General features: G+C 33.4%; 1 protein-coding gene across 8 annotated transcripts; it reads left to right on the top strand.

Moving 5' to 3' along the window:
- Positions 1-185,697: 185,697 nt before the first annotated feature.
- Positions 185,698-1,080,750, top strand: MAGI2 (membrane associated guanylate kinase, WW and PDZ domain containing 2). 8 transcript variants are annotated; one of them, XM_052000679.1, is made up of 22 exons: positions 185,698-186,005; positions 350,531-350,650; positions 450,115-450,330; positions 497,148-497,358; positions 526,180-526,259; positions 675,424-675,481; positions 697,421-697,542; positions 697,930-698,058; positions 699,724-699,906; positions 789,738-790,373; positions 838,595-838,626; positions 843,729-843,918; positions 871,412-871,503; positions 881,255-881,447; positions 893,663-893,911; positions 928,314-928,499; positions 930,478-930,652; positions 937,984-938,224; positions 939,852-939,995; positions 1,001,233-1,001,371; positions 1,019,573-1,019,683; positions 1,077,368-1,077,466. In XM_052000679.1, the coding sequence occupies exons 2-21, from the start codon at positions 350,602-350,604 to the stop codon at positions 1,019,632-1,019,634; spliced, it is 3,387 nt and encodes a 1,128-aa protein (XP_051856639.1). In that variant the 5' UTR covers positions 185,698-186,005; positions 350,531-350,601; the 3' UTR covers positions 1,019,635-1,019,683; positions 1,077,368-1,077,466. The 8 variants fall into 8 exon arrangements, with proteins under 8 accessions (XP_051856639.1, XP_051856638.1, XP_051856634.1 ...); XM_052000678.1 differs by having other exon boundaries at positions 185,700-186,005; positions 1,019,595-1,019,683; positions 1,077,368-1,077,509; XM_052000674.1 differs by lacking the exon at positions 1,019,573-1,019,683 and having other exon boundaries at positions 185,700-185,953; positions 1,077,368-1,080,750.
- The last annotated feature ends 72,683 nt before the right edge of the window (positions 1,080,751-1,153,433 follow it).

The raw sequence follows: 1,153,433 nt of genomic DNA, 5'->3' as shown, positions 1-1,153,433 counted from the left end.
TTTATGCAAGCATTGGGACATAAATTTTACATTCTTTTTTTTTTGACCTTTTTACCCCTTTTTGAGGCAGTGAAGGTCCTGAGCTCAGATTCTGTCTCAGATTCTTAATGACTTTGTGACCCTAAGCAATTCACATAACCTGGCTGCCACAGTTATACAAATTGTAAAATGGGGCTTATAATAATAGTACCTACCATCCAGGATTATTGTGAGGATCAAATGAGAAGATATTTGAAAAGAGCTTGGCAAAGTGCCAGCACACAGTATCTAATAAATGCTTTCTTTTTCTTTCTTCCCCCCTCTTTTCTCTTTCATTTTCCCCTCCCTTCATTTGGTAATAGTAAAATTTATCAGGACAAATTAATTAATTCTTTATGTAATAGGCAAATATTAATATTTAAAGCATGAGAACAGCTTTGTAATATAAATTATTATTCCCTGTCCCATTTTAGCTCCTTTCTAGGTCTAGAGCCATAATTAATATATCATGGCATTACCTCCCTAATGTCAAGGTTATTTGAGAATGAGGGACAAACAACAACCTCTGTGAATAGGAGCTACTTACTGAGGACCAAGAAATATAGCTAACTAAAGCTATTTCGCCTCTTACTTTCCCTACTTCCCTCTGTCCCTCTCTCCTTCCCTCCTTTTTTCTCTCCTTCATTCCATCCTTCCTTGCTTGCTTGCTTGCTTCCTTCCTTCCTTCCTACTTTTCTTTCTTACTCTCTCTCTCTCTCTCTTTCCATCCCTAGATGACTCTTATTGATTGAGGAACAAAATATCCCAGTCATTGTTTAGGCCCTGTTTGTCTCAGACTGAAAGTAAATAGTAATTGGTTTAGCCAGAAACCCTGAGGGTTTTCCCCTCCACATTAGATTCCATTTACATCTATCTATCTATCTTTATTTTATATTGAACTTCTATCTATCTATCTATACTAGGTAAAAAAAAAATCTTTCTTTTTCTCAGTTCTTTCCTTCCTAGGCTTTATCACTGAATGTATAGTTTCCTCAAACTGAGACCTGCTAAAGCTCTTAGTTTAAAAAGGCTGAAGTCTCCCAGTGTATCCAGGGCCATCTCCAGTTGTCCTGACCTATATCTGGCCTTTGGATCCAGAGGTTCCAGAGGAGAAAGGGATGTTGGTGAGTTTGCATAGCCCTCCCTCATTCAAATCCAATTCTTTTGCATGTCATATCATCACTGTCTTGATGTTATGATCATCTTCAGGAAAGGACAATGATAACAGAGCCATAATCAAATCACATGACAATTTACTCAGCTATGGCTTTATTTACTATTCTATTTCCTATCCAGATTATTACTCCTGACCTGTGCTGTTTTCCCTTATTAGATTCTAAGTTTCTTGAAGACAGGGACTGTATTTTTTTTTTTTTTTGTATTTGTTTCTCTACTGTTAGTAAAATCTTTTTTTCTTTCATTTCATTCATTATTAATGTTATTTTTTTAAACCAGTCAACATTACTGTTTCAAAAGAGGCACTTTTGAATACTACAAGTCTTACCCAGAAAACTACCCTTCTAAAACCACAAAAAAGCCAATATTATCTTATTTCCAGTGAAGTCTTTTTTCCTTTTTTTTTCATGTATATATTCAACCCTTTTAATGAAAAATGAAGAAAAGGGAAGAAAAATTTCAACAAAAATAACATATCATGTGACTCTATATAATATTTCATATGAACAGCTTCTCACCTCTGTATGAAAAGTAGAGAGGGAGGATCTTTTTCTCTGTCCAGGCCAAGCTTATGATTACAAAACGTTCAGTTTCAGGTTATTTTTTTTTCTTTCGTTCTTTCTATTTACTTTGGTTTAGTCATTTCAATGCTGCTACTCTTGCTGAACATATTTTTGCTGCTGCTATTTTAGAATTGTCTTCACAATCACTTTGAGTGACACAAGAAAATCTGTCTCATTACTTTGCAGTATGTCTTAAATTGTTGGGTGATGGTGTGTGTGTGTTTTTTTTTTACCCAAAAAGGACACTATCCATGTTATTTACCCATCTTATTCATGAAACTGCACTTTCAGCTATTTCTGAAAATTATGTATACTCTCATAGGACAATGCTATCACCATGAATATTCAAACAAATTTACTGAAGTCTTTAAAGGCACTTTGTGGACTAGCAAGGTGACATGTTTGAAGGGGACAACACTCATTGCGTATAGTATAAATTCTGGTGATGATGTTGAGAAATCACTTTTATTACTTATAAAAATAGGATCATGGATATGTAAACATATATATGTGTATATATGTGTATGTATATATATATATATATATATATAGAAAGAGAGAGAGAGAGAGAGAGAGAGTTTAGTTAGCATAACTCTTTCTTCACAACAACTTCATGAAGATAAATATTATCACTTCTATTTTACTGATGGTGGGCATCTAGGAGGTATAGTGGATAGAACACTGGGTTTGGAATAAAAGTATTTTTCTTCTTGAGTTCAAATCTAGCCTCAGACACAAGCTTTCTGACGTGAGCAAGTCACTCAATCCAATTTGTTACTCATCTGTAAAATGAATTTGAAAATAAAATGGCAAAAGCACTCCAATGGCTTTGCCAAGACAACCCCAAATGGGGTCACAAAGAGTCAGATGTGACTGAAATGACTGAGTAACAATTTTACTGATGGAAAACTGAGATTAAGAGATTAAATTATTTACTTAAGGCTACAAAACTATTCCGTGTTGTCTCTGTCTCTGTTTATTGGTGAGGACCATACTAGAGGGTAATATTAATTAAAGGGTAAATGTAGACAGGAGTAGCTTAACATGAGGCATCAAGGTATCTATTCATCAGCTATAGTATAGAATTGTAAAGTAGATCAATAAAAAAGTTCAAAATCAATCTGTTCTAATCCTCTTGTTTTAAAAATGAGGAAAGATATTTCCATGGAAATTAAGTGATTTTTTTAAAACAATTCTCTGTGTGGGGAAAGAGAGAATGCCTGCTAAATAAAATATTTTAAGTGAGAAAAGAAGGAAACACTATTTCTTCAAATTGTTTTGAAATTATTTTTTATTGTTATTAAAATGATGGCTAGAGATATGGCCTAAAAACCTGAGTTCAAGATCTGCATCTGACACATTCTGGCTATGTCATCTTGGACATGGTACTTAATCTCTCAAAATTCTGGCCATCTTGCAAAGGTTCTCCATCACTAAGAAGGTGCCAATGTGCATTGGTTGCATTGGTTGATGGAACTTTTCCTTGAAAATTACTTTAAGAGGCATTTGATATTTTTAGGCTTAGATCACTTTGTTTTTTCAGTTTTTCCCCTTTGACTGCAGTAAGCATCTGAGTACTAAGGAGTTCCTTGTGATACATAGATGTTAAATTATTCACCTATGTTTTCACAGCTAATAAGTTTTAGAAGTAAAAATTACAGTCCAGCCTTTTCTGATTCCATCCCTATCTTTTGGGCTTTTGCAAATTATAATCCTTACACATTAATGGCCTCTAAAGGCTTTGAGTAGCTTTTGTAATATTTAGGAGGCTTTTCATAAACCATATATCAATATATCATATAAATTGCAATTTTGGTGCTGTATAATGTGCAGTATATTTATGAAAAGTAGTATTGAATTGCCCCATGTAGTATTCCAGGTGGCTGTCTTCCTTGTGTAATCTTGGCTCTGCCTTGAGGGATCTGTTTCAATAATATGATAAACTCAAGTATCTATTAATAAGTGGAATACTGTTAAAGATGTTTCCAGGTTCAAAGGACAAAACAGCCAATAACTTTAATAATATAGTGTTTGACAAACCCAAAGACCCCAGTTTTGGGGATAAAAACACATTGTTTGACAAAAATTGCTGGGAAAATTGGAAACTAGGCATCGACCCACACTTAACACCGTACACCAAGATAAGGTCAAAATGGGTTCATGACCTAGGCATAAAGAATGAGATTATAAATAAATTAGAAGAGCATAGGATAGTTTACCTCTCAATCCTGTGGAAGAGGGAGAATTTATGACCAAAGAAGAACTAGAGATCACTATTGACCACAACATAGAAAAATTTGATTATATCAAATTGAAAAGTTTTTGTACAAACAAAACAAATACAGACAAGATTAGAAGGGAAACAATAAAGTAAGAAAACATTTTTACAATCAAAGGTTCTGATAAAGACCTCATTTCCAAAATATATAGAGAATTGATTCTAATTTATAAGAAATCAAACCATTCTCCAACTGATAAATAGTCAAAGGATATGAAACAGACAATTCTCAGATGAAGAAATTGAAACTAAATATAGACATATGAAAATATGCTCCAAATCATTATTAATCAGAGAAATGCAAATTAAGACAACTCTGAGATACTACTACACACCTGTCAGATTGGCTAGAGTGACAGGGAAAGATAATGTGGAATGTTGGAGAGGATGTGGGAAAACAGGGACACTGATACATTGTTGGTGGAATTGTAAACACATCCAGCCATTCTGGAGAGCAATTTGGAACTATGCTCAAAAAGTTATCAAACTGTGCATACCCTTTGATCCAGCAGTGTCTCTACTGGGTTTATACCCCAAAGAGATACTAAAGAAGGGAAAGGGACCTGTATGTGCCAACATATTTGTGGCAGCCCTGTTTGTAGTGGCTAAAAGCTGAAAAATGAATGGATGCCCATCAATTGGAGAATGGTTGAGTAAATTGTGGTATATGAACATTATGGAATATTATTGTTCTGTAAGAAATGACCAGCAGGATGAATACAGAGAGGCTTGGAGAGACTTACATGAACTGATGCTAAGTGAAATGAGCAGAACCAGGAGATCAGTATATATCTCAACAACGATACTGTATGAGGATGTATTCTGATGGAAGTGGATCTCTTTGTTAAAGAAAGCTAATTCAGTTTCAATTGATCAAGGATGGATAGAAGTAGCTACACCAAAAGAAAGAACACTGGGAAATTAATATAAACTGCTTGCATTTTTGTTTTTCTTCCCGGGTTATTTATACCTCCTGAATCCATTTCTCCCTGTGCAACAAGAAAACTGTTCAGTTCTACACACATATATTGTATCTAGCATATACTGTACCCTATTCAACATGTAAAGGACTGCTTGCCATCTGGGGGAGGGGGTGGAAGGAGGGAGGGGAAAAATCGGAACAGAAGTGAGTGCAAGGAATAATGCTGTAAAGAATTACCCTGGCATGGGTTCTATCAATAAAAAGTTATTTAAATAAATAAATAAATAAAGTGATGCGGAACACCAAAAAATAAATAAATATATAAATAAAATAAAGATGTTTCCAAAAGTTGCTACAGAGTTGTCCTATAACTTCTTTGCTTTTCTTTTAGTAAGTCTAAATCATAGTTCACTAAAACTTCCTTCAAATTCCAAGCTTTCCTCACCTCACCTTGCTTACTAGAATTTCTTTTCTCTTGGGATAGAAAACCACAAGATATGTGTGTGTGTGTGTGTTTTTTTCTCCAGTCCCCTTGCCTCCACGCATTAATAACACAGTAAAATCTGAGGTTCCTTAGATCACAGATTTGAGGTAAAAAGCCACTTAAAAACCAGAGAGTTCAAATCCTTCATTTAACATCAGAGGAAAGGTTGAGGCTCAAAGGACTTGTCCAAGTCACATATAGAGAGTGATAGACATACAGCATGAACCAAGGTTCTTTGACTCCATTAGCAGTGTCCCTTTACACAGTACTATGGTTATTTAAAGATGTTTACAATGAAATATTATAAGGGGATACAAATAAAAACAGATAATTCCTGATTTCAAGGATCTTACACTCTATTAGGGAGAAAAGATTGAATTAAAGGGAAGCTGGAAATAGCAGAGGGAGAAGAAAAGAGTGAGATGAGAGGAACAACGGAAAGTGGAACAATCATAGCCCAAATATCTGATGAAATTGCTGGAAACTGAAGCCAGAAATTAAGTTAAAAATCTAGTTCTGGGCACATTAAAATGAAAACTCATTTACATGAGACCACAATGGTTCCAGGGGCAGAGTGCAAGATTGAAGTGAGGTGAAGATGAGGATGTTGGCCGGAAGGGAGGTGGTACAGTTTGGAAATTTTGGTCAAGTTGATCATGCTTCTCTACTAGATACGAAATATCTGTTAGCTACCCATGGGTTATTATAATCTTCTAAGTTTGGGACTTGATATTCAGCTTTTTCAGGGCCCTGCAATTAGTTGGTCAGAACTGTTCTTTGCTTGAAGAATTTACTACGGTATTCCAGAGTCTTGCCCTAAGCAGGCCTTCCTTTCTTTCCTCCTTCAGCTTGATTATCTTGGATCACTTTAGATTAAATCTACTGATTAAGGTCAGAATCCATTCTACTTTTGTATACTAAACTATACCCCCAGACACTGGACTTTTTGTACCTTTCAAAATGCCTCCAAAGTCAATGTGCTCTGTTCCAATGGTAAATAAGTCACTTCTGCCTCTGCTTTTATTCTAATCTGTGATGTGAATCAAAAACAGATTCTACCCATTTTTTACATATTTTGTCTTTGATAAAAATGTTCCCTTCACTCCAGGCAGACCTAGAGTCTTATTGTTTAGGTCATCAGGTCTATCCTTGGTATTTCTCTTCTCTATCTTTTTTCTACAACTATTCCCATCATGCTGTTGTCTTTGCCTATTCTGAACCTGCAATCTCAAATTAACTTCTCCCATACTCCCTACAATTTCTTCACTATAATTCAGCTAAACAGAAACACATACTTGTGGGCAGATGAAAATTGAACTCCTTTCCTCAGAGCTTACATAGTAAACCAAGACTTTCCAAACTTCAGGATCTAGAGTTTATTGTATCCGGTTGAGCTCTTCCCCTGGGGGAATAGTTTTCTTCTAGTCCTCTTATTTTGCAGATGAGGAAATTGAAAGAAGCCTCAGCAAAAATAACTTGCCCAAAGTAACAAAGATGGTTTCAAACTCATATCCACTAAATTCAAATGCAAGATTCTAATGTGCCACATTATGAACCTTAGAGGTCAGGGAACTTATGTACGCTAGGGGTAGATAAATATATTACATCAGTAAGAATAATGTGTACAACTTGATATAAATATTAAAATAATAAAAATGGCATGTGCATATTTTCACTGCCTTTCTTACCTGAGGAGGGAATTCCAAACAGTGGTTTGAGAATGGCTTACCTAATGGCTGTCTCTCTACCCCCACCCCTTTCCCCCAATGTTTCAGATGCTATTAGAATTAATTTTCACTTCCTGAATACACACTAATGGATCATTGGAGGTGGCCCAAGATAATGTTGTGTGGCTTAGAGATGCCCTCCTGTAGCTAACAATTTGTCAAAGATCGTCCACAGATGGAACAGGGAGGAATTGATTGTAGCTTGATAGTGCTATTTTGGTTGAGAACTTAAATTTAGCAAAATTACCTACACATTTGTGAACATCTAAGAGTTAGATGAGTTTCAACTTTTCTTTTCATCTCTGATATCCTCTCAGAGAATATATATTGTTCAGTATACCTATTCCCTTCATTATTTTTTAAAACTAAATTCTTGCCCAAAACTTATTTTAATTTCATATTTATAACATAACACAATATATTGAGATGTGGTCATCTAACAGCACTTTAAAGTATCTCAAGTTATATGGGCAAAGTTGTAGAGAAAAACAATCACAATTCAGAAAAGACTAATTTAGTCAACAGAAAATCCAGGGTACCAATCCATAAATTTATCTGACCTTTTGCACTTCAGTTTATTTAAAAAATAATTATTTCAATTGACAAATATGGACTTGACTTTTGGATAGTTTAATTTTATAGTCAGTAAAGTAGAATTAATAATATTTTGCAGAGAAGGCACTCAAGTGTATAAGATGCTCTTGAAAGTTATCTTGAGCATGAATGGTAACACACAGATGTTTAAATAAATGGTTCCTATGATATTTCATTGCAACTGATATTTCATTTTCTTTTCCCTGCTGGAGCAGGGAGCAGCTGTATTTCACTTGAGAAATGTAAGTGAAATCAATTTCCTAGTTAGCTTTCCCCCTTAGTAAATTTTGCATCTAAAGTATTTTTTGAGAATGGAAGAGGAGATTGAAATGAGGAGCAGACAAGAAAGGAAGGAAAAGAGGAAGGAAGAAAAATAGGGAGGAAGGAAGGCAGGAAGGAAGAAAGAAAAGGAAACAAGGAGGAACATATTAAGTCTTTACTGTCTGCCAAAATACTATACTTAGCATTATACAAATATTATTTTATTTGAAACTACCCTGGGAAGTAAGTGGTATTATTATCCTCATTTTACATTTGAGGAAACTGAGATAGACAGTATAAATTATTTACCAAGGTCATACAACTAGTAAGTGTATGAGGTTAGTTTAAATGCAAGCAAGTCCAGTTCTCTATTCATTGTGTCACCCAGCTTCCTCATCTAAACCCAGAAATTATTTACACAAAGATGTTTTGCTTAAAGTGATTAGTTTCTTTTCAGATAAAATGAAATGATATTTTCTCTTATTCAAAAAGTTCATTTATTTTATCTTCAGGGACTGATTTGTGATAAAGTACAAAGTAGTACAAATTTAAATTATTTGGTTCCCTATTATAGTTAGAAATTCAAATTTACTTTTTTTTCCTGTTATCCATTTTCCAGGTTATCTTGTCATGTTAACATAAGTTTTGTTCATTTAATGAATTCACAGACAGATATTTATTAAGCACCTATTGTGTATAAGGTATTACATATCTTTTGTGCTAAGTGCGGGAGAAATATTGCTTTATAAATTATATATGCATGATGAGAACTCATAGATCATTTAATTCAATCCCTGATTGTACAGATTAGGAAACTGAAGCTTGAAAAAATTGAGATGTGGTCAATTTTGCATGACTAAAAAGTAGCATAGGGAGGATTCAACTGAGATTTACAAATCCAAATTCAGACCCTTTCCCCAGTTTCATTCCTGTTTTCATAGAGTTTATCTTTCACTGTGGAAATGATAAAATAGCACACAAGTAAATACAATAAAAGCTAGAGTGTGATGCAGAGTGGCAGGACAAGGGCAAGATCCAGGTAAAATGAATACAGGAAAATCTGCAGAGGTTAAATGCCTTGAAATCTGGAAATAACTGCATTGGCTAGGAATCAACCCAGAACTCTATTTAAGGGCTTTTTTTTTTTTTTCTTTTTAGTTGAGCATAAATCTGTCTCTCTGCCAATCTCAACCAATTCAGGATAATTCTGCTTTCAATAGCCAAGAAAAATACATTTAATTCCTCTTCCAAATAATAGCCTCTCAAATATTTGTATACAACTTTTATTGCCCCTCTCTATGCCTTACCCTTCCATCTTCTCTCCACTCCTAATACTTTAGCCAATCCTTTTATCCTATAATCCTGAAAACCTTTACCATCTCACTGATCAATAGACTTCCTTAAAAAAAAAAAAGTCCTGAACTGAATTTAATATATTTGGCACAATTATGCTAGATTAGAGTACACTGGTCCTTTCCTTCCTTATGCTAGTATGATCTTAGTGTAATCTAACACTGTATCTGTGAGTTTTGATTGTCAGATTATATATTGACTCAAGTCCATTGACAAGTAGTCCATTAGATAGCTAGATGGCACAGTGAACAGAGGTTGTGGATCCAAAATCAGAAAACATGTTCAAACCTGACTTCAAACACATATTAAGGATGTGACCCTGGGTAAGTCACTTAACTATATCTCAGTTTTCTCATCTATAAAATGGAGATAATAGCAATTACTGTCTCACTCTATTGAAAATGAAATGAGATAATATTTTAGAACATTATGCAAAACTTACAAATTCTAGCTATAGTAATAGTAATAATAATAGGTATTATTATTATTTTTCCATTAAAACATTTAGTCTTTTTTCAGATTAATTTTACCCATCCACACATCTCCATCTTCTTTTGATTTGAAGGAAGAAGAAAACTCAATGGTAGTTGTTTTAATTTTCTCTATTTAACTTCATATATAATTCCATCCAATATTAAGTCTATTGATCATTTTTGATCCAAACTTTGTCATCTTCTATGTCAACTCTTCCTTAATTCTTTGTGTCAAATAGGGGAATCACGATATTTATAACTTCATCCTAAGATGTAAAGAAATGTGAAAGACAATATAGCCAAATAGATTTAGAGCTCTTAGATTGGCTGGCTTGAAGAGTAGTTAGTTATGAATTATTTAATTGCAGATTGAACATAGCTCTCCATGGAACTGTCTAAGAGATTGACTATTAGTTCTGTGCTGTTTGATATATTTTTTCATTCACTTAGTTAACAAGCATTTATTAAATGACTATTTGTACCAACCAAGAATGACACAAAGAGAGAGAAGTGATAATGCTTGTTCTCAAGGACTTGCAGTCTCATGGAGGGGTGTAGGGGGAGGGGTGGGGAGGGAGGAAATCATGAAAACAACTGTGTACAGACAAGACCTATGCAGTATTAACTGGAGATAATCAATGGGGGAAGAATATAAAAGAATCTCTATAATGATTTGCCTTAAAATTTTCATATTCTTCTCCATCACTTTCTGTTCATTTCTAGTGCAATGCTTTTCATGATCTCTTTTTACTATTAAGAATAACAAAATGTTTGGCAGTAGCTTTTTTTTTTTTTTGAACAGTCATTAAATTCTTTAAAAAAAAATAAAGTCTGAAAAATAACTTCTCTTTCTTATTTTTACATTCTATTTTTATGTATTGTCAAAATTACCCAGCATGGGTTTCCTATGAAAAGCTGATGTGAAATAATTATATTTACATAAATTTTGATATATTATAAAGTTGTGATATTAATAGCTGTCATTCAGATACTTCTTGAAAATGTCTGGTGTATTTCATTTCACCATCATAACTATTCCATCAGGGAGGTGCCATAATTTTTTTTCTTAAAACTGTGAGCAGACCATAACTTGTTTTTATTCAAAAAAATTAAATTATAGGAAAAAAGTCAGTTTCATAAATAATCAGGTTCCAAGTACTCTAATATTATTGAATCAGGGAAAAAGTAGAAAAGAACATACTATACATAAGTGATGCAGTGGATAAAGTACTTAAATTGGAATCAAAAAGACTTTTCTTTTTTGAGTTCAAATCTGTCATCAGACATTTACTAGCTCTGGGATCCTGGGCAAGATAATTAATCTTGTTTGCCTCAGTTTCTTCATATATACCATGATCTGAAGAAGCAAATGGCAGATCAGCACAGTATCTTTATGAAGAAAGCCCCAAATGTGATCAGGAAGAATTGAACATGAGTGAAAATGACACAAAAAATGTTATAAATTCACTAAGAATGGGAATGTCATTCATTGCATGTGTGTATTTTTACCTGTATAATTTAATACTTATAATAAGCACTCAGATATGGTAAACTGCATTAAATTGCTAATATTATTTCCCATACTTCAGAATACTAGTATTCTACTAGTAATATTCTACTAGTAGTAATATTCTAGTAGTAGTAGTAGTAGTATTCTAGTAGTAGTAGAAAATAGTATTTCAGCTATTTTCTCACCCTGGAACTGCCCTTCACCATTTTGGCTTATCCTTCTTAAATTGGTGAGTTCATTGAAGAGTCTCCAGTTTAGGGAGCCATCTTTCATCTTCCTGACTTTTCTGACTTTGCTTTCGTTCCCAAAGCAGGTATCTCCTTTCCATCTCAAGCCTTTTTTACAATTTCCTTTCATAGACTATCTTCTCCCTTTAGAACATAACACTATTCTATTTTTTTTTCCTTTTCAATATCCCTAACATTTAGTACAATGCTTGACATGTAATAAGAACTCAATAAATATTTGTTCTTTTTATTTTTAAGGAATAACTGAAAACAAGATGTAAAATGACTCATCCATGCTAATTAAGCATGGGAAAATTCCATGTGTATTTGACTGGATGATGAAAATCACATGAACCAACTGTGAGAATTAGTTTTCTTCACCTCTGAGACAAGAGAATACTTTAGAGCATCTCAATGACATTATTTAGACAAATATTATATAGATATTGGACTGATGGAAAGCAGAAAGATTTCATTAGATATACTTGGCAAAGTTGATGTATGAATCACATCATTCGTTTTTTGAAAGCCCAGAGATATTAATTTGAATCTGTGATTTTCCTTTGATTTTCTTCTCTAATGGCCTAAATCTGCTTTTAAAAATTATTATTACTTCCCTGATATAATTTTTATTAAGCTTGCTAACTGTAAGATTTTTAGAAATTAGATTTTCCACCCATGCTTTCTTCATTGCTAAGAAAAAAGAATTTCTTTTAACTTGCCAGCTTAGATTAGGGAAAACATAAATGCCCTTACACTTTGAAGAAAGAGCTCAAGAAACATTAACTTGATTATTAAACTGCATCTTTCTGAATGTTGAAGTAAAATAAACCATGAAGTATTATGGTCTTTGTCATTTTAATAGTCACTTTGTAGATATAAGATATCCCCAGTCAAGATAAATAATTTGAAGAATCTAGTTCCCAGAACTGGTATCTTCTGGCTATGCATCAACATTTTAACGTTTAAAATCTTCAGCTTGTTTTGTTTTGTTTTTACTAGTCTTGTGATTTCCTTAGTAGAGGGAGTTCCTAGTGAAGAACTGTTTCTGCCAATGCAGATTGTCTTCTCCTCTGCAAGTTTCTAGAGAAACTGGGAGGCTGACTTAGCTATTATTATGCAGCCATTGAATGTCATAAGCAGAACAGAAATCCAGATTTTCTGGACTCTGAAGTCAAACCTCTATACATTATAACTACCTTTATGGATATAGATATATGATCTAAACCACTATAAATAACTGCAAAGAGGAAAACTTTCCAGTTAGATATGTATTTTGGTTTGAGACACAAGTTTCTAGGGGGATGAATGTCATTATACCTTTATAAAATCTCTAAACTCTGAATACCCTTTTTCTCAGCAATAACACTATTTGGCACTTACCCTAAAGAGAGAAAAAGATGGAGAAAAATGATACATATTCATATACAACATGTTGTATGTGTACATATAAAATAGTGAAAATAATATCTATCTATATTTAAATGCATAAGTATATGTATATATGCACACTCACAAATATTTATGGAGAGAGGATTTTTAAAGATGGAAGTCCTTTCCTGACTTGGTGCTCTATAAAAGGTATCTTAATAGTTTCTGTGTAATTTTTCCCTCTTATGAGAGATTGAAATGTATGAACTCTGTGCCTCATTTCTCATAAGTAGCAAAGAATGACTGACTCTTTTATGAAGAATGCAATAAAATGAATGCTCACCATTGGGATCACTAAATCTGATCATCTTGGTATGAGCCATGCTGAGACAAATACTCAACAATTTATATTAACTTATTGATCTAAATGATCTGATATGGTATTTTTTTCACTCTGTCAAACTGATCTAGTACCAAATCTTGGACTGCTGTTGAGACTTGTTTTTACTTATCTTTACAATCAAAATTTATGGAGCCCTTGAAGGCTTACACTTTTCATATATGTGTTCTCATTTGATCTTCACAACAAGCTTGAATGCAATGGTAGGTATCATTATGATTCCTATTTTACAGATAAGAAAAGTGAGCCTAAGAGTCCCTTACATAGGGTCAAATAGCTAGTAACTTCTTAGGTGGAAGTCAAATTCCAGTCTGCTTAGTTCTGACCATCTTCTTTATTTACTAAACCATTCACTTTTAATCTAGATTTTGTTATCATGGGTTAACATGGAAAAATAATTATCATCTAGTGTCTAACCTCCTAGTTATGAAAATTTATCTTTTTCAAGGCTAAACTTTAGAGAGAAGGAAATCTCTTGCCAACACAATTCTAAGACTTTCCGACTTAGTAAAAACACTAAGATCTTGTATTTGACTGTTGTAGCTTTGGACAATCCAAGGTCTCTTCCATGCTCCCATGAGGCACCAGAATTTCACTGCCAATACATCACACATCTGTGTTGGCATCTTTTATATTCAGGTGAACAATACTTTGGGAAAAAAAGCCTCACCAGTTGGCAGGCTAATAACCCAGGAATGCTTAAGTGCTTTGAAACACAACAATCCTCTTCCTTCTTAATGGCAGGATTAAATTCTACCCAAGATATTTGATTATAAACACTGGATGGAAAACTTTTTTGTTTTGTAAAGCATGAAATTTTGTTTTTGGGCAGAGTATTGCCCATACCATTCATTTTTAGAGGGAAAAAGAGGGGTTAGGAAAGAATACAAACAGCCCTAATAAAGGTGTCTGAAAGAAAATGAAAAAGTAAATATTATTTTAATATCACCACTGACTTCTCTTTGATTTTACATTTCCTATAAAGTTTCTAAAACCCATATAAACATACGATATGTTAGAGCAGGATGTGCTATTTAAATGTACTTTTTTATTGCTGTTATATAGAAGAAATTGTTTCATTGACTTTGTTTTATTCTTCCCTTTTCCTTATGTTTGGAGAAAATGGAAAATTAGTAACATTTTAAAGTCTTTTTGAAATATATATCTTCTGATACAGCACCCTTTTCTTTCAAATATTTTTATGTGTATGCTCCTCAAAAATAACATTTGACTAAATGTGGTTTCCATAGTATATTTTATTATTTTGCTAAGATTAGATCATTTAATTGCTCATATTATGAAAGCTAGACTTTTAAAAATGGATTTTTGTTACTTTTTTCAAAGGCTAATAGATTTTTTATTAGAAGGATCCTTACAGGTCAACACCCTTACTTTACAGATGGAGAAACTGAGAGCTCACAATAAGTGAATTGCCCGTGATCATATAGACAGGTAGTAGCAAAACAGATATTTGACCCCAGGTTATATGGCTCCCATACTGGCTCTATCTATTTATCTATACATATACATACACATATGTATATGTATGTATGTATACTTGCATACATGCAGGTATATTGTGTATTTATATCTACATGTATGGCCAACCCTAATAAAATATTTCACTTTTTCAGATTTTTTGGCTTGATTATTTCCTCTATACCTCTTGGATAAACAAATTATCATAATTTTATATTAACAATGATGTGATAATGATAACAGATGACATCTGAACATAAGACATCATTATCTTTGAATATCTTAGCTTCTACTTGCAATGCTGTCATAAAGGTAAACAGAAGTGTACATTTTCTTTTGAAAGTCTTCTATCACATTCTTGTACTCACTGTGTTTAACACATCAAGCAACCTATAATAATGTTTGATTTATAAAACAGTAAGCTTATTAAATACAAGCCTTCCAAATTATAGTGTGGAATGTACTATTCTACATTTTTTCAAACCACATTTAACAGACTGGAAGAATCTTTCAGAATTCTATATAATCATCATTACCACTAGCATTTATAAAATGTTTTATGATTGACAAAGTGCTTTCTACTTGTTAATATCTTTGATCCTCACAACTACCCTGTGAGGTAGTAGTAGCTGTTATCCCCATTTTACAGAAAAGGAAACTGAGACACAGATGCCCAAGGTCACACAGCTTCATAGGTATATCTTTAATAGATGACAACATGACAGATCTGCAACATTAGAGAAAGTACACATTATGTTAATATTTGCAGAATCTTTAACTAGAGTTGTTTGTAATGCCTCGCTAGAACCTAACCAAGCATCAGACTTTGGACTTATGATTATTATCAAAACATCACAGTTATTATTATTATTATTATATTATATATAATTAATTATAATATGCAATAATAATATTATTAATAATAATAAAGGAAGGCTTACAGAAGTATACATAACTGACCAGATATTTTCTTACTGAACCTAAAATGAATCCTTAATTCTCAATAAATCTGTTGGTTCTATCCTATTAGGAAAAATGTAGGCAAGAACAAACAAGTTTTATTTCAATGTGTGATATCGATTTAGTCAGCAATATCAATTAAAAGCTTAGTTTTGGGGGAGCCAAACTAAAAATAACGAATAAGAAACCATCTATTAGATATTTAAAATGTGCAAAGCATTCTGAGGACACAAATACAAAAGTGAACCAATCTCTGTATTCAAGGGGCTTACCTTGGAATGGGGGAATGCAGCAAAATTTGGGAGAGGTAACTAAAAAGAAAGGATTTTTCTGATTTAGAAAGTCAAAGAGGATAACTGAAAAACAAGAGCAATTTGTTGGGATACTCTTTCTTCAGAAACTGGTATAGTTGTTTGATTACAATTTTCTAAACAAGAGGTAGAAAATTGGGAGTGGAGTATTGAATATATTAGCCCCAGAGAAAATGTCCAGGATGAAAATAAAGATGCATGTTCTCGGGGAGTTTAGAGCTAAGTGATTTAGCTCCTCTAAGATATAGTCTTAAAAGGTTTTGGTTTCAGGCTAGAGAAGCAGAGTGGAAAGCAAAAAAGCCCCAGAGCTTTACTTTTAAGATCATTTCATTCATTAGAATAAAGTAATATTTCCTTAGAGATCATGATGAGGTTAAGGGGATGGTTAAGGAAATGGTTTATAGTCACCTAAATTATTCGTTTACTGTCTTCTGGAGGATGGGGCAGTAACCTGTATGGTTTCTTTAAAAGTTCATGGAAATTAAAGGGCACCTGTCAATTCACATTTATAATCCTTAGTACAGAGAATCCCTTTTCAAGGAGGACCTGAGTACATTTGGATGGATTATCGTACTTCTCTTGTGTCTTCTATGCCTACCCAGGCAACCAGGGAAAACCTCCTGACAGTACCCAATATTTTTAACTGAATCTCCACTCACAAATATGCCATTCACAATATGGCAGAAGGAAGTTTTATTGGAAAAAAAAAACCAACAACAACAGAAATAAAACAAAAACAGCTGGAGTTTTGTCTTCATCTACTGCCTGCTGCTTTCAGCAGGTAGCATGTGGCCGAGAGTGGTGACTTTCACTGCAGTTTCTTGCTTTTAGCAGGTGGTTCCTGGCATTACTCTCTCTTTTCCCCAGCTGGAAAGCCTTACAGCAGCACAACTGGATTTCAGTAAGGGGAAGAAAATCTGAAGAGCTCTACTGTTCAGTGTTGTGTTGGCTAACAAGACCAGGGACAAAAAATCACCTGAAGGGCTTTGTGGTAATCACAATTGTTCCTGGAAAGTGTCAGAACTTGAATACCAATAATCCCAATTTACATGACACTTTAAACTCTGTAACGTTCTCAGATCACAAAAACCTTGAATTAGGTAGTGCCATTTTAGAGTTGAGAAAACTGAGACTTTGAGTTTGTGATTTATCCATGATCACATCACTAAGGCAGTGCCTGAGTCAAGATTTCAGCTGAGATATCTTAGTTTTCAAAGTCTGTAATAAGTCTTCTGCATTGTATTGCATTCACTCTTGTCTGTCACATAATGTTGAATCAGATCAGCAATATGGTATTATGGAAACCCTTTCCTTTACCACTGCTCAGGTCAGCCTCTGTTCCCCTACAAGCAGAGTCTGTCTCAGTATTTCTAGGCTATATTTTTATGAAACTCTCTGTCATGGAGTATTTTAATTTTACTACTATAAATCCATTAGTAGTGGTAGTAGTGGTGGTAATAGTAGTAATAGTAGTAGTAATAGAATTGCAAGTTTAATCTATTTCAGATTACTAGGGAGAGAGAAGGAGAAACAATTGGAACACAAGATTTTGCAAAGCTAAATGTTGAAAGCTATCTTTTCATGTATTTGGAAAAATAAAATACTATTTTTTTAAAAAAAGTATTCTTCTTCCAGTGGATAGTTCATTACCCCTCTTAGACATCCCTGAATGCCTTTGCTGAATTCCTTTTCCTGCTCCATGCACCACAAGTATGCTGACATGTACTACAGAAAATGGTACAAGATTTCTATGGTGATAGTTCCAGGAGCTCCTGATAAGCAAAAGAAATCAGCCAATTGGTTTAACAATCTAAGAACATGGCTCCCTAATTTTTTTTTTTTATTATCACTTATAAGGTTTTCTCTGCTTCTTATTTTTTAAAGCATTATAAATGACTGATACAATTCTTTTCATATATAATATTTTATTTTTTTCTCAATTACAAATAACAGTTTTAGCATTTTTTCTTTTTCAAATTTTGAGTTCAAATTTCTCTCCTGCCTCTCCCCTCCCTCCCCCACTAAGAAGACATTTTGACATAGTATATGCATCTGTAGTCACGCAAAACACATTTCGATATGAGTCATTCTGTGAAAGAGAAATTATTTTTTGTTCTGCATTCAGATTTTACCAGTTCTTTCTCTGAAGATGATTAGCACCTTTCATCATAAGTCCTATTAATTGTCTTAGGTGATTGTATAGCTGAGAATAGCTAAGTTTTTCATAATAGATCATCATACAATATTGCTGTTTCTATGTATGATATTTTCTTAGTTTTGTTCCTTTCACTGTGCCTTTGCTCATATAATTCTTTCCATGTTTTTTTTTTCCTGAGAGCATACTGCTCATCATTTCTCAAAGCACAATAATATTCCATCCCAATCATACACTACTTGTTCAACCATTCCTCAATGGAATAGATATCCTCACAATTGCCAGTTCTTTGCCATTACTAAAAAAGACTGCTATAAATATTTTTGTATACATAGGTCTTTTATTTTTTTGCTTTTTTCTTTAATCTTTTTGAGATATAGGTATAATTGTGGTATTGCTTGGTCAGAGTATGTACTTGATTTTATAGCCCTTTAGGAATAGCTCCAAATTGCTCTCCACAATGTTTGGATCAGTATGCAATTTTACCAATAGTACATTACTGTTTTAATTTTCTAATATTTCCTTCAAGAAGTTATATTTCCTTTTCTATCATATTAGACAATCTAATGGGCATGAGGTAATAGCTTAGAATTATTTTAATTTGCATTTTCTCTCATCAGTAATGACTTGGAGCATTTTTTCATGATCATTAGTAGGTTGGATTACTTTGAAAAAAGTCTGTCCACATCCTTTGATCATTCATCAGATGAGGGATGACATTTCTATAAATTTGATTCCATTTTCTATATGTTTGAAAAATGAAGTTTTTATCAGCGAAACTCACTATATTTTTTCACAATAATGATTATCACATATATAATTCATATTTTTCTCCATCCTACTCTACCTCCTTAAACTATCTTTCTCTCCTTTTACCCTGTCCATTCTCAAAAGTGTTTTGCTTCTTTATCTTCCTCAAATGTCTGTCAGATTCAATGCCCCACTTTTCTTATCTTCTCCACTTACTTCTTTCCTGTATGATAAGATAAATTTCTATATCCAGTTGAGTGTGTATATTATTCCCTCTTAGAGCCAATTACAATGAGAGTAAGATTCATGTGTTTCTCTTCACACTTCTCCCAGTTTCTTTCCACTATAAAATCATTCAGGCATTTATGTCAGACAATTTATCCCTTTCTACCTCTCCCTTTCCCACTCTCCCAAAGTATTCTTCCTTCTCATCCCTTAATTTTATTATTTTGACTATCCATACCATCACATTAAAATTTGATGCATGTTCCTTCTAACTTCCAAAAAAATGAGAAAGGTTTTATAAGCTATAAATGTCATATTCACATGTGAAATATACACTTTAACCTTATCAAGTCCCTTATGATTATTCTGTCCTGTTTATCTTTTTATGCTTCTTTTGCCTCTTGTATTTTATAATCCAATTTTCTATTCATACTTGATCTTCTCATTAAGAAAGCTTGAAAGTACTATATTTCATTGAATGTGTGATTTTTTTCCCCTGAAGAATTATACTCAGTTTTTCTGAGGAGGTAATTCTTGATTATAATCTTAACTATTTTGCCCTCTGGAATATTGTATTCCAAGATCTCTGATTCTTTAATGTAAAAACTGCTAAATTTTATATTATACTGACTGGGACTCTATGATTTTTGAATTGATTCTTTTTGACTGCTTGCAATATTTTCTCCTTGACCAGGGAATTCTTGAATTTGACTATAATATTTCTGGGAGTTTTCATTTTGAGATCTTTCAGGAAGTAATCAGCAGATTCTTTCATTTTCTGTTACATCATCTGATTCTAGACTATCAGGGTAGTTTTCCTTAGTAACTTTTTTGAAAGATGATATCTAGGCTATTTACTCAATTCTGCTTTCAGGTAGTTCAATAATTCTTAAATTATCTCCCCTAGATCTATTCCCAAAGAGTTATTTATACAATTAGATATTTTTAAATAAATCTTTTTTTATTTGCAAAACACATGTATAGTTTTCAACATTCATCCTTGCAAAATCATGTGTTATTTTTTTCTCCCTCTCATCCCTCTAACCCTTCCCTAGACAGCAAGTCATCTAATATACATTAAATATATGTAATTCTTCTATACATAGTTCCTTTTTGTTTTTAATTTTTTATTGACTTTTTAAATTTTAAAACATATACAAGGATAATTTTTCAACATTGATCCTTGAAAAACCTTGTATTCCAATTTTCCCCCTTTGCTTCCACTTATTCCCCTAGAGGGCATATAATCCAATATGTTAAACATAGTAAAATATTCTATACATATTTCCACAGCTATCATGCTGCACACAAAAAAAAAAAATCACATCAAAAAAAGGAAAAAATGAGAAAGAAAACAAAATACAAGCAAACAACCAAAAAAGTGAAAAAAATCTATTTTGTGATCCACACTTAATTCCCACAGTCCTCTGGGTGCAGATGATTCTCTCTATCAAAGACCTTTGAAACTGCCCTGAATCATCTTCCTGTTGAAAAGAACCACATCTTTCAGAATTGATTATTGCTGTATACAATGTTCTTTTGGTTCTACTCACATAACTTAGTATCAGTTCTTATGAGTCTTTCCAGGCCTCTCTGAAATTATCTTGTTGAACATTTCTTGTAGAACAATAATAGTCTATAACATTCATATACCATAACTTTTCCAGCTATTCCCCAACTGATAGGCATCCACTCGGTTTCCAGTACTTGCCACTACAAAAAGGTCTGCCACAAACATTTTTACACATGTGGTCCCTTTTCTCTTTTTTATGATCTCTTTGGGAAACAAGCCCAGTAGAGATACTACTGAATAAAAAGGATGTGCACAGTTTGATTGCTCTTTGGGCATAGTTCTTTTTTTGCTCTCCAAAATAGTTGGATCAGTGTATAACTACACCAATAATGTATTAGTGTCCCAGTTTTCCCACATCCCCTCCAGCATTCATCATTATCTTTTCCTTTCATCTTAGCCAAGTTAAGAGGTGTGCCAGGGTACCTCAATTATCTTAATTTGCATTTCTCTGATCAATAATGATTTAGACAATTTTTTTTATTTGATTAGAAATGATCTTAATTTCTTCCAATGAAAATTGTCCATATAATTTGACTATTTATCAATTGGAAGAATGTCTTGTATTCTTATAAATTTGAGTTAATTCTTTATGTCTTTTAGAATTGAGGCCTTTATCAGAACCGTTGCATGTAATTTTTTTTTCCTTGTTTACTCCTTCCATTCCAATCTTGTCTGCATTGGTTTTGTTTGTTTATTTATTTATGCAAAAGCTTTTAAACTTAAAAATAATCAAAATCCACTTCATAATCTATAATGCACTCTAGTTCTTCTTTGGCCACAAATTATTATTTCCTTCTCCACAGATCTAAGAAGACTATCTTTTGTTGTTTTAATTTGCTTATAGTATCACTCGTTATGTCTAAATCATGAAACCATTTTGACCTTATTTTGGTCTAAGGTTTTAAGTGTGGGTCAATGCCTAGTTTCATATGGGCCATACTTCATATTCTGCCATACTATTTTTCAATTTTCCTAGCAAATTTTCTCAAATAGTGAGGTCTTATCCCAGAAGCTGGGGTCTTTATCAAGTTTATCAAATACTAGATTACTATAGTCATTGACTATTGTGTCCTCTGAACCTAACATTATCCACTGATCCAATTCTAGTTTTTTAAGATATTTTTTTCTTCTCACTTGCTTTTGGTGCCTATTTTTACTATTTGTCTTAGTCTATTTTTAAGGTGCTGGTTTTTTCAGTATATTTTTTATCTCCTTGACCAAGTGTTGGCTCTTTTTTCATGATTTTCTTGTGTCACTCTTATTTCTCTTTCCTATTTTGCTCTACTTTTCTTATTTGATTTTAAAATCCTTTCCAATTTCTTCCACAGCTTCAGACCAATTAATATTTTCCTTTTTTTTTTTTTTTGTTTTGCATTATAATTAGGTTACTTTATTTTGAGTTCTCTAGGAAGAATTTTTCTTTTTTAAAATTCTAATTTTACTTATTCAATATTGTCCCTAGTTACATTCAAAATATTTTTCCTTTGTATTTGTATTTAAATAATTAAGACAATTTAAACAATTAAGAAACCACATGTAAAGTTATGTAAAATATTTCCATAAAAGTCTATCTGTGAAAGGAAACATAAGTCTTCCATCCTAATGAAAATAAAAACTCTCAAGAAAAATTAAGTTAAAAATAAAGAGAGAGAGAGATGGAGAGAGAAATAGAGAATGCTTTAATCTGTATTCTGTCTCGTTCAGTTCCTTCTCTGGGTATGGACAGGATTTTTCATCATAAGTCCTTTAGAGCAACTGTGGATAATTGTACTGCTGAGAATAACAAAGTAATTTACAGCTGATCATCCCATAACAATGTTATTTCTTTGTACACAGTATATTTCACTTTGTGCATGGAGGATGTTCCAAGTTAATTTTTTTTTTCCTGAAAGTCTCTTGCTCATCCTTTCCCAGAGAAAAATAATATTCCATCAGAGAAATTTGCTTTGAAATTTTTTTTACAGTTGCTATTGCTAATTGTATTCCCCCCCCCCATTTATTCTCTCTCTCTTTTCATACTGTCCCATCTCAAAAGTGTTTTGCTACTGACCACTTTCTCTCCCAATATGCCCTCTCTTTTATTGCCCTCCCCTATTCTCATATTCTATTCTGGTCCTATTTTCTTGCAGGGTAAGATAGATTTATATGTTCCTATTGGGTATGTATGTTATTTCCTATTTGAGCCATTTCTGATAAGAATTGTTTCACTTACTACCCCTTTCTTCCCCCTCCCCTGTAAAATTTTTTTCTTGCCTCTTTTTTTATGGCAGATATTATGCCATTCCACTCTTCCCTTTCCCTTTTTTCTAGTACATTCCTCTCTCACCCCTTAATTTCATTATTAAAAAAGATATTATCCCTTCATAATCAACTCATACCCATGCTCTGGCTATATATACTCCTTATAACTGCTATAATATTGAGAATGTTCTGAGTTGCAAATATCATACTCAATCATACCAAAGGATGATGAGAGCAAGACACCAAATATGTAGGAATATAAACAGATAAACCTTATTAAGTGTCTTATGATATAAATCTTCTGATTACCTCCTTATGATTGTCCACAGTACTGTATTTAAAAATCAAGTTTTCCATTTAGTTCTGGTTTTTTCATCATGAATACTTGAAAATCCCATTTCACTGAAAGTTTTCCTCTGAAGGATTATACTCAGTTTTGCTGAGTAGGCGATTTTTGATTGCAATCCTTGCTCCTTTACTCTCAAGAATATCATATTCCAAACACCCCACTCCTTTAAGGTAGAAGTTTATAGATCTTATTTTATTCTGATTGTGGTTTCACTGTACTTGAACTGTTTCTTTCTGAATGCTTGCTATATTTTCTCTTTGGCCTGGGAGTTCTGGAATTGCGTTAAAATTTTTTCTGGGAGTTTTTATTTTGGTATCTCTTTCAGGATTCTTTCAATTTCTAGTTTACCCTCTGATTCTAGAATATCAGGACAGTTTTCCTTAATAATTTTTTAAAAGATAATGTCCAGGCTCTTTTTTTAAAATCATGACTTTCAGGTAGACCATTAGTTTTAAAATTACCTCTCCTAGATCTATTTTCTAGGTCAGTTATTTTTTCCAGTGATTTATTTCACATCTTTTTCTATTTTCTACTCACATCACTTAGTATCAGTTCTTATGAGTCTTTCCAGGCCTCTCTGAAATTATCTTGTTGAACATTTCTTGTAGAACAATAATAGTCTATAACATTCATATACCATAACTTTTCCAGCTATTCCCCAACTGATAGACATCCACTCGGTTTCCAGTACTTGCCACTACAAAAAGGTCTGCCACAAACATTTTTACACATGTGGTCCCTTTTCTCTTTTTTATGATCTCTTTGGGAAACAAGCCCAGTAGAGATACTACTGAATAAAAAGGATGTGCACAGTTTGATTGCTGTTTGGGCATAGTTCTTTTTTGCTCTCCAAAATAGTTGGATCAGTGTATAACTACACCAATAATGTATTAGTGTCCCAGTTTTCCCACATCCCCTCCAGTATTCATTATTATCTTTTCCTTTCATCTTAGCCAAGTTGAGAGGTATGCCAGGGTACCTCAATTATCTTAATTTGCATTTCTCTGATCAATAATGATTTAGACCATTTTTTTTATTTGACTAGAAATGATCTTAATTTCTTCCAATGAAAATTGTCCATATAATTTGACTATATATCAATTGGAAGAATGTCTTGTATTCTTATAAATTTGAGTTAATTCTTTATGTCTTTTAGAATTGAGGCCTTTATCAGAACCGTTGCATGTAATTTTTTTTTTCCTTGTTTACTCCTTCCATTCCAATCTTGTCTGCATTGGTTTTGTTTGTTTATTTATTTATTCAAAAGCTTTTAAACTTAAAAATAATCAAAATCCACTTCATAATCTATAATGCACTCTAGTTCTTCTTTGGCCACAAATTATTATTTCCTTCTCCACAGATCTAAGAAGACTATCTTTTGTTGTTTTTTTTTTTAATTTTTATTTAATAATTACTTTATATTGACACTCGTTTCTGTTCTGATTTTTTTTCCCTCCCTCCCTCCACCCCCTCCCTTAGATGGCAAGCAGTCCTTTATATGTTGGATATGTTGCAGTATATCCTAGATACAATATATGTTTGCAGAACCGAACAGTTCTCTTGTTGCATAGGGAGAATTGGATTCAGAAGGTATAAATAACCTGGGAAGAAAAACAAAAATGCAGATAGTTCACATTCGTTTCCCAGTGTTCTTTCTTTGGGTGTAGCTGCTTTTGTCCGTCATTTATCAATTGAAACTCAGGTCTCTTTGTCAAAGAAATCCACTTCCATCAAAATATGTCCTCATACAATATCGTTGTCGAAGTGTATAATGATCTCCTGGTTCTGCTCATTTCACTTAGCATGAGTTCATGTAAGTCTCGCCAGTCCTCTCTGTATTCATCCTGCTGGTCATTTCTTACAGAACAATAATATTCCATAACATTCATATACCACAATTTACCCAGCCATTCTCCAATTGATGGGCATCCATTCATTTTCCAGTTTCTAGCCACTACAAATAGGGCTGCTACAAACATTTTGGCACATACAGGTCCCTTTCCCTTCTTTAGTATTTCTTTGGGATATAAGCCCAATAGAAACACTGCTGGATCAAAGGGTATGCACAATTTGATAATTTTTTGGGCATAATTCCAGATTGCTCTCCAGAATGGTTGGATTTGTTCACAACTCCACCAACAATGCATTAGTGTCCCAGTTTTCCCGCATCTCCTCCAACATTCATCATTATTTTTTCCTGTCATCTTAGCCAATCTGACAGGTGTGTAGTGGTATCTCAGAGTTGTCTTAATTTGCATTTCTCTGATCAATAGTGATTTGGAACACTCTTTCATCTGAGTAGTAATAGTTTCAATTTCATCCTCTGAAAATTGTCTGTTCATATCCTTTGACCATTTATCAATTGGAGAATGGCTTGATTTCTTATAAATTTGAGTCAGTTCTCTATATATTTTGGAAATGAGGCCTTTATCAGAACCTTTAACTGTGAAAATGGTTTCCCAGTTTGTTGCTTCCCTTCTAATCTTGTTTGCATTAGTTTTATTTGTACAAAGGCTTTTTAATTTGATGTAATCAAAATTTTCTATTTTGGGATCAGTAATGGTCTCTATTTCATCTTTGGTCACAAATTTCTTTCTCCTCCACAAGTCTGAGAGATAAACTATTCTATGTTCCTCTAATTTATTTATAATCTCGTTCTTTATGCCTAGGTCATAGACCCATTTTGATCTTATCTTGGTATATGGTGTTAAGTGTGGGTCCATGCCTAATTTCTGCCATACTAATTTCCAATTATCCCAGCAGTTTTTATCAAATAATGAATTCTTTTCCCAGAAGTTAGGGGCTTTGGGTTTGTCAAACACTAGATTGCTATAGTTGACTATTCTGTCTTGTGAACCTAGCCTTTTCCACTGATCCACTAATCTATTTCTTAGCCAATACCAAATGGTTTTGGTGACTGCTGCTTTATAATATAATTTTAGATCAGGTACAGCTAGGCCACCTTCATTTGATTTTTTTTTTTCATTAATTCCCTTGAGATTCTCGACTTTTTATTGTTCCATATGAATTTTGTTGTTATTTTTTCTAGATCAATAAAATATTTTCTTGGAAGTCTGATTGGTATAGCACTAAATAAATAGATTAGTTTAGGGAGTATTGTCATCTTTATTATGTTCGCTCGGCCGATCCAAGAGCACTTAATATTTTTCCAATTATTTAAGTCTGACTTTATTTGTATGGAGACTTTTTTATAATTTTGCTCATATAATTCCTGACTTTCCTTTGGTAGATAGATTCCCAAATATTTTATGCTATCAACAGTTATTCTGAATGGAATTTCTCTTTGTATCTCTTGCTGTTGGGTTTTGTTGGTGATGTATAAAAATGCTGAGGATTTATGGGGATTTATTTTGTAGCCAGCTACTTTGCTAAAATTATGAATTATTTCCAATAGCTTTTTAGTAGAATCTCTGTGGTTCTCTAGGTATACCATCATATCATCTGCAAAGAGTGATAGTTTGGTTTCCTCATTGCCTACTCTAATTCCTTTAATATCTTTCTCGACTCTTATTGCCGAGGCTAGTGTTTCTAATACGATATTAAATAATAATGGTGATAGTGGGCAACCTTGCTTCACTCCAGATCTTACTGGGAAAGGTTCCAGTTTTTCCCCATTGCATATGATGCTTACTGATGGTTTTAAATATATGCTCCTGACTATTTTAAGGAAAAGTCCATTTATTCCTATGCTCTCAAGTGTTTTTATTAGGAATGGATGTTGGATTTTATCAAATGCTTTTTCTGCATCTATTGAGATGATCATATGGTTTTTGTTTGTTTGGTTATTGATATAGTCAATTATGCTAATAGTTTTCCTAATATTGAACCAGCCCTGCATTCCTGGTATAAATCCTACTTGGTCATAGTGTATTATCCTGGGGATGATTTTCTGTAATCTTTTTGCTAATATTTTATTTAAGATTTTAGCATCAATATTCATTAGGGAGATTGGTCTATAATTTTCTTTCTCTGTTTTCAGCCTACCTGGTTTAGGTATCAGTACCATGTCTGTGTCATAAAAGGAGTTTGGCAGGACTCCTTCAATCCCTATTTTTTCAAATAGTTTATATAACATTGGAGTTAATTGTTCTTTAAATGTTTGGTAGAATTCACATGTAAATCCATCTGGTCCTGGGGATTTTTTCTTAGGGAGTTGATTGATAGTTTGTTCTATTTCTTTTTCTGAGATGGGACTGTTTAGGATATTTACTTCTTCCTCTGTTAGTTTGGGCAAGCTATATTTTTGGAGGTATTTTTCTATTTCATTTAAGTTGTCGAATTTATTGGCATAAAGTTGGGCAAAGTAACTCCTAATTATTGCTCTAAGTTCCTCTTTGTTAGTGGTGAGTTCTCCCTTTTCATTTTTAAGACTAACAATTTGATTTTCCTCTTTCCTTTTTTTAATCAGATTTACTAAGGGTTTGTCTATTTTGTTGGTTTTTTCATAGAACCAACTCTTAGTTTTATTAATCAATTCAATAGTTTTTTTACTTTCAATTTTATTGATCTCACCTTTTATTTTTAGAATTTCAAGTTTAGTGTTTGACTGGGGGTTTTTAATTTGTTCCTTTTCTAGCATTTTTAGTTGCAAACCCAATTCATTGACCTTCTCTTTCTCTATTTTATACAAATAGGCCTCTAGAGATATGAAATTTCCCCTTATTACCGCTTTGGCTGCATCCCATACATTTTGGTATGATGTCTCATTATTATCGTTTTCTTGGGTGAAGTTATTAATTATGTCTATGATTTGCTGTTTCACCCAATCATTCTTTAGTATGAGATTATTTAGTTTCCAATTATTTTTTGGTCTACTTCCCCCTGGTTTTTTGTTGAATGTAATTTTCATTGCATCGTGGTCTGAAAAGGATGCATTTACTATTTCTGCCTTACTACATTTGAGTTTGAGGTTTTTATGTCCTAATATATGGTCAATTTTTGTATAGGTTCCATGAACTGCTGAAAAGAAAGTGTATTCCTTTCTGTCTCCATTACATTTTCTCCAGAGATCTATCATATCTAACTTTTCTAGTATTCTATTTACCTCTTTGACTTCTTTCTTATTTATTTTGTGGTTTGATTTATCTAATTCTGAGAGTGCAAGGTTAAGATCTCCCACTATTATAGTTTTACTGTCTATTTCTTCTTGCAGCTCTCTTAGTTTCTCTTTTAAGAATTTAGATGCTACCCCACTTGGTGCATATATGTTTAATATAGATAGTGCTTCATTATCCATGCTACCCTTTAGCAAGATATAGTGCCCTTCCTTATCTCTTTTAATTAGATCAATTTTTGCTTTAGCTTGATCTGAGATCAGGATGGCTACCCCTGCTTTTTTGACTTCACCTGAAGCATAGTAGATTTTGCTCCAACCTTTTACCTTTAACCTGCATGTATCTCCCCGCTTCAGGTGTGTTTCCTGTAAACAACATATTGTAGGATTCTGGCTTTTAATCCATTCTGCTAACCGCTTCCTCTTTCTGGGGGAGTTTACCCCGTTCACTTTTATGGTTAGAATGACCAATTCTGTATTACTTGCCATCTTGTTAACCCCAGTTTATGCTTTTCTCCTTTCTTTCCCCTTTCCCCCCCTTCCCAGTATTAAGCTTGTGAGCACCCCTTGCTTCTCACAGCCCTCCCTTTTTAGTATCCCTCCCCTCGCCTTAGAGTTCCTCCCCCTATCTTACCCTTTCCCTCCCAGTTCCCGTATTCCCTTCCACTTAGCTTATTCCTTCCCTTTTCACTTTTCCCTTCTCACTTTTCAATGAGGTGGGAGAAGTTTCACCATAGATTGAATATGTCTTAAGATTTTTCACTTAAAGCCAATTCTGAAGGCAGTAAGATACCCACTATATTCATCCCCCTCCATTCTTTCTCTCAGATATAATAGGTTTCCTATGCCTCTTCATGAGATGTAGTACCCCCCCTTTACCCTTTTTCTGGTACAATGTCCTTTCCACATCAATTTCTAGAACAAGGTATACATGTATTCTTTATACATCTATATAGTCAAAATATAGTTCCCAAGATTAATCTTTACCTTTTTAGATTTCTCTTGAGTTCTATATTTGTAGATCCAACTTTTTGTTAAGTTCTGGTTTTTTCATCAGAAATAGATGAAATTCGCTTACTTCGTTGAATGTCCATCTTCTTCCCTGGAAAAAGATGCTCATTCTCGCTGGGTAAGTTATTTTTGGTTGCATACCAAGTTCCTTAGCCTTTCGGAATATCATATTCCAGGCCCTTCGATCTTTTAATGTGGATGCTGCCAGATCCTGGGTGATCCTTATTGTGGCTCCTTGATACTTGAATTGGGTTTTTCTAGCCGCTTGCAATATTTTTTCCTTCATCTGAGGGTTCTGGCATTTGGCCACTATATTCCTTGGTGTTTTGATTTTAGGATCCCTTTCAGTGGGTGATCGATGAATCCTTTCAATGTTTATTTTTTCCTCTGTTCCTATGACTTCTGGGCAGTTCTCTTTGATAATTTCCTGGAAAATAGTGTCCAGGCTCTTTTTTTCATCATGTTTTTCTGGAAGTCCAATGATTCTCAGATTGTCTCTCCTGGATCTGTTTTCCAGGTCTGTTGTCTTCCCCAAAAGGTATTTCACATTTTTCTCCATTGTTTGATTTTTTTGGATTTGCTTGACTGATTCTTCTTGTCTCCTCGAGTCATTCAATTCCACTTGTTCAATTCTGATTTTCAGTGAAGTATTTTCTTCACTCACTTTTTTAAGATCTTTTTCTAATTGTCCAACTGAGTTCTTTTGTTCTGTGGAATTTTTTTCCATTTCACCAATTTTGTTTTTTAGAGAGCTGTTTTCTGTTTCCAGTTCACTAATCCTATTTTTCAAGGATTTTACTTCTTTATCCACTCTCTCTTTAACTGACTTCTCCAGGCTCTTTTGCCAAGCCTCCCTCTCCTTTTCCCAAGCTTCCCTCTCCTTTTGCCAAGTCTCCCTCTCCTTTTCCCAAGCTTCCCTCTCCTTTTGCCAAGCCTCACTATGCTTTCCCCATTTTTCTTCTAGCTCCCTTGTGAGAGCCTTTTTAATCACTTCTATGAGGTTCATCTGTGCTGAGGAACAGATGATCTCCTCCTTTGGGGATTCACCTGGGGACTGCCTGTTTTTTAGTCTCCTCAGGATTTAGAGTCTGCTCTCTATCTGTATAGAAGCTGTCAAGGGTTAAAGTCCTCTTCAGCTTCTTGCTCCTTCTGTCTAATAATCAGAGACAAACTACCAAAGAAAAACAGAAAAAATTGGAGTCTTTCTTTGGGGGAGGGGCTGGGTATGTTACCGAGCTTCCTCTACAGACTGCAGGGGGCAGCAGTGAGGCACTAGCAGGACTGTGTTGCGCGTGCGCTCTGAGATCCCAGAGCGTGCTGAGTCACTGTGGGGGGGAAAGGGGGGGGCGGCCAGGTCCCGAGAGACTCCAGCTGTTTGGGGTTGTGTTCTTCATCCCCGGTGTTTTTAGCTTCTCTGCTGGGCTGCTGACTTGCTGCCGGAGCAAAGTATCCAAACCTGTAGCGAAGCTCTCCCCGCAGAGATGGCTGCGATCACTCCCCTCCAGTCTGCTCCTGTGCCCTCACTGCCGCTGCCCGCCGCCTGCGCCCGATCTAAAACCATCCCAGCCCTCCAGGAAAGACAGACCTTTCTTGGCGAATCTCAAGGATGGCTTCTCTTGGTAACTATTTGTGGGTTTTTTTTCAGTCAAGCATTAATTCAGAGGCTTGTAATGAAATGGATAGTGAGAGAAAGCGTGGAGCTTATGCAGCTGTGTGCCTACTCTCCGCCATCTTAACCGGAAGTGTATATACTGGGATTATGCACTACATTCCCACTCTGATCCCACAAACCTTTTCTGCTGACCGTCCAGCTCCTGTGTGTTGTTTCTGAGCTGAGTACTGGAAGCCATCAGTACTGTTGCTGATTCAGAGATTGGGCCTGGGCCAGGGCTGAGCTGGGGCTGGGGCTGGGACTGGCTCCAGGATTGCATGCTAGATTCCCACTTTTTCTGCTGTGTTTTAATAAAACAAGACAACAAGAAGCTGTCTTCGAGTGAAAATGCTTTATTTCATCTTTTTGGGGTATTCTGATGCTCTAAAATTTGTTTAGAATTATTTAGGAATTTGGAGCAGTTCCTGCCTTTAGTCTACCATCTTGACTCTGCTTCCCCCAATTCATAATTTTCTTGAAAACTTTGGGTGTAGAAGTATTGAGTTGGTTGCTTTCTTCTATGTTTGTATTTTGGTCTTCTTTGTAACTTCCTATGATCAGAATTTTGTTATTGTTTATTTTCCAGTCTATTTCTTGACTTTAACTTTGCTAAAATGGGACTCTGATTCCCAAGTGGAAGGTCACATTCTTAAAAAAACAAAACAAACAAGCAAAATACCTATCCATTGTATTTGGATAGTAATTTAAATTTTAAATTTCAAATTAAAGAAATTGGGCTCGTTTAAATCTTCCATTTTGTTTTTGACAATGCTTGCTTCTTTCTCCTAAATTATTGAAAACATAAGAATAATTTTATTTTTTTTTAATTATAGCTTTTTATTGACAGAACATATGTCTGGGTAATTTTTACAACATTGTCTCTTGCACTCACTTCTGTTCCAACTTTTCCCTTCCCTTCCTCCACCCTCTCCCCTAGATAGCAGGCAGTCTTATATATGTTAAGCATATTAAAGTATATCCTAGATACAATATATGTGTGCAGATCTGTACAGTTCTCTTGTTGCACAAGAAAAATTGGATTCAGAAGGTAAAAATAACCTGGGAAGGAAAACAAAAATGCAAGTAATACACATTCATTTCCTAGTGTTCCTTCTCTGGGTGTAGCTGATTCTGTCCATCAATGATCAACTGAAACTGAATTAGATCTTCTTTTTGTCAATGATATCCACTTCCATCAGAATACATCTCACACAATATTGTTGTTCAAGTGTATAATGATCTCCTGGTTCTGCTCATTTCGCCCAGCATCAGTTCATGTAAGTCTCTCCAAGCGTCTCTGTATTCATCCTGCTGGTCATAAGAATAATTTTTCTTAATGCTGTTATACAATCTTAATCAAATTTTATATGTTGATCTATACATTTTATGTGTAAAAAAGTCATTTAATAGTTTGTAAATCAATAAGGTTAAATAAGTCATTTGATTATTAGAAAATAACTTTTTTCCTATGAAGTTATTTAGTTTTTGGATTCATCAACCTCATTAATTGGCCTTCTATGGCCTACTGCTTAAAAATATATATATATATAACAAACAACAACGACAACAACAAACCTAGACATAGTTTTGGAAGAGGTTGATTGAGAACTCTTAACCTTTGGAACAAGAAGACCTAAAGCTCCTAAAGTATTTTGAATTGAACAACAGACCTTTGGAGTGAAGGGCTTCTTCTTTCATCCAAATTGCTTGCATTTATTTTCTAAAAGATAAAAATGGTCAAGTGGTTTATACAATGTGAACTTGGTGGTTAATTTATATAATTGCTGCCTTCCACGCTGCAAAAAAATTCTACTTATTGGCATGAGCTTTTTTGGGAAAGCATGTAGTTGTATGAATAAATGGTTCATACTCCGTCTGTGCCTTTCTTGAAGAAAATTTGGATAAAAATGCTTATGGAAAGCCAGATCAAATTTAGCATATCCTATTCCCCCCAAAAAAAAATCATGTTGGAAAGCTTTAATTCTACAACTATTTTAATTAAAGGATTTAGAAAATAATGGTAAGTATATGTTTAAAATATTTAAGAGGAAAAACATTATTTCTTGAGACACTAGTATTTGTTTTATCCACTATATTTTTTTCCTTTTGTCTTTGATTTACAAACTTTGTGTTCCTTTCCCAACTTGTGATTCAGCAAAGAAAACCAATACTGTGCAAGATACCAATAACCCTATATTTTTATTAAGACATAGATTTTTTTCCTTGAAGTACACAAGTTAAGAGATTATATTTAATATCTTAAAATTGAACTTATTTCATAGGAACAATCTTGTCTTTGTATGACCCATTAAAGAAATGAGGTATATGGAGTGAATTGTGTTATTATAGATTATACTTATATTAGACACATGAATCTTTCAAATGAATAAAGTTGTTCCAAAGTCCTTTGTTTTTTATAAGGCACCACTGATTTTTATTATAGGATTGTGCATACATGCCTTTTTATTGAAATTCTAAATCATAGGGGCAACTATCTGTTATAAAGGAAGAAAGCCAAAGAATCATAGAATATAGTTTGGATGTACTGGCCCATGCAGTACACACATAGTTTGACCTTATGGAATCTAAGGCTCCTTTCATCTTTAACATTATGTGATATTCTTGTATATCCCAGAATTAATGTGAATGCAGTAAGAGAGGGCAAACAAGAGGACACAGTGAATGTTATTTCTCTGGAAATTTTTTGATTAATCCAGTTTCTTACAAATCAAAGGGAATTTTTTTAATTGAATAAATGAATAAATCACTAGTCTTTTACTCACTTGCAGTTGATAGGGGAGAATAGTGATAATTGTTTTGAACTTTATTACAATCTACCTTTAACAAATAGGGACACTGAAATTTAGAGTTCATGGTTTGCTACTAATTGATTGAATGAACTCAGGTAGTTTCTTACTTTTGCTGCTCTTAAATTTCCTTACTGTAAAATGGGAGTTGGAACTAAACTAGCTATTGTCTCTTGAAACTCAAATAGGCTAAGATTTTATGAATCATCTGTATCTAAAAATCCTTGCTTTACCTGAAAGAATAATATGTAAGGAAATGATCTGTCCTAGCTCTTTGTACATACATATTTCTCTATTCAGCCGGAAGACAGAAGGATCTATTTAGCACTTACTCTGCTAATAACTTTGAATACAAATTAAAATTCACAACCTCCCTACTGTCAAAGAACTCACTAATTGGGAAAGCTAATGCATATAAAGTTTTTCTGGGAAATGGAAAGGCTTGATAGTTTATACGGTGCACTGTTAGGAAACAGGAAAGACAAGAGTGGGCTGGGCAGGTCACATTCTTAATGGGGCAGTCCAGGACATTAATGGGTCCTACAGTGTTACAATGGGGTCCAAAGGCTTTCTTCTGACTCCTTAATTTACTACATTATTTGAACTTAGGTATTCTTTAGCATCCAATTGCCCCCCTTTCTGTTCACTCTTATTTGTTTAATTGTACCATTCCATTAAATATTTTGAAAGTTTTATGAAATCATTTAATCAGACAAGGCTAGAAGAGACTTTAAATGTCATCTGGCATAACAATTTCTTTTTACAGATAAGGAAATATGACGTTTAGATGTGAAGTGACTAGAAAATGGCAAAGCATATATGGAACTAAAGTCTGGAATCAACATAGGATGTTCTTTCCACTGTGCACACTACCTCAAGTATTAGTATTTTCTTTTGGCAATTTGTTCCTCTACGCCACAATATAGATTGTGATTCCACACACAGTTCTCTTTATCACTAATGTACTCACCATTGAAATACTCACGATTTCCTTTTAAAACTATTAACCAAAACAGCATTACAGAGTGATTATATGTAGTAGTAGAAGTTTTAGAATTTTATACTATGGTATTTCAATATACCACTTCACAGAAAATTGTGTTTTTTTTTTTTAATCTTCATACTTGTTACAACACAGAGCTATTCTACAGTGATCATATAGCACATTGTATATAATCAGAATACTGTTTATTTCTGGCCTTCCACAGATGTCTTCTATTTCTAGGAGTTCAGGTCACACTGAATTTGGAGTTAGGACTAGTAATGACTTGGGAATCATTTACACTTTTCTATAAAAGAGTGGAATTGGTATGGCATCAGGAGTCAGGAAATCTGGGTTCAAAAAAGTCTTTTGACTTAAAATGACTTTAAAATACCATGCTTTATTTGGCATGCCAAGCCTTTTACAATGTAGGCCCATCCTTTTCTAGTCTTCTGCCTTATTCCCCAATGTATCTTTTTCTACCTAGTCTCATTGGCCTCCTGATTGTTTTGTGAACAGAACATTCCATCCCTGATCTCTAGGCTGTGCCCTATTCCTGCTACACTCAACCTGCTCCACAGTTATTATTCATCTATCTGTCTTTAAGTCTTGATTATGACCCCACTTCCTATAGGAAGTTTTCTCCACTTTTAAATCAATTGCTTTTCCTCTGTTATTTCCTTTATATCCTGTATATAACTATCTTTCTACATATTTGTATTCTCATATTGTCTTTTCTGGCAGATTGTAAACTCCTAGAGGACCAGGACTATCGTTTGCCTCTTTTTGTATCATGACTTCTTAGTATAGTGCCTGGCACATAGTAGACACTTAATCAATAATACTTACTTGATTTGTTTTAATTTTGGACATGTCACTGTAATGCCAAAGAAACTAAGGCAGGAGAGAGATTAGAGAGTTTTTAATATTTTATTAATTGGAGAGCATAATTGACTGGACAGTCTCAAAGTATCCATTGATGAATGGGAGGATCCCAAATCCTTATATACCCTTTACAGAAAAAGAAGGGGACAGAAGTGGAAAACTTCTTCACAGACCCATTTGGTTCTGTCAGGATGGGAGAGGAGGCTATAAATTCTTACTAAAAGCCAGAGTCAGGATGTCTGAATAAAAAGAAGTAAAGATGTCAATGAGGTATCCAGGATAGTCTTATCTTTTGGAATATTTTAGAGGAATGGTGTTATAAATTCTTGAGGACAGAAAGAGCTAGGAGTCAGGAAATAAGGAAACTGAGATACAATAAGGGAAACTAGTGCAGGGAAACTGAGGTAGAACAGTTCAAAGAGAGTGTGGCATAACATCACCAATGTCAGTTTCCTCATTTATAAAAATGAATGTATTGGACTCCTAATTTTTCACAGAATATAAATTAGATATGCTGGGCTACTTTGTATTTATGTCTAGAGTTAGATTCCAATGATCATCCAGTTTCCATCCATCTTTGACATCTTATGATGTAACCTTATCCATTCTCATACTCATTAAAATGGAAGTAACTGAGGGCAAACATTGAGACACGATGTTATTTCTCTGGAAATGTGCTCAACTAACTGTCAGAGTGTCACAAAAATTAAATCAGTTAGTCAATCAATCAAACACATCTGATTGAAGAAATTAGAGTCCTTAATACTTTCATAGATTTTTCTTTTCAATTACAGAGTTAATAAAGATCCATTAAAGTTGACTAGAATCAATTAATTTCTAATTAATGTAGTCCAGGTTGAGGAGAAAATGAAGACAAATCTACCCAGCTTTAGATTGTTCTGCTTTTTTTCAGGTAACAGGCATTTCAAATCTTTTTTTTCCCAAACATGGAGACTGATTTCTTAATTGCTTGCTTTCTCAAGTTTCTCATTAATATGTAAATATCTTGTTTCCTTAGCTTATTGGAGTAAAATACACCTGCCTGGAATGAGGAAGGGCATGGTGGAGAATTGCTTTGGGCAGTCTGTGGATAGAAATGTATCTTCTGCCGTTCCTTTATATTCAGATCCCAGGGGAAATAGAGTGTATGAGATTTCAGTCAGTCATATTTTTTTTCTATCCTACAGTGGTATATTGGTTTGTTACACTTAAATAGAATCAATCAACTGAACTCAAATCATCTGGATCAGAATTAACATGCATGGCCTTCCCTAAACCATGATTCCAAAGAGCTATGTGGGAAGCCATCCTATATGGAATCCCTATAATTAGCCACTCACTGGTGGCAAATTCTGATTTATATTTTATCATACATTAAAAAATGCTGATTTTATATAATGTATTTCCTACTCGGGAAGAGAAGAAGTGTATTGAAAATTTAAAAAAAATTATGGGGAGATGAGTAAATCCTTGAAAAAGAAATGTTTTATCCTTTATGAATAAAAGCAATACTATTTGTGTGCTAAGCATACATTTGAATTATTTTGTCTAGATTTTCCTTTGATGACCTCAGGATCCAAGAGAATACATATTTGAAATTAAGAGCTTTTGGCAAAGAGTATGATAAATGTCCATTGTATTAGATAGAGGAGGCTTATAAAGAAGATACAAATAATGTATTGTTGAAGCTATTATCTAACTGATTGAGCTACCTAGGCATGGACAGTAATCCTTTCAAATCCAGTGAAAAAAAATTTGCTAAGTACTAATTAATTACAAGGTGCTTTTGTCAGGTTATATGATATTTAAACCTTAGCAACTGCCTGGATATTAGTGACTAGATGCTGCGAGAAAGGAATCAGCAATGATTCCAAAGTCTGGAATAGAATGTGTCTGAAGTAATTGTTCATTTTTTCCTCTTATATTTATTAGACTTATTGGATAACTTTAAAGTTTAAAGTAACTTAGGGTCATTTACTAAGTATCTATTGTGATCATCATCACCACATCAGAGCAGTATAAAATGGAGAGAGATCTGGGCCTGGAGTCAGGAAAGCTCATCTGAGTTCAAATTTGACTTCAAACATTCATTAGCTGTGTGACCCTGAGCAAGTTAATTAACCCTTAATTCCTCATCTGTAAAATGAACTGGACAAGAAAATGGCAAACCATTCAAGGATCTTTGCCAAGAAAATCCTAAAGTGGGTTATGAAGAGTCAGACATGACTGAGAACAGCAATAATAGCAACAACAATTATGATTGAGGCACTATTTTATATACTAAAGATTAGGAGACTAGGAAAGCCTTTGGAATCATGTTAAAGATGTTTTTGTTCTCCAATTGATAAATGGCCAAAGGATATGAACAGATGATTCTCAAAGAATTGAAACTATTTCTAGCATTATGAAAAGATGACCCAAGTCATTAGTAATCAGAGAAATGCAAATTAAGACAACTCTGAGATACCACTACACACCTGTCAGACTGGCTAGAATGACAGGGAAAGATAATGCGGAATGTTGGAGGGGATTTGGGAAAACAAGGACACTGATACATTGCTGGTGGAATTGTGAACACATCCAGCCATTCTGGAGAGCAATTTGGAACTATGCTCAAAAAGTTATCAAACTGTGCATACCCTTTGATCCAGCAGCATTACTACTGGGCTGAGATCCCAAAGAGATCTTAAAGAAGACAAAAGGACCTGTATGTGCAAGAATGTTTGTGGCAGCCCTCTTTGTAGTGGCCAGAAACTGGAAACTGAGTAGATGCCCATCAATTGGAGAATGGCTGAATAAATTGTGGTATATGAATATTATGGAATATTATTGTTTGGTAAAAATGACCAACAGGATGATTTCAGAAAGGCCTGGAAAGACTTATACCAACTGATGCTGAGCGAAACGAGCAGGGCCAGGAGCTCATTATATACTTCAACAACGATACTATATGATGATCAATTCTGATGGACCTGGCCATCTTCAGCAATGAGATGAACCAAATCAGTTCCAATGGAGCAATAATGAACAGCTACACCCAGCAAAAGAACTCTGGGAGATGAGTAAAAACCATTACATTGAATTCCCAATCCCTATATTTTTGCCTGCCCACATTTTGGATTTCCTTCACAGGCTAATTGTACAATATTTCAGAGGCTGATTCTTATTGTGCAACAAAATAATGGTTTAATCATGTATACTTATTTTGTATTTAATTTATACTTTAATATTTTTAACATCTACTGGTTATCATGCCATCTAGGGTAAGGAGTGGGGGGAAGGAGGGGAAAAATTGGAACAACAGGTTTGGCAATTGTCAATGCTATAAAATTACCCATGGATATAACTTGTAAATAAAAAGCTATTTAAAAAAAAACAATAAAACCTGTGAATAGCAATAAAAAAAAGATGTTTTTGAGTGATATGAATCATTCATACACTTTGATTTTTAACTGATCACTGCAAGAATGAGTGATCAGACAAATTGAGGATAACCAGAAGATAACAAAAGCTAGAGGGAGATGATAAAGGAGGGAACAAATATGTCAAATGTTACAGAAAAGTCAAGAAAAATTAAGATTGAGAATTGAAGATGTAACTAGGGATTTTTTCATCAGTGAAGTGATACCAGTAATTGCATAAAGGATAGAGGGATAAAGGAGGGAAATAATGATGCAGAAGAAAGCCCTTTCTAATTGAAAGGGAACAGTATGTCTTCACAGGAAAAAGGGGTAACCTGATCCTTACAAGGACTCATCATTCCAAATCAGTGATTGAGGGATGGGGAACTGTGGTGACTAAATGGGGTTTGGTCATGTGGTATAGACTCTGAGAGTACTGGAATGACAGACTCTAAACTACAATAGGTAGGCTCAATATTGGTGTATTGTGGCAAAGTTTTTGTAGCCTTGCCCTAGGTAATGGATTTATTGAAAGGAACATTTGATAATTAAAAAGTTATAGGTGACCTTTTGGAAAGCATTTTCACAAGAGACAAACTAGAGGCAAGTAAGTACAAATAATTCTTTCTAGGAATGAAAGATATAGAATAATAACTTGAATAGATACAAGATCAAAGGAAATGTTTATAACAGGGAAAACTTGCACTTATTTTTAAGCAGAAGAAAGGAGACAAAATGATCAAGAGAGAATATTTGATGGAGAAAGTTGTGAGAAACTAAAAGAGATGAGATGACATGCACAAATGGAGAAGATTAGGTTCTGATAAATTCAGTTAATGAAAAGTTACTTCATAATGTGAAAATGTAACTGATGCTGTGCAGGCGTTGAACCCCCAAAATATTTTCAGATTTTGAGCTGATGCTACAAGTTATCTCAGAAGAATTTGTCGACTTAGACCATCTCCAAATCAAGAGGCAAGCTCCTAAATGGAGTTAGCAAAAAAATTGGAATTCCAATGGGTTCTTTTCCAATAGGAAAAAAAAAAAAAAAACCTGGAGTAGGGGGAAGTGATTGACATCTATAGTTTGGCCTTCTGATTGGATATAGTGACTATGAAGGCAGGACAATTTTATCACTGCAAGGAATTTGACAAAATATTCAACAAGATCCCATTGCAACAAAGCCCACTTAAATTCAACAAAAGATTGCTCTGGTCAATTACCCTCTCCATTGCCCACCTAGCTACTAAGGACCGTAGGGTCTTTTTTGCTGGGATTTTGTTCACCCCATCAAAACAAACAAGGAAAGTTTTTGAAACATGAAATGTAAGAAATAACTGAACTGATGGCAAATCACAAGATGTTATATTAGCATAATAGAGATAGCCAACCAGAGAGTCAGAAAGTTATATTCAAACCTGACCTTGTTCTATGGAAGTCATTTAAACCCTCATTACTTCCCAACCTAATGTATAAGACTCTGAGTTCAAAATGCTAATCTGCATGAAAGTAAGAGGAGAAAAGGAAGGAAGAAGCATTTATTAGGCAACTACTATGTGCTAGACACTATATTAAACACTTTAATCCTCATAACTATCCAGGGAGTAAATGATATTATTATTCCCATTTTGTAGTTAAGGAAACTTGAGGCTGACCAGTTAAGTAATATGCTCATATATACACAGTTTGGAAGTGTCTAAAGACAGATTTGACTTCAGATCTTTCTTGTTTGAGTCCCATTGCTCTATTTACTGTGCCAACTAATTTCTTTGAATAAAAGAATATCCTACACCTGTGAAATAACAGTTCTGGGCCATAAAAATGATAATGAATAATAAATAACCATTCTCACCACCAGAACCACAAACATTTTTACAGTATTCTATAGTTTACTGATATTTTACTCAATTTACCCTGTAAGATTACTCAAGAAGTTCATTTCTTTGTTTTATTGTTGTTGTTTTTAAATCTCCATTTTTATAGATGAGGAAATTGAAATCCACAAAGGTTAAGTTACATTCTTTCATTTATTTTTATGTAGTTTTCTGCCTTTAAATCCATTGGTCCCTTCCCATATCATAACTGGGCAACTCCACTTCTATAATTACATGGGGATGAAAAATGATGACATATTTTATTTAGTATCAAGTTGCTTCTTATTACCCAAATTGACATCCCCTTCAGCTCTTGTGTACATTTCTGATTAACTTAAATCTTACTTTATAAAGAGAAATATTCCTAACTACAGTATTTATCCATTGCTCCTCAGCAACTACCTTATTTCTTGTTAAGTCCTTCCTTTTTCCATAACTTTGACACTGTCTTTCAGGTTGTGAGGGAACAGTCAATCAGTAAGCATTTATTTAGTGTTTACTGTGTACTAGACTCTCTATTAAATGCTGGAGATGCAAAGAAAGGTTAAAAAAATGCATTTCTTGCCTTCAGGGAGGTTACATTTTGATGATGATGATGATGATAATATTTGCCTAGCACTGAAAAGTTTGCAAGGTACTTCATATATATATATATGAACTGGTGGTGACACATAACAAGTATGTGTATGAGACAGAATTGAACTTATTGGTGTACTTGTACCAGCTCATAGTTTAGAACCAATTATCACATTTTTGATCACAGCATTTTATTCTTCAGAAATAGATAAGCATTACAAATCAAAATTTGATTTAATCTTGATATAGAAAGTAATAATGGAAAGTGTTAATATGTTATAGATTAAATTTAAGTCTAATATGCATACATTTCCTTTGTGTTTGGGAGAGCTGATTGTTAAACATTTACCAATGTGCCCCTGAACTGAGATCTTCCTGACTTTATGTCCACAGTCTATCACCTGTGTTCCTGTGTTGCCTCGCTGCCTGATACTAGATGTATCACAGAGGGTAATAAGGGAGATGTGTTAAAATAGTATAAATGAGATACATAGAGTATATATAGAAGGCAACATGCTTTGTATCATAAATTCATATCCCTGGGATAAGAATCCATGTCAGTAGACTCCCATGCAAACTCTGCTTTTGCAGATCTGCTTTGTTTGCACCATGTAACTCTTATATGCAAAACAACAAAACAGATCCTTTACAGTTTGCTTAGCATTTTCTCACCTGTTGACTATAGATATCTTCTTAGTAAGAATTCCAGTACCTTGTCTTTCATATGTTTCAGCATTTGATTAAAATACCTAAGCTCAACTCAAGTAAGAGCATTTTATTTCAGTACAACAGCTACTCAGCCTTTAACAACCATGAAACTATTTCATTATTGCACTGGGTTTAGAAAGCCATAAAATAAATCCAACAGTGCGTGAAAAGTGTGGAATCTAAGGTAGCGGTTAAATTCATGGCAGAGTAAAATGTTTCATGAAGTGCAGTTGTATTATAGGGGCTCTCCCAATGGAATGGCAAAGCCAATTTATTCGTAGCTGGGTCATATGTGTGTGGGTATAGGTATGTCTACTACTGTGGTTGTGGAGAAAATGTTACCTTAAAACATAAAAGTAGGATATTAACTTGGTTATAGTCATTGTGCTAATAGTGTAGCAACAGGAAAAACTAAATAGAATTTGCTAAATTTTCTATGTGCAGGTCAGATGGCAATTGTTAGGTGGCATTGAATAGAAATAATAAATATCTTTCAACCTTGATAAAATTGGATGTTACAATAAAAATGCAGTTAGCCATAGGTTTTTTTCTAAATCTCAGGTAGATTATAAAAAGGCTGGTTTTAAACACATTTTTCCAATGGGAGCTTTAGAAACTTCTATTCAAGGACTATAAAAATTTGAAAATGATTATTGAGAGTGGGACATTTAAAATGACAAAAAAAATTTGGGAGTATGATCTAGAGATAAATAGCCAAAGCAAAGCACACTTGATTTATTTGTGGGACTAATTTCTTATTTGGTTATAGATAATATTAAAGATCATTATGAAAAATCATTTAATTATAACAATTAAAATTTACTTGGTGACTTTTTACATTTAAATATATTAATTTTAATGCATAAAATGTAAACTTAGGCAATTCTGTGCCTGTAAAGTTACAGAGCATTTCTGTTTTGCATTAGTAAAGGAAGTTCCTGACCATTAATAGCTTGTACCAATATCACAAATTCAGATCATCACAACTTTTCAGTTACTTACTATATTTCTCATATAATATTTTGTTTCTTTCCATTCTTCAACAAAACAAAAAAATGTGATTAGAATGTTCTCTGCTCCTCAAGCTCTTCTTTTTTTCAATGTACATTGTTTCATAAAGCCCCTTCCATAAATATATTCTTCATATTTGTCCATGTAAATTACATTATAATTTTATATAAGGCAACTAAAATAAACTTGAAATCAAGAAGAACTGAGTTCAAATTTGTCCTAGACATTTACTACCTATATGGCTCTGGACAAGTCAATCAAACTTTCTGCCTTAGTTTTCTCATTTGTTTTGTTTTCTTTTACAAAAATAAATTATGCTATATAAAAAAATCTTTGATTAAAGAGAGCTCTTCTTTTTATTGTGGCTGATTTTGATGAAATGTCCAAAATATGTTCCCAGTAATAAAATTGTAAGGTTAAAGGACATGGTAATGTTATAACTTTATAACTTTTACTGTATAGTGACCGATGAGTCTCTAGTAAAATTTTAATTATGTTGTTTCACTATTCATGAAGGAATGTACCTATTTCTTCACAAACCTAACAATACTGATTTGTGTTTTAATTTTATTTTATTTTAACATCACATTCAAAGCTAAATATACCAGACCTATGAAGAAAATTTTCCTTGCAAAAGAAATTAAAAAAAAAAAAACAATCTTATGTAAAACCACCATTTTTGATAGTATGGTTACTTCCCATGTCTAAAGTATTCACTGTTGTTATCCCTTTTTGTTTGTTTTCTTGTTCATGTTTACTTTACATCAATTCTTAAGCCTTCCCATGCTTCCTTGAATTTTTTTATATTTATAGTTTCACATGATGACATTTCATGACATTCATGTACTACTATTTCTTTAGTTCTTTCTTAGTAAAGGGTTATCTACTTTTTTCTCAGTTACTATCTACTACAGAAAATCCTGCTATTAATATATTGGTATAGAGGATGCTTTTATCTTTGATTTGTTGGAATTTATATCTAGCAATGGGATCTCTGCATCAAAGAATATGTTTCATTGCTTTTATGTGGAAATTTATTTTTCCATAAATATGACATATATGTATATTTATTATATATGTATATATACACACATATATATCATACATACACATACACACATTAATGTATATGTTAAATATGTGTGTATAGATTGTAATGTTTTCTCTAAAATGCAATGTTCTCTGTTGAGGTTTTCTTGGGATCTCTGGAGGCAGCCTTAGTTTTAGTTCAGTTATCACCACAAGTGCAGCCAAGTGTTAAAGTCCAAATTATTTTTGGTCTCTTTCAAAGTCTTATCTCCTTTTCCAGGCCCGGTTAGCTTTCTTAAAGGCCTGTCTCTCTCTCCTTGGTTCCGTGGGCTTGAATTCCTGCCTCCTTCTTTGTCCTCTGAATTTCTCTGAATGCAAAAGTTTGTGCTTCAGCCTGTAGCCACCACAAAGGTGGATGATGGAATGAATCTGTCTCAGCCTCTGAGAGCTTCTAGCGCACTTGTCTTTTTTTGGCCCTGAGAGCTTCTAGCTTATATCCTCCACACTGAATACAAACCAATCATTATATCACTAGGAAACCATTATTTGTTGTAGGATTAAATCAATGCTAAACTAGATTTAACCATTGTCTCCTCAATTCCACTTAGCACCTTGTTTCAAGTTTTGGCACATAACATCTCCTTGTAGGATTAAATCAATCATACTGAACCATGCTAAATTAGATAATTATTGCCTCTAAGAATCCTTTGTTTCAAGTTCAAAGTTCTGGCCCATAATAATAGATGTTCCTATGTCTTTAGATCTCCCTCTACTTTTCTCTAACTGGTACAAAGTTTAAATAGGAACACTTTATCATCATGTACAGATTTAGTTTTGTTCTTGTTCCAGCTCATCACACCCCATCCTGCTCTTCCCTACTTATTTGCATGGAGACTAAAATTATTTCAGGGTTGGGAAAAATAAGGGGAGAGGGTCTTAATTCAAATAGTTTGCTGTCAAGGTAATGTCTAAACATTTCTGCCTGAGTGGAATTTAGTAAACATAAACTATAGAGAAAGTTGCAAGGAATTTTAATCAAAAATGAGATTAACCTTCAACTGGACTATTGCAATTATTGCCTGGGAAATTAAAGTAAAACAAATATCATTTATCAAGCCTGGAGGTCATAGTGGAGGCTCCAAGTTCCAAGGATTTTGGCACCTTAAGCAGCTGACTTCCTTCCAGTAAGAAATATGTTTTCCTTTTGTTTTTCCTATTCTACTTACTAAGTTTCTTGTTTACTAAAAAGCTAAAACTAAAACAAAACAAAACAAAAATATATATATATATAATAAAGATTTTGGATAGACAGCAAAAGAGTTCCTTATAGGGAAGAGATAGCATACCAGAAAATGACTCAGAAAGACTCTGGAAGTAGAAAAACTCCAGTTTTATATTCAGTAATGCCACACTTGGGGGAAACTACACAAGGACCATACATTGGGAAGAGCTCACATATCATTGAACAGCACTTGAGAACAAACACAGTCTATGACACTATGAAATCTGCATGAGACAAGAGGTTTATAATATTCTGAAGAGCTAAATAACTTCAGATTTAAGAATAGGGCAAAACACAACGGATTTGGGAGCTACCACAAATACTACAATTTTAATTATTTCTTTTTTTTTTTTACAATTTTGAGAGTATATGATGAATATTTTTCATCACTGCATAAATGGCATTAAAAGAAAAAAAAATTAAAGCTGATACAAAATTAGAAAGATAGAGTTAGAATTCAAAAAATTTCTTGACAGGATTATAGAATTTCTTAATGGAATCTGTGGACTTCTTAAAATATTTCCATAATTAGATTTGGATATAATTGGTCTCTTTGATAATCCTGCATATAATATTCTGAGAATTCCACTCCCAAAGGTATCCATGATGCACAATAAAAATGTTAAGAACCCCTAGGAAAGAATAATATATTGAATCTTTAAAAAAAGAAAGGAAGAAACTCAGTAGGGACAGATGTAAACTTAAAATGGATATGAAAAATGGCCTTCACAAGTGCAAGATGGGGAAATCTGTTTAGAGAGTGAGAAATACCAGGGGACTTTAGGGGATTGCAAACTGTATGTGAATCAGTAATATGATAACACAGTCAAAAAAGGTAATAAGATTTGGGAGTCACTGAGAGATGGAAAGCTTCCAGAACAGGGAGGGAATAGTGCCATTATCCTTGTCATACCTCAGTTAGAGTTCTCTATTCAATTCTGAGTCTAAACATTCAACTTTGATATCTTACAGAGTGTCCAGAGAAAGACAATCAAGATGGTAACGGGACCTTGAGACCATGACATATTAGGAATGGTTGAAGGAATTAGAGATGCTTAGACTAGAAAAGAGAAGACTCAAAGTCACGTGGTAACTGGCTTCAGGTATCTGAAGGACTTTAACTTAAATGAGGAATTTCAAGCTTATTTTATTCAGTCCTAGACAATAGAACACAGAGTGATGAGTAAGCATTGCAAAAATGGAATATTTAGACTTGATGTGAAGAAAAAGCTTTCATTAATTAGTGCTATCTAAAAATGGAATGAGCTTGGGAAGCTATGAATTCACCTTCTTTAGAATATGCAAGCAGAAACTAGATGATCATTTGTCAAGTACTTAAATTGAGGAATAAATGGTTCAATTCTACCTCAGATACTTAGTTTAACTATTATTATTATTTAACAATGAGTCTTCCTTTTCTGTATGAGTTAGACTTTTTGATTTGTTTATTTTAGTGAGGCAGTTTGAGGTGATTTGCCTAGGGTCACATAACTAGTATGTGTTAAATGTCACTTATTCTTTTAAAACGATTGAAACTGAATATAGTTTGGAAAGTAAGTTATCATAAAATAGGCACAAAGTCACTGGGAAAAATACTCATTTCTCAGAAAGATTAAGAGAAGAAATCACAGAACAGGCAATTATACAATTTTATACAAAATTACTCATCTTTTGTATTGTTGTTGTTGTGTCATTTCAAGTATGTCTGACTATTTGTTATCCCATTTGGGGTTTTATTGGCAAAGATACTGGAGTGCTTTGCTATTTCCTTCTATAGCTCAATTTGCAGATGAAGAAAGTGAGGCAAACAGTTCAGATGATTTGCCCAGAGTCACACAGCATGTAAGTGTCTGAGGCCTGATTTGAACTCAGGAAGATGAGACTTCTTGACTATGGGCCAACAGTCTATCCACTGCCCTAGGTGACCTGTATACTTTTAGAACATTTTAAATATTGACATTCCTGTTGCCCACCCCACCCCACCCCACCCCCACCCCTGCAGGGTGAGAAAGAAGAATTTTTAAATGTTAAAGTTCTTTAAACTAGTCAAAATTATATTGATCATTTTTCCCCAAATATGCTAGTTACTATATTAAGTAATCTTGCCTTTATCATACCTAGCCTAGAAAAGATATTGTGTCTTTTTTTTTTATTTACTTATTTCATCTATCTAATGTAGAAAGCAATGTGTAATCCCATTTTTGGTGATTGCCTCTGTAGTTAAACACAACTCTTATCAGAATATGAGTTTTGTTATTTTTTCTAAAGTTGATCTTTACTGTCTTCTAATCTATACTTGATCATCATATGTCATATAGTTAACTGTGTTCTCTCCTTACTTTATCATATCTTGTTAAAAAAAAAAAGTTTGTGCATTCTTCTACCAAGTTATTCAACATGACAGGTGAGCCTATATTGCCTCCAATCAATACACAAGTAACAAGAGCCCCAAATTTATACTGAGAATTTTTTTTTAATTGAGGATGCCTATAGCCATTGAAGAGATTATAGTCTCTTCATTATATGAATGGAAAATTCTGTGTTTGGAAAAGTACAAGAGAAGAGATTGCAATAGCTTTTCCTTCTATTCATTAAATCACTGAGGTCTCAGGTGCATGGTACAAATTGGGCTGCAGATCTGTTATTTCACATAAATACTAGATCAGAGCACATCTACTAAGTTTCAACCCCAAAAGATAATTCTCAGTTGGACTGCACTATTTAGAACTATGATGGTACTTGCAATTATCAGGGAGAAATAATATAAAAATAAAATTATTCTCTAAAATTTTGTTTTTAATGGTGTTTGTTTTTAAGTTCCTTAAATTAGTCTTAACATACTTTGAGCAGTGTATGTTAAAGATCATGGATTTAGGTTTGAAGAAACCTTTGGGACCAACAGTATCCCCAGTTTACAGATGAGAAAATTAAGACTTTAAAATTTATGTGACTTATTCAGGATCATCCAGGTCATTTGTGGCAGAGCCAAGAATCAAGCCGTGGTTATTTATCTCTAACTCTGATGTTTTTCTTCAATAACATTATGCTATGTAAAGGACTGCTTGCCATCTGGGGGAGGGGGTGGAGGGAGGGAGGGGAAAAATTGGAACAGAAGTGAGTGCAAGGGATAATGTTGTAAAAAATCACCCTGGCATGGGTTCTGTCAATAAAAAGTTATTTAAAAAAAAAAAGAAAATAAAAATCTTTAATAAAAAAATAAAAATAACATTATGCTATTTTGTGATTGGGTTAGAAATTACCTGGTAGTGAAACAAGATTTTTTTTAAAATTAATACAAATATATGGCAGGCATCTCACTCTCTGTATACCTAAAACATATATCACTGTAATATAAACAAACCTTTCTACTTTTATATATAGCTGCTAATATGTTTTGCAATTTTCACATGTGCATAAGCTGTCCTGTCAGAGCCACATTTTTTCCCAAAGTCTGTGTGACAATAATGATGATGATGATGATGATAGCAAACATTTGTATCATCCTTTAAGGTTTATAAAACATATTACTATTATCTCCTTTCATCCTCACAATGGTCCTATAAGGTTGGTACTATTATTATCTCTTTTTAAGATGAGGAAATGGAGAGAGACAGATTAATAAAGAAGGAAAGAAATGAGCATTTATTGTGTCATTTATTTACCAGGCACTGTTCTAAGCTCTTCACAAATATTTTTATATCTTCTTAATAGTCCTGTAAGGTAGGTGCTTTTATTATCTCCAATTTATAGATGAGGAAACTGAGGCAAAGTCTGGGTAAGTGATTTGCCCAGGATCATACAACTAGAAAATATCTGAGGTAGAATTTGGATTCAAAGTCACCACTCTAGCCAATATGCTGCTTAGTAGTAACTTAGAGCCCCCAAATTGGGGTCCTAAATTGTACTATCCTTTCTAGAGCCCCTATGCTGGGGTACCAAAATATACCTTCTGGAGTAGCTCTCTGGAGGATCTCAGGACCAGCCCTCCTGCTTAGTTTTGGTGGAGGAGTGATGAGGCTGGAGAGCCAAGAGGATGGTCAAAGATGGAATCCATTTATTTCAAGTCCTATCAGCTTTAGTACAATTACATCACCACAGCACACTGCACAAGTGCTAACTATAAGCACCCTGCTATTGATATATAAATGCCTCTTTACTGTAAGTATCCCTTGCTTCCAGTAGAACTCGGAGTAGTCACACCTTCACCCTTGACTTCTCAGGGAGAGTGAGACGCCCCAAGGGGAGATAGGGAGCCTAGCCAGACATTGTCAACAGATTCCCTCTGGGCAGAAGGGTTTTATGTCTCATTCAGAGGGCCCAATTATACAAATTTATACAAAATTACTTATCGGAGAGCCACTATCTGTGGCTTTCTGTAGTTACAAGTATGATCTTCCCTTCAAAAGTGAAATACAGTGGAACTGAAAAGTTGATTTGTGATCTGATTGTCAAGGTCCTCTAACACCTCTTTTGAAACACCTCTTACCTGCCCATAATTTCCTATATACCTCCTATCTCTCAGACCTATCTTTAGATGTCAACGTCACCTTAAAATGGGAGCCACTAGCCAGTATTTAAGTATCCCTGATGGCCATGTCTTGATTCAGAAAACCACTATTGCTAGACAGGCCATCTAGGTAGTGTTAGAATGCTGAGCCTGGAATCAGGTAGAATTACCTGAATTCAAATCCAGTCTCAGACACATATTAATGCAGAGCAAATGCCTTATCCCTGTTTTCCTTAGTTTCCCCATCTGTAAAATGAGCTGGAGAACTAACTAAATGGCAAACCACTTGTGGTTAAGAAAACTCTACATGGGGTCAAAAAGGGTCAAATATGGCAAAAAACAATTCAACAACAATAACAACACTGCTAGCTAGACTGTGTGGACCATTCACTTCAAAAAAAAAATTACTTGTACTTTTTGTTTTTACATCCATCATTTCTAAAAAGAATCCTCCTTCTCTTCCTCCTCCCCCACAACACCAAGCCTTTCATTACAGCAAAAAGCATATGGCTAAACAAAGCCAATTAGCACATTCAACAAAACTAGAAATGTCAGAACATTGCAAAACTATAGATTGCTTATTTTTTTCATGCTTTGTGCATCCTTACCTCCATGGATAGACACATTCTGTTCCTTTACATAGAGGGCTCTGCCACTGCTACCTATAAAAAGTCTACTTTCTTCCATTATTTAATAAACATTGATCTATTAACATGATTTGGATATGATATTTGACTAGCTATAAATAGGCTTCTCCTAGTGATTATTGTATCTTACTTCAATCAAGATTTTTTAAGAGCCTGTGAAGTACTAGCATAATACTAGAGACTGTGATTACTCATGCAAAAAATAAAACAATCTCTACTCATAAATACCTAAAGTTCTGATGAAAGAAAGTAAATATACATATAAGTATATATATATATATACATACGAATCTCTACCTTTCTATCCATTTATATATATATGTATATATATGACTTTGTATCTACACATAAAAAATAAAGTGAATAACAACAAATGAATGAAAAGCAATTATGTGCACAGCAATTTGCAAGGAATAAGGAAAAACTTTATGCAGAAGATGCTGCTTTATGTGTGTATGAAAGGTGGAGAAGGACTCACTGAGGAAGGGATAAAGAAAGAGAGTATTCCAGGATGTAGGACAGTTAGTGCAAATACGTAGAGGTAAAAGATGAACTATGAAGATCTATGAAGAATGGAGAGAACATGTGGTTAGTTCTCTGTGTATGTATGTGTGTATGTGAAAGAGAAAGAGACAGAAACACAGAGACACAGAGAGAGAAATAGTGGGGAGGGAGGAAAACAGAAAGGGGGAAGCTAAAGAGGAAGGGAGAAAGAGAAGAGAGGAAAGAAAAATAGGGAGAAGGAGAAGGATAGATAGAAGTAGAAGGAAAGGGAGAGGCAGAGGGAGAGAGGGAGACAGAGAGGAAAGGAGAAGAGAGAGAGAGAGAGAGGAGAGAGGGAGAGAGAAGGAAGGAGAAAAGGAAAGAAGGAGGAGAGAAAGAGAGAGGGAAGGAGAAAGCAAATAGGATTAATTGACTTGCCTAGGAGTATCTGAGGCCTGATTGAAGCTTCAACATCTAGTCTGCCTCAGTCTGTTAGCTGCCTTGCTGAAAGTAAGGTATTTTTGATCTCCCTTCTTTAGCAACTGTTCTCCAGAATTTGGCAGGAGTCTATCATCTTTTATCATAATATGGTTACAGAAAATCAGATTATGTTCTTTAATTTCGTCTACCTAGGTGGTTACTCACAAACCATGTCTTCCTTTCTCTTCCAATGTTATCATTTTCTTTTTAAAAAAGAGATGAAGGATGTGAATTCAGAATGTGAATTAAGCTCAAAAGAGCTTAATTTGATTTCTAATTCTGTGTCTTATCCCCTATATGAACATGGAGAAGTCATTCACCTTCTCTAGGTTACTGTCTCTCATTATGAGGAGCAAGTTGCACTGGAGAATCTCTAAAATTCATTTCACATTTAAATCACGTGATTCTATCTATTATTATACTTCTTGTTCCTCCAACTTTTCATTAGTACTATATTTCAGTCAATAGAGATATATTTCTGGTCTACGTGCCAGTAGTTCATATATAAAAAGTATCTAACTCATTTTGTTAAGGCCCAAAATGGAAATCTGTAAATTGGTTCAATTCACTCCATGAAGAACAATTTTCTAAGTCTTCTGTCTAAATGACTGATCCTTACAAGTCAAAGATCAATAAATTTCCTCAGATTAATGAACTTCACTATATGATGGAGTTATAACTTACTTTGGACCTCTTCAACTCTACATACCTTACTACTTTTTCTGCCTTTTGTCATTTTCAAAGAAATTTAAACTTACATTTAAAAATTTGAAAGGTACTAAAGAAAAAATGAACCTTAAGTGTCTGTCTGCGGGGAACAAAAGCCAGAAAAGGAAAGTTAAGGAAATAAGAAGTGTTTAGTATGTTACTTTATGACAACCAAAAATTATATGAGAACAGAATGAAAATTGAAATATAAGGGTTTTTATGAAAATTGGTTAAAATTTTACATGTGAATTCCAACCTGTTATTAAAATTTTCTGAGCCAGACAGAAAATTGAATGCAGACAAGGAATAGCACTCAGTGACAGTGACATTCTTTGACAAAGCCATTCTTTGCATATCAGCAGTGCTAATTATATTCAATCTGACAGCACTGGTTTAACCAGTTCACCAGAGAAAGCTACTTCCTACAGGACCAGTGATCCAAGTTCTCATTTGGATGTCAATCTAACCCAAGAATGTGCATTTTAAGTGTACATTTAGTTGTGAATCACTAACGTAAAAATAGTGAACATCTTTTCCCCTCTGCTTGAAGTTCCCTCCACTTGGGGGTCATGTTTCAAACCATACTAAAAAGAAGGGGAGATTGATTTTCCCCTCAGGCACATTTTAATTTTGTTATAAAAATAAGACAAGTTTGATCATCAGAATGGCAATGTTTTGTTAACCAGTTTGGATCGTATGCATTGAAGCAGTGAAGGATTTGGATTAACTGGTGGCAACATCTGTAGGATGTGGTATGAAATGGAGATTTAGGAATTCTAATTTTTTTTGAAACCAAAGTTATCATGCCAATAAACATCTATTCTTATTAAATCATAGTTTTAAAGATAGAAGGCAGTCATAATGGTTAGTCTCACTTGCTCATTTTCTGGATTAAGAAGCTGATGTCCAATAAAAGTAGATTATTTGATCAGTGTCACCAAGATCGCAAGTTAAAGAGTTGATAACCACATTCAGTTTTCTTTCTATACGTCTAATCTTTTTGTGGTTAAATTTATCCTGATCCATTATCTATTTCAATTGTTTGTTCTCATTTAACTTTCAATAGGTTTTTTTTTTTTTCCCAGTTAGGTGGCAGAGTGGAGAGAGTGCCATGACTCAAGTCAGGAAAATCTGAGTTCAAATTCATTCAAGGACTGTTAACTATCTCTGTGACTCAGTACTGTTCATTTAACCTCTCCCTACCTTAATTTCCTCAATTGTAAAATGGGGGTTATAATATCATGTACTTCATACATTTGTTCTGGGGTTTAAACAAATTATTTGTAAAGCAGTTAACATTCATAATCTGTAAAATTAACATTTGTAAAAATACTTGTAAATGTAAATTTACATTTGTAAAAAACTGGTGGGGGTTAGTAAATGTTTGTTTCTTCTCCCACTTTCCCTAAGAATCATGTCTTAAAATTCTTCTACCAAATATATATTTAGCCTACCATTGACTAAGGCTCTCAGAGATCACTCTGGCAAGGACAATAGTATTATATAAATTTATCTAGAATATCCCCAACTTTGCTCCCAAAGAGGCTGACTTTCAGGCTTATTTTTCCATAGGAAGTTACAAAAATAGAAATATTGAATTTGAGAGTGATTATCAGGAGTTATTTAGGGATAATTATTGTGATTAGTGCAAAAAAAGAGAGAATAAGAAAAAATAAGGGTATGATCATTTGTTGTTATTATGACTTTAGATTCTAGGTCTCTAAACTAAATTTGGGACCTTTTACAAATTGTAATTTTTTAAAAAGAATTTGCAGAAAGCACCCATTCTTGCCAAATATCAATTTTGATGAAATCAGAGTAGTGGCATAGAGATCCTTTCTCTGGTTGACAAGTCATTGCCCCAGATTTATAGATTACATATTGCTTCATATTATAAAATCTTAAGCAGGTTGGAACCTATTCCAAAACAAGATCTGTCAAACAAACCAATCTAATTGGGACACAGTTTAATTTAAGCTGTTCAAAATGGCTCTAGGACCATGGATGACATTATTTCACATAGGAAATGGAGGAAAGAACCATTTCATATTAGAGCATTTGGTTATCAAGATCTTTCCCGACTTCCAGACTTTCCTGAGTATCAAAACTGAAATATTGTTGTCAAAGTATGGGGGAAAGAGCAGGCAGTTGTAAGGAAAGTTATATTAAGATCACCTTAAGATCATGAGCTTATATAGTTAAGTGTAGCTTTACTTTATAAGTTGATAATACTTTTCTGATCACACAAATCTCAGAACAACCATTTATGAATACATAATGGAAATAGTTTTCAAGATGGAGGAGGGCTAAAACAGCACTTACCTTCACTATCTAAATGTCCTTCAATAAAATGCAGGAAAGAGGCCAGTTAAATACTTAAGTCATTATATTAGAATTCACATCCTTCTCACAAGGAGTAAAATGCTGATAATGCATTCATGATAAAATTTTTCTCTTTTATTTTTCTAATACCTTTAATTCATTACAAATAATTCAGTTCTTCTATGCATCTCAGTCAAGGATTTAGAAATATTTTGGTGTGCTTACAGAACACAAAATAGAATGATCCATATTACTGTTGTGGAGTGGTCTTATTAGAAAAAATGAATAACCACGTCAAGATTAATCTTTTTTTTTCTTTTCTAAATGAAGCAGTCATGTATGTGTTGAGCATTATTTGTGTTTATCACTGCTATTACATAAAGGTCCATATTGATCATCAAATTAAAGCAGTAACAGAGATAGCAAGGTGTGTGACAGTTAAGAATTATAAACTCATCAATGAAATGAGGAAAGCAAGGGATTTGGGCTGGTAGCCATGGAGATGGTGCAGCTGTATATTGCTAATAGTAAGTGAAGGCCATCCAACACAAAAAGGAAGCCAATTTTTTTTTTCTCTTTTCCTGGACAGATTTAACAATAGCTTCCAATAAAATATTAAATCACAGCAAACTCTTGCTAAAGCTTTTTAAAAACTAAAAATAATCTAACACTCTACAATACGTATCCCCATAATGCAATGGTAATTGTTTTGATGGGTGATGTTTTTGGATGGAATGCCAGGAAATTATATGAACAGTTCTGAGAGCAAGTTCATAAAGCATATGGAACAATTAGGTATTAAGATAGAATTCTATATATTGCCAGATTGAAGTGGAAGGAAATCGGTAGATGGTGGTAGCTACAAGTAGAACAATTGCAATACAGGTTAGTAAAGGATATGTCTCACTGTTCCCATCATTACAGATCCTAAATTTTAATTCTTGAACTGCTATAGAAAGTTGCTTCTAGGGCAGGATATATACAGTTCTATTCCAACGCAATGACATTGGGAGCACTTCTTTTTTCTATAGGTCTTCAGATTTAATCCACATCTACATAAATGTGTCCAAAAAATCTGACTTTATCCCATTGGAATATTGCTTCAAGAACTTGGAAGATAATGGTCGAAGGAAAAGGGATTAGGAAAGTGAGAGAACTAAGAAACAGAAGTGACCAAACAGAAAAATTATTGCTTAATAAAACTAAGTAAAATGGACATGTAACTTGAAGTTGAAAGAGAATATAATGTAACTTTTTTTTTCTTTCTTTCTTTTCTTTTTTTTTTTTTTTTTTGCTGAGGCTACTGGGGTTAAGTGACTTGCTTAAGGTCACACAGTTAGAAAGAGTTAAGTGTCTTCGGTCAGATATGAAATTAGATCTTTCTGAATTTAGGGTTGATACTCTATACACTGCACCATCTAACTGCCCCTAATATATATATATTTTTTTAATTGGGAATTGGGAGACCTATCTGCTAATCCTGAAATTTCTTTTAACTCTGTGTATGACCTTGGACAACTATCTTTTATGAGCTTCTTTTTCCTTTATCAATAAGATAAGAAGACTAAAATAAGTATAAAAGCTATAACATATTCTGCTTTCACATTCTGTTTCTTTGATAGTTTTTCATATCCTGTATATCATCATTGCTAGCTCACTTTATATTATAAAGGAATATTTTATGTGCTTTGGGGGAGATGTTAAGATAATATCTGTTCTACCTCCTTGCACTGCTATGAGTATCAGATGAGATATATAAATGAAAGCACTTTAGAAAAACATGTCAATATAAGTTATGAAATCCCACACAATGATAACTTTCTTAAAGGCTTACAATTTTATTTAGAATGACAATGCCAACTTTTAAAAACAAAGCAATAATATAAATACAAATTAATTTATATGTGTTAGTGAGGTCTGGTGACAGTAGTCACAATTTTACTCTAAATCTAGGGGAAAAATCCTTTTCTTGTTCTGTATAAAATGTGTATTTTTGGTCTCCATGACATGCTGAGTTTAAATCCCATATTCCTGCTGAAAGTATATTATTTTTTTATCACTTCTATTGCTTATATGAATGATCATGTAGAGACAGTGTTTTCTTTAACTGTGACACCACCATTAACAATAGTTATACAATGACTACATGCCTACAAGTACACATTATCTGTCTTCACAATAAAAATGACTTTAGCCTACCTAGGTGATTGAAAAAGAAGTAAAATAGATGATTTAAGATCATGTGGTACTATCTAATCGTTGGTTGTTTTCGTTGTAGCAGAATTTTACATCTGTGGAGTCCTTGAAAATTGTCAAATAATTTCACAAGGATTCTCACAACAGCCTTTTGAAAAAGACAAAATATATCATTATTATTCCCATTTTATAGATTAGGAAACTGAGGCCTTAAGTGATGTCTAAAGCCACACATCTGTTAAATGGTTCTATTAGGATAAGATCCTAGATTTTTTTTTTAATAATCCTAGTCTGTATTTTCTGACTACATGACAAAATTTTGACAACAGATTCTGTCATGGTTTTTATTGTTTATTTATAGGATTTCTTGCATGATATTTGTCACTTATTTTGAACAATTACGGTAATAATGAGATTAACCTTCCTTGACCTCTCTGCCTTGAACAAATTATAGTGGGATTAAGTAGGGCATGACTGGAATTATATAGTTTTTGTTCCCTAGTTCTATTATCTAATTCCTGTTAAAAAAAAAAAAAAAAGTAATGCATTTTCATTTTTTATAAATGTAGAGAACTGGGACATTTGTGATTATAGATGACAGAATTTTAGTCTTAATATTCATATAATTTTGGATGTGAAGAATTTTTATGAGGTAATTGAAGTAATTTCATTGACACACAATCCAATGCAATTTACAGTCCAAGAAAGTTGCCTAGATTTTAAATTATAGAGAGTTTGACTTGTCTAGGCTCACACAGCAAGTATGTGTTGGAAGTATTCTTGAAGTGTATCTTCAAGGACATTTCTTTAGTAATTATGCATTGAGATATCAACTTTTTATGGACTAAATTCAAACTTCTTTTCAGTGAGAATGTCTTTTCAGTGTTGATGGGAAAAGTGAAACTAGAACACAGACCCAGTATGTGTTGTCTACTTCCCCATGATGCTTTGAATTAAATATTTATTTGATTACAGTGTTTGCCTTATGAGATTATAAATAAAGCTTCCTTGGCCCAGTTTATGCTTACAGTTCCTACCAACTGAATTTTACCAACATACTTTTCCAACATACTTTTTTACACAGAACAAATGATCATTTTTCCTTTTATTTGTTATTTCTTTAAGCCTATGAAAAGAATTCCAATATTTCTAGAACCTGCATTTCTGATTAATTACACATGCATGTTCTATGATTAATATGGCTGCCTTTTAAGATTTTATCCTAAGCTCTGGTCTCGCTTTCCTCTACATTCTTTTCTTTTTCAACCTCATTCATTCATACAGAATAGCTACCAGCTCTGTGAAGATTACTGGCAAGTTTGTATACTTAGTTTTCCCCTCACATCTAAATTCCTTATTTTTATGTCCAGAATATTCCTACTTGGAAATCCAAGCATCATTTTAAACTCAATATGTTTCAAACAAGTTATTATCTTTCTACCTTTCTGTCTTCCTCCTACTTTTGACTTTATGATTTCCATTTATAGTATATATATATAAACTCAAGTTATAGCTTTGGATTTATCCTTATTGCTTCCTTCTCCTTCTTATTAGATAAGATAAAAGTTATTCTTTTGTTTACCAATTACTTATATGACAACAGACTTAAAACATCAACAGCTAGGTAATGTAAAAAATAATGTTGGCCTTGGAATTAGGAAAACCTGAATTCAAATCCTATCTCAGACATTTACTCTGTCGGCCTCAGTTTTCTTATCTGCAATGTGGAGATAATTACAGCATTTACCTCACAGGGTTTTTTTATGAGAATTAACTGAGATAACATATAGAGAGCACTTTGCAAGTTTTAAAATGTTATATAAATGCTAGATATCACACAATAATATTTCAGATTCTATCTTTTCTCTCTAAAACATGCTTTTGATCAGTCATTCCTTTGCTACCAATGCTGTCACCCTACTTCAGATCCTCCTACCTAGACTTTTGCAAAAAAAAAAAAAATAATAATAAGATTTATTCCTCTTTCCTCTACAACCCTTCCATGATTCAATGATGAAAATGCATTAGCACAGATTTCATTAAGTGATTCCTCCAAAAACTTTCAGTGATTCTATGTTACCACCCAAGTGGTAAGACAATATCAAGATCCTACCTCTTTAGCTTTAAGTCACATTGTTCCCCTTCATAGCCCATACATTCTCTATTGATCAAATGCTGCCTCTTTCTTCATGATTTCACTGATAGCACAATTAACAGCCTTTCAAGTTTACATAACATTTTGTTTAGCTTTGTAATGTCTTTAATTTTGTAGTTATAATTATTTGCATCCTTATAATATACTTCCTGTAGAATGAAAGTTTTTTTTGTTTTGTTTTGTTTTTTAATTATTTCTTCACAGTGGATTTTTTTTTTTTTTTAGAATGCAACATAGAAATGAACTTCCCATTTAATAAAGAAATGAACTTTTTGCCATTCTTACTAGAGGTAATAATCCCATTGCTTTTCTTCTTCTTTTTTTAATAATAATTATAATTTTTTATTGACAGAACCCATGCCAGGGTAATTTTTTACAACATTATCCCTTGCACTCACTTCTATTCCGATTTTTTCTCTCCCTCCCTCCACTCCCTCCCTGAGATGGCAAACAGTCCTATACATGTTAAATATGTCACAGTATATCCTAGATACAATATATGTGTGCAGAACCAAACAGTTCTCTTGTTGCACAGGAAGAATTGGATTCAGAAGGTAAAAATAACCCGGGAAGAAAAACAAAAATGCAAACAGTTTACATTCATTTCTCAATGTTCTTTCTTTGAGTGTAGCTGCTTCTGTCCATCATTGATTAATTGAAACTGAGTTAGATCTTCTTTGTCAAAGAAAGCCACTTCCATCAGAATATATCCTCATACAATCTCGTTGTTGAAGTGTATAATGATCTCCTGGTTCTGCTCATTTCACTTAGCATCAGTTCATGTATGTCTCTCCAAGTCTCTCTGTATTCATCTTTATGGTCATTTCTTACAGAACAATAATATTCCATACCATTCATATACCACAATTTACCCAACTATTTTCCAATTGATGGGCATCCATTCATTTTCCATTTTCTAGCCACTACAAACAGAGCTGTCACAAACATTTTGGCACATACAGTTCCCTTTCCTTTCTTTAGTATCTCTTTGGGGTATAAGCCCAGTAGTAGCACTGCTGGAACAAAGGATATGCACAGTTTGATAACTTTTGGGGCATAATTCCAGATTGCTCTCCAGAATGGTTGGATTCGTTCACAACTCCACCAACAATGCATCAGTGTCCCAGTTTTCCCGCATCCCCTCCAACATAGAATAAAAGTTCTATAAGAACAGAATCTATGTCTAACCCTAAACTTAGTATTCCCTTCAGTGTCTAAAATAGTTGCCTGTGTTCAGTGGGCAGTTAACATATTGAATGAGTTGATAATCATATTAATTAGTTGAATAGTTTTATTCTGATCTAAAAAATGGAAGTGGTTTTAAAGATTTCAAGAACTGTGGACATAAGGTCAGGAGAATTTTAGAAAAAAGGAAAATGTGATAACAAGGGGAAATGATTAGAAAGTAGAACATCTAATCTAGAGAATCCTAGAAACTTAGAGTTTGAAGAAATTTCAGAGTGAAGTTCAAGTTGCACCTGTGTGTATTCCTCTTGAAATTATCATTCAACTTTTCCTTGAACATCTCCAACAATCTCTAACAATTCACTAGTTTTAGACAATAGTGATGATTCAGAGAATATATTTTCCTCTAGCATTCAGATGAATTTCACTCCATCTTTCATATGACTATTTCTATTATTTTAGATATAATTACAAATTTAATGAAAATAAAGATCATTTTTACTTTTCTGCCTATTTGATCATACTTTTGAATTCTATTAAACATACAAATATCTAAATGTCCTTGGACTTTTCCATATACTGTCTAGTAATTTCTTCTCCAACTAGTACTTAGAAAGTTGATTGTGTTTACCCAAGTGAAGAATTTTCTATTAAACTCCCTCTTATTGGTTTGAAAGGTTGGATCAAAGCAAGTCTTCTTACTTTCTTCTAATTCTGTCTTCTAATATAATAGCTAAACCTCCCTATCATATTGTTCATTATTTCTAAATATTATTAAGGCTTATAAAGTTAGGTTTGACATGTAGAATCTTCCAGCTAACAGTGTTTGAGTGAGTGAGACTATGGCATCATAGACTAGTGAAGACATAAAAAACTCCATGGTTTTTGAGCACTTAAGTGAGTTGGGAAAGTGGAGTTGTCTGATATTTGATCAGATTTAAAAATCTCATGCATTTCAGCTGTCACTGATGTTACTTTTATTTGTCTCTTGTCCCTTGACTCTCTCACCCTAAAAACAAAATCTTGCCTCATATCAGTCATCTTTTTAGATCTTAGTATGAGTCTTGGATTTTGATCCTAATCCTAAATCTAACTAATCCTAACTCTGATGTTATCTTTTGCCTCTGGACCTTACTAGGTAGTCTGCCTATTTATCAAGCCCTTGTTATCAAACTGTCTTCTAAACCTTGAATTTCAACTCTACTATTACTTTTTCCACATCATTTCCCAAAGAAAAAAGGAGTCATTCCATATCACAGATGTTGTATACGTGGACTTTGCTCATGGATCATATTGGTTATATGGAGAAATACAATCCATACATTCTTTGAAAAATTCAGCTGTTCCCCAGAAGTATAATGATCAAACTCTTACTATATCAGACAAGGGGGAGAATTCCAAAATGCAGAAATAATTGCTGACTCACACCAATCCAGGATCCAATCTCTCCAATCTAAGCCTGGAGGCATCATTTTTTAAAAGGATAGAGACCAAGCAAAACAACCCAAAAGCAGGATTTAGAAAAGTTACAACAATATTATTATATTTTATGTACTTATGTATTATACTCAATACATAATAGACAAATTTCCCATTTCCCACCTGAAGTATGAATTTCATTTAAATATCCAGTTGTTATCTAGGCTCCACCTAAACACACCTAGTATTAGTGAGCCTTTTAACCTCTCAAGAAAGTCATTTCTATTTTTGGACAGCTCTAATTATTGGGAGGGCTTTTTCCTCCCTTATTTAATCTTCTAACTACCATAATAGGGATTATCTCTTTAACTCATTTACTTTTCTTTTTCCTTGAATACATGAACCTTTTATTTAATCTAGCATGGCTATAAAGAATAAACTGGCAGTTTTAAGAAGAGATTGGCATTTTATATAGCTAAAAGATGCAGTTTGGGGGCGATGGTACAAAATGATTTTTTGTTTCTATTTAAATAACCTGAAAATTTCAGATTTTAAAAAGACACTGTCAGTGACAATATAATTATTAACAGAAATTCAACCATCTTCAGTCAAAGACTAACATAATCATTTAAACTAAAACTATAGTTATGTAAGCTGTCTTAGGGTACTTTTTCCAACTTTGACAATAAACTCTAATTAAATTTTAGCTATGGTTTAGGATGATATTTTTCCTTTGGGATTTGATTTTGAACATTTTTTGCATTTGTATGATGGCATTTTTTGGCATGAATGTGCAGACAGAATCATAAAATTTATTGAGCCTTAGAAATTATTTTAGTTAGGTTGTAGACCCAATCTTCAAAGGCCAGTTTATTGTTTTGCACCCTGTTAAATTTCAGTGACCAATATGCATTTAGTTGGAATTTCAGGTTCAGTTAGCAATTTGGTTTTTAATTCTATAGTCCAAATGACCTTCCAGTTCGGGCAAGACTTTTCACAGATACAGATTTAAAAAAAAAAATCATTATTTATTACAGCTTTTTATTTTTAAAACATATGCATAGATAGTTTATCTCTCAGACTTGTGGAGGAGAAAGAAATTTGTGAGCAAAGATGAACTAGAGACCATTACCAATCACAAAATAGAAAGTTTTGATTATATCAAATTAAAAAGCCTTTGTACAAACAGAACGAATGCAAACAAGATTAGTAGGGAAGCAACAAACTGGGAAAACATCTTTACAATTAAAGGTTCTGATAAAGGCCTCATTTCCAAAATATATAGAGAACTGACCCAAATTTATAAAAAATCAAGCCATTCTCCAATTGATAAATGGTCAAAGGATATGAACAGACAATTTTCAGATGAAGAAATTGAAACTATTACCACTCACATGAAAGAGTGTTCCAAATCACTGTTGATCAGAGAAATGCAAATTAAGACAACTCTGAGATATCACTACACACCTGTCAGATTGGCTAAGATGACAGGAAAAAATAATGATGAATGTTGGAGGGGATGCGGGAAAACGGGGACACTGATGCATTGTTGGTGGAGTTGTGAACGAATCCAGCCATTCTGGAGAGCAATCTGGAATTATGCCCAAAAAGTTATCAAACTGTGCATACCCTTTGATCCAGCAGTGTTTCTATTGGGCTTATACCCCAAAGAGATACTAAAAAAGGGAAAGGGACCTGTATGTGCCAAAATGTTTGTAGCAACCCTGTTTGTAGTGGCTAGAAACTGGAAAATGAATGGATGCCCATCAATTGGAGAATGGCTGAGTAAATTGTGGTATGTGAATGTTATGGAATATTATTGCTCTGTAAGGAATGACCAGCAGGATGAATACAGAGAGGCTTGGAGAGACCTACATGGACTGATGCTAAGTGAGATGAGCAGAACCAGGAGATCATTATACACTTCGACAACAATGTTGTATGAGGATGTATTCTGATGGAAGTGGATTTCTATGACAAAGAGACTTAACTGAGTTTCAATGGATAAATGATGGACAGAAACAGCTACACCCAAAGAAGGAACACTGGGAAATGAATGTGAACTATTTGCATTTTTGATTTTCTTCCCGAATTATTTTTACCTTCTGAATCCAATTCTCCCTGTGCAGTGGGAGAACTGTTCGGTTCTGCAAATATGTATTGTATCTAGGATATACTGCAACATATTGAACATATATAGGACTGCTTGCCATCTTGGGGGGGTGGAGGGAGGGAGGGGAAAAAACGAAACATAAGCAAGTGCAAGGGATAATGTTGTAAAAAAATTATCTTGGCATGGATTCTGTCAATACAAAGTTATTATTAAATAAAATAAAATTAAATAAATAAATAAATAAATAAATAAAACATATGCATAAATATTTTTTCAACATTGATCCTTGCAAAACTTTGTGTTCCAAATTTTTCCCTCTCTTCCCCCCACCCCTCCTCTAGATGGCAAGTAATCTAATATATGTTAAATGTATTAAAATATATTAAATCATATATACATACATATTTATACAATATCATGCTACCCAAGAAAAATCAGATCAGAAAGGTAAAAAAATGAGAAAGAAAACAAAATGTAAGCAAACAATAAAAAGAGTGGAAATGCTATGTTGTGATCCACACTCAGTTCCCATAGTCCTCTCCGGGTATAGATGTCTCTCTTCATCACAAGGTCATTGGAACTGTTCTCAATCATCTCATTGTTAAAAAGAGCCTTGTCCATCAAAACTGATCTTGTTATGGCCATGTACAATGATCTCCTGGTTCTGTTCATTTCACACCAGTTCATGTAAGTCTCTCCAGGCCTCTCTGAAATCATCCTGTTGGTCATTTCTTACAGAACAATAATATTCCATTACATTCATATTCCATAACTTATTCAACCATTCTCCAACTTAATGGGCATCCACTCAGTTTTCAATTTCTTGCCACTACAAAAGGGCTGCCACAAACATTTTTGCACATGTGGGTCCCTTTCTCTCCTTTATGAACAGAGATAGACTTGTAAGTAAACTTTGTACTACCCTTTTTCTCATTTAATATCCAGTGGAATTTGAAGATTATGTAATTCTGAAACTTTTTTGAAGGATGAACAAGTTTTCTGTTTTAATGCTATCTCAAGTAGAATGATCAACAGATGAGTATATGGGCCAAGTTTCCTGAAGTGTTATGGTTATTGATTGTTGGCAAAAAATAAATTAATAAATAAAGTTAAAATAAATGGATATGCATCTACTAAATATTCAGAGTAAATTGTTTTTTAGTAAGAAATGAAATTCCTTTTGATAGTTTGGGAAAGGGCTGACAAAGGAGGACTTACCATTGCATTTGTTTGTAAAGGGCTGAAACTCTGAATAGGTGCACTTGAATCAGATAACCCAGCCCTTAAGACTAATTACCTATTGGATAATAACTCTATTAGCATGTTTGGAATTTCTCTTCTCACAATTAATGCTAGCTCAATACTTGGGGTTAAGAGAATTGTAGGGAAGGATTAGGGGGTGAAGTGAGAGAGGTGAGAGAACTTCACTTGGCCTCAGGAGGAGGAGGAGAAAAGCATGGAAATCCATGGAGATTCTGAACTCTAGAATCAGGGAAGGATCCTTGGCAAAATTCCTGGCAGTTTTGTCCATCTCCTTCACTTCTCCCCCTAAAGACCAAGGACTTTCGCTTTTCCTGACTCTGGCTGATTCTGAGGCCTTCCAGGGAGCTAGCCCGGACTTCACATTTGTTAAACATTTATAAATTATTAAAAAAAAAAAAAAAAGGTCTAGTTCCAAAAGCAGTACAAAATGGGACAGTTATGATTCATTTCAGATGAAGTGAATGTTGTAATTTTTTGTATTATATACAACCTAATCACTTCTTACTTTAAAAAGAAAGTATTTTGAAAATTTCTTACCTCGAAGCCATTAATATCTAAGCAAAGTGCTTAAGAAAATTTCATTTTCTTCTCATGAAAAACTAGTAATCTGTTTATATCTATTTTGTTCAATAATAAAATAGCCTGTCTCTCCATCTTTAATCCAAATAACAATTTTTGTTATATCAATTGGCCTGCAATGTCATTGATATGGATACTTTCTAATAGTACATGTTAAACTCCATCTATGGCTTGTTATACTATGTGATTTATTTATTTATTTGTTTGTTTGTTTTTGGCCATGGCCTTCCATGAGTCTTCCATCAAGGAACCTATGCAACACATGGACTTTGTCCAGGTCTTTTAGAATTGTTTAAACACCCACAGAATACTCATGCTGCCCACACTTATTATTAGTCTATAGCTGACATCCTTTCTTTCCTGATTATATTTTTCCATAATTTTATTTATTAAGAAAATGTTTTAAATAAACAATGAGACATGTCATTGTTGTGAGCCTCTTAAGTTAAGGATATATTACTTTGAATGGATAGAGTAAATCCATAGATTTATCTATATTCAATCTATCAGTGATGTTAAACAATGTCTCCATCAAACCTTTTACCCAAAGGTAACAGATTTCTGTCAATCCTTTACCATTCTATTCCCTTGTTCTGGTGGTGGTATAATTAGCAGTTAATGGCAAGAAACAAGACAGAGAAAGCAAAACAAAGGGATTAGTTACTTAAGGATTTGGACAGATTCCTGGGAAAATTGAATTAACTTACAGTCAGATGTTTAACTAGTTTAGGTCATGAGCCTTAGCCTGGAGTGTATTTATCTAGGTTAGCATTAATGCCTCAGCCTATTGGGCCTAAATTGATTGGTGTATATACAAATCTTTTGTTATATAATTTAGCCCTGAATAGGAAACAGACATTTTTTTCACATTTGTAAAAGAATGTCTAAATAAGTTTCAACCTGGGCAAACTGAATTGTTAAGAGCAAAAAGTATGACCAATAAACAGAAATGTTGACCAGAAACAGTAATATTACTACTCCATACACAAATATATAGTCATCTCTTTTTTTAATCAGTCTTAATCTAAAATGAATTTTCAAGTAGCATATTTGTTTTTACATTGATATGATTAGTCCTATTGTAATAGTCTTAAAAATTAAAAAAATGTAGTCTTCTACAATTTAATTCATTAACTCAGAGCTACCCAAATATTAATTCTGATATTAATATTGTTATTGGTAATAAGAAATATTAATATCGATAGTTTCTACATCAGTATCTCAGTGCCCTTGGCAGATCTAAAAGTAAAAACTACCAAGAGAGCTGCAAATTTGCACCACCCACTATGTATATTAAATCACAAATCTGTCCAAAGGGGAGAGGATGGGGAAGAAGATCTCCAAAATCTTGTGCTAACTTCCTGTATTCTAATATATATAAGATCCCAATCTTTTCAATAAAGGAAAAAATTATAGTCTTCCTCACTCATACATTTCCAGATGGAATCAATACATAGGCTGATAGAAATTAGATTTGGAATGGCTTTAGGGGTCGTCCATACAAAAATAAAACCTAGATTTGGCCCTTGGGTTCTAATTTGTAGACTCCTAATAGTTCAAGTAAAAAAGAAATATCCTCCTTCTTAATAATACTTTTCATCCCATTTTTCCCATACATTTCATCAGATTGAGATAAAAATAAGTAATTCAGTTGAATATATTCATAATTCTCAAGTAATAAAAAAGAATTATAAAATTTGTATACATTTTAAAAGTGACGTTATTTGTGCAATGGGAGACCTATGGATATAAACTATTAGTTCAAAACTAAAAGGAGATTGGAAAGTTCTCTGTTCCTTTTCATATATTTATAGCATTTCTTTTAAATTAAATAAATATAATGGGAAAACAAAGTTAATGACCTTTTCTTTCAATCTACTTCTATACTCACTATATAAGCCAGCAAAAATGACCCCCCTCCAAATGAAAACAAAACAATTAATGCTGAGGAGACTGGAACATTAAATACACATTTATACCATTGATTGGCTAGGAAACAGTCCAATGAGTCTAGATATTCATTTCCAATTATGAAGTAAGAGTACCCAAAATATCTATAACCTTTGGCCTAGTTATTTTAATACTTGGCCTGAGCCCTAATAAAGTCACACATAAAAATAAAGATCCAATATAAATATAAAAAATATGAATAATGGAACTCTGTGGTAGCGAAGAAATGAAAACAAAAAGACTATCCACAAATTGAGGAATGCCTGGGAAAACAACAACTATTCTATGAATATGAAGATTTAATGTGATGTGAGAAGTAATGACGAATATGAGGGATTCAGAGAAACCTGGATAAATTTGTATAAATTGATGCTGATTTAAATAAAATTATGCAAGATGACAATATTCACAGTGACTAGAACAATGTACATGAAAATAAAATCACTAAAAAATAAGACTCAGATTAACTAAAAACTAATGAAAGGCCCAGATTCAAGAAAGTGATTAATACTTTGTCTTATGTCTAAGAGACAGAATAGTGAGTATATTTTCAGATATGGTCACTGTTATTTGATGTTTTAGTTTTCTTTATTTTTTCACCTTTGATACAATAGAGAATTCTATCTGAAGAGGATAGTGTTGGGATGACAATAATATAAAAACAAAAATCATTAATAACATTCAAAATAAAATTTAAAAGAAATCTACTATAATTTCTTTTTGAGTCATAATATTAGATCAACTAATTATTTTCAAGCTTGCCTCAGACTCTAACTTCAAACCTGTTTGGGCCAGTCTTGTTTCAGTAAATTAGACTTGAGCAACAATAGTTCACATTTAAACAGCCAGAAATAAAGAGAAAAATTGCACTCATTGGTATATGGAACAATTATTAGTGTCTATTTGATATTTGCCATCAAATTATCCTTCTAGAATTTTAAAACAAAACAAAAATAAGTTATTTAATTTTGCCAAAAATTCAAGCTTATTAGCAATACTTTTTAAAATAGTATTAGTAGTAATGATAATCATAATAATAGCTTTAAGATTTGCAAACTGTTCTACAAACATCTCATTTTATCCTCATATCAATCCTACTAGGTAGGTGTTATTATCTCAGAACAGAAGTTAAGTGATTTGCTCAGGCAGTCACTGTTATTAAGTATCTGAGATGACATTTGATCTCAGGTCTTTTTGATTGAGTCAGATGCTCTATCCACTGCTCTTTCTAGTTGCCTCTGAAAGCAGCCTTTCCTCAATTATTTATTAATATACCTTGTGATTTATCCAAAGTGTTTTTAAGCTTTCTCTAAGGAAAGCAGAATATGTACTCTTTGTGTGGTGTCACATAGTAGGTAAAGAGTTGAACTTGGAGCCAGAAAAAGCTAAATAAATCCCTCCAGTGACAATCTGTGTGACATTGTCTCTCTTTTTTGTAATTTTTTTTATATGAGGATACTTTCTTTATGCTAAACATGTGCATTTCTTCTATACAAAGAAATATATATATATTTCTTTTGTGCATATCTCCACATTTATCATGCTGCACAAGAAAAATCAGATGAAAAAGGAAAAAAATGAGAAAAAAATAAAATATGAGCAAACAACAAAAAAGTGAAAATACTATGTTGTAATCTACACTCAGTCCCCACAGTCCTCTCTCTGAGTGTAGATGTTCTCTCCATCACAAGATCATTGGAACTGGCCTGAATCAACTCACTACTGAAAAGAGCCACATCCATAAGAATTGATCATTGTATAATTTTTGTTGTTTCTATGTACAATGTTCTCCTGATTCTATTCATTTCACTTAGAATTAGTTTATGTAAGTCTGTCCAGACCTCTCTGAAATCAACCTGCTGATCATTTCTTATAGTACATTAATATTCTGTAACATTCATATACCATAATTTATCCAACCATTCTTCAACTGATGGGCATCCACTCAGTTTCCAATTCCTTGTCTCTACAAAAGGGGCTGCTACAAACATTTTTGCACATGTGAATCCTTTTCCCTTTTTATGATCTCCTTGGGATATAAGCCCAGTAGAGATACTGCTGGATCAAAGGGTATGCAAGTCTGATAGTGCTTTGAACATAGTTCCAAATTGTGATGACCAAGTTAGCACCCTGGATACCTTAGAATCAGCCGGAGTCAGAATAAGTAAAAGTCCTTAGTCTTTATTCTTGATCTTTAAAGGTAGAATTGAATTGGATGGAAGCAGAATCTCTGCGACCTTCCTTCTTCATCTCCCATCCAGAGTGACCCTAGCTAGTCTTACTCCATCCCCTAGTCCCTCCTACAATTCTCTATATACACCAATTATTGAGCCAGCACAGGATGGTGGGAAGGGCCATTTTCCAAGTATATGCTTAAAGAATATTTTCCAATTGGTAATTAGCCTTAAGTGCTTGGTTGTCCGGACCTCAGTGCATGAACTCAGGAGTTTCAGATCCCTACACCAAATTGCTTTCCAGAATAATTGAATCATTTTGCAACTCTACCAGCAATGTAATAGTTTACCAGTTTTTCCACATTCCCACCAACATTTATTATTATCTTTTCCTGTCATCTCGGCCAATCTGAGAGGTATGTAGTAGTACCTTGGACTTGTGTGACATTGTCTCTTGACTCACAAAGACTCAATTTTCTCATCTATAAAATGTAAGTAATAATTGCACCTGTCTCCTCGACCAATTATTATAAATAACAAAGAGCAACCTATATAATTTCACTAATTTTAAAGTTCCATTATTTTTATTAATAGTATTTATTGACAGGATGTTCATGTTATATTAACTGCAGATTTCATCTAAATTCCAATAAGGTATGAGTGTTGGGATTCTGTAATTATAATCAGATTCATTTATTCAGAAAGACCTCAATTATTTTAACTCTCTTGTTTACTTCTTTCTCTACCTAGGATATGTATGGGTTTGCAAGGGTGTAATGGACAGTGAGGGACAGAAGAGACAGAGAAGACATTTTGCATCAGTTTTAAAGGTTATTGTCCATCCTTTCACAGAACAGAGACATAAATAATTCACTGGAGATTGATTGGGTGGAGGATGGGACTCAAAGAGGAAAGGAGACATTGTAGCAAGATTGATTAAAAATAGGACTTCCAAGATTCTCCTGATATTCACAATCTACCTTTATAACTGCCCAAATTTTGTGATTTCTCAGAATATTAGACATATATTCCAATATAATTACTAGGTAGAATTTTCTCTAAGAGTCTTTTTACTGTTAGATTTTTGTTTTGCATGTAAAATATGATTTAATTTGCAAAAATTATATCTACATACAGCTATTCAATTCAAATAAATAACAATTGTATGAAGTAAAATATAAATTGTATAAAATTTCAAATCCTCTGCAGTTGGAGATTACTGATTTCTACAACGTTTTGCTAATAGCAAAGAAACCCAAAGGTTGACTCAAGGTTTTAATCAAAGGTATATCAAATCCCTTTTTCTTTCTTCTTTTTTTTGTTTTCAACTCCAATTTTATTTTATTTGAATAGCTTTTTATTTTTCCCATATACATGCAAAGGTTGTTTTCAACACTCACCTCAAGTCCCTTTTTCTCAACTATGGAATTACATTATTTTGATACAGTAGAAAAGCAATACCTTGCTCTTGAGTTTGTAGAGGCTACTTCCAAACTATAAAGTATAATACTTTCTCTGAAAATCAGTGCTCTGAATAATCAAGAGAACTGTAATTAATGCTACACAAATAGTTCAAAAGGTATAATTTTTTTTAATGGTTTGGAGTTTTAGTCCACTAAGGGGGAGGAATAGCTTTTGCTGAAATATTTAAAAATATCTTTCATCAAAGCATATCCTGGTTTAAAAAAAATATCCAAATATCACTGTTTAATTGCATGAAAAGAAATGCCATTCATTGCCAGGAAGAATCTGAAGATGGCCTAAGCACAGATTGTCAGTTCAGTTTAGCTTGCTGTGAATCCGTGACTGGCTTGATCAAAAAAAAAAAAAACTTGTCATCAAATGCCTAAAAAGGTCCTCAGCAGATTCTGCTGAGAAAAAAATGAAAGAACATTCTGCTAAAAATTTGAAAACAGCCATTCTTAATTGATATCCCTAGGAATAGAATCCAGCAATAAAGTGAAAAGAAATTCTCTGATGGAAAAGGCAATCCATATATGCCATAAAGATTTAAATTATATGAAAGATCTTGCTGTGGTTTGTGTGTATGGGGGGGGAGGAGATTTTTTTATTGTTTTATTTGTGTTTGTGTTTTACAAATACATGAGATATTTATGGTCTAGAAAAGCTGAATGGGAGGAATATTGGTTAATTCAAATGAGAACAAAAAATCCTCCAATTTCTTTTTCCTTGAGTGATCAAAGGTCATGCTTTATACAATAATGTATCCCTCACAGTGTTCTATAAATGCTGCATGATTGATTGAGTGTATACATAGTAATGGAATTTAAGCTCCCAGAGACAAGTGATTCTAGAATCACAAATTTATTCTGGAAAATCTTTACATCCCCAAAACCACTACACCCATTTTACTGGTTTGCCACATTTAATGATTTTTTAAAATCTAATTTTTTAATGAATGGTAGAGATAGATATAATTTAGATCCTCTAAAGTGCAGTGGAGAGAGTTCCAAACTTAGACACAGAAAGACACATCTTAAATTGAATTCAAATCTAACCTCAGACACTTATTATCTGTGTAAGCCTGGGAAAGTCACTTAACCCTCTTTGCCTCTGTTTCCTCATGAAAAGTGACTTGGAAAAAGAAATAGCAAACCAGTCCTAGAATAGAGTTTCTGTATCAAGAGAACCCTAAATGGGATCAATGAAAAGCTGGACATGATTGAAATGACTGAATTACAAATTCTATCTCCACACCCCATGAAATTTCACCAACACCTAATTCAAAACCCAGCTCTGCTCTTTTCTACTGTTAGATTTTGTTCAAATCACTTAAGCTCCATAAGCTTTAATTTCTTAATTTGTAAAGTGATAGTTATAACTAGTTGGTGTCTGAGACCCTTTCCATATCTAAATCTGTGATTTCATAGTTTTCAACTATAGCACATGAGCAAAAAAATCATCTTCATGTTATTTTTAAAAACTCATATTTACATCTTTGATAAATGTGTCTTTTAATAAAGGACATTGATTTTGTTCCCTGAACAATGAAGCTCTGTGTCTGTTGACTGCCTACTTATGCTAAATCTTCATTTCTAATCTATGTGCTTCTACTGTGAGCACAAACTACAAATGACCTAAATTTCTTAAAATTCATGATCTCTTTAACTGAGGTCCATCACTGAAAGCATCGATCTTTCCAAGCATAAAATTGGTACTAAATTTACTATTAAAATTTACTAACTGAATTGAAAGTTGACAAGAAATTTAATTTATCATTATTGTTGTTAATTAATTAGGCTCCATATGAGAGCCCCAGTTGTTTTTAATATGGAAATATAATAGAAAAGAATGGCTGGTTTCCATTCTCTTTAAATTGTCCATTAAGTTATTCTGAATTTTGAATGAGGATAATTTTAATAATTATAAAAGTGATATTTCTATAGCAGAAAAAAATCATTTTCAAAATCAGGCTCTCAGGGATTCTAGGAAACCACACTATGTCATGGTGCTTGGGTCTGACTCCTCAAAAACCATCCAACCAAGAGAATAAATTTGGTTTTCCCTACCAGACTCACACTTTAGTGTCTGTTAGAACCTGGATGTGCATTTAGTCTTTTTTTTTTTTTTTTTTTTTTTTTTTTTTTGCTGTAAAGATTAACATTCTCCTTCAACTATCATGAATTTCATGCTGTTTTTTTTTTTTATTGTCCCAATCAAACCCAATTGAAAAGATTAAATATTTCCAATTTGCTAATTCTAAATTAGCAAAGGATCTTGAAACGTTTTCCAATCTGAGGCAATAAAATAAAACCAAACAAAATCAGTCTGGGTTTAAGTTTGGCCACTTAAGGATAAAAGAAAATAAAAAAAAAAGCCTAAAATAAAACTTATGGAGAAAATTGGCAATATGGTAAGAAAAATGAGAAATTCAGAAATTGGTTATGTATGTGCCCATATTCACACATGCATTTAGCATCAGCATTTCCACTATAGTGTATAATGTAAAGAACACTAGTTTTAATGTCATTGAACACTAGGTCCAAATTTAGGCTATATTGCTCACTAGATCTATGTTGATTGTAAACCACCTCTCCTTCTATGTCTCACCTGTAAAATGGAGGCACTGATTTAGTTTAATTTCACACTTTAAAACTCTTTGAGAGACTAAAACAAGATTACATAAATTTTTGGCAAAATATAAAATGCTAGAGCATTTTGTGAAAATATTTTTGAAAGTTATAAAGTGCCATAAAGGGATTTAGTGTCATCATTACTATATATTTTTTTAAAACATAAAACATATATTGAGCTTTGCAGAAATCCATAAAGATGTGGTTGATTCTGATACCACAAATTCAGATTTTGAGTAGGAAATGAAACAAGAAATTTAAGTCCTAATTCCTAGTACTTAGGTTGGCAGTAAATTGTAATTGACCTTGACAATTATTTGTCATACCTAAAAGAAAAATCCCTTTTTGCTATAGCTATTAAAATTAAAATTTGTGAACCTAATATTGCATTAGGTTGTGATGAATTTTAAAAAGGTGAAAATAATGGTGTAAGTGTATGCTATGTATGTGTGTGTGTGTGTGTGTGTATATATATATGTGTGTGTGTGTGTGTGTGTGTGTATGCATGCATATATATATATATCATATATATATATATATGTAGACTGACAGTATTTGAAAGCAACTGAGTAATATATGTGTGTTATAATAACCTCTCTCTTGTGACCATGGGGGAAATATCCAGTGTGAACCAAAATAATATTTATGGATTATCTTTGCCCCCAAAGAAAATAGTCATTTTAATATGCTTTCCAATCAACTTTTCAGGGCATAAAATTTTGAAAATATTAAAATTATATTGAATTTCATTAATTTCTCTCAACTTTTGGAAAAAAATGTTATTGAAACAGTCAAGTTGCCAAAAGGGAAGATTATTTTATAGAATTGAAAGACGGAAAGAACATTAGCTACCATCTCAACTAACTCATAATTATACAGAAAAGATAACTGAAGCTCCTAAAAATTATAACTAACCTAAGTTCATTCAGGTTAGTGGTGCAACTGAATTCAAATCTTATAACTCCAAACAGACTGCTTGACAGGACACCCTATTTCATCACAGTAAAAAAAAAAAAAAAAAAAAAAAAAAAGGAACAGAATCATATTGGATAGTCATTCCTAAGGAATTGAAATTGGTTCTCTAGCCTTCTATTAGCCAAAAAGACATAACAAGATTATTTCAGTGAAATATTGAACTGTAATTTTAAAAGGATTTTGAAGAAAATACTCATTAACTTAAACTGTAGATTTCTTCAATAAATTGAGTTCATTATTGTTTCTCTAAATTTCTTCTACCAATGAGGCAGACAAATTTAAAACTTCACCCACCCTCAAATAGTTTACATTGTATTTGGGAAGATAACATTTACACATGTAAGTTTGTACTAATGCATATAGAAATTAAATTCATAAATACAAGATAAATCTATGAGCCTATTTATGAGAATTTAATACTATTCCGATCTCATACCTTCAAATCACAAATCATATGAGTCTGACATCATATTTGATCAAGTCTTTACTGCATAATAGCAAATCATTGCAAACTAGACAGCATTCCCATGTTTTACTTAAATAAGCATTAGAGCCTGATTTATTATAATAAAAATTCTATCAGTGTGAAATCTTCTTATTATGAAGAGGAAGATAAGGTTGTCTATTATAAATGATTACATTTTTAAAAATACTTCCAGACTGTTGGAGACGAAATGAGAGAGCATTTGGTCAAGATTGAGATATTTTGCAGTCAATGATTTTAACCATTGAAAGCACAGGAAATAATTTATTGCCTATTAGTACAGTCCCATGTAAACATCTAGATTTAAGAAGAACACTCTAGTAAACATAAGTCTACTTTTCAATTATATTCTTCCTCTGTCTTTTTTAAACATCAGAAGGATTTACATTTTAAAAAGAACTCAGAGATCCTCTAGTTCAGGACTTCTTAAAATGTTTCCAGTCACAACTCCTTTTGGTATGTGGAATTTTTACATGACCCCAGGTATCTAGTTATATAAAATATGTATACACATCAAACATTTACTGATAATAAATGATAATTTTGTGATTTTTTATGTGTGATTATGGATCCCATATGGAGTTGTGAACCAACAGTTTAAGAAGCTAGGTTCATTCACATCATTTTATTAAGTGGAAGATAGAAAATGTGAAAACATGTTTTTTGATTAGAAATTCATTTTGCATATTTGTTTGACACTATGCCGGTAGTAAAATGAAATTTATATTACCATAAGTTAGGAGTATTTTATTATTGTCATGAAAAAAAGCCTACCTAATTATTTTATATACTTTAGATAATGTTGCACTGATATAAGATATGTCAACAAATCAATAAGTTACTAAAAGTTTATTAAGCAACTAATATATGCCAGGCACTGTGCAAAGTACTGGAGATACAAAGAAAGGAGGGACAGTTTCTGCTCTCAAAGAGCTCACAATCGAAAAGTAGACACAATAAGCAGAAATGCAAATTAAGACAACTCTGAGATACCACTACACACCTGTCAGATTGGCTAAGATGACAGGAAAAAATAATGATGAATGTTGGAGGGGATGCGGGAAAACTGGGACACTAATGCATTGTTGGTGGAGTTGTGAACGAATCCAACCATTCTGGAGAGCAATCTGGAATTATGCCCAAAAAATTATCAAACTGTGCATACCCTTTGATCCAGCAGTGTTTCTATTGGGCTTATATCCCAAAGAAATACTAAAGAAGGGAAAGGGACCTGTATGTGCCAAAATGTTTGTAGCAGCCCTATTTGTAGTGACTAGAAACTGGAAAATGAATGGATGCCCATCAATTGGAGAATGGCTCGGTAAATTGTGGTATATGAATGTTATGGAATATTATTGTTCTGTAAGAAATGACCAGCAGGATGAATACAGAGAGGACTGGAGAGACTTACATGAACTGATGCTAAGTGAAATGAGCAGAACCAGGAGATCACTATACACTTCGACAATGACATTGTATGAGGACATATTTTGATGGAAGTGGATTTCTTTGACAAAGAGACCTGAGTTTCAATTGATAAATGACGGACAAAAGCAGCTACACCCAAAGAAAGAACACTGGGAAACGAATGTGAACTATCTGCATTTTTGTTTTTCTTCCCGGGTTATTTTTACCTTCTGAATCCAATTCTCCCTGTGCAACAAGAGAACTGTTCGGTTCTGCAAACATATATTGTATCTAGGATATACTGCAACATATCCAACATATAAAGGACTGCTTGCCATCTGGGAGAGGGGGTGGAGGGAGGGAGGGGAAAAAATTGGAACAGAAACGAGTGCAAGGGATAATGTTGTAAAAAAAATTACCCTGGCATGGATTCTGTCAATATAAAGTAATTATTAAATAAAAATTTAAAATAATAAAAAAAAGTAGACACAATAAGCAACAACAGTCTAGGAACAAGCCATTCAGAATAAATGTATTCTGGAAATAATCAACAGAAGGAAGACCCTAGAATAAAAAGGGGTGGGAAAAACTTCCTATATATTAATTTCAGTAACTATTTTATGTAAAAGTGTCAACTTTAGGCAAACAATTTAATTGTATTTCTTTCAAATTTTGCTAAATTAATATTACTATTGTTTTTTCCCCCTTAACTTTTAAAAATCTCTTAAAAGATTATTTGAGCTCAGGGGTTCTGCTACACTGGACTGACATTTAAGTGTCTACAGTAAATTCTTTACCAATAAAATGAGTTTATTTTATTGAGAGCATTAGAGATGAGGAAGTAGAGAGGGGAGAATTCTTACACCTATCTATATATAAACAGGTCAATACTCCTATGTAGGGTCTGATCCCTAAGAGGCCCCAGCATTTCCAGGATGGGAAAGATAGGGGGAAGGAAAGATGGATTATTGGTGGAAGGAAAAAAGAAAAGAAATAAGAAAGGAAGGGATGTAAGAAGAAAGAGAGAGGTGGAAGGAAAAAAGAGTTCCAAATGGTCAATCAATTCAATTAGGAAAAACAGAAATGTGTTTATATTCCAGAAAAAGAAGTATTAACACTAATGCAGGGATTCTGAACTTTGTGTATGTGTGATAAACCTCTCCCACAATGATTGTGAAACAACATGAATTCCTCAAAATAATAAAATAAAATACATAGGATTACAAAAGAAACCAATTATATTAAAAATTATCACATATTTTGTTTTGTCAGGTTAAGAATTGCCTACATTAGGGTGAACCTATCTTATTCCATTTTAGTTTCTATTATTTGGTTACTCCAAAGCCATCAATGTTCAAATACATTCCTAAAAAGCTAGCAGCATCTGGAGTTCAGCAGTTGTTTATTTCACACCTGTTTAAATAAACTGTCTTTTCACAGCTTAGCATGAATTCATTACTGCTTATGAACTTCTGAACAAGGGCTAAGAAAACCAAGTTGAAACAATTTGAGGAATCAGACATGATTTCATAAATACCATGCAAATAATTCTTTGACTGTTTTATTAAGTTTTTGAGTCATGAGAAGGCCTTTAATGAGCTAGTATTATTCTGATTTATTTCATGTTGAAGTGATAAGAGTCAAATGATTGTTAGGACTTTGTAAATGTGAAAGTACTTTTTTCCTTCAAAATGATTGTCCACATATAGTAATGTTCACAGATTATGATTCAAGACAACAAATTGCATCTATAAGGATTGGGGTTTTGTTTGCATGGTTATAATATTATCATTAGTTCCAGTTGACATTTTAATAAATATTGGTGTTGTAATGAGGAAGGTGATTGAATATTTTGAAAATTAGCACCGCCTTATGAGGATATCAGGAAATCTGATAATTGGTCAAGTGCTTTGGCTGTGTGCCCCTCTGCAACATTAATATTATCTGCAAAAGGCTATTTCTTCAACATTAAACATTATCTCAGTAAAAATTAGTAGCTGATAAATTCACTGCTTATGGGGAGCCAACAGAGTGCAGTCAACTGTGAGAATGAAGATAGGACTATTTGCATTCTATATTATTCATAAAGAATTCTTGAACGCCCACACATCTGACATGATTAGAACGCATGAAGAGTAGATTAAAAGTCTCACTGTATTAAGCCCAAGAAATGAAATGGAAATAGAAATAAATTTTGGTCACTTTAAGAAAGTAATATTTGCTCAAAACTTTACAATTTTCCTCCTAATTATTTTTTCAGATTGTCTAGTTAAAGAAGCACCTGTTCCATCTTTAAGCATCTATTTCATGGTTGTGATTGAAATTGCTTTCCCAGTGTTTGTTGGTGCATTGATTTGTAAATAGGAAATTGTACTCAAACAGTGATACATTGTCAAGGTGGGCTCAGTGTACTGAAAATGATAGCTCCTATGGTTGTAGAAAACTCTGAAAGCTTCTGAATGGTAAATGAGGTATTGAATCTTGAATATTTGTGACTATTTTTGATATCAATTTATTTAGTTTAGGTATTTTTAAAATTTTGAATTTTATTTTAGATTTTTTTATGACTTTGCTTAGGTCACTTGAATTTTATATTTAAAAGTGTGTCTTATTTAAATTGCATCGCTCTCATGAGTGTTTCCCCCCCTCCCCATACTCCCTCCAGGTAATTACACCATTGTAAAAAACAAATAAATGTGAAGGACCTTTAATATTGGCTTCCCTGGAAATGAGTCTTGTATTAAACCTATATTTGTCTTGATATTTTCTTAAATGAAAGTGAAAGGATTTTAGGCACAAGACTATTTGTTTTTTATGATGTCTTTTAAGGAATTTTATGTAGAATTCTTTTACATTTTTTATATTAGTTGAATAATAGCATGTAGGAGATGGACATGTTATTTGAAATTAGCTCGTTTCACTCTTCATATATTCCTTCTGGGAAACCACATTATTACTGATGATGACAATAGCTAATATTTCCATAGTGTTTTAAGATTTGCAAAATGCTTTGCAAATATTGTCATTTTTGTCCTACCAACAACCCAGGGAAATATGGCCTATTATTTACATTTTACAGAAGAAACTGAATCTGGGAAGTTAAATGACTTATTTGTGGTCACACAGCTTTAAATGTTTCAGATCAGTTTGGTACTCAGATCTTCTGAGATCCATGTCAAACAATTTCTTCATTATGTCACTTAGCCAGGACCTTCAAAATTGAAGCAATATTCTCAAGTGTGTAAGTAACACAATCCACATTTAAACCCCAATTCTTTGATTTCTAATTTCATGTTGCTTCAATTGTGCCATGATGAAATGATCTGAATTTTGTCCAAAGACCTTCCACATGCTGAATCTCTCCAGTGCATCACATATTCCCAATTTTTTCATGGGCACTCAATAGAATAATACATTTTAATTAGTATTTTTTTTTACTTGCTAAAGTTGAAAAAACAATCATTACCAGAAGGCTAACTTTTAATTTGGATGATAATTTCCCCCCTTTGATATTTCCCATTTTATATTTTGGTAATATAGATTGACTAGGCTTTTTACTAAAATGACTAATTTTGACAGTAACAACAATATTTTTTCATCCTATAGAAATGGCTTAAATATAAATTTTGGAATTCATATTTACTAAGGTCCCATTAGAGCTATTTACTTTCTAATCCCCTATTTCTTTCCTTAAAAGAAGCATATTTTCAGAATTCCTTTTTCTATACACTTGTTTTTTATTATTATTAATCTTTTTTTCCTCAAAATTAGCTATAAATGTTCTAAAAAGAAAAAGAAACTAAGACAACAACAAAACCAAACAAAAATTTACCCAATGCAGATATGAAAATAATAATATTGAATGCAAATATGTTGGTTAAACATTAATGTTTAGTTATTATCTTCCTGGACTAAATAGCCAGAAATTAAACTAAATTACTTTTCTTTCATTTTATTCCTACACAGTCCCTAGGGTATAAAGTCATTATATATCCAATGGCATGAGGTGTTACTTATGTTGATATAACAATGATGAAAAAGTTGAAATAGAATTGAAATATTTATTAACTTGTGAGTACACAAAATGACTCCTTTAGAATGAGTCTGAGATAAGTTGATAGCGATAGTGTTAAAATATATATATACTCATTATAAGAAACATCAATTCCATCAGTACAGAAAGGGAAGCTCCCCTTCCTCTTGCTTTGGTTGTTAAACAATAACCTCAACTCCAAGTTCATAAATCAGCATTAAGCCTGCCTTGAGGGAAGAGAAAGGAGAACAACTAATCTTCTGGCTGTAGAAAATCTCAACAGCAAAGGGAAACCTTCTTCTAAAGTCTGATAGAGACCTAAAGTAGGGATTACACTTTCCCTTTTCCTGATGATGATTTCTATTAACCTTCCTCTCTTGGGAAATCAGGTGACTATTGTCCATTAGACTTAATATGAAAACAATCATTTTTCGGGTTTTTTTTTTTCCTTTGAATGTTAGCAACTCTAATTGCTAGATCACCAACAGTGAGCTGGTTAGAAGTTATGGCTGCTTCGAGGCTAAATATTAACCTCTTGATGGACTTTTATACCCACTTACAAGTTAAACTAAAGGAAGCAGCTTCTGTCTATATGAGACAGAAGAGCAATTGACTGTAATAACGTCATGTTTAACATATATTAGAATGAAATAGACACTATGTAAACTAATATTTTGGTAGAAGATAAAATGACAAGATACAGTAGAAAATAACACTGAACTTTCCTGATGAAAACTAATCACAGGAACTTAGTTTGCACCTCAGGTTTATTAGTCAAACTCAATGATCTTGGACAGGTCACAACTTCCTTTTTTTATTAATCTTTAAAATATCAGGTTTCTATCATATGACTGCTCATATTCCCTTCAGCCCTAGATCAATGACTCTCTGATTTTGTAACAAGAATTACTCTCCATTACTCAGAAATATGTCATTAAACCAGTAATACAAACTCGATGCCATGTTCATTATTTGCATGAAAGCTGCCATTTTGAAAAGGTGTTCTGAGAATGAGTTGAAGATTTAAATTTAGAACTTAATTCTTGCAATTGGCATCTAAGTAAAGTTAGTAAAAAACAAAAACAAAAACAAAAAAATCAACAATAAAACTGGCACTGTACTGTTTTCAATTTAAAAAAAAATGATTTGGGTTTGAGAGCTGCAAGCCCTGGGTTCTTCCTTAATTGATAGTAATCTTTATATAGCTCACTTTTATAACAAACATATACAGCTTCTGATACTTTCTTCATCACTTTTAAATTAATAGCTTGGATGCAATTCACTCTACCAGAACATCAGATAAGACTTATGGAGTCTTCAAGCTTATTGCTAATGTTAAAAAAAAATCAGAAAGTATAACATCAGTATATGAATGCAAATATTCTGTAGGCACTTGTATGTAGATACAAAGGTATTCTGCATTTTCTTGAGCAAAAGATACAGAGTTTAAAACATTACTGCTAATCACTGATTCCTATGTGTGTTTAAGATGAGCAGAGGAAGAAAACATAAGAAAGATAGAATGAAATTTTACTATATACTTTTTGAAGAGAGAAATAATTAAGCATCCCCGGGCTGCAAGAAAAGTTTTAAAACTGCTTTAAAATGTAGTTGTTTTTGTTTGTTTGTTTTTTTACCATATATATATATATATATATATATATATATATCAATCTAGATTGTATGTCCTAGATTGTACAATGAAGACATTTCATAATAATCATAAGGGGAAAAAAGAAGCAAAAGCCTATAGTCAAATACTGAAAACTTGTATCTCTCAAGACAGATCTTCCCACCATTTGCTCTTAAACTTCCAAATCAGTTAATATTTCAGGATCTATTACAATCCTTAAAATAGTTTGAATCATGATCTGAGGGCATTCTTTCACTTAAACAGTAAGCATTTATTAAACTCTTACAATCTACCAAATACTATGCTAATCTCTGGGTTAAGTTTTAAGTCAAATTAACAGATGAGAAATAAAAATTTTAAGATAATATTAACACATCAGGTGTTCTCAAAATGATTTGAAAATTATTTTTAAAGGATATTGGGACTTTTCAAGTAAGATAACATTTTTTTAACTATTTCCTCATGGAATTGACTTTCTTTCTCCTGTTTTTCTCCTTTATTCATACTTTTGTAACTCACTATTACCTTTAAGTATTAGTTCTTGGAATTAGCTAGGTAATGTGCAACAGGAGAACTGTTCGGTTCTGCAAATATGTATTGTATCTAGGATATACTGCAACATATTGAACATATATAGGACTGCTTGCCATCTGGGGGGGGGGTGGAGGGAGGGAGGGGAAAAATCAAAACATAAGCGAGTGCAAGGGATAATGTAAAAATAATTACCCTGGCATGGATTCTGTCAATACAAAGTTATTATTAAATAAAATTAAATTTAAAAAAAAAGAAATTAGCTAGGTAAGATATTTAAACTAATACTTTAAAAAAAAATTTGGAATACCCTTTATTAAGATTAAGCTTCAGAGAGGATTCTAATCTCATTTTGATCTTTTGATAGTTTTATGACCTTTTGAAAGCCAGTTAATTTTTCTAGGCTTGAACTGATATGTAAAATGAGGCAATTAGATTAGATAATTGTGTTCATGGCTTATAATGATAATATTTAATAATATTTTAGTAATAGATGCTCAAAAGATCCTAGATTTAGAGTTTGGAGTGATCTCGTTCAAGTTCATTCAATTGGCATTGAAGAAACTTCTGCCAAAGAAGAGATTCAGTGATATATCATTTTATAATGAATAGAATCAATTCTTTGAAAACTTTCTGTCATATTTTTCAATGATGTGCATACATACATGTGCTGTGAGTGGAACTCACAGTTGATTTATGTAGAAAATCTCTAATCAATTAATCCATAAGAATTCCTTTATAGTATATGTTAAATGCCATTTTTGTTCCTTACTAGAGATACAAATTAAAAAGAAAATAAAAGCAATTGACCTTGCCTTCAAAGTACTTATTTTTAAGAGGTTACTGTATGTATATAGATAAGTACATAGAAAATATACAAAAGTAAATGTAAAGTAATAAGGAAGGAGAGATACTAGCAACTAGGCTAAAGGATAGATATTGAAAGGCCTTATAAGATGACATTTAATGCTAAAAACAAAGAATAATAATAGACAGAGGTCAAAAGAAGATATATTCTAGACATAGGAGAGAACTTGAACAAAGGCACATAAATTGGAGATGACATATTGCATTTGAGGAATAGCAAGAAAGTCAGTTTAGCTGGACTCTAGCGGGCATGAACAGGAACAGACACAGGCAAGAACAGAAAGGTAGTTCAGGAAGAGATATGAAGGGTTTTTACAAATGCCACATAGAAGAATAAAGCTTTGATCCTAGAGGAGATTGACAGAAATTAGAATATAGTGATGTTTTCAGAATTCTTCTTCAAGAAAATCATTTTGGCAACTGTGTGAAATGTGAAATGGGGAGAAATTTTATGGCAGGAAGCTAGTTAGACTATTTTAATAATTCAAGCAATGAACAAGCCACATAAGGAAAGCGAAAGAAAGGAAAATGACATGTAGTGTGGACATAAAATTCAACAAATTTGTTAGCTGATTAGACTTATTGATTTATGGAGAGTAAAATATCAAGGATCACTAGGCTGTAGTAACCCTGAATGAGAAGGATGGTGGTACCAGTCAGTAAACATTTGTTAAACATCCACTATATGTCAGAAACTATATTAACCATTGGGGATAGAAAGAAAGGCAAAAGATACCTCATGCTCTAAAGGAGCTCACACTGTAAGGTATACATCTATATATATATATATATATATATTATATATATATATATATATATATATATATATATATATATATATACATACCTATGTGTCCATACTTATCTGCACATATGTCTATACATATATATCTGTATTGCATGTACATGTTTGCCTATGTATACACATTTATAATAAATGGAAATATTCAGTAGAGGGAAGACAATAGAATCAAGAGTGTTTTGGATTAACTTTTTTTATTGAAAGTGGGATTTTAATTGGGGATTGAAAAAACATTGAGAGTGCTCACAAGAGAAAGAGGGAAACTTGGAAGAAGAGCGAGTTTATAAAGAAAAAAATTTATTGACATTTTGAATGTACAATGCCCACAGGAGACTTTTATTACTGACTTTTGGGTGACCAGCTGGAAGTTAGAGATGGCAGGACTGGCGTGTGAGAGAAAGACTAATAACTGACCTTCAGATATGGGTGTGGGATGGAAGTTAATATAGTCTCCAAAAGAGAGTATTCAGAGAGAAAAAAAATTAGCATCAGACATGAGCCTAAAAGTAAATACTACATTAAGGGGAATGATTGATAACAATACAATAAAAGAGAGTAAAAAGAAGTCGAGCAAGAAAAGAACAAGGGGGCAACCATTTCATAAAAAACCAAGAGAGGAAAGAGTATACAGGATAAGATGATGATCAATTGTGTCAATTTCTGGAAAGAGTTCAAGAAAATTGAGGATTAAGAAAAAGGCATCAAATTCAGTATCTAAATGAATTATCATTATTGGAGATAGTTTCAGTACAGTAAAAAGTTAAGAAGCCAGAAGAAGTAGGTGTAATGTGTAGTCTTTTCCGGGAGTTTGTTGTGAAATAATAATTATAATGATAATGATGATAATGCTAAATGTTTTAAATTAATGAGAAGTGATATATAACAGATAACATGAAGGTTGTGTCAAGTAAGATTTATTTTTTCTTTTCTTTTTGGACAGGGGGCACAATCAGGAAGTAAGCAGTAGTTACAATGTCAATATATGGGGATATATTATAGAGAATTAGGATGATTATTAAACAACCTATAGGAAAAGCTGAGAAGAGCTAGTAGTCCCCATATTCTAAGGGGTAAAACTTAGATAGACTATAAAATAAAAAACCTGATTTTTTAATAAGCATACCATATTTTTACTAATCTAAGAGTATTTATAACCTCAATGACAAACCAGATATCCATAAAATAGGAGAACTTTTGATAATATTTCCAATTACTTCCTTAGCCTTAATACTAGGCAGCCTTGCACTAATCAGTACCCCATTCCTAGAAGGCTTCTATTCAAAAGATTTGATCATGGAAGCCTTACACACATTCTATGCACATACCTGAGTTCTATGCTTTACCCTTCAAGATAGCTACCATATGACAAGAGAATCATTCTAAGGGCCCCCAGACCATTTTAGAATTTCTTTCAGAATTTCCTTTGGAATCTAAAAGCATTCTTCTGGATTTGGCATAGCTTTGTTTTTGAAGGTTAGATTCAGAAATACGTAAAAGAAATCATTCATAGCCAAATGCATGGTCAAACTGAGTCACCTTTGACTCAAAATGAAGAAATGCTGCCAAAAAAGTAGCAGAGCGCATTTCTATGGGTGACTTATGAGCTGATCCAGAAAATCATTCTAAATGAAGAATTCCTAAAAAGTCTTTAACAGTAGTAACAATGTTTGAATAAGTTTATAGATCCCCATTGTGACTCTTCTGAAGGCAATAATATTTAAAATTCTAAGTTACTCTTTAAGTAATAAATATATGATTATTAGTGTCTTCTTGTTTTATAGCCTCCCCTATGTAGTTATGGAGCATCATCATAGAGTTGTTGTCTCTGTGTATTTCCAACATAATTATATAATTGCACTGGTTCCCCATTATAGCATCCTTAGAGTCTAAATTATTGAGGCCCTCTTTTTTTTTTTTTTTTAACATATCACTGCTAATTACATTTTCCTCTTTCTCTCCCTAGAATGATAAAAATGATAGTCCTATCAAATGCTCAATTCAACTCTAGATTAAGAGAATCATATGGAATTTTCAGTTGAAGCCCATTATGGATTTAACACTCACCTGCATATAAATTAACTTTGGAAATGTGTATGTGATTGTTGTATGTGCATGCATGTGAATGCATATAGCTGAAAAATAAAATAATTGAAGTCCCCTAAAGAATCACAACATTAATCCTCATCCAAAAATTTAAATACACAGCAGTTTATCCTGCAAATGAAAGTCAGTGGTTGGCAAATAAAATTATAGCAGCAATAAAAGAAAAGTGTCCCTGTGTACAAAGATAATGATATCCCTGGTAATTAAGACACCAACAAGTTAAAACACTGTGGAGTGTCTAATGGCATAGTAGGGTTGCTGGAGTGCTTTTGTCTATTCCATTTTCTTTGTGAGTGAACAGATAATAGGTGCATGGGTTTAAGTTGAAAATAAACTGTATTTTAGCACCAAGTCTTTAATTATTTGACCATTTGGAGAACAATTAAATAAATCTAAGAAGTGGTTGTTAGTTTTAGAATTCCCAGGATTGTAAATGAAACATAAAAGGATGGTTTTAATCTAATTTATGAAAAAACAAGCGAAAATAAGCCTTGCTTTTAAAGTCTAACCAGCTTTTTTCAAAAACTGCTTTTTTTTCAAACTACTTGTTCCAGTTGCTATCCTGGCTTTTAACCTCTTTCCTAAAACAGGTTCCTAAATGATGCCTTCTAATATAGAGCTTTTGACCAATAAGGTTGAAAGGATCATTAAAAATTTCAAAGTTCTATAGGCCATTCCTACTGAATAGTAAAATGCATAACCTGAAGCACTTCTTTTATAGAAACAGGATATGAATTACAAGTTCTTATTAATAATTTTTGATTTGTTCAACAGTTGGTGGTTATTTCTTAACTTTATATTTTTTTCTAAATTTATGAACTGGATAATTGAGTTTCATTTGTCTTCTTCTAGACTAATATATTGGAATATTTGAGTTTAGTCATCATAATACATGTATACACACATACTTATACTTACATACATGTTTATGTAATATATTTAAACACTCTGAGTAGTTATCATTGATAGAAAGCAGACTTCAGTGTCAGGAATATGAGGATTAAGGTATTATCTCTCAAAATATACAAAATGTATGATCATAGGCAGGTCACTAGCCCACTTGCAGTGTCCTGGACTACTTTCTAAGTCTATAATTTGTTCAGAAGGAGCCAACCTACACTGATCAAGAGAACACTCATATATAGAAGTTCTCTATATATCCTATATCTGTTACCTATCTCTGTCTCTATGTGTGCATACATGCATGTGTGTGTATTTGTAATATAGATAGGTTTTCATTTCAAAATGATAAAACTCATGCTTTTGGGATTTCTAAAATCAAGAATTATGTACAATTCACACTGGTTTTCTAAATGGTCACCATCAGCAAAATCTAATGCTATGAAAGTGATTAGGAAGCCCATGAGCAGATTTTTCAAAAAATACTAATATAAAAATCGAGATATGGTATAAAAACAATAGCCATGACCACAGAACTATGAAATGGGTTCTTCATGTTTGAGGAGCTGCTGTGTCCTAAACTATTGGGTGTTTCCAATAGTCATTTCAATTACAAAAAGTTCCAAAGCTCAGTAGTTGTAGAGGCCAAAGGATATGGAAGTAATACATTTAAATTGCAGAAGAAAAACAATGAAAGTAACTTATCCCTGCCTTAAGCATTTTTAATTTCATAAAAATAAATTTTATGTTACACATGAAAGTTTGTGATTAGATTTCACTTCTTGACTTGAGAGAACACATAATATATAAGTAAAAAAACAGGTTGCTTAAAAAAAAAAACAGTGGTTTAGCCTACATTCTATAGCAACCTATAGTTTTTTTTTTTTTTTAGAAGTCATTTTCCTATCATTTCCCATAAAACAATTTAGTAAAGAATCAGCACACAGAGATATAACTGTTAATTTATATCTACATGTATCTATATTTTTATGACATTTAATTTCTTGAATATGAATAAGATACCAATACATTCTTTTTCTGGGAGAAATTAATTTGAAGTCAATGACAAATATCTTTGTACTTATACTTTTATATACAAACATATAAATTATGCATATATATTATTTCATATATTATCATGTAGCTCTTTGTGAATAAATATATATTCATTCTTTGTCCTAGTAGTTCCAGTTTTGGAATCTATCATAGAGTATCATATGGACACTTTAACAAATCCACATTTATTGACTAATTCATAATAAGCAATTATATGTGTAATAGTGAAAGATAACTTTTTTTGCCCTGAGGCAATTGGGGATAAGTGGCTTGACCAAGGCCACACAGCTAGGAAATATTAAGTGTTTGAGACCAAATTTGAACTCAAGTCTTCCTGACTTTAGGGCTGGTGCTCTATCCATTGCACCACCTAAGTACCCCTGAAGATAACTTTTAAACACCTTTCTAAAATTTTATTAATATTACTGAAGGGACAAAGAAAATGACAAATGGCTTAAATGTAGTTATTGATCTGTCATGAACCACAAATGATTCATAGAGTTCATGGAGTGAGGAATGGGCAGCTAAAAAATATAATGTGGTCTGAAATGATGTATTATTGAAACTATAGGTACTAGTTTTGACCTACAGAAATATAGACATGATATTATATGTATTTAGATAATCACAATAGCTACAGAAGCCAAAAATCAAAACATATGCATCTGAGAAAGCAGAGGTAGGGCTTGGTCATGGATGGCCATCTGGAGATAGGTACAACTAGAATGGTAACAAGGAGAGAGAGAAAAGTAAACCAGTCACAGGATTTGAAAGATGCTCTTTCCATTTAGAATGCTGAAGAAATTGTCTGTTTGGTAAATGTGAATTACTTTCATTACAAATTAAATCCCATAAAAATAATGCTATAATGCTATATCTCTCAGAGATCTAGTCATCTAGAATGAACCTTCTAGTTATTCCAGAGAAAACTGATTTGTAACACATTAGCAAATACATTAGGCATAGACATTGTTTAGTTTCTTTAACTCTGGCTACCTCCTTCCCTCATGGCCTTCCCCACCCCATCATGTTTGTTTGTTTGTTTATTTTTTTTGCAAGGTATGAAATTCATTCCTAATTTCAAAATGCATTTAAAAATTTTTAAATTGGTAAGACAATATTTTTTTCTTTCTAAAAACTTTTTATTTTTCAAGCCATCTGCATGGACAATTCTTCAACATTAGGCCTTCCAAACCTTGAAACCAATTTCACCTCTTCTTTCCCCATGCCCTCCTCTGTATGTCAAATAGTTCAATATGTGTTAAATATGGTAGAAATATATGTTAAATCCAATTTATTTATACATATTTATACAATTATCATGCTGCACAAGAAAAATCAAATGCTATGTTGTGAACTACACTCAGTTCCCATGATCCTCTCTGTGGGTATAGATGACTCTCTTCATCACTAAACAACTGGAACTGGTTTGAATCATCTCATTTTTGAAGAAAGCCACATACATCAGAATTGATGATCACATAATCTCTTTGTTGCTAAGTGTAATGCTCTTCTGGTTCTGTTCATTTCACTTAGCATCAGTTCATGTAAGTCTTTCCAGGCCTCTCTGAAATCATGCTGCTGGCCATTTTCTACAGAACAATAATATTCCATAGCATTCATATAACATAATTTATTCAGTCATTCTCCAATTAATGGGCATACACTCAGTTTCCAGTTTCTTGCGACTACAAAGAGGACTGCCACAAACATTTTTGCATATGTGGGTCCCTTTAATTCCTTTAAGATCTCTTTGGGATATAAGCTCAGTAGAAACACTGCTGGTTCAAAGGGTATGCAAATTTTGATAATTTTTTGAGCATAGTTCCAAACAGCTCTCCAGAATGGTAGGATCCATTTACAACTCCATCAACAATGCATTAATGTTCCAGTTTTCCCGCATCCACTCCAACATTTATCCTTATTGTTTCCTGCCATCTTAGCCAATCTGAGAAGTGTGTAGTAGTATCTCAGAGTTGTCTTAATTTGCATTTCTCTGATCAATAGTGATTTAAAACACTTTTTCATATGACTAGAAAATTTCAATTTCTTCATCTGAAAATTGTTCATATGCTTTGATTATTTATCAATTGGAGAATGGTTTGAATTATCATAAATTTGAGTCAATTCTCTATATATTTTAGAAATGAGGACTTTATCAGAACTTTGAATGTAAAAATGTTTTCCAGTTTATTGCTTTCCCTTTTAATTTTCTGTGCATTAGTTTTGTTTGTACAAAAACATTTTAATTTAATATATTATTAACCTATTCCACTGATCAACTATTCTATTTCTTAGCCAGTACCAAATGGTTTTGATGAATGCTGCTTTATAATAGTTTTAGATCTAGTATAATTAGGAAACTTTCATTTGCATTTTTCCATTAATTCCCTAAAATTCTTGACTTTTCATTCTTCTAGGTGAACTTTATGATTATTTTTTGTAGATCTCTAAAATAATTTCTTGGGAGTTTGATTGGTATAGAACTGAATGAGTAGATTAATTTAGATAATATTGTAATTTGTATTGTATTTGCTCAGCTTATACAGGAGCACTTGAAATTTTCATTGATTAGATCTTACTTTATTTGTGAGGAAAGTGTTTTATAGTTGTGTTCATATGTTCATATAATTCCTGACTTTGCCTTGGCAGATAAACTCCCAAATATTTTATACTATCGACAGTTTTTTTAAATGGAATTTCTCTTTGTATCTCTTACTCTTAGACTTTATTGATGATGTATAAAAATGCTGATCATTTATGTAGATGATAATTTTAAATAGATTCTATTGATTATTTTAAGGAAAAGTCAATATATATTTGTTTGAATCCTTACTAACTGCTAACTAATTAGAGTTGATCTAATCTTACAAGAAGATGTTTTGGGCAGAACCTGAAACAAGGTACTAAGTAGAACTAATTAATACAAGGCTTGTGTTCACACCTTTACTCATTGGAGTTCAATGAGTTCACATCTCCCATAGTGCTCTCTGGCCCAACAAGCTTCAAGGGAGGTGCTGGATGCTGGGGAGGTGCTGGATGCTGTGGGGGAGGTGCTGGATGCTGGGGGGGAGGTGCTGGTGCTGTCACTGCCCCCCCCCACTACCCTTCCTCCCTCCATCCCGGAGGGTGGAGTTGATGAAGGAGAGTCAATTACCTGCTCCTCAGGTGGGGCTGAGGCTGCCTCAGATTCACCCCACCCTTGAGCCTCACTTAAGTCTCTCTGCCCTGTGGGGATATGGCCATTAATCTGTTCTTTGTCTTCCTCCTTTATCTCAGGCTTCCCCCTTTGGCTATTCCTAGAGTTTTTTCCTTTTCTCCTAGAACAAGTACGGTATTTTAAGGCCATCTGTATCGTATTGTATAAAAAGAATACTTCAATGGAAACTGAACGAGGACCGTTTTCATTGTAATATGCGGAGAGCTGTTGACCAACCAATGCCCAGTTTTTTAGAGAGATTTGCTCTTCCTCTAAGAACCAAGGGGAGGTGCATTTTAATGTAGCCAGAAGTCTAGCTGCCTGTCCCCAAGTTACAAGTAGCCCTTGATCTTCTATCAGCTTAAGCAGGCTTTCTATAGCACCACTCCTGGGTGGGGCTGGGGTTTGTGGGGTTGGGGTGGGGGATGGAGAATCTTTACCTAAGATCTGTCCCATTTTCGCCAAAAAAGGTTGTACTCACTCAGTTCCTGGTCACTGGAGACTTCTTCAGTGAAAGTAGGGTCCTTGGTTCCCACGCTTGTATCCCCTCAGAAACCCCCTATGTTTTAAAACAAAAGAAAGGGGGAGATGTTGGAATCCTTACTAACTGCTAACTAATTAGAGTTGATCAAATCTTACAAGAAGATGTTTTGGGCAGAACCTGAAACAAGGTACTAAGTAGAACTAATTAATGCAAGGCTTGTGTTCACACCTTTACTCATTGGAGTTCAATGAGTTCACATATATCTATACTCTCTAATGTTTTTAATAGGAATTGATGTTGGATTTTATCAAATGATTTTTCTGCATCTATTGAGATAATTACTTTTTTTCTTATTTTGGTTATTGAAATAGTCAATTATACTAATAGTTTTCCTGATATTGAACCAGCCCTGCATATATCCTGGTATAAATCCTACTTGTTTTATACTAGGGATGACTTTCTGTAATCTCTTTGCTGATATTTTATTTAAAATTTTTGCATCAATATTATTATATTCATTAGGGAAATTGTTTTATAATTTGATTTCTATAGTTTCACCTTACCTGGTTTAGATATCATTACCATATCTGTGTCATAAAAAGAATTTGGTAGGACTCCTTCTTTTCCTGTTTTTTTTCAAATAGTTTGCATAGTCATTATATCACTTTTATGAAAATGTTTTGGACAACTTCAAATGTGCATTCTGAGTAGGGGCTGGGAATGTGGATAAGGGAGAGAATCTGAAACTCAAAAGTTTTAAAAAACAAATATAAAAAATGTTTTAAATGTAACTGGCAAAATATTATGTAAATAAAAAAGAAAAATATCAGGACTAAATACTCAATTAAGATAGCCTTTTTTTTTTCAGTTGGTATAGGAAAAAATCTATTACATGTTTACAAAAATAAGTTTTGATTTTCAGATTAGTATACCTTGATTGATTGTTGAGTTTGGAAAACATGAATTTATGTTAATTTATTCTCTTATCTTGAAGTTTATGTTTTAACGTTCACTATTATTAGCTAAGACTAAAATAGTAGTATTTCTTGATGCAGATATACATGATGTGAATTATTTTCTAATGGTCTATTATTTCCAAGGCCTGAAACAAGTTTTTCAATATTATTAAGCTAAACACAATATTAACTGTCTTAACAAAATCATCAAAAACCTAATATGAAAGGGTATTTTTTTAAAGAAAACATGATAATATCATTTGAGTAGGTAATCAATATTCAATCACTATGTAGGTAACCACTGATGTGAACATATTAGGCATTGTCTATTTAACTTAGTTTATGTGAGCATTTGCCAGTTAAAATTAAATTGTATTGTATTATGGTAATATTTAGGAGGGGCTCTTATTCATATTATTAATCTTAACTGAAATAATATGATTGCCAAAGACTTGCCACCATTATCAAATTTCCAGTGGGGGAGAAGAATTATGCTTTAGAAATGGAGTTCTGCAGATGCTATTGTTCAAATGATAATTTGCTAATGCGATCAAGCCAAGAAACATTGCAGTTTCCTAAATGAGTTCTATGGTCACTTAAGAATTAAGCCAAATTGTCGATATTGAGGCAAGGAGGAGATTATGGAAAATTGTCTATTGACTCAGCTAATATGCATTGTTTGGACAATTTATAAATGTTGTCTATCAGTGTACATTTTTCAGGAAACAGTGCAAATGTACAAGATGAACCTCAAATTGAACAAGAGGGAAATGGATTGGACTGTCTTTTGGGAATTAAACAGTGCTTTTAATATTGTCAACTTTCTGCATGAGACAAAGGTTCATTTTTTTTTCCCCACTGAAATCCTTCTGGTGTTCTTCTTTATTTCTCTATATAAGTCAAGGCCATATTTTCTGATTAATTAAAATTGAAAGAGTGATGTTGGATACCAGCAATCTGCAAATGATTACAACTAAAAAATCATACTGGAAAAGTGGTGTAAAAATGTCCAAAGGGAAATGTATTACTATAAAAAAGAAAATTAAGTAACAACATAGGAAGGATCTCTTCAATTTGAGTATACGCCCTATGTAGGATTTATGAGAGGACATGGAACAGTTATTAATAGTACCAGTGCTTAAATTGAAACCTACATCATTAGAAGGAATAGCCAAATCATTAGTTCACAGATTTATCATACTACACTAATATTAGTCATGCTTTAATTTTTCTTCCACTGAAGTTTCAAATTTCAGAAAAATGTATTTCGTTAATTTGGGGGCAATGTTCAAAGTGGTAGTAGTAATAGGAAGGGACATGTTATGACTATATTGTCAGTGTAGTTGGAAATATTAAAAAGTGGATTGATTAATTGATAAAAAAAAGTATAGTCCTCTAAAGCTAGCCAGTTAAATACCATGGGCACTATAAAAATTATATGCACAGAAGGGCTTTTATATTTATATATGATAAATATATACATTTATATATACACATACACATACATAAATACTGCATATACACATATATTTATCATAATATACCTCAAAACATATGTGTGTGCATAGATGTTCATATAGACATATATATGTTTATATATGTTCCATAACATTATAATTATTTTTACTGAAGGAACACTAAATACTTTCCCAATAAATACAAGAATAAAACAAGAATTCTCCTTTTTCCTATGTTATCTGACATAATTTAAGAAACTGAATCAACTAGGTCAGGGAATCTTAATTTTTTTTTAATATATATTTTACTCTTCACTTAAACTCCCTAAATGAGCATTTGCTTGCAACATTGAATTGAAAAAGATGACTACTTAAGGCATTTCCATGAATTTTACTTTTTTAAAAAAGCATTTAATAAATTCAACCTATAACTTTCAATGATGATAATTCTTCCTAATAAGGGTAATCTTCTTTGCCCAAGCTAGTCTACTATATTTTATTAAATCAAATAATAAAACATTAATAAAGTATATGCTATGTGACAGGCACTATTTTCTAATCTGTTGTAACTTTTCTGGGTTTTGACCCCAAAACATCAAAACTAAACTCTTCTGATAAATAGTTAATGAATTATAATATCCTAGGTTCATACTAGATATAGTCAAGAAAGTTAGCATTAAATTAAACTAACGTGTTTTTTTTTTTTTTAGAAAGCAAGAATATGATAAAAACTAGGACAGAAAAAATATGGCATCATTAGATTTCAAATTATATTATAATAAAATAATTATTGGAATTATTTATCATTGTGCAAGAAATTCCAAAGAAGATTAGTTGAACCTTGAAAAACCTTTTGACAGGCAATGAGAGAATGGAATAGAAATATATCAGAAAACAATTTAGAGTAGCATTCTATACCATATAATCCATAACCGGGAGTATAAATAATCTACATATGAAACTAAATATGAAGTATAAAAATTAAAGAAAATTATAGTTTGGGAAACAATATAGGAGCTAATTTCATGATCCCTAACCATAGAGCCTTATATCATGGACTGGTGATAGAATTTTCTTTACTGGTTCTAAGCATCACTCAAATATAACTGTTAACTTTGATGGGTTGTCTGCGGTTCAGAAAGGATATATTCATGGTCACAAGGTCTTCAAAAGTATAACAAAAAAAGAATTTAAATTAATATTTGCCTTAATGCAAGTCCAAGTATCCATCTATCCTAATGCTTACAGAGAGTATGTTATAAAAGACAAAAAATGACAGTTTTGATTAGGTATAATTGCCACCAGCAGTGTTTTCCTTACAGAAATCACATATTCTATAGACTTTATTCTGAGTAATAAAACTTTACACTATTTAAATGACCTTATTTCTGTCTCTTTAACTTCTTCTAAAAGTCAACCTTTACTTAATAGACACTTAATAAATGTCAATTAGTTGGTATGAAGGAATTTTTTCCACAGAAACCATCTCATCTCAATTGGTGTGTTGACTATTGCCAGTTAGCATTTCTTCTAGAATTTTAAACTTATTTTTTTCATTTATTCAGGAAATAAATGCATGTATGTGTGTATATATATATATATATATATATATATGTATATGTGTACATGTATGGGTAAATATTAATATGTGTGTGTGTGCATGTCACTTTGCTGAATATTTTGAGATCCAGAGATGAATTGCTATAGTTTTCCCCTGTAAAGGTAATATGTTTTAATACAAAATGTTTCTTGTGTTTTAATAGTTATATTTGAGGTCTGTATAATCATTGTAATTCTTTTTTCCAATACTCCTATACTCACACATCTGCAGAGTATAAACTTTTGTTGATACAGTTTAGCGATTTTTTTTTTCCTTAGATAGACTAAGTACTATTCCTACCATGTACTGACCTAAAAAATGCTAATTCACTTAAATTGGTGAAGAGTCTTTGACTTTGAGTCCTGGCCTTCTCATTCACTATGTCTTTAGGGACCTTTGACAAGTCACTTATTTAATAGTAACATCTCAATGTTACAAAATGGTAAACATAAACAGTATCCTTATTTTTGAAGTCAGTAGAAGGAAGCTAAGGTTAAAAAAAAATTTTTTTTATACTTATGTAACTTGTGTCAACCCCATCCCTGATCTCTGCGCTTAAAACTAATTTTCTTTCCATTGTGTTGTGATGCTTCCCTGAATTCAATTTTCTTCTTTAAAAATGGTGGATATACAGACTATCTAAATAGTATGGTGGATAGTTCTAGTCCTCAAGTTCATAAAATCTAAGTTCAAATCAGTCCTCACATATTTACTAGCTATGTTGATAAGATCAAGACACTTAACCTTTTTGTCTCAATTTCCCAAATTGTAAAATAGGAATAATTATATCTAATTCCCAGTTTAATTGTGAGGAATAAATTAGATAATAGTTATAAAGCACTAAGCACAGTCCCTGGCAAATTATATGTAAATTATCAGTATTATTTTTGTTATTTTTAAAATCTAATTCACAAGTTGTTGTGGAAATAAAATATGTTTATATTTATTATTATTACTATTAATTTTAGGTTTTCCATTTTAATATATTATATAAGTATAAAATTATCTATGAAATGAGATTGAGATTACCCAGTTTTGTCATGACTGTTTATATAATTGTGCCTATGCACCTGTGTGCTTATGTGCTTGCCTAGATGTGTGTGGGGGTGTGCACTTATCCTATTTGAGCTTTACTGAACTTCGACCAATATATATGTATGTATATGAAAATATCTAGGATGTAGATTACTTTTAAAATGCTAATTAATTCCTTCACTAATTGATTCTCTTTGGGGACACAAAACATCCACATAAAAAAGTAAATATCAGAAAGTTCTGAAGAGACCTACACGAACAGATGCCGAGTGAAATGAGCAGGGCCAGGAGATCATTATATACTTCAACAACAATACTATATGATGATCAATTCTGATGGACCTGGTCATCCTCAGCAATGAAATGAACCAAATCAGTTCCAATGGAACAGTAATGAACTGAACCAGGTATACTCAGTGAAAGAACTCTGGGAAATGACTAAGAACCATTACATTGAATTCCCAATCCCTATATTTTTACCTGCCTGAATTTTTGATTTCCTTCACAGGCTAATTGTACTATATTTCAGAGTCTGATTCTTTTTGTACAAAATAAAGGTTTAGTCATGTATACTTATTGTGTATTTAATTTATCCTTTAATATATTTAACATCTACTGATCATCCTGCCATCTGGGGGAGGGGGTGGGGACAAGGAGGGAAAAAATTGGACCAAGAGATTTGGCAATTGTCAATGCTGTAAAGTTACCCATACACACACACATACACACACACACACACACACACACACACACACACACACATATATGATAGAGACAGGACTGAACCTATTTATTCATAACTTCAAGACCAACTTTATATCCACTAAACAATACTGACTCTTAAGAGATAAACTATAAAGTGAGTGAATTAGCATATCTAATGAGCTTTGTTTCATAAATAAAGCTTTGAAAACATTGAGATGAAACCATTTCCCAGTAAATGGAAGATATAATGTGTGAACTTTCAACTTTTCCATCAGTACAGTTCATATCTTTATTCTTGTTCTTTCTTTTAGTAGTTCAATAATCACAACAATTTAAATATTAGCTACATATAAATGATTAATTTAAATAATTAATTTCCTTACAAAGCTATGTGAAAGAAAAGGCTGTCTGGCAATTTCCCAATTCTTCTGATGATACTTTGAACAGCTCAGGAATAGGCTTTATCATTTTCCTAATCTAGCCTTATATTTTTTTCTTTAAAAATGGTAGTAAGGGTTTTCTCTGGAAAATATTTTAAAGGCCACTCACCATTCACATGTTTGTTCTTTTTGTAGGTAATGACAGCCTAAAAATGTCACCCATTCATTGGTAATGCGATGAGTCCTTCCTTTAATGTTCACTAGTAAAAATAATTTTTAAAATAGTCTTGTGGGTGAGGTTAAAGCATAGTTTTAATTCCTAATAGTTCAAAAACATAGATTTTTTTAATTGTATTGAGTTTATTTATTTTTAATACACATTGCTTTTATAAATCATTTTGGGAGGGAAAAATCAGAGCAAAAGGGGAAAAATCAAGAGATATATAAAGAAAAAAAAAAAAACAGAAAAAAGAAGTGAACATAATAAGTGCTGATTTACATTCAGACTCCTAAGTTCTTTCTCTGGATGTAGATGGCATTTTCTGTCCCAAGTCTATTGAGATTTCTTCGGATCACTGAACCAATGAAAAGAACCAAGCCTTTCCTAGTTGATCATCACACATTCTTGCTACTATTGTGTACAATGTATTCCTGATTCTTCTAGTTTTGCTCAGCATCAGTTCATATAAATCTTTCCAGGCCTTTCTATAATTAGTATATTCATCATTTTTTTTTAAAAATAGAACAATAATATTCCATTACCTTCATATACCACAACTTGTTCAGCCATTCCCCAATTGATTCCCCAATCCACTCAATTTCCAATTCTTTGCTGCAAAAAATACAGAGCTTACTTCCTTTGTTTCATTTCAATAAATTAACATGTATTTATTAAGTACCTAGTGGTATAGTAGATGAAGAAGTTAACCTCTGAGTCAGAAAAATAAAGATCCAAACCCTACCTCTGCCATATAATTATCTTTGTGATCCTTGTCAAATTGCTTACCCTCTCATTACCCCAGGAAAAATATAGTCTTTTGTGACTAAAAATTTCAAAAAAGTTACATTAATAACCTAATTTCACCACCAGTAGAAAATTACTAATAAAATTCAAGTTATAGATCAAAAGGAGAAAAAATCTACATTCTGTTCTAAAAAGCACCCATATGTTATAAATAATTCCATACAATTTTTTAAAAAGACAAGAAATCAAAAGCTAAAGAGTCTTTTGTTATACACATTATAATTATTAATATAATAATGGGATCCAAGAAGTTATTTAGAGAAATCAGTCAATGAATTGCAATATTTCATACCACTAAATCTGTGTTCAAAGCCAATCCCTGAAAATAACTTCAAGATCTAGTTAAACAAAACTAATGCAGATAAGATTAGAAGGAAAGCAATAAACTGGGAAAATATTTTTACAGTCAAAGATTCTGATAAAGGCCTCATTTCCAAAATATATAGAGAATTGACTCTAATTTATAATAAATCAAGCCATTCTCCAATTGATAAAAGGGCAAAGGATATGAACAGACAATTCTCAGATGAAGAAATTGAAACTATTTCTAGCCATATAAAAAGATGCTCCAAGTCATTATTAATCAGAGAAATGCAAATTAAGACAACTCTGAGATACCACTACATACCTGTCAGACTGGTTAGAATGACAGGGAAAAATAATGCAGAATGTTGGAGCGGATGTGGGAAAACAGGGACACTAATACATTGTTGGTGGAATTGTGAATACATCCAACCATTCTGTAGAGCAATTTGGAACTATGCTCAAAAAGTTATCATACTGTGCATACCCTTTGATCCAGCAGTGTTACTACTGAGCTTATATCCCAAAGAGAAGAGAAAGGGACCTGTATGTGCAAGAATGTTTGTGGCAATTCTCTTTGTAGTGGCCAGAAACTGGAAACTGAGTAGATGCCCATCAATTGAAGAATGGCTGAATAAATTGTGCTATATGAATATTATGGAATATTATTGTTCAGTTAAAAAATAACCAACAGGATGATTTCAGAAAGACCTGGAGAGACTTACATGAACTGATGCTGAGTGAAATGAGCAGGGCCAGGAGATCATTATCTACTTCAACAACAATACTATATGATGATCAATTCTGATGGACCTGGCCATCTTCAGCAATGAGATGAACCAAATCAGTTCCAATGGGGCAGTAATGAACAGCTACACCCAGTGAAAGAACTCTGGGAGATGAGTAAGAACCATTACATTGAATTCCCAATCCCTATATTTTTGCCTGCCTGCATTTTGGATTTCCTTCACAGGCTAATTGTACAATATTTCAGAGTCTGATTCTTATTGTACAACAAAATAATGGTTTGATCATGTATACTTATTTTGTATCTAATTTATACTTTAATATATTTAACATCTACTGGTCATCCTGCCATCTAGGGGAGGGAGTGAGGGAAAGGAAGGGAAAAATTGGAAGAAAAGGTTTGGCAATTGTCAATGCTGTAAAATTACCCATGCATATAACTTGAAAATAAAAAGCTATTAAAAAAAAGATCTAGTTAAAAAGTGTAGTGTCCAGAGATTTTTTAAAAATTAATTAAAAGAGATAAGGAAGGGCACTATATCTTGCTAAAGGGTAACATGGATAATGAAGCACTATCTATATTAAACATATATGCACCAAGTGGTGTAGCATCTAAATTCTTAAAAGAGAAATTAAGAGAGCTGCAAGAAGAAATAGACAGCAAAACTATAATAGTGGGAGATCTCAACCTTGCACTCTCAGAATTAGATAAATCAAACCACAAAATAAATAAGAAAGAAGTCAAAGAGGTAAATAGAATACTAGAAAAGTTAGATATGATAGATCTCTGAAGAAAATGTAATGGAGACAGAAAGGAGTACACTTTCTTTTCAGCAGTTCATGGAACCTATACAAAAATTGACCATATATTAGGACATAAAAACCTCAAACTCAAATGCAGTAAGGCAGAAATATGTAAATGCATCCTTTTCAGACCACGATGCAATGAAAATTACATTCAACAAAAAGCCAGGGGAAAGTAGACCAAAAAATAATTGGAAACTAAATAATCTCATACTAAAGAATGATTGGGTGAAACAGCAAATCATAGACATAATTAATAACTTCACCCAAGAAAATGATAATAATGAGACATCATACCAAAATGTATGGGATACAGCCAAAGCGGTAATAAGGGGAAATTTCATATTTCTAGAGGCCTATTTGTATAAAATAGAGAAAGAGAAGGTCAATGAATTGGGCTTGCAACTAAAAATGCTAGAAAAGGAACAAATTAAAAACTCCCAGTCAAACACTAAACTTGAAATTTTAAAAATAAAAGGAGAGATCAATAAAATTGAAAGTAAAAAAAAAAAAACTATTGAATTAATTAATAAAACTAAGAGTTGGTTCTATGAAAAAACCAACAAAATAGACAGACCCTTAGTAAATCTGATTTAAAAAAGGAAAGAGGAAAATCAAATTGTTAGTCTTAAAAATGAAAAGGGAGAACTCGCCACTAACGAAGAGGAAATTAGAGCAATAATTAGGAGTTACTTTGCCCAACTTTATGCCAATAAATTCGACAACTTAAATGAAATAGAAGAATACCTCCAAAAATATAGCTTGCCCAAACTAACAGTGGAAGAAGTAAATATCCTAAACAGTCCCATCTCAGAAAAAGAAATAGAACAAAGTATCAATCAACTCCCTAAGAAAAAATCCCCAGGACCAAATGGATTTACATGTGAATTCTATCAAACATTTAAAGAACAATGAACTCCAATGCTAAATAAACTATTTGAAAAAAATAGGGATTGAAGGAGTCCTACCAAACTCCTTTTATGACACAGACATGGTACTGATACCTAAACCAGGTGGGCTGAAAACAGAAAAAGAAAATTACAGACCAATCTCCGTAATGAATATTGATGCTAAAATCTTAAATAAAATATTAGCAAAAAGATTACAGAAAATCATCCCCAGGATAATACACTATGACCAAGTAGGATTTATACCAGGAACGCAGGGCTGGTTCAATATTAGGAAAACTATTAGCATAATTGACTATATCAATAACCAACCAAACAAAAACCATATGATCATCTCAATAGATGCAGAAAAAGCATTTGATAAAATCCAGCATCCATTCCTAATAAAAAACACTTGAGAGCAAAGGAATAAATGGACTTTTCCTTAAAATAGTCAGGAGCATATATTTAAAACCATCAGTAAGCATCATATGCAATGGGGAAAAACTGGAACCTTTCCCAGTAAGATCTGGAGTGAAGCAAGGTTGCCCACTATCACCATTATTATTCAATATCGTTTTAGAAACACTAGCCTCGACAATAAGAGTCAAGAAAGATATTAAAGGAATTAGAGTAGGCAATGAGGAAACCAAACTATCACTCTTTACAGATGATATGATGGTGTACCTAGAGAACCCCAGCGATTCTACTAAAAAGCTATTAGAAATAATTCATAATTTTAGCAAAGTAGCTGGCTACAAAATAAATCCCCATAAATCCTCAGCATTTTTATACATCACCAACAAAACCCAACAGCAAGAGATACAAAGAGAAATTCCATTCAGAATAACTGTTGATAGCATAAAATATTTGGGAATCTATCTACCAAAGGAAAGTCAGGAATTATATGAGCAAAATTACAAAAAAGTCTCCACACAAATAAAGTCAGACTTAAATAATTGGAAAAATATTAAGTGTTCTTGGATAGGCCGAGCGAATATAATAAAGATGACAATACTCCCTAAACTAATCTATTTATTTAGTGCTATACCAATCAGACTTCCAAGAAAATATTTTAATGATCTAGAAAAAATAACAACAAAATTCATATGGAACAATAAAAAGTCGAGAATCTCAAGGGAATTAATGAAAAAAAATCAAATGAAGGTGGCCTAGCTGTACCTGATCTAAAATTATATTATAAAGCAGCAGTCACCAAAACCATTTGGTATTGGCTAAGAAATAGACTAGTTGATCAGTGGAAAAGGTTAGGTTCACAAGACAGAATAGTCAACTATAGCAATCTAGTGTTTGAGAAACCCAAAGATCCTAACTTTTGGGATAAGAATTCATTATTTGATAAAAACTTCTGGGATAACTGGAAATTAGTATGGCAGAAATTAGGCATGGACCCACACTTAATCCCATATACCAAAATAAGATCAAAATGGGTCCATGACCTAGGCATAAAGAACGAGATTATAAATAAATTAGAGGAACATAGGATAGTTTATCTCTCAGACTTGTGGAGGAGAAAGAAATTTATGACCAAAGATGAACTAGAGACACAAAAATAGAAAATTTTGATTACATCAAATTAAAAAGCCTTTATACAAACAAAACTAATGCAAACAAGATTAGAAGGGAAGCAACAAACTGGGAAAACATCTTCACAGTTAAAGGTTCTGATAAAGGCTTCATTTCCAAAATATATAGAGAACTGACTCAAATTTATAAGAAATCAAGCCATTCTCCAATTGATAAATGGGCAAAGGATATGAACAGACAATTTTCAGATGATGAAATTGAAACTATTATCACTCATATGAAAGAGTGTTCCAAATCATTATTGATCAGAGAAATGCAAATTAAGACAACTCTGAGATACCACTACACACCTGTCAGATTGGCTAAGATGACAGGAAAAAACAATGATGAATGTTGGAGAGGATGCGGGAAAACTGGGACACTGATGCACTGTTGGTGGAGTTGTGAACGAATCCAACCATTCTGGAGAGCAATCTGGAATTATGCCCAAAAAGTTATCAAATTATGCATACCCTTTGATCCAGCAGTGTTTCTATTGGGCTTATGTCCCAAAGAAATACTAAAGAAGGGAAAGGGACCTGTATGTGCCAAAATGTTTGTGACAGCCCTGTTTGTAGTGGCTAGAAACTGGAAATTGAATGGATGCCCATCAATTGGAGAATGGCTGGGTAAATTGTGGTATGTGAATGTTATGGAATATTATTGCTCTGTAAGGAATGACCAGCAGGATGAATACAGAGAGGCTTGGAGAGACCTACATGGACTGATGCTAAGTGAGATGAGCAGAACCAGGAGATCATTATAACTTCGACAACAATATTGTATGAGGATGTATTCTGATGGAAGTGGATTTCGTTGACAAAGAGACCTAACTGAGTTTCAATTGATAAATGATGGACAGAAGCAGCTACACCCAAAGAAAGAACACTGGGAAACGAATGTGAACTATCTGCATTTTTGTTTTTCTTCCTGGGTTATTTTTACCTTCTGAATCCAATTCTCCCTGTGCAACAAGAGAACAGTTCAGTTCTGCAAACATATATTGTATCTAGGATATACTGCAACATATCTAACATATATAGGACTGCTTGCCATCTAGGGGAGGGGGTGGAGGGAGGGAGGGGAAAAATCGGAACAGAAACGAGTGCAAGGGATAATGTTGTAAAAAAAAAAAAAATTACCCTGGCATGGATTCTGTCAATATAAAGTTATTATTAAATAAAATAAAATAAAATATTAAAAAAAGATTCAACAAAATCAACAAAATCAACAAAATAAAAAAAGCATATATTTTTAACACATATTTTTAACATATATTTTTAATGTGTAGAGAATTTTGCCACTTTAACATCTAATTCATTCTCATTTCTATACTTGCTTCAAATTCTATCCTAACCATATCCTTTATAAGTTTTCACTTTTTAACACTTCCCTCTTACCACTTTTTTATATAAAGAATCTTGATGAATCATTGGAAAAGAGGCATAGAATTCTTCGAAGTCCAAAGTTAGTGGACTGAAGACATAGAATAAGACATTTATGGTCAAATATGACCAGTTTTTTTTTTTTTGGAGGGCTTTGTACCTTTTTTCTGTTTTTCACAGCGACAATAATATAGGGAAAAGCAGATTATGTTGTTTTGCAGTTTATTTTTTGATGATCAGAGTTTTTCTCTGCCCAACTAACATAAATGAATAAGAACTAACCTAGCAAGAGTCAATAAAGATTTCAAGTATTTCACTGAAAAGAAAGATGGGCAAGAATAGAGGGAGGGAGAAAGTGAGGATCTTCCTGTTACTAATATCTTGAGCCAGAAAAGGAAACACTCCAGAAATGGGAATTTTATGGAACACCCAACATGATAAACACTGCATATTTCTTTACCAAAAAGTCGGGTAGATGAAAATGGACACCATTGAGGAAAGGAAAAAAAAACTACATGGACAGGAAACTAGATTTGGTATCAGCAGGATCTGGCTATAAATCCTATGTCAGATACTTACTAATTATGTCTGTAATTTCTGTCCTCATATACAGTATTAGGAGCTAGGGTGAAGAGGTTTGAATTACTATTACTAAATCCAGATTGAATCCCTAAAACCTTGCCAGGATTTTTATTAGAGGCTCTTTTAGCGGCCTTTGATTGTGTAGAAGTAGTATATACTCTTTTCTCCATAACAGGGTTCTGGCTCCCATCTATTGCTTTGCCACTGTCATCACGTGACTTTTGGAGTGATGGCGGCTCCCGATCAGAAGAAAGGAATAAAGTTATCTTAGCCTTACTCAGTATTGTTGGATTCTAATACATCTCTCTTTCACCTTGTCTAGATAGATCCTTGTTGCAATAGTCTAACAAAATCTAGATTAATTTCATTATTTTCTCAAAGAGTTCAATAATCATTACAGAATTCACTTTGCCATTGCAACCCCTCCTTTATCCTTGAGGAGAAGTAAAGCCTGGCATCCTGAGCCATAGAATTTGTACTCTAGATGAATCACCTATATGAATGCCCAAACTTTATACTTTCTTCATTTTATTCAAATTATCTTCAGTTATGTTCAATTCTTCCTAACCATATGTGGAATATTCTTGGCAAAGATCTTGGTTTGACATTTTCTTCACCAGTTTATTTTATAGATGAGGAAAGTGAGGTAAACAGGATTGAGTGCCTTGCTCAAAGTCACATAGTATGGAGTTTCTAAACTTAGATATAAACTCAGGAAGATGAGTCTTCTCACTTCAGACACAATATTTTATCCACTGTGCCACATAGCCAAATCCTTTTATATGTTACCATTACCTAATCCAAACCTGTTCTTCCTCCATGTTCTTGAGCTATGGAAAAATCCTTTCTTTTTGTGACTTCTTGGCTTTTCTTCTGATTCACTTGTGAATATATTTTTTATCCTCAGATCAACTTTTAGACCCAGCCAGTGACTCATTTTCTGGCCTTACTTTACTTCATTGTCAATATTTACTCTAATGTCAACTAGTTCAAGAAAGCTGTCTACAATCTTTAAATTTCTTCCTCTTTTTTTTAATCATCCATGACATGCTGATCCTCAGCCATGGATCCTACCTGTCATCTACCACTTTTACCAAGCAGCTAGTATAAGCTGCCACTACAAATAAACTGACAGGGCCTATTATAAATTCCTTTAATGTAATTTCAACTTGGCTTTTCCTGACACATAGCAATTCTTTTCTTCTTCCCTGACCAATCCTCCCTGCAGGAACTGTTCAAATTTTCTCTTCCTTCCTCAAACCCACAAATCTTTGTCCTTTATTCTCTAATTAGAAGATCTTGCCTCCTACTTTACTGAGAGCCATCTGTCTTTTACCCTAGACCATACTTCAAAACCTTTATTTGTTTTTACTCTTCCTTACTTCTTTGATTCCAAATTTGGAAAGAGAGGTAGCAACTCTCCTTATCTAAGATTAACCTTCTTAATTGTATGTTTCAGTATATCTCTTCCTGCATTTTCCTCCTTTTTGATCCTGCTCTATCAATCATTTTATCCATCACATTTAATTTTACTTATCTGTTAATTCTTTCTTTATTATCATTAAAAAGAATCTTCCACTAAAAAAAAAAAAAAAAAAGAAATCCTTCTCTTTTGGGCCCTGCCATTTCCTCAAGCAATGCATTTCTTCATCTTGTATTTTTAAAAATTGTTTGTTGACTCCACATCCTCACCACCTACTCACTCCTCTGTTCTTTGCTGTCGACTTCCAAACCTAATATTCTATTGAAATAGTTATTTCAAGGTACCTGATGAAACTGTTATTTAAAGGTATTTGATGATCTCTTACCAGCTGATTTGATGGTATTTCCTAAGCATTAACTCTCAATAAATAAGCTGCATTTTTTCTTTTAAATACAGTTGACCATCTTCTCTTTTTCAAAGGATGAATACTTATATACTTTGAACTATGGGGGACTTTGGAGGCCAGTGAGTTCAGTCTCATCTTTTTATAAGTAAGAGAACATAAAATGAATGTTCTTTCCCCAACACCACACAGCTTAATAAAAAAAAAAAAAAAATAATAAACTCAGATCTTCATGACTTAAGCTTTGTCACCTAACTTCTTTCATTGGCTTCTAGGAAAATACTCTCTTTTTGTTTTTCTCCAGCCTAGATGTTTACCTCTTTTTAGAACCTTGCAATCGCATCCTCAAATCACACTTACACTGGCATTTTGTGTCTCAAAGGCAGACTAAGAAATGACTATGAATGTTCCCTGAGGATTTTGGCAATAAATGATGAGTAGTTAAGTTTCTAGTAGCTTACAACCAATTACAGTGAGTTTTCCATTAACAATCTATTTGATTTAGCAAGGTTTTTCAAATTAAAGTTTTTTTTATATTCAAAACATATGCATGAATAATTTTCAACAATCACCCTTTCAAAATCTTGTGTTCCAAGTTTTCTCTCCCTTCCTCCACTTCTCCTAGATGCAAAGTAATCCAATATACATACAATTAAACACATACAATTGTATATACATATTTCTACAATTATCATGCTGCACAAGAAAAATCAAATCAAAAGGGGGAAAAATAAGAAAGAAAACAAAAAGCAAGCAATCAACAACAAAAAAGTGAAAATACTATGTTGTGATCCACACTCAGAACCCACAGTTGTCTCTGGATGCAGATGGCTCTCTTTATCACAAGACCATTGGAATTGATTAGAATCACTATCAGAATTGATCATCTTATAATTTTGCTGTTGTTTTGTACAATGTTCTCCTGGTTCTATTTAGTGAGGTTTTTAGAAAAGGTATTTGCTAAGATGGTACAAAAAGAACAGTATTTACAACTTAATCCTTTTCTCCGAAAGATAAGTCTGGATTTCATTTTATGTATACAAAGATCTATGGTGAAAGTAGATATAAGCTTAGAGCACAAAAGCAATGAGTAATACAGGTAAAACACACCTTGGACAAAGAGGTAATTCACAACTTTGCATTTTCTTTGTAGAGTCTTCATAAACCTTCTTTAAGGTGTAGAATATTGCTAGAATTCTAGAATTAGTACCTTATTAGTGGCATTTCTATCTGTCATGAGACACTTCTTGACTATTACTCCAGACTATAGTTTCCTGCCAGACTAGTCTCTGATCCCAGTTTAATTCATTGCCTGCTACTTGTCTAGTGTTTTTAATAGCATGGTCAGTGATGAGAACAAATTATTCTCATCTGCTCATTGCTGTGGGAGAAGTGTTTACATGATTGGGATTGACAACTTTCTAACTAACTGACCAGGAGAAACTCTATCAGTTGCTCTTAACTTACTTTAATTGCTCTGCTGAGAAGGTTTATCAGGATGTGGTTGGTGCACATGCGTCAATTTTTGTAGCACAAGTAAAAACTGAGTGTCAGGTAGTCACCAAAGTTGGATGTGTTGCCTGACTAGAACTCATAAAAGCCATTAAATCAGGGTAAATAGTCCTTCTTGAACCCCACCCATATCCTCTAGGAGGATATATTTATTCTAATTGCCATGAAGGCAACTAAAGCAGGCTCTATATGAAATATTTAGAACTTGGTCAAACATAAAAGACACTAAGGTCATAATAAGGTCATCTATTACATCCTGACCCATTTCTAGTCATCTTGACACTGGACTTTGATGACTTTGGAAAAGAGAATGAAGCTGATGACTTTGTGCAAGTCTGCTTCATTTAAATCCAGTACACTCAGTAGGCAAGGCATTATCTCATGATATCACTGGTCCACAAAAATAGTTATAGGGTTCAGTATGAAAGAAACTCCACTCTCCATCCACCCTTTCCCCCTAAGGTATTTTCTAGGTAATCCTCTTAATTGAAACTCTCTTGCTACTAGACTAATCCATTATTTCACTCAATTTTTAAAATTTGTAGACCCAATGAATATGAGTGACCACAGTCAATCATATTGTTTTCTCTGGCACAATGAAACATTGTGGCCCTCTTAAAAAGACTACAGAACTTAAATTACTATATTTATATAATTAAAATACTATGTCAATTGTTTCAGTATACTTCTGCGGCTTTTATGCCTCTATCAGTTAGAATGGTATGGAACCCTGTCTTTTGTCTCCATTGTTGGATTATCATTTATATATCTCATCCCCAAATCTAGATATTTCCCAAATTTCTGTCCTGGAACTTCTCCCTTTTTCTATAGTCTTTTCTTTTGAGATTTGATCACAGATTCAGTTTTCTTCTTCAAGTAGATGACTCCCAAATCTATAGGACCAAGCCATATACTCTTTCTTGAATACCCAATGTCCAAATGTCATCTGTACTTCAGCTTCAACATGGCACAAATTGAATTTAACTTCCAACAATCTCATCTCTCCTCTAAACTTTCCTATTTGTAGGCAATATTATCCTGCAGATCACCCAAATCTCAGGAAAATATTTGATTCTTCTTCAGCTTCCATGTCATATCACTGGCCAAGTCCATCACTTACCACTTTACTTTCTGTCTCCTTCACTTTCCAATCCCACAGCAAACATCCTATACTTTTTTTTTTCCTGGACACTAACCTACTTATTGTGTTTTCTGGATCCTATTCTGTTTTTCACAAAAAAATGAGAAAAATAGTCTTTTTAAAGGCCTGAGCTTGTGACTTTCATGTTAAATATCTTAAGTGGTGGCCTATTGCTGTTTTGGATCTGGGATATACATCTTAGTCTTTCGTTTAAGAAGCTCTGAAATCTCATACTTTAATCAGATAACTTCCCTTTAGTGCCTTCTTAAGATTATTGATTATTTCTTTTCTGCATTTTTATCTTCAGTACCTATGATAATGCCTAGTATCTAGTAGGTATGTAATAAATGCTTGATTAATTCATTGATTCTAGAGTGCAATTGAATTGAACAACTTTTCCTTGAATTTGCTATTTTGTCTACTGCCTCTGAACATTCACTGTGATATAAACTTGGTTTCCAAGAATGTTCCCTTTTTATCCTTGACTTTCAAAATCCTTTTCTTCCTACAAAGCTCATTTTATATTCCACACTTTGAGTAAAATCTTTCCTGACTTCCATCTCATCTTTCCTTAAATTGAAAAGTTACTATTCTCTAGTCCTTTTAATTTCACAAAGAATTTTACATAAATTTACCTTTCGTTCTCTTTTTGTTGTTGTTTAGCCATTTAACTTTTATATAACTCTTCATGACCCCATTTGGGGTTTTCTAGACCAAAAGATTGCAGTGGTTTGTCTTTTTTTCCTCCAGCTCATTTTTACAGATAAGAAAACTGAACAAATAAGGTTTAGGGACTTGCCCAGAGTCACATAGCTAGTAAGAGTCTGAGCCTTCATTTGAACTTAGATTTTCCTGATTCCAAGTCCTGTACTCTATCCATTGTCCTATCAAGCATCTATTCCTCCTCATCTTACAGTAAATTTGTTGTTTAGTCCTCTCCAATAATCTGTAAACTCCTCTAGGACTGAATTAATTTTTATTACATGTATCTATAACTATAATAACTAAGGCCTGATTAATATGAATAAAGAATTCTCTACAGTGATGACATTGTTTGAGATTTCATTATATATTTTATATGAATGGAACCAATTACCAAATTTTGCATGATTATAACTTTGAATTCTATGAATTCAAATATATGTATATATTTGATATATATATATTATTCACACTATTCTGTGCCTATCTCTAATATATTTATTTGAATGGAATTGATGTGAAAAGGAGTCCAGTCTCCTAGGAATGTTTATTGAGGTTAGCTATGGTGTATCCAAACCCAATGTCTATCAGGTCTTCTGGGGAACTGAAAGCTGAACTTCACAAAACAGGGAAATTAGCATTAACAACAGCTAAATTTGCATCATGGTAGCCCTCCAGCAAAGAGAGTGTTTGGTCAAAGTCAAGTTAGAATTTTAAGTTATGGAAATTTCTTAGAGGTGAGATAAGATTACTCTCTTCTTCAGACATACATAAAACATCAGATATTTTCTATAGAAAACAGAAATCAAAGAATAAGCAGTAATTTCCAGTGACCCACAGAGATCTCCAAGCAGGTTGAATGTGATGTATCACATTTCAATACTGAAGAATTTGGGGAGAACTAGATAAGAAATGGTTGGACAGCCCCAACCCTTAGCTAATGAGGAGAACCAAAATCTCAGCCCTTGCAGAAAAGCATAAAAGTATGACACTATTGGTAGTTCCAGTTTGTCTTTGCTTCAAGATTTCATGTCTGACATAGAATCTAGATTAAGATAAGAATGGTGGCAGCTAGATGGCATAGTAGATAAAGCACTGGCCCTAAAGTCATAAGAATGTACATTTAAATCAAGTCTCAAACACTTCCTAGTACATGTCCCTGGGCAAGTCACTTAACTCTAGTTACCTTGCCCAAAAAAAAAAAAAAGCTTCTTCTTTTATTATTGTTTTTTATTTTAGTTTTGTTGTTGTTGTTGTTGTTGTTGTTGTTTGTTTGTTTGTTTGTTATTGTTTTATAAGAAATGATCATTATGATGATTTCAGAGAGACCAGGAGAGCTTTATATGAACTGATGCTAAGTGAAATGAGTAGAACCAGGAGATCATCATACACAGCAGCAGCAGCAAGATGATCAATTCTGATGGATGTGTCTCTCATCAAAAATGAGGTGATTCAGACCAGTCCAAATGGTCTTGTAGTGAAGAAAGCAATCTGCACTCAGAGAGAGGACTGTGGGAATTAAATGTGAACCACAACATAGTATTTTCACTCTTTTTGTTGTTGTTTGCTTGTATTTTGTTTTCTTTCTCATTTCTTTTCCCTTTTTGATCTGATTTTTCTTGTGCAGCATGGTATTTGTGGAAATATATAAACATATTGCACATGTTTAACATATATTGGATCACTTGCTGACTGAGGGAGGAAATAGGGGGAAGGGAGGAAAAAATTAGAACACAGTGTTTTGTATGAGTGAATGTTGAAAATTATCCATGTATATAGTTTGAAAAAAAAACTATAATTAAAAATGCAAAAAAACAAATTATATCAGTAATGGAGAGAAGAGAAATTCAAAAAAGAATTCAACTGGGGCATAAAGAAATATACCTACTTATAAAGAAAAAAATAATTTTAAAGATCTCTTCAATTTTGTAACTCTTTTCTTTGTTATTTTAAACTTAAAAAGTATCATAGTTCCAAGATAGGAAGAGATGGGAAACATCTAAAATTAAAATGATGACTAGTGTCTCACTTAAAGCTTTATTTAAATAAAGCATTAATTATGATTTCAACTCCAAATTTCAGTGATATCTGAGTAAACTTAATTCTAAATATAATGTTATTATTAATTTATTTCAATTGTGAAGAAAAAATTTAAAAACAGGTATGTTTAAGTGAATTTAGAATATAAAACTAAGCAACAGTAATTGTCAGGGACAAGATGGTAATAATACTATCTAGTTTGATGAGACAGTTATAAGAAAGTACCAATCAGTACAACCATTTCACACACACACACACACACACACACAAAACACTGTGACCTGAAAGTCACATTGAATATTTTTGATTGATTATTTTAATATCACACAAATTCCCAAATATAGCCTATGATTTGAGACATGCTGAATAACTTGTATTTATTTTGGGGAAATAATACTTCTTTTTACCTATTTTTCTTCTTAAACTTTCAAAAGATTTCTTTACACTTAACTCTGTATCTTCCAACAACCCCTATCTAACTACATGCCCTTTCCATCCAATTCATACACATTCCTCATTGCATAATGAGTCCTCTGACTATACTGTGATATATTTCAAGCTGATTCTTCAAACTTAGGTAGTCACCACATTTTGGTCCCAATTAAATCATCATTCTCAAGGAGTACCAATTCCATTCTGCTATTACAAGACAATAATCTAAGTGCTGTGAGCTTGTCTATTCAAAATGAGGTCACCAGAGCTGACAGATAACCTTTTAAAAATTGCCTTACAATTTAAGTGCTAAAATCAACTAAAAATTCTAACTGATTAATGATTCATATTTTGTAAGATCATCTTGAAAAGAAAAGAATCACCAGGATACTATTTCATTTTAATGGATCTAAAGAAAAATAATGTCTGGCTTCAATAATATTTTTATTGATGTCTGAAAAATGCCTATATTTGATTATATCTCTGGTTGGAAATTATATCTGGAAAGTAGCTGAGATATTGTCAGACTAAAGTGATTAATTATGCTCCAAAGCACTTAAAGCATTGGGGCCAGGATACTTACAATTCCTTTCATTCACAAAGAAAGACTTTGTAGAAAAGAAAACTTTCAGGTTATGTTAGATATTATCTGTTTTTGCTCAGATTAGTTTCTAGCTCTAATTCAAATCTCTTTTATCCTTGTTCATTGAATATATTAGGCATATTTGCTTGTTAAAGTTTATTCCAGTGAAAGAGACAAAAGATATTTTTTCACATATATAAATCTATCCTTATGTTGTTATTGTATTTTGCCAATGTAAAGAAGCTTATTATCTATAGCAAGTGCATTGATGACTGAATCTTTGAAAAAATACATTTTTAATTCAAAGAACAAAACTCTTTTTTTTAATTTAAATTTTATTTTATTTAATAATAACTTTGTATTGACAGAATCCATGCCAGGATAATTTTTTTTACAACATTATCCCTTGCACTCGCTTATGTTTCGTTTTTTCCCCTCCCTCCCTCCACCACCCCTTCCCCCCCCCCCCCCGCCAAGATGGCAAGCAGTCCTATATATGTTAAATTTGTTGCAGTATATCCTAGATACAATATATATTTGCAGAACCGAACAGTTCTCCTGTTGCACAGGGAGAATTGGATTCAGAAGGTAAAAATAACTCGGAAAGAAAATCAAAAATGCAAATAGTTCACATTCATTTCCCAGTGTTCCTTCTTTGGGTGTAGCTGTTTCTGTCCATCATTTATCCATTGAAACTCAGTTAGGTCTCTTTGTCATAGAAATCCACTTCCATCAGAATACATCCTCATACAATATCGTTATCGAAGTGCATAATGATCTCCTGGTTTTGCTCATCTCACTTAGCATCAGTCCATGTAGGTCTCTCCAAGCCTCTCTGTATTCCTCCTGCTGGTCATTCCTTACAGAGCAATAATATTCCATAACATTCATATACCACAATTTACCCAGCCATTCTCCAATTGATGGGCATCCATTCATTTTCCAGTTTCTAGCCACTACAAACAGGGCTGCTACAAACATTTTGGCACAAACAGTTCCCTTTCCCTTTTTTAGTATCTCTTTGGGGTATAAGCCCAATAGAAACACTGCTGGATCAAAGGGTATGCACAGTTTGATAACTTTTTGGGCATAATTCCAGATTGCTCTCCAGAATGGCTGGATTCGTTCACAACTCCACCAACAATGCATCAGTGTCCCCGTTTTCCCGCATCCCCTCCAACATTCATCATTATTTTTTCCTGTCATCTTAGCCAATCTGACAGGTGTGTAGTGATATCTCAGAGTTGTCTTAATTTGCATTTCTCTGATCAATAGTGATTTGGAACACTTTCATATGAGTGGTAATAGTTTCAATTTCATCCTCTGAAAATTGTCTGTTCATATCCTTTGACCATTTATCAATTGGAGAATGGCTTGATTTTTTATAAATTTGAGTCAAGAACAAAACTCTTGAAGAGTGAGAAAAGATGATTAACAAAAAAAGAAAGAAAAGAATGAAAAGAAAGGAAAACATGTCCCATACAAGTAGACTTTGATTTAGGAACTACAAAACAGAAAAAATGCAATAAAATGAAATTTTATAATGATTAATTAATTCATTCAAAAAGCATTGATAAAATACTTACAAATGCTGTTACTGATATGTAGACTCCCCCCCAAAAAAATGAAATAATCCCTGCTATCAAATCCCTGCCTATGTTCTTTTGGGAAATGATATGTATAGAAAAAAATCTGAAAAAAGTAAATACAAGGTTATATATTTGGAGGTGTGCCTATAAACTATGTGTCTGTGAAATAGCTACAGTATAAACTACTCCATGATGCCTCTTTTTTTTTCTTTTTTTTTTTTTTTTTTTTGCATTTTTAAAGTGTTTTATTTTTTCCTAGCTATATAGCAAAACTATTTTAGCATTCATTTTTACAAGATTTTGATTTGCTAATTTTTCTCTTCATTTTTATATTCCCTCTTCCTAAATGGTAGGCAATTTATATAGGTTATGTATGTGTTATCATATAGCATATATTTCTATATTAGTCATAGTTATGAAACATATATTTCCATATTAGTCATAGTTATGAAACAAGAAACAGATCAAAGGAAAAATCACACCAGGAAAAGGAATAAAATAACTGAAAAAAATATGTTTCAATCTCCATTCAAAGTTGAAGATTTCTTCATCTGAATGGGGATAGCATTTCCTTTACATTTCTCTTTGGACTATTGTGTCACTGAGAAGAGCTGAGTCATTCATAATTGATCATTACACAATGTTGCTGTTACTGTAAAAAATTGTTTCCTAGTTTTGCTCATTTTACTTTCTGTCAGTTTGTAAAATCCTTTCCAGATTTTTTCTGAAATCTGTCTGTTCATCATTTCTTATTGTCCAATAATGTTCCATTATATTTCTATACCACACCTTGTTCTTCCATTCCCCAATTGATGGACAACCCGTCAATTTCCAATGTTTTGCCATCAAGTAAAAGGCTGCTATAAATATTTTTACAGATGTAGGCCCTTTTCCCTTTATTAAGCATCTCTTTGGAATGCAGGGCTTATAGTGGTATGACGGAATCAAAATATCTTTACCTTCTATTTATTTCTATGCTTTGAGTTTCTTTTCTTTTCTTTTTCCTGAGGCAATTGGGGTTAAGTGACTTTGCCCACCGTCACATAGCTAGGAATCATTAAGTATCTCAGTCTGGGTTTGAACTCAGAGCCAGTGCTCAATTCACTGAGCCATTTAGCTGCCCCAAGTGAGTTTCTTGTAAGTAGATTGTAGGATTTTGGTTTTTGATCCATTATGCTATTCATTTCTTTTTTTTTATGGGAGATTTCATATGATTCACATTAACAGTTGTAATTAATAACTGTATGTTTCCCTCCATGTTATTTTTCCTTATTTCTTCTCTCTCCTTTTATTCTTTCCCTCTTCCACTTTATTTTTTTTTTGCTTCTGTTTCCCACCTCCCTCAATCTGCCTTCCCTTCTGTCAGTCCCCTTCCCTTTACTTGATCTTCTCCCCTCCTATTTCCCTCTCCAGTAAGAGAGATTTCTATGTTCATCCTATTGTCTATACTTATTCTCTCTTTCAGTCAATACTGATGAAAGTAAAATTCAAGCAATATCTATGGTCCATCTTCTGAACTTCCCTTAATTGTTATAGATCTTTTATATCTCTTCATGTGAAATAATTTACCCCTTTCTACCTCTCCCTTCTTGCTATACCCAGAATATTCCTCTTTTTTATCCCTTAATTTTTTGTGCCACACCTCAAATTCACCTTATACTCATACCCTCTGTTTATGAATATTTTTCCTAGCTGTGCCATTAGTGGTACAATTTTTAAGAATTACAAGTATCAACTTGTAGGGATGCAAACAGTTGATATCCATTGGATCCTTTATGTTTTCTTTTCCCTTTTTATATTTCTCTTGGATCTTGATATTGGAGATCATTTGTGTGTGTGTGTGTGTGTGTGTGTGTGTGTGTGTGTGTATGTACCTTGTGTTCAATTCTAGTCTTTCTCTTATGAAAGCTTGAAATCCTTTTACTTTATTGAATGACCATTTTTCCCCTTGGAATATTATGCTTAATTTCACCAACTAGGTTATTCTTGGTTGTATATAGTTCCTTTGCTTTCCAGACTATTATGCTACCTGGCCTCCAGTCATTAAATGTTGCAGCTGCTAAATCCTGTGCAATCCTGATTGTGGCTCCCTGATATTTGGTTTCTTTCTAGTTACTTGTGGCATTTTTACCTTGGCCTGATACTTCTGAAATTTGGCTGTGATGTTCCTTGAATTTTTATTTTGGATCTCTTTCCTGAGATGATTAGATGATTGTTTCAATCCCTATTTTCCCCTCTAGTTCCAGGATATCAGGGTGATTTTGCTTGATAATTTCTTGAAGGATGCTGTTCAGGTCTTCTTTCAGATAATCCAGTGATTTTGACAGTCTTCTGAATTTATTTTTTAGTCAGTTGTTTTTGTTTTTTTTTTCAATAAGATATTTTACATTTTCTTCTATTTTTTTCATTCTTTTGAATTTGTTTGATTTTTGATATCTCAGAAAGTCATTAGCTTTCATTTATTCAATTCTAATTTTTAAGGAGTTGTTTTTCCCAATTAAATTATTTTTTGCATTTTCTTTTCCATTTAGCCATTTGTACTTTTTAGAGAATTCTTTTTATGTCTCCTTTTCCATTTGACCAATTCTAATTTCAGGCATTTGTTTTCTTTTTCCCAGCTACTGACTCTTTTTTTTTTTCATAATTTTTTATATCATTCTCATTTTCCTCCAGTTTTTCTTCTATCACTATTAAATTATTTTTATGCTCTTTTTTTAGCTTCTCCATGAGATCTTTCTGGACTCAAGATCCTTTCCAAATTTCTTTGTGATTTTGCCTGTAAGTGTTTTGACGTTTCTACCCTCTTCTAATTTTCTGTCTTGGTTTTCATTGTTACCATTTATTTTATTATTGTTATTATTGTTGTTGTTTGCTCATCTTTTGGGAGGCAAGTAGCTTTTATTTTCTTTTAAATTTGAGTTCTGCTCTTGTGGTGGAAGGGGCACTTGTGCTAGTGATTGCAGGCCCTGTGCTGAACTAATGTTGCCCTGAGACTCACAGGTACCATTGTGTTTGGTGCTGTACTGAAGGGATCATTGACACTGCTGGAGGCCTTGGGGATCTAGCAGCTTACCTGGTACTACTGACCTGGGATCCTAATAGTGTTTTCTATCTGGTGGAATATTTTTTTTTCATTTCCCTGGGCTGACACTGAAGTAAGGCGAGGGCCTCATGTTGCCTATTTCCTTATTCATCCATAGAATTGGAATCTACCTGTTTGCCCTTATCTGTGCTGAAGCATATGGAAATCTGACTGCTGTAGGATGTTAGAAGATAGTCTGTGAGACTTCATGTCCCACATCAGTCAAATCTTCTGAGTGTGCTGTGTAGCAAAATTAGTTGTGACTCCTCTTCCTAGGAGTAAAGTCACATAAAAAAGATACTTCACACAATTGTGGGTTAGACTTCTATCTCAAAACTTTTATATATATATATATATATATATATATATATATATATATATATATATATATATATAGTGTGTGTGTGTGTATGTATATATGTATATTTACTGCTATCATTCTGACACAGATAGGGACTAGATGAATGATAAAGGTAGGAGATTAAGAATAATGAGCTTATATAATAATAATAACAATTATTATTATTATTATTATTTTTGCTAAGTCAATTGGGGTTAAATGACTTGCCTAGGGTCACACAGCTAGAAAATGTTAAGTCCTAGGCCAGATTTGAACTCAGGTCCTCCTGACTTTAGGGCTGGTGGTCTATCCACTGCACCAACTAGCTTCCCATATATATGTGCATATATATATATATATATATATATATATATATATAGTTTATATAGCTTTTTTTAAAAATCTACTGAATTCTAGAATCTGAATAGTTATCCCTAATTCTAGTAAGTTTATTCTTTGTCTTCCCAAATAAACAAGGCATTTCTATTGAATGCTGGCCCCAGATGCTTGCTGCTTATTCTGTTGCTACTGATATTAGAAGTAATATAGTACTTTAAGTTGTGTAAACTATTTTATAATTGTTATTTGATCTGTGCTTGATCTTCACAGCAGTCTTGTGAGGAAATGTTATTGTTATTGATGTGAAATTTAAGGAATGAAGAAATTAAGTAACTTGCCTAGAATTGCACCTTTGAAGTAGATTTGAACTTAGACCTTCCTGTCTACATTTAGCATTCTATCATATCATTTAGCCACTTAGCTAAAGCAGATTTCTTTTTATTTTCTAATTGTGTCTAAAGAATTCTATTATTTCTTTTCCCAGCTGATATCAGTTTAATGACACTTTTTTTTCTGCAGTGTTGTTCCAAATAGCTATCAAATGAAAATGACTTTTTAAATTTTAATAAAAATTGAATAAATAACTTATTATGAACTCTGTGGCATTTTACCCTTCATATCACAATTTTTATACAGTCAAACACTGACAGAAGAGTATTAAAATCTTTCAATTATGAAAGAGCAAATAATCCTTTTTTATGTGATACATAGGTGATTTCAATTAAGAGAACACCTTTACTAATCTATCCTTTGCTCCAAAAGTAAAAAAATAAATAAATAAATCAAGAAATATCCTAATGGGTTAATATAAAAAACTTATTTCCACAGTCTTGTCATATGAAATAAGTTTAGAAACTGACTCTTTCAAGATAAATTAAGTTTCCATGATGTTTAGAGATAGATTAATGCATTTTATATAAACTCAAATATAATTGAGTTGGAAGTATCATCCTTGAGAAAAGGAAGAAATACTTAAACTCTACTAAATTCATTTTGGATCAAGTTATAATATGGAACATCTATACCTAATAGATGATTTGACAAAATTACACAAAATCTTTCTTTTGTTTTTTTAATATGTCTTGAGAAAATAAGGCTATATCAGTCATTCATTAGCATTTCCCAAAAGATAACCAAAAATTTGTCAAGTAATTCTGCTGAAAATTTAAATAAATAAAAACTAGAAAAATAATTGCAAGATAAGTATTTTATTGAATTTCAAAATCTTCTTCTTGAAATGAGTATATGAGTTCTTTACTTAAAAAAAAAAAATCATTCTCTAACATCCTCTTTTTCTTAACCTTTTATTATGAGTGGCCCTAATCTTCATTCATTCTTTCACCTTCTCTACTTTCTTAAACCTTTACACTTAATCATTTGAGAAAACCTATTCACATAACTTTGATCATTTATTTTATTGGAAACTGTATCACTTAGAGTGAAAGTTACAGTGAAAATAACTCTTGGAAATTAACATCAGAGATTTGAAGAATCCCTATCTTGCCACTTCTGATAACTCATGTTATCACATAATTTAACACATTAGGCTAGATTGTCTCTAATGTACTTTGTAATTTTAAATCTGTAATCCAAGGAGTCACATAATCTCAAATTAGCATTCTTGACCTTGATCTCTCACCTATCTTCTCATATATGTCCCCACATATATGGCGCGGGGGGAGTGCTTTTTAAAAGCACCTCTACTTTTATACTCTATAATTATATAAAGCAACATTTGAAATTCAATTTCTCACAATCCTGTTTAAAACTTCCCTCAACCATCTAAATAGAATGTCTCCTCTTTCCAAGTCTTCTCTTATTCTCTTATTCTGTTCTCCTAATAATGTAATTCTATACCTTTTGAATCTATTGGTATTTGAAAGTTCTTCATCTTCTAACTTTCAAATCTAGTCAGAAAGTTTTTCCCATTTTTTCTGCAAAAGATCACTTTGATTCATTTCCACCTATTTCCATAGTTCTTTCTAAAATCAGTTTTACCATTACTGAATCCTACATGAACATTCTAATTAATTTCTCTTCCTCTTCATATTTAGTTTAATGAAAGCCAGTTGTAATAACTTGTTCTCAAATATTATTTTTCATCACGAAACTCCTCTATTCAATAATTTGCAATGGTTTCTAATTTTAATTATATTCAATTTAAACTTCTCAGCCAAGTATTCAAGATGCTTTACCAACTAACATGTTTTACCTTTCCAAACTCTTTTTTCATTTCACTTCAACATGGACTTTGTTTTATTCAATTCAATTAAACCAAGAATTTAGTACATACTATATGCCAGTTCAGTATCTTTGTGGGTCATCCACTTTTTCAAATTTCTCTATCTCTGTGCCTTTTTATTTGCTATTTTCCAACTTGGAGTGCCTTCTTTACCTATTCAACTCAATAATAATTATGTCTTTTGAAGAGGTAGTGAAAAAGCTAGGATCATTTAATCTGGACTGGAGAAGAATATGATTACATAAGAAAGAACTATGATCAATGTGTAAAGGCAAAAAGTATTGGCTCAATAAAGGAAGATCAATTAAAGATGTTTAAAAATTAAATAAAGTACTTTAATAATGAATTCCTTATCCTTAGAGGTATTCAAAAAGAGTTTAGTGGCCCCTTGATAAAAGTTAATTAATAGTGAATTTATTCTCTGGCTAAATTTTAACCTGAGGAGCCTCTTAACATCCACCCTAACTCTGCTCCTTGTCACTGACTATCCCCATGCATAGAATGCTCATTCTCCTCATTTATATCTTATAAATTCCCTTTCTTCCTTAAAATCCCATCTAAAATTGCAGTTTTTCCAGGAAGCCTTTTTTAGTCTCATACACACACACACACACACACACACACACACACACACACACACACACTACCATCCTTGCCTACAGTACTTTCACTCTGAGATTACCACCAGTTAATCCTGCATGCAGTCATTTTGTCTGTTGTATTCCCAATAATAGTGTGAGATGCTTGAGAGTGGGGATTGTTTTTTTTTTTTTTCTCTTTCTTTGTATCTCCAGCATTTTGCAGAGTTCTCAGCTCCAATTAGATTCTTGATCAATGTTCATTAACTGACTGATTCTATGGCTATGTGTATTTTGGTGAAAACATGAAGAGCATCTATAAATAGACATTAAATGGAATATTATAATTATTGACATCCTCCAAGTCTTTGTCTTATGTCCTGTCCTCTTTCTCTAGCCTATCTCTTGACATGCTCATAGTTTAAATTATTTTATTCAGAAGGTATCACCACTCTTGAAGTCTCCAGATTTTCTAGCTTCCTTACTTTCCTTCATTTTACATATATTGGGTTGGAAATTTTTGCTATCTCATGCATGAAACCCTTTATAACTCCCACATAGTTATCATTTAATGATTGAGATAATTCTCACATTATTAGGAGAACAGAATAAGATAGTTCCAACAGCTTCTTGATTCATCTTCTTGTTTCAAGTCTCTATGAACTTCAATTATTCCTCCAGAAAACTATTTTTTCTTAAGTGTACCTCCAATCCATGTCACTCCCTGATTAACTAAATTCTAGCCATTCTTTGTTGCCTTCAGGATAAAATAAATGCTCGCTTCTTTCATTTTGAAAATTCCTCACAAACTGATCCAAACCTATCATTTCTGTTTCTTTATAGTAAATCCATTTCTGCATTTTGTGATGAAGATTTTCTTTTCTTCATTTTTTCTTCTTTTCTCCTACTTTTCTTCCTTCATAGAATTACAGCTTCTTCCTCATATCTTTGCCCTGGCCCACCATCATGCTTGGAATATGTTTCTTGGACACTTTTCTATCATGAAATAGCCCTCTTCCTTAAAGTCACAGTCCAATCAACACATAATTTTTTTTGAGATAAAAAATATTTATTAAAATTTTTATATGCTTTTTTGAGGGGGTCTCATGTTTTCTTTTGCAAAATGACACATGTTTTGTATCACTGTACATCAATAATCCATGTCAAATTTTTTGCCTTCCTGAGTAGGGATGGGAAGAAGGTAAGAAGAGAATTTCAACCCCAAATTAAAAAAAAAAAAACGTAAAATTGTTTTCACTTGTAAGTGAAAAAAAAATCAAATCAAAAATACCATCACCTTAATTTTAAGATTAGACATTACTTTATGGAGAGAAATCCAGTGAATTTGTTCATCAGTTCATTTATCTGGGACCAGCATTGAAGATAGACAGTGAGTTAAATTCACAGTTGAACAGAAGGGATTGGGCTGAATTGCATTTGAGAATTTGAATATACTTTTAACCACCCCAAACTTTTCAAGATTTTTTTTTCCAACCTGTTCCTTTGGTGATACTATGTGACTGTGAATTTTTGAAAATCATAATTTCAAGGAATCCAATTTGTGAGTGACACAAAGGGCTATGGAGAGACACACAATGGTTGCATTTACATTATAGTGTATTTTCAATGAAGACTAATGTTGAAGAAGTGCTTTTACTGTATGTCAATGAGAAAATGTTTAACTGGAAAAGGTGATGGCTGAAGTCTAAGTGAAAGTGATACATAACAGATACAATATTCAATAAAATGTAACAAGATTTCAAGACTTCTAGCTTATTGAACTGATCTGTGAAAGACAAATGATAACAATCATTGAGGCTAACAAAGTATGAATAGGATGTAATTTGAACAAATGTTGAAAATGTCTTTATTAATAAAATTAAAGGTGCTGTGGAGAATTGAAATATTCAAGACATTTAGCAAAGATCAGAAATGCATACGAGTTGGTCCAAAGGCAAATTTTATCACAGAAATATCTGTGGGAAGTCAGGGACATATCTTCTTGTATTGTTTGAAAATTTAAGGATCAGATTTTAGATTCTAATAAGTTAATTATTTTCTTAAATAATTTACCAAGATATCTCCAAACATGATTTTCGTTTCTGTAGGAGTACGTTGATTAAAAGGGGCTTATTTTTTTTTAATTGTTATGGACATTCAATGGCAGCCTCACATTTCCTCCATCATCTTTCTTAATGTACTTAATTTCATAATAAGAAATTGAATTTAATAATGTGACCTTTTTGCCCAGATTAAACAGGTGAAATAATTGTGTTTTGTATTTTATAGTAGGAAAGAACCCAGAAATCTTACTTTTGCAAAAGCTGAATTTATCAGAGATATTACTGAATCTGTGCTAGAAATGATTTCCCATTACAACAATTAATCTCAGTGATGATTAATATTCTTTATGTTCTATCATTATTTAAAGAAAAGACTTGGGTTTTTTTTTTGGTTTGCTTTCATTTTTATTAAAGCTTTTTTATTTTCAAAACGTATAGTTAGATAATTTTTCAACACAACCTTGCAAAACCCCTCCTTCCCCCAACTGCTCCCCCAATTGGGAAGTCATCCAATACATGTTATGCATATTAAAATATATGTTAAATCCAATATATATATAAACATATTTATAAAATTATCTTGCTGCACAAGAAAAATTCCCAATCAAAAAGGGGAAAATGAATAAAAAAACAAAATGCAAGCAAACAACAAAAAGAATGAAAATACTATGTTGTGATCCACACTCAGTTTCACAGTCCTCTTTCTGGATATAGATGGCTCTCTTCATCATAAAATCATTGAAACTGGCCTCAATCATCTCATTCTTGGAAAGAGCCACATCCATCAGAATTGGTCATTGTATAATATTGCTATAACTGTGCATACTGATTTTCTGGTTCTGCTCATTTCACTTAGCATCAATTCATGTAAGTCTTTCCAAGATTCTCTAAAATCATCCTACTGATCATTTGTTATAGAACAATATTATTCCATAATATTCATATAATATAACTTATTCAGCCATTCTCCAACTGATGGGCATCCTTTCAGTTTTCAGTTTCTTGCCACTATGAAAAGGCTTGCTACAAACATTTTTGCACATGTAGATCCCCTTCCCTCCTTTAAGATCTCTTTGGATATAGGCCCAGTAGAAACATTGATAGATCAAAGGATATGCACAGTTTGATAAATTTTTTGAACATAGTTCCAAATTGCTCTCCAGAGTAGCTGGATCTGTTCACAACTAAACCCTGTTAATTCAATTTTCCCTGTTAACGTCATATTTTGTTTTGTCATTATTCATATATATGTAAACATATTTCCTAATATAATTTCCTAATATATTTAAATTTTCCTAATATAATTAAAATTTTTTGAAGTAGGAAGTAAATTATTTTTTTGTCTTTTTGTCTCAATACTCGTTATGGTCTCTGGTACATAGTAGATACTTTAATGAATAATTATTGCTTGTTATATTAAAGGCCAATGAGATTAAATGATGTGATCTCATGATTAAAGTACTGATAGCAACAACTAAGTTTATTAAATCCATCCCAACTCTTAAGTTATAGATTAATAAATTGAGATGTCAGATGGTAACATTTGTTTATCACAAAGGATGGATTCCAGATTTGGAACTCAAACATTTTGACTCTACATTTATTGTTTTCTCAAGCACACTAACTTCAATGTTGAATTTTTTAACACTATATGATTTTTTTCACTCACAAAAAAAGTACAAAGAAAGATGTATAGGCAGTTTGGATAAATGATCTTTTCAATTATTTAAATTCAGAGGCTAAAATGTTTTTAGTCAGCAAAATTTCCTGAACTATTGAATGAAAAATCAAAAGCAAAGGGACAGGAAAGAAGGGTTGTCTTCATGGTTAATTTAATGCAGGAATTTCCTTCTACAGATAACAATTAAGAGAATATTATCCTGTAAGAAGAAAATTAAAATTCACATATATACTACAAAGGCATATCACTTTCATTTATCTCAAACAAAATTTAAAAATCAGAATTGAATTTATTGGAATTGAAATTTTAAAATCAAGGCTGCAGAGGAAGTAGGCATCTACTGGAGTTATCTTTAGTGTGTGTATATATATATTTTTTTTTATAGAATAAGAAAATCATAGATCTAGAGCTGGGAAGATTCTAAAAAGTCATCTAATTCAAACACCAAATTTTATAGGGGAATAAACTGAGTCCCAAGGAAGTTAAATATTGAAAGGAAGGAAGGTCACACAGGCAATAAATGGTAGATAAGAAATTCGTAACTGGTGCCTAGATTGCAGCAACACTGGTTTCTAAGGCTCTGTTTAACTTTTTTTTTAAATTTTTTTGTCATTGTCTTAGATAAAGGGCTAGTTGCAGGCATATACTAAAATCAACTATTAAGTGCTGGTTGCTAATAGTTTTTGAGAAATTCTGATACAAATCAGGGCTTGATTTATTGTTTTCGCTTATTGTATAGACTTAAGAAAGTAAAAGAAAAGAAAATATTATTAATGTGGATTAAATTTAAAACAATATCACATTGGGAGGGATAGTGTTAAACATTTAGATGACATGTTATCAAAATTTCAGATAACACAACCCTTGAAGAAATAAAAGGAGATATAATATGATACAAAAAGTTTTTAATAGCTAAGAATACTGAGCCAGATATAATAAAATAAAATTTAATTGTGGAGGTTATACTTAAGGTTTCTATTTACATGAAAAAAATACTTCATAAGTATAAAATGAGGGAAGTATAGCTAGATTGCAGGTCACCTAAGAGTGAAAAAATCTGGGGAATATGTAGATCTAGTGTGTTTTGTTAGTCAAAAGATCAAGTATAACTTAGCCTGTGTTGAAAGTCATAAAGAAATGATGGTCTCCTGCACTCTGACCTTGTCAGAGTATATTTTGAATATGTCTTTCAATTCTGGACCTCTATATTTAGGAACATTTGGATAGGCAGGCAGAATAGTAAAGGACCTTCTGAGGTCTTGCTCACGAAAACTAGCTGAATGCTTAGCCAGGATGAAAAAAATGGATACGTGGATGTTTGGGGTAAGAGGGAAATGATGACAGTTGTTTTCAGGTGTTAGGAAGGCTGTCATTTGGAAGAAAGATTAGAATTATTTGACTCATTTACCTCAGAGGAAAGAATTAGAAATAACCAAAACACACACACACACACACACATACACACACAAGCAAAAACCATCAATTGATAAAAAATTAATGGGTTCACTTGAAGGAGATTCTGTGTTATATATCAGGGTAAGTCTAAGTGTCAGTTTTGATTGTCTCTCCTAACACTAAGGTTTCATGATTCTTTATATGCTAATAATTTTCCAAAAATGAAAACAACAAGTATTTCTGTAAATATGAAAACATATCACTGTCATTGGAGAGTTTGCTTCAATATCTCACAATGCAAAGGAAAATCACTTGAAAATATAGTCTCACTACTAATAATCTCCAATTTTCTAATTTCTTGTTCAATAAAGTTATTATATAGAGTATAGATCTTTATAGAATTGCTTTATAGAAGAAGGATAAATATATCTTGTGTATTTGTCTTGGTTTTGTAGTATCAGATTCACTTTCTTTAAGGAATAAGAGTCTGCAGTCATCTTACAAATCAATCATCTTTCCTCTTTTCCCTTAAAAATGAACCTTTTTTGGTTTGTTGGGTTTTTTAAATTATTTTTTATTTATTCCATTAAATATTTCCTAGTTTTGAATGTGGGGAAACTATTATTTGATGGTCCTTTATAATTTCTCCCTGAAAAAGTAAGTAATTAAATAAAGGTTAAACATGTGCAATTAATGTAAAGCATTTCCCTATTAGTCATTTTGCACAAGAAGACTAAAATTTTAAAAAAGAAAGTGAAAAATAGCATGCTTCAGTCTGTATTCAAACCATTCAAATAATATAAGTTTTATTTTATTTTGCTTTGTTTTCTGCAGGTAGATAATATGTTTCATTATAACTTCTTTGGAATTGTCTTGGATTATTATTGCTGAACTCTCCTGGCTAGCATTAATTTTTTGCATTTATACTCATTAAGGGAATTATTTCTTTCTCTTTTTTGCTTTCCCTGACTTAGGTATCATTGCCATATTATGTTAAGCTAAAAAGATTTTGTATAAACAAAAATAATGCAGATAAGATCAGAAGGGAAGCAATAAACTCGAAAATCATTTGTACATTAAGGATTCTGATAAAGGCCTCATTTCTAAAATATATAGAGAATTGACTCAAATTTATAAGAATTCAAGTCATTCACCAATTGATAAATGATCAAAGGATATGAACAGACAATTTTCAGATAAAGAAATTAAAACCATTTCCAATCATATGAGAAGATGCTCTAAATCACTATTGATCAGAGAAATGCAAATTAAGACAACTCTGAGATGCTACTACATACCTCTCAGATTGACTAAGATCAAAGGAAAAGATAATGATGAATGTTGAAGGGGATGTGGGAAAAATGAAACAGTAATACATTGTTGGTAGAACTTTGAATGGATCCAGACATTCTGGAGAGCAGTTTGGAACTATGCTCAAAAAATTATCAAACTCTGCATATTTTTTGATGCAGGAGTGTTTCTATTGGGCCTATGTCCCAAAGAGATCTTAAAGGAAGGAAAGGAACCCACATGAGCAAAAATGTTTGTGGCAGCCCTTTTTGTAGTGACAAGAAACTGGAAACTGAGTGGATGCCTATCAGCTGGAGATTGTCTGAATAAGTTATGGTATTTAAATGTTATGGAATATTATTGTTCTATAAGTAATGATCAGGAGAATAATTTTAGAGGCCTGTAGAGACTTACATGAACTGATGCTAAGTGAAATAAACAGAACCAGGAGATCATTGTATATGACAACAACAACATGAATATTATATGACAATCAGTTCTGATGAACATAACTCTTTCCAACAATGAGATGACTGATGTCAGTTCTGATGATTTTGTGATGAAGAGAGTCATCTACACCCAGAGAGAGGACTATGGGAATTCAATGTGGATCACAACATAACATTCTCACTTTTTTGTTGTTTCCTTGCATTTTATTTTCTTACTCATTTATTTTCTTTTTTTTTTGATCCGATTTTTCTTGTGCAGCAATAGAATTATATAAATGTGTATACATATTGGATTGAACATATATTTTAACATGTTTAACATATAGTGGGTTGCTTGCCATCTAGGGGAGGGGATGGAGAGAAGGAGGAGAAAATCAGAAACAAAAGGCTATGAAAGGGTCAGTATTGTCAAATTATCTGTGCATATGTTTTGAAAATAAAAAGCTTTAAAAATTTTTCTATTCATCTTCTTAATCTACTTGTAAATATTTTGTTCTTACAAAAATTTTTCAATTTTATGTTTCTTAAATTCTTTATTTTATTGATTCTGATCTCCTCACTCCTTGCTTGGTTAAAAATCCTCTTTTTGGCCACAGATATGAAAATTACTTGATTTGGTTCTTGTTATGATATGAACTTTAACATTTAAGTCATGTGTCTATTTTGAACTGTCGTATTTGCTATGTCATCTTGACTTAATTTATATTTCTTCTAAATGGTTTTGCAGTTTTCCCAGAAGTGCTTATCAAATAAAAAAATCTTTCCTAAGTAAAAAAAAAAAATCTATTTGATCCTGAAGAGTTTTAATTTGGCATATAATTGATAGCCAGATCAATTTATTTTTCTAATATATGGTTATTAAAGTATTCTATTTCTTCTTCTGTTAGTCTCATTTAACTCTTGCTTTATGTCTTTTTACTTGTTCAAGAAATTAAATGATGAAGAACAACTTTTGACATGCTCAAAAACTGATCATTCAAATCACTATTAGCCAACATGACTCACTTGCATGAATAAGTTTTTGTTGTAAGTGGAAATGCAAAAGAAATGAGTAGGTTTTTTAAAATTCTATTATTTTGTGACTCTTTTAAAAAATCATTCATTGGAGTTTTACCCCAGTGTCTTAGGATAGCATAAAAGAAAACCCTATTTCTATACGGGTCTTAGTAAAGAGGCAACTTATTTTTGACCAGAAAGACTAGTAATTAACCCAGCACCACAGTGTTCAAAAACAAGATTAGCAAAAATTACAGAATAAATAAACTTCTGGTTATTAGGAGTTAATTGTTCTTTTCTTGTGATATAGAGAGTAGTAATGATGAAATTAGTAGAAAGACTAAAGAATCTCAAAGGGATTCTTAACCATTATTGTTCTTGTATTTGCTGTTTTTGTTATATCTTGGAATTTCTCTGGTGAAACCTACAGGTCCCTTTTCAGAAAAAAATATTTAAAAGGTATGAAGGGAAATACATAGTATTATAGAGGAAACCAATTGTATTGAAATAAAGCAATCAACATATTTTTTTCCAATTAAAAGCTCCTTGTCTATAAGCTAGGTAGTACAGCAGATAAAAGTGTTGAACTTGAAGTCAGAAAGATCCAAGTTTAGATATGGCTTCAGATACTTATTAGTTGTGTAGCCATAGTCATTTAACCTGCATTTGCTTCAGTTTTCTTATTTGAAAAACCAGAATAATAATATGATCTCTCTTACTAGCTTATTGTAAGAATGAGATAATAATTTAAAAATACTTGCCACAGTACTGGACATATAGTAAACATATAAAATTAAATATTTGTTATTACTATATTATGGCATTATATTATATTAATAATTGCACTATTAGAAAAATAATAACAAATAGATTATGCTATATTTTATCATGAAGGAATGATTTCTAAGATGTCAGAAGGCATTGTGGGGTAGTAAATAAAAATATGGCTTCAGAGAAGCCTTTCTGTGATACATACTAACTCTTTCACCTTAGTGAGTCACTAATTCTCTCAATGTCTCATGCAACTATCTAAGTTGAAAAGCCTATCTTTCTGTCTTTATTGACAAAATGGGTATTGCATTGGGAGTAGTAAGAGTCTTACCTTCAGCAAGCATCTTTGCTTCTAAAGCTATTCCCTAGAAGGATTGAAATTGTTCTATTGGTCCATAGAAGAAAGAATTAGAAAAAGAAGTAGATGCTGCAAAAAGAGCTCTTTATCCTCAATGATAGTAACACACACATACACACACAAATCCCAAATGGAACTATAAAAAGAGGGGAATTAGTTGCTTCAGGAAATGGAAAATTTCTCCCTCTCTAGAAGCCTTCAGGCTGATTTAAATACAAATTATGAAATTAATAAATTTACTGCAATATATATTTCAACCTAAAACCAAAACAATTTGGAATCATAAATACAAGACTACCAAGCAACCCAACTCACTTCAGAAGAAGTAGTGTATCAGGAAACCACAATTTGTACATGGCACCACTATCCTTCCAAAGCTTGTTCCAAAAGACATTTATTAGTATTTAATGTAAAGTCATCTTAGAACTCTTATGCCTAGAATTTTTTGCATGACTATTACAGAAATATTTATATGGAAATATGTTGAAAATGTCTAAACCAAAAATGGGAAGAATAATTTGCTTTTAGATTGATAATCTATGAAATGAACAAATGTAAACATGAATGTCAATCTCAGAATTATTAAAAATGTATTCAGCAATTCAATAAAAATTGAATCTCCTAACAGGAAGAATTAAGAATTATTTTAATAAACTATATCTGAAAAAGTGAAGCATAGGATATAGACAATGTCTACAGGTTCCTAATTCAAACTCTAGTTCAGTCATTTACTAATCATTTGCTTAACTATGATCAAGACATTTAGCTTCACTAAGTTTCAGTTTTTTGATACTTAAAAATAATCAAATTGGATAACATAATGTAAATGGTCCCTTCTTGTTCTAGAATTTTGACTCTATAATCCTATGAAATCATGTATTTCAAACACTTAGATGCCATCTATTTTAGTATATTTTAATATAGTGAGCCTATAATCCTATTAAATCATACATTTCATACACTTAAATGCCATCTATTTTAATATATTATAAAATAATATTTTAATATGTAATGATATATTTTAATAATTTTAATATATAATAATTTGTGGCTTTAATAGCATCCTTCCTTTTTCATTTCTTCAAACAACCATAGTATCATTGTTGTAAAAATACCCCGACCCCCCTCAGGCAAGTTTAAAATTCTTTAAGATCCAGTTTTTTTTTTCAATTAATAATATTTTTTCCAAAGATAGTTTTCAACATTCATTTTTGTAAGATTGAGTTCCATTTTTTTTCTCTCCCTTCCCCAAGTTAGCAAGAAATTTGATATATATTGTATATGTACAATTATTTTAAACATATTTCCATGTTAATCATGTTGTGAAAGAAAAATCAGAATAAGAGAGAAAAATCATAAGAAAGAAAAAACAAAAATATTTAAAAGGGTATGCTTTGAACTACATTCAGATTCAATAGTTTTTCCTTTGGATGGCAAAGGAATTTTCAATCCCAAGTCTTTTGAAATTATATGACCTAGTCTTTATGAACTGCTAGAACTACAAAAGAAATAAACATTAATACCAGATGACCAGTCCTCAGTGATAAACTTTTAAAAAAATTATCACATCACATAGGCATTCAATTCTTAGGCCTATTCTTAAAAATATTTTAACTTAATTTCTTACACTCTGCTATCAGAATATCTGACATATTTGTATTATCTTGATTGTAATGAAGCATCATGGAATAGGATTTTAGTAGATAAGGAGATAGTCTTAGTCTTGGAACTAGAAAACCTCATTTTGAGTTTTGCCTATGCAACTCTATAACTATGAGGTTGTGAGTAATTCTCTTCCACTATTTGGAACTCAGCCTTCCCATCTGTCAAATTAAAGTCTTGGCTTCCATCTCTAATAAGGTCCTTGAATATTAAAAACACTGTGATTCTGTGAACTTTTTACATATTATACAATTACATGATGCCTACAAAACCTCCTTCTTCTGCCAAATACAAAATGTTAGATGGCTTACTATGGGCTTTCTTTCTTTCTTTCTTTTTTTTTTTTTTTTTGTTTTTGAAACAGAATACAATACCATACTTGTAAATCTCCAATAGCAAATTTGTGCGATCATTAAACATGGAAAAGGAATATTGTATTTCCAAATAAACTTACCAAATTGTATATTTTTTTCTGAGCACCAAATTATAACGGTTATTGCCAAATGAGATTTTCAAATACTATCACATTCTTGGAGTCCTAAACCAATTAAGTTATATTACAATACAATTATTATTGTCTTCTTTAAAACACTAGTGTAGATTAAAATTTTAGTTTTTTTTCAACAAAAAGTCAAAATAGAAAAAAATTCCAAAAAATCACCCATTCCTTAAAACTTTTTAAACATAATTTTTATATTACGCATTTAAGAAATGAAGAGATTTACCTTCTATAAGAATATGCTAACTTCTATATAGGAAAGTATAACCCTAAAACGTATCGATTATTAAGTAGAGTTCCATCAACCCTCAATCAATCAACCAGCATTTATACAAAAAGAAAACAATTATCTTGACATCCAAGAAATCTATGTTTTTAATCCCTCCAAAACATCTTCCATTTGTTGTTATTTTTCTCCAAAATAATAATTATAGAAGATCAAGGATTTGAAATCCAGGTGTTCTAATGTCAGAATTAGAAATCTTTTTATTATACCAAAGATCACAAAGATTCCTTTGTGTATATGTGTGTGTTTATGGGGGGAAGGCTGGTATGATGAGGATATTATGATCATCAAAGTAAGAATAATTGGGTGAACAAAAATTTTAATTCAACTTAAGAATCCATCACAATGATCATTTTTATTTTCCAGTTTCCCCATAATTTTTTTTCCAAATAGTGAGTTCTTATTGCAGAAGCTAAAATTTGAGAGTTTATCAAATATTAGATTGCTTAAGTCTTGATTATTATGTTGTGTGTATCTAATCTATTCCACTGATCCATCACTATTTTTTAGCGAGTACCAAATGGTTTTGATTACTTCTGCTTTATAATATAGTTTTAGGCTTAGTATTGCTAAGCCAACAACCTCTGTAATTTTTTTTTCATTAATTCCCTTGATATTCTTAATCTTTTGTTTTTCCAGATGGATTTTGTCAGTTTGATTAGCATGGCACTGAATAAGTAGATCCATTTAGGCAGAATTGTCATTTTTATTATATTAGCTTGGCCTAGCCATAAATATTTGATATTTTTCCAGTTGTTTAGATTTGACTTTATTTGTGTGAGAAGTGTTTTGTAATTGTAGTCATATAGTTCTTGGGTTTGTCTTGGCAGGTAGACTCCCAAGTATTTTATTTTGTCTACAATAATTTTAAATTGAATTTTTCTTTCTATACTTATTTTTCCAAATAGTTTACATGGTATTGGAATTAATTGCTCTTTAAATATTTGGTAGAATTCACTTGTGAATCCATCTGGCCCTGGAGATTTTTTTCTTAGAGAGTTAGAATTCATTAATGACTTGTTCAATTTATTTTTCTAAAATAGAACTATTTAAGTATTTTAATACCTCTTCTGTTAACCTGGGCAATTTATATTTTTATAAATATTCATCCATTTTGACTAGATTGTTGCACTACAGTTGTGCAACGCACCTCCTAATTAGTGCTTTAATTTCTTTTTCATTGATACTGAGTTCACCCCTTTCATTTTTAATGTTGGTGATTTTTTTTTACTTTCCTTTTTCTGATCAAATTAACCAAAGGTTTGTCTATTTTGTTAGTTTTTTTCATAAAACCAATGCTTAGTTTTGTTTATTAGTTCAATAATTTTCTTAGCCTCTGTTTTATTAATCTCTCCTTTGAGATTCAAAATGTTTAATTTGGTATTATTTGAGAGTTTTTAATTTATTCTTTTTCTAGCTTTTTTTAGTTGTGTGCCTAATTCATTGATCCTCTTTTTCTCTATGTTATGTATGTAGCTATTTGCAGATATAAAATTTCCCCTCGGAAATGTTTTGGCTGCATCCTGTAGGTTTTGATATGTTGTCTTATTATTGTCATTTTCTTGAATGAAATTATGGATAGTTTCTGTGATTTATTGTTTGACTTACCCATTTTTTTAGAATTAGATTATTTAATTTCTAATTGATTTTTCATCTACCTTTTCTTCTCCTATTTCTGCATAGGGTTAGGTAAATTTCTATACCCACCTGAATGATTAAATTGTTCCCTCTTAAAGCCAAAACTGATGAGATCAAACTTTAGACAATGATCACGCCCTCCCTTTTTTTCCTGGATTGTAATAGATCTTTTACATCTATTTATGTGAACCAATTATCCCATTATACCTCTCCTTTTCTCTTTTGTTCAGTACAGACATTTTCCCATCCTTTTTCTTTGATGTTATCACATTAGGGACCATTCACAACCACACTCAGAGTCCATGTAATGCCCCTTTCTGTCTGTCCCAGTGACAGATACAGTTCTCAAGAGTTACAGATATTGTTTCCCACCTAGGAATGTGAGCATTTTACTCTTTTAATAATATATATTTTTCCCTGTTTACCTTTCTATTCTTCTTTTGAGTCTTGGGTTTGTAGATTAAATTATCTGTTTACTTCTGTTTTTTTCGATAGAAATGATTAAAAGTCTCTTACTTAATTGAAGCTCCATATTTTCATCTGAAAGATGATCCTGAGTATTGCTGGGTAGTTAATTCTTGTTTTTAACACCAGGTTCTTTACCTTCCAGAATGTGGTATTTCAGGCCCTCATATCCTTTACTATAGAAGCTGCCAGATCCTGGGTAATCCTGACTGTTGATCCTTGATATTTGAATTGTTTTTGTCTGACAGCTTGCAGTACAGTATTTTTATCTTGAAATTATAGTTTTGGTGTTTCCCAACAATGTTAATTGGGCTTCAGGTAGGTCACATAATTTAAAAATTGTCTCTTCTGGATCTATTTTTTCTAGGTCAGCTATTTTACCAGTGAAATATTTCACATGTTCTTCAGTGTTTTAATTCTTTTAATTTGTTTGACTAATTCTTGCTGTCTCAAAATGTCATTAGTTTCCATTTGCCCTGTTCTAGTTATTAATGTGTGATTTTTTTTAGTTAGCTTTTGTATCTCTTTGTTCTTTTGGTTTATTCTACTATTTAAGGAGTTGTTTTCTCCAGACAATTTTTTTGCTTCCTTTTCCAAGCTTTTGATTCTCTGATACATATCTCTGATTTCTTTTCTCATATTTTTCTTCTACCTCCCTTTCTTTTACCTTTCTTCTATCTTTTGAAGTCTTATAGAAACATTTCCAAGAAGCCACTTTGGGCTTGAGACTAATTTATACCATTCTTTGGGATTTCTTCTCAGTACATACTTACTTTCTTCCTCTGAGTTTATGTTTTGGTCTGCCCCTTAACCACAATAGATTTCTCTGGTCAAAGTTCTTTTCTGTGTGTTGCTAATTTTTTCTTTTCTTTTGATATTTCTTCTTCTTTTACTTTTAAGATAATACTGTCCCAAGCTTACTATGCAGCTCTGGGCCTTGGCTTTGAGCACATGGCTCCTTTTGTGTTTGTAGGTGATAGCTTTGCCTTCTCTTTTTAGGAAACAGCTTAATTTTTCAGAGTTTCCTTCTGAGCTGGGACTGAAAGCTGCCCCACTGATTTGCTATTCTACTGATCCAGAACTGAGGATCTCATTTGCAGATTTGCTGTGATTAAGACCCTGTCACTGACTTTCCCAGAATCTATCTGAACTGTGCTGAATACCCTTTTCATGCCAGCATGACTGACCTTTCTTGAAAATTTTCCAATATATCTTGAGTTTAATAGTGGTTTAATTCCATCAGACTGTGTCCAGAGGTTTGGTTTCATGTGATTTTCAAAGGAAACTAGGAGAACTCAAGCTGCTTCCTGGCTTTACTCTGACATCTTGGCTCCAACCTCCCCATGATATTTCATTTTTTCTTGTATTTTGATGACACCAGGGAATCATATGCTTTATTTATTGTTTATTATTCCTACAATATAACATATTAATGTTCTGCTTTAATAGTCATCATAATATAGATATAAATCTTGGTTGTCAAAAGCAGTGCCAGACAAATACAATTTCTGAAAAACTAGAAAGATATTTAGAATGGGCATGACAGAGGAAATTTTGTTCACTAGAATACATATTTTAAAGTGATTAATGCAAAATTGTGTTTCATGTAATTAGGCATATTTTTATAAGAATATTCTTTTTCTTTTTTCAATGAGAGATGGAAAATATAGAAAATAGATTTTTTTATCAATGAAAATAATTTGACTTGTTTCCTTTATTTTTAAATTAAATTTTCTTATAAGCATATATAATCACATAGAACAAATTCCCTCATGAGCCATATGTTAAAAATACCAACAATATGTATTTCAATCTGTGTTCTGAGCCTATCCCCTCTTTGTCAGAAGGTGGATAGCATGTTTCACTCTGAAATTGTGGTTGGTCATTTGATTTATTAGATAGAATTTCTAAGTCTGAAACTTACTTTTTTAACTTTATAATATTTTTGTTATTATATAAATTGTTCTCCTAGATCAGCTCACATCACTCTTTTTCAGTTTTTCCAAGTACTCCCAGGTTTCTCTGAAACCATATACTTCATCATTTTTATAGAACAATGACATCACATCATATTCAAATGTTATATGGCCACCCTTTATGAATTTTTTTCTTTGCCACTACAAAAAGAATTGCTATAAGTACATTTGTGCTTAATGGTTCTTTTTTGTCTTTCTTTTGTCACTTTATGTATAAACCTAATAATGATATCATTAAGCCATAAGTTATTTAGTTTGGTAAAATTTGAAGAACAGTTTAAAATTTATTTCTAGAATAGCTGGGCCACATTTCACTTTTATTAACAGTGTGTTAACACACTTGTTTTCCAACTCTGAGTTATCAAATCAAACACAGTAGATTGATTCATATAACATAAAAGGAAAAGAACAAGAACTGCAGGTGCTATAGAAAAAAATAAATACACTAATGCAATGTTGGATGAATTGCAAACTGCTCTCACATCCTAGAAAACAATTAGGAACTGTGTCCTAAAGGCTCTAAAATAGGATATCTTTTGACCCACCAATATCACTACTAGGTCTTTATCCCAAAGAGATAAAAAAAAATGAAAATTTAAAAAAAAGAAATATGTATAACAGCTCTTTTGGTAATGACAAAAATATTAGAAATGGAGGTATTGCCATTAATTGGCAAATTATTAGACATGTTGTAGTATATGATCTTGATATCAAATTATTATTTCATAAAAAATGAAAGGAATAGTTTCAGAAAAACATGGAAATTTTTATGTGAACTGATACACAGCAAACTGAGCAGAATCAGCACATTGTACATAGTAATAGCAATAATGATGATAAATCCTGAAAGACTTAACTACTATAATCAATGCAATTATCCAAGACAATTTCAAAGTAGCCATGATGAAAAATGTTAGACACTTCCAGAAAACTGATTAACTCTGAGTGCATGGTGAAGCAAACTTTTTTCACTTTATATTTATTTTTTGCTTTCTTTTTTTTTTTTTTTTGATAACATGGCTAAAGTGAAAATAAATTTTGCATGACTTCACTTGCATAATTGATATTACATTGCTTGACTTCTCAATGGGAGTGATAGAGGCTAGAGAGAGTAAGAGAATTTAGAGCTTAAAATGTAAAAAAAAAAGTTAAAATAAATATTTTGAAATATGTTTTCTTACATCCCCTCTAACTTTTGTCATTTTCATTTTTTTTTTGTCATTTTTCTTAATGGCTGTCAAGCTAAAATTTCTTCCTCTAACTACTATTGATTCCTATACTTTGACCATTTATAAATTTGAATCAGTTCTCTGACTACTGGAAAAATATGTTTAAACATAGATAGTAATGAAACAAAATTTAAAACACAATACAGATTATTTTTAACATAGACATTGAAAGAAAGCAATTAAGATATTCATTTATCAAAAAAATTATTCCATTACATTAGATGGCATCCTAGTGACATGAGAAGACATAATTTATCACTATCACTTATCTTATTCATCTGGTAAGATCTGGCTCATTTGCTTAATTTCTTCCTTTTATCTTAAAGTCTTTTCATCTTTTCTTTTTTAAGTGGCTATGTAGAGATTCTTGATAAATTGGTCTATCAAATTTGAAGTATTCCTCCTGAAGGTAGGACATGGACTTTATTTAATAGAGAAATCTTGTTGGGTCATTTGTTAACAGTGAATTTTCTCAGATATACTGACAAATCCTTTTTTAAAAATGAATTTGTGGCCTCTAGTCATCTAATAACGTTAAAAACTTTGAATAATTGTTGTCAAATGTTCTTAGTCTTCACAAGAAAACAATATTCTGAAATGGTAAAAAAAAAAATTCATTACATAAAGTGGTTACTAATGAGGTTGGATATGTTTCCTCTTAAAGTTTTAGTACATTTTTAATAGTTCTGACTTCCCTATTGGACTCTAAAGGCAAGTCTGTGCCATTCACTTATGAGAAAATTTAATGGAACTAAAATTTTTCAGGTGGTGGAAGTAATTAATTTGGAAAAAGTTCTGGACAATTCTTCAGACAATTAATAACTCACTTTTCCTACTGTTTCTTTATCTGACATCTTAGGCAATGAATTCTAAAAACTGAAAAATTCATTGCTCATAGTGTGCCAGGAAACTTATTGACTCTATCAAATGTTTTCAAGCCAACTGTCCATGATCTCTTTGGAGAATGTTATTATTTAATTCATATAGATAGATAGATAGATAGATAGATAGACAGATAGATAGATTTTTTTTTTTAAATCATAGTGCAGCAGAAGACTGAATTAACTTGTCTATTTCAGTCACAGTTAACAAAGCACTATTGTGCCTATCTTAACTTCCCTTTACTCCTACAGAATGTATTTTGCCTTTAACAGTGTTTCTTAATCTAGGGTCCAAAAATTGTTTTTCTTTTTTAAATATGTATTTTGATAGCTATATTGTGATATAATTGGTTATCACTCTAAGCTTATGCATTTCATACCTTTAAAATATTCCAAGAAGGGTCCCTATGTGTCAGATTGCCAAAGGAATTTGTAACATATCTAGAAAAATGTTACAAACTCTGCTAGACTTGTATGTTTCCTTCTTTACCTTCCTTCCTTTCTCTTTTTTCTTTCACTCTCCTTTTTCCACCCTCTTTCTTTCTCAGCTTCTTTCTATCTTTGTCTGTCTCTCTGTGTCTGTGTCTGTGTCTGTCACACACTTTCTGTGTGTGTGTGTCAGTTCAGTTTTCCTATACATTTAACCTGTGAATTAGCATGATTTTTTTCCATGTGTGAATTGTTTCTTTTGATTATAAGTGATTTGTATTCTCACTGATGTGCACACTTTTACTAATGGCATGATTTGCAAGTCCCCAAGCCTTATAATCTTTTGCAATTTATGTCTAATTCATTTTCCTAGAGCTCTCAGAGAGGATTTTCAAAGTTGTTACAGGTTTCCCTATGACTTTCTTAATATCTATATTCCATCTGCTATTTTTCACTTCTGCTATATGACTAGCTCACCTTTTAAACTCACATATGCCCTTGATGTTTTTTGTATTTCTCTTCTTATGCACATGTCATCACTTGTAACATTTTGCAGCCTGCTTACACCCACCATACATCTTTTTGTACTGATGCTATTATGCTTCAGGCTATTTATGTACCCAAAATAATTCTATTAGCTGATGTGAATATTTAGGCTGAGTCTTAGAGGAATGGAGCTAGCAAATGTGCCTTAATGATCACAAAATAAATAAGCTATACTTGTTGAAGATTTTGCTTAGTTTAAGGATTATTTATATTTTAGAGGCTACTTTCAGTAGGAATTTAGCTTTGGGAACCAAGAACCAAATTCAGGAATCATTTAAAAATTTTTATAAATCCTTATAAGAACAATAAGCTTTAGTTAAAATAAAACAATCTCTTAATTTTATGATCAAAGCAATAATATATCAATTTAACATATCTCTCATGACAAATGTATGTATATGGAAATACATATATACATATATGTTTTATATGTATATATTGGGTATAGAATCTTTCAGAATATTTATCTCCATTGTCATCAATATAACCCTAATTTCCAATAAAGTTTAGCATTTTAATCAGTGACATATTCAAACTTTATGAGTAACAAATTTATTTGGTTGAACAGTTTACATTCTAATGACTTTTTTACCTTATCAATTGTATCTACTCAATGTCACATATTATTTAAAAAGAGGGAAATGGGAGAAGCTAATTGGTGTAGTGCATAGAGTATTTGTCTTCAATCATTGTGTTGCGAAGATCTGAGTCAATAATAGTTGCTCATTGTAGTGTTCTCTGCTTTGATTTTCTTGGGGTTTCTGGGGCAGCCTTCATTTCAGTTCAGTAATCACACAAAAGTAGCCAGGTGTTAAAGTCCAAATCCTTTATTATCTCTTTCAAAGTCTTGTCTCCTTTCCTGGGGCCAGTTAGCTTTCTTAAAAGCCCTCCAGAGTCTTAGTTTCAGTGAAGAAGCTAAGGAGGAAAGCCTGCCACAAGGTGGTGTGAGATGGGATGAATGAATCTTGAGTCCAAGGGCTTGTGCTTCAGTCTCTAGTCTGCTTGTCTTCTCTAGCTCTGAATCTGAATCTCTGAATCCCCCAGGATCCTGCCTGAAGGTTGAATGACTCTCTCCTTGGTTCTGAGAGCTTAAGCTTCTGCCTCTAGTTTTCTTGTCTTCTCTGCCTCTCTCTGAATCTGAATGAACCTGGTTGAGGCTCCTCGCTTATGTGCTCTACACTGAGTATAAATCAATCATTATGTCACAAGGAAACCATTATTTGTCATAAGATTAAATCAATCATACTGAACTTAGAGAAATATTAAGCACCATGATAAAACTAGATGACCATTATCTCATCAATCCCACTTAGTTAGTACCTTGTAAGAATCCTTTGTTTCTGGCCCATAACAGATCATCATACAATGCAGCTGGTATTATGTACAATTTTTTCCTGGTTCTTTTCGTTTCACTTTTCATCAGATTGTACAAATCTTTCCGCATTTTTTCTGAAATCTGTTCATTATCTTTTTTGCACAATAGGATTCCATTACATCCATATATCACAGCTTATCCCTCCATTCCCCAATTGATGGATATACCATTAATTTCCAATACTTTGCCACTATTAAAAGAGCTTTTCTAAATATTTTTGTACATGTGGATCCTTTTCCCTTTTTTATGAACTCTTTGGGATAAAAGCCTAGTCATGGTATCGCTGGCTCAAAAGGTATACGTAATTCCTTTGAGCATAGTTCCAAATCGCTCGTCAGAATGGTTGGATCAATTAATAACTCTAACAATTGTGTGTTAGTCCTAATTTTCTTACATTCTTTCTAACGTTTATTTTTTTTATCTTAGTTTGATATGGGTGAGATAGTACCTTAGCATTATTTTAATATGTTTTTCTAATAAAAATGATTTAGAATCCTTCTTTATATGTCTATAGTTAGTTTTGATTTCTTCATCTGAAAACAGCTTGTTCATATTCTTTGCCCATTTATCAATTGAAGAATGGTTTATATTCTTATAAATTTGATTCATTTCTCTGTATATATTTGAGAAATGAGCACTTTCTTAGAGACACTTGTAAAGATTATTTCCCAGTTTTGTGCTTTCTCTTTAATTTTGATTTCATTGGTTTTGATTATGCTAAAAGTTTTTAATTTACTATAATGAAAATAATCTTATTTTATATTTTATATTCTTGTTTGTTCATGAACCTATAACTTAACTTCTCCTTTAAAAATTTTGATGTTTATCTAGCATTGTTAGTACTTCATGGTCCTTTTAAGCACTCTGTAGTTTCCTTCTTTATTTCTTCTAATTAGGTATATATTTTTTTGTTTTTTGCTTTATTTGAGGTCAGTATTTTTGCAGTGTTTCACTTCAGCTGAAGTATAACATATTCTATTCCAGACCCTTACCTTTACTTTGTGTATATGTGTCTCTGTTTCAAATGTGTTATCTTGTAAATAACATATTGTAGGAATCTCAATTTTGATTCACGCTGATATTTACTTCCATTTTATGGGAGAGTTCATCCCAATCACATTTATGATTACAACCTGTGTATTTTCCTCCATTTTATTCTTCCTTCTTCTTGTCCTCACTATTCTATTACCCTTTCCTTCCTCGACAGTATTTTTTCTTCTATCCCTGCATCTCCTGCATGCCCTCACATCTGTCAGTACCTTCTCTTTAGTTAATTTTCTCCTCTCCTACCTTCCTTTTGGGTGAAATAGATTTCTATATTCAAATGACTGGATTTATTATTCCTTCTATGAGCCAACATTGATTAGAGTAAGGTTTAAGTAATGCCCATTGCTCATTCTCCTATTTTTCTCTCCTCTATAACAATTTTTTCACATCTCTTCATGTGAAATAATTTAACTCTTTCTACCCCTCCCTTCCTTCTATACCCAGTGTATTCTTCTTTCTTATCCCTTAATTATTTTTTATCATTTCATCAGACTCACCTTATATGCCTGAACCCTTTGTGTATATATATATATATGTGTGTGTGTGTATGTATATATATATATATATATATACATATATATATATATATATATATATATTCCTTCTAGCTCTATGATTAATGATACAATTTTAAAGAATTACAAGTACCTTTTTCCAATGTAGGGATATAAACAGTTCAACTCCACTGTGTCTCTCATATTTTCCCCCTTATTGCTTGTTTATGCTTTTCTTGGGCCTCAATATTGGAAATCAAAATTTGGGTTTAATTATGATCATCTTATGAAAGCATTTTTTGCCTTGAATTATTATGCTTAACTTCATAAGACAGGTGATTCTTGATTCTAGTCCTAGTTCTTTTGTTTCTGAAATATGTTCTATGACCTCTAAATCTTTAATGTTGCAGCTACTAAATCCTACGTAATACTAATTGTGGCTCCCAATATTTGAATTGTTTCTTTCTAACCATTAGTAGTGTTTTTGTTTGCCCAGGGTTATTTTAAGTACTTGCAATGTCAAGAAATTGGAGTCTTCCTATTCCCTTGGCTATAATGAGGCACATGGGGATCCTGGGGTTGGCTTTTGCCTGCTCTATTACACTGGGACTCCAATTCTGATGATGGTTTGCTGAGGTGGGACTTCTGCCAGCTTGTTGGGAAACTTCCTTTCCTGGGCTACATTCTCTTTATACAAGTGAGACAAACTGTTCTTGCTAATCATATTTCTTGGGCTAAAATATTGTTTTATCCCATAATTTTGCTGGTTTTGTTATTTTAGGATTTATTTTTGGAGTGTTATTTTGTAGTTTGAAGATGAAAGTGAAAGAGTTATGGGGTTTTATTGTTTGCTACACCATCTTGGCTCCCCAGAAAAAAAATTAGGAAAATTAGTTGAGTTGCCTAGAACCATCAACAAATATCCAAATCAAGACTTGAAATCTCGTGTTCTTTTCATTTTATAGTGCTGTTTTGTCTACAACATTTTAGTGTTATTTTTAAATGGTTGGTCAATTGAAGAGCATCAACAGACTGTTCAGCTTTTAGTTTGGGGATCCTATGGTTTTGTTTTGTTTATTTGGGATTTTGTTTTAAAAAAACTGTTCAGTTACCAGATAAATTTGTTTTTAAAATTGATGTTAAGGGTAATTTATTTAAAGCTGGAAATTAATCTGGAGATCTTCTAGTTCAATTCTCTCAGTTAAACTTTTTTAAAAGTTTTACTCTCACTTTTCTTCTCTACTTTTTATGTCTTTTTGCTATTTTTTATTCTCTTTCATACATCTACTACTCCTCTTGCTGAAGAATATGTGACTTTCCCTTATGGTTAAAAACATTTGAGTAGCTGGGTTATTTGAAAAACCTTTTTTCTTGAATTTATTTGGAGAAAGGGACTATTTGAATCCAATTCATACCAGGGGAACAGAGTGTGGGTAGGGGGGTGGATAGGAGAGAATGGGTAAAAAAAAGAGGTGAAAAGGAGGAGGGAGCTTCATCAATCTGGTAGGGCTTGGTTGGCTTAGATGATCTTTAAAAGACCTCTGAGATTTTGTTGTTCTAAATAAAATGATTTTGAAATAATCCATTCCTTTCTGCATTATATATAGATTCCTCCTTTGTTATTCATTGTTATAGCAAGTGGGGGTATTGATAGGTTGTTATATTATATTAATTTTGGTGAGAATCTCTAGTTTGGGACTGTCTTATTATTCCAATGTTTTCAGGAATATTGCATGCATTTTGTAGGTTGGTGCTACTATGGTTTATACGGAAAGAAGATATCATTATTTTCCTTAACTAACAAAACTTTAGCTGTTTTGTTGCTATTCTAATACTTCTATTTTAACTTCATTTATATCAAAGTAATAGACTGCTATTTTATTTTTTCCTTCAAATATCATCTCTGGGTTAAATGTGACTTAAGCTATAAAATATAGTAATACTTTTAGAAAAAAACACTTACCTCGCACATCTTTTCAACTGCATAATAGGTACAACATTTTAAAGAGTTATTTCAAAGATTAATTAGTTCATGATGGTAATGGGTTTAAGTAAAGATGTCATATGAATGTTAAATAACAATGCTATGATTTCAGCACTTAGAAGAAGGTAATTTATAGAAATACAGTTTGGTCTGTAATGTAAAACTGGCCACAGTTCATGCCACTGAAGTTCTTTTTGAGCAAATCTTTCTTATGCTAAGCCATCATCTTCACCCACATGCCATATTTTTTAACGCTAAATGCTTGTGGTTTTTCTATTAAGCAGAACTTTCTCAAAGCTGCACTTTTCAGGTATATCTGAAAAATTGTGCATATTTTAATAATTTTATATAAATTTTTGATAACACAGTCATTTTTTTTCAGTTTTAAATTTATGTGTAACCATATGCATTTTTCCCCTAAATACAAGTGAAAAATATGACATTAGCTTCAATTCAACATTACCCTTTCCCATTTTCTTGGTGATTTGTTGCATTACTGATATTCCTCCATTTAAATTTACCTAATTCATTGTTGAGTATACAAATAGGAAATTGGTTTAGTGAGCAGGACCTGGTTTTACAAAAGAGCTGTTTATTTAGAGTATGCTGTTAATCCTATGTTCATTGATAATAAAAATAAGAAATCTCTAGATTTTTCTGACACATATTTTGGTATTTTTATTTGAATTTGACTATGAAAGAAAAACCTTGAATAGCTATATAATTCATTGATTCATATCTATGGGAACTTCAGTCCATCAAAATGGTCTTTATTTTTGGAGTCTTTGATTCCTCCCCTATTATTATTATTATTATTATTCCAGTGCTAGGTATGTTGCATTAAATACAGTTTTTCTAGTCTTTTCTTAACTAATGATTTAACTATGAAGATAAAACAGAGGCCAAGTTCCTAAAATTTCAAGAAAATATGTTCTATTTATAAAATAAACTGCAGTTGGAATGTAGAGACCTGAATTCAATTCCTTTATCCATCACTTATTAGCTGACAAATCTGTAAGTAAATAACTTAATTTCATTGATCCTCAGTCTCCTCATCCCTAAATCAGGAATAATAATGTTTGCCCTATGTCACCATTGTGTCAAGGGGAAAGCACTTTGTAAACTTCAAAGTCTTAATGAAATGTGAGTTATCATTATGCTTATTGATGGATCTGTATGGCTGAATAATAGTTGTTGAAATGGCTTATATGATTGAAAGGTTTTTTCCCCCACATCAACATATCTAGTTGAATTCCTATAAGAAATCTGATGAAATTTTGTAAATTTTAAAGTGCTTTATTTAAATGTTAGGTATTATTAATACTATTAGAAAAAATACCTGGTCTAGAGTACCCTTCAGTAACATTGTCCAAGTCGGTAGGTATTAACATCTTTTTACTGCTTTATCATACTAATTGACAGAATACTTGTTTTAAAAAGTGTTATTAATGATCTTTTAAAATTTTTACTATTACTTCTCAAGAACCCCTTTTGTATCATCCCAAACAAATGTAGCCCTTCCTTGTAACAAAGAAGTAGCTGAGGTCTTTCTAATAAGACATGTTTTCTTTGAGTGACCTCAAATGACCATTGGTTAATGGATTTATCAGAGTCCCTACATTGTTTCACTATTGTTTTCATTATTGAGATCATTGTGCTAATTATTTTTTGGTTCTGCTTAACTTTGTCCACCTCAGTTCTTATACTGACCTACAATTTCTCAGAATTCTTTGTGTTATTTCTCATCTATTAGCCATTTAGTTGCATGGTAGATGCACTAGAAATTAAATTATTCCTCTTTTTTTTGTAAAAGTCTGAACTTGTTAATATTTTATTCATTTAAAAATCATAAATTTTTATAAATTAAAGAATATACTTAGAACATATTATACGGTACATGTATGAACATTAAAGCAGTGTAATATATTTTGTACTTTCAAACAGGAATACAAGTAGTAAAATAAATCCATCTTCTCTTAAATACTTAAATCTAAAAGTTGTGCTTTTTTGCTTTTTTTTTCTTTTTTTTGGTTAATTTAAGTAAATATCAACTGGAAGGATAGGAAACACTGAAATGTATCCTTAAGTGATGCTGGGATTATCTTTCTTGGGTTATTTTTGCTTCTTATATTGATATTAATTAATATTGTAATTATAGGGGTAAGTGATTTCAACTAACAAGTAACAGGAAATAAAATTATTTGGAGGATGTGAATTTAATGTAAATTTATTGGGATCTTCCTTTCACTTATGTGATTCTGAACAGTAAATGAAATGGCAGGAAAGTTTCTTCTTTTTTAAAAAGTACATTGTTACTTTCTTGTGAGTTCAAAAAGCCAATAACTATATTTAAGCAGCCCTGGGGCTATGGAGGAGTAGAGCAATATGGAGCTGCCTCACTAAAATTATTTTACTATTCTTTTATTTTAACAAGGAATTAGTAGGTAAATATTTATTAATCATCTTCTGTGTGCCAGCCACTTTCCTAAGTGTTTGGGAATACAAATACAAAAGAGAAAAGAAAAGAAAAACAATCTTTAACCTCTTAAGTAGAGATTTGGGAATTTTTAAATTCATCTTCTAAGAAGATGGTCAAAGTTGATGGGATTTTGCAAAATGAAGACATTTCCCAACAATGAGAGTTGTGATTTTGATGAGGTTCAGTGCAGGGCAGGGAATTGTGGGAATCCCATTCTAGTTGGAGCAGGTCCTTCATAAATGAATTCTGAACCCGATAAGTTAAACTGGCAAAAGAAGTTTATTATCAGAATTGAGAAGACAGCTTTTGCAGGCTGACTTCCTTAGTGGTAGGTCCCAACAGAGAAGTAAAGATCTAGCAGAGAAAGTTTCTAGCAAAGAAATCATGACAAAGAGGTGAATAAGATCCTGTGGGAAAATAGGTGAGAGAGATAAAGAGGGAGTAACACTGAAAGAAAATGTCTTTTCAGCAGGCAAAGCTATGCAAAGGGGAGAGAGAGGTTCTTTGGCATAATTAGGTCTTCTGCAAGGAGTTGGGCTAAAAGAAGCTTGTTATATGGGCAGCTCTTGGTGGGGGCTGGGAGCAGTTTGAGTTGGAATCAGACTAGAGAATCTTGGAATTGAATGAGTGTCCCTGGACTAATCTACAAATCAATAGAGATAGATAGAAATCTTGATCTCCAATTTGGGCTAAATAGGAATGGTCCTGAACTCAACTAGTCTCACCCAGATAACAGATTGAAACCACTTTATCTTGATTCCCTGAGGCAGGCCTCTTAGGAGAGAGCTTCTCTGAAGGAGTTTCCCAAGCTTTCCCCCTAAAGTCTAAGAGAGGGAGAGAGGGAGAGTGAGTTTCAGGGCTCTCATTGCCAATTTTTTCTATAGGGAAAATGCTGAGGAGTTGAAATCCCTGTACCAATGCAGGTCAGCACCTGTTCTTTAGCTTATAATTTTAAAGTTATCTCAAGGCACTGAGAGGTTAAGTGATTTGCCTAGAATTTATAGCTAATATGTATCTAAGGACTTGAATCCATGTCTTTTTTTTTTTAATCTAACTTTTTTTCCTATTATTATATTATAGTTTGTATATAATATATTATCTATTTATTGCTTTTATTCTTGAATATAAAAAACAAATGTTTTCAGATTTCTAAACTACAATAAACATTGGTTACAATGTGTTTTCTTTCATCAAAATATTAGCTCCTATTTTCACAATGAATAAATCACTCACTTTTTGAAAGAGGATTAATTCTCTGTGGAAATCTAAGAATAGCACTATAGAATAGAAATCTGAACTCTTGTAGTTCACCATTAGTTCAATATTCCTTTCATCTGATCAACCAACTCCCACATGAGTTTTCTTCAAAGGTTTACCACAAAAGAAGGAAAAAACAGTACATAATAGGTATAAAGGAGGATACATTGATGATTAACAGACAAAACACATTAAATCTACTAAATACATCATTGAAAAATGGCTTCACTATTCATTCTGAGTATACTTGATTGATAATTAGATACTTGGAATTGCTCAGATACATTTTGGGAGGTCCTGAAAGGTTCTGGTTCGTATGGGATAAATGAGGAAATTTGGTTTTCATATCATCAAACATAATTTTATTTCCCTTTATTTTTACCTTGTTTGGTGTTTCTCTCAATTACTATATTATTTGATAGTGGACATTATGGATTGAAGTTTATATCTTCCTGTGAAGTTTTATACACACAACACACACACACACACACACACACACACACCAAATACCAGAAGGTAGACATTTATGAACCAATTTATATCTTAAAGGAAAAAAGAATTGAGATGAAAAGGCCTGTATTGAATTCAATTTAGTTTAATTCAATGAACATATACAGTTAAGAATTTTCATCCTTGCAAAATTGAGTACAACAACTGTTCTGTTATCTTGGCAGAACATTATACACTGACATAAAGAAATATTGGGAACATTAAGTCAAATAACCAGTTCTTTGACAGTTTGATATCAACTTTTGGGGAAAGTGACAGCAATTAAGATGAGACCTGTGATTTCACTGTTTTAAAAAAATTCCCTGGTGAGGAAATTCCTTCAACCAGTGCAGGTTGACACTTATTTCTACAACATTTAGACTTAAAGAATTTTGTAGCTCTAGGATGGGTAAACAATGTCCTGGTTCACACATATTCTATGTATCAGACGGAGGAAGTCTTTGACTCATGTCTTAGATTAACTTTCTATGTCTACAATGCAAGGGTCACTTTTCATGGCAATCTTCAGGTCAACCTAAAAGTCTACTGGTTCAAATATGTGGATGCTTGGAATCTAGAAAGAAGAAAAGGGAAAAAGAATTGAATGAAAAACAATCTACTAAGTGCTAGCTTTGTGCAAAACACCATGATAAGCATTTGAAATTCAAATCAACATATTGAAATAGAACATTAAAGGCTCACTTTTTAGCTTTATTCAACATATATCACTCATAATGGAAATAGGTAAGTCACCTAGTTATTTTATCCTAGACTTTTTTTGCTTATATCTGTTTCCTACTTAGTTAAAAATTCTACCAAATTTAATGAAATTACCAGTTGTTTTGTTTATAATTCATTTCCCCCCATAGAATTTAGATTTAATAATGACTTTTAATTGCTTGATCATTTCAGGCATGTCCAGCTCTTTGTGTTTTCTTGGTAAAGCTACAGGAATTGTTTGCCATTTCCTTTTCCCATTCATTTTACAGATGAGGAAACTGAGGCAACAGGGTTAAATACCTGCCCAAATCATTCTTGCCAATGATTGTAGGAGGCCAAATTTGAACTCATGAAATGATGATTTCCTGACTTCAGGCCCAGCACTCTATCTAATTTACCACCCAAATGTCCAGAACTGACTTAAATAATATTTAGTCCTCATGTTGGGAAGGGAAAAAGAGGAAGTAATGGGGAAAAACAAACATTTACTAAGCAACTATTATATGTCAGACACTATACTGTTTACAAATAGTGTCATTTTTGATACTCTTTAGCAACTTTGAGAGGTTGAACCATTGTTAGCCCCATTTTACAGATGAAGAAATTAAAGTAAACAGAGGTTAAATGACTTACCCAGCCTTACACTGTGTTTGATCCTAAATTTGAACTCAAATCTTCCTGTCTCCTTTTGAATTTTATATCTGTCATAGTATTGATTCTTGTGCTCCTTTCTAAATAAAATGTGCTTCTTTCCACTGAGCAAGAACAAAAATGAATCTATACAAGACTTTGAGAATGAAGAAACAAAAATATCAGTATGATCTAATTTTCAAAAGTAATCTTTTTTTTTTTTTTGGTCTAGTCTTAGAGAGAGGCAAAAAGCCCTAGAGAATATAGAATAGTTTTGAAATCAACAAAACTTGAGTCCAAATGTGGCCTCAGACACATAGTAGGTTACTATCTCCTAGTTTCCCAATGGCCAAAAAAACTCTGTAAAAATTATTTGCTCATCTGTATGAGTGGAGGAAGTTACCTTATCAGGGAGCACCTTACATCAATAAAATCATAGGTCTGGACTTTTGTCAATGGCTTAAAGGTCAAAGAACCTTTTATTCAAACTGAACTATTGGTAAATATCTAGAGAAGTTTTTTTTTTTTCTTCATTTTCTTGTAGTAAACATTTTAAAAACTACTTTTCATTATTATTCTTCAATCTACACCCTTGGTATTCATGAAAATAATTTAGTTGCTTATATGCAAATGTGTATAGTCTTTAATCAGGAATACTACTTAATAACTCCTGACCTAGATTTTCAATTTACCCCAAAATTTTAAATAATGAGTTTGATTAGACAGTGACTTGTTACTATCACTTATTACACTATTAATCAAGCTTTATATATTTGCTATAGTTGAATCATAAATGCATTGTGAGGGCAACCTTAGTTTAAGAGTATTTACTATGATGGTCCACTGGATGGTGATCAAGATCTCTTTAGAGGACAAAATGATAATTTTTGAGTACAGTACTTTTGTAGGCAATGGGACAGCTAGACCCCTTTTAATTCATTGATTCAATTGTCATACTAATGACTTATAGAAAATACATTATTATAATTTGCAAAGCATTTTCCCCATTCCTGGACTATTGTAAGAGTCTGCAGGTTGATCTCCCAAATTCAAATGATCTTCCCATGCCAATCTATCCTTCACTTAGCAATGAAATTTAGATCTAACCATGTAAAAGCCCTCTCCTTGCTTCATTCAATAAATTGCAATGACTCCATCTTACCTCCAAGATTAATTATTCTAATTAAAATATAATAAAGGTAAAATATTTTTTAATTAAATCTTGTCTTTGGCTTTCAAATCTCTTCATAAGTTGAATAGCCTCTTCCACCTTTCCAGTCTTCTTTCATCTGATTTTTTTTTTTCATTTACTCTGTGATCAAATGACACTAACCTCCTTCCTATTCCTCTGCCATTACACTCAATCTCTTCAAGCATCTAGATCCCTCTTCATCTCTGTTTCCTAGTTCTCCTGGCTAAGGCCAAGTCTCAGCTAAAGTTCTAACTTTTAAGATGGGCCTTTTCCAGTCTTTCTTAGTATTAATGCCTTTATTCTGACATTATCCCCAATTTATTCTATATGTAGCTCAGTTGTACATTGTATATATATATATATATATATATATATATATATATATATATATATATATATATATGTAATGACTAATGTAATGTGAAAGGAAGATTAAAGAACTTGGAGGCAGCCAGTGATTTTAGTGAATATAGCACTGGACCAGGAAACCTGAATTCACATTCAGCTTCAAGCACTCCTTTGTGGTGTGATACTGGCCAAATTACTTAATCTCGATAGCCTGGCAAAAGAATACATAGGAATCACTGAAGATGAAAATAGCAAACTACTTCAGAATCTTTGCTCAGAAAACCTTATGGTGCATGGGGTCACAAAGAGCTGGATATGATTGAACAATTAACAGCAAAATGAAAAGAATTCATGCATATACTATTTAGCCAAGTAAGTTCCTTATCATTAACATAACATTTTGTAAGAAATACATTTCCATAAGTATTTATTGATTTTGCTCATACTGTCAGATTTATTGGCATATAATTAGTAACATCTATCTAGTTTTATTTTCCCATAAAATTAGCTCCTGGATTTATTTATCAGCTCAGTTGTTTTAGTTTGTTTTACTTTCATTCTTATTAATCTCATCTTTGGTTTCAATATTTCCAAAAAGGTGCTCAATTGGGGACATTTAGTTGTTCTTTTTCTAATTATGCTTGCTTCATTGATCTGCTCTTTTTCTATTTTGTTGATGTAACAATCTCAAGAAATAAACTTTCACTAGGCCACTAATACATTGTTGGTAGAACTGTAAATGGATCCAGCCATTCTGGAGAGCAATTTGGAACTATATTCAAAAAGTTATCAAACTGTGCATCCCCTTTGATTCAGCAGTGTTTATATTGGGCCTATATCCCAAAGAGATCTTAAAGGAAGGAAAGGGACCCACATGTGCAAAAATGTTTGTTGCAGCCTTTTCATAATGGCAAGAAACTAGAAAATGAGTGGATGTTCATCAGTTAGAGAATGGCTGAATAAGTTATGGTATATATGGATGTTATTGGAATATTATTGTTCTATAAGAAATGACCAGCAGGATGATTTCAGAGAGACCTGGAGAGACTTACATAAATTGATGCTAAGTGAAACGAGCAGAACCAGGAGATCATTGTACATGGCAACATCAATATTATACGATGATCAATTCTGATGAACGTGACTCTTTCCAACAATGATATGATTGATTCTAGTTCCAATGATCTTGTGATGAAGAGAGCCATTTACACCCAGGAAGATGGTAGGAACTGAATGTGGATCACAGCATAACATTCTCACTCTTGTTGTTGTTCATTTGCATTTTGTTTTCTTACTAATTTTCTTTCCTTTTTGATCTGATTCTTCTTGGGTAACAAGAGAACTGTATAAATATGTTTACACTTAAAAAAAGAAATAAAAGTTTCCATAAATACTGCTTCACAGTCACAATTACTACTATGACCTACATATTTCCCTCCATCCTATTCTTCCTCCTGTTTGCCCTCTCTCCTTTTACCCTTTCACTTCTCCACTGTTCTTCTTCTGTCTACTGCCTCCCCAGATCTGCTCTCCCTTCAGTCAGTCTCCTCCCTTTTATGTGATCTTCTCCTTTCCCAATTATCTAGTAACATAGATTTCTATATTCAACTAATTGTGTATATTTATTCTCTTTTTGAGCCAATACTGATGGTAATAAAGATTAAGGGATACCTATTATCCGTTCTCCCATCTTCCCCTCCACTGTAATAGATCTTTCATGCCTCTTCATGTAAAACAATTTACCCTATTCTACCTTTCTTTTTCCTTCTACATCTTTCTCATTCTTTGATTCATATTCCTTTCTTATCCTTTAGTTTTTTATGTTACCTCAAATTTACTTTATATCTGTACCCTCTGTTTATATCTAGCTATGCAATTAATGATACAGTTTTAAGAATTACAAGTATCACTTTTCCATGTAGGGATGTAAATAGTTGACCTCTTTTGATTTGTGAATAAATTAGAATTAAGTGAAGCAGAGTTGCACAAAGTCATCAACTTCAGTCTCTCTTCTAAAATCAGCACTGTCCAGAAATAGGACAGAGTCAAGATAACTGGTGATGACTCAAGATTCAGTGGATGACCTTGGTGTGCTACTGTGCATTCTATAGCTTCTTGGAGCTACAGGTGAGAATTAGGTGGATCAGGTGGATAGGTGGAAAGCAACCCTGTCAAAGGCTTGACAGCCTTCATAACAGAGGTACTAGTCTTCCCTGAATACACCCTATACACCTTTGCACTTATATTTTCTTTTCCTATTTTACCTATTTATTACTTCTCTTCAGTCTTGATATTGGTTATCAAAGTTTTGGATTAATTCTATTCTTCCAAAATCCTTCTATGTCATTGAATGACCATTATCCCTTAAAGTATAAAGTATTATACTTAAGTTCATAAGGTAGGTGATTCTTAGTTACAGCTCTAGCTCTTTTGACTTCTGGAATACCATGTTCCATTACCTCTAAACCTTTGCATCTACTACATCCTATGTAATGCTGATTATGGTTCATTGATATTTAGATTGTTTGTCACTGGTCATTTGTAATATTTTTATCTTGATTGTTCTGAGAGTTGGCTATGGTGTTACTTGGAGTTTTTATTTTGGGATCTCTTTCCTAAGATGATCAGGAGATTCTTTCAATACCTATTGGCCTTCTGATTTTAGGATTTTAGAGCAGTTGTCCTTGATAATTTCTTGAAAGATGCCATGCAGGTCTTCCTTTTGATTATGGCTTTCAGGTAGTTCAGTGATTCTGACATTATCTCTCCTGGATCTATTTTCCAAGTCAGTTGTTTTTCCCATATGATATTTTAGACTTTCTTCTATTTTTTTTCATTCTTTTGAAGTTGTTTAATTGAATTTTGATTATGATCTCATAGAGTCATTAGCTTTAACTTATACAATTCTAATTTTAATGTTATTTTTAAATTTACTTTTGCAGTTTCTTTTCCATTCAACCAATTGGAGTCTTTTAAGGAGATCTTTTTCCAGTGCATATTTATATCTCCTTTTCTATTTGATCAATTCTTCTTTTTAAGTAGTTGTTTTCTTTTTTCCAAACTGTTGGTTTTTTCATAATTCTCTTTTATTTCACACCCATTTCTTTTTCCATTTTTTTTATTTTACCTATCTTACATGATTTTTAAGCTTCTCTATGAGCTCTTTCATGAGTTCTTTTTGGGTTTGAGACCACTTTCCATTTATCTTTGGGATTATAAATATAGGTGTTTTGACACTATTGTTCTCTTTTGAGTTGGTGTCACCCTATGATTTTCTTTGGTTAGATTCTTTCTTGTGTTGATTTTTGTCTTACTTTTTTTACCTATTTTCTTTAAATTTGAGCTCTGCTCCCAAGGGGAGAGAGGAACTGCTTCAGGCTAGTGGCAGGAGTTATAGGCACTGGCTATTTACCTGGTATTATACTAATGTTGCCCTGAGGCCCACTCCTGACCCTCTTGTCTAGTGTTGTTCTGGGAGAATAGGGAGGGAATGTGGGATGACACTGCTGGAGGCTGTGGAAGTTTGTCACCTTACCTGGTCCTAGTTGTAGTTTCTGGTATATGCTGAAGCAACTGGGGAGTTTCTGTATTTTTCTCAGGTTATACTGAAGCTCCTGGTGATCTGGTTGCTGACTGCTGCATGTTTGCCCATAACTATGCTGAAGCACACAGCAAGGCCCCAGGGCAGGTGGCTGCCTGTTTGCTTAAGCACCTGTAAAGGTGGTGTTTCCCTGTTTTCCTGAGGCTACATTGAAGCATGTAGAGGTCTGGCCACTGGAGAATGCCTGTTTGCCTAGGGCTACACTGAAGCGTGTGATGGTAATCTGAGAGTTTGCCCATTCTCTAGCTACACTGAGACACATGGTGATGGGACATGTGGCTATCCTGGTATTAGTGTTTTCCTGTTCCATTGAACTGGGAACGCTGAAGTAGGACTTGATGATGATTTGCTCAAATGCTCCCTGTCCTGACTTTAGCTCCCTTTTTAAAGTAAACCTTTCCTGAATTCTTCCAAATCTCTTGGGCTCAAATATTGTTTTTTTTAAAAAACTGGTTCTACTGTTCCAGGATTTGCTTTTAGGCTACTTGTGAGAAACAAAATCAGTTAGATTTTTTTTAAATGGTAAGACCATTTAGAACAATATTCAAAGAATCAAAACTCCAAACACTCTAAGTTGTTCTTAATCTAGTTCAGTATGTCTTGAGTCTGTAATATTTTTCAGTCTTCCATTTATAAAAATGAAACTTTATCCAATTTTTAATCTGGTCCTTAGTCCTAGTCTTCTGCCTGCCACACAGTTCCTTCCTAATTTTACTTTGTAATGATATAGGTTTAAAAGCACACTAGTTCAAACTACCCACTATCTAAGGCTACCTCGCAGATTAGATGCTCCATACATGATTTGGTCATGTGCTAAAGATCAGTTCTTCAGAGTCTCTCTGATATGCCATCCAATTAAAATTAATGAACTGAAGAAAATAAAAGCTGATTTGATTTTTCTGTTTGGTGCAATGGCTAGAGGTTTTGGCTGGGACTCAAAAAGACCCCTGTTCAAATCATACATCAGAAATGTATTGGCTGTGTAATCCTGGGCAAGTCACTCAATTATTATCTGCCTCAGTTTCCTTGGCTATAAAAATGGGAATTATAACACCTATCTCCTTTTGAAGTATCAAATGTGATATCTGTAAAGCGCATAGCACAATGCCTGCCACATCTCTCTGTGCTTAAAAAAAAAAATGTTTTTTTCCTTTCTTTTCCTTCTTACTTTCCATCCCCTGTGCTAATTAACTCAGCTATATATTTGCCCCAACTTTTCTTATGCTAGTCTCTGCTAGTTCCATACTATGGTTACTTATAGTATTCTTCCTCATTCTAGGAACACACATACATAATACCTTGACTGGCGGTTCTGTCCTCTCAGGATGATAGGAAATCTAGTGAGCTGGAAACACCTTATAAACTACACAGATCTTAGCACATTTTCAATAGTCTGAAAACTATTTTCCCTCTGTATTATCACTAAATTTGGTGAAAATGTATTCATAGGAAAATCATTCATACAGCAATATTTTTCATATGTGAGAAAAATTCTTTTAGACATGTGTTTAATCACATTTTTGTCTGAGGAGAATGCTAGTATCATAATCTGTAAATCACCATGGATTACTAAAACTAAAGGAAACAACCTCAAATTTTGTAGTTGATAGAATAATATTGTAACACCTTAGTTATATGCCAATCAATCAATTAGGATATTAAGTATTCATTTTGTCTGAGGTACTGGGAAAGGCACTGAACATATCAATGCAAAAATATGAAAGTGGTTTATTAAACTAGGGCAAATACTGAATGAATCCCTTTTTTGAAACTAAAGTCTTGTGTCTCCTATAAGTCAATTGAAAATGAAACATCAAATTGATTTTTATTTCAGATGGTATGCTTTTAGGGGAGGCAGTTATATGTGATTTTTTAAATATAAAATTTCCAAATTATTACCCTCTGTTTAATAATCACAACTAAACATCTTTAGCATTAACAGCGAGCTTTCTGGCCTATAGGTTCCATAGTGGATAAAGTGCCAAACTTGAAATCGGGAAGACCTGAGTTCAAATGTGGTCTTAGACGTTTACAAGTTGTATGATACAGGGCAATTCACTCTGTCTGCCTCAGTTTCCTATAAAACAATTAAAATAATGATACCTGCCCTCACAGGGTTGTTGTGAGGATCAAGTGGGATATTACTTGCAAAGTGCTTTGCAAATTTCAAAAAAGCCCATATAAATGCTAATGATTGTTATTACGGTTTCCATGATATGAATTTTTCCATTTTTTGAAAACTTTGAAAGCAGCTGTTTATCATCAGTCTTCTGGTACCCCTCTCATTCTTCATGAGTCAAAAGTTAATGGCAGTCTCAGATAACAACTACAGTTTTCTTCAGCTCTCTGAGAAGTAATGGAGTGGTACAGTCCTGGGTTTCATGGTTTTCCTGGCCCAAAGCTGCTCATTCCTAAAGCAATTTTCATGCTGCAGTACTCCAAAAAGAAGCACCACTAATCATTTTTGGCAGTGGGTAGAGGTAAAAGCATGTTCTAGGGGAAGAACTAAACATTTTCTTTAGACATGCCCTGAAACCTCAAACTATGTTGGAAATGTCATGGGAAGTTCTGACATGGTCAGGGGACAGAAAATGAGGATAACAAGGTGAAAAATTATTGTTCAGAAGGCAGAAATCTATATTTTGGACAATAGAAAGGCAAATAGAAATATAGCTATAGGAGGAAGTTATGTGACTGGGATAACATGTTCAATATGAAAGTGATTCAGATCTACTTAATGAATTTTATATTATTTCTTTGTCTTTCTGGCTCGAGACTACATGATTTTTCAGGAATAAATAACAAAATTTGAATGTTGACATTAATAACTATCTAAAACATAGAGTGAACTTAATGAAGTTGACTGTTTATGTTCCAGGGAAATACCCCCAAATGATAGTTCTAGTTGTAGAGCATTTTCTGATTTCCTATGCTAGATGTCTTCCTTTGACACTGCTATTTCCCTTCTTTCCTTAATTTCTTCTTCTTTTTCCTACCATCTCAAGTATCATTATTTGTATGACAGGATTGTTTTTAGAAAGGCATTTTGTAAACTTTAAAGTATGATGAGAGATACATCACAAAGGATAGACACCTGACCCAAAAAAGACTTAGTGTTAAATATAACCTCTAATATCTACTATCTGCATGATGCTAGGTAAGTCATAACCTTGTAGGTTACTCTTTAAATAAGCTATAGAGTATATGTCAACATACATTAGTAGAAGGATTTTCTTATTTCAGGATTTTCCCCTTGTCAGTGAAATCATTAATCTAGTCTCAATCTCATCATCATCATCATCATCATCATCATCATCATCATCTTCTTCTTCTCTTCTTCTTCTTCTTCATCATTCTTTGCACTTTATTCATTATTTTCTTTCCAGTAAACATGAGTTTTGAAATAACTAATACTATTTCAATGCTGATTCCAGAGGAAAATTAGAGCATAAACACTTAAACAAATTATCAATCATACAACAGGAGGAACTACATGGGGCAATAGTTAGATTACAGAGTCTGGAGATAGAAGACTCATTTTAGAGAGTTCAATTCCTGTTTCATTCATTTACTAGCTATTTTAACTTTGGGCAAGTCAGTTAACCCCAATTGCCCTGGTTGCTTATTTTTAAAATAACCTGGAGAAGGGAATAATAAAACATTCTATTATCTTTCAGAAACCTCAAATGGGGTTACAAAAAGTGAAACACTACTGAAAAATGACTGAATAACAAATCTTACAATAAACATTTCCTTTAGAATCACCTATGTAACACAATTCCTTCACAAAAAATATGTACATATGTTTTAGAATCTGTTTCGAAGTGTAAAATCTAAGTCTGTTTTGCCTTCACAGCAATAGAGCATAAATAACATGCCATTTTTAACACTCTTTTTAAGTCCATTTCGCCTTTAATTCCTACAAACCTACAGGCAAACTGACTTTATTGAATTGATGTCTTTTTTATTTGTCACTTAAAAAAAATCTATTTTTCCATTATCAAATATTTGTTCCTATTTTATTACATTTGTTTTCTTTACTATGATACCCTGATTTAAAATCATGTTTCATAGTTTTTTAACCAAGAAAAAATTTTCTTAGTAATTTTAAAAATTGAACAAAATAACTTCAAATGAAAATTTAAAGCTCTTTCCATTGTATTAACTCCCACTTAACTTAAAACATCATTCTAGACATTAAAGCTTACTTCACAGTTTCCCAAAAGTCCCTTCCCACAGTGGGATGGGTTCTGAAGCTAATTTTCTTTTTCCTTTTCAATTAGTGCTTTTGATAAGAGGGTGAGCATGGCCTAGTCTGTGTATATTTTATTGACTATCAAATAGTACTAAAACAAGTCACTCAATTAGTTCATGAGATTAATTATAGGGTTATTATCAGATATTAATAATATATTACTTAGCAGTATAATAATTATCTGTAGACCTTGTGGTTTCTTCTTGATTTTTATCTTTAATAAATTGGAGTTAGAATCTTTTAAAGTCTCATAGATAAATGGATTTTTCCAATGAAGAGAATAATGTATGGTACAAAACTTTCCAAGTAGACCTACATTTCATACCTCATACCAAAGTAATGTCAAAATGGATACATGATTTGTGCATAAAGGATGATACCATAAACAAATTAGGAGAACAAGGTGTAGCATGCTTTCTAAAGCCCCCAAATTGGGGTGCCAAAATGTACTGTCTGGACTAGCTCTCTGGAGGATCTCTTGGGACCAGCCAGAGTCCTTGGTCTTGGTAGAGAAATGATGAAGGTAGGAAATCCACAAGGATGGTCAAAAATGGAGTCTTTTTATTTCAAGTCCTCTCAACCACTAAATACCTTAGTATGATTACATCATTACAGCACACTGAGCATGTGCCAACTATAGAACCATTTCATCACCACAGCACACTTCACAAGTGCTAAGGATAGTAGCACTACATCACCACAACAGACTGAGCAAGTGTGAACTATAAGCACCCTGCTATTGATATGTAAATGACTCCTTACTGTATTACTTGCTTCAAGTAGAATACAGGTGGTCAGGCCCTCCTTGACTTCTCAGGAAAGGTGAGAAGCATCAAAGGGAGATGGGGAGATATTATCAGCAGGTTCCCTCTGGGTTGAAAGGTCTTATATGTTATCCAGAGTTCCCCCATTATCTTCAGCCCTCTATAACAAAGGAAATTTTACCTATCAGATCTTTGGAGAAGAGAGAAATTTATAACCAAAAGAGAACTAGAGAACATTTATGAAAGGCAAAATGGACAACTTTGATTACATGAAATTACATGAAAGGTTTTGCACAAACAAAATCAACAAAAACAAGAATAAAAGAAAACTACAAAACTGGGGGAAAATCTTTATGGCCAGTACTTCTGATAAAGGTATCATTTCTAAAATATATAAAGAATTCTGTCAAATTTATAGGAATACAACTCATTCCCCAATTGATAAATGGTCAGATGATATGAACAGACAATTTTCAGATGATGAAATTAAAGTCATTTATGGTTATATGGAAAATGTTCTAAATCACTATTGATTAAAGAAATGCAAGTTAAGACAATTCTGAGGTACCTCTACATACCCCTCAGATTGTTTAAGATGACAGGAAAAGATAATGATAAATGTAGGTGATGTGGGAAAACTGGGACACTAATGCATTGTTGGTGGAGTTGTGAAATGTTCCAACTAGAATTATGTCCAACGGGCTATAAAACTGTGCATATCATCTGACCCAGCAGTGCCATTATTTGTATCTGTATCACAAGAAAATCATAAAGGAGGGAAAATGACCCACATGTGCAAACATATTTGTATCAGCTCTTTCTGTGGTAACAAAGAATTGGAAAAGAATTAGATGCCCATCAATTAGGGGAATGGTTAAACAAGTTGTATCATGAAGATAATGGAATATTATTTTTCTATCAAAAATGATGAACAAGCTGATTATAAAGATTTAGATGAACTGATGCTAAGTGAAACAAGCAGAACCGTGAATGCATTGTACACAAAAACAGCAAGAATGTATGATGCTCAACTATGAAAGCCTTGGTTCTTCTTGGTAGTTTAGTGATCCAAAGCAATCCTAATAGACAGTGGATAGAAAATGCCATCTGCATCCAGAAAAAGAACTAAAGAGTCTGCATGTAAATCAATACATGCTATATTCATTTCTTTTTTTCTATTTTTTTAAAATCTCTCCTATGGTTTTTCTCTGTTGCTCTGATTTTTCTGTCCCACCATGATTCATTGTTGGAATCCTTACTAACTGCTAACTAATTAGAGTTGATCTAATCTTACAAGAAGATGTTTTGGGCAGAACCTGAAACAAGGTACTAAGTAGAACTAAGTTCAATGAGTTCACACCTCCCTTGAAGCTCGTTGGGCCAGAGAGCACTATGGGAGAAAACCCATAATCCCTCTCTCTCGTATCCCACAATTCCTCCCTCTTGGATAAAAGAAACAGACAGAAGCTCTCGGTCAGATTTCAGTAGAGTTACGCCAGAAGCCCTCTCTCCGAGGCAAGGCAGAATATTTTCCACTTGGCTGGCTGGTGGCAGAAGAAGGAGCTCTAGAGAGGAAGACGCTACAAGTCGAGATTTCACCGGAATGACATGAAGACTGGAGCTGGCTGGAGGCCGAAGACAGCAGAGGCAGAGGCTGAAGGACCAGACCTTTGGATTTAAAGACATTTGGAGAGAGCTCTTGGAACCAAGCAGAGAGATAGGCCTCTAAGCTAACCGGGCTATATTGGAAATAATAAAAGATCTGAACTTTTATCACCTGGCTGCGTTTTGAGAAGAAAAAGCTCACAACATTTTGGCGCCCGAACAGGGACAAACAGACCCCTCAGTGGATTTCAGTGGAAAAGCTACGATCCTGATTCAAGTGGAAAAGCCTCTGATCCTGATCCAGTGGAAAAGACTCTTCAACCAGAAATTAGAGTGAGTACAACAAAGAAATTTTGTTAAAAGAGTTAAAGTAGAATTTCAGCTAAGATGGGACAGATATTTAGAAAAGAGCCTGTTTCTGTTCAAGGAAAATGTTTAGAGAGCATTGTCAAAATTATGAAAAGCCAAGGTTTAATTATAAGTTTACAGCAAATCACTGAATTTTTACAAACTGTAAAGGACATATGTCCTTGTTTCTCTCTTGATAAGGAATTAGATCTAGATGAATGGAAATTGGTTGGAGAGGATCTTTGTCAATTCTATGATAAAAATGGGCCTAACTCAATAATTAATACATATAATGTAATACAATTGGCTATAAGAAGTTATTTAAGTGATAGAATGATGAAAAGGAAAGTACAGGAGGAAGAATTGCCAACTTTACTAGGTGAAAAGGAGGACGAATCAGATGAGAATGGAGTTAATTACAATTCTGAGTATGATACTTCACAGCAGGAGGAATTAAGTGATTCCACATCTCATGACCCTCCCCCCGCAATTAACCGTTCATGGGTGGAACAAGGGGGAGGGAGGGAGACAGAAACACAGTCAACTTCTCCTGTAAAGCAGAATTTGACAAGATTAGAAAAAGCATTAATTAAAGCAAAAAATGAAGGAGAAGATATATCTGATTTTATAAATGCATATCCTGTGATTGAAGAGCTCAACTCCTCAGGTCAAAAAGAGAGAAAATACACTCCTTTTAATTTGGGACGCAATAGGCAAACAGGAGCTGTTGTACAAATCACTTTTGACCAACTAGCTGGTGAAGGTCAGTATGCAGAGAGTTCAGAACAGATTTATTATCCCATAACAATGTATGAGCAAATTTCTAAGGCTGCAATAAAAGCCTGGAATTCTCTCCCTGGACAGAAAGATGGAAATAATGCTTTCACAAAAATAGAGCAAGGTCCCAACGAACCTTTTGCAGATTTTGTGGGACGTTTACAAACAGCTGTAATAAGAACCATTGGAGACAATGCAGCAACAGAAATAATGACTAGACATTTGGCTAAGGAAAATGCCAATGAGATTTGCAAGAGAATTATATGGGGGCTAGACAAAAATGCTTCTTTAGAGGAAATCATAAGACGCTGTACCACAGTGGGCACAAATGCTTATTATGCCCAGACTATGGTGAACTTGGAAAGACAAGGTCCTTCTTGGCAGAGGAATTCTAGAGAAACTCGTCGATGTTTTCAGTGCGGAAAAATTGGACATTTGAGAGCTCATTGTAGATATGGAGATAGAGTGAGAAGACAGGGTGAGAGAAAACCCAAAACCCCATGTCCAAAATGTAACAGAGGCTTTCACTGGGCCTCTAAATGTATATTGACCCAGAGGAATGAGAGGCAGGGCCCAGCTCTAAAGTATCAATCAAAGGATAGGTGGGGCATGATAGCAGCTGAGGTTACACCCAGAGAGACTTTAGAAATTCAGAACTCTGATGTCATCAACCAACAGAAAAGCAATCAGGATTACAGTTGGGAAGAATACAGGCCTTTTAAGACAACAAGACAATATCCAATGCAAACAGCTCCAATGTAATTACCAGATGATGAGGAGAAATCCCAAAAGTGGTAAACAGAAGAGAATTAGATAGGTTAAATGCTTGGGGAAGAGGATCTGCTTATATTTCCACAGGTGGAAAAGGAATCAGATGGCTAACAATGAGACTGTCAAAAGAACTTTAAAATCTTCAGCTTTCAGTTCCTGAAAAACCAGCAAGAATCACTGGATTCCCTGAGATGAAAAATTGTTGATGAGACTTTTTGCAGTACTTCAGAGCTTACAGGAATTATTAGATTCCTGGCGCATGAACTAATGAACAATGGATTCCTTATGGACTATTTCTAGGACTTATGGACATTTGTAAATTTTCAGGTCGATTTATGTTGTTACATTACTACTAGCCTGTGTTATATTACTATGTGCTTATGTATTTTAAGCAATTGCAAGAATCATTGGATTTCTTGAGATGAAAGATTGTTGATGAGACTTTTTGCAGTAGTTAAATTTTCATGTTGATTCATGTTATTTGTTACATTACCACTAGCCTGTGTTATATTGCTGTGTGCTTTTGTAAATTATGTATAATGCCTCCCATATTGATGGATTTATGTGTACCATGTATATCTGTTACAAAGTTCTGGCCCATATTGATGGATTTATGTGTACCCCTTCAGAAACCCCCTATGTTTTAAAACAAAAGAAAGGGGGAGATGTTGGAATCCTTACTAACTGCTAACTAATTAGAGTTGATCTAATCTTACAAGAAGATGTTTTGGGCAGAACCTGAAACAAGGTACTAAGTAGAACTAAGTTCAATGAGTTCACACCTCCCTTGAAGCTCGTTGGGCCAGAGAGCACTATGGGAGAAAACCCATAATCCCTCTCTCTCGTATCCCACAATTCCTCCCTCTTGGATAAAAGAAACAGACAGAAGCTCTCGGTCAGATTTCAGTAGAGTTACGCCAGAAGCCCTCTCTCCGAGGCAAGGCAGAATATTTTCCACTTGGCTGGCTGGTGGCAGAAGAAGGAGCTCTAGAGAGGAAGACGCTACAAGTCGAGATTTCACCGGAATGACATGAAGACTGGAGCTGGCTGGAGGCCGAAGACAGCAGAGGCAGAGGCTGAAGGACCAGACCTTTGGATTTAAAGACATTTGGAGAGAGCTCTTGGAACCAAGCAGAGAGATAGGCCTCTAAGCTAACCGGGTTATATTGGAAATAATAAAAGATCTGAACTTTTATCACCTGGCTGCGTTTTGAGAAGAAAAAGCTCACAACAATTCATAAAATAATGTGTATTAAAATACACTTACTACAATAAAAAAAAAACCTTCAAAGTATCTTAATCTTACTTTCTTTAAATCAGACTTTCTAAGTTGGAGCAGAAATTGGAAAGAATCTTTTGGTCAGTTAGACCCTAATAGTTTTGGGAATAATTTGATTTGAATGTATAAAATCTTGTTTCTCCATAGATAGACTTGTAAATACTTGTTTTAAGAAAGATTCCCTGCCAAGAGGCTAGTAATGAAATGAGAACTTGAAATATATCCCACACTCTGAAAGCTTTTCTCTGCATCATTAAATAGTGTGCCAAATGGTCTATTCTTCTGTTATTTCAAATTCCCTTTAAAAACTTGTCCACTTATTTACTCATGATACATATGATATATATGTATGTCTATACACCTATACATAATATGTGTTATAATATGGTACCATGATTCACAACTGTGTGGTGTCCCTAATAGATTACTGAAGCTTGAAAAATAGTATTTTTGTGGCAGTTCTTGGGACTCAGTAAAAGTACTTTGCTCATTTTTTTTCCATTGAAGAAAGCTCCCCTATATTATTATAGCTTAATATCTGTCTTACATTCAGTGAGTTTTTTTATTCCTTCTGATTTCAGCACCTCCCTAGCCAACAATTTCCATGAATATTCATGAAATATTTCATAGGTTTTCTCCACAACTACATATAATTTTTGGAATATGTTCAATTTAATATACCTGTTTCTAGGGTTAGATAATGTTCTCACTCTTTGTGATAAATATTATCAGGGAGACTTGGTCATGTTCACTTATAGACAGAATGGCATCATGGGTGACAAATTGAAAGTCAAACATCTTATTACTAAATTTTATAACACTTTTTTTTCTCTTTGAAGCATATACTCTAGTCAATTTTGCATGATAATAGTCTGTGTACAAGCTTACTTCCATTTATTAGTAAATAAATTTTAGAGACAGTAAAATGGTGAGGCAGATAGATAACCAGGCTGAAGTCTATGAGACCTTGGTTTAAATTTGGCCTCAGACACATTGAACTTCTGTCTGCCTCAGGTTCTGCAACTAAAAATGAGGATAATAATAACAACACCTTCCCTACAAGTTGGTTGTGAGGATCAAAAGAGATATTTATAAAATGTGTAGCATAGTGCCTTGGATATAGTGGCCCTTAAGAAATGCTATTTTCCTTCTTTTCTTTTTCCCCCTCCTTTTCTCCTTTCCTTTCTTCCTTTTCTTCCTTCTTTCCTTCCTTCCTTCCTTTTCTTCCTTCCTTTCATCCTTTTTTTTACTTTTCTTCCTTACTTCCTTTCATTCTTCCTTCCTTTCCATTCTTTCCTTCCTTCCTTTTCATCCTTTCCTTCCTTCCTTCCTTCCTTCCTTCCTTCCCTCTTTTCTTGCTGGTAGAAGTAGTGAATTTTAAGTAATATTAGGTTTACTGAACAATGAATAGTTAATATAAAGGCAGCATCATTGGGGACTTGTAGTTTAATAGATTGTCTGCTGCAGAAAATATATAGTTGGTGTGACTGTTTTCCCCTCCATATCACCCTATAACAAGCCTTTCCCCAAAGTTTGTTAGCAATTAAAGTCATGTACTAACACTTTTTATACTGTTTCCCAGTAACAACCTAGAAAAATTATCTCAAAAATAAAATTATTCACTTTCCATTTCTAGTTGCAAATTTAGCATCCTCAAAACAAATTCATTTTTAAACAAGCCACCCTGAAACAGAACGAAATTAAAATGTTCCATTTAGATAGATGTTTTTCTCCTTTCAGGGTATTTTACTTAATATTATTTTGTCATTATTTAAGAAAATTAAATAAATACTATCCTAGAAAATTATGCTAAAAAGACCTAGTGTGGATTAATAGTTTTATTTACATTATTTTTATGATGGCCTACTTTTGGTTGCTTTATGTATATATAGATAGACTTCTCAACTTTTAAAAAATTGTGTTTTATTCTGTAGAGAGGATTCTTGTTTATCTTAACTCTCCAAGCCTAAATGGCTAAAGTCTAGTAGCATAATTTATAAATAGTTATTCAATGTTTTTGAATCTTTTGAACAAGAAAGGATGTGAAATGATGCATATTAAAAGTATTATGCTTTTTTTCCTCCTATAATTCATGAAACATAGCCCCTTGTAACTATCTAGTACTCCTAGGTTTGTAAAGCACTTTACAAATATTATCTCATCTGGTCCTCATGATAACCCTGGTATATAGAAGCTATTATTATCCCCATTTTATAAATGAAGAAATTGAAATAAACAGACTTTTTAAGGATCTTACAACTTGATCAAATCTGAAGCCTGGAATCTTCCTGACCTTCTATCCAGCCTTTTTCATTAAGTTACCTATCTCTGCAATGTGTACATGTGCGTGTGTGTGTGTATGTGTGTGTGTGTGTTGTGTTTGTGTTCTAGTCTAAAGAAAAGTTGTATGATAAAGTAGATTGTTGAATATAGGTATTGGTGTTCCTATGCTCACTTTAAGGAAAGTCTTAACATCTATATTGGCCATTTTTTAGAAGTATGCTATATCCTCTGCATGAGAATATGGAAGTTTCTTTTTACCACTCCACTTCCTTAAATTATGTAGGATTTCAACAGAGTAATTATTCTGCTATTTAATAATAAGCACAGGTGCCCTCTTGGTATAGGGTTGTTCACTAGAAGTGGGAGAAAATAAAGCACTGTAATGAGAGACCTTTTTGCCTCAGACATACACCCAATGTTGTGAGAGGGGAGTTCCACAGTATGAATGCCAGCAATTGGCACCTTGTGGATTCACCCATTGTAATTCAATTAAACTTTATTGAATTTCAGTGGAGAAAATCCATAGGGTGCAAAGCTCAGTCTTCTGATATTGTAGAACTTCCCTCCAAAAACACTGGAAACCAATTATAAAACTTACTGTTTCCAAAATAGCATTGTAAATGAATAGACCATCTAGGGATCACTATAATTATGTTCTTTCACATAACATTTAGACACATACACACAGAATGACAGATTTCAGCCATCTCCAAGACAAATTATCACCCTCCAAAAACATCAGTCATCATTTTAAGTTCTTTGAATTTTCCTAAGAAATATTTCCTTTTGCTGCTACCAGCTATTTTAGAGTAGCTTTCAAAGAGTTGTTTTCTCACAGTACATAAAAATGTGAAAAGATAAATAAGTCAAGACATCAGTTTTATAAATTTAAAAAAGGACAGGATAATATCTATTTTTTTTTGAAAAAGGGCAGTGTTTTAGAATGGGGAGAAAACTGCTGGATTTGGGGTGCAGTATACTTAAGGCCTTGAACAAGAGTTTTTGATTAGCACAATAGACAATTAAGGAATTGGTGAAACAAAAGATGTTAGGGTCATGTTAAAGCAATGTACCACATAATTTATGCTAGGTGGGAAATAAAAGGAAATTGTATTTTGATTAGGGGACTAAAAATCAAGAATCTTAATTCAAAATTATTTTAGGGATGACATAGTTAACTCCTTTATGAAAAATAATTAAGACATCAAGAAAATTGAGATTTTTTTAGAACTAAATGACTGCTTAGAGAAGGATAGGGAAGAGAGAAGGTAAAAAGGCTGTGTAAATTCTCAACATTCATGTAAACTAACTCTCTTATTTTGTATGTAAAGAAATTAAGGTCTAGTGAATTTAAGTGAATTTTGTGGCATGACACTGGTAGTAAATAATAAATTCAAGTTTTAAATATATTTACCTTTACATCAAATCAAATTTTAGTAGCCTTTTGTACCTGGTTTCTAATAGATATTTGTCATCATTGTTGACTTTTGTATCAAAATAACTTTACAAAGAGAAAAATAATATTCCTACCCCAGCTTTAAATGTCCATTTCATATTTACAGAGATAATTACTTATAGAATCTTGTTTCCTTAATCCACAAGGATTACTATCAAATATTCCAAATAATATTTTAGGATATAAAATTATGATTTGCTTGAAAGTATTCACCTATGAGAAAAAAAAAACATCTTTTAAGGTTAATTAATTTTTGCCTAAGTTGGTTTAACATTTTTCATTTGGATTCATTGCAGTGACAAACAAGTAGCTTGGTGGAATGCAACAAATAATAAGCAATTTTGTGTGTTGGGTTGTTTTTAGTTGTTTTCAATCCTTTGTGATTATATTTAGAATTTTCTTGGCAAAGATACTGGAGTGGTTTGCCGTTTCCTTCAGGTCATCTTACAGATGTAGAAACTGAAGCAAGCAAGTTAAGTGACTGAGAGTCATATAACTACTAAGTGTCTAAGGTCAAATTTAAACTCAGAGAGTTGAGTCTTCTTGACCTCAGGCCCAATACTCTGTCCACTATGCCAGTTAATTTCTCATAATAAAGAATAGAAGTAACTAAACATACAATAGATGTAGGTTTATTTACACACAAACATATTGAAATAAAACATGGAAGTGTGCTTATAGACAGCTTGGGAGAGTTCTGAAAAATAAAAAAACAATGAATAAATAAGTTGGGTAAGCTCACATGCAGAGAAATCCAATTTGATATATTTATCAAATTAAATTATATCTTGAAATATGGTAACCTATTAGCTGAAATTGTTCTCTTATAAGAAAGAAACTAGCTTCCAACAAATGATTTTTAATGACATGAATGTTTACAAAGGAAAAAGGAAATATATTTTGCTGTAACCAGAGAAAGAGCAATGATTATAAGTAGACAGACATTTTTGATTAATGTCTGGAAAATTCCATATTTATTTTACTCAAATATTTTGATAAAAGAAATGGCTTGTTTGAATAGAGATATCTAAGTAGACATAAATTTTAAGTGTAAGTAAATAAACAAAATTTTATAGAATAGAAAAAAATTTTAAATGGAAATTAGTTGGGGAAAAAATCCTTGTAGCATGCTGCTCTCAGAAATATCTTATTTCTGAGTTATATAAGGAACTGATTCAAATCAATAAAAATAAGAGCTATTCTCCAAGTGAAAAATTGTCATAGGGTATCAATAGATATTATTCAGAAGAAAAAAATCTAAGTTCTCTCTAGTTATTTGAAAACAATGTCCAAAACCACTGCTAATAAAAATTGGAAGCAGAGCAGTTGTACGATTCTACCTCAAATGCATCAAATTTGATCAAAACAAGTGACAAATCTTAGGTAGACTATTTTTTTTAATCACATTGGTATATTGTGTTTGGAGACATGAGTTAGTTTGTCCATTTGGGAAAGTAATTTGGAAGAGTTTTTCTCAAATTACTAAACTCCCCTTATCTTTAAATAATCATTGTCTTTAAAGAAAAAGCTAACCCAACCTGCATGAGGGAAGATATTAGGCTACTGCTCTCACCACAATACCATTTGTTTCTGAGACATTATACTAGGTGTTCAGTTGCAAGTATCATACATCTGCCAGGTCTTGTCATTTTTTTTTTTCTTTGTTCAAGTCTTCAGTGGTTCCCAAAGGCTACAGAGATAAGTTTATACACATTTTGCCTTTTTGCCTTTCTCTCATTTTCTGCCATTAATCAACTTCAAGCTGTTATTTTATTTGTGTGACTTTGCTCATAGTTTTTTTTTAATTCATAGACCTACTAATCTTCTTTGTAGATTTCTAAATGACCATTTAAAGACCAGGTCATCTGCTAGCTTCTGGGACTGGATCTTGTCTAAATTTTGTGTCTTGTCCAACCAGATGGCTTATAGAGTGTAAGCACTTAATCAAATCTTGTTGAATGAATATGCCAAATGAAATGAATTAGACCTTTTAAAATTCAAATTAACAATTCAACTATTTAAACTCATGACAGGTTGTATGAATATCATATTTGCTTTTATATTTATTCACTTTCTTCTGCATCCTAGCCAATAACTAGTGACTACTGTGATTGTCAAAGGACCCTAATTATATCCATGTCAAATTCTCTCTGTTCTAGACTCTTTCCTTTTAACATTGCCAGACTCTGCCCTCAGCTGTTCCACATGACTATTATCCCTACTGCAATTCTGCACTGCCTGCTTCGTGAAATACTTATGTTCAGACGTAAGTTATCCTAGGTATTTCATGCCCCAAAGTAGTTTCCATTGCTTGGTCGCTTCTCCTCTGTTGGAACCGTGAGCTAAGTGAAAATGTCATGGAAATCATTTATTAAGGGAACCTACTATTACACAAAGAATAGTAGAAGGAGAAGCAGCAATTCACAAGAGATAATATCCAAGAAAAGAGGAAAAAATAAAGCCAATTATTTTAGCTGCTTATATCCAAATACAGAATGAAATAGGGCTAACCAGAAGTGTTAATGCAAGTAGGTAAATTTAACCCTTAGGGATCACTCAGAGTTGAAATAAGTATCATGATTAGAATATGTCTGCAGAAGGATATAACAAACTCCAAAGGATAAATCTAATTTTTTAAATAGTAATAGAATAGCACTGTGAACAAAACATATAATTAGGTAACAAAATTGGTTAACCAGAAAAGGGAGAAGTAGTATAAAATCTGAGTAAGACTTGGTGAAAGAAGAAATAGAAGTTGCATAGTAATAAGAAACTACACAGTCAAAGATGCAGAGTTGACATGACACAAGGGGCTTATACACTCCAGACATTTTGTGTGTTCATATTCTTTCATTATTAAATTTTTATCTTACCTTCATGGATAAGTAGTAAGGGGAGGAGTTACTATTCTTTGCATGTTACTGATTGACTAAGATTTTAGGAGTTAGAATTCTGATTATATCATTAAAATATACATTATAGGAACAGTAATAAGAAGTGATATAGGTTTCATGTTAAAAGAGAGTAATTAAATAAGGCTAGATCATGATTTGGCAAGTAACTTAGATATTGGCAAGCAGATTTTAAAATGTTGAGAGAAGTAATAGTTAGGAATTTGTGTCTTAAAATTCTGTACATGAAAGTGAGCAAAAAGATGTTTGGATGCTCTTAAAAGTGAAAATCAGAAAATAAAAATAATGATCCAAATGCAGAAAAACATGATGTGAATGCATGGAGAATTCATTAACCAATTCAGATTTTTAAATGACATGTAGAAGATGGATGCAAATATTGCCATCGTCCGGTTAAAAAAGTGTGCTATTGTAAAAACTCAAAATGAGCTGATGCTATTGATGACTCCTGTTTAAGATCAGCAAAAATGGATGTTTTATAAAACTATGTATGAGCACTAAAGGAAGATAAAAAACAATTACTTAAATTTGTCCTTAAGGAATGATACCAATGATAGCAAGAGAAAGAATTCTTCAACTCAGAATATGTTTCTGTTTTCCCTACCAAGATTCATACTTTTTGGACAATGTGTATGTAGCTCAGATATGTAGTTAGTATTTTATAGAAATAATTTAAATATACTAATGAATGATGAGAGAGAGAGAGAGCGTTCAAACACGAGAGTGCAAATAAACAAACAATTCAGGGCAAAGCACAAATCATTGTGCTTTGATTAAAATTTAAAATTTCTTGGAAAATTCCAAAGTATATAATTAAATGTATGCTTTGGCGAGATTTAGAAACTTAAATCTTTGTGTTAATTTAAGCTATCCACAATGGAGAAGATTGCCTTGAGAAATAGTAGATTCCCTATCACTAATGATTTTCAAGCAGAGACTACATAACTAGTTGTCAAGAAATTCTCCAATGAGGTTTCTTAGCCAAGATTCCTAATCTCTAAGGATATTGGAGGAGATTAAGTTCATGTGAAAGGAGAACAGTTGAAATAACTTGGGGAAATAAGAATGGGAAGATTTAGTATGAAAAAGAGAAGATAGATGGGAAGGAGAAGATACATGATAATTGTCAAATAGTTGAAGATTTGTCACCTTTAAGATATGTAAACCTTTCTTTGCTTGACTTTGAGGAGCAAATAATCAGTCATACAGGCAAATATTTGACAATTATCATGTGTCTTCTCCTCCTCACCTATCTTCTCTTTTTCATACTAAATTTTGAGATTTTAAGGCAAATGCTATAGGGCTACTTATGACCTATATGGTATTCAATAATCCTTTCTGTGTGTAGTGTATATGTGTGTATTTTAGAAATACTTTGAGCTAGATTGTCCCTGAAGCCTTTTTCCCCTCAGAATGTCTAAGTGAGTTGTTTCTCATACATGTATGTATATCTGTGTGTATATGTATGTATAGATTATATATGTATATAAACATATATATTCTTATTTATATTTATATACATATAAATATATTAGCTATTATATAGCTATACTATGTACATAGTATAGCTATATAATAGTGCACTATTATGTCTTAGGTTCTATGCCATTTTCAGGCTATAGTAAATTTAGAAATTTACAACATTTCCCTAAAATATAACATTCACTGGGTCTTCTAAAGGAATAAATTCGGCTTCACAGTGGGTTCAATTATTTTCATAATTAGCAATATTGCTTAACCCCTTATATAATATATATATATATTATATATAATATAATAATAATATTAATAACCCTTAATATTGCTTAAACCCTTCAAGTTTGGCATGAACTTGAAATAATATATATGTTCAAACAACTATATGTGAAGTACTCTCAAGAGCTTATTCTAGCACATCTCCCTAGTAGAACTCTGTTAAGATTACTTGACTCTTTCTTAATGTTTTCAAAAAAATTAATCCCCCTTGGCCCTAGGCAGTTAAGTGATGCAGTAAATAGAACACTAGACTCAGGAAAAAAATGTGTTCAAATCTAGCATCAGATACTAATTATGAGTTTGGATAAATAATTTCATTCTTGCTTTCAAACTTGCCTCAAGATACCTCTCAAATGTATTGTAAAGATAAAATGAAATAATGTTGGTAAAGGACTTTTCTAAGCTTAAAGCATCATATAAATGCTATTATTGTTGTTATTCTTCTTCCCCTTTCCCTGCCTCCTCCTCCTACCTTCTCTTCCTTTTTTTCTCCTCCTTCTCATTTTCCACCTCTTTTTTCTGCTTTTTTCTTCTTCTTCTATCATTTTAAGTCATGTCTGCCTCTTCATGATACCATTTAGGATTTTCTTGAAAAAGATACTAGAGTGGTTTTGCCATTTCCTTTTCTAGCTCTTTTAATAGATGAAGAAACTGAGGCAAACAGTATTAAGCAATGTGCCCTGAATCATAGAATCAGTAACTATCTGAGATCAGGTTTGAACTCAGGAAGATGTTTCCCTATCTCCACATCATGCATTCTATCTAAGACATCTCTTATCTGCCTGTTGTTATTATTAGTATCTAACAAATAACTGGCTAATTCTTCAAAACAAGACTCTTCCCATGCTTCAAGTTAATAGAAATGTTTATTTTCTGTAACGAGAATCATTTAAAAAACATTTCCTTATCATTTTACTATATGGTAAAATGAAGGATGTGTTATACATATTTACATATATAACCATATGTATACATGCACACATTTAATATGTACATTATGTATTCATGATGTATTTGTATTTATATGATGTCCTTTTCAAGATGTAAGTAATCTTATTGTTTTATAAACAAATTTATAGTTTTTTTTTATTATTATTTTACAAAAGCCTATTCTAGTGCCTGATCATGGCATAGAGATAACCCTGAATTGTTGTAGAGTAAGCATTAGCTTGAGCAGATTCTAGCAAAGCAAAAAGGCTATAGATTCATTATGATTGTGTTGCTATCATTTGTGGAAGCACCTACTGGAGTGCAGCATAACAATGTCAGTCAAAGAGGTAATGAAATTTTAGAATAAGGCAACTGTCAAATACCTTACTCTAAGACAGAGTTATGTGGACTAGATTGGTAGAGAGATGCTCAAACTGACAAAAAACTATAACCTTTACAGTATTTAAGTATTCTTTATCATTATTTAAAAAGGAGTAAGTACTTAGTTCCTGTTCCTTTTGTCCCCTATGACAGGAAGAATGTTATTAAGCATGCTTCTCATTTCTCTCCTTTCTTGAGAATGTGAGAAGAAATCCTTAAACATCTATATGGTCAGTAATTAAAGCATCTGGAGGAAATTTAATCCATGTGTCCAACTCTTCATAATTAATCCTCTGCTGCATTTTATTTGTATATTTTCACAATTCAAAAGAAATAAAAAAATGCAAGGTAAAATGTCTCTGCAATCAGAAGTCATTCTTAAAACAATCTCTTTGAATATCATTTGTGAGACTGTCTATACAAATGAAAACCCAGCTTCTTGTTCAAACTGCCATGCAAATTATGCATGCAATTACCCAGACTGCTTGTCAATCACCCTGCTTTTATTTCAAAGGAGTCACAATAGTTATGGGACTTAAAGAAGGTGAGATATGAGAGACAGAGTACTTCAGGTCTTTGTCTTTCTTTCTGCTCAGTTTTCTACAGAGGTACTTCATTATGACAAATACTAGTGATGTTACTAACTGGCTTGCTGAATACAGCAGGAAGATGGAAGAATATTCACTTGATGCAAATTCTACCTAAATCACAGGAGAACTTACAGAATTGAAACCAAAAGGACCACCCTGTGTGTAGAAGAAAATAAAGAGTCAAGAGCTAGAAGCTATTTTGGAAAAACCTTATTGAAAATTGGTATAGTCTAACACAGTTGTGTTTGGAGACTAAAAAAGCCTCCAAATTAACAATCTGAATGACTGACAGAAAAGTCAATAGAGGCTTGTTTAGAATATGATTACGAGGCACAGTATTCATAGTTTTTCAATTGACTTTAGAAAAAGTCTCTTTCTTCTTCATCTCATTCTTCTCTTTTTCTCATTATCATCCTTGTCATTGTTGATGTTCATCCTCTTCTGTTCTTTTTCTTCTTCCTCTTTCTCTTCCTCCTTCTCCTCCTTTTTCCCCTTCTTCTCCTTCTTCTTTTTCTTCTTCCTCCTCTTGTTCCTCTTCCTCTGCTTTCTCCACTTCTTCCACTTCTCCACTCCCTCTGCTTCTACTTCTACTTCTTCTGTTGCTTCTGCTGCTGTTGCTGCTTCTGCTTCTGCTTCTTTTTCTTCTCAATTCTTTCCTTCTATAATGGAATAAAGGAACCTATGGCTATAGGTATTCATCTGTACAATCGTTCATTAAAAATAAATATGGGGTTACTTGATGGAATTTGACTGTAGCATTCTATACCTCTTTTTCCAATTTTATCTTAGGGAAGTATCACAACCTTAGAATCATTTTCAAGTTTGAAAGGTTCTCAAAGACTTTTAAATTTATCTTCTAATCTTCTAGAAAAAGAGATTGTGGACTGAGAGGTTTGGTATTTGGACAAGTTCATATAGATAATAGTTATCAGGGGAACAATTTGAATCCCGAATTTTTGACTTCAGAGTCAATGTATTTTCAATTCTACCATGTTAAAACAAAACAAAACAAACAAACAAAAACATGGTTAGATAATCTAATATTTTCTTTTATTATAGATTAGAATGGGATTGATTTCCAAAAGGTCACATAGCTAGTGGTAGAACTAGGAATAGAATCTATATTCTTTTATTTTTTCCATAACAATTTATAACCCTTTTCTTTTATTCAGGTACATGACTTTATATATATGATTCTGGCTGGATATTTTATTGCCATCTGTTAGTTATTAATTTAATTTTCTTCGCAATTTTGGATCAGCTTGGTACTTTAGAGGGATGGTCTTGGAGTGAAAAGACCAAAGCTGAACACTCTGTGTTCTTAGGCATGATTCCTTGGCTTCTTTGAAACACAGGTTTGTTATCAGGATCAAATGAGTTAAGAGATGGAAAAGCCTTTATAAACTATACCATATAAATATGAGTTATTACAATGGAATATTATTGGGAGGTAAGAAATAACAAATGTGATAAATATAGAGCTGTATAGAACATTCTAATAAAGAGGAAAGTAAAAAAGCCAAGCAAACAATTTACATAATAACTAAATCATCAATGGAAAGAGTAATCACAAAATAATCAAAAGCAAATGTTGCAATATTACCTAGAAAAAGCATGGCCACAGAAAAGAGATATTAGAAGGTACTCGATGAGATTGCCTTGAATTTTTCGGAGACATCTTTTCCAATTTCTTTAACTTCTTCTTCCCATGTCACCTGACTGGCACCAGGTTCCCTGACATAGACTTGGTGTCTCTCACCATTGATTTTTTTTAATTGATGCTTGAGATTATGGCACCTTTTCCTGATGTATTGACCATTTGCCTTTTCAGTTTAGTGACAAAGGGGTCTTTACAGAGAAGCTGAATCCCCTTGTCTTCTTGCTATTTCCTATCACTATATTTGGACAAAATAAACATTGTCTATTCAGTGACTCTATGAGTTCCTTATTTTGCCCCAACATTAAACCTAAACTAAAAGGGCACAGGGATTAGAGGCTTACTCTCCCATCCCAATTTCTTTGCAGTGGTGGGAGATGCCCAGATAATATACATTGCATGAATATTCTGAACTTTTTTTGATGTATTGAATGGTTTGCAGATTTATTTATCTTTTTTGTCCTTTAAATTATTATTCATTATTTGAAATAGATCTCTGGAAAGAACAGAGAAATATTCCAGGTTAAATTTTGTTAATTTAAAAAGAAACATTATCAATAACATTACATTACTTTTTTTTGATCTGTAATCATTATGTTCTTTATTTTTCTCTTTTAACATTATTTTTTAAAAAGAAAATAAATATGTTATTGAGGTATTGATTAATTTGTCAGAAATTTTTACGAACAGAGATTATACCATATAAATTTAGGAAATACAATTAAACAATAAGGTGTCACATGTGCACTATACTATAGACTGATAAACCTGAAGACCAAAGCAATATGCTGGAATTTCTCAGAGAAAATGAGATACAATCTAGTATTAAAATTAGCAGTTGTGAATCCAAAGTCAGAATTCCAAAATTGAGAAGCTAAAGGTAGCATATACTTTCAAGATATAGCAATAGAAATCAGAAGTTGATTGAGAACAAAGAATTGAAAAATGGTAGTGAGAAAACATAATATCCAATTCCTAATCCAGGAAAAACCTGGGAGTAAATTAGTAGAAGTATCCATTTTCCACCAATATTGACATGTATGTGGTATAATTTCAAGTGCATAGTTACCACTGTTATACTTCAGAGGTATTTAATAAATGTTTTTGAATGAATTAACAAATAGCAACAGAGAACAAGCATTTATTTGTTCATGCAAAAATGAGAAAGATGGCTTATTTTCATAAAAGAAGGCGGGAAGGGAAAGTTGGGAATAAGCATTTACATAATACCAACATGTGCCAGGCACTATGCTAAGTATTTTTCACATCTCATAGAGTCCCCACAAAAATCCTGAAAAGTAGATACTATCATTTTTACTATTGTACATTTAAGGAAAATGGATAAAAAGAAGTTTGGTGATATTTCCACAGTCATATTTAGTAACTTTCTGAGGTCAAATTTGAACTCAGTTCTTTGAGATTCCAGGTACCATATTCTACCACTCTATCACCTAACTATCTTTAAAGTTACTTTGTTTTCCATAAAATATTTACAAACAATGACCAAGTTCAACAAATATTGTCAACATTTTCCAAAACCTTTGCCCTCAAAAATTCCTTCTTTTGAACTCTAAATTCTGTGCCTGTCATGCACTTTTACATTCTGTTTTGTATCATGGGTTTATTCATGTTATATTTACTTTTTTAAAAAATGAAAGCTTCATAGGGACAAGGACTTTAACTTACTCATATTTAGATACACTTTCCCCACCCCTTATATACACACTTAGTGAATTTGGAATTGCAAGGGTGAATGTTGAAAATTATCTATGCATATGTTTTTAAATAAAAAGCTTTATAAAATACGATGTGGTTTTTAGGTTAAGGGTTGAGAAAAGGATTTAGTCTTTTCATTTCATCAATGTAAAGGCTTGTCAGTGTGGAAATTCCCTGTGGCAATGCAGTTTAGCAACTGTTCTTCAATGCCTATTCTTAACCATTTTCCCAGGACACTACATAATTAAGTAATTTACACAGGCCTAGGTCATAAACCACTCACTATATGTCAGAAACAGAATTCAAACTCAGGTCTTTCTGACATTTGCTATAACATGTTGTCTTCTAGGTCCATACATACACACACACACACACACACACACACACACACACACACACATATATATATATATATATATATATAATATATATGAATATAAATTATATATAATATATTATATATATATATTAAATTTAAAAGATTAGTACAGAATTTTCTTAAAAATCTACTCACGTCCTCAAAATCTGGTATCCACGATTTTGATTTTTTTTTACTCTCAAGTAATATTATCTTTGGTTTTGTTGCATGATGATTTCATTCAGAATATTATTTATGTGATACAGATATCATATCATAATATTGTTTCTTTTAAACATGCATTTATTTATTTAGAAAAAATATACTTAATTCCCTGCAAAATTTTTATTCCTCTGAAAACACAATAAATGTATGTAAGGCATTTTTTTAAAAAGAGGCAGGAAATGCAGCCCTCTGTGTGTAGAGCAGGCTGCATTTTACTTTTTAGAATATTTTTCATACTTATTGCTAAAATCAAAGTGTTAGCTTTTCAGAAATTGTTTACTTTAGACTTGCTCCCTCTGCCAGGAAGCCATCATGTTCATCTCTGGAGGTCGCACTCCACATATTTAATAATAATGTAATATATGTAATTCATGATTAGCTAAATACTAGTTGGACAGTTTCTTAATTTGATTAATTTTACAGTGGTTTCGTAAACTAGAATCTTCAAAATCTACAAAAATATATTTAATTCAAACAAACTACCTTGAAAAAGTTGGTGAATTTCTCCCTCTCTACAAGGACAATAAATGAGAAAGAAGTATCTATTTTTTTATGGATAAAAATTGTATTTTTGGTCAAAATCTAAGCTGAGATGCATGATCTCAATTCTTTCTCATCTAATGTTTCTTCTCTGTTTTTGTTTTTTTAAGCTATGGTTTCATTGGTTTAACAATTTCTTCTACTAATGCAGACCAATACGTATTCTATAATTTAAGGCAGCTAGGTGGCATAGTGGATAGAGTGTTTGAATTGAAATTAAGAAGACTTGACTTCAAATTCCAGCCTGTGCATGCTTACTAATTGTGGGAAAATCATTTAATCTGTCTGATGCAATTTTCCCATTATATATATGTGTATATATATATACACATATATATAATATTATATATAATAACCCATATGGGGTTAAAAATAGCAGTTACCTTCTAGAATTGTTGAAAAGATCAAATGAGATATTATTTATAAAGTGTTTTACAAATCTTAAATCTATATAAATGCTACTATTATTACTATCCTATTAATAATAAAGTTTTCTCTGAAGGCACTGAAGAGTCAAATAACCAGGGTTTATGTCAGAACTTGAATCCAGGCTTTGCTAGTTCCAAAATCAGTTCACAATTCAGTGCATCATATTGCTTCCTCTCTTCTCCATAGTGTTCTTTCAATAATTCATAGAAGAGCCACCAAATATGTTCCATGCTTCATCTCATCCTCAACTTTAAAATGAGGATAATTACAGGACCTGTCTTCCAGGATTTTTGGGAAGAACTTGGAAAAAGTACATAGTAGGTGTTTAGTAAATATTTGCTCTTTTCTCCTCCACAAACTCTTCCTCTCTTCCTTGGTTCTCTTAAAATTTTGTGAATGTCAGTGTATGAGCACTCACACTCTCCAACTATAATCCCTCATTCTCACAGCATGACAACAAAAGTCATTTTTTTTAAAACCTAATATTTTGTTGGTGATGCTATATTGCTACAAGTTACCAAACACCATATTTTTCAGTGACCCAAATAGTAATGGAAATATGAATGACCAGAATAAACAGACTGTACTAGGTTGTAAAGCGTGACTAGTCCTTGAGAAGTGACCATGGGACACCATCAAGGACAAGGAAAAGCTGGTTAGAACACTTCGTAATAGGATCCAGTTATTATGTGTTCTTCTATATGTATCTTAATATTGTGTGTGCTATTGGGTGGGATGAGAGCATAACTTTGTCAGTACTTTGGTGCTAATACATATTTAACTTCTTTATTTTTCTATGATATCTAACTCTTTTTTCAAGTATATTTCTGGTCAGTTATACCCATTTTTCATTTCTGTAAGATGTTTTTTCTTTGTTAGTGTGACCCATTAGTATTGGAGGTAGGCCACTCTGAATTAAGAGCTTTCATCTCTGTAACACAGAGAGGATCTTAAGATATTGGCATTGGAAGGGAGATTTTACAAAGGAAAGAAATGAGGCTCAGAAAAACAATTTGCCCAAGATCAACACATCTAGTACCATCAGCAGAATGCTGAACTGAAGGAAGGAAGGGAGGAAGAATATTGAAGGAAGAAGGAAAAATATGGAAGAAAGGAAGGAAGGAAGAGTATAGAAGGTAGAAAGGAAGGAGGGAGGGAAGGAAAAAGAAGAGAAGGAATGAAAAAATGATTTGACATTCTATTGGGGGATTCAAAATATCCACATATAATTTTTTCAGTAGTTAGACATCTAATTTCTGTTCTATGGCTCTTTCTACAAATGTAAAAACCCAGAAATACTCTCTTTAATCAAGCAGCCTTTGTAGACTTGGCTGACTCTTGGTTACACATACAGGTTTATATTGCTTCAGTGCTGTGGCTATTCTGGTCCATTGAGATACCATCCAAGATTTGTTAGAAGGGACTATATTCTAATGTTGCCCCCAAAATACAATAATCAGTGAGCATTTTTAAGCACCTCATATAGTCCCAGTACTATGCTAGGATCTGCAAGTTTAAAGATAGATAGGAAGGAAGGAGGGAAGGAAGGAAGAAGGACATTATACTTTTTTTCAGTAAGTTAGAATTTTATTTTTTCTAATTATATGTAAAGACAATTTTTAATATTAATTTTTGTATAAAATATTGATCTCCAAAATTTCTTCCTCCCTCCCTTTTCTCCCCACCTCTCCAAGACAGTAAACAATTTGATATGTTATATACCACATTTAATTTAAAAGTAAAACATAAATAAGGCAATTTGGGAACTAGTAGCTGGAGATCAGGGATTTAAGAAGGTTTCAGATAGCAGAGAGAACTGTGATGAAGGTAGGTAGGGATGCTTAAATAAATAATTTTATTTATAATATTATAATTGTAATAAATAAATAAATTTAAAAGAGAGTGTTATCGGCATGGGAACATTATACAAAGGCACCAAGAGGGCAATGGAAGTTCTTGTATAAGAAACAGCAAGCAGACCAATTTGTTTGGAACAGTGAGTGTTTAGGGGGGAGTAATGTGCAATAAGTCTGTAAAGGTAATTTGGAGCCAAATTGTAAAATGCTTTAAATGCCAAATATAGAAGTTTTCATTTTATCCCATAGAATGTGAAGGAAAATAAATATGAGAAATAAAAAGAGTAGCACAGAGAAGATTAGGGAGAAAACAATGGGCTAATGGAAAACTTCGATAACTAAAAGGTATAAGAAGTCTGATTTTGATGAGGAAAATATAAAATAAAAACACTGCAATTGCCACCACTCCAAAATTACTCACCCTCATTATTCTTCTTAAAACCACCTACTCTGCATTATTATTCTCTGGTGGGAAGAATTTAGTAGCTTTTAAAAAATATAGTTTTATCTCTTTATACCTATATTTGGCAGCATTGACAAAAAAACAAAGTTGCAACCAGTTTGTCTATGAATATGTTATTTTTAAAAAGCTCAAAGGAAACAATCTATCCATGCACGGCCATGCTTCAAATATCCAAAGCAAGTAACAGCTGTCAGGCCATGATGACTGAATGTTTTTTGAGAAAGGAGATGGGAACAAATTAGAATTTAATCAAATGATAAATTCTAGCTATAAAGTGAAGTTTTCTATAGACAGTCTCCTGGTGAAGGTAAGAGGATATTTGTATAATGTCTGTGCAATTCTTAGACAATCCTTTTTTCTCCCTTCTTCCCCATTTTCTTCCTTTTTCTGAGGGACTAGTAACAGAAGAATGTCATGGTGAAAATGTCCTGATAAAATTCTAAAATATCTTTAAATGATAATTTGCAAATGCCTGTTAAGATTTATACTATTTAGTTAGTGATGTAAGTTATCATTACATGAAGGTATGGCACAATGGAAAGAGGACTGGCTTTAACTCTTGAGAGATGAGAGAGGATTCAAGTACAGTCTCTGGCATATATTTACTATAAGACTGGGCAAGTCACTTAACTTATTATTTCTCCAGACATTTTTAGGTTGCAGAGAAGATGCTAATCAATCCATGTGGGAAAAGAATTTCCTCTCTATCTGCTTTGAGGAATTCTCAATAACACTGAAATCACAGGTCCAAACTAGATCTTTCTCAATTTATGGAACTACTTTTTCTCCCCTTAAGCCCAGTATCCCTGTGAAGTAGTCTAAGGGTAATAAGAATGACTTCTATTCACAAACTTAGATAATTAAGTTTAATCCCCATAAAAATCTTCAAATGAGAGTAGTGAACGAAATCAAGTCTAATATATTTTTCATCTCTAAATTCTCTGATCAGATAACATTAAAGTTACTGCAGTGGCACAGGTGAGCTGACAGATTTACTCTTTTTGAGTTTGAGGGGGCTAGTAGGAGAGGAATTCCACAAGTAATTTCATAGTATATGAGTGGCTTGGAAAGTCTACTTCTGACCACCTCAGCCACTGAACCCCCTTACCTCTTCTGACTCTGCTGGTTTATTGAAGGGGGAGCTATTTTACCTGAACAGATAGAGAAAAAATTATTTGGAGGAAATTTTTGAAAGTTGGTAAGTAGGATACAAATACAAGATTGATGTTCTGCGTGTTACTTTTCTGTCTCCTATTTTTGATTTTATGTTAGTCCAAAATATACAGAGGAACACTAGGCATCAAAGAAAATAGAGAAACAGCATAAATGTTAGGATACTGACACTCTGATTTTTTTAAAATCATTTTGTCTATAGGTTTAAAAACAGTTTTACTTTCATGATTGGGAAATGAGGTAGCATTGTTATTATCATGGAAAAGTTTATTTACATTTCAGGACATCACACAGGTTCCTCTTAATTGCTAAGAGCAGAAATATGAAAGCCAGAAAAAGATACCTAAATTTCCATTGAGATGGATTTTTTTTTTCCCCTCTCTGCTTTGAAACGTAAATGTGTCTCTGTGTATGTGTATTTAAATTCACTCACTCCATCCATCTCCCTGGCTTTGAAAAGAAGGATCACCTGACTGCCACCTAGACCTGTTCCCTCCCCATCCCCCTCAACCCCACCTAATGGAGAAAATTCCCAAAGTAAGAGATCAGAATGAATATAGCATAGATGCTCGTGCTGAGAAATGTAAATGACCCTGACTGAACAGGAACTGAGTTAGGTTGCTCGTGGGGGTGGGGAAAGAGAAACGGAGAGAAAGAGAGAGACAGGGGGAGTGCTGCTTGCTTCATCTTTGAGAGGAGGGAAAACAAAAGACCTCAGCTGCAGTTTTGTGTTGCTGTGTCTGGCTTAAACAGAAAATTCTAGACATCCGTGCTGAAAAATCAAAGCCCAGCTGAGAATACTTCTATCGGGAAATTGATTATTGCAATTATTTTTGATCTGAGAATGGGTTGGATCAGTACAGGTGGTTTGAGAAGACATACTGGCTGAGGACCATGGAAAGGTGGGATAAGACTCTGAGCTTTTCTTCTTCTTTCTTTGAACGGAACCTTAGGGTAAGAACCTTGCAACCTGATGGGTGGTCAGTTTCAGCATGTGTGTGTATGCCTGCCTATTTTCAATTGCTATCCTCAGACCCCTTCCTTCTACCCAACCCCAGAGTAAGGCAGTGCCATATTCCACCAGATGTGAACCCAAACTTGATGCAAGAGTCTCACTTCATTTGTCAAATGCCTCTGTTTTGCTTGCAGTGCTTTTGTTTAATACAGTCAGTGAAGAACCATCCTGCTATCTCCTTCTGAGGCAGAATGGGTATTTTAGTCAGCAATTGTCAGGTGGCGGTTACAAGAGAGTTAACATTTTGCTCAGGGAGGCTGCTAATGGATGGTTAGGTTATTGTATTGTGGTTGTAAACAGCAAATAGATGCTGAGTTGGCATTTTTTGCAATGCTAGTTGGATTCAGTGAGAAGTTCATAGGCATTTTGCATTATCTTAGATTTTAGCATCATTCAACTCAAATAAAACAAGTTTGAAATAGCACTCGTTCAGCAAAGCCAAATGTCAGGTATTATTCTAAGTGTAAGCTTCTACCTCCCACTGGATATAAAGCCTGACAATTACTCTTATTGACACATGGGTGTAAGAGAAAGAATCTCATGTGCATGTTGAAATTAAAATAAGCTGAAAGCCTTTTTCTTCTAATGACTAGGTACAGATGCCTATAAAATGAAGCCAGATAATTCTTCTTTCTTCTGGCTATGCAGACACACTGTCTTTTGTTCCTGGATGTGTATTTTCCTATGTTTTTACACAAAAGGCATTGCCTGAGTCTTCAACGGTAGTAGGAGCCTGATGTACCAATTTCCCATTGTGTGCTGGTCAGGGTCCTGCGCTGTTCTCAAGTAAACTGCCTTGAGATATTAGTAAAGACGCCTGAAGAAGGAGGTGGCGAGTGGTGAGGGGTGCATTTTTTTTTTTTTTTGACTCATAGCTCGGAAATGTTGAATTCACATGATGTTAAAGAGGAAATGGGAGAAGGCATTTAGTTTTGAATGGGATGTGAATTCATGCCTCACAAACCCCAGGGTACTTGGCTGGGAGATTCTCCCAGATGAACAGATCCAATTTGTAAAGAGCTCTTTAAGAACATTTTCCTGGGAGGGGTGACTGCCAGGGTCCTTTTTTGGCCAAATTAAGATGTTATCTGACAGTGCACTAGCATCTGTGTGCTGACATTTCTTGTGAACCCAGTGAAAAATGGCTCCATATCTCTCCTCCCGTCCTGAGAAGATGGTCTCTGAGTAGCCATGCCTTTCTCCAGTATTGTTGTTTGTTCTAATCACTGTGCTTCCTGACAGTGACTGACTGACTCATAGTTCATTTCAGTTCGCCTGCTTTTTAAATCTCTGCCTCAATGGGTAGTGGGTGGTGACAATTTTTTTTCCTCAAGTCCGAACTAACCAACAAATTACCAGCGGAAAATACTTCTCTTGCAATCTCAGACATGAAATATTTCAGAGGGTAAATGCTTTTTATTCTGTCACAATGGAAGTGATTTTTTTGAGGATGATTTGTTAGCTGATTTCTTCAAGCGAGGAATAATGGTTGTATAACATTTGGCACTTATACTCAAAGAAAGTAAAAACTGACAGCTAAAGGCATACACACTCTTATCATAGAATTCATTTCTTAAAGGACAAAGCATCTCTTAATGTTATTGTTTCTGTTTGAACTGTGTCCTATGGCCAAAAAGGAGATGATGGGATCTCCTGTTGGACTACTGTAAAAAAAAATTGTCCTCCTGCCCTTGCACTATCCATGTGCTTATTAAGGAGATTCCTGTACTAAACAGGGATGGAAAGTGCTACGGAAGCTACGGCAGCAGCCTCGCCATGCTTCCTTATTTAAGCTCTGGTTTGTGGAGCTTCTGGCCAGCAGAGGCAGGATGTGCTTGGCAAAACACCGTGTATGTTTGGGGGACTGGGAAGAGCATGTGTCATTTGGGGGGATTGTGTGTGTGTGTGCGTAAAATTGACTGTGCTGCTCTGTCAACCACCCTTCTGACTTGGCTGGATGACATGCTTCAAGAGGAAGGGGTGCCTTTGTATTTCCAGCAGAGGTAAGGGGCCACAGCACTGTCCAGTGAGGTGGGAAAGCACTGGTAGAAAGGATTGATAGCTGATAAATAATGTGTACATTGTACAGGGACAAAAATAAGGGAGCTACATAGTTCTATACTCAAAGGAAATAAAATAAAAAACCCTGATGCTTCCTGCAAAACTGCATGCTGTCATACCTACCATATAACAGCAACTAAGCTTGCTTAGGCAATAATTCCAAAAGCTTTCATCATGTAAAGTCACATAAATGTTTTAGAAATAGTATGCGCTTTTCTAAAGGCTTGTGTCTTTAAGGGTCATATCTTAAAACAGTTCTGTGTAGGATGGTTGTAAAACTATACATATTACTTGAAATCTATTCAGAATAATTCTGTTATAGCTAAAAGCTTACAGATGCAATAACAATCCCACTTCTTTGGGAGAACAACGGAAATGGAACTTTAACACTGCATGTAGATCTGATTACTGCTTTTATAAATGTAGGCAGTTTGACTGTGGTAAATGGTGTGCTTTGTGGAAATTGACGCAATTATGGTGGAGCAAGGAAAAATGAACAGACAATACAACTGAAAAGTCATCTCAGAATTCACCAGAGGGCCAGTGGTGTCAATCTAAAATGTTAAGTATAATTGTAGGTGAAGTTGAGTTAGCTAAAGAAGTCTCAGGAGTCTAGAATGGGTTGACTATGTTTGTAAACCAAGGGAAAACTAGCTGTTGTTTTAGAACATGTATAAAAGGTGATTTTTTTCCATTCATCCAGAGTTTTTATATATATATATATATATATATATATATATATATATATATGTATCTATATATATATATATATATATATACACACACATAGATATGTATATCTGTACATAGATACATATATGTATACATGTCTAGGTGTATGTGTGTGTGTGTGTGTGTGTGTGTGTGTATACAAGGCATCTCAAAAATGTTAATGCTGTTTTAAGCTGTAGTAGTTAAAAGGCTTTAAGTAAGCTTTAATAGCATTAAAATAGACTGAGACTTTTGGGATATCTTGTTTGTATCTATCTATAATTAAACCAGGTAGGCTAAAGGGAAAGGCTTGAATCTTAGGAACTACCCACTTACAAAAATTTTGTTTTAAAAGGCAATAAAGAAAATATGGTATACTAAAGTTTCCCAGAGCAGAAAGTACCGAGAGAACTGAGCCAACTCAGGCAGAATAAGTAGGTGAAAATGTTTTAAAGTAGCATATGTTCTGTCTCAATAGCCCCTAGTGTTCCTGAAGATTTATTTATTAACAGCAAAATAAGGGGGAGGGGAGAGAATCTTGTGCTAAAAATATTTTCAACATTTTTCTGGGTTTTAAAAAAAAATTAATCAAATATAAATAAGATTAAATGAGGGATAAAAGGTAGGATAAAAGAAGTAATTGGGATAGAGTGATGAACATTTTCTTTAGATCACAGATTTAAAACTGTATAAACCCTTCATTTTACAGATAAAGTAACTGAGCCTCAAAGAAATTAAGATATAAGGTAGTAACATTTTGATTTCTGTCTTTGAGGTTCAATATATATAGATAGCTGGTTTCCATTTTCCTTTTCACCTTTAGTGTTCAACAGCAAAGTATTTTTTTTAATTTTGAAAAAATTTCTTTACCTACAACATATATAAAAAATAACTAATTTGACTCTGAGTATAAAGTTCTTTAAACATATGAACAATTTGATGTGTGTTTTGAGGAAAATCTCATCCCCATTCCTTGATCTTTTTTCTGATAAGACAGAAGACCACAGCTACAACTTCTCACTGTGCTCACACTGAAAACATTATATGATGTGGATAGAGATTGGAAAAAAGAAATAACTTACAATAGAATGCATTTAAAGAATGATATCATATGATTTTACTCATGTTACAAGTTCCAAGCTTCTAAATTTATGTCCAGGATTTAAAAAATATACATACTAGACCTGTTATTTCATAAAATAGTTTCAGTGCATAGAGCTCAGACAATGCAGATCAGTACTTTTACAATTTAGAAAGGTTTCTTGAAGAATTATTTGTGGCAGTGAGAGTTTAAGTGAATTACTAATCCAAGATCACACAACCAGTGTTTATCAGAAGTAGTGATTAAACTCAGGTATACTTGCCTTTGAGAACTGTTCTCTGGCCACTTTGCTGTATAGCCTTTTACCCTTTGACTACCAGCTTATCACTGATTATCATTGATTCGGATATATACAAGTTAAAATATATCTATAACTAACTTGTGGCAAACTATATATATAAAAAGATGTATGTAATTCAGATATATGAAAGTCCCTTGAATTTCCTGATCTCAGATTCTTTCTATATAAAAGAAGGTAGCTCTAATCAATGTCCTCTGAGTTGCTTTCAGCTCTAAATCTAGGATTTTGTGTTCTTACCACATAGCTGCTTACTTGTCATATACCTGTATTTAAACATCATAAAGAGAATATCCTTTCACATAAATATTGCTTAAAAGATAGACTAGTATTATTTTCACAAGAAAAGTGCATTTTACTATCAAGTGACAGAAACATTTTTAAATATGAAAAAACCAACATTAAATTGAAAATTCCCAAACAGAACATATGAACACACACATGCACACATGTGTGTGCATGCACATGTGTGCATTGTACATACAAGTCTGGGGAGAGAAAAACACTGAATTAGAAAAGGAAGTCAAATCCAAAAGTATGTTATAGTAAAAAGCTAAAGATAATCCATCTGTCATGACATACTAATTTCTCTCTACCCTACAATGTTTTAAATTCCCAACATTTTATTTGGTCAGATTATTTCACATTGATTTTAATAAGTACCTTTGTATACTGGGAAATTTTCTATGACAGCTGGGATACTAGACTCAGATTCTAGAAGTAACAGGCTTCCTTCCTTGTTCCTCCTCCTTAAGCAAATAAGTATAGGTTTGTTCTAGTAAACATGAACAACTTTGGGCTTTGAGGTGAACCAATCCCTAGGGAAGTACAGATGTCCAGGAATTCTACAATTCAGCTTTGGAGGTCATTGAAAATGACATTGAAGTCAGACATTGAAAAAAAAAAGATTCTCTCCTTCCATTAAAAATACAACTCACAGAAAAAGTACAAAAGAGGGTAATATCCCCTTTCCCAAATGGGAGAATAGTATGCAAACGGAGATAATAATCAGATCCCTCCTACTCTATAAATCATTTCCTTCCAATTTCCTTTTCTTAGCTCCAGATTATCTTGGAAAAAATCATTTTGACCTCCAATAGATAGAAAAGACACATGGAAATGATAGGATTTAAATTGATCTTTGAAATATGGGTAGAATTTGAAATATATAAAAGAAGACAGGACATTTAAGTTAATAAGAAAAGAACATATGTATATGTAATATATATATATATGTATATATATATACATATATATATATATATATATACACACATGTATATCTGTGTATTCAAATTCTACTATCATTTTTTCTAAAGAGAATACCTTTTAGTAAGTGTACATGAGACTCTCATTTAACCTTGAAATACAGGAAGTTAGGAAATTCAGCAGGTATATTCCCACACACTTGGAATTTACTTCCTTTTAATACTTAAAGTATCTTGTCTGTCTCAGTAGGTAAAACTGATATCAGAGATGCTAGATTCTTGTGTGTGTGTGTGTGTGTGACAGAGAGAGAAAGAGAGACAGACAGAGACAAAGAACGAAGAGCCTTTTAGGATTCTTTAAAAAAAACACTTAATAGTATATTCTCCCAATTAACATGTAAAGATAGGTTTCAACATTCATCTTTTTAAGATTCTGAACTCCAAATTTTTCTCCCTTTCTCCCTTCCTTATTCCCTTACCAAGATAGTGAGCAATGTGATATAGGTTATAGATGTACAAACACATTAAACATATTTCCACATTAGTCATGTTGTGGGAACAGAAAAAAACCCAGGAAATTTATGAATAAAAAAAGAAACAAAAAAAATAGCATGAATAATGTTTTTAAATCTGCATTTAGACTCCATAGTTTTTTTTCTCTGGATTTAGGATTTTTTTTTAATATTGATCATTTTAATTGAGATTTATTGAACATGCTCAATATAGTTCTTTTGTGGTTAATGTTCTATGAATACATCATTATTTTAGTGAAAAACAGAAAGTTTCCTTTTCATTATAGGCAGCCTAATACCTTACATAAACCTTAAATGCATATGACAACATGGGGAGGAAACAAGTGTTTTCTTAATTCCTAAAGAAATTTAGTTATCTCTAGGTTTGTTATCTGAATATTTATTTCCCAGGATTGTGAAAGTGTAACTCTAAGGCATATAATTGATATTTTTGTCTTCTATTATAACATTGTATGGGGTTTCTAACCTCAGATTGCAAACCTGTAGAATGCACAAAAATAGTATCTCATTGAGGTGGTAGAGGAGATGAATTATCAGTGTAAAAATGCTTTCCACTAATGCATCTTATAGTTTTCTCCTTGGTACACCAGAAGACTCCAAAAATGATATACCTATGGTCGTAGCCAGTATGTCTTATACCTGAATTTTTGTCTTCCTAATCTCAAAGTTTTTTCTCCCTAATCCTAGTTGCTTTTCAGTATTTAAATATATGGAAATATCTCATAATAAGAAAAGTAAATTCCAGAGTTTTTTGTGGTTATGATATGTTTATATTCAGAGACAGCTGAGTGGAAAAGTGGATAAACTTCTGGGCTAAGAGTCAGGAATACATGAATTCAACTCCTACCTCAGACAAAGTATTTGATAAACTCTTTACAAATCTTAAAGAACTAAATAAATGCTTACTAACTCATTATTATTGCTAAATAATAGAATAATATTTATTCTATTAATATAACCCTTTATTTTCAAAATTCATGCAAAGATAGTTTTCAATATTTACCCCTGCAAAACCCCATGTTCCAAGTTTTTCTTCTACCTTTCCTGCCACCCTGCCTCTCCTAGACAGCAAACAATCCAATATATGTTAAACATGTGCAATTCCTCTATACATATTTCCACAATTATCATGCTGTACAAAAACAATCATATCAAAAGGAAAAAAAGTGAGAGAAAAATAAGCAAGCAAACAAAAAAAAAAGTGAAAATACTATGTTATGTTCTACATTCAGTAGATATAGTCCTGTCTCTGTATACGAATAGATCTCTCCATCACATGTCCATTGCAATTTCATTGAATCACCTCCTTGATGAAAAAAGCCAAGTCTTTCAGAGTTGATCTTTACATAATCTTGTTGCTATGTTCTCTTGGTTCCACTCACTTTCCTTAGCACCCCTTCAGGTAAGTGTCTTCAGGACTTTCTGAAATCATCCTCCTGATTGTTTCTTATAAAACAATAATATTCCATAACATTCATACACCATAACTTATTCAGCCATTCCCCAAATGATGGGCATCCACTCAATTTTCAGTTCCTTGCCACTACAAAAAAGGGCTGCTACAAACATTTTTTACATATGTGGATCCTTTTCCCTTTTTTTTTTTTTTGTGATCTCTTTGGAATATCTCAATCTCAATAGGTTCAATCGAGTCACTGTTGGATCAAAGTGTATGCACAGTTTGATAGCCCTGTGGGCAAGAATAATAATATTTAGATAGGTTCATCCATCTCAAGAGAAAGAAGCCATGGAACCTTTTTTGGTCCAATTCTTTTCTTTTATACACAGTGGGGAAACTGAAGCTCAGAGAATTTAAAAGACTCCCTTAATGTAACAGAATGATGGTAAGGTGTTTTTCAGAAACCATCAAAATGGACCAAGGCAAAAAAAAATAAATAAATAAAAGCAAAACCCAACAAAAAACACACTTAAATTGCAACAAGAGAGTTTTAGGTTACCTGTCTCATTTGTTGAATGGTTAAACCACTTATCATGTCTTTTTCTTCCTTTGTGGAGTCTCCTTGTCTATAGACAGATATTGATCTTTTTAGGAGAAGATGGGATGCATTTCTATTTGGAGACTAGAATAGATGCTCTCTGATAACAGCTTACAGACCTGTTATTTTGTACCATTGTTTCGGGAGTAGGATTGACCATAGACTCTGCCATTAGTGCACTCATTTCAACCAAGTCAAGTCAGAGGTTTTAATCATCTGCTTTTAACTCTTGTGAACAATGCCTCCCTTATATTTATACCTTAATTTTTGAATCTATGCCACATTAAGAGCATATCTCATTAAAGTGAATATGACTACAATAAATTGAATTTCAAATAAGATTAAGGTAGAAATGAGAATCGAGTTGATTACCTGAACAGGAAATCCTGCTCTGGTTAAGTCATAGGCTTTTGATCACTCCTCCCCATTCTACATACATGTCAATATGTACTGTTTCCTACAGTAACTTTAAATCCTAATATGTGACTGCTGTAGTAGGGAGCATGCATATTGTTTTATTATTATATCATTGTTTAGTATTTTTATTTAAGAGAACCAATTAAAGCTTCTGTTTTTTTCTCAACCAAGAACAGAATAATCAGAATGGATTATTGAATCTTAAGATTCAGAAATCATCTAAGATCATAGGATCATAAATTTAGAACTGGAAGGACATTGCAAGTTCCTAGACCTTTCCTTTAGAGATGAAGAAACTGAAGTCCACAGAATCGATGTAACTTACCTAAGTTCAAAGAGGGTAAGTTGCAAAGCATGGATTTGCACCCAGAATATCTGACTCCAAATTCAATGCTCTTTTCCTTCAATCTCATCAATGATGAAATAGGCTTAGAAGGCATAAATGCCCTAGGCAATGTCACCTACTCTAGTAAAGTAGGATTTTCTGGGCTTTGGTGTCTACTACCTCAGTGCCTTTAGATCATCATTTTATCATCTTCAGTTTCTTCACTTAAATGAAGGGTTTGTGTTAGTTGTACTTTAAGTTTCTTCCTATTTTGAATCTACTTTCCTCCAAATCTAGTATTCTTTCCTTTACCCCTTTGCATTTAATAAAGGAAAACCTATTAACTTAAAGTAAAAACACAAACCAAAAGAAACCAGTCAAAACCCCACTTCTTTGAGGATATCTGGCCCTCTGTCTGATCTGAAGAATATTTGAAGGCATCATCAATTGCTATTTCACTTTCCTCCTGAGTACTGGGTTTTATCTTGTATCTCATCCTAGCTGCCAAACTGCTATGCCTAAAATAGAGATTTTACTGGGTAACTGCACTATGTAAGTACTTTCAGCACCTCCACCTCCCCTTTGCCTGTAGTTTAAAACATAAAGTCCTTTATTTGGTTTTAACATGATTATGTATTACTCACTTTCATACACTATATATTTGATTTCAATTGGCTTGTCTCCTGTCCCAATATATGACATTTCATCTCTCACATCTATGGCATTATATAAACTTTCCTACATGTCTGGAAAGTATCTTCCACCTTTATGTCTTTGAATCTCTAGCTTTTTTTAAAGCCTTTGCTTTAAAGATTTGCAAGGTGCTTTATATATAATTATTTTCAGCCACCCATACCATTCAGTATTGACATTCCTAATCCCATTCCCAGTTGCTAGTAATTCCAAATAGAAATTACCTTATATTTACATCACATATGTTTTATGTTTTCTTGTACACATTTTGCATTGCCCTTAAAAATTTCATCTAACAAAATATTATTGAGTAATCAGGGACAGTCTTTATTTTGACTTCTCTGTCCATAACGTGTAGCCTATTTACTAAGTATAACATTAATGAGGCTGCAAACCAAATTCTGCTGCATACCATTGCTATGGATATCTACAGGAGCAGTGAGCAGTTTAACAGGTTTATATAGTATATTCCCAGAAGATGACTTCTGTCTAGACAGCTATTATTTGTCCTTCATTTTCTTATTTGTATGTCTTTTAAAATTTTTTTTATTTGAAAAAAAAAGAGAAGAAAAACAGAAAAGGAATACAAACAAAAGAGAACATAGTCATGTGCCTAGCACATATAACAAAAAATTACCAGTTCAAGAAAGTGTGTGTGTGTGTGTGTGTGTGTGTGTGTGTGTGTGTGTGGTGTTGTTGTAGTAGTAGTAGTAGTAGTAGTAATAGTAGTAGTAATAGAAGAAGAATTTATATTCATGGATATCCATTTTTTCTTTACTTCCTTATAAATTGTTTTTTGTTTCTCTGATCTGCACCTTATTTATTTTATTCTTTTTTCCTGCTGTCATCCCCACCACTACCACCCCCAAGCAAGCTACAGTTAAGAAAAGATATATTTATGTATAAATATGCAAACATGCATAAATACACACATATACACACACACACCACGGAAACACACATCTTTCCTATCCCTGTTCACTCTTTGCTGAAATGTCACTCCATAACTTGTCTTGCAATTACTTAACCTTTCCCTACTGATGGATCCCCATCTTGTCTTCTTCCCTAACCCTTTGCTTCCCTGCCTGCCCATCCCTACCCCCTTATTTCTTTATATATTTTGCAGGGTACTCTTAATGGTATATAGGTAGTGTTTTCTATTGAATCCATTCCTGAGGTGATTATGTTTTCAGAAATATGACTTCTCCTCCCCAATCCAATGCCTCTATGTTTATTCTTCCTCTATAATATAACATGATTATTATTTTTGCTTAAACTCTGTCAATCTTTAATTTGAGCTACCCTACTGCCGATGTGAATCTTAAACATATTGTATACATTTCCATGTAAAAGAAACATAAACAATTTATCCATGTTGAGTTCCTAGAAATTATCTTTGATATTCACTGTTATATGTTAAATTTTCTACTAAATGTGGGTTTGGTTGATAGAAAGTCCTGAAAATCTGCAAATTCATTGAATGTCCATTTATTCTCATTCAAAATTACAGATAATTTTATTGGTTATGACATTTTTGACTGCAGGCCTAGTTCTCTTGATTATCAATAGATATGATTCCAGGACCTACAGTCTTTTATTCTAGCTTCTGAAAAGTCTTGAAAAATTCTAATTGTAGCCCCAGCATATTAAATTGGTTTTTTCTTGTTTCTTGAAAAAATTTTTCTTTGATCTGGGGGTTTTAAAATTTATCAATAATATATCTTTGAAGTGGTGCAATGGATTTTTTAAAAATTTCTGCTTTCCCCTCATGTTCTATCACTCCAGGACAATTTTCTTGGATTATTTCCTGCATTATTGTGTTAAGGTTCTATTTTTGATCACAATTTTCTGCCAGTACAATTATTCCTATATTTTCTCTTTTTGACCTGTTCTCCAAATTTATTGTTTTTCTTATGATTCACATTCTGTTCCTATTTTCTCATTTTTTATAATATGTTTTGTTATTTTTTTGGTCTCATTAGAGATTTCACTGGCTTCCCCTTGACCAAATCTAATTTTCAAAAAATTATTTTTATCTTTGAGATTCGGTACCTTCTTTTTTAATTAACATTTTTTTCATAATCTTGTTTTTCTTGGATATTTTTTGTTTTTGTTTTTTTCTCAATGTCTCTCATTAAACTTTTAAATTCTTTTTTGAGTTCCATAAATTCTCTCTGGGCAGGGTGCGATTTTACATTACTCTTTGGTGTAGAAGATTTATTTTTATTTATTTATTTATTTTTTACTGAAGTGTCCTCCTCTGAAGATGAACCTGGGTCTACCCTGTTCTCATAGTGTGTTTCTATGGTGGGATTCTTTCTTCTTTGCCATTTAATTTTTTAAAAATAAGAAATATTAGTGTAAGCACTTCTAATCATGGGGTAAAAGTTATGATGCCTCAAGCTTCCCTTCAGCTCTCCCCTGTTACCAGGAACCCCAAACTAAGAGCTCTACCCTCCTGCAAGTGTCCATAGCTAAGGATGTCCTTGCCCCTCTGCTTCTGTACTCATCATGTTCTGGTTCCTTCCCACCCATGGCCCGGTCTCAGCGGCACAGCTGAGCCTGGCATTCTGAATCAGTCAAGGCTCACTCAGTCTTCCTATACTCAAACCCCCAACTCCACAAGCAATTTAGGAGGTGAAAGTCACTTTGGTTCCTGTTAAGACTTCAACCACACTTAACTAACCAGAAAAGTCTGCACTTGCCATTTCTGGGAAGCTAGGCTGAAGGTGTTTATTGCACTTCACATAGGTTAATTCTGGCCTGGGGTCTTAGGAGGTGTTCTACCTCAAGTCGTCTTGATTTTTTTATCAGTCTATATTTACTCTGAAGGGCAAATTTGTTCTATTTTTTTTTTGGGGGGGGGATCTGGAAAGCTTGAAATTTGCCAATCTACTCCTCCATCTTCCTGGAGTACTCCTCTGTCCTTCATTTTCAAAGAGGACCAATGACATCATGGAGTGACATATTGACTCCTGTGTGAATTGGATTTAAGTGAAGCAAAGTCACACAAAGTTGTCAGCCTCCCTTTCTCTACTAGAGTCATTAAAGTCCAGTAGCAAAATAAAAATCAAGATGATGACTGACAATGACACAGAGACATTCTATTTATGACTAAACTCAAAGCACTCCACAATGCCTGTTTCAACTGCTTTCATGACTGTTGGAACACATTGTTTACATCTACCCAGTCAGCCAGGGAACATCTTTACATGCTTGGTATGGAAACCCCAACTAAACTCTAGGATTTGCTGAGACCTTTTCTGGCTATCCATTCAACTTTGGTGGCTACCTGGCACTCTTACCTGTGGCTACAAGAAACTGTAGCTTACTCAGTGGCCACAAACCCACTAAACTATCTTAAAAGATGTGCTAAACCTGGTTGAAGGTCCAAAAGATTTGGACAATTTAGAACTTGTTTCTGACACAGAATGAAACCAAAAGGAGAAAGAGATTATAGAGCCTAAGATGGCTAGATAGTGTAATAGAAAAAAAAAAAAAAAAAAACATGAGGTTGGACAGAAATAGGGAGATAGTGAAGTATAGAGGGGTTATGCACTGATTCATGAGGTTACAAGGAGATATGATTGAATGACTAACCAATAGCTACACAAATAGTTTTTGAAATTATGCTTCCTAGGAAATTTCTCTTATTGAAGAATGGCACATATACGGGACCATGGAAACACTAATCACACCGACTGCTTCTATTTCTTGACTGGTATTGTGTCCAGGAATGCTCCACTGAAGACCATATACCAACTTCTCCCAGGTTGTCTTACAAAAAGTCATCATTGTTAGGCAACATCATCTGTAAATGGTAGAAGAGGCAAGTTAAGAGAATTAAGAAATTCTTTCCCTTTAGTAACTTCCATTGAAGAAGGGGGAAAAAGTGAAAAGGCAAAATAGCATGTTGCCTACCGCATACTCTTCTGGCACAACAAAGTCATTCTTGACCAGATTCTGTTCTTCTTACACCCACCCAAGCAGTTAACATGTAAAAAAACTGCATGAGTTCACACACATATGTGTACATGTATGCATTTATGTATTATATTTGATTTTGTATTCATCTCAGCAATAAGCTTTTTTTGTGAGTATGGATTCTTTCATTCTTTGTATTTATACCTCTAGCTCCCAGCATACTACCAGAAAATATGGTAAATCATTCATAAATAATCATTGATTAATTGAGTTGATCATGCCCTATAATCTCATTGAATTGATCAGAAGTGACCATATCCAATTATCCAACTATCCACATACATGCTTACTTGAGTGATCCAATACACTTTTTTATACCATAAGTGAAACAGGGAATTCCAAACCTTCATTGTTCATAACTAGTTCTACTCTTGCTTTCTTTTGCTTATTAATCTTACTAAAGTCAATTGAAGTAATGATAAGCATCATTTCTTTAAAACTTGATTTAATTGAAGTAATATATGAGAGTCAAATGATGGCTAATTGAAAGAAGAGAAAGCATTCAGTGTGTTTCATATGCTACTTGGAAAACCAGCCTCTGGATTAAAGACAAGCATAATCCTTTGTTCAATACTCTCTTCATTTTTCCAGGCTTTAGAGAAAACTTACGGTGAAGATGTTCGTTATTTAAGTGCTATAGTGATACAACAAAATACTAACAAGTAATGCTTCTATCATGTCAGTTAAATCTCAGGATTTATTTTATAAAAGGGCAAGAATTACAAATGAAGGGAAAGTTGTAAGAGTTAGTCCTATGGTCAGGTGACAGGAATACTAACTCTGTGAAATGTTCTCTTTATTCTTCTATATCTATCTTTCTTATTATGCTGAATTCCTTACTTTTTATATCACTAATACCTTGTGAGGAAGAAAAGGTTATTTGAGGTTATTTAAGGAATTCTTGCCATAGAGTTTTAGATACTGGTAAAATTCTTACATTATTGGAAAATTCTTATGCCTAATAGACTCAGACTATCTTCACATTCAAATACCTTCTAGGCTAAACCATATTTCTCTGCAACAAACTGGGCAAGTAAATGGTCATGGAGATTCTGTTTTAAAACTTCCAGCAACTACTCATTCTCATACACTTGAGAACTTATGTTTTCCTTAGGAAGTTTATGTGTGTGTGCTTACATAAAACCTCAATATGTTTTTTTGCAACATTTACCTAATTCTTCTAAAATAGCTTTTTAAGACAGTGGAACATATATTCTACCCCTTCCACAAAACAGATCCCTGTCTTAATGTAGCATAAGATTGTGTTAGTTTATTTTTTTTAGGTTGTCGTGCTACTGGCTTATCATGAATTTACTGTTCACAAAAACTCAAGATTTTTCTTTAAATTATTTTTTTCAAATTTGGCCAAATATTCTAGATTAAATGTCAAACATGTGACATGAATGGCTAATGTAGCATGTAGGACATGATCAAATTAAGCTGCAATTGAAAAATATTTAATTTAATAAATAAAATACAATAGAACAATGATAATTTTAATGCATTTTTATGAGCCACATGACTCCACATGGATTCTTAGATATGGTTTTGTGACCCCCCCCATTTCTTTTTGAGTTTGACACCACTATTATAGATTGTCAGTATATTTTGGACCTAATTGAGACAATGTATTGACATTGTAAAGACCGTTTTAAGATCTTGGAAAATTGTATTTTATGTATAACAAAGATTTAGTGTGTTTCCAGGTCACCTAAAATAGAGCTTAAGCACCCATGTGGGAGATGCCAGGAACCTGCTTCTGAGTGACAGAGGGTTAGTATAAGCATGAATAGTAAGCATTTGCCTACTACATGATTAGGGATGCTCTATGCTAGGTTATTTTAAAGAAAAAGGCAAGTTCCAAATATGTAGCCAGTCATGTGATAAGCTAACAGCAAAATGGCCACAGCTATACTTGTCTTCCTGTCTTAAAGATCAATAGTATAGGTACATGCATTTTAAGTAATCTGGATATGTGTCAAATTCCAAATGCATAAATAATAGAAGCAATTCTGCTTTCAAGTTCTTTATTTTGTTTACCATTAGGATAAAAGAAAAATGGCTCTGGGTACCAAGAGCTAGTATCATTCATGAACAGAGGTTCATTTGTTTTCCCTTTTTCCCCTTGCATTTTTTTTTTGCTTCTTTTCTTCTTTATTCTACTCATTTGTTGAACTTCTTAGAACAAATAATCCTGGTGAAATTTTTTTCACTTTTTTTTTAATAAAAATACTTTTTTCTATCTCTGAAAGCAGAGAATGAGTCTCTATTTTCACACATTATTTGTGAACTATTTATTTCATTTTTCATTTTGAAAGTAAATTCCAATATGGCTGACTTTTAATTGTCTGAAATGGAGAATGAAGTTAACGAATTTTGTGTATTCCACTCCCAACAAAGTTCAATTATTTTTTTAAAATCATTAAAGACTTAAGGCAATAGATGATTTTTTTGAGAAAATACAAGCTGCTTTATTTTCTAATCTAAAACACATTTTAGAATCAAATTATTGAAATGATCTAATAAAAAGGGAAATTTGTCTTTGAAATGCTAAGATATTGAGGGAAATGACTTGTGGGAAAAGTCTGATAAGAAATCCATCCTTTTTGTGCAACTGGTGAATGATAATGAATTTCCCGCAATGCAACATCAAAATTCTCCTTTTGAAAATGTGCATTGACATGAGTATTTTATTGTTTACAATTCCCAAGCAAAATAAAAGACCTTGATTTACATTTACATTTTCTGATTTTGGTACCATAATTGTAATGTATCTCTAAAAAATGGAGAACAATATAGCTTCTGTGTAGCAATAATCATTTTCATTCACTTATGACTTAGCTATTCTTCAATCTATCATCCTCAGTATTATATCAACTCCTAAAATAGACAAGTGTTCAATTTTTTCAGTTGTGTCCAATTCTTCATGACCCCATTTGAGGTTTTCTTGAAAAGATACGGGAGTGGTTTGCCTTTTCTTTCCTCAACTCACTTTATAGATGATAAAACTGAGACAAACTGGGTTAAGAGATTCCAATTAGTAAACCACTGAAGCTGGATTTTATCTCAGGTTTTCCTGATTCCAGACTCAGTGCTAGTTCTATCCATTGTGCCATATAACTGCCCTTCAAAAAACAGTACCACCTGCCTTATACTTTAAGTAGGTATCTAGAGAATAGAACTGTTTACAATTTTCCCACTATCTAGGATTGACCACTACCTAAACTGACCTTGATGGAACTCCTTAACCTCTGACATCTTTGTATCACTTTCCTTACCTTTTAAAAGAGTTTTACATGTTATTATTATTGTCAGACACATAGTCAGTGACTCCCTAAAAATGTTTCAAAAACATCAAAATGTTTATAGAAATATTTTTTGTTCTAAGAGAGAACTAGAAGCAAAGTAGATGCTCATCAATCAAGGAATGACTAAACAAATTGTAGTGCATCACTGCAATATGAGTAAGTTACTTAATTTCTCCCAGCCTCAATTTCTTAATTGGTGAAATGAGGGGAATATCATCTATCTAAAAGGATTGTTGTAAGGAGCAAATGAGATATTGTATGTAAAGAGTCCTGGAAGTCTTAAGGTACTTTTATAAGTGCTAGCAAAATGAATGAAAATGAAATAATACATATAATGATATTTTTTTCTATGTACTCTTTTCTCTTTTTTGTTTATTTAGAAGAGTATTATTTATTTTACATGATCAAACCGTTATTTTGCTGTACAAAAAGAATCGGACTCTGAAATATTGTACAATTAGCCTGTGAAGGAAATCCAAAATGCGGGCAGGCAAAAATATAGGGATTGGGAATTCAATGTAATGGTTCTTAGTCATCTCCCAGAGTTCTTTCGCTGGGCGTAGCTGGTTCAGTTCATTATTGCTCCATTGGAACTGGTTTGGTTCATCTCATTGCTGAGGATGGCCAGGTCCATCAGAATTGGTCATCATATAGTATTGTTGTTGAAGTATATAATAATCTCCTGGCCCTACTCATTTCACTCAGCATCAGTTCGTGCAGGTTTCTCCAGACCTTTCTGAAATCATGCTGTTGGTCATTTCTTACCGAACAATAATATTCCATAATATTCATATACCACAATTTATTCAGCCATTCTCCAATTGATGGGCATCTAGTCAGTTTCCAGTTTCTGGCCACTACAAAGAGACCTGCCGCAAACATTCGTGCACATACATATTCCTTTCCCTTCTTTGTGATCTCTTTGGGATATAAGCCCAGTAGAAACACTGCTGGATCAAAGGGTATGCACAGTTTGATAACTTTTTGAGCATAGTTCCAAATTGCTATCCAAAATGGTTGGATGTATTCACAATTCCACCAACAATGTATCAGTGTCCCTGTTTTCCCACATTCCTTCCAGCATTCCGCTTTATCTTTCCCTGTCATTCTAGCCAGTCTGACAGATGTGTAGTGGTATCTCAGAGTTGTCTTAATTTGCATTTCTCTGATTGATAATGACTTGGAGCATCTTTTCATATTGATTGAAATAGTTTCAATTTCTTCATCTGAGAACTGTCTGTTCATATCCTTTGACTATTTATCAATTAGAGAATGGCTTGATTTATTATAAATTAGAGTTAATTCTCTCTATATATTTTGGAAATGAGGCCTTTATCAGAACCTTTGACTGTAAAAATATTTTCCCAGTTTATTGCTTCCCTTCTAATCTTGTCTGCATTAGTTTTGTTTGTACAAAAACTTTTCAGTTTGATATAATCAAAATTTTCCATTTTGTGATCAGTAATGATCTCTAGTTCTTCTCTGGTCATAAATTTCTTCCTCTTCCACATGTCTGAGAGGTAAACTATCCTGTGTTCCTCTAATTTATTTATAATCTCATTCTTTATGTTTAGGTCATGAACCCATTTTGACCTTATCTTGGTGTACGGTGTTAAGTGTGGGTCGATGCCTAGTTTCTGCCATACTAGAGAAGAGTATTATTTTAAAAGATTATCTCTGATAAAAGAGGATAGAGTCAAAAATCTAAGTGACATAGAAAATAGAATTTGTCAATGCACACACACACACACACACACACACACGTATATATATATATATACCTGAATAAATTTTGAACCTGAATAAATTAATTTTATTCATTTAGAGATTTATCTTGTTTTTAATTCTAAAAGTGCTTCTGCCCATCACCATTTACCAGCAGCTATGAAACTGAATAAGGAAACCTGAGTTTAGAACTTAAATCTACTCTTAAATATTTTCTTTTTAGGGATTTCCCATGAGCCTACATTATACAGAGGATGCAACACCTGAGCCCTATGTGAGGGAGTGCCTTGGAAAGTAGAATTTTTTGCTTCTTTTCACATCAACTTGCATTATTGATGTTTGCATCCAATCTTCTGTGCTCAATGTGGCAAAATGTAATTATACATCAGCATTTTCAACACCTAAGGAATATATGTAATTTTAAAAGCATAGAAGAAATAAAACTTGCATCATGTCCTTACAATCATAAAATATGAACTTTAGGCTGGTGATTTTGCATGTATCCATGACTTTCAAAGGGGTGACTAAAATTTGACCTAAAATGCATTTATAATAATATATCTATACACATCTCTATGATATCTGCAGTCCTTTATGTCTGTGTTGAACATCACCTACTGGGTTTACCAAAAGGAAACCACTTATTAATCTCTGAGAGAATAGAGTTCATTATGAATTTAATCATTGTACTTGCAACATTTTTAAATGCGCCTATGAACAAAAGTTAAGATTAATTAAGATTACAATCCTTAGAATACTCTAAAAATATTGCAAGTAAAGATTACTTTTATTTCTGTAAATGATAGATATCATAATTTACTTTCACAATGTTAATATTATTAATTTTGCCAGTTTAGTCATATACTTAGATCACAAGATTGTAGATCTAGAAGAACTTTAAAAGTCATACAGTTGAACACTCATATTTTGAATATTAGGTAAATAAAGTCAGATGAGGTTAAATGATTTGTCCATGGCCACAGCTTGTGATAGCTATTCTAAACTCAAAATATCCTTCTTCTGACACTCTGCTTTTTGCTGTTCTAGAATGCTATTTTTTTTTCAGCCAGTGTTATTCTAGAGATCCATTGGGTAGTGTTTGCCCTTCAACTATAATTTTTGTGACTATGTACATTATTAAATGGTATATCTTCAAATGCAGTTACTTAAGGAATAGAACTATGAATAAATTTAAAGTCTCATTGCCTTGCTCTACAAAGATGAATTTCATGTTAAATTAAAGACATATCTGTCAAGCTTTCCTAGCTATTGTTTTTTTTTTTTTTTTTTTTTTTTTACTATTGTGCTGATAACTTGAAGGAAAACCATTGAAAAGGTTGGATATGCTTAACTGTTGCCTTTTTAAATTTTTATTTTTTATTGAGATATTTGATTTTCATAGCATCTTAACTTTAGAATATAAATCTTCTTTTCTCTCCAGTTATAAAACAGAATAACAAGAAGGGGAAGGGAATGCAGTTGCATAAAAATAGCCAATATATCAACTGATTCTGATAATATATGCAAAGTTCCACACCCATAGAGCTCACTTTTGAAAAAAAGGGGGAATACACCCTTATATCAATTGAAGTCTAAGATTGCCTATTAAAATTTCAGGGCATTCAGAGTTTTTGTTGTTATTGTTGTTGCTGTTGTTCTTTCCTTTACATTGTTGCAGTCATTGTGCATATTAATTTTCTATTTCTGCTTAATTTATATAAATTTCCCTCAGTCTTCAAATACTTTTCAAAGAAATTCTAAGTTTATCATAATGATTGTATAAGAAAGACATGTAGTTAAGTATTAATTGTATAGAATTTTACTCTATATAAAATTTTGATTTGAGAAAAATATTATCCAAATACATGAGCATACCATTTAAGAACATTGGAAGAATCAAAATGGAATAAATTCCTAACTGCCCAGTGTTATAGAAAGTCAAATTAGAATATCTCAAAAATAGAAATCAGAACAGATGAACAGAGTTTTATATATATAGACTGGTATGGGAAGTAAAACACATTTTTAAACTATAGACACATATTTGTTGCCAACTTGCCCAAATTGTTAATAGAAAAATCTTTAGGACATACCTACTCCAAAAAAAAAAAAAAAAGATAAGAGAAAATGTCACTAATTAAAAAGACATACACTCATTGATACATAGATAGCTAGATAGTTATATAGATGTATACATAGATAAAGGTGTGTGTGTGTGTGTGTGTGTGTGTGTGTAGTGTGTGTGTGTGTGCACGCCTAAATAAATTGGGATAGAGTATAATAATAGATACCACTAAAGAGGATTTTGGTGATTTTGCCTGGAAAGACTTATTTTATATTTTTAAAATCTGTTTGAAGAACAATACATTGCTTTTAATTTGCTAGTATGATATGCATTTAGTTGATGTAGCCCTTTCTTTATTTTATGTAATTCTAATTAACCTGTGAAATATAATGTAACCCATGATTCAGGGTTGTCCAGGGATACTAAGCTCATGAAACTGAGTCTAGTCTGGACCTAAATTTTTCCTTATTTTGTCTCATTATGCCCATCTGGATTAATCTAGAAAGATTTTCTTCCCCACTCATCTTTTGTCTCTCACAAAAAAAAAAAAAAAAAAAAAAAAAAAAGTCTACATCTCCCCAAAAGAATAGAACAGATTCACCAGATCCATTATGTGCACTTAAATGTGTAATAGTAATATCCAATATGGAAAAACCTTTTTTCATCTGTCAAAGTAAATTCAAAAGGTGTCATTAATAAATATAGAAACACCCAAATAGTCCAAAAACTCCCCTCAAAGCTGATTGAATTGCTGTCAGAGCCTCTTTGTCATTTTCCTATCTTATATACATTGTCCCTAAGACTTCATATTAAGATATGTTTAGACTCCCTGAGAAGTAAAGATGCTTTGGAGCTATCTGAATGAGTACATATGCTGTGTCCCAATAACTTTCTATATTTACTCTCCATCTGCCCTGGAAATGCTAGCCTTCTCTTCTTTCTTCAAGGAGCATGCTACATACGTTAGGAAACCTCTCCAGAAAGTCTGAGGACTAAACTCTCAATCCAAGGAACTGTCAAATTTGACTTTATCTATCAGGCAACTCTCAAAGCCAGTGCTATCCAGGAAATATGTTCCCTGCTAGAAATCTAGATGCCAGGATCATGCTGCCTAAAGAATTAAAAACACAGAAAGCTGTAATTCAGAAACACAATTCTTGAACTCCCTTCTAAGACCACTACATTCTGCTTCAGGTGTAAGTTATCATTGCTTCTCTGGTTAAACAGAGAAAGGGAAAGGAAAAAAAAATCCTTCCTTTTCACTATCTCCTCTAGTCCTTGGAAGAAAGCACTGAGGCAGAGACAAAGAGGGAGTCTTTTAAGAAACACAGAGAGAGTGATCAGCTTGCTTTTATTATTAGAAAAGAGAAGTGTCTGTTCCTTAGGAAACCAATCATTAGGAAGGAGTTTCCTGTGTTCTATCAGTTCTGTATAAACACTGGCCCTGCCTCATAATCTCATCTGGAAGATTAATTCCTCAATTTGATTAGGGACTGACTGGATCCTTGCTATACCTCCCACTCTCCAGTAAGTCTTTTAATGATCAAACTTTGCATATTTTAGTTTGAAAATGTAGTTTTCTGATAATATGCTATCTTTCCTCAGAGAAGTCATCCTTGGTTATATTTATCCTCATAATTTCTTTATAAGTGATTTATGACAAAGGGCCATATCCTACCAATTACTTTAATAAACCTTTATGTTATATGAAACTGCTCTTTTGAAAGATAGACATAAAAGCAGAGGTAGGAGAAATATATATGTAGGTTTGTACTTAGAAAGGCCTCATTGGTAATAAACAATCTTGTGGTTCTCTACTGAAAAACTATGGGATTTTAATTGACTCTGGAACTTGTAATACAGTTTTTCATTAGTTTTCATTAGCAGAGACAATTAATCAAGATACTAAGAAGTACATGTTAGACACATCATAGCATCCAGAGCACAATTAGGCAGGCCCTTGGATAACTCATATTTTAGTGGGTTTTTTTGCCTGAATTATCAAACTAATTGCTTTCAATCCTTTTTTCTTTTCTTTCTTTTTTCTTCCTTCCTTTCTATTTTTTTTTTGGCTGTACTTGTAGAGATTTGATATGATTTTAATGAGGGTATAATGATTTTGAAATTTATTTCAGATCCAATTTTGCTAGTAACTTTGATGTTAGTGGGATCATTTAGGATTTTATAATACTAAATAATATGTGGCACTTACACAAAGGGAACCTTTTTTGTTGCTTGCCCAAGTGTGTCAAGAAAATATAACATCCTTGACATTAATATCTAGTGCTAAATGATGGACATAGGATTTTATAGCATATAAGAACTTCAAAATGAAGGAGCTGTCTGTATAATGACACTCCTTCAGATCAGTTTTTGTTATAAATGAACTGGAAATCCCATTTACCTCATAAAATAGGTAGCAAGTAAAACTGTAATTTGTTTATATTGAGTTGATTATCAACACCTAATTTATTGCATGTAAAATAAGCCAGTAACATTTTCCTTAAGCCTTGAAGTTAGTTTTACATAGATGAATATATATATATATATATATATATATTAAAGAGAGAGACACACACAGAGAATGTAATATACTATATATAAATATATATATATAAATTTTAAAGATTGAGAAATATTTTCTTTCATATCACAAAATTTATTTATATATTGTGTTTCATGTTATTTGTATGTGTGTGTGATTTTTATAAATTAGAACAAAATATAAATAGAAAACTTTGGCATTGTGAAAATACTGAGTATAAAACTTGCTAGCCTTGGCACTAAATGGAGCACAACTACCAACAAAGTCTTTTCATTGTCAGTCAGGCTAGATCATAGTTTTTATTATAAGCCAACTAATTTTTAGATATGTGGAAAATAAGGCCCAGGAAGGATAAGTGATTTGTCACTTAATAAGAACTAATGTGAGGAGAAGGGTATAATTTCATTTGATAGTATGCTTATAATACTAGGCATTTTGATTCAGTCAACAGATCAAGGGTGAATATTGTGCTGAAATACGAATTTGAAAAGATTGGTCATGAGTGAGATTTCAGAAATAATTCTTCAGTGACACACCAACAATAGTACATTGACATTAAAGTTGATATAACCATTAGATTTCTCATATTGTTCACAAAGCATCCTATACAAGTATTATATGAATGTACCAGTCATTGCATTTCTTATGAGACCCGATTTTCATTCTTGTCTGTCACTGCATATCTCTCAATCCCAATCATCTTTACTATTTGAAATTCTGGGAATCCTCCTTACAGAATAATATATCAAAACATAGCAAGAATAAGATGACTCAGAAACATTATTAACATTTAGGGTCTCTTCAGGTGTAACCTATGGGTACCATGCATCATTGATCGCAAATATGAGGCATGAATGTTGGAGAAATGTTTTGCATTTCTCTAACCTTTGGATTATAATCATCTATCTTGAGGCTTTTCTAGATTCAGAAGCTATCCTTTGTTAGCATATAGTTAAAACCTGTATCAGTTTCTTTAAAGATGTTTATACTGCCTTTGCAAAAAAGGTCCACATTTTTGGTTGAAGAATGGATAAAGGCCTGAGCTTAGAGTCAGGAAGACTTGAGATCAATCCATCCTCAGCTTCTTACTTACTGTGTGACCCTAGGCAAGTCGTTTAATCCTACTTTTCTCAGTTTCTTCTCCTGTAAAATGAACTAGAGTAGGAAATGGCAACTCAGTCCAGGATCTTTGCCAAGACTATCACCAATGGGTTCACAAAAAGTTGAATATGGCTTAAATAACTGAACAACAGCATTTCCTTATTAAAGATAGTGAGATTAAGTAACTTGTTTTTAAAATAAAATGCAAAAGCAAGATTTTTAAAAGTTACGTAAGCATTTATAAGATACATGTAAGAAAAACATTGCTTTAATTTCAAGCCTTTGGAGTTGGCTACAACTAAAATGACTGCACAACAGCAGAATGACTTTTTGTTTAAAAAGATGTTTAAACCTAAGTCTTCTCGACTGCCTTTCCTCTGTTGAGGTGTGAGAAATGAGGGGTGAGAAATCCCCAGGCCAGTGTCACAAGTTCTTGCAAAAGAATCCACAGTCCCAAATGCAGGCTAGGTTTTTGGCAAAAAATGGGTTTATTACACTAAGAAACAACTTCCCAGGGGGCTAGCTCCAAAGGAATTTAGCAAAGGTAGGTTTTTAGCAAAGATAAGTTTGCTCTGAGAAATAACTTCTCAGTGGGCCAAATCCTGTTAGGATTTTTAGGTTTGGGGTTAAGCTTTTGATTATATTGGATTTTTATGGCCCGAGGCTAGGGGGTGATCTCCAGATGAATTTGAGGGACTAATTTTCAATTCAATAAAGGGCGGTGTTTGTTTCCCAGACCAAAGTAATTATCAGATCAATTGGGAGTGGGAGATTCCTGTGGAAACCCCATAGCTTTGCCAAGGGAGATTCAGGAGGGTAGAGATCATTTTCAGGAATTTCCCCGGGCCAGGTGGCCCACTCTCCACAAAGATCTAGGAGACACAGAGTCCTTATTATATCACTCTACTCCACATTTCTTTATATATTGTGGCAATAGACTGATCTTGCACTTCAGGGTGATTGATGATAAATGGTTACAACCAACTTGAATGATATGAGTAGTCATTTGGTCATGATAATCAAGCATAGTCATCATAGGCACTTGATTATCAGATCTACATAATTTCATTATCTACATACTTAGGATCTTGGAGTGTGCAAGCTATTACAAATGCAGAATGGAGTCGTTCATGTTAATTAATTACATAGTGTTAATCACAAAAAAAGTTAAGGGCACTAATCCACAGTAGTGAAGTATGCATATTAGTAAGCAACCATTTGCCAAATACTTCCTCTGTCCCAGGGACTGTACTAGATATTGGGGACAGAGACAAAATTAAACAGTCCTTGTCCTCAAGGAGCTTATGCTGCAAACAATACATATCTAGTTGAAAATGTATAAAAACCAAAATATTTGTTGAAGGAGAAGTGTTGACAGGAAGCAACTACTGGGACCCAGTACATTCTAAGGTTGGAGTTGGTTCTTGAGCTGAGTTTTGAAGGTACAGATTATCAGACAGAAAAGTAAGAAGAAAATTAGTTCCAGATCCATACATGGGATATGTAGATACCAAAGGGAAGAGGACATATGTATATAGATAGATAGATACATATATATATATATAAAATACACACACATATATATATATCTGTAGGTATGTATAGGTATATATGTAGATATGAGCATGTATGTATAAATATGCATATGTATATATATTGTACATATTGGCAAAAACATATATTACACCCTTGTCAAAGACTTTAAATTACAAAGCAACAAATTTATATTTCATTCCAGGGGACATAATGGAACATTTTGAGCTTCTTCAGCATATTGGTATCTGTGTCGAATAAGGAAGGAGAGTGTTTAAGACTTGAGATATACAGATTTCTTAGAAGGCTTTTGCAATTTATCGCAAGTTATTGCAAGAATTAGTGGGAATCTAAAATAGAAAGATGGCATGTAAGTGAAGAGAAGAGATGAGTATATGGTGGATTTGAAGAGAGAAATGAGTAAGACAGAATAGAATTGAATTGCTTGAGTAGCACCCAAAATGCATTCTATTCTGCAGCAAAATATGCCTTCCCAGGATTTCAATTGTGCAGTTTACTAACTTACAATCCTGGCTCATTTCAAGACTCTACTTCATTCACACCTGCTCCATTTCTGTTGAGAGACTTTGCCATGCCAGTATCCATGCAAGCAGAAATGTATGCCTGCTTCTTTCTACTTTGCATACATCCTAGAAACCAAAGGCTTAGTCCTAATTGCTGCTGACCAAGCAAGTATTGCAGAGATCTCTGGGTTGTCACTTAAGTTTAAATCAGGCTGGGACAGTTTTGGAAGTTTTGGGTTGTCTAAATTTATACCCTCGTACATGGCTATCTTTAACAACTTTAGAAACACCAAAAAGTCACTGGAAAATATCTTTTCACTGTTTTTCTTCTCATACTTACTGACTATATCCACATTCCAATTCTTTACCCTAAGCCTTCTTTTTAGCGAAATTACTTATAGCTTGAGCAATTTCTATGGTTTGGTAGGACATATAGAAAGAAGCCCTAAATTCTGTCATTTCAACTCTATATTATTTACTTGTCAAAGGATACTTTTATTACCAGTTCACAGACTATAGGGCTGCTCTACACATGTTCTTCTGTACACATTTCTTAAAGGCTTTTTATTTTCAAAATATATGCATAGATAACTTTCAACATTTATTTTTGTAAAACTTTGTGTACCAAATATTTTCCCCTCTCTTCCTCTCATCACCTCTCTTAGACAGCAAGTAACCAATATATGCTAAACATGTGCAATTCTTCTGTATGTATTTCTGCAATTATGCTGCACACAAAAAAATCAGATGAAAAAGAGAAAAAAATGAGAAAGAATACAAAAGGCAAGCAAACAACAACAACAAAAATTAAAATACTATCCTGTGATCTACCCTCAGTCTTTCTTTGGATGTAGTTGGCTCTCTCTGCCACAAATCCATTGGAATTGGCCTGAATCCCCTAACTGTTGAAAAGAACCACATTTATCAGAATTGATTATCATGTAATTTTGTTGCTACTATATACAATATTCTCTTGATTCTACTCATTTTACTTAGCATCAGTTCATGTATATCTCTCCAGGCCTCTCTGAACATCCTGCTTAATGTTTCTTGTAGAGCAATAATATTCTATAACATTTATATACTATAACTTATTCAGCCATTCTCCAACTATCCACTCGGTTTCTAGTTCCTTACCACTTCTGTATGCATTTTTATCCCAAAAGAACAAAAAATATCTTCCACCACTGTATTTGACCTTGATATAGAAATTAATAACATCAAACTACAATTGGAACACATAGCCCAAGCACATTGCTTCCCTAATACTAAATAGAATGAAAATAGCAATGTGGGGTCTTTCATTCTCTAAACCCTGAGAGTTATTTTAGAAACTGGGAAAATGATGACCCCAAAACTTCTAAAAACATTAAGTTGCTGTACTTGTGTTAATGATCATCCAGTGATCTTGATATAGTACCTCTAACCTATCTCTTCTAATTCTCTCTTTGTGAATTAGAGGGGCTTAAAAACTGGTGTTAGGTTCTTAAAGCACAAGGATCACCAGTGGAATATTAAAACACAATAATATTGCCCATATTGAATGTTTTAGTGTAATCATAATCTAATTGGATGGTTAGATTATAGATAATAAAGCTTTTCAAATTGTATTTTCTCTTTAATTCCACATAGAAAATGGAAGCAATGCAAAAACATTCATCAAGGGCAAATGTATTACTATACAAAAAAATCTTAATACCAAATATTAAAAAAGAAACCTTTGTGGTAAACATGTTTTAAAAGCACTTTAAAAAATGAACTTTAAAACTAATTTCAATGATACTAGCAAAGAAGAAGATACAAATGCAAAGGATTAAGAGACAGCTATAAAATTCTGGTTGGTTGGCTGCAGTTCTGCTCATGAAGCACTAGCTGGCATTAGCGTGAAATTTAAATTCACTTCTGTGCTGGTGATTGCCTCTTTGGAGCTCATTATCCATTCTCTGGCATAGAACTCGAGAGTAAGTAAAGCCATTTAGCTTGATTCAGGCAAAAAATAACCTCTGGGTCTGTAGTTTTCTTGCAGCTCAACAAACAGGTAGCCAATGTCCTACTCTAAGAGGAGAAATTCCTCTGGTACATTAGGGCTAAGAAATAGATACCATAACTACTCTTGTTAAATATGAAGCTTATGATCCAGGATTGCCTAAACTTTGTGAATTGCCTTTGTAAATTATAAGAAATGTGACATCTTTCAGTTAAAATCTAAATTTTGGAGTTTAATCATTCAAGAGACATTTTCAGATTTGGCTTCTGAAAATCTCTAAGTTACTATTTTAGTCTTCTGAATTGCTCTTTTGGGAGGAAAAAAAAGAAACGAGTCAGGAGATATGTATTTTTAGTAACAGGTTAAATATTAATAAACTGACAGGTTAAATTTAATAGGCCTAAGAACCATTACGTCAAACTGTATTATTATGTGATAAAACCTTAAGGGAATGATGAGCCTTCCCAAGCTAACCATATCAGTCAGCCTCAAAGGATGTTTAAAGACAATCTGGCTCATGTTCTTGCCTGTGTTGAAATCACCTTTGGAAGCAAAGGGACCAGAAAGATTTTTTTCTTGTTAAACTACTGCACAGATCTAGTGAAAATCTGGAAAAGGTAAATGAAGTGATTGTATTATCATGAAATAGTAAAATGATAATATAATTATATTCAACTTGAACTAGAAATGTGAATTTCTCAGCAGGTCAACTTACTCGTCTTTTTGTATGATTTTGAGAGTAAGGGAGTCAAGAACTATTTACATAGTAATGGATTTGAGAATATTTTTATTCATGCAGTTAAAATGAATTTGTAAAATTATGACTTTTTCTAAGTGCTCTTTTTAAGGAAACATTTAAATACTGATTCTAAATATTGATAGATGAACAAAATTCATTAGTCAAATCAATAATTTTTCTACAGATTGATTTGTTTGGTAATATAGTCTGTCATGTTAAATAGATTACAGCAGTATCTTTTGTTCCTAATTTCTCCATCTTTGCCTTCATTGATCTTGTTTGTTTCCCTTCTTAATATCTTAGTGTGGTTAAACAAGGCAAAGCCACTTTTCTGGTAAAAAGGAAAATCAGCCATATTGATATTTCTTTGCTCCTTCTCTATTGAGTCAGATTTCATTTGCAGTTGCAAAGACTCAGATACTGGAAATGTAAAATCTAAAGTTTTTGTTTGTCTTTTTGCAATTGGATAGAGATGTGATGTTATAAGCTAGCAGTTTTGTTTATTTGCTAAAGGATTAGATTATCTCACTATTTAGGGCCTTAAATTAGTCATATCTGTGTTATAGTTAATATCTATAGTATCCACTTGCAAATGAAACATGGAGTATCCTAACAATAACCTTCATGAAGATTTGCAATCAATGGGAAACTATGGATAAAAATGAAAATCTCTACTTCTCTAGCAACATCCTTTTCCTCCAGTGGCATTCTCTCCTAATAGTCTGTTCCAAGTTCTAGTTTTATCATTTAGTTTCATAATCTAATAACTTGTTCTATGTTAGTTAAAGTCCAACCATCAGTGAAAGGATTTTGCATGGTAAGACTGGCAGTGGGCTGCAAGGTGGTGTGAACAGATAGATGGTACAATAAATAAAGTTACAGGCTTCAAGTCAGGATGAACTAAATTCACATCTAGTCTCAGACACTAGCTTTGTAGCACTGGGCAATTAACTTAACCCTGCCCCAGCTTCCTCACTTGTAAAATCTGGGAAAGAAAATGGCAAACTACTGAGTATCTTTGCCAAGAAAATGCCAAGTGTGGTCACAGAGTTGGGCGTGAGTGAAATGACTGAACAACAAAGTCTGACAAAGAGAAATGCCAAAAAACCATTAGCAGGATCCTTAAATGTCTAAGGAGGAAAGGATAGTGATATGAGAAGACAAGTTTTCCAGTGAGATTTAGTTCATGGTAGATATCCTAGACATTTCTTTTTAGGCCTCATAGAATAATGTTCTAAATCTTGATATTTGAGGTTCTCTCCATTCATCCAGATAATAATTAAGGATATAGAGATAGATACTGATAAAGATATTTCCAGGTTTCTCTTCCACTGCTCCCCCATACAAATCCTCCAATCAAACTGGCTTGCTTCCCTTGAATATCCCTCATTGCCTTTTTTCATCCTATTTCTCATCTGCACTATAAGCACTAATCAGTATCTCATTCATGTTTCAAAGTCTATTCTTTGTTTACTAACACAAAAGAGACTTTCTCTGAATCAGTAAGTTTGGTGCATTCTTTCAATAAGTACACTATTTACATCAAATATATCACTTTATGGCTCATTTTGAAATTACTTATACAGCTATATAAACTCTTATGTTTTACAAAGCTTTTTCCTCCAAACAACTCTAAGAAGACAGTGGTATGTTATTCCTTCTTAAAGTGACCTCAGTCACACTAACCACAAGGCTTCTGTTGTTAGTGTTGGCATACCTCAGTTTCCCATTTTAAATTATCTTCCTTTTCCTACTGTTAATGCTTAAGGTAAGCATTAAATTCAATGGAATATGCCTTCCTGAATCATAAGTAGATTTTGTGTCACTTTTGCTTAGTTAATGGAGAGGAGTGATCATTTTGGAAGCAGGAGGTAGGTTTTCCAGAAGTCAGTTGAGTTTGTTCTGTTATTGGGCCACAGGGTATACCTTTTGCCCTTTCTAGCTATGTAATAAATGTGTTCCTGGTCACAATAATTAGCCAAAAGAGTGAGGAAGAATAAATAAAGCTATTGTTACTAGTTGTTTCCTCTTTGTATATGAAAGATGAAAAAGTATTCAAACAGTATTCAAAATGTGCAAGGATAAAGATTTGGGTCAAAGAATAAGACATTGAGAGTTGGAAGGGAACTTAGAGGTTAATTCTACATTCTTATTTAAGGCTGAAGAAAAATAAGACCCAGTAAATAAATGACTTGCTCAGAATCACATAGCTGCAAAATTCAAACTCACCTCTCTGTGACTCTAAGTATAGTGTTTTATCCATTCAGTTAATGGATAGCTAATTTTGGCCCCACATTTATTTTTACTCTTCTATCATTTAAAACTCTAATAAGTATCCCTCAAGTCATAATTGTAAACTGAGACAGACTACTTAAAATAAGTAACCTTTAATGAATACAAGTAACACTGTCTATTATGACACTTTAAGGTAACTTTGTTTTGTTTTGATTTTTGCTGAGGCAATTGGGGTTACACAACCTGGAAGTAGTAAGTGTCTGAGGTCACATTTGAACTCAGGTCCTCCTGACTTTAGGGCTGATTATTTTGTTGTTGTTGTTGTCTTTGTTTTTATATTTGATTGAAATCTGCTATTTTTTTTTATAATTCTGAGCACCCTCTTTGATTCTAAAAATAAAAGTAAACACCAATTTTAAAATCAAAATAAGATTCTGTTTTACCTCTTAGTTCTTAATCTCAGGAAGCTCTGAAGCAGTTCTGATTTATTCATTATTTTCTAAAAATGATGGGGAAATATCAAGATATAATCAAATGTAATTTGATTAGATAATCTTTTCAGTTACATCTACTATATGTATTGTGTAAGCAGAGGTATTTTATTTTTGTTTTTGTTTTTGTTTTCATTTTCTGTTTTCTATCATGGGATTTAATGTTCATATCAACCCTTTTGTTAAGCTACCTCTTTGTGACCCCATGAATCATAGCATACCAACATTGTTCGTGATGTTTTCTTGGCAAAAATACTGAAATAGTTTGCCATTTCCTTCTCCAGTGATTCAAAAGATTAAGTGACTTGCCCAAAATCACACAGCTAGTAAAAGTCTGAGTTTGGATTTGAACTCATGTCATCCTGTTTCCAGAGCCAGAGCTTTATACACTGAGCTACATAGCTGACTCACATTTATCTTACCCATCATGGTTTTCTACTTTATTTTTTTTTATGTTGAACTCCATCAGCAGATTTATAATTGATCCTGAAAGTGATAGAGTCTATGGAGTTTACTGAATGGGGGAATAATATTGCTGGATCTTTGCTTTATGAAAATCACTTTGTAGTTGAATAGAGGATATATGGGAGTGGAGAGGTACTTGAGACAGGCACACTCATCATCAGCAGATTATTGTTAGAATCCATGTGTGAGCTGATGACTCTATCACTGTCATGGCAATGTCACAGGAGAGAAAAGGCGTATATACTAGAATCAGGAAGACATTTCATGCTATAGCATAAATATTATATAGTAAAATAACTTTAAAAGCTGTAAGAACTGATGTCAATCAATGTTTGCTGTCATATAGAGAGCCAAGGGTGAACCATACCTTCTACCTCCTGACAAAGATGTTTCAGGACAGAAGATTTAGGGTGAGAATATGTAAGTGTGTGGGCACATTTTCACACATCTCTTTTCATGCATCTGTGTATACACTCATGTCTATATATACAATCATGTGTATACACATATGTGTATATACATATATAAATATATTAAACAGTAAATGATTCTTTTGAGTTGGATCTGTTTATTCTTTTTTCAGAACATTAGAAACATGATTCATAATAGGAGAGTAGACATGTGACATAACACAAGATATATTTTATTAAGTTTAACTTTCTGAAAAAAGCATACTTCACATAAATAGCATTACTAAAGAGATGATGTATATTTGTAGAAGTGAAACGTGTTGCATATGTTTTAACAGAAGCAAATTCTTCAGATAAAAAAATAAAAAACACAAAAAGTAGGTCTTAGGTATTTGACAGCTAATAATTTATTACTGAATTAATCACTCTTCAAATATCTCATGCTGTTTTCTCATCCTTTCTTCTGTTTTAGAGGAATTAATTTTTTGTTGTTGAAAAAAAGATAAATAAAGCCAGGAATTCATTTTTTTGTCATCATTAACACTGTGCCTTATTCATAGTAGAGTTTGTGATGTATTTATTGCATAGGATTTTAGACCACTATAATTAAATGATGGGGAAATGCTTAAAGGTCTTATAGTTAGAATTAAAATCATAAATGTCCCAACCTTATTTAATATGTCACTTACATTAGGAAAGTATCTTCCCAAATCTGTACTTTAAAATACCATCTGAAAAGCACAAAATATAATTATTTTAAGGTTTCAGAAAATATTTTTTAATTATCTATTTTCAACCTTCCTTCTATTGGCATCAAGTATGCATTTTGGCATTGCTGCTGATAGGCCAGAAGGAGATTCCTAAGTTTTTACACTGGCATGGATAATTTGATAGAAGACAATCAGTGTCCTCTAGGTCAATGTAAGAACTTCCCTTGTGGGGAAAAATAATAAGCAACTGTGAAGAAGATTTGAAATTGTGTGAAAACTGTTAGATGACTTCAATTAGTATTTTATGCAAACATTGAAGCCTCACTATGCCTTTAGGTTAACTATGCCTGGTCAGTTGTAGTGTCCTTTCTCAGCTAAGAGAATGAAGCCATAAGGTAATATGATTGTTTACTTTTAAGGAGCTTTTATTGGCATTTCAACATCCCTCAATGTGTATTCATATTGCTAAGAAGTTAAAAAAAGGAAAAAAATTCTATTTGATTTTTCCTTACACATGTAGTAAATTGAAAGGAAAAAAGAAGCCTTCTTAACTTTCCTTCTTATATTTTTGTTTGAAGTATAACATTATTTACATCTAGCTAGCAAATTGATTTAATATATCTATATTTATAAGGCTCTTTAAAGTTTGTGAAAGGTAAATAATTGGAGTAATATTTATTTTTCATGGGTAGGTAAAGTCAATATAATTTTTAAAATGAGAATTTTACATAATTAATCCATGTATTCAATATCATGCCAACTAAATAACTAAAAATTTTTTTTGAGTTAAAAAAATAATACTAAAGTTCATTTGGAATAGCAAAATGTCAGGAATTTCAAAGATGTCAGAGAAAAATATAAAGGAATTAGATTAAGTAGCATATTGTAAATTGAGAGCATCATTAAAGTTTTAAAAGAATAATTTTATTTTTAATTAAAATTTCTTGTATATATAAAACGTAGGTAGCCAAGTGTAGAGGAATGCAGAAAATTGGGGAAGAGAGACTTACATAGATAATCTCTTGATAGGATATAAATGGGTTGAAATAAAGTTGAGGTGTACGAAATGATAAGCTGATGGATTTAGAAAGACATGTAAAGACTTTATGAAGGAAAATGCTCTCCACTTTCAGAGAAATAGATGACAAGATAAGCATAATACATGAGTATAGAATATATCTATCCATATATGTGCATATTTATAGATATTTATGTGTGTATATATTTACATATGTATATACATATATAAAAATAAGGGTGTGTGTATATGTGTGTGTGTAAATAACATCTCTGCACTTAAATATAGCCTTCTTTAGGGTTGTGGAAGGAAGAGGGGACAATAAAAAGTTCTCAGCAGAAAACAAAATAAAACTAAGAAGTAAGCAAAGAAAAGTTCAACAGCTTTGAAAACAATGTGCATTATTTATTATATAGGTTTTCTTGAAATGGAAATCTATTATTTTATACTCTATCCTCTCTTATCTGCTATGTATGTGGCAGTTTCTTTTTTTTTCCTCATTTGTATTTGTTTAAATTTTTAAAATACCTTAGAACCTTAATAAAAAATTAATAAAAATCAAAAAAAGTTTGCAAAATGCTTTATAAAAAACATCTCACTTTATCATTACAATAACTATATAAAGTAGGGAAGGAAAAGGAATAAGCATTTATATAATGCCTACTATGCACCAAACATTCTATTTAAATGCTTTTTTATAAATATATCATATGTAAATAATTGCAATAGCAATAATAATAGCACATACCTCCCATAGTGGTGGCACATAGTAAATCCTGAATAAAAGTAGACTATTATTATTGTATTCTCACAAAAACATTATGAGGGAGGGGCTATTATCCCTATTTTACAGTTGAGGAAACCATGGCAAGCAGAAGTTAGAACCCTAACTAGACAACTAGTAAGTATCTGAGGCAGGATCTGAACTCAGGTTTTCTGTACTCCAATCCCACTGCTCTATCAATTGTGACACCCAGATGTGTCAAATGCAGAACTATGACTAAAACTGATAGTGTCTTCTGACTGTATTTTAAGTCATTCATTAAACTGTAATATAAACAGAATTTGAGTTGTGAAAAACATAGGAACATATCTGCACATGTGGTATTCCAAAAGTCTTGATAAAATTTTAAGCTAGAAAAGCTTGAACCAAGTATTTTCAAACTTTTAGTACTTGAAACTACACTAAGACCTTTGGGACACTCTTTGTTCTAAAACTCTATAAGCCAAATTTTTCAAAGAATATACATTACACAGGGGGAACAAAACATCTGTGAATGATTAGAGTGTTAAGAGTACATAGGATCATAGATTTAGACCTAGAAGAGACCTTAAGGGTCACTGAGTCCAACTCTCTCATTTTACATGCAAGGAAGGAAGTAATTTTCCAAATTAAACCTGATAGTAGGCAGAATTTGAATCTAGTTCCTGATTTCAAATCCAGAACTTTATCCATTCATCAAATTGGACAAGATCGGTTACATTTTATTTATTGAGTAAGAACAACGTACTTAAATAGAACAACAGTCTAGGTTTGAACTCTGTGGGAAATCTAAGGGGTATTGGTTTAGTTTGGTTTGGTGTGATAGTATCTTCATTCTTAAGTGTTTTCTTTTATGGAGAAATTATTTTAAACCAAAGCTCTAAAAAAATAATTTTTCCATGTGCAATTTTGATGAAACAATTAGAAGTCAATTTGAATATTAATTATTACATTTTTCTCACCAAGTAGAGCTTTACAAGTGATACATTGAGATATAGAAAGGAAAAGAAAATTAATTATACTATTAGCCTAAGAAAAATAAGATTAGATAAAGGAATTTATCTATCATACAAGTACTTCTATATATATGGATATGGATGTCATTTTCTCTCTATGCCAATGTTTTGTCATATATAATTAATATTTTAATAGTATTTATTTTTCAAATTACATATACATCTAATTTTTAATATTCATTTAATAAAATTTGAATTCCAAATGTTTCTCCCTCCTTTTCTCTCCTCTCCCTCCCTAAAAGAGTAAGCAATTTGGTATAGGTTAAAACATATAATTAAATATTGTCTGCATTTTAAAATGGGTTCAGGAATAGCATTTTGAAATATGCACAGCATGTGAAGGCAGTCTTCAACATCCATTTTGATAGTGATTTAATAATCTTTGAGAGTGAGTTATCAGTAAATAGAATATTCTCTGTTGGGTTAGTCAGAATACTATTTTTTTTAAGTAATGAGTGAAAGTTCATTCTACTAAGATATTTGCTTAGTGACTAGGACTGGTTGCTAAAAGGCACATCAGTAAAAAGTTATTGGATAGAATATTTGAAAATCACACTTATTGGCAACCACATGCTAAGGCAGTCCCCAAATGTTAAATAATTGATTTTAAACTTGCTAAACTTGCTAAATATTTTACTTGGAAGAATTTTTAAATTTTAAATTTGCAGTGCTTTTTTAAGCACCACCATCACTACCTTTAGGAGAGGTTGGAAATTTGGGCCATCTGGGCATTGGTTTTTATGAAATCTCTCTATCTGAAGTTCACACATATGATTTCTTCAATTAAAATGATGGAAAATAAATACCTTTCTGCAAATGAAAGGGAACAAAGGAGTGGCAGGATTATTTTGATATCATGTACAGAGATAGAATAGTCCAGTTTTCTTGTTCATATTTATAAAGCCTGTAATGAAGAAACTGTGACTCCAAATAAATTACACAAACTTCTTGGCCACATGTTTCCTCAAAGGCTAAGAACCTTCATAAATGTGTCACTACCAGAAATAGATTTGACTTTTTTCTAACTTCCTTAAGCTAAGTTTGTTCTTGGAGAAGGCTTAAATTTCTGCCTTTACTTTGTGATTATCAATTAATGACAAGAAAAGGTAAACAGTTGGAGATTGTGGCACTCTTGCTTGTGGCCAAGAGGACATAACTCCAGTGGCCATGTCCTGCTGTATTTTTGCTGCTGTGTTCATGACTATTGAGAGAACATTTGAGGGAAATCAAACAGCTCTTCATGCCTATTTTGCCATCTATACCTTGTGTTTGAATGTACTCAACTTGATCTGCATTAATGTAATAAATAACAAATCAATGAGAAATATCATTTTGTTAATATAGAATAAAACTAGCTAATATGTTATTGCAATACTTTCTTTAAAATGACTACATCTCAAAATATACTACATGTTCTAACATAAGCTCTTTCTCTTGATTTTTTGGTGATTTTTTCCAAATATATAAATCTAGTTACTTAAGAAAAACATTTCCCCTCTCCCTTTCTGTGTTTTTTCCCTTATATTGGATTTTAAGTGAAGACAATGTTAATTTTTTCAGGTTTACTTGAAGAAATGAACTCATTATTTTAAAGAGCTAAACATTTATCTCATTTGTATACTTGGTACTAAAAGCATTGCAACCAGTTATTTTCATGATTATTATACATTATTATTGGCTGCTTATATCACATATTTGTATGGTTTCACAGATAAAAAGAGTAGAAAACATGAGACCATCCTGTTTCTGTTGCTAAAATTTTAAAAACATTGAACTTGGCAGGGCAAATGTAGCCTTGAAGCCTTTCCTCAAACAAGGTACCTCCTAGGAATAATTATAAATCTGGAAGACATTGAAAATGTGGAGATAATTTTTTGAATGATTCACTAAATATTCATGTGAGTGAGATTTAAGCAGTAAACCATAATATCACCTAAGGTGTTATTCAGTGTCATTGAAGATGTCTTACAAAATCTAGATAAAAGGAAGATTTCCTTTTAATGCTGAGGCCTTCAAAATCATCTATTTGGAGATGCCATTATACTAATTACATTGAGCTCCAAATCCCACTGAGCAGTTAAGTGGCACAATAGATAGAATATCAGGAAGTCAGGAAGATCTGAGTTCAAATGTGACCCAAAATACTAGCTTTGTAATGCTGGCAAGTCACTTACCCCTGTTTGCTTTAGTTCCTACATCTGTAAAATAAGCTGGAGAAGAAAATGGTCTATTCTCCAATGTCTTTGTTAAAAAACCCCAAATGGACTCACAAAACACTGGACATGAATGAAAAAACAACAAAGCCATACTACAATTTCTCCTTTGTTAAATGTATAGCAGTGAAAAATAGATTGCTGAAAACATCTATATTGGGGAAATAAAATGAATGAAAACTGCATGTAACATGTGAAGCACCCAAAACATCATCTTCCAGATAAAGTATTATGCCAGTTTGGATTTACTCACTAATATTGTTTTTGGTTGTTGTTTTTTTCTTATCTATCATAGAATATTACTTCAAATCAATTATCTTCAGATAAGTGCCATAGTAAGAAAAGACTCAAGAGAATACTCTCTGCTTATGCTTAGACTCTATATATTATTAGTTGGGGAAATGGGTGCCCCATAGGGTCAAAGAAAAGGGATAGTCTTGTAGGGGATATAATGCAGCCAAGGTACCTGTACAGAGAGACAATTCTTGTCTTTTATGTAAGACCCCAGATATATTCTGTCACTGTCATTGTGCTGATTCCACTGAATATGGTATCTCATCTGGAAACATTGTTCAATGTGTCTTGTGATTACCAATAGCTATTAGTTGGCACATAATTTAATAGATATCATGAAAATTGCTGGATTTGATTGTGTCTGCTAGTCTTAGATGATTTCATGATGGCTGCTATGTACTAACTAGAACCTTTCATTAAAGTTCTATATGAATACTAAGCAAACAAAATCAAGAAAAGGTGCCCTTTCCAATCAAGTCTTTTCCTTTTGATCCTAATTTCTTACTTAGTATTACTTATTCTCAAACTCTTCTCTGCCTCATGAAAATTAATTTGAGAAAGAGCAATGTAAAACTAAAGTGGAAGAGATATTTGTCTTCATTAGCTAGCCCTCTTTCTTGCCTTTTTTCTGTGTATCAACAGCAACAAAACTCCTTTGTTCCTTTAGTATTATGTTTTGACCAATTAAAACCCTTATTCTCTCATTATAAATATTTGTACTATTATATGTAGCTGAATGAAAAGTCAGTTTAGTTACATCTTGAATGACTGCTAATGATGGACAGAGAGTTGATTTAAACATTGAATAAAGTGTGAATTAAATTGGACAAATTATGGAATGTTTTCACTGATTCCAAACTGTTCATTCATATCATTCAAGCATCTTTCACCCTAATATTCTTCCAGTGATTTTATATAACTGCCCTTACAGAATCCCTAAATTTTTGAAGAATCAAAATTCCAAATTATACACAGGGTTTTGATATTACTAGATTCATGGTTTTGTATAAAACAAATGAAATGCTAAGATTCAATTTCCTTCTATGTAAAATAAAGACAATAATATATGTGTTCCTCATTCCAGAAGGTTATTTTGACTCAAATCCTCAATTAATCTTAAAGTATTACATAAATGGCAAAGGGATTGTTGGCTTAACCTCTAAGATATGGTGAATATAGTCCATCTGAATCCCTATGCAGAACTCTTTCCCAAAGCATATCTCAAACTGTGAAATAGAAATAATTCATGATATTATTCCAAATAGGGACAAAATGAAGGATTAAATACATCTTCATAGGCACTTCCAGATATAAAGGAGTGACAAATAAAACTTAAAAGATAGATTGTATCATGAAAGATTCTATACACATTTTCTGTAACTATTTCAAAGACTTAATACTCAAATAAATCATTTGAGCTATAACTGTGTGACCTTAGGCATCAAGACAGGGTCAGAACTATGCCAGCCTCCTCTTGATTATTCAAGAAAGAATTGTCTGAACAAGCAAGGATAGAAGCTTTTGAAATGATATAATCCTGGGAATTCTATCTTGACAGGAAACTTTGGAGTAGATTTGCCCAAATCAGATGAGGGAGGTTGAGAGAATCAGTAGAAAGGGAGAGAGTTAGTAAAAGGGACCAGTAAAGCAACCCAGCCATAGGGAAGGCATTTGCTTTGGGTCCCAAAATACTATCTGGACCTTTCTAGGGAGTAGGGAGCCAGGACCTGAGCTAAGAAGTGAAATTCAATAGAGTCACTCAGACTGGGATTTACAACATAGCTTCCTATTTATTTCCATAGTTAATTATTTTCTGGGCTCTCATTAAAAGGAAGCATTACTCCATCAGTAAATATTAGGCATGCTACTTGAGCACGTTCTCAATTTCCCCATTTATAAAATCATGATAATAATATTTTCATGAATGTTAAAATTAGATGAAATGGTGTATGTTAAAAATGCAATGGGACCACGAAATACTATACAAATATGAGTTTGGGGCAATATTTCAGTAGTAGTAGAATATTCATGCTAGGAATTTTGAGTATTCACATTCAACATTTTATACAGATTATGTATATATATGTATATTATATACATATATAATATATACACACATTTGTTTAAACCATATTGAATCTATTTACATAGATTGAATCTATATTTACATATAGAAATATATAGGTGTATGTGGATATAGATGTATATAGAAGTTCTATTGAGGAAAGTCAAAAGTACAACTTGAGGGCTGTAACGCCTAAGAAAAAGTCTTCAAGCCATGTCTTTGGTGAGGTGCTCAGATGCTTGAGAAGTCAAGATTAGATATCAGGTGATCCATGAAATTGAATGAAAAATAAATCATTTTAATTGTCACTATCTCTGAATTTACCATTTCTTCATTGAAAGAAAAGTTATATTAAGAAGGGGTCCATATACTTTAGCAAGCTACTAAGGATATATCATATAACACAGAGAAACATAAACACACATACCATTAACCCTTTCTTTAGATAGTGCCACTAGTCTTAAGATTCTGGCATTTTTCCACTGGTGACCTTAATAACATTGTCCATCATTGGCGAGACTTACATGAACTGATGCTAAGTGAAACGAGCAGAACCAGGAGATCATTATATACCTCAACAATGATACTGTTGGAGGATGTATTCTGATGGAAGTGGATCTCTTCGATAAAGAGAGCTTTAATTGATCAAAGATGGACAGAAGCAGCTACACCCAAAGAAAGAACACTGGGAAATGAATATAAACTGCTTGCATTTTTGATTTTCTTCCCAGGTTATTTATACCTTCTGAATTCAATTCTCCCTGTGCAACAAGAAAACTGTTCGGTTCTGCACACATATATTGTATCTAGGATATACTGTAAACTATTCAACATGTAAAGAACTGCTTGCCATCTGGGGGAGGGGGTGGAGGGAGGAAAGGGAAAAATAGGAACAGAAGTGAATGCAAGGGATAATGCTGTAAAAAATTACCCTGGAATGGGTTCTATCAATAAAAAGTTATTAAAAAAAAAAAAAATAAATAATAAAATAAAACAGAAAAAAAAAAGACATTGTCCATCTTTCCCCCCAAATTCACCTTCCAAAGCTATTAAGTTACTTTTTTCTCATGTGTGTAGAGGTGTTTGGAATTGTATCTTATCCTTTCAAAAGAATACAGAGAAACAATGAGTGATTTGTAATTATTTATTCTTGGAAAAATGTTATTCCTAGGATGAATTGTAATTAACTGTTTCAACTACAAATAAGGTTAATTTAATGGTAAAAGCAGGATGTTCTAGAACTCTTTTAAGTTCAGATTCTTAAGGAGCACTTTCACTCTCAGTTGAATTACCTAGGAGCATTATTTTTAATTTAACTTTTGCAATTAACATGTTTTTACTTTCTCTTTCTTCATCTCCTTCTTGGAAGAAAAAAAAACATACATTAAATATGCATAATCTAGCAAAATAAATTCTTACATTATGTCTCAGAATACACCCTGAGTCTATCAACTCCCAAATAGAAGGCTGGTACTATGCTTCATTATCAGCCCTCTGGAATGGTAGTCACTGTGCTCATCAAATTCTCAAGTTTTTCAAAGTTTACAGATCTGCTGCTATGCCTAAATTGTTTTCCCAGTATAGAAAAGTTTCCAGGCACCTTATACTTTGTGTATGCATTTTGAGAGTTGTTTGGCTATTTTTTTCTTTGCAGTAATAAAATGTAGAGGACTAAGAAATAATAAACTAGTTCTCCTTAGACTATAAAATATTTACTCCCATAATATAACTATGGAATTTTCATAACAAATTTTTTAAAAGGAGAAATACTCCTTTGGAGCCCAAATTAAAATAACATAAGAATCTAGAATAAATTAGGAGCTTGTGAGCTGTCTAAACATTTAATCAGAATAACTCCCTGCTCCTCTCTTACCATTATGAAACCATTTATGGAGCAATCTAAACTAATCAGAAAACTTTCCAGGATAGCTTTTTGGGGCATCTACTTCTATTGAACTACATGACACTCAAGCATACTGAGAGTGGTATCTCTTCTTTCAATTAGCCACTTGGGTTCTTATTTCCAAAAGTAGCAGTTACCTGGACCAATAAGGGCAGGCATGCAACATGGAGAACCAAAATCTTTTTATATTCTTTGCATATTACCCTCATTCTCGCTAAGTCAGTGATGATTGTTATTTATAATTATGACCATGAGGCATTTCAGAATTCTAAAATGCCTTCTGAATCATGAGAGTAAAATAAAACTGTGCTCAATATTGCTTCACTGATGAATTGTAAAGAGAATTGACTTTGGAACCTGTCATGCCTTACTTCTGACACATACTAGCTTTGTGACACTAAGCAATACACTTATTCATTGAGGTTTTATTAATTCATTTCATATTAAAATTATTTTGAATTGCCTAAATTTTTTCTACAAAATAAATTGTCAATACACTTTGATGAAAAGGTGTCACCAATAGTTATTCCAATGCAATAAAAATATGAAAAAATCACATGTGCATCAAAATATTTATATTAATAATTTCTATGATTTCAAAAAACTGGAAAAAATGAGCCTATTGATTTGGAAAATGGTTATCTAAGCTGTAATATGTGAATGTGGTAGAATCGTATTGAATCAAGAAAAAATATAAAGAATGTAGAGAAAAAGAAAAGACAGAAATTTATTCCAGCTGATGAAAGAACAACCAGAACAATCTGAAAACAATTACAATGTAAATGGAATGAAAAACAAGATAAAATGCAACATAAGATGCAGAATACTTTATAATTGTGGTGACCAGGAGATGACCTTAAACAAAATATAAAAATGCAGCACCCTCTCTTATTTGCAGAGGTTGAGAACTAAAGAATAAAAAGATGTATATTCACTCAGTTCATATTTTGATTAGTTTTGCTGAACTGTTTTTTAAATATACTTTATTGTAAATAATTATTTTCTGGAAGCAGAAAAGAGTAAATTTTGTTGGCAAAGTAAAATTATTAAAAAAAATTAAAATAACATTTTAGAATAAGACCTATCTCTTTACCTCTCAAAATACTGAACCAGTGTACTTCCTTCCTCATATTCATAACATTGCTAAATGTTACCCTCCATACTATACAAAATTTGACCCATTTTCTGAGAAATATTAGTTGGAGGGCTTAGGGAGAGAAACCATATTTTGCTTAAAACAGGAAATACTTATCATTCATATTCAATATTTCATACTCATGAAAAAATGATATTGGATGATTTTTGAAATTTTCACACTGCTTATAGCAATGTCCTCAGGCTTATCCTCTTTCCCCAAGCAAGTTAGGTTTAATTTCCTGAAAATATATTGAGAGTGTCCTCACAATTTAATTGGCAAATTTTTAGTTATCTGGATAGAAAACAGAGGGCAAGAGAGGCTTCTTATTTTTGTTAATAAGCACAGACCAGCAACATGGACCACAATGAGATGCTATGATCAACTGAAATGGGACTTTCTCCTAGAAGAATATCCCTTCCCTATTCTTAAGCATACTGCTGCTATGAAATTAAATCTCCTTTTGTTAATTGTTAGATGCATTACACTATTTTATTTAATTCCAAGTAAAGTACCAAGTAAAGTAGACTGGCCTGAGTCAAGCCTAGTCCATTACATATTATTTCATAAAAATCAAGGAGGAAAAAATACATATGTGTACATATATAGAGACACATATGGATATATAGATATGTGCATGACATACACTATATACATGCTTCTATATGAACATGCTACATGTGTTTACCTACATGTATACATATATGTTCGTGTGTGTATGGTAAATTCAACTGACAGGAAGTGACTTTACTTGAAAATCATATGAATGAGGGCCTCCTCTTGCTTTGATTAACTAATCTATATTACAGATTTGGAATCATGATATTGTTTAGTCAAAATTCAATTTTATATCAGCATTTGACTTTCTTTCAAGATGTTATAGAAATACATGTGACTTTTTATTTGTTTTCCTATTTCAAAATATTCTTAGGCTGGATTCCAGAGTAGAGAAACTAAAACAGAGATAAAGTCTTTGGTGATCAATAAAATAGACACAGATGGCATCTAGTATAGCAATAATTTTCACAAGCAATTAAGACCATTATAATTCTTTAACTGTTTCTAATGTCATGTTTACCTGGATTAATTCTTCATGCAACATTCATCCTATATGAATTTACTATTATTTTATAGCCTGTAAGTGCTCAAAAGGGGTAGCATCAAATAAAGAGATTGCACTAGCATCTCTAAGTCACTAACAAGGAAATCATTTTGTTGTAAATCAAAAAAAAATTGCTACAAGAGAAAGCTGAATATAGTATCTTGGTAAGAGTTTAAGGAGGAATAGTTCCATGTGTATGGAAATGCAGTTCCATATGTAGAAAGATAAACTGAAAAGTTAATATTATTGATGAATGTAAGAAGATATGGCTAAAAAGAAGGTAGTTGTTAATGTTAGGGAAGGTATCAAAGTCCTACAATTTGAACAGATAGACATTTTGGTAGAACATATTGGTAGACAGACATATTGATAGAGATTTCTAAGGATCAAAACATATTTCAACTCCTCAGCAATAGAATTAGCCAAAGAAGGGGGAAAAGACACAGTACACAGCCTCATCATGATAATTTTATAATACAGAATGGCTTACAATATTGATAATAGCAAAGTCACAATTTCATAAAGGATTCTAAAGATAGTAATCCAAGTATAAGTGTGGCAGATTCAAAAGAATATTGTATCTGGCGCCAGAAGTCTTAAATTCAGATCTGAGCTTTGCCAGTCATTAGCTATATGACCTTGAAGCAAAGATTTTCATTTCTCAGAGCTTCACTTACATTTTTTTTTTTTTGGTAAAACAAGAGGGTATTATAGGACTCTAAAGATCCTTTCTAGATCTATGTCTATGATTCTTTAATTTTATACTTTGAGTATTGTATTACCTGTTAGTTGAGTGTTTCCTTCCTTTAATTTTGAAACCATAAAAAAAATAGAAGTAGCCATACACTTATGTCATTAGTCATAAATCAATACATATGTACTGCCATAAAGCTCCCTGATTGATCGTGATTAAAATTATTCTAGTTTCTCTCTTTTTATGTTAGTTGGATTAGCATTAGCATTAGTGCCTCAAAAAAGCAGCACTTTGGGTCCATTCAACTATTTAGCTTTATGGAATTAATTTCTGATGAGCACTCATAATTTAGAAAAGTATCATTAATTTTGCTTGAATGGCTGGGAGGGAAAATGTGTTAGGAAAGAGACAGGATTGTAAGAAATCTATTTATCATGGTTCATCCATAATGAAGTATTCCTATTATACCACATAATACCTATGGAAAGTACAATAGATGATTATAGAGCAAAGACTATACTTATGTGTACAAAGCAGAATATCTTTCAAAGAGGTCAGAAAAAATACATAATATTAATGTGATTTCCTTTTTAAAATGTCCTGAACAATAGTATATAGTTTTACCTTTAACATGCCTTGTTTATAATTATATAGTTCTCAACTATGCAACATTTGCTTTCCTTTATGTTACTGAATATACAACTTAAGTTGTATTCTGATTACAGTCACCTCATTTTGCTTTACTGTCTACTTAATATATCATAATAAATGGTGAAATTATTTCCCATCGAATAAGAGAAAATAAAATATTTTTAAAATATCATGTTGCCCAAAAAGGGATAATTTCAATACTCCATTCCTTTTTTATAATCTAATATTTTCCCTTTTTGTGGAAACAAAAGCAAACTTTCCTAAGAAGAAATTATATTCTGAGGGCATTAGGAACTGTGTTCCAGAGGTAGGAAGTGTTAGGGTAAAATGGTTCTTTGAAGAATTATTGAAGGTCAGAGGAGTATGAATGTGAAGAAATATCAAAAAAGAATATTCTTAGCCCCTAAAAGCTTTGTTTTCTTTAATTTTTAATTAGGCTTCTTATTTGCTGAATAAAAAGTTGTAACTTTTGAATGAAGGTCATTTTATCAACTTCTGGAGCTCGCTTTTGTTTTTACTCTACATACATGGAATAAAGGATAGAGTTCTATTTGAAATCAGGAAAAGTAGATAATTATGATTATGTGATATGGGACAGATCCTTTGGATGCTCAATATTTTAAAATGACCTTCCAAAGGTTTTTGAAAGAAATACTTTGCATAACTTAAAGTCCTGAAATGGTTGTATTTGTTGAAATGGTTTCATTAATTCATCAGTGCCACTGGCTCCTTGAAAACTTAGGAAAAACTACATACTATTATTATATTGTTACATTATATTACTCCATATTACCCATATATCATATTAACTTAATCTTTTAAAGCAAGAAGGAACCTAGGAGATCATCACTCATTTTAAAGATGAGGCATCTACAACTCAGAGAGGTTAAATGATTTTCCCAAATTAGTGGCAGATTAGAAATGCTATATATAGATAATTCTTATAACACTGTGAAGTTTACAAAGTACTTTCTTCACAGCTCTTAACACAATTAAATTACTCCCATTTTACAAATGAGGAAGCTAAGGCTTAGAGAAGTCATGATTTGCTGAAGCTTAGGTGGCTAATTAAAGTTAGATGAGAGGTTTGAATTCATATTTCCCAATTCTGTCCCATGTACTTTTCCAAAATAGCATATTCCTTTCGGGGAAGAACTGACAAAATTATGTATTGATTATTATATTCATAAACACAATAAATAGATAGGGTTTTAAACAGAAAAATCAAGTACAGCAAAAGAGATAGGAACAATTTATAGGGATTTTTGTGCTTTGCAAGTACCTTAGGAAAATACAAACTTGTTCTTAATTATTTTTATTAATGATAAAAACAAACAAAAAAAACCCATTTTCACATCTTTTGAAAGCAACATTTATATTTTCCTAAGGTATTTGCATAACCCTTTATTACAAGGAAGATGGCCCCTGGGGTACATAGAGTTCCCTCCTCTGGTCATTGACAGTGGGGAGCAGCTTTTGCCTTTCTTTGTATCCACAAATCTTAGTACGGTGCCTAGCACATAAAAGGCATTTAATAAAGGCTTATTGATTCTAGAACTTGGATCCACACAAAGGATGTGACCAGATTTCCTCAGCAATTCTGAATACTCTTCCTGTAAACATTATCCTCCAAATTCCTCCAAGGATTTTTCTCCATTTAATCTAAAGTCTATGATCGAGATTTGTTCTCCTATATTTAAGGTGACAGAGCATAACATTTTATCAATTACTTTAGATAGAGTGCAGTAATTTATTCAATAAATTTCCCCACTCCCTAACCCAACCAACATATTTATATTAGGATCTTAAAGCTGAAGTTCTAATATTTTGTTTAGGGACCGTTTTTGTCAAAATCACATCCTGTAGAAGGCTATGGTTCAATGCTTTGCCTACTTATGTAATGACTTCTACTGTGAATGATTAAAAGAGGGGGAGATTTTAAGTTCTTGCTGTCATTGAATTTATGGTCTAGTAGAGGAGATAGTCTCTTCCTAGATTAAAATGAATGTGTAAAAAAATACAGAATTCAGTGGATGGCAATGTGACTTCCTGGTATTGTAGTGTGCTAAATATACCTGATTTTTATTGTTTTGAAATGAAGTTAATTTTTCTCTAGAATGATTAGTTATATACCAACAAAGAGTTTTCATATTCTATAAATATATAAAAAATAAAAGATGGGGAGAATTGGAAACTTTCAGATGGATGATTTGGAAACCTTGCTTATCACCAGTTATGTGTACTGCATACTAATATTCAAGGTGATCATTTATTGCAACAGTTTGTAACTATAATCCTATTGAAATACCCATTTAAGCTGAACTGACAAATTATCCTGCATCAATTTTGATAGATGCTAACTAATGGGTTTCATTACTTGGGAGAAATAATTCTTTTTTATATTTCATGTATAAAACATTTTACACTCATGTGTTACTACTTTGATATTTCCAAAGCTGTCAGTTGTTTTTTTTTTTTTTTTTTCCCCTCTCTTCTGGCCTTTTCCCTTTCACCTACTATAATTTTGAGTGGGGGAAAATGTATTGAGCTGCTTACTAATGTGTTGTACAGTTTTATTCTACTTCTCATTTTCATTTGATTTACTGTTCAGTCTAATCGGAACAATAATGAAAAGATTTATGAATCTAACTATTCCCAATTTATTTTCAAAACAGATGGGGACAAAGATACATTTCAATTTACTATTTATACTAACAATAACTAGGTGATATTCTGAGGTCTTAAAATAAACCTATTCTAAAAATTCACTTTTACAGTTATTGAAATAATTTAAATGATAATAGATATTGTGAAGATGTATAATAAATAATCCTTATTGCTTTTCTTTGAGTCCAAAGATTTTGTAAGGTTCAAGAAATATCATCAAACTCTAATCCCACTCAGTGTATAAATTATATACAGATAGCAAGAGAGTTTAGGAAACTGCATTAAATATTTCAGACAGACAATCAAGCCTCTTTTTCACTTTGTTTTTTAGTTGCTAATAATAATGACTATTAATAGACCCAGTATCTCAGTAATACCTTTTCACATAAAAGCCAGTCTAAGTCAGGAACTAGTTTTCATTAACAATGAACTGCTCTTTTTTTTTTTTTTGGACTAGTTCAGACTACCTCCTTCCTATTTCCCATGAATCAATGCTGGGGGATCCCTGTTATCTAACACAGAGAGACAGTGCAATTGCTTTTACCCAAACGAAAATGCAAATTCTAAGGGAAATTTACTGTCCAATATTGCAACAAATAATTGGCAATAGCAAGAAAAATGCTATTGAAGAGAAAGGTCTCAAGTATCATGAATTATTGTACACATATTACTGATGCAGAAAATGAAGAGTCTCAGAAGTTTATGGGCTTGGTGAAGACATCACATTGCTTGCATTGTTGGGTACTATATAGTATGGATTAGGTGTTACATTGCTAAAGTACTTATGTACATAAAAAACAAAGGTATCTAGTAAACATATATATATATATATATACATATATATAATTAGAACAGATTAGTATTCAAGGAATTTGGGGTCTACTCAGAAAATGTGCTATAAGCCAGTATTTGTTCAATTAATTAAAAAAAAAAAAAAGAAAGTCTGGAAATGCTTGACAGTCCCTTAAACTTAATCAACATTATGAGCCTTTACTCTATCACTCTTGAAAAGATATATAGTCAAAAACAATCAATCAAACTCTGATATGTAGCATTTGCCAACTTCTAAGAAATAAATTCTCACACTGAAAATTAAACAATTGGGAGCGAGCATGATCTTCTTTGGAACATCCCTGCTACTAACTCATTGTGTGGCCTTAGGAAGTTATTAAATCAATATGATCACGAGTTCTAAATATTATTGGATTTTCTGTTTAAAATGTATCTCTAGACTTTCTAAGTTATCCCTACAATAGCAGTTATCATTATCTTTTGGTTTTTCTCAAGGGACTCATACAAAATATCCAACGATTATTTGATTTAATGTCTTACTGATTAACTATAAGATGGAAGATAGAAAATTTATGTCTATGTTAAAATGATATCCTTAGAAAAGTCCTTAATACATCAAGAGTTTAAATGACTTGATCAAAATCTCTCTGTAAGTATGTGCTGAAGTCAATTTTGAATCCAGATCTGAATTTCAAGGCTGATTTTCTTTCTCCATGTGATGCTGCATCTTTCAAAGAAATAATTTTGCAAGGGTGACAATAAACTAAAGAAGGTTTGGTAAAAAAAAAAAAAAAAGAAGGAACTAAGCATTAATTAAGTGATTACTATATTTCAGTCAGTGGGCTTAGCATGTTATAAGTATCACCTTTTAAATTTGATATTACATTAATTTTAAATTGAATATAAGGTGGTTTACATAACTCATACAAACTGATTAAAATTTACTTTCCAACGAGAAGCAAATCATTTCCAATTTTGAAAAGATAGTTTTATTTTTATAATTTTATTTGGTAAATTACATAACTACTATCTTTTAGTTTTTAAAGAAAGTATTTCCGGAACAGCCAGGTGGTACAATGGATAGAACACCAGCCCTGAAATCAGGAAGACCTGAATTCAAATGTGGTCTCAGACACTTAATACGTCCTAGCTCTGTGACTCTGGGCAAGTAACTTAACCCCAATTGCCTCAGCAAAAGAAAAAAAAAGAAACTATTCTTGATATAAAGACATAAGAATAATCTACAAACCTTTATCCTCTTTTATTTCTTCATCCTGATGTATATTTCTATAAATTTCCTATGAATTTCCTTTTGTCTACCTTAGCATTAAGTTTACAAAGCATCAGTAGATATGTTTGATTTGATTTGCTGGATCTTGTCCACTTTTTTAAGGAATTTCTCTTACTCTCCCAGAGGCATTGGCAGGTCAGCAACAGTTGTCTTCATAGCATCTATTTCTTTCTCATCATGTTAAGTACTATATAGCCCCATGCCCAAGTGTTTCATAAAGAGTTTCCTACTGTCTTAGAAAGTATAATGAAACCTGCAATTATTTGTGTGTGTGTGTGTGTGTGTGTGTGTGTGCGCGCGCGCGCGCGTGCACAGGAGCACGTACATCCCCTCGCCCCCCATGGTAGAAGGCCTAATAAATCCTGTTTCCATTTAGCTGCAGATTCATTCTATCTCCTGATTTAATTTATAGTGAGAATTTCATTTCTAATATCATTCAGGACTATATTAGTTTACTACTCATCACACATAGAATATGAACACTTTGTTCATTGTTAGAAACATTATTAAAAACTGATTCTTAACACCTTTTCCTCTTGTGTGCAATTTTGTAATGGTCACTGCAGAACAGGAAAGGGACCATAGAAACTTGAGGGCTATTTATTTTAAATGGTGTCTTTATTTCATGGTTTGCCAAAGGATTTAGCCCTTGGGGCTAATTTATCGATGATAAGTCTCTTTCCTCTAAATTGATTAGCTCCTCAGATTCCACACTGTGTTTGATGTCTTTCCAACTTCATTGAACTCACCAGAGCTCATGTTCCTCTGACAAAAATTCCTAAAATTTAGCTTTCAATTTTAAATATGATTGAAGTAGGCAATAAAAGGTATATAAATAATTTTGATATAAAATCATGCAATAAGATAAAAGGAGAAATTGATAGAGAGGGTTCTATGAAATCAGAAAACTGAAATTTCACTTTTATCAGGGAAATTCAGAGGAAGTGTCATCTAAGTTTGGTCTTAAAAGGAAATATTCCACTTTGAGAATTAGCAAGTGCATCAGAGGCCATCTAGCCAAACTCAAATTATGAACCCCTTATTCAGCTTTAATTTAAAATCCTCCTGTAAGGGAGGATCCCCTACTTTTATGGCAGCCCATCCCACCATAGACCAGTTTTTTAAACTATGGTTTGCAACCCATATGGAGTCTCATAACTGAATGTCGGGGTTATGAAGTTATGATTTTTATCAGTAAATATTTTATGTATGTACCTATTTTACATATATGTATATCCGAGTTCAGATAAAAATTGGTCAGAGGAAAAGGGATCATAAGTGAAAAAAGTTTAAGAATCCCTACTCTATAAAATATATCATTAGAAATTTAAAAGTTTTCCTTTGTACCCAAACTACATTTTCCTCTTTGGCTGGCCTAAATTCCACTATCCCCTGGTTCTTCCTTCCATGGCTAAGCCAATTGTCTAATTCTTTTCCCTCCACATATTTAACAACCAATGACATACATACATACATACATATATATATATATATATATATATATATATATATATATATATATATATACACACGCCCCCAATAGTGAAATTGTAAGTCATTCATATCTTTCCACTTCCAATGATGTAAATCTTCTCCATGCCCTTCCCTAAATTTTCCACAAGTCTACCAAGAAGCCCAGGGGTCTTCCACTAGAATTATATTTCTGGAAAATTTATAAAGCATACAAGATATCCATCAGCTATCTTAAAATTCTCGCTACATGACTATCCAACTTCTCTAGAACATCCTTTTTTGTTGTTTTTTTAGTATCATTCTCAGTAGTATTTCATTAGCACCATTAGCAATATTTTGTAATCTACTTACACCCACTGTGTGCCTGTTCCTTGCTCTTTGAGTAATATTCAACTTTAATTTTTTAATAACTATGACATAATATGATTAACAGCCTCAAGAATATTAATGAACTCTATTTCAGGGAGAAATGTAAAAGCCATATAAAGCATTTTAAAAAGTAGAGATAGGGAAAGTATATTTCAACAAAGCCAGAATATTTAAGATTTTTTTTTCCCATAGCTAAAAAATTTTCCACCATAGAACTGCCCTCTACACACACACAAACATGCACCTCACCCCTCAAATACAAAAAAAAAATAGCTTTCTCTGTTCTCTATAAGTGATTTCCCTTGGCTTCAGTAGAAACTACACATTGTCATCTGTGGATATGGTTTAACCACAGAGTTCTATTTTACTTTTTTCAATCAGTAAAACAGTTTTTTTATTTGCATATTGTCTGACATAAAATCACAGAGTTTTCTCCAAAGAGGCAATTTAATAATCTAATCATCAGAATTGTGGTTTCCCTAGACTCTGTGGAGCCATAGGTCAAATACAAAAGATGGTTGTTCAATCCTGCCTACCTATAAGAAATAGGAGTTGATTACTTGGATTTCTGATGAGGGGAAAGACATATCTTTCTACTGAGCTCTTAGTAATTAAGGTTCTGCCTCCTTTGACATTGGATAAAATGGCAAGTGATTTCCCTGGAGTAATTGATTTATATTCCCTCTCTGTTTCCTACCTCTGAATGCATTGTACTCTGTTGGTAAGATGCTAGCATGGTCTTGAGTCTTCATACAATGACTTGTGAGAAGAATGGGGATCTTACAACATGAACTGAACTAAATAAATGTAAAACCCTGAAATATGCATGAATAATATTGTTCAAATAAAAACCTCAGGGAGGGAAATCTTGCATGTTTTTCTGAGAGGAAAAAAAAATCTTACATTTTTTCCCTGAGATCAATATAATTCTTCACTAAATATTGCTTATGCGTTTATTCCAACAGACTATGATTTATTTATGATTACCCATAAGAGCTTATTATATTTATGGTGATATATTGTCAAACCCATGGGAAAGAAAACACTTTTCAGTGATGGGCAATATCACCACAGTATGATGATGATAAATGTTTCCAGAAGACTTAGAGGTGAAACCACATTCAGTGGTTTGTTAGTATTAAGAGTTCTGTTGGCTAAAATAAAAATAAAAATCAAGCAGTTTCAACTAAACATGAGAGTTAAATGGGATAAAATAAGCATTTATTAAGAAACTACCACTTGTCAGGTACTATAATAAGCACATTACAAATGTTATCTCATTTTATAACATAAAACCTAGCTATTTTGTATAGACTATATAAAAGAAAGCAATAGCATGTACATTAAATTTGAATTGCTTTATCACTTTTATATTCCATTTTATTCATTTTGAGATAGTTTAGATTTCATGGAAACCACACTGAATTTATAATCCAAATGTCTAGGTTCATGTTAGCCCTTGTTAATTGAGTGATTATGGGCAAATCATTACACTTTTGGGCCATGATTTTCCTATATCTGTGCATCCTCTGTTATTTGGCTGGTATATAAAATCAAATTAGATAATGAATGCAAAGTGATTTAAGTGTCATAAATATTGGCTCTTTTTATTATTATTTTCAGAAACATCTAGTGCTTGGAACAGATCATTCAAATTAAGACGTCTTTATGATATATATCTTTGGTGAATAAGTTTCCTAAAAATAGAGCCATTGATGGGACTGCGATGAGGTCCCTCATATGTCAAACACCTGCTTCTATGAGACAAGTTTAATGCATAGAATGAGCCTTTATTAGGAAGCACAGGATTTTAAGCCCTTGGGACAACCTTTGCCATTGGTTTTAAAATGTTTGCTGTAACCCTATCAAATTCTAAATTTAGGATTTTATCTGAGACAGGCTATAAAGTGACGATAATATTTGTGTTGTTATTACTTTCTTGCTTACTATTATCTTTTACTATCTCACAATAGAAATAAGATAAGGGGCTTACATTTAGAGAATGAGGATTGACTCTAAAACTTAAGTTAATTGAAAATCATTCTTTTTCCTGATTTGATCAAATTAATCTATGCAACTTGAAATTATTTTAAATATAGAAAGATTTCAGGAAATTTTTGTTCTTTTTATATTAGCTATCATAAAAAAGGCATGAAAGCTTCCCAGATCTAGCATTCTTTAATCTTTGGATTAAAGATTCTTCATTCTTCTTAAAATTTGATTATTTAAGTACTTGCTAATTGTTTTTCATATACAATGTAAATACTTTATTTTAGTCATGTCTAGGTCTTAATAAAAAGTGATATAGCAAAATGATATAGGATGTTTTTGTTACAAAGAACGAGAGGATTTGGTTTTTATTGACCACACATATTTGTTACAAATGTTTTGTTTTTCATCTAAAAATAATTCATTTGTGTAAGAATTGAGAGGAAGAAAAAAAAGTTTTTGTTAAATGAAAAAATTTTAAAATTTCAAAAGTGATGTGATCCCAGTAGTTCTAATATCAAGCAATTAGTCAATGGTCATTGACTAAATGTATAATTCTACTAGTCGGCAAATATGAAGAAAAGTAATTAGCAGAATTCTTTTTTTTTTCTTCCTTATTGTAGAATTGTTTATTTATTTAAGATTTTTCCAAGTTACATTCAAAACAATTTTTATTTGTTTTTAAGATTTTGAAGTTCTAGGTTCTCTCCCATACCCCACACATAGTTAAGAAATGTAAAGTTATGCAAAACAGTGGAATTAAAAAAAATTCCTGAAAAGAATGTTAAAGGAACAAATACACAGAAGCCACATTCCATTATGATGTAGTTATGTTTCTCTTGAGTCCTATTCAAGTCCAGCTTCTCAGTTTCCCCTTGCAAAGTTTTCTTAGCAATAGCAATAATGAGTGAAATAACTTGAATTCACCAGTGGGGAAAACTCAACTACTTCCACTTTTATCTGTTGGCTGCAAATGACAGTGATGATAAAGAAATTTCTCAAAGCCATTGATAGCAGAGATGTATTTCCCTTCTGCCACTATAGGCTAAGTCTCTTGTCTTCCTTAATGTGAGAATGGAATATTTGTCCGAGCTCTTGAGTAGCAAAAACGATATTTTCCAGTTACATATAGTGGCTATACAATAGAGACTGGGTGTTTTGTGATGTTTTATTAATTTTTTTCTTAGTCATAATAATACTTTACAAAGTTTTAGGGAGTTGTTATTATCTTCATTTTAAGTCATTGTAAGTATCATATAGATGAGGAAATGGACACTGAGTCAAATGATTTATCTACATTACACTGTTGGAGAAGGGATTGTGACACTGCTGTTTCTTACTTTCTCACTATTTTTATGTTTAAATCTGGTAGAAATTTAAAGACAGTGTAATATATTTTCCAAGAATCTTAATGGATTTATGTCTTTCTATTTTCTTTGAACTCACATAAACACTGAGCACACTACACAAAACACTTGGAAAATAATGTTCATATTTAATTTTCTTTCTTCAAAGCCTCTAGCAGATTTGCTTCATGAACATGTGTCCTTCATTTGTCACTGTTTTAAAGGCTGAGTATGCTTTATTGTCTACTGTAAAGAGGAACCATGTGAATTATACTAAAGAGCTATAGTAGCAAAGGCTTCTATGTATTTTCTCCTTGCTAACAAGAAACCTTGCTTTATGTTAAATCGTTTATTTTTGCATGACTGTCTTTCTGGAGATTGCATGAAAAGGAAATAAGCATGAAAAAATGAAGGCTAGCTATATTTTTACTGTTTTAACCATTTGGCAAGTACACTGAATAGATAAAAAACTGAAATCAGAATAAGTCACACCTGAATTTGTCTTTCCTCAGAAATTTAACATCTCTGGAACTCTCATAAAGTCACAACCAGTCCCAGTCTCAGTTTCTTTAGAATATAGCTCAAAGAGTTGTTTTTAGGATCAAATAAGACAATATATGTAAAATGTTATGCAAACCTTAAAGCTCTATATAAATGCTGTCTATTAATATTTTAGTTAACTTGCCAGGCTTGATCCTGAATCCTGTGTATTCTGATTGTTAACCAAAATGAAGTGCTTGTCTCGAGCACGTTATAGATATAGCAATAGAGAACATTTCTATACAAGGCGTGCACTTGGGTAATGTATAAACAAAGAAACAACCAAAACTAAGAAAAAATGATAAATGTTTTCAAGTTAATCCTTATGAAGGAGTTCAATTATCCTTGCTATTGAAATAAAATGAATAAGCCTCTACTTGGTTAGTGTTATGTTTTTGCTGCTATAAATTTATTTTTTTTATTTCCTGTGGCCAATGCTTTCTTTAATATCTTTAGCGAATTAAGACTTTATCATTGCCGGAGTTGCTAGCTTTTTTGGCCTTGGATTTAGGAAACCATGCATGATCTACAACAGATACCATCATTGGATCTTCTTCTAAGATCAAGGAAATAAAACAGTCATTATAAAAATGCTACAGGATAAAAATACTTTTTAATTGCAATTACACATGGTAGTGATGATTTTTTTTTCATGAAAATAGACGTTTCAATTTTTAAAATGGCTCTTTTCAGCTTTCTCTTCCCAAATCATTCTTCCAAAATCAGTTCTTTACTTTTATCAAAAGATTATCAAATCTTATCAAAAGATAAGAAAAAGAAAACATCTCCTCTGTTTCTGACAATTCTGATTTTCCTTTTGTATACAACATTATGCTTCACCCCACCACCACCAACAAAGCAAGATTAATGTACTATATGCCTCACAGTACGTTTGCCAATAGTTATCATAGATTAGAAGTAAGCATTGAATTTATAGTACTGCATTTGTTTTAGTTTATAGTTACACTGTCAGGAGAGATAAAAAAGAAGTAATGATGGCATGTCAGCCCAAGACCACAGAAACATAATAACTCCAGGACATCAGCAACAGAAAAATAATGCTTCCTTGATTAGAGAGGTTACATGAAATGGCCTGTTATCTCTATAAAGCTACTGCTTCCCCTTCATTGAGTATTCTCTGTAAGGTACTTTATTTTGACTTCTTAGCTTTGGAACTACTAAAATAATTGTATTTCCTATTCCTTGCTTTGCCTTTAATATTGGGTATGTCAGTACATTCTAGGTTGATCCAAGACATGTTAGCATACACTGTGATCTGGACCATATTCTTCTGCCATTCCTCACTAATGCTAGTGATTGTACTTAATCACCAACACACATCTTCTAGATGGAGATCCTATGAACCTTGTTTCAGCAATGAGTTAGATTATATCTTTGCAGGTTAGATTCTTATTTTCATAGTATAGCATTATCAGATATTCTGCCCAGTGTATAGACTGACCTCTGTCACATATATTTCTAATGCTTTTCCTTTTAGTTGTCCTATTGCCAAACATAAAATTTTTGGATATGTTATACAATTTTATTTTATTTTCAGTTCCAGATCCTCTCCCTTGTTACCCTACCAGTTGAGAAGACAGGAACAATAAAATCCATTATGTATATAGTTATAGTTGCAAAACAAATTTTTGTGTTAATTATTCTCCTTGCTGGCCTCTGGAGGGGTAGAAATAATTTAGAAAAAGAAAAAGAATAGAATATGTTTCATTCTGGACTCTAGGTTCATCTGTCCTGTGTTTATAAATGGGTCACATGATTAATCTTGAGTCCTTTAGAATTGTTTCTGGTCATTATATTGATTAGACTTAGAAACATTTCAAAATTTATTCTCTTTACAGTATTGCTTTTATTACACGAAATGTTCTCTTGGTTCTACTCAGTTCACTCTGCCTCAAATCAAATATAAGTCTTTCCAGGTTTTTCTGAAACTAGTCCTTTCACATTTCCTGACAATATAGTAACATTCTATAAAGTTCATTCACCATATTTTGTTCAGTCATTCTCCAAATAATGAGCATTTTACTCAGTTTCCAATCTTTCCACCACAAAAGAGTCTCTTTTTCTCTCTCTCTTTCTCCATACATATATATATATATATGTATATGTATGTGTGTATATATATGTGTATATGTATATGTGTGTGTGTGTGTGTGTGTGTATGGAGAGAGCTACATGCACATACATATATATGCATATTATGTAAGCATACACACACACACATATATATATATACATATGTATATATAATATAGATCATTTTTCTCTCTCTTTGACTTCTTTTAGATACAAGCCCACTATTAGTATCACTAGGTCAATATACACAGTTTAATACACAGCTTTTTAGGCTGAGTTCCAAATTGGTCTCCAGAATAATTGAACAAATTTACATTTCTACCAATTGTGCATTATTATGCTTATTTTTCCTCGTATCTTCCAGTTTTTATAATTTTTCTTTTGTGTCATGTTAGCTCAGCTGATGGTTGTAGCTCAAAAATATTTTAATTTGTTTTTTTTTAGTTATTAGTAATTTGGAGCATTTTAATGTAATTAAAATTATTTCTTCTTTTTGATTCTTTTATAACTATATGGCTCACTCAAATATTCCAAACATTCCCTCCTCTATGAACTATGGTTTCTACCTAAATTTTCCCTGCATTTAATATATGTGCCACAGTCTCTTTGGTTAATGATTATATGAATAAATTAGGGACTGCTTGGACTGCACCATAATCATGAGTATGAGGTACAAGTGTTTGCCTGCTTCTTCTTCCCTCTATTGTAAAAATGTTCCTTTTCAAAGGACTTGGTATATTTTTTTAATTGACTGATATAATTAGAGAGGTAAAGAATTGAAAGGAATGGGAGAAAATGAGGAATATATAGGATGCTGCAATTTATATTTTCTCTTTTTCTGGGATATTAATTAGATGATTACTAATAGCCCATGTTTCTAACATTTCATATTCACAAAATATGATATGTCTTCAGAATTTCACAAATAACTCTGTGGAGTAAGTTTACAAGAATAATTTTTCCTTTTTCAAAGAAGGAAACTGAGGCTTGTCTTATGTCACATGTAGTAAATATCTGAGTTAGATGTTGAATTCAGATCCTCTTATTTTAGTACTCTTTCTAGTATGGTACCCTTTATCTAATTTTAAGAATACAACATTTATGAAAATTCCCTGAATGACATTCCAAAACTGATCATCATTAATGTTTATAATTAACAGAAAGGCATTATTTTAAATATATATGTATATCATTTATTTCATAAGAGATTTGCCAATTCCATATAAAAACATTAACATTCATCTTTAAAATTTTGAATTCAAAAGTTTCTCCCTTCCTCTCCTCCCCATAAAATTGAGAAGGCAAACAATATAATATTGATTTTATATGTGAAGTCATGAAAAATATTTCCCTATTATCCTTCTTGTAAAAGAAAACACATTTTATTTTAAAAAGAAAAGAAAAAGAAAGCTAAAAAAACTATGTTTCATTCTGTTCATCAGCTCTTTCTGTGGAGATGAATAGCATTTAAACATGTGAAATTTTCAAAGGAGTTTTGAAAGCTTTTACATTTTCTCTGAAAATTTCAGAGTATTGTTTGGTCATTAGTAGAGGGCAAAGGCTTTTCTTTTCCCAGATTTGGTTCTATCTACCTGTGACTTTTACCCTCAAAAATATGGTAGCAGTTTGAAAGTTTCATTTACTTGAATGCTTTGAAAGGAAAAATTTGTCATAATAATAGTGTTTTGATTCTTGGAGAGATATGTGGTTTCTTTGATGTGTGAAATGAATGCAGGTTTTATTTGAGTTAAATTTCTTATTTGAAGAATATCAGCATGAGTTAGTTTTTGTTTGTGCCTTTACTTTCCGACTCTTCTGACCAGACAAGGTACATCTGTGTTTCCTATCTGCTAACCATTTCTGAAGTTTCACATGTCCTCAGTTTCCTTATCTGTAAAATGGAATTAATAATGGCACCCAGCTCACAGGGTTATAAAGAAGATCTGTTGAGAAAAGATATAGGAAGTGTAATGGAAACCATAAAGCACTATGTAAATGCTAGCTATTATTTTTAGTTATAGAGCTTTATGATACTATTGTTTTGCAGAATACTTAAATGGCTAGCTAAGATAGTAATACATTCATATAACATATAATTATCACTGTCATGATAATTTTATCATATATTTTCTATATGTAATTACCAAATTATTACATTAATAACTGATATATTAATGCTATATTGCCTAGGCTAGAGTTGAAAAAAAAAGTAAAAACAAACAAAATGAATTATTCATCTGCAATTTCTTTGGAGCCAGAAAGTACACTTACAATTCTAAAAGATAAAAAATGCATTTTTATTGTTTCCCCATTTTGAAATAGACTATAGCTGGGCAAAAGGGTATCAGATTCTACTTTTATTGACTGTACTCTTTTGGATGTAATTTGTTTCACTAATCTACTTCCTTCTTTTATATTTCGCATTTAATTGTAAAACTATGAAGTATTTTAGACTTTGAAAAACATGTATGGTTTACTCATTTCAATATATGTGCTAGGTACCAAATACCAAATGCCAAAAAGATGAAATGGCTTATGTAATGTATCATAACTAGTGATCAGCTGAGCCATTGAGTTAAAAGAGGGTTTCTTATTTCAGGGAACAAATTCACAACTTGTAAAAGTCATTGATACTTACAATATATGAAAATTTTTCCTTTGATCCAAGTCTAAATCAAGTGTTTCCCTTTTAATTCTTCTTGTTTTGACTTTTTTTATTGTTCAATCATTTTAGTCACATCTTGTTATTTTTCAATCATTTCATTATGTCCAGTTGTTTGTGTCCCCGTCCAAATGGTTATTGAAAGATTTTCCTATCTTTTCTCATGCTCTAAGAAAACAACATAAATGAAAGAAAGGAAAAAGATACATATTGCTCACATACAGTCTTTTTGTGTAAAAGAAGTAATAAAAGACAAGCTATCAAACTGAAGGTTGGATCTACACACACATATACACTGATAGTTATAGATAATGGTACATCTAGGGAATTTTCTTCTCCAGCTCATTTTACAAATGAGGAAACTAAGGCAAACAAGGCTAATAAGCGACTGAAGCAAGATTTAAACTCATGAAGATGAGTCTACTGTCTCCAAACCTAGAACTCTATTCACTGCTTCAGTTAGATACCCTTATTTTGACTTTAGCAGAGACTATTGATTATTCACAGTGTCCTTCAGAAGAAAAGAGACAGTGTGACACAACAGGTAGAAATACCAGAGTTTAAATCTCCTGATATACCCTTTAAAGTTGTGATTTGAAAAGATATTGCTAACTTGGGCTGGTAGTGGAACTTTCACCAGCTTGTAATACCAATAAAATTATAGGTCCTGTTCCTATCCCTGTTGCTATCACTGTTCCAATCCCTGTGTACTTTACTTTTATTTTTTTTCCAGTGAGGCATTTTTAGTACCTTAAATAGAGGGTTTCTTTGTTTCAAATAAACTTTATTATATATAATTTTAAGTTTAAAGAATTGCTAAAATAAGAAACTATGAAGAGTTGTGTTTAGGTAACATAATTTGATTGGTATTCAGTACAATAAATGTAATAATGAACTATTATTATGGGATTCTACGAACACTCAGACTCAAAACTTGGAGTCAATCTGCAAAGACTTAATCAGGCAGAAGTCTCAACAAATAAAAATACCAACATCAAAAGCCATCCAAGCCAAGTTGTGCTGATCTAAGCTTGGGTCTCAAACAAAATGTTAGGCTGTTTGAAGTCATTTTGAATTTCATGCCTCTTCATCTTTAGGAAATTCAAAGCTGAAGATTTGGTCTCTGAAAACCTTTGTATTTCTCTCTTAAAATGATGGAAATAAATAACATATATGCTTCATATTTTAAATGTTTGTTATATTTTGTCCTCTTTGTGTTCTCATTCTAGGCACTTTTAAAATAACACAGATAACAAATGTCCCATGCTCTTTGGCTCACAGGAAATGAGGATGCTTAACGTGTACTCCCTCTGTGAATTAGCTCAATAAATTTGAATTGCTCGTTAGAGGTCCAATGCCTCATTGTTGCCTATATGTGAACGGATTGAATGAATAGAAATCTGATGGAGGGGGAAAGAAGACAGTGAGAGATTTCACATAATTCTCGTTACCAGAGAAACCATTTCCTTGCTGTCTGGGCATGTTCAGAGCAGCTTAGATGAACTAGAATTTCAGTTCAGCTCTTGCTGTGGCTTTCAATAAAGAAAACAAACAGTAGGAGGGAAAAGCTTACAGAAAGAAACTGAGTAGATCTTTAAAATATTCTTTTAATTCTATGTAAGGCCAGCTTTGGATTACTACACCCCAGAGATTCCATTACCCTTAACTCTTGGTGTATATGTGAGTGTAGATCCGATCTTCAGTTCCATCTTACCTTTTCCTACTTTTTTTGTACAATAAGACTGCATGTTTCTGCAGTATGCATCTTTCTTGCTTCTATTTATATTGTTTTCTTGGAGCATGAGAAAGGATAGGGCAATCATATTTCAATGACCAATAAATTCATAGGATTGGATGTAGAGCAGCATGTGGCCCTTTTTCATCTCTCTCCTCTTCTCAATTCCTTTTCTTGCTAGTTTTGACCAGATGGAGAACTCTTGTTATCTAAAAAACATAAAATTTGAATTTAAGACTACCTTATTTAATCACTCAGTCAACAAACACCAAGTTCTTATGCATATTTGTGACATACTGTGTTGTTTTACTGAAACAAACAAAAAAAAGCAATGCTTATCCTTAAGAAACTTATATCTTAACAGGAAAGACAACATGTATGTTAAAATATAAAGAAAATAAATATAAATTTAAAATTTAGCAATTTGAGAGCAAAAACTTGAGCAGCTATAGGTGCAGTGGAAAAGCAGAAAAGGACTTCCTATAGAATTTAGTATTTAAGTTGAGCCTTGAAGAAAAACAGATTCTTAAAGACAGAGATGACAAGGAAGAACTTTTCAGGCATGAGAGAGAGCCCCTGCCATTCATTCAGCTGGGAGATGCAATGTTATGTGTGACAAGCAATAGAAAATTGGTCAGTATTTCTGGGACAATGAGTGTGTGAAGATGAGTAATGTATAAAAATACTAAGGAAGTGGGAAGTGATAAAGGTGTGGAATTTTCTTTGTCAAGAGAGGTTTTTGAATTTGATCCTAGAGACAATGGGGCCCATTATTTAGCAAAAAGCAGGAAGTGATGTGAAAATACCTGTATTAAAAAAAAAATTGCTTTGACAATTAAGTGGAGAATGGATTAGGAGAAAGATTTGAGATAAGGAGACACAGGAGATTATTGCTACGATCCAGGAAAAAGGTGGGAATGGCTGACCTAGGGTGTAGTTTAACTGAATGGAAAATTATATATGTGAGAAATACAGAATTGAAAATAACACAGATTGAGATATAATGAACAGAGTGCTATCCTTTTAAGAGCTAGAAGGACTAGCTAGATTTGAATCTAGGTTTGATATATACTGGCTATGTGATCGTGGATTATAGCACTGAAGATTTCATTGGCTAACTCTCTATCACTTAAGTATAGTTGTTAGTTTCTGTTGATAGAAAGAGTTGTTCCCCTATTGGGGAGAATTCCCTACTACTTTGAAATCATGTATGGGCTCAAAAAAGGTTGGTGTAAGGGTGTTATAATGAATTACATGCCTTCATGTCACAACTTCCAGCTTCTTTAAGTGTAAGCTGGAAGTCTAGCAATAATATAAACCATTGGTTGTTTTCATTTCTGAATTATGTGTAATAGAGCTCTGTAAAAAAGTTGACATATTTTTGATGTGTTTCTTTTATTTGTTTTATCAACTGCTTTTGAAGTTTTCATTAATGCTTTTCTACTTCAAAATGTATTATCTATTTAAAAAGCATGATACCATCCTTACTTGGGACTGTAAATGACAATGAATATTGAAGAAATAAGGAAGAGAAGTTAAATTGAATGCCTTATGATGTTAGGCTCAAGATATACTTTCCAGTCTCAGAACATTCCATTCTCAGAACAATTCTGCCTCTTCAGAATTCAACATTTTTTAGGCCTTTCACATTGGATATTTCATATTGGACAAATTAAACATGTATTTGATGTAGTAGAATATAATTGTATTCAGAAAATTCCATGTATGATGTAGAGAAAAAAGAACTTATGTCTATAAACTCTACCACCAAAATGGGAAAAATAAATTAAGTCATTGTATGATCGTAGGAAAAAAAATGACCTTTAAAAATTTGTTTTCCCTATTTATTTGGTTCTTTCCTCATACTTATTTAATTGATCTAAATGATGCTTTCATAAATTCATAGATACAACATAGTTGTGAATATGGCATTTTATCTCAATGAATCTTAACTGGCCCATTAAGTAGGCTGCTGTGGATCAGTTCAAGAGGCAATTTATTTGTTATGACTAGTTAAGTGTCTAAGTATAATTGGTTAGTTTTGTGCTTTGCAAATCTTTCCTTTGTAGACCCCAACCTTATAATGTTGCAGTGCTAAAATATACCTCTGCTTGCAGAATTTCTACATGCTAATTTCACTTGCCCAAAGGATGTGCTCTGATTTGCATTTCTTTTTGATGACCTGTCTTCTTTAGGCCAAAAATTGTAGAGAGCTGAGATTAGTAGCAGCCAAGTTGTAAAAGAGTTATACTATTTTCTCTCTCCTCCTCTAGTCCTGCCCCCTTTTCCCCTCACCCAGCCTTTTCTCCTTTACAAGCTTTCTGTACATTTAAAAAAAATATTCACATATTCTTCCCTAGGTTTTTAATCCTCTCTCTTTACTTTGGTTTTCCCCATATAACTGTTACTAGAGCAAAGCATACTTTTCTCATCACCAACCATTTCCATTTCTCACCCACTATTTGATTTTACTCTTCTGATCTATTGCTAGTGGTCTGACAACACCATCCCAAGTAAATCTATATGCCTTCAGAGCCACTATTTCCAACCTCTTGTTGAAGACCTTAGATGATAAGAAGTTTGATTGCAATTGAAAAAAGGAATTTTTAGTCTGCTCTTCTGCAGATGCCAGCTCAAAATGGAAAAATTGTACTTGCTTGGACTATAAATCTCAACACCTTCAAGCGTTGGGAGTTCTCATTGTAAATGAGATAGTAAGACATGTCTATTAGAAATGATTTGTTATAGAAACTGCATAAATAGTTCTCATAATTTATGAAACAAGTCTAAGTTTGTTGGAAAGTAACTTCACAAAGCACCCTGCAGAAGCTTCTTCTGAGAAACATGAGGGTATTCAGTGGTATTCAGATTGTATAAACTTCATTGAGACATCTTTCCAGTTTGATAGACTATCTATCAACCTAATTACAATAATAGCTCTCTATGGTACTTTGCAACTTAGTCAATTTGGGTCATTGAAATCCATGTATAATCAAATGTAATGTTTCTACAATGTAACTATTTGAGGTATCATCTATTTTGCTTTTATTGCTGATATAATCATCACTACTATTCATTGTGAGCTAACTTTCCTCAAAGTAGCTCAATGGTATCTGAGAATAAAGAACTTTATTATTGACCACTTTTCCCTGTAATCTAGTATAATTTTAAAAACATTCTCTCTTCTTCTGTATATCTCTCTGTCTCTGTCTCTTTGTCCCTCTCTCTCTGTCTCTGTCTGTCTGTCTCTCTCTGTCTCTCTGTCCCTCTCTCTCTGTTTCTGTCTGTCTCTGTCTCTTTCTGTCCCTCTGTTTTTCTCTCTTTCTCTCTCTTCTTCCTCTATAGATTTGCACATACATATTATTTGTGTACATGTATATTTATTTATGTGTGTGTCATACAGAATATATCTTCTATGTACAAATATTAGTACAACTTGGATGATTTAGAGGAAATTTAATAAAATATTTCTGGAATGTCAACTATTGAACTAAATATATCCTCAGAGGTTACCTGCCAAATGTTCATTGATTCAATTCTAACTTTCTTTGTAATAACAGCTCTGCCTATTGATTTAAGTTCCATTCTTAGCCCCAGATCCCCTGGTAATTGTCATATGTTTTGCATAGAATTGATAAAACCATTGGCACCACAGGCACAGATAATTTGATCTAGCAGTGTACTACATGAATAGTTCTCTTAGAATTTTTTGAAAATGTTCTCTTCTGCTTTTGCACTCTTTTTGAATGTTTTATTAACTTTCCAACTACTCTGGCAACATTCAATTGAAGGAAGGTAGTCATTAACTTCATTGTGCAGGGAGGTTAAATTTGATATCTTCTAAAAGTTTATTAAATAAAGATTAAAACTAAGATGTTGTTATTTTTGGCTCTTCCTCCAGCAACCCTAATGCCATTGTTTACTTGTGCTTCACAAATGGTAACCAGAGCCAGATTTTCATATAATATTGGTAATATCACTCCTTTTAGTCAGTATTCAACTTCTATTTAGTCCTAGGGACTGTATACCACCTGGAGATCTTCCACTCAGTGATTCTTTAAAAAAAAATAAACACAATTTAATTTAGGACATCCTTTACGTCATATTTGGGGAAAATTCCCATGACTATTCTTTATTTTTAGTCTTTATTTAGTCTCATCAACCTGTAATAAATTAAGGAGGGTTACCTGAAAGCATGATAATTTCTGGGGTTCCTATTTAAAGTATTCTACTAGATAAAATAATCATTATAAAAATTACAACTCTAAACAAAATTGTGTTTTTGTAATGTGGTAGGATCTGAAGAATAATTTTTTGTTCATTATAAAAATAAATGGTAATTGTATCCAACAAGAACTCATAAACCTTGTATTAAAACCTTGCTCCTCTTATACAGGAATCAGGAACATGGAAGAAGTCATTTTGTATTAGCTCATTCCCTTTATCTAGTGTACCAGTTCTCCTTAAAAGCTCAAATTTTAAAATATATACTTACAAGACATAGAAAGGATTCTCATATCAAACCATAAAAATCAAGATAATCTCAGAAAGCTACCTTCCTTGAAAATCCATATAGTTTCTGTAACTTAAAACCCTACTCTATATATGAGAGCCCAGCAATTACAGTTTACTCCTCTATATTAGTAATACTCTTTAAAGATTTATCTGTGTCCAATTGGTTTTTGTTTCTTTTTTGCTCAAAGTTCTACTCTAGATATTTTCCACTAGTTTTTTCCACTCATTGCTGTTGGTTTTCTTTTTTAGCAGTGTTATCTCTCTTTCACTATTCTCATGATTCAGGTGTCCTTCAGTGCTTATCACCTCTTCTCCAGGAGACAAGTGCTAGCTCACCCAGCCTGAAGAGCTTCCCTGGGGACCTCATCTCACATTGTTATAAATTTTTTGTTCCTTCAAATCATAATGTTCTTTATACTTTTAAAGTTTTGTTTTGTTTTGTTTTTCCTTCTTTGTTTTTATAATTGGGTTACACAGTTTCTTCCCCACAAAAATCTCTACAAATGGATCTTTCTGAGAATGCTTTCCAGTTGCTGTTTTCCTTCTTGGATTGCCTCATAATGATTCAGTCCTGTATGTAAGTTGCCCAATGACTGAGCAGCTTACCTTACTCTTACTTATCTCTTTTCCAGTGAACCTTCACTTTTCATTGTTCCCTCTTTATATCTTCAACTCTTAGCACATTATCCAGCATGCAATAAACACATAATAAATGACTAAGGTTGAAAGGAATATTCTTCTCTTTTCCATGTTTTCTTTGTTTCATATCTTCCTCCAGGATTGCTGGTATTCAGGCATTTCAATTGTGTCTGATTCTTTGTGACCCATTTGAGTTTTTCATGGCAAAGATAATGAAGTGATTGAGGATTTCTTTCTCAAACTCATTTTACAGATCAGAAATCTGAGGCAAACAAGGTTAGGTCATTTGCCCAGGGACACACAGCTAATAATCATCAGATGCCAGATTTGAACCAGGTCCAATTTTCAACCCACTGAGTTACCTTGATGCCTTCTTCAGGGTAACTAGATCAGATACTTCCCAAAAGATATTTGAAAAAGAAGAAAAAATTGCACAATTTAGGAAATCAACAATACTCAATGGGAAGAGAAATACTGGGAAACACAATTTAAATGTTTCAATCTCCAATAAATAGATATTAATCACATTTATACAATAAATGGCGCTGTGTGCTGCATTGGAAAACAAAAATGATTTGAGATTTCCACATCTGGTGGAAAGTAACAATCTCTACAAGTTACCATGAAAGACAGAACTTTGTGAGTGAAAAAATATATATCTTATAACAAAGTTATAAGAAATTTGAATGAGTCCTTGCTTTTAATTGACTTAAGACTGAATGAAAATTTGTATTCCCTAGTTTATAGATTAAGAAAATATTAATCACAGAATCTAAGAATTTGAAAGCACTTCAGGCAGTCTAGGCCAATCCATGTCTGGCCAAGAATCCTTTCTGCAATATTTTTTATAAGATGGTCACTTAGTTTTTGCTTAAAATTCTAACTCAGGGATTCCTAATTTTTTGAGTGGAATAGAATAACAGGCCTCATTAGCTATGTAGTGAATCCTATGGAATCTTTCTCAGAAGAATAAGATTAATAAGTTTGCACAAAAAAACCCAGTTATATTGAAAAGTAGTTTGCCCATAGGAAGTCTATTATCATAAGTATCTAACAGGAAGATTAATAACTATGAGTTTAAAGTAATGATGAGAATAATGATATTTCAAGATATCTGCAATGACTTTCATGTGATAAAACTATCTTTTATTTCTTTTGGTGACAGTAACAGGTTCTGACCATACTACTTTGGTTTATCATCTGCATTCAAAAATTAAGCAAATTCTAAATTTCAGTTAGGCTTAACCTACCTTACCTTAACCGTAAATAAAGCTGTACAATCTTTCCCTATTTCCTACATGCCATCAAAGTGAAAGGGAAGGGATTTGTACATAAAAACAATCAAATAGACAAATAAACATATCTTGTCATCCCTTTTCCTATTAGCCCCAAATTAGAAACTTTTTTTTCTATAACTTAACTTAGGAGTCCAAAAGAATAAAGAAAAATACTTTTCACCAACTGGCAGAAAAAGAATGAATTTAAACAACACATTTTGGGATATGATTAAAGTGGGAATTGTCTCATTTTTTAGCTATGTATTGAATTTTTTTTCTTTCAATGTACTAGGGGAGTGAGTAGCATTGGGAAGGATATATAAATTCAAAAAGCAAATAAATTGTTTGGAAAAAAATTTAAAAGCTATCTAAGTTCATATATGCTCTGAAACTTGTTTATAGAACCCAGGTTTAGAGCCTTTAGTGCATGTATAGAATCCAATGAAATAATATGGCTATTATTTGAACAGGACAGAGAAAAATAGAACTTCATGTTTTGTATGCTAGGGCTTTCTCAATATGGAAGATTTCATTGGGACAGCTAGCATGTACAGTGAATAGAGCAGCAGGCCTGGGGTCAAGAAGACATTTTCCTCTGAATCCATAAACTTAGTTGTGTGACCCTAAAAAGTCATTCAAGCCTATTTGCCCCAGTTTTCTCATCTGTAAAATGAGTTGGAGAAGAAAATGGCAAACCACTATAGTGTTTTTTTCGAGAAAATCTTAAAAGAGGTCATGAAGAGTTGGACATAACTGAAAAATTACTTAATAAGATTATTTGACCACTCAATTGAAACATTAACTGATACTGCATTTGTAGGTCAAATACACACACACACACACACACACACACACACACACACACACCACAAATCCTTTTCTTCTGGATTCTTGCCTAGAGACAACTCCTTTATCATGTACTTAGGATCTTATTTTGATGAAACCGTGGTTCTCCTAAAGTTGTTGTTCCCAGCTGACTCCTTGTGTCACGTATACATTTATGGTGTCCAAGTATTTCTCAGGGAAAAAAAGTAGCTTCTACGATCTACTGCTTTTCTATGAGTTTTTGTTTTGTTCCTCTCCCTCTCTGTCCTTTTCTCTCCCCCCTCCCTCTCTCTCATCTCTTTTTTCTCTTCCCCCCTCTCTTTTTCTCTACTTTTAAAAAAAGTTTTTCTAACTTTTTTTTTTTTTTGCTTTTTGAATTTGTGTCCTCAATACTCAATACTCACTCCCTTAGTACAGTGAAAGAAAAAAAAAAAAACAAACCTCAGTACATATCTAAAGAATATAATGAAACAAATTTCTACTTTAGCCATATCCAAAAATGTGTTGCTTTCCATAGTCATCCTCTTTCTGTCAAGAGGTAACTGTTTTGCTTGAAACTTTTGAACTCCTAATTTATCTTCTTAAAAATAGTTTCTGTTCTGGTGCTACCAGGAAAAGAGATGACAAAATATATTTATGTTTTGTTTATTTGATTGTTTTATGTACAAATCCTTTCCTCTCACTTTGATGGAATATAGACCTAGTAGTGATATAGCTAAGTCAAAGGGTATGCACAGTTTAGTAACTTCCTGGACATAGTACTAAATTGTTTTCCAGAATGGCTCTAGAAATTCACTGATCCATCATCAACACACTACTGTATGTGTTTTTCCATAGTCCCTACAACTTTTTTTTATTTTCTTCATTTGTCAGTTTTGCCAACCTTATAAGTATGAAGTAGAACCTCTCAGGCATTATAATTTACAAATTATCTAATTAATAATGATTTTGAGACTTTTTTATTGTTGGTAGCTTGGATTTAATGCTTCAAAAATTAAGTATTCAGGTCCTTTGATCATCTAATAGGAAAAGGCTTCTGTTTTTAGAAATTTGAATCATGTCCTTATATTGGAAATTTCCTTATATATATTGGAAATGACATTTTTATTGGGGAAACTTCTTATGAAGACATTATCTCAATTATGCTTTTCCACTTTAATTTTTATTGTATATATTCTATGCATATATATATGTATATAATGTAACCACAATCGTCTTTTTTATGCTATGTAATCACTTGTTTAGTCATAGATTCTTCTCACCATAGATCTGAAAGGTAATTTCTTCCTTCCTCTTTTATTTGGTTTAGTATGTGACCTTACATCTTTGTCATGTATTTATTTAAAGCTTAGCTTGGTGTCTGGTTTGAGATATTTGTCTAAATTTCTACCAGACTGCTATCCACTTTTTCTAGCAGGTTTTGTCAAATAGTAAGTTTTTCCATAGTAAATTGGGTCTTTAGAGTTGTCAAATACTATGTTTCTGTTTTTGTTCCTGTATGCTGTGTACTCTAGATTTCTATAATCGCTTTGAGCCACTGCAATCCCATGGGCTCTTGTATCATCTGATAAAAAAATAAACTTTTAAAGGAAAAGTAATATGATATATTAAATACCATTTTAATGGTTTGATAGAAATTTCTATATTTTAGTAGTAGTTAAAATTTTTAAACATGCACAAAAAGATAGAGTGCAAGTATTTGGAGATAGCTTTATAAATGACCAGTCTAAATTATTTGTCATGTGGTTAATTTCACTTAAAATTTAAAGTAGACTAGATAATATCTTATTATTTATTGAGCTCTGTCAGTGATCTTAATAGCTTTGAGTGCTCAAAGCTCAGAAAAAAATAATTTGTATTTTCTTGAGGGATCTTACCATTCAGAAATAGAGTCAGTCTGATTCATATATGAAATATAATAGAGAGTTAAGACTGTTTAATCACTGAATAAACATTGAAACAAATCATAGAATTTTTTTCTTTTCATTACTAGCTTTTGGTAGTTCACTATTAGGGAATGATTTCAGTAGATGGGTTCCCCTTCTCTTCAGAGAAAGAACTTGTAATTAACATGAATGTTTTTGGGTTTTTAAGCGATAGCACAGATTGAAAATAACATTTGTGACTGTTAAATTAAAAAAAAATTTTTTATTTTGAACACCATCATTCATCAGTGAAAAAATATATGTTAATTTCCTCTAAATGATGGCTTTTGAATTCATAAATTCAATGTTTTTCAATGTGGTATTCTATATTAATAAATCTTAATCAAGCCATTAAATAGGTTGGCATAAATCAGTTTTACCAACTTGTAATTGCTGTGGCCAATTAAAAATATAGAAGAAAAAACTAGAAAGATGATAATTTTTAAGACTAAATTAGACATATGATATCCAGAAGCAAACAACACCATAGTTCTTGACAAACCCAAGACTCAAGTTCTTGTCACAATATGACAAAAAATATTGTGAAAACTAGATAGGTGTCTGGAAGAAATTAAGTTTAGACTAACACCTCATACAATATACCAATCTAAGGTCAAAATGAATACATGACCTAGATGTCTTATGTTTTGGAATTTTTGTTTAGGAAGGCAATCAGGGTTAAGTGACTTGCCCAGGTGACATAGCCAGAAGTATGAAGTGTCTGAAGATAGATGGAGTACTCAAATTCTCCTGATTCCAGGTGCTTTATCCACTTGGCCACCTAGCTGACCTTATTCTATTTGAAAAGAAATTTTCATATCAGAGGTTGCCTGTACAAATGCAATCACAAATGCAGAATAAGTGGGAAGAAACTTCCTTACCTCCAAACACCAGTGTGCCAGGGATATACCAGAGATATTTTAGACTCTATTTTTTCCTAATTTGTCACTTTCCATTTTTAAAAGTAACGTTTACCCAGCCTGCATTAATTAAACAGCAAGGTTAAGTGTGTGGTGTTTATGACACTGAAAGGGGAGTAAGGTGCTGCTATTGCCAAAAAGTAATGAAATTCTAGGTATGTAAGAACAAGAGTAGCTCATTAAAGCAATAATAAACACAAAAAAGATATTAGAGACCAGATGGAAATTCAAATAAGAGAATCTATAATGGCATATAAGAATGCAAATTGCACAGAGTAAAAAGTTGTTTTTCACATTTCAATGTACTTGCTTGTGTCATAAAAAGACACACATAAAAAACAATCTGTTAAAGTATTTATATTTGTATCATAATAATTTTGAAATGAAAGAATAGGAGGAATTGTCTGAAAAATCAGTGAATATAGATATTGTTTCTTTCTATGTTAATATTAAATAGAAGTTATTATAAACCTATCTGCTATAATAAATAGCATGTTTAGAAGTTAAAGACTTTGCTGCATTATGAAAAAAAATAAATTAAGACCCAAGTAATATTTATGCTGCTCCAGGGAATCTTTGAAAGCCATTCTTTCACCCCAGTGGCTGGCACATAGTAAGTGCTTAATAAATACCTTAACGTGGCTTGAAATAAAATGGCTAATATTTTCAACAGCTGTACCCTTAAAACTTTGTACTTTTTACCTAACTCAGAAGGGTAGCATGTGATTTTAAAATTTCTTCCATAACAATTCTTTTCAACAATGAGGTAATTCAAGGCAATCTCAATAGACTTGGAATGGAAAGTGTCATGAAAATTATAGAGACTGAATATGGATCAAAGCGTAGTATTTTTGCCATTTTTTGTTGTTTGCTTGTTTTTTTCTTTTTCTTTCTCATGTTTTTTCCCTTTTAATCTGGTTTTCTTGCATAGCATAATGAATAAGAAAATATATTTATAAGAATTGTATGTTTAACCTGTATTTGATTGTTTCCTGTTTGGGGGAGGATAGAGGGAAGGAGAAAGGGAGAAAAAATTTGGAAAACAAAGTTTTGCAAAGGTGAATATTGAAAATGATCTTTGCATGTATTTGGAAAAATAAAATACTATTAAAAATTTCTTCCATAGTCTCCTCTCCTTTAATCTTAACTTTCTTCTGTCTTAAACTTGGATCATTTTTTTCTACTCTGGTCCTTTATTCCTGGTTACTAACCTTCTGAATCTATTTATTACTATCTTTTGCTTGAATTTCTTAAAAACCCTCTTTGAAGAAACTGTGATTTGCTCTAAGGTCATAGATATAGATGGAGAATATAGCACAACACAAAGATTCTTTTACCATTACAAAAGAGAAGGTAGTTATTGTATTTGGAGTGATTTCTTGCTCTGTTAGTGTTTGTATGATGCTGGTCAAGTAACTTAATCTCCTCAGTTTTGGCACCCTCCTCTATCAAATGCATGGGGAGAATAGGGCAGTGGCACAATAGACAGAACACAGAACTTGGAGTCAGAAACACCTGGGCTTCAAACCTATGCTAAAACGCTTCTTATTTGTAAGATCTTAGGATAACTTCTATTTGCTCACTTTCTTTATCTGTAAAATGGAGATAATTTTAGCATCTACCTCCCAAGGTTTTTCTAAGAATCTTAAAGTATTACATCAAAGATAATAATTACTATTATAACTCTAACATCTTTGATTCTATGTCTGTCAGAGCTAAAAGGGTAAGATTCATACCAAGACATATACCAAGATTATACTAGTTTAGCAGTGTATTAAAGCAAATAAATCTGAAGTAACATATCCCTGTTATGAAGGGCAGGCTATTTAAAAATGGAGAAATGTTGAGATTCTGGATATAAAAGCAGTTTGAGATTTAGGAGTAATAACTACAGACCAACCACTATATTCTTTTTTAAGATCATTAACTTATTCTGTATATGAAAAGCACAAATAGATATCATCCTCAAAAATTTTCTTGTCAATAACATTTGATAGAAAACCTTCAGTATTTCAAAAGTTCCTTAATTATTTCTATTAATTTAATTCTATTCAATTTCATCAACTAAAATATTTCATCAACAAAAGTTGTTGATTGAACTAACACTTTATACTGTATATAATATATTTAATAAAAAATTATATAGTGCCCTTCAGTAACTTACATCACATGGGAAAAAAATCGTATGCATTCCAATATAATATACTGTAGAAAATAAAGGGAACAAAAGAGAGTACTATAAGAAATATTAATAGAAAAAGCCTCTCCCCATTATGTTGAAATCATATACCTATACAATAATTTGTCAAATTTAATTAACAAGCAGAAATCTTATACTATTTCTTCATTCTTGGTAACTATATTTTTTTCACTTCTTTAATTGCCTTTTTCTCTGTTCCAATCTTAACTTTTTTTTGTATCTCTTCAAAATAATTATCTCTTGTAATACATGTATAGAATCCCATTCCAGACCTTCTTCTCAAACCTCATTCTCAATTCCTTTTGGGGGATAGGTCATTCACTGTCTGACTTCTTTCTCCCTACGACTTCTCAGAATGACCATCATGGATTGGAATGTTTCTCTTTGACTTTCATTCCCAAGCCCCTATTCCATGTATTTCTCATTGATTACCAGTTAGCCAGCCAGAATGAATTAGCTTTTAGTAAAGTAAAGTAAAGAATGTTTACTTAACTCTAATAAGAATAGTTAAAACAAAAGCAACCTTCCAGAAGCCTGGGACACATGCTTACCCAGATAAAGAGTCCAATAGAAAATTTTCCCAGACTTAGAAAGTGCAAATAGCAAAGGATTAATTCACAGCTCCTGATAATTACAAGTCCTTTTCTCCCTTTGTGGAGTTCTCATGAAGAGTCTCTTTGATGTAGATAGCTTACCACTGGACTCGAAGATTTATTACCAATATAGAGTTCTGAAGCTGTTTTTCTTTGCTGTGTCTGGTTTGTTGCAGACATTGCAATCAGCCACTGCTTTTCAAGACATTGATGGGAAGTTCAGATCTTCAAGTTTTTGAAATTTGTAAAGATAATCTCTGGTTAAGGAGTCTTTCTTGTCTACCAAGTCTCTAAGGAATATCTTTTCAGGAATTTGATAGGAACTGTTCTACCACTAGATTGTCTAGTTCAGCTTACTGTTTTATCCAAGGTCCACTGTGCATAAATGATATTCATTAGCCAATAACAAATATTTACTAGTAGTTTCATCTACTTTTACTCAATGACCAAAGAACTTATATTCCTTTTAATTAATAATTCCTCTTAATCATTCATACCTAGTGTATGCTTGTAATTGATAACTTCAATAGTATATATATATTTTCACACCTAATTTATACCATTAAATCTGTAATTCAAAGAAATGTTTTTTTAGGTATCTGGGTATAGATTATCTTGTAGGATACGTCTTCTATGTGTCTTCTGACCACCTCTACATGCCCCCCATAAATTTGGGATATTTTATTTAGGCAATTTATCTGGATGTAACAACAATACCATTAAAAACAACAACAAAATAATAATAACACATTTTAAAATAAAGCATTATAGATGTGTAAAATATTGGAATATAAGTGTGTATACATATATACACATATGTGTATGTGTGTGTATTTGTAGTATATATATATATGTATATAGTAGATAGTGTGTATATATGCATATTATATATATTAATAAAGCAAGATTGAAGGCTTTCTTTTGAAGCCAAATAACTGGAGAACTCTGGTACAGATAAAACAACTCTATTACAAAACCAAAATAACACCAAAGACAATATTGAACTAAATAGAAATTACCAAAGGAGAGAACTAGATGACATAAAACATGCCTAAATTGGGATAGCTAGATTTAGAGATAGTGTGGCATATTAGCAAAATCTATTGACTTAAAGAGTCTTTAGAGCTGAATTCAAGCCTTGCTAATATTGTTTTCTCTGGATGTTGCAATAAGTGAAAAAAGTACTCTATAAAAATGTAGTTATTATTTAGTTCTCTTTCACAAAAATTCTTCTCCATTTGTTGTGGCAGTAATCCTCGGGTTTCTATGAATGTATGCATGGGACACAAGAACAAGCATGATCTCTTGAACCAATAATACTCTGAATAAAATTGCAGTGACTACCCAAAGTTTATTTAAGTAAGGAGAGACTAATCACCATTAGATTAATCACTGACCATGGTGATCTCTAAAACAAATCAAATGATGCAAACCAGTTAAACTCAATCCCTTTTGCCTAAAGGTAAAAAATATACTGGTTTTAAAAGTATCATTAATGAATATCCAGGGGTATAGATCCCATTTCCAAAAGAATTAAGTAGCAGTTTATCCTCTTTTGCAAATTATTTATTTATTTTTGCTGAGGCAATTGAGGTAAGTGACTTGCCCAGAGTCACCCAGACAGGAAGTGTTAAATGTCTGAGACTGGATTTGAAATTGGGTCCTCCTGACTTCAGGGTTGATGCTCTCTCCACTAGACCAACTAACTGTTCACCAAGAGCTGCCCTCTTTTGAAATAACCAAATCCCTTTGTTTTAGTCAATATAGAAGCATACCTCCTCCATGCAACCACAGCTTGAGGACGTTATTTTTCAGTTTGGGTGTATGGCAGCAATAATGATGAAGATGATGGCACTGATGATGGTGGTGTTATTTTTATTTAACAGATGAGGAAACAAATTGTAGGGGTGTTAAGTGACTTAGTGTACACAGGAGTATTTGAGACAGAATAGGCACATAAATATTTCTAATTTCCAAGTGTAGCATTCTGTCCAATGGGCTATTAACTTTCTGGGCATAGTTACATGTTTAGTTTTATTTTGCTGGACATGAATAGTAAATTAAATGTGCATGTCTTTTCATATCCTTCTTAAAAGGATATGAATATCCTTTTATGCTCATTTGCATATGCTCATTTGGTTTGCAAGTTATTTAATGAATTGTGTTACTTAAGGTAGATATAGATATGTTTTTGTTTGCCACTGTGACGTCCTACCTCTTTCAACAGTCACAACGTTAAATTAGATTAAAAAGGGCCAGAGAGTTTTAAGAATCACAACTTTCAGACAATCCACAAATATTAATTTAACTATTGGCATTCTAAATATGATATCTTTGTCCAATGACCCAAGCTAATAGGTTGAACTATATCTATATTGAATTTTTTGCTATAAAAGAAACTAGAAGATATAAGGAAGTTTTAGTTGAATAGAAAATTGATTCACAAGTTCTCCTCAGAGAATTAAGTAAAAGGAATTTGCAAGGCTGATTTCATTTTGCACCCAAAGGTAACAAGATCTATTTCATGCACGAAATACTTGGTTATTTTTGCCTTATAATTCTGAAAGTATTCTGAGCCTATCCTTAGTGCTTCCTATAGTGCTTGAGGTATAATATGTGCTTTAAAAAGTTGTGGTTTTTTTTTCCCATTCAATATTCCTTTTAGTTATTTGATAGGAAGTTCCCACATTGATGAGATTTTGGAGCTATTAAAATGCTATTTTTTGCTAGATTCATTGATGATTGCTTCCATAATTAAGTTCATTTTTGGATATCAAAAAGACTGATTCATTTAAGCAATCAAGTCAGGAACTAACCTGATGTTTAAAAAATACTATGAGTTAGATTTCCCAGTTAGATGTTCAGCCAAGCACGGTTCAAATTAAAAGTTATAAAAATAGTGGTGGTGGGCTGTAATGACACAATTGGTGATGGAGGAGGTGGTCGTAATAGTAGTTGTAATAGTAGTAGTAGTAGTAGTAGTAGTAGTAGTAGTTGTAGCAGTAGTAGTAATAGTAATTAGCTAACCTTTTTATAGCTATATATATTATAGTTATTTTATTTATAGTTATATATAACTATATGCCATGAACTGTGAGACATGCTTTAGAATTATCTTATTGGAAGGGCAATAATAGTATGTTATTATTCCCATTTTAAAGATGTGGAAATCAAGGGAAACAAGAAATTATGCTATTTGTCCAGGATCACATAGCTAGTAAGTATCTGAGGCTGGATTTGAATTTGAATTTGTCTGACTTTAGACCCAGACCTCTAACTACCATATTATCTAACTGCCAGGAATATTCTTATTCATATAGTACTTTAGAATTTCACAAGCTGTATTCTTACATAGACCTTACAAGACCAACAGTATAGATACTGTAAATAACATTTGCCATTTATGATACGTTAAAGGTTAAATGTCTTGTCCACAACTATATAAACAATATTGGAGACAGGATTAAAACATAGGTATATTGTTTATATCCACTATGTTACTCTGCTTCAATTATTGTTTTTATTGTTATTATTTTAAATTTGGAAAGACACAGTACTGTACTGGAATTATTAAGGCACCATTTTTGCCTCCTAAAGTAAAAGATTTCAGAGGTAATTTCACATATAGGTTAATAGGTTAATAAATAGTCATGTTTAGTTAGAGTCCCTAGCCTAATATCCTATTCAGCCTTCTCATTGTGATATAGCTGTGATCCTATTTTTCCACAGATTTGGTTTCTTGGTGTAATTTTGGCCATAGGACTCTCTAGGAGCATCTATCAAGTTATGTTTTGCCTTGAATTTTGTGTTATTGGAGAAACTACTCCCACAAATGAAGTTACAGGTCTGAAGCTATTAAAATAAAAAGTCCCTTAATTTTCCTTTATCCAAAACCAGTTTTCTTTTATAGTATTCTCTGATGTCAGTGCCATAAGAATGCCTTCAGTGTATATGCCCAGTTTTGTTACCTCAGAAATGTGATGAAAGGCCTATAATAGAGATAATTTAATGCTCAAATAATAGGTTTTCAGAAAAACACACATCAATTGATTATTAAAAATAAGAGCACAAATGCAAAGTTTTGGCATTTATTCTAACATTTCTCAACTATTTAGGATAGTTTTAAGTGAATACAGGGAGAGCTCTGAGGTCTGCTTCTAGGAACATCCATGCTGTCCTCGCAGCTGCAGTGATGGAGGGAAGAAAATGACATGTTGCCTTCATTTAGCAGGAAAAAAAAAGATTTAAGCACTTAGGCAGCCAGAGAAAGCATTGAGCAGTCAATACATGCAATTCCTACATGTAAGCAGAAAAGCTGACACTATTTTCTCCTTCTTAACTGTCTGACCAGCGTCCACTTTCTATTTCTATGACTAAAAATAAGATAAAATTGCAGTACAGCTAGAGGCCAACATATTCTCAACAATAATGTATTCAAAATTGGCATGGTGTCTTCAGTACAGAGATGTAGGGAATGCAAACTTTTGAAGGAATGAATTGAGCAGTATCTTTGTTGAATGTATCTTTCTTGAATATTTTTTATTATAATCCCTGCGCATTCTCTAGGACCTGTATTATGAGATTCCCAGTATCATTGCTTATTTTCTCTTCTCTTCTCTCACAGAAGAGATTCCTATTCCTTAGGAATGTTAATCCTTGATTGTTTTCCTCATAAAGCCTACAGAATCTTGTAATAGCCATCTTTCTCTTCATTGGCTCTGTGTCCATCTCTTAATATCTGTTTTTGCCCCTCTCTAGTTGTCATTTATTCTCTTGTCTTATTTCACTCTGTTCCACTATTTTGTCTTCTCTCTCAATCAACTCTTTCTTCAATCCCATATGTTTCACTTACCGTTTCTTCTCTCTGAAGTTCTATTCTTTCTCTTGTTCCTCTTAGCTTTAATCTATTTCTTTCTTTTTTCTCTATTACTTGTTGTATCTCACATTTCTCCTCTCTCTAACTCTCAAAATACTTGCATATTTTTGGTAGTTAAAAGTCTTCTCCACCATTCTAAAATCATACTAACTACCATCCCATCTCATTCTTCTCTAATACTGTCAATTTTCTTTAGATAAATAGTGTATACTAAATAACTTAAAAGTTATTTCTCACTTTCTTCAACTTCTTGGAAAAGTCTTCTACTCAAATCACCCAACTGTTTTCTTAAAACTCAACAATGATCACTTGTTACCAAATCCTATCTTCTTTCTTACTTTCTTAGGCCTAATAGATTTTTCTGAATTATTTGGTACTGCTAATCAACTCATTTTCATAACTATCATAATAAATTTTCTCTTTGTTCAAGACCACTTTCTCTAAAATCTAAATTTACTCCTCTTCATTGTTTTGGTTCGTTAAGGTTAGTAGTCCCCAAAGTTCCCAGCCTTCTCTCCTCTAACATCCCCCTCTCTATTGACAATCCTATTCCTTTGTGAGCTTTAGCTAATCATTCAAAGCAGTTGACAGTTGAAATTGTATTTTCAACTTTGACAACTTTAACTCTGAGCTTAAGTCTGAAATCTCTAAATACCCATAGAGAATCTCCATATGAATATCCCACTGGCCCCATTAGCACTTAAAACATAATCTCTCCAAAACCAAAATTATGATCTTTCTCTCTATATAGACCTTCCCTCTGACTTTAAGATTTTTGTCACTAGCACTTCTATTGCAATCAGTCTCCCTCAGCAAAATTACTGTATTTTTTATTCTTCCCTCTTCCTGACCTATCTTTGAAGTATCTAGTAACAGTGGATAGAATGCTGAGTTTAATCTCAGGAAAACTGGAGTTCACATCTGGATTCCAATGCTGGGCAAATAGTTTATCTTCTTTTTGCTTCAGTTTCCATATCTCTAAAATGGGCAATTTTCACAGGATTATCGTGAGGATTAAATGAGTTAATATTGTAAAGGATTTAGCTCAATGCCTGGCATACAATAGGCCCTTTCTAAATAATTATTCTTTTCCCTTTCCTCTCATATTCAAGAAATTGCCAAATACTTTTGACTTCATTACTGGAACATATTTTCTGTCTATGTCTTTTTCTCTATCCCCATTGCTACTAAGCTAATACAAGCATCCTTTGCTACCTACTTATTACAATAGTCTCATCTCAGGTCTTTTCACCTGTTCATAGTCTTCCAATTTGTTCTTTATACTACTGCCAGGAATGCATTCTTATTTGTAAATCTGATTTTTTTGTCTTCTTTGCTTAAAAATCTTCAGTTTCTACCTATCACCAAACATATAAAGATCAAATTCCTTTTGCTAGCATACAGTATATTCTATGATCTTGTTTTAAAGCATTTACAACCCTTTATTTTTATTTGTATTTCTGTATCCAAATGTGATATTCTGAGTTTCTGAAAAAAAATCTCATATATATGTCAGTCAACAAGCACTTATTAATCCCTTAGTATGTTCCAAGGACTGTGATAGACATTGAGAAAGCAAAGAAATAGAAACCAGGATTTCTGTTCTAAAATAGTTCACATGGTCCTCAAGTCTTTTAATTTGCTTCTTCTCCTTTAGTTACTTTCCATTCTTCAATTGCAACTTCTATGACTTTCCCTCCTAGATCTCAATTCTTTTTTTTTAATTTGTACTAATGAATTTATTTATTGCTGTGTATTATTACCTTCCTAATCCTCTTAAGTTCTATATAGAGACCTCATCAAAGGATATAATTCTTGGATAGTTCTTGAAAACTTTTCCAGTAGAGAAAAAGCTAGAAAGGATTCAAATGCAAACTTGCTTCTGAGTTCTGTACTTGCCATCAAAGGACTAGTCTAAATAATCCTAGAGAATGGATAGATTATTGTTAAGATAATGTTATTGAACAATTAGAGATACTTGAAGCATGAGAAGAAATTTGGTGGTATTCATTTTTCATTGTGTCTGGCTCCCCTTAGCCTCATTTGGAAATTTTTTTTTTGGCAAAAATACTGGAGAGGTTTGCCATTTCCTTCTCCTTTTATTCTATAGATGAGGACACTGAGGCAAAGAGGGTTAAGTGGCTTGCCCAGGCACAGCTAGTAAATATCTAAAGCCAAATTTCAACTCAGGAGGATGTCTTTCCGACCGTTTTTTTTTTTTTTTTTTGTTTTTTTTTTTTGGCTTGCTTCTGCTTCCAGTACATATAGATGATTCTTAAAGTTTAATTTAAATAGTCATCAAACCTTATATGTGCACAAATTCTCTCAACTAAAAACAATCATGGCAATTTTAGTATTTTTATATTTTTAAATGACAGTACTATGAGTTTAATTTGACTAAAAAACTATAGTGCTGATTGTTCAAATAATTATTGTCTTCTCAATAGGAAATACAAACCTTGATTGGAGGGATGTATATTCATCAACAAAAGAATACTTGGAAATTTAAAATAAAAAAAAGGCATGGTAACTTTCTGATGACATTTGTGGTTCATGTTTAACTCAGATTATAAGAGCAAAAACCCTGAGTAGCCCCAGGGACCATATGCCTTTATTTTTAGTTCCCATCTTGAGAAAATAAGTTAAACTAATCAACAGTAGCCTTTTCCTTGTCCTCTGTGAGAGCACAGAGAGGAAGAAGCTCCAGGATATTACTTAACAAAAAAAGTTTATTAGAGGGGAGAACATTCCTTCACCATGACTGACATCAGCCAATCCATCTTATTTACCTAGTTATTGAAGAAGTTCCAGGAACAAGCATCATTTCCTCTTACCATAGATTTTGTGATATGTTCTGAGTCTCTATTATTGATGAAGTCTCAGAAAAATGGACTAGTGACCCTTTACTGATGAGGAGAATAATAATATTAATAATAATAATGGATGTTTATATATTATTTTAAAGTTTGACACTTGTGTTGCCTATTCAAGCATCACAATACTTTGATGTATGTATTTTAAGTATTTTATTATCCAATTTACAGCTGGGAAAGAGGTTTTGAGAAGTTAAGGAACTTAGCCATAATCCCACAAATAGTTTATGAGATAAGATTTGAACTCAATTCTTTCAAATTCTATACCCAGAACTTTAGCCACATTACCTCTGGAAAACAAACAAGCATGGGAAAAGTTCACAGACTGCTACCTGATGAATCTCAAAACCTATTATTATGATATATTAAAATGCCACAATAATACTATTCATGGAATAGAAGAAAGGCAGAACGAATCTATGTTGTAGAATACTGTGCAACAGAACATTTAAAAATCCTTATATGCATAGTTTATATTGAGCCTTCAATGTGATAGCTCTTTTCAGGTTCCTATGTGTGTAAAATGTTTGCAAAGTAAATTATCAGCCAATTCATTTAATTGTTTTGATATCAAATAGGCACAGACTTACTTCAGAAAAAAGGTATTACAGAACTTTCCATTTTGTTCTGCTCTTAAAACTGAATTACTCACCATGGGTCAATATCATTTCATCAGAAACTTCTTTATGCAGGAAAACCAAAAGTAAATTAAACATCTGAGCTTTACTTCCTAATATTCAGTGCTGTGGGGATAAAATTAATTGATTCTTAAAATAAGATGTTGATTAGTATAATTTGATCTAAAACAATCACAATTAAAAATGATTTTAACTATGTAGAGGTCAAAAGAAATCTCCCAAAAGTTTTTTTAAAATCTATTGTTTATACAAAAAATATATATTTTAAGAACCAAAGTTAAAGCCAAATTTTTCAAAAATAATGTTTAACAATGATATATACTTAGACAATATAAGATATTAGAGCTAGAAGATATCTTAGAGATAATTCAATACAAACCTTCCATTTCACAAGTAAGACCAAGACAGGTAAAGGGAATTGCTTAAATATCACATAGGTAATTAATAGGAAAACTAGGATTAGAATCCAGGTCTTCTAATTCCAAATCTCGTGGTCTCTCACCAAACAGAAGAAATTGGCTTTATCATCCACCTTCTTTTTTGGTACATTCCATTAATAGATATGACTTCAATCAATTATTCAAACAGTTACTTGTCAGGATGACTAAAATGAAGTCTTCATTTCTCATATCACAAATTTTCATCTTATATAATCCATTGTTACTAAAAATCTCAATTACTTAAAGAATTTCATTGGTTTTAAATTATAAACTATTTAAAATTTAAATAGAAAGGCATTTAATGGAATTATGACTTCTATTTATCAAGTAATGTGATAAAAAGATCTTCATTTTTTAAATATAGGCAATAAGATAAATTAGCTATCTTAACAAATTTGTTCTTAACATATAGTCAGTCTTCAACATTCTCACATTTAACTCTCATGACTTCAAGAATTCAGGTGATTTTTAAGAGTAGTCTCATTTTCACATTTGCATCAACTTTGCACATTCATGACTATGCAAATTACAGAAAAAAAACAAAAAACAAAAGCTGTGATGTTGTACAAGTTTGTGGAACAGCCGGTATCTTACTAGGCACTTCCCTGCTCTTGTTCATCCTACCATTGTTGGATAAGAGCTCCCCATGCATTCAAAGTTAGAGGTGACATGAAGATCTCTGCCAGACCTCCACCAATCTCAGGGTCTTTTTATAACTGCATCTAAAGAAAGCCTTAGTAACCTCTCCCTTGTTTTTCAGAGGAGCTAAAGTAGAGAAGTTTATACTAGAGATATAGTATTGTCTGAAATTATATGTTTTTTTGCTTTGGTTTTTGATTCAGATGTTAGCACAAAAGGTCACAGAATCCTAAGAAATTAATAATGGGAAAATGTTTTGCATATTACTGATTATATTTTCATACTCTATTTTATGAGTTAATTCCATGGTTACTGTTTTAGGGAAACTCATGTTACAGAATTAATGTTTTGTTATAAAGAATTGTATGAAGAAAGGTGAATTTTTAGTAATGTCTTGTGTAAAATCATGGTTTTTGGTAGTAACGAACCTAACCTCCCCTCCACCATTTTCACTGGGTTAATCTATTGACATTGAGTTTTTTACTTTCACACCAATCTACATATGTTACCTTTGTAAAAGTTGAGGATTTGTTGTGCATCATTTAAATTCGGAGTCATACAACTCTGACTTTTACTGTTCTTGCATAAGAAAGCTTGTAAGGTAGTATGGTACAATGGAAAGAATGCTGGGTTTGGAGTTTGAAGATACTGTTTAAAATCCTGATTTCACTGTTTTATGAATGGATAAGCTGAAGGAAGTCTCACTTTATGAGAGATAGAGAAAAAGACAGAAACAGACAGATACAGAAAAAGAAAGAGAGACACACATAGAGAGAAAGACAGAAAGACAGAAACAGAGACAGAGACAGAAAAAGAGAGATAGAGAGATAGAGAGAGAGGACACAGAGACATAAACAAAAAGAGAGAGAGAGACAGAGAGGAAGAGGAAGAGAGAGACAGAGACAAAGTCTCATACACACACACACACACACACACACACACACAGATCAGAGAGAGGGAGATAGAAAAAGGGGGGAGGGAGAAGAAACAATTAGCTTTTACTTTAGATAGAACTTTCAGCCTGGAGTGAAAAAAGATCTGTATTTAAACATACTATCTAAGGATAATAGTTATGTGATTCTGCTCAAATAACTTAACTTCATTATGACTCCATTTCTTCAAAAATATTAAAAAAGCTTACAATAGGACCTACTCTCCCAAGGGAGTTCTGAAGATTGTAAAGTGCTTAATAAGTGCCTACAATTTAATAGATGCTGAACAAATACTTATTCTACTTCCTCAAACCAACCCCTTCATAATGGACCTGGTGCAAATTCAAAAAGTATGCTGGACTTCTGAAGATAATTTTCCTTGTCTGGCTGTGTAGTAAATAGTATGTTCCTGGATGTCCGGTTAAAAAATATAAAGGTCCCTTGAAGGGGAACTTCAAGGTTTCAATTATAGAAGTTTGTAATTAAAGCTATAAATAGTACAATATAATATAGTCCTCCTGTTTGAAAAAATAATGAAAACATTGACCAGAAAAGAAAACAAAGCAAATGGAACATTGTACAGAGTGCCAAGGAAGGCCGTCATCTTGAGCAGTCTTGTGGGTGCAGGACTTGCTTGTCTTCTCCCAAGAGATTTGTATCCATAAGCCTTCACGTACCCACTTTATTCAGCACATAACGATATACTACTGTCAGCCTAAGGGATCTAGTTATATGAGGTATCAATATACTTCCCACTCTTTGGCCAGAAAATTACACAAAATTGTCTTTATGATTTAAATGTGATCAATCCCTTTGAAGATTGATATTTTTAAAGTGTTGAAAGTTATCTTTGTCCTTTTTTATACTTATACCTTTTATAAAACAAGGCTTGTGTTACTAAACCTGGGCAACCTGACATTGCTGTTATTTGATTTTTAGTATTTGAGAGCAAATTAAACAACTTTGACACTTGTTACCTGAGTAACCTACATGCTATCAACAAGAAGAGTAATTTTGTTGTGGCTACAGGGTATGGAAAGAAAAAAAGAATAATGAACACTTTATTTATAGCCTACCCCAAAATATTAAACGTTGCCATAGTACGTGACTAAGGAACATTTAGACATCTTTTGAATAGAAATGATGAGCAACATTAATTCAGATGTACTTAAATTTGTCTATTAGAAGCCAGTTTGCCCTGAGAATTAACCACTGAAAATGTAAACAAATATAAAAAATATCCAAAGAGGAATGAATGATCTTACAGTGCACACACTGAGAGAAAACTAAAGAATGATTTAAAAACTGAGATAGTAGGGAGCTTAAAACTTGCTTTTGGCTATGTCCCTGATGAGGCAGCAAAAAAGTATCACAGACACAAACTGTCAATGTTTTCTAAATGACTTGATTTTATGCTGTTTCCTACAGGAAGTTACTTCCTAAAATCCTTCTCATTCTGAAACATTACGATAAATTTGATTCTTTAATTTTCTAAACTACTTCTCCTGGCAGGAATGACTGGATTTGATTTTTGCCCCAAGCTAAGTTTCAGTCAACAGATAATAAGAGAAAAAAGTGAAATGAAAGAAAAGAGGGAGAACAGAAGAAAGAGAATTAGTTCTGGAGCCTCCATGTCAATTGAATTTTTTTTTCGCCATATAAATAAAGTCTTTGTGAATTAAAAAATATGTTGTGTCAATTGACACAACTTGTTCCTTTGTAGCAAACTTAAGAATACCATTTCTATTCTTGATAATAATAATGACAATAGGAATAGTAATCTCATAGTTTTATCTAGTTAATGCATTGAATAGAACGTGATCATTTTAACCAATTGTCTCTTACATATAGGAGTTTATATATATATACACACATACATATATATGTTTATATGTATTTATATCTTGTTTTTCATTATTTGGTATTTATTAATTTACATGAATTTGCACTGTTGTAGTTATAAAAGACATGATGAGATAACATGATTTTTTTCAAGTAAAATGTTCTTAAAGATATACATAGGGGAGAAAATAGGAAAAGGGCTATTATATCTAAATATCTAAAACAAAGAATCTACTTATTATATGATCTAAACTCAAAGTTCTTCTTGAGTAACTCTTAATTGATTAAAAGGCTTATAAGAATTAGGTGACATCAAGTTTACTGAATTATTAAAATATTTCTTTTCAGATGATTGGCTTATCATATGATTACATCAATTATATTTGTTGTATTGCTTTAAGAAACATCAAGGTGCACATTGCTAATGTTTTAAAAGATATGATAAAAAGAAGACTAATGAAAGTAAGTTTTGCATTTTAATAGGTATTAAATTTAATTCATTGTGGTCTCTGGATCCTACTACAAGTCCAAATTCACAGTAAGACAAATAAATCAATTAATCAATCAACGAGCATTTATTAAGCATCCATTATATATGTGCCAAATGCTATTCAAGGGATAGAAATTAAAGGAATGAAATAATCCCTATTGAAAAATAGATTATGTTCTAAGAAGGAAGACATATATATATATATGTGTGTGTGTGTGTGTGTGTGTGTGTGTATAGCAATTATAAAGTAAATGAATATAAATATTACAAAGTGGTTAAATATTAAGTTAGTTTGGGAGGAAAGATACCTGTATATGAGAATCAGGAAAGGTTTCATGCAAAATGGAAAGGAGGCGGGGTAGAACAGAAAGACAGACAGAGATGAGAAGCCAGAGACAAAGAGAGGAGAGAGGGAGGGAATGAGAGACAGAGATGGGAAGAGAAGAAGGGAGGGAAGAGAAAAGGGAGAAGAGACTTAATCTGTATGGTGAAGTGTATTCCAGGCATGGAAGATGATCATCAGTGCAAGGGCAGAGAGATGAGATTTATTGATAAACAGAATAAATATAAGTGAATCACACAGTAGGGAGAAATAATAACCACAGAAGATAGAAGATGTATTGAATAAAGCTTTAAAGGCTAAATTAGAATTTATATTTTTTTTCCTAGCAGCCTTACGCATTGAATGAAGGGTAGAATCCCATAGTCAGAGATCTTTCCCTAAGGAAAATCATTTTGACAAGACTCCAATCTACCCTACATACCAAGAGAACAACAAAGAGATTATGGCAATGATCTAGGATAATGGTATCAAACTAAAGTTAAAATCAGGGGCATTAAACCAACAGTACATAGACTGAATATTGATATAAAAGTCACACATAAAAAGTCACTCTCTTTTCTTCTGTGCTTTTATTTATTTTGTTAACTATCTCCCAATGGGATTTTAATTTTATTTGGCCTTACTCGGGAGTGTTATAGGTCATATGGGCTTGTGGTTTTGACCCTTCTGATCGAGAGGAGATGGAATGAGTGGTGGCTGTGTGAGTAGAGAAAAAATTAGATGTGAGAGACATTGTGAAATTGATAATAGCTTGGATGAGTGAGTGAGACTTGTCATGCTAGGATTAGAATCCTGAGAAACTGGGAAGATCATTGCTCTTTTGACAGAAACAGAACTTGGGAAAGAAAGAGCTAAGTGTGAGGTTAAAAAAAAGGGAAGGGGATGATAAAAAAAATAAAAAAACAAAGAAGAGATGTCTTAGACATATTAAATTTGAGATTTTTCAGAACATTCAGTTTGAAATATTTGTTGTGAATTGAAGTCAAGAGGAGGGAAAAGGTAGGGTAGAGGTATTAGAAAATATGGAATAGCTTCTAACAACTAGTTATCCAAATGCAGAATGGGTTGCCTTAAAAGGTCATGGGTTCTCCCATCATATGGGTTGTCAAATATTCAGGCAATACATTAGAAACACTATAGAGTAGATTCTTGCTCTGGTAAAGCTTGTACTCATTTCTGATTCTCTCTCAATTTTGAGATTCTGTGATTCTGTTGTTTCTTGAGACATCAAAAAGAAAAATTAAAGAGGGGGAAGATTTTGAATACCTGAAAGTCAACTCTATATTTGGATGTTATTATACCCATGTACCTCAAGGTTATATACAAGTTTTGTTCCATGGTACTACTGAAGATTCATTGTTTTTCCTGGTATGAAAAATCCTAGCAATATGAAAAACCTAATATTCTTTATATACTACCCCACAATTTATGAAACTTATGTCATGCTTCAAGCCCAGTGAAGAATAAACAGCATAGTGGCAAATGGTGGATTTCTACATGAGATACAAAATGTTTCTTGTGTTTTAATATGGATGAAAACAATGAAATAAACTAAAAAATGAAAAGGAAAGGAAAAAAACAGAATCACATTACAAGCTGTATATTTACTTTGAAGATTTAATGAATAAATTTATGTTTTTAAGAGAAAGATTTTAATGCAAAACTCAGTTGTGGAAAAAATAAGGAAAAATAGCATATTTAAAAGTCACTGAAATTTACATAAATAAATCTTGACTATTCCATGGACTCTATCATAGTCTTTAGTTTCCTCATTTGTAAAAAGAGATGGAAAAATATCTAGCAAAGCTCTTCCACAGAACTCTGATGTTTTATGATTTCTTCCTATATGCTGGTTAACAATTTTTTAAAAGGTAAATTTAATTCATTTAACATTCAGTAAAGTATTTCCCTGAAAAGGTAAGCATATGATGTTGGTAATAAGTAGTAATGATATCAATGCTTTCAAAGTAATTTGGTATTTGCTCAACAAAAGTAAAATATCTAATTCTAATACCATTAGATATTATATTATGTCTAAGGCTTCTTAGCTTATACTTAACCATGAACTGTTAACATTGTTTGATGGGCATCACTAAGAAGTGCATTTATATTAGAGTTAATAAGAAAATATATCTAGGTTTGAGATAGTCTGCATTCGTAGCTAAATCCAATATAGTTATGCAAATCTCTTCATAATTTCCTATAATTCTAAGATGCATTTCAAATCTAGGTATTACATTTAAGGAGAATTGTTGTTTTAAAAGAACAAAATCCTTGAATACTAAAATTGTGATGTTATGAGTCAGAAAGGAACCAAACATTTTTCTAACTCAGTCATAACTTACATGTAAGGGAAACTGAGGCTTAAAAACTTTTCAGTGACTTCTCAAAGTTATCTATATCAACAGGTGGTTTGTTTTGTTCAAATGGTGGTTTTATTAGTGTTGTGTGGTCTGTGGAAATAAGCTTTTACAAAATTAACTATTAGACATGCTTAGTAAATTTAGAAAGGAAAAGAAGTTCATTACATTGCTTAACTTTTTCCTTCTGAAGACTTGTGATGATAATCACTAATTATTAATAGGAAAATTTCACAAAGTACTCTTAATTGCTTCTGTCATTCTTTCCTCAATATCATTTATCTTTAGGAAAGGATTGTTATTACATCTTAAAGTATCAAATAATACAAATCTACATATTGCAGAGAGCAATACATAGCAAAGATTCTTCTATTAGAATCCTATTTAACCCTGAGGTTTTTTTTTTTTTTTTGTCCTCCTGAACTAGTCATACATCTCTTCTTTTATAGAAAGCTGAATACTCAAATCTCATTAATTCAGTATTTTCTTCCAATGATCCAGATAGTAATTCATCCATGGCTGTCCATCTTATGGGACACTTATCCATGTTTCATGAAAATTTTGTAAAATTACACAAACATCTGATATTCAACACACTAAAATTCAACAACTAGAGATAAAAAAAAAAAAAACAACTTTCTTTGCATTCTCCAGGCATTGAGAGAATACCAGTGAAACCCTTTGACTATCTAGTTTTCATTCCTTTGCGTTGCTACATGGCCATCCATCTTCTCTTCTGGTAATAAAATTTCCTTTATGCCTCATTCTTCAGAGTTTCTCATTAGGGAACCAGTTCAATGCAAGTACAGGCATTATTTGGACAATAGACAAGTAATAGACATTCTTTTTCATTTGGGATAGCCTTGTGGATGGACAGGCCAAACTATGAGCCTTTAAATCATTTCTAATTGTTCTGGCAATAAGTTTTGTAATATGGAATATACATACATATTCTGTACATATGTGAATCTCAAATATTAAACACTTTGTTCTTTTAACAGAAGTTTAAAAACTAAGAACAAAATAGATGCTGAATATCAATTAATATGGAACAGCCTTGTTATTGCCTTGCCAAGTTTTTCATCATCAATTATCATCTGACCTCTTTGACAGAAATAGTGCTAATCAGAGAATTTATTTTTTCTAGAACTGAATTTTTAAAATATTCTTATGTTGAGATAAGAGTATTATTATCATTAAGAAAATTAGGCTATCAACAAATAATACCCCAAGTAAAGTTGGTAATATGGTTTTAAATGAGATTTTGACTTCATAGGTAAACAGTATATAGTTATATCTTTTTTTATTTTAATTGGTGTTAGTGTTTTCTTCTTTTGTGGAGACTGGGTTTTTAATTTTTATTTTTATTCCCAGCTACATATTTTAATGAAAGATAAATGATATTCAAATTGTTTTTATCAGGATATATCTTGCCCTAAATTTTTTGGTAAATAGCTTCATTTTTGCCTCTCATCTTCATCTGGTGTACAAGATACTTCCAATAAATTTGATCCAGAGGACCCTTTCAAATTAGTTCTAATATGGAAGTATTATAATCTGAAATTCAAGCATTATCCTTACCATGTTTATATAAACTGGTAAAAAAAAAAAAAGCATTTGAGGAAAATGAAACAATTTCATGATGTCATTGAACATTTATGCATATTAATAATTGCAAACCTCAGTAGAGCAGATTGTATGTGCACATTACAAAATGCTGACTAAAACCTTCTAAATCTTCATGACTTGGCTTCATATGCCTTTGAGGTCAAAAACATTCTTTTAAGCCATCTTTTGGCAATGAGTTTCTCCACACTAGCTAAGAATGGTCCTCTTTCAAAGACACACAGTCAATTCTGCTCCCATTTTTCTAGCCTGGTAAAAGTGAGAAGAGCATTTCCTCACATAGGGTGTCCTGAGAAAACCAGTTATGATTGGTACATTGCAAGGAGGAATAGAAACATAACTTTTTCAGAGAATATATATTTGGGATAGTCGCATACCTTAACTGCCATATATGGATTACATATAGATGAAGCACATGCTCACACACATGCACACATGCACACACATACACACACATTTGATCATCAGAAAAACCCAATGAATAAAGTGATAGACTTGAGGTCAGAAAGATCTCAGTGCTGATGTGACTTCTGATACTTACTAGCTGAAGAGTTCTGAGCAAGTCAATTATCCCTTTCTATATCAGTGTAAAATATCTCCTATCTCCAAGGATTATTAAAAAGATAAAGTATGATAATATTTAAGTCTCCATAAATGCTAGATATTATAATTTTGTTGTTCTACTAATAATATCTAGAGTGCATTTCATCCTCATATCGACCTCATAGAATTTCTCTCCCTTTAAAATGTAACTCTAATAGCACCTTCGACATTGTCTTTCCTGATCAACTTGATTGCTAATGCTCTCTCTTCAAAACTACCTTGTATTTAATTACCTTGTTTTTATTGGTAGAAAGGAATGTAATGCAGTAGACAGAGATTATCTTGGACACAGAGGGGAAACAACAACTATAACAAATTATTGGGTTCAAATAATTCCTTCTTGTGTCATATATCTTGTAGCAAATCACTTACCCTCTGCATTCCAGTTAAGTATCTAGGACTTTGTGTAGTAGAGAAGGTGAAGATTTTTATTAGTAAAAGAAGTTGATTCATGTGAGAATTCTATATATCATTTATTTTTTTTATTTTTTTATTTTTTTTTAATTTTTATTTAATAATTACTTTATATTGACAGAATCCATGCCAGGGTAATTTTTTTACAACATTATCCCTTCCACTCGTTTCTGTTCCGATTTTCCCCTCCCTCCCTCTACTCCCTCCCTTAGATGGCAAGCAGTTTTATATATGTTAGATATGTTGCAGTATATCCTAGATACAATATATGTTTGCAGAACCGAACAGTTCTCTTGTTGCACAGGGAGAATTGGATTCAGAAGATAAAAATAACCTGGGAAGAAAAACAAAAATGCAGATAGTTCACATTCATTTCCTAGTGTTCTTATTTTGGGTGTAGCTGCTTCTGTCCGTCATTTATCAATTGAAACTCAGTTAGATCTCTTTGTCAAAGAAATCCACTTCCATCAAAATATGTCCTCATACAATATCGTTGTCGAAGTGTATAATGATCTCCTAGTTCTGCTCATTTCACTTAGCATCAGTTCATGTAAGTCTCGCCAATCCTCTCTGTATTCATCCTGCTGCTCATTTCTTACAGAACAATAATATTCCATAACATTCATATACCACAATTTACCCAGCCATTCTCCAATTGATGGGCATCCATTCATTTTCCAGTTTCTAGCTACTACAAACAGGGCTGCTACAAACATTTTGGCACATACAGGTCCTTTTCCCTTCTTTAGTATTTCTTTGGGATATAAGCCCAATATAAACACTGCTGGATCAAAGAGTATGCACAATTTGATAACTTTTTGGGCATAATTCCAGATTGCTCTCCAGAATGGTTGGATTCGTTCACAACTCCACCAACAATGCATTAGTGTCCCAGTTTTCCCGCATCCCCTCCAACATTCATCATTATTTTTTCCTGTCATCTTAGCCAATCTGACAGGTGTGTAGTGGTATCTCAGAGTTGTCTTAATTTGCATTTCTCTGATCAATAATGATTTGGAACACTCTTTCGCTATATATCATTTAAATTATCTGATTTGTTTTTATCCACTTATATATTCTATACACTTATATTTATCATTTCTTGTTTCCATGTTAGAATATAAGATCCTTGATAGTAGAGGTAGCTTTAATCTTTGTACCTTCATATAATATTATATGAAGATAAAATATTTATTTACTAAAAACCTACAAGTACTGGACAGGTAGGTAGCACAATGGATGAAATACTGAAGCTTGGAATCAAGTTCTCAGTGCAAATTTGCTACCAGATACTTTCTAGTTATGTGACCCTGAACAAGTCATTAAATGCTATTTGCCTCAGTTTCTTCATCTATCAAATGAACTGAAGAAGGAAATAGCAAACCACTTCATTATCTTTGCCAAGAAAATCCCAAAAGGGATCATGAAGAGTAGAACTCAACCGAAAACTAACTGAACAATAACAATGTACCAAGCATTGTGTTAAATGCTGAGAATACAAATACAAGGGGGGAAAAGGGAAGAGAGTTCCTACTCTCACAAATGTATATTCTTACCTAAAAGGAAAGGGAAAAGAAGAAGATAATAAATACTGAGAATCAGGAGCTGAGGTTAGATGTTACTAAGGCTGATTTGAGTTCTTCTTCAAATAGACATTTCTGGAAGGGATTCACGTACTAGAGAAGAATGCTAAAGCTAAGAAGCATGTAATTAGCAATAAGAACATAGATGTCCAGTGTAAGGAACAGAGCTGGATTAAGTGTAAGCAGAGTTAGCCTCCCTTCCTCTTCCATAATTATCACAGTTTCTAGTATATTATGGGGCTTAATAAATGCTTGTTGATTGATTATATTTCTGTGTTCCTTCCATGTTTTGTGTTAGTATGCATAGGGCATATATGTGTATATAAATATATAGATATAGATATATATGTACGTATAATATTAATTACACAAATATATATTTTTATATGTTTTATGTGTGTGTGTGTACATACTCATATACATCTATATGTTGAGTAAATGTTCAATAACTAACTAGGAAAAAATTATACCTGCAATACACTCAAATTTAATATAAATCATTTAATTTTTTTCCATCACTTCCTTAAGTCCAAACAAGTAACAAAACAATAAATCATGTTCTGACTTGTAGCAGTTGCTAATTTCCTAGATTTAAATGCTCATGCTAGAAATTTGATAGTTGGCTCTTGGGAGCCATCTAACATACCTCCTATGTTACTTATGTATGTTGAGGTGGGGAATGTTGAATGATTATATAAATACATGCACACATACATGTATATCTTTATACACACATATGCATGAATGGTGGATGATTATACATGTACATAAACACAATGTATTATACTTCTATACATATGTGTGCGCATACCCATATGCATGAAAGTAAGATATTACTATACATGCATGCACATGCATATGGCTCTATTTATCTATATGTATATGTGTACTTATGCATGAAGGATAGATTGTTATATATGCACATATACATATATTATGAGCTTTACACACACATGTATGCTTATACATATGCATGTGTATACGAGCACATTCCAGTAAAGTAACATTGTATATGAATGTGGTTTCAACAAAAGATATAAGCAAATTATTTTCCTAATGTAATGTTCTCCCATTCTTGGGGCTGTACTTTCTCCTCCTACCTACCCATGTGTTGAGCCCTCACTATTCATAGATGAAATTTTGTTCCATTTCTTACTTCCAAAGAGCCAGTGCACAGTAAGAAGATTTGTGGGTGTGTAGTGAACAGATTTCAATCCACCACCACAGAGCAAAGAATGAGCTTCAAAAAATATGTTATTGATTCTTGAGAAGAATGCTTAAGAAGGAAACAAGGGGAGATAAAAGGGAGAAAGCAAAATAGTCTCTCTTTTGGTTTTCATTTTATTTGTAAAAATATATAGTGCTCTCTGAATGTGGCATTTTGTAAGAAATTAAATTAAAGAAAGGAACTAAGATCAGATTTCCACAAGAGTGGTAACTGAGTTTTGCATAATGAAAGGGGTAACTAAATCATGAGGAAAGTTAGGTGGCACAGTGAATAGAGCACTGGGACTGCAGTCAGCAAAACTCTTTCTGAATTCAAATCTGATCTCAGAAGCTTACTAGCTATGTGACTCTAGGCAAGTCACTTAACTCAGTTTGCCTCTGTTTCCTCATCTGTAAAATGAATTGGAGAAGAAAATGTGAAATCATAAATATCTTTGTCAAGAAAACCCTAAATGAAGCCATAGCATTTGGGGCAGCAAGTGGATGCCATATATAGAGCACTGGACTTAGAATCAGGAAGACTCCTGTTCCTGTTCTCGCATGGCCTCAGGTACTTATTAGCTGTGTGATCCTGGACAAGTCATTTAATTCTGTTTCCCTCAGTGTCCTTATTTGTAAAATGAGCTGGAGAAGGAAACCACAAATCACTTGTGTTTCTTTACCAAGAAAATCCCAAATGAGTTTCAGAAAAGTTGTAAATAATTGAAATGACTGAACACTACAAAAATTTAAATCTTAACATGGTCATCCTGATGATTTTCTTTAAAGATATAAATCTTCATCATCTTTTTCTTGGGGAAAAATGGGAAAACCGACTATGTTGGAACTTGATTTTTCTTCTAGCTTAAATGTAATCTAGGGAATCAGTCAATCAGATATCTAGTATTTTTACTGTGACTGCTATGTGCCAAGAACAGTGCTAAGGATATAAGGAAAGGGAAAAAGAACAACCCTTGCTTTCAAGGAGCTCACAATCTAAGAGGAGAAAACATGAGATCAACTACATAGAAAGATTCTGCTTCCAAATAAATTCAGAGTTTTTTAGAAGAGAAGCACTAAGATTAAAGAGGGACTAAGAATTTCTTCAAAAAAAAGCTAGAGCTTTAGATGAGACTTGAAAAAAATGGCTCAGTCCCAGAAGTGGAGATGAGAATTGAGTGCTTTCCAGGCTTGAGGAACAACAAATAACAGCTAGCTAGGAGAGCCAAGAGATGGCGAGAGAAACTACAAGAACACCAGTGTCCCTGGAATGCAGAGTCTGTGAAGAGGACTATAGGATAAGAGGACTAAAGTCCTGGACCGAGCAGGAAGATCTTTAAAAGCCAAACAGAAGATTTTATGTTTGAGCCAGCAGGCATTAGGGAACCACTGTAGACATGATCACTGACATGTTTTCTTAGAGAACCTCTTTTGTTTCTCCTTTATAACCCTTGCATTACCTAATTCTATGGGGACATAATGTGTGTTCAATAAATACCAGATGATAATTATCCTCAACAGGAAGACTAACATGTAGAAATATCTAGTTAATATTTGTACCTTTCTCTATTGTTTTAAGAAGAATATGGTTTCTCTAATATGGTTTCTCTTCTTTGCTTTGCTTTAGTGTTGTATTTAGAATAGCTTCTGTAGGTGAAAGGAAGGAATGAAAGAAGGAAGGGAGGGAAGAAGGGAAGAAGGGAGGAAGGGAAAAAGGAAAGGAGGAAGGAAGGGAGGGAAGGAGAGAAGGAGGAGGAGAGAGAGAGAGAGAGACAGAGAGAGAGAGACAGAGAAACAGAGAAAGGAGAGAAGAGAGGAAAGGAGAAAAAAGAGGAGAGAGGAGAGGAAAGGAAAGAAGAAAAGAGAAGAGAGGAGAGGAGAGGAGAGGGAAGGAAGGAAGAAAAAGAAAGAAAGGGAAAAAAGAAAGGAAGGAATAGAAAGATAGATGAAAGGAGGGAGGTAGAGAAAAGGAAAAAAGAAAACTAAAGAGGACAGTCCTTAACTTTAAATAGCATACATTTCAATGAGGGATATAATAGAGAAGAGGAAGAGAAAGGGAAACAAACATTTATTAAATACTTAATATATACCTGTGTGTTAATTACTTTACAAAATTTTAAGGAATGGAGAGAGGAAGGGAAAGAGGCAATTACAGAGGTGGAGGAAAGAAAAGAAAGGACAACACTCCTTAACTTTAAGGAGCATATATTTTAATGAGGGAAATAATACAGAGGGGGGAAAGAAAGAAAAACAAACATTTATTAAATATCTAGTGTGTTCCTGTGTGCTAATTACTTTACAAATATTTACTTTGAGAGAGTATTGGACTTGGTATCAGGAATATTTGAAATCATAAATGAAACAATGAAGCTCTCTGGGACTTAGATTCCTCATTTGTAAAACTGGGATGATAATACCTCTATTGCTTATTATGTAAGATTGATAGGAGGTTCTAAAGTGATAATATATGTAAATATATCATATAAATATTATAATATATGTAAAGTACTAAGAGGGAAATGGTGGACAGAGAGGATGCTTATCATAGGACTAGTGAGTGATACCATAGGGAAAAGATTGAGGCACTCCAATGACAGAGTCAGTTTAGTTAAGGTAGTAGGAGAGTTGGAGGTAGGATGAGATTTTTTTCAGAGTAGAAGAGATTTGGGAGGAGGGGATGTGGTGCTGAAAGGATAGGAAGCAGCAGCAAGACACTTGAAGATGAAAATATGGAAGAGGTGGCCAGAGAGGAGAGAGTGAACTTAAGTATGTCTAAGGCTTTTCTGAAATAGTGTTCCATTCAAGATAGCAAGATCCTAGGACTGAAGTTCCTGTAGCACATAATCTTTAGTGTCAATGTCAATGTATTTTTAGTTTCAATGTCAGTGTCGATGAGAAAATATTATAGGTTGAGATTTTAAAAGGTCTACCCATGATCCCAATTGGTGGTCATGAATGAGAAATAGTGAAGATGGACCAAGAAAATTACCTGACCATTCATGTGTTTATATTGCTTAAGTTATCATTGCTGCTCTGAATTAATTCTAGGGCTTTTTGTTTTGTTTTTGTTTTTTATTTTTATTTTTAGAAGATTGAAGAATTGAAGAATACAGAGTAACAAAAATGATAAAATGTTTAGAAAATAAATCATGTCAAACAAGGTGAATGTATTGAGTTGTATTCAATCTGTAATGAGAACAAAGATGCTAGAAAGAAATTAATTGTAGAGAGATTCATAAAGGGGCCTACACTAGGAACAAGGATCAATTATCCTCATTAGCTAAGTGGGTGAGCTTGAAGTGATGGCCTTTAACTGTAACAGGGAAAGAAGTATTGGGTTAAACACCAGAAAAAGCTTTTTGTAAACTCTTTTTATAAGAATGGCAGGCAGATACTGTAACTAACTGCCTAAGGAGTTTGTTTCAGAAACAATTACAATAGAAATATTTAGCACAAAGATTTGACATTTATCAGAGATAATGATATACAGATGAGATAAATTCTTCCACAGTCCGTTACCTAATACTCCATTGGATCTTTGAAGTCATTGTTTCAATGTTGCCTCCAATGCTGTAGACTATATCTATTTGTCGTACATTAGCTTTATACATATTCTTTTTTATGTTCACTACATTTGGCCTACCAATGTGCTAACAACCTTCTCTCTATGCTTTTTATGGCAACTTATCAATTGGTTTTTCATCACTTTGCTTAGTGTCTCGCAATCCTGTTTTTGTTTCCACTCAAATATTTCTTTGATGATTTGTTATACTGTTTCTATTATATTATAATTTGCTATAATGTGTTATAGACTGCTCTTATCTAACATGTAATAATAATAATAATAATAATATAACTAATTCATATGGTCCTTTGAGGTATACAAAGCACCTTTGATATAGTTTCTCATTTGATCATGACAATAATCTTGTGAGATGGGTATTATTATTGTCCGTATTTCATAGAAGAAAAGAGGAAGGAAGGAAGGGTTTAAATGATTTGTTCAGGATCACATAGCTACTAAGAGTCCAAATAAGGATTTATAGCTAATATATTCTATCTGAGAAATTGTCAAGGAGATAAAGTATTCATTCCACAGAACTGAAAAATCGCTGTGTGCCTCTTAATTTTTTTCTTAATTCCATGTAAAAAAATGTTGCTTTTTTATTTTGAGTGACACATATCTTCCTCCCTTCTATTTCATTCTGTCTCCTTGAGAATACAAGCAATTTGATCTTAATTATATCTGTGAAGTACTACAAAACATATTTCCATATTACACATGTTGCAAAAGAAAACAACCCCCCAAAAAAGTAAAGAAAAAACAAAACTTTATAATTTCAATTTCAATCTGCAATATGGCTTTATCATCTCTTTCTCTAGAGATGATTTTTCATCAAAAGTCCTTCATAATTCTCGCAGATCATTGTATTGCTGAGTCCTCTACAACTGAATATCATGAAGTATTGCTATTACTGTACACAATATTCTTCTGACTCTGCTCAGTCCACTTTGCCTTAGTCTTTTCAGGTTTTTCTGAAAGCATCCTGATTTTCATTTCTTACAGAATAAAAATATTTCATTATATTCACATACAACAACTTATTCAACCATTCCACAATTGATGGGCATTCCCTCAATTTCTAATTTTTGCCATCACAAAATGAGCCACTATAAATATTTTTGACATATAGATCCCTTTTTTTTCATTTTCTTTGATCTCTTTGGAATAGAGACGTAAGAATGGTACTGCTGAGTCAAAAGTCATGTACAGTTTTATAGCTCTTTGGATTAGTTTCCAACTGCTCTCCAGAATGGTTAGCTCAGTTCATAATTGTGCTACCAGTGGATTACAGGTCCATTTTTTTCCATATTCCCTTCAGGTTTTCTCACTTTTATTTTCTGTCATTTTAGCCAATCTGGTAGGAATGAAGTAATACCTCAGAATTGTTTTAAATCACTTTTTTTTCTCTTCAAAAGTTATTTGAGAGTACTTTTCCATATGAGTATAAATGGCTTTGAGTTCTTCATCTAAAAATGCTCATTCATAATCTTTGACTATTTGTCATTTGGAGAAATGCATATTCTTATAAAATGATGGAATATTTAAGATTATTCCACAGGCAAACTCAAGTCATGGTGATCCTGGGATTTGGGGAGGTAAAAGAGATATAACAGCTGGGTGGCACACTGGAATAGAAGCCAGTCTGAGACATTTACTTGTTAAGTGGTCCTGGACAAGTCAATTAACTTCTCTTAACCTCAGCTTCTTCATCTGCCAAATAGGAATATTAATAGCATCTGCTCTCAATGTTGTGATGAGGATTAGGTAAAATAATAATTACAAAGCTTTTGGCACATGACAAGTAATATGTAAATGTTAATTGTTATACACTCAAGTGTTTATCAATCAAACTAGTTAATTAAGGCATATTAGGAATTAAAAATATAATTGTTCACATCTATATGTGATTTCTTCTTGACACTTAACCTATAATTTCCATCTATAATAAACTGAAAATGTGAAATCTGTCCAACTCTTTTTAGAGAATAACATTTAGTGTGAACATGAATACAAGTGGTAAGATAAATTTAAACCTTTCCCCCTTTCTCAAATAAATTATCTTCATTTAATCATGTTGTCTTGGAAATTGTTTACAGAAAAATTACTTATTTTTCCATCAATATTTTCCCATGAGAACCCTGGATTGCTTATTGATTGTTGAAAGGGAATATAGGGTATTGGACAAAGTACTGAACCTAGCATCAGAAATATCTAAGTTCAAATCCAATTTCTGACACAACTTTTGTGATGATTGTCCAATCATTTAAACACTCCAGGGGGTCCTCAAACTACGGCCCGTGGGCCAGATGCGGCAGCTTCTTTATTTAAAGGCCCACAAAACAAAGTTTTTGTTTTTACTATAGTCCCTCCAATAGTCTGAGGGACATTTAAAAAGTTTGAGGACCCCTGCAGGCCTTAGTTTCTTCACTTGTAAAATCAGTATAATAGTAACTCTTTGCCTACCCTAAAGAGCTAATGTGAGGCTCAGAAGAAATAGTGTATGTAAAAAATTCTAAAGGGAGAAAGGAAAGGGATAAGTATTTATGTAATGCCTACTAAGTATAAGTGTCAGGCCCTTTATTAAATATTTCTTACAAATATCATCAAATTTGATCATTACAACAACCCTCTAAAATAGCTACTAAAACTAAAAGAAAGAGAGAGAGAAAGGAGAGGAGAGGAGAGAAGAGAGGAGAGGACAGGACAGGACAGGACAGGACAGGAAAGGAGAAGAGAGGAGAGGAAAAGAGAAGAGAGGAGAGGAAAAGAGAGGAGAGGAGAGGAGAGAAAGGAGAGGAGAGGAGAGGAAAAGAGAGGAGAGGAAAAGAGAGAAAGGAGAGGAGAGGAGAGGAAAAGAGAGGAGTGGACAGGGGAGAAGAGGAGAGAAGAGGAAAGGAGAGGAGAGGAGAGAGAGAGGAGAGGAGAGGAGAGGAGAGGAGAGGAGAGGAGAGGAGAGGAGAGGAGAGGAGAGAGAGAGACAGAGACAGAGACAGAGACAGAGACAGAGACAGACAGAAACAGAGAAAGACAGAGTCATGCCACTAGTTCCTATGTGAATCATAAATATCAGGAATTGACTTTATGCCCATTTCCAGTTATTAATCAGATTTATTCATACCAAGTGCATCTTTAGATGAAAACTTAATAGCTTTTATTAGCAAGTCAATGAATTGGTCTTCACTCTCTTGACTGAATGGAATTAGATAAATTTCTTTTTTCTGTTTTTAAAGGTCCCCTTCCAGGAAGAAAATATGACAAAGTACATTTTGCAAAGCAACACCTGTTCAAAATGAATGATGCCCAAGTGCATGTTTTTGCTTTCTATATCTGTATTTATTATCTCAGGATGGTGTGATGAATTTTTATTATGTCTGACCTGTGTAGGGCATAACCAATAGAGACAGCATATGTAACTATGAACAAGAAGCAATTACATAATTGGGGAATTTGTAACTTTTGAACTCTACTTCTTCTGCAATACCTAAAAGTGAAGTGCCTTATTATTCTCTTTAAGAATGTAAAAGTGTCAATAAAATGAACTCTTTGAAAAGGATCTTAAATATATTACAAAAGAAACATCTAAGTAAGTACTAGTGTTTTGTTTACTGTTATATTAGTTTTAGAATTCAAACATAAATGTTACCTCTAAAAAAAAAATGGGAAGATTAGTATTCAAAAATCACCATAGCCAGATTCATGTTTACAAAGCAGTAGATTCCCATTAAAATATGTGATCTCTTCTCTAAAGGAGAGGATATAGATTTGATTTAAAATTCCCAAAGAAAGGAGAATAATTCTGAGACCAAAATGTAGGATAAGGCTGACTTGTGAAGAGATGAGGATGTTCTTTATATAATAATAATAATAATAATTATTATTATTATTATATGTATGTAATTACACATTTTAAAAAGGAACCTGCATGCCATTTGAAATGAAATGTATGTTTTCAGAGTATCTTTAAGATCAGTGTTAAGTTAAATAGCTCAGCTAATAAGATGACAATCTAACCTTCAATGAAATCTTTAAAGAGCCAGTAAAAGCATCAAAACTATTCTGATGCCTAAAGGATGTATCAAGTTCCTATATGCCCATGTAAATATTTTATACTTTAGTAAAACATGTCTGGGAACACATTACAAAATATGTTTGATTCACACAACTGTTAAACAATATCTAAATTAGAGATAGAATTCTCTCAAGACCAGGGCGATTTTGTCTGGGATGCAATGTGGGGGCCATTTATTTTCTCTCTTTCCCTACCTGCTAGTAGAGTAAAATTATGCAAATCACTAGAATGGTTTCTCTGAAAAGATCTATACTCCAGAGTTAGATAAAACACAAAGAGTATGTGATATTTTTAATTTTGATGAACCTTATTTCTATGATATGGAAATGCAGATTTGCAGCTATTACACTGAAGCTACAAATCTGTACAAACAATTCAGTTGATAAGAGGGAGATCAGCCAGACTTTACTGATATGAAATATCAAGACAGAAAAATGATTTAGCTGGCAGCTCTATATAAACATAAATTTATTCTGTCTCTGTTTAACATAATTTTCCCTGATCCTAAAAATATGCCTTTGCTGAACCCCATTAAGCCCTCTACCTACCATTTCATTTCTCTCCTTGTTGCTGCCAAAGTTTTAAATAAGTTATGTGCAAGTAGTGATTATGATGCCTTTTACTGTATTCTGGGTTTTATCCCACAGTTCCACAGAAATTACAATTCTCAAAATCACCATTTAGCCTCTAATCAAATATCTAATAACTCTTCTTTCTTAGAATTCATTTTCTTAATCTTGCTATAACATTTCATTCTGCTAATGAAATAATTCTAATAATTCTCCATTATTGAAATTGCTTCTACTTTGGTTTCTGTGACATTGCACCATCCTATAGAAGCTATAATCTTCCTCTTTTTCAAACAATGTATACTAAATCTCTTTCACAAGCTCTATTTTGCCATACCTTTGTCATTTAAATCTTCCTTTTAGTTTTTGCTGCTACTAGCTTGGTTCAAATCCCAGGCATATCAATATATGTATGACCTATTATGTATTCTTCTAAACTGATTCTGCTAGCTCTAGTTTCCCTCACTTATTAATCATTTTTGGTAAAGCATTGATTAAATCATGTCCCTCATCTTCAGAAATGTTGATTGAGAAATAAGATGCTGCACAGATAGTAAATAAAAAACTAATTTTAGAGTCACAAAATCCTGTGCTCACATCCTTTGCCACAAACTTTCTGGGTGACCATGGATGGAGTCACTTAAGCTCTTGGTCTGTCCTAAGAAATTCAGACTATACCAGAGATCAGTTTGGATGGCTTACATGCCAGTTTTCTATTACATGCCAGTTTCCTATTCTAACTCATCCCCACCATCTGAACTTTAGATTGATATTTGTATCTTTCTAAAATTAATTTTAATTAATTAAATGTGATTTTAAGCAATTGTTAAAAAAAAAAAAAAAAAAAAAAAAAAACTTCCTCCCCTCAGAGTCATAAAGAATGGCAAATGTTGGGAGAATATCAGTTTACATTTTAAAGAAGACCTAATATTGCCATAGTATTTCATTCTTTCTTGTCTGCTGAGCCACTGTAATTAGAGGCAACAGGTGGCATATCAGTAGAATTTAATATGCATATTGTGTGTGGCACCTTCATGAAACACATTTTCCATGATATAGAAATTTAAGATTCCTAACTGAGCTCAGCCCCAATCTATTAGCACCTAAAATAAATGGCCTTCAAATACATACAGTGAAGATTGAATCCAAGTGCCTTCTTAATGAGATAGGAAGAGTACTAATCATGTCACAATATAAAATTCATCTCCTTATTTTATAATTACATAGAAAGACAGGGGGAAAATTTCAAAGGCAATGTACTTGAATCATTAATATATTGGTATCAATCTTGATTAAGGAATAATAAATTTGGAGAAAAGATAGATTAATTTCCATAAAATTATAGTGTAGATAGACCCTGAAGCAGTAGTTAAGAGTTTCTGATGGTACTTACTTCAGTCCTTCAAGAATTCATTATTTGATAAGTATGAATAGATATTCATTCCACCTATGTTGATAACAACTATTCTTGGCTTTGAAAACAATTTAATGAATTTCTGGATGATCATTAATTGTTATAATGAGATTGTGGATTTAATCTGCAACTCAGATAACATACATGCATACAGGTTTGAGCTTGCATGATGAAGTAGAATGAATAAAGTGCTCGAATCAGAAAGATCTTGATTCAGTTTCTGCTTCTGCTATTATTATTTGATCAACCATTGGCAAAATATGTTCCCCATTTGAATATGATTCCTAATAAGTAAAATAGAAATGATGATATTAGTAATATCTCTCCAAGAGAGTCATTGTGAGCAAATGAGATCCAATAGTTTGAATGCGTTGACTTTAATATGCTATAAAAATATCAACTTTCATTATTATTATCTTATATATTCCTTTGACAAAGCTTTGAAGAAATGAAAGGCATCATGCAACCATTAGGATGTATCAGGTTAAAAGAAATACTAAAGAAGGGAAAAGGACCTGTATGTGCCAAAATGTTTGTGGCAGCCCTGTTTGTAGTGGCTAGAAACTGGAAATTGAATGGATGCCCATCAATTGGAGAATGGTTGGGTAAACTGTGGTATATGAATGTTATGTAATATTATTGTTTTGTAAGATATGACCAGCAGGATGAATACAGAGAGGCTTGGAGAGATTTACATGTACTGATGCTAAGTGTAATGAGCAGAACCAGGAGATCATTATATACTTCAACAATGATACTGTATGAGAATGTATTCTGATGGAAGTGGATTTCTTTGACAAAGAGATCTAACTCAGTTTCAATTGATTAATGATGGACAGAAGCAGCTACACCAAAAGAAAGAACACTGGAAAATGAATGTAAACTATTTGCATTTTTGTTTTTCTTCCCAGGTTATTTTTACCTTTTGAATTCAATTCTCCCTGTGCAACAAGAAAACTGTTCGGTTCTGCACACATATATTGTGTCTAGGATAAACTGTAACCTATTTAATATGTATAGGACTGCTTGCCATCTGGGGGAGGGGGTGGTAGGAGGGAGGGAAAAATCGGAACAGAAGTGAGTGCAAGGGATAATGTTATAAAAAATTACCCCGGCATAGAGTCTGTCAATAAAAAGTTATTATAAAATAAATAAATAAAAGGGGGAAAAAAAGGATGTATCAGGTTAGAACTTTGGAGGATATTCTTTGAAAGCTTAATGTTTTCACATTTTTGGTCAATTTATTCAAGTCATATTTGGTGTAGGGAAAGGGGAATCACATGAATTAAGTGACATAGAATAAACTAAAATAAGAGTTAATTGATTTTTTTGAAAAGTTATTTGAAGAAGAGATATTGGTCAGAACATGTGCAATTGGCATCTAAGGGAGGGAATTATCAGGCTTAGGTATATAAATAATAAGAAGATTATTTATTTGTTTGAGTAAATCAAAAGATTTCTAAAAACTCTTTGTCCCTCTATTGCATCTTATCCATGGGAACCAACAAGGGTCCTGGTATTTGTTTTCTTCTGGGGAGATTATGCCCATATTATTCCTAAAATATGAGCAATAAGCCCTCCCCCCTTTCTCTATCTGTGTATGTATGTATATATAAAAATATGTGTGTATGTGTGTGTACTCACACTTCAATACTCTACATATATATGTATTATATTTATATATACATATATACACATATATATACATATACATATACATATGTACATATATATATTCATACACACACCTCACTACTATCAGAGTAACAGTGATGGTCAAATAATTCTTTTTTTTTCTTCCTTACTTCAAGTTAAGCTTATGTTCTGGTTTTGAGAGTCTTAGACATAATGCCTATCATCAGCATACTTTTATACATTTACTTATTTACCAAATCATTCTTGCTTCTCTATTCTAGAGCCAAAATAGGGATAATCTAAATTGGTTCTTGTTTTCTAGTTCTAAGAGCAGACATGTGCTCAAGATAGAGACCAGAAACTAATTCCAACTTGTCTCCATCTCGTACATTTACAATAATGCAAAACCCAGAACAGGTCCCACTATTGTCAAGACAGACTAAAAAATAATTCTATTCCTTTTTAAAAATTAATTTTTAATTTATGGAATAAAACAAGAATTTCCATAATTTAGTATGATGAAAAATATAATTTAACGTTAAACTGAACATCTGTTATGTACAGTTTGTTATTCCTTTTAATACACAGCAAAGGTAACATGTATATTATTATCTTTTTCCTTTTTTGTTCCTCCCTCCCCCATCCCACCCTATCGATAGTCACCATTAGACAAAAACATGTGTATGTATGTAAAGTTAATCTGTATACATTTCTATTTATCAGTTCTTTGAATGAATATGGTGTTTTTATACACCTTTTATAGTTCTTTTAGATATTTATAATGTCCAAATAAATTAGTCATTCAAAGTTATTCTTAAATATATCACTATTACTATATACAATGTTCTTTTGGTTTTGCTCATTTCAGTCTTCGTTATTTTGTGTAAATCTTTCCACTTAATATTCTTGTTCAGTCATTTCTCAGTTGATGGGCATCCCTGCAATTTTCTAGTTCTTTGCCACCATAAAGAGAGCTAGTATAAACATTTGAGAACAAACAGGTTCTTTTTCCTTTTTTCCTAATTATTTCTGGAAATAAACCTACTAATGATATTCTAACATTTTCAGTGGTAGAACAGAATCAAAATGATTTCTGTGATTGGGTTGAGAAAAGTGTTGAGGCCTTCATATTTTCTTATATCTTCTTTGAATTTCTATTATTCTTCTATCCAAAAAAGGATAAATACAGTTTACATTTAGTGCCTATAGATATTTATATGTATACATTCCAATTTATATATAGTATGATATATTTATATGTGTGTATACTATTATATTGGTGTTTCTATATATTTATGTATGTATGAAGATATGTATATATAATTTGATGTATATGCATATAGATATATATGTAAATGTTCCAAACTCATTTTATTAGAATAGAATTCAGTAGACTAAAATCCAAATAGTTTTTTAAAATTATATGGTTTCTTAAGGTTTGTTTCAATGGGATTTATTGAGTAATTCTAAATTAACTTATATATTCAAGTATTGATATACCTAGTGAGAAAAAAATCAAGGTCTCAAATTTCATAGTAAAACCTAATCATCTGCAGTCTATTTCAGTAGGTGAGGAGTTTAAATGGAAAGCTTGTAGGTCAAGGTTTCTATGTATGAATGTACAGGTAAGATAAACAAAAGAAAAATAGTCCAGTAATTTTAACAAATACTTTTTCATTGGTTTAAAAGAGGAAATTTTACTTTGAATGCATACCTTAATTCTATCTTATTAGAATTCTACCATGTTAATTTTAAAATATATTAGGCAGGATCTGTATGCATTCCAGTGAACTAAAATATGCATAGTGTATTCATTTTGCATTAGTCTCCACTTTCGCTCTCATGAAAGAAATATTCCATTGCAAAGATTCAAAGCTTTCTTATCTAGACTCAGAAGTCAGGACATTGCTATTCAGCTAAGGTAATGATACATAAAATCGCAGTGTTATTAGATCTGGGAACATGAAATGTTTTCTGTTTCCCTTTAGTGTATTGTCTTTGTATTCATTACCAAATAAACTAGGATTACACTCAACATAGAAGGTAATTCTTAAGAGTCCTCAATATAGGGATATTAATGGAATTTTTTGAAGGGGATAAAGAATATATTTATTTCAAGTCCTGTTACATTATGTACTATCTCAAGATTGGGAGATGCCTAAAATATGTTTAATCAAACAAATATCTTAATAGGAATCACCATTCTTCACTTAAAGAACTTGCTGATTGTAAGTTCCCTACCTATGAATGTTGTTGACAATTCTAATAACTAATAGCTTTCTTCTATCTATAGATTTAGTACCAGTTTATTGCCTTATAGTAAGAGGAAGCATAGAACTATTTTTTGAAAAACAATACTAAACCTGATTCAATTTGATATTTCAAAGTACATATATTTCACTTGCATTTTTCTTAGGTAAATTAGATCATGAAAAGGTTTTCTTTATTAAAACTAATAAAATAATACAAGCTATTGTAGAACTGAAATACATTTGACCATAGTATTTCAGCAGGAAATAACATAGTAATAAACTTCATTTCATAGCAAGATGAATAATAACAAATTTTATTGACTCAAGATAAAATAATATTTTTCATGTTGAGACAAATATTATCTTATAAATGACTAGCCTTAAATAAAGGATAATTTTCTACTAAAGTTTTTAAAAAGTGAAATCACTGAATAAAACCATGAAAAAATCTAAAATTAGGAAATAAATGAGAACATTTGCTATATTAGTGGACAGCTCTAATAAAATTAGTTTTTTTTCCTCTTATATTGTTTTCCCTTTATAATAATGTGAGGAAGAAGATAACTGTTTACACTCTCAATAAAAAGATGTCATAAACTTTTTTCAACTGAACCAAATTGTTCATATAAACATATCTATGTAGTCAGGGAACAATGGATAGACATCTGAATTCAGAGTCAAACTTAATTTTAAATCCCTGCTGTATGACTTTTTACTTCTATGACGTTGGTGAAATTTGAGCTCCTTTAGTCTCATTTTCCTTGTAAAATGACTGTAAAGTTGAATCTCTAGTAATAGTTTTTTTTTTCCTGTTCTAAATTCTAAAAGTCAATGATTCTAGAAAGGGAAGCTCTCAAGTCTTCCCTTTTCCTGTGTAAATTTCTCCAGTAATTTAAATCAACGTTTGTAAACTATTATTCCTCATAATTTTAGCCTCTCTCCTCTATATAATCTTTATTCTGTCAATTACCTCCCTAAAATGAGGCACTATACTCTTAAACACAATGGTCTATAATTGATGGGGCAGTATCCAAGAGGATTATCATATCCTCGTACACACTATAATTCAACCAATTTAACTAAATTCACATTAATTATTTTTTTAGTTTCTGTGTCTTAATTTTGATGAATTGTCAACTCACTAAAACACCAAACTATATTCATATGAAATGCCATTTATCCATACTTCCACCATTTTAAATTTGTGTTGATTTTTTGAGTCTTTGTGCAGGATTAAACATTTATCCCTTTTATATTAATCTTATTAGATCAAATTGTTTTGTACCCTGATTCAGTTATCCATTGTGTTAACCCAGGTTTTTCCTTCTGCAAATTTAATAGGTATCCCAAATGTTATACCTTTACACAAGTCTCCTAAAATGCTGGCCAAGAAAAGATTAGTGACATATTCCTATAATGATTCTCCATTCATTGGCCAATTAATCATTACCTTTTTGGATCTAGTCATTCAGCCAATTCCAAATATAGATTCAGTTTAGTGCATTATCAAAAAGTACAGTATGCAAAGCCAAAAGAATTGAAGGATTGTATGGAAGTCACCAGAATTTAATATTGGCCATAATACAAGGAAAATGAAGACTAAGAAATATGTGAACGTGAAAAGTGATCAGACTGAAAATGATAGTTTCATTATTGTTAAAGAAGTCAGTGTGAAAATGAAGTAACAGAAGGAATTGATTCCATTAATATCCCTATATTGAGGACTCTTAAGAAGGAAGTGTGGTTTGTTGTTGTTGTTGTTGTTGTTTTTCCCCTCATCCTATTCCTATTTCTCTTGGTTTCAAAATGATGGTAAAGGAAGAGAGTAGGAAAACCAAAGAATAATAGAGGTTAGAGGAGTTGTCTCATAAGAAAGGGGTTGGGAAAGAGAAAAAATATTTTGTTTTCATAATAAATAGCTGTTTTGGTGCACTTAGGAGGAAGAGAGCTAGTAACTACATATTCATTACTTAGATTTTCATTTTTTTTTCCTTAGGAAAATTGATATAGAATTCATTTAATTCCAAATATTAGTAGACTATCTACTATTGTTTATCACAGACCTGAAACACAGTAAGATGTGATTATTCATTTATATAAAAACATGTTTACCCTATGGAAGATTGATTTGTTTTAATTTATTATATCAAATCAGGCATTCATTAAGTATCACTATTGACCAGATAGTGGACCAAGTTCTAAGGTATTGCTAGTGTAATATCAATTACTGATTTTTAATGGAATTATTTCATTGGAGTCAGAAATAAGATCTGATGGGTTTTGTTTGAGACCTCCATCCTTTAATGACTTTGTTACACAAATCCTTGAAGGAAACAAAAATAAATAGTTAAGGATCCTTTCATTTATAAGCTGGCTTGTCCAATAAAGTTGTTCTTTAGTATGAAAAAAAATAAAAATTCTGAAGGATATAACATAACCTGAGTTTTAAAAGGCTGAAGAATTTCTTTAATTTCAAAAAAGCTCAAATCATTGAGAGTTCAGAGTGAAAATCCAAATGCTCATTTTTTTTTTCAATTTTTGACTGTTAGATTTTTTTCTCTTCCTTTTATACCCTGCTAGACTTAGCTGAAGCAGCATATTATGAGTTCATTTAGCTTTATGTTTGTTTAAATGTGTTTCTATAATAGCATTATATCTTTAGGGACCATAGAATCATTTGGAGAAGAAATTACCTCATTCTTTATAATGGAATTTTGTGAGAATATTACTTTTCTTTTCTAATTTTTGATTCAATTGCATACACTTCTTCAGACTGAATATATGACATTGACCCAGCTTTTGCCTATAGTTACTACAGGCCATTGCAGCTAAGGAATCAGTGAGAACCATTGACTATTAATATTTTTCTGGCTTTTTAATTAACATCTTCAAGATCCTATCATTTGCTTGGTTCAAAAAGGTGATAGGAAAGAGAACATTTCATTGCTTGGGATTAATTTGTAATATGATAACTGCAAATAGTGCTTCTTATCTGTTGGATAAGATTTGGGGTTTACCATTGATGTGCCTCTGATTTTTAACTAAACCACTTAATTTCTCATTCCTCTTCTTTCCATCTGGTAGATAGGAGTAAATAAAACTAAAAAGACCAACAAAACTATTGAGAAGATAATGAGATAATTATTTATGACTATCTTATCATTAATGATATCCTTACATACCAAATAAAGTGGAAAATGAAAGTAATTATCGGGATAGTTTATGACCAAATTTTAGGAGGGGGTTATATAAATTATCTCCATGTTTCAGGTAAAATGTTTCTTGGGCCTGAATTGTTGAATAATTATGAATTTACAAGTGTAGATCCAGTCTTTATGCCTTTTGTGACTTCATGTAAAATTAGTTTTTAAGAATCTTGTAAATTTCTCATTCTGTTTCTCATCCTGTACCTAAATTCACAGCACTCCAAAGACTGAGTCTTTTCCCACATCTATGCATAATGCTTTCTGCAGAGAAATAAGCTCATTATTGCTCATTATCTGATCAAATATCCATGATTTTTTTCTGCAAAAAATTATGCAAATTGTTGGCTTATCAATGTCAACTTTTTATTTATATCTTTGAATCTATACTCTTCTATTTCCACTACTAGCTGGCTTCTTGTTACTCATAGCATTATTAGATTTGATTTTACTTTTTCCCTTTTGTTAAAATGACCATCCTTCCCCTCTTTCTCACTAATCTTCTCACATTCCATCTCTCAATTTCTGTAGTTTCCTATATATATCTGTTTAGTGTGTGTGTGTGTGTGTGTGTGTGTGTGTATAGTTTCCATTTTTACTAGCTTTTAAAAAGAAAAACAAGAAAAAAAATCTAAACATTTTCATTTGCTCCTTTCATCTCCTCCAATTATAAATCTGTATATCTTCTCTGAATCCTAGATTAAATGCTGGTATGGTATTTTTAACACTGTCTATACTCACTGTTTCCTCCTTTTCATACCTCATTCTTTAGTCCCATTCAATATGGCTTCTGGTCCTATTATTAGAATGAAAGTACTTTCTTCATAGTCACTAGTGGTTTATTAATTCATCAATTCAATGACTTTTTCTTGGTCCTCATTCTTGAATCATCTTTATAGCAACTTATATGGTTGATTCTCCTTCTAAATATTCTTGTCTCCCTTGACATTCATGAAATAATTCTCTGCTTGTTCTCATATAGATCTGACTATTCTTTCTCAGTCTCTTTTAGAGGGTCATCATTGCCTACCTCTTATGCTACCATTGATCCTTTTATTTTAATATCTTTCCCCATATAATCACCTCTTTACTTCCCATGGGCTTAAGTATTATTTCATTTAAGACAGTTCTTCGGTTCATATTTGTGAACCTTACGTCTCTCCTGAGTTCCTCTTCTGCTTCCTGGACAAATCCACCTGATCATTCTAACTCATGTCTAAAACACTTCATTATCTTCCATCATCTTCATAAGATGCAGACTTGACCATGTCATCCCTACTCGATAAATTTCAGTGATTCCTAATTCTACTACAAATATAAAATTCTCTAATTAGCTTTTAAAACTTTTGACAAGCTAACCTTATCTTTTCTAGTTGTTTTTTTTTTTTAATTTAATCACTATTATGTACTGTGTAGCACTGGTCTTCTTGCTTTTCCTTGAATAAAGTGCTTCTCTCAACTCTGTCTCTCTGGCCATCACCTAAAGCTGGAATTCTCTCCTCACCCCTTTTTCCTTTCTCCTGGCTCCCTTTAAGACAGATCAAATTCCACTTCCTTCAAGAGACATTTTCAGGTCTTTTAGTCCTCAAACAATTTTCCCTTCTTGTAGTTATTGTCTTCCTTTGAGCATATTTCCTATTTATGTTGTATAGATCATATATGTTTATTGTTGTTTGTATGTTTTCTCCTAAATGCACATGTAATATCCTTTATATTTATTTATGTATGTATATGTCATATATAAATATATATTTATATTCTATATATATATATATTATATATTGCTAAGAGGTGGTACAGTGCACAAAGTGCCAGGCTTAGAATCAAGATGACCTGAGAAATTAACAGCTTATTAACTACCTGAAAAACCCTGGGTAAAGCATTTAATGTGTTTGCCTCAGTTTCCTCATTTATAAAATGAGAATAAGGAAATATTACATAGCTCAACACAATGCCTAGCAGAGTAACTTCTATATAAACTTTGGCTATTGTCACCATTGTCATCATTATTAAATGCTTACCTCCTGAGTGACTTATTTATCCTTCTAGCATCCACTCTTTCTCTTGAAGGCACTTCCATTCTTCAGTCACTCAGATTTATAATTGCAGAAATTTACTCTTGTGCTCCTCTACATATGGAGTCATTTGCTAAGTTATATGTATTCTAATTCCTTAACTAAGACATGCATCTACTTCCCTCCACTTACACTGTTGTCATATGAGTCTGATCTTCATCATGTTTCTTGAACTTTTATATTCTTCTAACTGGTTTCTTTGTTTTCAGTCTCTCATTTCCTCGATCCATCTTATAGAGTGATTTCAATGTATCCTAAAGTATGCATCTTATCCATCATTTCCTTACTCAAAAATTTCAGTTGGTGCCTGTTGCCTCCAATATAAATATTTCTCTGTTTAAGCATTTCAATTCCATCACAAACTGGGTCCATTTATCTTTACAGATTTAGTTTCATGTTGCTTCTTTTTACTAGAAGATAGTAAAATCATAGATTTGGAACTAAAATTGACCTTAAAGGGCATATGGCCCAACTGCTTCATTTTTTTTTCTATCTGTTACCCTTTTAAGTAGAGTGTTTATTCTTGTTATTGTTGTTGCTTGTCTTTTTTGAGGTGGAAAGAGTTTGTGTTTGGGAGCTCTAGGACCTTTCATGTTGTTATCATAGTCAGCACTTGGCCACCTCTGTTTTGACAATTATACACTTGGTGTATTACTTGTTTGGGGAAAAAAAAAATGAGAATGGGAATGCAGCTGATCTGAATGAATCATTTGTAAATTTTTTTTAATGAACTTGTCTTTAAATATTCTGCTAGTGTTGATTTAAAAAAATACATCTCAAGTTTGAATTGGTTGGAAATTATGTATTCCTCAACTACTATGGGACATATGAAGAATTACATGTTCCGTTAATGAACTGATTAACTGCTTCACTTTATAGATAAGGTATCCAGGGTTCAGAACACTTTCCACAAGTTTCTCTCCCTTTTACCTCCACTACCCCACTGTAAATGAAAAAGCAAATTCCTGGCAACAAATAAACATATTCAAATAAAACAAATACTTAAGCTGGCAAAGAAATGATAATCCACATTTATAGTCATGTTAGAAATATTTGCCAGTTTATGATTTCAGAACTGATTAAAAGTGATGAAATGTCTATTCCTTCAATGTCTTATTTGATAGCTTTGCAGACTTTTATCTCTGATCTTTTATCTTCTGAAAACAGAATTCAATACTAAAGCTGGAAGCAGAAGACATTGGTTCAAAAACCTTCTCTACCACAAATCCCTGAGACCTTGGAGAAGTCAATCTAATCTCTTTCAATCTCATTTTTCTCTTCTATAAAATAAGTTGTCCTTCCTGCCCTGTTAATTCTCTTCTAGTTTTTTTTTTTTAATAGATAATTAACTGCATGGGAAGTACTTTATAGATGCATTTTCATTTATCTTATGGTTAATATAGCCATTTTTTCAGATTCGTGATTTCATTAATTTAGGGATCTCTTAATTAGCAAAATCCTTTTACAAATACATGTTTGAAAATTATAATCTTAGAGAGATACTTTGGATTCTGAGAAATTGAATAACTTGCCCAATTTTATATCCATTTATGTCAGAAAAGAGGCAAACCCAGGTCTTTGTGACTGAGAAATTAGTTCTCACAATCCATGCAAATAATGATGACTTCATAATGTTTGTGTGGAAGAAAATGTTTCCAAATACCAATAGATATGGCATATTTCACATAATTAATTTTAGAGCTAAAACTTTTATTTTAAAAATTCAAGTTCATTGTGATTTGTTTTTGCCTGCCATTTTTTTCTTTTTCCTTATATATGGTCTTGAAAATGTGTGTATATTAGTAATAAAAGCTATGAATATATAAGGTGCATATAAGCATGTAACTGAACTTTTTTAGAAGTGTCACTGGTATGTTCAATAAATATGTGATATCTTCTAAGAAAATTAAGATCAGGTTTTCACCCAAAGAATACAATTTTGTCATTGTATCATTTTATATTAGTATCATTATAAAGCTAATCAACTATTAAGAGTTCCATATGACCTTTTTTCTATCAAACCTTTCATCAATTCTGTCTTACTGGTAGGACAAACATTGTTTAATTTCCATTTTTTTCATGTGTGAAAACTCAAAGGTTGTGATCACCAAAATGCTATATAAGTTGTAGTGGGCACAACATTCAAGACTTCTAATTCCAACTTCAATTCTTTGTCTTTATAAGATAGTAAAATTACTTTTTTCTAAATTATTTGTTTGAAAACATTTCTGCTATTACATAGTTTGTGTTAAATCTAAGATAGCATGGCTTTCAAAAATCATCACATCCGAATACCAAATTAATATTTAAGCATCTATTTCTTCATGATGTTTTTAATAATAAAACTGAAATAAGAATTAGAAAATCAAATTCAGTGATGATAATACACAATTCAAAAACAAAATTTAAAAAGGACTTTGTGTATGTTTTGCAGCCCATAGTAGATACCTTTCAAAGAGAGCACTGACCTGACATTTTTTAAAGGTGTTTTTACTTCAGACTAATAGATAGGTGCAACTTTGCTACATTCTTTAATGGAGTGATGAAAAAATGAGTAAAGAATTTTAATCATTCCTGAAATTAGTTTAAATGAGTTAATCCCAATAGCTTACATTTACTTTTGCATTTACATTTGACCTTCATAACCTATGAAACTGACAGGGCAAATAATGTTATTCCCACTTTACAGATAGAAACCTGAGGTATAACAAGGTTAACTGATTTGGCCTGAAGTTCTCTAGTTAATCAGTGACATCTCCCAGTTCTAGTGCTCTTTCTAATATATTATACAGTATTATAATGATCAGAAAATGAATTTGAGATTAATGGGGAAGGTCAAAATCCTCAATATGAAGACCATTTGAAAAATCTTATTTCAAGTAGGAAATCCATTTCTTTCTGTAAGGAAATTCCAAAATATTAGAAGAATCATTTATTTACCTCTTCTTGGAGCCAGTTTAGACTTTTACTTTTCCCTTCATTTTTAATTGTCATTTAAGATTTTATTTTTTTTTTAAGTTTTAGAAATGGCCTTCCACAAGTAGATCTTATTGAAGATGGCATCTGGAGGCTGAATAAAGTAAAGATTTTGCCCTTGTTCATATCCCCTGTATGATCGTACCCATTTTTTATTTATGTTAAAGCTAATGAAAAAAGGCAACCTTTATTTCTTCAGGGTCCAATTATCTGGAATATAGATATTTATATGCAATTTTTTCTTCCTATTCATTTTGGCCACTTCCACTAAGGAAGGTAAAGCTCAAATCATCCAATTTTGTTGCTTATAAAAGGCTTAGTGAAATGGTAATTTGAAATTGCTCTTTGAAATTAGGTTTGGGGTTATCTTTAGATTTAAGCTATCCATAACTTTGATTTCTCTTAACCATGGATAATTAAGAGTTGCCTGTAATCACTGTGTATAATGTATCTACTGGAATGGTTTCTTGCTGTTCTAAACTGTTTTCATTTAGGAAATTTAAAAAAAAAAACAGTGGATTTATTGTCCAAAAAAAAAAAAAAAAAAAAGATCTATAGGAAGAAGTCAAATTTATGAAGATGGAAATTAGAGGGTTCAAATAACAAGGAAATTTGGAATTAAATGCATTAAGGACTAGGAATTACTACTGAATGAAAGCATTAAGATGATATTAATAATTAAGTCTGATCATTTTAACATTGTGTGCTTCCTTTCACTGATTCACTGGAACTGTCTTCTGAATGAAACTGGGAATCAATTTATCAAAATTAAAATTAAACAGGAAATGGTGAAATCATACTATTTGGATTTGGTATTTATTTATCTATTTAGAATTATCTATTTGGAAAGAAAGCACTCCAACTTTGAGCTTTATATTTTCTGAGCCATTAAAATAGATAAATATTTGTTAGCTAGTTGTTTAACATAAGATTTTAGTAATGATATAGCTCAGTGGCAATTCTTAGATTGTTAAACTCAAGTCCAGTAAGACTAGAATACAAGTCTAGTTTAAACATTTATTAGCTGTGTGACTTTGTTTAAGTCATATACCTGCTATTTGGCTCAGTTTTCTTATCTGTAAAATGTATCTCTTCTTGTGGGATTACACTTACATATTTTCAAATTTTAAAGTTCTCTAAAATGTTAGTCTTTTGTTTTTATTCTTATTATTAATAAAGTTTTTAAGGAAAGAGTAAATGAATTCATCTCTTAATGACTCTTTGAAATACTTTTACTAAAAGATTATATAATAAACTAAATGCATCTTTCAAATGTGTGATTTTTAAATTGTTGTCTTTGTAAATTTTCTTGCAATGCCTAACTCTCTAACTCTTATAGCCACTAAGTGGCATAACACTAGCTATGGAGGCTGAAGACCTTATGTCACATCCTAGCTGGACAGTATTTGAAGTTGTTTAACTTCTCAGAGTAATTTCTTTCATCAATCAAATATTAATAGAATTGCACTTGTACATGTTTAATCTATATTGGATTACTTCCTTTCTAGTGAAGGGAAAGGGGGGAAGAGTGGGAGAAAAACTTGGAACACAAAGTTGTGCAAGGTTGAATGTTAAAAATCATCTTTGTGTGTATTTTTGAAAAATAAAAAGCCATAATTATTTTTTAAAATAGAATTACACTGTCTATATCATAAGGTTATTGTGAAGAAACATGCTTATTTTTCTTTTGTCTGGTAGAAATGTGAGCTGTTCTTGTTTCTACCTCTTGTTATCACCTATAAAATAATAAAATCATAATATGTTATAGGTCGAAGTAATCATCTAGCCTAACCCCCTTATTTTCACATGAGAAAATTGAGACCCACAGCTAAGTGCCTTAGATACAGGATTGGACCTGGCGTCAGGAAGATTTCAGTTTGGATCGTACCTCAGATGTTTATTAGCTGGGTTATCCTGGGCAAATCACTTAACTTCTAATTACCAGGTTCCTCAAACTGAAAAACGTGGATAGCAATAGCACATATCTCTTAGGGTTTTTGTTAGTGTCAAATGCACTTAGCACAGTGCCCATGGTATAGTAAATGTTTATTGTTTTAATGAAGCACTGAAAATGGAATCATCTAGCTGGTAATTGGCATAACCTTGCTTATACAATAAAGTAGTTGTGATGGACAAATGAAAAAAATATAGGCAAAAATTATACAATGCCTTGTAGTTGAATCATTTTTATGTGTATCCAATCCTTTGTGATCATATTTGGGTTTTTTCCTTGACAAGGATGTTGGAATGGTTTACCATTTCCTTCTCCAGCTCATTTTACAGATTAGGAAACTGAGGCAAACAGGGTTAAGTGGTTTGCATAGGGTCACATAACTGGATGGATTTGACCTCAAGAAGATGAAACTTCTTGACTATAGGGCTCACATTCTCCCCACCTCATCTACTTGGCCATACTTAGACAATCCCATATAAAAAGGATAAAAGGATAGGCTTTTGATTTTACTGATTCAGGGATCTTCCCAGAGAGTGAGCTCTCCATATTAATGCTGGTTGCCTCCTTTGCCCATTGAATCTGAGATTTTTCAGAGCTCTGCAAGGCTGTGAGTTGCTAAGGGTAACAAACACAGCCAATCTTTGTTAGAGGTAACATTTGAACCCTGAATTATCTATCTCTAAGACTTGTTCTCTATCTAGTAAACCATATTACCTCATATAATTATAAAGAACCATCATGATTTTTCTCTCTGTATACTTGTATACAATTACTTGTTTACTTTCATTCACCTAGTCACATCCTGATCCACAAAGCATCACAGTTTTCTTCAGAAAACAATGTCTGAAAATAATTTTATTCTTCCCACCTGTTGACCACTCTGGTAGATTGGTTACAAAGTCTTTCCCAGATATTTTTGCCACCTGGAAATTCACTCTTTTTTGACTGATTTCATTTTTAATGTATTGTCAAACTTTCTGAGACTGAGAGTTCACTGGCATTCACAAAGTCAACATTGACATGTAGTAGTGGCCAGGTTCCCCATAAGAAGGCAAAACTACATTTTCTAACTATCTTTCCCCTCAAGTCCATTCATATTTCAATCTTAGAAGCCTTAAAGCATTCAGTTTATGTGTGGCTTGTCTCAGAGTGATTGTGCTGCCAGGGAAAGAGGAATGTGAATGAAGTGAAATCACTCTTCTTAATACTTCACTGTTCCTGTTTTAGGATCACTTCTTTTTAAATCGAAACTTCTGTCACATTCCAGTATTTCACTGACTATTCTTGACTTGCTTCTCACTCACTTAGGTTTGTTTGCAAAAATAGTTAGCCATAGAAGACCAATTTATGGTCAGAATAACCCATTACAAATATTATCAGAACTTCTTTTCATACTTATGAAAAATAAATTCTGGTTTGGAGTTGGGAGTCACTTTAGAGGTCCCTCTTCCAAACATCTCATGCAGATGTGATAACTGTGAACATTAATTACCAGTGTCCTAGAAACTGAGAGTCAAAGAATTGTACCTGGTATCCCTCAATAGAATTTGAGATCCATGAACTTGATTGGGAAAAAATCCATTTTATTTTCATTAATCTCCAACTGATATTTAACATTTTCTTCTATTATTTAAAAGCATTATTCAGAGAAGGGGTCCATAACTTCCAACATGTGGGTTTTGGGGGACAAAGATGAGGAGTGATATCATCATAATATATGAATTAAGAATACCTGCTAATGGCAGAGGCCATAGGTAATAACAGAAAAACAATCCAGGTCCACTGATTTAAACTCAGTGTATTTCCAAACATACCATACAGTCTTTCATACTTATAAAGGGAGCCTTCAGTCTTCAGATTACCCAAGATTTTTTTTTCTTTTTCTCATTGATATCTCCATAATGCAATAACAGAAGCAGAGAAAGGATAACAAACATAAGTATTTTAAGATATTTTCTTGGAATGGGAGACAAATTAAAAGCATGAATATCATGACTAGTAGAATTTCAGAGTTGGATCTAACTGACCATCTAAGCCAAGCTATCAACTATCATTTCCATCCCACTCCCTTGAATTGGCAAGAATTCTCATTATGGCATAACTCATAAATACTTATTCAACCTTTTCTTGAAGGCTTCTAATGAAGGAAGAATTTATAGACAGCCTATTACACTTTTGATCAGTTCTAATTGTTAAGATGGGCTATTGGAGAATGCAGTGGATGGAGTCCCAGTCTTGGAGTTTATAAAACTCAATTGGCTGAGTTCAAATCTGTCCTCAGATATTTGCCAGCTATGTGATCCTTGGCAATCACTCAACTATTATGCCTCAGTTTCCTCATCTGTAAAATAAGCTGGAGAAGAAAATGACAAATTACTCAAGTACCTTTGCCAAGAAACCCCCAAATTTTGCAAGAATGATTAGACATGAATGAAAATGAACATGAAAAATTAAGATATTTTTTCCAATACCAGCTAAAATTTGCCTTTTGAGAATTTCTACCCTTTGCATCCACTTCTGTCTTTTGGCATCAGATAGAACATATTGAATCCTTCTTCCACTTGACAGTCTTTTAAGTCAACAAAGGGCACAGAAGGCTTAGGTTCCCTAAGCGTTTACTTTTTTCTAGGAAATTTATTTATTTTTTTTTAATACACATTGCTTTATGAATCATGTTGGGAGAGAAGAATCAGAGCAAAAGGGAAAAACCATGGGACAGAAAAAAACAGAAAAAAAGAAGTAAACATAGAATGTATTGATTTACATTCAGTCTCCTTGGATTTTTTTTTTTTTTTTTTTTTTTTTTTTTGCTGAGGCAATTGGGATTAAGTGTGCCCAGGGTCACACAACTAAGAAGTGTTAAGGATCTGGGGCCAGATTTGAATTCATGTCCTCCTGACTTCAGGGCTGGTGCTCTCTCCACGGCACCACCTATCTGCCCCTCCTTGGTTCTTTTTCTGAATGAAGATGGCATTTTCTGTCCAAAGTTTGGACTTTGGGATTGCTTTGGATCACTAAACCACTGAAAAGAACCAAGCCTTTTGTAGTTGATCATCACACATTCTTGCTGTTATTATGTACAATATATCCTGGTTCTACTTGATTCCCTCAGCATCGGTTCATGTAAATCTTTCCAGGTCTTTCTAAAATCATCTTGTTCATTATTGTTTAAAAAACAATAATATTCCATTATTTTCATGTACCCCAACTTGTATAACCATTCCCCAATTGATGTACAGCCATTTTTCAGTTCTTTGCTGCCACAAAGAGTTGCTACATTTGTTTACATATGGGAGTCCTTACCTTCCTTTAAGATTTCCTTGGGATACAGACCTAGCAATGGCACTGTCAAAATAAAGTGTATGCACAGTTATATAGCCCTTTCAGCATAGATGTAGATTGCTCTCTAGAATGGTTGGATCATTTCACAATTCCACTAACAATGCATTAGTGTCCCAGTTTTCCCACATCCCACTCATTCCCACATCAACTGATTCTTAGACAGCAAAGGCTTAGGATTCCTCCACATTCTGGTTGTTCTCTTCTGGACAGTCTTCATTTCATCAACCATCTATATAATATGTGTAGTCTAGAATAGAATAATTGTATTACTGTGAAAATAACATCTTCTTAGTCCTAGAAGGTCACCCTAAACAGCCTGAAATGGCATTAACTTTTTTGGCTTCAATAATCACACTATTGACTCATGTTGAATCTTGAACTTACTAAATCTTATCCCCTTAGTATTTTGGAAATAACTTCTTGAACCCATATAGGGTTTAATATTTATCTCTGAGACATTTCATCGTGAGATTAAATATGATTTTCTTGCCTTTTGAGATCTTTTTAAGATTCAGTTAAATTCCTTGAAGCTGAAGAACTGGGTTTTTAAACTTAACTCATAACAAGCCAGTTGAACACTTGACTAAATTCAGAGACAAAGAACCATTATTTAATTAGTTACAGGACAAAAATCAATTAATTATATTAGGATGAATAAGAAAATGACACAGAATCAATCTTAATCTTCTCAAAAGTACTGTTCTAGATAATCAGAGGATTTTAAATGCATCTGCTATTAATAATGGCAACAGACAAATTCAATTTTTATTCAATTCAATAAATATTCATGGGTGAATTCACTTTTTTGTTTCACATGATAGCTAAAAATAAATTGTTATTTGATTGATAAAGTGGTCTTTCTTTGTTTTTCTTTTTGAATCTTAAAGTTAGCCATTTAAATGAATGCTACTATATAAGCATTTTTTAGTATTTTACCTAGCTGAGCTGTCAGCTCTGTATGTTATGTTAGTGTTTCTTTTTTATTTCCTTGTTTTGTTCTGCAAATTAGTTATTTTCTATGAGAGTATTATAAATAATAAGTTTAAATGAGGTCATGCTTAATTCTAACTTTCTTCAAAAAATATTGTTTTAGGTTACATTCATGTTAGCATGTTGAGAAAGGAATTGTACATTCTACTAAAATAGTAGAATAGAGAGTGGGTCAAAGAAAATACTATTAAGATAATTGTGAATTTTCATTTTTAATTATGTCATTCCAGTCAACTCATCTAAAATGCTCCATTTAAGAGCATCATTTTGCTAACCTTAGGAATGGCCATTTGCTTCACTCCCGAATACAAAGCTACTTTAACTCTTAGCATTCAGAATTATCTTTTCTAAATAACATTGGCACCCAAATGTGGTTATGAACTTATTAAACACTATATGTGAACTGATGAATTAGGTATTGAAACAATAAGAGGATAAATATATATAAGCACTTATATGACATCATCATTATATCATCATCACCACAAGAACTACATTGAGATAGTACCTACCATGTGCCAGGCACTGCTAATCGTGTTTTTTTTTAAATATTATCTGATTTGATTTTTGCAGCAATACTGGGAGATAGGTGCTATTATCATTCCCATTTTACACTTAAGGAAACTGGAACAAAGATTAAATGACTTATCCATGGTCACACAACTGGTATATTCTGAGGTCTTATTTGAATATTCTAACTCAAGGCTTAGTGTTTTATCCATTATGCCATCTCTAGCTCCATAGTCAATAAAATTATTGAACATGGAGGCAAAAAGACCTTCTCAGACATGCATTTGTTATGTAATCTTGAGTAAATCACTTAATCTCTTTTCTCCTCAGCTTTCTCATCAGTAAATGAAGGATGATAATAAAAACTGCATTACACTGTTATTTTGAGGATCAAATTATGTAACACTGGTAAAGCACTTTGTAAATGTTAAGCTACTCTATATTTGAGGTATCATCATTAAAAGTTGGGGAACTCTCTTAAGAAGCTTACAAGGTAATTGGGAATGCAAAAGATCACTTTTGCACTATCATATCAGCAACTGTAAAATGACTAAAATCTATCTTGACAGAAATGAATAATAATGAGATTTTTTGCTGAGATTTCTGCTTAAGTGAGATATTATCAGTAAACTCATTTTGACTTTTTAGTTTAAATGACTTTAAAAGTTATTAATCTATATTCAAAATATTTCTAGTGGTAATGATTTCATCTTTTTGTTTTTGTTTTGATGATGATTAGAATTATAAAACCATTAGATAGAACAATCACTTAGCATAAGCCTGAGCAGGTTATTTAATTCCTTAAAACTCCAGGCTGTTATCTAAAACAATGAGATTCAAAGAAGGTACTGACTTATATTGGCAAAAGGAGTTTAAGCACTTAGGGAGTTTTCTATTGTCAGTGAAGTCACAGATTCAGTCTCTGTCTTAATTCCTTTGACAGTATGATATAGTAAATATAAATGAATGTAAATTAAGCTCAGTTTGCATTGATCACAAAACATGCCTGGTTTTGGTTTTGCCTCTTAGATTCCTAATATTAACTTGTGTTGTCGTGCTTTATTTCTCATAAAAGTCAAGCCCTATCTAATATTAACTTGTGTTGTTGTGCTTTATTTCTCATAAAAGTCAAGCCTTATATATATCAAAAATTAAAGGTTTCAGCTAATCACATTTTCATTTGATACAATAAAATTTAACACACAAGAAATGAAATTGGGAAGGAAGTAGTAAGGCAAACTTAATATGTTAAATCTTTTTAGAAAAAGGAATTTTTATTGGACATTGAAGAAACTGATTACTGGGGATTCAGTCAGGAAAGGGATGAGGCTCTCAGGGTAAGAATTGAGTTGACATGCCTCATAACAAGAATTTGGGAATTTTCAGATCATATGAGAGAGAAAAAATACATTGGATACTGTGAAACAGAAGAGAGCAAATGTAATGAAAGAATTAAAAGGAAAATGGGTTATGGAGGATAATCAGATGAATAATCTTGATATAATGAATAATCAGATGCAAGTTACTATTTGTTATGCTAATTAATGTAGTCACTTCAGTTTTTTTGAGCCAAAATGTCTTGAAAATAACTGTGATATAAACATATTTTTTGGAGCTATGTGTAAATAGATTGTAAATAGGAGGTGTATTAGTAGTAAGTCCATTTAGCAATAGGGCTAATAATGACCTTGACAAAGACAATGGAAATAGAAATAGAAAGGATGCAGCAAATATAAAAGATCTTAGGGAAGAAGACTTTTTCAGTTTTAAAATAGGTTTTAATGTAGACAAATCTACTGAACATCACAGGAATCAAATACAATTAAAATCTTTTGAAAGCATATAATATCTGATGTTCATAGGAAATTGGGGAAGTAAAGGAAGATGATAAATTACATTATAATTTTTTTTTGCTTTTTAAAATTTCCATTATCATTTAACAGGGGGGAAGAGATTTTTTCTTCCTCCTTAAATACTCAGTTATGGAAAAAAGCAAAATTTAATTATACAAAGTCAAAATAATGAATTGGCCTTGTCTGACTAAACCAATCTCTTTCTGTTATTTTAGTCTAACTTCCCTGAAGATTCTTTTCATTCCACTGATCCTCTGTAAAGAATTATGTCACATGAAATTCTACTCTCTATACTCTCATTTCTGTACTTAAATAAAAAGTAACAGATTTGTTAACATTGTACCCAAAATGTGAAAGTTGAGATTCTCCTTATTACTATCCTTAGTGAACTGAACACCATTTGACTTCCATTGCTTTTCTTGTCCCTTATTTCTGCATAATCTTGGTCAAATCTTTTCTTAACTGCTTATTCCCTAGCTTTGTCTAAAAAACAAAAGTGCTTATTTCATCCTATTTTAAAATAAAAAATAAAATGAATTAGTTGTTCCTATATAAATGATAAATAGAAATAATAAACAACAAAATACATTAAAAACAAATAACATTTTATTAGAACAGGAGAAATATATATTGCATTTAACAAGAAATAAAAATATAATAAAACATAGATAAGCTTTATATGATGTTTTTCCAAATCAATATGAGGCCCCTAAGGACCTTTTTATATGTGTTAGTGACACCTGTTTTTATTTTATCTTGTTCTGGAATCTACTGGCCAATTCAATAAATATTTATTAAGTACTTTTATGTTGGATATTATGCTAAGTGCTGAGGGTACAAAGGAAAAATAAAACATATTATTCTTATCAAGAACCATGTCTATGTGAAAAGGCAGGTCAATTCTCTGAGAGACTCCACAGCTGTCAATCATAACACTTGAAGGAGTTGCAAAGCAGCTTTTATTAATGCTGATATTCCTTCTGGACTGGGAATGAAATAAATTGGAGGCAAAAGGGAAGAGGAGGGAGGTCAGACAACACAACTGCCTCTCAGTCTCCTTGTATCATCATCATCCTCTCACATAAAGAGATCCATTCTCCAGGTTTGAGTTAGACCTCCAGCAGCCACTGGCAGGTGGCTACTGTATCACAACATATTTTGAAGGAATTTATATTTAGTTAATGGAAATCACTATATGAAGATAAATACAGAATGTATATAAGCCAGATACAAAGTAATTTTGAGAGGAAGAACATTAGCAACTAGGAGTAATTATCAAAGGTTTCTTGTAATTAGTGGTATGAATTGAATATTAATGATATTCAAGGGTCTATAAAATGAAGATGAAGAGAAACTTTCCTAAGCTTGGGAGTAACTTATGCAAAGGCATGAAGAGAGGAGAAGGGACACTATATCTGGGTACATTAAGCAGGCCAATATAGCCATAATGAGTGAAGGAATGAAATAAGAAATAAAACTGGAAAAAGAAGTCACAACCAAGTTTATAATTCTTTCTTATTTTCAATCAAGAAGTTTAAAGTTACCTAAAGTAAAAAATATTAAATTACATTTCTTTCTCATTTAAGAAAGTAGAATTTGAATCAAATTATTTTTAAAAGATGAAAAAGTCAAATGCATACATTTATTAATTAGTCTTTAGACTTTATGTTTTTGATTATAAGGAAATAAGTATCTATTATGTTCTGGTTCAAGAGAATTAAGATAAACATTTAAGTAAGAACTGGAAACTTGGTAAAAATTCAAAGTAAATTCATTTTCTTTATTAGAGGATCTGTTTCATAATTTCTGGATAGGAAAGAGAATTTGGGGGAAATTAAAGTCAATAAAAAGAAACCCAAGAAATATCCTAGTAAAATAATTTCATTCTTATTACAGATGAAGCATGTAAAGCCCAAAAGTAATAAATCATTTGTCTCAGAATTTTGTTACAAAAGTTGTGATTTTGCCTTAGAAATTCCAAGTATCAAAAGTAATAATTTAAATCCAATATATCTGATACTGTGCTATGTTATAAATAGATACTTAAAAGATAGAGACTGGATTGTCTTTTATTGTTATATCCCTAGCAACTAGCACAATTGCGTGAGATAGATATTTTTAAAATATTTAACAAATATTGAAGTGATATGTTGAATGACTGTACCTTAGGGGTTAAATCCATCACATCATTGGCGTCTCTAGATAACCAGTGATCAGATCTCCTAAAAATTACTTGGCACTATAGAAAGAATGATGGATTTCAAATCCACACCTGGATTTAAATCCCATATCTACTATTTTTTTCTGTGTTTAATTGTTAATTGTCTTTTTTGATTAATTTATTTTTTTAATAAACATTACTTTATGGATCATGTTAGGAGAGAAAAGTCATAACAAAATAGAAAAACCATGGGAGAGAAAAGCAAACAGGAAAAAAAAAGAAGTGAACATAGTGCGTTGATTTACATTCAATCTCCATAGTTCTTTTTCAGAATGCAGATGGCATTTTATGTCCAAAGTCTATTGGGATTGCTTTGGATCACAGAACAACTGAGACCTAAGTGTCTCATAGTTGATAATTACACATTCTTGCTATTATCGTATACAATGTATTTCTGACTCTACTTGTTTTGCTCAGCATCAGTTCATGTAAAATTTTCCAGGTCTATCAGCATGTTCATAATTTTAATAGAACAATAATATTCCATTATCTTCATATACCACAAATTATACAACCATTCCTTAATTGATGGGCATCTGCTCCTTTTTTACCACAAAAAAAGCTGCTACAAACATTTTTGCACATGTGAATCTTTTCCCTTTTTTATGATTCCTTTAGTATACAGACCCAGCAATGGCACAGTTGAGTCAAAGGGTAGGCACAGTTTTATAGCTCTTTGGGCAGAGTTCCAAAATGGTTGAATCATCTTGCAATTCAACCAACAATGTATTTGTATCCCAGTTTTCCCACATCCTCTCCAACATTTATCATTATCTTTTCTTGTCATTTTAGCCAATCTGAGAGGTATGATGTGATACCTCAGTATTGTTTTAATTTTCATTTCTCTAATCAATCATGATTTAGAACATTTTTTCATATAGTTAGAAATGGCTTTAATTTCATCATCTGAAAATTGTTCATATCCTTTGACCATTTATCAATTGGGGAATGGCTTGTTTTCTTATGAATTTGACAGCATTCTTTATATATTTTAGTAATGAGACCTTTATCAGAAACATTAGCTGTAAGGATTCCCAGCTTTATACTTCTTTTTTAATTTTCTTTTTGTTGGTTTTGTTTGTGCAAAAACTTTTTTAAATTTAATGTAATCAAAGTTGTCCATTTTGCCTTTCATAGTGTTCTCTAGTTCTTCTTTGGTCCTAAATTCCTCCCTTCTCCAAAGATCTAATAGATAAATAATCCCTTGCTCTCTTAATTTATTTATGATATCATCCTTTATGCCCAAATCATGTAACCATTTTGACCTTATTTTGATATGGGGAGTGAGATGTAGATCTATGCCCAATTTCTGACATATTATTTTCCAGTTTTCCCAGCAATATTTTATCAAATAATGAGTTCTTATTCCTGAAGTTGGAGTTTGGGAGTTTATCAAATACTAGATTACTGAAGGTCTTGATTATTGTATCATGTGTATCTAATCTGTTCCTCTGATCTACCACTCTATTTCTTATCTAGTACCCAACGGTTTTGATGAATGCTGTGTAAGATAGTTTTAAGTTTGGTACTGCTAAATAACCACCCTTTGTATTTTTTTTTTCATTAATTCCCTTGACATTCTTGACATTTTGTTCTTCCAGATGGATTTTGTTACTATTTTTTCTAGTTCTAGAAGATAAGTTTTTGGCAATTTGATTGGTATGGCACTAAACAAGCAGGCCAATTTAGGCAGAATTGTCATTTTTATTATATTATCTCAGCCTAACAATGAGCAATTGATATTTTTCAAATTGTTTAGATCTGGCTTTTATTTGTATGAGAAGTGTTTTGTAATTATGTTGATATAGTTCTGGGGTTTGTCTTGGCAAGTAGATTTGCATACATTTTATATTATCTCTGGATATTTTAAGTGGAATCTCTCTTTCTATCTCTTGCTGGTGGGCTTTGTCAGTAAAATCTAGAAATGCTGATGATTTGTGTGGATTTATTTCATTTTCTACAACTTTGCTAACTGCAAATTGTTTTGAATGAGATTTTGGATGACTTTCTAGGATTCTCTAAGTGTATCATCATATCATCTGCAAAGAGTGATAGTTTTATTTCCTTTGCTATTCTACTTCCTTTAATTTCTTTTCTTATTATTAAATCCAACATTTCTAGTACAATGGTGAATAATAGTGGTGATAATGGGCAACCTTGTTTCACCCCTGATTTTATTGTGAATGCCTCCAGCTTTTCTCCATTACAAATAATGCTTGCTGTTGGTTTTAAATAAATACTGTTTATTATTTTAAGGAAAGTTCCCTTTATCCCAATGTTCTCTATTTTTTAATGGGTATGTTTGCTGCATTTTCTGAATCTATTGAAGTTATCATATGATTTTTTTTGGTTTTGTTATTGACATGGTTGATTATGGTAATAGTTTTCCTGATATTGAACCAGCCCTGCATTTCTGGTATAAATCCCATTAATCATAGTGTATAATCCTGCTGATAAATTTCTGTAATCTTTTTGTTACTATTTTATTTAAATTTTTTGCATCAATATTCCTTAGGAAGATTGGTCTGTAATTTTTTTTTCTCTGTCTTGGCTGTTCCTGGTGTAGGTATCAGTACAATATTTGTTGTTCTGATCTAGTTCAGATGGATCTGAATCGGTCCCTGTTCGGGCACCAAAATGTGGTGAGCTTTTTCTTCTCAAAACGCAGCCAGGTGATAAAAGTTCAAATCTTTTATTATCTCCAATATAGCCCGGTTAGCTTAGAGGCCTATCTCTCTGCTTGGTTCCAAGAGCTCCCTCCAAATGTCGCCAAATCCAAAGGTCTGGTCCTTCAGCCTCTGCCTCTGCTTTCTTCTGCCTCCAACCAGCTCCATTCTTCATATCATTCCGGTGAAATCTCGACTTGTAGCTTCTTCCTCTGAAGAACTTCCTCGACTGGCCCATTGAAGCTCTATTTATGCTCCCAAAGAGCTTCAAGGGAGGTGTGAACTCATTGAACTCCAATGAGTAAAGGTGTGAACACAAGCCTTGTATTAATTAGTTCTACTTAGTACCTTGTTTCAGGTTCTGCCCAAAACATCTTCTTGTAAGATTAGATCAACTCTAATTAGTTAGCAGTTAGTAAGGATTCCAACAATTTGTGTCACAAAATGAATTGGGCAGGACTACTTCTTTACCTATTTTTCCAAATAGTTTACATAATATTGGAATTAATTATTCTTTAAATGTTTAGTACAGTTCATTTATTAATCCATCTGACCTGGAAATTTTTTTTTTCAGGGAATTCATTAATGGCTTGTTCAATTTCTTTTTCTTAAACAGGACTATTTAAATAATTTATTTCCTCTCATCTCCTCAATTTAAGCCCCTTGTGACCTTGGACATTTTTTTTTTTACTTTTCTGTTCCTCATTTTCCTCATCTATTAAATAAGAGAATTGCATTTAAAGACCTCCAAGGTCTATGATACATCTATATGATTCTGTAACATACAAGCCTAGCTTCTACACAGAAATTATGAGAAATACTGTCAAACTTGTATTTGTCCTTTCATTAACTCTGTACAAATAATTTGCATTTTATATATAATCATATCTGTTTCTAAATGTGACTGCAGTTTTGACAACTTGATTTGACATATTAGATGGAAATGTATCTATTATTAGCTTTATTGTATGAATCTTGCTGAAAAAAATCAAAAATGATACTATTCAAAAACATAATTTTTAAAAAAGATGCTTCATTTTCTCTGAAGCTGGGCTGATTTTGAGGTCTTCTATGAGATTGGCTTCATGCTGGGACAAGTTCAGCTTAAAGAACAGATGCACTGTAAGCCAAATGGGAGTTCATTAATATTAGAAATGCTGACACATTTAATACTTTAAGTAGTTACTGCTAGGCAGAAGAAATTTTTTTTTAATTTACCCAGGCTAAGCTTGTCATAAGATAGTATGATAAAAATATAAAAGACTTTTAGTTAATCATGAAATCAAAATATAGGACTTCTTAGATATCTTACATTTCAGTTTTATCCTCTTTGGACAGCATGCCCTTAAAAATGCCCCTCATTTATATTTTTTATCCCTACATAATATCCTCTCTCTTTTCCCCTCTCATTTCATTCAATTTTTATATCTTTCAGTACAACCATATTCCCTTTTTCATTATAAGTTTGAGGCGGATTATTCTACCCAATTATCTTTATTACTACAATCATGTCTGCTTTCACTCCTATTTACTCCAATGATTACTTGCCTATCATTAATATAGTGAAAAAAAGGTGATAGATTTTGTAAGGTGTAAGATTTTGTAAGGTACTTTGGGTTCAAATTATGTCTCTTTGTGTAACTTTGGGAAAGGGAGGAAAGGCATAAGCATAGTACTATGTATTATGTGCTGTGTTAAGTGCTTTACAAACATTATATCATTCGGTGATTTTTGCAAATAAGTCTATCACTGAATCTTCTGTGTAATCATTTTACTCTCTTGAAACTGTTCTATTATGTATTATCAAAATCTAAATCATTAATTTTCTTTAAGACTTTAAATTTCTTTTAGTATATAATTCTAAGCTGCTAGATTCTGCCTCTCCTTTCTCTGAACCTTGAAAATCTACTTTTCCCAAATGCATTAGGATGTAATGGAATTTGCTCTCTCTTTCCATAAATTCTCTCGAGTAGTCATTTTACCACAAGGATTCTATCATTCTACTTTTGTAATCATTTCCTTCTTATTGGTCAGAATCAGGTCCATAAACCAGTTTCTCTCATCTATTGGTCCATAGATTACTAAATACTACAAAACACAGAGAATGAAAATATACAATAAAGGTAATTAAATCTTTGATTCCATAGGTATATTATTATCTCACAACTCTGGAAGCCACATCAATTTTTATGTGACTTTATGCATTTACAATCTACAAAAAAGTCATTTTTTTATTTGTTGTGATACAGAAGCCACCTGCCAGTGGCTGCTGGAGATCTAACTCAGTCCTGTAGAATGGATCTTTTCATATGAGAGGATAATGATGATACAAGGAGACTGGGAGGCAGTTTCATTGTCTAACCTATCCACTGAGAGGCAGTTGCATGTCTGACTTCTCTCCTCTTCCCCCTTGGCTCCAATTTATTTCATTCCCAATCCACAAGGAACATCCGCATAAATAAAGGCTGCTTTGAAACTCCTTCAAGTGTTATGATTCACAGCTGTAGAGACTCTTGGAGAATTGACCTGCCCCTTCACTTAGGCATGGTTCTTAACATTTATTATTCAATTATTTGGGGAAAGGAGGTGTTGGGAATTCAATAATCCAAATTTGGTAATATAGTATTTGAGTACTTCTTAAAGATAAATTATTCCTAATATTGTCATATGTTTGTGACTTCTTTCTCACAAATAATATAGTATAAAAAATACTCAATTGAGCTTACATGGTATATAAGTTTTAAGTTAATCATTTTACATATTCTCATAAATTACTGGATTAAAAAATTACTTGGATATGCCAAAAAGTGTATGGCTATTGGTTTGGTTTTTTTTTTTTTTTTTTTTTTTTGTGGTGGTTAAAAACTAGAAACTGAAGGTGTACCCACTTACTGGGGAATGGCTGATCCAACTGTAGTATACAAATGTAATAGAATATTGTTATATCCTAAGAAATTATGGCATGATTGCAGAAGAATCTGGGAAAATCTTTTTGATCTGATCTAAATCGAGGAGGCTAAAATAATAGAACAAATTACACAATGACAATAATGTTTGAAATACTTTAAAACCCATTAATGCAATGATGAATTTCAAGTCCAGAGCACTAATGGTAAATCATGCCATCCATCTCTTACCAAGCGAGAATAGTCTTCAAATACAGAAAAAGTCATTTGTATGTGGATTAGATAAAAAACAAAAGTGTTGTTTTGCTGAGTTATCCATGTATATTGGGAAACTTATTTTAATTGTTAAATTAGGGGCATGAGAGAGAATGATAATTTTTAATAGGAAAAGTAGCTAATATCTGAAATAAAATAAGGGAAATTTCACCCATCCATATTGCTTGCAAAGCAATTTTCCATCTCCCATAGGTATTTTGGAATCTGTAGCTCTGGGGTCCTTCAAGTATAAGATTCTGTGACTTACTTCTTGGCATCACACAGTTTTGAATGATTAATTTCCCATCAAATAAGATATGTCAAAAGATTGGAAGTTAGGATGCAAGCTGTATGAAGTGAGGAAAAAAAGGAATTCCAATTATTCCAGAAATTAAATCAATTAAATGTAGAAGATCCAGCTAATTCAGTTGAAAAAAAATTGTCTGTTATACAAGAAAAAGAAGAGAGTTTGGGGAGCTGAATTGAATTAATATAAATCATATTCATTGTTTTATGATCCTAAGCTTCACTTTATTAAGTATAATAATAACAGTGAATTCAAATTATTTCATGTTCTAGCATTCCCCAGAGCTGTTTTTAGACTGTGTGGAGATACCCTGGAATGGATGAATTGTGTCTTGAAAAAATGAAAAAGACTTTTTTATATAGAAATATAATAAGGATCCCCTGTCAAGAATATTTAGAAAGTCTAGTGAAATTTCTTTGAATCACCATTGTAATATATCTTTTTTTTTCCACTTTAGTTTAGGAACCCCTTGACAGCGGGAGATGACATTACCTATTAATGTAGTAGAAAGCAAAGTGATTATTGAATTTTCTGTTGTTGTTTTGACACTATCATGTCACCTCCACCTAAGTATATTTGATACTGGCAAAAAATTTCATTTCATTTTTATATACAGGGATAGGTAATGTCTTTTCATTGAGTTTGAAATGATTAATACCCAACAGCAATGCATACTAAGAAAAGGGAAAAGATTAGAACATATCCAATTCATTTAGAAAGGTAAAGGAATATTTTCATCCTCACTACTCCATAGGAAAGATAATTATACCATTTTCCATTATGGTTTTAGGACATAAAATGTGTGAATGAATGAATGGATATTAATTAAGTGTATATGGGTGTAAAGCGCTTTAAAAAGCACTGAAAATAAAACTACAAAAGCAAAATAGTTCAGTTTTCAAAGAGCTCACATTGTAACTAAAGAAGACAGATAATCATTCATAAACTTTAAGGACATTGTATAGGACAATGCAGTATAGGGAAGAGAGCTTTAGCTTTGGAATCAGGAATAGATTGATTCAAATTCTGTTTCTTTCACATACTCACTACATGACCTTTGTTTACCACTTAATTCTTCAGTGCCCCCAGAACCTTTCTAATAATATTTCTGATGGAAGAATAGGTTTATCTTGATGGGAGGTGGGGAAAGATGGCAGAGATTTACACATCATGAATATCCCTTAAACCAATGAAATCAGAAACCCAGAGCTCTTAAACCTTCCCCAAAAGGTATTTAGTTATTTTTAAACTGTGTGACTATTCACCAAGATGACATAAGCAATTGTGGGCCTTAAGAAAGGGACTATGAATCTCATTTTCTTTGTCTTGAAAATGAAAAGTCAGGGCTTGATGACAAGGAGATTTCTTTTCAGCTGTGAAACTGAAGCTATGAGGAGAGATATGTCCTTTTTATAGAAAAGTAGCATAGATTGACATTAATGAACTAACTAAAATACATCAGAAAGATGTGTTTCCTGAAACTGAAATGAATACCATCAAATGAATTCAGAATAACAAGGAATCAACAGAAAAGTAGAGGAAGAAGTCTAAATGATTTTCCCATAATGAACCAGAACACAGAAGTCTCTGAATGATGAAGGAAAAATAAACAAAAGTAGGATCTGATGTAGCAGTGGATGAAATTATTAGAATCATTGATGATTTCTAAATTACCTATATAGTATATTAATGTGTTTTAGCCATAAAATTTTAATTCCTCAAATTCTTTGGGGGGAAAAAGAACCTGTGTGTGTGTGTGTGTGTGTGTGTGTGTGTGTGTGTGTGTGTATTATTCTTGTATCCCCACTATCTACTAAAATTCATAGTCAAGTGGCTAAGTGGATAGAACACCAGACCTGGAATCAGGAAGACCTATCTCTGTGAGTTAAACCATAGCCTCAGACGTTTACTAGCTATGTAATCCTGGGCCAGTCACTTAACCCTATTTGACTTACTTTTATCATCTATAAAATGAGCTAGAGAAAGAAATGACAAACTATCCCACTAATTTTGCCAAGGAAACCCTAAATGGAGTCACAAAGGGTCAGAAACTATAGAAATGACTAATCAATAAAAACCTAGTAGAATATTTCATTTATGTAGAAAGTTCTTCAACAGATGCTTATTTCCTTGTATTAAATGTATTTTATAGAATAATTAGATTGCTTTTTTAGTATTTGTAGTACTTAGTATAGTATTATTTAGTATTTTAATACCTATTATTATTTAGTATTTTAGTATTATATAGTATTTAGGATTTTAAAAAAATATTTAATATTTTATATTATAATACAATATTTATATTATAATTTAATATTTAATATTTTAAATATTGACAAAATATTGCAAATACATATCCATCATATAAGCAAGTTAAAATTTTGTCTAAATATCCCTCTCTGGTCCTGCTCTATACAACATATACTCAAACCAGTTAGTTAATGTTAAAGAGGAAACCAAAACCAAAACCAAATTATCTCTGCTGTTATAGAAGTATATGGTGAAATATGAAGGAAAAATAAATTTTGCATTCCAGCCATAAAATTTAAAGTTACAAATAGATTCAGTCTATATTTAACAGATAATCTTTGACCAACATTCTTACCATTCTATTTAGCAAATTTAATAGAACAATAAAAGTTATTGGTATTATTCTTTGAATAAAACATCACAAAGAATATTCTCAGAGATGAAATAATTGTTAAATGTGTGTCTGTGTGTATACAGATAGATATATGTGTATTTATATATGTGCATATATATATGCCTCTATATACTGACACTGTTATTATATTGATGTGTTACACTCATAAATGCCCTATTTTAAAAACTGAGCAATTTGTCAGTGAAACACTCTGGAACCCAGGATTCCTGTTGTTATTCTTTCATTCCCAAAAGTGCTACTTTTATACATATATGACATTAATTTTAATAATTAATATTATGTTTTTTGCTAATGTATGATGCCATATGTCTAATAGCTTAGAACTACTGCTGAGCCTGAGTCTGAGATACTGTATGCTAAGGTACTGTATGCTTGTCCTTTTTACTGAAGGGCTTCATCTAAAGCCCTTTGTATGTACCCATACAATTTAGTTCTGAGGGAATCTGATCTTTAATGAAAAGTGGTAGGCTCCTTTTTTATATTTTGACTACATCCCTTATCCCAGAGCACTGGGAGAAATTAAATTTTTGCTCATATCCATGCTTTCCTCAAAATATGTTTATGTCAGAGAGAATAAAAATTATGCAATATGCAATGTTTATTTCTTACTCCCAAAAGAAAAATTTAATGTAAAATGCTTACAACTCTACATTATTGATAGAAGACTTAAAAAAGGATTCAGTAGCTTAACTCATAACTACATTATATTCTCCTTGAGACACAATTAAAGCACAAAGTGACCTATTAGAATCCTGACTAGGTATTGTCATATTTTACTTCTATTCTGCCTTGTCCCTTCAAAATCTATGTCTATCATCCATTCAGTCCCAAGATTTGAACTCTTCTTCTTATCTGATCATTTTACCCAATGTGAACATTTCCTTTCCTATTAATCATCCCCTTTTTAATGAACCCAAGACCTCCAGAGTTCTCAAATTCACAAACCATCTTGAATTCTGAAATATACAAGTCCAATGTTTATTTGAGAATGAAAATAAAATGGAAGAGGCAGCTCATGTTCTGAGATTCTCCTTTCCTCTCCTAGGTATGTGCATCTGCCATGTGTTCATAGCTGAATGGTGGCCAAAACAGGGAAGAGGCTAAATTACCATCTCTTATTAGTCCCAATAAGAAGTCTTAAAGTTATATAATGCCATCTCTGGATAGTGAAAGGAGGATAGTCAATAGCAATGACTATTTTTTTAAAAAAAGATATAATGAATCATTGCCTCTTTCCACTCAATGGTTAACTAAGATATTGCTTCATCCTCCTCAAAATGCCAAAATGATGGTGCAAATAAATATGGTCACCAAAAAGCAGACAGTACAGTACTGTATATGTCTTGTGCAACTCTTGAAAACGTAAATATGGCCAATCTGGAAGAAAGGAAGAACATGGAAGGATAGTGACAATAATTTGAAAAAGGTACAAAATTATTAGTTGAATTACATAAGAATGAACTACACATATTCAGTCATTTATCAACTCCTTTTGTTTTGTCAATCAACATCTTTCACTACTCACAGCCACTAATATTAAGACCTCTCACCTGAACTATTGAAATAGATGGTTTCCTTGTCTCAAGTTTCTACCTGCTCCAATCAATCTACCATACAACTGCCAAAGTGATTTTCCCCAAAATATAGGACTGACCATGTTACCCTGCTATTCAGTAAACTTAAAATACTTCCTTTTTCTTTTATAATTATATATATATAAACATCATCTATCATAATCCATAATATCTATAATAAACACATATCTATAATATAATAATATCTATAATATAAAATTCTTTACAACCTAACCTGATAGCACTCTTCTGTATCACTCACTCACTCTTTAATCTAGCTTAAATGTTTTTAACTTTTTGTATGTCAAGGATGCCTATGGATCTCTCATTAAAAATAATGGTTTTAAATGTATAAAATTAAATAACAGGACAAAGAAGAGCCTTGCTTATGCTGAAAATAAATTATAAGAATTTTAGGGGAGGAAACATGGGTAAGGGACCCTTGGTATAGCCAAATTGACCAATTTGATATTCTTGATATGTATGCTATCTCATCTCCTGTGATTAAAAGGGACTTGCTCCTCATCTCTACATCTTGTAGCCTAGTTTCTTTCAATAATCAGCCCGAGTTACCTTATACATAAGTCCTTTTCTGATCAGATAAATATGACACAGATAAATATATGCTTTGTATGTGTTTTGTATATATTTATTTATATGTATGCTCTTTCATACATTAAAAATGTAAACTACTTGAGGGCAAGAAGCAGTTCATTTCTTCCTTTCTATTCCCATCCAGGTCCTGGCACATTATAAGGACTTAATGTATGTTGATTAATTGTTTATATTGATCATTCAGAGAAAAAATTAATTCTTAGGAATGGCTAATAATGACAGTAATATCATGTTGCTTATGGTTATAGAGAATTAAATGTCATGCTCTTCCATGTTAAGACTCACTTTGGAAGACTGACAAAGCTAAGTGGCTTGGGGTATAGACGGCTGTGCCTGGAGTCAAGGAAATGAGTTCAAATCCACCCTTAGATCCTAGATATGTGATCCTGGGCAAGTCACTTAATTTCTAATTATCTCAGTTCCAACTCTAAAATGGGAATCATAAAAGCCCCTACCTGTTAGAATTGTTGTAAGGATGAAAGGAGAAAACATTTGTAAAGCACATAGCAAAATACCTGGCACGTAATAGGCACACTGTGATTGCTTATTCCCTGCCTCTCTCCTTCCTTCTTACTGACACCTAAGTCCGCAAAGTCTCATTTAAGAAGTTAAGACCAAATATCTGGGAGCTCTTTCCTTAATTGAGGGAATTCCTTAGCCAGCAGGGTTTCTTGGAGCCCCTTTACAGGTTTCATTTATTAAATTCATCTTTCTACCACAGCATGAGATTCTCCAGGGATGAATACAACTTATTTATTTCTAAAGAGAAACTACCATTCTGAAATTCAGGATGATTTAGACAATCCATTCAAACCACATGCCAACTTCTACTGGCTAATCCTTATCAGAAATTGACATGGGCTTGTTCTTCAACATGTGGAATCTTCCTTATTTATTGAGAACCAGAAAAGAGGTAATAAACTAAGGAACTTTAGATCTGAGAAGGTGGTAATTTTATCTTATAAGGAAGGTCAAAGTGTGTAAGTTAATAGAGCGTTTTATCTCAAAGTCAAAAGATACCTGGATGCAAATCTTGGCTCTGATATATGTTAGCTGTATGACATAATCTATCCAAACTCCCATTTCCTCCTCTGTAGAATGACTAAAATGATATGTGTAAAATGATATGTGACATGAACATTAAGGTATCATGTAAATGTCATCTATTATTGTTAAAGTCTATGAGCAACGAAGAGGATAGTATGTAACTGTATTGTCTTATAATACCCAAATGTCTGCATTCTGATAACTCTAGGTCTTTTGCAGTGGGGTGATTGACAGTGTTCATATAACATAGCACTAGAATCCATTGGAGCAGAAAATAAAAGAATTCTGAACATTGTGAAAATAAGAACATTCTGAGGTGAAAGAGTTCACAGGAAAAAGGGACATTAATTCTGTAACAAAATAGGGTCCTTCATTGGAATAGAATGGAATACTGGATGCTGGCATTTTGTGATTCCTTCTTAACAGAGTGATTTGATATTATTTTAGTCACTAGAAAAGAAAAATCCCTCCCCCTCAACACTCTTTGAATATCATTTTAATAGATGTAAGACAGTTGTATCATACATCCCTCACTTCTATTACCTATCCATGGTGGAGATTTCTTTAGATCCTAGTAAACTCCTACCTTTTGAATGCACTAGAGTTGGATTTATTTTTGTTTGTTTTGTTTTATTATTTTATTTGACTAACGAAGCCAGGTTTTTCATTCATTGCTCAAGAAATCACAATGGCCAATAGTTTCAATTTCATTTAGTTAAAGGGGTCTTCTGGTAGGAACATGCCTATACATGTTTCTGTACCTTCTTCAAGTATACACATTTACTTTAGATCCAAGGTAGGAGTCACATTTTAATTGAGTAAGACAGTCTCTGATGGACTGATCATTAATAGCCTCCTGTATTTTATAACAGCAAGTGAAAGTGTTTCATTTCAGTTTTGTTCACATTCCAAAGTAAATCAATCAATTGACAAGCATTTATTAATTGCCTAAGACTATAAATATATATAAATACAAAATATATAAAATCATGTACATGTAAACACAAAAAATATAACATTCCTTGCCATGAAAGAAAGAATGATTGTATTTATTAAGTACTTATTTTTATTTTTGCCACTCTTCTAAGGCTATTAAGTAATATGCATTATAACAAAAATCCAGTATATTCATAAAATTAAAAAGTTATTTGGGAAGAAGGGTGGAGTTCTCTGGGGAAAAAACTATTGAGGGAAAATCACAATTGACCTTAGCCTTAAAGGATGTGAGAGGTTCTGTGAGATAAATGTGAGAATAAAGAGCAGTCTGAATATGGGGACAGCTTAGATCAAAGTACAGAAGCAAGTAAGGCATAATGATGTATGGAGATCAGCAAGTAGGTTAATTTGAGGTGAGTTTAGAGTAATGTGTGATTAGTTTTAAAAGAAAGAAAATAGGTCAGGTTTGAAAGATTTAAAATTCCATTTAGAATTTGTATTTTTTTCCTAAAGAAGATAGAAATGTTCCTAAATGGAACATCTCTAGTAGGGCATTGACATCACTAGGACAGTGCTTTAAAGATGTCAGTTTGACAGCTATATAAATATAAAGGATAGGGTGAGAGGGTAAAGACTTGATGCATGAATACCAATTAGGAAGCTGCTACAAAAGTAAAGCCAAGAGCTAATAAAGCTATGAACTAGCATGTTTGTTAAATATTTTGTACAAATCTTTGATATTTGGGAGAGAGATATAATTTATGAAATTTTGCCACTCCAGCTTCAATTTTTTGCATGCAAGAAAAGGAAAGTGGTACTTATTATTTTAAATTATTTTATTAAAAATTTAGAAATCAGTTAGTGCATTGAGAAACTGCTTGCAACTGAAGCAAAAACTTCATTTTGTAGCCTGGCATATCCAGGTAATCTGCAACCTATATAACATGTTTGATAATTTGCAAGTGAATAATGCTAAGAGGAAGACATTTCAAAAATACAAGAAGCAACTCAATTAGTCTGTTCATAAAACAATTCCATCTGGTCAAGTAAGGACAGTCCAGTCAATAATTGGATATGCATACTATTTTTCAACAATGCCTAAACATTGGTGGCAAAAATACTGAGTCTTTCAATTTCCACAGTCACAATTACTTTAGAAAGGATATTACCAATTGGGTGGAAATGGAATAAATCTGACTTATTGTGCATGGTTTATATATACAAGACAGGAAAAGCAGGAAAAGGAAAATTTTGTATATTCTCCATTTGTTCAGTTATTTTGTGTTAGCAACAGTATGATGCATTGGGGTGGGGGGGGATGTTGATTTTGAGTCAAAGAACTTGGTTTAAATCCAAACTCTCCATTGTTGTTTTTTGTTGGTGCTGCTTCTACTTCTGTTGTAGTTGTTAGGTTGTTGAATTCATGTCCAACTCCTTGTGACCCCTTTTGAGGATTTGACAACGACAAAGAGACTGAACTGGTTTACCATTTCCTTCTCTGGCTCATTTTACAGATGAGGAAACAAATGAGGCAAAAAGGGTTAAGTGACTTGCCCAGGATCATGCAGCTAATCAGGAAAATAAGTCTTTGTCACTCCAGTCCTGGCTCTCTATGCATTGTACCACTTAGTGGCCCCTACCCTTCTACTCATTGATTTTTATTTGTATAATCTTGGTCTTCAACTTCTTCATTGGTCCTCAACTTCATTAGTTCATTGGAACTAGATGACTTCCAAGTTTCCTTTCAGTTTAAACTTATGATACTATGATTGCTAAAAAATAGGAAATGACTAAAGCCAAATCACAAATCATGCAATAGAAGAGGCCTCAAAGCAAAGAGGATTTCTGTTTAGCCAATCCCTACTTTAAAATATCTTCTGCAGCAATGGTTCTCAAACTTTTCCACAGTCACAAAATTCTTCATTTTAAGCAAAACTTTGATACACAGAATAAAATTCTCTAAAATCATTGTTTTATGTCTATTAACAAAATTTACATAAATAATCATTTATTGTGTGCAAGATACTATGCTAAGTGCAAATAGAAATTCAAAAGGAGATGACAATCCCTGACCTCAGAGTTTACTTTTATTGTAATAAAGGATGATACATATAGAAAAGCTTAAAAGTCACAAGGATGCTGAGTTATTAAAAAAAATACTCTTTCTAGGAGAAATCCTAATTTTGCTTGATTTTTAAACATAATTTTCTGGACCAAGAGATAGGAAGGGGAGAAATATTAGCTATGGCAGAACAGAAAAGTAGTTGTTGGGTGACTACAGTTATGAAATGTAAAGAGATTTCATCAATGATCAGAGCCCTAGTATGGGAGCTAGAGATTAGATTTAGAGGGCATAGGGGCAAGAGTGGCAACCCTGGTCACATGGTAGGAAGAAGACATAATCAAGTAGTTCGAATCATCTAGATTAAAATAGTGAGCTCTCACTAACTTGCATAGTCTCTGGTTGGAATGAGGAGGTCAACTCTGAGGACACTGAAAGGCTGTCTTAAGCATATATAATTATACTCATAATTTTCATTAATTTTTGTTCAAAGTGAATGTGCCAAATTCCTTCCTGGGGACCTCATAAATAAGTTATGATCTAAGTGAAAGAGGCGAGTTATATCACAGCTTACATATCATCAGTAAAGTGTATTCCAAAGAACTTTTCCATAACGAAATAAATAGTTTGCATTTACTTCTTAAAGATTAAATAACTTGTCCAAGGTCACACAGATAGCCTGACTTTTACCTCAGGTCCTTTTCTATCTATTGTCTCATATTTTCTAAAGTTGATCATCATAAAGTGATCTAAAGATCACATAAGATTAGATTGGGGACTATTTTATCATAAAGGGTTCCTCTGGTTCTCTCTTTTTCAAAGTTGAGCTGGCATGCAATATAAAATCAGATTTTCAAATGTATAACTGTCTAACCAAAGGGTGACATTTATTTTGATGCTTATTTGTTTGAAAACATATTACTGATTTATGCAAACATCCCATTTTCACATATACATTTATATATTTGTGTAGACTTCTTTTATGTAGCATTTTATTATGTAAACATTATTGACAATCACTAAGTCAGATAATAACAAGAAATCTTATCTGAAAAAAATTAAAATGACAATAATATCAGTTTAACCCATAAATTGAATTAATCCTTATTGAGTCTCCATATAAGACTTTGAAGATGTAATATGAGATTATAACTTCACTTTAGTTCCATTCAATAAATATTTGAATATAAAATTTGAAAGCTTTCAAATCAGAAGCATGCCATGTATAAAAGTTTGAGTGTCTAGTGCATAGTGACAAAAAATAAGAAAGTCACTGCCCTCAGAGAACTTAGATTCTTAGGAATTTCATAGATATCATGTGCACAAAAAATAAATAAAAATAATTTGAGGTGGAAAATTTGGAAATACATCCTCTTGTACTTGTTAAATGAGGAGTCTATCATCTTTTCTAATCATACTTGACTGAGGCAATATCTTTTTTATTCAATTATTTATTTATTTTAATACACATTACTTTATGAATCATATTGGGAGAGAAAAATCAGAACAAAAGGCAAAAAATCATGAGAGAGGAAAAACAGGAAAAAAGTAAGCTTAGCATGTGTTGATTTACATTCAATATCCATAGTTCTTTTTCTGGATGCAGATGGGCATTTTTTGCTCAAAGTCTATTGGGATTGTTTTGGTTCACTGAACCACTGAGAAGAACCAAGTCTTTCATAGTTGATCCTCACATAGTCTTGCTGTTATTATATATGATGTATTCCTGGTTCTGCATGTTTCACTCAACATCAGTTCATATCAGATCTTTCTATAATTAACTTGTTCATCATTTTTATACTTTTATATTCCATTACCTTCATATAGCACAGCTTATTCAGCCATTCCCCAGTTGGTAGATATCCACTCATTTTCCAATTCTTTCTTGCCACACTCATTTTTGCACATGTGGGTTCTTTTCCCATCAGGCAGTATCTTTTTACATCACTTCTTGTACTTGTGTCCTATTTCATAAAGTTGAATAATCTACTAACATCTATCATTCAAATGTCTATTGCTTTTCAGTATTTCTTTATAGCTTGTAATCCATGCCAGACATTGTAGGACCATTAAATTCAGTGTGCCATTATTTTTATAGCCTTTACCTTTCTTGCTCTATTTATTGCCTAGAGCTGCTTCATAATCTTTCCTTAATCAAGTGCCCTTGTAAACTTCAAACAATATGCCTGCTACATAGGTCTTATTTGGCATTGTAATGACACAGTCATGTTAATCCGTTTATTCAGGAAGGGCTCTAATTGTCTCTCTTGTTTATATGAATTTTTACATTTCCAGATTGAGCTAGAGACGGTTGGAATCCTTACAAACTGCTAACTAATTAGAGTTGATCTAATCTTACAAGAAGATGTTTTGGGCAGAACCTGAAATGAGGTATTAAGTAGAACTAATTAATACAAGGCTTGTGTTCACACCTTTACTCATTGGAGTTCACAAATATGCCAGCTTCACAAAGTAAACTTTGTACCTTTATGAGTTCACACCTCCCTTGAAGCTCTTTGGGCCAGAGAGCACTATGGGAGAAAACCCATAATCCCTCTCTCTCGTATCCCACAATTCCTCCCTCTTGGATAAAAGAAACAGACAGAGGCTCTCAGTCAGATTTCACCAGAATGACATGAAGAGTGGAGCTGGCTGGAGGCTGAAGAGTTCCCATAGTTTCAAATCTTTTGGTTGTCTGTCTTTTATCCACGTTGTGGTAGACACCTTTTCAGGATTCACTTTTGCCATACCAGCAGCAAAAGAGACAGCCCGAGTGGTCACTGAATTCCTCATTTAAGCATTTGCAATTATGGGTGTGCCACAAGAAATAAAAACAGATAATGGACCGGCATATACCTCCAAACATTTTGAACACTTTTGTGCACAGTATAAGATTTTACACACTACTGGCATACCCTTTAACCCTCAAGGTCAAGCAATAGTAGAAAGAAGAAACAGGGACATTAAGACACTCCTCCAAAAACAAAAGAAAGGGGGAGCCATGGGTAACCCTAGAGAACTTCTAAATTTAGTTCTCTATACCATTAATTTTTTAATCTTTGATAAAGATGCACTGGCTCCAGCAGACAGGTTTTATAACCCACCAGAAGAGCAGTGTCCAGTGCGAGCAGCTCCACTATCTTTAGATAATCTCCAGGTGATGTGGAGAGATCCAGAAAGTGATGAATGGAAGGGACCAGATAGACTAACTGCTTGGGGGAGAGGATTTGCTTGCATCTCTACATGTGGAGAAGGAATCAGATGGGTGCCGATGAGCCGCATTCGCCTTGTCCATCGCAGAGAGATGGAGCAGACCCTTGAAACAAAGGAAAAGACCCAAGAAATATCGGGTGGTTCTGTTGCTGATTGTGCTCACCATTGAAAGAGCATAACTGACAATGAGACTGTTAAAAGAACTTTTAAAAATCTTCAGGAATCATTGGATTAAGACAAGATGAAACTGTTTTAGTTCTTGAAAAAACCAGCAAGAATCATTGGATTCCCTGAGATGAAAAATTGTTGATGAGACTTTTGCAGTACTTCAGAGCTTACAGGAATTATTGGATTTCTGGCACATGAACTAATGGACAACGGAATCCTTTTTGGACTATTTCTAGGACTTATGGACATGTGTAAATTTTCAGGTTGTTACATTACTACTAGCCTGTGTTATATTGCTATGTGTTTTTGTAAATTGTGTATAATGCTTTCCATATTAATGGATTTATGTATACCATGTATATCTGTTACAAAGTTCTGGCTCATATTGATGGATTTATGTGTACCCCTTCAGAAGTCCACTAATCTGATTTGATTTCCTATTTCCTTTGGTGTTTTCATCTCCCTTCCTGAGATGTCAGGGAAGGCGTGATCACCTTTTAGGTGGAGTTCTCACCACCTTGAGAAATCAGGGAGGTCATGACCATCCTATGTTCCAAAACAAAAGAAAGGGGGAGATGTTGGAATCCTTACTAACTGCTAACTAATTAGCGTTGATCTAATCTTACAAGAAGATGTTTTGGGCAGAATCTGAAACAAGGTACTAAGTAGAACTAATTAATACAAGGCTTGTGTTCACACCTTTACTCATTGGAGTTCACAAATATGCCAGCTTCACAAAGTAAACTTTGTACCTTTATGAGTTCACACCTCCCTTGAAGCTCTTTGGGCCAGAGAACACTATGGGAGAAAACCCATAAGAGACTATATATATTCATTCAGATTTCATTTACATTGAGCCATTCTAATCTAGAGAAAATGTTTCTTTGCCCCTCTCATGTACTCTTTGACTCAAGGACATCCACTCACTTAATGTTCTACAAATAAGGCTCTTTCTCTCAGCTGCAGGCATTTTCTCTGTCTATTGTCCATGACTAGAACACTTTCTCTTCTCATCTATAACACTTTACTTTTCTGGGTGCTTTCAAGTTGCAACTAAGATGCTCTTCCATAAGAAGCCTTTTCCTTTCCCCTCATAATTTTAATGTGAATGTAATAACTGTTACAGTAGGAGGCAAGATAAGGTGCAGGTCTGGTACTGCTAGAACCTTATTCTTATCAGAACTGGGAAGAAGGAAATTAGAAAGGTTTGCTTCTTAACAGAGAAAAGGGCAAGGAGAGAGATTAAAGGAGAGAATCTTAGAAGAAAGCAGTGATCAGAAGTAAATTCGATGTCTGAAGAAGCATAAGGTAAAATGAGAGGGAGAAAAAAATAAACAGCAAAATAGGGTGGAGTAAAGAAAAGAATGTCATTATAATTTTGAACATGAATGAAATTAATTCACCCATGAAACAAAAATGGATAGTATAATGAATTAAAAACCAGAATCCGGCAATAAGTAATTTAGAAGAAATATATTTAAAAATGAGACATGCACATAGAGTAAAATTAAAGGGCATGATTAGAATTTATTACATTTCAGTTGATACCAAAAAATTGAATAATAAAAAAGCAGTAGCAGTAGTCATGATCCCAGACAAAATTAAAACTAAAATATATTTAATTAAGAGAGATAAACAGGAAAACTATGTAATGATATAAATGTACCATGTGAAGTAATTTCAATTTTAATCTATATTCACTAATGACAGTAGCATCCAAATTTTTGTAAGAAAAGCTAACTGAATTACAGAGTGAAATTGAGAGCTATCTAGAGTTGATTGAATGGAAATAGAAAGGAATATATGTTTACCTTTTTTGGTTCATGGTATTTTTATAAAAGTTGACCATTAAATAAAAAAAAAAATTCTAGATAAGCACAGAAAAGAAGAAATATTAAATGGATAGTTTTTTCCAAATTATAATAAAATGAAAATAGCATTTGATAAGGGATCATAGAAATAGATTAGAAATTAATTCAATACTAAATAATAAAAATTTAAAGAATTTGTGGATTAAAGAAAAAAATTTTAAATGATAATAAATGAGACAAAGATATCAAAACCTAGGCAATGCTAAAAAAAAAGTAATGAGAAAAAATTATATCTCTAAGTGCTTATATCAATAAAATTAAAAACAGAATTAATTGAGCTTGAAATTAAAACTAAAAGGAATATATTAAACATACACAAACAAAATTAGAAATACTAAAAATTAAAGACAGGATTAGTAAAATTGAATTTAAAAGAATGATTTAATTAATAAAACTTGGAGTTGGTAATAATAATGGATGATAAACACCTATATAAAAATAATAAAATGGGACAAAGCCATAACTTAGATAACCATGCTTTATATGATCTTTAAAAGACAGAAGAAAACCAAATCATTAGTATCAAAAATGAAAAGCATGAATATTTTATCAATAAAGTTGAAATCAAAGCAAAAATTAGGAGTTACTTTATCCAATTATATGTAAATAAATTGAGCAATTTAAGTAAATCGGAAGAATACTTATAAAAATATAAACTGCTTTAGATTTACAGAAGAAATAGAATAAATAAGTCTATTTTAGAAAAAGAAATTGAACAGGACATAAATGAGCTTCCTAAAAAAAAAGACTGGATGGATTTATAAGTGAGTTCTAGTAAACACTTAAATATCAATTAATTCCAATATTAAATAAATTATTTGGAATAATAGGCAAAAGAAGAAGTCCTCCCAAATTCCTTTTATGAAATAAATGTGGTGCTAATGCTTAATCCAGGAAAAGCAAAAGCACAGAAAGAAAATTATGGACCAACTTCACTAGGGAACATAGATTTAAAAAAAAATCCTGCATATAATGATAGCTAAAGGGCTAAAACAATACTTCACAAAAATAATATAAATTGTGAATAAGTGAAATTTATACAAGAAATGCAAGGAACGTTAAAAAGGAGGAAAACTATTAACATATTTGATTATATCAATAATAACAAAAATCATGTGGTTATATCAGTAGAGGTGGAAAAAAAGCTTTTAAAAAAATCAAACACTCTTTCCTTTTAAAAATCATTTGAAAACATAGGTATAAATAGATTTTTTTTTAATTATAAGAAGCATCTATCTAAAATCATCAGTAAATGTTATTTATAATAGGAATATGCTAGAAGTCTTCCAAGTAAGATCTAGAGTGAAACAAGGATGCACATCACCACCAGTATTATTAAATATTGTATTAGAAATGCTAGCAGTACCAATAAGAGAAAGAAGAAGAGAAGAAAAATAAATTGAAGAATTTCGATTGGACAGTGTAGTAATAAAACTATCTTTTTGCTGATAATATGATGATATACTCAAAAAGTCCTAGGTAATCAAGTAAAAAGCTAGTTGAAACAATAATTTTAGTAAAGTAGCAGGTTATTTTAAAAAGCAATATATTTCTATATCTCATCAACAAAATTCTTCAATAAGAAATATTAAGAGATATCCTCACTTAAAATAATCATATACAGTATAAAACACGTAGAAGTATACATGCCAGGAGCTATATAAATTTAATTATAAAACACTTTCTATACAAATAAAATCGTATTTAAATAATTAGAAAAATAGTCATTGCTCATGGGGGGAAAGACTCAGTGAAATAAAAATGACAATTATATCTAAAGTATTCTACTTAATCTACCATTCTATTTTATTATATTAAATTTTAAATGGTCTTGACAAATAAAATCTATATAACTAAGAATAGAAGGAAAACAGAAAAGTAGTGGAAAATGTTCTCTAAAGTCTCATATCTTTAATATATAAAGAACTTTGTCAAATGCATATGAATGAGTAATTTCCCCAGTTGATAAATGGTCAAGGAATATGTACAGGCAAGTTTATATATATAAAGTCATATGAAAACTGCTCTAAATTGTTATTGATTGGAGAAAGGCAAATTAAAACAACACTGTGTACTACATCATGTCTATAAGAATGGCTAATATGACACAAAGGAAATGATAAATGTTGGAGAAAGTGTGGGAAATTGGGATTGTGGTAGAATTGTGGCCTGATTCAATCATTTTGGAGACCAGTTTAGGACCAATCTTTTGATAGTGCTCAAACAATTATAAAACTATGTATATCTTTTGATCTATCAATACCACTGTTAGTTCTGTTTCCCATACACATCATAAAAAAAGAAAAAAGAATCTGTACGTTCTAAAATATTTATAGCAGCTCGCTTTGTGTTTTCAAAGAACTGGAATTTGAGGGGATGTTCATCAGTTGGTAATGATTAAACAACTTGTGGTATATAATTGTAATGAAGTATAATTATAATGTATGAAATGATGGACCAGCTGATATTACACACACACACACATAAACACACACAAATGGAAATACTTGCATGGAAGAATGAAGAATGAAATAAGCAGAACCAAGAAAACATTGTATACAGAAGTAGCAATATTATTCAGACAATAACCGTGAATGACTAAGCTATTCCGAATATTATAAATGCTTGAATCAACTATAAAGGACCCACAAAGAAAGTACTATCATCTATCTACCTCCAGAGATCTGATAAATAGAATGGTCAATAGTACCTGCCCCAGTGCAGAGTGAGAAATTAGGGAAGGAGACAATTTAGAACTTAAAATGTAATCAAAAATATTTTTTAAGAATATGTTCCAATAATCTTATTGCTGTGATGATCACCAATTGCTAATTTTCCATTGGTGGAAGACTAATATAATAAACTATTGAAAATCAGGCTGTTATCAGGTCCATCTATCCTAAAATACATGTCAATAACAGAGTTAAGAAAGATAAGTGCTCAAAAGACAGTTTTCCAAAAAAGAAACTTAAATTATCGATAACTACCTGAAAGAATCCAAAATCACTAATAATTAAGGAAATGAAATTAAGAAAATCTTAAATTATCAGTTCATACCTATTAAAATGGTAAAAATGAAGAATTTCATAATTGAATGGACTGCAAAAAATCCATACTACTTAATGTAAATTACTTCAGCTCTTCTCAAAAAGGATTTAGAATTAGGGAAGAAAAGCTATTAAATTTTTCAAACCCTTTGACTCAGTCATTGCATTATAGATGGCATATGCCAACAACATCTATTGATGACAAGAAAAGATCATATGCAAAAATGTTCATAGTAGCATTATGTGTGTGCTATTAAAAAGCTAGAAGCAAATTATCCAATTGGGGATGGTTTTAGAATGTGACGGAATGTTCAGTATAATTATGATATATTGTCCTTTAAGGAATAACAAATTTGAATAATCAAGAGAATCACCCAAATATTCTCATTTGAACTGATACAGAGTGAAGAAAATTCAGCCAAAATTCAACAAAATGCTTATTAAATATAATGATCAATCTACTACAATAGGATCATTTTTTCTATGAAGAATTAGCTAACTTTTAGGAGAAGGCATTTTGTAGCAGGGAAAAACAGAAGGGTGATGTGATGTTTAAATGTGGGAGAATTTGGAGAAAACAGCTGTTGTATCTCTCTCTTTTTTTCTTTTTTTAAATAGGATAAGTAATATCATTCAAACTATCCACCAGTATGCTTAAGTCTGACAAAATATTTAGTTTACCATTTTATATTTTGGCAAGCAATTGAATATTTGAAAATATATTTAAGTGATTAAAAGAATGTTTCACTTTAATCTTGATGTTTTGGTATTATGTATACTCAGCTATACTCAAAGAAATACCTTGAACTATTCGGAGGATAAATACAAAAGAAACATATGGACATATTAAAATTTAATATAATTTCATGATCCTAATGTAATAAAATGGCAAAATCATGGTCCATTAAAATTTTGCTGTACAACACTAAGGTCAAGGCATAGAATGTCATTGTGTTGCTTAGTGCCCTAGGCACTTATCTGTGCAGTTGGCCTATTCCACATTAATTTTGCAAAAGAAAACACATTAAAAACTTCAAAGTAAAAAATGTATTTTTTATAAAAAGTAACTATTTTTCCTTGCTTCATCCTCGATATGTAATCTTGAAACACCACAAATTGAGTCAAAAGGTAGGTATTGCTAAACTATTTTCTTCAGCAATAGATAATATGGGAAAGAAGGAAAATCAGAAATAAAACAATGAAGTATTTTAAATTAACTCTATAGATAAATTAATTGGCACTTTGCTGTCACATATTTTTAATTTTCTTCAAAATATATGGAAGAATTTTAAGACTGGTATTTAATGAAATATTTCTTGTGAAACAAAGCCAGTTAACTATCTATTCTATTTGTAGCCAGTATTCACTCATTTTCTCGTTGTATCAGTTATATCTGTGTATTATATAGAATATCTGAAAGTCAATAATATTTAGTTTAGTATTCCATTGTGCAAATATAATTGTTCTCATGACTTAAAGGATGAGGTGAGGTAAGAAACCAGAAGAATCAGCTCTTTATTTTTAATGTTTTCTATCTGTAAGACCTACATCTCTGTCCTTTCTCCTTCTCCACCTTCATTCTAATAATCATGCCAAGGGCATCATTACTTTATTTGTATGTATATCTGTGTGGGTGTAGGTATGTGAGGGGAGGTGAGTGGGTGTGTGCAAATTGGTAGAAAAAGATATTGAATTTGAACTGTTTTATGACTACAATAGTATTTAATGACACATCATTTCTATCTTCTTATTTTTTTATGGTTACTATAGATGTAGACAAGCTATAATTTTATATTTAAGTGGTTGAACCAGGTAATTACATTCATGCTGATGGGCTATGCTAGCTATAGCATTTCCTGATACATTAGAGAGCTTTTGATTTTCTTTTTCAAAATCCAGGTATTTTGCTTCTAACCTTCTTTACTATTATACAATGAGAGCGTGATAAAGTGAACTTTCAGTTTTCATAGTTATTGTTTATGTTGACATTATATAAAACTACATTTCGTCATTTCTATGCCTGAATGCACATTACTTATAGCTTCTGTTATAAAAAGTTGGCAACCAACTTATTTAGCTTTCTGAAATTAAATATTTTGAAAATTATGCTTAATTTTGTTTGTTTAAAGGTAGATGTGGTTTTTGGACTCTTTTAGTCTATTTATATTGATGACTTCTAAGTATCAATCAGATTCCTCTAATAAATAATGGTCTTTAAAACCAATGTCATTACTTTTGCCTATTTCCCATGTTTCAGAACAAACAGCTCATTTAAACATGTTAGACTGAAGTTGTGATAATTGCATGGAACATCTTTTCATCTTTCTCCTTTATTCTTACATGTTATCACTTTTTACTTCTTTTCTATCTAGTTTGAGGATTCTTAACCTGGGTTCACAAACACTAAAATTATCTGTGGAGAGATTTTGGTGGAAGTATCCATGAATTTTAAAAATATATTTTCATAATTGTATTTCCTTTGTAATCATATGTATTTTACTTTATGTCTCTAAAAATGTTATGTGGTACCAGGTCCATAAGCTTTGCTGGACTGCCAAAGGTATCTATGACCAAAAATAGGTGAAGTGATGCTTTGGTGTCTTTATTTTATGCTTCACAATAGTTTGTGCTTAAATAAACACTGTCCAAAAAAAAAAAAAAAAGCAATATCTTCTCGTTTAAGGTTTAGTCCATTGTATATATGTGGGGGTGGGGGGTGGGGAGGAGATGTCGTGTGTGTGTGTGTGTGTGTGTGTGTGTGTGTGTGTGTGTGTGTGTGTGTGTAAAATATTTGGTACTTGTATCCAGTATCTTTCACCTTTCTTCTTGAAGAGTGTATTTCTGATATAAAAGGTGTGAGGCTTCTGAATAGTTCATAAGCTTCCAGTCTCTTTTCAATTTTTTGATTTATACCAATTTTTTTATTTGTAATCTTTGCCTTTGCCAGCTTTTGTGTTGAAGCCACCAAATATGAAAATCAATTCAGTTTGAAAGGTATCATTCAGCTTTTTCATTTAATTCTTCTTTTTTGCCTTTTATCACATGGATTGTCTAATGACCTAAATTATTGATATCTTATTTATGAATTCTTGTGTGGCTTATCATACCCATTTTAATGTAGAGATTTTTAAACTTTTTATTTCCAAAATATATGCATAGTTTTTAACATTCACTTTTCTAAAAACCTTTTGTTCCAAATTTTTTTCTCCTTCCCTTCCCCTCACTTCCTCCCTTAGATGGTAAACAATCTAATATATGTTAAACACATGTAATTCTTCTATACTTATTTCCACAATTATTATGATGCACAAGAAAAACATCAAAAAAGAAAAAATGAGAAAGAAAACCAAAAGCAAGCAAACAACAACAAAAAAAGGTGAAAATGCTTTGTTGTGATCCAGATTCAGTCCCTGCAGTCCTCTCTCTGGGTGCAGATTAGGCTATTGGCTTAAATCATCTCATTGTTGAAAGTCACACGTATCAGAATTAATCATAATTGTGTACATAATTATGTACAATGTTGTTTCTATTCACTTCACTCAGCATCAGTTCATTTAATTCTCTCCAGGCCTTTCTGAAATCATCCTGCTGATCATTTCTTGCAGAATAATAATATTCTGTAACTTATTCAGCCATTCTCCAGTTGATGGGCACCCACTCAGTTTCCAGTTCCTTGTCACAAATGTTGAGATTTAAAATGTAAACTTTTTGAACTTGGGAACTTTTGTCATTAACAAAAAATTTAAGATATATACCACGAAGGGTATAGCACTCTTCAAAATCTATAAAGAAATATGGGAGGAGGAAATAGAATAAGTTGGGAAATACAAGGGTTTGTAGATTAGTGGAAAAGAGATAAAGAGAGAGAATGTGGTATAGGATAAGGTGGAATATAGAAGATATTTAGATTCATGGGAGTATGATAAGATCTTTGAATTAATGGGAATGTGATAAAGAAGGAAGGAAAGAATGGGGGAAAGGTAAAGGAGGGATCCACGGATGGAAGTTATTTAAGTAATAGTAAGGCAAGTTTAGGAACAGAATTAAAGTAGAAGAGTGAGCAGGGATATGAAATAAGAGATATGAAAATGTTACAAGGATAAGAAATAGAATTTATTAGGAAAAAATAGGGCTAGTAATCATTGATCTTAGACAAAGTCAAACTTAAAAATTCAATCAAGAGAGAAATCAACATTATATGTCAGTCATATTAATATTATTTTAAATGTATGTTTACATATGGGCAAATGAAGATGTATATGTGTGTATGTGTGAACATCTGTGGGCATGTATATATATGTATGTGGGTGCATGTATATTATGTGTATATATGTGTGTGTGAATGTAAGATAAAATGATAAAGAATCCACCCAAATTCTTCCTAGAATTATAGCATTCCTCTAAGTAGTTAATAGGTCAGTCAAAAAGCATTAAGTTCCTATGTGTTAAATCTTGCTACATAGTACTAAATACTAGAAATTCAAAGAAAGGCAAATAATAATCCTTTCCCTCAAGTAGTTTACAATCTAATGGGAAAGGGAAAGCAAATACATATCAAACTATATGCAAAATAAATAGGAAATAAATAAGTAAATGGAAAAATGATGTGCTTAAAAACTTAGAGTTTGAGATCGATTTATGTATCATACTTTTTGTGATAAGTAATTGGTCTGCAAAAGACTGTAAAAAAATTAGGGATATGCAATTTTTGTAGATTTTTCCAGAAGACTGTAATAATTAATGAGCCTAATAATATCCAATTGCTGAACTATTGTCCAAATGAATATGTCAACATAACTTTTATCTTCCATGAAAGAATAAATGAATGAAAATACATTTATTAAGCCTTTACTATATGCTAATTGAAATGCAAAGCAGAAGTGATACAAAAAAGAATGACAACATAGTCCTTACCTTTAAGGAGCTTATGTTTTAATGAGGGAATTAATACATATAAGTGGTCTTATCTGTAAATTAGATGGAACAATCCAGTGTCCTGAGATTACATTAGCAAAAAGAAGTGGTAAATCATTCTTTTTAATGTGATAGACATCAATAGATAATTATTTCTAATGTGAAACTATTAAATACAGCCAAGAACTTGAACTTTCTTTTCAATAGCTATCGTAATTGAAGAGGTAGAAGCTATGTCCTCTAAGGAGACAGACAATAAATCATATTTTTCCAAGGGTTGCTCCTCCAAAAGATGGCCACAGTCATGAGCTAGTAGCAGGATTGTGGGTATAGAGGACTTTGCTATTCCTAGGGCTGTTGGGCTAGCCTGCCTAATGGTAGCAATTGGTCAGGGTTCATATAGTTGTTGGTAGGGATGGTGAACATATTCTTTTTTAGATTGCTTTCCCTAAAAATGATTGTAAAAAATTAAGTTAGAAGTTGAAGAATGATCTGAGGTTAGTACTGGAACTAATATATATTTGCTATATGACTAAGGTAACAGAAACCTTTACTATCAAAGCCATATTTATCATAGTACTACTTTTGTACGAGAGATGTAATGTTGGAGTTTTAATTAAATGTAAAAGGTAATTTTGTTTTGTTTGTCTATCACATGGAGAGTTAAACTAAGTGAATTATTAAACTAATAATTACAGCAGAAAAAAGCTACTCTATTTCTTGCTTTATTCCTCTTATATTTGTAATTTGGGAGATTGCATAAAATATGCATGTTAGGTGATTAGATGGTTTTCTTTTTGTAACAAATGTATTCATGATATAAGTCAGGAGAAAAAAAAACTATTATTATATCAGTATAAAAATAAGGAAATTTTCTGCTTTAAGTCTAATCTATCTTACCTGCATGAAATATCTCTTGATTTTTTTTTAATTAAAACATCTCTCCAAAGTTCTGTTTATGTCTTACTAGACTGAATCTTATCCCAAATCTTAATCTACTACTTTACAAATTGACTTTGTTCAAGGCTGATTTTTTTTTGAATCTATTTTTATGTAGAACCAAAAGCATATTCTCCAATTCTCTCATGAACCATGGAATTGGGCTTGTCACTAAAATGAAATTATCCACTAATCAAGCTTTATGAGCAATTTCATATTTTTAAAATGCTTCAGCAAAGTCCCCAAACCTTAATGCACTGAGGAACATAGGTTCTATCTATGCTATACACCATCTAACAGAAGATGAAAAAACTTGCTATAATTCCGAATCATCCAAGACTCATATTTTGTCTCATTCAAAGTATGGAAATTGATTTTTATTACTGCTTGCCTATCTTTATCCTCTCTTCATCCCTTAACCAAACCCTCATTCCCAAAGTAATATAGATCTTTATGTTTAAAAACTAATTAAAAGAAATGTTAAATTGCTATAATTCCGAGGATTGTTTGTCTTATTTTATTTTGGTTTGGGTGTGGCGGTTGTTTTCTTGGTCCTTACATTCAATTTAATTCAACTATCTATATGTACATTTTGTACAATGTAATGAAGCAATTCCAAAATTGTGAAGGTTCTGAAATTAAGACTATATTAAAAAAAACTTCTTGGGATTTCTTGGTGATAATAGTATATTTTTGATGAATAAAAATAGCCATGAACAGAACTGTTTTGTGTTTGCCATTCAATGTTCTGATATCTACATCATTTTACATTTTTATAGTATGTTTAACTTTCAAATCCCTTTCCATTTTCTAATCCCATTTTATCCTTATATGTGGTAGAGGGAAAGGATAAAGATTTCATTGACTCCTTCTGAGAAATGAAAACCCCAACATTGAGTAAAATAGGGGCATAATATAAAACATCCTGGAGGAGCCCAGATTTCCCCAACAATGATCTAAAAAGACACCACTTGGAACAATGACCAATAAAAAAAGATAAAGAGAAATATCAATAAGGATTTTCACTGAGTCTATGACTATCAGAAGCTGGGAAGAATTATATATGCAAGATCAGAGAAGAGTCTCCCTAGGAGAGGCAGAAGTCAGCATGATATCTCCATTCATAGGGCTTGAAGTTCAAAGAATTTCCAGAGCCAGCCATTGCTAACAGAAACAAAACTATCACTGTAAGCTAGACTGGCCATTACTACCCATGCTGGAACCACAGCAGGACATGAGGAATAGATTACAAGGGAGTCCACGTGTCAGAGGATCTTCCAGGAAGTCTGAAACTACCAGAATCTCCCACATCTGTCCCAGCACAAAATGGCACAAATGCTCATTTAGAAATTGGGCAAGAAGAAAGAATCAGAGATGATGTCATGGTTGGCACCAATGTTGAGCCATCCGAATCCAGGATTTGTAGCAGAGGGTAAGAGACACTTAATTAAGCCACCCAAGTCAGAGCTTCAAAGACATCCAAGTACAGTTAGTTCAGGACCAAGTAGGGACTTACCCATCCCTTCCAAAACTCTGAGGGGCAGTAAAATCTGGCCCTGGACTAAAGTCCCAATCGAGGGACTGGGGCTGTAAACAGGATTAAATAGAAGAAATCTCCTAATAATTGAAAAAAAAAATTATGAGTTAAGAGAAGTTTAAGATATACAAAAAAAAAAAAAAAAGGAAGAAGAGGGTAATTCTATCTCAACCCCAAGTTCAAGCAGAGTATTAGGAAAAAAAAATAATTGCTTGGTCATAAGAATTCCAATAGTTGATGGAATAAATAATGCAAGAAATTTTAAAAAGCTAAATTTAATTTTTTTTTAAATCGAAGTCTAAAAGGAAAAATTTGAAAGGAAAACAAATAACAAAACTGATAGTAAAAAAATCATTGCCTAATGTTTATGTAATGCCAGAGAAACTGAGGCAAGATAGCAATTATAGAGTTTTTAATAATTTATTTGGATTTCTGAGAGGGAGAGATTGTGCTGGAAGCATGTTGCCCCACGGCTGATGTCCAAAGCATCCAGCAGCTAATGTGTGCTTTCCATGAAGTATATATGCCTTTGGCTCCAAGCTACCAGGGTGTAAACTGAGGCAGGGGTGGAGTCAGAGCACTGAGAGAGGGAATGGATTATCGATCCAATTCTGATAGGGTAGGGGGAGGTCCTAGACATTCTGATAAATTGGGATCAAGAAGAACAGTGACAGGATGGGGGGAGGCACTAGACATTCTGATAAGTAGGGAAGGTCTGGGGTCATGATGTTTAAGATAGTAGGTCTTTCTCCTTATCTGGATCATAATGATTAGGAGGGGGATGTTGCAACCAGGCAGAACAATTCAGGGAAATTGAGGTAGAACAATTAGGGAAATCGAGATAGACTAATTAAAGAAAATTGTGGCACAACAGTTAGAAATAAAAGAGAATTCAAGGATTCTATGAGATAAAACGTGGCAGGACAAAGTCAAAAGACTGAAAAATGAGAAGAATATCTAAGACATCTGATATGCCCCCTCCCCATATCTCTCCCAAAAAAATTATTATGGAAAACAGATTGAAGAGAAATAATTTAAGAATCTTTGGACTTCCTGTATTAATTAAAATTTATACTTCAGAAAATCAACTTCAAAGAACATGAAGGGTAAGATCACCATTTGTTTAAAAGAGACCTTCAGGTTTAGTGTGTTCAAAAGCCAAAAACATCATTGCAGTCTGCTTAACTTCCTAGTAAAGAAATAGATAATGATGCCATACTTTGCCCTGCTCATTAGAGTATTGCCTTTAGTTTGGGGTGACATTTTTGTGATGTAGAAGATTAGATCACTAATCACAAAAGATTGCATTGAAAGAATTGGCATTGTTTAGGAAGGAAGAAGGAAGGAAAGAAGGGAAAAGAGGAAGAAAGAAGAAAGAAAGAAGGAGATGAGACAAGATGAAACAAAAAGGAAAGGAGAGGACAGGACAGGACAGGTCAGGAGATGAGATGAGAAGGAGAGGAGAGCAGAGGAAAGGAAAAGAGAAGAGAGGAAAAAGGAGAAAGGAGAGGCAAGGCAAAGAAAAGCTAGGTTCCCAAAATAGCTGATTTATATGATTGTCAATATTCTAGCATCAATAGCCAATTTTTATTTGTTTCAAAAATCTTGATTGCACCAGTTGAAAGCAATCATTCCAGAAGGCAGAGGAGGATATTCCAATATTTGAACATTTCTGGGACAAATAAAACATCAGCAGTAGTTTACCTATACATGCACTGCTTAGAGGCTTGGCATGTGGGACATTTTCCTAATTTTTTTGGTAATGTTAATGCTGCAGTCTAAGTCCATAATTTAGGGGCTTTTTCACCTTACTTCCAAGATGTAGTACAATGGAAACTAAATCCAGGGCTTTTTCTTTGGAAGCAAAAGCCACGTCAGGATTATTCTCTTTACTTCCCCAGATTTCTTTAAGTCCCAACTAAAATCAAATCTTCTTACTGAAAGCCTGCTTCAACCCTTTTTAATTCTAGTACCTGCCTTCTGGTAATTATTTTCTATTTATCCTGTATATAATGTACTTTGTATATATTTGCTGACATGTACCCCCATTAGATTGTAAGCTTTTTGAGGACAGAGACTACCTTTTGTCCCTTTTTTCTACTCAGCATATAGTACAGTTCCTTACATATCATAAAAATTTAATAAATATTGATTGACTGATGGCAAAAAGCTCTGAACTTGGCATCATATAAATTGCTTCCAGTGAGATTGAGGGGAGGGTATCTTTATCTGTAAAATAATAGCAGGATTTGCATCTATAGGGACTTCAATTGTCACCTCTGGCACTCCATGTGTGATCTAATGTTTTGGGTTTATCATCAGTTGGTAAATTACAGTAGAGACAACAGGGACCCAGCACAACTTTTGAGAATAAAAGCATAGACACAATCAATTGACTCTAAGAACTGACAAAAGGAGAAAGCATACTTCACACACCCCTCAAAAAAAATTAAATGTAGTCCCCAAAAAAGAGAAAGTACCTACAGATAGTGACTCAGAATGTGGTTCTGTATACATATTGTGTTGTTATAAATTCATTGCCACAGTGAAAATGGTTAATTAATCAAAGTCTGAAGCTTCTGAAATATGCAGATAAATCAGTAAGGAAAATTGAATCTTCAGGAGATAATTTTTCTTAATGATTTGAGTGTGTTCCCTCCCATAAAAATAAAACAAAACAGAAAAACAAATTGCTAAAAAAAAAAAAAAAAAAAAACCCAATATATTAATAATGTACTGTTCATCCACAAGGGTTAATCACAGGAAATTGGAAATGTCTGTGGTAACAACATTAATTAAAGGATATTATTCATGCTAGTAGCAGGAACTGTAGGTTTTCTACCATAAGTACAAAGATAAAACATTACACAATATGTCACAGTTTAAACATAAATGATAAGAAGTCAATGAATACCATTAAATGCTATTAAGAACAAATTTGTTTTATAATCAAAGAAGGATTGGGGGGGGTGGACAATGTTTTCAAAACAGCTTTAATGAAATTTAGGTTTTTTTTTTAAAACCAAGAATAATCTCTTCGCATACTGTGAATTCTGACAGTAATATATGCCTCTCATTTGCAGGTTGCATTTTCTTCTGAGAGATTTAAAGGAATAGTCTTAGTCATTTTGACTGTAAGACTATAATGCAAAGAATGAAAGTAAAAATTAAGGCCAACTTTTTTTTATTTTTAGAGGAAAAGTTTAAATTAACTTTCTGCTTTTTTGTCCTCCAAATTACTGATTGCATATGTGATTTATGCAGGTTGCTACATAATATTTGCCCCTTTTTTATTTACATTTATTTCTGACTATATATGATGCTTTATGTAAGTGACATAGACAGGGGAGAAGATTGAAGCAATATTCTGTGAAAAATCTAGCTGTGAAATTTTCAGGTTTCCCTCCTCTCACCCCATAGTCATTTTATCTTACCTATCATTTTATCAATGTGAAGAAAATCCTTTTATGAACACAGATTTACAACTTGTTTGAATCTTCAAGTATTAAAGAATGCCCTGTGTCACTAAATAGTTAGGTAACTTCTGCAGAATCACGCAGGCAGTATTTCAGAAATAGAATTTAAACCCAGATCTTCCTCTATCCACTATGCTATCCTAGCTTTCCTTCATTCCCCCCCCCCACAAAAAAAATATGTAAAATCCAAATGTTATTATTGTTTGTGATTTTTTCATGTCCAATTCCTCATTTGTTCCATATTGGGATTTTTTTCTGCAAAGATATTGGAATGGTTTGCCATTTTCTTCTCCAGCTCATTTTACATAAGAGGAAAATGGAGGTAAACAGATTTAAGTGGCTCAGCCAGGATCACACATCTAGTTAACTGTTTAAAGTCACATTTGAACTCAGGTCTTCCTGCCACCAGCCAGGTACTCTAAACACTGTCCCACCTTGCTTCCCTGTAAAATTAAAATAATTAACTCAAATATACTATTGACCCTGTAAATTCAAGATTACTTGATATATTTTAATGTATTTTGATATCATTTATGTAACAACACAGCAATCTGGACAGAATAATAGAAGCCTATTCATAGGAGAGAAATATGTAAATTCCTAAGCTAGCCAACTCCTGGCTCAGTATTCAAAACACCTCTTCACAAAGTACATAATGATTTCTGTTTTTTAAAAAAAAGCAGACAGACATATTCCATGACAATGTACTCTTTATGTGCTTGATGGAAAAAGATGTTTTGTATATTTACTTGAATGTTTACCACTCCAGTATTTTTTGTTGCCAAACAGAAAGATAAATATAGAATCCAACCACAAATGATACACAGAGTAAGTGCTATTCATCATTCAGAAGTGGAACCTTTTTTAAGTTTAGCTACAAACATTTTTTTTTTAATTCAGGTACCACAAGACCACATAAGGAGGGTGAGGTTCCCGGTGTGGATTATATTTTCATTACTGTTGAAGACTTTATGGAACTAGAGAAAAGTGGCGCTCTCCTAGAAAGTGGAACATATGAAGGTAAGCACATTTTTACTGCCAAATCTGTTTTGTAGTATCATTACATTTTTTCTCATTTAATTGAATTGCATTAGGACATCGTGTCACAAATGTGCTAGATTTCTTGGTTTCAGAAATTGATGAGGAGGCAGATGGCAATTGTAAAGCACATTTCCTAAAGAAAATATAAAATGAAGCTGGATTAATTTGGTTCATGAAATTAGTTGAGAAAGTCACTGAAAGAAACCTATTAATATACACACTGAAATAAATGTGTCACTAGTTTTCATAATTCATGCTGTATCTTTAGGGACAAAATGGGCTTATTAACACAAGGTACAGTGAAACATAGTACTGATTCCTCAAATCAAGAGGGCTGGGGGCTTTTTTTGAGGCCCCATCTTCCTAGATGTATAACCTTAAAAAAGGTTTTTCATCTATCTGGAACAAATAGTAAAAATTCTAGGACTTTTCTTTGTAATTAGCTTTCAAAACTTAAATAAAGCAAAATAATACCTTTTGCATGAAAAATTGAGTTAGTTTCTAAAAACCCCACCTTTATTTTTATACTGAGGTTCATATGATTATAATCTTAATATATATCCCAATAATTCATATTCATATAGCACTTTATTCTGTTAACATGCTAGCTCAATGGACATACTGAGAAGTTGTGTAAAGACTGTTGTGTACACTTTCCAGTAAGTAAATAGGGATTGGAGAGGCTGAGTGAGATATTCAATTTTGCAGTTAATTTGTCACATACATACTTTAGGATTCATAGCTTCTGTTGCTAAGCTTTATGTTCTTTTCATTTTAGCTATTTGTATATATCATCTATTTTCTTGTGTGTCTTTTTTAAGTAGAGGCCATAAATAACAGCAAATTAGTGACGTTTGTTGGTGCTGATACTTCTGTTGTCAATAATTGAGTATATTATAATAGTGTTAGAAAAAATACTATTTATGTATACTATTAATATATATAAATTTTACATGCCTAGTTCAAACACTAACTTGTTAATTATCACATTCATGAGAAATTGTGTGTATATGTGTGTACACATACATTCATATAGATAGATAGATAGCTTACTTTCTGTGAATGTGAAGCTTATTAAATACATATATGTGCTTTATATATGTATTGCTTCATCAAACTAGTGAAACATGGCTGGATTTACATAAGTTTAGCAATTTTTACATATATATGCATGTGTTTAGAGAGAACAAAAAGGTTATTTTTAAATAATGTGCTTTTACAAAAGGGATAGTTATTTGGTGATATTTAGTGGAGATTGATTTATAAAAATAAAAACAGCACAGTAAATATTCAGTACCTTGGCAGAATATTGTCTCGGTTTGATTTGATACACTTTTAATAAGTCTTTATTTGTATTTTTTGTTAGTGAGATTGTCCATAATTGTTTTAATATAAGCACTTTATTCAACTAGGTAAAGGGTAATAGCTAATGTATAGTAGTATTCCCAAAGAAACATAGGTAATAATCTGATATTTCATTCAATGTCTTAAAGACTTATTATAAATTGAATACATATAAACTCATAAAATCTGAGGACAACCTTTCCTGTCAGATAAATATATCTCAAACTAGTAATATAACTAATATGTTAGACATGATGATTATTCAGTATTTTCTTTAAAAAAAAAATAGGTGTCAAGTCTTACAATGCCAGTGTTTCTAGGTATAGTTTCAAATTTGAGTTCCAAAAAACTTTAAGTTTAGAGAGCAAATTACTCAGATTTTTGACACTCAGCTAGATTTCATAAGTCCAGTGAAACTGCCTGAATCTTCCTTTAACAACCTTTTAGACAAAAGCTCTTAATTTACTATTTTACTTAATTTATTGTGGATAGATAACCACCCAGGCGTATAGTATTGTAACTAGCAACTTTAGCACCTGGGGCAAATTCATTTGACTGAGGAGAGAGATTATTGGTGGAATACTATAATTACTTAAAAGAAAAAAAAATTATTTATACAAAATAAGATAGTAGAGGTATGATTAATATATAATTTCTATGAAAAAATATGAAAAGGTTTTAGAAAAATAAATGATCAATATGAATTAAGTCTTGTAGCGTTTCCAAAAAACCTAATGTTTCATTAGGTTATATAAAAACAGACAGTGTCTAGGACAAGGAAAGTGAAAGCCCTGTCCCAGTAGGACCATATCAAGCTTATTGTGTTCAGTTCCAGGTGCTCCATTTTAAAAGAGGGCATAAGCTAAAGACTTTTCAGAGAATGATGGCCAGGATAATGAAGGGCCTATACATATGAGGATGGTTTGTATGAACTAGGTAAGGGTATCCTAGACAAAGAAGGACCTAGATTAGCAGTAGCACTCTCTATTTGTCTTCCAGTATTTGAAGGACCTCCATATGAAAGATAAATTAAATTGATTTGACTTGGCCCCAAAAGGTCTAACTAAGAATGAATACTAGAAATGGAAGAGAGGCAATTTTCAGCTCCAAGCAAGGAGAAATTTTCCAACAATTGGTGGTCTCCAAATACGGAGAGACTTGGCTAAGGAAGTAGTGAGATCATTTTCACAAGGCTTCTTTAAGCAGAAGATGGATGACAATTTATAAGGATTATCACAGATGGAATAGCTGGTTATATATGGATTATACTATGTAGTCTCTGAGGTGCTATCTAAGTTTGGGATTCTTTGATCTGATCTTGAATATTTTGTGGAATCCATTTCATGACTTCATAAACCTGTGTTTAGAGAACTCAGACAAGAAATCCTCAATTTCCCAGAGAAATTCACACATGTAAGATTTCTTTAGAGTCTTGGCATATTGAGTCTTTGGGGAACTTACAAAATTCAAGTTTTACTATAAATTCATTGATGTTCCTATAGGTCTGGCCCTAAGTGTGAGATTGTAAAATACCTTGTCATATGCAGGATTGCAAGGGAAGTATTCCCATGAGTTTTCTTTTCACAGAATACAAAGGAAGTGGAAATCATTTGTTCATCAAAAAGACAGAAAGGAACAAAAGGGCTTTTGGATTTGTCAAATTTCTTTAATCAGTGTCCCAGAGGAGATTGTGACTTTCTTAACAAAATACTTTTATTATCGTATTTTTTCCTCCCTCCATTATTTTTATTCCTGGTCTCAGATTTATTCTCTTTTTAATGCTAGCACATTGCACTATTGCTCTCCCATTCCTCAATAACTATATTGAATAGAGCAGGAGGTATTAATCTGTTTTCTATCATGGATCCCTTTGGTCCTCTGGAAAAGTCTGCCAACTGATCACTTTTCAGAATGACATTTTTAAATACATGAAGGAAATTTTAAAAGTAACTTAGAAGTTAGAGAAAGTTGTATTTTTTTTCTAATCCAAATTCATGGGCCCACTGAAATCTAGACATAGACTTCTGTTTATGAATTCTTGGACCAGACCCTCCAAACTGAATACTCCTTGAAGAAAATAAATTTACTTTTAACTCTAGAGTACAGACCCTCTTCCTAATTCTTTTGACCAGTTGCCACATATTGAATATTGGAATTGGTGCCTAAGCCTGAATAAGGGCCATAAGTCCTTTAGCAAGGTAGGATAGCCCTTGCCATTTGCTTCTTCCCAAGTAATGTCCAATCAAGAAGTATAGAGGTTGATTTATTTTATAATTTGTGGTGATTAAATAGACATATGAAAATATTTCATTCTGGCCTTCTCTCCTTCATCCTTCTTCCACCCTTCTACACATGTTTTTTTCCTCTCAACTCCTCTTTGTATGCTATCTTTTTGCATAGAAACTAAGAGTAAGTTCTTTGGGAGCAGAGACTGTCTTGCCTCTTTTCATCATTCATTTATTCAAGCTTTTTACCCTTACTGTGCTTCATGTATTTCTACTTTTGAATGAAGGAGTATTATGATATACCCTAAATAAAAGAAGTTCCAGAATCAGGTCATGGAGTACTGAGATGTGATTTTTAATAAATCACTAAATTTCTCTGAGCTTCAGTTTTTGTTAAATAATGGAATTCAACCAGCTGATCTCCATAGTTCCTTCCAGCTCTCAAATTCTATGGCTAGAATCCTAGAAATCCAGTACTTCAAGAAAACACTCCTTCTGAAGAAGTAGCACATATATTAGCAGTCCTTCACAATGTCGCTAGTGATGGTGATTAGAATCTAGTCATACAGACGCAGCTGGAATGACTGGTGTGGGATAAACGGCCCTTCCCACACTAAGCACACATGGAATGTTCCATTGGATTAGTAACTGCAGCTCCTCTGTGAAAGGCCTGCTCTGTTGGGAACTCGGCCTTGAGACTGCAGTCTTCCCTAAAAGGAGCCATTCCATTCTCCATAGTGGGACACCTGGCAAGTTAGCTGCTTCACGTTCCCCATCGCTGTCATATGTTTAATATCTTAAGTTTTGTATTTTCCTAATAAGAGATTGCTGAAGCAGATAGGACAGACCTTTTTATACTCATTTTACAAATGAATGGCTTAAAGGGTTCAAATGACTCGCACAATGTCATGCAGTTAATACATAGCTTGGGTGAGATTCAAAGCTACTTTCGCGTGGCTAAAGTGCAGGGATATTTCCAGCCCAATCCAATAAACATTTATTAAGTGCTTTCAACCTGTCAGGCCCTGTGCCATGGGGATTGGGGATACAATTAGGAAAAAGAAAGGCAGTCCTTGCCCTCATAGAGCTAACAATCTGCAGGGGTCCTCAAACTTTTTAAATAAGGGGCCAGTTCACTGTTCCTCAGACTGTTGGAGGGCCAGACTATAGTAAAAACAAAAACTTTGTTTTGTGGGCCTTTAAATAAAGAAACTTCATAGCCCTGGGTGAGGGGGATAAACATCCTCAGCTGCTGCATCTGGCCTGTGGGCCGTAGTTTGAGGACCTCTGAAAAGGGAGAGACAACACACAAAAGAAAGGAGGCAGAGAGAAACAGGGCACCACAGCGGACCTAGCATAGAATCAACTGTTTTGGGGTGGAAACAAGGCTGGGCAGCAGAGGCAAAGTGGAGGGAACTTAAAGTTCAGTTTCTGCCCTCTCCTAGAGAAGGTAAGGAGAGTTCTTTGGAAATCTATCCTCCAGCCCTTCAGTCAGAGATTGAAGAACGTGTTATCATCAAGGCTTGGGAGAGCAGCACAGTGGAGAGTTTAACAGTGACAAAGGGGCATCTTTCTGCCATAACAGTGAACTTGAATTCTGCCATTTAGTGTTTCAGCCAATTTGCACAGCATTTCTTATGACTTCCTAGCTTGATTTTCTCGTTTTAGTTATAGTACTGCAGCAGCTGTTAATATTTCTTTCTCTATTTTCTGTACATGGTCAGGCAACAGGACTTAGATTGCAGCCCCTGTGCTACTAGTGAAAGCCTTAAGGTTCTTTAATCTAATATATAGATTATACATTATAATAATATAATATAATAATATAAGGCTCTGTAATCTAATATATTACTTCTTACTCCTTCAGAATAAGAATTATCATTTGTTCATAGCTCTGCATTAACTCTTCTAAATAGTCAATCATTCCAGAAAAATTATATTAAGTATCAATTGTGCAAAGGCATAGGCATACAACATGGCTGTGCCTCTTTTTGTGGGTTATTCATAGATAATTCCTGTGCCTTTTGATGAGGGGACTGTTTTTTTTTTTCTTTCAGTTTAGAATATTTCTCTGTTTTAAAGCACTCTGTATCATTTTATGTAATAAACACCCTTGATCTGTTACTCTTTTCTATACTGATAGAATGGGAAGAGATTTTAGAGATTTTCTATTCAAGCACCATATTTTTTCAGAGGTTCTTAACCTGGGTTTTGTGAATTTATTTAAAAATAGATTTTGATAATTGCATTTCAGTAAAATTGGTTGCCTTTTGGTACTATGTACATTTTATGCATTTGAAAATAATATCCTGAGAAGAGGGCCATAAACTTCACCAGACTGCCCAAAGGGGTCCATGATACTAAAATAGGTTAAGAGATGAGATTAAAATCTAGCAAGGTGGGTAATTCACTAAAGATCACAATTAACTACTGCAGAAAGGCTTTAGAATATTTGAGCCTAGTTCTACCTTCATTTTATATCTATCTATCAGTCAATCAACAATCATTTATTAAGTTGAGCTAGCTATGGTGCTGTGTGTCAAGGGGAATACAGAAGCAGGATATGCAATTATCCCTTCCATCAAGATTATGAGCTAATTTGGGAAAAACACTAATATATGCACATGACTAAATTAATTGATGGAACATCAATACATTTAGTCATGGAACTTGGCTATTCAATGTAGAGTAGAAAGTATTTTATGATATATCCTTACCCTTTACAAATTTTTACGTAACTTTGAAGAGGTCATAGAGATCTTGACTTCCTTTACTGCTTAACTCAGGAGGTTTCTAGTTACCCCAGCTGTTATGATTCCCACCTTTCCAGAATTATTTTGTATTTGCTCTGCAAAAGTTGCTTATTTAACTATGTATGTGTTGTAGAATGCTTCTTGAGACCAGAGATGACATTAATTTTTGCTTTTTATCATTATCTCCTAGTATTTTCTTTTGTCAATATCATGTATAATCATTGTTGAGTTAAAGTGAATTGGTAGAAGGAAGATTAGGGCATAATCACGTTGTCCTATTGTCCTATCTTGTCACCCATTCTGTCAGATCTCAGCCCAAAGTTAAGCATCTTCCTTTGGTCCAGTAACTCATAAAGGACAGGTCTTCTGGGAGGGGGTGGGGGGAAGGAAACACTTCCTAGTTTCCTCTTTTATTCACATTCTAGATCCTCTAGTATTACAGACACTCCTACCTAGAGACTGAATTAGGCTAGAATTATTCTCTGCTTCCATATAATCTGGAAATTAAAAGTTTTTATGGGACACAGGGAGACAATGACAATGATCGCCTGATCTTTGAAAATTAATCTTGAGGGGAGGGTGAGATATAGTGAAGGACCTTTAAAAATCATAAAATTCCATCTTTTAAAAAATTCAATATGGCAGTCAGGCAGTAGTCAATACATATTTGTTAAGAGCCTACTATGTGCCAAGCAATGTGTTAAGCTCTGGGGACACAAAGAAAGATCAGAGACAGTCCCTTCTCTCAATGAGGGAATGAGGGAAACAATATGTAAACAACTACATGGAAACAAGTTTTATCTAGGATAATGAGCTCAGAGAATTAAAGATTTTATTAGGACTTTTATCAGGATCAGTAGGTTTTATCAAAGAAGCTTCCTTTATTTAATGGGAGTTACTAAGGCTATTGGATGGTCCGAGAATGAAGTAAAAGAATAAAGCCTTCTATCATATCTTACTGAACTATTGATGAAGGCCTATTCCTGATATTTAATATCCTATCTATCTATATTGTGTCTGGTTATAACTAGTCAGTGTTACAATTTATTCTAATTTGCCCAAGATCGGGACCTCTGTATGCTGCTTGCCACGCTCCCAGAACATTCTGAATCTGACCTCAGCTTTGTTTCTGGAACCTTGCCTCAGTCTTGTATTAGAGAAAATAATGTAAATTGGAATGGGGCTTTGTCTTATCAAAGTCAAGTGCCTTCTTCAGGGACTGGCATGCAGTTGGTGTTTAATTCATGTTTGTTGAATTAAAGCCCATATCCTGAAAATAGCAATAGCATTTGGGTAAATATGAAACAGTACACAAGCCTCTGAAAAAACAGACTTCTATAAAACACAGAAGATCTCTTATCAGTTGAAAAGGCAATATACTTCCTAGAAGAACAAAGGAATTTCTCCCTTTGGTTTCATCATAAGTAAATTTTGAATGATACACTGATCAAAAAAAGAGAAGAAAATCATATCAAGAAAGTCAGCCAGTCCTTTGGGATTTTTGGGTATCTGAGAGAAAGAATGTAGCCCACACATTATAGCACATTCAAAATTAAATTAAAACTTTGTGAAGTGGTACTCACCAATTTTTAGCAGTCTGTAATCTCCTACTGTGCTTTGAGACTGTATATATTGCAGAAAATATGTTGAACTTCTTAACTTATTTCATAAGAACTGATGTAGAATCTTATCTCATCTGTACCAAAAAGTACACTGGGAAGCCAAGTGCAAGGGAAAGCCTTGGCTTCATTAAGTCCATGGAAAAAATCCCAACTAAAATTACATTAAATTTTTGAGGAAAGTAAGTTTTTGCAATTTAATAATGAAAGCTAGAATTATGATTTTTTAATAACCTTGTAAGGGTTTTCTTACATAAAATTTCAATCCCTTTACTCCCAAATGGGATAGCATGGGGAGATAAATAGCACTCAAACCAAATAAAATCATCATTGGCATTAAAACGATATTGATAGGAGGTGTATTTTTTCCCATCAGCCCAAGCTACTGCCAATTTAAATGCAAATAACATCTCATAAATGACACAAGCACTTGTTAAATAAACAATTCTTCCCCTCAAGGTACTTCTGTTCTATTGAAGAAATAAAGATTTGATCAATACTTAAACTGATAATGAGATCGTTTTCTTTAAAGGAGGTGAAAGTAAGATAAAAATTTCACCCTACTCTTCATTTTCTTTGCCCCACTATTCTTGAAAAGAAAATAAATTCAATATCAAGTTCTAAGTATGCATTTGCAGTTAGCATTTAAATTGTCCAATCAGCTCTACTGCTTCTTGAATAGAACTTCTACTTTCTTTTCTTTTACCTGATTATGGAAAATTTCTCAAATCTATCTCTATCTCTAATCTGTGTGTATATTTGTATCTACATATAAGTTCTAGGTACAGTGATTGAATAGATTTCAAGCATTTTTAAAAAGTTAAAGAAAACAAAAAATTTTAGTGATGTTTTACACGCCTTTCAAATCTTAACATGACAGTCATCTTGTGATAGATTCAGTCTATTTTCAGAGCTGCTGAAAGACAACATATGATTTTTACTTAACTGCCTTGCTCCTGACTAACGCTCTAGTAATTGCAAGTGTTAACTAGAATTAAAATGGGACAAAACTCTCTGCTTTTATTTTAAACATAGTCTTTTTCCCAAAACAAAAATGGAAATGGTCACACATTGTTAACACTCATTTCCTTTCAAAATAGAGCTAGGATAAAAGATCTTTAAAATCTATTCTCTCACAAATCCAACCCTATGAGACAGCATTGAAAAATTTTCTCCCTAGCCATTCTTACTATTGCATTGACAAAAATCTGTTAGTAATAATTCCCTGTTTCCCATTGAGGAGTAGCCAAAGTTCTTCTATAGCAATAATATTTGAGGATAAATTTAGAATAAATAAGTAAGGTTGCCACATCCTACAATCCTCAGACAAAAAATAATTTCCCAAGAAATTAAGAACCAATAAAATGTGAGAAAAAATACAATTAGGATATTGTAAAGGAAAGTAATATGGTATAGTAAATAAAGAAGTGACTTTGAAGCCAGATCTGAGTTCAAATCTCATCTCAAAACACATCCTGGGCATTTGACTCTGGGCAGGTAATTTTATAATCTCTTAGGACTCTAGGCAACTTTTTAAGACTAAATTACAAAGAAGGTATGAACCTGCATTTCTCATTCAGTGCTCCCTATAGGAATAGAATGGAAATTCAGTCCCTATCCTATACTACTCCTTCATACCTATAGTTCTCCAGTTTTTCTAGTCAAGTCATAGAATGCTTGAACTGAAAGGAATCATTGAAATGATCTAGTTCAATCTTTTCATTTTACAGATTAGGAAACTGAGGGCTAGTAAGAAAGAATTATTTACTTGAAGTTAGGCAACTAGTAAAAAAGCAGAGATAAGACTCTACTGCATACTTTCCGATGCCAAATTCCATTATTTGTTCATGATATATAACTGGTTGATTTTTGTTATGATGAATTGTACTTCAACTCTGAAAAATACTATTGTCTTTCAGTAGACTAGATGGATATATAATTTGATACTCCTTCAAGTTTTACATGTCAAAGTCCATTTATTTGGGCCTAACTTACACCATTGCTATTCAGTCTTTGCCCTAAATCTACAATAGGATGTCTGCTTAAATGTTGGGGACTTGCTTTTAGATTTCTTGACATTGCAAATTTATCAATGGAGCAATCAAACTATCCATCAATTATCTACCACTTTTGCTGTGAGACTCAATCCATTTTAGTTCTTTTTGTATTCTTCTTTGAATATATTTATTCAATAACATCTCTTGCAATGCTCCTCTTGTGGCATTCCTCATTTATAATGTGTGGCACACTATTAATTCCCATCACGTGCTTGTCCATTTTCTTTTAAGTGATCTCCAACTTCAGTCTCTTAGACACTAATATTTAACTTGCAGGAACATTATCACTACAAGAAATTGGTGGTAAAAAAGATCGACCTTTATTTAGGAAGAAGATTGGAGTCATTAACAGAACTATATAATTTCCCAAAGGCAGTCCAGATTGCCATTTTTTTGGTTCAGAGTCACTGACAGAGTCTGTCCAAAATCAATGCATAATAGAATTCCTCACCTCTCCCACCCCACTGAGATTCATTGGTTATTCTCTTATGGAGTTTGCTTTTTTTTTTTTTTTCTATTTTAACAATCTTCACGTGTGTAAACAGTACATTTTTCTCTGCTGCTGCCAAAAGCACACATCAAATTTGGTGTAAAAATATTCATATACTCCTAGGTCTATACCTTTAACTAACATGAAAAGGCCAAATATTAAATAAGTGAAATGATATAAAATGAACAACAACAAAAACTTTTATTTTTTTTTAAAATTTTTTATTTAATAATTACATTATATTGACACTCGTTTCTGTTCCAATTTTTTCCCCCTCCCTCCCTCCACCCCCTCCCCTAGATGGCAAGCAGTCCTTTATATGTTGGATATGTTGCAGTATATCCTAGATACAATATATGTTTGCAGAACCGAACAGTTCTCTTGTTGCGTAGGGAGAATTGGATTCAGAAGGTATAAATAATCCGGGAAGAAAAACAAAAATGCAGATAGTTTACATTCGTTTCCCAGTGTTCTTTCTTTGGGTGTAGCTGCTTTTGTCCGTCATTTATCAATTGAAACTCAGGTCTCTTTGTCAAAGAAATCCACTTCCATCAAAATATGTCCTCATACAATATCGTTGTCGAAGTGTATAATGATCTCCTGGTTCTGCTCATTTCACTTAGCATCAGTTCATGTAAGTCTCGCCAGTCCTCTCTGTATTCATCCTGCTGGTCATTTCTTACAGAACAATAATATTCCATAACATTCATATACCACAATTTACCCAGCCATTCTCCAATTGATGGGCATCCATTCATTTTCCAGTTTCTAGCCACTACAAACAGGGCTGCTACAAACATTTTGGCACATACAGGTCCCTTTCCCTTCTTTAGTATTTCTTTGGGATATAAGCCCAATAGAAACACTGCTGGATCAAAGGGTATGCACAATTTGATGATTTTTTGGGCATAATTCCAGATTGCTCTCCAGAATGGCTGGATTCGTTCACAACTCCACCAACAATGCATTAGTGTCCCAGTTTTCCCGCATCCCCTCCAACATTCATCATTATTTTTTCCTGTCATCTTAACCAATCTGACAGGTGTGTAGTGGTATCTCAGAGTTGTCTTAATTTGCATTTCTCTGATCAATAATGATTTGGAACACTCTTTCATATGAGTGGTAATAGTTTCAATCTCATCCTCTGAAAATTGTCTGTTCATATCCTTTGACCATTTATCAATTGGAGAATGGCTTGATTTCTTATAAATTTGAGTCAGTTCTCTATATATTTTGGAAATGAGGCCTTTATCAGAACCTTTAACTGTGAAAATGTTTTCCCAGTTGGTTGCTTCCCTTCTAATCTTGTTTGCATTAGTTTTATTTGTACAAAGGCTTTTTAATTTGATGTAATGGAAATTTTCTATTCTGTGATCAGTAATGGTCTCTAGTTCATCTTTGGTCACAAATTTCTTTCTCCTCCACAAGTCTGAGAGATAAACTATTCTATGTTCCTCTAATTTATTTATAATCTCGTTCTTTATGCCTAGGTCATAGACCCATTTTGATCTTATCTTGGTATATGGTGTTAAACAAAAACTTTTACTAAATTCTTACTTTGTGCCAAACACAATATTAAGCTCTCTGATACAAATAGAAAAAGCAGAATAGCCTCTGCCTTTAAGTAGAACAAAACTTAATTGATATCATTTTAATTAATAATAACATTGGTATTAGTGGGATTTTTTTTTTAACTGTAATATGCCAGTAGTGCTGACACCTGGGCTATCAAGGAATTTGGGCCGCCTGTGCCTTTGGTTATCAATCCAGCACCTTAACTCTTTTGGAAAGAAAAAAAGAATGTTGTTGGAATTGATTATAGACCCTTTAATGCATGGATACATAAAAGCATTCCTCTGGAATAATATCTGTGATGGCACTTTCTTTGTGTTGCCCTTTGTGTCAGAAATCTCCCATGTTGCATACTCAGAAGCAAGAGTTTTATTCAGACTAAGGACTCAATTGCTTCTATGTCTTCTTGATGACAAAGGCTTTTCAAGTGCTCCGCATATTGGTAATTTGATAGATTTAGTCTTAAATCATCTTCTCTGATTTTGACTTCCTGGGTCTTCAAATCTCTGGGTCTTTCTGTTTTTAAACACCTATCAAAGATCATGCCTTTTCTACTCTTCGTTAAATCTCTGATCAGCTGGAAACCAGACAACTGAGAAAAACCAAAAATAGTCTAGATTTTTTTCTGAGAAGTAACTCATTCAAAACCTGTTTAATTCATTGTTATATTCCTCATGATACTGGTTCAGCAATTGTTATATTTCTCATGATACAGGTTTAGCAAACATCAAATAGGACTAGGTCATACCTCTATATTTGTGTGGTTCCAAAGATCACTACAATATAACTTTTGGTCAGACCATACAGACAACATTAAAAATCCCAATAACTGATGATTCAAGGTCTTTGAAGGATTACACTACACTGTAGACTGCAGAGTAGTTTGCCTGAAAATAATGCTTGGAAATGGCCAGCCTTCACTTCAGAGCATCAGTGATACTATTCATCTCACTACAGAAGAGTGACAGATTCAAAGTTCAGAAAGAGACACACAAGGAATTTTTGGTTTTATTTTGCTCCCTGGTCTTCTCCAACATCTCAGTCACTTTGTGCACATTCCAGATACTCAACTATAATTAACTATTCCTGTTTCTCACATATAGGAAAGAAAACAGAGGTTGTTACACAAGACCTTTATTGACATTGGAACAAAATATCAAAAGAGAAGATTATTGGTCTTAGAAAATTACTCTGTTAGAATCTGCTTAATGTAACACAATTTAAGAAAAAAACAAAACAAAACAACTGATATTAATGAGAAGACTAGATCAATTCTTGAGTAGCTTTGGATTTTAGGGTTTTTAAATTATTTACATGGGTTTGATAATGATAACACTTCAAAAAATCAATTGGGCTGTTATTTATGGAAAGTTAAAACCTATATTTTTTCTTTCTTAGTTATGAAAGGAAATAATCTAATTTTTATGTATTGTTAAATGACTAGACAACTCAGTATAAATTAGAGAGCTCCTGTATTCAGTGATTTTGTTGAGTTACTCATAATCTATTAATATCCATGTCACTTAATCTAGCAACCTCAACTATATAGATATAGTTGAGACTGAAAGGAAGTCCCCCAAAAAGTCTTTGAACAGCCCAAATAAATGTCAGAAAATCTGTATTAAAAAATCCATGTACTATACTCATTGGAAAGTTCTTGTTGATAGACCTTGATAGATGCTGGGACATCTTGGAATTAGACAAATAGTATTTGAAGCTGGATTTTAGCTTGTGTGTCTGATTGAAAATTGGAAGTTATATCAGAGGTCACATAATCTCAATCTTTTTTATTGTACAAATGAGAAAAGTGAAGTACAGAGAAATTAAGTTATTTGCTCCATTGCATAGACAGTAAAAAGAAAAATGTGAAATCTGAACCCAGTTCCTCCAATTCCAAATTCATGATCTTTTCTCTGCTTCCCAAGCATAAACCAGTGATCATATGTTCATTAAAACAGATATAATAGTTGCACTGCTGTTCCCATGGCTTTGCAGTGGAGAATGTTTCATAAGCCCTAAAAAGCTTTGTGAACAAGAATTATTAGTTAACTCTTTAAGATATTTTAGACATAATTCTAACAAACGTGACCATCTTGTTTCCTAGGCCAGTGTAGACTAGAAGGAAAACAGAAACTCAGAGGTAAAAGGAATTCTAAAGGAGAGCACATTGATAGCAACCAGAAGTGACAGTTAAATTGACTAAGCAAAGAGAGAACAAAATCACGCCAAATCAAAAATAGTGAATATATAAACTAAAAAATGACAGAAGAAACAGTTCTTTATTATGAGGGGAAATAGCTTTGCTACATTCCTCAGCAATCTCTTAAGATAAATTTTTGTTACATTAAAATACAATAATTAACATTCTTAATGATTACTGTCATTAAGAAAATTAAATGTTAAAAATGAAGTGTATATCAATAGAAAAAAGAATTCCATTAATTTAATTCATTAAAGTTTTTCTTTTTTTTAAGTTTTCTCTGTACAACAGGTACATTTCTTATTATTTGGAAAATTCTCTTATGTGGAACCTTTAAGAAGGCAGAATGATACTGTATTTTAATGTAATTCTCTATTTTAATCTATAGAAACACTGCTCAGTACGAATGTTTATAAATGATCTTGTGTCTAGAAGCAAAAGTGTGTATAATCTAGAGAACATAGATTTAAAATATAAATTTCCAACCTATCTCCAGTATAAAACTCCAACTTAAAAATTAGATTTATACAGATATGTAGAATATATAAAAGTTACATAAATTGTAGTAATATTGAGAACTTTTTTAATGCCTCCACCTTTCCGAGCACAATGTGAAGGACATTTAACAAAATGTCTAAACATTTGGAAATTATAAAACAAATTTATAAGCTTCTTTCTTTTCTTTTCTATTAAGTTAATTTGTTGTTGATTGTTATTTTGATCCAAGATGTATTATATGATGTTTTATTAATGATGCTTAGGTACTCCAGATTTTTAAAATATTTGCATATAATTTCATGTGTTATCTAGTTATGAAAATAGTTTCATAAATGCAGGTTTTTCTTTCAGATTAACATTTTTGTTTGCTTCCCAAAATAGATAGTTGTAGGGGGTAGGGGGGAGGTTGCCTATTTTTTTCTGACTGAGAAACTCCTTTCTCCTTCATAATCTTCAAAAATGAGAGCTCATGACTCTGATCAAGTAATTTACGAAATCCCTTGGGATGTGTGTCTTTATAGTATTTGCTCAAAATCTTATTTTTAAACAATGCTCTTATTATAGAAAATGAGACAATCAAACTTTTTTCTTGATGCAGTGACTAGTTTGTCCAAATAGAATGTGATTTTTCTTTCTTAGCATTTGTGTTCTTAGCTTTGTGCTCCTTCTCAATCCACTGAATTCCCTGTTCTTTGTCTTTCTGAAAATATTTGCTAAGAAATTGCCTACCTCCTCGTTGTATTTGAATTCTTTTACTGCTTGGAAGATTTTCCTTTCACTGACCTTTTTAAAAGCACCTTGCTTTTAACAGAATCTATGTAGTAATATTTGCTTTTTTATCTTTTTCTTATTTGTCCTCTCTTTCCCACAAACCTACTATCTTACTATGGATTTCCTATTGCAGTATTGCTTGAGATCGAACAGTTTAAGGCGAGCCAATTATTCTGATCCAATTCCTAGACTTCTGTATTGTTTCTGAAAAGTTCCAACACAGCCATAATCCAAATGGGAATAGGGATTGAATTTATGGTTTCATTGGTTTGGAGGAACCTCCCAAAATGGAGGAACTTCCAACCTGTAACTCAGTAATGTCTGCAACTGATAGATTTAGACAATGGTGTCAAACTCTACTAATCCATATATAAGAATCCCTATAGGCTGCATGTAGACTTAATTTTAAAATATGATATTATATATTTTTATTGTACTTATATTTGTATTTTTAAGTATAACCTAATAAATTTCAATAAGGTTGAAATGCACTTGGTAGTGGTCCAGGTGGCAGATTATGTGTCTGTTACTTCTAGTTTTTGCTTTGCTACCTCTGGAATCAGAATAATGGGACTAATACTCATTTAATTGGTTATTTGGTTATGGAACTATAAAGAGCATTTACTTAATTTAATTAGAATAATGTCATTCCTGTCAGTAAAAGCAGACAACAATAATACAAGGAAATATCCATGAGGATATTGCATGTCTACAGACATAAACATTATCTCAAGACTCACATGTTCTGTATACTACTTGCTATTTTCAGGGATAATAGGGCTATGGATCTGTATAAATATGGGAGTAAGATGACAAAGAAATAGAAAAGGAAAGACCAGCCTACTATGTGCCAAGCATTTTAGAAAGATTCTCATTAGAAACTCATATTAACCCTGGGTTATTGTTAACCTAAATGTATAATTGAGAAAACTGAGGCAAATAGAGATTTAGTATTTACCTAGAGTCACATAACTACTAAATGTCTGAGTCTAGATTTGAATTCAGTTCTTGTGACTCTAGACCCAGCACTCTATCCACTATATCACTTAACTCTGTTGAACCTATATCCTCATGCTTTTTTTTCCTCCTATATCATGATGTTTCCCAGTGATCTATGTAGAATATAAATTGGGATTGCTAAAAACACAAAAGAATGAAATTTACTAAGTTTCATTATGTAAAAATATCAAATTTTCAGAAAGTTGTTCAACAAATATTTATTAAATGCTTACTCTGTGTCAGGCATTGTGCTAAGCCTTAGAGATAAAAATAAAAGTGAAAACATTCCCTCTTCACAAGGATTTTATATTCTAATGGGAGAGGCAGAATGCAAATAATTGGGTAAGTATAAGATGTATATGAAGGTTATCTCATAGGAAAGGCACAAGTCACTAGGGGAACTGTGAAAAGGCTCCTGCAGAAGGTGAGATTTGAGTAGTCTTAAAAGAAGACAGGAGAATAAATAGGAGAAGGTGAGAAAGCAAAACATTTCAGATGAGGGCACATTCCATTTCTTCTCTTCATTAATTTTAATTTTCACTTCTTTCAAGGATCAGACTTAGTTCTAACCTTTTCCCATAACCTCTAGTCCTATCAGTGGTCCATCTCATTTATTTTTCTTTGAGTTAGTTATTCTACACATAAGATTTTCTTCTGTGTGTTCTTTATATGATGTTACTAGTTTTTCTATGACTCTTACCATATATTAAATGGTCAGTGAATATTCCTTGAAATATCCTTTATCATGGTATTCCCCCAAAAAAATCTGTTTATATTTTTGTTGATGTCCCATACATTAAAGATTAATGTGCTTGCTAATATAGAGCAAAAATACCAGTGAAATTACTTAATAATCAGAAATAAAGGCATATAAGAGACTTAGAAATATGATTTTCTTGAAGGCAGAGACTGGGTCATTGTGTGCCTTTGCACATAATAGATATTTAATAACTATTTGTTGAACCTGATTAGTATTAGAAATGAGGTTGATGAAGGAGTGATAATCAATAAATACTAAATAAAATAATGTTGAGTATGTCAAAAAACACAAAATGTTTAATATGGTATTGAGAGGGGCAAAAAAAATGGAGGATAATGCTTATGTCAAGGTTAGGGAAAATAGAGCTGAGGGTTGGCTTTTTCTTGGGCAGAAAAATCTGAAGGAAGGAAATATGTTGATAAGCCCCTGAGGTAAAGAATAAGTTTCAGTTCCTGGTGGAGCATAGTAAATGATTAAAACAACAATTGGCACATTGTGATTGGGGTTCAATCCAAGATACCAACAATCCAAAGATACAAAATTCCAATCCAATCCACCCCTTCAACTGCAGAACTGTCACTGGACTTCCCCCTGCTGTTCCTTTGTCCTGCCCAGGATATAACCTGCTCCTTCATCTGCCATAAACCCATTTGTAATCAAGTCACTACTCAAGGTTTTCTCCAAGGTTGAGCAAGGAACATTTCTAATCCCTTCTCCATCTTCTTGACTTAGTGATTTGTTCCTTGATGTTCCAATTGCCAATTGGAGTTACCCCTTTTCTCTCTACCACCACCTTTATAGTACCTAACAGCAGAATTTTTAAAAACTGTTATTGCTGTTCAATTGTTTAATCATGTTAGACTCTGTGACCCCATTGACCATTGGCTCATGTGGTTTATACTATTTCCATACTCAAAGTTCATGTTCATTTTTTCCACAACACTATTTGTTCATCTCATCCTCTACCATTCCCTTTTCTTCAATATCCTACTATCAGAGTTTTTCTAATGACTTTCATCTTCTCATTCTATGATCAAAATATTATCATTCCAAAATTCTAAATAAAAACTTTAAAAGGAAAAGGACAGTTTGAAATAACAATTTTGCATCATATTACTCTATAGTTAGTTAGATGGTACCTCAAAAGTCATCTACTACAATTACCATCTAAAGCATGGGTCCTCAAATTATAGCCTGCAGGCCAGATGCAGCAGCTGAGGACATTTATCCCCCCCACCCAGGGCTATGAAGTTTCTTTATTTAAAGACCCACAAAACAAAGTTTTTGTTTTTATTATAGTCTTACCATCCAACAGTCTGAGGGACAGTGAATTGGCCCCCTATTTAAAAAGTTTGAGGACCCCTGAAAGTATCAGTCCCATTCAAAATGCCTCCAGCAAGTGACTAACTTACATTAGATCTTTAGACAGAGAAATCACTTAGTAGGGTACAATGGAAAAGCATACAGCCTTGTGTAAGAAGTCAATTTGTTAGCAAGCATTTATTAAGCTCCTGCTGTGTGCCAGATACTGACTTAATAACTGGAAATGCAAAGATTTTTCTATCCTCACAGACTTCACAGTCTGAGGGAGAGAAACAACATGCAAACAATGAATAAATAAAATACATACATTAAAAAGTAGAGAAAACTTTAAGGAAAAGCATTAACATTAAAAAGTTGAGGGAGTCCTCTTGCAGAAGGTGAGGTTTTAGTTCTAAAGGGAAGCCAGGGGATTCAGGATGTGGAGATGAAGAGGGAAAAAAACTATCTCTGATATTTATGATTGGTTTGAAAATGGATAATTCCCTTAACTTCTTACACCTTACTTTCCTCAACTGTATTAAATTGTCTTTGAAGTGTCTTCTAAATCTAAAACAATCATCTAAATGTTCAAATCAGTCTATTCTTCTTTAGGATGGCTCCAGTTGTTAGGAAAAATGTCTTTATAGTAACCCAATCATTGTATACCTTCATTTTACAGATGAGGAAATTAAAATTCAGTGAGATTAAATTAAACCAAAGAGGTTAAGTGGCTTGCTTAAGATAGAGAGGAGAAAGAAAAATAAAAATAGCCTAGCTACAATGAGAACCTATGTAATTGGATGTAAATTTCAGGGTTGTTTCTATTAAAACATTCTGCTGAACATAAAATTTAAACTGAAGCCAATGTCATCTTAGAAAGACTGAGAAAATCTCTCCAAAAAAGTTTCGAACTTCTTACAGTTCATCAGTATAAAATGAATTCTGTTACTTTTATTAGTATAGTCTTATAAAACTTCATTAATCCAGACCAGTTTCATGAAAAATCTTGTTTCAATTAGGGGGAAAAAAAACCTAAATCACAGAAATTGGGGATTGGTAGTTTTATTTCTTATAGCCATAAATACACTCCTATAGATTTTTCAGGGAATTGCTTTAACAGACACATATCAATTGTGTACAGATAAATAAATCTTTCTAACACAAGGATGTTTGAAAACAGTATATTCCTTTCTAGAATTATCAGAGAACAAAGTGTTACTCAAGTGAATTTTTCAGACCATCAACTCTTGTCTTTTTAAGCATTGAATTTTGTTTTAATCTAAGCATTTCTGAGAGAAAGTAATTCAGTTATCAGTCATTTATTGAGCATTTACTTTGCCCAAACTCCTGATCAGTAGAGGAGGTTTTGTGAAAACAAGATCCCTGCCCTCATTTTTGTAGAATATATGGTATATTTTCCTCTTCTATGCTACCTACCTTGGACATAATATAATCTATTCTGATGCCCAATTGAGGTATATAATCACTATCTGACACGAAGCTTCAGAAATACTAAGATTATATTGTTTTTCTTTTCTACCCTGTCTCCTCTCTTCTTGTCACCTGTTCCTTTTTTGATGCTGTCAGCTTATAGACTGCCATCAATATCATCCTAGTTTGCTGATTCTACTATCCTGTCAGTTGAAGCTTAGAACAAGTGTTTTTTGCTATGGGAAACCGAATAACTGGGCTTGTTCAAGTGGATTCGGTGCAAGTCAGTCAATATTTATTAATTAGCTAGTCATTGTTTTTAATGTGAGAGAACTGAGGATAAAAAAATGATATTCTTCCTGGCCTCTCTCTGTTCCCTACAAATATGACCATATTTTACATATTCCTTAAAAAAAAAACAAAATAAAAATTTTCTCAATCCTCAAATTATCCTGGAACTTTCCCCATTTTTTGTTCCCATTTATTATCTTTTTTGCCCCATTTTCTCACTAGTGATTAACTTTTTAGATCATTATTCCTGAAGTCATAGGTACTAATTTTCAGTCTCCTATAAGTATGTTTAGAGAATTTAATTATATATAAATGTTTGATATGTTTCTTATAACAAGACTCTCTAATATACTGTTCAACAATATATATACATGTATATATTTATATATTCACATATTTGTGTATTTGTATATGTTAGGGCATTAATATTCATATTTTATGAAATAATTTATCAATGTTTAATATTAATATTTTACAATAAAATTCTTTTAACTACATTATAAAATTGCAAAGCAAAAAGAATTTGCATTTCATTAATTCCTGTCATTCATTACTTTTGTTGAGGTGAGCCTGTCAACAAAATTGATCTGAATTAGTGAGACCTTATTATGCTAATAAGGCATAATTGATCTTTTAAAGCTGTTCTGAGTGGTTGAATCCAATGACCTTTTCTTAATCCTTAAACTCTGTGACTTTTTGCAGAATTCAAGACGGTTGAATTTAAATTAATTTCCAAGTCTATGATAGGCAGAAGGACATATTCATCAGAAGTCTGGATTTAGTCTCAAGAGAAATCTAGTTTCAAATTTTACCCCATCGGGATTATAGAAGTTATGAAGATTAAAAAAGATAATGTCTATGAAGTGCATAAGAAAACTTAAAGCATTAAGTTATCTATTCAGTATTTAGTCAAAAAGCACTAACAACTGATATCAGATCCTGTTCTGTCTTGATTAGAGGTAATGAAAAGAACAAGAAAGCATGGTATGACAGAAGTTGGGGGAAAGTATGTGGGCCTGGTCAAGTGAATAGAAAGTATAGAAAGATATGAGATCAGGGACAAAATAAAAGTAGTTCACATTTATAAAACTCTTGGAACATTAAAAAAAATTCTTCTCTGACTTTCAGCACCAAGATGACAGAGTAAGGAAGAAACTCTCTGAAGTCCTCCCAAATTTCCCACCAAACAACTAGCAAACCCCCTCCAGAATTGATCTAGGAGGAAAGCAGTAGCTTACTAATTTGGCAGGAAAGGTCTGTCTCACTGGGATGGAATGGGAGTGAGGTCCAAGGGCAGGGGCAGTAGCCACCCACACAGCAGGGGGCCTGCAGCAAGGCTCCAACCCTGGGAAAATCCATCGTAGATAAGTGAGCAGTTGGGGCACCATGGCAAGGTCACCCCCAACCTCAGCACACCCCCAGTGAAGCTATGAGCCCATTGCAGCCCAATAGAAAAGCCCTTCCCTGGACTGGTCAATAACAGGACCCTGATCCTGAGGACTACCAGGAGAGAGATCTTGTTTTCATGGCAACCCAGCAGCAGGACTTCTGGGGCAGCCCAGCACCTGCCATTCCCAAGGGATGCCAATGGGGAAACCCAACGCTTGATACCCTCCAGAGAAAGCAAGCAGGTAAGCCCTGAAACCCAGTGAAATCCACAGCAATCTTGCAACAACCTAGGATTAGAGCCCGTCACATGAAAACATCAAATTGCGCGCTGGCGCTCTCTCTCTCTCTCTCTCTCTCTCTCTCTCTCTCTTTCTCTCTCTCTCTGTCTCTGTCTCTGTCTCTGTCTCTGTCTCTTTCTCTGTCTCTGTCTCTGTCCCTGTCCCTGTCCCTCTCCCTGTCTCTGCGTCTCTCTCTTGTTTGCTTTCCCTCCTCCCCCCTTTCACACACACACAGCAGGGAAAAAAAAAAAACAATAAAAGAGCTTGACTATAGAAAGTTAATAGTAATAGTGATAAGGAAGATCAGGGCTTTAACTTAGAAAAAGATAATAGTGTCAAAATGGCTGCATGTGAAGCTTCAAAAAAAAATACAATTTGATCTCAGGCTGAAAAAGAATGCTAGAAGAACTGTAAAAGGGTTTTAAAAAGTAAATTAAAGATGTAGAATAAAAATTGGAAAAAGAAATGAACATAATTCAAAAGAATCATGAAAAGGGTCAATAGCATGGAAAAAAAAGGTATATAAAAATTTAGTAAGATAAATAACTTCTTTAAAAATAGAATTGGCCAGATGGAGAAAGAAGTACAAAAAGTTACTGGGGAAAAAATTCCTTAAGAATTAGAATTGAACAAGAGGTAAATATTGACTCTGTGAGACATCAAGATATGATAAAATCAAAAGTTTTTTTTTTTTTTTTTTTTTTTTTTTAAAGAAGGAAACTTAAAACTTCTCATTGAAAAATCAATTCACCCAGAAAAACAGATCCAGGAGAGATAATATTAGGATTATTGGATTCTTCCAGGAAGCAAGATGTCAGAGGAAGCAATAAATCATCATATGTGTTGATACTACCCTCCCAAAAAACCCACATACAATAGCACCCTAAAACAAATTCTGGAGTGGCAGAACTAATTTAAAAAATTGGGGAGAAGGAGGATAAGACAATCTTTGAGCCTAAGCAACTTGGAAGATCAGCAAGAAAAGTTTGTGTCAGGACAGGACCTGGTCCAGCAAGCCAGCAGTAAATCCCACTTCAGCTAAGCAGATTCGGAGCCGTGGTGCAGTGACATAAGCAACTACCACCACCAGTCCACCACCTCCACACCAAGGGTCTTAGCCAGGTTTGAGAACCTCCACATGCTTCAACACAGTCCCAAAAAATAGGAAATATCCAGTGAGCCAGACTCCATGTGCTTCAGCACAGTTCCAAAAAAGAAGGCAGTCTCTAGTGGCCAGACAACACATGCTTCAATGTAGCCTGGAGAAATAGATAAAAGCCAATTCTGCATGAAGATTAGGCAGATCAGGATTAATAGGCCCCACTATTAATTCTGTCTTTGACCCCTAAAACTTACAATATTAGGAAGAAGTGGGGGGAAGGGAAGAATTATGAATAAATACCTTCATCCTTGTGGCTCCCAGCTGTTATTTCTCTTTATGAGTTCCTCCTGAAATCCAGGATCTTTTTTTAAAATTGCGAAAAATTCAAGGGTCAGGGTTGAAATTGGAAAAGGATAGACTTGATTTTTAAAAGGGATAGAGAATTGAAGGAAAGAAATATGAGGAATATATGGATACAAAAAGAGAAGAAAAAGTATATACAAAGTGAAACAGCAAAATTAAATGACATGCTGCAACCTGAGGACAAGGGGGAATTATATCTAGAAGATACTTTAAACAGATCCTAAATAACATCTACATTTCAGCACTTCAAAAACTTAATTTTGTGGAAGATATTTTAAACATTTCTTAAGTAACAACTACTTTTCAACACTTCAAGAATATGGTTTTGTCAGTATGGGAATTCTTCTACCAAAAATCTCTTGTGGCCCTAGTACATTCTCTTAATGTTCTGTCACTAAAAACATTCATCACTGCTGTCCAATCTTTTAATAATAATCTCAGAACTTAACTAAATTAGGCATTGCATAAATGGTTTATTTCATTTTTGTTTTCCTTTCTGTGATAGTCTTTTCAGTTTCAATCAGATCTGCCAAAGTTTGCATATTATTGTCCATGTAAAACAGCCTGATTTCCAGCAACTTAAGGACCACTTAAGATTTTATTGAGGCAGGAAAGAAAAGTGTGACCTTCGAAGGATAATATGAGACTTGACAAATATCAAAACTAATGTTTGCAATAAATACCTAAAACAAAAAGAACAATATGAGTTTTTTCAATATTGTTTGAGACAAGGGCATAATTACAACATATATAAGAACTGATCACAAATGTTAGATAAAGGGCAAATTCCTTACCATTGAATGGAGATTTCATATTTGAAATAGTTTTTTAAATGCATTCTTATATTGAAGAAACTATTGAGATTCTTGATTTTTTTTAATTGTATAACAACAACTTTCATTCTTATAGGGAAAATTTTATTTTTCTTCCATTTTCTACCAAGAAGATTGGGAAAAATAGAACACCAAAATGGTTAACAGAACTTGGAATCTAAGATAGGTGACAAAGCAAAAAGAAAAGAAATATGTGTTTGTTTCAGATGTTCTTTTGCCAGGCTCAGAAAGTAATAATGATAACTTACTCTTGTATACTCCTTTAAAACTTACAAAGTGCTTTGTCTATAACTGCCTGGTGAAGTTGCTTATGTAAGTATTATTGTCCCCATCTTATAGATAAAGAAAGGGTCTCATTTAAGTAGCTCACTTGCCAGTGATCATAAAGTTATCAAAAGTTAGAATTTGAAACCTGGTGTGTTGCCTTCAAGCCCACTATTATTTCTACTATAATATATATTTTTAGAAAGAAAAGAAAAACATCAATAGAACTCTCAATGTTCTCAATGATCTTAAGCTGAAATGCAAGAAACAAATAAATAATTATACCAGGGGGAATAGTTAGGGAATATAATTCTTTAAAGTTCAAATAATTGTATGGGTCATGTTTATGTTTTTACATTGAAGAAACTAACAAAATTCTTTATGGTGATGGTGCAAAAATAATTGCCATTTATCTAGAGACTGTATGACTTATAAAGTGATTTGTGTGTGTATGTGTATATGAGGTCACTCTTTTGATGGTCATTATGACCCTGTGAGGTAGATATTTTTATCATCTTCATTCATTTCAATATTTTATCATCATCATCATTACTATGAAGAAAAGTTGGGCCTACAGAGATTAATTTCACCACAGTCACACAGCTAGTTAATGTATAAAATAGGATTTAAAACCAGGAATTCTAGTCTAGAATTCTATCCACTATGCTGACTAGCTACATACATATTGATGTATTGAATTATTATACACCTTTTAAGTATAGAATTTAATTTATTATGTTTAAGTTACTCCAAGAAATAAGTGCTTGGTTAAATGTAAAGGAACCTATGTGTTTATTCATTATATGGATATCCTATAAGTCCAAAGGCTATGACTCACCAAAATCCTTCCACAAGCTTGTAAGGGGGAGTCTTAACAATAAGTTCAGTTTTTACTCTGGGCAAAATTAGATATTTCTAAGTCATTGAATAGTTAAGTAATAGAGGTTTACTTTGCCTTAATACAGTTGGCACATTCAATAAAAATGCAGTGATACAGGTCTTAAAGGCTTCTAAAGATTTCTTTGAGAGCTAGATGACATAGTGGACATCATGCTGGGCTTGGAAGTCAGTAAAATCTAATTTTGAGTCCAGCTTCAGATACTTATTAGCTGTGTGACCCTGGGCAAGTAACTTAACCCCTTTGCCTCAGTTTCCTCCTTTGTAAAATGAGCTGGAAAAAAATATGGCAAACCATTTTAGGATCTCAGAAGGGCACAGTTTGGTGACTTGAATGGTTGTTAAGTTAAAGGAGCCCTCATATGACATGAGCAGAACTTTTTCTACCCTTAGGTGACAAGGAAGCCACCAATGAGGTCCAATCACATCCTGGGAATCATTTTGTTGTCATTTAGAAAAATTCAATTCTTTTTTTTTTTCCTTTTTTGATAGAGAGGGAAGGGAGTTTGTGATATTTTATTTTCCAGAAATCTCTCTAACCTTCTAAAACATTCAAAATCACCTTTTAAAATTTCAAAATTTCCATTAAAAATTCAGCATATATTCCTCCTTTAGAGCTATGAAATCAAAGCTACTTACCAACATGCTAGAAGCCTGGTCCTAAATAAATGCAGGAGAGCATTTACTGAATATCCTTTTTAATATTTGGGAGAATACAAGAGTAATCTTTGATTTCTTCACTACAGCACAATCTTAGAATGGAAGACACTGTGTCCACTGACCTATCTCACTATTTGACACTGACTTTAATCAGTAAGTCTTAGGAACTCTACCAAGTCAAACAGAGATATAGTGACTTACCAAGGCTCACAAATGTCAGATGCTGAATTTGAATCAAGGCCTTCTTGACTCCACATCCCATTATATCTACTATGCCAAGATCCCTCTGTTTGCTGTCTATCTTCATATCAAATGTGTTCTTTCAAACTGAGCCCAGGGCTCACCCTATTAGTGCTACAAGATCAAAATCACCCCCTTAGACAAAGGCACTCAGGGATTCTTCTTTAAATTGCTATGATATCCTAAATAAATGGATATCAAACACAATGAAACTCCTGCCAGGGCATGTAGCCAAACATTTAAACTTATCAATAAAATCATTTTTCCCCCTTTATTTAAACCAAGTCTTGCTTTGTTCTCATTCTCATGAACTTCTGCAAAAGTTTTATTGTATTTTTTATTATCAGATTTTCTTGACACTGCTCAATGTTTCTGTCATTTTAATTGGGAAAAATACAGGGGAGCCTTTCATGGCCAAAAGAATGCCTCCCTATGCCTAGCAACTAGTACCTGTGACAGCCTATTGTATAAAAAGACGAATGTTTCAAAGGTAGTGAACTCCTCTTGATCAAATTATTTTTGAAACTGGCATTGTGGTTATTTTCATTTAAAATATAGTAGTATCATTGAAAATATTATTAGAAACTAAATTAAAGATAAATAATCCATATGTTAATACCTAAGAATTTTAAGGTTTTCATTGGGATGCATAAAAATGTTATTTTTCAAATAGAAGAAGAAGGGAAAATATTTAGTTAAATGCAACCTGGACATCCCACTGACACTGATATATTAGTAGGTGAATTTATTATCTTCCCCTAGTATAAATACCTTTCCTACTTCCTAAGGTCTATTCTATTGATTATAATGTCATCCTCTCAGATCTCCAAATTCCTTAGCTTAAAATTATCTTTGATCCCATGTTTTTAAGCTTCTCTTTTCTCCTTTGCCTTTGTCAAATTCTACTTTTTATCTTATTTAAATGTGAACATTTCTCATTCCCCAGCCATTAAAATTTAAGTTCTTTAAAGGCAGAGACAACACTGTTTTGTTTTTGTTTTTGTTTTTTTGCTTTTGTTTATTCTGATATCTCCACTGTGGCACAGTGTCTTGTATATGATAGACAATGTTTACTGAATTGATATTAAATGAAATTGAACAAGGAAGAAAGGATTATTTCCTTCAAAAGTCCAATGGTAAATACAGGATGCTGAATTTATTCCTTTATTTTATATAACCATTTACATGGTCTTCTTCACTATGGTCATCTCATAAATGTTGCTTTTGTATCTGTATTTTTTAGTCATTTTGTTTTCTTCTTGTGAACTCACTTTGGATCTCCAATAAGAAGTTTACAAAAGCTTTTCTTCAAAGTGTAAAGAATAAGGAATTTTTAAGAAGTTATTTTTTAAGTTATTTAATTTTCTAGGGATTTTCTTCAGGGAAGAAAGTAGAGAAAGTAGAAATTAATATTATTCTAGAGCTTTAGTTAGTAAAGTCAAAGTGATAGTGGTAATTTGAAAACTTTAAAAAAGAGTTCAACAGTAAATAGTTTATAGGACAATAATTTATTTTTCTTCTTCTAAATTCCAATGACTAGAGCTTAATTTTTACCTTTGAAAAATCAGAAATTCAATTATATTTTCACTTACCCTAAAAAACTTTAATAAATTTATTGTCTAATAGCCATGTACAGATGGGTAGGAATGCAAATAAAAATATTCTGAGCTTCATAATATCCCAGGGAATTCAATGCTTGATGGTTTCCTAATATCTATTATTAATAATTATTGCTAGTATTGATAGCATTAACAAATTATTCCCATTTCTTTAGTACTCTAGTAAACCACTTTATAATCTGTATTTATATAAGTAGAAAGAATTGGAGTTATTTGGCAAGAAAAGAAATGGATTATTGGGAATAACCCCTACATTTCTTAGTCACTGAAACTTTAAGAAACTTAAAAGTTCCTATAGTCTCTATAAAAATTAAGAATTTTTGGCAAATTACTAGGGGTGGGAGTTGAGAAATGTGATAACCTATCAATGAACAAGAATTTACTCCTATTTTTAAAATTGTTCTTAAGTAGTTAAAAAATATTTTATTCCCACTGAGAAATTATCTGAAATAAATGTCATTACTGTGAAACAATATTAATTTATTTGAACTTTGTCTAATTTCTATGAATTTTATATATATATATATATATATATGTTTAATCCATGTTCCAGTAATTTTACTACTACACAAGATAATCATAATGTTGACTTAATTAGATAATTGTATCTTATGGGGTTTTTTATTGCTTCACAAATAGAATTTTTATAAATGTATATGTGTGTAAATCAAAACTTCTCCACATACAATTTGGGAGTATTGTTGAGTGATTCAAAGTGAAATGATCTTTTAAATATAATTAACATAGGTGACATGATTTTCAGGTTCAAATTAAACTTCCTATCATGTCTTCTTAATAAATTATGGAGGGGTCCAAGATTTATAGCCAATAAATACTACTAGTTTTATGATAAGCATACAGACTGCAAGTATCAAAGAAACTTCTTTATCCAAAATCCATTGCAAAAAAGAAATAAGAAAGGATATACATACAGCAGACAGTACAGAGTAAAGATGCTCTCCAACTGGGAGTGAAATAATTCAGCTCAAACAATAGCAATAAAATCTCAGATCTCTTCCTAAAGGTAAATTCCCCAAAGTATGTAGTATGTATGTAACAATTTGGGAACTGAAATATAATAGAGATGTTAATTCATCACAAATTGATTTCTTCCCAGTGTTTTCTCCTTCAGCATTCACCTCTAAAATACTCAAAGTGATTATGGAAAATAATGAGCCCAAAGGGAGGAAAATGCATAAAGAAACTGAAGAGACTAGATCTCTCTTCTCACTCTCATCAACTCTCCCTCACCCACCCCCACAGATGGAGGACATTACCTTTAGCAATGGATAGAAAGACCCATACTCATGGACTTTTGAGGTTCAGGATGCATATAGAATGGACTGACAAAATCAGTATACAAAAATATCTTGCCACTGGAACATTGAACATGACCTTAAAATACATGATGATAAAATTTAGTGTGGATACATTTTTAAAAATACTTTAGGGTTCAAAAAAATAAATCACCTTCAGGAGCTTAACATAGATTACATTTAGAAAGAAATAGCTTCTAAGGATAAGGACGTGACAATCCAACTGTATTCTATCCTGTTCATACCAGATCTGTAACGTTGATTTTTTATTACTAAATTTTAGGAAACTATAAGTAGCTGTTAAGAGGCAAGTAGTTACTCTAGTAGATAAAGCCTGGACTTGGACTCAGGTAGAACTTTGCTTAGATATAAGTTCATACATTTAATAACTATATCACCATGAGCAAGTCACAATTTTGCTTGATTTCCTCATCTGTAAAATGAAAATAATAAAAGCTTCTAACCTCCCAGGTTTGTTCTGAGGATAGAATGAGATAATACTTATAAAGCACTTTAGCATACTGCCTGGAACACTATAGACAGTTAATAAATCCTTGTTAAATTTAAATCTCAATGTGTTGAAAGAAAGGGCTTGAACCCATATGAGGACTTAATGAAACTTCAAAGGCTTAGTCAGAAGAACAGTATAATCTGGAAGTGCAAGAAATTTATCTTCAAGTACTTGAAGAACTGTCATATAGAAAAGGGATAGTATGTAGTGTATTGGTTGCAGAGAACAAAACCAGGATTAAAAAAAAAATGGAAAAAGTATAATTTAGGTGTGTTGTAAGAATATCCAGAAGAATTTTTAGTCTGAAGAAGATCTAGACACATCAAGAGAATGATCTTTAAATATGGATGTCATGTGAAAGAGGGATTAGACAGCTTTTACTTGACCCAGAGGACAGAATAAGAAATAGTAGATGGAAATCACAAAGAAACAAATGAAAAAATTCTTAATACTTTGAATTATTCAAAGATTCTTTGGGCTTTCTTGGGAAATAAAGAATTCCCTTCCCTCAAAATTTAAAAAAAAAAAAAATCCCTTCAAACAGAGTTGTGAGATTACCATAGTTGCGCAGTTGCCAGATATGTTGTAGAGGACACTCTCCTTCAGGAGCATAATGGGCTAGATAGCTTCTGAAGCCCCCTATTAGCTTTAAAATTCTTTGATTTCAAAAAGTTTCACCAATTATGTTTAAAAAGGCACATACAGGAAAAAAAATAGAGGAAGAAAAAAAAAGAGTTGGAAAATCCTATATCTTTTTGTATTTTATTAACTACAATCAAGAAAAAACGATCATAGGTAAAAATAGCATTAATAAAATCCAATAATAATAACAAAATTATCTAAGATTATCTTTGGAATTTGGCTGTTAAGATGGGATGTGGTACTTGTAAACATTCTGTTTAATTGAAATTCTGACTCAGTGTTCAGCTACTGTGACTTTTATGTGACTCTACAGCAAAGAACGCATTTTCTATTCCATTTAAAGGGACAGCCTTGAGAAATGTGGATCTCGAGTTGTCAGGCAAAAGGGACAGGAGAACTACTTCTATTCTTAACAGTGGAAAGATTTGTTTTATCCACATATCTCACCTGCTCAGGAAGTAAAGAGGAGACCAGCAAGAGAACAAATTAAAGAAGGAACTGAGACCTGAATACCGAACAAAACCTAAAGGTAGATGGGGGGAAATTGAATTGTCCACCCACAAAGGCCGGTACTTGTTCTTTATACATAACCGTTACTGTTGATTAGAGATATAAAACTGAGTAAAAGAATGTTCCATAACCACTTCATTGTTTTTCAAATGCCATGAAATCACTGACTAAATTGGCCTCACAGACAAGCCTTTGTTAGTTTAGACTTTACTGCTTTACTGTTGCTGGCTAATAGAAACAAAATTTAAAATATCCCTTTCAAGGGGAGGGTTATGAGTGGGTAAGGAACCATATCTACAGATGAATTTAAATATCTGCTTAAGAGTACCACATTTAAAAGTATTACTTCCCGGTAATGGTCTTCTACTATTTTATTCCTTTGGCTCATAATACCCACAGAATTATGTCTCTCATTCTCCCCCTCAACAGCTGTCTGATTTATAAACTTCCTTTTCCATCCTAAGCCCCTCCAACAATCAATTGCCCAAGGTGATTGTGTCCATTAGGAACAGACTACCCTTTGCTGTTGTACATCTACCACCCCAAAAGATTTTATACTAGGCATATTCTATTGGATTTGATCATAATAAACTAACACTTATAAACTATTTTTTAAAGTTTAAATCAATAGTTTATTCTGTAAAACATGGAACAAAGTGACTCCATAAGCAAAACTGTCAACAGTTAGATGAATTTGTCTACAAGAAATTTGTTGACAAAAGGGAGAAAGCATAATTTCTATAAACAAACAAACATCCAACTATACTAAGGCCATATATCCTCTTTTGGCTTCCCCAAATGGCTCTTGCTTTTATAGATTCCAGTGCTATTAGACTAGCACTTTAAGAGTATATATAATAGTTATTCCAGTGTTATATTTTTTAGCACCAGAGTAGCAGAATGCTGTCGCTAGCTACAGATAAACAGTTTGTGATGTTGAATTATGTGAGAATTATGTTGATTTATGTGATCACTGAAAAGATACTCCTAGGATGATAAATATAACAGGTCTAAGACAACTCAGAATATCTAATAGATATTCCCAGATGTCAGTGCTCAGGAGATGTTGATCATTTTTTACCCATTCATGTGTCATGTAATGCAGCAGTCCAATGTTGTTTCTTTTTTTCTTTGTTTTAAAGTGACACAAAATTTACAGGAGAACTTATTTTGGTCTTTTACAAGAGTAATCTAAGGTCTTGGAATTGCATAGAGATTCTAGAAATGTAGGGCTAAGGATACCAGAAATAGATCATTACCCTACAATAACATGTGAAGGATTGCTAATGTTCAAACATAGAAGAGATAACCTGACCTTTTGGTAGTCTCATCTCTAAATCCCTGCTGTAATAAATGTTAATTACCCACTATTCAATTTATCTACTTCACAGACCAAGCTAATCATGCAGTGCTTGAATGTATGTATGGCTTTGGATGAAGATGAAAAGAGAAGGGGAAGGGGACTATTTTCAGATTTTATGTCTCTACAAATGGAAATTATCACCAATTATTTCACTGATTATGTCATATAATTATCACAGACTGTAGCATATGAAAGTGAAATTATCAATCATATGTTTTGGTTCTTTGTTTAGAATGACATGTGCAAATGAGAATACAGCAGACTTTGAACCAATATATGTAATATTTTAGTTTATTAGAAAAAAATGAAGTATTTTGGGGTCTGTCATCATATCTAGAGTTATCTGGCACTAGATGGCATTGTTTCCTTTTCAAATAATTAAGACACTATCAGCCTTTTAAAAATATGTTGTTAAAGCTATTTCAACAACTATAATGCTACGTTTATATATTGTTTTAGACATAAAATTTTATTTTTACTAGCATCACTATAGACTAACTGATGAAATATCTATGAAACATAAATCAAAATGACTGAAAGAAAAAAAATTCAACAATAACCTATGCACTTTTGACAGGCTTTTGATCTTCTAAATATATTATTTTTCTAATTTATTTAGCGCATCTAAAATCTATATGAATTTGAAACATAGGATTTTCCCTTAGTCTCTAGAACTCTAAAATTGTTGCTAATGTCAGTGTTGTTTCTTCCTAAAGTTAAATATTCTGACTAGCTGACTGTATCAACCTCTATGACAAATCAGGTTTGAATCCCATCAATTGCTTAGTTATTTTACTTGCTTCAATATTTCAAAGATCAATATTTATATAAATGTTCCTTGAAGTACTATGTATCTTGGCCCATTCAAGTTATAGTTGATGTTTTCATGAGTTACCAAGGCCTAGAAAAAGCCTATTATTTGGTGATCAACCTCTGGTATGAGCCTGTCCAAATTTATCTAAGGTAGCTTCAACCAGATAATTTTCCAATGCTGCCATTTACAAAGAACTTGTCTTTGGTTCAAATAGTTTTCAAGAAGCTAAGTTTTCTACACCAGAGAAAGCAAGGAAGTGTGGATTTAAATTTTTAAGTCCTAGGTTCAAATTCTGATTTTGCTACTTACAATTCATATGAACAACATTTTAACATTTCAGAAACTCAATTTTAGCTCTGCAAAATGAAAATGTTGGACCAAGATGATCTATAAGTTGCCTTCTATTTTTAGAGTCTGTAGGGCATTCCAATTAAGACATTAGTGGAGGATTTAACTATTAAGCTTAAGACAATTTGTTCTAAATGTGTTGTTTTTTTTTTTTTTTTTTACTATAGAATTTGATAAAACAAAACCATTATTCATCACATCCATCAATCACTTGTTGATGCTTAAGTATAGTCAATGAGAAGGATATCATCTACATTCTCTTCTCTCCCTTCTACTAACCCTCAATCTTATCCTTATCACTGTATTGTGGTAGATCATAAGGAAATTAAGCAAGAAAGGAAATCTGTGCTCATCAATTCTGTGCCCATTATCTCCAATATGCTCTTTTGTGTGATATGCTATTTTAGTTTGTGATAAGAAAAAACCTAGTCTTCCCTGCTTTTAGTGGATAATTTAGCACACAAAACAAGCTATTTATTTCCTTTTACTTCTACTAGAAAATCCTGTCAGTTAATCTGTTAATGGCAAGTATTCCTCTTTAAAGAAACTAGAGAATGTTGTATTATTTTGAACAAAAATGATGTAATTCTTTTTTATTTTTATGAGCGGTGATTGCTTCCTAGAATGAAATAATTCACATATACCCAAAGAATTGAACAAGTACAAAAGGTCTGAATATTAAAAACAAAAGAGTTCATGAATAGCTCAGAAAGAGAAAAGAAAGTGGGAAAATGGAATAAGGGAGAAAGAAATTAGGAAATGAATGATCTCCCTCTAACTGGAACACAGTTCCTCACTTATAAGGCACAAGCTTCTGGAAAATTTTCAGCCACCATCTGAGATTTATTTTTCTTTTCTCCTATCACCCGACCCTTACCCATTTTGATAAGACATGTGACCTCTGAGTCATGGCTCTGAGAGATAAATGTATACTTCATGAACTTTTAGGATAGTCACAATTCTTATGTCAATATTTTCTGCCCATTTTAAGCAATATAGGACAGACCTTCTTATGCCAGTTTTTCAAACTCAACATGTTCTAAACCAAAATTATCTTAACCCAAAATAGTTGTTACTTCATCTGACTTCACTGCTTTTATCTCTTGGCACCATGCTCTACCTGATTTCCCTAGTCTATCAACTTGAGTTTATCTATAATTTTCTTTATTCTTCACTTAAAAAGCTACTAAGCCATGATGAATATGCCTTTATCTCTTATATTCAACCCATTCTTAGCCTATTCAACTACTTTCACCATAGTATAAATTATTATTGCCATCCCCATGAATGACTACAATAGCATTCTAAAAGAGTTGCCCTTTTCCCCCCAGTTTTCCAGCACTTTCCCCTATATAACTTTCATAACTCTTCTAGAACAGTCTTTAGATATTGTCATTTATGGATCGGACAGCATTCTCCAGCATTGTAGAAACCTGTATTGACTAATACAAAAAGCAAATGCACAAGACTATGGTTCTAGTTGAAGAAGTTCCTTTTTTCTAAACACAAGGGTGATGACTGCAAAATGAGACTGTTTGGAAATATCCAGTGCACAAATGTACTCTGCTTGACTCTGCATTTTTGCTATGAGAGTTTTATTTCTGAATGAGATAAAATGAGATCTTTCAAGACAGTTGTGAAAATCGAGTAAGGCTTCATCTCTTTCGAAGTTTGAGTAGGCCTGAAGGACTTTAAGCATTAAGTCAAGGGCATACTTAAAGTGTCTCCTCCCAGTTATCTTAAGGACATACTTAAAGTCTCTTCCTGCTATCCCCTCCCTGTTAGCCCCCTAAGGGCATACTTAAGTCTCTTTGTTATCCTCCCTATTTCAGCCAAATATGGGCAACTATGTACTTATTGGTCAAGTTCAATTTCTTAGATAGTTCCCGCGTTTAGAATGTAAGATCCTCAGCCAATAAGGATGAGGGTCAGTGGTGGGAGGGGGAATTTGCGTTAGGGATAAAAGCGCCAGACCCTATCCCCTAAGGTGCCTCCTCCCTCCGATTGTCTGCTCAATGGGTGGGATACCCGTTCTCGAGAATGTAAATAAACTTTGCTTTGCTTCTAGAGATCTATCCAGTTGTTTTATTAATGGTTTCTGACCCACACATTTCCTTTGTTATTGTTATTCAATTTGGTAGGGAGAAGGAAAGGGAGAGAGAAGAGAAAAAAAAAAAACACTTTCTAATATAAAAATAAAATATGAATAAAATAGAAAAAATTATAAATGAAATTGTCATTTCACTTCCCTGCTTAAACCCTTCTATGATTCCCCTTACCTTACCCCTTGAGGGAAATACATATTATTTATTCTCTCCTAAATAATTTGACTTTAACTACCTTATCTCATATAACTCCCCTCCATGCATTTTAATTTTAAGCCAAATGATTATCTTACTTTTAACTTAGGGTATGTATGCTTTTCTGCCACTTCCTTGCTCTTACCCATTTTCTTCATTTTTAATTATTGTTCTTTCCCCTTTTTTGAATTACTACCTTTCAAAGTCGGAATCAAATATTGCTTTCTTGAATCTTTTCACAATTCCTTTTCTTTCCCCGTCCTCTGGTTAATGAGTTTACCCCTTGAACTTCGGATAGTATTTTGTTTTGTAACTTTCTACTATATTTATGATTTAACATTTGTCATTCTTCTATTTAACTTCTCTCCTAAACTATAGGATCCTTGACAATAGAGACCATGTTGTGTTTTCCAGTTCCTAGCACAATTCTGTGTATATGATATTTCCTTAGTAAATCTGTTTAAAATGAGTGTGTCATATCTTACTTAAGATGGACAGGTCATAGTGGAGAGTTCTGACGAGAAGAAATCCACTAGAAAAGGAAATGACAAACCATTCCAGTATCACCGCCAAGAAAATTCCATCAGTGATATTAAAATGTTAAAAGAGATGACATCAGAAGATGAGCGCCTCAGGTCAAAAGAATGCCTTAAGTGCTACTGTAGTCCATAGAGTCATCAAGAGTTGGATATAAGTGAATGACTGAACAACAAAAAGTAAGCATGTTGAAACAGTTCCTTAATACCATCTGCCAGTGCTGGTTCAGTTTGAAATCAGCCTGAATCATTCAACTTATTTTTTTTTTCCCAAGAGAAATATAAAAATCAAGACCAATACCCAAGCATAGATTTGTCCTATCTTAAACATTTTTAGTAATGTTGAAGATAATCTCCACACTTATCCCAGAAAGCTGGCAGTTATTTTTTTTTTCTGGACATAACCTAAAGGATTTGTTTGATTTTATTCTGGGGATCCTTACTATGGTTCTAGACCATCACCAGGATCTAAATCTCTTCTTGGAGTGTTCCCAAAATAAGATAATCTGAGCTTATCATGAATAGCAACAGCAGACTTGAGTTCATACACTAATTGTCTTACTTCCAGGGGTATGGAAGAAAGTATCATTGATTCTATGCCATTTAGAACCAAACCAACTCACTGTTTAAAGGGTAAAGATTCAAGTTAATGTACTGGTTGATAAATTAAAGAAACACCAGTCTTCCTGCAAACTGCTTCTGTCCCCAGACTCTCCCTATGAAAGGGAAATCCAATTCCAACTTTGCCTCCTTTCTAAATTGTTCATTATTGCTTTAGGGCACACAAGTGAATGAGTTTGTTTTATTACTAATCTCAATTTGCACTATTTCCTGAATTGCAATTTAGTAGCAGTTTGTCAATATTATCTTTCCAAAAAAGACCAAGCAAACTGCCAAGATGCATTTTTTAATGGCCTCCTGGTGGTAATTAAAATGTCATTTATGAAATAATGGTTTGTTCTTTTTTTTTCACCTGATTTGAAATGAGTGCTTGCCTTTATGCCATCCTGTTCTTTCTACACTAAAAGACTATGCCCAAAGTAATGTAGGAACCCTCTATTGTTGGAGATAGAAAAGACCAAGGGCATTAGAATCCATATAAATGTCTCACAGTTTCTGTTTGTAAAATTCATCATGAGCAGTTTACAATACATGGATTCTCTTGGAAAGATTATTCTTCTTTCCCAAATTATGTATTCAACCATTCAGGTATAGATATTAAGAAGGATGCATTCATTTCACTAAATCATTTCTATGCAATCATCAAAAATAATGTTAACTGTATCAGATTAGGGGAAAGAGCCCCACAAGTTAAGATTCAGAGATTATATATCAGTGACAATCTAGCTAAAAATGATTTCTTCTGACTTTAATTGTTGTAATGAATGGAAGGCTAACCTCAAAGCTAGAAAAACCTAGGTTCATTGTCACCTTTGAAACACACCTTGTATGACCCTGAACAGAGTGATTTGAATCATTTTGTTGAATGACTTCTTCCTCTTTTCCAGAGCTTCAATAGGCTATCTTAGTAAGGATATATAATATGTAAGCTATAAATGAAAGTCTAAGACTTTAAGTTATACTATGGAGACTGAATGTGGATCAAAGCATAGTATTTTTACCTTTTTTTTTTAAATTTATTTGTTTCATTTTTCTTTGTCATTTTTCCCCCCTTTTGGTCTGATTTTTCTTACATGACAAATGTGGAAATATGTTTAAAAGAAGTGAATATGCTTAACATATCAGATTGCTTGTGTCTTGGGGAGGAAAGAGGGAGACAGAAAAAATTGGAATACCAAGTCTTACAAAAATAAAATTCGAAACTATTTTTACATGTCTTTGGAAAAATAAGATACTATTGAGGAAAAAAAAAATGCTTTCAAAAAAAGACTATAAGTTATAGAGGCCTAGAGATAATTTCCTCACCAAAATTGTTCATAAGCCAGTGATGCTATATGTCTAGTCCTGATCCCTTTCCCTACTTGAAAGAATGTACAAGTGTCATATGTTACCTAGTTACATATTTATTTGATTAAATACTGTATATTTGTTATTAGATTGTGAACTCTGGAGTGATGATTACTGATCTTCTCCATCTATGACCAGTATTTTTTTTTTAAACTAGAAGGGCAACCTGGAATAATGGGTGGAGTAACTGTCCTTAAACCCAAAAGATGGGCTTAAATGCCTTCTGTGACCCATGCAAGTTACTTAACCTTTCTTTTTTCCCCAAGAGGCAAAAATTTTATTAGGCTGCTAATAATGGGCTAAATCCATAAGGGTTTTTAGCAATTAACTAGGGCAAATTCGCTAGCAGAGACACTATTAAAAGCATGGCAAGTGGGGGATTACAGGGCTTACTCTAAAAGGAATTTAGGGTCCTAATAGATGTTAGTTATCCTAATGCTTAGCAAGTGGACTAACAACAAAAAGGAGTTAGCATGGTAGGCGTGCCAAAGAGTGCTGGACTAACACTCAAAAGAATTTAGCAAGCTAAAAAGAGTTGGAAGGGCTTTACAATACACATAGGACTTTTATAAGGAAATATAACCCTTAGGGTTTATCATCATAATTTGGCTTTCTGATTGGATACAGTTGTAATGGTCTACAGGAGACTTCTTCCTGGAGTGGGGTCATAATAAAAGTCCACTTGAACAAAAGGCCTAATTAAAATCAAAAAGTCAATTTAATAATCCTTTCAAGTACTTCTCCCTGTTTGCCTCAGGAAGTAGCTAGTAGACTTCATTGTTTACAGTAATTCTGGATCTCTCTAGTTACCTAGAATCTTATCATCCTCCATCCCCTCCCCATCCCAACAATGATACTAAAAATCTTTTGGGGTCAGAGATACTTAAGCTTTAAATACATTAGGTAAGAATATTAAAAGTGTCAGAGAATGTACTGATCAGTCACAGATACAGTGCTTAAACCATTCTCTGGTGAAAATGACAAGAACTATCATTTATAAAATCCTTTAAGGTTTAAAATGAGTTTTAAATATTTAATATTGCACCATACCCTATGAGGTGGTATTTTATTAGTAGGTACTTTGTAATTTCAAAAATTGAACTGAAATGGTAAACAACCAAATATTTGTACAATAGGAAATTTAATTTTAAACACTTGAATCATTCTCCTAAGAAAAAGACTACTCATATGTAAGTCACAAACTTTTGGAAGACAATTTGGATTCTTTCAGGCTACTAGAATTAAGATATGTCTAATCCTAAGCAATAAACTTCTTCTGCAAAATGAAAAATTATTTTATAAAAGAAGGCAACGCAGAATCTCTGACTTAGAAGGCATTTAAGAGGACATCAAAGTCATACCTCACTAAAAGTGCTTGCAACACCATTACTGCATATACAGGGCACTTAAAAAAATATTAATTGACTGATTGATTAGGATCCAAATTCTGATTAAAGACAGTCAGTAAAAAGATACTCAACTGTCTGCTGAAAAAGCTATGTCTTTGATTTTTTAATTATAAAGTGTTCTTACACCTTAAAAAAATAATATTTCCTGACATCATTAGACTTTCTTTTGGTTTCTTTCCTCTTGTCTTCCAGGCAACTGTCCAATATAACAAATAATATTTTATAAAGAAAACAAAGAAACAAAGATTTTTTTAAATCATCAAAAGCAATCAATACATTTTTTAAAAATCTGAAAATATGTTCCATGTTCCACAACTGTACAACATCGACCTCTATAAAGGCATAGTGGGAGGTGAGAGTGGGTGTAAGAAGGGGTGGGGAGGAGGCAGATGTCTTTTTACATTTCTTCCATACTTATTCTCTGTAATTTTGCAAGTTTAATTTTAAAAAATTTTTGGTTTTTTTTTTTCATTTTCATTGCAATCATTTTGCATATTTTATTTATTTTGGTTTATATCAGATCATATTCTTATCATGCTTCTATAGTATTTATCATAGTCTTAATTTATTACAACACAATGATATTCTATTATATTCGTGTTCTATAATTTTCTTAGGCTCTACCCACTGATAGTGCTTTCCTTCTTTCTGATATAGTCTCCACCCCAGTGCAGCCCTCATCATCTCATCTCTGGACTATTGCAATAGCCTCCTAGTTGACCTTCTGCATCAAGTTTCTCTCTTCTCCCTATCAGAGTAAGGATTAACTGCCAAACTGATTTTCCTAAAGTACAAGTCTGACTATGCCATTCCCACATTCAACAAACTTCAATGACTTCTTATTATCCCCACAATCAAATAGAAAATCCTCTGTTTGGTATTTAAATCACTAAATAACATTTCTCTTTCCTATGGTTAATATTTTCTATTTTACTATTCCCCAGGCAGCATATGATTCACTTGCTTGCTTTTTCTTTGACATAACACTTCATTTAATTGAGTGCCCTTATTCCTGGAAAGAACCCCCTCTTCATCTTCAACTCCAATTTCCCTAACTTCCTTTAAGAATCAGACAAATTCTACCTTTCCATATTCTCTGAAACCCCCTTCTCCCTACTTTTTTCAGCTAGTACCTGCCTCCTGAGATTATCTTCTACTTACATCATATATATTTTAAATGCACAGAGTAATTTCTACATTCTCTCTCCCCCCCTCCATTAGAATAGGGACAGTATTGTTTGCCTTTCATTATTTCTCCAGCACTTTGCATATAGGTATTAATAAATGTTTATTAATAATTCACAATTGGTACCTAGACATAACATTCAAATTTTTGAAAAGATTATAATATTTTAAATTTGTATATCGTGCCAAATATTTATCTCTGAATTTCATGAAATAAAAAAGCAGGCAAAATATAAAGACCAGGTGGAAGACATGTATAGAACAAAACCCATGTCCATCTGGTGAAAGGATGACATGTATATTGGTATCTAGATGGATATGGATGTATATCATTTATGATATATATTAGTTGAGATATTGGTTTTGATATACATGATACATGTTAGTTGTGATATATATCAGTTATGGTGTGTGTGTGTGTGCATATAGCATAACTGTTATTCTTTAACTAGAGTTTTCCCAAAACTTTCAGGGATCCTGTAGGAGATGACCTTACATCCCAATACATTTTACCAAATTCCCCAATAAAAATTATTTTATCTATCTTTTTAATAATAGTTCACTGAACATTGAACATAAAGGGTTATTAGCAAGATATTTTATCCTAGAACTTTTTCTATCTAAATTCCACTTACAAAGATGAGGATGATTGTAATGATACACTGGCAATTGGAATTAGATGCTTCAAACATTCTGTTGTTATAATCATGATGCACTGTTCATATACCACATTGGTCTGCATAAAAAAAAACAAAAAACCTTTTAGTTTTATATAGAAAGAGCACTAGAATTGGAATCAGGAGAAACTTGGTAGGAAGTGCCTGGAGATGGGCTAGCATATAGTAAGAGCAAAAGATGGAAAAGCCTCCATTTTCTTTAGTATCCATGTAGTGCAGAGAAAGACCCCCCAAAAAACACTAAGCAGACATCCTTCTATGGAAGGTTTATTTGTAAGTAGATTTGGATAATTTGCACAGGATAACAAGGTATGAATGGGTTCCAATCTTCATGTCCCACTGGTAGAAGAAAAATTTATATTTGTTTGGTCATTTTTCTATCATGTCCTACTTTTTAATGATCCCTTTTAGAGGTTTTTGGCAATGAAACTAGAGTGGTTTTTCATTTCCTTCTCCATCTCATTTTACAGATGAGGAAACAAAGGCAAACAGGATCATTTGACTCGCCCTATGTTAGACAACTACTGTCTGAGGCCAGATTTGAAGTCAGATTTTTCCAACTCCAAGCCCTGGAGCTCAATCCATTGCAGTACTTAGGAGCCCTAGTATTCACACAGACCAGATAATTGATCCATTGAAATGTCCAATTTGAAATAAGGATCTGTCAAAAGCCTATTATCTATTGGCATAAATTCAAGAACCCAGAACTGTTTTAATGCCATGGTAAATTATCAAAGGATGACTATAATAGAATCCTGTCTGCAATCATTGGAAGTTCTGACAAACTGTGAAGAGGTTAGAGAAAGGTATTCTAGCAACTGATAATTTGGTGACTTTTCAGTAGATTTCAGATAAAGTCAAGTACTTATTATTTCAGGATAATTCAAAGGAGATGTGTAAACTTCTCATCTCCAGCAAATTCCTTACCTTGCAAACCAAGAATAGAGTATGTAATATAAGAGCTTCTGTTTTCATCAGAAAAAATATTAAACAATCTCTGTTAAGGTTTTCATTATATTTTATATCATATTTTACTTTAAGAAAGGGAAGTCATCATAGACAACAGAAAAGATGATAGCCTATTAGATTAATCCTAACCCTCCCCTGTCCTCTGATATTATATTGTTCTCCTCTACATTTTCTATATTACATTTCTGTTAAATTTTAATCATTTCAAGAGCTGGAATTTCCAATCAATTCACATCCCTTAGGGCATTATTTCCAAGTGGTGGAGCTTTCTTGACTTGTTTGGGTATTTTCTTGAAAATATTTCCTTTTTTCCAATGAAAATGCAATTCAGCATCAACTAGCATAGAAAATTTATTCCAACTGATAGCAAATATGCAATGTAGAAATTATTTAAAATGAAATGCTTGATGTTTAGGTGGGCTAGGCTAGACTGAGACATAAAGAGAAGAGGATTGGGATCTTGAGCCATATGAGTGAATGGCTTCATCCTTCTGGCTAGGGACTAGTATGACATCTGTGACTTCAGTTGGACAAGAATGGCTAGTGAAAGAAATCTTCAGTGGGAAGATATGCTCCTATTAGGAGCATATTGTGAGTAAGTAGCTATCACAATTGATTGGAGCCCATTATCTTAAACAGGTGAGAACAGCTTCTCTACATGCCTCCCCTCCCCATAAAGAGCTTTATTAATCATCAACTGTTAGATAAATTCTATTATTATGATTATGATTATTATGTCCCTTTACTGATTACAGGGCTCTTTTTCCCCCTCCTTCAAATAAAACACAATGTTTTCAAGATAACATAGAACTGGATCAGAGACTGATTTCTGAAGTTTCCTAACTCCAGATGTGAATAGCCTAGGAAGAAGTTTGGGTATATCCTCATGAACTGTTGTGCTCATTTGTATTTCACAGTAGAATATGCTCTTTGAGAGAAAAGAATGTCCTCCTTGTATCTGTATCCTAAGTGCCATCATAGTACTTGAAACAAGGTAGGAGCTTAATAAAGATTTACTGAATGACCGCTTGGTTTTGAAGATTCATCCCAACTCCAAGTTTATATTGATTATTTTCACTGAGGTATTGTATTAATGCTGTATTAATGTAATAATTACTTATATAACTTGAGGGAAAGCATTTCAATTGTTACTATTTTAACAAAGCTACATTACTGCTTTTGGAAGAATGAGTGAATGAACCAAATATTTATTAAGCATATATTATGTAAAAAGCACTTTGATACTCAGGGGCAGTAGAGAGGAAGGGAGAGAAATTTGAGAAAATAATATTAAATTTGTTTTTAATATATGATTAAGAAAAGTAAAACATTATATAAGATTTTAAAGAAAAGAAAAGAAAAGCACTGTGATAAGTACTAGGGATACAGTTAGAATAGCAAAACAGCCCCTGTTCTTAGGAAACTTATTTTATAAAGGAGTAAACAGTCTATATGGAAGACTTTAGCTACAAATCAATGAAAAAGTCAAAATCCCATTTCCTTAGGGATGAAGCAGCAAAGAAAATGGCAATACTTCTTATTTAAAATAATTTCTCTCTGATAAAATTGTCATTTTCTTATCTTGATCCAACAGAGACAAGGGCTTTATAAAGGAACCAAGTTATATTTATATTTGCAGAATCAATATGTCTTTCCCTCTAGCAACAGTTATGTGTATAATGATGTATATACACTGTATACACATTGTATATAGCACAATGTATAGAGCCCTGTATAGATCCAAAAGATCTGATTTCAAATTCAGTCTCAAATACTTACTATGTGTCTCTAGGCAAGTCATTTAAACTCTGCCTCAGTTTCTTCAACTGTAAAATGAAAATAATAATAGCATTTATTCCCCATGATTGTTTTGAGAATTAAATGAGATAATATTAGTATCACATCTAGCACAGTCCCAAACACATAGTAGATGCTTCATAAATGCATATTTATTTCTTTCCTCCCTCCATAGAGTCCTGAATGAAGTAAATAAATAATCCTTCTTGTTTATGGGGCCCTATACATCTCAATTATGTGGCCTGCTTTATCTGTGACTTTAATGTAGTCCCTGTGGTTTGAATAATAGAATCAGATCATTTCAGAGTTGTAAGGGACCTTAGAGAACATCTTAGCCAATCCTTTTATCTCACATATGAGGAAACTGAAGAGCAGAGAAGTTAAGTAACTTGTTTAAGGTCACAATATTAATTAATGACAAAAGCAAGAGGATAACCCACATATCATTTGAAAAGACTATTACCCAATCTAATTTTCAGCTCATCTGTTCAAAACAAACTATATTTCTCATTTCACTTTTTTGTTCTCTCTTTTTTTGAAGAGTTTTTTAATATATGCCCAGAATTCACTCTTCTCATATTTATGACTTTCTTGCATAGTCACACTTTTCCACTGCTAATGATTCTTCATCATCTTATCTTTAGGCTCAATATTAAAGCTCAGTATTATGTTTCTAATCCCTGAATTTACAGCTTTGCTCATTTAAGAGCTGGTTTCTTTTATTCCTAATGCTATAGTGTATCTGCCTGGCACTATAAAGGGACTCATGGTAGACATTCCTGGAATCATCAATATGTCTTCCTAGACATCTTTTTTTTTTTTTGGTCTTTTTTCTCCTTCTTCCTCCTCCCTCCAAAGAAGGCTACAGTCAAGCATGGATTTGTGTGTACATGTATATGTGTGATGTTTTGATTTGCATTTCTCTAATCAATAATGATTTAGAGCATTTTTTCTTATGACTGAATTGTTTTGATTTCTTCATCAGAAATCTGTGTTCATATTTTTTGATCATTTATCAGTTGGAAGATGATTCACATTCTTTTAGATTTAACAAAGTTCTTTTTATATTTGATATATAAGATCGTTATCTGAGGAACTGCCTACAATTTATTTCCCCTAAATATCTTTACATTTGTTTTCAGCAGCACTAGTTATCTCACTATACACAAGCAAACATACATCATTATCATGATCTTTGCTATATTCATTCCTTTCTTTTTTCATTAAATATTTGTAGGATATAGAATATTAGAATCTGAATGAACCTTAAATATTATTTATTCCAATACTGTCTTTTTTTTTGTCCTTTTTTTTTTTTAACTAAGAAGAATATTGAAATCCAAAGATGTTAAATCTCTAAGGCTGTAAATTATTGGTTACATACAAGATAAAAACCAGGTATTACAGTGACAGAATGCTGGGCCTGGATTCAGGATGACCAGAATTCAGATTCACTTCAGACACTTATTAGTTGTGTGGTCTGGACAAGTCATTTAGCCTTTGTTCATATCAGTTTCCTCAACTGTAAAATGAGGAATCCAATGTTTGGGGGAGGATCTGATAAGATAATATTTGTATAATGCCTTGCATAATTCCCCATACATATTTGGTACTTAATATTTGTTTCATTCCCTTCCCTTCCCATGGCTTTTTCAGAAGAAACTGAAATAATCTTCTGAAACTACTCTTAATCTTTATTTTTTTTAGTTTCTGCATATTAAAGAAAAAACAAAAGTGTAGTAGGATTTTTCATGAATTAAGTCTAATAAACCTTTATTACGAACCTCCAAGACATTGTGCTAGGTGTTAAAGACACAAAGATAGGTATGACATAGAATAGCTGCCAAGGATCTAACAATCTAATTAAAGGAAGGACAAGTACATAAATAACTATGGTATAAAGTAGAATGAGATAAGTGCAAAGAACAGTTTTGACAGAAGGGCTATGATAAATTTGAAGGGGAGAAATTCAAGAAGCTTCATGAAAGAGATGACATTTAAGTCAAGTCTTGAAGGATGGGAGAAATTGAAATAAATGGTAGAGATGGGAAAGAGCATCATTTCCAAGTGAAAGTGGTAAGATGGAATAGCATTTGATTAGGTGCAAAAATGCCTGGATATTGGTTGTAATAAAAGGTATTGCCATAAAGTAGTGAAGATCTGGGGCAGCTAGATGGTACAGTATATAGATCACTGGGACTGAATTCATATCTGACCTCAGACACATACTAGCTATGTGACCTTGGGCAAATCACTCAATCCCTTCTTGCCTCAGTTCTTCACCTATAAAAAGTGAACAAACTGGAGAAACACATGACATACCCCTCTAGAATCTTTGCCAAAAACAAACAAACAAACAAACAAAAACCATTAACAAGTCTATGGGGTCACAGAATGTTGGACAGGATTAAACAATTGAACAAGTGAAGAGCCTGCTGATTTTAACACTAATTGATGCTGAATCCAATTAACAAGATTGAGAAGTTACAGAGTATAGTGCATTTTGAAATGATAGGCGTAACCTAAGTTATGAATATTTTAGAAGGATAGGAATTAATAAAGTTTCAGGGAGGCAAGTAATTCAATCACTATGGATTGGGCATTATAGAAATAGTTTGTAAGGGAGCAAAAGGGAGATAGAAAAGTAAGGTCATGATAGTATGATTAAACTGGATGAATAAAGAGAAAACAAAACATTTTAGGTCAAGAAGAGTGTTAAGAACTGGAATGGAGAAAGTAGTAAGATAGAAGATGGCCTTTAGAAAGAGGAATTTCAAAATTCAACACCTTATTGGAGGAACATTTTTGATAAGAGAGATCTATGGTATACTATAGTATAGTGTAGTATCGCATAGTATAATATGTGTTCCAGTAGTTGTCTGAAATAGAGGTAATAGGAATTTGATGGGATTTTGAAAGAGCCAGAAATATAGATATTGTCATTTTAAATGAAAATACCAAGGGAAGGAGCACTGAAGAACATTGATCCAAGTCTCAAAACCATCAGTAAGCCATAGGATGTAAAAATGATGAATATGATGAATTCAGAGAAGATATGAAAAGATATATATGAGCTCATACAAAGTATTACCCTTTTTATTATTGAGCATTAGAGGATGTAGTTATATAGACAAAGAGATGACATGAAAAGGGATAGCTAAAGGGAGAACAGACAGTGCACATTAGTTGTCAATGAAACAGCCAAACTCCATTATCCTACCTGGGAATATCCAGAGCAAGATGTGTATGTTCTCAATGAATGGGATTTAAAAAGGTTAGGAGTACTATAGAGAGAAAGAGAAAGATGTAAAACTATTTCAAATATATAACTTCAGAGATGCTTTGACCACATCCATCCATCATTTCAAACAACTTGAGACCTGCTGAGATCCATCCTGTGATGAAACACAGTTAACACGAGTAGCTAATAAAAGCCAACCCAGTAGAACTCATGAGTTGGTAGCAGAGATAGAATTCCCTCACAACTATAAGATAAATTAGGGACTTATGTGGGAGTTGAGATCTGGAGAACTTTGATGTTTCCAACATTGATTTTAGGGGGGAAATTTATATTGATGTCTCAGTCTTCCCCCACCACTTCTCCTTCCCTACTATTCTGACTTTTGGGGTCAACATCCATGGGAGAAAATGAGCTGTTCTTTCTGACCAAGAAGCAAATGATAGTAGAGTTCTCCTTTAGGAGAAAGGTTAGAGATGGTTGGAATGGCTGATGGTAGGGTTTTTCAGATAATAAGTTTTTTATTAATTAGGGATTTGGAGGGGGAGAAAGAGGCGTGATACTAATAAAAATAATATCTAGCATTTATATACCATCCATTTTGTGCTAAGTATTGTGCTAAATGTTTTACAAATATTACCATATTTTTATCCTCATGATAATCTTGAGAGATGGGTGCTGTTATTATCCTCATTTAACAGACAAGGAAACTGAGGCAGGAATTTAGTGATATGCCCAGGGCCATACAGCTAGCAAATGGCTGAGACTGGATTTGAACTTGTGTCTTTCAGTCTCCTGGTCAACTATATATATATATATATGTTTTATAGGTAAATAGAGATATAGATATAAAATCCCTATAGACATATAAAACAACACTGTCCATTTAAACACTTGGAAACTATCATGATGTTACAGTCAGGGATAAAGCACCTGTCATGCTTTATTTTTGTGTAATTGCCAGATATTCTCAACCACTATACAGTCATCTTTGAATACAAAACATCATAAATCTGAACCTACATGACTTTTTAATGATTTATATCATGAGAAAAGTTTATATTTTCTCTTTATCTGGAGGTAAGGAAATAAAGAAGGGAATAAAACTGATATTTTTCCAAACTGATTAAGCAACTATGTAATAATTTCATTCAGCCCATAGGACCACCTATAATGGATCAAGTTTGAATAAATTCCCATATATCCATATAACAAAGTTATTGTCCTAAATTTGGTATCAATATAGAGGCAATTATTCCATTGACCAACTATTGAATGATCCTTTCTAACACTGGGACTTTGTCATCCCTGTTGGGTATCTTGGGATTAGGGGCCATACTTATGATCTCTCAACATCCTGTTCTCATAATCCTTGGCCCTCAGATTGACCTCCCAAGAGTCAACTGAGGAAAATGCAAAGCTATTATCAAAAACCCCAAAGGTAAATTAGTTATAACCTTGTGGCAAGAGGCATAATAAACATTGATCCATGTTCTAAAACAATTGTCTTCTTTGATCCTTGGGAGCTATAGACTCTACAGGAATCACCTTAAACTGATTCTCTAGCAGTGATTATTATATTTCCAGAGTGAGAATTTATACCTCAAAAATTGACAAATGCTACAAACAAGAGCTTGATTTATTATTTTATTGATTTTCTATACTTAAAGTGATAATGAAATTTTTTTTTAATGTCCATCAAATTTAAAAGTATCTTGGACATACTCCCCTCCATTTACCTCCAACTTCAGAGAGATTGTTAAATATTTACTAGCACAATCAGGCTTGTGAGTTAGGACAAATTGGAACTATTTTCAGTGTTTCTGGCCTTTTCGAATCCAACAGAATGAGGCAAGGGAAAATTCATTTGAATGTCAACAGCATCCCTAATCCTTCTCCTTCATCTTCTCTTCTTCTCTATCCTCCCAACTCTTCTCTATATTCTCTACTAAGTCCACCATGCCACAGAAAATTCTTTGTCATGACATCAGTCATGGCTGGGGCTTTTCTCATAGTCTCTTGATATTGTATGGATATTTCTGTAACAGACAAGCCATCATTTGGTTATTACTTCTTACTAAGTGACTCTCTAATCTAATTTTCTGGCATTATTTCTCTGATGTTATCCTTTTCCTATTTTGTTTTGTTTTTTCCTGTTCACATTTACTGTGTACCACTTAAATGCCTTTTGCGTGATCCTCAAACTTATTTCTTTGGAAATGTATTAATCTTTGTCTCACACCCATATAGTGTCACCAAAAGAACATTTATGAAAAATTGGAGACTTGTTTTAGAGAGTAGCAGGAATCAAAAAAAAAGAGGAATACATTTATCTTCCTTTCTTTTCCAACTAAGTCCTAATGGGCCAGTTCCCTATCCCTATGTTTATCCCTATGTAATAGAGTCTAAATAATAAGAGCTAGACCTAGGAACATCAAATATGACTCTAAAAATGAGAATGTTTTAATAGACAGGAAATAATTCATTAGTGATAGGAGAGTCATTCCTGAATTAGCTGTCTGAGTGTAGATGGAACACCAATTTGTTACAGCAAAGATCAAAATTAATATGAAACTAGAACTCACAAAAATGAGAACAAAGATATAGCATGAAATGAAAATAGCTCTGACTGGAACTATTTAAAATTAGACATTAAATTGAAATGTGTGTGTAATTTTATGAGTTAATATGTTTGAATTTAATTTAAATTTAGTTCAATTTAAACTTTTATGTCTCTCACATACATAACCAGAACAATGCAGAAATATTAAATTGTGTTTCCTTTAAGGTTTTTTGTTTGTTTGGTGGCATTTTGTGGACTGAACCTAACTCTTTTTTTGAAAGATTAATGATCTTTTACATCAAGGAGATTTCTTGTTCTAGTCTAAACCTTTTAAAGAAAATTGGGAATATTTCTGAACATATCCAGGGATAGAGAATTTACAACCTTTTACAATAGATCATTATAATATTTGATCACTATCATAGTCAAGAAGTTCCTCTTAGGGATACGTAGGATCCTGAAAGCAGGAAGACTCAGTCACTTATACCTCAGTGAACCTAGATAAGTCACTTAACCCTGTTTGTGTCAGTTTTTTTTTTTTCATCTGTATAATGGGCTAGAGAAAGAAATGGAAAACCTCTCCTGTATCCTTGCCAAGAAAACACCAAATGGGGTCATAAAAGAATCACAAAGTATTAAACAAATTTTAATCACTTTCATTGTCAAAAAGTGTCTCCTCATTTATTCTGCTGTAATTTAAATTCCCCGTAAACTTAACTATTTATTTTAATGAAATGCACTTCCATTTGTTTAACTTTTTATTGTGTGTGTGTGTGTGTGTGTGTGTGTGTGTGTGTGTGTATAGACCAAAAATGGTTAGCATCTTCCTTGTGAAGCTTTATAATTTTCATACATTTTTCCTATTCTAAGCAACAATCTTATCTCTCTCACATTTCCTTATGAGTTTCCAATCATGTGATTCCTTTATTCACTGGTTTTTCAAATTGGATCAATACTCTTCTTCTCGATGGTCATCATAAAAAAGGGCTTCCAAAATACCCATATTTTCAACATTGTGTTAAACATGAGTGTAGGAATTTTGTGAAGAAATAGATTAAAAGAACAGAGTTTTCTAAATGGAAGGAACATGGGGGTCAGATAGTCCAGCTACTCTGTTTTATAGATGAGGAAACTGGCATGTAAAGAGCTGAAGTGACTTGTCCAAGGCGTCCTAGCTTTTCTACAGACTAGTTTAAAAGACAACATTTGAACCTAAATCCACTGACTCCAAATCAAGTGTTCTTTCTACTGTACCAGAGTCTTTTCTATCTCCTATTATATGATGTTGACTTTTAAATTTCACAATGTATGACATAGATAGAAAGAAAGAAAAACACACACACATATATGCATGTGGGTGTGTTAACATGCACATACACATATATGTGTATTAAACATATGTATGTGTGTATGCACATTTGTATTTATATATGTTTTGGTGAACCATGATCTTTACCTATTTTTTCAAGGATCCTGTTTTATATTTGTGCTATTGGAAGCTTATACCTATATTGAATATTTTCCCAATATTTTTATTTAATGTAACTACTTCTCAGTTAATGAAATAATTTTAATTTTGTGTCTTCTAATATATTGTCAATTATTCCTTATTTGCTATGTTATTGGCAAAATTGGCGAGTCGATTTTGTCTTTTATTTTCCAAATCATCAATGAATATTATGGTGTGGATTAAGTGGGCACTGAGATTCCTTCCAACTCTCAAATTCAGTTATTTTATACTAACTAGAACAGAACAAAATATGGTGTTCTCTTCTTGACCTCGATAATATTTTCAAATAGGATCAATACTCCTTTTCATGACAGTTATGATTATTTTTTTTTAAAAGGCTTCCAACATATCTGTACTTTTGACATTATGATAAACATAAATGTAGGAATTTTGGGAAGGGAGACAAAGGAAATATGTACATTGAAAGATAATGGAAAATAAAAAACAATACAAGTGTCCAAAGAATGAATACTACAAAAATGAGGAGATCCCTTCTAGACAGAGCAAATAGGGAAGATATGATTTGGTCCATATCTTAAAGAATCCCTACGCCATAGGGTTCTTAACTTTCTATATATGAGCTCCATGTAGAAGAGAAACTTCTCCATGCAAAAGAAGCTTTCATGTAGAAGGGAAAAACAAACTATATTTTTATTTCAATATATTTGGATTATTTTGTAATCTTAAGCATTTTATTTTTATATATTTAAAAACACTATTCTATGAATATAAACTGCTTGCATTTATGTTTTTCCTCCCGGGTTATTTATACCTTCTGAATTCAATTTTCCCTGTGCAACAAGAAAACTGTTTGGTTCTGCACACATATATTGTATCTAGGATATACTGCAATCCATTCAACATGTAAAGGACTCTTGCCATTTGGGGGAAGGGGTGGAGGGAGGGAGGGGAAAAATCGGAACAGAAATGAATGCAAGGGATAATGCTGTAAAAAATTACCCTGACATGCGTTCTATCAATAAAAAATTATTAAAAAAAAAAAAACAACACTATTCTAAAAAGGAGCCTATATGCATTACCAAGTTGGTAAAAGCAGTCCATACAAAAACATTTAAGAATTGTTGCCCCAGAATACTGATAAAAATCTTTCATTATAAATAGCTAGCACATAACTCTTTTAGAAACATTTAAAAACTTTTAGAAACACTTCTGTTAGAGTATTATGCATAAGACTATATCTTTTGGCTTTGTTGCTAAAGATGTTCCTTGATATGAATCAGAAATCTTCTCAAAATCAACATTTTTCTTATTTAAGTACTATAGATTACATGTATCATTTTTATTTTGCTCACTAATTTGTCAATGTATCATAGAAAGAAATGAAATTGTTGTGAAATTAATTTTGTTTCAGAAAACATATTATTTCCTAATGTCTTAGGTATTTCTAAGTATCTAATTGATAGATGATTTTTTTTTCTAGTTATCTTCCTGGTTATCAAGATTTGGCTATAAATGAATCATTAAATCAATTAATAGTTCATAGTCCAATAAAGCTCCCATTTACTTCAAAAAAGACTTTTGCCAATACAAAGCACATAGGGAGAGATTTATTCATATATACATATATAAAACAAAGCTGTTAGTGCCACTCATTTTGCGGAAATATGCCTATAGATGATTTTTGCAATTAAAATATATTTTAAGAATTAAAAGTAGTTAAATTAAATGTCACTTGGAAAGTTTGCTCTGTTTTCATTTTTGTGCCATATTTTGATTGAAGAAATATTGACTATATCACATACCCTGCCTCCATCCCTAATTTGAGGAAGATCAATAAATAGGCAGACTAGAATGTCTAATGACCTTCGTAATGGAAATAATCAAAATATTTCAGCACTTGTCATACGACTAGTTTCTCAGTGAGAAGGGGTAAAGTCTCTAACTGTGAATATGCACAAAGACAAAGGACAGTTACAATCATTCTTCTCCATTTCTTATGCCCTGTTGTGTAACATTGGGAATGATGCTTTAATCTTCCTTTGATCTCTTCTGGATATCTCTATGTGTCCAAACACTATTTGCTTTTAATTTGCAGTCCCTAGTCTAGCTTTCAAAACTTTTGGAAAAAGAAGCTGTCTCCCTAAAAAGTTCACACAAGCAATAACCTTGCTCAACATTGGAAAATAGTTGAAGACAAAAAAAATCAGTGTTTCCTTGAAACAACACAGTTCTGCAACAGGTATTTGTGATAGGTAGAGATTCTGTTGTTTCAAATGATTCCTAGACTTGTTTTTACGACTAGCTGTACCACTGAAGGAAGCAATTTGGTTCAGTGGGTGAAACTAAGGCCTGGGAATCAGATACTGAGAGATAGAGTACCTGATTTCTTGTGGTAACAACAAAAATTTTTAAAGTCATCAGGAAGTCACTCTAGAAATGTTCAGTTTGCTGACATTTGCAAAATATGAATAATCATAATAAACCATCTTAATCATTTTGAATAATAAACTTTAAAAAACAAGGCTATTAAAATTATGGGAAGTACTTTACAAATAAAAACTGCTCTATAAATACCATTTCCCAGTTGTCTATAACCCGTTTGTATATTATTTGATATGTCATAATTTGTTATTTCAGATATCTTTGAGTCATCATAAATTTAGATATCATCCTTACTTGCTGGGTTTTAAATTTCACAAATCTTCTTTATTCAAATCCAACATAAATTCCAAAGGGCACTGAACTAAAGTTAATTGTGATACTAGGCAGGAAGTTTCATTGTAACAGTAATTTCTGTCTTATTGTTATTAGAGTCAGGAAATCTCATGTAATTAAATTTCATTCTAGAGGAATTCTGTTGTTTCCCTACACAAGAATTAATGTATTAATGCATCTCTCCTCAAACATATCTGATTAGCTAATACTCCCCCCTAGCACCCTACTCTTCTGTATTTATTTTAAAATGTGTCTTTCTTATTAACTACAAAGTAAAGGGGTAGTGTATTAACATTTCAAATACCTAACAAGTGGACAAGTTGAGCTTAATCTATATGGATCATTATGATAGAGAAGATTTTGCTCCAAAATCAGCAGCAATGAAGAGGAATATGACATTTGATTATGGATACATGTGACAAGAATATATATGACCTCAATTGTCTGTCCACAAAGCCAAACAATTCATGTTTCCTATTTTACCTTGATAGTAATAAAAATGTTTAAAAAGCCATTATAACTAAATGAAAGGGGAAACACATAATGATTGAAAGAGTTCTAGAAGAGTTGTTAAGTCTATTTAACACATTGATGATTGGATCACAGGATCATAGATCTTTAAATGAAAGGGGTCTTCTGTGTTGTACAAATTCAGGCATGGTATGATTTATCTTTTAGAATATCCTTCCTGTGATGAAGGAGCATTTTAATCATTTGCTTTGGCCTTTGTAATAGAATAGGTTTGTTTATGTTTTCCTTGAATAGGAATATATAGGTCCTTAAGAGACTTTTTTGCATCAGTAAGCATTTTAGAATCATTTAAAAGGCAATGGAAAGATAAATTACGGGCATGATAAGTAGCATGCTTCATATTATGATAATTTATATGTGAAAAGTGGTGCAAAGATACTTAAAAAGGTATAACATGAAAAGGAATTAGAACAGTTATACATCCAAAATGAGGAACAATGAATGGGAAGGAGTGTCACATTCATTTCCCCACACACAAATTTCATGTGCACATGTACATGTATAGTTATACATATACATACATTCACATAGATATCTGTATGTTTATATACATCTATGTGGTACATGTGTAATATATATACACATTAAGATTTAAGAGCCTTAAAATTATTTTAATACTTGGAAAACATTTTATTTTAAATTCTAGGCCTCCAATATTTGGATTGTATCTTTTTTTTCCCTTTTTAATTTTTTATCATAGCTTTTTATTTTACAAAACATATGCATTGGATCATTTTTCAACATTGACCTTTGCAAAACCTTCTGTCCCAATTTTTCTCCTCCTTCTCCCCATCCCCTCCTCTAGGTGGCAGATAGTCCAATATATGTTAAATATGTTAAAGTAGATATTAAATCCAATATATGTATACATATTTATATTGTTATCCTACTACACAAGAAAAATCTGATCTAGAAAGAAAGAAAAAAAGCCTGAGAAGGGAAACAAAAAGGCAAGCAAACAATAACAGAAAAAGTGGAAATGCTATGTTGTGGTATACATTCATTTCCCATAGTTCTCTCTATAGGTGTAGCTGACACTCTTTATTACTGAACAATTAGAACTCGTCTGAATCATCTCATTGTTGAAGAGAGCCACATCTTGGATTATATCTTCTAAGGAATAATTTAGGAAAAGACGTAGATATAAATTGTAAAGAAGAATTAAAAATGGAGGGGCTGTGATTTTAATTGATAGAGGGAAATAACCACACTGAAGAAATTGCAGATTCATCAAAATTTCAGTGTCAAGATACTTAATAAAATTTGTAGAATATCTGCCATAACTTATTAAGGGCAGATATAAACATATGTATAGTAGAATATCTTGTTAATTTAGAAATATATTTCTTCCAACTGTTTTTCTTTATCAAATCATCTTGGATCAAAAGGAAAAAGCAACTCAAATATCTGTATTTTCAAGTAAGCTTTGTAATATTTCACCTGGGAGCCATAAAATAAAACTGTTTTGCTATGTACAGCATACAAAAAAGATTTTTCCCCCTTTGTCCTGCAAAGAATCTCTTGTTGCCAATGATATGATAACAATCAGGAAATTAACTCTCTCTCTTAGTTATGATTTACTCCACATTTAGGCACATTACAACAGTGCTTTGTCTCAGAATAATGATGATATTTAGTGTAGAAGTAATGCTTAACAAAAACTTGATAACACTGCACTTCTGTGAGTCTCTTTGGTGTTAAATAAGGTATAACTTCAAGCAGAATAAGTGCGTGGGATAAGCTTTCAAGCATTTCAGAGGAAAGAACTATACAAATCTATTAAATACAAAGAGTGGCTTGGGATAACATTTCTGCAGGTGTCAGAAATACCTAAAATGGTCAATTGGTTGTACATTTAGACAGACTGAGTCAGAGATTTTTTTCTTTACCAGTCATCGCATATACCACTATTTGCATGATGTTTTTTAGCCTGTCTTTACGATGTACAAATTATTAATTAACTCTAATTTTGAGGAATTCAAAGGATGGAGAAGAAAAGGTGAGATGAGGAAGTAGAAATAATCAAGCCACATTTGTGGCATTGTGTAGAACAAATTTGGTAGTTTGATTACACTTTCCATTGTATTGAGTAACCATTTTGTTGTTGTGAAGATATAGTTTAATTTTAGTATATTTTAGAAGACCAATTAAACATAGCAATTATATAGCTTTCATATTTTGTACCACTTAGAGATTATAACAATTCTGCTCAGTTCTAGATTTTTCTAAGTCAAAATTCAAAGTATATTCTTTAGTCAGAGCAAAAAGGAATAATTGTTGAAAAGAAGGCTCATCTGACTACAAATTAACCTTTTGAAAGAGACTAGTCATGTAAATAATAATAAAATATTATATAATATATGATAGTAATTACATTACATTACATTAAATATTACATAACACCTTTATATTTTCTTTTACTATTTATAAAATTCTTTTTTTCATAATTACCCTTGGAAGTAGGGAATATTATTATTGCCATTTTGCAGATAAGAGAAATTTGCCCAGGGAAGTTTTGACTATTATCCATAGTCCTAGTCCACTTCATAGGATGACTAGGATGAGGCAAGATGACTGTTTAGTTCTCCTTTGTCTAAGACCTTGTTTCTTTCCAAGAGACCGCTTACCTTCATTCTTCCCATCAATCTGGATAAAGTGGTGAATGAAGTTTTCATTGTGACATGGGGAAAAAGTTAATGAGTAAGGGAGAAAGACTTTCATGCTAAGATTTTCATAATAATTATATCTTCTAAGTTCTGTGAAAAATATATAGAGAGATATAGATATAATGGGTAGTAATAAGAATGGTCAGGAGTCATAACTTAATATTGTAAATGAAGAATTATAGGCACAAAACAAACAAATGATTTGCATACATCTTTGGCAGACTTAGGATAAGATTCTCAGATTTATGACTTGAGTATGAATCTGACTTTCACAAATTCTGGAGTATGATAACATGAATCTGTGCTATAATTTTACAAATAATCACCACTCTTTCACCCTAAGAGTTAAGTAGTACTTAGAATCATCTCTATCATAACAACTAAACAAAAATAAAGATTTTTAATAGTGTACCACTAATAAAATTTACTGATTAAGTCTACACAAATTATTGGGGATATACTTTTTAAAAATTATGGCATGATTACAATTTTAAAATTGCTAATTCAAAATTCTTTGCTTTCTGCCAAGTAATTGTTCTTTGAATTCTATTTGACAAAAATTTATTAATCCTTTACACTGTATAAGACATTGTATTAATCCCCAAGGATATAAAAATGAAAAAAAAAAAGCCACTTCCTTCACACAACTTACATTCTACTGAAAGATTTTTGAAAGTGAGCATGCAGGTAAATACAAGACAACTTGATAAGAATGAGAGCACTAGCCATTCTGAAGATCACAAAAGTTATTATCATTGTAGCTTATACTGTGAAGAAAATTAGGAATTCTAGTATATCAACATAAGGAGAGAATACATTCTAGAAATAGGATAGGGCCTCAGTGCAAAAGAGGCAAAAAATTGAATACCATTTTTAGAGAAGTGAGTAGAACAATTTAACTGGAACATAGAGTTCTTGATGATGAGTGATTTAAAATAAATCTAGGAATCTTGGCTAGAGCAAAAATTGGGAAAGACTCTAAATAAGGATTGTGAAGAGTTTGTATTTTAATTTGGAAACTAGTAGACATTGTTGGTCAAAGAAGTAACAAAGTCAACACTATGCTTTAGAAAATTAATTCCAATAGATATGGGAAGGGTAGATTAAAGAAATGAAATCCTGGAAGCAAAAAAGAAATTGTATATAATCTTGATGAAAGGATGAAGACCTACACTGAGGTGATATCTGTATGAATAGAGAGGATAAAAAGGACATAAGATTGTAGACTTTTCATTTGGTTGGATATTACTTGGTAGAAGGCAGGAAGAGGGAAATTAGAAACTTAGAAAATTACTCTGAAGTTGTCAATCTAAGAAAATAGAAGGATGGTAGATGTCATCTTCAACAACAACAATAAAAAAGATAATTATTGAGAAGGGATGAGTTCATCTGGAAACAGTGAATTCTATTATGGACTTATTGTATTTGAGATGTCTGCAGAGCATTCTAATGAAGATGACTACAATCAGCTAGCACTCTAAGACTGGAGCTCAATAGAGACATTAAAACTAGATAAATATAGATTTAATAGTAAAATGCATAGAGATGATAAATGAGACTATGTGAGCTGATAAGATCACTAAGAGAAAAAAAGAGTATGGAAACATGAGGAAAGGACAAAAATCGATAGTGACATACATGGGGGAGAGATGACAGAGACAGAGAGAGAGAAAGGGACAAAGAGATAGAGTCAGACAGAGACAGAAATAGGTACAGAAACGCAGAAACCCCCACAAGACAAGACAAGAGAGAGAGAAAGAGACAAAGAGATAGAGGTAGACAAGAGACAGAGACAGAAATAGATACAGAGACACAGAGAGACAGAGAGACAGACAAGATAGAAAGAAAGAAAAAGAGAGAAGGGGTGTGAGTTAAGAGCTTCAGCAAAGAAATCTGGAAAGGAATGAAAAGAATCCAAAAAGATTATTGTCAGGAAATGTGAGAAAGGAAGGTAGAGAGAAGGTATTTCTGAAAATAGCATCATTAATAAGGCTGTACTTTCAGCACAATACTAAAATTGTATGAAAAAGAAACATATCTATACACATTGAAAGTCTCAATATCAATAAAACAAAATCTCAGTGACTTTTTTAATCAAGATGTTTGCAGCAACATAAGATAAAATAAATAAAATGGACTCAAAGTCCATGTAACAATTATCCCACTTAAAATGTATTCAGTCTATTATAATTCTCAGATAATGTGGTGAATTATGTATGCCTGCTAGCTCTGTTTTCAGTTTTATGATCAATTTGTTGGTTTGACCATATTATTTGTAGTGTCTTCAATGCTGCCAAAACTTTTTACAAGGGAATCTCTAGTGATCTGTTAGCAGAATCAACTTACTAACTGTCTAGATCTGACAATCCCCCCCCCCAAAAAAAGTTATATTTCTTTAAACAAGTGCATAGTGATTGAAAAAAAAATCTTAAACTGACACAGGGAAGGAATGAGATATGATGGTATTAAACCCTCCTCCTTCTTTCTCCGTTCCTACCTCCTCTCTCCCTCCTTCCCTCCTTCCCTTTCTTTTTTATCTGTCTCTCTCTGTTTCTCTCATTCATCTCTCTCTCTCTCACTCTCTCTCTCTCTCTCTCTCTCTCTCTCTCTCTCTCTCTCTCTCTCTCTCCCCCCTACCCTCTTGGCCTCTGTATGTCTCTCTCTCTCTTCTCTCTCTCTTTTCTCCTTTTTTATTACTTTTTTTCCCTTTCCTAACTTCCTTTCTCCTTCTCTGCCTCTATTCTTTCTGCTTTTCTTCCCTTCCTCCACCTATTATCTTTTTATTTCCTTTTTTTTTTTTTTTTGCCTCAACACCTCCACTTCTCCCTCTCCCTTCAACTCTGTGTTCAGTGGTTCCCTTCAATTCTTGTTTGATACCCCTGGTTTCCTAAACTCATAATCATATAATTATTGATGTTTTGCTTCATAAACCTAATGGTCACATGCTTGAGAAGGTTTAACTAATTATCACAATGGCCTGCCTTACTGAAGGTGCAAACTACATATTGCTACCATTGAGCTTTGAACCAAGTCTTTTATGGTCTTTGGGCAATAGTTCTCCCTAAATGAATTTTCTCCTCAGCTGGTAATTGTTTTGCAATCATCTCTGGGCCTTATTTCCATCACATTAGGAAAAATAGTTCACTGCAGTCTCTATCATCTTGCCAGGGTGTCTCACCAGGATGCTAAGGTTTTAATAGAGACCTTGATAACATTCTTGCAGAATTATATAATTGTATATACTTGCCAATATTCTTTGTTGTTTCCCCACCCAGCCCTAATAATTATATTTTATATGAAAGTGAATTGAATAAAATGGTCCCTACTCTTCCCACAAAAACAAGAGAGGAGAGTAAAAGAAAGGTATGATTTGATAGAAATATGAGCAAACTAGCCAATACTCAAGTCCCTAAGAAGGAGAAAATTAAAGCTGCAAAGTATGAGCAATTAACAGAAGAAAGGCAAATATGGAAATTTTGAGAATTATGTTTGGGGGCAGGGCAGGATCAGGAAAAACAGATGCCTGCACTACCACATTAGCCCAATAAAGCTCTTTCTAAATGCTCCCTCTATCTAACTTGGGTGCCATTACTCTTTTAAGGCATTATCTCATGGTGATTTGAACACCTATTTGTTTATGATTATCAGATCCAACTGACAATGAAAGTATTCTAGACATCTATATTTTACTGAACCAAATGACATATTGGACAATTTTGCCCATTTCATTGAGAAACTGTGAAATACGATTTCAAAGTCTGAGAGCACTTAGAATGAGCCTAACCACCAGTTTATAAATAACACTGACACTTTTTAATAATTTATTTTTCATTGCCGTATATTCTGATGAAATGCTTGTGATTCTTTTCTACAGTTTGGATTAGCCAAACTGCTTAAAAAAAAAAAGTCACATGAGAAGCAAAGAAAATTCTGAGAGCTTTTGTGTGGTTATTGTTGCCAAGGCAACCACTTCCTTTTCATTTCAGTGTATGGGACATCTGTGTCACTTTGAGTCTGGCTTTCAGAAAGACAACTTCACAGCAGGCTGTGGAGGGTGATGAGTGAGAGAGGAAGAAGTATTAAAGAAATAAGAGGAATTAGTGCAAATCTTACTTGATTTATATAAGGTTCTTTTTAAAGATATTTACAAGTAATTTAACAGGCTTTTTTGAGACAAAATTATGCAGTGCTTAAGTATGTATGTGTGTAAACGAAATTCTTAAGAACTTAGAAGTTTCATTATCTTGCCTTAAAATTTTTGCTTCAATTTCTAGTTCATTCATTCAACAAATACTTATTTACTATCCTACCGAGCATTCCTTTGGGGAAAAAAGAGAGGGAGTAAAGATCCCAGTTCTGATTACACCAATGAAGCCATTTATAGTATTTGCAATCATCTAAAAAGAGTATAATTTAACCAGTACTCAGATTACCTCCAAAGTTCACACATGAATACTTTTCCAATGATCTCATTCATGCCCATGGTCTACCTTTAACTATTTTAAGTATGTCAAGTGAAGAAGCATTTTGTAAGCATCTACTATGTACTAGGCACTGTGCTAAGGTGTGAGGTTACAGAGAAAGGCACAAATAGTCCTTGTTCTCAAGTACTGATAGTTTTAATGAAGGAATGTCAAAACTTCAAGACTCAACTGAGGCCTTCTCGGTGATCAAGTTTCCCCTTCTCTTCACCAATGTATTCACATTATTCTAATTTGTTTTACTGAGGCAGCAAGGTAGTGTAGTAGAGAGTTCTGCATCTGGCAACAAGAATAATCTTTATAAATTTAAATCTGGCCTCATACATTTAGTAACTATAATCCTGAGCAAGTCACTTATCCCTGTTTGCCTTAGTTCCTCATTTGTTAAAATAAATAAAGATGAGTTTGAAAGGAAAATGGGAAACTACAAGAAAACACCAATTGAGGTCAAAGAGTTGAATAAAACTGAAACAATTGAATAAAAAAATTTGTTTTATAATGATTTTCATATTTGTCATCTTCTATTCTCTGTCATAAATACTTAAAAAGCAGAGATGTTATCTTATGCATATTTTCATTCTTATCTAGTTGATTTTAATATATATGTATATAGATCTTTATATATATGTACACATATACATATATATATACACACATATTTTTTTTCCTCATTAATTGAGTTTAGTGACATCATCTATCACCTTTACATTTTAATACTGACCTTGAGCCTACATGTTGATCCTGAAGTACTACCTTGCTAATGGGTGTCTCCCTCTAGGATTCTGCCTTTATCTGAAATTCCAATATTCAAAAAAAAAAAAAATTCTTTTTTTAAGAGGCATCCCAGTATAATGTAAAAAGGTCAGATTGCTGAGTTGGCTCTGCCACTAACTGTGTGACCTTGGACAAGTCACATATCCTTGAATCATATTGATCAACCAGTTTGGGTTGAAACATGATCATCCAAGGTTCCTTTGAGATCTAAATTTTATAAATGTGTTATATTTGCTAATTGAATGATACAGACAACAATTTCTGTAGCAAAAGAATGTTGAATTTGTAGTTAAAGACATCCAAGACTCCTTAGAGATCTGTTTTTATAAATTTTCTATAATTGCTAATTGAGTGATCCAGACAACAAATTCTATAGCAAAGGAATGTTGAATTTGTGGTTAAATGTACTGATTTCAAAACTATAAGAACTTTTTCAAATTAGTTTTTGTTTCCTATCAAGTATAGTTTTCTCATCTGAAAATGAAGTGTTTGAACTAGATAATCTTAAAAATAATTTCCAGTTCTCAATTTTATGATCTTATTAATTCAGGAGCTGGAGAGAGACCTGTAAGCTATGACATTCATGCAAATACATTTCATAAAGAAGGTTTGCTCTGTCTTGAAGAATGGTTAGGTTTTAGACTGGGATTAGAAGAATGGTAATGAGGATGTAGGTTGGTCATTGTAGACAGTAAATAAGGCATAATGGTCAAGCAATACACAAGCACTTGCCAGAGAGAGTATATAGACCAAATGTGCTGGAATCTTCTATTCTTCTGCTCCTTTCTCTGTGCTTTTACTCTCTTAGTAAGGGAGTGTTGTAATCTTTTTCTTCTCAAAAACGCAGCCAGGTGATAAAAGTTCAGATCTTTTATTATCCCAATATAGCCCGGTTAGCTTAGAGGCCTATCTCTCTGCTTGGTTCCAAGAGCTCTCTCCGAATGTCACCAAATCCAAAGGTCTGGTCCTTCAGCCTCCAGCCAGCTCCAACTCTTCATGTCATTCCGCTGAAATCTCGACTTGTAGCTTCTTCACTCTCTAGAGAACTCTCCGACTGGCCCATTGGCCTATTTATGCTCCTTCCAGAGAGAGGGATTATGGGTAGTTCTACTTAGTACCTTGTTTTAGGTTCTGCCCAAAACATCTTCTTGTAAGATTAGATCAACTCTAATTAGTTAGCAGTTAGTAAGGATTCCAACATCTCCCCCTTTCTTTTGTTTTAAAACATAGGGGGTTTCTGAGGGGGTACACATAAATCCATCAATATGGGCCAGAACTTTGTAACAGATATACATGGTATACATAAATCCATCAATATGGGAGGCATTATACATAATTTACATAAGTACATAGCAATATAACACAGGCTAATAGTAATGTAACAACATGAATCAACCTAAAAATTTACACATGTCCATAAGTCCTAGAAACAGTCCAATAGGATTCCATTGTCCATTAGTTCATGTGCCAGGAATCCAATAGTTCCTGTAAGCCCTGAAGTACTGCAAAAGTCTCATCAACAATTTTTCATCTCAGGGAACCCAATGATTCTTGCTGGTTTTTCAAGAAGTAAAACAGTTTCATCTTGTGTTAGGAAATCCAATGATTCCTGAAGCTTTTAAAAGTCTTTTTAACAGTTTCATAGTCAGCCATCTGATTCTTTCTCCATCTGTGGAAATATAAGCAGATCCTCTTCCCCAAGCAGTTAATCTAATTCCCTTCTATTTACCAAATTTGGGATTTCTCCTCATCATCTGGTAATTACATTGGAGTCGTTCTGGGTGTAACCTCAGCTGCTATCATGCCCCACCTGTCCTTTGATTGATACTTTAGAGCTGGGCCCTGCCTCTCATTCCTCTGGGTCAATATACATTTAGAGGCCCAGTGAAAGCCTCGGTTACATTTTGGACATGGGGTTTTGGGTTTTCTCTCACCCTGTCTTCTCACTCTATCTCCATATCTACAATGAGCTCTCAAATGTCCAACTTTTCTGCACTGAAAACATCGACGAGTTTCTCTAGAATTCCTCTGCCAAGAAGGAACTTGTCTTTCCATGTTCATCATAGTCTGGGCATAATAAGCATTTGTGCCCACTGTGGCACAGCGTCTTATGATTTCTTCTAAAGGAGCATCTTTGTCTAGCCCCCATATAATTCTTTTGCAAATCTCATTGGCATTTTCCTTAGCCAAATGTCTAGTCATTATTTCTGTGGCAGCATTATCTCCATTGGTTCTTATTACAGCTGTTTGCAGACGTCCCACAAAATCTGCAAAAGGTTCATTGGGACCTTGCTCTATTTTTGTGAAAGCATTATTTCCATCTTTCTGTCCAGGGAGAGAATTCCAAGCTTTTATTGCAGCCTTAGAAATTTGCTCATACACTGTTATGGGATAATAAATCTGTTCTGAACTCTCTGCATACTGACCTTCTCCAGTTAGTTGGTCAAAAGCAACTTGTACAATAGCTCCTGTTTGCCTATTGCGTTGGGCTTGAATCCTACATAATTCATGAAACTCCGAAAGCCACAATAAATTTTGTCCCGGTTCTAGACAAGTTTTTGTTATGGATTTCCAGTCATTCGGGGTTAGGATTTCATAAGACAAATTATCTAGTAACATCTTCACATAAGATGATGTAGCCCCATAAAGAGTGCAACCCTTTTTCAAATCTTTAATTTTTTCCAAATTAAAAGGAGTGTATCTTCTCCTTTTTTGACCTGAGGAGTTGAGCTCTTCAATCACAGGATATGCATTTATAAAATCAGATAGATCTTCTCCTTCATTTTTTGCTTTAATTAATGCTTTTTCTAATCTTGTTAAATTCTGCTTTACAGGAGAAGCTGACTGTGTTTCTGTCTCTCTCCCTCCCCCTTGTTCCACCCATGAAGGGTTAATTGCGGAGGGAGGGTCATGAGATGTGGAATCACTTAATTCCTCCTGCTGTGAAGTATCATACTCAGAATTGTAATTAACTCCATTCTCATCTGATTCGTCCTCCTTTTCACCTAGTAAAGTTGGCATTTCTTCCTCCTGTACTTTCCTTTTCATCATTCTATCACTTAAATAACTTCTTATAGCCAATTGTATTACATTATATGTATTAATTATTGAGTTAGGCCCATTTTTGTCATAGAATTGACAAAGATCCTCTCCAACCAATTTCCATTCATTTAGATCTAATTCCTTATCAAGAGAGAAACAAGGACATATGTCCTTTACAGTTTGTAAAAGTTCAGTGATTTGCTGTAAACTTATAATTAAACCTTGGCTTTCCATAATTTTGACAATGCTCTCTAAACATTTTCCTTGAACAGAAACAGACTGTTTTCTAAATATCTGTCCCATCTTAGCTGAAATTCTACTTTAACTCTTCTAACAAAATTTCTTTGTTGCACTCACCCTAATTTCTGGGTTGAAGTTTTTTCCACTGGATCAGGATCAGAGGCTTTTCCACTTGAATCAGGATCGGAGCTTTTCCACTTGAATCAGGATCGGAGCTTTTCCACTGAAATCCACTGAGGGGTCTGTTTGTCCCACGTTCAGGGCGCCAAAATGTTGTAATCTTTTTCTTCTCAAAAATGCAGCCAGGTGATAAAAGTTCAGATCTTTTATTATCCCAATATAGCCCGGTTAGCTTAGAGGCCTATCTCTCTGCTTGGTTCCAAGAGCTCTCTCCGAATGTCACCAAATCCAAAGGTCTGGTCCTTCAGCCTCCAGCCAGCTCCAACTCTTCATGTCATTCCGCTGAAATCTCGACTTGTAGCTTCTTCACTCTCTAGAGAACTCTCCGACTGGCCCATTGGCCTATTTATGCTCCTTCCAGAGAGAGGGATTATGGGTAGTTCTACTTAGTACCTTGTTTTAGGTTCTGCCCAAAACATCTTCTTGTAAGATTAGATCAACTCTAATTAGTTAGCAGTTAGTAAGGATTCCAACAAGGGAGCTTAATTCTCCTCATCACAACTGCCCTTCCAGAGTCATGTGGGGAGAGATCTGATCTTCTCTGTCCATGTCTACTTGCTTGACAGCCTCAAATATTACTCCTTCCATCTTTTTATGTAAGAGATTCAGTCTTCTTCAACCTAGCTACTGACAAAGCCACTATTTCTACAATTCCAGTAAAATAATATAGATAGAAAGGAGAAGCTTTTTTGTCAATTTTACCCTTAGAATGCTTTAGGATCATGAACCTAAACTTGATGTCTTCAATATTTGCTTTCATCTTTGTCCAGTATTGCTGTTAGAAAAGTAGGAGATATGATATTAAAAAAACACTGGATTAGTAGGCAGAAAATGTGTATTTTTATCTTGGTTTTACCTTTAAATAATTGTGTAACCTTGTAAAAATCACTTCAATTTTTGAACTTGGTTTCTTCATCTGGATTATTTTTATGACTATGAATATTTTTAGGGATTCCTATGAAGGAATTTATAATACAGTGGATAATGTTGTGGCCCTGGAGTCAAAAACTGAGTTCAAATTCACCGTCAGGAGCTGTGAGTCTTGATCTAGATGTCAAGTGCCTCAATTTCCTTAACTTTAAAATGAGGAGGAGGTAGCTAGATGACATAATTAAGAGACACCGGGCTTAGAATCAGGACAATTCATCTTTGTGACTTCAGAATCTAGCTGCAGACATTTAACTAGCTGTTTGACTCTGGGCGTCACTTAAGCCTGTTTGCCTCAGTTCCTTATCTGAAAAATGAGCTGGAGAAGAAAATATCTACACATTCTAGTATTTCTGCCCAAAAAACTCCACAGACATTATGATCAAGAATCAGACATGACTGAATGACTGAAAAATAAAAATTTTGAAGACTACAGATCACTCTACATAGGAGATTTTATTTTTGAATATACAGGAAACCTTTTGGCATAAAAGGTTGTAATGGATGTTGTAGTGAAGAATAAAAGGCATCCAGTGGATGTTACTAAGCTTCCTTGAAAAATTTTTTTCAATAACATTACTGATATTTTAATATTAATTAATATTTCCCAAAAATGTGTTATCTCTATTAAATACACTGAGATACCTACTCATTGGTAATAGTAAGTATATCAAGGAAAGTTATATATTAGAAACATAGATGATGGTGATTTATGCATGCACACTAACAGGTAAAGCTCAAAGTGCTTTCTGGCTGAATATTACAAAAGGTTAAGTCTAGAATTGGTTGCCCTCAAAATTCATTGGCAGATATTTTATTGACTTTTTCTATCATATGTGTAAAGAATAGCATGTATTTTGTTTCTATGATCAAACATCAGCACAAATAATGATGCATATTTGAACTATTTCAAAAAAAAAAAAGCTAAAAGCCCTACTTTTAGTTATAGGAACATAAGGTATTTCACTACATTTTAATTGCATTTATGTACTTCGTAATTTACTGGCACCTTCAGAGCCCTTGTATGGCATCATAATTCTTACACCAGTTTCTTCTTTTTATGGTATTTTGTAGTGAAATCAGTTCATTAGCTTCTAAATACTGAGATTTTTTTTTTATTTTAGCTCAAGAAAATGTAAATTGATGATTAGAATCATCTTATAGTGATATTGTTAATAACTATAGTAAAAAGTATAGATTCTGGCTCTGACATGTTTGAATATATGCTAAATGTTAACAGTTAATTAATTTTCTAATACCTAGATAATTTTGACAGTGGTGGGAGCTTGATAAAATCTTGGAAACAATACTTTTTTTAATGAATCTGTGAGAATAACATTATAGATATATCAAAAATGATGAGTTAATTATGAAACTCTTTGGTGTTGGCTATTATTGTCATTCTAATTTTGAAGTATTTTGTAGTTCATGAGAGAGGGGCAGCAAATCTCAAAAAATATGAGAATTTCACCCCTTGCTTTTGTTACATGTTGTGCCTACTTTTTTATCTGATTATGTGTCTCTAAGATGATGATATGTATTTCTTGGGTACAAATCATTAGTAACTTGTTGCAATCTATTATATTCAATTCCCTTTTTCATCCACAAGTCAGATTTTTCAGATACTGTGCTATATAGTCCATGACTAGGGACTATATTACATCAGGGAAGAAGCATTTGTATTAAAAAAAAAAAAATGAGGTGGTTTTTTTTTATTGTTGTTGTAGGGAGAAGTTTGTTAATAAGACTTTAAAAGTGCTTGTCAATTTCCCAAAAGCAATCTGTCCTGTGAATTATTTTGTTCAATATTGTAGCTATTGTCTAACAGCATTGTTACTTTCACATATCTTTAAGATCAATTGCTCAGTACCCTTAAACATTTGTCATATTTATATAGACCTACTTATATATAGACAGCTCAATCAAATGATTTTTCAAGTATTGTAAAGCTCCATTTCTACTTCTTCATAAAACACATCAAATACTGAGATGTAAGAGAAAATATTACTTTTTCTATGTAATTAATGAAGAAAAATGTTAATTATAGAAATGTTGATCTCTTTCACATTTTTTGTTTTCTGCTGGTTCCATTTTTAAAGTCTCTTTGATATTATTTGGCTTAATTGATATTATTACTAAGATTTCCCAAAACTTCCTTTCTTATCATATTTTACTGTTTGATTCAAAAGCATTGCTAATAATCCTCTACCATTTTCCTTCTTTAGGAAATGTTTATAATCTAAACCAATATTACAAACTAAACCAATATCTATATCAATATTGCCTTTCACTTACAAGTCTCTCTAATTATCAAGGAGATTAAGTTTTGCTGATTGAATTTGTTATCTAATGTCTTTTACTCTCATTATTTCTGATATCTGCATCACATCAGTTAAACTTCCAAAGGAAATATTGACAGTCCATGCTGATATCTCTTTATATATCTATTTTCAATCAGTAGAATGGTTGAATTCAAGTAGAGCTGTTTTAATCACATGTTGTGTCTTCTCTTTTTTTTATTACTCTGATGGTACAGATATCTGATTCATAAATGATTCTCATATATGTGACTAGTCACTTCCATTACAGAATCAATTTCAGTTTGGTTATGTTGTTCAAAGGTAACTATATCAACCACTTTCTATCTTTCTTTTTCTGAAGTTTTATTAATGCTTGCAATTTTCTATTCCATTTTTAATGGAATACATCCTTCCTTATCTTCTATACATGGTCAGTTTTTGATATAAAAATATTTTTTAAAAAAATTAAATTCACTTCTTAAAGTATTCATGAAATATGATTGAAAGGCCTCTTTGTATCATACAAGTTTTTGGTCTCTTTTGTTTCTTGATTCTGAATAATATTCCTAATATACATCAATTCTTCTGTAATACTTGTTTTGAAAATGTGAATTTTCTTCCACTCAATATTAATATTTTAGGGGATGGTTTGATCATGGCTCAAATTTTATGTTTGCTTATGTGTGGTTTTATCTGTGAGAAACAGTAAGAGAACATAAAAAGCTGTATCACTTTACAATCATTCACAAGCTGCAGTCCTTCTGAAGTCATTTCCACAAGAAAAAGTGAGGTATTTTTCAAAGCATATTCCCATATATAGTGTAAATCTTTTTCTCCTAGTAGGAATTATGGGGTGAGGAAGACTGGTTAACCTCAACCCTTTCCCCCACGTTACAATGTGCAAGGGAACCCCAGCCTTAGATTTTGGTGCCTATGGAAACTACCTTCCCCCACAGAAATAACTTTGCTAACTCAAGATCTGTAAGAATTGGGATATAGTCCAAACAGCAGTCCAAGGCTTCAGACCCCATCATGATTCATTGTAATATATATGCATGTTTTGATTATTTAACACGTATAAAATTCTGCTTCTATTAGGCCCCCTTATTTTTTCATATATTCCTGATGACATTTTTGAGTATTGTATCCCAAGTGTATTTTTCCCATAAAAGCTCTGTGTTTTATGGACAAATTTTAATTTAGGAATGGAATGTGCATTATAGCATTACTGATTTTTTTTGGCCATTATTCTCTTTAGAATAAAGTCAGTTAACATCAAAGTGCATGTTGATTCTGTGGGAAAGGATCTTTTCAAATTTTTCATGTAATTTCTCTAATTTTTCATCACCTGCCGCAGATATGAGCATATAAAGTATTTTCAAAAGACCATCACCTTTTGTCTTATGATCACTATGGGAACTACAGGGGGAAAAGAAAATATGTTTCTCTTTGCCTTTGACCACATAATGAAATCAACTGTGTTTCTTTTATCTTTTTCTCCAAGGAGAACCTGTGAAATATTCTTCCACTTAACAGCACTTTCTGTATCTCTTTTATAAATGAGACTGTCAGTGCTGATAAGATTCAGTTCCTCTAGTAGTATATATACTCACTCATTTTCACATTTAGAATACTAGTGTTTAAATTAATGTTTTTAGATATTTTAAAAACTAAAATTCTCAGCACATTCCACCTCCTTTTTGCTTCTTTCCCACTATAAAAATAGAAAGAGGCTTCAGGATGCTGAGGTCCCTTTTGAATTTTTCTCAAGTTCATAAGTTGTTAAAATAGTCAAATAATTCTAGAAGTTCATCAGATCAGACTAGCCCTTCATAACACATCCATGTCTACCCAGCTGATATTAACCGTCTTCCATGTCTTCCCAAAACTTTACCTTAAAGAATCCACTCCATATATTCATGAGTTGACATGATCCAATGGTCAATAATAGTTAATATCTAAGGCTATTAGCTTTGTAATGAGGCTTTCCAGTGCTTAGCTAGCTCCTTTTCAGATAGATTAATTCTTTCACCTTTCAAAAATCATCAGAACTTGTGTCTCATGGCAAAATATTTCATAGCCCCATTATCACTTCTGTGCCAAAATGAGCCATTAGAGTAGTACTTTTGTGTCAAAAAAGATGTTCATATTTTATATTTCATTGGTTTGATATATTACCAGTGGTACTTTATGCCAGCTTCATACTTGCATAATGCATTCTTGATTGGTTAATGTGGGAGATTCTTCAAACAACATTTAGGTTAAACGAAGTCAACTCAGTTTTATTTCACTGTGATCAAAAGACCTTTCAGTAGATCTCTTTGAATGATGAAATCAAATTAGTTTGATGTGAATACTAGGCTAAGAATTCTTTTATACATGTACACATACATACATATATATATATATATATATATATATATATATATATATATATATATATATAAATAAAATTTTCTGGGCTATCATATGATAGCTATGAAGCTCTTTATATATTTGCTATATATTATAACTTGAAAGTTCTTTATAACCACATGGCTGTGCACAATATTTTTGGGGGGAGAAAATCACCATATGCATAAAGAAGGCAAACCTGATTTTTTTTTTAATGTGTAGCACCTATAATGGATGTTGGATACTGGAATAGAGTTACGATATTATAATGACAAACAGTTCTTAAGTCAGAGAAATGCAAAGGTTCATAAATTGTCTCTCTCTAAGGAAGCTCAACAAGCTCTTCAATCAACAGGATTCTGTTTCATCCAATACGATTTCAGACTACCTTTATAGCAAAACAGCTACAATATATATTTTGCTCCTGTGCTTTTTTTTTCTTTTCAAACTAGAAGGAAGCAGTTAAAAGCAACCAAATAATTATCTCATAGACTTTATCTCTCTCAAACTGAAGATGGATCAGAAGGTCCATAAGCTGAAACTACAACAACATGTAGCTCTTCCCCAAAGATCAGACTCCCACTGTTTTCTTCAACCTATCTTCATAATGATGCTTCTTCAGTCATCAACTTTCCATATACAAGCTAAAGCTTTTCTATCAGCTGGCTGATCTAGCTGTTATGTTCTTCACTCCTCTCTTTCTGTGCTCTCAAGTCTTCTTCTGTTCCTTCTGACTTATGTACTACCTCTATTGAGACAAATTATAGCCCTATAACAACCTTTTTCTTATAAGGTAAAAATCATAATCCTCTTATGTGAAACCAACAGTTTATTTAGTCTTCCCTTAGTCAGAATTATTTGGTTTAATACTGTTATTTTTTTTCCAACTTCAAAAATAGTTACATGTAAGAGAGCTGAGGAACTAAAAGGCTCTTACCCGCAATTATTTCTCTGCCTTCAAACAGGTCCATTCATTTAATTTAGCTTGAGGACAGTTTGCTTTTTAGTCCTTTTATGAGTCTCCACACATTTTAATGAAAAAACTGTTTCTTCATATGGGGATTTCATCATCTTTGTATATCAAAATGTTTTTCTTTACTTCTAAATAACCAAACTGCTCACAAATAAAGTAGATAGTAGTTTATAGATATATTTAGACATTTCTAAAAGTTTTAGTCAAAATTAAAATCAGTACTCTAAATAATCTGAATCTGATTCATTATACTAGTATTCGAACCTGTGTTTGCAGTTATTATAGTAATGACCTTATACCTGACAAAAGTACCACTATAGATTTAGGAATCTTTATGTAGTCTTTTTGGACTTTACTTCATTTTCTTTTTTTTTAATATAGTTTTGTAGGTCTATGTGTTTCAAATACATAAATGTTTGAGTTAATAGGGAAGAAAAGAGCTATCTAAAATCATTAGTCATATTTCTTTGTGTCCAATTCAATATTCATTTAATCATTTTTTGAAGTCATTCAACTCAAATACAATTTTTAAAAATCTCAGGAAAAGAAGATACTTATCAGAATGAGAAGGTAGAATAGTACATCTACCTTTCTATTGGAGTCATAGTCAGAGACAAAAATCATTTATGCCTGGCTTTGGAATGTATTTTGAGGATTTTTGTATAATGAGGCTATCTGATATCAAAAAAGTAGTTATCAAAAATAAAAAAGACAGAGCTGAGAAGTCACTAATCAACTTTTTATGAACCATATTCAACTCCTCTTTGTATACCTCAGTAGGCTGAGAATTTGTAGCCCTTAACTTGAAACCTCTTTATTCTCATCTAAGCAGAGCTGACATATTAAACCATATCTATGATAGAAAAGATGGGCTATATATTTTAGTTTCTAAAACCTTCATTTATATTATCCAAGATATATTAAAATCATGTATAAATAAGTCTATCCAAAAATGTTTGTTTGTTTAAATAAGTGTTTAAAAAATTATATTTTGAGACATAATGAAATTGTTCTAGCTCTGAGGTCTTGTAACACAAAATCTTTTTTTAAAGAGAAGTGCCAAAATCATGTCTTGGTGATGATTGTTAGTCAATCATTTTATGTAAATTGATCAATAAGCATTTACCTACTTGGTAGGAGGGAAAATTGAAATAACTTAGAAATTGGCTTCCAGGAAAATCATTGATTGGAATAGCATAATCGCAGGAGTATATTCATAATTGATTTTGGACAATATAGTCACACATTTTCTTTTCTTATTCTCTTCCATATATGTTCTCCCCTTAAGAATCTTCCCCTTCCTTTTCTCACTGATACAAGGGAGAGGAAAAACAAAGTTAGAAGATAAATCAAAACTTTTCACCTGAAAATTGGTAAGCAAACAATTCCTTCTAGGAAACTGAAGGCTAATAGGCAATAGACCAGGGTTTTCAACACCTTCTTTCCCATGAGATTTAATTTTTATTCTAAAAGTAACAAACAAGAAATAAAAAGTTCATTTCCACATATACTGTAGAACATAATGAGAGGATTATATATGAAACTGACTGTTATGAGTTCAAATGTTGGAGTTCTTGTTCTTCTCAAGGCAAAGCCAGTTTAGATGCTTGGAGCCCTTCGGATGTCTCCAAATCCAAAGGTTCTGTCCTTCAGCCTCTGCCTCTGCTTTCTTCTGCCTCCAACCAAGACAGAGATGGAAGGTCTCTCTTATCTCCTTCTGGGGAGCCCAGCCACCAACTTGCCGCGGAGAGAGGGCTTCTGGCGTAGCTCCACTGAAATCCGTCAAAGTGTTCTCTGCACCAGAGTCGCTCCTCTCGAGTCCAGCGCGATCAGCCAGCCAAGAGGAAAAAATGTATTCTGCCATAGAGCCCTCATCACTGGCCTTTTATCTGCCTCTTCTGAGAGAATGGGATTATGGGTTTTCTCCCATAGTGCTCTCTGGCCCAATGAGCTTTAAGGGAGGTGTGGACTCCCTTGAAGTTAAAAAGTGTACTTTGTGAAGCTGGCATACTTGTGGACTCCAATGAGTAAAGGTGTGAACACAAGCCTTGTCTTAATTAGTTCTACTTAGTACCTTGTTTCAGGTTCTGGCCAAAACATATTCTTGTAAGATTAGATCAACTCTAATTAGTTAGCAGTTAGTAAGGATTCCAACAACTGACAATTTTCATTATGTAGAGTTTGCTTTTCTTTTTTAGAATAAATTTATTAAATACTCTGAAAGCTGTCCTGCCCATTATTTCCTTTTGTCTTTCTTCCATTCCCTTCTCTTTTGGGTATAGAGACCCAATCCTTAGTCCCTTTCTCCTCCTCCTTTTCCTTCCTACCTCCCACTTTCATTAAGAAGAAACAAGGAAAAGGAAAGAAGCAAAGAAAGAAAATCCAAACCCTTATAACAAATATAACCAATATACATGTTTTAAAAAAGCACTAAAGATGCAAATAAAGGCATGGATGTGTCCTGACAAGACCTTGATCAAAGGGCATACACAATTCCATCTTCAAAGAGTTGAAGAATTAATTGAAAGTTCATTTGAAAAGAAAGAAAAGAAATTGTCATTGATCATAAATGAAATAATCACATCTGAAGTGATTTGATTATACTGGGAATTATTTACACATACACAAGCACATACATATTCATAAGTATGCATGTGCATATACCAGAGAGAAACACAAGCCTAATAAAAAGGTGAAAAACAAAAAGTGACATTATTCTGTAAGGATAGATTCATCCCCTGAATAAGCTAAGGAGTACATAAAAATTAAATGAGAGTAAAGAGGAAGCTTTTTTTTTTTTGTATGTATCTTTTATAGAAAAAAATCCATTGCTTAGGAATATATCGCATGTTAACAGATGACAGAACACAAAGGAGAACTGCTTTTTTCCCCTTTTTAGTTAGAATAATTTTTAAATTATATATATATATATATATACTATATATATCATATAGTTAACAGGAAAGTGAAGCACAAGATTTGTGAAGATAGACAAGAAGAGAATACTTAGGAATACTTAGATGTGTTAAATTAATTCATGCCTTTAATCCAGAAGGAATTACATTACATTCCAAGAACCTAAAGGAATGTGAAGTGATTAATGAACTACCATTAGAAGATCATCTCTTCTAGGCTTCTCCTGCTCTGTATCCATTATCTCATGATCATAATTTTATCAGATAATAAAGAAAAAGAGATGTTTCTGGAAACTAAATGGGCAAACAATACCATTTTCCAAAAGAATGAATTTTAGAAAATACAAGCCAGTGAATTTGATATTGATGTCTAGAAAGAGTATCAAACAAGTTGTCAGGGAAATGGTTTAGCTTCATAAGATTTAAGGATGGATAGGACTTCAGAGATAATAAATTTTAATCTAATTTTGAAGCTAAGAAAATTGAAGTCCCAAAAAGATGTTATTTAGCCAATGTATAATCCTAGTGATTAGCAGACCTACATTCAATATCTGTTACTCTAGTTGAAAACTTGAAACATCTGGGGAAGCAGAATCCCTTCAAATACCTTTATATAATGACTCTACACAAATATCTAGAATGGCAAAACTGACAAAAAAAAAAAAAAAGATGAAGTAAAACAAGTTTTCCGCCCAAGATAACTTAGAAGGGCAGCATTAAAGATCTTTTGCACCAGAGCGAGAGAGGAGTGCAGTCTGGAGCAGGCTGTTCCAGCTCAGACCCAGGGTAATTACATTAGTGACAGGAATAGTGGTTTCCAAGTCTCTCAATCTCAAACAATAAGGTGATTTGACAACAGGTCAGAAGGAAACTTATAGGGATCTCTATTTGGATACAAAGGATAGGATTCTACTGAAGTGGATCACAGTCCTGGGTTTTAGTCCCAGTATAAGGAGGAACAAGAGAGTAGGGACCCTGATCACAGTCCCAGAGTTAAAAAGAATGCTTGTGGTCACTCACAAATTAATACACAATACAAGATAATAGTAAACATAATTCTCACTAGATCATATCATGATGAAAGAGCCAAAGAGACGTCAAAATTACCTCTGAAAACAGTTGCATAAAAACCCTGAAGTTTGGGATAATGCCTCTCCATTGGGCTGTAGTACTCCAATATAAGTCAGAATTAAAAGTCAAGAAATAGGCTGGAAAATGAGCACAAAACAGGAAAAAAAAATGCCAATGATAGAAAAATTGCATAGTGACACTCAGAAGAAGACAGCACCATCAAAATTCCTGCATGCAAAGTCTTCAAGAAAAATGTGAATTAGTCTCAGGCTGTGGAATAGCTCAAAAATGATTCAAGTAAGAGAAGTAGAAAAAAAAGTGGAAAGAGAAATGAGAGTATTACCAAAAAAATTTTGAAAAAAGAGTCATAGCTTGGTAAAGAAGGTAAAAAATATTGAAGAAAATGACACCTTAAAAATAGAATAGACAAAACTGTAAAAACAAAGGCACAAACATTCACTGAGAGAGGAATGACTTGAAAAGGTAATGGGCCAAATGGAAAAGGATGTATAAGGAGAACTCCTTAAAAACACTTTTTCTTAAAATTAAAGCTTTTTATTTTCAAAACATATATGGATAATATTTCAACATTGACCCGAAAAACCTTGTGTCCCAAATTCCCCCCCTTCTCCCCTCCCTCTCCTCCTGTACTTCTATATATATTTCCATAATTATCTTGCTACACGAGAAAAATCAGATCAAAAAGGAAAAAAAATGAGTAAGAAAACAAAATGCAAGCAAACAACAAAAAGAGTGAAAATGCAATGTTGTGATCCACACTCAGTCCCCACAGTCCTCTCTCTGGGTGCAGATGGCTCTTTTCATCACAAGATCGTGAAACTGACCTCAATCATGTCATTATTGAGTAGAGCCATGTCCATCAGAATTGATTTTCATATAATTTTGTCTCTGTGTACAAAGATCTCCTGGTTCTGCTGATTTCACTTAGCATCAGTTCATGTAAGTCTCTCCAGGCCTCTCTGAAATCATCCTGCTGGTCGTTTCTTATAGAACAATAATATTCCATAACATTCATATACCACAATTTATTCAGCCTTTCTCTAATTGATGGGCATCCACTCAGTTTCCAGTTTTTTTGCCACTACAAAAAGGGCTGCCACAAACATTTTTGCACATGTGGGTCCCTTTCCCTCCCTTATGATCTCTTTGGGAAACATGCTAAGTAGAAACTCTTCTGGAACAAAGAGTATATACAGTTTGATAGTCCTTTGGGCATAATTTGAAATTGCTCTACAATCCAGATTACTATTGCTGAGAGAAATGACAGAAAAAGAAAATGACAGTTGTTAGAGTGGTTGTGGAAAAATTAAAACATTAATGTATTATTAGTGAAGTTGTATACTGATTCATTCTGGAGAACAATTTGCAACACCCAAAGGGCTATAAAACCATGCATAATTTTTAAACAAGCAATAATACCAACATGAGGTCTGTACCCCAAAGAGATTTTTTTAAAAAGGAAAAGGACCTATGGGTACAAAAATATTTATAGCAACAAATTTAATGGTGGCAAAAAAATGGAGCTAGAGCGGAGGTCTATCATTTGGGGAATGGCTGAACAAGTTGTATTATATGATTGTGATAGAATTCTTTTATAGTTCAAGAAATGATGATTGGGATGCTCTCAGGAAAAAAAAAAAACATGAAAAGACTTACATGAACTGATGCTAAGTGAAATGAGCAGATCCAAGCTAACATTGTACACAGTAACAGCAATATTATATGATATTCTTCTTAGAGTCCAATAGCTTTCCTTCCTGAACTTTTTCTTTAACCAGATGTAACAAGTTGTATTATTGCATTGCATGTTATTTATCTCCACGTATTTATCTTCTTTGTGGGGGTAGAGAGGAGGGAGAGAGAGTTTTGATATTCAAAATTTAAAGAAAAAGAATGTTCAAATTATTTTTATATATCACATGTAAAAAATTAAATGAGATTTTTTAAAAATAAAAAGTTCAAGAATTATTTTATACTTTACTATAATCTCTTAAAAAGTAAAAAAAAAAAAATAGATAACTAGGTACAAGTAGACACTTGCTACCCCACTTCCAGGAATTTTTTTTAGAGGAGATATTTTATATGATCTACAAAACCTCTAAGGTATTAGTTAGAAATTCTTGATTTTGTTTCCATAAACCTTCCTGAATCCACAGATAGGTTTCAAAGGATCTTTGGTATTACATGGGAAAAAAATCACCTCTTTATTTTAACTAATCTCTAACTAAAATGCAACACTTCCTAGAATTATTTGAAAACATCGTTCTGAACAGGAGGCTGCAAACTTCACTAGACTTCTAGTGTTCATGACACAACAAGGTTAAGACCTCTTGTTCTAAGATTACTGCTATCATTCTATTCTATGACAATCAGGGATTGCAAAAATGTTAGAGGCTTAGTAGTCAATAGAATACTATAATCCAGAATATGCCAGAGATCTAGAAATCTGAAAGTTAGAAAAGAACAAAAAATTAGGATTTCTTTAAGAAGAAAGTTTCTTATAGCGAAAATTTAATGCAAGTCTATCATTTTTCAAATGAAAAAACAAAAAAAAGAGGAGGCTGAGTAAGGCTAAGTGACTTGTCCATATAGAAAATTATGGATCTGGGATTTGAACATTGATCTCATAGACGGAAATCCAGAATTCTATCCACTATAACACATAGTCTTTCAGTGAATTTTAGAAGAAGTGTAATCCAAGGTCTGAGATTGTCCAAAAATATAGTTCAAATGAGAACACAAATAAGCCCATGAGTTCTTGGTACTCTGCAGTATTTATACTCTGTGCATAAGTAAAAATAAGTCTCAGCATCTGTACCCACAGAGGTGGTGTAAATATTTACATCTGGTTAAAGAAAAAGTTCAGGAAGGAAAGCTATTGGACTCTAAGAAGAAATTCACAATAGATAAGAAGGTTTGGGGTTTTTTTGGACCAAAGGGAAAGACAAAGAGATTAACCATTGATTTAAGAACTACTAAAACTAATGAAAAAAAACACTTGATTGTACCTATAGGTTTATATTTCTTACAATTATCTTCTGAGTATCATATTTTGAATAATTAAATAAAGCATTTGTTAAGCATTTACTATGTACCAGACATTGAGTTAGTTGTGTTATAATATTGCTAGTTAACAACAGTGATTATTTACAAATGAATATTTGATGGATTTAAATTTTGGATTCTTATGTCATAATTAAATACAAAAGCATATATAATTCCCCTTTTTCTATAATTTACAGGTGTTGTATGTCTAGTATTTAGATCATGAGGCCATAATCTAGGTATTATCATATTTTTGGTAGCATCTTACTTGATTGTAAGTGTAATCTCTAAACACAAAATAACAAAACAAAAAAATGTTACTTATTTTGAGAAAACCCAACATAGTAAAAATAGCAATAAAGATTATAAGTATGTGTGAAAAAAAGCATCATAAGTTCATTCTCCTCAAGTTTATGTGGTAGATATGTGCACATAAATGTGTGATCCTATATGCCACAACATTAATTTAAACAAAATAAAATAAAAGAGTAGCTCTAATGATCTTTAAGACGGATTAGATTATTAAACTCCATGAGATACCACCTACCTGGTGCCTAGGCCTAGATAGATTGTCAGGCCTGAAGCTAGGAAGAAAGACTCAACTCTTTGAGTTCAGATTTGGCTTTAGACATAGACTTATTGTGTGACCCTGAACAAGTCACTTAACCTTGTTTGCCTCAGTTTCCTCATCTGTAGAATAAGCTAAAGAAAGAAATGGCAAACCACTGCAGTATCTTTGCCAAGAAATCCCCAAATGGAGTCATGAGTTAGACACAACTGAAAAATGACCAAACAGCAACAATAACAAGGCTCCGTAAGAGTAAGGAGCATGTCTTATCTTGAATTTTGAAACTTTCCCAGTTTCTGATCTAGTATCTTGTATGTATAGATTCAAAGTATTTGTTGGATGAATTAGTGAATCTTTTGTGTGTGTACTTTTTCTATCTCCATGAAACTCTGTGGATCCCAAACCAAACATTATATTGTCAGGAAAATGTATAACCTTTGGCTAACTGTGACTATACATATCTCTTCTGGGGATTATTGCATAGAAGTAATAAGATTTACCCTATGTAGAATGTTTAATCATTGAACCTTTTCTACTTTAAAACAAAAGTCTCAATTCTCAAGGGCCATCATTGCTGAATTTCAGACTAAATAACTTGTTAGTGTTCAAAAATGAATATATTTTAGATTTCCTTTGGGATATGATGAGTATAAACATTAAAACCAACACAGTAATAATAAAACTTTTCTAACAGATTCCACTTAATCTCTTATCAGCTAAAGGTAATTTAAAGTATTACATTATCAATAAGCCTTCCACATGGTTTGAAAATCAGTCCGAATACTTACATTTGAAACTATTTCGTGTTTAGAGAAACACATGTACTATGATGTTTGCTTTCAACATCATTAAATCTGGTTTTAATAATTTGCTAATGGCTAATGATACAGGTTATTCATAATAGCTACGGTTTTTCAGGCAAATACCACTTATATGAAGTTTTACCTGCAAGGGTATAACTATTTTACCATTTCCTGCTTCTTACACATGCATGGGTCTCCTAGTAAAGTCTATTTATCCCTTAATATTTATTGTGAACACCCACTATGAGAATGCCATTGTTCTAAGCACTGGAGGAATATGAGTAATGCAAGGTGGTTCCTAGTCTCTGAAGGTTTTCAATATTACTGGGGAGAGAAAACATGCCATGTCCACAAACTGATTAATACTTTACTTCTAGATGATCTTTGAAATATCACTTGTTTTTTTTTTTTTTTTTGTGTGTGTGTGTAGAGAAATGAGCTATTAATCTGTTATTATATGCATTGCTATACAAGATAGTGAAGTGCCAGAAAATATTCTGTTGTCTTTGGGTACGTAATAAAACAAACAACCCAAATACCTTTTGTTTATTTCTCTAATGGGAACTTCTGCATCTTCATTGAATTTTTGCCTTCTTGGTTTCATTTAAAGAAAGAAGCTTAAATTCATATATTGAGTTGCTCTTGTATTTTGCCCACTCTTTTGACACTGTACAATACTCATATTTATTAAAGTATTGTATATAATCAAAAGCTTTGATTTTTGGTGCCTCATACTAATATTATTACCAAAGCAAAAAGGAGCACAAGAGTGCAAGCATAAATGCACATATATGTATATATGATAATATATAAACATGTACGTGCGTGTATATTATACACATATGATAATGCAGCAACATGTACATGTGTGTGTACGCATAGATACAAGCAGAGGGGAGAAAAGTGAAGACACACACACACACACACACACACAGAAACAAAAGTAATCACAGGAGTGAAGGCCATTTTACATGAATATATGAACACGAATATGTACATATACCTATATACACATATACTTCTGTATATGCACATATCTTTATATAGAGAGAAATATGTAAATCAAACACATAGTAGGTAACTTAGCAATCTCTACATTTTCATCTCCTATCTAAAATAGGAATAATAACATTTTGTTATATATATCACAGGATTAGGGAAATGTTTTGTAAAGTGATACCCATACATGAGCCTATAGACAGACACTTAGCTTAACATGAGCATGGCAGGACTACAAATCAAGCTGTTAACAGTAATCCAAAGTGCATCTAGTCTTATTCAATATGTCTGGTTGGCAATCTGCCTCATGCCAGTAATTATACATGTAAGGAGAGCTCCTAAAAGTCCTGATGATATACACGTTCGGTTTATCTGGATAGTCTTGAATTTAAGAACCAATTTTCTGGATAAGAATCAGATTAGTCAAATAAATGTACTAGCCCTCCAAGCATTCCCCAGCTCCCAGAATGATGGTATCTCTATGTAGATGCTCATTCAAGCAGCTATGCTGCCAATTCAATCACACAACTTTTGCCAGCTCTAATCTGAGGTGACCGTTTATAAAGGGAAGAGGGGAATGAAATGTTTCTCTTCACCTTATGGCTTAACCTCTGTCCAAGCCTATTCACCCTGATACCTAGAGTAATTGTGGGTGCTGCATCATTGCTGCCCATCTATTAGGAATGATGCTGAAACCCTCAGTTGATTTTGGAGCAGCTGTACAGCTGTCTATAGGTAATAACTTTTAGTCACTACCAATCTAGGTCCGATTTGAATCAATGACACATAGGTGAAAAGCTCCATATTGCATTATCAGTCCCTTGAGGTACCAAATGCCCTGGACAGAATTATTTGTAATTCATGAATCTGAGCCCCTTGCCTCTAGCCCTGTTTTCAGATTTTCCTTGTAACTTTTGCCACTCAAAGCACTGCAGAGACCACTGGTTACTCATGTTATGAATGCAGTAAGTAAGGAGTCTCTGTTTTTTTTTCCTCCTAAATAATATTTCCTATGGCTGATCGGAAGCTTATTTAGAAAAGTATCCACTAAACTGAATATAAATCAATCACTTATATTTTAACTATGATGATATTATTTAAAAGGGACATTACTTAGCTTATACTGGATATCTATATTATCCACACATATAAATGATACACATATAACAACTTATTTGTACACAAGTGTACATTGTGAATATACTTATTCAGAATTTGGTCCATATCTGTAGTAACATGATTTCATTGGTGTAATTAACTCTTAGTAAAGAAATGCCTTCCACTAATGCAGATGAAATCAAAGGCTTAGAGGATTTGATTAGAGCCAGGGCCATCCAAGATGGAACTTGAATTCAAGTCTTCCTGACTTTGAAATGAGCAATTTGTCCATCATACCTCTAATTTTTACAATTGTTTGTTTTTATGCAAAAGTAAGGCAATGTGTCCCAGTAGATGAAAGACTTTTTGGAGTCAAGATCTACTTATCTTCTCCCTGACTCTGCCAGTGTTATTATTAACAAACACAACCTATCAAACTATAAAATATAGAGGAATTGCTGATCTATATTACTAGTGGGAGTTTCCATACGGGATGTGCTCCAGACTGACAGAATAGCTCCAGATAATATCAAAGTCATATGATATCTACAGATTAGATGAGTGCCTATGTAATTGAATTTGAGATAGCTATCTTACTAAATGAACAGAAACTGAAAATGTTTCCATCTTTTCACTACTAAGATGATAGCATGGGTAGCAAAGAAGGAAACAGATAGGTTACACCTATAATGTTCTCTTCACTTATAATTTTGGTCCTGTATGGTAACTGTCTTAATTAACAAGAATTTGCCCTTTCAAAGAAAGGAGAAAGTGCCTGATCCAAATGGCCTCATAAAAAGGAAATTGCTGAATGAAGTCATTACTCTAATTAACATTTATGCCTCCAAAGTTAACAGTATACCTTTTTAAAAAATTATGTCTGATACATTCCTACTTAAATCATTCAGGAATAGTTTGTAGCCTGAGTGCTGTTTTTAATTGTCCTTTCAATATCAATTTAGACAGATCTACTAATAGGGTCATATTATTAGTCAGATGCCACCAGTAATCAAAAGAAAGTCATTACAGAGGTAGGTCGAATAGATGTTAGAAATTGTGAACAGCAAACTATCAAAGTCTATTCATTTCGGTAGTGTATTCATCTATTCATGGTTTCTGCTGCTGTCTAAATCCATAAGAGGAATTGCCCACACATTAGATGTTATGTAATGCTGGATTAGGCTTTACCTTCTCAAGGAGACTTCATTAAACATGGATATAGAGTGTAGGGATCACATCTCATTACAACCAACTCCAAAGGACTGTCCATTCTCCTTACTTATAAGAGAATGTCACTGAATCAAACAATGTCAGAGGAAGGACATCTGTTTAACTTTGAGGATTTTTTTAATAGAGTAAATATTGTACAGGGCAGCTAGGTAGAATAATGGATATACTGTTGGGCCTGAAATCAGAAAGACTCATCTCTCTGAGTTTAAATATGACTTCAGACCTTACTAGCTGTGTGACCTTGGGCAAGTCCTATTTGCCTCAGTTTCCCCATCTGTAAAATAAACTGGAGAAGGAAATGGCAAACCACTCCAGTATCTTTGCCAAGAAAATTCCTCCTGAGGTCTCAGAGACATGACTGAAATGATTAAACAATAACATATTATTTTAGAAAGAAGAAGAAAATGTAGTAGAAAGGTATCACTCCAATTCAGACCATTTTCAGTGGTCTTGTGATGAAGAGAGCCATCTATACCCAGAGAGAGGACTGTGGGAACTGAGGGCAGATCACAATATAGTATTTTCACCTTTTTGTTGTTGTTTTCTTGCATTTTGTTTTCTTTCTCATTTTTTTTTCATTTTTAACTGATTTTTCTTATGCAGCACAATAATTGTACAAATATGTTTAGAAAAACTGCACATGTTTAACATATGTTGGGATTTTTTTGCCATCTAAGGGAAAAGGTGGAGGAAAGGGGGAGGGAAATTTGGGACCCAAGATTTTGTCAATGATGAAAAATTATCTATGCATATGTTTTGAAAATAAAAAACTTTAATTTAAAAAAAGAAAGATTATCACTCTTATATTCCATTCAGGAGACCTGACTTCCTTTAAGTCCCAAATAAATCAGTTTTTTTAGAAGAAGTCTTTCTCAATCTCTCTTTATTCCAGGTTTTTCTTTCTATTTATTGTTTCCTCTTCATTATGCCTAGTCTCCTTTATCAGATTGAAAGTTCCTCAAAGGCAAGGACTGACTTGTTCCTTTTTTGTACTCCCATTACTTAGCATAGTGCTTGAAACTTAATAAATATTTAGTGAATGATTGATTGATTACATTGACTTTGCTAATAATAACCTTAGACTAGTCACTATTTGTATCTCTCAATCTCAATTAACCTTGTTGGTAAAATGAAGAAACTGAACTCAATGATCTATAAGATCATTTACCAGTTCTTTGCATTTTGTGAACATGAGATACAATGTGTTTCAAAAGGAAAAATATAAGGATTGAGAGTATCTGGTTCACATTTAAGTAGAAACCATTGTAGTTTTGAGACACAAGGTCTAAAGTTATGAGATTCTTCCTTTTTGCTATAGTTAAAACCATGTTAATATTGTTGGAGGCAGGAATTTGTGCTGGTAAATAATCAGTTCTCCAGGGGGAGAGGAAGAATGTATAATGGCATACTTTTAAGTTGAATCTGCATTATTAACACCTTCTTATATCTAGACAGTCAACAAAATATCAATTCAAGCTATTTAATTTAATTTGTGAACGCTCACATTAAACAACTATTGGCCCTTGTCAACTGGTACAAGTTGGCTCCAACATATCCTTGGTTGATATGGCTATCCTGCTTCAATTATTTTTATTCAGTCATCTAAATCCTAAACTAAATTAATTGGAACAAGTAAATTAAAAGTTTTGTTTGAATCAACCTTTCTACTAGATGAATCTATCACTCCACATTTCAGGCACATGTCATTATTTAATCTCAAGTGAGAGCAATTATAATAAGTTTTATTATACATACACACAAATACATATAAATATATATACATATGTAATAATAAACATATATATATATATATACATCTATCTATCTATCTATCTATCTCAGTATTTCATTAGTCATTTTCAATCATATCCCAACTCATCATGATCACATTTGGAGTTTTCTTGACAAAGATACTGGAGTAATTTGCAATTTTTTTCTCCAGTTTATTTCATAGGAGAGGAAATTGTGGCAAATAAGATTAAGTGACTTGGGCAGATAATAAATATATGAGACCAAATTTGAACTCAGGAAGATGAATCTTCTTGACTTCAGGCAGATACTCTTATCTATTGGGCTACCTAGCTGTTCTCCAAACAATTCAAATTCTTCTTACCAAAGAATGAATGAATTGAATGAAAGTTTCTTTATTAAATATTTGCTATGTGCAAAGCCCTATTCTGAGAACTGGAGATACAAAGTAAAACAAGACAGTCCCATGCTGTTAATAATCTAATATCTTAAAAAGAGGAAACTATATATGTAAAAGGATTTAGCTTCAAGTGAGATGTCAAAATCCTCTATTCTTTTAGATAGAATAGCAATGGAGTTGCTAAGGTCTTTTCCTTTAATTAATCATCATTTTTTAAATGAATTAAGTGTGAAAAATTATTTTAGGTTGTATAAAAGAAGAATTTTGAAATTCATCATTTTATGCTTGAGTTTTAAAGGATAATTATGCATATATTTTAAATATTGGCATTAAAACTAGAATTTGGAACTAGAAATGAAAACAGAGAGATTCAGTTTCTATACATAGTGCCTGAAAACTTTTTGGAGTTAAATCACTTTCATAAGCTATATTCACTAAACAGTAAATAAATATTTTAGAAAGAAATTAACAAGCACTGTCTTATTTTAGGACCTGTTTCTACAAAAATAATTTTTTAAACAAACTAATTCTATAGACCTCTGAGTTTTGTCTTATTGAGATATTTTATCACAAAATTCTACAGAATTAGCAACACTCAGGTAGATGCCCAACTTCTTGGGCTATATAATCTTGAGAAAATCATCTGAATTCTCTTAGATGGTGTCTCCTCTAGCTTTGGAGAATAGCTAAAGTCCATAAAACAACAAAATATAATAATGACCCATATACATAATATTCCAAAAGTCTCAGTGCCTTTTTAAAGCATGTTTTATCCTTTTTTATTATCTTTTTTTCTTCTTCTGATTGTCTAAGTTTGCCATTGATAGGAACAAATTTTACTTAATCTCAGGGTTTCTCACAGAACATAACTGAGCACAACTAAAGATAGAATTTGGTCAAATGGAGCATTAAAATATAAAAATTTTTATTTTTTTTTTAATATTTTAGAGAAATTTTTATTTATTTTTATATTTTTGTTTTTATTTTATATTTTTAGGAGACAGACAGACAGAAACAGAGAGAGACAGAGTCAGAGAAAGATGAGAGACAGAGATAGACAAATACTTTTGGGGAATAGCTAGAAGTTACATTGGATATTGTGCTGGACCTGAGTTCAAGAAGACTCATTTTCGTGAGTTGAAATCAAGTCTCAGACACTAGCAATGTAATGCTGCACAAGTCACTTAACCCTTTTGCTTCAATTCCATCATCTATAAATAATCTGGAGAAGAAAATGGCAAGCTACTCTAATATCTTTAACAAGAAAAGCTCAAATAATGTCACAAAGAGTCAGACATGACATAAAATTATCAAATAACAGCAGTATATATGTTTTTCTAAGGTAGCAAGATAAAAATAGCATATGGTAATCATCACTTGTGAATTTGACCCCAACTCTCCAGTTATACATGAAGAAAATGAAACCCAGAAATATGAATGTGCTACATATCATACAAATATTACTATTGATGACAATACCATCCTTCTAGTTATCCAGGTTTATAAGCTTAGTGTTCTCCTCAGCTCCTCACTTTCACTCAGCTCATATATCTAATGAGTTGTTAAATCAGTATTTCTATCTTATAATATCTCTTGTATATAACCCCTTATCTCCATTCACCAACCACCATTTTAGTTTGGGCTTTCATCAATTCTCTCTTGAACTATTTCAGTAATATCCTCATTGATCTTTCCTTTCTCTAATGTATTTCTATTCCAAATCTTTCCATGACATAGCAGACAAATTATAGATAGATTAGATAGATAGATAGATAGATAGATAGATAGATAGATAGATAGATAGATAGATGGATAGATGGATGGATGAATCTAGATATAACTATTTTTTCCCAACAACTCAAATCCCACCTTCTACAAGGGGAATTTTTACATTCTCCTCAGTGGTTTTTCCTTTTTGGTGTTTTTTCCCCTATGATTGTCTTCCACAGACTGTGTTTATATCTCATACATACCTCATTATTTACGTGTCATCTTGTCCATTATTATGTAAGGTCTTTGACAGCAAGAACTGTTTTTCCTTTTTCATTGTCTCTTTAATGATAGCATAGTGCCTGCTGCATAATAAACACTTAATAAATTCTTATTGATTGATCAATAGTGGCAAAGTTAAGATTGAAAGCAAAGTTTCTTGATTTCCCTTCAGCATTCTATCCAATCACTATTTAGAAAAACTGATAAGAAGTCTATCATGCATATTTAGCATCACTTTTGTTTAATATCCTAACTCTTTTATCTAGTATCTGAAAATTGGAGACTAAAGTTTTGTTTTGTTTTTTTGGCAGACTTTTCTAATCATAAACTAAAAATCAAATTAGGATTAATCAAGTATTTCCCTGGGTGCCATGCTTGCAAATGAGGGACAAAAGAAAATCTGCTCAGTCTCCTAATTTCTTAGTAATTTTACTGTCTCAGTTAATAATACCTTAGGGAGAAAGAAGTTATATGGCAAACCATAAATGTTAGCCTAGAAAAATAATATTGTCCTTGAAAGGTTTAGTTTCTCTTATCAATTATTGAATAAGTAAATTTAATCAGAGTGGCTATATATGAATAATCTGTGGGGCATTACACAGATGCTCAATTTTAAATTGCCCACAATTTCACTTCCACTTTTGTCAACTTTAAACATAAAAGGTCTTTCTGATTAATGCTAAACACATTGGGTACTTAATATCTTTTAAACAATGGTAATTTAAAAAGAGTATTTTATGAACTAGTGAAATTCAATGAAGCCTAAGTCCTGATTGATTAGTAATTAGTATTTTTGTTGTTACTTTTTTCCCTGGAAAAGTATTTTTACACACTTTTAGTTCAAATTTTATTTGAATATTAATAGAAGCATTCTTTCCCTTCTATTTAAACTAAACTCTCCTCAGAATGATCACTCATAATCTACATGATTATCAACTATTTGTAATGTCTTCTCAGACAGTTATTTTGCTTTTTTACTCTCCTTTTTCTTTGGAATACTTTTTGTTGCTGTTGTGAACCTCTATAATAGTTCTTCAGATACTCTTTCTACCAGATCTAATCCCTTAAATCAATCCATAACTTCTACTTCATATTCATAAGGGGTGTTATTTAGGTCATGCATATATGGTCTTATGTTTTTCTCTATCTTCTTGAAACTCATGATCTGAGACACAGATTCTAGTCTTGTTTTAACTTATTACATACAGCTTCTCCACCCTTGTCTACAAAGTAAACAATCTTATTTCAATATTGACCATCAGGTGATGTTCATTTGAATGTATATTACAGTAAAGCTGAATGGTTTGCCTTAGATTCAAACCAATATTATTTGTTATTTTTAAGATTAAACCCTACTACTGATTTTCTCATTCTGTTAATAATAATAAGGGCTATTCCATTCCTTCTAAAGAATTCTTGCCCATAGTAATAAATAAATAAATAAATATGCATATATGTAAAATTATCACCTGAATTAAATTCATTCATTCCAATCCATTTGGGTTCACTGACGTCCAAGATGTTAATGTTTAATCTTTACATCTTCTGCCTGACCCCATTCTATTTGCCTTGATTCATAGATCTTACATTTCACATTCCCATGCAATATTTATCTTTATAACATAAAACATACAATTACCAGACACATCAAAAGACCAAATAGTAAAGATTTAATAGAAGAAAGAGAAATGAAAAGAAGGTAGCAAGAATATGTAGAAAACTTGGTTCCATCACTTCCTGGCATATAGAGGGAGAAGAAATGGAAGCTGTGTCAGATTTTATATGCTTGGACTCAAAGATCACTGAAGATGGTGGCTATAGCCATGAAATTAAAAGATACTTGCTCTTTGGAAGGAAAGATAGGGCAAATCTAGACAGAATACTAAAAAGCACATATTCTCTCACTAGCAAAGATCCATATCATCAAAGTTATGTTTTTTCAATACCTATGTATGGCTGGGAATATTGGCATATGAGTAAAACTAACCCTGCAGAATTGGTGTTTTTGAATTTAGGGGCTAGCAAAGACTTTTGAGAGTCCCCTAGACAGTAAGGAAATCAAATCTATCAGTATTTAAAGAAATTATCTCACACTGTTTACTGGTGAATACTGAAGCTCAAGGTCAAATATTTTGGCCACCTAATGAGAGGATAGGACTCACTGGAAAAGACACTGGTATTAGAAAAAATTGAAGGCAATAAGAAAAGAGGATAAGATAGTGTCATAAAAGCAGTGAACATGATTGGGGACAGATTTTGGGACACAGCAGAGTAGAGAAAGTCCTAGCATAAGATGGTCCATGGGACCCAAAAAAGTCAGCCATGATTAAACAACTGAACAACCACATGATCAGTAATACCTATCTCATAGGGTAGTAGTAAGAATCAAATGTTTTCATATATGTAAAGAACTTTATAAACTTTACTGAAATATGTACAAATATATATACACAAACATACATGTGTTGCCTATTATCATTATTTCTTTTTTTAATTTCCCATTTTTTTATTATAGCTTTTTATTGATAGAACATATGCATGGGTAATTTTTCAACATTGATCCTTGCAAACACTTCAGATCCAACTTTTTCCTTCCTTCTCTCCACTCCCTCCCCTAGATGGCAGGCAGTCTCATACATGTTAAACATGTTAAAGTACATCTTAAATACAATATAAGCAAATTTATTTTTATACATATTACATATGTATATATTAATACAGTTCTCTTGTTGCACAAAAAAATCGAATTTAGAAAGAAGAAGAAAACAAATTGCAAGTAAACAACAACAGAAAAAGTGTAAATGCTATGTTCTGGTCCACACTCATTTCCCAGTCTCCTTTTGCTGGGTGTAGCGTGTTCTGTTTATCACTGATCAATTGGAATTGAATTGGATCCTCTCAATGCTGAAGATAGCCACTTCCATCAGATTTGATCCTCATATAGTATTGTTGTTGAAGTATATAATGATCTCCTGTTCCTGCTCATTTCACTCAGCATCAGTTCATGTAAGTCTCTCCAGGCCTTTCTGAAATCATCCTGCTGGTCATTTCTTACAGAACAGTAATATTCCATAACATTCATATACCACAATTTATTTAGCCATTCTCCAATTGATGGGCATCCATTCAATTTCCAATTTCTAGCCACTACAAAAAAGGCTGCTAAAAACATTGCACATACAGGTCCCTTTCCCTTCCTTAATATTTCTTTGGGATATAAGCCCAGTAGTAACACTTCTGGATCAAAGGGTATGCACAGTTTGATAACTTTTTGAGCATAGTTCCAAATAGCTCTCCAGAATGGTTGGATCCATTCACGCCTCCACCAACAATGCACCAGTGTCCCAGTTTTCCCACATCCCCTCCAACATTCATCATTATTTTTTCCTGTCATTTTAGCCAATCTGAGAGGTGTATAATGCTATTTCAGAGTTGTCTTAATTTGCATTTCTCTAATCAATAATGATTTGGAGCACCTTTTCATATGACTAGAAATACTTTCAATTTCTTCATCTGAAAATTGTCTGTTCATATCCTTTGACCATTTATCAATTAGAGAATGGCTTGATTTCTTATAGAGTCAATTTTCTATATATTTTGGAGATGAGGCCTTTATCAGAACCTTTAACTGTCATCATCATTATTTCTTTGTAAATAACTTCTTCACTGAATTGTTAAGGCACCTTGTAATATTCTTCTCTAAAGCGTAATCTTCTCTGGGAGCAGGTTTCTTGAGGGGCTTCTGGAGGCAGCCTTAGTTTCAGTTCAATGTAATCATCCCAAATGCGCCAGGTGTTAAAGTTCAAATCCTTTATCGTCTTCTTCAAAATCTCCTTCACTTGGGCTTGGCTAGTTTTTCTTAGAGGCCTTCTGTAGTCTTGGTTCTGAGAGCTTAAGCTGCCTTCTCTGGCTTGTGAATATCCCAGACTGAATCTTGGGTGAGGCTCCGAATGAGCGTCTAGTGGGCTTCTATTTCTGACTTTCTCCAAATGTCTCCAAATCCAAAGGTTTGTACTTCAGTCTCCAGCCAACACAAAGGTGGAAGATGGAATGTATCTGTCTCCTCCTCCGAGACCTTCTAGTGGGCTTGTTTTGTTTGGCCCTGAGAGCTCCTCCATATATATGCTCTCTTAAAGGTGTGAATCTTATGGAATTATAGTAAATACTAAGTACATGTAAATTAGAGAATCATTATCTCATCAATTCCACTGACTTGGCACATTTTAAGAATCCTAAGAGTTCCTGAAATTTCACATCCTATCTCCTTAACCTAATATGTTGATAATGCCTACTGGGATATATCTTTTTTATTAACCATTATCATTACTTAAACTCTTAACTCATTAATTTATTCTGATTGACACATAAATTGTAATGGTGGGAAAAGGAGTATGGAAAGTTTCAAAGTATGAGATTTTGTCTGAGAGGGCAGTTCTGGATAAGGTACCATAGAATGTTCTGGGCAGCCAGAGGCTATATGGGATCTGTATAACAGGAGTCCATGAACTGCAAAAGGAAAAATGAACCACAGACAGGGGAATGACAATATCATAAAAATCTTGCTATTTTCCCATCTTACAAATGCTGAACTATATTTAAGTGCTTCTACTGGTTGGGAGAACACTCTAGTAGACTTACTGAAATACATACAGAATCCAGAAGGCCTGAAGACTAGACTCATCAGATCTTGGAACATGTTGATATTCACATTTATTTTTGTTTTAGAATAGTTTGGACTTTACTTTTCTTTCTTACCTTACAAACCAAGAGGTTAAAAGTTAATTTTGAAAAGGCATAGATTCCATTTATCATTAAGATATGGTCATATGTATGATTAATGGTTTTTTAAACTATAAATATGAACATTGGACATTCCACATTAGACTCATTATCAAAATTACAGTATTTGTAGCAATACTAATGATGTTGATACTGCTACAAAGAATAGCTGAAATTTAACCTGAAAAAAAAAACTCATTTTATATTATATATTATGTATGGATAGCTTCATTAATCTGAATTTTGGGGTTCTTTGGAAAATGACTCAACTAATTGTACTTTACCCTAAAATCTTCACTATAAAAGGGGGTTCGCTAATGTTTCCAGCATCATTAAATGGGGAAATATATAAAGTGACATTCAAAAAATTAGTTAATTAAAAATTAAATTATCAAATGCTTCATTTAAAAATCATTGCCTATTGGCATCAAACACAATCTCTGTGGCTCTTCTCCAGTTACTTTAGGCTTTCTTTGCATAACTTCTTCATGCACTTTATTTGGAGCATGTGAGAAGTGTTATGATCTATTCTGACAATGCCTAAAGGGAAGAGGCAACTACAGGAAAATTATCTGACTCCCTCTAAGTGAACATACCAACTACTCAGGCCAGTCTTTAGACACCATTTTATTTAGCACACAAAGATTGCTGGCATGCCTGTCCAAGTTGGCTAGCTTCAAATAGTACTTGAATAAATGAATACTAAATTTGATTGACTACAGGGAACTCAGTGAATACTTGCAAACACATCTAAGAAAATGTCAGCCAAATTAAACTATCTTGATGGTTTCCTTGAGGGTATTGAAGAATATTGAGGGACAGTTGGATATGGTAGAATTCAAAAATGTACTCTATTGTGTAAACTACTGTAGAAACTCACCAAAATGACCTGTTTAATTTAAAATAACATGGCTGGAGGATAAGGGAGTTGTGGGAAGGGTAGCTATTGAACTTGTTGAAAAATAGGACTTGTGACAGAAAAATACAAGTTTTTTTTTTGTATCTAGGATAAATGAAAGATTGTAAAACATTCTCATACATTTGCACTTAATGAAGTGAAATAAGAATGAGATATTTTAGAATGATGGCTCTTACCTATCGGGAATAGGTACCAATCATCAATCAATCAATCAATATTTATTAAATGCCTACCATGTGTCTTTATTAGCAATTACTCTAACAATGATTGTTCTCTTGTATCTCAGAAATAAAAGTGGATTTTTGTTTTCAGGAAAATAAATAACATAAAGACATTAACTTTGAAGGTGAGATTGTGAACATTTTGTCTTAAGGACTCTTATTGCATAGTACATGTTTAAGAAAGGGGAGCAGTCTGGATATTCTTAAATATTATTCAAGAAAATTTTATCAGAAAGTTTATTTTTATTAATTGGATGACACAATTGTTCTTAAGTCAAACTTTTTGTGGTTTATTTTAGGGTAGGATGCAGATTTCTATTAGTTTGTTTGGGACATATTATAAGTACTTAATAAAACTTGACTTGATTTTTGATTGATATCATAAAATAGAGTTATATATGCCATATTTTATTGTTACCATATTATAAATATAGTTACACTATTTTTTTTACATTATACATATATTTGTGTACACACTCACAGAGACATAATACTCTGACCCAAGTGGCTGTTCTTTCTCTTTCCTGTCCTGCCATAGTTTAAAAAATTTAAACAAGGGAGGGTTTTTTAATCTCAATTATAATTCATCACTTTCTCTTCTATGTTATTTTTAATATACATATGCCTCTAAGAAGATCTTCCTTCAAGATTAAATTTCAAATCTTTCCATGATATATATTCTTTGTATCCATAAACGAAACCTCTGACTTGGGGGAAATGACTGTTTACTTATGATCTGGCAGGTTTTCTAACATAATTAATTATGATTGGGTCTGGAGCTCTGAATCTCTTCTCTCTGTTTAATGTCACAGTCTAACTCGGCAGGTGCCTTTGTGAATGCCAAGTATCTAACTAAGCATTTGTTCCATTTATAAAACTGTAAAAACAAATTATAAAATTCTCAGCAACCTTGATTTCTCCATATACTGTTTCTAACACAAGGGCATATTTTCAGGTTATTTTGGGATCCCAGTGATAGGCTTTGCTATATGTACCTCTCCAGAGTACCTGATAGGCAATCATATCTGTTCTACCAAGCCATTATCCAAAATTGATTTCTTCTGCTTACCAAAATGGAAATAAAAGCACTGAGAATATTGGGGAGGAATAGGGGTCAAGACCTTAATCTGTGAGGAATCTGGAGGATAAGTATGTTACCTCTCTAAATCCATCTCCACTTGAAGTCAACATGAAATGATCTGCAGTTAATTTATATAAAGCTTACACAAGTTATTGTGCACCCTTAGAATTACAACTGTTGTCCAAGCTACATCTAAATATAATAACTCAATAACACTGCATACCTTTCTAGAGTAAAAGCTTGTTGTTGTTTAGCAAAGAAATGCTATTTGAAATAATTCAAAGCATATAGAAGTTTGGTTTATCTGAAGGCAGAAACTCTTAAATGTTTGGGGTTTTTTTGTTCTTTACTTACTGAAGATAACATTATGCTTAATATGGTCAATGCTTTTCTGACATATCACATCATAAGGACCTAGAGTCATCAAACAGACAGTAAACTTTCAGAACAGACCTTTTCTTTTTTTCTTTTTTTTCTGGATTTTTAAAATAACTTTTTATTGATAGAATGCATGCCAGGGTAATTTTTTACAGCATTATCCCTTGCATTCACTTCTGTTCCTATTTTTCCCCTCCCTCCCTCTACCCCTTCCCCAAGATGGCAAGCAGTCCTTTACATGTTGAATGGGTTACAGTATATCCTAGATACAATATATGTGTGCAGAACCGAACAGTTTTCTTGTTACACAGGGAGAATTGAATTCAGAAGGTATAAATAACTGGGGAAGAAAAACAAAAATGCAAGCAGTTTATATTCATTTCCCATTGTTCTTTCTCTGGGTGTAGCTGCTTCTGTCCATCTTTGACCAATTAAAGCTCTCTTTATTGAAGAGATCCACTTCCATCAGAATACATCGTCAAACAGTATCGTTGTTGAGGTATATAATGATCTCCTGGTTCTGCTCATTTCACTTAGCATCAGTTCATGTAAGTCTCGCCAGTCCTCTCTGTATTCATCCTGCTGGTCATTCCTTACAGAACAATAATATTCCATAACATTCATATACCACAATTTACTCAACCATTCTCTAATTGATGGACATCCTTTCATTTTCCAGCTTCTAGCCACTACAAACAAGGCTGCCACAAACATTTTGGCACATACAGGTCCCTTTCCTTTCTTTAGTAGCTCTTTGGGGTATAAGCCCAGTAGAAACACTGCTGGATCAAAGGGTATGCACAGTTTGATAACTTTTTGAGCATAGTTCCAAATTGCTCTCCAGAATGGCTGGATGTATTCACACCTGCAACAACAATATATCAGTGTCCCTAGAACAGACCTTTTCTATCACTATCAACTTAAATGAAGTTCTAGGGAATTTGGGGGAAAATGCATAAACTAAAATAATGAAATATTTTGTTTCTGTTGCCTTTATAAAAAAAAAGGATGATAATAAAAAAATTACAGGTATATGAGAAAAGTCTTCCAAATTAATAAAAGTATATAAAAGTTTTAAAAAGTGATGGATTTGTTTATTCCAAGGAAAAGAAGTCAGGGATAATTTTATAATAATTTTCAATTAAATAAAAATGTATTAATAGTATTGAAACTCAGGACTGAGAAAGATAAGCAATCATTTAGCTACTTTTATATGAATTCAAGAAGCTAGCACAATGTATGTCATAGTCAGGATCCAAAAAGATTTCAACAGAATAACTCATTCAACTAAATCTGATCAAATTAAATTCAGTGGGAATAAATATGAAGTTCTAAACTTAAGTACAATAAAATCAATTGTACAAGTATATGATGGGGAGGGTTGCATAGATTGATAGCAATTAGGAATAATGAACAAAGTAATTAAACTGTGCATATTTTTGGTCCCAGACATAACATTATTAAACCTGTATCCCTTAAGAGAGAAAAAAGACAGTAAAATGATTCATATATGCAAAAATATGTGTAGTAGGTCTTCATGTAATGACAAAAACTGAAAATTAATGGCATGCCATAAATTAGAAAATGACTTAATAAATATATTGTCAATGTGTGAATGTAACATGATATGCTATGCTATAAGAAATATTGAAAGAAGGTGATAGTTTCAGTGAAACCAAGGGAGATTTTTGTGAACTGATATAGACTAGCATGATCAGAACTAGAAGTACAATTGATAAAACCAATTTTGAAAGACTCAAGAATTCCATAAATTCAGTGATTGATCATGATTCCTTAGGACTAATGATGAAGGATTCTACCCATATTTAGTCACAGAGGTGACAGATTCTAGCTGGAGAGTGAGACATTACTTTTGTTTTGGACATGGGTAATGTAGGAATTGATTTTGCATGCATACTATAAAAATTTTCTTTTTCTTTTTTTTTCCCATTGGGGGACATGGCCTAAACAAAGCCAGAGGGAGGAGAAAAAGAAGAGAGAAAATAAGTCTTTGTTAATTGAAAAAAATAATTTGAAAGATGACATAAACTGGAGAGTACCCAAACGATTTCTACCCTCATCCACTTTTCTAGGTTTCTTCACATTATCTCTTACTTTGCAATGTTTCTCTACTACCTGTTTTGTTTATTCTCTTCCTTCTGAATAAGATATATCTGTTCAATGCTAGATCTTAATTGACTTGTATTCCAGTGATACTTATATATTTTCCTTGAAATTAATCCTAACTTTCATGTTGTATTTTTTCTAGAAATGTCTTATTTTCCCTCTTAAAGCTTATTACTTAAGAGCAGCAACTTGCCTTGTTGACCTTTGTATTCCAAGCAGAGCCAAGTACATTGCTTTGGCCTTGTTGGATATACAATAAAGATTTTGTCCAAGGCAAATGAAAGCTTTGAGTCAGCTTTGTAATTTTCAACTTGCTTCATATAAAGCCCAGTAGATATTTCTGGCCTAGTTTGCATGGCAAATTTTTTATGTGTATGAACATTACTAGCTGAATAACTCTGTAAATGGCCTGTGACCATTGATGGTATGGTTAGCATATATAGCTTTCAGTCACTTCCTGGTGACTGAAATTATTGAGTGAACTATATTATTTCTAGCCTAATAAAAACTTTGATTTGAAGATTGGCTTAAAATGCAAGAAAAGAAAAGGATACTTCCCACATTTTTAAAAAATCATCAGAACAGGTGTGTGTTTTCTCTTGTCTTGTGTTGTTTGTTGAAAATGTAAAGTTGTGTTCACATACTGCCAAATGCTAAGTAGGAATATATAGAAAGCTAGTGATTATTTAGAGGAAATATAAAAGAGGAAAAACACTTTGCAATATCCCCAAATGTTTAATTTTTACAAGAACATGATCCAGAACTAAATGCTAGGCAAATGAAATTAAGTAGCCTTTGAACGTTTTGAAAAATGTACATGGCTTGTTGTTCCAGAAAGGTATAATATTATTTGTTGTAGAAAAAATCCATAACTAGATTCCAAAAGGATCCCCCTTCTAAACGCTTCCATTTCTCAATGATCTATTATTCCTTAAATAGTAAAAATTATTAGGAATGGCAAACTATCCCAGATTTGATGCTATACATCATATTTGAAGAAAACACAGGGGAGACTGAGAGATAAGTTTTTGCCTACCACAGGAAGGGAGTGAAAAAGAGAAAGTGAAGCAATGAACATTGTCCTAAATCATATCACTGTTATCTTTAGTGCATATTACAATTTCCCATCACTTGGCAAAGTAGGAAATAACTAAATAATACTGTTTCCCAACTGGTAATGATGTTATAATATCAAGATAAGAGAGATATTTCTAATATGCTTAATTCTGAACTTTTGGTGTTATTTACAGATAATTACTACGGTACCCCAAAGCCTCCTGCAGAACCAGCTCCCTTATTGTTAAATGTAACAGACCAGATACTTCCAGGAGCCACACCAAGTGCTGAAGGAAAACGTAAGAGGAATAAGTCAGTGAGCAACATGGAGAAAGGAGGAATTGAGCCTCCTGAGGAGGAGGAGGAAGAACAACCTGTGGTCAATGGAAATGGGGTAGTAGTAACTCCAGGTGAGTATTCATTTTAAAATAACTCATTCATTTTACAATATTAGAATACCTCTGTGGCTGTGTGTGTGTGTGTGTGTGTGTGTGTGTGTGTGTGTTTATTTATATAATGGACAGAGACAGAAACCAAGTAGTAAATAGTTAAAATAATTATCTTGGGAAAAAAGAGCTATTCAAGTAGAAAGGATATGGATCCAAATGAATAAGAATATGGATAGGTATCCTTATTTCAAAATTGTGATCTCCAATCTTTGGATTTGTTCAGGGTCTAATTTGGAAATTTTTATTAGTGAAGCCCAAAGGATAATTATGATCTGTTGATTTTGTAGGTAAGAGCACTCTAATAGTGATTGCAGTCTATCAACATTTCATGAGAGATCATGGCTGAATGATTAATGAAAAAAATTCTTTTTCTAGGACTGTATTTAAGGTTTTTCCAATTTGATAAGACCTACTAGAGTTTTTATTTTTCTGACACAGACTCCAGGAATCTAGGCTCACCTTTGTGCCAACATTAGTAAGAATTGAATGGAAAAAACAGTTGAAGGACATATTAAATAGATGTTTCCTCATAAATAACTGTATATGGATGGGAATGAAGATTCACGTTAATGTCTGTTGTTCAGTTGTTTTAAGTTGTGTCTAACTCTTTAGACGTCATTTGGACTTTTCTTGGCAAAAATATTGGAATGGTTTGCCATTTTCTTCTCCAGCTCATTTTACAAATGAGGGAACTGAGGCAAACAGTGTTAAGTGACCAGGGTCACTTAAATGTCTAAGATGAAATTTGAACTTAAGAAGATGAGTTTTCCTGACTGCAGGCCTATTATTTCCCTAGATGAGGTTCAAGATAAATTCCAGATGTCTTAAAGAACAGGATATTAAGTCAAAATCCTGGTTTTGATTATTTGGAAATTGAGATAATAGTGTAATAAACTATTTTGACTCAAAGCTCAAATCTCAAAGCTTTAATCATTTCAGAAAGAATATAGGCACAAAAATAACTTTATAAATTAATGTGTTATAGGTCAATCAAAAGGCAGCATTACATAGTAGAAGGGGAGTTGGTTTTGAAATCTAATATATCAGAGTTCAAGTGCTGTCTCTGACACATTCTGTCTGAATGATAATGGGCAAGTCCCCAAATCAGGGAATGTTCCCAGACAATGCTTTTCTTTAAGGGAAAAAGATGAATAGCCATTTATTGATCTTCACTGTTAAGCACTATATATGTATTATCTCATTGATCTTTGCAAAAACCTTGTGCTATTATCATTCCCATTTTACAGTTGGGTAAACTTGGGCAGACAGATTAATTGACTTGGTGAGGGTCAAACATGAACTGTCTGAGTGTGGAATTATACTAAGATCTTCCTGACTCCAGATCCAGAGCTTTACCTAGGTGCCTCAAAGATTTTTCTGACTCCTAAATGATAGATTAGTTGCCAGCATACATTGGTCAGTTTCCATAATGTAAGTTCTTTACACTAATAATATCTCAGATGCTTACTCATTCATTCCCCCAAAAAAGACAATAAAGGGGTGAGTTTACAGTTTTTAATGTAGTTATGTCTGTATAATACTGAAATGTGGATATTTCTATGGAAACATTATGTAGCAAACCATCTGTACTGATGATGGCATTTTTTTAGTATTCATATAAACATGTTCACACAATGAAGTCATAACCCACCTCATGCTTCTGAACAAACAAGTAAAGTATTATATGTTGGGTTTATGACCAATCTATCATGACACATATATGAAATTAGAAATAAATATATAAAATATGTTCTAGTTAATTTTTCCCCTTATGGGTAGCAAACTAGATTAAAAACTTAAACATCTCTCTAGAGAACAGTTAACTAAACAAAATGGCTATATGCAGTTAGTGTGTGTTATACTTTGTCAGCACCAATCTTTAAAGAGATTGCACTTCAAGGTATGCAGATATTAAGCCCTTGAAATAATTTGAACATGAAGATCTAACATAATTATCACTAAATTTTCAGATGGTAAAAGCTGTGTTGGGTCACAGGATAAGTATATAAAATTTCCCCTTAAGGTGGAACATTTGACAAAATGTAATAACATAATAGTTTATAATAATAATTGGAAAGTTTTACACTTGAGTTCAAAAAGTTTACTTTAATTCAAGAGAAAATATGTGACAAAATGGCAATTTAAAACAGTCTGATAATTTTTATTCGTCAACTAAATATGAATTAAATATGCGATACCATTCTAATTTAAAGCCTAGTGAAATACTGTCTATTGATATAAATCTTTTTAACTCATTTTTCTACCTCAGCCCTCTCCCCTCTCCAATCACAGCTGCCAGTGATTTTCTTAAAATGTGGGTCTGACTGTGTCATTTAACCTATACAATAAACTTCAGTGCATAAAAGATAAATTCTTCTTTTTTTAGCATGCATAATTTAGTTCTGGGTTTCCTTTCCAGCCTTATTATACTTCCTTTCACATTCTCTATGGACCAAATTGACTTGCTTTTCCTCATAGATATTCCATCCCCTTTCTCTGTACTCATGATCTGGCTGTTCTCCATGCCTCAAATTCACTCCCTTTTCACCTCTACTTCATAAATTCCTTGTTTCCTTCAAAAATTAACTCAAATATACAATACCCTCTACATGACACCATTCCTGATGCCCATTCCTAATATTATCTTGTATTTATTTTGTGTATATACATATATTCATGTGTCTATATATGTCTGTATCTTTGCATAATATATTATTACATAATCTTTTATCTTTCACATAATATATTTGAATATAATATTTCCAATGTGGTTTGCAATATTATATTCAGTTTTGAGTGTTGTGTTTTAAGAAGGGCATTGATAAGCAAAAAAACCTCTGAAGAAGAGAAAATAGATTGGTTAGGTGCCTTAAGTCCATATTATATCATATGAAGGCATATTGCAGGGACTTGATATATTTAGTTTAGCCTGAAGAAAAGTCAAACAGAATATAATAACTATCTTCAAGAATCTGAAGTACTGTTATTTGAAAGAGGTATTACACTAATACTGTTTGTCTCAGAGAATAGAACTAAGACCAGTGAGTTGATATTTTAAAATGGAAGTTCTAAGTTTGATGTCAGGAAAATACATAACCATTGGAGATACTGAGAATTGGAATGAATTGCCTTTGAAGTCAGTGAATTTCCTCTTTGATTGGAGGCTTTAAACAGAGTCTGAGTGTTGGAATCCTTACTAACTGCTAACTAATTAGAGTTGATCTAATCTTACAAGAAGATTTTGGCCAGAACCTGAAACAAGGTACTAAGTAGAACTAATTAATACAAGGCTTGTGTTCACACCTTTACTCATTGGAGTTCACAAGTATGCCAGCTCACAAAGTAAACTTTCTAACTTCAAGGGAGTTCACACCTCCCTTAAAGCTCTTTGGGCCAGAGAGCACTATGGGAGAAAACCCATAATCCCATTCTCTCAGAAGAGTCAGATAAAAGGCCAGCGATGAGGGATCTAGGGCAGAATACATTTTTTCCTCTTGGCTGGCTGGTCGCAGAAGAGAGTTCAGCTGGACTCGAGAGGAGCGACTCTGGTGCAGAGAACACTTTGATGGCTTTCAGTGGAGCTACGCCAGAAGCCCTCTCTCCGGGGCAAGAAGGAGACAAGAGAGACATTCCATCTCTGTGTTGGTTGGAGGCTGAAGAAAGCAGAGGCAGAGGCTGAAGGACAGAACCTTTGGATTTGGAGATATTCGGAGGGCTCTAAGCCTCTAAACCAGCTGTGCTTTGAGAAGAACAAGAACTCCAACATTTGAACTCATAACATCTGAGGATTTACCAGTTTCATTTAAATAGAAATTTTGTTTCATATATGCTTTGGACAGAATATTTTTTAATTTTATAATTCTGTGATTCTTAAGTTGTATATGGAGTGAGGCTAGTAATCAAATAGAATGTATTAATACTGATATATCTTAGATATAAATTAAAGTCAAATACAAATATTGAGTATGTGAGCATGATACTGATTTGGATTTACTGTTATAACTATTATGTCCATTATTTCACTTGTCAGTGCTGTAAAATTGACTTTGTACTTTGTAAAAAACATCCAATTTTTCATTCATTGGAAAACACATAAAAGTGAACAATAGTTCTCTCTGTAGATACATTGAAATTTCCAATTTTACATTATATTCTTTATGTATAAATAATAGAATACCATAGGACAAGGAAAAAAGAGCTGAATTCATTTTGGAAGTATAAAACCTGATTTTGAATCCTAGCCCTACTACTCACTCACTGCCTTTGTGATTTTTGGCAAGTCCCTTTGTTTCTTTAGATTTTGTGTTTCTCCACTGTCAGAGATGACATAACAGACTTTGAAGTTCCTATGTCCAGTGTTAGGAATACCTAAGTTAAAAAACTGCTTCTGATATACTAGCTGTGTGATTAGAGAAAAATTGCTTAACCTTATGTACATCAGACAAGGTCCTATAATTTACTTAATAAGTCATAAAGTTATATCTTTTTTCTCAGAATTTTTCCATTATATGTAGCATATATTGATCCTCAATTTTTATCAAAATGGCATAGAGACATTAATAAAAGGAAAATAAAACTTACCAAACTTCTAGTTCATGCATAATTCATTTTTCACATCTATTTTCTTATTGTCATAATTCTTTAAATTGATTTTTCCCTCTCTCTCTGTCTCTGTGTCTGTGTCTGTGTCCCTCTGTCTGTGTGTGTGTGTGTGTGTCTCTCTGTCTCACTGTCTGTTTCTGATCCTATCTCTCTCTCTTTTTGCTTTCTCTCCCTCCCTTCTTTTTATATTTGTTAGAGTATATCTATATTAAGAAAAAAATTTCTTTAGGATATTTAGTCCTGTTTACTACCAAAATAAAGTCTTAAAGAATATATGTGTTTCACAACAACAAATTTTATGAGAAAAGAGCATAGAAGATATAGGCTCATTTTGTAGCTCTGAATTAAGTCCTCCAATAGCTTTGATGATTCTTCAGATATGTCAAGGTGACTTTCCCAGATAAGGGTAGTCTCTTTAGGTAGTGGAGATCACTTTGACCTACCCTGACTAACTTAGTGAGTATGTAATTGTTGATTGATGTTCTACACCCCACCTCAATTAAAGTAATCACAGAATACTCAAACATCTTAAATATAACAATCCAGCAATCAGTAGAATAAATTAGGCTTTAAGGAATTTTGCTACAACTCTACTATAATGTTTGATAAAGATATTATGGTTTGAATGAAAATTGTACTTAGCTTCCTTGCTGAGTTTAAGCTCACTCTTCAAATATACAACTATATATATACACATATACACTGCATTTATATATTATAAGATATATTAAATATATCAAGTGTATCATATATTCCATATATTATATATTAAAGGTACATATATATGTTTAAAAGGTTGTTTTGTACTAACTTATTACTCTACCATCCTAATAAGCTAAAAAGCTAACGTTTGACTAATTGTTTTGTTTTGATTTTATTTTTGCTGAGGCAATTGGGGTTAGGTGACTTGCCCAGGGTCACACAGCCCTGACTTCAGGGCTGGTGTTCTACCCACTGTGCCACCTAACTGCCCCTTGACTAATTGTTAATAACACACTGATAAAAGCTCACGACCTATAGCAATAGAGGTAATAGAGAATTATCACTGGAATCCTTAGAGAATGATTACAGGTGGTTTTTGGGGGGCAAGGGGAGGAGTACAGGTTCAAAGTATATGCCACAAGTAGTACTCATATGAATAGTCATACCTGGAAGCTGAGTACCATCCAATTGATTTCTGTGACTAACAACATGATAGTAGTTCTGTAGAATTACTAAGGATGGGAAGCAACAGGGTAACCCAAATAAACAATGTAATTAGGAGGTTTTAATTGGGCACATGATGCTTCATTAGAGCCAATACACTCATACCGTTATCTATTCCTGGAGTTTCTTTCTTCAAGACTCTGTATTCCCCAAGGTTCATTTCTTCATGGCTCTTTGCTCCTTTCCTTCCATTCTCTCCCTCATTGATTGCATCCATTCCCATGGGTTCAACTCTCATTTCTACACAGATAAGATCTTTTATCTCTAGTCCTGACCTACAATCCTGAACTACAATGCAATCCCACATTTCCAACTTGCTGCTTAAATCTGTATGGTTCCTTAGCGTTTCAAACTTTTATTTTTTTTTGGATTAGACTTGTCAGTAATATGCAAAATTTCCTGAATGAATTAAAACTTATTACATCTAAACTTAAACTCATCCCCAAAACCACCTCTTCCTATCAACATTCATATTTGTTTAGAGCATCACCATTAAGTCACCTACAATTGAAATATTTGAGTCAACTTTAGGAAGATCAAACAACTACCCCAATATAACTAGCCCACTAACCATGTGTAATACCTCTACTTCCTCTCTACTATCCTTTTGCTTGCATTCTACTTCTTGCTTTTGGCTAAATTATCTAATCTATAATGCCGTCTTACTATTATTGCTAAAAGGGTACAGCGGTTAACTGCCCTAGTGGTAAACTCTCCATCTTTGTGACACAGCAGATGCTCCCTTATTTGACCACCATTCCTTTTTATATTTGTGCTGTGGTTTCCTATACAAATATAAGCTCCTTGAAAGCAAGGATTGAGTGCCTTCTGTTTTTGTATTCTCAGAACTTAGTGCTGAGTACCTAACTTAGTGAGTATGTAATTAATCAATATCTTCTCACTCATTCATTTTATTTTATCTATTTAATTAATTAATTAATTAATTAGTTTATCTATCTATCTATTCATTTATTTGTCTGTTTGTTTGTTTTTTGCTGAGGCAATTGGGGTTAAGTGACTTGTCCAGGGTTCCAGAGCTAGTAAGTGTGAAAGGTCAGATTTGAATTCAGATCATCCTGACTTCAGGGATGGTGCTCTATCCACTGAGCCACCTAGCTGCCCCTCATTCTTTTTTTGAATACCCCATCTTGATATAGCTAACATACTTTTTTTTAATGTTAGGGACATTGTTAGAACATTAGCTAATTAACTAGTTAATTAACTAATGTAGCACTATGCACACAGCGCTTATCTCCAACTTTAGTGTTTCTTCTTTCATTGTAAGTTGTTTTTGTTTTTGTTTTTGTTTTTTTTTTTTGAGGAAATTAGGGTTAAGTGACTTGCCCAGGAAGTGTTAAGTGTTTGAGATCAAATTCGAACTCAGGTCCTCCTGACTTCAGGGCTGGTGCTCTATTTACTGCACCACCTAGCTGCTCCCATTGTAAGCTTTTCTACAATAGGGGCTTTACTTTCAATTTCTCCTGTGCTTTCCCATAGTATAGTGAATTCCAATAAATGTTATTTTTCTGAATAATTGAAGAATACTACCAACTAGAGAATGTAAAGAGTCCTGAACTTCAAATAAATTACTAGCCTGGGAATTGCTAGCAAATTACTTTGTAATCTCATTAAAGCAAGTTGGTCTGGACCATACTGTCCTAATAATAGGAACTCTCTAAGTTCCTAAGTCTCTAAGATACTTCAAAGTCATCTTCTAGTACTAATAATTTGTTATTATAAACTCATATTTATATGATCAATTTGGGGCCTTTTATTTTGAATAGAATATATGAATTTCCTATGCCACAGTCCTGTAAAGGAAAATCACTCCAGTTTAATACATATTAAAGTGTTGGGATTTTTTTGTTTGTTTCATAAAAGAAAATCAAATTTCAAGTGACATTTGATAGACAATGAGAATCCAGGTGGTAACTGCTGCTATGTCTAAAGGAAAAAAAAAACATTGAAATACTATAAAGCAACCTAGTGGCACTGTCTGTGTGGGAATTTATGTGATTTGGAGGAAGTATTGATTAATCCATATTAGTTTCATTTTAAAGACTATATCTTTCATAGACACTTCCTGATTTTTCTTAAAATATCTATTCATTTTCAGCCTTGTGCTTTATTTTAAAAAATTGCTTTTATATGTGTAGATTAAAATTGAAATCATTGCCCTGAATTTCCAAAGAAATCTTCCCTCTGTCACTTGAAAACTGAAGTGCTGAGAGCCGATTGAATTGTGAATGTTCACTTAAGTCACTGGTTAACTTGAGGTTAGCTTATTCCTCCCAACCATTGTTCAGTCAGCAATATTACCTTAACTCTGAAAAACTTAAAATTATCATAATCATTTTCCTCAGTTATTTCCCTAATTAAATTTATTTTAAAATATTTTTAGAGATGAAAAATCTGACTTTCTCCTACTTTTAAAACAATAGAAACATACCAGACATTCAAAAAGAAATGTTCTAGAAATTATAATAGCTGGGCCAGGATTTTTTTTTCTCTCTGTCATGAATTATCTACTGCTACGTCTGAGTGAGTAATTTACTATTATATGGTAGTTTTTTCTTCTCTCCTGGATATTGGGATGCATGATACAAATGCACATACATTTTAGAGGCAGCTAAAACGCTTTATTAGTTCACAGAGAAAATGCCAGCAGTAACAGAGCTCATGAGAGTGCCCTCTCAACAAAGGCAATACAGTAAGTATACAGAGCTGCCTTCTACAACCCTGAAGTCCTCAATCAGTGCAACTGAACTGCATCTCCCTGAGAGAAAACACAGTGTTCCTTATGAGATCACCAGAGTCCTAAGTAATGATCTCAGTTCACCATTAGGGGCTGGCATCCAGATCCTGTGTTGCTTGGCACACTTACTGTTTGTGCATCATCAGTCCTGGATCTGTGAATGAGATCCTGTCACAGTCAGAAGAATTATGTTCTCCGTAGTGAATCTCGCTGTTTTCCCGTGAAGAATGGCCTGCTCTGAAACCAACCCAAACCCAGCCCTCTACTGTGAGGGCCTAATTTTTGTCACATCCCAGTCCCACGAATGAGCTTCTGATGCGTGTGCCCGACTGGCTAAGATATGTATCATTTTCTGAAGAACTTTATTTTAATGACCCAGATTCAGGATGCAGAGGGTGCTCAGTTTTAAGTCATTACTAGACAGGAAACGTTTACGTAGCAAATCCTTTTCTCTACAGATTTTTTTGTATGATTCTATAATTGTATAATCATAATTATGGGTACCCTGCCTCTGTTTTAAGAAAATATATTAAAAGTGATATCTAAGTGATAATCACAAAAGTCTCTGAAGATATTAAAAGTAATTATAAAGGAAAGAGAGCCTTATTTTGGTAGAAATTTTATTGATTTATAATCTGACATCACATAAGTAATGTTTGCTATATATATATTTTTTTATTTTTCAGTCATTACAATTATGTCTAATTATTCATGACTCCGTTTGGGGTTTTTTTGGGGGCAAAAATATTAGAGTGACTTGCCATTTCCTTTTTTTAGTTCATTTTACAGTTGAGGAATTAAAGCACACAAGGTTTCATGACTTGCCCAGGATCACACAACTATTAAGTGTTTCAGGCCAGATTTGAACTCATGAAGATGAGTCTTCCTGACTTCATATTTGGCACTCTAGTCTCTCAGCCTATTAAATCAGCATTATTCTTGGAGTACTTGAAGTAGCATTGAAAAAATGGAAAACATAGTCATTTCATTTTCTTATTTGTTCAAAATCATTTGAAAAAATGATTTGACTTCATCTTAAAACACTTTTTATTGGATATGTGTATGTATGTATATGTGTATATATATATATAGTATTTAGATCATTGTTACAGGAAATCACCTCTCAATTTCTCTAACTTTTTGTAGAATTTACATGGTGGAAATTAATATGTGAATTAGTAAATTATCTTTGGATTATAACTAGACTTATATTCAGGAAAACCTAAGTATGAATCCTGCCTCACCTACTTACTAACCATGTGACACTGGGAAAAGCACTTAATTTCTATCAACTTCATGTTCTCTGTCTATTAAAAGGGGGTAACACTATCTCATATATTATAGGACTGTTGTGGGGAGTCAAATGAGATGATATATGTGAAAGTGTTGGGATTCTCCTCCTCACCTCAGTTAACATAGTCATAGAATTTGGTCACACACAGGATGTTTTTAATGCATAATATAATAGAGTTACCCTTTTATGAGCTATGAATTCCTCTCTGAGCCAAAAAGGGTACAATAAAATTAACTGAAGAAACAAATTGGCCAATCCATAAATAGCTAAGTCCTGAGAAGCATTCAAAGTTCCAAAGATTGGCTCATTTTCTAAGTAACACTTCTGCGTAAGAGGAAGGAAATGAATTTTATTTCCTCTTGCCTTCTTCCATCAGTCAGGAGGTATAGTCATGACTCAAACAGAACAAGATACCTTGTCTACCATTTCACAATTTCCATGATTCAAGAAATCCCAATGTATATTTGAAGGAAAGAAATACATAATCCTAGAGACAGGGATACAGACACTGCAAAGCGAAAGTAGCTTTAAGGATCTATCCTTAACAATCTAAAGCTGACTTGTGCAGAAGAAAAGATCCTAGAAAACCAACTTGAAGAAACTATGAGAAGAGAAGGAATTTCCAGGATTCTCAGTGTCAGGATTTGTGAGATGCCTTTGCCATATTTATCTTACACATGTGCTTCATCACCATTATACCCCATGTGTGCCCAATCTTTCTATGGACATTGTGTGTTTTTAAAGAAGAATGCACCCAGGCTTCTAGGAAGAGAACAATTGGCAACTACTCTTATAGCCACAGTATCTGAATATATGCCTTTGTTAAGAATTCATTGATTTTACTAGCTGATCATTAATGAGAAGTCCATTGGTGCTTGTGACTTAACAATCATAGTAATAGTTGCCTACAGGATTACTCCTAAAACTGGCGATAACAGGCAACCCTTGAATCTAGGAGCTCAACCCTTGAATACAAGTTTGGTGAATAGCCCAGACCGTATGTTACATATAGAAAATACTTGGCAAGCATTGAACCATTATGCAAATATATATTATTTTATAGTTACTTGTGTTAAATATGTCATTTATATATCATTATTGTTATAAATTGGGATTCCACCTAAAATACTCTTAACACGAATCTATCAAGTAATGGTACCATGAAAAAGTAGAATAGTTAAAATATTTTGGTCCTTTGGATTTTTTGGTTTTAGGCTATATCTAAATTTAGACTTCCATTCTCACTGTGTTTGAATTCCCTCCATCTTCAGTTGCTTAGCTTTTATTTCACTTTCACAAATATGATTACAATGCTTGGTGTGAAGTTCCCAGCTGCTTTATTATCCAGTGAAGATTTGTTTTTGTTATTTCTGGCTCATGGATGGCCTTTCTCTCTAAAGGAAGGTCTCAGTGTATACCCCTTCTTTTCTGATTTCTCTGGTTGCCTGTAATTGTTTGGAACAGAAATTTTGACTTTTTAAAATCCCTAATTGGCTCTGTGGCTATCATGAAAATTTGCTCCAAAGGAATTGCACTTAAAATGTTCTCATTAACTGCACTAAATGGAATTTTATTCTCTCAGTCCCTAATTTCCCTACTCATTTTTTTCTCAAACTCTGAAAGGTAAGATTTGACAACGGTTGTACCACATCATTTTATTTTTGAAAGAAAGTGCATAAAATAACATCCACAAATGTCTTACATTTTTTATCTAGCTTTATTCTATAATTGATTATTTCTTAATTTCTTACCTTAGTTTTTATGCATGAAATTCAGTGCAGTCTTTTTGGAGGTCTTCTGCTTTTACATGACTTACACCATAAATATATTATCATAAAATATATTAAGTATATTTTAAATATCACATACAAGGGAATTCTGAAGCTAGAAGGATTTATCCTCTTCCTTTGTTTTCATTTCCTTTTAAACAGAATGTTAGAAATTAAAGATTGGAAGATGGGATAGAAAATGTACTAATTAAGTCAACTCATTTTCCTTACACTGAGAAGGAATAATTCCCTAAACTAAAATTTCTAGTGATTTTTTTCAATTTTGTTTTATTGATCTCAAGAGATTTTTCTTTGTTATTTTCCTGACATAAAACCTAAATTTTATTTTCCATAATCCCCACCTATCACCCTTCTGTGACTTCAAGTATCTTGTTGCCCATTTGGGTGTCAAACACACATGAAAATCTATGTTAAGATCCTTTGTATGCTTTTACAGAATTAGTGGTTTCCTGGTTAGCTCCCAGCAAGCAAAAAATGTAGTAGACTCCATAAGGGATGGCATACTACCCTCAACTGTGTCAGCCTGCCATCTCTAAGGAATCAAAAAGACATTTTACTAGCTAACTTTGACTCTGTTTCTTTCCCATATATTTTTCAAAGACTTCTGCCTTTTACAGTTTCAAGACACAAAGGAAAAAGAATTTGCTAACACCAAAGAACATTGTTCTGCATTTGTAATGAATGTTTCCCTCTGGACACCAGGGAAATTTACTATACCAATTATGGGTATTACTACCTGCCCCCCTCTTTTATCAAAGGAAAGACCTGAAAGGTTTAAAACTATTAAAAAATAAAAATGATCCAGCAACCCATTGTTTCTTCTTAAATGTGCTGAGAGGCAAGTTTCCAGAGCCCAAATGTCTAATTATATGGATGTGTAGAAGCCCCACAAAATAAAATGACATTCTTTCTTTTCTAGAAGTTACAGGATAACACATATCCCAATATTCTGACCCCAATCAGAAAACTGCATTTTAGTCTCAAGGAGGAATCATGATGATTTCCTATTTTCTGATCATATTCCTAGAAGATGACATGGCAACCAGATTATTTTTTAGTGTGTGAAAACAAAAAAGCTTTATTCCCTACTTAGATTATCTACATTATATTAATAAACAACATAAAATATGCAAGTACATTTTGTAATCTGAATAAATTCTATCTTTCTAACCACATTGTTGTTATTAATTTTAGTGATAGTAGGTATTACCTAAGTGTCAAGTATCAAGTACTCTTTAAAAATCTACAACTCAAATTTGAACAAGGTGAATATTTTAAAAAGCAAATGTCTTCTTTTTTCTCTCTGGATGTGTGTGAGTGCACGTGTGTGTGTGTCTGTAAAGACCTATAAAAATTGGTGCAGGTTAACAATACTGGAACATAAAAGGAATAAAATAGGAAACTATTAATAAAACAATGTTGCACCACTATATTCCTAGACACACATAATATTCATCCCTTTATTTCCTTTTACCTCTATTCCCTTTTCTTTCTTCCTTTCTTTCCCCTTTCCTCCTTTCCTTTTTTTCCTTTTAATTTTTATTCCCTTCTTCTTCTTTCCTGTTCCCCAAGGCAAGACAACTGGAAGATTATAGAAATGTACTTGAAGTAGTCAGTGAAAAATTATATCCTCCTTCCTTCGGTGGCCTTGACATATCTCAGAAGTTACTGGTGAACGATCAACATAAGACAAATATAAATTGAATGTTTTTGATAATATCTCAGCGGATAGAACAATGTACCTGCAGTCAGGAAGACCCTAATTTAAATTCAATCTACTACTTAGCAGCTGTGTCACCCTGGGCAGATCACTTAACTTCTACTTGCCTCAATTTTCCTCATCTGTGAAATGAGAATAATAGCAACATCTACCTTCCAGCAATCTTTTGAGAATAAAATGAGATGTTATTTGTAAAGCACTAAGCACAGTTCTTGCTTGGCACTTAACAGACAATATATAAATGCTTATCCCTTCCCTCCTCAACATTTCAATTTTACATGTGTTCTACCATTAAGCCGTTTTCTCACATTGTCTTTATCATAAGACCTCTTGTGAATTAAACTTTCACTTTTTTGCAGTAGCTATCTAGTGAGTCCACAAACAATTCTCTTCTAGGAAAGAAAAATCTGATGGAAATGAATACTTTCAGGAAAGCTTGATACTCTGACTGATTTTAGAACAGTTATATTTCCATTACATATACTTATTTTGAATGGGTTACATGCCAGTATCACTGATGCAATCCCTTTTAAATGACACTCAAAGTCTTGATTTTTTCTCTTTTTTTCCTCTTAGATGGAGAATATGACAAATGATATAAAACTTTCTAAGATCTTTCTCTGGAATCATCCTATGTTGCTCTTATTTATGCTGAGTATACTGTTGCAACATAATCCCCTGGTGTCTTAGAAACCTGCTTTTTATGAAGCATTAGAAAATTCCCAGAGTTACTGAAACCTCAAACTACAGGTGTTTAACTAAAGAAGTCCTTTTCTCTAAGTCCCTTAGTGGGTGGTAATTATTTCTTATTCTGCAATAGTCTCATTGACACTCAACTGTTGATGATCTTTGCAGAACTTGACCTTGCATAAGCTTTTCTCCCCAGCAGGAATCTACATGAGTTGATTGATTGCAGCGTTTTCTCAATGTGGGTGCTGTTGAAGTGCATTATTAACTTGGTACCAGCAGTCTCCTGAAGCCTTATCTTGTCATTAGGATAGCCAAGGAAGTTCCAAAACCAGGCTCAAGTACATCTTGTTTGATTATCAGCTCAGGTTCATCTTTATGTCTCTCTTATGTTTAAAAATGGCCTTCTCCCCCTTCCCCCTTCTTAATGAACTGGTTCAAAGGCTAAATCCAGATAGCACTGGTTTCTACTTTCTTAGACAACACTGGAGAGAATTTGTTGACCAGTTTCCTTTTTTTTTTGAGATAGTCTCGTACTTTAAGAGTTTTGGACATATTCTTTTCCCTATTCAAACTTTATAAGAGCATGGTCTTATAGTTTTGTATTTTTTCATCTGATTTAAAGCAGAAAAAGGATAAATATATTTTTTTTGAGGATGAGAAAACTGAGTTTCAGAAAAGTGCAGTGACTTATCTTAATTCACACAAATAAAGAGCTGTGTTGTATCTGTGCTCTTTAACCTCCAGAACAAAGCTTATTGCCCTGGACATGAGTCAACTTCTAATCATCCATTGAAATGATCTGAATAAAACCATATCTAGAATCAACTTCTATTTTTCATTGAATGGCACTTGTGAATATCCTTGCAAACACTGCCATATCTAAGATTTCTTAGTATAATAATAAAATAAAATGCACTGAAATTTCAGTTAAAACTAAATCATCAATATGTGAAACCTAAAAGCCATGGACTTTCTATTACTACATTTTAAATGATATATTGTCTCAGACACTACTTTTTGCAGAGTATGTTCTGAATTCTTGAAAATTCAAGCAAAGGGTCAGTTTAACCTTTCATAGGCACGTAATGAAGCTATTCTTTTGGTGGATGATATATTTACTATATCACCTTCCAAGACCCTTTTGGGAGTTACTGTCTGCCTGAACATTATGAATAACATTTCTGTTTAAAAAAAAGGAAAGTTTTTCCTCTTAATTTCCATAATCTTATGGTACAGTTTTAGTGGCTATGATACAGACTGAGGCTATTTCACAAGTCAAATTTGGCTTAATAGAGGGATTACTAGAGGTCTTCAATATGAGTTCATCATACAAAATAGTTTGGAAACATCACAAAAGGCATCTCAGAGAATACGTTGTTAAGACATATGGAACAACTGCAGTACAAACAACAATGCCTTTGCTAAATGCTTGATTCTTTTTTGACATTTGAATATCTGAAGTATCACTTATGGTACTGGTGAAATAATTCCACTTATGATTCAATGAACTAGAATTGAGCAGAGATATTAAACCTTCAAAATATCTATCATTATTACAAGAACTCTTTTTATTAATTGTATTCTGCCTGGACTCATTCCCCAGTGGTTAGCATACTCTCACTTGCTCTTAATCTCTCTCTTGATGAGAATGAACCCTTGACTGATGAAAAACCAACCCTCTTTCCTACCTTTGTTATCTACTCTTTCATCTTCATCTACCTCAATATTACATTCACCTACAATGTTCTTCTCTGGATTTGTATATTCTTTTCATTTTACCCACTAGAAATTATTTTCTATAGTTAGTAAACTTGTTTTCATTTTGGATCCTTTTCTCCCTTGTTCCCTATGTCTTCTGGCATATATTGAGAGTAGTCCTTCTTCCTCTCCCCACCACCACCATCACCACCAAATCCATGCTAAGATACTGTGTTCCTGTTCATCCGTTAAAAAGCCCTGGTTATACCTTCTCTCTTACCCCAGATCAAGGTATGTAGATCTAATAATACTCTTCCTTTATTGCCATCTTTTATTAACCATCCCTACTTTGAGGTTTACTTTATTCATATTTATCATTCAATTCAGATCTTGTTGACCATTATCTATTACTACTCCAAGAGATATTTCCTTTGTTCTCAATAAATACTTAGGAAACATTCTTTTTCTCCAATACTATCTCCTGACATAATATTAGATGACTTAAAAATATATACATGCATATATGTAGTTACAAATATGCATTTATAGAGAAATACATAAAGAGATGTATAAAGATATAGATATATAATTAAATATTTTTCTCTGTATTCATGTAGCTATCAATATTGTTAAGACTTTCATTACCCTCATCTGGATTATTGCATTTCCTCTTAATTAATCTCCTGACTTTTTCCTTTTCTTTTCTAGTAACATTTCATACAGTTCCCACTTTAGGAAAAATGCTTTTCCTAAAAGAAAATTTTGATCATAACACTTCAATAATCAGTAGCCTTATAACTCCCTAGTACCTATTCATTTGTTATTCTCTTAGACTCTTACTCATGTCTTCCCTTAAGTTCTGTGTGGTAGGTCTACATAATATGCTGAAGGACATTTTATGTCTTTCCAGAATATTTTCAATATGTGCAATTCTTCTATATATATTTTCACAATTATTATGCTGCACAAGAAAAATCAGGTCAAAAAGGAAAAAAAATTAGAAAGGAAAAAAAAAACAAACAACAACAAAAAGGTGAAAATACTATGTTGTGATCCACACTCAGTCGCCACACAATCCTCTTTCTAGATGCAGATGTCTCTTTCCATCACTAGTCCATTGGAACTGGCCTGAATTACCTCGCTGTTGAAAAGAGCTACATCCATCAGAAACAACCATAATATAATCTTGTTGCTACTGTGTATGAGGTTCTTTTGGTAGAACATTCCTTTAAGAATGTTATTATTAGAAGAATATATATTTGGACTCCAAGATCATCTGGGGATCATTGAAAGTGCTGCACTGTTTTTTTAACATGTGGTGTTTCTGCTACCTTTCTCCAAAACAATTTGTCTACAGATTTGCTTACTTCCTAATCTACAGAGTTACCATGGCTTTGAGCATGTACCCACAGAGAGATGATGCCTGTGGTCTAAAAAACAACTGGGTGATTATAAATTTAGAGCTGAAAGGGATCTTAGGATCTGATTTTGATTAGAGTATATTTGAGTCTAATCTCATAATTTTACAAGTAAAGAAACTGAAACTTTCCTGGGAAGTTCTTTTTTATTTCTGAAGTGATAGAGTCAGTGATTTAAAAGAAGTGGAGGATGCTAAAAAATAGTTGTAATAATGTGCCTAATCATTAGTTGTTATTGATTTATATGTGAAATCCTTACCCTGTGGCACTCTGAGGCAGTCCCTGGACATTCAGCCTGCTGGAAGTCAAATGGGCAGGCAATCATCGGGCCTGGGGGATCAAAATCCATAGATTCAGCCAAAAATAAGATAAGTGAAACCGTTGAAGGAGAAGAAGATTGTCTAATGATGGCCTCCTTCCAGTTTTCCAATAGTCATGATAAAGCGAAGAGAATCATTGCAGAAGAGAGTCTCATAGCAAGAAATCTGATCACCTGGGGCATTCCCCTGGAAAACAAAGATGATGATGAAAGATTCTGAAGATCAACTTGGCAAGATAAGGTCCTACCAAGCATTCATACTCTACTGCAGAGAGTGCAACTCTATGCTTATGGGCTTCTCATGTTGTTTGAATATCAAACATTCATTTTCTTAAAACACTATTTTAAAGAGAGTTCATGCAAGGCAAGTACTCACGTGGAGGTCAGAAAAGAAAATACAAAGACACTCAAAAGTCTCTCTGAAGAACTCTGGAATTGATTGTGAGACACCTGAGAGACACTGGCATAGGACAGCATGGTGTGCTCACATTAAAGAAGGTGCTCTGCTCTATGAGCAAAGCAGAATTTCAGTAGCTCAAAATAATATGAGATGTGGAGATTTAGAGACATTTCGATTTTAAATGTTCATATGAATTATCTTTGCTGACCTGCATTAGAGCCTTCCAAGCTTTTTTTGGTCTGATTAAACACAGTTTGACCCTGTACCTTGACCCTAATGTAGTGATATCATTTTGTTCCTCTTTGAGAATGAAAAACAATAGCCAACTCAATAAGAATGAGTATAATTATTCATAGGGAAACATAGATCTTTAATGAAATAGAGTGCTTCTAAACATTCCCAGTAAACAGGCTTAAGCTAAGTAGAAACTTTGAAGTTGAGATACACGACTTAAGACAAAATAGAAAAAGTTAAACAGATATGAATAAAAATAAAGGACCAAGCTTTGAATAAACTGTTTTTATTCTAATATGGGTAAAGATATGTGTATACTCTCTGGACCTTCTCATCAGGATCATAGAGTTTAATTAAAAGGCTTCAATGTGGTTGTTATGTTTTAATAATTTAAAAAGAATAATGCCTGGAAAAAAAAAGTATGGAAAGACTCATGGATTGATACAAATTGCAGGATTAAGAACCAGAAAAACAATAGACATGAAAACAATGAAAATGGAAATTATCAAAACAATAAAACAACTGAAATTGAATGTTTTCAAATGATTATGACCATTTTGAACACAAAGAAGTTATGAAAAGATAACTGTTCCTATTTCTTTATTAATAACAATCATTGAAATTATTCATTCAGCAATAGTTTAAATTTATGATAATAATAAACACAAAAAAGAAGATGCTCAACTGTATCATGAAAGATATTTCACTTGTTACTAGCAGGTCAGTTCATAGGATAAAGATTTCTTATTTTTTAAATTTTATTTTTTTAAAAATAAGCAAAAATCTAACCTCTTACCTTTCTCCCTTCTTATTCTCCCTCCCCAAAAGGGAGTGCTATCTTATTCAAAAACATTGTTACAAACATGTATAGTCAAGCAAAACAAGTTTTCATATTGGAGAAGCACGGGCAAATAGGCAAGCACACACATATGAAACATATATAAACACACACATGTTCATGTGTGCACACATGTGCACATATGTGTACTTCTACACACATACGTGTGTGTCTATCTATGTCTCATTCTATAATCTCAGACGTTAACCTCTTTCAGTAGATAAATAGGATGTTTCATCATTAGTTCTCTGGAATCATAGTTAGTCATCATACTAATAAGAGTATGGAATTCTTTTAAAGTTGTTTGTCTTAGGATAAATATTTCTCCAAATTTTTCATGCTGCATATGTTCATTCATCTTCTTAGTTTTCTTTGAAACATTCTCTTCCATCAATTCTTACAACACAGTAGTATTCCATCACATTTATTTGTCATGATTTATTCAGTCATTCCCTAAATTATGGGCAGCCCCTCAGATTCTCATATTGTACTATTTCAAAAAGAAAGTAAATATTTTTGTATATTCATAGGGCATATTTTGCTTAGGACTAACAATGCCTTTAACCTACCTTCTCTCTAATTTTTCCTTCTACCTTTTCCCCTCATATTTACTAATGGAATGAAATGTTATGTCTGCAGTTTGTTTTCATCTTATTTTGATTTCTTATACTATTTTAATATTATATCATATTTATATGCAATGATTTGTTTATTCATTTCCCAAATAATTGGGGGTAGGGAGAGAAATCTTAGCTGGCATTTCTTCCAAAAATAAGTGGTTGAAAGTACATTAGTGACTATGATCCCATATACTCACTTTCTTATCTCTATAAATTTTCATCATAAGAATGATGTTTGATACATATCTTGAAGGTTCCTTTGATTAATACGCATATGCATACACATATACATGAAGGAAAAGTCATCATTCATGATCACTTACTGCTGGCTTCATTTTGTGATTATACAATTGAATATAATAAAAAATAATTCCCCGATTCTTGGTGTTCTTTCTCTCCTCATAGATTCCTTGAACACTATGTGCATTTTCCCATTGTCATCAATCACACCCCATCCTGTAATACAAATATCTGTGTTTTAAGTTACATTTCCCTGGTAGACTATAAGGTCCTCAAGGGAAGGACAGTCATTTTGTTCAAAGGCATAACAGTCACTTTGATTTCTGAGCGCCTAGTTCAGCATCCTAAACTTAGTAAGCATATAATAATTTTTATCGTTGGATTTGTTTAACTTAAGGGTATTTATCATATTAAGGAAAAGAGGGAGTGGAGAAAAAGTCCTTCTATACAAATTTCGTGATCAGCATTAAACTATCCAAGCAGCCTTTTAAAAAATAATAATAATTATAGTTTTTTTATTTTCAAAATATATACAAAAATAGTTTTCAACATTCACTTTAGCAGAACCTTGTATTCCAGATTTTTTCTCCCTTCTTGATATTTATTATTTTACTCAGTTCTGCTCTTTTTATCATGAATGCTTGAAAATCCTCTTTGAATGACCACCTTTTCTTCTGAAGGATCACACTCAGTTTTGCTCGTAAGTGATTCTTGGTTGCAATCCTAACTACATTGCTCTCAGGAATATCATATTCCAAGACCTTCATTCCTTTAATATAAAAGCTTCTAGTTCTTGTGTTATCCTGACTGGGGCTCCATTGTACTTGAATTGCTTCTTTCTAGATGCCTGTAATATTTTCTCCTTGACCTGGAAGTTCCAGAATTTGGCTATAATATTCCTGGGAGTTTTTATTTTGGGATCTCTTTTAGGGGGTGATCAGTGGATTCTTTCAATTTCTATTTTACCTGATGGTTCTAAAATATCAGGACAATTTTCTTTTTAATTTCTTGAAAGATGATGTCCAGACTTTTTTTTTGCTCATGACTTTCAAGTAGACCAATAATTTTAAAATTATCTCTCCTGGATCTATTTTCCAGGTCAGTTATTTTTTCCAATAAAATATTTCACATCTTTTTCTATTTTTTCATTTTTTTTATTTTGATTTTTTGTATCTTTATTTCTCATAAAGTCATTAGCTTCCATTTACTCAATTCTATGTTTTAAGGAATTATTATCCTCAGTGAGCTTTTGTACTTCCTTTCCCAATTGACCAATTTTGCTTTTTAAGGCATTCTTCCCCTCATTAGCTTTTTTGTGTTTCCTTGTGTACCTCTCTCAATTCTTTCCATAATTTTTCCTCTATCTCTCTTATTAGATTTTTAAAGCTCTTTTTGAGCCCAATTCTTATTTTTCTTGGAGATTTTGGATTTAGGAGTTTTGATTTTGTTATCTTTTAAGTATGTGTTTTGATTCTTCTTGTCACCATAATAACTTTTAATGGTCAGCAACTTTTTTTTTTTGGTTTTCCTAGCCTACTAATTTGATTTTAACTTTTTTTTTTAAAGTAAGACTGTTTTCAGGGCGGAGGGTGCTCTGTCCCAAACTTCAGGGTTTTGTGCAACTGTTTTCAGAAATCCTTGTAGGAATCTGACCACAAGCCCTCTTTTCTGCCCTGGTTAGGTAGATCCCTACCCTACTGTGCTGTAAGATCTAATGTGCTGGCTAGGGCCTCCACTGACCTTGTTGGTCCTCCCTGATGTCTTTGGGCTAAGACGTCCAGAAGCCTCTAGAACTGCTACTGATTCAGAGGTTCCACCTCATTGATGCTGAGTCTGGGTAGGAGCTGGGGCGGCAGACCTGCCCTGGGATTGCCCACTGGGGTCCCACTCTATTTCCACAAACCTTTTCTACTGACCTCCCAGCTACTGTTTGGTGTCTCTTGGGTAAGAGGTCTGAAAGCCACCAGTACTGCTGCTGATACAGAGGTTGGATCTGGGATAGGGCTGGGCTGGGGCTGGGGCTAGATCTAGTTGGACTGCCACCTTTTCTGCTGATTTTCTAAGTTGCCTTGGTTGGAAAATGTTCTACTCCATCTTTTTGGATGTTCTGATGCTCTAAAATTTGTTTAGTGTCATTATTTAAAGGAATTTGCAGCACTTTGGAGGAAAGGTTGGACAAGTTTCTAAATTTACTCCACTATCTTGGCTCTACCTCCCTGCTGATCATTTCTTATAGAAAATAATATTCCATAACATTCATACGCTGTAACTTATTCAGCCATTTCCCCATTGATGGGCATCTACTCAGTTTCCAGTTCCTTGCTAATACAAAAAGGACTGCTACAAACACTTTTGCATATGTGGATCCTTTTCCTTTTTTTATAATCTCTTTGGGATACAGACCACATATGGAAACTGCTGGAACAAATGGTATTTAATATTTGAGAGCTCTTTGGGCATTTTTATTTATTTATACTTTTCTTTTTTTCAGTCAGCCATTTTTAAGCACAGATTCAACTCAGATGCTAGAATGGGAGTCCACATTGAGTTCTATTACTTTGGGGCTGAGTTTCACGGACTATGGCCTCCCCTCTTTAACTATTTTCTGCTCTTTGCTGGAATGAGTATTGTTTCATGCCTTGCAGTGAAGCACTATAAGAACAGACTTTCATATGACACTTTGCTTATTGTTTCAAAACCCCATCCTATAAATCACAGCAGCATACAGCTATGGGATCTCAAAAGAAAGACAACACTATCAGGAACTCATTAAGAATAAATACACTAACACTGGGGCCGAAGGCTCCCTGGTATGTACAAGAGTTTCACATCATTTAATCTTACCCCATGCCCTATAATAATTTGCTATAATAAATGGAGATGGAGCATACTTTTATAACTATCTTAAATAAGGAATATTGCCTATCTACTTAAAAACATTTTATATTTTTTAGGAACACCCTATAATCATTAAAGTTTGGATAGAATTCAGGAAATATGCATGCCAATAACAAGTCCATATTTTTTGATTCAGAGAACCCTCACTGCCAGGCATATACCTCAAGGAGGTTAATTTGTACCTATTGACCATTACATACCAACATGGCAGGATTTTTTCATCATATCAAAGAATTGGAAGCACAGTAAATGCTCATTTATAGGTGAATGATTGGACACATTGTAATTGTCCATGAATTGGTATAAAATTAAATAAATAGAACCAGAATACAAATATGCATTTATAACAGCAAAAGTAATGAAAAGATAAACAATAAAATCAAAACTGAATACTGTTAATTATAATGACCAATTGTAATGACTCTCCTTTCTATGGAGAATTAGGAAATTATGCGTGTAGAACATTGTATTGCTGTTAGATGTGTTGATTACCTTTGCCTAAGTGCTTTTTTCTCCTTTCTGTTTTTCTTGTGAGACATAGCTCTCTAAATGGGGGAGAAATAAGAAAAAGGAAAATATCAGGAAAAGAAAGTGATATAAAACTCTATCCATAAAAAACTTTAAAAAAATAAACCTGTCAATTCTTCCAACAGAAAAAAGCATCTAAACTTTCATATGTTTTGTTACTGAATTGCTCTGCCTACATGCTAAGATGTTTTGAAAATAAATCTCATCAACTAGTTAGAGAAAAGGTAAAAGTGAATAGCAACTTAAAAGAAATAACAGAATAAAAAATTGTACTTCTTTCACTAGCAATAGCTTCTACCTGGATCCTTTAAATAAGATATAAACTTTGAAAATTTGGAAGTAGATAAGGATGACTTCTAATGTTACCATTTAAAAATATTATGTGATATTTTATTTTTCTCAACTACTTGTAAAAACAATTTTAACATTTTTTTCAAATTCTTAGTTCCAAATATTCTCCCTCTCTCTCCAACCCTCCTCATTGAAAAAGCAAGCAATTTAACACTGATTATACATATGTAGTCATATAAAACACATTGCCATGTAAGTCATTCTGTGAAAAAAAGCAGACAAAAATAAAGAAAAAAGAAAGAAAGTAAAGAAAAAAGTATTTCTGATCTGCATTCAGCCTTTACCAATTGTTTCTCTGGAGGTGAATATCATTTTTCATCATAAGTCCTACAGAATTATTTTGGATCATTGTATTGCTGAGAATAGCCAAGTTATTCATAGTAAATCTTCAGACAATATTGTTACTGTGTATATTGTTCTCTTTGTTCAGTTCATCTCACTTTGCATCAGTTTGTTAGTTTTTCCATTTTTTCTGAGAACATCCTTCCTCATTCCCAAAGTAAAATAGCATTCCATCACAATCATATGACATAATTTGTTCAGCCATTCTTTAAATGGATGTGCATTCCCTCAAATTCCAGTTCTTTGCCACCACTAAAAGAATTGCTATAAATATTTTTGCACACCTAGGTCTTTTTTTTACTTATTGTTTTTTATATCTTTGGGATACAGACCTAGCAGCAGTATTGTTTGGCCAAAGAGTATGCATTGTCCTATAGCCATTTGTCACAGCTACAAATTGCTCTCCAGAATGGTTGAATAAGTACAGAATTTCAGCACTAGTACACCAGTGTTTTAATTTTCCCACATTCCCTCTAACATTTCTCACCTCCTCTGTCACATAATTCAATCTGGCAGGCATGAGGTAGTAGCCCAGAGTTGTTTTCATTTGTTCTCTCATCAATAGTAATTTTGAACATTTTTTCATCAATATAGATAGCTTGCATCACGTTGTCTGGAAACTACCTTTTCATATCACTTGAACATTTAGGAATGGGTCTACATTCCTACAAATTTGATTCTGTTTTGTGTGGATTTGAGAAATAAATGAAGTATTTAACAGAGAAACTCACTGTAAAAAAATTCTTTCACAGCAATGATTACCAACTATATATTTCCTTCCCTCCTTTTCCTATTTTCTATTTCCTCCTCTTCTCCCCCCCTCCTCCTCTTTCTCCTCCTCTCTTCCTCCTCCTCCTCCTCCTCCTCCTCCTCCTCCTCCTCCTCCTCCTCCTTCTTCTTCTTTTCTTTCTTCTGCTTCTCCTGATTCTTCTCTCTTTCTCTCCCCCCTCGTTCTGTCTCTCCTCTCTTTCTCCATCTTCCCCTCTTTTTTCTTCCTTTTGCCCTGTCCATTTTCAAGTGTTTGACTCCTGACCTTTACCTCCCCCAAACTGACTTCCCTTTGATCCTCTCACATTTCTACTTTCCTGTATGTTAAGACAGATTTCTACACCCAAGTGAGTGTATGTGTGTGTGTGTGCACGCGCGCACGCATGTATAGTTCCCTCTTTGAGTCAATTCCAATGAGAGGAAGGTTCATGTGCTTCTCCCCATTTATCCTTTCATTGTAAATCTCTTTCAGGACTCTATTATGTCATACAATTTATTCTACCTCTCCCTTTCTCCTTCCCCCATTGCATTCTTCTTTATCATTCTGTGTTTTTTTAGATAATCATACCATTCATATTTTTTGGGAGGTGTTGGATGTAGAAATTTTGACTGTGTTGTCTTCTTCTGGGTATGTGTTTTAATGTTCTTCCACCATAATAGTTTCCTATCATCAGATTTTATTTTCCATTTTTTTTTGCTCATTTTCCAGCCTATTTCTTGACTTTTAGCTCCATGCTAAAGTGGGCTCTATTTCCCAAGTGGAGAGTCACTATCCCAAGCTTCAGTGGTTTTGTGTAGCTGTGTTTAGAGGTAATTCTAGGATCCTGTAAGTTTTTGGTTCTTCCAAGGTGGCATAATCTAGGGAAAGGTGTGTTTATTACTGTCCTGTACTGTGCATTGGTTTGTGAGTAACCCTGAGTACTCTTTTCAATCCTGGAACTAACCAAGGACTCTGCTCCCCTACAATTTCAAGTCCTGCTGTATTATTGTTCCTCCTTACACTGGGACAAAGACCTAGGAATGTGACCCAGATGCGAGTATAGGTAATGTAACAGAGATCTGCCCTTACTGCCCACAAAGGAATCCCAGTAAATTTTCTTCTGATTTGTTGTCTGATCTCCTTAACTTCTCTGGTCTGAGCAGTATGGAACCAACTACTGCTACCACTGATTCAGTTATTTCTCCTGGTTTGCTAGCATCTGCTTTTGGTTGGTCTCTGGTGCTTTACTGTTGAACTTCTAAGTGTTTTGGGCTGGAAAATTGATTCACTCTGTGTTTTGGGGGATTCTGCCACACTATAACTTGTTTAGAGTCTTTATTTAAAGATATTTGAAGGAATTTGCAGGATAGCTTAGGTAAGCCCCTGCCTTTATTCTGCCATCTGGGCTCTACCTCTATCACTATGTTTAGAAAAATAAGTTTAACATATAGAAAGCAGTCAGCACGGACAAGAGACCAGCTAGCAAATGCTTGACTTCTTGGGAGGAGAAGCATATTGCCTTACAAATTATGAAAAAACAAGGAAATCTATTTCAAACACAGAAAATTAGATGTGAAACTCTGCTATGTTATCCTAAGAGCTTTTATAGATGCAAATGGCAAGACTAGTTAAGCCCCAAAAAGATAAACCAGGAGTATTAGATGAAAGTTACAAAGAAGCCAATTTAGATTTGATATCAGGAAAAACTTCCAAATAATTAGAGAAGTCCAAAAGTAGAATGACCTACCTTGAGAGCTACTGAGTTCTGCTTTCCTTAAGCCCAGACTGGATGATTACTCCTTCACTATGTGTAGTAGGGGTTCCTTTGGTGCATGGGTTAAATCGGATGTCCACTGGGTTCCTTTCCAACTCTCACATTCTGTGGTTCTATAAAATAAATATAAAATGGAGCAGATTTATCAGCATTTTTATATCAATTTATTCTTATAATGGATGACACTGGAATCATCACATTTATCCTATAACACTTAAATAACCAATGTATCACATGAAGAAATGAAACCACTTAACAAAAAAGAAATTGAGAAGAGCAACTAGAACAGTCAGTTTACCCAGAAGAAATATCTATTGGAGGAAAAATATTTTTTAAAAGTACTCAAGAATCAATTTTCAAGATGCCTCAAAAAAGGAAGAATGTCAAAAGACTGGGCAGAAATCTCAAATCATGTAAACTTTGAATAAAGAGATATTGAGAAGATATCAGCAATTATCAGTGCATAGGTCTACTTTCTAATTACTCTAAAATCATTTTGAATTACATATATATATGAAGACATCATATCCTTGATGAATATTTGAGAATAAGAGAGAAAAATTTCTGTCAATAAATAGCTTCATATTTTCAAAATTAACTGAAAGGTATAAATGTTAGAATCTTTACAAAGTATTCTAGAGTTGATAGAAACAATGCTTATGTAATTAGTTCACACCTTTGGGAGAGTTTACACATTAAAGATCACATATTAGAGCTCACACCTTTAAGAGAGTTTACACATTAGAGGCCATACCTTTAGAGAGCTTATATAAGCTAGAAGCCTCCAGGAAGAGGAGGAGACCTCGGGAGATTCACAAGGGAGGAGTCAGTTGGGAAGATTGAAAAACCAGAGACTGCAGTCAGGCAGAACAAAGGATTTGGAAGAAGAGAGGCTGAAGTTGGCAGAGGCAGAGGCAAAGGACTAGCAACAAGAGCTCTCAGAACCAAGGAAAGCTTACCAGGCTATTTTGGAAGAGACAATAAAAGATTGGATTTTAACTCCTGATTACATTTGAGGTGATTATTACATGGGACCAAAACTAAGACTGTCTCCAGAAACCTCCCCAAGAAACTTGCTCACAGAGAACCATCATATTTTAGAAAAGAAGAGAATACTACATATAAAGAATGCAAGACCCCATTGTAATTAAGGCTTTTTAATTACCAAAAGCAAGGGAAAGAACACAAAATGAAGGTGTGCAGATTTTTCTTCAGTAAAAACAATCCAACTCCATTCCACCTGCGAGATTAATCTTACATTATTCCTCTCTGCACAATCTCTTTTATAATTAAACTGGTCCACTTGATGTTCCCAATACATAACATTTCTTCCTTTTGTGCCTTTTCTAGAAGATTTCCTTATAGATCTTCTACTTTTTTCTTTAAAAGGTGTTCATTTTAGGGGCCAAATCTCTGAAAAAAAATATCTAGAAGATATTCTGCTCCAGGTCATAATGTATATGGAATTGAAACCAAGTAGAATAGCTGACAGGAAGGGAAGTTAGCTGGGAAATCTAAGCCTTCTAAAAAAGAGAGATTAGGGAGGAGCTTTTTGCCCTATTTTCTAGGCTTCAAATCAGAGGAAATAGAACTGATGGAAAAAATATTTAACCAGAAATCTAAAAACTCCCTGTTAGTGCCTTGGGCAAAATAAACAAGAAAAATCAGTGCTTCATAGAATAGGTTCTCCTTACTTTAATTGGTTTTCAGTAGGTTGGTACAGCAAACAGAATTCCTATTAAAAATAAGTTTGGTTCTTTGGGCAATACAAGGAAGTTTAGTCATCTCTTCACTCAGCAGGATGCTACACTGATCAATCATTACTTAGATTTATAGCAAAGCCATTACAATTCATGTTTTCTTCCTCTGCTTTTCTCTTTCAAACTAGAGGATAAATAGAGGTTCAACTTTACCAAACTATACATGGCGCTGAAGGCAGTACCTGAGATTGCAGCAAAGTAAAGCTCTCTTTCAATTAGCAGACTCCCACCTTATCATCAGTTAATCAATAAAGAAATACTTTTTCCCCCAATAGTCAACCCTCCAAGCACGGTCTTAATGTCTGGTATTCTCTTAAGTACTTTTCTTACTGTGTTCTTATCTTCTGTGATCCTGCTAGTAATGCTTTACTCTCTCTAAAGGCTTAAATCACAAGATCCTGCTGGTCAGTGACATCTTTCCTTTAGGAATTAAAACTTTTGAAATGCAGCTTACTGTCAGTTAGGAAATTAACAATCCTTCTAGCCTCTAAACAGTTATTGCATTTATCACTGTTTTAACTTATTAAGCTTTTAAAAAATAACATGCAAATAAGATGAGGAACCACAATATATTGAAGTGACGATAATTTCTTTATTACAATGCCTGACACATCATATTCAATTTTAAAATGTTGGCTGACTAAATGCCCTCAAACTGTCCATTCCTTTCAGGTACAGTTTTGTATCAAGTCCTTCAAGTCAGTGTAGTGATTCACCTAGCACTCATTCATTAAATGCTAGGACTCTGTGCTTAGAAATGAAAAAAAAAAAAAAAAAAGGCAAGAAACAGTCCCTTATCACAAGAAGCTCACAGTCATGGGGGACACTATTTATAAATAAGTATGTACAAACAAATTCTATACGGAATAAATTGGAGAAGCTCAGCACAAAGAAGTCCCTACCTTTAACAAGGAGAGGGAAAAGCTTTGTTCAGAGAGTAAGACATTAAACAAGACTTTAAGAAAATGAGAGGAAACTATAAAGCAGAGATAATGAGAGAATTCTAGTTTTAAGGAACAGGTTGTAAAAAATGCCTGGAACTTGGAGATGGGTTCTCTTGTTCAAGGAACAGCAAGGAAGTCAGTATTATTGTGTCACAGAATATGTGGGAAGTATGTAAGATGGAAAAAGACTGGATAGTTAAGAAGTGGTCAAATTATGTAGAATTTGAAAATCTCAACAAAGAATTTTTTTTTTATTCTGGGGGCAATAAGAAGCTACAGAAATTGATTCAATGAAGAAAAACATGGTGAGACTTGTATGCCTAGTCTCTGTCTCTCCTTTTATTTCCTTAAAGCTATGTTTTATCACAGGTGAATTTTATGAATTTTTCTTACAGAAAACTTCATTTCCTACTCCTTTTAGCTCCAAAATCTTCATATGAAAGGAACAGAAACTTGTATTCTTCACTAGTTGATTCGATCCTTTTTTTTCTTTCTTATACAAGTTCATATTCTGAACTCAGAAAACAAATTGTTCAAATAAGCAGTACTATATAATGGGGGCGGGGGAGAAGAAACAATTTGCTATCTTAAAAATTTTAATCTGCTACATTTAACTTGATGGTAGCAATAAGGAAATATGTGCTTGATAAAGGAGATACAAATATGTAAGCATATCCTTTTAATTCTTTGCATACCGGGTTTGTGGAAAGTAACTATAATATCAAACTTATTCCAATATGTTTAATTTTGGTGAATTTTCTTTTTTCTCTTTAAGAAAAAAAATGAGATGATTTTCTTAGATTAGAAAACAGGGACAATATAATTTGGGTTAATGTAGGTGATATAAAAGCAAAGACATCAGTTTTTAAAAAATAATTTAAAAAGGAGATGGTCTATAGTCATTAAGTGACAATGAGGAATAAGAGGTTGGAGGGTCTCATTTATATCCATTAAGTACTGGAAAGACCCTAGAGGAAAACTCCAGTTCATCTGCTTAGTAAGATTTATAGGTAGACTGGGATAAAAGTCATATAGGATGAAAAGCCATAGATGTATATGGACTATTATTTGTCCTAGTGAACAGAATACTCCAAATATTGAAGTACAAATTATTTTTATCAAAATTCTAAATAAGCTAGAAATGGCACTGGAGGCCCTTTCTTATTATTTGAAAGGTTTTAAAGGTGACCATAAAAATACAACTTATTTTTATCCCAACAGTAGATACATTTCAAAAATAGTTATTCTTTGTTACAGTACCTCTTATAATTTCCAGACACACACACACGACTTACCAGAATTAGGATATTAATTTTTTTGTTCCAATAGTATGAAAAAAATTTTTAATTACCATGGGCCTCTTTCAAAAAATTAAAAATTAAAAATTTGCTTTAGATAAAATTGGTTAAAATAGACCAACTTCTTGCTGGTTTTCCTATAAGGATATCAGTCACCAAAAGATTAGTTTTAATTTTTTTAAATAACTTTTTATTGACAGAACCCATGCCAGGGTAATTTTTTACAGCATTATACCTTGTACTCACTTCTGTTCTGATTTTTCCCCTCCCTCCCTCCACCCCCTCCCCAAGATGGCAAGCAATACTTTTTAGTTTTAATTTTTAAAATAATTCTTGAAGGAGTAGGGGGAAAAGATAGGGTTGTATTGTTTTTGTTTGTTTGTTTTTCCCTCCTCCATGTTCAAAAACTTTAAGGCTTAAGTTGGCTGTCTCAGTTTTGTTTTGGTTTGGTTTGGTTTCTTTTTCTGATTGCTTATCATTCTTTTAATGGTATAAAATGAAAAAATACACCAGAGAATAGCATTTGGTTTATTCAATGCCTTTTGTTTTTAAGACTTATATAAGTCAAGAAGTTAGGTACTGGCAAGCCAAGGACCACATAGGCAAATGGAATAAATGCTGTATTTTTATATCTGATATTACCTTGAGGTTAGCCAGATTTTAAAATTTATACAATACAAAATGAAAAGATTTATGTATTTATTCCTCTACCAACAAAATATTTTCAGCTCTTTTGTTAGGTATAGACCTTTGAGCTTTACCAAATTTCTTAATGGAAAAATATAATAATATTTAATGAAACTATTAGGGTAAAATAAAAATTACATTATATACTTCACTGAAATAAAACTGAGTAAGATTAAGGCTTTGCAGATTGCCTCTTTTGCTTTATAAGACAGTAAGCTATAAATACTTGGTTGGGACAAATATATTTCCGTAGAATTTGTAAAAATGTGATACATCATGTCCTCTGAGAGGAAAAGGAAGCTGTAATGGCCCTATCTCTACTGATTCCTTTTCCTGCAACCATACTTTGCTCTCTTCTATGGTAAAAACCCTCATAAAGATCCAACAAACTCTAAAAAATCCATTATACTCTTGATGCCCTTGGCTTTTGTGAATCGCTTTCCATTTAACTGTTTCCATTTAGTCTGATGAGCCACTAAAGCCTTTTTCATGATTCATATTCTTTCTCCAGCTTCCTAAATGTGGTTATCCCTTATTCTCCTTGACCATTCTGAAATTTTTAAGTTTCACTCATGCCATTCCTCTTGATACTCACTGCTCTCTCAGCTTCCTAACTTAGTTTTATCACAGCTACTTTGAAGTAACCTTTTCTAAAATTTAATTTGCAGATTTTGAGATACAAATGAACCCTAGAAGTTATTTAATCCCAATTTTTTTAATAAAGACTCCCCTTTATATATTTCTTGGACAATTTGCCAGGTAACCTCTTCATAAAGACCTTCAGTGAGAAAGCGAACTCATAACCTCCCATACTTTCTCATTGCACTTGTGATTGGCCACAACTTTGGAGACATATCTTTATTATATTCAACTAAAGTCTACCTCCCTACAACTATTACCTAATGAATCCTCTGGGAGAGGTCTAATCTCACTCAAGTCCTGGACTTGTCAATTTGAAAGTAATTTTTTCACCTTGCCTCTTCTCCTTCTTATTGTATTGCTCTTCTTAGAATTTCCATTTTTAAGAAAGGCACCCATGTCAACCATCATTTCATTTCTCTGCAGGATCTCCCAGATTTTCTTTACCATGTCCCCAGGTATGATACATCAATCATCCTTGCCTTGTTTCTGCATTTCACCTTCCTACAGGATTTATGTGGTGTCTTCCCCCATTAGAATATAAATTCCTTGAAGGCAGGATCAGCCTTTTCTCTTATGTTTTTATTCATAATACTTAGCATAACACCTTGAGTGACTATTGACTAATTTCACTTTTAATAGTCTTCCTACCTTATCTTTTCTTGGTTAATATCCATTAATATTCTTAATTCCTTCAACAAGACAGTGACAATCCTTTCAATGGGTTTTTCATACCTCTTCTAGATATGCTGCAATTTATCTTTGTCTTCTCAAAAATGCACCACTAAAAACAAAACAGAATAGCTATCCCTTCAGCATCACAACTTTCCCCAAAAAAGTTTTTATCTATTGCCCATAAGTATAAAAACATTAAATAGGAATTTTTGAGGAGTTTTGCAGAAGCTACAGATGACATGTTAAGGCTAGAAGACAACACAGAAAAAAATTTAGAAACTCATAAATGCATAAAACATGTCTACAATACTATATGATGCCAACATATCTTATGTTTTAATAACATACTAATTCAGACTTCTACTATTGTATGAGTAGAGGACCAAAACTTTTTACATGGATTTTCCCGATCACTTAAGCACTAATGTTACTAACTACCATGATATAGAAGGGAAAACTGAAATCCTGATGAAGTCTCAGCAGAGAATAGTTTAATGGAACTATTAGACCTTTTGCTCTGAACACAACCAATGCAGTCAATGAGATCATTAATTGTTAACCACTAAATTCTATTAAAACCAGTTCATTAATCATAATTAATTAATTGAACATTTATTATTTATTATGTCTAAAGTCTAAACTTTTAGACTATTCATGTATTTTTATCTACATTGTATATAATATTCAGCTGAATTCAGATATGAAAAATAGCAAGTCTCTGTCTACAAGTAATTTATTGCCTAATCGTTGACAAAAAATATACACAAATAAGCACATGAAAAATAATGTAATAAGTGGATCAAGAACCAAATACTACCATGATAATCATTCTTGAATAAGATCTCTATGTATAGCCAGGTCATTAAGTTGCTAGTATAAAAATAAAAAACCAATGCCAAATTAGAGAATAAAATGAAAATGAACAAAAATCATGATATGCAATTTTTAAAAACTAATATGTTTAAATGAATTATCAATGCTGGAATTGGGAAATGAATAAAGAAAAGACATAAACATGACACAGATTCATTTTTCTGTGGAATTTTAATTAATACAAATAATCACAAGTAGGAGAATAAAAGAGACTTGAAATTACATTAGTCAGCAAACACTTGATGGTCTTGATAGAGAAATGTAATATGCAAGGGAATTGACAGTTTAAAATTCAAATTCATTTGTAATATATTATGGAAGGAGACTGGGAAAAATTGCTATATTATCACTTTAAGAATTGGAAAGAAATGAAGGGGAAAAACAAGTTTATAGATACCTGATTCCAAACTAGGCCAAAATCTTCCAAAATCAAATTTAGATAAAACTTGAACAAGGACAGAAAAAAATGAAAATGAAAAAAAAAAAGATTTGTAAAACTTAAAAAAAATTATAGTTGTCTACATTCTGTGATGAATTGGGAATTCTGTGTATAAATTTAAATAAAAAGGATGATCAGAAAAAGAGACATGCTAGGTATCAGATAGAATATGGAGAGTCTGCATACTTAATTAGTAGCAATGTTATGTAAAGAGACTTAGAATTGAGCCCCTACTATGCTGATTGCATCCTTTGTAGAAGATTCAAAAGAGTACTTGGATAGGAGCTACCATTCTTTTTTGACAGCAACTAGAAAGACATATCAGATAAATGTTATATGTTATAGAATGTTACAGAATATTATACTGGGATTTCAAGGAGACATTAGACAAAATTTATCATGCTAGCCTTTTAGATCAGTGGCAACTATGTCAACTAGACAGTGATATAATTAGATAGATTAGCAATGACTGAATTACTGAGTGGGAAGAGTAGGAATTAACGGTTTGATGTCAACTTAGAGGGAAGTCTTTAGTGGAATACCCCATGGATTTGTCTGTGATTTTCTGTTGTTTTAAATTGTTTATCACTAAGTTGAATGGGGATAAATAGAATGTCTGGCAAATTTGCAAACGGCATAAAGAAAGATAAAATAACTAATATGATAAATAAGAGTTATAATCCCAGAAAACCATGATAGTTGAATAATCTAATTCTAACAAAATAAACTTTTAATAAAAGTAACATAAAATTCTGCATTTGCATTCAAAACCATACACTAGACCTAGACAAAGATCTAAGAGGGCATGACTAGATTATGTTCCATGCAATTAATAAAAGTGAGGATTTTATTGGACTGCAAGTGCTACATGATAAGAAGAAAGCTAATTTGATTCTATGATCTTAGAATGGATTAAGAAAAGAATATTTTCCATAAGAAGGAAAATGATAGTGGTCTTACCTTATACTATGGTTTGACTATATATCTACTGTATTGCAATTGATTTGTAATTCCATATTTTAGCATAGCATTTACCATCACTATCCTCCAACATGATCTCCTCCAATTTACAAGTCATAAATTACTCCTTATCAGTTAGTAAGCATTTATTAAGCCTGTGTAGCAGGCACAGTGCTATGTGCAGAGGACAAAAAGAAAGGCAAAAAATAATAATAATCTTATCAAGGAGTTCACATTCCAATGGAGAGGGGTAATGTAATTAACTTTGGACATTCATAATAAAAAGAGAAATGATGGAAAATAAGTTCAGAGAGAAGGAAAAAGAAAATGTTTCTGCAGAAATGGGTTTTAAGCTGAATCTTGAAAGTTATTAGGGAAGTGAGGAGACCAAATTGAAAGGCAAACTATTCTAGGCATAGAGCAGAGCAAGGGTAAAAGCATAGAAGCAGGAGATGCTACATAGAATTAAAAGATACATTTGGAATATATAGAATTAGAAGATGGAGCATCATATATGAGTGGGAAAGGGTTAGTATGAATGGATCATGAATTATGGAGTGGTGGGTAAAGTATAAGGAAATTAGAAAGACAGGAAAAGGCAAGATTGTGGAGAGTTTTAAATGGCAAACAGGATTGTACATTTGATCTTGAAGAAACTAGGGAACCATATAAGTTCATTAAGAAATAAGGCCACATGGTCACACCTAAGTAATTGAGTATAGGCTGGATTGGAGTGGGCATAGCCTTGAGGCAGGGAGCCTAACCAAAAAACTATCAACTAGTTTTGAGGTGATGAGGATTTATATTAGGATGGTGACTGAGAGCTGAATGACAGAAAAGGCACTGTTCACAGGAAATATTGAGTATGGAGAAACACCAAAGCAAACAGAAAGTAAGGTCAGTGACCCACATCTTTAGTCCTTTTACCCAATTAAGTCTTGCAAATGTTTCAATGAATTTTACCACAAAATGAGTACATGAGTTGAATCAAAGTAAGGAATTGAGGGTAATATCACATTGTCAGACCCAGTGGCAGTTTTAAATAATAGGACAATTGGGGAAAGGTCAAGTTTATGGCAGGACTGAAGCTAGTAACTTCGTTTTTTTGGATCTATTAAGTTGGGATTAAGTACTAGATACCAGTTTCAAGTTGTTTCTATAAAAATATACCAATCTATTTACTTTTGTTACATAGAAATCACATAATTCAAAGTAAAAGCATTTAATAAAATAGTTTTTAATTAATAAATTATTTATATTATATATCAATAAATATAATAACATTATTCCTCTCTCCTTAAACTTTTAATTCAAACATACTCTTATTAAAAGAGCATATATGCATGGAGATCATTTGTAAGTCATACACATTTATATGGGGGAGAAAGAGAGAGAGAGAAGGATAGAAGGAGGGAGAGAGGGGGGGAGGGAGGAGAAAGACAATGTGTAAATTTACTTTACAAAGACAGATATAGAAAGGCAGACACAAGAGAAACACGAAATTTCCGGGAATTTCTTGTGCAGGGACAACTCTTGGTTGATTATGCCTACTCTCAAACTCTTCTCTTATGACATCAAACTACTGTTCGTTTGGCTTATTCCATCCTGAGGATCAAGCAAGCAAGGAACAAGCTTTTATTAAACATGTAGTACATGTTATGTTGATTCCAAGGACATACAGATAGAAGGGAAAGAATTGATGTTCTCTAAAAGCTTACATTCTTTGAAGGAAACAACACACATTTAAGTAAATACAAAATATATGCTTAGTAAATGTGATTTCATCCATGTAGAGAGGTACTAATAGCTGAAAAGGGGTCAAGGAAAATGTTATATTTCCTTTGTGATAGCTAAATAAACCACTTATTGCTAATTGTTGAATTATCTACAATTATGTCAATGTTTTTTAATGCTAGAACTAAAGTACAAAGGTGTGAAGACCAAGTTAGCACCTTGATACTTTAGAATCATCGAGAGTCAGGATAAGCAAAAATTCTTGGTCTTTATTCTTGGTCTTTAGAGTAGAAGTGAAGGTAATGAACACAGGATCTCCAAGACCTTCCTTTTCTACCTTTACTGCCAAAATGCCTCTGTCTTGTCTTACTCCACCCGGTAATCCTTCCTACAATTCTCTGTATACACCAAAAGATTGAACCAGCACAGAATAGTGGGAAGAGCCATTTTTCAAGCATATGCTAATAGATTATTGTCCAATCGGTAGTTAGCTTTAAGTGCTCAATTGTCTGATCTCAGTGCTTCACCTCAGAGTTTCAGCCCTTTACACAAAAGGATCAGTTTGAGTCAGCCCCAGTTAAAAACATAGGCAATGGTTTTGAGATGTGTACTGCTTTACACTTATTTGATATATATTTTGTGTTTCTCTATTTGGATATATGTTGTCTTTAATCTCCACCACCACCCTCTACAATGCAAACTTCTTGAGATCAGAAATCATTTCATTTATAACTTTGGATCCGCAGTGTTCAACATGTAGTAGGGACTTAACAAATTTTCATCAAATTGAATTAATTTCTTTATTATCATTACTTTCCCTCATAAACTCTAAATTCCAGCTAAAGAAATTTCTTTATTGTTCCTTGAACTTCAAATTCCACCCCCCTCTCTATCCTAATCCTACCATACTGTGACACACATAATCTACTTTGCTTGGAATGCACTTGTTTCTCTTAGAATCTAGGCTTCAAGTCTCATCTCACTGTCATTTTCTAGGGGAAGATTTCTTCATTTCTCTAGTTGCTGCTAAAGAGAATATATTGAAGAAGAAAGAATTATTTACTTTTCTGTCTGCATGTTGGTTTTACCAATAGAATATAAACTCCTTGAGGAAAGAATTGTTTTTTGTCTTATGTTCTCAACATTTAACATCAGGCTTTGCATATAGAAGGTGATTACTAAATACTTATTAAATTAAATTCTATTTTTCTGTTCTTGATTCTATTCTTGATTTTTCTAAAATATAAAAATAAGGATAACTTCGCAATTTAATGAATAAATGAAAAGAAAATTTTCTCTTCTGATATTATATTAATAGTCTAGACCAAAGATTTTAGCACTTGATTATATATTTGTGGGGGATATATATATACACAAACATACACACACACACCCCTAAAAATATATATATGTATACATAACATATATATGGACACACACCCATGTGCTTTTTACATGAAACCTTCCTTTATCTCTCTTACTTTGTACCTTTTATCATTTTTTTCTTCAACTAGATCTATATTACACACACACACACACACATAAACCATATAATTGAGCAGTTGGGATCTAATTCTTTCATGTTTGTAAATCTTATACTCCCCTACAAAATTTTTAACTTCATCAGAATTGTTACCAGACTTGTATCCTTTAAAGTATATAGTATTCAGCATATAGAAGGCACTAAGTAAAACTTACTGATTAAATAATGATCAATATTATTATAGATGACTTAATAATGTAGAATGTCCTGTAGAAAATATATGTGAAGTTAACACTTGTCAAATACCTATTTCTTTGGGGGAAATATGGGAGTAAAGTAATAAGCAGAATTGGAAGGAGAAAATAAATTTTATTTTTTAGAAAACTTTGGTCTTTTGCTTCATTTCTTCCTTGTAATATACCTAAAGTCATTCTTAACTGGCCTCTGGTACAGCCCAAGGTGAATTGTTATGATTTCATAACTCTGAATCAATTAAATCCAGCTTGCTCCATTCACCTTAGTTCAACTTTGGTGTTCTTCTGCATGGTTGGCCTTATTCATTCCAAATGCTTACCAGAAAAAAAGATATATCTTATAATAAACACTTGTTGTCAATATTACAATATTATTATTTAAAAATTCCTTTTTACACTTGACTAAAAGTTTTGGAAAATATATGATCTCAAAATTGAAAGGACCATTTTCTATTGCTACTTTAGGGTTAAAAATAGCTCTATATAGTTGTGAAATAAAGAATACTGAGGAGGTTATTTGGGTGTTTCCCAAATTGGCTTAAATTAGATAAATTTCACAGGATTATAGATTTAACCTTTCTTTCTCCCATCTCTTTTCTTCCTTCCTTCCTTCCTTCCTTCCTTCCTTCCTTCCTTCCTTCCTTCCTTCCTTCCTTCCTTCCTTCCTTCCTTCCTTCCTTCCTTCCTTCCTTCCTTCCTTCCTTCTTCCTTCCTTCCTTCCTTCCTTCCTTCCTTCCTTCCTTCCTTCCTTCCTTCCTTCCTTCCTTCCTTCCTTCCTTCCTTCCTTCATTTCTTTGTTTCTCTCATTTCCTTTCTTTCTTCTTCTCTTTTTTAACTTGGCTCTGACCTATTTTTGTTGAGCTACAAGGAAAGGCATGGTAGTGGGATGTTGGATTCAAGCAATAAGGTAATTTTTGTAATTTTTTCTATAATTCCAAATTGCTGAACAAAATGGTTAGACCTATTCACAGCTGCACCAACAGCAAAAAGCTGATTATTTCTTTTCTTGTTTATCACCTACATAAAGGTAATAGATTCTGTTGATTACATTGCTACAGTATTCTTTGCATGTCTATTTTTCTCCATCCACATAGATATTATCCCAATTCTAATACTGCATCAGTTTACCTGACTTTCCACAGGCTCAAAAATATTGTGTATTCCCCATCTTTTCTTATGCAATTATTTGCTGTGAATGTAATAGAATTCTTGATCTGTTTTAATTAGTTGGACTTTTACTTTTAAATATTATCTGAATAACCTGATAGATAATCTGACAAAATGTAAGCTCATTGAGGACAGAGCCTGTTTCATTTCCAACATTTCCTTACTACTGCCTATGTTGTTAGCTAGGTCTAACTCAGACAAATTCCTTTGTGGTTTTGTTCTGGTATTAAAAACCAAATGACATAATCATAGGTAATTTAACAGTTAACAAAAAGTAATTTGCTTAGCTATCACAAAGGAAAGATTTTCAGCAAAAATGTGAAGAAAACACAAATTGATTGAGCTAATTTCACCTTCTCTGCCTCTGAGTTAGCCATAATTTTTTTTCAGCTGTTGTTGGGAAAGGGCCTAGACCTCCCTGTTCCTATTTGTATTAAAGCAAACAGAAAGTAAGGTCAGTGACCCACATCTTTAGTCCTTTTACCCAATTAAGTCTTGCAAATGTTTCAATGAATTTTTAAAAAGCAAACTAGTCCAGTGCACATGGTAAAAGACTGGTAAATATTCTTCCTGCTACAACCTAACATGATTCCTGGCACATGATAAATACTTAATGTATAATTTAATGAATGCTTCTTGATTAACAAAACAGGTCTGATTAAAATAAAGCATTGATGATATCACATTTTGATTAAAACTCTGCATTGTATTATGAAAACAGAAATAGGAAATACTAGCATCATGGATCACTTAGTAGTTAAACTAATACATCATCTTGACCATATTCTTTTATATAATCACTTCGATTCATAAAACATGTATTAAGTATTTAATATATTATATACTTTGCTATGTGCCAGAATTAACAATTAAAAAAAAAATACATCTTACCCTTAAGGGGCTTGCAAGTATAATGAGAAGAAGTATAAACACAAATAACTATAATACACAAGTTAGAATATGATAAGAGTATATAAATAAGATTAAATAGAATGGCATGTGAGATGTGAAAAGGATAGGATCACTTCTAAATGGGGAAATCCAATTCAATAAACACTCATGAAATATCTGTTACATGTAACCATCTGTGGTAGATACTGGAAACATAAAAGCCAAAATGAAACAATCCTTGCCCTCAAAGAGTTTACATTTGACTATGACCTATAATGTATATCTGAGATAATAAATGAAAATCAGGAACAGAACCTAGACAGTTGAGTGAAACCAGAAAGTTGCTTAAGCACTCTCAGTTTTCCTCAGAAACTAAGCCTTTGAACAGATTGTGGAACAACAGAGCCTATGAAGATATGGAATGAAGATATAGAAAAAATGTTTCTAGCATAAGATAATTTGGAAGGATTTCAGAAAAAATCAGTCTCACTGGAGTAAAAGGGATTCACAGCCAAGCTGAGATGGTGTCCTAGAAAGCCAGCTTGGGAGAGTTTTAATCACAGAGCAGATCACAACCGATACCTTTCCATCTTAATTCAACATAACAGTAGCATCACAAACCAGTGGAGCAGCCCCTAGTCACAGTGCAGGAGGTAAATTGTCAGCCCAGGAAACTAGGATACAAGAGGGTAGACTAGGTCAAAGTAACCTCAGCTCTATAAGCAAGTCACCAGACACAAGGAGTACCTGTGCTCAAAGCTGCACAAGGATTCTGGGGCAGTACCCCTGTGCCCTAGGAACAGACCTCAATTTAAAAGTCATGAAATGGGGGTTGGGGAAGGATAGGAAAAAAACGAACAAAAAATAAAAAAGAACCTTGACCATACAAAACTAAGATGGTGATGGGGAAAACCAAAACACCAACTCAGAAAAGAACAAAATGCCTACATGTGAATTCCTCATAAGGGAATATGAACTGGTCTCAAACCCAAAGGCCAAAGGGCCTCTTGGAAAAGTTCATAAAGGATTTTAAAAGTTAAATAAGAGGTAGAAAAAATGGGAGAAGAAATAAATGTATGGAAGAGATGGTCAACATCTTAGGAAGAGAAGGACAGAAAAAAATTGACTGAAGAAATCCTTAAAAAATACAATTGGTCAAATAAAAAAAATTGAAAAAATAATAGCTTTAAAAGTAGAATTAATCAAATGGAAAAGGAGGTACAAAAGCTAACTGAAGAAAATCATACATGAAAAACTAGAAGTGAGCAAATAGAAGCTAATGACTATAAGACAACAAGAATCAGTCAAACTAAAAAGAATGAAAAGTAGAAAAAAAATGCAAAATACCTCTTTGAAAAGACAATAAAGGAAAACTATATACAAAGTAATTTCAAGCACAATATCATATGAACTAAACTTCAAAAGAATAGAATTTCTACAAGCAGAGAAGTGCAGTGTCCATTCTAGAAACAAAAGACTATGCAAAGGCAAGAAGGTGACCAAGGGAAGGATATGATTAAGGAATGATTAAGTCAACTTAATTTGACCTCCACAAAAAGTGAGTGGAGTTTACTATGTCAAATAAAAATATAGAGACAGACTAGAGCAAAATCATTAAGGACTCTAAATGTCATTTTAAATAAGTTCTAAGAATATTTTTGTTTTGGTTTTATCAGACCTTTTTCATTAAAAAGATTGGTTTTGTAGTTGTAAGCATTTTTTTTTTTTTTTGGAAAGCAGAGAAACTAGGAGCAGGGAAGCCAATAGAATTGTAGTAGTCAAGGGAAAAAGGGAGGACATCTTCAACTAAAAGAGTGGTGATGTGACTAGGTAGCAGCTATAATAAATAGCAGAAGTATAATCAATAGATCTTCACAACTGAATGTAAAATGGATTGATATCAAATATGATCTGAAGGTCTTAAACTTAAGTGTGCCATATGGAAGAAGGGAAGTATCATTCAAGCTTTAATTGATATATATTCAGAAAATAGTAAAGTTTCTGAGAGATGATTAGTTTAACTTTCACCTCTGGATTTGGCTAGATTGAGCTGGAAATTTAGGACAGGAGCTCAGGGGAGAGATTAGTGGTCACATAGAGCTGATAATTGAAATCAAGGTAATTGATGAGATCCCTAAGGCAGCCAGGATGGAGACATGAAAGAATTAAGAGTCCTTGGAGGAAAAAGAGTATTCAATGAGGTAGATAAGAGACAGTGTATTGAGATCACCTTAAAGAATAAATTATTAGATTTGTTGTTGTTCTTGATAGAAGAAGCATAATTAGGAGAGATATTCTTAACCAAAGAAGAAAAGGAGCAAAGACAGAAAATAACATATATAGCTCTAATAACATGAAACTGAAAATTTTCCACATATACAAATAAAATTAATATGCCTAGAAATAAAAAGGGAAGTAGTTGAATGAGGAAAAAAAAAGTCTGTATCAAATTTCTCTGAGTAGAGTTTGACATCCAAAATACATAAAAAATTAGTAAGTTAAATATACATAAAAAATTAGTAAGTTAAATATATATGTATTATAGATATATATGCATATATAAACAGTATATGATTATATGAGAAATATAATAATATATGACAAAGAAATAAGACTATACATAATTATTTGTATGTCTATATACACACACACATATATACACAAAGAATTACACAAAAATTGTCAATAGTCAATATTGGAGTGGTTGTGGAAGATGGTCACACTAATATATAGTAGAACTATAAAATAGTACAGGAGCTATGAAATAGTACAATCATTTTGGAAAGCAATTTGGAATTATGCCAAAAAATAAATAAGTTATTCCTTGAATGAGACTTTATTACTGAGTTTATTCCCCAAGGAAGTTTTCAATAATAATAATAAACATCTATATAAACCAAATATTTATATCAGAAATTTTTGTGATAAAAAAGAATTGAACAAAATGTATGTCCATCAAATGGGGGATAACTAAACAAATTGTAGTATATGAAAGTAATAGAAAAGAACTCTTCCACAAAAAAAAAAAATATCAATATTTAATGAATACAGAGAAGCATGAAAAGGATCCACATGAAATGGTGTAAAATGAAGCAACCAGAGCCAAGAAAGCAATCTATACAATAATTACAACAATGTAAATAGAACAACTGCACACACACAAAAAAAAAACCCTAAGTGAATATAACAAAACTATTAAGATCAAGGATGACTTAAATAGAGATATGAAAAGACACCCTCAATACTATCCTTCACAGAAGTGGGAAGTCAGTAAATGTTATACTTTGCACATGTTTTCAGACATTTTCAGTGTATTGATCAATTATGCTGATTGCTTTACTTTTTAAAAAATATTCTTTGGGATAAAATGGCTCTTTGGTAGAGGAGGGAGGCACCTTATTTAAGAAACAAGAGATGTCAATAAAAATTATTTTTAAAACTAACCATTAGAAAAAATAAATGATTGTTTTGACACCTGCCAAAAAATAAAAGTACCTTGAGAAGTAAAGATGAATCACAATAGAGATAGTATACTTCAAGAAACTAAGTTATTAATTAATTTTATAACTTTCTTAGTTTCAATTTTATTAATCTCTCCTTTGAATTTCAGAATTTCTAATCTGGTATTTATTCAGGGGGGGTTAATTTTTCCCCCTTTTTCTATAGTTGCATGCTCAATTTATTGGTCTCCTCTTTCTTTATTTTATTCATGTAATTATTTAGAAATATAGAATTTCCCCTAAGAACTGCTTTGGCTGCATTCCATAGGTTTTAGTATGTTGTCTCATTATTGTCATTTTCTTGGATGAAATTATGTATTATTTCTGTGATTTGTTGTTTGCCCCACTCATTTTTTGAATTATGTTATGTAATTTCCAATTGGTTTTTATTTTATTTTTCCTTTCCTCTTTAATTGCATTTTGGTCTGAAAAGGAAGCATACTATTTCTGCCTTTTTACATTTGATTCTGAAGTTTTTATGCCCTGATACCTGGTCAATTTTTGTGTAGCTACCATGTACTGCTTAAAAAAAAAAAAAAAAAAAAGGTATCTGTCACTCTGTCACTTGTGTGATTTTCTCCAGAGGTCTAGGTTTTCTAGGATTCTATTAACCTCCCTAGGTTTGTTCTTGTTTACTTTATGGTTAGATTTGTCTGATTCTGAGAGGGGAAGGTTGAAGTCCCACACTAATATACTTTTGTTGTCTATTTCTTCCTATAACTGGCTAAAAATCTCTAGAAATGTGGCTGCTCTACTATTTGTTGCATATACATTTAGAATTATTACTACTACTTCTTTTTTTACAGTACCTTTTACCAAGATGCACTTTCCTTCCTTATCTCTTTTAATAAGAGTTCTATTTTTACTTTTGCTGTATCTGAGATCAGAATTGCTATCCTTGCTTTTTTTTTACTTCAACCAAAGGATAATAAATTTTGTTCTAGCCTTTTACTATTATGCTTTATGTGTCTCTGTGTCAAATGTGTTTCTTGTAAACAATATATAGTAGGATTCCGTTTTTTTTTAATACTCTCTGCTATTCATTTCCATTTTGGGGGAGAGTTCATTCCATTCACATTCACAGTTATATTTACCAAGATTTGTATTTCACACCATCCTTTTTTCTGCTCTGAGAAGTTTTGTTCTCTTTCCACCCTGTTCTTAGTAATGTTTAATACTTAAGTATTATAGTACACTAATATCCCATTGTTCTGAAAAAAAAATAACTCTCCTTTTGTTCTCTCTTCAGAATGTCAAGACACAGTACTTGTATTTACAGCAGGAGATTATGATTTATTTAAAGAAAGCAAGCATGAATGAATGAATGAGTGAATGAATGAATGAATGAATGAAAAGGTCACCCCTGTGGAGTAGCTATAGAATAAGAAAATATGGCCTAGTCATCAACAGGTCTCAGATGTGCTAATAAAAATAAATATGCTAAATTTTCAAAAGACTGATTTTTTTTCAAGTCCTTATTCTATGAACAATGGGCCAGCATCCAGACAGTGGATCCCTCTACTTTTCTTCCTTACATTTGGTAAGCTGGAAGGAATATGCACAGCCAATTAGAGGATGTGACCACTTAGTATCACATTTCACTCTTTTCATGTCTTTTTTTCTTTTTTAATGAGGAAAAAAATAACCCAACAAAGTTAACATCTTTTCCTCTGGAATACTTCTGTCAACATCCTGGATGAGTGTCTGATAGGTGGGGAAAATTACATGAGCAACTACAAGAGAATAAATATTTGATGCTATATCTTAATGTAATTTCAATAAATATTGTTGCTTCAAATGCCCAGGTAATATGGAAGACTAAAGAATTGTTTTTTATTGAGGGAGGAGAATAATTTTTACTGTAGCATGAAAGAGTGATCTTTTGCTGTATATTATAAACATATCCTAAAGGATTTGATACCTTTCAGGGAAAGAACATAAAAACCTTAGGGAAGAGCATTTTCTCAGCAAGCCATGCATTTTCCTAAGTCTAAGGAGAAATCATTGAAAAAAACACTTAAAAAAAAAAAAGAATACTTTGTGTTCTTTTGTGTGTCTTTTAGATAGTTGTAATATAGTAAACTCATATTAAAATTTTGTCTTTCTTTTTTGGATATAGTTTTGTGATTCCATTGCGTTAGAGCCTTTTGGATAGAAACTCCTCTATTTGATACTGACAGCTTGCAGTCTTAGAGAGTTGCATAGTTCAGATAGAGGCTAAATAACTTGGCAAACATCAATTAAATTGTATATTGCAGAGAATGCATCTGAACAAGAGATTTTACTGATTCCGAGTTTGTTCTCTCTCTACTGTGTCTTGCTGTCTTTCATATATTTCATTAAAAAAAAATCTCTGGTTTTATAACCAGAGGACATGTATTCAAATGTCAAGTCTTGATACTTATTAGTTGTTTGACTTACAGAAATTGACAACCTGATTTCAGTTTTTTCATCTAATAAAATCACTGAGTTAGACTAGTTGACCATTGTGAAACCTTCCAGCTCCACATTAGTAAAACTATATTCTCTGAGTGCCACCATCAGGTTGCATGTATTAACAAGTTACCATTGGATTACCAGACAATTGTAGTAGATTTAGTAATAGGGATGAAATTAGGGAAGGAATAAAAGAACAAGAAGCAAAAAAAAAAAAAGTGAAAAATGAAAAAGTGGGGGGAAAGAGGAGAGAGGAAAAGAAGAATAAAATGATATTGTAAGTTATGAGTGGAACCCTGATTTAGAATGACAGAATAGAAAGAAGCAAAAACGTTTATGAATGTGGCACCGATTTTTTTTTATTTTACAGAATTTTTTTCTTCATTATAAATGGATTAAGGATATTTCTTCTTTTATTTTGTTTTCTTTAGATGTGGAGAGAAGAGAGGGAAGACTAAATCAGTGATTTGCTTGTCTCTCCTTAGATTTATTTCCAAAATGTTTCTCAGAATATAAACTATACATACATTTGGGAACAAACTAAACTCTTTTATTAATATTCTTCTCTCCTAGAATCAAGTGAGCATGAAGACAAAAGTACAGGTGCCTCAGGTGAAATGCCCTCTCAGCCTTACCCTGCACCAGTATACAGTCAGCCTGAGGAACCAAAGGAGGATATGGATATAGTGAAGCAAACTAAGCCTGAAGAGAATGATGAATTGGGCCCATTGCCTGATAATTGGGAGATGGCCTACACAGAAAAGGGGGAAGTCTACTTTATTGAGTGAGTCTTTTATATTTGTTTCCAATTTTACCTTCAAAGAACCATGACAGTAGATGATAGTGACCAATTACAGTGTTGTGAAAAGAAAACACTTTAATTTCATTAATTTTATGGGTTTCATGCCTATGAGTTATGTGACAGGACTCTAGTGTGGTAAAGGAGGTTATAAAAGGGTAAAAAAGTAAATGGGGAATATAGATAATTTCATCAAGAATCATTTTACAACTTTTTTTAAAAGGGTAATCAACTATGGAAGCTCATTAAGAGAGATGATAAATACCATAAAAATGTCTACTATAATAATCCAAAATAATGAAAGACAAATAACAACAGTTTTTTTTTCCCAGATTATTTGAAATCACAATATTCCTTAGCTACTTCCTAGCCATGTGACCCTGGACAAGTCATTTAATTTATCTAAGCATCAGATTCAATTGTAAAATGAGGATAATATTTTCACCACATACTTTAAAAAGTGTTGTTAGGAAATCACTTTTTAAATGTAAAGTATTATCAAAATGTGAGTTAATTCCACATGATCAGTTTGTGATAACCCATTTTCCTTAGACATACTGAAAGTATATTTTTTCTTTAGGTTCTTGAAAATAGGGGGAATGGAATGAAAGTGATTACAAACCTATGCCAGCTCAAAGATAATTTACTTGCTTGTCACTAGATGTGTCATTTCTAAAATGTTTCTCATCACTTCTGAAATGCATAGACTCAACACCATTTCTTGATGAGAAATGAGATTACCAGAAATAGCTACTGAGTGACTTTGTCTCTAAAATACAGATAACCATTTGTTGGACATTTTATGTGGATTTTCCTTTTGTGTTTATACTAGAGTAGATTTATTACAGTGCAGTAGGTATAGAAGTAGCTTTTCAAATATCAAATTCTGTGATTCTATGATTCTGAAAAGGTCTTATGTTTTAGACAACTGCATACAAAATGTTTACCAGCCAAAAGAAAAATAATTTTAGTCTGATGATGAGGCACTAAGAAAATATTTTGTTTTTCCTCCTGCTCCCTCTTACCCTTTGCTTTATTTCTTTCCATTTATTTCATATCAAAACATATAACACTATGCTGATTTACTAAAATAATTAAAAATACTAATCATGTAGCTTGATAAAGAAAAAATAAAAACTATACTTTATCTAGAGACTTGTACTTTGCCACATATTAAATAAGTGACATCAGGGAAGCTTCTTAATTAATCTGGACCCCAGAATCTTCATCTGTCAAATGAAGATAATAATATCTGACTACAAAATAGAACTATGTGGAAGATTGAATGAGGCCATATCTGTAAAATATTTTGTAATTCTAAAACAATATATAAATCTAAACAGTTATTGGCATTTTTTAAACTGGACTGGTGATTTCAGTGTTATAGCAAATGTGAGGAAACTTATTTTAATGCAGATTGTCACCCATCTTCAATTTGTGGCCTTAGAAAGTTGTTTAGAGCATTGAGAAGTTAAATGGCACGCTCGCATTCATACTACTCTACTTTAGAAACAAGGCTTGAACCCATGCTTTTATTTTCTAGGATCTCTACCATTGTTCCTAACATTTTCCTAACATTTCTTCCAGGCAATGGTTATCCTATCCATTATCTTCATTTTTTTGCCTCCAAATTTTTGAATTATTTATGAATTTAAATATCAAATTCTTTTTTACCCTTTACTCAGAATTTAAAATTCCTAGTTTATATTTGTTTACCAAAAAACTTGAGGAAAAAGTAGATTTCTAATATGTCTTTACAAATAGGTAAAAACATGGTAGGTGTTAACATTTAAGGAAAAAGAAAAAATATAAATATCATATATGAAAACAAAGTATTGTAATCTGCAGAATACACAAAACTTAGAAAAGGAAAAAATGTTGGAAGCTGTAATGTTTATCACTAACATAGTGAATAATATGAAAAAGTATGATTCCTTCAAAAAATAAAAATTTCCCAATATGTTTTCATAGAGAGAACTCAGTTTCAATGTTAAAATTGTATAAAATGCTTATATTTAATCCTTAAAATTAAATTACCTTATATATAGTTTGTGTTTTTCAGATTGCAAGTGAAGATTTTTCCATTTATTTGTTCTTAAAGCTAGATTGCACAGTGTCTAAAGAACTGTACCTGAAATCAGGAAATTAGAAATTTAACCTGAGACACTTAGGCACTGTGTGACCCAGAGCAAATTATTTATCCTTTGTCCGCTTCAATTTTCTCATCTGTAAAACTGGGGTAATATTATATATTTCCCCAGGATTGTGGTGAGGATAAAATTAAATACTATTTGTAATATGATTTGCAAAAATTAAAGGAACATATAAATGTTATTATCATTATTGTTCTTTTCCTCATCATCATGATTATCATCACTGTCATTCCTAGAGCCTGAGTACTATAACACTGGGGCCTGCTCCATAGAAAGTGTTTAATAAATGCTTATTGTTTTATTTGACTTTAATCTGATAGCAAATTTTAGAGAAATAACATGTTCTTACATTATTTTCAACTATTATTCACATACATAATGGATAAGTTTACACTTATTAATTATCTAGAAAAGATAATTACCGCCTCTTCCTTAAACAATTTCAAAAGTAATAAATTCTTAAAAGGCCTGAGGATCTAACTTGGGTCTCATGGACCAAATGTAGCCCAGCTAATTTATATAATTTGTCAGCACCCTTAAACTAGTAAAACTATAGAACCTAATCACCTGCCAATCTAATATACTGATTATTGCAAGCTATCATTCCTGGATCAATTAGTGATTATAATTGAAGTTGAATCTAATTAATTACATGATTAAATTAACGTGGCCCACACACATATGCATCTTTGTTCAGAAAACCCATTACTCAATTATTTAATTTGTCCTAATGAATCAACAATAAACCCTAGATTAGAGCATTGTAGGCTAAATGTAATTGAAATAAAGAAAATTTAGACTTGGGAATGATCAACCTTCTCATTTGATTAAGTAGGAAACTGAGATCCAGAGGAGTTAAATTTGCCATAAGCAGAAAAGGTAATTGAGGATAGCCTGCTTCTATTACATTGTACTAAAGTAGTGTAACATCACAGCAAAAATAATTGTATCAAATTTAAAAGCTAGCTCACAGATGAAAAATCTGGCCTTTTTTTTTTTTTTTTTTTACAATAGATCTTGCTAAAGGCTATCTTTTATTCTAAATTCTATCATCAAATTCTCTGACAGATTTATTAAAGCTATGAGCCCCACATTTTCTATCCAGAAAGTCAGGACAGCAGGATATAATGAGAAACACAATGGATCTAGATTCTGAAATTCTGTATTCAGATACTGTTTCTGACATTTTCTCATCACCTGCACAGGACCAAGTCAATCCAACTCCCTGGGCCTCCGTTTTCCTCATCTGTTAATAAGGGGATGGACTTTGGCCTCTGATATGTTTGATACATGATTTTAAGATATAACCTTTCAGGCAATGACAGGGTGGTTGCTTGAATCACAATAAGTAAACAGTAGTGTAAAAGTTGGATAGAAAGAAATATTTGATAAGGATCAGCAAGCATGTCACCTTTGAGAAAAATGTCTAGTTTAGTATAAAATAAAAACTTGTTTTTTTCTTTAAAAAAAAAACTTCTCTGAATTAAGAAAATAATTCTTTAAAGCAACACTAAAGATACAAGACACAGACATTATTATAAATAGTATGAAGTTAAATTGGGCAGCTGGATGACATATTGAATAGAGTACCAGGTTTAGAGTATAAGCCTGGGTTCACAACTCTTATTAACTGTGATCCTCAGCAAGTCATTTAACTCTGTTTGCATCAATTCCTCATGTATACAATGACCTGGAGAAGGAAATGGCTAACAGCTCCAGCATTTTTGCCAAAAAATTCACCCCACCATATTCCACCAAATGAGGTTCTGAAGAATAGGACACAACTGATAATGACCGAACAAAACAAGTTACCTGTCCTGAGCCCAATGATCCTCCATTTACATGAGAACATGCTGGCTACTAGAGAAAAATATATGTAAAACTATTGGACTAGCCTCTATAGCTTCTGCATTTATATAAACTGACTGTGATTTTGGGGAGTTGCTCACAAAGCACCTTTTGGTGACATACTTTGCTAATACCAATATTCTAAAGATATTGGTATAAGACCAATACTAATACTAACAACTTGAAAACGTTATTTTTCTTTGGACCTACAAAGATGGAAGTAAAATTTCCATAAAAATATTAACATATTGCATATCAGATAGAGAAAAACATTATTTTTTACCTCACAGAAAATGTAAAACAAAATATTCAAGATAGCTCTCTCCTTCCTTTGAATGATAAGATCATAAGCCAAATAAATCTCACCTTCCACTAAATAATGTATGTAGGTCTTCAACCTGTAAAAATTTTATGATTACTCTAAAGGTCTGAACCTTAGTTAGAAAAGAATTTATTTTGTGGTTGTGAGAAAGGCATTTCCTCCTGTTCGAGTGAATCCCATTTTCTTATCACAGGGTAATTTTTAGGCCTCTAAACTTATAGAATTACCCTGAGAGAATGAACCCTAGCTATGGGATGTATCCAGAAGTAAAAATAACTTGACTTGTAAGAAAGGCAATGCTCTTCCTTTCAGACTTGCCCTTAGTGAATGATAACAGGGAAGGACCAGGTTCACTTGAGGACACATGAGAATATACTCATTTCTCACAGGACTCCATGACTTTGAATATTCTCTACCTGACTTTTCCACCATGTCCCTGTGTCCATCTTGTTATATCATATATATATATGCAGAGTTGATTTCCGGCCTCTTCATATATTTTGTCTCCTCTCACTAGCTTACAAGCTCCTTGAAGAGAGTATATTTCTTTTTTCCATATTTGTATCCTTAGCATTTAGCTCAGTGCCCGGCATATGACAGGTACTTAACAAATATTTCTTAATTGACTGAGAGCATTTGCAGTTTCTATCTCAGATATATTTACTCATGGATGAACTCTGTAGGTTGTCTATCTAAACTATATATTGGATTTTGAACACATTTTCATAGTTTATTGTTTCTTGTGTGGACAATTAAGCCAAACACTCATAAGATACTATGAATATCACTAGGTATCTCTGTAGGATTCCAGGACTTGATGTAAGCAGCATAGTATTATCTTCAACCAGAAACTACCATATCTCTTTATTAATTTTTGTGGCACAAAGGCATGCTTGTTTTGTTTCTTAGTTTTAATAATTAAAGGGATATAAAACAACATTATTTGTTATTATATCTCTTAAATACCTAATATATGATATGAGATTATTTAATAAAAGTAAAAGGGAAGAATGAGGGATTAAAAGAACAAGAAAGGATTTAGAAAAACTTTTGTGTGGTGATTATTGGAGAATCCTTTAGCTAAAGAAAGCAAGTTAAATGATGCTAATGAAATTGCTAGCCTGAAGATATTAGTGAACAAAATGAATAATATTCACTCATACTTTGAAGCAAAGTAACTTTCTACATCTTCCCCCTTCCCTATCATATCATATTGCCTCACAAATTATTGACCTTTTTATATATGATACTTTAAAAAGATTCTATGCATGTTCATATTCTTAAAAAGAAATGAATGCTATATACTGCACTCAGCATGTTCCAAAACTCTAAAAGCAGTTTAGAGTGTATTCCTTAAGAGCAGAAACTGTACTGTTCATATTTGTTTTCCTGATTCTCAGCACAGTGGTGAGACATAGTAAATATTTAATAAATGCTTGTTGATTTGTTGATTTAAGCTATAAAAGTTTTTATACCTTAAAACTGCTTTGACTTTTGAAACACCCTGTATCTTAATAAACTATTACATGATTTAAAAAATGAATTGGGGCATTTTTTTTCAGCAAGGTAATTTGTTTGTTTTAATTCTGTTATTCCCATGTATAAAGTATTGCTAAAATTATATTGCACATTTATTTACTATTTAATAAGAATTACAATGATTGCTCACATTTATTTAAACTGGGCCTGGAGTCAGAAAGTCTTGAGTTCAAATCCAATCTCATCAGGGTAAGACACAATCTCTATTTGCCTCAGTTTCTTTTTTTAAAAAATATATAGTTTTTTTTAATTTTTAAAACATGTACATGGGTAACTTTCAACATTCTACAAAACCTTATGTTCAAATTTTCCTCCCTCCCTTACCTCCAGTCCTTCCCCCAGTCAGTCAGCAAGTGATCCAATGTATGTTAAACATGTACAATTCCTCTATACATACTTTTACAAATATCATGCTACACAAGAAAAATTCATATCAAAAAGAAAAAAAAAAAGAGAAAGAAAATAAAGTGCAAGCAAACAAGAACCAAAAGAATGAAAATACTATGTTGTGATCCACACTCAGTTCCTACAGTCTTCTCTCTGGATATAGATGGCTCTTTTCATCAACAAGATCATTGAAACTGGCCTCAATCATCTCATTCTTGGAAAGAGCCACATCCATCAGAATTGATCATTGTATAATAATGCTATTGCTGTGTATAATGATCTTCTAGTTCTGCTCATTTTATTTAATATCAGTTCATGTAAGTCTTTCCAAGCCTCTCTAAAATCATCCTGTTGATCATTTGTTATAGAACATTAATATTCCATAATATTCATATAATATAACTTATTCAGCCGTTCTCCAACTGATGGATATCCATTCAGTTTTCAGTTCCTTGCCACTATGCACGTGTGGGTCCCTTTCCCTCCTTTTTGATCTCTTTAGGATACAAGCCCAGTAGAAACACTGCTGAATCAAAGGATATGCACATTTTGATAGTCCTTTGGGCATAATTCCTAATTGCTCTCCAGAATGGTTGAATCAGCTCATAACAACACCAACAATGTTGTAGTGTCCCTGTTTTTCCACATCCCCTGCAACGTTCATCATTATCCTTTCCTGTCATTTTAGCCAATCTGAGAGGTACATAGTAGTACCTCAGAGTTGTCTTAATTTGCATTTCTTTGATCAATAATAATTTAGATCACCTTTTCATATGACTAGAAATGGTTTCATTTTCCTCATCTGAAAATTGCCTGTTCATGTTCTTTGACCATTTATCAATTGGAGAATGGCTTGTATTCTTATAAATTTGAGTCAATTCTTTATATATTTTAGAAACGATTACTTCAGTTTTTTAAACTCCAAAATGAAGAAAATAACAACACCTACTTCACAGGGTTATTGTAAGGATTAAATGAGGTAATACACTGTCTGGTACATAGTTGACACTATATAAATGTGTATTCCTCTTTTCCTGTTTTACAGATCAGAAATAAGAAGATTACCTGAGAATAAGAACAGTTAAATAATTTACTCAAGGTCACATTATTAATAAAAGTACAAGAAAGTTCATGTATATTCTTCTTACAATACCAAGCTTTCTCTCTTGTATAGTCGTTTGTAATATTCAAAATTTTAGAAATGGGCAATTTAAAATAAAACCAGGCTAATTTTCATTCTTAACTCAAGTGAACATATATTTATTACATGCCACATTTAGAATTGTTTCCTGTGATTATGAATACTACAGATTTATTTTATTTACATAGGTTGCTTAATGGAGAAATGTCATTACTGAAGGAAATATAAATGGCTATGTACAATTATTCAAATAATTGAGTTGCTAAATGCACAAATGAATGTGCCCTTCTAAAATAATCACTGAAATTGTAGTCTGTAAAAGTTACTTTAAAAGCCCTTTCTTTAAAATGAACAAAAAGTTAAACAAAAAAAAAAAAAAAAAAGCTTCCATATTGCTTTTGGTATATAGTGCTTGTAAATCAGATAACCAAAATGTCACTATTTCAAAGTTGGGATTCTTTATACTGAACCTCAAAAGAAAGACATACTGGGGTTAATTTGGACTGACATGCTCTGAAGATTCTATTAAATTACTTTTGTGTTTAAAAGTGGTTTATTTAGTGACTTGAAAGAGACTGCTACTCCTGCCTTAGTGGAGAACAAAATGACAATAAGAACTTATTTGTTTACCACAGTCTCCCGAACTGGCAGTGAACATCATACAACCTTAAATAATAGATAAAAAGCAAACTTTTGAAGCTAAAAATTAGATTGGCAAAAGAAAAAAAATGGCTGTATTTTTTAAAAATCTCTGTCAAGGTTGAATTTTCTTTATAACTGTATGTAGGTTACATAATTATAATCTGCATACCTTATATGACTTTACAAAGCTTGAAATACTTTATGATAGATAGATATATGTGTGTATGTTTAGTCTTTGATTTTTATTATTCTTTGGGAAGTCAAGCCCCCCCCTTCCCCTTTAAGTTGAGATATCCTAATAATGGATTTCTAAAACCTTTTTAAATTGTGTTACTTCTAGCATAGAAATTTTTTTTTTACTGCATGCTTATTGGTCTGCCTCACCTTTCCTTCTCTACTTTATTTTCTATAAGAGCACTCACTTCTACTTTCTTCCAAAGTATAAATAGGCCATGAAGTGATAAAGTTCAGATGTGGCAGCTCTGTGAGTATTGTCTGTGAAAACAAATTATCTTTTATTTTTTTTTTTAAATTTTTTATTTAATAATTACATTATATTGACACTCATTTCTGTTCCGATTTTTTTTCCCCTCCCTCCCTCCACCCCCTCCCCTAGATGGCAAGCAGTCCTTTATATGTTGGATATGTTGCAGTATATCCTAGATACAATATATGTTTGCAGAACCGAACAGTTCTCTTGATGCGTAGGGAGAATTGGATTCAGAAGGTATAAATAATCCGGGAAGAAAAACAAAAATGCAGATAGTTCACATTCGTTTCCCAGTGTTCTTTCTTTGGGTGTAGCTGCTTTTGTCCGTCATTTATCAATTGAAACTCAGGTCTCTTTGTCAAAGAAATCCACTTCCATCAAAATATGTCCTCATACAATATCGTTGTCCAAGTGTATAATGATCTCCTGGTTCTGCTCATTTCACTTAGCATCAGTTCATGTAGGTCTCTCCAAGTCTCTCTGTATTCATCCTGCTGGTCATTTCTTACAGAACAATAATATTCCATAACATTCATATACCACAATTTACCCAGCCATTCTCCAATTGATGGGCATCCATTCATTTTCCAGTTTCTAGCCACTACAAACAGGGCTGCTACAAACATTTTGGCACATACAGGTCCCTTTCCCTTCTTTAGTATTTCTTTGGGATATAAGCCCAATAGAAACACTGCTGGATCAAAGGATATGCACATTTTGATAATTTTTTGGGCATAATTCCAGATTGCTCTCCAGAATGGTTGGATTCGTTCACAACTCCACCAACAATGCATTAGTGTCCCAGTTTTCCCGCATCCCCTCCAACATTCATCATTATTTTTTCCTGTCATCTTAGCCAATCTGACAGGTGTGTAGTGGTATCTCAGAGTTGTCTTAATTTGCATTTCTCTGATCAATAATGATTTGGAACACTCTTTCATATGAGTGGTAATAGTTTCAATCTCATCCTCTGAAAATTGTCTGTTCATATCCTTTGACCATTTATCAATTGGAGAATGGCTTGATTTCTTATAAATTTGAGTCAGTTCTCTATATATTTTGGAAATGAGGCCTTTATCAGAACCTTTAACTGTGAAAATGTTTTCCCAGTTTGTTGCTTCCCTTCTAATCTTGTTTGCATTAGTTTTATTTGTACAAAGGCTTTTTAATTTGATGTAATCGAAATTTTCTATTCTGTGATCAGTAATGGTCTCTAGTTCATCTTTGGTCACAAATTTCATTCTCCTCCACAAGTCTGAGAGATAAACTATTCTATGTTCCTCTAATTTATTTATAATCTCGTTCTTTATGCCTAGGTCATAGACCCATTTTGATCTTATCTTGGTGTATGGTGTTAAGTGTGGGTCCATGCCTAATTTCTGCCATACTAATTTCCAATTATCCCAGCAGTTTTTATCAAATAATGAATTCTTTTCCCAGAAGTTAGGGGCTTTGGGTTTGTCAAACACTAGATTGCTATAATTGACTATTCTGTCTTGTGAACCTAGCCTTTTCCACTGATCCACTAATCTATTTCTTAGCCAATACCAAATGGTTTTGGTGACTGCTGCTTTATAATATAATTTTAGATCAGGTACAGCTAGGCCACCTTCATTTGATTTTTTTTTCATTAATTCCCTTGAGATTCTCGACTTTTTATTGTTCCATATGAATTTTGTTGTTATTTTTTCTAGATCAATAAAATATTTTCTTGGAAGTCTGATTGGTATAGCACTAAATAAATAGATTAGTTTAGGGAGTATTGTCATCTTTATTATGTTCGCTCGGCCGATCCAAGAGCACTTAATATTTTTCCAATTATTTAAGTCTGACTTTATTTGTGTGGAGACTTTTTTATAATTTTGCTCATATAATTCCTGACTTTCCTTTGGTAGATAGATTCCCAAATATTTTATGGTATCAACAGTTATTCTGAATGGAATTTCTCTTTGTATCTCTTGCTGTTGGGTTTTGTTGGTGATGTATAAAAATGCTGAGGATTTATGGGGATTTATTTTGTAGCCAGCTACTTTGCTAAAATTATGAATTATTTCCAATAGCTTTTTGGTAGAATCTCTGGGGTTCTCTAGGTATACCATCATATCATCTGCAAAGAGTGATAGTTTGGTTTCCTCATTGCCTACTCTAATTCCTTGTATATCTTTCTCGACTCTTATTGCCGAGGCTAGTGTTTCTAATACGATATTAAATAATAATGGTGATAGTGGGAAACCTTGCTTCACTCCAGATCTTACTGGGAAAGGTTCCAGTTTTTCCCCATTGCATATGATGCTTACTGATGGTTTTAAATATATGCTCCTGACTATTTTAAGGAAAAGTCCATTTATTCCTATGCTCTCAAGTGTTTTTATTAGGAATGGATGTTGGATTTTATCAAATGCTTTTTCTGCATCTATGGAGATGATCATGTGGTTTTTGTTTGTTTGGTTATTGATATAGTCAATTATGCTAATAGTTTTCCTAATATTGAACCAGTCCTGCATTCCTGGTATAAATCCTACTTGGTCATAGTGTATTATCCTGGTGACAATTTTCTGTAATCTTTTTGCTAATATTTTATTTAAGATTTTAGCATCAATATTCATTAGGGAGATTGGTCTATAATTTTCTTTCTCTGTTTTCAGCCTACCTGGTTTAGGTATCAGTACCATATCTGTGTCATAAAAGGAGTTTGGTAGGACTCCTTCAATCCCTATTTTTTCAAATAGTTTATATAACATTGGAGTTAATTGTTCTTTAAATGTTTGGTAGAATTCACATGTAAATCCATCTGGTCCTGGGGATTTTTTCTTAGGGAGTTGATTGATAGTTTGTTCTATTTCTTTTTCTGAGATGGGACTGTTTAGGATATTTACTTCTTCCTCTGTTAGTTTGGGCAAGCTGTATTTTTGGAGGTATTTTTCTATTTCATTTAAGTTGTCGAATTTATTGGCATAAAGTTGGGCAAAGTAACTCCTAATTATTGCTCTAATTTCCTCTTCGTTAGTGGTGAGTTCTCCCTTTTCATTTTTAAGACTAACAATTTGATTTTCCTCTTTCCTTTTTTTAATCAGATTTACTAAGGGTTTGTCTATTTTGTTGGTTTTTTCATAGAACCAACTCTTAGTTTTATTAATCAATTCAACAGTTTTTTTACTTTCAATTTTATTGATCTCACCTTTTATTTTTAGAATTTCAAGTTTAGTGTTTGACTGGGGGTTTTTAATTTGTTCCTTTTCTAGCATTTTTAATTGCAAACCCAATTCATTGACCTTCTCTTTCTCTATTTTATACAAATAGGCCTCTAGAGATATGAAATTTCCCCTTATTACCGCTTTGGCTGCATCCCATACATTTTGGTATGATGTCTCATTATTATCGTTTTCTTGGGTGAAGTTATTAATTATGTCTATGATTTGCTGTTTTACCCAATCATTCTTTAGTATGAGATTATTTAGTTTCCAATTATTTTTTGGTCTACTTCCCCCTGCTTTTTTGTTGAATGTAATTTTCATTGCATCGTGGTCTGAAAAGGATGCATTTACTATTTCTGCCTTACTGCATTTGAGTTTGAGGTTTTTATGTCCTAATATATGGTCAATTTTTGTATAGGTTCCATGAACTGCTGAAAAGAAAGTGTATTCCTTTCTGTCTCCATTACATTTTCTCCAGAGATCTATCATATCTAGCTTTTCTAGTATTCTGTTTACCTCTTTGACTTCTTTCTTATTTATTTTGTGGTTTGATTTATCTAATTCTGAGAGTGCAAGGTTAAGATCTCCCACTATTATAGTTTTACTGTCTATTTCTTCTTGCAGCTCTCTTAGTTTCTCTTTTAAGAATTTAGATGCTACCCCACTTGGTGCATATATGTTTAATATAGATAGTGCTTCATTATCCATGCTACCCTTTAGCAAGATATAGTGTCCTTCCTTATCTCTTTTAATTAGGTCAATTTTTGCTTTAGCTTGATCTGAGATCAGGATGGCTACCCCTGCTTTTTTGACTTCACCTGAAGCATAGTAGATTTTGCTCCAACCTTTTACCTTTAACCTGCATGTATCTCCCCGCTTCAGGTGTGTTTCCTGTAAACAACATATTGTAGGATTCTGGCTTTTAATCCATTCTGCTAACCGCTTCCTCTTTATGGGGGAGTTTACCCCGTTCACGTTTATGGTTAGAATGACCAATTCTGTATTACTTGCCATCTTGTTAACCCCGGTTTATGCTTTCCTCCCTTCTTTCCCCTTTCCCCCCCTTCCAAGTATTAAGCTTGTGAGCACCCCTTGCTTCTCACAGCCCTCCCTTTTTAGTGTCCCTCCCCCCGCCTTAGAGTTCTTCCCCCTATCTTACCCCTTTCCCTCCCAGTTCCCGTATTCCCTTCCGCTTAGCTTATTCCTTCCCTTTCCACTTTTCCCTTCTCACTTTTCAATGAGATGGGAGAAGTTTCACCATAGATTGAATATGTCTTAAGATTTTTCACTTAAAGCCAATTCTGAAGGCAGTAAGATACCCACTATATTCATCCCCCTCCATTCTTTCTCTCAGATATAATAGGTTTCCTATGCCTCTTCATGAGATGTACTACCCCCACTTTACCCTTTTTCTGGTACAATGTCCTTTCCACATCAATTTCTAGAACAAGGTATACATGTATTCTTTATACATCTATATAGTCAAAATATAGTTCCCAAGATTAATCTTTACCTTTTTAGATTTCTCTTGAGTTCTATATTTGTAGATCAAACTTTTTGTTAAGTTCTGGTTTTTTCATCAGAAATAGATGAAATTCGCTTACTTCGTTGAATGTCCATCTTCTTCCCTGGAAAAAGATGCTCATTCTCGCTGGGTAAGTTATTTTTGGTTGCATACCAAGTTCCTTAGCCTTTCGGAATATCATATTCCAGGCCCTTCGATCTTTTAATGTGGATGCTGCCAGATCCTGGGTGATCCTTATTGTGGCTCCTTGATACTTGAATTGGGTTTTTCTAGCCACTTGCAATATTTTTTCTTTCATCTGAGGGTTCTGGCATTTGGCCACTATATTCCTTGGTGTTTTGATTTTAGGATCCCTTTCAGTGGGTGATCGATGAATCCTTTCAATGTTTATTTTTTCCTCTGTTCCTATGACTTCTGGGCAGTTCTCTTTGATAATTTCCTGGAAGACAGTGTCCAGGCTCTTTTTTTCATCATGTTTTTCTGGGAGTCCAATGATTCTCAGATTGTCTCTCCTGGATCTGTTTTCCAGGTCTGTTGTCTTCCCCAGAAGGTATTTCACATTTTTCTCCATTGTTTGATTTTTTTGGATTTGCTTGACTGATTCTTCTTGTCTCCTCGAGTCATTCAATTCCACTTGTTCAATTCTGATTTTCAGTGAAGTATTCTCTTCACTCACTTTTTTAAAATCTTTCTCTAATTGTCCAATTGAGTTCTTTTGTTCTGTGGAATTTTTTTCCATTTCGCCAATTTTGTTCTTTAGAGAGCTGTTTTCTGTTTCCAGTTCACTAATCCTATTTTTCAAGGATTTTACTTCTTTATCCACTCTCTCTTTAACTTTCTCCAGGCTCTTTTGCCAAGCCTCCCTCTCCTTTTCCCAAGCTTCCCTCTCCTTTTGCCAAGCCTCACTCTGCTTTCCCCATTTTTCTTCTAGCTCCCTTGTGAGAGCCTTTTTAATCACTTCTATGAGGTTCATCTGTGCTGAGGAACAGACGATCTCCTCCTTTGGGGAATCACCTGGGGACTGCCTGTTTTTAGTCTCCTCAGGATTTAGAGTCTGCTCTCTATCTGTATAGAAGCTGTCAAGGGTTAAAGTCCTCTTCAGCTTCTTGCTCATTCTGTCTATTAATCAGAGACAAACTACCAAAGAAAAACAGAAAAAACTGGAGTCTTTCTTTGGGGGAGGGGCTGGGTATGTTACCGAGCTTCCTCTCCAGACTGCAGGGGGCAGCAGTGAGGCACTAGCAGGACTGTGCTGCGCCTGCGCTCTGAGATCCCAAAGCGTGCTGAGTCACTGAGGGGGGGGAAGGGGGGGGCGGCCAGGTCCTGAGAGACTCCAGCTGTTTGGGGTTGTATTCTTCAGCCCCAGTGTTTTTAGCTTCTCTGCTGGGCTGTTGACTTGCTGCAGGTTCCAAACCTGTAGCGAAGCTCTCCCTGCAGAGACGGCTGCGATCACTCCCCACCCCCTCTCAGCTCTGCTCCCGTGCTCTCACTGCCGCTGCCCGCCGCCTGCGCCCGATCTAAAACCGCCCCAGCCCTCCAGTAAAGACAGACCTTTCTTGGCGGATCTCAAGGATGGCTTCTCTTGGTAACTATTTGTGGGTTTTTTTCAGTCAAGCATTGATTCAGAGGCTTGTAATGAAGTGGATAGTGAGAGAAAGCGCGGAGCTTATGCAACTGTGAGCCTCCTCTCCGCCATCTTAACCGGAAGTCGAAAACAAATTATCATAAAAAATCTAATATATCTATTCCATCTTGGACTTGCTAACTTCCTTCTGGGTTTGCTGTAGACACTGATAGATTATCTGACTTAGTTGTGCCTTGAGGCCTTGAGGGTCTGCAGGCCCATTTTTTCCTTAGCTTATTTTCAATGTATGGCAAACCAATTATTTGAGACCTGGGAAGGGAATTGAAGGGATCATTTAAGCATGCAAAAATATTTTATTTTTCCCAGTTATATGTAAAACAATTTTAACCTTCATCTTTTACAATTTTGATATTCAATTTCTCTTATACCCTTGCTCACCTTCCCTTATCATTGAGAAAGCAAGTAATTTGATGAAGATTATACATGTATAATTATATAAAACTAATTTCCATATTAGTCATATTATGGGGAAAATAGACAAAAAATAAAAATAAAGACAGTTAAGAAAAATGGCATGCTTCTTTCTGCATTCAGATTCCAGCAGTTCTTTCTATTGATGTGGAAGGCATTTTTCACCATAGGTGCCTCAGGATTGTCTTAGGTCATTGCTAAGATCATTGGTGAGAACAATCAAGTCATTTACAATTAATCGTTGTACAATATTGCTGCTATAGTGTAAAATGTTCTTCTGGTTTTGCTTACTTCATTTTGCATCAGTTCATGTTAGTTTTCCTCAGGTTTTTCTGTAAACATCCTGGAAATTATTTTTCAAAATACAAAAGTATTCTATCACAAAAATATACCACAAGGCCATTCTCCAATTTATGGGCATCACTTCAGTTTCTAATTCCTTGCCACCACAAAAAGAGTTTTATAGATATTTTTGTGCATATGTCTATTTACTTTTTTTGTGTTTTTAAGTTATAGATCTATTAATGATATGGCATTCCTGGATTAAAGGGTTTACACAGTTTTGTTGCACATTGATATGCCTTTGGGCAGAGTCCCAAAGTGTTCTCCAGTATAATTGGATTGATTCATAATTTCACCAACCTCGCATTACTATCCCAATTTTACCACATCTCCTTCAACATTTGTCATTCTTTTTTTTTCATATTAGCTATTTTGATAGTGTCTCACACTTTCATTTTAAAGATCAGGAAATAGATATGTGAAAGGACTGACCAAAAGTATCTAAAGAGTTTATAAGTGACAATGCCTGGAATGGAAACATATGTTCAAACAAGAAAGTTACAGGATAAATTAGACATTATCAATGAAGGGAGGATATTAACATAAATATGGATGGGGAAAGTAGGTGGGACTGTCACTCATATTTGCAGGAAACTAGGAAAGCCAAGAGAATTCTAGGCATGAGAAGCAACCAGTAAAAATACCTGGAGTTGAGAGATAAACCTTTTCTTTGAGGAACATATAGAACCCTCATATTACTTAGCCTTTTTTGCCTCAATTTTTGTAATTTGTAAAATGAGCTGAAGAAGGAAATGGCAAACCATTCCAGTATCTGTGCCAAGAAAATCCCAGATAGCGTCACAAAGAATCAAACATTATTGCAATGAATGAACAACACAAATGGAGGGTAGAAGAAAAAGAAAGACCAAAGAAAGTAATTAAGGTTCAAGAAGAGTAGAAAACTAGTAAAGTGTAGGTTATAAATGATCTTAAAGTTAAACAGATGATTTTATATTTGATCCTGGAGAGAAAAGTAGGGAGCCACTCAATTTTTCTGAATGGGAAAATTAAATGATTAAACAAGACTAATGTATATTCTTTAAAAACCATTATATATTATACAAATATCAACTTTTAATAGTAGTAATGATTCAATTAATAGAAGTAGTTTTGGAAACAGCATTATACAGGAACTAGTGGATTAGCCGTGGAGTTAGAAAAGGATATGCTTGAGTTTTGTCTCTCACTCATACATTTAGTATGCTCTGTAGGCAAGTTACTTAATGTTCAGTTTAATGGGCAAGACTCTATGACAGGAAATTGCCAAGGAAGGTATACATTTGTGGAAGGAGTTTACATACTAAGAGGTCTTCGTGTTGATGAATTTTAAACTATACACATATGTACAAACATACATATTAGTAATGGTAATAGCAAATATAGTTTGAAAGTATTTGGACAAACAAATTGTATATAAGTTTACAAAAACCCTTATTATTAGCTAATGATTGTTCACATATAAATGATCTCTTTATCTTTAGGTAGCTATATAAATGAGAAGGTGCAGAAATGGTATTGTTTGAAAATCATTTCTTCATCTGGTTAAGAATATGTAGTCTCGTGTGTATAAAATAATTACCCAAGGGATATAATTCCAGTAGTTTAAAATCTAATCAATATCTTCTATTTTATGATTATTAAAATAAAGGCAGGAAAAAAAAGTCTGTCTTACTATTGGTCTCTAAGCTCCAAATATAATGTTAAAAGAGATTTCTAAACACATAAAACTTTTGAGAAAATGTATGAATTAATTCTGTAATAAAAATTCTGAAAAAAACTTGTGTATCCCATGTGCAAATGATAATATTTTATTATAATGCTTTTGAGTCCAATATTATTTCAATCTATTTTTATAAGATTTTTAACATGCTATTTACTTAATTTGCCTACGGTGTCAGAGAACTGGGTGTTAAAAACAAATGTTTTTAGGCATTTTTCTTATAACTTTTGAATTATCCATCTTCATAAGTCTAATCTTATTTTCTGAATGGAACCCAAATACAAAAGGTCGTTTCAGTCTGTCTAGATATACACATACACGCATACATATCTGTATCTATTCTTCCTCCCAGTTTATCTATGTATGTTCTCAAAATAATTTGGTTTAAATTGGACTTCATAACTTTTACTGTGTCTCTGTCTATTTTCCTACTTTCTCTCTGGTTCTGCTTTTCTGTTTGTCTCTTTTTCTCCTTTCCTCCCCCCCCATATATGTATATATATATGTAAAATATGCATACATGTAAACATATTTCTGAAAATGTATATATACATATATATATATTATGTGTTTTATTAGTAGCTAGCACTGATATTTTACATCTTAGTATATCATAATGAATTTTTTGTTAAATTAACAAAAGTGCAATAGATTAAATCAATTAAAAGTATTTCTTCAGTAATGGAAACAATGTATTATTTTGTGTTCATTAAACAGAATGCAGAAAAGAAAAGGAAAAGAGGTTTATACCTGAAAATCAATCTGATTTTCTTAGTCTTTATATCAAGCAAAATATTCACCAATTTTAATAAAGCATCTTTATGGTTTGAAAATGATTTAACTATGGATCTAGTTTATCAGGATAAAATAATTCTCTAAAGTGATTTTTAGCTTCATATTTTTTTATTTATATGACTACATAATAAAAGCTTGTGAATATATACATAGTTTCAACTTTATGTATGCTTGAGTTTAATTTAGCATTTTTATGTGCAATCACAATTATCAAGTTGTTACATTTTATATGGTTTTGTGTCAAAACTTTTTGTTGTTACAAATAGTATAACAAACATAATTGGTAGCTTGTATAATATTTAACCAAAATAAGACCAAATAAAAGATGGAGAAAGACATGAAATTCTTATTTGAAAAACCTCAATTGGAGGGACAGTCAAGATGGTGGAATAAAAGCAGGGACTCTCCTAAGCTCTCCTCCAAATCCCTCCAAATACCTTTAAATAATGACTCTAAATAAATCCTGTCACATCAAAACCCACAAAAACAAATGGAATGAAACAAATTTCCAGCCCAAGAAAATTTAGATGGTTAGTAGGATAGTTTGTCTCACCAAGGTGAGAGTGGAGCACAGCCTGTCCAGTGTAGGCCTGCATAACCCTAGCTCCAGCAAATCAGGGGCAGGTTTTAGGAGGTACTCAGTCAGCAGTAGTATCTTCCAGAGCTCTCATCCCATAAATATCTACTGATCATAAGGAGATTACAGGAGTCCCTTTGTTAGCACTGAGGCAGTGCTTTGTTGCTTTGCCCATATGCAGATCCTAGGACACAGTCCTGGGTGGCAGTCCCAGAGTGGGAAGCCCTACCACATCAGAGATTGCAGCCTCAGTGATCCAGGGACGCCCCCTCACAGTTCCAGGGTAGAAAAGAGTGTTTATGGTCACTAACAAACCAGAGCACAGAACAAGATCCTTATCATGCAAAGTTATTATGATGACAAGCAATATCAAAACACACACTCAGAAGATAACTAAGTCAAAGTTTCTATATCCAAAACTTCCAAGAAAAAATATGAATTTATTTCAAGCCACTCAAGACTTCAAAAATACTTTTAAAAAAAAAGTAAAAGAAATAGGAAATGGAAAGAGAAATGAAAATGATGCAAGAAAATCATAAAAAAGCAAATCAACATCTTGGTAAAGGAGTCACACATACACAAAAAATAATGAAGAAAATATCACCTTAAAAAGCTAAATTGGCCAAATGAAAAGTGAGTTACAAAAATTCACTGAAGGAAAATAAAAACTCCTTAAAAAGTAGAAATGGCCAAATGAGAGGAAAAGGCACTGAAGAAAACAACTACTTTAAAAGTAGAATTGGACAAATGGAAAAGGAAATACAAAAGCTAACTGAAGAAAATAATTACTTAAAAATTAGAATTGAGAAAATTGGAGCTAATGACTTTCTAAGAAATCAAGGAACAATAAAACAAAACCAAAAGAATAAAGAAATATAGATCATGTGAACTATCTCACTGATCTAGAAACTAGATCCAGAAGAGATAGTTTAAGAATTATTTAACTTTCTGAAAGCCATACCAAGAAAAGGAAAGACATCATTTTTCAAGAAATTGTCAGAGACCACAACATAGCATTTCCACTCTCTGTTTTTGTCCGGTTACATTTTTGTTTTCCTTCTCAGATTCTTTTTACCTTATTTCTAAGTCTGATTTTTCTTGTGCAGCAAAATAACTGTATAGATATGTATACATATATTGTGTTTAACATATACTTTAACATATTTAACATGTATTGGTCCCTGCCATCTGGAGGAGCGGATGGGGGGAAGGAGGGGAAAAGTTGGAACAGAAGGTTTTGAAGGATCAATTCTGAAAAATCATCCATGCATATATCTTGTAAATAAAAAGTTACAATAAAACAAACAAACAAATAAAAGAAATTGTTAGAAAAAAACTGCATGATATTCTATAACCAGAGGGTAAAAGAGAAATTAAAAGAATCCATCTATTACTTCCTAAAAAAGATCTCCAAATGAAAACTTCCAAGAATATTATAGACAAATTTCAGAGCTTTTAGGTCCAGTAGAAAATATTGCAAGCAGCCAAAAAAGAAACAATTCAAGTACCATGGAGCCAAAATCAGGATTATAATAAGATAACAGCTATTGCATTGAAATATTGAAGAATTTGGAATAAGGTATTCTAGAGCTATAATTACAATATTACAATACACCTACTGAGGAAATCTGATACTAGTATCAGGGGGAAATGGATATTCAATGAAATAGAGGACTTTCTTAATGAAAATACTAAATAGGAACAGAAAACTTGGCTCAAATATTAAACTCTAAAAGTATAAAAAGGTAAACAGAAAAGGAAAATCAGAAGGGACTTAATAAGGTTAAACTGTTTATATCCCTATATTGAGAGGATGGAATTTGTAACTCATAAAAACTTTCTCATTATTAAGACAGATAGAGTATATGCAGACAGAGGGGACAGATGTTAGTTGAATATTCAGGAAAGATATCTAAAAAATTAAATTAAGATGTAAGAAAGGAATATACTGAGAAAAAAGGAAAGTAAGATATAAAATGGAATAAACTATTCACACATAAAAAAGGCAAGAATAAGTTTTTACCATCATGGGGAAGTGGGAGAGATAAGAGAGAATGTAAATCTTATTTTCATCAGAATTGGCTCAACGAGGGAATAACATAGACATTCAGTTGTATATAGAATTCTATCTTACCTGATAGAAAAGTAGGAGAATAAGAGGGAGAAGGGAATAAGAAAAGAAAAAAGAGAATGATAGCACAGAGGGCAGATTGGGAGAGAGGTAATCAGAAGCAAAATATTTGAAAAGGGACAAGGTGTGAGAGAGAATAGAATAAACAGAGAGAAAATATACTTACTAGGAGTAATTGTGGGGGGAAATTAAAGCAAATTCCTCTGATAAAGGCCTCCTTTCTCAAACATATAGAGAAATGACAATATAAAAATAAGGACCCTTCCCCAGATGATAAATGATCAAAAAATAAAAATAGTTTTCAGATAAGCTAATCAAGCTACTTATATAGCCACATGAAAAATAATTTTACTATTGATTGGAGAAATGCAAATTAAAATAATTCTGAAATACTACCACATATACCCATTAAATTGACTAATAGGACAGAAAAGGAAAATGACAATTTTTGTGTGTGTGAAAGGAATGTGGAAAATTGAGACATTAATACATTGTTGGTAGAATTATGAACTGATTCAACCATTCTGTAGAGCAATTTGGAACTCTGTCCAAAGGGCTATAAAACCAAGCCTATCCTTTACTATACCACTACAGGTCTATATCCCAGAAGAGATTTTTTTAAAGGAAAAGGATCTATATGAACAAAAAATATTTATAACACCTCTTTTTGGGGGGCAAAGAATTAAAAATTGGGGGGATGCCCATCAGTAGGAAAATGGATGAATAAATTGTGGTATATGATTAAGAAAAAATACTATTATGCTATAAGAAATGATGAAATGAGCAGAATGCTCTACAAAAACCTGGAAAGACTTCTGTGAGCTGAGCTAAAGTAAAATGTACTGTGTAAAGCAACAGCAATAAGATGATCAGCTGTGAATTGCATAACTGTTCTCAGCAATACAATAATCCAAGACAACTCTGATAGACTTATGATGAAGAATTCTATTCATACTCAGAGAAAAAACTGATGGTGTCTGGATGCATATGTTTTAAACTTTATTTTTGATGGTTTTTCTTTTCATCTATATTTTCTTTCACAATATGACTATTATTGACATGTTTTGTATAACTACACATGTAAAATCTATATTGAATTGCCTGTATTCCCAATAGGAGGGATAGGGAAGGAGGAAGGGACAGAACCTCGAAATCCAAGTTTTTAAATGAATGTTAAAGATTTGGAGAAAATAAAATTTAAAAAATTCTAAATTATGAAGGAAAGTTCAGTAAACCTGATCAACAACATAAAGGTTTTCAACCTTTTTCCAGTATACCTTATAGACTGCTATAAGACCCTTTCCTTGTAACAAAGAAAATAGTTAGGCAAAAATAACTATGAATATGATTGGCTTTAACAGCATAGAAAGTTCTCCTCCATGCTTGTTGTTATCCACCTATTTACCAAGAAATGAGAAATATATTCATCATTTTTTTCTGACTTCAAAATTGTACATTATAATTAATCAAAAGCTGTCCTTAAGTACCTGTTTTCTTTTACATTTCTGTAGTCATATTTTTCTAGACCTGCTGTATTAGTCATAATTACATATGAGCCTTCCCCCTAGTTAGTTTTTCCCCCTAGGTTCCTTACATTGTTTTCTTTTTCTCATTCTGTAGCATATTCCACATTATTTATATATGGCAATTGCTTCAGATATTCACTGTTCAGTGGGTACCTACTTTGTTACAAGAAGGTCTTTGCTAACTAAAAGAACTGCTTTGAATATTTTAGTATATATTGAACTTTGTTTTCTGTTATTGATCTCCTTGTAGTGTTTGCCTAGAAGTGGGATTAGTGGGCCAAAAGTTATATGTGTGTCATTGATTTTTCTTGAATAACTCTAAATCATTTTTCTAATTGGTTAGAAACAATCTACAACTCTCCCATCAACATATTAATATGCTGTCTTCCCCTAGGTCCTCCAATATTAACTTTTCCTAACTTTTATCTTTTCTGCTAATTTACTGTGTTTGACATATTAAAGTTCAATTCTTTTCATTGTTGATCCTCTTCTTTGTGATTTCAAGATTTTCCTATTATTTCATTGTTGACAGTTTGAATTTCTTCTTTTTAAATCTATTTATATTCCTTGACCCTGTATCCATTGGGGATCTGGGTTCTTTCTACTAGATCACATTTTCTCCCCTGAAACTAGCTTATATATAATTTTGTAAACCCTTACAAGCTTTATTATGGTATCATTACTGCTAATTATGTTAGAAAATTCTTGAAAGTATTCTTCCATTTCCCACCTGGAATAAGAAAATAGATACTTAGTATATTCAGTCCATAGAAATTGTATTTTTATTGCTGCTTCAAGAGCTGAATTTGGAATACAAGATTATAACCTTAGCATCTTATTTTCCTGTCACTTATAAACATCCCACGCAACTTGGTTAGTTGTGGAAAATTTATGTCATCCATCTGGGGATATATGCTAGCAATGTAAATGGAAGAAATCTGTCCCTTCCCAAAAGGAGGGAGGACACTGTGCTCTACCCAAATTGATCAAATTCTACACATTGCTCCCTGCCTACATTTTAATATAGACTTTTTAAAACAGAGTTGTTAGATTGCTAAAAGGTGGTAGTTGTAGTTGTTTTAAAAGAAGATAAAGACAAACTAATTCTACTGTATCCCAACCACATTATAAATATCTCCTTTGTGTAGCATCTTGCAGGAACATGCAAATTACAAGGGTGGTGAGAGCCACAATTGAGAAATGGTGTTCTATGTTTCTAAGAATTGCTAAAGACAATTACTATAGGTAGCAACTGCTCCCTAAATTTTTTTCAGAAATGTTTCAGAACATCTAAAGAAACTGTGCTGTCTTAATCTGTCAAACTATTAAATTGACAGATTACTAATTATAGTTCATACCAAAAAATCACTAAAATTAAATATCTCATACAACTTGCAAAAACTAGAAATTCACAGTTCAATAGTAAAGTGTCCAATATTTTGTCACAATGAAGGTGCCATGCAAAAATGTTAATTTGACACTCTGTGGTGGCTCAGTAATAGTCTATTAATACTGAACTGTGAATGTGTTTACATTCCTCTGAGAAAGTTAAAACATTCTCTCCAGTGAAGAGAAGGGAAGGAAGACAGGAAAAGCTAATCTAGGTGGAAAGGGGAAAAATTATGTATTTCCCCCTTGTTAAGGACTTCTTAGACTAATTGAATCTCTACACTACATTTTTATAGGTATTTTGTTTCTAACTGTTGTTGTGCCCAGAATAATGAAGTAGATGAGAAAATGAAGCCATCTAGCTATTTCTATCAGGACAGGCAATGAAGTTCAGGTTGGACTGGTATTTTAAACTTGTGTCTTGGTTTTTTGTTTTTATTTTTTCCCCTTCAGCATAAAAGGCTGTTTTATGCCATAAACCATATTTCAAAGTTAGGTTAGATTGGAATGTGTCTCTCCAAATCCGTTTTTTTTAAACCAAATAAATAAATACAGATTATAATATTATAATAGACTGTAAGATTGTTGAGAACAGGAACTGCTTCATTTTTATCCTTTGCCTTTTTTTTTTCCAGCACATCTCATAGCAAGCAATAAATGTTTATTGATTGACTTACTGGCTTTATATTCCTGACAAAGTCACACACATACTTTCTCTCTCTCTCTCTCTCTCTCTCTCTCTTTCTTCACATACATACACACACACAAATGTGTGTGTGCTTAATAATTGTTTTTTTTTTTTTGGCTAGAGAAAACATTCTAGATGTTTTCTTTTATGTTATTGCTATTTAGACTAATTCAGTCTTCATTAGGACAATTTCAAAAAGTTGTGAGAAGCCCTTCTTGAGCAATTGATTGCTGCTGGTCTTCTATGAGGTGAAGGAAAATGTCCAAAATGTAACTTCTGCCATCCAACTTAGATGGTAAGAAAAAAGAAGGTCTTCTCCAGGAGTGGTGAATAACATGTCCTTCTGCTAAAAATCTTGAGCTTTCCCTTCTGCTTTACCCTGCAAAACTCATTGAGATTTCATTTTGTAATCAAAATGAACTCACACAAATCATCAGCCTTTTTATATATTACTGACAGAGTAATATCATCATCAAGAGATAGAAAGAGAAATTCCATTTAAAATTACTATATACAAAATAAAATATTTGGGTAGTCAACCTGCCAACACAAACACAACAACTATATGAACACATTACAAAACACTTCTTACACAAATAAAGTCAGATATAAACAATTGGGAAAATATAGATTGTTCATGGCTAGGCTGAACCTAATATAATAAAAATTACAATTCTGCCTAAATTGGTTTATGTGTTCAATGACACACCAATAAAACTGTTAAAAACTTATTTTATAGAAATAGAAAAAAAATTTAAAATACATTCATCTGAAAGAACAAAAGGTCAAGAATGTTAAGAGAATTAATGAAAAAAAAAATACAAAGTATGGTGGCTTTGCAATACCAGACCTAAAACTATATTACAAAGCAGCAGTCATCAAAACCACTTGGTACTGATTAAGAAATAGAGTGGTAGGTAAGTGAAATAATTTGGAAAAACAAGACACAATAATCAAGTCCTATAGCAATCTAGTATTTGATAAATCCCCAAATGAGCTTCTGGAAGAAGGAATCACTATTTGCTAAAAATTGCTGGGAAAACTGGAAAATAATATCTCAGAAACTCAGCAAAGACTTACATCTTACACCCCATACCAAATTAAGGTCAAAATGGGTACATAATTTGAGCATAAAGGATGATACCGTAAACAAATTAGGAGAGCAAGGGATAATTTACCTATCACATCTTTGGAGAAGAAAGGAATTTATGACCAAAGAAGAACTAAAGAACTTTATGAGAGGCATAAAAACAACTTTAATTACATTAAATTAAAAAGGTTTTGCACAAAAAACAAAAGAGACAAGATTAAAGGGGAAGAACATAGCTGGGAAAAATGTTTACAACTAGTTATTTCTATTAAAGATATCATTTCTAAAATATATAAAGAACTATGTCAAATTTATAAGAATGCAAGTTATTCCCCACCCACCAAAAGGTATATGAAAAAATGCTGTAAATCGCCATTGATTAGAGAAATGCAAATTAAAACAATTCTAAGGTATCACCTTATATCCTTCTCTCTCTCTTTCTTTTTTTCTCTCTCTCTCTAACCTCACCTCTGACTAAGCTGACAGGAAAAGAGAATAATAAGTGGTGGAGTGAATGTAGGAAAACTGGAACACTAATATATTGATGGTGGAGTTTTGAAATGATCCAACTATTCTGGAGAGCAATCTGGAACTATGCCAAGGATATAAAACTATGCATACCCTTTGACCCAGCACTGCCATTACTTGGTCTATATCTCAGGGAAATATTTTTTAAAAATTTTATCTATAGTCATTTTATTTTATTTTTATTATAGCTTTTTATTTACAAAACATATGCATAGATAATTTTTTGACATTGACCCTTGTAATACATTCTGTTCCAACTTTTCTCCTTCCCCCACCCTCTTCCCTAGATGGCAGGTAGTCTAATACATATTGAATATATTAAAGTATATGTTAAATCCAATATATGTGTACATATTTATATGTTATCTTGTTGCACACAAAAAAATCAGATCTAGAAAGAAAGAGAAAAAAAACCTGAGGAAAACAAAAATGCTATCAAACAATAACAGAAAGAGTGGAAAGGCTATGTTGTGGTCCACACTCATTTCTCATGTAAAAAAGGAGAGAAAAGAACCCACATGTGCAAAAATGTTTGTAGCAGTTCTTTTTATGATAGCAAAGAATTGGAAAATGATTAGATGCCCATTAAATGGGGAAGGGCTGAATAAGCTGTGGTATATGAAGGTAATAGAATATCATTTTTCTATAAAAATAATGAACAAGCTGATTTTAGAAAGGCTTGGAAAGATTTACATGAACTGATGCTGAGGAATACATATATGCAATAACAGTAAGAATATGAGGATCAACTATGAAAGAATTGGTTCTTTTCTGTAGTTCAGTGATCCAAAGTAATCTCAATACACTTTGGACAGAAAATGACATCTACCTCCAGAAAAAGAACTAAGGAAACTGAATGGAAATCAACACATACTATGTTCACTTCTTTTTTCTGTGTTTTTTTTTTAATCTCATCTATGGTTTTTCCCCTTTGCTCTGATTTTTCTCTCCCAACATGATTCATAAAGCAAGGTGTATTAAAAATAAATAAATTTACTAGGAAAAAAAATGTCATCCTGTGGAAAATAGTAGGTACTGACTACAGATACTTGACAAATCAAATTTGATTGATTTGATTTGAACAGCAACTACTTCTGCAACATCTTTGGCAAGTTCCATAAAAGAGAACTTTGTATCTCCAGTTACAGTAACAAAAAACATTTGACATCATTTAATATAAAGTCTTTATTCTACATATCATGAAAGAAAAACTCAAAGGGTTAGGGCCAGTCACCAATGAGTATGAGAGCAAAGATTCAAAAACAGACTAACTCCTACTCTAGTGCATGACCTCGTTTTTGAACAGTGGTTTTGATACCAGAAAAGAAAATTCCAATAGGAAGAAACATAGTCTCCAGGCCTAATAATGACAAGTTTATTTTACAGTTTTTGCAGAAGGAATGAGATCTTTCTGCCCTGTAAACTATCATCAGCTTTTAAGTATAGGGGGTCTTTTCTCTGTGTCTACCAGCTAGATATGAGGATTGAAAAACTATGTTATAAAACCCTTCTAAGTTCATAAGCCATACAAAAATCAGGGAACAAGTGGGATTTGACCTTAAATCTATAGTTTGCAAAGTCCTTAATTAAAATATGGATCTACAACTTTTTATCTTTATGAGCTATTATTGATGTCTTTGAAGTATGTATGTTGGAGGTTGAAAGAACCATAGGGAACAACCAATGAAGAATCCATTGTAGACCTATTGGTGATCCTGGAATATTTAACACAGTTAGAGATGTTGGAGGACTTAGTACAATCCTCTTGTTTTTTTAGATAAGGAAACTGAAGCCCCAGAAATTATGAGACTTGCCCAACTTTGCAACTCACAAAGAGTTCTCTGCTTATGCAGTCAAAAGGATAAAATCATCATAAAACAAACACAAGTAGCAAACTTTGCAACTTTATAAGTATTTGCCTTCTGTTTTATCTTTGAATGAAAATGTACAGTTACTTTCAGAAAGAATATATTTGAAATGAAGATGTTTTAATTCCAATTAGAAGCTCTGGGCATTTTTGTTAACATTTTTACATTGATAGAATACATTCCTAAAAGTTCTGCAAATTTATAAGTTATTGCATTATTAATTCCTGAAAGCTATCTTCTAGGAATAACCAAATAAAAACATTTCCATTCAAATGAAATATCTCTTACTTGTCCTAGTGACTGGTTTTAAAAATATTTAGAAGAAAAATAGCTAAAGGTTGGTTAATAAAATTCCTATTAATCATTGTGAGAAAAACGAATTCACAAGAACACACTTTAATTTACATCACTTTTGCTATGCTTTTGCCAGCACTGCTGTTAAAGGGTAACAAACAAGTATTTATGAAAAGAGCAGGTTTGTGATTAAAATAATTCTTTTGCAAAACTCAGAAAACAGTATCAGAGTATGCGAACTGTGCGCTTCCAACTGGAGAACCCAGTATTTGTAATAAATTCCTTTTGCTCTGGATGAGTTCTGCATTTTCAATGAGGTTAACTTGGCAACATTCTAGTTGATTTTAATAAAAATAGCTGCTTTGAGGACAGGGAGCTGAGGTTGCCAAATTTACAGCTGCCTTGCACAATTACTCTTACACCTCCTTCAGGGCTACTTAGAACCAGTAAGCAAATTAAGTGTATCGATTGCAATTTTTTTGGACTAACCTTTTTTTTTAAAGGAATAAACTTGATTCCTTTCAGTATGTGTCTGTTCAGAGTGATCTCTTTTCTTTTCAGCCATAACACAAAGACAACATCATGGCTGGATCCACGACTTGCGAAAAAGGCTAAACCTCCAGAAGAGTGCAAAGAAAATGGTAGGTTATTAAGTTTTTCTGCTGTTTCTAGAATGAATTTTTGAATTTTCGTCATTATTAAAAGAACACTTTACCTCAGGAGGGAGATCCTGTAGTTACTGTTGGGAGATAGATGAGAAACTCGGCATTTCAATGATGCCATGTGGTTGGGTTTTTTCTCTCTGATGATACTGTGCTGAATATCACACCCGGGTGCTCTCTGTTGGTTGTGTTTGACTCCTGGACCGACTTCCCCACCTACCACGAAGGACTTTTGTTTGCAGTATGTCTCTCTGGGGACTCTGATCTTTGAATCGGAATGAGATATGGTGTGTGTGAAGAACCAGCATGTGTTTGGATTATGAATAGGATTTGATTTATTCTTAAAGGTATAGTACTTTACCTACTAGTAGTTTAAGAGCTAGCAATAGTAATAATTGTGTCTTTAAAAATGTTTAATTGGCAACTGATATGTGAGAAAATACTAGTCAATAATAATCCAAAACCAAACTTTTGGAATTATAACCCCCAAAAAATGATGACATAGAAGATAGGAAATATTTGAAATAAATGTTTTTTTTCCTCAAAAAACAATATTACACTTGTAGTTATAACAATATGATAGATATTACTTTTTCAAATATCAACTTGATTTCTTTCTAAATTAAATGTTTTAAGTGCATTTCTGATTAAATCTACATTATTAAATAGAACCCAAATTCAGAAAAAAACATTTCTATGCATGTTATTGTATTTCCAAAAGTTTACCAGTGTATTGCTCTTACTAAAAAGCAACTGTTTTGTTGATCTAATGATACTTTTCATCAATCTTGAGTAATTGATGAATGTAGGCTTTGTTTATTTGATCAGCCAATTCTATTTTGTATAGATAAAAGACAGTAACACTGATGATATTTGTAATTATTCAAAATACTGGGTCACTTGTTTGTTATAGGTCATTAGGAGAATGTCTCCATTTTTAAAGAATTACAAATTGTAAGAAACCGTTTAATTTTAGAAGTAATTCTGACTTTCTGAGAATTTACATGAATTGTTCTTAATCCTCATGTTGTGCTCAGTTTGTACATATGCTAGGACTATAAAGGAATGAAGACATGGTATGGGTGTATAGATAAATTCATATATATATATATATATGTGTGTGTATATATATATATATGCACTTATTTATATAAAAGTTGGTTTGGATTTATTTTCTAATCACATGATTTGACTACTTGACATTCTGAACTTTTAAGTGATTAAGTTTGGGTAATATAATTGGATATAACTGTGTTACTTGTGATGATATATTAATTTAAGTTACTTCAACTGTTGTATCTAAGAGTTGCTTTATCATTGTTAGTAATTATTAGTTTATCTTTATAAGACTAATTAAATTATTTTATGGCCCATTGACATCAAACTTCTCAAATGTAGTTTATTGATTTTTTTGTCTGTGTTATTCATATGTCATAGCTCTAAAGGTTAAACTTGATGAAAATTCTGGGGAAAGGCATGGACAACAGATATATTTGGCACTTCTTAATAGATGGTTCCTAATTTTTCAATGTGTATACTTGCCTTCTCCTTAAGTGAGTAGATACTCATGTACTATGCACCTTATCACAAAAATGTAATTATACTTTAGAATGTAAACTAATTCTGTTCATTGTTTCCATTTTGATTATTGTTTTCTTTCATTTTCTGTTAAGCAAACCACTTTGGGTTGTAAAATATTTGCTTAAAAAAGTCAACTAAAGATAGTGGACATTCTGTTAAACATAATTGGAATGAGACTGAGAAGCTTTGTGATATAATAGAAAGGTAATTGTACTTAGAATCAGAGGGCATAAACATAATAGGTAATTGTACTTAGAATCAGAATGCATAGGATCAGGTTTTAATTCTGTCACTATCTGGTCCTAGAGATTATGGAATAATTCTGGGATGAGGAGGAATAAAGTTTATCTGGGAACAAAATGTAGGAAATTCAGCATTTTCCCATACTTAAAATTGTTGTAGGTTATATATTGATAGCTATATATATAGATAGACGTTGTATCTAAGTTTCTGGGTTGGTATTTGGTAGAATGACAGGCCTGAAGTGGGGAAGACTCATTTCATTAGTTCAAATCCTGCCTCAGACACTAGCTGTATAACCTTGGGCAAGTAACTTAACCCTGTTTGCCTCAGTTTCTCATCTATAAAATGATCTGAAGAAGAAATTGCAAAGTACTCCACTATCTTTACCAAGAAAATCTGTCATGAAAAGTTGGACATGATTCAAATATATATAATATCACATATAAGAATATATGTACTTATATAAGCATATATAAAATAGTCATATTTAATATTTTAGGAGAAATATCATAAACATTAAGTTTTCACAAGACCCCTATATATGTAATATGAAATACACACCCACACACATATAATGAGAATAAGAATAGGAGGAATAAGAAATAAGAAAGTAAGTAAGAAAGGAGGAATCAACTAACAATGTATCAACTTATCGACCTTATGGAGAATAGAGTTGACAGCAAATATTCTTTTATGTCCACAAATTGAGCTAATGTAATATTCTTTTGGGGAGGGAAGCAATAATGGCTCAATATGACATAATTGTCATTATTGCAAAAAAAATATGCAAAAGTACATATTATTAAAAAGCTCTGGCCATAGATAATCAGTCTTACCTTTATATAGAAATAGCCACACAAATATAGCTTTATAAAACCATGTACAACCTACTACCTGAAATACTAAATTTTAAAAGTACCTATGATATTATGTTGTGTCAGTTTGTATCTGTACTTTTTTGCCCTAAGAAACCCATTTAAAAATTTGGAACTGGCGAAAGTATTTGGTCTTCTGAGTATCTACGCATACATGCTAGGCCCTGATTGGTAGCATAGTTGTGTGATGGTTGTTTCAAGCAAGTGCCACTATTTTTTGAAACTACTTCATAAGATGAATCTGGTAACAAAACTATATTAGGTCTTCATTCTCACGAGAAACCTACATTTTAATTTTACTTTTTATTTGCTCTATTCTGAGCTCCTCCAGTGTCAAAATCATTCCTGGGCCAACTGAAAAATCAACTTTTTGGGACAGTCCTACAAATAGTCAGCAGACTAAAAACATTGCAAGGCTAACTTTGGTCTCAAAATCCACAGAGAACGAGACCTTTCATTCTATTCCATCTGTGAAATTTTGTGTTCTGAAATTTGACAAAAATTTCTCATTCTAGTTCAGTTTTCTTCATATTGCTAAAATCTTCCATTTTTCTTTCTGAAACATATGCTAATTAGGGTATAATGTGATAATAGATAAGTAGAAATTTGTTTTGTGCTTTTTGTTTTTTTCAAAAACATTTTGATTGGGACATGACTTTTATCACATCCTTAATTAGGTTCTGGTCTCCTAAGTTAATTCTATGAAATTGACAGTTAACTTAATGGATAAATAGCTTAATTTTTGCAATTAAATTTATCTTTTTAGACATCATAGAGTATTAAGATAGCTTTAGAGTAAATCTTTATAAAATGCCTTGGTAAGGGAATCTACTAGAATTTGAACTATGTTGAACTTGCTCTACTAATAACAAAACTACATTAGAAATTAGTTCTGTAGTTCATGGGCTAACACTTATTATTTTTCCCCTTAAAAAGTGGTTATGGTCTACTTTCTTATTTAAGTCTTCTTGCATATTAGCAATCCTAATTTCTCAAGAAGATTAAATATGGCCAATGTAATTTCACATTTAAATAGCTTCTTTCTAATCTTTTAAGCTTGCTAAAGTGGTATTGTGAACGAAGTACCTTGAAATTTTCCCATTAGAAAGAATAAAATAGAAGATGTCACAAATGTTTAGTTATAAAAAGTACTCTCAATAGTCCTCATTAATTTATATTCAATTGATTAAAATTGATAATATACAAATAAGAGTTAATTTATGACTGTTTTTTCAGTTTTCATATTGGTTTGGCTAACATGGCAAAATAATAAGAGTTAATTTATGACTGTTTTTTCAGTTTTCATATTGGTTTGGCTAACATGGCAAAATAATTTGTGAGCATCCTGGTAAAGGGAAAGAAATTGCAGAGTTAAATAATTCTTGATGATTACCATATGGATAACTCAAATTATAGAGGTTTTATTTTTTTCCCCCAACTTAGATTTTCTACTATTTGGCAGGATTCATCCTGATTACTTAAATTCTTTTACGTTTATTTCCTACTTCCAACTGATGAATATTCAGAGACAGCAAAATAACTTATAGTCATAGAGATTCAAATACATTTAAGAATATAGATTTCCTCAGTAAATTTTCATATTATTACTTCAAAAGTCAATATTAATCATTTTTGTATTAAATAATAATTTGTCTTATTATGCCTCTGTTCCTTTGAGAGCAATTGCTCTTCCTCTCTCTCTGTCTTTGTCACTCACTTTTCTTCCTTCTTTCTTTCTCTTTCACTATATATTTATTTTTATTTGAAAATTTCCATATAATATTTCTATCTCCTTTTATTTGTGGTTTTTCACTGGGTCAGGGGTGGGAAAACCGTTTGTTTGTTTGTTTGTTTGTTTGTTTGTTTTTTTTGGGGGGGAGGTTTGCCAAAGGCCATTTGAATATTTCTAACATTTGCAGCCCATACAAAATTATCAACTTAAAAACTCGGCATTGGGAAGTTCTACCAGGCTTTCATCTCATCACCATCTGTGGTTGCCATGGCAGAGCCAGATCAAATAATTTCATAGACCTTATTCAGCCATGGGCTAGGTGTTTCCCCATCACTGTATTAGACATTTGTTTTTCTACAGTTTCAAGAGGTCAAGAGGTCATTGAGCTCATTTTTCCATGCACAGTGAAAAAACATCCCCTATTTTTTCTTAAGACATTTTTTTTTTCTTTAAGTAAGGCAATAGGAGTTAAGTGACTTACTCAGGCCTCACAGCTAGTAAGTGGTAAATGACTAAAGCTGGATTTAAACTCAGGTTTCCTTGATTTCAGAGCTAATGCTATATCCACTGAGTCATCAAACTGCTCCCTATAACAGAATTTTTGATAGAACTGATCAGCTATAGATAAACATTTGAAGGCCAAAAAAAATGGTAAAAATAGTTTAAGTAAAAAATATGTTTTTTGAAGGACAGAGTCCAAAAACTGGGAGTGGGAGGGTGAAAGGTAAATCACATGGTTATTCTACAGTTTCTCCTTTTTTTCCCCTAGTTCATTGTATTTTTAAAATGAATTAGTTACTGTTCTTTTATTAGTAAACCATATCACGCAACATATTTTATGTTTGTAAACTAATAAAATATTTAAAGCTATACAATGCATTAAAAAATTTGATTTTTCCCCATTTTATCAGTGTTTTTACTTTTTTATGATTTATGTTTTTTAAGACACACAGTATCTTCATAATTTCCATCTATGGTTTGGCATAAGTTCCATCTAGTCTTTATGTTGGAGAAATTACTGTACCCGGAGAGTACATATTCTACATCCCGCACACTTGAGTTCAAACACTGTCTCTGATACTTATTAGCTATATGACTTGTCCATTCAAGTTGCTTAAGAACTCCGGGTCTCAGTTTGCTTATATATAAAAGGATCATAATCATACTTGTTTTATAGAATGAGTGTGAAGAAAGTCTTTGTAAATTGTAAATCCCAATATGTATGTAAGTTATTACTTACTCTGTGGCAATCACAAAGTGTCTATACTTTTCAAAGGAGCTCCTGGCTTAGAAACTCCCTCCATCAATGACAGGAGATAATTCTAATTTTTTTTCTTTTTATTAAAGCCTTTTATTTTCAAACCATATACATAGATAGTTTTCAACATTCACCCTTGCAAAACCTTGTATTCCACATTTTTCTCCCCCCCTTCCCTAGATGGCAAATACTCCAATATATTATGTTAGATGTTAATATGTTAAACAGGTGTAATTCTTCTATATGTACTTCCACAATTATCATGTTGCACAAGAAAAATCAGATCAAAAAGGTAAAAAAGAAAAAGAAAGCAAAATGCAAGCAAACAACAACAAAAAAGTGAAAATAGTATGTTGTGATTTACACTCAGTTCCCATAGGCCGTTTTCTGGATCAGATGGCGCTCTTGATCACAAGATCATTGGAACTGTCCTAAATCACCTTGCTGTTGAAAAGAGGCATGTGCATCAGAATTGATCATCATATAATCTTGTTGCTATGTACATTGTTCTCCTGGTTCTACTCACTTCACTTAGCATCAATTCATGTGAATCTCTCCAGGCCTCTCTGAAAATATTCTGCTGATTGCTTCTTATAGAATAATAATATTCCATTATATTTATATACTATAACTTATTCAGCCATTCTCCAAATGATGGGCATCTACCAGTTTCCAGTTCTTTGCCATTACAAAAAGAGCAGCTACAAACATTTTTGTACTTGTGGGTCCTTTTCCCTTTTTTATGATCTCTTTGGGATACAGATCCAGTAGAGACACTGCTGGATCAAAGAATATGCAATTTGATAGCCCCTTGGGCATAACTCCATATTACTCTCCAGAGCAACTGCACTAACAATATATTCGTGTCCCAGTTACCCCACATCACCTCCTACATTCATCTTTATCTTTTCCTGTTATCTTCACCAATCTGAGAGGTATGTAGAGGTACCTCAGGGTTGTCTTAATTTTCATTTCTCTGACTAATAGGGATTTAGAACTTTTTTTTCCCCTATAAGTAGCAATGGTTTTAATTTCTTCATCTGAAAATTGTCTGTTCATATCTTTTGACTACTAATTAGATGAGGGCTTGTATTCTTATAAATTTGAATCAATTCTCTATATGCTTTAGAAATGAAACCTTCATCAGAATCCTTGGATATAATTTTTTCCCAGTTTACCGATTCCCTTCTAATCTTGTCTGCATTGGTTTTGTTTACAAAATTTTTTAAACTTAATATAATCAAAATTATCCATTTTGCATCACATAATGTAATTTAGTTCTTCCTTGGCCACAAATGCCTTCCTTCTCCACAGATCTGAGAGGTAGACTATCTTTTGTTCTACTAATTTGCTTTTAGTATCCCTCTTCTTGTCCAAATTATAAACCTATTTCACCTTTCTCTTGGTATAGTGTGTTAGGTGTGGGTCAATACCTAATTTCTGTTATACTAATTTCCAATTTTCCCAGAAATTTTTGTCAAATAGTGAGTCCTTATTCCAGAAGCTGGGGTCTTTGAGTTTATCAAACACTTGATTATGATAGTCATTGACTATTGTGTCTTGAAAACCTAACCTATTTCACTGATCAACTACTCCATTTCTTAGCCAGTATCAAATGGATTCAATGACCACTGCTTTAAAATAAAGTTAAAATAAAATTAAAAGACCTTAAAATAAAAGTCTGGTATAGCTAGGCCACTTTCATTTGCTTTTTTAAAAATTAATTCCCTTGAAATTATTGACCTTTTGTTATTACAGATGAACATTGTTATTATTTTTTCTAGCTCTGTAAAATAATTTCTTAGGAGTTTGGTATAGCACTGAATAAATAGATTAATTTAGGTAGAATTATCATTTTTTATTTTTAAAAATAATTATAACTTTTTATTGACAGTACATATGCATGGGTAATTTTTTACAACATTATTTCTTGCACTCACTTCTGTTCCAATTTTTCCCTTCCCTTCCCCCACCCCCTCCCCAAGATGGCAAGCAGTCTTATACATGTTAAATATGTTATTGTATATCCTAGATACAATATATATGTGCAGAACTGAACAGTTCTCTTGTTGCACAGGAAGAATTGGATTCGGAAGGTAAAAATAACCTGGGAAGAAAAATAAAAATTCAAACAAGTTTACACTCATTTCCCAGTGTTTCTTCTCTGGATGTTTCTGCTTCTATCCATCAATTATCAATTGGAACTGAATTAGATCTTCTCTTTGTCAAAGATATCCACTTCCATCAGAATACATCCTCATACAGTATTGTTGTTGAAGTGTATAATGATCTCTTGGTTCTGCTCATTTCACTCAGCATCAGTTCATGTAAGTCTCTCCAAGACTCTCTGTATTCATCCTGCTAGTCATTTCTTATAGAACAATAATATTCTATAACATAGAATTTTATCATATTATAAAATATTATATGTTATTATTATATTGGCCTACCCATGAGCACTTGATAGTCTTCCAGTTGATTAGATCTGATTTTATTTGTATGGAAAGTGTTTTGTAAATATGTTTATATAGTTCCTGATTTTATCTTGGCAGATAGACTCCCAAATATTTTATATTATCTTTACTTATTTTAAATGATAAGAATAACATCAAGGTTAAAGGACTTGCCCCAAAATTCAAAGCTAATGAGACCCCAAATTTCCTAACTTAATGCCTTTGACATATCAACTATAATTCCTCTTGCCATCAGTTATAAGTCCATATTAATGGATGGTACAGTAGAATTTAAATATCTGCCAACCAGATAGGATGTACAAAGCTATGTACAATTAAACAGAATTATAATCTGGATATTTCTTATATTAAAAAAAATTGAAACTTTTCATGATGGAAGCATCTATGGACCCTCAATCAAAAATTAGTGATATTTAAAAGTTAGTATGGCAAATAGGAAAAAAAACACCAGTTCTGTTGTTCTTTTAATTTGGTCCTTTCTGATTTCACTACCTGTTCTAAGGTTTGCTAGTAGAAGCAAAGATTCTGTATAACCAAACAAACATTGCTGATAAGCTAATGACCATAAAATAAAAAAACAAACAAACAAACAACTTATTTTACTAGTTAAGAAAGAAAAAATGAGGTCTTTATGACATAATCCAATGCATGATTGATGCCTACCCACTAAGCATCCCAAAGTACCTGTTATAATATGTGTTAAATGATGCTATTCTTGCTGCTCTACTTAAGGGTATGTCAATGTTACCATTATAAACCCATGTTTTCAGGGAATTATATTTCCAATTGCTTGTGATTTTATGTGCTTTTTGTGAGAAGCTCTGAAGCTTAAAAATGTTCCTTTATTAAAAAAAAAAACGGCAAATGTTTTTTTTTTGTTTTTGTTTTTTTTGTTTTTTTTTTGTAGGCTATTAGTTCATAGGGCAGAACAATACTACTTGGTATTTGGAGACAAAAGCCATATGAATAGAAAAGGTGTTCAAATTGATTTAGGGCAACTGTTTATTCTAATCTGAGTCTAAGTATCCTTGTGAAATTTGAATTAATTAGATTTCTCAAAGCAACTATTAGCTAAAAAAAGGGATATCAATATAATATTCTTTGAGAGTTTTGACTCCTTAAATCAAATGATAACACTTCATATTCAAGAAATATTTCTCCCAAAATGTTGAGAATCTTTACTTGTTATTTTTCAAATTTTATTCCATGTTTTCTTCTACTCTAATTGCTTTTTTTTCCTTTTGAAATTTCTGCATATTTGTCAGTCCTAACATAGACTACTTTTTTAGTTTTATTTGTCTTTGCAGTAGAGTATTCTCACTGTGCAACTAGCCAAAGAATAGACTCCTAATCTATTTATGGTACTCAGTAATTTCCAGATTTGGGATTAAATGTTTTATATAGTTATTCTGTCAGTAAACACTGCATACTGATTAATTATTTATTTGTACAAACAACAAATATTGACTTCCTATTATACATTAACAGTGTGCCAAGATCAGTAAACCGTACACCGATATATTGCATGTACACCTGATTAAATGCTAGATTATAATAGAAAGAGAAGCTCAGAACTTACCCTTCTCATGAATTTAGCCTACCCTTCTCATGTAATGTGCCAGAACAATGTCATGAGAAAAAGCATGGAGTCAGAAATATGAGGCCAGTAAATGGATGGAACAGAGACTTCATCTTGAGAAATATTAGAAAACAAGCCAGAAAGGCAGATTTCTGTTACTTTCTGAGTAGTCATTGATGGCAGTTCGTAGGATTTTATTTTATCAATTTGGAACAAATAATATTTTTGGTATAAGGAATAGGCTAGGGGCAATCTGTCAGATGACAAATACTAAGTGCCTACCATATACCTAGCACTGTGAAGGATAAAAAAAAAAAAAAAAAGTAAGATTACGTAACAGGTGGAAGTTAGTAATTCTATATGCAGAGATAAAAGCTAAGAAATTTCTCCCTAGACTTCAGTTGGGTAATGCTAGAATGACTGGAGGAAACATTTAAAAAAAGGAAAAAGTGATAGAAGTTGATGGTTCTAACAAGAATGATGCTCTAGGGATGATAGGAATAAAGGCCATTGGTGGGGTGACAAGATAATAAGTCCAATATATTCAAATTAAAGTAATATGATAACATCTAAGTTTCAGTTTTTAAATTCACCTCTAGATTGAGGTCAAGGTCAGAGATAGGTATTTGAAAGTCATCTACATAATAATGATAATTAAGTCATGAAAGTGGATGCATTTGCCAAGGAAGGCAGACAAAGAAAGAAAAGAAAATTTAAAGATGATCATAACGGTAAATGGAAATAAAGAGACAAGAATACAGATCATGTCAGATTGAAGATGAAAGAAAGAATAGTTTTAAAATAACAACAATTATGACTATAAATTTAAAAATTCAATGGGAAATTCTTCTTATATACTATTTAAAGTTCATCTCACAATATATTATACTTTTTACAAAATTACCTCCACTTTAAGTTTTTTCAATAATTTCCTTCTCTCTCTCTCTCTCTCTCTCTCTCTCTCTCTCTCTCTCTCTCTCTCTTCCTTTCTTTTTTTTTTTTTGGCTGAAGTAATTGGGTTAAGTAACTTGCCCTGAGTCACACAGCTAAGCTGTGTTAAATGTCTAAGACTAGATTTCAACTTAGATTCTCCTGACTTCAGAGCTGGCTTCTCTCATATCTTAATGAGATTTTAAAATCTTAGTTCTTAGTTTTGTGCCTGTTGTGTAACTTGTTTTCACTATTATTAAAATTCATATTAATATATTGACTTTTTTCATTTTCATGTAATTTATTTTATTTATTTTGGTAAGCCTCAAACACATTTTTTTTCACTACTCCGAACTATTGTCTTTCTTTTTAATGGAATCTGTATTTTAATTATTGTAGAGAATTTCCAATGAAGAAATTATTAAGTAGAGAGTCATATAAGGGAGTATCAATGATAGGTGCAATAGAGAGGCACTTGTTGAGAGAGAAAGTTATTCAATGTATAATACATAGGAGCTTCAAAATTTGAAACAAAGAATATGTTCAAAGAAATAATAGGCTTTTTTTTTAAATGTACTGTGCCTATAGAAAAAGAAAAAATAACCAAAGTGCATACCTATGATACCATACCTATAATATCGAGAGAAAATGAGGAAGGTCCTAGTAAGCTAGACTGAATCCTTATGCTAAACATGTGGGAAATCCATAGATAAGATTAGGCAAGCATAGATGGGTTGCAGTATGTCATTGAAAATTACAGTCATGTTAATGCGATCATTTTATTAAAGTTAGGAAACTGAAAACTATTGAAGGCCATAAACAGGGATGAAATATGACATACAGGATGGCTTAGAAAAAGGGAAATTCTCTCCTTCTAAATGCTTAATTGCAGCTGTCTTGAGTAACAGTCCTCCATTACACTTTTCCTTAGTACTTGGTATCAAAAGCTTATATAACATAATTCGTGTTTTCTTTCTCTATCAATTCAGAAAGTAGGTCTCCTCTTCACATCCCAGGGTACATTGCAGAATAGAGTGGGTGCCCATGAAATAAATGTTGTTGATTGACTGACTCACTACTCTTGGACTGAGATGCTTCTAAACATAGGCTACCCTCTTCAGCTGAAAAGTAGTTGCACAGTATGAAACTGGGAAATAGCTACCAAAATCTTTTTTTCCATGTGACCTCATTTAACATTTCCACATAGAGTTAAACAGCAGTCCTATTTTGAGAGTTTGCTTTGCTTTTTTGAAATTTACTTTCCCATTAATTTAAGAGGCACTGTGAGAGAGTCTAATTAGATTGGGAGTCAGAAAAATGTAAGTTCAAATCCCAGTTCTTGTGAGCTTGGGTAAGAAAAAATTTCTATAAATTTTAGTTTTCTTATCTAAACTGAAGGTCCAGAGGAGTTTTACTTTTACCCTGAAATCCATGAACTTTACCCTAAATTCTCTTCCCTCTCTGAATTTTATTTTCTCACCAAATTAGGAGAGAAGTATCAATTATGATTTTTACATTTTTTCCCTTTTGTACTTTTGCTAGTTGCTCTTGTTCAGGCCAGCCTTAACTGACTATGGCCCTATTTGGGGTTTTCTTAACAAAGACACTGGTATGATTTTCTATTTCATTCTCCAGCTCATTTCACAGATAAGGGTATTGAGAAAAACAAAATTAAATGACTTGTCCAAAGTCAGTCAATATGTGTGTGAGGCTAGATTTAAACTTAGAAAGATGAGTCTTCCTTATTTCAGATTTTGCATTCTATCCACTGTATCACATAACTCTTCAGATATTTTTTGCAGATAATAACAAATTAGTTATAGAAAACATAAGAAATTTTGTCAATTTTCTGTAGAGATCAGTTTTACTGAACCAATTAGAATTATTGCTGGTGATTTTCATTTCCAAAGAACATATATATATATATATATATATATAAAATAAAATAATTTTTTTTATTTTTTTTACAACTCAATAATATAAGGTACAAATAATTGTATCTCATGTTAACAGTGGGAAACAGTGACATATACGAAGATTAAGTATTTTGTTCCAAATTACATAACCTTAGTAGTAGAGTTGAGACATAAATCCCTCTCTATACACTCTTAAGTCTGAGACACATTGCATTAGACTATGCTGTATTTATTAATTCCCAAGAATCCAGTGATTTGTGGGAAACTGAAACTGATTTCCAGTGAATCTTTCCCTCCAATAGCTGCTTCTACAGCTACCATAAGTAGAAACAAAAACCAAAAACATCAGCATATGTTTATGGGTGATGCATTTTCCATTATTGTGCATCTTGAGAATTCATGCTCAGTACATTATCCAGTCAGGATGCTTGAATTCACTCTCTCCATTCCATTGAGTTTATAACATGCCATTAAGTGGAATGGTATTGCTTTTACCATACTCTAGTATCAGCCAGTGCACATGGTACCTGCCATTCTTAGAAATACAGTACTCCCTTAAGGATGAGAGAATTTGCCTGAAACTTATTAAATGCTTAGGCTGTTTCAAAGTGGAACTGCAGTCCTTCAGAGAAAATTTTCTTTATTAAAAACCTGTTCATTTACTTCTTTTTGCTGCCCTGGGACACATAGATTATGGCTCTTTAATTCTTATTAATATGATACCCTATTGCACTGGCCTGAATGTTCTTGATGAATAAGGAATTGTCCTTTTGATTCGAAAGTGTTGTCTTCTGATTCAAACAATTCTGTGATACTATATATTTAGGTCTGATAACCTGGAAAATATGCAATTAAATGGTATAGTGAAAAGAGACTCATCTTCATCTATGCAGGTATGATCTCAGACACTCACCAGCTCTGTGAGCTTGGGCAAGTCACTTAGCCCCATTTGCCTCAGTTTCCTCATCTGTAAAATGATCCAGAGGAGGAAAACACCATCGCAGTTCTTTACTAAGAAAACAGTGTCAGGAAGAGTTGGAATTGACTGAAACAACTCCACAACAACCTGGAAAACAATGTTTGCTTTAGAATCAAAGGAGTTGATTTTTAATCCTAACTCTGCCATTCACTATCTTTGAAAATTGTTTTGTCACAAATCTAGAACTAGAAAAGAAACCCCTGGGGCTTTTCATTTATTTATCTTTAGCTCCAGATTTTTTCAACTATAAAAGGTATCTCTCATGCTTTAAATCAAAGATTCTTTATGTGACATATGTATTCAAACATATCTTTCCAATCATTTAAAGGAAATATGGGTAATTTTTTGTCAAAAAGTAGATATTTTGATAATAATCTACAGTACTTTGAAAAATTGAATTTGACATGAAAACCTATAAATTGTAATAATAAGAATTTAGAGAGTAGTAGCATTCCCATTGGCCTTTGCCTTAAGAGAAATGTTCTTGCATGTTTATCTGTGACTATTACTTTCAAAACTTTGAACAGTCATTTCAAGTGATAAAGAAATGCTTATCTTGCTTAACTTAAGAAAGTAGTTTAATGCCTACTAAAATTTTTTTTAATTTTTTAAAATATTTATCCATAATAGTGCACATCACTTGGTCCCTTGTTATTGTTGCTGTTGTTGAGTTGTCTGTCTTGTTTTACTCGTCATATCCCCATTTGGGGTTTTCTTGTCAAGAGATACTGAAGTGGCTTGACATTTCCTTCTTCATCTTATTTTACAGGTGAGGAAACTAAGATAAATATGATTAAGTGACATCCCCAGGGCCACACAATAAGTGTCTAAGGACAGATTTGAAATTGGGAAGATGGATATGTTTTAAGATAATTTTAGAATCCCCTTAGAAATAAATCTAATTATGTCAAAATCTGAGTAGATGTTTAAATCCTAGTCTCTCTTCTTTTAACATCTTCCAACCCAATCCTACTCTTAAATATTGGCTAAACATGTCTAGGAATAGCTGAATAATAAAAAGTCTGCCAAGGGGCAGCTAGATGGTGCAGTGATAGAGCGCTAAGCCTGAAGTCAGAAAGGCCTGAGTTCAAATCTGGCTTCAGACACTTCACTGCTGGTGTGACTCTAAGCGAGTTACACAATTCTGTTTGCCTCAGTTTCTGTATCTATAAAATGATCCAGAGAAGGAAACAGCAAATCGTTCCAATATCTTTACCAAGAAAGCGCCAAATGGGATAAAAAGGAATCCAACTGAACAACAACAACAAAAATATGTCTAAGCATTTCCTTAGCAAAGAAAACTTTGGGGAATTTATTCTCATAATATCACTAACCTCCTCACTCCACCACACATCCTGTTGTGAATATTTTCTCTTGTTCTTTCTTCTCACCTCCTCAGTTGATTTCCCCTGCCCACAGGAAGACAGACATGAAGTTTCATTTACAAAGGAGCATTATAATGTTTCCAAAATGTAATTTTATGCTGTAATTTTATTATACCTGTTTTATTTTAAATCTGGAAGGATCAGTATTCTAGATTGAGATAAAAAGCAAAAGTAGTCTTTCCCCATTAGGGTGATGTTGCCTGGACACACGACCTCTTTAAACAGTTTTTGGTCTGTCACTAAAAAATGTATATTTTTACAATTATACAGGGTATAAAGAATTTGAATACATTTTAACACTAGAATTATTCACAGCACATCTATATTAGATCTTTCTCAAAAAAAAGATAATGAAGTTGGCTCTTTCACTAAGGATTCTTTAGTTCTTGCTTTTCTTCTTAGATAATGTCCTCTTCTATTGGCCATACTGAAATGCTTATCCATAAAAATGAACCTCAAAGACTTGTGCATGTACATTTTGAACTCATTCCAATTTCAGAGATTGAGTTCCACACTAAAACAGAATTTATTGAAAGACGTGAATTTAATGATTTTGTTTTGGTTGTAACATTGTTTCCAAATAATAAGTTAATTCAGCCCTGAAATAGATTTCAAAAGGCATTAAACCCTCAGACAAATCTATTTCTATCCTAAATCTTGCATTAACATTAATAAATACCAACCTTCTAACTCCTATTTAGCCTTATTTCCTTCTCTTGCTCCTAACAGTATAAATTCAAACAGCTATCTCTGGTCACTTCTTTTTTCTTTCTACCTAAAGCATACATTCTTTTTTTTTTCCTATTTGGTCTACATTTCTGATTCATAGTAATGTTGTCCTAGTTTCTATTAAGTCCTTGGCATGTGGGTCACTGTTTATTTCCAGAGTTGAGCTAAGTGATACTGTTTAAATTTCCTTTTTTCAGAAATCACAGAGTTGCCAGACAGGACATAGTTCAAATGAATGACCTGGTAGATCTAATTCCATGTTGCTTAAAGCAAGAGTTATGAATGGAAAAGTCACTAAGTACAAAAATCACAAAAATTCTAATTGCCAATGTGGGGATTATCAAGTGAAAAATTAGTGAGAAGATGTGAGAATCAAGTTGAAACTCTAGTGTTAGAGTTGGGGAGGATAATGTCTTAGATGATGTCCACAGGATGTCAAGAACACGAGTAGAAAAGAGGAAAATTCATTCAAAATATCAGTTGTGAGTTCTTCCCCTTTGTATCATGTTGGGAATATTAGATTTGGAAGAGGCCTGAAGGATCATGTAACTCAAACCTTTCCTTTTACAGATGAGGACAATGATACCTAAAGAAGTTAAATATGACTTGCTTGGAATTACATAATTGCTTTATAGCAGAAAAGGGATGAGAAAACAGGTTTCCTGACCTCTCCCTGTACAATACTTTTTGTACTATATTATGCCTGTGACCATAATCAGTTTGACTATTATTGAAATTTTTCAACATACCAATCCTTCCCTGCTTATTAGAGATTGAATATTAATTTTGTTTATAGAGTTAAGAATCCACTTACATTTTTCTGAATTTAGCTGAGGACAAAAATCATCATATTTGTTAATTGTCCAAAGACTGCAGTTATTCACTGCAGAGGAAAATACAAAATATTTTCTTTTCTTTCCTCCTTCTTTCTTTTTCCCTCTTTCATCACTCCCTTCATTTTCCATCTTTTCTCTTTTTCTTGCTTTCTCCCTCTCTTCCTCCCAATTTCCTCCCTCACTTTTTTCCCTTCCCTTCCTTCTTTCTTTCCCTTACTACTTTATATCAAGATAAATGCCTTTTATGGTGCATAGAATTTTGTAAAATTATTTTACTTTTAATTGGCAAAATTGAATACAGAATACAAACTAAAACTCAAGTCAACTATCTAAAACTACCTAAGAAAAAGAACAAAAAGGACTGAATTTGACAGAACATTCTACCTAAATTTTAAAGTTAACTTTCTGTTAAAATTATAGAAAAATCAAATATTTTAACTTTAGTAAGATTATAGCAACTTTTTGTCCCCATTTAATAGTTTCTATATTTTCATAGTTGTTTGAGTATACATTGTTCTTTGGGATTTTCTTTTCTCATTCTATTATTTTACATTTCTTCCCATTTTATTGAATTATTCACATTCATTATTCTTAATGATGCAGTATTACTCTACTGCATAAATATACTAGATATATTCTTCCATTCTTCAATCACTGGATAGATAGTTTGCCTCTAACTTTTTTTTTGGCCCTCAAACAAATAGTGCTGCTCTGAATTTTTGAATAACTAGATCCTTTTGTATTATCACTAACTTTATATTTAACAAATAATGAGATCTCTGTTATTTCTTCTAATTCCATATAGTTTTCAAAAGCCACTTTTCCAGATTCACATCCTTTTCAGCAGTGAATTAGCATACCATTCTTTTCCTACCATCCCCCCCATCATTAGATTATTTTGTATTTGAACACTTTATTCTCTCTCTCTCTCTCTCTCTCTCTCTCTCTCTCTCTCTCTCTCTCTATATATATATATATATATATATATATATATATACACACACACACACACACACACACACACACACACACACACACATAATTTGGCATTTACTTTCCCTAAGTAAAAATTCTCTGCATGAAGCTAATTTTTCCAACTTTAGGTTTAGAAATAAAAATAGGATTGACTAGAAAATCTAAATTAAAGAGACCGATTAAATTTTCTATTATTATCATTACAGTTTATTACCATCCTATCTTTCACATTTTTCTTTCTGGCTACCATATTAAAGTGTTTTTTATTTTATGTACATTTTAATTCTGTTGCTGTCATTACTGTCTAGTTATTTCAGTTGAGTCTGACTCTTTTTAACCTCATTTGAGATTTTCTTAACAAAGATGCTGAAGTAGTCTGCCATTTCCTTTTCCAGTTCATTTTACACATAAATAAACTGAGGCAAACAGGATTAAGTGACTTGCCCAGGGTCACACAGCTAGTTAGTATTTAAGGCTAGATTTGAACTCAGGAACATGAATTTGCACCAAAATTACTATAAAAGCAAATTTAAAAGAAAAGAAAATCTTAAGAACAGATTTTGCATATGGCTATTCTGGCTAACAACTGTTGTTTTGTCTGCTATCTAGCACTATATATCCAAAAATTGAGCTTTCTTTGGCAGATGTATTTTTTAAAAAATCCAAAGTATTAATTAGCACATTCTAACCTGAAAATGAGAATGTTGGGTTTATTCATGGTTCTGATTTCTTTTGAGATGAAGCAGTACAGAAGGCTCCTTCCTTTATTTCCTATACCAAAAGGGTTGCATTTCTTTCTTCTGATTGATCTCAGGAGCTTAGCATCCTCTTCTTTCCTATATTCTACTTCACAGGAAGTAGATATTATAACAACACATCTACCAGCTAGTCTTCTTGGGTGAAACGGAAATTATTGCTTTCAGAGGAAATGCACAAAATTCCATTCATTAACCAATGATTTTTTCTATATAGAATCAGAATGTTAGAACAGAAAAGAACTCTAGAAATCATTAAGTACATTGTTTTGCAAAGCGAGTTGCAATTTTAATTTAAATTTTGGATACTTTGTTATTGTAGATTAAAGAAAATTCATGAATAATTTTATTTACTTATGACAAATATACCCTCAAAATAATTTATCTGTATCTATTTCACATATGTACTAATCTCAGAACATGTCACACATTAAAATGTGAAGTATTCAACAAGAAGGCTGCTTTTATTTTAGGTAAACTATGCCTAAGTGAATCTCCCAATATTGAGATATTGGTAATTTAAACATTCAGTATTGACAAAGAATACTGTAGTATGAGCAAAAATTTTGCTAATTGGCCTAACTCATGATATGATTTTACCTATAATGATACTGATTCCCTACTTACTATATGCAAGTAGAGAAACAGAGCTTCCCGGGTATTCATGTTAAATTCTTAATTGAAATTTTAGTAATTTCCCTTCTTAATCATATTATTTTGACCCTGGATTCAGATAAAGTTTACTTATAGATCTCTCTTCTCTAAGTTTTCTTCAAATATCTTTCCAATTAATTTCTCAGATAAGAATGTAAGTTCATAAGTTGTAGTATATAAAGAAGATTAGCATTGGAGGAAGTGATTGATAATTCATTAAAAAAAATAACATTTGTGTATAGCATTTTATAATTTACAAAGTACGTACACTCACTTTGCTTATGTAAAGATTATGGACAATAATATAAACACAAATATTAACAACAAGGAGCAAATATGGCCTCTGATATGAATATGACTTAGTATGAAACTCACAAGTAAAATATGGTAATGAAAAATGTATATTTTATTTGAAATAGAATGCACATGTTTATGTGGATAAACTCATCAACTCGAAAAATGAGTCACATTTGAAAGACCTCTAATCCTTTCAGGATTCATAGTATCACAGAAAATAGAAGTGATATTACTCTGGAAATATCCTGAAGACTGTGTAGATCAAGGAAATGGATAAATTTCTGAAAGAAATTTCTCAAAATCTAGATATAATGATCTTGAGAGATTTCAACAACATAGGCATTCATTGAAAATCTCTTTCATCTAAAAGCAAAACATCAATAGATTCATGATTTTTCTTGTTGAAACTTTCACCTATTAGGAAGTAAAGAATTCAATAAACAAACCATTAAGTGTATCCAACAAGGATAAATTGGCTGGTTGTGCAAACTGTGAGAGAACCTGACCAAGTCATCTTAAAATTAATTTGGAACACTGTTAGTACATAGTCTATTACACATTAAACTATAGAAAAAGACTATTTCTAAACGTTCAAAGACATAAGAAGTATGATTTCCTGTGGCTTAAGACTCTAATAAAGGAAAACTGCTCAAGAGGAATTGTAATTCTCCAAAAAAGAAATCCTAACATTAATGGTTAATTCCAATGAGGAAGGAAAGTAAAAGCCATTTAAAGAGATTGATATGACTTCATAGAGAACTTTCTAATGAGCAGATTTTAAAATAATATGCACAAAATGGAAGTATAGGCACATCCCAAAGGAAGGGGAAATCAAAGAATAAATAAGAAGAAGAACAATCCCAAAAAGTCATAAAAGTACATTTAGGAAGACTAACCTCCAAGATGAACTGAGATGGGAAAAGGAAATTCTAAGGACAATAAAAAGGACTTTATAAAATGTCTAAGAAAGAAGTAATGGATCCACTATTGCTAACAGACAAATGAGAAGTAAACTATTATTATAAACCCTATATTTCTTCTGTAATCTTATTCATGAAAATTATGTCAATTTCTCTTCTACACTAGCTAATAGATTGGAGAGAAGGGTAGAAAGAGACAAAGACTGGTTGGGACAAACCTAGAATTTTGAAAAGTCATTCAATTAAGTTAATAAATGAGAAAAATGCATTTTAAAATTATTATTAAACTACTTTAATAATCATTTAAATGTTTTGAATATAGAAATTATAAGAAAAATAGAACTGATCAAATTAAATTGTAAAATTTATCAATTCATATAAATCTTTTCAAATTTGACTCAGGAATATAATGTGTAAAAATCAACTTTCTTTTCCACCTTTCTAGTACAATTCAATATCTAGTGATCTACTTCCAGGCACAGAACCCAGGAAGTACCCAAGAATATTAGCAAAATTGTCCCTGTTCTTATAAAGTTTTCATTTTACCATGGGCAGAGTAGGAAGAATCAAAATATATACAAATAGGTTACAATACAAGTTAGGTAATAGATGGATGAAAGATAAATTCATGCAAAGTACTTCTTACAATAAATGTTTTATGAAGGGGAGAACATGTTTTCTTGAAAAGTTAGTGAAAGCTGGAAAAATTAACTGATATAAATTTGGAAGAAAGCTAAGGAACCTGAGGCATAACTGAGAAAGAAATGCATGGCAATTATTGGGGTCAAACTGAAGACGGGAATGTCGAGTTCCAGGAACAAATAACCATATTCTAGAACACAGAATACATATAAGTAGTTATATGAAATGTCATTAGAAAGATAAGCTGAAAGGGAGCTGGTAGAATGCTTAAAATGCCAGACTAAGAAATAGTTTTATATTGTTTGTTTCCAGAACATATGGAAACCATCAACGTTTTTGAAGCAAGGATATAACAATGATTTAGGAAGGTAGTTTTGCTGTTGGGTAGAGAATGAATAGGAATGGGGACAGACAAAAATTTTAAAAATCAAGCTAAAATTTATAGTGAAGGAAGGGAAGGAAAAAAAGGCATTTATGTTCTAGGCACTGTGTTGACCACTTTAAAAATATTATTTCATCTGATCCTCACAACAACCCTAGAAAACAGTTTCTATCATTAGATCAATTTTATAGCTGAAGAAAAGGAAGCAGAAGCTATTTTTTTTTACCCAGGGACTTACAACTATTAGGTATCTGAGGCTCACTTTGAATTCAGGTCAGATTGATTCCAGGTTCAGCACTCAGTGGTGACATGAAACACCAGAGCAATGGTTCTAAGCAGAGAAAACAAGATCAGAATTTAAGGAATGATCACGGAGGGATCAACAGGCCTTGATAGCTCTGTGTTTTTGCAGAAAGAGACAGACTTAATAAAAAATTTGACATTGTGAATTTGTGTAGTGATAGTGACCTCAAAAGAAATATAATGGTTTGCAAAAGGACCAGGTTTAGAGGTGATAAAGTTAAGGTTTTTTTTTTCATTTTAAATTAATTTTTTCAATGAAAAAAAATCTGTTTCTTTCTTTTCAATTTCCCTCTCATTAGAATAAAAGGAACAAATGTGCAGTCAAGTAATATAAGTTCCTGCACTGCCCATTGCCAAAAGAAAAATGTATATATGGACTCATTTTTCTATAAAGTTTAGGCTGCTAAATACCAAGGCAGATTTATCCAGCAGACAGTTGTCATTCTAGGACTGGAGTTTAGGAGATAAGTTAGGACTGTGTGTGTGTGTGTGTGTGTGTGTGTGTGTGTGTGTGTGTGTTTATGTATTTGGATATTATCTGTATATAATTAATATTTGAACCCATGGAAAGGAAAAGTGTACAAATTTTGGATGAACTCTGTGCTTAGGGGTTAGGAAACATGCCAACTAAGAAACTGAGGAGAAGACAGAAAGGGGAAAAAAAAAAAAAAAAACAAGAAAATAGTGTCATGGATACCAAGGAAAAAGAAAACAGAAGAGATTAGAAAGAGCATTCACTACTCTTGATAGCTGTAATATTCAAAGAGAATGTGAACTGAGGAAAAACCCTCAGTTAGCAGTTAGAGTTAGCAGTTAAGAGATCATAGGTAACTTCTGATAAAGCATTGTCTCTTAAAAAATTAGTAATATTAAAATGCACAGTGCTAGGAGTTGATAGTAATAAATGATGGAAATTTGGAGGGAGTGAATATTGCTAATTATCTCTAGGAATTTAACAAAAACAGGGTGAAGAACTATAAGAAAATAACTGAAGGAAACACCAGGTCCTCAGATTTCATGAAGGATAACAGTGATAGGTAATGATAAAAAGTAGAACACTCTACAATACTGAATTACCATGTAAGAATCTGCATTCCCCTTGGGATTTTAGGATTTCTTTCTAAGAGGAGTTTTTATTTTAATTTTAGTTAACAAAATAAGCATTTCTGTAATAAAGTATAATAAAATGTTTGCAGTGCAAATCTACTGCATAAAATCTGCCATTTCTTTTAAATATATACTAAAGTTATCATGTAATTTTTTCCCCTTTTTCCCTTTCCCCACCTTAGAGATAGCTACCATTTGAAAACAAATATGTAATTTTTAATTACTTCTATTTACCAATCCTTACTCTGGATACAGATAGCATCTTCTTTCATATGTCCTCTATACCTAATATGGGTATTTATATTAGCTAAAATGACTTATTCACTCAAAGTTTTTTTCTTAAAAGAATATCATTATTATTGCATACAATGTTCTGATAAGAGCAAGTCTTAATTCAGCAACTGAATTAAAAGATGCATCGAGCATTCACTGTGTGCAAAGGCACATCCCCTGAAGTGGCACTCCAAAGAGTTTAATCTTATGACTTTTCATATAAATCTACTTTTACTGTCAATTGACCTTTCACTGTTATTTTTGTTATTTTAACCTCTGGGTTGAATTTCTTTTGATCTTACTCCTGCCTTGTCCTCTAATTCAATGTCTTAGTTGTAAATAGCTTTATTCACCAAAGTTCTCTTCAAAAGGAGTTTATGACAGTGAGAAATTGACCATTTATGTAGCTTTCATAATGAGAGAACAATTTTAATAATATTTGAAATAATTTATGCCTACATAAATCTCTATAAAAGATAATTGAAAAAAAGGTATAGCAAAGAGCTGGCCTGATTTTTAATTCTAATAATGTAATGATGTGGCTATTTTACTTGGCCAATTACCTTTTTCTAGATCCTTCCTGTTCAATCTATACTTCATGCCACAGACCTCATTTTACCCATTTGTGCTTTCTCTAGTTTGGTATCTAAAAAATAGGATATCTATGTTTGAAAAGAGTGTATCCTATTTAAATTATAATGAGCCAAATAAAAGATTTTAACCTAGAATCTGTAGCTACCTTGAGATACAAGGGCCAAAAATAATATATGTCATCATCTTTAGAGATGTTGACTCTTGTTCTCAGTGATCTACTATGTCATTTCAATACTGATGTTCTAGAAAAAGCACTACATCAAGAGTTAGGGAATTGGATTTAAATCCAAGTTCTCATGCAAGTGATCACAGTCAAGTCACAAGTATTCTGAACATATTTTCATAATCTGTAACATGAGGTTAATATACTTGGTACTACCTACCTCCAAAAGTTCTTACAGGGAAATTGCATTATAAGCTTAAAATGCTTTGTAAAGCATAGTGTACTCTTTGTTATTGTCAACACTAGCTTTTCTGAGAGAAGGTTGGGCACAGATTTATATTATTTATGTTATATTATGTTATGTTATGTAATAGCATGATACAGTTGAGCTAATTTGCATGGCAGTATTTGTCATATACAGCATAAGATATCTAGAACAGTTACATTTCTTAGCATTCTAGCCAAAATTTTTGAGGGAGGAGGAGGTGATTTTTTAAATCATAACTGTGATTTCATATATTTATGGAGCTTCCTAGTAGGCCCTTCCTCTACCAGTGAAGATTAGTGCCTGATATGAAACTTTTTTTCAGTATTCTGAGTTTGTTTACTGGTTATCTATCCAATAAGATTATGAGTTCCTTGAGTGCAGGTATTTTTTGCCTCTTTGTTTTTTAATATTTTGCACAGTATTGGGAACATAGAAAGCATTTAATAAATGTTTATTGATTGGTTGGTTGGTTGATACATTGATTGATTGTGGACACTTAATCAGCTATGTGGAAAAAAAGGAATGGTAGGTTTAAGAAACAGGGAGGACATGTGATATGCTGTTATAATTTTTTGGCAGCTTGATTGGTATGACACTGAAGTAGATCAATTTAGGCATAATTGTCATTTTTATTATATTAACTCGGTTACCCATGAGCAATTGATATTTTTCCAATTATTTAGATTTGACTTTATTTATGTGAGAAGTATTTTGTAATTATGTTCATATACTTGCTGGATTTGTCTTGGCAGACAGACACACAAATATTTTATTTTGTCTATAGTTATTTTAAATGGAATTTCTCTTTCTATCTCTTGCTGATGGGCTTTGCCAGTAATATAGAGAAATACAGATGATTTCTATATGTTTATTTTATATCCTGCAATTTTGCTAAAGCTGTTAATTTTTTTTCAATAGGTTTTTGGATGATTTTCTAGGATTCTCTAAGCATATCATCATATCATCTGCAAATAGTGATAATTTTATTTTTTCATTGTCTATTCTAATTCCTTTAGTTTCTTTTTTCTTATTGCTAAAGCTAACATTTCTAGTACAATGTTGAATAATAGTGGTGATTATGGGCATCCTTGTTTCACCCCTGATCTTATTGGGACTAAGTCCAGCTTCTCTCCATTACAAATAATGCTTGCTGTGGGTTTTAGATAGATAATGCTTGTTATTTTAAGGATAGTACCCTTTATCACTATGCTTTCTAGTGTTTTTAATAGGAATGGGTGCTGTGTTTTGTCAAAAGCTTTTTCTGCATTTAGTGAGATTATCGTATGATTTCTGTTGGTTTTGTTATTGATGTGGTAGATTATGATAATAGTTTTCCTGATATTCTACTAACCCTGCATTCCTGGCATAAATCCACTTGGTCTGTTTTGGCTCTTCTTTAGATATCAGTGTCATATTTGTGTCATAAAAGGAATTTGGCAGTACTCCTTCTTTGCCAGTTTTTCCAAATAGTTTACATAGTATTGGAATTAATTGTTCTTTAAATGTTTGGTAGAATCCACTTATGAATCGATCTGGCCCTGGAGAGTTTTTTCTTGGGGAGTTCATTAATGGCTTGTTCAATTTCTTTTTCTAAAATGGGACTACTTAAGCAATATATTTCATCTTCTGTCAAACTGGGAAATTTATATTTTAGTAAATATTCATCCATTTCAGTTAAAGTGTCAGATTTGCTGCAATTTATGGGTCGTAGGTTAAGAACAAAGATAACTTTCCAATAAATTTGGTAGTTTCTTTCAGAAATAAAAAAGCACATATTTATCTTAACACATGTTCAATTGTCTCATTTTCACAGTATTCTCAAAGATTGTCACAAATGTAGGAGATTGTGAATCCATCGCAACTTAAGAGAAACTTTAAAGTTGCTCAGCTTTTTTTCATGTCACTATGATAGACTTAAATGACCAGCAAATACTCCTTGACTCATTTCTTTCTAGGCAATTTTAAAGCATGGAGGCAAATGGAATAGTTTTCCTTGATGAGATTGCAGACAAGTAATAAAGATGTATTATACTCTGTTTAAATTCTCACCAAGCATGGTCTTAGTGTTGAGCCATAAGAAGACTCAATTTCAGAAATGGAAGATGAGATTAAAATGGTGTAAAGGGAATAAGAAGTGTTCTGGTAAATAAATGAGAATGTGTAACTGTTATGTCAATAAATCACAGTAAGTGTATCCAACCTCCATACTAAGAAGCTTCTCAGGAGAGAAAAACAATGTTATTTTATTGAAGGCAAATTAAACTGTTATATTTTTGAGTGCCCCAGTAAGCTCTTTGCTTTCTGCTTTACCATCATTACATCTATTTTAATTAGATGTGTGACAATTGATAAATGGTGTGGTCTAAGAAAATCACATCAATAGGATATCTGGTAACATAAAAGATAAAAGTTCATGTTGAACCAAGTTTCACCAAGGTATGTGATCTGGGAAGATAGAAGGCACTTTTATTCTGTTTTTTAGAATGTACTTTTAAATGGCTATGAGCCTGGCATACTGCACTGAGGGTTAGCTTTGGAACCTAGAAGACTTGGTTTCAAGTATAACCTCTGCCTCTAGCAGATCATTTTACCTCTCTACTGTAAAGAGCTGAAATTCTGAATAGGTGCACTGGAATCAGACAACCAAGCACTTAAGGCTAATACCTATTGGACAATACTCTATTAGCATATGCTTGGAAAATGGCCCTTTTCACTATTCTGTGCTGGCTCCATCTTTTCGTGTATGCAGATAATTGTAGGAGGGATTAGGGAGTGGAGTAAGACAAGCCAGAGTCACTTTGGAGGAGAACAAGGTAAAGGGAGGTTGGAGAGCTTGTGGCAATTTCGTTTATCTCCTTTACTTCTCCCCCTAAAGACCAAGGACTTTTGCTGATTCTGACTCTGGCTGATCCTGAGGTCAATAGGGAGCTAACTCAGACTTCACACTCTACACCTTCAGGCAGCCATCTCTTTATAACAGAGTTGTTGGTGAACTTGTGGATTTTTTCTTAATACAAACTGTGTTTTAACTGTATTTTAGTTCCATTATTTTCCTCTGTGATGCTATGCATTTTATTTTATGCATTTGAAAACATTTTTGAATAGTAATCAGTCTGTTAAAGCAGTCGATTACAAACACACACATACACACACACACACACACACACACACACACTCACACACAAAATACCCTTTAAAAATATACTGCATTACCCTTTAATCCAGCAGTGTTACCATTGGGCTTATATCCCAAAGAGATTTTAAAGAAGGGAAAGGGCCTTGTATGTGCAAGAAAGTTTGTGGCAGCCCTCTTTGTAGTGGCCAGAAATGGAAACTGAGCAGATGCCATCAATTGGAGAATGGCTGAATAAATTGTGGTATATGAATATTATGGAATATTGTTCTGTAAGAAATGACCAGCAGGATGATTTCAGAAAGGTCTGGAGGGACTTACATGAACTGATGCTGAATGAAATGAGTAGGACCAAGAGATCATTATATATTTCAGCAACAATACTATATGATGATCAATTATGATGGATATGGCTATCTTCAATAATGAGATGAACCAAATCAGTTCCAATAGAGCAGTAATGAATTGACCCAGCTACATCCAGTGAAAGAACTCTGGGAGATGACTATGAACCACTATGTAGAATTCCCAATCCCTCTATTTTTGTCCGCCTGCATTTTTTATTTCCTTCACAGGCTAATTGTACACTATTTCAAAGTCTGATTCTTTTTGTACAGCAAAATAACTGTTCGGATATGTATACATATATTGTATTTAATTTATATTTTAACATATTTAACATGTATTGGTCAACCTGCTATCTGGGGGAAGGATTGGGGGGAAGGAGGGGAAAAGTTGGAACAAAAGATTTTGCAATTGTCAATGCTGAAAAATTACCATGCATATATCTAAAAGACAAAAAAATATATATTGCAATAGGTAGGGGATAAGAGTCTGGGAGAATTTCAAGGGGAAAGGGAAAAATATAGAAATAGAGAGATCATGATTTCATAGGAGCAAGAGCTAGAAAATGTTGGTGTGACTAGTTATTTGCCTACGGACAAAATTGCCAGGGAATCTCTCTGGATTCAGATCTTTCAATTGAATTACTCATTATTAGCTCTTTTGTGGTGGCAAAGAATTGGAAGTTGAGGGAAAGCCCATCAATTAGGGACTGGTAGAACAAGTTGTGGTGTATGATTGTAAGGAAATATTATTGCATTAGACACATAACAAGCAAGATGATTTAAGGAAAAACTAGAAAGACTTACATGTATTGATACTGAATGAAGTGAGCAGAACCAGGAGAATATTGTTCACAGGAATAGCAATATTGTGTGAATGATTTGGCCATTCACACCAATACTGTGATCTAAGACAATTTCAAAGAACTCCTTATGGAAAATGCCATCTATCTGTAGAGAAAGAAAGAAATGATGAAGTTTGAATGCTGATCAAAGCATGTGGTTTTTTACTTTCTTTAAGATGTTTTTTTTTGGGGGGGGTAATCTGTGCTGTCTTTCACAATAGGACTAAGAAATATATTTTGCATTATTATTACACATATATAAACTATATCAAATTGTTTACTATCTCAGGAAAGGGGAAGAGCAAAACAATGCAAGAGAATTTGGAACTCAGAAAACTCTGTTTCAAGTACTTTTTGCAAAAATTGGGCGGGGGGAGAAGAAATAACAATTATTTTCTGAAAAGGAAAAAAATTCTTAATTATTCTTAGAGCATACTTGGTGACCTGCTTTTAAAGATAGTTGAAATCTATACTATATGAGGTGTGGTATGGTCAAAGCTATGTTTGTGGCATAGTATTTTGACTTCATATATGGAATAAATTGAAAGAAAGAAAGGCTAAGAGATATTACAAGCGGTGTCTGTGGAGATATTAAAATTATTTGGGCCTGAAGTTGGCATAATCAATATCAAAAGCAAATATATATTAATCACCTGATTTCTTCAGTGTATCATGCTCGGAGCCAACAGAATATATTCATAAAAATTCTAACTGTAACAAATCCTTCATTATAACAAATAAATGATAACTAATAAGAGTACAGAGAAGAGATCAATCCTTGAAGGCCTAGAAGGTTGGGGCAAGGTGTCACAGGGAAAAATGGAAATTATAGCTGAGTCTTTAAGAAGAAAGAGACTTAAATAAACAAAGAGGCTTTGATTATGTGAAGACACTGAATAGGTCAAGTTAGTAAAATGGAGTAGATGGTTTTTAACAGACAGATTTGGAAAATAAAGATAGGAAATCAATGTAAAGAGCAGATAGTAGAGGAGCTTCAGTGTCTGGTTTCAAAGTTTAGGCTTTATGCAATAGGTAATTGAAGGTTTTTGATGCAAAGCATTCTGTGTAAAGGATTTGTTTAGGAAAATGAATCTTGCTGTTCTGCAAATGGCTCAGACAAGGAAAAGGTTAGATACAAAGAAACCAGGAAATAACTGAAATAGTCTAGTAGGAGGTGAAGAATATCTAAATTAGGTGTTGGTAGAAGAAATATAATGGAAAGATTGAAGAGCTAGTAAAGAGGAAGTCACATAGGAATGAGTACCACTGTATAGAGGGTCCTCTTAAGAGAGTAATGTTATTTGCAGTTGCAGGAAGCCATTTTGCAATGACTAATGTAAAGGAAACTGGACCCAGTTCCATAAGGCCATATATAAAAGTTCTCATTTATCAGCAAAATGTTGTGAATGCTTTGCAGAACTCATCCCCTAATCATTTGGTTCAAACCAAACTTTGATTTAGACACTACCAGTTGCATCTAACCATCAGTTCATTCCTCCCTTCTATACAAATCCCTAGCAATTGGCTAGTGCTTCAGAATCGATAACATTATTATTAAACCTCCATGTGAGAAACTTTAGGAGTTTTCCTTTTCTGTCTCCTTATTCTAAGAGGCTCCAGGCTTTATCATAAATGGAAGATCTTCATTTCCAGTCCATGAAAATATTGAGCAAGTCACTTAATTCTTCTGAACTTATTTTCTCATCTGTAAAATAAACAGATTGGATTAGATAATTCCTCAATGTTCTTCAGGCTCTAAATCTGTGAGCCATAGATACTTTTCCCAGGGCCAGGCAGAACATTAGGAAAACTAAAGCTGAGAAATAGGAGTGTTTTGCTTCTATCCTTTCTTAATATTTCTAGTTCTGTTGATTGCTGGCAGTTAAAATTTGAGAGCCATTTATTTTGTCAATAAGAATATCAACTACACTTGTTTGACCATTATGATCCTAGAAGAACCCTCACATTTTTGGTGTTTAGGAAAGAGAATTCTTGAGGATTTCCTACCTTATGAGTAGATTTATTTCTTTTTCTTTTTTCTAAGCCATATGGGAAATATGTAAATATTTGACACGGTAACTTTTCCAGAAGAGAGCCTAAAGATGTCTCTCCTGTTAAATAAGCTTTGGCATCTATTAACTGCACAACAATTTGATACAACATATTATGCTAAGTAGATACCATGGTATGTAATAGAATATATATTTATATATAAAACATACATTAAGCAAAAATATAGTCACATTACATCTGTCCATTATTATGTAATATACAAATTGAAGTTGAACATACAAGTTGAAATATCCAAGCTTGCAAATTGAAATTGGTTGCCAGAAAATCTACCCTGATTCGTGGTGACTTTCATTGACCTACCTACAGACACCTGCATGTGTCAGTACAAATTGGGTTAGTTCAACAGTACCATATGTGGATGGATTTGAAGCCCAGGAGCACTTAGAATAAATAGTTTCAGTAGGTGTATTTGGTTAACAGCAGGACAGTAAGATGTATCTTGCTTTTCAAATGTCCATTGTCAGTTTTCTTCAAGTTTGCTTATTTATTCTAGGGACATCATTATAGATAAGCATTGCTTTTATATTTCTGAATTACAAATTTGAAAAAATGGCAATCAAAGCAAAGTCTATGGTATAAAATATGAATATGTAATAATATGTAAACTTTTCCTTGGGGTGGAGAATAATGAGAATGAAATGCTTACAGAAGGAAATACAAACTTGCCTCCAACTTGTTTTTAGGGATATTACTATATCCCTTCTCATGGAATATATAAGATTGTGTAGTCATTTGAAAAGTTCAGGCACCATTCAAAATGAGAGTCTGTACTAAGCTACAAAGGATTGTCCTTTGTTTTGTCACTTGTGAGCAATGAATTTTTTTTATTAGCATTTCATTTGATGGAAAGGAACTTTTTTAAAATTTTATTTAATAATAACTTTATATTGACAGAACCCATGCCAGGGTAATTTTTTACAACATTATCCTTTGCATTCGCTTCTGTTCCGATTTTTCCCCTCCCTCCCTCCACTCCCTCCCCTAGATGGCAAGCAGTCCTATATATATTAGATATGTTTCAGTATATCCTAGATACAATATATGTTTGCAGAACCAAACAGTTCTCTTGTTGCACAGGGAGAATTGAATTCAGAAGGTAAAAATAACCCGGGAAGAAAAATAGTTCACATTTGTTTCCCAGTGTTCTTTCTTTGGGTGTAGCTGCTTCTGTCCATAATTTATCGATTGAAACTCAGTTAGGTCTCTTTGTCAAAGAAATCCACTTCCATCAAAATATGTCCTCATACAATATCGTTGTCGAAGTGTATAATGATCTCCTGGTTCTGCTCATTTCACTTAGCATCAGTTCATGTAAGTCTCTCCAAGCCTCTCTGTATTCCTCCTGCTGGTCATTTCTTACAGAACAATAATATGATGGAAAGGCATTTTTAAAACAACTATATCATACATAGGAGTGTAAAATGTGTAAAAGAATTAACAGTGCTTCCAAATTCTGGTTGTCATATCAATTATTTTTAAATGAACAAAAAATGTTTCTCAATCATCCTGTATGTATTTTGTTTATTTCTTTCTTCCTGTCTATTGTCTTCAGTATTTTTTTTTAGTTTTATGAACTACTCTATTAATTACTATACATATCCCCCTTTATCCTCTGGTCTGTTACACAATGTTCTTGGCTATAAAGACATTGATTTTTTTTTCCTTACACTAATTTTCGTTCCTTGACAATCACATTTTCCATTATATTATTTTTTACCATTATAATCATTATAATCAGAAAGCAAACTAATTATGTCTAGCTCTGCACTAGAAAACTCAAATGAAACCTACTATCTCTTCACTTCTAGGAGGTTAAAATTGCAATCAGATATCCTGAGATAAAGTATGCTTATAGAGGGCAAACAGCTGAATATAATGCCAGTGGCTGAATAGACAAAAAGTATTACCATCTTATTCAGTTCCAGGGTGAATTCATCTTCAAGGTAAAAAGCATGAACAAGTAATTAGGACAGAATCTCCACAATGTTACCTAAGGAAATTCTATGGCTAAAAAGCTATCACTTTCTCTAACTCATCAGACAAGGACTTATAGAACAAGTACATTATCAAGAATTGTTTTAACTAACCAAAAGATGGATTGGCAAGAGGTTATGGTGATAGTTTTAAGCATGTCACCATTTTGGAGAGAGATTAAAAGTATTGAATAGAGCCTTTACAAGACACTGGAAAGGAGTTTCTACCAGCAATCATGTCTTTTTTTTCCCCCTTGTCATATTATCTTTATCCCACGATGTCCAGGAAAGCAATGTGATAACTGTTTTCTAGGTAAGCCCTCTACTTGCAGTCAAAAACTTAATCCTGTTTTATTTTTTCCTGTCTCTTAAAAACACATCACTAATCATATTATGTTCTATTTCGTGTCAAATACATATGCACTTATTAGGTATATACTTTTGTCAGGCATTATACTAAGGGCTAAGAATGCAAAAATGAACAAAAATAAAGTCAAGCATTCTTCAAGAAAATCATATTCCAATGGATGAAGACAACATAAAATGGAAGCTAAAAAGAAATAAGGGAAGGGAATACTTGAGTAGAACCAAGACAGAGAAAAAAATTTCAAAATAATAGTTAAAATATTAACTATTGACTCCCCACTCGAGCCAAAATATGTCAATATTTGAAGAATCAAAGCAACATAGTAGATAGAAGGTAAACCCAAGAACAGGATTTTTAATTAGGCTGTGACTTTTCCCAAAATTTGACCTTTTTCAATCTGGCTTTTTATCTTCATATTCTACTTAACTGCCATGTTGTAGATTTCCTCATTGTGAAATTCAAAGAACATAGTTGATTTCTCGTTGTCTTCACGCCTGTGTGATTTTTCATCCCATAAACTATTCTTTACTCTTAATATGGTGCCTTGCCTCCTCTTCAACTTAACAGTTTTGGTTCTATCTTCACTTTTTTCTGACATGCTTAATTTTGGGTACCTTAGGAAATTCAATATTTGATGGAATAATTATATATACAATCATATGTATATATAGCTAAAATCAGATAATAATACTCTTTCCTTTAAGCCACAGATTAGCACTTGCTCAGCCAAAACTTTTTTTTTTTTTTTTTGCATACACCACCAGGATGATACAACTGCACTGTACTATAAATGTGACCAGGGTTTTTTTTTATTGTTTGGTTTTTTTTTGGGGGGGGGGGGTTGGTCTTTATGAGTGATTTCATCAGTGTAGGAAACTCGTGATAAAGAAGTTCCTCTTTCCAAGGCAGATCTGTAATCCACCAGTATCTTAAAGTCTCAGATAATTTCATAAGGTATAAGGAGTTTGGATAACTTGTCCAAGTCACAGAGCAAGACTGTATCAGAGATAGCTTTGAATCCAGGTCTCTCTGACTCTCAAGGCAGATTCTCCATCTACTGTGCTGTACTATGCATTCCACTGCGAGAACAGAACTATAATTTTAGTTATAATTCTTCCATCACCACTATTGATCTTAAAATATTACAAAACATGCCTTACAAAAGCAGAAAAACTTCTCATACATGGCAGTTTAAAGAAAGCATGTATTTTCTAATATCTTTGTACTTCTATCTTTCAGAGTATTGATAAGCTTTAAAACAATATATTTTGTCCCAAATTAAAATAATAAAATATTTTTGGAATCATCTCATTATAGCTATTTATATTCTGTTTCCTGTTTCTCTTCAGTTCCTGAGTAGCCATCTGATTTTGTCTGTATACTTCTTGCTCTAAAGCATTATCTTTGCTTCAGACTTTAAGTCTGTCTCCTAAACCTTATTTGGTAGATTCCTATTCCTGATCTCAAATTACCTTCCCCCAATAGGTAGTACAGTGCATAAAGACTTAGAGTTCAAATCTGGCCTGATACTAACTATATGACCTGGGCAAGTCACATAATTCTGTTTGTCTCAGTTTCCTCATCTCTAAAATGAACTAGAGAAAGAAATGATAAACCACTCAGTATCTTTGCCAAGAAAAATCCAAACAGTGTCATGAAGAGTCAAGCATGACTGAAAATGGCTGAACACATATGCACACATACACACATACACACACACATACACACACACACACACACACACACACAGAGCCTTAGGCTTTCACTAATTTCACTAAAGACAAACACTTTGTATGTGGTATAGTGGTAAAAAGATTGGCTTTGAAATGAGAAGACCAAAATTAGAAATCTTAGTTTCTACATAAGAAATCTTTTTTTTTAAATTTTTATTTAATAATTACTTTATATTGACAGAATCCATGCCAGGGTAATTTTTTTTACAACATTATCCCTTGCACTCGTTTCTGTTCCGATTTTTCCCCTCCTTCCCTCCACCCCCTCCCCTAGATGGCAAGCAGTTTTATATATGTTAGATATGTTGCAGTATATCCTAGATACAATATATGTTTGCAGAACCGAACAGTTCTCTTGTTGCACAGGGAGAATTGGATTCAGAAGGTATAAATAACCCGGGAAGAAAAACAAAAATGCAGATAGTTCACATTCGTTTCCCAGTGTTCTTTCTTTGGGTGTAGCTGCTTCTGTCCGTCATTTATCAATTGAAACTCAGTTAGGTCTCTTTGTCAAAGAAATCCACTTCCATCAAAATTCTACATAAGGAATCTTGAGAATATCATTGAATCTCTCTGGGCTTCTTCTGAAGCCCAGTTTCTTCATCTGAAAAATTAGAGGATTGGATTGCATCATATCTAGGAACAAACATTAATGAATATCAGTTCCCCCATATTCAATTTTTATTAATGCTCAAAAGAAATTTAAGCTCTCAGTTCAATACTGAATAACATTTTCCATAAAGTATTCCAGATTGCAATAAGTCAAGCTGAACAGAACAAAGACAAAGCATCTCATCATCCCTTCACTACTCTTCCCTGTGCCCAGCTGTCCCATGACAGAGAGTAACACCATTATCCCTCTGATATCCCAAGCCAAGTACCTCAAAGTGATCTTTAAAATAATCTCTATCCCATATGGATGAATTGAGTCCCCAAAATCTTCCACTTCATCCTGAGCATTATTTTTTAAACCTGACCTTTCTTTTAACTATCACCACGTTAGTAAGTGATCATCTTTCCCTCAATTATCATAAATCCTGCATTCAGCATAATACCTTTCTGGTCTGTCCACACTTTTACCATGAAAATCATTGTTTCTGCCTATTTCTTTGGCCATGCTTCCCTTCTCTGAAAGCCAAGTAGTGACTTCCTCTGAAGGAAATCCAAAAGCCTCATCCAGTATTTAGGAAGGTGCCACTGATAAAATGTGTATGATATTTTTTTAATGTCAGAATTTGCCTCGCCACAACTTATCTAAATCTCTACATTTCCATCTGTTATACTCCAGCACCAACTGGTGAACTTTTCTACAACTCACCATTTGTTTTTCTTGCTGTGAAAGTCTTTCTCCTCCATTATAGAACACTACACCCCCAGCTGTAGTCTAACATCAATTTTTTGTGCAAACCATTGGCAGGTTATGGCAACATTACATTTGAAATCTTGCCACTAGCACACTAAAAGGCCACATTTTCAGGAGACCATGCTGGGTTATCATGGCAGGAGATCTTTCCCTTCCCCATCCCCACCTACTGTGACTTTGAATAGTTTCAAAAAGGAAGCATTGCAATATAATGGGGCTACTCAAGGAAAATGTTGATGCTACCTGGTTGGGGGGAAAATATGAATCATTCTTTTCATGAATAAATTGCCTTTTTAATTGCATTTGGGAGAAATTTTTCTGTTAAAAGCCATGTGCGTTTCTGAAACTCCATCAGGTTCAGAGAGGTTGGCTTCCACTCAAATAAAGTGCTGGAATCAGATGAAATTTCCTCAGGTTTTGCTGGAAGAAAAATAACTTCAGCAAGTATGTCACAATTTTCCTGAAACTGACAACAGATCTCCAGTAGTAAAACAAGCCTTCACTCTAAATCCAATTACCATTTTTGATCAGATACTGACAATAATTTGCTTTTATTTCTAGCATTAACTTTCATCATTAACAGATTCTCCACTTGATATTTTTAGTAAAATTATTTTCTAATTGCTCTTCCATTTCCTTCTATATTCTTTCCTTCTTTATTTCCCCTAGAAGCTATACTATATTATCCCTTTTCTATCAACCACATTTATCTCTCATAAAAATGCCTAAAAAAATGAATGAACATTTTCCCCAACTAGATTTTTTTCACATCCTACTTTTTAAGTGAACACAATAAATATTATAACAGTTTCATGGAGGGGAAAAGATAGAGTGAGGGAGAAATTTAAAAGCTAGAAAATGGAATACTAGTGAGAATAGTGCTTAAAAGGCATATGGCCAAGCATTCATTGAAGTTTTATGAGAAAAATATGAAAGTTCTAAATACATTGACAAAGACAATGGACAAAAATTGACATTCTTTCCTTTTAAAGAGTTTATTCTGCTATGATAAATAATTTTGGTTACTGATTTTTTTTTTATAAACAGCCTTATCAAACTAGTTTCTCTATAATTTAATAAAAAGAACAACACTGACTCTGATGTCTAAAGAGCTATATTCAAATTATTGCTCTGATTACCTATGTGATCTTGGGCCAGGCATTTATTCTCCATGAGCCTCAACTCCCTCATCACTAAAATGATGTGGCCTCTAGATAGTCTCTGATCTTTACTACAATTGTAAATCTTTTTACTATCATGTGGAAATAACTATTTAGAAGGGAAAAACAATATTAGGTATAAAGTCCAGAAATCTGTAATTGAATCCCATATTTGATTTCCCGTGTCACTCTATGGGTCTTGGTTTCTTAATCTATAAAATTAAATTATTAATTTGGAATATAAAATAAAATAAGAATTAAACAAAGGAATAATGGAAAGCTTAACAATTTTAATTCTCCACATAAAAACCTATGATTAAAACCAGGCCTAGTTTTAGGCTCTCCTAAAAGGAGAGGTCAGGCTCTCCTAGCTTTGAAGATAGGATAGGGGAATATAAAGAGATTTCTCAGCCATTGTGTTCTTCTGATCAAAACAGCAGATGCAGAGGATCTCATTCAGTCATAAATATTTTCTGGCATAGTATAATCTGTAGTCCTTTTCCATTCTACTTTCTATTCAATTTCTACTTGCTATTTTGCTTGGATTAATGATTTTATACATTAGTTACTATTTGTGATAGTCTTGTGTAAATAGCATTCAGTAGAAAGGATTTGAACTGATCAAAAGCATCCTGGGTGGAGGTAGATAAATATAAATCTAACTCAATAAACCCTTTAGAGATAGATGAGAGGAGAAATACAAGCCTATTCACAATTCTTCTCTTATTCTCCTCAGAGCAGAAATTATATTTTCCTATGGAAATATATTGGAAACCAATTCCAGATATATCTATCCATACCCCCTTGGAGCTTTGTTTATACAATTAGACAATCTAGTTTCAAGGGTGGAGCCAAGATGGCAGAATAAAATCAGGAAACTGCTCCAGCTCTCCCAATTACCCTTGAAAACCACATGATATCAAGCTTCTGAACAGCTTCTAATGAAATGAAATCACTCTCCAGCTTAAGATAGACTAAAAAAACTTCAAGAAAAGTTAGACTCACTGGGAAGAAAAGGGTATTCAGCCCAGGTTAGTTAGACTCTGGAAAAGCCATTAATCACAGCAAATCTGCAACAAACCCTTCAGTCCTGGCTCAGTAGAGAAGCAAATCAGGAGGGCAGCTTCCAGTCTCAACTCAGAAGGCAAACTCTGGGAAACCAGGCTGTTTTCTGAAAAGAACAGATCAAGCTACCCATTGCAAACACAAAAGGCTCCTTTGCTCAAAGCTGCAAAGGAAGCTTGAGACAATACCATCTTTACCCCAGAAGCACAGTTCCACCTTAAAAGTTAAAAAGAGGAAATACTAAAAAGAAAGGAAAGAAAATGGCCAAAAACTTAACCATAGAAAGCTACTATAGTGACAGGGCAGACCAAAACACATATTCAGATGAGGACAAAATATCCACGGGAAAATCTCAAAGAGTGAGATAAATTGGCCTAAACCTATAGGCGTTCTTGGAAATGCTCATAAGAAGACTTCAAAAGGCAAATGAGAAAGGTAAAAGAAAAAGAGAAAAGAAATGAGAGATATGCATGAAAGTTAACAGTTTGGAAAAGGAAGAGGAAAAATTTGTCTGAAGAAAACAACTCCTTGAAAAGTAGAAAAAAACAAATGGGAAAAGATACATAAAAGATAATTGAAAAAAAATCACATATTAAAAACTGGAACAGGGCAAATGAAGCTAATGACTTTGTGAGACAGCAAGAATCAGTCAAACAAACTTAAAAAGAATGAAAAATGAAAGATAACAGATTTGGAAAATAGATCCAGAAGGAACAATTTTAAAGTTATTGGCCTACTGGAAGGCCATGACAAAGAGCCTGAATAGCATTCTACAAGAGGTCATAAGGAAAACTGCCCCAATATTCAAGAAACAGAAGGAGAAATATTCATTAAAAAATCTATCGATCATCTCTGGAAAACCAAGGAACCTTGTTGCAAAACTTCAGAACTACAATTTCAAGGCAAATGCTGCAAGCTGTCAAACAAAAACAATTCAGATATCAAGAAGCAACAGTCAGAATTTCCCAGGATCTGGCAGATTTTACAATAGAGAATCAGAGGATCTGGAATACCATATTCTGGAAGGCAAAGGACCTGAGATTACAACCAGTATTTAACTTCCCAACAAAACTCAATATCATCTTTCAGGGGAGGAAATAGAGCTTTAATGAAGAAAGAGACTTTCAATTATTCCTGTTGAAAAACAAAAAGAAAAAGAAAATTTAATCTACAAAGAGAGGATGCAAAAGAATCATAAAAAGGCAAACGGGAAAGTACATATTTCAATGTTAAATTATTTACATCTCTAGATAGGAAAACAGTATCTGAAACTCTTACAAATTGTATCTGTCATGGGACAGAGGGGAGTATCAGATGGACTGAAGGTGTAGTTGTAAATAGTCCCTGGTATGATGATCCCAAAGAAAAAGACATTAACAAGTGGGACTGTATTGGAAAAAGAAAAAAGGGGAGGTATAATGGGACAATTAGATAACATGAAAAGGTGCAAAAGACCTGTTACAATGAAGAGAAAGAAGAGAGAGAGATGAGCATTGTCTGAAGCTTAATCTCCTCAGTTTTGGCTTTAAGAGGTTTGGTATAGAAATTTATCTAAACCTACAAAGAAGTAGGAGGAGAAAGAAGAAAAGAAAAGAGAGGGACAGGATAGAAAGGAGGGCAGAAACCCTAGGGGGAAAGATAAGAAAAGTGGGGGAAATATTGATAGAAGATAAGGTAGTGAAAAGTGGGATAAAAAAACACTATTAAGAAAAGGGGATAGAGGTGACAGCAGATAGGGTAGTGGATGGAGCGGATAAAAAATCACTAGTAAGAGAAGGGGAAAGGGTGATAGAAAATAAAGTGGTTGGTAGAGTGGATAAAGGTTGGAAAGAGAACAAAAGTATATATAGGTGAGAAAATAGGATGAAGGGAAATACAGAGCTGGTAATTATAACTGTTCATATGAATATGTACTCTCTCATGAAACAGAAGCAAATAGCAGAGTAGATTAAATAATAGAATCCTACAATATGTTGTTTACAAGAAACACATTTGACAGAGAGATGATAAAGTGGTTGGTAGAGTGGATAAAAGTTGGAAAGAGAACAAAAGTATATATAGGTGAGAAAATAGGATGAAGGGAAATACAGAGCTGGTAATCATAACTGTTCATATGAATGTGTACTCTCCCATGAAACAGAAGCAAATAGCAGAGTAGATTAAATAATAGAATCCTACAATATGTTGTTTACAAGAAACACATTTGACAGAGAGATGCATAAAGAGTAAGGTAAAATGCTGGGAAAGAATTTATTATACTTCAGCTGAAGTAAAAATAACCAGGTAGCAATTCTGATCTCAGATAAATCACGAGTAAAAATAAATCTTATTAAAAGAGATAAGGAGAGAAAATACATCTTGTTAAAGGATACAATAAACAATGCAGTAGTAACAATATTAAATGCATATGCACTAAATCATAAAGCAGGCAAATTTCTAAATTTTAAGCCACTTAAAGGAAAAAAATAACAAAACTATTTTAGTGGGGGATCTCAACCTTCCATTCTCAGAATTAGACAAATCTAACTACAAAATAAACAAGAAAGAAACTAGGGAGGTTAACAGAATCCTAGAAAATCTAGATATGATAGACCTCTGGAGAAAAATGAATAGGGACAGAAAAAATACACATTTTTCTCAGGAGTACATGGCATCTTCATAAAAACTTGCCATGTTGCCATGGGCATAAATACATCACAAACAAATGCAGAAAGGCAGAAATAGTAAATGCTTCTTTTTCAGATCACAATACAATAAATATTATATTCAATAAAGGGCAAGGGAAATATAAGCCAAAAACCAATTGGAAATTAAATAATCTAATTCCAAAGAATGAGTGGGTCAAACAACAAATCACAGAAACAAATTATAATTTCATCCAAGAAAATGACAATGATGAGACAACATACTCAATCCTATGGAATGCAGTCAAAGCAGTTCTTAGGGGAAATTTTATATTTCTAAATAACTAGAAAAATAAAATTGAGAAATAGGAGATCAATGACTTAGCCATTCAACTAAAAAAAAAAGTAGAAAAAGAACATATTAAAACCCCCAATTAAATACTAAATTTTGAAATTCAAAGGAGAGATTAACAAAAATAGAAGCCAAGAAAACTATTGAATTGATAAATAAAACTAAGAAGTAGTTTTATGAAAAAAAACTAGTAAAATAGATAAACCTTTAGTTAATTTGATCACTAGCATCAAAAATGAAAGGAGTGAACTTACCACCATTGAAAAAGAAATTAAAGAAATAATTAGGAGCTAATTTGCCCAACTTTATAGCAGCAAGTCTGATAATCTAAACAAAATGGATGAATATTTACTAAAATATAAATATCCCAGGTTATCCCAGGAAATAAAGTATATAATAGTCCCATTTTAGAAAAAGAAATTGAACAAATTTATAGTGAACTTCCTAGGAAAAAATCTCCAGGGCCAGATGGATTCACAAGAGATTCTACCAAACATTTCAAGAACAATTAATTCCAATACCATGTAAACTATTTGGAAAAAATGAATAAAGAAGGATCACTGCCAAATTCTTTTTATGACACAAATATAACACTGATAGCTAAACTGCGAAAAGCCAAAATATAGAAAAAAAATTACAACAACTTATCAGCAGGATAATATATTATAACCAAGTAGAATTTATGTCAGGAATGCAGGGCTGATTCACTATTAGGCAAACTATTACCGTAATCAACCATATCAATAATGAAACCAATAAAAAGCATATGATAATCTCAATAGATACAGAAAAGGCTTTTGAAAAAATACAGCACACAATTCTGTTAAAAACACTGCAGAGCATAGGTATAAAGGGAACTTTCCTTAAAATAATAAGCAGTATCTATCTAAAATCCACAGCAAGCTTTATTTATAATGGAGAGAAGCTGGGCACATTCCCAATAAGATCAGGGGTGAGACAAGGATACCCATTATCACTATTATTATTCAACATTGTACTAGAAATGTTGACTTTAGCAATAAGAGCATGAAACAAAAGCAATTCGAATAGGCACTGAGAAGATAAAACTATCACTCTTTACAGATTGTTATGGGCCAGAACTCTGAACTTGAAACAAGGATTTTTACAAGGTACTAAGTAGAATTGATGAGACAATGGTTATCTAGTTTAGCATGGTGCTTAATAGTTCTCTAAGTTCAGTGTGATTGATTTTAATCTTATAACAAATAATGGTTTCCTAGTGATAATAATGATTGATTTATACTCAGTGTAGAGCATATAAGCTAGGACCCTCAGTAGACTCAGATGCAGAGAGGGCAGAGAAGACAGGCGGGAGCTCAAGCTCTCAGAATCCAGGAGAGAGATTCATTTGATCTTTGATCAGGCTCCTGATGGCAGGCTCTCCTCCTGCATTTTGTCCACTGAAACCAAGACTCCAGAAGACCTCTAAGAAAGCTGTCCAGTCCCAGGCAAGGAGAGAACAAAGGATTTGAACTTTAACACCTGACTACTCTTGTGATGATAACTGAACTGAAACGAAGGCTGTTCCCAGAGACCCCAAGAAAACCAAACGAGAGAATATTACAACAGATGATATGCTTATATATTTAGAGGTTCCTAAAAAATCATCCAAAAATTTACTGGAAACAATTCCCAGCTTTTAGCAAAGTTGCAGGACATAAAACAAATCCATACAAATCACCCACATCTCTGTATATTACTTCTGAAGCCCATAATCAAGACATAGAGAAATTCCATTTAAAGTAACTGTAAATAAAATATTTGGGGGTCTACCTGCCAAGACAAATCCAAGGATTATATAAACACAATTATAAAACACTTCTCACACAAATAAAGTCAAATCTAAACAACTAGAAAAATATCAATTGTTCGTGGATAGGCTGAGTTAATGTAATAAAAATGACACTTCTGCCTAAATTGGTCTATTTGTTCAGTGCCATACCAATCAAAATGCCAAACATTATTTTATACAAATAGAAAAAATAATAACAAAACTCATATGGAAGAACAAAAGGTCAAGAATATCAAGGGAATTAATGAAAAAAAAAATTTACCAAAGATGGTGGCTTAACACTTCCAAAGGTAAAACTATATCATAAAGCAGCAATCACCAAAACCATTTGGTAATGACTAAGAAATAGAATGGTGGATAAGTGAATTAGATTAGATACACATGATATAATAATCAAGACCTATAGCAATGTAGTATTTGATAACCCCCCAAACTCCAGTTTTTGGAATAAGGACTCACTATTTGACAAAAATTGCTGGGAAAACTAGAAAATAATATCAGAAACTTGGCAATATCCTGCATCTCACTCCATAACAAAATAAGGTCAAAATGGGTATATGATTTGGGCATAAAAAGACAATACCACAAACAAATTAGGAGACCAAGGGATAATTTTTTCTATTAGATCTTTGAAAAAGAGAGAAATTTATGACCAAAGAAGAATTAGAGAACATTATGAAAAACAAAATGGACAACTTTGGTTACATTAAATTAAAAAGGTTTTGCTCAAACAAAACCAACAGAAACAAGACAAAAAGAGAATTACAAAGCTGGGGGTAAATCTTTACAGCTTGTATTTCTGATCAAGGACTCATTTCTAAAATATATAATGAACTGTGTCAAATTTATAAAAATACAAGTCATTCCCCAGTTGATAAATTGTTCAAGGTTTTTCAGATGAGGAAATTAAGATACAGGAAAAAAGAATTATAAATGTTGGAGGGGATGTGGGAAAATTGGGACACTAATGCATTGTTAGTGAAGTTTTGAAATGATACAACCATTCTGGAAAGAAATTTGGTACTATACCCAAAAGGCTACAAAACTCTGCATACCATTTGACCCAGCACTGCCATTATTAGTTCTGTATCCCAAAGGAATCATAAAGGAAAGAAAAAGGACCTATATGTGCAAAAATGTTTGTAGCAGCTCTTTTTGTGGTAGCAAAGAATTAGAAATTGACTGGATACCTATCAATTGTGGAATGGCTGAACAAATTATGGTATATGAAAGTAATGGAATATTATTGTTCTTTTAAAATGAAGAACAAGTTAATTATAGAAAGGCCTAGAAATGTTTACATGAACTGATGCTGAAAGAAACAAGCAGAACTAGGAATACATTGTACACAATAATAGCAAGAATATGTAATGATCAACTATAAAAGACTTGGTTCCTCTCAACAGTTCAGTGATCTAAAGCAATCCCAATAAAATTTGGACAGAATATGCCACCTACATCTAAAAAAAGAACTAGGGAAACTGAATGTAAATCAACACATGCTATGTTCACTTCTTTTTTCTGTTTGTATATCTCTCCTATGGTTTTTCCCTTTTGCTCTGATTTTTCTCTCCCAATATCATTCATAAAGCAATGTGTATTAAAAATAAATAAAATTATAATAAAAAAAAAGAAGAAAAGGCCATTAGACAACCTATGTGGACACACTGTACCTTACAGGGCACATATATCCTATAACCAAAATGCTCTGATGCCTATTCATAAGTGGTCTTTCCAAAGAATTTGGAATGAGATAATAAGTGAAGGTATAATATGCTATAATGGAAAGAAGACTGGATTTGGATTTAAAGAATGGAATTCAACTACTCAGGTAACCTTGGAGAATTAATTGCTATTATTATCTTTATTTTTTTGCTAAGGCAATTGGGATTAAATGACTTGCTTAGGGTCACATAGCTAGGAAGTGTTAAGTGTCTGAGGCCAGATTTGAACTTGGGTCCTCCTGACTTCAGGACTGTTGCTCTATCCACTGTGCAGCCTAAGTGCCCCCTAATTTAATTCTTTTCTAGGCTTAGTTTCTTAATTTATGGACATTCACTGCCCTGATGGATGAGTGAGTCTCTTTAAAAGTCCTGGAAAAACTTCCCCAAACCCTAAAGTAAATACCCTACTCTTAGAACTTAAAGGACCTAGGAGTAGTGGTGCCCTACATCACTGGCCTTCTTTCCAGCCTGGCCCTTGTATCCATCCATCAAACAAGGTTTTAGCTGCTGTGAAAAGTATTCTTACAGTCCTCATAACCACCAATACCAACCACTGTTCAATCCATGGGCAAGTAACTCTGAGATCCAAAGGACCATCCCCTCAACAAAAATAAAAACAAAAGAACAACACTGATTCTGCTTCCAACCCAGTCCCTAAAAATAGACATATGGGGGAATGAACCCTTATAGAGAAAGAGCCAATCATCCCTACCAACTGCCAAGTATTACACTGAAAGTAAGACAGCTTTACTGAAGCTTCAAGGTAGCCTGAAAGAGTGATAGGAAGCATATTTTAGGCAAGTCAAACCATTGCCACAACCTTAAAGACAACTTCCTCACAGACATGAATGGGGGCAGCCCAAAGATACTGAGCCAAAGAGTAAGAGGTATTACCATCTGCTTTGTTGCTGAACCCTAAAGACCATGAATGAAGTTCTTCCATTTGACTTAGAGCTGAAACTTTCTATATGTGCTCCTGCCCCCATTGCGATGTGAGCTCCTTGAGAGAAGAAATTGATTTGTTTCTTCTAAGATCCCCAGTATTTAGCACAGTGCTTTGTACTTAATAAGCACTTATAAATGCTTTTTCATTCTTTTTTTTGTTTATTATAGCTTTTTATTTACAGATCATATGTATGAGTAATTTTTTTCAACACTGACCCTTGCAAAACCTTTTGTTCCAAATTTTCCCCTCCTTCCCCCCACCTCCTCCCCTAGACGGCAGGGAGTTCAATACATGTTAAATATGTTAAAATATATGTTAAATCTAGTATATGTCTACATATTTATACAGTTGTCCTGCTGCACAAGAAAAATCGGATCTAGAAAGAAAACAAAATCCTGAGAAGGAAAACAAAAATGCAAGCAAACAATAACAGAAAGAGCGAAAATGCTATGTTGTGATCCACACTAAGTTCCCATAGTCCTTTCTCTGGGTGTAACTGGTTCTCTTCATTACGGAACAATTGGAACTAGTTTGAATCATCTCAATGTTGAAGAGAGCCACATCCATCAGAACTGATCATCATATAGTCTTCTTGTTGCTGTGTTTAATGATCTCCTGGTTCTGCTCATTTCACTTAGCATCAATTCATATAAGTCTCTCCAGGCCTCTCTGAAATCATCCTATTGGTCATTTCTTACAGAACAATAATATTCCATAACATTCATATACCATAGTTTACTCAGCCATTCTCCAATTGATGGGCATGCATTCAGTTTCAAGTTTCTAGCCACTACAAAAAGGGCTGCCACAAACACTTTTGCACATACTGGTCCCTTTCCCTTCTTTTATATCTCTTTGGGATTTAAGCCCAGTAGTAACACTGCTGGGTAAAAGGGTATGCACAGTTTGACAGCTTTTTGAGCATAGTTCCAAATTGTTCTTCAGAATGATTGGATTCCTTCACAATTCCACCAACAATGTATTAGTGTCCCAGTTTGTCCACATCCCCTTCAACATTCGTCATTATCTTCATTCTTTTATTCATTAAACCATATGAGACCAATTGTTCTAGAAGGACCAGTATCTCTAAGGAAGGACAAATCCCAACAATTTGACTGGAGGCACATTGCTTTGGGAATCAGAATAACTAGATTTGAATCCAGACTTTTAATATTAATTCTAAATCTCTTTCCTCCCCTGTAAAATGAAAAGTTTTGTTAAGATGTCCCCTGAAGTCCTTTTTTGTTTAACAATCTTTGAATCTGGCAGACTTAGACTCTATTGGTCAATGCAGCCTAAATTTCAACAAGAGTTGAATGAACCTTCATAGATGATCTAGGACCAGTCACTTTCTCTCTTTAGATTCTCAATTTCCTCCTCTATAAAATCAAGACATAGTACTAGATGACTGAATAGTTTTCCAACTTTAACATGATATTTGAGGCCATGAAATAGGGTGACTTCAAACTCTCTTTCATTTCCCCTTCCAAAGCTTCTGCTTACCATAAAGGTTACTACTTGGCCCCACTCTTTTAGTCCTCAGTAATAGTTTATCTATAGTCTTCTTTAAATTAAATGTTATAAATTGCACTATCTATAATACATTTATACATTACCTCTTCTAAGCAAAGTAAGAAATCTCTATATAAACTAACCTTGTTAGGGACTTGTATTGACTTTAGTTAGCTATCACTCCCAATTTGTTCATCTGCAAATTTGGTAAGTATTCCATCTATATGTTTATAGTAAGCAATGTTATATAGTACAATTCCAAGAACAAATTCCTGGGGTACTCTTCTAGTGACCACTTTCCAAGTTGACCAGGTTGCTTTTGCTAGTCTTGTTTTCAATCAAAATTCACATTCCTTGCCCCTATGTAGAGGTAAGAATTAGAAACATTTTTGATGAGTAAATAAACCCCTAATTTCCTGTCCAAAATACCTGGAAATTTAAGTAATATATGATGACATGCACATATATGTGTATAATATATATTTATAATCTACATAAGATATATATGTATATACTTTATATGTAAATGTGTAATGCCTATGAGATATAATAGGCATAAATATACATGTAAGTATATTTTCATTAACAAAAAAATTTTGCATAGTCAATGATGCCTGTGAAAAACCAGAGTTTGGGAGTTAAGTAAATTACTATTCTTGCTTCATCAAATATTCACATGGGGGTAAATTTTCATTTTTAAAACATGAGCAAAAAGAAAACTGAATATCTAAAGGATAGGCTGCAGGCAAAAGAATGCCATTAAAAGAACCAAAGGATCTAATTATTTAGATATTGAATTTCCTTCCTCACCCAGATCCACATATTCTGATATGTTTGACAGTGTACCAGCATAGCCTTTGAGTAAATCTAGCTAAATCTCCATGAACTTATGCTGTACTGTAGGGAGTTCATAAATAATTTATATGAAGAATAAAAATTATCATGTGATATTGTATCAAAGCAGTTTCTAGTATGAAAACCAACTGGATATAGGGGGTGTATAGCAATTATATGATTTGCTCTCTAGAAAAATTAGAGAACATAATGAGCAAAACTATGAAACCTAGGAAGCAACTTCTATAGATGCCTATTAGTAAAAAGAATTTGATTGGTGTGGTCTACAGATGTTTATTCCTTTATCCATTGTTTGTTGTGGATTACTCATGACATTGGTAAAGAGGGGAAGAGGTTAATATATAGCCTATTTTTATTTTTATCCTGTCAACTTGAAATGGCAAGGATGTATTTATCTTTTCAAAATCTAAAGGTCATTCACTATTGCCTCAGGAAATTGGAGAGGGCCAAGTTCCATTAAAATGTTAATATAATCTCTTGAGTATTTTTTAACTAGATCTATAATTTCATTGATATAGGGAATTCCCAGTGAGGAAACATCCTCTACCAGCAACTTTTCTTCTCTACCCCTAAGTAGCAAGCAAAGTAGTACAGTAAATAGGACCCTGGACTTAAAGCATGAACGAACCGAGTTCAAATCCAGTATCGGACATTCACTAGCTATGTGACACTGAGCAAGTCAGTTAACTTCTCTCCACTTCACTTCCCTCATTCATAAAAATGCAACTAATAATAACAGATACCTTTCAGGATTGCTGTAAGAACATAATAAGATTGTATTTAAAAAGCACATTTCAAACCATGAAGCTCTATATAAATGTTAGCTGCAATAAGTAATTAATTTATCAATATTTGATACTTTGTAATAATAATATAGCTTATAAATATCAGCAACTATTCTGTAATTTGCCGTCTTAGAGCATTATCTGAAATATTGAGTGTGTGTGATGTATTCAGGGTCAGAATGGACAATGTGTGGCAGAGGGAAGACTTCAATCTAGGTCTTCCTAATTCTAAATAAGGTCCATCCTTTATCCACTATACCAAGGTGATTAATTGACTCTCTTTCTCTTTGTCTTTCTGTCTCTGTCTCTGTCCTTCCTTCTTTCCTTCTTTTCCTTCCTTCCTCCCTCCCTTTCCTTCTTTCCCTTCTTGCTTCTCCCTCTCCTTCTCTTCCTCCTTGTCCCTCCCTCCCTCCACCCCACTCTCATTTATTAGTATTAGAATCTTTAGAACATGACAGGAATGATCGGCATTTCCTAGTGACAAAACATATGCATGAGAAGAAAATATTCGATTAAATTTTATGATATTCACTGTGTACTTAATTAAGGAAATCTTTATTTCTACTGCTTACAGTATTCACTTAATGAGAAAATAGTGTTACCATTAAACTAATGAATATGCCTCATATCAATATATTTTCCAAAATGTATAAAAATAAGGTAATTGAAAATACTTTGCTCTTAAGAAGTTTTCTGTCTTCTGCCTGTGAATTTAAATAATTGCTTTGGAGAAAAGGGCATAAATTGTTATTAGTATCCACTGTCCCCTTTTAAATCCTAAGTCCCAGACATATCTGTTCTTCAAAATTAAAGGGGGAAAATATGTCAAGTTATTCCAACTATTCAGAAAACTGTACACTTTGCAATGTCATGAAACTTTTGCCTCCTTATGTTCTAAACATGTTTTTTTTTCTTCTATTTTACACTTGAAAATGAGACGTGGTTGATGAGGTAGAAAAGTGGCTTTCACGTTACCTTGTGAAATTTAAACACATATTTAATTGCCATTGCTTTTTTAAATTTAAAAATAATTCTGAAAGTATTTTTTTTCAGATTTTGGGAACATTGTGCATTACAATTATTTGTCCTTTGTCACAATGAATATGTTACAAATCCATTGGCTTTACAATAGAAAGTAAGCTAATAACTTCCCTGCTTTTCCATCTGAACAATCAGATTCTTTCCCTCAGAATACAAACTAGAAAAGAGAATGAATCCTTGATAGCCAGTTTCTTTCTTTTCTTTTTCCAAATAATGGCACCTATTTTTAGTGGTTGAAGAAGACATTACTAAGACACAAAAAGAAATGAAAACATTTCTTGGAATTACTGACTTCCAGGCATGATTTTTTAAATTAAAATTGTTTTCCTATTTTTCATTCATTATTTTGTATTCTTTTAATCTGAGTTCACATTTACATTGTGCATTACAAGTTTCTAAAGCCCCTCATGTGCATTATCTCATTTGATCTCAATGACAACTTTGTGAGAGAGGTAAATAGGAGGACTAGATCTATAATTCTATAATTTCTTCACTGTAGAGAATTACTTGAGTATATAAATTCACTCTACTATTATACACAAGCATCTTCTCTGCAGTTTTACAATCACAGAGCATTGCCCAAGGCACTGATATGACTAGTGATTTGTCCAAGATTATATAAATGGGCATTTAAATAGAACTCAAAATATGATTAAATGTTTTTAAATAAATCACCTCATTTGTTGCTCACAATTATTCTATAAAGTAGACCCATTCTTCTTTGTGATCCTATTTGGGGGTTTCTTGGCAATGATACCAAAGTGGTTTATTATTTCCTTCTCCCTCTAATTTTACAGATGGGGAAACTGAGGTAAACAGAGTTAAATTATTTGCCCAGGGTAACACAGCTAGTGTATGAGACTAAATTTGAACTCAGGAAGATGAATGTTCTTCACTCCAGGCCTGACTGAGCCATCTAGCTGACTCTGCTACTGAAGTTATATATAGCCTAAGGAGATTAGAGATTGCAAGAAAAGCCTGTTCTTGCAGAAATGTTCAGAACAGTATAGTGGCAAAAAGTCGGAAATAAAATGTATGTAAGTAATGGGAGAATGGCTGAATAAATCATCATATAGGAACATAATGGAATACTACTATGTCAGAAAGAAAGAAAAAATATGAAGAATTCAGAGAAACTTGGAAAGACATGTAATGATATAAGTAATATGTTTAAAGAAAGCATGCTTGCCTGAATAATATAAAGTCAATAATAATAATAATCATTTTTATATAATGCTTTAAAGTTTGCAAAGCTTTTTATATGTATCATATATTTTGATCCTCACAACAAACCTCACAAATGGATATTACTAATATCACCCCCTTTTCAGATGAATAAATTAAGGCTAAGAGAGATTAAATGACCATTTCCAGGATCACACAGTAGCATTTGAACAGGTATTGCTCATATGTAGGCCAGGACTCTAATTGCTATTTTATATTACTCCATCTATTCCTTTGTCCATCTTCCTTTATATGGGGTAAAACTGGCCACTACTGGCTCTTACTTATTGTCTTAGTTGTCAGATTTAAAAGTGACAAAATTATATAAAGAGTTAAATAATATAGTTCAGTAAGCCATATTTCTCAACTTGTACCTCTAACCTTCACTATTTTATTGCATTCATAATTCACAATTCTTGGCGATCTGAATTCCACATGGTAGGGAAAAGAAATAAAAATTTATTAAGCAGCTTCTATGAGCCAAGTACTATGCAAAAAACACCTTATAAGATGATGATCTCAAAGATTCTTATTTGTATCATTATTTATCTCACACACTTTAATTGTGGTTATTACCCAAAGTTCTATTCTGAACTCTCTTTTCCCCTTTATTCTTTCTTGGTAACTTCAACAGTCTCCATGAATTTAATTTTCTCAATATTGGTAATATCATATCCATGTAACGAGACAAGATCTTCCTTCAAACGTTAGTCCTGAATTACCAAATAACTATTGGATGCTGGATATCTTAGAATTATCTTGAAACTAATTTGTCCAAAACAGAAATCATTATCTATCCCTCTCTTCCTCCCTTTCTCTTCACCAAATTTCCCTATTTCTCTGAAAGGTACTACCATTCTTTCTGTTTTCCAAATTCAAAAGCTCAGCTTTCTCCTTGACTCTTCACATTCCTTTGAACAGACTCCTCCAGCCATTTGCCATATCTTGCTATTTCTACCTTCACAATTTCATCTAGCAACTCTTCTCTTATTTTGCTACCATCTTAGTCCATTCCTTCAGTAATTCTTGCCTAAATTATCACAACAGCCTCTAAATTGGCCTCCCTAATCCAATGCCCAACAACTTTCCTTTTTTTTTAATATCTTTTTATTGATAGAACGCATGCCAGGGTAATTTTTTACAGCATTATCCCTTGCATTCATTTCTGTTCCGATTTTTCCCTCCCTCCCTCCACCCCTTCCCCCAGATGGCAAGCAGTCCTTTACATGTTGAATAGGTTACAGTATATCCTGGATACAATATATGTGTGCAGAACCGAACAGTTTTCTTGTTGCACAGGGAGAATTGAATTCAGAAGGTATAAGTAGCCCGGGAAGAAAAACAAAAATGCAAGCAGTTTATATTCATTTCCCAGTGTTCTTTCTCTGGGTGTAGCTGCTTCTGTCCATCTTTAATCAATTAAGGCTCTCTTTATCAAAGAGATACACTTCCATCAGAATACATCCTCAAACAGTATCATTGTTGAGGTATATAATGATCTCCTGGTCCTGCTCATTTCACTCAGCATCAGTTCATGTAAGTCTCGCCAGTCCTCTCTGTATTCATCCTGCTGGTCATTCCTTACAGAACAATAATATTCCATAACATTCATATACCACAATTTACTCAACCATTCTCCAATTGATGGACATCCTTTCATTTTCCAGCTTCTAGCCACTACAAACAGGGCTGCCACAAACATTTTGGCACATACTGGTTCTTTTCCTTTCTTTAGTATCTCTTTGGGGTATAAGCCCAGTAGAAACACTGCTGGATCAAAGGGTATGCACAGTTTGATAACTTTTTGAGCATAGTTCCAAATTGCTCTCCAGAATGGCTGGATGTCAAACAACTTTCCTTAATTAAAAATCTGACCTTGATACTTGACCACTCAATAGACTCTAGTGTGTCCCTATTGTCTCCTGAATTATCATGACATATGTCATATCATATCCTCTAGTCATCTTTTAAAGCTCTTGACCACTTGGCCATATTTTATCTTTCTAGCCTTGTGAAGTAGATTACTTCCCCTTTCTATGTTCTACACTTAGCGAATTTGACCTTCTTTTATTCCTCATTCACAATGCTCCATTTTCTGGTTCATATACCTAGAATTTAGTCTTTTTTCACTCCCACCTCAGAAAATTCTTCTTCCTTCAAGATGTGACTCAAGCATCACTTTCTAGAGGAAGACTTTTCTCATATCCCCTCCCACCACACAACTGTTAGCAATCTTCCTCCCTAATTACTTTGAATTTAACTTCCTTATACTTATTTTAAATCTTCGTATATTTATACAGGTAATACATAGCTATAACTTAGTGCTAATATCAATATGTAATCTGCTATATCTTTCTTTGACAATTTGTTGTTTGTTTGTTTGTTTTTATCTTTGTGTTTCTAGTGCCAGATACAGTTCTTGACACATAGTAGATGATTAAGTATCTTGATCAGTCCAAATTAAGAATACAAACTCTGTAAACAGAGGTGGCCGATACTGTTGTCCACTACAAACTTAGATCATTCAGCAATTAATTCTGACTTCCTTTTATGCTTCCTATCTTTATTTCCTATTACAAGCAAGGGTTTTGGTTCAAAAAGTGGCGGTTATGATTCTTTCAAAGGCCCAAAGAAGTTTCAGTTCCAATATATAGCCCCCCAAAATCATAATTTTCTCTCTTTTTCATCCCTGAAGAAACAATCCACTATAAAAACACAGCCCATTAGTGAGATTATAAAGCGTTAATGAAGTCCTTCAGTTTCCCCATCTGTGTATTTACATAGCACCTGTCACTATAGTTCCGAGGTGCTTATCTATTACATTTATAAGGAAAGTACAGATGTGTTCATTATACAAAGATCTTGGCAGGCTTCATTCTTGATATACTAGAATAATTAATACTTCTTGAATCATATGATGTTTATTTTCAGTATTAAAGAAAACACACAGACAATCCTGGAAACTAAGACTAGCAATAGTTAAGATATCTTTTAAAATTTATATTTTGGAAGGGTAAAACCCATTTGTTAAAAATGTACTTTCTAATTTTAGTGTGCAAAAAGAAAATCTTTTTTCTTTCAATGAAAAATACCTTCAAAATTTTCTCTATGAGAATCTTTAATATGAAGAAGTAAAGACTTAGATACTAGATGATTGTTGTTTTCATTATATAAAGGGTTTTTTATACAAAAGGAATTCTACTTTCTTTCTTTAGAAAAATAGGTGGACTCCATAAATGGAGAACTTGGTTCTTTTTACAATTTTTTTTCCCAAAAATTCTAGCCATCCATACCTGAAATGAATTTGTGTTTAGTTCAGATAGCTCTCTCTTATTGAAGGTTGTCAGATAGGGGATACTAAAAAAGTCATAGGACAAGAATGTTGTGGAGGGAGATTTCTGCAGGTTTGACTAGATGACCTTGAATTTCAATTCAGAGATTTTGTATCTGGATAGAAAGCAGTATTATTATTTTATAAGAGAAAAGAGACCATCATGTGGAAATAACCTTAACTTACATAAATTGTCAGCTCTCTGTAACTTATACTCTTAAAGTGTTTCCCATGATAATGAATGGGTAAGTTGCTTATCTTTACTGTTTGAATGTAATAGAAACAGGACTAGACCCTTCCTATACTATACTACCTATACTATCTATAAATATTACATAGAAAAAATGTATTTAAGTTATTGCTTTCCTGAGACTAAATAATTGATTTAAGTGATCATTTTACCAAAGTAATTGATTTTTCAGGAACTGAATTTTCTAAATTGAACATTTGGTCTGGTATTGTCTAGATATATACTCCTATGAAAACCAAATTTTCTTTATAAAATCAAATACTTGTTGTCTGATTGATTTTTCAATTAATTCTATTTTTCAATTTGTATTATTTAAGCATAACCATATTTCCCAAAGCAATTCCTTCAATGTACCTATAGAACAGTGCATAAAATGGTGAAGTTCTATACTCAAATTTATATTTGTATGTAAAAACAGATTGCTCTATCCAGTCTTCCTAAAGATACATATAATCTTTGTGAAATAAAAGTGAGCAGGTACAAATTTGAAGATTATATTTAAAATATCGCTTGTGTATATCTTCAAAAATATAACTCAGACACCAAAGGGTGAATGATTGGGGAGTATTCAAATAACCGTTCTTTGCAAATAGAATATGGGGAATATAGTGAGTTGGGTTATCTTAAACGATAAGATAAATAAAATGCCATCATCAATCTTTCCTCAATTAAGTATCTCTATGAGTAACTGAGGGTAAAAGTATCAGCTCTTTATGTCTCATCAGTTGCAGAGAAGGGTGCCCCCTGATTTATCTCAGAAGTTTCCAAGTATAAACTGCCAGTAGGAAAGCAGTGTCAACATTTATCTGGCTTTGCTTTGTTAATGAGCTATTTCACTTAAATGCATTCCCTCTTCAAAAAAAAAAAATCAGTCTATACCTTTCGATTTAAATTTTGTCAACTATTTTTCATGGAAATGTCTCTGAAATGCCACTGTTCACTTTATACAATCCTCACTCTTCTTAATGAGAGAATGCTTCAAAGGTAATGAGTTGCTTAGCATTGGTGTGTGTGTGTGTGTGTGTGTGTGTGTGTGTGTGTATGTATAAAACAAAGATCACAATCCTTCCATGCTTTAGTAGATTTTTTTTCATATATTTAGTTGGAAAGGGCCATATGTTTCTTTACTTGAAAAAAAAACATTCTTTTCTACCTCTCCAACAAGAGATCATTCAACTTTCACTTAGAGACATATGTTGGGGAAAGCTACTACTTCCTGCTTTGGAGTAGCTTAATATATGAATTGGCTTCTTGAAAAATTCAGTCCATTATTTTTAGCTCTGTCCTCTTAAATCAAGTAGAATTTTACTTTTAGGTCCCTTCTATAGTCTTTCAATACAGTTTCATTTAAACATCTGTTGCTTTCACCTATTCTCTTATGACATGATCTTGAGGTCCTTTACCATACTTGTCACTATCTTCTGGATACTCTATAATTTTTCAACTTTTGCCCTAAAACATAATATTTAGAACTATTCACAAAGTAATAGTAAATTATCTCCAGTGCAATTTATGTTTTAAATTGAGTAACACAAATATGGAGAACAGATAGAATCTGTTTTGGAGTAACCAAATTAATCTTTATTTATTAAGACTATAAAGCCTCTAAAATCTAAAACAGTCAAAATTTGACTAGCAAAAAATGTTGGCAATATGAAAGCAAAACAGGAATTGAAAATCAAGAAATTCTATTTTAGTGTGAAAAAGAAAAGTATACATCTCCCAGTTGTAAATATTCAACTTTCAACCCCATGTGTGTGTTTTGAGAGGAGCAGGCATAGAAGTAAAGGTTTGATGGCATGTCTCTTGAGTAGTCAACAACCACAACAAAAGCAAAGAGCTAGAATTGGAAATTCCACACAAGACTTTCAAAGGAAAAAAAAGAGTCTCCCTTCCCCATTGCTTCTACCATTGCCACATTCCCCAATTATTTACTGGCTCCAGAAGATAACATCAACTTTGTCTTCATGGTATTTAATTGTTTTGCCAAAAGAAGCAATAATCTTTTTCTCTAAAATTCATAAAATCTTATTATATATCTCTGTTTTGGTGAATATAGCCTTCAGTTCTCAGAAGTTATTACAACAGCTCTGATGAGGCCAGACTGGAAAGATAAATGTATAGTAAGCCTGAGGATGAGATGTGAATTCAATGATTTATTGTCTGTGGTTTAGCCTAGTTAAGTTTAGAGAAGCTAAGCAACAAAAAGGTTACTACTAGTTGATATTTTAATTGTTTTTCTTTAGTAACTCAAAACCATCTAGTGAGACATTCTAGAAATCATTATTGTCTGAGTTGATGGAAGGCATCCACAATTCAACGAAATGTTTTCTTGAATTATCAAAGAAAATACCCATCTGTATATACAAATAAATATATATCTGCAGATGTATGCATAACTATATACATATTTGTGTGTATGTATACATTCAAAATTGCATCATTTTCTTGAATTTTGTATTATAACATTAGACTAGAAATAATAGCCTCTGCTTATCATGTTGCTGATATGCCAGCTGTCTAAGCAGATTTAGAAGATATTCTTTTTGAGCTCCTAAGTGAAGATCACATAGCAGATGTGACTTTGTGTGTGTGTGTGTGTGTGTGTGTGTGTGTGTGTGTGAAATAACTATTGCTGCTTTATATCATGTATACCCATGATCCAATTAATTCAGTGTCCTCTTTGTAACAGTGACTCAAAAAAACATTTTATAAAACAGCATGATACTGTCCCCTTTGGTTTCACTGGTTAAGTTCACAGGCTAAATATAAATATTCTTCCATGGTCTGATAATGAGCTTTCATCTGATAATTTATCAATATCTTTCTTACATTTATTTATGATTTCTATCACTACTTTTGAGGCAAATGTTTTCTGCTACGTTAACGAGAAGCAATAATTAATTGTGGCTGGAGAACAGACACAGAGACTGAAAATTTGAATTTGAATCCTGCCTCATACTACACCAGTAGCGTGATTTAAGGAAAATTTCTTAACGTTTCCTAACCTCAGTTTTTTCATCTCCCAAATGAAAATAATAAATAATACTACCTCACAGGTTGTTGAAAGAACTATGCCAGGCATACAGCACTGTGTAAATGCAGGTAGTTGTTCTTGAGTAAATGTTGATTCATGTTTCCTAAGTAATTCTTTTAACAACAAAAAGTACACCAGTTCTAGTGTTAGAAACTTCTTCAGGCCACTGGCTTACAGAAAGATCATCTAAGAGTATTGAATAGGAAGCCCATTTACTTACTCAGGCTGTTTTCTGGTGCTCAGGTGATATTTAATCATGGACTGGCAGCTAAATGAATGGGCCAAGAACATTGTCTCGTTGGATGGCTTAAATATTGATAGATTTCTTTTTTTAACACAGTTGGTGCATCACAAGTCATTAACAAGAGATATCAAAGAAATGATACTAGCTTAATGTGTTCTATATTCAATTATTTTGACTACAGAGAAATAACTTAAAATTTCAAGTATTATCATATTTCTCCTAAAGAACCTTTTTTGTCTTTTATCATCCCTCTAATTGTATAAGGAAGAATGTGATCTAGAGGAGAAATGGATGGACAAGGGAGTAGAAGACCTAATTTCTGATCCCAGCTCTGCCATAAACTTATTGTTAGGCATCTGGAGAAATTATTTAAGCTCTCTAAACTTCAATTTTATCTGCAAATAGAATGAATATAATTCAGTAATCTCTATGGTATCAGATATGCACCAAAGACTAAAAGGATGTTAGACTAAATTTTCCTATTTTAAGTTTAGAATGTGATCTCCTTGAAAGTAGGAGTAATCTTGTTTCATTTTTTGGATGTTTACCCCTATAACTTTGCACAATGTCTGGCATATAGTATGTGTTTAATAAATGTTTATTGATTGATTGACTTAGATCTGTTTTTAATAATAAAAACATCTACTAGTTATATGAATAAATGGATAAGTAATACATAATGTAACTATTTTCACAATATGTTACAGTTTGTTAAATGCTTTCCATATAAAGATCCTATAAGATAGTTTAAAACAAGTGTGGAATCCTAGAAGCTCCTCTTTTAGGTTTTTTTAAGGAACATTTCTTCAGCCTTCATAAACTAGAGTGTCAGAGGCATTCTTTCAGCTTCTTTAAGAGGAAATACTACCCCAACTTGAATTATTATTACCATTTTGCAGATAAGGAAACTGAGACTCAAATAAAATGGTTACACTGTGATTATGTCTTGGAGTTCAGACTCAAATCCAAGTCTTATGATTCCATGTCCTATATTCTGTCTATCACATCATGTTGCCTTTCACTAATTCCCAATTTGTCTTATAGTGCTCTTATTTTAGTTCTTACAAACTTAAGAATCCTGAGTTAAAATACATTCATCTCATTGAAGCATATGCTTTTTAACATGCTTTCTCCAATTGAGCTTGCTCATTAATGGGAGAAAAATAAAAAAGCATTTATTTTCAAGTTGATTAAATTATGCCTAAATGGGGGTAATTTCAAGATATGAATAGCCTTGCATCTATTATATTTCTAACTAGATTTTCCTTCCTTTCTATTCTGCCCTGTGGGTATGGTTAAGCTTATAATTAATTTTAAAACCTTCCCCTAAAATTTCTTGCATCTTAATGCATTTTGTAGATGGAATTACTAGAAAATATTTAGTATTTTCATCTCGAGTGCACTTTCTCCTCATCACTACTTCCTAGAATCCTTAGCTTTCTTCAGAGCACTCTGGATACTACCTCCTACATTAGGTCTTTTCTGGTCCCACCAGTCATTAGTAATCTTCTTATTGAAATTACTTTTCATTGCTTTCTATACAGTCTGTCCTTACTGCTGTACAGGTTTGTCTTCTTGCCAGCAAAGTGTAAATTCCTGGAAGGCAGATTTCTGGGTTTTTTTGTCTCTGTATCCCTGACATCTAGCATAGTGCCTTGTATGCAATGGGAAATTAATAACAATTTATTGTATTGAATGACCATTTGGGGACTGCAGATGATATAGTGGTCCTGGACCACTTGGGCCTGGACAAATGCATATAAACATTCATTGATTAATCTGATTCCACTTTTACCTCACATATACTTTTAGAGAGGGGTACCTGGAGTCAAGAAAACCTAAGTTCAAATCTAGCTTCTGGCACCTGGTATGTCTCTGGGAAAGTCATTTACTCTCTACCTGCCTCACTTTGTTCTTATGTAAAATGGAGATAAAAATAGCATCTACCTCCCAGAGTTGTGAGGATCAAATGAGATGATATTTTTAAACAGTTGCAAATGCTTTAAATGCATGTAACTGCTAGTTATTGTTGTTATTATCATTATCGTTTATGTTTTCCCCCAGTGGAAAATATTGGGACTCCAAAATCCACTGCTGCCAAATACAAATAAAAGGTAGCTGCCTCAATCAACATATTGGGCACTTCATACTTCCACATATCTGGCATTTTATTCTTCGATCTTCATTCTAAGAATTCATTCTATAGTAATTCTAAAACCCCTTCTCTCACTCACATTCCACTTCTCTTCTATTCACTCAATAAGTATTGTAGTTTGGTAATTTTGTCACAAATACTTATCTAGACTAGTTCTAGAAACAGCATAAAATCTTCATAGCCTTGCTTTTTAATGATTAGCATTAATAATAGGCTAAATTGATATCCTTATTAATAGGCTTCTTAATATATAACTAACTAAGGACAGTAGTCTGCCATCCCCTACCAGTCTGTGCCTTAATGGTAATGATTGAATTGTGAAGAAAGTCACTAAATTGTCATAACAATTATAGGACATTTACAGATTTTTTCCAAAAAACTCCTTTCACTGGTTTCAGAATTTCATAGAAGACCAAATCTACCTAAGACAGTCTGATGACCAAGATGTCATTGGTCCTCTTCAAAAATACAGGAACAATAACAAATATTCTACAAATGATGCAGCATTGACCTAGTGAAGAAATTATCTGCTGATAAGTTACATACCTGTGTGTGAAAACTTGAGTTTTTCATAGCATATAGATTTTTTCATAGTCTTAGGAGAGTAAATTTGATAGTGTTTTGGAAGAAGGTCCATACTATCCCAGCAGGCATTTAGGCATGTGTCTGCTGTTTTACTTTGTTAGGCTGTGTGGAAAAGAAGGCTAGAATTAGTGGTGATGACCTGTGTGTGCCCAGTACGGTCCTTGTTCACATGTCCTCCTAGAACTAATTCAGTTTCTGTATGTCAGTGCAGTAAAGCAAGTATATCTGTCTCTGTTCTTCATAGCTAACATTTATTTGACACTCTCAGACATTAGAGATTATTGTATCCTTAGCTTATATGTAAATCAAGTATTTCTTCTTCAGAATCAGAGGATATCAGGACCAAATTAATGAGTTGATCCTTGAAAGCTAGAACTGTCTTTTGCCTTCTTTTGTATCCACAGTGCCTGGCACATAATAGACATTTAATAAATGTTTATTCATTATTTGAAATTCTCTGATGCTTTGTCTATGTAGTCAATGGCACAATTGTTCAGTGTAGCTCGCATTTATATTGAGCTTTAAGAAATGTATATATCTTTATGAATATTATTTCATGATACCTCCATAAGGTAAGAGCAATAAGGTATGTCCTATTGCTATCTATATTTTAAAAATAAGGAAACTGAGGTGCAAACAGAGTAAATGACCTGTCTCAGATTCTCAAATTTGGATATAAGGCAAGATTTAGATTCAGATCTTTCTAACTCCAAGACTAATTGGTTCTGGCTTCTATGCCACTTAGCTTACTCAAGATAGTTATAATGGTGAAGTTATTAGGCCATGATATGGTGTAATATTCTCTCTGTGATAAAAAAAAAGTCATTTCAAATTCCTATCTTAATGAAAGCCATGGCCTTGGAAAACTTAGCAGTGCTCAGTGTTCTGCATTATTCCTTTATGTGCTCTAACAAGCTTTTGTGACCATACCTGGAGAAGGAAATTCATTGCACTTAGGTCAACAATTTCAGGTTGTTGTTGTAACTATTTTCTATCATTACTTGACCAGTTGAGACCTGAAGCAGCATCTCTGTCTAACCTATAGTAATACCAATCTATTTTTCAAAATATCTAAATACAAGGCCAGGACACCATTTATTTTTTAATGAGAATCATAATTAAAGAAGAAGTTTCTCTTTCTTCTTCCCAGATCTTCCAGAGAAGACTGAAGATTATTGCATACCACTCTGGATTACCCCTTTAGATGCACCCACATAAATCCCATTATTGTTCCCTGGTGTGACATGTGCAATTGAAGAGGAAAATCTCCTCTGAATCATCCAAGTCTTTTCTCTCTTAAATACCATCTCCAATGGAGTGAGGGAGAAAGACAGCAGGACTATTTTGCCCCTCCTTCCAGAAATAAAATGTAACATCTGCTTTCAACTTGTTTCCTTAGAATTTCTAAGTGGAATCACCTTTTGATGCAAATTAGAATGAAGATATCAGTATTATGGAACTTTCTCCTGGGTTCCAGGTTCTCATTTGCATATATATTTTCTAAGCAACACCTCCTTTAGTGGGATACTTTGCTCTCACTGTTCTAGAGTACTATCCCATCAACTACCTCAATATTTTCCTGTGCAATGAAGACCTTTTCCATCATATATTATAGTGTCACTTTTTAATACAAAGCTTCCCAAATCAAACTGAAATATTCTTTCCAAATACAATTATAGTGAGAGAAGCGATTTATCAAAGAAAGAGATCCTTTTATATGTATACATCTGTTTAACAGTCTTACAGGGTAGAAAGCAATACAAGTATTTGTTGTAAAAATGGTAAATATGGGCAAAATAAATATTAAAGAAATATTGAGAATAGAAAACAAATCATTTATTGTTCCTCAATAGCATATTACCTGACGTTCAAACCAACATTCAAAGCTTCTTCAGCTCATTTTCAATATTTGTCCATGCAGGAGAAGGACATTAAGTCGCATTCTCCTTACTTGCTTGTGCTGAGTGCATAAGCTACCCTTTCTAATATCCTATTGTAGATAAAGGCAAAAAGGTCTGCATCAATAAACTACTCTGTTTGTTTATTGTGTGTTCAAAAACAGTAAACACAAAATCAAATAGTTTTAATGCTCAATTATGTTAAATAGCCCCATTTGGTGGTTTTCTCCCAAAATAAATCTAAGTAAATATTGATAAGCAGTACAAAGCATATTAATATATTGTCTAAGCTTGTTATTTGGGGGATTAAAATCACAGCTGAGAGAGCAAATAAATATTACAAGTCCTACTGCTTCGTATTTGCCAAACTTGCTAAATTATTGTAAATCCACTGGGTAAATGCAGCAGCAGAGTACAATCTGTTTCTCTTGCAAATCTTAAATCCACTTATACATTGTAACAGGGTGTGGATGGGATTTTAGCTACAATTATGAAGGCATTATTGAATTACTGTATTAATTTCTAAACAAGGTCATTCTTGAGCATGGTCTTAAAAGTTTACTCCAAATTAATACAAGAAAGGAACTTGAACATATGGTAGATGTTTCCATTTGCATAGATTGGGAGGAGGAACTAGAATATAAAGAACTAAGAGAGAGAATACTCACAAAATATACAGTGATATTCTGTCCCTTTTCACACTTATTTGACAGAAAGCCTTCTTGAAGAGAGAGATCATGTCATATAACTTTCTTATTTCTGATGCTTGACATGTAAGGAAGGGAAGGAGCAAAAAACAAGCAAAGAAGGAAGGAAGGGATGGAGGGAAGGAGGGAGAAAAAAAGGAAAGAAGGGAGGGATTGAAGGAAGAGGAAAGGAAGGGAAGAAGACAGGAAAAGAGGGAGGGAGGGAAGGAGGAAGGGATGAAGACAGGAAAACAGGGAGGAAGAGAAAGAGGGAGGGAAGAAGAAATGAAGGAAGAAAATGAGGGAGGGTGAAAGGAGAGAGAGAAGAAGGGAGGAAAGAAGGGAAGAAAGGAAAGGAAGAAAGCAAGGGAGTAATGAGGGGGAGGGAGGGAAGGGAGAGATGGGGGGAAGAAGAGAAGGAAGAAGGAAGGGAAGAATGGGGAGGGAAAGAGGAAAAGTATTACGTGCCTACTATGTAGCACTAAACACTATGTGAAACACTTCTCATTTGATTCTCTCAACAATTCTGGAAGTAGGTACTATTAGTATGATATTTTACAGTTGAGAACACTGAGATAGAGGTTAAGTGATTTGCTAAGGATCACACAGCAAGCAAGAGTATGAAGCAGGATTTGAATATTAAATTCAATTTTTTGTTCAATGTTTTATATAGTGCTTCTTAAATCATTACCTTAATATCTTTTGATTTTATTAATAATGTTATTTCCCTATACTTCACTTTAGTAAACAATTTAATGAGGAGATAATTTAGTGAGTTTCTATGGCAAAACAAAATACAACACATTACCCATAGGCCACCATTCCTAGAGAAGAACCTCTGAATACTTAGGTTATTGTATTTAAAAAAAAAACTACATAGCCTATAATTAATCTGTAATCAATTATTTTTAAGATCAATAAGCTCTGTCATCCCTTATGTGTAACAGAATTGTAGCATTGGAGAGTCCTAAGAAATAATCCAATCCGATTTTGGAGATGAAAATACTGAGATAAAGTCATTGACCCCAGATCACATAGTTAAACTTAAGTGTTCAAATCCTTTGAATAACTTTCCAGTATATTATATTCCCTCTCCACTAGCAAAATCTTGGACAACACAAGATAATTAGTCTACCACTACCATGATTAGAACTTAAATGATGGTAGAACATAGTAAGCCTTGCTCAGTAATTTTTTTTTTTTTTTGATGATGATCATGGCCTCCACAGGGTAGTTTCCCTAGGGAAGAAGAAAAAAGGGGAGAGGTGGTAAAGGAACATATCTTCAGCAACTTCATCATGTTTTTGAGGCAAATTGGTACCTATACAAATGCTGAATAAAGCTCTGATGTGTAATCCGGGAAATCTTGAGTTCAAATTCTGCTTCAAACACTCAATAACTATGTAACCATGAGCAAGTCATTTAACCTCTGACAGTCTTAGTTTTCTCACCAGAAGAATGGGATTAATACCCATACTTCACTGGGTAAATTTGAGCACTAGATGAGATAACATATATAAAGTGTTTTGGCAAGTACTTTATAAATTGATTGTTATCATCATCAACAAATTTCAAAATGAAAGGTAGATTTTTGTGATTGCTTGGTTCATTCAAAATGTGTATATCATCACACTCAATATTTTGGATAACACCAAACAGTCCACATTTGTTTTGGGTTAAATTCCTCTTGTTAGCTTTCTACTTACCCTAGATGAGCCAAATATTTGTTTTGGCAATTTCTTTTGCTTCACTACATTCCAGTACTATTTTTGACTCTGCCTAGACTCTTTTCTTTTCAGTGATTCTAAAGCTCTGTTTCTTCTCCTCGAAGTTCTCATCTAACTTTAATCATAACCCATCCTGAAAAGAGAACAAATATTGGACTAGTTTAAATATTGATCAATGATCAGATATTAACATGAGTTTCTGAAATAAATTAGTTGAGGATCAAAGAAGACCTACCCAAGAGTGGGACATTTTCAGTGAAAAAAGGACTACAGTTTATTGATGTTGATATATAAAACACACAAAATAGAGCTAAAAGCAATCACACTAAAATGATTGAAATTGTGGAGCAATGTTCTAGGGTGTATCTCTTGTTCTGGATGATATGATAAATTAAAAAAAAAAAAAAACATTTATTTGACTATGCTAATGCTCCATTTTAGCCTGTAATTCCCAATCCTCTTGTCCAAATACTATCTATTCTTCAGGAGTTACCTCCATGGCACCTTGCCAATGACTTTGACTCTGTGGATCTTTCCTCAGAACTCTGATGATACTCAGATAATTTTAATAATCATTCATTTGGTTTTTGTTTTGTTTTTTTGGTGAATGTTAATGTTATTTCCCCACCTAAATTATAAATTCTTTGAGGAAAGAGATTATACTTCTTTTTTATCCTCCAATAGTATAACTTTGGGCATACAGTATTCAGTATTCAGTAAATACTTATTGTTTGCTAGAAGTAGACAGAGACCATTAATTTAACAAACATTTATTAAGTACCTACTATATACACAGTGTCATGTTAAGAACTGAAAGATACAAAGATCAATGAGACATGGCCTCATGAACCTTATCAAGCAGGGAAATAAGTCTATATTGCAGAGTAGAATAAGCTCATAAGTAATGACAAAGGTGTTATAAAAAGAATATGAAAAAAACCTCATTTCAATGGGATCTTAATGAATGACTAGGAATTTTATAGATAGAGAGTATGTGAAAAGACTATCCAAACCAAGGAAATGATGTGAAAAAAAGATGACATGTATCTAAGGGATTATATATAGCATAAAGTATATTGAAGGAAGCAGTGCTAGATAAAGCTATAAAGGTTAATTAATTTGTTGGGGGAAACTTCCCAGTTTTATCAGGCATTTCTCCTGATCCCTTTATTGCATCAACACTATTTGGTAAGCAATAGGAAAGTAGTGAAAAATTCTGAGCAGGGGAGTAGCATTATCACATTTATTTACATTGTCTCTCCCACAACTACCAGTAAAAGAGCTCTCTTTGGAAATTAGAATGTTCCTTCAAACCAGAATCCTTTATTCTTCATGTAGTATTAAGGATCAAAAATTTAATTTAAAAAAATTGGAACTTAAAGCTTTAGACCCTGAAATCTTGGCAAGGTCTGGAAAACACTGAATTCAATTTTACAAAAATGTAAGTACCTGAATGCTTTGTACATATACCATGAAGTTAGGTACCATAAAGAGCACCTACTATATATAGGAAGAACATTTACAAATAGAAGCGCACCTGTAAGACAAAAGGAGGAGAAGAGAGGAGGGGAAGGGAGCCAATTATAAAGTCCATTGTGTCAAATATCTATATAAGTATGAAAAATAAGGAAAATGAACCAGGGATCCTTTTTTAAAAAAGTAAATTTGAACTCTTATGTTTCAATGTGACTCAGTGGATTTAATTCTGTGATTGTAATATATCCTTTAAAAACCTGGCTAAAAAAAAAAAAAGACAAAAGAGAATGAATACCATTGTATATTTAGAAGATAAACATGAGGAAATCCGGGCATTAGATCAAGGAAGCCAAGTAAAGAGTATTTAGATAAAGACAATAATGGCAGAAATAAAAGGGATGGTTTTTCATTGAAGATTACTGTAGAGCACCTGAACAAAAAGAGAAAACTCAGTGAATAGTTCTGGAAATTTCATATACCTGGAATAGAACAATGATATAATGGTGATAGGGACATTTCCCCATGTATCACTTTAAATGTTGTGCAAAAAGGAGATAAACTAATAATTAATAATGTTATTCTTCAAAAGATGAGAGAACAGATAAGGAGGCTCTCCTTTGTAGATATGAATCTTACTAACACAAATGAACTTTTTGCTGAGTTGAAAATGATGGCTGCCTAGAGGGAAGAAAAGAAACAAAATGACTTCTTAGAATATTGGGTAAGGGAGCAGAAAGTCAGAGTAATCTGGCATGCACTCAAGAGAGCATATTTTCGAAGATTCAGAGAAAGAACAGCCATGATTCCCTGGTCTAAAATTCTGCAGGAGATGCTAGCTAGGAGAGGTGATACACAAGTCTTATTAATGCCATTTTGAAGCCACAAAGAGAAATAATTCTCATGAAAATGGAAAGAGGGACTTATCTAAAGATATTACTGTGGGTCCAAAATGTTCTCAACAATCAATTTAGATTTTTCAAAGACAGGAAGAAGATAAATGTAAAGAGATAAAATAAAGAATGCATACAAGAGTTGCTGTCCTTTAAAAATGAGACATAGTGATATAGGGATTGCTTGACAATGCATATTTAAAGAATGTTTTCAATATTCTTTTCTTTTTTTAATCAAGGAAGTAGTAAAACAAGAATAAATGTTTTTTGATTGAAAAATAAATATAACTTTAAAATTAAAAATAAGAGTAGTATCTCTAGTCTTAAAGCTCATTTAGCTCTATGGACATGACAAACTAAAGATTTCAAAAAACTTTTTTTATCTATCCCAAGAAAAAGAGTACAGAAAAAAAAAAAACCTGCTGAGAAAGAATGAAATAATAACAAAAAAAAAAAAAAAAAAAAAAGGTCGGAGCTCCTCAGTTCTCATTTTGCTTCTGTTTTTGTTGTTATTGTTTTTGTGCCAAAGAGTAAGCTCTTTTGACTGAAAAGATCAAAGCACAAATACCTAATGGGAGTTCCTTCCCAAGATAACTAAATAGGTCTAAGGGATCATCTTGCTACCATTGATGTCTTTGTTGTGTGACCCAAGTGAAAAATATCAGAGAATGCTGAAATAACTAGCCAATGTTGATCAATGTGCTGAGAGGTACCACATGATTGAAAAGGGGCAAATTTGGTCTTCAAAAACTGCAAGAGAACAGAGCCTGCAAATTATGTGCCAGAGAGCTTGAACTTCATTCTTCATTTTTAAAAAAAGACAGCATTTAATATTAAAGGGAGATTTAAGAAAAGGACTTCATTTGAACCCTTAAATTCTGAGAGACCTACTCTATCAAATGTGGAATAGAGACAAAAACAAGAAATGCTGCTCACAGAGATTTAGCATGGCTTCTTTAAGAGCAAGGCATGTTTACACTAATTTTATTCCCTTTTTTGACAGTGTTATTAGACTAGCAGATTAGGAAATGCCATAGATATAACTCACTGATATAAGTCTTTCATCATATTCTTGTGATTTATGGGCTAAATAGTAATAAAGTTTGGTCATTTCAATATTGGTGACATAACTAGACCCAAAGAGGTAGTGACTGATGATTCAAAGTTAATTCGATAAAAGGTCAGCAGTGAAGTGCCCCAGAGATCTGTCCCTTGCTCTGTGATGTTGAATCTTTTCATCAGTGATGTAAAGGCAAAGATAACATGCTTTTCAAATTTTCAGATAAAAAAGGGTAGAAATGATACATAGGCCCCTGAATAATAAAGTTAGGATCCCAAAAAATTATTGTCTGGCTCAATATTTTGTAAAATATAATAACAAATATAAGCTGGGCATGGTAGAACATATTTGTAATCTCTGCTATCCACAGAGAGTCAGGCTGATAAATTAATTTAGCTCAGGTTTTCTGTCTGCTATAAGCTGATTCGATAGCCACAATTTTAACACCAATATCTTGAGTGCTTCAGAGCAAGGTACCAATAGGTTACTAAATGACATAAAGCAGTCCAAATCAGAAAAATAAAATAAAATATGTCAAAATTCCCATGCTCATCACTATTGAATTTGGGCCTGTGAATGACTCCTACACTTCCAGTCAGGGCAAGATAGTGAGAGCGGGAGAAGGAAAAAGCAAGGGAGCATAAATTTGAAGCTTGATAAGAATGCTTCTGAAAGTTATCTGGGATTTTAGTGTACTACAAATCCAATGTGAGTCAACAGTGTGATTTGAGCATCAAGAAAGCTAAGATCAATTTAGGCTGCATTTAAAAAGGTATAATGTCTAGAAGGAAAGAAATGGTAATCCCACTGCCCTTTGCTATGATCAGGTCATTAAATCTGAAGATTCTGTTCCCTTCTGGGCATCACAATTTAGAAAAACTATTGATAAACTTAAAAGCATCCAGGAAAGGACAGATACAATGGCGACAGCATGGTATTTGTGATTATCAGGATCACTGAAGGAATTAAGGGTGTTTATCCTGGAGATGAAAAGATTTAGCTGTCAAATACTTTAAGAAGTATCATGAGAAGTGGAAAATAAGCTTGTTCTGTTAAGCCATAAAAGGCAAAACTAGAAACAAGGTGTGTGAGATGCAAAGACTCAAATTAAGATTTAAGTGAAACCAACTAATAATTAGAGATTCTCTTCTCATCTTCATGTCCTGGCTTTCCTGGTTTCTTTCAAGATTCAGCTTAAGTCCAACTTTCTTCAAGAAGTCTTTCCCAATTCTCTTTGACCTTAGTGTCTTCCTTCTGAAATTACTCCAATTTTATTCTGTCAATATCTTGCTTATGCACAATTATTTGCATGTTATCTATCCCAATTAGAATCTGAAGTCCTTGAAAGCATGGCCTGCCTTTGCTTTTTGTTTGTTTGTTTGTTTGTTTTAATATCTCTAGCACTTAATATAATGTTGGACACATAGTTCACATTTAATAAATGCTTGTTGATTTAACGTGGCTGTCCAATATTGTCTTGATCTACTTCAGAACACTGTGGGTTCTTCTACGCTGGAGGCATATTTCTCCCCAAGAGAATAAAAAATAAAGTCACAGAAAAATGTCTGATATTAGAGTTAGTTTCTGGCTAATGTTCTGAAGAAATTTTCCAGTGGTACTGCAATTCTATCGCAAACAGTTTCACTGAGGCTACAAGAAAATGCATAATCCAACAGTATACCATTGATCTTTCAAGTAAGCAGGTAACTTTCAAGCTGATAGAAAAAAAAAGTATGAAAAATAATGTCATTTGCATGAAGAGATGGAATGTATGACATTTTCTAGAATCTTTTTGTATTCGTTAAGTATTAGGAGAAAGAGACTGACAACAATGACAAGGTCTTATAAGTGCCTTAAGATTCATAAAATGGTTTGAGATTTACAAAGAACATTCCTCACAATAACCTTGTGAGATGAGTGAAAGTGCTATCTTTAAGGGACCCATTCTACGAGGTCTGCAGTGGCTTGGATAGAACATTTTACATGAAGTCACTAAGATACTGGGGAAGGGCTGAATCAGTTATGGTATATGATGGTGTTGGAATGATATCTTGTTATAAGAATGAATAAGAGAATAATTTCAGAAATATCTGGCAAGACTTGTGCAAAGTGAAATAAACAGAAGCAGGAAAACATTGTACATATGTACATGTACATTGTAAATAGTGCAGTAGATAGGGTTCTGGGCCTGGAGCCAGATAAACCTGGGTTCAAATGTGACCTCAAATAATTACTAGTTATGTGGCCCTGTGCAAGTCACTTAACCCCATTTGCCTCAATTTCCTCAATTGTAAACTAAGCTGGAAAAAATGGCAAACTACTTCAGTATGTTTGCCAAGAAAACCCCAAATAGGGCTCAGGAGGTGTTAAACACAACTAAAAATGACTAAATAAAAATAACAATAACAATGACAGCAGTTTAGTAAGGATGATCAATTGTGAAAGACTCAACTATTCTGCTCAAGACAGTGATCCAAGACATTTCCAAAGGATCCATGATGAAAGATGCTCTCCACCTTCAGAGAGAGAACTCTGAAGGCAGAGTGAAGAAGCATAGTATTTTTTTTCTTTTTTATTTGTATTGTTTTGTTTGTGTTTTCTTTGGCAACACATATATAAGGGATATAAAATGTTTGCCTTCTCAAAAGGGACAAGGATTAGAGGAAAGAAGAGAGAATTTTGATTTCAGAATTTTTAGAGATGAATGTTAATTTTTTACATGTAATTGGAAAATTTATCATGAAATAAAAAACTAATTTTAAAAATACAAAGTATTATAAATAATAAAATCCAACCTCAATGTCTCTTCCTAGCATGCCAGGACAATGGAAAAATGGTAAGAATGGAACACTGATAACTTGTGTGTCTATAAGGAAGGATCAGCTTAATTAAGTGTTGAGATCCAAAGGGTTGGTCAAGAAATGATGATGATTCTTTACTGCAGTGATTCATTAAACTTAAATTTTCTACTAGATAAATAGGTAGAAAGAATATACATACAGATAAAATTGCAAAGCCTGGACAGTAAATATCAAAGCGTATATATATATATATATATATATATATGTATATATATATGTGTGTGTATGTGTGTGTGTGTGTGTGTGTGTGTATAAAGTGTAAAATACCCTGAAGATTGTTTTCTTTTAAGACACTTTGTTTTTCTATGAATTCTTCCACCAAATAGAAATATAAAGTATACATGCATATTATACGTGCCATATAATATGTGTGTGTGTTATGTAAAGAAATTAAGGGAACTTCTACCAGTGCAGCTCAGCAACCATTCTGTAATTTATAGTCTTAAAGAATTTCCCAGGGCACTGAGAGATTAAGTGACTTGTCTGCAAATACACTGCCAGTAAGATAATATAATAAAAAAATTTAGTAAATTATTGGAGAAATATATTCCACGAGTTCATTTTCTCATGTTATTATTTTGTTCTACATCATGAAACCTTTTAGGAATTGTAGTGAAGAATTGAAGTTAAACAGCAAACCAAATTTCCTTATTTATTTTAAAGAACTAGAATAGAGGAAAATATTGAGTGTAGAATCAGAGGAACTGGATTTGAATTCTACTTCTAGAAGTATCTGTGACTTCTGTCTTGTTTGTGACCTTGAGCAAGTGAAGATCACTGTAAAATGTGAAAAAGTGGGGTGTTGAGAAAGAGGATTGGGCTAAATCATCTCTAAGATTTTTTTTCAGCTCAAAACCTGTAGTCCTGTGATCCAGTGACACTAAGGAATTTATGTGTATTTGTAGAGTGCACAGTTCAAAAAGATGTCTTCCCTATCCTGTACACAACTATAAATGTGTATAATGGCCCTTTTATTTTCAAGACTCTGAACTCTGGTCTGTCATTTGAAAATGCAGAGTAAATGAAAAAAGAGCTATCTGTGGTGATGCTTTTATGTCTTTAAAACATCTTAGAGCTCTAAGCAGTTCATGTCCAACAGCTTAACCCTGATGCGATTTACCCATGCAGCTGTCCTGCTGGTGTTGTCTCTTCATGTGCCCATTACTATCATTTCCTCTCAGGGCTTGAGAAAGGCAGCTAGCTCTGTGAAAAAGTGGCTGAAATACCAGCATATATTTCTGGAGTGTAAGTGAAAGTCAACTTGTATTTAAATTGGGGCTTTCCAAGTAAATAGCTTTCACTGGGGTATTGTACTGTTAGTTTCAGTTTAGAACCTGTCATTTTCTAGCAGAGAGAAGCATTACAAAGTATGACTTCTTTTGGAGTGATGCCTTTCATGGATCTTTGAATGCTTTTTCAAAAGGATTAGCTCAAGGCAGTGTACTAGGTTAAATTGTATGAAGTGTGGGAAAACTTTTGTAATCACAGAAGAGAATTTGAATTTGGTTTTCTTTGCTCATTTAAGGGAAGGTTGTATTATCCATAAGCACCAAACTGATAATCTAGGTGGGTACAGGGGAAGCCATGCAGGCCTCTGGATAAATGTGACCTTTGTATGTCCTCTCTGCAGATCATAGGTACTCTCCTGACATTCTTACATGTGCTGATCCTCTCTCCCCCAGTACCCATAGTTTTCGAACAAACCTCTCTAACTCGAATTCATAAATTTATTTGCCTTTAGGACCTCTGCTCTACCCCTTCATCCTCTATACATCTGCTTCCCTAATTCACCCCTTAGGTTAAAAAAATCTTCATACTTCCATAATTTCAATATCCCTCTGATATGATGTCCCCCAAATGCCTTAATCCCTCCTTCATCCCTTTCACCCTTCAATATCCTGTACAGAAAAACCAAAACTTTTTTTTAATTATTATATGATTTCTAAAAAGATTGTGAGTACATTTTGGAGAGATAAATATGAGAAAGGGGAAGAAGAGAAGAAAGAGGAAGAGAGAAGGAATGAGTATTTATTAAGATCTTGCAAGTATATTAAACTCTTTAAATACAAATGAAAAAGGAACACAGTCTCTGTTCTCAATGAATTCACATTCTAATTAGAAGAGATGACACCATTTGTACAGTAAATTGTATACATGGAGAAGGTGGTAATAGCCATTGTTAGAGTTAGATCTTTTTTATTATTATTTTGATTTTATACTTAAATACAGAATGAGAAAATCAGACCATAAGAGAATTCATTATAAAACAATAAATTTCCATCTCAAGAAAAATCCATATAATAAATATTACATGTTTTCAAAATTGCCTGGCTTTGCTTTCTTATTGGCTTTCTTTTGTTCTCTGCCACACACTTTTCACTTTGGTTTTTCTCCTTCCTCCCCCACCACTCTAAAGACGGATACAATTAAGTATGGAGATGAGAGAGACAGAGACAGAGAAAGACAGAGACAGAGAAGCCCAGAGAGAGACAAAGACAAAGACAGATAGAGACAAAGAAAGAGGCAGAGAGAGAGAGAGAGAGAGAGAGAGAGAGAGAGAGAGAGAGAGAGAGAGAGAGAGAGAGAGAGAGAAACATGCATATATATGTAAACTATGCTTATGTCCTTCTATCTTTTATTTCTTTTAAAGTGGATAGCATCTTCCATCATAAATCCAGATCTTTCCATGTTTTTCTAGACCAACTAACTAATCATTTCCTATGCCACATCAATATTCCTTTCTGGATTCAGAGAGCATTTTCCTTGAATTAGGTCTACAGATATTGATAAATCTAATTCCTTTACAGTACTATGGGGTATGGAGGCCACAGTTGGGAAGGGGAGAAAACAGACATCACAAAGTGCCATCCAAGACCTATAAAATAGTGATTTTTTTTTCAATGCGGTTTCATTACTATAAGCCAAATAGAAAACATTTGTAATGGAGTCATTTTTAAAAGGCATCCTCAGAGTTCATATGAGGAGAACATCAAAACTTTACCTTCCTGAATGCTGCCGGACCTTGTGCCAGTGATTATTTTTGGTGGGGTTAAGCAGAGGGGATATGGGTCTGCTGCAAGGACTTCCCATTCATTAAGTTTCACTTCCTTAAGGTTCCCTGGTTGATTTGGCAGCCTGCGCTGGCAGTGATGCTATGGCTTACACCTCATTGGTTTTCACCCTGTTGCTCTGGGATCTTTCAGAACTTAGTTAATTGGGTTACTGTTGTCTCACTGTCAGAACCCGCAGCAAGGGATTCCTTTACTGCAAAAGGAGCTTCCTTTCCACCTACCAAGTAGACCAATGGTACAATTGAAATTCATTGACCTATCTCCCCCAACATAGCTAAATAAATATGATTCGGAGTCAATTTCTCCACCTGTGTCATTCTAAAAATATGAAACCTTCTCTCGCCTTGCCATACATCTTTGCTAGAGATTCATAGGGGAGTCACTTCTGTGACTAAATGACATTCCATCCCTTTCATTCTCACCTTGTTCTCTATTTTGAGAATGTACAAAGCCCTTGAGGAAAGTATGTTTACATCTGTCAGTAGCACTTAGTTACATGGCCCTGTTTAGGTCACATGGAAGTATATTGCCACTTTCCCAGCAAAAGGATCCATGAAAATAAAAGAGCCACTTTCTTTTGGAACTGTTTATTTTTCAAACTAGAAAAGGGAAGAAAGATGTTCTTTTTTTTTTTTTTTTTTTTTTGGTTGGTGGTGGTTTGGGTACACAGAATGTAAATAAACAGTAACTTAGTATAATTGCATCTGTAAAATGTTTAAGCATTTTTTTAAGTGCTAAAGTCTTCTTAAGCAACTAAGTTAGAATGTTCCCTTATAGGGCCCTTATGTGACCTCAGGTACCACTTTAGCATAAGGCTGAACCTGCAGCTTTAGTGCCTGCAAATATCTGGCTACAATTGCTTTTTGCCTACATTTCTCAATTTGTGGACCCACTTGTGTGTACTTTGTTTTCTTGGCTTTGAGTGTTTTAAAACTAGTACAGAATGTACCAGGATGGACTCAGCTGGAGGTGACTAAAAGAAAATCCAGGGGAAATTGGCCCAGAGCTGTTCATTGGTAAAAAAAAAAAAAAAAAAAACATAAACAATAGGGACATGTTTGAGTCTCTTTGATTTAATAATCATAGAATGAAGAGGAGGAAAGTAACAGCATGGAGGAAATCTAACTATAAAGCCAACAACTTGAAGTTAGGGCCAAGTGCTTCTGTGACAGATATTTCTAGATAGGAAAAGCTCTTGGTATTTTGTTCCTTTTGCAAGTTCAGTAACCCCAAACGCATCTAATATGTACATATAGCAATAGTCTGTTTTTCTTTGAGAAAGTTCAGAGTTATATTAAAAGCAGAGAATAGACAGGTGCTGTTATAGGATTACTGATTTCTGTGTTTTCTTCTTTTTTAATCCTCTTTGACTTCTTTATAACTGTTGATACTATATTCCTTATTCCTTTCTTGATATCTTCTTTTGGTTTCCATGATATGTTTTAGGGTTTTTTTGTTGTTGTTGTTGTTGTTGTTGTTTTGTTTTTTGTTTGTTTCTGTTTTGGTTTTGTGGTTCTCCTCCTACCTCTCTCCCATGGTAATTCCTCATCTTCTTCTGACCTCTTAAACATAGATTTTTGATACACTCAAGGCTCTATTTATTTTTGGCACTCTTATTTTTTCTATATTTGGCCTTTGGGTGATCTCATTCACTCCTACGGTTTCAATTATCACCTATATGAATTTCAAATTTCATCTCCATGCTTCTTTCCCCAGTTTTGGATACATTTCCTTCAGTCTTCCGGTTGGTTCCAGCTAGGTGTTCCTTCAGTATCTCTAATTGACTATATCTAAAATTGAACTCATTATCTTCTCACAAAATTCTACACCTCCCCTAACTTCTCTATTTCTATTCATGGTACTGCTGTATCAATGCATTATAGATATAGCATTGGAAGAACCTTAAAAGTCATTTAGTCAAATCCGTTTATTTTTGTTGATGAGGAAACTGAGACTCAGAAAACTAAAATACCTGCCCAATAACACATAGGCAGTAAAGGATAGAGCCAGGATTCATATATAAATCCTCTAATGTCAGTTCTATGCTCTTTCCATGCACACATCATCAGAGGCTTGTAATCTCAGAAGTATCATTGTTATTATTATTATTATTGTAATTGTTAATATGTACTGTTTACATACTATGTGCTAGGCCCTGTGCTAAGCACTTAATAAACATTATGTTATTTGATTCTAACAACCCCTTTTGTAGTAGGTGCTTTTCTTATTTCTTTTTTTTCAGTTGAGGGAACTGAGCAAGCAGAGTTTCTTATGACTTTCCTAAGGTCATACAGCTAGAAAGTTTCTGAGGTCACATTTGAATTCAGGTCTTTCTGACTCCATGTCCAGATACAAGTACTGTCTAGCTTGCTCTTCATTATCTTGGATTCTCTCTAACATTTAAAATGATCTTATAATCATCCTCCTTCCTCATTCCCCACATCCAGTTCTCAAGCTCTACTAATTACACTTCTTCAGGATCCCACTCTTTTTTCTTTTCCTTTCCATTTTCATTTAAACTACCATTGTTTTAGTGATCTTTCATTGTCTGAACTATTGTCATAGCCTCCTGAGCTGGTCTTCCTGTCTCCTTTCTAACTTGCATAATACATGACTCGGATCATATCATTCTGCTTTTTTAAATTTATGTATGTGTGTGTATGCTTTCTAGTGCCTATAGAATAAAATATTAACACCAACTTTTCACAGTGGAATTCCATCCTGCCATTACTGACATTTTATATACTATTCTTCTTCATAAATTCTTCATCTAAGCCAAACCAAAGTTATCTTGCTCTCTTCTCTCTATATATCTTTTATCACACCAGTCCTCCTTGGAATCAACACTCATTTTTGTTTTTGAAGTGTTTTTATTTCTTCAGGAAAAAAATCTGAGAATCTCCTCCATGAGGTTTTCCCTGAAAAGAATCATTCCCCCCTCCAATTTCTTGTACTCTTCCTAGAGATCTTCTTTACAATTACCACACTTTGCCTTGTATCATAATTATCTCTGTCCATGTCTTTTCCTCTGTTGAATGGTAAACTTTTTATGAACAGGGTCAGTGCCAATTTTTCAGCACCTGGCAAATGACTTGCACACAGTAGACAGGCATTTAATTGGATCCTAAATTTTAAAGCTACAAAAGATTTTTGAGCTAATTATTCCAAATCTTTCATTTTACACATGAAAAAACAGATTCATAGAGTCCAAGTGACTTTCGTAAAATCATATAAAGAAGGCAGTTAGATGATGCAGTAGATAGAGCATTGGCCCTGAAGTCAGGAGGACCTGAGTTCAAATTTAGTCTCAAACATGTAATACGTTGCAGCTGTTTGACACTGGGCAAGTCACTTAATCCCAATTGCCTCACCAAAATAAAATAAAATAAACTCACACAAGGAAAGTGAGTAGCAAAGCTTGTTTAATTGAAATAAACTGAATAAAAGTCATTTGGTAATTGTCTGTCTAACTATGTATATTATTCCTGGAGTGGCAAACTGGATGTATTGTAGCAGATTATGTTCCCCTAGCTCTTTACATATCACTTTTCAAATGTTGTTTTGGTTTGTTAGATTTTTCCCTCTCTCCTATCCTTAATTTTTATTTATCTCTCCTGCTTTGGAAATTTTGGCATCTGTCTTTTCATCTCTCTTCCTTATTTCTGTGTACTTCCAAAGTCCAAAGTAAAGAAAGATTCTTCGCTGTTCCTCACCTTTCTGTGATGTTCTTTTATGATACAACCTTCATTTCATTTGTGAGCCTGAATGTACTTAGGGCAGCCCTGCCTTATTTCCACCTCTTAGACACTTGAAAAGAACTTGTCATTGCTGTCCCTCTGTAAGAAACCACCACCCCAACAACAGACTCCTGAGACTAGGAATCCCCATTTGAAAGACAGCTATCCAAGCCAATTAATTAACCAGTTACCCTCTATATTTCCATCCTTCCTTTTTTTTCAGTGAATTGTTAAGGCAGTCTGTCATTTCTTTTCTTCTTGATTTTAAAAGCAAATTTTGACTCCCTAGTGTCTTTGAATGCTTTTTTGTACCCCTTAGATTGGAATATATGTCTGAATGTTTTCTGCAAAAATTTTGTTTTCACCTAGGATATAATACAGTTTTCTCTCAGTTTGCCAGGTACTCCATTCAATTCAAGAAATATTCACATGGCTACTTCACACAAAAATAGTGTTAGGCTGATTATTCTAGACTTCTAAAATGAAGTTGTTCCTTGCTTAATTAAGTAACCTATACTAAGCCTTTTTTTCAAAATTTTTGAAATGAAATCTATAGCTTTAAATATTCTAAATACTAATAGATTGTATTGTATAGTGGATAGAGTGGTAAGCTTAGAGTCAAGCCCCAGATTCAAATATAACTTTAAATAGTTTCTAGATATGAGCAAGTCCCTGAGCTTCTGGCATACTCAATTTCCTCATCTGTAAAATGAGTATACTAAGAGAATTTATTTTAGATACTTGTTGCAAAGATTAAAAAAAAAAGTAATAATGAAATGCTTTTGTAAATCTTGAATCATCACATAAATATTAAGCATTGTTATTATTATAAAACAATAGCATTGGAGGCTCAAGACCTATGAGACCTTAAAAATTTGGCACTATACAAAATAATCATATATTTTTATCCAATATTTCCACTATATCATTATAGTTTGGCCACAAAAATACATTAACCTAAATATTGTTTTTAGTTACATACCTCATTCAATAATGAGCCACTCGTTGAGTGTCTATTCTATGCAAAACATTATGCTCTCTCTGGTGTGTGTAGAGCTTTCTACTATTGGCAAGGAAATAGAAAGTCAGGAATGGAGCCAAGAAATAAATTCATATCCTTCTTATTGTTATTATAGTCTGTTCACACATGATGACATGGAGAGCACTGTGCTCAGTTCTGCTCATCACATATTTATTTGTATGTATTTGGGATTGGGATGGCATAGGGAGTGAGAACAGAGGGGAACCATGCAGTGTGCTAAATTTTAGGAAGCAAATTAACAAGCTGGAAGGCATGAAAAAGAGGGTAACTAGGATAGTAAATACCCTATACCATGCTATATTAGGTTTCAATTAAAGATCTTCTTAATTCCAATTTTAACACTATCATAGACTATTATCAACTATGTTTTTGGGCTTGGGAGTTTATTATTCTACTAATAAAAAGAGTTTTATAATGAACATTCACTATAAAAATCATCAAATAGATGTTAATAAAATCAGTCTTATTTTGTTTCCTAAATTGTGATCTTACCATTGTGTTTTAAAATGGTATTTTAATATTGCTGATTTTTTTGTAAAATTCCTATTTCTCAGAAAAATTATATATGATTCAAAATAGTGGACACGAGTCTCTGTGCATATTTGTTAGTTTTGTTGAATTTTCACCTCAATATAAAAGTAGACAGTGTGAGAAGAGTACAGTAAGACCCAAACTGGGAGGCAAGGGTTTGTGTCTCAATAGTACTTCTGCTCTTTATTTCATCTGTAACTTAAGAAGTAGGTCACTTTAGTTTCTTCATCTATAAAACCAGATGATCAAATATTTAAGCTTACTCACAGTTGTGACTATAGTGTTATTATCTTAGAAACATGAAGTAGAAATGACATTAGCAGAGAAGAATAAGTGAGGTCAACTCACATAGAAATTAAGCCACGATGCAGATTATAAGGACAAATCACAGAGAAGCAGCCATGGCTAAGTGGACAGAGAGCAAAGGAAGTCAAGAAGAATTGACATCAAATCCTTCCTTTGACTTATGCAAATCAGTCTACTTCTATGACTCAGGCAATTGTTTCAGACTATAAATTAAGTTTTTAAAAAAATTTAAGTATTGACTATACAGAGGTACTGTTTTTAGCACAGGGGATATAAAGAAAAGCAGAAGACTCTCCCTGACCTCAAAGAACTTGTAATCTAATAGAAGAAATGACAAGCAAATATGTATTAATAGGCTACATTCAGAATAAATAGGAAACAATGTGCTATAACAATTAAAGTGCTACAGTGAAAATGGATTGCTGATCTTCATTGAGTTCCCTATTCTGATGAAATTGTACATCCATATTAAAAAGAAAAAAAGAAAAAAAGGTTGTAGTTGTCCAGGTTGATTTTAATCTGTACATGCTTTTGTTAAAAAAAAAAGTATTATCTTTTCTAAAGTCTCATTTTCATGGCATTTTAATAATGAGCAAAAAGTATCATAACATTGTGCTCACAGAACTTAATTGTATAGGCTGGTCATTTAATTCAAAAATGCTTTTAAAAAAAGGTTGTAGTCTCCCAAAGATGTTCAACTGAAATGTCTCTTGATTTTCACATTATCAGTGGGTAAGGAAACATACATGTCCTCTCTGCTCTGACAAGTATAGTTCTATGTGGGGATTTTAAGCTTTACCTTTTTTTCCCATTCAAAAGTATTAAATAAAGATTTTCCCCTAAGGTATGATTTTTATTCACAAAGAGATTAAAGATTAAATTCAAATAAAACTAGTTCTCTAAGAAGATAACTACATTGTCAGAACAGAACATTCCAGATTGAAGAACCAAAGAACAGCCAACATTAGCACTAGGGGGATGTCTGAAAGCTCTTGCCAGTGAATTTAAGTACCTTGGGCATGGTGCCTTATATCTGCAATTTCAAAGGAAACATTTGTGTTACAGATTAAAATTACTGTTAGAAAGAAACTGTATGCTATGGCTATTTTTAATGAATGTCATTGATTTTTTAAAATAACAGCAATGTTAGAACAATGTCTGGATAAGTATTTAATGAATGAAGGGAGCATTTTATTAGATGTGCAATACCTATAAAAATTCTTAGCTTGACAGTAGAGACTTGGATTTCCCCTCTTTGAACTTCCTTGACCTTTGTCCTTTTTGTCTGCATTTAACAATCAAAGAGAATTATTATTTCCAAATATTTAGTGGAATGGAAGATTTTACATAAAACTCTGAGTTATCTATTAGCATTTATTAAATAAACAGTATGTGTTGGACACCATGAGCGTCACCAAAGATACAAAAACATAGGTAAGAAGTCTTCAAACTCGAAATAACTAGTAACAATAGTGTTATTTATTCAAGTAATATTTATTGCACATCTTTCTTTTCTCATCAAGAGCACTGACCTAATGGGATATTGAAAGATTCAATTAATAGGATCATGGATTCATAGATTAAGAGCTAAAGGCTACACTTAAGAAATTCCGTACAAGTTCCACATTTTATAGATGATCAAGCTAAGATCTTCAAAGATTAAATGACTTGTTCATGGTCATAAGCTATTCAGAGTCTGAGGTGAGTTTTGAACCAGTCTTCCTGACTCTAAGAATTCTAGTCTTATCCAAGTCATGTTGCCTATACTTCCCACCCTCAATAAATCCACAATTCAGTTAACAAGACCTGCACATGTAAGAAGTCCAAATGACTATTCAAAGTTGTGATGATCACGTTAGCACCCTGGATACCTTAGAATCAGCTGGAGTCAGCATAAGCAAAAGTCCTTAGTCTTTTTTCTTGGGCTTTAGAGGTAAGATTGAATTGGATGGAAACAAAATCTCCATGATCTTCCTTCTCCCTCGTCTACCACCAAAGTGATTCTGGCTAGTCTTACTCCACCCCTTTGTCCCTTCTACAATCCTTTGTATACTCCAATCATCGAGCCAGCACAGGATAGTGGGAAGGGCCATTTTCCAAGCATATGTCCATAGAGTATTGCCCAATCTGTAGTTAGCCTTAAGTGCTCAGCTGTCTTGACCTCAGTGCATCGACTTGAGATTTCAAGCCCATTACACAAAATAGTTTAAAAGTCATGCAGTTATTAAATTTTTAAACCAGAAGCAGCCTGAGAGATCACCTACTACAACACTATCCTTTAAATAATTTTTCATTCAGTTAAATTTTTGGTTAATTTTTTATTTAACTTTATAATGTTTTTATTTAACAAGCATTAATTTTCTCTTCCATCACCACTCCCAAATTAAAATAAAATTAAAGACTTTGTTAAAAATATGTATATATTGTTTTAAATCCCACATTGTCCATGTCTAAAAATGTAAATCTCATTCTTTCTTTATCCAGAATCCATCAATTCTCTATAAAGAGAATCATCAGATCTCTGGAATTATAGTTAGCCATTATATTGATCAGAGATCTTAGTTCTTTCAAAATTATCTGCCATTGTAATGATGATATATATAATTACTTGATCTTCTGGTTCTGCTTGTTCCACTCTGCATTAATACATGCAAGTCTTCCCATGTTTCACTTAATCATTTCTCACAGCATTCTAACATTCCATTCCATTCCTATACCATAATTTGCATTGTCATTCCCCATTTGATGTATATATCTCCTTTGTAATTTTGTCACACACAAAAAAACCTGCTATAAATTCCTAATGGAGTTAAAGAAGGATAAATAAAAGAACAAAAAAATTGTCAAAAATAAAAAAGAATAGTAGAAGAAAAATTAGGAAAAGAAATTAGAGTAATTCAAAAAAAGGATAAAAGATAATTAACAATCTGGTTAAAGAAACTCACTGAAGAAAATAACTTTTTAAAATTAGAATTGGTCAAGTAGAAGCTGATGACTGTGAGACATCAAGAAACAATAAAATGAAGTGAAGAACTAAAAAAAAAAAAATAGCATCAGTTGTGAAAAATCTCAACACACAAAAACTACTGACCTGGAAAATACATGAAGTAAAAATGATTAAAGAATTATTGCCCTACCTGAAGCCTATGATCAAAAAAAAAAAAAAAAAAAAAAAGAGCCTACACAAAACATTTCAAGAAATTATAAAGAATAACTATCCAGATGTCACAAAACAAGAGAGCAATGGAGAAATTAAAATAATTCACCCATCACAAAACATTTCAAGAAATTATAAAGAATAACTATCCAGATGTCACAAAACAAGAGAGCAATGGAGAAATTAAAATAATTCACCCATCACCTCCTGAAATTTGAAAATAAAAATTCCATTATGGAATATTATTGTTCGGTAAGAAATGACCAACAGGATTATTTCAGAAAGTCCTGGAGAGACTTACACGAACTGATGCTGAGTGAAATGAGCAGGGCCAGGAGATCTTTATATACTTCAACAACAATACTATATGATGATCAGTTCTGATGGATCTGGCCATCCTCAGCAATGAAGCAGTAATGAACTGAACCAGCTACGCCCATAAAAGAACTCTGTGAGATGACTAAGAACCATTACATTGAATTCCCAATCCCTAAATTTTTGCCTGCCTGCATTTTGGATTTCCTTCACAGGCTAATTGAACAATATCTTAGAGCCCGATTCTTTTTGTAGAGCAAAATAACAGTTTGGTCATATATACTTATTATGTATCTAATTTATACTTTAATATATTTAACATCTACTGATCATCCTGCTATCTAGGGGAGGGGGTGGGGGAAAGGAGGGGAAAAATTGGAACAAAAGGTTTGGCGATTGTCAATGCTGTAAAATTATCCATACACATAACTTGTAAATAAAAAGCTATTAAAAAAGAAAGAGAAAAAGAAAAGAAAAGAAAAATTCCTCAAAATATTTTAGCCAAATCCCAAAGCACTCAAGTCAAAGAGAAAATCCTTCAAGCGAGAAAAACTTGGTACAAAGATTTTTTTCCCCAATTATCTATTTCTCTACTCATGTAAACATTGGTTTTGTTTGTACAAAAGTTTTCAATTAAATATAATCAAAATTTTCCATTATAATTTCTTTGATCTTCTCTATTCTATTTTAGTCGTGAAATTTTCCCCTACCCACGAATATTAAAGGAAAGCCCTAATTTTCCCTCTATTTTGGTTTATTATATGACTGATGTGTCATATACATTATAAGATTACTCTCTATATCCAATTTCTGTCAAATTGCTATTTGATTTTTACAGCATTTTTAAATTGTGAAACCTTACCCTATTAGCTAGAGTCTTTCAGACCTTTCATTTTTAATATTAAATAATATATGACTGAGATTGACAATAAATGTTGTCAGACTTCAGAGCTGCAAGAAACCAAAAAAGGACTTTATTGACATAAGGATTTTAGTTGTCTCCTGAGGCATTAATTGGTTTTTAGTTGTAAAAAAGGAAAAATAATGTCAGCAAAGGGTAAAAGGTGAAAATGAGCAAGGCATGATTGTGAGTAGACCATTGGGTGTGGAGAGTAGAAGATAAGTTTATGGAAAATGAACTGTCATCTAATTATAACAGACAAATAGTAGTGAGCTACAGGTTTTTAGTGGGGGGCATGAATTGATGAAAGTAATACTTGAATAAAAATCTGTCATTGCTGTCAAGGATGTCTTAGAGTAGCAGTAGAAAAAAGGATGCCTTGAAGAAGGTCAACTGTAATCTTCATAGAAATAAGGACCTGGACAAGAAGGCTGACAGTTAAAATGAAAAAAAAGGGACATATCCAAATTGTATTGCAGAGGAAGAATCAATAAGAGTTAATGACAAGTAGTTATGAGAAGCAATAAAGTGAGAGGAAATAAAGTTAGCTTCAGTGTTTTGAGTATAGATGGCTGAGAGAATAGTGATAGTTTTGAAAGAAAAGAGTATTCAGTAAAGGGGGATATTTGGTGCAAATTAGTTGTAATTGTATGAAAGTTATAATTTCTGAGCATTTACTTTATTCAAAACATTATATGAGGTAATTCTTGTTTTGCTACTAATATTTTCCATGATATTCAGTACTCTACATTAAATCTTTTCAACCAATGGGACATAGAATCCTGTTTTAGTCCAGACCTCACAGGTTCATTTAGTGGTTCTGGCTTAAGATTGAAACAACATAATATAGAATGTTAAGTAGAAAACATACCTTTTAATAAGAGGAATTTTATTCAATAGGAGTATGGGAGGGACATTCGGAAAGATACAGCATAAATTCAGTTGGACATAATTCCCCTCACTTTCCACAATTGTCAAGATAGTTCTGAAAGAAGAATATATATTACCCCATGACATCAATAGTTCAGACTTTAAACCCTCTAAAGCAGTAAAGCTTTAGGGATATTTTTAGAGGAAAATTCAGCTAAGGGTTAGGGATCCATTCCTTTCAAAAGGACCTGCTACAATTGATACCAATCAGATTAATAATAGATATTTCCTCAGCAATTCTCTTCCCAACTCACTTTATAATTACTCTTCATATTACTTTTTTTCCTAATTGTACTGCATCTCACTTACCCACATGGAAGTAAATTTCTCATTTTTCTCCCAAGCTTGTCTCTGCTTTATAAAACATAAAATGCTATTTAGATATAAACTAGTCTAGTCAAAATCTGGCTATTTCTTCCTGTTAATTGGACATTTCACCCTCCAGATGTGCTTAGTATATCAGACTTAAAGATATTAGTATGTACTCCATAATATTTATGGAAGCAAAATCTGGTTCTTCCATTAGACCCTAAAAGATCTTTCTGTTAACTATTAATCGTCAAGTAGCATTTCCACCTAAACCCTACCCTTTGTTTTCTTTGTTCAAGTCATTTTCCAAATTTTGACTGAGAAAAAAATTCCACCAGTCTCACGGTAAATCAAATTTTCCTTGAGCCTATAATCATAGAACTGTTACATTGGCTTTTAAATAATCTAAGCAAATTATTATTGCTAATCATACCTTGTTTACAAGCTTATTAATTAAGCCTTTTTTTTCCTCATTCCCTCTATCCTCCCTCTTAAAAAAAATTAATATATTAGAGAGGCATTATTTTGTCTTAAGATAAATCATATTGCCTATACCTGTATGTTTAGCATTGCATTTCTTTTCTTTTTAAAAACTAGTTTCTACTAGTTCTTCAGGTAAGGAATCCAAATGGACTGGTCTGTAATTCCCAAGGTCTCCTCTGAAGTCTTTCCTCATGGGCTGAAATCACATTGGCAACTCTCCAGTCTTCTGGCATGGTAGCTGTTTATAACAACAGTTTACATATTTAGCCAACAGTTTCACAATTTCATCCTTGAGTTCCTTCAAAACTCTTGGGTGGATGCCATCTGGTCCCAGTGATTTATTTATGTCCAATTTGTCAATTACATCTAGAATGCCCTGTGCACTTACTGTTCTTTGATCTAATCTGTGATCTGTACAATATCATCTTTCCTTCACCTTCTCTTTCCCTTCCAGGCTCATTCAGTATACAATCCTAGGTGAAAGTTTGCCAGTGTCTAGGCTGAATGTTATTTCTTTTTAAAATTGCTTTATTTTGTCTTTGCTTCGAAAATTACATAGCCCAACTAAATATGTACTCTCTGTGAACTTTTTGTACCCTTAGAAATGAAAACTGTGCCCCTAGATCTCAGGATGCAGGAAAATAAGTACCCTAAGGCTTATCTTGTGACTATAATAGCTGACCTTTCCAAGGAGCATGGCAACTTTGGAGAACCAAAATGTTTTATATGTTTTTGCTCTTTTTCAGACAAAGTTAAATACATATATCTATAATTTAGATAATACATGATATTTTATATATATATATATGCATATATATATATATATATTGCATTTGATCATATGTAGTGGTGCATGTCTGCAGTCCCTGTTAAAGGATGTCTTAAGCTTTGGCATTTAGAGCAAAGTGGGCTAAAACAAGTGGGTTTCTTCTCTAAGTTCAGCATTAATATGCTGAAGCCTCAGAACGAGAGACTAGAAGTCTATTGAAGAAGGTATGAATAAGCTGAGGTCAAAAATGGAGCAGGTCATAGAATTCATGCCAATTAATGTGGTTCCTACAAGGAACCTTTTTAGTCACACAGACATACTAGATAGATAGATAGAATCAAAGTAAAGAATGAATACCCCAAAAGGAGATAAATATATCTGTCTTTATGATCACTCTGATTTTTTGCTATTAAAAGTATTTATGTATTTTATGAAATTTACTATTTTATTCCTCCCTTCAACATTGCTTTTTATGATTTACATTCCAGATCTCTAAATGGGCATATTTGCATTGAAATACTCCCCCAAATTTTCAGCTAGGTGAGCAGTTCTTCAGTTTCTTGCCAGAAGCTATTGATATTCACTATTTTATAATTGCCACTGTTGAGGGCCCTGGAGAGGCTTTAATCAGATGGTGGATTCAGTCATTACAATTTCACATAAGCAGTTTGCATAGTATTTTAGGTATCTTACAGATTCAAAGGAGTATGCTGGTTTTGGCTGTAATTTTTATAGGAATACTTATAATCACAGTTGACAAAGGAAGAATCTATGGTTTCCATTATTATAAGGGATTCCTTCTACCCCCTTATGACTTAGGTATATGTCAAAGGCAAATAGAGATTGTTTGATGTGCCAAAGTTCTTTCAAGGAATATGCATCAGAATTTTGAATTCAAATCATCTTATCCATTGTATCTCTTATCTCTTTTCCACTGTCCCCCAATGTCACATGTAACATGACAAAAATTTTAATGTCATCATAGCTTCAGAGCCAGAAAAGACCTCGAAATCACTTAATTCAACTCATTCTTTCACATATGAAAAAACTAACTTAAATGATTTGCATTAAGTCATCATGACAGAAAGTTTCAGAGGGAGGATTTAAACCCAGATTCTCTGAGTATTCTCCATAGACAGTCCTTTCTGTTGAAGAGATCTGTCTTCTTTCCCTGAAAGATACAATATTGAAATTATTTTATGAACGGAGTTTCTAAAGATTCTCATTTGATATGAGTGAATTTAGTTCTCTTTAGAACATAATACTAAAGTCTCCCAGTCAGATGGCTGCTAATGTCAAAAGCTTGAGGGAACTGCATTACTAAACATGCCCAATAGTTGTATGGAGATGAAGGCGGCTTCTCAGTCATAGGCAGTACTTTTGAAGAATGCTCTTGGGTATTTGGCACCATTTTAAATGCCCATTTTTTTCTCTTTTGTGCAGGCAGAAAATCTAAGACAAGCATATCTGGAGTTGTATGTAAAGCTGGCCCTATGCAAACTTAATTTTGTCCTGAAGTTTAAAGCATTTTGAATTATACATACCTAAGTGAATATGTATAAAGTATATGGGATATTCCGAAAGTTATACTTAACTTTTAAACTTTAATAGCTTAAAACTACTAAGCCCTTTGAAACAATGTGTCTGTGTATACAAATAATATAAGCATGATATATACACATGTATTAATCTCACTTGACAGTTCCTTGAACAGTAAAGAGGTCGAATTCATCATTACTTAAAATTAATTCAGGTTATTCAGTGGAAGGTCAAATACTGAAGCTGAAATTTAAATACTTTGGCCACATAATGAGAAGACAGAACTGTTGGAAAACATTGAAGGCAAAAGAAAAGGAGCATGGAAGAGAATGAGATAGATAGTGTCATGGAAACAAACATTATTTTGGATAGACTTCAAGAGACAGTAGAGTGTAGAAGAGCATGGGTCATGAAGGATTGAATACAAGTAAAAGGCTGAACAACAACATTGAATGTGATTGCCTTGTTCTATATAGGTAGATTCCAAAAAACTTTTTTAAATGTAATTATTTCATAGTTATTCATTACAATCACCAGACGATTCCAGATTTAGAACTGAAAAGAATCTCAGAAGGATAGCTAGGTGGATAAATAGGTTTGGAGTCAGGAAGACTTGGGATTAAAATTTAGTTTACTAGCTGTGCGATCTTGGGTAATGTCACTTTACCTTGTTTGCCTCAGTTTCCTCATCTGTAAATTGATTTGGAGGAGGAAATGGCAAACCACTCCAGTAACTTTGCCAAGAAAACGCCAAATTAATTCACAAACAGTAACACAAAACTGATAACAACTGAAAAATAAAAAGGAACCTCAGAGATCAAATGGTCCAAACCTCTGATATTATCATAAGTTACATGAAACCCAGAAAACTTACCTAACTTCCTCATAATCACTTGGGTAGCCAGGCTGTGAAGCCAGGGCTTCCAGACCTCTATACCACGCTTTCCAATAAACTATAATGATAATGATAATGATAATGATAATGATAATTGACCTTTTTATATTTCCTTAAGGCTCTAGAAGTCCTTTTAATTCAGGTATGGCCCTTACTAGTATAATACTTCATCATTCAATTCTGAAAAAGTAGTCCAATAATTCAAAGTAAAGATTTGTAGAAATGATGCAAAATATGACTACTTTTTACTTATTGCATTTGAATTTGTCCCTTTGCCTGACCTGCTTAGAAATTTTTCCAGATTGGATAAAATCGTTCTTCCTCACCCACATTTCAGAGCCATACAGTAACACTGCAATTCACATGTCACTAGAGTGAATTGGTCACCTTGCGCCTTGTTAATATTTAGAAATTATTATTATATATCTAAAATGATATGTAATTAGTAGATTCATGTTTATCATTAATGGGAAAGAATTTAGAGAAAAGAAAAGGAAAGGCACAAGTGAAAAAGGAACACTGAAATAATTAACTCCTAGGCTGACTTAAATAATAATTGTACCAATCTGCTTTTTTAAAATAGCTGTTAGTTCATAGTTTTCTGAAGAGGCTCATAGTACGAAATTCATTACTTTTCTCCTCTATCACTGTCTCACATAGGTCACATTAGCTTATGTATTCCTCAGATAATAGAGTTAGTGAAACTTCATTATTTGAATGTCTAACTTAATTATCTGTTGGAATCTCTGAAGAGAGATTATTTCACCAACTCCTCCTTATATTTACTTATTTCTTGTATTTTGCAGTGAAGCTCTACTAAAAACATATTTAAGCCACATTAGCAAATTTCAAAGTAGTGATCAAACATATTTAACTTTTTAATGCAACTCTGAATGTTTGTTAAGTAACTTCCAATTTAAGATCTAGTGTTGTCTGTGTTGTTTTGGAATTGACTTCCTTAAATCCTAGAGGAATTAATAATAAAATACTCAAAATTAATAAACAAAGAGAAAATTAAGTGTGTGTGTGTGTGTGTGTGTATAGTTTTATTCACTTAAGAAAAAGGGGGAGAGTAATCTGTCTTATCCTTTTTAACTTTTTATAGTTTAATTTATCTGTTTCATAAGGAAGTTGTCATTTTTCAGTGTGATTTTAGTAATTCAGAAAATGCATAATATTGTTATTCTAACATAAACTATTAATATTTATTAAGGGGGGGGATAGATAAAAGCCCTCGTGAGGTTTTTCTTTCAAGCTTAGTTCCTCTTTTGTGACAGTTAGATTCACTTGTGGGTCTCAGGTTTCCTCATCTACAAAATGAGGAAATTGAAAGGGAGGCCTTGTGAGACCATGAGAAGAGTTGGAAGTCTGAACATAGTGGATTTGGGTCTAATTCCTGAGTCTGTCACATACTATTTCTGTGACCTCTCAGGTAAATTACTCAAATCCTCTTGGTATGATCTATAAAAAGACAGTTGGTATGGTTGACCTTGAAGATCTTTTAGCTTTCATTTCATGATCTTAAGAGGCTGTGAGTCAGTTGACAAAGTTCTCTTTGAGCTTGAAATCTTATAAAATGTTTTACAGTAGAGAGGAAGTCATGTGTAACATAAACGTAGAAAGAGATGAGATAGATACATAAATATATAGATATAGATAGATATTTAGAAAGAGAGAGATACTTTGCAAGACTTGATTTTGTTCAATACATTATATTCATCAATAGAAAGATGAGGAAGAAAGAAGTGTTAGGTATTTGTATAATAGAATGAAAGTTTATTCAGAGATAATTGTTGTCAGAGGAACATTGACAACTTAGGAAAACATAGATTTTTCTATAGAGATATAGATTGTTGGAGTATAGAATTCTGGACAGATTGTCATCAGTCATTAGATTATAAAAAAGAAGGTGTTTCCACTGTGTTGTTAGATGACCCTAAACTAGTGAGTAAATAATAAGTCATTTGAAAAAAATCAAGAAGAGAAAGAGAGAGAGAGAGAGAGAGAGAGAGCACTGACTATCAGCTAAAGCAGGGTTGCTCAAATTATGAAACCCTAAGACACTTTTGAGGGGGGTCTTGAGATCTAAACATTTTATAATAACACCAAAACATTTTAATTTGTAATATAGTAAATATTGATAGATAATATTCAAGTAAAAAAAGTTCTTGAGGGTTCCTGATCATTTTTAAGTATATACATGATATATATATGAGTATATTTCAGATATAGAAAAACTGAGCAAATATAGGAAATTAAAAACCAACTTCTAATTGTAGTTGGGCTATTTATATGTATAGAAGTATACATTCTTATACATAGAATGTATAAGGGGGAATAATATGAAATAACGTTGGAGAAATAAATTAGAGCCAAGTCATAGAAGTCCTTGAATGCCAGGCTAAAAAAATTTATATTTTATCTTTTAGACCATTAATTTCCATACTTTTTTGATCATGCATACCTCTCAATTAAAAAAAAGTTGAGCAAGAACTCCATATGTTTATACATATTTTTTATAAAAAAGGAAAAAAACGTATTAACTACTTTATAAAGTACACAAAAACATTAAATTTAAAAATATGACATAAAGACAAGATAGTATTTGATGTTACCATCAGCAAGAATCCCTCAAGTTTACTGAATAAAGTCGGGCCTGCATTTCAGAAAAATAGTTTTGTCATCTTGGTAGAAAATGGATTGAAGTGGGAAGAGACTTGAAACAGAGAGTCCAATTAGATGGTGGTTGCAACAGTCTAGGTGAGAATTACTAAAGCTTGAACTAAATCTTAGTTATGTGAGTAGAGAGAATATGACAGATGTAAGTGATTTGAACGAATATCTAAGAGATGACCTGGGGACTGGAGGTAGGGGTGGAATTTTTCCTACACAGCTACTGAAGGCAGGAGTTAGGTTAGGTAATTATTATGCAAAGTGCACAAGATTTGTACAGCAGAGAAAGGGAGACAGTAAATTGGTAGAATGTTGGAAAGACAAGAGTAAATGGTATTATTTTAGAGACAAACTCCAGGATTGGCTATCACAGGACAGATGGATTGCAACCAGTCTTCCTATCCGCTGATTAATCAATTGCATTCCTCTTGTGATCAGGCCATAATCCTTTCTTTCTCCCATCCCCCTTCCAGACCATGGGGTCTTAGAAGAGCCCAAGCTATCACTTTAGAATTCACAGCTAGAAAAAGAAGGAATCTACTGAATTATTTTGACAGAAGACTAAGTGCCTTAATATTATTTTTAGGCTGGATTAGAGAAGGGAAAAATTGAGGGATTTGATTCAAAAAAGAAATGAATAAAGTTCCTACAAGATTCAGGGGTGAATACTTGACAACAACAAATTGTTCTAGAGCTGAAATGCCATTAGGATGAAAGAGAAGTCAATTGGGAGATTAGTATAATAATCTATGTGAGAAATGATTAAGGCCTAAATTACTGAGGCAGCAATATAAGGGGATGAGGAGAACGTAAGTATGTGTAAATTGCTAGGGATACAGTGGTTAGAGCTCTGTAGTCTCAAAAACTTAAAAGCTGAATGATCCTGGACAAGTCACTTAATTCTATTTGCCTCAGTTTCCTCTTCTATAAAATGGAGATAATATTAATACCTACCTCTTAGGGTTGTGAGTATCAAATAAAATCATCATTCTAAAGTGTTTAGCACAGTGTGGAATATAGTAAGCACTATATAAAAATTGGGTATTGTTTTACTATTATCATCATGTTGCAAAAAAAAAGAACTTATAAAATCACAACTTATATTAGGCAGCTGGGTAGTACAGTGAATAGAATGCCAGGCATAGAGTCAAGAAGAGTCATCTTCCTGAGTTCAAATCTGGCCACAGACACTTTCTAGCTGAGTGACCTTGGGCAAGTCACTTAACCCTGTTTCCCTCTGTTTCTTCATCTGTAAAATGATCTGGAGAAGGAAATGACAAAGTACTCAGTATCTTTACCACACACACACACACACACACACATACACACACACACACACACCACACCACACCACACACATGAAGTTACAAAGGGTTAGATACAACTAAAAATAACTGAATCGCTAGGAAATGTTTGTACCCTCAACAGGAAAGCGATAGAGACAGAGAAAAAGAGAGATTTCATGGAGGAAGAAATAACAAATTTAGTACTAAATACAATTAACTCAGTTTTGAAGTTTTGTTTTTGTTTTGTTTTGAAGAAATTTAGCCAAGTATTGGAAACATGATCCAATAAGAAGATGAATCTGGAGCTAGATATATAGACTTGGAATACATCTTCATAGTGGTGACGATTGTTAAGGATAGATCAGTATTCTTTCAGGAAGAGAATTTCAAGAGAAAAAAGAGGACTCATGACAGAACCTTAGAGAATACCTACATTAAAGTTGGTAAGAGTAAGATAAAACAGAAAATATTATTCAGAAGAATAATCAAGTTGGAAGACCAAGAAAGGGAAATGGAAGTGGGTAGCAAAATGGATTAGAAACTAGAATCCAACAATATGTTGCTTATAAGACATACATTTAAAACAAAAAGACACATACCAACTTAAATTAAAGAACTGGAATAGACTATTATGCTTTAACTGAAGCAAAAAAAAAAGGCAGAGGTAACAATTATTATCTCAGAAAAAGCAAAAGAAAAAATAGACAATTAAAATAGATAATCAAGGAAATTACTTTCTGACAAAACTTACAATAGACAATAAAGTAATATCAAAAACATTTACAGTAAGTTTCTCTGACAAAGACCTTATCTCTTAATCTTGTAGAAAGCTGAGTCAAATTTATAAAAATAAGAGCCATCCCCAGTTGATAACTGGCCAAAGAGTATAATCAGACTGATCCAGAAGGAGAAACCAAACTATAGAATCATGTGAAAAAATTGCTCTAAATTTTTGACAAATGTAAATCAAAATAATTCTGGACTACCACCTTACACCTTAGAAATGGCAAGGGCTACAGGAAATATAGAGGAAAATAAGTACACTGATAAATGAGCTTATTAATTACTGAGTTGTGGTCTAGTTCTAACTATTCTGGAGAACTGTTTGAAACTATGCCCAAATGTCTATAAAACTGCACTTAACTCTGAACTAAAAATAACCCTACTAGGAAAGGCGAAGAATCTACATGTGCAAACATTTACAGGCATTCTTTTTGGCCAAAGAACTGGAAATTGAAAGGATACTCATCAATTGGGGAATGGCTAATAAAGTTGATATTACTGTAATGGAATACTATTGTGCTATGAGAAATGATGAGAAAGAGGGTTTCAGGGGGAAAGAATGCAGCAAGATCTTGATAAAATGATTCAAAGTGAAGAACAACCAGGAGATCATTGTGCACAGGAAGAGAATTGATACAATGATGATCGATGTTCCAAAACAATTATTTTATGAATGAAAATGATCAATAAATCCAAAGGACTCATTATAAAAAAAAAAAAAAAAGTTAGTCTCCTTCCAGAGAGAGAACTAATGAATTCTGAATACAAAATAAATTATAATTTTTCCATTTCTTCCTCCCTTCCTTTTTTCCTTCTATCTCCATTCCTTCTTTTCTTCCTTCCTTTGTTTCTTTTTTTTTTACAGTATGGCTAATATGTAAATGTTTTACATGATTTCACATGTATAATTGATACTATTTTGTTTGCTTTTTAAGTGGCGGATAGGGAGCAAGAAGGAGGGAATTTGGAATTCAAAATTTAAAAATAATGTTTAAAAAGTAAACAGTAAAAAAGCAATGCATTTTAAATGCATGCCAGAAAAAAATGAGTATAATTAGGGGAATGATTGATGATATGAGGTCTCACAGACAGCAGAGGATGCATAGGATCAAGAGCATATTAGAGTTTTGTATCTGCTGTGCTGAGTCTATGTCAATAGAAGAGAGCATAGGGAAATTTTGAAATATGGAAAAAAAGAAATGAGAGAGAGCCTGATAATGTCCTCAATTTTCTCAGCAAAGTTAATGAGATCCTCTGCAAATAGAAGTGGATGGCTATATAGTTACAAGTGAAAAAGCAGAGAAAAATTTTGAATATAAGTGAGGGCTCTCACCTTGCCCATTGCAATATTTTTCTGTCTCCCTGCTCCAGTCTATTCTTCATACAGTTAAAAAGTAGAGCTGACCACTTCAATGCTTAAATTCCACTGTCTCCCTATTGCCCTAACAATAAAAGATAGACTTCCATATTTGACATTTTAAAAGCTCTTCACAATCCCTTCCTATTTTTCTTGTTGCCTTGTACATTACTTACCTCCAAACACACTACAGTCCAGTTATACTGACCTAACTGCTGTTCTTCACTATATCTCTCCATCTCCATCTAATGTCTTTACTTTGACACCAGTTGTCATCCAATGAATGCCTGGAATTAGCTCATCCACTTCTTAAACTTTGTAGCTTCTTTTAAAATTCAACTCAATTGCCAACTTTAACCAGGAGGCTTTTTTAGGATGCCCAGATGCTATTGTTTTCCCCCTTAAAGTTTCCTTTCATCCTTCTGTATCTGTGAACTCATATATATCAGTATGAAAGCTCTTTGGGTTAGGATTTTGCTACTTTTCTGTATCCTTGCTTAGCATAATGATTGTCAATTAATTGATTTTTTTCCTAAATTGTTGACAGTTCCAAATGACAGAAATTACTGAAGTAAGAGGTAGAAATTTGCTAGCCACAAGGTATAGGAAGTAAATTGCAGCTTGTAGAATAAATCAGTCACTATCATCAAATATTGTGATTAAAGAACTTTTGCTAATCCCGGGTCTTAAGGTAAAACTCAGAAGAGCCTAAGGTTATACAAAGGTACTAGAGATTGAAGGAAGCTATTGTGAATTACTCTCTGCCAAGTATATTTTGGAGTACATTAATGTAAATAAAGCACAACTTGATTTGAACACTTTTGAAAAAAGTGCAAAATTAATTTCTGGTAGAAGATGGCATCATCAGTATTATTTTTACAGAAGAATAGAATAGCACATCTTCCCTACACATTTTCATGTTTTCTTCCTAGTACAAAAATGAAATTTAAGTTGGAAAATCACTTAAAGATCATAATCCAATCTCTTCACTTGAAATGAGAAAAGTTAGGTTCAGAAGAGATAAAGGAGTCCTTCATTGGGACAATAATAGTAACAAAATATTTTTATAGCTATTTCATTTCTTTGAGGAATTTTTTAAAACTCCAATTGGCAATAAAAAGAAATGTACTCCATGAGCAAAGTGAGACTTTAAATATCTCTTATTGTCTTGTGGAAACATGGCAAACAGCTCTAGAGCACTAGTGAGACAGCTGTATAAGGGTCTGAAATAGATATAGGTCTAATACCCAGGATCTCAAGCACAGAAACAATAGTATGTTATATATATATGTGTGTATGTATATCTACATCTATATCTACATATATAATAATGTATGTTATATAGAATTATCTTTATATACACACGTGTGTGTAATATGAATACATGTATATATTTATACACACACACATATATATGTATTTTGTAGACAGAGAGCTATGCTGCTATTGTTGGAACAAGCTGAGATCTAAGATCATGTCATGTGAAGTCTTTGACACAGTTATCCCCTTGGTGCAACTGAATCTTCTTTCTCTTGGTTTTAGACTAAAGAAACCAGTCTCCCAGTTTTTTATTCTTCTCCACTATTTAAGGGGGCTATATCCCAATGTTCTGAGTTTGGTTCTCATATTTTCCGTGCTTTCTCCCTCCTTTGATAATTTCATTTACTTTGGTGACATCAACTGTCACTTTAACTCAGTTGATTACTCACACAGCAAGCATCTTTAGCTCTGACTTCTTTTCAGACAGAAAACATAAGTCTGATTCCAGTTGTCATGTGACTATCTTATAGTCAATAAATGCCAGTGGTTCTCTATTAGATTACCTTTAGGATCAAATATAAAATCCTAAACTTTTTAAGTCATTTATAATATAGACAAAGGCCATTTGCCCCCCAGACCTCTTTTATAATTCCTGTCCAGGCAGAAATAGTTTTTGGGTTAAGGGAGGCAGTCTACCTGAGCTTGCTGGTGTGACAGCAAAGAATAAAGAGAGTTCTACTTCCATGTTGAGGCCTGATTTCATGCTATTTAAATCATGGAGTTCATTCTGGAATGTTGTATTTCTTTCATTAACCATTTCTCAAAATATATATATATCAATAAATATAAATATACCTATATATGTATCAATGAAAGATATAGAGAATCATTTGAAGAAGGGCAGAAACTAGTTGCTGAAGGAATCAGGAAGGGCCTCAGGTAGGTGATTGTTAAACAGAATATTTTTAAAATTTAGGAATTCTACAAGACAAACCATAAATAGTCAATAAATAATTATTAAGTACCTACTATAGATACCACAACCTGTGCTAAGTGCTGAGATAATGTAATGTCCAGGCTAGCTCTCTGAGGGGCTAGCTTTCTGGAGGATCCCAGGACCAGCCTGAGTCCTTGGTCTTAATGGAGGAGGCAAGAAAGCCACCAGAATGGTCAAAGATAGAATCTAGAATCTGGCATCTTCTCTTGTGTCTGTGACTGAGAGCTGTGGCTGAGAGAGCTGTGTCTCTGAGACTCTCTTTAAATACTCCAGTATGATTATGTCACTACATTACACTGAGCATGAGCAACCACACTGAGCATGAGCAACTATAAAACATTATATCACCATATTACCCTAAGCATATGCCAACTAGATTGATTACATCATTACATTACTTTAAGTATGTGCTTAGAGAACTGTTATCTCACAGTGAATAGGTACTTAACTATGAGTACCTTGCTGATTTAAGTAAACCTTTTCAGAATTCAGACCTCTACAAGATATAATTTTTTTAAAAAATCCCTTTTTTCAAGGATTTTGTGGTCTAGTATAAGAAGACAATACACAGAATTATTTGATATAAACTTAAGAAAAGAAGCATTCCATGTGAATTATTGGCATCTTAAATTTTTTCCGGAAGAAAAACAAAAGTTAAAATATTGATGGAATATCCACAACTCGAGTATCCTTAGGGTATTGCTGTCTCCCATTGAATGAACTGTCAGTTATAACATATAAACTCACTATTTACACGGTTTAATTACCTGCACACACACACAAAAAAAGATAAGATAGTCTAGATGACTATTCAGAAAAATGTTCTTACCTTCCTTTTCTAAAACCGAAAAAATTCCAGTGAGAAACTCAGACATTCCTCAAGGTTAAGTAATGTAGTTTACCTGTCTGTGCCTTCTGAAAGTGCATCAGTTTATAGACTATCAGATAATATTTTTCTATATTATATAAAGTGCTGTGGTATGTTATTTCATCTTGATTGAAATTCTTGTGAGCATTACTGTCAACTTTCTCATACTTATTCTGGAAAGAGATAATCTTTTTTTTTTTTCACTTTGAGTTTATCATTTCTTCAACTAGTCAAAAAAACATAAGTTTTCATACAGTTCAAATGGCCAAAATCTGTTGGTTGATATTTTTTATAAAACAATCCAATATTTCTTTTCATTCCCTACCGATAGCATCTATATTTTAAGCAATCTGACTTATAAAATCTTTCTAAGCAATTATATTATCCTCTGTAGAGAGAATGTAGATTTGGAAAGGGTAAGGCAAGTAAATGAATGATTTTAATAATATACTGATGTACACTAATATACCTAGAAATAAAGTCTGTATTCTAGCCAAAATGAACTGCTTACTTTTCCTGGGATTCAGCACTCCATCTCTTGTTTTTATAGATTATCTTTTCTGCCTGGTATACATTCATTCTTTCCTCACCTCTTAGATTCTCTTAGAATCTCTATAATCCTTCAAGACTCACCATATACCTTTCACTTGAGGAAAGCTTTTTAAAATCTTCTTGTTCTTAGTGCTCATACCTTTCTCAAATTATAAAGTCTATTGTGTTTAGCATGTTGTACTTCCCTCTTCTACAGAATAAGGGGGATATTTTTGTTTTGTTTTTGCATTCCCATCATTTAGTACCATTACCTCATACATACTTGTTTCCTCGATAATAAGACACTGTCTTATTTTTTTTTTTGGACAGAAAAACACCAGAGGGCTTATTTTCAGGGGAGAGCTTATTTTAATGAACATTGACAGCAATTTTAATAAACAGGTAAATGTGAACAAAAAAAAGTACCTTTATTCAATAATGATCATGTCATCTTCTTCAACAACATCGTCCTAAGTGTCCATACCCTGAATTCCATTCTGGATGTCTTGCGCCTCTATTTCCTTCAGAAGAAGTGGACCCAATCTGTCATGTCCAGCAATATAGCTCTCTTTAAATGAACATGTGTCCAGGTAACCTGCTCATAGTGCCTTGGAGACACAACTGTCCATAATTTTATCCCATGACTTCTTCACCCAAGTCACTACTTCTTGCAAACAGGGCTTCACAAAGTTTCTATGCTGATTTCTTTCCATTCTATTTTCAATGTAGTCATTGACTTCCATGCACAAATGGTCCTTGAATGGCTTGTTTATTGCAATATCAAGGGTCTGGAGATAGGCAGTCATTCCTGCAGGAATCATTACTTGATCTGTTCTTCTCTCTGCAAGGAAGTTCTTCATTTCTTTAGCGCGGTGAGTGCTGGCTGAGTTCTTTTATCCTCCATCATGCCCCTTTTATCCTCCATCATGCCCCCTCACTCCCGCTTACATACCGGGTTTTTATGTTGTCCTGCCTCAGCTCTCCTCCGCAGCACTGCTCTCAATGGCGCCAGCAAGCAAATCACTGGGGAAGAACAGGATGACGCGCTCACTGCTGCAGCTCTGATTGGATGCAGCTCGGAGTGTGGCATGTGTTTCACCTGGGGGGAGGGGGGAGGAACAGTGCATACAGAGGGTACCATAATGTAGCGTGTAGTGCAGGGAATCACCTTCACTGCAGTAGCAATCTCAATAGGGCTTATTTTCAGGGGAGGGCTTATTTTAGAGGAATCTTACATAGTAAGAGGAAGGCTTATTTTCAGGATAGGTCTTATTATTGGGGAAACACGGTAGTAGCAGCCTAATAAATGTTTCAGATTATTGGAGTGAATTGAAACTGATTCATGAAATCAAAAGAGAGAAAGTTGCTTCCCTTAGGGTTATATATTTTCTCCCAGGCTATATTTAGCAAATTACCTTTCTGTCTTCACTAAATGCTACCCTCAAACAGTTTCCAGAAAACACTTTGCTGATTTGGGACTTTGTTCACAATTTTGAACCTAAGCTATGGAATCATACAAACACTGGGAAGTGTTAATAACAATTAAGTGTTCTTAAGAACACTCATAGGAGTCCATGAGCTTTAAAATAATTGTAACTACATTTTACCATAAATGGTTTGCTTTTTAATTTTAAATTTCAATTTCCATATTCAGAAATATAATTCTGGGGTGTCAGACTTCACCCAACTGCCAAGTGGGATAAAGTCACATTATGAAATTTCTTTCAAATACTGCTACCCTTCTCATTAAGTACTCCATAAATTCATTATTAAATAAATACAAATATATCAGACTCCCATCGAGTTCATTGAGCAAGGAGATGATATTGTCAGATCTATGTTTTAGGGGGGAAAAAATCACTTTGATAACTGTTTAGAAGATGAATCGAAGCCTTGAATCAGTAAGACCAACCAGAAGGCTATTTCAATAGTCTAGGAATGAAATGATGAGAGCCTGCAATGGGGAGGTGATAGTGTGAGCAGAGAAAGGGAGATTTATATGAGCAATATTTTGAAGGTAGAAATAACAACACAGCAACTGTTTGTCTATGCTGAGAATAACACTGTGATGCATGCCTGGCTGACTGGGACAATTTTATTTCCCTTGACAATGGTAGGAAAGTTGGGAAGTGAGGAGGGTTTAGGGAAAAGCTATTTAGTTCTATTTTAGCCATACTGAGCTTAAGATTCCTGTGGTATATCTAGGACATACTATTCAAAAGACAGTTAGTGATATGAAATTAGAAATTAGCAGAGATTAAGGCTGGATGAAATTAGAAATCAGCAGAGATTAGGAATTATCTGTAAGAGATGATAATAGAATCGATGAAAGCTGGAGACTGATGGAGATAAGAGAATCTTGGAACTCATTAAAAACTAGAGAGGAGAGGATATTTAGAGTGACCAACTGAATCAAAGGCTGCACAGAGGTCAAGAAGGATGAGAACTGAGAAAAAGTCTTTAGTATTGGCAATTCACAGGTTATTGATGACTTTGGAAAGAGCAATTTCTTTTGAATTGTGTTGTAATTCAGATTGCAGAGGATTTAGAACTGAGTGAAAGGAGAGCAAATGGAGAATTGAATGAAGATAGCTTTCTCAAGAAGTTTAGCCAAGAAAGGCAGAAGAAATAAAGGACATTAAGAAGCAGGTAAGATAGAATCAAGTAAAAGTTGTTTTGTGGTTGTTATTATTTTAAGAATGGCAAAAAAAAAAAAGGTGGATATTTTCATATGGAGCAAGGAAGGAGCCAGTATATAGAGCAAAACTGAATATACAGGAAATGTTAGAATAATAGTGTGGCAGTTTGGTAGAGAAGTAAAAAGTGGTATACTCTGACTTAAAGGATCGGGGACACATGGTGAAAGGTTTACCTTGGAAAGGAGAAAGATCATGTCTTTATCTGAGACAAAGATGTTCTCTTTTACCTAAAGAAAGAAAGAAAAGAAGGAAGGAAGGAAGGAAGGAAGGAAGGAAGGAAGGAAGGAAGGAAGGAAGGAAGGAAGGAAGGAAGGAAGGAAGGAAGGAAGGAAGACAGACCTTCAGGATTTCTGACCAAAACAGAATCACTAAATGGGTACAGCTTCAGTCAAAGTAAGACTTGTTGAAAACCTTAACTTAAAAATGTCAAGGTGTCCCAGTGCTTCTAGAGCCATCTCTGGTCATCATGATATCTAGCCACTGAATCCAGAGGCTCTGAAGGAGAAAGTAAAACAGAGGACTTTGCATTGCCCTTCCTCACTTAAATCCAATTCACTTGAATGTAATGGCATCACATCCCTGATATCATGGTCCTCATCAAGAACAAAAGGCAAACAACAACATCATCAGAGATTGGGATAAAAGAAGATATGGTGAAGAAAAATGTCTGAATAATGTGAAATGGGAGAAGAGATGAAGGAAAAACTAGTAAATAACTTTTTTGAATTTTTTTTGGCAATATATGAAACAGGCTAATCATCTGAGAGAGTAGAGAAAGGGGATATCATAGGAGAAAAAAGAGAGAAAAAAGGGGGTGGAAATAGCCACTGTGGAGATTGAGAAAGTAAATCAACTAGGAAAGTATAGAATGTTTGCATTGTTTCTGTTAGGATCTGATTGAGATTAGATAACATAGAACTATGATATGGGCAACATGGTTTCATGATTTCCTCTACCTCCAGTCAGCATTTTAAGAATGGACAAGAAAGAAATAGATGGTAGGTGTTATTCAAGTCTGAGGCTTTTCAAGGTATGATTGGCAATAGAAAGGGCAAGATAAGAGAGTAGAAGATAAAGTTGAATTGTTTTACCAAGAGGTCAATAGAGGAGAAGATACCCAATGCTTTGGTTATGATCTAATGAAGGACTAACAGATAAAGGTATTATTGAAGTTGAAGAAAAGGGAATAAAAAAAATTTAAATGATGAAAGTTTATTATCAGTTTAGGGTGGAATAGAGTGAGGAACTGGGAAAAAAGGTTATTTGTAAGCATGTCAATATGCATATTAGTCTTTTAGCATGGGAGAACAGGAGAAGAGCTAGGAAGGAAACAGAATGCTCTCAGAGTCTGTAGACAATAAATCACCAGCATCTGGATTAGTGATAAATTTGGATAGTGTGAACTTCAAAGGAAGATAAATTGCTAAATGAAGGTGACTGAGGGAGGATTAGAAGATTATTTCAGGTCTGAAGAAGCAGAGGGAAAAGGTGCAGAGTGTTGTTTAGTTTTATAGGTTTTAAAATGAACAGATCTTTGGTCTCAAATATTGTAGCTGACATGTAAGAATTTGCAGCAAAATATGGGAAATTATACACAATACTTTAAGGAAAAGCAACAGACGGGGAAAGAAATCTACTATAGCCTCTGGACATAAAAAGTAACATTCCTTTACTCAGTATGACAGGATAGACACTGTGGTAGGTAGAATCTTAGACTTTGAGTCAGGGAGATCTTAATTCATATTCATTCTCTTACTGGCTATGTGACTCTGGGCTAGTCATTTAACCTAAGTCTGCCTCCATTTCCTCATCTGTAAAATGCTGATAATAATTCCAACTACCCTCAATCTTCATGTAAGTTTCAAATGAAATTATATCAAGCATTCTGTAAACCTTAAATCATTTTATATCAAGATGTATATACATACATCTATGTACATATATATGCACATACGTTATACATTATTAGCCATTATTGTTATAAATTCCATAATTATTTATTGAATGCTTGAAATTGCCAGTATTGGTACCAGAAATATTAATAAGAGACCAACCATTCCTTTTTTCATAGAATTTATTATAAAGGGAGAAAAAAATGTAAAGATTAAAACAACAACAAAAAACAGTCATGTAGGCAAAGCAAACTAATGCTTCTCATCTCTTCTATGAAGTCTCTGATAGGTCCATTGTGCATTGTTTTCATCCTTTTCTGGTCTTCTTACAGACAAAGCCAAAGTCCATAGCTTAAGTATTCTCCAGTTATTTCATGTGTAATGATTGCTCTTGTCCATGTTAGTAATTGTCACATCATTATTACGTGTGTTCGATATTGTTTATTCCTATCATCCTTAGCCAGCACAACTACAGGGTTAAGTATATAATGGGGCTAGGTACTGATTAATTGATCCAAGATGCATAAGGTATCACATTAATTTATCAAACATTCCAATATCTACCCCTCCATTAGAGTCCCTAAGAAATTGTAGATTGCATCTTGTAAAAGAGTGCACAATTTTAGGCTTTCATGCAGACTCAATATAGAAAGAATTCATTAGAGAAATGAAAAATTATGCTGTCTTTTGCTTTCCCTAAACTAGAGAATGAAACTAACAGAAAAACCCATCAATTTACTCCTTTTATCATCTATCCCCTCTAGTCCATTGTGACATTTCTCACCTTTTACCTAAATGCCACCTTCCTGAATATACAGACTTTTCTTCGCAAGACATTTAGAAATCATGATGTCTTTTCTTCCCAGGGCAAATATACTTGCTCACAACTTGAATCAAGAGGTCACTTGAGGTTCATGAACTCTGGGATGTATATGTGTACATGTGTTTTTAAGGCTAAACTAAGCATATGATTTTCATGGATTCTGTTTTAGCTATAGCTATAGCTATAGCAGAATTTCAGTATCCTAATGGGCATGTCTGAATTGACTACAATTCATTTTTATGGAGTCTTGGGAGAAAATATTTAAAGATATATATATTTTTTGGTAAAAAATTGAAATGGAGAAAATAAAACTGATAATTCAAGAAGATAAATAAGAGTGGGAATTATTTTCTGTATTAATAGTCCAAATAGTAAGAACCTGAAGTAGAAGGTCACCTGTGTGAGTGGACAGAAAGGAGCTTATAAAAGAGATGTTGTGAAGGTAAAAATGAGAAAGTTTGACATCACTTTAGATTGCGGAATGACCAAGAGTGATGGTTTGAGGATAATATCAAAGTTCCGAGCCTAGGTGACTAGGAGGAAGACAATAATGGTGACAGTAATGGTGACAGGCAAGTTTAGAAGAGAAATAGGTTTGAAGTTTAAATAATAAATAAATCCTTTATGGAATGCTTGCTGTTTTCCAGGTACTTTGCTTAATGATGGGAAAGCAGAGAAAGTGAAAAACAATCTCTGATTTTAAGAAGTTCACATTACAATGGGCAAAACAAGATATCAATATAAAATCTTGGCTTAAATGGTAAAAAAAAAAATCATGTGTGAGGGCTCCTAAATATATAAGTGATGCATGGATGGGGTGGATAGATAAGATTTAGTGTCTGACACAGCTTTGAGGGGAAGAGAAGAAAAGCCTGGAGAATGATATACTATCAGGAAGGAGAACCAAGCAGTCCCCAGGATTACCACCAAGGCTGAATATTCTTCCCCCTGTCTTCAAGTGAGATATCAAGTTAGTATTATGTCTTTCTGTCTCACCCTCCACACAAACATTTGCCCTTCAAATATTAATAGTGTAGGAGACATTGTATTTAAAACAAAAGCTGATTCCTTCACCAATTTCAAGAGAGAGGATAGCCCTTAGTTTCCTTTTTTTCAGACTGATTTCTCCACATTAAATTTTGGTTTCATAAAAGACCACTGAAAATAGTAAATAGTAAGTTAACAAAATTATCCAAGCAAAAGAACAAACAGAAATAGAACAGGTTATATAATATATTAAAGTATTCAAAAGTATAGAAGGCCTGAACTCTGAAAAGGTGTACTTGAATCAAGGACAGAAGGGAATTATAGCTAAGCACCTACTCAGTGTGATTTATGAGATAATGATTCTCTAGTTAAGCACATACTTAGTGTAATATGGTGATGTAATGGCAATAGTTGGTGCATGTTCAGTATACAGTAGTAAGGTAATCATATTGAACTATTTAATGGTTGGGAGAACTAGGAAGGAGTCTCTCAGCCACAGACACAAAGAACTCCGGACTTCATCTTTGACCATGCATCCTCTTGAGTCTCCTGCCTCCTTCACTCCTCCACTAAGTGCAAAGACTCAGGCTAATCCTGAGGTCCTCCAGAGAGCTGGTCTGGACATTACACAAAAGAGTTGAATGAGCTCTTCAGCTAAGAGGAAAGCAAATCTCAATTCAAATAAGAAAATAGAGAATACTCTCACCTCAAGTGAATCCATTCTCATCAGTCTTGATGGAACTCTGGGAACACAATGGGTTCAGCTTCCTTTGCATGCATATCGTTCCAAAGACTTTCATTATCTTTACCACTTTCCTGAGTGTCCTCTGTCCACAGGTCTCTCTATAAAATGTCTTTAAAATCAGTTCAATAGGTCTTTATGCAGATCAGTGTCAAATTCAGCATTTTCTCTAATAATCAGAAGTCATATGGCATCATTCCAAAGCCACTATAATTGGGTAGAAGTTGGTCTACATACATTATTGTCTCCATGCAAGATACATACAGAATAGATGGAAGAGAACTGTAAAAGAAAAGTACTGACAATCTTGTTAACCATGAGGGCCATATACTTTTGTATATCGTGGTAGTTGGGCTGTCTTGAAAATTTATAAGGAATATAAGAGCTGGAATCATGAGGTAAATCATTCCAACCATAAAGAACATCCAGTTCAAAGACATAAAATGGAGCTGTGATAACTATGAAGAATAGCAAGTAGGTCAGTGTATCTGGACTATATTGTTTGTGTAGGTAAGTAATGTGCAAGACAACTGACAAAATGGGAAGAGACAATGACATGAAGAGCACTGAATATCAAAGAATTTCTTATTCTATGCAGACAATAATTGAGAGCCACTAACATTAGCTAAATCGGCAAAGAGGATGAAGCTTGTCACATAGACTTATATTTTAGGAAAATCATTTTGGCACCTGTGTGGAAGATGAATAAAAGTGGGAATTCTTTTCTGTCTTAATAGTCCACATGATGAGGCCCTGGAGTAGTATGTTGACTATGTGAGTGGACAGAAAGGAATATATAAGAGAAATGTTGTAAAGACAAAAGTGAGAAAGTTTGACAACTGATTAAATTGTGGGATGACTGAAAGTGATGAATTGAGGGTAACACCAAAATTCTGAGCCTGGGTAACCAGGAGGATGGTAATAGCAGTAATAGTGACAGGCAAGTTTGGAAGAGAACTGAGTTTGAAATTTAAATAATATTTTCAGTTTGAGACATGGTGATTTTGAGATTCCTGTGATGAACATACAGTTGAAAATACTCATTAGACATTTTGTTATAAAGGACTAGAAATAATAGAGAATATAAATGCATATAGAGATCTTAAAATCCTCTACAGAGATAAATATAAATAAAAATAATTTTCTACTACTTTTCATCTTTGGATTTGTATCAGGGCAATCTTTACACACATAGGACACATTTCATCTTGTATATAAAGGACACATAATGCCTTATTTATTTATTTACAAATTTATTTCTTCACTGTTCTCCCAAGACCTATGTTATTTAAGTGTTGTTATCCCTATTTTATAGATGACAGAACTGCAACTCAGGAAGGTTAAGTGGCCCTGAGACATACAACTAGTTAATTGATAAAGCTAATAATTAAATTAAGGTCCATTATTGTGATTAATAAATATTGACCTATTTTTTTTTGCTTTAAAAAAGGGAAAGGGTCCTCAAATTGGCAAGAGTCTTTTTAAAAATTGTGTTTTTTAAACATCAAATATAAATTTTCAGGCAATTTCAACAGACTTTTTCAATTCATTTGTGAACAACTCTCATCCCCCATGTTTCCTTCCTATCTTTTATTTCATTTACTACCTATAAGTGTCTCACACTTAGAGCAGCAACTGCTATTTAACTTCTATTTTTCTGGATTTGGGGCTTCTTCATTGCCACAGTACTTTGTGTCCATGATGCATACTATATAATTCTTATAAGCTAAGAAACTCTTTGATATACTTTTAAAATTTTTATTCACTAACCTAATATTTCCACAACATAAATACAACCCAGGGACAGCCTTGTATTCTGTGGAAAAATAGACACAATGATTTCTCATGATCTAGGATTCTGGGAGAAGAAAGAAAATTGAATTTTATTGGATTGGGAATGAAGGGAAAGGAAAAAATCCTGAAACATTTCAGAATTTCATTGTCTCTATGGTTCCTCCTAAGGCAATAGAATGAAAATTATCTCAAAATCTGAAACAGTAGTTCTGGCTCAATATAGAAATAAGTCAATGCCTTCTCTTGTGAAGAGGGTAGTGAGATTTCCAGATAGATGTCTTTCTGCTAGTGACATTATATCATATTATTATGAATACAGAAGGAAGAACTTTAGGTTTTACTTTACTCATGAACTATATTATGATGTAAAACAAATATGGGAAGCAACATAGTGTTTTTGAAAGAGGATTGCCTAAAGAACACTCAAAGTCAGGTCCCAACCCTATGCATTTGTATATTGTTGTTTAGTCATTTTTCAGTCATGTCTGTGGGTTTTCTTGGCAAAGATATTGGATTGAATTGCCATTTCCTTCTCTAGTTCATTTTACATGAGAAAACTGAGGCAAACAAGATTAAGTGACTGTCCAGAATCACTTAGCTAGTAAGTATCCGAGGCTAGATCTGAATTCAGGAAGGTGAGTCTCCCTGGCTCAGGCATCGTATTCTATTCACTGTACATTTTCTGAGTCTCTATTTTCTTTTCTATAGAAAAAGGGAATTAGATTAGAGGATATTTTATTTCCTTTCTGCTCTAAATCTATGGCCCTATCAGAAAGAAGATGTAAAAAGGAATGGATGTTTAAGAGATACTACAATCTATAATTTCATTTTTAAATGTTTATTATATTTAGACTATTTATCACTTTCTGAGTTGTGGTCAGCTCATGAGTGTGCAGAAGAGTGTGTTGTACATACAAGAGCAACTGTTTTAAATTGGAAAAAATCAACACATTTATGTTCCTTTGATCACTTGTTACAAACTTTGCTAAAAGCCATGTGTTAACTGACTGCAGTTCAGATCTAAAGATATGAGACAAGCTATTATGATGATAATAATAACAGAGATCATTATCACTATTATTAGCAGTATTAAGTTTCATTAGAAAATGACCAAAAATTTTTCTTCATCATTCTACGGAGAAAATTAAATCCATATAATGTTCTATCAACTGTCAGAAAAAAATCACAATTATTACATTTTCCAGCAAAAGTTGGTGCGATATATTAGATTTCCTATTTATTCCCAAAGGGAAAATATAAAGTCCATTTGTGTTTGCATGTTTTGAAGGAAAAGAAGTATGTTTGTTTTGTTTATAAAAAAACTATGATCCTTTAAATCATGTGTTTTAAAAGATATCTACAGACTGGGAGGATGCTAAGACAGAACTAGAACATACATTGTGCGAGGGCAGAGATACCACTCTAAAAGTAGAATTAAATAGCAGGAACTGCTCCATATGCAAGACACATCTGTGTTTATTGAAGTAAAGGGAGGGGAGTGGGATATGTTGTAGAGAAGAATGTACTGAACCTATCATGAAAGAATCCTAGAAGGCTTATTTGAACATCCTCCTCAATCCTTATTCTGCATGTAAATACTATCCATAACATTTCATTTTCAAAGTCACACTCTGGTCTGAAGAGCTATTTTTTTCACCCCACATTCAGATTTTGTTTTATAGGCATAATTATATTAACTGTTATCCGCACATATATGTAGTTGAAATTTTGCATCATAGCTTGGTTTCCAGTCTGACTTTTAAAATTTCTGCTTGACTGATATATTAAGCTTCAGGTCGCACTTTATGCAAATCAATAAAATTTCCCCCAGGATAGCTTATTGTTTATCAAAATTATGATCTACATATTAACTTAATAGGTACATGAGGCCACTTCTGATTTGTAAATCTTGTTTACATATTTGTACATTTAGAAACATATTCACAAATTCAAAAATCATTAGAGGAAATTGTTCAGAATACTTCTGAGTAGAACATATTCTCAAAGAATTGGTAATGATTTTATAAGTAGAATAAGATAGTAGACCAGTGGAAGAAAATTTAGAAAATATATAATTCTTCATTAATTTAAAATAGTACAATACAATGTAACATTTATTAACATTTTATTGTACAGAACATTAAACTGTTCTTTTAGGCTCTGGAAGAGGGGGAGGGAAGTTTTTAAAATAATATATAGTTCCTGCTCTTTGAGAAATTTCAGTCTAAGCTAATTAAGGTAATAAGATCAGGAGAAAAAAAATTTGGGCATAGTGAATAAATGTTGTTATCCCAATCAGGAAGACTCCTCTCAACCTCAGTTTCCTCATCTGTAAAATGGGATTTATGATAGACCTTTAAAAAAAAGTTGTTATTAGGTTCAAATAAGATAGGATATTTAAAACATTTTTGCAAAACTTAAAAAGTCCTATAGATGCTAGTGTTCATTTTCTTTAATTAGCCACAATACAAAGAATTCTATAAGACCTACATTAGAAGTTGTTGAAGCAAAATTCTATTTGATGTCTAGGGAAAAGATCATCACTAATGAAGGAAATCAGGGAAAGTTATCCAGAGATGGTGATGTTTCTTATGGAATTTAAAGTAGGAATGCAAAAGACAAAGTTGAGGAGGGCAAAAGAAAAAAATCTAAAGAAAGTGATGGAAATTTGAGAGTAATGTTTTTGAGTTTAAAATTGTAACTGCAAGGATGCAAAATGACATGAAGCTAGAAAAGTTGAGTAGTACTACATTGTGGAAAGAGAATAAACATTGGGCAGAGTTATTTGAACTTTTCACAGGAAACTTTACCATTGCTGTTTCTAAGCAAAAGATCTAGGAATAAAAAAAATTATTATGACATCCCAGTTTCTATGAGGGCTGTAGAAGGGAAGGGATGAACTACAAGGAAACTGTTGAGACAGTCCTGCAGGGGTGCTGGCAGAAGGGATTAGAAAGGAGGAGGCCAATGTGAATGATATTACAGAGATAAAATTAGCAAAACATCAAGACGGATTATGAAAGGTGAAGGAATATGTTTTAATATAGCAAATTACATTAAAAATTAAAGTTTCACTAATGTTTTTAATAAAAATAAATCATATCCATATAAATCTTTTTAATTCATAAAATACATTCTTCCAAATAATACTGTAAGAAAGGTAGTGTGTTGTACATATGGAAATATGGACTTTGCCTTGGATCCAGGGAGTAAATGAGAGAACCAGGACCTATGTGATTCCAACTCCCAATTCTGATGATTTCTGATCCTTTGCTTTTGACACTATGTTATGTAAGTGCTGTTATGCCTTTGAAGCATTAATAAAATAATTTTTCAAAGTGGTGATAAAAATTATGGTGACATAAGTATGCTTTCATATTTAAAAATTTTAATGAGTAATAAAAGCAAAATAAATAACTAAAAGATATAAGAGAAAACAAAAGTTTATAAGAGATCTGAAGTCTATTCTTGGGCTATACTACTGATTGACTTTATATTGTACTGAACTTATCTAGCACTAAAAATCAGGCAAACTCTATTGGGCTGGTGGTGGTAAGGTGGATAAGGGAATCTGGTTTAAGAGTGCTTATTTTCTTGACTATGAAATACAGTTAAAGAGATAACTCATAGCCCTAGCACATCAGTCTTTACATCTTGAACAACAAAATGATGGACAGTGAACTGGATTTAGAATCAAAGATTAGGCAGAAAGTAGTTTAGATTGCATTTAGAAAGGTGCACAATTTCAGAAGAGAAGACAGACTTCATCTAAATATGGTAATGTGCTATGGAGGGTAGAGTATTGGACCAGTAGATAGCAGTGATCATATTGATCCAATACTTCTCTCTAAAACAAAGATCCATCTTTTTAATATAAAAATAATAGTAACCAGCATTTGTATAGCACTTTAAGGTTTTCAAAGTACTGTACATATGTTATTTCATCTGATACAATTACTCTATCTCCCAAAGCCTACTCAAGTTCATGTTTGTTGCTTCCTTGGCACCATATATTCATCTCTTCTACTGTCATCCCATTTTTCTTTTGCTTTCAATCTTTCCCAACATCAGGATCTTTTCTAATAAGTCCCATTTTCTCATTATGTAGCCAAACTATTTAAGCCTCAGCTTTGGTATTTGACCTTTCAGTGAATAATCTGCATTAATTTCTTTAAATTCTTGCATGATTGGATCTTCTTGCCAACCAACTTTGTCCTTTGTATTCCTACTTTTTTTTCTTTCTTTCTTTCTTTTTTTTTTTTTTTGTTTACTTCATTTTATTTGTTTTAAACTTTTTCTTTTCAAAACATATGCACAGATAATTTTTCGACATTGACCCTTGCATAGCCTTCTATTTCAGATTTTCCCCTGCTTTCCCCTATCCTCTCCCCTAGAGGCCAAGCAATCTAATATATATTATACATGTTTAAATATAATTAAATCCAATATGTGTAAACATATTTATACAATTATCTTGCTGCACAAGAAAAATCTGATCAAAAAGGAAAATAAATAAGAAAACAAACTGTAAGCAAACAACAACAAAAAGTGTGAGAATGCTATGTTGTGATCCACAGTCAGTTCTCAAAGTCCTCTCTCTGGGTATAGATGGCTCTCTTCATTACAAGATCATTGGAACTGGTATCAATCATCTTATTGTTGGAAAGAGTAATGTTCATCAGAATTGATTGTCATATAATATTGATGTTGCCATGTACAGTGATCTCCTGGTTTTGCTCATTTCACTTAGCATCAGTTCATATACATCTCTCCAGGCTTCTCTAAGCCTTTTCTTCAAAGCCCACTCTCAAAAGTGTTCCTCACCATTACAATTCAAAAGTATTGATTCTGAGACCTTATCTTTCCTCATATTAGTAAATGCTTGAAGTAGAATTCAAATTCAGATCATCCTAAGTATAATCCCAGGCTCTTTTACATTGTTCCACTAATACCATGTGGCATATCGAAGTTAGAATACCAATAAAGAATTAAAGTTGTGTTTCAACCAAAAGACAATGGAGAAATGTGAGTAGGCTACCACAAATTCCTGAAGAATTTCACAGAAGTGGTATGAAACATATCATCTGTGAAAGGAACGTCTGGAAAATGGTGTCATTGTTTAAGAGTGGGATTTCTTTATTTGGTATCCATCTTCAATGGCAAGAAATCTTAAGCAAGGCTCCTGAAAGTCTGAATGGATAACTCATGTATTTATACAGGGAAATGGTAGAGATTTGCATGGCCTATTATGCAAGTATGGGCATATAGGCATGAACAGATTTCCAACTGCATTTTCAGAAAGAGTACTTCATCAATAAGATCACAGATTCATTGAAGCAAAGTATCTCCTTTATATATTGTCATTGTCCTTAAAGACTATGTCTACATTATGCTAAAAAAAAAAAAAAACTTAGTTTACTAGTACTTTTACTAGTTTAAAAAGCAATAAACTAATAGTAAACTCACAGGCAGTGTTTTGGAATAAAAGTGTTTCAGATATGGCTTCAGACAGCATCTATTCTGGCAAAAATCTGTTCAAAAAAGAAGCAGAAGTTTTAAACTCAAATAAAAATATACATGATAGAGCTGCTACATTTTTTATCCTTATCCCTCTTCCCTGATTTCAAATTGTGCTTTCTCAAGGTATTATTACTATATTTACAATAAATGAATGAAAATACATTTGTTAAACATTTATTATGGACTAAACATCATTCTAAGCAATAGGGATGACAGTACTATACAAGTAAGACTATCTCAGACTTCAAAGCCTTTATATTGTAGTAGGGAAAAACACCATATGTAAGAGAATGAAAATGGAATGGAAAAGATAGAGAAATTTTTATATTCTAAATTTATGATGTCATGTGGGAAGTAAGAAAAGCAGCAAGGTATTTTGGACATAAAATTGAAAGAGAAATGGTTACTAAAGCCATAGTGCAAATTATTAATTTATCTTTTCCAAGAATGTTAGTATATAGTTATATGCATATATATGTATATAGTTTGTAATTAATGATAATAATAATAATAATATTTATGAGGCTTACTTTGTGCTAGGAACTATGTTAAGTACTTTGCAATTATTATTATTATCTCATTTAAATCTCAAAACCACTCTGGGGAATAAGTGCTTTCCTTATCCCCATTTTACAGATGAGCAAACTTAGATAAACAGAAATATCTAGTAAGTGTCTGACGTCAGGTTTAAAGTCAGACTTGGATCTCTATCCACTATACCACTTAGATAAGGAAAAGAAAAGGTTATTGTATGCCTTCAAGGGTAGAAAGAGATAGTACACCTGAGATGAGATAAGATTAAGTAAATACTAATTCAGGATTATTAAGGTGTGACAAGTTCTGATCAGATGTAAAACATGGAGATATGATGATAAGGCCTAAAAATGGCCGTTCTTGAGACCCAGAAATAATTATTTCTGCAAGTATGACCACAGTGTGAAGATGTCACTTCTCTGTGGTAAAAGGAGTGAGCTATTAATATACCTAAAACAGGTCAGGAACTTTTTACTTTAACTAGTCAGTTAACCCGACCTATCAAAAAGTGTTCTTAATCTTTTAAGAATTTTAAAGATTAAATTGCCCTCATAATTGTCTTAAGATTCTAGTTTACAAATACATGTAGACTTTTCCTACTTCCCACATGATACCATAAATTTAGGATATCAACATTTCACTATCTTTTCCATTGTATCAGTCACTATTTGCACATGTATCTACTTAAGAATTATTCTATTCTGATTTTTAAAAATTTCAGAAGAGAAGACAGACTTCATCTAAGTCTGGTAATGTGCTATGGTGGGGTAGACCATTGGACCAGCAGATAGGATGACCTGGGTTTAAATCCTGATTTGGATGCTTACTAGCTGTGGAACTCCAGGCAACTAGTTGCATCTCTCTGGGTCTATTTCTTCATCCATAAATTACTTTGGACTGGAAGACCTTGAAATCCCTTCTAGACCTAAATCTATGACATACTTAAGATGTCTAGCAGAATAGAGGCTCAAAAGTTCAGGAAATATGTCTAAGGATCTCAATGTATCATGGAGGTGGAGGGAGTGTGGGAAAAATTTAAGCAAATTAATTCAAAGCAACTTTTATCCAAGTTCTGGCTTCAAAGGGTAGGAAACAGGCAGAAAAACTTAGGAGGAAAGACAGTATACCATCATAGAATTTGCATAAATCTAGAGAAATTAGTCAGCTTATTTAAAATATACCTGCATATGTGGGTGGTAATTTTTACTTCTGATTTAAGTTGAGAAGAGAAGGAGGAAGAATGGCCTTATGGACAGTTGTAGCTAAATATTTTGGTGTCTTTGATATCACAAAAAACACCTAGCACAAACACAATGAAAAGTGCCTTCAAAGATCAATTCAGCTATGGTAAGAGATATCCCAAGACATTGCTCCTTATGGAACGGATCCTAAGATTCTTCATCAAGTCCCTGGTTGAAGAGAGGGAGAGTAAAGTAGGCAGGGCTGGAATGCAAAGTTCTCTGGGAGATGATCACTCAAGAGGAAGAAAAAACGATATCTTCCTATTTTAAACTGTCCCCTTGTACATTTGCTTAGCTTACTTTCAAGTTCCTCAATTTCTGACTGTACAGGTGCTGAATACTCTCTGAATAACAATGCCCAGGGGTAAAGCCTTTGTCTTATCCTCCTTATGAATCTACATGTGAAATAGAAAGCCAGGTATGCTTGTGAAGCAAAGATGTAAGGGAAGCAATGAGACCAATGGATCCCATAAAATAATGAGAACTTTGAGACAAAGCTTTAATTTCTCTCTGAGAAATTGTAAGAAAAGAGTTAAGTGAGGAAGTGAAGCTGTGAGCAAAGGCTTTTTTCCCCTTTTAAATGTCAAATGTGCCTGAAGAACTGTAGCTGAACATAAACTCCAGAAGGCTTCTCATTTTTAGAAAGGATTCAGCATAAAGTTTCTACTCAACCTCCTAGGGCCAAATTGAGTTGGATTAAGAAGTGATTAATAGCAATTTAAGTTTAATGAAGAAGGTAATAAATTGGACCTAGTATGTACATAAAATAATCTCCAACACCTTTTAATTCTAGTGCCCAAGCTCTATTAATTATTTTCTATTTAGTCTGTATGTAACTTTTTTGCATATGTATTTGTTTCCAAGTTGTCTCTGCTAGTAAATTGCTCCTTCAGGGTAAAAATTATCTTTTGCATATTTTGTGTCCTTACTACTTACCATATGCCTGGCACATAATAGTTACTTAATAAATGTCAATTGATGATTACAAAATATATACCATTTATATTTTGTTCTACATAATATCTTATTTCTATATTCCTAATAAATGGTTACTGATTCGTTTTAATGGTTTGAATTGTTATTTTGTTGTCTTATCTTATGGAAAAAAAATCATATTAGAGTATGTATTCATCAACTAGTCAACCAGACCAAAATGGGGTACTATCATTTACATAATATCCCCTAATTGAATTGATATAGTAGTATCTAATAGAAATGTAGCTTCTAAAGTCCTAAACTAGGAAACCCAATCAAAGAATGTTTAAAGTAATAAGGGAATTTAAGGGAAACCTTTATTCAGAGCAAGTCACTTAATCACTCTGGGCCTCAATTATTTCATCTGTAAAATAAGGATTTGAAATCTATGGCCTCTGTTGTCCTTTCCAGGTCTAGATCTCTGCTGCAGTGAACCTCTCAGAAAGCTGAAATCCAGATATCTCAATCATTAAACAAATATTTATTAAGTACTTAGCACTATGCTAAATCTTGAGGCCTCCTCACTCAAAGGAAGGTTCAAAATGTGATCCCAGACCTCTAGGAAAGTGTTTTCTGATGAAAGGGATAAAGTGCAAATAATTATACAAATAGAAGATATAGGTGTGTGTAAGTGGATGAAAGGGTTGATAGGCAAGTAATTATACAAATAGAAGATATATGTGTAAGTGGATGAAAAGGATAGCATGCAAATACTTATACAAATAGAAGTTATATATGTGTGTGAGTGGATGAAAGGGATATAGTGCAAACAATTATACAAATAGAAGATATATATGTAAATAAGTGGATGAAAAGGGTAATAGGCAAATAATTATACAAACAAAAGATATATGTATAAGTGGGTGAAAAGAATAAAGTGCAAATAATTATACAAATAGAAGATATATATGTATGCCAGTGGATTAAAGAGATAAGTGCAAATAATTATACAAATAGAAGATATATGTGTAAATATATGAGAGATAGAGTGCAAATAATTATACAAATAGAAGATATATGTGTATAAGTGGAAATCTCTCTGTCTCTCTCTTTCTGTCTCTCTCTCTCTCCCTCCTTCCTTCCCTCCCTCAGAGAAGCTCTCCCCAGAGAATCAAGATAAAGTGGTTTCATTCTGTTTATCTGGCTGGGACTAATTGAGTCCAGATTAGTCTTGGACATTGATTAATCCAGGGACACTCATTCAAATGGAAAACTTCTATTCAATTCTGAAAATCTCAGTCTGATTCCAAGTCAAACTGCCCCCCAGCCTACAAGCAAAGTTTCGATTATAAAAAGAGGCAACTTGGGGCTCATTCCTTGCAGAGGACCTAATCATTCCAAGGAACCTCTCTCTCCCTTTGGCATAGTTGTGACCCTCTGTCAGCTGAAAAGACATTCTCTTTCAGCGTTACTCCCTCTTTATCGCTCTCTTTTACCTTATCCCAAACAGGACCTTATTCACCTCTCTGTCAGGATTTCTCTGCTAGATCTTTACTTCTCTGTTGGGACCTGACACTAAGGAAAACACCCTGCAAAAGCTGACTTCTCGGTTCTAATAATAAGCTTCTTTTGCTAGTTTAACTTTTTGGATTTGTAAATTCGTTTATGAAGGACTTGTGCCGACCAGAACGGGCTTCCTACAACTCCCTTCCCTGCATCATTTTTGGCTCCCTACAAGGGAGCTCGAGGGGAGCCAAACCTCATCAGGTGATGGGAGCATGATGGTACCTTTGACAGTAATTTTTATTTTTGTTCTCTCTTCCTTCTTAAAGAGGACCATGACATACAAATGAATTGGATTTGAGTGGGGAAAGGTTGTGCAAGTCACCAGCCTCATTTTCTCCTCTAAAATGCAGTGACAAGATAGGTTAGGATGCCTGGAGATGGACCTGGGTGCGGTAGACCTTGGCCTTTTTAAGCTAAAGTCTTTGATACTTTAATGTCTCAGTTTGACTGAGACAACTCCCATTTAGTGATTAAAGCTAAATAGAAAATTTTACCTAGTCAAAAGCAAAAAAAAAAAAAAAAAGGAATCAATCTGAGTGAAGACTCTCAGTATTTCTAACCAAAACAACAACAAATGCTGTTAACATTCATTCTGAGTTGGGACTTGATCAGGTGTAATGCCAGAGAAACTGAGCAAGACAGCGATTAAAGAACAATTTAATTTATTTAAAAGGGAGAGATTTACTGGGACCAAATAGATCCATGTTTTGGTCCCCGGGCTGAATGAGACTATTGTCTCAAAGAATCTAGCAATGAATGTCCGATACAAGATTCTTTTATAGGGTAACAAGAACAGTGATATAATGGGGGAGGTACCTGGATGGGGATGACCTAATTGAGGGAGGCATCTAGAAGGACATAATAAAAGGTACTGGAGAGGTTCCTGATATTCTAATGATGTCTAACATGGATATAAGACCTCTATTCCATCAAACAATAAGAGGGAATGGTTATAACCTGAGGCAGAATAACTAAATAGGACAATTAGGGAAACTGGGTCAAGACATTAAGAAAACTGTGGCACAACACAGGGACCTATTTTGGGTCCATTAATGAGAACCAGAATAATTTGGGTTTAAGGCTTCAGAAAGAAATCTAACAGATAAACCCTAAGATATCTTTGGAGGTTTCAGTGATCAAAAGAAAAGTTGCTACATGGAAAGAGTTCTCTTAATCTTTAATCATTTTTCACTAACTCCAGAACTATGTAACGAGTTTGATAAAGAAACCCTTAATCAGGTATTGATGATAGAATTTTTTAACTTTCCTAGTGACTTAATTAATCTTCTTTCATGAGTTACACTAATTATACCTGGATTTTTTCACCTTTTGTGAAAAAAATATATGTGGTTGGAAAAGCAGCTTCTCAGTGTATGTATATGTGTGTATAAATATGCACATATCTATATGTATGTGTGTATAACTATACAAATATATGTATATATACATGTATACATATACATACGTGTACATGTGTGTGTATTTTTATACACACACACATTAGCATTTGAAAATGTGGACTATTTTACTGGATTATTTTGTATCCCCCCAAAAAATTGGGAATCAAAATCAAATTTGAATGCCCAACAGATGTATTCAAATTAAACAAAATTTTCACAATATTATGCTTTCCACAAAAAGAAAAGAGATTTTTATATCTCTTCTGTTAGGAATGAGGAATTCTCTGAATTGAGGTAAAGTGAGGTAAGCAGATGGAATGTTTGGGATAAGTATTTTTTTTTCCCATACTAAAAGAAAAACCCTAGCAGGATTGCAGGTAATTTGATTTTCAGCTGCTGTTGGGGTATTTTAACTAGAAGGATCACAGTGACAATGGACCATTATGTTTCTAATTGCTCTTGTTAAAAACAAGAAAAAGAAGTGAGAGCTTTTCTCTGGAGAGTCTTATAAGAGCCACTGTTGCTAAATAAAATTGCAAGAGTGCTGATTCTTTGCAAGGTATTTTAGCTCATCTGATATTAACAAGTTAAATAATCAGAAGAGCAACAATTATTTGGAAATTTGAGCAATCTGAAAGGAGATAAGTGATCTTTTTTGAACTTTTAGGCTTTTGATTCTCTCTAATTTGGAGGAAAGTAGACACACCCACAAGTTGTTCCTATGTTTTTTATCCTTATGACTATTTAACTTCAACTTAGATTTGACTATTTAATCATTCAATCAACAAATATCCATTATACAGCAACCATTTACCAGGTAATGAATATGATTCTGAGAATAAAAAAAACAAAAGTCTGTCAATCAGCATTTATCAAGTATTTACTATTATGTATCTGGTACTATAGTAAATGCTTGCCAGAGAAAAAATGAGAAAACACAGTCCTTGTCCTCAAGAAGCTTGCAATATAATGGGGAGAGTACAAGCAAATATTAACAAACTAAATAAAGGATAAATAGGAAATAATTAAAAGAGGGAAGGCACCAGAAGAGGGATTGGTAAAAGTTTCCTGTAGAACATGAAATTTTAGTTAATACTTCAGGGAAGCCAGGTGGAGGAGGTGAGAAAGAAAAGAGAAAATTAAGGGTATAGGTACAACCAGAGAAAATGTCTAGAACCATGAGATGGGAGTCTCTTATTCATGGAACAGTAATGAGATAAATGTCACTAGATCAAAGAGGACATGGTGAAGAATAAGGTATCAAAAGACTAAAAGTTAGGAAAGCAGGTGGGTAATAGACTTTGAAGGGATTTTGTGTTTGATCCCATTAAAATGTTGTTTGCAACCCCATATGGAGTCTCTCAGTTGAATGTGGGGATCATGAAATTATGATAAAATTTTTGACTTGTATACTTGTGTAAAAATTTCTGGCCAAAAAAGGGTCATGAAGGAAAAAGTTTAAGAAGCCTTGCTGTAGGTGAAAGGGAATCACTAATGCCTAGTGAGTAGTGGGTGACATGGTTAGATCTATTCTTTAGAAAAAAGCACTTTTGAAGTAAAATAGTCCCTGTCCTCAGGAGTTTGCATTATGGAGTGGTTGTGAGGAGATAGCATGTATATAATATATATACATATGTGTAAAATATTGCATATACATGTTTGGAGGCATGTCATAAACATAAATGTGTGTACATGTATGTATATTATATATGTGTGTGTATAATATCTATAAAATAAATTCAAAGTAATTTGGTGGGTGAATGCATTAAAGTAGGAGCAGAGAGGCTTGGGTTCAAGCAAGATTTTATGTAGAAGGTCAAACTTATATTGTATTGAATTGAGCCTTATTGAATTATAAGAGGTATAGGTGAGAATAAAGAACATGCCATACTTGGGGTACAGCCAGTAAAAAGGCCTAGAGATCGAAAATGTATAACTTTCATAAGGAAGAACAAATAGGTCATTTTGGATGCATCAAAGAATGTGTGAAGGAGAGTAATATGCAGTATTGTTGGAAAAATAGTTTTGGACCAGGTTACCAATGCTTTTAAATGATAAATAGAAGATTTTATATTTGAACTTAAAAGTAATAGGGAGACCCTGCAATAAACTGAGTAAAGTACATACTCAAATCTTCACATAAAAATTCCTTTGCCAGTGTTTAGAATTGTTTACAGAAGGAAAAGAGATATTTGAGTCAAGAAACTAATTGGGAGGTATTGAAATAGTTCAAGTTAAGAGGTGATTAGTGCCTGAAGATAGAGATAAGGAAAGGACAAGAGAAATGTTATATTGGTAGAAATGAGAAGTCATTACAACTGATTGAGTATATGTGAGTAGACTTCTTTCAAGAATGACGAGATTGTGAATCTGTGTTAGGTGCCCAAAAAGATGCTGGTGCCCTAAACAGAAATTGACAAATTCAAAAGAATGGGTTTAGGGGTAACAGTAATATTATTTTTAGACATGTTCAATTTGAGAGACCATTTTATTTAGTAGGTAGCTGGTAAAATATGCCTAGAGGTCAGGAAAAAAACTTGGACTAGACATAGAGATTTAGAATTCCCCTGAATAGGGCAGATGATGAAACTCAAGGTAGCTGATGAGTATACTAAGAGAGATTATAGAGGAGATTAGGGGAGATGTGAATGATTAAGCAGAGGGGGAGAGAGAGAGAGAGAGAGAGAGAGAGAGAGAGAGAGAGAGAGAGAAGAGAGAGAAGAGAGAGAGAGAAGAGAAGAGAGAGAAGAGAGAGAGAAGAGAAGAGAGAGAAGAGAAGAGAAGAGAGAGAAGAGAAGAGAAGAGAAGAGAAGAGAAGAGAAGAGAAGAGAAGAGAGAAGAGAAGAGAAGAGAAGAGAAGAGGAGGGGACAGGAGAGAAAAGGAGGGAGGGCAGGGGAGGGGAGGGAGAGAAAGCACTCAGGGAGGAGGAGAACCAAAGAAGAAATGTCTTGAAAATCCCAAAGATGTTCAATATTCTTTTCATATTCAATTAAATTTTTATTAAATAATTTATTACATGTTATATCATATATCATGTCATTATATAATATCATGTCATATTATATTATATTATGCTATTTTATATCTTATTTTATTATTAGCTAACCCTTGAAAGTCCATGCACATTTTCCCCACACTTTTCAGCCCTACTGGATATAACTCTATGCAAGCACATCTCCCCCTTAATTAATATGCTTAGTTTTACCTTCCTAAATCAGAGCCTGCTTTCCCGCAGGTAAGAGTAGTCTAGATCATCTTATCTCAAGCTGGCTAAGAAAGCAAATATGCCTGTTAATCTGTTCTTGTTATATGACAGTGTATTGTTAAAAATTCAGGATTTAGATAAACCATTTATTTACTTTTACCCTAATCTCCAACCAATCAGTATTGTTGATCCAATTAACATCAATTAGATTATAAAAGACTTGTTTATTGATAAGATAGAGCAAGAAGCATAAACAAATACACGCCTACCCACATCAAACTTAGTACTCTTTTCTAGACTACCTCAGTCCCTAAGGAGAATGGGCTTACCCTTAAAATGGGTGCTGCAGAGCAATTGTCTTATCACATTTACATCTGGGTGTGACTAAGCTAATGTCCACTATCCATGGTGTTTTTCCAACTTTTTGGAACTGGAGATATTGCAGTCTAGTTTTTCTATATCCAAATTATTTTTTATTCTAAGACAGAAAAGAATAGACACAATTGGGCAATACATAACAGACTGTGTGTCCATGGCTTCTTGTAAACTCAAGGGAGAGTAGGACACTATTTCTGATACTACCTCTCTTTTTTACCTAAGGTCTACAATAGCTCTCACCTCCTAATTTGAACACAGCCAGGGAGAGAGTTTATGGTTAAGTAGTTGCAGCCTTTGTATGTTGTGGCTCAGAAGTCAATTAAAAAGAAATGGGAATGTTGCATCCAGCTGAGCACACTGTGAATACTTATACAGTGGCTTTTATGTTTCCCATTATATAGGCAACAGCACATTTTCAAGAATGAAGAAATTTATAGTCTTGATTTTATGGGTTTAAAACCCACGTTTATTTATCAATTGAAAGTTAGACTACCACAATTTTATCTGTAAACATATATGAAAGGTGCATGTGCATGGAAAAATACATTGTTTTTAAGGGCTTCATTATTAATATGTAAATGTTGCTAATTATAAACATAATTAAATCATAAGCTGCTAGAGGAGAGGGAATTTATCTTACATTTCTTTATAAACTTATATCCAGGAAGGAATTGGTGATTATGTTTTGGTTGAAAGTGCTGTAGAATGTCTAAAATTTGTGAATATTACAAATTAATTGATTTGATAAACTCAGCTAAAATGTCATATAATTACAATAAATGACATGTAACATATTAAAGCTTGCCAAACACTTTACAGCCACAGAATGTTCCAAAACTCTTAGAGTAATCTGAGCCTCACTATCTTTTGAAATGTATATAACAGGTATTATTATCCTCATTTAACATATAAAGAAACTGAGTCTCAGAGAAATTGTCACTTACCTGCAGTCTTTTTGACTCTGATGTACCACCATGCCACAGAAATAGGTTAATTAGTTGATATTTTCTCAACTATTGGAACTGTTAAACATGCCTTTCCCTCCCATTTTCAGTGGGAAATTGGCCTCAATCTATGTCCAGAAGATGTGTCAAAGGGTATTATGTCACAGTTTACTAGTGTGTCCCAGTATTCCCCTGTGTGTTCCACAAAAATCTTCATGTTATGTTATTGTAGAAAATTTATGAATAATTTTAATATGATTTTATTTAGCCAACATACATAATAAGTATGTTATCAATCAATTTATTAAACATTTACCATGTCCAAGACACTATGCTAAGTAAAATTAACTAAACTTCTTCATTACATATACATACTCTCTTAAAATACATTAAATCTTCAATTCATTTTCTAAAAAGCAACAAAACAGCTGCTTCTTTTGAAGTATTTAAGTTCCTAGACTCCTGCAGTCCTTGTGACTCCTCACAAAAAAGACTGTCCAAAGTTTGAAAATATTGAACTAGTTGACTTGAGATCCCTTTTAACTCTGCATCAGTTCATAAAGGATTTTCCAGGTTTCTCTGAAACCATCCTTTTCATCTTTTCTGACAGATTCTATTTCTTTGAATGAATGATCCTGTGTTTGAATTTTCACTTTTAACTACTGTTTAAAAGCAACATGTAGAGATGGTCATAATTCTTTGCCTCCTCATTGATTCATATTAAGACCTGACCTAAATTTTCTTTTTCTTCCATTTTTTTTCTTTTTCTATTGATTTTACTCCTTTTCTCCCTGTCATTCATTAATGTGTCTGGAGTATCCATTTCTATTCACATTTATCAAAAGTCAAACAGCCCTAAACTTGGCAAAAACCTGAACATTAGGAAATAGGAAAGAATATGAGATCTCATAGATATAATTATGATTGTAGTATAGACACTTGAATGTAAGAAGTTGAAATTCAATCTGTCACTTATACTGAGAAAGGACAAGATACATCTAAAAGGAGATAAAGTACTTCCAGCTGACAATGGATTTTCTACTTGAGTAGTAATGGAAGATAGTAGTTCCAAGTATAAAGTCAAGTTCAGGTGTAGAACTTTAACCTACATTTTTGGGTCCATGAATGACAGCAAAAGTAATTCACCCCCAAGTCAAGTCAAGTATTTTTCTCTTAATATCTGAGTCAGTACTACAGTTTGGGCTCATGACCTGTCTTTGATCATAAATTAGTTGGTTCAGTTTGACATTTGTTTAAAGAAATTTCTACCTGATTATAATATATAGATCACCAATTCCTAATCCCATCTTTTTCACTTAAATTTTTTTTTTGCTTCAGGGGAAAAATATGGCCAGAGGGTAGGCACTGATTTATTCTTTGATATGCAATTATGTCCCTGTACTTTCACAGGCCAGAGTTTTTGGTTTTGAATAGTATTCTCTCCCATTTCCTGAAGGGAGTATCAGCTTTTAACTGTCTATAGATTAGGAAAGGAAAGGAAATAAATGGGGGAGTCATATCCCCTCTCCACTAACATGCCAAAGTTGTGTGTTTTGACATATCTCACTTACCATGACTTCTTGCCTATGATGGCAAAGAGAGGTTTTTGGCAGACTGTTAATTAATAAGAAAACTAATATGACAGATGAATTTAGTAGTCTATTCCACTCACTGCTGCTCATGGATGTAGTTCTTAGAGCTGAAGGATTCAATTTCCAATTATCAACTCATCTAGCTGGTGTACTCAATTTCCAATTATCAACTTATCTAGGAATGATCTAGGAGTGACTTAGTACAGGGCTGCTTAATTTTTTTCCACTTGTGACACCTTTTTGCCCAACAAATATATGTGGATATATAAAATAGGCCTGCAAATCAAACATTTACTGACAAGAAATCATAATTTTAACCCTCACATTCAGTTACATGACGCACAACTTAAGAAGCTAGAACCTAGAAGGATGGTCCTAATGAGGCCAAGATCTTAGATTTGCTTCCTCTTTGAAAAACAATAATGGATATTCCCATAATACTTTGTTTGGCAAAGCTTGTACATTATCTAATTTGAGTCTCGCAATAATCTTGTGAGGTAGGATTTTTTAAGGAGAGTAATAGGGATGGAACTCATGATTTCATTGGCATTAAAAAAAACAAAACTCCCTTTATCAACACAAGTAAATGGCTTTCTGACATTTATTTTCTTAGAGAATTGTTTAGAGCCTAAGATATTAAGTTACTTGCGCAAGGTCACACGGGTAGTATGTGACAGAATCAGGACCAGAGCCCAGATCTTTGTTTACTCCAACTCTGGTTCTCTTTCCACTAATAATATTTCTTTGTGTAAGTGGACTATTTGCAAAGCAATGTTAACTTATGGTGAATTTGCCCTTCATTTCACTGTGTAACAAAGTCATACACAAAATAATACCTTTATACGAGTCATCAAATATACTAAAATGTAGATATATTGAAAACTGTACCATAGTAATAAACAGAATTTAAATGAAAGGTAAAGTTAATGACAATATCTGCAGAATAGTATAAAGTTAACATAGGTTTGCTGTGCATTTCCCCTTCCCCCCCTACCTTGTGGGGCCTTTATCACTAGTGGCTGGCTGCACAATTATTTTTATGAAACTATGGAGAGATGTTTGGATAGTGACGCTCATTTTCCCTCAAATATCTGATGATAACAAGCAATTTTATCCTCAACTAGTCTTTGAACTTTTAAAGAAAAGTATAAGTGAAGAAAATTTTGTAATATTTGGATCCATCTGTTCAAAAATTTACTCAAATGAGGGATGTGTCTGCCAGCTGTTGCACTGTAAACCTTTTTGGTTTGACCTTAGGTCCCAAAGCTTCCCTTTTTCTTGTGCAATTTTTTCCACTCGTAGCTCAATCAGAAATTCATTTTCTATTTCTCCATGCAACTCAATCAACTCCTCCACATCACTTCATCACTTTCTAGTTCCAATTCTTGAGCTAAATTTACAATGTTGCTGCTTCTTCAAATGTTTCATCTTTCCACAGAAAATGGGAACAAACTGTAGGCATTTTTTTTCCAAATTCTCTTCATACATGTTTCTATTACATCTTCTTATGATTTTCAACATTCTATACACAGTTGAATTTATATAATATAAATTCATATAAAAGAAGAACTGTCTGTATTCCTCTCTTCCCAAGTTTTATTATCCTCACTTTGTCTTTCTAGATAAAGAAATTGAAGGGCAATATTGCTAGTAAGTAACAAAGATGGAATTTCAATCCATATCTTTGTTACCAAGTCCCATGCCCTTTCCACTGTACCATGCTGCATCTCAAGCTTAATCTCACTTTTCTAACCGACTATCTTCCTCTAGTCTTCTCTTTCTTTGTCTCTGATAACTTCTCTGTTATTTTTGTAAGATCACTTCAGCCATGGAATTTATATCTTATCAGCATCCTCTCCCCTGGGAGCCCTTCCTTTCCCCTGATTGGAGGTTAGCCAGCAGAAATTTCTTCCCCAAACTTCCACTTTAGTAGGGTACCCGTTATCTCCTCATTTCTTACCTGGCCACTCTCCCCTGGACTTCTCCATAATGCCTATTCTGTCTTTCCTTTTACGGTCTTTTCCATTAAAAGTTCCTTGACTCTTTTTAGTCTTTTTATTATCCTAGCATTTAGCACAGTAACTGGTACATAGTAGGTACTTAATAAAGCTTTATTGACTGACTAGGCTGACTTTTCTAAGACCTAAGACCTCAGGCTTTTGCTTACCAATTGCTTACCAATATTTGTACTTAGCTACAGTGTAGAGAAGGGGACATCAATGTTTTAGAGACTCACCAGAAATTCATTATCATTATAGGAACTTCAAAGTGAGTATCCCACTCGTGTGAGTAATGCCATCTTCACAGAGGAGCTAAAGACTTATGTTTGCTTGAAAGAGGGGGTTTGTATTCTGCCCTAGGTATTCCTGCCATGCCTTTCATAGCTAAAACTGTAAAAGAAATGGGACACAGTTAAGAATCTGATTATTTTGTCACTGTCACAAACTGGCATATTAATTGGGCAGTAAATTTGCAAAATGTCCTTGTGAATGCAAACAAAATGTGTCATTTGTATATTAAGTAAAGAACAGATGTCTGTTTCTCATGCAAAGTTCCTTTCTGATGCTGTCAGAAGCGACACTTTTCGAGAGAGTGAATTTTGGCAGATGGCATTACAATTCAAATAAAAGGAAATAGGCTTCCAAAGGCATACATATTTCCTTGTCATGTGAATGCCAGGGGAATTTTTAAAGTTTCTAATGTCTCTCTTTGAGTATCCTCATAAATATAACCTGTGTTATTGCATAAACACAGAAGGGTAAGTTGTGACTAGGATGTAAGCTAATATACTGTATGTTGTTATATTGCTGCAGAACTGAAGCAGAAATTTACTAGACCTATGGTGGAACAAAGACAAATTTAGTACAAAAGGATAGAAAAGCTTCTACCTAGGCTCTTCCTTCCTAAGGGCAATGAGGTAGAGGAATTCAGAATTTTGTGGTTCTCAATCATAGACTTATATATGCTTCCAAATTAATTCTCCAAAAGCATAATTCTGAACATGAAACTGTCATGTTCAAGAAGCTCTGGTGGGTCCCAATTGCCTCTAGGATAATATAAAAATTCCTCAGTTTGCAATTCAAAGTCCTCCATAATCTGGTTTCAAGCTACCTTTCCAGTTTTATAGTAATGTATTCTTCAGACATTCTACATTTTTGTTAAAATTGGTCAATATACCATTTATTAATCAATTAGAACTTCATGTCTTATCTCTACACTCTTTGAAAAGACTACCTGCCCCTTGGAATATACTAATTCCTTACCTCTTCATGTGAGATTCTCAGGGCTAATTCTTAGAAAGACTAAGAGCTAATGAGAAAAACTCATTAATGAGAAAAGGCTAATTCTTAGAAAAAGTTTATCCTGATCTCCTCTTCCTCCCATTTCTTATTGTTCTCTCAACTGCTTTTTATTTACAGATATACATATGAGTGTGTGTGAATGAATGTTTGGGCTCATAAATGTGTGTGTGTGTGTGTGTGCGTGCGCACATACAACACCAAGGCTAGAGTCAAGAAGACTCATCTTCATTTGTTCAAATGTGGCCTGAGATATCTCTGAGCTGTGTGAGCCTGGTCAACTCACATAACCATGTTTGCCTCAGTTTCCTCAACTGTTAAATGATCTGGAAAAGGAAGTGGCAAACTACTTCTGTTTCTTTGCCATAAACCTCAAATGGGTTCAGAAAAAATAGGACACAATTGAAATGACTCAACAACAACCAAATATATATGAATATATGTGGTAAATATTTGTGTTAATTTTGTTTCTCTTCAATGGGATGTGAGCTTTTTGAGGGCAGAGAGAGTTTTATTTTTGTTTTTGTATCCTTAGCATTTATTATAGTACCTGGAAGATTGTAAATCCTGAATAAATACTTACTGAAGGAATGAATGGACACAATTTACAAGGCATTCAACTCAAGGACAAATACATATACATAGTAGGTGCTTTAAAAATGCTTATTTCCTTTCTTTTTCTCTTAAGAGTGGTCTGTTGTTGTAGCCTCAGTGCCACAACACTGTAGCCACCATGTGCTTCTCCATTGACCTCACTATGAGGCCATCTTTAGTTCTTAAGATTTGGTGGTGGTTCACATCCATCCCCCAGATAACACTACATTTAAAATGTTAGTTTTTGAAAAGATAGCCCTCTCACAGGTTCAAAAATGTTTGTAGCAGCTTTTTTTGTAGTGTCAAGAAACTGAAACCTGAGTGAATGGCCATTAGTTGGAGAATGGCTAAATAAGTTATGGCATATAAATGTTATGGAATATTATTGTTCTATAAGAAATGATCAGCAGGATGATTTCAAAAGGTCTGGAGTGACTTAAATGAACGGATGCTAAGTAAAGTGAGTAGAACCAAGGAAAATTGTACACAACAACAAGAAGATTACACGATGATCAATTCTGATGGAGGTGGCTCTTTTCAACAATGAAATGATTCAGACCACTTCCAATGGACTTGTGATAGAAAGAGCCAAATGCCTTCAGAGAGAGGACTGTGGGGACTGAGTGTGGATCACAACATAGCATTTTCACTCTTTTGTTGTTGTTGTTTACTTGCTTGCTTTTTTTTTCTTTCTCATTTTTTTCATTTTTTGATCTGATTTTTCTTGTATGGCATGAAATATTGTGGAAATATGTATAGAAGAACTGCTCATGTTTAACATATTGGATTGCTTACTGTCTAGGGGAGGGTGGAAAGGTAAGGATGAAAAAAATTGGAACACAGGGTTTTATAGGGGTGAATGTTGAAAACTATGCATATATTTTTAAAATAAAAAGCTTTTTAAAAAAGAAAAGTTAGGCCTTGCTTTCATAGGAAAATCAAATTTAATAGAAGAGCTTTGTACTTCCCCAAAAGCCATTCAACTTACTTCCCTACTTCTCTTCAAATTTGGGACTCCAATGTTGAACATCTATAGTATGTTTCTCATATATTTGTAAAATTGGAGACACTCTAGAGGTTTCCTTCCAAATGCATTTATTTTGAGAGGCTAGTAGGATTATACAGGATCACACAGTTAGTAAGAGTTAAGCTTCTGAAGCTGCATTTGAATTCAGGTCTTCCTGACTCCAGAGCAATTGTACCACCTAACTGTCCCACCAAAGGCATATTGAAACATGTATAATATATGGTCTTTTTTTACTTAGTCTTTACTATGTGGATAGACAGGCCAAACTTTTTTTTAGTTATTATATTTTCCTTTAAGGAGATTCATCCTATGTGGAATATCAACAATTGGTTAGTTGAAAATTATAGGCAAAGAGGACAGATATAGAAGACAACTGGGACTCTAAACAGTTTTCCCTAATAATAGAGATTTCATAGACAGCATCCCTTATGACTGAAAGATGTCAAAGTCAGAACAACTAGGCTTTATTTTCTATTTTTTTCTCACAGCTTTCTTCTATTATCTGCTTTTTAAGAATCTCATTCCTAAGGATAAAAAAGTAGGTGGTCCAAAGATATTAAGGGACAGGTCAATTCTCCAAGAGCCTCCACAGCTGTGAATCATAACATTTGAAGGAGTTGCAAGGCAGCCTTTGTTGGCACAGGTGTTGCAAACTGGAAATGAGATAAATTGGAGGCAGAGGGAAGAGGAGATAGATCAGACAGCGCAAGGATCTCTCAGTCAGAGAGGTCAGAGACCAGCAACTGCCTCTCAGTCTCTTTGTATCATCCTCTCACAAAAGATCTCCAGCAGTCACTGTCAGGTGGCTCCCATGTATTCCAATACAAAGAAAAAAACAAAACACATGGAACAATTCCTCACTCTTCCACTCATACTGTCAGATAGAGTCTTCAGGGGTATTATTATTACCTTCTAATATTATTACCCATAGATACCCATTTAGTATTCCCCACCTCCAATATTAATATTGAAATCAGTTAACTTTTACAAAAGGATAATTACAACAAAGTATACCAAGAACAGAAGTACAAAAATATCTCCTTCCCTTGCTACCTACAAAAAAGGGCCCTATGGAGAGTGGGATCAAACTTCAAGCACAAAGGAATAAATATAAAACATATGGGACAGAAGAATTTTTGAGACTCCTGATTCTGGGAAACTTTTTTTCTTTTAGAGGGAGTCTTCACCAAGTTTACTTCAGGGTATTGTGTTGACAGTGGTATAATCACTTCCTTGCTCAGGTAGATGTCAGGATATTTGAAATGACAAGTTTAAGAATAAACAAAAAAGAAATATGATTCATTTGATTCAAGACACATTGTTCAGGTAGGAGACTGATCAACTGCTCTTCTCTTACCTGGAAATTCACAGTAATCTCCCTCACTCAAAAACTTCCACGGAAGAATGTGAAAGATCATTTGCTTAAATCTTTTATATACATCCTTAAAGCAGGGTCCTCAACCAAATAGAAGACTTTCTCTTTATCTGTTAACCTATTAGTGCTTTAGCTATTTTGGGTCAGAAGAACACTCACTTAACCTCAACTACTGGATTGGAAAAGGGCATGCTATATTACTTATGCTGTATATTACCAGTAGGAAAAGCAAATTCACTTCAATGGCCAGTAACTCATTATATTAAGAAAACCTAAAAGACATTAGGCTCTTCTCTTAAGCAACAGAAAATTACAAAATGATGACAAGATGACATGGTCAGTAGCTCAGTCACCTATCTGTGATATGACCCTCATGTATAGAGGAATTCTGACCAAATTCCAATGATCCAGTTAGTCTTGATATTCCATGTTAACTTCCTTCCTTATTCCCATGGATTAAAATTCTTTTAGACTCATAAGCCTTTCCCAAAAAAGTTAGACTTAGCATAAGGGATGATAGTAATTATTAATTTTGGCATAGTTTAACACCTCCATAGACAGGTTGTTTTATTGGATAAAGCACTGGGCCTCAGTTTCAGGAAGACCACAGTTCAAATATATCCTTGCACATTTACTAGTGTATGATATTAGGGAAATCATTCTAATTTTTATTTACCTTAATCCACTGGAAAAAAGGAATGGCAGATCATTCCAGTGTCTTTGCCAAGAAAACCCTATGGGCATTATGGTCCACAAGGTGGCAAAGAATTGAACAGGACTAAACAACAAAAAACTAAATAGTACACACAGTGGCTAGAATTTTTTTCTTTAGTTGGACAGCTAGGTGGTATAGTAGATAGTAGATAGAATTCCAAGCTTGGAGTCAGGAAAACTGGTCTTCCTGAATTTAGTCTTGCATCAGACATTACTAGCTGTATCATCCCAGACTCGGCACTTAATCCTTTTTGCTTCAGTTTCCTTATTTTTAAAAAGACAAACCACTCCAGTATCTTTGCAAGAAAATCCCAAAAGGAGTCATGAAAAGTCAGACATAACTGAAGTCATTGAACTACAACAACAACAAAAAATCACATTTTATAACATAATAGGGCATATATGTATATGCACACATGTATACATACATAAATATGTACACACACATAACTATAAAACAGGTAAGCATATTTTAAGGGCTACTGCATACTAGGCAATGGAGATCTAAAGTCAAAAATTGAACAGTTACTGATCTCAAAGACTACATTCTACCTGGTAAATACAGAATGTGCACAGATATATAAGTAAACAATATATAAAATGTAATTAGGGGAGTAAAAGTATGTGAAGAATAATGTGAAATCTTAGACTGAAAAGACAGACAAATATTAAAAGTAAAATAACTATAAATACAATTGGGGTTGATTCAAGAAAAGGCAAAAGAACTTCCATTTTGGGGAATCAAGTGTTGTTCAGTAGTTTTTCAGTCCTGTTCAAGTCTTCATGACCCCATTTGGAGCTTTCTTGACAAAAATAACTGGAATAATTTCCCATTTCCTTCTCCAGCTCATTTTAGAGATGAGGAATCTGAGGTAAACAGGGTTATGTGAGTTTCCCAGAGTCACACATACAGTTAGTGTCTAAAGTGAAATTTGAATTTAGGAAGAGGAGTCTTCCATATTCTAAGTCCAGTACTCTATCCTTTGCACTATGTAGCTGCCCAATGACAACTTTTGAGGAAGTCTTAATATATAAATAAATTATTAAATGTATATTCCTTAAAATATTTCATAATGCCAGGAATGTGAATTTCTGCTTAAAGTGAAAGTACTAACATAACTAAAACCCCAATATGCTTATAAAAATATTTTCTTTATCAAAACATGATTTTCTATGTTATCAGAAGACACCTAGATTACAAGACACCTTGTTTCCAAGCTTGGAATCAGAACCGAATTCAAATCTAGCCTCAGACACTAAATGTGGATCCCTGGACAAAGTTACCTAACCTCTGCCTTGTCAGTTCTTTCAGGGAATGAGGATAATGACATTTTCCTTCCAGGGTTCTTGGGTGGATAAAATCATACAAGAATTATAAAGCACTTAGCATAGTGCTTAGCTTTTAAGTAAGCACTCCATAAATGTTAGTTATTATTATTAATTATTATCATTACCACTTCTAATTGTTTAGAGATGAATTTTTTTTAATATCTTAAAAAAATTAAAAACAAGTGTTCAAGTCTCATTTTCTGACTGTAATTTTATCACCCAGGTTCATCTTTAGAAGCTAGAGGCAAAGTCTGACTCTGGCCTGTCCTTTGATAGTTCAGGTCCAATGATGGAACAAAATGAAACACTGAAGAGCTGACAGTTTAGAAAAGGGGATTTCCTTAACCATTGCAGGATATTCTCCAGGATTCAATTGAATTCAACTCCTCAGTCTCTTTGTTGCCATAGGGTAGTCCACCAATCAAGTAACAAGGACCAGCTGAAGTTCCATGAAGAATTTTGAACTAAGGTCACCAGGAAACCAAGATGACAACCTTAGCCATAGTCCCTTGACACAATTAAATGTCCAAGATCTTTTCAATATTATTTAAAGGCAAACTAGCTTAATTGTATGGGATTGGCTATTGCTCCTACCATAAAAAAGTAGTAGTTTTTTTTAATCACCTGAAATTTTCATAAAACCAAATTTTTTCTGTGAAAACAGAGATGTAGCTAATGAAAATATCATCATCACCTTACCTATAGTTATTTCAAGTTCTATTTGTCAACATTGATTTAATTTGGTTTTATGGCTGATAGTATTTTATATTTTATCTTTGAACTCTCTGTGCCATGACAGTTTTGAGGAGCAAGGTAAGTGGAAAGGAGGTCCTTATCTCTTTACCTTTGTTAAAGACAGGTAGTCATATCAAGCTAGGAAATAAACTTCTTCATTTGCCTTCTATTTCCAGGTTTATTTGTTTTGGGTTTTTTTTTTAACATTTGTATTATGGTCTCTTCATCTATTTGGAATTATCATTTTATACCATTTTATACAATTTAGATAATTATATAGCTGAAAATCAAATTTATACTCTGCAGAGGATATAAAATCTTAGATTGGAGCTAGAAGGGATGTTAGGCTTATGATCATCTAACAATTCCATTTTACTTATGAAGAAATTGAGACCCTGACATGTTAAAAGTCTCGCTCAACATATACAGATAATAAATATTAGAACTGGGGATCTGAATCCAGAGGTATCAACTCTAACTCCAGTGTTGTTTCCATTGCACCATATTAAGTACAAGTACACAGGACATTAATACTGTATAAATCTTCAGCCTTTATACTAACTAAGCTTTTCTCTTTGAAAATTGTTCCTTCCGACGAGGCAAGGTGAAGTGTTGTTTTCTTCAGATTATATCCTATCCTATTCAAATATACAATTCCCACACATTTCTCAGCATTTATCACTTCATAAGACTGACATAGATGACTTCTTTAATATTGTTCTTGTTCAGTCATTTCAATCATGTCACATGCTCTTTGTGACCCCATTTTGGGATAAAGATACTGCAATATTTTGCCATTTCCTTCTCTAGCTCTTTTTTACTGGTGAAGAAACTGAGACAAAGAGTTAAATGACTTGTCCAAGATTACACAGATCATGTCTGAGGTTACATTTGAATTCAGTTCTTCCTGACTCCATTCTATCCACTGTGTCATCTAGCTGCCCCTCATTAAATATAACATGTATTTATTCATGATATTCATAATCTATTGGTTTTCATGATCTGCCTTCTTTGCTCATACGATCTAGCAAATTATTATATTATATTATTTATATATTATATGTACATATATATTGTGTGTATTGATAAAAGACATTATACATACATATTTGTGGATATATATTTTTTAACTGCTCAGATTATTTTTCAAAACCATAGGCAGAGACAATATGACATACAAACGTACATATGCAACACTCATATGTGTATGTATGTATATGTACTCATTGATATTTTTATTGATCTTTTTATTTTCCACAAAATACTGTCAAAAGCCAATTTGGTCCAGAGAGCTTGTTGTGTGTGCTTTGATATGTCTATTTGGACTAACTTCCTTTTATTGAATAGTCTGAATTGTTAACCAGTAAACCTAACCTTAAGGTCACAGATGTTTGATAATTCCTGCATAAAAATGTTCAGTGTCACTCCTCAGTACAATTTACACCCAGTCCAGTTGCTACCTGGGGTACAAATCACAGTTCCATTTGGGCCTTTAATATATCCTGAAAGTCTGGCATATAAACTAGACAGGCCTTCAGGGTAGCCTAATTTGTGGAACTGGCTGGCTTTTTCCATGGCAGGTAACCCAAACTGACACTGACTTTGACAGCTTTATATGGGTAATATTTTTCACAAGGATGAAATATTCTCCAAGAATTTCTCCAATGTATTAGGCACCAGGATACTTTGCAGTCACAGCAGGCAGCATGTTTTCTATTCTAGACTCTTTTATGTTGTACAAATACACTTGCTGTGGTGAATGTAAGGAAATCCATTTCTCGGCTTATTTTCATGTGCCTTTATTTTCTTGCCAACATAAAGTTAGGCAGAAATGTGATATGGCCTGGTTCTCTTTTCCAAATCTTAGGGGGTTGTCGTATATGTCTCCCCTGTCTGTACCATAGCTACATTCCATAAAGTAGCAAAATGATTTGTTTTTTTTTTCCATTGGGGTAAGAGTATGTTTGCTTGCTTCCACTGTAAAATGATTTAAGACACTTTTTCTTTTTTTCTCTTTTTTTTACGGAAGCTTTATATTTTCAAAACATATGCAAGGATGATTTTTCAACATTGACCTTGCAAAACAATTTTTCCCTGCTTTCCCCCACCCTTTCCCCTAGGTGGAAAGTAATTCAATATATGTTAAATGTGATAAAAATATGTGTAAATCAAATATATGGATACATATTCATAACAATTATCTTGCTGCACAAGAAAAATCTGATCAAAAAGGAAGAAAAATGAGAAAGAGAATAAAATTCAAGCAAGTAACAACAAAAAGAATGAAAATGCTATGTTGTGATCCACACTCAGTTCCCACAGTCCTCTCTTTGGGTGTAGATGGTTCTCTTCATCACAAGATCATTGGAACTGGCCTGAATCATTTCATTGTTGAAAAGAATCATTTCCATCAAAATCAGTCATCATATAATCTTGCTGTTGTTGTATATAATGATCTCCTGATTCTGCTCATTTCAATTAGCATCACTTCATATAAGAGGCCTCTCCAGGCCTCTCTGAAATCATCCTGCTGGTCGTTTCATATAGAACAATAATATTCCATAACATTAAGACATTTTTCTTATCACTTAACTCTTGAAAAATCTGCTATTATGGTGTAGCAAGACTGCCCAGGAAAAAATAAAATTAATGTAAACAGTCGTATCCATAGCCTTTTATTAAGTCTTTTGTCATTTATTTATACACATACCTTCCAAGCATTTGCTAAAAGAGGCTATTGAGAATTATTGCTAAAAATTGCAATAGTGTCTTTTTTGATTGGCAGAGTATTTGCTAAGTGCTTCTTTAGATATCAAGACAGGTGCCAATGCATTTTTTTGCTTGTAATATGGAAGTTTAGGTGTTGCAATATAACCTTTCAGAAGTTCTATGTAAATAAGGGCAGGTGATCCTCCTCTCTCTTTTGGGGAGATAATGCTCATTTTTTAGTCAAAAAGACCTGGACTTCACTCTTGCATCAAATCATTAATAGCTGTGATATGGACAAGTCATTTAACTTCTCTGAAGTTCTTTTTAAAAGAACTAAGGAAATTATGGTCTCTCTCTTGCTCTGGGATGATGATTGTCTTTTAAGACAAAATAGTCCATTGAATATATGGCCAATATCTAAAAAGAATACAATTTAGAAAATTCTCCTGACTCGAACTTTTCTCTGTCCATCCTCTATACCTGATATGCTATCCTCCTCAGCTCCATCTCCTGACTTTGCTAGCTTCCATTAAAACTCATCCATACTCTTAATGCCTTTCCTGTGAGATTATTTCCCATTTTTTACTATCTAGAGTTGTTTGCATGTGTAATCTCTCAGAACAAGGACCATGTTTTTGCTTTTCTTTATATCCTATACCTTAAGCACAGTGCCTGCCACATTGCAAGTATTTCCTAAACTTTGTTGTTGCTGCTGCTGTTGTTGATGATGATGATGGATACATTTAAAATGCTCTAAAAATTATTTGGGGACATTAAAGGCACACATCTAAATCTTGTCTATGTTTAGATATTGCTATTAATATTTTAATTCCTATCAACATTCATTAAAGACTTACCATGTGACGAGTATGGCACTAAATTCTGAGAATATAAAGAAAATCAAAAATACAATCTCTGTTCTTCTCCAATAGCTAAGGTATAAGATAAAATATCCAATATTATAATCTAAAAAGAAAAGGCTACTAATCAACATTTTTCTCTATGATGAAGTCTTTTCTAGCTCATCTCCTAATTCCTTACCTCCTACCCCCATTTCATTTATGTGGCCTTCAAACGGAGTAGATAAGAAATTCTGCAAAATCCCAAGTACTTTATGTCAGAATAATGCATAATCTTTGGTCCAGCCTAAGGAAAAATCCAAATACTAGGAACCTTGACATAGTATAATTCCCTCTGTTGCCTTGCTCATTAAGTGAGTGTGTTGTTTAATATATGGTACTTTTAAAAACCACTTCACATCACAAATGGAAAGTTTAGGAAAGTGCCTTTCCTCTCTTCACAACACAAATGATGTTGACAGCTGGCGTTTTTATTTGTTTTTCAAGCATTCTTTTCAGAATTGCTTCCCAGCTGCTTCTTCACCCTGACAGGAGCATGCTAAGCTCAGCAGACCAGAAAACATATAGAATCCGTGACACAGTCACATCCCCCGACCCCCAATTCTTCAAAATGCCCAAGCTTGCTTATTTGTAAGACATGCTCACTTCTTAGGAATTGTGATTTTCATGGCCCAAATGAAATGGATGCTCTTGTTTAATGGTATATAAAATCAGCACAATACTCCTTTAACCCAGCATAGCAGAAGATGCTTTAAACAGTGCTATCAGGGAAGATTTTACCAAACTAATCTTATATACTTATGCTTGAGCAGCCCAGGGTTTTCATTGTGGTGGTTCTGTTTGATTAGGTTAAGTGCGATTTTTAATCAACATTAAATATCACTAAAAGGCTTCATTGTAAATGGAAAAGTTAACAGAGCAAATTCTTACACAGAATTTTATTCGATCTGAGGAATAAAGGTAACTATTCCTTTTCCCAATATTATTATGTGAGATATGTAGAGGCTTCTCCTAGATATTTTAAATGGTGAGATATTCTCACTATAATATAGAATGTACCATAAGTCTCAGTGCAATTAAATATTTTTAAATTGTACTAAGACTTTTGAGACATGCTCTACATCAAGTTCATTATATTTTAAAATATCTCTCTATTGGGTGATAATGTCTATGGTGTGAATTTGCTGAAATTTATCCAAATGACAGATATGGTCCTAACTAATGATATTAAGAATACTTATCTTAATAAGTATTAATATAATATTAATATATATAATTCAGTTTTGTTGCTGTCCCTCCACTGATACTATAGCCCCAACTTTCTAGTGACTGAACTACAGTTTACTGCCACATCCCCTTGAGTCTCCCCCTGATTGATTGCCAGATATGTGCTGCCAACCTCTTCAGCGATAACTTTCTTCACCCATATGGATATCCACTGATTTTGTGCTACTTGGACTTCCAGCACTCATCCATCCCAATCTGTTTAGATAAGTGCTCTGGATATTAGGTTCAGTTTGGAGATTTAGGAAAGATGTCATACCTGAAGCCTTTTCCCAAGCATCTTAATTTTTATCTCTCTTCAAAATTGCTTTTCTGTATAGATTAATCTCACAGTTTTAGACTTATGTTTAGATTCATCACTTATCATAATTTTTTCAACAACCCACTTCTTCCTTTCTCTAATATTTAAACACATAGCCTTCACACAAGTCTGCTAGTCTGCCTGGAATTTCAATCTCAGCCCTTCACAATCTGGCTCATGCCACTGCTGAGAACTGGTTCTGACAGTAGCATTTGTGCTACTGAATCAAGAACTTATATGATATTTGGTAAGTACTATTTTCTCTTCTCACCTCCAATATTAGAATTTTAAATGTAAATTTACTCCCACTACTCAGTCCTCAGGATTCCATGCTCAATATTCTCTCCTTCAGAAATTTTATCACTACCATACTTTTAACTATTGCTTCTAAAAAGCATTCCAATCTATGTCTTCAATCATGGCAATAATCTTGAAATTCAGCCCTATATTCTCAACTGTCTTTTGGTATTTCTACTTAAATACTGCATAATTATAAGTTCTCCCTTATGACATTCTCCTTTCTGTCAGTGATACCATCATTTTTTCTATCAGTAATGCTGACAATTTTAATGCCATTTTTAACTTCTTGCTTTCCTTTTTACCCCATGGGCTATCATCCATCAAATTCCATTAATCCATCTTTCATAATATTTTCCCCATATATCCCTCCAGTTCTATTCTCACTGCCATAACCCTAGCCTAGCTTTTCAATACCTAACATGTAGAACTTGAACAATAGTCTCTCAATGTTCAGTACCTGGTCTTTCCTCTTTACAATTTCCCCAATATAACACTTGTATGTCAGTGGTCCCAAAGAATGATCTGTCTGTCTGTTCCTTCCTTCTTTCATTTTTTCCTTCCTTCCTTCCTTCTTTACTGCCTTATTGTGATAACATTGTATAGAAAGAAAGCACTGGGCTTGCTGCTAGATCAATTGGTTCTAAGTTGTGGCTCAGCCACTTACTTACTTGATGAGCATGGGCAAGTCAACGAAACTTTCAAAGTCTTTATTTTCTCACGTATAAGATGAGTATAACACTTAAGCTATATATCTTATAGTGTTTTGTGAATAAAATATTTTCAATTTTATTTCCACAATAATTCTAACATTTCCTCCCCTCCATTCATACAACTAGAACCTCATCACCTCTACCTTTAATGTTCTAATAGCCACCTAATAAACTACTCCCTTCTTTTCCAGTATCCCTCCTCTTCAATTTATTATCCACACTATGGCCAGAATAATCTTTCTAAAGAACATTCACTTCATCAAAATCTACTGCCTCAAGGACAAAATACAAACCCTTCTGTCTGGTATAGAAAGTATTCTAGAATACAAAGTTATCCCCAGAACTTGATTGGCCCATGGGGATAAGGTTCAAGCTCTTTCTCCCAGGAACTTTTTAGTGGCCTCTGGCCATACTGACTGGGATTTCTGGTCAACTAAGAGCCTAAAAAAGCCCACTTGCACAAAAGGCCTAATCAAAATCAAAAAGTCCACCAAGAACCCAGCTGATCCTATCAGTGTTTCTCCCAGCTTGCTTTGAGTTAGGGGGTAATTAGGCTTCCAGTTGTTTTCACTAATTCAGGATGTATCCTGATGACATACCTTGATAGTGAAGATGTGGGGGTCTTATTCAGTCCCATCAAAACCATAAACATTATATGAGCTCTTAGTAGTAATATCTGACTAAAGTAAATAGAATACTTAACATTTTAATGTAATTAATGCTGTAATACCTTTCTCCCTACTTCCCCCCACACACCTTGATTGGTGATTGCCTCACATACCTATTATTTCTAGGATCAAGGCAGTCACACTTTACTCACTAGATTTCTCCCCAGTTCTAGAATCATAATCAAAGCAGTGCTGCCATACAAGAAAAGGTGTGTTAGTCTGTGGTGAGCTTTTTCTTCTCAAATCGCAGCCAGGTAATAAAAGTTCAGATCTTTTATTATCTCCAATATAGCCGGTTAGCTTAGAGGCCTATCTCTCTGCTTGGTTCCAAGAGCTCTCTCCGAATGTCGCCAAATCCAAAGGTCTGGTCCTTCAGCCTCTGCCTCTGCTTTCTTCAGCCTCCAGCCAGCTCCACTCTTCATGTCATTCCGGTGAAATCTCGACTTGTAGCTTCTTCACTCTGAAGAACTTCCTTGACTGGCCCATTGAAGCTCTATTTATGCTCCTTCAAGAGAGGGATTGTGGGTTTTCTCCCATAGTGCTCTCTGGCCCAAAGAGCTTCAAGGGAGCTGTGAACTCATTGAACTCCAATGAGTAAAGGTGTGAACACAAGCCTTGTATTAATTAGTTCTACTTAGTACCTTGTTTCAGGTTCTGCCCAAAACATCTTCTTGTAAGATTAGATCAACTCTAATTAGTTAGCAGTTAGTAAGGATTTCAACATTAGTCTACTCTCTTCACCACTCCAAGCTATTATCACTCCTTGGTGCACCCATCAGCATGTGAGGCCCCAAAGTCAGGGATTGTTGTTTTTGTATTTGTATTTCTAATGCTTGGCATGAAGTAAATAGCTTAATAAATAATTTTTCATTTATTCAATTAGAATAGAAGTTCCTTATAGAGTATTTGCCCTTTTTCTCTTTTTGTGTTCCCCAGTCTTGGACTGGAGCCATTTAAATGTTTATTCATGATGATCTTGGAGTTGTTTAAATTGTATTCTTGAAAGTCAGCAACATGTTTTGGGAACATAGTATGGGAAAAGAAAGAAGTGATTTAGTGGTCCCAATGAAAAAAGCAGAGAACTACAGGACTAGGAATCAAAGCAGGTTGGTTATCATATATTTAAAAAGCTATGCTAACTGCATTCCCTTAAAACTAGAAGAAAAAAATAAACTGTTTACAATTAACATTTTCATAGTTTCATCTAGTGAATGATATAAATTCACATTATTTTACATGAATAATTAAACATAAGAATAATTTTGCCATGGCAAGCCACTGATGAAACAGGTTTGGAGAACTTGCATACAGAAACTTCCCCAATTTTGTTACTAATTTTATATCATCACCAGAAGCTCAGTGATCTACACCAAAGGATCATGAATTTGGGACCCTCACCCTTCCTATTTGCTAAGCTAATTACCCACATTGAGTCATTTGCACAAGCTATTCTTGTTCTTTGGTTAGTATACAAAACTTTTTTCACATTGTATGAAAAACTAATTTCAAACTACCAATTTACATGGACAAACAAGTTATTGGAACAGATACTCTCACTTCTTACCATCCTCAAATTTAAGAGCTAAAAGAGATCTTAGTAATAATCTAGTCCAAGCACCTGAGTTGTCTAGGGCATTGATTAAATGCTGGATTTATAATCAGGAAGACCTGAATTCAAGTGTTGCTTTAGATGTTCCCTATGTGGCACTGGGACATTTACTTAACCTATCTGTGCCCCAGTATCTTCATGTTAATGCAGTTAATAACAGTGCCTACCTCCTGCATGTATTGTGAAGGTTAAATGAGAAACATTTACAAACCATTTTGCAAACTTTAAAGCACTATATAAATGCTAGGTATTAGTCTAAACCCTTAATTTTATATATGAGCAAACTCAGGTGTCCAAAAGCAAATTGACTCTTTCTCTTCTAGGTACTGAGACACAGAGTAAAGATTCAAACAGATGCCCTGACTTTCAATCCAATACCATTTCTAGGTCAACTACTGTAATTCCTTAACAGTTTCATATGACTCTAAAATAATAAGGCTTTTACAATTGCTTTTCTTATTTGTCCCCAGACTTATTTGCTTACTTTTCATCCTAAGCTTAATAAGTGACAGTTTGTCTTTCTTTCAAGGCTCAGGGCCCCTTTACCCCTTAGTTTCAGTCAGATGAGCAATTTCTAGAGCCAAATCTTGTTATAGTATTGATCTCTGGATTTTTTTTCCAGTACTTCTTCAGCAAGTGTCCTGCCCACTTAGAATCTTTTTCTCTAAATGGAAGCTCTCTTCTTAGCTGCTATTCCCTATTCTCAAGTCTTTTCTTACTATCCTCTCATCTAATTCATGATTTCTTTAACTTTTTTGTGTGTATCATGGACCCCTTTGGCCACTCCAAGTGGTTCAATGGTTGGAGACCTACTCCTGAAATCAGAAAAAAATATGCTCAAATTTGGACTCAGCCATTTGCTAGCTATGCCTTTGAATGATCCTGGGAAACTCCTTTAATCCCTACCTGCCTCAGTTTCTTCAATTGTTAAATGAATGCCTCTGATTCACTGTAAGAGTTTTAGCATTGTAAAAAGAGCAAGCTCCACACACCTAATACACAGTTGTAAAAACAACTCAATCAATATATTCTTCATGTAATCTGCTGGGATCCAAGCTCCTCACAGCATGAACAGAGTGGAGATTTATCATGATTTTATAAGAACCCAAAGGTCAGTGGTAGCTATATTTTAATTATATCAGTATATCTCTTGTCATCCTTTTTTTTCTCTTTCTATTTAATGATAGAAATGTATCCCAGGGAAATATATAGAATAAAGCCTTACCTAAGAAGGTATAAGACACTTTCTTTTGATGGCTCTCCTGGGAAACTCCAATCTTATTGCCCATTTTATGATGCCATTTACAGAACAAGCTAGCATGCAGATTAGGGAATACTTTTTCAGGAAAGAATTTAGTTATCACTATATAGAGATTCCAACTGGGAAACGATTGCTAAAGTAATAAAGCTATTTCTAGTATGTGAGACTTAATCATGAATAATATTTTTAGGCTGGTTTTGTTAATTAGCAGAAGGCAGCTAAGTGGTGCAGTGGACAGAGCACCTAGGCTGGAGTCAGGAATATCTGAGTTCAAATTTCACCTCAGACACTTATAAACTGCATAATTCTGGACAAGTCACTTAACCTCTATTTACCTCAATTCATTATCTGTAAAAGGAAAAGGTAAACAACTCTAGTGTCTTTGCCAAGAAAACCCCATGGAAAAGTCTATTGGCCTGGAGAGTCGAACGCTAGTGAAAGATTCAACAATAACAGAAAGAATAACAATTAATTCACCAACCATGATTCCAAGAGATTAGTGTGATCGAGTATATTACCTAACAGAGAAATGAAGGAGCCAGGGGGTAGGATGATTCATATATTTTGGACCTGACCAAGGAGAAAATTTGTTTTGCTTGACTATGCATATTTGTTACAAACGTGTTGTTGTTGTTTCCCAATTAGGGGAAGATGAGAGGCAAATAAAAAAAAAAAAAAAGATTTTTGCTTACTGAAAAAAATAAAGTAATTAAAGGTATAACAAATAATTCATTATTTTTATGGATATGTTAGTGTACAATTGATGGTGTTCCTTCCTATTGGTGTAGATAGCAACCCAAACATGTTTTATCCTCTATGGATCACAAGATCCAATATCTTTTCACAAATTCTCCTTAAAAGGGGGCCTTCCTCTTGGTCTAAATGTAGTATTACAGCTGTCCATCTATTTATTCCTTGCTTTTTCTGTTTGCTTGACATGCCACCTTTGCTGATCTTACATTCCCTGGATATCTTTTTTTTTTCATTTCTCAATTGTAAATCATTGTTGATATAACATTACAATCTACTTAAATCTACCATATCAAATATAATTTTGTACTTTTGGGGGTTATCCACAATTTTAATTTTTTAGGTATTTTGTGTTCCATGTTATATAGTCATACCATTACACAAAAAATAGACAAAATAATACAACAGAATGGGAATTTACATGTAATTTTTCATTATTGGATCTGTATAATAAACATAGAATACTAAAGCTTAGATTTACCAATTTGATCTTTATTTTCTTGAAATTTGAAACTTTTATGACCATAACATTAAAATTAACTTGAGGCTCAGATATTCCAAAGGCCTTGCTTAGCTAATAAAATCAGGTATTAAGAAATTAATAATTTTTTCTTTATATTTTCTTAGTTTTCCTTGTATAAACACTGCATTTTTTTAAATAAAGTTTTGTTTTCATAACTAATCAAAACTTTTACTAGCCAAACTTAACCAAACCAAATATCTCTGTGTTATGTAACAGAAGTTTTTCACCTTTGCAAAGGGTGAAGTATTTCAGTATATACTTTGTGGTATGACTTGTTCCTTTGTGAGTGAAAACAAAACAAGTTAACACCTTAGAATCTATATTTTCCTAGTATTGTTTCTGATCTAGAAAGTCCTGTTTTTGCTTGTGAAGAAAATTGCCATCATGGATCATTCTTAGATAAGTGGCATATTTTTAGGTAGTTTCAGTTAAGATGAACCTGTGTGGATTTTTTCTGTTATATACATAGTAAAGGTCATGTTATATGCATTAATAATTTCTTGTATCACACAAGGTTCACTTGAAGAGAGGGCAAAAGGAATGGCTAATAATGTAATAGAAGGATATTTATCTCATTCAAATTGTGATTCAAATGTCACTGGTATTTGAAGATTGGTCTCTTCTAGAATTAATGCTTATATTATGTGCTTTTATTTCAGACGTGAATTAATACATCACTTAGGGTATTTGATTTTTAAAAGAAGATATCTATTAACTCATTAATGTTTTTAAAGTTAAAACCAAGTCATTCTTCCTATAAATTTAGTAATGATTCTTTTTTTCTTGCAAAGGCAAATGTGGAAGAAGAGGTGATATGTATGATCTTTTATCCCAGCTTAAGTAATAGATGAAGCAAAAAAATAACTAGTTACAACAAAATATTACTGGTGCTCTTGATATATTTATTATACTTGTATGCATAGTGAAATAATGAAGGGTACCTAACAATAAGTTTAAAAGGAAGAATATAATGGAAGTAAAAAGAAAATAACTTAGAAAGTGAATGTTAATTTTTTTCACCATTTTAGGACTGAATTTGACTATATTTTTTGTCATTGATGGAGAAGAAATTTCCATGTTATAGGTTACTTTTTTCAGCCAGTAGTATAAGTAGTTGATGTAGTAGAAGTTATAGGTATAATTACTACGCTCATTATTATACTTAGATTATACTTAAAGTTGTTGGGTTTCTATATCTATGACAGATAGATAGATAGATAGATAGATAGACAGACAGACAGATATATGAATAGATGAGAGTTTAAAATTACCTCATATTCCAAGATTCAAATGGGTTACTGAAAATAAAAGCCTCTGTCATTTTCTGGCTTTTTTCCTTTATCGTTTTCCCCATTAACTAGAAGCCTTTCAATAGTAAAAAGTGACTTTCTAACCTTCTTAAAAAAGAATTCCACCTAACATATTAAATTCCATACCTAGTCTTTCATCATCCTGGAATGGCATTATTTGAGTGATATCTCTAGTTTTAAAAGCATAGAAGGTTCTTGAATTACATGTAGATGATTCTTTTAAACTAAATAAATTGAGTTCCTATGTCTTTGCTTAATTTATTACTAATTAAATAATTTACTTTTCATGAATCTTGGTAATTGGTAATCTTAGTAGATTCCAGGGCTACAACTGACAGGTATTCCTACTGCCCATTGCAAAGGCCTTACTGAAAGCTTTTTTTTTTTCAAAAGATAACCTCTCCTCCATCATTGTCTTCAATTCACAATTTCCCCCATGCTTGTTGCTATCTTATTTTACTTCCCACTATCCCATACTTGTAATGTGTTTGGATCTATATTCTTGTGTTGTATACAGTAAAAATTAATTTAATAACTCATTTTGGTGTGTGAGAAAATTTTATACCAACTCTTCAAGAATGATTCCCTCTGTTCTTGGGTCTGTCATGTGCATCATAACTATAGCTTTTTGGGGACAAAAAATAATTATTCAGATTTTCTATGTTACTGTATTAACTCAATATGCTGCATAATATAATGGAAGACTTGGGCTGAAGTCCTAGCTTTGAGATTTCTGGCTGGCTGACTTTGGACACTATCTCTCAGCACTCTATACAATTCTCTAGAATGTATATTATATAAATGGTTCTCTCTACATTACTAGAGGGAATTTCCTCTCCTAGGAATGCATGAAGTAAGTGAATGATGAAGCATTTATTATCCACATACCATGTGCCTAGTACAGTACTGTTTTGGATACAAACAGAAAGCAAGATAGTGCCTGTTTTCAAGAAGCTCACACTGTAATTGGAGGAAAAATCCATAAAAGAAAGTTCAGCTGCCAGGAAGATGGAAAGTCCAGAAATCCTGAGAGTATAATAATAAGCTCAATGCCATAACCTTGCAATCTTTAGTTTGTATAAGTACGTCAAGTGACAATACAGGGCATAGAAGCTAGCTTGATTTTATTCTTTAGTTCTTTTTTGTCATGTCTGACTCTTCATGAGTTTTTTGGGGATTTTCTTAACAAAGAGACTAGAGTCTCCAGCATAATGAGCAAACTGAGACAAACAGGGTTAAATGACTTGTCCAGGGTCACATGGCTAGCAAAGTCTTTAAATTAGAATTGAATTCAGGTCTTTCTGACACCAGGTGAGGTGCTCTGACACCATGTTAACTAAGTGCCCAAGGAAGGTTCTCTATACCAATGAAATCAAAATTCCAGTGCTATGCTCATCCTAAGCTATATGAAGCAAATAGAATAATAAAAATACATATCTTAGTTAAGTTTTGCATAATCTGTCATTAATTGAATAGGTATTATAAAATTAAAATATGCAGTTCTTCAAAATAGCAATATTCTAGTTGATGACTATTATCCTCAAAAGATTTTTTCCATAAAAAGTTAATTATCTTGAGTCTTGATTATATGTTTGAGGGATGCTTGAGGGTTAAATGTATATTAAAGAATTTCAAACATGAATAATTTAGAAAGTAATCACAGAGTCAAGACATTATACCCAAACAATGAAGCATTAAACATAATTTACATATTTTAAATTCTTAAATATTTAACTTATAGAGTTTGGAACAACCAAAAAAAAATTAGTATCTTGCACAGAGGAACATTTTTCAATGCATCTCATTTACTGTTAAACATTATTATCCATAAAATAAAGTATTCTAATACTTAGCAAGTAAACAATCTTTATATTTTCATTATAGTCACCTCTTATCTTCTGCCTCTGGAGGAGAATTTATTCTGAAGGCTTATTAACTTGAGAGAAAAATTATTAAAAGTCTGAATCTAGTTTTCAAGTTTGCCTACTGAATATCATTTTTATATCTAATTGAATGCATGACTCTTTTTGAGATGCTAATGTGAATATTAACTTAACTGCTAAAATGTGAATACATGAACAATATTGTCAGGGGATATATAGCCATAGTTTATTTATTTAAAATTCTTTGATTAAGAAGAGTTTTGGTGACATTTAAATTTTAATAAAGTGATACTTTGGTAGATATGTAATTTCATTGGTGTTAGTACTCCCTGTAACTACATTTTCCTCAGATTTTCCTCACATTTTCCTCAGATCTACAGATCTGAGATTTCTTCATAGTAGATGGAACATGCTATATTTTTCAGGTGTTATAAATTAGAAATGATCTTTTTTGTTTACTGTATAATAAAAATGAATTATAAGTTTATTATTCCAAAAAAGAGAAATCACTTTGGGATATAATAATGCCTTGATTGATATAATCATTGATGTTTTCCTCAACTCACAATTGTATTTTGAAAAACATGAAGTTTGTTGGACAATGTTTCTTTTGATAATGTGCAGCTATAATGTTTTATATGACTTTTAGGAAGTAATTTCTTCCTCTCTCATCTTAAGTAATTTCATAATATATTCCATAATAATACTACTCTTGCTGTTTGGCAGAGTGCAAGCAACTAGACCCAAAAGTATTGTTCTAGAGAGCAGGATCCTGTTTAACTGCCAATTTTCAAGCCTGTGCTTCTTGTAATATTGTGATATGATTCTGAAATTGGCACTGCCTTTGAGTACTAGATTCAAGTATATTGTATGTTATCTTCAGTCACTCAACACTAAAATTATATCTTTTTTATTGTAAAATGTGATTTCTGTGCTTTATTTTTCAGAGCTTCCATATGGCTGGGAGAAAATTGATGATCCCATATATGGCACTTATTATGTTGAGTAAGTCTTGAAATGTGATGTTAATTTGCTATTAATATGTTCTAAAACTATATTTTTCTCATATATTGAGCATATGTGACTTAAAATTCCTTTTATTTCTATTTCATATTTCTCTGAAGTCTCAACAAATAATCATTCTGTAGCATATAGTCACACTGGCTTTTTTCTTGCTTCCCAAGTTAGCTCATTTGCTACTGCTTTCCTTTGAGGACTGATTTTAAAGCACTTAATCTAAAAGTGGGTGTTACATCATGCTATTGAAATGGGAGGTAGTTAAGGATATCAAAGTAAATGTCACTTGATTTCCCATCACAATGTTGGAAGCACCTGATTGTGCAAACAAGATAGTCTATGGAACTGAGCTACATTTTCAAATTAATTAAATGAGGTGTGTTGTGTGCCTTCTAGATGGAAATAAAGTAAAAGCTGACTTTTTTTTGCTTACTAAAACTCTTGGAAAATTGATAGTAGTCTGTCTGTTGATATAATTTTTCATGTCACACATTAAGAGATAGAGGTACATTGCTTCAATTTACCTCAGCACAAAGTTTGTTATATTTAGTCATTTCCTTTCTTTATTAAGGCCAAAGAGAGTGTGTGTAGTTACTGATATATTCCTTTGGGAACTAAATTCAACATCAGTAAAAAAAAAAAAAATGGTGACTTGTACTTGAATTTTCCTGAAGTGCTCCCTTTCACTCAAGAAGTTCATACTACTCCTCAGTTTATGTGGAACAAGCAAAGATATAGAGGTGATAAGCAAATAAGTCTGCCTATTTTGTAATAGAAATCTGCATTTCAGTAAATAATAAGGATGGAAGTCAGTTACAAAAACCTTGTCCATTAGTTCCCATTCTTGAGACATCTTTACAGCCAGAGAGGAAAGGACTCATACTAGAAAGGATCAAAAGATCAGAGTTCTAATTTGCCTCAGCTACCAGAGTCACAACTATCAATACTGATGTCTGGGGCAGATGCCACAATGCTTCTGTGTCAAGGCATATTCAGTTTGAAGTACAGGGAAGCAGGAGAGACCTTAAGCCTTAAGATCCCTGGTAGGAGAAAAGAAGCATATTTTTATAGCTTCTTTTTTAAACTAATTGATCTTGCTAAGTCATACACTAAACTCAGTTGTTTCTGTTTAATCAAGCAGTAATAATACTATTTAGTGCTTTGGTGCAAAACCCCAGGGACCTTGCTATTATGACCCTTCTATCTTATTAAATACTACTTTCAACAAGTCACTTCACCTTTCTCTTCTTCAGTTTCTTCCTTTGTAAAAGAAGTTGTTACTAGAAGATTTCTAATGTCTCTTCTAATTCTAAATCTGTAGTAGATTTGGTGATTTTTAAAAATGATTTCAAGATATTCATTTTCATATCTTCTGATAATCTTCTCCCCACCCCTTCACTTTTCTTCCTGCTCTATCACATCACTTCTCATGTCTTAAAACCTGGCACAAATTATCAGTTTGATTCAGCAATGCTGATTATCTACTGTGTGCAAGATAAAGTGGTGGGGTTGGGACTAAAATGAAAAAAAAATTTTAAAGGAAGGCTTTCCCTGCTTTCAAATAAAAAACATTTAACTAAGATGTTAAACTAGGACATATACATGAATAAATAAGTAGAAAGTAAGTTAAAAAGAGAAAAAAGGTGAGGGGAAAGGAAGCAGGGGAGCCTTCCTGAAAAAAGTGGTATCTGATCAGTCTTGAAACATTCTAGGAGTTCTGAGACAGTGCTTGCCAGGCATGCAACATGTTTTATATAAAAGCAAGTAGATGAGAGAGGAATTGGTGGGTTTTCCTTTTAATCAAAACTAAATTTGTTTTCTTGAAACTTCTATATTCTTTTCCTAGTAGTTGTGTCTAAGTCTTTGTGATCCCATTTGGAATTTTCTTGGCAAAGCTATTGGAGAGGTTTGCCAATTCCTTCTCTAGCTCATTTGATAGATGGGAAAACTGAAGCAAGATGGTATCTTGCAATTCTGAAACCACTTTTTGGATATCCAATTATCAAACTTCATATTTATTCTTTTTAAATTTCATTTTGTTATATTTGTCCTGAATCCATATCTTTTTTGTTCCTGACTCTACCATTCAAAGATTTCACTATTCCTCCTACCTTTGATTTTCCTTCAAACTGATATTAATTCACTTGATATTTATTAAGAACGTATTATATGAACAGTAATAATGAGGCAAATATAAATCAAAATAATTTCTGAACTCAAGGATCACACCTTCTCCCTCTCTGTCTTTCTCCAAATCACCAATAAGATGTTATAGAGTGCTGAGCAAAGCACTCTATATTTCCCAAAGCAAATATTTCCCAGATGCACTAGTTCAGCTACCTATATCTGACCTGCAGTATTCCCCACATCTAACAGTAAAAATGCTTTCAAAAAACAGAATGAACTTATTAAGGCATGACCCATTCACAATGAAACTATGATGATTCTTTGTAATCAGCATTCCCTTTACTAAATGTTAACAAACTATTCTTTTTATTATACATTCCAGATTTTTGCTAGTAATGAAAGCCAAGATACTTGATCCATAAGTCGTTGATTCTCTTTTTTTGAAAATAAATACATTAATTCTTCTAGTTCTGTTGTACCACTACTTGTTTTCAAATGCAATGATGAATTCTCTTGATGCTATGCCCACTAATTATTATCAGATTTAGACATAGGTGTTTATATGTCATGGAGTAACATCTGATGTCACAAGGTGGTAATAATTATCAAAGCCAGAAATTTAAAAGCCTTCACATTATAAAGATGACAAAATTGAAAATGAAGATATCTCTTTAGTAACAAAAATATTTGGAAGCTATAAATAAAATAATCATGGGGCCACTAAGTCCCATTTACTTCCCAGTCAATTCCAGTGTATTGTATGAGTGAGTGAGTGAGTGTGTGTGTGTATGTGTGTGTGTGTATGTGTGTGTGTGATAGACACATTTAGTGTTCAATCTCTTCAATACAGTTCAACACATTCAATGTTCCTGGATTAATTTCTCATCATAAAAACTATCCAACAAATGTTACTTCTACTCAATTCACTGAATTTGATTGAAAGTGCCTGTAACTATTTTAGCTGAAATCCAACACACTTCTAGTTTACGAAAAGAAAGAAAACAGATGTGAGACTTACAAGATGTGATCTTTATTGCATTTGCTTGCCAAGTACACTGAATAAGAATTTTCCCTCTGGTATAAATCTGTTAATCACTCTCTCTTACCTAGTCAGCACTTTCCAATCTGGTTCCCAATAGGGAAATCCTTCTCTACATTTCTCAGTTCTGGCATACAAAGTGTCCAAAGGGCAAAAATCTTATCACACCCGAGTTGTTGTAAATAGTGCCTTTTTTTTCTTTTGAGTGTTAAGGTGTTCATATACAAGGTTTTTTCCATAGCAAATAATTTGCTACTACTTACAGGCTTCCTAAATGTCAGTTACTGAATTAGAACTTGGCTACATCTATACATCTATGGGAGATGAGAATTCAAAAAATTCAACAACAGCATCACTCCCTACACACAAACATTTACTGCCTCATTTCTTGTCATCTTACACAATCATAAGTTCATTTTTGACTTGACTTCTAGAATGCACCAATTTTTCATTTAATTGTGTATATATGTCTATTAAGAAGGCCTGCTCAGGAACTTAACATAGCTTTTATCATATGATTAATGATATAAATTGCACATATGTATATAGTAATGTAAGACTGAAAGTCATGGTTTTTAAGTTACAACTAATGTGGGGAGAACAGGACAGGAAAGGTATAAAATCAGGTCTCCTTAAGTCAGTTGATTATAGTTCCACAATTCTATACTAGGTCTTAGCTATAAATTCAAAAAAGCCATTCAATTCAATGAGCATTTTTTGAGCACTTACTATATATAAGGCACTATGCTAGGTGCTGTGAATACAAAATATAATCTGTCCCTTGATTTTACAATGTATTAGAGGAAAAGAGGTCATATTTTAGAAGGAAATATAATAAAATAAGATCAAAGGAGAGGTCCAAACAATATATTGTAAGGAATTTGAGAGATGGAAAAGAATGAAGGAAAACTTCCTGAAGAAGGTAGCACTTCATTAAGATCTTAAAATAAGAGAAGAATTCCAGCAGTTAGAGAGATAGAGAGAGGATTCATTCCAGGCATAGTAAATGACCTGTTTGAATACAAGCTGGTAGCAAAAGCAGAGCAGAAAATTGGTAAGTGGTCCAGTTTGCTGTAATGTGGCCCACAAAAGCAATGACTGTGAAATAAGTCTAGAATTGTAAACAAAGAACAGAAATATGAAAGGTCTTAAGTGCAAGAGCAAGAATTTCATAGTTTATCCTCTAGAATGTTTTTTTCCTAGATTTTTGAAGATATATTCATTTAGGAATGACATATTAGATCTGGCAGGCATGTGGAATATGGATTCAAAATTGTTCACTAGTAATGTAGAAGTATCAGCAAACCTTGGCAACTGATTATTATAATAACTATATAACAATAATAGCAGTAACAAATGGAATATTCATAGTACTTTAAAGTTTACTAAATGCTTTCTATACCTCATGATGACACCATTAAAATAAGCACTGCCCAGCATAACTCTCCCTAATTTACAGATAAAGAAGACAAGATGTGCTGAATAGTGATGTAAAACAATGAATAAAAAATGGGTGAAGTTAAAATCCTAAGTGAGTGGGAATTCAGCAGTGCATCTAGAGAAAGAGGGAAGTTGTGAGTAGGGGAAAGTGATGAGTTCATTTTAAGACATATTGATTTGGGATATGAGCAAAGTATTCAATGAGAAGCCTCCAACAGGCAACTGGAAATATAGATTTAGAACAAAGAAAAATATACTGAGATAGGTATATAAATTAAAAAATTATTTCTACAAGCATAATGTTTGATGCAATGGAAGTCTCTAGGGGAGAAAATGAAAAGAGAGAAGAGAACTGAGATCAAAGAGTTGGGTGATAGCACTCGGAGACGGGAGGAAGATGAATTAGGAAGGGAGACAGTTCTCAGACAGACAGGAAGAGCACAAGAAAAGAGTAACCTCATAGAAACTGAGGGAGAAGAGAAGAGCAAGATTAAAAAGATAGTAAATAGTATCTAAGGCTTCCAAAAATTTGAAGAGAAGGAGTACTGAGAAAAAGCTAGTGGATTTGACAATCAAGAAGCTTTGGTAATTTAGTTTTTGATAAACCGCAGCATTTGGCACTCCAGGAGAGAAGCTGGGTCAGAAGCCAGATTGCAATGAAATGGTAGCTTGCAAAAGTGATGCAGTTGAGGAAAGGTTAGTTTTGTTTTTAGGACAGGAGAGACAAGCCAATTTGTATGTAGGGGGAAAAGAGTCATTAAAGAAGATGCTGAAGAAGTAGAAATGTTTTGTGAAAATAAGACCCAAAAGAAATGTGAGGAATTAAGAAAAAAGTCAAAAAAGAGATATTAGCCTTGCCAATCAAAATCAGTCCTCTTTAGAAGTAATATGAGTTGCCTTTAAATTGCCTATTGCCATAGAGGAATTTGCAAATGGTTAATTCAATTCAACTAACTTTTATTAAACACCTGTTATGCAAGGTTCTTTTTTAGTTTCCAAAAGGTATATATTATTATCAGTTTAATTTCTAGCCCATGATACCATTGTGTTTTTAAGAGAAATTATGTCCATATATGCAAAGTGTAGTAGAGTTTAGAGCTTGTATTCAGATAATTCAAACAAAACCAAATGGCTTCAACCAAAAATAAAATAACACTATATCTCTGGTGAACATTTTTTGACCTGAAGTTTCCATTTAGTTGCAGTGCTTTGATTTATTTTACATGTATTGATTACATATGTTGTTTATGTATTTATTTTATATAACCTCAGATACCACTTGGAAAAACCAAAAGGATAGCTATTATTTGTATCTAGTCAGTATAATTAGTGTTCATTTTAATTGGTGGTTTCATTAATTAAAGAACTCTTCTTAAACTTCAAATTTATTCATCTGGATTATCCATGTTCTATTATTTTTATTATAATATATGTAATAAAATACAGGAGGAAAAATTGCATGAGAGCTAGCTATCATCTTGAACCTAAATATTAGACCAGTTTATAGAAGCTTTATGCATACATATGGAGTTCTTTTTGAGATGTTCATGCCTTGGGGTATTTTTGTGATAAATGAAGTCAGCTAACTCTTCACAGTTAATTATAGAAACTAAGCTGGAAACTTAAAAGTTACAGTTGCCATAGTAACTTTCACTCAGTTACATTTAATGTTTGGTGCATATTCAAGTATACATGAAACTGTAAAAGTAGTTATTCTTACTACTATTGCAGGTTTAGTATCATTATGAAAGAGGATATTTTTTCTAGTTTTGTCTGTTTAATATAATTGTAATATACATTTGCCATAAAAATTCATCATGATCTCTGTTGTTCACTATAGATCTAAGGGTCCTAAGGTATTTAATCCACAGTTTTATCAAATCCATTTTATTATGATAGGCAAAGGCATCCACCCTGTTTTTCAGGTTTATATATGCTGTGAGGAGATTCCAACTATAACCAGATATTTTTGGATGTATAAACAGCCTATCTCTGACTGAAGAGGCTTTCATGGATTTCTGTTATTATTGATATGCACATTCCCTTCCAGCAATGCCAATCCCAACTCATTCATGCCTGCCCATCTTTTGGGAATCTTATTAGGATCTTGCCATAAATCACCCACCCAGCCTGGTGGATCCTGGAAGCCTTCCTTTAATTCTCTTGACATCACATGGATAATAGTAATACGTATTTGGATGTCCATCAGTTATTCTTAACTCTCACAATTCAGCTGTCTTGCCTTTATTTTTACAAGCAACTGTCTGTCTAATAACATCCTTTACACAGTTTCCCCTGCCCAATTCTTCATCTGTTATGTATGACATCTTGTTCACAGCCACCACAAGTCTTTCTATTGTATTTTGAGTGAGCTTCAATCTAATTCTTTGGAGATTGCAGAATCCCATCACTCATTGTTATGGAGCATCATTGTAAGAGAGACTCTGTGTGAGTGTGTGTGTGTGTGTGTGTGTGTGTGTGTGTGTGAGCCTTACTATCATTAAATAATTTCTCTTCAATGTGGATTTCTTCTCTAATGGGAAAAGGTGCAATATGACGTTATCTTGCAGTGAGCGACCTTTAACAGGCAAACACCAAAGACAAGAGGAAAGAAAAGAATAAACTCTGTTGTCAGCAAGAGTATATCAATTATAAACCAATATTGTGCCATAGGAAAATTATAAGCAGATAAAAATGACCTTTGTTTCCTTATCTGTCAATTTAGTGGGTTAGAATAGAAGATCCTGTTAGAGAAAGTCTATAATTTCTAGAGATCAAAGAACTCATCTTAGGTGATGACATAGAAAAATGATACAATTCCATAGAAAGAAATTGATTTCCCCATTCATGTTTTCTTCCATGTTAGTTCAAAATTAAATGTGTTGTTTTTGATATATATATAAACCAGGAAGCTTAATATTGAAAAGTGTTCTGGGACGATCAAGTGGTGTTTTTTTTTAATGGTATCATCAACAGAAAAGCAAAATATCCTTGCCTTTGTTCCCTTCTATCATCAGTAGCAGTGGGGACTTAGAAAAAAAGAGTTAGGTTGTCAGCTTCATTGTTAATAGTATCATAGAATCTAAGAGGATTTCAGAGGCCATCTGATTCAACTCTTAGTTGTACAAAAATACTCTATATTACACTGCCTAGGTGATCTTCAAGTCTTTACTTGTAGATTTCCAGTATGAGAACCTACCACTTCCCAAGGCTTTTCTGTCCCCCCCCACCTTTTTTTGAGAGCTTACATTCTTAGAAAGTTTTTTTTTATTTTATTAAACCTAAATTGCCCTCTTTGAAGTATCTACCCATTAAATCCTAGTTCTGCCTTCTTTTTTCACATACTAGCCCTTTAATATTTGAAGACAGATATGTTCACTGATAAAAGGAGATACCCTTTCTTAATCTGGAGGAAAAACCTTAGTGCTGACCAACCAACCTGTGTAGTAGCTACCACAAGATTTTATCTCAGAATCCCCGGCTATCATCATCATCTTATTCTTCATCATATTCAGCAAGCCCCATCCTCCTCTTCCTCATCACTCTCATCAATGAAAAAGTCTGAAAAGAAGACAAGAGGGCAATTTCTTGGGGTTAACAGGCAGTATTTCATTTCAAAATATTGATGATGTCTTGGTTCTGTCTTTCCCACAAAGTGCATTATTGAATGATTGCTATTTAATATCATTTTTTACTCCATATGCAAAAAGGGCAGTCAGGACAGATTTCCAGTCTGTTTAACAGCAGTCTATTCTTTTTTTCTAGCTTACATCAAATGGTGATGGTCCAGTACTTATCAAAGGACTAAATTTTCATACAAATATGAACCAGAAATCTAATTGGCATCACTCTTAAAAGGAGAGACTTGAGTTCTTTTAAATGAAGAAAAGAAAGAGAAAAAAACTAAAGAGTTAAACAGCTGTGACTTTCATACAATTTTTTTCTCCTATGCCAAATTATGTCTGCTGGCATAGATTTGGGTTTTAATGGCAGTTACACAATTTGCTTAACTAGCTAGGCCAGAAGACACAATTTCATGGGACAGCTTTCATGCAAAGCTGTCTCCTCTGGCATAGACAGGGAAGCAAACCATATAACTACAGTTAAAATTATAGTGGGTACTGGCAGATGTGATTTTCATGTAAAGATTTGGGGATTTTTTTTTCATGTGATACCACATCTGCTACTATAAAATGTTACTCATATGAAGTTCTAGGAAAGAATGAAAAAATACTACATATTGGAATGGTAACATGAAATGTAAAAAACAAAAATAAAAAATAAAGCATACTTACTCTACACCCAATATGGTAAATATGGTAATGCTCTGCAGTCATGATGTAGTAGCTCTGAAACCTAAGATATTTCTGAATTATATGAGTTCAATATACCATATATAAGCATGAACACAATATGTTTCTTTCTTCCATGCTTCAAAAGGCCCTTCAAATAGTTTCTATAATCTTCCAAGAAAATAGAATCTATCCATGAATGAGATAAAGCAAACAATGTCAGCATAAACCAAAAATATTTCTAGTTTAAAACAGGCAGACAGATCTGAATTGTCTTTTTGACCTTAACTGGCTTATTATTAAAGACTTTCTATTTCCCTTCCTACTCAGGAGCTGATTTTTCAGCTTTTAAAATTTTTTCTTTAGCCTTCAAGAAAGAGCAATCTTCAGAAGCTTATTGAAATAAACAAACAAAAAAGTCAAAAACTGTTTCCTTTAATAGACTAAACTAGTATAAATAATGGCTGAATTTTAATGCTTCAAGTCTTACAAAGTAATTTATATAAATTATCTCATTTGATCCTGAGAACAATCTTGTAAGGTAAATAGTACAGGTATTATTATTTAACTTGATTTAATTAGAATTATTAACAAATAAATCACTTAGTAGCTTTCTAAACTGAAATGACATCCCAAGCTCCAGTAAATAGAGATGTCAGTTACAAGACAAGCTACAAGTTACAAGACAAAGACATGTGGACTAAACTGCCTATTTTGGACTTATTGCTCTCATGTTAACTCTGAGAGTACTGTATTCCTTGTTATTTTCTGTGAGTATAGCCAAATACACATTCAACAAAGGTATCCTCTTTTGATATCCTATTTCCAAAATCCTCTAAATAAATAAAATGAGAATTGCTCTGGAAAGAAAGTGAGGAGAGCTAGTGCTAATGGCTGTGGTGGAAGAAGAGAAGAAGGGGGAACAGGAGGAGGAGGAAGAAAGCAATGAGGGGGGAGAAAGAGGAAAGTAAGAGCAGGGAAAGGAAGGAAGAGGAATAAGAGCAGGAGAAAGAAGAAGAAGAGAAGGAGGAGGAGAAAGAAGAGGAGGAGGAGGAAAAGGAGGAGGAGAAGAAGGAGAAAAAGGAAGAAGAGGAGGAGGAAGAGGAAGAAGAGGAGGAGGAAGAGGAGGAGGAGGAAGTGCTGGAAGAGGAGGAGGAAGGATATTTACAATAGGATTCCTGGCCCTAGCTGCAATTAAATGATTAGAGGCCCCTGCTGGGTAATTCGCAAAGTGGCTAGATATTTTGTTCCTTAGATCTGGATGTTAGTACTGTTCAGTCATTTTCAGTTGTATCTGACTCTTTGTGACCCCATTTGGGGTTTTCTTGGCAAAAACACTGGAACGTTTTGTGACTTCCTTCTCCAGCTCACTTGACAGATAAAGAAACTGAGGTGACTTGTCCAGGGTCACACAGCTAGTAAATGTTTGAGTCTAAATTTGAACTCAGGAAGATGAGTCTTCCTGATTTTATGCCCACCACTTTATCCACCATACCACCTAGTTGACCAAACCATTAAATATCCTCACTTCCTATTTTTGTTCTTTATTTAAAAGAAAACAGAAAGAGTTGATTTCAGAACAATACAGAAAAGTAAATTATTTTTCAAAATATTTTCTCTTCCAGGCTACTGCAGATCATTGTTACAGCTTATGTATAATTACTTTCAGTTTTGTAGTTTATAGATATTAGATTTGTGATCTTTTCTTCCTTATCTAATCTCCTTGGCATAAAGATCTAAACTGGCTATTATGTTATCTTTCTCATACTCCAAATAAGCTTTTTCCATCTGTTATCTATAGACTTTTCCCCAATGCCATGAAGAGGAGAAAACAAACTTTACTTTCATCTTCCATGACATTGAAATAGATTCTTAAACAACAAATGACAGAGAGATTGAGGGAGAAGAGGAGGGAAGAGGCTGAGAGAGGAGGGATAGATTGAGAAAGAGAGAGAAGAGAAAAGAGAGAGGGAAGGAAACACACACACACACACACACACACACACACACACACACACAACACACGCACCCCTCCAAAATTAAATAAGCCTCAAAGAAATGAAATCAGACTTGGAAAGTCCTAGGTTCACAGTCTTTCTCAGACAGTAGGTTGAGTGATATAGAAAAGTCATTTAATTTCCCTATGCCCCAGCTTCCTTCTCAGAAACAGAAAACAAGGACCATAATTTAAATCAAAACCAATCTGAATTCTCATAGACTGATTACTAATAGGTCTGGGATGAAGCCTCATTTGGTCATTGTTTGGGATCTCCATTAACTCTGATTTGAATGTAAATAGCAATAATTTCTGCTTTGGCCAGAAATCCTGAGCGTTTTCCCTTCCCAGATATAGTTATTTATTTATATTGGGGTGGGGAACTTAGGTGAATGAGGAGATTCTTTGCCTCAATTGCTACCTAGCCTTAATGACTAAATGGATACCGCCTCAGTCAAACTGAATTCTACTGAAATCCTGAGCTTTAAAAGGGCAAGCTCTCCCATTTCATCAAGGGCCATTTTCAGATGTCCTGATCTATATCAGGTCACTGTCCCCAGATGGCTCTAGAGGGGAAAGTGAGGCAGGTGATCTTGCACAGATCTTCCTCACTTAAATCCAATTTACCTGCATTCCATGGCATCACCTTCTTGATGTCATGTCCTCTTCAAGAAGGAAGGATATACAGCAACAACAATAATGTATTAATCTACATTGTGACTTCCTTTGTTGCTATAAAATGTCTCATACTAGCATACCAGTAATCTTTCCATTTTAAAATTTCATGTCCAAAATGCTATCATTTAATATCTAGAGTAATAAGGCAGCTTAAAAGAAAGGACTGCCCTGTGCTAGAATCACATGAATAGAGGTCTATAGACATCAAACTGAGGCTCTAATTGTCATTAAAGACATAAAAGGACTGGTTAATAAAGAGTTCTAGAGTCACAGTAAGAAGCTATATTTTATCTGCTGTCTAAACTGAATAAGATTGAGTGGAAAATTGCTTTCCATTTTTCATTATTAGAAAGTGACAGTGTTACACCCTCCTTTATTCCAAGTGTTTAACAGATGACTTCATTTTTAACTAGATTAAATCATATTACAATAAACTCATTTAATTGTGTAATAAAGATGGATAAATCTTAAAAAAAAAAAAAAAGTTTGCTTATCAACCTCCCCATGTTCAAATCCATTCCAGCATGATTGGATGGGCTTTAAAACTATCGAGACATCACATCCTGTTCTCTCTTTGAGAGAGCTAGTCTATCCAACAGAAATCAAAAGAAAGGATATTTGCTCAGATAAACTTTCAAGATTAGTTCAGATTTAATTTAGTTCCTAAGAACATCTCATCATTAGGTGTCTGGTTTCTGAAGGCTCCATTAAGCACTATTTGCCATTTTCAGCATGATAGAAGGTTCTAGTTCAAATTGCCCATTGATAGGAACATTAATACACATAGACTCAAGAAGTTTTTTCTTCCTTTTTCCACCTTCATTTTTGACAGTTTTGAGTTTCTTGGAGATAGTTATGGTTTTAGATTAGTATGAAATGATAAAATAAATAATTTTATCATTAAATAATTTATCATTTTATCATGACGCCTTTATTAATTGCTAGCATTTACATGGCAATGCATTGCTATGCATTTTACAAATATAAACTCCCATTATCTTCACAAAACTTCCAAGGAGTAGGTATTATTACTACTTCCATTTTACAGATGAGGATATTGAAGTATCCAGAGGTTGAGATGTTTCTAGACTCACATTGCTAGGAAGTCTCTGAGGCTGAATTAGACCTTCCAAACATAGTTGAGATGTTTCTTAGTGGGAATGATAAGGAATACATATTAAGATGAGTGTCAAATTATAAGCATAAATTGTTCAAGGGGAGAGGAGAGAGAAGTGAGCAAGAAAGAGAAGGAAGAAAGAGAGGAAATGAGAGGGGAAGGAAGAGAAGGAAAGGAAGAAGGAAGGGAGGGAGGGAGGAAGTGAGGGAAGGAGAGAGAAAAGAAGCATCTAAAGACTCCTCTCAAGGGCTTTAAAGCTATAAAAGCGTTGCTATTAGACTTTCCTAGAGAGTGCAAGTTACAATAGATGAATTAAAGCTGTATGCTGATTAAGGGAACTGTAGGGATTAGAAAAGCCAAACAAATAAGCACACAAAAATGCAGCCTAGACACTGGACTATTTGAGGGAGCAGAGAAACCACTAAGCAAAAGAACAGACATTCACCTCTTCCTACTACAATTTCCATTTTCTACATACAGAGCAACTTTCCCATTTGCGTAATGTGGCAGATGGGCAGAAAGGCATCTCATGTTCATAAATGTTTTTGCTAATGAATTCAGCATACATGTCCTAAATATCTCCTATCCACAAGGCACTATGCTAGGCACTAGGAACATGAAGGTCAATATGGCACAGGCTCTTTTCTCAAGGAATTAATGTTCCAAGGGGGGAAGAGAACAGAATACAAAATATGACATAAATGAAAGTGAATTAAATGAATGAGAGAAATCTAATAAAGAGCAATGGGAAATTTGATGATACACAGAGAGAACATCTTTGTTCAATACTGGAGCAATATGGGAAAACATCAGAGATAATGTAGCATATGACTTTGTCACTGAAGCAAGGGAAGGGATTTGTATAGCTATGAACATAAAGAATTCCTTTCTAAGCATGGAATATATTCCAAATGTAATCTTAGAGATGAAAGAAAGTAGAAAAAAATAGGAATTAAATAGGCATGAATTTTGTCAGGTTCATAAACTACAAGAAGGAGATTAGTATGAGATAAAGGTAGGTTGTAGAGGAGCTAGAATGCCAAGATTTGGAGTTTATAATTTATTTTTTCAAAATATCTTTTGATTAGATTAATTATCTAAAATTATCTTGAATAGGGAAGTGATCTGACCATAGAGATAAAGCAAAAAGATTATTCAGACAGTGATACAAAGAATGGATTAGGGGTGTCATAGACTGAAAGCAGAAAGAATGAACAGAAGGGTTCTATAATAGTGTAGAGGAAGAGAGATGGGATCTCTGGTGAATAGGATTCATTGTTGTAGAAGTTGAGTAGAGAACATGAATAACAGAAATCTTTTTGAAGTATCAGTCAGAAGTAGCAACTAATCAAATATTTTGATACAGATGGAAGAAAGAGTTAAAGGTAACTACAAGATTAGGAGCTTGGGAACCTAGGAGGATGGTCCATAGAAACAGAAGGTTTAGGAGAGATAGTTTGGGTAGGAATATAAGTTCATAAATTATATTTAACCCTCAAAAAAAAAACCTGTTTTTTAAACAGACCACAGCCTGTGCTACTAAAGAATAATTGAGCAAAAAATAAGCTAAGATACATATTCAGATATTCTATTAAGTGTCTGTCCACAGACTCTTGGAAATACCAATCAAATAGTCATTAATCACTCTTTCCAGGTCCTCTCACCTTCATCAGTATTTCACAGGAATCTGGGGAGTGAACACTGGAGAGAGGCTGAGAGATCCCAATAAAAATCTTTATTCTTCCAGTGACATACCTCTACACTGCTTTGGGCTCTTCCTTTTCCTACTTCACTCCTCGAATATATTTTCCCTTTTGCTTTTTTCAGACTATAAGATATTGAGTTGATAACTATAAAAGGGGGGGGAAGAACCTAAATTTTATATATTGAAAGAGCTGGAGATTAGAAAGAGGAAAACATCTTAATCATAGCATTACGTTATTTTGTTGAAAAAATCATGAGTACAGTAGCAGAAGTTCCACCCAAACTTTTATATTGAAGTATTTCTTTAGATATCAAATTAAATCAAATGTCCAAATCACTTTAAGCACTCGTTCTATATTGGCCCTAGTAAGTTTTATCAGCATTTTTTCCCTTCTTCCTTCCTTCACTAAGGAGATAGAAATGATTTGTTTTACCTTTTTTTTTTTTCCTGTTGATTTGGGAGAAGCGCAACAAATAGCCAGCTTCAACTACAGGGAGATCTGGATTCACATTCTGTCTGTGACACATACTGTTTGACGCTGGACAAATCACTTAACTTCCTAATGCCCAGAGGCAACTCTCCAGAAGATGCAGAAGAATTCTTGATCTGCATTGGTGAAGGGATTTTACTCCTTAGGAATTGCCAATGAAATGACAGAACTGGTTAAAAAAAAAAAAAAGCCAATTTAAATAGTCTATGTTTTCATTCGGGAGGAGAACCCAGAATTATTGAGGTCTGCATGTGTGCCAGTATTCTGTGGGTAATAACACAACTTCATGTGACAAATGAGTCAAAGGGAGATTGATTGTATAAGGTGGAAGAGCATAGTGACCCCAATGTCTGCGGTCTTTGTCCTCACAGATTAGGCAAGTATTTCCCCTGCCTAGCCCAGTGATGTTCCTGAGCATGCCTTGATTGTGTGAGCAATGAAAAGTTCTCTGCTCAAAGCTTATTCTTTATCATTGCCTTAGCTTTATCTTTTAGATACTGCTTGCAGGTTTTTCTCTTGATCACCAAGAAATCTTAAGGGATTCTATAGGCCTTTTACCAAAATAGAATAACCTAAATAATAACAGTTAATAATATTAATACCTCATCCTGAAATGATCCCATAAGATAATGGCTCTGGGGATAACTGTAAAGACTGCAGTGAATGATATCCTGGATTGTGGTGACCAACCTCAAAGTCAGAAAAGCATGAGTTCAGATGCTGCTTCTGAGATATACTGGCTATAGCATCTTGTACAAGACACTTAACTTCTCATTGGTAGGCAGTCCTCTAAAAATATTGGTGGCAAAATAGGTACCAGTGTGTATTAGTAGAGAGGATTTCATTTCTGGAAGTTCCAACAACCAATAAAGTCACAAATCTAGTTTTATATTGACACACAAGGCAGGAACAGGATCTTGACTGTGCTGTTTCTTGCCTAGTCTTTGGCTCTTAAAATAGGGACAATAATAATAATAGCCTACATTTAAAGAGCACCTTGGGATTTCCAAAACATTTAAGAAATATTTTCTCATTTCATCCTCATAATCCTGAGAGATAGGTACTATTATTATTCCTAATTCACAGAAAAAGAAACTGTCAGATAAGTCTAATGACTTGTCCAGAATCATACAGCTAATAATTATCTGAAGCTATGTTTGAACTCAAGTTCAATTATCCTCAAGTGTAGCTCTCCAGCTTCTATACCAACTAGCTACACAATAGTTATTTATATTTGGGATTGTAGGTAGGATTTAGACATAGGGATTTAGTCCTACTCTCTCTTTTGGCAGATAAGGAAATTGAAGCCACCACAAGTGACTAAGTAAAACATTCCAAGTTGTCCAAGCTAGGTACCCCATCAGATTCCTGATTCAGGGTTTTTCCCAATCTACAAGCCTGTTTCTTAATAAAAGTTGAATAGAACTGCATCTCATTGAAATTGTACTGCATATTCATAAGTCTCTGACCTGTTTGCCTAAGGCCTGCATCCAGCATCTAACTTCATCAATATGACTTAATATCCTTAAGAGTAGACTTGTCTTGATAGCCCAGGAAATAGACCAGTGGAAAACCCCACCCACTAAACCTCCCACACATCCATTTCTTGGGCTGGCAATCAAAATAAGTTAGGATATTGTGGCCAGATATGGTTCCCACAAGGACATAATTCATGGTTCTTCATAAAACTCAGTGTCATCCTTAATACACACCAGAGAGCAATGGAGGAAAGAATGGAGAAATTTCCTCTCCTCTCATTAAAATTAAAAAGACTCTTCTACAGAGGAGATTCTGGTTAATGAGGAACTGCAAACTCATAGATTTACAACTGAAAGTAATCCATCTGGTCCAAAGCCTTAATTTGACACATAAGGAAAGTAAGACGTAGAAGGAATAAGTTTATGGCTAGTCAGAAAGAGAATAAATTGTGAGGAATGAGAGGGGGTAAGATTTGAATGTAGATCTTCTGGGTCCAGTTCCAACATTCTGTCATTTACTTCACCTTGCCTCATAAATCCTGGACTTAGCTAATCATCTACAATCATCTTATTTTCATCCCACCCTTGCAAAATGTGAAACAAGAAACTAGAAATTAAAAATCCATTCCTTTCCATAGCTTGTCTCTATTGCCAAGGGAAGGTTCCTTGCCCAGGATAGGGGGAGAGAAAGCCCTGTTTGGTGACAATGTCAGTGGAACTTTGTCTCAGGAAACTGGTGTGTGCATTCACATACTATGATTGTATGATATAATCACTAGGAGGAAGAAGAACTCCAGTTAAAGTCACACTTAAAGATTTGCAAAGCTTTTTACAAATATTATCTCTTTTGATCTTTATAATCACACCAGGAGGTAGATGATATCATCCTCATTTTGCAGATGAGAAAACTGAGGCAGAATTTAAATGATTTGTCAAAGAGCTAATCAGTGTCTGAGACTCCACTTAAGTCCAATACCCATTCTATTGCCTCCAATTAACAGAGTTTAGAGGTTTGGAGAGCACTTATAAACCGTGTCCTATTTGTTCCTTCAGTGAACTAATGGCTATTATGATCCCATTTTACAGAAAAGAAAACTGAAACTGAAAGAAGTCCCATCAATTGCTAAATACAGCTGCTAAGTTTCAGAGATAGAATTAAAACCAGGGTCTAGCCCTCTGTTCAAGATACCATGCTGCTTCTTTGTGTGGAGGAATATTAAAAGAGAAAGATTCTTTTCTTTTCTTTTCTTTTTTGGCAAGGCAATTGGGATTAAGTGATTTGCCCAGATTCACACAGTTAAAAAGTATTAAGAGTATGATGTCAGATTTGAACTCTGATTCTTCTGATTTCAGGGCCAGTGCTCTAAGAATTCCTGCCTTTGAAATAAACAAATTGATAATAGTCACATCTGGTGTTAGACAAATTATATTTCCTACGTAAGGCAAATTTCTGCTAGAGATAATCTCCCATAGATTTTAGCAGAAAAACTTTCCATAACTACAAAGATAATTCTTTATTGTTTTACTTCTTCTGCTTCAATGATTCTTAATATTTTTTGAGTCAGGGATGCCTTTAACAATCTAGAGAAACATCCTGACCCCTTCTCAGAATATTTTAGTGCCTAAAACAAAATAAATTAGATTACTAAGAAAACCAATTATATTGAAATACTATTACCAAAATATTTTTTAAAATCTAATTCCTGAATTAGGAAAATTGCAAACCCCTGCTCTTGAATGTGAACTTGCTTCATATTTCTCTTTCCAGGGGACACTAGACCCTCCTACAATTGACAGAATTGGAAGGACAAGTGGGCAAAAGGGAGGAAATGGCTCCTCATCTTTGTATGTGTCCCCTGCAGTTTCCTCAAGGACATATCTCTGTATCTGTTTGTCTCTCTCCTCTGTCATGCTCAGCCAGTTGAGGATGAAATAGGGCTCCTCAGTGTATGGCCATTTTGTATAGCTCTTGGAACCTAATTCTGTGTGCCATAAAGATTCACCAACACAATGTATGTGACAAGACTGCACATAGTCATAAAGAGTGAGAACTCCTGATAGAAATTCTAGAATTGCTTCCCAGACTCTGTCACTATATGGAAACTGGGTGTGATAGACAGTAATTATGTGACAAAGGATAGGCAATGAAGATGATGATGGTGTTCTGTCCTTACATCCTTTATTCCCATCTCTAGCCCACAGTAACATTGCTAAACTGAATTAAGCTATTCATGTTGGAAGCATGAGGAAGACAAGGCTTCCCTATTCATAGACAATCACTTTTCTTTGTGATGGCCCATTGAGAGCTTGGGAGCATTTTAAAGATTTTAAATGAATGACTTCATTTGTCCAATGTAAATGGTTTCTGGCAATTAGCTTAGAGTGCTAAACCAACATTCAACTTCTACTATTTGGGAGTACAAGAATGCCAGATTTCTGGATAACTTATTGGTATTTTCACTCTCAAGGAATTCTAGGAAGTGCCTTTAATGCAGTATGGAATAGTTGTATTAACTCTTAAAATAAAACTCTATGATGTCCATAGGGCAAATGGTGAAAATTCTTTTCTAACAAAGTAATTATTTGAGATTGTATATACCTCAGCCATGACACACTTTCCTATAAATAAAAGATTCTGTAGAGGTCCCTGAATATATGTGTTCTAAGGGATAAATGTATGCATGAGAGATGGTGTTCCTCATTTCACTGGGACCCATTCAAATAGGAGAAGAGAACATGTTTACATTTTACTATATGTTTAAGCCATTAAATTGAACTTTTTCTTTATCACTAACAGAATAAGTAAAGAACACAAATTTATGTCTGTCCTGCCTCAGCTCTCTCTCTAAACTAAAATCAGAATGAGTGTGGCAGAGTGTAGGCTGTAAGCATTTGGGGGTCTTTTGAGAGGCATGAAAGAGTGAAGATACGTAGGAATAGAGAGGCAGTGCATCCCCTCTACAACAGGGACAAAAAATTCCATCATAACAGGGATCAAATGTAGTGATACAAACAATAAAAATACAGAGTATAGGACATTGTGAATTAAGGGACTCAAAGTAGGGAAAATCTGACCTCAAGCCAATCTAAATTAGTGACCTTGCATAGGTCATTAAAATCTCAGTGCTCACAGTTCTAAAACTAAATATTGACCTGCATTAGTAGAGGGATTTTCCTTATCCAGTACTTCCCTATACTAATTAAATCCCATTTCTGATTCTATATCTCTTGCTATTTAAGGGATTCCCCTATGATAGTGTAAATAGTAACACTCCTATTTTACAAATGAAGTATCTGAGGCTTAGAGAAGTAAAATGATTTGCCTATGGTCTCATAGGTAGTTAATTGTCAGAGACAAAATTTGAATCCAGGTCCTCTGACTACAATTGACATCAGAGAAATTCTCTTTATCTTTTTTTTCTTTGTAAATTATAAACTGCAGTCATCAAGAATTTCAGAAATTCACTACAGCATGTTTCACCAGGGAGAAAAATTACATAGAAAGCAAAGTTGCCCTGGACTGTTTAATAACAAGCCAGTCACATTGATTTTTAAGGCACCATTTCATTGATCATAAATCTATCTATATAGGTAAGTTCAACTTGTCTTTAAAAAGTACAGAAATGTAACTTATTAGTTTCTTTAAGCTAATGTCATTATCAATAACTCAAGCATCATTTTTTTCTGAGAAAAACTAGAGCTCTAACATGAGATTTCACATGAAGAAAGCCCAATTAATTGTTTGGATCTTCCAAGTGCTAACTGATAAGGTGTGTCCCTTCCCACATGCCATCAAATTCCATATAGATAACTGTGGATGAAAAAAAAATTCCATTTAAATTTTTAAATTACGTTATGTAAAATAAATGATTTTATGAATTCCCTATTATAGCTCACAGTGGTTTTAGACAGTCAATACTTTTGCTTTTTTGTGCTAATTTTAATGGAGGAAATGGGTAGATTTGTCTATTTTTTAATACATGAGATCATTTTGGTCTGTCTATGTTTCTTTAAAATTCAGGGTACTAGATAAGATTTTTTAAAATAGAATCTATGAATCAGTTTAAGCTGCAAACTTGGATTTTCAGGAATCAGATTGTGTAATAGGCATCCTGCTATCCTCTACTGTCCTTGTTTTTAACCTTATTCTGCTAATGGCAATGTTACCTGACTCTCTTTTGCAGATAAAGCATTAGATCATGATATGCACTGCATGAACTCTCTTGTAACAGTTGCCTTCACCATCAGTTGCCAAGGTCTTTTCTGCTTTTAAAAAGCAGTAAATTGGTTAGAGTCCTCTTGGGTTGTTTGGTTCCCTTCATTTTAGTATTACATTTTGGACTTCCTGGTTTGTAGTTTTAGCAAGACATTAAGGCATTATGAAGTGCTTCTGTGTGTGTGTGTGTGTGTGTGTGTGTGTGTGTAAGAGCGAGAGAGAGAGAGAGAGAGAGAGAGAGAGAGAGAGAGAGAGAGAGAGAAGAAAAGAGAAGAGAAGTGAAGTGAAGAGAAGAGAATAGGGAGAAGAAGAGACAGAGATAGAGAGAAGGAGAGAGACAGGGAGAGGAAAGAGAAAAAAGAAAGGGGGGAGGAAGGGAAGGGGAGAGAGAGATAGCGGGGACAGAGAGACAGAGGGAGAGAGAGAGGGAAAGAGAGAGAGAGAGAGAGAGAGAGAGAGAGAGAGAGAGAGAGAGAGAGAATGAGAATGAACTGTTCTTTGATGAAATCTAACCCTTAAAGTTTCACTTTTTCTCTGTCTTGACCATCTGGACTCTTAAGGTACCTCATTTTAGGTCTGTAAATCCTTCAATACAAGCCAAAGTTTGATCTCTGAATTCCCAAATGCATATTCTTTCCTCTTGTCCAATATTTTAGACCCTTGTCTCCACAAGTATTTAGTAGAATCCTTTACATGAAGGGTTTCGGCAAAGTATGGATGATCCCCCTTTTCTTCAAAATTAGCCAATAAGAATTCTGTTTGCTGGCTGTCCTTTATGACATTTAAGGCAAATTATCAAATAATAGTGGATAGAAAATTGACTTAGGAAGACCAGGGTTCACATACTGCCTGTGGCACATAACATCACATATAACCAGAGCCAAGTCACTTACTCTCTTTGTGTCTTGGCAGCTTTTTAAGTTGTAAAGTAAGTAGTTATCTGTATTTGTAGGAGTTTCTTTACCTGGGAGTTCCATCTATCTCTTTATACAGGTCTAGTTCTAAGTTTCACAGGGTGACACGGTAGATCAGAAAGCACGCGTATCCTCGAGCCCTCATTTGATCTGAATCATGCATAAATTAGGGACAGCAATGTTGATACAGGCCAATGAAAAAGTCCCTGTTGTAACAGAAACATGCAGAGAACAAGCACATACAAAAATGATCATTCTATTGTTGCGCATCCCATGTCAAGTTCCCACGGGGGTCCTGAATCGCCCTCACTACATGCAGATACATATGTGCCATAGAGACATCTAGAGATTGATCCCACCACATCTATGAAATGCCTTCGCCTGACGTGGCATTTTTTTCAATTTTTTCTCCTAATTTGAAATTTTATTTTCTAGCCACATAAATAGAAGAACACAATTTGAAAACCCCGTCCTGGAAGCCAAACGAAAACTACAACAACATAACATGCCCAACACAGAACTTGGAACAAAGCCTTTGCAGGCCCCAGGTTTCCGAGGTACAGTACCATGTCAGCATATCACAGCTCAGGGAGGGGGGGGATTGTCTATCAAACTGCCTACTGTTCGGAAAATGCCTTGAGCTTAGACTCTTTAGAATGATTGATTGGCTTTTTTTTTCTCTATTAGCTTTAGCTGGTGTTTACTATGATTCTAAACTAATGCATCTAGCAACCACAGATTAAATTAGGGCTTCAAGCATTATTTTATAGGAGTTGACAGCATGTTGCTAGGGTGAAGATTAATGGGCTTTGACCGAACAGTACTATAAATTGTCGGGATTCATAGAGACGCGTAAGTTTTTTTTTTGTTTTGTTTTGTTTTGTTTTGTTTTTTGTTCACAAAAGACCTAGCCCAAGAATGAGGCTTGTTCTCCTTTGTAACAGTAGACAGCTCTTCATCGACATTACCTAGGCCTAAATATGTTCACCCACGCCCTGCACTTGAGCGGTCTCGCAGCGTGAATGACTTGTCTTACTATCGGCGCGACAATGCTGGAAAGTACAGTCTGTATGGTATGTCCCAGTGCCGCTTGTTGGGCCTAGCTACACTATTGTACCAAGTAGTGGGATAAGTTGCATCACGACCTTTTCACCTATTTTTTTTTCGGTACTTTTTCTCACAAATTAAAACACTGGAGAGAGGCTCTGGAAGCCTGGGAAGGCCCATTCTTGCCTGTTAGTAATTTTCACACTGCCCCATGGTAGCACATTGAAAATGGATGTAAAGGTCACCAGACTGTCATTTCACCAATTGTAAATGTTATTGTAAAAGACAAAAGCTAATCTGTATAGGTAAAAAAGATGATGTTTCCTTTACTTGCTTTTTAAAAAAAAAATTAAGCCTGAAGCTTCCAATAGACAGAAATGTGAAATAGAGAAAGATAGATAGAAAAATAGATAGATTAGATAAGATAGACCCAGAAATACCTTATTGCAACATAACTCATTGTTTAAGGTTTAGATGTTCTATTGGTTAAATAATGTTCATTCCCCTCCTCAGTGTAACCATTATGGCTGATAAAAGTCTAACGTGACCCAGTTAACTTATAAAGACACTATTTGGTCTCTCTGCATCATTTTGTAAAGAAGTTTCACTCTGTAAATGCATATATACATGTAATTATAAATGCTTTATCACAAAATATAGTCCAAAAGGTAAATTGTCAATGTATTAATGAACAAAGCTATGCATACAGGCCAGAGAATTTTCAATGGTAAAACAAAGTATTGATATGTTACTTTATGTGTATCATTGGAATTATCTAAACCTTATAATACACATATTTTCTACCCTTAACAGTAATAAGTTCTAAAACCAGAAAGCTAATTTTTTTTAAATGAATAAGCTTTTCATCCTTTAACTACCTTGAACATCTGCAGGTCAGTAGATATTTCAGTAGATAATAGATCCATCATTTCTAAACATAGATCCATCATGTTTAGTGAGAAATTCAGTCTCCATATTCAGTTGCTTGGCTTTGCAATGCCAATTAATTGATAAAATTCTGCTATGCCCTCTTGTTACAATGGAAAGAATGCTGGATTTGGAATCAGAGGACAGTGATTCAAATCCTTCTCCTACAACTTACTAGGCGTGACTGTGGCCAAGAATTTAACCTCAGTAAGCCTCAGTTAATGAGGCTAGTGGTCAATAAGATCCATTCTAATTTGAAATCTATGCTCCTATCATCTCCAAGCTCTTCAGTATTTAGCATTGAGAGAGAGAAAAAGTTATTTGTCCATTGATCCTTCTTGTATATAGCAATGACATACCTTGTAATTTATCATAGAAACTCTGGATTCCTTGGTACTAGGTAGATACTGCCTTTAAGCCTTGGGAGAGGTGATTTACTAAATGGCAATAGTGGCCTGTAAAGGTTAAAAAAAAAAAACCCACAAACTTCTCCATCAGCTTCCACCCATTTCAGGACCAAAACTGAGATGAATGTGTCCAAGAGTTTGTCATGGCTGATCTGCTTTAGTCTAGACTAGAATACTAATATCTGTGTTTCTATTGGAATGCTCACACCACCGCCACCCCTTTATTTCACTTAATATAAAAATGTCACCACATCCACCACCTCTGTTGCTATTAGTGGCTAGTTTTCTTCTGCTCTCTGACTTGGCTTAAGTGTGTATTATGTTTTTTTTTTCTTTTACTTGTTTTGATCAATATAGAAAAGCCGCTTTTCACCCGGGATGCATCACAACTGAAGGGCACTTTCTTAAGCACAATCCTGAAAAAGAGCAACATGGGCTTTGGATTTACCATCATTGGGGGAGATGAACCTGATGAGTTTCTTCAGGTGAAAAGTGTAATTCCTGATGGACCTGCTGCTCAAGATGGGAAAATGGAGACAGGTAATTTGTTTACTTCCTTAGTTGAACTGCCTAGCATATCTCATTTCTAAAGCAGGTCACGTAACCTACAAAGAACTTGTCCTTTTTATTTGCATTTAATTTTTAATTCAGGTGTTGTCTTAAGAATAAAACAAATTCAATCTAAAAATTTAACCAAAGAAATTTATTTTTATCTCACCTCCTATAAAACAATCATTTAATTTGAAAATTATTCTAAATTTATTTTTATTTTCTCTTTTGTTTGCTCTATTTTATGAACAAGATAAATAGCCTTTGAGGCAAATATTTCTCCATTTTACTTTAGAGTTCTCTCATAATTAAGCTTCAAATTTTGTATTGTTGTCGCTTGTGTTGTCAATATTCCTTTTCTTGTTAATTTCAAAGTTAAATTATTTTGCTAACTTGACAAGATTTCCTTCAATTAGCTATGATCATTAAGCAGAGAATTTTTGAAAATTTGTATTTTAATATTAGGCTACTAGAGATGATTCCACTTTATGTGTGTGTATACAATTTTTTACTATGCAATATTTTGTAGTCATTACAATGTCTGTCTATACAATTAGATGTTCATTGTTCTAGTGTTTTCATAATTGCATATAGCCAAGCAAAACTTACCTTAGAAGGTTCAGAGTGATAAAAAATATATGTTTGTAATGCATATTTCCAGACAAAGATCATTGTGAAGAAGTCTGAAAAATATATATATCAAAGAATTGTATACAATTGTACTGAAACTACTGGCATTTTAAAAGGTTTTTAGTGTAACTCCCCTGCTTTTAACTTTAATCATTTTGATGTGATTTCATGTGTGAATTCACTTAAAAGTGAGTGAAAACAGAACTAATTATACTGCAGTGAAGGAGCAAAGTCAAGTCATAGAACCATTTAGTTCCCTTTGATAACCTACATATTTATTTAAGTCCTTTTCCAGAGTTTTATTATTCCTGACTTCTTAGATGTTTAATGGATATAAATGTTTGGACTGGTATTTGCTCTTGTGAGTTAATGCTGGAGGGAAAAGGTGAGTCTTAGGAGCTATACAGTTGTATCTGTTGTATCAAAGACACTATTTAAAACTTTTTTTTAAGTATTGACAAAATTGTGATCTTTATGTATTCAGATATTTTCCTCTCTGATACCCCATAATCTATTTGACTAATTGTTTCATTGATGTTTTAATTAGTTGATTGGTATATATACATTTGTAAAAATGATTGAACACTTTGTGTGAGTAGATCACGAAAAACTCAAACATTTTTCACAAGTATTAACACTCACAAATTAAAGCAACAAAACATGCATGTAGGAAATTGCTTTGTAGCCATTCATCTAATACACTTTATCCTGATTCTTTCATAAATATGTTTTTGTTTTAAGTGACCTATCTCTGTCTCTGCCCCAAAACTATTGTGTTATAATCAAATATATCTGTGTACATAAGATTTATATTTTTATCGAACCTTTCTGACAAATTATATGAAATGCTTTTTAATAAATTTTCTATTTTTCAAAATTACACTTTTTCAAGCTATTATTTAAGCTGACTTCTGCATGACTAAATTAAAATATTCACCTTAGTTGACACCACATTGAAATCATGTTTCATTCTATTAGAATATGAACTCCTTTAAAGTATGTACTGATTTGCTTTTTGTTCTTTTTTCATCCTTAGCAATTACCACTTTTTTGTATTATCTAATGCTATAAGCATAGTAGGCATTTAACAAATGCTTTTATATCCACTCATACAATGATATTTCTTTAGCATTCTATGTTCATGCTAGTAAAAACCATAAAGAAAATATCAAATAAGCCATTCTACTAATAATAATTGGGGGTGGGTGAGAAGAAGGGTTAAGGGAAGTCTTGGAGGAAATGGGTAAAGGTTAGAGCAAGAGGGAATTATGTAAAGGTCTCTCTTGCAAAAACGTAATACTTGACAAATTCAGAATAGATCCTTGCTTTTTTCTCTTTTCTCTAACCAGGTCACCTTCTTTTAAGAGGTATCATTTTTGTGACATAAAGAGATTCTATTCTGAAGCTTTCTATTTTTTGGCAAGGACCCCTTTGATTATCTGGGGAAACCTATGGACCTTTTTTTCAGAATAATGTTTTTAAATGATCAAAGGAAATATTATATGCCAATTAGGATTCAGTAAGAATCTCATTAGAATTTCTGGGGAAAATAAAGATGCAATTTTCCCCATACGAGTCCCCAAACACCCTGAAGTTTATACATAAATCTCTTAGGGGTCACTGACTTCAGGCTAAGAATCTCCAATTTAGAAAAGTGTCTCTATAATAGAAATTATTCAAAACTAAAGTTTTCTGTTTTCACAGAACTCTCTCATGCACACTTCCTTTACCATTAATTTTTATCTTAGATATTTCAACAATACATCAGTCAATCAATCAGTCATGCCTTATTCAACACCTACTCTACATCAGACCCTATGCTAAATGTTGAAGATAAAAACACAGGAATAAAACAATCCCTACTCTCAAAGAGCTTTCATTCTATTGGAAGAGATAACCAATGCATCTATAAGCATATGAGGAATAAATAGAAAATGCCCATCTGCTTGTTAATCTAGCCTCTTAAATTTCTTAAATATATGCTAGGTAACAGGTAATTACAGAGAGAAACATTTGGTCTTGGAAATAAGGAGGATATGATCAGGAAAGTCTTCATTTTAAACAAGAAGCTTCACCAGTACCCAGGACAGCTCCATTCCACAAGGAAATCCATGTCTTTCCGTGTGTAGAGTTTTCAGAGCTTACTTAATAAGTAATAATAAAACCAGTTCACAATGCAAGTGATAAAACCTAACATAAGAGTAAAAGTGCCAGATTTAACTTTTTAATCTGCTATTGATTTGTAGAAATTCCCTTAGTGAAATGTTATTTCATTATGATAATGGTTATATATGATATGTTAAAAGTTACAGTAATTTTCCATATTTCTCATAATAAAATATGATGAAGCTGTTATATTAACATATATTATTTAAATTATCATTATTATTTGTATGATCTTGTAGAATAGTAGGAAAAGTCTTATGATTCAGAAAAACTAAGTTCAAATCCTGTTTTTGCTACTTATTGTATGGTTTTGGGGAGGTAGGACGTAAATTTTTGAGGTGAAAGGACAAGTTTGCTCTTGCCCCGGAGTCTTGAACATAGATATTTAACATCATGAGTGGAATTGAGTTGTGATTTAATAAAAATGGTTCTGGTTCCCACTATCCTTTTCCCCAATCTGAGAATTATGATATTAGAGGATCTCTAAGGCCTCTTCAAGCCCTAAAGCCAATGAAAATAGCATTAATTAACATTAAAAAAATTTTTTGAAAGTGAATTGAAATGCTCAATTTCCTATTTCCTGAAACATCTCTTCTTGTTCAGTATATACTGCGAGAAAATCTCAAGCCAGACATGGATCTTGTTTCATAACATCTACTATGCCTGAAATTAATTTCTTTTTGCCTATATCTGGCTGCCTTAATTCTTCCCTACTTTCCTTCAAGACCCAAATGTAATCTTTCCCCATGAATACTTCTTCTTTATTGTAGCAAAGAAATTTTATGCTTAGAACTAACAAAAGGTTAAAGTAGAAAAGGACTTTAGAGATCCTTCTCTTCATCTTTTGACCAACCAAGCACCTGTGGACCTAAGAAATTAAGTAACTTAATCAAAGCCATTCAACTGATTAAAGGCAGAGCCTGGAATTGAAACTCAGGTTTGAGACTCATTTTTCCCACTATACCACATTTTTTGTGTGTCCCCCTTTTCCCTTCATTAACTATCAACAGTGATATCGCTCCTCAAAACAGAGTAGGCTCTTTTGCAAAGAAAGCATATTAAATTCTCTTTCTCCCCAAGAGCCCAAATAGCTTACTAGATCTTAGATTTCAGATTCTGATGACATATTCAGAAATGATAAAAATATCCCTGGGTCTCATATAATGACTTTTTTTTAATTGCACAGGTATTTGAGTGCTTTTGATTATTTTTTTACAATATTTTCACATTATGTTTTCATTCTGTACTAGATGATATATAAATATCATATATATATATATTATCTTATAAATATATATATCTTATAAATATTTTATAAATATATAAAATGATATATGATATATAAATAATTTAAATAAATATGAAAATAGCATCTTTCTGGTACAATGGGGAGCACAATGAATTTGAATGGAGAGGATTTAGAAATCTGTCACTTATCATGCATGTAACCAAGTCAAGTAACATAATCTTTGGGTCCCCATTCCTCATTTATACATGAATAATTTGAACTAGATGAGTTTTAGGGTTCCTCCTATCTCTGCATCTATAATTCTCTCTTAAAAAAACAGCATGTTGTGCCTTTATTTCATAAATATGTTGTCAGATCTTTGTTTGCTATTGTTTACATCAGAAGTAAACTATAGTAAATGTTAATAAATGCATTTTTGGCAAAGAAAAAAGTCACCATAAGGTATCAATTAAGTATTATCAAATATTTTTGAATTGAATATTAGTAGATATGTAAATATTTCACCCCCTTTTGACAGATAAAAATTTTATGTGAAGTCTGATGTTGAGACTCAGGGATTAAAATCTGAGATTTGATAAATACCAAGCTAAACCATAGTTTTATAATTCAGATCAGATTTTTTCAGGAGGACTGAGAAACAAGATGCATCACCCCTCTGCTTTACATTTTCATACCTTATTGGGTCAATTATAAATGGCTCTCAGGGTTTTCAGAATTTTCTCTTTTCTATCTATTTGTTACTATTAATCTCAAAGTCTTCATGCCAATGATCTTGGAGTCATCCTAAGATTTTCCTGCTCCACCACTCATATCTAATTTTTTTGCCATATTTTGTCAGTTTTTCTGAAATATCTTTTCATTCAGACTTCTTCTTCATCCCCTTGCAAATATTAATTCAGACTTGAGCTTTCTTCTCTTCTTGTCTAAGAATAATGTGGTAGTTTTCTAATGGGTCTTCCAGCCTTCACTGTATTCACATTTCAACCCATCCATTATATGAATCATTAAGTAATTTCCAAAATATGTTCTTATGGTCATATCACTTCTTTACTAAGAAATTTGCAAAAGCTTTCCATTGTTCAGGAAATAAATCACAAATTCCTAATTTGGCAAGCTAGACCATCTAAAATGTAACAAATCTATGCAACCTCATTCATGCCCTTTCAAATAATCTATGTTCCAATCAAACAATACATTTATAGTATAATTACTGTTCTTAACTTGCCCTGCTCTAACTCTCTAGCTTGTTTCATAACATCTGCCATGTCTGAAATTAATTTTTTTTCTATCTCTAGCTGTCAAAATCCTTCCCTCCTTTCCTTGAAGGCCCAAATATAATGCTCCCTATTCTATGAAGCCTCACCTAATATAATGTAATTATTGAAATTAAATGTAATCTCTCCCTTTTCATACTTTTCATACTACTTGGTCTGAAAATCACCTTTATACTTTTCTCATTCTCCTTTGTATCACAATCATTTATTTGTATGTTTTCTTCCCCTCCCCATAAAACTGTTCTCTCTTTGTAGATAGGGCCTCTGTTCTATCTATCTATTTATCTATCTACCTATCTACCTATCTACCAATATGGAAATAATTGACAGCTACTCAACTAGCTAGTTAGATAGATGTCCTTATAAGATACCTTGTTATTTGAAAAGGTTTAATAAATTTTCATTGAATTGAATTACTCTAGTTCTCAAAAGTCACAAGATTTCCTAGAATTTGGATTAAAAATTCCATATATTCCAAGAATTATTTTCAAATGCTATAAGTAATGCTAGTATGAGCTCATTAAAAATTATTATGAAGAAATGTGGCTTAAAACCATAGCAACTGAAAGGCCCAATAATTTATTAAGACATTCTCCAGATATGATATTTCAAGTTTTCTCTCTGCAGCTAATTTAAGTTGAATTGAAATTTGTGAGTTTTTATTTCATAAAAGGGAAAATCAGTTTTTTCTCTTCAAAAAGTCTCCCCCATGACTACGGTTTGACATTAGGGATACTGATATTTTGTTTTGATTTTTAAACTACTACTTTCTTCTTTATTTCCCTCACATCCCATTTTTTAATTGTAGAACATTGAGATAATAGACTGAAGGCCCAGATTCTTTTCCAAGCTAGTATTTCTAATCTTAAGCAGTTATCTTTCTTCAAGTAGGGGGGGGACTAAAGTTAGAGTTAAAAGACCTAGGTTCAAATGTCTTTCCCACCACTCCCTAAGTCATTTAAATTCTCTGTTTTAGTTTACCCATCAGTATAATGGGGATAATTATACTCATACTATTTCATAGAAATGTAAGGAAAGAACTTTGTCAACTTTAAAAATGCTATATAAATAGAACATACCATTATTGTCTCAATCATTGCTTCTTTATGGTGGTAAGAATCTTAATTTCCCATCTAATTAGGCAGCTGGTGTCACAGTGGGTATGAATGCTAATCTTAGTATAAGGAAAACCTGACTTAAAATTCTGCCTTAGATACTTACAGGCTATATAACTTAGATAAATTATCTAATCTCTGTTCATCTCAGTATCTTCATCTGTAAAATGGGAATAATAAGCTATTACTTCCTAGGATAGTTGTGATAAGCAAATGAGGTAATATTTGTAAAATACCTAGGGTAGTGCTCGCATATACTAAGTGCTTTATAAGTGGTTGTTCCCTTCCCCTACTTTTACAATACAATGGATGATATTCATTTTCTTATGGGATGAGCATGAGTATTGCTGGTCTAGAACAATCAGGGCACATATTTTAGACTGAGTTTCCAATATTGGCAATTAATTTTCACTGATCTATTCATTCTAATAATAGGCATAGAAGATATATTCTGAAGCCATACAACAAATTATAACTGTTATTTAATTGTTCAGTCACTCAATAAGAAGCATTTACTATGTGCCCAAATCAGTTCATCTTATATAGAGTTTCTAGAAATTAATATTTACTAGTCAGTTGTTTGTTTCAGTTTATAAAGTGATGTGATCAGAAAGTTGTTGTTGTCACTTCTGGGAGTGGAGCCAAGATGGCAAAAAGGACACACATTTCTTTCTGACCTTCTCCTACAACCCTCAGACTAATTAGCAAATTTAGCCTCTGAATTAGCTCTGGACTCCACAAATATTGGGAGTGTAACAAATTAACAGCAGAAGATAATATCTAAGATCACCAAAAAAGGACTGTTTCAATTGGAAACAGGAGGGTTGCAGCTAAGTGCACACAGTTGAGCACAAATGCCAGTACAGAGTCCCAGGGTGGTAAGGACTTCACTTGGTGGTGCAGACACCATGTAGTGATGCAGTCTCCACATGGTGGAGAATCTACAGGATTACAACTGGAAATGGGTAGGAGGCAGTCAATTACAAGCAGCTGAGCACAAACTCCAGCACAGACAGCATAGAGTCCCCCGAGCTATGTGTGGTCTCCACAGGGCAGTGTGAACTGTTGGGTGGAGAATCTATGGGGAGGAATCTATAGCAGTATTGGCTACTCTGTCCTGGTTGCAAGCCAGTAAATAAGCAGAGAAGTTAGAAAACATCCAACACAAACACAAAAGGTCAATAGTGAAACCTGAAACATTTCACCAGAATCTCACAGGACCTGGCCATGCCCACCCAACACCAGAAGTCAGTGAGCACTGACCCAGCGCAACCACGGCCACTTATGGAGGAAGACTCCTGGTAGAGGAAGCTTGGAAAACCTTCCTTGCCCTAAAAACAGAACTTAACATTTTTTTAAAATGAGTAAAAAAGTAAAGAGAACTCTGATAATAGACAGCTTTTATGGTGAAAGAGAAGAACCAAAGAACCATCAGATTCCAAAATCTGAGGAGGCTAAAGGCAGATTGTCTCTAGATAAAGCCCCAAAAGGTGATATAACCTGATCCCCACATAAGGCTGTCCTAGAAGAAATTTTAAAAGGATCTTTAAAAAGAGATAGAAGAAAAATGGGGAAAGGAAATGAAAACTTTGCAAGAGGGTTTGGAAAAGCCATATAATTCATTAAAAATAGATTTGATAAAATGGAAAAAGAAAGCAGCTCCCAGAAAAACAGAATTTGTGAAGCGGAAAAAGAAAATAACTCCTTAAAAAAACAGAATTTGTGATATGAAAAAAAAAATTTTCCATAAAACAAAATAACTAATTTTAAAATTCAACTGGACAAATACAAAAAGAAGTAAAAAAAGTAAATGAAGAAAATAATTCACTAAAATTCAGAAATGAACAAATGGAAATGAATGATTCAAAGAGACAACAAGAATCAGTCAAGCAAAACCAAAAAAAGAAGGAAGAAAAAAATATAAAATACCTAATTGGGAAAACAACTTGGAAAGCAGATCTAGGAGAAACAATTTAAGGATTGTTGGACTCCCTGAAATACATTATGACAAAAATGATTTCAGGAAATCATCAAAAAGAACTGCCCAGACATCATAGAATTGGACGGTAAAATGACCATTGAAAGAATTCACTGAACACCTCCTGAAAGAGACCCCAAAATTAAAACCCAAGGAATATCATGGCTAAATTTCAGAACTATCAAGCCAAGGAAAAAATATTACAAGCAGCCAAAAAGAAACAATTCAAATACTGAGGAGGTACAATAAATATTACTCAGGACCTAGCAGCTACCACTTTAAAGGAAGGGCCTGGAATCTGATATTCTGTAAAGCAAAGGAACTTGAAATGCAGCCAAGAATAAATTACCCTGGTAAACTGATCATTTTCTTTCAGGAAAAAAGATGGGCATTCAATGAAATTGGTGAATTCCATTTATTTTTGATGAAAAGACCAGAGCTAAACAAAAAATTTGACCTCCAAATATAGAACTCAAAAAGATAAAAAGAAAAAAAAAACTCATGAGAACTGTATTTCTGTTATGAGCATACTTAGAGAGGACATGCATAATCTGATTTTACTATTATAATATAAAAAAGAACCTAGAGATGGAAAGGGGCTTGTAACAGAAAAAAAAAGAGGAAAGTAGAAGTAAAATGAGGGAAATTATATCTCAGGAGAAAGCAAAGAAAATTTATTATAATTGAGGGAAGGAAGGGAGGATCATGAATACTGTGTGAATTTTACTCTCAGCAATTTCAGCTCAAGAAAGAATATTACATATATTTGGTTTCACTGAGAAACTTCTCTCATTGTATAGAAAAGTGGGAGGAGAAGGGGAAAAGGGAAGTGGTAGGCTAACTAGAAGGGAAAACAGAAATAGTAGGGAAAAGGTTTAAGAAAAGGGAAGAGTCTCTAAAAGGGGAGGACTGCTTGAGGTAAGTAATGCTCATAAGTGAAATACTGGGAATTAGGAAAAGGAGAAGAGAAAAGAGAAAAGTATAATTTGGGGTTAATAAGATGGCAGGAAATACAGAATTAGTAGTTTTAACCATAAATGTGAATGGGGGTGAACTCTCCCATAAAGTGTAAGCAGATAGTAGACTGTATTAAAAGCCAGAATCCTACAATATGTTGTTTACAAGAAACACATTTAAAGCAGTGATACATACAAAGTAAAGGGAAAAGGCTGGCAGAATCTATTACACTTAAGGTGATGTAAAAAAAGCAGGGGTAGCCATCTTTATCTCAGATCAATCAAAAGCAAAAATAAGGAGACAACATACCAAAAAGTTTTGGGAATGCAGCCAAAACTGTAATAAAGGGAAATTTTATATCTCTAGATGCTTACTTGCATAAAATAAAGAGAAGATCAATGAATTGTGCTTGCAACTGAAAAAGCTAGAAAAAGAACAAAATTAAAAACCCCCAATCAAATATCAAACTTGAAAATCTAAAAATAAAAAAAGAGATTGATAAAATTGAAAGTAAAAAAAAAAAAACTATTGAATTAATAAATAAAACTGAGTTGGTTTTATAAAAAAAAAACATAGATAAAACTTTAGTTAATTTGATTAGAAAAAGGAAAGAGAAAAATCAAATTATGAAAAGGGAGAACTAACCACCAATGAGGAGGAAATTAGAGCAATAATTAAAAATTGCTTTACCCAACTTTATGCCAATAAATTTGATAACATAAGTGAAATGGAGGAATACCTACAAAAATATAGATTGCCCAGATAAACAAAAGAGGAAATAAATTACTTAATAATCCCATTTTAGAAAAAGAAATAGAACAAGCTATTAACCAATCCCTGAGGAAAAATCCCAGGACCAGATGGATTTACATTTGAATCTATCAAACATTTAAAGAATAATTAACTCCAATACTATATAAACTATTTGAAAAAATAAGGAATGAAGGAGTCCTACCAAATCCCATTTATGACACAAACATGATACTGATACCTAAACCAGGTAGGATGAAAACAGAGAAAGAAAACTATAGACCAATGTCCCTAATGAATATTGATACAAAAATCTTAGATAAAATATTAACAAAGAGATTACAAAAAATCATCCCCAGGATAATAAACCACAACCAAGTAGGATTTGTACCAGGAATGCAGAGCTGGTTCAATATTAGAAAAACTGTTAGCATAATTGACTATAAAAGTAACCAAATAACAAAAAACATATGATTATCTCAATAGATGCATAAAAAGCATTTGATAAAATTCAACATTCATTTCTATTAAAAACTCTAGAGAGTATAGGAATAAATGGACTTTTCCTTAAAATAGTCAGTAGCATCTATTTTAAACCATCTGCAAGCATCATATGTAATGGGGATAAACTGGAACCATTCCCAATAAGATCAGGGATGAAACAAGGTTGCCCATTATTACTATTACTATTCAATATTGTATTAGAAATGCTAGCTTTGGAAATAAGAGAAGAAAAAGAGATTAAAAGAATTAAAGTAGGTAATGAGGAAACCAAATTACCATTCTTTGCACCACTCTGATGGTATACTTAGAGAACCCCAGAGAATCAACTAAAAAGCTATTAGAAATAATCTACAACTTTAACAAATTTGCAGGATACAAAATAAATCCACAAAAATCATCAGCATTCTTACACATCACTAACAAAAATCCAACAGCAAGAGATACAAAGAGAAATTCCATTTAAAATAACTGTTGATAGTATAAAATGTCTGTGAATCTATTTGCCAAGGGAAAGTCAGGAATTATATAAGCAAAACTACAAAACACATTCCACACGCAGATCTAAGTTGCAAAAATATTAATAAGTTGAGTAAATATAATAAAGATGATAATACTACCTAAACTAATCTATTTATTTAGTGCTATACCAAACTCCCAAGCAACTATTTTACTGACCTAGAAAAAATAACAAAATTCATCTGGAAAAACAAAAAGATCAAGAATTTCAAAGGAATTAATGAAAAGAAAAGCAAATGAAGGTAGTCTAGCTGTACCTGATAAAAAACTATATTATAAAGAAGTGGTCATCAAAACCATTTAGTATTGGCTAAGAAATAGAGAAGTTGATCAGTGGAAGAGGTTACTTTCACAGACCAAAATAGTCACTGACCATAGAAATCTAGTATTCAACAAACCCAAAGACCCCAGCTTTTGGGATAATAATTCATTACTTGGCAAAAACTGCTGGGAAAATTGGAAACTAATATGGCAAAAAGTTGGCATAAACCCACACCTAACATCCTATATCAAGATAGGTCTAAGTGGGTTCATGATATAGACATAAAGAATGATATTATAAACAAATTAAAAAAACATAGGATAGTTTACCTCTCAGATTTGTGGAGGAGGAAGGAATTTGTGACCAAAGAAGAATTAGAAATCATTATTGATCACAAAATAGATAATTTTGATTATATTAAATTAAAAAGTTTTTGTACAAGCAAAATTAAAGCAGACAAGATTAGAAAGGAAGCAATAAACTAGCAAAACATTTTTACATCCAAAGGATCTAATAAAAATTTCATTTCTAAAATATATAGAGAATTGCCTCAAATTTATAATAGTTCAAGCCATTTTCCAATTCATAAATGGTTAAAAAATGTGAACAGACAATTTTAAGATGAAGAAATTGAAACCATTTGTAGTCACATGAAAAAGTGCTCCAAATCACTATTGGTCAAAGAAATGCAAATTAAGACAACTCTGAGATCACTACACATCTGTCAGATTGGCTAAGATGATAGGAAACAATAATGACCAATGTTGGAGGGGATGTGGGAAAACTGGGATACATTGTTGGTTGACGTGTGAATGGATCCAGTCATTCTGGAGAGCAGTTTGGAACTATGCTCAGAGTTATCAAACTGTGCATACCCTTTGATCCAGCAGTTTCTGCTGGAACTATATCCCATAGAGATCTTAAAGGAGAGAAAGGAAGCCACATGTTCAAAAATGTTTGTAGCAACCCCTCTTTGTAGTGGCAAGAAACTAGAAACTGAGTGGATGCCCATCAATTGGAGAATGGCTGAATAAATTATGGTATATGAATGCTATGGAATATTACTGATCTGTAAGAAATGACCAGCAAGCAGGATGATTTCAGAGAGGCTTGGAGAGACCTACATGAACTGATATTAAGTGAAATGAGCAGAACCAACAAGAAGACTATATGATGATCAGTTCTGATGGATGTGGCTCTCATCAAGAATGAAATGAATCAAACCAGTTCCACTTGTTCAGTGATGAAGAGAGCCATCTACACCCAGAGAAAGAACCTTGGGAACAGAATATGGAACACAACATAGCATTATCACTCTCTCTGTTGTTATTTGCTTGTAATTTATTTTCTTTCTCAGTTTTCCTTTTTCTTCCTTCTTGATCTGATTTTTCTTGTGCACCAAGATAACTATAAATATGTATACACATATTAGTTTCAACATATATTTTAACATATTCAAAATGTATTGAACTCCTACGACCTAGGGGAAAGAGTGGGGAGAAGAAGGGGAAAATTTGGAATAAAAGGTTTTGCAAGGGTCAATGTTGGAAAAATTATTCATGCATATGTTTTGTAAATAAAAAGCTTTAATTTTAAAAAAAGAAAGTTGTTGTTGGTCAGTCATTTCTGACTCTTCACTACCTTACTTGGTGTCTTCTTGGCAGAGATGCTGGAGTAATTTGCCATTTCCTTCTCAGCTCATTTTATATATGAGGAAACTGAGACACATGGGTTTAAGTGACTTGTCCAGGGTCACACAGCTAATATCTGAGGTCAGATTTGAACTCATGAAGATGAGTCTTCTTGACTCCAGGCTCCATGTTCTGTCCACTGAACCATCTACCTTCTCAGAAGTCAGGTAGACTTGAGTTCAAATCCATCCTTAGATACTCAGCTTGAAAGACACTTGACTTTTCTCAGGCTCAGTTTCTTCATTGTAAAATTTAACAATGGCATCTCACTCAAAGGGTTGTTTCAAGGATCGAATGAATTATATGTAAAAGTATCTTATAAATCTTAAAATGCTAGAAAAGTGCTATCAATTATCATCATTATCTTCATCATCAATCAATTGCCAAGTACCAGGTTATTGTGTCCTATATAGAAATTGTCAGAAAAGGAGAAATTGTGATATACTTGAGGAGTAAGAAACCACAATGTATCCTGATTTCCTGGACCTATTTAAAGATGTCAGAAAGTAACCACTAATTGGTTTTGATTATGGAATAGTTGGAAATTCTCCCATTAGAGGCTTTTTTGGGTTTTTTTTCTTTTTGTTTCTTTTTTAATACTGATTTCAGAGACAAGATGATGACAAAGTGCCAGGCCTAGAAGGAGGAAGACTCATCTTCTTGAGTTGAAATCTGGCCTCAAACATTATTGTATGACTCTGGGCATAACCCCTATTTGCATCTGTTTCCTTACCTGTAAAATTAATCAGAGAAGTTAATGAAAAACCACTCCAGTATTTTTGCCAGAAAAACATCAAATATGGTCACAGAGTCAGACACAACAGAAAAATGACTGAACAACAAACTGTCCATTTCACCCAAGTGAGAATACAGGACCTATACAGGTCCATTTCTACCACTGAAAAGCAAGGGAGAATTGAACTGTTCTGTCTCCATTGTGGATCACTTTTAGTTTCCTTAGACAACCTGGTGACCCCCTGGTCCTGGAACTATCTTATTGATGATGACCTTAGTGAAGCACCATCTACTGCTGCTCGGAACTCCCAAGATCAAGAAATGTGGGCTACCATATCTAGACTTTGGTGTTTTAAATGAATACATAGATTTTAAAAGTTAATGATGAGGGAGAATGAATTTGAGTGAGTGAATGCTTTTGGACTCATATGTTTTTGAATAGAGAGTAAGAATAATATTAGAGTTCAGTTCATTATGAAATAAAGAGAGAAATAGAAAGTAAATGCTTAAATAAATTCAGAGTTGCCCATGAATTGCATTCTGAATGGATGTGAATGTGAATGCACTGTATTCAGTTAGTTTCCTCATATCTCCTAATATACTTTATATAACAGTAAGGAATAGTGTGATGAAAGATGATTCATCAGATTTATTATCATGCCCCCTCATTGATTTGAGCTTTTGCTAGATTGCTTTAGGAGAGAACCAGATGTGAAGTGGATGAAGGTGGGATGGACAGATTGATGATGAATAAACAAGGCATTCATGACTTTGTGATTTTGTGAAGTATTTAAGGATTTAATGCTTTTCTCTGAAGTTCTTAATTGCCTCACAATAGTTTTCCCATTTGCTTCTTAAGGAAATGGGGAAAACTAATATAATTCTATCAGGAATGACAGTCAGAATCTAACAAAATCATAGTCTAACTGTCACTATTTTTTTTTTCTTTTGGATATTTGTAATTAGGTTTCGGCTCTGATCTAGTCATGTTAATGATCTCAGTCTCCATTTTTTAAAAACAAATCTCTTCTGACCAACAGATACTATTATAATATAAATAATATAGCAATGGGGAAATATAGCAATGTACATAATCAAGATGAATGGTAAGAAAATATTTTAATCAGAAGCACTCTTAGGTAATCATGAAAATATTGGACAAATTGATTAGACCTCCAGTGTGGAGGTCTAAAAGAAAAGGTAGTTCAAGAAGGGTAGAAATTGAGATAGGGAAGACTGATGTAAGCACAAGAAGGTCTCTCTGATGAACCCAAACTATTGAAAGGACATATTTAAAAGATGTCTTAGACATTTAAGGAAATTCAACTAAAGATGAATATAAAAGTGTAGATTATGCATTCCTGTAAGGAAAAGTGAATTCTTCAGCATTGGGGCTCTTCAAAGCAGCAAGTGGAAGATTATTTGTTAGAGATATTGTAGAAGAGATTCATGCTTCAAAAATTATAACAACTGACTCCTGAGATCCATACTGATCCTGAGATTCATTTTATTCTATGAGAAAGGTAGTCATGCCCATTTCTACCTTAGAAATTATTTTTCCCTTCTTTCAATGGTAGTTTTTTATTGTATTGTCTTGTATCGCCACTAACGTTTCTGTTATTACAATCACTCCCTTCAGTAGGTTTTCTTAATCATCTTAATGTCTTCTTGAAGTCTGGTAAAAATGTATTTTTCAGACCTTTTTCAGAGTAATATTATTAAATGCAGTAAATAAAGTCCACAGAATTACAAAGGAAACCAATTATACCAAAGTGCAGCTATTTATCTCCATCTATTTCTATTTCACTATTTCAATAGTTTTTATTTAGGAAAAAACAAACAAAAAAAGTGAAAACAGTATTTTTTTATTCACATTCAATCTTCATAGTTCTCTTTCTGGATGAGGATTCTATTTCCTTCCCAAGCCTTGGATTCTTATATTGCTGAGAAGAGTTGAGTCTGTCATAGTTGATCATCACATACTCTCGCTGTTTTTATATACAATGGTCTGGTTCTGCTCATTTCACTCAACATCTGTTCATATAATTCTTTCCAGATTTTTCTGATATTACTCTGCCCATCACTTTTTCTATTTCTTTTTAAGTTGGTGGATTCTAGATTAAAAACTTCTGAACTATATAGTATAGGATTTGAAGTATCTTGTTGAATAAGTAATGGCAGCTTGGAATTCATATCTTTTGCATCACCACTTCTTAAAATCCTTATTTTCCTTCATATTTCAACTTCTGGAAATATGAAGCCCCCTCTTCTATGAAGTCTTTTTTATCCCCCTAGTTTTGGGTATTTGCTCCATCCTCAGATTATCTTGTTTTCACCTCTCTGTAGCAGTAAGTTATTTTTATTTACAAGTTGCATCTCCAAATAGAATGTAATGTTCGTGAAAGTTTTTTTTTTTGCTTGTTTGTTTTGTCTTTATGTCCTATGTTAAACATAGTACCTTGCCTACATCAAGTATATAATAGGTAAATATCTTCTTTTTGGCTGTTGTTGCAAATAAGTTGGGAATTATATCATTTTTATTGATTTTGTTTTCATTTTATCTTAGAAGCTGACTAATTTTCAAAGTCCATATCCAATTGTATTTTAAGCAAACTTGATAGTAGCTCCTCTCTCAAGTTTTCTGCACAGTGGCTGCCTTGCAAGTGACTGACTCAGTCTGTTCAGAGTCAACACACACTATTTAATAGAGATAATGTTATCAGTTGCAGGGACCAAGGGTACTAATCAGAGAAACCTAACTTTGCTTTGATTTGGAAATCTCTTCCTCTGATTTTATTTTCTTCCTATTTTCACTGAATTTGTAAACATTTCTACTAGAAATAGATTTCTCACTTTTTTGATCTTGCAAAATGAATAGCTTTTCCCTCTACTCCAGGTTGCACAAAATTTACAAATCACCTTCTTTATTTTCATTCATCATAAATTATGAGCTATATTAACTCCCTGGTTATATCCTTCCAAATAAATTAGTTCAGGCAATCACATGTATCTATTTGTGTATATATGTAATAATAATAACAATAATAAGCATTTATACATCATCTACTATTTGTCAGGCATTGACTGTTTTACAAACATTTCATTTTATCCTCATAACCACCTAGAGGTAGTACTATTTTTATCCCCATTTTAAAGATGAGGAAAGTAAAGCAAATAGTGACTTTCCCAGGATCATACAGATAGGAAGCACCTGATGCTGGATTTATACTGAGATCTTTCTGACTCAAGACTTTACCCTTTATTCACTGCAAGACATAGCCCATACATGATGAATTTATACACACGCACACACACACACACACACACACATACACATATATATATAAACACATGTATGTGTGTCCATATGTATGTGTAGAATTTGAGACATGGAGGTAAAAATTGGTAATGTATTTTCTTCCTAAAATGAGCAAATTTGCTTTTTACATTGAAGGAATTCCTTTGGACTTTGCCTTGGACAATCTGACAACAATATTATATAACAGAGCAAATTTTCATTAGTTTACCAATATCACCAATTTTAAGGCAGAGGTGGTAGTTTTTCAGCCTGGCAGCACATGTGTTTATTGTTTATCCTTTTCCAAATTCCCCTCATATTCAAAAACTACTTGCATTTCAGTGAAGTACCTGATAATCACAGTTGGATACCAATATCTCACTTGAATCAATAGCACTGTTTCTCACAGCAAGTGTTATGCTGAATTGTCTATATCCAGTAGCATCCTCATAAGATTATATGTAGGTAATAGATGCATACTTGGTCAGCAGCTCACTTTTACAAAACAATCTACTTGATCATGCTAAAACAATTATAAAGGCCTTTTGTTACTCTAGGTCTTTTTAATCATGGCTATGCTTCAATAGTAAATTATTTAGTCTTACAAAGAAGCTTTTGTAACTTAAATAAATCCTATTGAAGGAAGAGTGATTCCTCTTTACACATTTCTACCTTTTCTCTCTTGATAATAATAGCCTTATATAGTGATCTTTATTTTCTCCAATGTATTTTCCTGCCTCTCCATTGAAAATTACAAGAAAGACTAAAAGCTCACTTAAGGAGAACCATGTAAGACTTAGCATGGCACAGATCTCTGCCAATGCCAAAATTGAAAACTTAATTCTCCTTTTATTGCAGATCCAATTGTTCTTATAACTTTTAAAATTAATGGGAATAGAGTTTCTATGAAATTTAGGTCTTCTGGTTTATGTTTTAGCTCTCTTTATACCAGACTCCAACTAGAACAGTAATATGGCCCTAACATTAATGTCAAAGTGAGCATTTGCCTAAGGGTAGAAAATGTTTTCTAAAGAAAGTGATTTAAAGAGATACTAACACTGTTTACTAGAAAGTCAGCATAGTGTAGTGAAGAAATTGCTAGCTTTGGAGTCAGAAAGCTCTGACTTCAAATCCTGCCTCTGATATTTATTAGCTATGTGACTCTTATCAAGTCATTTCATTTCTCTGAGACAGGGTTAGAATAAATCCCTAATGTTTTTTCTAACTTATTATCTTTGATCCTAAAGTAAAGAAGAGGGAGCAGGTTGTAGACCAGCATGTAGATTTTACTGTGCTGAGCAGGTCATGGAATGGTAAGAGTAGAGATAAGTTCTGGGTGAGCAGCTTAATCATCCATTCATAATTCTTACCTGGAGGAACATCTGTACTTCAAATGGGAAATGGATAGACTGGCAGATAGTAGGACTGTCAAGAGTCTAGACTTCACCCTCTGTGTGAATAGAAAAAAATTGGAGCTGGGTATTTTTTTTTCTCCTTGATAGCCATTACTCCAGTACTCTTGAGTGCTTCCCAAACAAGCTGAAGTCCAGAAAGGGATTCTAGAAATGACAATGGAATTGATAATTACAAGAATGGCAAGGAAGGAGATAAGGAAAAAGTGTGCTATCTCACCTCCCAGATGTTAATTCCTTTTAGACCACCACTTACCCAGGTATATGGAAAACATAGACCTGTTGGGAGTCCAGCCTTAAAGTGGTACCATCAGAACTCTACCACTTGGTAGAAGCAAGATTCCTTTAAACTGAGGTTATATCAGTCAACCTAGGGTGAGAGGTGAAGAGAATATATTTGAAGAGTTATGCTGGCTAGTATAGACACAGATGGTACCTTCATGTGACCCCATATTCCTGTTTTATGAATTGATTCTTTTTAAATATATATAGTTAACTTTTGCCTTTATATTATCTTCACTTTCAAATATACCTCTTCCCTCCAACCAGAATACTATTCATTGTATAATAACAAAGAATTTTTTAAAAAAGAAAGACAAAAAAAAATCAGACCAGCTAAACAAATCACAAACCCATAGGCTTTCAGTATGTGCAGGATCTCATAGCAATAATGTCACATAACTTCATAAACAATGGGTATATTTTCTCAGCTCTAGTTTTGGTGTAGTAATGGTGATTATAATTGTGGAGTACTCAGTTTTATTTGTTTTTTCTGCTACTGTTTGTTTTTACATTGTTTTAGTCAAATGTAATGTTTTCTCCTTTCTGGTTACTTCACTTTGCATCAGCTCATATAAGTTACCTCATGATTCTCTGAATTCTTCATAATAGTTTCTTTATCCAATTTAATATTATACTACATTTTTATATTATAATTCATTTCCACAATTTATCCATTCTCTAATTTATGCACATCTACTTTTGTTTGGGTCAGCTAAGTGATACAGTGGATAGAGCAGCCTATCTGGAATCAGGAACATTTCTCTTTCTAAGTTTAAAATCTGGCCTCAGACACTTGCTAGCTATATGATCCTGGGCAAGTCATTTAACTTTGTTTGCCTTAATATTCTCATCTATGAAATGGAAAGGAAATGGCAGATCACTCTAGTATCTTACAAAGCAAAATAAACAAACAAACAAAAAAACCCCAAGATTATGAAGAATCAGACATAACTGAAAACATCACTTTTATTACACTAAAAATGGTACTATAAGCACTTGATATTTACGGGACATTTTATCCTGTCTTTGTGTTAGGGGCTGACTATATAGTTCCCCTGGAAAGACATGAGACTCAGAACAACTGATGCATGGAACAAAAGGAGCCTTATCTCCAAGGGCATGTCAGTCTTGTAGTGTTTGTTCCTTGTGACCCTCAGTTTGCTCCCAGTCTCATGTCCTTCCAGGGGAACTGCACAGTCAGCCCCTAACATCTTTGATCTCTTTTGATACTCTTTTGGGATATGTAGTTAGATGTACTACTTTCTGAATCCTTATCCCCATCCCTACACATCAGTAGAGATTAGACATCTTTTTGCTTAAGGTCTAGTCTGCTGATAAACTATTTCTCTTCCCACCTAGGACCAGGCCCTCAACCAAGATCAAGAGAGACAGAGAGACAGAGACACACAGAGAGAGACAAAGACATAGAAAGAGAGAGAGGGAGGGACAGAGAGAGGAAGAGAAGGAGGAAGGGAGGGAGAGAAGGATAGAAGAGAAAGATACATTATATAGAAATAAATATAACTATATTGATATATGTAAATATCTACATATTTTTAGATTTAGATCTATCTGTATCTATATATATATATATAAAGAGACACAGAAAAAGAGAGGTCTAGATCTACTGCTAGAGATAGATATATGTATACCTAGATATAGAGATTGAGTTAGATCTAGATCTACACATAAATAGATTTGCCTGAGGACAAAAAGCTTGCAGTTAGGGATAATGGTGATGGAGAGAAGGGAGAGGGAGGTAGAAGGAAGTGTTTGATTTTCCCACCTCTTACATCTACTTCTTTGACAGAACTCACAAAGATTAACTTATACCTAGTTAAATGATTATTTAAAATATATAGAAAGCTATTTCAAATGCCCAGAAGGAAAAAAACCCAGGGAAACAGACGCCTTTTTCCTTTACCTCTATGTCTTCTCCTTCCACTCATTTCTTGGGCCCTAGTAATCTGCCAACAAACCTCATCACTCAACTGTAATTGTTCTTTTCAGAGTTATCAGGATACTTTTAATTGCTAAGTACAGCAACCTTTTTCTCAGTCTTTATCCCTCTTGATTATTCTGTGGCATTTTGCCACCCTTTCCTCTGCAATACTTTCTCCCCACTCAGCTTTCTTTTGAAACTATTCTCCCTGGTTTTCCTCCCCTCTTTCTGATTATGCCTTCTAAATTGTCCTCTGCTAGATCATTACCTCTACCTGATGTGTCTCCCACGCTCTATTTTTCTTCCCTGTCTCAAGATCTTTTTGGTGAATGCATTCATTCCAATGGGTTGAATTATGCCATTCTGGCAAATAATCATATGACCAACTCTATGGTCTCTCCTGAGTTCCATCAATATAATCTCTTAAGTAGCTTTCACACAAGAATATCAAATTTATACTTATACAAAAAAAAAAAAAACCCAAAACACAAGATAAAACAAAACAAAAATCTTACTGTCTCCCTGTCTTCCCAAACCTAACTCTCCTCCAATCTTACCTTTTATTGTTGAGGCCATTACAATCCTTCTACTTACCTCAATTTCCAGGTCGCATTGTTCATAAATTTTTCCTTACTTTCAGTGATAGTATCCAGAATCTTGATTGCTGAATCTTGATAATTCAATAATTCATCTATCTTTTCTATTTTCTTCCCTCAAATAGCCAGTAGTCAGATTCAGGCCCTCATTTCCTCTCTCCTGGACTTCTTACCCAATAATATCTTCATAGTCCTGGCTTCAATCTGCCTTCCAGATTTATTTTAAATAGCTCTCCTTCATTATATTTGCCAGTGAAACTGTCCTCTTTACCCTTATCAGACCTTAGTATTCCTGTCCTGTCATGTTGCCTGGAATATACTCATTCCCTCATGACTACCTCTAGGCAAATCCTTTGATTCCCTTAAGGAGCCATTTCTTTGCACTATTCCACAAGCAGACATTTCTCATCTGTATTATGTTCTAGCACTTAGCTCAATGCCTAGCACATACTAGACATTTAATAAATGTTGATTGATTGACCTTCTTACTCAAATTATGTTCTTTTTATTTATCACTTAGATTTTGCTTCTCCCAGTAGATTTTAAACTTCTCCAAGTCAGGACATTTTTGTTCTGCTTTAGAACCCATATTTTGATTTTTCACAGAAAATTAATAAATATTTCAATGTAGCCAGGTGGCCCAGTGGATAGAATGCCAGACTTGGAGTCAAGAAGTCAGAAGTTTCATCCTTTTGAGTTTAAATATGGTCTCAGATACTTCCTGGTTATGTTACTCTGGGCAAGTTACTTCACCATATTTGCCTCAGTTTCCTTATCTATAAAATGAGCTGAAAAAGGAAATGACAACTCGTCATCTTTGCCAAGAACCTCAAATAGGGTCCCAAAGAGTCAATCACAACTCAAATGACTGAACAACAATCATAAATGCTTATTAGTGACTACTGAATTGAGTTGGATTGTGTCAAAAACTACAGATATTCACAAGAAATTGATCCTGCCTCTTAGTCCTTTATACTGGTATTCAAAGATTCCTCTTTCAAATTTCTCACTCTAAACTATGGGCATTTTGTCTACGTCTCTTTTTTTAGGGGCAAAAATCTTCCTAGGAATAGTGCTTTATCTAGGAAAGGTATAGTGCTTTTCATTTTATCCACTATGCCTACCTAACGTAATCTTGAAAATTATATTTTTATTTTAGAAATATCAATATTGTTATGGTTTACTTTTCATCCAAAAATGAAGTTTGTTTCAGAAGTTTGTTTAGTTGGGTTTAACTGAAGCTCCTTGTGACTAAAGAAAAAAGATCGGGACTTCCATGAGTATATATGTGTGTGTGTGTGTGTGTGTGTGTGTGTGTGTGTGTGTGTGTGTGTGTATGCACGCAATAAGAGATGCTTATAAAGGGTCACTTGGTTTACTATTTAAATTCTTCCTGGTCATAGGGTAGAAGAAGAGATGTAACATCTCTGAATACTAATGCATTGGAAAACTACTTAGAGTTGTATGTTGGTTTGAAAGAGAGATGTCAGTCTGACAGATGTTTTAAATTGTTTGTGGTGGTATAGTTTTGGCTTAGGTTAAGATTATATATGAACCACACATATTTCAATAGACCTATAAAGTTTTTATTTAATTTATTATTATATTCTATTATAATTATAATAGATTATTATTAAATAGAATGTGTGTGAAATTGTGAAATAGATAAACAACATGATTTAGTGAGTACAGAGCTGGTCCTGAAGCCAGAAACTCCTAGATTAAAGCATGATACTGAAGCATGCTTGCTGTTTCATCTTAGAAACTTTCTTAATTTCTCAACATCCTCAAGCAACTCTCTAGGACACTAACTTGCAGAACTGTTACTAATCTGTATACTAGTAGTTCACTGGGAGCTTTCTATTCCCATGAAATCAAAAGTGTAATCCCTATTCCTATTGCTCTCATAGGTCCAAATCTGTCTCTATCCCTCTCTATGAAATATATGAAAATGGTTTATGAATATGGTACCACCGCCTTCCCTACTTAACTGATGAAACTGAACTTTCTTTCCAGAAGGAATTTACTCCCCCATGCAAAGCCAGTTTCTTTTGATGCCAATCAGGTGCACTCAAAAATATAGATTGCTCAAAGCCCATAGGATTTTCTGGCAGTGTTTTTGATTGATTTTCCTGTAGCTATATACCCCTTGAAGCATGATTTCAACAGACCTCACTCAGAGTTTCTTACCAAACTTGTCAACTAGAAGACTTTCTTTCAAGCAAACTGAAGGTGCTTATCGTGTTCAAGAAGCAGATCAATCACAGAGTGACAGAATCTTTGAGTTATAATAAACCTTGGGAGTAGTTGAGGTTAGCCTTTCACCCAGTGCCAAATTCTTCACTACAGGTGATCATTAGGCTTCAGCTTAAACATCTCTAGTGATGGAGAATGTACTTCTTTTCAAGGACTAGAAATTCAGAAATTTGCAGTGGCTCTTATTGTTGAAAAGTTCTTCCACTAGGAAGTATGTGTGTGCATATGTTTGTGTGTGTAATTTTTTAAAATGTATGCATATACCACAATATCTTATTTTAGCCTTATAACTTTCACTGTGTTAATGTCAACTCTTTCTTTCTAAACTGCTATCTTTTGGGACCCTGAATATATCACCAAACAAGTTAGCAACCTTTCCTAGTTTTGTGCCATAGGCAGATTTCATAAGTTTGTATTCAGGTACTCATTGAAATCATTGATAAAAGTGTGGCCCATGGCAGAATACTACAACAAAGTCATTTCTCCATACTAAAATTGATCCAGTTTGGATTTGAATTAAAGTCAATCATTTATAGTCAATCATTCAGTGTTATATATCCACCTAATAGTACTTTGAGCCATCTCTCATTTCTCCATCTTATTTTTTTAAGCTGACCTATTCTGGTGTGATCATGAATTCAGTAAAATAGCAAAGGTCATAGAGATATTAAGAAGGATGTGGTCCATCGCTTTTCTGAAATTCAGATTCTCTGTGTCTACAGATTTCCCTTGATATATGTCTAGTAACAAAATGAGCTGGCAAAAAATGAGCTGTCTACCATAACATGTTCTTAGAACAACTATGCTCATCTCCCATGATTTCTACGTGGTTCCAAAATATAACAGAATTTTGCTTGAGATTTTCATCTAAGTAATATTCCTATAATTTCTGAACCTATCTTCCTGTTTTTGAAAAAATCAGAGCATTTATATATCCTTGGAATTTCTGCATATCTTTCATATTCTTTGGTTCTTTAAATATCACAGCAAATGATTATCAGTAATCACATCTGCAAGTTCTTTCAGGATTCAGGGACAAAGTTTACAAAGCTCTCCAAACTTGAAATCATTTCGAGCAGCTGTTCTCTTACAATCTTACCTCCTTATAATATTTGCTTTACTCTTTTAATTATATATATATATATATATACATACATATATACATATTCTTTTGACAGAAAAAGTGGAAACAAAATGGAGTCTTATGAATCACTTTCTCTCTGTCACCTGTTAATTTCACATCATTTGCCCCAAACAACAGATTTATTTTTACACTGGTCTTATTCCCTGACATAGATGAAAAATGTTCATTTGTCTTCTTGTAGAAAAGATGAATGATGCCATTAGGAAAAAAAATGTTCTAGAAACTCTACCTAACCCTGGGATACTGACCCTATTAGAATTTTTAATGGGTTTTTTATGTGTTTTGTTTTTACCCTACAACCATTAAGAGATTACTTCCATTTTGTGAGGTTTCTTTTAATAAAGTAAAACATTTAAGGAAAATAAAATTCTGATCTCATCTGAAAGTATATCCAACACTTGCATAATTGTGGTACTACCTCCATACCTCTATTTAAAAAGTTAAAAAGTTAACAGTAAAGCATTTTCTCTTCTTCCCATCCTGTTAAGGAAAAGAAGGGGGGGAGGAGGAGGGTAGGTAATTTCTTGTAATATGCAAACTCAAAGAAAACAAATTCCCTAAGTGGCTATATACAAAAAATATGTCTCATTCTTTTCCCTAAAGCCATCAACATACATCTTTTCTAGTTATTAAGATTTTCTTCCTCTTGAACATTTTTTAAAATTTTTTCCCAATTTCATATAAAACAACATTTTTTGTTCTGGTTATACACGTACATTTATTTTTTTACATTTCCACATGAATCATATTGGGAGATAAAAAAAATCACAATAAAAGGGGAAAACCACAAGGGGGAAAAAACAGAAGGAAAAAATATATACATAATATGTGTTGATCTACATTCAGTCTCCATAGTTCTCTCTCTCTGGATATGGATGGTGTTTTCCATCCAAATTTTATTCAGTTGCCTTGGATCACTGAACTGCTGAGAAGAACCAAGTCTATCATAGTTGATCATCACATAGTTTTGCTGTTGCTGTGTACACTGTTTTCTTGATTCTGCTTGTTTTATTCAGCATCAATTTTTTTGTAAATCTTTCCAGGCCTTTTTGAATGTTCACCACTTTTATAGAACAATAATATTCCATTACTTTTATATACCATAACTTATTATCCATCCCCCAATTGATAGGTAGCTACTATTTTCCAATTCTTTGTCACCACAAAAAGAGCTGCTACAAACATTTTTGTACATGTTGGTCCTTTTCCCTCTTTTATGATTTCTTTGGGATATAGACCCAGTAGTGGCATTGATGAACCTCTTGAAAATTCTTAATATTATTTGTCATGCACACAGACACACACACACACACACACACACAGACACACAGACACACACACACACACACACATATATATATATATATATATATAATTTACCCACTCAAGTTCCCTCTCTCACCTCAATAGAATATAATCTCCTTGAAGAAATGACCTAGTTCATCTCTATTTCCAGCACCTAGCTCAATGTTTTGGACATAATAGATACTAGATAAATGCTTATGCATTTAACTTGATTTGAATTATATGAACAAATCCTTCCATTCTAGCATCATAATTTATTCAAAAAATAATATTAAATCATATCTAGATTAATAAGAAAAAGCTCCAAATTTAAGAGAAATTATATATCTGCAGAGAATGCACTGGTCTGTTGTAATCCTGAAGATAAAAGTATTACATTCCTCCTACCATGAATAGGAATACAAGTAGCAAGTACTTCTTTCAGCTGACCATTTGCCAAGGATGTTTGAGTGTACCCAAAATTGCCTCCTATAGATATTTGTGTATTATGTGCAATGTAAAGAGATAGGAAAAATGGTCTTCAGAGCTTCATCAGCTATCTCTTAGATCTTAGCTTTTAATTTAAAATGCTTTGGAGTCCCATGTGACAAGATTAACTGAAGTCAATGAGAGATAAATTATCATGCAGTCTTTTGGAAGTGTAATTCTGCTGGGTTTTGCAAGTTGCCAGTGGAGTTAGAAATGGAGTGTACCAAACTGCAAAAATACCCAAACTGCTGCAGTGGCAAAAATGTTATTACTGTATCAAATGTAATTAATGTGACTCTCACATGTACTGACTGGGTATTTGCATCAACTGACAAGCAGCAAAAGTAAAACTGCAAGTGTCATCATCTAATTTACCTTTGCTAAAGAGCCTAAATGATTTTTTTTTTCTCTTCTAAGAGGAAAGGCTATTGTAAGAAGGAAGAAAGTTCTATCCAGGATATGAAAAATTGACAAAAAAGTAGTGAGAATTTTGTAATGTGACACCAAGATTAATAACCTAGAATTGCCTCCCATATCATCCCTTTTGCATTCCTTCTCCCTTTGTTTTCAGTCTGTTTCCAAAAATTTTCTTTATTTATTTCTGTTACTTTTTCCTATGTCTTCACTTAGCTGGGGGAAAGAACATTTGTTTCATCTGTCATACTTTTATGGGAAAACTACAACAATCACTTTGAGTAAATTGACATATTGAATCTCAGGTAACTGAATGAATGTCAGGCTTTTAAGATGCTTTGAGGCAAAGAGGTCTGGCTGTTAATACAGGTGTAATGGCAGCATTTGGTTTTAAATGCATGTATCTTCTATGACTGGATGGTCAATTATGAAGCAGTGTTGATATTTTCCAAAAAAAAAAAAAAAAAATCTTCAGTAGACCTACACAAGATAGTCATTTAAGGTAATTACTGCAAAGGTCATATTAAAATGATGAGAAAAATGAGAATACAGAAATGAAAAAATAGATATTCAGCGTGGATGTAAGGGATATCCCTGAAAAAGAAAATGTCACAAAACTCCAGTAATTTGACTATACCTACATTGTCTATCAATTGTGGCAACTCATAGTCATTATTTACAAAGTAGCATATCAAGCAGAAAGTGGAGGAAATGGAATTATTTCTACTGTTTTTGTTCAAGTCTCTGGGGAAAAAAATTAACAAAATGCAAAGGTCATTTCCCTGGGGGGAGAAATAACCACCTGCCATCTCACAGAGAAAAGGTGACATTTCTCTGTGAAAAGGAGACATTTTGCCCAAAGGCAAGTTGAAGCAGCTTCCTGGATTGCCTGTCAGTGAGTTTACATAAGGGCAGAACAAGATGCTTTGCCTCTAGCAGAAATGACATTTTACTTCCCTATTCAAATGTGCAGATTCTTAAAATACAAAAACTATTTTATGATTGCAAATACATATATGTGCATATATATTTAAGTAGGTACATATGTACATTATGTATATGAAAATACTCCTAAAAGTTTATAAGTGCAGCTACATTAATAATGAATGTCATGTACACATACATACTGGATTGAGGCAGTTAAAGGTGACATAAGGTAGCAGGATAGAGCACTGAAGCAGTCTTCAGAAGACCAGAGTTTTATTCCTATTCCTATGACAGTGTGATGCTTCACATTTCACTTAGCACTTTAACATCCCACTTTCCCTATCACTGAAATTATAGAAATGTTTCTATTTAACTATATAGGGTCACTGTAAGATTGCATATTATCATAAGGGATAGTGTAATAAATAACATATGAAGCATTTTGAACTCCTTGGATATAGGAGATAGAGGGGAAGATATCTAGATATCTATGAATATTTAAACATGTATATATGAAATATTTTAAACAAGTAATATTTTTAAAGCCCTATTCGGGAAATTCAGCAAAAAAAGTAGCTTGTTTTGTATATAGAAAGTCAACCCTGTAGCCAAAGAACCCGGGGTTCAGGCCTGCCTCTGACACATAATAGTTTGTGACAAGAAAGCATAAATAATTCTCTGAGATTATAAGATGATAATAAAAATTAGCAGCACTCATATAGAACCTACTGTCAGGCATTGTCCTAAATATATTATCTCATTTAATTATTTATTATCTCATTTAATCCTCATAATAACCCTCTGAGGTATTATCACCATTTTCTAGTCTACTGATGCAAACAGAGGCAAAGTGACTTAAAATTATATACATCTAGTAAGTTTCTGAGGCTAAATTTGAACCATGGTCTGTGCACTGACTGCCAATGTTCTAAGCTCTTCGACATCTACCTAACCTGGGTGCTATGACTGAGAAAAGGTGATAAATGCGTGTTGAAAGAGAAATTTTCCTCACTTGTGTTTTTATTGTACCAATGAAATTGAATGTTTCATTCCTGTCCCTCTCCTAACTTCCTTGCGTAGGAATTTTAGCATTAGAAAGAACTGTCAAGAGTATCTAATCCAGGCCTTGAATTTAAATATGAAGAAACTAAAGTATAGAGAAGAGGGGAGAAAATATGAATTACTCTGGAAGCAGTGTTTCCTCACAAGGTCATCTACAATGATGATGATAACATAGCATTATTTATATGGTGTTTTAAGGTTTGATTTGATCCTTTATATTTTTTATTTATTTGATTTAATTTGATCCTTTATATTTTTTATTTATATTTTTTGATCCTTTGTGAAGTAGAAGCAGTGATTATCTACATTGTACAGATGGGGAAACTGAGGCATGGAGCTATTTAATTGTTTTCCCAGGTCATGTAGCTAATAAGTATCAGAAGCAGGATTCAAACTTGCACCTTCCTGACTCCATTATCCTGTGTCCCATTCACAGCACCACCTAGCTACCAAACAAAAATCAAGAACCCTGAAGTATTTCAGCTGTGAAACTGAAATTTTATTTTTAATTCTATTTTGTGGAGTTAATCAAACAAGATTTAATACTCCTCAAATATAAATTTTACTCAGGTAATCTCAGCTCACTTTTCTCAGATTTCTGGAGAAATTTGACTAACGGTCAATTTCATCACTTAAGTTATCTCCCATGCCTGCAGTCTACCCCCATCACTTGAGAACAGATCTCAACTCTCGGTGATGTAATGGGAGAGAACTGAGATGACACTTATTACCTCCACAAAGAAATGTCTACCAATTGAGATTGTCTTACCTGTGATTAAGAGGCTTTCAGAAGGGGAAGTCCATACTATCAAGTTGATATATGAAGGTTCTTTGGTATAACTTTCTGGGATTTTTCTCTATCTTGTTATTCACCATAAAAGATCCTGCCCTCCTTCCCTTTGGCTACTGAAGTCATTGATCCCATTTATTAACTATTGCTACCCTGGCTAATAAATAATGGATCAAGAGTAAATCTTTGCTGCTTCTTTTAATCTTTATTTCCATCACAAGACAGATATTTTAAGCACTATTTTATGGAAGATGGAGGAATAGACTTATTTTCCGTTACTCCAGGATATAGACCTTGAACAACTCAATAGAAGATGAAACAAAGTTTGTATTTAATAAAAGAAAAAATTTGACAGAATTTCCATAAAACTGATTTGCCTCTTAATGTTGAGTTCTCTATTGGTGAAAATGTACAAGAAATACTTACCTTGAATAACACAGACTTTTGGCTTTGCCTCTTCTGATTATCCACTTTGATTTCATTGCACGTAAATTTATACAAATATCAATTGAAAATCGTAATCATTACTCACATTGTTTTCAGTGTATAGGATGAGAGTAGGGGAGAAAATGAGGATATAGACATGTGTATTAATACATAAATCCATAAGCCATATGTTTATTGCTCAGCAAAACATGTATCAGCAACATTGGAAGGGCAATATCTCAGTTGTGAAGGAACTTAGACTAAATGAATTCTTGGGACCCTTTTGAATATGATTCAAAGACTGATATTTTTTCTTCCACCTCTATTCTTCTTCCTAATCCATCTTTGTTATGCATATTCCAGCTTTGCTAATTAATGGGAACAGTTTGTAAAGAAAGGTAATGTGTTTCATTTTCACTACCCTACTACCTTGCTTCCTTCCCTCCTCATCTCTCCCTAATATTGTTGCTTAAAACAAAACAAAACAAAACAAAAAAATCAAGACTAACATGCAGCAATAGATTTTTCAATCTTGACTATCATTTATAGTTTTTCTACTTTAATTTCTAATATGGAGAATTTACATAATGCTTTCAGTTTTCAGTGATATGTGTCTTGCATTCTTAACTAAACATTGCAATTTGTTGCCTTTTCTAAATTCACTTTCTTCTACTTTTGTGTATTTCATCATTTTTCTTCTGGAAGTTGTCAGTCTGTCTAATTAAATCATAAGCCCAATAGGTGGGGGCCAATGCTAATTTTACATTTATTACAAAAATGGTACATTTTGGTACTTAATCATCCACAATCTCTCCTTCTGCTCTTTGGGGCATAACAATGCATACTCTGGGGAAATTGTGGAGACAAATCTCTAAGGAGATGAAGGGAAAGTAGGAGGGAGAAACAAATTCCTCTTCTAGGTGGAAATTCAGAAAGACCTCCTTGGTATCGTTTTACATTAACAGAGATCAATTTCTGGATTGAAGAATCAGATTGAAAAATTATAAAAGCTGAAAAAATCAATTTGTTATTTTTAGATAGTACTGCTTTTTTAAATTTAACATAGCTGGGCCCCAAAAAATATTTTATTATTTTGAAAAAAAAAGTTCAAAAAAATCTGTATGTGGAACTTTAGGAGTATCTTGAAAACCATTTGCCAACAATACCGTTACTCTGAACATCCTGAGGATTACAAGGATAGGAAGTGTTTAAAAAGAAAAGTCCTCAAATTCCAGGCCAGCATTTTAAATCAGTTTGAGGGCTGGAATTAGAACCCAAGATTCCTGACTTCTAGTCTAGCAGTTTGTATTCTCTGCAGATATGTCTAAAAGGATTAGACATCAGCTTTTTACTTTGAGACACTAATTCACATTCTTTCAGAGTCCTTAATAAAGGTCTTTTAAACTCTTTTTGACCTTGTTAAATCCCTTGCAGGTTGCAGGCAGCTCCGGTTTGCCATCATTTCTGCTGTAGTTTAATTTAGCTAAATTGACAATATCTGCTGAAGCAAAGTCATCGAAAACAAGATTATCCACTTTCACTTGATAGGTGGATTCTTAAAGAGTTCACTGATAGACTAATAATGGGCTGGCTTGGCTCTCTTTTAGCAACTACTTTCTGATAGGAAAAAAAAAGTCAGTTGTCTTTTATTCCTCTCTAGCCATGGAGCAGCTGGGTAGTGCAGTAGATGGAGGATGGAGCCATGAATAAAGAAGATCTGAGTTCAAATATGTCCTGAATCACTTACAAGCTCTTTAACTCTGGACAAATCACTTAACCCTGTTTGCTTCTATTTTCTTACCTGTAAAATAAGCTGGAGAAACAATGGCAAACCACTCTAGTATCTGCCCCCAGAAAAACAAAACCCAACATTTGTCACAAAAATTCAGACATACCTGAATAACTGCCATAGGAAGACGAAAGCATTTTTTTTTAAGGCTACAGCACCAACATTCATATTATAGAAACTCAAATTATATAGCCATTGTCAGTGGAAGAGCAGTAACTACCTAGATGTACATTTTGCTACTACGAATAACATTCCTTTTTTGCTCTTCCTTTCCTGTTTATTCTTTTTTATTCCATTATAGATAAAGTTTTGTTAAAGGGGCACTTAAGCATAGTGACCTTTATTTATATTGTTTTCAGTGCCTGGAAGTATGACCAAGGAGGATGTATATACCTGTGTATTTGAAAGTACCTTCCACTGAAAGTACAAAAAGGTGCCTGAATCCTTAGAAAATTGGCCCTTAATAAAGCCGGCAACAAAGTATGTTACTGAACATCCTTTGTCACTTCTAAGGTAATATTAGTGTAAATAACATCCCTGGGGTCATCCTCTCACTCATTTGTAGAAATGGCAGAACCCAGGATCTGATGATGTAAACAAATATGCTGTCTGATTGATTGTTGAAAGCTATACACCTTCCTCTACAGAAAAAAAGAAGTTGAAATATATTTGTGTTGGGAATATTTGAGGGATGCAGGTTAGAATAAAACAAAGCCAATAACGAAAAAGGGAAAAGGAAAGAAGAGAGAGAAAATAGGGGGAAATAATATGCCTGCACTTATTTCTAAATCCCAGTTTCATGGAGGCAATAATAGAAAGTCATTTCAGTCTATCACTTCAAAGTAATTCTAAATATAGACAACTACAAAAAAAAATTGATAAAATTATTGAGCAGATTAAAATAGACCAAAGAGAAATATTACTATTGAAAATGTATATCTGGAAAGCTAGATGGCACAATAGAATAGAGTACTGGGCTCTGGTCAGACAGACCAGATCATCTGAGATAATAGTTATGTGACCCTAGACAAATGAACCTTTGTTTGCCTCAGTTTCCTCACTGTAAAATAGAGTTGCTAATAGCAATTACTTCTAGTATTGTTTTGAGGATCAAATAACAATTTTTTTAAAAAGTATAAAGCTCTTAGCACAACTGGCATAAAGTAAGCACTTTCTAAATGAAAATGCATGTCCTTTGATGATACTGATGAGGTTCTAGTGGTAGAGAATTGAGGTGGGAAGCCCCTCTGGGTCCAACGTGAAAGAATTCATGAACCCGAAAAGTCTGAATAACAAAAGGGATTTTTATTGGCATTGAGACGCCAGCTTTGCTAGGAAGACAAACTCTTCAGTGGCAAGGTCCTATCAGAAATAGCAAGAGGTTATCACTGAGAAGAGAGTTATCTTCACAGCAGGCAAGAGTCCTAGCAGGCAGCTGTGCCAAGAAGAGAGCTTCTTGTCAAAGCTTAATCCTGCTTTAGACTTCTGCAGATTTGGAGTTAAAAATTGTCTTTTTATAAGAAGTCTGAGGCTGGGGCTTTTATTCAATGCCCCAGGCCTAGATTTCTACTTGAAAAGAGAATACTTATCTTGGAGTTTCAAAAGACTCAATAGGAATATCCGGCCAAGATCTCCAACTGAATGACACCACTTAAGTTCAAGCTACTGGAGTGGTCCTAGGCTAATCTTCAACTCAACAGAGGTTACAGCTAAGTTTCCCACCAAGATTTCCAACAGAATGAAATCATTTAAGTGCCCTGAAGGGTGGGTCTCTGTCAGAGGACGGTTTTAGAGTTCACCCCCCCATTGCGTCCCCCAAAAGTCAAGGGGGACAGTTTCAGGATTCACCCCCATCAGTACAATGGATATGAGTCTGGACTTGGAAATAGGAAGATCTAAATCCTGCCTCAATTTGTTACTGGCCACATGACAGGGCAAATCAGACAAACCTCTAACTGCCTCATCTATAAAATACAGATAATCATAGCATCAAACTCACAGGATTGTTATAAAAATAAAAGAAGAAAGGATTTCTAAAATGCTTTGCAAAAGTTGAAGCACTATGTAAATTCTACTTGTTAATATCTTAAATTTAACAGTTAATATTGATATATAATATGCATATATATGCATATATATACCAAAGATGTCAAATACTCAGCCTCAGACTGTATGTAGTCTACACTACTCTTGAGTATATAAAGAACCAGATTAAACTGTAATTGGAAAATATTTAACAAAAAGAAGTAAAAATGCAGTAAACATAGATGATGTCTATATGAGGTTTTCTAAATCAGTATTTAGTCCATAGGGATCCTTGTTATGGCCCCCATTTGTTTGTCACTACTGCTATACACAACAATGTCTGAACTAACCAAGCTCAGAATACTAATATCCTTTTAAAGGAATCTTTAACAAAAGAACTGGTTTATGACTAAAGAGATAGCTCATCTAGACTCAGAGCTTTGGTGGTAATATTGCTCAAAGTTTGAAGCCCTTTTGCAAAGATGTCTGTGTAAATAACAAAGGTACATTTAAAATAAACTTGTAGCTGTTAAGGAAAAATAAGGACTTATGAACTCTATCAACTATGATTTCTTGGAAAGATAACAAGAGTTAATTCTTATGATATATCATTAAGACCACTGACTGAATAAACTGAACAGGTTTGCAGAGCACTAAAGAATCCACACATCAGCTGCAGATTCAATTAAATTGCTTTTAAGGCCTTGACATGTTCCTAGGGCAGACTTGAAAGCCCTACTTTACCAGGGATTGTATAATATAGACCCTGATGTACTATGGAATAATTACTATGGAAAAATAGGATGGTTTTATATTTACCCTAAAATCTATAAATCCCTAACACAGTGATATTAGTAACTTATTTAAAATAGGTAACCAATCCATTTTCTGAACTTTAAGATTGGTATGTAAAAGTATGATATCCATTTCCCCTTTTATGCTTCCTTCAGCAATTATAATAGTATTTTTTATGTTCCTTGTGACCTTTATTTATTTTTGACATTTTTTCTCAAAATTCTTTTATTTTTCTAATTACATGTAAAGATAGTTGTCAACATTCATTTTTTATAAAATTTTTAATTCCAAATTTTTTCTCCCTCTCTCTCTTATCTACTCCCAACCCCAAAACATCAAACAATCTGATATAGGTTGTACATTTGCAATCATTGTAAATATAATTCCATGTTTGTCATGTTGTGAAAGTAAAATCTAATAAAAGAGAAAAAAACCATGAGAAAGAAAAAACAAACCAAAAAATGGTGAAAATATTTTAAAAGCATGATATTTTCTTTTTTTTCAAATGTAAATTAATGGAATTTTATGAAGAATCAAAGTTCACAAGCCTATAATTTGCCAGCTCTTAGGGCCTACAATTTGTTTATTCGATTCTCTTCTCCTTTTTGAATATCAAAACAATATTTGTCTTTCTCCAATGCAGTGGCATTTCCCCCATTCTTTATAGTTTTTCTTTTTTTATTGTTATAGCTTTTTATTTACAAGATATATGCATGGGTAATTTTTCAGCATTGACAATTGCAAAATCTTTTGTTCTAATTAAAAGCATGATATTTTCAAGTAAAAGGCAAAAGTAAGTAGAGCTGTAAGTAGAGCTATTCAGAAAATCTGAATTCTAATCTGTAAGATAGTGAATAACCCAAAATGCCTTTCCCAAGTTAAAAATATTCTCTGAATCCAGGCTCACTTAAAATAAAAGCTTATAACCTCCTCTATGTTTTATTTTTTCTCTGATGAACCAGAGGACATAGCTCAAATTAAAAACACTTAATAAAATAGCATCTTTAGCAGATTTGCAATAGGACATTTTCCCAAAATTGTAAATCATAGTCCTTGCAAAATATGTATTTTCTATTAGCAGGGAGAATGAGTACATATAAAAACCATGAATGAGTGGCTTTTACTTGGAAAATACATGTGAAGAGGCAATTAATGGTATTCTTGGGGCAACTAGGGGCACAATGGAAAGAATCCCCCACTGAGAGTCAGAGTGAGATCAAATCTAGCTGGAGACACTTAGCTGAGTGGGACTCTGGACAAGTCAGTGTTTGCCTCAATTTTCTGATCTGTAAAATGAGCTGGAAGAAGAAATAGCAAAAGAAACTGAAACTATTTATAGAAGAAATTGAAACTATTTATAGACATATGAAAATATGCTCCAAATCATTATTAATCAGAAAAATGCAAATTAAGACAACTCTGAGATACCACTACACACCTGTCAGATTGACTGGAATGACAGGGAAAGATAATGTGGAATGTTGGAAAGGATGTGGGAAAACAGGGACACTGATACATTGTTGGTGGAATTGTGAACACATCCAGCCATTTTGGAGAGCAATTTGGAACTATGCTCAAACTGTGCATACGCTTTGATCCAGCAGTGTTTCTACTGGGCTTATACCCCAAAGAGATACTAAAGAAAGAAAGGGACCTGTATGTGCCAAACTGTTTGTGGCAGCCCTGTTTGTAGTGGCTAGAAGCTGGAAAATGAAAGGATGCTCATCAATTGGAGAATGGTTGAGTAAATTGTGGTATATGAATGTTATGGAATATTATTGTTCTGTAAGGAATGACCAGCAGGATGAATACAGAGAGGACTGGCGAGACTTACATGAACTGATGCTAAGTGAAATGAGCAGAACCAGGAGATCATTATATACCTCAACAATGATACTATTGGAGGATGTATTCTGATGGAAGTGGATCTCTTCGATAAAGAGAGCTTTAATTGATCAAAGATGGACAGAAGCAGCTACACCCAAAGAAAGAACACTGGGAAATGAATATAAACTGCTTGCATTTTTGTTTTTCTTCCCGGGTTATTTATACCTTCTGAATTCAATTCTCCCTGTGCAACAAGAAAACTGTTCGGTTCTGCACACATATATTGTATCTGGGTTATACTGTAACCTATTCAACATGTAAAGGACTGCTTGCCATCTGGGAGAGGGGGTGGAGGGAGGGAGGGGAAAAATTTGAACAGAAGTGAATGCAAGGGATAATGCTGTAAAAAAATTACCCTGGCATGCATTCTATCAATAAAAAGTTATTTAAAAAAAAAAAGAGCTAGAGAAAAGAAGAAGAAGAAGAAGAAGAAGAAGAAGAAGAAGAAGAAGAAGAAGAAGAAGAAGAAGAAGAAGAAGAAGAAGAGAGAAGAAGAAGAAGAAGAAGAAGAAGAAGAGAGAAGAAGAAGAAGAAGAAGAGAAGAAGAAGAAGAAGAAGAAAAGAAGAAGAAGAGAGAAGAAGAAGAAGAAGAAGAAGAAGAAGAAGAAAAAGAAAGAAAGAAAGAAAGAAAGAAAGAAAGAAAGAAAGAAAGAAAGAAAGAAAGAAAGAAAGAAAGAAAGAAAGAAAGAAAGAAAGAGAAAGAAATAGCAAACTACTTCATTATCTTTGCCAAGAAACGGGTCATAAAAAGTTGGACATGACTGAAAAATGACTAAACAGCTTTAATATTCACACTAAACCTACTTCTTTCTGGGTGTGTTGATGTAATAGACTATCGGGTCTGCTTTTTGATTGATACATTTTTCTACTGGATTCAAAGACATACATATCATTTTTTTTGTAGATTATATGTCTTGTCAGTCTCAGTCTCTTTTTTCTGAATTTTTCTCCTTTTGTTCTCTGTTTATCCATTCAGAGTCAACCAAACCATCAAAGCATCAATATCCTAGGCTTCAGTGGCTAGAATCTCTGCTTACTTAAAGGCATACAAAAAGTTTCCTTCTACTTCAGAAATTCTGTTAAAACAATTATGGATTTTGCAAAAAAAAAAAAAACAAAAACAAAAAAAACTTAACATAATCAAAATTATCTGCTTTGTGTTCAATAATGATCTCCACTTTTTCTTTGGACACAAATTCCTTCCTTCTCCATAGATCTGAGAGGTAAACTAGCCTATGTTCTTCTAATTTGCTTATAATACCACTCTTTGTCTAAATCATGAACCCATTTCAACCTTATCTTGGTATATGATGTTAGATGTGAGTTAATATCTAGTTTTTGCCATACTAGTTTCCAATTTCCCAGCAAATTTATGTCAAATAGTGAGTTATTATCCCAAAAGCTGGGGGTTTTGGCTTTGTCAAATACTAGATTACTATAGTTATTGATTATTTTGTCCTGTGAACCTAGCCTATTCCACTGATTGACTATTCTATTTCTTAAGCAGTACCAAATGGTTTTGATGATTGCTGCTTTATAATATACTTTGAGGTCTGAAACAAATAGGCCACCACCATTGGTAATTTTTTTCATTAATTCCCTTAAAATTTTTGACCTTTTTGTTCTTCCAGATGAACTTTGTTATTATTTTTTCTGATCTGTAAAATAATTTCTTGGGAGTTTGATTGGTATGGCACTAAATAAGTAGATTAATTTAGATAGTCTTGTCATCATTATTATATTCGCTTGGCCTAGCCATGAGCACTTGATATTTTTCTAGTTGATTAGATTTGACTTCATCTGTGTGGAAAGTATTTGTAGTTGTGTTCATATAGTTTCTGACTTTGCCTTGACAAATAAATTGCCCAAATATTTTATGTTATCAACAGTTATTTTAGATGGAATTTCTCTTTGTATTTCTTGCTGCTGGACTTTGTTGGTAATATATAAAAATGCTGATGATTTATGTGGCTTTATTTTGTATCTTGCAACTTTGCTAAAGTTATGAATTGTTTTTGTAGTTTTTTAGTTGATTTTCTAGGATTCTCTAAATACACCATCATATCATCTACAAAGAATGATAATTTGGTTTTCTCATTACCTACTACATTTAATCTCTTTTTCTCTTATTGTCAAAGCTAACATTTCTAATACAATATTGAATAGTAATGGTGATAGTAGGCAATCTTGTTTCACCCCTGATCTTATTGGGACTGGTTCTATCTAATTCATTCCTATTACATATGATGCTTGCTGATGCTTTTAGATAGATGCTACTGATCATTTTAAGGAAAATTCCATTTATTCCTATACTCTCTAGTGTTCTCAATAGGAATGGATGTTGGATTTTATCAAATGCTTTTTTTCTGCACCTATTAAGATAATCATATGATTTTATTAGTTTGGTTATTGATATAGTCAATTATGCTAATAGTTTTCCTAATATTGAACCAGACCTCCATTCCTGATAGAAATCTTATTTGATCATAGTGTATTATCCTGGAGATGAGTTTCTGTAATCTCATTGCTAATATTTTATTTAAGATTTTTGCATCAATATTCATTAGGGAAATTGGTCTATAATTTTCTTTCTCTGTTTTCATCCTATCTGGTTTAGTTATCAGTGCCATATATGTGACATAAAAAGAATTTGGTAGGATTCCTTCTTTCCTATTTTTTCAAATAGTTTGCATAGCATTGGAATTAATTGTTCTTTAAATGTTTGGTAGAATTCAAATGTAAATCCATCTGGCCCTGGAGATTTTTTTCTTAGGGAGCTGATTCTATTTCCTTTTCCAAAATGGGACTTTATAAATAATTTATTTCCTCTTCTGTTAATCTGGGCAATTTATATTTTTCATTTCACTTAGATTATTTGACATAAAGTTGAGCAAAATAATTCCTAATCAATGCTCCAATTTCCTCTTCATTGGAAGAAAGTTCTTTTCCTTTTTGAAACAACAATTTGATTTTCTTCTTTCCTTTTTCTAATCAAATTAACTAAAGATTTATCTATTTTGTTGGGTTTTCATGAAACCAATCCTTAGTTTTATTTATTAATTCAATACTTTTCTTACTTTCAATTTTATTAATCTCCCCTTTTATTTTCAGAATTTAAAATTTGGTATTTAATTGGGGTTTTAAAATTTGCTCTTTTTCTAGCTTTTTTAGTTGTAAGTTCAATTAATTGATCTTCTCTTTCTCTATTTTATGCAAATAAGCATCGAGAGATATAAAATTTCCCCTTATTACAGCTTTGGTTGCATCCCAAAAAAAATTTTGGTATGCTGTCTCCTTATTGTCATTCTCTTGGATGAAGTTATTGATTGTGTCTATAATTTGTTGTTTCACCCATTCATTCTTTAGGCTTAGATTATTTAGTTTCCAATAGATTTTTGGTCTATTTTCCCCTGGATTTTTATTGAATGTGATTTTAATTGAATCATGATCTGAAAAACAACGCATTTACTATTTCTGCCTTTCTACATTTGATTTTGAGGTTTTTATGCCCTAATCACATGGTCAATGTTTGTATAGCTTCCATGAACCACCAAGAAAAACTTTTCTAAAATTCTATTTACCTCCTTAACTTTTTTCTTATTTATATTGTGGTTTGAGTCATCTAGTTCTGAGAGAGCAAGGTTAAGATCCACAACTAGTATAGTTTTATTATCTATTGCTTCTTGCAGCTCTCTTGACTTATCCTCTAGGAATGGGATGCTATACCACTTGTTGCATATATGTTTAGTATTGATATTGCTTCATTTTCTATGGTACCTTTTAGCAAAATATAGTTTCCTTCTTTATCTTTTTTAATTAGATCTATTTTTGTTTTTGCTTCATCTGAGATCAGGATTGTTACCCGTTTGTTTTTTTACTTCAACTGAAGCATAATAGATTCTGCTCCAGCCTTTTACCTTTACTCTGTATATATTACTCTCCTTTAAATAATGTATTGTCAGATTTTGGCTTTTAATCCAGTCTACTATCCACTTCCCTTTTATGGGAGAGTGTGTACCATTCACATTTACAGTTAAAATAGATAATTCTATATTTCTTGCCATTTTATTTACCCCAAGTTATGCTTTTCTATTTCTTTTCCCCCTTTCCCTTCTCCCCAGTATTTTGCTTCTGACTACCACCTCCCTCAAACAGCCCTCCCATGTTATAGCCCCTCCCCCTTTCTTATACCTTTCCCCTACTACTTCTGTTTTCCCTTCTATTAGCCTCCCTCTTTCCCCTCCCCCTTCCCTATAAGGGGAGAGAAGTTTCTCTGTGAAACTAAATATGTCTGATAATTCTCTATTTGAGCCAACTCTGATGAGAATAAGATTCACACAATGTTCATCCCTCTCCCTTTTTTCCTCTCAATTATAATAGGTCTCCTTTGCCTTTTTATGAGATGTAATAACCCTCATTTTATCTCCATTTCCCTCTTTTTCCAGCACAATTGGAATATCCAAAAGATAAATATCTTTGATCCTTTAAAGTAGAAGCTGCGAGGTCTTGAGTGATCTTGATTGTGTTCCTCAATATTTGAATTGTTTCTTTCAGACTGCTTGCATTATTTTTTCCTTGATACAATAATTCTGAAATTTAGCTATGATATTCCTTGGAGTTTTCATTTTGGGGTCTCTTTCAGGAGGTGATCAATTAATTCTTTCAATGGCTACTTTACCTTCTCTAGTTCTAGGACATCAGGGCAGTTTTCCTTGAAGATTTCCTGAAAGATGATATCTAGGCTATTATTTTTTCATCATAGATCTACTTTTTAGATCAATTGTTTTTCCAATGAGGTACTTCACATTTTCTTCTATTTTTTTTTTCATTTTTTGGGTTTTGTTTGGCTGATTCTTGAAGTCTCATTGAGTCATTCACTTCCCTTTGTTCAATTCTAATTTTTAGTGTATTATTTTATTCAGTTTCCTTTTTTAGCTCCTTTCGTATTTGGCCAATTGAATTTTTAAATGAGTTGTTTCATTCATTGTATTTTTTTTTCCATTTCACAAATTCTGTTTTTCAATGAATTGGTTTCTTTTTTATAGCTAATTTATAAGGAGTTATATACTCTTTCCACTTCATCAGATCTATTTTGTAAGGAGTTATATGCTTTTTCCATTTCATCAAATCTATTTTGTAAGGGGTTTTCTTCTGATAATTTTGGTTTTTTCTTTTCCATATCCTCTTGCAAAAATTTCATTTCCTTTCCCCATTTTTCTTCTAATCCTCTTTTAAGATCCTTTTTTAACTCTTCTAAGAGAGTCTTGTGAAATGGGGACTAGGTCATATCATCAGTTGGGCTTTCCCTGAAGCTGATTTGCCTATAAGAAACTCAAGGTTTAAGATCTGTTCTTTTATCTCCATAAAAGCTGTCTGTGGTCATAGTTCTTTTTGCTTTTTTGCTCATTTATTTTTTGAGGGTTGAGGTCTTTTCATAATAGGTGACAGCTGCTTTAGTTTGCCCTGGGGCAGTTCTGCTGATTGGTGTTGGGTAATCCTGATCAGGTCCCTCTCTGGGGCTCAGTGACTGAAAATTTGCCTTTTGTGTTTGCTTTTGGGTGTCTCCCAGCAAAATTGCTAAACCACCAGCTTGCAATCAGGATAGAGTAGCCTTAGAGCCTCACAGTAGATTCCCAACATCCTGACTCCTCACCCCAGCTCCTTGCTTTGGGCTCCCTGCACTGTGGTCTGGGCTCAGCAGCCTCTCCCCTTGCCTGATTGAAACAGACCTTTTCTAAAGTTCTTCTACAATATCTTCTTCTGGAAATGTTGTATTCCAAGTATTTGTGGGTTCTGTCACTCCAAAACCAGTTCAGAGATTTAATTTGCTATTGATTTGAAGGAAGCTTGCAGGTCACATAAAATCAATCTACTCTCTACCTTTTTGGCTCTGCCCCCTATCCATTTCATTTTTAGTACACAGTTTCTGTTAAACACTTTATAGTAAGTTGTTTTCAAGAACTGTCAAAATTGAGTAGTGTGGTAAGTGGTAATGATAAGGTGTTTTTTGTTATTTTTAGAGGCCACTTTTTATAATTGGTGATGATTATTGGTCAAGATAATAATTACATGTTTAAAAATTTTTTTTCTCAACTCAAATATAGAATGTCTGAGTCAGAAACCTCAGAAATCCAGAAGAATCAAAATCCTGACTAAATTCTTCATTTTATTTTATACAAGAATAAATTGAGACATAGCTATGACTTATCTCTGGTTATATGACTAATTAGAGATAAAATTAGAATTAAAACTTCTCTCTCCTGATCTCATTCTGTTGCAATTTCCACATGGATATTTCTAATAGTTGAAATGAATATAACTCAAGAAAGTAACTAAGGAAAAAGTACAGTAATATGTACATTTGTACAATGTGGTATTTTCTTCTGCTGTAGACTAATATATTTTGTACTTTGAGGATTAATGTTTTTGAATCTTTTTTCTTATAGCATTAGCCAAACAAAGAAGAGTTCTTAGTCTTTAACTTCCTTGGGTCTCATTTTCTTCATCTGTTAAATGAGAGGATTAGATTAAACAGTCTCTGGAGTAACTTCCAGATATAGTTCTATGATACTTTGAAGATTAATGGATGTATAGTTTTGATTATATGGTTGACTTGGATGACATACTAAAAAAGCCCATTTATGGGGCAGCTAGATTGATAGAGTTCTGGGCCTGGCCCAGGAACCTGAGTCAAATTTGACCTCAGACACTTTCTAGCTGTGTTATCCTGGGCAAGGTACTTAATTCTATTTTCCTCAGCTTCTTCATCTGTAAAATGAGTTGGAGAAAGAAATGGTAAATTGTTCTAGTATCTCTGCCAAGGAAACCCCAAAATGGGAGCAAAAAAATCAGACAGCAACAATAACAGTGAGCATCATTGATTAAATTTCTGGTAACAAGTTTTCTCCCTTGTGAAGTGAACATGTTGTTATTCATTGGTCCCTTTACAGAATATTGTAAAACAAATTTTTTTGATGTTTTCTCCATTATTGTATCTTTTAACACCAAACTAGAATAAAGCTACTCCTCTAAAATGGCACGTTGAAAATTATCATAAAGATTCTGAAAGATGAGTTACTGTTAACTAGGATCAGCAATGTGCTTCATTTTTTTCATTTATAAAATCACTTCTAAGATCCCTTCTGCCTCAAAATCTATTAAGTGATATAGTCCCCAATTATGGAATAGTAAAGGTAGTCTTTGCTTATTCTGATTTTATGCTCTCTGTCCTCTTGCTAGTATAGGATCTATACTACATGTGTTCTATGTGCCTCCTCTGCAAAATGGCTATTTCTAAGGTATTTTTAATTTAGGTATTTCAGAGAAACCAAAATTGTTTTTGAAATTGTCTTTGATATACTACCATGTAAATTCCTTTTACTCAATTTTCCAGTTCTAGAAAACAGCAGGAAAATATTCGTACTTTCATAACTATCATGAAAAAAGCAATAAGGATGTATTGCTAATGCTTACTTTACATTGTCTCCTATTAATATGCCATTATATGATGTACATTTTCCAACAGTAAAATATTACTTATATGCATATTCATGTTGAAGATAAAGGATATGGCTTAAAATAGATTTTGAAAGAGCCTTATATTGTTGTAATGCTATTTATTAGTTGGACCATAGATATATTTTGTTAATTAAGTCACCACATGAGGTCATTCCTGTATGAATTGAAAAATGAAGCTATATAAAAATAATCTATCATCCAACTTTTGGTGTCTGCTAATAAGTTGCTCTTAAAAGGTATATAACTAACATTTATGTATAATTTTCAAAGAGTTGCAAAGTACTTTACATAATTTAATATCATTTGATAGAACAACCTTCTGAGGTAAATTCTATTGTTATCCCCTTATAGATCAGGAATCTGAGATTGGGAAATTAAATGACTTGGCCAGAGTTACATAAATTGTGATTGTGGAAAGTATTAAAATTTAGATCTCCACATTCTTCTATCTACAATACTACTGCTTACTATATTATATTGCTAGTTTACAACATCACATTTCAATGCTGCATTACCTGGTATCATTGAAACATAATATTCATTTAAGCTTTCCAAAATCTATAGAAGGAATATAGAGAATGGAAAGAGAATTTAATACTTGAAATGTGAAAACCTAGATTTAAGTCCTGGCTTTACTAAGCATGCGACCTTGGTTTTGGAAAATGAAGTGAGCTTCCTCATCTGTGATATTGGGAGAGGGGAAGTAATAAAATCACTCTTCCTAAAGTGGCATATGAATTAAATTGAATAAAATAAAATATGAGAATATGGTATATTTTATAATTTTAATATCTTTAAAAACTTTTATGCAATGTCTGCTTTTTTTGTCATGATCTATATGATTTGTCATTGTATCCACATTGTTTTTATATATTTAAAATTCCCCATTATACAATCATATTATCACTATTATCTTATTGGATATTAAGCTTAACTTTGATAAAATCATTTTTATAACTCTATCTCACAGGTTTTCAATGAAGCTTAAATCAAGTGAGTCCTCTGGTTATTCTTTCTCTCAGATAATTTTTTTAACTTTTAGCGATGAAATTTTCATGACATGGATTTCTTGACCATGGCATGGTTAAAGTTATTCCATCTACATTTGGGAATTTGTTTAATTCTGCAATAAATAAATACATTTTTCAACTTATCCTTTTCTCAATGTGGACAAATCTTCCAGGGCCAGTGGAGATTTAAAAAATTCCCCAAACAGTTTTTTGAGGAGATATTTTACATTCCGAAGAAGATGCTTAAATATTCTAGGCTCACCTAGACTTTGGACTTCTTTTGACAATGTTCTTGTTATAGCCTTTAATGCAAAAGTAAATTTCATCAAGAAAAATTACCATTTCCTAGTCTTTTTAGTATCCCAACCTTTCTAAACTGCCTTTTCCATACAAGAAGGCTTTTTTCTTTATAGAACCATTAGTTAATGTATTTGTTAATTTTTTCTCACTGTTGTTCCATATTCAAAAAACAATATCACCATATAGCAGAATCAGTTACAATCCCTCCACTTGCCAAGGGAACCAATATTTTAAGAATTAATTAGGCTGTTTCACCAAAGTTTGTCAGTTCATAGTTTTTTTTTTCATTTTTGACAACATTACCATTGAAGCTCTTGACTTCCAAACACCAATAAATGTCATATATCTAAGAGTTATTGAAATGTGCTCTATAAAAGCTACAATTTTTGCATGTTTCCATGGAATACTATCCATTCTTACAAATAAAGAATTTAAATATAACAAAAGAAAGCAATGAAATGGAACAAAAGTCATTATTGAAGTGACATAGAACTAAATGAAGGTAGAGAAACCAGCTTAATCCATTTTCATTTCATCAAAATCAGATGCTTAGGATCAGCCTCAGGTCAGTAGAAATACATCTGTGTGACCACTCTTGTCATAAAGTAGAATCATTTCAAAATTATTTCCTGTCCCAAATAATTCACAAGTCACTCTATCTCGCAGGTAATTATGAGCAAAGAAATTTCTAAGCTGCAATATAAAGGGAGTTATATAAATTAAAATTATTTCAAAAACCCATGGTTTTATATATTGTTACAGTAATATAGAAAGCAATCTCTCCCTTAGCAGAATGCCCACATGTGTTGCCATAGCCAAACACGGCATCACCCTAAATTCAAACTGAAAATGACTCTCTCTGTATTGAGGCTGGAGCTCAAACAGCAGACTCAAAACCTGCTACAACCTTCCAGAGCTTACTTTTTTTGGGGGGGAGGGGGAGGGGGTGGATGCTTTTCAAGAACCCCATGTTACTTCTATACAATATTGAGGAATCAACAAAGGATTGTAGATAAGATTGTATCATTTAATAGAAGAGAAGAAAAAATGAGATAAAGACATAATTCAAAACAGGAGTAGAATACTTGTGGGGGGTCAATTTTACCTGTCTTCTTTATACAGTGTCCTACCTGTTACATCACTTAATCTGTGCTAAGACAATGGGGAAATTTTTTTAAAGAAATCAAGGAAATAATCAGGCATTTTAAGGTCTAAAGGACACCAAATCACTAATTTTTCCCACTGAATTAGGAAATTATTATATCACAAGACACAAAGAGTTTTTAATCTATTTCTTGACTGTTATATAAAATGGAAATATAGATTCTTCCCTTCCCACTTAATGCATCTTAAAATTGTTCGTTGTTCACCAAATGTAGAGGCCATTCTTGCATATGAACTCCTAGAGCTAGAGCCAGAAGAGACCTTAAAGGTCATCGAATTCAACTTTTTATTTTACAGAAGAGGACACATTAAGTACTTTGCCCAGAATCACACTGATAACAGTTAGCAGAGACAGAATTAGAACCCAGCATCTATAATTTGATATCCCAAGTCTTCCCATTGCACCATGTTGCTTCTCCTATATGTCTTCATATTATGTCTTTTCATTTTATGTCTTTCTTTTTTCCTATAAATTTCAACTTTTAGCATATGGAACATTTTTAATTGCTCTTTTGTTTGGGGACCTTCAGCAAATGGTTTGCTAAGTATTTTAGAGCTAGGGATTTAAAAACAAAAATGAAACAAGGACCTGGCCCAAAGAATTTACATTTAGCCTAGAGAATGTAACATGCACATTGATAAATATAATACCAAGTGATCTGAAAAAGAGGAAGCACTAACAACTTGAGGGTCAGGAAAGAGTTTGTAGATGAGGCCATCTGGAGTTTGTAGATGAGGCATCTGAGCTAAACCTGGAAACCTAGCTTTGGTTTTATTTAAGAAATGCAGTTTTCTTGATATTCAGAGGATGATAGATTTAGAACCGAAAGGGACTTCAGAGACTACATAAGGGAAAAAAACCACCGTTTTATTTTACAGTTGACGAAATTGGTGCCTATGGAGATTTTCATACACGTGAAGAGCATAAGAAGTAACATTTGAACTCAGGGTTACTGATGTTAGAGAATATCTTTCAACTGAATCAGGAAGCCCCAAGTTCAAGTCCTCCTTCTGATCCATAAGAAGTTGTGTGATCCTAAATAAACAATTCCTTCAAAGTTATCTTTAACCTCCATGTGCTTTAAACAACTTCAAAACCTATATCTAAGTAAGTCAGAAAATGTCTCCTACCAAATGATTTCACGTACTGATGATTTCTACCATTGGAACAATCCTTCTTTCTCCTCCTATAAATCCTCTAAGTTACCCACCACTTTTCAAGGAGTTCTTTAACCTTTATAGTCATTTTTATCTTTAACATTTCCTAAATTTCACACCTAGCATTTATCTATTCTATTTTCATATCACTTAAAAACTTGATTTAGAAAACAAACAAAAAAGCTGCATTCTGTTCACCTGATTTTTATTTCATGCTTTGCTTTCACAGTTTTTTTTCTTAACTAAATTTGGTTGGTATACCAATACGTGATTACACACCTCTTGTTTGCATTTGCATTAGCTTCCCTCTTCTGTTTCTTATTTTTAAAAAATAGCAGATTTGAGAAAAAAATATTGGATTCATATAGGAAATTTTTAAATTAGCAAAATTTACATGTGGAGAATAGGAGAAGAGAGGTCATAAGAACTTTTAGCTTTTGTTTATTTGTTTTATTTATTCATTTACTTTTTTTTTAGCTTTTTGCTTTTTTACTCTTTTTAAATATTCTTCTGTTCAGGAAAAAAGGACTTGTATAAGTTCCCTTGTCTAGCCTACTTTTTGCTTCAATATATATTTTCTTCTATATATATGTCCTCTCTGTCTTCCTTAAAATATTAGAGGAAGTGATGAAGAGTAGGAAATCTTATTACCTATTAACTAGCATAGGACTGAGTGATACTCAAGAACTGGTTGAGGGTCTTTTGAAGGGCACTTATAGAAGAAAGATCATTGACTCAGGACTCTTGGTTCAAATCCTTCCTAAATTGCTTAAATTCTTTTGTCAGTTATTCAGGTCTTTTTGAGCTTCAGTCTCCTTCAAAAAGAGAGGAGTTAACTCACTGACCTGGAAGGTCCTTTTAAACTTAAGTCTATTATCTGTTCACTAAGCTGTACTGGTCCTTAGACAGTAAACTTATGATTCATTGCTAGATTCATAAGCAAAATTTCTCCTTTGATAGAATCTGACAGAGTTTGCCCTTGGACAGCAAAGCCATATGACCACAAGATGATAGAAGAAAATTTTAGCAAAGGTTTTACATGTTATTGTTGTTCAATCTTGTCTCACTCTCCTTGAACTCATTAGGAGTTTTCTTGGCAAAAATATTGAAATGTTTGCCATTTTCTCTTCAAGCTCATTATTCAGATGAGGAACTAAGACAAATAGGGTTAAGTGACTTGTTCAGGATCACTCAACTAGTAAATGTCTCAGACTGAATTTGAACTTGGGTCTTCCTTACTCCAGGCCTGCCGCTATGTCTGCTGTACCATCTTGCTGCCCCTCCTACATATACATAGTAGGTACTGGTTAGTAGTAGAAGATAAAGAGAAATGGAATTTTATGACTCAAACTGAAATTATTTATGCTCTTAAAAGGTAAAAAAAATCATTTCCTTAGTGAGATGACCATCATTTCTATCCATTTGCATTATCCTCAAGTTGTTAAGGCAAGAACTCAAAGTGGTCTATTAATAATGTAGCAAACTCAAGAATTCCAAATAGATAACAACCTGAAAATTATGGTGTGGAAAAATATAGATCTTTAATGATTAATATGATACTAGCTGTCTTTTTATTTAAATGAAATCATAGAAGTTTTAAGGTCTTAATAATAATAGCATACCTATAGGATATTTTAATGTTTTCAAAGTTCTGTACATACTTTACTCATTTGTAACTCATCTTATCTATAAGTTAGGTTTTACTATTATTGAGAAACTGAGGCTTTGAGAGGATAAATGATTTGTTCAGGGTCACAAAGTTTGTAAGCATCTGATATGACATTTGATTCCAAATTTCTCTGATTCCATGTCTAGCCTACTTTCTACCCTAGCCTGTCACTTAATATGGGAAATTCTGAATTAAAAAATTTTTTTCATTCTCTTCTATGTACCCCAATTCTCTAGGAAATAAGGCCAATGTTAATTAAAGTTTTTGAAAATTAATTGTTATGTGTATCTTTAATAGGGGACTGTGTCACCTTCACTCTCTCATTAATCCTCAGTTCCTCCCTGTCTAGTGGCCACTTCCTCACTGCCTATAATCATGTTCACATCTACCCTGTCATTACAAAAAAAAAAAAAAAAAACTCACATGGTCCTACTATTCCTATAAACTATCATCCTGTATCTCCTCTCTTTCTTTGCTAACCCTGAAAAAGTCATCCATATTATGTTTTATTTCCCTCTCCTCTATTTCTCTCTTAAGCTCTCTTTAGTTGACTTGCAACTTCATAATTCAACTGAAACTGTTTTCTGCAAAGTCACTAGGGAACTCTAATTTGTCAAATCTAATAGCCTTTTTTCAATCCTCATCGTTTTTACCTCTCTGCCACCTCTGAGACTGTTCTCTTCTCCTAGATATTCTATTCTCTCTAGATTTTTGAGACTTCCATTCTCCTGGTTATTATCTTATTCTTCTTCAGTCTTCTTTGTAGTTCAGTGGATAGGGCTTCAGTTATGGAGTCAAGGAAGACCAGAGTTCAAATCCAGCCTCAGATGCTTACTAGTTGTGTGACCTTGAACAAATTTATTTAGCCCTATTTGCCTCAATTTCCTCATCTGTAAAGTGAACTGGAGAAGAAAATGGCAAACCACTCCATTCTTACCAAGAAACCCAAATGGGGTTACGAAGAGTTGGACATAACTGAAGTGACTGAACAATAACAATATACACAGGCCACATCCATTAACTGAGGGGCTCAAAAAGATGTCTTTGAGTTACTAGTGCCTAATATTTAGTAAGTTCTTAATAAATGCTTGTTCTCTTGACCAATAAACTAAAACATCTTTTCTATATTCTCCTTGAATTGGCTTATCAGTTAAATTCAATTCAGCAATATATAATAAAACACCTGCTTATGTTGAAGACACTGTGCCAGGTGGGAGAGGTATAAAACAACATCTTCCTTCAAGGAAATATTATAAAATATATGTGTATACATATACATTTAATGGGCAAGATTCATACCCTGGTCTCCAATGACTACGATCCAGTGAATCCTCTTTTTATTACTTTATACTGCCTTTCATGCTATTGATAATCCCTGAGAGTGATGCTGACCATCTGTCATTATTAGAGCAGTCACTATTTCAGATCTTTCTGACAGATTTAGTTGTTTGAGATAAAGGGAGTTATCTCATTGGAATTTCTCTCCATGGATGAAATCATAGGTCTGATCTCACTCACAAAAGAAAAAAAGAGTCATTTGAGGTGAGTAATTCAGATCCAGATAAGTCTTTTGGGGTATGAGAAGGCTGTGGCCACATTGTTTGAAATCCCCAGGAGAATTTCCTGTCATGAGCATGCTTCTATGTATCTTACCCAGTATGCTAACTCATTGGAAAGCAGCCAAGGGTAGTGCTGTTGAGACTGAATTTTTTCCTTCCTCCCTGGTTATCTGTGTACTGTGGCTACCTTTGATACTCCCCTGGTGGCTGGCTGAGGAGATTAACCTTGTAGTATGGGTGAGTCTGTGAAGATAAGGTCCTTTTGTCACAGCCTGGGGAGATGACAACAATCTTGCATTCTGCCCTATCCAGCCTCAGGACATGTTCTATAACTCTGGACATAAAACCTTAGACCTACTTTGCCTCATCAGGACAATATTTCTCTCTTAAACTGAGTAAGAGCAAAGTCCTTCAAGTATTTATTAAAAATGGAGTTAGCATGTGTTAATAAATAGTATTCTATTTTCAGAAGTAATCCCTTTAAAGATAAATGCCATTCTATTGTCATACTTTGTGATTCATTTTATGCAAACCTAAAGTACCATATGTGCTTTCTGCCTTATTTTTCCTTAAGCATCTTATTTCATTTGTGTAAGGACTTTCCCAGAGAGGAATAGCCTTTTATCAATATAGATTTACAACTGTTCTGTGATTTACAATCTTGTAAAATTGTAAATTTTAAATTGTAAAATTTTCTAGGACATTGAGAGAGTGTCACACAGCTAAGATGACAGGGGGATGACTAGAACCCAGACTTTCCAACTCTATCTACTTTCTCACAGCATGATTGCACAACAGTATGTGTCAGAATTAAGATTTTAATTTGGATCTTCCTTGGATAGTCCAAGAGTGGCCCCACCAACTCTTCTTTCTAGTCTTTGCCCTATTTTAATGTTATCCAAATATAAGTAAGAGTGATGACATTATATTACCATAGTAGAATACAACTACACAAAGCACCTAGTTTTTGAGGAGTTCAAATAAATGGGAAAGGTCTTCCTGTGGCAGCATTCTTGAATTGCTGATACCAAATAATGAGATAAGGAACCAAATCAATGGATCAAGTCTGTCTTATAGAGAAACCTACTAATTAATCAAACTAACTTTCTTAAATGCATAGATGCTAAGCAAAGATTTTTAAAGTGGAAATTTTAGTTTTAAAAACATCTGCCCTCTATGCCTTTTTTCCCTTTCCTTGTAAATAATCATAAATGCATGACTGACTTTAAAATAGGAATTGGCCCTCAAGTCCATTGATCAAAGTGATCTGTCACCCAATATTGAGAGGACAGGAAAGAAAACCAGACAAGAGGCTATAGGACATGAGCTGAACTCATTTTTCTCCATTCTCTCTAGCCTTCAAGGAGCAAGCCCTGGGGGGCTCTGCTCTAAATGTTCACCTTTGTTCCATATTCTCTGCTACAGAGTACTAGGAACTAGTAGACGCCTTTTCTGTGTTTTGGAAAGTGAGTCAAGAGCTACAAGACCATTAAGCATGACAAATTACTTTGTGAACTAGCCTGTCAACAGCTTAATTAGATATCCACAAAGGAACCTATTGCACTTCACAGTTTAACTCTATAGGGGAATCTGCTCTAGATCCTAGCATGTCTCAGAGATTTTCCAGGACACTTATTCTCCTGATACAACACTGATCAACACTGGCACAATCAAACTGAGATGCTTGGATACCTTGGTTTAATTCCTTCATGGTTTGTGAAGGAATAAAAGCATTTGAAATGACACTTGGAAACAGATGTTTGAGGATATATTTGGGAAGCAATGTATTACAGTGGATAGAAAGCCAGTCTTAGAGTCAGGAAAACTTGGCATTATTTCTGATTCTGACATGAATTGGTTCTGTGACCATGGGGCAATTTACTTAACCTCTTAGAATACCAGACAAGTCTTTAAGGATCTAAGGTATGGACTTGTTAATAATATACACTGATAGGACTTTCACCTAGAGAAGGAATTTATACAAGTGAAATCATGCATTTGATATCTCTCCCCCTCCTAAAAAAGACAGAACTATAATAGTGACTAGCAAACTGAAATAGAACTGTGTATGTGGGAATATGTATGTAGATGTGTGTATCTATATATGTACATATACACATATGTCTTATAAGTGTGTATATATATATGCACATGTATATGTATACATATATATAAACCATACTCATAAATCCCTTCTATAATTCAAGTCTTTCATATATATATGTGTGTGTGTATATTTACATATATATGCATATACATTATATGTGCACATATATAATTAATATACATGTTATATAATATATATGCATTTGCATATATGTTTATATGTGCTTGAATGTGCATTTTATGTTTTCTACAAGGAAACTAATATGTAGAGACCAGGCAACTGACTATAAGAAATTGAGAGGTAAAACACAAGTGTGAGGATGAATAGATACATATCTTGAGCTTAAAGGGTACTCTTTTAAGTGTGGAAACTCTGCTCCCTGTTATAAATCAATAACTCAGTCTGTAGCTTTTGGCATTTGACTTGCCTGGAGAATTGAGGACAAGTGGTTTGTCAATGATCACACAACAGTGTATGTTTGAATCTGGGTCTTCCTCACTTCAAGGTTGGCCCTACCAACTCTTCTGGTCTTTGCCCTATTTTAATCCTATTTAAATATAAGTACAAGTGATGAAATTATATTACCATATCAGTATAGAGAGCTACACAAAGCACTTAGTATTTGAAGTGGTCAAATGAATGGGAAAGATCTTCCTGTGGCAATATTCTTGAATTAAGTAAATGCCTAATAATGAGGCAAGGGACCAAAACAACTGATCAAGTCAAAAGCTGGTTCAAGAGAGTATTTCATATAGAATAATAGTCAGATAAAAAAGCCAAAGCATATCTAAGGTAAAGCATTACTGAAATAGTTTTCTTCCATACAAAGATTCCAATCACTTTGGAGTAAATTTATATTCCTTAACATGTAGCAAGACAGCTCTTTAAAGAAAATGTGGTTCATCAGAATATATTCTTTGGGTATGAGATAGAAAATAAAAATTCAGTTTATAAGAGTTTCTGTCCTCAAGAATTATACATGATTTTAAAATCATATATAATCTTTTGACTATACATTCAGATTCCTGATCAATATAACAATAGCACAGATCCATTGTATAAGAGAATGAGGTATCTTCTGGTCACTGTTTCCATATCAGATTCAATAACTAAATAATTAGCTGATTTTATATTTTCCATGTCATGGATGACTCTTTGAGGTCTCGTGGGATTCAATTTGTAATATAGATCTTTCATTGATGTGTGACTTTAAATAAATATTGTTTAAAGTCTTTATGCCTCCTTCAGTGGATGGTATTTCAAAATGAAGTTCCTTCTGTAATTCAATACTTTCAGCCCTAAATTGAGCCTATTAGCTATTCTAAAAAGGCTTCCAAATGCTTATTGCTTAGCCAATGCCTCTGTTGACTTTGAGTGTGTTCTCTTCAGAATTCAGATACCACCCAACCAGTAAAGAAATTCATCTTGTGTTCTCCTCTAAAACCATTTATTCTCTTCCAAAATAAATTTAGAGAATTGTTAGTTATATTTTGCTAGTAAGACAGGTGTACAAAATTTCCAAAAATTTTTATGAAGAATTTGTGATTCCTTTGCCAATAATAAATCATTTTGCCAAGCACTGCAATCAGCAAATAAAAATGCATCAAGCACTTGCATCAATAAGTTTCTTCTTTTTCATTTGCAGAGTATGAATTGTTGACAGATCAGTATATTTGATATTAATTACCTCTTGCTTCCTTGTGATGGGGTGAAACTGTGTCCCCTTTGATCTATAAAAGAAGGGAGATCAGGGTCTCCCAGATTGGGAGGAGGAATATTTTCCAGACAGGCCTTTCTCTAAAATTCATGGCATCATTCAATTGGAAATCTTGGGCAAATCACTCCACATTGATCTTTTGGTTAGCCGTATCCCCATTCAGTAAACTCCAAATTCTGGAAAAAGCCTTCAAAGTAATTTCATTCAATTGGGATATCTTGCTCTGATAATCAGTTCAAACTGCCCCAGTCTCAAGATTTGCTCATAAAATAGATTTCTGTTAACACATTCTTTGCAAATCTCTCATTAAGAGATTTGTCCACTAAGAGAGAGTTTCTTTGTGAAAAAGAAAACTGCCTTTTTTGCCACTAAGATTTCAGGTTTGTGAATTCTTTTACATTGAACCTGCGCTTTGGATCAAAGAGGGGATTCTCACATCAATTCTCTACCATTAGAACAGCATCATTTGGACAGTTGGTAAGAAGTCCCCTTAATACATATAAGCTATACACAGATTTTAGGAACTCAGACTTAGTAGAGGACAGAGGGATGCCTCTTCTCACTTTACACAAAATATATAAATTTCTATAAAATTGATTCCAGAGTTTTGATCATACTTTATGATTTTATGTCAGTTTTAGGAGAACATGTTTTAGTTGTTCTGTGGTAACTGAGCCCAAACCCTTCTCATCTTTTACTACCATAAAAAATGTTATGCTCATACAGAAGCCTAGTAAATGTCTAAGTCACCAAGAGGAACCAATTAACATTTCTTATAAAATACCTTTTAAAAAAAACTATCTTTTGGCAAAAGAACAATACAGAACATAGCTAATTTATGAAACAAAAAGCCCATTACTGTGGCTAGACATGCCAAATAAGTCTCAAATAAGTCACATATAGCATTTCATTTCAATTCCTCATCTCTCTTTTTTCAGTTCAAAATATGCTAAAGCAAAACTCTATAGATGATAGGTGGATGGATGGATGGATGAATGGATGATGGATGGAGAGAGAGGAAGGGAGAGGAGAGAAAGACAGGGAAGAAGAGAAAGGGAGGGAAGGAAACAGAGAGGTATTTATGAAAAGTACTTGCTAGGTGTCAAGAACTAAGTTAAGTGCTATGAATACAAATATAATCAAGTGGTCTGCTCTCAACGAACTTACATTCTACTGGGAAAATACAACATATAAATGGGAATGTGAACAACATAATAAAGTGTGAGTCTGATATGTATGTGGCAGCATGACATAGAATTGGTGGGCAAGCTCTGTGAAGGACTAGGTGACATGGACACTATTAAATATTGAGAAAGACAGATGATAAGAGAAAACAATACTATCTCTATGATGCTTGTAATTATGCTGCATATAAATTATAATTGCCTAACTTGCATGCTTTGTGAGATCTCAAAGTTAAAGAGGAGGTCTTACTAACAGAGGAATTAGGGTATGAGGTTCTGGAAGAGACTGCACCTGAATTGATCTTTAAAATCCCTATAGGAATTTATTAAGTTTAAAAAAAATGGAGAGGAAAGAATACAATCAAGGAATCTATGTTTCCTTCAGAACCAGAATCAAGAAAGAATACTCACCCTTCCCAAAAAAGGACTAAGAGAATCTGACATGAATAATTAAATCAGTTAAAGAGTATCTAATTACATAAATTTTCTTGAAAAAAGTCCACCGCACAATAGGTGGATCCAATGTGGTAAATAATTTTAATGAATGAGAATCTCACTGGATTGGTCACATAGAGATGGGTTCTAACCTGCATCATTGCAGAGAGTACCTACATTGATGAGATCTTAGATCCATTGGAGTGTTAGTACATTCTGTTTGTACTTCAGTATGTATGAAAAATATGAATAATGGATTAGATTTGGAGCAATAAATGATTTAAGTTTTTAAACATTTTTCATGTAAAGTGCTCTAATGTCCCTATTATAGATGTGTGAATTAGATCTGACACATTTGACTGCCTGTTTCAAGAAAGGGGAAAAAAAATCTCATTGAGTGTGCAAAAACCTTGCTGAATTCATAAACTAGCAAATATATTGCTTCTCCCACGAATTCAGTGACTTTAGGGATTGTGTACTATCTAATCAGATTCAGAGATATAGAGCCACACTTATATTTATCATGCACATTTATTTCAGAGAAAAGAAGATGATAGATAGTATTTATAGAACTTCCTTCTCTTTCTCCTGTCTAAATGGTAATTTGGGTATCTCTGTTAAGTCTGGAGCTCATCCTGATGTATTAACAATGCCCTGAAGATGTTTTAGACAGGCAGTCTCAAATCCCCAAATTGTGAAAATATAGCAGGTAACTGATGCTTCTTTTCATACCAAATCTATCAAAGTTGTCAATTAATACTGAACCACCTTCTACATCCATTCCTCCCTAAAATAGAGAATATCTACTTATATAACAAATCCCTCAGAAGAAGTAGCAAAACTTTTAAAAGATTACTCTGGTTCCTAAATTACTCTTCTAGTCTCAAGAACAATTCCTTTTCCACTAAGAAATTGTATAGAAATGACTTTCATTGTCAATAATTTAAACTTCTAACTTCTTTAGATTTTTTTTTTTTAAGAATACATCATAGTGCAAAATCATTCATGGTTGACTTTTTTATATCAATAAATGCAAATGCTATAGTTTCTCAATAGGACTTAAAAGCCAAAAGTTATAGTGTTTTTAATAACTGGAAAGAATTTTCCAGATCATCTCATTCCACTCCCTCTTTTTATAGAGAACAAAGATCAAGAGAGAGAAATTGATTTGCTGAAGTTGACACAGCTTATTGTAGGAAAGCTGAGAGGGAGAGAATAAGGCTTCTGGCTCCCTACACAGTGCTCCTTCCATGACACAGCCTCTCCTGGGCTATGACCTTATTCAGATGGCCTGGTTTTTAAGGTTCAGAATGGGAATGAAATGAGATTGTCATAGACTATCTAAGAATTAACAAATGGAGATTTATTTAGTTAGCAAAAAGGAAGGATATTCTGCAAGAATTCAGTTTTGTTTTTGTTTTGTTTTTCCTTTTGAGTGCAGCTTGTCTACTTTGGCCATGCTAGTCTGCTAATCAGAAGCTTAAAGAAAAAGCTACTGACTCCTTCTATGCTGGGATTTTGTACTTAAGTCCCTAGGAAGCTACATCAATGGCCCATGCCTTAGTCCCCTGAGCCAACTAAGTCTTGAGGATAGCTTCAATACCTTTTGAGAAAAATAATTTAACCAAGATACCATACATTGCTCTTGCCACAATGTGAGAGCATACTTTTTGCCTTTTCATTTTCATCATTAGCGTGACATTTTTGTACTTAATGCTTGAGCTAACATTGCAGAACTGAATTTTATAATATGAAACTGTATGGCACAGTTTCTCCCCATTAGTCTATGACAATTTAAAATAAAAAGTAAAATAAATGTGCCTTCTAATTCTTAGGTCTTATATTCATCAACCATATAATGAAGTTAGCAATCAAAATATGGATAGCTCCTAATACTTTCATTTTCTTTGTAAGTTCTAAGTAACCTATTTCTCAATGAAGCATGGTGATTCAAGTTATTTAGAGTTAAAGCCCAGCATTTCTAGTCATCTCCTCACTAGATCATCCCTCCAAAATAATGGAAGAGAACAGTCTCAAAGTGTAGGCCAGTTAGCTTAACTTCAGTATTTGGTAAATTTCTGGAAAAGATCAATAAAAAAGATAGTGAACATAATTGCCAGTATTAAATGAAGCTACCTAATGTGATAAATATCTGGAAGACATTTTTTACATGTCATAAGTTCCCAATGCAACATTCTAGTTATCCGTTGCCTCTTGCTCCTGCTACATCATCATTCTACATAATTTTATAATTACATATTTTCTGAATAATGTGTCTCTATACCACTTTTTATATAGATCATTATTGATTATATAAGCTGCACCCACCAGATGTCACTCTATTACCCTATGGATCACCCACAAATTTGAGATCTAACATTCTTTAGAACTCATTGAGTATAACCCATGATACATAAACTTATAAAATATCTGAAAGAACATCTCTGTTGAAAAGACAGTTATTTAACTTCTCAAATGCAATGTTCTATTTCTCTTAATTATTTCTAAGCCCAATTTATTCTCCTGCAGGGCTTGTTTTATACACACAAACATATGCATACACACACACACACACACACACACATTTATACACATTCACATATACATATAAATACATTCATGAATGTATATATATGTGTATTTATATGTGTGTGTATATACAAATATATATGTTGATATCTAATGTAGATTATATAAGAGATATATATTCACAGGCATATATGATATAAACACACACAGAGAGAGAGAGAGAGATATGAAAAACTAAGTCAATGAATTGCCATCTAATTGTCATTGTTTAAATAATAGATAATTTTTATCCATGTGTTTTTTCCTGGATATTTTGTTAAATTAATGCTTTTTTTTTTCTTTTTTTATTGAAGCTTGTTATTTTTAAAATATATGCAAGGATAATTTTGTTACCATTGACCCTTATAAAACCTTGTGTTCCAATTTCCCTGTCTTCTCCCCAGCCTCACTCCTAGATGATAAGTAATCCAATATATGTTAAACATGGTAAAAATATGTGTAAATCCAATATAGGCATGTATATCTATATAATTATCTTGCTGTACCAGAAGAATCATATCAAAAAGGAAAAAAATGAGAAAAAATAAAATTGAAGTAAACAACAAAAGAAGTGAAAATGCTATGCTATAATCCACACTTAGTTCCCACATCCTCTCTCTAGATGTAGATCGTTCTTTTCATCACAAGATTATTAGAACTGGCCTAACTCATCGCTTTGTTCAGAAGAGCCACATCCATCAGAACTGATCATCATATAATCTTATTGTTGCTATGTACAACATTGCCATGTACAATGAAATCCTGATTCTATTCATTTCATTTAGCATTAGTTCATGTAACTCTCTTCAGGCCTCTCTAAAATCATCCTGCTGATCATTTCTTATAGAATAATAATATTTCATAATTCATATACCATAACTTATTTAGCCATTTTGGAACTGATGAGCACCCACTTGCTGTTCTTCGTATATGATATGCCATCTCCTGACTCCATAACTTTGCATATGCTGTCCCTTCTGGCAGGAATTTACTTCTTTATCACCCTTATCTCTTTGACTGCTGGTATTCTTCAAACTTCAGCTCAGATGCCATCTCCTATGTGAGGCCTTTCTGCTAACATTTCTCCCCTAAAATTGTTTTGTATTTTCTATGTAAGGACTATCTCATTTTCATATTTGTATTTCCAAATACTCAATTGGAACAAAATAGATAAGATAAGATAGATCTCTCCAGCAAAGAGTAATATCTGGAGAGCCTCAATACCAATAGGGACTACATTTAGGTATTAAACTAGACAATTTTCATAAGCATGGTGAGCACCGGTAGCAAGAATAAGTAGCTCTGATTTATATATCATTTAGTGTTAATAATCTAAAGGTCATTACACTGAAATATCTTTGTGGTTGGATTTTTTAAGGAATCTTTTAAGGTTATTAATATTTTCATAAGAAAGCCTGATAAAGGCTGCATTTTCCTCTACTGAGGCAAATGGTATTTTTCAGTCAATAAATACACTGAGATCTAGTATACTTGCACCTTTTAGTCAATTGAGTGATGTTAAAGATTTGGTCCAGCCTGGAAAATCACAGATAAAAACTTGCTTGTTCTCAACAAGAATAACTTTGATGCATGTATAAATCATTCTACTATGATGAGAAAATTATCATATTGATTGGTAGTTATTGATGTCTTCTCAATTGCTTTTGGGATAGTAATATTGCCTGTGATATTTTCTTTCTTTTGGATAACTCTCCTTCCTTAAGATTTCTTATAACAATTGCTCAATGCTTTCAAAATTGTGTCACCTCATGGGAGGATTTCCTCTGTGTGTTCTTATTCTGGTCCAGAAGTTTTACCTGATTTTGCTTTCTCAAGTGCCATTTCTATTTCGTTGGATAGCACGTCAGGGATTGAGGCATTAGAATTTATATACTCCCCCTAATAGTGGTAATAGATTGTTGTAGAAACACTGATAAATCTGTTACATTGTCTATTTATTGTCTTCCTGTTAGACGTGTCTATAAGTGTCCCTGACGGAAAAGTGGAATGATATTACATAGCTGAGTCTCACACCCAACTTTCAATAGACCTCTTTTCTCTTCATCTATTTTTTTTATTATCTAATAAATGATGTTGCCTGTGATCCTCTTCCATAGTATACATTCTAAACTAGTATTGTCCCTGGGTGTCACACTTAAGCTTGGCAATGAGATCAAGCATTTACTGGCTAAAGTAGCTTCTGAGCTTTTGTGGACTCATCTTAATTACTACTTTACATAATTCAACTTTTTTAGGAAATGATCATGCTCAAGGCCAAAATTTATTTTCTCTTTCCTATTTTTCAGTATCAACACCTTGTTTCAATAGGTCAGCTTGAAGATATTGTAATTGTATGCCATGTTGTCTTCTCATCTTTATCCTTCTAATTTTATATTGATATTGATCTTTTGACTAATCAATTGATAGCCTCCCATGAAAAAATAATTGATCCTGATATGATTTCTACATGAACAAATTGGAATTTCTTGTTTAAGATTTATTCAATTTCCTTTTGGTTTTTGTTGTTGTTATGTTGCTTGGCAATCACAACAGCCATTGGCTTGAAATGTTTGGGGGGGGGGGAATTGTATTTGTGGCATAGAGATGTAAAGATGCTAAACGGTATTCATGATTTTGGCTTTTTTTCATTTCATATCTGGGCTGATTTTTCAGTATAGTTTTTATCAACTGTCCCTTTGTCCATCTTTGCAGTGATATAATAAAATGTACAAAACTAGGATTTTTCTATCTTCTTATCTTCTGCCAGAAATGTTGGTGCATAAACAGCAATAAAACAAAATGGCCAATCATCACTCTAAATGGTATTTCTTATGGATTTTGGATTCCCAAGAAAGCAAACTTTTCCTGCTCACAGAAGCATAGGATCACAGATTTAGAGCTGGAAGAAATGAAAAAGGTCATATAGTAAAACCTTGTAATTTTACACAGGAGGCATCAGAAGAAATAGTATCAGACCTGTTAAGTGAATTACGCAGGGTCATAACTAATAGGTGTTTGAGTCAATATTAAAAGCCAGATCTTCCTGACTCAAAGATAGTACTCTTTCCACTATACCATGTTATCTCCTTTCTTTTATCTCTCCAACTAGTCATCCATTTAGCTGCAACTTCCTTTTGTTTACTGATTTTGTACTTTTTTGAAGTTCTTTAAGTGTTCAAAAATATGTTCATTTGATGGTCATTAGACAAAAATTTCATATATAAAATACCATCTTTCAAGTTAATGTTTGTATGCCATCTCAACAATATGTAATTCTTAGTAATTTGTACTCCTTCTCTGCCATTCTACCAGTGTTAACACAATGTGGCTTCATGGAACCAAGCCTGCTCTGATATTTCTCCGTGGTTTAGAGCTGACCTAGATTCTCAGGAATTTTAACAGTGAACCATAAGAGTTGGCAGGAGAATCTGCAAGAAGGGTCCTATTATTGTTCCAGGACCAGCATAGTTAAACAAAAAGAAACTCATCACTAAAAGTAGTAAATGCTTAATTAATTTGGTGGTTGTGCCAACCATCTTCACACCTCTAGTGTTTTGAAATTATTATATGTAGCTGTGATTAAATCATTCTTTTTGAATTTGAACCCAGATCTTTTGATTTCAAGATCAACTATCTTTCTACTCACAGTCTCTTAGAGTGGAAAGAACTAAGAAATTGCCTACTCCAACCTCTAATCCATTGTGTAATTACTTTCTACAATATTCATGATGAGTGATTTGTTAGTTTTTGCTTAGGCTTTTCTTGTGACAGGAAGCTCACTGTTTTGTGAAGCTGGAATTTCCATCTGTTAGAATTGTTAGATAATTCTTCCTTTATACTGACTGGAAAAAAAAAAAAAAACATGTCCCTCTATAATATGTACTGATTTCTGTCCTGTGGGAAAACACAAATTTATGCTAATTCTTAGTTCTTCTTTTACATAGCATGGATCTCTAAATATATAATGGCCATCATGATCTTCTCCTCCTCCCCTTCACTCCTTTCATATTTTCTTTTCAGCTTCTTCAGTCATTCTTCATATAACTTCATATTTCAAGCCACTTTCTCTAGTTTGGTATTATCATATTTAAAAGATGATACCAAAATTAAACATAATACTTTATTTGTCATATGGGTAGAATGGTAGAATTATTGAATTATTTGATCTAAAAACTATAATCTTATTAGAATAAATTTAGGTTATATTATTTACTTAGTTGGTAGTGTCACCTGGCCCTCAAGAGTTAATTTTGAAATCAGAAGAGTCAGGGCATATTAATTTGAGTCCCAAGTGTTCTTTGGTTTGTATGTGTGTGAGTTTGTGTGGCTTTGTATAGTTTTGTGTGTGTGTGTGTGTTTTATTGTTGTTGTTGCTGTTTTACTAGTGTAAAACATGTAACAATCTCTTTTGGGCTTCATTTTCTCTCATGTAAAAGGAAGATGTTGGATGAGATAATCTCTAAATTCCTTTCCAGCTCTACACCTATGATCTTCTGGCTCATCTTCTCCATATAAATCAATCCATCAAGTGATTTCTTTGGGGTTATAGTTGAACATCAATATACAAATCCATTTGACTGTACCACTACAGTATCTCACTTTTTTTCATTTTGTACACAAGAATAAATTGCAAGGTTGTATAAGTTGCCTTTCTAATGTCAATTATCTCTTGTATTTCCTTAACTCAATTGAGTTTGTAAGTATATTTTTTAATGTGCATTTGATTTCATTCATTGCAAATTCTTAGTAATCTATGCCAGCTCTTTGTTATCATCTTTTTTTTTCTTTTTTAAGTGCTCACAAACCATCTGTTGAGCAGTTTATTTTAGAATTTTACCAGAGATCAAGTTTATTGGTCTATTCTATTTAGAATCTATTTTTTCCCTATTTAAAAATTAGAACATTTAGCAGTCCCAAATTTTTTGGCTGCTTTCCAAGATTTTTCAAAGATTACTGATATTCTTTTCATATGCAATATCTTTAAGCATCTTGACATATAATTGGAAAGAGTCTAGAGACAGCTAGGTGACCCAGTGTCAAGAAGACCAGAGTTTAAATCTTGCCTTTAGATAGATATTTATTAGCTCTGGGATGCTAAGCAAATCATTTAGCCCCATTCAAATTCAGTTTCCTCCTCTGTAAAACAGTAATTATAATGCCTACCTCACAGGTATAGTTATTGTGAGGCTCAAATGAGACAAAATATTAAAATTTCATCACTAAAAATGCTAAATATTATTATTACAAATATTAACAATCATAATAAAATCTTATTTAAAGTGTCTCTTACTATCTTCTCACCTATACTGAGCCTAGCAAATCTTAGAAAGACAGCTATATCATATCTCACAAAGTGGAAACGTTAGAAGTCAGTGGCTTTGCTTTTTTCCCCTACAGTTCTACACATAGATTAATGTTTGATTAGACACATAATAGTTTTTTATAAGGATCTGCATTCCAAAAATATGATGATTTGATATAATACTGATTGTCTAGACATCTCAGAAAACTAGAAAATTTTTGAGTTTCAACCTATGATACCAGAGAGCTTTCTAAAATTGTATGTGCTCACTTGGCTGCCTGAGTAAATAGTGTATATGGAACTTAATATAATCTTTCTTTGATGACTGAAGATCCTGCAGGGCTCCAGAGATATCATTCTCAACATTAGTTCTCATTCTATTGCCTGTGGATATAGGTCTAAAAGGTGTAGGAGACTAGATTTAATCTGTAATTTGTCACAGGATGTGGCTTGGAAGTTGTTTTTAAAAAGACATTCCTACATTGAACTTGTTTTCTGAAAGGTCTCTTTTTTTCTCTTGAATATAGAGTGAAGAGAAAAAGTTCTAGTACATTAAGGTTCTGGTTAATTGAAATTTTACCATACTTGGTTTTCTGTGCCATCATCTATCCTGAATTTCAGGGCAACAGACACCTTACTCTGTACAACAGCCTATCAATTGTTTTAAGAGAAAAAAAAATGAACTGTCCTTGAAAGGAATAACTGGCAACAAAATTAGCTCTAGGGGCACTAGGATAGAATTTGCTGGGAAACAAGGTCAGTCTCATAATATGTCAACTACATCCTTCATTAACCCAGATAAAAAATACATACACATAAATTATGAAGTGCATGTTAGCATTACTGCCTGACTATTGTGAAGGGTTTCAGCATTAAAAATATGCTGATTACCATTTCATATCTAAATGATGATTAAAAACCTTGGAAGGATATTTCAAAGGCTCAAAGAGAGACATCCCTGCCTGAGACCTTCCATGAGGAATGATTCCAAAGGTGCAAGTATATAAATTTCATCCCTTTCACTCTTGTTCTAGTCTGGTTACTGAACGAATAATTCTATAGGGTCTGCTGTGGAACACTTAACTGTGCCCATGTGATTATTGCAGAATTTCACATGGTCTACAATTAGCCCATCTGTTTTAGCAAAGTAACCTGAAGGACCCCAGGAAAGTAATGTTTAAAAGTCAATGACTATTTCTGCTTTTTAATTCATTTTAATAGTCACCTAAAAGCTGGATACTGATTTTTTAAAAACAAAACCCTTTCTGTATTCTAAAGGCCAATGATGATTCTATTATCTTTCACTCAAAGTTCACCAAGTACTTAACACAGTATTAGCATTGCATTAATTAAACATCTCAATGCCCATTTGTGATAGGTTTTACTAAGACAATTCAATAGACAAGCAAATTAAGACTGCCCTAGCAAATTGATTGCACTAGAAGAAATTAGAACCTAAATTTTCTCCCAGCCTCATTTGCTCTACTTCATCCATATAGCATTAGACTTAGAAATGTCAGTTTTCCATTTCTATGGAATTATGATGATCAAAATTCAAATCAGACTAACCAAATGACTTCTGATTTCTAAATTAGATTTCAAAACAATAACTTAGATGTAGATACAGGCTGCCTCCAAAAAGTTAAATGGTTTGCAGGGTATATCATAAGTCAATAACAAACTAAAACTGAAGAATTATAGCTGTGAGCTCCACAAAAGTGAGGCTTATTTTTGCCTTTCTTTGCATCCAAAACTTAGCATGGTGTCTGAAACATAGTATGTACTTAATAAATGTTTGTTGACATTACTATATAACAATTTATGCTGTACCAAGTGAAATGGAGTATTGAAAATGAGCTGGTAAATTTCACAATACAACCATTCTAAGTCTAAGCAAGATTATTATTACAATTTAGTAGTCTGGGTGATGGAGAGAAAACATCATTGCATAGTGGAAGGAATACTACATTTTTAATCAAAGTACCTGGCTTCAAATTCTGGTTCAATTATGAGCTTGAGGAAGGTATTTCTCATTGCTCAATCTCCCATTTCTTCTTCTGTAATACTAATTAATAATAGCTAGCATTCATATGGTTCTTGAAAGCTTGAAAAGTGATTTACAAACATGATCTCCTTTTGTCCTCACTACAACTCTAGGAGGAGAGGGGTTTACTGATTGACCAGCATAGTACAGCTAATAAGTGCCTGAGGCTGGATTTAAAATCAGATTTTCCTGACTCCAGCCCAAGAGCCATGTTGTTCCATTTTTTGCACTACCTTGCCGCCTATGAATGTAAATGGAACTAGCTATAAAATGAAGGAGTTGGATTCGATGACCTCTTAGGTTTCTTTCAGCTCTAAAGCTATGCTCTTAAATTTTTAGTGCCTTTCACTCAGGTTCTCAAATCAACTGCTAATCAGAAAGCACTCTGTAACCGCCTTCATTTTATTGCTTCTCTGTCTGAATTTGTCTTCTTGAAATGATATACCTTAAAAGAGCATATTGAACCCAGTTCTATGAAGCAAAAGTGAGGTAGAGAATTAGCAATTATCTTAATAATGATAGGAGTATTTTTAACCTGAATTATTTACACAATCTAATTTCATATGATAATTATTTTGTCTCTGGTAGCTACAATGCATACTAGCCTGATAAAATGTAGGTGTTCTGTATCTACAAGGAATCATGCTAGTATTTGGGGGCAGGGGAGAAATAATATGCAATTTTTACTTAGGTTACAATTTTCTTCTTCCACTAAGGCGACCTTCTGATATCACTCCATTGATTTCTTATTTTGAGGAGATGAACAAAGCCAGCTGACTTGAGTTCTCTCATTAGTCCATACCCTTTCCCTCAATTTATCACTATCCCTGCAAACAGTGTCAGGGAAAGAGATGTCTTTTCTCTATTAAGTATCTAATTCTGAACTACCTTTGCATATCACCTCTTCATGAAGCTTAATAGACCTTACAACTATTTATAATCCTTCCCTGTGGAGCACCTTTAATCTTAGTATTACCACATGTTCCTTCCTTTCTTTAAACATGTAGAAGCCTCCTTCAGAAGACTGATTCAGAATTGACTATGCTGTGCTTCTGGATCTCAATATATTTAATTTCTTTCATAACCAAAATTGTTGAATGAGTGGTCTAAGATTACTGCCTCCTTTCTTTATCACTCACTAGTAATTCTATGCCCTCTCATATGCCTTCTGTTCACATCATTCTGTTGAAATGGAATCATACTCATTGGCATAGAAGCAAAAAGCACCAGATTTAGAATCATAAAACCTAGGTTTAAATCTTAGATTGATGACTTATAAATGGTATGGCCTTGTGCCATTTTCTTAATCCTGTCTGACTTTCAGTTTCTTTGTCTTTAAAACAGAGATGATATTTGCTAAACTAATATGTATATATTTCTTTCAACAACTTTTGCCAAGCAGATCATTGAAATTATCTCCCTTTTTGTTTTTCCTCTTTGTTTCTTTTCTTCCCATATATTATCTCTTTCTCTTTATCATTTACTGGCTCCTGTTATTCCTCCTACTCCCAAATGGGAATATTTCCCAAAATTTGATCCTTTCTCTTTCAAAAAGCTCCCCCATTCTCATTATTTCAGCTATAACTTTGATTTATTTATTCAGTTTTATAGACCAATGACACATATCTCTCTTAGAATTTCCCATTCTCATATCCAAACCCTATATATATCTGAAATTAAACGCATCATCTCTTCACCTAATATACTTTTCCTTCCAAATTTCATCATGCTTCTTCCTATTGTCCAGGATAGAAACTATGAAGTCATTTTTGGCTATGTTCTCTTTCATCTGCCCAAATAAAAAAAAAAAATTACCCACTTCTGTTAGTTGCTTTGGGTTACTGAAAAAACTCCTATTCTGCCTCTAGTCTATCCCTTCTCATTCATCTCACCTACCAACATCAAATATACTTCCTAATGTTTTGTCTTTTCTAATACTTTGAGTCTCAAAAATTTACTATGGCTCACTATTGTCTATCAAATTAGGTCTATTTTTTTATCTAAAATTCAAAATCTCCCTATATATGGGCACATTTTACATTTCCAACATTATCTCATATCAGTTATCAGCATGTGTCCTCCATGATAATTAGACTGGTGTTCTTACTGTTCCTTCTAATATATCAGGCCCACTTCTACTTCTGATTTTGCTGGTGTTTCCCACACACACACTTGTAATTCTCTCCCAACCGCTTCTGCTTTCTTATCTAAAATCCACATATATATTCTTTAAGTCTCTATTGAAATCCCATTTCCTCAAAGAAATCTATACGTAAGACTATCACACAGTCAGCTCTTCCTTTCCTGACTTTTTGTAGTTCTTTTCTGTGCTATATATGTGGACACTTCATTATATTCTATTTTTTACTGTCATTTTTTTATATGTCAAATGTGCCTTACATCCTCAGGGAGACCTTAAGTTCCATGAAGTTGAGGATCTTATCCCAAAATTTTTTTTTGTTTCCTTCCAAAAAAAAGGCATGTGCTAGAAGAAGGAAGGACAGAAGGAAAGGGGGAAGAAGTGGGAGGGGAAAAATAAAGGAGGAAGAGGAAAGAAAGAAGAAGAACCAACTGAAGCAAATATAAATGAACATCAAGTCAGAAGTTATAATTATAGATTGCTAATGTTGCTGAATTGTCTCTTATAAGGAAGGGTGCTCATGAATTTTGCAGAAAATTCTTAATGCTGATTTGGATGAAATCAATTGTGAAACTTAATTTGATGCATATTTTGCCTTTATAAAACCAAACTTTTGTCTCACATTGTAACCATAAAACTGACAGAGATATAGCGATGAAATGGATAGAAAGTAGCTCTTCTGAATAAATTTAAGAAATAACCTGAAGATCCAAGTCATAAGGATAAATGAGAGAAGGCTAAAAGATAAAATAAAGGCCTCAGACAAGTGGAAGATATTTAAAATAACTCCTTGTTTCCTGTTAAATTGCAGACAAATCTGTATTTTAATTAAGATATTTTCTAATATCCTGACTCAAGTGCTTTATGGTGAAGTAATTAAGGAAAGATTGGGACCCACATTCTTGATGTAGCAATAAATATTTATGATGTCCTGACTGTGGTTTTTATGTTATTAATTCTCTTGTAGTCCTTAGATTTCTGAGTTTTCTTAGACCAATAATTAGAGGATCTAAAATAAGTTTGTATTTCTTCTCTGTCAGTGACCTGATTGAAATTTCCAATTTAGAAAGTCAGACTATCATATTTTCTTATGATTGCTCATCTTCAATTCACATATAAAAGGAAACATGGCATAGTAGTAAAAAGATCAAATTTGGCATAAGGAAAATAAACTGGCTTTAAGAAGTCTTCCCTCAACTGCCTAACAGCTTTTAAATGTTCCAGGCAACTTTCTAAGTTAACATTGAGTTGCTGATATTTTTCAAGAAAAAAAATGTTCCATATAAGGAGTTCCTACACTGATAAAATAACAGGTTTTAACCACCACCACAACAAAAAGATCCATTTTTTCTCATTGCAATTCAATTTATTCCATTTTAAAATTTATTTCATTTTTTTTATTAAAGTTTTTACAAAACATATGCATGGGCAATTTTTCAACATTGACCCTTGCAAAGCTTTTTATTCTAAATTATCCCCTCCTTCCCTCTACCCTACCCCTAAATGTCAGGTAGTCCAATACATGTTAAATGTGTTAAAATATATATTAAATCCAATATATGTATACATATTTATACAGTTATCTTGCTGCACTAGAAAAATCAAAGATTCATTATTATTAATGAAAAAATAGTTTATTTATATCCCTAAATTAAAAAATATGAATAGAAAGTGGATATTCTTTAAGATAGGCCTCTTTATATGTATATATCTTTATATGCATTTCAGGTCAACTATATAAAGTGGTCCACTTGTAGCTAGCTCCATCTCCAGATATTACCATATGAATTGTGTTGCTTCCAGTATGCACAGAAATGTCTAGGTGTATACAAAACTGTTTAGATTATCGACAGTGACAGTGTATTTGCATTGTCAGTAGACCTCTTTAATAGTTGGTTGACATTTCTGATTATTTTCATAGCTTTTAGACTTTTTTCCCATATCTGGCAGATGCTCCTACCCACCATGTAGTCAGTTTTTACAGGTATGCAAATGAAAGAATGCTATCATAGCATGAGAACAGGTAGAGTATCAATTTAGTATTTACTGAATACCAGACATTCTGCTAAGTACTGGGAATATAAAAGCAAAGGATAAAGCAGTTCCTACCTTTCAAGAAGCTAATACTATGATGTGTATATATATATGATATATACACAAATGTGTGTATATATGCATACACACATAAATATTTGTATATATGTGCATATATCATTTGTATTTATATATACATATGTATATATGTATATGTATGTGTGTAAGTATTGTGTGTGTTTACAGAGAGAGAGAATAAATACACGGTATTTAGGAAAGAAAAAACATCACTTTCAGTTGGGAGAATAAGGAAAAGCTTTATATAGAAAGAGGTATACAAGCTGTATTTTGAGAAAAGAGAGGGATTTTTTAAGGTGACCATGAGAATGAAGTACATTCTAAACATGAGGGCCTAGCCAGTGAAAAGTCATGGAAACATCAGATAAAGAGTTTTTTGCATGAGAAGCAGAAAGAAGTCAAGTGTAACTAGATTACAGAATATGAGAAAAATAATATACAAATGAGTCTGAAAAATAGATCAATGTAAGTTTGTGAAGAGTTTTAAAAGCTACATGAAGGAATCTATACTTTATCTTAGAAATAATAGGGAGCCACTGAGCAGGGGGAGTGATATTTCGTTGTTGTATGTAGGAAAGATTGGACTGGGCAAGAACTCCAAGGACTCCAATTAGGCAAAAAAAAAAAAAATGATGAGCATAAAATAAGATTTTAGCTATGAAAGTAGAAAGAAGGGGTCAGATATAAGAGAGATTATGAATGTAAAAATAACACTTGTCAATTGATTGGGCATATCTGTAAAGAGAGAATGAGGAGTCCAAGATAATGCCACATTCTGAAGGTAGGAGATTATTTAGATGGTGGTACTTTTTATAGAAATAGGAGTGATTACAAGGAGAGTAGAATTGGGGAGAAATATAAGTTCTGTTTTGGAAATTTTATATATTTATAAGTACACACACACACATAAACTTGTGTGTGCATGTATGTGTGTTTGCATGTTTTGAGTTGTTTTAGAGGAACATAATTTGAAATCTACAATAAGTTATTGAATATATAAATTCATTTGTGAGTCATTTACTAAGAACATCACTAAGAGAGAGAATTAAAAAAGAAACTTGGGGAATACTCCCCTATGGAGGGGAATGGTACGGATGATCATTCAGCAAAGGACACTGAGAAATTTAAAAAAAAAAAAAAAAAAAAAAAAAAAAACAGGTCAAACAGGTAAAGGAAAGCCAGAAAGAAGTATGTTGAAAAACCCCAGGAATAGAGATAGTATCTAGAAGAATGTGATCAACAATATCAAACGCAACAGTGATCTGAAATTGGTAAAAGACTCAGAAAAAAAATGCCAAGAATACAACTGTGTGATGTCAAAATATGTATTTCTCAAAAAAAAATGATATATAGACAATGATTCCAATAGTTGACCAAATCTAGGAATAAACAATGCTAAATTTCAAGAATAAAAGTGAAATGTTGGTTTTTATGTTTGTTAAAGCTCCATATATTTCAACATGGTAGCATTATATTTAGTTCTATGAAAGAACACCAACTCTCAACTAGTATTTTCAAAGGAAAAAGAAATCAACCAGACAGGTTATTTTGCAATACATAGACAAAACAACTAGCAAATTGATTAAACCTTTTATTTTTTAATTGATAAGTGATGTATCCTTATAAACTATGTTTTGCAGTAATAGGAAGAATAAATGAGAAAATCTCTGCTATGTTTCCAGAATCAACTAGCAAGAAAGTCACTAATACTCTTTCCTTTCTCTGTAATTGTCCTTATTATTACTGTGTGTCTTGCAAACTTTTAAATATATGATAAATATTACCTAGAGATTCTTAAGAAATACCATATATGCAATAGCTCTAATTAGGTAAATTAAAAGAACAATAAAAAATACAAAACTGATATTCTGTGGAAATTTTAATGGCCAAGTTCTTTCACCAAAGAAAATATAAGAAAATTCCCTCCTTTGTTTCTTTATAGAAATAGGAGACTTTGAGTTCAGAATGTTGCATCTATTGGTCAAATTCAATAGATATATTAGTTTTTTTTACCTCTTATTTGTTGTAAGAGGCAGCTTGATAAGTAGAAGAGGGAGGGGCATATTTAGGAATAAAGAAAAAAACAAAAAGTTATAAATACAAATAAAAATGTAAAAAGTGAACAAAATGATTAAAAACTAGCTTCAAGTAATAACCTATAATTCTTTTAAATATCTGCCATTATTTTCCAATCTCACAAATTAGCAAATAAATATAAAAAGTATAAATATATATGTAGGTGCTGAGAGGGTAGACAATTTGCTTTAGTGGTTAGAGAGGGAAATTCAAGGGCACCTGGGTTCAAATCTTGCCTCTGACATATCTGTGTGACAGTTGGCAACTCATGTAATACCAAATTGGGGAGGAGAGTTTTCTCGCCAAAAAGCTCCCTATAAACAATGTAATGACAGGTCTAGTCTCTGTATATGAAAATGATACAGAGGCAAAGTTGAGATCTCCCACAGATCAATCCTTAACTAATCCCAATTAACTTGAATAATTTGAATAGAATATAACTAGGTAACAGAAATTTATTATGTGGTAACTATGTGTCAAGCACTGTGCTAATTGTAAAATTGAAACACTCAGGGATGTGCTTGCTTATTTTCATGTGTACTATTTCCCTTTTGTGTCCAGGAGTAAAATAAGTTTCATTATCTGTGGAAGAATTGCTTCATATTCTTCTGAAATTCCCATACCTAGTGCCATTATTTATTCATCATCTTAATATTCTTTATGCCCATATCTTGGAGACAGAGAGACAAACCATAGGGCAATGATTGTTAAGAAGGATAGGATTCCTGCTTATAAGAACTATATTGACTTTAATTTTTTCCCACATAAAATCAAGTTATAACAACTTCCTTTATGTATTTATTTACTTTTTATCTATTGGTCCTGGCTTCTTAATTCCTGGGTGGTCAGGAAGAAATATGCACTTTTATTTGGATATCTGCTCAAGTGGTTTGTAGCAATTTCTTTGTGGTATAAGGCTTGATGATGAGCATCCTCACTTCTTAATACTTATGTGAATTATTGGTCTTTTGAAAATTGAGGCAATACATCCTAGGTGTCATCTTTTAGTCCATACTTTCTAATCTCCTATGTCCAATTTGTGGCCAGATTATCTTAACACCTCTCCTTTATATCTCCTTCTTTTCTCTGACACTGGTACCCACCTGGTATAGACCCTTATTGTGTCATGTCTAGTCTGTGCAATTGATCTTCTTAAGTCTTCCTATTTCACCCCTTTGTTCAGTAACTTCCATTGACTCCCTATCACTTCTAAGATCTTCTTCAGATTTCTTACGCTTCCCTCTACATATTCTGAGATCCAGTAACACTAGTCTCCTTCATGTTCCTGAAAGACATTTCATCTCTACACATTTTCACTAGCTGTCCCCCAATGCTTGCAATTCTCTTCCTTCTCATCTCTGCCTCTTGGTTTTCCTGACTTCCTTCAGTAAGCCTTTCCCTGGATTCTTTAATCTTAGTCCCTGGCCTCTGCTAATTATTTCCATTTATGCTGTAAATATCTTGTTCTTACATAGTTATTTTCAGACTCTGCTATCAGACTAGAGAGCTCCTTGAGTTCAGGAACCATTTCCTAAATCTTTGTCTTTATTATTCCACAAACTTCTCCTATACCTCATTCTCAATTTTTGAATTCTTACTCATCATTCAAAGTTCAGATTAAATTATACTTCTTCTATAAAACCTTCTCTAATTTTTAACAGCTGAAAGTAATCTAGTCCTCCTTTCTGTTCCTATATTTTATTATTGTTTTCTCTTACATAGTATTTAATGTATTCTGTCCTATTAAAAACTATTGGATTTGTTTTATCCCTCTACAAATAGGCTATCACTTTTTGAGGGCTAAGGGAACTTTGTAGTATATAAACTCTCTCTCTCTCTTTCTCTCTCTCTCTCTCTCACTCTTTCTCTCTCTCTCTCTCACTCTTTCTCTCTCTCTCTTTCTCTCTTTCTCTGTATGTATGTATATATGTATACACATACACACACACACACACTGAATTGAATTGCTGTTTACCATTTTTTGGAAACTCAGCAACTCAACAGAAACTTAATGTGATACCCACTCAGAAACCCATATAGATCTCATTTCATCAAGGCAGCAAGGATTTTACTAATGCCTTTGAAATGAAAGAAGGGGGTAGTAAAATAATAACTTGAAAATGTTACACCAGAATATTGTAGGGCTGTTGGTGAACCTTCCAACAGTAGCAGCTAGTCAGGATTTTCTTTTGAGGTTTAAAATTAGTTAATAGCCTGGGAACAAGGTCTTTCCTGACAGAAGACACCTCAGTTAGCTGATTTGGGGTACTGAGGACCATTGTCCTGTACTCACTGAAATAAATAGTGAACTTTTCCCAGAGTAACACTAGAGACACTTTCAATAGACTGTTAGCTGGGCTCTTGAAATAGTGCTTTTTTCTGTCTATATTGATTTTACAATATCAAAAGCAGCTTTCCAGTTTCCTTTTGCTTTATTTCTGCTTCTACCAATCTTAAAGATGTTTGTACAGCATGTAGCCCTAGAAAAACACAGTCATTTGGTGGGAGACAGCAGCTTGAAATGAAATGAATCTATCAATTTTATCTCTCCTTTTGTTGTTTATTCTTCCTGCACAGCCCTATATTTGGGAAATTGACAGTAGCAGAATGTACAGAGGAAATTGTTGAAAAGTGTCTTCCAGTGGCAACTTCTAGCAACCATTCCCATGTTCTTGGTCCTTTCCAAGGCTGTTTTATGGAGCCTGATACTCCAAAATGAAGTTAGGGCAAAAGGTGGTTGTGAGTCATGTGTCCTGGGAAACATTTCCTGTCAAACAGAGATGACAGTTGTTTAAAAATAAAAATATATGTTCAAAGGGTAAATATATAAATTGCAAAACATCCTTGCAAGGTGATAGCACTTTGCAGACTTTTTATCATTTTACATAGTGTGTGTGTGTGTGTGTGTGTGTGTGTGAGAGAGAGAGAGAGAGAGAGACAGAGAGAGACAGAGACAGAGACAGAGAGACAAAGAGAGCATGTGTGTATCTATGTATATGTATCTGAAAGTATACTTACATACAAGTGTCCCATCTGAATAACAAATTTTAAATGTGTTTATTTTGCTTCAAAACCACTCAGATTATTCTGAAGAATTCATATAAACTAAATTTTTTGGATATTATATATGTGCATATTTATACTTATATACATATGTATATATAAATTTTTTACTATGTATATATTTGTTCAAGTATTTGTATGTATGCCTTTTCCTATATTGTAGCTGCAAATTTTCTTTAGAAAAAAAAGATCCTATTTTTCATCTTATATGATCCCTTTTATGCCATATTTGTCATTTTGTTTTAAATTCATTGCATCCTTTTGGAGAAATTGACAGCTTTACAGACCATTTTATGATATCGAATTCTTGAAGTGAACAAGTTGTCTATTTAGGAAGAGATTACTCTTGGGGCTTTGTAAGAGTCAGGCTTTAGCACACACTTTTTCTGCTGCTTTCCTTATAGTTTTATTCTACAGTGTTGATTCTTCTTTGCCAGATCAGCAGATAATCAGTGTCTTTACATTTTCTCGGTATTTATTTTCTTTTTCCTTTCCAACAAACTGAGACGCTTCTATGCTTCTATTTAAATATCTCTTACTACTCTATGCCAAACACAAAAGAAATGTAAATAGATAGTTGGACTAATTCACATCTGCCAGGGAGTAATTGTTGGATGCTTGCTGGTTAAGCATATTTTTTTAAGCAAGCTTTCAATTAGGCATCTGTACCAGGTCACACAGATGAAATTAAGGACTTAGAAAATATAGTTAGGAAATCTTCAATTTTTTTGAGTGATGGGTAGTTAAGTCAATATCTTACTTATCTTTCTGCATACTAACATAGAACTTTATTCACAGCTCATTTAAAAAAAAATAGGTAGAAAAATGACTCCATGGAAGTAATGTTGCACCTGGAGTCAGGAAAAGCCAAGTTCATATCCAGATTTAGACAGTTATTAGGCTGTATGACGCTGCTTAAGTCACAATTGGTGTTTTAGTTTCTTCATTTGTAACAGGGGGACAATAATACCAGCTACCTTCCAGGGTTATTTTGAAGATCAAATAAGATAATATTAGTAAGCCATTTTACAAAGCTTAAATTGCTATATAAATGCTAGCTCTTTTATTATTATAATTAAAAGATTTTCTGGGAAAGAAAGATATATTGAAATAGCCATGGAAATACTTTGTCAGGTAATCCTATCAATAACCTTATGAGAGAAGGAAAACCAATAGTTATTAATTTTAGTAAGTGACCATATATGTAAATTTAGAACTAGAAAGAATTTCCATGGTTATTATGTCCAAACCTAATTTTTGATAATTTAGAAACTGAAATTTGGAAAGATTAAAAAACTTGTCCAAAACCATATTGATGATAAAAGGAGAGCCAGGGTTGAAATTTTGGATCTCTGACTCCGAAGTCAGTACTTTTTGTCATTTACTACACAGCCTATCTGCTTCAAACATAGTCACTAGGCCAGAAAGCGCTCAAATTCAGAGCATTTAGAGGTTGCTGGTCACTGTGGACCCTTCTCACTCCGTTCTACTCTACATGCACTTTGGAAATAAGTACTTGTCTTAGAAAGTTCAATTATCCTTTTGGCACCAAGTAATTATCTGTTCCAGGGCCTATGTCTATTTGGCTGGATAAAACAATAAACTGCAGAATCTTTCTCATTTCCATCTCCTGAAATCAAAGGCATTGAAACTACTATCCAAATAGTAATGCAAATTGAGCACCCATAAAAAGCCATCCCCACCAACCAAAACTTTTCTTTTTACCCTCATTGACTTCCCTGAAATTTTTAGGACCTTCATTGCTCCTTCAGGTATCTTACCTGGTTAAGTAAATTTTATAAATACTTATTAAGTAAGTGTTTTGCGCATGGCATTATAATGGATTGAATTGATAAAAATATTTAATAGGCCACAATCTTGGAAAATAAAAGTAATATGTGACCCAAAGAACAATGAAAAAGTATTGTGAGTATAAGTAGATTCCAGAATATTTCCAAAGATGATAAGAGCAAGAAGTGGTATAAATGACATTATGTAGCATGCGTATGATCAGAAATTGAGATCAGTCTGTTTTGTGGAGAGCAAGAGATGACTGAAAGACATTTGTGTCTAGGAAATAGTAATAAGCCCAAATAAAGGCTTCTTGAAAAATAAGAGGAAATTTGCTACTGTCCAAGGCAATTCACTATTACTATTGGACAGCTCCAATTATTAGAAAATTCTTCACTGTATGTAGAAAAATCTGAAAATTTCATCCATTTTTTGCTTCTGTTCTCTGCATCCAAAGGGAGAGAAGTCAAAAAGCCATGCCTTTAAATACTTTCTGACATTTACCGGTTTTCTCTTCTCCCAGCAAAAGACCTCCAGTTACTTCAATTCACTCTTGTGCAACTAAACATGAAAACTCTTCATCTCACATTTTCTCCTCTGTACATTTCCCAATTTGTTATAACCTTCCTAACATGTGACATTCAGAATGTAATGCTATCCTTCTCAAGGCTTTAGGCAGGGAAAAAGCTCATAGAACTCTGGCTTTCTTCACTGAAGTTGAGATTACATTTGGGGTTTTTTTTTGTTTGTTTGTTTCCCTCGTCCTTTGACATTTGTATTCACTAAATCACTCAATTTTTTTCACACAAATTGTTGTCTAGCCATCTTAGATATGTGAAATTGATTTTTGAAACAAAGTGCAGAACTTTCTATCCAATTTTATTTCTTTTATCCTATTATATTCAATCTGTCATTCTAGCCTATCAAAATATTTTTAGATCCATAATTTGCTATCCATTGTGTCAGTTTTCCCTCCCAGGATTGTTTCATCTGCAGATTTAATAAGCTTGCTTTCTTTGTTCTCATCCAAATCATTGATAGAAATACTGTTCCGCACAAGGCCAAAGACCAGAGCTATTATTCTCTGTAGACTTCCTTCCAAGTTCACATCAAACTAATCTTTGGATCTTTCTATTCAATGAACTTTTAGTCCATTTAAATGTACTATCAATTAGCCTATATCTTCTCATCTTTACCACAAAAAATAGCTTGCAAGACTTTGTCAAATTTATCTTTTAAAATATGTAAAGGCTATTTACTTCATTTCCCTAATCTACCAATCTAATAATTCTGTAAATAATAAAAAGAAAATAAGGTTAGTCTGTTATAGTTGATTCTTATTGAGACCATTTCTGGCTTTTTCTGATCACTACTTTCTTTAAAGGATGTTCACTGAATCCTTTTAATCATATGTACATTCTAGATTTTGTCAGGAATCAAAGTCAATATAACAATGGCTTATGACTATCATTTTCTATTTTCTGAAAGCAAAATGACATTTTCCCCTCTTCAATTCTATAACACATCTTTATTCTCCTCAGTCTTTTAAAGATCACTAACACTAGCCCATTGATAATATCTGCCTGTTCTTTCAGTATCCCTGGATGTAGTTTATCTGGGTCTAGTTATTTGACCTCACTTTGGGCAGCTAAGTACATCCTTACTATTTACAATAGCTCTCATTTTATTATCAGCCTTGTTTTCATTTGTCTTTTCTGATGCAAACATCTTTCTCTTTGAGGAAGATGGAGAAGAAGCAAAATAAGAGTTGCCTTCTCTCTTATATTTGTGACCACTGTCCTATCCACCCCAGGTGACAATCTTATCCCTTCTTTGCTCCTTATTTTAAGTTCAATATATATTATTGTTGTTCGATCATTTTTTCATTCCTATCTGACTCTTCATGTCCTCATTTGAGATTTTCTTGTCAAAGAAACTAGAGTGGTTTGCCATTTCCTTCCCAGTTAATTTTACAGCTGAGGAAACTGAGGCAAACAGTGTGAAGTGACCTGGCTAGAGAGACACAGTAATAAGTATCTGAGGTCAGATTTAAATTCAGAAAAATAAGTCTTCCTGATTTCAGTCCCAGCACTCTATTCACTATGCCACCTAGCTGCCTCGTGCTTCAATATATACCAGGCATTTAAATATTTATTGATTATTTATTGTCTTTAATGTTCATTGCCAATCTCATATTTAATATTTCAGACACTATTTGGTAAGGCCACACTACCCTTTTATAGATATATTTCATATATAGTGGTACAGTGGAAACTGTTGAACCCAGAATCAGGAAGACCTGGGGTCAAATCCTGCCTTAGACAAATACTAATTGTGTGATTCTGCTTAAATTACAATCTTTCAGCCTCAGTTTCCCCATCTATACAATGAATATTTAAAGAATAATAGCAACACCTACCATACATGATTATTGTATGCAAAGGACTTTGTAAAGCTTAAAGTACTTTATAAACACTAGCTATTATAATTGTTATTATTGCCCTTTCATCTTATCTCTCTATCCTTTTAGAACTCAAGATGTCAATATGACTAAGTGCAAATACGTTTCCATGATTGTACATATGTAATCTATATCAGATTGCTTGCCATTTTGGAGAGGAAGAAGGAAAAGGAGAGAGAAAAATCTGGAACTTAAAATCTTATAAAAAAACAAACGTTGAAAACTATTTCTGCATGTAATTGGAAAAATAAGATATTATTTACAAAAATAAAATAAAAGTCAAGATGTGTGGGGAATCCCATATATTCCCATCAGTCTCTTTAGATAATTCCCTCTTTTCTTTCCTCTTCATTAGAACTATTCCTTTTGGCACTTTCAGCATTTCACTCTTGAGAGCTCCCTGTCCCTCCTGAGATCACTTCCCCTGTAGAATTTTAATCTGTTGGATCTGTCTTTTTCCAAACACTTTGAAATCAACTCTCCTAAATTCTATCATCTGGTATATAAGATTATAATTATCTCTTCCTCCTCTTTAATCCGAAATTCCAAGATGGAGCAGCTATTTCTCTTCTGATTTCTACCTTAGTAAGTTTTTTCTCTTTGTGTGTATGTATGTGTGTGACATAATGGTTTTGCTGCACACTACATTTAGCAGCTTTCAACAACATTGACTCCATTTGAACAATCTTATAGAATCCTTAAAATTTGTCTTCATCCTATATGATTAACCATTAGTGTATAAGATACCATTATTTTTGTAATAGTCCATTAATTTACATAGCATCAAGAACATAACAAAGGTAAGTCTAGTCAATATAACACTATATATATATATATATATATATATATATATAACACTAACTAGAGTTAGACCTGAATTCAAATATGATCTCTGATACTATATATATGATGCTGGACAAGTAACTTAACTTCTGTTTGTTTCAGTTTCTCCAAAAGTAAAATGGGTATGTTAAATATACCTGTCTCTGGGCTATTGTGAGGATCAAATGAGATAATGCAATGTGCTGAGCTAAGTGCCTGGCACATAGTGGGCCCTATATAATTACTTATTTACTTCTCTCAGTAAAATCTAGATGTCACCTTCCTTATTAGCTGCAACTTCTTTATATCTTCACGTTTCATTTATGACAAGAATGTCTGTGTGTGTGTGTGTGTGTGTGTGTGTGTGTGTGTGTGTGTGTGTGGTTCATTTTGTTTTCATCCATTAGGATCAGTCTCAAGGCTCACACATAAAAATTTTGTCGACATAAAACATAATTTTTGTAGGTGATCTAGAAAGTTTATGAAATCAAAGATCTCTTGCTCCCTTTATAAAATTTATGTAAACACTCCTGCAAATATAATAGTGGCTGCACATATGATTGGAGACCTTTTCGCATTTTTATGCAGTTGATGGACCAGTTCATATCATTTACAGAAAAAACACATGCTTTCTTCAATACACCTCCCTTACATGAAGTATTTCCTTCACCTATCTTTATTTTTTTAATAACTTTTTATTGATAGAACCCATGCCAGGGTAATTTTTTACAACATTATCCCTTGCATTCACTTCTGTTCCGATTTTTCCCCTCCCTCCCTCCACCCCCTCCCCCAGATGGCAAGCAGTCCTTTACATGTTGAATAGGTTATAGTATAACCCAGATACAATATATGTGTGCAGAACCTAACAGTTTTCTTGTTGCACAGGGAGAATTGAATTCAGAAGGTATAAATAACCCGGGAAGAAAAATAAAAATACAAGCAGTTTATATTCATTTCCCAGCGTTCTTTCTTTGGGTGTAGCTGCTTCTGTCCATCTTTGATCAATTAAAGCTCTCTTTATCGAAGAGATCCACTTCCATCAGAATACATCCTCAGCTCCACCTATCTTTAAACTGCAATCATAGCCATAGCTTGACTAGGCTTTCTGTCATTTATACTGGTATTTATGATATGTAAATTTGAAATTGATTAAGCTTTTTCTGATAGACATTTTCATCCAATCTCTAAAAGTTTCCATACACGAAACCTTATGAATATCTGCATATTTCTGTCCTCTTTCACCATCTCAGTATGATATAATTTCTACAATACTGTAATTTCCAAGACAAATGTTTTCACATTTACTTGCACAGCAAAGTTTTCCAGGTACAACTCTTTCAATTAATTATGGTTCTAATAACCTGTACTGTGATGAGATTAAGTTTTATATATATATATATATATATATATTATATATATATACACACACACATATATATGTATATATATATATATACATATATATATTTTTTAAAGAATCTAGGTCAAGTTACATTTATAAAATAATATAGTGATGCTTTACTTGTAGTGCAGGGGGAAAAATAAAATGGTCTTGAATTACCACATGAAAGAATTAGATTAAGTATAACAAAAAAAACTTTTGTATAGCAAAAGCTGCACATAGAATAGATTACTATTGCTGCTGTAAAATAACTTCAGTGATGTCCTTAAGAAAAAGATGTAGGCCAATTATTTTGGTAGTTCAGCTGATCCTGAGTACCTTACTTAAAGTCAGGAGATAATGATTTATCCATCTTTTTTTTGTTTATAACTTATCTTGATATGTCAGTTTTTAGTGACCAGATATGTAATTGAGGGAGGAAGTCTGTTTCTACTTCTATCACCTCTGTCCCTATTCAATAAGTAATTGAGTTCATAGAAGTCCTGTATCACAAACCACATTTTGTCTACTTAGGAATTCTGTCTCCCTTTTCTCTTGATAATGAGGGTACTAACTCTATCATAGTTTTATCCCAGTGGGAAATTAGAAAAAATTATAAAAATGAAAGCTATATTCATGTTTCAGGATCTCAAACTCTTTCGCTACATACTCTCAACTAAGGCATACTTGACAGAGCAAATGTCCCCGTATATTAAACTTTCTCAAGATCACACATAATACAGAGAAATATAAATACATATACCATAAAAAAACTTCCATGGATACCAGATCTCTAGAGTCTTAACTGTCCCCTTATAATAAGGTTTCACCTATTTTACTGTTTCTGACTTTCCCATAATAGAAGTATCTGCAATAGAAGTATCAATTTATCACATTTTTAAGCCAACCAACCAACATCTCTGCCACACTTATAATTTGTTAGTTTTAAGCAACTCCAACATGGAAGAAAATCTTCAGTGCTCTTAACTTTGCCACCCCAACAGTTCTCCTTCCTATTTGTGGCAACTGCATGTCATAAGGTGCCAAAATATTGTGCTGAAGCTGATATATTGGATATATATTAGATGAGGTGTTTCAGTCTTAGGAGTTTATGCTCTAATTTATTTGTTGTTGTCCAGTTATTTCAGTCATACATCACTCTTTGTAATCCCATTTGGAGTCATTTTAGCAAAAATGCTGGGGTGATTGGCCATTCCCTTCTCTATGTTATTTTGCAGATGAGGTACAGGCAAACTGAGTTATGTGGCATGCCCCTAATCACATAGCTAGTTAGTATCTGAGGCTGGATTTATTAAATTAATGTTAATATCCTCCAAGAAGCTTTCTCTGATGATAGCCCATAAATCTTTTTTCTTTGCATTACATGGTATATGGGTTTGGCAACCTTTTTATTAAAAATGTGCCAAAAGATTAAATGCTTTTCTTTTGGCATCCCGGGAAAGTAGGACTGAAATTGAGTGTTTTGGCATACGGACTTTTTTGTACAAAAAAGATAGTGTTAAGCAAGATTAATTGCCAGAAATAAGTCCATAAGGTGATTTCACTTTGGTCCCATAACTTTGGGAACACAGTATTAACCCACTGATTCTTTGGAGAAGACACAGATCAAGTCAACCATTGGTTTATTATGAAGACTGCTTATTATCTCTCTTAAATGCTCTCCTATTATCAATTGTAGAGTCTTTCACATACTTCCAGTAATATATTTTGGTTGTACTCCTAACAAATCAAACATCAACAGATAGCTCTATTAAGACACTGATGTGTGAAAACACAGATCTAATATCTACATATACAGTAATTTCTTCAGTTTTCGAAAGAAAGTGAAGTTTCATTGAGTTAGAAATAATTTACACTGATGTCAATTGAACTTTCATGCCTTAGTTCACAGTGGTTCTCAAAGTATGGTCTAGAGAATCCTGGAGATCTCTGAAACCCTTTTAGAGGGTCTACAAATTCAAAAATAGTTTTTATTTCCAATATGGTAAATGCCTATAAATATAACCCAGATAAACAAAAATGCTTTGGAGAGATCCTCAATAATTTTTAATAGGATAAAGATACTGAAAACAAAAGTTTGAGAACCACTGGCTTAGGAGATGATTTAATGAGTGGCTGTGGTCTTAAAATGTATCACCTGATACCCACCTTTTCTTTGAGGAGTTTCCCTATATTTTAGTAGGTAGGATAATATCTAGATGACTGTCTGTCACTAGAACACATTTCCAAATCAGTAAAAGTTGCCAGAGTTTATGCTCTGTTAGCATCGTCTTCAAGGATCCAGGGTCATCTCTTACAACAACAAATGTTCTTAAAAGATAATTATTTTGCACCAAGGAGTTTTAGTTATAATATCCTGCCTCCTATTCTTATATCAAACATACTTTTAAAAAAGATGTGATTAATGTATACTTGTCCAGGGGTTCTTAAATACAGGTTAGGTGGCAAATTTAGAAAAAGCCTAGGAAACTAAGTCAAGGAGATCCAAAAAAGAAAAAAATTGATATAAAAATTATCATCCTGTTTCTACAAATGGAACTTCACAAAGATGTGCCTGCTTCAGTATCATATGCCCATCAGTAACTTAGTCAGATAGAAAGCTAGAAAAAGATTGCCTAGAAACTGTCACTCTAAGATACCAATCATAGGCAAAAGGTCAGGCTTCATCCCTGTTCTACAATGTTTATTTTTGTAAGTTCTAGGTTGGTGAGAGACATGTTCACCAGGGCTTTCTTTCCCTCTATTATCTGCCAACCAGATCATAACTATTTCTGCCATCTTATGGGGTCACCCAAGGGAAGGAGTAGATGTTGTAATAACAACTCATATGTCTAAAATGCTTAAAAGTTTATGAAGCACTTCCTTCCTGACAATCTGTGAAGCAAATACTATTCTATCCATTTACAGATAAGAAAACTAAGGCTTGAAGTATTTTTAAGCTAGTTGGCAATGGTCAAACAGATAGCAAGTATCAAAATTAGATATTAAACCCACATCTCTTTGTTCTGAATCTAATGTATTCTGTTACCACTAAATCATAATATTTCTCTAAAGGATCTTTTTCTTTATTTGACCCTGACTAATACATTGGGGCTTAATGGATTTATAGCAAGTATTAAATTTATTTCCTTCCTTTTTCTTCCCTCAGGTATTGAAAGGAAATTGAGTATATTGTTATATTACATAATCATATTGAATAATCATATTGAATAGCAATATTTAAGGGTATACAGTCTCTGTTCAACAGACAAAGCTAGCAAAATCAAGAAAAACCTGTCCTGTTTTATAAAAACAATAAAAAATAATTCAAGTTCTCCCATATTCAGGCCTTTAATCTGTTTCCTTCAATGCTACACTAAACTGCTAGAATACAAATAAGTAACTAGTTCCCTAATAGGCAGGTTAGCATACTTTGTCTGCTAAGAATAGTACTAAGCAGGGAGCAGGAAGTTGAACATAGCACTTCTATTTATATGGCAGCCAGTTTAAATAAAGCCAGGACATACTATAACAAATTTCTCTGCAACTTATATACTTGATTCCATTTGTGGTTTTAGTTGTTGTTGTTTAACCGTTTTTTAAGCCATGTCTGACTCTTTGTGACTCCTTTTACGGTTTTCTTGGCAAAGATACTAAAGTGATTTACCATTTCCTTCTTCAACTCATTTTACATATGAGGAAAGTGAGGTATATAGGGTAAATTACTTGCCTAGGATCACACATCTATTAGGTATCTCAAGCTGGATTTGAGCTCAGGTTTTACTGACTCTAAACTTAGCACTCTAGCCCTTGTGTGATCTAGCTGCCTTTTCCATTTATATATTTGGAGCTTAATGAGAGTGGGCTAAATGGACAAATGATATTAACACCATGTGCTGTTCAGATTGTATAATTTTAATTACATGCCTGAGAAATATCCCAGATTATTAGAACAGAAAAATAAACAATAGATAATGCCTGTTAATTCCACCTACTATTCCTAAATCTTGTCCCCTTCCTAGCCCTGTTGACAAACATGACATATACAATAAAGAGCCATGGGGAAGGAAATATAGCCATGTTTCCTGATGCTCTTTTTATTTTTTTATTTTTTGCTCTTTTTAATAAAACCATATAATTTCTGTCCATATTAAATAGAACACCAGCATGCTATATACATAATATGGTTTAAATAATGTTATTTTTTCTTTTAAAATAATAATTTGTATTTGATAATAATTAAAAATAATTTGTATTTAATAATAATAAGCTCATATTTATATAGTGCTTTAAGGTTTACAACTCACAACAAACCCAGGAAATAGGTTCTATTATCCCCATTTTACAGATGAGAAAACTAAGGTATATAGAAATCAAGTCATTTTCCCTGGGTCAAACAGCTTGTAAGTGTCTGAGTTTGGATTTGAATTTAGCATCATCTACTATTTTTTGTGCCACCATCTAGAAAGGGGAATCTAAAAATATTCCATAGGAATAATAATAGTTCAATGAAATCTGGCAAATATTCACAAACTCTCCATCCAAGAAAAATTTGGGGCTGAGTCATTACTTAGCTGTCAAAATGTTTCAAGTGTGCAATAAAGTATTGCCAGGTTATTGGAGAGTTTAATCATGTACTAACCACTTAATTTTTTATATTCCAAAAGCACCTATATCTTCACTCTAAAGTTACATCTTTGCAATGTCCTTTGTCATTTGCTTACTTGATTCCGTTAAGGGGTACTTTAAGGGGAAATATTCTCCATAAATTAAAGACAGCAATTTCATGAAAAAGCCACAAATAGTTCTTATTCCATTACTACTACTGAAAGCTCATTAAAACCCCAAATAGATACCATTCATCACTATAATTCACATAACTATTCTTTAGACCTAGCCAAGAATATTAGAGGTTTCCGTGTTAGTCTTGATGTCTCTTTGTAAGAAGTCCTGTGGGAAAAGGATAATTTATAAATGGATAAAAGTTACTGAGAGATTTGGTCATTATCATTGGTGTTAGAAATGATTTAAGGATGAAAATGGTACCTGTCAAACTCATAACCATCACTTTGCTGCTCACACAGCTTTGTGACTCCATAGTAGTAGATAGAGTGTTGGTCCTGGAATCATGAAGCCTCAACTTCCTGAGTTCAAATCCTGCTTCAGACAATTTTTAGGTGTGTGACCCTGAGCAAATCATTTAAACCTGTTTGCCTCAGTTTTCTCACCTAGTAAATGACCTGAAGGAGGAAATGTCAAACTACTGGAATATTTCTGACAAAAAGACTCAAATGGGCCATGAAAAGTTGGACAAAAATGAAATCACTGAACAATAACCAAACCTAAAGGATCACTTGGAAATTTTAACAGTTGGGTCTTGGAAACTGGATCTCTGGTTGAAGCTGGCTCCAGGACATGCCCCCCTAGACACACACACACACACACACACACACACACACACACACACACACCTCTTATACCTTTGAAATAGGAGATGAGTAGATGAGTAACAATCAGAACATCTTAAAATAAAATATCTAAAATGAATGATATTGATAACTGAGGTCAGGTCTGTATCATGATGAGATAGTTCATCTCCCCAGGGACCATAATGTCTGATTTAAAGTACTATAAGCATCAGAGTGAACAGAATTCAACAAACATTTTCTATGTGTGAGTATTATACTCAGCATTGGTTACATCCAGTTAGTTGTTTTACAATAAAATTATCCTGACAAGACATTCAAACCAAACATAGCTTATTTTACAATGTAGTCCAGTTTAATGAGTGTTATTGAGTTAAATCCAGAGCATGCAAAGAAAGACAAAGAAAAATTTGCCTCTACCATTCATAAAACACTTGTGAAATCTTCTTTTAATATTTTTGAGAAAAGTTAAAGTAATAAAATAATACCATTAAAGCCAATCTGGGTTTTTTGAGTGGTTTAGATCCAATCCCATTATTGCTATAATTATTTCCCTTTCACATGAAATTAATTAAGTGGTTGTGGGGTTTTTTCCAATGCTTAGGCAAATCACAGTTATAAACTCTGGAATATTTGAATATGATTTGTATAACGATTCAAAAATCAAGATAATCTAGAATAAATTCCTCTATGATCTACTCCTCCATCTTCCCCTTTAAGACATAATTTTATCAAAATGATCCTAGTGAAATTGATACCTTCTTGTTCATTTGAAAACAAATTTTTATTCCCTCATTTACAATTCATAATGTTCAGACAACCTCAATTTTCATAATCAGTTCTCAAAATTTAGGGAGTCAAGTCTTTAACCAAGCCCTGAAACTGTTTTATGTGTGTGTGAAAACTGTTATAACAAGCAAGTCATATTTGTCATGTGCATTTTAGGTGGGGAAGATATTTTCTGAATATATTTCATCACAAGCTGTTTCATTTAATTGAATTAAAATATTATAAAACTATCATGAAGTCATTTAATCTCTGCTAGAAGCGACAGTGTGCCATAATGGATAGAATTAGCCTCAGAGCCAAAGAGAACTATATTAACTGTGTTCTTAAGACAGTCACTGTCCCCAACTAAATCTCTTAGGCTTTCTTAATTTTGCATTTGCAAATTTCAGGGGAAAGCAAATGTTATTATTTTGGATTTTAATTTTATTTACTTTATAATTTATATAGTATTAATATACTTTAAAATTCCATGTATTTCATGCATTTCAAAATATCCTGAGAAGAGATGCACCGGCTTTGCCAAATGGGTCCATGGCACTAAAGATGTTATAAAAATGGATAAGGATTATAGTTCTATAAGTAGCAGAGAAATGTTGACCTTCATTAGTAGAATGCATTTCTAATCAGAAGCTTCCTGTACCATGGAAAACACATATCCATTCCCTATTGCTAACCCTATAATCTTTGCTACCTGTGTTTTTATGATGTTTAATTAAAAGAGATAATTCAAAAAATTATTATAGTCCAAAAATTTTGAGAAGCAAAAAATGAGAGATGTTTGCCTAAGGTTCCAAGGCCAAGTTGTATTACTGTTGGAGCCAAAATGCCTGATTCTTTTTCTTTCTCTGGATCTGAATGTACCAAGTATAATACAGAAAAGGAATTTATGCAAAAATCTCCTGGAAAAAAAATAAAAGCCTGATTCTTAAAGGGTTTGTTTGGCATGTTTATCCAGATAACTCTTACACCCTGTCACCTACAAACTAAAATACCATGAACCCAACTTGCAAAGAATTTGAAAATTCTCATAAATGGATTGCATATAATGATAAGTAAAAAGCATAGAGAATTGAAGAGATTTTACATATAAGAGTTTACTGCCTTGAACCTTTTCCTTTTAAAATATGAATTGTTACTAAATTTCAAGCGTAAATGCATAGCATTTATTTTGCATTCAATTATTACATTGGTTGACAGACCAATTGCAACCCTGAGTTTCCTCCAGTGAATTTAAATATTATTCTCATTGATTTTCTTATAGGTTACTGGGAGTACAAAGAAATGCCTTGATTAGTCTCATAAAAATTCCATTCCTTTATGTCAACATTAATTGATTTTATCTCATGGTGTCAATCTTTTCTCTCTCTTTTTTTTGTAGGTGATGTCATTGTCTATATTAATGAAGTTTGTGTCCTTGGACATACTCATGCAGATGTAGTCAAACTTTTCCAGTCTGTTCCTATTGGTCAAAGTGTCAACCTGGTGTTATGTCGTGGGTATCCTTTACCCTTTGATCCCGAAGATCCTGTTAGCAACATGGTGCCACCTCTTGCAGTAATGGAGAGACCCCCTGTAGTGGTCAATGGAAGACATAACTATGAAACTTATTTGGAATACATTTCTAGGACCTCCCAATCTGTTCCAGATGTAACAGATCGACCTCCACATTCTTTGCACTCCATCCCAGCTGATGGTCAGCTTGATGGCTCATTCCCACCTCCCATTCATGATGATAATGTGTCCATGGCTTCTTCAGGAGCTACACAAGCTGAACTCATGACCTTAACCATTGTGAAAGGTGCCCAGGGCTTTGGCTTCACAATTGCAGACAGTCCTACAGGACAAAGGGTGAAGCAAATTCTAGACATTCAGGGATGTCCTGGCTTATGTGAAGGTGACCTCATCATTGAGATCAACCAACAGAATGTACAGAACTTGAGCCATACAGAAGTCGTGGATATACTGAAGGAGTGTCCCATTGGAAGTGAGACTTCTTTGATTATTCATAGAGGAGGTAAGTCCAAAATATCAATTTAATTTTTGGAATCTGATATGGAAGATATCAAAGTATCAGTCTTGTTCTGGAGTGAGGAGGTAATGTAGAGAAAGTGGTGTCTGTATAACAATGGTGTAAACAATCAACAATCAATCTGTAAATTACAATGAAAATATATTTTACAGAGAGGAAAAATGCAGATACAGATAATAAAAGATCTTTGAGATGCCAGATAGCAAAAGAAAGAAAGAAAATAGTAAAAAGTTGAGTTTGGGGGAGTTTTCCCTAAATTGAAAGATATTTTGGATTGGGTAGATGTTTATGGAATGACTTGTCTTGGATCCCTATCATGTAGAATAATATTTCTATAGAAAAAATAGATTCAGTCTAAAATAGATTGCTAAAGGTATGTGTACTCCAGCTGAAGCAACAGTGGAGATAGTAACAGTTTGCTCTCTCCCCTCCAACTCACGGAGGGCCTGGGCCTACATTGTAATGAAGACAGTGGCCAAAGATGGTGAAGAACAGAGGAGAAATCCTGGAGAAAGAGTAAAACAAGAATTAGGGAAGAGAGGAAATATGAAGAGTTGGGCAGAAGATATTTGGGGTTGATGATTAAAGGACAGGAAAGATTCTTCAGCTTTCTCAGGAGAGGAAAGGAAGAATAAGTACTGTGAAGCATGCATGAGGAGCAGCAAACAGATTTTTCTCCCTCTCTTTTCCTTCTTGGTAATGCAGAATTTGACTAGCTTCCCTCCTCTTTGGCTGATCCTGAAGAGTAGAACCAGAAGGGAATGGAAGGAAAGAGTGATAGAAGAGGTATCTTAATGACTTTCCTTCATACCTACTAAAATATAATTTTTGATCTGGTACAGCTAGGCCACCTTAATTTGATTTTTTTTCATTAATTCCCTTGAAATTCTTGAATTTTTGTTTTTCCATATGAACTTTGTTGTTATTTTTTCTAGGTCATTAAAATAGTTTTGGGGGAGTCTGATTGGTATAGCACTAAATAAATAGATTAGTTTAGGTAGTATTGTCATCTTTATTATATTGAGCAGAATACATTTGTTTAGTAGTCAGGAAGAAGCCTCATGAGCATCACTGTTAGACTTATGACACAGAGTAACTGTTGTTGCCCCTCCCAAATGGCTAAGTATCTATTAGTGAATGTCAGGGAAGGGTCTATCTAGTGTGGGGATCTAATCTAGGAACCTCTCCACCATCATCCCCATTCTCAATCATTATTCAAAAGTTATTGAAGATGGAGTGTCATAGCTGTAATAGTAGGTGAGGATCTCATACACCAGGAAACACAGAGTTTTGAGGATACCTTTCTCACCCACAACTGCTTACATTTCTATATCTGATATCTGACTAAGAAACTTAAATACCAGCAGACACTGGAAAATATGTTTTGTCTTCATGTTTCTGGTACTGCAAATTTTCATGTATCAAAGAAAATGCTACTTTCTGTTTTTTTGAGAATAGGAAAGAACTGATGGAATGAGCCATTCATATTGTGAAAGGTATTGGCTAATGAGGCTATCATCCAGCTTGATTAAGGTTCCCACCTGAGAGCATAGTTCTACGTCTTCTTTGTCAAAGAAATGTACCTAGAGAAGAAAATAATATCTTTTCTGGATGCATAATATAATAGTTCTCCTATGAAATCCTAATGAAGTTAAATAAAAATGTCAATGCCAAATGGAGACATGGATTCTAGACTTGACTGAACTATGTGGATAAAGTGTTAGATATGATCTCAGAAAAGACCCGAGTCCTATGTCAGCATCTAGCATAGTGTCTGGCATATAGTAGGCACTTAATAAATGCTTGTTGATTAATTGACTGATCCTGCCTCAGATACTTAATTAGATGAGGGACATAGACATCACTTAATATCTGAGCCTCAGTTGCTTCCTTTGTAAAATCAGAATTATAATAGCACCCACTGAAGTTTGTTGAGAATATCAAAAGGAACAACAATGTAGTGTTTTGCAAATTTTAAAGCATTGTATACACATATAAATATGTAAATGTAAGCTATTACTATTTTTCACTTAAAACACTCTAGGCTTCAGTTTTTTGAGATATAAAATGAAGAGGTTAGACTAAGTCCCCAAGGTCTTCTCCAGATGTAAAATTCCATCCTTTTGAATGGAATACAATTAAGTTAAAAGTACCTAGATATGACCTTCCTTTTGCTGTTTTATGCAAATACTGTTAAGTTTTTTCCTCCTGAAGCAGGTGCTACATTGTTGATTTTTTTCTGGTCTGAAAATTGAGCAGCAACTGCTCAGCGCTGATGAGCAACACTGTACAATAGAAGTACTGTGTACCTATGCTAAGGAAGGAAATAAATTTTGAAAGGCAGCAATTTTGTATTCGACCTTCTTAAAGGCTTGCTACAAAATACTGCTAAAAGCATTACAATAAAGCCTCAAACAGCATCTTTTAATTTCTCCCATTGCTAGCTTAATGCACTAAAATGCACTAAAACAGATGTTGTTTACTAATCAGTTCTATAGATGAATATCCAGCGCCTCTTTATAAAGATCAAACGTGAAAATCTATAATTATATTGGAATCATTTCGTATAATTGAAGAATATGACTAGACATGACTTTGCTATCTATAAATTAGGCATTAGTATAAACAGGTCTCTGCTTTGAAGTTTTTTTCATATATGAAGAAAAGTGTCCAATGAGTCTCTTGCAAATGATGAAATATGAGAGAGAAATGATTACAGTTAAATTCCTTATAATTAAAATTTACACTTTTAATATCATCTGATTTTCATTGTTGCTAATATCATGAGTCCCTACAATTCTCAATAACTTATAGTCATTCCTTGGAAATTCTGGAAAAGATATTTTCTTTGTTTACCTTGAAACAAGCCCAGAAGAATAAATTACTGGGTTGCTATTCAGGCTATTATTAATAGTGAGAATGTCCTTTAGGTACATATATCTTTGAAAGTACTTAGCATGAACAACTTTAGGTAGCGTATCTAAAATGAATCCTAAAATTTTGCTATTCAAAGGTGGACAAGTTTTATCTGGCTAGCAGGTATGATACTGGGGAACCCAGCAGACATACTATGGCCTATTAAATGAAGCTAGAAAGATATGACCTGAAGATCCATACTAAGGCATCTAAGTTTGGATTATAGCAAACAAGGGTCAAAAGCAAATTAAATGTGGATTTGGTTCAAGATTCACCAAAGAAAACAAACTGAATAAGATTAAGATGGGAAATGGGGTTAAGATTTGCTTCTATCAGGTCAGTATTATCATCTCCACAACCCAAAGATCCTATCAATTGGGATCAAAAGAATAAATATATTTTCTAAAGTGGGAAAGTTCTCCCAGGGCCAGGTTAGATTCCAGCACATAAGTGTCTTCCTGTCTAATTTATCTTTCATAGGAGAAGAATTGAAATGAGAAGAGAGGGAACAGTGTGAATAGATAGTAATATAATATTGACCAAAGGCCTTGATAGTATCCCTACTTCTAGATTCCTTCTAGTGGACAGGGAAAGGTTTTAATTCAGCAGGGGTATTGGAACTGAAAGACTTTGTTAATGTAGGTCATAAATTTTGGCAGCTCCCAGATCTTTGATAAAAAGTTTGGTTATCTTTTATGGTTAATAGTATTGTACCAGAATTTTGTTCATGTTTGAGTATTGCTGATTTGATATATCTGAGTATTAATTGTGTGGGTAAGATTTTGAGAATACATGAATTTAACAATGGAATAGGAATAGTAAAAAAGTTTTACCAAAAGTTAGATATGTAAACTGAAGTCTTTCATCCAAAATAATCTAATTGGGAGAAAGTAAAAGAGAATAGGCTATCTAAAACAAATCATGTCAAAACAACTTTTTTTTTTCTTTCTGACAGCTTAACTTCTGTATATCAAGAGAATATTATTTACATAGTCTTTCTTGATTTCAGTAAAGACATTTTACAAAATATTGCATATTGTTATTGAAAAAACTGCAACATGGAAACTAGATTCCTAATTGACAATCATACTCACAAAATTTTGCTGAATGGATCAATTTCAACTATAGGGAACTTTCCAGTGACATGTCACACAGCTCTGTCCTTGGTTCTGTCCTTTGTAAAATTTGTGGAAAAAAGTCTGATGCAGACCTACTCAATTCTTATCAAATTTGAAGATGACACAAAGCTGAAAAAAAATAGCTAATATGTCAGATGATCAAATAAAGATCCTAAAATATTTCAGGAGTCTAAAAATGATAGCACAATCATTGAAAATGAAATTTAACAGGAATAAATGTAAAATCTTATACTATTTTTAATCAGATATATAGATAAAGAATAGAAGATGTAGTTCTTTGTTAGAGAAAATGACAAGACCTTATTTCATTTCAAGCTCAGTGTGAGTCAACATTATAATCCAGATGCCAGAAATGCTTAATGTAATCTTTAAATGCATTAATAGCCACTTCTAGTTCAAAAGAAGTAATACTATTATTCTGCACTCTCTAAACCACGCACTGGAGAACCAGATTTTCAAAAGAACATTGACATAATGGAGTGAATCCAGAGGAGAGAAAAAAAAGATATTAAGAATCCTTGAAACTATCTCATATGGTTGAAATTTAAAAGAACTAAGGATGCTTAGCCTGAATAAAATACTTAGGGGCTACATAGGCAGTTAGATTTCATAGTGAATGAAGCCCTGGGCTTGAAATTTTGAAGACCTGAATTTGCCCTGTCCCAGATTGTTATTAGCTCTTTAATCCTGGGCAAGTCACTCAACCTTTATCAAACTTAGTCTCCTCATCTATAAAATTAGGATAATAATGTCATCTACCTCACAGGCATGTTGTAAGGATCAAAGAAGATAATATATGTAAATTGTTTTGCAAATCTTAAAGTATTAAATAAATGTCAGTGATGATGGTAAGTGGTGGTGATGGTGATGATGATGTCTTAACATGCTAAAGGATTATCAGGAAATAAATCAAGAGAACATGACCAGAAACAATAGATAGAATTTATAGAAAGACAGATTTCACCTCAATATAAGATTTTTCTAAGTTAGCATCATTCAAAAATAAAATGGGCTAATCTCCTAGGTGATATATTTGTTTCTGGCAGTGTTCATCCAGAGAGCAGGCAGGCAAGTATTGAGCACATTGTATGGATGGTTCTTGCTTTTAATTTTAGTTTGGAATAGGGACTCTTTAACTTTAAATTATATTTTACACATTTCAATCTAACCACTTGCCTTTGTAATCCAAAGTATTTTATTTTCTGTATTTAAAAAATATTACTCTAAGAAAGGATCCATAAATGTTATGATAATGATAAAACAATTCATTACATGAAAAAAAGCTAAGAGCCCAATTTTAAAAGCCAAGATAATAATATATACAATTCCTGCAGCAACAAAACAAGAAATAACCCCCAAAATCAAAATTGAATGTTACTGAATTATATGTAACAAGTATTGCTTAAAGGGAAAGATAAAAGATACTTCTACCCTTTTTCAGAAATGGGAAGTTCACAAGTATAGTGCATTATACATATCTTCAGACTTTTTTGATTTGTTGGTCAGTTATACAATTATTTCCCTTTTATTATATGGACTCTCTGAAAGGGAGAGATACTAGAGGAAACTGGTCTTAGAAAAAATAAGCATGAATAAAAATTTATTTTTAAAAAGAACTCTTGCTTTGTACTCTTTCTTGAACTTTTCCAAAATAAAAAAATAGCTGAACCTATGGATAATTCTCTTGTGAAGGAAGCAAAATAAAGAGGGATTAAATAATTGTATAATAAAGGACAAAAGTCCTGCTCCTCAAGAAGCCTACATTCTAAAGAAAGACTTTGTCCCACACACTTAACTTTTCAAGGAAAAAAAACTTTTAAGAGAAATATATGAAAAAAAAAAAGAAAGAAAATACAGGACATAAGTGAGGGTAGAGATTAATATCAAAATATCCAAAACTAATTGCACCAGTAAATTACTAATTTAAAAGGTGAGGGGAACCTTTTAGAAAGAAGTGATATAAAATGGGCCTCCTAATAATAAAGTTCAAAAGCACAGGAGGAAGACCAGTGTCATAATACAATGTCATTCCAAAAATGAAAGGAAACATTTTTAAAGAAGAAATAGTAATGATGTGAAAAGCTTCATTGAGGTCTAGAAGGAAGACGGTCAAGAAACAGCCTTTGTCTTTGGTATTAGGATGCCACTGATAAATTTCCAAAAGGAAATCAGATCGCAAGGGATGAAGAGATTAAGTTGATAATGCTAAAGAAATAAAGACAACAAATATAGATTGCTCTTCCAAGTTATTTGGTGGTGAAAGGAATGAGAAAGATGGGGTAGTAAATGCCATCATGTAACAGCATTGAAAGAGAACAGTGGAGACTTGAGTATGCTTTTAGACTAGGAGAAAGAAAGGAATGATTGGAGAGGAATGCAGATAGTGAAAGAAGCAGAGGAAATAAATGATGAGGCAGATTCTTGGAAGCAAAGCAGGATTCAGTCCCAAAAAAGCCATTAGTATGACTTAGTTTTTCAGTTCATTGACTCATTGATGTAAATGGAAGCATTATTTCTGTTGGCAATATAAAGGGACAATTTCAGACTTGTACCTAAATAATGAGAATAGCATTCATCTGAATCTAGTTTATGCATTATACTTAAGAAATTACTTCATTCTCCTTTTTTATTGTTCCTGCTTTATCTTTTTAAGAGTAATTTAAAATATTTTAGTTTGAATACTTTTTAATCTCCCTGAGCCTCAGTTTCTTAATCTGTAAAAAGGGGGTAATAATAATACTTACCTCTCAGGGATATTTAAGATCAAATAAGATATAAAAACATTTGCAAATCTTTATATCAACAGGAGTTGTTTTAGCTATCATAATGAACAAGTGTTCTTTTTTGGTTATATCAGTGAAATATAACTTCATGGAAGAATCTAAAAAAGAAGTTCCTATATAAGAACTGGAAGAGATTTGTCTTGAAAAAGTAGGCAAATTTAATTTGGTGGAATGCTGTAACCCTTTCTGGAGTGCAGTCATCCATGTAACTTCCTATTATTTAACATAAATATGAGTCCTCATTTAATTACATATTTTGGTTAAGAAGTGAAACTAGGTTTGCAAATTTGTTACTTTAGTCAAAAACATCTATCTACATTATACATTATGTTTGGTATGCAGAAATGAAAAATATTTACATATGTATTCATTTATAAATGTATCAGTAACTCATACAGAGAAAATATATACATTACCAACTTGTGAGATTTATCACAAGATAAAGATTATGTGATACTAAAATGCTATTAAAATAGTTGGGGGACAACTAGGTTAGAGTTTCTGGGGTTGAAATCTGGAAGTTCAAATCCAGCTTCAGAAACTTTATTACTTGTGTGATCTTCAGCAAATGACTCTGTGGAACCATTTTCTCAATTTCCTCAGCTATAAATAGGGACAGCTATAAATAGCACCTTCTCCTCAAGATTGTTACAAAGATCAAATAAGATAATATTTATAAAGTGCTTAGCTCAGTGCCTGGGACATTGTAGACACCTGATAAATACTGGCTATAATTATGATTATTATTGTTATTATTGATGATGTAATATGATATAGATCAGAGGTTCTCAAACTTTTGTTCTCAATATCTTCATGTTGTTAAAAAAAAAACTATCGAGGATCTGTTCAAATAGTTTTTGTTCACATAGGTTATATTTATAGCTATTTACTACATTAGAAATAAAAAATAATTTTGAATTTGTAGACCCTCTGAAAGGGTTTCAGAGACCCCAACAATTCTTTGGACTACACTTTGAGGACTACATTGTAGATGATTCAGAAGGCACTTCAGGAACTTGTCACTCCTGGAGTCATTATTACAAACATATCAAGTATCTTTATGTTTGCTGTTGTTCAGTTGTTTCAGTCATGTCTGATTATTTGTGATTCTTTTCTTGGAAAAGACACTAAAGTGGTTTACCAGTTCCTTCTCCAGCTCATTTTACCAACGAGGAAATTGAGGCAAACAGGGTTAAGTGACTTACTCAGGATTCCACAGCTAGAAAGTATCTGAGACCAGATTTTAACTCAGGAGGATGACTTCCTGACTGCAGCCCTAGAATTTTCTCCCCTGGAACTCTACCCAGCTGCTCTTTACACTAAAAACATACAAAACTGCCAAATGATAAAAATGCCCACTGATAGAATATCTTGCTCTATAGGACAAGGGAAAAGAAAGGTAAATCACAAAAATAAAGTTGTGGAAAAACAAAAGAATACTCCATGAACCAAAAAATCACAAAAACAGGTTAAATAATGCATTCCATTCTCCCCAAAACATTGAGGATGTTTTTCAAGCACTCACTTCTTTTTATTTTTGTGACCTTATAATTTCAAGCAAAACGCTAGTAATTGTTGTTTCCTTTGATAATGTATGAGTCACAATTTTGTTGTTTTGCCAAAGAAAATGAATTGAAGGAGGGAGGAGTGGGGTGGAGTATACATATGCTTTCTATAAACAAGCTTTTCCTTCCCCTTCCCTGACACCAAATTAACAGCTTATATTTACAATATGACCTTTAAATCATTTTTATCTCATTAATAATAGCACCTATTCTTCTAGGACTTTGCAGTTTGCACGTTAATTGTACTTTCTTCAGTAATCTCAAGCATCTCAAGGCCTAAAGCTCTGTCTTTCTATAAAATAGAATGAAGTCAATTGCATTTTTTCAAATTAGAGAATATGAAACTACAGACTTAAGGAATATAAATTTGTATAAAAAAGGAAAAAGATAAGTAATGACAGTTATTGGGACATATTAATGGAATATATATTAATTACCCTAAATTTGAAAAGGAATACATTATGACTTTGTTGCACCCTACTGGTTCATATTATTTCTCAATGTGGGGAATTTCATACCTTAGGTAAATCAATTATACATTTTCAAATTTCTTTTTTGGGGGCAGGAGATATTCAAAGTAGGATTTCATCATTGTGGAAATTCCTTCTATTGATAGAAAAAGACAATTTATTTTAAATTTATACTCAGGTGAGAATGGAATCAAGAGTTTCTTAACTCCAAATCTTGCTCTCTATCACCTATGCTTCACTGCTTCAGACATAGTTATAATAAAAGAACCTAATGATGATTTTAGACTGTTTGATTCATATGTATATGTGTCTCTGTGTATCCCTTATTTGTAAAATGGGAATAATAATTGCATCTATCCCCCAGAGATTGTTCAAAGGTTCAATGAGAAAATATATGTAAAGTATTTTGCAAACTTTGAAGTACTATATAAATGCTAGCTGTTGTTGTTGCTATTGCTGTTATAAGTATTATGAGTATTATTTTTTTCTATTATACATGGAAAAAGTGAGGATTGGAAAGACTGAATGATTTTTCCAAAGTTACCCAACTTATAATGTGCTATAGATTCAAACTAGTGCAGAAAGATTGGAGGCTCCTATAAAACATAATTTGTTCCTTTAAGGAAGGATTTTTTAGCCATGGGAGCTTCCTATAAAACATAATTTGTTCCTTTAAGGAAGGATTTTTTAGCCATGAGTGCTATTTAGCCATGAGGCAACTAAGTGACACAGTAGAATCAGAAAGACTCATCTTCCTGAGTCAGATCTGGTCTCATACACATACTAGCTGGATGACTCTAAGGAATTCACCTAATCATGTTTGCCTCAGTTTTCTCCTCTGTAAAAGGAGCTGAAGTAGGAAATGACAAGTATCTTTGCCAAGCCAAATCTTAATGGGGACATGAAAAGTCAGACACAACCAAAGTGACTGAACAACAGTAAAGATGTATGGAAGGCTGCTTGAAAAGGTAGTGAGTTCATCATCACTGAGGGTCTTTATGCAGAGACTAAATAATTAGTTGTTAGGGATGTTATATGAGAGATTAAAGCTATAAGTGAACATTGAATTCAGTCCCTATCTGTCATTCTATAAAAGATTTATAATGGTTAATAGAAATTTCATACCTATAATATCACATTTCTTGAAAATTTGTATTAGTGACTACTTACCAGACTTTGTGATTATGATGATGATGATGATGATGACGACGACTGTACTTCAGATTATCTTGTATTTCACATAAGAATTGTATAACTGCAGTCTTAAACCCATCAGCTTCTAGATAGAAAGTCAGTCATGAACTACCTTCTAAAAGAATATTTTAATGGAGGTTCCTAAACTGAAATGTGTTTAGGACATGACTTTTAACAATACAGCATCGAAAACTCGTTCTGACATCTTTCCTGATTATATATAGCCAGAGACATGGTCTAATTGAATTGAAAAGTGTCTACTAACTAAAGAAAGTTTGGTAGATCCCAGTGGAATTAAAAATCAATTTCTACTTCAGTCTGGCTAAGTGATTCCAGCAATAAATATATCTAATGTAAAATCCTCTCTGGGATGTTTCCTTTACTCAGCACTCACATGTTTGCAGTAAACACAATTAATTCAAAATAAAAGTACTGATTAGTATAACATCAAAACTATAGCTCATAAACCTCCCCTGGTGAGCTTCCCCTTTACAGTCAGTCAGTAAATACAATTAATTCAAAATAAAAGTCTTTATTAAGACATCTTTAAAAGGACAATAGTTACAAAACATTTTTTCCTCCCCATCCAAAAGTAGTTACATCTCAAATCTATGGGAAGAGTGAACACAAACTTTTAAGTACAATGGTACACAATTCATACCTCTTGTACTTTATGATCTAGGTATCCTTTCTCCACATATTATACCCATACTATAACTCTCCTAATGCAGCATTTCTGCTTAGCAGATTGCTCACCTGGAGTTCGAGAGTTCTTTCTCTACCACAGCTGAATTGTTGATTACCAGAACTAATTCTCCTTTGAGTTCCTCTATATAAAGAACTTTGACTGCTTTCACACTTCATGGCTTAAAGCTAGCAATTCTAGCCTGACCAGATTTCGAATACCTATCAGGAAATTAATTAAAGTTTACTCTAACTTTACTTTGTTAGCATTTCTAAGTGAGTGGTTAAGTTTCCATTTAACCAAAACTCTAACTTAATTCTAATACCACCTACTGCCACTCTCACCAAAGGAACCCAAAACATCTTTGTTACAAAATTTAGCACTCAACTGCATGGTAGAGTCATTCAAATGTTAAAATTACAAGCAAATATCATGCTTTTAAATTTAAATGCTGGATCACTTTTTTAATGACATTAGAATATGCTTCAGTATAAATCTCAATTCAGAAAAAGACGTAAAAAATGAAATAAGAAGTTCACTATACCATAGATTTAAGACTGGATGATGCCTTAAGAGCCATTTATTTCTCATTTTTCTGATGAGGTAATTCATCCAGAGAGGGAAAAACTTGCCTAAGATTCATAGTTGGAATCTAGAGCTTCCAGCCACAAATCTGCTGTTCCATGCTATCTTTTTAAGTTTCTTTTTTATGTATGTTAAAACAAATATGCATCAATATGAGAGATACAAAATAAAGGACTACATATTAAACTGCATGCCATTTTCTTTTAAATGTATGTTAAATTTAACAAGATCGTAACAAAATGTCCCTATTTATGATCCCTTACAAATTTTTGTTTTGTTCTTTGTATATTTTTTAATGTTTAATTGATACTCTTTCTCTTTGCTTGGCTTCTCTATCTCTACCTAGTACTCCTCTTCCCAATATAATTTATCAAATATAATACTTCAGTTGTCAATTTTTTTAGTCACCTCGGACTTGTCACTTCAGTGGTTTGTCATATAATCTTCCCGAAGTTCCTTCAACAATTGTTATTTTTTATTTTTTGTTCTCTTGGCCAGTATAAAAGGTGTGAGATTGGACAACAGATTTATTTTAATTTGTAGTTTTCTTCTTATTAATGTTTTGCCTGATTTTTTAATGACTGTTGATAGTTTGAGGAAAATAGACACTTCTGTGGCCATTAACATGTGTTTCTCATTCTCATGTTTTTTCAAAAATCAAAACAAAGAGAGTTCCTTTATTAAGCAAGACAACACCAAAGAATTATCACCCTACACAGACAAATTGGAAGTTCTTCTCTAAAATATCAACAATTCTTTTAGCACCTTATTTTTAAATGGGAAAATACTGATTAATCTGAATTATAGGGTTGTTTTACCCTAAAATGCCTTATAACATGCCAGTAAAATCATGTTGCCTGTTTCTGGAATTGGTTGTTCAACTAGAGAAATATCAAAGATTATTCTTTTGACTTGTGATTACAGTTTTCCTCTCTTCTTATAAAAATTAAAATTTGATCTTCAGCATGTTAATAGTTTCTTTGAAAAGTTATAATTAATTCACTGAAGGAAAGAGAATAGGTATTCTAGATCTATGGTGCTTAACCATTTCTGTGTCATGGACCCCTGTTGGCAGTCTGGTGAAATCTATAGACTTCTCAGAACAATGTTTTTAAATGAAGAAAATAAAATATCTAAGACTATAAAGAAGATTGATTATGTTGAAATGAATTTATCAAAATATTTAAAAAACAAAATAATTCTTAAACCTAAGGCAAAGAACTCCTGTTCTAGTCAAGATTGAAAATAAGGAAGTCCATTTCCCTTAATGAAATCTATTTAGAGATCAGATTTTCTGAATCTAGACAAAATTTTTTTTATTAATTTAAAATGTCTTTAGTGTCTATCATGTGCAGAGTAATTTTCCATGAATTAATTAGTTTATAAATATATAATAGCAACATCAATATTATACAATGATCAATTCCAATGAACATGATTCTTCCCAATAATGAGATGACTGGTGCCAATTCCAATGATTTTGTGATGAAGAGAGCCATCTATACCCAGAGGGAGGACTGTGGGAATTGAATGTCAATCACAACATAACATTCTCACTCTTTCTATTGTAGTTTGCTTGCATTTTGTTTTTTTATTCATTTACTTTCATTTTTTTATCTGATTTGTCTTGTGCATCAAGAGAACTGTATAAATATGTTTACACATATTGGGTTTAACATGTATTTTAACATGTATAACACCTATTGGATTACTTGCCATATAGGGAAAGGGGTGGGGGAAAGGAGGGGAAAATCTGAAACACAAGGCTATGCAAGGGTCAATGTTGAAAAATTATCCATGCATATGTTTTGAAAATAAAAAAGCTTTTTAAAAGTTTATAAATATATGCTATGATTCGTGTATGATATTGCCCAACATAAATTAACCAGTTGCTAGAATTCTAGGTAATTTACAAAACCACAGAATTTCAGGGGTGTATCTATATATACATATACATTCATACACACACACACACACACACACACACACACATATATATATATCAGATAGTCATCTAATTTAGTCCAGACCTAAGGAGGAAGCTTTCTACAATATCCCAACAATCCATTATCCAACTTCTACTTAAAATTCTTCAGTAAAGGAAATCTTATTACTTTCTAAAGCAGCTCATTTCAGTTTTGGAAATCTACTTTTTCTCACCTTCCACCCACTGTTCTCTCTTTTTCCATATGGGATCAGCCAAAGCAAGTCTTGTCTACTTCAAATTCCCACTCTCTGTTGCTTACATTTAAATTTCTATTCTTCAGTCTGAATATCCCAAATTCTTTCAAATGATGTTACTATAGTAGGGTCTACAGTCTTCTACAATCTTGGTTTTCCTCATTTAAAGAGGCTCCAGTTTGTCAACATTGTTCCTAGATTGTGATACTGAGGATAAAACACAATATTCCACATTTAGACCAGAAAGAATGCTTTTCTTCCTTTAGTGGAAAAGCCTGTCTTCATTAGTGCAGCCTTTGGATTTATCATATATTACCCTTTAATTCATTTGAACTTTTAGTCTGCTGAAATACTTGGATCTTGTTCACCATGTGTCTTCCCCAATTTTAATCTGCAAAGCTGATCATTTAAAACATTCTTATGGTATTATACTAGTTTTCGAATTAAATTTCACATTATTCAATTATGTGGCTTATTCTTATTTAATTTCTATTATGTAGCTTATTTTTCTAGGTTTTAAAATGATTCTTTCTTGTCTTAACTCTGTGCTCAACATAGTAACTGTACCTTTTAGTTTTGGATTATCCATAAATTTTCTAATCTTGCCATCCATGCTTTCATCTAAGTCATTGGCAAAATTTTTACATAGCAAAAGGTGGATCCCTTTGACACTCTACCAGAGACCAAATTAATATCAAACAAGTAGCGGCTACATTTCACATTCTGTCCTCCACTTAGTTCGGACTTCACCCAAACATGTCATCACATAGCCTATATTTCTGCAACTTGATCATAAGAATTTTATGATTTTTATGATCAAATTTGAAATATACACTTTTCTCATAGAATGGAAAATAGGGATGATTTTGATTTTTAAATTCCAAACATGCTTGTAGTACTTCCACATAGTAAGTCAATAATGAAAATTTATTGGAAGAATGAATGGATATCTTTGTTCCCATTTAATAGATGAGGAAAGTACTAATCAGAAAAGTTATGTAACTTGCCATCCTTAGGCACATGTTAAGTGTCTGAAGCAGGATTCAAACTTGCATCTTCTTGAGTCCTGTTTCAGTCATATTGCCTTTCATGGATGAATTAAAATACTTTGTTGAAATCTTTCAGCATTTCCTGACCTCTTAATTAAATGAAGTAACATATGTAAAACTCTTTTCAAAACTTATAGTATTATCTAAATGCTAGCTAGTGGCAGTAATAGAGGAACAGCCTAGTTGCTTGTCAAAAAATTCTGGCTCATAAACCATCTATTTAAAAACAAGTCTATGGTTTTTCCAGGAATCAGATGCATGGTAATAAGTTTATATTTAGCAGAATATTCCTTATTCTCTTCCCCACTAGGAAAAAAATATCAGGATATTATCTCTTCCCTAGACTTGGAATATTTCTCCCATTCTCCAAATCAACACTAGCGATTAGAGTTTACCAAAAAATCAGCTACTGAGTTTCTGCCTACCTATTGGTCACAAGTTATGTTATGTTGGACAAATTTTTCTCTAAGTCTCAGTTTCCTTATCTGTTTTTTTCTTTTTAAAGAAATAGACCTTGGTGATTCTCTAAAGTCCCTTCCAACTCAGAATATATATTTATATCTATATTTAAGAAAAGTAAGGGTTTCTAGGTGGCATACTGGATAGAATACTAGACATAGAATCAGGAAGACCTGAATTTAAATCTGGTCTCATTAACTTTATGACTCTGAATAAGTCACTTAACCCTGTTTGCCTCAGTTTCCTTATCTATAAAATGAGCTGGAGAAAGAAATGGCAAACTTTGTATCTTTGCTAAGAAAACCCCAATTGTGGTCACAAAGAGTCAGACAAGACAAAAACAATTGAACAAACAACAAGGAAAGTGAAGAAAAGAATTGTAGAATAAATAAATTCAGAATTAGCAAGCTTCAGGCAGGTCGGGCCACCCCTTGATTGATATAAAAATTTCCCTCTTGATTGATATAAATAGTATCCTCAACAATGCCCGAAGTGCAGGTATTGAGATTACAGGGTGCAGACTCTCCCCATATAGCACCACCAGAATTTTGAGGTTAAAATGAGGGGGGATGCAGTGATACCCCAAAATATATTGGTGTTACAGGTTACAATTGTGGATTGTCTTGAAAGAATTTATAGGCTCAGACATTCCCCAAATCAAGGAGGAAAGATTTTATTATGCTGCTAAGAGCAGGCTAAATCCATAAGGGTTTTTAGCAAGGAAAGGGGTTCTAATAATTAGCAAGGGGGAAGACAAGTTCCCTCCTAACATTAAGTAAGAAGAGTAAGAGTCCTTTTAGTTATAGCAAGTGGGGGAACAATGACTAATCCTAAATTAGAACCCTAAAAATTAGCTATAATAAGAGAAAGATGTCATGTAAGCAAACCTTAAAAAGTAGTTAATAAGCTAATGAAATACAGTTAAGTCCTTTTGTAGGGGAAATAGGGGATTGACACCATAATTTGACTTTCTAATTGGATACAATAAAGGTGGGGTTATGATAAATTTTGTCAATGCAAGTTACTCTGCTAAGAATTCTAATTGAGACTTCTGCCTGGGATGGGGCTGTAATAAAGATCCACTTGAACAAAAAGCCCACTGAAGGCCAAGATGATCCTCTCAGTACTCCTCCCTGCTTGCCTCAGGGAGTAGCTAGATTTCTAGAATGTAATTCAAGCTGGGTTCTTTGACCATTCCTTGCCACCCAAGGCCTGACAGTCTTATTCAGCCCCCATCACAGAGGAGTTTTTCTGCAGGAATATTTTTGTTGAACTAATCAATTAAGGGGAAAAGTGGGAACCAGCATATTAAAATCCTTTCTGCTGTTTTTTTCTTGAGAAACTAGAATTATAAAATCAGTCTTTGAAATACAGTCACTGCTATTAATGTAATGCTGGAGAAACTGAGGCAAGATAGAGATTAGAGAGTTTTAATATTTTATTAGAGGCTCCAGGCAGAGAGCTTAGGCTGGGGCAAAAGAGGATTCATGTTTGACCCTAGTCAGCTGGATTGGACACTTGTCTCAAAGCATCAAGCAGGGAGAGAAGGATTCCAGAGACTCTTATAAGGCTTCAGTGATCAGGGAAACAAAGCCAGAGGTGGGAGTAGAGCACTGGTGAGTGGGAACTTCCAGGAATGGACTCTAAATTTGGTTCTGACAGGTTGGGGGTAAAGAAGGATCATAAATTCTGATAAGTTTTAGGAGGACGAGGAGCCAGGATGTCTGAGATAGAAGATATGCCCACCTATCTTGAGATAAACGATCTGCATTTTATGACTCTTTGGAATGCTAGTGATCAGGGCTCCCAGCCCTAATTATCTCAATCCTAATGGGTAAGAAGGGGGATTGCCACCAGAAAGACTGAGGCAGAACAATTCAGGGAAACTGAGATATAATAGTAATAACTAGATTATTACTCCTACTGAAAACCACTACTACTAGGTAGCACCTATGAAACACTCTAAGATTTGCAAAATACATTTATTATCTCACTTGATTCTAGTCAAGCATTTAAATTGATTTTCATTAAAAAAAGTTGTTCAGACAAAGCTGACTTACTTTCCTCAGGCTAAGAAACCCTAGTAAAGGCAACTTTTAAAATTTGCTATCCAGCCATTGCCAATAGTTCAAACAGCATTGCTTCCATCTACAAGAATGAAATTCTTGTTTTAAAAAAATGAGAAATAGTGCTTGTAACCACTGCCCTCTAAAGATGGGAAACATTTTCATTCTTAGGATATAAAAATTATATTCTCTCACTCCCTTCTTTCCAACCCCTCCCCCCACCACCACCCTGTGTCTGGAAGTATTTTACAATGCAAAACACATTTAGAAGCAACTCTCTCTACACCTACAGACCTTACCTCTCCAATTAAAAATAACTAAAACAGTTGCTCTTTTCAGATATGTGGAGGAAATTAATTTCATGACAGTAGAGCTTAAATGCAAAAGGTTAAGTTTTCTTTGAAGAAGGAAAAAACTACAATTTTTGTTAAAAATATGTTACATTTTGTTTCATGTTTAATTTTTTTAAGTGGTTTGTTTGATTTTTTTTTCAGGAGGAGGGATGATAGAAGCACTTCTAGAAGAGAAGTTTGCCCCCTTTTCAGAAATCTCTGGCAGGAAGTTGCAGAGGATTAGCAGTTGCTTCATTATTCAATGAAGCTGAAAAAGCTTTAGTGTATAGAAGGAACCTTACCTGAGAAATTAATCTTAATATATCTTAATATAGTTATGCTATGGACAAATGGACATTGCATTATCTGTTTTGTGGAATCAGTTTTTCCCAGATAGAATAAGAAAGGGCTGAGGATTTAGGATAGTGGCCCCATATTGCCACCTGGGATTAGGAGAGGTATAAAAAACACCTCACCATCTTCTTCTCTAAGGGCCATACCTCAAGTAGTGTCTCATTAAAATCTGTTATGCTGCCCTGTGCTGACTAATGGATTTATCTCCACACTGTGTACCTCATCTGTGACAGTCTCTTCCCAAGAATTCAAATTCTTATTCCCTATAGCTATTTATTCTTTCTTGTTGGAATGAAAGAACCTCCATCTTTTTCTAGCATCGAATTACAGATTGATTCAGATCAACCAAACTCTCATTTGCCATAAGAGGACAGCTCCATATATAAAAGACCACCCAGAAAAGGGTTATTTTGAAATAAATTATTTTTATTTACAATTATATACCACTTTTCCTTTTGTCATAACCTAGTACCCCGAATCAAGTGACTAACTTACTCTGACTTCTTTGTTTGATAGGAATATATGCACCACACCAAAAGTTACATTGCCTCCCAACATAGCTATAATCAATCTAGATATATTTTTCTTTTCCAGGATTATGCTATAATCACTTAGGATTTTATAAATAACTCTTACTTATCTGTATTTCTTTTTTATTTATTTTTATTTCATTTGTAGAATAAAACAAACTTTCCATAATATAATAAAAAATGATTGCACATAAAACTGGAGATCTATTAAGTACAACTTGCTATTCTTTTTAAATATATAATAAGGTTATTGTGTAAATTTCTTTTCCTTTTATTTTCTTCCCTCTCCCCACCTTCACCCTAGAGACGGCTACTATTAGGAACAAATAGCTATAACTTCTTATCAGTTATTCTTTTGGATGCAGATAATGCCTTTCTTTTATAGTTAATTTGGGGTTTTTATCATATTCATAATTATTCACTCAGTCATTCTTAAAACAATGTTGCTGTTACTATATATAATGTTCTCATGGTTCTGCTCATTTTGTTCTTCATTATTTAATGTAAGTTTTCCCATGTTTTTCTAAGATTGTTGAGGTAGTATTTATAAGTTTCTGCCTTTCATGTTCTGGGAATATCCTTCCATATTATGTGAGTAGGCAGATAGGTTCAGAGACATCACCATTCAGATAACAATCTCTCTCCAGGTACTTTTATACTATCTTCTGCTCAGAGGGATCACATTATAAGATCATGTAGATTTGAAAATGGCAGGAACTTTCAAAATTACCTTTTCTGGACTCTTCAGCTTACAGTTAAAGAAACTGAAGTCCAAGAAAGTTAAAAGCTTTGGCCAAGTATGTAGAGATAATAAATCACACTGTTAGGATTGGAAACCCAAATCCAATGACTCCATATTTAACATGTTTTTCATCAGAGTCCCTTGCTTCCTTCCAAACACTTCCCTGCTCACCCTATCCCCCTATCCCTCATTGTTCCTTTCAGAGAGTTTGTTGTTACATGAGAATTTCAGGAACACCTTGTGTCTGGCCTTCTTATATTATTTTTCTGTTTAATAAAATAAAGTACTTAACTTGAAATTGCTATGGCCTCAGCTTACAGATTCTTTCATTTGGTGCATAAACATAGAGGGATTGCATCTATGTTTACATTTTACCCTTCTGTGAATTACATTTAATAAGGATTGTGAGCTTATTTCCACTCCCACAAATACATTTCTTTCTTCCAAAGTTATAGCTAAAAGGTGATTTGCCTCTTCCTAATGGTACTTGAATTGTGTGCTTTGGGAAGCTCACTCGGAAATCCTGGACTTAAAATTCTTTTCATGTATGAAGGTTCTAAGAAGGTGATTTAAAGCATGAAGGTTAGTTCAATTGATAAATAATGGAAAATTTGCATTTCCATGGTGAGATTTTTCTCAGTAGAGCACTTTGTTAGTGTCTATGGAGAGGGAAAAATCAATACACTTTTTCTAAAGCATGAAAGTAGCTTATGGTAAGTAGTTCTTTGGGGATTAGTTAGCAACCCAGTAGAAACTTTGCAGATGGGTTAGTTACCACTCTAATGGAATTTTAATTCTGAAACTTTCAAATTAGTACTAGATGGCTGTGAAAAAGTCTATGGGTTTAGAATTACTTTATAGAAAGGGGCAGCTACTAGTACCTTATTATGATCAAGCTATTTCTGGGGATCTGTTGGGAGGAGTGAGTTATTCTCATTAGCTAGTGTTAATGCTAATTAACTAATTATGCTAAATCAGAGATTTACTGTCACCTCACTGGTTCTCAATTTCCTTTTTTAGATATTTTTTAATGTTTGTGGCAGCCCTGTTTGTAGTGGCTAGAAACTGGAAATTGAATGGATGCCCATCAATTGGAGAATGGTTGGGTAAATTGTGGTATATGAATGTTATGGAATATTATTGTTCTATAAGAAATGACCAGCAGGATGAATACAGAGAGGCTTGGAGAGACTTACATGAACTGAAATGAGCAGAACCAGGAGATCATTATATACTTCAACAATGATACTGTATTCTGATGGAAGTGGATTTCTTTGACAAAGTGACCTAACTCAGTTTCAATCAATCAATGGTGGACAGAAGCAGCTACACCCAAAGAAAGAACACTGGGAAATGAATGTAGACTATTTGCATTTTTTCTTCCCAGGTTATTTTTACTTTCTGAGTCTAATTCTCCCTGTGCAACAAGACAACTGTTCTGTTCTGCATACATATATTGTATCTAGGGTATACTGCAACATATTTAACATATTTAGGACTCCTTGCCTTCTAGGGGAGAGAGTGGAGGGAGGGAGGGGAAAAATCGGAACAGAAGTGAGTGCAAGGGATAATGTTGTAAAAAATTACCCTGGCATGGGTTCTGTCAATAAAAAGTTATTATAAAATTTTTTAAAAAGATATTTTTTAGATGAAAATGAGAGATTTGGACTAGATGCCCTAAAAAATTCCTTCAAGAAAAACAGCAAAGGGTGGGAGTAGAAGTAAAGGGAGTGAAGATTAATTTTTTATTAAGCAGTATTTATTATGTGCCAGGCACTGTGCTTAGCTTTAGTGATACAAATATATAGAGGCAAAATAATCCCTGCCCTCAAGTAGTTTATATGCTAATAAAGGAAGATAATACACAAAGTGGTAGTAGAAAAGAGAATGTGGGGGGGGGGGAGAGGGGGGAGGGTGCTTGGTAAAGGGAGACTATAGGGAAATGGTAAAGAGAGCTGGCAAGTCTTGGCAAAACAAAACAAAAACTCACTTATCAGAGTCAGGGGCCTCAGTAGCCAAATTTATATTTATGGATGGGTAAAGATGATGGGAGAAGAAAAAATAAAGGATACTCTTTAAATTTGTGATCTTTGATTCTATGTCCTTTGCTGTGCTGTAGTATTCTCAATCTTCCTTCCAGTAACTAAGAAATTGATGTTTAGAAAAATTATTTAATATTTTCCAACAGTCATATAAAGTTAGAGGTATAGAAAGCCAGAGGAAGTATATTCCATTAATGGGTAATGGCAAAAGCAAATTCAAATGCAGTTGGAAATACTGTGTTTAAAAATAATTTGAGTAGAGAAGACTTATCTTAAGGAGTAATGAGAATTCAAATTGTGTTGTTATTGTTGCTGTTCAGTCATTTTAGTTATGTTTTACTCTTTCTGACTCCATTTGGTGTTTTCTTGGCAAAGATACAGAAGCAATTTGCCATTTTTCTTCTCTAGTTCATTTTACAAATGAGGACACAGGGTTAAGTGACTTGTTCAGGGTCATCTAGATAGTAGGTATCTGAGGCCAGACTTGAGTCTTGTTGACTTGAGAACCAGCACTCCCTTCCTTTAATATTGGGTAAGGGTAGATTCTATCAGACCATAAATGACTGACCAACTGGCAGACAAACTTAATCTTAATCTTGGGTTACCTACACAATTGTAGTTTCTATTTTTTCTTTTTTTTGCTGAGGCAATTGGGGTTAAATGACTTACGCAGGGTCACACAGCCAGCAAGTGTTACGTGTCTGAGATCAAATTTGAAGTCAGCTCCTCCTGACTTCACGGATGGTGCTCTATCCACTGCACCATCTCACTACCCCACAATTCTAGTTTCTTTATCAGGGAAGTGAAGTGAGCTAAGAGTAGATTAGAGAGATTATTCTAGCAAATTACTCTCCCACATCATGTATGGGGTCTAGAAAATAGTAGTTGAATAATTTTCCTTTATTTTTACTTTTTTATATACACATAACAACCCAGTGGATTTAGTAAGGAAAGTATAATTATCCCCATTTGTCAAATCAGGAAACCAAAGCCCAGAAGGTCAAATGTTTAAGGTCACACAGCTAGGAAGTGACAGAACCATATTTCAAACCCAGATAATCTGACCCAAATCAAGTGCTGTCTCCACTACATCGTGGCATGTCTTTGTGTGAGATTCTGTTTAATTTTCCTTTCTTTTTGAACCACACAACAAAGAATTCTTTAGTTAAAAAGCTCTTACAAAGTGTGTGCTCTGAGATCTTGCTTCTAAATGGGTTTTTATAGATCTCTTTCTCCTTTCCTGTCAATCATGCCTTTTATGATTATCATTTCCAAGGTGTCAGAAGAGCTAATCTGTGTGATAGGGAGGCAAATTTTTGTTATTGTTCAGTCATTTTTCAGTTGTGTCTGGCTGTTTGTGACCCCATGTGGGTTTGGCAGGGTTTTGTTTTTTTTTCGGGGGGGGGGGGGTATGAGGTATTTTCATTTTACTGAAAAGGAAACTAAGGAAAATAGGGTTAAGTCACCCAGCTAATAAATGTCTGAGACCAGATTTAATTCAAGAAGATGAGTCTTCCTGACTGCAGATACAGCAGATACATTGCACCATCTTGCTATTCTATAGATGCCACAGTCTTTGCCCATGAACTAAAGAAAAGGTCTAGTTTTACTTTTCTCCCTGAAGATGTGCCTAGCCCACCAATAAAAGCAAAGGTAACATATTCTTCTGGGCCAGTTTTCCCTAACTAGTTGTTATTCAGGTCAACAAACATTTACTAATTTCTTGCCAAGTATCAGGCACTTTAGAACTCACAGAAAAAATTAATTTCTGATTTCATTTTATATTCTAATGAAGAAAAATTATATGGACATAGATAAGTATAAGGCAAAGTTATTTAGAAAGAAGAAAATATTAGTAACTGGGATTATCTAGAAAAGTTTAAAATAGGATAAAATTCATGACTTGAGCCTTGATGTAACTAAGAAAAAAAGGTTTAGAATAATTCTGAAATGTGGCCAGAGAAGGAAGTACATTCTAAACATGGGGGGGAGGGGGTGGCTTGGGATGCTCAGAGGTAATTGTAGTCTGATTTGTCTGGAACATGGAGTTCCATAAGCGGAACAATATGAAATAAAAAGGCTGGTAAGAGGGAAGATAGGCAATTACCCCAGCCTACCATGTAGTAGATTCCCTATTTTGACTAATTACTCTTGCTAATTAGATGTTAAGCTCTGTTGTTTCCATGCCACTAAAGGACTGAAAGGACTGAGTGCCCTCTAAATTTGGTGCCTGGGGAAATTGCGTATTCAACCCTCCCTAGTTATAGTTTGGGGCTTCATAAAGAGATTTGAAAGTTATCTGTAAAATGACACAAATAAACTCATAGGAGTGAATGAGAATTAGTATGTGAGAAAATACAGAAAAAGAAAAAAAGAGGACCCAAGATAGAAGCAAGGAAGGCAACTGCTATTAGGCAGCAGGTGATAAATCATAAACAGCAAATAAAGCCAGGCAAATAGGAGATTGAGCAGAGAGGAGGGTCATAGAAATAAGGATGATTAGAGTACCAGAAACAAGAAGGGTCCATTACTATCAAAAAGATCAAGGGGAAATGACACAAGTGAAGAGAATATTGTTCATTTTTTGAGACCATGTTACTTCCATGCTAAAGAATTTTCAGGATTGTTCCCACAGTAAAAACTAAGTTCATAAGCTTGGAATATGAAGAACTTTATGTTCTGACTCCAGCCACCAAATTTATCTCACACATTGGAATATAGAGCTCCCTCCCTCCCCACCTCCCCTTTCCCTCCCCACCACCACCCCCTGTCTGTCTCTCTCTCTCTATCACTGCGTCTGTCTGTGTCTGTCTGTCTCTCTCTCTCTCTCTCTCTCTCTCTCTCTCCTCTCTCTCTCTCTCTCTCTCTCCCCCCCCTCTCTCCCTCTGTGTCTCTGTCTTTTTCTTTCCCTTTCTCTCTTCTCTCTGCCTCTGACTCTCTCTGTTTTTGTATCTGTCTCCCTCCCTCTATCTTTTCCCCCCTCACTCCCTACTTAATTGTGCCTCCACTTAAATGCTACTTCTTCCAGGAAGTCCTTTGTACTTCCCCCTTTTCCCCACCTTCTCCAGTTATCTTATAAATATAATTAGAATATAAGTTCTTTGAAGGCATAGACTGAATATTTTTGTCATACCAGTGCAGCTTTGGAAAGTCTCATTCACTGAATAATTAGTTCTCACTGAATAATTAGAACATCTCTCTGTGTTCTCAACACCACATGCTTCTCAGAGAAGAGAGGGCAGGAAGGTGATGCAGTGGATAGTACATTCAGAAAGACCTGAGTTCAAATTTATATTCAGATACTTACTAATGTGGCTAGGAAAGTAACTCTCTGCCTCAGTTTCCTCATGTGTCAAATGGCAATAATAATAGTACCTACTTCCTAGGTTTTTATAAGGATCAAATGAGATATTTATAAAGCACTTTGTGCATAGTAGGCACCTAATAATGTTGTTCTAATTTTCTATTAAGACAATGCTATTTGTATTGTGTATTTTTGTCTTTCACCTAGCAGAACAATATAGTTACTTATTCATTTTAAAGTGGAGTTATTCAACAGCAGTCATTGACATTTCATAACAGTTTAAAAAGAAGTATAATTTAAGTAATGGGAAGAACTCTGATGGGTAGAAGCAAGTATTCACACTGGCCTTTGACTGGTATATCTGAATTTAGTGGAAATGCTCATATTTACACAAAGTAGCCACTTTCAGTTGGTCCTTTTTTCCAATTTAAAAAGAATATAAACTATATATATATATATTTATAGACACTTTGCTTCTTAAGCCTTCTCTTCACCTGGTTTGTCTGTTAAATCAAAAGTTCAACATCTCTTATTTTAAAGTTCCTGCTCTTTTTTTAAATTGTTGATTCATACACATAATTATAGATCATAAATTTCAAGCTAAAAGGATCCATAGAGGCCATCTAGTCCAATCTCTTCATTTTACTCATGAAGGTAAGTAAGTTGTTCAAGAATACACATGTAGAAAATACTAGAAATTGGATTTGAACCTGGTCCCCCGATTCCTGGGCTAATACCCATTCTTCCTGTGACTACTTTTAGGGCCAAAGAGTATGTGTTTCTTGAAAGTGACTTTCCTAGTCTTTCTGTAGTAAATTTTGAAGGACAGAGTACAAACAATGCGCATCTCTCCCCATTCTGAAGCCAGCATCAGGCCTTTATATCTGTCTGTCTATCTTTCAAACTCTTCTGGTACAATGAAATTGGTCAATAAAAAGTCACTCTAATGATTCACAGTGCTTTGCCCCATTCCTAAAGCCTTTTGGGAGATGTACTTGCCTATCTACTCATCATTGTACTCCAAAGCTTTCTAAGGAACATATGTCCCTTATATAAAGTTGAACTTTTTACATGCTTAAATCTCTGACTAAGGCAGCCCACTAAGGAAGAAAATTGACACTTCAAACTTGTCTTAGCATGAAGATTTACTAGAAGCATTTCCTTCTCGGTCAAACATATCAAAAATAGAAAATGGTACAATAAGACTCTCACCCAGGACCTTGAGTGAATCTTGACATTTCTTATATTCAAAAGAAAATGTAAGATTCATTTCTTTGAATAGGACCTAAGTCAGTCCTCAGCAGAATATATACTTGATCTTAATACAATAGGGATTTCAAAACAAATATTCTGTTTATGTTATTGTGAAATTTTGAGCTAAAATAGCACTCCTTTCAAAGAACTTAAATTCTGTAGTATGGTAATTGATACGAGGGAAATATTTAAAGGGCTTTCATAGGACAGTCATTTGAAGTTAACTCTAACGGCAATAAATCTATTCAAGTACAGTGTTCTTGAATGACAGGTTGAGAGGCAATCTTCCTCTAGAAGGTAAATTATGGCTTCAAAACCCAGAGGTTGAGAGTCTACCATAAGTTCAAATTTTCCTATAAGTGTGTCATTGACAGTCTTTGGACACTGTAGCAAGTTATCTTTCTGCCTCTTTCTTTCTATTATCCTACCTCCCAGATTAGATAAATTTCATTTAGTGAATAAACATATTGAACCAAACTATTGCAAATAGCTCAGCAAAGGATAAATGGAACTAATAATAGTGCACCCAATTTTTTTCCTTTCTAGGACAACAGAGTAAGACAACTCTCCTTCTGAAGTCAGAAGTCTAGTACTGTAGAAAGTTCTCTTTTTAAAAATAAATTCTCTCATCCTTACATAAAGCCTAATAGTGTTTTGCTAAATTGGCTCATGCTACCACAGATCATAGGTCTAGGTAAATCATTCTGGAACTTTATAATATGGAATGATAGTAGAGTTTACAATGAAAATCTTTTTTTCATTTATTCATTGATAGCAATTTATCATAGACATACATGAGATATGTAATTCTGGATGGACTGGGTTGTGTACCAATAAAGGGAATACTTACCCACATCAATGAGACCATGGGTCCATTAAAGTAAATTAAAATGTTCCATCATGCTTGCTTATGACTTTAGGCAATCTGGGACTTTAAAGAATTGAAATCCAAGAACCGGTTTAAAATGTGGCCCAGCATACAGTGCAGCTAGTAGCTTTGTGAGCTCAAAAGACATGGGAGCAATTTTATTTTAAAATGGTCTTCTAAGTACCTAGAAAAAGCATAGTTTTGATAAAAATAGAGTTGGTAATAATGATGATGATGAAAATAATAGTGATATTTTATTCTTATTCAACCCTTTTTAGCTATAGATTCAAAAGTGCTTATAAAAGATCTATGTCTAGTTCCTACTGACTTTCATAGCATGAATCTCTGTCTAAATTACGGTGCAGAAATGTGTGTAAAATGGGATACTTGCCAAACAAGGTACAAAAAAAGAGAATAGTGGTATTAAATCTAAATGGTTTTGCTGGAATGGGAGAGGAGTGGGGAGGAGCATATCTTATTTAAAACCTTTATTTCCATTTTTAGAGATAATCTCTGAGTGTATTTGAAGTACACTTTTAATATTTTATGGTTTTACTTGAAACTTTTCACATGTTGACTCCCATTCTGGAGCATATAAGTATCCTCATAATAGAAGTCTGGCTACTTACTTTTCTAAGAACATGATTCCAATTCATGATTCTCAAAGCTTAACCTCCAAAAGCAACACTATGTACATCCATTTAGTACTCAGATGTGTAGAAAGTTCCTTTGTGGATTATACGATAACTTTTTTACAATAGAAAGTTTTGTAGAAAGCTCTGTAAAAGTAGGTTTAGGAAATAAAATGGAACAAAATCTGTATGTAGGCCCTAGTCTTCTTAAGGAACCCCAAATCACAAATCTGGTGTACCATGGGACAAAAAGTTCAAGTTCTGAGAACAGTCAATATTCTAAGAAAATAAATATTTTAAAATATAACTTCTGAAGTATAACACCTACACATTTCTATTTCTCAGATTTAATCTTTAAAATAAACCCTATCTGCAAAATCTTTTCTTGAATTTTGTGTATCTTAGTTCAGTTTTATTGTCTGTGGAGGTAGTGAGAGTTGTGTTATTTACTTTTCCTCCAATTTTGTGTTTCTCATTGTGGTGTTTCTCCTCCTAACCATTTTGCTATTTATTTCATTATTTGCTAAGGATATTTTCCTTTTGGTCTAGCTTGGTTTTTCTTTGTTGGTTAGTTGGTTAGTTACTTATAAGAGCTCTTAACTCTATTTTAATTATTGGAAATAGCAGACAAATCAAGGAAATTAATGACTCAACTGCCATTTGGGTTTGCTTCCAATTGCTTTCATTTTTGGACAACAATTTTTACTGGCTGTTCCTTATTCAAAGAGCCTTTAACTTAAAAGCCTCTCATTCTTTAATTTCTGCTCATTAGCTGTTTATGTACCTAACAACAATGTGCCTACCCTGTATTAGAAAATATAAAGAGACAAATTCATTGCCTAAATCCAAACCATTACTGGCTTCCTTTCAATAACAAATGGATCAGGTCCCAAATGTCTTCTTTATTAATGGTATACAATGAGATCACAAAAATACACATGTACAGTCTTCTCTCATGAATTTTGCCAGTATCTCTTGGACTTGCTTCTGCATAAGGCAAATGAAAGTTTATAAATTGCTATTTCCCTCTCTTTATTATTTTCCAACATTAATGATTCTTAATTTTTTCTTCCTGACATGGATCTTGTTGTCAATCTGATAAAACTTGTAGACTACTAAGAATATTTTTTATTTATACTTTATTTTATTTACTTTATAATATACTATATATTATATTTATGCTAAGAAATTATAATCAAAAGAAATGCCAATTTTTTTAGAGGTTAGTGAAAATAAAAGTTCTATTTTTTTTTCTCATCCAAGTTTACTCACACACCATGAAATCTATTCATGGATCCTTGGTTAGAAATCTCTATTCCTCATAGATTTTGTGAAACTATTAAAAAATAAAACTAGGCAAGAGCCTGATTTTTATAAGAAAGTTTAAAATATAGTTTTGAAAGACAAATAACATTCAAACTAGTCATTTTACTTTGTGCAAACACTCTATATGACCAAATGTTGTTAGACCAAATCTCCCACAAACTGGGAAGTTTTTTATTGAATTATTGAATTGAATTGAATTATTGAAATATGAAATTATTGAAATTTAAGGGAATTGATAGATAGGTTTCAGGACAACTCTACAAGCCAAACACAAGGCTTTTATTTGGAAAGCTCTCTTCAATTGAGAACTTATTAGTTCTTATGTAAAGATATAGATAAACCCTGTCTTAAGCACTGAGACTGGGAAATAGCCCTCTTTTTTTAGGAAGAATGAGCTAGTATGTGTTTATCAGCAGCATTATGGTACAGATCATTGAACTTGAAATCAAGAAGTGCTATGCTCAAAGTCTCTGCTTTGGCCTGTCACTACATGTCTCAGACAATAATAAAAATTACACCTACCTCAAGGGATTATTGTGAGGATCAAATAGATAAGCTGTAGACTATTTTGGAATGTTAGTTGTTGTGATGATGGTGGTGATGGTGGTGATATTGATGATAAATGATGATGATGATTGAGAAATATTTCCTGGTACCACTCAGTGAGCATATAGCTATTTCAAACACTGGACTTAAAGAAGTTTGTTACTGGGCCATATCTATAATTTCTTGAGGGATAATATTTAGAAGCAGAGCATTTCAGACTTAGACACCTCAGAAGTCATCTTGTCCAACCCATAACTAAACAAGAATCTGTTGTACTACATGCTGAACAAGCAGTCATCATCAAGTAAAAAAAAAAAAAAAAAAAAAAAAACCTTGGTTTTAAAAGCTCAATTGAGGGGAAAGTTTTTACTTCTGAAGGCCTCCCTTTTCTTCTTTAGATAGCTCAAATTGTTGGGAATGTTTCCTTTCCCTTCCTTCTATACTTAAATTTGTTTCTTTCAATTTCTCCCCATTGCTTCTAGCTCTGTCTTCTGAAGCCAAACAGAAGACTAAGTCCTTTTCCACATAACAACTGCATGATCTTTAATGATTTTCTCATATGACAAATGAACTTTTTTAATTAAAAAATATTTAATGTCTTTTTTAGCTCTAAAATTCTATCCCTAATGCTATTTTTAAAACTTACCTATTGGTTTTTCTTTTTATCTTATCCAAACCCGCATGCTAAAATTTAAGCCTCTTTCCTCTTTTTCCCTTTAATTGAGATAGATTAATTTCCGTTGCTCCCAGTGAAATTAGAAACCACTATTTAATTGATCAACAAACATTTATTTTGCTCTTGCTACATACCAAGCACTGTGTTCAGTACTGGCAGTATGAATACAAAGAATAAAAGGATTTTTTATTCTCAAGATGTTTATAATCCCTCTTGCTTCCTTTCTCCAGGAAGAATCATCTTTGTACTCTTATTCTTTCTTAAAGATCTTAGAAAAATATCTTTTTTTTCTCTCTCAAGAACTTTGAAAGATTTTTTATTTTCAAAACATATTTATAGTTTTCAACTTTCACTCTTAGGAAAATTTTGTGTTCCAATTTCTCCCTCCCTTTACTCCACCCCTCCCTTAGACAGCAAGTAATCCAATAATTGTTAAATATGTGGAAATATCTTAAAGGGCTTGCAAATACAATCAAACTAGAGGAGAAGCAATGGAAATTAGTCTTATACAGACAGAAACTGAAACCACACGGGTGAATGAGATCCCAGGAGTACATATTTAAAGTGAGAAAAATAAAACTGAGGAGTATGCCTTGGTCTCATTAAAAAGGCAGACACTATATGTTCTCCATGCTCTCCTAAAAACATTAGTCATCATTAGTCAGAGTAGCCCAGTCAGCAAGAGTAAAAGCTAGAGACATAGTTTGACCTTCATCCATCACACAAAGAAGATAATGTTCCAATTATACTTCATCTAGGAAGCCGAGGAGGACAGAGAATGTGTGAAATATGGTGACTAGAATGAAGGCTCAAATTCAATATCCATCGAGCGAGCAGCAGGTGCAGAGACAATCTCCTTGAGCTACACTACACTTGCTTTTAATATAAAACTTGATCTTTGTCCTGTCAATGTGTGGACTCAGATTTGGGAAGAGCTTTAGAGAGAACACTAATCCAACCCCCATTCATATGTATGAAGACTCTAACAAATGGGCATGTTTGGAAATCTCTAGGAAAAGAACACACCCCATGTCCTAAAGTTATTTGTTCCATTTTTGGATATCTGTTATTGTTAGAAAGTTTTCCTTATAGAATTGAAATCTGCCTTGATGTGACTTTATTCCTTGATCCTGCCCTCTAGGCTGAGCACATATCTAATCTCTCTTTGCCAATAAAGTCTCTGCTCTCCCTCAAAGTTTTCTTTTCTCTCACCTAAACACATACTGTTCCTTCCATAGATCCTCTTATGATATATTTTTCCCCTTTAGAGGGAAGATAGAATTTAGAGGAAAGAAGGAATGAGACCACTGGATAACATAATAATTACAGCAGAGAAGGGGAAAGCTTTCCAATTCATACTATTAATCTGTTTGCTTTTTTCTTCTTGCCAAAAAGAAGGACCTGTGCATTGGAAGTTTGAGGGAAATGGTTCAATACCCAAGATAAGGAGATAGTAAAAGAATACCTAATTACATTTTATAAATTTAGATCACTTGGTGCAAATAGATTACAACCTTGTTCACTAAAAAAACTGGAATATCTGAATATTGAGCCACTGTTGATGGGATTCTAAAAACTTTGGAAGAATGAGAATAAATTCAGGACTAGAAAAAGGCAAATTTTCTGACCTTCAAAATAGGGAAGAGTAAGTATAAACTTGGAAGGAAGTTTAATTCCTTGAAAAATTTTAGAATATCTTATTATAATCATGGTTAGTGAATATTAAAAAAAAAGAAATCATAATTTAAAAAGTAAACAAAAGAGGTAATGACACCAAACTAAATTTACTTGCTCTTTTGACAAGGTTAATAAACTGGTGCATGAGAGGAATGTTATGATAGAGTTTACATAGGTTTAAAAAAAATGTACTTGATAAAGTATCATATAGTACTCTTAAAAAAGATAAATATGGACTGTTCAATTATACATTTAGATGCAATAATAATTAGCAAATGGCCATATCCATATGTAATTGTTAATGCCAAGTTAGAAAGAGATTCTATTGGAGTGTCCAAGAAATTTGTTTGGTGCCAAACTGTTTATTATTTTTATCAACAATTTAGAATAGAAGACATGCCTATTAAAATTTGCAAATGGCATACAGCTGGGAGAGATAGATAAATTAGCAAATAACAGAATCAGGATTCAAAAAGATCTTAAAAGGTTATAAAATGAAATTCATCAAGAATAAATGTAGTCTTATGCCTGAACTCAAAAAATCAATTTCATAAGAACAAGATGGGGGATATAGAGTTAAGATAATAAGAATCTAGGTGTTTAATGAATTGCAAACTGAATATGTCAGTTGTGTTGGCTTCCAATAAAGCTATAGCAATCTTACTGTAAATTAAGAGAAGCATAGTTTCCAGGAGTGAAGGGGTCATAGTTTTTCTGTACTCTACCATGTCAGACCCCATGTGGGGTTTGCTTTTTTTCAGTTATTGATGTCACAGTTTATGAATTATGTAAAGATAAGAACTTGATATAGTCCAACCTGGAAAAGAGAAGGTACTCAGGGAGTATGTGATAGTTATATTGATATATTTGAAGGGACTTCTTTTTAGACCCTGAGGCAGAACCAGGAGCCATTCAAAAGTCTAAAAGATCAAATTTAGGCATGATATCAAGAAAAACTTCCTAAAAGTTAGATGTATAAAAGGGAAATGGACTAATTTAACAGCTAGTGAATTTCCCTTCATTGACAGTTTTAAACAGAGATTGGATATTCATATGAGTATCTGAAATTAAGAAGTCTTTGGGCATATATTTGGACAAGATAATTAATAAAGTTGAACCTTAAATTTTGAACTTTAAAAATCTATGATTTTCAAGTTCATAAGGTTTGTAAATTACACAAGTCAAAAGTTTTATTTGACATATACAGAAGATTCATTATTTTTTTTAAATCAACATAGAATAGAGAAAATATTTCATTAGAGGACCTGTCTTTACTTCTCAATTATGTGACCCTTTGTTTTTTGTCAGCTTCATTCACCTCATGTATAAAAATAAGGAAACTATATAAACCCTACTATTTTTTAAAAAGCTTTTTATTTACAAGTTATATGTATGGGTAATTTTACAGCATTGACAATTCCCAAACCTCTTGTTCCAATTTTTCCCCTCCTTCCCCCCACCCTTTCCCCTAGATGGCAGGATGACCAGTAGATGTTAAATATATTAAAGTATAAATTAGATACACAATAAGTATACATGACCAAATTGTAATTTTGCTGTACAAAAAGAATTGGACTCTGGAAATATTGTACAATTAGCTTGTGAAGGAAATCCAAAATGCAGGCAGGCAAAAATATAGGGATTGGGAATTCAATGTAATGGTTCTTAGTCATCTCCCAGAGTTCTTTCACTGGGTGTAGCCGGTTCAGTTCATTACTGCTCCATTGGAACTATAAATCCTATTATTTAAAAATATCTATGCTTAAGAATTCATGACTGCACTGGATTTATTCTCCAATAGATTACTAGTTTCTATGTTAGGTTTGGTAGACTGTGAGAATTGCTGAGATTTTTTTAAAGTATTCCTATGATCAGCCTAGTGCAAAGTCTCTTTGAGCTTACGTAGACTATTGTTCAAGTATCAACTAGATGGTCCAGTACAGATGTCATGCTCAAAATCTTTCCACCTGGGTAAAATTTGAAGTCAAAGAATCTGGGTTTGGATTCTGATTCTGACATAAAATCTATGTAACCTTGATTGAGTTATTTCTGTCAAAAGAGAGCATCAGAATAAATGGTCTCCAAGATTCCTTCTCTGAATCTGTGATATCATGTTTCCATTGATGTCATTGTCAAGGAATCTGACTCTTCACCATTTCACAATGAAACATTTCATTAAACATTAAATGAAACATTTACCTTTAGTAAAGGTTTTTCTTTTAACTGTTTTTCCAAATATATATATATTTGTCTTTAAGAAAGAAGACCTGAAAGATACAACTACTTTGTTTTACTTTTAAATTCATTGAACAAAAAGAGAAAATATTCAAAAAGATCCCATAGATATTGAACTGAAAGTATTATTAGAGGCCATTTAATCTATTTCCCCTTACCCCCATCAGATCATTATACAGATGAAAAAACTGAGTCCTGAAATTAACATCATAATTCAGTTTATTTCCATTCCACAAGAGTTTATTAAGCAATCATTAAGTTCTTAATGCTATATAATGTATTTCTAAAAGTAGAAAACAAAAGTTGCTGCCTTAAATTGTTTTTTTTAAATTTGCTAAAAATTCTTGATTTGATCTAATTCTGGAGTAAATACAGATCAAGAAAAACAAACAGAAAGACCTTTAAGTGCCATCCTTAATTCCTCTAAAGGCTTCTGGCATGCTTACAGATCTGATGATTATCTGTTTAGTTCGAGTTGTGATAAGGCAATTCTGGCCTTTAAAGGTTTGAAATTTGTTCCTGCCTGCCTTTGACAGGTATTACTCACTGAAGGCTTTTATCCTTCATTGGAATGCATGTGAATTTTCATAAATAGTTACCAGTGTTCCATGGAAGTCAGATTTTATGCCATCAAAGCAATATTCATTAATAAACTTTAAACTAATGATAAAAAATGTCGCTTCAAATTCTGTGTGTTGCTTTCTGGGTAACTACATTCTTTTTACTATACTTTGAGCAGAGTTTGATATCCTTTATTCATCTGTTAAATTAGAAAGTTGGATTGTTAGCTTTTTCTAGCTGTTAGTATCCTATCATTCAATAATTCAAAGTGTGAGTGTCAATGATTATTTGTGGGATAGTAAAGATACATGGTCAAGAAAACCCCACTTCTTGTAGTATTTTATCACCTTTGAGATGAGAGAAAAATGACTTTCTGGAACCCATTAGAGGCATGGGTTACTTAATTCTTTTCTTTACTCTGCCTCCAATCCTAAATCTGATTATATTTTTTACTTCTACATTTATCAGACTCATAGAGTTCACAGTTGAGTATTATTTTGTTCTGTTTTGAACTAGTAGGAAGAATGAGTCAAAAAAAAGCATCATGGGAGCTATACTTAATGTTTTTTTTAATATACTCAAACATTTATGTGCTCTATGACATAGTACACAGAGAACCAGTCTTGAAGCCAAGAAGACCTAGATTTCATGTCTTATCCTTAATAACCTATCAGCTCATTGGACAGCCGTCTAAGTCTAAGCTTCAGAGAAATTGTCAACCTGCACTAGAAGAGTTAAATTTCCTTATCTGGGAATTACCTATTACAATAAAAATCACAGGGTTAGTCCTTATCGCTGTCTCTATTCTTGTTTACAAGCATAATAATTAATATATACCTAGTATCATCTATCTTTTTGTTCCAGGCTTCTATAGAGAATGCCATAGAATAATAAGATACAATATCCAATTCTTTCGCGTGCTATAAATGTCTTCTCCTTTTAGAAGTACCACAGATCCCGATGAATGGTTTAGTAGTCATTTAATATATTCTTATGGAATTAAATGTTAGTAGGACACAGCTTGGTGTACTATATCCTACTATTCTATTATTCAGTGTTACAGACCATTTAGAAGTTTTACTTTTACACCTTATCCTTTAATGCTCCACTGAATTGGGAAAAAAAAAAAACTAAAGCGGTATTACCAGATTATTTGCTTACCTATAGGTCATTTAAATAGTTTATATAATAAAATAGCATGGGACAAGCTAGCCTGATGCCTATAATCAGCTCTTCTTTTATGACAGCTTGTCAATGTCATTCATAATTTTCAAGGCACAGAGTGAAATTAGAATATTGATGAAAATATTTATCTTTTAACATTTTGAAGCAAATTGCTATTGATTTTTTTAAAAGATGCTTGACATCCTAATTAATTTGGTTAACCCGCAGTTCAAATTACAATTTCTCATTTACATAGTGACCTATCTTGCTAGAAGAGAAGGAACTTATAAATCAAATGTTGTTCTAATACCAGAGTTATGAGTTTGATATATGAGATTTCTGGCTAATTTTAGTGATCATATGAATAATTAGTATCATTTCATTAATTATTGATATTTTAATATTTGTAAGAACAATTGATATTACCATCTGCTATTAGTTCTAAGTGGAAAGGAAAAATTGTGATTTATGTACTAAACTTAGAAATATGCAAATGTTTACATTCCATAATTCTTGAATGAATGAAAAGTCTTCAAAAACAGATGATGAGATATTTGAATAAAATGAATGTAAGTCAACCCTATCCTCTGTAAGGGAAAGGGCTACTTTATTTTGGGTCTTAGTATCCCCAGCCTAGCACAATGTATCACAAGTAGTTGGGCTTCATGAGTGTTCTTTACTTGAATTGAGAAGGACTTCAGAGAAGATTCACCTGCAATACATCAAACTATTAGTTTTGGTGTATAAGTATGATTCATCAGCTAATAAACAAAACAAACCTGCATAGAAAAGTCATTTAATTTAATGTAATTTATAGTGCATATCACATTTTACAAATGAACAGAGAAGACCACCTTATCTTTTGGAAGGCAGATAGATGAAACTTGATAGTATTCACATCTTTCAGATCAAAGAAAATGTCTCTAAAGAAAGGGTAGTTACAAATAAAAGTTCTGTGATTGGTGAATCAATTTTAAAAGTCCAATTGATCAATCACATATCAATCAATTTAAGAAGCAAAAAGCTTTCTGGCCAAAAGATAATGTAGAAAAAGTATGTGCAAACATGCTTCTGTGTGTGTTTATGTATGTATGTGAATGCATATATATATTTACACAAATATATATATACATATATATATATATATATATATTTACACAAATATATATATATATATATATGTATAACAGACATTATAGGGATCTAATTAGGATTAATGAATATTTACCATATTTTGTTTTAGTTTTTGTCTCAAAGTATCTGGTGAGGTCTAGGAAAACAGTAAAATGCCATTTGTGAAGAATTAAGCATTGTTTGGGAGAGAAAGATCATTCCCAGGGGAAACTGGGCATTTGACAGAATTTTAAAATATAAGAGGAACATTTTTTAAAAGGTAGTTTAGGGTAAAAGTAGAAATGAAGAAAATCTAAGGCATTGCAAAAAGCAACTAACTCTCCATTATTTAAAAAAAAAAATCCAGACCAAAATAGTGAATGCAAATCTTGTCTAGTAAAGACACAGCTTGATCTTGAGCACTACAAGTTGTATATTTTCCATGCTTGCTGAAGGGAAAAAATCATTTTGCAGTTTGGGTCAGTTCCATTAAGAAGAATTGGCCCTTTACTGGTTTCTGATTGCTTGAACAAATTACTTAAAGGAATTGCAGAGTTTAACCCATTTATTGAATTTTAATAAGAAATACATGAATCAGTCAGAAACTAGAAAAAGTGAATAGCATTGAACTAGTTTTAATGGAAATTAGCTCATTACCCTGCTGGCTTACAACATTTACTAAGGGCTGAATTTTTCATGGAACTCTTAGGTCTATTTGCCAGTCTTCGAAAACTGGGGAGTGGAGGAGGGGGAATGGAAGAGGGTTTAATTAAAAATTAACTTTATTATTAGTATTTCCTTTTCCCAAAATAAGCCCCTAGCAAAGACTTCTAAAAGCTTGATTTTTTTTCTTTTTAGGAACATTATATAAACTATTTTTCTCACCTGAAAAATTTTCTCAATCCTGAAAGGTATTCACAGGAGTGAAAAAGAAGTCCCCTGAATTGAACACAATCCCTTTAGATTACCAACCAGACTAGAACTGGCCTCTAACCCATGGGTGGCCAGAGCCAATAAAAGCAGACTAGAGATGGGAAAGTCAGGACACAAACAGAAGAATAATTTCACAGTGAAGAAAATGACTTACAAGCAAGAATACATGTGCCAGAGCCCCACCCCATAAAGGAGTTCCAGGGGCAGTATGGGGAGATCTCAATAATTTTACCTATGGAGACACAATGAGTTGTGGCTCTGACAATGAGGGGTATCAGCAACAGAGAGAAAAGTCTGACTGTTAGGAGAGCTTCATGACTGGAAGATGGCCACCACAAGTCTTTATCCAACCTGGTATGAAACAATTCTGGTATTCTGATGTGGCCAAGATTGTCCAGAAGATGAACACAAAATATTGTTGTTACACCAAGCTCACGGCACAGCCTGCTTGCTGAGTATCTCCTAATATTTTGACAAGATAAAAGGCTGACACTAACTTTGTTCCTTCTTTCCTCTTTGTTGAAATTTCTTGGGATATCAAAGCCATTTAATAACCTACCATAAATTCAAAACTCACAAATAATCATCCCAAAAAATCTAGCATACCTTTTTGCTATGTGAACATCTGAGTTCCTTTAATCTGAAGTAAAAATAAGGGGCATTTAGTTTCTGATAACCCAGATACTTTGGAGTCCTTCATTTAAGCATTTGTTGAGAATCTACTTTGAATCAGGCATAGGTGCTAGACAGTAAAGATTTTTAAAAGGAAAAAAAATGTCCTACCTTCAAAGAGTTTACATTTTAGGGGGAGGGAAAGAGGGAGGTAAAACATATTGCCAAAAACATATGCAGATATTAAACATAAAATATATACTAAAAGGTATAAAATAATGGAGGAGGGAGCTGAGGATAGACTACATGCCTAAAAATACACCCAAGTCTCCTCTGTACTTAAAAAACTTACCACTAAATCCTGACATGTCCATTAACCATCATCCTCTATCTCTCCTACTCTTCTCAGCTAAACTTCTTGAAAAAGCAATCTATACACAATGCTTCTATTTTCTTCACTCTCAGGCCCTTTCTTTTTATCCTTCTGCAGCCTTGTTTCTGACCTCATCATTCAACTAAAATTGCTCTCTCCAAAGTTACCAATGATTTTTTTACTGCTGAATCTCGTGGTCTATTCCAATTCTTATCTTTCTTGACCTCTTTGCAGCATTTTACACTGGTCATCCATCTTCTCCCAAATACTCCCTTTTTCTGGGTTTATGTTAATTGTTCCTTCTCAGTGTTCTTTGCTGGATTTTCAGTCATGTCATTCCCATTGACTGTACGTATCTCATTAGCTCACATGGGCTTAATTTCATCTGCATGCAAATGATTCCCAGATACATATCTATATTCATATCTATATGTGTATATATCCAGTCCTAGTCTCTGTCCTAAGCTCCAGTCCATGCCCCAATTGCTAACTGCCCATTGGAAATTTCCAATTGGTTTTTTCATAAGCATCACAAATTTAGATTTAAAGAAATTCATTTTATTTCCCCTTAAAGCCCACCATTTTCCAATCTTATGAACACCTTTTTCAGGATTTTTTCTAGTGTTTCTGGAGAATTTCACATTGAGGCTAGTTAAGGTGGGTGGAGCTCCAAACTAATCCTTCATCTGTTATGTGGGTAATTGAATAACTCTAGGAGAGTTTTGTAGGAGACCATGGCCAAAAAAAAGAAAAAAAAAAATCTTCAATAGCAGAATTTGCTCACAAGTTTCCTGAGATGTTGTTCATTCATTTAAATTGCCCTAAACACAGCACATAAAGCAATAGTCATCATGTTGTCAATATATGCACTAAGAATTAAGGAAAGACTCAATATCTGACCAAAAAATGGCTGGAAAAATTTCAAAATTATATGGCAGAAACTAGACATTGATTAATATCTAACACCCTATACCAAGATAAAGTCAAGGTTTACATATAAAGGCTGATAGTATTAGCAAATTAGGAAAGCAAGGGATAATCTACCTGTCAGGTCTTTGGAGAAGTAAGAATTTATGGCCAAAGAACTAGAGAACACTATGAATTCAAAATGGATAATTTTGATTACATTGAATTAAAAAGGTTTTACACAAACAAAATCAAGGTAGTCAAGATTAGAAAGGAAACAGAAAGCTGGGGGAAATTTTTTCTTACAATCAGAGTCTCTGAGAAAGGTCTCATTTCTTAAATAGAGAACTGATTCATATTTATAAGAATATAAATCATTCCCCAATTGATAAATGGCCAAAGGATAGGAACAGATGATTTTCAGTTGCAGAAATTAAAACCATTTCAAGTCATATGAAAAAATGCTCTAAATATTGTCATGTTGTTGATTAGAGAAATGAAAATCAAGACAACTCTGAGTTATCAGTTCTTCTCTCTCCATTGGCTGAGATAGCAAAATAATGATTATGTGGTAGAAGAGACGTGGGGAAATTTCATTGTTGGAAAAGTTGTGAATGATCCAATCATTCTGAAGAGCAATTTGGAACTATGTTCAAAGGGTGCATATCCTTTGATCCATTGGTGTCACTATTGAGTCTATATCCCAAAGAGAGCATAAATAAAGAAAAGGGACCTATATGTGCAAAAATGTTTGTAAGAGCCCTTTTTATAGTAGCTGGAAATTGAGGAGATTCCCATCTGTTGGGGAATGGCTGAATACATTATCGTATACAAATGTAATAGAATATTATTATTCTATAAGAAATAGTGATCAGGCTGATTTCAGAAAAGCTTGGAAAGACTTACATGAATTGATGCTGAGTGAAGTGAATAGAATAACAGAATGTTACACACAGTAATAAGTTTATGTAATGATCAATTATGCTGGATTTGGCTCTTCTCAAAAATGTGGTGGTTCCAGATAAATCCAATAGACTGACGATGGAAAATGCCATCCTCATCCAGAAAGAGAACTCTTAAGACTGAATGTGGATCAAAGTATAGTATTTTTACCTTTATTTCTCATGTTTTTTTCTCTTTTAGTTTGATTTTTCTTGCATACGACAAATATGGAAATATGTTTAAAATAATTGCACATCTTTAACCTGCATCAAATTGCTTGCTGTTTTGGGGGAGGGGAGAAGTAAAAGAAGAAAGGAAAAAAATTTAGAGTACAAAGTCTTACAAAAACTAATGTTGAAACCTATCTTTACACATATTGGGAAAAACAAATTCTATTAAAAATTATTAAAAGTTAGAGGAAGTATGATTTTATAGGTAACTAATAGGTTAAATATTCAAAACTTGTCTCAGATGTTATTAATTATATACTCTAAGGCAATCATTTCATTTCTCTTAGCCTTAGTTTCCTTATATATGACATGAAGATGAAAATAACAGCACCTACCTCACAGGGTTGATATGAGGGTCAAATGAAACATCCTGTGTAAAGCATTTGCAATGCAAAGAATTCTATGTGGCTTAATATTATTTTGGAATAATTCTATCTTTAATCAACACTGCAAACTGAAATTGTTCTTACCTGGAAATTGACAGAAAGCTCTAAGTTTTCAAGAGGATTTTTTTGGTTGAGGTTTTTAAATTTTTGTTTTTGTTTTGTCCCAAGGGCCTTTTTGTTATTGATGATGTTGACTAGGTAGTGTCCATGCCCATCCATTAAGAAAAAACATAACTTAGTCAAGATTATCTATGAGCAGATAAAAAAAAAAAAAAGATGTAGGTCTCTGCATAAAATGGTATTCTCTGAGACATTGTAAGGTAAGAGTTTTTGACAGTAAAACTATTTCTTTTGGAAGAAGTAAAAGCTCTAATCACCTCTTTGTCCTTGCTAATTTCAGATTACCTTGCCTGTAAAAGTGATTTCCCATCTTGGTGCTATGGTTATTTTTTAATTGGTCTCCAACGGTTTACCAGAAATTCTCCCATGATTTCTTTATCAAGATATAACATCTTATTGATGTGCTTGCTTTATGGAAATATCGACATGGAAGTCAACCTTAAGTTATCCTTTCCTAATGATTTTCAAGGTGCCAGCTATTTTATGTTGAAACATGGGCTGCTTTTGATTCACTTTCCAAGGTAGTTTATCACTCTGTGTTTTTGTTATCTGATTTACAACCATGTTTCTGTTTTGCAAAGCACTTGATACTCATTTGAGACTTCTAGCGCACCGGTGAAATAAGGGCTATTCTTGGCCAAATTGACAAATGAGGGAATTGGGGTTTTGAAAAGTTCATGACTAGTCTAAGGTCACAGTGTGTGAGCTAGGATTTTAATTCAGATTTTCCTAACACTAAATCAGATGTTTTCTCATCATCTCATTTATTTTGGTTAGAGTTTCTCTTCTCTTTTCATTCTTTCCCCATATAGTTATTTGTTTCTTGTTAGAAACCCTGGAATCACTTCTTCACATCTGTTTAGTCTTCAGTTTCTACTTTTCATTCTTCCTGGGGATGTTAACCTGATTGATGGTGGCAAAGAAAAGAAGGATGGTACTGTTTTCCTTACTTCTCTACAATTGCTATTGGCTGTTCCCACACTAGTACTGTCCTGGAAGTAGCAATGTGTCCTGAGTTCATCCTATCACTTCATTCTGCCCTGATTTCAAGCCAAAAACCTTTGTCATTCATCCAGAACCCTTTTGTCTACCCTTGTGATGAAGTCCCCAGGCTAGCCCTGAATATTTTCTTAGTTCTTTGGTAATAATTAAATATCTCATAGTAACTTCCCCCCCCCCCCAAAAGAACCTGAAGTAGAAAAAAAGAAAAAGATAAAGTGGTGGGCCATACGAGAGAGAGCTTTTTTACTCTTTTCTTTTTTATGCTCTACCAGTAAAAGCCCTTTAGAAAATTTCAAAGGGATTATTCATAGAATGTGTTCAGTTATCCATTCAGTTTGAGAATAGAGGGAATCTACTCTTATGTTGAATCATAGAATTTCAGAGTTGGGAAGGATCTATGAAACTACCTAGTCTATACTTAATCTTATAAATGGATTAATTGTCTCTAGCACTTCCTCAACCAGCAATTGTCTACCCGCTAGTTGAACCCATTTCCAGTGACAGGGAACTTATTACTAGCGTAGTAGTTAATTCAATTTTTAGAAAGCCTTATTTGTTTAAAAGGTCTTTATATGACTCCTTATAGCAATCTGTCCATTGATCTTAGTTCTTTTTCATATCAACAAAAAAAGAAGAAATCAAAAAACTCTTCCACACAACCCTTCAAATAGTTGAACAAAATGACCATGTCCCTTTATCTTGTTCTTAGCAAGCAAAAGTGAAAGGAAAGGAAAAGTGGTACTGAGAAAGAAAGCAAGTTGATCAATCCATAGCACCTTTAGAAGAAAAAAGATGACAGGCAACTTGGAGGAGCCCAAAAATGTCTGAAGAAATGTGTTGTGAAAGGAACAGCATTATCCCATGCTGCTTACCACTTTACCTTTCATTCCTCTTCTCTTAGCCCCCTGAACATTGTCTTTCCCTAACGTTCACTTCCGCAGTTTCTACTCTGCACACACACACACACACACACACACACACACACACACGTATGTATTTGTGCATACAAGCTTCTTTATATATGTCTGTGAAACATATATAACACATATGTGTTATATACACATAATTTATATACACATAGCAATATGCATGTTTATTTGTATATATGTAACAATTTTAAAAAATAAAAGGAAAAATTCAGCTAAAGAGGGTGAGAGAAGAAAAAGGAAAGAAAAATGCATTTATATAAAGCCCACCATGTGCTAAGCACTGGTTAAGCAATTTTACAAACATTTTCTCATTTGATCATCACACTTACTCTTGGAGGTACTTGTTATTTTTATCATCCCCATTTTACACATGAGGAAACTGAAGTAAATAGAATTTAAGTGACTTGCCCAGCCAGTAGTTTCCTCTACTGTGCTGGCTCACACTTCTGCTTTTTATTGTCAGATCAAAACAAAACAGTTTTACTTTCCTATTACAGACAGTACAAAATCTATCTCCCTACTTTTATTTCCATTTTTACAGAACAATTAATAATTTTCCAAAGGCACATATAGCTTTACATAAACATTGTTTTTTACTTTTATAATTGGAATTTTTAAAATCATAATTATTTTCTTGAGTCAAGTTGTTTCCATTTGTCCAGCTCAATTGTTCCTCATAAAAATACAGTGTGACCTAGAAAAGTCAGCTGCTATATCAGTGCCTGAAGGCTTCTATGCTGAGCAAGGTTACTTTTATATTCCAACCTGGTATTCAAATCATCCCAGAAATATGTATACTAGAAGCCAGGAAAAAAACTTAGGGCTTGGCCTATAGATAATAGGTTAGATTAGATTAAATAATTTTAGTAGTTCAAGAAGCCAGCAACTGCTTATGAAGGAAGGTCAAACTAAATGGCAATCTCACCTCTCTAGTTCCTCTAGGTTCATCTTAGTTCTGGCAGCTACCCAGCCAAAAAGGCAAAGGATTATGCATTTTACCATGGGAAAAATAATATCCTTTAAGATTATTTCCCAGGCTCCCCATGGGGCTAACCCATTACAAATTGTGAAAAGATGCTCTTCAAGTGTTTCACTGCATACTTGTCTATTTCTAGAAAAGGTCCTGGAGGAGGAAAAAAAAATCAAAGCATTTCATAGAATTTTCTTTCATAGGCATGCTGTAAACAAGGAGCTGGTGTGATGATAGCTGTAAAGAAAAGATATTACAGAAACTCTATGATCATATTCAATTTTCATTGCATATTAACATCGTTCACTAGTATTACATTTGAGGGTTTAGAAGCTTTACATGTCTAATAAAATGTGAGAAAGACCACATGTCTGAAGTGAAATCACTCTAGACTAAGGGAAGGAGTGAGAGAAAGAGGAGGAGGAAGAGCAATAACTAATATTTATAGAGCATTGTAAGATTTGCAAAGCCTTATACAAATATCTCATTTGATTTTCATCACAATTCTGGAAAGTATAAACTATGATTATTCCCATTTTTTGAGAGATAAGGGAAACTGAGGTATACCAAATTTATATGACATTCCCAGGGTTATGTCCTTGTAAGTATAAAAGGTGAGATTTGAATTCAAGTCTTCCTAATTACCAAGTCCAACAATCTATTCAGGGCACCATTACTCAAAATCTGCATAAACTTGAGCAAATCTCTTAGAGTCATTCTACTTATCTGAAAGATGAAAGCACTGGACTAAATGAACATTAAGGTTCCACTGAGTCCAAAATTATATTCCAAGAATTTATCTGAAGTCTGATGTTTTTCTGATTTACAAAAAAAAAGTTTTAACTTAGCCTTAGAATATTATTAAAATAGAATTTTTATAGTCTTTTAAAAGTACTGCATTAAACACTCTAGGGTTCATAAACAAGGTTATTGGAGGGGGGGAATAGATCATTATTGTCCCAGAAATTAATGATAATATTTTCTTAATCTTCATATCTCTTGGAGTCTCTATAGCATTTGACATTCTTGGTCAAGTTCTACTCCTGGATACTATCTCCTCCCTGGTTTTTTGAGACACTATTATGCCTGGCTTCTCCTCCTATTTCTTGTTTTTCAGGAAAGATTCTTTTCTTCATCATTCATTTCTGACATACTAAAATGGACATCCTTCAATTTTCCATCATAGAAGTTTTCTTCTTCTAGACAAACCTCTCTCCTGCTATCTGTCTGTCTATCCAATAATGTTTTACTTTCCCAAATATATGTAAAGTTCGTTTTTAATATTCATACTTGTAAGAATTTGAGTTTCAATTTTTTTTCCTCCTTCTCTTACCTCCCCACTCTCCAAGACCATAAACAATCTGATACAGATTAAACATGTGCACTCCTTTTAAACATATTTTCATATTTTTTGATGTTATGCAAGAAAAATGAGATCAAAAGGGAAAAAACTGTGAGAAAAAAGTAAACAAACAATAAATTTGAAAAGTACTATGCTTCAATCCACATTCAGTCTGCACAGTTCTCTCTCTGGATGTGAATGACATTTTCCATCCCAATTCTATTGAAATTGTCTTGAATTACCACATTGCTGAAAACAGCCAAGTCCATCACAGTTGATCATACATTTACTGTGTCTAATATTTTCTGGTTATGCTGACTTCACTCATCATCATTTCATTTAAGTCTTTTTAGGCTTTTCTGAAATCAGCTTGTTCATCACTTCTTATAGAACAATAATATTCCATTACATTTATAAGTCACAGCTTATTCAATCATTCCTCAATTAGTGAACATCCCCTTAATTTCAAGTTCTTTGCCACCATAAAAAACTGCTACAAACATTTTTGTAAATATGAGTCCTTTTCCCTCTTTTTTGACCTCTTTGGGTTACAGATTAGTGACACTGCTGGATCAAAGGGTAGGAATAGTTTTATAGTAGCCCAAATTTTTCTCCAGAATGGTTAGATCAATTCACAACTCTACCAGCAATGCATTAGTGTCCAAGTTTTTCCATATCCTCTCCCACATTTATCATTATCTTTTCTTATCATAATAGCCAATCTAATATATGTAAAGTAGTACCTCAGAATTGTCTTAATTTGCATTTCTCTAATCAATAGTGATTTAGGGCATTTTTCCTATGTCTATCCATCTACATATATATCCATCTATCCTCATAATTTCTTTCCTAAGGTCCAGTTGTACATCATTAATTACCTTTTTGACATCTCCTCCTGGCATTCTGTTGGCATTTCAAATTCAAAATTTCCAAAATATAATTTAATATTTTCTTCTTTCCCTATACAAAAAAAAAAAAAAAAGCACTACTTCTTTAAACTTTTTTTGTTTCTGTTGGAAGTATACTATCTTTCCACTTAACCGCATTTACAATTCCATAATCATGCTTGCCACTCCCATACCCCTTTCCTTCATCTTCTATGTGCAATCAGTTGCCAGATTGTTAAATCTTAAACTTGAACTAAACCTTAAACCTGAGCTAGAGATTCCAAAGTGTTGGGTTAAGGAGGGAGGGCATTCTAGGCATGAAGAATGACATACACAAACAGAGATGGAGGATGGAATATTGAATAGATAGCACAGGAAGTCAAACTTGACTGGAATACAGAGTGTATCAGGAGGAGAGAAAGGAATTAAATCTGAAAAGGCAAATAAGAGTTTGCTTGTGAAGAGTTTAAAATATAAGAGCCATTTGTATTTCATACTATAGGACCACTTATAATACTATTTGAAAACCATGTTTTCTATACATCTTAGGAAAATGGTTAAACAATCCAATAGGGGAAAAATTCAATTGCTACTTGTCACCAGATGGATAAAAAAGAGAAAAGATCAGATTTATCACTTTTCCATTGGAGGTGTTTTAAGGTATATTTTAAGGAGAGACTAAGTGAGGAGAGAGAGGCACTTACTGCAGGTACCCAGAGTAACGATTCTAAAAGAGAACTTTTGGTGCATCGTAGACTATGACTGGCTTATATACTCTTCTCAGTGCTTCCTTAAGTCTTGTTCACAAATCATTTAAAGGTGTAATTAATATCTTCTGTCTTAAATAAGTTTAAGAGGTTAAAGACAAAAAAGGAAGTGGTAAGGCTAGGTTTTAGTGAAAATCATACTGCTTTGGATGCTACTATAAAAAGAAATGAATTCAAGTTTTCTAGTGCTGCTACTTGCTACTATTCTCAAACTTTACGTAGGTAAGAAACATGTATATGTTTTCAACATAGCATGCTATTTTCAAGAATAGTTTTCCTTTGGCTATGTCATTGCCAAAAGAGAGGGGATGAGGTGTGATAAGGAAATACTTAAATGTGTGAAATGGCATTTGTTATGGCTAATTTGTTTATTGGGAAAGGGAGTAAGAACAGTGATTATTATCATCATTGTTTTTCTAGTCTTTTTTTTCCTTCAAACTATGATTAAATTTTTTTTCTTTTTGTCTGTTTTCATGTAATGCATCATACCAAACTGAAATATGCAAATCTGGCTGCTGTCTCAGTAATCATTTGAGGTCACAACAGAATCAGCTCGATCAGTTTTGTCATAGATGACAGGAGAGTTCCATTACCTGAAAATTTATTGTTTGGGTATCCAATGGATATTAATTTATAATGTCAGTTTAGATCACATGCTTTTTATTTTTTAGTTACTTAGAATGTTATTCGAAAATGAGATCAAGGCCCTCTGAACACCCAAAGGACAATTTAGTGCTAGAGCTGGGAGGAACCTGAGAGATCTCTGAGCGCAAGACACTATCAAGTCACAAGTGATAAGTAACAGCACTAAGATTTGAGGACAAATCTTATAATTCTAATTCTAGTACTCTTACCACAGTTAGATGTTATATTTAACCTAACCTTGAAGTTACATGCTAAAAGAAAATTTGCTTTGCCTATTTCTTCACAGGAAAAGCATTTTCCTATGAAAAATTATATTTTTTTATATAGTTGTCTTCATTTATCCATGTCAGAGGCAGTCATGCTCAATGTCAGCCCAAGTCAGGAAAACTGAGCCTTAGGTTATAGGCCATTATTGAATGTTGCCCTTTAAGAAGAGTAGTATAAACCCTTGGTGTTTTAATTTCCCCAGATGTAAAATATCATTATATAAAATCAGTGTAATTCTTTGAGGTCTCTGATATAAGCTATAAACTTAGACAATTTTAAATTATTCATTTATTGTTATTACTTTTATTGCTCAGTTGTATACTATTATATATAATAATGGGGAAAATAGATTCTAAAGAATCCAAACATTGAATTATTTATGCAGTGTATGTTATGTGTTATATGGTATTTTTTTTTTAAGTTAACATTTTGTTTTCTTTATTGCAGGTTTCTTTTCTCCTTGGAAAACTCCAAAGCCTGTAAGTTGGTACCATTATAATTATTGCTATGGTTCTAATGATGATGTCCATTTCTATAAATGTTGATCAGTAATCTCACCATATAACATAGCAGCATTACAGGACAATAGAAAGAATATTGCACTTGAAGTTACAAAACCTGAGTGTGAATCTCAGTGTGAATTTTCTCATCTGCATGGTGATCTTTTCTAGATCTTAATCTATGATAATGTGATTCCATGAGTATTCTAAATGACCTAGGAAGTCCATTATAATTCTAGAGCTATGATCCCTTATCAAAAGAATAAGTCCTTTTGTTATTTCTTAATGTCAGTTTACCATAGACTAAATTAAAAGATAACCCTTCATTTCTGTCTCTTTTGTACTATCCCTCTCAGAAACACTATGGTCTTTTTACTAATATATGCCCCATTGGAATTATGTATCCCTTAAGAAGGATTTCCTAATAAATCTCTACTATCCCTCTCAGAAACACTATGGTCTTTTTGCTAATGCATGCTTTATTAAAACTTTCCCATCTAAGATGGACCCACAAGTTCAGAGAGTATCAAAGAAGTTCATATAAGTCTACCTGAAAAGAGTTTAGCTCTGTGCAAATAAAAATCTTTAATGAAGTGACTGAATATCTTCTGCTAAAGAATGTTCACTTTTTTAAACATTCATTTTACTTCTCTGAGACTCAGTTTCATTCATTTCTGTGAAGAAACTGAAAGCCAAGAGGCTAACTGCCAGTCTGCTGAACCATCATTTGATCTGTCTCCATGTGGCTGCCAGATCAATTGAGAACCCAAATTTTCTTTCATGAGATGACCTAAAATATTGATAAGAGAGAACAGGTTGGTAAATGTATTTAGAGAACAGGCTGGTATATGTATTTGGAGGTTGATAGATTTTGGCTATCTCTTTGACAAAGTTAAATTAGTAGTTATAGAGGAACCCTAATTGCTAAAAGAGGAAAAAAATGCACAATCATGCTGCTGTTTAGTCATGAATTTTGTTGTGAGGACTAAATTTATGGTGTCTTGAGAGAGTCCATCCTGCTTTAAATTTTTGTGAAAATCACACAAGTGAAAGACTTATGGCAACTAATGATTGCCTTATTTGCTACACAAGGCTTGTACAAGGAACAAATGAAATAATATGTGTGAAATGTTTTATGAATCATGAAATACTATATTATCTCTTATCATTATTTTGTTTTTGTGTGTTCTTTATGGGAACCAAAGTTCCCAGTCCTAATTCTTTCTGCCCCAATCTCAAAACAGTGTGCTCTGGCATTGTATACCCTCTTATTGAATTTAACTAGAAACTTTACAGCACCATCACATTGCTACAATTATACAGTGTAGTGATTTCCTTATATGTACCACATTTATACAAATTATGCCATTTGATGTAATTACAGCATTTGCTGTCATTATAGTAATTACATCCATAGTCAATAATTCCAAAAAAGGTTTCTCAGAACCTAATTTACAATTAATCTTGAACCCATGCTGACCCACAAAAGCTAAGCAACAACAGCCAAGTTTTGAACTTCCAGGACCTCAGCTTTGCAAAGAGAATTTGTCATTTTTGTACCAGATTCATGAATCTCCCTAGATTTTCTCTAATCCAAAGGTTTCTATGCTTCCACCAAGTCCCCACTGAAATCATTGGTAGTTCTGTTTGAGAGACAAGATGCAAGAAGTCTGTTCTGAGATTTCCAAATTTTCATTTCCCTACTGAGCCTTCTATCTTGGGGAACATTTTGACCTGCCATACAGGGTTATAGACACCGAGAGCCCAAGGCAAGCTTGAAGAAGCCATGACAGAGATTCTAGCTATGCAAGAGGGATATGGAAGATCCCCTAGACCAAGTCAGGAAACAGATTGGATTGATTGGTAGTATAGGAAGGAATAAAGACAGTCCTATGAATCTAGTCAGGAAATTAGAAGCTGATATCTAGGAAATGAGGTCAGGTATGTACCATGGCTCATGAGGTAACAGATTTAGAATTAGCAAAGATCTCAAAAACTATATTTTCCAACCTCCTCATTTTACAAATGAGGAAAATGAAAATCAGATTAAGCAATTTCCCCTAAATCACAGTTACTAAGTGAAGGAACTGAGTCCAGGTAAAAACATTCAAAAATTCATTGGAAATAGGAAGAAACAAGAAAATGCAATGGAGGCAAATGTTCAGAAAGTAACACTCAACTTCAAAGTCAGGTAAAAGAAGAGAAAAAAGAACACTGAGCTGCAGCTCCCTGCCTCTGTCTCTTAAAATGTAAGGCCCTTGTGAGTAGGTATTATTTCTTTATTTTTTTTCTTTGATGCCTAGCACAAAACCTAGCTAAGAGCATTTAATAGATTCTTGTTAATGACCTAAGCAATACAGAGCCAAAAGGTAAAAAGTTCCAATAGAATAGCAAAGCATATGGAGACTTCACATTGTTCAAAATAGTGAATAGAACCTGAAGACAAAGAAAGAACCCAGAAGTAGGCAGGTACAGTGGATATTGAGAGCATGTTAACATTCAGAATTTAAGCAAGGCAAAAAGATTACATGGTTCAGCAGTAATTATCCTAGAAAGTAAGTTTGAGACTTACAGCCCCAAGAGTACTTGCCTTATGCCCCTGTTTTATCTCTCCTCCTGAATGGGTGCAGACATGGGCTGTTTCTATTTTTATTAGTGTTTATTTATTAGTGTTTTAATCCTGGAGAGACAGAGTTCTGCAGATGCTGGCAGGTACCAATGGCAAGAAAGGCTTTACCATTTCTGGAACAGTCAGCCTGAAAAGTCAATACTGTTTTTATTCTATATATGTTTTCATTTTCACTTCATTAAGTATCATGGTTTAGAGCTTTTTAAATCACCTGATTAAATATCTTGAAGTACTGACGGATGTCATAACAAAAAAGTTGTCCTAAAAAAAAGCTTTCCTAAAACCACACAGGATTGGAGAGAGATTTCCCATTCTCTGTGCTTCTGAATGCCTAGAGTTTGTCACTGGGCTATCGAAATGAGCTGACTCTTCCAAACAATGCTGATAGCGTGATTGGCTCTATGGCTTTGAAATTGCTTTTTAGATCTCCTAATACCTCACCTGAGACATGCTTGCTCCACTGCACTGTATATGAGCTGATATGCACCCCAGCAAGATGTTTAGAGGTGACAGATCACCTGCCTTGCAAAGATGGGGGAAACAAGATATGAGTACAAGCCCTGTTACAGCAAATAGAACCTGTGGCCACTGAGACACTATAGTTCAAGTTTATATACTATGTTTATAAAACTTGTCAGACTGGAACACTTTATGTGTTAAGTACTTAGGAAAGCAGAAATCATACAAAGAAAGAGCTCTGGATTTGGAGCCCAGGTTACTCATCAATACTTATGTGACCTAACTTTATTATCCTGCAGTTTCTTAAAATGAGGGGCTTGACCTAGACCAAGAGTACTTAACTAGGTATAGATTTTAAAGGAGTTTTGATTTGTTATGTGGCAGGAAAGGAAATAGCATCTTTGTTTTCACTAATCTCTCACCAAAATTTAGTATTTCCTTCAATTATAAATGTAAGCAACCAAACAATCTTTTGAGAATATTATTCTTTGCACAGTGCCTAACAAACAGAGCAAGCACTTTATAAATGCTTCATTTGTCTGTTTCTCTGCCTCTCTCTCTCTCTGCTTGTGTCTGAATGTCTTTCTCTGAAAAATAGTCCATAGCCCTTAGCCAGATTGTCACAAAATTCCATAATATGAGGGGGAGGAAGAGAGAAGAAAAAGAAAAGAACTAAAAAGACAAAAAGAAGATTAAGATGTCTCTCAGCTCTAAATCTAAGATCTTATGATTTTAAAAGCTCAACATTAAAGTTAACATTAAAACATTAAACTTGAAAGCAAAAATGGAAATTGATGAAAAAACTATCTTGTTTGTTACATGCAGTTAGCATGACAATAATGGGAAATTCAAATTAACCCAAAAATACAATATTTTTCTATGTAAATAATTAGTTTTTAAATAGCATTTTTCTAATAGTATAAGAATTTTTGACTGAATAATGAAGCACAGTGTAATACTTTTAAAATACGTATTCTAAGACCACTCTACAGACATTTTTTTCTGTATTGAGTATACTTCACAGTGAACAGAAAATAAGTTTAATACCAAGCCAGAAGCTCATCAGTCTGTTCCCCAAATTACTATATATTTAAGCAACTATATTGTAGCTATAATTCTACCTTTGTCATTAGACTACTGTAAAACCTAGAGAAAGCTAGACTTGTTGTAAGACTCAATTTCCTTATCAGTAGAATGAGGAAATTTGTACATAGGATATGTAAGGTCCTTCCAATTAATTCTATGATTTTACTAAGGAATTCTACTTTATCAAATTTCTACTTTATTTTGTGGTTAAATATGTGGTAACTATAGATACCTGGGGAATGGTTCTCACAATGGGATCAGCATGTTTTCATAGCAGAACAGGATTAGCTAGCAATCAGGAAGAGTTAGTCTTATTCTTCTCATGTCATAGAGATAAATCAGAGCCAACAAGGTGATCATATTTAAATGGTCCCATATATGGTTTATCTGTAACATCAGGATAACAGCTTGTACATGGCTAGCAAACTAATTCATTGCTGATAAGGTGACGGTAGCAGGAAAAATTTCTCACATGGAATAATAATGGAACCTACCATAATGGACTCGATTTAACAAAAATCCTCAGACAAGTCCCAGGTCTTATATGTTATATATTGCCTAAGTGTCTTGATTTGGGAAGGGTTTGATTATTGATAAAACGTAAGGTTTACTAGGATGATGATATGTTCATATATGTGTGGGGGAGTGGATACACAGGGGTGCAATACACATATACACACATGCATATGTATACATACGTATGTGTATATATTTATGTATATTTACATATATTTATGTATCTATATATGCATATATGTAAATCCTGGACTTTTTAAATCAAAAATCTAAACCATGATATATTATAATTTTGAAAACAATCAGGTTTTGCTGTGTTACCTAATCCAGATTTTATATGCCTAAGGGAAAAAAGTTTCAAATCCACCTAATTTTACTATTGTCTTTTCAGATAATGGAACGATGGGAGAATCAAGGCAGCCCTCAAACAAGTTTATCTGCTCCAGCTATACCACAGAATCTCCCCTTTCCAACCTCCCTTCACAGGAGTTCATTTCCTGACTCAACAGAGGCCTTTGATCCGAGGAAGCCTGACCCATATGAGCTATACGAGAAATCCAGAGCAATTTATGAAAGTAGGCGTAAGTGAAAGCCCCAAATGACCAAGGGTACAGTTAATTGTGATTAGTGTTTGTTCCCAAATGTTTCAAGGCTGAGTTAATTCAGTATTATTTTCTGCTCTGTTTTAAAAGTAATTCAAATAGGAAGCCAACTGGTCTGTTCTGTTCTAAAAGGGATTTTACACTCTGTCCTGACATACTCATCCCCTATTAGCAGACTATCTTAAGTTTGGTATCTTTCATTTTAGAAACCCTGTTTCCTATTACTATTTCCTAAGCCCCCAAGCAAAATCAGCAAGTTATCAAGTAGAAAGTTGTTTTATTTATTTGTTTTATTTTAGGCAACTCTAGCAAGATGATAAAATGTTATTTTTGACTGTCTCTATTTAAATTTTGTAGTCTAAAGCAAATTTTTTTCCAATTCTCCATTGTGTAGCAAGATGAAAGCATTGAGTGAGATATCGGTAATGTTTTGCCTGGCTTGAACCTAGCTAAATTTTTTTTAAATTTAAAAAACCCACCCCACATCACAAAAAAAAAAAAAAAAAAAAGGAATATTCTATCAAGATCTCCCTTTTTTAAAAAGTTTCATTTGTGGCAGTGAAATTAATTGGGCAATTTTGAAAGCTTATTCTGCAAATAATATTCTCTGAATATTTACCTTACTATTTAAAAGTCTTGCCAAAGGGTTCAGTGCAATATAAAAATAAAAAACAAAAATTATTATTAGAGCACATAGTTCATGTCAATGTCCAAACCATCACCTAGATTAACTTACCCAAGAGTTTGAACAAGAAACAAAAAAGATGAGTAGTATAAATATGTGGATTGTTGATGGAACGAAAACAAGAAATATATGGTAATATGATGTTGTGGAAAGAGTTCTGGATTTTGGTGTTGAGGAAAAGGAGAGAAGAATGGGAAGAAAATCATTGAGAAGTGACAGTAATATAAAACAACATCAATAAAATATTTATTTAAAATTTATGTTAAAAAAGCACCAAAGTAGGCATCAAAGGGGCTGAGATTTAGTTCAAACCCACTACTAATTAGACATTTTACTTTAAACAAATTACTCTCATCTGGCCTCAGTTTCCTTATTTGTAAAGTGAGACAATGTACTACATGAGTCACAGGCCATTTTGTATAGCTCTAAAAGCCCATTGACCAAAATTAGTGATCAAGAGATTTACTCTAATGAAAACTTTTTTTATTGTTCTTAGTATTCCAGTTGACATGTGAATGGAGGTCTGTGTTTTGGTGCTCTAGAAAGTTCACTAAAGTGTTTATCATTAGTAGAAAAAGAAGTCACAAGGCTTAAACTGTGTGTTTGGACCTTAGGTAGCTTTCTCATGTTGTAAGTTGAGTAATGATCTTATGAGCAAAATACCCATCATGGTAAAGGAAAAAACCAATACAATGTTTCCCCTTCCCCCCATCCTCAATACACACACAAAATCAGTGCTTGATTAAATACTTAAGTCTATTATTAAATAATTGCTTACTATATCAATATAGAAGTATTAGATAATATCATGTTTGGTTGCTGGATCTCATCTTTTCCCTTCAAAATGGTTTCTGGGTAGATATTTGTCATGCTAGTCAACATCTGGACTTGAAGTTAGAAGACTAATACCATGTAGGATGATAAATATGGAGTTAAAAGGGACCTTAGAAGTCATTTCATTTAACCCTATAATATAGTTGATAAGGCCAAAAGAACTAAAGCAATTGGCAAAGTCTCTCATATTACTCTAAATGATGGTAAGAGATTTAGCACCTAAGTCCTTTGATTCCACATCCATGGATATTTGAGTCCAACAGCTGTTAGCTTCCTGATGATAAGGAATTTTATTCAATTCTTGAACTTCAGTGTCTTCCACTATAAAATAGGAATCATTGTCCTTCCTAGCTCATAAGGCTATTGTAAGGAAAATGCTATGTAAAATTTGGTATACATGGGAGCTCTTATCAGAGATGAGTTTTTCTAGTTTCAGTAAAGAAAATAAAATGTAAAAATTTGAATATTAGTACAAACAAAAGGTAAAATTGATAAGCACCTTCAGTTCAAAGTTCCATTTTCTTTATATAATCCTTAGTGCCTTATATATGCAAATAACACACTCAGGTAGCAATTTAAGATTAGCATAGTGCTTTATAGGTATTTCATTTAGTCCTCACAGGGTTGTTGTTATAATTTTTATCTATTTTACAGATGAGAAAACTGATTCAGAAGTTGAATAATTTGTCCATTGTCACACAGCTTGAACTCAGGTCTTCCTGACTCTAGGTTCAACATTATATATTCATTATTCCACCTGTCACTCAACTCATCTGTGGCTTTGAGAAGCTATAATGTACAGTGGCCACACCCCAATTTAACCAAATTAGCAAGTAGGCTGAAGGTAAATAATCAGCTTCAAATCTTTTGATGAATTAGTGGGATGTATACCCCAAGCACATAAAGACTTGGAATGGACAAAGGAGACCAGTTTTTTCCAATGACCAGGAAGGTAGCTGAAGCAGACCCTGGGGAGTGTGCTTAGGGCTCATTGCAGAACAGAGAGATGCTGGTCATCTGCTGCATTTTAGGCCATCACCCATCATCTTGATGTTTGTCTTGCCACTGGATTTCAATAGTTCTGAAAGAGAGAATAAGGCTGATATTTTTGTGCAGCTCTGCCTTATTTAAATCCAATTCATGGATAAGGTAGGCCATTGTTATCTTGATCATTGGTCCTCTTCAAAAAGGAAGAATGAACACCAATCACTTACCAGCTTCTAAATCAAGCAATTAGAATTTTTTGAATGTTTGCACTGTGACCAAGATTATATTCTTCCCTATTGAAAATATAAATGTATTACTCCCAGAAAGATTTCCACTTAGTTGAGGAAGATAAAACTAATGCAAATGAGATTCATGACAGACAAGGTCACTGCCTTCGAAGATAAAAGTGAATAGGTCAATGAAATCTTATGGTGATATTTCTTAAGTTGGAAAATATTTTTAACACTTTGAAGGAAATATCAAAAACCATTTAGTTCAGAGTTTCATGATGTGATACAAAGAATTCTATGTTTAGTCAGAGAATTCATATTTAAATCCTGATTTTTTTCATTACCTATGTGGTTTGGGGTAAATCATCTGATATCTTTAGGTTATACTCAGCTTCCATATTTATAAAATGAGGAATGTAGTAAATCATTTTTAAGGCACCTAGGATCCCTTCTAACTTTAAATCTAAAATCCTGTGACTCTTCTTATCTCATAGTTAATCTTCAGCTGTCTATTGAATATCTTGACCTAGATATCTTAAATTCAACATTTCCCAAACTGAACTCCTTATCTTTTCACCCAAAATCTACCTATCCTCTTAACTTTTCTCTTACTACTGAGGGCATCATCATCTTCCCAGGCTAAAAATATAGGTGTCTTTATTTTACTCTTCATTCTCTTTTACACACTCCAATGTTCAATCTGTTGCTGAGTTTTGTCAATTTAATCTTTATAAGATTGCTCATCAAGACTCCATTCGTCTCCTCCTTCCCTTTTTTGACATGATCACTACCTTGGTAAAAGCTCTCATCACCTTATGAGTGATCTCCTGAAATAGACTATGGCTTTATTTCCCTACTACAAATCTCTCCCTATCTTCCACTCAGCTGTCAAATGGATCTTCCTAGAGTACATGTCTTACCATTTCAAACCCCACCCACATTCATTATACTCCAGTGGCATTTTTTCTGACTTTTCCCCCATCTATGAAATTCTCTCCCTCCTCAACTAGATCTCCAAGGCTTCTTTCAATTCCAAGCTAAAATTCTACTTTTTACAAAAAGTCTTTCTTGATCTCTTTAATACTAGCATCTTCTAAATGATCATCTCTAATTATTGTGTATAAATCCTGCTTATACAGAATGATTTGTATGTTATCCTTCCCATGAAATTGCGAGTTCCTTAAGAATAGAAACTTTCTTTTCTCTTTGTGATCTCAGTTCTCTATATATCTGAGTTATTATTCATTTTCTTTACCCACTAATAAAAAGCAGCCTAAACTGATTGTATCTGAGCTTTCACAATCTCTCTCTGGCATTTCTGCCCCATCTTTGCATCCATTACTATATGATTATAAGATCATAGATTTAAAACCAGAAGAAAACTTAGAGGTAACGAAATTTGATATCCCCATTTTATAGACGAGGACATTAAAACCTGGAAAAATTAAATGTTTGCCCAATTTGATATAACTAGCTAGTATCTAAGGAAGGTTGGAACTTTCCTCTTGACGCCAAATCCAGCAGTCACAGAATGATAGTATTTGAAAGTTGGAAGGTACCTTGGTAGCCATCCAACTAAGATACCAGAAGAAGCCCCACTCTAGCATATGTGACAAGTGACCACAGAGTCTCAGTTTGAAGACGCTCTTTTCCCATCCAAATTCAGACCAGACTATTCAGCCTTTTCTCTACACTCCGCAAATCGGACCCATATGTTCTTACACTCCTCTATATTTTACTGAAACTCTGAATAGTCTTAGATTCTGATAGGTGCCTAGAATCAGGCTACAATAGCCACTTCCTGGCTCTCTTCAAACCACTGTTTTCATTCAATTTGCATTTTGGCCACTGGAACTCTCTCTTTTTCCTACCCTCTACTACTCCTAATATGCTAAGTCCCCCAAAGAAGAACTTTCATCTTCAAAATCAGACTACCCCCAGTCATCTCCAAAACATGTCTCTGTGGACATGTGGACTCTGTGGACTCTACCTTTCTAATTCTAACTCCCCTATATGTAATAATGTTTTGGAATTAGCCCATATATGGCTCTCAAAGCCAACTTTTTAGATTTTCAGTGTGAGCAATTACATCTAAGGAATCAGCAAACATTAGAAATCAGTATTGATTTTTTGCTTTGTCATATTATCTAGACTTAAGAATATGGTGGAGAAAATGTTAATATGGATCAATTTTAAAATTAGGTCCCTGCATACATTTTTTTTTCAGAGAGCCAGTTGTTAGACTTTACCAGCACACCTATGCCTTTATGACATTTTCTGTTAACATATAATTCCTTAAGGGCAGAAAATGATTTAGTTATCATACCTAAATTTTTCTTTCTTTTTTTCCCTCCCTTTCTTTCTTCTGTCCTTCCTTTTTTTACTTTCTTCTATTATTTCTTATTTTCTCTCATGTATTCAAGGAAGAAGAACATATTTCTTAAGGCAGCATATCTAATTTTTAAACAGCTCTAATTATTGCAAAGATTTTTCTTGACACCAAACTTGCTCTTTGTTCCACCTTCTGGATCCAAATAAAGTAAATCTAGACCTTCCTCCATTTGACAGTCCTTTTAAGACATTTATCATGTCTTCTCTCATCCCCAAGTCTCCTCACTGCACAGTCCCATTTTCTTTTTCAGTTAGTCCTTGCATGTCACAGACATAAGGCTCATCACCATTCTGGGTGCCCTTCTCTGGAAGCTCTATAACATGATACTCCAGATGAAATTTGATCAACAGCATAAAACATTATCCTTATTAAAGGAAGCCATAATTCTCTTAATGCTGCCCAAGACCTCATTTGCTTTTTTGGCTTCTATAGCAAACTACTAACTCATAATAAGTTTGATGTCCATTACATTCACACTCTTCTCTATAGCATGCTAACTTTTCCTCTTATTCTACAAGGGATTTTTCCATTATGTTGCCTATTTTATATTATTGTTCTCTTCCTTGTTTAAGCTCTATCATTTTTAGATCTACATTTTTTATAGATCTGTGGTCACTTTAGGGTTTCTGTGATCACTGTACAAAAAGCACATATAATAAAGACAATCTCTGCCATCAAGAATAGAAAAAAAAATCACTGCCAAAACTGTGCCTCATGGCTCAACCTCTCAAAATATTTGATTAATTCACCTCCTATGTGGACACATGTCTCAAACACAATCTACTTCCAGCCTACGTTCTTAGTCTTACTTCATGTACTATATGCTTTAACCAAACTGGACTCTCAGGTGTTCTATGAACTTGATTTTCTATATCCTGCCTCCATTCATATTGGTTATCCCCTATGTCTGGGTTACCATCCCTTCTTCATCCCCTTGTTTCAGAATCATTTCAGGGATCATGAGGTTCATGTACTACTTCCTCTTCAAAGGGTTCTTTGACAATCCCAGTTGAAATCATTTCTTTTTCCTCAAATTTTCCTGGAGCATCTTTCTGGATCTCTCCTTAGCTCCCTTCTCTACCTACCACACATATAAAATAATTATTAATTTTTAAGGTGCTTTGAACTTTAGTAAGCCTGCCTTGTACTATGATAATTATCTTTGTACTTGTCCTATCTCTTTTCCCCAATTTCCCAGTAGAGTGAAAATTCTTTGAGGAAGAAGACTTTGTCATTTTTATCTTTGTTTCTTTAGTGTTTTTTTGCAGTCCATACACATAATATGCACTGAGGTTGTTAATTTTTTGTATCATGATTGAATAAAGAAGTTCTTCTCCCCACATTCATTTGCGGCTTCTAAATATAAAAAAGATTCGTTCTCTTATCTTTAGAGTAGAAAAGACACTAATCTGATGGTATAGAATAAGCCTTATTCTAATTTTCTTCACATCCTTATCTCTTACATGCCCAATGATCACATTTATTTGTAAATATGTCAGAGATTTGTACCCATCTAAAAAGGAAATATCCAAGACTTAACATTGTAATCTGCTGCCTTTTAATTTTATTTCAATTATAATAAATTGATATGTTTAATATGCACAGGTATATACTTGAAGAAGTTAATAGGAAAAATTTAAACAAACCCAAACTTTAGTTGCTAGCAGAGATTTCATCTGGGTGTTTCTTTTCCTAGTAAAATCTTCATGTTAGTGACCTTTCTTAGAACTGTTTCTAAATCTAGAGGGAATTTTTGTTTTTGGAATTCACATTCCAAATCAAGTTATAGAAATTCAATAAAATACATGTCTCTACTCATGGTACTTTTCTTTGCATGAACTATAATCTCTGTTCCATAACAATTGCCACTAATATTTGGCTGCTATGTAACAGACCACAGCAAATGATATAAATATATTAAACGATGTAACTATTAACATGCTTCATTTGAGTCATAATTAGATTGCACTAACTTTATAATATGCATATCCAGGAACATCTTAACAAACATGTATTTATGAAAAGAAAACAAATTCTGTGATTGTAAACAATTTATGACAGCCATAAGAAATTAGAGACCACTTAAAATGGCATATCTATGTGCATGGAAGAAAGAAACAAAAAGTGTCTCATAGAATCATAAATTACAAGCTGGAAGAGGCTGTCAAGCCCATCAAAACCCATCTCATTTTACAGATGGGGTGAGGGAAAAAAAATATAGATTTCTGTCAACATTTTAAAAAGAGGTTGGAAAGGGTGTAACAGATGTGAAATGTTGCACACTTTCATATGATGTCACTATTATTAGTTTAACATAATAGAATTTATTGAATTAATATATTTCACACATAATAAATGAATATAATATATAGTAAATTAAATTTATTAAATTAAGACTTAGATGTTTTACTTTGTTTACAGAGATTGTATCAATGAGGATAGGCTAGAAATGTAAAAGAAAATAAAAATGTCAATAAAACTTTAAAAAATAACTAACACACACATGAAAACTGTGAAGACCAAGCTAGCATCCTGGATGCCCTAGAATCAGCCGGAGTCAGGATAAGCAAAAGTCTTAGATCTTTATTCTTGGTCTTAAGGGTAGAATTGAAGGGAATGGACACAGCAATCTCCACGCCTTCTTTCTCTTTTTCTCCCCACAAAATGTAACTCTGGCTTGTCTTACTCCACCCTCTAATCCCTCCAACAATTCTTTGCATACACCAACAGATAAACCAGCACAGAATAGTTGGGGGGAGGGGGGTCATTTTCCAAGCATATGCAAAAAAAGTATTGTCTAATAAGTAATTAGCTTTAAGTGCTCGGTTGTCCAAGTGCACTCTGCTCAGAGTGTCAGTCCTTTACAGAAACAACAATGACAATTGAGGTAATAAGTTAAGACTGATGAACCTCTGTATTGTGTCTGGGATATACTGCAGCATATTTAGCATTTATAGGACTGCTTGCCATCTTGGGGGGGGGGGGTGAGGTGGAGGGAGGGAGGGTAAAAAAATCGAAACATAAGCGAGTGCAAGGGATGGTGTTGAAGAGGATTACCCTGGCATGGATTCTGTCAATACAAAGTTATTATTAAATTAAAAAAAAAAAAAAAAAGACTGATGAACCTGATAATTTGAACTCAAATCTTCTTTACCCTAAGTTCAGTGCATGATCCACTACGCTATGTTGACTCTCTTTCCTTAGAGTTCATGAGAATAAGAGACCTTTTTTATCTAAGATAGTATGATTAGAGAAACAAAATTGATTACAATCTTTTTTTGGTTCTCTGCTTCCACTAGGATAGCCACATGAAAATAGATTGGACTGGAATAGTTCTGTGGGCTCAGACAATTAGAATTTTCATAGATACTAAGAAAAAAATGTTCAATTAAGCTATCAATCTATCAAGCTATAAATAATTGATTTTTGTCCAATGTATTCAGTATACAAAGTACCATAGGCATAAAAGAAGTACTTTTGCAAAAAAAAAAAAAATTAAGAAGTATATTGTCTAGACATACATACATGAAATAATCTATTAACTAGGTAATATTGTCCTTGCCCTATGCTCACCAACATTTTTTATCAGTGACTTGAATGAAGGCACAGATGGTGTATTCATTCTATTTGCAGATGACACAAAGTTAAAAAGGATAGCTATTATGTGGGATAACAGTTATAATCCAAAAATATATTGACAAATTAAAAACCTTGTCCAACTCTAACAAGGTAAAATTTAATTAGAATAAAGTTATGTCATAAATGATCACAAACATACAACCAGAGAATTTGACAATTGGAAGGGACCTCTGAAGGAATCTAAAGTACCCTGTTCACAGAAGAAATCTCTACTATAACAGCCTCACAAAGTAGTCATGCAGCTTCTGCTTGAAGATGTCCAAGAAGAGGAAAGCTACCTCTTCTTGACACAGCTTATTCCACTTTTGGAAAGCCTTTATTGTTAGCATTTTTTTTCCTGGAATTCAGCTTAAACAGCTTCTTTGCCCTTTCCTACCCTACTTCCCTTGACAGTCCTCATTATTGGGATTGGAAAGAACTAAGCCTAATCCTTACTTGGGATGAAAATCCTTAAAATACTTGAAGACAAAAGTCAAATTAACCCTCCTATCACTCTCATTTTCTCTTCTCCAATTTAAGATTCCCAGGTCTTTCACCTGACTCTCATATGATGTGGACTCAAGACCCTTTAAAATTTTGATTTCTCTCCTCTGTATACTCTACAGGTTATAAGCATCTTTCTTACATCAGGGTACTGAGAATTGTACACAACATTCTAGGTCATTGATTCAAAGATGGAAGAGACCATTTAAAAATAATTTTAGTTTTTAAAAATTAATGCCACAAGTGTAGGATTAGATAGTAAATATGTTTTGCATGATTGCACATGTATAATCTATATCATGTTGCTTACCATTTCAGGGAAGGGAGACAGCAGGGAGGGAGGGAAATAATTTGAAACTCAGATTTTAAAAAGTCAAATGTTTAAAATTGGTTTTGTATGCAATTGGGGAAAATGTTATTTTAAAAAAAACAAGTGTAGAATTAGGTATGAAGGGTGAGAGTGGTTCATGTGCAGAAAGTCTGTGCATTTTCAATATCTTTTGAGATTGTTATGAGTTAAGAATATGACATGGCAGCCAAAAAAAAAACAAAAAAAACTAACAGAATCTTTGGCTGCATTTGTAGAATTAGAATGCCCAGGACTAGGAAAGCAGGGGTTAATAGTCCCACTGGAATCTGTCAGTTAGGTCACATTTTTGCATACTGTTGATTCTTAGGTGATATATTGTATGTAGGACACTACATGCCAAATAAAATGTGCTTCAGTTAACCATATATGGATTTTCACCTAAAGAAAAGAAAGCTTAGTAGGGTTGTGAATATCATCTTTAAAGTATTTGAAAAGCTGACATTTAGCAAAAGGATTAAGTTTCTTGGGGAGGAAGGTGGAGGTTGCTTCCAGAGGGAAGGATTAGAGCCAGTGAGTGGTTGTATCAAGTAAAATTTTAGATTCATTATAAACCAATGAATCTAAACCTTTAGAACTGCCCAAAAGTTGAACGGCACCTTTGGAAAGACATTGGTACCTCATCACTGGTGGTCTCCAAGAACATTTTGAATTACCGTTTGTAAAGTATACCATTGAAAGAATACTTGCCCCACCTCAGTTGAACTCTGTTCCCTTTAGGGGCCTTCTAAAGCAAATTCTGTGATTCTATAATATATTATAGTAACATAGAGATGTTCTGAATAGAATGATGAACTTTGAGTCAGAAGAATTGGGAGGGAATTGTGCCTCTCCAACAAATTTTGCAACTTTGGACAGGTCACTTAATCCTCCTCATATATAAAATGGAGGTAATGATATATATAGAAACATCATTATCTCCATATTTCCACTATCTGTCTTTCCCTTGCTATAGTGAGGATATTGCTTTGTTAATCTTTACATACTATACATACATACATATATGTATGTATTTATAGTTGTCTAATTTTCTATAAATGATATTAACTCATTTTTAGTGTGTATATATATATGTGTATGTGTGTGTGTGAATTATTGTCATTTGTAGAAAATTTTAAAATTTGACAATTATACATTATAAGATGTTTCAGTATTGTCATCAAGTTTATTAACTTCTACCTGAAACCTTGAAGTTTTATCAATAATTTTGTACATTTGATATATTTGCAACTTTAAAATTTCAGCTACAGTCCAAGTTAGCACAAATTGTTAAAAGGAGCATTAGCCAAATGTTAGAGTGAATGTGCTTTTTCTACTTTTGTTTCAATTGTAAAGAGTATCTACTCTTGGTTAGGATAGCTTCAGAATGAATGTTGATTTTAGAGAAGATACTATGTCTCTGAGATCAATATAATTAGTTCAAATCATTTCTGAATAGAATCATTTGGAGAAATTCGCTACCTATAAGGGATACTTCTTCCACTTGAAATTTTTTCAGATGTTCTCCATGATATTGTAACCACTTGGCTAAGCATATCTCCTATTTATGCCTCTCTTGATACTTGTAATCATTAAGCAGAGATATCGGTGGTTACATTTGTCATTAAGTTCTATATAATATTAACATATGGATAAGGGATACCTTGTTAGAGAAAGAAAGAAATGAAAATTCAAAGTATTTATTAATGCTGACTACGTGCTAGGCATTGTATAAAAGTATAAAAACCTGTCCTCAAGAAGCTTATATTCTAATAGGGAAAGATAATACATATTAGGTGACCAGGAAAGGTTGTTTTGGTCACAGAGCTCACAGAATTTCTGAATGGAGTTGTAAGGTGATTAATTGTCAAATCCTTTGCAGGAACAATAGTAATATTGATTCTTTTTATGGTACTCAAAAGCAAAAGGTAGGAGGAAGTTAGGAGAGCAACATGCTAGAGCATGACAAGACAATAACCGGAGTGAGCATTGTGGGTCTCAGACCAAAAGGATATGATTTCTGGTGTATTTAGGACAGTGAGTTAGTGAAGCAGCATCAACCTAAAAATAATCCAGAATTTATCAACTTAAATATAGCAATAATACATTTTATGAAGATTGCTTAATATAGTCTTTATTACTTTATTGCTTCTCATGAGCTGTGATTTCACCAGTTTGGGCACTTCCCTACAACTTAGTGGACATTTTCAAAAACTGCTCTAGCCAAAAACAGATTTAATAAAACTACTCCATGGAGTAACTACTCCACTGGATATAATCCAGTAAATCACACAGTCCCACAATCAATTCCTAAACATGATGAGGTACAGAGACTTTAATGGGCTTAAGAAGAAAGTAACAACTTTATAATATGTTGTGGAAATATTCTACATAATTTTATATAAACACACATTTGGCTCTTTTTATATAGGTCTAAATGCATGTAAATTTATATATCACATACATGTTACATTACTATTACATCCACATGATTACATAATAAATATAGTAATATTTATAGTCACATTTTCAGGTAAATGTCTTCTTACAGTGAACTTAGTTGGAAAAATGAAATCTTTTCCTGAAGTGTGACTGTCTAAAGCATATAATACTATCTAATATTTATATAATACTACAAGGTGTGTGTGTGTGTGTGTGTGTGTGTGTGTGTGTGTGTATACACACACATACACATACATGCACATACATACATACATTTGTTCAGTCTTTCAGTTGTACACAACTCTTTGTGACCCCATATGAGGTTTTCTTGGCAAAAATACTGGAGTAGTTTGACATTTCCTTCTCTAGTAGAGTAAGGCAAACAGGTTAAATTATATAGCAATGTCTTAAGTCACATTTGAACTCAGGTTTTCTTGTCTCCAGGCCTGGTGTACAATCCACTGAACCATCTGGCATCCAAACCCATACATACATACATATATATATATATATATATATATATATATATATATATATACACATACATTATATATATACATATACATATTTGTTATTTCATTCTATACATATAAAAGCCTTCTAAGATAGGAGCTATTATTAATCTCTCTTTGTGAAAACAAATGGGAAAACTGAGGCAAACAGAGATTAAGTAACAGGTTCAAAATCACACAGCTATTAAGTTTCTGAAGCCAAATTTGAATCCAGTTCTTGACTCCAAGCCCAGAATTATCTGCTATACCACTGAGGGGCTCAGGTATAATTATATGCCTGAAATATTTAAGCTCCACCCCTAATTTGGTAGTGAGGGCCTTGGTTAGTATTCTAAACCTCCATGTGACACCTCTATTAGTTGCATATGCAAATCTAAAGCACAAAATGTCCAGAAGAAAGAACAACAAAGTGTAATGCATTATAATACACCAATATGAACTTTTTGGTCTTATCACTGAGAGTAAGTAAAGTATCACATTATATAATCATGGGTTTGAAAGGGAGCTAGTCTAATCTATCTTTCTACTCCTAGGAAAGATTATACTTACAATCTTCAGAGGGAAGGTTATCCATCAACACTCATTTTTCTAAATTGTCAGGCAAGAACACAGTCTTCTAATAGGAAAGTTGAACACATTCTTTTTATCAGAGTGAAAAACTTCTCTCTCTAGAGATATCAAAGCAGTGACCTTAGCAACTAAACCTTTTTCCAGGACAATTCTCCTTTTTTTTCCTAAAGACTTCTCTCTAAACTCAGTAAATTCAGTTTAAGATTATTATTTCTGGCCCACCATATGAAAGCATTATTCGTTCATGTCTGCTATTGTACCTATGAAATCAGAAGCTGGGGACAGCAGCACAATAGAATGAAAGCAAAAAAAAAAAAAATTTAAGTCTTTTCTGAAAATTTTCTTACTCTTTTTGGCTGGTTCTGGTTAAATCATTCTGGTTGAATGATGACTAGAGTTGCCCAAACTTTTTTCTCTTCACATTGAGCCCTGATTGTTAAAAATAAAGAATTTATGAGGTACAGCATGCCCATGGCTCTCTGCAATAAGACATCTGTCAAATATAGGGTCATAAAAGTGTCAGGCATCTGTACGGTGTAATGTGCCTTATGGTGCGGCCTCTTTACAACAGAAATGCCACTGCATTTTCTTCAGAAAAGTCTGCAGTATGGCATTTCCAGCAATTAGGAAATATTAACCTTCAGAAACAAATTCCACAGTGATAAGAACAATTCTAAAATATTACTAAGCAAATGGAGAAGACTGTCTTTAAGATGGAAAATAGCATTTAGGTTTTTATTCTTTAAAAAACAAAGTCTCTCCTACATTTTCATTTGTAATTGAGCAACTTTCAAGGTTATCCTATGAGCCCATTCTGACTAATAGTGAAGTAATATAAAAAAGATGGAATACAACAAATATGTTGCCAACTTCACCAGAATATTTGAGTCAACTATAAATAGAGTTTGACTAATAGAGGCATATCACTAAAACAAAACAAAATAAATGAACAAAAATCCTTACTGTTGTTTCAGTATCTGGGATTAAAATTGAGGACATAAAGTCACGAGGCTTTCTATTATGTCCCCTTAATATCTGTGGTTCCATTTATTGTTTGGTTAAGTTATCCCCAAGAAGTCTTACAGGCTGAAACTATAAGTAGGTTCAAGATGGTTTTGTATACATTCATGTATGAGAAATTGATAGGCCTTGAGCATCTACTGATGTCTTTATACTTCTCTAATCTTTTGGGGGATGGTGTCATTCTGAGTAATCCTTAATGATAGAATACCAAATTGGATGGCACACTAACCTGAACTAGAATGCTCTTAAGTTTTGATAATCACAGTTTTCATGGAGTTGTTGAAAGGAAAACCAAAATCATTTAGTGACTTTAAAATGCTAATTACTAGTGCATATCAATGCTAAGGGCTTTTGTCTTGCATATTGTCATTCCTAGTAAAGTAACATAAAAGGGGCTTTTTTCTGACTCATTTTTCAAGTGATCTAAGAAATAATCCTCATGTTCCTCTTATACATTTGCCTCCTCTTTTCCCTGTCCCTCAAGAACACTGTTGCTAGCTTCCCTGACTGATTTAAATTATCTTGTTGTTAGCAGGGGCTGGTAAGCATTATTGCTTACCAATGCTAAGCAAGATAAACAAATCTGCCAGTGAGCTCTGAGGTCATAGAAACTTATTCTTCTCTATAAATGTGATTTTCTTTTAGCTCTCTCTTCCAGCAAAAGAAAAAGGCCTTCCTTTTAAATGTAGCCCTTAAGGTTAACAAAAATCAGTGATCTCATTCACCCATTCCTTCCTGCTGGATCACAGACTAACATTCTCATTGGTTCATCATTTATTTATGAACCGCTAAATTCTAAATTTCAGTGCTAGGTCTATCATATTCTCCTGCTTTGTTCTATTAGCTCTAAAACCCTAAATAAGTTCCAGTTGATCGAAATTTTTTTCCTCCTAAAAGTAAAATAAATAAATTCTCTCTCTTAGCCTCATCTTTTGTCTAAGCTTTGAGTGACATAGAAATGCAGAGCTCAGCATGTCATTGAGATTTCATAGTACACAAATAAGATCAAAATTGAATCCCACAAATACAGAACAAAAACTTGCATTCCCAGATGCCCATGCCAGGAGAAAAGCTGCTTTTTTCTAGGAAGTAGAAGAGATTTAATATCAATGAAAGCTCATTGAAGGCAGGACCATCTTTTGCCTGTGCCTGGCACATAGTAGGAGCTTAATGGATGTTCATTGAGTATTTGATTGATCTGATTCTCAAGACAGCTGCTCCCTTAATTCCACGATGTTGCAGCTCAGTATTAGTCCAGATTTTCTAATAGGATGCCATTAGTTTTAGTCTGCACTATCTGGTTCCTTCTTCAGCCTAGCTCTGTTCTCCTATTACTTCCTGGGAATTCAAGAGTGACCTTCCCCAAATCTCATTTGATCCCCTATTTCAAAGGCAGATTCCACTTTGATTTATGATAATGACAGGCAGCATAATTTAAAGAATGGAAATTGAATGGCTTCAGAGTAAGGTTGACCTAAGTCATATCTTGCCTCTGAAAGAACAGCCCATGCTGGATATCCCAAGGCAAGTAACTCAACTTCCCAAAACCTCAGGCTGACTTGTAAAACTATCAGTGATAGTGGCTGATATGCATTAGTAGAAAGAATTTCCTGATGGAAGAGTGAAATCATAGCTGTAAACCAAAATTGATTTATGAGAAAATTGCTTTCCAACTAAAGCAATTTAATATATTGCATATGAGTCATTTTGAAAATATGATCTGTTACCAAAAGAGAATAGTGAATGCACTTAAGCTTCGCACATATATTCTCATTGTTTAGAATACATTTAACCTAAAAATTAAATTGCTGGGTTTTTATAGGTAAGTAGATAGAGCTGGTCAAGAACTCTGATAACATTTTGATTATATTGCAGGCATATTCTTTTAAAATAAGCAAAAAAGAAGCTACCATTATTTTAAGTATGGTTCTGGAAAAGCAGTAAAGAAGATGTCACATATCTTATAGTACACATCATATTTTCCATACACCTTTTAATAATTTAGCTCTGCTTACAGTTGTATTTTAATGATTATATTCATGGTTATAAAATCAATGCTTCTGAAATTATACAGTGGGAAAATATTATTATATGTGAATAATATGAGGAGCAGAGATTTAAGTTATTCCATGATTGAAAGAGTTATTGATCTTGTCAAAAGCATTTTGTTGATAGTACAAGGTTAGAGGGAAACTCAAAGTATTTGTGCTACAGCACTCAGGATAAAAACTACTTTTGAATTTGAGAGTGTTTCTAAATCCTACTCTAAATCCTAATAATGTTAATATGAATTGTCGATTTTACAAATAATAGAAGCTTTTGAACAATGATCAGGTCACCTCTACTAAAACAAATCTAACTTTTTGTTTCTTAGGAAATGAAAGGAAGGAATGGAAAGAAAATGAAGGAATGAATTTTTTTTCAACTTGCAATTCTAAGTAGTCAAGCTAAAAATATGAGGCTTTTAAAGTAACAATTTTGCAGGCTAACTAGGTGAAAATGGCAGAAAAGAGATGGATTATCTGACACTGATTATCGTTTTGCCCTTGATAAGTGGGAATTGCATGTTCAGAGCAGATATTCCTCTGTGGGAGAAGGACATTCTGCACACATATAGACATTGTTATTCTTTATGATCACCATCAAGAGACTCGTATTTCATTTTTATTTTTGAACAGAGTTGAACTGTTCAGTCATGCCTTGTGGTCCTTCTTTGAAGGAATAATATAGTCCCTATTTATACAGACTAGCTTTAGGCTACTTTTAAGTAACTGAAAAGCTAAGGTGGAAGGCTTTTTTTCTATGATGGTTTGCTCTTTGACCCAATAATCTTTTTTTTATAATTGTGTCAGTTTATTCAGTGATCCCTTAACACTGTCAAAATAGCAAGCTTGAGGGAGTGAAGCTCCTAATTCATGGGGATCTTTGTGTTCCATTTTATTTTCCATCTGCCACTCTTGCAATACTGCCACTTCTGTAGGGATTGTGTCAATATTTCCTCAAAGGCCCATTAAAAAGGGTTTACCAAAACACCCTTATTAAATTTCTCTCTGACCCCCTGGCTATGTCAGTGGAAAATTTTTAAACAGTAATGATTTGGGGGGAATCATTTGACAAGACTTTTTGTCTTACACAGTGGTCCTATGCTTTTGATAATTTTAAAATAAGTATCATCTTTTGAAATCCTTTTTTGAATGCTATCTTAAAATTTTCATTGTATATATAACATTGTATACTTGGAGAGGCAAGCATTTCTTATTAAATGATATGACTAATAAGAAATCCTAAATCTTAATTCTGAAAAATGTGGTAGACAATACAGACAAACAGAATTGAATATTAAAGCTACTGGCTCGAAAAATCCATTTGGATATAGCTATTTACTGAAGTATGTTAATTTTTTTTAATTTCTCATGTTCAATCTGTGATGTTTTTGTTTATTTGTTTGTTTTAATACTTTGATAGGAAAAGAGACCATCCTGGCTTAGACAGTTTCTGATACTTTTCCTAATATATTTGCCTCAAACTGATTTCAACTCAATCATCTATCTTCTAGATGATTTCTAAGCCATGGGTAGATGTAGATTAATAGATTCTGTCCTTCCTTCTTTCCAATGTTGCTTCTTTTTACCATTTCTTAAAAAAAAATAAATAAAGTCAATCTGGTTACCTACACACTTTTCCTCTATATCATCAATAATGGAAAAGCAGAGATTTGAAAGCAATAGAGAGATTGTAATGTTGTAGAAAAAAGGTACAGCTATCAATAGTAATAGTAATAAAGCAATAGAACAGACAACTCAATAAGGAAGAAAACTTCAATTTTAGATATATTGAGCACAAAGTGGATGTGAATACTGAGATATAATGGTCAGAGAAGAAAAATATTTTTCTTAAGAATGTATGAAAGTTTTCTTAAGAATGTATGCAGCGCATACAAGTACATTTTTCACTAAGGAGAAGTTCCTTTGGTAGTTTAGTCATCTTTAGCAAGATACCTGAGTTCTTTGGTCCCATCTTTAAAATGATAGTTATATTAGATTCATTCTAAAGTTTCTTCCAACTTTGAAATTCTGTGATTTCTCTTTCTGTAATTAAGGAAATATTTCAAAGTCAATGTAAAAATGGAAGGGAACAATTTAAGAATGTCCAGTTTCGTTTTTTGATTCTCCATATACTCAGCAAATAATTGCATTCCTTAGTAGAGACTCTGCAGGGGTGGCAAAGGTGAATGTACATAATGGAACTCTTACTCCTGATACAATTAAGAAATGTGCATGCTGTTTATCATATATTCCTTACTTTTAACCATTTGTTCAACAATATCTAACTCTTTGAAAATAAATACAAATTTTTAAAAATATATATATTTTTCCTCTGCCCTAGGATATTTGATTTGGAGAGGCAGTATTGTACAGTGGAAAGAACAATGGCTTTGGGGTCAGAGGACCTGTTTTCAAATCCTACTTCTGATGATTGCTATTGTTATGAACTTGAAGAAATTTCTTAATCTCCTTGGATTTCTAAAGTTCTCTCAGCTGCAAAATGTGGGTGCTAGACTTGGTCCCTTCCAAATCTAATCTTATGATATGATATACTTCCAAAGTCCTACATTTGACTTGCATGAATTGTATATCATCACACATAGTTTATCTTGTACACTTAAATTTATATGAGCTTCCTCTGGTTATTTAAGAAAAGCAATTTCTAGCCCTAATTCAAAATTTGACACTAGATAAGTAATTATAGACAGACCATTTATTCCCTGGCCCCATTTTCTAGAATAACAATTATAATAATAATAATAAATTGGTTGGTTGTTCTTCATTTTCAAAGAGGATCAAAATAACATTACTATGCTTGGGTCAAGGTATAGTGTTGATCAGACAATACAAGCTCAGAAGTCCTAACTATTAGACACAAATAATTTATACAAACATTTGGAGGGAAGATGTCCCTAAATTTGTATATCTCATGTTTCTTTTGAACTATTGTAAATCTACTTTGCCCATCGAGTACATAACCTTCTTTGATGTGGCCATCATGTTGGGTGATTTTGTGCCAATCTCCCATGTCTCAAAATTGATTCCAAAGTTTTTTTAAGAAACTTTCACAGTTTTCTTATATATCTTTTTCTGATCACTATGTGAAAATTTTCCTCATGTGAGTTCTCCATGAAATAATCTTTTTGGCAAGCATACATCTGGCATTTGAACAACATGGCCAGCCCATCAGAGTTATATACTCTGTAGTAGAGTTTGAATGCCTGGCAGTTCAACTCAAGGAAGAACTTTAATGTGAGGAACTTCAGTGTCTGGTACCTTATCTTTTCAGGTGATCTTTAAAATCTTCCTAAGACAATTTAATAATAAAAATAATACCTCACAAAATTACTATGCTGAAAGTAAAATAATATATAAGTGGGGGGTTATTAACATTATATACTAAATTATATTAATATAGCTAACTTAATCAGCTTTAATTTCCCAACATACAACTAGAAGGTATTTCAAAATTGCTCTAAAACTTTTGGGATACCCTATATTCAGAAGTATCAGGATATTTGAACCAGTACAGACAAAACATTTGGATATTTTATAAGCAATCACAAAAAGTGCTTTAAAATGAAAGAACAATTTATTCTTCATATTTTAGATTCCCTATTGCATATATTTAACTTTGCTTTTCATTGACACTATAATATGCCTAGTATATAATCACTTAACCCTCCATAACTTAGTTTCTTCATCAGTAATATAAGGATCATTTTACTTCAAAGAGTTTTTGTGACAATCAAATCAGATAATATGTGTGAAGTGCTTTGCAATCTTTAGTTTTCTATAAATAAATATTCGTAATTATTAATTAGAATGTACCATCAAAAGGAGAGGACATTTATGTGGCAAAGTGAATGAAGTGCTGGACCTGAAGTAAGAAAAACAGATTTTTTGAATTCTAAGCTGGCCTCAAACATTTAACCAGCTGTCTGACAAAGTCATTTAACCCTGTTTGCCTCAGTTCCTCATCTGTAAAGTGAGCTGGAGAAGGAAATGGCAAAACCCTCCAGTATTTTTGCCAAGAAAACCCCATATAAGGTAACCAAAAGTTGAATATAACTGAAAAATGACTGAACAAGAAATCATCTAAAGAAAAAGCAAAGTTGAAAGAACAGGCTTAGGGAAAAAAACAGTGAGTTTATTTTTTATTCTCCTGTACCAATTAAAGAGCAAATGTCCAGTGGGTAATTGGAAATAGGGCATTTCTGTATTCAAGAAGACATTTTAGTTCAACATATACATTTAGTTATCTATATGGAAGAGATAACTGAAATCACGAAATCAGGTTAGCTAAGAAAGAGAGAGAAGAGAATACCAGAAACAATGGGAAGACATCTAGGATTTAAAGCTATAATCCATCAAGGTAAAATATTAATGTAGGATGATCATTTTCCCTAGTCTTAGATACTATATCTCTCCAATAATACAGCCTAAATTATTTAGATTAGCTTTTTCACATCTTACATAAAGTATTATGCCACTGATTTTCTTTGAATTCACAATCCACTGAAAGCTCTGGATTTTTTTTTTTCAGACAAATTGTCTGTCAACCATATCTCTAATCAAGTACTAGATAGTACTAGGGTTTTTAACCTGATGTCTGTGAGTTTGTTTCCTTAAAAAAAATTCATTTCATTTCAACATGATTAATTCTCTTTGTAATCCTATGTGTTTTATTTTGTGTATTTAAAAAAAATTATTCCCAGGAGGCTACATAAGACAGTCTAAGGTGGGTAAGGAAACTTTTTTTCTGCTAAGGGTCATTTGGATATTTATAATGTCATTTGCAGGCCATACAAAATTATCAATTTATAGAATTCAAGAAGTGGGAGATTGTTGTAGCTAGCTTTCAGCTCATCATCACTTGCAGTTGCCTTAGCAAATTATTTTTTGGGGACCTTATATAGCCAAATATTCCCCAAACAGGCTCTAAGGGATCTGACACACCAAAAAAAGTTTTAGAAAACAGCCTCAGAATATTTGTGAAGTTAATTTTTAAAAAACAAAATGTAAAACTTTACATTTGTTGATATTTAATTCCTTCTTTTGAAGTTTGGTCCAATGTTTAAAGAAAAAAAATTATGGCTTGTACAGTACTTTACATAAAGTGATGCAACTAATTTTTTTTGTTTGACTGCTTAATTATTGCACAAGGTGGTTTTTTTTTTCCCCACCTTAGTTTAGCATAGGAATTTTAGTGATTTGGGATTGGGGATGACAAGTTTTGAAGACATTTAGGAGAATAGCTATATTATTTATAAAGAAAAATAAGTCAATGTAGATCAATTTCCCTATTTCCTTGGTTGCTGGTGGGGGGAGGTTAGCAAAAGGGATGAAAGTTATCAATCACAAGCAAAAGTATTCATGGTTTTAATCCACAGTACAAATAAAGGAAAGTTAAATCTTCAAATGTCAAAGAAATGAATTACAACTTTAATTCCCCATTTTCCCATTCAGAACAAGTGCCACCAAGGACCAGTTTTCGAATGGATTCCTCTGGCAAGTATTCTTCAGTATTCACTGTCCTGTAGACAAAAAGTCTCCCATTTTTGTGTTCAAATCACCATGTTTTCTTTCATTATTTCTCTGGGTAATATCCACTTGACAAAACCCAATTATCATATCTCTTTGATTCAACCTTAATTGGACATTTAATAATATAGAGTTAAACACTAAAGACTAACCTAATGAATGAGTCCAGTAATGCCACAGCAAAGGAAAGCATGAAACAGAAATATTTAGGTTTCTTTTATTTAAAAATAATAATAATAATACATTTTTAATCAAAAATCACCTCCTACAATGAATCTGAAGAGCTTAATTTAAGAAATGACTTTTGGAATCCAAGTTTCTCTTGGGAAATTTGTAGCAAAGACCCACCTAAAGTACAAAATGGAGTTCTTTGTTAGATAGCAACTGTTACTTCAAATTCAAGGCTATGTCTTGATCTGTGATTTGATTTGATCAGATATGATCTGGATACTCCAGTTACTGGTCACAACTCATCCATGCCTACTCATGCTATTTCCTCCCTTAAATTCCCACAAAGGGCCCACCAAATATTTAATAGGCTTTCTCAAATCCTAACATCCAAATGACATCCATACAAAATTTTTGATGATATGCATAAGAAAGCCCTAATAATAAGAATTTTTTTAATTCAAATAACACTAAATAGCTTTCCATTTAAGAATGATTTTTACAATTTTACCTAGTTAATCTAATTAAAAACAGTATCTCAACTACTTTGAATCACTAAACAAAAAAAAAAAAAAACAGGGTGAGAGAAGATGATAGATCAGATGAAACTCCTCAGCCATAATATATTGCAGAAGTAGATACAGAGAATAAGGATTTATTGCTAAATCATTTATTTTTAGAACCAGTCACATTATTTAGACAATTGAATCGAGAGAAAGGCAAAAAACAGAAAATATTTCTTTATAAGAACAGTTTCATATATATGAGTTTTTAGCACACACATCCAGAATGTTACCATGATGACAGCTTATTTTTCATCTGTTTGTTCTAACACATCATAAGGATTATATGTGTAAGGAATCATTTCATTCTGTATTTACATGTAATTTATAAGCTACTTTTTCATATTTTGTCCTCAGATATCAAGCCAATTTATGTATTTTACTCGGGGGGAGGGGGTAAAGAGGTGAGTGGAAAAGGCTCCAGTCTAAGGTCATTTTTCCATACACATCTGATCAAAAAAAAAAAAAAATGACTGCTATGGATCCAATTATATAAATGATTTGTAACAGAAACTAATGATATTATAGTAATTACAATTATAGATGCAAATTTGAAGTCAGGAATCAGTATTTAATTACTTAATTTATTTCACTTCTCTATGTGTCTGATAACTTAGAACTTAAAGGTACATGTCCCTAATGACCACAATCCTTAAAAACTTGTCAATATTTAAAAAAACAATACCTCATTGTAGTGAATCATAAAATATCTACTCCCTCTCTAACAGTTTAACAGCTTGAAATACTTAGGGACAAAAATGGAGGTTGAAGTTGAGTGAAGTCTGTCTACTTATCTATCTGTTGTGTTCTATTTATGTAGTAAGCATAGTGGAATGAATACAAAGTATGAATTTTTGTTTGTTGGACCCATGAGGCTGATTCTTGCCTTATAACAGCCTTTGAATATCCTTGCCTGACAAATTATATATTGCAAGATATGAGCATAAAGCAATTTTCTTTTAAGGTAGCATTTCAGGTACATAAAATATCTAACTGGTAAGATGAGATCACACTAATAGAAACTAACATTTTAATTCAAGGCTGAAATGTACTTAACTTTATCCATAGATACAGAGTGCAGATCAGAGATAAAGGAGTTTTCAAAGCCAATGAGTTTAACTCTTTTCTTTGATCATGATCTTTGTCTTGTTCTATCTCTCTGAAATGTTCCCGTTACAAGGAAATTAATTCTTATTTTTAGCAGGAAAATTGAATAAATGCACTGTTCTGTGCCAAACTGTGATAATAAAGCTTGGTACTTATGTTTTAATTAAAACATGGAAGGGGATTCAAGTACCAAAATTTAATTGAAATGTTTACTGCAGCATCCCATGTGCCAAATTAATCTACAAAATATCATTCTTTGCCTTTCTGAGTCTTGAATTCATTCATAAAATTAATCAGTTTTGTTCAGTCACCCAACCTCTTCCTTAATATCATGCACACAGCCATGTATTTTTAAAACAGAGTTTTGGAGATCCACTTAGCATGTGAAATGTCCTTGGGAGTTAGTCAAAAATCAAAATCAAATCAAGAAATGATTTTTTCTTTGTTATAAAGAAAAGTCAGGAGAATACCTAGATGGTGTGTATCTACATCTTCTAAAAAGGATTCTTTGCTTGTGTCTCCACTCAGTTATGAGTAAAAGACTCTTCCCAAGGAGAGAATTTAATTGATATGCCTCAGCAATGTCTGGACCTGTAATTTCTCTTCTGAGAAGTGAAATCATCATCACAGATATGACATAGCAAAGTAGCCATACCCATTTCCCAAAACTGGGAATCTGGGAAGGCAGACTACAGCAATACTCAAGGCAATCTTAATTGCTGCCGGATTGTATATGGGAAAAGAGAATAATTACTCTGTTCAAAACTATATTCTTTTGGAGCTAACTAAAATTAAACTGACTAAAATAAAGGATTACTCCTCTTCTGTGCTGGCATATTTCTTTCCCAAAAGAAGAGCTGAGTCATTTATCAATCCCTTATCCTCTGGGTACCCTAGCAGTTTCCTGAGATGAGATCTTTTCCTTTCCTCTTTTTACCTCCACACAATTCAGAAATAACTTTTGAGAATTTAAGTGCTCAGAATTCTCAGGCCTGTCACTAGAAATTCAGTGATCAGGAGTATCACAGTTTCACACTGCCTTCACACAAATATTTGTCTGTGGAAAGTTCTTCTGGAAAAGTAAAATATATAGAAAATAAAATTCTCTCAATTAGTTAATGAATAATCATTTATTAAGCACTTATGTTCTGGATAATGTCTCCGTGGAACTCTTATAATATTGATGGACTCTCAAAATGCTTTTAGAAAATGTCATTTCTTCTTTAGCATTCCATCCATATGGAAATTACAGAAAAGTTGTTTATAAAAAGTTTCCTTATGGGGCAGCTAGATGGTGCAGTAGATAACACACTGGCCCTCAGGAGGACCTGAGTTCAAATTCGGCCTCAGACACTTAATACTTCTTAGCTGTGTGACCCTGGGCAAGTCACTTAATCCTAATTGCCTCAGCAAAAAAATAAATAAATAAATATTAAAAAAATAAAAGTTTCCTTACTCAAAAGTCTCAACTCTGACTCTCTGATGAAGATAATGGTGTGATGATGATGATGGCATTTTTAAAGGAAATGTGACCCAATCCAAGACAAAGTTGTGGTCAAACTTTACTCATGGCTAAATTTATCTTTTTGCTTTTCTTTTCTTATTTTTTTGTCTTGACACTCTCACCATTATGTCACAGATAGTTACAATATTGTTTTCCTAGCCTCTGAGTTCATGTGCTGCTCCCTTATTTCTTCTATAGTATCATTAGATCCAAAATCAACCTTTTTTTTTTTTTTTAAAACTGAGACTTCCTAGAATTGAAGAAGAGGTGTCAAACATATGGCCCTTGGGCATATAGCCTACAAAACTTTCTCCTGTGACTGAAATCACATTACATTGTAATCAGAAAATGTTTCATAAAATAAATAAAAATACAATACAGTACATACTATGTTAATTTATAGTTTGTCTAGGTCAATGTGTGGTCCACAGGGCCATTTTTATTTGAGTTTGCCACCACTGAAGTAAAGAATAGAATCTGGTGCTCTTCTCAAAATTACCATCAATTAATTCTCTAAGTGACTTTGGGAATGGAATTCACTCTGTTTCTCAGTTCCTTTCACCTTGCAAGTATGTGAAATTATGTTGTCAAGGCATCCATTCCGAAGGCTATTTTAAAGACTAATTATTCATTCTTCTGTAGATAGGAAGTACTATATTACTCACCATAAAAGACCATATTTCATCTTAGCAAAGTGTGTTACATGTAGTGATTGTGGTGTCCTCATGATTACCCTACCATATCATGTGTAATCATATGTATTACTGTGCATCTACCAGGTGAAAAAGTCCACAAGCTAATCTAGTAAATGAATGTTCCTTTCAGAGGGAAATGATTTGTTGCCTTTGGAGGCCACATCCTGTGCTGGACTTACTCTTAGGTACTAGAGTAGGGAAGTTTAAGTTTAAATCCTTTGTCTGATACTGGACAAATCACTTAGGCTTTCTGAGCCCCGGATGCCTCATCTATTAAATAGGAATAGTAATGTTCCAACTATCTACCTCACAGGGTTGTTGTGAGGAACAGTACTTTGTAACTATTAAAGTAATAAATAAATTCAATCTATTATGTGGATATATTGGTGAGATTGTATAATGTAGGCTTGGGGAGAATATGGGAATCATCCTGTGAGTTCAGTTAAGGGGAAGGCCACATATAAATAATTACTTTGCCTTACCCCTGTAACCTCATAGATCATAGAACCTGAAGAAGATTAACCTAACCATTAGCCAGTAAGTCTCCCTTCTCTGTCCTTTTTTTCCTTAATTCATGGAACTTAACTATCTGGTTTCAGGAAGAGAAGAAAAAGAAAAGTAGCAAAGAGGAATAAGGAGGGTACTGCCCCTTAAATTCTACCTAATTTTTCAATTCTTTGAAATCTCTCACATAAGCAGGCAACAATCTAACACCTTTTATTCTGTCATTTCTTTTTGTTCTATTAAAATCCCTTTAAATCCAGGAATTTATGGTTCATAGAGTGCTTAATCACTTGTTTAATTTGTAACAATGGAGATGCTTGCCATTCACACCAAAATTCTTAGACAGTTTTTCACCACTGAGAAGGAATAGAAAAATAAGTAGCTGTAAATAATATTCACTTTTAAAAGTAAATAATTTCATATTTTTTCCTAAATACATTTTTCTGGGTATAAGGAAGAGACAGACAGTGAAAGAGAACCAAAAATACCATTCAAGCAAATTTGCCAGTAAAATTTTATTTTAGGCACACATCTGTTGTTTCAGCTGCTAGAGAATGGGGGAGGGGTTAAGGGAGAAATGGCATACTATCAATTCATTTTATGAATATGATAATAGAGTTTAAAATGCATTTCCTAGTATCTTCCATTTTTAAGAGTTTTAGGAGGATGAGAGTTCATTTAGCCCCAAGCATATTTTATCAAAGATTGTCAGGAAGGAAAAACTCCACATGAACCCCATAGAGAACAAATTTAAGTCCAACTATTTCGCATTTTCAAAAGTTTCAAAAGAGGAATTCTTATCAGTTATATTGTTTCTCCTCAGAGATTCAGATACATCCATGTTACATTTTGATAGCTGTCATTAGCAACTTCCCATTATCCCATCTCTCAATATATGATGTCACATTGCATCTCCTTAAGGCAGTAAACCCATGAGAACACTTTGTATATGCCAGGAGCACTGTCCAGCATGAATCAATGCCCTTCACTGGACAATGCTATTCTGGGGACTAACCTCATTTTTGGAATGGCTAATCTTTGTCACTATAGCATACTTTTTCTTCCTCTCTGCACTCCACCAACTCTGACAGCACTGTCATTAATCATATCCATGGAATTAATCATTGAGATGTTCAGTTTCTCTAGGGGCCTTCAGAGAAGGCAGGATTCATTATTCAATGGTATCTTCTTTATACTAGGTCCAGATTATAAAGAATTGGATGTTCACCTCCGGAGGATGGAGTCTGGATTTGGTTTCAGAATCCTTGGGGGAGATGAACCTGGACAACCCGTAAGTTGATTCTACCTGGCTTCCTACATTATGGCTCTGTTGTCTATGTAAATATCGGAGAATATCATGCCTTTTACTGCTCTAAAAGAAAATAGACTTTCAGAACTCCAAGAAAAAAAAATCTTATGGTCATTTGGAAAAGATAGGTCTTTCAAAATGTCAGCATGTCCATTTCCCGTAAATCATTGTGAATAATTTGTACTTAGTTGGAAAAGGTATACAATTATACCCTCCTTTTCCTTTAAAGTGAATTAGACTTTTTGTTTGTTTTACATCATCCAATTATTTGGGTTGTATTGAAGTACTGTATTTTTTGGAGAGCAGCTTATGGCTAGAGCTACAGCATTATGGAGAATGTGTATAAGAAGGCCATTTAGCGAAATTAATCAGTAAATGTAATTTGAAAACAAAATACATCAATCAGACTTTTTTAAAAAATAGAATTACATGTTACATTTTGACTGAGAGACAGTGAAGCAAGAAATAGAGTTGTTAAAATCAGGCAGAATGTCATACAGTCCCCCACATGATTATTTTTAAAGTAAGTTGTAAGGATGAGAAAAGTAGATGAAGGAGAATGGAGGATGCCTTTATTTGGCATGGAGTTGAATTTTGAGAAACCTGAAGGAAGTACTTGTTTATTTGGCTATTAATCATGACAGATCTGTGTACCTCTCTCACCATTCTGGAGGCTATTTCATAAGGGGGGAAAGATTGATTAATGCATTAGAAATTAAGTTTAAGGTGTCAAATGTTTCTAAACATACATAAAATGTATCAGAAAAATTGGGCTTAAGAATGAATATTAAAATGTAGACTACAAAATTACTTCTAAAAATATGTTGTGCAAAGTAAGAACTGACCAAGCCAAATCTTCAAGAATGTTATTGCCAATAACTTTTAGTATCTAACAATAGAATGGGATGACCTCTAAGCATTGAGCTTCTATTATCACTAAAAGCATTTAAGAGAGTTCATTTCTGACTGTTTCCCATGGATTCTAAAGAAACGCCTTCCATGTTATATTGGAAATTGGACTAAACCAAATTAAATTTGAGGCAATAAATTTTGCCATACTATGTACAAAACACCATGCTGGACAATGAGAGAGGTTTTTTTTAATTAAGCAAGGTATGGTCAAGTATTTTACTTGTCTCTTAAATGAGTAGCCAGAGCAGCATCAAAAACAAAAATTTTGTTTCCAGGCCAATACTTCATTAAACATGTACAGATCAAGGTATGGCAAGAAGCATTTATTGAGCAACTACTGTGTGGCATTTAGTCATTCAGCTCACATTTAAGTGCCTACTATGTGCCAGGTACTATAAGGAGTATCAGTCAGCTAACATTTAAGTGCCTACTATGTGCCAGGTACTGTAAGGAGTGCTCAGTCAAGTGAAGGTGACAACATGCAAACCACTATATATAAACAACATATGTACAAGATAAATTGGGGATAATCAATAGAGTGAAGGCACTAAAATTAAGGAAGTCTGGGAAAGACCTTTTGAAGAAGGTACAACTTTTAACTAAGAGTTAGCATAAACATGGTGCTGCATGTACACAGCACTAATAATTTATAATAGGGAAAAAGGAATCTGAAAAGTTGGGGGTGTCATTGAAGGTATCTGGCATAGGAGTATAGCATTGATGAAGTTCAAAAAATCAGAAGCACAATTGTAAAGAAAATGAAGATTGACTAACCTAGAATCTTTTTTTTCCAAAATAGGCATCCCAAGAGGAACTCAGTAATGGGATAAGGAGGCCAACATAATAGCAAAAATATAGTCCAAGATTAGAAGGGCAGTAGTTAATGGATGTTCCAGGGTATGACTCCAATTAAAGCATGGTTTTATAGTCCCTTCTCAAAATAGAGACTTTAAGAGTGATTCATAGAGAAAGGAGTATGAGACGTACTCACACATCAACATTTCAGGACAAATTTTGTTGATGGGAAACAAAGACTCAGTGTACTTTGGAGCATATGCTGGAGGATGGGAGGAACAAAATTGTTAGCAGATTAAAGGAGGAACTTCCCTGAGTTGTAGTTGCTGGAGGAAGAGGAAAGAGAAGTCATTGTTGTCTGGTAACTTCTTACTTTAACCATACTTGCTAACCAGACATTAATGTCATTTGTTTCTATGCTGTTGAACAGAAGAATATAAATGCAGTTGGTGCCTTCTAAGTTACAGCATGTAGTAGATGCTTAATAAATTTTGACTGATTGATAGGCATATTCAAAAACCACCCTCACTGTCCTATCTTAATTCTGATACTGTCTTTCAACAACAAATCCTCTGATCTGATAAGGATAATCTGGCTATTTCATAAAAAGGAATCCTTCAAGAAATAGCCCAGCCTCTTAGTCCCTGCACATGAAATTTAGGAATTGTCAGCTATAGAAGGTCACATAACCTAAATTATCCTGATGTGGCACAGGGAGAAAAGAGGTAATAAGGTAAAATAAAATTGACATTAATTTGCATTTAGAAACATCTCTACACTATTTACACATGTAATATACATTTATATGTGTATATACACAGAGATGTATGTATATGTATAAACATACATATATACACACTAATTCTTTATACTCTCCTATAGCCCTCTCAAGTAATTGCATGTGTATGTTTTAACTCTTTATTTATATTGTGATCTATAGGGACATATATATATGTATATATATGACAAAAATTCTTTCTTTTACTCCTTTAGCTCCCTATCCAAATAGCATATAATCCTCTGTATATGTGATACAAGTATGATTCATTCATTAATTAAATAGGCAAGGATTTGGAACATCTGTATGTCATGAGCGATCTCTGAAACTCATTATAAATTTGCCCTTTCTGAGTGCTTTGGGCACCTGAGACTTTTAAAAATTCTTTAGATATAATTTTCTACAGAAAGAATTGCAGTCATCAGTTGTGGACAGGATGAGGTCCCAATTTCCACACCAGATATCACTAAAGGAAAGTCCTCTGAGTCCAGATTTCCACCCTTATTTCTAAGAACAAGAGCAGATCTACTGTAGGTTATAACTGAACTATACTCAGTTCATTTTCAGCAAGGCCTCTAATTCACCTCAGCCCAAAAGATATAAAACTTTATTGTTAGGGAGAGGATGGCATGAAAAGAATAGGCTGAATCCCAAACATTAGAGGTGTCCAATAAATGTTAAAGTAATGCTAAGAAAGAAAAAGACAAAAGTCATCAGCTTCACTTTTATCCCATTGCCTTCTTTAAAAAAAAAAACAACAGTATTTGAAAATAAAATTTTTAAAGCATTTATTAAACATCTGCTATCTGGAGATAATACTTTTTAAAAAAATTCACCAACAAAAATAGTACAATAAAATCAGAAGAGAAATAGGTAGATAGGGAAAATATTTATATTGTATCTCTCTCTGATAAAGATCTCATTTCCAAGAAGTATAAGGACCTGATTCATTCTTATAGTCTATGAAAAGGGCAAATTTAATAGAAATAGAGAACAGAAGCCATATATTTTGAAACCTAGCACTGATTAAGAGCACCATGTGGTCTCTGGAAAGAAAGTTTTTACTGTTTCTAACCTAGCACCAAAGTGATTGTGTTGACATCAAAATGAACCATTTTCCTAAAAATGGAACTTAAAAGTGTGAATTACACATTGTGATCATATCTTCAGTTTTGATTTTTTTTTCTGCACTCTGCTCAGAGGACATTCAGCATCCTCATCCTTCCAAAAATTGGCTCAACCCCAATAACTTAAGTGCTCCTTCCAGTAGGCAGGCTTCAAATATTTGTGATAAGCTTTGGATTACATGGATTGAAGTTCATCCATAATGTAATTGTATAGCTGTTTCCTTATAGCTTTTTCCTTCATTTGAAAGATTGGAAGCATAATCAAGCTGAGAGTTACAAATTTAACATTTAACCTATTGCAAAAGGTTAAATCTCAATGAAAGAAATAAAATTGGAGATTATGAACTAGAAAATGGAAAATCTTGAAATCCAGCAAAATGAACTACATAAGGAAAAAAGTTCCAGCTGTAAGGAAACTTCATAAGATTCCATATAATGTAAATCTAGAGATTACATATGAATAAGACAGGGTAGCCACATTTAATTGTTCATACATTGTAAAGAAGGCATTTCAGAAGAACTGTGTCAAATTCATAATTTATAATTTTATAATTTATATTTACATAAATATACATTTACATAATATTTTATATATTTATATATTATTTATTATATATAATTTTGTGTATAATATAAATAATATTTATAAATTTATAAGAATACAAATAATTCCCCAATTGAAAATCAGTCAAAGGATATGTATGAACAATTTTCAGATGAAGAAATTTAAGCTATCTATAGTTATATGAAAAAATGCTCTAAATCATTATTGATTAGTGAAATGCAAATTAAAACAATCCTGAGGTACCACTTCACACCTCTCAGATTGACTGAGATGACAAGAAAACAAAATGATAAATGTTGGAGAGGATGTGGAAAAACTGCGACACTAAGGCATTTGTTGGTTGAGTTGTGAAATTACCCAGCCATTCTGGAGAGCAATTTGTAACTATGCCCAAAAAGCTATAATAGCCTTAATTTATAAAGCTATAAAATTGTTCATACCCTTTGACCTAGCAGTACCATTAATGTGTCTGTATCCCAAGGAAATCTTAAAGGAGGAAAAAGGACCCACATGTGCAAAAATATTTGTAGCCGCTCTTTTTGTGTAGTAACAAAGAATTGGAAAATGAGTAGATGCCCATTAATTGGGGAATGGCGGAACAAGTTGTGGTATATGAAGGTCATGGAATATTATTGTCCTATCAAAAATGATGAACAAGTTGATTTTAGAAAGGTCTGGAAAGATTTACATGAATTGATGCTGAGTGAAACAAGCAGAATCAGGAATACATTGCACATAATAATAGCAACAATGTGCCATGATCAACTATGAAAGACCTGGTTCTTCTTAGTGGTTCAGTGATCCAAAAGAATCCCAATAGACTTTGGACAGAAAATGCCATCTACATCCAGAAAAAGAACTAAGACAACTGAATGTAAATCGACACATTCTATGTTCACTTCTTTTTTCTGTTTTTTATCTCTCCCATGGTTTTCCCTTTTGCTCTGATTTTTCTCTCCCAACATGATTCATAAAATAATGTGTATTAAAAATAAATAAATCTACTAGAAAAAAAAGCATTTCAGACCTTGGTCCCAAACCACAGGAGGCCCCATACGTTATAGCTAAAGGGCTTCTGCTCTCATACATACAGAGTATTATTGACATCTCAAGGTACACATTAAACAAAACAATGTTGCTTTTAGTAAATAACAAACAGCATGACTCTTAAGTCAAACAAAGCAGATGGCCATCTTTCCTGTAAGAAAGGAGTGCTTTTCATAGTTAAATAACAATAGAAAATAAAATAAATTAAAAATTGCCATGAATAAACAAAAATGAGATTTCCTGCTGTGAGCTGAGAAGAATTGGGGAAGCATTATGATGGTGAGATTCAGGAAATAGTGCAGTGGAAAAAGCCCTGAGCAGCATCAGGAGAAAAATGGGGCAAAAGTCAGTGGAATTAACTGGAAAGAGAGTAAGAAGAAATCTGTGAAGGATTTTTAAAATGAAGGAATCCAAGTCAGGTTTTGACATATGGTAAAGTCACTACAGACTACAAAAATCAGTGTCATAGAAGTGGAACTAATGGTGGTGATAATATTACTACCACTGTTTCTAATAATGATTAGGATGAGCATGATGATAACTAACATTTGCTTTAGTACTTTATGGTTTACAAAGTCCTTTACTTTATCTATTTTATTCTTACAATTATCTTCAGAGAGATGCTCTTGCAATCCTCATTTCACAGATGGGGAACCTGAATCTGAGAGCAGTTAACTGACTTGCCCAGTCAGACAGCTAGTATGAATCAGAGGCAAATCTTTGTGACTCCAAGGCTAACTCTCTATCACTTCTATCACACTGCCTCTGGACCTTGTAGATTATGTATTACATTCATTTAGACTTACAAATCTATACAAACAACAACTATTCTTATCTATCAAAGGCATTTATTTATTAACCATATGTGTGTAATGTTCAATGCAATATAGAAAAACACTGCTTTTGTCACCTACCTTCACTAAAGAATTTTCCATTTTTGTAGAGAAGGAAAATATATCTCATAATTATTTTTGATGTATGTATGAAATCCAGAACAATCAGTAAGGAGGCAAGCATGATTCAGTGGAAAGAATATTGGGGTATGAGTTGGAAGAGTTAGTTTCAAATCCTGCCCCTTTTTTTAATTACTTGGTTGACTCTGGGGAAAGCAATTAATCTCCCTGGGTTTTAGCTTCTTTATCTTTTAATATGATGGAATTAGATTATATAGCTTCTAAAATCTTTTTCAACTCTAAATCTATCATCATATTACTTTATTTAAAACATTTGTTTACTATTAAAATTGCTTTGCATCCATCCTGAATTGTTATATCAAATGTAATTAAATTATAAGTAAGCATTTTCACTTGATAGTTATTAGATTAGTTGGCAAGCCTTTACTGTGAGAAATTCAAATCCTCAATGAAATTAGTATGGAAGAAAATCTTTTTTAAAAAAATTTAATAATAGCTTTATATTTTCAAAATAAATGTAAAGATAGGTTTCCACATTCACCCTTGCAAAACATTGTGTTCCAAATTTTTCTCCCTTCCTTTCCCCCAACTCCTTCCCTTACACAGCAAGTAATCCAATATAGGTTAAATATATGAAATTCTTCTAAACACATTTCCACATTTGTCATGCTGCATAAGAAAAATTAGATCAAAAAATGAGGAAGAAAAAAAGAAGCCAGCAAACAATAACAAAAAAGATTTAAAAAAATTATGTTGTGATCCACATTCAGTGCCTATAGCTCTCTCTGTATACAAATGGCTTTTTCTATCACAAGTCTATTGGATTGGCTTGAATGACCTTGTTTTTGAAAAGAGTCAAGCCCATCAGAGTTGATCATTACATGATCTTGTTGCCACGTACAATGTTCTCTTGGTTCTGCTCACTTCACTTAGCATCAGTTCATGGTGTTTCTGAAATCATCCTGCTGATCATTTCTTATGAGACAGTAATATTCCATTCCATCCTTATACCATAATTTATTCAGACATTCCCCTACTGATGGATGTCCACTCAGTATCCAGTTCCTTGCAAAAAAAATCATCTTTAAATTCTACAGACAGTACAGAAAATGTTCTGATGCTGTGATATTCTGTTTTGCAGTATGTGTCAAAGCTGGAGGATGGGGTATAGCCTACTTTTCCTATCTTGATGATATTTAATACCCTATTTCTTTGGGACTTCTCATTGCACATCTTTTGCAAAGATTGCCCTATCCCTCCCTTTACAGTTGTGGCTTTCTCTCTCTTGTTGGTTGGCTTCTTTTAATTACTGTCAGAATGATTTGTTTGTGGAGAACATTCCCCTCAAAATTTTAATTTACCAGCCAGGAAAGAAGCCCCACCATAATTATAAGCCCAGCAGCAGCGAATCAACATATATTTCTTTCTTCAGGTAGCTAATGATAAACTATCCCACCAATGTGCAATCAACAAGTCAAAACCTTCACTGTGTGGAGCTACCTAAATGCTGTTTTTTCTGTTGTGAAGTGGAATTGAGTAAACTCATTTTAACTGGATCTTGTACAAAGTATTTTCCAACTCTTTGAAGCACTCCATAGTGGCTTGAGCCATTTGAAGAATAAATTGGAAGTCTTTAAAAAGAAACTCATAAATTCAGCTCAGCATGACTTGCAAAGGAAAAAAAAAGTGAAGGATGTAAAAAATCAGGAGGATGCTGAACTTGGCAAATTTGGGGTGTTTTGCAAATAAAGAAGCTTTCTCTAAAGCCAGTCTGAAACAGAAGAATAATGACTTCCTATGATAATAGCAGAGTCACTTCATTAAAATGTTATATGCTATTTCTTATCCATTGAAAATTTTGTTAGTTTAGGATTGTGTGTGTGTGTGTGTGTGTGTGTGTGTGTGTGTGTGTGTGTGTTAGGTGCTAGAGGAAAGAAGTTAGATTCAGTATGGGAAATTTCCATGCTTAGGATTGAAGAAAGCTAGTAGCTTGCCTAAGGTCTTGTCTATTCTTCAGGAAGCAGTACAACATTGAGAACTTGTCTGACTGTAACTTTTACTCATATCATTCAGAATGGTCTGCCTATACAATAGTCAGTAAATGCATTAATCATTCAAATTATGTTGCCATGTTTCTATGTAGACATTCTGCCATGAGTAGTTTGACTGAAAACGTAGACTCTTTCCCATCTCAGCCACTGCTGTGAACAATTACATAATCATTCACCTGCCAGTTAAAAGACATAGACCTAATTGCAAATTGTCAAACCAAATCCATTTCCTGAAAGCAAGGTTGCAGGTCATGACTGACTTGGAATTTAACTTCTAAGACAGATGCAGAAAATGAAAGCTTAGTTCATTGCCTCGTACTTAGTAGGTATTTAACAAATACCTGTTGACTGACTAGATGAATCTAATAAATAATTTAAGTTGTGGACAATTAATCATGAATGAAAATTAAAATAATTCAGAGGATTGGTGGCTCTGAAATTTCTTCAAGTTATTAATAATCATACCATAAAGGCAATTAAATTACATCATGACTTATTCACTCCACAAACATTTACTAAGTATCAAATGTGTTCAATGCATTGTGCTAGATGCTGAGATAAACAGTTTAGCTAAGACAGATACTACATTTGTGACATTTGCTTAACAGCTCAGTAGTGGGATGAGATACAAACACAAATAATCATAGGAAATGAAATGGGAACTGACAAAAATCCGTAGTGTGGCAAAAGTGTTTACAGGCCAAATGGATTTTTTTTTAACAGCAGGATTGAAATATGAACACCTGTACCCTTCCTCTACATTAAGACAAAGTGCTGAAGTGAAACTGAATTCCAATGAAAGCTAAAAATTTGAATTTTGCCCTCTGTGGAAATTGCCACAGTATTCTGGGAGAGAGCTTTTTCCAGACAAGAAAACATTCATCCCATTCCTCTATGTTTAGATAGAAAATCCATTTCAGGGGCAAATGAAGTTGAGAGATTATTCCATGATGAAAAAACTGTTTTGATTAGGCCATATTGGGATTAAGAAAAAAAAAAAAAAACCTAGAACAGATTTTGTTTGGGAGCTTTAGCAAGTAATAGACTCTTAGAGAAAGCCACCAAAGATATTTTTCTGTCTATTTTCTTCTTCTTCAAGCACATGCCTTAAACCTGCTTCTTTACTCAGTGGCAGCCTTGGCAATCTTTGCTTCTTGGCACAATCAGATCCATCCAAACAAGAAAATTCTTTTATTGTTTTTAACATAATGTTTTAATCGACTTTATTTTCAGAACATAAAATGAGAATTTATATTCATATGCAAAGCTCATAACCTCTAAAGATTTTGCACAAATCAGAGTTTATATTCTCTAAGAAAAAGGTCAGTTTTAAATGTAAAAATAAATTTTTGTCTTATGGGCCTGAAGGATACAAACTGGAGGTGATGGAGGAAGGAATGGAAGGATTTGCATACCAGGGATAGAATAATGTCCTGTATCTCCAACCCCAGTTCTCCTCCACAATTTTGGAATTTATGAAAAGAAGGCAAAATATTGGGGAAATGTTTATTAAAGCATTATTTTCTTTCTCATTAATTTTCTAGATTTTGATTGGAGCAGTCATTGCCATGGGCTCAGCAGACAGAGATGGCCGCTTGCACCCTGGTGATGAGCTGGTCTACGTGGATGGCATTCCTGTGGCTGGAAAGACACACCGATATGTTATTGACCTCATGCATAATGCAGCCAGAAATGGGCAGGTGAACCTAACTATAAGAAGAAAGGTGATGTCTGTAGGTATGTTGCCAAAAGTTGGAGTGGAAGAGGGTAGAATTATAATAAGGGAGACACTTTCCTTTAAATGAAATCTTTAGGAAAAAGAACAAAATATTGATTGTTTTCATTTTAGGATGAATCTTACTGCTTAAAATATGAGGGGAGATGGGAAAGGCAATTAATTGCTCACATTTATACCTCAACTACCAAAAGGCCCCATCTCTTGCTTATGATCATTAAAGATTTTCAGTAAAGGCTGATGCTAATTCAAGAAATGCATATTATTTAGTGAATGGTGTTTATAAGAAGGAAACTATAGTAGTTGAAAAGATATCTTTGGAGAAAAATGGCCCTCAGTATGTATGCCAGCTGAATTCTATGGCATTGTGACAGTATAATAAGCAAACCAAGAGGGAAAATTGACTTTCATTGTAAGGTCAGATAAAAGGGAGCAGTGAATGTGGTACTCAAATGTAAGAAAAGACAACTGTGTCTGACTTTGAGAAAATACAATTTACCCCAAAAAATCATACTTACAAAACAGATAAATCAGAAAGAATTGTTCCCTTAACATTGGGATTCTTAACTTTATAAAAAGATTTATCACAGGTTTTCTATAAGCCTCCAGCAGTCATATTTATAATATAATTAGACTTAGAAAAGAATATAAGAATAATAAAGAAATCTTTCAGGGATACAACTATTATGTACATAAAATATAAGTACTCCAGTACCTTTATGTTGATTTTTTTAAAAATAACTATTCTAGGGATTCATTGTCATAGATTTTATTACGACAGATGAATGTATAATGGTATAGTGGGGAAAGTTCTAGACTAGTGGTCTGAGGAACAGGATTTCAAATCTCTACTACTTATTACCTGTACCACCTTGGGAAATCATAAAGAATTTTGATTCTTTTTCCTTGTCTATAAAGAGAGAAGGTTGGACCCAGTTCTAAATCCCTTCTATTCTAAATCAGTGTTCATGCTTTGATTTGTAATCTATTATTCTATGAGTTTAGTGTTCTACCCTCAGATGCCATATGAAGCCCCATGATTGAGATTTGCTTATAAACAATTATTTTCAGTTGATTATCCATTTATCTGATAAGATAAAAAATAAAACAGCTACCTGACTAGTTTATTATAAGCAGTGACTGTTGCATACACTGGAAATAATGTTCACTCTGGAGTCAGAGTTTAGATCCGATCTCTGATGGAACCTTGGAAAGACCCCTTAATCTCCCTGGGGTTCTATTTCCTAATTTGCTACTTCCTAAAATAGTTGGACTATGTGGTTTCTGAGGTCAGTTCAGCTCTAAATCTACCCCCAGAATTTTATGACTTGCCCAGTATCACATAAATAATAATTAGGGGCAGAGCCAGAATTTGAAAATAGATTTTTAATCTATTTATTTTAATCCAGCACATTTTCTATTGTACTATGATGTTTCCTATGTCAAAAGTAGGATTTAAATCCAGATTGTTTGGGATCAAGGGCCCACATTCTATCTAATACTATGCTCTATTTCACTAATAAAGAATCATTATGTCCTAGAGCTAAAAAGCTTTAGAGACCATATGACCTAAATTGTTCATTTTACAGCTGAGAAGGATATAGGCCCAGGAAAGTATAGTCACTTGCCCAAGTTATTTATTACAAGGAATCTGTGACAGAGCCAAGAGGTCTCCTATATCTCAAACTAGCCATATTTCTGTTCCTTAAGCTGCCCTCTCAGAGCATTATGTTATGATTAGTACCTTTTTTTTCATGAACCTACTTCTGATTCAGGGATTCCCAAGCTAGTATGTGTGACAACTTTTAATTAGAAAACTATCATCTATTTTGACTGGAAAAGATGAGAGTTAACGATCAGATAAAAATCCTTTTCTTTCCCTTCTTTCTGGAAACTAGACTTGAAGCCAGAGCCATCACTTAAGGGGGCTGGACAGAAGAGTTGTCAGCCTTCCTCACTAGATGGCCATATATCTTGTATGGTGTAGAGGTTTTGCTAAGAGGTGCCATTAGTCTCCTGAAATTCCTGGCACACCACTTGACCCATCAAAGTAAAACACCTTGAATTATGCTTTATCCTTGGGAGGGATGCCAAGAGGAAAGCAGCATTGGCCTGGCTACCATTTAACTCTCTCTCTTCCCGAGAAATGATGCTTAATAACAGTCATTTGGGGGTAGGAGGGAAGGTTCCATGTGCTGGGTGTTTGGGAATCCAAACTTGAATTAAAATGATACCTGATTTACATAGAAATATATTGCAAAATGCAAAACTAATGCTGCAACATAATTTCATGTTCCCCTTGCCTCTGGCTGATTATTGCAAATTAAATTTTGTACTCATCAGCCCAAGCTGTGAGAGTTTATGCCAAATGCTGTAAAGATACATTTGCACAATTTGTGAAATATGTGACTTCTATGGAGGTGCTCTCTGCTGCAATTTTTTGTCAGCTTTACAGTTAGGCTTTCAAGTGTAATTCATATTTGAAAATGTTCTGTGACAACTGCTCATTTGTACCAGGAGATTTTTCCACCTTCAATTCCCTCGTCTTTGAATGTAGCATTAGTGGGGGATGATTGAGCTTGGGCAAGGACACTTTGGTAACAGTAAATGTCTACAGAATGAATGAAAGAAAGCCATGGGAAAGAGACAAGCTTTCCTTTTGCTGTTATTGTTTCAGCTGGGGAGAATCAGCACCCTTCAATGCTTCTAACTATCTCATTTAGAGGAAGGGACACTATTATTATTATTATTATTATTATATTATTATTATATGAATGGATGATTTCTTGCCAAGCAAATCCAGTGACTGGGAGAAACCAGTCCAACATTTTCAGTGAGGTCAGGCAAAAGACAAGTGAGAGGAGTGTTGCTATGGCACTGAAATCTGGAAATGAAAATAGTAATAATATTAAAATAAAGAGTTAGTAGGAAAAAGGATGTAAGGAAATTAACAAAAAGGGTTATACTCTTTGGTCCCATTCTTAATAGTAATAGCAAGCATTTTATAGCGTTTTAAGATGTAGGAAGTATTTTTCATGTGTCTTCTTATTTAATATTCACAATAAACCTAGACAGTTTATTAAAATGCTACTATTGTCCCCATTTTATAGATTAGGAAACTGAGGCTTAGTGTTACATAGCTTGTAAATGTCTAAAGTAGGATTTGAACACAGGGCTTCCTGAGTTCCAATCCAGCACACTTGTCTCAGCCTCTACAAATTACCTATCCCCTTGTGATCTGCCTTAGACTCATCTTGTTGTTGTTGAATCATTTCAGTTGAATCCAATCATCATGACCCCATTTGGGATTTTTGTTGGCAAAGATATTAAAATGGTTTGCCATTTCCTTCTCCAGTTCATTTTATGGATGGGGAAACTGAGATAAACAGGGTTATGTGGCTTGGCTAAAGTCACAGAGCTAATAAAGTCTGAGTTCAGATTTGAACTCATGAAGATGAGTCTTCCTTAACTTCAGCCCCAGCACTCTGCTCTATAGCGTCATCTAGCTGTTCCCATATTCAACAGAAATTCCTTTGTGAAATAACCAATAAATAACCTTCACATCTAATGGCCTTTTTTAATCTTCAATCATCTCTGAGCATTCAAACGTAAAGCTCTGCTGATCATTCCTTTCCTCTGGACAATTCCAGCTCCTCTTGGCCTCCATATCCTAAATTCTCATGCTTTTCCTCTTCTATCTCTGATTAGTGTTATATTGGATAAATTTAGACTGAGAATTTAAGAAAACCTGGCCTCAGACACTGACTATCTTTGTGACCTTGGACAAGTCCTCAGCCCATATCTAATTCAGTTCCTTCATCTGTAAAATGCAAATAATATTGATATTGAAATAAATGCACAATTTTTCCCCTCCAGGTTCATGAACCCTTTGAAATTTATGGATGCTAAGTTAAGAACCAATCACAGCCAGCCATATAAAAGCTATAATAATAATAATAATAAAGAACCAGTCACAGAGAAGTGACTTGTTCTGAGTTGTGCAATAAGGTCAGAGGTCAGAATTTAACTCAGACCTTTCTCACTCCTTATTTAGCTCAGATTATTATTGTTCATCTTTCATTTTCAAAGAGGACAAATGTCCTCAGAAGAGTGATGTCTTGACTTGAAAGTGAATTTGATTTAAGCGGGGTGTGACTGTGCAAAATCTTCAGCTTCACTCTCCTCCAGAATCACAAAAACCAGCTCTCCAGCCTACTACATCTACCCCCCAATGGCAGCTAGATCCTATGGCAGGTAGATTGCTGGAGTTGGATTTGGGAATCCTTGTATCCAAATCCTGCTTCATTCACTAGCTGTGAGACTGAGCAAGTCACTGAAATTCAAACATCTTCAGTTTTCTCATCTATAAATTAAGGATAATATAACTACTTCCTTGAAGAGTAGATTCAAGGATTAAGATAACATATGCAACATGCTTTAAAAATCCTAAAGTGCTACATAAATGCCAGCTATCATCACCCCCATTTTTCAGGTGCAAAAGCTATTGCTTGGAAAGATTGATATTATATGCTCAAAGTCACATAGCTAAAAAAGTGTTGAAGACAGGTTTCAAACCCCACTCCTTTATGCAAGAAATAACTCCATTGGGCTCAGAGGTACAAAGTTAAAAGTCCATTTTATTACACAAATGCAGCAGCAGGTATCCTATGGAATCAGTACACTTGGAATCAATAGACATGTCTTTTTATGCCCTGTCACCTGAAATGCAAGTCCCTCCTCTGATTCCCCATTAATTGGGTACTATAGAAATTACAGGATATCTGGAACACCTAATCCCCCCACCTTGATTGTGAATTGCCACCCCCTGATTACATGTCCCCTTAGCATTCACCTTATGTGGATTTAGTTCATTCTTTCCCTTGATTCCCTATTAGCTAGGTACTACAAAAGCTACAGCCTAGTAATTCCCCTGTGAGTCTCCACACCTATTACATCATTACACTTCCCTCCCATGTGTGTCTCCACCTCTGATTTTATCTTCTCCTAATGTGAATGTGAATCCTTAATTATATCTTCCCCCAGTGAGTGTGAGTTCATCTTAAAACATCACCTGTGATTTCATCTTAAAACATCTTTCTTATTCTAATTTTTGGTTTCCTTCAGTAAGTTTTTTTTAACATTTCTTAGATTTCTGTTGTATTTTTCTGATTTAAGTTTCTTAACTCTATGGAAACTAAATTCTCATCTAATTCTTACATTTGTGATTCCATGTCCACCTACCACAATGGCTGGCAGAGTAGGATAGTATAGCATCTGAGGTAAATTCTCTCTTTCTAGGAGTCTCTGACTGGCTCTCTTAGTAGAAGTACAGCAATAAGTGACTTGCTTGGTACATTTAATCATTAGACTGCCCCCAATGAGTTCTAGTTTCTGATGACATCAAGAGTACCTCCAGATTCACAAAGTTATTAAGAGAAGCTGTGTTAATAAACCAGTGCCTATAATGCAGTCAAATACTCTTCCGAGAGCTGTAGACTTTCGCTTGCCTGTCCCTCAAACTCATCATGTCTAGAACACAACTTCCTCAGTCCCCTCTCCCCCACCAAAAAATCTACCTGTCCTAAATTCTTGATTTCTGTTCATGGCAACACACTTTTCTTAGTCACTCTAGCCAAAACCTTCAATTATCTTTTATTTCCCCCCTTCTCTTTATTTCCCACATCTAATGAAATGCCAAATCCTATTTATTCAAACTCCCACAATTTCCAACTCCTTATCTTTCATATCTTTTCTTACCTTTTCACTCATACTGTGATCCTCCAATCTAGGCCTTATTACCTTTTGACTAGACATAATATGGCCCATTTCCATTCTGTTTCCCACTGTCTTCAGATAAATATCCCTAGTATTCAACTTTGCCTTACAAAAACTTCAATTGCCCACTATTGATAAATTTTAGGGTGATATTTAATGACCTCTATGACCTGACTAAAATCTTTTTTTGTAGCCATATTTTCACACTGTTTTTATACCACACTCTATGATCCCCCAAATTAAATTATTCATTACTACTCCAAAGAATCTTACTCTTTCCAACCTCAGTTTATGCCTTCTGTGTTCCCTTCCATCACCACTACCTCCCCAAAAAAACAAGAAACCCCCCACATCTTCTTGTTTAAATCCCATTCTTAATTCATACCTCCATTCAAGTGTTTTGTCTTTCACATAATTTGTTCAAATTCCTAAATCCCAACCTTCTCCACCATTCCCACTTCTTAAAATCTCTCCCAGCATTTTGTTTGCACCCTCTTAAATTCCTAGAGGGCAGTGATAATTTCTTCCTTATTAGCTTTCAGTCCTCAGGGATTTTTTTGAATGCCTTGAATAGTAAACATTTAATAGATACACTACACTGAATTGAAGGCAGACTTCAGATTTTAGTACAGAAAGGGCCTCATATATATAAAGTAACAATAATCAAATCAAGTGTGAGAGAAAAATTTTAACACACATAAATATAGGGACTAGAGAAGGAAGAAAATAGACATAAAGGTTGAAAAGTTAAGATTAGCCTAAGGACAAAAATATTTTAAGTTCTCATTGCAAAATGAGGTCATCACAAATGAAATATTATGGAGAGTGGAGAGTGGTAGAAACAAACATGCAATTGAATCTAGTTTTGTGCCCCAATTACAGACACAGGTCTTTCACAATGAATATGACATCCATGCTACCAACTCCAACCCTCAGGGATTCAACCCCAAGAATAGGCTAAGTGAATATATCACAACATTTTCTTTCACTGAAAATGTGAATGCTTATATCTTTTGTAGCTTCAATCGAATCTTCCATCCTTTTGAATATATCCATCTCCTTGGAAATGTGAGAAACCTCATTCACGGAAGAATAACTATTGATTTGTAGGATACCTCTGTCACTTAATCAAAATAATAATAGGTCACATTCATGTAGCACTTTAAAATTTACAAGGAGATTATGGTACTCCAATTTTTGAGGTAGATTATGCAAAAGTTATTGTATAAAATCAGTTATTAATTTGTATTAATGTAGGGTGTTTTAAGCTTTATTTTGGCTAGATACATCCAGAGATTAGGGTCCAGTAGGAGAGGGCAATTAGCTAGCCAAATTCACAAATCTAATATCTTTAGAAATAATCCCATCTCCTCATAATGTGTCCTTTTAAAGCAATGGACCTGCTGAGCAGGCTCACTTATATCTTCTCATTTGAAAAGTGTATCCATAAAATGGCATTAACTCCAACTCTTTATTGAAATGTCAATGAATCAGCATTATCTTTCCCTTATATGAGAGTGGTTTGCTCCTATCTATAAAAAACCTGAATCTGAAGACAGAAAGATTTACTTTTCTAAGTTCACCCTGGACAAGTCAGGTAACCATGTGTGTAACCTCAAATAGAGTTTTTACAAAGAATCAGATAGGACTTAGAAACAAACAAACAACAACAATTTTTAAAAGCCCTGCTCTGTTTGAAAAGTGGTCAATCTAGCATCAGGTGAATTCATCAACTCCTACAGCCTTAGTGTGTTAAACTCATTTTTAACTTTCTCTTCCTGAATTTTGCCTCTTTAATCAGGGCAAAGTTCCAAACACAGAATTTTCCTTATAACAATAATAAATAATAAAAACAAATATGATCCATACATCTACCTTGTAGTGAACAGGTCCCTCCCCATTCATACTTAAAATAAAACTTAGGGAATCACACACAAGTGGTGTGTGACTCTTTTGTGACTCCTTTTGGAGGTTTTGCAGCAAATACTAGAGTAGTTTGCCATTTCCTTCTCCAGCTCATTTTACAAATGAGGAAACTGAGACAAACAGGATTATGTGACCTGGCCAGAGTAACAATTAAGTATAATCTGAGGTCACATTTGAACTCAGGTGGATGAGACTCTAGGCCCTGCATTCTGTACACTATGGCACTACTTAGCGACCACAAGGTAAAATTTAACTACCGTCCAATAAGGAGAACATGAAAGCTGTCAGCATGGTAAAGTAAAAATCTAAATCAGATGAACTGATTTAGGTCGAGACCATCTGGGAATACTCCTCATGGTGTTGTTGTTCAATTGTGTTCAGTCATGTGCAACTCTTTGTGACCCCATGGAGCATACTGCCTGTCAGGTTTTCTTGGCAAAGATACTGGAGTGGTTCATTATTTCCTTCTGCAGTGGATTAAAGCAAACAGGGTTAAATGATTTACTCAGGATCACAAAACTAGTAAATATCTGAGGCCAAATTTGGATTCAGGCCACCTTGACTCCAGGTCCAGCATTCTATCCTTCCTCATAGCTTGTTACCAAATCCTACATATTATAAGCCTACTCCATTTGTCAATACTGGTTTCAAATATTTTTGCACAATTAGCACTTTACCTCATAACTATCACCAACATAAAGCTTTAGACTGTTCTATTTTGCTAATGCTAATTATAAATGTTAACATTTATTATTAACTTCTGGATAGGATATAGGTAGAATAAGCTGTGATTTCATAAGCACTCTCTCTATGGCTCAGTAGATAAATCCGAGGGAGTTGCCTAAGATACATAGAGGTGGTAATTAATCCAAGAGACTCTCTAGATATAGATGTGTGTGTGTGTGTGTGTGTGTGTGTGTGTGTGTGTGTGTATTTAAATAGGCACCAACAATTGAAATGTGAACCTATCTTCCTTTGAATGCAGGTCTTCCTGGCTCCAAATATCACATTCTATTCACTGGGTATCTACCTCTAATGTGATTAAAATATGTCACATAAAAACTAGTTGATCCCTTCAGTAAAGATGAATTTCTTGGTGACCTATCAGTGTCCTATAACTGCTTAATGGTCATCTTCCTAAATGCCAGCTATCTTGCTGAGAAACATCCATTTCTCCCAGCACTACAATGATGACTTCCCATCTGGCTGCATTTCATCCTAAGCAGCATTAAAAGAAATGATTTTAAACAGTGACCATTTATGTTAAGTTGATCCAGACCAATATTGGAATTCCATACAGAAGTCTGCAGAAGGACATGAATAATGAGGCAGTGATCCGGAAAACTCATTGAGTAAATAAAATGAATTTACACAGCACTTTGTATTTTAAATTGCATTATAACCTTTTTACTGCATTAATTATTCTAAATAACAGTTCATTTCACAACAGGGGAAGGTTGTTGAACAGATAGAATCTCATTTGTCTGGGGGCAATTTGGGTTTAGTCTCATTGGGAGACAGATGGATTCACTAAATGAGTCACCTAAGTCTTGACCAATCCTAAGAATAAGATGTATATTTTCTATCCTTCAGGTTTTTCTCATTTTGGGGTTTGGGACTGACATGTTAAAAAAAAAGTTCCAATAAGGGCTTTTAGTCCCATATTCTCAAACATTCATCCTGGATAAGATAGAAAAACTTTGTTTTAGAGGTTGAAAGAACATTTCAATAAAGAAGGAAATTCTCCTGATTTATAGGCTCCCAAAAGGGAATCATCTAGTGATCATCACAGGTAGGGTTAATCAATTCTTCTCCTTTCCTTCAAGTAACCTACAACTCAACCACTCCCTCTGTTGTTTTTGTTGTTTGTCCTTGAAGAGGACCAATGACATCAGGAAGATGATGTCTTGACTTGAAAGTGAATTGGATTTAAGTGAGGCAAGTCTGTACAAAGTCACCAACCTCATTTTCTCTTATGTAGCCATCTGGGATAGCTAGAGATATCTAGTGGCAAGATACAGATCAAGAAGACTGAAGATGGCCCAGAGGCAGTAGGAGACCTTGGTCTTTTTAAGTAAAATCTTTCCCAAGTCTCAGTTTGTCAGAGGCAGTGACCATTCAGTGATGAAGGCTAAGTTTTTTAAAAATGAGGCAGAAAATGGCCTCTTTTACTTAGTCAAAAAATAAAATAAAATAAAATAAAATCTGAGAGGGGAAATGTCTCAGCGTTTCTGACCAAATCAGATAAAATTGCTATTTACACTTTTTCTGAGTCTTCAAATCCCAAACAGTGATGAAGAGAAGGTTGGGCTGAGACCTGTTGTTAGCCAATCAGTGAGAGCTAGAGTGATTTGGGTTTAAGACATGGTCAATAATTCATAGATGAAACTATTGTTATAAGAGAGAGACAGAGAAAAACAGTGGTACAAAAGGAGAAAGAGCTAAAGAGAAAGAGGGAGGGAGAAACAATGGGAGGAAAAGAGAGAAAAACAAAGGGAGGGACAGAAAAAGACAGATGGAGAGAGGAATGGAGAAAGGGAAGAAGGCAGAAAGCGAGAGAGAGAGAGAGAAAGATAGAGAGAGAGAGAGAGAGAGAGAGAGAATTTCTGTTGCCAGTTTACTGACATGAACAGTTTTCAAACTCCTCAAATATGACAGCCAGAAAATGAGATCTCTCTTGTCACTGCCTGTGACATTTAATTGCTGATTTGGTCCAATAACTCTTGGAGACTTTCAATTTTAATGTAGCAGCATAATAATTGTTTGTTTTTCTTCTTCCTGACTATCTCTAATCACTTTATTTCTAACTTGTACAAGGACTGATAAAGGACATGTGCTTCACTAAGAAAATAACAGCTTGTCTTGGGATCATGTTTAGCTAAAGAACAAAAATTTTGGAGACAGAAGTTTTCAATCCGGATTGTCTAGAATTTTTGTGGGGCTTTTTTTTGTTGTTTTGTTGTTGTTGTTTTAGGAAAGAAACATTTTTGTATTTCATTCCTTTGTTACTTCTGTTCAGTTTCTGTATGGAAATTTTTAGTTTTCAATCTCTTAAAATATGAGATATTAAGTTTGAGACGTGTAAACTGGATAATTTATAACAGTTCTCACTCCACTTATTTTCTGTGTTTTTCTATTCCCAATTATTAATGCTATATTGGTGAAATAAGTACCTTTGCTTAAGATTTTTCATTCTTCCTTTCTGTACTTTTTGGTTTAGTGCAGAATTATAGTTTATAAAGGTAAAATTTTTCACTGACAGTCTGGCTAATTATTTTTAACTTGCCAAGTGAGAACACTTTCAAGAGTTCTAAATGGGGAACCAATCCACAGAGCCACCAAAGAAATAATTCAGTGTGATTATTTTTCATCTTGTTATTCCTCTGTTTGAAAAACTCCTTTTGAGTATACTAATCAAGTTGTGAGAGGGAAATGATGCAGTTATTCCTAATTACAGTGTGTTAGTGTCTTTTAATCAGAGTATCAATACCTATGTACTGAAATAGGCCACCTTCTCAATGATGGATCAGCTTAGAAAATAGCTTCCTTTAGTTGCCAGCTCACTGTCTATTTCTTGAGTTAATTTACTCTCTGTTTTATCTGCTTGGTTGGAGATAATAATTTTGATAAATAAATGTTCTAGCATTTGATAAATACTTGAAATGGACTTCAAAGTTTGCTGCATATCTGATGTTATCATTGAATTTAAGTGTAGAATGAATAAAACATTTTAAAATAAATTTGTCACTCACATTCACTGTGAACTAACTTTTCCAAGACAATAGGAGACTATGAGACTATTTATTTCCCAAATAAAATTTAGTGTCTTTGAAGAGTTAATGATAATTCATCCCATAGTAAACCCTAAATCTCAAACAGAGCCAGCTAGTTGGCATAATAGATAGACCACTGGGCCAGGAATCAAAAGGACCTGAATTCAAATCAGGCTTCAGACACTTACTAGCTATGTGACCTGGAAAGTCACTTAACTTCTGTTTGCCTTAATGCACTGGAGAAAAAAATGACTAAGCATTCTAAGTATCTTTGCCAAGAAAACCTCATGGCCAGTATGTCCATTGGGCCATGAAGATAACAACAAAACTCAATTAACAACAACAAAATTTTCAGGTACCATCTGCTGCCAAAAAATCAAATATATTGTAATCATTTTATATATAGTATATATTTTACACATATATAGTATATATTTTATGTATATTATTTTCAAAAATATCCATGAATATATAAATATGCAGAAATATATGGGTTCTTATATGTGTATGTGTAATATACATGTGTGTATATATATCATATGTATATATATATATATATACACACATACACACACACACACACACACACATATATATATCTGTCATGAGACGATGCAAAGCAACAAGAGGCAAAGATCTGGAATATTCAGCAACTAATTCTATAGCCCCTTCAAAGCCCTATCATTAGAGAAACCAGTTAACAAGTAATATGATGATGTTTTTGTAATTTGACTATATTCCAGGAGAGCCCTGTCCAGAAAATGGGAGGAGTCCAGGCTCTGTGTCCACCCACCACAGCTCACCGAGAAGTGACTATGCTGCGTACACCAACAGCAACCATGCTGCTCCCAGCACTAATGCTTCTCCACCTGAAGGGTTTGCATCACATAGCCTACAAACCAGCGATGTGGTCATACATCGTAAAGAGAACGAAGGATTTGGCTTTGTCATCATCAGTTCCCTGAACAGACCAGAGTCGGGTTCCACAATAAGTAAGTGGCTAATTCTCTTGACTTTTACTTAAGTGTGAAATTGATGAAGTGATGTGTTTGCTAAATAAATGATTGAATGAAATGTAGGTTTGCATGTGACGAGACAGATCAAGAGGAAAAGAGGAAAAAAGGGAGAGAAGGAGAAGAGAGACAAGGAAAGGAGAGAAGAGAGAAGGAGAAAGACAGTATGTGTATGTGTGTATGTGTGTGTGTGTGTGTGTATATATATATATATATATATATATATATATATATATATGTAAAATAGTCATAGGTGAAACTATTCTTCTAAGTTATAAGCTGAAAGGCAGCTTCTACTTCCTCCATTTCTGTTAAGCCAAAATTTTCTGAGGCTATTCAGACTTATCCTGATGATGTCAAGTAGCGTATTCCTGAAGAAATTGCAACAGCTGGTCTGAAAAATCAAATTGTAAGGCAGAGAAAGGAGAACAATAGTGGATAAAGTGGTGAGTTAAATCTATGTTGAAAATTACCAAAAAATGTCTAGGGAAACCATAGCAGTGGTTACATATTGGAACAAAGAACTCATAATATTAGAAGAAATTTGAAGGCAAATAGAGAGGGAGAGAGGAAATGGTCTTTTTGTACACGAACTGAGAAGTTTGAGGATTCCTCATGTAGATGCAGGCAATAAGACAAATGGAATTGACATGGCCTAACCATGAAAATAAAAAATACTGCCTTCATTATATCCTTACACATTTACTTGTTTAAATTAAGTGACTGTAGTACTCAAATAACTTTTGAGAGGAAGTAAAGATCAGGTGGTACCAAAGCTGTCCAGGTCTTAGGCAAAAATGAGAACTTGATTAGTGTAAAGTTATCATTATTGGAAATGTACCAGTCCTAAATGGAGAGGAGAATTACTGTGCTTAGCAGCATCAATGACAAATGTGCGAATGAAAACCACAGAAGAAGCATTCAACCTCAACACATCCAGCCAAGGGATGAAGTCCATAAATTTGAAAGTACAATTTCATTTCTCTTCTTCATGATAAACTGTAGAAATAAATCTGATCTTTACATGCAGATTAAAAGCTGGATTTTTGTCAGTATGATGGAGTCAACAAGATTAAAAGCACACAAGACTAAAGATTTCCATGAATTATATAAACACCCTACCAATAATTTAGTCTTGTCAAGATATTCACAGGAAACTTTAGCAGTCATTCCTTTCAGATGTTTATTTGAGCACAGACAAATCTAAATCAAGGGAACACAATATAAAAAGGCTAGTAAAGGACTCTTACCATCACATTCATCAGGGAGAGGTGGCAATGACTAATGAAATGAACGAAGAAAAAGGGTTAGATACAAAATGGAAAATGCATAAGTGTTAAATATTCATTAAATTAATTTAAATTAAATTCATTGGTCAGAATGTCACTTGGATCCATTTCTAAATACAAATAATGGAAATGTGAATGAATTCATTGCAAACAGATACAATAAAAACCTTTCTACTAATAAAGCATTCAAGATATGGAAAGGAATAAGTCTACATTCTCCAACATCTCCTCCAAGTGATACTTGCTCATTGCTTTTCATCAGTGTTAACAGGACATAAAAGAACAAAGTTAAGCATTTCTAAAATGAATATCATTTTCTGATACTTTCAAAAAGGAAAACATCCTCCCCTGTCATTCAAAAGGATACTTCTCTATCTTTTCCTCGCCATTTCATTTTTTTATGATCAAGAACTCCACAATATGCATTGTTCTTTGTTATCTCAGAAAAGTAAAGACCATTCCAATAACATTTATACTTTAAATTATAGTTTATAATTAGCAACATGCTCATAAAAAGTTCCAATGACTAATGTCCTTTAGGGGACTATGTTTAACACTGAACCTCTATAATAACTTTGAACTCTAATTTTGAAGAGTAATGCTAAGTGCTTCATGAATGTTAAAGTATCTATTTGGTTCCACAGAGCCTCCTTCAAAACTATCAAAGGTCCTTGTATTCCAAAACATTGTAAAATACCTACCAGAAGCTAGCAACTCCAGAATCTCAATCATTTCTCAAGAGGTTCAGCCTTTTTCTTACCATAGCCCAGGAGATATTACATATTCAATGTTGTTTTCTTGTCTGCAAAGCCCATTTTCTTCCAGGATGACAAGCAAAGCACGTGTCCTTCCCAGGAATGTAACATTACTTCTAGACCATCTTACCTGTTAGGAATAAGATCAACTTATACCCATTTACTCAGTCTTTAATATTATTCCATGTAAATCATGGGGAGTCAATTAAATCAACTATCAATAAACACCATCCACTCTCTCAGGATAGATAGACAAAAATCACTATCCCAATCTTATGTGTCAGCTTTTGGGAAATTTTTCAATAGCAAAGTCTTTCTCAACTATCCATCTGTCTATAGTCTAAGTTGACAACTCCATTGAGACAAAGTAGCCACATTACCTTCCTTCTTCCCACTACCATAATATGGTATAGGTCTTACCTGAAACCAGAATCGTCTTTACAACCATCCTTAGGTTAACTCAAAATCTGACTTCCTGTAACTTAGAATGATTTATTCATTCAACCCTTCAACAAAAATCTGTTGCATACCTACCATGAGAAGGGCAATGTACTAGATGTTAGAGAAATTAAACATTTTAAGTGTTTTGGAGTTTACCGTTTCTGGGTTGGAATGAGGAAAAGAAACAAAGCTTTCATAATATTCATTTTAATCCTAAGGGCACTAGAGATGCACAATATGTGGAGTCTTAAATGGGGACTCATAGAGGAGAACAGACATGGGCTTAGATCCCAGACAACTAATTCAGAAGTTTTCTATTCTATTCTATTCTTCTCTTCTCTTCTATTCTCTTCTTTTGTTCTATTCGATTCTAACACTATCATAAAGCATAAATTTCTTCTATAACAAAAATTAATAATAATATTTATATGACACTATTATTATGTGCCAGGCACTGTGTTGAATGATTTAAAATATCATTTTATCTCATCTACTAGGTACTAATAAGGTTGCCATCTTATAGTTAAAGAAACTTAGGAGTTAAGGAGTTTTATCCAATTCATACAGGCTAGTAAGAGTCTGAGGACAGATTTGAACTGAGGTATTCCTGACTCCAAGCCAGGTGCTCTAACTACTGCATCACCTAGCTGCTCATAATAGGAAATTCATGTACCAGGCTCAAGGTTTTGAATAAAGCCTCGTTTCACCATTCTCTCTCTACCATATAGAGATAAAGATATCTTTATCTTTATATATCCATATGTATATATAAATAGATGTATTTATATACATATAGAGATACTTATATATATTATTTGTAAATATATATGTAGGACAACTCTAGTATATTTGTATGTAGATATGTGTGTGCATGTATTTCTATCAAGGAAAAAGAATGGGCTGGAGAATCTGTACTTAACATTGCCCTTCCAGACAGCTATAAGGAGAGTTATTCTCTGATAAGGCTCATCACATAAGACATCAACTCCCCGCAGGCTAATGAGGCATGAACCTTGGTTGTCATTAAAGGCAGTAAATGAGAACTAGGACAATCAAGAAGTGGCATTGCTATGGAATTTTTAGAAAAAACAACTGTAAGAATTATTTGGCAACATGATACCACTGGGATAAGAGAGGAGAGCCAGCTAATTGTCTCTGGGGATGCCCTCTCCATACCCCATGTAACCGGCCAAACAAGGCACTTTGTCCCCAGAGGCCTAATTATTCTCACTTTTCAATTTTTTGGTAATAATTAAAGCATCTGAACAAAAATAAAGCAAATTTAATAAAAGAGGGAAATGCTGAAAGAACTCAGGAGTCAGCTTCTGGATCTTTCATCTTATTCAAAATTGGATATTTATTAATATTCCTTCTAATAACCCATAGCACTTTCACATTTACTAAGGACTTTTCTTATACCACAGTCAGCATGATATGATGGGTAGAAAGGCACACTGAGCCATAAATACCTGGATTCAAGTCCTTTCTCCAACACATATCCCTCCGTAATCCTGGACAAATTACTTAACTCCTCAGTGTAATTCTCTAAGATTATCAATTGCAAAGAAGGCTCCTATCTGAATTAGTAAAAGCACTTTCTAGGAGTTCCATTTGCCAGAGAAATTAGAGGTTTAGTCTCCATCTCTATCCCTTCCTAATAACAGCCCTTCTAATAAACGCCTTTCCTGATTTCCTTCAATTCTAGTACCTTCCCTCTGTTAATAATCTCCAATTTAAACTGCATAAAACATGTTTCTACACAACTACTGACACATTGTCTTCCGCTTTTAAGTAGTGACCTCCTTGAAAGTAGGAAATAGTTTTCTTTTGCCTTTCTTTGTATCCATAATACTTACTTAAAACAGTGTTTGGCTTCTATTAATAAATATTTATTAAGTGACTGAAATAGATAATGCAAGTATTATTATCCCCATTTTACAGATGGGATAACTGAACTTCAGAAAGGTTTAGGTGTCTTACCCATAGCCATATTGCAAGTATCAGAGCTGAAACTCAAACACACATTTTCTGACTTTAAGAGCTTTATTCTTTCTTTTGCAAAAAAAGCACATTGCTAAAACATGTTGTTGCCCAACAAAAGAGGAATTCCACGGTGGAATTGATAAACTATTCTTGCTTCTATAGGGACCAATGATACAGTATATGTACATAAATATAACACATATTTATAGAGATAGAAGGAAGGGAAAGTGGGGAGAGACAGAGACAGAGAAAAATAAGGAGAAAGTATCATATAGTAGAATGGGCACTGGATGAGAATTCAGAAAACTTACGTATTAGGCTTAGCCTGCTACTCAAATGATTGAATAATGAATGGAAAAGCATTATTAAATATTTACTGTTTGTCAAACTTTGAAGTAAAGAGTAGTGGGGAGGAGGAGTTGGTACAAATGAAAAAACAAGACAGTCCCCACTCTCCATTTCCCATTCTAATGGGATAAACATTCTAATGGGAATGGGAATTCCTCTTTTGTTGGGAAACAACATGGTTTAACAATGTGCTGTTTTTGCAAAGGAAAGAATAAAGCTCTTAAAGTCAGAAAATCTGTATTTGAGTTTCAGCTCTGATACTTGCAATATGGCTATGGGCAAGACACCTAAACCTTTATGAAGTTCAGTTATTCCATCTGTAACAACATCATGTTTAAGAAATAGTTCTACTCTAATAGAAATTTCCAAATGATTTTCAAGGACAGTATTAGAATCTGAAAACATCTATGGAAAGGAGGTTTGCCTTTGGTTATGAGAAGGGAGATAATGAAAGTCACCAACACCATCTGAAGCAGCACAAGAATATATACAGATACAAGAGGCTTATCTGGTTATCTCTTTTTCATCACTCAGTTAAGAAAACTGAGGCCTACTGAGCTTACATGATTTCCTAAGTCTTGTACATATCATAGTATAATGCTGCCAATCAAATAGCCTAGGTTCACATCCCATCACTAACACTCACTGGCTCTTCTGAGCAAGAAATTTAATCTTTGAGCCTCAGTTTCCATATCTTCAAAATGATGATAAATCATTTAAGTTGCTCTTCCCTCATCAGGTTATTGCAAGGTTCAAAAGAGGTACTAATATGAAATACCTTTTAAACCATATATCAATGTAGTTATGGTTGTTTGTCCTATTTTGTGGTGGCTATAAAAGACTCCAAAATATTAAGCCATTTTTAAGACTTCCTCAAAAATCTTAATACAGCTTTAAGCTTGAAGTTCTTTTTCCTCTTCTTCTTTTTCTTCCTCTTCTTTCTTCTTCCTCCTCTTCCTCTTCTTTTTCTTCTCTTCTTCATCCTCCTCCTTCTTTTTCCTCTTCTTCCTTCTCTCCATTATCATCTTTCTCCTTCCCAAACTATTTTTCATTTAATGTTCTTATATTTACTCTTTATGTGTGTGTGTGTGTGTGTGTGTGTGTGTGTGTGTGTGTATATATATATATATATATATATACACATACATATACATATATCATGTGTATATGTGTATGTGTGTGCATTGGTGTGTTCCTTTGTATTTCCCATTCAAATGTAAATTCTTTGGGAATAAGGATTACTTCATTGTATCATTATAGTTCCTGGCACATAGTGGGCATTTAATAAATGCATGTTAATTTATTCATTGCTCCCTTTTCATATATCCATTCCATCATACAGCAGTTGTATTTCAGCAAATTCCATGTTCATTACCATATTTTGTCCAAAAGTAAAATTATTTTAATTGACACACTTGGTTATGTCAATCCAATATTGAATGTGACTCAGTGGGGGTGTAAATAACAAGAAACCAAAGTTTCCATCTTGTGTCTCACAACCGCACTGTTGAAATCCTTGTGTCTTCAAACTTGACAAGTATTTATTAAGCATCTATTCCATACACTATACTAGAAATGTCAGGAGCAGAACAGAGATCTCAGCACACATTTGTCAATCTGACCAAGACCTTTGGTACTGTCAGTTCATCAATATCTTATGTCAGTTCCATGATGTCATGCTTGCCTGAGTTTTGGATAATGTCCCACTTACCAGTGGAGTGAAGAAAATCTCTGTGTTTGTTCCCATGCTTTTCAGCATGATATTTTCATCAGCGTTGCTAGATACCTTCAGTGAGGAAGAAAACAGGATCAAGATCAACTACCAAGGGACAATAAATTTATTTAACTTGAAAAGGCTACAAGCCAAGACTAAAGTGGAGAGAGAGTTGGTGTGTGAGGTTTTGTTTGCAGATGATGGCACACTCAATGCACCCTGAGGCTGAGATGCAACAAAGTATGGCTTGATTCTCTACTGCTTCTGCTAACAAATAATACCAAAAAAACACAGATTCTCTACCAGCCAGCATCACACCACCCATAAATTGAAAAATATCAAAGGCTACGGATGAGTTTGCTTACCTTGGCAATTAGGAAACTTGCCAGGGATGTACCCACAGAGGGTGAGGTGCCAGAGCTAGCTCATTGTTGGGGAAGCTTCAAAAGAAAGTGTGGGAAAGAAGAGGTATTCGTCTGCCTCCCAAATTCAAGGTCTACAGACCCATTGTGCTGATCTCATTGTTGTATGCCTGTGAAACCTGGACAGTATACCAGAACCAAGCCAAGAAATCGGATCACTTCCATTTGAATTGTCTTGGGAAGATTCTGAAGATCACCTGGAAGGATAATGTAAACACTGAGGTTCTTTCTCAAGCTAAACTGCCAAATATTCCAACTCTAGTATTAGTGCAATGCTGTTGGGCTGACCTCATTGTTAGAATGCCAAATGTATGTTTAACTAAAAGACTATTTTATGGATAACTCACACAAGGCAAGAGTTCACATGGAGAGCAAAAGAAATAACATCAGGACACTTTCAAGGTCTCTCTGAAGAACTCTGGAATCAGTTGTGAGACATGGGAGACACTGGTACAAGATCACTCAGCATGGCGTGCCCCATATCAAAGAAAGCACTGTGCTCCAAAGGTAAAGCAGAACAGCAGTAATTCTAAAGAAATGTGAGATGTGCTGATTTAGACATCTCCATTCCAAAAATTGATGTGAACTATTTGTGCCTCGCTTGTGGTAGAGTCTTCTAAGCTTTTATTGATCTGATCAACCAGAATTGGACTCGTGCCTTGACCTTGATATAATAATGTCATTATGGTCCTCTTTGAGAACAAAAAACAATAATCAACCAATAATATCTGTACATACATCATGTATATGTGTATGTATGTGTGTGTGTCATTATATATTCTATTTAAATGTAAACTCTTTGAGAAAGGAGATTGTTTCATTCCTTGAATTTATATCTCTAGTACTTAGCACAATGCCTAGCAAATAAATGCACGTTAATTGATTCACTGTATTCTTTTCATACATTCAAGCCATGATACAATAGTTGAATTTCAGCAAATTCCATTTTGGTGTTTATATTTTAGCCAAAAGTAAGATTATTCTTATTGACAAACTTAGCTGTGTCAATACAAAGTCAAATATGACTGTAGATGATTATGCAGTTAAAAATAATCAGAATTTCCAACTGGTTTCTCACAACCACAGAGAAGGATGGAAACTTAATATTCAAACAATTTGATGAGCATTTATTAAGCACCTATTCCATGATAGACATTATGCTAGGCGCTAGGAATATAAAGACAGATAAAAGAATCCTTGTTGTCAAGGAATTTCTCTATTGTCCAACATATATTTAGATAAGTTTAAAAGGAAGTATATGGAAAATAATTTTTAAAGCAATTTCAAAAAAGAGAGTAATTGAAAGTGAAGGGGTATCAGTAAAGGTTTCACACAGAAAATATGAAATATTCACCAAGGTGAGCAGGTGGCACATAGAGCATTGGCCCTAGAATCAAGTGAATCTGAGTTCAAATATGATCTCAGACATTTACTAGCTATGTCACCCTAGGTAAGTCACTTAACCTTGCTTGCCTCAGTTTCTCATTTATAAAATGAGCTGAAAAAGAAAATGGCAAATCTCTCCCATATCTTTACCAAGAAAACCCCAGATGAAGCCACTCAGAGTCAGACAAAACTGAAACAATTCAACAACATCAACACGAAAAAGCAATGAGACTCTATCTGGAAGTCATACAAAAAATACATTTGGGTCTAGATTAATACAACATGTTAAAAGATGGTGTAATGTAATGGAAAGGGCTAAACTTGGGTCAGAGAGATGACCTCTGACACTTGCTACCTATATGACCATAGTTAAAAGTGGTGTCTCAATTTCCTCATATGTAAATCTAAGAGTTTAGATCTGATAGCTACTAATATTTCTCCCAATTCTAATCCCATGAGACTATAGTATGTGTGTGTGTGTGTGTGTGTGTGTGTGTGTATACACACACACACACACACACACACACACACACAGGGGGGGAGGGAGGGAGGGAAAAAGAGAGAGAGAAGAGAAGAGAAGAGAAGAGAAGAGAAGAGAAGAGAAGAGAAGAGAAGAGAAGAGAAGAGAAGAGAAGAGAAGAGAAGAGAAGAGAAGAGAAGAGAAGAGAAGAGAGAGAGAGGGAGAGAGGGAGAGGGAGAGAGAGGGAGAGAGGGAGAGAGAGAGGGGCAGAGAGAGAGAGAATATGGTATAGTATAGCAACATTCTGAGCTTCTTCAATTCTATTTTCTAAGGGTTAGTCCAAGTATGTCATTGGACACTATGCTGTCAAAGTAGGAGAATTAAATGGCAGTTTTCAGCTTTGCATTGATTGCTGATAAAAATCTTTTTCCACATTCATAGTTTTCCTAGTGTCAGCTGGAATACAACCTTGGTCATTAACAATCCTAAAATGGTGAACTTTGTAAACATTTCCATAACCTTTAGAAGGTGTGTGTGTGTGTGTGTGTGTGTGTGTGTGTGTGTGTGTGTGTGTAGGGGGAAGATATGGCTATGTCCTTCAAGAGATGGGTTCTTCATAGACTTTGTCATGCTCCTGGCCTATTAAAATTCAAGAATTTTCTGGAAAATTAAATGCACCATTTTCAGATATTTTGTGGTCTCTTTAAGTTTAGCTGCATAAAATCAATTGAATAAAGCTGGATCATTGGAGAATCAGATTAGCATAATGCTATCAACTCATCTAACAGATTATTCATTGTTTCACTGATTTAACCAATAGACATTTCTTAAATGCCTACTGAGTTTAGAGCACTGTGCTGTGTACTGGAGGAACTAGAAAGCTTAGGTAGGGCAATAAGATGCCTTCATGGAGCCTATAATCTAGTGGGAGAATAACATATACACAAATACATACATGTATACATACATACACACATAAATACATATATACATATATAATTTATATGTGTGTGTGTAGAGAGAGAGATATCTACATACATATGTGTATATAATCACATGGAAAAGAGCCAGTCTGAAGTAATGACCAAAGTGTTAGAGTAATGAGGACTTGGTTTTGAAAATTACCTCTGACACTTATAAGCTATGTGGTGTTAGACAAGTTCTATAACTTCTCTGATTCTCTGCTCTCTCATCTGAAGAAATGGGGGTGTCCCAAAAGTCGTAGTGCAGTTTAAGCTTTAAAAGCTTAAAACTGCTATAAGAAGTGTGCAATACAATAAAAAAGAAGAACAAGTTTGGCATACGCTGTGGGAAAGCCATCTACCTCACAGGTAAATCACATAACCACTATGAGAATAGATATATAAAATGTCCCTCAAACTTTAAAAGCACTGTAGAAATGTCAGTTATTTTTAGAGTTGCAAAACTTTGCAATCTCTAAAAAAGTCAGTGTATCTTAATGCATTTTAAGGGGAAAGCCAACTTTCCTCTAAATATATATCTAGAAATAACAGAATTATTATTGCTGCTCACTTCATCAAAGCCAAGCTTTCAATTCTTCAAGGATTCACAATTTCACTGTAGTGAGTTGTTAATTCACCAATACAGATTACATTCATGGAGAGCTGGAAGGGACTAAGTGATATATATAAGATGTTACAACTTCAAAAATTTGTCAGTTGGTGGGTAACTCACTGGTGATGAGTCTCTGAATAAAACTAGGCTTGCCCTAGGGGGAAAAAAAACAAACTATTATTAGATCCATACTTAAAAAGTTTTAAATTTACTTATTAGTCAACAAATATTTATGAAGTACTTACAAAGTTCTGTTGTTTGTTCTTCATTCTCAAAGAGGACCACAACATCAGAACAGAGATGTCTTGACTTGAAAGTGAATTGGATTTAAGTGAGGGAAGGCTGTGCAAAGTCAGCTAGAGTCAAAAAGAATAGTAAAAAGTCTCTACCTTCAAAGAAAATAGAGTGTCCCAAAAGTTTTAGTGTAGTTTAAGCTTAGGAGAAGTTTGAAATACAAAAAAAGAAGAATTTTGGAATACTCTATGGAATAGACATCTACCTCATAGGTAAATCACAAAACCATTATAGGAATTGATATATAAAATGTCTCCTAAATTTAAAAGCACTCTAGAAATGTCTGTTCTATTGTATATTCTAATAGTGGAAGCAACATGCAAACAAATAAGATATATACAAGGTATATGATAGTAATCTCAAAGGGAAGGAATTTGGTGGGGAGGTATTAGGAAGGACTACCTTGCAAAAAGATGTGATTTAAACAGAGTCTTGAAGGAAACTAGGAAAGTCAGAAAGTGGAGACAAAGAAAAAACAAGGTGTATATAAACTCTTTGAAAGTGTGTGAGCAAGGGTCTACATATTTCAGATATGAAGAAATAAAGAGGCAGACTGAAGTTTAAGAAGTCAGATGTACAAGTTCAGGATGAAAGGTGGGACATGGTTAAGTACCAGTTCATCTGAAAAGAACCTTGGATGTGGTCGAGGGGTTAATCAACTTAAAATTTTAATAAAAATCAACAATTGGTATGGAAGCAAAAGGAAGACTAGTGTGACCCCTATATAATTTGACAAAAATCTTAACAACCATTCTACCATTTCTGGAATGTTGTGGGAGAGTTTTTGGATGCCACATTTTAAGAAGGATATTTTTAAATTTAATGGTGAGAGATGGGGATTATTTGAAGGAATCAGAGGTATTTACTAGAGAAGACTTCATGTGGGCCTTTTCACATTCTTTAAATATGTGAAGAACTGTCCAGTAGATGTGAGATTACTAGTTTTATTTGCACCCAGAAGGCAGAACTAGCATCAGTAATTGGAAATTGCTCCAAGACAGATTTAACTTTGATCCAGGAAAAAACTTCCTCACAATTAGAATGCCTCAAAGAGTAAGTTGCTTCTAGATGAAATGAGCTTCCTATAATTGGGAATCTTCAAGCAAATATTTTGGTTGGGAGGGAAAGGAAGAAAGGAAGGAAGGAAATAAGTATTTATTAATATGTCTACTACGCACTAAGTACTGCTCTAAGAGCTCTTTAATTTTCTCACTGTCCTCATAACAATCCTGGTAAGGTAGGTGCTATTATTATCTCTATTTTAAACATAAAGAAACCAAGATGACTTCTCCAGAGTTTCTAAACTCCTAAGTGTCTATAGTTGCATTTGAATTCTGCTCTTCCTGATTCTAGGTCCCAGGTTCTGTCCAGTACATCACCTTAGCTGCTTCTGGCAATACATGTAATGTGATTAATCAGTTAATCACAGAATTTCTTAAAACATATGTAATACATAGCATATAAATAAGATTATGGCATAAGGAATTTAGAATCATAAGTGCTAATCCCAATACGATAGTGACTAGTCATGCCATTGGGCAGAACATTTTGCCTCTCTGAAACTGTTTCCTCATCTATTAAAAAAAAAAATTAAGGTGATTAGATTTCCTGGGGTCCAAGTTCTCTTCTATGTTATCTGATTCTATAGGTTGTATATGATAGGTTCCTTTTGATTCCAAGGCCAGCCATAATGCTAAGTCCTGCCTATGTGATAGAAAGCAAATCACTTGGGTTCTAAATGCCCTTAAATCTCTAAGATAAGTTATAGAAAGATCATTGATATGCCTTCATAAAGAGATTTTCCCCAATGAAATTTCTCCCATTTCAGTAAAATCACAGTAAAGAACTACATATTTATACATACATATATTTGCACATGTATGTATATTTACTTTTTATATATGTGTGTATATGCGAATAATGTAAAAGAGGTGATATTAACCACTTCTATTTTAACTAAGATAAACATTCCCATACTCTTTTACCAGCACTGTAACCCAACCTCAAACCCCAAGGAAACTCTTTCTTAGAATTTCTTTTTTTTAATGTATTGATTTTTTTTATTTAAAAGTTAAATACAAAATAGGGGGGAAAGTTGTCATGCACAGCAGGACATGAGAGGATTCAAAATATAAAACAACAAATTTTCAATTGAAGAAAGCCTATGTAATAAATACATTGTCTAGAAGTCCTACAGTGACAAAGTACATTTACTTATGTTATATGACAGCAGCTCACCTGTAGTTTATATTTGTCAATATCATTCACAGAGCTTGTGAATGTGCTTCAGAATTGGAGAGGAAGAGGCAGAAAGACAGGTAGGTGAACATATATAACTCTAGAGAAGCTGATGTTAAAAAATAAATATAACTCACTAAAACCATAGTGGGGGAAAGAAGATAACTAAGTGGTTTTGATCATTGGCTTAATCTCTTTAAAAATAAAGCTGCATTAAGCATATACACTTAGAGAAAATTTTAAAGTTTTTAGAATAGTGAAAAATGAAAAAAAATATAAAAAATAAAAAGTTTACTACCTAGGAGAGGTTTTAGAAAAGGTAAAGGGAACCAGAAATGATAAATAATAGCTATAATCTTCCAGCTCACATGAACAAAGGCACTTAGCAAAGTACCTTGAATAGGTGATCACTCTCCAAGTATTATTTAACCTTTTTAATTATTGCTTCCTATTACTTCATCACTTTCCAATTAAAAAGAAAAAAAACTTTAATGACTCTACATTTGCCTGCCTAGTAAAGTGCAGACTTCTGCGACATAGTGAGCTCTTTCCTATGGTCCCAATCTCCCTTTCCTGAAACTTTCCTTCCAGCCAAACTGTGCCCATATGCCTTTATTTTTTGTCTTCTGTGATTGGACTCATACCATTTCACCCCAATGGATTGTTCAATTCAGTTCAACAAATAAATTTAGCACCTGGATTTCATTTCTGAATTAGAGTCATAGTAGAACAGAAATTTTCAACAAAAAGAGATAAGAAAGAGGGAGAAGGAAAGAAACTTTAGAGTCAGATTATTACATAAAGAGACACATAAAAATAAGAGAAAGCAAGTCAAGAAAAGAGGAGGCAAGTAAACCAATTTGTCTGGAATGTGTTACATTTGAAATGGAACAAGAAGAGAGAAACCTAAACAAGTAGATTATAGCTAGATTGTGGAGGGTCTTAAATACAAGATTAAGGAATTTAACTTTATTAAGTTGGCAATAGGGAGCTACTGAAGGTTTTGTTTTGTTTTTAAGCTTAGCAGTACCTGATTAGACTAGGACATTAGGAAAATTGCTAGAATAACAATAATGATAATGGGTGGAATGGAGAGATTTAAAAGTGGGAAAGCCAGTGAAGAGGATGTTCCAATAGTCTGAGCAAGAAGGTATAAGGCTCTGAACTATGATATTTTTATTGTCACCATGACCTATCATTTAATTCTTGTATTGTTATTTAATTCTTCATATAGAAATATCTTGCCTTTCCTAATAGGTGATAAATCCCTCTAGTTCAAGAATAACAGTAAATAATGTCATTATTACAGCCAGCACTAACACAGGATAGGTTTTTATCTATTATAAAGTGCTTTAAAAAATTTTCATATAAAATTACCTCAACAGCAGGGTATGTGTAGGTGCTATTATTATCTTCATTTTACAGATAAGGAAACTGAGGCTGAACAATATTAAAATAACTTGTTCAGAATCATACATCTATTAAATGTCAAGCAAGAGAAAAATTAATGTCTTCTAACTCTAAGCCAAACCCTCTCTCCATTACATATTACAATACTTATCAGCCTCTTATCAAGGGCTACTTGTTTCTATCCTCCACAACTTCAAAGCAGTGCATTTCACACAGCAGGTATTCAATAAATAGTTTTTAGTTTGATCTGATTCGACTCAATCGTTATGAGACATTCATTCACAGTAGGGAAAGGAAACATATCCTGCTTGAGAGTTAGGATCTTGTAAGCCTCCCAGACCTAAACCAGGCTATAGTTCCTTCTTCATTCCCAAAAGTCAGCAAGACATATCTATGAAAATGTAAAAAACAGCAGGTGATCACTTAGGAAGGAATTGTGTGTAAGCTAGTTTTCACACAGCATGAGAAATGATGCAATAATAAAGTGGAACTAGAGAAATGTCCCTATCCGTTGTCCTCATACTGTGCAAATGATTTAGTAAGCAGACTCAGAACACTACAGTAGCATCCCATCATACATTGTTTTAGGAAACCAAAAGTAGAAATTAAAATCTCTGATGTGACTCCTATAATTCCTATAATCATGGATAGGTTGTCTAGTCTCTTTAGCTCCTATTAGTCTTCTAATATTCCAGGAAGTTTGCCTTAAGCTGCTTTCTAAATAAATTTATTCTGGAGACTAGAACATAATTACATTATTATAATTATAAACATAATATATTAATATTTATATATTATATATAATATACATGTATAAATAATAAATAAATGTAAATATAAAACCATTAGTGGTTTTATTTAAACCCTAGCAATAATTATATCATTCCTAATGGGAGTGTTTGGGAAGTATCGCAAGTAATCCCTTAGAAAAAAGAATTATCTTTAATTACCCTTTTCAAAATCCACATGAATTAAATATATCATTTGCAGGGAGATTTTGGTGCATCATTATGGATAAATAGATAGGGTTAATAAGAATAAACAAATAAGCTCCTATTATGTGCTAGCTAGTGTGCCAATACTGGGAATGACCAAAAGCAGCAAGCAAGCCAGTCTCTACTTTCAAGAAGCTTAAATTCTAGTTGTTCTAATAGGGAAAGTCCACTGATAAAAGCAGGGTGAGAAGGGGAAAGAAGAGCTAGAAACAAAAAAAAAAAATATATAAGAGATCAGGTGACTGGCAACAAGAGAAGCAGTCTGGAAAGACTACAGACATGAGTGAGTAGCCATTTTTTTCTTCAGAATATCATATCTTCTTGTTAATGAGAAAAAGCTAAATAGGAAGTATGATTTTTTCAAATCATTTATATCACTAGCTCTTTTCTCAAATCTAAATCAGACAGTTTCTACCAGTAAATATGAAAGAAACATAACAAGGTGTATTAAAGTCAAAATTTTCTGCTGTCTGAACACTGGAGTTGCGTAAAATGGAACAAGAATGCAAACATTTCCCTTTCTGAATTGTGAAACTCAATCTCAACTAAAACTCATTGAACTGTGAGAAGGAGCCTCTGAGGAAACTTCTGTGACTCTCAGTTATTCTCTAGGAGAAGAAAAGAAACCCTATAGAAAACCTATGCATTTTAACGATTCATTGGAAGAAAGATTTGGGGCATTTTTCATACTCTTTGAACGTAGCACATAAATCATAAGTTTTCCCCACCAGAGAATCATATTGTAGGAGGTTTTTATTGTTAGTTTTGTTGTTGTTTTATTGTGGCTTTTTTTATTGTGTTGAAAGAATCCCCAGGCAGTAAAGAAAGGTAGATGGCTTCTTACATTTCATTTCTTCTACTCTCTTAAAAGCTTGTAAGGCCCAAAACTTTCCTCTGGGCTGAGGTTCTATAATACCTTGTTACTCAAAAAAAAAAAAAAAAAAAAAAAAAAAAGGATAGATAAAATTGTAGCACAACTGAAAACTTCCAATTATATGTAGAATTTACCACTCTACCAATGAACTTCCAATCACTGTTCCAATTCTACGGTGAAAAATTCATAACTTACAGTTAGCTCCTCCAGAAGGCACACTTTTTAAAAACCCATTTGTAGTTTTATGTTGGAATACCAATTTAATACTATTTTCCCCCTTCTAAAACCTGTTGCATGTAAGAAAAAAAAAGAAACTAAGGTGTTCATGATTGTGTTACCATAGGTAGAAACGATCCAATAATATATCTTCATACAGTGAAGATTAAATGCAAGTATCATATTTTATATAGTCAAGTTCAATTTCACCTGCAGTGTTCAAGAGAATTTTTAAACATTACTTTTGACTGATGCTTTTCCAAGATCAAAATTTATAAATTCTTTTTCATTTAAAATACTTTTAAAAATACTATTATTTCTAGAATATATTTAGAAAGAATATATTTCTAGTATACCCATTTTTTTCACTAAGGTAGATTATGATCCTTTGGGACTTGTAGGCTTTTACATTTTGGAGGCTTTCCCTTATATCTTGTGATGTAATGGGCCTTAAGCAAAAGAATTTAACTATAATACTAAATTAGCAAATACGATAACCCTTTAAAAATGGAAACCAGAATTATTTTTGACTTATTTTACTAATAAGACAGAAATATAAAATAAGTCATTAATATGTCTCCATTCTTAATTTTGAACATAGCAAGGATTTGTAAAGTTATAAGAGAAGAAAACTAAAATTATATAATACAAAAATTAGATGACTTCTAAATTGAATGAATTTGAATTGAATGAATAATTTTTTTTAAATCTGATACTCTCTCCCTATCCTATCTAAACCCTGTTAAAAAGATTTTATTTATTTCTTCTACCACTGATAATTTTCTAGCTCAATACATCTTGGATTCTTAAGCAAATTATTTTTAGACATAATATAACTTTTTTTAAAAAAAATTATTTTCCTAAATATATGTAAACAAAAATATTTAACTTTTTTTAAATTTTGAATTAGAAATTCTCTCCCTTCCCTATTTTCTCTCCCATTCTTGAGAAGGCAGGCAATTTGCTATAGATTGTAAGTGCTTAGTCATGCAAAACATTTCCATATTAGCCATGTTGCAAAAGGAAAACACAGATCAAAATTATAATAATAATAAAAAAGAAAATATTTTTAAAGTATGCTTCAGTCTAAGTCCTTTCTCTAGAGGTGGATAGCATCATGAATCTTTTGGAATTGTCTTATATCCTTGTATAGCTAAGTCATTCCCACTTGATACTCACATAATATTACTATTATTCTGTGCATTATTCTTCTGCTTCTTCTCATTTCACTTTGCAGCAGTTGATATGTCTTGCAAAATTTTTATGAAAGTATCCTGCTTGCCATTTCTTATACCACAATAGTATTCCATCACAATCATACACTATAATTTATTGTCATTCTGCAATTGATAGGTATCAGTTCAATTTACAATTCTTTGCTGCTGCAAAAAGAGCTGCTTTCAATATTTGTACAAGTTGATACTTTTCTTTTGATTTAATTGGACTATAGACCTAGTAGTACAGCTGCTTGGTTCAATAATTTTATGTCTTTTGGCAGTTCCAAATTGCTTTCTAAGATGGTTGGATCAGTTCACAACTTCACCAACAATGCATTAGTGTCCCAGTTTTTCCCATATTCCTTCAACATTTGTCATTTTCCTTTTCTATAGAATTAGCCAAACTGATAGGTGTGAGATAATACTTCATAATTGTTTTTAATTTGCATTTCTTTAATCAATAATGTTTTAGAACTTTTTTCATGATCATAAATAGCTTTGACTTCTTCTGAAAACTATTTATATCCTTCGTCCATTTGTCAATTGAGGAATGAGTCATATTCCTACAAATTTGACTCTGTTTTCTATATATTGAGACATGAGGCCTTTATCAAAGAATAAAGGTATAAAATATGTATATATATTCTATATATATATAAATAGAATATCATTGTTATTTTATTTACTCAGGCTACTCATGAGCAATGAACATTTCTCTAGTCATTTAGGATCTGACTTCACTTGTGTGAAAAGTGTACAGTTTCATAGCATAGTTTCTCACTAGCTAGAAGTTTTTTAAGGATAAGCAGCATCACTGGACTTCCCAAAAGTTTATTCAATATTAGAATGACCAAAGACTGAAGAATGGGTAAAATCCTCAAGCTCATCAGTTTTCATTTAGATATTGAGCATAATTCAGTTCTCCAGGATAGAATGAATTGACTATATCAAAAGATACCTTCAGTTTGAATCTCTGAAAAGCTGCTATCAGAATGAAGATTTAGTCTGTGCTCAGGAGCTCATTTTTCCAATACCTCATGTTCTAATATGTAACATGGATCATAGATATCTCAAAGAATTACTAGTATTGTAATAATATTAGGCATAATTACTTATAATAAAATCAAATAATGTTTATTGCACTAGAGGTGGTATCTTAGAATTACTTAGATGAGCAATGGACGTAACATAATGGATATAGTGTTAGACGTGGAGTCTCTCAGTTCAGGATTCAGATTTTTCTGCCATTTAATATATGGCTATGAAGAAGTCTTTTAATTGCTCTAAGTCTCAGCCTCCTCATCTACAAAATACCTGTAGGATGTAAAGCACTTTGTAAAACTTAAAGCATTATAAATGATTGCTATTATTTTTTAAAGATTTTAATTCCTGGCATAAATAACATTCATAAAGTCATGGTGTGAAGGTGAGATAGAAAAGGAATATGATATCTTGCTCCCCTACCAAGCAATTTATTTTACTTTCCAAGTAGATAGCAGGATAAAAAATGTCTCCCCTTGCTGCAGGCCCTTGATGATGTTAAGCTACTATTAAATGTTGCGGCCAAGTTTTCTGTTAGTATTTGTAACTCCTGGCTCCAAGTGACAGAAAGGAAGGCTGCCAGCACAGCTTTCAGCTCCAATTCATTTATATAAAGATAAGTTTTGTAAAGGGCCTGAAAATCAAGATCTGGCAGCCACCCAGGTGCACACCCTTGCTGTGAATAGATACTGCCACACCTGGCATTCTGAGACTGGTAAATGGGGAAAATGAACTGTACCACTCTTCTCACAGAATAGATTTGAATCGTATGTTTTGGAGGGTTAGTCTGTCCCCCTCATTTTACTGAGTCTGAGAAAGTTCAAGTAATTTGCCCAATTTCACATTATTCCTGGCAGAAGCAGGACCAGCATTCCCATCTTATCTTTCCAATCCAATCTTTCCAATTCAATCCAATTTTCTCTCCAATATGAACCCAGCAAGGGAAGCCTCAGCTGTGTGCCCACTATCGATCACTACTGTGGCCATGTGGTGGTGACAATTTGAGCGTCAAGGTCCATTGTTTTGTTTTTACATCTTCCATAATAATGCCCAGTGATTGCATTCATATAACCTACATCAAATCACTGTCTCAGGGAGAGGGGAAGAAAGAGAAGAATGGAGAGAAATCCGAACTCAAAATTTAAAAATAAATGCTAAAAATTGTTTTTACATAAAATTGAGGAAAAATAAGATAATAATAAAAAAAAAACAGTAGTTCCCAACATCTAGCAATTAAGGAGATTCCCTTTAAGAAGTGACAATGTCAGGGGCAAATTTTACCTCATGATTAAACCTAGAATTCCTTTTTTCCATTTTTTCTCAATTATTGCCACATCCATTTCCTTATCTCTGACATACCCGTGTTCTCTTCCCTTCAGAATATTTCCTCTAATTCTTTCTTCTAGTTGCCCCTTTCTGGCTGAGCTTCCAATTCTTCTCTGTCAATAGCAGAAAGGACTTAGCTACAGAGTAACTACAGAGTTACCCCCATTCCAGAATCCATACTACTCACTAACTTGGTGACTTCTCCTGTCTGTAAAATGCCTTATATACATTATCTCATTTGATCTTCTTAACTGTGCAATAAGGTAGATCTGTATACACGAAGAAACAGTCTCAGTGACTTTAAGTGATGGTCTCAAGGTCATACATTTAACTAGTATCTGAGATGAGAATCAAATATCTGTAATAGAATCATGAATTTATAACTGGATAAATACTATCAGGTCCCATTCACTTATTTTATAGATGAGGAAGCTGAGGCATGGAAACATTCAGTAAGTTGCTCAGGATTGCCAAAATACTTCTCTGAGGTAGAATTTGAATCTGGAACTCTAACTTAAAGTCTAGCCCTCTATCCATTAAGTCACAGTATTTCTCATGTAATTTTGCAAATTGCTTCTTCTCTTGGCAGAATAAAGAGTATTTTGAATGAATGAATGAATGAACAATATTTATTAAACATTCACTCTATGCTAAGCTCTGTGCTAAATGGTTAAGGTAAAAATACAAAAAGCAAGACAGTTTCTGTCCTCCAGAAGCTTACATACTAATAAGTGGGACAACATATAGAGGGAAATGATTGCCAGTTAAGACAGGGCTTGGTTTGGCAAGTCAATGATGAAAAAAGGATAGAGAGATGGCTGTGTTTAGTGGATGAGACTTCCCACTTGGCAGCAGTGATATAATGGATACAGTGCTGGATCTAGAGTCTAGAAGACTCGTATTCATGAGTTTTTAATTATGACCTTAGACACTTACTATCAAGTGACTTAATTCTGTTTACCTTGGCTTCCTTATCTATATAATGAATGGAGGAGGAAATGGCAAACGACCATTTTCTCAGGAAATGGCAAATGACCATTTTCTCAAATGGAGTCATGAAGGTTTGGACACAATTGGAAAAAAAAAAAAGCAAACTGAAAAATAACAAAAACTTCCCATATGATACCCCCCGTTACCAAACTTCCTAATATCATGTTAATAGGAAAACATTGTGTTGTATTTGCATAGCAAATATTTCCTTCCCCATCCCCTCCATGAAATTTGTTTATATTTTCAAATCAATCTGCACAATGCTTCTAAGGCCAATAAAATGTAAACATTAATAATCTAATTTTTTGACTAAAGAAACTGTGACACATTCATTCAGTCAAAGGTCACACTATAAATCTGTTCCAGGACATGCTATAGCCCTCCTTTGCCCTCATAATCTTCCTCAGGGGGTATTTGACACCGAACTTCATTCAACAACACAAAATCACTTTACTCCAAATTAAAACCTGATAGGTGCCCTGGTAGTTGAACCAAAACTTTGGCTTCTGTGAAGAACAGAAGATCCAATAAATATTCATGTAATCTTCTAGATAACACATTGAAAAGGACAGCTGGCTCAGGAGGGATCATTTGCCTGGTTTAGTATCTGTTTCCATTTACATTAAGAAAATATCGAAAGAAGTTATTATCCACCAGAGGGCTTAAGAGGTACAATGGAAGCTTGATATTGCACCTGACTGCTTTTGACATTTGCCTATTGTAAAAGGAGAAATGTGTGAAGATAGCCAAATGACTTTTTACAAAACACAATCTCAGCAGCTATAAAAGAGAAAAGGATATGACAGAGATGGAACACGGTGCATCTGTAAAAATGAGGAACAGGACTTGTCAGCAACACCTGCTTGTAACTATCAACCATTTCAACGTGGCCTGCTGAGAAATTACTAAGAGCCAAGTACACCAATGGTCCTGAAAATATTAGCATATTTTTTAAATAGAAAAAAGAGTGGGGGAAAAGAAAATGTAGGTTTTATAGACCTTTTTAACCCTACTAACTGGGGTGTTTAACTATGAACTACCTTTTTATCACATTTTCTGGAAAAGTGTAGCTTTGAAAAATCAGCTGTTCTTGATAGTTTTATCTGTCAGGGGCACAGCAGGCAAATATCAATAGAAGTCTTTTCAGAGCTCTTATGTGAGTTATTTGACAATTTTCCGCAAAATATAGTAAATTTGTCACCTAGGCACTAAAATATTGGTTATTATAAATAATGTTGTTTCATTTTTTAAAAGGCCTCTCAAAACTAGAAAATCCTGCTATGGTACAATGGAAGAAGCCTTACTTAGGCTTGGCAACAGGAGACATTTATTCCTTTCCAACTGCCCCAGTGACCAACTGTGTGATCTGAGCCTAATTTCTTTACCTCTCTGAACTTTATCAGGTCTTTATATATAAAACAAAATTTATAATTTTTGAACTACTCACCTCACATAGTTGTAATAAATAAATGAGATAATGTAGATAAAAGGCTTTAATGCTAAACAGCACGCATTTCATAATTCATTTTTATGTGGTGCTTTAAGATTTAAAGAACATTTTCCTCATAACATCTCAGTAAGATAAATAATAATAATATTATCATCTACATTTTTCAGATAAGGAAACTGAGGTTCAGTAAAGTGACTTATCAAATCACATTGCTACTAAACCACAGAAAGAGAACTCGAATATAATTCTTGTATCTTCAAGCCTGATCATCTTTCTTTGCTTCTTCTCCGTCCAAGTTATAATGATGATGATGATGATGATGATGATGATGATGATGATGATGATAGTTACTATATTTATTTCTTGGTATTTTCTGCCTCATTATCTTTCACCTAATAATCTAGAATGTTGAAAAAACCTATTCAGTTTTCTTCTGTTTTATTAGTATAATTTATAAGGTGTTGACAAGGATTTGACTACCTCAGTTTCTTCATCTATAAAATGGTAATTATAATAACAACTCCCTCCCAGGATTGTGGTAAGGATAAAAATGAGATCTTATGTGTAAAGTATTTTGGAAAACCTAAAGTACTAAATGCTAGCTAATGCATCATAACAGGTTATTCATAGACTAACAAAAATAAAAACAAAGGGTTTTTAAGCTACTTAGAAGGTATTTAAAGAATAAAAGAACTTCGATAAAAACACATTATAAAAATTACTTATTCTCTCATTTTCAATTAATTATTCATCCTTACTTGGGGAAACAGAAATGGATAATTGCTGATAAATTGATTCTGGCACCAAAACTAGAAAAGAAAACACTTTTGTCTTTTCCCCCCTTCTTTTCTTTTAGTGCTTTTGCTTGGGCACTTATAGCATATTATTTTATCTATTTCCACTGGTGATATTAAAAACAAAATGCTTTTCCAAAGTGAAAGCACCCTAAGGCTGAATATGTATAACCAGTCAAATAAGTCTAAATATTCAAATCCATTTGATAATGCAGGCCCAACTTAAGAATCCCACATTACTCAGTGATCTCACTAAGGTGGGTATACCTTCCCCTAATACAAATCTCCATCTATTTATACCTTTCTTATCTTGTGTACTTGTTATCTGTCAGCCCTGTATATCCTTGATAAAGGATTTGCCTAATGACCTTCTTCTAGAACTTTGGACATTTCATGGATACCAGTGAAGTCATCTATGTCTTATTCATCACTCTTAACACATGGCTAGCCCACCTTATTTTCTAATCATACATTTCCAGGATGATATCTTTTATACTATCTCTCAAACACAAATCACTACGGTTGATGTACTACAGCCTAGTAGTTTCTACTAAAATTGAATTAAAATGGAGAACATCTCTATCTTCTATATCTAACCATATGTTCAGTACAAAATACATTGTGGAGAATGTGACCAGTTAAATCCCAAATGAGCAAATCATGCATAGAGAAAGAAAAGGATGCAGTGTGGTTTTTTTTGTTTGTTTTGTTTTGGTTGGTTTGTTTGTTTTTAACATAAAGATAAAGACTGGACCTGTGATTTCATTAGTGAAGGAAAATTCCCACCCTAAGAAAATCTCTCTGCCAACGTAGATACTTTTTCTACAACTTAAAGTCTTTCAAAGCTTCCTAGAACAGTGAGACTTGCCCAAAATCACGCAAAATCCATTTGTGTCAGAATCAGGATTTGAACCCTTCTCTTATTGACTTCAAGGTCAAAGAGAGAATTCTATCTTCTGCCTCTTAAATAAATGCAGTCAAATACCAGCTCCTTTAAAAAAAAATTCTTGCTACTTACTTGGCTACAAGTTTTAAAGAAAATTTTTTGGGTTTTTTTTTGAGGGGGGTGGAGCAAACCAAATATCATCAACTATTAAAGAATTTCATTAAATGAAGTGTGTTCCAGGACAAGGTGGAGAAACACTGTTTGGAATTTCCATAATTTGTTTTTTTAACCAAAAAATATTTTTTTAAAAAGTGCATATTGTTTTCTCCCCATGTCATCCTGGCTTTGATAACCAGAAATTCTTGCTTATAATACCATTCATCTGATGTAATATGACTTTTTACTAGCATTATCCCATTCTTGCAAGGCTTTCCCTCTTTCATGCCATCTCTACATCTCCCACGCTTTCTTCCAGACTCAGTTCAAATACTAATTTCTTCCAAAGGTCTTTCTTAATCTTTCCCCCAATCGTTCTCCATACTATTAGTGTCTTTTCTCCATGATTATCTCCCAGTTTACTCTGTATATGTCTTGTACCTATATAATTGTTTGAGTATTGTTTCTCCCATTAGAATGTGAGCTTCTTGAGGACAGGAACCATATATTTGTCTTTCTTTGTATTCCTAGAACTTAGAGCATTGCCTGGCCTTATAATAAGAGCTTAATAAATGCTTGTTGATTGAATGATATTCTCTTATGTAGATCAAAATAGAATTCCCTTCGTTCTGTCCATCAAAAAAAAAAGTGAGGGGAGGTAGAAAGATCAGTTTTCATCAACATGTTCAACAGCATAGCAATCAATCAGCAAAAATGTATTAAGTACTTACTACATGCCATACATTATACTAAGTGCTGGAATTAAAAAGCAAATTTAAGAAAATGTGTATTTAAATTGTGCATTTTCATTTGGTTTACCAATAACATTTTCATGGTGAAATGTTTTACCTTGTTTTTTTTTTACTATTTGGTAGTGTTCTCATTCCTTCTTGTTATCATTTCAGTCATGTTGCCTTTTTTGTAACCCTATTTGAGGTTTTCTCTCCAAAGATATTGAACTGGGTTTGATATTTTCTTTTCTGGGGCATTTCACAATTCAGGAACTGAGGTAAATAGGGTTAAGTCTCTATCCCAGAATTACATAGCTATCAAGTGTCTGAAGCCAGATTTGAACTGAGGAAGGTGAGTCTTCTTGACTTCAGACCTGGCACTCTATCTACTCTGCTACTTAGCTACCCTTAGTTCCTTCTATATTTTTTATCATAAAAATTTGAGCTGAGCATGAGATATATCATGAGTAGATCTCAGATTAGTTATATTAATAATAGTGGTAGCAGGAGGAGTCCCAGATAAAGCCCACCTATCTTAATGTCTTCAGTTTTACAAGGTGGCTAAGGCTATTTTCTTCCACAAAAAGCCTTCTCTGATGTAACATCATGGCATGGATGTTACATGAAGCTCTCAGGGCCATGTCAGGGAGCCAAAGCCTCAGGAAGGTCCTTCCAAGCTGGAATTCCTTCAAGTACAATTCCCAGACCAAGTTGTAACTGGTGCCCAAGGGCCAGCTTGGCTATGTGCAATAGAAAGACTTAAAATCAGAATCCAGGGATGAATTCTTGTGCCAGGACAACCCATGAAACAGATGACAATACAAAATTCCCCTCAGTCTTATGTGGCCCCCTTTCACTTCTGCAGTGATAGCACTGGAATAGCAGAAAAGAATTCAACAGACTCAGGGGACATGTGGTAATCGCCAGTGTTGGAAGGAATACTCAGTGATGACAAAATCATAGAGCCATCAAAATGTGAAGTCAATTAAATACATGAAACCATTCTTTTCTTTACCATTTTCTGCCTTCCCTAGAGTGAATGAGAAACTATGACACTGCCTTTTTGTTTTTACAGTTAAAATGTCCCTTTATGTCTAATAATACATTTTCCTCTTCTTTGTTAACTTATCCCCTAGCCTTATCTGAATCCTACTAAGCAAAATGAGCTCTTTCCAAATCCCCACTGTACTTTTTGTTTATACAATAGATTTGGTACTTATATACTATCTTTTATTATTTAATATTATTAATAATTGCTATTATTAATAATAATAATCAGAATTGGCATTTTGTAGCTCTTTAAAGTCTGGAGAATACTTTATCTAATTTGATCAGCATGGTGTAATGGCTAGCATACTAAATTTGGGGTTAGAAAGACCTAGATTTGCACCTATTAACAGTTGTCATTTATGTGGCTGTGAGATTTGTACAGCTCTTTTCATGTTGCTTTTCACAACAGTTCTGTGAAACAGATGCTCTTATTATAACCATTTTACAAGTGAAGAAACTGAAACTGGAAAAAGATTAAGTGACCTATCCAAGATATCATATTGTTTAGATAGGATTTGAATTCTTGACCCAATTGTCTACGTTCCTCGGTTTCTTCATCTAGAAAGTGAGATATCTGAACTCAATGGTCCCTTTAGGACATTGAAATTCTTATAGTAACCCTTTGAGGTAGGTAATGCAGCTATTTTTGTTGTTGTTCAATTGTTTCAGTCACATCTAATTCTTTGTGATCCCATTTGGGATTTTCTTGTCAGAGATACTGGAGTGGGTTGCTATTTCCTTTTCCAGCTCATTTTACAGATGAGAAAACTGAGGCATACAAGGTTAAGTGACTTGCTCAGAGACACACAGCTAATAAGTATCTGAAGCCAGATTTGAACTGTTCTTCCTTACTTCAGACATGGCACTCTATCCACTGAACTATCCCACTTTCCCCACAGCTATTATTATTTCCTACTTAATATATTAGGAAAGAGGTATTCTGAGATGTCCCTCTAATTAGTATGTGTTAGAGGGAAGATTCAAAGCCAGGTCTCTCCTAAGTCCAAATTCAATTTACTTTCCACTACACCATGATGTTGCATCCTATTTCCCCAACAAGATGGTCAGATCCTTGTGTACCAAAACTGTATCTTTTTAGCCTCATGGCACGGTAGATGGAATAACAGAGTCAGAAAGCCCTGAGTTCAATTCGTCATCAGGCACTTGCCACTTGTGCAAAAGGACAATTTTTTTGCTGCCTAATATTCTCACCTGTAAAATCAGGGAAATAACATCGCCTACCTTCCAGTGTGGCTGTAAAGATGAGACATTTGTAAACCATAAAACATTATATAAATGCTAGCTATCATCATTATTCTCATTATTATTGTTAGCCCAGTGACACATATAATCAATGATCACTGAATGTGTGTTCATTAACTGTTGATTAAACCTTCTGCAATAACCCCATATTCTCAGTAGTTAAATTAAATGATCATTGCAAAGGACTCTTTAAATCTAAATGATAGATTGTCCTCAAAGATTTTCTTTAAAAGAAAATAAAAACAACAATAATCTATATGAAATCATTTATCTTTATATCTGTTTGCAAATTTGGGCCCAGACTATCTTTTTTGCTTCTCTCTAAACTAATGACATTCTCGGGGAGGAAAAAATCTTTCACAGCTGAGAGGGACTAAGCTAATGAGAGTTTCTGTAGAGGTCCTTTGAAGCATATTTCATATTTTATTTTGTCATCCTCATTTATGATACTCCTCACTGATTAGTTTGACTATAACCTGTGTAGCATTCACTTCCTCCTGCTAATACATCCATCCATGTATAAGCCCACCTTGTAGACTCTATTAATCCTGAGATAATTAAACTCAAATGTGAGTCATCCAGTGCCACATTTTTTGTGTCTCAGAAATGGAACAAAGGATAAGCAGCCACATCAGTGACGTGAAAGAAAGAAGAACTTGAAAATATTTTGTATCAGGGCTATGATTGCAGGAGCCCACAAAGAATCAATTCTAATTGTCAATAAGGAACTCAAGAACAAGATCCTATTCTCCATTTTTTCCTGTTCCTCCAAAGGACCAAATATAATGTACTGAGCACACAATAGTGTGCTATCAATACAGGCTATTTCACTAAAGGAACAAATCAAGTTTTTACAGGATGTCATTGATTTACACTCTCCCATACCATGATGTTCAGCAGAGTTATAACAGCTCTTATGTTTCAAATTAACTACATAACATGGTTGCAATACAGAAATGCAACAATCAAAGAGAAGGGACATCACTGATTCTTGCAACTGTTAAGTTATGAGAGCATATAATCACGGATTTAGAGGTAGATCATCTAGTCCAACAATTTCATATTTTAGTTAAATGTACCTAATCATATTTGGAAAAATAAGTATATATATAGCACAATGTCAAAAAGCAATTTTATCCATTTTAGCATAACATTGAATTTTCCCTGGTATGAGATGTTCTTTGAAGTATGTTAGATGTATTTTGCCAAAATCTAATACTTATCAAGCATTTATTAAATGTTTCTTTTATGTCAATATATTAAGGAACAAGGATACAAAAAAAACCCAACAATAGCAAAATGCCACAATCCTTATCCTCAAAGAGCTTACATTCTATCGAGGAAATCAACATGTATATGCATTACAAGATAAAAAAATATATACAATCTAAAAAAATTAATTTGGTGGGGGAAGCATTAAGGGCTATAAAGAATAAGAAAGACTTCATGGTAGGAGGTAAGCTTCTATTGAATTTTAACTGAAATTAGGGATCCAAGACACAAAGGTAAAAAGAAAGTATGTTCCATTCTTGGAGGAAGGATCACTGCAAATTCATAGAATTGGAGAATGGTGAGGATGGCTATAAGCTGGCTAGCTTGGATGGATTAGAGAATATAGAGAATGATGAAAAAACACTAGCGTATTTGGAGAGATTGGCTAGAACCAGATTGTGAAAGTCTTAAATGCCAAATAGAGGAAGACAATAAGAACCTACTAAAGCTTCTTGAGCAGGGAGGTGATATGGTCAGGGCAACATCTAAAGAAGCAACATGGCAAAGAGGGCAGTGGACTAATCTTGTAGTCAGAGACATCCAGGTTCAGATCAAGCTTCAGGTGTATAAGAGCTGGCCAACCTTGTTCTAGCCACTTAGAGTTCTCTCCAAGCTTTATTTTATAAATAACAAATACCTTGCTGAATTCCATTGATACAGACAGCTTCTATGTGATGGTACTCCATGCCAGTGAAATCATGGTTCTAGATTATATGTACGTGTGTGTGTGTGTGTGTGTAGAAAGAAAGAGGGAAAGAGAGAAAAGGAGAAAAGGGGAGAAGGAGGAGAAGAAAAGAGAGGGAAGGAGAAAGAGATATTAGGAATGGACTGGCCTTAAAGCATATCCAGAAACTCCCTGTCTGGCTTTAGTCAAGAAGCTGCAAGAAATCTTGGGAGGGGGGCTCTTTCCAGTATTGTATTATTGAGGGACTTGTTCTGTGTGATGAAAAAGTTTTTCAATTGGTTGAGGAGCCAGAAAAACTGATGATTCAGGGGTTTCTGATCATAAGTGGGTGAGTATATAAAAAAGTCTTCGTGACTGTAAAGAAGTAGTTTTACTTGAATTGCCTTCAAAAGTATGCTGGGAAGAATAGCAGCAAAAGATGCAGAGGTTCCAGCAGAAATCCTCTCAGTAGTTAGAGTTAAATAGTATAGGGCAAAATTCATGCCCATGGCCCTCACACACCTAAACATAACCTTATAGGAGGGCTAATAGCTGCAATGCCTGGACAGCTGCAGAGCAAGAGTACCCACCCTAGATTATTTAGTTCTGAATGGCAATGAAACATCGAAATTCACCTGGTCACCTAGATATTTCTATCTCAAAATACTTGTTAGTCTAGAATCAAGAAAGAATACACACAAGATAAAAGATACAACCATATGCTCATGGCTTCTATAGACTAATCTTCTTCTGGGTCCAGCTGAGATACAACTTTGGGCCTGGAGTCATGAAAAACCGATTTCAAATTTGACTGCATATATTTACTAGCTGTTTGGCTCTAAGCAAGTCACTTAACTCCTCTCTGCCTCAGTTTCCTCAATGGTAAAAAAAATTGGGATAATGTTAGCACTTCCCTTACAAGGTTATTGTGAGGATCAAATGAGATAATATTTGTAAAGCATAGTAACTGACATATAATAAGGACTTAATAAGAATGAGCTCACTGTACTCTTCCTCCATTTTTATAAAAAAATATTCCTCACTTATGCACACTAAAATATTAAGGACAAGAGTAGGTCCTGAAAGTGACAGCTCCAAAGAATGAGGCCAGGTTACTCCTTTTTGCATAAAGAAGTATAACAGATACTCCATTAGCCTATCACTGGAAGGATTAGGATTTTGCTGGGAACTTTTAGTTGTCTGCATCCAATAACCAATCTGACTGAATGCTGACTAAGAAACTCAATTTAATCAGAGACTAATATTGTCTTATACCTATAATCTTAGAATGTTTAGGAACTTCTAAATTTTCTTATTTTATGTTCATGTGCTTTGATTATTTGTGATTTTTTTATGGACAATCACATTAAAGTTATAGATAATATAAAATAGATCATACTTTTTAAAGTAGCCCTAATTCAGTCTTTCCTATTCAGATTTCCTTTCCTATATTAGTATTCTCTCTCTGTTGGAATTATTTTGCCTTTGTTAATAAATCCACCCTACATTCTTCTAATTCTAACAAGGCAAGGAACTCATATTTCCCACAAGGCAACAGGTATGGTACTAAAGTGCTAGGCTCCCTCATATAAGTCAGGAAGGGTTCCTTAGGTGCCCTCTGTAAGGAAGATGCTTAGGGCTAGATTCTACTAGTTATCTCTTATAATTGGTCCACATAGGTAAAAGGTAGCTGCTAGGACTGGATTGTATATATAATAAAGTTCCTAGTTATATACAGTATATAAAAATCCGTATTGATTCATGCCACTGGCAAGATCAGATGAGATTTGGGGTTGGATACTAGATAATCCTTATTTAAGTTGTATTCTACCTCAACACTTTCAACTGGCCGTGGATCAGGCCTTATTCTCCTTTCAGTAGCTTGCTTCAGTCTAGGACAAAGAGTTTTTCGTGTATGTGTGTGTGTGTGTGTGTGTGTGTGTGTGTGTGTGTATTCTAGATCCTTTTGGGAGTCTAGTGAAGTCTATGGTTATTGTTATTCAGTCGATTCGGACTGTTCGTTACCTTGTTTGGGGTAGCAAAGATACAGAAGTGGTATGCCATTTCCTTCTCTAGCTCATTTTACAGGTGAGAAAACTCGGGTAAACAAGGTTAAGGAAACTCCTTGCTTAAGAAGATACAATAAGTATCTGAGGTTGAATTTGAACTCAGGTCTTCCTGGCTCTAGAGCTAGCATTCTATCCACCCCACTAACTACCTGCCCTAAAAGCTTATGGTAAAAGCTTAAAATAGAGAATTTTGCTGTGTTTTTAGTTTGGGATTTGTTTATTGTTGTTGTTGCATTAAATATATATATATATAGAATCACAGAGAAAACCAAAGGTTATAAAACTAAAGATGTAATTTTTTGTATCCCAGTTCACAGTTTAAGAATCTTTGATCTAGGGATTTTTTTAACCTATGAATTCACTTTCTTCTGTGGAATCTTAATGAGCTCTTTACCCCCTTCCAAATAACTTCTTATGGACAGGGAGCTATATATCTTTTTTTCCCAAGGGCAAAAGGCACTCTCTTTACAATTTTACTCACTAATTACTCATTATCACACCAGATAAGGATTTGGCAACTACCTTCTTTTCATTTATTTAAAGGGGGAAACAAATTCTTAAGAAATAAAAATAATGGTAAGCAATTGAGAAGCAAATCATTTATAAGAAAACAGCTGCCTAAGCTACTTGTGATTGGTGACAGAACTGTCTGCTTCTCCTAAAATTTGGCCTGCTTCTAAAAGAAGGGAGACCAGAATGAGATCATCTAACAGTTTAATATGAGCTTTTAGGGAAGTTTACTCTTTACAGGCAAGGAGAGGCAAAGAGAGCTCTCCCTCACTGCAGTTAATAAGGGTAAAAGGTCTAGTTCTCAGCTTCAGTTTACCATCATCTGTGATAAGATCTCTAAGTGAGGGGACCCTAGAGAAAGCCTGCCTTTCCCCCACTCACACTCTCTGATACAGAAAACAGATATTCTTTATCCTCATACTCTTTCTCTTCCTCTTCCTCCTCTCTCATACTCTCTTCCCTTCTTCTTGTTAGTCCCCAGAATTCTCTCCCACAAGCCAGTGAATTCTGGTAAAGAACTCATTCAATGTGCTCTAGCAGTGTCTGAGGTCCAACACCTTTATTTATGGCAATGTACAACAGATTGTAACTATACCAATGTGCTACATATTAACATTGTATACATTATTTATTTATTTATTAATACTTTGTATCCCCATCTCCCCCCAAAATAATGTAAGATTCTTGAAGACAGTGATTATATTTTTTGTCTTTGTATTGCTAGCATTGTGCTCCCTGAATGTAACCTAAAACCCAAAATTACATTGGTCTGAGTTTTGCTCCTTATTAGTGAAAATCAATGCAGCTGCCTACTATAAGAGGCAATTTTCTTGAATTGCCTTCCATTGAAGCCAAAGGGGGAAAAACCCTATAAGAACTAGCCCATCGGGATTTGGGGCTGTAGGTACAAAAATACCATTTTGCTGACCCAAAATGAAGCAGTCTGTCAATGTTGACTTTTTAACATTAACAGAGACTTTGCTCTGTTTGATCCTGTAGCAAGCAATCTACTTCTACTATGTAAGCATTACTTCCTGTTAATCCAGTCACAATAGTTTCTGTACAGGTTAACACTAGAAGAGGTAACTTATGTACTTAGCATAGAAAGGATTCATGCCTGTGCATGCACATGGTACTGAACCCAGAGGGAAAATTTTGTAGGAAAGAGGAAAATGTACATGTTTATGAATAAGATCTGAAGACCAGCTAATACCAAATGCCAACTAATATTTTTACACTAAATACTACCTAACTGTCCACAAGGAGAAAGAATCAGCAAATAATATTGAAATAAGTTGGATTGAGTTACCTTTTACATAACTTCTAATTCCAATATTCTATGGCAATCATGATTTTAAGTAAAATGTTATTTTTTTAAATTCACTCAGTTCCATCAATAAACTGGAAATGTTTTAATTTTCACACACATCATACATTTTATAGCAGAGTTTTGAGTCGAATCAATATTTTCATATTCTAACAATTATCTCAGGCCATAGAAAATTAGCCCTGGTTCATGAATTTGTTCATTTTTCTCTCCAATACAATCTTTTACCAGTGTTAGGATTTTATCTGTCACATAAGCAACCTACAGAGAGTGAAGAATAAACATAGCTATAAAACAAAACACTTGTTTCTTAAGCTCTTCTCACAGATGAGATCCGTCCCTGTCTATCCAAAACATGAATAAACCAAGAGCCATCTCTCACTGATTTTTCAAAACTTGCTTCTTTCTTCACTCCTCCTGGTCTCTAATGCCTTAAAGGGGAAAATAGGCCAGGGAAGATGAACCAAAGAACGTTGTGGTGGAAAGAATATTAAATTTGTTGTCAGAGGTCATAGGTTTGAATCTCAGTTCTATAACATTGAACAAATGGCTTGCCCTTCCTAGACTTTGAAATTCTTCTGCTTTAAAATTAAGGTGTTAGACTACCTGGTTTCTAAGGTTCCTTATAATTCTAAATCCTATGATCTTGGTTCTTTAACTTATGAGTGAAGTTTGTAACCCTTCAAGTCCTTAAAAGAAAAAAAACACATGTATACTTGCACTGAGTCCTAGCAGAGTTGCTGAACTGCTCAGAGATTAGCTTAGTAAAAACTGATATAGTTAGACATCTGCCTTGTTTAACCTTTATCATAGTAGGTGAGGTCAGGAGTTTAATACCACATAACTTTCTCAGCTTACCATCTACTGATCATTTTAATTTTTATTAATATTTTTTCTCTACTCCATTCAAGAGGAAAGAAATATAAAGAATGATATTCTAGTATTTCCTACCTTTTGTGTGTGCTTATGGGTTTTTATATATTGACTAGAATGCAATCTCCTTGAGAAAAATAAACTCTGTATTTGAAATTGATGGATACCTCACTATATGGCTTGTAAAGTATGAAATTCTGTTTTTAGGACCATTCATTAAATAATACTCAGGAAAGGAGATTGAGATTTCTATAAACAAATATAATTCCTAGAGAATGAATACTGATGTCTCAATGATAGGGTAAGAATTAGAGGTTCATTTTTTTAGTATCCTTAATAATAATTGTTGTGTTTCTTCTTAGCTGTGCCACATAAAATTGGTCGTATTATTGATGGAAGTCCTGCTGATCGCTGTGCAAAACTAAAAGTTGGAGACCGGATATTAGCTGTGAATGGCCAATCTATCATCAATATGCCTCATGCAGATATTGTCAAGCTCATTAAAGATGCAGGTCTTAGTGTAACTCTTCGAATCATTCCCCAGGAGGGTAAGTAGCCTTAACATGGTCTCACAGAATCACTGGAACCCATCCCAAAGAGGTAATTGTTCCTACTTACTTGCTATTATCATGAAGTCTGCATAGTGCTACCAGTATAGTATCAGTGAGCTGTTATTTCCAGTTTCCCTCAACTACTGCCTGACTTATGGATCTTAACTAATTTCTTTCAAGGAATAAGTTAAGTGACTTTACAATCAAAACATTTTAAACCCACAGAAAATCAGTTATTCAACTGCTTCTTGTAGAATGAATAGCACTGCAATTTCAGAGAAGAGTTATTATGTTGTTAAATGCTGGGACCCATTGAATATAAATGAGATAACTAGTTTAAAAAAGGCGTCTTATATATACTATTCAAGCTCAGGGGATTTCTTACTTCAGATTTAGCTAGATCGATCTTCCAGATCTTGAGGACACTGTGGGTAGATCAAAGGAAACTGGGCATCTCTTTCCCATATAGAGAGAGTTTATATGTCACAGATTCAGAATTTCCACTTAGCCTTTGAAAACTCATTGTGAAACAATAGCTCCATCCTGAGGTCTGGAAGAGAGTCACTATTTTTAACGCATTAGTTTCTCAACAGACAACAAAGTCTAGAGTATGAATTCAACATCCCCATACCCAGGGGGTTAGCTACTCCCTGCCTAATGAGATTGAAATTGCATCTCAGTAGCACAGTGTCTTATACAGAAATTGATGTGATTACTTAACTCATTGTCATTTGTTTTATTTAGATCTCCCTCTGTTGTCAGTCTAACTCCCTCTGAGTACAGTCTAACACTCTCACAGCAGGCATTGAATCACTGAATAGTCACCTGTTTTTTGCAAATCAATCCAGAAGAAGAATCATAAAAGAGTATAATATGTCATTTTCAAAAAAGATACCAATATTTTTCCTTATATCTACCTACTTATTCACCATGAACTGACTGAAATGACATCTGAAAAATCTTAATCTTCATGTCTGATGTCTTAATGAAAATATGATGCTATGCAAACACAATTAACTTTTCCACAAATATTGGAGAAAAATTTTTTGTTGTTGTTGTTATCTGTTAAATATCTCAGAGATATTTAACAACTTGTCCACCATCACTCAGCTAATAAGTGACAAAGTAGGATTTGAACTCAGGGCTTCCTTCAAGCTCAACATTCTATCCCCTATATCACATTGCCTCTCCAACATTTAAAGGAAATACTATCCATTTGAGTAAAATTGGTTACTGAAAATCTGAACCGAGTTGATATGTTCTCAGTGTGAAATATGCCAATTTCTTCTCTTGTCCCAATACACAAAAGCAATTACAGTTGAAACCTTGATAAATAATTAAAAAGATTAAAACTACCAAGTATTTTTTAAAGAAATGGCTCATGGGATCTTTATGTGCCCAGATGTTCTTTTGTCTCTGTCTGTGGAACTGTGGCACCCAGAGTTCACAGTTACTGGCCACTGAATAGAACCAACAACAAAACCATTGGGAAGGGAATCTAGAAAGTATTCATTTGTAACATAGCTGGTTCCAGCATCCTTAACTAAACTTTAAAATTGAAATAGGATTTACTACTCCTGCCTGAATGCCCATGGTTGAGAGAACTTGTCTCCACTACAAGTCATCCAAATTGAACTTAAATGTGCCATTCCTTCAAATCATTTTTAAGCTAACAATGGCCATAGTTTGTCTTTTTTTTTTAATCATTTTTAAAAATTTTGCCATTTGTCCTAACTCAATGTTCTTTAAATCATATTTATATCAGTGAGAATAATTGTTGAAAGAGAATTCTAATTTCAGAGAATAGAGGAGGACAATCAGACTGATTATTACTGTTTTAGAAATATGACCAGGAAACCAGGAGATGAAAAATTCCCAAGGTGACCTGTAACAAAAAAGGGTCATTACCAATTCCCTTGGTCTTGTTTTCAAATGCCTACATAACTGGGTTTCATTTTTGGCTTTCCTTTTGCAGAGCTGAACAGCCCAGCATCTGCCCCCAGTTCTGAGAAACAGAGCCCCATGGCCCAGCAGCACAGCCCCACAGCTCAGCAGAGTCCACTGGCCCAGCCAAGTCCTGTGGCCCCTAACAGCCCTGTCACTCAGCCACCTCCTCCCCAACCCCTCCAGCTGCAAGGACATGAGAACAGGTAAGATCTCTGAAGTTCCTCACTTCCAGATAGCAGGGGGAAAGTATGATAAGACGAATTTTGCTAAATTAGGGATTTACAAGATTTAAGTTATATCAAATATCTGCTATATTCATCCTAAGCAGCATTTTGATCTTACTGCTCTTATTTTTAAAAGCACAGCTCACTCATCTCTTGACTTTGTATTCCAGTCTCCTCATTTATAAGAATGAAAACAGTAATATTTGCACCTGCTTCATAGAAATTTAGTGATGGAGAAAGTTATTTTAAGATTTTCTCAAAATCCCTTATAAAACATGAGTCCTCTGTCTAGCCATCACTTTAGCACTTCTGCAGTTGAGAAGCCACCTGGTGTAAAGCAGAAGTTTTCAACCTTTTTATATCATAGAATACTTCGATATTTTGGTGACACTTATGTGCTCCTCAGAATAGTTAAATGCATAAAATAAAATATATATGATAACAAAGGAAACCAGCTATATTGACTTAAAGTAATCATAAATAATTAAACCAATTCATGCACTGCACATTATGCCCTGGTCAAGGGTAAAGTTTCCTAAGCAGAACGTATCAAAATCCAATCTGCATTGCTCTATTTTCTCACTTTGTACTTGGACAACTCTAAATTGAAAGGCAGAAAAGAAACTGTCCTCACATAATTATTGACATGCCTGAATTTATCACTATGGAGAATGACCCAGGCATAGCTTGCAGACCTACAAATTATATCCAGCTGAACTTCTTTAGCTATAAATGAGTTACTAAAGTCTATCAGATTGACATCAAATACTCTGGCACAGGAAGCTACAAAGCCCAGAGTAATTGATGTCAGTCTAATGGTGAATGTGAGGAGAGAGGGATGATTCATGCAAAGGAAATATATTCCTGTCACTATCAGTAGTTGAGAAACATACAACTGGGTACCAAAAAAAAGCACTGGGATAATTAGAATGATGGTGATCTTACACAGTAGATTGAAGTATTTGAATTAGATGGTTTGATCTTGAAAAAACAGGTTGCCAGGGCAAGATGGAAGCTCATCTCTTTTGGAGCTTCTAGGAAAAAAAAAAAAAACAGATATTGTAATGACAGTTATCCCATGCATAAAGTATGTAAATAGTGGTAATTAGATTTGTGATACCTACTACTTAGAAGAAAAACTTGGCAGGACAGAGTGTAAGCCACTTTGAGCTCTAAGGAAAGAATGAAAGATAAAACTGTGGGCTTTAGAACATCATTATATATCCTCCAACTAATTGGAAGTGGTGGTAGGATTTGAGAATAATGTAGATTTAAGAACACATTTAAATATTTTTTTCCTTTAGCTAAAGAAATAGTAGACTGTGGGAACATATAAAATCCTCTATGATCTTTTCCATAATTATAGTATTTTCAGAACACCTGCCTTCCATTACTGCCTCCCATATTGGGGAAGTTGGAGTGAGAATATCTTTTGGAAGATTGGAATTCACTTGCACTGTTGCAAAGCAAATATTGTTCCCATACCCCAGCTGTTATTTCCAGGTGTTTTGCTCTATTCTGATTCCTCCAATTGGCTTCACAGAAAGCAAATATCTATCAACGTTAGCTATTTACATGATATGTTGGAGGATAGAAGTGGTAATAAGAGTTTAAAGCCTAGATAAGAAAGTTACTGAAGCCTATAGAACAAATGGCAAAGATAAGAATTTCACAGATAAATCAATCATTTATTTAGAGTTTACTATATGAAGAGTAGGACAGATGTGTTAAGTACCATGATAGGTACTGAAAATACAAAGAAAAATTTAAAACAAAACAACTTTGCCTACCTTCAAGGAGTTTACATTTTAATTGGGAATGGAGAGGGACATGGAACAATTTATAAAGAAATGTGTATAATCTATTCTTCATTCAACCACTAAATAGATTTTTTTTAAATATGGTTCTAACATATCACCTAGCTGTTTTCCCCACTCTTTAAATCTTATAGCTTCCAATAATCTCCAAAAACAAATACAAAATGCTCAGTTTGGCATCCAAAGCCCTTCAAGCCCCCTCTTATCTTTTTAGTATTTTTTCACCTTTTCCTCCACATGTCCTCTTCTATCTAGTGACAGTGGCCTCCTGGCTATTCCAGGAGCAAAACATTTCACTCTTGCTTTCCACATTTTCTCTGGTGACTGTCCCCCCATGCCTGGAATGTTTTCATTCCTCCAGTCCAACTACTCTTCTCGCTTACATCTTTACGGCTTTAGTCCCAGCTAAAATTCTATTTTCTACAGGAAGCCTTCCCCAACGTGTTTTCCCTCTTTTAATTACTTCCTATTTACCCAGCATAGCTTACTTTGCATATATTTATCTGTACATTGTCTCTCCCCCTAGATTATAAATTCGTTGAGTGCAGGAACCATCTTTTGCCTCTTCTTGTGACCCTTAGCATAATGCCTTGTTCATAGTAAGTTATTAATAAATGTATATTGAATTATTGAAATACCAGATATTTGAGAATGCATACAGAGTAGATGGAAGGTAACCTTAAAAGCAGAAGCGCTAGATGGTAGACACAATTGGGGGTTGTGGGGGAGAAAGCAAGGTAGAACCAGGAAAGTCAAGAGTATATTATACTAGATGCCTCTGAAATAAATTCCACATGATTTAACTTTGGCAGTGTGCTATTTCATCAGGTTCTATGGCTCATCCTAGTATTCATTTTAAACTTAGTAGAAGACCACCAGACACTGAATAAGCTCTTACTCTTGGCTCTGCCAGAACCACTTAAGCCCTTCCAAAATCACACTCCTCTGGACACTGGAAGTTCACACCTCCTTCCACATGCTTCTTTCATACTGAATCAGCCTCCATTCAGGAAGCTTGTTGGTTGTGGTCACTGGTCCCACCTGCTACAATCTTACAACAATCTTCTGGGGAGGGGGAGAAGGGAGAGGAGAAGGAAGGGAAAAGATGTTTGGAACACAGGATGAATGTTGAAAAATTATGCATGTGTTTTGAAAATAAAAAGCTTTAATAAAAAAATTTTATGAAATAAAAAACAAATATGTGTGCATGGACATATGTGTGTGTTACATAAAGCATAAAAGCTTGAGCCTTAGTAATTTAAAACAGCACTACGATTTTTGGAACATCCTGTATACATGCAGGTATATATGTCTATCTGCCCATCTGCTTCTGCGTTCTTCTCTTCTCTTCTCTTCTCTTTTTTTCTCTTCTCTTCTCTTCTCTTCTCTTCTCTTCTCTTCTCTTCTCTTCTCTCTCTCTCTCTCTCTCTCTCTCTCTCTCTCTCTCTCACACACACACACACACACACACACACACACACACACACACACACACACGTCTCTCCAAAGAGAGAAACAAAAATGGATGGGTCTCACTATATCTTTGCCCATATTTTTTTAGTTATTTCAATACAAAATCACTCAAAGTGCTATAGAGTATTAATTCTAAGCATTGCTAGGCTTTTAATTGAGAATCAATACTGGTATTACTGGCAACTGACATCTTAAATCCTTGCTGATATCCAGACAATCCTTCAATTCAAACCAACTTCCATACACATGAAAAAGTGTTCCCTTCCTTATTGCTGCTTCCTACCCAGCAGCTACAGTGGCATTTTCTCAAGGAAACAAGAAAAACTTCTGCCTTTTTTCTGGGTCACTCTAAAGAATCTTCCAAATCAGGTTAGATTCTATATCAATAAAACATGTGATTTTCAATCAATGCATGTGCACATGGTCTGCTGCCTTTTTTGGTGAATTAAGCCAAATGTACTTTTAGAATGGAAAGCAAAAAAATGGTATTACTCAACTACCTGCAAAAACATTATTTACTTTGTGGGTTGGCATCCTCCCAGGTATTCCCTTCTTCCTACACTATCTCAGTTAGTGAGTATTCAAAAAGTGAAAAATAATCTTAATGTCGTAATAAACCAAATTTTAGCTAGGAAAATGAATCTGCAAGGGACAAAAATCAAATCTTTATGTAACACATTTCAAAGTCAAATAGAATTCATTCCAAAACCTAATTTTCCAATGTTTTATAATAACCATGCCACTCTTTCTCTCCATCAAAAATATATGTTGTTAACTTTTATGTAAAATAGCTTGTCTTTCCTCTCTACACTTGTTTCCTTACCTATAAAGAGATTTCAATTAGTTGATCTCTATTGTCCCACCCTATCGTAAATAAAGGATCCCAATAGCTCAAATTTTAAAACTTTTTTTATAAAGATGTATAAGCACATACATGTTGTACTATGGAAATATAAAAAGCAATGCCCTTTGGGCACTTAAAGCAGAAAAGATGTTATGAAAATTCTAAGTGGCATTGCAATCCACTCTATTGTGAGGAAGATCAATCAAATAATCAACAAGCATTTTATTAAACACCCATTCCAAGGATTTTTATAAGGATAAATTTGAGATAGTAGTTTTAAAGTATTTTGCAAATTGTAAAGGACCATATAAAGGCTGGCCATTAAGTCATTTTTATTTCAACTTATTATCATACAATCCCCCAGCTAATTCAAGACAAAACTCTAGTATGTAAAGCCTTTCCAGACAGAAAAAAAATGCATTTTCTCTCTTGAAGTTATTTTGTATTGTCTAATCTTTATATTTACTTTTCATTTTACATGGTGTATCTCCTAGTAGCTATTTAGGAAGACTGAGTTCAGATCCTGTCTCAGATACTTACTAGTTGTGTCAACTGGAGCAAGTCCCTTTGCCTGGCTTAGCCTGGGTTTCCTCATTTATAAAATAGGGATGCAGGATTGTTGTAAAGATATTAGGAGGTAAACCACATAGAACTCTCTGTAAATATTAATGTGCTATATAAATTCCAGCTACTGCTATTATTTAATAAGCTCCTTGAGGCCAAAGGCCATTAAAGTCTTTTCCTTATATCCCCAGAATACAGCATAGCATCTTGCACATAGATGGGTTTTTAAAAAAAATATATTTATTGATCTAAATGGAATCTTTTAAATATCAACCCTTTTTACAATTCAACTAGACTCATTTAGTAAGCCAAAAGGCTAATAGGAATTTTACAAAAATAAAATATGAACAATGGAATTATAATGTTACACTGTAACTTAGAATCATATAACATCTCAATAGTCCAGAAGACTTTCTAGAGAGAAATTTGACAGGACTGTCAGTTTAATTCCAAGTGTGAATATAGGCATTTGCATAACTAAGCATCTTACTCAAAGAGTATTTAAATAATTCTCTTCCCTTTGTACAGGCTCCCTGTAGGTGCCCAGACAGCTTGCTGGGATTCAAAGAAGAGTTTAAATTATGCAGTTCACAAAAGGCAGTTCTTGACTCTGTTAGGGTTAAATACCAAAATGGGAATCTGTCGAGAAAAGCTAATTTTAAATAATTGTGCATTACAAATACCTTTCCTACAGACTCAGAGCCATCCACATCAGCTGAGGGTACTTTCAGTGTATTCCCACCAAATAGTGGTTGTTTTTAGTAAATTAACATAGATCAGTCTCAGTAAGTTAATAAAACTGTGAAGGGACCATCTAGTCTAAAAGGAAAAAGTCCTTACATGTTTTCCTTTTTATAACAAATCTCAATTTTTCTTAAAACTTAATATTTTCTTTCCTCCTCGTTTCAATATCAATATTAGAGATTTAGCTTTTGTGAGATTATTAAATTCTCATTACATAAAATGTTATCTTTCTTCTCCTTACTTGGCATCCTATGACAGTTCTCTGTACTTAAATCTCTGGGTGATTTATTGTAGACCGTTGCCATGGCAATAAGCAGTGAGCTAAAGAGCTGAGCACACTATATATTCATGGTCACAATATGAAAAAATGCTCCTCTTTTCAGTGGCCCCACAATGGTTGGTACCAGGTATTTCCCCTTTGGGGAATATAAGAAGCCCCCATCTATGACACCTTGTCTTCACAAATTAAAGCAACAAGGAACTTTTGAGTCCTTGATAGGCTTGTTTGGGGTTGTTTTTCTTTGCTTTTGCATGTATTGAGATGGTGACTACAATACAGAAACATCAACAGAATGAGAGGTTCCTAAATTCTAAAAGAGGGAAATCCATTAATTAATACCTTTAATCTTTCCTTCATCATATACTTCTAACAATATCTTAATTAATATGTACTCTGAGTAAAGTTGTACCCTGCTTAGTTCTTTTGATTAATTGTTCAAAAACACAACACATGGAATAGTTGTTAACATGGAAATAATGTTGGAGAACATACACTCTTTGAAAGCAGAAACCATTATTTTCTTCCCTCACCCTTTCCATATCAGTATCCAGCACCAAGTCTCACAGTAACAAAATAAAAGAAATATTTGGTGTTTTTTATTATATGAGAATATGGAAGGAAGAAAAGTAAGGAGATCTATGATTTCACTGGTATAGGACACTCCTCCTGGATGTGGAAATCCCCTCTACCAACTGAATCTGGCATCTCTTCTGCAAATTAGTCTCAGAGAGTTGTCTGGAACAGTGATGTCAATAGCAAATAGATATACATAAGAATAAGCAAGGTTCTCTGCAGGTCACATATTGTCTTAATTTAAAAATGTCATATTGTCAACATTTTCTTCTATTTTTCTTCAGTTTTAAAAATATTTCCCAATTATATTTTGATATGGTTTGGCTTCATAGCCTCATGTTTGACTTTAGAGGATAAGTGACAGACCCATGATTGCATTCAGTATGCATCAGATGAAGGGCTTGAACCCACTGGTTCTCTTTGAAAGCAAAGGATAAACTACAATCAGGCATAACAAAACCTAGCTTATTGGGTTACAATTATATTTTAATAGCTACTTTTAAGATACATGTAGATGTCTAAGAAAAAGTCACATGATACAGCCAATGATTTATGAAGATTTTTTTATCTTTTTCAACCTAAACAATAGGGCATAGTGACATCCCTGGCCTTTTTATACATATTAATTAAAAATTTTAGTCATTATGTCATCATGAACTGAGAATAAGCTATTAGCTTTGTTCAAGGAGAGCTGTCATTTTGATTTTGAATACTTAAATTCTTAGGCAAAAATGTATATAGGGTTTGCTAAATAGAAAATGTTTCATTTATTTTAATTTCTTTGGAATAGAGAATTTCTAAATGAAAAAACTTTCTTCCAGTGAAAGTTGGTACCCACTTTGTAGCTAAAGAGTTTTAGTAAGTGGCCTGGAGCACTATTTTATTTATTCTATAATCCTGAAAGAGCTAGAGAAGATTTAACATTCTTCTTTTCTGATTGTGTTTGAAGACTGATGACATTTTCTCCACTTCAAGACCTACCATATGCAATTAATCATTTTTCTGATATGTTTAGTTATAGGTCAGAAGTAAAAGCAAGGCAAGATGTGAAACCTGACATCCGACAACCCCCATTTACAGACTACAGGCAGCCAGCCACAGACTACAGACAGCCCCCACTGGACTACAGGCACCCTCCGGGAGTGGATTATCAGCAGCCACCACCCTTGGATTATAGGCAACCACCTCTGTTAGACTACAGGCAACATTCTCCAGATACAAGACAATATCCTCTATCAGATTATAGGCAACCCCAGGTAAATTGCACATAGTAGCCATTTGATAAATAATTATCAAATTGGATTCAAATGAATAAAGAAAAATGTATAATTACCACTTTCACTCTGGGTCTCAATTTCCCCTTCTATAAAATAAGGGGATTAGACCAAATGAGCTATAAGCAACCTACCAGGTCTAAAGTTTTATTATTTTCATAAGCTCAAAGTAATGGACTCAAGGTACATAATGAAACATACTTTCTTAGATATAACCAGTGTTTGAAATTGTTTTGCTTCACTATGCATATTTATTATAAGATATTTGGGTTTTCTATGAGTTTTTTTGTAACAGTAGAGGTAGAAGTTATGAAGACAGACAAGGCAATATGTTGCCCCCAATGAGATGGAACCATTTAATAAATGCCAAGAAGTAACAGAAAGAAAACTGGAAGGAAGCATAAATAAGTAAGGTAGCTTGCTTTCATTCAGAAGTGCTTATTTTATTTTATATTTAAGAAATTTAAATTTAAAAAATTAATTTCCTTAGATTTTCTAAATCTCAATATGTAAAAAAAGGAAAATTATGACTTCAGAATTCGAAACAATAGAATTATACATTGCTATAATTTAGAGGATTATTTTGTTGTAATTGTTTTAAACTCATAAATTTTTCTGTAGAGTCTTTAAAGTATCAAAATAATTTTTAAAAATACTGACTAGCTTTGTACTGGCTAGTACAGTACCCTGGTTGTATCCTGTGTTCTATTATTTTTTAACATATGACAGTGTAGAAGTTGGAACAGGGAAGAAATGGATTAAACTAATCCCTGTTGGTAATGTGCCAGCTAATTCTTAGAAAGCATAATACCTTAAGCAATTTAAAATGAATTTAACTGAATCTTTAAGGCAGATGCTGAAAATTTTATGCAAAGCAGTTATGTATGAATTCAAAATATAACCATTCTTGATCTAGAAAAAACAATGCAATTTTTAAAAATGTTTGTACTTTGTAGGTGTTAAGATGGAATGAAATAGGGGAAAGGATTTTAAATCGCTTCTTCGTCAGAAGCTAAAGAAAGAAAGCATGTCTGTATTTAGATCAGATTACATTTTTATCATCTTTGTAGCTTACTTCTATTCCAAAATTTGAATTTGTAAAGAAAAATCAATAAAAGGCAGCTAAAAAAAAAAAGAACTTACTTGTTACAAGGAAGATCGATTATGATTTGTATACTTGTTTGACATGCCATGATCCATGGAAAGCAAAAGCAAAGTGCCATTAATTCTCACTTTACTAATAGGCTAACCCTATTATTTCTAAATATGCCCTTATATCCTGACCCATTAACAGTGATGTTCAACATCTATTGAATCAGGTAAATCAAGTCAGTGGATCATAATTATATGTTATAATAACATGTTTACAAGTAAACCAACTCACACCAGAATTAAGTTAGCTACACTATAAAGTACCCAAACGAATATATTTGAATCAAGCCAGAGTGTTTGAAATTTTGATTTGCATTTTTCCAATGACAGATTAGATGGCATCTCCTTGAATGTATTTATGTCTTAGTACAAATTAAAAGAACAAAAGAAAGTCACTGTCACAGAAAAATCTTCTGTGAGAGCTAAAGATCATGTATTCCATTTTATACCTCAACAGGATTTTGATTATTTTACTGTGGACATGGAAAAGGGAGCCAAAGGGTTTGGATTCAGTATCCGTGGAGGAAGAGAATACAAAATGGATCTGTATGTGTTGAGGTTAGCAGAAGATGGACCAGCAATAAGGAATGGAAGAATGAGAGTAAGTAAGAACTCTTTTATAAAAATTGCTGAGTGTATTTTAATGCTCTGTAATATTAAATAGAGCTTAGTTGCCTTAAAAACAAAAAAATTCCAGTACTCAGCAGAGTTTAGTATCACATTTGAACTCTTTTCATCACCATTGAGTTATATTTAATTTTAATATTAATTAAGCCAGGCATATGAATAAACTTTAAAACTTATTATAATTTACTTTGAAATAAACATTTTCATATTATCTCTATTTTCTTTGCTCTGTGGATTTAAAAAAAAAAAAATGAACTGTATCAATCCACATCTTGGTCCTTTGACCAGACAAGAATTCTTAAATTCTACTTCTAGGTTTCAACAAATTCTATGATGGAATTACAATTTTGTTGACAATAGCAAGATCCCCACCACCCCCCCCAAAAAAAGATAACATTTGGGGACAGCTAAGTGGCACAGTGGATAGAGCACCAACCCTGAAGTCAGAAGGACTTGAGTTCAAATTTGACCTCAGACACTTAACACTTCCTAGTTATATGGCCCTGGGCAAGTCACTTGATCCCAATTACCTCAGAAAAAAAAAAGAAGACAATAGCAAGACTCTTTCTTTTCTTTTCATATACCTTTATAAGTAGAGTTTATTCATTTGTTAAAAGAGGAAACTAAACTAAAAAGACAAAATAAAAACAAAACAAAAATATTTTTGAAGTGAGGAAGGACATAATTGTATTTTGTGATTGGGTAACTGAATTGGCAATTAAATTGTATCTTTTGACTTTTTTATTTTGACTGACATTAATCAAAAGCTTCTTCACTTCTTTGGATATCTCAACTTCTATAGCACTTTGGTTGTTATGATGTGCTTTCCTTAAAATGATCTTGCAAGATAATGTACATATTAGTTCTGATAATTAAAAATTAGGATAATTTCCATTTTGCTTGGGAGGAGACAGAAGAAAAAGCACATGGTCCAAGGATACAAAGTCCACATATCAGAACTGGGTTTCAAATGTAAATCTCCTGCCTTTGGAAGAAGTGTTCTTTCTACTATATCCCAATGTCTTCTCCATTGATTAAAATAAAAATGGCGATGGAATTTTTTTAGTATTGGTAAGCAACTTTACATCACTTTGGATTTAATTAGATCACTCAAAATTCCTTAGATCTTGGACAGTCTGTATGTATATCCTTTATATAGCTTTTCAAGTTTTCTGTTTATAGGGGATACATTTAAATACTTGAAAATAAGGTATGTCACAAAATATCATCATCCAACTTGGCTGAGATTAATCTGAAACAATCTTTTCTGGATGAAGTCTTCCTGGTTCTTTGAATGAATACCTAGTAAGGAAAGCGGTAATCATAGTTTCCTTTTTTTAGGGATTCACAAAACATTCTTCACAACAGAATAATATGGACTAGAAGCTTGAAACAATCAAGCTCAATGACTGGAAATCTACATAATCAGTCATCCCTCTTTTTAAAATTTTACAAACTTACTGTATTTGTATGGCAGCTCTCCTTTTCCTATGATCTTTTAAAATCAGTAGCCAAAACTCCTTGGTGACATCTCACTCATTATTTCAGGTCTCTGGATGTAGTTCCTCTAGATCTAGTGACTTGAGTTCCTCAAGGAAAGTTGGGTTTCAACTTTCTTAATATTACTAACATTTTGATTTTGACATTTCTAGTCCAAAGTCCATCATTCAAGGAAGACAAAAGAGAAACCAAATAAGACTGGAATAATTCTTCATACTCTATCACTGTTATCCATTATCATCATCCCATAATCACTGAGAAATGATTTTATCTCATCTTTGCTTTTCCTCTTTTACCCAAAATACATGTGTTTGTACATATATATAAAATATGCATATACATACATATCTAAATAGATACATATAGTGTGTATATATAAAGATATATATATCTATATATATAAAGATATATATAGATATATATAGAAGTATATGTACATATGAATATGTAAACATATAGAAAATATCTGAAAATAAATATCACAATCATTTTGATAATTCACACCAAACATATAAAATATAAGCAAATATATACACATGTAGAAAATATAGATGAAAATAAATGTGAATCACATACACAATATTTAGAGACATATAGAAATACATACATATTGATATATTCACTCATACATGAGACAGTATGACAGTTAGCCTTGAAGCCAAGAATATCTGAATTCAAATTTAGTCTTTGACACATATATACATATTTTATGTGACCTTCAGCAAATTATTTACACTCTTGATTCTTTTTGCAGCTCTATAGATTGAAGAGTAAGAACTAATCAACATAAATATAATGTTTCCTTACCTGGAAGGTCCCATGTCAGTAAAGTAGCAAGTCTAATCTACATCTATCTATCTATATATCTATCTATCTAAGCAAAGTGGGGAAGATAGAAGAAATGATGATCCCTAAGAACTTTGTAAGATCTTTCTTACATATCATAATTCTGTATTTCCTTCTATATTATGAAAGAAGCCTAAAGCTTCTCCTGGTTCTCTGTAACTAGAGAGAGAAGTGTGCTCTCTATGTGGCACCATGACAAAACTGCCACCAAAAATTAGTGTTCTATCTTGCTCTAGACAACATAATTTCTCCAATTTTTCACACATGAACTGAGACCTCTATTATTTCTTTTGTTTGCTACTATTATCCGAAGTTCTATATTAAAGATTCTTATACCAGTGTTCCCCAGTCAGAAAAATAATGACATCTTTACCCATTGTACAAATAGTAACAAAAAACAGATGAAAGCAGTGTGGTCTTACAGAAGGAACACTGGCTCTGAGGACCTGGGTTAAAATCCTGCTTCCGATATGACATTCCTTTAAACTAGTCATTGAATATTCTTATACCTCATTTCTAAAATGAAAAAATTAAACTATATGGTCCCTGAAGTCCCTTCCAGCTCTCAAAAAGAAATGACAAAACTTCTGATTTCTGTGCTAGAAGGGAATTTGGATACAAATTCCCAGCAGACCTTCTGCTGTATTTTCTTTATGAATTTTATTTTAGATGTTCTGCAATGTTTGCTGAGGCTAATATAAATAGACATCATTGTTCATTCGTAGAATTGCTTTCATGGCTAGTCAAGGATTTTAAAGATTATTGCAGGTAAACATGAACCACTTAAGATTTTAAGGACTTTTTCTCCTTGGTACTACCTGTCCAAAAGGATTTACTATGGAGTATTTGAAGATAATTTAGGTTGATTACTCTAAATCTCTAACATTTAATTTTCAGGAAAAAACATCCAAACAATATAATTATGGGAGGGGGGCATCTCAGATATGTTCTGGATTGATTTTTATCAGATGATTTTAGAATTCTGAGGTTTTTGTGTGTTTTTTAAAGGAACTTTTATTTCATGAATTGAATTCAACAATCCTTTCTTAAATACCTACCAGGCCTTGGACAATAAGTTAAGCACAAAGGATATAAATGGAAAAAATTATCCTATATTCTACTATGTAAAATAAGATGTCTACCAAAAAAATAAAAATAGAATTTATATAAAAGTAGATATAACTAATGGGCAGATAGGTGGTACAGTGGACACAGTGCTAGGCTAAAGCCCAAGTTCAAATCCAGGCCTCAGACACTTACCAACTATGTGATCCTGAGCAAGTCACTTCTCTGTTTACCTCAGTTTCCTCATCTGTAAAAAGAACTGGAGAAGAAAATGGCAAACTATTCTAGTATCTTTGCCAAGAAAACTCCCACAGGTAGTCATAAAGAATCACTCATAACTAAATAAGAAAAAGATAGAATTTCCCAGGGAGGATACTGCTAACTGGAAGATCAGGAAAAGCTTCCTGTAGAAGGTGGCATTTCAACTAGTCTTTGGAGGAAGCAAGAATTTTATGAGATGGATCCAAGGTAGTGAGGCAGAGGTGATGGACTGCACAGGTACAGAGTTGGGTGATGGGATATCATGGATACTGGCCTAGCAACTAAGTCAATATGGCTAAAACATATTATTAACATACTTTTGCTACTCAACCATCACTTCAAACATATTTGTTTTTTTCCCTGAAATAAGTTGAATGTAAATATGTCTTTAAATATGACTACCAGAGCTAGCTAGATATTAGGCAGATAAAGGCCAAAAAGGATAAAATAAGGAGGATTAAATATTATGTTTATTAATCAAGGTCCTGTTTATCCTTGAATTGTCATTTTTTTTCAACTGAGCTCTTCTTTATTCAATAGAGTAAGCAAATAACAATACACTTAAATCCCCAAGTATATTTAAATTACAGCTCACATGAATAAACTACTTTAAGGTTTACCAAACACTATCCTAACAGTAAACCTATGAATTCAATAATAGAGTTATTAGTGTTTTTCTTTTGTAGTTCAGGAAACTAAATTTTAGATAAGTAGTTTCCCCAGTCACAAAGCTAGGAAATGTCAGAGTAAGAATTCAGTCAGATCTCTTGGCCGTAAGCTTACAGATGTTTCTTAGTGACTGGAACATAGTAGATGTTTAATAAGTGTTTATTGAATTGAATTCTTCCATGCCATGTTACAGGGATCCGGGATATTATTCACATATAAAGCAATTAGTATTTAATTAATGATTCATCCACAAGCCATCAAGTGACTGTACATTATAACAGAATTATAAACAGGATCAGAATTAATAAATGTGCTAATTGTTTGTCTCTGCTGTAGACAGTAAACTGTGTTTGGCCTGTAGCTGTGATAGACAACTTATACATGGAATACATGTAGAGAAATTCAGCTGTCACCATGAATATGTACTTAGTTTTAGGATGAGTCATTACCGTAGCCATAACCACAGGAGAGAAAATAAAAAAAGGAGGTTACTTAGAGAGTCAGCACTCAGAGAGAAAAGCCTGAGAATTGCTTATTCATGAAATGACCTGCATACTAAAATTAGAAGGGACCACAGCACTAGCTGACTGCATTCAGGTACTATTATCCCCACTGTGAACCAGAATGATGCTTACCTTTTCCCATCTACTGACCTTCTACACTGGTGCTCTTGATTGGGCCATTTTATTCTATTTTTGATCTTGTCTTAGACACCTGATCCTTATCTTACCTGTAAGTTCCTGAGTTCACTTCCTACTGGCTATGTCTGCTTCTTCTAGTAACCCAAAATGCCCACTCCAGATCAACGTTTTTGTAGCATTCTTGCCTCTGAAATCTTATGGCAGTGAATTGTATCATAGTGGTTCAGCATAGTTACAGACTCATGTAAATCAACTCTTATCATATAGTGACTACAATTCTTAGGCAAGCCTCCTGTTGGAACTACAGAAACCCCAGAACAACTTTATCACCCACTGACTCATTACTAGGTCCTTTGCTTGACTTTTAAAAATAATATCCAAGCAACTAAAAGTTATTGAATTACTGTAATATCATTTTAAGATACATTCAACAAATACTTGTAGGATACACAATTCTTCATAATTCTCAGTGTAAAATTATAAGATTAAAAGCTCACCGAAGGTCATTTATTTCAATATCCTATTTAAACTCCTTAAAAAGGAAAAGGACTCGTATTTATCTTTGTATGTTTCCATAACTTGCATATTTCCTTATAGTAAGTAGTTCATATATATTTGTTAAATGAATAAATGAGTATATTAAGTGATTTTGTCAAGATTCAAACTGATAATCTAGACTGGATTTTAATCCTCAACATCCTATACCTTTCTAACACTTAGCTGGGTTTTGTTTATTATTCCTGAGTATAAATATACCTAAAATAGTCACACACAAATCTTATAAGGTAACACTGAAAATAGCACATATCTTCATAGTGATAACAAAGGGAAGTAATCTGTTGGCCTTTTAAACTAATTAAATGTGCCAGTATTCAAGAGAAAAAAAATTTATTCAGAAGAACATTATCTTTCCTCAGAAATAAAGTGAATGTTTATTTTCCATTTAATAAGAGTACATTCATACCATTCAAATTTATTGGTTAGGTATGGAACTTAATGGGTCTATCCTAGTTTGAGGAGCCTGTAACAGGCAAGGAACTAGAAAACAATCCCTTCTTTTCTGTTACTGGGGGAAGAAATCACTTTGTTGAGCATCAAAAATCTAGATATAATAGAGAAAACAAAACAAAACAAAATACATTCTTTCTTTCTCTCTCACACATACACACATTTGTTTGTAGAAGGTCAAATATAAAAGAATCTAAAAATCTAAAATCAAAGAATCTAGGAGAAACAAGGCAGTGAGACCCAAAATGGTAGACATAAAAAGGAGAAAACAGTAAAACTATCATTAAATTCAAGAGACACAGTTTAGAAATCAGAAAATAACAATCCTTCATTGATTTTTAAAAGGGACAAAAAGCACTTTAGATTGGATAGTTGTTGAATTTATTTCAATTGTTTCCTACTCTTCATAACCCCATTTGGGGTTTTCTTGGCAAAGAAACTTGAGTAATTTGTCAGTTCATTTTACAGATAAGGAAGCTAAGGCAAACAGGGTTAAGTGACTTGCCCAGGATCATACAGCTAATAGCTATCCAAAGCAGAATTTGAACTCAGGAAATTGAATCTTCCTGACTCCAGGCCCGAAACTCTATCCACTATACCATCTAACTGTACTACTTTAGTTGGAGTATAGTGGTATAATAGGGGAGGTGGAATTAGAAGAACTACTTTTAAAAACCTCATATAAGAGAAAGAATTTGGATTTAATAAATTTACTTAGAATAAGTTTCATGAATGAAAGTAAACTGAGCTCAAACTAATATAACAAGATAATCAGTGGTATAGTAGTTAAAGTATTAAGTTTATAGTTGGAATTCAGATCCTGCTTTAGGCACTTATTATAGTTTAGGAAAGTTCAGATAAAAAACACCATGAAGAAGAGCAATAATTTTTAATATGTTATCTCAGTGTGCCTCCTTCATGCCTGAAGTGGACAGTACTGTGGAGGGAAGAAAAAAGAGCTAATCCATGCTCAGGTAGAAAGCTAAGAGCCTCTCAGGGCTCAACATTTTTTATGTAGTTTTATACAGAGAGTCAATATGATATCTATCTATAGGACCAGTAAAGTGAGGCCCTTTCTAAATTGTCTAATAAGAAATGAAAAACCAGGGTCAGAGAACTTAACCCTAATTGTGCCAATCCAGCAAGAAGCTGAAAAGAAGAACAGACGTGATGTCCAATCTCTGTGATTATGAGCTTTCATGTACTTGCCTCCTGGAGAACAGGGGTCATATTGATCAAACTTTTTACTTTTTTGACACTTACTAGTTTTATGACCCTGAACAAATAATCTAACCTCTCAGGGTCTGAGCTGCGAAATAAAAGGATTTAGCTCAATGGCCTCAAAGGTCCCTTCCAACTCAAAATTTTTGAGCCTATAATCTTATAAGAAGATGAAAGGTAGCACTCTCTAATCACTTTGATCACCTAAAAATACTCTACAGCAAACAACAAATTCCGATTTTTGAAAATCATAGAAAGGAAGAACTAAAAAATATAAGCAAAATTTTTGAGGCAAAATACATGAAAAAATGAAAATTAATAATTATTTTGATTCAAACTAAAAGGATTCATAGTTTCTATAGTTTGAGAAAAGTATTACTATTAAGAAAAAGAAATTATTTGAAATATGATTATTAGAAAGTATTGCTACACAGTGATTTTCAAGGAAATAAGGAGAATCCAATGGCAAAATGTGCCCTTATGACCTCTGGCATCATTTCCCATTCTAACAGTAAGCCATTTCAAGATGTACTTGTCATTATTCAAGAATTATAAAATCAAATAATCTCAGAGTTGCAAGTAGCATCAGAAGTCATCTAGTCCAATAAATATATGAACAGGATCCCCTTTCTAACATCTTTGATAATTAGCTATCCAGCCATCACTGGACCTATAGATATGGTAAGAAATCTCATGTCTCCAATTATAGCCCATTCTACTTGCTAGGTTTCTACTTGCTAGAAACCTTTGATGGGAGTGGGGGATTCCCCCCCACTGTTTGGTTCTGCACACATATATTGTATCTAGGATATACTGCAACCCATTGAACATGTAAAGGACTCTTGCCATCTGGGGGGAAGGGGTGGACGGAGGGAGGGGAAAAATCGGAACAGAAATGAATGCAAGGGATAATGCTGTAAAAAATTACCCTGGCATGCGTTAGATCAAGTCCAAATCTGCTTTGATTTCTAGTCATTCATTCTTCTTAATACTTCCCTCTGGAGAAGCAAATATCTTCAAATACTAAGAGATATCTATGATGTTCTCCCTTCCAAATCTGTTTTTCTCCAGGCTAAACATCTCAGGTGCTTCTAAGTTTTCCTGGGATGGCATGGTATCAGATCTTCTCATCATATTCTGGACTTTTCAGACTCTTTTTAAAATGTGCTACTCACATCTAAAAACAGTTATTTCAGATATAGTTTGACCAGAGCAGAATACAGAAGGATAAGAACTTCTTTCCTCTTAAATGATATAGTTCTGCTAATGCAGTTCAAGGTAAAAAGTTTTTGACCATCACATTACAGTGTTTGTCATAATGTCATTACCTACTAAAATACTCATGTATTTTTCACAAGAACTGTTGCTACTCATGTCTTGCCCATTCTGTAGTTAAGCAATGCATTTTTTATATCTTAAATTGTAGACTCTGCATTTATCCCTATTAAATTTTCTCTTACTAGACAGATATGGTAATCTTTGACTTTTTTCCATCTTATTATTCAGCCAATTTCCTCCACGCTCCTGTGAATTTCCCTTGCCTGTAACTTCTCAGTTCCTTCCCACTTACATCTCCTCTGTCTCTTCCTATTGCTTGAGTGCTGCTACATCTGTACTGATTTTATCCATTATAAGTTTATTCTTCATAACCTTAACTAAACTTTTTTCACTGTCTGGCCCATCCTTCCCATCATTCACTTCCCTATCATATTCTTTTTATCACATGTTTTAAATATTATTCTCTTTCTTCAAATCCTCATCACCAACTTTGAAATTCATCCACTGCTATGGATTTAACAATCCATAATTAATTTATAATAAGATATAATATAATATCTATATGAATAGATCTCAAATCTTCTTCTCTGGCTCTGAACTTTCTCTCATGTTACAGACTCATATTTTGAGTCTGCCTCCTAAATATCTCCATTTGGATCTCTTGAATGCACCTCAAATCAAAATCTAAAACTGAACTAATCTTTTTCCCTCTGAAACTTGCTCTAACTTCCCTCTGCTCATCAATGGCACCACTATCTTGATCACACATGGCATTAATTTTCAAATCATGCTTTTTTCTTCCCTCATCCTATAGGTCCAATAAATTTCCAAGTCTTATTCTATCACTTCCATATCTCTTAAATCTCTCATAATCTCAAATATCATTCCTACTATTATTACCTTTGTTCAATCTCTCATTCCTCCTTACTGTAATCCTGCAGTGATCCTGCAGCTGATCTCATGTCTCCTAGTCTATTTTCCTTTTCATCCAATACAGGTTTGTTAGATCTTTCTAATGGAAAACTTTGAACATGAGAATCATATGACTGTAGTGCTTGAAGATTTTTTGTGATTTTCCAATTCCCATTGTTTATTTTATTTTAATAATATTTTATTTTTCCAAACACATGCAACATTAACTTTTGCAAAAGCTTGGGTTCCAAATTTTTCTCCTTCTTTTCATCCCACCTTCCTCCCCAAGACAGCCCTCAGACAATCTGATGTAGGTTAAACATATATGATTCTTCTAAACATAGTTACACATTCATCATACTGCTCACACAAAAAAATCAGATCAAAAGGAAAAAAAACAACAATAACAACAAAAAATGGCAAAAAGCACTATGTTTTGAGCATATTCAGTCTCCATAGTTCTCACTCGGGATATGGGCAGCACTTTCCATCACAAGTCTATGGGAATTGCCTTGATCAGTTCATTGTTGAAAAGAACCTCCACCTCACATTGTTGAAAATCCATTGTTTTCATCCTGATATTCAAAGTTCAACATAATCTGACTAGGTCATATGCTAGGTCTAGCCAAAATGTTCCCTTCAGTGGACCCTATAATAATACTTAGAATTCTCTTCCCATTGAAATCTTATCAGTCTCTCCAGGTCCATCTCAAATGCTACTCTGTGAAGTCTTTCCTGATTCTCTTCATCCCCATGACCTAGGGAACAATCTCTTCCTCTTTGGAACTCAGAATACTTTATATGGAATAAGAACCATTGAGTTTTTGAATAAGAAGCAGTTTTTCTTTTTCTTTACTCTCCTCCAACACTTGGAACATAGTAGAAAACTTAATAAACCTTTTTAAATAAATAAAATACTTATGAATTAATAAATACTATAAAATAGCAGTAGTAATGTTTGCTTGCTAGGGGAAATTACAATCATAGAATCACATTTTTTAGAGCTGAAAGAGACTGTATAGGTCACATAGCCTTATGCTTTTACTTTCTGCTTGAGGGAATTGAAGTCCTGAAAACATTTACATGGTCATGTAAGTAATGAGGAGCAAGGCTGGGATTTGAATCAGGTACTTCAAACTCCAGCACTCTTTCCATTCCACAGAAGAGATAAAGTTTTTTTTTAATAACTTGTAAATAAATATACAGTTAAAAACTCTCAGGAGTATAATCTAATTAAGAATTGAAAGTAAATAGGAAACACAGCCAGAATTATTTTATGCAAATAATAATAAGCATACTAAGTAATTTATTGATGAAATCCAGTGAAGCAAAGACAATGAAAGAATCCAAGAGACATTTGAAGGAAAGGAAGAATAATTGTAAATGTTTAAATAAATATCTAAAGTATAAGAACAAAAAGAATCCAAGAGAAGAAACTTAAAAATTACTCTTAGGTGGTGTATCTTTCCATGCGATGTCTTCTCTTATTTGAATAAAAAATATTATAACTATTCATTTATTTTTGTTAATTAAGAACTTTATATGATCATATTAGGATACATGGTGAGAAAACACCTTATCTTTTTCCTGTATTTTTTCATATCACCTCGTTAGTTTGAGGGATTCATGAATTAATCAATGAATTAATAATTAAATGAATGAAGCATTAATCACTTAGTGTATAACAAAATACCATTTTAAGCATTAGGAATACTAACAGAAAAACATTGCACTAAAATAGCTCATGTTCTAATAGTGAATACAGCACATATAAAAGGTTTCAAGCACAAGATCGAGAAGAATCCAATGGTCCTTAATGTAAGGCAAAGCAATCATATATGACAATCTCATAATTTTCTGATGTTGAACCCTTTGAAAATACCAAGGACTTTAGTGGCAAAAACTTTGTTTTCTGGGTTTGTTGTAGCTATGGCTGTTGCACCTGTAGGAACAGTTGCCAGGATGTGTCTGAGGGTTTTAACCTGGTAGTACTATTCCGCTGGCTCTTGAATTCAAGACTCTAAGTTATCTCTATCAAAAGGTACTAGTGATCATTTGACTTGTCTGGCACATGCTGTTTCTCTCTTCCCCTTTCCTTATGGCTTCTGTAATTGAGAATGCAAAAAAAAAAAATGTGCAGTAGAATTCTACCCAAGGATTGCCTCATTTGAAAGAAAAAGATAGGCAAGATCTTCCAATAGTCAGTGCATTTAGGTTTTGTAGATTTCCTTCTGTAAAAAAAAAAAAAAAAAAAAAAAAAAAAAAAGGATATCATCATACTTGAAATACTTCAGAAATCTACAGTTTGAGAAAAGCCAATTAGTTTGTAACTTCTTTGTAGTTGAAAAGTTCAACAAATGTGTTCTCACATTTAAGAAACATGATTTTTTTGTGGTCTTAATCACCTGAAATTCATCTGCTTATAAGACCATGTGATATAGCATCTTAATAACTATGGTAAGATACGTTTTAATAAAGTGAATATAGACATCTTGTGGCCCCTTCAAGAGAATCCCTATTTTGTCAATGGCTAATGCTATCTTCTGTGGAACTATGACAATATGTCTGAGCCAAGAAGTATTGGAGTCCTTACTCTGCAAAGGGCTCATTATGCACATCAAAGGCACTTAGTGAATATTGACTAAATTGAATGATTGTTCAATTATTGTGCAACATGTCTCTAAGTATGGTCTGCCTTTGCATTTATTTATAATCTCTACTTTGGGTGCCATAATATAAATTCTTATATGCAACTCAGCCAAGAGAGTTACAATACACAGTGAGAACAATCTCCAGAATCCTTTGTTGTTATTATTGTTTTTTTTTAATCACCTTAAGCATAATTTTTGTATTAAGCCTTTCCTGAGCCTCTTCTATAAGTGAGTGCCCTCTGCTTAGTTGCAATGATTTAAATATATATGTGTGTGTGTGTGTGTGTGTGTGTGTGTGTGTGTATACACATATATCTGTATGTATATATATATATGTCTGTTTATATACACATACACATGTGTGCATACATATACATTATATATACACACATATTGTTTCAACTAGTAGAAAGCTACTTTAGGGGTAAGACTTTTATTTTTGTTATTGTGTATCCTCAGCACAATGTAGGTATTTAATAAATGTTTTTTGGTTGGTTGATTGAAGAATACCAATAATTGCTGAACTTGTAAGAAAAAAAATAAAAATAAATCTTAAAAGTAACTTCCACCCACCATATGAACTCACCATTTGGTGTTTCTCTATGACTCAGGTTCATCTGAGGATCCCCTTTTCATTACATTCATTTTCCTGCTACTGGTGCTATTTGGCTTCATTGTTAAACTACCTTTCTTATTTTTGAAAACTATTATAAAGACCTCCCAAATAATGAGGCAGCATGTTAGAATAAAATGAGCACTGCAGTCAGAAAAACTTAATGAAGATCCTGCTTCATGAAATCTTACTACTTCTGTTATCTTGTCATCAATCAAGCCATCAATAAGTATTTATTAAGTGTGAGGTCGTGCTACAAATCACTTAACTTCCCTGTACCTCAGTTTCAATTTTTGTATGATAAGGGGCTATATCAAATGCCTCCAAAGACCCTTCTAACTTTAGCTCCATGATCCTAATATTATTTTTTCCTCTTAACATCCTATTCTTCGAATCCCTCTGCTCCTCCCATAATCACCTCCCTCTTGCCTTCTCCCCATTGCCTGTAGCATTTTTTAAATATTCAATGCCTAGGATAGAGGAGCAGAGAATAGTTTTTTTTCCCCTTTCTCTTCAGCCATGTGTGTTGATGCCAAATGGCAGTGGAATTAGGCAGCTGTGACTTCAAAGTATAAAATAGCTTGACTGTAGGGCTTTTGGACCCTGCCAGATAAGTGGTTCAGGCCAGCAGCTGAGGTCCCATTGGGATTACTCCCTGTCCAAGCTGCCTAAATGCCTTTAAAGTAGAGAATGGTTAGATTAGTCTCCCTCTGCAATTTGGTTATTTGGTTTTTTGGGCAAAATAATTATGCTAATAAAGTGTATGTGTCCTCAAAGACTCCCCCGATATCACAACATCAGAAGTGTGAAACGGAGGGTCCCATTAATAACTGAGAGTATGTGTCAAATTGCTACCCAGTGTTCCAGTGAGAGCTGTGTTCTGTCAAGCCTACGTAGTCCCTAAGGCTGCCTTCAGAGCAACTGTGTGGTGGTGTTTCGTGTCTTACAGTACTGTTTACTCCCTCCTTTCGAGTGCTTTTAATAATTACAGATTGCAGAGCTTCAGTAAAACTGTAGTGTGTTTAACATCAAGAAAATGCCTTTCATCTTGGCTTTGTGACAGATCAAGCCTTGTTTTTCCCATAGCATAAACCCCATATCACCGAACGTGGGCGACAAGGTAAAAAATGAAAAAGAAGAGAGGGAGGGGGGAAAGTCAAGCTGGAAATAATAAAGGAATTCAAAAGCACAGGGCGTGCAAAACATGACAGATTAAAAGGCTACAACACATGGTGTGTGGGAGCCAATTCAAAAGGTACACTGGAGAATAGCTTAGCGGATTCTATGGTTGAGAGAGGAGTTTAGCAGAAATAAGAGAGATCTGCATGAGCAGCAGCAACAGTGAGGTCAAATAGACAAATGAACTGAGAAGGTTCTGTGTATAGATTTGCTGAAATTTAAAGCCCCAGTAAAGAGAGACCTAACAGGTACTTTAAAAGAGTACAAAAGGAACCTAACTACAGACCAAAAAGCCAAGAAAAGAAGTGGTTCCATGGTATTCAACAAGTGGAAAATTTCAAGGACCCAATAGACAAGTGTATTCAACTCAATGTCTCATGGTTTTTATGTACCCAAGCTCCCTAAACCTGATGATGCTCATTTATAAAGTGTTCATTTCTACATTTCATTAAAGTCTATTTCATTCAATCACACCTTTCCCAGCCCTCTTCTGAGTCATCACTCATTCTGTAAATGTGGGGTTTTTTTGATCATTTGGCCCTGCTTTATGCTTTTTATGAAAGAAAAGGGAAAAAAATAACCTTCTTCCAAGAATCAAATCCATTACCTGTTTCTTTTCAATATTCACTCTATATTAAATAAGCTACTTTTAGGAATTATTCAGAATGTTCCTATTGTATAAAGAATAGAACTGTAGAAATAAAAAATATATCACACGCCTCTGGGTAGACAATTTTCAATTATTAATTATTTAGTTCTTTTAGAGCAGATTATTAAGGACTTTGGCTTGGATTTCTTGACTATGTGGATATTTGACTTTATGCTCTTTCAAAGATTAATTTCTCTGTGAAGTTTTAGAGAAACCTAAAAAGATTCTATAAATTGATACTGAGGGAAGTAAGCAGAGATAGGAGAACAATTTGTATTCTGACAGTAACATTATAAAGACAAACAAGTTTGGAAGATTTTAAGAACTCTCATCAATGTAACTCTCAATCAATATAATAAACCCTCTTACCCTACTTTGTACCCAAGAAGTGAAGGATTCAGGGTGCAGGCTGATGTATATATTTTGAAAATGGCCAGCATGGGAATTAGTTTTGCTTGACAATGCATATTTATCATAAGGTTGAATCCCATCCCCCCTCCAGCAGGTAATAAGAGATACAAAAGAGAGAAAATTGATTTTTAAACCCAAACTCATCTTCTAAATATCAATATTTTTTCCAGTAAAGCTATATGGATGCTAATCATTAAATATCACATTCTCTAAGCAATTAAAATTTGAGGTTAACCAGAAGATTACAGAAAGCAGCTATGGTAAACCATTGGAATCCATGGTTAGCAAATCAGCAAAATATATGGTAATAAACATGCAATTTTTTTGAGCAAACCAAATATTGAAAATCTCTCCAAAAACCTCATGTGCCTCTTAAGAAATTTTCTTTGAATTTCCAATCTTTTTTCTTGTATCATACCAAGAATTCACCACAAGAAAAGAATGTAAGTTATTTTATAGTAATATGTTTCAGGACAACTTACATAGTTATTTGTGCATTTTTTTGTGTTTTAAATTTTTTTAGAAAAATAAAATATCTTTTTGTACAAATTATACAGAGTAAAGCTTCATGCTCTTCAGTTCATAATGCTAGGCTTTAGCCTCCAATCACACAATCATCATAAAGCAATTCATCCTCTGTGAATTTTGACTCTGTATCATTCTCTATAACAACCCTACATTGGGTATATGTAGAATTCAAAACATTCATTGAAGAAGTGCTTAAGGTCTCATATTCAAGTCAATACTTATTTTAAAATATATCATGAAAAGAGGAAATAGTCTAGTTAGTTTTGCAGGAAAGATGAGGAATGACATTTGAAAAGTCCAAATGTTATCCTAATAATCACAGAGTATAAAAAGGCCTACTTAAAATCACCATTCAAGACAGAATGAAACCTACTACCTCTTTTTTCTCTTATAAACAGCCTTGCCATTGCAAAGATTTTCCTGATATTAAGCCTAAACTTGTTTCTTCATTATGTCCACACATCGTTCCTTACTCTGCTCTCTAGAGTCAAAGAAAAATATCTAATTCATCCTACACATGATAGTGCTTCAGACACAGACATCCAATTCATTGATGGTCCCATACTTAACCCTTTAACAATTTTTAGGACCTTTTGATGTTTGTGCTTCACTGGCAGAGCCTTTGTGAACCCAAGATCAAATTTAAACTCATGATAAGTTCCCAGAATAGTACTGTAATACTTTTTTTTTATTTTAATGAAAGTCATTTTCCTCCATCTTTTTTTAAATCAATTAATCATTTGACATCACTAGAAAGAAGAAGAATTAGGGTCAATAGAAAGATAATAAGGTTGCTATATTGAAATCCCTTAAATAAAGAACTAAAGAAAGGCCTTCAAGACACTGAGGATTTATAAAAAGACATGGACAAAACTCACTCAATAATAAGTGCATTTGTGGAGGGTTTGACCATTTTAGTGAAGTCATAAACCTTCTAAGTTTTCATAATTCACATTTTGGACTATTTGTGAAATTTAATCTTGAAATGTTCATGCTGATGAATAAGTAGGGTCATGTATCACATATCCATAGATGATCTTATCAACAAAGCACTGAATGGTCATTCATGTCATTTTACCTAGTCATTTATGAAGTATAAGCAAATGAAAGCAGCCCTTATTAGGGAATACATTTTTTGAGAATTTATAGAGATTTTTTTCTCTATATCTGTACTTCCCTGGATAGCTAGTACAATAAGTAAAGCTTGGAAGCAGAAGGTTATAAATTCAAATCCTGCCTCAGACACTTACTAATTACATAATGCTGTGCAAGTCACTTAAACTCTATTTGCTGCAGTTTCTTCGGCTATAAAATGGAGATATGAATGGCACTTAATTCACAGAGTTGTCTTGAGAATCAAATGAAATAAGTATTTTGATATATAAATGCTAGTTATTATTACTGTGTAAAAGGAACTAAGTTGGATGCTAAGAATACAGAAATAAAGAACACATTCATTGCTCTGGAAGAACATACAAACTAGTAGAAAGAAGGAACATCTTTACAAAGAAATATAATAGAAATTCTAAGACTCTTCTACTGATAGTGGAGGCCCCTCTCTGTTGTCTAAGAGCTTCCATTGAGAAGTCCTAGATCCTCCCCTTTCCTCTTTGATTTTGGAAAGCAGCAAGAAGCATCCACATGGTAATTTACACAAGCTGGACCTCCTGCAACTTGACCTATTGCTCTAAGTAAATACAGAAGCCTAGAAGACAAAGGAAAAGACTTCAGGTGTACTTTTGCAAAGCTCATTGTTCAGTGAGAAGGGTTGACTGAATGACAGGCAAGCCATCTAGGCACTGGAGGGGGTAGGAGATAAACAGAGCATCACCAACTCAGGTGGAAAAGAACAATTGACTGGAGCATCCAACAAATAGTTGTTCACAAAGGCACCTAAGGAGAACCCTTGAGTGGAGGCTGGAGCTGTCATACCTAGGTGTGAAACAATAAAAGATTTGAACGGTTTTATCCCTACTCGTCTACAACCTGGCATAAGCCCTGCTATTTAAGAGCTGGCACTATCATTTCAAAAGGAGAGCCATACAGCTGGGAGCCATAAAGCAACATAGAGGACAGCTGTAGAAAGAAAGCCCCATGACTTCTGCCAATAATGGGGAAGAACAGCAGTGATCCAACCCTGATGGAAGAGAGTCCAAAAAAAAGTAACATGGGGAATAAGAGAACCAAACAAAAGAGCAATGGAGAAGGGAGCCAGAGAGGAGGATCTGAAGACTGAGAAGTAATATTGCATAAAAGGGGAGCAGAACATCAGACTTTGGAGCAAAAAGAACAACATAATAGCAGAGCACTGAAAAGCAAAATCTGACATTACTTTTGCTGGTACCCCATCTAGGGTAGGGTCCCAAGTTACTGGAGCTGTAATAGTCCCAAGTGGGGAAGTATTGGACCATTCCAAAGGGCAGTCTCTACAGGAAAAGAAGGCAGAATTTTGTTTTATTTTAATTTTTTATTTAGATATTTTTTTATTTTTGTTTTTTTTAATTCTCTCTTCCCCCTTCCTTTCCCACCCCTCCCCTTCTCCTTTCTTCCCTTTCCCTCCCCTCCTTCTCTTCCATCTCCCTTCCCCTTCCCTTTTCTTCTTTTTCCCTCCCTTTCTTCCCTCCTTCTCCCCTATCCTCCTCTCCTCTGTCCCTGTCTCTCTCTCTCTTTCTCTCTCCATCTCTCCATCCTTCTGCCTTGTTAATGCCTGGGTCTCACTTTCCCCTTCGTCCCAGGTTTCTCTGATTCGCTATCTGTCTTTATGCACACACATACATATACATACATATGTGTGTGTACGTATGTATACATGTATACATCTATATTATATATATATATATATATATATATATAAATATGTGTATGTGAAGGCTGATGATTTATGTGGATTTACTTTATATCCTGGTCCTTTTCTAAAATTAGTACTATTTCAAATTAACTTCTTAGTTGAGTCTTTGGGGTTTTCCAAGTATATCATCATATCATCTGCAAAAAGAAATCGTTTCATTATAGTTTTATTACCTCCTTCCTTATTCTAATTCCTTTTCTTTTTTTTCTCATATGGCTATTGCTAAAAGAACCAGTAAGTAGAAGTGTGTATAAGAATGATTGTGTGTGTGTGTGTAAAATGGTAGCCATTTCTAGGCAGGAGAAAGAGAGGTTAAAAAAAAAAAAAAGAAAGGGAAGAAGTTCATCTTAGTTGTGTCTGACTACAATCCCATTTGGGGTTTTTTTCTTGGCAAAGATACTGGAAATGGTTTGTCATTTCCTTCTCTAGCTCTTTTTATAGATGAGGAAATGAAGGCAAACAGGGTTAACTGACTTGCTCAGAGTCACACAGCTAGTAGTATCTGAAGTCAGATTTTAATTTCTAATTCCAGGTTCTGGCACTCAGTCCGTTATGCCCTGTGGCACCCCACTAAAGGAATAGACAGATGTAACTGAAGATTCAATGTCTGTGATCTTTGAAAACTCATAGAGAAACAAGAAAGAGACTGCAGAATGAAAGAAAGGGAAATGTGATACCAAAATGTAGAAATGTGATACTTCCCAAAAAGGGAAGAAAATGAAAGTACAATCCATAGGCTGGCCTTGATCTTGTCTATAATTTCAGCAAAATTCTATAACGTGTTACTAGAAGATTGTTTAATGAGCATCTTTTAAAAAGGAAGTAGTGATTTCAGAGACAACCTGGCTTAATGGAGAATAGCACAGCATATGCTAGACCAAACTCATTCTTCAAGACACTCAAGGGCATGCTGTATACAGAGCTGACCTAGATTTTAGGGAAGTATTTGATAAAATCTTTATTTCTATCTTAGTGAAAGAGTTAAAGATTTAGCAGAGATAAAGGCTAGGTGGTAGTTCACCCAGGTGAATTTGGAAGTTATTGGCTGAAATGACCTAGTTATTAATGTTTCAGTGTGAATTTGGAAAGAAGTCTCCAGCTAAATACCTCAGGGATAATATATACTTAACACAGTACTACTTAACATTTTTATCAATATTTTGGGATGAAGGCATAGATACCATACTTTTTAAGTTTGTTAGATCAGAAATCTTAAAGGATAACAACCATGTTAGATCCCAAATTTGGGGATCCTAACGAGCTGGAACATTGGGCCATATTCTTTAAAAATGAAATGCAAAGTTGCACAAAAATTAGTTCTTTATGTATAAGATGGAATATAATTAACTAAGACACTGAAGAAGAGGGATGGAGAGTGAGAAGGTGACCTACAAGCTTCTTATGATTTAGCCACAGTAAAAATTAACAATAATTTGCTAATATGCCCAGGCTTATGGATGAGTAAAGCACCACAGTAATGTCAATATCCTGCTTTTTTTAGTTAACATTACAATAACTATTTCTAAGTAAGGTGGAAATACTTGAATTTAAAAGGGAAAAAATTCGTTCAGCGTATATAAATGAAGGGAGGAAAGAGGAATTAGCTACAATAACCTAGTGCTTCATACAGACTGCCACCCTATAAATCCAAACTCTTATTCTTTATTCTGTTGAAATTGTTGCTGCTCCAATTCAAAAAAAAAAACCCTCTAGTAGCTATAGAAATGTGCCAACATATGGATATGTGGATTGCTAAGGCAGATGTAGCCAAAGAGAACACATTGCTGCAATGTCAGCCATAACACAGTGATTTTCATTCATTTTAATGATGAAGAGAAATCTTTCCCTGCCTTCCCCCTATAAATCCTTAGCCTTCTAGAAATGCTAAATGCCAAGTTTCTACTTGATGCATAACTGGGTTAACTTTGTGGCTGAGGTAATGATCTGGGGAAATGACTTATGGGATACCAGGACTGTTCATATGAATGTCAACAATGCACCACATTTATGCTATGAGGAATAGTAATACCCTAAAAGGATGATATAGGCAGCTGGGCGTTAAACTGACTACCACTGTAAAATAGATAGCAATGAACTGCAAATTAAGCATCTTTCAGTATAATGAATGTATTTCCATAGTATGAATTTTTAAAAATCATGAGTGAACTAACCACAAGTGATTCATTAGATGGAAGTTCTCACAAAAGATGGATAAATTCTATAGAATTCTATCATCTCTTAAATATTTCACTGAGAAAAGGATAGGGATAGGTTTGGGGAATGCAACTTTCATAGTTATGATTTATTTAATTCCCTTGGGGATAAAATAAACTCTGATGCTTTAAATATCCTTATATAACTATGGCTCATTTTAAAAAAAACTATCCACAAAGCATAAAGAAAATATTACAGTTAATATATTTCATGGTACTTCATAAATTAAGGGCACAGTTTAATAATACTGGCTTTACTTCCTAGTTGAAAAGAGCATTACTCACCTCCTGAAAGACAAATAGACTTGATATGTACAATGAAGCATATATTTTTGGCCATACTATGTGGTTATTTGATTTCCAGACTATGCATATTTAATAGATTTTGTTTCGTTTTGTTTTGTTTTTACAATAGGGTGGGAGAGATGGAAGGAAGAGAAAATAAATGTTTGTTCATTGAAAATATATTTATATAATTTTTTTTTAAAATAAGATCATAGATGGAAGTATATGTACTGTAGTTAAAACTGAAATTTTGGCATTACTCTGGCACTGAATACAACCTAAAAGTTTTGGAAACATCTAATTTGATTTTAAAAGTTTAATTAAAAAAAACATTAAATTTCTAGAATTTTAAATCCTTTTGGTATAAAGGTAGGACCACAGAAATTAAATTACAGATTTGGAAAGAATCTTTAAGAGGTCAGCCAGACCTGCACTTTACCTATCTGCACATGGAAATTTTAAGACAACCAAGGCAACGAACATGGGGCTTTTCTAATTCCAAAGTCTTGGTTTAAAGATCTCCAAGTTTCACATCTAGCCTGTTCTACCCAAGGTTCATCCAAACTTTAGATCCTACCACCTCACTGCCCTGCTCTACTGATTTTAATAATAATAATAATTTGGAAAGAAGAAAAAAAGGAAGGAAGGAAGGAAGGAAGGAAGGAAGGAAGGAAGGAAGGAAGGAAGGAAGGAAGGAAGGAAGGAAGGAAGGAAGGAAGGAAGGAAGGAGGAAGGAGGGAGGAAGGAAGGAAGGAAGGAAGGAAGGAAGGAGGAAGGAAGGAAGGAAGGAAGGAAGGAAGGAAGGAAGGAAGGAAAGGAGGGAAGGAGGGAAGAAGGAAGAAGGAAGAAGGAAGGAAGGAAGGAAGGAAGAAGGAAGGAAGGAAGGAAGGAAGGAAGGAAGGAAGGAAGGAAGAAGAAGGAAGGAAGGAAGGAAGGAAGGAAGGAAGGAAGGAAGGAAGGGAGAGAGGGATGAAGGGATGGAGGAAGGGAGGGAAGGATGGAAGGAGGGAGGGAGGAAGGGAGGGATGGAAGGAAGGAAGGAAAGAATGGGAAGAAGGAAGGAATACAAGGAAGGAAGGAAGGAAGGAAGGAAAGAAGGAAGGAAAGAAGAGAGAGAGGGATGAAGGGATGGAGGAAGGGAGGGAAGGATGGAAGGAGGGAGGGAGGAAGGAGGGATGGAAGGAAGGAAGGAAAGAATGGGAGGAAGGAAGGAATACAAGGAAGGAAGGAAGGAAGGAAGGAAGGAAGGGAAGGAAGGGAAAGAAGGGAAGGAAGAGAGGGAGGAAGGAAAGAAGGAAGGAAGGGAGAGAGGGAGGAAGGGAGGAAAGGAAAGAAAAAGGGAGGGAGGGAGGAAGGGAGGAAGGAAGAGGGGAAGAGAGGAAGGAAGGGAAGGAGGGAAGAAGCAGTGAGCTGTAATTGAACAGATCCATAAATTAGTTCAGTCTTTTTCAGTGGAATGACAGCATGGAGAAGTAATGACAAGACAGTAGTCCCTGCATAGAATAATGCTAAAATTTCAGTGTGAATAAATTAAAAGCAAAAATTAGTTTGTGACCTAAACTTGGAAGAACTAAATCCATATGCTACCTCAGTCATTTGCTCAATGACTTATCTCAAGTCACTTAACCTTTTAGCCTCTGTTACCTTTTCTACTAAATGGAGATTATTGTGAGGCTTAAATGAGATAATGTCCATAAAGTGCTTAGAAAAGTTTAAAGTATCATATAAGTATGATTTATTTAGACCGGCAGGATCATTATTTGTGGGTTGGGTGAGGATATTCCCTAATTCATTCACACCTAATATAGAGATGTGGCTACACTATTGTCCTGAATTTTCAACCTTAAATATACTTAGATTAAATCATTCTATTTGCAGTTATCTTTTACAAGTCCCCCTACTACTTATTGTTATTCAGTCATTTTCAGAAGTCTATGACTTTTTGTGATCCCATTTGGGGTTTTCTCAACAAAGATACTAGAGTAGTTTGCCATTTCTGTTCCCAAATGATTTTACAGATGAGAAAATTGAGGCAAACATGTTAAGTGACTTTCTCAAGGTCACACAACTAGTAAGTGTGCACTCTGTTGACTGCACTACTTAGCTACCGTCTATTTGTCATCCAACTCTAAAAGCTGTTAAGAAAAATTTCATAGCAGAATCTTTGTAGAGGAAAACTGAGGATTTATCTTAATGTTAAATGAGGTTTATATGTGAAATTAAGGGGAACACTCATCTCCCAAACATTCCAGAAAGCATGAGCAAAGATGTGAAGATTTTGCTCAAATTAGGGTAGCTATTCAATGCAGTTGAGTTACAATGTTTTTTCCAGCACAATGATATTTAACAGTACTTTTGTAAGGATCAGTTGAAACACTGCTTTAAAGGGTGTCATAATCAATAAATGTAAGTTATTGTTATTGATTAGCTCTTAGAGAACTAAGAACCAGCAATATTATACATACATAAATATTACTGCATACCCATATGCAATATAAAATATATCAGTAAACCAATGTTTGGGGTGAGTAGGAAAAAAAAAGATGAACTAGATTGAGTGTGTAACCATGTGTCCTATTGTTAGGATCCCTGAGATAATACTATATAGCAAAGAAGGTCCCCAGTTTCTTAGAAAACTGCTTTGGGAAAAGTTTATGTAAAGGGTGACACAGGATAGGGAAGAAGAGATGGGTTGTTATCTCCATCATTAAAAAGAATGCATCCATTGATGAGGTCACATCCATTGGATTTTATTTGAATATAAAATGGGTGTATATGGGATGATGTCTGTATTTTGTTTCTGGTTCAAAGCATCATAATTTTAGAAATGGAAGAAACTTAGTTCACCTTGGAAACTGAGGCCCAGAAATATAAGAGATTCACTCAAAGTCATGGTTAATATCAGAGATTAGGACTTGAACTCAGCTCCTCTGATTCTAGAACTAATGCTATTTCTATTGTCCTGTGTTTCCTTCTCTTACACTTCATAATGTCTTGGTTTTAAGCTTCTTTAAAAAAAAATTCAGTTTCTAGATCCATTAGCTGACAAGGACTCTGAGGGCCTATCTAAATGCTAAATGAGGATTATAAGTGAAATGTTAGGAGCACACCCATCTCCCAAACATTCCAGAAAGTATGAGCAAAGATACAAAAATTTTATTTATTCTAGGTTAGCAGTTCAAGGCAGTTGAATCATCATATTTTTCCAACACAGTTGTCACTAAATCTAGTCTTTAGCTGTTGTTCCAGACTTCTGACTGCCTATTTGTAAAGTACTTAATATAGTGTCTGGCACATAGTAGGAACTTAATAAATGAATGTTCTCTCCCCTCTTTTTCCTCCTACATTTCAAAAATATAATATACATATCAAACTCAATGCCACTAACTGATCCATATGGTAGGTTTTGTTTGTCTGGGGTCCAATCCCCTTATTTAAACACTGTATCAACTCCTTTTATGGAAATTCCTTCCAGTGCTGTCAAATGACAGATAATTCAAGGTACAGAGTTGCTTATGACCCTAAAGGCTTAAATGATATAACCACAGCCATACATCCTAGGATGTGTCAGAGACTGCATTTGAATCTAGGTGTTTGGACCCCAAGAACTCATCTTCTATCCACTATACAATTCTGCCTCTTACAAACCAGTGATATAAGAATCATTTCTCTAAGATATGAGAAGAATAAAAATCAGAGTGAATGTGAACTACAATATGCAGAAGAATGTTGAAAAGCCTCCGCTTTTCCAGAAGCTTGGTTTAACATGGTATGGACATGGAATTCCGTGAGACCATAACAGCTCATTATATTAATCACTTATTAACTTAAAATGGGGAGAGCTCTAAAGATGCATCATGAAGCCTCATAAACTAGAAGCTTTTTATCCTAATGATTTAAGAAAGCTTTACATTTTTTATTTCCAATTAACCTATCGATAGTGATGTCATTTAAATACTCACAAGGATTATTATCTTCTCGTTATTGCCAGAAAAACATGCAGCCCAATTTCATAGCTCAGTTGTTCTCATGCATGGCTGGACAATCTGAATTAACTGAAATGGAAACAAGAATTGTTTTTAACCCTGCCCCCTCCAACATAGAGACATTCCTAAAAATTAAATATAGGTAATTAACATACAACCTAAAACTGAGGGGATAATGTTTATTCTGTACTCTTAGACGTGGCAATGCTGTGCTGCTGCTTTCTAGTTATTCTCTCTGAGCATGTTGGTAGAGAAATGACTGTACCTTTTACATATTCAATACCAGTGCCACTGAATATTAGGCAATGTGCATAGGTTCCCTAGAGAACTGTTTTCAAATGAAGCTGTTAAATGCATGAAACCAAGATTACATTTTCAGCATTTCCAAGTAAAGAGATTAGACTCCAGCAATTTGATTTCTTTCACATCCTTCCCTGCACATTTAAGATTTGGAAGCTGGGTACCCAAATAATACATCCTTCTGCTTGTCTTAAATTTTGACATGTAATATTGTCATATCAGTAGAATGGTCTAACCATTGGATCACATCTCTCAGTATAAAATCTACTCTGGGAGAAGAATACTAAGAAAAGTGAGCATAAAAGTTCAGACAAGTAATCAAACCTTAACCAAACTGTTTTTTTACAGATACGTTAACAAAGGAAAAGGAAGAAAGAATGAAAAGAAAAGAAATTGTTAGAACTCTCATTGTATGGACCTTGTTTTCTCATCACATTCATACTTATGAATAGGCTTAGATTTCAGAGCTATTTGGGACTGTAGTGATGATGTGCATTTTTTTAAATGTCCCAGAAGTTTAAAATAGTTCATAAAAAACTCAGATGGCTTCTTGTCAGTACAGTAGGGAATTTTAACTCTCTCTTTCTAAATGGAGCAAGGAGCCACTATTATTCATTGCCCACAATCTCCCAACATTACTAGCAGCTGCTTTGGTTATTCATCATCACTTTCTTATATAGTACTTCCTAAAAGAACAGAAATAAATCAATCAATTAGAATTTATTGAACACTTATTATCTTCATAACAGTGTGCTATCCTCTGTAAGGAATGCAATTTAAAACATTGTAGATAGAGTATTATAACCAGGAAGCCTTAGATTTAAACTTAATAGCTTTGTGACCATGAGCAATTCATTTAGTCTCTCTTAGCCTCAATTTCCTCATCTGAAAAATGGAGATAACGGGGAAGCAAGATGGTGTAGTGAATAGAGCACCAGCCCTGAAGTCAGGAGGACTTGAGTTCAAATTTGACCTCAAAACACTTAACACTTCCTAGCTGTGTGACCCTGGGCAAATCACTTAACCCCAGTTGACACAGGAAAAAAATTGGGATTAATAATAAACATATGCTATTTACTGATTATTAGAATAATCAAATGAGATGATGTATTTTTATACATATCTCTACTTAGATATACATGCAAATATTGAAGTACTTAAAGTATTATAAAAATGTTATTATTGTTATTATTAGACATGGTCCCTGCCTTTTATTGGGAAAACAAGACAGAAAATTAGTGTTCTTTATGAGAACAAGTATAATTAAGTGCTAATTTAAGTGGAGAATAAGTGGTGTAGGATCATATATCCCACTGTTGATGAAGCGTAAGTTCTAAAGATAGAGAAAAGTGTGTTCTTATTTAATACATGACCCACTGAGAATAAAAAGTAATTTGTCTATATCAATTATGCAGCAGAGTATGAAGGTGTTAGGAAAAGTTTTCCCTTAATTGACCAATTAACAAACTTATTAAAAAATTCTTATTGTTGCTTCTTAAGCACTAGGCATCCAAAGACAAAGATGAAACAGTCCATGTCTTCAGAGATATTACATTCTAATGGCAGTAATAATATGTACACACATAAATATATACAGCATCTAGGTGGCACAATGAATAGTGTACCAGCCCTGGAGTTAGGAGAACCTGAGTTCAAATGTGTCCTCAGATACTTCCTACCTGTGTGATCCTAGTCAAATTATTTAACCCTGAGGAAATGGCAAATCACCCCCAGTATCTCTGCCAAGAAAACTTCAAAAAGGGTCATGGAGAGTCAGAAATGACAGAAACAATTTAATGATAACAAAGTTTATACAAAAATATAGAAATAGTCATATTTCAGAGGAAAAAACTCCCAGCTATAGAGAGCACCTCCTATACCACCATATAAGAGTTGGTGCTTGAGAAGGGCTATGAAGGAAACCAGTTTTTCTAAGAAGTGAATGTGAGAAATTTCAAATTTTTGTTTCTCCTGATTTCAAGTTCAATGCCCTTCCTGCTATTCAATTTCATTGTATACAAAATGGAAGTCTTTTTTTTTGAAAAAATAATAAAGAAATTTATTTTAAAATAATTCTTTGTTATACATATATTTTGCTATTTATTAAATTGTTACAAAGCAAATTTACATACTAATGTAATGGATGTGCTTGTTTATTTTTACATGGATAATTAAATTTTGATGGACTATCTAATACCTTTTTTTAAATTTTTTTTAATTTTTATTTAATAATTACTTTATATTGACAGAATCCATGCCAGGGTAATTTTTTTTACAACATTATCCCTTGCACTCGTTTCTGTTCCGATTTTTTTCCCCTCCCTCCCTCCACCCCCTCCCCTAGATGGCAAGCAGTCCTTTATATGTTGGATATGTTGCAGTATATCCTAGATACAATATATGTTTGCAGAACCGAACAGTTCTCTTGTTGCATAGAGAGAATTGGATTCAGAAGGTATAAATAACCCGGGAAGAAAAACAAAAATGCAGATAGTTCACATTCGTTTCCCAGTGTTCTTTCTTTGGGTGTAGCTGCTTTTGTCTGTCATTTATCAATTGAAACTCAGGTCTCTTTGTCAAAGAAATCCACTTCCATCAAAATATGTCCTCATACAATATCGTTGTCGAAGTGTATAATGATCTCCTGGTTCTGCTCATTTCACTTAGCATCAGTTCATGTAAGTCTCGCCAGTCCTCTCTGTATTCATCCTGCTGGTCATTTCTTACAGAACAATAATATTCCATGACATTCATATACCACAATTTACCCAGCCATTCTCCAATTGATGGGCATCCATTCATTTTCCAGTTTCTAGCCACTACAAATAGGGCTGCTACAAACATTTTGGCACATACAGGTCCCTTTCCCTTCTTTAGTATTTCTTTGGGATATAAGCCCAATAGAAACACTGCTGGATCAAAGGGTATGCACAATTTGATAATTTTGGGGCATAATTCCAGATTGCTCTCCAGAATGGTTGGATTCGTTCACAACTCCACCAACAATGCATTAGTGTCCCAATTTTCCCGCATCCCCTCCAACATTCATCATTATTTTTTCCTGTCATCTTAGCCAATCTGACAGGTGTGTAATGGTATCTCAGAGTTGTCTTAATTTGCATTTCTCTGATCAATAATGATTTGGAACACTCTTTCATATGAGTGGTAATAGTTTCAATTTCATCCTCTGAAAATTGTCTGTTCATATCCTTTGACCATTTATCAATTGGAGAATGGCTTGATTTCTTATAAATTTGAGTCAGTTCTCTATATATTTTGGAAATGAGGCCTTTATCAGAACCTTTAACTGTGAAGATGTTTTCCCAGTTTGTTGCTTCCCTTCTAATCTTGTTTGCATTAGTTTTGTTTGTACAAAGGCTTTTTAATTTGATGTAATCAAAATTTTCTATTTTGTGATCAGTAATGGTCTCTAGTTCATCTTTGGTCACAAATTTCTTTCTCCTCCACAAGTCTGAGAGATAAACTATTCTATGTTCCTCTAATTTATTTATGAATCTCATTCTTTATGCCTAGGTCATGGACCCATTTTGATCTTATCTTGGTATATGGTGTTAAGTGTGGGTCCATGCCTAATTTCTGCCATACTAATTTCCAATTATCCCAGCAGTTTTTATCAAATAATGGATTCTTTTCCCAGAAGTTAGGGGCTTTGGGTTTGTCAACCACTAGATTGCTATAGTTGACTATTCTGTCTTGTGAACCTAACCTTTTCCACTGATCCACTAATCTATTTCTTAGCCAATACCAAATGGTTTTGGTGACTGCTGCTTTATAATATAATTTTAGATCAGGTACAGCTAGGCCACCTTCATTTGATTTTTTTTTCATTAATTCCCTTGAGATTCTTGACTTTTTATTGTTCCATATGAATTTTGTTGTTATTTTTTCTGGATCATTAAAATATTTTCTTGGAAGTCTGATTGGTATAGCACTAAATAAATAGATTAGTTTAGGGAGTATTGTCATCTTTGTTATGTTCACTCGGCCGATCCAAGAGCACTTAATATTTTTCCAATTATTTAAGTCTGACTTTATTTGTGTGGAGACTTTTTTATAATTTTGCTCATATAATTCCTGACTTTCCTTTGGTAGATAGATTCCCAAATATTTTATGGTATCAACAGTTATTCTGAATGGAATTTCTCTTTGTATCTCATGCTGTTGGGTTTTGTTGGTGATGTATAAAAATGCTGAGGATTTATGGGGATTTATTTTGTAGCCAGCTACTTTGCTAAAATTATGAATTATTTCTAATAGCTTTTTAGTAGAATCTCTGGGGTTCTCTAGGTATACCATCATATCATCTGCAAAGAGTGATAGTTTGGTTTCTTCATTGCCTACTCTAATTCCTTTAATATCTTTCTCAACTCTTATTGCCGAGGCTAGTGTTTCTAATATGATATTAAATAATAATGGTGATAGAGGGCAACCTTGCTTCACTCCAGATCTTACTGGGAAAGGTTCCAGTTTTTCCTCATGGCATATGATGCTTACTGATGGTTTTAAATATATGCTCCTGACTATTTTAAGGAAAAGTCCATTTATTCCTATGCTCTCAAGTGTTTTTATTAGGAATAGATGTTGGATTTTATCAAATGCTTTTTCTGCATCTATTGAGATGATCATATGGTTTTTGTTTGTTTGGTTATTGATATAGTCAATTATGCTAATAGTTTTCCTAATATTGAACCAGCCCTGCATTCCTGGTATAAATCCTACTTGGTCATAGTGTATTATCCTGGGGATGATTTTCTGTAATCTTTTTGCTAATATTTTATTTAAGATTTTAGCATCAATACTCATTAGGGAGATTGGTCTATAATTTTCTTTCTCTGTTTTCAGCCTACCTGGTTTAGGTATCAGTACCATGTCTGTGTCATAAAAGGAGTTTGGTAGGACTCCTTCAGTCCCTATTTTTTCAAATAGTTTATTTAGCATTGGAGTTAATTGTTCTTTAAATGTTTGGTAGAATTCACATGTAAATCCATCTGGTCCTGGGGATTTTTTCTTAGGGAGTTGATTGATAGTTTGTTCTATTTCTTTTTCTGAGATGGGACTGTTTAGGATATTTACTTCTTCTTCTGTTAGTTTGGACAAGCTATATTTTTGGAGGTATTTTTCTATTTCATTTAAGTTGTCGAATTTATTGGCATAAAGTTGGGCAAAGTAACTCCTAATTATTGCTCTAATTTCCTCTTCGTTAGTGGCGAGTTCTCCCTTTTCATTTTTAAGACTAACAATTTGATTTTCCTCTTTCCTTTTTTTAATCAGATTTACTAAGGGTTTGTCTATTTTGTTGGTTTTTTCATAGAACCAACTCTTAGTTTTATTAATCAATTCAATAGTTTTTTTACTTTCAATTTTATTGATCTCTCCTTTTATTTTTAGATTTTCAAGTTTAGTGTTTGACTGGAGGTTTTTAATTTGTTCCTTTTCTAGCATTTTTAGTTGCAAACCCAATTCATTGACCTTCTCTTTCTCTATTTTATACAAATAGGCCTCTAGAGATATGAAATTTCCCCTTATTACCACTTTGGCTGCATCCCATACATTTTGGTATGATGTCTCATTATTATCGTTTTCTTGGGTGAAGTTATTAATTATGTCTATGATTTGCTGTTTCACCCAATCATTCTTTAGTATGAGATTATTTAGTTTCCAATTATTTTTTGGTCTACTTCCCCCTGGTTTTTTGTTGAATGTAATTTTCATTGCATCGTAGTCTGAAAAGGATGCATTTACTATTTCTGCCTTACTGCATTTGAGTTTGAGGTTTTTATGTCCTAATATATGGTCAATTTTTGTATAGGTTCCATGAACTGCTGAAAAGAAAGTGTATTCCTTTCTGTCTCCATTACATTTTCTCCAGAGATCTATCATATCTAACTTTTCTAGTATTCTATTTACCTCTTTGACTTCTTTCTTATTTATTTTGTGGTTTGATTTATCTAATTCTGAGAGTGCAAGGTTAAGATCTCCCACTATTATAGTTTTACTGTCTATTTCTTCTTGCAGCTCTCTTAATTTCTCTTTTAAGAATTTAGATGCTACACCACTTGGTGCATATATGTTTAATATAGATAGTGCTTCATTATCCATGCTACCCTTTAGCAAGATATAGTGCCCTTCCTTATCTCTTTTAATTAGATCAATTTTTGCTTTAGCTTGATCTGAGATCAGGATGGCTACCCCTGCTTTTTTGACTTCACCTGAAGCATAGTAGATTTTGCTCCAACCTTTTACCTTTAACTTGCATGTATCTCCCCGCTTCAGGTGTGTTTCCTGTAAACAACATATTGTAGGATTCTGGCTTTTAATCCATTCTGCTAACCGCTTCCTCTTTATGGGGGAGTTTACCCCGTTCACATTTATGGTTAGAATGACCAATTCTGTATTACTTGCCATCTTGTTAACCCCGGTTTATGCTTTTCTCCCTTCTTTCCTCTTTCCCTCCTTTCCAGTATTAAGCTTATGAGCACCACTTGCTTCTCACAGCTCTCCCTTTTTAGTATCCCTCCCCCCGCCTTAGAGTTCCTCCTCCTATCTTACCCCTTTCCCTCCCAGTTTCCGTATTCCCTTCCTCTTAGCTTATTCCTTCCCTTTTCACTTTTCCCTTCTCACTTTTCAATGAGGTGGGAGAAGTTTCACCATAGATTGAATATGTCTTAAGATTTTTCACTTAAAGCCAATTCTGAAGGCAGTAAGATACCCACTATATTCATCCCCCTCCATTCTTTCTCTCAGATATAATAGGTTTCCTATGCCTCTTCATGAGATGTACTACCCCCACTTTACCCTTTTTCTGGTACAATGTCCTTTCCACATCAATTTCTAGAACAAGGTATACATGTATTCTTTATACATCTTTATAGCCGAAATATAGTTCCCAAGATTAATCTTTACCTTTTTAGATTTCTCTTGAGTTCTATATTTGTAGATCAAACTTTTTGTTAAGTTCTGGCTTTTTCATCAGAAATAGATGAAATTCGCTTACTTCGTTGAATGTCCATCTTCTTCCCTGGAAAAAGATGCTCATTCTCTCTGGGTAAGTTATTTTTGGTTGCATACCAAGTTCCTTAGCCTTTTGGAATATCATATTCCAGGCCCTTCGATCTTTTAATGTGGATGCTGCCAGATCCTGGGTGATCCTTATTGTGGCTCCTTGATACTTGAATTGGGTTTTTCTAGCCGCTTGCAATATTTTTTCCTTCATCTAAGGGTTCTGGCATTTGGTCACTATATTCCTTGGTGTTTTGATTTTAGGATCCCTTTCAGTGGGTGATCGATGAATCCTTTCAATGTTTATTTTTTCCTCTGTTCCTATGACTTCTGGGCAGTTCTCTTTGATAATTTCCTGGAAGATAGTGTCCAGGCTCTTTTTTTCATCATTCTTTTCTGGGAGTCCAATGATTCTCAGATTGTCTCTCCTGGATCTGTTTTCCAGGTCTGTTGTCTTCCCCAGAAGGTATTTCACATTCTTTTCCATTGTTTGATTTTTTTGGATTTGCTTGACTGATTCTTCTTGTCTCCTCGAGTCATTCAATTCCAATTGTTCAATTCTGATTTTCAGTGAAGTATTTTCTTCACTCACTTTTTAAAAATCTTTTTCTAATTGTCCCATTGAGTTCTTTTGTTCTGTGGAATTTTTTTCCATTTCGCCAATTTTGTTTTCCAGTTCACCAATCCTATTTTTCAAGGATTTTACTTCTTTATCCGCTCTCTCTGTAACTGACTTCTCCAGGCTCTTTTGCCAAGCCTCCCTCTCCTTTTCCCAAGCTTCCCTCTCCTTTTGCCAAGCCTCACTCTGCTTTCCCCATTTTTCTTCTAGCTCCTTTGTGAGAGCCTTTTTAATTACTTCTATGAGGTTCATCTGTGCTGAGGAACAGATGATCTCCTCCTTTGGGAATTCACCTGGAGACAGTCTGTTTTTAGTCTCCTCAGGATTTAGAGTCTGCTCTCTATCTGTATAGAAGCTGTCAAGGGTTAAAGTCTTCTTCAGTTTCTTGCTCATTCTGTCTAATAATCAAAGACAAACTAGCAAAGAAAAACAGAAAAAACTGGAGTCTTTCTTTGGGGGAGGGGCTGGGTGGTGTTACCGAGCTTCCTCTACAGACTGTGGGGGGCAGCAGTGAGGCACTAGCCCGACTGTGCTACGCCTGCACTCTAAGATCCCAGAGTGTGCTGAGTCACTGGGGGGGGGGGGGGGGAAGGGGGAGCAGCCAGGTCCCGAGAGACTCCAGCTGTTTGGGGTTGTATTCTTCAACCCCGGTGTTTTTAGCTTCTCTGCTGGGCTGCTGACTTGCTGCCGGAGCAAAGTATCTAATCCTGTAGTGAAGCTCTCCCCGCAGAGAGGGCTGTGATCACTCCCCACCCCCTCTCCAGTCTGCTCCTGTGCTCTCACTGCCGCTGCCCGCCGCCTGCGACCGATCTAAAACCGTCCCAGCCCTCCAGTAAAGACAGACCTTTCTTGGTGAATCTCAAGGATGTCTTCTCTTGGTAACTATTTGTGGGTTTTTTTTTTTCAGTTAAGCATTAATTCAGAGGATTGTAATGAAATGGATAGTGAGAGAAAGCGTGGAGCTACACAGCTGTGAGCCTCCTCTCCACCATCTTAACTGGAAGTCCCCAAAATGGAAGTCTTTATGCTTGCCTTATGTTCCTTACAGAGTTGCAGTACAGAAATGAATTTGCAAAATGCTATACAAATATGAATTATTATTTTTCTGTGTTAAGGAATTTTTTCCAGGAAGACCCTTGTTGCTGGTGGTGGTGCTGTTCACTTGTCTCAATCATGTCCAATTCTTTATGATCCCATTTGGGGTTTTCTTGGCAATTTGCTATTTCCTTCTCCCCTCATTTTACAGATGAAGAAACTGAGACAAATAGAATTTTTTTAATAACTTTTTATTGACAGATAATTTTTATAACATGCCAGGGTAATTTTTTACAACATTATCCCTTGCACTCACTTCTGTTCCAATTTTTTCCCTCCCTCCCTCCACTCCCTCCCCCAGATGGCAAGCAGTCCTATACATGTTAAATAGGTTATAGTATAACCTAGATACAATATATGTGTGCAGAACCGAACAGTTCTCTTGTGGTACAGAGACAATTGGATTCAGAAGGTAGAAATAACCCAGGAAGAAAAACAAAAATGCAAGCAGTTTGCATTCATTTCCCAGTGTTCTTTCTTTGGGTGTAGCTGCTTCTGTCCATCATTGATCAATTGAAACTGAGTTAGATCTCTTTGTCGAAGAAATCCACTTCCATCAAAATACATCCTCAAACAGTATTGTTGTTGAGGTATATAATGACCTCCTGTTCTGCTCATTTCACTTAGCATCAGTTCATGTAAGTGAGACAAATAGAATTAAGTAATTTTCCCAAGGTCACATAGCTAGTATCTGCAGCCAGATTTGGATTCAAAAAAATGAGTCTCTCTGACTCCAGGCCTGACATTGTAACTACTCTGACAGCCTATTCAAATACAAAGATGGAATATCACGAAAGGATGACTTCCTTTAACAAAAACTACTTTACAATTCTCTAGTCAGTGACAGGTTCTTAAATAAACCCACTGGGTAGTAAAAAAAAAAAAAAAAGGTTGGAACTAAAGAGGTGTCTGGAAAGAGCACTGCCATAGGAGGATCATGGGTGAGGATGACATGAAGCTTTCAAGAAGAGTAGGCAATATATAAATATGAAAGTAAGACTTGTTAAAAATAAATTTTGCCTCCTTCACAGTTTTGGTTAGAGATGACCCTGATGAAACTCATATACATTAGAAGAGGAAAAAGCCTACATACAAGTATTTTAATGAAAATGAACAAACAAATCTTTCTCAAGGGGGAAGGATATTTGGGAAAACATGTAAACCATCAGCCTCATTACATTACAGATTTGAACAACAGCTGGTAGTGTTTGGAAATTGCTAATAAGGTTGATTTATGTGCATCAAGTAGGGTCCAGCTAGTATCCCCTTCTGCAATGAATACTTTAAAGCTGAGGGAATGAAGATTATATTTGTGAAACTCTTTACAAACCCTGAAGTACTATATAAATGTTATTTCATTATATTATTTACTACTATTATTTGGTCTTCCAGATAATCTTGGGAAGATCAACTCAAGAAGTTCAATTTCAACTCAATTCAATAGGCTGTTATTTAGTGCCTGTCTTAGAGGGTGATTGTAAGAAACAATTTTATAATAGGCAAATGTAATCTTTTATGACTTGAAGGCCCTTCACTGTCCTGGTTGACTTACTCTGGATAATCTACATTTTATCCAGTGTGTGTGTGTGTGTGTGTGTGTGTGTGTGTGTGTGTGTGTGTGTTTTAATGAACTGTACTTGTATAGTATTCCAGAAGTAGTGAGATCAAAGCAGAGCATCAGAGCAATTGATCACCCTCTTAATCCTGTTCAAAAATCTTCAAGAATTCTTTATATTCTATAGGATAAAGCACAAAATCTTTGATCTAACATTTAATGCCTTCCACAATCCCACATGCTTTTCAGATATTTTCCTTGTATTATGTTACTCTCTTTGACCCTCTCTACCTCTCATCATACTGGTAAACAAGCTATTACTTAAACTCAGCATTCAATCTCCCAAACTATTCTCCACGACTGAAAAGCACTCCTTCTTCAGTTCTACCTCTTAGAAGATTTAATCATCCTTCAAAATGAAGTTCAAGTGCTACTTTCTATGCTAAGCTTTTCCCTAAACCCCCCATTTCACTCCCTCTTCAGATTTTCTTGCACTTTATCTGTGTGCACACTTTCTTCTTATAAAATGATAAGACTTTGAAGGCTGGTCCTCTTATGTTGTTTTTCTTTATATTTCCAGTTCTTATTATAATAATTTCATATAACGTGTGCTTAATAAATGTTTGCTGAGCTATATTGAATGGAATTCATAGAAGTAAATATAAAATTAAGGACAAGCAAGAAGCCTAGCCTATGATTAGGTAAAAGTAAAGGGTTGTAAAGGAGTATAGATAGGAGCTCAATGGACAATAAAGGCTAAAGAAGTATGTTGGTATAGAACCAGCTCTTGAAGGGGCCCAAAGGCCAATCTAAGCAGTTTAGGCTTTAGTGGATAAGCAAAAAGGAGTCAATAAAGTTTGTTTAAGCAGATAAGTGACATGATCAGAGCTGTGTTTTTATAAGATTAATGTGGAAATGATATTTAAGATAATGTAAAGACTGCCTAGATCTGAAGGGAACAATTAAGAGATTGTTAGAATAGTTCAAGAAAAAGGCTGAAGATTCAAATTCAAATGACTAAGGGGATATATAAAGTCAGATGTATCTCTAATATATAAAGAAGGTGATATTTCTGAGATCTGGCCGTTGGTATAAAGCAAAGAAAGGGAGTAAAAGACTAGCACTAAGGCTTCAACCTGAAAATAGTTGGTACCATCAGTCAAAATAGGAAAATGAATAAAAGCTTTAGAACATTAATGAGATGTGATTTCAAAGAGTGTCATGAGTAGGAGCCCTGTTTTACTTGTTTATTTCTTCATGATATTTCATTCATAAGAGGCTTTCTCAGTGACCAAATAGAAAAATAACTAATAACTAAGGACTGTCAGAGAGGCAAAACCAAGATAGTAGAAAGAAATCAGAAATTTGCCTGAGCTGTTCCCAGTTTCCTTTGGAAATAATATTAAATCAAGCCTCTAAACAGATTCTTGAGCAACAGAAGCCACAAAAAGATGGCATGAAACAATTTTCCAGATCAAATCAAATAAGAAGGATTTCAGGAAAGTTTGTCTCGCTTGTGGAAAAGAGAAGCACAACCCAGTATAGTTAACATCTGGGCAAACTAGCAGGAGACTCTCAGGCACAGCAGAGATCGGCACGTGAGGCCCCTCTGTCCTGCATAGGCTCATGGTACAGCAGGAGAGCTATGAGGACTCCAGCCCCAGCATAGAAGATCAACCCCAGCTCCAGAATTCCAGCATAACAGGCCTGACTAGGTAGAACAACCATAGTACAAGCCCCAGAGGCCCCAATGGAGAAAGCCAGTGACCAGACCCTACCCCTAGTACAAGAAGCTTGGACAAGGCTCCCTCCATCCCAAGAGTAGATTTCAACTTTAAGGTCACAAAATTGATTAAACAATGAGCAAAAAAATAAAAAGAAAAAAGAAAAGAACCTTGATCATATAAACTACTATAGCAACAAGAAAGACCAAAATAAAAACACAGAAGAGGATAATAATGTCAAAATACCTACATGTGAAGCCTCCAAAGGGAATATTAATTTGTTTCAAGTCCAAGAACCCTTCCTTTAAGTGCTCAAAAAGAACTTTAAAAATCAAATAAGAGATGTAGAAGAAAAATGGTTAAAGAAATAGTTATGCAAATGAGACTCAACAGCTTGAAAAAGAAAGGATAAAAATTGACTGAACAATAAACAATAAAATTTGTAAATGGAAAAGAAGGTACAAAAGGAAGAACATTCCTTAAAAGTGAAAGCTAATGAATCTATGAGATATCAAGAATCAGTCAAACAAAATCAAAAGAATGAACAAAATAGAAGAAAATGTAAAATATCTCATTGGGGAAACAAAACAACCTAGAAAATTGACCCAGGAGAGATAATTAAAGATAATTGCACAACTGAAATCCATGATCAAAAAAAAAAAAAAAAAAGGAACTTGGACAACATCTTTCAAGAAATTATCAAAGAAAACTACTCTGATATTCTAGAACCAGAGGATAAAACAAGCACTAAAAGAATCTATCAATCACCTCCTGAAAGAGATTCAAAAATGAAAACTCCCAAGAAATGTTGTAGCCAAATTCCAAAATTGTCAGGTCACAGAGAAAATATTGCAAGTAGTTAGAAAGAAACAATACAAATGTCAAGGAGAAAGAGTCAAGATTATACAGGATTTAGCAGCTTCTACATTAAAGGAGGAGGGGGTATGGGAGGGAGAAGGGAATATAATATGACCTTCCAGAAGACAAAGGAGCTTGTATTACAATCAAGAACCAACTACCCAGAAAAATTGAGCATAAGCTTTCAGGGGAAAAGATGGAGATTCAGTGAAATAGGGTAGTTTCAAACTTTCTTGATGAAAAGACCAGAGCTAAACAAAAAAATTCTATCTTTAAATACAAGATTCAAAAGAAGCATACACAGGTAAATAGGAAAGAAAAAAAAATGTTATCAATAAAATTAAACTGTTTATCACCCTACACAGGAAGATGATACTTGTAATTCTAGAGAACTGTATCTCTATTAGGGCAATTGAAAGGACTGTAACTAGACAAAGGGTGTGGGTATAATTTGACTTTTATCTAACAATAGCATTTAACAATATAAAAATAATTAAGGTTTAAAAAAGGAGAATCATTCTTGGGGCAAAGGAAAGTGGTAGACAGAATAGAGCAAGTTACATCACATGAAGAGATGCAAAGGATAGTTGAGGGAATGAAGCTGAGAGGTGATGAGCATTGTTTGAACCTTACTTTCACTGACTTTGACTCAAAGAAGTAATATAGGGAAATAGAAGTGGAAAGAGAAATGAAAAGGAAATGGTGGGAGCTGATGAAAGGGAAGGCAGATTGAGGTAGGCAGTGTTCAAAAGCAAAATACTGGTAAGGAAGGATAGGACAAAATGAAAGAGAAAAGTGTAAATGAGGGGAAATATAAAAAAGGGAAATCACAGTTAGTTATGATTACATGTGAATATAAATGGGATGAAATCCCACAAAATGGAAGTGGATAGCAGAGTAGATTAAAAAACAGAATCCTGCAAAATGTTGTTTATAACACATTTAAAGCAGAGAAATATACACAGAACAAAAGTTAAAGGCTAGATAGAGCAGAATATATTATTCTTCAGTTGAAATTTAAAAAAAAAGATAGGGTTAGCAAACCTGATCTTAGACAAAGCAAAAGGAAAAATAAATCTAATTAAAAGAGATAAAGAAGGAAACTTCATTTTGCTAAAAAGGCAACATTTTCAATAAAGTCATACCAATGCTAAATATATATGTATATATATGCACCAACTAGTAGAGCATCCATATTCTTAGAGGAGAAATTAAGTGAGTTATAGAAAAAAGTAGACAGGAAAACTATAGTAGTGGGGGACCCCAACCTCTCCCCTCTCAGAACTAGATAAATTTAACCATAACATAAATAAGAAAGAAAACAAGAGGTGAATAGAATTTTAGAAAAAGTTAGCTTCTGGAGAAAATTAAATGGGGATAAAGGAATATGCATTTTTCTAAGTGATATATTGTTATCTACACCAAAAATTGACCATGTATTAGGCTATAAAAATCTCACTATCAAATTCAGAAAGGCAGAAATATTAAATGAATCCTTTTCAGATCATGATGCAATAAAAATTACATATAATAAAAGGTTATGCAAAATCTAAAATTAGGTTTTTTTACATTGAGTTTTATTAATTTCCAAGTCAAACCCAGGAACTATATGAATACAATTACAAAATACTCTTTCGTACAAATAAAGTTAAATATAAGCAATTGGAAAAATATCAATTGCTCATGACTAGGCCAAGCTAATGTAATAAAAATGACAATTCTATCTAAATTGATCAACTTTTTCAGTATGCTGTCAATCAAGCTAACAAAAAGTAGTTTGTAGAGCTAGAAAAAGTGGCAATAAAATTCATCTGAAAGAACAAAAGGTCAAGAATATCAAGGGAATTAATGAAAAAATGCAAAGAAAAGTAACCTAACAATGCCAGATATAAAACTATATTATAAAACTTTGTATTATAAAGTGACAATCAAAATTATTTGGTACTGGTTGAGAAATAGAGTGGTGGATCAATAAAACAGGTTAGGTATACAGAACATGGTAGTAAATGATTATAGTAATCTATTGTTTAATAAACCCAAAGACTCTATCTTGTGGGATAATAACTCACTATTTGACAAAAACTTCTGGGAACACTTAAAAATAGTATGGCAGAAATTAAGCATACACCAACATCTCACATCCTATACAAAAATGAAGTCAAAATGGGTACATGACTTAGATATAAAAGATGATACCATAAACAGATTAGAAGAGCAAAAAATAGTTTATCTCATATCTATGGAAAAGAGAAAATTTTATAATCAAACAAGAGATATAGATCATGAAATGCAAAATGGATAAATTGATTACATTAAATTAAAACCATTTTGCACAATTAAAAACAATACAACCAAAATTAGAAGAAAAGCAGAAAGTTGGGAAACAATTTTACAGCCCATATTTTAACAAAAAGTCTCATTTCTCAGATATATAGAGAATTGTCTAATGTATAAGAATACAATTCATTCCCCCATTAATAAGTAGTCAAAGAACATGAACAGCTCTTCTGTGAAGTGAAAGTGAACTCTGAGGTACCACCTTACACCTATTAGTTGGCTAGTATGACAGAAAAGAAAAATGATAAATGTTGGAAAAGATATGGGAAAATTGACACACTAATGCATTGTTAGTGGAATTGTGAACTGATTCCACCATTCTGGAGAGTGATTTAGAAGTACAATCAAAGGGTTATTAAACCCTTTGTGACTTTTTGAGATAGCATACCACTACTAGGTCTATTTCACAAAGAGATCATAAAAAGAGGGGAAAGACCTACATGTGCAAAAATATTTACAGTAGTTTTTTGTGGTGGCAAAGTAGAAATTGAGTGGATACCCATCAATTGAGTAATGACTAAATAAATTGTGGTATATGAATGTAATAAAATACTATTGTTCTATAAAGAATGATGAGCAGGTAAATTTCAGAAAAACTTTGTGCAATGATCAACTTTGATAGACTAAGTTCTCAGCAATAAAATGATCCAAGACAATTACGAAAGAATAGTCATAGAAAATGCTATCCACATTTAGAGAAAGAATTATGGAGTCTGAATGCTGATTGAAGCATACTATTTTCACTCTTTTTTGTTTTTTGTTTTTCTTTCACATGGTTTTTCCCTTTTGTTCTGATTTTTCTTTCATAACATAACTAAGATGAAAGTATGTTTAACATGATTGTATGTGTATAATCTATATCACATTGCTTGTTCTCTTGGGGAAGGAGGAGGGAAGGGAGAGGAGGAGAAAAAACTCAAGAATATTACAAAATGAATACTGAAAACTATCTTTACATGTAATTAGAAAAATGTTATTATATAATATATATAATTTTTTAAAATTTTAAAAGAAAATAAAGAAATGAAATGGAGTAGATGAAAGCTATCATGCAAGAATAAGAACTCACATAAAGCTTTTAAATGAGTATCAAAGGGGGAATCTGGCAAAAGAGCTCTGGGAAGAGGTACAGAATAACTCTGCAATACGATTTTGTAGGAGACATTTAATCCTGCCTGAATTTTATTTACTACTCTCAGGCTGATTTTTTATGCATCTTATATGTATGTGTTCTTTGAAAATTAGTTTTTCTCCATTTGTTGTACCAAATCACAGTCTAATTTGTATGACCCTGACTAAATCATTTAGCCTTTCTCAGCTTCAGACTCTCTTCTGTGAAGTGAAAGATTGGGCTAGATGGTTTCTCTAGGACTTATTGCGTTGTTAAAATTCTATGATATTATGATTCTAAGGCTCCATTAAAGAGCCATATCTCTAATAATACCTAAATGATAATGTAATCTATAGAACTCTTAGTTTAAGGAAAACAAGAGATCATTATCTTATGCAAGTGTAACAATTCATGCAGAAAGCTAAGCCCTTCTGTCTAGAAAATAAGTCTATTTGGTGCAACAAATATGTACAATAATAATCTTTCATTTTCTCCCAATTAATTCAAGGAGGGTAAATAACATTGCAGCCAGAGAACGCAATAAGTGAGCTTATCTTTTTATTTCCATGACAATATAAAACTTGTCCAATTATTGGAAGATAAGAACCACGTAATTTTTGCACATATGGTAAAAATGTATGAATGCTGGGACATCTATCTTAAAAAGGAGTCTATTTAGAACATGACTAAGCATGAGATATAGTACATGAAAAAAATTGGGAAAGAGTGCTTATTGGCCCCAGAGTATATCTGTCAATATAACTTATCTAGGTACTGCAACACTACCCAGAGTATAACTTTAAAGTGAGAGGTTTAGTCTGGAGAGAAATACTATATTTTGTAAAAAAAAAAAAAAAAAAAAAAAAACTTAGAACAGCAAGGGCAAGTGGAGCAGACTACAAGAAGACTTCATTAGTAGAATTTGCATTATAAGAGAGAAGGATCAGAAAGAAAAAAAGCTTCATGAGAAAGAGTAGAGACAAAATGTACAGATTTCTGGGTGTGGAATAAGAGATGGAAAAAAAGACTGAATTCTAAAGGAAAAGATCACAGAATATGAGAGTTGGAAAGAATTCCTCAGTAACCATCTCATTTACCTCAGTTCATCTAATTTCACTTTTACAGATAAAAAACTGGGGTTCAAAGAGTTTTAGTGACTTATTAAAGTTTAATGACATAGTTAGTTAGCCTTAAAGAACTTAAACTCCTGTCTTCTGATTATAAAATAAATGCTCTTCAAAAAATGCATATATACAAGACACATTTTAAATCGACACTATAGAAATAAAGATAATTTTGTCAGAATCAAATGTTCCAATAAATTATATTATAAACTCTTAGTTTAAGGAAAAGAGACTGTTATCTTATGCCAATGTGACAATTCCTGGAAATTTTCAAGCCTTTTTGTTTAGAAAATAAAATTCTTTGGTTAGGCAAATAGATATATTTCATTTTTCCCAGTTGCATTCAAGATAAGAAGCAGGGAGCACTACTTAGATATCCCCTTAGAGACTTTTTCCAAATCCCTTCTCTAAGGGTTCTTATAAGAACCAGAATGTGTTAACTCTATAGGAGAGGACTAGCCAGACTCTAAACTTATGTATACTCACCTGAGGATGAAGAAACAAACCTGGAGAGCCAAAATCCACATCTACTAAGCAAGTAGTATCCAGATTAAGACTGGATAAGAAGTTATACTGAAGGGAACTAAAAAGTATGGGCCCAATATCATGTTGTTGTTTGAAAGTAACATTGACCTATTAGAAACCCTTATATTTTGGGATTCATTCTGTTCCTGATTTTGATTGATCCTCACCCTTACTCCTAATTCTATGTGCATTCCCTCCACTCGTTAGATTCAGTATTCAAAATGCTTGAAAGGAAATTGTACAATCTTCAGGGGAAAAAAAAGATGAAGGGAGGGGAAGAATAAGTCAAATCTTTGTAGGTAAGGGTAAACCTGATAAAAAGAATGATAAATGATGGTCCCATATCTCATACTGGCAAGCTGAGCCAAAGATTGATAGTACAAAAAAAAAAAACAATACTGAAGTATGCTAGAACAATAAAATCCAAGTTTTTATGTCTACAAAAATAACTGGGTAGGTAAGTTAGTATAATGATCATTCTTTTTTTTCCCCTTTTACCTTCAAGATTAGAAGCAAGGCACATTGCTTTAGTGACCACTTAAAGAGTTTTTTCCCATATCCTTGAGTTACCATGCCTAGGGTAAGGAATCCTTTACACAAACTAAAATGGAATGAAACATCTCAGAAGAGGCAGCATTACTACCCTCGTCCACTTTCTATTACCATCTAAGGTTTTATTCAGAGAAAAAAATTGATCTCCAATCAACTAGGAAAACATGGTACAAAACAAGCCAATTCTGTACATTTGCAACTTTGTACATTAAAATCATCATGTTCTTTCAGTCATTTCAATTCTTGGCTCAGATGCAGGATATTTGGATTTTATGCTGCCTTTTATTCAGGATTTGATATCCAAATTAGAAAGTTTAAGAGAATTAAAATTTTGGTTTGTTGTTGTTTTTCTTATAACAAAACATCTTACTTCAACTAGTTATCCTTTGAAATCACTCTCCATTCATTCATATTTATCATCAGACTTAGAGTTATACTCTTTCTGTTAGCTTTGAATTCAGATTATTTATCCAATATTCATAGGATCACAGAGACAAATGGGAAGTATCTTTAAAGGTCAGGTAGCTGATCCCTTCATTTTATTAGGGAGAAATCTGAGGCCCAGGAAAATTAAGTAACCTTCCCATTTCATGGCAGCAAAAACAGGATTCGGTGTTGTTTTCCTTTAAATATTTGTTGATAGTTTGGGGAATCAGAAACATTACTAAACTCTTCTCAGACTATCAGAATATCAGAAATTCATGAATACCTCAGACTATCAGAATATCAGTATCAGATAGATACTGATATCAGAATATCAGTTTAATTATTTTTTAATATTTGTCAATGATATTTCCATAAGATACAATTTCCTACATATTTCCATTAAATAATTTAATCTGGTTTCATTTTTAATTTGTTACATTCTGATTGTGATTGTGCATTAAGGAAATTATTTTAACAGCTGTGTGAAAATGGAATTAAAGGAGGGAGAAAGTGGAAGCAAGAAGATTGAGTAATAGATTGGATGACTATTCTATATAAAAGGTGGTAAGAGACTAAACTAGAAATATGGCAATATGAATGGCAATAAGAAGTGACAGATGTGAGAATCACTGTTAAGATATAATTTCCAAGACTTGGTTACTTGGTTAAATGTCAGGAATAGGAAAGAAAGAAGAGTCAAGGATGATTTCTGGCTTCCAAGTTTGGGTGATGGAAAAGTGTCAGTGTCATCAAGAGAAGGAAGTTGGGAAGAGAAACAGGCTTAGTAGGGAATATGGTAAATTCAGTTTGGGATGTGTTAAGTTGGAAGTTCTGGCAACACATGAAAGTCAAGGGTAGCCAGAAATATGGTACTGAAACTCAGTGGAGAAAGCAAAACTAAATATGTTGATTTGGGATCATTGGAGGAGTCACTAAAGTTACGGGAGTAGAGTTCTCAAATGTATTTGTAAGGTAATAAATTTGGAGATTTCCTCCAACAATGCTAATCACAACCCAACCAAACTTGCTTATTCTATGCAATTACCTACTTTCAGCACATGAGGTAGGTTTTCCTCACTTTTCCATGGTATTGTAATGGTACAAGTGAGTACCTAGACTGTTTACCTGTCATCCCTCATCCGATTAATCTGTCTTCATTTTTTATCATATATCTGCCTGATGGTATTCTTTATATATAATATTCTTTGAAATTTTTCATTGGACTCCAACCACATTTGGAGTGCCTCATATTCAGTTTTTTAAGATTCTTTTGTATTCTGCTTGTCACCTCCACACAACACTGGTAGAATTCTGTTTCCAAAAAGAATGATCCTTGTTTCTGCCAAAACACAGAGGGGCTGATCAGTGTTGTTCAACAAGATTATGTGTGTTCTTACATCTGTCAAGGAATCTTAAATTATTTTGATGAATGGATGGAAGACATAAGATTAGCAGAGAGCCTTTTAGACAGTAGCTCTACCATAATCAAAAAAGAGTAAGAATAGTGAGATATTGTATTCTCTGCATATTTCATTCAGTTGTCTGATAGTAAATATGTAGTCCATTATATAATATTGCTTATGAAAGCCTTCCTTCCTTTATTAACAACTACACTGTGAATGTCTTCAATTTATATTCAGAGAAGTCTCAGAAAAGTTGTATGTAGAAAAGAAAATAGATATTAAGGAGGGAAGCTGATGTTCTTTTTGTCATCTGTTTCATTATTAATAAGATGTAAAAATTTCCCCCATTCCTTTGGAAGTGGAATATTGTGTATAAACTAATTCCCTTCAGTCAAGGACTGTGATCAAACATGTGTATGTTTGGAACAGATCAGGACAATGGAAAAGTTCAAACTGTCTGTTATTACTCACGTATTCATGGTCATTACGATCACTTAGCCTACTAGCTATGTTAGAGTCCTATCATTTAGAACTACAATATCAAATAATTTTTATAAGAAATAATAATTATCACAACTGTTTTATAAAGAATAAAGTGTAGCTGTATGACCCTGGGCAAGTCACTTAACCCCAATTGCCTCAGGGAAAAAAAAAAGAATAAAGTGGAAATATTTCTCCAAATTGAAGATTTTCTTATAGAACATAAGTTCTTAACCTAAAATCCACAAATCTATAATGTACCTCTGAATAAAATACAGGAGATTCACAAACTTGGATGGAAAAAAATTATTTTCATTAATCCTTTATGGAAAGTTAGTATTTCTTTAAATTGTGAATTTAAAAAATTATTCTAACAAGGGTTCCACTGGGTTCACTTCATTGCAAAAAGAGTCCATGACATAAAAAGATTAAGGATCCTGCTGTAGGTGGTGAGGTCCTTCAGGTACTTCTATTTGCAGATAATAATTGTACAAGATAATGATTGCATTGAAACTTGGAGTCAATGATTTAGCAAGTATTTTTAAGCATCTATCCTATTCCAGGTGTTCAACACTGGAATTAGAGCATTTCAGAGCCACCTAAATGAGGTCCATAATCCTTCAAAAGAGTTTGCCCTAACAATTAGGGATTAGTTTTCTAGACACCCAGAAATCACCAAGAAAAAAACTGAAAGGATAAACAACGACCAGTATATCTAATCCATCAATAAATAAATCTTGGACAAAAACTTCAGAGGGACAATAAGCAGTACTAACAATTGAATAGGAAAGAAAGGAACAGAAATAATCATCTACTATTTGCTCAGTATTGTAATAAGTGCTTTCCACATCTATTATTTCATTTGATCCTTATAACATCCTGCAAGGTATTTACTGTTATCCCCATTTTATAGTTAAGGAAACTGAGGCAAATAGAAGTTAAGTAATAAATTCTGAAGTTGGATTTGAACTGAGTCCTTCTTAAGTCTGGGCCCAGCTCTTCATGAGAATAGGAGTAAAAAGTGGAGCAAGTTATATTTATAAAGTTATGTTTCTATTTCAACAACTCCAAGCTTTTTCCTGGAACCAAAATCTATCTTTTTAATACCACTATTGTTCCAGTGATTCTATGACTAAGAACCTTGAGTTATCACAATCTTCTAAGAATCTATATTGTAGGTAACTCAGAAGGTGAGGGGGAGATGTGTAATGGGCATACATAATTTGAAACATATTGCCAACAATGAATTACACAAGAGCCATCATAAAAAGTATCACAGGAAATGCATGTCTAGAAAAGAAAGAGGGCTAAACATGTAATTATAACAGATGGAGAATCAATTTTTTTGAGGAATCTCTTTTAGAGATTGACTCTGAAAACCTAAAGACATAAAATAAGAATTAAACTCCCAATATAATTTCATAAGATTGATAATCCATTTTAGAGTAGTCTACATAATTGCATGATATAAAGAGCTTATCAATATTTCCAGACTTAACATAACATCCTATTTCTCTGCTGATCCCAACCAGTCTTTTGCCACCCTATTTGCAGCCCTTTTGTGTCCCAAGGATCCTTAGCTTAAAAGAGAAGCAAAAAAAGAAACAGTTCTACAAAAAACAAAATCATTGAAAATATGTTTTTTCATTTTCATATGTTTCCAGATCATATCCTATTCAGATGTTCATAGAACTTGGAAAATTTTTGAGACTAGAATAGTTCTGTGGAGACTCTACATCTTCTTAGTATTTAGGAGTGTACCATTAGCATCCCAGGATAAGTCAAAGAGAGTTGCAGTTCCCACATTATTCAACATTTCTGTCCCTCAGTTACTTTAAATGAGCAGGACAGTACCACCTACTTCACAGAATTGTAAGTGACTATTACCTAAAACCTTCTCAGATAAAATTCCTCACATATCGATCACTCCTTCATCTCTACCATCTTGCAGACATGCTTTCTTTATCAACTTCTGTGTAAATAGATATACATGGTTTTCTCTCTTCAGATTATGTTGCTTGAAGAGAAAGATTACCTCTTTGAGACTTCACTGGTAGGAATATTGCTCCATAATCAGTCAGGCCTCAGCAAGTAAGATTGTCTGTAATTTAGGTAATCAGAAGTAACTCAACTTTTACAATGAAAAGTTCATGGTCTTAAGTGATTTCAGGCAACCAGATTTGTGCAATGGATGGAGTGTTGTACTTGGAGTTCTTACCAACCTCAAATATTTATTTAGCTACATGGCCGAGAACAAGTTAATTTTCTTCTCTCATCCTGTTTCCTCATCTGTAAAATGGGACTAATATTAGCACCTACTCACAGGGTTGCTATGAGCATCAAATGAAATAATACATTTTGACAACCTTAAAATGCTCTATAAATGCTGTTACTTTTATATTATAATTAACAAGTTTTATTCCTAGTCTAATCAAGTAACATGGGGATTTCATAGATCTTATTAAATTTCACTTTAATTTTCAAAGAAGGGAAACAAGTTTAGGCTCTGTCTCCTCTTAAAGCTTTACCTAGTTCCCCACAATTGCTGGTACCTTCCTTTCTCAAAATATCTCCCATGTTCTTGTTATTGTTCAGTCATATCTGACTCTTCATGAGCTCTTGGGGGTTTTCTTGACAAAGATACTAGAGTAGTTTGCCATTCTCTTCTCCAGTTTATTTTACAAATGAAGGAACTCTGAGGCATATAGGTTAAGTGACTTGCCCAGAGTCACATAACTAGTAAGTCTCTGGGGTCGTATTTGAACTCAAGTCTTCCTGATTCAGGCCCACCTAGCTTTCTCTATATCTACTGTACATGAGAGTGTTTGGTTATTCAAGGAAGACCATTACTTCCAATATAAGAACTTCTTTCCACTTCTGCTGTCCATCTACCCACTCAACTCACACCCATGGCTCCAAGGAGCTATAGCATACACAGTGGCTACACCTCAGTAAACTTTTGGCAGACTGGCTAAACCAGTTTGAGGCTAACCAAGGATCCTCGAACCTGTCAGTGAATTAGTTGGGTGTCAACCCCAAGCATGTGAAGAGTTCCCTTGGCAGAATGGGAAGACCAGAAAAGACCAGAACAATCTGTTCCAATAGCCACGAGGCAATGAAGCAGGAAGCATGGAGCTCTTAAGGCTTTCTTCACTATTGAAGATGCTAAAGTCATCCATTGGATCCAGAGCCATCATCAGTAGTCCTGACTTTTGTCTTGCCCACTAGATTCTAATAATCCTGGAAGAGATAGTGACTTTTCCAACTCAGTCTCATTTAAATCAAATTTATGTTCAAGTCAAAAGACATCCATATTATTTTTTACTATTTTTTAACCTATCTCAAAGTCCTATAGCAGTAGTCAAGTGATGAAGTAGCAGATGCAGATACAGGGGGAACTGTAGTTAAACAACCATATACATGGGCAACTCAGGCCCATGTTCTAATTGGACTGAAGTAACAGTAGAATTTGGCAGCTCTCTGAGTTTTTCAGCAGCCTTTCTAAAGAACCATTCTGCTCACTTTCCTGATAAGAACAGGAGGTTAGAAAAGTTGTTCTACATATTTAACATATATAGGACTGCTTGCCATCTAGGGGAGGGGGTGGAGGGAGAGAGGGGAAAAATCAGAACAGAAGGGAGTGCAAGGGATAATGTTGTAAAAAAAAAAATTACCCTGGCATGAGTTCTGTCAATAAAAAGTTATTAAAAAAAAAGAAAAGAAAAGAAAAATTGTTCTAAAAATTGTCTGTTTTACCCAATCCTGGCTTGCCTGCCTTGGCTGATAGGGAACCACCTTGTGGTTGAAACACAAAGAAAATGTACAAAAATGTTGGTACAAAGAATGTGAGCATGCTTATGAACAACACAAAATCCAGTTAACCTAAAAGCTGAACACCTCTTGTTGCAAGAGAACTCACATTCAAATGGCGGTCCTGAGTGAAATAAGGCTGGCAAATGAAGGCCTTCTTGCCAAAACTAGAAGCAAATACACATCTTTCTGGAGTAGTGGCAATGATGGGGAATGCCTTGAAGCTGGCTTAGGTTTTTCCAAACAAAACTAATTTAGTCAACAAATTTGTATACTTTCCCAAAGGAATAAACAATAAATTCATGACAATAAGATCACCACTTACAAGAAAGTGCCATCATCAGTGCAATTGCTCCCACCATGACAAACTCTGATGAGATTTTATGAAGTCCTAGAAACTCTCATCATCAATGTTCCAGAAGAGGAAAAGTTTGTAATTCTGGGTGACTTTAATTCCAAAGAAGGCACAGACTATCAGAAATTGCAGGGAGTTCTTTGAGATGAATGGGCTCAGACTCAGCAACAGTCACTTACTACTGAAGACTTGTGCACCTCATAACCTTCTCACCAACACTATTTTCCATTTACCTAATTGCAACAAAACTTCGTGGATGCATCCTTACAGAAAAATCAGTATTTAATAGACTATGTCATTATAAGGAGAAGAAACAGATAGGATGTAAGAGTGGCCATGGTATTGGGTGGTGTGAGTGCTGGACCAATCATAGAACACTTGTATTCACTAACAACGGTGATCCCAAGGCAAGACAATTACCAGAAGACTTGATGTCAGTGTTAGAGCACTTCCAAGTGTTCCTCACTTGGAAGAAAAGCTGAGTCAACACATGACTGGCAACAATAGATCATAAAAGGAGGAGGCAACTTTCAGAGATTTGGTATTCAGTAGCTGGTCCAAAACATTTGCAAATATCAAGAATGTTTAGATGGAAATGATGGAGAAAATCAGAATCTGCTTAAAACAAAGATGAGAACTCCCTAGGGTTTACCAGCAGGATAGTGTGTCCATCTCTAAGAAGATACCATTTAACTCCATCAAAAATAAAGTGCAACACAGTAGATAGAGCACTAGTATTTTTAGCAATATTATCAGATGCCTTCAACAAGATCAAAAATAGCATCAAGATTCTGATGGCAAATTATTTAACTTGAAAAGTCTGTAAGTCAGGACTAAAGTGGAGGGAGAATTGGTATGTGACTTTTTGTTTACAAATAATTATGTACTCAGCTCTCTAAAGCTCTCTAAAGCTGAGATCCAACAGAGTATGGATCAATTCTCTTCCACTTGTGTTAATTTTGGCCTGACAATTAACACTTATGGAGGTTCTCCATAAGTCAACATCCCAGAATCCATGAGTTATAGTAACCATCCATTGGAACCCTCAGTTATAGCAAGTGGAGAAATATTGAATGCTGTGGATAAATTCACTTATCTTGATAGTATATTTCCGAAGGATGGGCACATAGATAATGAGATTAATAATGAGCTTTAGCTAGCACATTGTTTGGAAGGCTCCAAAAGAAAATGTGGGATGTTTTTGTTGTTGTTTGCTTGCATTTTGTTTTTTCTCATTTTTTCCTTTTTGATCTGATTTTTCTGGTGTAGCAAGATAATTGAATAAATATGTATATGTATATTGGATTTAACATATATTTTAACATGTTTAACAAAAAAGAAAAAGAAAATGTGGGAAAGAAAAGGTATTAAACTCCCTACCAAACTGAAGGTCTAGAGAGCCATTGTGCTGACTTCATTGATGTGTGTCTATGAGACCTGAACGATATACTTACACCATACCAAGAAACTGAGTCACTTCCATTTGAATTGTCATAGGAAAATTCTGATAAGGTACCAGAAATTGAATAAAGGATGGTTTGGAGGGAAAAGACAGTTGAAGAAGGGAGCCCCATCAGTAGGCTCTTACAATAATCCCAGTGAGATGTGATGAGTCTATACTTGAATAATGATAGCAACAAAGGCAAAAAGGGGATGCACTTGAAAGGCAAAATTTATAAGCCTTGATGACAGATTTAGGGGGAGGAGGACAGGAAAGAAGTCATTGATGGTGGAAGAGAAGATGACAGCTTGATTGTGAGCCTGAGGGAGTGGGAGGATGGTATTGCCCTCAATAGAAATGGGTAATTAAGAGAGGGGTACATGAGGGCACTTACGAAAAAAGATCATGAGTTTGAGTTTGGATATGTCAAGGTTAAGAGATCAACTAGGCATTCAATTTGAGATTTCTGAAAGGCATCTGGAAACATAAGAATGAGATCAGCTGAAGGTATGGGCAGGATAGATAGATTTAAGAATCATCCACACAAAGGTAGTAATTTAATCCATGGGAACTGATTATATTACCAAGTGGAATAATATAGAGGGAGATTGTTATTCTTTGTCATTTGTTCTCAGAGATTACCATGACAGCAGGGAAGTGATACCATGAGATACAAGTGAATCGGAAAGATCACCAGTCTTATTTTCTCCTACAAACCTATTTGGTTCCAGTGGCAAAGATATAGATCATTATGACTGGAAAAGAGGCCCCAGCATAGAACATTGTAGGATATCTTCAGTTAGTGTGATCTGTACAAGGATCCAGCTGAAATGACTAAGAAATAGTGTCTGATAGGTGGGAGGAAAACCAGAAGAGAGTGATGTTCCAAAAATCTAGGGAAGAGTGTATAAAGAGAGAGTGGTTAACAGTATCAAAAGCAGAAGGATAAAGGATAATGAGGACTGAGAAGACTATTGGATTTGGCTACTAAAAGATCACTGGTTACTTTGGATAAAACAGTTTCAATGGAATGATAAGATCATAAGTCAGGCTACAAGGGATGAAGAAGAAAGTGAGAGGAAAGAAAATATAGGCTCCATTTTTAGATGATATTTTCAAGGAATTTAGCCAGAAAGATTAAAAATAAAGGGGATTGAAGGATCAAATGAGTAGTTTTTCAGGATGGGCAAAACATGGATGCTTGTAGGCAGTAGGGAAAGAGCCACTTTCTTTTCCATTAAAACATGAGCTCCTTGAAGGCAAAAACCATTTTTATCTTTCTTTTATGCCCTGCCCTTAGTACAATGCCTGCTACATGTAACATGGTTAATATATGCTTGTTGTATACTTAACTGACCAGTCTGATTAACAGAAGTGTTAGGAATTTAGCCAAAAACCACCCTGGGGGAATAACCTATTATTGTTATGTTTATTAAATAGTATCCATGAAAGGCTGACCCAGAAAATAACAAATTAAAGGTTAGATCCATCAAATGGGGAAAAAAGAAAAAAGAAAAACCTATCCTTTTTTCAAGGAACTGAGATATTAAGCGTTCCAAGTATCCTGTCCTCTAAAGCTCTGTTCAATGACTCTACTAGCACGCCACAGTAAAGACCTATCACTATAATAATATTTCTTGGTTTGGTGAGTCATACCATTACTAAGTGTCTGAGGCTAGTTTTGAACTCATTAAAATAAGTCTTCCTCATTATAGGCTCAGAACTCTATCCACTGTGCCATCTTACAATCCCATGGATCAAGATAGTAAGCAACATAAAAATGATCTTCCAGGATAGCGAGTTACATTCAAATATATGCACATGGTTGTTAAGGAGATGCAAGAAAATATTTCCCATCCATATGTTTTTATGAAGAAGAGAGAGAAGAAATTTAAGTCTGTAGCATTGAAATTACAATCATTAAAATTATATATTATTAAATTGATTTTTAAATCTGAGAGAGACAGCGAGAAAGAGAAAGAGAGAGCAAGACAGAGAAACAGAGAGAGAGGGTGGGGGGAGAAAAGGAGGAAGGGGAGTGAGAATGCTTTTTTATGAGTCTTATAACTTACTAAAGGAATGGCTTTTCACAGCTCAATGACCAATTATCTTCAACACAGGTTCCTGTCATGTATACTAAGAACTTGGTGTGTTAAGTAAGTCTTTTAGCAAGGATCCTGAGCACAGACCCAGCTCCAAGGGAGTGTTTCAGCCCACCCTTGTTGTGCCTTATATGAGATGAATAGGCTAGGTTCACAGCTATAGCAAAGAGTCTAGGAAGAAATGTAACAGTATATATTAAGGAAATAAACTCATTAGAAGAAATCTAGGAAGTAGAGATGTTTAAGCATGGAACAAAGTGTTTGGATAAGAAAAAATGAAGGCAAAAAAGGAAAAAGTGTATTATTAGAACCTACTATAGATGATCTGAATATAAAAGAAACAGATTGTAGGGCTGGTACTAAGACATAATGTAGTAGAGATTTGGAAATTCAATTATTTGGACCTCTATTGAACTCTCCTGCTCAAAGTAAAGTAGTTAATGATTTTTGACTTGTTTTAATGATAATTCTATGCTTGGAAAGCTGAAAGAAGCAATGAGAAGATCTATTATTCTGGATCTAACACTACTGGATTCTGGCATGGAAATGTTGAGAATTTTTTTTGGAAGTAATCAATATATTGTATAATTTGTGATAGAGATGGAGCAGATTCTGGAATTCACTTCAACTCAGTTCATTCTACAATATGTGATACCAAGAGAGGAAGTTGGACATAGTCTGAGATGTACCCTATTTTTAGGAAACATATTTCAGTGAGTTTAGAAAAAAAAAGAGATAAATAGAATCTTAATGACTTTATTTTTAGAAGATGCCAGCCTAGAAAAATACTGAAGGGCAGAATTCTAAAGGAACAAAAAGAAGTAATTCTTGTAAAAAAGTAAAGAAGAGGTTGTCTAAAGACACTGATGTAGATACATATAAATCAATGCAGATTAAAATGAAATAGATAGGAAAGATGGAAGCAAGAGCAGATAATTGAGAATGAATAAATACATGTGACAAAGACCAATAAAGAATAGTATCAGGGATACAAAAACTTAGAATGAGTTAGAGCTTATGAGAAAAGCAAAAGACTACTAAAAAAAAAAAGGTGATAAGTAGGGAGATTGGGGTTAAAGAAGAACTAAAACTGTCACTCTTAGTTGGTGAGATGAGGAGGAAGAGGGTGAAGAAGAGGAAGAATAAAAACAACAACAACTGCATGACTAATATTTGGACTGGAAAGAACAAAACAAAAATGGCTAATAGAGGTGAATAGGGAGGAAGCCAGAGAGTTTCTGTTACCAGAACCTCATGAACTATATCTCTGGTTGTTGAAAGAATTAGCTGTCATTATTTTTGAGCCACTATCATTGATCTTTGAAAAGATTGAGGCAAATGAGAGAAAATTCATAGAAATGAAGAAGGAAAACTGTTATTCTGATTTTCAAAGAAGGTGAAAGAGTTGAATTTGCGGCAACAATGAACCCCATAAGCTTAGCCTTTTTTCCCAGCAAAATTCTCATGGATAGCACTAAAGCGACAATGAGCAAACATCTGTAAGAGGAAATACTGATTACAAAGAGCCAGTCAACCTCAATTCATCAAGAGCTCAGCCCGTGAAAGAATCATTTAATTTTGTTTTTGGACACAGTTACTAAACCAGTTTATTTGTTTTTTAAGCATTCCTGTGATTTTGTTAAGTGTTGAGAACTCCCAGTAAGATAGCTCCCTACAACTAACATAGATTGGCAATTCATTGGCAACCAAATTTTTAGATTTAGATTTTAGATTGTATATATAATTTGCCCATATTTTGGCAAAATATTTGATAATATTTCTGATGTTATTTTTGTGAACAGGATGGAGAAATGTGTGGTAGACAGTAAATCAACTTGAAACTGATTAAATAGCTGACACCAAAGTTTAATGTATTTAACAGTTCAGTGTCAACTCAGTTGAGGAGCCCTTAATTGAACTGCCCAGGGATTTGTCCTTGGCTTTGTACTGCAAAACATTTTTCTTAATAAGTTGGATAAAGGCAATAGATGGCATGCTTTTCAAATTTGCAGGTAAGGAAAAGGCAGAAGGAACAGCTAACATGTTAGATGACAGGATAAAAAAAGATCTTGACAAGCTAAATTGTTGAACTGAATCAAATAAGACTACATTTAATATGCATAAATATAGTCTCACATTTAGGTTGGGATAACTAGCTTCACGAGTACAAGATGGACTAGACAGCAGTTTGTCTAAAAAGGTTTTGGCATCATAAGTAGACAATATAAGTCATTAGGAAGATTTAGTATTGAAACAATACACTAATATCCTGGAGCAGCTAGGTAGCAACCAGTGGATAAAGTGGCAGACCAAGATGCAGAATGATGAGTCTTCCTGAATTCAAATCTAGCCTCAGATACTTTCTAACTGTGAATTGGTTAAGTCATTTAACACTTTGGTCTCAGTTTCCTCATCTGTCAAATGACCTAGAGAAGGAAATGGTAAACCATCTAGTTTGTCAAGAAATCCCCAGCTGGAGTCACAAAGTTGAAAATGACTGAAAATGGCTGAACAATAGCAAAAAACTCAGGCTCTGTCAAGTAAAACATGACATCAAGAGCTAAGGAGACCTCTGACCTAGTCAGAATATGTGTGATATGCTCTTTCCATTTGGGTAATGTCATATTTTAGGAAAGAAATCAAGGAAAGTTCTGGTGAAGGACTTCAAAATCATGTGATATAAAGACCATTGGGATGAACTGAGGATAACAGTATGAAAATGTTTGAAGGGCCATCATGCAGAAGTAATATTTGACTTATTCTTCTTGATCCTAGGAAGTAGAACTAGTAGGAATTGGTGGAAATCAGTTTTTTAATGAGGATTATCTTTTAAACAATTTTTGTTGTTCAATCACGTCCAACTTTTTATAAATATCTATAGGTTTAAACTTTATTTTAAAATTATTGTTGTTCAGTCATCTCAATAGTATTTACTTCTTTGTGATTCCATTGGGATTTTCTTTGCAAAGATACTGGAATGGTTTACCATTTCCTCCTCCAGCTTATTTGACAGGTGAGTAAACTGAGGAAAACAGAGTTAAATGACTTGCCCAGGGTCAAAGAGCTAGCAAGTACCTAGGGTTAGATTTGGACCCAGTTTTTCTTGAATTCAAACTCAGTGTTCTATCTACTTTGTCACCTACTTACTCTTTTGAACAATTAGAACTATTCAAAAGTAGAATACAAAAAGACTGAATTTGAAGAAAGTGATTCCTCGTCATTAGAGGTGTTCAAGCAAAAACTAAATGACTATTTTCAGCTATGTAGAGAGGATTCTTAGTTGTGAATTGGACTAGTTCTTAAACTTTTTCCACTCATGGTCCCTTTTAGTCCAAGAAATGTTTATGCAACCTCATATAAATAAACCAAATAAAATAGGTATACAAATTAAATATTTACCTAAAATAAGTCATAATTTCATGACCCTCACATTCAGTTGTACCCAACCCCATATGGAATCATGACCCACAGAATAAGAAGTTTTGAACTGGATGATTTCTTAGTTTCTTTTTAAAGAGATAGGGGTTTTATGGTTGATAGAGCATTGCTATAGAATGAGGAAGAACTGGATTCAAATCTAGAGTCAGATACTCACTAGCTAAGTGACTGTGGAAAGTCTGCCTCGCTTTCTTCAACTATAAAATGTGGATCATAATAGCACCTATGTCACAGGACTATTGCAAGAATCAAATGAGATCATATTTATAAATTGCTTAGTATAATGCCTGGCATATAGTGGGCACTTAATAAATGCTTGTTCTCTTCCCTTCCCCTTTATTAATTCTATGAAAACAGTTCATCTAAGAACCTACAAAACCAAATTTATGTATGTAGTCATATGTAAGTATGTTGTTGCTCAGTCATTCAGTCATATCTTCATGACCTTGGCATATCATAGATGCTTATCAAATGCTTATTGACTTTATTTTTGACTATATATTATTAATTCTTGTGCTTCATCTACATGGACAGAGTAAATAGAATATTGGACAAGTGAAAAACACCTAGGTTCCAGTCCTGCCTCTGACATTTATTAGCTTTATGATTCTGGGAATAATTTATTTCAGCATCAGTCATCCCATCTTTTCAATGAGAGGAGGAATTGTTGGCCAATAAGATATTTTTCAGATTTAAATCTATAGTCTGATAGTTAATGTCATTATATCTCCCCTATATTGCATTTCAGCACCCTGAGATAAAAATGTATCTTTTGTGAGGTTATTATGTATCTAAAATAGTATTAAATACGAAGTGATCACTCAATCAATAGTAGTTAATTTGCTTTCAACAAGGAATGAGTGGTTTTTAGCATGTTAGTCAATAATTTGTAATACTAATGATATAAAAGATATCAAAAATATATTGATATAGTAAAGTTAGTATCCTTGATATATACTATTTTTTAAAAATGCTCCTGGCCCACTAAATATACTCCCCAACCTTTATATTAAAGAAACCTTTTTCATTCATCCCTCCCAAAGTGAAGAGAAATGATAGTGAAAGAGGTGGAAAGATTAAAAGAAGGGGTTTTTGAGGGGGATGAGGGGAATGAATGTTTATAGGCAATGAAGAAGGAGCCAATACATGGAAGGTTTAGAAAGAGATGATGATCTAATCAATAAATTACTGAAGATTGGAGGGGATAATTTTTAGTTACATGAGTATACAGTATTATATATGTATAGTATACATAACCAGATAACTCTTTGGCAAAGAGAACAACCTCCTCTGAAAGCGGAGGAAACAGGTAAAGAAGAGGAGATGCAAAGGATGAAACAGGAGGAGAGGGAGTTCCTGATTGGTGGCTTCACATTGTGGCATGGGTGTGTTGAAAAGAAATCTGTAATTAATGCTATGGGAAGAGGGGAGAGGAGTCAATCAGGGATTAAGAAAAGCATTGCCATTCATTTATAAAGGGGTGTGTGTGTGTGTGTGTGTGTGTGTGTGTGTGTGTGTGTGTAGACAAAAAGAGAGAAAGAAGAGAGAGTGAGGGGGAGAGAGAAAGAGAAGTCAACTAGGGATGAAGAAAAGGATTACCATATATATAGGAGTTCGAAAATTCCTTTGAATTTTTAGGAACTCTTCTATGCTAATGGTCTCTTCTTCAGTTGGCTCATCCCAAATGCCCTGAGTTGGATTATCCTTTCAGAGGTGATAGTGTATTTTTCTGGGTACCTTCCCCAGCATATGGCAGCTCATATACTCCACTCAATCTACTAAGAGTCTGCAGCAACTTAATCCAATTGTTTTGGGAAAGACAGAGAATGGTACTAGGGATTCCATTAATGTCTTTCTGACTTTAAAAGAATCTTGCTAAAAGAAACTCTGGGCAAATCACTTAACACTGTTTGCCTCAGTTTCATTTCATCTGCAAAATGACCTAGAGAAGAAAATGTTAAACCATTCTAGTATTTTTGCCAAGAAAAATCCGAATGGGAATCACAAAGCATTGAATACAATTGAACTGACTGAAAAACAACAAAAAAAGCTCCATGATTAATCTTTTGGAAGGAATATTTTAAATGTTCTTCTTACCATGATGGTTGCAGAATTCTATATCTCTTTTCCTTTATTAGTATCTCTTCCCTCACTTCAGCATTGTATCCAAACACACACACACACACACACACATCCTCCATGGATAGGTTCATGTCCTACTGTATTAGAGATTTATCTTTCTCAGACTGTGTTCAGCAGTTTTCCTATAGTTCAACTAAACAGCATTTTTGACAGCCCTTTTCTTAACTAATTTGTCTAAAATGGTTTGCATTGAAATGAAACATTTAATTCAAAGGTTCCTAATGATAATAGTATGGTAGGAGTACTGCCATACTATTTTATTTTAAATAACTATTTAATGCTCATTTTATTTTAAATAACTATTTTGTCATCGTTATTCAGTTGTATCTAACTTCGTGACCCCTTTGGAGATTTCCTTGGCAGAGATACTGGAGTAGTTGGTAATTTTCTTCTCTGGCTCATTTTACAGATGAAGAAACTGAGGTAAACAAGGTTAAATGACTTGCTCAGGGTCACAGCACTAGTAAGTGTCTGAGGTCAGATTTGAATTCAGGAAGTTGAATCTTTCTGACTGCAGGCTGAGCATTCTATCTATTGCCTCACCGAGCTGCCATTAATATCTATTAACAAAGGCCAAATGGAAATCACAGAACATAAATATTTATAAAAATTTAGGAATACTGGTTAATCGTCAAATATAAGGATGCCAGGATTTGATCAAAAGCTTCAAAAAATTCATTTTTTATTCAAATAGTTGTGATGAAAAATTTGCCACAACTTAAAACTCTGCCAAGCTTTGTTTATGAGAAGCAATGCTTCAGTAACACCCAGGAGCCATCAAATCAAAAAATGATGTAAATAATAGGATACCAAAAAAATCACAAAAAGGCTGGACCAAAAAGCCAATCAGATGGCAACCACAAACACAAAGTTGCTATAATAGATGAAGGAAATCTGTGTCCTATTTCAATACAAGGAATATAAACTTTTAGAATTAGAATTGGCAAGGATTTTGGGTGACATCTGATCCAATGTCCTCATTTCATACACAAAGTGATAAAGGCCAGGAGAAGTTGTGACTTGTGCAAAGTGATAGAGAAATAATTGAGAGAGCAAAGCTTTGAGCTCTAGCCCTCTCTAACTTCAACTTTCTTTCCACTTAAATCTCACTCAATTCAATTAAACTAAATGTTTATTAACTATCTACTGTGTATAGGGCAGCATTCTAGGCAGGGGTATTACAAAAACAGAAAGAAAATAGCTGTTGCCTTCATTCACTCATTCATTTTTTTTTCAAAAAGCTTTATTAAATACTAACTGTATAATATATGAAAATTTATGAAATCATTTAGTTGAAGAATTAAGATATGAATACAGATAAAAAATACAAATTATGATTATTATATTATAAATGTGATTAATTATTTTGATATCAGATAATAGGGAGACATCTCCCAGCTTGTGAGTATGATGAGGGATCAGGAACTTGAAACTCAGGAAGACTTCAAGTGAAAGAGATTGCTTTTGACCTAGAGTATGAAGATGACTCTTCACAAAAAAAGACCTAAACTAAGATATATATTCTAATAATATCAAGTTTGGTGTTTTGAAATTATATTGAGTTAATTATTAGAAGAGTATGCAGTGATGTATATTCTAGATTCAGGATGCATTCCTGATTTTGTGTCCAGTGATAAATTTTCATTATCATCATCATTACCATTAGCATCATCATCATTAATCACTATCATTACTAAGGAAGTGATATTTACTATCACTTTAAGGCTTAGAAAGTTATTTATGTATGTAGTCTCAATCGGGCTTCACAATAATCCTATGAAGTAAAGTGACCTATATGATAGTAAAGAAAGAGAGGGTTAGAAGATTTATGATAGTCATATAGAAATTCATGACAAAAGTGGGATTCAAATCCATTTCTTTTGTGCTTAATGCTCTTCCATATTTCTTTGAATCCGATAACCTTTTTGATCTTTCTAATCCTTTAGAGACAGTAATTTTCTAATTTTATAATCATACTTGGCTAACTTGGTTAACTTTTGTATTTGCATTTTTGTGTTATTATTTGGCAGGTAGGAGATCAGATCATTGAAATCAATGGGGAAAGCACAAGAGACATGACGCATGCCAGAGCAATAGAGCTGATCAAGTCTGGAGGAAGGAGAGTGAGACTGCTGCTGAAACGTGGGACAGGCCAGGTCCCAGAGTACGGTGGGTTTGCACATCATAGTTCACTTTTGTGTCCTTCTATGTGCTGAAAATATTCTTACCCCTTTTAGAACTCTATCAGTTCTTTATTTCTACCTAACTATATATTTACCTATCATTACATAAGTATATTTTAAAATATTTATTTAAACAAATATAGATATGTTACAACTCAGTATGTATACAATATTTTCTATTTGAAATATAAATGTTAGAGTTTTCCAGGGCATCTGTGAATGTGCTAGGAGATTATGCAAATATTCATTTATTGAAATATATTTTCCTTTCACTTTTGCAGGGATGTTTCTGTTCATTTGGGTTCACAGTAATTACAAATTATTTGTTAAAATGATGTGCATCAGTCACTTATGATTCTTTAGCAATATTGAAAGATACTCATGTCTTCCTTATTTATCTGTCAGCCTTTTAAAGAGATCTATTTCAGACATTTTTATGGCTTAGAATTTAAAACTTAAATTTCATTTGATCCAGAAGTTATATTTTTTTTACATTTTGAGATTTGGGTTTCCCTATTTCCCTCCCCCATTTACAAATACTCTTTTTTATTTACCTGCTGCCCTTCCCAAACAACTAATATAAATGTATTTGAGATTATAAATTTGTGCCTTCAGAGAGCTTTTGAGTGATTATTTCATTATGGCCATTTTACAACCTATCAAAATCATTATTTTAAAGTGCATCATAGCATGGGTCTATCATATGAAATGCAATAGTGTAAGCTGAGAAAACTGACAGAAAGAGTTGAGTTGATCAATTATCCAATGATGCAATCAATGTGAATAGCTAATCTGAATATGGAAGTTCCCTTCCAACTTGTTATGAATCCCCTTTCCTTCCCTACTCCACCTAATCACACTTTTTGCATAAATTATTTAAAAATTGTTTCAATTTCCGTTTCATCTTCCTTGTCTGTATCCAAGCTCTGAATCCAGTGGAATCATCCAAATTTAGCCACTCCAAATAGCTTTAAAAATGTAAGTTCCTTGAAGGCAGGCACTATTACATTTTAATCTTTATGTCCCTAGAACCTAGCATAGTTCCTGGTACATCATAAGCACTTATTAAATGATTGCTTAATTGAATAATTTATCCTAGAGTAAAAAAAAGTGAATTTCAAAGTTAAGAAGAGAGCAAAGAGTACCTTTAAATTCAGAGCTCAAAAGATTTCTCTAGAACTGGATCTATGCCCAATGAAGCATAAAGAAATATTTCACTGGAAGGACCAATTCTAATCTCATTTTAGTGGTTTTTAATAATACTAATTATTTTGAATTAATTTGAAAGGTAAATACAAGTGAAATTTTGCTAAAGGGATCAATTAGGTATTGGTGTTATGTGTTTTGTAAATTAGATGAACTCTAATATATATCAATATCATTTGATTCCCTGAAATATTGAATGACCAAATAATATCATGGTTACCTACGAATTCTAATCATTTCTATGTTCATTTTGGTAAAATTTTGAGTTCCAAATGTTTTCCCTCCCCCTCCCTTATCCCTTCCAAAACAACAAGCAATGTGATATAGGTTATACATATACAATCAATTCTAACCATTTCTAAAAATCATCTATGTACATTGAAGATATATTTCACTCACTTGTCAGGATCTGGCAAAATATTATCTATGCTAGAAAAAAAGTTAATCAGATGTTCGCAAATGCAAACAAGTCAAAAAATTAAAATATATATACCTATGTGCATACATATATTATATATTCATATTCAAAAATAAACTACTACTACTCCTACTGCAAAATATATATCATCACTCACTTCCTCTTGAGGCTATCTTGATAGTTCCCATATGCCTTACAATTTTATCAGTATGAAGTGAGTTCTCAGCTCCCATACTCTTAATAGATTTATAATTAGAAACCATATAAGCAATTGTATATACACCGTGGTGCAGTTAGATAGTGAAGCAGATAGAGTGCCAGTCCCAGTTAGGAAGACCTGAGTTCGAATCTAGGATCAGCCATTTCCTAGTTAAATGATCCTGGGTAAGTCACTTAACCCTGTTAACTTCATTTTCTCCTCTATAAAATGAGCTGAGGACTAATGACAAACCAAGAAACCCCAAATCAGGTCACAAAATATCAACAACAAAAAGTATATATCACAAAAATAAATATTAATTCATTCCTATGACCTAAAAATTGGTTTTACAACAGACTGTGAAGTCTCTGGGTATTTTAGTGTTAGCTCGATTTTAATTTTATCTAAAAAAGTCAAACTAAAGTTAAATCTTTCAGAGCAAAAACAGAGTTTATTTTATCACTTGAGTTTAGATCACCTAGACACTTGAATTTTCATGCTGGTCCTTAATTCTATTAAACTGGTGATAGGTACATTGTAAATGCCTCTTCATTTTTCCAAGATTTCACATTCCCAGACTTTATCATTAATATTAAATTTATTTTGTTAATTTCAACATTAAGCTAGATTTGACTGTAGAATAAATGTGTGGCAATTTACAGAGAAACTCACTTTGAAGAAAAATGACAGTACACTAGAAACTAGTCAATTACTCTTGAGGCAAAATGAATATAATGAATGAAAAGTTCTTTACAGGAAGCTTAAAAGGTTGAGAATCAGGTCAGCAAATTTTTTTAGAATGTAACAATAATTTTTTAAATGATGCTTCTGCAACCTCTCAGGGGCTAATTAGGAAAAAAAGCAGTTCAAAGAAGCAGCTACATCAGAGGATGATACAAACCACCCTGAAGTATCAGTGAGCACCTAAGGCTAAAAAACATAATAAATCTTCTAACAGAAGTTGATAAAATGTGTTATAAATCAATACATACACATGTGTATGTGGTACTTTATATAAAAAAGGGTGAGCAAACTAAGTTAGGAGATATCTCTTTCCTAGCACCAAATGAAGAGTTTATCTTTAATACTTAGCCAAGAAACTATTATGTTTCTGGTGTCTATTCATCTTATTCACCAAAAAAAAATGATTTTATTTATTTTAATGAAGTTAAATTTTTGTGACATTTAATCCTGAAATTTGCTGTTTTGAGCTTCTTAAATTTCACATCTAAACTTAGTTTAAATTCCATCTTCAAAGGATTATTTTGTGGATTATTGGATCCCATGAGAAATATTTACCTTAACCTCCCAGGGAATTGCAGGCTTAAAGCAGCATGAGAAAGACTAAACTCTGAAGATTATCAGACTGTAGAACTCTTGTCTAGTTAATGATTTTAAGATATCAACCAGCCCTCTGATACCAACACAACTGGAAACATCTTTGAAGCAAGACCTTTATCAGGATTTATGAGCAATGTCAAGAAAAATCAGGGCTTGGTCAAGAGAGATGGGAGGGGGGAACCTAGCATCAAGCTCCTATGGTGTTCTGTGACAGAGAGATAAGCACGGAGGCAAAGGAGAGAAAAAACACCCAGAGCACCTGAGAGATTATTGACTGAGAAAAATCTGTGTGAATCCAAGTGAGCTACGAAAAGGTATAAAATGTGCTGCAAATGTGTCATACGTACTGGGACAGAAATTACTTCAGGATTCAAAAGCTTTTTCTGCCAACTCAGAGGGGGAAATTCACAAATTCAGCCAGGAAATCAGTGGTCACACAGAGGGACTGTCAGAAACATGGAGGGGGCCAAAAAAATGATAAAAGGATTTGGAAGTGGCAGAACTTGAAAGAGAAGCTCGGGAGATAGATATATTTCTTCTCTCTTCTAAACCTTAGACTAGCAGTTTGTTGGTGTTGAGGCCAAACAAAGGAATGAATTGTTCCTATTTATCCCCATCTTGAACTAACAGAGAACACTCACTCCACTAAACCAAGGGGGAAAATACACTATACTTAACAATAATGATATAATTATGTGCTGGTTATAAAAATGCCTTCCAAAATGAGGTATTGACAGACAATTTATCCCCAAAACATTAACCTCTTCCTGCAGAGAAATAAATTATACAACTCTCTGCTTTGAAGTATATTATCAAGTCATGGAAGAAGTATAAATGCACCCTTATTTTATAAATCTGAAGTAAAGAAACCAGACTTGTCTTCTAGGAATAGAAGAAGCTCCAACATTAAGGATGTATACTTGGGCAATAATCTGTTATTCGTATTTCATCAAAATAAAGCAGTAGAGAAATAGGTTCTTCTATTGTGGTTAATACTTTTGACCTTTTAAAAAGCAGGTTGATCTAAACCAAAAATAGTATAAGAGAAACAATAATCATAATCAGAATTAACATTTATTTAATACTTACTATATGCTGGGCATTGTGTGAAGCATTTTATAATTATCTCAATTGATCCTACCTATAAGGTAGGTGCTACTTTTATCCCCATTTTACAGATGAGTAAACTATGGCAGACAGAGGCTAAGTGAGTAACCCATTAGCAAATTTCTTAATTTCTTTCTGACTCCTGGATTAGAGTTCTATGCAGAAATCTACTTACCTCCCTTTAGGCAACAAAGACAAACTAGGTTAAGGAATAAATATTTCTATCCACATGACAAGTAAAAATAGCATCCACAGAAAGAAGCAAATCAGTATGTTGCCTTTCTGTTCATTTTTTTATTCCCAAAGTTAATTGTATAAATATTTGTTTCTATCTCAGCTATCAGCCCTTGGAAAAATGAAACTGAGCTGCTCAAGTATAGTCAAACTTCATTAGGTTAGATTAATTTTGGAGAAAGATCTGTCTCCCATACTATCAAATGTTGCTAAAGAAATATAATTTATGACTTTCAAAGATACACAGTACTGTAAGTAGGATGGAGTTATTGCCTAATAGGTAAGAATGATTTTAAATGATTATACTGAAACACCAGCTTAATCTGTGCTGCCCTCTTATATTGCAATGTCATTATTTATACATAAACATCATTTCTAATACCCTTTAGAAATAGTCTGTTCTATTAAATAGGAAAACATTCTCCTTATCTTCTTGACAGTATTCATTTGCTTAGTAAATGCCTTATTCGCTTGGTAATATACTTAAACTTCTGGCAAGTCCCCACTCATCAGATATTTCATACAATATAACAAAATCAAGAAGACAGCTTTAATTTTTTTTAAAAAAAATCATCTTTAGAATAAAAGTCTTTCCCAAAACAAGGATAGGAATAGGAACTAATCCTGTGATTTCATGGCTACAGGGAATTCCTAGATGGGAAAACTTCCTCTACCAGTGCAGTCAACACCTTCTTTTGCAATTTTTAACTAAAAGAATTTCCAACAACTTGAGAGATTTAGTAATTCACCTAGGATCAAATAGTTGGAATGTCATAGGCAGCATAAAAGAAACATGCTATAAAAACCTTGCAAATTAGAACATACTGCATTTGAGAAAGGAGATCTTAATTAAAAAGTATGAATAACTTAATTAAAGAAGAGTTATAAAATTTCAACAAAACCCCTTCTCAGATGCTTCATCCTAGCATGGATGGAGTCTTAAAACATCCCAGTAAAGTAAGATCACCAGCCAGTGCTCCCAGTAGAAGGAAAACATCAACAATAATTAACATTATATAACACTTAGTATGGGTTAAACAGTGTGTTCTTATTTCAATGGGGCAGCAAGGTGACCTAGTGAAGAGAGAAGGCCTGAATTCAAATCCAGCCTCAGACATTATACAAGTCACTTAATCCCATTTGTCTCAATTTCCTCATCTATAAAATGAGCTGGAGAAGGAAATGGCAAATCATTCCAGTATCTTTGACAAGAATATCAAGTGGGTTCACGAATAATCAGAACTTAAAACAACTGAACAGCAACAATAACAAAATCTCATTTGATCCTTATAACTACCCTGCAAGGCAGATGCTATAATTATCCCCATTTTATAGATGAAGAAACTTGTGTAAAGATCTTACTGGAAAAGATTCACATATCGCCTCCACAATAGATTACTAGCCTACCAAAGTACAAAGGAAGTGATGATTTATTTGTTCATGGTGATGTATGAAATGCAAATTGGCGCTCAATGGTAATCAACTCCCTACCATGTAGAATGGGAAGCATTGATTAAAAAGGAGGCAGAGAGAGCTAAAAATCAGTTTCTTAATAGGCTAAAAAACTCAATTAAAAATGGTTGTTTTAAATGTAAGATCTTTATGTAGTGACCAGGAGTGTGAAGCTGAATCATGTCAGTCTTAACCTTTAAACCAAAAGACAAGTGGAAGTTGCAAGTAAATGGAAGGATGTCCTAGAAGGGGTAAATTATGATAGTGGTGATATTCATTTTATCCTGGCAACAAGAAACACCATTGCAGAGGATAGTTACATTGCAGTGCTTGTGAAAAGTATTTGCAAAGAGACTACCAAGAAGATAATTATAGCATATTTATCTTTTATTTGTTGTAAAGAATAAGGGAAAATAAACAGTAGAGAATAAGGGAAAATACACTCCAGAAAGAAGTTAATAAAATCTTCCAGAATAATTTTTTATTTTAAATATACATGTACATATGTGTGTAAAACATTTTAAATATTTGAAGATTTTAGTGAAAACATAGCAGAAGAGTGAAAAATATGCTGGGAAAATACTATTCTTTATTAAGAAATGAAAGAGACTAAAGTAGTTTAGATAATATAAAAGCCTTACCACTCTATATCATGAACAGAAGAAAGTTAAGAGGCACCAGACATTACTAGAAACATATAACATGATGAAAATGATATTTTTTTTTATTTTTAACAGACAGGAAATTAATCAACAAATATTCATTAAACATCTACTATGTACCAGGTACTATCTTTGACAATAGAAATAAAAACACCAAAAAATGAGACAGTCTCTGCTCTCGTAGAGCAAAATGACTGGTTGCCAATTTAGTAATCACTTTGGAATCACTGTCTGAATATAGTCAGACATTTAACTTATTACATAGATCAAAATCAGCATTAAATCAGAAGAGAGAATGAAAATGAGATATAGTGTTCAATTTCAATACTTCCAGCCTGACCTATATAAAGAAATTATTGACTATCCCAAATTTGAAATAAAGGACAGACAAATATTTTATCAACATTCCCAAGGAAATTTTAACTAATAAAAACCAAATGCCACAATAAGGAAATCAGTAGAACCAAGAAACCATGAAAATAGTAGAAATTAAACCACATGTGGACTCTAATATCACAATCAAGCATGAAGAAATAGAATGAGATTGAAGAAATCAAAACTGGTGAGAATAGCTAGACTTAACCTAACATGCAAAGAAGACCCATGTGATAGGTGAAACAATTTGAGTATATTTGAAAAGATTGAGGGTATTTGAAGATATTGATTTTTAAAACATTCTAAAGAGAAAATTGTGCCTAATAATTGGAGGGAGGGGGAATCATATACTGCATTGCTATTCAGAAAAAGGAGAACAAAAAAAGTCAGTAAGTACAAACCACATACCTCTTTCTCCTTTTTAAAAAAGCTTTAAGATTATTCTATATCCATAATGGGAGTGTTCTTGATAAAACTACGAAAAGAGGTCAGTAAGTTTTCATCAGAAGCTCTATCTTTATAGTAACATACAGTCATACCATTAAATAGGAAAACATTCTCCTTATCTTCTTGACAGTATTCATTTGCTTAGTAAATGCCTTATTCGCTTGGTAATATACTTAAACTTCTGGCAAGTCCCCACTCATCAGATATTTCATACAATATAACAAAATCAAGACAGACAGCTTTAATTTTTTTTAAAAAAATTCATCTTTAGAATAAAAGTCTTTCCCAAAACAAGGATAGGAATAGGAACTAATCCTGTGATTTCATGGCTACAGGGAATTCCTAGATGGGAAAACTTCCTCTACCAGTGCAGTCAACACCTTCTTTTGCAATTTTTAACTAAAAGAATTTCCAACAACTTGAGAGATTTAGTAATTCACCTAGGATCAAATAGTTGGAATGTCATAGGCAGCATAAAAGAAACATGCTATAAAAACCTTGCAAATTAGAACATACTGCATTTGAGAAAGGAGATCTTAATTAAAAAGTATGAATAACTTAATTAAAGAAGAGTTATAAAATTTCAACAAAACCCCTTCTCAGATGCTTCATCCTAGCATGGATGGAGTCTTAAAACATCCCAGTAAAGTAAGATCACCAGCCAGTGCTCCCAGTAGAAGGAAAACATCAACAATAATTAACATTATATAACACTTAGTATGGGTTAAACAGTGTGTTCTTATTTCAATGGGGCAGCAAGGTGACCTAGTGAAGAGAGAAGGCCTGAATTCAAATCCAGCCTCAGACATTATACAAGTCACTTAATCCCATTTGTCTCAATTTCCTCATCTATAAAATGAGCTGGAGAAGGAAATGGCAAATCATTCCAGTATCTTTGACAAGAATATCAAGTGGGTTCACGAATAATCAGAACTTAAAACAACTGAACAGCAACAATAACAAAATCTCATTTGATCCTTATAACTACCCTGCAAGGCAGATGCTATAATTATCCCCATTTTATAGATGAAGAAACTTGTGTAAAGATCTTACTGGAAAAGATTCACATATCGCCTCCACAATAGATTACTAGCCTACCAAAGTACAAAGGAAGTGATGATTTATTTGTTCATGGTGATGTATGAAATGCAAATTGGCGCTCAATGGTAATCAACTCCCTACCATGTAGAATGGGAAGCATTGATTAAAAAGGAGGCAGAGAGAGCTAAAAATCAGTTTCTTAATAGGCTAAAAAACTCAATTAAAAATGGTTGTTTTAAATGTAAGATCTTTATGTAGTGACCAGGAGTGTGAAGCTGAATCATGTCAGTCTTAACCTTTAAACCAAAAGACAAGTGGAAGTTGCAAGTAAATGGAAGGATGTCCTAGAAGGGGTAAATTATGATAGTGGTGATATTCATTTTATCCTGGCAACAAGAAACACCATTGCAGAGGATAGTTACATTGCAGTGCTTGTGAAAAGTATTTGCAAAGAGACTACCAAGAAGATAATTATAGCATATTTATCTTTTATTTGTTGTAAAGAATAAGGGAAAATAAACAGTAGAGAATAAGGGAAAATACACTCCAGAAAGAAGTTAATAAAATCTTCCAGAATAATTTTTTATTTTAAATATACATGTACATATGTGTGTAAAACATTTTAAATATTTGAAGATTTTAGTGAAAACATAGCAGAAGAGTGAAAAATATGCTGGGAAAATACTATTCTTTATTAAGAAATGAAAGAGACTAAAGTAGTTTAGATAATATAAAAGCCTTACCACTCTATATCATGAACAGAAGAAAGTTAAGAGGCACCAGACATTACTAGAAACATATAACATGATGAAAATGATATTTTTTTTTATTTTTAACAGACAGGAAATTAATCAACAAATATTCATTAAACATCTACTATGTACCAGGTACTATCTTTGACAATAGAAATAAAAACACCAAAAAATGAGACAGTCTCTGCTCTCGTAGAGCAAAATGACTGGTTGCCAATTTGGTAATCACTTTGGAATCACTGTCTGAATATAGTCAGACATTTAACTTATTACATAGATCAAAATCAGCATTAAATCAGAAGAGAGAATGAAAATGAGATATAGTGTTCAATTTCAATACTTCCAGCCTGACCTATATAAAGAAATTATTGACTATCCCAAATTTGAAATAAAGGACAGACAAATATTTTATCAACATTCCCAAGGAAATTTTAACTAATAAAAACCAAATGCCACAATAAGGAAATCAGTAGAACCAAGAAACCATGAAAATAGTAGAAATTAAACCACATGTGGACTCTAATATCACAATCAAGCATGAAGAAATAGAATGAGATTGAAGAAATCAAAACTGGTGAGAATAGCTAGACTTAACCTAACATGCAAAGAAGACCCATGTGATAGGTGAAACAATTTGAGTATATTTGAAAAGATTGAGGGTATTTGAAGATATTGATTTTTAAAACATTCTAAAGAGAAAATTGTGCCTAATAATTGGAGGGAGGGGGAATCATATACTGCATTGCTATTCAGAAAAAGGAGAACAAAAAAAGTCAGTAAGTACAAACCACATACCTCTTTCTCCTTTTTAAAAAAGCTTTAAGATTATTCTATATCCATAATGGGAGTGTTCTTGATAAAACTACGAAAAGAGGTCAGTAAGTTTTCATCAGAAGCTCTATCTTTATAGTAACATACAGTCATACCATTAAATTGAATATAATACCTTATTGAAGTTATTGTCTATTGACTATAAAAAGCACTTTATTCAATAGAGGAAAATGCTGCTTCCAAAGGCCTTCCTCAATGAGAAGACTCCCATATAGATATTAAATGAATATAAGATTTCTTTGAAATACACAATAGAACTTTATTCAGTATTACTACTTAAAAGCAAGTAAAACGTAAAACAGGAAGATACATCCTCATCAAAGATTTTTACTACTCTCATGGAAGTTGTCCAGTAAACAAACTTTTTTTGTTTTTCAACACTTTTGTTGCAGATGACATTGTTTATCAGATCAAGGCTCAAAATCTTGTAAAGCCTCCTAAATGAGGTTTAATGATCACTCAAAAGATTTCAGGCTATCCACCTAAACTAACTATCCACCAAAAAAAAAAAAATCAAGTGAATGAAGAAGAATGATTATTGCTCAGATTATGAAGTTGACTATATATTGAATTGAACTGGTCCTTGAGTCAGTGTGTATGGATATGTCTATGTTTATGGATATGGATATATATATATATATATATATGTCAGTACATATATGAGAACATATGTGGATTTGAGTGCATACATACCTTGGTTAAATTGCAGATGGTCAATGAGTCCATACGCATCCTATGAGTCCAGTTATAGATATATGTGAGAGTGTATGTGTATTTCTTGGCTAAACTATACAGATGCACAATGAACTGAACCCCAAAAGGAAGAAAAGAATGAACTAAATTGTATTTGAAAATTTTAAAGTAATGACCCCAATCTTACAGAATAATGACCCTATAAATCTTCCTAAAAACCGAGGTTCATTTTTTGAAATCAGCATTTTTCCAGTGATCCCATGTAACTTAGAATCTGAAATAACATAGTCACTGAAAAATTAAAGTTGTAGATCACATTGTCTTCCTTGAGGGGAATAATTGTAGCATATTACCAATGAAGGTCACCAGAATCACCATTAAAGAGATCATCAAAGTCACATATACCTTGGAAAGGAAATGGGCTGGTAATGTAGCAAGAATACAAAACAATAAATGAATGTCTGCTCCAGGGGTATCCACATAACATTTAGAGGAAGAGCCCCAGTGTTTTAAGTAAATCTCTATGATTATGGAAAGGTAGGGACAGAAATTACATGGGATATGAAGCCATAGATAATTCACAATATCTCCCTTTGGATGGAGTATACACATGAGATGACATTAAAGATCCTTGGATGTATTAAAGTTTCTGAAAAAAAAGGAATTGTACTCATTTCAGCTACCTAAAAAACCCATATTTACCTAACATAATTTTATCATATAGAAACACCTATACTTAGGCCTTGTTCTTTTGAATTAATGAGAATTATTTGTCATTAGGCATTGTAGTTAATAAATGAGGACCTGAATAAGAGGGCTTAAATGATTATTTATATTTAATATAATGCTTTGTAGTTCATGAAATATTTTTATATACATTATTTCCTTTGATCTTCATAACTTGGTAAAAAAATAGGCAGTGAAATATCATTATCCCTATTTTACAGAGAAGAATACTAAGAGTCATAAACTAAGAATTTCCTTTTAGTAATTTGCTCACTCCATGATGGAGCTACTTGCCAGTAGCTGGTCTTCAGCTGCATTACATTCACCTAGACACCAGGAAGCATCTCACCTAGCACCCCAGAGTTTGTACAGTTATCTTGAGATTGCCCAAATCTATATAAAGAAAATGAAAGATTCCCCATTGTCTTCAACTCCTCCTCAGAGACCAAGTTTATGAGAGTCTTTAAATGGCTTCATAGCCTTTCTATTAATTCACCTGCATTTTTAATAGGGCAAAGGCAGCTTGCTACAATAATAAATTCTGAGATTTAATTTCAGCTTTTGACATTCATGGTTAAATGTATCTTCCTTTTCCATGAGATGTTCCACAAATCACTCAAGAAAACCTTCAGCTTAGAAAGGAAAAATGATAAACCATTAAGAGAAGGAGACAGTGAGAGAGAAGGCTGCCAAAATCCCTGCCTGTTGCCCATATAGAGAAGGTTTTTTTTTTCTTTTCTAAAAAGATACCAAGACCAATATTTGTGGTATTATGGTTGTCTCACGAGACACTTTAACCAGATAAATGATGACCAAGTTGTAGCTTCATAGAAGCATAGAAGCTAACTCATAGCTCCAGAATTAATTTCCTACTTATCAGGCCTTTTAGTCCTAGGAAAGTCTCATTGTTTAATTTGTTTCTTCTTAAACTATGAGCAAATTCTTTTTCACTGATAAATATCTTTTATATCACCTTCAATGAGCATTTGGCTTTTGAGATTTTTATAATATTGTGACTTCTGAGAATCTATGATCTCATTGATGTGAGGTCTCCCTACAGTGACATATACTGAAACCTTGATATTGCTATTTTTTCCTTTGCAACTCCTGCCCAAGACATCCCATAAGGTTGTTTGGTTTTTTTTGTTTTTTTGTTTTTTTGGATTTTTTTTGAGGGGGTGGGGAGTGTTACCCAGCCTGCTAAGGTATCACCTCTAAATTTATTGACATTATGTGAATATCAGTAAAGTGCATGGGCTAACCTTTAGTTATACTTTGCTCTGAACTATATGATTTATATAGCTCAAGTCCTGGAAGTCACCTGGGAGTCACCTCTCAGAGCCAGTTCAGATCCTTATACTAAACATTCATTATCCTTATGTTCTGTTGTCAGTGTTCTGCAGTCTACTCCACTCACTATATATGTCTCCAGGCCTTTGGATGACCTATAATTTCAGTTTTTTGTAGACTAACATTTCAAGTCAATAAAAATTCATTAGGATCCTACTGTGTGCAATGAGCTGGGGGTGCAAAGAGAAATAAAAATAGTCCCTGATTCCAAAAGGCTCATAGGTTAATAGGAGAGATGAGCAGACAATTATGTACAAACTTGATCTGTGCTGGATAATCTAAAGATAATCTCAGATTACCAGCATTAAAGAGAACAAGGAAAGTCTTCTTACAGATGGTAGAGTTTTCACTGAGACATGAAAGAAGTCAGAGAATACAAAAGGAAGAGGCAAGGATTCAAAGCTGTGAATTCACTTGTATAGGAAACTCCATACCCCACAACAATGTGAAACCTCTCTGCTTGGAACTTGTAATGTTTTAATGTTAATCAGGGATGCTTAAATGACTTGGCTAGAGTTTCTACCTCAAAGAAAGAACTTAACCTCAAATCTACTAGATTCCAAGGCCAGCCCTGCTGCCTCTCAGTGGAATGTTATTTCCAAAAAAGACAATCCTTTTGTTCTGGGGTGACGTTTGGAGTCATTAAGAACACTACAAAATCTCCCAAAGACAATAAAACTTACTTTCATCTTCCTGTTCAGTTCAGAGTCCAATTGTCCATATACTGTTTGTCCACCATAAATTTATTGATGGAACAGTTTTATTAGATATGTAATATAAGCATTCTTTATCCATTATGTTTGTGTGTATGTGTGTGTATCTGAATAGTTGGACCAAACTCTTAAAGATATCACTCCATATAGTTCTACTCCAATAGCCATTGGAGATAACTCTGGGTTCACTCTAGTTGATACAGGAGTTTTTCCTTGGTCCTGACCAGGCAGATTTGTCCCTCTCCAAAAAATTCAATGGCCCTTCCACTTTCAGAATAACTATTATAATGTCAAGTTTATAGACACAGGAGTAATTTAAGGATTCAGAACTCCTGACCTGATTCAGCCTCTACTTTAGCTGGAACCACATGTATTCCCACTCTAAACTCTGCTCAGAGCCAATTTCTTCTTACAGCCAGGATAATAATCCCTATAAAATGATCACCAACCACCTTACTTGTAGAAAAGCAAGTCTTATCTAACATACTGATTAGCTAAGGTATCTCTTGCCTAGGGCCACATGGGTTGTCAGTCTGAGCCAATCCCTATCTTTTACTTTCTCTCTCAATTTAATTTGCTTTGGATTAATCCATATGGCATGGCCTGAGTTCTCAGATAACATGGCTCTCAGTGCTTTATTCTACCCTCAGTCTGGATTCCAAAGGAACAAATCCACCTTTGATTCTAGTCTGTGGTTCCCTCAAACATACACAAAATAGAAAAGCATTGTATAAATAAGATATGGAGAGAGTAGTTATTCCCACACAGAAAGGGAGTTATAGAATGATTAGAACAGAATCAGCATCTATCCCTATTAGTATAATTCAAGACTCTTTGGGACACTAATAGTTTCTTTGTGAATCTGCTTTTGGCCTCCAATGATCAAACCAATCAGATACCAAAAAGGATTTTTTTTTTCCATCGACCTTCCTTTCTTTCCACAAGTCAACTACCAGCATATGCTGCTGCTATATTTGTATCTTCCAGCAGGCTCTATTGCTTCTCCCCATAATTTTCTGGGCGTCCAGAAGATTTTGTTCACAAGGTCAATGTTAAGTGAAGGGAACACAAAAGTGATAAAGGCCACAAAAAACCCCAAATAAGTGTGAGATGTCGTGCCTCTACATCTATGAGAGTTTAGCGAAGAACCAAGTAGAACTTTCTTGTTTCCACACTTCAATTATGTTACTTAAAATTTTTAAACTATTTAACCCAATCACTCTACATCTCCAAATCTGATTACAGTAACTGCTGAAAATAATAATAATTTTTTTAATTAAAAAGCAGAAATCTGTGAATAATTTGGGTTACTCACTCACTCCCAAGATCCAATTTGCTTATCATGCAAATGACGTGAAGACAAGAACAAAAAGACCAAATGAAGTTTTGAAATTTGTTTCCTTGTTTCTTAAACATATCCACAAGTAACAAAATTGCTGATCTTTATTTGTTTACTTCTGCCAGACTATGGTTCTTCTTTCTGCAACCAAAACATTTGTTTAATAATTAAGTAGTAAGCAATCAGTAAGCATTTAAATATCTTCTATGAGCCATGTTCTGAACTAGGAAAGAGAAATTTAAAAAAATTAAACAGTCCCATCTGTCATGGAATCGACTCCTCTGTGTGTGTGTGTGTGTGTGTGTGTGTGTGTGTGTGTGTGAGAGAGAGAGAGAGAGAGAGAGAGAGAGAGAGAGAAAGAGAGAGAGAGAGAAGAAGGAGGAGGAGGAGGAGAAGGAGAAGGAGAAGGAGAAGGAGAAGGAGAAGGAGAAGGAGAAGGAGAAGGAGGAGGAGAAGGAGGAGGAGGAGGAGAAGGAGAAGGAGAAGGAGAAGGAGGAGAAGGAGAAAAAGGAGAAGGAGAAGGAGAAGGAGAAGAAAGAGGAAGAGGAGGAGGAAGAGGAGGAGGAGGAGGAAGAGAAGGAGAAGGAGGAAGAGGAGGAGGAGGAGGAGAAGGAGGAGAAGGGAAGAGAGAGGGAAAGGGAGAGAGAGAAAAAGAGGGAAGAGAAAGAAAAAGAGAGGGGGAGGAGGAAGGAAGAGAGGGAAGAAAGAGAGAGGGGGTAGAAGAGAGAGGGAATAAGGAAGGGAGGGAGAGAGAGGAGAGAAAGAGAGGGATTGAGGGAGAGAGAGGAAAGAGAAAGAAGGAAGAAGGGAAGGAGAAAGAGAAAGATAGGGGGAGAGAGAGAGAAAGAGAGAGAAGGAGGAAAGGAAGGGAGATGGGGAGAGACAGAGACAGAAAGACAGAGACAGCTAGGTGGCCCAGTGGATAGACTATCAGGGCCTAGCATTCTATTCAGATGTTTCATCTTAATGTGACTGGGTTCTTTAAACATGTAAATAGAATGTAATGTCTGACCAGTGCTCCTAATAAAAGGGAAACAATAATAATAAACATATATAAGACACTTAATATATTAGGCACTATGTGAAGAACTTTATAATTATTACTTCATTTGAATGGAGTAACTGCAAAGTGAATAGAGAACCAAGACTTGGAGTCAGGAAGTTGCACCTTCCCAAGTTCAAATTTGGCCTCAGACACCTACTAATTGTATGACTCAGGACAAAGCACTTAATCTTGTTTCCTCAGTTTCCTCCTCTGTAAAATGAGCTGGAGAAGGAAATGTTAAACCATTCCAATATTTTGAACAAGAAAATCTCAAATAGGGTACCAAAAAGTTAGATGGAACTGAAAGTGACTAAAATGGTATGTGGAAATGCATATTAATATATACAGAATACATACAAAATAAATACTAGGTAATTTTGGAAGATAATGACATCTGGATGAATAAGAAAAGGCCTAATGTAGGAAGACACTTTTGAGCCAAACCTTGATATGAGAGAAAGGCCACTAGTGTTGATTCTTGATTTAGCTATAAGATCTCAGATAGTGATTATGATCATCAACTTTAAGTGTGACGATGCAATATACTGGGTTTTAGGATAGACTCATTTTCATTTTCTTTGCATGTTTTACCAAGCAAAAGTAATAGGAAACAAAAAGAAATTTTTTAGTTTTGCATTATACCTACTCCCCCTAAAAAACACTCAGGTTTCCTTGCTATTTCTCCAAAAACAGGCTGTGCTTTTTAAACATGATCTTCTATATTTTGGCATTCCCAAGACACACAGCTTTCAGGCACAATGAAGATCTTATTAAAACTAAATGAATTGTTTCTCTGGTTGATATTTAAAATAGGACAACCACTTCTGAACAAGATTACTTGCATTCTGATGAAGCAAAGCAAGTAACTTAATGAATAAATTCTAAAACTTAATTTGGGATCAGACATTTATGGTTAAACATATATATATATATATATATATGTCTTCCTTATCACAATATTCTTTCGATTCAGTTTAACAAACATTTATAGTATACCATGAAAAACAATGACTGGCCATTAGGTTCAAATCAAAAATCCATGTTAAGTATCAGCTCACACAAAAACAAAGGTTCCTTTTCACATGTTTTTCATTAGATCAATAGATTTACATCTATTTTATATAGGGAAAAACAAATACAAATTCTTGTCATTGAAAAAAGGTATAAATGTAAGCATTATTTGATTCAAAAGCAAACAAACTTTAAATTCTCACCTAGAAAATATACAAGGCATAAAGCAAGAGTGGGGAAGGAGTTTTCATCACATTAACCAGCCATATTTCTCCATTTCATGTGCTATGAATCCATAGCCAAAGAGTGATTTGTTATTTCATTGTATAAGAGAACTAAATGTACTAAGGTATCCCCAGATATGAGAACTCTCTCCCCCAATGAACAGCTAAACTCATTTATACTTTATAGTCAGATTTTCTGGAGCCTTGAGAAGCTAGGCACCTTGTACATGGTGATGTAGCTTGTATGTATCAGAAGTAGGTTGTTTACCTAGAGCTTTTGTAACTTCAAGAATAGGCCCTCTGTCTACAACATCATTCAATCTTTCATTTATATCCTCAGCAGCCTATTATTGAAAGAGGAAATTCAAGCATCTTTTCCGATACATATTTAAAGACCTGTAATCCATGTACTGAACACAGAGCAAAATAGCCATTAAAACTCTGAAATAAAGCAAAGTCTTTAGTGGTTTATATCCTGAAGTCTCAAGGAAATTTGCTGCTGCATTATTTTTGTTTATTTTCATTTTTTAATCAAAAAAAAATTTCAACAACCAAGGCTACAATGAATTTGAATTAAAATAAGTAAATTGATAGTAGGGCAGGATAAAGGAAGGGAAATGTCAAAATAAGAAATTATAATAAAATACATACACAGGATCTCCCAAATAAAATTATTACTGTGATTCACCATCCAAATGACAGAATTTATGTCCTGTGAAAGCATTATATGTTCTATAATAGGCTTGAATTTCAAAAATGATCTGAATATTTGCTGCTCCTTAAAAGCATTTAAAGATGTCATCAATATTTTGATAAAATATACTTCTCATACACATATAGTTCAGTTTTTTGCTAATTTAACTTACTGCATGCCTATCAATATCAGCTTTACTTAAAGACTTTATTTCTGCTATCAAGTATTTTTTATTCAACTATTCTAAACATACTAAGAAATCTTTGTTCTAACAGTAATAATATATCTTTTGTCACTGGTTCTGTTAATTCTAATGATTGGTCCTAGGCTGTTCCTCCCCTTCCTTTAGGAATGGTACCTTCCAGTCTCTCCATGTGCATGAAAAGTGACAAGCATGGGTCCCCATATTTCTACTTATTGGGCCACCCTAAAGACACGGTTTGTAAAATCTGCATGAATATTATCCTTCTCTAATAAACTTTGTTTTCATATGGTTTTAACTGTTTAATGCTCCCTTATTCATAGTAGATTTTTATGGATATTTTTATATTGTCCAATATTCAGTATTTAAGAGTACATAATTAGTAAGGATGTCATTTGTGAGTGGGTGTTATTGGAAAATGGAGATAGAAAACCTTATTTGATGTGCTATTATGACTAGAGATATTACCAGAATTTCTTTGAAGAAGGAAAAGGAGATATGGTATATTGAACTTTGCACAAAATCTGGCCAGAGTACCTCAATTTAGTAACTTCATTCAATCCCTCTGGGCCCTGGATTGGATTACTTTAAAAGGCAATCAGGCATTTATGCAGTACAGTCTTTGGAATAGTTTTTTGTTAGTCAGTAGGATGGAGGAGGGAAGACTACTGGCCCTAGAAATGTTGCCAAATGGCCTGACTTCATGGCAGGTTGCCCATCAAGCTTTATGAAGGTTATCCAATTCTGAATCTTATTTCCCACCCCACCCCCTTACTCAACAATACAATAAGCTGAAAGCAATGTGTTTCATTGAGATATCTCCATGAACAATTTGCCACATTTTCTTCAAAAAATTCAAAACTCTTAGCTAATTTTTACCATACCATTTAGCTGTATGTTATTTTGAAAAAAAAATTATAAAGAAAATAGGTTATTAAATGATAGCCTTGCAGATAAGATTCAATTAACTTTACATTCCAATAACTTATGTATTGGACCAATTCACATTTCTACTGTTGCTTCTGCATTTATACAACTGTCTAGAGAGATACAACTACAGTTTCATGCCTTGAGACATTTTTGTACTGGACTGGTTTTTCAGGAATTATCTTAAAATGAAAACCAGTATTTCTGTGTCTCCACTACATTGTATACTTCATAGATGTGACTCATACTAACTCTTATTTCTATAATGATTACTTACTTATTATTATTCATTATGACATCACTCATTATTACTTCTTATCCTAATACCCAGCTTCTTTATCATCTCCAACATGGTTTCTTGTTCATTTGTATGTTTTTTTATTATTATAAATTATTATAAAGAACTCCTGGTTATGAAACCTCCTTAATGAATAAAGGCAACTCTCTAAGACATTGACAATGTCTGACAGTGCATGTCCCATTCCTCACCTATAGTCTTTCACCTCTTCACTAGATGAAGAGAGGTATATTTAATCATCACTCCCCTGGAATCAAGGTTGATCTCTCCAAGTTCCTCATATTTGTGATATCTTACAGTTTAGTATCATTCTATCACATTAATATCCCTAATCAGTACCCAATTTGTTTCCAGTTTCTTGTTACTTCAATAAAAATATAAAATGTTGCTGTGAATATTTTATTATATTTGGGACCCATGCCTGGCTATTGATATCCCCAGTCAAAAAGTATGAACAGTTTAATCACTTTTCTAGCACAGTTATAAATTGTTTTCTATAATGGTTGGATCAATTTATAGATTTACTAATAGTATATATTTTATTGTACCTCTCTTCCTGCGGCCTCTTCTAAGTAGATTATTTTCAACTTTTAACTTCTGCAAAGTTTTTTTCAAGGCAATTTCTCTGACTTTTTTCTAAAAAGCTTTTCTCCATTATTGAAGCCCCTCTTGGTTATAGCATAAATGTAATATTCTCCCTAAAATAGGGTTAGTCTCTAGGACAGTGAATTATTTAGCCAACCCATGCTGCTAAATGCTTCTTTTGCCAGACCAAGTGGTGATGCCAAATATATCCTATCCCAATCATTTCCTGCCAATGTTTCTAAAAATTGGAATTGTCATTTTCTCATATCTTTGTAAGTGCTTGTCTTCCAAAATATATTATAGTGCAAAAGAAAGCTATCTATGAAATAAAAAGTAAAGTCAGGCCATTTATTAAGAGTAATACTCCAGTGAAAAAGGAAAATCAGATTTTATTAAGACAGTTGTACAATATTCATTGGGGAAATCTAATAGAAAGACTTCAGCTCAAAGCAGAGCAAAAATTCTATTTCTCTTTTCTCAAAAAAAAAAAAATTCTGGACCTACCATGTGGCTTTATTTCAAATAATTCTGGGAGATTCATAAAGAATATGTTGGAACTTAATGTAAGAGGGAGGGGAAAAACTCTTTATTAAGTCACTGAAATGATTAAATGAATTGGGAAATCTGTGTGGGCTCATTAACTACCCCAGGAGTCTTTGCCTTTGGAATTGCGAATTACTGTTTCTTCAAGTAGTGTCCCATAGGAACAAAGAAAGGCCCTATCTGTGAATACAGAAATAGTTTCAAAGTCACCACATTCCATGATATTAATCTGGAGCTTAAGAACCAGACTCTTAAGTATTCTGTTCCACCTGAGGCCTGGATCAATGATGAAGCAAATTCTTGGGCAGAAAAAGAGTTGATCTCTCCCTGGGATCAAAGAGATATCCAACTTTTCAATCAATTAATCAATAAACATTTATTAAGTACCATGTTTCACACAGGTACTAAGGGCTAGAGTAAGAGAAAAGCATACCCCAAATCCAAGTGGATTGCTACCAGGGTATCTGTGGAGCACCAAAATCCAAGTGGCTGAGATTAGCAGGAAAACCAGTTAGCATTGATTAAGGGCCAGAAAATTCTGTATTAGGTTAGGAAGCCAAAATGAAGTGGTGTACTGGGGAGTTAATAATTTGTCTGGTTCAAACTAGCCCGAGGCTTTGGCTTTTTTTGTTGTTGTTGTTCATATTCGCCTATAGCCACCTGGCATAAATGTTTTGGCAGGATCATGAGTAGGGGTTATCAAGCCACCCCCATCCAACTGCCATTGCTGCACCAATGGAGAGGACCACAGCACTATTTGTGTGTCACGGTTTTTCAGTGCCTAGAATGAAGTGAATCTTGTACATATAAATGGCAATATCTAAGAGTTTAATTAATCTAGTATTTGCAAATAATTTTCAAAACACTTTAAGATCTCTAAGAAAAAAAGCTCTGGAGTGGTCACTAAATTAAATACTAGGTAGCAAAGTTTCAGTGTTAGAAGTTTATACAATAGATAATTCATGATTCACAATCAACATGTAAACATCATCTAATGTGTAGCAGCCTAAGATGGCAAAAATAATGGGCTTCTCCTTTCATAAGACATTCCCCATGTTATCTAGATGATAGAGATCCCACAAGGCAAGAGATAGTTCCCAAGAGGCAGAGAGAATTCTCAATTTGACAGATGGTAAAAATCTGTAGAGATTTTTAGATCAGAGAGGCAGGAAAGAGAAATCTAGCTTATTCCACAGTCACAGTGATTATTGTTACTACTACTTTGAGGTAGAAGGATTCAATCACAACTTGCCAGTGTTTTCAAGTATGATATGAGAAAGGAGAAAGAAAAAGGAGGGTTTGTACCTAACATTCTAAATCTCTAATATTACAAGTCCCAAATATGGTTATTTTTCAAGTATATTATAGGTTAAAAAGCTTTTGTGGCCTTGCCTGGGAATATATCCTTCTTGGTACACTGTTTAGGCTAAGTTCTAAATCAATGACTTTCTGGAACACATATAATTTTAAATAGGAGACTGTATCTGAAATAGGTACATTAAATTCATTGAAATAGTGAGGAATAGAATTGCATATGGGATTGCCATTTTTGTAACAAAATTCAGTTTCTTGACTTTGGTGCAAATCACTAATACAAAGCAACTATGAGCCATCCTTCAGAGATATTTATGGATCAAAAATAATATGGAAGGTAATGTATCCCTAATTAGTTCTTTCATCAATTTGTGAAAAAATAAAAAATAAACACAGGAGACAATCCCTTCCCAACCCACACACATACTTTGCAGTTCCATATAATGCCCTTTTCTTCCATCAACTTCACACATCTTGTTTCAGATCAGGCTGACCAAAATCACCCTGAAATGGACCTTAGGTATCATCAAATCTACCTCCTAGAAGCATTGTGGTAAAGCAGATAAGGCAGTACACTTGGAGTCAGGGAAATTTGAGATCAAATCCCACCTCAAACATTAGTCATGTAGTCCTGGGCAAGTCACAATCAACCCTTCCGCTGCAAAGAATTCTGATAGTTCTAGAACTCATTCTCACATCTTTCCTTCCCCATTTTAAAATTGAGGGAATTAAAACCCAGAAAAGTGAGATGATTTGCTCAAATCCAGTCAGGTAATTAAGTAGCAAAGCCAGAATTCTAAATTTAATACTTCAAGAATTTGTGGTTTAGCAATGTGTTTGCAAACATATTGGAACATTATCACATAATCCTGAATTTGGAGTCAGGAAAACTTGGGTTTAAATCCTTTTCCAAATATTCACTGATTGAGTCCTCTTTGGCAAATCAGTTCATTTTTCTGTGCCACAGTTTCTTCATCTGTAAAATTAGGAGTTTGACTCAGCCTCCAAGATTCTTTTGATCTCTAAATCTGTGATCCTGTCGATATTCCATCCACCAACACAAAGAACCACTTTCTCCCTTGGTTAGTGTTCTGTGAGATACGTTCAAAAAATTCTTGCCTGGTTGTCAGTCTGATAAAGAAACCCTCTGTACCTGGGTTTGTCTGCACATAACAGCGATACCATCTCACCTTGAGTTTGTTCTTGAAGCTTGGTAGGTCTGGCAGAAGATGTGTTTAGTTGGCAAAATCTTTCCAGGTTACCTCCAAACTCAAATGAGCCATTGGAGTAGAGGATAGAAGTAGAACTCTGTAGACATTAAATATTTCAATATATAAAAGTATAAGAAGTTAGATGAATCTCTTTTTTTGCTCTTAATTTAGAGATATATGTTGAATGACACTTTCATTTTACTAATGGCTGCATCTCACTATTTAAAGGGATATTAAGACATTATTTTGTTAATGTGACTTTCTTTATATTTAAAAAACTTAATTGCTCTATATTAAATTTTCTTTTTACCAAGGGTACATCTATATTGTATTGGGAAATTTGTTTTTCTTGCAACACATTATTAAGTAGTTTTAGAAATTATTTAGAAATTAAACATAAATTTAATTATATATAATTATTATACCTATATTTTCTTCTCAGTTCTCCCTTAATGACTCTTGCAAAATTGTATCTATCTGGGCATGATAGCACAGTAGACAGAACAAAATAGATTCAGGGAATTGAGATTCTCAATTCATAATGATGCTGTTGTAGCATTTTGTAGTATTTAATATTTCCTGTGTGTTTTGCAATAATTGTTATTATTCTAATACATTTCAACCTTGGCTAGTAAGGCTATGGTGAGAAATAGTTAATATTGATAATTGTAAGCCACTTGGCATAGAAAAATTAAGTGTCAGATAAATAGTTGATGAAAACCATTTCATTCACATTTATTAAAGATGCACAAATATACATATATCTTGTTTGGTTTTCTATCATTTTAGACAATGCTACTGATAACTTTGTAGTCCACATGTATGAATATTGAAGGGCAGACTGATTTAAAATATTGTTTTCTTATTCAAATGAGAAAATATAGATAACATGTTTGCAAAACTTAAATCATTTTTAAAATGTCAACTAATATTATAATTTGTATTCAGCAATTTTCAACAATGATCAACTCCTAGTTGTTGGATATGAGCTCTATTCACTGACTATCACCCCTGTTTCTTCCCAGGTCCTTGACACTCACATTACATATAAGATGGGCTAACTCTCACCACAACCAAACACACTGGTTAGTAATGATACAAAAATAAGTAAGCTGGAATTCCTAGTCTTGGTAAATATAGATAGATACAACATATACACAAAATTACCATGATATGGAATATAATGCGATATATATGAATAAGTGCAAAGTTATGAAGTCGAAGAGACAGATAGATCATTTTTAACCTCAGTGATCCTAGAAAGCTTCATGGAGAAAAACACAATTGAGCAGTCTTGAAGGATATAGATACAATTTTAAATGGAAAATGTAGCAAGGAAGGTATTCAAGACATAGGATCAAAGCCAAGTTAGGAAAACACCAGCCACATAGAGGAATCGCAGATAGTCCAATTTAGTTGGGTTATAAAGTATCTAAGAGGGATTAGCTTAAAATAAATTAGGAAAGGTAGAATAGAATCAGATTGTTGAAAGTTCTGAATGCCAGACTAAGAAGCTTATATTTTCTTCAGGACCTATTCCAGATTTTTGATCAAATGAATAGCATAATCAGCACTATGCGTTTGAGGAAATTTAATCTAGTTCTACATATTTATTATTTGACTGAAAATGCCATAATGCCTCCAGGTCATGATTCTGAACATTCCTGTTCACTATAAAATGCTCTAGTTACAGGTACAAGTTACAAGATACAAGTTAGCTAGAACAAAACTAAATCTAGGATACAATATTGACATTTTTATTGTTTTTTTCTTGATAATCCATCCCACATAACTGCATATTTTCTTGTGCTTTGTTTTCCTCTCTTAAAAGTTAGGGAAAGAGATTCTAATTAAGTGAAAGTTCAACATTTGTATTCTAGTAAATCTGTTTTGCTTGCATGTAACAAGTGATTTAGTTGATGCAATGGATAGACTATGAGTCCTGGAATCAGGAAAACTCATATCTAAGAGTTCCAATTTGGCCTCAGACACTTACTAGCTATATGACCTTAGACAAGTCACTTAAATTTCCTTATCTGTTAAAATGATCTGGAGAAGGAAATGGCAAACCATTTCAGTGTCTTTGCCAAGAAAACCCAAATTAGGTCGCAGAGTCAAACACAGCTGAAAAATGACCAAACAACAACAAAAAACAAAAAACTCATCTCTATTGATAACACTGGAAACTTTGCTTTAAGATTTCCAGATGAATCATATGCTGCAAAAGATGCTATTAGTGGTATAGTATTCCCTAGATACCTTATAATGAGAAGCAGAAAGAGTAGACTGAAGTTATCTCTTTCTGAGTAGGGCTGTGTACATGCTTGTCAAATGATAAAAAGACAGACCCTAACGAGCCCCAAGGTGGCTTGATTTAACACTATTAAATTTCCTTTCTACAAGCATTTATTGAGTATCTCTTGTTTTGGACCCCATGATATTGTGGAGGATAAGAATATGATTTTATTGGTGCAAAAAACCCTCAGGTAGAAAATTCTTTCAACCAATGCAGGTCAGAATCTCTTTGATAATTTATAATCTTAGTGATTTGCCTAAAACCAGATTAGTTAAATTATCTGTCCAAGATTATAAAGACAGTATATTTTGGAGGCAGAATCTGAACTAGGATATTTTAAGGTTCTATTGAAATAATGGAGAAAATACTTCGCAAATCTTAAAAAATTTTATAATGCCAGCTATTTGTATTATGATGATTAGCCTATAGTCACCAGGCTTTAAATCTAATGATTACTTCATTCCCTAAGCCTTCTACCTAATCCCTGTTTATTTCAACCAATATGTGGAGAACAAAAGAGAAATGTGCTGATGAATATTTTAACAATGGGAAAAATGGCTCTCTCAAGCTAGTAAAAGTTGTCTCTAGCACATCTTGACTTGAATCCAGATCCTCTTAACACTAAGGTCAGCTTTTCATCACTATGTCATACAGGACTTGACTAATATGAAATCTTTTTATGTGCGAATTGTAAGATATAAAATTATATGGATATTATGGCATAATCTTATATAAGATTTTAAATATGAAAGTGAGTTATTTGATCATATTTAATACTTTATTAAAATAATATTCAACAGCATTGTGATAAATTTTATTAGTAACAATTTACATTTGAGTTAATTTCAGTATATCTTTATATGCTGAATTTTTAATACAATAATTTTTAGCCTTTCCAAGTTTTCATCAAAATATGCATTTATTTATTTAGATAGCATATAATAAATATAATAATAATAAAATAAATATGTATTCATTTATTTTCATTCTTATTTTCTCCTTTTATGTGATTAAGATTTGTACCTCATTGTTTTGATTCTAGATATTTTATTTTGTTTTGTTTTTGTTTTACATTATTTCATAAAAATAATTTCTCACTTCTTTATATTACTCATGATTAATTACATTGTGGTATTCCTTCATATGAATAAACCATAATGTATCAAATCATTTCCTTGTTACTGGACACTGTTTGCTTTCAGTTATTTGCAATTATTTACAATACATCTATGAAAAAATGTGAACAGATAACTTTTTTGTTTTTAATTATATATATCGCAGAATATGCCCTAGAATAGAATTATTGTCAAAGGATTCTTTATCTTTGCCATTTTTTACTGTGTGATGTTTCAGCACAATAAAATTGCAAATTTTCAGTTTTACTATCAGTGACTAAATATACCTATTCCACCACAATCTAGCTAGCATCAGTTGCCTAATTTTTTTTGTCAGTTTGAAGTATAGGAAACGGTACTGCAAAGTTATTTTAATTTGCACTTCTCTGAAGTTTTTGAGTTAAAGCATTTATTTTAATCCCAAAACAAGAGGGTGACCCAAAACATTTTTGAACAAGGGAATGGCATAGTGACAGTGTTTCAAGCAGTATATAAAATGAATTGGAGGAGAAAGAGACTTGAAATTCTTACAATAATGCAGAGACAAAATGAATAGAATTGGCACTGGAGTGGTTGCGATAGGAAAAAAAAAAGGTGTGGCAAAAACAAGAGACATTTTGAAGGCAGATTCATCACAGCTTGGCAACCTATTGGACATAGATCAAGAAGGAAAGGGGAAATATCAAAAAAGATACTTGAAAGTTAAAGTTTAGGTTCTTAGAAGAATTGTGGTGCTGTTGACAGAAATAAAAAGTTTCAGACGCTCAGGCACTGACAAACTTTGAGCAAATCACTTAGTCATCTAGATCTCAGCCCCTTCATCTATAATATAACTGTTTGGGTCATCTCTATGGCCTTTCCATCTCTAAGATAATGTGATTCTGGAAATGAGCTAGCCTGAAAAATAGATGAGTTCACTTTTAGAACTCTAGAGTAAGAAGTAATGGCAGAATATCCAAGTTGAAAATCCCAACTGGCCATTGGAAACTTAGATGGCTCTTTGGGAAAAGTAGATTTGGAGATATAGATTGGAAAGTCATCAACAGAGGGAAGACACTTTATAAAGTGCGAGTGAATAGTTTGCTCAGATATACTTAAAGAGTATAGAAGGAAAAAAAAACAAAAATAAATTAAAGGAAATCAGAGAAAAAGTCCTAAAGTTAGATGTGTGTATGTGGAAATAACTAAGAGTTGAGCCATGAAAAATGTTTATGGTATGCTGGCAGTATAAGGTACTGCTATAAGAATGGCTGGGGATACAAAAAGGAATGTCAATCTCTGCCCTCAAAGAGCTTACAATAATAACAACCTATTGAAATCTTTAAAGTGTTTTCCCCAAAAAAAGATTTTTGTCAGCTAGATAAGAGCAAGTATGACCATTTCTTTTTACAAATAATGAGACTAAGGATTCAATTAAAGAGACAGAAAAAAAGAAGATAGGCAGGGAAAAAAAAGGTTCCCTTTTTTCCAGAACTCTACCCAAAACCAAGAACTGTTATCTCCCACAATCTTTACATCTGAAAACAGCCATTATATTTTGATATCACCATATGGAACTCCTTTTTTTTTTTTTGCCATGGGCCCCTTAACCTCAAAGGAAGAGGGGGAGAAAAATGATTTGGAACTTGAAATAATTCATGACAAAAATTAATTGGCAAAGAGGCAACTATCATTTAGAAAACAAAACTATTTTCTCAGTACTTAAATTTGAGATACTTGACTTTCCTCCATTCTAAATGTCTGGAAAGGAAAAGTACCTCTTCTCAATGAATTATATATGTCTTGTCCCTTTTAAAACTATCATTGATTTCTTACCTGTGGATAAGTTCTGGCAAATGTGATCATTGGTCTGCTTTCCAGGTACAGTTTCTGATACACTATAAGAAAAAAAAAATTGATAGGTATACATGGGTGTGTATTGTATATATATGTATATATGTTTATACACATGCATATACACAGTTTCTTCTAGTTCAAGATATAAGTATGCTATTGGTTGATTTTAAAGTTGCAAAATAATTAACTATTCCTTGAAATTATTCCCATACTCAAAAAGTTCTACAACACATTTTGCTCAAGGCAGCAAGCACGTATGTGGCATTACTGCTAAGGGACTATTTCAAAGATAACTACCTTAGCCTTTTGCTTTAAGCAGTTTAATATGCAGGGGAGATTATATTTTTTAGCACCTTATTTGTGAATGTGAAAGAAAATGAATTATTGCTCTATCTCTTTTAAAAATTATACTAAATATATTGACCTTTTTCCTAAAAATATGTAATAATAAAAAATTAATATTTTTTAAAATCATCAGACATCTTTAAAAGTTGCCAGTATTATATCTAAGATTACTTTAGGAACCAAGGAAGACAAGGAGTATATTAGAATTCATAATGATAAATTTATGATAAATAATTGATAAAATACTGAGTGAAAGGCAACACCAGACTAAAATTAAAAGATATTCAGTATATGACCCATCACTAAACTCAGATTGATTACTAATTCCCTGTTCATTGATGAGTGAAATCGATAATGGGAAAAGCTGGGAGAAAGATATTTTGTAACAGGGTCAAAGGAGGAAAATATGGTTCAGTTTGTTGAGACACGAATTCCTTGTCATTTTACCCTGGGTTTTACCCTTCAGGTCAAAAATATAGCTCGCTAGCAAAAATTTGGTCAGACTTCAGTTTAAAAAAAAAAAAAAGATTGGGTATAAAAATCAACACAGTTACATAAAGGAGATTTAACACACACATTACTCACAGACACACACACACACTCACACATACACACACTTCTTGCAGGTAGCTGCTTGTCATCGATCAGTTCATCTTCCGTTTATATTTATTGCTTGATTCTTAGTGTGGGGCAAGTCTATCAGGTGCAAAGAAAAAGTTTTAGTGAATACAAAGAAAACAAAGTCCTTGACTTAACTAAGGACTAAGAGGAATATATAAATTGTCTTGCTAGGTACTCTTAATAGGAAGTTGCCAAGAAAATGAACATTAATAGAAAACAATCCTAGTTAATACAATGTATCTGTTTACAGAGAAGGAAAAAACAGCCCATCAATTGTCTTCATGAGATCTTGAAGGTAACAGAAAGAAAACACTGAAGTTATAAATGGCATATATAAAAATGCCTTGAAAAGTGTATAAAGAGCCACAAAATGTACCATGTGATCATTATTATTATAATACAGAAAACCACATTCACTAGAACTTTCTTGGCTTCCTTCAAGTCCCAACTAAAATCCAATCTTTTCCAAGAAGCCTTTCCTGATCTCCCTTAATGTTAGTTCCCTTTGCTGATTACCTCAATTTATCTTGTATATATCTTATTTGGATTTAGTTGTTTTTATGTTTTTATATTATAAGTTCTTTGAAGACTGTTCATTACTTTCTTGTATTTGGCTTGCATATAATTGTTTGCACCTTGTCTCTGCTATTAGATTGTGAGTTCTTTCAGGTCAAGGACCATCTTTTGTCTGTCTTTGTATACCCAGTGTTTAATATGGCACCTGTTACATGATTGATGATTACTCTTTTCAAAGAAGACCAAAGTGACATCATTTTGTTTGTGCCAGGTGCAGTATATCCAACTATGACTGATCAGACCAATGTCAGCTTGAAAGATTGCACACACATTGGGCACAAATATGATCATTTGGAGTGGAGATGTCTATTTGCATATCTCACTTTTCTTTTGATCTGCTGCAATTCTGCTTCACTTTTGAAGCACAGTGCCTTCTTTGAGGTAGGCAGGACAGTGCCAGCATCTCCCACATCACAGAACTGATTTCAGAGTTTTTCAGAGACACTGAAAGTGTTCACATATTGCCTCTTCTAACCTCCATGTGATCATTTTCTACTTGTGATTTCTCCATAAAAATCTTTTGGGCAAACATACATTTGGCATTCAGACAGCATGGCCAGCCATCAGATTCACATTCAATAGAGTTGGGGTGCTTGGCAATTTAATTCAAGAAAGAACCTCAGAGTCCCATACGAGTGATATTAAAAATCTTCCTAAGACACAATAAACTAATTAGTTTGGCTTTTAGGGATAGTTACTAAGGTTCCTTAGTTTGTTACATAGCTGATTTATCATTGAAAATTATTATTCTTAATTTAAAATTATTCATTACTTGTTCATTAACATTCATTAACAAATAATTCATAATTAATGATAACAAAATTACAACCAACATTTATATAATCATTTGAGGTTTAATAAATGAGGTTAGCAAGAAGATTATTTTATGTTCATTTTATCAATAAGGACACTAAAACAAAAGTAAACCTTTGCCCCAGTCAGATGGCTAGTAAAATGTGACTTGAATTTGTCTTCTGATTGTAAAATCAGCGTTCTTCATTCTCTACCAAGTGAACCCAGAGTGCTCTAGCAGGCACTTGGAGTATTATAAAAAGGAGAGACAGTATAACTTAGGGGTAGCTCATCTACTGAATTTGAGGTTTGGAAACACAGATCCAATAGCTTACCAGCTCCATGCCCATTGTCAACAAATCACTTTTCTGTAAGACATGGTTTTCTTATCTGTAAAATGGAGGTGATAATATCCTACCTCTCAAAGTTGTGAGAAAAGCACTTCATAAACCTTAAATGTGGGATATAAATATTTACTATTTTGTAAGCAACTTGAAAGCAAGAACTGAATCATTCATCTTTATATTCCTCATCTCATGCCTTGTATAAAATATTCAAATATTTGTTGTATTAATTGAATTAATTCATTCAATTCAACAAGTATTTCCAAGGTATCTACCATGAGCAAGGGCTAGTAGCTAGTGTGGTGGATAGAGTGCTGGGCCTAGAGTCAGGAAAATTCATCTTCCTAAATTCAAATCTGGCCTCAGACATTTACAAGTGTGTGACCCTAAGTAAGTCACTCAACTCTGTTTGCCTCAAATCCTCATCTTTAAAATGAACTGAACTGGAAAAAGAAATAGCAAATCTCTCCTCTCTTTAACAAGAAAATCACAAAGTCAGCTATGACTAAAAAACAACATGAAAAAGCATTATGTGCAAAGATGAAAATTGAGGATCCAAAGATAAAAATGGGAAAAAATTTTGGCATTCAGAAATCTTATCTTTTACCAGGATTTACAATACATAAATTAATATAATATAATATAAATAAAACATAAACAAATGCAAGATAATTTAAAGGATCCAAAAAAGTACAAGCTAATGAGAAATTTAAAAGGTTCCTTTTAATAAGTGATAGTGCTGAGCTTTGAAGAAAACTGCATATTAAAAGAATTGAAGGTAAAATGGATAGAAGTATTACAGACATGGAGGAGATACTATGCAAAAGTATAAAGGCAGAAGACTAAATGTCATGTTCAGAAAACAGCAAATATACCATTATGGCCACAATGTATAAAAGAGTTTAGAAAGGTTGGTTAAGTGGTGAGGAGTTGAACTTGTAACTTGAGAAATTTGTATTTTATCTTACTTAGAGACCATAGGGAGAGGGGAATAAGAGAATAACTGAAGATAAGAGGGATGATGTAATAATATATGTACTTTCAGAAGGTTATTTTACTTTCTATTTAAAGAAAACTATTAATAATGCAAATTTAATTGAAAAATGTATCCCAAAATACAGGATTATTTGTTTGTTTGCTCTAAAAAGTAGATTATTAAACCAGCACATATTCTCAGTTATCCCTATTGTGTATCCAGAGAGTCTGAAGTATAAAAGTATTTTCTGACTGCTGAAGCCTTTAGTCTTAGAGGAAAATGAACACTTCCCTTCCTCAATCCTCTTCTCTAATCACTAGATAATATTCCCTGTTGAATTGAATGAAGGCCTTGGAATTTTTCCTATGTCATTCAGTTGGGATGTGAAGCAGAAATCCACTATCATAATATTTAGAAAGAGCGCCTGCCTTGTCTTGTGTGACCATCTTGACGGAGCTGAGAATGTTCATTTACATCCAGGCTGCATTTTAAATAGCCATCCTCTTATTTTTAGTAATATTGACTTAATTTAAGGAGCCTACAGTGTGGAAAAAGGGGGACTAACTAAATGAATCAAAATACTAGTTATTAGCATTGGTCTAAAACCATCAGAAAATTTGAATATGAGATTCCCTAAGGTTCAGACAGGTTTATAGCTATGGGTAAAAAACTATTCAAGGACAAAATTGAGTATTAAAATGTGTTATACAAACACATCTGTAGCACTTAATAAATATGTAAGAGCTAGGAAAGAGAGTTGCAGAAATTTTGAGAGAATATATGGAAAATGTGAGCATCTCTAGTCTGGTGATATAGCAACTTTTTTTTTTCCATTTTGAAAGATTTATTGACCTTTTACATAGGTACTACCTACTGTTCATTATCAATCCCAAAGTATAAAATGTTATTTAAAAAGAAAAATGATGACAGATTTCAAAGGCCAAGAGGCCATAATATCTTTCAGTGAATATCACATGGCAAAGAGCATAAAAATATGTGGAAAATTACAGATATAAATTCTGAAATCTATCAGGGTACTATGAGACCCTGGAATGGAGGTATTCTCATTTTCCCCTCTGAATTAATTTTTTTAAAAGAAATATCTCCCTAATGGCTTAGAAGGAATAATAAAATGTGTTTATGGTGGCAGTATACTAGGTATATTGTTTGGGAATGTTGTAAGGTGTAGTCAAGGCAAATTGTATGTTCGAAACCGTTTTAACAAGGTCAGAAATTTCACATATGCAAAGACTTCTGGGATGGAGATACCAAAAAAGTTATATAGGAAAGGAGTACTTTATCGACTGCAACTATCATGTAGTGAGTCCTATAATATATATGACTATATATATGTGTGTTTGTTATAAAAGGCTAGAGAAGATTCCCCAATGACTATAGAATACTCTGGCTTAATTGACAAGAACTTTAAAAGAAAAATGCAAAGCTAACAATCAAATTCAGATTCCCCAGCAATTTTAAAGAGAGTTTGCCACTAACTCAATTCAGAAAAAAAGGATATCAGCCCTGCCCCTACATACCCAGGGCTGGGAGAAATTAAATATACTAGACCCTTTCTTCTTCTCTGAGTATGTGGTTCCAACAGAGTGTGGAACTTGGAGTATAGAAAAGCTAGGTATTAATTCTGTATAGCCCTTGCTGTGAACTCCTGAGCAAATCACTTAACCTTTCTGAGAGCCTCAGTTTCCTCATCATCAAAGTAAAGGAGTTGGACTCGATAATCTCTAGCTTTTCTAGCTCTGATTCTACAAGCCTGTAACTTTCAAATACTGAGACCAAAAATAAGTTTCTTACTGACTGGGTTAATGTTAAGTTTTTTTTTTCCCTGAATAACCAGAATATTCAGTCATTTGATTTCATTCTCCCTCTGACCGCTTTAAAAAATATCATAATTTTAAAACTTGCAATAAATAAAAATTGAAATTGTTTTAATTTTAAAAGAACTTTACTACACCTGCTTCACTACTAATGAAGCCTTTAGTCTTAGAGGAAAATGAACACTTCCCTTCCTCAATCCTCTTCTCTAATCACTAGATAATATTCCCTGTTGAATTGAATGAAGGCCTTGGAATTTTTCCTATGTCATTCAGTTGGGATGTGAAGCAGAAATCCACTATCATAATATTTAGAAAGAGCGCCTTAAAACTAGGAAATTGATGTTCTAATAGTCACCCTTTGGAAGATTTAGGATCCCATGAATGAACCACCCATATAGCTACCTTCTCCCAAAATTTGAAGCTATTGAAATCAGATTAAAATTAACATCAGGGGCACTGAGAAAAAAGGATAGATATGGATAAGAGAAACCTCATCTATTTTGCCTTCATGAGGAGTTAGGGACTCATAACATATTTTGTCTTAGACTCCCCAGAACCCCAGAACCTCTACCAGACCAAGCCCTAACCTTCTCACACTGGAAACACACAGTACTTCTCTGCCCTTTTGGGTGGCTGATTCTTCCTGGACTCTCCATTCTAAGAAAGTGTCTAGTTTAGTCATATATTCATCTCCACTCACCTTTCAGCTCCCTTTACTGGGACATTCACTATACTGTTTTGAGTCATCCATTCCACAAACCAGGGTCCAAACCCTAACAATATAATCTTTCTGCCAGATGAAGCAAAAAGCCCCAACAAAAACTTTAATTAAGAAGTTCTTCATCCAGGCACTTTCTCCAATAAACAGCTTCTCTACCCAAGTCACAATTGTAGGCTAATTGAGAGAGCTCATCTAAGGGACAGAAGCAATCTGTGCTCACATAAAGTATTAGGGAATAGTGTGGTACAGTGGGAAAAGCCTTGACATCTAGAAAAAGAGACCTGAGTTCAAATCTCATCTCTTTACTGTGTGTCTGAGCAAATTATTTACCTTCCTAGACCTCAGTTTGAACTATTAGAACTCAGTTTGAGCTTCAGAGATCTTTTCCAGTCCTAGACCCATAAGATTTTTTATAATCTTTTGGTCTGTTTTTTTTTTTCTAGTGAGCAATATACCTCATTCTCCCGCTAGTGAGATGGGTGTAGTAAAATTTTCTTAAAACTAAAACAATTTCCATTTTTATCTTCTGCAAGTTTTAAAATTTTGATGTTTTTTTAAAGAGGTCAGAGGAAATATTTTATCTTTCTATTCTAGCTATTCAGGGGGAAAAAATCTAGCATTACTCTAATCAATAAGAAGCTTATCTTTGGTCTCAGTATTTGAAAGTTACAGGATCATAGAATTAGAGCTAGAAGAACTAGAGATCATGGAGTCCAACTCCTTACTTTGATGATGAGGAAACTGAGGTTCTCAGAAAGATTAAGTGACTTGTTCAGGATCTCACAGTATGTATTGATCAGAATTGATACTTAGATATTCTACTCTCCAAATTCCACACTCTGTTTCAGTACCTGCTGGCTTCCTAACATCTTCATCTGAAACCAGCAAAGCAAGCCCCATCTCCTCCAAAGTATTTCAAGGGTGATTATCCCTCAACTGAGCATGAATATCTCCTAAATGAAAATAAGATGGTTGAATGCAGGCTAGAGAATTACAGGTCTACTAGAAAGTGACCCAGCTCATTTTCTTCCCTTGCAGTAAACTTGCACCTATTTCAGGTCATTTCAGATAAACTAAGTTAGGCAAGGGGTCTAAAAAGACAATTCTGCAATTGAAGTTTGTTTCCATGGTTCTGCCGTCAGTATATACAGAACAGTAATTATTGCCTCCCCAACCATAACCTTTTGATTCTTTCAGTAATAATCTCTCAGCCTTTGATTATACACAACGTGTCTGCTCTAGATATGCAGTATTCCAACCTTCATATTAGTTGCCTATGGTTCAGAGTCCTTTTATTTAAAGATCTGTCAGTATTTCCCTCATTATTTAGCTGCCAATTGAAAATGGCCTTAGGCGAGTTTATATTAGCAATTAATATAGTTAATATTTAATGTTATAAAGCTATATATTACTTTTAAATTATTTGATCTATGTATGTTTTTCATTAGTGAAGAATACTTTATTAGCATATTTATGAACCCTATCTCAAGGCTTAATATGGTTTAATTCTCTTAATAAAAACTAATTTGAAAGTCATTATCTTTTTTTAATTATATCTTTTGACATGGCTTCCCAGTTCTACAAATAAGCAGTGGAGTGGTTTTAATCTATAGTGTGACCACCAATAACATTCACTTCTCAGAGCTGTTGCCTGTTGTATACTGCGTCTATCTCCTAAGATACTGTATAGTTCAATTGGTTAAAGCAATATGTCTAGAAGACCAGAAGATAAAGCACTGTACCCTATAGGGTCCAGTTAGTTTCATTCTGTTCTTGAACCATAGACATTTGTGAACTATGAGTTTCTGGACCGAGGAGAAGCTAAATGAAAGCATACAAAAAGAATCATGTAAATCCATCAATGTTACTGGAAAGGCATTTCAAATAGGGGACAAGAGGAGAAGGGATAGATGGTTTAGGAATAGATTCTTTGAGAAAGAAAGACACTATATTCCCATCATGGGACCTGTGCTTTACTTAACTATTTCAATGAGTTTGTGACTTTATCTGTGTGAGTGGCTATTCCCTTCCCTTCAGTGATATAGTTTGAAACAGTTCCTTGCCTTCTTTTACCAGACAATTCTTATCTATCCATAAATGCTCTGCATAGCATCTATGCAATATGCTAGTTCTTCTTTTAGTTCTTCTACAAACTCACTTTTGGGGGGACCCACTTTTTATATATTATCCAGAGAAAAAGAATGGAGTCTTTTATTAATCAGACATGTTGATTGTGGAACCTTTCATCCTATTTCTTACACATGAGTCATAGCTGATGATAGCTACAATTCACATACTTACCATGTAGCATTCAATACCCTTTCCCTTAGTTACAATTGGATTCTTCCATGATTGTACTGGTCTATGATTTGCAGCCTTAAAGTATCCTCAGGAGAAGGGGATTAAAAAAAAAAGAGATGCTTTTGCAGTAGTAAGCATTTTGAGATCATTAAAAGCACTGGGCACTTTCCCAAATGCTATCTACCCAAATCACCTCCTCCTACTCAAATCTGGGCCCAGTTCACAACCCATCAGTAGTACCTATTCCAAAACATACATAATAGCTAACATTTTATATAACACTTCAAGATTTGCAAAGTACTTTACCTATATTACTCATTTCAATTTTTTCTTCATTCATCTGAAAAATGATTATAATTGTACCACCTGCCTCCCAGAATTGTAAGAATCAAATGCATTGTGACATCTGTAGACTAATTCATTAGGCTACTAGTCCAGCTACATGTCATAATGTGAATTATATCTTTTAATTCATGGTGCTTTTCTGCTTTCTGAATGATTAAGCCAATCTCACATTGCTAGAGATTTTTCTGTAGTCTTAATGTAGTGTTCTTGGATTCAGTGTGATTAATGCAGTGCCAAGGGTGAATAGCAGTACTTACAGAACCTTATTATTAACAAGAAATTCTTCTTTTGTTTGATTTCCACTGAGCCCATCCTCAGTGACACTAGCAAAAACCATACACGTAGATGTCAACATCCAATGGGTCCTTGAACAAAGCTATCTCTGTTTCTGTCTCTCATAGAGTCTTGTACACTGTGAAAATATGTATAGGAAACATCAGTTGACTTCAGCCTTCATGGCCACATTTTCTTCTTCAGAATCAAATGCTTTTTCAATATTAAAAAAAAAGATGCAATTATATTTGATATGTGCTATACCTCTCTACCATGATAAATGTGTGATCTGCTATAGGAAACCATTTATGAAAGCTTTCATGTTCCTTCTCATAATTTTATCAAGGATGTTCTAATATGTGCAGAGTACATTTTCACATAGATTTTTTTAGAGATGAAAAGGTAGATATATGGGTCATTAGATGCCAATGTCTTGGTCACTTTTTTTGTAAAATTATTATAAACAACCTTTTCTATTTTTATGAAATCTTTGCTACTTAAGATATCTTAAAACTGATCATATTCTATATGGTATCTAAGTTGTTAGATTCTAGATAGCACAGAGTCATATTGGGGTTTTTCAATGAGCATCAAAGTTCATAATAATGACAGTTAGCACTTAAAAATACTTTACATCTGCCATCTCATGAGAATCTCACAGTAATTCTAGGCATATGTTAAAACCATGCAATTTGTATATATAACTATTCTGTGATTTACTGATTGTTGTCATCAAAACATAACACAGAGAGATGTATACTTGTCAAAGATGTTTGACATTGTTGTAGATTCTAAATATAAGAAGCATTGCCCATAGATCAATTATCAAGAATTTCTTGGGGTAGCTAGATGGCTCAATAGACAGAGCACCAGCTCTGAAGTCAGGAGGACCTGAGTTCAAATCTAATCTCAGACACTTAGCACTTCCTAGCTTTGTGACCCTGGGCAAAGTCACTTAACCCCAGTTGCCTCAGAAAAAAAAAAAGAATTTTTTAAGAGCCTACTATGTGCCAACCACTGTGATAAGAGCTTAGAATATCAGCATAGTTGGTGCAACCCTGAAATCCTGCTTAATTTTATTCCATCAAATGCTAGGAGGTTGCAACAGTGCATCCTTAAGGAAAGCAATGTTCACCCAAAAAGTTCACCATAACTATTTACAAAGAGGTATCAAAGAAATGAAGACTGCTTCTTGTTCAGCATATGGGATGTGCAGCTAGATGTATAGCCTATATTGGAGATTCATAATATGTTCTGGGTTTTATTCTGTACCAATGTAAATAATACCCACATCAATGATATTACAAATTCATAGAAGTAACCTGTGAGTGTGGTTATAATAATCATTCTCATTTAAATAGTGACCTATAAAGTGCTTTCTTCACAATAACTATATGACTCAAGCAGCAAAAGTTGAGCTATAACTAGAAATTTTGACACCTTGGGTGAGCAGAATGAAATATATACTCTAATTGTATAATTCATAGTGTGAAAACATGAAAGAAATTAGACCTTAAAAAAACCTTTATCTTACTAATGAATAGAGAAAGAATGTTAATTTTTTGAACTTTCGATGTTTGCTTTGAAACAAAACTTTTCATCCAATCTTAGTTATACTTAGGATCTTATATCTTTTTAATCCACATTTTACAGTTTATAAAACTGAGGTTTAAATATGAGTTTTTTTTAGCCAGGGGACTATAAATTTAGAGCTCGAAGAGATCTTAGAAATCAACTAGTTAGTAACCACTTTATTTTATAATTGAAGAAACCAAACCCCCGAGAAGGAACCAAAAGCCAAAAAGAGTGTAGGATGACTGAAATCAAGTAACTAGTAAGAGACAGTGAGCCATGTTCAACATTAAAAAACCAAGGCATCTGATTCCACAACCACCTAGCAGATTACACATATTTTTTAAATTCCTTGAGGTTCATTCCCCATGTAACAATCATTATTATTATTATCATCTAAGGGTTACCCAAGGGCAACGGACTTTATGTCAGATATTGAGAATGCTTTAAAAAAGAAAAAAAAAAAGAAAAACGAGGGACTATATGGGAGGAAAGGGAAAGGAAAACAAATGTTTTATCTCTAGGTGACAAGATCTTTGAAGGCAGGGACCCTAACTTGATGATTACATTTGGTAACATGTAAATATTAATTGATTGAAAATAAGAGGTTAAGAAACTGATAGAAATACAGGCAGAAGATCATCTGCTCATATACAAACCAGAACACTTTAACCTTCATGGTTAACTGAGGTGTGATATAATTTATATTATAGAAGGAGAGCCAGGATGTCTTCAACTTAGTAACATAAAGCTATGGATGATTGTTCTCAGCCTCCTCAAATGATCCTATCTTTACTTCTCTAATTATATGTACCAGCTCCAAGATAATATAAGTAATTTGAGAGCAAGGTCTGTTTATACCTCCAAGGCCATGCACGAAGTCATAGTTGTTTAATATATTATGTGTTTCCACATCATGGGTTTTTAATAGATGCTGGTTGGGTTGGATTGGATTGGATTCCATTACAGAGATTGTACCTTGATCAGGTTCTGCTTCTAAGTCAATTATAAGGAAGAAAAAAAAATTCCAACTTCTTCTAATACCTGTATAAGATTGCCCAGTTGATATTAATAAAATGTTTTTAGCCATTTTTCCCACCAACATTTTCATCTTTCCACACTAATAGGAAACTGAAAGACAAAAGTAAAAGCCTATATCTACCATTTGAGTTTCTATTTGATATAAAAGAGGTTCGTAAATAGCCTGGGCCATGAGTAAAGTAACCCAAGCCCAGTCACAAAGTGAGGAAAGTCAAGCAAACTTAAGATCTTTAATAATTTCTAATTAAACTAACCTGTCTCTTAATTTTCAAATTAATTTGTATCCATGCTTCCTACTCTAAGTGCTAGACATAATTGTAAATTAAGGGGGAATAAAGTATTAATTAAGAGGATGTTCCCTCTGAAGATAAAAGTGAAAAACTTATTCTGTATGTACATAAGAGTCATTCTCTACAAAAAAGCCCTGTTCTAATTTTTCAGCAGTGAGATGACCCTGAGAGTCTTGCCAAGTACAGGTGCAATGTGATAACCAATATGTGTGTTTTCCAAGAATTAATCTGTTTACATTTGGACAAGCTCTTCATAAAAGAGTCCATCATTAGATAACTAATCATTTCAGCAATCAATCAATAGACATTAAATACCTACCATGTGCTAGGAACACAAAAATGGACATAAAATAATCTCTGCCATCAAGAAGCTGGAAATCTAACAAGCAAACAAATCTATACAGACAAGGTATATACAGGAAAACAGGAGATACTTGAAAGAGGATTTGGGAAGGCTTTCTATAGAAGATGAGATTTTAGGGGCACTTAAAGGAAGACAGAAAGGTTAGTACTAAGAGCAGAGGTGAGAGAGGATTCCCTGAAGTTGGGACAATCATAGAAAATTCTCAGAGCCAAGAGATAGAACAGCCAGGAAGCTGGGTTCACTTTGATCCAGTGAGGGGTAAGTTGTGGTGTGAAGAGACTGGAAAAGTTGGGATATTGTCATGAAGGGCTTTGAATGCTAAACAGAGCATTTTGTATTTCCTGCTGGAGGCAATGGGAAAGCACTGGAATTTATTGAATGGAGGGAACAAAGTGAGGTAATATGGTTAAGCTGAACTTTAGGAAAATCACTTTGATGACTGAATGAAGAATGGATTGGAGTAGGAATGCGGAACGACTTAAATTGTAGTAATCCAGGTATGAGGTGATGAGGGCCTGCACCAGAGTGATAGCAGCATCAGAAAAGAAAAGGGAGCATATGAAATTGATAACCCCTGGTAACATATGGGAGTGATAGAGATTGAGAAGTTCATCAAGATTCAAAGCCTTTTGTTCTTGGCAATAATAGGAAAGGCAAGAGAGGATGTAGGGAGAGAGATATGGAGTTCAGTTTTGAATATACCGAGTTTAAGATATCTACTGGACATCCAGTAGATATCTGAAAAGCAATTTAGAAATGCAAGATCAGAAGTCAGCAGAGAGTTTCTGAGCAGGGTTTGTAAATAAATCCATGGGAGCTGATAAGATCATCAAGAAAAGTAGTACAAAAGGAGATAAGAAAAGGATTCAAGACAAAACCCTGAGAGACACCTATGTTTAGAGGACTTGATCTGGAAGAGGATCCAATAAAGAAAACTTTGGTTAGATAAAAAGCAAGTGAAGACTTGACATTGCGATTAATAATATCTTAACATTTTTATAGTGCTTTAAAGTTTATAAAGTGCTTTGAATATATTATCTCATTTAATCCTAAAAAGAAAAACTGTTGTTATATAAATATGATCACTGTCCTTTTGGGGCAGATAGAAAAATGGAGGTTGATATTCAACATGTAAAGGACTGCTTGCCATCTGGGGTAGGGGGTGCAGGGAGGGAGGGGAAAAATCGGAACAGAAGTGAGTGCAAGGGATAATGCTGTAAAAAATTACCCTAGCATGGGTTCTATCAATAAAAACTTATTTTTTAAAAAATGGAGGTTGAGAGAGATTAAGTGACTTGCTCAAAGTAATTCAGCTTGTAAATTGCCTTTAAACTGATTGCTAAAGAAAAAACAAGTCTTTGAAGCATAGAAATAAATATAAATCATCATAATATCAGTTAATGAAAATGTGAAAAGCCTCACAGAAATTCCAAGAAAGTTATCCCCCACAACTCTGTATATTCCTAAAATGTTTACTATGTAAATGAAACAAAAATTTCCCCATGCTTCTTAGCACATTCTAATCCTCTATGGCAGGAATTCTGACATGTTCCCTAACTTTTAAGTAAATATTTAATCATCTGAATACCATTTTCAAATTATAGCGGCCTTGAATTTCACTCTCAGCAAAAAAGTGGGGCTCATTTTGACTCAGAGAATAGATGGCTGGATATGGTTTCCAAAAGACCTGAGTTAAGATCCTGATTTAGTCTCTTACTAGCAGTAGGACCCCAGGCAAATCACTTAATCTTTCAGCCTTAGTAATCTGTAAAATGGGACTAATAATAGCACCTCCTTTATAGAATAGTTATAAGAATCAAATAAGATGAAATATACAAATTTCTTTACAAACATTAAAGAACATTATGTAAATATCAGCCATTATTATTATTAATTACTTCTCAAAATCTCTATCTATTTCTCTATCCCCACACTTTCAGAGATCCACTAATCTATGGATAGACTAATGCCCAAAGCAGTATTTCAGTTATTCCACCTTTAAAATGGGAATGATACTATTTGACTTGTCTAGTTGACAAGGATATTAGGAAGATGAATCAGGTACTATATGTGGAAAGGCTATGTTCTCTTAGGAGAAGAGGTAACACATAAATCCAAACTCATCTCTGTTCTGTTCCTTCAAATAGAAATGTTCTTCTCATTTTATTCAAAGCAGCAATATTTCTACTTTTTACAAAATTTAATGACTTTGTTACCAAGAGAAAGGATAATCGTGGTAACCCTATCTCCTTAAAAGGGAGCATTAATAGTGTCATAAATTTTATGGATGAGAGTCACATTATTTTAATGGATGTTCCTCATAAAAGAATAGAACAAAGATAAGTCTTCTTCATGATAAAGGTACAAGTTAGAGCTCAAATTAGCCATTTTTCTTTCCATTTACCTTTCATCAAGCTAGCCAGCCAACAAGATAAAAGAGTAGAAAGAATCAAGTACACAGGGGGTGAGCTTGAAAGAAGATAAGATTTATACCTAAAATAATTGACCCAACCCTTTCATCATAGTCATTTTATTTGCATTTGCTTCAGTAGGACTTGGTAAATGGCAAACTTGGTAAACTTTAGAATTACTCTGAAATCCCCAGAGCTCTCAGTTTTGAAGTTTGTTTTTTTTTTTTCAGACTGGAACTTCCTCCTGAGGTTTACATTTATTTCCTTCTAGCAGATTCTGGCCTCTCATGTCAAAGGAAAAAAGAATTTCCCAAAATAAAAGGTTTTTTGAAGTTTGTTCAACCATCATTCTTCCCTCAGCAAATAGTAATAGGAAACTAAGTGTAAAGACATTGGCAGCACATCTGTTAAAATTACCTGGAATCATTCCAGCCTAAAAGCTAAAAAGAAAGCTCTTGACTATCCATCCTTGGGGACTTCCTGAACTCAGGACTCTTTTGCAATTTGTCAATTATTTCAGGTGAATGTGGACAGAGAATTTAACCATTCCTTCCTACCCCAGATGTCAGGAAAACAGTCATAGTTTTAAATAGAATCCCAACTCCATTTAATGTTCCAGATAGGTTTTGCCTGTTCTTTTGGAGATAATCTATAGCTGAAAAGTATCAACTCCCTATACAAGCACTTTCTCACTCTTTGTTCTACATGCAGAAATTTTAGAGGTCACCCATCTTAGACAGACGTACATCATGACTTTTTTTAAAAGTATAATCATTCTAGGTCATAAACAAATACAATGAAGGCTAGTTTCAAAAGTGTTTTCTGACTTCAAAGGATCCCAGATTGTAGCATGTTATAATAGATTGTTCCATTCTGGTTGACACAAATGAACACATAGACCATAGAAGCCAGTTAATTGCACTTGGTATCTTAGAGCATCAACCTTTCTGTATTAAGGATATGAATAAATATAGGCTGAGAGTTATCTACTTCAATTGAAAACAAATCTAAGATATGGTTCTCTAGAGGGCTCCTTGAAAGGGCTATAAATGGCAGAATGTTCCATCTAGTCAAAAATTATGAATTCTGAATCAATCATTTACACTTGGCATCTTGGGGATCTACTCCTTTGCGTGAACTGAACCTTAAAGTAATCCACTCCAATCCAAAACAAGCCTAAGATCCTATTCCTCCAGAGAGCTCTTAATAGACCCAATTAGTTTGTGTCCACTTCAGGGGATCAGACTTTCTTGAAAAATCATACAAAAACAGTTCCTCAGATTTTAGAAAGATTATAACACTCATGTCTAATGTTTGCCCACAACAAATATTGACTTAATACCTACCATTTGTCATGACATTAACCAAGAAGATGAGCAATGCATTATTTCAGTATTCCAAAAACATCAAAATCCCCCTTACCAATTATATTGCCTTTCAGTAATTTAAGAAAGTGAGCAAACTTTTTCAGAAGACAAATTATTTCTCCCTGACTATGAAAAACAAAACAAATCCTTTGACACAGACACAGACACATTGACATAACTACAAATCTCCTATCTCCTCCTGACATTAATGGATGAAAGGGGTAAGGGGAAGATGAGAAGGGAAATAAAGAAAAGATAAGACAATAAGATACTAGATCTGAAGCTATTTCCAACTTAAGATTTCGATAGTCTTCATTCATCCAGAAGTTCTGCCATCATTAAATTAATTTTTTCAACCAGATATAATTTCATTGATATAAGGAATTCCCAGTGAGGAAACTCATGGTAACATATGTATTTTATGTTTAATTCATCCAACATTTATTTATCACTTACTAAATGCAAAAACTCTGTTAAAACATCACCCCATAACAAGGGAACAATCAGCACATACTTCAACTTTCAGTTCCAAAAACCACCCAGTTTCTCATGTCCCTCTGTCCACAGGAGATTATTACTGTTGTTGAATTAGGGAGTTCTCTTAACACTCTATCTCAACCTCTTGCTCCTTCTTCTTTTATCCTTATTGCAGCCTCTATTATATTAACATCAATGCAGTTGTTATTGTTATAATTATAGAGTCATAAAGTTTTTAGTATAATGACAAGAGTAATTGCTCATATTATTCAGCATTTTCAGTCTTACATAGTGTATTGCTCCAATAGCCCTAAGATGTAGATAATAATTGTGGCTAGCATTTATATTTATAGTATGAATTATAAAGTTTCATAGCTTTAAGGTATCCAAGATACTTTACATATATCATTCAATTTGAATCTTATAACATCCTTGTGACATAGAGCCCATTATTATCCCCATTTTACAGATAAGAGGACTAAGGCTGACAGATTAAGTGACTTGAGCTAATGTAAACCTCATAATTCCCATTTCACCAAAAAATAAATAAATAAACAAAACTTGCCAAGAGTTGTAACTACATTTGGGAACCTAGCCTTAAACTTAGCTCGTCTTTCTCAAGACCATTTCTTTAGATCTTTTGACAGAGTGACATATTTAAAAACATGTCACAATAAATGAGCTATCCAGGGAGATAACAGCACCATTGTCAGGTGGATGCTGACCTCAGCCTCCTGACATTCCAGGTGTGCTGACATTCAAAGATGTTATCAGCCTTAATAAGGGAACTTTATATCAAGCTGAGAAGAGGTCACAGGAGTTCTAGTAGCTATGGCAACTTCCCATTATGTTTCCCATTTAACTGAACCTAATAGTGCCTTTTTAGAAAAGATCCTCTATTTTGTTTGACTGTTTAATGCAATTGCCCCTACTCTAGGGAGTCCCGACATTCATTAGTTGCAACAAACAAAACATAAAGCATTTCATGAGTTTCTAGCCAGAGTATTCCCTTTGTTGATCTCAGGTTTTTGTGGTCTGGTCTTGAGGTTGTTTTTTAGTTTTATATTTTTAGTTATTTTGTTGTTGTTGTTGGGGGCATAAGGATATTTGATGATTTTCCAGAACCAGAAAATCCCATTACTTAGTAGGAGTTCCAATTTTACATGAGGATCATATGGCAGAAGAAAAAGAATGGTCAATAAATATTTATAAAACACCAGTCTATGTGCCTGACACTTTGCTAAGCACTGAGGATATAAAGAAAGACCAAAAGACAGTTCCACTCAGTCTAATGATGGAAAAAAATATGAAAGTGATTATTTACAAATAAGCTATATACAGAATAAAGTGTCAGTATAAACAGAAGGTATTAGAATTAAGGTGAACCTAAACTGAATATGTGAGTGTGTTTCTGTGTGTCTGTGTGTATCTGTGTGTGTCTGTGTGTATTCTTCCTCTGAATCACATAATGTATGTTCTTTGTTAACGGCAAATATATAAAATGGGACATTACCAATGGATAACTGGGAACTGTCTAAATTTTAAATTCTTCCCTCTGTAAGTAAAGCATACTGGGTGTGAGTGTTCTTGTTTTTAATCCATTAGGGAATGACTATCAATACTCCTTCCTCTTCCCATATAAATAGATAGATCAACAGAAAAATGTTGTTGTGTCAAACATAGAATTTGAACTTATCACCTTGGCCCCATGTCTGATTGCCCCAAGGGCAATAAATAAAAGGTCTTTATTTCTGAATCTACTCAGAATAGATATAATCTAATTCCCTTCAAATATTTAAAGATAATTAATTTTAGTATGTCTTGGGAAGGGATCAAATAATGTAAGGTTTCACAAGTTTTAGATGCCCTAGCAATTTTACTTCTAGCACAGGTAGCACACTAACTCCAAGATCATTGTACAATGACAAACCCAATGGAACACTATTAGAAGAATTTTACAGAATCTATCAAAAAGGAAATTGTGGTTAGGAGAAAAAAAGAAATTGGTTAGTCATGTTGTGAGTGTGAGGACTAACAGCCAGGGCATCCCTGTTATCCATGACATGTAAACAGATAGAGAGAGGGCCTTTCATCACATTGGATCATCCAGGGAAAACTAGATTTTAAGGGCTGAATACCATGAATGGGTTACAATACGCACTGCTGGAGAATACCCATTCTGGTGAAACACAGATCCATTGAGGAGATGATTACAATAGTGACAAAATGATTGCTCTAGTCAAAGAGTTACTCATGCATTTAATGAGTTAGTAACTTATTTCTTAGAATATAGCTGAATCTCACTGTCTTCAGCCATTATCAATCAGATAGTGGTAGAAAAGAGTATGATGTTGAAGAGCCAACATGATGCAATGGGTCAGCTTCACAGTTTAGGATGACCTGGATTTAAGTCTTCCCTCTGATACGGTTGGCTATGTGATTTCCCAGCAAGTTATTTAAGCTCTGAGGTCCCTAGGCAATCATATAAGGCAATAAACCATGGGGCAAGTGATGAACTATCTTGACAGGGTGAGTTTCCTCACTGAAAATTCCTTGGAACTGAAATTTCTGATCCAAAATAGTTTACAAACTTCCAGCCTTCTCGGGTCAGTGTTATAATGTGATAGCTATTCTCCAACCCTTCTAGGATTTTTACAGTACTATTATACATCGTGTAAAATGAAGGGGAAGGGAATTTTTCCATACTCCAACTCCAGATCATCCAGATAAAAGTTACAGTTGCCATGCCAGCCTGAGGGAAGATGCTCAAGAGGGGGCGAGAGGCGTGCCACAGGATGACAAATGAGAGCATTTAAAGTACCACCTCTTAGCAACCAGGATAGATGCAGAGAACTGCAGCAGCCCAGAATGAGGTAGGGAACCCTGTATGGCAGTGGGGAGGTGGGAAATCAGTGAGAAGGAGGAAGGCAATGAGGAATTGAAAAGAAATGTGGCAGGAACACCACCCAAAGTGGAATAGGCAGCATATAGAATGTTGAGGGAGGAGTACCTTTTAGATGTGATTTGCTTCAATTTCCCACCCAGTACACAAAATCCTTCTAAAACATCTCTGACAGTAACCATCTGGCCTCTGCATAAACACTTCCAGGGAAGGTGAACTCACTCTGAGATGAGGCAACATATTCTATTTTTAGACTGCTCAGAAAAAAGAAAAAAAATTCCTGAGCCCAAAGCAGCCACTGACATTTATATAGCACATTAAAATTTCTAATTTTACCTATTTTCACATTTGAGTCTCACAGTAACTCTACAGGTGGTATTAGCTCCATTTCATAGATGAGGAAACTGAGATTCAGAGAAGTTAAGGGACTTAACCTTGATTGTTCAGCCATTTAAGTCATGTCTGGCTCATGATTGTTCAATCATTTTAGTCGTGTCTGATCCTAAGTAACAATTTGTGTCTGATTCTTGGCAAAGATTGGGAAGTAGTTTTCCATTTCCTTCTCTAGTTCATTTAATAGTTGCAGAGACTGAGACAAACAGTTAAATGATTTTCCCAGCATGACACATCTAGTGTCTGAGGCCAAATTTGAACTTAGAAAGATGAATCTTCCTGACTCCCGTCCTGGCACTGTATCTACTGGGTTACCTAGCTGCCCATGATTAGACAGCTATTAAGTGTCAGTAGTGAGAATTTGAATTCAGGTTTTCCAGATTCCCATTGACTATATATCATATTACATTCATCTCCATTCTGGGTTACTCAAAATATCATCTCTCACCTTTCAACTAATTAAATATAAGCATCTTCTATTCCTTAAACTTCTTTCTTCCAAGCTAAACATCTTCAGTTCCTTTAAGTGATGCCCTGGTATAGTTGTGAGTGTTTTGTCTCATATTCAATATCAATGTCAATATCCTTCTTACAATATGAGGACCATCACTGAACATAATACTCAAGAATTCATCTTAATAGTACAAATTATAAAGAACTTGGCATTTCATTCTGGGCACTCATAGTTTACTCATGTTGAATTTAAAGTCCATTAAGAATCCTCAGACTTTAAAGTGAAGGCCATTATAATAGAAAATAGGAGAGATGGGATTTGAAATCAGGTGTTATGATTCAAAATTCATCATTGTTTATTATATAGTTCATCATTCTAGCTTTTATGAAAAATCAGGATCTTGTAGAATTCTGAGACATCCAAATTTCATTCCATTTGAAAATTTGCTAAGAGGAACATTTATGTCTCCATCTGAACCATTAATAAAAATATCAAACAGAATGGTAGAAAACATTACTCTGTGGTAAAACAGATAGTATCCTCCAAATTGATATGGTTCTATGAATCATTTCTCTTTGTGTATGAACATTCAGCCATTATGATCTATACATCTAAATCTAGTATATATTCCTCAAGGTTGTTCACAAGGATATTGCAAACAACTTTGTCAAATACCTTGCTGAAATCCAAATATGCTATCTCTATAGTCTAGCCAGTTAAAAAAGAAAATATGCTTAGCATGACAATTTTAGTGAGTCCATATTGGTGTAGTGATTACTCTTTGCCTCCCCAAGTTTATAGAATGAATGATCTCCTAATGACCCTTTCTAGAATTGTGCCTGCAATCAACTACAAACTCCTTTTTCTACAGTTTTCAGACTCTACTTACTTCTTGTTGAAAATTATTAGGAAATTTACCTACTTTTAGTCTTTTATTACTTTTCCTTATATCTATAATTCTTCAAAAATTTCCATCAATAGTGTACCTATTATATCTATGAATTCTTTTCAGTTTCCTATGAATTAATTCTTCCATATCAGGTATCTAGAACTTATTTAGAATTGATATTAATTAGTACCTAGGATCAACTGCAAATTCATTTTCCTATAGTTTTCAGAATCTACCTACTTCTTGTTGGAAATTATATGGGAATTTATCTACTTTTAATCTTTTACTACTTTTCCTTATCTCTATAATTCTTCAGAATTTTCCAACAATAGTGTACCTATTACATCTGTGAATTCTTAATTAATTCTTCCACATCAGGTATCTAGAACTTATTTAGAATTGGTATCAATTAGTACCTAGGATCAACTGCAAACTTATTTTCCTACAGTTTTCAGAATCTACCTACTTCTTGTTGAAAATTATACGGGAATTTACCTACTTTTAATCTTTTACTATTTTTCCTTATCTCTATAATTCTTCAAAAATTTCCAACAATAATGTACCTATTACATCTGTGTATTCTTTTCAGTTTCCTATGAAGTAATTCTTCCATATAAGGCATCTTGAACTTATTTAGAATTGATATCAATAATAAGCATTTATTTACTATGTGCCAAGAACTATGCTAAAATACAAAGGCAAAAAGAGTTCTGCCTCAGAGTAGGAATATTCCTATTCTATAGGAATAAACAAAATTGGACATATTTAGATGTATCCCCAAAAACTGCAATATAGATACATAGTAGTTTGTTTTTTTAGAACATGACTTGGAGAATCAAGAAAGTCTTCATATAGAAGGTGGTATTTGAACTGATCTTGAAAAGGAAATAAAACAGCAATTCTAAGAAGAAAGATATGGAAGAAAGATCATGAAGGACAGTTTATACCCAAACAAAAAGACAAAAAAAATGGAATGTCTTAGTCAGGATCAATCAATAAGAAGTATGAATGGACCATAGAATCAGGAGAATACTGTAAGATAAGATTGAAGGGATTGATTGGTACCAGATTGTGAAGAACTTTAAATGTCAAACAGAGGAGTCTAAATTTGTTCCTAGAGGTAATTTATCTGGTTACCTCTCTATATAATAGCCACTGGATTTATTGAATACAGGGATAATGTTATCATTCTGGGGATGTTATTCTCTCTAGGATGTTATTTACTTTAGGAAAATGACTTTGGTAGATGAGTGGAGGATAGAAAGAAGAAGGAAGAGACTTGAGAAAAGGAAAATAAGCATAGTTTATAGAACTATATAGAATAGTCTAGATGACAGTTGAAGAGAATCTTAACTAAGATGGCAACTACATGCATGAAAAGAAAGAATAGATGTGAGAGATATAAAGGTAGAAATAGCAAGTTTTGGCAACTAATGGATATGTGGGATGAGGGAAAATAAGGAGTGAAAGATGCTGCCATGATTGAAAATTTAATGATGTTAAAGATGATGGTACCCTCAACAGAAAGGTGGTTATTCAGAAAAGAAGTGGGTTTGGGGAAAACATAATGCAGTCATTTTCACTTTGTTTAGTTTGTGTTGCCCATGAAATATGCATTTTGGAAAATTCAATAGGCAGTTGGTATAGGACTAGAACTCCAAAGAGGGACTAAGATTACATATTTAGAGATCTAGGAGCCATCTCTGTAGCTATCAACCCATATGAACAGATGAGATTACCAAGAGAAGGAGGATAAATACAAAAGAGACAGGGACCTAGACCAGCACCATGGGGGGGACACCCATATGTCATTTGCTCCCCAAATGAATAGTGATTCTACAGAGAAGACTGAAAAGTAATTAGGGAAGAAGAGAAGCAAGAGAGAGAAGTATCATGTAACCCAGAATAAAGAGTATTCAGGAGGACAGAGCAGTCTTTAGGGTCAGAAGCTATAAAGAAGTCAAGAAGGAGTATTGGGAAAAGGAGTAGTGTGCCTGGCCAAATGAGTCAGTATACTTCCTGGCATATATTCAGAGGTCACAAGCCCTTTCTATCATTCTTCTGAAATCACACTTGCCATATAAGTACCTTTTTCTGTAATGCTTTAACAGGCTCAGAGAGTAAACCAACAGTACTTTCTGGATGAAGGAAAAGTCAGGAATCAAATCCAAATCCACACTTGACTGTTGGAGAAATCACTTTTCTTCTTGGTACCTTTCTTTGCTGAATGTGTATAAAAATACTCACCACCCACAGAGTCACCGAGAGGGTGACTAAAAGGTAAATGAAAAAATATCTACAGAGCACTTCAGCTGAAGGCTATTCCCCAAGCACAAACTATTATTATTACCAATAATAACTTTTGTGTACAAGCTTAGTGGCTATATTAAAACAGTTACTTGTGTACTTGGAATGACTCTCTAAATAACTTTACTCACACATTAATAATAGGAATTAATCACTCAGCCTAGAAAATAACCTTAGTGGGTTACTATAATGTTCATCTCTCAGAATGGTGATTACTTTATAAGAAAGTTAATCCCAGGCCCCAGCTCTATGTTCAGAATTCTTCTACCAAGACAAAGGAACAAAGAATAACCTCTTAATTACTCATCTGTCAGGGACATGTCAAATTCAACTCAGAGGTAGAATTGAAGGCAATTGAAGATCTGCAAGAAATCCTATATTTTTATAAATTAATTTTTAAGTTCATTTATTTCAAACATCTCCAAATTGTTGAGGCATAATTATCCTGCTTATCAACATTACTTAAAAGTATTTATTTAAACTGGCTTCTAGCAGATTATGCTCCAGGAAACCATTTCTGTTTATTATGATTTATAGGCTATTTATCACCAAAGTGCTAAGTACTTTGGTAGCAGATTATGGATCTAAAACAGTATTTATTATTGCTTTTAGAGCTTTGAGGAAAAAAACAACCTAATCAGTTTGAGTAATGGAATCAAGATTGTTTATACTGATAAGGATCAGATAATTAAAGCAGGTTCTCTGGTACTGGAGAGTTTAAAATATTGATAACAGGATTCTGAGTGAATTGATAAGAATTGAATCAACTATATTTTTTTCAGGATGAGCTGAGCTCACCAAGTAGAATGCATTTACCAAGAAATCTCATATCTTTTAAAATGCAATGAATATGCATCTATGGAATCCTATTAGGTCCAAGATATATTCTCACTTTAATCTCATGTTTGTCAGTCAAGAAATGTTCACTTTCTTTCCAAATTCTAGTTGTCAGGTCCCTGATAGAATTCTTTCTGATAGCCAATACTCTGGCTTTACTCTGGGTTACATGATACTTCTCTCTCTTGCTTCTCTTTCTTCCTAACTACTTTTCAGTCTTCTCTGCAGAATCACTGTTCATTTGGGGAGCAAATGACATATGGGTGTCCCCCCAAGGTGCTGGTCTACGTCCCTGTCTCTTTTGTCTTTATCCTCCTTCTCTTGGTAATCTCATCTGTTCATATGGATTGATAGGTACAAAGATGGCTCCTAGATAGGCCAAGAGCTCTTGAGGATAAATGATCCAAGTTGGCTGTAGACCTGTATTCCAGTATAGATATACTTACCAATCCTATATTATTTTTTGCTTCCTTATGGCAGCCTCATAAAGTTAAGGAGATCAAAGATCTCTCTGTGATTAAAAAAAAAAAACCTAAACTAACAATTCAGCATAAATATAGTCTCTTTCTTGCTATTATTCTCATTAATTCTTCATAACCCCACTCATTTATCACTTTTTCTCATAGCCTTTATGAGGATGCCCCCAGCTTCTTTAAGGAGAACCTCAAATTCTTAATCTATGAAGTAATTATTGTGCCTTTTTATGTACTAGGTCCTCCCTGTGTCAGGCATTAAGGCTACAAATACGATCAATGAAACAATCTCTACTCTCAAGAAGCTCCCTTCTAATGGATAAAACAAGTACATGTCAAACTATAGCAAACATAAATACAAAGTAGCTAAAGCTCAGGTCTTTCAAAGGACCATATATATCTTTCCCTACCATTTCAATACACTGTACAATATGTGATCTATCACCCAACTTTTCATTTTAACCAGAAGTAAATTTAAAGTGAGAATAATTTTTGTGGCAAAACTGTTAAATTGGTAAAGGCAAAAATTTCCTCTACCCATGAAGACTGACAACTCTTCTGCCTTCATTAGAGTCTTACAATGTTGCTCTGGTCATTGAGAAGTTAAGTGATTTCTCCAGGGTCTTATGGCCAGACTATGTCAAGAGGAGCTCAAAACCCATTTATTCCTCATTCTGAAACTGGCTTTCTACCCTCCACATTGGATTGGCTCTCTTTTTAGTCTGCCACTGAGTATTAATCAGACTCAACTTTGTTTGCCTTTTGAGATCAGGCTCTTTTTTGTGGTATGGCCACAAACATTCAGAGGCAAGGCGTCTGCCAAGAGCTCTTGAGGATAAATGATCCAGGTTGGCTGTAGACCTGTATTCCAATATAGATGAGGGATGAGGCAAATGAGCTGACTCCAAGAACATGTACACTTAAAGAATATTTTATGAGTCCCATTTACCTCAGCTTTACAACTAGTCTACATCAAAATCAGAGGAAAAACCAGCTTTGTGAGTAGGATAATTTTGCCTAATTATAGTTAGACCAACACTCCACTATCCTGCTATAGCCAAATTTCATCCAGGCTTTGATTTCAACATATATACTGTATTCACCCATTAAAATAAAAGCTTCTTGATGTAGCTCAATATAAACTATCATTTTAGGCTGCCTCCCTCTATTAGTATATAAACTTCTATATTGTTTACTTTTATTTATATTCTTGGGGTTTAGCAAACTTTATATGCTGTGTGTTAGAATTTATATAATTAGATTTCCAAAGTCTACTATCCCATTCACACTAACCTTAACCATTGTCCCTCCTCCTTTCTTCGCCCTTAGATTCTTATAGCTGGTGATTTCCTATTTATTCTGCCCTAGGATAAGCTACAAACTCTTCAATTTGACATTTTAAAACTGGATATAGTCTATTGATCCAGACCTTATATTTCCTCAGTTCTGTTCAAATTGGCTTATTTCTATTTCTCCAGTCTCTACCTCTGTATAGGCTATCCATCATGATAGGTATGCACTCCATTCTTATCTCCATCCCTTAGAATCTTTAACTTTCTTCAGTGTTTATAATAACCCTTCTTAAATCATCTTTAATTGAACTGTTTAAATGTTTTCTCTCCCAATAGAATGTAAGCTCCTTGAAAACAAGACCTGCTTTTTTATTCATCCCAGTGCCTTATACCTAGAAGGTTCTTAATCAGTGCTTTTCAAGTTGGATTATCTTTCCCACACTTTCTTTAAGATTGTCCATTGAGCAGTTCAGGAACCATAGCTAATTGGGAGCTTGTTTCTTTTTAAGTAGCAAAAGTCAGAATTTCAAAAAAGCTTTGAAAAGTCAAAGCCAAAGTCAAAATTTCTAAACAATTAATTTTTAATTGACCCCCTTGGAAATTCAGTTTCTCCAGTAGTCTTCATGTAGATAAAGAGCCATAATTTACAGTATCAATAGTTAAGTTAGTGTTTGTAATAAACTATTATTTATTATTATTATCACAAATAATCTAAAAACTGCTATCTTTTTTACTCTCTGCCCCCATTCCTACCATTTTGCAACACTTTATGCTATGTGTTAAAATTTATCTAACTAGATATCCAAAGTCTACTATCCCAATCACACTAACTTTAACCATTGTCCCTCTTTATTTCCTCACCCTTATATTCCTATCTCTGGTGATTTCCTATTTATTCTGAATTTCTTCCTAATTATCTGGGTCATTCTTCAGCAAGAGGTCATACTAAAAACCTTCCCAGGGCACTAAACTATCAATAATCATATCATAGTGACATAACATTCAAGATGTTCCTCCATGCTATGGTGAATAATAAATAAGTTTCTTTCTACAGTAGTTAGTGGGAATACCTGTGTCAACAAATCCCACATCTTTTGGAGTGTTAACTTAATAGAGTTTGGAAAGAGAGAAAACAAATATCATAAGCATGGTTACTTCTTAAGTACTCCTATAGTACAAGAAACATTCATGAGGAAGCTCCATTAAGGATCATAATCACAGAATTTAAGATAAGTTTAAAGAGGAAGTTATGATTTAAGTAAGGTGAAATTACTGTCCCTTCTCAATTTTCCTTGAGTATGCTCCTTCCCATAGTCCTCTACTGACTCCTCCATTCATTTTCTCATTGATTTTCTCAAATTGTTTTCCTTTTTTTTTTCCTTCTCTGTTTTTTTTTTCCCCTACAACCTCTTTTCCAGCAACACATACTTAGAGACACAGGTAGCCCTAGCCTCAGGAATAGTAAAATAACTTTTTTCTGCAATCTCTATGAGTTTGCTAATATCATTCCCCCAGAACAAGCCTGCAAGAGCCACCTAGCAGATAAGTAATCCTAATAATAGGGAGACAACTATAGTTAGCTGAATTTAGGCCTGGTCCGTTTCAGATTTTGAGGAAGCTTTATCTATTTTCCAACAAAAATAAAATGAAATGGACCCCTGGGAAGGGCCTATAGCACTGTGGAAAATAATATGAATCACTTTGTTTCCAGGCAGGGATGTGACACAGTGGCAAAAATAAAAATGTAGTCAGTAACTTGCCTCTGAGCTCAAACAAAACTCCATTTGAAGTCAGGCAACCACAGCTCTCAGATAACCTAGCTACTAGCTTCAGCCTGTTTCCATGAATTTTTTTTCCTCTCGGTGTCTCCCATTCCATAATTCCCCACATCCACTCACCTCTCCCAGGATATTAGGATATTAACACAGGCTTGGCTCTGAGGCAGTTTTAAATCCTAGTGTCTTATGTTCCTTAATTGTCAGATGTGGAGGGGATGGAATGATTTCATCATGCACATCAGCTGTCATGTAGTGGAAAATAAGGTTTGGTTTTGAGCATCCATGGAAGCTGTATGATAGCAGAGGAAGAGAAGGTCCTAAAAATATCGATCCTGTCACACAAACTATAGTCAGAAAGACAACAACCCACAGATACCCTTAGTTAAAGAGAGGCACATCATCACTCAAGTGCTAGACACTGTGCTGGCAATTTTTTGGCACAGTAGAGCTGCAAATCGAAAGGAAAGCAAATGCAGAGGCAATGCTGATTTCCTTCATAGATCTCAGCTTAAGATAGAGGCCTGGTTACTCAGAGGCAAATTATCTGGGCTCTTTCATTCAGCCACAGTCTGAGAATTTAAAAATTGGAAGGAACCTCAAGGACCATCTAGTCTACAACATGGCAAGAAAGGAAACTACCCAGCCTCTGCATAGTAGCTAGCATATACATGAACTTTATGGCTTTTAAATACATAATAAAACCTATTACAAAAGAAATCAAAAGTTAATGAAAATAAAAATATATATTTTCCCCATCCAAGTTCATGTCCCCCTGAAATCCATGTTCAGAACCGACACACTAAACTTTTCCTCCAAATGATTATAAGCCCCTTCAGCAAATGGCATCTCCTTAAAAAGACTTTTTGTTTTTTTCTACCTTTCTTTGTATCCCTAGCAGTTAGCAGAGAGCTTCAGATGGGAGAGAGAGAGAAACTAAGACAAGAGAGAAAGAGGAAGAAGGAGAAGAAGAAGGAGAGTTTCAGGGACAGGGAGAAGGAGAGAAACTGAGGGAGAGGAGGAAGGAAAAAAGAGAAAGAAGGAGAGAGGAGAAAAAGAGGAGATGAATAGAGTGAGAGACGGAGAAGGAGAGAGAGACAAAAGAAGTCATTGAAGAAAATGAAAAAAGAGAGGTCAGAAAAAAACAAAATTGTGTGAATCATAGTAACTAAGGGAAAAGAAAGTTTCAAGAAGTTAGTGAATAGTGTAAACTACAGCACAGAAATTAAGCAGAATGAGACTGAGTACAGACCAAAATCAGTGATATAAAATGTTTCATTAAAGTGCTGTGGTTAGAAGCCAAATTCATTGAAAGTCTACAAACATTTATTAAGCATGTACTACATACAAGACATAGTGCTAGGCATTAGAAATACAAAGACAAAAGTGAATCAGTCCTTGTTCTCAAGGACTCTATATTCCCCTGGAAGGATCTATTAAGAGGTCAGATAAGTGAATGCAACATAAATTGAGAAAGGAGTAAACCCTAACAATTAAGGGACGATGGAACACTTCCAAGAGAGGGTGGCAGCAAGATAAGTCTTGAATACAAATCAGGATTCTAAGAGGTAGAGATAAGGAGGGGTTATATTCCAGGTTGTTTTTTTTTTTTTTTTTCAAATACATGGAAGAAAATTCATTGGCAAGGTTGGATAGCAGCCAGTACTTCAGTTTAACTGAAACATAAAATTCAAGCGAGTGAGTAATATGAAATAAGGTTAGGAGGATAGGTTGAAATTAAATTGTGCAGAGCTTTCAATAAGCCAAAGACTTGGTATTTTAAAGAAGGAGCAATAGGTAACTACTAAAGATTTGGGGTTGTTTGGTGGGTTTTTTTTTTCCCTACAGGGAAAAATGACATGGTCAGAACACTTAAGATTATTTTCTCAGTTGTGTCAAGGGTGCATTGGAAAGAAAAGCAACTGAAATCAGGGAAAACTAATGTATGAACTATTTGTATAGTTCAGATGAAGAATAAGGAGACCTAAACTAAAGTTTTATCAGGGAGTGACAAGGAGTGGAAATTGTCAGGAAGTAAATGGTGGTGGGTCAACGAGGAAAATGGTTCAAAAGGCTGACATTAAATATTTTAACTGGTTAACTGGTTAACTATTGGGTAAAAATTATTGGATACCTAGATAGTGTGATAATTCAAAAAATTAAAGAGATACAATTTCTGGGTAATTAATCATTTGATTAATAATGCCAGCATCTTAATAAAGGACCTCAATGGCTTCTCAAATGCCAAAGACCTTCATGGCAGAGGGTTTAGAGCTTACATAGACCTGAAAAAGTGGGTGATCCAGAAAGTGGAAATCAATTCTGTTATGTTAACAAGTAATGAGAGAATGAATATTATAAAGAGGACCTATTCTAATGAACTTTTAATTATGTTATTTATTTCCAAATTACCTCAAGCCTTGGGCAATCTAATCAAAAAATTTATTCCTACCCAAACCCAAATTAAACTCCTTGTAAGATTGAGAATGCCCTTTAAGATACTGAACTTTGAACTATAGAAAAAGGGGAAACTTTGGATCTCCCCAAATTATTGGTTATTAAGAATTATTTCTCTCCTTGGCTTAATGGATAAAACACTGAGTCTGAAGACAGGAAAATCTGAGTTCAGATCAGGGCTCAGACATGCTCTATTTGCCTTAATCCATCAGAGAAGGAAATGGCAAACCGTTACAATATCTTTGCCAAAAACAAAAAACATTGCCAGCATTGATGTGCTATGGTCCAGAGAGTCACCACTTGACTAAATGATTCAACAACAAACAACAAAGACTGTGAAGGGAGAAGAATGAACCTAAAGGAGGGCATGATGGACTGAAGGGACAGGGGAAAATGAGGACAGTCCAGAGGTCATGGTCAGAATAAAAAATAAGATTGAGAGGAGTAAAGCTGAAATTTTCTTTTCTTCTTTTTTTTGGCAAAGCAGTTGGGGTTAAATGACTTGCTCAGGATCACATAGCTAGGAAGTATTAAGTATTTGAAGCAGGATTTGAACTCAGGTCTTTCTGATTTCAAAGTTGGCCCTATCCCTGAGGCTGAGATTTCCAGTTGGAAAGCTTTTATGTGAAGGACTGATAATAAATTTCAGGGTTCAACATAATGTAAGCTGTAAATTTTAAAGTAAAAACTAAATGTAAGGTACAACTACTCCATGTCTGAATAAGGTTAGAATGAATGAATAAAAGAAAAAGCCTTTATTAAGCATTTGCTATGTGCAAGGGACTGTCCTAAATTCTGAAGATAAAATTTGAAGAGAAGAAAGGCTCTACCCCAAAGAAGCTACATTACAATGTAGCATTATATGTAGCAGACTAATGACCTGGGAAGGATATCTTGGCTTGGAAAGTTACAAGGACGGTAAGTGGAACATTAGGGGAGCAGAATGACAAATCCTTTCAAGAAACAATGAGAAATTTAATTTAATTATTGATCTAAAACTGGAAAAGAGGAAGAAGGGAAAGTCAATGGCATGGTAACAGGAGATGACCAGGGATTAAAGACCCATAAATCCTCCAATTCCATGGTTGTCATTCTTGTAGAAAAAGAAATAAATTATCAGCAGAGCCTCTGCATATTCTAATGGAAGCCCCTTACCTTTTGTTCACATTAAATAACAGGTACAAGGAAGTAGAGAAAATAAAGAAAAGAAAAAAATAAGACATTGGAGAAGGGGAAGCATGAGGTCAAGAAAAAAAATTTCATGGTATATGTTTAAGGAGAGAAGAATCCAGAGGAAAGGAAGGTAAAGAAGATGCTGAACAGAGAGGGTTTAATTGATGGAACAAAGTCCCAAAAGAGAAGAAAAAGCATTAATTCCAGAATATGTGAAATGAACAAAACTAAGAGAACAATCTATACAGTGACTACAATATTATAAAGGAAATTCCCTGAAAGGCTTAAAAACATTGATCAGCACAGTTACCAATCAGGGCTGATTGATGACTGATGATGATGCCTATCTAATGGAGAAAGTATATGGGCTAGAGGTACATAATAAGATAATAATAAAATATTTTTAGATTTGGCCAACATGTGGATTTCTTGGTTAATTTGTTACTTGGCTAATTTGTTACAAGGGAAGATGTAAGCAGAGAGTATTTGTGGAGACTTATGGGAAGAGTGGAGGGATAGTGATAAAATGAAGAAAAAATTGTGGATGAAATATTTCAAAATACACAAAAAAGAGTTGAAGCAAATTCAGAGAGATACCAAGAAGCAGAACAATATTGATGCTATTGTGTTAAATGTATAGACTTTTAAAAATTTTAAGTTGTGTATAATATAAACCCTCTTATATGCAGTCTTATATGCAATCTTCTTTCTGTTTATACAAGAAAAATTAATGTTTGTTATTATTTGTCAAATTCATTTTTTAAAAGAAAAGATCATAAGAGCAATAGTAATATTTGAAAAGAAGGAAAGATATACCTCTTCCATAAAATGGGAATGAAAAGAAGTTGTAAGTGTGAAGACAAAAGAGATATTCAAAAGTGGAAAGAAGTTGCAAAGGTAGTAGAGTTTGAGCTATCAGAGCTTCTTAAATTTTTTTCTACTTGTGACCCCTCTTCTCTTGAGAAATTTTTACATGAACCTAGATATACAAATATAAATCAAACATTTATTGATAATTAATTATAAGCTCATTACCCAACATTTAGTTATAAGACCCTATATGGGATCATGACCCACGGTTTAAAAAGCTGGGAGCTAGATGACCTTAATATTCTTTCTTTTTTTTGGGGGGGGGGTGGAAGATGAGGCATTGGGGTTAAGTGACTTGCCTAGGCTCACACAAGTAGGAAATGTTAAGTGCCTTAATAAGTAAAAGGTAAGAGATCTTAAGAGAGGCACCCTGTGCTAGTAGAAAGTGAGTCAAAAATTGACTCCTTGCTCTCATTAACTGGGTAACTGTGCCTCCTCTCTGAGAATTAATTTTCTCTACAAATTCAGCAACAAATTTTTGAGTGCTTTTTATTACTGAGGCCACAAGGTTGTTATGAGGAAAATACTTGAAAAAATAAATAAATATGAACTACTATTACTATCTACTGGGAAAAAGTAGAGAGGCGTAGTGTAAAGAAGGCTGGGGAATAAATGCTGAAGGTGTGGACATAATGGATAATGGGACTGTTGAGCAGCAGTGAGGACCAAATCAAATTAAAAATATAATTACCATGTAAAATAAGACTAGATGAGTGGATGAAATTGCTATTAATGAAAAAGATGTATTCAATGACATATTTCCTTTTCAGAAAGTCCATAACTAGAGGGAACAATATATGGAAGATCTAGGGATTTAGAAAAGGAAGATTATTGTTTTTTTTTTTTAAGGAACTATTAAATCCTTGCTGAAATGAGTCTCTTGTGACAGAAAACCTAAAATATGTATCTGGCAATCCGTAAGATAAACTCCTGAGAATCTTGGGACAGAATGTCGGTATCACAGAAGCTTAGAGAATGTCCAAATCGGACCTTAGGTAGAGAAAGCAGTGGGGAAGAAAGGGGGCAGGTAACTTTTGGATATGCAGATCTGTCCTGAGGCAGGAGACTTTAAGACCTAAAAGAAGCAAATGACTAGAAAAATAGACTCCCCCACCCTTGTAACTTCCAGTATTAGTACTGTGGCATCCCCTAGGAAATGTGATTATCTGTTAGGGAGAGATCAAGTAGTGTTTCTCCTCTGACAAATCCAAGAAAGACTAAATCCAATTTGTTTCTAGGACCAACAAAGCAAAATTCATTTCAGTGGATCATCAATGCCTTCCCCACACCTACCAAAAATTGCCTCACGCTTGCAGATATCTGAGATTCCCTCAGTTCTAGAATTGGTAGGTAGGGTAAGAAATAGTCCTCTCATTCTACAATGAGAAGGGGGGAAGGTGTAAAATGCAAAAATCTGATTGAAGTAACAAATTATTGTGAATGAGTTTCAGGCAATCATTAATAAAAGATAAGTTTCAATTCTGTTTCTGCTTTATTACTTTTAGTGCCTTAAGACTCTCTGGAGCCCCTGAGAATTAAGATTTGGGGAGAGAGCTGTCCCAAGAATTTTGAGGGGGGTTTTTTGAAGATCATATGTGACTTCATACTAAAACTTTTAAAACTACTTTGATATTTTAAAAAGATAAATGGGCTTATTCTATTTTGTATATTTTAAGACAATCTATATTTTGTGACTTACATACAAAAATAAGTCCTGAATAGTGCCCTATTTTTATTTTTAGATTATAACAAAGAATTATAGTTTTCTGAGAAAAGCTAGGTTCAAACAATAACAACTCACATTAAAATAGTGCTTTAAGATTTGCAACTCTCTTGTCTTCAGGTTTCCCCAAAACAGAAATGTGGGATGGGTAGATAACTAAAAGTATCATTATACCCATTTTTATATGTCTCTGAGAGATTGAACTTCTTCCCCCATAGTTGTAATATAATTAACTATCTGAAACAAGAATGGAACTCCTGACTTTGTCTACCAATCTTTCTAGCACACCAAATCTACAAAGCTTTATCAATTTTAAATTGAGTGAAATTATAATAAATCTGAAATCAAATCAAAATAATCTTAAACTAAAAATCCTTACATGAAATTTTTAAAATCTTGATAAAATCATGTATTTTCCCATGGAAAATGAGGAAAGCAGTATCAGGTTAACTATGGCAACCTTTCTAGAGTAAAAAAGAAAAACAAATTAAGTATTATGTTTTAAAAGTGTATAAAATTATAGATATGTGACTCAATTGTCACTAAAAGCTAATTGGTATCCAACTAACATGCTAGAAAATCACAACCTGTACAAATAAGCACTGCTTATATTTTCTATATAAAAGGCAACAAATATTTCCTTTTTGTCTTTGGATTGCCTAAGATTTCTTCAATAGTCAGAACTCAGTAATGCTAACAGGTGCATAGAGATTGAGCCAAAACTAACATCAACCATTCCTATTCATTGTACACATTTGGCCCTTCAGCAGAGGGCAGGATAGTCATTGAGTGGTGGGAAAGACAGCAGAATGAGGAAGCTAGGGACAGAAACTAAATTTGCCTTCAGAAGTGGGTATGGGGCTAGTCCTGTTCAAACAGTGCACAAATGGAAGCTGTGCACTGAAGTATTTTTGTCTGCAAATGTAGACAATTCTGGCTGTATGCCTTAAAACAGTTGGGTATAATGGCTTTGGGGTCTCAGGGGATATATCAATCAGAATAGCCACTGTAACATTGCTTGTAGGGGCTTCACTGATACTAAAAAAGGAGCCCTCTGAGGATCCAGTTTGAATCACTGCTGGTGACTCCTTAGTCTGATGGAGAATGGACCTGGTGCCTGGCTGTCTGAATTTTGAAGGAGTCACAGGTTCAGGAATAAAAGAGGGCAAGTACATTTCAGGAATGGAAAACCACACATAAAATCTGAGGTCACCTCTCTCTCCCAAAACCCCAAAGACTCCTACAAAATGTTTGGGATTGAAATGTTATCCTTAAAATCTTGCCAATAAAATAAAATTGCATCAATTTGATCCTAGAATTCATAATAATTTTAATTTTTCAGTGTAAAAAGGTTTACTGAGCCAATTAAAAATGGAAACATGATAACAAAGGGAAGGTATAGTCCCCTAAATAAAATTATCTGTTTTCAAGTCATTGCACTAATTTGCATAATAACTATTCATGTGCCAGAATTTCTCTTTCAGGAAGGCAAATGCCATAAATTAGTCAGAACCAATTGGTCAGAATCTTTTAATCCTTAGTGATGCTAGAAACAAAATCAGTCTGGAAAATACTTGAAACTAGGCAAATGGTTGTCTTTTCTACATTCCCATTTCTTCTTTCACCATTCTTCCTTCCTCTTAGACTATGTTGCATCATCAACATATTGTAACCTGGCCATCTAATGCCTTGCATTGCATCATCTTGCTCAATTCTGCCAATCTTCTGCAGCAGCTCTTAATTCCAATCTTTTCTAATCGTGTGTGTGTGTGTGTGTGTGTGTGTGTGTGTGTAGCAAAATACTGGTGTAACCGGAGAGACTTAAGTTACATTCCACCTCCCAAGTCTCCCTTAAAACCAGCCAGGATTGTTGTGAACAAAAAAGTTATGGATGAAATACATATAGGACAGTTTTGTGTTACCTTTGCTCCAAGTTGGATTGATCTGAGGCTCCACTTTTGTTCTTTTGTGCAAGGAAATATAAAAGTCACTTGAGTTCTTGAGACTCTCAAAGATCTTTGTCATTGTTTTTAATCTCCCTCCAGGGATGTTTATTTTTCTGGGAACTGCTTTTTAATCCCTTGAGAACTGCTTTAACTTGAATAATTGAATATATATATAAACATATTATATATACCTAATGTAACATTAATATGTACATATTAACATACTAATATAACATTAAAGTCAATTAGCTGGTGAACTGATAGACTGAAGGGCCTGGAGTCAGGAAAACTTCAGTTTAAATCCAGCTTCAGTTACTTCCTATCTGTGTGACTCTGGACAAATCATTGAACCTCTATTTGCCTTAATTTCCTTATCTGTAAAATGGGAATAATAATACTAACACCTAATTCCCAGGGGAATTATGAGGTTAAAATGAAATAATTATAAAGTGCTTAACCTAGTAAGTAATATATAAATATTAGTTATTGTTTTTATTATTATCATCATCATTATGTATTTATTAAAAGGATATTAATGATTTGAACTCTCAGGGCTGTGATCCATTGCAAAGGGATACTCAGGGGCACTCTTTGTCTTTAAAAACTTAGCTTCTTATTTTCTCAAAGCTTTGTCCTCTGTTGGCTATCCATGATAGAAAACAATCAGATAAACTAATTGAAATTAGAATTAATGACCAATGAGTATCGATCATAATGCTATATTATTGTTTAGTTCTTTTCATTGTGCCCTACTTTTTGTGATCCCATTTTGGGGTTTTCTTGGCAAAAATAATGGAATGGTTTGCCATTTTTTTTTCCACCTGATTTTATAGATGAGGAATTGAGACTTGCTCAGAGTCACAAAGGCAGTATCTGAAGTCAGATTTGAACTTATGAAAATGAATGTTCCTGATTCCAAGCCTAGTGATCTATGCACTACTAACCCTTCAGCGCTTTATTGTTCAGTAAATATGTATTAAGACTACACCTCAGGGTGCCATGAGAGGAAGCATATAATTCAGTAAATTTAACTAATATACAACACAATTAGTTTTCAAATTATTTGTAGATGTTTGTTAATCCTTATCCTCTCCTAGTATATGCTCTCCAACCTTATACTGAAGCTTTGAAATTATGGCTTCTCCATCTGACCTATTAAATTGCATTTGGATAAAGTAAACTTAAATAGTTAAGTACACACAATCTCTCAAGGATCCCCAAAGGCCATCAAATTTAACACTAATGTCATCCCCCCAACCCAAGGCAAGAGACGGGTGTTCCTCCCTTTGTTTGTTTCCTTGTTAATCTGGTGGTGTTTTTGTTCATATGAGATATTATTCTTGTACTATTGAGAAGAAAATACATTAAAAGGATTTTTAAAAATCTTGAGGTAATAATGATGGTCAGTTTTTCTCATCTTCCTTTTAAATGCCTTTTTAAAATTTTTCTAAATTTAATTTTGGTTTAAAACCTAATGTCCTTATCTGCTCACTACTTTGGGTGCAGGGGCAGTTAATGAGGACCAAAGGTAGAGAACAATGCATAAATTCTCCATTTTTATGTCAACTTTTTCTTGCTTTTTTTTCTCTTAAAAAATTGATTGCTCACATATTTAACATATATAGGACTGCTTGCCATCTAGGGGAGGGGGTGGAGGGAGGGAGGGGAAAAATTGGAACAGAAGTGAGTGCAAGGGATAATGTTGTAAAAAAAAAAAATTATCCTGGCATGGATTCTGTCAATATAAAGTTATTATAAAATAAAATAAAATATTTTTTTAAATTGATTGCTCTCTGAAGGGGAGGAACAGTAATACAGGGGAAATTTTTGGTGACATTTAAAAAAAAGATATCAATTTTTTTAAAAGTTTTTGTTAGGTCCTCAAAATAGAGCCATTCTGTATTAATGGCTTATCTGTATATTTCCATCTTAAAGTATAATTGGAATGCTTAAAAATTTTATAAATAAATTATAAACAATGGAGGATGTCTTATGATGAAAGTCAAAAGGAAAAAGGGATTCCTTATAGATAATGAGTTCTTTCTATTGGTTGCTCAAACTCCAGAGTCTTACAGTTTCCTCAGAGAAAGCCATGAGTATACAGAAGAAACCAGCTTAACTATCCACACAGGAAATACAAAATTTTAGTCAGACTATGGTAAGCATTTAGAAGGCTGGTCCATTATATGACCGCATTCATAGATATCCCTGAGATAGACAATGAAGGTAGAAAAATACAATGAGACCAGAATTGAACTGGAGAGAGAGAGAGTCCAGAAAAAGGATGATGAGTTTTGGAGGCCATGCCACACAAGTAATGGTGGAAGGAGCCTAGAGAAGAAAATTTTGGTGGAGATATATCTTCAAGTATTTGAAGGTTTCATGTCAAAGAAGGTTTTGACCCTTTCTCCTTAGATTAAGAAGGTAAACCTGAGAATAAATAGTATATTGAGTTATCAGAGATACAGATGAGGAAAGGGCTGTAAAAGTGACTTGCCCTGGGGATGTATAGCTAATAAATGTCTAAGGTCAGATTTGAATTCGGGAAAATGAGTCTTTCTGGTTCCAAGCCAGTTGATTCCAAGTCCAGTGATCTATCCACTATACCACCTAGCTACCTCTTTGTAGCTTACTAGAAGTTTCCTATTAAAACTGTGCAAAAGTGGAACAGACTGCCTCATAAAGGATTTCCCTTCACTAGAGTCATTCAGGAAGGCTCTAAGCTACTTATCATTTATCACAGATATTATAGTGGAGTTCTCAAGTGAGAAACTACCTTCACCAATGTAAATTGGCAGCTTATCCCCAATTTACAGTCTTCTGAAAATCCCAAACTCCCTGAGCAATTAAACAACTTGCCCAGGTTACAGAGATACTGTATCAAAGATGGAACTTGCATCTAGGTCTTTGTGGCATCCAGGACAGTCTTCTTTATAAACCTTAAACCCGTTAGGTTAACTCCATAGGGATGGAACATCTAATGATAGATTTTTCAGGTTTCTAGGGTAGATTTTTTAAATAAGATAGTTTCTCAAATACCCCCTCTATCATATCACACAAGCTCTCAACAAATAATTAAATTTTATTGCCCTTCTTTTCAAACATTACACAAATCAGAACTTTCATTAGTTCATATAGGTCTTTAGACTTTTAATTTTTATTCCTATGAGTGTGGTTTTTAATAACCTGACAGAATTAGGAAACCAGAATTCAAAATTCCAGCCTTGACAACTTGAATATAATCAATCAACTCACTCTCTGGGCTTCAGTTTCCTCATCTGTAAAATAGGGGAGGTGGGGAATATATATATATATATATATATATATATTACAAGATTATTGTGAGGCCCAAATGAGATCATGAATCATGATCACTTTATAACTGTACAGATTCTATGGATGCAAAATATTTTGTATAGTCATTTATTAGTAATTTACAATGGTACCCTCTCATTAACCTGAGGTTTACAACCCATGTAATACTTCTATAGCTTTGACTCCATGCAGGTTGACTGATCTTATAATTATGTAAAAGAAAAAATGCTTGAAAATAAGACCCTAATGAGCCAATACTGTCTTAATAAAAATAAAAATAATGATTATTGTCCTTAGTTTATATTTTCAAGGTAATAGAAAGGTAAAAAAAAATAAATATTTCAAGACCATTAGCAATGCCTCTGCACTGTAACCATCACACCAAAAATAGCAAAGAAGGATGAAATCTTTCATTTGTTGGATCAAACAGATAAAACTATGCATTTTTCATGTTTATATTTATTACAAAAAAGCAATCATCTTAGTAACAGTTGAACAAGCCCAAATGAACCTGTCAGGTTTGAACACGGTTCTTCAAGTTTTCTTTTAGAACAGCAAATTATTTTCTATCATTCTCCTTTGAGCCACCCTGATCATTTTGATATTTTCCTGTAGCATGCTGACTTATGGTAGAAATAGTTTTCAATATCTCATGTTATTTCAATCTTCTCCCTATTTAGTTGGCCTTCTATTTCAGTAGTAAGGATTTCCCTGACATTAATATTGACCCCCCCCACCAGGATCTAAGTTTTTTTAAAGGCACTATTTCAATTCACTTGTGAATTGAATGTGAATAAAACCTTTTTTCATCTCAAATAAATTCAATACGTCCAAAGGGAACACAATAAAGAGTTTATTACTCATTCTTTAGAGTGGGAAAGGACCTTAGAGATCATCTAGTGTCCAAACCTCTAATTTGCTAACTGAGGAAACTGAGGCATTATATGAGAAACAGAGCAGAAAACATTCAGCAATGAGCCAAGAGATCTGGGTTTTAGTCTTAGATCTGCCATTAACTCTGACTTTCAACAAAGGACTTCTCTGTTGTAGACTTCAATTTCTTCAACTGAAAAGAGAAGAATATTGGCACCAGAATTGGCACCTAGAAAGTCCTATTTACTCCTAAATGTGATCCTGGGAAGCTATGGCTAAGACATATCCAGGCAACATGTGCCAGATATGGGCCAGATACAGCTCCAGTCCATATGGCCACCTGAGATTTTTAACCTTATAAACACTGGGTTTTTTTTTTCTAATTAGCGAACACAAAGGAATTGGAAAGGATGGTGCTTATAAAGAACACTGGCACATAGTAAGTACTGTATGTTAGCTATCATCATCATCATCATCATCATTAAGTTAATAAGCAAATAGCTTCTTGGGAAAAAAATTAATTATTTGTCCCTGAAATGAACACTGGGTCAGCATTCCTCACTGTCCCCTCCTTACCAAAAATTGATTGTCATATTTTTTTAATCTACTCTGAAATCTGTCTACCCTACTCAGAACTTATTCTTTGCTTAAACCCAGGTAGATTTTGCTTCCTAGTGTTTTTACTTTATTTTAGGCTCTCTCTTACTAAGCACTTTGCTGGACGCCTCCCTACTTTCTTAATCTGTGATCTGCCATCTACTTTCTCTCTCATACTAGATGATTCTTACATTTTCTTATAAATCCTGTCTCTACCTGTCTCTACTATAAATCCTATCTACCTGTCTCACACAGCCTGCTAGAAGTCTTCCTCAATATTAGAGGTTCTTCATCTTTTCGTATCATGTACCTCTTTGATAGTCTGGTGAAACTTAGAATCATGTTTTTAAATACAAAATATATATATATACATATATATAGGATAACAAAGCAAAACATATATTGAAATATTATTTTTAAAATTCATGGATCCCAGATTAAGAATTTCTCTTTCTAGTTCTCTTGATATAATATGTTTCCAGTAAAATATTCAAGTTGTTCATTCATCCTTCCTCACATATGATCATCCCACCTCTTTTTTTCCATTTACTCATCTGTTATACTGCTTCTCCTATACAATTATATTACCACCTCTAAATGCCTCCTATATAACTCCCCATCATCCTTTGAATAAACCACAATTTCATTTCTTCAGATACTAATATTTCAAAGATTTATAGCTAGATTCTATCCTCATAAGAATATCAGTGTTAAAAGAAATGGACATTTGTTTCAGGGGAATACTTGGGCTCATTTAAAACACAATTGACCAAAGGTGCATTAGACTACTCTCTTGCTCCAGTTCAACTCTGAACTTATTCAAATCCAGCTATATTATCTGTCCATAATCCCTGCACTGATAGACTAACTTTATGAATTGCTCATACAACTGCACATCACAATCTGGCCCTCAAAATATGGCCAAAAGACCTTTTTTGTTCCAGAGATCATTTTAGGGGGTTTGCGGGGTCAAAATTATTTTCATAACAATAAAAAAACAATTCAATGGCTATTATGACAAATATTAATAATTATAACCTGCTATAAAGAACTGAGGAAATCCTCACTGTTTAAGAGTTAAAAAATTTGAAAACTACTGGTCTGAATATTAGTTATTCCTTCTCCCCTTAGTTTTCCCTATGTGGATAGTTAGGCCAAAATCTTTGGAATAATTATGGATCTTTTCTAGTAGGCTCCTAAACATTGTAGAACTTGATCAAATCAGTATCTGTAAGATCTTACCATGTCTAGGGTAATCCTCTTTCATTTGTATTCTACCCTAGAAATCCTTCATAATGGTGTCAAACACATTTAGCATGCCTACTTCTTGTTTTATGCTTCATCTTATAAGAGAGTCATTGTTGTGCTTCTTAAAGGAATTTTGTACAACTTTAATTTGTATGGCTGACAATTTATGGAGAAGAGATGAGAGGATAGGATTTCCCAACCTTTCATTTGTCATGAATTCTTTTTGGCAGTAGAACAGTGTTTTTAAATGCATGAAATAAAATAGATTTATAAAAGAAACAAATCATACTGAAATATTTATAATAAAAAAAAAACATGTTCACTGAACTCAGATTAAGAATACTAGCTTTAAGGCAACATTTTGCTCTCCTTAATCAAATGCTTTTAAAAATCATATATAATCATGTATAATATAATATAATAATGCCTTCTCTGCATCCTCAAGGATCCAAAAACCAAAAATATAACTTCTTGGTATGTCATAGTATTTATTCTGAAGTTCCAAGTCAACAAAGAAAGCCTACATAGGCTTTCTCCAAAGCATGGTGGGATAGGGAAGTGGGCACAAAATACACATCTCCCATACCATAGAGCACCATATGTTACTCTTTCCCAACAGCCCTTTCCCATGTCTTTGTGTCACTCAAGTGTATTCTGCCTTAAACTTGAGGGCTTGTTTTCTCTCCAACTAAACAGGAAAGTCTTTGAGGAGAGCTCAAGATCATGGACCTAAAGCTAAAGAGAACCTCAAAGACTAAGTTGTACTTAGCTTTCTACATCCCACATATGAAACAGTGTGGTGAAAGGGATAGATAGAAAGCTGGTCTCAGAGTTGGACCTTGGAGTCCTATCTCTAGGCAAGTTAATTAACTTCTTAGAGTTTTGAGCACCTCTCTAAGGCCTGTATTGCCAACCAGTGTTATTAAAGGAAATGCCACACTAGGTATTCACTAGACCATTATTATTATTGCAGGATGCTATCATTCTGCCATAACTTCAAGGGCTGAAGTAAGTAGATAAATTATAAAGTAGGATCCTGGACAATGATTTTCCATCCAGATGACTCTCATCATCATAATTCCTTAAGTCTCAGCTCAGGTGAAAAGCAACTCTTCCTAAACTACTCTTCTTTTTCCTGTCAGTTTTCCCCCAAGAAAAATAAAGAGCACAGTCATTTATTTACTGAAGCTGGAGAGACAGAAAGGATGGTGAACTCAGAGTGAGGCAAATGGGTGTGATTCCTATCTCTGCCACTTCCTAGTGGTGTGACCTTGAACTATTTTACTTTATTTTCTGAGCCTCAGTGTCCTTCATATGTAAAATGGGAATAAGAACACTTGTATTAGCTATGTGACAGTTATTATAGACATTCAATGAAGTAAAATATTTAAAGAATTCTATTAAAAGAATACTAATTAGGTTTATTAATTATTGTTAACATTATAAATGTTAATATTAATCAGTATTATTATCCAGTTATTTGTTGTTTAGTCATTTTTCAATCATGTCCAACTTTCTGGGATCCTTTTTGTAGTTTTCTTGGCAAAGATCCTGGAGTGGTTTGCTATTTCCTTTGCCAGCTCATCTGACAGATGAAGAAACTGAGGGAAACAGGGTTAAGTGACTTGACAAGAGTCATACAAGTAGGAAATGTCTGATGCCAGATTTAAATTCAGAAAGATAAATGGTTCTAAGTCCAGGTCCAGTATTCTATCTACTATGCACCTTAACTGCCCATTTGCTACCTATAAATGAATTTAACTTAAATATATAATTTATTTGAATTACATCTTTTATCGCTGGCATGTGAAAGGAAATGTATTTGACATGTTGATATATAGTTTGCTTCCATGATGATTTAAAATATTATTTATTAAATCAATATGTGCTCTGTTATGAGAGTTGTCTCCCTACTCTCTCTGATAAAAAAAAAAAAAGAAAGAAAAACTAATGCCATCCTTGATAACATTAAACGGCCCAAGTATGTAGAGCATGGGATATAATAGTCCCACTAAACTCTGACTTGGCTAGGCTGTATCTGCATTACAGTGATAGGTTCTGGGTATAAATTTAAAAAAACAAGGGTAGGCAGGATAGTGAGAGCACTTTAGAACATGCCTGAGAATGATCAATTGAGGGAGTTGAGAATGCTTACCCTGGGAGTGTGATCCCAGAAGGCAGAATTAGGAATGATGGATAGTAATTACAAAAGAGATATTTGGATTTGAGATCTGTCCGAAAACAAAGTAGATTACTATAACAGATAATGAAGGTTCCAAACACAGGTTTGATGACTGCAAGTGGATATTATAATAGGGATTCCTTAACAGAGATGGATTGGACTACCTGATCTCCAAAATCCCTCTCCACTCCTAAATTCTGTGATTTTATGCCATCATGGACATCTATGATGATTTAATGGATTTTTTCACTCCTTCTGAGCCAGTTAAAAATTGAAGAATAGTTTATTGAATATGTTTATGTGTATGCTTGTTGTGTAATTGTGATCCCTTTTTGTATTGGAAATTGAAACAAATAAGAGCTAAATGTTGAAAACTTAAGAGATGAACCAGAGGCTCACATCTCATCTTCATCCTCAGTAAGGTGTTTAGATACATCATTTAGTTCACCTTCATCCATATGGAAAGTGAATGAGTTAGAGAAACTTCAGAAAGAACTCCCTTAAAAACAAGACTTCATTATGCCAATTCATCTTGGTTTTTAAAAAATTCCTCACACCAACAGGCAGTGAGGCAGAACAAAAAATGTTTCTCCATGTAGGTTCTAATTTTCTTCATAATCAAAGCAGGGAAGTCTCTGAAGCTTGTCTCTTATTCCCAGATCTCTTTACTTCTAGAGGATTTATCCCCTCCTTTTCTTCAGGGAATCAATTGTCTTGTGTTCCTTACCCCTGACAAACATGGAAACATCTGGTAATGGGGTTATTCCTTTTGTTGTACTTAAACTGAAATTCCTACCCACTCATTTGTGGTCCCAACATGGTCTTTGATTTCTAAGCCTTTTATTGCTAAGGTAAGACTTTGTTCGAATCTCTGAAGTTAAGCAGTTCTCTTACATATTTGATAGATTATTTGCTTCCATACAAATTGCCAACAGTTCCTCTTTCTCCAATTGTCTAGTATCCTACTTCCTAGGTTCCATCTTTTGTCAAAAACAAGTTGTGTTCCATTTCTACCTTCTTCCCAGCTTGTTTCCCAGGTTCTGTCCTCTTCTCCCTTTGTCCCAAGGCTTTCAGGATAATATTTTATCTCTTCAGGCATATATGATACCTTAGACCATTTAATGGTTTTCTTTCTTTCCATAACCTTTCCCTCCCTCATTTGACATTCTATAATGTTCTCCTATATATCCTTTTTTCTTCTGTTTATGAAGTTTCTGTCAAAAATATAACTTCTGTTAATGGAGATGTTACCATAATAGTAAGGTGTTTTGTTTTGTTTTTTAAGTGTATATTGAGCAGTTATTATGACCCAAAATACACTTGAACTTTAAGGAAAAAGAAATAAAACTTTGTTCACCCTATTATTGCTTGGAAAGGTTTTTAAGAAAATTTGAGTTTGAAGAATGATTAGGCCTGCTTTTACTACTTGATAAAGATTTGTGTCCTCTTGTCATTTGATTAAACAAAACTGGAAGGAATAAGGGCCGATAGGTTTTATATGGATAAATATATCTGTAGAATCATCCAATCTCATTCTGTTTGCCAAGAGTCTCCTACTGAGCCCTCACATCCCACATATTTTGAACCTATCTGCAAGGCTGATATAAGGTACGATATAGGGCATTTTTGTTGGCAAGTAAAAAGAATGAAGAAAAACAGATTTTATTCCTGGATGAATCACTCTAATTCTGATCAAATCATTTAATTTCTCTGTGTTTTAATTCTTCTATCTGTAAATGAAACGAATAATTACTACTCCTCCCAATATCTCCAATATATTTTGAAGATAACTAATTTAATATGCAATTTGTGATGTTATAAGAGACAGAGAGTCTATAAAAATTTGAATGATTACAATAGTCAAACCAGATGCTGCCAGTGTAGGTTGGGCCCTTTTGAAAGCCACAATCAACTGTTTCCAATCTTTTGAGAGCTGTTGCACTAAACTTCTTTCATTCTAATTTTGACTCTGGACCATCTTATCCATGTCAAGAGTCCTATTTCGTTTAAGTGAATTAAAATAAATTTGGTTGATAGTCCTTGAAATAACCAAGGCTACCCTGGTTCATAAAAAAGTCAAAATGGCAAATTACTTTTCTAGATTTCTTATACTAAACTACACAATACTTCTAAATGGGCTAGCAGGTATAGCTTTCCCAAGGGCCCAACCTACCCATAGGAAGTCTTGGGCTCAAGGAATTCAAAATGTATATATGATAATAATAAAAGTGGTCAGAAGATCAACAGGAGCACAACATGAGAGAGAGCAAGTAAACTAACAACTAGGATATTTTTCTTACATGACCCTCTTGTTTAAATGGTGACTGAGAGAAAATGTAAGAGAGAAACACTTGAGGGAATTCCCCAAAACTTCATTTGAAAGGAGATAATTTCCCATACTTGTAATTTGGAGAAGAATTATGGATTTCAAATAGTTCACTAGGAGCTTCCCACCCCAACAGCTCTATCCTTTTTCTTATCTTTTTTCTTTTTTTTACTGAGGCAATTGGGGTTAAGTGATTTGCACAGCTAGGAGGTGTTAAGTGTCTGAGACCAGATTTGAACTCAGGTCCTACTGACTTCAAGGCTGGCACTCTATTCAATGAACTAACTAGCTGCCCCACCTCCATCCTTTTTCTCTTCTTCTACTCCAGTACCAGAAGTACCATAACAGGACCCTGAGGTTAAAATATAGAGCTAGGTTCCACAGCTAAAATTACTTGTCTCAGAATGGTAGATCCAAGGATTTCCTTGACATAAGACCAACTTTTAAGAAAGATGGTTAATTGCTTAATGACAACACAACAAGGATTTCCATAATGTGTGATGGGTTTTTAAGAGAGATGGTTAATTGCTCAATGGCAATGCAGAATTATGTCAATTATAAAAACTCAATCTCTCACTTACAATGTGGGTTGAAATAAAGATAACTAAAGGATTGTTTTTGGGTAATACTATATATTAGAATATGATTTTTGCTCTTTTTTTTAAGAGGACATTGATACTGCTTAGTCCAATGTGCATGTAAGAAATGCATGAAAGTAGAAAGATTTTACCAATAAATTGTCAGATTTGAGGCTGCACAAAAACTAGAGAATTTGATGAGAGGATCAGAGTAAGCCCGGGGCAATACAGAACTCCCAGCTCCATTCAGGAACACTGTGGAGAGAATACTCTGAGACCAATACTGTCGCCCTTTTGGCAAAGAAGCGAGGTGGAGGGATGGGGTCGGGGTAGGGATAGGGATATAGCTGCGGGGGACTTCAAGGAGAAGACACCGTGAGGTTGCTTTTCTCTGAACCTGTTCCTATATATAGCGTAGAAGTTTCTCTGCATGCTGATTACTGACAGCATAGGAGCGTAATGCTTTAATGCGGGAAAATGTTTGTCCTTTGGTGCGGTTTCTCATCCAGTTTTTCTTTTTTGTTATCACCACAGACGAACCAAACTCCTGGGGTTCTCCCTCTGCCGCCTCCACAGGTCTGCCGGAAGTAGTGACTTCCCTTGAAGACATAATCTCACCATTATCTTCATCGCATCTAGCCCCACCCTCTGACCCTTCCCACCAGATAAGCCCAGACCCAACATGGGATATCAAAAGGGAACATGACGTTAGAAAACCAAAGGAGCTTTCAGCTAACGGCCAGAAGAAGAAAAGATTAGGGGAACAAAGGGAAAGATCAGCTAGTCCTAAGAAGGTTGATAGGTCAAAGCATGAGGAGACATCAAACAAAGGATCGTCTGAGTGCAAATCCAAGAAAACCGAGGGTGGCAGGCCCCCCTCGGAGAGTAAAGCGATTGGACAGCTCACTGTCGCGGAAGTGGGAGCAGGGGAGATGATGTACGCTGGTACCAATGATGAGCAACGTGGGAGGTCCAAGGCCGCTGATTCAAACAGAGGTGGATCTCTCGGGAGGAATGAGGATCTCAGAGCTTTGGGTCCAGCAGAAAAGAAGGCCGCAGCAGCTCCTGATCACAGCCAGCTCGAATCACTCGGTGCTACAAAGGCATACGGTAGCAATAGCTGCAGCCCGTACTCAAGTGACATGGACCACAGCCGGCGGGAGCCTGACGGGAAACATAGCGAGTTCCCAAGGAAGGGACACTTCCATTCTAGTAGTGTTCGCAACGCCACCACCGCAACTCGGAAGGCGACTGTCTCACCAGGACCTTGGAAAATCCCTGGTTCTGACAAGTTGCCTAGTGTACTGAAATCTGACGCTTCAGCCATGAGCAGATAAGCGATGCAGCTGTTGCCCTCCATTTCACATTAACACAGAACATTCTTCTTAGGTTCTGTCTCACAATGTTTTAATTTATTTTCACTGTCACACATATATCCATGAGACGTCAAGGCCTGGAAGCATCAACGCAGAACCATATTCCATGAGGATATGCAGAGCATCCAATAAATTTGAGCAGTCTATAGTCAATGCAGAGATTACAAACTGATCCTCCAGTCCCCCATTCCATTTTAGGGACTTGGGCAGCTATGGAAGAACCAAAATATCCTAAAGTACAATTGGAGAAAGGCAGTGCAGTGTAGCTTTAGTATTTTTCCCCCGCTGCATGAAGGATTTGGGTGTCATTGCAAACTTTATATCAAGAAACTGGACAAGCAATCATAAACTGGAATATCGCCTTAAAAATCAAACTGCACGGAGCAAGCTGAAACTGAGAAAAAGATTATATCTTTTAACTGAGCTAAAGTGTTGTAAATAAATTATTCTCAATGCATCTAAACAGGGGTTAAAGGGTTTCTTTGAAACATTCAGAACTGTGCACCCATGACATATTTCCATGGTACACACTTTGGGATAGTCCATACCTGGTACTAGCAGCCTCATTCACTGTGGGCTTCAGGATGACTTAGGAAATTGAGTAAATTAATTGGTGTGATGCCATTTTTACTGCCATTTTGTGAACAAATCCTATTTCTGTACATTTAGGGGAAGAGGAACTGAAGGGGAACCAAGTCAGGTTTCAGAAAATTATGTCCTGGAAAACAATTTGCCACAAGTTAGAATTTGGTGATTTAGCTCACAGATTAGAACTGATTGTTGTCTGAAGTGTAAATTTTACACCCACAGGACAGAATCTAATGATTATCAAGAGTGGAGAAGCTGCAGTTTCCTTACACAAAAAGGCTTTCCTATCCTCTCTTAGTAGCAAAGACAGTTACCTTTCTTACTAGCGGTGCTATAGTTCACTCTTTTTTAGTATTACCTTCTTTCTTTCTATTGGGCCATCTTTCTATTTCTTCTCATTTACTTTCAAAGAGCAGATGTCTGTGAAATTGTCCAGCTTATATTATTGGGGTTTTAATGCCTTCCAAGTATAAAAAGCCATCATTTTGACCAATTTGTTTTCACTCAAAGACATTTTGTCATTTCTTTCTGCCTCTAAGCTTTCTTTTTCTTCTTCTTTTGTTTCTCTTGGATCTACTTTTGTCTCAGACTCTTAGTCAAGTCTAAACTTTTTTCATGCATGTCTAAGACCTTTGCATCAGTCTTCATGGAAGATTGATTCCCTAGCAAGATTCTTAAGACACCATTTTTTGCCTTGATTTTTTTTTTTTTTGTAATTAAAAAAATGTAACCACTGATAAATTTGCCATGGATAATCACTTTGTGAATACATGTGTGAGAAGTCAACATGGAGGCTTCTAAAAGCATCAAAAAAGCCCTTTCTCTTTAATGTGCTCTGTTCAAAAGAGGCTTCAATGTATTGTAAGTTACTTCAATAGGATCCTTTCCACTAATGCCACGCTTTTTAGAAATTCAGATGCAAATAAGCCACCCTTCCTTGCCATCTACAAATCTGAAATCAAAGAAGTAATGTAGGGAGATTGATTTCATCAACCTGAGTCAAAAGAAAATGGCCTCACTTGAGTGATTCTTTGGCATGTGTCCCTTTGTGTGTGTGTGTGTGTGTCTGTCACTATCTCTCACTATATGTTTCTCCCTGTGTGTCTGTCTTTGCTTCTCTCTCTCTTCTTCTTTTTTCTCTCCTTTGCCGTTCTTTTTTTTTTTTCCTTTTCCATCCCTCATTCTTTCTCCCTGCTTTTCTCTATTTCTTGCTCTCCTTTTCTCCCTTCCTCTGTCTCAGGCGCTGCATTATCTCACCCTACTATAGTTTAATTTTCATCTAAGATGGGATTGAGTTATTTGATGGAAAGAGATGGTGGTTGAAAGTCTCAAATGAAGGATTTTGCAGCTTTCAAACCAATTTTCAAAAAGAAAAAAAAGACAAAGAAACTCCATTCATCATAAACAAAAGCACAAACACATGTAGTGGTTTATACAATTTTGGTTTAATTTCAATTAGTCTTTCTCCCCTGGACTAGAAATCCAATATAGTTTGCCATTAATTTATTGAATCTGGTTTTGGACAATGCTTCTGTAGTGTAGCTGCACGTCCCAGTACTGTATCCTCTGACCTTTATTTTCCATGTGTTAAAAGAAATGAAAAACAACCTGAGATTACGCTTGCATAAACTCTAATTTGCACAGTTCACAGCTACTACTTGTGCAGCAATTGCTTTATGCGGCTGTAATCGATAACCTGTGAAGACAGCACATCATCTAAACCCCATTCCAAATAATATTTCTGTGTAGTGTTAGCTGTGAATTTACCCTGTACAGCTGTATCTCTATAAATATAATTCCATGTATTAATAGTCACAGAAAGGCTGTAAGTGAGCAACTATTTTTATGAAACGCACCACTATGGATAAATTAACTTTTACAGAAATCTTGTTTACTGTATGATATTCTAAAACACTGTCAAATAAAATATATATCCAAAATCCTTTTTCCCAACTGTATATGCTGTGTGTTGATTTAGAAAGCTTGGTTATTAAAAAATAAGCTCTCTGCGTTTATGGATATAAAATATGTAATCTCAATGCACCAAACAAAATTCATCAGAGACTTGAACCTAAATACATCAACATAAAATCAAGAAATATAAGCCTTTTTTAAAAAGTCTAAACAAACTGAACAGGCTTTACATGCCTGACATCATGTGGCTAGTGCCTAGAAATTCACTTTATCGTTGATCACTTACCAATATATTTCTCAAATTTTTTACCAAGATGGTCACATTTAGCACTAACATATATGAAAATTAATGGCCAATGTGTTTTGGCAATTTTCACGTGATTATTCTTTTCATGGTCCTATACTATGAACAGTGGAGGGAGATGTAGGGCCTAAGGTCCAGTCTTAGAATCTCATCTATGGAGGTAATCCCACTCTTTTCACATGCATTTGTAATTCATTTATAATTTATGGTAGTTGAAAGTTCTTCTGGGCTCCAAGAACCAGAGTGATAAGCCAGTTCATGATTTTGTAGTTAGGATGTGTCAGAATCAGAACTTGATATCAGCGCTTCCTGACTTCAAATCTGGTTGCTTTCTATTATATCTACTGTATTCCATTGCCTGGGAACTTAGAACATAGATTTAGAGCCAAAAGAGATCTCAGAGATCATCTACTCTAACCCTCTTATTTTAGAGATGAGGAAACTGAAACTGAGACCAAAAGGGGGTTGAGGGAGAGGGAGAAGATTGAATATATACAAGAATAGAATCCTTCACTGAAACTGAATCCTATTTTTTTCCCACAGTATCTTCAGTCATCATGAGGGGTATCTTAAAATTCCCAAATTTTAATTCATTTTCATTTTAAAATATTCGTAGATTTTCACACATATTGATAGCATAGAACACTTTATGGAGAGAGAAAAATAGGGTCAAGTTTTCTGAAATCAAACAAATGTGATAAAGTGTTAAAACTTCTAAAAAGTTGAAAATCAAGCCAACCAACTCTTCTGGGATACTCAACCTTCAGGAGAAGCTGGTTCACCTTTCAGGAAATGGACAACATGAGTACCAGAAGTTAGAAATGAGTAGTAACAGAATGACATTTGTGATAACAGTAACCTGCAGTCATCAGTTGTGATCATGAAATGATCTCCGAGTCCCAAGCTTATCCTGTGTATTTTGGGGCACCAATTATAGATTCTTGCCCAGCAAATTGATATTAAATCAGTCTATTCAGGTTTCAGGGTTCTTGGGGGAAAAAAAAGAGAGAGATTAAGGTCATTGGATTTCTGCCTCACACTGACACCTAGATACAGATACAGATACAGAAATGTACCACTATTCTATATGTTCTTTGAAAGTTTAAGATAGTCTTTCTATTTGATGGTACAGCCTCCTGAAAAATTATAGAAAAATTATTAGCATTCACCCACAAGAGTTTAAGCAAGCCAACCCTGAGAGCAATAGAATCCATCTAGAGAAAAGGTAATGTCTCTGTCTCTCTCAGTGAGTCTGATTTGCCTATATATATCAGTATTTTTTCTGAGAATGAATTTGTTTCCTATTTCTCAAAATTCCTTTAAGAAATATAAGGGCATAAACACAAAACCAACTCCTCTTAAATGATTTATTTTCTAATAGTATTATTTTCTCCAAAAAGCTATTCTATCAAGAGATTCCAATCTCTTATTGACTCCTGTAGCTACATAAAATCCAATTAAAAAAGACTTTACTCTGGGCCAGTCACTGGTACTAAGGTAACAAAAATAAAACAATTCTCAAACCTCAAGATTTCATATGACCATATTAGTATGAAGGACAAAAGGGCAAGGGGAAGAGGGAAACCTTGTTTAATAAAGACAAAATATTATGCTCATGATATAATCAAGTTTCAAAAGTAAAGCATGAACAACAGCAATAATAACAACCTGTCCCTGTATGACAACGAATGGAGAATTTTATGGTTCTTGACTTGTAATATCCCCTAGTGTGAAATTCCATATATTGCTATCAGTGCCTTATCTGCAATTTATAGTCTTTTAAATTGCACTTAATCCCAGAGGGATTAAATGATCTACCTGTGATCTCACAGCTAGGACATGTCTGCAGCAAGACTTAAATTCAGGTCTTCTGGGCTCAATGCATGCTGCCTCCAGTGGGGAGGATCAGAAGGAAATTTGTCACATGTCCAGCCATTATACTTGAAAAGAAATAGAAGTTCATACCTCTAGAATCTATGGAATGAAGACAAATTTAGGTGATTCTTTTAAATTCCAGCTGCTTTTTGGAAAAGACATAAGTCAATTTAATCTTCTAATCCAAATGAGGTTATTAAAACAACTTACTGATTGCTGAAACATTCCAAAGGCATCTGTTGCAAACCATTGGTTCTATGCTTTGGGGGTACTTCCTTGGAGTCTTTTTGGTTTGATCAGCTTTTTGATGGCAAACATTTAGCAGAGAAGTTCACATGGGGGAAAAAATTATCAATAAATAAAGCTCTGAAAGCTGGGATTGGAGTAATTTGTTTCCATTGTTATTAAAAAGTAACCAGGTTCTCATATTAGATGGCCTGACAATTGTCACTATAATCTCCATTAATCAATTTATAAGCATTATTAAATGCCTACTATTAAGTGCCAAGCAGTGTGCTAAGAGCTGGGGATACACAAACAGGCAACAGACAATCCTTGCCTCAAAAAATTTATAAGCTTAAGGGAGGACAGCATGTAAATGAATACATATAAAGCAAACTATACACAAAATAAATAGGAATCAATTAACAGAAAGAAGGAAGGCAATAGATTAAGAGGGACTGGGGAAGACTTCCAGTAAAAGAAAGGATTTTTATCTTCTTGCTACTCAAGATTATTCAATCTTTATTCTATCAACTCAAAGACCCTGGTGGAGATTTGAAATGAAGTAAAGTGGAATATACAGGCACAGTGGATTAAGCACCTGAGTTCAAATTCAACCTCAAACACTTATTAACTGAGTGGGTACATTACTTTATCTTTTTTGCCCCAGTTCCTTAACTGTTAAGGAACTGGAGAAGGAAATGAGTGGTTTGTCAAGAAAACCTCAAATGGAGTTACAATGAGTGGGATATAACTGAAAAACGACCAAGCAACAGCAAAGTGGGATTAAATTACATTCCTACAAGGTAAAGGCCACAATGATCCTTCTCACCTTCATAGAGGTTTGAGGAAAGGTGATCTGATTTCATGAGTACAACGTATGTACTACTTCTGCTTCTCCATTAACCATCCCAGAAGAAGAGTAGCATCGGGCTACAACTTTCAGCATTTTCCTGACTGAAAAGGTGAAGGTGACACATGTCTGACACAGCAGTTCTAGAGGAGAGAGGTTACTATTTATTGCTTACTAACATTTTCAGACTCTCTTTAACACTGTAACTTAGAAATCTCACCTCCTTTGAAGGTTAGAGTTATCCAAATTTTCCACCCAATTCAGACTACAGTGATTGTTGTAAACTAGCCCCCAGAGCTTTTCCTTTTCTTTCTCAGAATCTAGCACCTAACTTACCATCTTCTTTTCCTTCCCAACTTCTGCCCTTATACCAGTTAGCATTAAAATTCACATATGTATTTCTTCAAATTCCTTAATCTTCCAGTTTGTTAGTCTCTTAAATTACCCACATATAGAAATAGACACCGAATCTCACCATTACCTTCAAATGTTATACTTTCTTAGTTAAAAACTCTAACATTGCTTTATCTGATCCTATCATTCAATTACTGCCTATGTTTCAGCCCTTTTATCCCTCCTAAACACAGTTTATTCCCTCAATAATTCCAATCCAGTACTTTCTTAGATCCATCCTCTTCCTTTGCTATTCAATATTGATGTTATTAGCCAATTCAACTGTACATTGCCTTCTACTGATTTTTTTAACCTTCTTTTTCTATTGCTGCTCATATCTTGCCAATTCTCAGCCTTGTATTATTCCTGCCATGGGCCAACCATCCTCCACTATTCCTGCCATGGACTACCCATGCTCCCACTCATTATGAGCCTACTAAAGTGAACTAGAAGAAGACTTAATTAATGTTATGTAATTTCAACTGGACCCTTGCTGAAGTAATAAAAGCCTTTTATTACTCCCTTATTCCCTATCTCACTTCCCATAAAAACTTTTCAAAAACTACTCACCTCAAGTCTTTCACAGTTTTCCTTCCTCCTCTCTCTCAGATAGAGATTTCAACTCTTACTTCACTGAGGATCTTTGACATAAACTCCCTCTTCCTTTCTCTCCATCTTAAAACTCCTTGACATCTTCTTCCATTCCATTCTTCAGCTTCTCAGCAATTTTTCCTCTTTGCTAAGTACAATCACTCTACCTTCTATCTCATCCCTTTCCATCATCTCCAATACATTAGACCTGCCATTATCCCTTCTCTCAAATATTGTCTTACAGTTCTTTCTCTATTGCCTTCAGTCATGACCAAGTGTTCCCATCCTAAAAAATCCTTACACCCTGTCATCCTCTCAAGGTACATACATGAATAAATATGAAGCATAAACAAAGTAATAAAAATTGCCTTTCTTCATATTCCCCTCATTTAGCATTTAGTGGGAGCTCAATTAAAGCCTGTTGACTAACTAATATCAACAGTTATTGTTGCATTTTAGGGACAAAGGGCTAGTAGAAGAAAGGAGCAGGATGGTATAGTCATAAGCCTTCTAACAACTCATATAAGCTCTTTAGAGTTTATTTCCTAGTATACTTGGACTAAGAAAAACAGGAACTAAAAAGACAAAGTATCAAGAATCCCAGAGATACTAGCTTGCCTTTCTGAAGAAGACCTTCCATTAAAAAGAAATTTCTGAAGCATTCATTTCAGAGGGACTATAACCCTTAAATGAGTATAGATTGGTTCTATACCTTGAGAAACTACAACGGCCCCACAAGGAAGTAATAAATAGCTTTTCCTAAGTTTCAAGTTCTTAACCATTTCAGACTGAAGAATTAGAGTGGAAATATGACTGTCTAGTCACTTGTGCATTCCCAAACTCCCCATATAACTCTTGAATGAAAAGTCCCTCTATTTCTAAACTTCTTCCTCTCTAATGCCTATGCTAATGTCCCCATCAGATGCACCAAATTTCCACAACACTCACTTCTTTATTTAATAAATATATTTGTCTGTGCTTTATCTCCCCTGGGACAGATAAAGGAAGGAGTGAAAAATTATTATTTCACTCTTTCAATTAATTATCATTCTTTTTGTTTTCTTTTTCTCAATAGTATTTTATTTTTCCAAATACATGCAATGATAGTTTTCAACATTCATTTTTGTAAGACTGTTCCAAATTTTTTTCCCTCCCTCATTTACTTCCCTCTCCCCAAGACAACAAGCATTCTGATATAGGTTAAACATGTACAATCCTTTTTAAAATATTTCCATATTTGTCATGCACACCACTCACTCCTTTAAGGTATCAACCCTTCAAAGCATATCACGTCTGACAATAAGGAAATGCCTGCAAATTCTAGGACCCAGAAATCTAAAAGGAAATAAATGGTTTCATATGTACTTAGGGAAAAGCCAAGGAGATCTTGGGAACATAAGAAAAAGGTAAAAAAAAAAAAATGCAAAGATAATTTCTTAGCAGGTTGGAATCCAACAGCATGGTAGAAGGAACACTGAATTTAGTTCACATTCCAACTCTTTTAATGTCTCTAAGCCTCAGTTTCCTCATATATAAAATGAAAAAGGTTGAACTAGATGGACTTAATAGAACTTAAAAGTTTCAAGGAATAAAGGGAAAAAAGTAGTCAAGGAGAAATACTTCAAGAAAAGATAGTTGAAAATTTAAGGTAAACTAAGAATATATAAGTAGAACAAGCTGAAGAGTAAATTGTTGGGTAATGAATTGTTGGGTGGAGTAAATCAATGAAAGAGCTAAGAGGTTGGTTCTAGGGAGGGACAGAAAGATAAAGTTGTGAAGTTGTTGAAACTAAAAAAAGGAAGTTGGGTGTGACTGTCAAGTTATTAGAATGGGATTATGCTGTAAACATCTCAAAGGAGATGTTTAGGCATGGGAAATAAATATCCCTAAGTATTTCAAAAGAAAAAAAGGCTAAATATTTCAAGATAATTATGGAGAGAAAGCTCAAGTATGAAGCCTCTTGAATTGGGTGTGCAAAGTTTCTCATTTTGTCACACCAAATTTAGGCTAATCTCCTAATAACAGGAGAAGAAGCTCAAAAAACATATTTATAATTCTAAGCTTGATCAAGAAGAAAGTTCTTTTTAAAAAACACACAGAGAAGTAGAGCTTCAATTGGTTCAATTGAAAATTGACTCTTATCAGTAAATTGTAGAGTAAAAAAAAAAATGTTACGCATGAAAAAGAAATATGCATTTACTACGAATTTACTATGTCCAAGGCACTGTGCTAGGCCCTTTACAAGATTTATTTCATTTGCCAAAAGGGAAGAAAAAGAACAGGTATATACTTGGAACCAAAAAACAAATTTCAAACTTTTCTTGAAGAAGATAATGATGAAATAGGTCCTTAGTTTTCAGAAAATGATATAGAAAAACTTTGGAAGCTTTCAAGAAAGTTTACCTAATTAAGGACAGAGGAAGAAGTGAAGACTCACAATTGATTGGTCATTCCATGGCACAAGGGTACTGGAAATAGGTATTTGTTAACTTTATATCAAAAAGACATTTGAAAGGGGAAGCTGTAAAGGGAAAATGTTTTCTTTTCTTTTTTTTTTTTTTTTTTAATAATTACTTTATATTGACAGAATCCATGTCAGGGTAATTTTTTTTTTTACAACATTATCCCTTGCACTCATTTCTGTTCCGATTTTTCCCCTCCCTCCCTCCACCCTCTCCCCTAGATGGCAAGCAGTCCTATATATGTTGGATATGTTGCAGTATATCCTAGATACAATATATGTTTGCAGAACCGAACAGTTCTCTTGTTGCACAGGGAGAATTGAATTCAGAAGGTATAAATAACCCGGGAAGAAAAACAAAAATGCAGATATTCACATTCGTTTCCCAGTGTTCTTTCTTTGGGTGTAGCTGCTTCTGTCCGTCATTTATCAATTGAAACTCAGGTCTCTTTGTCAAAGAAAAGGGAAAATGTTTTCACATAACAGCTACTATGTGTCATGCACTGTGTTAAGTACTTTATAAATATCTCAAACTAAGTGGTATTGTTGTCTCCATTTGACAACAGCAAAATGAGTTTAAATAGTTTACCCAGAGTTACACAGGTGTTAAGTGTCTGAGCATGGATTTGAATTCAGGGCTTTCTGTCTCAGGTATAGCATTTTATCCATTTCACCACCTCCAGACAACACCTGTTGCCTTAACAAGATATGTTTCTGAGATATAATAGATAACTCTCAAGAGATATAAAAAAGGGACCAACATTACCACTGTTAGTGATTTATGTGGGCACAGATGATTAATGCCCAAAGGAACACATAGATTTTACTGAAGGTTATGAAGTCTTAGGCAGGAAATTGAAGACCTTAGGAAAATAAGTTGTGCTTTTCTCACTGCTATCCATTTAAAGTAAAGAATATAGAAGAGCATGGGGCATGAGCAGAAAGCTAAAAAGGTGACATCTAAGAAGGGATTTAGATTTCTAGCTCATAGCTTTAAAATATTGTGATGACAGGATCCTGGCTAGAAAAGGAATGTATTCGTAATAGGCTAGTTAGAATGTGTTGGCCAGTATATGATATTGCAAATTTAATCAGAGGTGTTTTAAACCAAAAAGGAGGAAAGAAAGATTTAAAACAAAACAAAAAAAACAAACAAACAAAAAAAAAAAACCTGAAAATCTGTGTGTCTGTGTGCATGTGTGTGTATAAAGCAAGATAACATAAAAAGGAGCTATATTAAAGGAAGAATAGCAATTGAAATGCCCCCAAAATTCATGAAAGACAAAATCTAGGAAAGGAGTCATTGGTAAAATCTGTTGCCTTAAATATTTGTAAACAAAAATACAAAGTGTAGTCAAGAAGGCAAGTAAAAAGAGGTCATAAAGCAATGGGAAAATTTTGACCAATTCAATTATTAGTAAGACTTGCATTAAATCTTTAGATGGATTTTTTAGGTCAAAGAGTAAAGTTAAGTTCTCAAAAGACTGAATCAACAAAGCAGATAATTTAAAAAAAACTTTTTATTAAAATAAAGGAACCATGTTAATCATGGTTATCAAGTTTTCCTTGGAGCCACCAAAAAACTGAATTCAAGTTTCATATCTCGTATATAAGGACTATGTGACCTTAAGCAACTCTCATTTCTCAGTATTCTAAGCTTGTGATATCAAACTGAAGTAGAAATAGAGGCCACTAAACTCTATGATAAGGATCTCTGTGGGCTACATATTGACTTGGTTTGATAATGTAAATATTACTCTTACTGTATTTTTATTTATTTTGTTAAATATTTCTCAATTACACTTTAAACTGGTTCTAGTTACCTCAAAGAATGCTGTGAACCTTGGGCCACACTTTTGACATTTCTACCAAGCTAAATTGGAAAAGGGAGTTTACTTATTTCAGAGATCCCTGAATCAATGAAATAGAAGATCCTTTCCTTACAACTGTTAAATTAATTGGGGAAATATTTATTGAGGGTTTACTATGTGCCAAACACTGTTGGGTTCTATACTGTGTGCTATACTGAGAATTCAAATAGAAAAGCAAAATAGATCCTGCTTTCAATAAGCTAGCATTCTGATTAACAGATATAGTACAAATAGGTCAACTCAAGGATGGCTGGCAAAGTCCACATGTCTTTAGGATGGAGATTTAGAGCAGATAGCAAGGTCTAGAAGGCTGTGGGCACAAAGTAGATAAGAAGGCCCAGTGATCTTTAGGTCTCAGAGGCAGAAATAATGGTAAAACCTAATAGTCTTCCATCTTACCGAAAGGATGATAGTCAATGATGTCTTGTTTAACAAAATGGTATGAACACCCATATGCTTCTGGTGGGATAGGAGCAGGAGACAGGCAAAGGATCCCATGCCAACTTAATTTTCTTTGTCCTAAACACAAATGAGCCTTTAGCCATACTCAGGCACAACTTTCCAGGTCCTGCCTTCTTACTTACAATTCAGATGCTATCTTTTTCTCCCTTTCTTTACCACTCATTTCTTAATTCTCAGTCCCTTGGTTATCATTTCTCTTTCCTGAGACATTTACCACAGCGTTTAGCATAGTGCCTGGCACATACAAGGCACTTAATAAATGTTTATTGTCTGACTTACAAAGTGAACTCTAGAAGAGTGAAAACATGCTTTTTAACCCAGCATGTAATAATGCCCAAATTTGTTTTGGGATCCCACTGCTCACATCCCAACTTTTACCTATGGGTTGAATAGAAGTACCAGCTAGGCAAACTCTTTTTTCCTACTTTTACTTACCTTCTCCCTCAACTTTATTGTGTAGGGTCACTTATACTTCTCCCACATGGTCAGGATCTATTTATCACTCAGTGGTTAAGCCAACCTTTATTTTCAGAGAGAAAATTTGCCCAAACTATCTAAAGGAAGAAGGTCAAAAACATTTTGAATTTCTATCAAAGATAGAATACATATAGTCAGTGCTTTCTGTCCTGAATTTGTAGATCTCAAAAAGACAGGTGGAAAATGAAAAAATGTTCACTAAAATCACGTGAGCAGGGACAGTGAGATGGCACAGTGGATAGAGCACTAGCCCAGAAGTCAGAAGGTCCTCGGTTCAAATAGGGCCACTTCCTGGCTATGTGACCCTGGGCAAGTCACTTAACCCCAATTGCCTTGCCAAAAAAAAAAAAAAAAGTCACCGTGAGCAATAATCATCCTCACCATCTTTCCCCTCATTCCTATTGCTGGCATTAAAGCAATATTGGGATGAAAAGTATTTTTATTATGGATAAATAATGAAAATGGCTTTATAGTGCTTTAAGGCATATAAAGTCCTTCACAAACATTATCATGTTCGATCTTCACAACAATGCTGGGAAATAGGTAATAATATTGTCTCCACTTTACAATGTAGAAAATGAGATGTCAGAGGTGAAATGACTTCCATGGAGTCATGCAGCTAATAAGACTGGATTCAAATTCGTCTTTCTGACTCTAAGACTAACACTCTATCCACTGCAACAGCTAGGTGACTGAAGAGCCAATCCCATTAAGGAATTGGTGATTCTTTCACAAGAAAGTAAGTCCATTCATCAAAGGTAGAAATCAATAAATGAAACTATTTTTAAAAACAATATTCTAATGTTTGATGCCTTCTGGCTATAATAAGGCAAATAACAGCAAATAATGTCTGCAATAGATCAGTCTTTTATGATGTTGGAGGTAAACAGCTTAAGTTGATAGAGTTAAATGAAGGGGAAATGACCATAAGAAAAGAGCCTATCCAGGGAAATAATTCATTCAGCCAAGAGAGTATCTAGGCATTGGTTAGAAACTGGACCTCATCTCACTGGGAGAACTATTCAAGTGACCTATCTCTAAGGAACTTACCAGAAATTTTGGCAACCTTAGTAAAGGACTAGTAAGAATACCATGTTTATAAAAGAAGCTATCCACAAACCAGGCATCAGGTAGTCTGAAATGTCCAAATACTCATAAGGAAGTATGCAAGAGACCAGAACTAAAAGCAGTGGTGGAAGATGTCACCCTTACAGAGGTCAGCAACCTCTCCTTTGAGGGTATTGACATTGGTAGGCCTGAACTTAACACGTTCCTAGACCCCATCTACTCCAAAATGTCCATGGCTGCTATATGGTTGAAAATTATCAACAATGCTCCCAAAGATAGAGTACTATGTGATATGAACAATAATCGATTATTATTAAAATTTGAACCAGCTCTCTCCTCTATCTAGGAAATTAGACCTTTATCTGAGAAACTTCAAGATTTTTTTTTTCTGGTTAACTGCGTCTCTTCTAATCTTAGCTACATTGGTTTTGTTTGTGCGAAAACTATTAAACTCTATAAAAATTGATCATGTTATTTTGTATTATCCTCTCTTATCTCTGGGAAAACTGAGAGAATTCCAGTGAGCTCTCCTCAAAATAATGGGTAGGCAGGCACACACACACACACACACACACACACACACACACACACACACATCCAATAACTATCTCCACTATATATTCATCATTATAATAAAGTCATGAACTATTAGAGGTTTTGTCATCTTTATTTGGACATTGGTCTTTACTCCCCATGTAGAAGCTCCCCTAAGATATCTTACCTTCACTAGGTATATTATATCTAATCTGATGGGATCCTGGAAGAGGATGACTTCCTTTGTCTAATAGAGCACCTGAATGTGCTACACACCCAACCAATTGTCACTTGGGCAATCTACTTTCAACCTGAAGATTTAAAAAATAATAATTAGATTTGGAACGGTTGGCCCTATCCTTGACAGAATTTAAATTTCAAAAAATTAAAATACAAGAGAGTTGATGAAATTAGGGGAAAGTTCTAGGGCCATAGAAAGCCTCTCCACCTTCTTTCTTTCTCTTATCTTTTTGTTTTCTTACTAAAGGGCTGTCTGCCATGCTCCCTCATATCAGTCCTATGTGTTAATGAGCAGATCAATAATTCCTGCCTAAGCAAGGTTTTCTATCTCTAAACTTTTTCAGGGCAAGCCACTATCAAGACGATCCATCTTAGGGCAGTGGACTCTCTAGGTCCAAATCACAGAGGAGTTTACAAGTCAAATTCAAAATGTAAAGGAGGAATTAGTGCAAGTTGAATCACCCTCTCTCTCTAGTCCCAGTCCTCTTTTGGAGAGAGCATCATCCCCAATAGCCTGAATTTCTGAGGCAACAAAATTAAATTAGCATAGGGACCCAGTTTTCCTCACAACATCCTCCTCCTCCTCCCACCTTCCACTTGGCTTTCACAGTCACAGAATCTTAGAATTGGTAAATTTCATGGAACTTCATTTGCTTTCAAACTCTTCCAACCAAGAGGAACCCACCATCACTGCAGGCAGTTCATTCCACATAGGGGTAACTCTAATCACTAAGAAAGAGACAGACAGACAGACACAGAGACAGAGACAAAGACAGAGAAAGACAAAGACAAGGAGGAAAGAGAGATGGACAGAGAAGAGAGACAAAGAGACAGAGACAGACAGAGAAAGAGAGAGAGTATATTTCCTAACATTAAGTCTAAGTTTTCTTCTCTTGTTTGGCCCACTTAGCTCTTAGGGGCCCAGGCTTTAGTATAGCAATTATTCAAGAATATGGCTTTGAATGGATATGTCTTATTTAGAATAGACTAGCTAAAAAAGATAAGGGAGAAAGAATGTAGTATGATATATTAAGAAGATATGGTGTTGTTTAAAAAAAATACTGGAGTTAGATACAGAAACATAATAGAGGACATTTAGGCAAAGTTCAAGATTTTATTAATATCTATATTTTATGTCATCTTTTTCCCCAAATTGTCTCTATTCCCACACACACACATACAACAGTCATTTTATGACAAAAGAATAAAAAAAAAAAATTGAAAAATTCTAACATTATCTGCAGTGTTGTTCCATATCCATAATCACCTCTCTATAAGAAAGAAAGAAAGAAAAAGAAAGAGAGAGAGAGGAAAGAGAGAAAGAAAGAGAGAGAAAAAAAGAAGAGAAAAAGAGAGAAAGAGAGAAAGAAAGAAAGAAAGAAAGAAAGAAAGAAAGAAAGAAAGAAAGAAAGAAAGAAAAAGAAAAAGAAAGAAAGAGAAAAAGAAAGAAAGAGAAAAGAAAAGAAAAAGGCCTAAATGCCTTTTTATATTTCTTGGTCATTATAGTTTACCTTTAGGTTCAGCTGTTTTGTTTTTTATTGTCCTTTCCGTTTATATTGTTATAATTATTGTTTTCTTAGTTCCGCTTAGTATGTTTTGTATCAGTCCATAAAAGTCCTTCTAAGTTTCTTCATTCTCATCATATTCATAATTTCTTATTACATAGCAACATTCCATTATAATTATGTATCACAACTTGCTTAGCCATCTACCATTCAACAGATACCTACTATATTTTTAGCTTTTAGCTACTATAGAAAAATCCAACACAGATCTCATTCTAGTATCTCTTCCCCAAAACCTAGCCATCTTGTAAACATCTAAAACATAAAAAAATTAAAAACAAAGGTACCACCATCCTTTCAGTCACTCAGTTTGGAGCATCTCCACTCCTTACTTTCCATCATCCCAAATATCCAGTCAGTTATTAAAAATTGTCATTTCTACCCCTTACAACATCTCTTCAATCTGTCCCTTTCTCAAGGACACAGCCACAACCTTGTTCAGACCCTGATCACCTTTCACCTGGATGACTGCTACTGACAGTGAAGTGATGGGTGAACCTGTTAAAAAAAAAAAAAAAACGGCCAAGAAGTAGAAGGTGAAGAGAAGCATAGTGGGCCTGGTGAGGCAGCTACCAATCAGAAGAGAAGAACCTTTAGAAATGAAGCTTTTAAATCTGCTGGTCATGGTCTCTAAGAAGCTGTCAAGAAGACAAAGTAAAGCTAGAGAGAAGACCATACTGTGGGTACATATGATCCCTGAGTCATCTATATAGAGATAATAATTACATCCATTGGGGCATGGATAAAAGTACCCAGAGAGAGAATATGTGTGGAGAAAAAAAGAGAACCCAGTGCTAGTATAGACATACTTAGATAATAGCATCCAAATGATGACTCAGCAGAGGACACTGAGGAGAATCAGATGGAGAACCAAGAAAGAATGGAAAAGGTGTTCAGGAAAGAATGGTCAGCATTGTCCAATTCTACAAAGAGGCTGTGGTAGGACTTGTGGCTTCCTGATAAAGCTTCTCTGACCCTGACACAACTTTCTTAATATTCTCTTCTTTCCTGGCTTTCAGGACACTAGTCTCTCTTGCTTCTCTTACCTAACAGACTGCTCTTTCTCATTCTCTTTAACTGGATCCTCATCCAGATTGTGTCCTCTAACTGTAGGTGCCCAACCAGGCTCTTTCCTGAGTCTTCCTCTGTTCTTCCTCTATGTCATCTTATCAGTTCCCATGATTTAATTACAATTTCTATGCCAATGATTCTCAAAATCTACCCAGCCTGTCCCAGCGTCTCTGCTGACTTCCAGTCCTACATATTTGTCTTTTAAACATTTAAAATTAGAAGTCCAACAGACATCTTAAACTCAATATGTCTGAAACAGAACTCTAAATCCCTCTATACTTCCTTACTACTACCCAGAGCGAACAGTCCCAAAGGCTTGCAGTATGTTGTTCATTCATTCAATCATGTATGATTCTTCATAACCATAGAATGCCAGGCCCTTTTATTCTCTACTATTTCTCAAAGTCTGTCCAAGCTCAGATTTCTTGCTTTCATGATCTTATCTATCCATCCTCTATTGTCCCTTTGCCTTTAATCTTTCCCACTATCAAGGACTTTTCTAACGAGTCCTGTCTTCTCACTGTGGCCAAAATATTTACACTTCAGCATCAGAATCTATCCCTCCAATGAGTCTAACTAATTTCTTTAAGTATTGACTGACTTGATCTTTTTGATGTCCAAAGGGCTTTCAAGTGTTCAAGTCTTCTCCAAAAGGTAGATTCTGTGGCACTTGGCTTTCCTTATAGTCCAATTCTCACAGTCATACACTACTACTGGAAAAATCATATTTTTATTATATGTACCTTTATCAGGAAAGTGATATCTGTGCTTTTTAGTATAGTGTCCAAATTTATCATAGCTTTCTTTTCAAAGCTTCTCTTCACTTAATTTCATGGCTTATCACTCTCTTTAAAAATCTGATTATAAAATCTGACATTGCTTCCATTTTTTCTCCTTCTGTCAAGAAATGATGGGATCAGTTGCTATGATCTTAGGAAACTTCATTATCTCTCACCCACACCTCAATCTAATCTGTTGCCAAGACCTGGCAATTGCACTTTTGCAATATATCTAGTATACAATGTCTTCTCTCTTCTGATAGTTTCACCATTTCTAATATAGGCTTTCATCACTTGATCCATGAAATAAGACAATAGCCTGTTTATTGATTTGCCTGCCACAAGTCTCCTCCCACAAAGCCATTCTCTCTCTGTTTGGCCAGCAACATGATTTTCCTAAAACATGGGTCCTCATATAAAACCCAGTAGCTCCCCATCACCTCTAGGATCAAAATGGTCTATTTGGCATTCAAAGACTTTCATAATTTAATCTCCTAATACTTTCCCATTTTTCTTGTATCTTCCTGTTTGATCCAGTAATACAGGCTACCTGGATATTTCAAGAGCAAAGCATTCTAGCAGCTCTCAGCTCCACATATTTTCTCTGGCTGTCACCCAAACATAGAAAGTTCTTTCCTTCTCCACTCCAACTACTGACCTCCTGGTTTCCTCTAAGTTCCTATTAAAATTCCATCTTTTGGGAGAATTCTGGGAAGATGGCATTGGTCAGAAAATTCCAAGCTCTCCAGATTTCCCCCACAAACAAAACAAATTATACCACAGGGTGAACATAGAATGGTGAAACAACCTGGGCTGATCAGAAAAGACCAGAAGAAAGACAAATACCTTCAAGACAGCTCTGGCCAAAGAACAAGCAGAAACCTTGGGGCTAGCTGGATTCAGAGATAACATCAGCCTCAATCATAGGAATTTTCACCTCCCATGTAGGGAGGTGGGGGGAGGAAGGAGGAGAGGAGTGAGATGGGGTCAGAGTCCGAGAACACTGTGAGAACCTCAGCTGATTAGAAATGCCAGGTCCAACTGTGCCGCAGAGACACGGTCATGGATGACAAGGGACCAGCACACTTGGGAGGGCAGAAGCAGAGGGGCAGGGATGCAGCTGGCTATGGGCACTTGCAGGAGGGGGCAATTTTTGGTTTGGGATTCCAGGTCAGAGGCAGGACCTTAAGTGAAGCCAGAGTCACCATCTCCAAACCCACCTTCCCAGGAATAAAGAGGATTAGACTAAGAAGTTCCTATTTTCAAAAATATAAGCAGGCAAAGGAGAAGGAACCCAACCACAGAAAGGAAGAAAGGAAGCAAGGAGGGAATGAGGGAAGGAAGAAGAAAGGGAAGTGAAAGAAGGAGGGAGGAAAGAATGGAGGGAAGGAGGGAAGGAAGAAGGAAGGAAAGGGGAAGGAAGAAAGAGAAAAAAGAAGGAAGGAAGGAGGAAGAAGGAAGGGAGGGAAACAGAAGAGAAGGGGAGGAAGAGAAGAGGAAAGAAAAGGGGAGAGAGAGAGAGAGAGAGAGAGAGAGAGAGAGAGAGAGAGAGAGAGAGAGAGAAGAGAGAGAGAGAGAGAGAGAGAGAGAGAGAGAGAGAGAAGAGAGAGAGAGAGAGAGAGAGAGAGAGAGAGAGAGAGAATAAAACTAGTCTGTCATAACCTCTATTTTATTTAGCCATTCTGGCTCCTTGTGATCACTGCTTTCTTTTTAGCTGACCAACTACCATACTTTCCTCAGCACACTGGCCTCATTTTGAGTTGCAATCATGGAATGCTTTTTTTTCATCCTCGGATATTGCACTTGCACCTGTCTTCTGCATAGATCTTTTTAAAGCCTAAATTGATTGGTGAATCTCTGGCAGCCTTTCTGAGATACACTCATTTCCCCTTCTCATTACAATTGTTTCTCTAATATGCCTTCAGAATTTCAAGTTGAATGAGATTCAAATACCACTAAGGCTGCCTTCTCTGGAATCTTTGTCCATGAAATCCTCCTACTTATCCTTCCTCTTCATCAGCCTTTTAAAACTTCTTTCCTAAGGCATGTCAGAGCTAATTTTCCTCTCCTTTTCTCACACTGGCTCTAAGAGGGAATAGTCATTTCTCCAAGGAATTCCCTCATTTCCATCACAGCAATTAGTCCATCTCTGGATGGTTCCAGCTCTGCCTATGTGACCTTAGGCAAGCTTCTTTACTTCAGCATTCAATAAGCATATATTAAATGCTTTTTATATTTTAGGCACTATGCTGGCACTGAAGAGAAAAAAGGACAGAGCTATTGGTCCCAAAGAATGTACATTCTCCTGAGTGGAAAAACAAGTTGTGCAGAGATAAGACAATAAATTTCCAGATTTCTGATTCTTATTTTAAAAAAATGAGAAGGTTGAGCTAAATTGTCTCTGAGATCCAGTTCAGTTCTATGTCTTCTTATATTATAACATGGATTCCTATCAGAATTAGACATGAAACAAGTGAATTTGAGGATGATATTAAATCTATGAGAACTACTGCAAAAATGGGTCACAAAAAAAGCTAAACTTTGAAGAAAGAGTGTCCTAAAGCACAGAATTCTAGAAATGGAATGATTGTTTTTGGAAAAATACTACTGCTAGAAGATAAAATTGTTGGAATCTTTACAAATGGCTAACTCATTAGAATTGATAGATTATTGATCTAATCTTACAAGGAGATGTTTTGGGCCAGAACCTGAAACAAGGTACTAAGTAGAATTAATTGATACAATGCTTGTATTCATACCTTTACTCATTGGAGTTCACAAGTATGGGAGATTCACAAAGTAAACTTTGTAATTTTGTGAATTCACACCTCCCTTAGGTTTGCCTCCAGAAGGAGAAGTCAACCTTTGGGAAATCATATATAAAGAGGCTCTTAGCTTCGGGTTAGTTAGTTACTTTGGGTGAGAGTTCAGCTGAATTTAGATTGAGAGGGGAGCGTCAAGTGAGTTCAGCCAGAAGCCCTCTCTGAGTGAGGAGTCTTACTTTGGAACATTGACTGGGGTCGCAGAGGAGCACTGGGGGAGATTGCAAACCAGAAGCCCTCTCTCAGAGGCAAGACAGATTCAACTTGGTGCTGGCTCTGGAGGCTAAAGAAAGCAGAGGCAGAAGCAAAGGACAAAGCTGCAAGAGCTCTTAGGACCAAGCAGAGAGATAGGCTTCAACTAATCAGGCTATTTTGGAAGGAGAAAATAAACATTTGCATTTTATCACCTGGCTGAGTTTTGAAGTGATTATTACTTTCAACTGCAACTAAGGCTGCCTCCAGAAAAACTCCCCGAGAAACCTGCTCCCAGAGAGAACTATTATTTTAAAAAGAAGAAAATCACCACATAAAATGAAGGAAATAAATGCACAAGGGCAAGGATGGGGAAGGGAAGGGAAGGAAAATGCAAGACTCATAAATGATTTAGCAATTTTCCTAGAGCTAGCCTCTGTCATCCAGTTCAGTCTTTTTCTCTCACATTTGCTTTCAAGAAGTCCAAAATGGTGAGCAACCATCAAGTAATGAATGAATACATTATCTGTGGGTTCTCTCTTCCTCTCTCTTGCTCTCTTCCATCCTCTCACTGTCTCTTCCTCTTTTTCTCCCTTCCTTCCTCTCCCTCCTCTTTCTCTTTCTCCCTGTCACTCTCTTCCTCTCCCATTCTCTCTCTTCTCTTTTTTCCTCTTTTTCTTTCTTCCCCTTTCTCTTTCTCCTCCTCTCCCTCCTCCCCATTCCTTTCATTCTCTCTCTCTCACTCTCTCTCCCCCTCCCTCCCACCACTCTCTTCATTCTCCTTTCTACAATGCTAAACAAAGATTTAAAGGGATTACATTTTTTTGTTTTCATTCGTATATATATACATAATGTGTAAATAGCCTCAAATAAATTCATAAATTCAAATAGATGGAAATTCATTTTATACTCCTATATTCTTTTTTCAAACTCAGAGATCATTCCACTTTGCTAGCTACAGAAAGCCATTTACAAAAGCAAATTAGACTAGCTTACCAGCAGGTGGCATTTCATGCCTTAATTTAATGGTACTTCATCAACATAGATATTCCGGGCTCACTGATTAGCGCACTATATTTGCAAAGTACTTTACAGTAATTTTTCATTATCTTTACTGGTTATACCATGTGGAAACCTGCAAGGTGGCTAATGCATGAATGGAAGTTTTAAACATCAGTCAGAAAATTGCAAGAGCCAGATGCTAGAGAATCATAGGAATCATATCCAGTATGCAGTTAAAGCTCAAAGAATAGATGGCTTGGACATTACAAGGACTTTAAAAGTGGCAGAATCCCATGAGATCCCATAATTGATCCCCCAAAATGAGAGGAACTTGTGTGGCCATCTAGTCCCACCCATACCCCATAAAACAATTTCCATTGCAATATGTAATTATCCAAGCTCTGCTTGAGGAGGAGAAAGCCATTACTTCCCAAGGGAAGTAATTTTGAGATAGTTCAAATTGGTATGAAGGTTTTCTGTGTGTCAAGTCTAATATATAATCTGTTTTCTTCCTAGTTCTACCCATTGCACCTAGCTCTGCTCTCTGAACCCATCACAATAAGTGCAATGCCTTTTCCAGTTGACAGCCTTACCCACTATTTAAAAATAGTTGATTCTCCTTATCCAAACTGAAACAGTGTTTCTATATTTAGTATGGACTCAAGCCCATTCATAATCATTTCTATTCTTCTATGAATATTCTTCAGTTTATTGATGTTCTTCTTAAATTATGATACCCCAAAACTGATGTACTTTAAGATATAATACACTTCTAGGTCTCCATAGATATGAAAAGAAGGACCCCAACCTTTTTTGAAACATTCTTTGAGGTCAGATACTGTCTTTTATTTTGTATCCAGCCTCTTAGTACGGTGTATGGCACATAGGAGAAACTTAGTAAGTGTTGAATGAATAATTGAGATGTGATTTGATCAGAGCAGAGTACAGACCAATTATCATTTCCTTTATGAATTTCCTTTATTCTATTAGCTATGTCTTTCCTAATGCAGTCCAAGATTACACCTGCTTTTCTGTCATGTTAACTCAATTTGAGTTAGCAATATGCTAAATCTGTCAGATACTTTTTAGAAAAATTGTTAACAGATCATGCCTTCCCCATTTTCTAATGTGAAATTGATTCTTACACACACACACACAAATATATAAATATTTAAGTCCTTATTTATATGCTATTAAGTTTCAAATGTAGAAATAGTTGTTTCATAGAGATAGAGTACTAGGGAGATCTGTGTTCAAGTTCTGCCACTGATGTGAAATGACTATCTAATCCAAGGAACATCACTTAACCCCTAAGTATTCTAGGCAAATTTCTAATACTTGATTACATCACACTATCATGAATAGAAGGGATTTCTTCATCCCAGAGTGCCTTGCATCAGTAAAATCACAAGTCCAGTACTGATCCCAAATTTCCTTGCTTTGGCTTGATCTAATGTTATAACTTGTCAAGAATTTTTTGGATTTTGATTCTGTCATCTAGTGGGTTAGTTAGCTTAGCCTCATATAGAAATTGATAAGCTTCCCATCTGTGCTTTAATTTTTTTAAATGCTTCACTGATGTTCTTTTTGTCTCTAAACTCTGTCTTTTCTCAATGACTTTCTTTGGTTTCCTCCACCCTCAAAATTCTCCCCGTAACAAATAAATACAGAAAAACAAAATAATCACATTGGCTATGTCTGCAAATGTTGTTTAGACATCCTTCAGTTACATTTGATTCTTTGTGGTTCCTTTGGGTTGTTTTTTTTTTTTTTTTAAGATACTGAAGTGGTTTGTCATTTCCTTCTCCAGCTCATTTTATAGATAAGGAAATTGAGGCAAATGGGATTAAGTGACTTTCCCAGGGTGTCAAAGCTAAGAAGTGTCTAAGGTCAGATTTGAACTGCAGAAGATGCACTTCCCTGACTGCAAGCCCAGCACTCTCTCAATGCACCATCCTGCTGCCCTAGTTCTACAAGTGCCTACCTCAATATGCAACTATACTACATTATCTCCCTGCTAAAAGTCATGAAGCAAGCTTACTATTATTAATACTCTAAATCAGTGGTTCTCAAAGTATGGTCTAGAGAATCCTGGGGATCTCTGAAACTCTTTTAGAGGGTCTATAAATTCAAAAATAGTTTTTATTTCCAATATGGTAAATGTCTATAAATATAACCCAGATAAACAAAAACACTTTGGAGAGATCCTCAATAATTTTTAATAGGGATAAAGATACTGAAAACAAAAGTTTGAGAACCTTTGCTCTAAATCATACTTAGAAACAATACTGATCACCACTGTAAAGTTTATGTAAAAATTGTTTGGGTTCTGCTCTTTTCATTTTGTTTATACAAGTTTATACAAGTCTTGCAAGTTTTTTCTGAGTTCTTCATACTCAATATATCTCACAGTTCAATGTCATACCATAATTTATTCAGTCATTCTCCATCAGCAGATACCCACTTCCCTTCTAGTTAGTTGCTGCTGCCATACATGCTGGGCAGAGAGGTGGCTCAGTGAATAGAGGTCCTTAAGTCAGGAACACTCATCTTCCTGAGTTCAAAGCTGGTTTCAAACACTAGCTATGTAATCCTGGGCAAGTAATTTACTTTTTTTTCTTTTTTTTCTTTTCTTTTTTTTTTTTTTGCTGAAGCAACTGAGGTTAAGTTATTTGCCCAGTGTCAAGACAGCTATGAAGTGTTTAGTGTCTGAGGCCAGATTCGAACAAAGGTTCTTCTGACTTCAGGGCTGGTGCTCTATTCACTGAACCATCTAGCTGCTGAGCAAGTCATTTTGTAATGCTGGAGAGAATGAGGCAAGTTAGAGATTAGAGAGTTTTTAATATTTTATTTGAATTTCTGAGAGGGAGAGATTGTGCTGGGGACATGAAGCCCCTAGGGCTGATATTCAAAGCATCCAACAGTGAATTTGAGTTCTCAATGACATATATATAGCTCTTAGCTCAGGCAGCTAAATAAAGGCAGGGGGTGGAATCCAAACTCTGGTGAGCGGGAATCTTCAGTCAGGGGCCGTCAATCTAGTTCTGACAGGTTGAGGGGTAGAACCATAAATTCTTACAAACTGGGAGTTAAGGAGGTGTCCAGCTTAGAGCCAGGAAGTCTGAAACTTAGAGTTATAAACAATGCTAATTAGGTATCTGGAATCTTATCTTCTGGAATGTCAGATCTCCACAGCCCTGATTATCTCAGTTCTAATGGGGGCAGAAAAGGAAGGTTGCAACCAGGGAAACTGAGGCAGGACAATAAAAGGGAACTGTGGCACAACAATTTAACCCTGTTTGCCTCGGCTTATAAGCTAGAGTAAGACATGGCAAACCATTCCACTAACTTTGCCAAGAAACCCAAAAAAAAAAGATCACAAAGAGCCAGGATTAAAACAACTGAACAACAACAATAATATATGTTGCTACAAATTTTATGTGCAAGTGGTACTTTTCTGTCTATCTTTGTCCTCCTTGGAATGTATATCTGGTCCATTTATACTTTTTTTTGTTGTTGTTGCTGAGGCATTTGGGGTTAAGTGACTTGCCCAGGGTCACACAGTTAGGAAGTGTTAAGTGTCTGAGACCAGATCTGAACTCAGGTCCTCCTGACTTCAGGGCCAGTGCTCTATCCACTGCACCACCTAGCTGCCTCTCCATTTATACTTATATCAAAGTCATTGCTCTAAATGTTAAACTATACCAGTCAAGTACAAATGCACTCCACTGGAGTCATCAGACTATTAATAATTACCCTTTGAATTCAACCACTCTACTCGTTCCAAATTCATTAGATTGCATTATCACCTTGCCCCATATCTCTTTTGTGCACTTTTGCACAAGAATGCCTCAAGACATCAAATTCTTTGCTAAAATCTAGGCATTGGGTGGGTACATATAGCCTAGAGAAGTTATGACTACCCCTTGGGAAGAAAGTTCCAAAAGCCTGTTTATATTTTCAAAATCTTCAGTCAACCTGAAATCTATCTTCCAAATTTATATTCATTATTCTGATAGTAGCTCTAGGGAATTAAAATTATAGATCCAGAATTGGAAGAGACCTTAGGAGCTATCTAATGAGCCCCCCCACCACCTCCTCATTATTCAGGTGAGAAAACTGAAGTATATACATATTAAATGATTTGATCAAAATCATACACATCATATTGATTAGAGGTCAATTTGAACCAGGTCCTCTGACTCCAAATCTGGTACTCTTTCCATTGTACTAAAATATCTAAATATAAAGTAAAATATTTTTGTAACCAGATAGTATTATCTTTAATTACAGATAGGTGAAACATCCAAAACAACCTAAAATTCTCACAGGGTTGGCTCTTTCAATTAAAAAAAAAAAAGATCACATAGAACCCCCAGGAAGATCTTTTCAGATTTCATGCTGCTCTTAACAAACCATATGCTATTGGAGAAAGCAAAACTTACACATAAAAAGTAAATACAAAATATTTTTAAAGTAAAAACAAAGGTAAGAGGACTAATAACTACTTTACAAGGTTATGGTGAGGACCAAAATTAGATAATATAACTTGGGAGCTAAGAGGTGCCATAATGTATAAAGTTCTGGGCCTGGAATCAGGAAGACTCATCTTCTGAATTCAAATTCACCTTCAGATACTTGCTAAGCTATGTGACCCTGGACAACTCACTATATCCTGTCTGCTTCAGTATCCTCATCTGTAAATGAACTAGAAAAGGAAATGGCAAACCACTCTAGTGTCTTTACCAAAAAACCTCTAAATGGAAGAGACAAACATGACTGAAATTCTTGAATAACAACATGTTTATTTCACATATCTCCAAAATAATCTTTTTATTTTAATACAAAGGACACCCCAAAGGCAAGTATACCTGGACACCCTCTTTTTAATATTATTTCCTTCATTTTATAGATAAGAAAATTGAAGTTCAGATAATTTTTGCTCTTGCTTTTGCTTTGTTGCTCTTTACTACCACCATCACTTTCTTCTAAAAACTCCAAAATAGAGTTCACAGGTAGAACTCCACAGATGTGGGTGGAAGCACCCAACATTTTAGCAAAGCATTTGATAAAGTCCCCAGGCTTCAATGAAAGCAATGAAGGTAAAAATGTTTACCAGGTAGAGGACAATCTTTGTTTCACCCTCCAGATAGAAGGTAAAAAACATAAAGATTCACACTGGCCTATAGGCAATTAATACATTTTTCCTAACTTTTTCGTGAATATATCATCTCTACCTCCCCTCTCCATCCTGCTCTACAAACTCCTATTGCTAGTGTGATTTTTTTGACTTTTCTCTTAAAACAGGGTTTCTTAATTATCTCTTTTCCCCTGAGAAATTTTTACATGATCCTGGATAGATAGGTATATAAAATAGATAAATAAATAAGACACTTGCTGATAATGTCACGATTTCACAACTCTTACATTCAGTTACATGATCCACAATTTAAGAAGCTTTGCTCTAAAGATAAATAAACTTGGGGTTGTTAGAAAGGCAGCTTCCTAACATCTGGATAAGTCCTAGCTACTTCCCAAGCCATTCGGCTTTTTGTTAATAGCCTAAGAATATAGACTTCCATTCATTTAAAGAAACAAATGTTCCTTTGCTAATGTTGTGTGTTCTGGAAGAAAACTCTTAAAACACAGCCACTAAATCAACAGATTTTTTTACTTGCAAGCAAAAGAGATGCACAGAGATTGTCTGAGTACAACCAGGCTAATCTTACTAAAATAGGCTACTTTCTGTGGGAAAACCATGACATTAAAAAAAAATGCTTAGTCTGTTCTAATTGGCTACTATTTTTGTGATTGCAATACATTTTGACTGCCAAGATAACAAAAATGTCTGGGAATTGCAAGACATCTTCACATCCTTCAGAACAGAAAATGAGGTATAAGGAAGTTTCTGCAGATATACATTGTTTTATATTGTTTTTACTCAGCAAACTGTAGCAATCCTATGATTTCTTAAGTTCAAGGTAGAATAACTTGGGTTCATTTATTAGTTCAACTCCATTTCCCTGGATAAGCAAATCCCCTTTCCTTCTGACCTGTACCATTTAAATAATTAATTAGTAAGGAAGGCCAAAGTCCGGGTCTTTGTCTGTTAGTACCATGGCTCATTGCCACACTGCTTCTCCAGTTTTGGAGACCAAGTGCTCAATTTTTGTTCTAGGAATCTTTGAATCTCCACAAAAATCTGTAGTTCAGGAACTTCCATCATTTAGTCATGTGGTTTCCTATCCACTATTGCCATCTCTCTGCTGGAAATTAAACCATTACCTTTCTGCTGCCACACACACACACACACACACACACACACACACACACACACACACACACTTTGAATCACAGGTTACCATGTTCTTGTGCTCTAGGGTTGCCATGGTTCCTGGTAGGGATGCTGCTGAGCTGAACAGAGGTCCCTCAACCCACACTCAGGGCTCTACTTTCTAGTCTGAATTCATCCATCTCTATGTCAAAAACATAGCTCTTTCAGCTCTTATAAGGCTTCAATTTTTGAATTGATGGTTTTAATCAATAAAGGCTAAGCCAATCAATCTCTGAGACTTCAGAAAATGTTCTCAGTCCTAAAAGGGACTTTGAGGTTGGTCCATAATTATACAGCATTAAGAATATTTGAAGATAAAATTTTGTCTTTTTTGTTCAAGATGAACTTTCCAGTCTTCTCTAGGAAAAAAATAATTTGATCAAATGCATTCACTAATATTAGAATGAATGATAATACTTCTCTCCTTTTCCCTCTTCTAGCCTCCCTCCCCCTCCATTGCTACTTTAATCTTCCCACAGTAATCAGGAGATAAGGAGGCACATTTCGGGGCAAGAGCTCTTTCCTTCCATGATAATAGCTATACATTAGACTGACTCAAAAGATCTGGGTCAAAATTCTAGTTCTGTCATTAGTTATATGACCTTGGACAAATCAGTTAACTTCTCCAACCATTAGGACCTTCATATCTAAAGTAGAGATGATAAAATTATAATATCTACTCACAAGATATTTATGAAGAAAGCACATGAAAACTGTAAAAGGGAAAATAAATGGAAGCAACAACAGCAACAACTTTTACAAACTAAAAAGCCATCTCTGGCCTGAGAAATAGAGAAGAAACATTTGTGACCCCAACTCTAACCCCTTCTTAGTGCCTGGGTTCAGGCTAAGTAGTCACCAGAACCTCAGCATCTACCCTATGTGAACCCCCATAATTCAGAAGCAAGAGCACTGATATAAATATTAACGACTTAACAAATCATCTAGCCTCTCTAGACCACCAATCCAGGAGTCCTCAGAAGGGACCCCAAAGTACCTTTTACTTAGTTAGTTATACACTCCTCTCATTTAACCCCAGGAGTGTTTTCTCAGATTGTAAAAACACTGATTACCATTTAATATGAATAGGCTAATATTTTATTGTCAAAAATGATGTATACCTACATATATATATAAACAATTATAATTGTTAAATATAATAGGCATATAAAGCATATACATATATAATTAGGTGATTATAATTTTAATGTCTCTATTAAGCACAGAGAAAACATCATAAACCATAGGATTATAGGCTTTAGAATTGTAAGACACTTGAGAGGTCATTTAGGTCAGTCCTCTCATTTTACAAAGGAGGAAAAATGTCCAAAGGAGTTACATAACTTCATACATTGTAAATATCAATCAAGATTTGACTTCAGATCCTCTGACTTCAGATCCTGGAGCATCTGCTTTTTTTTCCTCATTAATATCTTTTTTTCATATAACCTTTTGAAGAACTTAATTGAGAGCATTAAAAAAAAAAAAAAACCTCTACAGAATTTCACATTATTGTGAATTGTCTATTTTTCTTTTCCTGTGTCCAAGAACTTTAATCTCCTTGGTTTGGCTTAGATCTTAATTCCTGGAACTTAATGGACCTTTATCTGCCTGGATTTAGAACAGGCATCCCACTGACACTGCACTATTAAGAGTTTTAAATGACCTTTAAGTAGCTAAATTAAATGGCCTTTTGTCCACTCTGATCCTACTTGATTTAAATGATACTTTTGATTCAATTAATCACAAGGTATTATTGCTTCACTAACTGTGCTCATTAAACATTCAAGGTTCTCAGTTCAGGTCTATGACTCTTTTATTTCTGCTCACAACTTCTATCTAGACAGCTTTAGTATATTATCATTCTAATTCAAAGGATACCCCACAGCCAAGTGTACCCTATTATTCTCCTTTTAATTATTACCACTTGCGGTTCTTTCTCAACCATTTATTTTTCATTAGAAATTGATGCTCAAAAATAACTGTATAGACATGTATACATATATTGTATTTAACTTACACTTTAACATATTTAACATGTATTGGTTAACTTGCCATCTGGGGAAGGGGGTGGAGGGAAGGAAGGGAAAAATTGGAACAAAAGGTTTTGCAATTGTCAGTGCTGAAAAATTACCCATGCATATATCTTGTAAATAAAAAGCTATAATAAATAAAAAAAGAAATTGATGCTCAAGATATCTAATTTAGAGACCTCCTTCTTGACAGCCGCCAACTTTTTGATTAATTAACCCTAAATTCCATCTAAATGACTGAATATAGGTAAAATAGATGCCTTACCACTTGGATACAGAAACTAGGATTCTATTCATTTATCCACAGGAACTTGGATAGGAAAATAGTTACTTGTTCTTTACTAATCCTTAACTGAAACTTAGCATTTTATTCTGTCATTAATTTAAAAAAATAAAAAATTTAATTATACAGTGCACAGAACAATGACTAGAGCACCAACCCTCAAGTCAGGAGGACCTGAGTTCAAATTCACTCTCAGACACTTACTGCTTCCTAGCTGTGTGACCCTAGGCAAGTCATTTAACCCCAATTGCCTCAGGGAGAAAAAACTATTATAAAAAAGCATCTACCGATTTTACCAGACTTCTAAAGAGATCTATGATACACCCCCATAAAATGGTTAAGAACCCATGATCTAGTCCGACTGTAATCTTGCAGAAGGAGAAACTGAGGCCCATAGAAGTGTAGTGGTTTACCCAAAGTCACACAATTAATGTCAGATCTGGGATTCAAGCTTAGGTCTCTAATACCAGTGTTCTTTCTATTCCACTGGCTTCTCCTTATTTTTTCACTTACCTCTATTTCTCCCTAGAGTTTTATCTCCAGATATTTCACATGCTGTTTTAGCTTTAGGGCTGAAATGATGTGAATATGTTGCCTCTCTTCTTTGTACTTCTTCCCCTACTTTCTCTAAAAGGAAGAGACTCACAATTGAGAACCACATTTGCTTTAAGAGAAGGAAAACTCTGGGTGCTAAAAGTTTGACATTTGGGTCATAAAGAGTGAACATATGAGTAGAGAAAAAAAATGCAGAAGAAAAAAGTTAAGAAAAAGAAAAAAAAAACTGGATTTTTTTCTTACCATAGTATGCTTTCAAATACTCACAAATCTTTACCTACCGATCCAGATTTTCTACTGAAGTCCTGCCATTATCATTCACAGAAAGTGAAGTAGTACATCTTAGAAGTGAGTTACTCTCAACTGTGATGGAATCAACTTTTTTAAAAATGTATTTATTTACTTAAGATTTATATGCAAAATAAGAAAAAAACAAAATAGAAAAAGGAAAGAAAAAAAAGGCATTGTTTTCTGCCCAGCAGAACATGAGAGAGAATTCAAAATATGTAACAATAAATTTCCATTTCAAAAAAGTATATGTAATAATGGAAGACATTGTATTCATAATTGACCATCTTTTCTTTGCTTCCCATGTTCTTTTGTTCTCTACAATGCACTTTTTACTTTTTTCTCCTTTCCTACTTCCCTCCCCTACCTCCTGCAAGCAGACTATAGTTAAGCACAGATATGTTTATGTATATGGAATCTGCTTTTTAATATCAATCATACTTGGCCTCTCACCCACAATATCAGTTCATGAGTACTTAATGCATACTTGGGGAGCATAATTTGTTTTAGAGGTGATAATCTGATTTCATTTGGGATTGGTACTCCTTTCAACAAGGCAGATTTGAGTAACTTGTTCCTCCTCAGGAGACAGTTTTTGTTAATTTCTGTGGCTGAAAATTTCATTCAACCTTTTAGTGATGACCTTTTCTGAATTTTCTTAGCTGTACCTTGAAAATTTATGATCATTCAACTGGACCTAACTTGAAACCATTCCACGTTGTCTGTCAGTCAAATAACATTTATGAAGCACTTCACTAAGCCCTGGAGACATAAAAAAAAAAAAAAAAAAAAAAAAAAGGTAAGACTTGACACTATCTTTTATGCCCTTCCCTAAGCCCTGGAGACACACACAGAAAAAGGTAAAAGACTTGATAAAAAAGACAAAACTTGATTTCAAGAAACTTTTATAATGAAGGAAACAATTGAGTACAAAGAAAACATATGCAGTATTACAGTGTTTGGAGATAATCAACAGAGAGAAGTTACTAATATTAAAGGGAATCTTAAAAAGGCTTACAGAAAGTAGACCTTTAACTGAGACTTAATTTCAGACATGAGAACCAGCCAGTGAAAATGAGTTGGGGGATGGAGTGTCTTGTTTGAAGAACAACTAGGAGAATAGTGTCTTGGATCACTGAGTATATGGAGGGGATAAAAAATATAAGAAGATCAACAAGGTAGTAAGGGAGCAGTTTATGGAAGACTTTAAGGGCTAAACAAAGGTGTTTTTTTTGTTTTTTGTTTTTTTATTATTCTATAAATAGAGTCCCTTGAATTGATTGAATGGGATTCAGAGTCACACTTATACTTCAGGAAGATTAATTTGATAGTTGAGTGGAGGGTGGATTGGAGTGAGATAGAGAAAACAACCATCAGGCTTTTATAATAGTCTAGGTATGAACTGATAAGAACTGGCACCATAGTGGTGGCAATGTCAGAGAAGAGAAGGAGGATTTTACAAGGATATTACTAAGGTAGTGAATAAGAAAGTCTACTCTTCTTATAAGACTGAGATAAAGAAGGAAAAAGTATAGAAAATACCTGAGTGATTCCTGATAAGGAGAAAGAGGAAGGAAGACAGAACTCTCAGCAAATAGCCTCCATTTTTTTTCCAGTGAGATATGAGGCAAAATTCTCAGCTGGGAATTTGGGAGTGGGGAGGGCCATGGAATTTTTGAGAAAGGATGAAAAATCTTGAAAAAGCTATTGTGGTGAATGGGATAGTGCATCATTGGGTAAATTGAGTAAGTATGAAAGGATTGCCTTGCCACAGTAAAAGTCAAGTTGAGATTTTGTGAGACAAATTTGTAGTGGACCAATTCTCACAGTTTTGTGATTTTCTCCATCTTCATTCAGCAGCATGTGAATAGACGCCAAGAGGGAAGGAGAGAGAAAGAAAAAGGTCTAAGATAAAAGTCAATTTGTTGCTTATAGAACACTCATTCCAGAGCACATGGTGGCTTTCCACACTTTTAAAGTAAGAGGTTGGAGAAGTTGGGCAGAAGAAGGTAGGACATAGGGCAACAGTCATTGAATAGTCAAGAATGGGGATGGGGAAGAAATGACGGGTGGGAGTATGTTAATCTTTGAAAAATGTGTTTAAATAGCAACAGTAAGATTATACATTGATCAATTCTTATAGACATGACTCGTCAACAATGAGGGGATTCAGACCAGTTCTAATGGTCTTGTGATGAGGAGAAACATCTGCACCCAGAGAGAGTCCTGTGGGAACTGAATGTGGACCACAATAGTAGTATTTTCACTCTTTTTGTTGTTGTTTGCTTTCATTTTGTTTTTTTTTTTTTCATTTTTTTTTCCTTTTTGATCTGATTTTTCTTGTGCAGCATGATAATTGTGGAAATATGTATAGAGGAATTATACATGTTTAACATATATTAGATTACTTGCCAACTGGGGGAGGGATAAGGAGAGACGAGGGAAAAAAATTAGAACACAGGATTTTACAGGGGTGAGTGTTGAAAATTATCCCTGTATATATTTTGAAAATAAAAAGCTGTAATTAAAGAAAAAAAAAGAAAAATGTGTTTAAGTATGTTATCATTGACCATTGAGGTTTTATCTAATAGCAGAGGGTGGAGGTGAGGGTGGGGAGTTGCAGTGGAGACAAGCTGATTTCTGTACAGAGGGAATGCCTGAAGTTTGGGAGAGTGGCTGCCCTTGGGAGACCAGAAAGCCCACAAATGTTCTACAAGTGCTTAGGATACCTAAAGGCAATCCTTGTGCTGTGAAGTTTAGATAAAATTTTACTAAGATAGTCTAGACTTTATGTTCCAAGTACAGAGCCTTCAAGAATCCAGTGTCTTCTATATATCATTATGAGTCATCAGAGTAGAAACTGGGTGGAGGATAAGTATTTTTATCCCAAATTTAAAATACTTCTAATCATAATCCTATTTATATTTCCCAGAACTCTGGTTTTATCTAAAGTCAAAACAGAAGGAGGTCATTATCTAAGTTTCACTGGGGATGTTTGGGATAAAAGGACATTTTAAAGAAGAACACCAACATTTTTGGTGTTCAGTTTTTTCAGTACATCTCACAAAATTGTTTTGAAGGAGATGTTTTAAAGAAAATGATATGCAAATGTGGATTATGTAACATAAAAACTTCATGAATTCAAGTTATTATTTGTAAAAAGGCATTGTGGACATACTAAGAAATATTATCACTATGATGGAGAATCATCCTCCCTTAGGCAGTTTCCATCTGCCATTATTCTTTTTCTAGATAAGTATATCCATCTTCTTTGGAAGAGTCACTATGTTTATAGCCTTCCAGAACCTGTTAACTTAGAAGGGTATGTTCTTCCCTCCACTGAACTTTATTGTTGTTCAATCATATCTGACTTTTCGTGACTCCATTTGGGATTTTCTTGACACAGATACTGGAGTGATTTGCCATTTGCTTTTCCAACTCATTTGACAGATGAGGAAACTGAGGCAAACAGAGTTAAGTGAATTGTCCAGGGTCACAAAGTAAGTGTCTAAGGCTGGATTTGAACTCACAAAAATGAAACTTCCTGACTCCAGACTCAATAGTCTATCCACTATCCATCCCCCATCAGTTTTGAACTTTTAAGTTTTTCCTATTACATTTAACACATATCATAAGTATTTGTGTGTTCATAGATATTTCATATCCCATTTATTGAAGTGTACATTTCTTGAGATCAGAGAGACACATTTATAAAAATGCTCAGTAAATATTTATTTAACAAATGAATCTTTCAAGCCTTATTACACAGCACTCTTCATGTAGTATTTAGTCCAGTCAAATTGGTCTCCTTCCTGATCCTAACACTCCACTTCCTATTTGTGAGCCTTTATAGAAACTCCGAGCTAAAAATACTGCCCCTTCACATCAGGCTCTTAGAATCCCTTCAAAACTCAACTAAAGTATAACCTCTATAGGACTCTTGCCTGATAGTTCCAGATACTAAGGCCTCCTCCTGAAATTATCATCATTTTACTTTATTTCTCCCAATAGAATCTAAGTGTCTAGAGAACAGGGACTGTTTCATTTTTGTCTTTGTATGGCACATAACAGTTCAGTGTCTGACCTATAGCAGATAGCTAAGAACAACTTTGACCTATGTGATCAACTCAATTCAGTTGCTATTAGAAGCAAAAGAAGGAAAAACAAGATTAAGGGCAGTAGCTAAGAACTGAGTTTGGAAAATTATATTAATTTAGGGAAGAGAAAAGTAGCCAAGTGAGATTATTTTAACAGTCTAGTTAAGAAGTTATGAGATCTAAAACAGCGTAACAATAATTCATAGAGAGGAAGGGACAAATGTAAAGCATAAAAGACCCCAAATAGTCAAGAAAAAGGATAAAGGGTGAAAGAAAACAAGCTGTGTAATCACATCTAATTAGGTAATAAACTGGGAATTTCTCTCTGTCTCTCTCTCTTTCTCCCTCCCTCTCCCATCTCACTTTCTCTCCCCTTTTACTCCCACTTCTTTTCCTCCTCTGTTTCTCCTTCTCTATTTTTTTTCTCTTCCTCCTTTTCTCTCTTTCTTTCTGTCTCTTTCTCTTTCTCCCTCTCCTTCCCCTCTTTCCATTTGGGTTTGGCAGGAATGAAGTCACAAAGAATTGAAAGCACCTCAGAGTTTGGACAAAGCTGAATATACTATATACATACACCAATGAGAAAAAACAACATTACAAGAATGAGGAAATATAATTTTACAGGGGAAATTTTACACAGGAGGGAGACTGAAGAAAAAAAAACTAATAAAAAAAGAGGACTCAAAGCTTAAAAGTAGTAGGATCTCTAAATACATTAAATTAAAACAGGATAAAATAAAATAAGAAGAAATCTGTAGGTTTTGAGAGGGAATGCAGTATCAGTGTAAAATTAGATCTCTCATAAGAGAGGTTAGATGAACCAGAATGATTTTAAAGGGAACAACCAACTTATTCATTTTTATGTCTTGGAAAATAGCCTCTTAAAAAGTATATACATGTTGTGGGTATTTTGAGCAAAATTTATTTTTTTTCTGCTGAATTTTATTAGTATATGTTCTTGAGTAAAAGATGACTTGATACAATATATGCGATGGGTGAATTTTCCTTGTTGAAAGGTTGAAAGGTGATTAGTATTAATGGTGTTGTCCTAGACATTTTCCTTGGAACAACCATGTATCATACATACTTACGCAATATTTTTTTTGACATTCAAATATTGAAATTCATTTTTTCTTCTGTGAATATATTTTATATTTTTCTAAATGTTTATAAATTTTATGTAACTTGTCAGTTTTTTGGCATATAATGTGACAAAATAGTTTCTAATAATTTCCACTATTTCCTTTTCATTTGCTGTGATTTTACTTTTTTCATTTTTTGGTGTTGACAATTTTTCTTTTTTAAATCAGATTAGCTCATCATTGTCTTTTTGTTTTTTTAAAAAAGGTCCTAATTTCATTTATTAACCCAGTGGGATTTCTTTAATTTAATTTTGCTTTTCTCTTTTGTGGTTTCCAGAATTTCTATTTTTGTGTTTGAGGTTTTTTCATTTATTTATTTTCTAGAGTTTTGTTATTGTTTTACACGCCCAATTTATTGATTCTTTATCTCTTTTGCTAAGAACTATATTTAGAGATGAGAATTTAATTCTAACAACGGCTTTGACTGTATTCCCAAAGTTATGATTCTTCTTCTTGTGCTTTTTGAAGTTTCTATCTTGTTCTTTGACCCATCAATTCTTTAAGATAAGGGTTCTTATTATCAATTTAAATTTGAGTTCTTTTTTCAAAGTTCCTTTATTATTTGTAATTTAATTGCATTTGTTTAGTAAAGGGTGTGTTTAATATTTCTACTTTTCTGGATTTGTCTGTTTTTTACACCCTATCAAATAGCTAATTTTTGTAATCATTCCAGATATAGTTGAAAAAATGATATATTCTTTCTCATTTCTATTAAATAATTACCAGAGATTTATCACTAAAGACCTTTCTAAAATCCTATTCAAGTACTTAATTTTTTGTCTTATTTATTTTTTTCATGTACATATCTATATCTGAAAAGAGCAGTACACTTAGGTCTCCAACTATTACAATTTTTCTATTTTTCCTGTAATTCTACTAACTTTTTAATTGAAATGTTTAGATTCTATGCAATGTTTTATTAAATATTGACATTTCATATCTGGTACCTATAAGCATATTGTCGTTTCACTGTTTATTTCTTTTAACTATGTTTATTTTTTACCGTTATCTTGTCTTAAATCATGATCACTTCCCTGGCTTTTTTTTTTAAGTGCTCCTGAGGCATAGTTTCAGCTCAAGCCTTTCATTTTAATTCTGTGTGAATCTCAGTTTCAAGAGTGTTTCTTATAAATAGCATATTGTTGGGGTTTGTTTTCTAATTTATTTTCTTGTCTTCTTCAATTTTGTGAGTGAAGTGATTGGTCCTATTTGGTTATGATTGTTAATTGTATGTTTCCTTTCATCACATCTTCATATTTCCCTCTTTTGTTCCTTGTCTTTTATTAAGAAAAATAAGGGTAATCTGTAATATAAATAGTAAGCTTCCACTCCACTGACCTTCCTGGACTTCAACTCTTGTTGAACTTTTGTTCTTATATTTCAAAGTTTCTACTAAGTTCTTATCTTTTCCTTAGGAATATTTCAAGTCCTCTATTCTGTGAAACATCAATTTGTTTTGTCGCTGTTATTGATTATAAGTGTTGATGTATTGTCTCTTGGAATAGTGTATCATCTTGATTATAACCATAAAGAACTTCCACTCCCAGTTCTTCCTCCATCAGAACCATGACCTGTTTACTTATGCTAATTCTGGTATTCTTCCAAGGCTTCTGGTCATCTTTTTACCCAGTCCTCAAATGGATAAAGATGCTTAGTGTTTCTATTTTTTTGTATTTCATGACTATTATTTGATCTAATGCATTTTTCTGCTTTTGCTGGCAAATACATAGAACTATGCTCCTCTATGACAAAACCTCCCAACTGCATGCCATCAATCACTTTCCAGTGATATTTTATGGAGTAGTAAACTTTCTACTTCTTTAATAGTTGAAATAAGGTAGCTCTTCGTTGCCTTGTTTTCCAGTGTCATAAAAATTGGGTATTGAATTGTTTTTCAGTCATGTCTGATTCTCCATAACTTCATTTAGGGTTTCTTGGCAAAAATTCTGTAATGGTTTGTCATTTCTTTCTCTAACTCATTTTACAGATGAGGAAACTGAGGTAAACAGAGTTCATTTATTTGACCAGGATCACGTAACTAGGAAGTGTCTGAGGTCAGGTTTGAATTCAAGAATATGAGTCTTCCCTCACTTCAGGATGGGTACTCTATCTACTTAAAGATTAGATAATAGGACTCTGCTGTTCCAAATAGGGTTCTTGGCAATGACTATAATACTGTATCTCTCTTCTCTTTTATGCTGAAGTTATAACTAGGAACTGGCATCTTCCAATGATTTGGGGATCATGTAACATCCTATAGAATTTTTAAAACTTTCTGTTTTTTTCTTATGCACTGAAGTCAATATGTAGTCAGGGTTCTAGCCTAAAAATTGACATATGTGGAGCGAGGAAGAAAAGTGGGCGCACTTTGACACCATTTCTAGTTGCATTTTAAAAACACATTAGAAAAGCCACATGCTAGCTGGTTCCACTGAATATTCTACTCTGATCTTGGTGTTTCCAGAAAATTTAATGACAAGATCAAAGACAAGATCAAAAAATTCTGGTTGAGGATCACCTTGGGATTGGTAAGGTGTATTCTATACTTCTTAATTTCTGCCAGGAAAAGTATTACTCAATAATTTTTTTCAAAGTCCAAAATGGGACAGTATTTATAAAGCTTAGCACGGTTCCTGGCACACAATAAGAAGGTAATACGTTGGATTCCATTCCATTTGGCCCTGAGCAGAATGAAATGCTAGCAAAAAAGTCATATTCTGCAAAGCCCATTTGCTATAATTTTACCATAATTGCAATTTCAGAATTATGTGTTGGTTTGGTCTGTCCATATTAAAGTAGTCAGTCACTACTAGGGTGTTGCTCCTATTCTTCAAAGCTCCTTCCAAAGACTAGAAGCCTATGCATTCCAGATGCAAGGATTCTTTTGTTCTCCAGGTGGACAACTTAAATTAATAGTACTTCCTTTGAACATATCTTCAACAAATGTCTTGGTTCTTATAAAAGTCAATGGCCAGCTGAACCAGCTTCTTTTTTACCTGGGTGTCCAAAATTATCATGGTAAGCTTTCATAATGCTTTAGTAAAAATTACCTTGAGTTATATTATTGACTTTTTAGGTTAAAACATTATGTGGAAGAGCAGACAAAATAAAGTACCCTCCAAGTAAAAGCAAGATATTCAAGGCAATAGTAAATCAAATTATTTTATTTACTACAACTATTAAATGCACTCATAGTTACTTTATTCAGTTTATGTTGCCCAATTACTTAGCAAGGAAAGGAAAACTCTTACTCCTATTCTCATGCCACAAAGTGGAAATCACCTAAATTCTCTAAAATACATAATAGGCAATTCCTAATCTAACATCCTATTCAAGCTACCTAAAACAGTCTTTACTCACCCCTTCTCATATTCAGGGTGGCAGTAAAAACAATAGAGGAATCAGAGGTCCAAAGCTGAAGAATGCTAGCAACTAGATACAGAAAGATAAAAAAGGCTGGTGTGAATAATGATATCTGAGGTCGTTCAGACTCTACCTGGTTAGATCTCTAGTGCAAGTGTAAGCAATTAGCCACTTTTGGACTTTGGGAAAATTGGGGGTCATGATATGGTTTCTTTTCAAGACTTCAGTCTTTACACTATAGGCCTTCTTAGTTCTGCTTTACTTAGGCTTAGACTTAATATTCACTACCGTACCAACTCATTAGTATCAATTGATCAACAATTTCCCTGATCAACTCTTTAACTCTCTCCTCCCTCTTCCTTCCTCCCAACATCCTTACATTTCTACATGAACTCGTTTAGTTTATTATTTGGGCATTTAGAAATGTGTTTTCTATTCCTATCCACATCTTAGGAGAGAGATTTTGTATCCAAATGCTATCAGAAGAGAGCAGACCCTCTGCGTTCTAATATTTCAAAATCTGTACCCACCACAGGAGAAGCACAAAATTGGAATCCTAATAATAATATCCATTAATAAACCTGATCAGAGCTACACAAATTTAATAAAGCACTTCAAATGGCAGTTCTCACCTTAAGGTCCAAATATACCTAATCATATTATATAATAAGAGCCCTGATGATCAAAAAGGCATGTAAGCTAACCCCCATTTTAAAAAAAATTATAAGACTGCAGGAAAATTACAATCAGGAGATTTGGGACAGGATATGGGGCACAGCTCCAGACCCAGCCCTGCCCCAGCCCCAGCTCAGCCTCTGAATTAGCAACAGTAGTCGTGGCTTCTAGACCTCTCAGCTCAGTACAAACCCAGTGCCAGCCCAGACCCCAGAGTTAGCGAGGCAGGATCTCTGAAACAGCAACAATGATGGAGGCTTCTGGACCTCTCAGTCCAGGAGGACTTGGAAGGTCAGTGGAGAGAGTCTCTGGCAATAGAATGGGAGTCCCAGTGCAGTTCTTGTTAGTAGAGCCCCAACCCCAGCCAGCACACTAGATCTTATGGCTTCACTAAGGCAGGGACACATCTAACAGCTCCAGGGCCAAAAATAGGTACTTGTGGTCGGATTCCTACAAGGATTTCTGAAAACAGCTGCACAAAACCCCTGAAGCTTGGGATAATGCACACTCAGCCCTGGAAACACAACCCCACTTTAATAAACATTTAGAAGCCAAGTAATAGGTCAAGAAAATAAGCAGAAAAGCAAAAATGTTTCTAACCATTGATAGTTATTATGATGACAAAGATCAAAACACATACTCTGAAGATGATGATAAAGTCAAAGCTCCTACATCCAAAACCTCCAAGAAAAATAAAAATTGGGCTCAGTCATGGAAGAGCTCAAAAGGGAATTTGAAAATCAAATAAGAGAGAAAGAGGAAAAATTAGGGAAAGAATTGAGAAGTACAAAAGGAAATAGAAAAAACTAATGAGGAGAATTCCTTAAAAAGCAAAATTGACCAACTGGAAAAGGAGTTACAAAAGCTCACTGAGGAAAATAATTTCTTAAAAAATAGAATTGAGCAAATGGAAGCTAATAACATTATGAGAAATCAAGATACAATAAAGCAAAACCAAAAAAATGAAAAAATAGGAAAAAATGTGAAATATCTCATTGGAAAAACAACTTAACAAAATTATTATAAAAATAATAACTATGCCCAAAAGATTATAATAAAACTGTGCATGCTCTTTGATACCACAATAATACTATCGAGTCAGTACCTTAGAGAAAAAGAAAAATTAAAAGTACCTCCATGTACCAAAAAAGTACAGCAGTTATGTTTTGTTTGGGGTTCAGCATAAATTCGCTAGTATTCAAATATTTCTCTGATTTCCTCATATTTTTTGATTAACCATAAACCAAAGCATTATTGTCTTCAGTTCTTCAGTATTTTTATCATTAGTCACCAAGAGCATAGATTTCTTCTGTATATATTTTTCATCTACTGAAACTGAATTCTTATTTTGTTCTCTAAAATGCCTTTTCTACCTTTTCTTGTAAGTACATCTAGGGATGTCATGTTAAGTCCACGATGATTCCATTGTCCTTTGTGGAGAAAAGAATTTGTTGTTTCAATTTTTCTTCTGTTTGTTATCGTTCTTTCTTTTTTGTCCTTAATGTCCTTAGAATAACTTTCCTTTTTGGATGTTTTGCCAACATCCAAATTTGCTAAATTTCACTACTTTTCCCTCCTTTGAGACACCCCTACTTGTGATTGTCTAGAATCTTTCACTATAAGGTTTACATATAAGTTTATGTTATAAGCTGATGTTTCCTTGAAAGTCATGTATTTGTGTTTAACATATATTGGACTACTTGCCATCTAGTAGAGGGGGATAAGGAGGGAAAATTGTAAGCTTTTTTACAGTTTAAAAAAAAAGCATATGTTTGCTGAATAGAGTGCTTTCTTAGTTATAACTTGGTTACATGGTCAGAGAATGACAGAAAACTAGAGTGCTCTGTTAATATCATTAATGTCAAGAAAAAATAAGGAGTTACCTCCAGCATGTTGGGTGAATAATGTGGTAATTTTAGGAAAGGAAGTTAACAAGAGTTATAAACAATAATAAGCATGAATAGGGTACACTCTGAATCACTGGAAAAAATCTTCATATCATTCAGATCACAGATCTCTTTGCTATTTGAAAAGTCAAACACTCATTTTGTTATCAACAAATTATTCCTCTATACATCTATCAACTTGGTGACAATAAAGATGTATTCTATAGAAAATGATCTGTCCAGGTATCCCTATTCTCTTTTCATGTTGTTATCAGATACCCTCATATTTTTGCATGAGAGATTTTCATAAAGATATTATAAAGATAAGAGAGTAAGTCTGGGAAATAATATCTTCTTGTTTACCCTTCACCATACTTCATAATTGTACCATATATATTTTTTCTATTCTTTTGAAATTTCTCCCCTTTTGAGGTGTTTTGAAAATCAGTCATTGATGGTCTTTAAAATTCTGTTTCCTCTCACCACAGATTTCTTCTTTAGGTCCTTAGTCAAGTGCTCTCACTCTTTATAACTTCATATTCTTTTTTTTTAGACAATTATAATAACTTTTTATTTTTCAAAATACATGCAAAGAGGGAAGAAACCGGACTTCCGGCCAAGATGGCGGAGAGGAAATACACTTCTGTGTAATCTCCGTGTTTTTCTCTCACTATTCATTTCATTTCATGCCTCTGAATTAATGCTCGACTGAAAAAAAACCATACAATTACTTACCAAGAGAAACCATCCTTGAGACTCGTCAAGAAAGGTCTGTTTTTGCGCGAGGGCGGGGACGGTATTTGGAAGCAGTCTGCGGGCAGCAGCTGCAACCAGAGCACAGATAGCAGCTCAGAACCGGGTGGAGCGGAGAGGGGGTAGGACGGGATCGCAGCCGTCTCTGCGGTGAGAGCTTTGCTATAGGAGCAAGTCAGCAGCCCAGCAGAGAAGCTAAAAACACCGGGGGTGAAGAATACAATCCCAAACAGCTGAAGTTTCTCGGGACCTGGCCACCCCTCCCCCACAGTGTCTTAGCCCGCTCGGATCTCAGAGCGCTCGGATCTCAGTGCGCAGGTGCCATAGCACAGTAGGACCTGTGCCTCACGAATACCCTGCCCCTCCCCCAAAGAAAGCAGCCTCCATTCAAGGGGTTTTTTTCCTTCTGTTTCTTTGATAGTTTGTCTTTGATAAATAGACAGAATGAGCAAGAAACTGAAAAAGAATTTAACCCTGGACAGCTTTTATACAGATAAAGAGCAGACTCCAAACCCTGAGGAGACTAAAAACAAACAGTCCCCAGGTGAATCCCAGAAGGAGGAGACCTTATGTCCCTCAGCACAGATGAATCTCATGGAGGAAATTAAAAAGGCTCTCACAAGGGAGCTAGAAGAAAAATGGGAAAAGGAGAGGGAGGCTCTGCAAAAGGAGAGGGAGGCTTGGCAAAAGAGCCTGGAGAAGTCAGTTAAAGAGAGAGTGGATAAAGAAACCAAATCCTTGAAAAATAGGATTAGTGAACTGGAAACAGAAAACAGCTCTCTAAAAAACAAAATTGGCGAAATGGAAAAAAATTCCACAGAACAAAAGAACTCAATTGGACAATTAGAAAAAGATCTTAAAAAAGTGAGTGAAGAAAATACCTCACTGAAAATCAGGGTCGAACAATTGGAATTGAATGACTCGAGGAGACAAGAAGAATCAGTCAAGCAAATCCAAAAAAATCAAACAATGGAAAAGGATGTGAAATACCTTCTGGGGAAGACAACAGACCTGGAAAACAGATCCAGGAGAGACAACCTGAGAATCATCGGACTTCCAGAAAAGTATGATGAAAAAAAAAGCCTGAACACTATCTTCCAGGAAATTATCAAAGAGAACTGCCCAGAAGTCATAGAAACAGAAGGTAAAATAGACATTGAAAGAATTCATCGATCCCCTACTGAAAGGGATCCTAAAATCAAAACACCAAGGAATATAGTGGCCAAATGCCAGAACCCTCAGGCGAAGGAAAAAATACTGCAAGCGGCTAGAAAAACCCAATTCAAGTATCAAGGAGCCACAATAAGGATCACCCAGGATCTGGCAGCATCCACATTAAAGGATCGAAGGGCCTGGAATATGATATTCCGAAAGGCTAAGGAACTTGGTATGCAACCAAAAATAACTTACCCAGCGAGATTGAGCATCTTTTTCCAGGGAAGAAGATGGACATTCAACGAAATAAGCGAATTTCATCTATTTCTGATGAAAAAGCCAGAACTTAACAAAAAATTGATCTACAAGCACAGAACTCAAGAGAAATCTAAAAAGGTAAAGATTAATCTTGGGAACTATATTTCGGCTGTAAAGATGTATAAAGAATACATGTATACCTTGTTCTAGAAACTAGTTGTGGAAAGGACATTGTACTAGAAAAAAGGGAAAGTGGGGGTACTACATTTCATGAAGAGGCAAAGAAAACCTAGTATATCTGAGAGAAAGAATGGAGAGGAATGAAAATAGTGAGTATTTTACTGCTTTCAGAATTGGCATTAAGAGAAGAATTTTAGACATATTCAATCTATGGTGAAACTTCTCCCACCTCATTGAAAAGTGAGAAGGGAAAAGTGAAAAAGGAAGGAATAAGCTAAGTGGAAGGGAATACGGTAACTGGGAGCGAAAGGGGTAAGTTGGGGGGGGAACTCTAAGGGGGGGAGGGATACTGAAAAAGGGAGGGCTGTGAGAAGCAAGGGGAACTCACAAGCTTAATACTGGGAAGGGGGGTAAGGGAGGGGGTAAGGGAGTAAGAAGGGAGAAAAGCATAAACCGGGGTTAACAAGATGGCAAGTAATACAGAATTGGTCATTTTAACCATAAATGTGAACGGGGTAAACTCCTCTATAAAGAGGAAGCGGTTAGCAGAATGGATTAAAAGCCAGAATCCTACAATATGTTGTATACAGGAAACACACCTGAAGCGGGGTGATACATGCAGGTTAAAGGTAAAAGGTTGGAGCAAAATCTACTATGCTTCAGGTGAAGCCAAAAAAGCAGGGGTAGCCATCCTGATCTCAGATCAAGCTAAAGCAAAAATTGATCTAATCAAAAGAGATAAGGAAGGGCACTATATCTTGCTAAAGGGTAGAATGAATAATGAAGAAGTATCTATATTAAATATATATGCACCAAGTAGTGTAGCATCTAAATTCCTAAAAGAGAAATTAAGAGAGCTGCAAGAAGAAATAGACAGTAAAACTATAATAGTGGGAGATCTCAACCTTGCACTCTCAGAATTAGATAAATCAAACCACAAAATAAATAAGAAAGAAGTCAAAGAGATAAATAGAATACTAGAAAAATTAGATATGATAGATCTCTGGAGAAAATGTAATGGGGACAGAAAGGAGTACACCTTCTTTTCAGCAGTTCATGGAACTTATACAAAAATTGATCATATATTAGGACATAAAAACCTCAAACTCAAATGCAGTAAGGCAGAAATAGTGAATGCATCCTTTTCAGACCATGATGCATTGAAAATTACATTCAATAAAAAGCCACAGGAAAGTAGACCAAAAAATAATTGGAAACTAAATAATCTCATACTAAAGAATGATTGGGTGAAACAGCAAATTATAGACATAATTAATAACTTCATCCAAGAAAATGATAATAATGAGACATCATACCAAAATGTATGGGATGCAGCCAAAGCGGTAATAAGGGGAAATCTCATATCTCTAGAGGCCTATTTGTATAAAATAGAGAAAGAGAAGGTCAATGAATTGGGCTTGCAACTAAAAATGCTAGAAAAGGAACAAATTAAAAACCCCCAATCAAACACTAAACTTGAAATTCAAAAAATAAAAGGAGAGATCAATAAAATTGAAAGTAAAAAAACTATTGAATTGATTAATAAAACTAAGAGTTGGTTCTATGAAAAAACCAACAAAATAGACAAACCCTTAGTAAATCTGATTAAAAAAAGGAAAGAGGAAAATCAAATTGTTAGTCTTAAAAATGAAAAGGGAGAACTCACCACTAACGAAGAGGAAATTAGAGCAATAATTAGGAGTTACTTTGCCCAACTTTACGCCAATAAATTCGACAACTTAAATGAAATAGAAGAATACCTCCAAAAATATAGCTTACCTAAACTAACAGAGGAAGAAGTAAATATCCTAAACACTCCTATCTCAGAAAAAGAAATAGAACAAACTATCAATCAACTCCCTAAGAAAAAAACCCCAGGACCAGATGGATTTACATCTGAATTCTATCAAACATTTAAAGATCAATTAACTCCAATGCTAAATAAACTATTTGAAGAAGTAGGGATTGAAGGAGTCCTACCAAACTCCTTTTATGACACAGATATGGTACTGATACCTAAACCAGGTAGGCTGAAAACAGAGAAAGAAAATTATAGACCAATCTCCCTAATGAATATTGATGCTAAAATCTTAAATAAAATATTAGCAAAAAGATTACAGAAAATCATCCCCAGGATAATACACTATGACCAAGTAGGATTTATACCAGGAATGCAGGGCTGGTTCAATATTAGGAAAACTATTAACATAATTGACTATATCAACAACCAACCAAACAAAAACCATATGATCATTTCAATAGATGCAGAAAAAGCATTTGATAAAATCCAACAGCCATTCCTAATAAAAACACTTGAGAGCATAGGAATAAAAGGACTTTTCCTTAAAATAGTTAGGAGCATATATTTTAAACCTTCAGTAAGCATCATATGCAATGGGGAAAAACTGGAACCTTTCCCGGTAAGATCTGGAGTGAAGCAAGGTTGCCCACTATCACCATTATTATTCAATATTGTATTAGAAACACTGGCCTCTGCAATAAGAGTCGAGAAAGAGATTAAAGGAATTAGAGTAGGCAATGAGGAAACCAAACTATCACTCTTTGCAGATGATATGATGGTATACCTAGAAAACCCCAGAGATTCTACTAAAAAGCTATTAGAAATAATTCATAATTTTAGCAAAGTAGCAGGATACAAAATAAATCCCCATAAATCCTCAGCATTCTTATACACCACCAACAAAATCCAAGAGCAAGAGATACAAAGAGAAATTCCATTCAAAATAACTGTTGATAGCATAAAAATATTTGGGAATCTACCTACCAAAGGAAAGTCAGGAATTATATGAGCAAAATTACAAAAAAGTTTTCACACAAATAAAGTCAGACTTAAATAATTGGAAAAATATTAAGTGCTCTTGGATAGGCCGAGCAAATATAATAAAGATGACAATACTCCCTAAACTAATCTATTTATTTAGTGCTATACCAATCAGACTTCCAAGAAAATATTTTAATGATTTAGAAAAAATAACAACAAAATTCATATGGAACAATAAAAAGTCGAGAATCTCAAGGGAATTAATGAAAAAAAAATCAAATGAAGGTGGTCTAGCTGTACCTGATCTAAAATTATATTATAAAGCAGCAGTCACCAAAACCATCTGGTATTGGCTTAGAAATAGATTAGTTGATCAGTGGAAAAGGTTAGGTTCACAAGACAGAATAGTCAACTATAGCAATCTAGTGTTTGACAAACCCAAAGATTCTAAATTTTGGGATAAGATTTCATTATTTGATAAAAACTGCTGGGATAACTGGAAATTAGTATGGCAGAAATTAGGCAAGGACCCACACTTAACACCACATACCAAGATAAGATCAAAATGGGTCCATGACCTAGGCATAAAGAACGAGATTATAAATAAATTAGAGGAACATAGGATAGTTTATCTCTCAGACTTGTGGAGGAGAAAGAAATTTGTGACCAAAGATGAACTAGAGACCATTACCAATCACAAAATAGAAAATTTTGATTATATCAAATTAAAAAGCCTTTGTACAAACAGAACGAATGCAAACAAGATTAGTAGGGAAGTAACTAACTGGGAAAACATCTTTACAATTAAAGGTTCTGATAAAGGCCTCATTTCCAAAATATATAGAGAACTGACTCAAATTTATAAAAAATCAAGCCATTCTCCAATTGATAAATGGTCAAAGGATATGAACAGACAATTTTCAGATGAAGAAATTGAAACTATTACCACTCACATGAAAGAGTGTTCCAAATCACTATTGATCAGAGAAATGCAAATTAAGACAACTCTGAGATATCACTACACTCCTGTCAGATTGGCTAAGATGACAGGAAAAAACAATGATGAATGTTGGAGGGGATGCGGGAAAACGGGGACATTGATGCATTGTTGGTGGAGTTGTGAACGAATCCAGCCATTCTGGAGAGCGATCTGGAATTATGCCCAAAAAGTTATCAAACTGTGCATACCCTTTGATCCAACAGTGTTTCTATTGGGCTTATACCCCAAAGAGATACTAAAAAAGGGAAGGGGACCTGTATGTGCCAAAATGTTTGTAGCAGCCCTGTTTGTAGTGGCTAGAAACTGGAAAATGAATGGATGCCCATCAATTGGAGAATGGCTGGGTAAATTGTGGTATATGAATGTTATGGAATATTATTGCTCTGTAAGGAATGACCAGCAGGATGAATACAGAGAGGCTTGGAGAGACCTACATGGACTGATGCTAAGTGAGATGAGCAGAACCAGGAGATCATTATACACTTCGACAACGATATTGTATGAGGATGTAATCTGATGGAAGTGGATTTCTCTGACAAAGAGACTTAACTGAGTTTCATTGGAGAAATGATGGACAGAAACAGCTACACCCAAAGAAGGAATACTGGGAAATGAATGTGAACTATTTGCATTTTTGATTTTCTTCCCGAGTTATTTTTACCTTCTGAATCCAATTCTCCCTGTGCAACAAGAGAACTGTTTGGTTCTGCAAATATGTATTGTATCTAGGATATACTGCAACATGTTTAGCATATATAGGACTGCTTGCCATCCTGGGGGGGGGGGAGGAGGGAGGGAGGGGAAAAAACGAAACATAAGTGATTGCAAGGGATAATGTCGTGTAGAAATTATCCTGGCATGGATTCTGTCAATGCGAAGTTATTATTCAATAAAATAAAATTTATTATAAAAAAAAAAAATACATGCAAAGAGTTTTCTATATTCATCCTTGCAAAACCTGGTGTTCCAAATTTTTCTCCTTCCCCTTCTCCTCTTCCCCTGTCCTATAAACAAATAATATCACATAAATTAAACATGTGCAATTCTTCCAAACATATTTCCATATTTGTCATGCTGAACAAAAAAAAAATCAGATCAAAAAGGAAAAAGATGAGAAAGAAAGAAAAAACAAGCAAGCAAACAGCAAAGATGAAAATACTATATTGTGATCCACATTCAGATTCCATAGTCCTCTCTCTGGAGGCAAATGGGTTTCTCCATCACAAGTCTTTGGAATTGGCCTAAATCACTTCATTGCACAACTTCATATTCTCAAGTGCCACTTATATATACATCCAGTTCTACTATAATATATTGAAAATATCGAATTGTTCCAACTTTGATTAATATATTAGGAAATATTTTGAGCATCACTCAGATTTTAAATTTTCTTCTGCATAATTTATTCACAGTGAGAATGCAGAAAACTACAGCACTTGACAATAACTCACAAGTTGAACTCTTTCCTACACCTATTCCACCAGCAAACTTTAAGTTTTTGTCAAGATAAAGCACCATATTTGCTGCATATCTTCTGATGCAATAGGAGCTGTGAATAGAGGAGGGATAGTTTGCATCCTCCTATAACTTTTGATACAACTAAGGTCTTCAGCTATGGCCTGCTCAACTCGCTTATTGAAACTGAGGTTCAGGTTAAGCAGCTGCCTGAGGTTGGGGACGGTCTAAATCCTCCCATACTGCAATAAATAATGGCATTTTATTTTTAAATTTAATTTTTTGCAGGATTCCTTTAACCTAGATTGTTTTATTTTTTTTTAAACTATTGATCTTCTAATATCTCATTCCAAAATTTTCCAACTCCAAACTTGTTTTATATTCTGGTGTTACCCTTGACTGTCACATCTCTCAACATGGCAGTAATATAAAGATGATCAAATATTTATTGGACAAAATAACTTTTGACATACTTTTCAGGTTATTTTTCTATCAGTGTAGAGAGTAGGGGCTACATGCCTATAATCCCAGCAACCACAGAGGCTGGGACTGATGAATATCTTGAACTTGGGATTTTTGAGTTGTAGTCATTCTGCACTGTGATGAGGCTTTAGGAGAAATGACATAGTGGATACTAGGTTGCCTAAGGAAAAGAAAATCAGTCTAGTTCATAAATTGAGCAGATCAAAGCTTCAGTGGAAATATTAGGCCCATAAATAACCCCTGAACTTTGAATATGGGCAACAGAGAAAAATCCAGTCTTTTGGGGGGGAAAAGAAAGAGAGGAGAATCCCATCAGATGCTACAGATGGAAAGGGAACATGGCAAAAATACTAAATAGAAGAAAGAAATGGAATTTCATCATCTCTGAAAAATTGTGAAGCACTTTCAATGGTTCTAAATTACTTACCGCTAAAATAGCCATGTTTTTGAAACCTTTTTTTGATGATACTATGCATCCCAATCTGCTAGAGTTAGAGGATCATAGTATTATAGATTAGGAGCTAGAAGAGACCTTTAAGTCCAATCAATTTCATTTTACTCATGAGAAAACTTAGACTCAGAAAGATTCTATTACTTGCCCAAAGTCATTCAGGTATAATCATTCTCTTCCATCTGTTCCTAGTGTGGAAGTGGTTACCTTTGGACCTTGAAGGTGCTACTAGTAAGGCATAAGCTTTGGGCAGTCCTGCAGGCCAGCAAGGCTTTGATAAATTATGTCTGTCCAAAGAACAGCCTACATACTTCTTTTTTTTTTTTAAATAACTTTTTATTGATAGAACCCATGCCAGGGTAATTTTTTACAGCGTTATCCCTTGCATTCACTTCTGTTCAGCCTACATACTTCTACAGAGGTTCATCAGTGATGAATTTTTAGTCTCCAACAATTTTCCAAAACAATGAACTTATAATAGAAAGTTTATAATATGCATTGATGAAAAAAGTACTCATACTGATGAATTTACAGATTCTTGATGTAAGCTACAGAAAACTATGAGATTTGACAAATAAGATGGCACAAATGGTTCTTTGTAGTTATATATCCCATCCAGCTCCAACTCAAATAAGAAATGTACCAGATGTATAGTCATTAAAATTGAGGCAAGAAAAAAAAAAAAAAAAAACAGGAAAAACCTCCCTAGTGGAGAGTTGAGTAAAGGAATCCACTTCCATCCATGTCACTGCCATGCAAATGGATGGGTTTCTACTTTAAGTTTTGAGTCTGACAGATTCTGTCCTTTTTTCTTGGCAGTGACCCAGTCTGATCTAACCCCTATCTTTTGATGTAGAGAGATCCCTGAATTCACCCAGCCCCATGATAAAGAATGTGAACAATTGTTAATAGGATAGAGAAACCCAAAAATGAGAAGTTGATTTCTTGTACTATTATTTTCTCCCTTTTGACTTTTCATATGGCAGGTTGATACATGTAAAGAAAGATAATTGTGAAACAACTTTTAGCAATAGTCCTTATATGTCAACAAACAGATAATTTCATTTGTGTGACATTGTTCAGTATTCACCATGCTTCAGATTTCATGGAAAAGTTTTATGAGTATTTATCAATAGTCTAGAAACCTTAGTCACTTTTTTTCATATAATAGTCTTTTATTTTCCAAAATATATGCAAATATAGTTTTCAAAATTCATTCTTTCAAAACTTTGTGTTCCAAATTTTTCTCCATCCCTCTCGACAGGCCCTTCCTCCGGATAGCAAGTAATGCAATATAGATTAAACACGTACAAATCTTATGAAACACATTTCTTTATTTATCATGCTGCACAAGAAAAATCAAATCAGAAGGGAAAAATTAGAAAGAATAAAAGAAAAACAAGCAAGCAAACAACAACAAAGGTGAAAATACTATATTGTGATCCACATTCAGTCATCATAGTTCTCTCTCTAGATGCAGATGTCTTTCTCTATCACAAATCTATTGGAACTGCCCTGAATCACCTCATTGTTGCAGAGTCAAGTCCATCAGAATTAATCATCATATAATCTTGCTGTTGCTAAGTACAGTCTTTTCTTGGTTCTACTTACTTCACTTAGCATCAGTTCATATAAGTCGCTCCAGGCCTCTCTGAAATCATTTTGCTGATTGTTTCTTTTAGAACAATAATATTCCAAACATTCATATACATTCATAACTTATTCAGCCATTCTCCAACTGATGGGCATCCACTGTAAAAAAAAAAAAAAAAAGTTTCCAGTTCCTTACCACTATAAAAAGGGCTGCCACAAACATTTTTGCATATATGGGTCTCTTTCCTTCCTTTAAGATCTTTTTGGGAGATAAGCCCAATAGAAACACTGCTAGGTCAAAGTATAAGCACAGTTTGATAGTCCTTTGGACATAGTTTTAAATTGCTATCCAGAATGGTTGGACCAGTTCACAACTCCACCAACAATATATTAGTGTTCCAGTTTTGCCATATCCTTTCCAACATTCATCATTATCTTTTCCTGCCATTTGAGCCAATCTGAGAGATATGAAGTAACTCCTCAAAGTTATCTTAATTTACATTTCTTATCAATATTGAATTAGAGCATTTTTCATAAGACTAGAAATGGCTTTAATTTCTTCATCTGAAAATTGGCTGTTCATATCTTTTGACCATTTATCAATTGGGGAATGGCTTGCATTCTTATAAATTTGAGTCAGTTCTCTATATGTCTGAGAAATGAGATATCAGTAACACTGGAAAAGAAAATTTCTCTTTCTATCTCCATCTGCTGTCCGGGATAACTTTCTGGAGGGCCTCAGGATCAGTCATAGTCCAGATCAATCAAAGTCCTTTGTCTTTAAGGCGAGAAGTTAAGGAGGCAGGCAAGCTCCACACAGCTTGCCAAAGATGAATCCTGGACTCTAGAGTCCAGAGCTCCAAGCCTCTCTCCTCCTTCTCTTGCAGCTGAGTGACCCTGACCTCTCTCCCTCAGCCCTCCAAACCTTGCCTACAATTACCTCACCACCACAATTCAGAAAGCTTCAATGGTGAGGAGAGCCATTACATCATCATCATCTCATCTAAATATATGTATATAGAACCATTATTTCACATTGAATAGGTAATTAGCATTAAGTGCTCTGCCATTTCAGATTCAAGTACACTTTTTCAGAGTTTCAGCCCCCTACACTTTGTTAGAAATGCCAATGATTTATATGGATTTATTTTGTATCCTGCAACTTTGCTTAAATTGTTAATTATTTCTAGTAGTATTTTAGTGGAATCTCTAGAATTTTCTAAATATACCATCATATCATCTACAAAAAGTGATAATTTGGTTTCCTCATTACCTACTCTAATTGCTTTAATTTCTTTTTCTTCTCTTATTGCTAAAGCTAACATTTCTAATATAAATATTAAGTAGGAATAGTGATAATGGGCAACTTTATTTCACCCTTGATCTTACTGGGATCTAGTTTATCTCCATTTTATATTTGATGATGATTTTAGATAAATATCACTTAAAGGAAAACTCCATTTATTTCTATGTTCTCTAGTGTTTTTAATAGGAATAGGTGTTGTATTTTGTCAAATGTTTTTTTCTGCATCTATTGATATAATGATATGATTTCTGTTACATTAGTTACTGATATATTCAACTGTGCTTATAGTTTTCCAGATATTGAACCAGCCCTACATTCCTGGTATCCTACTTGGTCATGATATATTATTCTGGTGATAAATTGCTGTAATCTCATTATTAACATTTTATTTAAGATTTTTGCATCAATATTCATTAGAGAAACTGGTCAATAATTTACTTTCTTTGTTTTGTCCCTTTCTAGTTTAGATATCAGCACTATATCTATGTTATTGAAGGAATTTTCTTCTCCTTCTTTTCCTTCTCCTATCTTTCCAAAGAGTTTTATTATTATTATTATTAATTGTTCTTTAAATGTTTTGTAGAATCTACTTGTAAATCCATCTGGCCCCGAAGATTTTTTTTTAGGGAGTTCATTAATAGCTCATTCAATTTCTTTTTATAAAATGAGATTCCTTAAGCAATTTATTTCCTCCTTTGTTAATCTGGGCAGTCTATATTTCTGTTAGTATTCATCCATGTCACTTGGATTATCAGATTTATTTGGCATACAATTGGAAAAAATAGCTCCTAATTATTGTTTTAATTTCCTCTTTATTGGTGATAAGGTTAACCTTTTCATTTTTGATACTGGTTATTTGATTTTCTTCCTTTTGCTAATCAAATTAACTAAAGATTTATTTTGTTGGGTTTTATTAAAACAAACTCTTATTTTATTACTTCAATAGTTTTCTTACTTTCAATTTTACTAATCTCTCTTTTTATTTTCAGAATTTCAAATTTGGTGTTCAATTAGAGGGATTTTTAATTTATTCTTTTTCTGGCTTTTTTAGTGGTATCCCCAAGTCGTTCATCTTTTCTTTCTCTATTTATTCATGTAAGCATCAAGAGAGATAAATTTTCACTCTAAGAACTGCTTTGGCTGCATCCAATAAGTTTTGGAATGTTATCTTGTTATTTTATATCTTGGATGAAATTATTGATTATTATCTATGGCTTGTTTCACTCACTCATTTTAAGATTAGATTATTTAATTTCCAATTAATTTTTAGTCTATTTTTCATAGCCTTTTATTACATGTAATTTTTATTGTTTTATGATCTGAAAAGATGCATTTACTTTTTCTGCCTTTCTGCATTTAGTTTAAGAGTTTTATGAAATAATGCACGGTCAATTTTTGTATAGGTTCCATGTATCATTGAGAAAAAAAAAAGTATATTTCTTTCTGATCCCACTTAATTTTCTCCAAATGTCTGTTGTACCTAACTTTTATAAAATTCTGTTTGCCTCCTTAATTTCTTTTTTGTTTATTTTGTGGTTCAAGTTACCTAATTGCAATAGAAGATCGTTGAAATCCCCCACTAGCATAGTTTTGCTATCTATTTCTTCTTGCAATTCTCTTTTCTCCTCTAAGAATTTGGATGTTATATATATATATATATATATATATATATATATATATATCTTGGTGCATATATATCTAGTATTGATATTCATTATCTATACTGCCCTTTAGGAAGATGTAGTATCTTTCCTTATCTCTTTTCATTAGATCTATTTTTGTTTTTGCTTGATATGAGATCAGGATTGCTACCTCTGATTTTTTTTTTTTTTTACTTCAAGTGAAGCATAATAGATTCTGCTCCAGCCTTTTAACTTTACTCTGTATGTATCTCTCTACTTCAAATATGTTTCTTGTAAATACCATATTGTAGAATTCCATTCTGTTATCTACTTATGCTTTATGGGAGAGTTCATCCCATTCAGATTCACAGTTAAAATGACTAACTCTGTATTTCTTGCCATCATATTTTTTTCAGATCATACTTTCTCTTTCCTTTCCCCCTTTCCCTCCTCACCAGTGTTTTCTTTCTGGCTGCTAGCTCCCTTAATCTGCCCTCCCTTTTTCAGGTTCTCATCCCTTTCTTATCCCTTTCTCCTTCCACTTCTGTCCTTCTTTCTATTAGACTCCTCCTTTCCTTTCCCTACCCTTATAAGGTGAGACAAGTTTCTATATCAAACTAAGTATGTGTGATAATCCTTCTTTGAGCCAAATTCAATGAGATTAAGGTTCAAATAATGCTCATCCCTCCCTTCTCTCCCTCAATTATAATAGGTCTTTTGCTCCTCTTCATGTGATGGCATATTTTTATTCTCCTTTACCTCCCCTTTGTTCTTCCAGTACAACTCTTTTTCCATCCCTGGTTTCTTTATAAACCATCACATTAAAAGCAATTTATACATACACCTTCTAAGTATACCCCTGACAAAGATCCAGTTTTCAAGAGTTACACATATCATCTTCTCATATAGGAATGTAAACATTTTAACCTTTAAAAAAAAAACCATAGTGAGGAGGTTTGCTTCCCTTTTCAACATCTTATGCTTCTCTTGAGTTTCTTTTTTGAAGATCAACTTTTCTGTTCAGCTCTGGTCTTTTTGTAAGAAATAATTAAAAATTCCCTATTTTATTAAATTTTCATCTTTTCCCCTGAAAAATATTGCTTAATTTTGTCAGATAATTGATTCTTGGCTGCAATCCAATGTCATATTCCAGGCATTTTGATTTTTTTTTTCTGAGGCAATTGGGATTAAGTGACTTGCCCAGAGTCACACAGCTGAGAAGTGTTAAGTGTCTGAAGCCATATTTGAACTCAGGTCCTCCTGAATTCAGGACTCATGCTCTATTTACTGCATCACCTAACTTCCCCACTTTGATGCTTTAAAGTAGAAGCTGCTAAGTCCTAGATAATCCTGTTTGGGGCTCCTCAATATTTGAATTGCTTCTTTCTGACTTCTTGCAGTATTTTCTCCTTGATCTGATAATTTTGGGATTTAGCTACAGCATTTCTTATAGTTTTTATTTTGGAATCTCTTTCAGGAGGTGATTGGTGGATTATTTCAATAGCTATTTTACCTTATAGTTCTATGATTTTAGAGCAATTTTCCTTGATGATTATTTGGAAGATGCTGTCCAGGGTCTTTTTTTCATCGTGGTTTTCAGATAGTCTAATCATTCTTAGATTGTCTCTTATGGACAATGTTCCAGATCAATTGTTTTTCCAATTAATTATTTTACATTTTCTCCTATTTCTTTCATTTTTTTGTTTTGTTTGACTGATTCTTGATGTCTCATTGAGTCATTCACTTCTATTTGTCCAATTCTAATTTTTAGTGAATTATTTTCTTCAATTAGGTTTTTTTTTTACTTCCTTTTGCATTTGGCGTTCTACTTTTATTTTTTTAATTAAAGTCTTTTATTTTCAAAATATATAAATTGATATTTTTTTTACATTCATCCCTAAAAAACCCTGTGTTCTAATTTCCCCCCTCCCTTCCCCTATTCCTTCTTCCAGTTAGCAAGTGATCCAATATATGTTGAATATGTGTGCAGGTCCTCTAGACATATTTCCACAAATGTCATGCTGCTCTAGAAAAATCAGATCAAGAAAGAAAAAAAAAATGGCAAAGAAAACAAAATGCAAGCAAGCAAAAACAAAAAGAATAAAAATACTGTGTTGTGATCTACATTCAGTTCCTGTTGTCCTCTCTCTGGGTACAGCTGGCTTTCTTCATGACAAGAGCATTGGAACTGGTCTGAATCACCTCATTGTTGATGAGAGCCATGTCCATCAGAATTGATCATTGTGTAATCTTGCTGTTGGCATTGTACTTTTAAAGTAGTTGTTTTGTTCACTGGAATTTTTTTCTATTTCACCGATTCTATTTTTTAATCAATTATTTTCTTCAGTTTCTGTGTTTTCTTTTCCTTTCCCTATTTTTCTTCTAATTTATTTAATCATTATTAACCATTTTTAAAGATTGAGGTCTGCTTCTAAAACATAAAGGAGGTTGTCTCCCCAAGCTTTCTCTACAGAAAAACAGGGTTTTATGCTGCTCAGCAGCCAGTTCTGCAGGCTTCCTCCTGTTCTGGGTGGGCCTGGTCAAGTCTCACTTGTTATGCTGGGGTTCAGGAGCTCACTATTTGCCTTCTGTAGTTGCATTGGATGTCTCATAGCTAATCTGCTGATCCACTGGCCTTCTGAACTGGGACAGAGTAGCCAATGCTGCTATGTTTTGACTAAGGCTTCCTATTAGGTTTCCCATGAAGGGTCTCTCTACCAAGTGTTCCTGAGCTAGTCCACGTCCCTCCTGCCTAATCAAGACAAACCTTTCCTGAAGTCCTTTCAAGATATCTTATGCTGTATCCTTTGATTCAGCAGTGTTACTACTGGGCTCATATCCCAAAGAGATATTAAAGAAGGGAAAGGGACTTATATGTGCTAAAATGTTTGTGGCAGCCCTTTTTGTAGTGGCTAGAAATTGGAAATTGAATGGATGCCCATCAATTGGAGAAGGATTAGGTAAATTGTGGCATATGAATGTTATGGAATATTATTGTCCTGTAAGAAATGACCAGCAGGATGAATACAGAGAGGCTTGGAGTGACTTACATGAACTGATGCTGAGTGAAATGAGCAAAACCAGGAGATCATTATACACTTCAACAACAATACCGTATGAGGATGTATTCTGATCGAAGTGGATATCTTTGACAAAGAGAAGATGCAATTCAGTTCAAAATCAGATCAATGATGGACAGAATCAACTACACTCAGAGAAGAAACACTGGCAAATGAATGTGGACTACTTGCATTTTTGTTTTTCTTCCCAGGTTATTTTTACCTTCTGAATCCAATTCTTGTGCAACAAGAGAACTATATGGATCAGCACACATATATTGTATCTAAGATATACTTTAACATATTTAAAATGTATAAGACTGCCTGCCATAAAGAGGAGGGGGTGGAGGGAGGGAAGAGAAAAGTTGGAACAGAAGTGCAAGGGACAATGTTGTAAAAATTACCCATGCATAAGTCTGTCAATAAAAAGCTATATATTTTAAATTATTTTATGCTGAAAATGAGTTATATTCAAATATTTGTGGGTTCTGTCACTCCAAAATCCATTCAGTGGCTTGATCTAGTGGTAATTCTGAGGGAAGCCATGAAGAATTCAAAGTCCTGTTCACTCTCCATCATCTTTGCTCTCAGCCACTTTCATTAATGTCCTTCCTTGTACTATCTTTTTGCATTTAAGTTACTTTGAATCAAAACATTGTTTTGACCTAAATATTCTTGTTATGTTATTCACAAAATTTTTTTACTCTTCATCATCTGCACTAGATATTTATTAGTTGCTATTATCTTCATGGTAATTTGTTTACTTAAATTCTTGGTGATCCTTGCAAAGTAATATGACCAAGCAACTTATAAAATGAAGTCTCTCCTTGCCTTTGATTATACACTATCCAAAATCCATATTCCTTTGTCTCCTGGATTAGCATCCTCTAAAAGTTTCTGGAACACAGAGGAATTTCATCTTTTTTGTCTTCTGAACTCCTTTGGCAGTCTGGTGAAGCTCATGACCTTTTTCAGAATAACACTTTTAAATAAATTTTAAATGAATAAAATAATTTATTAATAGACATAAGATTAAAAGGGAAATTAACCACATTTCAAGTTATCCAATTTTATTTATTTATTTATTTTTGCTGAGGCAATTGGAGCTAAGTGACTTGCCCACACAGCCAGGAAGTGTTAAGTGTCTGAGGCCAGATTTGAACTCAGTTTTCTTGACTTCAGGGCTGGTGCTCTATCCACTGTGCCACTTAGCTGCCCCAAAAAAATATTTTTAATGAATTCACAGACTATCAAGTTAAGAAGTCCAGTTTAAAGTTGAGTTCAGACCAGCAAAACTTATAGAAAGTCTGAAAAAAAATTGCCAAATTGCACATGTATGACTGATGAAGAAGTGTAGGGATCTGTCCCATGGGCTGGTAGAGGATAAGAATCAGACAATCTAATCAATTCTAAAAGCAATAGAGTCTTTTCATCAGCATCAGATAAGGTAATGTATCTTAATTAAAGAAGAAAAAGAGGGGCAGCAGATGAAAGAGGGACAAGGAAAGCTGGGGAAAATTATTAGGGAAATATGGAAAATACACACACATAGACACACTGGGACTAGCACTAAGAATTCCAAAGCAGACGGAAAAAGTGCAGAGATGGGATAAAAAAAGGGATGTTACTGTGGGATGTCATTTTACAATAGGTGCCATGATGATAAGCCATGGTAGGAGGTGAGTCCATGATGGTCCTGGTGATTCACTGGGCCTGGCTTTAAAATAGTTTAATGTAGCTCTAGGGACTTGTATAGGACAAGTCTAGGATGTGGAACATTTAGGCATTTTAACAGAAAGGGAAGATGTCCTTGCTCTCAATATCATAGACTTAGGATGGGATGGGATTTCCAAGGCCATCTAATCAAGTGAATCTGATTGATTTCTACACATCCAGACCCCAAGTTCATGAGCAGGAAATTGGATATTTGTACTTTGGAATAGATAATTCCATATATGAGAGGGAAGTCCAAAAAAAGGAGTGGGCAAGAGAATTCTCCTCAAATTTTAGCTTAATTGTCTCTTCCCTTAAAGAACAGAAAACCCTTCTTTATCTCTTATTTCTGTCTTAGGAAAGAAGAAAAAGAACAGTTTAGGTCATATGGTGGACAAGGAGAAGGAAACATTGATAAGACATAGATACCTTGTTGAACTGAAAAAAAATTAGCCTTAAAAAAAAAAATCAGAAGTTTTCCAGATTACAATTTTAACCCTAAATACAATTAATTAGTGACTTTTACGGGTCAAAACAAAAATCTTATCAGCTTTAGAAATGCATAGAACTTTATTGTCCTTGAGCCTCCTCTCAATTTCTTAACCCCCACATCTTTTGCTTTTTCTGCAATTAATGTACTGTCAGAGCTGTCTAGGTCTCTGTTGGAGAAGGAATAACCCACATGGAGATTAGAGAAAACTTGACTTTTAAAATAGCATTTAATTGGATACACAGGAAATCAGAATGGTCTCACAGATGGAACAAAGGTAGAGTTAGAAAAACTTATGTGAATGACTCATTATCTGACCTTGGAAGAGTCTCTACCATTTGCTTGCCATTTCTTCCCTTATCAGAGGGAAATGACTATGTAAGATCTTTTTTATAGAAAGACTGAGAGCAAGACATGCCTAAAGAATGATCTTGATACCTCAGGATACCAATTGAGGAGGGTATACTACAATGCTAAATTCTTTTCAAAAGAAAGAACAAGATTTATTAATTCCAGAAGGCAACAGAATTTATTAAGCTTTAGGGAAACTTTTTTTTTAAAATTAGGAATCATGACCTTAGATTCTGTTTGAATAAACAGAAAAAATAATGTGCTGAAAAGCACCATGATATATTACATACTTAAAGGGAAAGTTAATTTTGAAAGAGAGAGAGAGAGAGAGAGAGATACAAAACTATAATGGGGAATCTCAATATACTTCTATTAGGCTTAGATAAATAGATAAGCAGATATTAAATTAAGGACCTAAAGAGTTTTAGAAAAGTTAAATATATTAGATCTTTAAATAATGATTGATTGAGAATAGAAAAGAGTAAACGTTTTTCAGCTATATATGGCATCTTTTCAAAATCTGACCACATACTAGGGCATAAAAACCAAATAAATGCAGAAAAGCAGAAATATTAAACACATCCTTTAGTAACCTTAAACAATTAAAATGATCATCAATAGGTATTTTAGGCAATGATTAGGCAAAGATTTAAATAAAGACTAAACAATGTAATACTAAAGAATCAGTGGATGAAAGAAAAGCAATCCTAGAAAAATAATTTAATCAAAGAAAATTAAAGTTAACAACATACTAGAACTTTTGAGACTGAAAGTAATCCTTAGAGGAAAAAATGTATACTTAAGCTTATCAAAAAAGAAAGAATAAATCAGTGAATTAGATATGAAACTAAAAAGCTAGAAAAACAACAAATCACAAAAGTATAATTATATTAAAAATGGAAATTCTGAAAAACAACAAAATGAACAAAACTGAAAGCAAAAAATAATTCATTGATAAAATTAAAACCTATTTAAAAAGCAGATAGATAATTTGCTCTTAAATAAAGCACAAATTATTTATATAAAAAGAGGGAAAATTCATAAGAGATAAGGAAATCAAGGAAATTATTAGAAACCATATTGATCAATGTTATTCTGACAAAACTGACAAGTGAAATGGGTAAAACTTACAAAAACACAAAATGTCTAGAGTAATAACAACAACAAAAATAGAGAATTCATCAAGTTTAAAAAAGATTCCCAATGGGAAAAATTTCAAGACTGAATTTTATTTCTTTCTTTTCTTTCTTTCTTTCTTTCTTTTTTTTTTTGCTAAAGCAATTGGGGTTAAGTGACTTGCCTAGGGTCACACAGCCAGGAAGTGTTTATGTCTGAGGCTAGATTTGAACTCTGGTCCTCCTGACTTCAGGGCTTGTGTTCTATCCACTACACCAACTAGCTGCCCCCAATTAATTGGATTTTCAAATAAATTCTATCAATTTATTTTTTAAAAAATTACCTCAGATATTGTGCGAATTGTTTTAAAAATTAGGAAAAATGACATATTACCAAACCACTTTAGGTGATGAGACCTACATCGGGAGGATATGAAGCAGGGAAAGACACCACTATCTCCAATGAATATTAGTTTAATGTCAGAATAAACATAAGCATTTTCATCTATTATTTCTATTAATAACAAAAACACATTATTATATCAATAGTTATCCAATAGGTTTTTAAAAAATAAAACAATACTCAGTTGTTTTAAAAACTTGAAAACTTAGTAATAAGTAATTTTAATACTATTTATCTAAGATTTAGAATTATCTGTAACAGAAAAACATTTGAAACCTTTCCAATAAAAAAAAGAAAAGATGCTTATTGTCACTATAATTATTTGATATAATTCTGGAAATAGTAATTAGAGGATTATAAGAAGAAAAAATGAGAGAGAATAAGCATAGAACAAAAAATCAGTGCATTTTGCACATGACATGATAACTTAAAGAGCCGAAGAGATACAACTAAAAAGTAACTGGAACAATTAATAACTTAAGAAAAGAATCAGGATACAAAATAAATCAACAAAAAGTCATCAGCCTTTCTGAATATTACCTACAGAACACAGTAGAGAGAGAGAAAAATAAAGTTTATTCAAAATAGCTAGACTATATAAAATATCTAGGATACTGCTTATTGAGCCAAATCCAGGAATTAAATAAATATGACAGAAAGCATCCTTTTCCCAAAAAAAAGGAAGAAAAGAAATTGGAGAGAAATTAATTTCTCATAAATGTTGTAATAATGAGAGTCATCTGCCAGTGGCTGCTGAAAATCTGAGACCTGTAGAATGGATCTTCTTTATGTAAGAGGATGATGATGATACAAAGAGACTGGGAGGCAGTTGCATGTCTGACCACCTCCTCTTTCCTATTACCTCCAATTTATTTCATTCCCACTCCATAAGCAACACCTTATGGCTGCTTTGCAACTCCTTCAGATGTTACGATTCACAGCTGTGGAGGATCTCGGAGACCTTCCCTTTCACCTAGGCATGGTCCTTAACACATAGATGAGTCAAATGAATCAAATAAAGTTTTAAAACTTTCAAAAATTTAGTTTATAGAGTTAGTATACCAGTCAAAATACCAAAATAATTGGTGCTAATTCCTCGATAAAAAAACAAAAACAAAAACAAAAACAAGAAATAATAACAAAATTCATCTGGAGGAAAAAAAGATTAAGAATTTATGAGAGTTAATAGGACAAAAGAGGGACATGCAATTACAAATCTCAAAATACAATGCAAAGCAATAATCATCAGAACAATTTGATACTAGTTTTAAAAAATGCAAAAGTTTGTCAATGAAACTTAATAGGTACACAAGACTCTATAGGTATTTAATATAATGACATGATTTTTGATAAACCCAAGAACATCACCTGTTGGGAAAAGGATCCACCATTTACCAAAAATTGATGGGAATATTAAAAAGCTATCTTACTAAAATTAGGTTTAGACCAGCAACTGATACTATATACTGTATTAAGAACTAGTCATCTCAATTGAAAAAAATATTATTATAATTTTACTTTTAAATAAAAAGGTTCATTCTGTTTCTACTGTCTATGCTTTATGAATTAAAAAAAATCCTCTTTGTCAATTGATGAAGCTTGGGTCTATGAAGTACACCTAACCTCTCATCCTTTCACCTCCAAATAGTTATAGGACTTAGACCTAAAAGGTCATATCATATGCAAATGAGAAAAAAGGAAAGGGATTTGTCTTTCACAACTTTGTATAGAGAAAGCATTTTTGACTAAGTGATTCAGAAGATCACAAGAGAAAAAATGAATAAACTTGATTGCATAAAATTAAAAAGGTTTTGCACAAGCAAGATAAGTATAATTAAGGGGAAAAAAAGAAAATTTATAGAAAGTATGTTGAATTTCTTCAACTATATAGCAGTCAGCAGTTGTTGTTTAGTAGTATCCGATTCTTTATGACCCTGTGGACTCTATTATTCATGGAGGGTTTTTTTTGTTTTTTTGTTTTTTTTTTTTTTGCAAAGATACAGGATTAGCTTGCCATTTTCTTCTTCAATGAATTAAGACAAAGATTAAATTACTTGCACAAGGTCACTAAGATCAGATTTGAATTGGAGTCTGTCTGATTCCAGATCCAGTGCTCTATCAATTGAGCCAGATTGTCTCATAAAATAGCAATTGTTGCCATCTTGTTTGGTTGTGTATGATTCTTCATGACCCTATTTGAAGTTTTCTTGGTAAAAATACTGGAATTATTTTCCATTTTCTTCTCCAGCTCATTCTCCAGAAGAGTTAAGGGACTTGCCCAGCTAATAATTGTCTGAAGTCAAATCTGAACCTGAGTCTGCCTGACTTCACATCCATCCAATATTCTAACCACAGCACTGCCTGGCTGTCTCCTACCCCAAAAAATCTGCTAACAGAATTGCTACTTAGAGGAAATAGGTAATTATTTGAAAATATATAAAATACCAGATTCATAAGGAAAGAAAGAAATCATTTGAGAAACTCAATATCAGAAAAGGAATTAACAAACCATAAATAAACTCTCACAAAAAAAGAACTCCAGAAACAAATAGATTATAAGTGATGTCTATCAAGCATTCAAAGGATAATTCCAATATTACATAAACTATTTATAAAAATAGAAAATACAGTCTTTCTTTTAATAATATTTTATTTTTCCAAATGCATGTAAAGGTAGTTTTCAAAATTCATTTTTGTGTTCTAAATTTTTGTTCTTCCCTTCTTTACCTCCTCCCTCTTCAAGAAAGCAAGCAATCTGATATATATGTGCAAATCTTTTAAAAATATTTACAAATATTTTGTACGAGAAAAATCAGACCAAAAGGAGAAAAATAAGAAAAAAACCAAAAAGGTATAAATATTATGCTCAATCCACATTTAGTCTCCATAGTTCTCTCTTTAAATGTGATTAGTATATTCCATCCCAACACTAATGGAGTTGCTTTGAATCACTGCATTATTGAGAAGAGACAAGTCCATCACAGGTGATCATAACATAAGATTGTGGTTACAGTATACAGTGGTTCTGCTCATTTCACTCAGTATCAGTTTATATAGGTTTTTCCAGACTTTTCTGAAATTATTGCTCATTGTTTTTTTATAGAACAATAATATTATATTCATATGCCACAAGTTATTCAGCCATTCCCTAAATGATAAGCCCCTACTCAATTTCAAGCTCCTTGCCACTATAAAAACAGCTTCTATAAACATTTTTGCACATATGGGTCCTTTAAAACTTGTTTCTTATCTCTTTGGGATACAGATCCAGGAGTGAGACTGCTAGATCAAAAGGTATGCACAGTTTTATCAGCTTTTGGGGCATAATTCCAAATTGCACTCCAGAATGGTTGGATCATTTCACAACTCCACCAAACAATGCATTAGTGTCTGTTTTTCCACCATCCCTCCAAAACTTATTATTATCTTTTCCAGTCATCTTGGTCAATTTTGAAAGGTATGAGGTGAAACCTCAAAGTTATCTAAATTTGTATTTCTCTAAACAATAGTGATTTACAACATTTTTTTCATATGAGTAGAAATGTTTTCAATTTCTTCATCTAAAAAAAATCTGCTCTTTTCTTTTGACTTATTAATTGAGGAATAACTTGTATTCATATAAATTTGAGTTAGTTCTCTATGTACTTTGGAAATGAGGTCTTTATCAGAGACACTGGCTGTAAAAATTTTTTCTCCAACTTTCTGCTTCCCTTCTAATCTTAACTGTATTGGTTTTATTTAGATAAAAACTTTTTAATTGAATGTAATCAAAATTATCCATTTTCTATTTCACAATTATCTCTATCTCTTCTTTGGCCATAAATTCTTCTCTTCTCCACAGATCTGACAAGCAGACTATCCCTTGCTCTCCAAATTTGCTTATAGTATCACCCTTTATGTCTAAATCATGAACCCATTTTGAACCTATTTTGGTATAGAATGTCAGTACAATTTTCCAATTTTCAGATAAATTTTTGTCAAATAGTGAGATATTATTCCAGAAGTTGAAGTCTTTGGATTTATTAAACACTAAATTGTTATAGTCATTGACTCTTGTAATTTGTGAACCTAACCTATTCCACTAATCCACTACTCTATTACTTAGCCAGTACTAAAAGATTTTGATGACTCCCACTTATAAAATATATTTAGTTTTGGTGTATAGCTAGGCCACCTTTCTTTGCATTTTTTTCATTAACTCCCTTTATATTATTGACCTTTTGTTCTTCTACATGAATTTTGTTATTATTTTTCCTAGCTCTATAATTTCCTGTCAGTTTTATTGATATAGCAATGAATAAGTACATTAATTTAGGTAGAATTGTCATTTTATCATATTAACTTGGCTTACCCATAAGCACTTGATATTCTTCCAGTTATTTAGATCTAACTTCATTTATGTGAAATGTTTTGTAATTGTTTTTATATAGTTCCTGATTTTTCTTGGTAAGTAGATTCCAAATATTTTATAATATCTATAATTATTTCAAATGGAATTTCTCTTTCTATCTCTTACTGTTGTGCTTTGTTGGTAACATAAAGAAATGCCAAGGATTTATGTAGGTTTACTTCATATCCTGTAACTTTGCTTAAGTTGATAATTATTTCAAATAGTTCTCTAAATATACCATCATATCATCTACAAAGAGTGATAGTTTTGTTTTCTCATGTATTCTGATTCCTTCAATTTTTTCCTTTTCTTATTACTAAAGCACTTCTAGTACAATATTAGTATCTTATTAACCTTATTTCACCCCTGATCTTACTGGGAATGTTTCTGGTTTATCCCCACTATATATAATACTTGCTGACAGTTTCAGTTAGATGCTATGTATCATTTTAAGGAAAATCCCATTTATTCTTATGCTCTTTAGTGTTTTTATTAGCAATGGGTATTATTGTATTTTGTTAAATTCTTTGTCTGCATATATTGAGATAATATGAATTCTGTTAGTTTTGTTATTGATATATTCAATTATGCTGATAGTTTTCCTAATACTGAATGAACTCCTCATTCCTGATGTAAATCCTACTTGGTCAGAGTGTATTATCCTGATTATACATTGATGTAATTTCTTTCCCAATATTCTATTTAAAAGTTTTACACTGATATTCATTTGGAAATTAGTCTATACTTTTCTTTCTCTGTTTTAGCTTTTCTTAGTTTAGGTATCAGCACCATATCTGTGTCATAAAAGTAATTTGATGAGACTCCTAATTACCCATTTTTCCAAATAGTTTACATACTATTGAAATTAATTGTTCTTTAAATGTTTGGTAGATTCATTAGATTTACTTTGATAAATCCATCTGGCCCTGGAGATTTTTTTCTTATGGAATTCATTTATGGCTTGTTCAATTTCTTTTTTTTTTTAAGGGACTATTTAAGTATTTTATTTCCTCTTCTGTTAATTTTTTTTCTGAGGCAATTGGGGTTAAATGATTTGCCCAGGGTCACATAGCTAGGTAGTGTTAAGTGTCTAAGACCAGATTTGAACTCATGTCCTCCTGACTTCAGGGCTGGTACTCTATCCACTGTGCCATCTAGCTACCCAGAAATTTATGATTTTATAAATTTTCCATCCATTTCACTTAGATTGTCAGATTTTTTTGGCATTGAATTGGGCAATATAGCTCCTGATTATTACTTTAATTTCCTCTTTTTTGCTGGCAAGTTCACACTTTTCATTTTTGATATTCATAATTAGATTTTTTTCTTTCCTTTTTCTAATCAAACTAATCAAGGTTTAACTATTTTTACTTTTAATTTTATTAATTTCTCCTTTTATTTCAGGATTTTTAATTTAGTATTTAATATTGTTGGGGTTTTTTTTACAAAATTTGTTCTTCTATCTTTTTTTAGTTACATACCCAATTCATTGATCTTCTAAGCTTTCTCTATTTTATTCATCTAAGCTTCTAGAGATATACATTTTCCCTCAAATATTCTTTGGCTGCATTCTATGAATTTTGGAATATTGTCTCATCATTGTCATTGTCAATGAAATCGATTGTTTCTGTGATTTGTTGTTTGACCAACTTATTCTTTAAGATTAGATTATTTAGTTTCAAATTAATTTTAGCCTATTTTCCCACAGTCCTTTATTACATGTAATTTTTATTGCATTATGATCTGAAAAGGATACATTTAATATTTCTACCTTTCTGCATTTGATCATGAAGTTTTTATGGTCTAATAAATAGTCAATTTGTACCTATAAGAAAAAGATACATTCCCTTCTATACCCATTCAATTTTCTCCAAAGATCTATTATACTTTTCTAAAATTCTATTTACTTCCTTAATTGTCATTTTCCCATGTAAGGATGTAAACATTTTGACCTTTAAGAAACAATTTTTTTCTTTTCATTTTATCTTTTTATGCTTTTCTTAAGTCTTGTATTTGGAGATCAAATTTTCTGTTCAGCTCTGATCTTTTCATCAGAAATGACTGAAAATTCCCTATTTCATTAAATGTCAATTTTTTCACCTGAAAGATAATGTTTAATTTTGCTGGGTAGTTGATTTTTGGATGCAGTCCAAGTTCATTTGCCTTCCAGAATATCATATTCTAGACCTTATAGTCCTTTAATATGGAAGCTGCTAGATCCTGTGTAATCCTAATTGTGGTTTCTTGATATTGGAATTGTTTCTTCCTGGCTACTTGAAGTATTTTCTCCTTGATCTGATGATTTTGGAATTTAGCTACAATATTCCTTGGAGTTTTCATTTTGGAGTCTTTTTCAGGAGGTGATTGGTGGATTATTTCAATGCCTATTTTATCCTCTGTTTCTAGGATATCAGGCCAATTTTCCTCAATGATTTCTTAAAAGATGTCCATACTCATTTTTTTTTTATCATGGCTTTCATGAAGTCAAATAATTGCTGATTGTTTTTTGGAGAACAATAATATTTCATAATATTCATATATCATAACTTTTCATTCATTCCCCAACTGATGGCTTGTATATATTTGAGTCAATTCTCTATATATTTTTAAAATGAAGTCTTTGTCAGAATTCTTGGATGTACAGTTTTTTTTCCCAATTTACTTCTTCTCTTCTAATTTTATCTGCATTGGTTTTGTTTGGACAAAGGCTTTATAATTTAATACAATCAAAATTATCTATTTTGTATTTCATATTATATTCTTTAGCCATGAATTCCTTCTTTCTCTACAGATCTGAGAGGTAGAGTATCCTGTGTTCTAATGTTTTATATAGTATCACTCTTTATGGCTAAATGATGAATCCATTTCAACTTTATCTTGGTATAGGATGTTAAATGTTGGTCAATGCCTAATTTCTGTCATATTATTTTTCAATTTTTCAAGAAATTTTTGTCAAATAGTGAGTTCTTATTCTAGAAGCTGCAGTCTTTGGGTTTGTCAAATACTAGATTACTGAAGATATTGACTACTGCATCTTGTGATCCTAACCTATTTCACTGATCAACTGCTCTATTTCTTAGCCAGTACCAAGTGGTTTTGATAACTGCTGCTTTAAAATATAATTTTAGGTCTGGTATATCTAGGCCCCTCATTTGCATTTTTTAAATTAATTCCCTTGCAATTCTTGACCTTTTGCTCTTCCAGATGAACTTTGTTATTATTTTATCTAACTCTGAAAAGTAATTTCTTGGCAGTTTGATTGGTATTGCACTGAATAAGTGGATTAATTTAGGTAGAATTATCATTTTTATTATATTAGCTTGGCCAACCCATGAGCACTTCCAATTGTTTAGATCTGACCTTATTTGCATGGAAAGTGTTTGTATTTGCATTCATAGAGTTCCTGACTTTGTCTTGACAGATAGACTTGTCTAGGAAAATATTTTATATTATCTACAGTTATTTTAAATTGAATTTCTCTTTGTATCTCTTGCTGCTGGACTTTGTTGGTAACATACAGAAATGCCAAGGATATATGTAAGTTTATTTTGTATCCTACATCTTTGCTAAAATTGTGAATTGTTTGTAATAGTTTTTTAGTTGATTTCCTAAGATTCATATATCATAACTTTTCATTCATTCCCCAACTGATGGCTTGTATATATTTGAGTCAATTCTCTATATATTTTTAAAATGAAGTCTTTGTCAGAATTCTTGGATGTACAGTTTTTTTTCCCAATTTACTTCTTCTCTTCTAATTTTATCTGCATTGGTTTTGTTTGGACAAAGGCTTTATAATTTAATACAATCAAAATTATCTATTTTGTATTTCATATTATATTCTTTAGCCATGAATTCCTTCTTTCTCTACAGATCTGAGAGGTAGAGTATCCTGTGTTCTAATGTTTTATATAGTATCACTCTTTATGGCTAAATGATGAATCCATTTCAACTTTATCTTGGTATAGGATGTTAAATGTTGGTCAATGCCTAATTTCTGTCATATTATTTTTCAATTTTTCAAGAAATTTTTGTCAAATAGTGAGTTCTTATTCTAGAAGCTGCAGTCTTTGGGTTTGTCAAATACTAGATTACTGAAGATATTGACTACTGCATCTTGTGATCCTAACCTATTTCACTGATCAACTGCTCTATTTCTTAGCCAGTACCAAGTGGTTTTGATAACTGCTGCTTTAAAATATAATTTTAGGTCTGGTATATCTAGGCCCCTCATTTGCATTTTTTAAATTAATTCCCTTGCAATTCTTGACCTTTTGCTCTTCCAGATGAACTTTGTTATTATTTTATCTAACTCTGAAAAGTAATTTCTTGGCAGTTTGATTGGTATTGCACTGAATAAGTGGATTAATTTAGGTAGAATTATCATTTTTATTATATTAGCTTGGCCAACCCATGAGCACTTCCAATTGTTTAGATCTGACCTTATTTGCATGGAAAGTGTTTGTATTTGCATTCATAGAGTTCCTGACTTTGTCTTGACAGATAGACTTGTCTAGGAAAATATTTTATATTATCTACAGTTATTTTAAATTGAATTTCTCTTTGTATCTCTTGCTGCTGGACTTTGTTGGTAACATACAGAAATGCCAAGGATATATGTAAGTTTATTTTGTATCCTACATCTTTGCTAAAATTGTGAATTGTTTGTAATAGTTTTTTAGTTGATTTCCTAAGATTCTCTAAGTATATCATCATGTCCTCTACAAAGAATGATTATTTGGTCTCCTCATTAACCACTCTAATTCCTTTAATTTCTTTTTCTTCTTTTATTGCTAAAACTAACATTTCTAATGCAATATTGAATAGTAATGGTGATAGTGGGCAACCTTATTTTACCCCTGAACTTATTGGGAATGCAACTAATTTATCCCCATTACATATGATGTTTGCTGATGGTTTTAGCTAGATGCTATATTGATCATTTTAAGAAAAACTCTTTAAGAAAAAAAATTTATTCCTACGCTTTCTAGAGTTTTTAAATAGGAATGAGTATTTATTTTGTTAAATAATTTTTTCTTCGATTTATTGATATAATCATATGATTTCTATTATTATGCATTCCTGGCATAAATTCTACTTGGTCAGGGTATATTATCCTGTTGATAACTTGCTCTAATCTCTTTGCTAATATTTTAAGATTTTTGCACTAATATTCATTAGAGAACTTGATCTATAATTTTGTTTCTCTTTTTAGACCCTATCTGGTTTAGGTACCACTACCAAATTTGTGTCATAAAAGGCATTTGGTAGGACTTCTTCTTTCCCTATTTTTCCAAATATTGGAATTTATTGCTCTTTAAATGTTTGGTAGAATTCACCTGTAAATCCATTTGGCCCTGGAGATATTTTCTTAGGGAGTTGATTAATAGCTTGTTCAGTTTCTCTTTCTAAAATGAGATTATTTAAATAATTTATTTCCTCCTGTGTTAATCTGAATAATCTGAGTATTTGAATATTTTTCTAAGTATCCTTCTGTTTCACTTAGATTATCAGATATGTTGGCATACATTTGAGCAAAATGACTCCTAATTATTGTTCTAATTTCATTGGTGGAAAGTTCCCCCTTTTCATTCTTAATACTAATGATTTGATTTTGTTCTTTCTCTAATCAAATCAATTAATGTTTATTTTGCTGGGTTTTTTTTTTCATAACACCAACTCTTTTTGTTTATTAGTTTAAATTTGGTTCATTTGTTTTATTAATTCAAAAGTTTTCTTACTTTCAATTTTATTAATCTCCCCTTTTATTTTCAGAATTTCAAATCTGGTATTTAATTGGGGATTTTTTATTTGTTTTTTTTTCTAGTTTTTTAAATTGCATGCCCAATTCATTGATCTTCTCTTTTTCTATTTTATTCAAGTAAGCATTGAGAGATACAGAATTTCTCTTAAGAACTGCTTTAGCTGAATCCTATAAATTTTGGTGTTTTGTCTCATTATTGTCTTTCTCTTGAATTAAATTATGCCAATTGTATGTTTTTTTTTTTATTTTGTCAATTTCATTTTTAAATTAGTTGTTTTCTTTTTCCATTTTGGCAATTTGTTTTCTTTAGGAGTTGTTTTTTTTTCCACTTTCCCCAATTTATTTTAATAAATTGTTTTCTTCAATATATTTTTTTTCCATTTTGCCAAACTTATTTTTTAAGGAATTGTTTTCTTCAGTCAATTTCAGTGGTTCCTTTTCCAAGCTGTTGGCTTTCCTCCAAAAAAAACTTTCATAATTTTCCTGCATAGCTCTCATTTCTTTCCCCCATTTTCTTCTATTTCTCTTTTAAGACTCTTAAAATTCTTCTAAGAGAGTCTTTTGATCTTAAGCCCAGTTCATATCCCCTTTTGAGGCTTCACCTGAAGACATTTTACTTTTGCTGAACTCTTCTGGGTTTGTGTTCAGATCAGAATTCTCTTTCTCCATTGTAACTTTCTATACTCAGAGCTTTTTTTTGCTTTTTAAAATCATTTTAAAAGTTGAGCTCTGCTCGTAGGATATAGTAGAGATTGCCCCAACCTTTTTTTTGCAGGGGGACAGGGACCTCTCACTGACCACACAGGGGCTATAGGTATGGCCAAGTCCTACCTGTTGTACTGTGGGAACTCACAATTTGCCTTGTGTAGTTGTGTGGGAGGTCTCACAGCTGAACTGCAAATGTATTGACTTTTTGGACCAGCACGGAGTAGTCACCAGCATTATATTTTGGCTGAGCCTCCCATTAAATTCCTCATACCAGGGCTACTTGCCCTCATTTGTGCTGGGTCACATTCTCCTCTTCCCAATTAAGACAGTCCTTCCAAGATATCTTGAGCTGGGAAATTATTATACTCAAAATGTTTGTGGGTTCTGTTACTCCAAAATTCGTTCAAAGGTTTGATCTAACATTGATTTTGAGGGAAATTGGAGAGAGGTCAGGCAATGTCCTGTCTAGTTCTACCATCTTGGCTCTGCCCACCCATCTCTCTTTTAAGATCGTTTTTGAACTCTTCCAAGAAAACCTTTTGAGTTTGAAACCAGGTCATATGCCCTTTTGAGGCTTTATCTACAGGCAATTTGTCATTGCTTTCTTTTTCTGAGTTTGTGTTCTGATTTTCACTGCCTCCATATTAGTTCTGGTCAGAACTCTTTTTGCTTTTTTGCTCATTTTTAAAAGTTGGACTCTGCTCCTGGGACACAGGGGAGATTATCCCAAGCTTCTTTTGCAGGGAGACAGGGGCCTCTCATTGACTTTCTATTGTGCTGGGGCTTTCCCATTGCATTGGATTGGCCTGACCATGGCCTGTTATGCCAGGAATTTCCCTTCTATAGTTGTGTTGGAAGTCTCATAGCAGGTCTGCTGATCCACTGGCCTTCTGAACCAGCACACAGTAGGCAATGCTTTGCTATACTTTGGCTAACACCCTCTCACTAGAGGCCCATAGGACCTCCCCATGCTAGGCCACCCTGCAGAGTGCCTGCTCCCCCACTGCCCAATTGAAACAGACCACATCTGAAGTCCTTCCAAAATGTCTTAAGCTGGAAAATTATTATATTACAAATATTTGTGGGTTCAGTTACTCCAAAAATCTATTCAGAGGATTGATCTAACATTGATTCTGAGAGAAGCTGGGGAGATCTCAAGCAATGTTCTGGATTTTCTCTGCCACCTTGGTTCCAAGTAAAAATAGTCTTTCTTTGATAGAAATATGGCCTTGATACTTAAACTATGGTGAGAGATTAGAGAAATAAAACTATAAAGCAGTATCCCTAGTGAACATTAAAATATGAAATTTAAATAAAATATATGCAAGTGGAGTACAATAGTATATCAAAAAAGTGCATACATTTTACAATCTGGTTGAATTTATGCCAGGGATGTGAGATAAATTCATTAGGAAAACTATCAACATAGATCATAATAATAACAAAAATAATGAAAACGCAATAGTTTCAATAGATACTGAAAAGGTTTTTGTCAAAATCTAGCAACCATTTTTAATAAAAACAGTAGAAAAATAGGAATAAATGGATTTCTTAGTATGGCAAATAATATGTATCTAAAACTATGAGCAAACATTTTATGTAATGAAGAAAAATGAATATATTTCCAATGTGATCACCAGCATGTCCATCTATTACAAACAATGCCCAGGTAAGAGAGAGAAATTCTATTCATAGTAACCACATAATCTATAAAATAATGAGGATTTTGTATACCAATACACTCTCAAATACTATAAAAATCTAGCTTGAAAACACTGTAAAAATAAAGGCAGACCTGAATAATTAGAGAAATATTAATAAGTATATGAAGTTGATATAATTAAAATATCAAAACTACCTAAATTAATTTACTTATTCAGTGCCCTACAATATTAAAGTAATATTTTCTAGAGCTAAAACAAATAATGACACAATATGAGGAAACAAGCCAATTGACTTGCACAGGGTCACACACCTAGTAAGTGTCTGAGGCCAGATTTGAACTCTCATGAAGAAGAATTAAAAAAAAAAAAAATTTGAATCTGAAAAGAAGCAATGAAAAACATGGGAAAGGAGACCTAATAGTATCCAATTACAAACCATAATATTAAACAGTAATTATGAAAACAATTTGTACTGGCTAAAATAATTGAGTCAATCAGTGAAACAGATTAGGTATACCACATAAAGAAGCAAATGAAGACAAAACTCTACTTACAAGAATGAGGACTCGGTATTTAACTGCTGGGAAAACTG

The sequence above is a fragment of the Antechinus flavipes genome, chromosome 5 (genome assembly GCF_016432865.1).
Source record: "Antechinus flavipes isolate AdamAnt ecotype Samford, QLD, Australia chromosome 5, AdamAnt_v2, whole genome shotgun sequence".
Taxonomy (NCBI): domain Eukaryota; kingdom Metazoa; phylum Chordata; class Mammalia; order Dasyuromorphia; family Dasyuridae; genus Antechinus; species Antechinus flavipes.
Note: the sequence above shows the minus strand (reverse complement) of the source record. Positions and strands in the feature narration are given on the sequence as shown.

Bases quoted from the DNA above. Each gene is read 5' to 3' on its own strand.
- MAGI2 (XM_052000674.1), top strand. From the start codon at position 350,602: ATGGAACTAGAGAAAAGTGGCGCTCTCCTAGAAAGTGGAACATATGAA. The intron at 930,653-937,983 runs GTAAGATCTCTG...TGATATGTTTAG, and splicing joins CTGCAAGGACATGAGAACAG to TTATAGGTCAGAAGTAAAAG. The intron at 1,001,372-1,077,367 runs GTGGGTTTGCAC...TTATCACCACAG, and splicing joins AGGCCAGGTCCCAGAGTACG to ACGAACCAAACTCCTGGGGT.